At 35.8% G+C, this 1,039,234-nt stretch overlaps 2 protein-coding genes across 5 annotated transcripts; one reads left to right on the top strand and one right to left on the bottom strand.

Annotated features, from left to right (window-relative positions):
* Window positions 1–352,918: 352,918 nt before the first annotated feature.
* On the top strand, window positions 352,919–816,602 carry PPFIA2 (PPFI scaffold protein A2). 4 transcript variants are annotated; one of them, XM_087868891.1, is made up of 32 exons: window positions 352,919–353,014; window positions 357,384–357,634; window positions 432,360–432,413; window positions 627,438–627,539; window positions 639,462–639,626; window positions 645,855–645,929; window positions 675,927–676,043; window positions 700,012–700,233; window positions 710,946–711,092; window positions 712,092–712,226; window positions 717,687–717,770; window positions 718,020–718,151; window positions 719,694–719,756; window positions 723,834–723,925; window positions 728,625–728,760; window positions 730,591–730,811; window positions 739,728–739,965; window positions 743,548–743,577; window positions 746,693–746,823; window positions 748,587–748,741; window positions 759,236–759,329; window positions 783,592–783,673; window positions 785,922–786,122; window positions 794,066–794,128; window positions 795,603–795,632; window positions 797,224–797,417; window positions 801,734–801,831; window positions 807,867–808,042; window positions 808,941–809,009; window positions 812,178–812,337; window positions 813,590–813,681; window positions 815,708–816,602. In XM_087868891.1, the coding sequence occupies exons 2-31, from the start codon at window positions 357,386–357,388 to the stop codon at window positions 813,646–813,648; spliced, it is 3,774 nt and encodes a 1,257-aa protein (XP_087725017.1). In that variant the 5' UTR covers window positions 352,919–353,014; window positions 357,384–357,385; the 3' UTR covers window positions 813,649–813,681; window positions 815,708–816,602. The 4 variants fall into 4 exon arrangements, with proteins under 4 accessions (XP_087725017.1, XP_087725015.1, XP_087725016.1 ...); XM_087868889.1 differs by lacking the exons at window positions 794,066–794,128; window positions 795,603–795,632; XM_087868892.1 differs by lacking the exons at window positions 352,919–353,014; window positions 813,590–813,681.
* A 1,208-nt stretch (window positions 816,603–817,810) lies between these two features.
* On the bottom strand, window positions 817,811–967,382 carry ACSS3 (acyl-CoA synthetase short chain family member 3). Its single transcript, XM_045779883.2, has 16 exons — window positions 966,614–967,382; window positions 932,323–932,467; window positions 918,106–918,294; window positions 913,830–913,964; window positions 909,970–910,110; window positions 899,780–899,860; window positions 899,604–899,699; window positions 879,249–879,400; window positions 866,523–866,626; window positions 851,300–851,395; window positions 848,505–848,568; window positions 838,338–838,419; window positions 836,066–836,188; window positions 821,039–821,138; window positions 820,774–820,949; window positions 817,811–819,969 (listed from the first exon to the last, which is right to left on the bottom strand). The coding sequence occupies exons 1-16, from the start codon at window positions 966,925–966,927 to the stop codon at window positions 819,901–819,903; spliced, it is 2,067 nt and encodes a 688-aa protein (XP_045635839.1). The 5' UTR covers window positions 966,928–967,382; the 3' UTR covers window positions 817,811–819,900.
* Window positions 967,383–1,039,234: the final 71,852 nt, after the last annotated feature.

Below are 1,039,234 nucleotides of genomic sequence, written 5' to 3' on the forward strand. Positions count from 1 at the left end.
GATATCACTTCCCCAAACCTTTCCTGACTAACTTATAATATTTCCTTAACATGCTGTAATTTTCTTGAACTGTTTATTACTACCTGAGATTATATTCAATGTTTGTTTGTATGGTTATTGACTGTCTCCTCACAAGAAAGGAAACTGTGAGGGCAGGACATTTCTTTTTCATCATCTTTATACCCCCAGTTCCCAAACACCTGGTAGAAGCCCTATGAATATTTGTTGAATGAATGAATCAGTGGTATGTAAAGATTTACTAATTCTGGAAATTCATTTTAATTTCTTCTAATGGGAAAAATGATACAAATTACTTTCCTTTACATATCTTCCCACATAAAATACTTCTGTGCCCATTTAAAATAATGTTTCTGAAAAGAATTTTAAAATATCAAGGCACTAAAAGGGCCTCATTTTAAACATTTTCAAGCAGTATTAAGTTGGAGCTTCAAATGTATTCTTTTCTAGATTATTAAATTAGAATGAAATATTGTCAAATGCATTATTGGACTATTATTGTTAATTATATATTTTTATTATGCTTCATGCTATAGCGAGATCATATTTTGTTAAATAGAGGTGAGGCACTTTTGAGTGTAGCTCAACAGAGGACATCCTTGGAAAAATGGCATTGGGGTCAAAGGTAACATTAGACACCCACATTTTCCTGCCATAGGATCTGAAAGGAAAAAGTGTTTTTGCTTTTTCTCCCCCTTCCTCCTCCTCCTATTATTCTTCTCTTTTCCCTTCCTTCTCTTTGTCCTCTTCTTTCTTTAATCTTTTTGTGAAGTAATCCCACTGGGTGGAAGCATGGAGCTAGTTTTACCAACCAAGAGCAGTAGAAAACAACACTTGAAAATGGTGTTGCTATTTCACCATATTAATGCTACTAATCTTAGAAAATATTTTTGTATTTTTAGAACTTCTACAAATTGAGAGGAGAAATGACAAATGGCATCAGGGGATGTAGATATATGACAGACTGGCAACACTCATCCAGGCAGGATGGTTGGTACTTTCATTTACCTTAAATGTCTTCTGTTTATGAGAAGACCAGTAAAAAAAAAAAAAAAGAAAAAAAGAAAAAAAAATGGGCTCTAGAATTAACTGTGTTTTGGTGGCATATTTCCTTAGCTTATTGATTAATTTCCTAGTCATATAAATTATACAATTTCAGCTTTTCCTTTATCAAGATTTCTGAAAAAATGATAATGGATTAATGACATAAGATAGCTCAGAGGAGTTGAAAACTGGATAATGTTCATATTAAAAGTATAATATAAAGCTTCAAATTGGTGCCTTAAGCAGACAAATCATGTTTATCTCAGAAGAAAATCTTAAGTGTGTTACTGCGCATAGGATAATATTTAGTTATTTCTTATTTTCATGCTTTAAGACACATCTCAGAGAAAAGTGCAAATGTCATAGCAATAATATTTTATATTACTATACATATCTGGTTATTGACTGGAACTTTTGTATATAATTTTTTTTCACCACCAGTATTTCTTTAAATAAGACATGGAAGGCTATGTGACAGGGAAAGGGGGAGGGGAGTCAAGGGGGAAGGGAGTCAAGTATGATCATTTACAACCACAATAAAAACCTCTGTACATGTCTTAAAGCACCTGGCAGAAGGGAGGGTAAGTAGGGGAGAGTCAGGCTGGGGTCAGCCCTATTTGTAGAGGATATCACAGTCCAAACTGGTAGAGAAGGTAGACTGTGGTTGGTTCAAGAGCAAGTCATTAGTACAGGATAGCCACACAGCAAAAATGTTTGCAAAACTAAAGAAGAAAATTGTAGAAGACACTGCTTTCGTCTTGAGGCCAGGGATTGCTACTGAGATCCCATGGTTGGTGAACAAGGAATCGGTTGCCTCAATGGGAGCTGACTCAGGAGATGACTACTTTCAATGGAAGCAGCTCCAGAGAAGATCTTTTATCCTAGCTTTTGAGTAGGAATGAACATATACAGAAATTAAAGGCCAGACTTTCTGACTATGCTAAACGCATCTGAAATTTGTAGACGATTAAGGAGAAGCTTGAAATTGTAATTGTGTTAGAAAAACACCAGGATTCTTCCACGTGAAAATTTTAAGAGCAGAATGAGACATTCCAAGCCAACTGAGCCAAAATGGCGGAAGGATCGGCTTTGGCATCAGGCAGAGAGGACCAGGAATGGGCAGAAGAAAAATGGATCAGCTAGACAAAGGAAGAAGTTTCTGATAGTGCAACAGGTTCTGGTTCAAGATGATGACATGGGAATATCCTGAGTTTACCTCCTCCCAGACACACTGAGTCTACAGCTATATATGGAACAATTCCTCTTAAAAAAACCTTAAAGGCTGGCTGAGTGATGACTTCAAACTAGGCAAATGAGAAGAAACGTAAGTAGGAGAGGCTGGGATACAATCTTCTCATAAGTCCCCTTCCTCCAGTGCTGTGACCCACAACTAAGAGAATTCAAAACCAGAGCTTCTTCCTGAGGAGAGAAGGATTTGAACCCCACATCAAGCACTCCAACTTTTAAGACATGGGTTTGCATTATTATTGCTTTTTAGAATAAAATGCAGATTTCATTTAATAAATTTCAGAGGCAGACACCACCAAGAGAAGCTTGCCGGTTGAGACATATGTGATGTTATGACTGCAGACAAAACCGTCTTGTGAAAAAAGATTCAAAAGGATTATAAACATGGCTAGTAGAGTCATTTTTAGAATGGAGTCAGGAGGCCATAAAGGAAACGTAACTCATGCATCCAGATGGAATTTGGACTTTTGACTTTTGCCAACTGCAACCCACCACATTCTAGAAAACATCCTTGGCCCTTGACTGAAATAGAGATAACAAAATCCTGTTAGCTAAACAACCAATCATGTATTAGTCAATTTAAACTTAACAGCACCTATCATAATTGTTTCAAAACACTTGTGTAAGCCTGTGGTTTTTGTCTTTAAAAATACCTGCCTCTTGCCTGTGATTTGGAGCACACTTTTGATTTTGGTCTACTCTTCACCTCCTGGATTATAATCCCTAAAACCCTGAATAAATGAATACATTTATTTTCTGGCTTTCGGTTTTGCCTTTCTTTAGCCGACATTACCTATGGTAATTTAAACAACTTTAGATATGAGAGTTGGGAATAAATACCTTAAATTGGATATAGATGTGAAAACAAGTCACCATGTACTCTGATGTATTGTGTGATGAAGGAATAATTTGCTTTTATACTCTGCAACAATTCCGGGCTCCAAAAAGGGCATAGAGACAAGAAGTAAGCAGAATAGAGCTCCAAACTGCAGCTAGAAGGAATAATTTGCTTTTATACTCTGCAACAATTCCGGGCTCCAAAAAGGGCATAGAGACAAGAAGTAAGCAGAATAGAGCTCCAAACTGCAGCTAGAACAATCTTATAAATGAAAATGAAAATATAAATCTGTTAATGTCATCACTTTGAATAAAGCCCTTTATCTCTTCATAATTGCTTTCAGATTCAGGGACCAAAATTTTTATCCTGATCTATAAGGCTTTTTGTGGTCTTACCCTGTCTTTTTTCCCCCCAGACTTTACCTTAACCACTCTCTCTTTCTTCTCTGTTCTAATAATAATGGACTTTCTTCATTTGCTCAAATGAGCTGTGTCTCCTGCAGCTACAAGCTCTTCCTTTTGCTTGGAAATAGGGAAGACCCCAGTTCTGTTGCCCACTTAACTTGGCGCTCATCCATTGGATTTCAAGTATCACTTCCTCTGAAAAGCCTTCTCTGGCCTCTCAGACCAGTGAAACTCCCCCTTTACAAACTTTTAAGACCTCATGTTTGTTGTATGACTATTTGACTAATGTGTTTTACCCAAGTTGACTGTGAGCTCCATGAAGTCAGGGACTGGGTTAGATTTCGGTCACCATTGTACTCGCAGCTCTAGTAGTTTGTCAGTGATCCCATTCCCTCTCTAACCTCTTTCCCTACATCTTACTTGTTTTTGAATGCTCATTTTTGTGATTCTCATGATACTGTCAGACTCTAGCCACACCAGTTCCTTCTCTTCTATGAACAAATATTTAATCAGAGATTGGGGATGCATCAAACCTTGAGAGATACTCTACCATCAAGAAAAGTGAGGTGGCATTTGGAAAAAAAAAAAACTTGGTAGCAATGCATGTAAAAGGCTGTAGCTTTTCATGAACTGTCTTAAGTCATCAGAGAACAATAAGGTGAATGTAGGAAAAGATTCCACTCCAAATCAAGAAAATCAGAGCGGTTAAGCTTGTAAGCCACATCTTGGACTGTTCATGTGATATTGACTTCCATGCTGAATTTACTGTAGTTGTTGATTTCAAAATAAATGCAAATAGAATAAGTGTTAAGATTGGCGCAGGAAAGAGAAAATATTTTCTCCATAATTAATATTCCTTTTTTTATTGGTTTAGTAATAAGGCCACCATCTCAAAACAAAATGATACCCATGATGGGGTCATTGTGCTTTCTATTGAGGGGGAAAGTGAGGAAGGAAAACAAAATCTTGTGATTTAATTATCAGTGGCATCACTTATTATTTCCTCAGATGGAAATACTTTCTCATCAGTTTTCTCAAAGTCCCAGATAAAAGTAAAGTGATTGCAATGCCTCATACTTCCTACTGTGGGAACTTTATGTAATGAGAAGTTTCTTTTTTTCTTTTCATAGCTTGCCAAACTAGAAGTCACCTAATCTAAATTCCTCGTTAGCAGGTGAGAAAACAGTACTTGTACTGTGAATGAGTGATAGAAATACATGTAGGTGATTTGTTCCGTTTAGGGTGTGTGTGTGTGTGCGCGCGTGTGTGTGTGTGTACGTACGTATGTACATTTTGGGTTTTTTTAGTGAGATGGTGCATAGCTAACTAAGTTTTCAAAGATGTCTATACACCCACCACCATTTTAAGAACCAGACAGAATCTTCTCTTGATAGTCAGGGTCAAAAAACTCAGGACATTCAGTAAAATAGGGGGAAGATAAAGGATAATTGGAAGGACAGAAAACTTGAGAGTTTTGTGTAGTATGCTATTCATCCCCTGTTAAAAGTATTTATATTAATGCCTATGAAATCCGAGGCTCAGTCTGGATTTGTTAACATTGTTGTATTTGGATATTGGTATAGTATGTCTTATAATGATGAACTAAGAAGCAGTTACATAAAATGAGAAAGTAAGGAGGAAGTACAACTGTGTACTGACATCCAGGTGGGAATACAAAAATGTCCTGTGTTTAGAAAAAACTGCAAACAGAATACGAATGATGACTTGGACACATGATACAGCTCACTGCCACCAATTGATGATGAAAACCACAGCTGTACTGAGAAATGACTACAAGAATGCAATGCATTATATATGAAAGATGCTTTAGATTTTAGAAAAAAAAGTGATGCGGATAGTTTCAATTAATTGTCTAGAGCAAAATTTGTAATCCTACAAAATTATTCTAAGTCTATAAAATGTGTGTGAATTTAACAGAAAATTTTACTAGTCGATATTCAAATTTTCCCCCTTAGAGCCAGCAAACCTAGGGAGAGGTAATTAAATATGTCCTGTTTTGCATATAGATGTGTTCTAAAAATAAGGTTGAAAATGTTCACTTTGATTACTACAGTATTTTGGTTACTTATAGTATGGTTTTGTAAGTCTTCAGGTATATTTTATGGACATTTGCCAGTATTTCTTGATGTGAAGGTTTTATGAATTTTTTTCAAAGATTCATTTATTTATTTTAGAGAGAGAGTGAGTGAACAGGGAGGGAGAGAGAGACTCTGAAGCAGACTCCCCGCTGAGCAGGGACCCTGACTTGGGGCTTGATCCCAGGATCCCGGAGATCATGACCTGAGGTGAAATCAAGAGTCATATGCTCAACCAACTGAGCCACCCAGGTGCTCTGGATTGTTTCTTCAAAAGTAAGATCTAATACACTAGTATAGGATTAGGAAACAGTGATATAATTTATAGCTCTAAGGAGATCTCAAACATGAAAGTATGGCATCAATAGAAGCAATTATGTTAATAAGATATTAAATAAATATTTACCAATCCAAGTAAGATTGAGATGCTAGGCAGGTAAAAGAAGGCAATAAAAGTAATCAAACAATATGGTAGAAACCTGGTATGATCTTCAGGAGAATTCAGATTAAAATGGCCATATATTGAATTATTCTCAACGAGGCTTGGGTATAACTGAAGGGACCACCTGCTATATTACATTATTGCACAGTAGCCCAGAGTGTGGGCTCCAGATTCAGGATGCTTTTATCTGGAGCAAGTAACTCATTTTCTCTATGCCTTAGTATCAAATTCACAGAGTTTCTATGAAGATTAGAGGACTTAATATGTTTAAAGTTCTTAGTACAAGCCTAGCACATAGTGAATTGCTCCAAATGTTATCTGCACTCTTACAATATGGATGTTTATAATCTTTATAATTGATAATATTTCTAATCTGTGAGGAATCATGAAAAGGATGTAGAAGGCTGAAGAAAGTTATAATAATATTCAAAGAGATGAAGGAAACAGGACCTATAACTGTAACCTTGAGACCTTTGTCCTTGATGTCAACTCCTGACCAAAAAGGAAAAAAAGGAATGAATTATTTAAATAGTGGTATGTGGATAGCTAGAAAAGGAAGGAGTGGACATCAGGAGCCAAAATGGATTGAATTTGAATGATTCACATCAGTCTAAGTAAATTCCTTCCGCAAAGATACTAGACTGATAAAACACCTCACTCCGTAAATATCATTAGGCATTGTGTTTCCAAACTTTAATAAGTCAGTAGATAAGCTCTTTCATCTTGTGAGCAAGATAGGGGTTTTATTGTTGTTGGTTCAATTCAAGATGCTGGACTTATTCATTAGAAAAATAATCAATCTTGTAATTCTACCCAAAGGGTCCAGATTAATGAATTAGTATAGACATATAAGAAAATTTCTAACAGTGTATTTCAGGGTCTAACTTTGGCTTCCCTGTGGAATACATTTTATCAATTAATGTATTGAATAATAATAATGTTGATGAAGACCAGTAATAAAAACTTTAAAAGACTTTATTTCTACTCACAGCCAATTTCCTCCTTTTCTTTCTAACAAAAGTCCAATTTTCTTTAGCTGTTAACTCTTTTTATAGCAGCCAAGTGCTCCCGTGGAAGAACATCATCCCTAACCCCAGAATCATGACTGGTTTAAGACAACCATTATGTCCTATACCATTTGCCAATGATTGATTTGGAAGTGGGCATTTTGGCTTATAAGGAAAGTTGGCTGGGAAAGTTTCTGAGAGAAGAAAGAGAATGTTTCTTAAGGCCTTTCGGACCTTACCATGAAGAAAAAATGGCTGAAGATGCTAATGCCATCTAGAGAGCACAGAGGGGAAAAACGCCAACATGCCTGAGAAGAGCAGGGAAGGACGATAGAAAGACCCCAATCACTGAGAATGTCCTTGAAACACTGACAAAACTTACTTTGTGACGTGTGTGTGAAGTAAAACTTCGCTACTTTGATAGCCGAGTCAGGGTTTCCTGTACCAGGCAACTTAAAACATTTGAACTCATGAATCTTGTGTCAGGTGCTGTGCTTCATGTCTTAAACCCACACTCCCATTTAATCATCTCAGTAGCACTACGTATCTACATCTTACAGAGAAGTAAATTGTGGCTGGGAGAGGGGAAGTGATTTGCCCAAATCAAACCACTAGTAAACTGCAAAGTTGAGATATGTGGTCAAGTATCATTGACGTCAGCATTTGCATGGTTGGCTATTATAATACACAACCTTTCCAGTTAAGTTAAAAAAGAATGATTATAAAGTTTTGAGGGTTATAACAAAAACGTCGAAGGGCAAATTCAAATTCTAAGAACTTTGACAGATAGGCTGAGTATTACAGCTGCTTTTGTGCCAAGGGTGTCTTGTTAGAACTAGGCCGTCTTGAGTTTCAGGTCTGATGACCTTGTGAGGAACTGTGTATGGAGTCAAAGCTTGGGATACCATAAAAAAAGGGGGCAGTGGGGTTTAGAAATTCTGAGGCCCCAACAGACTATAACCTGAGGGTAAGTGTGAACTAGAAGCTAAACCTGTCCCTGCCCACTCTCATCCCCAGGATCTCACAAGAAAAGTTTCTCTGCAACTTAGCAGGAGAAAAAAAAAAGTTCTTTAGAAATTGTTGCCATATGTGAGATTTTGAATTCACTTGTAGTAAAATTTCTCATTACTTGGAGAGTAAGAACAACAATAGCAAGAACAAAATAATCCTCCAATCATGAATAGTTTGCTATGCAAACACTAGCAGAGAGAAAACATTTGCAGCTCCGTTACCATCAGATAAAATTAACTTTAGTGTATGAAAGAATTGCTAGAGATAGAGCAGTAACTTCACAGAGATAAAAAATTCAATTCTCAAGTAAGATAGAAAAATTAAACATATAGGGGTATGTAGTTACATAGCCTCAAAATATACAAAGGATGAATTTTTAGAACTACCAAAATAAATAAATTAATCTCTGTACATGGTGGTAGATTTTAGCAGGCATCTCTCAATAGTTGATAGAACAGACAGACCAAAAAATAAGTATGTGAACAATATAATTAGTGTTCTTGACCTGGTAGACTTCTCAAGTCAAGAATATATATACTTTTCAAATTATATAGGGAAAAGTTGAAAATATTGACTGTGTTCCATAAAGACAGTTTCAAAAAATGTTAAAGGACTGAAATGATACGCAACATGTTCTCCCACTGAAACAAATTTAAGTGTAAGAAGCAGTAAGGAAAAAAGTTACCATGAAAATCTCCTAAGATGGGGAATTAGGAAACCCAGTTTTATCTAATTCGTGGTTCAAAGAAGAAATCATAACAGAAATTAGAGGTGTTTAAGAAATCAAATTCAACTGAGTAAATGTAAAGATCTAATTGGCTTTATTCAACCATTCATGAATCAAGTAGTATCCCATCTAGCAAGTAAAAAGGAGCTCCAAAGAGCTGTATGAATGGAAAGATTTTATAGGCAGAAATGGGGCAGAACAAGATTATTAGCAAAAGAAAAGAAAGGATTATTTCAGGTCAGGTTACCTTCCCTTAGGGGAAAGCAGGGGGTCTTATCATGCAGAGTACCTTACTAGTGCTGATCTGGAAATTCTAGACTACTTGACTTAAAATTCCACTCCTGGGAGAGCCTGAAACTGCAGTTAGGTTAGTTACTAAACCTTGGTGAGGTTTAATATAAGTGACTCCTTTTTGAAACTGTTTCTTTTAAACAGGATATTTTTAACTTAATAATTATAATACTAAATAGGAAATCTAAGGGAATATAGGCTAACACAATAATTAGAAAATAAGGCTGAAAGTTAATGTCCACCATGTGTCTCTAAAAGTTAGAAAAGTACAGCAAAATAGACCACAACAATATTTAAGAAAGAGTATAAGAACAGAAATTAATGATTTAAAAACAAATATAGAGAAAGTATCAACCAAGCGAAAAGTCAGCTGTTTTGGAGGGAAAAGATCAATAAAATTGACAAATCTCTGGCAAGTTCGATCATGAAAAAATGAGGAGACCTAAATAATACATATAAAGAATGCAGAAGGGACATAACTATAGGTGCTGCAGACAATAAACAGATAGATGGCATTATAATTAGTTTATGCCAATACATTTGAAAATATGGGAAAAAATGTTCAAAGTGAGTCAAAGTAAAATAGGCAATAGGAATAGTTCTATAAACATGAAATGAATTGAGTAACCAAAAAATATTTTTCCAAAGAAAATCTCAGACCCATATGGCTTTACTAGTGACTTTTATCAGATAAACAAGAAATAATTCCCATCTTCTGCAAACTCTTCCAGAGGATAGAATTGGAGGAAACACTCTAGTTCATCTGATAAGGCTCATGCAATTTTTTCAACAGTATATTAGTTTTTCCACAAGATATTGAAAGCTTTCTCTTGCATCTGGAAGCTGGATACCTGATAATACTAATTCTATTTGACATTATATACGTAAATTAAACAAATTAAAAGAAAAGTTCATCAAGGATTCTGGGTGCAAAATCAATACCCAGCAATAAATTGATATATAATGCCATATCAGCTACAAACAGAAAATGTAATTTTAGACTATAATATTCACAATAGGAACAAAAATGTCAAATACTTAGAAACAAGTTTAACACAAGTGTGCGAAATCTCTATGGATATAATTATGACTTTTCTGAAGGTCATTAAATATGGAAGCAAACAGATATATTATAATCATGGATTAGAATACTTAGTATTATAAAGATGTCAGTTGTCTCCAAATTGATCTGTAGATTTGATGCATTTGTCACCAAGGTCACTATAAATTTGTTAGTGTTACTGCTTTTATTGTTGAATTTGAGGAGTTAATTCTGAAATTTTAATGAAAATGCAAACAACCAAGATATTCTTGAAGAAAAATACATGATTATTGGAAAACTAGCTCCAACAGGTATTAAGACTTCTTATATATAAAGCTATTAAGTAATGAGTGCACTGTATTGGAGCAGGTTTAGACAATAGAACAGTGGAATTGAGCATAGTCCAGAAACAGATCCAGGGATATAATTGAGGTGGCACTGCTGTTAGGTAATAAAGTGATGGACTTTTCAATTTCTGTTAGTAGGGTAATTGAATATTTGTCAAAAAATGAACGAAAGTTACAACTGGTTACTCATACCATGCACAAAAGTCAAATGCAAGCAGTTTAAAGTTAAGATTTTAGAGTATCCAATAAAAGAGTATATTTATGTATTGATATATGGAAAGATGTCCTCGTTAAGAAATAAGACATGAACACTTCTAGCCATAAAGGAAGACTGGTTAATTCAACTACATTAAAATTGAGAATTTCTTTTAAAATTTGAAAGAGTGAAGAGTCTCAGAGTAGAAGTTGCAGCATATGTAAGCAATAAAATATCATATCCATAATATTTAGAGATTCTTATAGATTAATGAGAAAAAACAGATGTTTCAATAGACAACACAGGTAGAAGACTTGTACAGACTTTCATACAGCAGGAGATCCAAATGGTCAATGGACAAATAAAAAGCTGATCTATCTTATTTACAGGTTAAAGTCATAGATAGATATCCTTACTTACTCAACAGAGAAGGATGCGAAATTTAAAAAAAGAAAGTGTGGCAAGAATGAGAAGTGTACGTTTTTCTGATAAATATTTTTGGGGAACAGTATGATATTATCTAGTGAAGTTGAAGATATGCAAAATAGTTATTCCTCTCCTAATATATTGCCTAGAGAATCTCCTGTATGTGTGTTCCAGAAGAGAGTTATAAGAATTTTTATAGTATCAGGTTTTAAAAAATAACTCCCAGTTGAGAGCAACACACATGTTTATCAATAGGAAAATGGATAAAAAAAATTGTGGTATCTCACCACCTTATGCCAGTTAGAATGGCAAAAATTGACAAGGCAGGAAACAACAAATGTTGGAGAGGTTGTGGAGAAAGGGGATCCCTCTTACACTGTTGGTGGGAATGCAAGTTGGTACAGCTACTTTGGAAAACAGTGTGGAGGTCCCTCAAAAAGTTAAAAATAGAGCTACCCTATGACCCAGCAATTGCACTACTGGGTATTTACCCCAAGGATACAGATGTAGTGAAGAGAAGGGCCATATGCACCCCAATGTTCATAGCAGCATTGTCCACAGTAGCTAAATCGTGGAAGGAGCCAGGATGCCCTTCAACAGATGACTGGATTAAGAAGACGTGGTCCATATATACAATGGAATATTACTCAGCCATCAGAAAGAACGATTACATAACATTTGCAGCAACATGGACAGGACTGGAGGAGATTATGCTAAGTGAAATAAGTCAAGGAGAGAAAGACAATTATCATATGGTTTCACTCATTTATGGAACATAAGAAATAGCAGGAGATCAGTAGGAGAAGGAAGGGAAGAATGAAGGGGGGGTAAACAGAAGGGGGAATGAACCATGAGAGACTGTGGACTCTGGGAAACAAACTGAGGGCTTCAGAGGGGAGGAGGGTGGGGGATTGGGATAGGCTGGTGATGGACATTAAGGAGGGCACATATTGCATGGTGCACTGGGTGTTATACGCAAATAATGAATCATGGAACACTACATCAAAAACTAAGGATATACTGTATGGTGACTAACATAACAAAATAAAAATTATTATTAAAAAAAAGAAGTAATAAAAATCCCCAATGCTCTTCAGGGGTTTTTCGAAAAAAAAAACCAACCAACCAAACAAAAAAAACAATCCCATTTAGGCATTGAACACGGGGAGATAGCTATCCCACCCTAACATGTTGTTTAGCTTTGTTTACACTTGCAGTGAATGACGGGTCCTTTTTATTTTCTTTCTCTCTACCTTTTGTTCTGATTATCTTTATTAAAATCTTATTCTTTGTTGAATCTAATAATTAAAAATTGTGACTTGTAAAAAAATTGTGGTATCTCATAGAATGGAAAATAATACAGCATTTGAATGTACAATTAGATGTAAAAATAAATGAATAAATCTGACAAATATAATGATGAGCAAGACTAGTAAGTTATTTAATAATGTGTACAATATTGTTCCAATTAGTTAAAGTTCAAAAACAAAAACTAGCTGCATTGTTAAAAGCAAGGATTAATTTTTATAAGTCAGAATATTGAGTATCTCCAGGCGGGAGGGAGAATGGTCTGGTAGAAGAAGGCATGATTCTGGGCTTTCCAGGATGTTGTCAATGTCCTAGCTCTTCACCTGATTAAATTAGGTGTCTGTTTTATAAATATACCTTAAAGTGTATAAGTATATTTTTTGTAATTTTTAATGCATGATATATCTCAAAGAGCTATTTTTAGAAAACAAACTAAAAGTGATATTTAACATTTTTATTCATATATAGCCACTTTTATATTATTTTATGTTATTTTATATATCAGCATATATTTTATCAGTATTGGGTATGAATGTGTTTGGGTGTGTGTGTATGCATGTGTGTGTGAATGAAATTAAGCGATATATGTATATATAGATATATTTTTAACCTGAATGTTTCAATGAACAATATATTTCATTCCTTTATTTTTTATTTTATTTTATTTGATTATTTTTGAGAGAGCTTGAGAGAGAGTGTGGAGGGGCAGAAGGAGAGGGAGAGAGAGAGAGAATCTTTAGCAGGTTCCATCGTGGGGCACGATCTCATGACCCTGAGATCAGGACCTGAGCTGGAATCAAGAATCTGATGCTTAACTGACTAAACCACTCAGGTGCCCTATTTTATTCCTTTAAAGATAATCTTACAATGTTTAAATGATGTATAGTTTCATAATTTATAAAAATATTATGGTGAATTTTTACATACACGCATGCAAAATATACAGTTATGCCTTATATTCAGAATAGTGTTGGTCATGGGACCTTTGTACACACATATAGAAAGCAGCAAAAAATGTAGAAATTTCACTAATCTGTAAGATCAGTATGATCCAATAAGAACTAGTGTTTGAAGTATAAACATTAATACCAAGGAGGTAAAATTCTTAACTTCCGTGAACTTTCTAGATAATAACTGAATTATCCATTTCATATTTGAAAATGGCTATGTTCATTATGTAAAGTAATGAGTATGTTGAAAAGACTTGACTTTAGACTGTTTGGTAAAGAAATCTGGATCTGGTGCAGTGTAGATTTAGTGCAGACAGTAGAGTTGTTTTCAATAGATAAATTGGACTTCAGCAAAATTAAAAGCTATCATGCTGCAAATGATACCAACAAGAAAATAAAGAGAACCCACAGAACTGGAGAAAATATGTGCAAATTATATATGTGATTAAAGACTTCATAGACTATCTACAGAACTCTTACAACTTGATAATTAAAAGATAAATAACACAATTAAAAAAAAACAGGCAAAGACTTGAATAGACATTTTTCCAAAGAATATATACGAATGGCCAAAAGTACATGAAAAGGGTAACATCATCGGCCATCAGGGAAATACAAACCCAAACCACAATGAGATGCTACTTCATACCCACAAGAATGGCTGCAATAAAAAAGATGGATAATAACAAGTGTTGGTGAAGATGTAGAGAGTTTGGAGCAGTCATACCCACTGCTGATGGGAATGTAAAATGGTAGAACCTTTTGGGAAACAGTCTGGCAGTTCCCCAAATGTTGACTGTAGAGTTACTATCTGACACAGAAATGCCACTCCTAGAAGTACAGCTGATCCTTGAACAACATGTATTTGAACTGTGTGGGTCCACTTACACATGCATTGTTTTAGATAAATACAGTAAGTACTGTAAATGTATTTTCTTTGTTACAATTTTCTTAATAACATTTTCTTTTCTCTAGCTTACTTTATTGTAATAATACAGCATATAATACGTATAACACAGAAAATATGCGTTAATTGATTTTATGTTATCGGTAAGGCTTCAGGTTAATAGTAGGCTACGTTGTAGCTAAGTTTAGGGGAGTCAAAAGTTATATGCAGATTTTTGACTACATGAGATGTCCATGCCCCAAACCCCTGCATTGTCAAGGGTCAATTGTATAACCAAGAGAAATGAAAGCATATGCCCACAAAATATCTTGTATGCAAATATTTATAGTAGTATTATTAAAATGGCTAAAAAGTAGAAATGACTCAATTATCTCATTAAAGGGTATATAAAATGTTTTAGAAATGCAATAATATTCATACAATGGAATATTATTCAGCAATAAAAAGGAATGAAGTATTGATGCATGCTATAATGTGGATGAATCTTGAAAACATTATGCTGAGGAAAAGAAACCAGTTTAAAAAAAATCCCACAGATTGTACAATTCCAGAAATGTCCAGAATGGGTAATCTGTAGAGACAGAAAATAGATTATTTGTTGCCTGGGCTCAGGAGCTCATTGTAGGGAGATGGCGAGTAATTGCTAAAGGGTACAGGATTTCTTTTTGTGATGATTAAAATATTCTAAAATATAGCTGTTAAAAAAGAATAGCTCCAAGAGATAAAATTAGGATCAACAAATAGAAGGTAAAGGAAGACAGATTTTGGCTCCATATGTGAGAAAAAGCTATGTAAATAAATTCCTAGCTGATGAAATGGTCTGCCTCTGTACTGGTGAGTTTCTACTCACTCCTGATGCTTCAGCCTATGTAGGATAGACACAAAGGAGGATTGAAATAATTTCTGTGTGGTTGATGTAGGTAGCATTCCAGGTTTCCTTCAACCTTACAATCCTTGGTTATATGAGGAGAGACTTAGTTTGATTTCATAATTAACATTGTATGAGTAACTCAATTCCTTTGTGGGATGGGGTAGGGCCTAAATATGTAGACAAAATAATAAAATATAGAGTGACTATATGATACTTGTTAAATTGCTTTGAGAATCAATCGTCTTTCTAAAATATGAAGACAACTATTTATTTTAGAGGATTTAGAGGATTTTAGAGAATTTATTTCCGTAAAGAGATAATGCATCAATTGCCTTATGCTCCAATTGAGGAGATAAAATTCCCATGCTTCCTCTTTACTCTTCTCTGTTTCCTTGAAAAAAAATCTTAATTTTTAATGGGGAAAATGCTTAGCTTTAGAAGAAAAAAAATGCCTCAATATATGCTTTAGTGACCCTTCTGCTTTAGGAATTATTCTGGAAGAAACCATCTTGACCAGAGCACCTGTATTCTAGCTTTATCATCTTCTGCAAATCACTTAGCTCTTTAAATCTCAACTTCTTTATCAGCAAAGTGGGGATAATAATAGTGCCAACCTCACTAGGTGTTTGGAGGAATTGAATTAAATGAGCTAATCCATGTACGTCACTTAGCACAGTGCTTGATATATGGTAAGGACTCTACACACATATATTCAAAAGCCCAAATAAAAACATCCAACCTCTGACCTCAGGATGGGTAGTGTTTAAACAAAGTTTCAGAAATGCAATGGAGATCTAGGAAAGAAAATGGGATTTAATCAGGGGAACTGCTATGGGATTTATTTATATTTATTTTTATCTCAGCACAGTTTTCTTTCCAGTTGTCCCACTTGTCCTCCTGCTAGGAGGTGCACAGGATGGATCAGCAAACAGGGATTTCTAGGCAGACATAAACATGTCACCTCACATATGCCCCTTAAGGCCAAGGATGCATCTGTTTAGTGGACTGGCAGAAGACAATAGGGAATAATGTGTTATATATAGTTATCAGAACATATTACTGTCTTTCTATGGACATATGTGGGACCTCACAGGGCATTTTATAGATTAAAGTCTTCAAATAACTTATCGGATCTGTCACTTCATTCTTGATGTTTAAAATACATTCAAGATAAATCCAGCATGAAATAGTGACAATTTCAGCTTCAGTACTGACACTAAAAATATAAAAGCATGAATAAGTCATATCTTGGATGCCTGTCTACCTTAAATTTTATTTTCAGATTCTTCCAACAGCCTTTTGCTTTGGGCTGATGGGCAGTCACAATCTGAGTTCTGAATTTATAGCTTTTATATTCAGATGCTAGATCAATAATGCTTTCATTCATCTTCAACATGATATAAAACTAAGAGTTTTAGAGACTAAGGGAATGTTTACATCTCTAAATACTTGTAATATCTAAGTGATATATTTTCATTTTGTGAAATTTTTGGTTCATTTCTAAAAATGAGCATAGGAAACAAAATAATTCTAGAATAGCAATAGGCCAGTTTCTTTCTGATTGTTTTATTCTTTTATTTTCACACCTTTTTTGGTGTTGTAGATTTAGCTAATAATAGAGACATTGAAATGCACTACAAAATTTAGATATAGAGGAGGCCAGCAAGATTTGTAAATATCTTGAAGAGTCTGTATCTTGGTGTGAAGTCATCTATCTCCTCCTACCACTAAAACTGAGTTATGCAAAAAGAGTAAACTCCTATTTATAGAATTTCTTTTTCTCGATCTCCACATTCAATATCCAAGTTCAGATTGTTAGAGTTGCTCATCAGCTTTCTACCTGGTCATCAGTTTCTTATTTTTTTTTCTCTCATTCTTCATATTGATATCACTGTCCCCTAAATCGTTTCCACCAACACATCTACACCCATGATTAAAGTGTGTGATAAAATTCTACTAATCTTATAAGAAAAAGCTAAGATATGTTTTTCTCATAGTTAATTTCTTTTACTATCAAAACCAGAATTAATTTATTTCTTACATGTGACCCTTTGCACTAAAATACTCTCTTAAATTTAACATGTATGATGTGATATTACAGTTCTAAGAATGCATGTGTTGGTCCATGTTGTTAAATTGAGAACCCTTTGAGAAAAGAGATTGTACCTTTTTTTTTTTTTTTTTTAATGTAGCTCCCAAACCTACCATGATTCTGGTTCATCCCCAGTGGTAGCAATGAAGAGAAGTAAACAATTTCAAATATACATTAAAGATAAACTTAGAAATTGCTGATGGATTAGATATAAGAAATGAAATAAATCATCAAGATAAATCTCATGTTTTTGCCTTGGACAACTGGAACTATTTAGTGAAATGTGAAAACATAAGGGATGTGATGTGTGTGAATCAAGAGTTCTGTTTTGTAGATGTTAGGAGAGCAGTTGATCAGGGAAGAAATACACATTTGGGTATCATTAAATTACAGTTAATATTTCAATGCCATTGGAATTGTAGAGATAAAGTAGGAAGAGAGTATACATATAGAAGAAGAAAAGCTTGCTCAAATCTAAGGAATTCTTTAACTTTAAAGAGTATGAGGAATTGATAAAAAGAGACTAAGAAGGAAGAATCAATGAAATTGGAGCAAACTCAGAAGAATGTGGTATCTCAGAAATTGTGGGAGATTGTATCATTGTGCCTAGCTATCCACTCTGTCTTGCAAGAGGATTATTTATCCCTGCCTGTTGCCATAAAAAGTCTTAGAGAAGGATACTTTCACACTCTATTGATTTTAGGCTCAGTCGTATGACTTATACTGGCAAATGGAATGTGAGCAGACATGTATGCCATGTCCAAACAGAAGATTTAGAAGCATAGCAAGTTTCTGCCAGGCCATTTGTTCTTGAGCCCTCTGCCAGGAGAAACATATGTCTCAGACAGAAGCTGCTCCTTTGACCTGGGTCCCCAAATGAGAAAACATGTGTAGCAGGTATGAACCCAAAGTACAACTTGGAGCAGAGCTATGACAGGCAAAGCACAGGAATGGATGTGTAACTAGAATCAGAAATAGTTATTATTTTCTGAAAATACAGTTTTGCAGGTTTTTTAAAAAAATAAATCATGATCCAGCCAAAGCAGAGTAATATATAGAGGCAAAGAGAGAAGAACTTCAAGGAGGAGGAAGAGTGGTAATTAAGTAAAAATTGTGTAAATATGTATGTAGAGAATTTGTTTTTAATCTCCTTTCCATTGCTGAAGTGTGTAGAATGCTGGTAATGGCGGGGGAAATTCAGCTTCGAGAAAAAAGACAGACACAGAGTATTTTGGATTAAGGTGTCAGTGTGTTGCAGCTTTACAAAAGAAGCCAGATGTGGTTTTGGAGACTGTAAGGAAGGGAAGCTGGGCCTTTCTTTGAAATCAACTGAAAAAGAGTACAAAGTTCATACCTTGAACATATGTGTAATAATATTCTAAGGACAAACCTACAGAAGAGATTGACGATTATGTTACAACTTTAGAAAGAGGGTAAAGAGAATTTCAGAAAAGGTACTTAGCTCAAATTTCATGATTCTCAAAAATAAAGCAGTATGGATGAAAAAATAGAATATAGGGATATATTTTCCGAATAGCTTGAATCATTATATATTGACTTTTAAAAAGTTAATATTTAGAAGCCTGCTAAAGCCACAAGCACAGATATAGACTTTTGGAATCTATTCAATTCTTGTCTTTTATAAATACTATTGTAATAGCAGCCTTCTTCTCTCATGAAATCTCAAAAATAAGTGAATGGAAGCAACTTCCCAATATTCATTATTATAACGTTAAGATATTAAACATCCCATTGATATTTTCTTAATGTTGTTTTGTACTTCTTTTTTGTTTTAGTAAAAGTAAGTTGAGTTTGTCTTATAAGTTTACTCGTGGTCTTTTGTCTTTTAACAGTGTTTTTCTCTGTAGGCCTTGGGTTCCTCAATCATGCTATATCTCCAGTTATGGTTTTAAAAAATTAATGCCAGTGTATTTTCAAAAGTCTCATTTGGAATTTGAGCTACTGTTACTATTCAGAGCTGTGTGGGGGGTGAATGGGAATAGGTATCTGGGTAAATTCCAGGACACCCAGTTAAATTTGAATTTGAGATAAACAACAGATAATTTTTAGTGTAAGTATGTTCCAGGCAACATTTGCAATTCAAATTCTCTCTGAAATTCAAATTAAACTGGCTATCCTGTATTCTTATTTGCTAAATCTGATGACCCTAAATGGGAGGGAGTGTCCACAACCTGTCCCTCCATGTGATTCTCCCAGGGCTGCCTCAGACCCTCTAACTAGTGTATCCTAGGATACCCAAAAGGTGTGGTGAATGGCAGGCTGTGAACATTGTGGCCACTTTAGTACTTGATTGGCATACAATTAAAATGTCAACCAAAGAAAAACTGGAGAGAAGACTAAGCCAATGGGTTGTAGTATGTGGCTCAGGGCCCAGTCAGACCTGGATCAGAAACACTGTTCAGAATTCCACTTTCTGTGTATTCCTAGTCATGGCTGTCTTTCTGAGAGATTCAGTTTCATCACCATGTGACATGGAAACGATAATAATTACTTCTAATATTTTTGTGAGGCTTAAATATAGTTATGTTTATAAAATGCCTAGGACAGAGTGTGACACAGTGTCATTGACTGTTACCCAATGATTACTTTCAATTAATAATTTTACATGAACTATTGTGAGGCAGAAACTTAGAATAATGTTCTGCACAAAATGTGAAAAGGTTAACTTCAGTGCTGCTTGTACGTTGTGTATTTTGCTTAGCCATCAGATTTTAAATCACGTCTATATGTAATAATTACTGATTTAACTATTTATAGTTAATAGTCTATGTGGGATAGTTACTGTCTTGATAATTTTCTTTCAGATATAAAGGTCTGTGAGTATCTGTCTATATAAAATCTCATATTTATATTTAAGAACAAATGAAATTTAACAAATTAGTAGAATTAATTATACCCCTTATTCATATACTGATGGCTTCTTTATTAGACAGCTGCTGACTTGGTAAGAAACTCTTAGTGTATCTAAGTGATGCTAATTATGTGGAAAGTTAGTATATTGGGCTCAATTTAATTTTTTCTACTGGTTATTGTTGATGTTTTTTAAAACTACATATGATATCTGTAATCTCAAAAGATTTTGAGGGGAAGCAATTATAAAAATCTTAGTTATAGACCAAGTTTATTCAGCTAAAATTATGTAGAAGCAAGTGTATTTAACCAGAAAAATTAGAGTTACACAAATGTCTAAAATAGAATTTTTCTCAATATTCACTTTTAATTGTCATGATTAAATACCTTCACATTCCCTTTTCTTGTTGAGAATACAAATGAGTGGGCTAAAATATATTATATTGAAGACTATTTTAATGTAATATTTTGCACTGTGGGATTTTAGAATGAGCTCACCGTTGAAACAATACTGATGGGTAAACTCTTTGGAAAATAGCATCTGCATTAACATTTTTTCTAAAAATAATTATTCAAATTCGTAAAATAGTGTGCAATATTAGAACCACCTAATTAATAAGGAAAGAATGTTACTTCTCTATCGTATGATCTTTTGACTGAATCCCAACTAATGTTGAGCTTTTGCATTGTCATTCAAAATGCCAATTCATAGCTAATTTGTTGCCATTTCACCCTTAGTTCTCTATGGCATAGTCAGAGAAATTATTTAAATGTGTAGAAATTCAAGATGCCTGCAGATTAAGTAGAGGAATGAACAATTTCAAGACTCAGTAGGATTCTGAAATTTCTTGCAGATATTATTTCTAAAAGATGCATTGTTTTAATTGGAAATTTTCATCTTAACTGATTTTATAGCAGATTTTGCCCAGTACAATATAAATCCTTAAAGGAGAACAAAATTTTCTGTTTTCTTGGGGGGAAAAACCTTAAAGGAAATAATGAGCTATTAGATTCATCAGGTTACTTTGTTGTCATGGTTAAGGTAAACTTTTAAACATAGAGAACATATGATGTAAGTTTGGAGATTAATTTTACTATGAAAATTTTATTTTCAGTAGTGCTTAGGATGTAGTATACTTGTCTTTAATGTAACACAATTAATTCCATAGTAGTTCTAGAAGACACTCTCATGAGATTCCTATTTCAGGAAAGATACAGGAAAAAAAAAGAAAGAACACTTGCTTAGATTTAACTAAATATAGCAGAGCATATGAGACAAAAATTTTTTTTTCCGCCTTCTATTTCTCAGAAAATGTAAGACTGTCCTAGAGTGTTGGTTCTAGAGCAGATCATTCTTTAATTTGATAATAATCAGCAGATTTTGTGTGTTGAAAGGTATAGTGTCCTTGTACTAGGATCTGCTTATCTAGGATACTTGGACAACCAATGGAGCATTGTGACAGACTATTAAAGTGTATTTTTCTTAAGCTAACCTGACTAATTTTAGTGACATCAACTTTAATGCTTTTCAATTGGAATTTTTCCTGTTTTTTTCTGAGTTAACTGAAATATCAACTCTTCATGAAGATGCATCTCAGGAAATATTTTGCCTAAATTCTAAAATTAATAATGAGTTAAAAGTTGTAATGTTATAAAAATCTCTTAACTAACCCATACTCTTAGGATCAAATATTAAGTGAGAATTAATAATGGGTCAAATCCTGTTTTAAGTTTCCAGAAGCACATTGAATAATAAATCACAGCTCCTGCCCTCAGGAGGCTTATGGCTCAGAGGGAAAAAGATAATTAATAGGGCCATTAAAATACAGGGTGATGTGTGATGTGGTAGGTAGTGGGTGTTCAGAATTCTCTGGAAGCAAGGTCTACTTCTGTCAACCTCAAGGGATCATGGGAGTTTCCCAGAATAGGCAATTTATTATCTGATTCCTAAATAGTAGAAAGGCAAATGGTATTATGGAGGAATGTTGAAAAAAAAACCAACAACAAAACAACTTCAGTAAAGAACTCTCAAGGGGCATCAGAAACTTTGTTGCCTCATGTGTTTGGAATTAATGTTAAATTGTGCCTGTGGAGAGACAGTTCTCCACAGGTCTCTCCTGTTTCTGTATATCTTGTGAGCAGATGCATGGCTGCTGTTAGACTACCTTTTCCAGGATGTGTGTACAGTGAAGAGCTTCACAAGATGGAGATGGTATCTTCTTCTGAAGCACAGGGCAAGTCTGTTTATTGTCCAGTATAGTAATGTCTCCCTGTGGACAAGTCTGGATGACTTACTGTCCATTATAGAAGACCCGAGGTCCCCAAGGTCTGGGTTTCTCTTCAGCAGTGCAATCCACTAGATGGGTAGGCATTATGTGGCCCTGTTCACATTTCCCTTTGGGAACTTGGGCTCAGAGAACTGGCTCAAATGCCATTACTCTCACCATTGCCATTTCTGTGAATAAGAATATTTAGTCAGATGAAAAACTCCTGTTTATTCAAAGTTTAGTAAATACACTCTTTATTATAATGTATTTTTTCTTCAGAATGAAGTGTTTATGGAGAAAGTGATGGGAAGTAGTATGAAGTAAAAGGGGACACTTATAGTAATAGTAACAAATTTCTTTCTACTCTGATACTTTTGAAATGAATTGTCAGAAATATTGTTCATAAAGATACATAATAGAAATGAAAACCTGATAGTTTAAATATGGCTAAACAGCATCATTTGTCTACTCATGTTTATTGTTCACCTTTTTGTTCCAAGCACAGTTCTAGATAGAATACAGAAGTGACTAAAAGACAAAATCCTTGCTTGTGTGAAACCATGTTCTCATGGAGGAAGAAAGATAATTAATAAGTAGACAGTTGTATAATATATCCAACAGTGATTAATGCTATGAATAAAAGTAAAACATATTTAGTATATAGAGAATAACAGCAGGGAAGTGCCATTTTTATAGTAGAGCCAGGGAGAGCCTCGGTGATAACGTAACATTGGAGCAGAGAACTTCAGAATGGGAGAGAGCAAATTCTGCAGCATTCTGTGGAAGAAGGTTCTAGGCTGAGGCAAGAGCAAGTGTAAATTCCTAAGGCAGGAGCTTGCTGAGTGCATTTGAGAACGAACTTGAAGGCCACTCCAGGGCAATGCACAAGAAAGTTGTAAGAGAAATTGGTCAGAGAGTAGAATGTGAGATCACGGAAAGCCTCTGGACTTTGAATTTCACCCCGAGTTAAAATCTTAGCTCTATCACTTACTAACAATTGTAGGTGAGAAGTTCTTTGTTCCATGAGGTAAGATGAGCTCCAGTGCCTGTGGAGTGGTTGGCCTGAGAAGACCATGAAGGATGCCTGCTCTAATAAGGAGAGAGTCGAAAAAGAGAATATTAGGGTTCAGGTAGGTAGGTGCAGATTCTGATAGGCTGACAGATTTGATGGAAAGAGCCCATGGAAGTTTTGATATTTTGATTGATTATAGTTTTTTTTTTAAGATTTTATTTATTTGACAGAGATAGAGACAGCCAGCGAGAGAGGGAACACAAGCAGGGGGAGTGGGAGAGGAAGAAGCAGGCTCATAGCGGAGGAGCCCGATGTGGGACTCGATCCCAGAACGCTGGGATCACGCCCTGAGCTGAAGGCAGAAGCTTAACCGCTGTGCCACCCAGGCGCCCCTGATTGATTATAGTTTTTTTTTTTTTTTAAATAAAACAAGCAGGCATCCTTAGAAGAAGAGAGCAGAGGGGAGCATGTATTGGATGTTGTAGGACTAAGGAGAGCAATGATATTGGAAAAAGGGAGACTGATGGCCAAGGAAATATGTTAAGCTATGTTGAGTTCTATAAAGCATAACCAGACCACCTGTAAATAAATATTAGATAAACATAATAATTATTATTATTTTATAATTTTATTACTATATATAATCTTATTATTATATAAATAAAAATAATTATTAGAACTTTCTCTGGTGAAGGAGTATTCCACCTTAATAGTCTTAGCAGTGTTGCAGAAAGGAGAGGTCAGAAGTGTAATAGTTACAGGTCTTTGTTGTGCAAGCTGAAGTTGTTTAAGGTCTTTGAAGATGGAGAGCTAATTGGGTTTAAACAAGGTTAATGATACAATAGTTTAGAATTGGTGGACATAGAGAAACAAGGGTCAGGATGCAAAGTCTTGATAAATAAACTCTGCTAAGCAAGTGGTTTCTCAGATGAGCAGTCTCTTGCCTCCAGTAAATTGATCTGTGGGAATTTCCAGAAGCAAACACTGAAGTTGTTTATAGATTTGTAGCCTTATTTTTCCTTGGCACAATTTCTTGAAACAAACAACTAAGTCATGTTGGCATAGGTGATCTATAGTCTTATCTCAGTCATAGTGACACAGATGGTCTCAACCCCCCACCTTTATCTGTCACTCTTAAGCCCAAGCTGGGGAATAGGTAAATCATTATCATGTGGGGAAACAGTCCATCAGGATCTGTATCACCTTTTGGAGAGTCATGATCGCATAGCATGTTGCTGGTGGCCAGTCATTTACACTACTACATATGTCAGGTTTTCTTGTTTTTTTTTTTTTTTTTTGTAAGGTGATAATTTTTTTGAATCACTTGATAGGACAGTGGCTGTACAACAACATTTAGGTCCTAGAGAGACATGTTTGAACCATGCCATTCAGGCAAATACTAGGAGGATAGTTAAAATCAGAATTCATAGACTTCCAAGCCTAAATCCAGGAGTGCCTACCTTAAACCAGGAGAACAAATTCCATCTCTATTCTGAAGAGCTTGCAGAACCAGCTATGGGGGTATCAGCCAACTCAGTTACTTTCATGATGTCTTCATTGGTTTTTCAGTTCTTCTTAGTAATGTTAAAGGTCTCATAAAAATCCATAGGGATGAAAGTACAACAGTTTTTCCCCTAAAGTAGCATATCTACAACCTCAAAAGATATTCTGTCTAGAGCTGTTCTGTTTTAAATCATCATATTCCAAACCTTGTGAATTTCTTAGTGATACTGTCTAGCTTCCTCTGCAATCACTGAACCACGGCAGGTAGAGCTGCTCACCGTGCATGTCTTTTAAAGCATGATATGGAAAGTCTTAAGGACAGAAGAAAACCATCTGGAATTTCCACTGAATGATTAAGGTTTTGAACCTCAAATTGAGGCCCAGTTTTTCTGCCTCCTGAATCAAGTGGAATGATACAGAGAAGGCCTGTAATTTTATAAGATCTAAATTTGGCAGAATATCTAAAACAATTACAGAGATGACATACTTGATCAGTGTTTCATATAAAAATGTTTGTTACAGATAAATTCTCTGACTGTAGGTAAGAAAGGTATACTTACAAAAATATTTACAATGGAATATTGTTAAAATAACAAAAGATGAGAATTGAGAATATCCTATATTTGGTAGAATTGGCTTTGAGCTTATCAGTTATCTACCAGTTCTGTAAAGACAGTATTTTCTTAGTGAAAAGTATTGTGATTACAGAGAAGATTCTACTCAAGATACTAACAGTTTTAAATTTATTAACATTCTATTTGGTTTTGAAGAAGATTGCAGTTTTATAAAAATATTAAATAATAAGACAATTAAAAATACATTCTGTAGAGAAATACCAGTGGTATGGTGCGGGGACAGATACAACTAAGAAACCGATGGAAACTATTTGGGTATGTACCAGTAATATTTATGCTGTTTGTCATTTTTTTAATAATCTGATAATCAAGATAAAGTAGTTTCCCCCCTTTACTGTATACTTGCATATGTTATCTCTACTTTCTAAATATGATTTTAATTTTGAACAGTTTTTGAATAGAATAATTTTATATGTCTAGCAGTATAATAAAACCAAACTTTCTGCAATAAATTAATATTTATATTAGTTTCATTGTTTTAGAGACCTATATTCACTCTTAGAATTGTTATAGTTTGGACTGTGGATGGTATGCTCTCTCTAGTTAATGGGGTGAGTAAAGGGGAAGGGAATAAAGTGGTAGGACATACATTTAAAGAGGGAGGCAAGAGCCAAATTATGAAGCACACCGAGGATGAGGATGAGGAGTTTGGATTCTACAGATTTAGGCTAAGAAAGGGTTATTTCTCTCACACATTCAAAGGGCAGGAAATTGAACTAAAATTGCATTTACTCTGAATTTTGAATATTCTATTAACACAATAAGGATCTATTTTGAAAAGGAGAATAATAGCGATAATCATGATACACTTCCCAGTTTTAATTGGTTAGGGCAATCACATGCTTTTAGTAAGAATAAGCTTTTCTTAAAAGCTTCCTGTACATTATAAGTTTACTTGATCCCATTGTTGAACTGCCAACGCCTTTTCATAAAGATAGTTTTAATCTTATACCATGGCATTGCGATCTGGCAAGGAGCTTCCATATAGTTAGTCAAAATGTGGTGTTCGGACCTCACTTTAGTTCAGCATTCTCCTTCCTTTCCCTGTTTGGTTTATTGGATTTAAGGTGTTTGAAAATTCTTTTTCTTTATTCTTTCTCCAAAAAATCCTTCTCCTTCAGGCGCTTGCCTCTTTATCCCTCTTCAGGTCTAGTATGGCTCCCATGTCGATGTACGTCAATTCTTATCCAGCAATATCTCAGACAGTCTGTTTGCTTAATGTCTTTTCTACGGGGTGGATCCATAAGAAATTACCAATTTTTATGCTCCAAAAATAACAATTTCGTATGCTTTAGCCTATTGCTTCTCCTGCTTCTTACTCTCCTTGTTACAGATCACCTGTTTTCTCTTCCTTCTTTTTCTCCAGTTAGCTCCATAGCATCCTTTAGTACAAATCATTTTCATGCTTTTAACATTTTGGGGTTTTTATAATTGGCTCCATACTATATTAGATCATTACCGAGAAACATTATAGAACACTTTCTACATGCCAGATATTTTCTGTGGGCTTTGTAGGTATCAACTCTTTTACTCTTTTTTAAAAATTTAAATTCAATTAGCCAACATATATTACATCATTAGTTTCAGATGTGATATTCAATAATTTATCAGTTGTGTATAACACCCAGTGCTCTTCACATCACAAGCCCTCCGTAATGCCCATCACCCAGTTACCCCATCCATTCACCCTCTTGCAAACAGCTCTATGAAGGAGATGCTGTTATTATCCTCATTTTATAGATGAGGAAACAGTTACTAATTGTTTAAGCAGTTTCCCCACAGTCACACGAGAATAAATATCCAAGTTGGAAATTTGAACTCAGGTACTCTCTACTACTGTACCCTACTGCTTTATTAATTAATTAAGGTGGAGAGGGGATTCGGAATTAATACAAAGGACAAAATAGGGCAAGATCAATAATCCCAGTGAAGGCACTAAAAATAGGGTATTTAGTTTAAATAGGGACGTTTCAAATTTAGACCACTTTCTGGCAACCATAACAATCTTAGGGGAATTTTAAAATGGTGGAGAGCTTTGGAGACCCAGCTTGGGATGTACACTATGGTGGTTTTGGAAGCATAATATTGGAAAGAGCCCCATCCAGTGATATCTATTTTGAAAACAATGTGAGAGAGAGTGGGGGTGGGTCCTGTCCCTGAACAAGCTGAAAAGGTCTCAGAGGAAGAAGGAAAGTGAATTTGCAGCATTTAGTAATCTGAGGTACCTACCAGGACTGTCCTTGTTCAATGTACCAATGAACTGGGTGATAAGAGTTGAGGGAAGTTCTGAAGTAACCAAGGTTCGTGTAGTAGGGACTCATATAGATGGGTGACTTCCTCACAGAGACCTTGCAGAGGAGCTGCCACTTATGGTCTAGGTTCAATATTTGTTTCTGTGACAGGCGGTTTTGACATTGTTGTTGCTGATTGCATGCTTATCACAATCAACTGGGATGAGGTTTTGATTGTGGTAATTATAACATTACTAAGAAAATCTTATCACATGTACAAAATTATCATATTCCAAACATCTCAAATTTATGCAGTATGTTGTTAGTATGAGATAAGGTAAAATTCCAAGGAAACAGTAATACCACTAATGGAGAATTAATTGTGTATATTCATAGGGTATGCTAGAAAACATATTTGACATGAATGCTGACTCTTTGAATATGGGTAAATTGAATAGCTATAATAACTAATTGTGTAAAAGCTTAATTTCTGGCCTAATGGCATGAAAATCAATTGTAATCTTTTTAAATATATTTTTAGCTCATATATAACTAACAAAAGATAAAAGATAACTCAAAATAAAGCGACTTTTTCTCATGATCCAGTTAGATTTTAAAAAATTGCTTTGCAACAAGAAAATGTTCACTTTTAGCCTATAGGAGCTTAAAATCTTGGCAATGATAGCTTGGTGCCCCAAGTAATACCAACCTATGAGTTTTTCCCATTTGAGCAGGATCAAGAGAAGGTAAATCTTTAAGGTATATAGAATCCTAAATTCCTTAGAAATTTTGAGAACTTTTACAGGCAGTTTATTCATTGACTTTAAGTCACATTTTTTCCCCCATTGTCTAAGACAAGTCATATATTCAATATTTGTGTTAAAATAGGCTGTTTTGATACTTTTATATGTATTATGTCTATTACATAGACTACAAATAGGGTGATTATATATCATTAGGTCATAAATATTATTCTTAAAGCTTATAAATTTGCATATAGTATTTACAGCTTATAAAATTGCATGTAGTATAGTATAATTTAAAGTGTTTTAAAAAAATTTGTTTTTTTGACTAATGATGTATCCTGGCAGGGGTTGACAGGTTTAGGAAACAGTATGTAGACAGGGGTATTTTTCTATAGGTAAGTGAGTTAATTAAAAACATAAACAAATTAAATCTCTGTCCTTGGAGATAACAGAATATGAGATACCACTTTCCACCTATCAGACTGGTAGAGACTAAAACTCTTAATAACTAGTATTGGCAGGGATATAGTAGGCGAAAATTCACTTTTACATACTGTTGGTATAAACACAAGCAGACTGATATGGTACAACTTGTTAGAGAGGCTTCTGGCAATGGATGGATCACTTAGGAATGATTTGGCTGAAAGTAACAGAAAATTGGACTTAGGGTGGCTTACACAAATAAGGTTTATTTTCCCTTACATGTCAAGAAATAAGAAGTTAATTTCTTAGCCTGCTCCTCATACCTGTCGTCTCATGGTCCCAAAATGACTGTTGGTGATTCAGATACCTTTTCTGGAGCCAAAGCTGAGAAAAGGTGAAAGAGACAAGGGCTATGCCAGCACTGAGGAAAATAAAGGGATCTTCAGGTCTTCCTCCAGAAACTTTTGCTCATGTTTCAAGGGCCAAATAGAGTCCTAAGGCCCTTCCTAGATTCAGGGGAGATTTGGAAAACAAGTATTTGGCTTCCAACCATTTTAGTGAGTGATGGTAAAGGAGAAGTAGTTTGAGTATGGCTTTGCAATAGCGAGTTAACAGTGTCTGCCAAATAACAAAAGCAAGAAGTGTATTTCCTGTAATCCAGCAATTCCACATTCATGAATGTATCCTTCAGATATATTACCAAGGAAATAGTACAAGCTATGCAATGGAAATTTCTCTAGTGTTTCAGAAGTTCATAAAGCTCCAAATTTGAAGACAATAGATAATAACTACTTCAAGGCAAACCGCCCCTTCCCTACATACACACTCATCCACAGAGCTTGAAAACTTAAATTGGTCCTCTGACTCTTGCTGTAGATAAGTTTTCCTTTCCAACCAAGGTAAGAGGGTGTGACAAGATCTGCTTGTAGTGATCAGAATGACATTCAAATGAGAAGAGACTGAGATCACATTTCCCAGCAGGGATGCTTGCTGAGCTGCAGACATTTGTAGGCCCATCCTAATTCTTATAGAAAAAAAATTGGGGGAGCTAATAATTCAAGACTTGTGGTGTTTGGGCCCAAGGGTGGTGGTGAAAGGTGTCATGAATATAGAAATCATTGTGTCCTTTATGCCTGGAAAATTCTCAAATCTGGAAGTTGGCTAATGGTAGGGAAGGCTTACCATCCTTTCTCATTATTTTCAGTGTTGAAAGTGTTGAACTAGACCTGCATTATCCAATATGGTAGCCATATTGGATATACTTTTACCGAGCAGTGGGCGGCAAATGGCAGGGGCTGAAGAGGCAGGAGATGGGGTTGATGGAGTGCACAGCCACAGAGGTTAACCAGAGAGTGCAGCACCCTACCCTGATGTGCAAACTAGAGATGCCTGTTTAGGCCTTCCAGAAAATCCACATTTGAGTAACTGCCTTGCTGAGGATCCTGATGGTGGATTATAATAGCACTAATCATTTAGGAGATTGCTTCCCCTTTTCCCCAACTTCTCTTCTAGGTCTTAGGATTTCAGAAAAGAAAAAGAAATTTAAAAATAGATTAGTCAATTGGGAATGAAAAAGAAAATAAAAGAATAGCCGATCTCCCCCTTCTGCACTTATTAAGTCATGGCTTAGGTCTGGAACTGATTGTGATATCAATTTTCTATTTAAACTCCGTGAGATGTTTTAATGCCTGAAAACAGTAGTGAAATGGAATGATATGGGAAGCTAACGGATCTACCTGCGGTGTCCTCAAGGAGGGGAATGGGGGAAATATGAGAGGAGTGGTTATTAAACTTTAATATGAACCAGAAGCACTTGGAGGGCTTGTTAAAACACAAATTGCAGGTTTCGTTTCCAGAGTTTCTGATTCGGTAGGTCTGGGAGGATCTCTGGGACTTAAGAATTTGCATTTCCAAATTTCCAGGTGATATTGATATTAATGCTGGTAGTTGAGGGACCATACTTTTAGAACCGTTTTTAAAGTCAGCAGTGAAATAACAACAACCACAAAACCAAAACAGTCTTTCTTTTGCATCTCTTAAGTTCAGTTTGTTTAATAAGCTGTAGATAAAGATAGGGGTATAAGGAAATGTTTATTACAGCTTTATTTGTAGGTGCAAAAAAATATGGGACTGAATAAGTTATAGTATATTCCTAAAATGGCCATTTTATATATATATATATATATAGTCATTATAATTATAGAAATATGTATCTAATACATATTTTTCCAATTGTAAAAATGAAGTATTCCAGCAATATCCATTTTTTTGGTAAAAAAAAATAACATGCTTGCATGTGAATTATAATCATGTGGAAGAATACACAAGACTCTATTAACAGTGGTTGAGTCTTTGAGGTTAGATGGTAGAGAGCAGGTAGAGGGAATTTGACTTTGAAATATATATTCTTCTAGTACTTTTTGATCAAATGTTTGTATTGAAGAAAGAGTAGTAACTCTAAAGAATCAATGCCTTTACATATGGTAATCCATTCAAGCTTAGTGCTCTTTTTTTTAATCTGAAAAATAGGATGATCAAATACATAATCTCCTTTATAAAATTTTTTCCATGTTAATCTTTGCTCAGTAATCCCACTGTTGTGGGCTGAATTGTATCCCTCCCAAATTTATATGTTGAAATTTTAACTCTTAAAATATGACCGCATATGGAAGTGGGGCCTTTATAGAGGTAATTGAGGTAAAATAAGATCATATCATTGGTCCTATTACACCCTATACTGGTGTCCTTATAACTGTGAGGAAAAAAATTTCTACTGTTTAAGCTGCCTGGTCTGTGGTACTTTGTTATGTAGTCCCAGGCAGTTAATATACCTATAGTACTTAGTTTATTCCACTCCTAAAGCATTTGCTACATCATATTTTAATGGGTTTATATTTCTTGTTTTCCACTGGATTATAGCCCCTTTGTATTCTTGTTATGTTGTAAACCATATGATCCTCCTTAGTCTTTAACGTGCTAGAATTAAATAAAATACTCTTTAAAATAATTTAATTTGTTTATGATTAAGGAAACCCCAAAAATCTTGAAGTGAGTCATATTGGCATCATAAATAACTTCCAGGGTAATGTCACCACCTAGGGAAACTTTTTAACAAAATGCCAGAGAAATAAAAATCTACCATATTCTTTTTTGGAAAAAGTGACTTATTCTACAAATGCTGTTTAACCTTGGAGATGCTCATAGTAATTTCTAGATTTAGGTATAATCTCCCTAGAAAAAATTTTAGGGGGCAAATGGAATTTGTTATATATTGCTTTCAAAGCATACTGATGAGAAGTTAATCTGTTTTAGCCATCTTGGTTGGATTTTATGGGGATATCCTTGAATAAATGCAAAGGACTCAGCAGCAGATAATTATCAGAGTGGGATGGTTCATAGAACATCTGAGAAAACATGATGTCCTTGATGAAAGCATTATAGGATTTCTCAGCAAGACAGGGATTATGGTCGTAAAGTTGCTTTTTTGACAGTTTTAGATTTTCTTTAACTAACTAAATGCTTTCAGATCTCTTAGTAGGGGTGTTGTAAGTACATAGGTTTTTCTGTCAACCGTTTTCATGGCAGATGATCTAAAAACTTTCACTTTAAGGTAAAGCACTGTAGCTATATATTTATTGGCAAGCTTTTAATTTACTTTTTTAATCTGAGAGAAACAGCATTAGGTTCTTTAGGTTAATATTCCAATTCCAAACACATGACGTCAGTATACCTGAAGTGCTCTGCTGCTATGGTAACCCACAATGCTGAGCTGCGCAGGTGATATTTATCATGCTCTATTTCTCGCTTTGTGTACAGGAAGAAGCTCCGTGCAGCCTCCAAAGAGTATAGGTGGTGGGGCTGGGTCAGAGTGGGAGTGGAAGGACGGATTGTCTGACTTACAATTTCCTCAGTTTTCTCCCTCCAAATTGACACTGTCTGATGAGAAGCATTTTTCTTAATGCCATAAAGATGGATCTCAATTATCTGTGATAATTGAGTTCAGAGCCAGAAAAAATGAAATTCACTAGTAATCAAAAACACTAACGTAATTACAAGTGTCAGTTTCCCCTCCCAACAATATATAACGAATTTGCTGCAAAGAAACTAAGTGGAGTTCTTTTCTTGACTCACCATCGCTCCATCCCTTTTTTTGGTTTCTGTCACAAGCACCAAAGAAAATGAGGGATAATCCACAAGTTAGGTCATCAACTTCTGAATGGCCTAGATTGAGAACAAGTCAAATGAAGTTTCTGTACCAGAAAATGTGCGCACTGCACAGTATTTTATTTTAATGATATTATTTTCTGGTCATGAACTTGGTTCTTTGTATTAAGCATTTTGTGCTCATCAGTTGGCCCTGTGTATGTCCAAGTGAGGAGCTGACAGTGATTGGTACATAATATGACCCGGTAATCTGCAACTCTTGATGACCTAGCATTCAAAGCATCGCTCTTCCATTTTTATCTGGATGAAACATCCTTGGTGTTTTTACATTATCAAAGAACAAATAGAATTGTGGCTTCTTATTGCAGTTTTGTTGCTGATTTTATGTGTCATGTCTCTTATGGTTGCTACAGTGACAGTCTAGCTTCTGTGTGAGTTGGGGGCCTAACACTGAGTAATTGCCTCCTGCATCTTTCTGATTTTACATTTAATGCTAGATATAACAAGTGAGTAATAAGCTCAGTGTCATACACAGACTGGCTGAGAACAATTCTTATTTTACTCTTTTTCCAAGTCTTCTAAAAACTGTTAGAGATTTATTATCATTCCCAAAGGTGTCATTTTTATAATTGCAAAATAAAAGCTCACAAATAAACTGTATAGTTCTTAGAGAAATCTTGATAATCTGTTTTTACCAGAGCATCTCTGGAGAGTTAAATTACTACTTTAGAACTGATTTGTCCTTAGGAAGTAGACATTTATTTTTAAAACTTCTTCCCCTTGTAACCCTGATCTGTGCTCTGAAAGGAGTGCTACATGGGTTCAAAATGTTACCATGTTTCCATGATGCACCAGTATATAAAAACAAAACAAAATTTGATTGGCTCAGGTTTTCCAGGTGCTCCTTCTTTTCACAAATATTTATTGATTGACTGGTGTGTGTGAAAATTAATCGTACATAAACCCTATCCACAAAGAAATTAGATATGAGGGTCATAGACCATGAACATAAATAACTAACATAAATTATCATATAGGAAGTGGAAATAAAAACAAAACCCCAAACAGAAGAGAGTATAGACAAAATGCTATAGAAATTTAGAGGAATAAACAATTATGAGAGATTAGAGGGGATTTTTATGCAGGAGATTAGTTTATTAATTAGTTAATCAAACATTTATGAAGTGTCTACTGTATGCCAAGGAAGACAGATACAGTTCTTTAATTTGATGGGAGCTAGCAGTTGAGTTAGACTTTGAAAATCAAGTCAGACCTAGAAGCATAAAGATAGAAGACAATACAGTTAGTTACTTGTCTTACAGTTCACTTTTTAAAAATCTATCTATCATCTACCTATCTGTGTACCTACCGTTTTTTAGAGTTGAACTGCCTGGATTAAGAACTTCAATTTGATTTTGTGAATATTTTTTTTAAAAATACTGGCTCAAAATGACAAGTGGACGAGGCTTTCTGGTCTCTCCTTACATGCGTGGGTGTGTGATCCATCTTTGCTTGAGTCTTGACAATATTAGGAAAGCTTTCTGACTCCAAGCATTTGTTGCTTAATTTATAACTCCTGGGGGAATGCTTCAACTGTAGAGTTCTCCTCTGTCCTGCATATGTGGAAAGGTCATACGTTGTGGAGACTGGGACTACCCGCTTGCTACCTTGTCTTTCTTGACATTAACTGACACCAGTATTTTAGTAGGGAAAGATAAATTTCTGTCACCCAAATCTTAATCTAAAATGTATGCTGCTATGAAAAAATATATGAGTGAGGGCTTTATGGAGTTGAATCAATGTTATTAGTATTTGTTTTAGTCACATTTGGCGAAATTGACTTTGGTCTAGAGGTGACAAACTTAAAATATTAGTTCTCTGGGGAAAATGAAGTTCTAAATGAGCAGGTTATAAGCAAACTTTTGGAAAATACTTATATTCACAAATGGTGGGTTGCATGTGTTTGTCAAGAAAATATTCAGTTTTGATCAACTTACTTGTATGGTGTTTTGCTCAGAATAAAGAATGTACCTTGAACACTGCTGGGGTATCTAAATATAAACTATGAGCATCTATTTTCAGCCCTGCCAGAAACTTGTATTCAGTAGGTAAGGAAGACAATGACATTTATTTATTGTGATAGTTGTTTTAGCAGCCTCAAGGTTGATGTAGCACTGGTGTTTTTTGTTTTTTTTTTTTTTTCCTCTGTGTATGACTCAATGTATTTCTTTCTTGAGGCTCACACAGAACTATAAAGGATGAATAATACATGTAGGAGATGTTTATAATTTCTTCCTTTAGGGAAATTACTTTCATCAATTATTAAAAGCTGATAATCAATGTTGATTATCTGGGAATGGGCTAAAAAAATTAGAACCTTGGTAGATACATACTCAATTTATGTATTGAGGGAGATTAGTACAAATTAAAGAGGAAGTTAAAGGATTTAAAAAGGGCTTTGAGGCTTATCTATAATTTTAGTAAGCCTTTGATGTTTGAGATAGGGATGCTGTCAGAGCAGGCTGTGGGACAGATCTGAATAGTTTGAGCTAGACTGTTCATAAGTAGCAAGTTGAGCTAGGGTAGCCAGAGTTGTTAGCAAGACCAGAAAGGATACATAATCAGTAGCATCATGAACCATGTAGGGATGTGGCCATGCCCATGTTTGTAGTGGATCAAGAAGATTAAGACTAATATTGAGGGGCAAATGGCCCAAAGAGAAAGGATTTAGCCTTGAGAGTGCTTGTGGAACAAACAAGAAAGATAGGAGATTGAGGGAAATTGCAACCAATATAAAGTTTTGTTACATATGAGTGTTGAGTCAGGAAAACAAGGCAATATTGCAAGAGCAACACAAAATCAGCCAGAATCATAGCAGTGGTAAGAGCTAGTGTGGAGGAAAAATTACTAGTAAGGACTGGTCCCTTAAAGATAAATATATATGTAAGGGTAGTAAACACAATGTAGGATATATGGTAAGCATTCAGCAAATAATATTTGAAGTTGAATCTGAAATTCAGAAGGATTTCAGCCATCTGTAGCAGCCAACTTGCAAGGACTACTGTCATATTAAATAAAAGGACAATGAGAAAATATGTGATACTATTGAGGGATCTGGAAAGACACCTCATTTCTAGTCACAACCACCTAGATCTAGATGACTTAGAAAATCTTGAGACTGGTTTGATATTAAACTGCGTTTGGAGGATCCATAAAATAAATTAAGTTTATTTGTGACAAATTGTTATGTAATGTTGCATAGGAAAACATTTCCCCCATATCTCTTTTTTTTTTTCCTCCCCAAACTTATTCCTTTTACAGTTTCCAGTCTCCTTTAAAGAACTCTATGTAAATATTGGAAATCAGATCATCCTAAAATAGATACACCGAATCATTCATTCATTCATTCATTCACTCAGCAATAATTTATTGTGTCTTTTAGATGTCAGACATTATAAAACTTGTTGTCAGAGAGGGAGACTAAAACTTAGAAAAGGATAGCAGTACACTCTAAGAGCTCTGGAAGGATCAGTGAAGCAACCAATCCTCCCTGGAGGAGACGCTTCACATATAAATTGTGATTTGCAGGGTAAAGATGATGGGGAAGGGGCTTCTAGGGCAGGAAGATTAGATTACAAAAGACATGGAGATATAAAAGGGCCTGATGTGTTTGAGGAAAAGATGAGAAAAAAATGGGGTGACTGGAGCACAGCATTCACAAAGATAGATTCATTGGCATTGATTGGAAAGCCTCTGAGATACTAAGCTAAGAAGTCTGGGTCTCATTCTTTTCCATCTGTCAAACCAACAGTAGTTTTGAACTACAGAAGTGACTTGATCTGAATTATGTTCTAGCCTGTTAACTCCAGCAGCAGTTGGAAAATAGATTGGTGGGAGGAAAGACTAGGTTTAGATGGGAGAAAACAGAGACAGTTACTGCAGTTTTCCAAGGAACAGATAAATGCTTTAATATGAGGGAACTGAGGATAGAAGAGAAACCAGATTCAAAAATACTTTTTAAATAAAATTGGTGGGATTTGTGTCTGGTTGGGTAAGGAAGGTGAAGAATAAGTAATTGAGAATGGCTTGGAAGTATTTACTCGGAAACTAATTCAATGTGATGTAAATGAAGATTAAGAATAGAATAGGCTGTTCAAGGTGGGTGGCAGAGGACATTCTGGATTAGCCATGCTAGACCATTGCTTAGACAGAAAAGCATTTTTATCCAACTGGCTTCCAAACAGGAACTAACGCTGGCAGGGTTTTGCTTGGTAAGCCAGATTTAAACGTAAAATAGAAATCACACATAAGAGATATGTTCAACTACTTATGCTTTGGCACGAGTGGCAAGCAACTTTCTTATGCAGTGGTATGAGCAATGGCAGCATCTCTTGTTTCCATATTTTTTCTTTAATGTTTTCCCATGCATGGCAAGTTTTCCATATGCTCTGCTGGGTAGATTCTTGTTGCCATATGGCAGCATGTAATATGAGAAAAAAATCATAAAGAAGATGTGTCTAATTGTCTGAAGGGATTGCTCCTGGAAAATCATAATTTCATGCTGGGTTGCAGAGCTATTCATAGTAGATAAAATGTCTAGGTTAAGAAGTTGGCCAGTGCAGGAGCCATTAAAGTACTGATGCTAAAGATCTAGTAAGTTTCCTATATTTCTTACAAAAACAGACAAATTTAACCCAAAATCAAAGGAAAATTGGTCACAGCTTGATACTTTAAGAGGGAGTAATTTTACTCTTGCCATAGGGAAAAGGTAGAAAAAGAGGTAAAGTGGCAGCTTTTGCTGATTTATGCCTTGTAGAATTGAGCATCTGTCCTTTCTCAGATCAACTCAGCCAACATTTTTTAAATGAATATCTAGGTATTTGAAATATTACAAGATGAATGGCCTTAGGACACTGTAAGTAGCATGGTGATTATGATATCAGACACATCTTTTTTGTCTGAAGCCTGGTTTAGTGGCTGTGTATTCTCAGATGGATCAGTTCACCTTTTTGAGCTGCAGTAGCCCTATCTCTAAAATGGAGATACAGTGTCTACCTTGCAGAGCTATCAAGAACATTAGAAATAATATACACAGATGCCTATGGCACTGCTTGTCACAGTAAATGGAAGTCATTTTACTTCTGTACCTACACCAAGACTGGCAATGAACTTTACTGATAGACGACTTCCAACTATATTTGGATTTTATTGTTTTATTTTGTATGTACTGAGCAAATACATTTAATGTAAATTTAGAAAGTTCCGGGGTGCGACTTTCACTAAACTTCAGGTCTACGCGATGTTTTACTGACTGGTGCTTATGATAAAACTAAGTAGTTTAAAACATGACATTCTTTGATCATTCAAAATAGGTTTCTTATCCTTCAAAATGATATGATTAGAAAGGTTATATGGTGGTAAGTTGTTTTATTAAACTTAGAATCGATGAAAGCCTACAGGGAGATACTGACCTACTTTTAAAAATGAATGTGCGGGTTCTAAATAAAATTAATTCACCAAAATTGACGATAGATGTTTAGCTATTTAACATTTCTGGTGTCACTGGCAGGGAACATGGATGTTTCACTTATTATTAATACTTTTGAAACACAGATTGGCATTACTAAGTTTTGTTTTGTTTTCACTGGGATAATGCTGGTAACAAGCAACCATAAAGGTCTCAATAGCATCCAACAATAAACATTTGTTTTTCTCACTCATGAGTCTTCAGGTCAACTGCTATTTGGTTGATCTTGGTGGGGCTCCTCTGTGCTTGAGCTCGTATAGACTGAGTTTCTGGTTTGGTTTGGATTCAGGTCTACTCCACATCCTCTATCTACTCCTTGGGTCAGGCTGAAGGGGAAATGGCTACATGGGGCACATTTTTCTGATAGAGACTGAAAATCCCAGAGGCTAAGCCAAATTAAACAGTCACCTTTATAGCCTTTCATAGCATGTGGCATGAACATTTCCACTTATAGTCTACCTGCCAAGACAGGTCAAACACCCAAGCCAAATGTTCGTGGAGGTCGGGACATGTGTACTATGTCTAAGGGAGGTAGTGTAAAAATCATGTGCCAAAGGGTATGGCTGTAACTCTGTTAGAAGACAGTAATGAAGAATTGGGAACAATGACCCAGTATACCAGATATTATACTAATTGAATAAAAATAATGTTGACTCAAATGCACATGAATCAAATGAGTTTTATGTTATTCTCTTTAGAGAAGGCTAACATGGATATATTTAATAATTTCTGCCCTTTTGTATAATGAGTATATTGTTCTTATTTCATATAATCGATCTTTCCTGAAGACTTTCTTCCAGGACTGCTTCCTGGAGTATAGCTAGTGCCATTTGTGTTCTAGGTTGCTATGTGAATGGAGCCCCTGGAGACTGTGCCACCTAATTGCCCTGACTCATGCTGTTAGATAGTGTATAAAGAACGGAGGGAAGACACGCCTAGAATCCTGGCCACACTGCACTAATGTTAGAATCCAGGGCTCACAGTACTAGGTCACCTGATAGTAACATAGATGGGAAAGCAGATTGGTTACTGTGCAATAGGTGTAATCCACTGTATTATGATTAAGAACAACATTGATGTCTACCTACTAGATGCTTTTTAAAAATATTGACCTGCACTAGACGTTCCCATCAAGGACTGGTTTGCCAGACTCCTTTAACAGGCTAAGCAGACATTAAGCAAAATAATTACATGAATTAATATTTAATTTATTATGATGTGTATAGCAAGAAAATAATTGTGAGAAGAGAATGTGAATAATAGATTCTCACCTACCCTGAAAAACTTATTCAGGTGGAAGAAAACAGAAGCAACCCCCGTGGGTCAGAAAGGAACTTGGAGCTGAGATGCAAGTAAAGTGATAGGAGTGGCAAGGAGTGCTTTGGTCTCCTTGTGGTGAAACATGCTTTCGTTTGAAAAGCAGCACGTGTGGTTGCTGGCTGGTGGTCATTGCATGTTTCAGTGTACGGCTAGGATATAAGACAGTCTGTAAATGTTACCTGTTCTCTACAGAGAAAAGAATTAGGTGACTGGGACACAAAACAGGAGGGAAAATTATTATTTTTTAAATTAATAGACATATTTTTAGAGCAGTTTTAGGTTTACAGAAAATTGAGCCAAATGTATACAGAACTCCCATGTGGTATTCCAGCCCCCCAACCAGTTTCCCTTATTAACAACTTGCATTAGTGTTATGCATGTTAATATAATATTATATTTATGATAATATAAATGATATGGTAATATAATATATTTTAATGATAATATTATGATATTTATTAATAATTGCATATTGTATTATATGATTTATAAACAATTGATGAGCCAATATCAATACATTATTATTAACTAAAGTCCATAGTTTACTTTAGAGTTTACTCTTTGTGGTGTACATTCTATGGTTTTGACAAATGTATTATGACATGTATGTTCCATTACAGTATCATACAGAGTAGTTTCACTTTCCTAAATATCCCCTGTACTCCATCTATTCATCCCCCCTTCCTCCCCTTGCATGGGATGTTACTTGTTACAGTATATCTTTTTGGCCCATTTGAAACTTTGTAGCCTAGGTATAAGTAACCTAATTAAAAATAATAACGAACGATTTTAATTCCTAAGACTTGTAACAATAATGGGATGGAAATTGCACAAATCATTACCAATAATTATACCACAGATCAAGACTGATGTTGGGAAAAGCAAGGAATCAGAGCATGATATCAGGTAACAGCACAAGTAGGCCATTGGTAAGACTTAGAAACAGAAGGTGAGAAGTCAGAATGCACAGTCACAGCATGAATTTTCAACAGGGCAGATGCTGGAGAGTTAAAAATCTGGGCCCAGAGTGCACAAGCATGAACCTTTCACACAATGATGAAGGTTGTTGCACCCATAAGTGTTGGATCCAGGATCCAGTAGGATCCGTGATTCTTGGATCAAGGAAGACTGGGTTGCACCCACACTTTCATGGCCTGTGCAAGTGTGTTAGAATTGCGGTAGTAGCTGTGGGAACACGGAGGAAGACACAGAGCGGAATTAAAAAAAAAAGGGGGTCTCAGAAACAGAACGTAATGAAGCATTGGATTTCATTGAGGTTACAAATATCCAATGAAGTAAGAGTTGTTGAGGTTTGAAGCATTGTCATTGGGAAACAATGAAAAAACTTTCAGCTATTATAATATTTTGCCTGTTTTTACTTGATAATATGAATAAGTAATTTGTGTATTTTTTAAATTATTGATTGGATTTTATTGTTTAGAGACATATCAAAAATCAACCAAACCAATTCTCAAGCCTTTTATTTATCCAGCTTCTGTATTTCTTTTGGTTATTTCTAGAGCAAATTTATGCTTTCATTTCTTTCAGAATGCATGAAAAAAAAGGTTAAGTTGATATTGAAGATATGATATGTTATAAACTACTGAAGAACAACTTCATGAAATGCAGAAGAACTTAATTTAATCGTTTTAGGTTAAGAGAACAGGGGAAATAACAGACTTGTGTGCTAACTATGATTCTGCTCACTATATTTGGCTTAGTAGAACATATGTGAGTCAGACCAGCCAGAGAATGCATGTATATTGGAATTCCTCCATCTGTCATCCACTTTTGTTGAACAAGTAACAGGTTGTTGTGTAAAATGCTGTACTCTTACACATCTGACCTCTTGCCAAAACCTATTTATTTTACTTCACATCGTATCAAAAATCTAGCTTTTCCTCTGCATTTCCATAGCTACATTCTTTAGCTACAGTAATTTCTGGCATAAAGTCTCCAATCACTGGGTGACCTTTAAAAATGCAAATTTTATTCTGTCTCCTGCCTGCTTAAAACTCTTTACTAACTTCTCATTGCTCTTAGAATAAAGTGAAGAATCCTTTTCATGGCCTCAGTGCCCTGTCTCTGTGGTCCCTGCCCACCTCATGAGATTTATCTGTCACTTTCTCCCAGTTAGCAGCTCAGTCTGCTCAGGCTCCAGCACACACTGACTCTCACCTCCACTAGGGAACTCTCCTTACTGCCTCCTACCACTCCTTTGCTTGGTTATAAGCAACAAAACTCAACTCTGACTAATTTAAGGAGAAAAAAAATATTAAAACTGTTAGGAGGCTTACAGAATTATTGGGGCAGGGGAGGGGGATCCTAGAGAATAAATCTTATGGCCATGAAGCCAGGAATCACATGCCAAATCACTGCAGAATCAGGGCAGTGCAGACATGATGGTCTTCAATGCCAAGCCCCATATGTAGCTATTCACCCTGCCAAGTCTGTTGCCCAAGCAACTCATTATTGCTACATCAGCTGATACCTACAGAAAATATCCTTTCCTTTGTCCATTCTTTTTGTATCACTCATTTTCAGTTCAGTCTTTCATACTTATGTCTTGAGGGCAGAACCTGTGCAAATGTGGCCATACTCTAACTTCAGGGGATGCTGGGGAAATGAGTATCTGGAATTTTTTACTTCTTTTCTCTAGGATGGGCTCTGCCCCTACAAAACTCATTAAATGGTAAATTTATTAAATAAAGAAAATGGATTTAGATGTTGTCTGGCCAAATAACACTTGTGGTTAATCCTTATTCAGCACTTAGCTGAAATAGAACTGTCTCAAGGATCTCTGTGGAGCACCCCTTCCTCCCAGTCCAGGTCAGGTCTGTTAGTATTATATTTTCACAATATTCTTTACTTATCTTCCACAGTATTAGCACTGTTCTTATGGAATGATTAACTATGTATTTCTTTGCTTAATTCTTGACTCTCTTTGCTAGAATATAGGATCTGTGAAGACAGTTACTGTATCTCAGCAAAACCTTTGTATCTATAGATTAGTAGATAGTGGGCACCTAATAAATGTTTTCAATGAATAAGTAATGCATTGAATGATACACCCTGCTTCAGAATGTTTTCCCAACAAAACATTGTCTACAATTTGAGGGATTTCATACTTGATGATAACTTACAAGATACCCATTTCTCTTAGTGAAAACCTAGAGATGGGAAGTGTAGGGTTAGGAAAAACAAGTTTCCTCTGCGCTCTTAGGTTTAGTGCATGGGTCCTGCAAATTAAAATGACAAAAGAAGTTAACAGGGGAAAGGTTTATGAAACAGGTACATGGGACCTTGCAAAAAAGAAGTGAAAATCCAAAGAATTTATTGCCTTGGCTTGATTGCTTATATACCATTTTATACCATTTATATGTCATTCATATGCCATTTTAACAAAGGGTGATAAATTGTGGGAATGTGACAGGATAAAGGAAAAGAGGTTTGGACTTCTAGAAACAAGAAATTATATGAAGATAAACATATGAGAAAACTAATGGAAGAAAGGAGTTGCTTAGTAAGGTTTGTTATGCAGATTCAAGTTGGTGCCATCTCCAGGGGGTAAGAGTTGAGTCGTTTTCAGTGTTTAAAAGTCATTTTTGGGGCACCTGGATGGCTCTGTCATTAAGCGTTTACCTTCAGCTCAGGTCATGATCCCAGGGTTCTGGGATGGAGCCTGAGCCTGGAATTGGGCTCCCTGCTCAGCAGCGAGCCTGCTTCTTCCTCTCGAGCCTGCTTCTCCCTCTCCAGCTCCCCTGTGCTTGTGTTCCCACTTTTGCTGTCTTTCTCTGCCAAATAAATAAATAAATTCTTAAAATAAAATAAAAGTCATTCTTCTCTTTTTGGTATAGAGGATGGGAGGGACAACACCTTCAAAGTTTGAAATATATATCCTGCGTTTAGACAGAAAGGGAGAGGACAGAGAGTTCCTCTGTGTTTGCTCTTTCTTAATTGCTTTCAGCTCAAAATAATCCTTATGCCAAAGTGGTATATTTTGAGGTAGCATATTCTGATCTCCTTCAGGGGAAAACCTTACATGTATTAAACAAATCTATACCAACAATTTAGATTAAGAAGATTCCAATTGAGCATGCACATAAAATAACTTAATACTTCGCCTTAATTTTTTTACTTGTACTTTTATTATTTTAAAGTTTTCAAGTTTGGACACATGTGTACAGTTTTCTCAACCCACATGTTTAAGCTATGTTATCCAAATCTCATACCTCTCCTTTAATTTCCCGCATTATCTTTTCTGCCCATCTTTTTCCTAGTTGTCCCTTTTTTTAGGATTTTGAAGGACTTTGTACTACTTTATGGTTGATAACTAGCACTCTTCTGTATAGATGAAGTCTTGCAATTTTTTATAGAGACTGCATGGGACCACATTTTCATGTAGATGAAAGTTATGAAGATCATTAATCATGTTTCTTAAAAGCAGTGTCATAATGGGGGGTTCACTCTGACAGATGTCTAAACAATGTAAAAAACAGGTAAACCCATTAATATATGGCAGCTATAAACTTTTGTAATTATGTAAGTAGGGGAATTATGTTCCAAGCCCCATAAAATAATTGTAATTCAATAAGGGGCTCCAATTGTATAGTAAAAGAAGTAAAGAGGCTCACCATTAAAATTTGCTAGATTTAAAACCAATGTACTAGCCATTAAATTGACAGTTTTACAAGTATGAACAGGGGAATGAATCTAGTTTTCTTGTTCATTCTTGTTTTAATTGATCTTACCTCTTTTCCATACCTCTTCTCTCTCAACTTTAGGTATCATTCTTGAAAAGGGCTCAATTAGTATTTATTGATTCACTCTGTGAAAGCTTCTGGAATATCATGTTGAGCAAAACATACCCTTCACTATCCCTCATGGAGCTTACAGTCTATGAGAACTCAGGAATTTTATTGAATGATTGGCAGGTATTTATTAAAGAGTTGTACAGGCATACAATTAGAGTTGACCCTTGTATGATACGGGGGTTGGGGTGCCTACCTTCTGTGTAGTTGAAAATCCACATATAATTTTTGACTCCCCAAAAATTGAACTACAAAAAGTCTACTGTTGACAAGAAGCCTTACCAATAATATAAACAGTTGATTAACACACATTTTTATGTTATATATATTATATACTGCATTCTTACAATACAATGAGCTAGGGAAAAGAAAATGTAATTAAGAAAGTCATAAGGAAGAGAAAATACATATATAGTACTATACTATCTTTTTAAAGAAAAGTTGAATCCACATATAAAAATTGAATCCCTGTGTCCTTCAAACCTGTGTTGTTTAAGGGTTGATTGCACCATAATATAATGACGGTCTGCTGGGAAAGACAAATATGGGGATGATGAAAGCATTTAGCAGGGGCTGGTTATCTAATATAAAAGAATCAGGAAAATCTCCCCTGAATGGTGCATACAAGTATTGGGTGAGACATGGGGAACAGTGAATGTGACAAGACAGAGGCATCGGCACTTGAAGATATTGGAAAGTAACCTGTGGACTGAATAAATAGAGGCCTGGTGTGTGTGTGTGTGTGTGTTTGTGCGTGTGTGCACGTGGACGAAGATTCTCTTCTTGCGCAGACTCTAGTCAGGCTACTCTGAACTCTCTTTTCAACTAGGCCCTGACGTTGGGCTTCTAAGTTCATCTTTGCATTGTCCACATTCAGCAAGAATCTTGCTACCTCACTTAAGCCAGGATCTTATGCCCTCAGTATCTGATCATTCTTGATATATGATCGTTTTCCTCTCCTCCACCATCCCCCAGGTGATGTCTGATGACCTTTCAGCAAGAGTCCTATTAGGTTGGCTTCCCTATAATTGCCCCGATGTGTCCTCCTAGCAATTTTCCATCCTCAGACTCCCCACCCAAGCTCTTTGGCTATAAATACTCCCTTTCCTTGTTCTGTTCAAAGTTGAGCCCATTACCTCTCTGCTGCAGCAGAACCCCATTGCAGTGACCCATCTATCAATCATGATAGTCCCCATGAATGAAGTCTGATTTTCTTTTTTTTTTTAAAGATTTTTAAAATTTATTTATGTGACAGAGAGACAGCCAGCGAGAGAGGGAACACAGCAGGGGGAGTGGGAGACGAAGAAGCAGGCTCCCAGCGGAGGAGCCAGATGTGGGACTTGATCCCGGAACGCCGGGATCACGCCCTAAGCCGAAGGCAGATGCTTAATGACTGCGCTACCCAGGCGCTCCTGAAGTCTGATTTTCTATCTTTAACAAGTATCATGAATAATTTTCTTGTACAGTTTATGTATTTCCTTTTGTGCTGTTTCCCCCAGCTGTCTACTTTATGTGTGGCTCATCACCAATAGCTTAGAACCATGAGGTAGAAATTTTCAAATATGTGGGTAAAGTTGGCCTTGAGTAGAGGATAGGCATGTATGCATAAACCAAGATGACTGAGAGAAAAAGGGAAAAAAATGAATAGCTAACTGTACTGCAGAGCTGTACACCAGAGAGTAATAGTATCTTCTATTTGCCTGCTCATTATTTATGTTTCTTTTAACCAGAGGAAGGGTGCAGCTTTTGAGGAAACTCAGCTCCTGGATCCATTAATCCCACGTCTGCCTCTGTTCATCTCTCATACCATGCTCTCTGCCTGAGATGCCCTCTGGCCCAATTATCAAGCTTTTGCTTTCATATCAAATAGCATTTGAAATATTTTGAATTTTGTGTGTTTTTGTTTTCTGCTTTTTTTGGTTGTTGTTTTTGTTTTTTTTACTTCAATGCTCATGATTTTCCAGCTATACTCAGAGGTTGACTCTCCGGATTATTGCCTTTGTGCTATATGCTCTAAACTGCCTGGTTCCTTTATATAAATATATATAACCACTTATATTTCTATTTAAATTGTTTGGGGTCCACAATCCCTTTGTTATGCATACCGTAAGCTCTTAGAGTTAAACTACTATAAGGATTTAATTTGCTTCTTGTGGCTTTGCTTGCCTCAGGCTGCTGCCAAATGTATCCAGGAACATTAGCAATTTGCAGCAGTTCCAAAGCACCATCATTTATAAGACAAAAACCAAACTGCACTATGATTACACAGAAATTAGAGCAATCAATAGACGTAGTACTTCCCTCCACAATACATATGACCCAGTAGATTATAAAATAGCTTGTTAGTACACAACTGTATACTTCTATTATTCTTTATTTTTTGTTCACATATGTATGAGCTATGACAAGGTATAATGAAAAGAGAACTGAGTAATGAATTTAGTCCTGGTTCTATATAAGGCAGCCTTATGACCTTGATCAAGACACCTGCCTCATTTAAATATCAGCTTCTCCATGTGTAAAAGGGGTATGATCATACCTGCCCTGACAGGGTTATTAAGCAGATGTGAAAATTCTTTGGAAATGCAAATTTTAAGGTGTGATAATGGTTATTGAGCCCAATAAAATAGCCACAGACATGCATAGTAAAGTATGTTTAAATTAGTATTGATGTTGCATACATTTCCTGCAACTGGATGAAATCATCTGTACAAGAGGGAAAACTGAAGCTGGATATGTAGTTTTCTCCTTGGCAGACGTTGCTATGTGATACACATTGTCTCACTGGGAAAGCCTCAGAAAATTGTACGTTCATTTTAGCTTTAGCTGTATGACTATGTGAGATACTGGGGAAAAGATTAGCTTTCTGTAAGAAATAAGCTAAACAATGCATTGAACCCATTAATGTACTGAATCTATCAGACCTAATTTCTGGAATGGTTGATTTGTAGTTGCTAAAATTTACATGATAGTGCAATGAAAATAAAAAGTAGACAAGTAAATTTGTTGTTTGCAGAAATTAGCAGTGATTTCATCAAGTTGCATTCAAGATCTTCATCTAGAAGTTTTGTTTACCAACAAAAAAATAAAAGAGATTAAAAAAATATTTTACAACATTCGAAAAATAACAACTGATTATCAAAGATGAGAAGGCTGGTTCTTGGCAGATTCCAACAGGAATTTTACAAGATCTACTGGATATGTATGAAAGAATTAATTAATCCTCTCACCACTTCAGCGGTGAACCCAAAGTAATAAAATATATAATCCCCATTTTCTGCATAAGGATACTAAGGTAGAAAGGTTATTACATGCTGTAGGCCATTCTGAGAATCAATGTCTGAGCAGGGAAAAAATAATAACTCTGGCATTCTGGCTCCTGAGAATGAAATAAAGTCATTTGGACTTAGTTTTCTACTTAGGGCATGTAGCAGTCTATCTTAGATTTACTTCACTGCACATGTTTTTTTGTAGTCCTCTCTGCTCAACCCATTTAATTTCCTCCCCAATAGTATTTAACATAGGAAAGCAAACCTCCTCTATCTGTGGCATCATGCACAGTTTGCGTCATATATATTATTGAGTTGAGTTACTAATCATATAATAGAAGAGGCATCTATTTTAATGAAATCAAAAAGAGGGAAATGTTCAGTTTGCTATTTCTCTTTACTTGGTAAGGTACCGGAAGACTGACTTCCTGAAAGGAAGCTGATGACTATTTCTGTTTTGCTTGTTAAATACTATTCTCCTCACACAGGCTGCTTTGATTTGGTTTTAGGTGAGGAAGCCTGTGTTTTGGTGCAGTGAGGAGGTGGAAGTCATGCTGCATCTGTTAGATTAGCACCTGGTGTGCCTGGTCCCAGAGTTGGCTCTATTCCCAAAAGGCAGTTGGGGAGTTCATCACACAGCTGCTCTTCACGGATAACAATAGAGGCCGTTCCACTCATTTTATGCCATCTCGCTCAGCGTTTTCAGGAATATTACATCTTTATATGATGTTGTATATATCTATCAGAAAATAAGCTTCAGTGAATTGTGAAAATACATCTGTTACATTTTTATATGATACTTGGTTCTTAATTGAACATAGTTAACAGTATGTTTCTCCTACCTGAGTTTTATGTATCTACATAAAAACATGTTATGTATATAGATATAAATATATATATTCCAAACACTTAATTTTATTAATTAACCAATGATACGTAACATTAGGCAAGTATTTCCTATTAGTTTCTCTAAAAACATATGTTATCAGACAGCAGAGTTTATTTTAACAGGATTTGACATACCAGCTAGTCGTAACCAGATTTATATTATTATAAGCAAGACAAAAAAAGAAAATAAAGAAAGCAACACAAATAAGTGAAAGCTGGAAAGGAAGGCTTACTCTCAGATCAAATGAGGTGAGGAGAAAAATTTTTTATTATGTTTCAGTCCGTTAGGAAAACAATCTCTCTATTAGCCCATGGTGAGCTGAATCTGGACCGTCAAAAATAGCTGTGGAGAGAAACAGATTGATTCATACAGGAAGGATATAAGGGAATTTTCATGACCACACCAAGCAGTTCATTTAGGTCTCAAGAGATGGCAGTTTCATATTTGAGAAAAAATGTGGAAAGAATAAGGAAGAGCAAGAAAAAGAAACCAAACTATTAAAAAAAAAAAAAAAACCCTGAAAATGAAAGCAAAAAAGAAAACAGTGCAAATGGATTTAGACTCAAAAGAGAAAATGGAGTATGAACAGGAGATACCTTTGGGTATTTCCAGGTCTTTTAGGGAGAAATATTGTCTAAAGCTGTTGTGACCCAGGAGCCCAAACAATACATATAGCTCTAAACTTCAGTAGGTGATTTTGATCATGTGAAAGAGTTAAATTCAGCGGTGGGGATCTGAGCATGTCTTAAGAAGAATCATTAAAAAGAGCTTTGTTCCTTCAAATATTTGGTTGATTATCTGTTCTTTTAGCTTCTTGATTAATGGTGCAGTGACAAAGAGGCCATGGTGTCACAGTTTGTCCACAAGCAGACTAGGCATCTTGTAGCATGTGATCTTTTAAAACATTTAACAGTATTTTATTATGTTTATTATACAAATGATGTTTAATGTAGAAAAATTAGAAAAAGCAAAGAAACAAAGAGAAAAATTTGTCAACTCTCCATTGTGAGGTATGTAATGTTAATATTTTATATACTTTCAAAATTTCATCTTTCACATACATATATGTATTCACACATACACACAAGGAACCATATTTTATATGATTAAATAACAGTTATTTTCCATTTTCTTAAATGTCTTTCTGTTTTGTTTTTTCAGAGATAGTGAGAGAGAGCACAAGTGGTGGGGGGAGGGGCAAAGAGAGAGGGAGAGAGAGAACCTTAAGCAGGCTCCATGCTCAGCCCAGAGCTGGGTGTGGGACTCTATCTCATGACCCTAGATGCCAAAATCAAGAGTAGGATGCTTAACTGACTGAGCCACCCAGGTACCCCTGAACATATTTCTGTTTTAAATACTCCTCTTAGGTAATTATTTAACCTCTCTCCAGATTGAGTTTGTCAAACTCATTTATTTTTCATGCAACATTTACTGAGTACCTATGATGTTCCAGGTATTAAATAACATAGATTAAGTCTCTACTTTCACAAAGTTTTCACTGTAGACAAATAAGTGAAAAGCATCTGTTAGATAGTTAATATCTTTAGTTCTATTATAAACTGTGGTATAGTTAATATTATAATACTTATAATTCAAAGAGTTATAATTGCTAAGAAGAAAGTAAAAGGAGTTAATGTGATAGAGCATCACTAGCGTGAGAGGGCAGTTGTACTGGTATTTATCTACCAGTATCTTTCTGCCAGTTGTACTGCTATATGTACAGGGCTATTGTGGGAATTATGTATGTAAAGTGCATGGCAGATGGTGCCTGGTATACGGTAAATACTTGACAAATATAAAAAATGACAATAATGGTATTATGAGTGAGCGTAATCCATTATGGTAGTGCCTACCATCAAAAGATAAACCGAGGCATATTTAAATTTTAAGTTTATTTGAGCGAAAATTGATTCCAGTTGGACAGTGCCAACCCACAAGTGGTTAGGAGCTCTCCATGGTGAGGAGCTGGGGGGAGGCCTTTCATAGAGAAGAGGTGGAAGCAACGCCAGGAAATAATTTGGCTATAGTTTAAGCAATTATATCGTGGAAAGCCTAGTTTGCTGTTGTGATTTGTTGTCCTTTGGTTTCAATTTCTTAACCTTGAGGGATTGCAGGCTTAGGTTTTGCTTTGCTCACAAGGCTGCTAAGTCGTTAAAGCCACCTCAGCCTAATGGTCTTCTTTTTTGCTTAATTTAATACTACACTAGAATGTTATGTAGTTGCTGTACTCATTCTACCTCCTGCTGTCCCTGTCTCCAGTTAGCCATCTTCCAGTGAAGCTTTCCCATTCCTGTAAACTCATTTTAAAGTATTATCAGTCTTGGTACCTTTATTTACAATTTTAAGTTTCTGGAGGGTCAAAAATAATCTTAGAAGTAAAAAAAAAAAATTAAAGCACCATATTGTAAATGCCTTACAAACTTTTATTTTTTTAAATGAATAAAAACAATTGGACTTGCCTGTTACAAACAGTGAAATTAGTCTTCATAGCAATCTGTCAATTTAAAAACATTTTTTTCTCTAAAGTGGGCACATAATTGAATTAAGCAGCTTTCAGAGGTTTCTAGGGAAAAATGATCCCCTGCATCAACTCTTGCTACCCTTCAATTGTGCTTTGCACTTAAACTCTTTTACCTGTTTTAATTTTCCCAGGTATTTATCTTTTTGGTTCCTTCAAATATTCTTATACTGCGCTTAATCAATTGTGCGTATTTATCAACAACTTCCAGTTCCTTAGTTGAAGATTGGCTCTGTTATGTCAATCTTCCCCATATACTTATTTTCCTCCTTCCTTCTTCTTAATACGGTTATATCATAGTATTGGTTACATCATTCATTACTGTTTACATTTAAGGTCTAAGAAAGGATTTTCACTGCGGAGTCAAGAAGTGGTTATGTATCCTTTCTTGTGGTCCTTTTTGATTTTCTTAGAATTCATAGTTTTCTCATTTGCCCGGTGCGTATCTTTAGTTTTGTCCCTATGGTTCACTGGAGCCATTATAAACACGTCAGTAGTATTTTCCAAAATGTCATCATCTCAAGTCACTATCGTATTGTGGTTTTCATGGTGGCCATCATCTCAGAGACCTCCACCCTTCGGTCCCACCCGGAATAGTTAATCTCAAGGCACAACTGCCATTTTGGGATCCCTTTGTCCTCATCATAGGAATTCCCTCCCCTGCCTTTTCTTTGTTAGTTTCTCTCTTTCCTGGAGAGGACATCCTCTAGTAAGTTCCAAAGAAAGGGTAACGGTAGAGAAATTTATTTTATTTTATTTATTTATTTTCTAAAGATTTTAATAATTTATTTGACAGAGATAGAGACAGCCAGCGAGAGAGGGAACACAAGCAAGGGGAGTGGGAGAGGAAGAAGCAGGCTCCCAGCGGAGGAGCCTGATGTGGGGCTCGATCCCAGAACATGGGATCATGCCCTGAGCCAAAGGCAGACGCTTAACGACTGAGCCACCCAGGCACCCCAAGGAATTTATTTTAGACTTTCACACCTGATATTCAGATGCATCTGAATTTTTAGATTAAAAATTGTTTTCCCTCAGAATTTTGAGAGCCTTAGCACAGTATCTTTCCAGTGTCATTAAAGGCCAACAAGAAACATATTTTCATGCCTTCTTGAGTCACCTCTTTTAATGTTTAAAGAACTTTTAGAATCATTTTTTGTCCTTGATATTCTGAAATGTTATGAACATTTTGGCATAGATTATTCTTCTCTGTCTCTCTGTTGCACGTTCTGTGTGTCCGTTTATTTTTTTATTTTTTTTAAAGATTTTATTTATTTATTTGAGAGAGATTGAGCACAAGCCAGGGGGGAGAGGCAGAGAGAGAAGCAGACTCCCTCAGCAGGGAGCCCAATGCAGGGCTTGATCTCAGGATGCTGACCTGAGCTGAAGGCAGACACTTAACCAACGGAGCCACTCAGGCACCCCTTGTGAATCTGTTTAACTAGGAGATTTAAGTCTTTCAGATCTGGACACATTTATAAGTTAGTATTTTGGTTGTTTCCTACTCTTAAGGTTTGTTTGTTTGTTTTTTTCTATTCTCCATGCTGGTGCTTCTTTTATCAGGTGTTGAACTATTATGATCCTTTGATTTTCTAATCTTTTCTTCTACTCTTTCACTATGCTTTTTGGGAAATATTGTTAACATTATTTTCAAGCCGGGGCGCCTGGGTGGCACAGCGGTTAAGCGTCTGCCTTCGGCTCAGGGTGTGATCCCGGTGTTATGGGATCGAGCCCCACGTCAGGCTCCTCTGCTATGAGCCTGCTTCTTCCTCTCCCACTCCCCCTGCTTGTGTTCCCTTTCTCGCTGGCTGTCTCTATCAAACAAATAAATAAAATCTTTAAAAAAAAAAAAACACATTATTTTCAAGCCTTATTTTGATGTTTTAAAATCTCAGACACATACATATACACACATATATGTTTATATTTATTCATTGAATATTTTTTCCTGACTATGTTTCTTTCTCATACCTTCCTGTTCTTTTTTTAAGAATGTATTATTTTCAATTATGTCTCTGAGAATATTAGGTTTTGTTTGATAAATAATCTTCTGTTTTTTATATTGTTTCTACTTTTTTGTTTCTTACATTTATTTTGGTCTTTTTCTTCCACATTACTGTTATTGAAACCCACAAAACAACTCAGTTTATACAGTCACAGAGGAATACCTATTTGGAGGAATTTGACATCACCTCTTATTGAATATTCAATAGTTCAACTTTCTGGCAGAGAGTTTTCTCCAGAAGCCAGAAGCCTCACATATCCCAGGTTCACTGACACTTCACTTTCTATCCTGCACCCAGAGACTAGCCCTTATGATTAAGGGTACACCCTTCTGGCAAAGGGTTGCTGGGCTTCCAGAAGCACTATGATCAGACATGCTATCAGTCTCCTGGAAAGTAAGAGGGCCAAAGGAGAGATCACAGAAATTTGCCTCTTATCTCAGGAACATGCTGGGATTCATTAATTTCTTTTTAGACAAAGACAAACTAATATCTTCCCATGCAGGAAAGAGGGCAACCTTCTCTTTTGGTCATACTTACGGGGACTAGACACTTCTAGGAAAGCCTTTCCAGAGACCATGGAATTGATCAGCAAAGACATAATTTTTTATGTATATCCGAATAGAGTCCAATAGGACCTGTTCTAGGCTGATCTGTCCTTTGCCCACATGGTCATCACATTGTAGAAGAAAGGGATCAGATCTGTTTATCCTAAGGAATGAGAGGCAGTTTATATAGTCTAGCATGAGATTATTTGGATTTGAAGCCACTAGTTAATACTTGTATTAACTTGGATAAGTTATATTACTTCTAAAACCTGTTTTCCCATCTGTAAGATGGGGATAATAATATCTAGTTTATAGAATTGCTGTGAGGTCTAAATAAGAGAATTTATATACTGTCTCTTAGCACATTGCCTGGTCCGTAGTAAAAGTACAAAAATGATTTGAGTATTATTATATGTATTAAAGGGTAGATTTTGGGGTGCCTGGGTGGGTCAGTCGTTAAGCATCTGCCTTCAGCTCAGGGCGTGATCCTGGGGTCCTGGGATCGAGCCCTGCATTGGGCTCCTCCACTGGGAGCCTGCTTCTTCCTCTCCCACTTCCCCTGCTTGTGTTCCCTCTCTTACTGGCTGTCTCTCTCTCTGTGAAATAAATAAATAAAATCTTAAAAAAATAAATAAATAAAGGGTAGATTCTAAGTTAAGAGAAAATCTGTCACTTAGCTTGTACTTCAATTCAGTCTCAAAAAACTCAGGCTGTTGTAAAGGTGGCTGTAGGTCGAGGATGTTGTGCTTGGAGATTATGAAACTGTAGAAGATGATCTAATGTCTTCCTCAAAGATTAGCAGTGCTTTGGGTGAGAAAGATGAGGAGTTATGAGTTCTCTAGATGTGGGCATTGACAGCCACTCTAGAGAGGCATCAGTGATGGGGGTTCCTGTAGCTTTGACAGTGACAGGAGATGTCACCACAGTGTGTCAGAGCAGAAAGGGAGAAAAATATAAAATGCCTTCGGCGTGCTAAGAGGACTAGTCCATGGAGCATATAAGAGCTGTCCCATGGGGATTCGAAGATCTATTGGGAGGTCTGCTAATGCTGGTGGTAGTGGTAGTGGTGGTACTGACGGTGGGAAGTTCACATTCTGGAAGGATAGGTTTGGCTGCATGCAGGGAAGCACTTTCTTTGCGACTAGTATCATCATGATCCTGTTTTTGTTTTTAGTCCCCAAATAAGGCATTTTGGTTTATGAGGATTATAATTAAAACAGATTGTTGCCCCTACCTGAAGTCACTTTGGAAAAACTCAGTTGAATTTCTTTGTTGCTGTCAAGAACTCCACAATCTCTGCGAAGCATCTCTGAAGTCCTCCTTGTACCTTTGGTGTGAGTTACCTCATTTTCAAAGACCTCATATCCTCATATCTTCATGCATTATTTTTATAGTCCTTTTGGGATTTGTTATGAGGTCTGTATGGAGCTCTGAATGTCAAATATTACATGTATTTAATCCGGGATTTGAAAAATATTTTTCATTTTGGTGTTCAACAATGTCATGGGTTATGCTGACTTTTATAGGCCTAACCACTAAAAGAAGAAACATTATAGCTGGCTTTTCACTTGTGTAACTTGTTTAAAGCATTGCTAATGTTTGAAGCCTCTTCAGGTGGGATTTCTTTGTATCTTGTGCTTGAGTATGATTTGACAGTAACTTCATGGTATAGTGCTATGGGAAGGCATAACTTGTGCCATTTGGTCTAAGTGGATCAAGGACCTTGATTTCTGGCCCAGTGGTTTGATATTTCAAGCCTGAACTAAAGGATATCCTTCCTTCCTGTAATTTTGCTCATCTTGTAGATTCTTATTGGCTGAGAAAAGATTGCATGTTCAGCAGCCACTTTCTTTACTTCTTTAGTGAATCTGAAAGTAACTATTTCATAAGAGAATTTTGGTAATATAGCAATGTCAGAAAAATATAGGAGTTATCTTCAATTTTCAATTTCATATTTCCTTCCTCACAAATTGCTACCATTCATATCAATTCACTGTCTATTGCTACTCATTCTAATTTTGCAATGGACTTCAAATTTTTTCCTGCTACTATAGTCTTTGTTGTAGTTTAGACTTTCTTTACTTCTTGTTTGCATTAATGCAACAAATTCCTCAGGCATACCCCTGCTCCCAATGTCGACCTTCTTCAGTCTCTTAACACACGATTGTCAAATGGTATTCTTACTGAAAATAATAAAAATTTAACAATTATAATTTCATACAGAAGAGAGTCCAAAAACCTCAGTGTGTCACTTAACCCTTAACAGTTTGAACTCAGTTGAACTTTTCTTACCCTCTCCTCTTTATTTCTCCTTCCCCTCCCCCAGTGACTAATAACTTTTTCTGGCTAGTTTCCCAAAACATACTGAAAATAATCTGCTTTCTTGAAACATAGGACCTTGATATATATATATATATCTACCTTTCAAGAATGAGCTCAAATGATCTGTCTCATAAGAACTGCTCTGTCCTGTAGCCATTATTTTTCTTCTTTTATACCACAGGATGCCATGTTTTAGATGCTAAAGGTCCGAGTTGTGCAGGGCGATTCTCTTAGCTGTCTCATTAGATAGTGAATTCCTTGAGAGCACGGACAGTGTTTTCTGGTATGCCCCACTATGTCCAGCAGAATACTTTAAGTTTCTTAAATACTTACTGAGTTAATTGTATTGATTTGAGTTACTTTTCCATTTTAGGTTTCCCAAAAGACATGGTCATATTTTAAAGTTTGTAAGGGACACAATCTGTAAAGACATTTCTCATCACCCTTGTGTTAATTTCTAGATGCAGCCCTGCAAAGCAAGGTATGATGCTAAGGTCATGGGATGACCACTCAACAGGATTGATTCAGAAATACTGTAACCCAAAATGTGAAATACCATAGACTTAATTATTCAACATACAACTGTTGAGGACCTATTCAGCATACAAGTATTGAGCACTGGGAGAAGTAACAGTTTAATAATGAATAATCCAATTCCTTCATTCAATAGCGCATAATATGGTGGAAGAGGTAGTTGAGTTTAGTCTAATAAAAATGTGTTGAACACCTACTGTTAGGTGACATGAAGATAAGGAGGTCTCTGCTATATAGGAAACCTATATCCTGTAAGGGCAAGACAGATGCATAAAGAAATGGCTATAGTACAGTATGTATTATAATAGAAGAATCCACAAGGGGGCTTTGAGAGACAGAAGAGAATTGATTGCCTAACTCACCTTGGAGTGTTAATGACAGCTTCCTAAGTAGATGTGTAAGCTCATAAACAATTTAAATATCATGAGATAAGTGTTATGTGGTAGACTTATGTATGGTATGCATAGAGTCAGACAAGGTTTCAAGAAGACAAGGTAGAATTTAAGTGGTACCTAAAAATGTGTAATATTCAGCAAGAGAAGGGAAAATGGCATCTAAGAAAAGGGAACAGAAAGTACAAGTACAAGGGGGCATGGAGGGATGTGACTTGTTTTAGGGACTGGTATCTAGAAGTCTGTGATAGGGTGGGGGGAAACGGCAGGCCACGAGGCTGGGAAAAGAGAATGGGGTGGGGTGAGATTGAGAGGAGCCCCTTGTGTGCTAACCTAAATAGTTTAGACTTACAGTTTGGGGGGCAGGGAGCTCCTAAATAACTTTTTTTTCAATTTTAACCTTTAATTAAAGTACAACATACTACAGTAAAGGGCATATATGATAAGTGCATGGCTTGATTATTTTTGCAAACTCAGTACAACTGTCCAGATCAAAAGACAACATTCGGGCACCTCAGTAAGCTCCAGTTTGCCTCCTTGCAATCATTACTCCAAAGTAACCATTATCTTGACTTCTAACAGCATTGATTAGTTTGACTTGATCATGTGTTTTTAATTAATTAATTAATTTTTAGAGAGAGAGAGAGAGCGAGCATGTGTGTAAGTGGGAGTGGTGGTAAAATGAGAGGGAGAAAGACTCCTAAGTAGGCTCCATACCCAGGAGCCCAACCTGGGGCTCAATCTCATGACCCTGAGATCATGACCTGAGCTGAAATCAAGTGTCAGATCCTTAACTGACTGAGGCACCCAGGCACCTCTGATTATGTGATATGAAATCACTTGAGTACTTTTTGTGTGTCTGGTTTCTTTTGTTAATATTTGAAAGACTCATTCATATTGCTATATATGGTTGTAGATTATTTATTTCCATCTCTGTATTCTATTGTATGAATGTACCTTATTTATCAACTCTACTGGTAGACATTTAGCTCGTTTTGAGTTTGGGGCTATTTTGAGGTATTGCTTTGAGCATTCCTGTACGTGTCTTTTGGTGAATAGATGTATACTTTTCTCTTGGGTACGTAGTGGAATGGTTGGTGTTCTTAAATACTGCCACACAGTTTTTCAAACTGGTTGTACCAGTTTACAGTCTACTGTTGCCCTGCATCCTCAACAGCACACACTAAAACTGTATACAGAAGGGAAAAAGAGAATACATTTACTGAGTAGTTAGTACGATCTTTTATACCATTATTGGGGTAGGTGCCATTACGTGGTTATTTTCATGCTACTAATAAGGAAACTCATGAAAACTATGAAGGTAATCCAAAATCCCATAATGTAGATAATAACTAATGTTTATTGAAACTAGTTATGAGCTAGGGTCTTGTAGCTGGCTGAATAATGAATGGCTCCTTAAGATGTACATGTCCTAATCCCTGGAACTTGTGAATGTTACCTTATATGGCAAAACTTTGCAGATAGAATTAAATGAAAGATCTTGAGATGAGGAGATTATCTTGCATTATACTGGGTGGGGGGTAAATGCAATCAATCACAAGTGTCCTTATAACAGACAGGCAGAGGGATATTTCAGACAAAAGAGGAGAAGGTAATGTGACCAAAGAGGTAGAGATTTGAATGAGGCAGTCACAAGGCAAGGAATGCAGTGGCTTCTGGAATTTGGAAGAGGAAAGACCCCTCAGAGGGGACATAGTCCTGCCAGCACCTGAATTTTGGCCCTCCGAAACTAGTTTTTTAATTCCTGGCCTGTAGATTGATGAGAGAATAAATTTCTGTTGTTTTAAGCTACCAAATTTGTGGAAGTTTGCTGTAGCAGCAATGGGAAATACAGGCATTAAGCCATGAGCTAAGAACTTTTCATGAATTATGTCACTTAATGCTATGAGGTAGGTGGATTAGCCCCATTTTACAGAGAAGGGAAGTGAGCTTTAGCATGACTGAATAACTTTCCCAAGGGCAAGAGCTAGCAAGAATCAGAGACAGGAATTGAAAAACAGAGATTGTGTAACTCCAAAGAACAACTCCTGACCAATATAGTAAGTAAAAGGATCAGCCTCCAGTCCAGGTTTCACTGATGCCCAAAGTCATAATTTCCCTATAACATACCATGTAATGGATTTGTGTTGTTAAAAAAGCTTCAAGAGCATAATTAAAATGAGAGTCAGGATACAGGGAGATCAGTTAGGAAACAAAGTGAATTATTTAGACCAGAAATGTTGAGATCCAGGACCCGGTATACATGGGAACCTACACTAGTGATGGAATGGAATTGTCTTTCAACCATAGAATCATCACACTGAGGATGGAAAGTGTATTATTTTTTGCCCATAAATCCATGATTGAATGAGAGAGTGAATGGCTGAATGAATGCCCGCTCAGGACTATTGCTCTTTAAATTACTTCAAACCACAGGGGAGAAGGTTTCTTGCTTGATGGTAGAACCATTTTATAAAGAATGACTTGAGTCTGTAGGAATCTGTGTTTTGGTATCAGTTCAGAACTGGATAGAAATAAGGAAAATAGTATAAGAAAGAGATTGTATATCTCATCTTATAAAATCTAGTGGTTTCCAGTTTGTGTACAGAAAATGTGCTCGAAATCATGTAGGGTGGAAAATCCGAAGTAACAATGCGAAGTTCTAAGGCTAAGGCATATGTTTCTTTTGAGGTAAAGCCACATGGCTTTAAAAATTCTGGTTATAAAGGTAATGCATGCTTATTTTCAAGATTTTGAAGAAGAAACAAAAAGTATAAAAGAAACAATACAAAATATTCATTAGTCAGAAATATTTGCAGTCAATATCTTGAGCTTTTCCTTCTAATCTCCTTTGCCATGTATGTGTGCTAACCCATTTAGGATCACAGAGTATCTGAACCCTGATTTTTTTTCACCTGTTACTTTAAGGAAAGGAATTTACTATGTCTTCAAATTTTTTTCAAAATTTCAAAGATAATTATTTGGTTTATTCAACAAACATTGACTAAGTGTCTGTTATGTGCTAGGTATTATATGCTTGATGCTGAAGATCCATTGGTGAAGAGTACCTGAGGTCCCTGTCATCAAAGGCATATTCATCTAGTGGAAGAGATGGGAATCCCACTGGCAATTAGTGGGGAAATCTTTAGATCTTTAGTCACAGGACTCCCTAAATAGCTCTTCATGAGAGGTGACCATGGGTGCTTATAAAAATGTAGCTGTCACCATTAATTCTCTAGCAGTCTCTTAGCTTTCTCTTTTCTTTTTATTCACGCTAAGCCTCTTCTAGTTTTCCTATAGTAGACACCTGGATCATAGCCTGTTTGAATTTTATGGACTAACATCTGGAAGCCATTTTACAGCTCTCTTTTATAGCTCATTCTGGGGTGTTTTCTGTGAGTTGCTGAGAGGGCCATGCCATAGGAATTACTCCTTTTGTTCTTTCAAATAGTGTCTTTTATTTAAGTGCTCTGCGGGAGAGAGAGAGAGAGAGAGAGAGAGGGAGAGAGAAAGCCCTGCTTTACCATTATCATCTAGTTATAAAAAACTTTACCTGATCTCCCATAGATGCAACTTTTTCAAGTACCAAAAATGTAACTATCACTGCAGTGTGCACTACCAGTAGACATGACTGCATTTCACTCTCTCAGTAATATTCACACATCATCTTTAACTCACTGGGTGCATGTGTGGCTACAGGCTAGCTGTCACAATGCCACTTCTCCTTTCTCTAATTTTTTTAAGATTTTGATTAGATTTGTTCTATGTACACTTCTGCCTATGTGCTTGAATTGGCAACTCTGTGAAATTTAGTGTATTTCCAAGGCTCAAAGAATGTATTCTCAAAATTTACACCAAGTCAGATATCTACACTATATAGAACATGAAAATATTTAATTGAATGCAATGAAAAACACCTTTTCTGTTCTTTTACTACTGAAACCACTTTATACCATTGGACCTTATTTCCTGACATACTTTACCTCTATCTCTCAAAAAAGGGATCTGAAAGAGGAGAGTATGATTTCTTCAGCTATCTGGCTTTGGCTCTACTCTTTGTTCTTAAATGAATAACAATCCAACAAGGACCTTCATGAAAGGATCAAGTGTTTCTTTCTGTGTCCTTGACCATGTAGACATTTTAAAGACCAGGGAGAGGAACATATGAAAACTATATTTGTCACATTTCTTTTTGGGGGACATTTATTTTTTCATTCCAGGCTAAGATCTCTGATCTAGCTCCTTTAGCATTATAGGAGTTTTCTCTGTTTCAGTACTTTTCATTGATAGACTAATTTCCTATTGCTGGTACAGCAAATGATCACAAATTTAGTGACTTAGCACAAATTTATTATTTTATGGTTCTGTAGGATAGAAGTTCAACACTGATCTCAATGAGCTAAAATCAGGTGTCAGCAGGACTGTGTTCCTTTCCATAAGCTGAAGGGGAAAATCTGTTTCCTGGACCTTTACAGCTTCTCGAGGCTGCCCAGATTCCTTGAATTGAGGCCTCTTTCCTCCACCTTTGAATCTCTCCATATTTTTTTCTGTAGTCACTTCTTCTGAGTGACTCTCCTCTTTTGCTTTCCTCTTTTTACCTCTAAGGGCTCTTGCGATTACATTGGTCCTTCTTGGATAATCCAGGGTCATCTCCCTATTTTAAGGTCAGTTTATTTGCAACTTTCATCCATTTGCATCTTTGATTTCTCTTTTTCATGTAACCTAACATATTCACAATTTCTGGGATTAGGACATGGATGTCTTTGGGGAGCCATTATTCTAGGTATGATTACAATACCCACAACTGGGTGTTATATATATTTACTTATCTGTATCTTCTATGAAAATATGAAGTCTTTGTGGTAGGGCCTGGGTTCTGCTCATCCTCTCATCTCAGTCCCAGGCACGGTCCTTGGCACATGGTATTTGTCTGTGACTGGTTGTAGAGTAGCATGAAGTGTTACCTTGTAAAGAAAAACAAAGATGTGAATAAGTAAAGAGTAGCACTAGACTTGCCAATCAAGGTGTTAGGTATATGTAATCTTGTAACAAGTGTGACTTTATCCTAGTTTCATTTCAGCTCCTTTAAAAAAAAACAAAACAAAACCAACAACTTAGAGTTATAAAATAGGTGAGTATGAATTAAATGTTACAAACTCTGGGAAGTATTCCATAATATATCATTTTAGAAACAAAATCAATATATGCTTAGGATATTATAACTACTAAATAGATAATCCAACAGCAGCAATTTCCTAACCTTTAAAGAGGAGAAAAAGTGATTAAGGAAATAGATTTTATATTTAAAAGTTACTTGCTGTGGCCTTTAAGGATCTTCTCCTTTGTCACTCTGCCAGGTTCAACATTCTTATCCCTGTAGATCTTGGAGAATGGGAAAAGATCTCTCCCTGTTTATATGGAGATTTCAAAATCTATGAGCCAGAGGACATTACAGTGGTGACTAGCTCTCAGATAACAAAATCTTGAGTTTGTCAAATGTGTGACTATCCTTTAGAAAATTCAAAGAGGAACGATGAAAAAGAAACAAACTCTAGGACTATTTAAACCCAGCAAAGCTCAAAATTATTTACACAAGAAAGGAGGGGTTCGCATTTCAGTTGTTTGCTTCTCCCTCAATTGTAGTCTTATGGAATGCACAAATTTCAACATTTTTCCCCATTGTAAATGGAGAAGTCAGCCATATTAGGACATCCAAAATGAGTTTCATCAAATACTGTCCTCTGGGTTAGACCTCATTTGCTCAGGCAGAGGTAAAGAAGGGTTGAGAAAGCTGCTCTGGAGAGAGACTGCCTGCAATCTACATTTAATGCTGCCATTTTCTCTTTGTGTGACCTTGGGCAAACCTATTTTCATTTCTTTGTCTCGATTTTCTTATCTATAAAATGAGAATAATAGCACCTTCCTGATAGAGTTATTTTGAAGATTAAAGGCGCTAATACCTATAGAGTGTAGAAGAGTGCCTCATTTAAGACTTGCTGCCTGTCACCACCTACAAGGCTCGGTGGTAGAGTCAAGGGAAGGTCTGAACATGTCAGCTCTGTACTCTGCATGCAGACAAAACAGTACCATACCGCAGTACCTCAGTTATAGTTTGAGCTGCTGGCTAACAGTCCATAATGTAATAATATAGCTAAGTAGGATCACTCAATTGTTTACCTTCACCATGTGAAGGAGTTTAAAAGCATAATCCTTTATTTGCCTTAAAATATTCATTTTATGAAACAGTAGATTGGCACCAAATAATTCTGTGCATACACACTAAACTCACTAATGCAAAAATAAACCTAAATTAAAATTTAATACACTTGTTTTATTCAAAAGTTTTCTTATATTTAAAAGAGATGCAAAAGACTTGCTAGTTATACAACATTTAAAATGGCATCTAGCTAGAAGTCCCCAGGGCAGCTTTTCCCCACTTCTCAATAAAAACCTATAGAGACAGAAATAAAAAATGAAAATTTATAGTAATAGTGAAAACAAAAACCATAGCCAAATGACAATTTCTAGTTATCTAGAGGTAGATGAAGTAAGTTTAGCAAAAACTATTAGTTTCACTTCTTGGCATACCGAGGAAAAAGGGGAAAGAGGATAATGTATACTTTGTATAAATGTGTAAGTTTTTCATATACATGTTTACATGTGAAATGTACAAGTATACACATATGATAATATTTGCATATAAAAGGCAGTTTTAAAAGAGCATTTTGGTAAGCCAGAACAACTTGTTTTGCTCAATTCTAAATAACATTGAATCCAATAATTTTTAGTTGCTATTTCTAAATAATTGGTTCCAATTATGCAGTGGGGTATTTAAACGTTGAACAACAAGCCCTCCGATCTATGAGTCAGTCAACCAAACAAGCAACCAATAGTTAACCCTGATTGGTAGAATTTGCTCATTTCCATACTCCCACTATGGCCAATTCAAATGACCAATGTGATGGCATGATACTGAACATTAACCACTGTCACTGAATGATGGGCCCTTCAGATGGTTTAGCTTCTAATCTTTGAGCTGCCTAGCTGGCATCAAGTGGAGCCAGACTTTGCCAAATCCTGCCCATATTGCAGATTCATGAGTCAAACAAATATTGTTGTTTTGAACCAATAAGTTTGGGAGTGAGTTTTTTATTTAGCACTAGGTAACCAGAACACTTGCTATCCTACCATTATTTTAAATGGTTATCATGGGGCCACTTCTTACACATATTTATGACCCTACAGCTGAGCATAGAGCTCGCCATGGTGTAGGTATTTAATGTTTCTTGCTGTAATAGCAGGGGGAGACAAAGTTCTCGCAATTAAAGAAAAAGGTAAGTATAAGGAGTTTTATAATCTGATTCAAGAATTCCAAGATAGTTAGACTAAAAATAAGACACATCTTAAGAATCCTTAGTATAGAATATATAGACTAAAAGTACAGAAGAACAAATAAATATGTAAAAATATTTCATAACCAGCTTTCTTAATTATTGTCATTATTGTGAATGACCAGAGTCATACTGTTAGATTTGTGAAAATCACACTTTAACTTTTTGAAATGATATCAGAAACAGGTAATTTGCACAAGTTTAATACAATTTCTTAAAAAAAATACCCAAAGTAAAAGTTAGGTTTCAATTAGTCCTAAAATTTAGGACTAATTTAAGAAAGCACAAATACCATGACCTACTGATTAAAACTGTGATAATCTCAGGCTCCTCCTTTGTTCTGTTCATATAATCCATTAGGTCCTATTGATTTTCTTGTTGTTTCCTGCCTTAATTCCACCACTCCAGCCAGACCTGAATTATAACATCATTTGATCAACACTTCATTATTATAGTATCCTATTTCTTCCCACCTATAGCTGACAAATTAATCTGTTAAACTTTGTTCATATTATTCTTATATTCAACATTTTCCAGAGTTTCCATTGTTTACAGGAGAAAGTCCAAAGGCCTTGGTGACCTTTAAGATTCCTGTAATTTGAAACTAGTAGATCTTTAAATCGCATTCTTTTTTTTTTTTTTTTTCAAATCCCATTCTGACCAGTTCTCCACACCATTAGCTTTGGTTTTCTCTCTGGTATCCTAAATATGCCTTACTTGTATTATGTCTCTTGCTTTCCTCTTCTTTTGTCTATTTGAGTCTTACTCATTTTTCAGCTAGATTCAAATTAAATAGTTAATTATATGGCAATTTTAACTCCTCTGTTTCATTAACATTTTTGGTACACACTGTTGATGGCTCATCCGTATCTTCCTCACTCATTATTTCAGTACATACCTCTGCGTCCTAGTTCAAGTACATCCAACTCCCTGACAGAGGCCTCTCTGTCAGTCCAAATTGGGCATGAATGAAATCCTTGAGGAGGTGGTGACTGATATTTCCAGCACCCACCCTTAGCCAATATTGGATAGCACTTGGAGGGTAAGTCATCTTTCTCCTCTCTCAGGAGGAATAATTCTGAGTTATACTCTAGTGTCTCTCCGAGTTCCCCAGCTGCTTGCAGTGGTAATCTGCAATGGGAAACTGCTGAATAACAAACCCATGTTGACTTCCCTTTCCCTCATTTACCTAGTGCTTCCTGTGATTACCTCCTAAAGGCACTACTTGCTCTCCAATCCTTGTCTACATGGAGGAAATTAACCCTAAGACAACACTCCAGCATAGGCGGATCGCCCTTTCTTCCAGACTGCTGCATCATTTACTCTGTGTAATTCCTTCCATGAACAACATTTATTATAACTGTTAAACAATGAGTGAGAGTGGGAAACATCCTTATGTTTTCTAGTGGCAGAAGACAGGGAGTCAAACTAATAGACTATAATAAAATATCATTATGTATCATAATACATAGGAATATTGTGTTATATGCTTCCTGGTATTGACCTGATTCACTATAACCCTCATCAAAGCACTGCACGGTAGAGTAAACACTATTCAGTCTGTATTCTCCCTCACTGAGAGTCAGTGACCCATATTATGCTTTCCTCACTTTGAATGGCCACTTGCCAATCCATTTGGTTTGTCTATTCCACTGTGGTCTTTCTTTTTACAACCAGTATCTTTTTTTTTTTTTTTCAGACAAGCTTTTAATTCAAGCCAGGTTAATAAGGCTAGAGCTCCAAGTCTAAATAGCTCTATCGTTAGAATAGTTCTAAAATATTCAGAAAAGATAAAGCCAAAAGCCAGTTAAACCATAATTTGTTGATTACAAGATAAATTACAGTATCAGGTATACCTTTCCATGGAGACTAGGCAATAGTGACCCCAGATAGAGAAATTGAATTAATGCTCTCATTCCTGGAATGCCTGATAGTTGTATGCTTTGGTGTTACTTAAATTTTAGATGGCCATTTCTCCAACTAGATTTTTAGTTTAAAAAATTAAATAATATCTTTATATTTTATTTTCCCACCACAGTATCTAGGAAAGTCTTTTAAAAATAGGCCTATTGTTGGTACTCATTAAGTATATTTGAAAGAATGGATAGATGACCAATATTAATATAAAGATCTGAGATATATAGCTGAAATACATTAGGAAAATTTGAAATGATAGATTACATTCCATCTGTAGTTTATGTTTATGGAAAGATATAATGTCTAATTATAGTTCCTTAAAATGTATGTTGTTTATTTTCTTACTTCAGTCTCACCTATTTCCAAATGATTTAGGTGTGAAATACAGAGTTTTGAATTATTTTAAATTCAATAACAGAATAAAAAGGAAGAGAGACAAGCTTCGAGAAGCATAAGGAGTTTATGTCACCAGATTTCTCAGATGACCTCATTACTACTGCTGGGCACACAATTTGGCTTAGTTTCCTGGCAGCTGAGGCAAAAAAAGAAACATACTAAGCTAAGTAATATTCATGTCTGATATAAAAGACATAAAAATTTCTCTGCAGGGGCAAATTATTTCTTGGAAATATATTTGGTGAGATGATATATCATGGAGAGCTATGTATAAGGTGATAATATCGTCATTTTTGTTTGTACCAAAGGAATAAAACCGCTGTTGAAATAAAGTTTTTATTTGACCTCTTATAAAGGTTGAAGTCAGAGCATTAAATTAGAGGGAACACCAAATAACTCGGTCAAGGCATTTCTGTGGGACTCTGAGCTATTACGGTTCAGGTGTTATGGTTCAGGTCCATGTGACCCATGTGTAATTTGTTATGGAGATAGAATTTACCAAATCCAGATAAATGCATACTTACCACCTCATGAGACCGTCATTCTCACATATTCATATTTTGATGTAGTCTTTAGCAAGTGCCCTTGACAACTTCAGCTATCAGATGTGAAGGGGCAAAGTTGTAATTCTTTTATGATTCTAAAACCTGAATTAATGTCACTACCTTAACAAAGGGCCAACTCACTCTGTCATGGATATGGTACGAGTCTTGTCTACAGAGCCCTTATTTTCCTCTACAAAAGAACTTTGCATATTCTTATTGACTCAAGAGTTCTGAATCTTACAGTGTGGAAGAAAGAACTTGAATTGGAAATGTTGAGGGAGTGTAAGGAGTGTATTATTGACTTAATTTATAGTTCCAAGAACTTGAGGGTGGCCCCTTTGGAACAATCTGATTTCAAAGCAATTACCTCTGGACTTAAACCTGCCAGCTCTCTAGCTGGCATGATCTGCCTTTGAGTTGTTAAATGAATTAATTTTTACCTTGGCTTATTTAATCCTCTACTGGTTAAAATTAAAATGTTTCCTCCCTAATTTCCTTTTCTTTTCTTTTGTCTTTCTTCCCTCCCGCCCTCCTGCTCTCTGTCTCTCTCTCTCTTCCTTCCTTCCTTTCTTTCTTTCTCTCTTCCTTCCTTTCTTTCTTTCTTTCTTTCTTTCTTTCTTTCTTTCTTTCTTTCTTTCTTTCTTTCTTTCTTTCTTTCTTTCTTCTTTGTATGATGATATCATATCAATAAGATAAATTCAACTTATTGTTAGTTCAACCATTCATTCATCAAACTGATCATCCGGTGTCAAGGACATAGCAATGAGCTAGACAGGCCCAGTGCTGTGTTCAGGGAGCTACAGTCAAACCGGGAAGATAATCCTGAATGGCAACTGCACTTCCATTTCTAGGGATATGATATGTCAGATGAGTATAGAGAAACCCTCTTCATACATAACCTAAAATTTAATAAAATATTTAAAAATGTAAACTAGAGATTTACCAAGAAGCTTAGTAAAGCTTAAGTTTCAGGTCATCTTCTAAGTTCCTAGCAAATTTGTATTTATTCTTTTGTATTTTTTTCCTTAATGATGAGTCTCCCCCAGATTATGTAATGTTCAGGTACTTCCCCGTATCTATTCACAGATGAGTGAATGAAAAAGTGAGTGAAAAAATCTCAGGGTTACCATACAAGGATAAACTGTTAATCCAGAAAGGTAAATAACTACAACAAATTATCCTGGAAACATCTGTCCATCCTCTCTGGGCTTGGTGGGGAGAGAGGCACAGGGACACTTTGGATGGGAGCTAGACAGGAAAAGTTAGACAGGCAAAACTTGCCATCAAAAGGTGTACTGACGATAGTTGACTGTTTTGGATTTATTCTGATGGAGTGGGGAAAAAAATGTACCCTTTAAGAATACCTAACCACGAGCCTGGCCTCAGGACGATTTGAGGCCAGAATTGAATTCAGTCATTTACCCTCCTGCATACAGTTTAAGTACAGTGGTACACCAGATTCTGCATGCGCGCTGGGCAGTTATCGCCGTAGGCTCTTCTCTTTCTTCCCTTATTGTTCACAGCTGAAAGAAGCTAGTGGACAATCCCAGCATTCTGCTTGGAAATCCATCAGCCTAAATCCTCAAGTTCATTGGGAACGTTTTAGATCTTAAATGACTGTGGACAATGGATTTGCCAATTGCTTTGCTGCTACAAAATACAGGTCACCCTGGTTTCATCTCACGTTGTTTTCCTCATGGCACATTCAACTACCACTGTCTCTGTTGCCTTTGCAGCCTTTGTCCGTTGCCCAGTCTGTGAATACTAACGTCCCATGTTCACAGTTTTGGCCCCTACTTTCAGTACTAAATTCTGTGTCAGCTATCTATTGCTGCAAACAAAGAACTCTATAACTAGGTAGTTAACAAAACAATTTAACCGTTTTTCATGATTCTGTGGCTTGGTTGGGTCGTTCTTCTGCTGGTTTCTGGTGGCTCACTCATGTAGGGACGTTCATTCACCTTGAAGATTGATTGGAGGCTGGTCCTCTCTCACACATGGTAGGGCAGCATTACAAGAGGGGACGTTACATGCCTAAGTACTTCAGCCTTTACTTTCACTGGTGTTCTTTCCTTATAGGGTTTTGACTTTACTATCTGTTGTCATTTAATTGTTTTTGACAATCCCCCTGGGGATGGGGCTCTTTACACTGACCAAGCTTCAGTCAGATCAAATGAAGACTAGTCCTGTGAATGGGGGATTTTGCCGAGGAGATGCCAGACAGGTCAGATACTGACAGTTCTCTGAGAATTAGACTTTTGGGGATGCTTCAAATGCTTCCTCCTCCACTGTCAGTCTTTTGATTCTCAAACCTACTGTGATGTGAATCTGCTGATTTTTAAGGCTGTCATGGAATGGAGGGGACAGTCATGGGAACTGGGCAAGTTAAGAGGCCACAAAACTTACTGTTCTTACTGAGATTCAGCTCTTTTTCTTGAATGCATGTTCTTTGGATTATAGCAGGCCTTTGTTTAATTTCCAGAGTTCTGAAGAAAAATTAGATTCTGATAGTTTTGATGCTATTCTCTTGCCTTTCCGGAGTAGTGAATTTTGGAGGATTCCTTCTCTGACATTCTGGAAGAGCTTCTCCTGTGGTTATTTTTTATTTTTATTTTTTTAAAGATTTTATTTATTTATTCGACAGAGATAGAGACAGCCAGTGAGAGAGGGAACACAAGCAGGGGGAGTGGGAGAGGAAGAAGCAGGCTTATAACAGAAGAGCCTGATGTGGGGCTCGATCCCATCACGCCGGGATCACTCCCTGAGCCGAAGGCAGACGCTTAACTGCTGTGCCACCCAGACGCCCCTCCTGTGGTTATTTTTTAATGCAGCAAATGGAAACTAATATACTTTCCAAAAATAAATTAGTAGGTTTTGAGAAAGTATAATTGAAGAATGGACACTGGGAAGGAAGTCTGCAAATATTCGCTTTAGTGAGTGCCTCTTGAGAATTTTGAGAACTCTGTTTTTTTTTTTTTTTTTAAAGCTTTCTATTTATTGAATCTTGCTTCATCTCTACAGGGTGAGAACAAAGAATCCGGCTCGTTGCCCTGAGATTTGAATAAATGATTTATACATTAGAGTCAGACGGAACTAGGTTGAAATCACAATCTCTCTACTTACTCAGGGCAAGTTATTTAACCTTTATTAATTTCAGTTCTTTCATCTGAAAATTGGAGCTTATCAGAGAAAATTAAGATATATTGTAGACATTATAAAAATGTTGACCATTTTAATAAATCATTCAATTTAGGAAATTGTTCATATTATTAATGTTAGTATTAGTAAATGCTTTGATGTCTTCCTATAGAACTTTAACACATATTTAAAATAATCTCAGGTAATCATTATTTCTGGTTCAAAATGGGAATCATGAGTTGATAAAGGATATGTGTTCCCTAAATAGTGAACATATTTATAAAACTAGTTTTAAAGTATTAAAACACCTAGTAGTTAAATATGCTTTGTTTTAAAGGAACACAATTTAATGGAATTGGGACCACTGTGGACACCTTAGCATATAACATACTTTTTGCAAGGTATAGGTGGTAGTTCAGTGGCAAAAACTGATTAAAGAATCTAGCTAGTATTTTATCATGAATTTCTGCTCAATTTACTTATTCAAAATTGAACTTAAAAAATACCCCCAAACTTCAACTTGACATATTATACTTTATGTTTTAATAACTAAGAACTCAATAGTTGCTATATGTATTTTAAAACATACAGACATAAAGGATAAAAAACAACACATACACACTCAATAAGTTTTCCCTTTTGGGTACAAAAAGATTATATTATATACATTTTCCTACATCTTTTCTCATGTTACAGTACTTTTATGCTGTAGTAATCCATCTGAGCCAGCTGAAAATGATCAGGTAAATAATTCATTCTTTTGGGGATTAGATAATATCCTGTGACATGAATTACTACAGTAATACACATTTGGCAGTGATTAGAGACACTCTTCATTGTTAGGACTCACAGAAGTAGAAAGTACAACTGGCATTTAGTGGGTAGAGGCTGGGGATCCTTCTGAAAATCCTGCAAAACACAGGGTCCCATAATAAAGATATACCTGGTCTGTAATGTCGATATGTAAGCAGAAAACCCCTTTTTTTCTAGGGTCCCCAGAAAAAAGAAAGACAGATATAGTTTTTCTTACACAAGAGAAGTCATTTTAGGCCCCCAGTTATTTTCTGTGGTCCCTATGTGGTCTATATTCCCCACCTGACTGGCCCAAGCATACTTCTCGCAGAACTTACTAGATGGTGTCAGAATTACAAGGAAATGCAAAAATCTTGGTAGTTAAGGATTTTAAGGGAATAAAAAGAGAATGCAAAAACTGAGTCTTGGGGCGCCTGGGTGGTGCAGTCGTTAAGCATCTGCCTTCGGCTCAGGGCGTGTTCCCAGCGTTCTGGGATCGAGCCCCACATCAGGCTCCTCCGCTGGGAGCCTGCTTCTTCCTCTCCCACTCCCCCTGCTTGTGTTCCCTCTCTCTGGTTGTCTCTCTCTGTCAAATAAATAAATAAAATCTTAAAAAACAAAACAAAAAACCCCACAAAAACCAAAAAACTGAGTCTCTACCAGTCCAGGAAATAGTCTAACCATATCAGAGACAATACATTGGTGCTTAAACTACTTGGTGCTCTTTCAAAAGTAAGCAAGACACCCTGCATTCCTTACCGGGGATAAAGGAGCCCAAGACCCCATCCAGTTTCTAGGACTCTCTGAGCATGTCCAGAGTCCAGTCCCCTTGTCCCATAGTTAAGATCCTTACATGATAATGTTAAAGTCTCCACTCTAGGAGGAGTGTAATCCTCATTAACATAATGTAGGATGCAAGTATAGGCTTGTTTTCTAAGAACACCTGCGAAATCTTATGCCCGCCTTTATTTGCAGTGACAAAGTTCCACTTTGTGAATATTCATCCTAAACCCTAAATAAAAAAATAAGAACCCTGCTTACCTCTGCTCGAAGAGTCATGGCTTCAGAAGTTATTCCCCACTATCTCCTTATTTGCTACAAATAAAGTTGACTTTGTGTGGCAAGTCCACCTGGTGCAGTGTGTGTGTAAATCACCAAGGAGCAGCCTTCCCTTAGTTCTGTGTCAAACAGTGCTGACCTTGAGGAACCCTCCCTAATCATATACTTTCTCATCTCTTTCCTGTTTGATTTTTTAGTATCAAGTTGCAAAAAAATCTATTTTCTGTGTTGGTTTTATAAAAACCTTTTCAAACGCTAGATTTTAAATACAATCCCTTAAGTTTCCTTCTAATATTTTTGTTCATTTTACACTTAAATTTTTAATTTTTTTTTCAAATGCTGTGATTTGGAGTTCTAGGGGAAAAAGCCAATTTGCCAGTGCCACTGATTAAATAACATTTCTTCTTTCTCACTGAATTAATGTACTATTGCTGGGGTAATGGTTTGGGATCTCTATTTTGTTTCACTGATTTATTTGCATATCCTCATGCCAGTAGCACATAATTTTGATTATATTAATTTTAACATCTGTTAAGGCATCGTAATCATTTTGATTTATGGTTAAGCTAATCCTACTTTACTCTTACTATTTCATAATTCCTCGTCTACTTTTTTAGTGTTTATTATTTATATGATCTTTTAGGTGATTTTATCCAGTTTCAGCTTTTATAGTTTTTAATTATATATTAACTATATATTTTATAGTAATTAATTTCTGCTTACTTTCTCTTGTTTTGTTTTCATTCCTCAAAATGAATATTGAATTGCTTAACTTTAGACTTTCTTCTAAATAAAAAATACATTTAAGTCTTAAAATTTTTTTAAGTCTATACATTTTTGCTTTAATATGATTTGTAGCTCTACCCCATAGATTCTGGTTGAAGATTTTATATATTTCATTGTGTACTCTTTCTTTCTCACACATACACACACACACACACACACACACACATACACATATATACATATATATAAGTATAAAAATTCTGCTAATATAAGATATTAAATGTTAAAAATATGTAATATTAAAATAACATCAGGAGCAAGTCTGATCAAATTTTGAAACATTCTACATATATACGCTTTAAATTTTATTATATAACTCAATTCTTTTATAGCCTAATTTTTTTGTTTACATGATCTCTCTGATTCTTAAAAATTTCAAAATCCTGCATTATACTGGTACTTGTTAAATAAACATTTCTGCAAAGCATAACACAGTGCAGAAATATGTACAAATAAAATGTGTGCAGCATGATGAATTATCACAAAATGAACACACTCATTTTTCTTCATCAAAGTCAAAAGGTACAACATTACCAGAATCCCAGAGCCCATCTATTGGTCTCTCTCACTCTGTAACGTCCTCCCTATCTTGAAATGGAACCATTATACTAGCTTCTTACATGTTATATTACTCTTGCCTGCCTTTGGAATGCATATAATTAGAATTATTGTAAACATATAATATTGCATAATAAGAGATAATATTGTATACATTATATGGTATGTATATGTAATTAGATAATATATTCACCATATACTATAATGATACATATTCTATTATTTTTAACTTTTTAAAAAATTTTCTTAATAAATTCCTCCATTAGTTTATTTTTAATGCTCTCTAATATTCTACTGGACAAATTTACTAAAATTTATTTATCTGTTCTACTGCTGATGGATATTTGAGTTTTTTGCAGTTTTCGGCTCTTACAAATAACACTGTTATGAGTGTATTTATATATGTCTCTTCATACACATATGTATGAATTTATTCTGGGTATAAATTTAGTAGTGGAATACCATTGTCATAGGGCATGCGTATGTTCAACTTTGGTACATGCTGCCAAATAGCTTTCTAATGTGATTTGTACCAATTTATATTCCTACCACAGAATGTGAAAATTCCTATTGCTTTACAATCTTGCTAATACTTGGTAATGTCAGACTTTTCAGTATTACTTTTATCTGCATTTGTGCAGTTGTATATTATTTAGGTTTTAATCTGAATTTAATCTGATGTCTAATCTCATGTATTTATTGCCTATTTATTTCAAGTTTCTTGGTCATTTTCTTATTTGGGTTTTCTTTTTATTGATTTGTCAAGTTCATTATATATTTTAGATCCTAAGTCTTCTCTCATTTACATAACACATTTATTTTTCTTTCATTGTAAATGCTGTTCCCCCCTATTTAAAAGCCTTTCTCTACTCCTATTTAAAAAGATATTCTCTTACATTTTCTTCTAGAGGACTTATTATTTCCTCCTATTGACCTTTGACAAGTACACTCCACTTGGAACTAATTTTTGTATTTGTGAGAGTAGGTTTAGGATCAAGTATTATCTTTTATATGGATAGTCAGTTGAACAAACACCATTCTATGTATTTGATTTTTAAAAACAGGATTTTTTTTTTACAGCAGTTTTAGGTTTATGGCAAAGTTGAGCAAAAAGCACAGAGAATTCTCATACATCCCTTGCCCTCCCGCCGCCATGCACAGCCTCCCCAATATCAACATGCTGCGCCAGAGTGGTTACAGTTCTTCTTCAGAGTGGTGTTTCTAAAATCCATAGTTTACTTTGGGGTTCGCTCTTGGTGTTGTATGGACATATGTGATTTTTGATGCTGTTGTAAGTGGTATCGTTTAAAAATTTACTTTGTAATGTTTGCTGATGGTTCATAGAAATACAATTACTTTTTAAGCGTCCATCAGTCTTTTTAAGTGTCCATCAACCTTGCTAAATTTACTTGTGAATTTAGAAATTTTTTTCTGTAGATTCTTACTGATTTTCTAAAACACTGTTGTGCTATCTGCAAATAATGTTAGGTTCCTTTCTTTATCATTTTTCAGGGTTTTTATTTCATTTTTTATATTCTTAATACCATCCATTTATTTTCTTACCTTAGTGCCCTGGCTATGTCTGCTAGTACAATGCTGAATAGATATGATATTAAGCCTTATTTATTTATTTTTTATTTTTAATGTGAGCTGAACTTGAGTGTCCAAATTTCTGGGAGGGGGAGGTGATGAGGAGAGAGGACATTAAGATAGTGCATTCATATTCTAGCAATTTGATTTATTAAAGAATCTGTTTTATCTCTCTCTGGATATGGGGTTACTTTCCAGTCTCTCAGTCTTCAGTCTAATGGCCAGAGTGCCTTAACTTCACTGATAGTTAATGGTGAGAGGCACAGAGGTTGCTGTCTTTATGGGTTAGTGATTCTCTAGCAAGTAATTTGTTTCTTCACTGTCTGTTACCTCTTCTCAGAAGGTGGTACTATCTCAGTGACAATAACAAAGAGAACTCAACCTGTCCATCTGGCTTCTCCTTAGTTCTCTGGGGGAAATCCTCCAAGGAGCAAACATTACTATGACTAGGTATAAGCCAGGCTGTCTTTGGATTCAAGAATTGGTTTTAATTCTGAGCTCAATCCTCTACTGCTCTTATATTGAATCTTGTCCATACCATCTCTCTCCTTCAGAATCCCCAGTACCCAAGTTCTTACTCACCTCCCCCAGGCACTAGAGCTGCTTGGCTCAAGAGAGGTGGAAAGAAGGAATATAGTTGGTGGATGAGGTCTGAAGCAGCCATCTTCCTTGTCTTTCATTTAGAAAGAGTAACTTTTCAGTTTCTTTGTATAAATAGATAGTGAATATTCTCTATTAAATTGTCTATCTGCTTTTTTCTATTTTCAAATGTTCTGAAAGAAAGTAAATTTTACACCCTGTAATAGGGGAGGAATAAAACCTATTTCAAGTAATGTCTTTTTCAGAAAGTCAAGTGCTACAATTCTTTAAAAGAAGATATTACAAACAACTCATTTGAATGCTGAATGGTGGGCATTAATGGTTATTTATAGTGAAGGCCATGTCTCATAGATTCCTTAAATTCGTTTGGAAGGCAATGTTGGTAGGATTCTTATTAGAAATATGCTTTCTATGAGACTTTAATAGTAGTTCTATTTTTATCTGGGAAGAAATGAACCTTACAATACTAATTTTCTCACTTAATGGATTTTCCTCCCTTAAATAAGCCCAATTCTCTAATCTGGGGTGAGGAGCAGCTTGCTTTAGCCTTTATAGAAAAGTACACTTAAATTATATAAGGGAAAAACAATTCAAGTAAAATATGATTTTAACCTTTTTTGGATACTGAAGAAATCGATTCCTAATTTTCCTTCATGTCTCATTCTGGAGGTTGCTTTTGCAAAATCTAGGCTTTTAAATTATGCATGAAGTATTTTATACAATGTGTGAGTTGGTGGGAAAGAACATAGATTTTTAAAAAATGCATGAGAAAACACAAAGGATATGTTTTTATTGATTTAATAGGTATTTCCTTGTCTGCGTACTCTGTGTAGGCACTGGCCTAATCGCTAGAAAAACTGGTGAGCAAGACAGATGATGTACCAACCTCAGGCAGCTTAAATTTGGGTATATTGGAAGACAAAAAATAAACAAATATATAACATATCTGGTAATGACAAGTATAATGAAGGAAAATAAAAGAGGGAAAGTGCATAGAGTTGAGCGCTATTTTAGATGGAACACGCTCATCTTAAGTAGCAGCTTGTGTACGTATATAGATATATACATGTATGTACATATGCATAATTTATTATAAGGAAATGATCTATCTGAATTTGAAATTTGTTGCCATTTATTTATATGTACTACTTGCTTATAATTTTATCTCTTTATCTGTGATTATGAATGTCCTTTCTGATTCCTATACTTGTCTATTTTTGCTCTTTCTCATTTTAACATGATTGATTTATTTTATTGGTCTCCTCAAAAAGAAAAACAAGAAACCCTTGATTTTTGTTTATCCTTTCTACATTTTTTGTTGTTATTTTCCTAATTTCAGTCTCTGTCTTTATTATCTCTGCATACTTTCTTTTAAATTCCTCCTAATTTTTCAAAATGAATATTGAGTTTCAGTACTCTAAACTTTATTCTTAATAATCAATTCATTGATGTCTACACATTGTTTTTGAATAACATGATGGGCATACTCTCCTATTCATTCTAAGAGTGACCATGGAAGATGAAGAACCTCCGGATGTGAAGCCAGAGGCCATAGAGGACAGTGACAAAGAAATTTCTTAACCAGGGGTTGTCAGATGAGCTAGCCAAGAAATTTCTCCATAGCTAGGTATAGAGTCTAATTTCTGAAGAGCAGATTGATAACTGCTACGGACCAGTGATTATTGGTATTTTCCCTCCTGTTTCCAAATGGAAACTTACATTAATATTGTCTAGTACCAACTCTATCATTGTATTTTATCTGAGAGAGAAATGTAGGTAGATAACCTTTAAAAAATCCCCCATTAGGCCATGAACAGTCACCTCCAGACATGGTGGAGAAAGCTGATCATAAACCAGGGAGCCTGGACTTTGTAATGGATACCCTAATGTATTAGGTTTGGAACTTACCTTTCTTGGAGTAAGGCAAGTGTGTTTTACCTGCTGAAAGTAGGATGCATATTACAAAAGGAATGGACTATGAAAAAGATTACTAATTAGTTCCCAATATTTTTTTCCCACTTAACTGTACAATAGTAGAATTTTTAGCTTCATTACTCCAGATGAAGACTTTATTTGTTGGCCTCCTTCTTGCTAACTGTACTGTGTGACAAAGGGCTGATCAGTGGGTTGTGAATGGAAATAATTTGTCCAATTATTGCATCAGATGCTAAAATGGAAGGGTGTGTCTTCCCTGTGCTCTTCATCCATTTCTGCTGGTGGAGGCAGAAATGATGGTGTAAAGTGGAGCATCACTTCGAACAGGTGGATGGAAACTATTTAAGGATGGACAGCATAATAGAAGGAACTGGGGTCCCTATTGATTGTAGAGTTATATACAAATCCTCAACTCTCAACATGGACATTTAAACGAGAGGGAATTTAATACCTATTTTGCCTAAGGCATTGTTAATTCTGGGTTTTTGTTACAGCAATTGAAACTATATCCTAAGTAATAGATTAATGGAGAGGAGCATTCCTGGAGGAAGAAACAGAAGTACTATGCCCCTAGGATAAAAATATGCCCAGTGTTTCAAGGATGAGCTATGAATTCTGCTTGGCTGGAGCACGTTGTGTAAGGGGTTGAGAAGGAGGAAGTAAAGTCAGAGAGGTGACAGGAATTGGACGTGTGAAATCTTCTAGATCATAGGTTTTATTGGATTTTATTCTAAGGTTCCTAAGAAGCCTTTTGAAAGTTGAGAATGGGGGGGAGGAACAAGGGGAGGGGGAGAGAGAGAATCTTAAGCAGGCTCCATACTCAGCATAGAGCCTGTTGGGGGGCTTGATCTCACGACTAAGACCATGACCTGAGTCGAAATCAAGAGTCAGATGCTTAACCAACTGGGCCCCCCAGGACCCTCTCTCAAATCATGACTATTAAATTATTTTTTGAATGAATAAATAGACATAATCTTCTATTTCTCTTTCCCTAGATGTCAGCATTTTTCCACAGCTGAGGGAAAGGTTCTTGTATTAGGTATGGTGAAACTTAGGTGATACACCAAATAAACCTTGACATCTCAGTGTCTTAACTTGCTGGAAGTTTATTTCTCAGTCGGGTTGTAGACCCTTGCTAACAGTCCTACCTGGGTGACTTTCCATGTGGTCTTTCAGGCCACATTTGCTGTCAAGTTAAGACTTCCACCTCCTCCAGGTTTGCAGATTCCCTTCTGGTTGGTCCTAGAGTTGAGAAAAAAATGGAAATCATATGTGAAAGGTTTTAAATTTCTACTCCTGGGAGGGGTGGCTATCACTTCTGTCATTTTTCATTCACCAGAACTTGGTTGTATGGTCACACCTAAATGCAGGGGAGTCAGGGTAGTGTGGTATAGCTATATAACCAGGAGGAGGAGGAAATGGGTGAGCATGAAACAGTTTTCACCAATTTTCAATAAGCTTTGTTCATAAGTGAATGAGTGAAAGAATGGGTGATGCTTTTATATTTCATAGGAGAGGACGACAGATCTAAGAATATAACCTCTTTCTTGCGAGAGTTAATATTTTCTTGGAGTTTAGTTTGATGGAGTTTGGAGAGTTTAGTTGGTTGAAATATTTAAATTATGAAGAATGGAGAAAGTTCAAGGGCAATTATCTACTGACAGCAGACACAAATAATGTTAAGCCCTTTTATTTTGCCTTTTTCCTCCTACCTATAATGTAATCAATGCAAAATTTAAGTGCTAGGGTGATTTTTCTTCCTTATATACAAATTTGAACTTGATTATTTATTGTATAGAATTCCTTATAACCAGAATAAAAAATTGAATTGTGATTATAAACTGAATGAGTAAAGTGGTATATGACAATTATGTGAATGCAATTTTGTCATTTAAATGCTCATAGGTTGTCATCTTTCGTTAGAGAATTATACGATTTTTAAAATCAACCTCTGAACATAATACTAGAATAATCTTTTTAGTTTTAAAAGTTCACTGTAAGTTTAATCTTTGTTACATCAAAGGAATTTTATGTTAAAATGCAGTTTCTTTTATACATCTGAAATATCATTGCCTACATAACCACTTTTTACGTTGTTTGAAAACAGGAATTTCCTATCTTAAATAACTAAGAAAACATTCCATTCCCCCCCCCCGAAGGATTATATATGTCTTTCCTTCATGATACTGTGCCATTTCAGAAAACAGTTACCTTTCTGACCTCCTGATTTATGTTAAGTGTTATTTTGTCCTCAAGTTGCAAAGTAAGTAGGACTGCAAATAAATTTGCTAGTTGTTACTCATACTTAGTTGATTTACTACTGTCATAATGAAAAATTTCCAGAGTCCAAATATATAATTTGATAAAAATTAATGAATCTGAGAACTAGAAGATATATAAGAAATCATGTAGTCAAACATTCTTATTTTATAGATTAAGAAAAAAGTCTAGACGATAATGTGACTGGACCAAAGTTCTAGAACTCTCTAGCAACAAAATAGAGATTGAACCACCCAAGCTCACAGTTCAGATTTCCATTAACGCATCAAATTTAAACTCGATACATGTAAAATCCTCCTATCAAGCATATATTGAGTTTCTTCCTCAATATATGTATACATTCTTTCTGTTCTAAGTTCTATCAAACACTTATTTCATATTGATTTAATGGATTTTTATGTCAAAAGAAGTCATTAAAATTTTAACTCATTACTTTATAATTAATATAGAAAATAGTTTTAATTTAGCACTTAAATGTATTTTTGTTATTAGGCAAATAAGGTGGCCTACTTGAGATTAATAATAAATATAAGCAATTGTACAAAGAAAAAAATGAATCTTTCACAAAAAACCATAGCATACAGTAGTTCAGGGTGTTTACTTACCCAAATGAACAGATAAGTTGGTGCTGAAATCCTTCCTGGAGGAAGAAGTATGTTTTTCTATTTTGCCCAAAGATGGTGAACAAGTTAGCAAGAGTCCAGTCTTAAAGTGTTGTAAGGTTAGGAAAGAGATATATGCTACTATTAAATAAAAACTATCTAGAATTATACTTCTGAATTCCTTCAGAAAACTTTGCTCAGAGAGACTGTTCAAAATTTATTTAACGAATGAGTAGAAAAAGAGAGGCTTCAAGATTTAGAGTGGAGTCAAAATGCTCCATAAGATTTGGAGATATTTCAATGAACTGATGTTAAAGAAAGAGGAACTCAGTAAGATATTGGCAATCCCCTTTGCTTTTATGAAGGGCATTTTGTATCTTCTCTTTTAATTTAAAAGAAACTAAATAAAGTTCATGAAACTCAGTTTCTGAAATTCAGAGAAAAACTTTGCTAAAAAGTTCTTGCTTGTTTTGTGTTCATTGCACTTACAAATCTCCTTTTTGTAATATTAGCAATGAAAAGCTTAAAATTGTTTTGAGTACTTCATTCTGAATAGCACATTATAGTGAAATACAATGTGAATTGACACTTATCTTTGCAAAACCTTAATGACATTCTAGATTATTCTTTCAGATATTTGGAGCAAGTCCGCCATGTTTATATGTAGAAAGCACTAAGGGCTTTCTATGCTCTTAAAAAATTAAATTCTTTTTGTCGGTGAGGTTTCATTATAAAAACACTGGATACCTCACTTTATAAAATTAACAATACAAGTGGAAATATTTTAAAAATTATTTTAGCTGTTATGCTTTATTTGATATCCTGAATTCTTTTAAAAATTCTTAGGAAATATGCCAGCTTATTGTTCAGACTTTGCAAAGACATTCGATGGTCTAGTCTTTCAGTTCTCCAAGAAACAGATGAAAAGCAATTCTGTTATCAATGTACTCAACATATTGAAAAGAGCAAAATAGCCTTGCTTACCTCTACAACCATTCTTCCAATCATTGTCAGCCATTTTGAGCTGATTATAATTTTTCAAAACACCATAGTTTGGTGCACTCCTTTTTTTCCACCTGGAATTCCATCTATATTTGCCATACAGAAGTGTAGTCAATTAGAGTTTGTCCAAGAAATATTCATTTATGGCCCTTTAACCTTTATGGGAGGAATTTACCTCCCCACTCCATTGATTTCAGGCACAGCCATATGACTTGCTTTGGCCAATGGAATGTTGAAAAATAAAACGGTAATGCAAAAATACTTGGAACTAAATGATAATGAAAATAGGTACAACATATTAAAACTTGTGGGAACTGTTAAGCATTTCTTAAAATGGAATTTTATAGCCTTAAATGTTTATATTAGAGAATAAGTGATGCTAAAAATACTCAATGGATTTCACAAAGTTAGAGTCACTGAAATTTCCTGTTCTTGCATCCATATTCTGGCTCAGGACATAGAATTCCATGAGTGTCCACCTAAAGTCTTTTCTGGGTGCCCCAAGTGGGTAACTTCCTCATGTGCTCACATGGTCTTTCTTGCTCTCCAAGGCAGACTGCCCCTTTTCTTTGAATTCTACTTATATATGTAGTTGAAGATTACTTACCATTGTCACCATTGTGGTATTTTTTCATGGGTGTTTGAAAAAATGAGCTCCTTGGATTTTTTTTTTTTCTATTGTGTTTAGCAGCTTTATTGAAATATAACTTACATTTCATAACATTCACTCATTTTAAGTATATCATTCAATGATTTATTTATATTTTCAGAATTGCACAACCATCATTACAATCTTGCTCATTTATAGTCACTCCCCATTCCCATCCCCAGGCCTAGGCAACCACTAACTTGTCTTTTCTGGACATTTCATGTAAGTGAACTATACCATATGTGGTCTTTTGTATCTGACTTTTTTCACTGAATGTATTTTTGAGGTTTATCCATGTTGTAGCATGTATCATACCTCACTCCTTTTTATTGCCTAATGGATTGGTTTTGAGATTCTGTGGCTGGAAAAATTAGGTAACCGATTTCTTGAGATAATTTATGGGACTCTGGGCACAAGCAGTGCTGCTTTGTAACTCATGAAAGAAAAAATCAGTGAGTTGCGGAGAGTGTTATTTTCCTTTCCCTCAACTCTGCATAGAATATAGCATGACCTTGACTCTTCAAGAAATGACAGAATTCAAATCATCAATAGCACTCTTGGCATTGATGTTGGTATTCTCATGTTGAACTAACAATTTAGTTAGTTTGCTCAAGTTAGTATAGCTAGTAAGTGCTGAAGCCTGGATTCCAACTTAAGAAGTCTGGATTCAGAGTTTTACCATTAGGATATACTGGACACTGATGGCCAGAAACCAAAGGCGTAGCCATGATTCCAACAATAGGAACATCTTTGATTCCCATCACTGGCATTTTTGCCATGGAAAATCATGCTGTCTTTCTCTTATTGTAAGATTCTTCAAATAGAATACTGTTTTGATGTAGCCTAAAATGACCACACAACATTTTGTATTTTAGTAAAACAAATGGAAATGATAGATTGAACTTATAAATGTTACCTATCTTTCATATAATGATACTCCATTGTTTAAAATAAGTTTAATGTACAATCTTATTTGATCTTTATTAAAATCAGTGAAGAAAGTAAGACAGCTAGTAGTGAGTACCTTATGGGTGCCAGGCATTATTCTGACATTTTTTATGTATTGTCTCATTTAGTGATCATAACAATTCAGTGAAGAAATACTATTTTATTTTCCTTATTTAATAAATGAGGAAATACTATTTTCTTCATTTTATAAATGCAGGAAATGAGTCTCAGAGAGGAAAATAATTCACTATAGGCCCCATGACTAATAGGTGATAGATCTTGGATTGGAACCCTGTGTCTTTCCTTCCAGTCCTTCCATTTTATTTTACTTCCATGAAAGTAAATGTTTGAAAGCATATTAGAAGGATAAGGATGCATAGAAGAAGCTGTGAAAGAAAGGCCAATTCTTTCACCAAGTTTCATTTTTGTGGATTTTTCATAAGCCATGAGATATTTGTGTTGTGCATATGTAAAGCTGTGTTTGCACTCTGTATGGAATTTACCTGGGAGTTAATTATTTCTAGTCAGCAAATATTTATTGAGCAGCTATGATTAAGTTACTAGATTACTGTGCTGATGTGAAGTCAGTAAACTAAGGAAAAGAGGGAGAGTGAGGGGGAGAGAGATGGAGAGTGAGAGAGAGAGAGAGAAATAATAATAAAAACTGCCTTCACTGAAACCCTAAACTCATTGCTTGTGTGAATTCAATCTTTTCAAACATAATTGAACTTGGTCACACCATATTGTATATGTGGGGATAGACCAAATATATTATCTTGCAGAAAAACGTGAAAATTGATTTTGACATAATATTCTCTATCTAACATAAAATACAGAATCACAGAATGTTAGAGCTGTGAGAGAGGCCTTAAAACTCATTCAGTCCAGTGATTTTCAAACTTGACTGCACAACAAAAATCAACCAGAGAATTTCCTAAACCCCAGGCTATGAGATTCTGTTTCAGCATTCTAGGATAGGCCTGTTAGTCTGGATTTTTAATAAAAATTTCCAGCTAGTGAGTAGCAGGTTTGTACACAGGCCCTTGAAAACCATTTAGTCTAAATATTAACATTTAAAGGTGGGGAAATTGAGACCCTGATAGATGAAGTGATTCTAATAGGTTCAGCATATATTTCTAGAAGACAGGGGTGGCCTGATATTTTGTCAAATATGCTGTTATAATCCCTCAATAACTGTGTGTCAACCATACAGAATTTAAATGAAAGATATGACAATTCATGTGATTTTATATTTTAATGAGAAGTATGTGAAAACATCTCTAAGCATTAACCTCAATGCTTGATAGAACTGTGCTAAGAGAAAGGTTATTTATACTTTCATTTTATCATTCAATCAAATCTGATTGATTTCAGAGCTATACAGACACACAAAATGACAAAGGGATGTCATTTTGCAGAAAAACAGAATTTGTCTTAGAATAGTGACTTTTAAGAGGTTGATAATTGTATTATTTTGATAATCGATTTCTAATTAAGTCACTGCATGTGATAAATGAGATATTCATATTCTGATTCTCATTAGTCATCATTAAGGGCCATGAGATTAAAAAGTGGTAATATTCTTATTGAACCACATTAAGTTTGCCCTCTATTATTTCCCATTCTGTTAAGAGATAAAAATATGATGTTGCATTTAGTTTTTTGAGGTATTGTGTTTGTAGTGAATGTATAAAATGGATAAAATCAATATATATAGAAAATTATAGAAATATTCCATTGAGTATTATTTTTATTCTTGTACTGTTAAGATCTCTTAGTGAAATGTGTATGTATTTTATGGTGGGAGAGGCTTGCATCTTTGGGTGTAGTAAAGGGTAAAGCAGGAGTTATTCAGAGAATAAATATTCCCAGAGGAAATTGTTACAGTTATGGCAATTCACTCACATACTTTCTTTGTTGAAGTTGCCTCATAGTAAAATATATTAATGTTAACTACCATATTGTGAGGTATTGTGAAAATTGAATATGCCTGCTCATACATGCACACACAAACACATTTTGAACCAATTGTCATTTTGGTCAGTGATGCTCATCAATCATGGTTATCACTATTGGTACTTAAATGTTCATCGTTCAGTCATTCATACAATCACTCATTTAACAAACATATATTGAGCGTATAGTAAGTGTCAGGCACTAGAGGTGCTTAATGGAGCTTTCAACAGCCGTACCCAGAGAGGAAGACAGATATTTGAGTGGGACCCACCTGTATACACACTGGAACTTCTAAGAGCTACACTCTAGGTGTAAAGATAAAGTAGAAATAGAGAGATCCTTGCACGGAATTTCAGCTTAGCTTTGAAAAATCTTAATCTCTGAAATTGGGTTAAGATGATCCCAGCGGGCCTGTGCCCATAGGAGACTGAAAGCAGTATACTTTAATCCTTTCTGGAGGAAGATAACATAATTTTAGGATCCAGATTATTTTTACCAACAATTTTTTCAAATACAGTGCCTGACACTGAAAACCTAAATAAGAAGAACCAATGTGGGAAAAAAAGAAAACAGTAAAAACACTGTAACAGGTCTTATGATATTGACTGCTGGTGATGGGAAAAGATGTTCTGGTAAGTCTATGGGAAGCTCCAGCTGGAAAATCACAAAAACTTCCTAGAGTTCTGGAAGAAGGTCATGCCATGTATACTGGATAATTATATGCCTTTTGAAAGATAGTTTCTGAAATGCGCTTAAGAACAGTTACAGAATGTCTATATCAGACCATGAGACATCAAGTGACTATTCTTGCATGATTGTCCATCATGAGACATGTGAGATCTACTGAGTCATAAGGTCAGGCAAATCCATGTACCGACTTATCAGAGATGGAAGTGCTAAATCCAGATTGAACATGAGCAAGACTCAATGACACAAGCAAGCTGCATGAACAGGTAGCCCAGACACTCACCTTACCTACCATTGTTGTCTGATCCCTTTCCTCAGCTCACACCCACAGCCATTGGGGGAATCCTTGTAAGCAGCTGATAGCTAAGAAAAATTCCTGAGCTTCACTTATGGGTTGGCTGAGTATCTGGGGGCAAGTTAAAAATGGAGAGCTGCACAATAGTCTCATTCAGGACTTGAAAGACTATTACAAGGGAAAATCCTTCCAATAGGTAGAACTTTACACAGTGCATGTGTGGCCCATGATAAGAATATGTGGGGGTCATAGGCAGTGAAAAATGGACTTGCCTGTTGGTCAGCAGTCAAAAGGGAGACAGAGAGAGAGATCAGAGACAAAAGAGGACTGAGGTGGAGGTGTATTCATGGATATATGGAAGTGGGAAAAAAGTGAAGATTTTTATGTCACATGTTATCTCTATAAGAGAGCATCTACCATGAATGAGGCACCAAATAAGTTAGACCAAATAGACCAAACCAAGTTGGCAAAATGATTTGACCTGTTGGTATGAGCTAGCTTTGTTATTGGCTAACTCTAGTGCTATACCATGGGTGCATGAATGAAAAAGCCATTTTGGCAATATCAGAAGCTTTTTTAAAAGCTTCCCAAAGCCGATTTAGCTAATGTAGCTGCTAACAGTCCAACCTCCAGCAGCAGAGCCAATGTTTAGCCTCCAATATGGCAACCATTCTACATTGGGCCTCTGTCTCCTGAAAAGGCCAGCCATCTGTACTGGCAGGAATTAATACCTTTTCTCAGTATGATGTGCCTTTCCTACCTGCAGAGTCTGCACCTCTATCACCATCTGAGAGTTTATGGGGTATTTTATTTCTGACATAGGAGTCCACATAACATTGCATCAGACCAAGGGACCCACTATATTGCAGAGGACTTATACTTATTTTTAAAAGGGGCAAAAGATATATATACTGTCTATCTTTCTCTCTTCTGAGTGGAAGATATTTGTCAGATACATGTGTTGTGAATATTTTTCCCCCAGTCCGTGGTTCACTTCTTTATTTTCTTAATAATGGATTTCACTGAGTAGAAATCTTTAATTTTGTTGGTGTCCACTTGATCAGTTTTTTGTTATGGCTAGTGCTTTCCATATCTTTTTAAAAGCCACTGTTATTTTGAGTTTTCTTCATAAGTTTTTCTTCTAAAATTGATTCTAGCTGGTATGCTTTTTCATAGTAACAAAATAAAACAAAGAATATGTCAATTTTCAGTTGAAAATGAATATATTGCTTCCTTAAATGTGAATTTCTTTGATTTTATTAACCCCTTTAGATCTCAATCGATAACTGGTAGATGTGAATTTAAATTTTAAGCATATTCCATAACATAAAAAACCAAACAGATTTTTAAACCTCATAAAAATTTGTTCAGCATATTTAATTAACTGAACAATGTATTCCAATCTTAACGTAAATATTTGAAAGCTAACTGTATAGTTAATGTTTTGGAAATTTTTATGTGTGATATACTCATATATTAGTCTTTCCTTATAAGTGCCAAATAGATTTTTAACATCATAAGTTTTCTGATAATGTTATGTGTGTGTGTGTGTGTATTTGAAATGAGAAAATTCACCGAAAAGGAGCTTTTAAAATAACAAATATAGTATTTTTATACAAACAAAAGAGAGTTCAGTCTAAAAGCATTAGAACTCAGTGTAAAAATATATTCTTTAAATAAGAAAATCGAATGGTAAGAAAGTTGTATTCAGTTGAACATCATGCAGAAGAAATCTGTTTACATGCTAAAAATAGAAGCCTTGATACTTAGCAGGATAATATTTGCCATTGATTTAATATTCAACACATATTTCTGCTGAAATGGTAGCACTTACTTGTAAAAACACTAAGCTGCTTCTGAGTAAAGCACTGAAGTAGGTTGGTAATAAGTTAGTAAAATAGATTTCAAAAGGAAACATTTATACTTGTATCCTTTAAAAATATAACTACCAATTTTATAGTTTTTAATTAATTTGCAAGGTGACATCTATGGCTGATTTTTAAAATATACTGAAGATATCTTTTCTCGATGTCTCAATTTCTGCAATGCATTTCCTCTAGGGTTTAAAAGAATATTTTTTAAAGGTGAATAGCTTGCACCCATTTTTTTCTGCCTTTTTTTTTTTTTAAAGATTTTATTTATTGACAGAGAGAGAGACAGCCAGCGAGAGAGGAAACACAAGAAGGTGGAGTGGGAGAGGAAGAAGCAGGCTCCCAGCGGAGGAGCCTGATGTGGGGCTTGATCCCAGAATGCCGGGATCACGCCCTGAGCCGAAGGCAGACGCTTAACGACTGAGCCACCCAGCCCCCCCCCCACTTTTTTTTTTTTTTTGCTATCATTAGTTGATCTTGAACTTATCTATGTTGTGTGAGTTTAAATCCTGGCTATACTTTGTATCATAGCTCTACTATGTGAATATGAACAATTACTTAACATATAACATCAATATATTAATAATACCTAACTCACAAAATTGTTGTGAAAAGTAAATAAAATTAGGCATGTTAACTGGCTTAAAATAGCACCTGGGGCCTTTGGTAAGCATTAAATAAATGTTGACCATTGTTACTAGTATTATATGTGCATACATACATGTCTTAGTCTATCTGAGCTGTCAGAACAAAATACTATAGACTTGGGTAGTTTAAAAAATAGAAATTTATTTCTCACAGTTCTAGAGGCTGGGAAGTCCAATGTCAAATTGCCAGGAGATTTGGTTTCTGGGGATAGCATTCTTTCTGGCTTGCAGATAGCTGCCTCTTCCCTGTGCCTTCACACGGGGGAGAGGGAGGAGACAAAGAGGGGGAGGGGGGAAGAAGGAGAGGAAAGGAAGGGAGAGGGGAGGAAAGAAGGAGAGAGGGGTAAAGAGGAAGACAAAGAGAGCTCAGTCTTCTTTTAAGGTCCAAGGTCCCCACCCTCATGACCTCATTTAACCGTAATTACCTCCTAAAAACCCTGCTTCCAGGTTCAGTCACTTTGGGGGTTAGGGCTGCAACATGGGAATTTTGGGAGAACATTATTCAGTCCACGGTACTATATAAAGTATCTGTCAATTTTATTTATTTTATGAAAGCATTTATATGTATGGAACAATTTATAAATATGTATATGTGTATAAAATATAAAAAATATTTCTTATAGAAATATAAACTATACATTTATAAGTAGTTTTGTTTGTATTTAATATATAATATATACATAAATGTTTCTTATAGAAATGTAAATATTTATACATTGAAAATACCATATGATTTCGCTCATATGTGGAATTTAAGAACAAAACAAGTGAACAAAGGGAAAAAAGAGAGAGAGAGGCAAACGAAGAAACAGACTCTTAACTATAGAGAAGGAACTGATGGTTACCAAGGGGAGGGGTGAGTGGGAGGATGGAGGAAGTAGGTGATGGGGATTAAGGAGTGCACTTGTGATGAGAACGAGGTGATGTATGTGGAAGTGTTGAATCACTGTATTGTACACCTGAAAACAATATTACACTGTATGTTAACTAACTGGATTTTAAATTTTTAAAAAAGCAGTGAAAACTAGATTGTTTGCCTCTATTTATTCACAAAAGATGTTTTTAAAAGAATGGCCCAAAAGATGCTATTGGAATTTCTATAATGCTTATGCAAGACCAGATGACTCATATACACAACAGTTTAGAGGTTTCCTCCCCTTATTTTTTTCTTTTTTTCCTACTTTTTTCATCAACTCAGATTGCTACAAATGACAACACATTCATGAAGAATTGCTCTTCTGTATGCTGTTAATTTTTCCACAAGGAAAAACATGATCATATACTTCCAGTTTCACATGTAATCTTAGCGAGATATAATTCTCTTCTTGGTGAGGGTTGAGGAAAAAGAAAATAAAAGAGATTGTGTTGGAGGATGAAAGCAAATAATCACCCAGAATGTGGATTTGGGATCGAATGAAGTAGTTTCTTTCAAAATGATTTTCAGAATTGTCCTGACACCTTCTGTTGCACATCTGATGAGAATCCGAAGGAGTGCCGGTGTTGTCTAGCTGAGCTGCTAGATAGGGTTAGAACATTGCTGGGTATGGATGCTGCTGACCCAACAGTGAAGGCATTATAGAATCACTTTCCTTTTTGAAAATTATTTTTATAATATTTTGTATTCTTTGGGTACTGAATTTTTTCCCAGGTGGTTTTTATGGTTAAACTCAGGAGATGAATATAAAGTTTTTCCTTACATACATATATTGGAAAAGAATGAAGATAATATATGCTCTATCGTAGAAAGAATTAATATAGGTGACAATAGTAGGAGCTCTAAGGTTTGGAGTTTTAGATTTTGCAGGAATCTTATTATTTTTGGACAAGGCATTTTATAGAAGGCTGTGAAAATTATGTTTTTATTTGTCTCCCATGTTTTTTAAATGATAGTATTATAAAATCAGAATACCTAAATTATATCTTGGCTTTGCTCCTCATTGCCCTGTCATTTTCTCAGTCCTTCTATCCCATGGTTTCCTCACCTGTAAAGAAAATAATAATAGTGCTGAGGTGTCAGGTTTACTGTGTTATTTAATCCTTGAGACCATATGTAGAAATGTGCCTGGCAGTAAGTGAACAGTAATGTTACATATTACTTTTAGCTTATTAGCCATGTTTTCTGTAATCCCACTTCTCTCTTAAATCTTTAAGTAACAGAAGTGGCTCTGTGATGCTATCCTTGGACAGAGTGTTCCACCCCTCTTGTTGCAGTAATAGGTTTGTTTGAACATACAATGTAAAATGGACCAGTCACTGTCTCTTGTGGACTTACTTTATTTCTGCACTTCATTTCTCTTAAACCAAATTCAAGCTTTAAAAATAAAGTTGGGGGCGCCTGGGTGGCTCAGTCAGTTGGGCATCTGCCTTTGGCTTGGGTCATGATCCCAGTGTCCTGGGATCAGTCCCGCATCGGGCTCCATGCTCAGTGGGGAGTCTACTTCCCCCTTTCCCTTTGCTGCTGCTCTCTCTCTCTCTGTCAAATAAATAAATAAAATCTTAAAAAAAACCCACAAAAAATAAAGTTGTGGTTGTACCAGCAATGTGCATCTTTCAAGAAAAACTGGGGGGCGGTGGAGAGAGAGAGAAACTTTCATAATATTTGACATGTGAATGCATTTATGTCCGAAGGAAACAAAATCTACTCCTAGACCACTTAGTGGGCCATTAATTATTTATTTTTTTGTCTCCCATCCACCCTCCTTCCTTCTTTGTCTTTCACCTTTCTTTCCTTCATTTTTCTTTTTTTCTCTCTTCTTTTCTTTCTTTTGATTTGATTTTCTGTCACTTGCCATTTGACCAGTGTATAAGTTTTATCTAATGAAGAAATTAAAAAAATAATAACTTTAATATAGATTTAAAGGAGTTGAGTGGGGACTAATGCAGAGCAGACACAGTACTGGGAGCTGAGGTAATTGTTTCATTATGTAATATTGAGTCAGTCATTTGAAACAGTAACACATATTGTACATATTTAACCTTAATATAAATTATTTATATGATAAAATCACCCTAAACATTACCTGCTTATACAGCAAAATTTATCTTTCTTCTTGAACTTTCTTCTGCTTATTATGAAGGACATCATTATATGATAAACATTTAATCAAGGAATTCACTCTTTTGTGCAATACATGTACTGAAGTTTAATGTCATTAATTTAATGTCATTAATTGAATTTCAGTAAATTACAGCTCTTGTTTAGGTAAGAATCAATCACTGAAGAACAAAGTCATTGATTTTTCTCCATAAACATCAAACTAATGTTTACAGGGGTAAAGAATACCAAGTTTGGAATCTTGTAGGCTTGGACTTGTGAGTAAAAATACTTGGCATACTTATGGACTCACAATAGTCAAATGGAGTGAGGCGATTATCTGATAACAGTTTTCAGAGAAGAAATCTAAGCATTTGCCAGGTTTCATGGAAAATCTACTAGAATGATTACTAGATCACTACTAGAATAAATGCAGAACATGACATTCAAAGTAACTGACGAAGTTCAGTTTTCTTTGTGCACTTGCAAGTAAAAGTACTTAGAAAAAGAAGTCTTGCAGTGGATCAGATTGAGTATCTTAAAATGTTATTAGCAAGTAATGACATATTGGATCTCACTGAAGGCCTCTCCACTGTTATATTGTCCAATGGAATATGTCTGTATTTGCATGGACCTAGCACATATTCGACACATCCTTGTTAAGCCACCGAGAAAAATAGTGGTTTTGTATTACAGGGAAGCAAGGAATCTTACATTTCAGGACCTACCTTTCAAAATTGTCACAACCTCTGGATTAATTTGTTGACTTGTCCATATCTCTTTTGCCTTTATTTGATCAAGACGATATACGTTCAGAATTTTTTTTTCTGATTATACTTAGGGGAAGAGAAAGGTACTAAAAAGTGTTTATAATTCTACTTTAAAACTCTGAATCTTATTTATCTTTCAAATCTAAGGTTAGGTTCTACCTACTTCCCAAATCTTTGTCTGACTTACTTTTTCTTGGAGATTCTATATTGTATCTGCTAGTCCTTTAGCACTCATTGTTGAAGCCAGTGGGTGTGGCAGTAAAAATTATACCACTACTCTACCCCCAATTCTGAAGCAATTAAAAAATAAGGCAAATTGGGCTAGACAGGGGATAAAAAAAATATCACCTTCATTAGTGATAAACTTGATGTAGGTAAATGTGGCTTCTATCTTACTGGCAAATGGGTTTGTTACTGGTGTTCACCAGACTATTGTAAATCTACTGTAGTAGAGATATCAGCTGCTTACCAAATCTCCACATACTCTTCAATATTACTTAGCCCCTTTGCAGTTAAACTGAATAATGTCACTAGTTCTAGACATGTACAATATGTTATTCCAGATTCAAGCATTTAAACTCTACTGTGCCATCAATTTTTCTTCAACTTAGCAAAATTGTCAGAAGCTTACCTGTTCAAATGGTGCAGTGGCCAGATGTGAACCAATTGGATCCTTGAGTCATTGCATAGAAATGAGTCACCCTGTAGAGCTGCTGATCCAAGCTAACTTTGTTATGTAAAGCCGTTAAAACTTTGTTAGCCTAGCACTGCCTAGCTTAACATACCTAAACCATTCCCACTTAGTCCTTTGGCAGTGGCAGAATTTCCTCCCTAGAATGGGACGGCAGAGTGGAATGCATTCTCTCTGTAGGGAGCATATTCTCTCTCCCAAAGGAGAAAGGAAAGGAAGTGGCTGGCTAAATGTGCCCCATTTCCTTTCACCAACTCATGGATCCTGTGTGGGGGTGAACAAGTGAAAAGATGCAATGATAGTGGAGCTCTTGACACATTAAAGAAAATAAGAAGAGTGTGAAGAAGAGTTCAACTCCCCTAACATTCTAGCTGCTCTTGTTCTCTTAGCCCACTGGATTTAATTAATAAACCTGTGGATTTCCATCATCAGCCTATAAAGATAGTCCTCCTTCTACCTTCATGAAGCCACTATATCAACCACTACTCCTTTGAGTATTCTTCTGGGACCACTGATGGATAGTATAATTTTGTTGCCACAAGGCTCTGAAATTGGACCCCCAAAAATTCAATTTTAAATTAACATTTAGGTCACACTTTTACAAACACTGAAAAATTTATTTCCATGTCTATTTCTCTTACCATTTTGTCCTAAAATAGCCTATCAATAGTTTATAACTACATTACATGACAACATTAAGATATGCAAATAATGGTGTCAACATAGAGATGCCCCAAATTTGCGACATGAACCCCTTCACACTCTTGATCACTGGGAAGAAATCAACATTCAAGGAAATTAAGTCCTCTTGCATGTTAAATTACCATACACAAAAATATAAAGAAATTGAAGTTAATATCAAATGATCTTGTACCTGGCTATTAAATTTCAAAGAAGTTAAAGTCCAAAGTTTATCCTTCTTTTTTTCTCTTTTCTATCTGAACCAGAGGGATTTCTTGTGTTTGGGGTGATTTAGGACTTCTTCAACAACCTTATCCAGAGGGAACTCAGAAGTTAATTTATTGAATGCCAGTATTCTAAGTGGTTCACTTTTTAAGAGTCCAAATACTTTGTAGAGCATGCATGATAAGTGTAACTCTAATCCCAAGCCTATTGAATTTAGAAAACGAAGCATTCCCCATTTAACAGAAATTATTCCCAGCCAAATTTTATTGCCAAAAGCTATTAAGAAAGACTTAGTCATTTGAGTGAAGGAGAGGAAAATAGGGATAGCTCCTACCCGCAAGGTTTAGTCACTAGGATGGTAGTTAGTTTATACCAGATGTGTGGAATTCATGACTGTGACTCTAAACACAATAAATAGAATTCCCACATTAAAGTGTGAATTTCGGCATCATATCCTTATCGTACCTGTGGTAAATATGCTCATACTTCCTGTTCATGCATGAGGAGAGACATATCAGGCACAGTGCCTAGATCATCTCCTCTAACAAACTATCCTATGATCTCTGGTTAAAAAAAATTTTTTTTTAGCATGTTAGCTCCTGCTCACTTTAGATCACCTGTGCGTCTGTTCCATATCTCTTTTCATTCCAGGATCCAGGCTGAAGAATCTTTGCTTGTTTGGAACATGCTGCTTTCATAGCAGAGGGAAAAGAGTAAGAGATGGAAAAAAAACAAAAGACAAACCCAACATTCAGTGTCTATTAAAGCTGTTATGTGGAAATGGTGAATGTCATATTTGTTCATATACAAGTGGTCAGAGTGAGTGACGAAGCCAGCCCCAATGTTCATGTGATGGATATGTATACTCCTCTACTGGAGGCACCACATGTCTTATGGCAGTGATGAGACTCCTATTTGCTTACAGGAAATGGGAGTAAATAATTTGAGAACAATACAAGCTATTATAGGTTACTATTTCCTCCTTGCAAAGTTTAGAATATAAAGTAAGCCATCCAATTGCAGGTCTTTCTCATCCACTATATGAAAAGTATCTTAATTTCTACTTCCCCCCTGAGCCCCATACTTCAGGCTCCCCAGTATTCAATAAAATGTGAGAATAGTCTAGTGTTATGGCATCAGAAATCTCTTGTGAGAAGGTATTTTCACACATTTTCAATCTCTCTTCTATAGATTTGCTTAAGCCCCAAATAAACTAGTCTCCTAGAAAGTTTTGTTATGTACTCTGACTCATGTAGTATTGAAAGGGGTGTTTTTAATATTCTAAATGTATCTTTTTGATATTACTTGTAATTTAATAGCACTGTAGCCACAAAATGTGTAATTCATATAGTGAATTTTGGAATTTTTTGAGAGTAGTTTTATAGCTGTGTGTGTGGTGGATTGTGTAAAGAAACTGTGCTTGAGAGGAATGTGCACCTCTACTATGTGGGTACAGAGCTTTATAGGATCCATTAAATAAAGATTATTAGTTATGCTTTTCAAACTTACTACATCTTTATTAACTCTTTTTCTTCATGGATCATCAATCATTGAGAAGGGCATTTTGAAATATTCTAATGTAATACTCAACTTATCAGATTCATCCTATAACTGTATATTTATGGTAAGCTATTTTATTAAGGCCTTTCAGTTTTGTAATTGTTATCTCTTCCTGTTCAGTTGAATAGATGGCATATAGCTTCCCAGCTAGAAACTTCCTTTCCTGGTCTCTTTTGCAACAAGCTGTATCCATATACCTAACTAATGAGGTGTTCTCTGTTCTAATTAATGAGGTGGGAGCAAAATGAAATAACTTCTCATTATGTGCATTAGAAGGAAGGTAATTGTTTTCTCTCTCCTTTTCCTCTTTCTGTTGGCTGAGACATGAACATGTTGTTGACCCAGTTTTATGCATTAAAAAAACAAACAAAAAGAGAGCAGTACTCCTGGTGGTGGTGGACCATCAACGTTGAAAGACTATGATGAGTCTCTTAATGACCTTCTGGTCCATTGCCTCTACTTTCCCAGAGCTGACTGATCTCCTGCCTCTGATTGTCATATGATACAGCAGGTGTGTTTGGAGTCTTATTTGTCACTGCAGCTCAGGTTGACCCAAACCAAGTTATTGACTTAAGTCAACTTGATATGATAGTAAGAAAATCATGCAGCTTTTTCTTTTTATTAGTATTTTCCTGGTATATCCTTTTCTAGCCTCTTACACAACTGATAACAGAAATACAAAGAATTGTATGAGGCTACTATAATTATATGCCAACAAATTGGATAACCTAGAAGAAATAGATAAATTCCCAGAAACATAAAACCTACCAAGACTAAATCATGAAGAAAGAGAATCTGAATAGACCAATATTGAGTGTAAGGAAAGTCAATAAATAATCAAAAACCTTCCAGTAAGGAAAAATCCATGATAAGATGGCTTCACTCATGAATGAAACATTTAAAAAAGAGTTAATACCAGTCCCTCTCAAATTCTTCCAAAAAATTGAGGAGGAGGGAACATTTCCAAACTCATTTTACAAAGCCAGTATTACCGTATTAACCTTTTCTTTCGTATGTGTTTATATTCTTTCAGCAGAGTGTATTTTCTAAAGATGACCACCACAACATATCCCATCTCACATGCCCTTGTGCAACTTGACCTTTCCATTTCATCGTCAAGAAGTGAATCTCTCTCTCTACCCCTGAAATCTGGACGGGCACTGTGACTGCTTTGACCAATATGCTAAGGTGGAAGTGATACTGTTTCAATTCTGAGCAAGGTCTTTACATGGCTTGAAAGACTTCCACTTGTTACTTCTTAGAATTAAGATTGTATATATATATTTCAAGGGTATATTTCATACTAAGAAAAATTGTTTTTTTTAATCTAAAATTCAAATTGAAGTGGGTATCCTGTGTTTGTATTTGCTGAATGTGACAACCCTACTTGGAAGCCAGCAAATATACCAGAGGTGTGATTAACCTGGAACTACCATGCTTGAGAAGCTCAAGCTGAGTGACCAGGCCTTACAGTATGAGACACCATGTGGAGGGAGAGAGAAGCCAAGGAATATCAAGGCACCAGCCATATGATTAAAGAAGACATTTTGGAAATAGCTCCTCAGCCCTAGTGATTCCCACTGATTCCAAGTGGATCAGATGTGAGCCAACCAGCTCAGACTTTCCTGAATTCCTGACACAAAAGTTGTGAACAAAAGAAAGTGGTATATTTTAAGCCAAAATTTTCAGGATGGTTTGTTATACAACAATTCAGAACTAAAATAGATGTGTGTTTGAAATGAACAAACAAATACTGATGTCTTTGTAGGTCTAAATTTGCTGTTGTTACTATTCTTAGTGAATTCCTCTGGTTTTAGTCATCTTTATTAATGAATTCATATCTGATTGCTTTTAATAGGTGGGAATTCTAAGTACCAGAATTTAAGCTATTCTCCTGGAGGGAAAGGGAAATTGCATTTTGTTCTGCTGGGACCAGGTCCCAGGTTTAATGCAGGTGTCTCAGTTTTACCTCATCATCTCACCAGAGACCCCAAAGTTTAATATTCTTGTCCGAACCATTACATGGGCAACCCCACCTTTTACCTTCCCTGACCATTAACCACTCCTATTCAAGTTTCAGCTCATGAGCCATTGTTTTTTCTTATTTTGGACAGAGAAGTGGTGATTTGGACATTTCTCTCTCTTACTTTAAATTTAATAATGTCTTTGAAAGTATCTTTTATTTAAAAGTGTCTTTTTTTAAGTAGAAAGACTTTTAGATATTTATCTGCCTTATTGCACAATTTCCATCTGTTATTTCTTCAGAAATTTTAAAATGGTTCATAGGAGACACAAATTCATGTACTGAGGTCCTAAAGGAGCTATACCAAATTCCTTGGAAGACCTCCACTCTGTGGCTGTGAAGAAATCCCAAGTTCATAGGAGCCTCACGGACCCTGTCTAAGACCCGGCATGATAAAAAGTTTGGGAAAAATTTTGTTTCTTTAGACTTTACTTAAAGAACAAGATGGCTCAGTTGAGGCTTTAGTTCATTTGGATCTTGATGTTTTTAATCTATACCAAGATTTAATCTTTGTATTTTAATTTCTTCCTTGGAACATAAAGATGACAAGACATTTTAGACTTGTGAATCTATGCTGACTATTATTATTAGACTATCCTAATTTAACATTCAACTGATTTGCAAAATCTTAGTTTATGTTGGACAATGTCAGTGGATATAATTTGAGATGGGAAATAGATGTGAGAGTGTGCTGTTTACTTTAGGTACATAATGGACTAGGATTTAATTCCTAAATGGAACAGGAAATGACCAGTCCTCCATGGTAATTAGTTTGTACACAAGGAAAAAATCATCAGGTTCAACTTGTGATGGTCCTATGCCTTTAATTTCAACAGTGTGAAGTTTTATGCAGCTATATAAACAATTCTAGGTTTTTCAGTTTTACTCATCACATGAATTATTGGACTGTTAAAAGTATTTTGTACTTTTTCATTTCTCTGATTAAATAAAGAAAAAGAAAATTTGCCTGGCTAAGTAGGTTATTAGCTGAAATTCTGAAAGTAGATTCTTTTAGCTTGATTTGCCAAATTTGGCTGTGAGACTTTTAGATAAATCTTCTGAGTTAAATTTTTTAAAATTTCTGAAGCTAAGAATAAAGATTTTTCTTCCTTGTCATCAAATGCAGACTGTAAATAGCCCTATGCATTTCATAATGAGTAGTATTAGCCCTAAACTTTCCCTTCTGGAAGTATCAGTCAGTTATAAAATTTTCTTCAACATTTAATTAATTGGAATTTTTAATTATTCTGGAAACTTTGAGAAATAAAATCTTCTGATGGTCCCAGAAAGGTACTTTAGGAAGCTAAGATTGTAAGGGGAGTAGTGGCTTCATGAAAGAGAAAACCAAACTGTCGTTATTTTCTTGTAATCTCCATCAAAGGGGACAAAAAAACCCCTCCATGTAATCATAAGCTTAATGTTTAAAGTCAATGGGTTAAGAGAACCAATAGTTAAAGAAGGTTACTTCCGGGAATGCTTCTTCCCTACTCTTGATATTTCCTTCTCTTTGGAGGGAGTTCTAGCAGTATAACCCTCCTAGCCTCTTTCCTAGTCCCCGCCTCCACTTTTCCCCACAAAAAAAGGAGTTAGCTATATTATTGGAGAGCTTGGAAAGAGAAAATATCCGTGCATAGTTTGGCTCTCTTCTCTCTCTCCCTCAGTATCTCTTTTTCTCTCTGTAAGACAGGTGATTTTTAAACTTTAGTGTGAGTCCAAATTCGCTAGAGATGCTCTTTAAGAATTTTCTGGGCCCCCTCTCCAGAGGTTTGATTCAGTAGGTCTAGTGTGGACCCATGACTTTGCATTTTTAACACATTCCCAGGTGATGTTGATGCTGCTGGTCCAGGAGCTGCACTTTAAGAACCATTTCTGCAGTACCTATCTGGCCAAAGAGAGCATGCATTCTGCTCTGCTCTTCCATGCTAATGGTTATGCAGTGGCAGCTTTTGCCTCTGTAGTAGGGCCAGCACTAGAGTCACCTCTAACATGATTGGTAAGTCTGTCCAGTTCTGGGTCAATAGAAGTAAGCCTATTTTGCAATAAATAGAAGTGCTTTCCCTAATTTTGGTCTTCTATCTGTCTTAACAACTTACTTGCCTTTTAACATGATCAGAAGTCGAGTGGGGAAGTAGGGTGCTATTACTGCATCTCCTGAAAATCTCCAGATAAGCTCATATGTTCTCATGTAGTCAGTCTGCCTGCCTAGACTGTAGGGAATTTAGGAAGGACTACATCTTGTCTATCTTTATAAAGCCAGTATGCAATCCACGGCTATTTGTTGTGCATTTGAACTCAGAGCTTATTAAATAAAATATACTTTATATATAACTATTATTGTCACCTCCTGGACAAGGAGATATTTCATTGTTAGTTGGAATTGTAAAAGATATCTCAAACATAAGAAATTCAAACATGCAATTTGAAACACATGAAATTCAGCAATCTGTTTTGAAGGTCTGATGCAGCTGAAATCATTAAAATGGGACTTTAAAGAATGATGTCCAGTGCTCAGTGAGTGGGCCATCTTGATATGCGATTTCCCGGGAAGTTAATTTTTCAAGTTTAATTTATCATCGACTTTATTCCTTCAAGGTTTTCTGTCTCATGCTGAGTGGATTACAGTCCAGTGACTACTCCTAGCAGCTAGCCAGCTGGTGATAATTGCTGTTAATTTCCTGGTATTTGGCAACCAATTGTTCTTGACAACTGGAGGGAGATAACATAAGTGTCAGAGGGAAATGCAAAAATAACATTTGTTGTTTTTGCTTGATTATAAAAATGGTACATTCTTCTTGTTGAAAGTTTAAAAAATATGGAAAATACAAAGAAAAAAGTTAGAGTTTGAACATAACCCTTCTACTCGGAGGAAGTCACTTTCATAATTTAGTATATTTCAGCTCTACCTATCATCTATCTTTATGTATCCTGATATATACATTCAAACCACCACTATTACTTCTAGTAACAAAAATTTTGCATCATTCTATTTATCCAGCTCTGATTTTTACTTTTTTCTACTTAAAGATATATCCCCAGCATTCCCCTCTTTACTTTTCAGAAGGGTAACTTTTTATGGCACTATGATATGCTTTCATATGGTTGTGGAGTATATTGGTTTAAGAAATAACTGGGAGCAAAAAAGTCCATCAGACTGGCAATTTATCTTGAAATTTATTGTTGAATCCAGGAGGAATAATTCTCAAAAGCTGTCAGATAATGTAATTTCACTTGCTAACCCTAGCCTAATGAGGGCCTGCGTAGCCAAAGAAATAAGTCCAGGGTTATAGAATAATATGCTGTTTTTATTATATGTATTAGTGAGTAAAAAACCTAGATATGAGGAAATGAACTTTTTTTTTTTTTTTTTTTGGTGTGTAGGGGGGAAATTTCTCTCATATTTTTTCAACAGGCAAACATTTATTTCTTGATAACTAAATCCGAGTCTACCTAAATTTATCTTTCTGGATTATGGGTAAATTTAGTCATTAGTAGGACTCCTACTTCCCCCAGGTATGAAATATTTCCATAGGTCAATGCAGCATCAGGATATTTCCTAACTGTAAATGCTAATTAATCTACAGTGCTCACTGGCCAGGCACTGTTCTGAAGCTTAAAAATACTCTTAAAGATTGGAACTTGTATTAGGGTTTTTGAGAGCAGCAACCTTGATAGGCTCTATGTCTATCTATCTATCTATCTATCTATCTATCTATCTATCTATCATCTATCTATGTATCTATCTATGATCTATCCTCTATCTACCTATCTTTCTATCATCTATCTACCTACCTATCTGTCTATTTATCTATCTATCATCTATCTAAGAGGAGATTTATTGTATGGATTGATTCTCAAATGGTTATGGAAGCTAAGTCCCACAATACACCATATGCAAGCTGGAGAATCAGGAAAGCCAGTGGTGTAATTCAGTCTGGGTCCAAAGGCCCGAGAATCAGAAGTTCCTACCTGAGGCAGAAAAGATGGATGTCCCAGCTCGAGAAGAGAGAGAATTTGCTCTTCCTTTGCCTTTTTTCCATTCAGGCCTTCAATAGATTGGATGATGTCACTCACACTGGTGAAGGTAAATCTTTACTCAGTTTACTGAATTAAATGCTAATCTCTTTTGGACATGCCCTTGCAAATACACCTGGAAATAATGTTTTACCACCTCTCTGGACACTCCTTAAGCTAATGAAGTTGACACATAAAATTAGCCATCACATTATTCCTTGGTGAGTACTCATTGGCTATTCTTGGATGCTGATTTTTTAGGTACATCGCACAAGCTTTTCTTCAGTTTTATCAGCCTCCCAGCTACTGACCTAAAGTACATAAGGGATGAAATTCACTCTCTGTCTTCCAAATTTATTTTAGTCGGTGGAAAACATTTTTTATTTTTATGTTCTTTGAAACATATTTTAATGAAATAGGCTATTAATTAAAATAGTAAAAAGCACTGTCTTCCAATAGTTTCTGTTTTGATGAGCAAAAATCTTTAAGATGAGGAAGCATCATGGTCCTGAATACCTGCTTCAGCTGGAGTGAAAAGGAAATCATATAGAGTTTACTATATATTTTTGAATACATGAATGGATGAATAAAGGAGTGAAGGGTTACTAAATCATAAATACCAAGGTTTTCTATAGTGTGCTTATCGTTCAAAAATCACATATATTGTCTTATTTTATCTCACAACAACTCTGAGGTAGAAGTCATTATTCCTATTTTTTAGAGGAGAAATAGATGCTCAGAATAGTTTTGAATTGCCCAGGGTCACATTGTATAAAAAACCAGGTCCATGTAATTTTGATCCTAGGGTAAGTGTTTATTTTGCCAAACATGACTCCTCTCTTATGATGGAGTAACCACTAGAGAAAGAAGAAATAGTACAAGAGACTAAGAAAATTGAATACATAAAAATCCGTATTGAATAGTCAGAGAAATGGAGACTGATGAGTGAGGAAAGGAGAGAACAATTCTATAGCTTTCTAACTAATACATATGAAACTTGTTTTTTTTTTTTTTAAGATTTTATTTATTTACTTGACAGAGAGAGAGACAGCCAGTGAGAGAGGGAACACAAGCAGGAGGAGTGGGAAAGGAAGAAGCAGGCTCCCAGTGGAGGAGCCTGATGCAGGGCTCGATCCCAGGACTCTGGGATCACGCCCTGAGCTGAAGGCAGACGCTTAACAACTGAGCCACCCAGGCGCCCCCATATGAGACTTGTTGCATCAAGGGTCACACTCAGGAGAAAATGGGCTCTGTGAACTAAGGATGAGAAACTATTTGGAAATCAAAACAAAGTCACACAGAATTTAGAAAAGTGATGTAACTAGGAGAGTAGAGGAATAAATTGCGCTCCTGGAACTCTAAAATCAATAAGCATGTTCTATTATAGGAAATGCAGATTTCTGGGAAAAACAATTTAACAATGTAATAAATCCCCTGCATTTCAATGATTCCAATAATCTAGTTTTGTTCCTGGAAAGAACTGATGATTGGTTGTTGAATCCCTCGTGAGGGCTGTAGACAGAATGGGATCCACTGGAAGATGTGTGCTCCTTAAGTAAGGAATGTTAACAGACAGCCTGCCCCAACTCAATCTAATCTGCTGGATGCTAATTGTTGCTGCTGAGTTATAGGGAGGTAATGATTTTACAGAAGAGGGCTCCCCAAAATCTTAGAGAACAGTATAATGTGGTTTTTAACAGAAAATTGAAGTACTCAAAGGAGTAGTGATGTTTTCAAGTCAATTCAGATATTATAAGTGGTAGTAAAAAAAGAACATCTAGAATCTAAATCATAACAACAGAAGAGAAGCTTGAATCCTTGACTAAGACATTAATATTCACACAAACCAAGAAGAATATGTTTGCTTTTTTAAAATTAAATTTATTTTATTTATTCTTTTTTATTTTAACTGCAGTATAATTAACATACAGTGTTGTATTAGTTTCAGGTGTACAATATGCTGATTCAACAATTCTCTTTTTTTTTTTAAAGATGTATTTATTTCAGAGAGAGAAAGAGAGTGTGCATGGGGGGAGTGGCAGAGGGAGAGAATCTCAAGCAGACTCCCCACTGAGCATGGAGCCCCCTGTGGGGCTCAGTCTCACCACCCGTGAGATCATGACCTGAGCTGAAATCATATGTCAGATGCTTAACTGACTGAGAAACCCAGAAGCCCCCTGATTCACAATTCTATACACTATTCAGTGCTTATCATGGTAAGTGTACTCTTAATCCCCTTCACTTATTTCACCCATCGCCTACCCAACTCCTCTCCAGTAACTATCAGTTTGTTCTCTATAGTTAAGGATGTGTTTTTGGTTTGTGTCTTGTTTTTTTTGTTTCTTTGTTTTTTTCTTTCACATATGAGTGAGATAATATGGTTTTTATCTTTCTCTGACTGACTTATTTCATTTAGCATTTTACCCTCTAGATCCATCCATGTTGTGACAGGATTTCATTCTTTTTATGGATAAGTAATATTCCATTGTGTGTGTGTGTTTGTGTGTGTATCACTTCTTTATCCATTCATCTTTTGATGGACAGTAGGGTTGTTTCCAAAATTTGGCTCTTGTAAATAATGCTACAATAAACATGGAAGTGCATGTATTTTTTTGAATTAGTGTTTTTGTATTCTTCGGGTAAATCCCTAGTAGTAGAATTACTGGATCATATGATAATTCTATTTTGAACTTTTTGAGGGAACTCCATATTGTTTTCCACCGTGGCTGCACCAGTTTGCATTCCCATCAACAGTGCATGAGCAGCCTTGGCAAAACTTGTCGTTTCTTGAACTTTTGATTTTAGCCATTCTGATAGGTATCAGGTGATATCTCATGGTTATGATTCACATTTCCCTGATGATAAGTGATGTTGAGCATCTTTTCATATATCTGTTGGCCATCTATCTGTATGTCTTTTTTTGGAGAAACAGCTGCTCATGTCTTCTGTCCATTTTTTTTTTTAAGATTTATTTATTTTAGAAAGATAGAGAATGTGTGTGTGCAAGTGCGGGGAGGGGGAGAGGGAGAGAATCTCAAGCAGACTACCCACTGAGCATGGAGCCAAACATGGGGCTCGATCCTATGACCCATGAGATCATGAGCTGAGCCAAAATCATGAGCTGGATGCTCAACCATCTGAGCCACCCAGGTGCCCCTTCTGTCTATTTTTTAATTGGATTATTTGTTTTTTGGGTGCTGAGCTTTATAAGTTCTTTATATATTTTAAATACTAAACCTTTTTTGGATATCTCATTTGCAAATATCTTCTCTCATTCCACAGGTTGCCTTTTAGTTTTGTTGATTGTTTCTTTCACTGTGCAGAAACTCTTTATTTTTATGTAATCCCAATATTTCTTTCTGCTTTTGTTTCCCTTGTCTCAGGAGACATATCTAGAAAAATGTTGCTGTGATCAATGTCAGAGAAATTACTGTTTGTGTTCTCTTCTAGGATTTTTGTGGTTTTAAGTCTTGCATTTAGGTCTTTAATACATTTTGAATTTATTTTTGTGTATGGTGTAAGAAAGTGGTCCAGTTTTATTCTTTTGCATGTAGCTCTTCAATTTTTCCAATACTACTTGTTGAAGAGATTGTCTTTTTCCTGTTGCATATGCTTGCCTCCTTTGTCAGATATTAATTGACCATATAATCATGGGTTTATTTCTGGACTGTCTATTCTTTTTTATTGATCTATGTGTCTATTTTTTATGCTAGTACCATACTGTTTTAGTTACTACCACTTTGTCCTATAACTTGAAATCTGGGGTTGTGATATCTCCAGTTTTGTTCTTTTTCAAGATTCCTTTGGCTATTTGGGGTCTTTTGTGGTTCGATACGAACTTTAAGATTATTTGTTCTAGTTCTGTGAAAAATGTCAGTATTTTGATAGGGATTACATTAAGTCTGTAGGTTACTGTGGATAGTATGGACATTTTAACAATATTTGTTCTTCCAATGAATGATCATGGAATATCTTTTCATTTCTTTGTGTCAACATCAGTTTCTTTGATCAATGTTTTGTATTTTCACAGTACAGGTCTTTCATCTCTTCAGTTAAGTTTATTCCTAGGAATTTTATCACTTTTGGTGAAATTATAAATGGCTATTTCATTATTAGTGTATAGAACTGCAACAGATTTATGTATGTTGATTTTGTATCCTCTGAAATTAGTGAATTCGCTTATCAGTTCTAGTAGCTTTTTGATGGTCTTTCAGATTTTTTATATATAGTATCACGACATCTGCAGTTGGTGAAAGTTTTACTTCTTCCTTACCAATTTGGATGCCTTTTATTTCTTCTTTTTGTCTGATTGTTTTGGATAGGATTTTCAATACTATATTGAATAAAAATGATGAGAGTGGATGTCCTTGTCTTTTTCCTGACCTCAGGGGAAAAGCTCTCAGTTTATCCTCATTGAGTATGATGTTAGCTGTGGGTTTTGTACATATGGCTTTTATTATGTTAAGGCAAGATCCCTCTAAACCTACTTTGTTGAGGGTTTTTATCATGAGTAGATATTGTACATTGTCAAATGCTTTTTTTCTGCACTTACTGAAATTATCAAATGTTTTTTATCCTTTCTCTTGACATGATGTATCATGTTGATTGATTTGTAAATATTGAATCACCCTTGCATCCCAGGAATAAATTCCACTTGATGATGGTGAATGATTTTTTAAAATGTATTGTTGGATTCAGTTTGCTAATATTTTTCTCTAAGATTTTTGCATCTATGTTCATCAGAGATACTGACCTGTAGTTTTTTTGTGTGTGTGTGGTGTCTTTCTCTGGTTTTGGTATCAGGATAATGATGGCCTCATAGAGTGAATTTAGAAGCCTTCTTTACCTTTCTATTTTTGGGAATAGTTTGAGAAGAATAGATATGAACTCTTCTTTAAATGTTTGCTGAAATTCACCAATGAAGCTGTCTGGTCCTAGACTTTTGTTTGTTGGGAGTTTTTTGATTACTGTTTTAATTTTATTCACGGTTAAATAGTCTGTTCAAATTTTGTTTCTTCCTGATTCAGTTTTAAGAAATTATATATTTTTAGGAATTTATAAATTTTTTCTAGGCTTTTCAATTTGTAGGCATGTAATTTTCATTAACATTCTCTTATAATCTTATAATTCTTTTATTTGTCTGGGAAATTCTTTGTCTCTCCTACTCTGAATGATAGCCTTGCTGAAAAGAATATTCTTGGTTGTAGATTTTTCCCTCAGCACTTTGAATATATTCTGCCACTGTCCTCTGGCTTGCAAAGTTTCTGCTAAAGAAAACACCTGATAACCTTACGGGTTTCCCTTCTATATAACTGTTTTCTTTTCTCTTGATGCTTTTAAAATTCTCGCTTTATCACTACTTTTTGCCATTTTAATTACACTTGATGGTACATTTGATGGAGTCCCCTTGGTCGACTTTCATTTTTTTATTATTCTTTTCTGTCTCCTCTGTTTAGGTTGATTGTTTTCCATTACTCTGGCGTCCAGGCCACTGATCCATTCTGCTTCCTCTATCCTACTATTTATTGCATCCATTGTAGTTTTAATTTCAGTTATTGAGTTCTTCATCTCTGATTTTTTTTGTGTGTTTTCTGTCTCTTTGTTGAGGATCTCACTGAGGTCCTCCCCTCTTTTCCCAAGTCCAGTGAGTATCTTTATGATTATTACTTTAAATTTTCTATCAGGCATATTACTTATCTCCATTTCATTTAGGTCACTTGCTGTGATTTTGTCCTATTCTTTCCTTGGGGCCATATTCCTTGGTCTCCTCATTTTGTCTAACTCTCTGTGTGTTTTTTCTATGTGTTAGGAAAGTCAGTTATGTCTCCTGGTCTTGCAAATAGTGGCCTTATGAAGATGTCTTATAGTGCCCTGAAATGCAATGTCCCCTTCACCATAATCTGGCAGTTCTGGGATGTCTCCTATGTGTGTTACAGTGCCCTACTTTTGTGACATAGCCATATTTGCCTTCAGTCCAGTCATCTGCAGTCGCTCTCTTTGCTTATTGTGGGCAGGGTTTGGTCTGTGTTGTTAGTGGGCCAGCCTGGGGCTGCCTTGGGCTTGAGTTGAATCAGAACAAGCATTTGCCAGAGATGCAGTAGCACGAATCTGCAGGGCACTTTCCCTGTGTTGTCCCTCAAGAAACTTTTGTTGGTGGGTGGAGCTTGCTGTCATATCAATGTCTGCCCACAGCCTACTGATGGGGCCACAGTTGGACTGGTATGTGTGTTTATCTTCCCCTTCCCCTGAGGCAGGAGTCACTTTGGAGTGGTGCTGGCCCCTGTCATAGCTACTTGTACACTGCCAGGCTTGTGGCACTGTTGTGAATAGGTTCCAGCCAACAGCATATTAGAGGGGGAAGATCCACAGAAGAATGCAGGGATGGCCTGTGGTGCCAGCAAAGTCCACACCAGTCTGCTGGAAGAGAGTACACACAACAGCCTCGGAAAACTCCTGCCCACGATTGAATGGAAGGGGCATGTCTTCAGGAGAATACGGGGCTGGGGCACATTGTTAGCAAGCTAGGTAGAGAGTGTTTGTGCTGTGCTGATTCCCACAGGTGTCTGTCTATCTAGTCTCAAGGGTGGGGGAGGGAAATGGCACCTGCCAGCTCTTTTGTTCTTGGAGAAGTCTCCCAAAGATTTCTGCCCCTCCAGCACACGGTGTGAGATGGGTAAATAAATCTCCTATCCATATACCTCAGGCATTTTTCAAACTACTTCTATGCTGTATCTCAGTGGTGCTGTCATTTTAAGGGTGGAGGCCCTGCCCTCCTGGCTTTCCCAGAATCAAGTTTGCTGATTTTTAAAGTTCCAGGTGTTAAGCCCCACTGATTGCTGGGCCTCTCTGCTTTTCAAAACCAAATGTTAGGGGATTCATCTTCCCTTTTCCCAGGGTGCCTGGCTTTGGGATCTGCTCCTCTCCTCTCTCTGTGCCTGCCATCTCCCTCCCTCCCATGGACAGTCCTGCAGGCCCATTTGGCTTCTGACTGCTGTTCTGCCCTTCCTATCCTCTTCGATATGGCTTTTTCTCTACATTTAACTGTGAAGAGTCTGTTCTGCCAGTCTTTGGGTGGTTTTCTGCGTTATTTACACTGATGTGGGTGTTATCTAGTTGTATCTGTGGGACAAGGTGAGCTTAGGATCCTGCTACTCCACCATCTTCCCTGGAAGAATGTGTTTGCTTTTTGCTTGAAGACTATGTGATTTGTCCAAGAATACACTAAATTGAATATGGAGGAGAGATTCAAAATCTAAGATAACAGAACAAGATTGACTATATCAAGAATTATGTGGACAATAGGATTGCTGACTATTAGTAAATACAACTTATTTAAGACACATTAGAAAATAAAATTTATGGTCTCAGATGTCTATCAAATACCAATTTCCAGGGAAGGGCTACTAAATAAAATAAATGTGAGATTATTACATAAGGTATTAAAGTTTTACCTCGTTAGTGTCCTAAAGAGTTGGTGGAAAGGATTCCCAAAGGATATAAGCAATTGGAACTTGTAAAAATACACATATAAGTCAGGAGAGAAGGACCAGCAGTAACCAACATCAGGAAGACAGATGCTAATATATACTGAACTCCCAAATGCACTGGGGTTGTAACTGATAATGTAGGTGTGAGTACACTGTTCTCCTAATGCCAGTATACATATATTTTATGTCCATTAATCTTCATGGAGTTAGGGACCTCTTGGAGACAATGATGTCAACAAAACAAAAATGAAACAAATCAAAACAAGATAAACCTTGATTTGTTCAGTACTTAGGGTATAGGTCTAGGCTAGACAGGCATTACTGGTGAATTGAGGCAATGGGGAGCATCAGAAGCCAAAATATAATGGGGTGGGGGTGGGAGTGGACTGTTTGGCACCTGAGAAGTAATTCTTTTAAAGGAAAGAAAAATTCTGAGCATCACAGGAGAGCAGTGACTTTGACTGTATTTGGGAGTTGGAAGAAAAATGAGTCCGTAACTCAGTTCCTCACATTTTCCTCAGAGCAGCCAATTTTGAGTGGACTAGAACTCCTTATGAATATTTTGGTGAAATTCACTAGCTGGAAGATAAATAAAAGTCTTCCAGGAGATGCTGTATACTGACCAAATATCCTTTTAACAGAGTACTTCTGGTTTGTTAGGGGTGTTTATTATAAATAAACTTATAATTTATGGATTTATGAGAAACAGCTGAACTGGAGAAGAGAAGTTAGTCATATAATTTTTTGTAGCTACCTGACTAGTAAAGTGTAAAATCTGAGAGAACCCCAAATTAAGCAGCTTCCCTGTAATATTTATGATAGACATTGTTAGTGCTGGTCATTCTAACTTAAAACACATTCCAGAGTAGACGTCATTTTAGGAAGGTGAGTCTGGTAGGGTTAGGACATCCCAGATTTGGCACTGATTGTGTCTCCTTTCTTGACTGTGTATTTTGTGAATTAGTAGTAAAGCATGGTGCTGGGTAAGATGTTTTGTGTAATCCTGATTGAGGACTGAGCCCTTTGCAAGAGGGCAGTAGCTGTTACTTGAGCTCAGATGTACTAAGATCCTACAGCCAGACATGAGAGATTAATGAACTAGCAAAATCTAAGTCTCAGTGACTGAATGTTAAAATGACCTCAAAAGAGAGCATTTGTGAGAAGGTAAAAGGAGAGAAGTGCTGAAGTAACATCATTATCATCTCAGAGCCAAATACATAAATGTTGCTTCTTCAGAATTCTTACATTTGAAGGTGACAGACTAACAGATGGAGGGAATGGATGATGTGTTCCTGACACAAATTACAGAACTGGCACAGAGGCAAAAGGAGGGACTTTCTGGACATCTGCTGGAAGTCTCTGTTGGCTAAAATCAGAGTATCTGACATGTTCTTGATTTGCTTTGCTGATGACTTCATCTCCCAAAAGGCAGAGAAAGCGAGAACAGAAACTGCTATCCTAATTTTGACCCTCTTCTCAAAAGAAAAATAGTAGAATGAACGAGATAGAAAGCCTCAAGGAAAAAAAAACAATGCTGTTTTGGAAGTTAGGATAGCCATGAAGGAAATGCTGAGTGTGTACTGACAAATAATCTACATATTGTGAAGGCCAGCTTTATAAATGTAAGAGTTTATAGGCTCCCTTCCATGAGATAGAACTCCATAAGGGACGAATTGTATTAGTTTTCTATTGCTGCTATAACAAATTACTACATAATTCTTGACTTAAAACAGCACCAATCTCACAGGTTCATGGCTAAGAAATCTGGACACAGCATGGTTAAGCTGGATTCTCAGCTTAAGGCATCACATGTTCAAAATTAATGTGTTGTCTGAGCTAGAATCTTACTGGAGGTCTGGGGAAAATGCATTCTAAGTTCATTCTGGCTATTGATCAAATTCATATCCTTAAAGGTATAGGGCTAATGTTTCTGCTTCCTTGCTAGCTATCAGCTGGGGATAGTCTTTATTCTTAGAGGTTGCCTATATTCCTTTTCATGCTTTTTATGTCACTTTTTTTCAGTAACAGCACATCAAGTCCGTCTCACATTTTAAATATCTCTGACTTCTCTTTCTCCTGCGTATGTCTGACTTCATGTGCATTAAATTCTCTGCTTTTAAGGACTCTTGTGATTAGATTGGGTACACAAGGATTATCCAGAGTTCTTGCCCTTTGCTAAGGCCTGTAACTTTAATTATGTCTGCAAAGTCCCCCCCCCTTTTTTTTTCATATGAAAGGGCAGGGATTAGTACATGGACATCTTTGGAGGGTCATTTTGCATACCACAGTGAGGATCTTCTTAAGATGAGCTATGCAAAGAATCAAAGTAAGGTATGAAAAAGGTAGATGAAATTAGCTCACATTTTAAAAGAGTATTTATAAAAAAATTTTAAATACTTAAATTGTAAGGACAGCATCAGGAAGACAAACACCCTAAATGAGCTGATGCATTAAAAAACGTTAAAAAATACTGAAAGAACCATTACATTTATATTTTCAGTAAGAAGATGAAGTTTTAGGCCTGGAGCTGGCTGAGAGAAGGGTATTAATGAATATCCAAAAGATAAGGGAACTTTTCCCTAAGATAAATAATACTCTTGGTGGAAAAAAATTCACACAAGAAATGTAAGAACTAATTGTTTTAGATGCTCAAATGAGCTGTGTTTTGGCCCACTTTAGCTGAATTATATGCTAGGGCAGTGAGAAGATTTAAGGAAGAAAGCACCAAAATGATTTTTAAAGAATCATATTAAATGGGAGAGAGTCAAGAAACACAAAGTAAAGCATTGACTCTGTCCTATTCTGTTTAGTAGTTTAGATACTGACTTACATAGGAATATAGAAAGGATTGCTCAGAAGTATCTGGTCATTAATCAAGAAGGAGAGTTAAAAAAAAAAAGGAGAGTTAAGACACATTCAAATTTCTCAGAATTCTGATTTCAGTGTTTATCAGTGAATACTAACCATGAATACTCATTCAGATGTCATAAATTGATGTTGACACAAATGGGCCAGATAATATTCTTAAAAAGGTTAAAGAATTGGCAGTGCCTGAAGACTATTTTTGTTTGAGTTAAACAAAAATACAACGAAGGTATACAGTAAGTTCTGATATCAACTGTAGTTTCTCTATGTTAAGAAAATGAAAACCCTTAACCAGTATAGAAAAAAATAAAATTTCTGTGGTCTGACCTGTATTTTTTTTTTTTAAATTTGGTAATTCTTTTAAAATCTTGCCATGTTCCTCTTCTCTTGAACAATTTGTACTTTGATAACTACTTTTTATTTTGAATTGTAAATAACAAATAATGTATTCATATTTCTAACAAATGATTTTTGAATACATGTTATAGGTCAGAGCTGGCTGTAGACAAAATTGTATTCTTTCTTGAATCTTTGCCTGTTTGTGGGATCAATTTTCTTCTTCCTGAAATGTATTCTTAAAGATAATTTCTTTCATTGAGGGTCTGTTGAAAGTAAACATCCTCAATTCTTTTGTGTCTGAAAATGTCTCTATTTCACAATCACTGTTAGGTGATAGTTTTGGTAGGTATGAAATTCTAGGCTAACCGTTACTTTATTTAAGGTTTTGAAAATTATAATTCATTTGTTTTACAATTTTTGTTGTTGCTGTTGAGTTCTGTTATCTAGTAGTTGTTAATATTTTGTTGGTTATCTGTTTTTTTCTCATTGGTTACTTCTTATCTTTAGCATTCTGCAGTTTCATTTTGATGTGTCAGAATGTAGATTTGGTTTTGTTTCATTTTCCCTGAATTGTTTTTATACTTCTTGATTGCTGATACTTGATTGTCTATGATTCTATACATTTGTTAGCCATTTTTCCTTGAAAATTTGCCCCCCCATCCTTTCTACTTGTTAAAATTCATACCTTTGCATGCCTTCAGAGTCCTTAATCTCCATTTACAAATTTTTTTTTCTCTTTATCTCTGCCTGCTACATTTCAGGTAATTTCTTCAGTTCTAACCTGCATTTTATTAATTATCCCTTGAACAGTGCCTGTTCTGGACCTAGCCATTGAATTTTATTTTTATTTCATTGACTACATTTTCAATTTCTGTAAATTCTTTGACTTCTTTTCCAAAGTTGCCTGGTCATGTTTCTTATAGATTGCTTTCTAATATCTTCAATTTTTGTCTGTATAATTATTTTGAATATCCATTTGATCAATTTTTACTCTAATTGTCAGGATTCTAATTACCATATGTATTGCTTTTATTGACTCTCACAATGTTGTTTTCTTCCATAATATGGAAATTTGTATATTATACTTACACTTTTTGATGAAAGATTTATCTGTGGGAATCCTATGGGGCCTCAATTAAATATATTTTCTCCTGTCAGGTACCTATGGGAGATATCTATATATCTCCCCCCCCCCCCCCCCCACACACACACACACATATAGTATATATGCGTGTATATATATATATATATATATATATACACACACACATATAGAGTATATATGCATGTATATATGTGTATATATAGATTAAATATAAATACATATATATAAAGTAGAAATTCACACCCTAACCTTATATGATGGCAGGACTTTGTTTGCAGATTTTTAGGAGGAGATTTTGTCATTATTCCTATCAAAATTCTAGACTGGGATCAAATTTTCATTTGTTAGGAATTTAGTAATCTCGTGGTTGTGAATGTAAGAACCCAAGTTAGCTTACACAGGAAAATGGGGTATAGTGATAGAATACAGTGTTGTTTCATTGAAAACCAGATGGATGAGTTATGGAAAGTCATACAATCAGATACTGGCAGATAGACTATACCTAGCCTATCTTTCTTCCTCCCTCCCCCCTTCCCTCCTTCTCTCTCCTTCCCTCCCTCTTTACAAATTATTGGGAAAGGGCATATGGTATCAATTCCTATAATCTGGGAGCTTGTTCATATCATGCAAAATGGAATCTAGAGGACCTGCTTTTTGGATAGGTAGAAAATTAAGGAAGGGATAATTATAATTCTGAGAGATTGAGAGCTATTTTTGGTGTCATCTAAGCTAACAGTTTCAATTCTCAATTACTAGGCTTATTTAGAAAGTCATATGGTAACTGATGTTGTCAGCACATAAACAGACCTGCCCAATGAAAATGAAAGTTAGAGAGCAGAAACATTATGAAAAATCTAAACTATGAAACCTAAGAGAAGAATGGAGAGAAACATGAAATGTAGAAAAGAATGGAGAATTTACAATCATAAAGACCATTATAAAGCCCAGCTACTATAAATGAATGATGTCATTTAATCCTACAAGGAGTTATAGGGGAGATGTAGTCAATGCTTTATTGGTTTAGAAAATGGAGACCTTGATGTTTAGGTTGGCCCAACATCATACAATTAATAAAAAGTAGAAGTGGCATTTGAATCTAGCTCTGACTCCAAAGGTCATCCTAAGATTATACTGGTTTATTGCAAAGCTATACCATGAGGAGAGCACAGAATCATGGGATTCAGATAGGCTTGAAGAAACCAAGTTCTTCTTTCAGTAAATTTTGACAAGGAGTCACAGAATAGCTTTAGAATGAAATAAAGAACTTAAGTATCTTCAATGAATGAAATGAGTTTATTTTAAATAACCTACTTCTGCTGTTAAATCAGTCTCTTAACCTTGGTTTCAATCCCTCATCTACCATGATGAATTTTTATTCTTTATGTAGTCTCTTCTCCTGAATCCACATCTAAGTAAAACTTTAATTTCTTATGTTCCTCTCTGCCCTGCCCCAATTAAACTCACCTTATGTTCCCAGATAGGTATAAAATCTCAATCAAGAGCCCAGGCTCTGGAGTTCAACTGCCTTATATGAATTCTGGCTCCAGCACTTAAAAGCTGTGTGACCTCAGGCAAGTTATGAAATCTGTGTCTAAGCTTCTTAGCTAGAAAGCAAAAGGGAAAATAATAATAGTGAGTAGCTCCATATGGCACCTAGTAAGCACTTCCAAAATGTTAACTTTTTTATTTTTTATTTATTTTTATTTTTTTAAAAGATTTTATTTATTTAATTGACAGAGAGACAGCCAGGGAGAGAGGGAACACAAGCAGGGGGAGTGGAAGAGGAAGAAGCAGGCTCTCAGTGGAGGAGCCTGACGTGGGGCTCGATCCCAGAACGTTGGGATCACTCCCTGAGCCGAAGGCAGACGCTTAATGACTGCGCCACCGAGGCGCCCCAAAATGTTAACTTTTTTAAAAATTTAAATTCAGTTAGCCAACATATATTACATCATTAGTTTTTGATATAATGTTAAATGATTCATTAGTTGTGTGTAAAACCCAGTGCTCATCACATCACATGCCCTCCTTAAGTGATAACTTTAGTAATATTCTTGATTGGGGGAGGGACAATACACATATGCAGAGTGATATACAAAATATTTACATTTGACGTACATGTAAACCAATTAGAACAGGTACTGGCTCGAGGACTGGAGCAGGATCTGGAGGCATTTAGCTTTTTATTGCTATATAGTGGGGAGGTCCCATGTGTCCTGGAAAAAGGCAAAATTAGCTGGGGTGGTGAGAAGGTACTCAAAAGACAAAGTACTGGAGCTATTTGCCAGTTAATGCATGAGTTTTCTTTCTTTCTTCCTTCCTCCCTTCCTTCCTCCTTCCTTCCTTCCTTCCTTCCTTCCTTCCTTCCTTCCTTCCTTCCTTCCTTCCTTCCTTCCTCTTCTTTCTTTCTTTCTTTCTTTCTTTCTTTCTTTCTTTCTTTCTTTCTTTCTTTCTTTCTTTCTTTCTTTCTTTCTTTCTTTCTTTCTTTCTTTCTCTTCCTCCCCCCCTCCTTCCTTCCTCCTTCCCTCCCTCCCTCCCTCCTTCCCTCCCTCCCTCCCTCCTACCCTGCCTCCCTCCCTCCCCTCTTTTCTCTTTTCTTTTCTTTTCTTTTCTTTTCTTTTCTTTTCTTTTCTTTTCTTTTCTTTTCGTAGGCTCCACACCTAGCATGGAGTTCAACACAGGCTTGAGGTCACAACCCGGAGATCAAGACCTGAGCTGAGAACAGTAGTTGGACACTTAACTGACTGAGCCACTCAGGTGCCCCATGAGCATTTTTATCATAAACAAATGGTATAGCCACACTAGTATGTACAAGTTTGATAAAGCCCTGAGTATAGGGGGAAAAATGATAGTGATGAGAGAAACTGTGTCTGCAAAACTAGCCAGGCTCAAGATTCCATGTTGGAACATTGTTCTTCTGATGGGGAGGTTGCCTTTAAATCTCATTCCACTAGTGTAGTTGGTGAGAAAAATAATAACCAATATTGGTTGAGCACTTCTTAAGTGTGAGGCTTTGTGCTAAGTAATTTGTATGCAAAAACTAAGTTAATCTTCACAAAAACATATCAAGGTGGGCACCATTAAAATATGTAATTTGCAGAGAAAATGAGGGTGAAAGAGTGTTAGAATTCATTGAGGAAAACAAAATACCAAGTATTTCAGATGGAGAACATTTAATGTGGAGGTTGGATAAACTAATGATGAAAGGCAAATAAAATAATGATGGAAGAGAACAAAAGGGGATGTGGACAACATCCAAAGATTAATATGGTTGGGAGCAGCTATCGTTCCTAGAGCTAGGAAAAGATAAGAGTTGGTATTAGCAGATTATAGGAGATTAGAGGAGACACCCTGAAGCACTCAAGTTTGTATTTCTTTGGGGAAGCTCTACTTAGCTGGTGTTAGAGTGTCATAACCTAGCAGGTGCTCAGACCACCAAGGGTACTGTTGGATACTTGGACAGCCTAAGAAGCATATAACTCAAAGGATAAGTAAGGGAGGTAAAGCTGTTATTTCCACTATATAAAAGGAACAGGTTCAGGTTTATATCCAAACCTTAGTGGGTGTGGTGAGGTTAATGCTCAAAGTGAAAGAAGAAAGTGTAGGCTAGAGCCAACAATTTGTTGCTGTTGGAGCAATGCTGATGGAACTGAGTAAAATGTGAATCAAGGCCCTTCCCTCTGCATACTTTCCAGTTTCTTTTTATTGCTCCCCAAGGCAGAGCCTAATCCAGTAATCCAGCTGACAAGAGAGTATGGAAAATGTAATTTGCAGAGTCTCCACACCAGCATCACAGAAAAATGTATGGAATAAAGAACTTGTAGCTGAGAACTGTGTAGGTTGTATGGTATTTTGTACAATGTAGGTGTGCATAGTTCAGAATGCAGAGTTTACAGCTGTGTAGGTTATTTGCCTCCACTGAGCTTAAGTAAAACCACCATCTCTGAGAGCCAGGTTTCTCACTGTTGGGAGTGTGAGTTGACAGATAAGCATGGGAAAGTGATCAAAATATTCCATGTGGCATGGATTAGAGTTGGAGATATCACTATGAAGTTATTTTATCTTAATATAGATACATACAAATTTACGGTCACATATAGAAGTATATGTGCATATGTGTGAGTATATATAATGTGTGTGTGTACACATGTGTGTGTGTACACACATGTGTGTGTGGGGATTAGTATACACACATATATTTCTTCCTTTGTAAGCTAGAGAGCCTAGAATCAATGTCATTTAGTAGCAATGAACACACTTGAAACCCAGATCTTGTGTTCTAATGACATTTACCAGTAAAAGAAACCAGGGCTTCTTGGGAAACTGGCTGATTCTAGGACTGGGGCAAGAAATACATAAGATGAGCCTGTAGCATCTTATTGTGTCATAATGAAGAAAGTGCAAACTGCATTGAAGACCAGAAGTCTTCAAACTTGTCGTGGTCATCAAAAATAAGTCTGAGAAACTGTCACAGTCAAAAGGAACATAAGGAGACATTTAGTCAAATGGAATGTAGTGTACTGGATAAGACTTTGAAGCAGAAAGAGGGCATTAGGTAATAGCTAAGGAAATCTAATTAAATTATAGACTATAGTTAATAATAATGTTTCAGTATTGGTTAATTAATTGTAACAAATGAACCAACCATACTAATGTTCAGAGTAGGAGAAACTGGGTTTGGGGTATATGGGTATGCTGTACTATTCTGGCAATTTTTCTGTAAATATAAAACTATTCTAAAAAGACACCATCTCCCTTGGAAATGTGGATTATATAATTTTTTGTATATATACATGCATATAAGGCTATATTATACTGTATTACATAGATTATTTTATATAATATATTGTGAAACTGGATAAGAGAAGGTTTATTGATGGAAGGACACTATTTTATTACCCTGCATTCAAGTTCGTAGGAAAAGAAGCTATCATCTGTTTTATTACCATGCTCAGGGTGGGAGTCTTGGAAGCTTGGAAAAGATAATGGTGCATATGCAATGAGGTGAAGATGCCAGATATGCCTTATTAGAGTATCGAGGAAAGCTCAGAGAGGGAGGTACTGTAGGATCTCAGGATCCAACAGGTAACATGTGTCCTAGGGTAGCTAAGAGGAAATCTCCTTAACAACGGATCAAGGAATGTACGATAAAGGGGGATATCAGCAACATTGAGAAGCTCAGTGGTGTCTATCCTGTGTTGAGCAGGGTTGGTTGTAGGTGATACCATTGACAAGCAGGTTCTCTAGTGTCATTAGAATTGTAGCTTCCCAGAAGGGGAGCCAGGGATAGGACCTAAACATTAGAGACAAAGTAGGTGATATTAACATCATGGGCAGTAGACCAAATTGCCCCCAAGGAGATATCAACCTGCAGGGATCAACTTGGGTGTTCTTGGGGACTAGGTAGATTAGGAGTGGATAAGCAAGTGGCTGATGCCACCTACTGCAAAGGAAAATTATCATCACTATTCAGTGTCTAGATGTGAGCCATTTCTCAGACCTAGACCCCTCAGTTGAAGGACGGGCCATGTTCTGTTGAAGAACCTCACAGCAACCCAGAGATATACAGTAGTGATTTTCTCTGTCATTAACCCCCAAATACTACTGCCATTTCTCAGAGTAATCGCACTCTGAAGAAAGGAAATTTCCAAAACTTTTGAATGCTGTTGGATACAGCATTCAAGCTTATACCAATTTTGGGAATTCAAAAATGCCATCAACGAGCCCCTGTTAGATTGGGGCTTATGGAGGCCAGTTGACAGCTCAATTATCGACTCACTGTAACTAAGGAGTCCCGGGCTAACCTGTGTAGTTATTTGAAAATTTCTTGAGTATCTGATAAGAATATATTTAGCATCTGGACGAACCATCATACTGTTCCCATGTGAGGAAAAGGCAAATACCCCTAAAACTGTGCTACTTAGGCCAAGATAATAAATCAGAAACTATACTGCATGTGAGATCCATAAATGGCAGAGTTTAGTGCCACCCTCAAAGATCAATGAATAGAGTGTTGACCCTCATTATATATCCAATGGTATCTATATATCTAATATATGTTACTAAGCTGGCCCCTTCAAAGTCAGTAGGTTGTAGTGAATCGCAGTGGAATACTAGAAATTTCCCAAATGAGTGGAATGAGAAGAGTGATCCTATTTGAGCAAAGAATAGCTGTTTCTGACCTGGGAGAGTGTTATACCCATCACATCTATGGGAGGCAAAAGAGGGCGTTCATCAGAAGAACCCTTCGGTTTTGTAGAAAAATAGTCTCAAAAGCCTCTGAATGAATTAAGTGTACAACCCCAGAGGATTCCCTTACATAAAGCACAGAGCCTATGGAGGGGTAGTGATGTGTGGGTGTCAGTAGTGGTGGGTACACAGGAGAAAATATATGTCATCACCCCCCCCCCCAAAAAAAACCCCTGCAACAACAAAAAAAGAAAATACACTTGTTGCCATCCTCAACTACTGCAGCACGGTGGTCAGAAGACAGATATATGAGGTCTAACACATGATTCCAACGTAAGAGCCAACACATGTGGTCAAGTCAAAGGGTCAGCAGTACACTGTTGGTATCCCAGAGTTCTGAACTCATCCTATGCCCGATGGCCATGAGCATCACACACAATCACCATGTCATGGGTATTCTGGAAGCCCAATCTTGTGTAATCCTGTGAAAGAAATAATTCACTGGCTTAGAAAGCAATGCTGTCTGTAGGCCACCCTGCAGGAAATAAGGCCTAGCCCAGGGACCTCGGAACCACCTCATAGACATGAGTAATGGAGAACCTTGGGGCCTCTGGTTGATCTCTTGCATAGGATTAAAATTTGGAAAGGGAAACACAAAGACCAGGGGGACCCTACGTGGATCCTAAGCTGAACCTGAGACTCTCTGCCCAGACATAACTGCTAGCCTCTACTAGTCCCAGGCACAAGAGGGGAACTTTGACAATTTTGAGAAAGGCCCTTGAATGTCTAGGGCCTCTTGAAAAGCAGAGCCTGGATCTAAGGGAGCTATTGGTCTTTATTCTGAGCTCCTAGAGGGCAGAAATGGGTCTGTTTTCTTCCTGGTTTTCCCAGTACCAAACACTTAATACATTTCTGAAGGATGAGTAAATTGGAACTTGATTGCCAAAAACATGAAAGATTAGGTGATCATGGCAAAATTTTAACTGGAGGTTCTAGTTCCTTAAATACAAAGTATATATCATAATGCCTTTCTCATAAGATTTTTAAAAAAGATTTTATTTATTTATTTGAGACAGCAAGAGAGAGAGAGAGAGAGAGAGAAGCACAAGGAGGGGGGGAGTGCAGAGGGAGAGGGAGAACCTGACTTCCTGCTGAGCAGGGAGCCCAACACAGGGCTCGATCTGAGGACCCTGAGATTGTGACTTGAGCCCAAGGCAGCTGCTTAACTGACTGAGCCACCCAGGTGTCCCTCTCATAAGATTTTTGAAAACACTACTCTGCTAAGTTATATAAAGTGTTTGGAGGAGTTTCTGGCACAGAGATACACTTAATACATATTTGTTGAACAAATGAATGAATAATTAATGAACCCATGTATGAAAAGAGTTTTTTGTTTTTTGTTTGTAGAGCTTTAATTCATCATTTAATTCATGATTTCTGATTCCATCATGACTTCAAAACTTAATTTCAGAAATGGTGGGTCTGGCCCTGATTTACCCTGGCTGATAATCAGGAGGATATATTTTGTCTCCTGTCCTTTTTTCTTTTCTTTTCTTTTTCAAAGAATGGAACTTCTGGGTTCCAGGAGCCAGTATTTACCTTAGTGTCAACACACAGTAGGTGCTTACTAAATTTTAGTAGAACTCAGCTGACTTTATAGAAATAAAACTAATTGATTGTCTTGGTAATGCTCTTGCCTTAGGACTTGCCAGTGTCTGTATAGGAGTTCCTAGGTTTTTCTTATCTGCCCTAAGTGTATAGAGGCCTTGAAATTTCTGAGAAAAATCTGGGTTTAGGTTCAGTTTTAGAGACTTCCCACTAAAAGATCTAAAAAGTGAATTTAGAGGGGTTAATTTCCTTATGGTTAGTTCCAATTTTTCATTTATTTAAATTTAAAAATCGCACTTTCAAAGGCTCAAAAGATTACAGAAAGCATAACTTAAATATTTTGAAGCATGTAGAAAAATGCTAGCTTTTCTTATATTCTTAAGTTATATGCATTGTATAACAAGCAGAAATATATTGGATATTTAATTCATCTGTAGGACTCTCTAATTCATATTAATAAAAAATATGCTGAGATTTATTCATGTTGTCACTTTCCTTGGAAAATCTTTGAGGGCTAAGATAATTCTTTTATACATATACAAAACCCTCAGACTCTGGCATATTTTATCTTAAAATAACAACTACCGTTCAAGAAAAATGTATAATTCCTCGGTAGCTAAAAGCTAGAAATATCTCTGCAGAGGTTTAGCATATTCTAGAGGAGAATAAAAGAAAGTCTAAATAATCTTATTTGACTGTGAGGTTAAAATACTCAAAATGCATACTCTTAATTTTTTTTTTTTTTTTTGCATTTAAAATGTCAATAGTATGTAAAGACAGGTAACTGGTTATCTTAAAACGTTGGCCACACTCATCACCTTACAAATGACTGCATTAGGATGGCAGCTGTCAGTATGATCTGACATAAAATTGGGAGTCTGATAATTTCCACTGTAGTCTTGGTTGATCAAGAAGATATTGTCATCTTCCATAATAAGTAGAAACCGTTCCTCACCAGAGGATGTCATGATTTTCTTTAAAGAATCACAAAGATTCAGCCTGAATATTAACATCATGCTGAGGGTCTACATTTTTCTTTCCCTAAGAAAAACGGAAAAATAGACGAGTTACAACATGAAGAATGCGTAGCTGGACAACAGCCTATACATTCTTTGAGTACTAATAGGTATAGCGTTTTTCCATCTACTAATTAAAAGCACCATTTGAATAATAAAGCTTTTAAGAGATCCCCTGATGCTTTCCTTACATAGAAATCCTGTGACAGTGGCAGTGGCCCCTATGCTTTTGATTGTTGTAATGATCATTACTTTTAGGTTTCATTAATCTGAAAGGGAGAGCCCTTTTTGGCAAATGGGATTTGTTTCTATGGCATCTCACCATCAAACCTGTGAAAAATATCAACGTGCCATGCACTGAATCATCTGGAAAGGTGGAATATGTTCAAAGAGGGAGGGTGTGCTTTAGTTCTTTCTGCTTTTCTTGTTGCAATTGAATTCTGATACTGAAAGCCTCCACATTCAAAATATTTTCAATTGTCAGTTGTTCCACACTGTATGCTTCTTATTATTTCTTGAAATTGAAACTGGTTGTAACATCACTAATTGAACTTTTAGTTCACTTGTGCTCATTTGAGCTATTTTGATGCTATGAGCATGTCATATACATTGTTAGTGAAGAATGCAAAGCAATGATCTCACAGATCTTGCGTTCCATTGCTATTAAATGCAGTAGGTGTGTGTGTTGGGGTGGTGGGGAGTCCAACAGGAAAGAAGACTCATTGATGCCATTCTTGTGGAATAATTCTATCAACTCAACCCAATGCATAATACTCACATTTAGACATACCTAACATTAAAGGTATGTAGTATACACAAAAAGTAATAGAATCTACATGAACAGTAGGAAAATTAATGTCTATTTAAAACAGATTAGTGGATGACAAGGCAGTTCTGAGTCGGTAGTGGTATGCTACATGACTTAACAGATTTCATGATCATATTATTTTTAGGAAATTTTCACCATTATTTTGGGCATTCATCAATGAAATAAGCAGAAAAATACAGCTGTAGTGATCTAGTTTAGGTTTAACATATTGAGGTTTAATTTGGAAGAATTTTAAAATTAAAATTGCTTTTATGCATCTGATATTGGTGTATGTGATAAGAATTGGGTGGTCTCCTATCTTTCATAATTCTTCTGTTATATCTGCACACATTTGCACTCCTCTGATGACACTCTGCTCCATCCCCAAGCTTCAGTCCCTTCCTTAGCAGAAGATATTTAAGAAGCTTTAGAGTAGTAGCTTGGCATTTAACTACATTTGCAATTATTCATGCTCTAATATTTGCTCCAGACCTAGTACCTGAGCTCTTGTCTGGAGTCTCTGTGATGTGGGTCCCTGTGGCAGTATTTGCCTCAGTTTCATTCATACTGAATTTAATGCAGATCGCCTACTGTATCTTCTGGACATGCTGTGTTTCACACCTTTTGGTCCCTGTATCAGTGCTGCCATAACCAAGCACCACAGATTCGGTGGCTTTAAACAACAGAAATTTATTTTCTCACAGTTCTGGAGGGTGGAAGTTTAAGATCAAAGTGTGGGCAGCGTTGGTTTCATCTGAGGTCTCTCCCCTTGGCTTGCAGATGGCTCTTTTCCTTGTGTTTCCACGTGGTCTTTACTCTGTACACATCTGTGTTTTAATCTTCTTTTGGGTTAGAGTGCACCCAAAATAAGATAAGCCCACCTCATTATAACTTAATTGCCTCTTTAAAGACCTTATCTGTAGTTACATTTCACACTGCAGGTTCGTACTTCAACATAACCAACTTGGCAGAGGAATAGATTCAGCCTATCAAAGTTTCTTCTCTTTTTACAACAACTACAACGATTATTAATATTTTTACGGCTAACATTTGTTGAGTGCTTATTATATGCCAGCCACTATTCTAGCTGTTTCACTTGTACGGCACCATAAAGACTAGAGCTCTGACTCCACACCTCAGGTCTTTGAACTGTGACATGAGTCTTGCTACCTAGTGTCAGATTCTCTGACATTAGCTGGTTGATACCTGACTTCGCAGAGACAGGGCTGCCTAGTAGTTATGAGTGTGGACTCTAGAGATAGGCAGCATGTATTTTTGTTCTAGTTCTGCCCTATTGGCTCTTTGACCTTGGGCAAGTTACTAACCTCGCTGTACTTAAGCTTTCTTGTCTGCACAGATGGGGAAATAATACTAAGTAGAGGATTGTGGGTGATGATTACGTGAGTTTACTACACGTAAGGCACTTGAAGTTTTGCTGCATGTGTGACTGCCTCAGTGAAACACTGAGGTAATGCACTCTGCAATAATGCAATTTGGGATCGAATGTAATTCTCAGCCAGACCCCCATCTTCCACAGCAGCCTTATGCCAGTTATTTTTTTAACTTCATATAGTGTAACTTCACATTTTACAGGTCATTCTTTTTGGATCTCACATATGGTATCGTGATGAAGTTTCACTGTATTTGCTGTCTTTTGACTCTTATTACTATTCATTTTTCCTGCCCCTGGGATTCCTGCTTCTGTTTCTATACTTGCCTTTGGTCTGTTGTTAACTTTGATTTCAGTATCACCTGCCTGAATTGACACCTAACTCAGTATTTGAATACCATGCCAGCCTTACTGTGCTTCTGACTGCTGCCTGTATTGAATATGTCTTGCTTCTCAGCTGGCTTGGTCATCCAGTGCCTATATCCCCTACCTAGAATAAAATGTGAGTCTTTAGGATTCATCATCTGTTACAAATCATTTTGCTATCTGTGTACAAACCCAAATAACCAGTAGATGACCATGTTTATTGGAGTGATAATGGCTGTAGTGTCTCCGAATGTGTCATTCAAAATTCTGTTGCCTTATTCAAGAAGTTGTGGGCATGGTAGTAGTACATTTAGAAACTGTTATAGTACAAGAGTTAAGACTACCACCTCTGGAGTCATATTGATGGGTCTGAATACCAGCTCCACTAGTCTCCATTGGATTTTGGCCTCCATTTCCTCATCTGTAAAACTGGGATATTTGGACCTGTGGGAATGATTCAGTAAAATAATGTACTAAATAATTACATGTCCCAAGTGCTCTGCAAACATTATCTTATCTGATGCTCACAACAACTCTGTACGTTAGGTACATCTCATGTCATGATCCAATGAGAGTAGACCCTGCCATTCTTTCTATAATTTCTTGCCCTTTTCTTTTAAAATATCTTCTATTATTTGGATGCTCAGTTGTTTATGAGCTTCTTGGACAGGGAGAGTATATTATGTTTTGTGTCATGCTAAAACCAGCTCTTGCTCTGGTAATTATAAAATATATATTTTTTGAATAAGTAAGTTAATAACTTTTTGGAAAGTGATTTTATAATGAATCTGTCATGGCAATTAGAAATAATTATATTTTTTTCACTTTTTCTAACAGAACAGTTAAACTGGGAAAGTTATAGAAATCCCATAAATAAGAAGCATGATAGCAAAAGACACTAATTTCAAGAGACCATTGTTTCTAATAGGTCATATTTGGACTATCTTTCTTTTCTGGAAAAAAGTTGCATAGCTTTTAAAAACTTCATTAATAAGTTGGCACATTTTACCTTCAATTTTGATTTATTTTCAAAAATGACTTCATGGAAATCCTCTTTACGAAAAGCTACCGTAGTAGAAATGCCACACATTAGAAAAAGGCATACGGCATCAGAGCTATGATTAGAATCTTGACCCTACATCCTTAAAAAAGTACAAGATTGATAGATGTTGAGAAAAGTGGCCTTTAAAGCTTTGTATGTGTTGTATAGATTTGTTCTAGTATAGCAAAGATGTCAGACTTGCCTCATTTAAGTTCACTGCCACTGATGTAATTAAGTTCATCTACGATTTGTATATTTGAAGTACAATCACTCTTAGGTCAGTTCTTCTCTGTAATGGCTTCACTGAAACACTCTCATTTATGCCACATGCGGCCATTCAGTTTGCTTTTGGTTGTATTCATTGAATACATGAATGAATTATGTTATGTAAACATAATTTCATTTAGAATTCATTAGAATGAAACCCAAGCTGAAACACAAGGGAACCTGCCATGACACATGGGACCTGGAAGTCCTGTCTGTCTTTCCCCTTGAGAAGATGGTTGCACTCTATCAAGAATTGATATTAGGGATAATTGTAGGGATGACCACATTTCCTGTTACTCCTCCTTTTCTTTTCTCCTCAATATTACCCCATGTGGACATTGCAGTTTATCAGACTTTCCTGAAAATATGGGTTTAATATTATATCAATGAAAATAGCTTAGAATTGAATATTAAGTACTCTCTCTTCTAAAACATTCCCTTTAGCCACAACAAAGTTCTCCTCTGGTTACTTTGTTGTGTTGTCTCTATCTCTCCCACTTTCCCCTCTGCACTGCTCCCCACTATCCCAACCCCCCTGTCTCATTCTGTTCCTCCTTCCCCAGCTTCTTTTTATCTTCCTCCTTCTCCTCCTCTTTCTCTTTCTCTTTGTCCCTTTCTCTTTCCATTCTTCTCTGCTCTCTTCCATCCTGAAATCTCAATGATTTATTATGAAGTGCCGTTTAGCTATGTTTTTTATCTACTTCGTTATTTTATAACCTAGATTCAGCTTCCTCCCTAATAAGGATACATCCCTCTAGCAAATTTGGAATCAGGGAGTTTTGCCTCACATCTGCTGCTGAATCAGTTTTATACTGCAGCTGCTAATCTTACTGCCTAGCTCTCTTCCTCCAAGTGATGTTTCAGGTAGATACTGTCCCCTAAAAGATGCTCCCTTTTTTACCAGCAACTAGGGTATCCATGTTGCAATAATATATTTTTTTTCTTAGCAGACTTAAAAACAAATATCTTGCTCTACTTTCTCTTTGCATGTGTCACTCCTTGACCTTGATATTGTCTAATTCAGTGTTTGCTCCTCTGTATATTGAATCAGGAAATTTCTAGTTCTTACTCTATTTGCATAGCATTGTAGCAGGTGGTATTTAATATGCATTTAAGTTTCTTGTTAGAGGAAAACACAGATGATTTATTATATGCTTCTGGTCTCTTCATTTTTCCTCCTAATCTTTAGCTTTGGAAAATAGCATCAGTATTTAGAAATTATGGAACGAAAACTTGAGCATAAAAAGGAAATGGGTCCTTGGCTAATAACTAGTTAAGTGTTATATTTACTTTTTACTTCTATTATAGAATTATAATAACTTCTTTAACATCTGAAATGGCACGACTCTGAGAACTAAAACAACTTTAAGGTTATAACCTGTAGACATATCAAACTTATATCCAGAAATCAACTCATCATTTCCCACTACAAGTTGTTTTTCTTGGTTTCTACTTGGTTTCTATAGGACTGCCATACATGTCCACTTGGCCAATCATTACACATGGGATCATCCTTGACATTGCTCTCTCCTTCACTTCTTAAATTTAAATCTTCTCCAATGTCTGTCTATTCTAACTGTTGAATAGCTCTTGAATCTTTTACTGTCAGTCTATCCATACTGATAGCACCTTGCACCAACCTGCTAAGTACTGTCTCCATTTCTAATCTTGATTCTGTTCATTCTTTTGTTCACATGGCAGAAAGAGTGGTATTTCTAACATGACTGTGTGAGTGGATTCTTCCTTAGCTCAACTCAGTGGGTCTTAGTTGCTTTTTTAATACAATCTAAAGTTATCTTGCGGGGCGCCTGGGTGGCTCAGTCGTTAAGCATCTGCCTTCGGCTCAGGGCGTGATCCCAGAGTCCAGGGATTGAGCCCCACATCAGGCTCCTCCGCTGGGAGCCTGCTTCTTCCTCTCCCACTCCCCCTGCTTGTGTTACCTCTCTCGCTGGCTGTCTCTCTGTCAAATAAATAGATAAAATCTTTAAAAAAAATAAAATAAAATAAAGTTACCTGGCAAGTACAACAGGCCAGCTGTCTGTGCATTCAATTTGCCTTTTTCCATTACAAAGTATCCCTGGTTTCTATTGGCTTACTGTGGTGTCAGGGATACAGATTCCATCTAGGTTCTAAGGATTCAGCAGGGGATGTGGGTGAGGCCAGTCAGTCCATTCCAGTACGTAGCTTTCGTGTGACCTAAATTGACCAATTAAAGTGAATCTGAGGATTTTTCTGGAAATAGGACTCACTGTCATTTTTTGTTTCTATTCTGGATGTGAAGAGGAAGGCTCTGATAGTCACTTTGAGATGATCAGTGCAAGTGTTGGGGTGCCAAGAATGAAATCTTGGTGAGAGATTGGACCTGGGAAAAGAAAAGAATAAACAGGGCCCAGATCTAATTGTTTGCACAGTCATCTCAGGACCTAGAGGGATTTTCCTGTTACTTGGTACTGAAAGCATCTGCTAAAAACATCTTTTTTTTTTTTTAATGATTTTTTATTATATTATGTTAGTCACCATACAGTACATCCCCAGTTTCCGATGTAAGGCTCGATGATTCATTAGTTGTGTATAACACCCAGTGCACCATGCAATACGTGCCCTCCTTACTATCCATCACCGGTCTATCCCATTCCCCCACCCCCCTCCCCTCTGAGGCCCTCAGTTTGTTTCTCATAGTCCATAGTCTCTCATGTTTCATTCCCCCTTCTGATTACCCCCCCTTTCTTTATCCCTTTCTTCCCCTACCGATCTTCCTAGTTCTTATGTTCCATAGATGAGAGAAATCATATGATAGTTGTCTTTCTCTGCTTGACTTATTTCACTTAGCATTATCTCCTCCAGTGCCGTCCATGTTGTAGCAAATGTTGAGAGCTTGTTCTTTCTGATAGCTGAGTAATATTCCATTGTATATATGGACCACAACTTCTTAATCCAATCATCTGTTGAAGGGCATCTCGGCTCCTTCCACGATTTAGCTATTGTGGACATTGCTGCTATGAACATTGGGGTGCATATGGCCCTTCTCTTCACTACGTCTGTATCTTTGGGGTAAACACCCAGTAGTGCAATGGCTGGATCATAGGGTAGCTCAATTTTTAACTTTTTAAGGGACCTCCACACTGTTTTCCAGAGTGGCTGTACCAACTTGCATTCCCACCAACAATGTAGGAGGGATCCCCTTTCTCCACATCCTCTCCAACAATTGTTGTTTCTTGCCTTGTCTATTTTTGCCATTCTAACTGGTGTAAGGTGGTATCTCAGTGTGGTTTTGATTTGAATTTCCTTGATGGCTAATGATTTTGAACATTTTTTCATGTGTCTGTTCTGCTAAAAACATCTTAACTTATACCTCTCCTGTGTCAATTTAATCTCTATGATGGAATTGTACAGAATTTCTTTCGAGTCATTCTTTCTCTTATCTCTGGGTCATTGCACATATGGTTTCTCCATGTTGAGCCGTTTACTCTCTTTCTGTTCACCTCTCAAAAACTTGGCTGATTTCCAAATATCTTTTAGATCTGAGGTTTGATTTCAGAAAGCCTTCCTCCAATTTCAGAGTTGGTACCACTGTTGTGGTTTCCTCTCTTACAGTATTCATGATATTGGTGTCTGTAACTGTCTACTTGTCTGTACCTTCAGTAAACTATAAGCTTTGCCCTGATAGGGACCATGTCCACATTGTTAATGACTACATCTTTGGCACCCTGTTCAGTGCAGGGCACATGATAACAACTGGTTCAGTCATTCACTCAATAAACGTTTTTAAAGCACCTCGTGTGAACCTGGGACACCTCTAAGATCTGGATATAAAACAGAGTATATTAGAGAGAGAGTCCTCTTGTGGAGTTCATATTCTAGAGGGTAGGTAGGGGCAGTATACCACTAAAACAATACATATATAATAGGTTAGATGGTGGCAACTGCTGTGAAGATGAATAAATCGGGGAAAGCAGAGTGAATGAGTGAATAAACGTGAGGAAGTTGGGCTTTTATGTTGACAATGTAACAAAATTTGAGAAACTTAATTTTTCTGGTCATTTAAACTGTTCATAGCAATTTTTTTTTTTAAAGATTTTATTTATTTATTTGACAGAGACAGCCAGCGAGAGAGGGAACACAAGCAGGGGGAGTGGGAGAGGAAGAAGCAGGCTCTTAGTGGAGGAGCCTGATGTGGGGCTCGAACCCAGAATGCTGGGATCACGCCCTGAGCCGAAGGCAGATGCTTAACCACTGCGCTACCCAGGCGCCCCAGCAATTATTTTTTATAAAGAATGATTTACTTTTCAAAATAAATGACCAGCATTTGAAAGATCGTTGTTTAATCATCACCTATAAATGCCTTAAACCTCCTCCAACTCTACATTTTTTAGTGCAATAATTTACCAAGTAATGTTTCTAAGAATCTGTTAACTACCTTCATAGCCTTTCATTCATTGTGTTTGAATAGTTCAGATTATTATTAAAGTATAGGTTATGATAACTTAAAATAATAAAACCTAGAGAAAATTTATGAATATTTAAATTCCTCAGTCATATCTTTGAGCAAGTTGTCAGTTTAAAATTGTCTTTAAAATGATTTCTCAAAGTCAATTTTTCGTTTTCTTTCCAGAATCATGAATTATAAATTATAGTATAGAAGTACCTCTGAGATAAGATTTAATAACAGGGAGTTCCAAACATCTTTGAAGTGGCTTTAAATTACCTTAATTTCAGCTTTTGAGTCCTGATACATTTTTTTGTGAAACTAGATACAAGTACTATAATAAAGGAAAGAGGGTTTTGTTGTTATTTTTATGAGTACTAACTGACCTTTTAAAAAAGATACCAAAAACTTTCACTTCTTGTTCAAATTATAGTTATTTGGAAATACAATTTTCTAACCTGGCAGTAACATTTTGCTTCTCCTGTGTGTATTTGTTTTAAAATTTATGTATATTTTTATGGATTTTTAGTTTTATCTAGAAGGTCTACTTTTCCTTATAATATTAACAAAAAAATCTAATCTATAATATTTTCTTTTGTCATTTTACATAAAAAGTGGTAGAAAAATTGTACTTATTTAATCAACTATTTGGACTACTTATTACATGCCAAGCACTGTATGTTCATTATTCTCACTTAGTTGAATCACAATATAAGTAGAACTTTATTAAAAAATAGCAGCCAGATTTCCATCAAATTTTATCATTGAAATGAAAATCCCCTGGGTTTTTGGAAATCTTTCTGTACAACTAAGGTGAATTCTGTAGCTCAGAGACCTTAAAGGGTAGGGAAGAAAAAAGATATTTCTTCTATAGGGTAAATATGAATAAACTGGGGACCCCCCCCAAAGTATCTAGACTTAACAGGACATGTTTGGTTAAGTATTTAGTTGGTTGGTAACATCTGAGAAGCATGATGCTAAGCTGACTTTTTGCATTCTTCTACTCTTTTGAACAGTGAAGTTTTCAGGTATCTCCACTGTTTTTGCATTGTAATCTTAGGTTAGAATAAAACCTATGTCTCTAAAATGTTCTGCTTGCCCAGCACACCTTGTCTGGGCCACTGGAACACATCAGGCTCAGTTCCACAAAGTGGATAATGGCAGTATGTGTTTGGTAGGCGGCCTCCCAAGATGACACCTGCTGATTTCCACCTCTTTGTATTCACATTTTTGAATAGTCCTCTGCCACACTCTACCAAGGTTGTCTGTGTGCGATCAATAGAAGTTAGCAGAAGTGATAGTATGTCACTTCCAAGATTAGGTGTAAAAGACTGAAGGTTCTGTTTTGAGATCTCTCTTTTTCTTGTACCACTTGCTTTAGGGAAAGTCATGATGTTGTATGAACAGCCTTATGGAGAGGACTATATGGTAACAACAACAACAACAAAAATTGAATCCTCCATCAGAAGTCACATCAGTGAACTTAGAAGTGGATTCTGAGCCCCTAGAACAGCAGCCCTGGCTGACTTTGCTGCAATCACACGAGATACTGAGCCAGAAACACCTACCTAAGCCCCACCTGAACTTCTGACCCTCATAAAGTATTGAGATAATATATGTATTTAACTTGTTACTAACTTGGGGCGTATTTTGTTACATAGTAATAGATAACTAAAACACCTTTAAATTATTCAATTTTGTCTTTTGGTTTTATAAACTAGGTCAGGAGTTCAGCACAATGAATTTTCAGTAACTGAAATGTATTCTTAGAGTGAACTCAGGAAAACTTAGACTTACCACTTTTCTGTGATGCAGAAAATACTTGTCATCTTATTTTTTCAGCCTTCCTTTCTCTTAAATCTCTTAAAAACATATCTTCAAAGAAGGGAGGGAAGAAGAGAGGAAATGAAGAGGGGTTGACGGGGAACATAGTGAGTGTTAGCTATTTTTCTGGCTTATGCTAGATAACCCATTTACTCTTGTCCACAATGTCAATAATCCTTGCCAACCCTCTTTTTACTTACAGAAGTTAGATGATATTTTGCAGCTAAAACATTTCACAACTGCAAAAGAAAGAAACTGGGTCATTTTCTTACACTATACACAAAAATAAATTCAAAATGGATTAAAAACCTAAATATGAGACCTAAAACCATAAAAATCCTAGAAGTGAACACAGGCAATAACTTCTCTGACATTGGCCATAGTAGCATTTTTCTAGATATGTCTCCTGAGGCAATGGAAACAAAACAAAAATGAACTATTGGGACTACATCAAAATAATAAGCTTCTGCACAGTGAAAGAAACAATCCACAAAACTAAGATGCAACCTACAGAATGGGAGAAGATATTTGCAAATGACATATCCAACAAAGGGTTAGTATCCAAAGTATATAAAGAACTTATAAAGCTCAACATCCAAAAAACAAATAATCTAAATGGACAGAAGTTATGAACAGACATTTCTTGAAAGAAGACATACAGATAGTCAACAGACACATGGAAAGATATTTATCATCATTCATTATCAGGGAAATGCAAATTGAAACTATAATGAATCATTGTAATTCACCTGCCTGAATGGCTAAACTCAACAACACAAGAAACAACAGGTAGTGGCAAGGATGTGGAGAAAAGGGAACACTTGTGCACTATTGGTAAAATGCAAACTGGTGCAGCAACTGTGGAAAATAGTATGGAGGTTCCTCAAAGAATTACAAATAGAGCTACCCTATGATCCAGCCGTCACACTACTGGGTATTTACCCCAAGAATACAAAAACGTTAATTCAGAGGGATACGTGCACCCATATGTTTATAGCAGCACTGTTTACAATAGCCAAATTATGGAAGCAGCCCAAGTATTCATCGACTGATGAATGGATAAAGAAGAACTCGTATGTATTTACAATGGAATATTAGTTAGCCATAAAAAAGAGTAAAATCTTGCCATTTGCAATGACATGGATGGAGTTAGAGAATATTATGCTAAGGGAAATAGGTCAAAGACAAATACCATATGATTTCACTCATATGTGGAATTTAAGAAACAAAACAAATGAGCAAAGGGAAAGAGAGATAGACATACCAAGAAACACACTCTTAATTATAGAGAACAAACAGATGGTTACCAGAGGAGAGTGGGTTAAATATGTGATGGGGACTAAGGAGTGCACTTGTTGTGATGAGTACCAGGTGATGTATGGAAGTACTGAATCACTTTACTGTACACCTGAAACTATATAACACTGTTATGTTAACTAATTGGAAGTAAAATAAAAACTGAAGAAAAAAATTTCACAACCAGAATTCAAATATGGGTATGCTTGACTCCAATGACTGATTTTACATTATCAAAGCTACCAACTACAAACATAGAAAACTTAAGTCCATAATGTAGGGATACTATTTTTTTCCAGTTCGGTTGGAACCTCTGTTAAACTGTTGGGGGAGTCTATTCTAAAGGGAGGAAAAAAATCTCTATATTGACAGATTTGTTGTAAGGATAAAATGAGAAGGCAAGTGTGAACAAAGCTTTCTCAACTGCAAAGAAACATGCAATATAAGACCTGGTATGATTTTTATAGGTCTTGGGGTAGATGGTCGATATATATTTGTTCATAGACAAAACTGCTGAACAGAGTGAATTTTGTCCTTTTGTATACAAAATGAGTTTTAATACGCATTAGCTTCCTTGTCTGTACATTTCTACAACAGCATGGATTTCTATACATATTTCTGATATACGCTTATTTCTTGCATGTAGAATCTTTTTAAAAAGATTTTATTTATTTATTTGAGAGAGTGAGCAAGAGAGAGAGCACAGGAGCAGGGCCACAGGGAGAGGGAGAAGCAGACTCCCCAGCTGAGCAGAGAGCCCAGTGCGGGGCTGGATCTGGGGACCCTGGGATCATGAACTGAGCAGATGCGTAATGACTGAGTCATGCAGGCACCCCTAGAATCTATTTTTGAAAGATTTCTACATGTATACAATTATGAGAGAAAAATAATCCTTAAGGTATAGTATAAGAATATTAGCTGAACTGCACATTATGTGAAATGGAAATATATAGGTGAAGCAATTTTAAATTACTGAAAATATATGTATTAATGCCAATTTTGATTATCTTATATAGCAATTTGATTTAGATGTGTGTGTATCATTTTTGACTGCTTGAAGTTAGCTGAGACATGACCAATGTGCATTTCTGTGAATGGTTTTCTTCAATTAATACCAAGATTGATTTGCCATTGTTCCTTTCAACTGAATGTGTTGTTGGTGACATGTTTATACTTTAGTCCTGTTTGTTGCTTTACTAATGTAAATTCTAAAAGCAGTCATACTTACTGACAAAGTTTAGTAACTTATGTTTCTAGCTAATTAAGTAAGTGAACAACTGAGTAATTCTACGTGCAACCTCTTGGTTTCTCATAAGGAAATGAAGATTCAAGTGAAAACCCTGGGAATGGAGGATTGGCTAGCCCTCAGCGCTCACTTCTGTAATTTTGATTGGTCATGATTAGATTTCAGTATCTTTATATGTCATAGAAATAGTTAAAGATTACTTTGGCAATTATTTTGAGTTCCATGATGTAAAAGACCTGAAATGTATTTTGTATTATTTTCTACACATAATGAGTTGAGACTAGAGCCTGAGCAGCTGGCTTGTTAAGGTTTCTAACATGGGTTTCAGGGCAATGTTCATATTTGTGGTCTTTCAAAGAATGGGAAAGGGTGATTAAAAGGAAACTGTATAGAAGTAGGATTGTGTTGGTTACATATTTATTAGACTCTTAGTACATAAATTAGGAACCAATAAATAATTGTTAAATTTATAAGTGAATTAATGAAGCTAGAGAGGCAATTGTGTGCCAGTCATTTGAGTTATGATGAGGCTTTTGAATTTATCCTGACCGGATTAGAGAACCACTGAAGGGTCTTAAAGAGGAGATGATGGGTGGACAAATTTTGGATCATAGAAAGATTATCTGATGGCAAAAGGATTAAATGGAGGCAATAAGACTAACTAGATGGCTGATCTAGGCAGGAGATGTTGGTTTGTTAATAAGAATGGTTAGAGTGGGCTGCAATTCTGAACATATTAATTAGAAAGGCATTTGGCTGCAAGTAATGTAAAATCCAGCTTACAGTGATAAATGTCTGGTTTATTTTTTTCACAAACAGATGCCTGGAAGTAGATGGTGGCTAGTGTTGGTTCAGGAACTCAGTAAGGTAAGGACCAGTGTTTTTGTCATTCTTTGGGAAATCTCATACTTATTGCCTCTTGAATAGAAATAAAAAAAAAGATGCAGGATAATGGCTGAAAGGAAGAAGTTTGTACTAGGTACATGTGTTCTGTTTTATCATGAACAGAAAAGCTTTTCCAGACACTTCTTCAGCAGACTTTCTTTTAAGTCTTTTAATCCAGAGGTGGATCCCATAGCCATCCTGGCTTCAAGAGAGATTGGGAAATCAGGGCAAAACATCATTATGATTGATTATCATGATTCATAACTGGGGTGCTATATAGTTGCTTCCCTAAAAAATCATGATTCTGTTAGCAAAGTGAAGGCGAGAATGGATACCCTCAAGATAATCAACAGTATCTTCTGAAGTTAGCTATTTTGACTTGAGTGGCACCGTGAAATAGCTTTCTGTGGCTCTCTGTGCTTGGGTGTAAATATGCTGCTTCATCAGCTGACTCATTCATGAGTGTTTATGATAGCCCTAGTTAGTGACTATGTAACCTGAAGGAATGGGCAAATTCAATTAAAAAATAAAGCTTCTCAAGCAATTTAATTTTCCTTATCTTCTATTTTTATTTATAGCATCCACACAGACAACATGTACCCACCAAAGCATCTCTGTCTTTAGCCAGGCTGCTGTAGAGCTTTTTTGTTCCATGGTGATAAAATGTATGATTTTCATTTCAATTAGAAGGAACTGAAATATAAATGTTAGAACTAGAATGCCAAAGGACACCCTACCACTGACTTGCATTTACATTTTTTTTTTATTATCCAGGTATTTTATGATTTTAAACTTTTTTCATCAAGGCAGTGGATTTTTCTTGTAGGAACAGTTCCTCGATAGGAGTGAAATCATATGATGATGCAGCCTCACACAATGCGCTTCAGTCCTTTGGCAGTTAACTGCCGAGAAAGGACATTAACTCCAGGGAGCCTTCATCAGGCTTGAAGTGCTTTGGCATCTGGCATGTTAATCAGGGATTTTTGTAAAGTCAGTGAAAACAAAGTATCTGCTATGTATTTTTAATTTGTTTAAGAAAATTGAATACCATGGCCCTTAAGTGTTACCAATTTAGCAATTGAATAACAGTAATCAAGCTCTCTGTCTGTTGAATTGAAGGTACTTTTGTGTTTCTCTAAGATGTATAGAAAAGTTCTTGCTTCTTGCTACTGTGCAATAAATTCTAATTAATTTATCTTTAATGGGAAATTGAATGTCTTAAGCAGTTTTGTTGTGCAGTAATTTTTTGGATGGAAGGTACAAAATATGCACCTAAAATACATAATCAGAAAAAAGAAAAGCTTACTATCTTAGCCAGTAGAGTTAAATTTATGCCACATTTCTACTATGTTTTCTATTTTCATATTTTATATTTATATATCATATACTTTTACTGTTACATACTATAAATGAATACTAAGATACAAATAGTTATATCCTATTCCATAATGTTTTTACATGTTAAATTATAGGCTAAATGAAAATATCCTACTTGTCTGGAAAATGAACAGAACAATCGACAATGTAATTCTTAGATTCATTGAATTTTAGATTACAGAGATGTTTTGAGAGATCAACTTCTTAAACCTACTTATACTGAGATAAGGAAATAGAAAACCCAGGTCATTGAGTTGCCTGTTCAAGTTGCCTGTTGCCTGTTCAAGATCTCACAGCTCACTAGGGACAGTATGATCACAGGCTACTAATATTCAGTGCTTTCTAATGATTCCAAATTCACTTTCCTAAGTATCTAGATAGAGTCATTGCTCAAACCAGGAAGTCTTTCAACTGTAACCTAACATCAGAATGATGAAATTGGTCTGTTAGGCATCAAAGAGCCCCTGAGGTAGTTTCACTCTTTGAACCTCAATTTGCGGAAGGATGAAATCTATGGAAAGATGAGAAATAGATGACTGAAAATCATTAAGAGTTTTGCATTATTCATTCATTAATATAATAGATACATAGAGAGTATTTGTCAAGTGCCGTGTACTGTTTGAAGAACAGGGCTGTAATAGTATACAAGACAGATAAAATTCTTGTTCCATAAACCTGCTTCCTCACCTGTAAAATAGACTTAACACTATGCACAACACATATTAGGTACTCAATAAATCCTATTTTCCTTTACTCCCATCATTCTTATGATTAGATCTACATTGAGGAATATAAATTCAGTGTCTGAAATGGGCCTGAATAAATCTACCATCTAAGGAGTCTCTGTCCAGAATCTAATTCTGTTAGAGGTACAGAATAAGTAATTACTAAAAGTTAGTAAGATAGAAATATCTTGATATTTTGTCCTCTAGATAGGGACATAATTGAGTCTTTACTAGGCTTTCTACCATTTTATGAGTAAGACCAGTAAATCCCATGGACACTAGCCCTTTGTCTATGTCTTTTGCCATTTCTCTGATGATTGGAAGTAATGACGTATGGGACAAAATGTTGATGCATTAGGCATTCAGTAAGTCCACAGATGGTTCTGATAAAAGCATGGTGAGTAAGGAAAGAATGAGTGTTTATGTCCATGAGAATGTTTTACTGCCTTTTTCATGATGGAAGAGATCCAGTGTAGTAATCCAGTCTGCCATTGTCTAGGTGACTGATTTCACTGAAGCTTGATAACATGCTGAGGGAGTGGAGTTAGTTACCATTTCTGAAAAACTGGATGACAGTGGTAGTAGACAGATCAGTTTTCCTGAAGACAGTCTCATGGCATTATGCCCATACATATTCTATGCCTGTGTCACCATGGTCACCCGTCTTGTTTACAAGTCCACTGAGCAAGCACTAGGTTGCTGAGAGGAAGGCTCACCTACAGCCAGAGTAGATGAGCATATGCATCTGATTATTAATGGCCTGCTTCAGTCTAAGAGTGTTTTGTTGAATTTTCTTCCCCAATGTTCTTAGTCACAAGTCTTTAACCTTATTTCTTACAAGCCACTGATCACTAGCCAAGTATTCAGTAGCCACAGCCCAATAATTGGTACAGCTCCTTATCTTAGGCTATCTGTCTTTGCAGGCAAAGTGGACAATGAGATATGTGGCTAATATTTTGCTTGCTGAAAGGATTTCCTTTAGTCCCTAATCTTCAGAGTCTTTTAGAATGTGGTTAAAATAGCCCACTTTTGAATCTGTTTCTCTATACTATTAGACTATTCCATCTAAGTCATATAGTTTTGATTACATTTACTTTAAGACAAATTTTAAGAACTAATATGTACTTCCTCTCATCATTTTTCTTTAAAAATATTATTGCCAATCCTTGCATAGTTCTTTTTCTATGTGATTTTTTATGTTAATTTAGGAGGACCAGATAGTTTTATTGTATAGCTCATCAGTTAGTTAAGACTTATCTTAAGACTTCTAATAAAATTGAGTATGTATGTTGCCTGGTTTTGAAGGCCCTCCATAATATCAGGACCTCATTCAAACTATTTAGATTTGCCTTAATGATCAGACTTTTCCCCTTAGAGTTAGCCAAAAAACAGCTATTTAAATGAATAACAGCAATAAAATATTGTGGACTTACTATATGCTAGTTGCCAAGTAGTTGGCAGAGTTGGTGAAAAAATGCTCCCTTTCTTCTAGAAATTTGTGATATAGTAGAGGAAATTTGTTAATTCACAAATAGCAATGGCACAAGCTAGTCTTTAATAAATGCTCCATAGTAAAGATGTGAATGAAGTGAAAAGCCAGCGTGCCCAACCTGTTTCTATAATGTTTACCCATTTTCAAAGCCCAGATTAAAATCATCATCTACGTGAGGTCTTTTCTCATGGCCATAATTCCTAGTGATCTCATTTATTCCACTATTCCTTATTAACTATGTTACTAACATATGTTGAATTTCCAGTTTGTGTTAGATATTGCAATGATGTACTTTAAAAATTTTTATTCCCCAAATTTTGCATCGGAGGATGTATTACTAGCATTCTCATTTTATTGATGAGGAAACAGAGGCTCAAATAATTTCCTTCTTCCAAAATCATGTAATTAATAAGTGGTGGAATTAGAATTTGATCTAGATTTGTTTGGCTTCAATGTTCAAACTTTTTCCAACATATTTCCTCCTCACTCAGATTAGTACTAATCTATATGCTGTATTTTCTTAGCTTCTCTTGGAGCCATGTATATTATTTTATTTCCTCAATGCCCATTGCATTTATTCAGCATCATAAACAATTCTTCTACATATTTAACAAGTTTTGTGGTTCATCTCTCCCTTAAAAGAAAATCTCCCATTTTACCTTGAGAATTTCTCAGTTACTGATCTTTGTATTCTATCACTAGGTGATCGTATAGAGTAGTGAGTTTATAAAGAGATGCATAAACGTAGTTTAAAATGTAGTGAGAATCACATTTTGACCAGCTATACATGACACTTAACTTTATCTAAAATACTCATCTTCTTTACTGTGTATTTATTCAGTGTCTATTAACTGCCAATTTTTCTGTCTCTCTGCTATACTGGGGTTATTGTGGTAAATAAGTGAGGGGCAGATGAGAGCACACAGTCAGGAAATCCACTCTAATTTTTAGTATTCCTGGAGAATGTGACACCTAACCTGAGATGTGATGGATGAGCAAGAGCATTTTAGACAAATGGAAAGAGTACATGTAGAAGCTCAAGATTAGAAAGAGCATGCAGAATTACTGAAGCAGAGAATATACATGTAAGTCTGGGTGGGACTTGAGAGTATGTGACAGGTAGTGGAGAGAGAAGAGGGCTGAGCTGTATGTGGGGGAATGGTGGTCCAGCATTTGGAATGTTTGGACTGTCTTGAAGTCAGTGAACAATAGCCAGGAGACTTGAAAGTAGAGTGCAATACTCAGACCTGGGTTGTAGAAGAATTACTTTACTCTAGCTGCACTTCAGAGGATGCATTGGGTTGGGGAAAGTGATAAGATTAGAAGCAGATTTCTCAGTTCAGTGGACAAACAGAAAGATACTGTGGTGGGATGGCACGACTTTGTGACTGAGTGCCTGCAGAGATTCAGGAGTGTGGCCAACTAAAGGCAGTGGACCAGCCATGTGCAATTAGAAGCTACGGTATTTTGAAGACAATATTAAAGAATAAATAATAAATGCAAAGATGATTATAATTATAGGAGCTGTTTCCTGGTAAGTTGTATAGTACAAATGAAATATTTTATAAACAGAATTTAAAAATAATTTCTAAGCATATCAGATGTTAAAGTGGCCTTCAGATATGATCAACATTAAAGGCTGTTGGAAGATTGTTGAAGCTACAGTTTGCTCTTTTCTTGGCTTTATTTACAAACAATATTTACCTAGCTGAAGATTTTCAGGAAAACAGCAGTCTTCCATGATACACAGTGGGTTTGACTAGTTCAAACCTAATAAACTGCTTACGTTAATACTTACGTGACAATGTAGGATGTATTGTAATATTTTAAAATGCATGCATTTTATTTCAATTGTTTGTTCTTGCTGCCATAATATATTAGTACTGCTCAGAAATCCCTTTATCTTACTTATTATTCATCTCCTCATTGCTACCAAACCTTGAATCTTTCCAAATTGTTGCATTAACATCTTTTATTCCCTCAGATTCTTCTGTTATCCCTATAGGTGAAATGCATAAGATGAAAATTAAACTAAAATTAGATATAATCAAAACATGATTTCATCATAACTCAGTACATATTCTCTAATGAATGGAAATCCTTTGTCTTGTTATGCACTAATGTCTTAAGAATGAAAGTAAATTACACAGAAAAATTGCCAATAAAGGAAAAAGGAAACGAATGAACTAATTGTAATGAGAGGATAAGTGATTAATCTGTGAATATTTCTATGTTGTTTAATTGGCAGTGTACTCTTGTGCTGTCAATATTACTCAATTATTTAATCCAAGTTACTGTTATTTGAAGTAATCCTTATTCTAGGATATAATAGAAGACAAATACCGGTGGTACAGTAAAACTAATTAGAATTTCTGCATCATATTAGTGAGTTAAATTTGTTTTTGATGTTTTATTTATATTCTACCTTTGTTCAAGAGTATTTGGATATTTCATTTTACAAAACACTTTCATAATCTTTTATTCTCATTATGTAAGAGAAAATTGAGACTTTGTGAGGTTCAGTGACTTTTTTGACAACACCAAACTTGTTAATATCAGAGCTCGCCCTCAAACATAGACATTCTGACTCTAAATCCTATCCTTTTCCCATATCATCATCATCATGCTGGAAAAAAATGATGAGTTGTAGTGGTTCATTTCCAATTCCACTAACATCCATTGAATGCTAATTAAGTGCTGAATGCTAATTATGTGCAGCACTGATCAAGGTTCTGAGGCTAGCAGAGGATCTCTTCTCAGATGTGAATAACTTCAATACATCATAGGATATGCTGCTTCATTTACATTTGTTGAGTTTGTGTATCCTTCAGTAAAGAGTTTTCTCTTGTTATTATGTTCATGAAAGCAAAAGAAATGTCATCTACTGTGAAAAATGTGAAGAATCAAATTCCAGTCAAGATTGTTTTCATTAGATATCGGTGATGGGATAGAGGATGACAGTCTGTACTGGTAACTAGCCTGCAAACACAGGTGGTCTTGTTTTTTGTCTGTATGCTTTTGCTTTGGTACTAAAGAGTCCAATGAGTCCAAAACCCATTAAAACCCATGTACAGCCATCTGCCACTTGCCTGATTTTACATGGCTTTATTCAGCTAGACAAACAGCATAGTATACTTAGTTGCCAAATATCACATGAACTAGTGGAATATTCCAAATACTACATTTAAGTTACCTCTCTTTAAGTGAAGAAGACATAACTTTTTGAATGGTGTGAGAGCTCAACTCTGAGAAGCTTTTTATAAATAAGGAGAAACAAATACGTACTTCTAACTGGCTTCTATACAGTTTGGGGAGCGTCTTATTTTTCAGCTAGGAATGGGACTTACATTTTTGTCCTTCAAAAGTAGTCTTAAAAGTAATAATGATTTTAGAACTACTGTTTTAAAATTAAAGATCAACATTAAAAATTCTAAATTTCTGACATTAAAAAAATTTCCTCCATTATTCAAGCTTGGGTCTAGGATGAGTTTAGCTAATGTTTTCAATTACAGAAAATAATTAATTAGGTATGAAATGATTGCCAGTAGGGCAAACAATGTTCTCAGCTTTCAGCAAGTGGATTATTAGGTTAATAGACTATAGGTAGAGGGGCGCCTTAGTGGTTCAGTCGTTAAGTGTCTGCCTTCGGCTCAGGGCGTGATCCTGGAGTCCTGGATCGAGCCCCATATCAGTCTCCTCTGAGCCTATGGGAGCCTGCTTCTTCCTCTCCCACTCCCCCTGCCTGTGTTCCCTCTCTCTCTGGCTGTCTCTCTCTCTGTCAAATAAATAAATAAAATATTTTAAAAAATAGACTGTAGGTAGAAATCCTTAGAGGATTTCTGTATAGTCAAATACAAATTATAATGCTCTGAAAGAAATTATCTTGGGGAATGTGAACATTTTAATATGCTTGAAATTTTTATTCATAGCTTTTTTTTTTTTTTTTTTTTTTTAGTTTACTTCTGCTCATAGCCAGAGAGAGAGGAAAACAATGTGCTTGTTGATCTTTGGACCTTAGTTCTTAATTTTGCTACTTGATGCTGAGATTCTGATAGAACCAATTTACAGCTTTTTTTAAATTGAAATATACTTGACATATAATATGTAAATTTAAGGTGTACAACATGTTGATTTGATACATTTATATATTGTGATATGACTGCCATTGTAGGGATGGTTAGCACCTCTGTCATGTTACATAATGATCATTTCTGTTTTGTGGTGACATGATTAAGATCTAGTCTCTTAGCAAGTTCAATGATTATAATACAATATTGTTTTCTATATTTACTATACCATGCTTTAGATCTCCAGGACTTATCTACCACTTGCAAGTTTGTACCCTTAAACATCTCTCCTTAAACAACATCTGCTTGAAAATACTGAAAACCTTTCTTTTGGTATGATCGTGAGGTCTATGAAGCATGAACAGGCTGTAAGAGACTACTATACAAATTCTGAAATAGTGAATGAAGGCAAGGAATTCCTCCTTCATTTATTTATTTATTTTTTAAAGATTTTATTTATTTATTTGACAGAGAGAGACAGCCAGCGAGAGAGGGAACACAAGCAGGGGGAGTGGGAGAGAAAGAAGCAGGCTCCCAGCGGAGGAGCCTGATGTGGGGCTCAATCCCAGAACTCCAGGATCATGCCCTGAGCCGAAGGCAGACGCTTAAGGACTGAGCCACCCAGGCGCCCCAGGAATTCCTCCTTTATATCCTGAGCATATTCTCTATAGTTTATAAGAGATTTTAAAAGAATCTGGTCCTGGTGAGAACACTGTAGATACCTACGGTGCCCTGTGTCAGGCTGATGGAAGATTTGGAAGCATTAGTGAGTAGGGGAAAAGTCATCTTGGGCTGTAGATGGTAGCTGAGTAGACTGCCTGAGTTTGGTCCCCGAAGGGCTGTGTTTGAAAGAATATTGAGAGATGCATCTTAATCATCTTTATTACTTTTGTGAAAAAATTCCACAAAAATAAAGTGACTATTGATCCAGAGTTACTAGTGCAATTTTGTTATGAATACTGTACAATTGTACAGTTCTGTAAAGTTACAGAATTTAGAGGCCTCAACAGCCCCTGGCATCATGGAGGCAGTTCAGAAAAATGGCTGAAAAGTTTTTCTAATGTATTTATGTGTCACTGAGTGCCTAAGTACAGGTGAAGAAAACTAAAGATTTATATAGATTAACAAAATTTTTAGTGGAAATATGGTTTTAAACTTATATGAAAGATACATTGAGGACAAGTTTCTCAATGGACTCAAGGACTGTTCCTTGAGTCTAATGAACAAAGACTTTGTTATCTTCAGATTTTGAAATAGATAATAGAAAGTTATAATGCTTATTATTGGACCTAAAAATAGATTATCAATATATATTATTGTTATCCTTATGGTAAGGATATCCTTATGGAATATCTTTTGAATTGATTACTGTTTTGCTTTACAAAAAATAGTGTTTCTGTGCAACAGTTTTATCATTGATTATTTGAAGCTGCAAAGTATAGCCACAACAATGAAAAAAAGATGTTTTCCAAGAACAAAATTTATAAGATTATCAAAAACTCTAGCATATGTAAAGTTGATTTAACTGCTTTGTAGTGAGAGATGCATGGATTTTAGAATTTGTAATCTTTGCTTTTGAATCATGCGCCTCTTGCTTAACAGCTGTATTACTTCTTTAGGTGAGTAACCCCCATTTTGTCTCATCTTCCTTCCATGTAACAATGGATGATAACCATTCCCAAGCAAGAGATGTCATAGGGTGACAGAGGCCAGGCTAAGTTCCATTTTCAGAGGATTCTATTATAAGAGGAACAAAGAACCCCAAATTTTATAAACCCGGTTTCATGTAGTAGAATTACCAAAATTGTGGTTTTATTTTAAACATTTAATTTTGAATAAATGACATTGGGAACCTTTGCTCTGTTTATGCATGAACTCCCCGAAGCATAAACAAACTGCAAGAAACTATATCCAAAAAGTATGATTCCAGTTATAACCTCCCATGGAGGTACTATCAAAATTCTAATTTTGAGATCCTTCGTTTATATGAGTCCTGGCTAAAGAGACCTCTTGGTTCCTGATGGCTATTTCACAGCCTTCAATGCTGAATTAATTGTAGGGTACCTGTGGGAGCTAACTACAGTATTTGAAAAGTATCCAGTAAATTCTTATTATATTCTTTCTGGTCTTTTCCCCTCATCTGAGGAAAAGAATTTGTAACTTTTGGATAAAATACAGTTATGAGATCATGAAATTCAATGTGGATTGTCCCCTCCCCCTATTTTTGGAGACCTGCATTAATACTTCTTCTGGGATGCTTGAGTAAAAGAGCTCACCTGGGGGCTTCCCATCTTTTCTGATAGTGAGTCGTATGATCAAGTACACACACACACACACACACACACACACACACACACACAATACAGGCATTTCTCATTATTGAAATTTAGCCCATTTCTGTAAACTTGTTTAATATAAAATGTTTAATATAGGAGGATCCTTAATGTTTATCATTTTAAAAAAGTATGATGATTTCTCAGCCCGTACAAAAGTCCCCTCAAATTTTGCCAAATGTTATTAAAACAAATAATTCAAATGAATATATAAAAATCTATTAGGAGTTTATGTATAATATAAAGCACTTAAAATTCCAATTAAGGAATAATGTAACACTTAATGAACACATTTGTAGGCATATTTTGGGGAAAAAATGATACTCTGCAGTATTAGATACAAATTACATTATCGTTTTTCACTGCAAGGAGCATGTAACATAATGTAATGCAAACAATTAATGACATGATATTTTAAAACTTCATAATGAAGCCAAATACATTTGACAAAATTAAAAATTTAAAAACTTTTAAAATGCTAGCTACTTATCAGTTGAAGGAAGGTAGGATTTGGTGGTGAGAGGTGGAGATAGATGTGGCAGTCCTCACTGCTTTTGAGGGATGGGCAAGAGTGAGCCAGTGAAGGAGCGAGTGAAAGTAAATGCCCAAGTTCCATCTGTGACCAAATTCAAATACCTGTGGACAGCCTTTCCTTCTTGGGTCCCAAGATTGTTTAAGAAAATGACTGTGCAACGTCTATCTTCTGAAGCCTTAGAGAAAGCAACACAATAAAAAAAAAAAAAAGTCTTTCTGAGATGCTTTGTCTGCTTAAAGCAGGCCTGAGAAGATGAGATTTTCTTTTGTAATTGCATTTTTGAAAATAAGTTTTCAGGGATGCCTGGGTGGCTCAGTTGGTTAAGTATCTGCCTCCGGCTCAGGTCTTGATCTCAGGGTCCTAGGATCGAGTCCTCACTCACTGGGGAGCCTGCTTCTACTTCTGCCTGTCACTTCCCCTGTTTGTGTTCTCTCTCTCTCTAACAAATAAATAAATAAAATCTTAAAAAAAAAAAAAGGAAAATAAGCTTTCAGCTTATGTCACACTCATTCTCATGGCAATTTAAATGACTTTGTCTTTATGATATTTTCTTTTTCCTTTAAGATTTGATGTCAAGTATTCCTGGATCTTTAGATCGACAGTGAAAATTAAGTTGACCGAGTGTCTCAGTAATAAGCATGCACATTTGCTTTGTAGTGTAAGCACTTTATCAATGGTTTTCTGCAGTCCATTGGGAAAAATTGTTTCTGCCTCATTATCCATGGAAAACACTTCACCCATGATCTTCAAATTATATAGATTTGCACATTTTTCTTAGGTCATTTGATCCATCCAGTATTTATTGAAACCCAACTCCTTCACCAAATCAATTCCTTTCTCCATTTCCTCCTTCCTCAGATTTTTAAAATATGTACAACGTATTTTGTAGTGTGAATGTGATACTTGATGGCATTCCATGTTAATTGTGGCCATTAATCCATTACACAGGATATTCTCTAGTTATTGCAAAAAGATTAAATTATACTTTAGTAACATGGTAAAACTTTCTAGAATCAAACACATTTCCATCATTTTTGTTTCTTTTTGTACTCATGTCCAGGTTTACAAGCTTTATATACTTTCCTCTACTGTATGGTTTATAACTTCCTACTTCCAATGAATGAGCCTTTCTAGGTCTTTGATCACAATTACCTTATTCAACACCTTTTACCATTTTTTGAAGACATTTTTAAGTTAATAATGAGGGGTAGATTGTAACCATAATACACAACACATTTAAATGACCGAAGTACGAAATACGATCCTGTTTGAAGAAAACCTGAATTATGATGACAAGTTGATCTTAGATTTTCTTCTGAGACTCAGAGGTAACTAAAATATTTTTGTCAGCATATGCATATAGATTTATTATAATGTTTTTTAAGATTTGGGTGTGGAATTTTGAATACACATGATTACACTCCATTGAAGCATATGTTCAGAGAGAGAAACTTCAGTTAGGGAGAATGTGGCTAACTGGATTATTGTTCCAACTCTTCAGTAATAGGATGATACATCCACACCCTTTACCATGTAACTCTGCAGTGCGCCTCCAATGTAGGAAGACTGTCCCTCTTGATCCTTTGGCTCTGCGTTCAGTAAGTGCCTTGCTTTGGCCAGATATTAGCTGATATAATGCAAACAGAGACGTGAAAAGTATTTGTGTGATTGTGCCTCCTTTCTTGTGCCTCATCTACTGCCATGGGAAGAACATGCTGGGCCAGCTCTCTGGTCCCAGAAGGAAGGTGACCGATCACGCAGCAGCACCAACCTGAGCCAGGTTGACCAAAGATCCATTGACCCCCATCCTTTTCAGTGAATGAGCCCAGTTGAGACCAGCAGAGGCATTCAGTGAAGCCTAGACTACAGTCAACATACTCTAGCCCACCCACCAACTTGTGAGCTAAATAAAATTTTACTGTATGCTGCTGAGAATTAGTTTTCTCTTTTTCTTTTATTTTTTTAAATGCAGAATTACTGTGGCCATAATTAACTGATACAGAGAATACTTACATAAATAACTGAAATATAAGTTTCACAAAACAATGTTTTTATATGCTACTTATTATTAAATGCTATGAGCTCTAATTTTTTTCATAATTATACTGTTCTGTTTTCATTTTTCTCTCTTTTCTGTTTCTATTTCATTACTTAAAAATGATTGCTACAAGGGTTCAGTCAGTTAAGCATCCAACTCTTGATTTTGGATCAGATCATGATCTCAGGGTTGTGAGACTGAGCCCTGAATGGGGCTCTGCGCTCAGTGGAGAATCTGCTTGAGATTTTCTCCCTCTCCCTCTACCCCTCTCTCCACTCATGCTTTCTCTCTCTCTAAAATAAATAAATAAATAAATAAATCTTTTTAAAAAATGATGGTTTTAATCAACTCGAATAAATTATAAGACAACTAATGGATCTCCGTCCAAAATACTTTTACCATTTTGTTGTCTCAGTTCTGGACTCCTTCTGTATACCTCACGGCATCTCATGTTCTGACCTTAATGTAACATGTTCAATGTGGAGCTTCTGTTGTTGTTAAGCAAGCACACAGATTGGCAAGGCCAAGCCCAAGGTCTGACTGATTGAGCTGGCAAGGATACAATGAGCCACTTATAGATTTAGACAGTTTGTTACTTAGATAGACAATGAAAAGAGTTTTAAGCCAAAGGTGCCAGTTCCCTGCTATTTTTATTCCACACACCAAAAAGAGTGATATTGAAATGAAAAGGACTAGAGATTGTGATGAGATCTGTTGGACATACTGTTCGTTGCTGAGGAACCAAATACAGACCGCAGCTAAGTAGGTTTATATTCTGACACTGTTCCGAGGGGGATGGGCTAGAAATTCCCACAACTCAGAAGACCCCAGAGACTATGAAAAACTGTTTCATGATAGCCGCTCGGGGAAAAAAAGAGTGAGTAGGGCAGGGGCTCGTAACAGCTCCGTACAGGCTGCCCATCCTCTCCTATTCCAAGAGAATCATAAGGTATCCTGCCGAGACTCAAACAAGATGGGATTCAAGCCTCTGCCTGTATGGATATGTGCAATGTAACCAGGGTGCTGTGGTGGTGGTGTTTCCCTATAGTTAACACTTTGTCTGTTTTTGTTGCAGTAAAAGATCTAAGTTCACAGGCTTTATAGAAGCACAACATGCCTCCAGTTGTCTATACAAAAATAGTAATGGCCTGCATTACTTGTTATCTTAATGGCTGCACAATACATATATTAGCATCTTTTTTTTATAGGTGCACTAATAATTATTTTCTTCTCAGTGATTAGTATTATGCAGACCCGGGTGATTAAAGGGTCACCTCTGTTTGAAGGAAGAGTAATTTTCTGCTTGAAGTCTGAGTTAAATATGGGATTAGATTGCTCAGTGCTATGGGGTTTCTTGTTTAATGCCAATAACTTTTGTCCAGAAGCAATTGTTTGGAGATTTTAACATTTAATCATTTCATTTGATATTATTAATTATTTCCTCATGACTATGCTAGAGGAAAGATACAGATTAAGTAAATAATAATTCGGAATTTGCATTTCAAATAGTGTTGTCAGATGTGAGTTATTCATCACCAAACTTTTCAGAGTGAAGTATTATTATACTAGGACTGTGAAAATACTCTGTGTAATACTGTAATGATGGATATATGCCATTATACATTTGTCCAGACCCTGAGATTCTGCAAAATCAAGAGTGAGCTGTAAGGCAAACTATGAAATTGGGTAATAGGATGTGTCAGGATAGGTTCACCAGTTGTAGGAAATATTCTGCCCTAGTAGTAGAGGTTGGTAATGGGGAGCCTATGCATGGGCAGAGGGTAAATAGAAAATCCCTGTACCTTCCTCTTAATTTTGCTGTAAACCTAAAACTGCTCTAAAAAAATAGTCTTTAAAAAAAACAAAAAAAAAGTTTATTACAGTTCAACCATTATGTTGTACTTACTAGAAAGTAGTTTTAAAATAAATTTCATTTTCTTATAAGCATAGGAAAACATGAATTAGACTGTTAAGTTTTCTTTCTTTTTTTTAAAAAATATTTTATTTCTTTATTTGATAGAGACAGAGAAAGAGAGCATGAGCCCTCCCGGGTGGAGGGAGAGGGAGAAGCAGACTCTCTGCTGAACAAAGAGTCCTATGTGGGGCTTGATCCCAGGACCCTGAGATCATGACCTGAGCCAAAGGCAGACACTTAGCTGACTGAGACACCGAGGCACCTCTAGACTGTTAAATTCTCTATACGATTAGAAAACAATGTTTTTTCCCCCGGCATTGGCATAATTATAAAATTACTGCAATAATTTCATTATGTTTTTATGAACAAACATGGCCTGATTGTTCTGAAAGAGGCAGAGCAATCAATTCTGCACACAGGTTCTGCAAAATATTTCAGCTGATGAATTTATCAAAATAGTAATTTATGGCTATTCAGTTACTTTTTATAGGCTATAGGTAAAAGTGAAAATATCCCCCAATATTAGTGCTAACTCTAATGACTTAAAATAGCTATCCTTGAAGAAACTTTGCATGACAAGTTTAAAATTAGATAAAAGTTGTTGCAAAGATGTTAAAAATAAAACAAGGAAAATGTGTGTTCCTTTAATATACATAGTCAACAGTTTCAACACTTTATAAAAAGAAGGTTATTTCACAACTTTCCTAGAAAATGTACTGGGAAAATTCTGCATTTTTTTTTTGTTTGTTTTCTTTCTCTTCAGAATAAAACTATACTCTTCATTTGGGGATCCCTTGTCTTCTTGAACCACAATCTTCCATGATAACCTTGTGATATGTCAATTGTATTTGTACCAAACATTCTTTGACTCGTTGGTGTCAAAGATAAAAATGGTAACGGGGGGTTGCCTGGGTGGCTCAGTTGTTAAGCGTCTGCCTTTGGCTCGGGTCATGATCCCAGGGTCCTGGGATCGAGCCCCGCATTGGGCTCCCTGCTCAGTGGGAAGCCTGCTTCTCCCTTTCCAACTCCCCCTGCTTGTGTTCCCTCTCTCACTGTGTGTCTCTCTGTCAAATAAATAAAATTTAAAAAAAAATGGTAATGGGATCCCAATATAGCTTTCTGTTTCAGAAGACTACATACTTTAAAATAATCCAGAATAGAGAATACTGTTTTTGGCAAGGTGCACTGGTGTTCATCTTGCTCTGGCAGGTCACCAGTGAACAGGGTATTTTCTTACCCTACCCTGGTGGGAAGTTCTGCTAATGCCAGAGCTAAAAGATGCCTTAACATTAATGCATAATTCAACATGGGCCTTCTGATTTCTGACCACTGTGCCTATCGTAGCAAAAGAAAAATATTTCACTGAAACAGAATATACATGTGATGAGGCAAAATAAATTGTTTTGTATGGGGAAAGGAAATATTTTTATGTAGTTTTTATTGAAATGCTGTTTGATTTAAAAATCCTAGCACAGAAGATAATACAATAAAAATTAAATCTCTTTCCATTACATATCCACATTTCCTTCCTCCGAAGTAATCACCGTGAACAGACTTTTGTAGCTTTCCTGAAATAATATTCTACATGTCTGCAAATAGAAAGAAATATACATATTTAAGTATTTATTTATTTATTTGAGAGAGAGCGCAAACATGAGCAGGAGAGAGGGGCAGAAGGAGAGAGAGAGAATCTTAAGCAAGCTCCATGCTCAGCATGGAGGCCCATACAGGGCTCATTCTCATGACGCAGAGATCATGACCTGAGCTGAAATCAAGAGTCAGATGTTTAATGAGTCACCTAGGCACCCACAGATAGATAGATAGATTTTGTTTGTTTATTTATTTATTTTAGATTGAGAGTGAGAGTGCGAGTGGGAGGAGGGGCAGAGGGAGAGAAAATCTCAAGTAGACTCTTCACTGAGTGTGGAGCCCTACACAGGGCTTGATCTCAGGACCCTGAGATCATGACCTGAGCTGAAGACAAGATTCAGGCACTCAACCAACTGAGCCACCCAGGTGCCCAAACCTAAATATATATTTTTAAAGCAAAATAGGGACATACCTTGAGAAATATTTTTAATTAATATACTATATATAGGTATTCATATAAGTAGTACAAGTGGACATATTTCCAATGGATATATTTAAAATATTTTACTGTCAGTAGCTATTTCTCCCTAGAGTCAGTTTACTGAGAATAACTTGACATTACCCACAAATTATTTTAGTACTTTGCCAGATTCCTATAGCGGACATATTATTCAAATAAGGTATTATTAACTTGAATCATAAAAGTAATGAAAGTTAATTGAATGCTCACTATGTACCAGACCCTCTTCTAAGAGATTTACCCATATTAACTTATTTAATCATTGCAACAAAAGCCTACTATTTTATCCCATTTTATAGATGAAGAAACTGAATCACAGAAAGATAAGTAACCTGTGAAAATTCACACAGCATATGAATAGCAAAGGCTGAGTTTGGGTCTATTCATGTTCCTATGTTCCTATGTATTCTGCTATGTGAGCTATCAATATTTAATAAGAACTACTTCTTTGTTCTTAATTTGGCAATGTTATCTTCAAATATATCATATAGCTTTTAAAGAAAATGCATATGCATATATATGACATAATATGCCCTTTATTTTCCATTCTGTTTGTTCCAAACATAAATGACAGAGAAGTCTTTTTTTTTCTTTTTGCCCATAATAATATACTTTCTCTCAATTCCTAACTCTTTCCAGAGAACTCTCAGAAATACAGTTTCTATGAGACTGTCTTGACAATCGCACAGAGTGTGCTGGATTCATCTTATGTATCTGAGGTTATAGCATCAAACTTCTGGTCTTATGCGATCCATTTGGAAATTGACTTCCTGTCTCTCTCAGCATTGGGCTCCTCAGCTTTGTGACAGTTGGGTAGCTATTGGGCTCTTCTTGGCTTCTTTCCTACCTTTCCTGTCACTTCCATCAAAACAAAGAATCCTTCAGTGATGTTAACTCTTCTAGGACCAAACCTTTCTTTAAAAGAAGTAATCTTGATTTTACCAAAAAAAGTCTTCATCAGTGTGGAAAAGTTGACCCATATTATCTTCCTCAATAGCAACATTCTGCTAACAGTGTCTGAGTGCAGCTGTGCGTGACCAGAATACTTCCATATACAGTTTCCAGTAGTCCTCACAGAGCAGAAGATAACCCGTGTTGCTGAAAGGAAAAACAACCAAGATTTTGGGAGTTTTGGAGGAAGATCTCAGCTTCTTTCTGAAATCACATTCAGTTCTTATCAATATACTTAGATATTTATTTTTTAAGTTTCATATCTCATATTATTAAGCTATCAAAGTATATCTAATAAAGAATTTAGAGTTATTTGAGAGAATAAGAGAAAAAAAAGGAGGGTTACTGCAGGGTAAGGGAGATGTTTCTAAAATTCTTCTAAGAATGTTGGCCTAGAAGCCTTATTTAATCCTTTTTGCCTGACTGGGAAGATCCTCTATATTGCATTTTACATTCAATTTTATGCACAGGGCAGTTTTCTTCCCTTGAGAATGGTGAGCTAGAGGGATAGACTGACTTGGTCCCAATTTCTAGATTTTTTTTAAAGGGTGCAAGTCATAAGACAATGTACAGATTTGTTAGAAACTGGAGATTTTAACTGCTTAGTTGAATTGAGTCTTCTCCTTTCTCCACCTTTTATACATGCACATTTTTTTGGAAAAATTTTGCTGTTTATTTGTTGCTATTTTGTTGTTTATTTATCTGGTTTATTTTCTTAAGTTTTGTTGTGGCCATCAGTGCTAGTGAGAAATATTCCATTTCTCTGCCTTTGTTGCTTTGACTGACAAATTGCGAGCAGATGTGATATGTATAACTTCCAGGTGTTACCATGTCAGTATGAGATTGAGACTATTAGCCTGGGACCTTGAGTGACCTCCTTGACAGGCTCGCTGCTAATCTGCTTTGGACATGTAGTGTGAGGGAGAAATAAACCTTCATTGTGTTAATGCACTGAGATTTGGGGATTGTTATGGCAGTGTAACAGCCAGCTTTGCCTGTGCTAACACACATTATTCTTCTCTTCTGAATATATCTCTATAGATCTTGAGTGATTTATAATTTGTTAAAGTTTCTATCGAGAGATCTTACTGGAGCACATTTGTTTGTTATCCCAATTTTGTCATATATTGTTATTTCATTACATTACATTCCCAAAAATTCTCATCCTTTTTTCCTACTCCTAGGAGAAATCGTACCTTATTTTCCACATTATCACTTTCCTTTTTCAAATCACGTTCATATCTTCTCTGCTTTTGTCTGAGTTGTCATATTCTCATACGACCTTAGCAACTAGCATTAAGGGGAGCAACCACTGACCATAGGTTTTACTCTTAAAATTAAAAAGCATCTTGCCTATGTTGATGCACCTGATACCTACACACATTACTGCTTGTAATAAAAGGATCCATTAGTCTTTCGAGAAGTTGCTCCGATCTCACTAGGAAAAGAAGTTTTCCTCTCCCTCCATTTGTAGCATGTAGGAATTCCTGTTTCATTTCAATTGGCAACCCTGGCTCTATAAATATAATATATTCTTTTGGGGGCTGATTCCACAAATCATATAATTTTAATACCATTAAAAGATAAGGTCCACAAATATTGTAACTAAATCAACCTATCATTCAACAACAAAGGTTTAAATTAAGATGATTACTGGGGAACACAAATTTTACATCAATCATTTTCTTCATTAGAATATATATTATAAATGATATTCATTTCTCAAGAATTTATCACCTCTTTTGCAGTCACTCTGTTATGACTTAATTTTAAGCACTTAAAAATATTCATGTAGACATCTTTCCATCACCCTACGCTCTCTGGCTTTGACCTCCTCTCCTACATGATGTTGTCCTCCATCCTGTCTCAGCCATTCATTTCCATGGGATTACCCTAGAGACCCTGTCCTTCATAATTACAGTCACTCCAAATTTCAGTTTTATGTATCCCACTCTCTAGACCACATCCTCCTCTTTTTTCTTATTTTACCTTAAGACCCAGACCCCTAGTCTTCTTCAATCTAACCAGCACCTCCTCATGTCTTTTTCTTCCACTCAGCTTAAAATCATGATTTTTTTATTTTAGTTTTTTGTATATACTCTCTACAGCCTTTTCTTTATGTTACCCTTGCTTTATTTTACCTCCTGAGCAAAACACAAGTCTTGTTTAATCAAACTAGTCTATAGCAAGCTCCACCTGTGCAACATAAGGCTAGGAAAAAAGCCCAACTATGCTAATTTGTCTCACTTTAAATTCATGATTTTGAATCACAAATAAATCCTTCATTTTGCCCAGCAATCCTATTCTGTATCCCTAATCATTTCATATTTCCTCTCTTCTAAATGACTATTTCTTTTCTTTCCTTCTCAAACTCTTTTTTTTTTTTTAAAGATTTTATTTATTTGACAGAGAGAGACAGCCAGCGAGAGAGGGAACACAAGCCGGGGGAGTGGGAGAGGAAGAAGCAGGCTTATAGCAGAGGAGCCCGATGTGGGGCTCGATCCCAGAACGCCGGGATCACGCCCTGAGCCGAAGGCAGATGCTTAACCACTGCGCTACCCAGGCGCCCCTCCTTCTCAAACTCTTATATCTCTTTATCCTCACCTTACTTTCTACTTCACTGAGAAAATTGTAGCAATCATCAGAGAACTTTCACAGAAATCCATGCTACATCTAACCAGCTACCAATATTAGCACATTCATACTCCCATCTTCCTACTGGTTGCCAGATATGAGTTCATACTGTTTTTATTTAAAAATAGCACCTCCGCTCATGCTCTAGATCCTATCTCCTGTCACCTACTCTATATCATTGTTCCAGAAATGCCCTCCACTCCAATATGTTTGTTTCTTTTTTACTCCCTACAGGATCAGTATACGAATATATTATTACTTCTTATGTTTGAAAATATTTTTTCCCCATTAATGCCAGTGCCATTTTCCCAAAGAAGATCTGCAAATGGCCAATAGGTACATGAAGAGGTGCTCAACATCACTAGTCATCAGGGATATGCAAGTCCAACCCAAAGTGAAATATAACCTCACACCTGTTAGAATGGTTATTTTCAACAAGACAAGAGGCAACTGGTGCTGGGAAGAATATAGAGAAAAGGGAATACTTGTGCACTGTTGGTGGGAATGTAAATTGGTATAGCTGTTATGGAAAACAGTATGTAGTTTCCTCAAAAAATTAAAAATAGAACTATCATATGATCCAGCAATCCCACTTCTGGGTATATATCCAAAGGAAACAAAATCACTATTTTGAAGAGTTATCTGTACTCCCATTATTCATTGCAGCATTATTCACAATACCCAAGATATGGAAACAACTTAAATGTCTGTTGACAATGGATAAAGAAAATGTAATATGTTTGCAAAATGGAGTATTATTTAGCTGTAATGAAGGATATTCTGCCACCTGTGACAACATGGATGAACTTGGAGGGCATTATGCTAAATGAAATAAATAAGACACAAAAGGACAAATATTGTATGGTATCACTTACATGTAGAATCCTAGAATAAAAATGAACTCAGAAAGAAAGAACAGAATGGTGGTTACTAGAGTGGCGGGGATAGGCAGATATTGGTCAGAGGGTACAAATTTTTAGTTATAAGATGAATTAGTTTTGAGGATCCAATGTACAACATGGTGACTATAATTAATAATAGTACATTGTAATACTTAAAATTTGCTGAGATTAGATCTTAAATATTCTCACCCATACACACACAAAATAACTACGTGAAGTGATACATGTGTTAATGATTTTGATTATGGTAATCATTTCACAATGTATATGTATACCAAATCATCATGTTGAACAATTCAAATATATACAGTTTTATTTGTTGATTGTAGTTGGGAAATACAGTTGTCAATAAACTTGAAGAAAAATTCACTATCTCAAGTTAATTCCTTTCATACTAGAATATGATGTGTCCCAGATTGAGCCACACATTTACATATTTTAGCTTCTAATTATTTTTCTTAAGTTATATACAGTTTTCTTATGAAAATTCTATTTGTATACCTTGATTTCATGTTGAAAAACTAATTACTATAGCACAAAATAATTGGCAAACCTGATGATGCAAATTTACCCAATAAAAATTATCTCTTCAAATAATTTATTTGTCAAGACACTGTAAACAGATTTTATTCCAACTGTTATTTCTCTCCTCACATGTGCTTTATAGAAAAAGGACATAATGCTAAATGTGTTCCAGATTTGAGAATATTGTTAAATATGAAACTGAAGTTGATCTTAAGAAGTACTATAAATGGTACACATTATTCTATATTATTCTATAGGAAGGAAATATCTCATTTAAGTCATATGTCTGCTTATTCTATATATAATTCGAAGATATCTTTGGCCAGCTCAAAATAGAGTCCTGCTAGCTCCCAAACTCAAAGTGGAAGTTGAAAGAAAATAACAGAATGAGCAACTCTTGTTGCAAAATATTAATGGTAGATTATTGCAAAGTTTATTTGAATGTTTTGCCTGACTTTTTATGGTTATTTTACATATTTTGGATGTGGTTTTTTTTTTTTTACAACATTTAATTTACAAAAATGATACACACATATAGTAACCCTTTTACTAGTTACTAAAGGTGCATTTATTTACCTGGAAAATGTTTTAAGAGTCCTAGATTTTATGAGGTTACACTTTATACAATTGTAAGTTATTTACTATATATTTACATTAATAATGGTGTTATATTTAAAATATTTTGAGCACCTTTTAAAAATTGTTTTTAATGATTACACAACATTTGCAGCAACATGGACAGGACTGGAGGAGATTATGCTAAGTGAAATAAATCAAGCAGAGAAAGATAATTATCATATGGTTTCACTCATTTATGGAACATAAGAAGTAGGAAGATTGGTAGGAGAAGAAAGGAAAGAAGAGAGGGGGGGTAAAGAGGGGGAATGAACCATGAGAGACTATGGACTCTGGGAAACAAACTGAGGGCTTCAGAGGGGAGAGGGGTGGGGTGGGGGATTGGTATAGGCCGGTGATGGGCATTAAGGAGGGCACATATTGCATGGTGCACTGGGTGTTATACGCAAATAATGAATCATGGAACATTGCATCAAAAACTGGGGATGTACTGTATGGTGACTTATATAACAAAATAAAAATTATTAAAAAAATAAAGCCAATCTCTATACTCCAAAAAATAAAAATAAAAAATAAATTAATAATAAAATTAAGTTTATAATAAGAGAACTAACCTAATTGAACTGTGATTTTCTCTTTTGCATTGGTTATTACATTTTTATATCTGTCAGGAAAACCATGTATAGAACATATATATATGGTCAGTCTTCTAGCAAATCCTTGTGACTCCACTCATTGTAAGCATCACCAGCCTTCTTCAACAGTTATTTATGATTTTATTTGTGATCCTGAGTTTTTTCTTTCCTGGAGAAATAGACAAGGTGAGAAGTGAAGCCATAGGACTATTAAACTGAAGTAAAATAACTATAGTGAGTTTTCTTTTCAAAAATAATCACCATTGGTGACTTTGTATTTATGTCATATTAAATACTTTAGAGCATCTGTTTGAAATTGTTTTTGAGTCAAATTTATGAATAATAATATAAGTTCTTATTGTTAGGCATAAGATATAATGGAAATATAGTTGCAACCATACCTGTTTTTGAAGAGTCAAAACAGCACTATGAAACATTAGCCTGGCAAACTTAGGCTGCGTATTAGTTTGAATGAAGAAAACTCCAAACAGTAAAGAAAAAGAAAAAGAAAAAGAAAAAATGATTCATTTCCTGTATTGAATTAAAGTTTCCATCAAATGCTACTAATTTGTGCTATACATTACCTTAAGGGAATAATGGGGAAAACTTATTAGGGAACACTGTCAGATATGTAAAAATTACCTGACATTAAAATATAAATGTAGCCAAATCGTAATCCACTCATCAGTGGTAACATATCAGTGGTTCTTTTCAACCAACCATTGGTCTACAAGACACAAATTAGCTACAGGCATTTCTATTGATTTCCATTGTCTAGAAAGAAAGCAAAATATTTCATTTGAGCCAGTGCAACAGTATTGAAATTGTTTTTCTGACAACCGGACAATATTCATCCTGGTTTGTTTAGAAAACCAATTAAGGTAAGATATCAAATCAATTGCTGATTTTTCTGTTTATAGTAAAGTCAGTACCATGACATTCCTCCTTTCATATCATCTCATATCTTTATTTTGTTTCCATGAGAATAGTCCTATAGCGTGTGCTGACTTTCTCTATTTTCTCTCCATCCCTAGAGTCACTGGATCTGGTAAGTAAGAAGTAGGGAGTACCCAAGTGATTAGTAACATATGAGTGCCAGGGAATGAGAGATAAACTCTATGAAACTTAGAAGCCTACACATCTGTGTTGATTCTAGAGGCTGAGGTGTATGTAGCATGCCAGGGTCCTCTCTCAAGGAAAAAAGCACATTTCTACACCTTACACAATTCACCCATGAATAAAGAGGCACAATACCTGCAGAGCCTCTCTGGATTTTGGTGGTAATAGAGGCCACATTTCAATATGCCTCTCTGACCCTTTCACTGAGTAACCCATAATTTTTGAGTGGGATCCAGCAGGAAAGGGCTCTGCAGAAAGTACGTAGTTGTGGTGTCCACCATCCTGCTCCTTGGGCCTCAGTTATTAAAAAATAATTGCGTGTCTTTGGTAGATATTTCCTCAATTTATAAAATTTTTGTATCTTGCATTTGTGTAACTATGTAAGTTAACTTGTATTTTTAAAAAGGCATAAACAACCAAACTGTTAGATGAGCATAGCAAAGAAAGAATAAAACTAGAAATGGATTTGCTTTCTTCTTTATAAAATGAATTGGCTATGAGGCATGAGACAGGACCATGAATAAAAATCGTAACTTCCAGTTAGTTAATTAGCTCATAGGGTTACTAAACAAATGAGTGAATGTTAATTTTAAGTAAAAACTGTCATTCATAAGTCTTTTCAGTAGTACACGTTGATAAAGGGTTGAAAATTTTTTTGTGACAGGGATTTCAAATAGCATTTTTATACTTTTCTCATGCTACCGAATTCTTGTTGCTATAATTTTCGTTGTAAGCTGGGGGGTAGTATGATATAGCATTTAAGAAGTTAGACTTTCTAGTTACACCATATATTCAAATATTCAAATGTTAACCGTGCCATTTTTTTTAGAAAATATTTTATTTATTTGAAAGAGAGAGAGAAGGAGCATGTGGATGAGCGGGGGTGTGGTGGTAGGGGGGGGAGAAGGAGACTCCCTGCTAAGCAGGGAGCCCAAGGTGGGCTGATCCCAGGACTGTGAGATCATGACCTGAGCTGAAGGCAGGTGCTTAACCCAGGCTCCCCAAACTGTGCCATTTTTAAGTTTTGGTGCCTTTTGTAGGTTATTTCAGTCCTATGAACTTCAGTTTTCGCCCATGGAAAGTACGGATGATAATGGTATTGGATCAGAGGTTGATATGAGGCTTACATGAGATTGAACATGTGAAGAGCCAGCCATAGAGAAAGCCTTCAATAAATATTAATATTCAGTAGACCACATGTCAGCTTTACTTGTCAAATAACAACCCTTGGAAGTCTTAAAATGGTAGATGTCTGTTATTTTAAGTCATATCTATGTAATGTGAAGTAAGGATTTAATCAGTTATTCAGTGACTAGAGAAAAGAACCACTATATAATCAAAAGTTTATGAACAAATTGTAAGGACTGGTTGTATAGCAGTGACCTGCTGAATAATTACTCATGTTTTTTCACTGTAAGAAGTCAGTCTCATTAAACGCCCCTTTCAAATCATTTAATTATGCCACAGATCTAGTTACACTGTACGCTCAATTGTCTTAGCTCCTAGTCTTAGCTCCTCATCCTTTTCTTCCGAATTATGTATTTTTATATCTCACATAAGGGGTTTTGCGATTAGAACAAATAAAGGTGTATGCTTAGCAATTTAATTTAGGTTGAAATAATGGTTTCATCTTGGGTTTGGCGAAAAGACAACTTTTTCTTTTTTTTTCTTTTTTTCTTCTTTTAATAATAATTTTTTGTTATGTTATGTTAGTCACCATACAGTATATCCTTATTTTTTGATGTAGTGTAAGACAGCTTTTTCTAAAACACCTTAATTCTCTCATCAATACTGTCAAAGTAAGTATTTGTTAAAGGCAGAAATATTAATGGAAATATAGGTCCATTTTCTCTTCCAATAGAAGATCAAAAAAGAGCAAAAAGCAAAATAGTTTTTTGGCATTTGTAATTACAGAAGGTCTCACAGAAAATAACTGGGTAATTGTTTTGTCAGTTTAGAGATCACTCACAGAATTATAGCATTTGCTTCATTTCACTCTGTGTCTTGAATGGATAGGATAAGCTATTTGGGGGAAGATTTTAGTTTCAAAATATGCTGTGGAATTTTTCCATCAAATCAATATCTTTAAAAACATGTGCATGATGAATGAATTTTGTGCCTTTAATGATGACCTCCATAGTTCTCAACTATTTCTCTCTGTAATTATCATAAAATGAACTTGCATCAGGCTTTCCATTGTTTTCATCAAATTCTGAAGTTGATTTCTCATATTTGGATTTCACTGCCTGACCTGAAATTGGTTCATTGATTTTGATACATCTCTCTGTGCTTCTTCTAGTAATTGTTTGTCAGAGAATGTGACTTACACGTTAAATGCTAGTTTGTGTAGGATGGGGAAACATCAATAATGAACCCACGAAAAAAATGTATGGTATATAATGAAATATTGATAATCTTCAACATATAACACTGTCACTAGCACTTTTCATAGAAACCCTTGTAATTAAAAATGGACTTCTAGTCACAGACATTCGTAATTCTAATATTGCTCAAAATTATTATCCAAACTATGAAAAGCATTAATGTGTTATTATTAATGGTGCGAACATCACAAACATCCTGTTGGAAAATCAGCTTTACCTGAGGCAGTAAAGGAAAGACTTCTGGTTCTTTCTGTGCAACTCTTCTGTTACTCCTGAATTTGGACCAGATCTCTCAAACTTAAATGCCTGAGGAAGTTGTGCTATTAACATTTTTTTCATACAGGTAAAGAAAGAAGAATAACAGGCAATAAATGTGTTTATGAACCCCATGCTAGCATTTGCCTAATTTTACTGAACTTGTATCAACCCACACAGGTCACACCTTGGTTTAGACTAGTTTTCACAATTCGTTTAGACCATATCTTCATTTTGTCTAGTCTATAACATATACTGTCTCTGCCTTCCATCTCTAATAACTCAAGTATACTCTGCATACCATGTACCAGTCTTCTGTGTAACTAAACTGATTACATTGTTTTCCTGTTTAAAATGTCTTTGCCTTCCCTTTGTTACTTGATGCAAACCCTTCACTTTCCAATACCATCTCTGCCCCTCACCTCACTGCTGTAACGCGGGGCTCTGGTCACATTGAACACCTGTCTCACTGAGCCTCTTTAGTTCCTCAAATTTTTCATGACCAACACTTATCCTTTAATATCCCTCACTCCTGAAAATTTATGTAGTCTTTGAATCTTTCCTTTCAAATCAGCCATTTTTCCTTCAGGACCCTGGTTCCACCTATAGCCATACCGCCTCTCACATTGTATTGCAATTTTCAGTGTATGTGTATATTTCCACTACCTGCCTTTCAGGGCAAGGAAAAATTCTTGTTTATGTTTGCAGCAAACCCTAACAACATCTAGTACCTAAAAGGTTTTTAATTAATTAATGTGTGTGTGTGTGTGTGTGTGTGTAGGGATAAACATATAAGCTAGCAGTATAGTAAAATTAAAATTCTGTGTGCACATCAAAAGCACAGTAAATGTTTCTTTCAATTTTTCATGTGATGAAGATTGCTTTTAACAAATGTGAAAAGACAGATAAAAACAACAAATGCAATGAGAATTTTCTAATGAAATATGTCCTCTCCTTTCATAGTAACAGAGATTGGTCTGTACACAAATCCATATATCATATACTATTGTTTCTTAGCCTTGACCTAAGGGCCTTCCACATATGTGGTTCTTTTATGATTTTCTACTGTTCTATAGAGTTTTCACCTACTTTTCATTCAAGCAATAGAATTGTCCTTGGAATTTGAATGTTTTAAAAGTAAATGTTTTAAAGTAACTGTTTAGTTGTATGCTTATGAGATAACAGGCTTTTTTATGATCTCCTGCACCTGGGTCTCAATTAAACCTTAAAAGACAAATTCAAAAAAGCATAATAAACTGCCATTTGGTGCATGAATATGTGTGTGTGTGTGTGTTTAAATAGTATGGGCTGAAGCTAGTGATCTAGAGTTCTAAAACACTTATTATTACCTATGCCTCCATAAAATCTATTTTTCCTTACTGGACTTAGAATATTGCTATTGCTTGTCTTTGTGATGATTCTGCTCTAATATTGTAAGATCTTTTAACTAAGCTTCCATTAAAATTGATTTTTTTCTGATTTCTCTAAAAATATTATCCACATTCTTATGAAATCGTACTTTAAAAAAAAGAAATGTTTACATTTGTTATTGCTTTAATAGTTCTCTGTCCTTTTCCATTTCTTGGGTATACTACAAAGTTCTGAAACTGCTCCCTGTGATTTCTGAGTTCACCAGGGAGTTCAGGTTAGGAATTAAAACATTAGTGTCGGATACAGTTTGAATAACACCTCTGCTAATTATCTCTATCTTGATTAAGATACTTAACCTTTCTCAGCCATACAGAAAATGGGAATAACACTGAAACCCATGTCATAGAGTTTGGAAGATTAAGTAAGTGAAGGCATGGAAAACAGATTGTGAAGTATCTAGCAGATAATAAGTATTTAATAAATGTCGGTTGGTGGGGTAATCTGATGATGATGATAGTGATGATAATCCTGCTTTATCAGTGTCCACTTACACTATTACACCACTGCAATCCAGCTTCCACCTATGACTTATATTTGAGTTGAGAGGCGATACCTAATACACAAAGAAAAGCAAATTATGTTGTATTTTAGGTGATGATAAGTGCCAGAGAGAGAAATAAAGCCAGAATGGAGTATAGATAACTGGGAAGCAATGGTGGTTTTAAATAGGGCAGTCACAGAGCTCCTACTAAGAAGGTGGTATTTGAACAAAGGCAAAAAGAGGTGAGAAAACACTTGTGTCAATTTCCTAGGAAAAAGCACTTCAGGTACAGGGCAAATGCTTACGAAGTGTGAGATCAGAATAAGGTCAGAGGATTAAAGGGATCAGGTGTGGCTAGAGACCAGTTCCGCTGTGATATAGGCCATTACCATATGTTGCTTTTCTTCAAGCGGAGATTTTGAGCCCTTGTAATCACATCCTTCTCGGTTTAGGATTGCTGTATGTGTCTGTTCACAGAATAGTGAGACACTGAGCACCAGAAGGCCCCCAGGTGGAACAGTTGATTTCCACACAAATTCTTCCCTGTCCTCACTGTGGAAAAGCAGCTCTCCCTCCTTCTGATGGGAGTCAGTATCCTAGGGAGGATGGCGAACTCTTTTTGCCACTGATTCCTTGAGAGAGGAAGTCTAAAGCTCTGACAGCTGCTGCAACTTAGAATTCAGTAGGCCCCCTGTGGTGTCTCCTGAGAGAGTGTGACTCCTGTGGGTACTGAGGTTTCCCACACTCACAAGCTCAGAGTGATGGGGCCAGGAAGCCCAAAATTCTCCAGTGTGTCTTTGGAAGGGACGGATAATAAGTGGGATAACTCCTGCTTCCTGGAAGGACCTACGTGTCTTTCCTATTGAGGATACAGCCCTATGCCGTGGTCTATGGTTTAATGACTACAGTATCCTGACGAATAATGGATTGTCTTTTCAGAGTCCTTCTTTCAGTTACAACTTTAGAAGACTGTTGTAGCAGTGTATGAGCTTAGCTGCTTCTGGATGGTGAAGTTTAAGATTTGACCAGTGCGCGCACTCTCATAACTCCTTTACTGTGAAGTGTGTGCCCTGGCCAGAAGCTATGCTGCGGGGGATTCCATGCCTATGAACTAGACATTCTGTAAGCCCCTTGATAGTGGTGCTGGCTGAGTCTCTGCAGGAAAAGAAAGCAAAACCAACACACAGTAAGTATCTCCTTCTGAGGGGACAAACTGGTCCTTCTAGAATGGAAGGAGGCTGATAAAGCCAATTTAACACTCACTGGCTGCTTAGTCTTCATAGGGAATAATAGCATTTTGAGAGCTCAGTGTTGATTAATGTCTGTTGTTGACAAGTTAGACACAGAGGCATTAGTTGGTAAATTTGCCTTGAGAAGTGGAGTCCATAATTTTGATGTCCATATGTACTCTTCATATCTGTCACTGTGCCCACTCTGGACCTGTCTGGGCTTGATCCCAGTTGTGTTATTTTCATTTTTTGATGGGCTGCTTCTAGGCATGTTTAACTTTATGACTTGGCAGGTCTGAAAGAAGCCAACTCATCATGACTAGTTCTGGACAAACACTCACTTGGAGTCCCCTTGGTCAAACATCTCCTATCCATCAGGTCCTAAGACTTATTTCTCAAAATAAGGTTTATATCCTCTGGATACATGGTGATGCTTCAGAATCCCAGTGGCTTACATCTGATTCTCCACCAGAACTTGCTATACGCTCCACATTTTATCCTTTCTCATCACTGACATCTCCAGCTGCCAGATCACATAATGCAAGCAACAGAGCTGACTGCACCAAGGCCTGGACCTACTACAGCATCCTTTTATGCTCTGCACCCTACTCGGTGTGGGTAGCCTGATGGTTCACCCAGTATGTGGGCCAGAGCAAGATCCCCAGCTGTGGAATGTGTAGGCCCCAGAACATAAAGAGGCCTACAGCTACATACTCCATTCATTCTATAGGAAATTCAAAATGCAGCAATTTGTATTTTAGTTTGTGGGGAAACACAGCATACCTCTGACCAATGGATTCCCCAAAATTTTACTGAAGTGTCTGGTTTCTGAAACTTCCTAGTGTTTACTTCCCATACTATGGAACACATGTTTCTTACCACGGCCTCTAAAACACTAACTGCCTTTTGCTCATTCTGTTCAATCAACATGATGTTCATCAATGTAAGGGATGAGTGAGATGCTCTGTGGAATGTCTAAGTGATACAGGTCTCTCAGATTATGTTATGACAGTGGATAACATAGTGAACACAGCCTCGAGGCAAATATACAAGTGAAAATTGTCCATTCCTTAAGAATGGCGGTGATTTCTTATGCTCTTTTCTAATTAGAATGGTAAAAGCACATTCACCGAATTAACAACCACTAGTCATATACTTGTGGCTTTAATAATCTGTTCCAACAATGACACCATGAACAGAACAGCTGCTGTTATCAGAGCTACTGCTTTATTAGATCGGAAATAGTCTATAACCATTTTCAGTATCTATTCCATTTCTTCAGGGGCTAGACTGTGAATTAAATTAAGATATAATATGGAGCACCATCCTTCATCTTTAGTTTTTAATGATAGCATTTGTCTCTGCTATAACTCCTGAGACATGATGTTGATTTTAATTATCTACATTGGCTTGAAGTGGGTGATTGGAGGGTGCATAGTTTCAGAGGTTTCCCTTTGGCCTTTCCTAATATTATAGCTCTTATTCTAGACTAGAGACTCTTGTGGACTCTACACTAATTCCACATATTTCCTCGAGGACTGGGAAAACACTGTGTTGGGTTTCTGGGCACAATGGGCACACAGTGTGTTTGAATTTAGCCAGGACTGCATTCATTACCTGTTCCTTATAGACTCCCACTCTGCCAAAAAGGACTGTGATAAAACCACGAGTCTTTGGGTGTCAAAGTCATTTCAGAACCTTTGTCTAAAAGTCATTGAAAAGTTTGGTTATTTCCCTTTAACTAAACTGCAGTTGTCTGAGTAAATGGTCATATGTAAGTCACTTTGGAGAATAACCATGTTAAACACTTGCCATGGCATTGCCAGGCTATTTTTCCCAGAGATTCAAACACCTCTTCAATTACTAGGCTCTGGAGGTGAAAATAGGCTCAGGCCTGGGAAACTGAGCAAGGAATTATAATTTTTATTGTGACTCATCCTCCTGCTTTTCCATTCTTGTTCAGCTTGTACTTTTTTTTCACCTTTGTTAATTGGTCATCTGTTTTTCTTCTACAGACATCATGGGCTATTAATCATCTTCACAACTTTCTGCAGGGCAATCCCCTCGTCTGCTACCCTGACCTTACTGGTCGTTACAGTAATTACTGTCTCTTGGTTTCTGGCAATTACATGCTATTTATAACATCTATTACTTTGAGGCCCCTATCATCCCAAGAATGTTAATGCCAGCAGCTCACTGATCTCCTCTTTTACATCTACTTCCCTGGACTATAGGGAAGATCCCCAAGAATGGTACCCCTATCACCACACATTCCTGAAGGATTCGAAGGTTGTATATTCTCTGGATCCTCTAGTGAATTATAATTATTTGGTGAGTCTTTTGTCCTTACACAATATATCTGTTCCAGCATTCCCGCTTCTCTTACACTCTTAATTCCTTTCTCTATCATCTGCCGGGGTACCTCAGGCATTTCTGCTTCACTTAGAGTTGACTATCATTTTTTCCTTCTGGCTTCTAAGAACCACTCCACCAATAACTTTCCTCCATCTGATGGTGTCCTTGGTAGAGTATTAATTCCATGTCCCAAGAAAATGCCCTATCTCTTCAAGTCAATGAATTCTTGCTTGCTCAGTTTTACATTCTGGCAGTCTGGACCAAGCACACTTAAAATCTAATCCAAGGAGGACTTTTCAGGCTCCTGCTGATAAATGCCAGCTAATTCTTACAATTCCTAATTGTATATAGTCTTTATACTCCCTTAAACCAAGCACATCCCCAGCTGGGTTTTATTGGGTTTAACTCTAGTTATCAGCTTGGTGTCCAGGAAAGAAGGTGGAAGGACACTTTATGGTTCATGACAGAGATATTCCTACAGCATATCTTGGGACTGTGAAGTGCTAGCTCTTCCCAGAGAAACATGGGCCACCTCTCTGCTAGACCAGAGAATCTGAGCAGGTCAGGCATCTCCATTCATATGTTCCTGAACCATATTGTAGCATCTCAGATTTTCTCTACCTGGCCCTGAACTTTATAATAAAACATACTTGTATTATTTGAACGTTCAAATATCTCTGGAGCTTTGTAACTCCAACAGTCTTCAAATTGATGCTTGACTGTGTCTGTCCTTCTACTGCAGGTAATAAGGTCCTCTATCACAGAGGCCCTATGGCTCTAGAACTTGGCCATTAACTGTTTGTTAATAGCCTTCAGTCTCTCATTATCTTTTTGCAGGACATCAGTACAGTATAGCAATAGCCAATCAACTCCACTATCTTTGTAAGCATCCCCCAGCCCTGTTAAATTTTTCAGTGCCTGCATCATGTCACCTGCCATGGCACTTCTCTCCATTGGGACTCATTTCTTATTCCTTTTTATTTTTTTCAAGTTACTACAGGTAAAATTATCTGCAGTTACACCACCACTTTATACCAGGGACTATCTGTGCCTCATTTATCAACCAGAATGACAGTTTCTTTATCTTTGGGGTAGTGGTGAGCCAGTCCCCAATCCATATCTTACTGCCTACTTTCTCAGATTACTCCTGCTACCACTTCTATTAGACTAGATCTAACAAGAAGTAAATATTAAGATGGGCTTAATTAGTCAAGGATTTTATTAGAGAAGATGCCTCTGTGACAGAAAATGTGAGGGAGCTGGAGAAACCTGGGGTGGAGGGCAAGTCTGACCCTTACTAAAGAAAGTTTGGATGGAAGCATCCCTGTCTGCCCTGCAATCTTAAAAGTTTCAGCAAAATCATCAGAGAGCCTTGGAGCCTATTTTAGGATCCATGTGTATTCAGGGAGCAGCCAGTGAGAAGTATGGCCTTGGTGAAAAATGTGGTGGTGGGTTCAGAGTGTAGCAGCCAATGCCTTTGGTCAGTTAAGCTCCCTAGAACTGGAGGTCTGCAAGGTGCCTCCTCATGCTGCCATATTAGGTGAATAAAATATAACATATTAGTTCAGGGATTAGAGGGGGATAGGTTACAAACTCAAATAACTACAGTGATGAGTCAGATAATATAAATGAACAAAGTAGGCAGCCTGGCTACTGGAAGGAAATACTGCTCAAGCTTGAAGATCATTTGGTCTGTGCTGGAAAAACAACAGGGTTTGGTGCTGTGAGGGAATGATTGTTGCTTGCAAAAATTGGAATCTAGCATTGCCAGATCTTCTGGGTTTGTTTTGTTTTGTTTCGTTTTTGAGAAGCCAGAAATGTAGATATTTGTATGATATATGGATTTTATATACTGAAAACTAATTTTAAAAAACCTTTGGGGCTAGCATAATAGAAGGTATCAACAAGTTGATTTTGGCTTAAAGACTTGGAGTTTATGCCCCTCCATTTAACTATCTTAACCATTCTTCTCACCTTCTTCTCTGTTACATACCCCAGCCAGCTCATTCTGCATTCTCAAATGTAAGATGGGATAACACCATCACCTACCCTTTCTTCCCTCTGCCTCCTAGTACTTAAATTCCTGTCATGGCAAAGACAAAAGCTCAAGATACCCTGTCGAGGCAAATTCTGCCCCCTTGTGCTGTGCCAATGTCATGGTCACTGCCAAGGATGCCTCCAATCTTTCTCTACTTGTTACCATTGATATACTTTTTGGAGTTTCCTTTAGCCCTTGGCAATATCATTCCTAGACCTATTGTTGCCTCTGTGTATCTGTTGCCATTTCAATTCAAACTAGTAGACACTTTCACACTATTACACTCTTATCTTTAGACAAAATACGTTCCATATGTATGCACCTGTAACTTGGCAACTCACTTCTTATTTTGAAGATTCACAAACCAAGAAAATAAAAATTCCCAGGAATTTTTTCCCCTTGCTATAGAATGCTACCATCAAAATTTTTTAAAATTTGGGTGGGCTGAAAGCTGTTTGCTTTTGAATATGAGTGCTTTTTCCCAGTGAGAGAGTTCATAGTTTCATCTGAATCTTAAAGGCATCCTTGACCCAGAAAATATATACAAAAATTAATGTTCTTTGCTTCTGTTTTGTTTTCTTTCTGATTCACAACCTCTTCTATAAGAGAGATGTGCTTGGTCCCAAGCACCCTTAGGGCATTTTTCTATGCTGCTTCAGAGCCATGACTTTCTCATCCACCAATAATAGAAATTTAGGGAGGTAAATTTTTTCTCCTATACACCTCTCACATCCCAACCATTCCTCCTTAGAATTAGTCAGATTCAATAAATATGATTACACCATCCCTCCTTTCTTTGTTTAAGTGTCCATCTGAGCAAAAAGCATTTAGAGAGCTTGGGGCCTGTTCGTGGACATTATTTTCAACCTCTTGCAACCACAATCTAAGCTATTTAATTGTTTATTCTCAATGCTAAAAGAAGTTTAAAATAAGAAATAAGAAATTTTGGGGCACCTGGGTGGCACAGCGGTTAAGCGTCTGCTTCAGGTCAGGGTGTGATCCTGGTGTTATGGGATCGAGCCCCACCTCAGGCTCCTCCGATATGAGCCTGCTTCTTCCTCTCCCATTCCCCCTGCTTGTGTTCCCTCTCTCGCTGGCTGTCTCTATCTCTGTCAAATAAATAAATAAAATCTTTAAAAAAAAAAAGAAATGTTGCATGTGTAGATGTGGAAGACTTATTCATCCATTTCCTCATAAAAACAATGCCATGAAGCATACATTTACTTTAATAATGTTATTTAGGGTATCATTCAGTCATTAAAGAGGGTCTTTTATGAGAGTCCACAAGATACATTTTGCTCTCAGAACCAGAAAGTTATAGCTTTCCTTGAGAAACTACTTGTTTTTATTTTAAGATCCTGAGAATGTAACTGAATAAATGCCATTCTTCTGGAAAGCTTGGAGTGAATCTGTGAACCCCCCAAATAGGTTAATGGCATTTATTTTGTGTTAAGCTCATGCCGACTCCATTTTATTTCCCCATCCTTTTTCTCTTCGCCTCTTTTTTCTTCTCATTTTAGAATTAATCTTACCTAGCTATATGGCATATGTCTTTCATCGTATATCTTCTTAAAACTACTTTATGGACCAAAAGATATAAATAAATTACACATATGTCAACATTCCTCCAACTAACAAGTTCCTAATTACATTGAATGGTCACATCTGATACTCAAATATCATGTAAAATTTCATGGGAGCCTTTATCCTGTACAATTCAAAGACATATTACCACAGATGGGATTAATTTTAGAGTTGTTTCCTGAGTACATGGTGACATTTATTGAAAGCACATTGCAGTACAAATGCATGGACTGGAATTAGGTTGTGTCTACCAGCAGAAAACTTGTTAAGTATGGCCACAGATGCTGACATTCTTCAATCTCTGCTTCTTACCAGACTCAGAATAGTCCTGTGAGATGTGACTTCCTGAAGAAATAATTTGACCTTCCAAACCTAGATATTTCTAAAGTAGAGAATAATTTACTGTTCTTCCATACAGATAGGGGTGAAGAGAAGAACAACATGAGCAGGTCAAGGTTTCATTAAACTTCTGAGGCTTAAACTCTTGCTTAGATCAATCACTTCTCATAAGAAACTCAGACATTTACTTTAGCTGACATTGTCTTTACAATTTGTTTTTTTGCATATAATATAATGATAGTTGATTTCTCCAATTTTTTCTCTGAAAACTCCATGTTGTTTCATTGCAATGTGGATGAGCTTATTCTTGCTATTTCATGTATTAGAACTTAAAATACCATTTATGGAACTTACATTTAATCAGACTGCTTATGGGTTAAATTTTCATGGGAAATTCACTTTTTCAAAATGGTAGATACTGCACCTCTATTGCCTAAGACCCTCCAAAAGCTTCTCACTGAATTCAAAATGAATCCAAACTTTGTATCATTATATAATTCTCCCCAGTCTGATGTCTAACTCCTCTATCTTCACCTCCTACCATTTTCTCTTTCATTCTCAGGGCCCAATTTTCCTTTATGCTTTTAATAAGCAATATTAGTTCCCTCTCAAGCATTTGCACTTCCTCCTCCTTTTTCATGAAAATTTCCCCAGAATCTTCAAATGTCTGACTCTTCCTCTTTATTCAAATTTGGCTTCAGTACACCTTTTAAGAGAGAGGCCTTTTATGAGCAATAGTCTATAATATCTATAACAGACTACTTCCCTATGTCCCCACCCAATCATCTCATCACATCACTTTTATTTACTTCATACAGATTATATTAATTAGCTTGTTTATTTATTAGTTTAGTTACTGTTTGGTTTCCATAGGTTGAACGTAAGCTCACTGAGGGAGTAAGCCAGTTTGTCATGTTGAATGCCTTATCTCCTGTTTTTGTGACAGAACCTGGTGCCCAGTAGGTTCTCAATCACCATTTTTTCTTATTATTTTAATTAATGTTAAAAAAAAGAAGTACAACAGCTTGTACAAACATTGCTGGATATTAACCTCAGTCATGCTTTACAGAGTTGGTGGACAGACTTCCTGGGAATGTTGACATTTTCTTCACTCAGTGACAATGTTTTGTTTTCTATGCAAAAATTGGTATCTGTGACATATATCCATTGGTTTTAGAAGGCTCAAATACATGGCCAATAGGGCATTCTGTAAGATTCACTTTTCAGTTTGGCAAATCTCAATGGTTTCACTTGAAAACACTGTATACTTTCTACTTGAACCTCTTAATTGAAAATTATATATATTTTGCTTGTCTGCATTATTTTAAAGTTAGTTTCAAAACCCTGAAACCTAGAGTTGCACAATATGGTCAAATAAATCAGAAAATCATTAGAATGAAATTTCCTTCCAAACTCCATATTTTTTAGTCTTTATTCCTGTTTTACTACAAATCTGATGATAAAACTATTTTATGACTTAACCTCATATTTTATTCAAAGTACACGAGAGATAGTTGTGAAAAACCACGATGAAAAAATAATATTGAGGTCCTATCACACGCTAGGCACTTTTCTAAGCATGTTGTTGGATTATCTCATTTAATCCTAAAACAAACTTCTGTGGCAGTGTTATGATCAGATCCATTTTACGAATGAGGAGACTGGGGCCAAGAGCTCAGAGATAGTGTGGACCTAGGCTTTGAATCCACGTAATCTGATAAATGGCCTTTGCGGCTTTCAAAAGGGAGAGGGAAGAACATTCTCTTTTGCTCTCAGCAGAGGAGCCAGTGGACACCGCTCTACTTGCTGTTTGCCTGGATCACAGTCTTGGCAGATTGTGAGGTCTTTTGCTGTGAAGTTGTCTCCTAGGATCCTCCTTCCTGTCTACCCAGGAATCTCCTGCCCATACTGCCTTCAGATATGCCATTCAATCCTTCTCTGAGCATTTCAATTTTGTTTGCTTTTTGTGGTTACAAAAATATTTGCTCACTATAGATAATTTTGTAAAAAGTAAAAATGTATTTATAGAAATGTAAAAACACCCCATAATCTCTAAATTATCAATAATTATTCCTTTTCTTCCAGTCTGTTATGATGTCTTCCCTTTATAATTAGATATTTTGTGTCTACCTATCCTTATGTGTTGTTTCAGGTCTCCTTAGACATGGCTGCCACGAGATCTATTGAGGGAAATGCCTGTGTTGGGATAAGAGGAGAGAGCCAGAGAAGATTGAGAGAATCCTCACATCATGATGCAGGTCTGATCCTAGTACAGGAGCACAAGGAGTAAAAAGAATTGGATGTGAAGAATTTCAAGCTATAGGGCAATTCTAAAGGTTTCAGTGTAATGGCAGATCAGAGACATAGTCAGTGGGCTGTCCAGCAATTATGTTCTGTGTGGCTCATTATCAAGGTCACCAAGATCTACCCATTATGCAGTACACATCTATTTCTCCATGCGTATTACAGGAGCAGCTCCTCATGGTTCTTGTGGGTCTCTCAACCTGTGGAGAAATATAAAAGGGGGAGGTTAGTAGTATGAACATGTCCCTGCTGTTGATCTGGAGGCCACATCTGATCTTCTCCCTTCTTGACCTTCTCTATCATCCATTCTAAATACTCCTCATCTTTAGCTATCACCTCATCAGGTCTTAAGGGCTTGCCTAATTTTGTGACTCAAACATGCATTTCTGAGGAGTCTGAGCCCTTGATAATTATACCCTCCTCAGGCAAAACTCACTATATGTGCTTCTTCACAGTTACAGTGGAGTCAGGGAATACCAGTGGCACCAAATGAGTAATCTTGGTTCCATATGTGTTTCTCCTGCCTCCATTGTGTAAAAGCATCCCTATTTCCTCCTGATGATCATAGTCAAGTATCTCAGCCATCACAGTGACTTCTCTTCTTACCTGCTGGGTTCTAAATATAAGAAATCCAAAATTGTCTGATAGCAGACTTAACTTGTAGTTCACTGAGACCCTAGCTGTGTCCTCCGGCAAGGATATGCCCCTTTTGTGGACCACAGCATCCAAAATTAGAGATCCCAGAGTTGATTTCAACAAGAATGAAAATTCTCTACTAGGTCCTGAGGATTGATGATAAGAGTGATGGTAAGGACACTCAATGCGTCCACTCCTGAGTTCCCAGAGCCATGTAATCTTCCCTTTGGTTTCACAGCATCATAATAGAGTTTTCTGATCTCATACACACATCATAACAGAAAAGATACCATCCCCTCTCTTCTGAATATTGACTCAAAGCTAGAGCTTCAGCTGTACCTTTAGAAGGCTATTCTAGTGTTCTGTAAGGCTGGCTATTTCTAGATGATGAGATGTCTGATATAACTAGTGAATCCCATAGTCCTTGGCCCACTCCCATACCTCCTTGCTGTGAAGTGGGTCTGCTGATTGGATGCTATGATGTAGGGATTCAGTGTCTTTAGATCAGGTATTCTATAAGCCTCAGGGTAATGGTTGGTAACTGAGTCTCAGAAGGCAGGGAAGAAACCCATACCCTGAGTAGTTGTCTGTCCCCATGAGGGTGAACCACAGCCCATGTCAACATTGAAAGAGCCCAAGTAGTTGGTCTTCCATGTGATCAGTTGGTCTCTTGAGGCATAGTGAACAGTGGGGGGTTTATGCTGTTATGGACTGAATTGCGTACGCCCAAAATTGATATGTTAAAGTCTTATTTCTCATTGTGATTGTATTCAGACATAAGGCCCATAAAAAGGTAATTAAAGTTAAGTGGGTTCATAAGGGTGGGACCCTAATCCAATAGAATTGGAGTCCTTATGAGCAGAGGACACCAGAGCTCACTCGCTGTCTTTCTCTGTCTATGCATACCCAGAAAAAAAGGCCATGTGAGGACACAGCAAGTAGGTGACATCTGCAAGCCCAGCAGTGAGGCCTCACCAGAAACCAACCATGTTGGCACCTTGATCTTGGACTTTCAGCCTCCAGAATCGTGAGAAAATAAATTTTTGTTGTTTAAGCTACTCAGTCATCAGTATTGTGTTATTACAGCTAAGCAGAATAGTAAGTTACAGAGAGGATAGAAATTTAGAGATGCAGCATCTGGGATTGTGAGTCCATTATACTCTTCTCAGCAGATCTGAGACTGTGGAACATTTTCAAGGCTTCCACACACATTACCTTATTATTCACTAGTCAGACAACTCTGGAGAAATTGGAATTGTCTTAAATATGAGTGAAGTATAAAATTCTAATAAAAAGCATTCTCCACTCAAATTCTTATTGAGCACCTGAATGTTTAGGTTAACAGTTCTAGGGAAGAAGTGGATGATACATTATCTCAGACATTAGAGCTTCTAGTAAAGAGTGGGAAACTCAACTGATAAGGTATCTCTGCAAGAAGGTGTCTTTTGCCTTCAGTTCCAAAAGGCATTTTGTTGAGATTGCCAAAATTAGAAAGTAGAATTGTCTTGAATATCTTTCATAGTTCATTTATTAGACATTCAGTATGAATAAATGCGAATCTGCTGTTTTTTAAATCTCAAAATAGATTTATAAGAAAATGATTTTCTGCTTCTTTGGAGTTGACATCTTTTTACCTGTGGACAAATTCCTAAGCAATTTGGCAAATTTTATTTTGTACCTACTGTGTATTTATTTTAGAATGTAATGGGGATAAAACAATGAAAAACACAGTGTTAATTCCACCCTTAAGGAGATTATTGAATAATGGGTTCAGCTTCACTGAAGGCGTCAAGGTCAAATATTTGTTACATCTTTTGATGCAGCTTTTGAGGCCTGTGTATCTGCTTTAATTGCATTAGCATCTGCACAGTCAAGAAGAACAGCATAATGAGAGGAAATACTGCCCAGAGTATCTGTCATTTTATTCAGTTGATACACATTGTAAAGATAAATCTTACTAATAGGGTAAGCAAGGATGAGCATTGTCATACTGTGTATAGCGAGCTGACAGTACAAATATTAAAAGCAAGTAAAGGAAACCCAGTTCATGCAGCAAATCTTGTTCAAACCACATTTGTGGCCTACAGAAATGGGACCTGGGTAAAATTTTCTTGTTTTATATTATTATTCTTTTAAGTCATATATTATAGACCATTTCTATAATGCATTCTCATGTGAGAAGATATTTATAAAGTCATACATAAGTTCCAATGATGAAATTCTTTTGTTCATCACCTACCAAAGATATTTTGATCTTTTCAGTTATCGCTAATATTTTTGCACTGCCATGTGCTATATTAAGTGTGTAGTGTGTGTGTGTGCATGTGTCTGTGTACCTGTGTGTGCACATATGTGTGTGTCTAGGTGTGTATTATTGGGTATAACCCTTATATTTCTCCCTACATCATCCAGTTTCTTGTTTTACACTGTACACATTCTAGGGTTTCTGCTGAACTACTATTCTGTATTAAATTGCCAGTCCTCATGGGAAAATGTCTTTTCCTTCCCTAAATATACTTAATATAGCCATACAAAAGTTTACTCCCAAGACCTTTAGCTATATCCAATAAATATGTCCAAGTAAGAACATGCATTATTTTTCATATCATCAAACGCAAGGACAGTATCACTGGAGCTACTTTATAGACCTCTATAAAATTAAATGCACATAACTCTTTTGTTACAGTTACCTCGGAACACATTGCATTTGAAGATGTTTCTAAGAGTCACAGTAAATTTGCAGAATTGAGCCAAGCAGAAGATACTGCTTTATGAATACAGTTTACGCTAAACTCATTTAAAAAAAATATACCCTGAGATGTGGTGGTAAATTTACTTCTAAATTAAATTTTAAAAGTCTACCTCATAATTAGTCATATTTGCTGGAATACTAAAAATTGCCACATCTTTCCTCACATGATTTGGTTGCTAGACTACATAGCTAATGGTGCGTAATCTATGAAGGTGTGAGTGCTCCCTTAGTACTCTGACAAGACATTTCAGTTAATTATTCCTCCTTATAACTTGTCTTCAATTTGGAGTGTGATTCCAGTGGCAAAAACTTTATAAATAAAACTAATCTTTGCTATATAATGTTGCTTTCTGGATGAGGAAATACCTGGGTCTGGAAAGAGTAAAAGCAAAGGAATACCCTGTGTTAGGAAACGTATGAGTAGGATAAGCTGTTCTATTCGAAAGTGTGCTGCTTTTGTCCTTTTGAATAATGTAAATTAGTGTCCTATTCTTTCTTGCTTATTGATTTTTTTTTTGCCATGGGTCTAATCTCATTATTTTATTTTTAGTCACTAAACAGTGCTTCAATTGGTTTGTATTTTGTATGAAGTACCCTATTAACTAGTACCGAGATTGGTGCTGTAAAATGCAATGTATATGTGAACTTAATATAATTAGAGAATTATGTAATTATGAAATTAGAGTTCTGATTGGTTTTATTTGATTTGAACAGCAGTGATCCACATCTTGAAGATGCAGGAAGCCATAAAACACTCCTGCAGCAAACATAATACTGCCTGAGTTTCATAACGTGTCAACTCACATTTGTTAGACATCATTTTCTAGAATGGCAATTCAACAAACTCAGCAGATGAAATAGCCCAAGACACCAAGCTCATTCATATTATTATATCAGTAAGCCAGATATCTTCTGGATGGAGTCTCCTGTTCTTGTGTACCAACTGAAGACAGGCTGAAACCTCCAAACATAGCCTGTGGAAACCTCAGCGCTTTCTCTAACATTCTGTCAATTTACTGGAGCTTCTGTGATTATGGTTCCTCTGCCTTTGGGCTTGTGCTTTTTTACATGTTGTTTCACCCCCAAACAACTCAGAAGTAATTTATCCCTATTCACAATGTATCAAGAAAAATATTCTACAAAAAATCACTCATAACTAAGGTAGTTCCATTAAATACTGATGGGGAAGCATATGATGACAGGGTGCTGGAGTGAAGAGAGGCTGTACATTGAAGCCACAGAAATAATTAGAAAGTAGATAGTTTCTACTGGATACTTCTTACAGATGTTCCTGCCACACACCATCTTTCTGGTTCTGACTCACACTCACAATTCTTTCTTTGTCTCCATTCACTTCCGTCTTAAGAGAAAAAAAAATTTATTTTATTTTTTTTTCTGATACTAGCCTCCATAGGATTTAACCTCTATAGAAAGTAGCTTAGCAGGATAATTAGTCAAAGGCATTTCCTTTCTAAGGGAAGTTCTTGTTTTAGCCCTGTCTGAATGACTTTTTGTGAATGGTATGTTCTTTGCAAACGAAGCAGAAATGGTTCATTTGTAGTATCCGAGGGCTTGCCATTCTGTAGTCAGGACTGTAGGGGCCGTCTTGAGGTTGGTGGGCAACAACGCCTCCCAGAATGATTGCTTTGTTAGTTACGCCATTCATCCTATGGTAAAGCTATCTCTGTAAAAGTAAAGCAGTATTTTCATAGGAAGTTTAAGGGCCTCTTCCTCTGGCTTCAAAGCATCAAACTTACCACTCATAACTTTATAAGGAAAGTGAGTTTTCTCTTTTTGGTTAAGAAGTGACAAGCATAGGGGCGCCTGGATGGCTTGGTCAGTTAAGGCTCTGCCTTTGGCTCAGGTCATGATCCCAGGGCCCTCTGCTAGAGCCCTGCTGATGAGCAGGGAGCCTGCTTCTCCCTCTCTCTCTCTCTCTGTGTCAAATGAATAAATAAAATCTTAAAAAAAAAAAATGACAAGTATATTCTTGGCCTTTGTAATATTAGTGAAAACCTACATTTAAAATTAAGTAATAAATTGCTGGATTTTTAGTGTTGTACTCTCATAGTAAAGTTATATTAATTTTGTAATAATTTCTCAGTTGGAACACATGTTATCAAGTCAAGTAATACCTTCTTGTCTTGGTATTTTCCCAGAAATAATATCTGTAAAATGCTGTTTCAAGAGCAGAGTGCATTGATCCAGAACATCTGAATGGTTGTCTGTTTAGAAGTGCTTCAAGAGTTACAACAAAAAACACAGAAGTATTTGGAAAAATTCTCTGTCTTGGCAGGCTAACAGGGCCAATTCAGAACTGAAAAATTATTATTCAAAATTAATCCATCGGGTTGAGATTTTGCCTTCTATTTCACACTCAATCCATCCACTCTTTTTTTTTTTTTTTAAAGATTTTATTTATTTATTTGACAGAGATAGAGACAGCCAGCGAGAGAGGGAACACAAGCAGGGGGAGTGGGAGAGGAAGAAGCAGGCTCCAAGCGGAGGAGCCTGATGTGGGGCTCGATCCCATAACGCCGGGATCATGCCCTGAGCCGAAGGCAGACGCTTAACCGCTGTGCCACCCAGGCGCCCCATCCACTCTTTTTTGAATACACACACACACACACGTATAATTCATTTTTGAAAGAGAACACTGAAGATATCTATTTTAAAAATAATATGGACTGAATATACAAAAATGTCAGACATTTTGCCAGACTTTATATGCTCGTATTTTAGACATGTCTTCATATTTAAGAATTGTTTTGTACTGTTGCTTAGCAACATTCTGGTCATTTAATTCAAAAGCAACTTCCAAATTACAAAGCCTTTTGTGAAAAAGAAATCCGATAATCTGATTTTTTTTCATATATAGAAAAAAATGCAGAGAAAAGGTCTATTGTTGTGCCTAAAGGAACTATAGTATTAAATGCTGAAAAATAACATTCTGACTCAATTATTTGTTGTGATCTTTATTTTAAGTTTTTTAATCTAAGACATTAATAACAATGAACTCAATTGTTCTTCACTGTGTTCAGTTGCTGGTTAATGTGATGTCCAATTTATGTCCAAAAGGTTAAGTGTATATGGAGAGCCTAATCTTTTAAGAAAAGGCTGGATGAAAATGTGGTTCTTTGTTTTCTGTTTTTGTGTTGCCTGAAAAAGAGATTAAGTAGGGACTTAATATATAAAACACATAAATATGTACTATATGCATAGCACTTAGGCTTCTATTATAAAAACTTGTTACATCCTGCCTGCGGTATTAGAATTTTGCACATATTTTATCCTCCACACTAGTCTCTGTGCTCCTTAAAATCAGAACCTTCTCTTATTCATCACTGAATTCCTATAATCTAGTAGAATTTATATATAATTGGCTTTCCATAAATATGTGTCAAGTGGAATATTTTAAAAATAGTAATTATCATAACAAAAATATTTTTGAGCAGTTGTCTATGTCTGTATGTCATGTACTATAGCAAGTACTCTATTTTAATTATAAAAGCAATTATGGGTATTTTTTCTGTTTATATCAAGGACAGAGGAGAAGGAAATCTTAAATTATAGCAACTGTAAGGGCTGGGAAACACTGCAATAAATAACGAAGAACTTGCAGTCTTCCACATTGTGATAAATAAGGTAAATGGAAATGCTTGTATTTTTAAGTATTGATAGGTTTAACAATTGTTTTTCTCAGACTTAGATCTCAAAACACACCTGGAATAATTTGTTTTGTCTTAGTGTATTGGATATCCGTTGATTTAGCCTGTGCAACATCTGTGGTTTCATTGGGTAAGAACTTTATATTTTTTTTCCTTGGGAAATCAATCACCTCTCCTCCATCCTGACTTGATGTGGTTACAGTGGGACAACCCATCCTCCAACTCCAGAAGTGGGAACATAAGCCATGGCTCGTTTATGACAGTGGCCTTCCCTTTCTCTATCCCTGTTGTAATCAATTCAGCAATTAATACATGACACAAACAAAGGAAACAATTAGTAGCACTAGGCGTTCTGTTGCAAATGGGGAAAGAGGTGTCCTCTTTTCATTAGCATTGCTGAGCTGGTTGGATTTAAGACTAGAGCTACTTGTAGTCACTATTTATTAGCGTCCCTTTGGGACTGAAGCTAATGAAGAAGAGACAGTGCCACGGCAAACATCACAGAACAGTTGTTCCAAACAATGTCCACTGATGAATGCTGAAATCATTGGGTGAAAGTTTGAGGAAAAACAGGATATTAGCATGGTCTCAAAATGTCTCCTCCAAGTTATTTATCAGTTATAAAGGGAGAAATGTTAACTTTGCCATGAAGAAATCTGGCAGAGAAAATTTAACCAAGCAATCAAGGTCAACATCATCAGATGTTGGCATTATGTTCCTTCAATATTATATGCTGAAAGAGGAAAAAAAAATCAGTATCTTGTGGTATTCTTGCCAAAATTGCATAAACTTAACCTAGTTATCAGTCAAGAAGAGATGTCAGACAAATTCAGATTGAGACACATCCACAAAATAAGTGACCACTACTCATCAAAAGTTTCAAGATAATGAAAGACAAGGGAAGACCGTGGAATTGTCACAAATAGGAAGTGACTGAAAAAACAGAACAGCTAATGCAATATGGCAGCCTGGATTAGATCTTGGAACAGAAAAAAATATTTTAAGGGGAAAAATGTGGTGAAATTTATTTTTTAAAAAAGATTTTATTTATTTATTTATTTGAGAGAGAGAGAGACAGCGATAGCAAGAGAGAGCACAGGCAGGGAGAAGGAGGCTCCCCGCTGAGCAGGGAGCCCCACGCGGGGCTTGATCCCAGGATTCTGGGATCATGACCTGAGCCGAAGGCAGATGCCTAACCAGCTGTGACTGAGCCACCCTAGGAGCCCCTAAAATCTGGTGAAATTTAAAGAAGGTCTGTAGTTGAATTGATAATATTGTACCAATACTAATTTCCTGGTTTTGAAAATTTTATTATGTCTACCTAAATTGTTAACCTTAGGGGAAACTGACTGAAGAGTAAATGTGAACTTTTTGTAATATTCTTCCAAATTTTCTGTATGTCTAAGACTATTTCAAAATCAAAAGTTAAAAAAACACATGCAAAAAGAAATTGAGTCAGGAAATTAAAAACAGTAGATTCCTGGCAACTTTATGTACCTCTATCCACCTATATTTGAACACAGACATACCACTAGGCTTTCAGGTCATGAGTTGAAAAATTCTTTAACCATTTTAGCTGGATTTCTCTCACTTCCAAGCAAAAGAGATATGACAAATATCTGTTTATTTTCCTTGCCAGTGAGTTTACCATGGTCTGTCTACGAAATGTCTCATGACTAATAAAGTGTTTCACATAAGGGAATTTTCCCAATAATTTCTATACTCAAGGCAATACTTTTATTCATTTTAATAACTTTGCATGAGGCATTTCTATATTATCCTTTTCACTCTCATATCTTTGTTGTAGAGTGTACTAAGTACAATTTTTCATTCTTTCAATGATTGTGAGTCATCATTCTGAACATAAATCATCTTCTATCATAGAAGGCATTGACATAATGATTGATGTGTAGAAATGTATGTTTATACATTAATTGACCTCTGATTGTTAAGGTTTTATTTTGTCTGTTCTTATAATTTATGAATTCCACTTAGCTCATATGGTTTTACATACATTTTCCTGCTGTTAACCTATTTATTACAACCCTCCTCCCCGAACTTGTTGTTACATATCTGCTGTTGGAGAATACACTCTTACTGAAATCAAATCTAAATCAAGAGTCATACTATAAATGAGGGAATACTGGAAATACCTCTTATATAATCAAAGTTCATAGATTTTGTGATAACTGTTTTAGACAAGGAATTTTTGTTGGTTTTGTTTTGTTTTTGTTTTCTACACATACATAACTATGGACTATGATCACTAGGGTGAATTTATTGAATGGGTGACCTTGGGATATGATAGTGTGATTCAACTAGAAATTAAAGTTTGTAGCCTATGTTTTTATTAATATTTTCCAGCATTTGTTTTCTTAATAAGTCATCAGTGCTCCTGCTCACCATGATATATTTCCCAAACTGACCTAAGAAAAATGAACATCACATAATGACAAGGAGAACTATGAATAACTCTCTTGGGCAGATTAAATGTGTCTCCATGTGCCAGGGCCTGTGATTACTTCTTCCTGCTTACAGAGTCATTCATGACATTCCTTTTGTGACAGGTCTTTCGTCCTAGCTGATGTGAATGTAGAGTCTTCTTTTTTGCCTGGATGTATCAATTCCCTACAGCCACCTTAAATGCCTATTCCCTTTTATCTTGGTCTCCTTCAAAATTTGTGTCTTGCACATGTATTGGGTTTATAATTAATCTGAGCTGATTGCACTTCTCCTCACTGCCCATATGCATCTATTATTATCCATTCTTCTTTTTTTAATTCCTTCAAGTCAGCAGCAGCTATACTGTGCTGTCATATCCTTGGCTTGGAATCAATTCTCTTTTCCTGCCAAGTGCCATAGATCCTACAAAGTGCTTCTGTTGCAGTAGTAATTTTGTTACCTAATATAAATGAACAGCAAGGCTTCAGAGCCTTTGCTATAAATAGCATGGAGTTTCTCAAAGGTCTCCCACTGATTGTTCACCAGACTGATATAATCTCTACTAATAGTCTTAATTCATAAATTGACATTTTAGCAGTTCTTCCTGGATTTTTCCCACCACAGTCCCAATGTTTTTATTGTCTGTAGAGAATTGGTTCTTAATAGTCTTAGAACACTTACTTGTAAATATAGCTACTCTTGAAGAAAGAAGAAAAAGAGGAATAAAGAGGAAGATTCAGATTTCTCTACCATTTCTTATTCTTGTGAACTATTTGTTCCTCAACCTTCTGAATATAATTAACTGTGAAGTTACCCTTTTCCTAATTGACAAAATTAGAATTATCAGTTGGTAAGCAAATTTATCAATGACTGGCAATATTCAGGGTATAGTGTTCAGTAAAAGGGAAATGATGTAATGATGTAATGGAGAAAACTCTGGGCAGGGAGTTGAAGAGAGAGATTTTAGTCCCAACTATACCAATATATTTCTGTGTGCTAATGTGTTAGTTCATTTCCATCTTCTGAAAATAGTTAGGCTTGACTACATGAACATAAATTGCTTTCTTCTCTAATATTTTATGAGTCTAGAATACTATCTTCCTTGAGGAATTCACAATTTAATTGAAATTTAGAATGAGAAAAGTTATATCGCCTGCAATTCCTTTTATGAGTTTTATAGCACAGGGACCATGTTTTATCCTCTCTATGGTCTCAAGTCCAAACATAGCCTGAAACAGAGGTTCCAGTTTTTTCCTACTGAGACACAAAGGACAGATGACAGTCACATTAATTACCCATACTTAAAGAAGCACATGTGATTATGAGCTATTCCATGTCCAAATGGTAACTTTCATGCCTTCTCTGTCATATTTTAAAATTCATTGAAACTATTGAATCTGCTCTTGTTCATTTATTTAAACATCTTTATTCAGGCGATATATCTGAATTGAATTCAGTTATATACAATAAACTGCACATGTATAAGGTGTACGATTTAATGTGTTGGCATATGTATACATCTGAAAAATGAACACAATATAATGAATGTATCTAACAATTCCAATGATTTCCTTGTGCTTCTCTGTAATTCCTCCCTTCTGCTTCTTCACCATGTATTTCTATTCTCAATAGAATAGATCTGGTTACTCTCACTAGAGATAAGTTTGAATTTTCTAAAATTTTAAACAAACAAATCAGGGAATGAGAAGACATTCTTTGGGGGGAAGTGAGGATTTGGCTTTTTGTACTACGTATTTTGTACATCCATCCTGTTGTAGGTATAAATAGGTCATTACTTTTTATTGCTAGGTTGTACTTCACTACATAAATATACCAGTTTCATAATCCATTTCCCTGCTGGTGGACATTAATTTGTTTCAAGTATTTGACCATTACAAAATAAAGCTACTGTGACAATTTATGTATGTAAGTTGTATGGACATGTGCTTTCAATTACTTTGGATAAATACCTAGGAATAATTGGATCATATGGTAGGTATCTATTTAACCTTTTAAGAAATTGCTAAACTCTTTTCCAAAATAGTTATACTATTTTACATTCCGACTCACAGTGTGTATGAGTTCCAGGTCCTCTACACCTTCATCAGCATTATAGTCAATCATTTTAACGTTAGCCGTTCTAATAGGTGTAGTGGTATATCATCGTGGTTAACTTGCATTTCTTTAATGATTCATGATGCTGAGTGTTTTGTGTATGTGTGTGCTAGAGATCTGTGTGTTTTTTTTAATTTGGGGTTTTGGTTTTGTAATTCTAAGTCCTGAGGTTTCTTTATATATTATGGATATAAATTCTTTATCAGATATATGATTTACAAGTATTTTCATTCAATATGTGGCTTGTATTTTCATTCTCTATATAGTTTTTATGAAGAACAGAAGTTTTAAACTTTATGCTCTATTTTTAAAATAATAAATGGCTTACAGATTCTGGCACTTTTTTAATATTAGCAAATAATTTGTTACTTACTCACAACACATCATGATACACAAATGTATCTTGATACTATGGAAGACTACACTGAGCTAATGGGGTCCCTATTGGTGATGAGGTCATGGTTAGTGCAGCCATTTACTGTATTAAATTTTTTCTTTGTTACATCGTAATTGCTGCTACCCAGTCACTTCATTTTTAGGTTATTTAAAAATAACTTAGGGTAAAGGTTGCTGTAGAAATAAGGTCCAAGGGGTGCCTGGGTGGCTCAGTCGTTAAGCATCTGCCTTCGGCTCAGGGCATGATCCCAGGGTCCTGGGATCGAGCCCAAATCAGTCTCCTCCGCTGGGAGCCTGCTTCTTCCTCTCCCACTCCCCCTGGCTGTGTTCCCTCTCTCGCTGGCTGTCTCTCTGTCTGTCAAATAAATAAATAAAATCTTAAAAAAAAAAAAAGAAAGAAAGAAAGAAAGAAAGAAAGAAAGAAAGAAAGAAAGAAAGAAAGAAAAAGAAGGTCCAGGTTGGATAACTTCATTTGCACATAAGTCAAGGAATGAATATATAAATAATGCTCTACCTTTATACCTTGGTGGATTCATTGTTGTATTTTAAGTATTAGAATATTAAGTTTATATCCTTGAAGAGGAACTGCATTGTTGAAAAAACACTAATGCATTCCTAACAGTCCAAAGCAATTACTTTTTATATAATGCTTTTTATATAGCAATTATGTTTTTGCCCTTAACTCTATTACTCACAAAGAGTAGATGCTAATCTCCAAGACAGGATGTTTTATGCCAAAAGAACATGCAGTCCCAGGCTGCTAAAGACAGAAATGACAAGACTCATGACAAATAGAATCTGTCCATTCATAGAAGTGCTGTTCTTATTTGTGGTAATGGGAAGCATGGATTTGGGAAACTGGACTCAATTTCCTTATTTGATTCATTTCTTCCAAATTACTGCCCCCAATTTTTATATACAAAGATGTTGTCCATACATTATCAAACTTTGTTTTGATCAAAGTTTGGTCTTCGAATCTTCAGTTGCTCCAATAAAATAAAGATAATGGGTATCCTCTTGTTTAAAATGAAAATATCCTGGAAAGTATAATATGATATTAAATCTTCACATTTTATGATTGAACTTAATCAAAATATTTTCTAATACCTATGCTAGACCTGACCATTAAGTTGATAGTAAATTCGATTTGCTGTGAGAAAGGAATGAAAAGTAATTTTGGAATATAGTCATTAAAAATAGGAGAAGGTAAACACAATAGATTATTGTGTGGTAAGACGTGATAAATAATTAAGGACAAGTACTAGAAGTCCAACAATATCTATCCATTTTTTAAAAGATTTATTTATTTTAGAGAGTGAGCTGGGGGAGGGGCAGAAGGAGAGGGAGAGAATCTCAAGCGGACTCCCCACTGAGTGTGGAGGCTGACGCAGTGGTCAGTCTCATGACCCTGAGCTCATGACTTGAGCCAAAATCAAGACTTAGACTCTTAACCGACTGAGCCACCCAGGCATCCCATTATCTTATTCTTTAATATTAAAGTTCCCAAGTTCTAGCTGAGCATATGGTTCTCATTTATAGGCTACATTCCCACTTGCTTTGCAGTTGGTGTACTCATGTGACTAAATTCTGGACAATACGGTATAATTGGAAATAATGCCATTTGTAGTCATGCCCATAAAAAGAAATGTACTTGTGCTCATTTGCCTTCTTATTCCCTGCTGTGGCAGTCAACGAGTACTTGATAAGAACAGCACCTGTGGACCTGAAGATGAAAGTCATGTGTTCACGACTATACACATGCCTTCTAATCTCAGTTCCTTACCTCTGGAGACATAATGATTTATGAAAGAGATAATAACCATCTATTTTCTTTAAGTTTCTGTATTTTGGGATTTCTTTGTTATAGCAGTTTAGCTTGTGTTCCAGTTAATAATGTCAGGATTATCAAGGAAGAGAAGATATCACAAATTTCTAAAAAAGGTTAGAAAGAGAAATTTAAATGTTTCATATATTTTAATGTTTCTGAAGTTTGATAACATATAGATAGCATTCTTTGTATACAAAAATTAGACTATTTCTTTGAAACAAACCATACATTTTTGTATTGCAGAGACGTTCAAAGAATTCATCTGTCAAATTATTTTTTTATATGTAAGCTGAGTAAAATGGGCTTCTTCAGAGGTCAATTTAAAATCTAATGTGTACTCTGCTGGAATGGTTATTAAGGTATCTGATCTCAAGATTAGAAATTATTGCCCAATTACACATAAGCAGTTTCTTCCTTCTCAATGAGTTTACTGATATATATCTATATCTATCTATATATATATACATACACACATACACATACATATATGTACATTCACATACTTAAAGGTAATCGTGTTTAAAACTGATAACTCAATCTTTAGGAATTGTACAGATCACTTTTTTGTTTGTTTGTTTTTGTTGTTGTTTATTGTATTATTAGGCCCAAAATTTATATATTTCCCAAAGTCTGGAAATCTTCTGATTGGGCTTGATGGTGATTTTAAGCCTTTAGGTTAGCAAGTGGGAGCTGTAGTAGATTTTTGACCTTAATTATATTCAGCAGCCTGTGTGTTTCTTGAGTTAGTGTGCCCTGTTTTGTGGTTACCTTTTTATCATATAGCCTGGAGAGATTACTTTGAGCTTAGCCTCCTGTAAAGACCGGCTATGAGAGTTTACAAACTTGCCAGGTTATCATGCTTTATGAAGGCTTTTCTCACAGGCTTGTGGCAATTTTCTTTTAGGTGAGTGACTTTTATTCAGGCAAGTGGCTGTTTTTAAATCATTACGACTACAGCAGCAGCATTAGCAAATGCAGGTAGACAGTGCTGCCCTTAGCAATCAGGCACAGCAGAGGCAAAGATTCAATTATAGAGGAAAAGAATGGATTAGTTTTCTGTGGCTGTGTAGCACATTTTCACGACAGTAGCTTAAAACAATACAAATTTACTATTTCACAGTTTCCATGGTCAGCAGTCCAGTAGATTTTCTGCTCAAGTCTCACATGGTTGCAGTCAAGGTGTTAGCTGGGGCTGCATTCTTATCTGAAGTTTGAGAACCGCTTCCGAACTCATTCAGTTTGTTGGCAGAATTCATTTCTTTGCAGCTGTAGAACTCATGGCAGGTTCCATTTTCTTCTAGGCCAATAGGAGACTGTCTCTCACACCTGACCTTATTCTATCTATCTATCTATCTATCTATCTATCTATCTATCTATCTATCTATCTATCATTGTGGTAAGAACATTTAACATGAGTGCTAGCTACCCTCTTGACAAATTTTGAAGGGCATAATATGTATTGTTAACTACAGGCATAATGTTGTACAGCGTATCTCTATAATTTAGTCATCTTGAGTAGCTAAAACTTTATATTTGTTGAACAGCAACTCCCTATTTCTTTCTCCCTCCAGTCCCTACAAATTCTATTCTCTGTTTCTCTGAATTTAACTATTTTAGATACTCATATAAGTGACACCATTCCGTATTTATCCTTTTGTGACTGCCTTATTTCACTTAGCATAATGTCCTTGAAGTTCATCCACATTGTTGAATGGTGTTAAAAAAACTAGATATCCACATGAAAAAAGAATGAAACTGGACCCTTTTACTACATACACAACCAATTCAAAATGGATTAAAGATTAAAGACTTACACATAAGTTTTGAAACTATAAAACTCCTAGAAGAAAACAGGAGAAAAGCTTCCATGTCATTGGTCTAGGCAGTGATTTCTTGGATATGACATCAAAAGCAAAGGCAGCAAAAACAAAAGTAGACACATGAGACTACATTGAACTAATAAGCTTCTGCCCTGCAAAGAAAACAGTCAACAGAGGGGAAAAGCAACCTAGAAAGGGAGAAAATATTTGCATGTCATATATCCGATAAGAGGTTAAAAACATAAGAAACGCCTACAACTCAATAGCAAATAAATAAATAAATAAATAATAAGGAAAGGACTTGATAGACATTTTTCCAGATAGCACATACAGATGGCCAATATGTATTTAAAAACGTTCTCAACCTTAATAATCTTCAGGGAGATGCAAGTCAAAACTGTAGTGAAATATCACTTCACATCTGTTAGGGTGGTTATTATAAAACAAACAAAAAGATAGCAAATGTTGGTATATTTGTGGAGAAATTGAAATGCTTACAAACTATTAGTGGAAATGTAAAATGGTGCAAACACTATGGAAACTATGTGAAAGTTCCTTAAAAAATTAAAAATAGTGTTCTCATATGATCCAGCAATCCCATTTCTGAATGTCCAAAAAAATTGAAATCAATATCGTGAAGAGACAGCTGCATTCTTATGCTCACTGCATCATTATTCACAATAGCCAACATATGGAAACCACCTAAATGTCTGTGAGCGGATGAATAAAGAAAATCTGGTATATAGATATAATGGAGTATCATTTAGCCTTAAAAAAAAAAAAAAAAGGAAAGGAAATCCTGCCACTTCACTTTATTTTAAAAGACTTGCTTGATTAGATCAAACTCACCTAGGATAATATCCCCAATTTAAAGGCAGTTGATTAGGGATTTTAATTACATCTGCTAAATCCATTCATAGTAACACATTAGTGTTTGAATAACTAGGAGAAGGTTTGTACAGCAGGGGCTGGAAATCTTAAGGCAAGGGGAAGGGATATCTTATTCTGATCAAGTCTGCCTACTAGAGGGAATTGTTCCTAAATAGGCCTTTAGATATTAAAGTAAGAAATATTTTTTCAGCTGCTTAAGTTGTCTTTCTTAGCTAAATATATAAGCCGAGGCCTAGGCTTTTACCCATAAAGAGAGTTGAGTTCCACATGGTGCTGTAAAACCCAAGTTTTGTTTTAGATTAAAATTGTTCATGCCAGGTATACCATGCTAGATAGACTGCCTCACAGTCAAGAGAACCTTCCACCAACCTGCTCTGGAATTATTGATTACTAAATTCTGAATGTAGCTTTAGATAGCTGAGCTTCAATGTATCATTTCATTCACAAAGAAGGGGTAGATATTGTAAGTAAATAAATAAAAGAACACAATTTCTTTATTATAAAAAGAATAATCCTTCTTTCAAGGTTGTGGTAGTAGAAAAAACACACTATCATAAGCCTCAAGGCTAAGATGTCATACAAATAGAATGGCAGAGTAGCCAGAAGCTTAATAAAGAGAATCATCTCTAGGGTTTGGAAAGCCAGTGCACATGTATTTCTAGGCTGAACTTGCTCAGGAACAGTCAGAGCAAGATGTGGGATAGACTTGAAAGCGCTCCCCAAACCTCAAACAGTTCAGCAATGTCTGAAGCTTCACAGCTAAGGAGCTTAAACACAACCTCTAACTGGACATTGTCATAAAAGTAAGTTACTCTGACCAGAGGTGACTTTTTTTTTTTAAGATTTATTTGAGAGAGAGAGAGAAAGGGAGAGAGAGAGAGCCAGGGAGAAGGTGGGGGGAGGAGCAGAGGAAGAGACTCTTTCAAGCAGACTCCCCGCTGAGCACAAAACCTGACACAGGGCTCAGTTACACAACCCATGAGATCATGACCTAAGCCAAAACCAAAAGTCGGAGGCTTAGAGAGAGAACCTCCAAGCTACTCTTTCTGGCTGAGCATGGGGAAAAAAAATAAAATCCCTGAGCTGTGGTAGTCTCCAAACCACACACACATGTCCAATAGTAAAGGGTAAAAATCTAACTGCCTAAGGAGGCTTATGTGTAACCTTTGACCAATAAGTGGTTTATGCTGACCCAAGAGTGACCAAGATTAAAAAACAATAACAACAATAAGGGAGGAAAATATGAATGTGACAACATCAGAGGCTGCACAGTGCAGGAAAAATACACATTATAGAATCATTTTAGCCAAGTCTCTAAACAGTAAACCAATGACCAAGCAAGTAACAACAGCTAGCTTAATTTATCAGTATCCAGAATTTGTGCCATGTATTTTTGAAAGTGTCCAAGTTTCAACAAAAATAATACATGACAAAAAATGAGAAAGGTTTTTCCTATGATTCATACATAGGGAAAAAACTGGCAATAGAATAGGTATTTGAAATGGTCCGCATGGTAGACTTAGCAAACAAAGGCTTTAAGGTAGCTCTTGGAAATATGTTAGAAGAACTAAAGGAAACCATACTTGAAGAATTAAAAGAAGGTATGACTATCATCTCATAAAATATGAATATCAATGATGAGATAGAATTATTAAAAAGAACCAAATTAAAATTCTGTGATTGCAAAGTATAATAACTGAAATAAATTCACTAGAATGGTTCAACAGTAGACTTGAGCTGATAAATGAAAATCAATGAACTTGAAGACAAATCAATAGAGGTTATACAATCTGAAACAGAATACAGAATGAGGAAACATTAACAGAGTCTCAGAGAAATGTGTAATACTATTAACACACCAGCATGCATGTAAAAGGACTACCAGAAGGAAACAAAAGCAAGGGAGAGAATAAATAATCAAGGAAATGAAGGCTGAAAACTTCCCAATTTTGATGAAAAACATTCATGCACAGAAACAAGAACCTAACAAACTATGAGATAAACACAAAGAGCAAAACACCCATACCAATCATAGTCAAAATGTTGAAAGATAAAGAGAAAATCTTGAAAGGAGCAAGAGAAAAAGGAACCATAACATCAAACTATAGAGTTCAGAAGGCACTGGGATGGATGACACATTCAAAGTGTTAAAAACAAAAACTGTTAAAAATTCTTATATCTAGCAAAACAATCTTTCAGAAATGAGGGTGAGATAAATGGATGAGATAAAGATATTCCAAGATAAAAAAGATGAGAGATTTTGTTGCCAGAAGATAAACCTTAAAAGAAATATTTAAAAAAGTTCTTATGATTGAAAGCAACTGACAAAGAGAGTAATTCAAAGCCACAGGAAAAGAGAGTGCCAATAAAAGTAATTATGTAGGTAATTACAAAATATAGCATAATTGCATAGTTCTTTCTCTTTCTTCTCTTGACTGATTTAAAAAGCAGTTGTGTAACATGACAAGCTATGTTGGAGTAGATAGAAGAAGTAAAGAGAACCAAAAAAATAAATTATAAAGTGTATATAACAAACTATACATATATACATGCTTTTATTTATTTAGCTTCTTTAAAAGATACAAGATTATATAAAGTCATGACTATAACCATATATTGATCAGTTTTAAAAATAGATAGATGTAGTATAAATGACAGTAATAGCACAGAAATATAGGGAAGAAATGGAACTACTTAGGAATAAAGTTTCTATATTTTGTGGAAAGTTAAGTTGGTATAAATCTGAAGTAGACTCTAATGGGTTAAGATGTATATTCTAAGTTCTTAAGAAACCACTAATAAATGATTAAAAAATGCAGTTTTCCCAATTTGTTAAAAATAGTCCAGTGCTATGATAATAATAATAATGTCCTACTAATGCTCTGATTTTTTTAATGAGGCACATTACAGTTTTTGACTTTAGGTTCAACTTTGTAGGTGCTGTGGGATTTAAAGCTTTTTGAGCAGATGAAAACTGACACTATAGCTGTAAGCATCAAGACTTCTTGCAGAGAGTAAATGGAATAAGAAATTGAGGAGAACTTTAAATTCATTAGGTTTTAAATTCTTTCATCTGAAAAAGATATTTTTATTTTAAACAAAGTTTCTTTGGATTTTTTTCATATCTTTTGTGAAATAATTATAGAAGAGATTTGTATTCAAATATGGAGCATACCATAGCTATTTTATCATTGGTATATCTTAGTCATTTCATCTTATTGCTGTAACTTTGGTGAGCTATAATGAACAAGAATTAACATAATTTGGGGTGGAAAATAGAAGAGTATACAATTTTGAATTGAGCAACCCTTGAAGTTAATTTAATTGATAAATTAAAATAGTTTTTTGATGTACCCATCAGAGGATTAAATGTAGTCCAGAAAGAAATCATTGGTATTTTGGTTGGAAACTCTTGAGTATGGAAGCAGGGAGGTCCTGACAAAAATGCAGATATGCTCACATGGGAGGCACAGTCACAGTCTAGGTTGACCATAAGTCAAATGATCATTGTAATAGCTAAGAGTGCACAAAGCTTAGGGGGTCGACCAGGACCACTCCTTTCTCTAGCAAGTCTTCCTTAGAAAGGAGGTTTTCAAGATGGACTGAACATAGTATAACCTGGGGAGCTTTAAAAAGTCTCAATGGCTGGTAGTACCCAAACTAATTAAATAAGAGTATCTGGGATGAGACCTAATATCACAGCCAAGTGGACATGCCTCACTTTGTTGGTGAATTTGAAGAATACACTGAATGTGTGTAGCTCACCACTTCTTTCGCTCTCATTTTGAAATTTGCCTGAGTGCAGAGAGATGTATTATCTGTGCCTCTCTCGTGTGACGTTTTTCAGGTATAGGCCCTTGTGGGTGAGACCTGTAGTATTCCTTCTAAGGTTGTGACTGGGTAGGTAAATCTGACAAATTTAGGGTGAGTTATTAACAGACTTAACTTTTATCACTAAAGCTGTTTGATTTCGGCTATGCTTCTAAAATTGTTTCTCAATTAGTTCCAAACTGGGGACCTAATTTATTATCTCTGAATGACCCTTAGAGATATGATGTCTTCTAAAGCACCGAGGAACCCGAAGAATCTCAAGGAACCCAGTTGTAGGAAACACAGCTGTTTTCATATATATTGGAAGGTTAATAAGCAGCCTTTGTCCCATTTTCTTGTCCTCTCTCTTTCTTACACTCAAGTTCTCTCTTACTTGAGCTATTTGTCTGTGGGCTGCACATTGGCTTCATTGTCTTTCCCTTCAGAAAGGCTTCAATATGACTCTCGTAACTCATGGTGAGTGTAGGTTTCTGTGCCACTTGTTCAAACACCAACTGAACACCTTATAACTTTAGAAACGATACCAAGAAACTAAGTCCCTGAATCAGAAAACAAATTTCAAAGAGAGAGAATAAGATTAGGTTATTTTGGAATATATGCCCACTTTGATTCCCATCAGTTGTACTTGCAGTGAGGTCACAGGCATGAGAGGGTAGCCCGCCCCTTTGGCAGAGTCTAGGTCCGAGGATGCTTCTCAGAGAAGTGCTGGCTGGGCAGGCATCCTACAGTATATCTACAGAATCACCAGATTTCTTCTGTTTTTACATTTATGCCAGGTCTCCTATGTAACCTTCAACAAGTCATTGAAACCTTTCATCCCATAATTGTAAAATTAACAAAATTCTCATTGTGAGAATAAATAACATAATTACGTGCACTATTTTGATAATTTTAGAAAAAGCCTAATTCATCATATTTTTAGGTAGTTCACTTGTATATATTAAAATTCAGGTTAAATAGGAGTAGTTATTTAAACTTCAAACGTTTGTTACTATTTTTTTAAACATACAATGATTATTGGAGCTTTTATTACCTTGGGAAAGATAATAATCACAATCATTTTATTTCTATAATGATTCCTTTTTAGGTACTAATTATTGCTGTACAACATTTATTTTTTTAAGTTCTTTAAAGTGTGTTTTAACTGCACTCTTGAATATTTAATTTTGTTTAAAAATAGTCTCCACTGAATTTTACCTCTCAAGTGAACTCTGTAAAAATTGATTTTTGCTTTTCAAGAAAAGTGTTGAAAATGTAGCTTAAGGGAAGACTGTTTTGTTATGTTTTCTCCCCCATGTTCTCTTGTGCTTTAGTTGTTTAGATTCCTTTCTTTTAGTTGTACTTTGATGTTGTAGGACTCGAGTATTTCCTCGGGAGACAAAAATGTCTATTTTAGTTTTGCCTCTATTAACCAATCACTGAATGGAAGCAGTGCTTTTTTTTAAGTTTATTTATTTATTTAAGTAATCTCTACACCCAATGTGGGGCTCAAATTCCCAACTCGAGATCTAAAGCTGCATGTTCCCCCGACCAAGCTAGCCAGGTACCCCAGAAACAGTGCTTTTTAAAATTGTTATGCAATTGGGCAGATTTTTGGAAGAACTGTATTTGATTCCACCTCTCTATATCTAATGAAATGTGTGACCTTGGACTGGTGACAGTATTTCTGAATCTCAGGTTTCTCATCTGTGAAAGGAGGGAGTTAGAATATATTTTCTTTAATTTCCTTTGTAGCTCTGATGTATTTTTGTGAATAGCTCTGTGGCGTGATTCTTGGTCCACAGTTATTATAGTAAATAATTGTACGACCAGAGAGTTACATTTTAAAATGTCTATGAAAAACCATCAGAGATTCAACCACAAGAACTTGACAGAGGAGAATCCTAATTGGTGCTAGTGTATCTTGGTTTATTCACATAATGAGCATTTGCTCCTGATCAAATGATCTCTGAGTTTGCCTGAAGAATTAGAATGTCACGGTGGTAAAGTAGGAAGTGACATGGATGCCCAAAAATAAGGATATGAAATTTGAAACTTGTGCAAGAATAAGATCTTTTTGAAAAATCTGAAAATAAGCCTCCCCCACTAAATTTAGGAAAGCTTCTACGTGGTTGGATCCTATCCCCAGTTTTGTTCATTGGTTTTGTTTTCTTTTATGTTTGCTTTGAGTTATGAGTATATGGAAGAGGGAGGGCTCACAAGACAGGAGCCTAGGCCCTGACTTTCTATAATGTCACTCAGGTTGTGTTGTGTGGGTGAAAGCAAGCCAGAATATTAAGTCTGTGGGAAAAGTAGGCTCCATTTCCTGATAGAAAAAGCTGCAAAGTATTGAGGTCATTTTTGAATTCTATACATCCTGAGTTTCTGATAAAATTGACAAATAATATATACTTTGCAGAGGTTTCATGAGCATTGAATAAAATACAGTGCTTGCTTCAGTGCCTAGCAAAGGGCAGCCAGTGAATAGATAACTTTTTATCAGCTATATAGTTGTTATTATTAGAAATGTTACCTGTGTTTAGGTCACCAGGGAATCAAATCCTGTTATTTCTACTCCTATTTTGTATTCCTTCTTTTCTACCTCTATTGCTGTTGCCTGGATTGTGAGCCCCTTTTATTTCTTGCCATGTATATCGAAATAACCTCTTGAGTAATAAGCAATTGGCCATTAGTCTCTATTGAGGAACTATAAACTCCGTGAAGGGCAGAGACCCCGACTTTCTGAGTTATAGTTGCATGTTCTTTTTCTGATACAGTACATTGATCACAGTAGTTGCTCCACAAATATTTGTTGAATATATGAATAAAAGATGAAACTCTGCATACAAAAAAGGTTAAAAAAAACCAATAGTCTTGTTACTCTGCTTCCTCATATTCCACCAATGGCTCCACACAGTATTCCAAATAAAATTTAAGCTTCTTGGCTTAACCTACAAGGCTCTCCGTGATCTGACCCTTGCTTCTGACTTCATCTCTCACTTTCCTGTACTTGTAGCTCATCTTCCAGAAGTTTTCTGAATCTATCATGATTTCCTAAAAGATACCCTTTTCCCTGGAAAAGCCTGATTCCACTTCTTCACCTGGCCTAACTCCTACATTCTTTAAGACTTAGAGCAATAATTTCCTCTTCTGGGACGTCCTCCTTGATGTTCCAGCATTGACTAAATGCTATTCTTGTCTCCTAGCATACTATCCAAACCCTGTTACAGCAATTATCAACCTACAAATACGTACATATGACCAGCAAGTGTCTGGTATATAGTGGATGACTTAATTATTATGTGAATGAATAAAAGCAGAGTAGCAGGTGTGAAGGAAGGGTAACTTTAAAATTCATTGCCAGGAGTTTCACAGAATACCCCACTTGAGCCTGGGGATGTGTATTTTCTTCCCTCGTTAAAGTCTCAGTAGAGTTTTTTTTTTTCCCACTAAATGGACTAAATTGGCTTTCTTTGTTCTTAAAATAATTCTCAGTAGTGAGCTTGGTGTTACTCTATCCCCAGATGACTATTGTCCTAACCTCTATTTGCACTGAAGCCTGATTTCATTTCTCTTTGATTACTTTTGTTGATTGAGCAGGTGGCTTATGTTTTATTTCTGAACAATCTCAAAAGACAGACTAGGCCAAGTGAAGCAGTGTTTGTATAATGCTAAATTATAACATTTGATAATGACTAAATTATTTTAACATCTTGAGCACAGAGCTAGTCTCAGCTTCTTCCATAATAATAATGATATTGTGTTAGTGTAACTGCCTTCAGGAAAGAAGAGAAATCCAGCATCAATTTGACATGACTAACGTTTAAGTGGATCCTGCTGCATTTGCTTTTCAATAGAAAGAGGAAAAATGATAGTTATTCAAAGCGCCATGTGAATCTTATGTGTGCTATTGGTGCATAAGTTAAAGTAGCTCCAGGCAACTTTTTACTTACTCTTCTTTGATTTACTGTCCTTCTTAAATTGGAACACAAATACATTCTAAACAATTTTAGGTCAACTAGTGCTTTTCCTTTTTTCCCAACTATAGCCCAATTCTCCAAGTTAACTATTTAGAAGAAAAGTGACAAAGAGGCACATAATTTAGTAAAGCAAAGAAAGATACAGCAGAGCATCACAACTAATCCACAAAGCACATTTTCCAATTTCTTAAGAGTAAACTGGAGCTAACCCTTCCATAAATACATTTGATAATTTCAGAAGATGCATGGACTTCTTTACCCTCTATTTTCTGTGTAATGCTACTTAAGATTGAGCGGTACTTCCATTATATATCTATTAATTCCTCTCCTTACTGCACTAAATAATAACTGACATACTTAAGATGCAACTTAAGATGAATAGGGGGTCTTCTTTATAAAAATCAACATTCTCTTTATTCAGGTGAGAAAACTGAGGCCCAAGGAAGGCAGGTGACTACAACAAGGTCACACATCTCTCTAATACAAGAACTAAAACTAGGTACTAGACTTCATTCTCTTCCCTTTCTATTCTTTCTACTACATCACTATATATTTTTTAGTCTACTTGTTCTTTTGGTGTTATCCTTTTGAATGCTTATTTATAACAAATTGTTTTAGAAGTAGCTATACATTTAAAAAGAAGTGAGATCTTTCGCTTAAGGGAATTGGTTTTAAGGATTTATTTAGAGATGCAAGATGATTATTATCCAGTCCTAATTTCATAAGCTCTCTTTTTAAACAATATTTTACATAAACAAAAAAGAAATTGATATTTAATTAATATTGCTATGAAGAATGTAAGTCTTACTCAGGTTATTTTGGGATATATGCTATATACAAGATATGTGTTAGAAGTAGATATATTATCCATATTTAATTTGTATTGAAATTACTTTTTACTTGATGCTGTAGGAATTGCTTGGGAGTTTTCTCAAGTATTGCTCTGGATCTGCTTACAACCTCATATTATGTTGCAGTCAGTCTTTTATGTAAATCTACTATACAGAAACACAGGTACATTTGTGATCAGTTCAATGTTGCATGTCTGGCTAGATCAATATTCATGCAATCAAGATACAAATATGTCTGTATGGCATTAAATAATGGTTGAGTTCCTTTTCCCTTTATTTTTTAAGTTTTATTTTAATTTCAGTGTAGTTAACGTACAGTGTTACATTAGTTTCAAGGGTACAATCTAGTGATGCAGCAGTTCCATATATTAGTCAGTGCTCATCAAGATAAATGTACTCTTAATCCTCCTCATCTATTTTACCCTCCCCCCACCCATCTCCTCTCTGGTAACCATCTGTTTGTTCTATATAGTTAAGAGTCTGTGTTTCAGTTGGTTTCTCTTTTTTTCCTTTGTTCACTTTTTGTTTCTTAAATTCCACATATGAGTGAAACCGTATGGTATTTGTCTTTCTCTGTCTTATTTTATTTAGCATTATACTCTCTAGATCTATCCATGTTGTTGCAAATGGCAAGATTTCATTCTTTTTTGTGGATGAATAATATATGTACCACATCTTCTTGATCCATCTGTCCGTGGACACTTGGGCTGCTCCCATAGTTTGGCTATTATAAGTAATGCTGCAATAAAGATAGGGGTGCATATGTCCCTTCAACTTAGTGTTTTTGTATTTTATTTATTGATTTATTTACTTATTTATTTATTTGAAAGAAAGCGTGCATGCATGACAGGGGGAGGGGCAGCGGGAGAGGGAGAAGGGAAGCATACTGCTTGCTGAGCACAGAGCCCAATGCGGGGCTTGGTCTCATGACCAAAAGGTCATGACCTGACCTGAAATCAAGAGTCTGAAGCTCAACTGACTGAGCTACACAGGTACCCTGTGTTTTTGTATTCTTTGGGTAAATGCCCAGTAGGGAGATTACTGGATGGTGGGATAGTTCTATTTTTAATTTTTTGAGGATACTCCACACTGTGTTGGACAGTGTGAAGGTGGCTGAACCAGTTTTCATTTGTACCAACGTTGCACAAGTGTTCCTCTTTCTCCACTTTCTCACCAACCCTTGCTGTTTCTTGAGGTTTTGTTTTTTTTTTAATTTTAGTGATTCCAACAGATGTAAGGCGGTATCTCATTGTGATTTTGATTTGCATTTCCCTGCTTCTGAGTGATGTTGAGCATCTTTTCATGTGCCTGTTGGCCATCTGGACGTCTTCTTTGGAGAAATGTCTGTTCACTTCTGCCCATTTTTAATTGTATTGTTTGGTGTTTTTTTGGTGTTGAGTCATATATGTTCTTTATATATTTTGGATACCAACTCTTTTTTTTTAGTTCTTGTTTGTTTGTTTTTTTAAATTTTAATTCTAGTATTGTTAACATATAGTGTTATATTGGTTTCAGGTGTACAATATAGTAATTTAACAATTTCATGTATTACCCAGCACTCATCATGACAAGTGCTTTTTATTTTGATTTATTCCCAATAGTTTATTTTTGCTTTTGTTTCCCTTGCCTCAGGAGACATATGTAGAAAGATATTGCTACAGCCTATGTCAGAGAAATTACTGCCTGTCCTCTCTTCTAGGATTTTTGTGGTTTCAGGTTCATATTTAGATCCTTAATCCATTTTGAATTTATTTTATTGGAGAGTGTAAGAAAGTGGTCCAGTTTCTTTTTTTTTTCTTTTCTTTTCTTCTTTTTTTTTTTTTTTTTTTTTTGTGTGTGTGCAGTTGAATTTTCCCCGACCCTTTGTTGAGGAGACGGTCTTTTTGCCATTACATATTCTTGCTTCTTTTACTGAAGATTAATTGACCATAACATCATGGGTTTATTTTTGGCCATTTTATTTTGTTCCATTGATCTATGTATCTGTTTTTCTGCCAGTAACATACTGTTTTGATTACTATAGCTTTGTAATATAACTTGAAGTCTGAAATTGTGATGCCTCCTGTTCTGTTTTTCTTTTTGAAGATTGCTTTGGCTATTCAGTATTTTTTGTGGTTCCATACAAATTTTAGAATTGTTTGTTCTAGTTCTGTGAAAAATGCTGTTGGTATTTTGATAGGGATTGCATTAAATCTGTAGATTACTTTGGGTAGTATGGACATTTTAACAATAGTTGTTCTTCCAATCAATGAGCATGGAATGTCTTTCCATTTCTTTGTGTCATCTTCATTTCTTTCATCAGTGTTTTATAGTTTTCAGAGTACACATCCTTCACCTCTTTGGTTAAGTTTATTTCTAGGTATCTTATTTTTGGCTCAATTATAAATAGGGTTGTTTTCTTAATTTCTCTTTCTGCTACTTCATTATTAGTGTGTAGAAATGCAACAGATTTCTTTACATCAATTTTGTATCCTATGATTTTATTGAATTCATTTATCAGTTCTAGCAGTTTCTGGGTGGAGTCCTTTGGGTTATCTATGTATAGTATCATGTCATCTGTAAATAGTGAAAGTTTTACTTCTTTCTTACCAATTTGGATGCTTTTATTTCTTTTTGTTGTCTGATTTCTGTGGCTAGGACTTCTAGTACTGTGTTGGATAAAGGTGGGGAGAGTGAACATCTTTGTATTGTTCCTGACCCTAGGGGAAAAGCACTGTTTTTCCCTGTCGCGTATGATGTTAGTTGTGGGTTTTTCATACAAGGCCTTTATTATGTTGAGGTATGTCCCGCTAGACCTACTTTGTTGAGAGTTTTTATTACGAATGGATGCTGTACTTTGTCAAATGCTTTTTCCTGCATCTGCTGAAATGATCGTATGGTTTTCATCCTTCCTCTTACTGATGTGATGTCCTTTTCCCTTTAAATCGAATCCTTTGTGTGCACATGTCAAATTGCTATAATGTATATGAACTCCATATAGTTAGCTATATTTGTAAATATATGAAAAGAACTGCAAAATTTTATTTACAAAATTATGGTCTGGATAAACAAAAATATAATAGCTATTCTTGCGTACGTCAGGATAAAAATGGCATATATCTAAGTACTTACATATATATTTTTTAAAGATCCCATTCACTTAATATCATCTAATTTTCTTTCACTTTCTAATGTATATCTACCTCTTTTAAAATCTCATTATCAAAGAGCAATTTCCCATTTTTCAAAAAATTTCACAGTTCTCACTAGTTAGACTTTCGTAACAACACTGTGAAGAATAGATATTATAATTTTAATTAGGAAAGAAATAAAAAGGCAGAAATATTTTCTATTTCTCTAAAATAATTTCTGAGGACTAGTTCTCAGGTTTTTTGAGTTCTTGTTTTACTGCAAGTCATGCTGAAACTTTACCTCCTTTTCTAGTGAAAATGGAGAATATCCCTCAGATAAACTTTGGTAACTACACATTCTCAAATTAACTGTTTATTAGCTAAGAGCTAAATGATAACTAGCATTCTGAGTTTGTTTCAGTGTGTGTGCATGTGTATGTGTGTGTTGACTTGGGAAAGGAGACTGATGACAATGGAAAGAGTACGAATGTTTCTGGAGGAGCATGAGAATGTTTGCAGGGTTGCTATTAGCCTGACCTTGGGAGAAAAGGAACGAGGTGACCAAGAAGAGAACTTTGAACAAATGGCAAGAGGAAGCACTGAGGAAGAAACCAGCTTGGAAAAAAAAAAAATCCTTGGATCAGTCCAATATGCTTTGGAATGTAACAGAAACCCAGCTCAGTCTGACTTAAGTAAGTTGAATTCTTATTGCAAAACATCCAAGAAATGGATGTGATTCAGTCCAGTTCAATCCAGGGATTTGACACTTTTGATGTCATCAAGATTTCTCTCTCTTTCCATAACCCAGCTCTGTTCATAGTGGTGTTTTATTAGCCTGCCACTTAGGAGTGAGACCTGTAAGAGAGGTATAGATTTTGGGGTCACCACCCCATAACTGTTAATTGTATACTTGGGAAAGGATGAAATCACCCAAGGGTGGGTTCTAGAGTGAGAAGGGAAGAAGGCTGTGAAGAGAATCCTGACAAACACCAAGCTCTTAAGGTGGAGGAAAAAGAGCCCAACAGAGAGACCGAGAAGGAGCCTTCTGAAAATGAATACCAGGGACACAGAGGCCATGGGCTGGGTTTAGTGTGTCACAGAGACATGTTATTTGGCTATCTATTACAATTTTCCCTTTTTCCAAAAATAGTCTCTATATGCAGGAATGGCCACCAGGATCATATGGCTGTGACTCTTGGCCACAGTCGAGTGTTTCGGATGAGTCCAGTTGAGCCAACCTGGCCCATTGGATTCTTTTTTTCTGAGGAACTAAACTTTAGAACTGAGAGATGTGAAAACCCCATATGGCAGGCTGAGTTGAAGCAAACAAGTAAAACCAATTAAATAAAAATACAGCCATGGTCACATCAGGAAGTAGAGGAGTTTAAAGGGTCTCATAGGGACTGGGAACATGTTTGCTTTTTCCTTTATGTTGTTAAAGACCTGAGTATATTTTAATATTTATATTTGCCTCCCCGTTCTCATCAGATAAGCTTGCTTCTTAAATCACAGACATAGAAGTCAACAGATAAAAAATTTCTCAATTCCTTGCCACCAAAGCTGAAAACTATCAGCATGAGTGTTTATTCCTTTGTCCTTCTTTGAACTGTGTCACAGTGGAAAAAGTTGTTTCTCTTGTAAATTACCCCACCATAACATTATAAATAGGATCCCAAAATTAAATAACCTAGTATGAGGGGTCACTGTCACAAGATTAATGAAATGAAGTCTGTGTCTACACAGCGATCCATCCTGAGTTCCAGGGGTCTGTCTGCAAGATCCAAATCCTGTTTATCCTGACTGGTGTTTGGCATCACTTGATAGCTGCTGTCTGCTCTGGTTTAAATATACATGAAGATGATTGTAGGAAATTCCAGGAATATTCCTAGTTATTCTGCCTTTGGGAAATTAGGATTGAAAAATACTGATAACAAAAATCTCTTCCAATACCTGCAGAAAAGAAAAAAAATATTTTCCTGTCTGACTCCAACCCCTCCCATACACTCCCTTCCCTTCAGAAAATAAGAGCTTTGATTTGTTTCTGTTTGAGAATGGGAGCTGGATGGAGAACAGGAGCTGATTGCCAGGTATCCTGTATGTCAGGTTTCTCCTGTTTTCTCCAGCATATTTTCGGGGATCATTGTATTCTTGATGTATAGCTTAGTGCTCAGTACATAGTAGATCTCATTGCAGTATTGCGGAATCTATGAATGGTTGGATACATGTATGAATGGACAGATAATTTATGCAAGCTGGGAGAGGCCTGAATCCAGAGTACAAGAGAAAGAATAAATGTTAGGGAAGAAGAACTCTTTTATCTTTTATCAAAACCTCACTGTCCTGCAGGGAAGGGCACAAATGGATGCTGCTTCATACACAGCACAGAAAAAAGAAAATCAGATCATAGATACTTAATGTTCTTTTAAATTCTCCGAATGGTGTCCTATGTGAATAAAGAATTATAATTGGGAATATGTTTAAATATTTACTTCTAATTTTCATTTCCAAGTGAATTAATTGAAGTAGTTTGATACAATTTTCTTATTTTGGAACAACCAGCATTATTAAAGTAAGTTATCATGGATTTAACAACTGCGAGTTTTAAACTAAGCATGGCTATTAAAGCAATGTATCTTGGGTTCGAAAACTAAACTTGGTTTCGCTTTATTACATTGCCACTATTAAAATGTGGCTGTTTGATAAAAACCTTCAGTTTTCTTTTTAAGAAAAAACGTGTTTACACATGTTTTAAAATTGTTAGTTGTTTGCTTTCTGCACCTACAAAATAGGCAAAGAACAATTCCTATTCCCTAATGCTCTTGGAAAATTAATTTAGGACAGGCAGAAGTAACTCTGTCAAATGCGCTTTATTTTATTGTATGTCTAATAGGTTACCCTGTCCTGAACTTTTTTCATATTGCCTGGTTTTATCTCTTGTTTTTTTCTAAACCACCATGGAACACTGTTTCTGTTTGATAGGTCCCTTCTGATGAATATAAAAGAGAGACACACAGAAAGAGAGAGAGAGATTGAAAATGGAAGGCAGGCAGGCAGGAAGGAAAAACAATCCCTTAGAAATCTCTTTTCAGATTACAAAGGGCTGGAGATACTTTAGTATATAAAGAAGTAGATAAAAGGAACTGTAACTTTGTTACTTTAATTGCAGTTGACCTCCATACAGAGAGCCCAAACCTAAGTTAGCCTAAGTTACATAGTTTTTGTAGGGCACCTGTCAGGAATAATTTATTTTGATGGTTAATTTTGTGTCAACTTGACTGTACTAAGGAATGTCCAAAGAGCTTGTAAAACATTATTTTTCCATGTGTCTGTTAACGTGTTTCCAGAAGAGATTAACATTTGATCAGTAACACCGAGTAAAGATCTGCCTTTACCCATGTGGGCAGGCATCATCCATTCTGTTGATGACTGAATTAAAACAAAAAGGCAGAAAAAGGGTGCGTTCTTCCACCTACAGATATCTGAGCTTCCAGTTCTGGGGTTTGTGGCTTTGGACTGAGAGTTACACTCTTGGCTCCACTGGTTCTGAGCCCTTTAGATTCAAATGGAATTACAATACTGGTTTTCCTCATTCTCCAGCTTGTGGACAGCAGATTGTGGGACTTCTTGGCCTCCGTAACAGCGTGAGCCAATGAGCCAACTCTTCTGTCTAGCTAGCTAAGCTAGCTATCTGTCATCTATCTAGCTAGCTAGCTAGCTAGCAATCTCTCCTATTGATTTTGTTTCTGTGGAGAACATTGACTAATACATTTGCTTTTATCTTTTGTTAGAGAAAAAAGTGAGATAAAGAAGATTGCAATAAAAAAATAATATTTAATGAGTGAAAAATAAACTTTTGCTTTAAAACATTCTGATTAGGCCTTCATAAAAAAAACTAGCTTATTTTCACTAATACAGGAGCTGACAATCAGAAGTAAGAGTCTCCCATGAAATTTAAAAATTAATATATGGCGTTGGCTGGGTAGAAGGCAATCCATGTTATGTGGTAATAATCCATGTTATGCTGTAGCAAAATATTTGGTGAATCTGTCTCCTGAGCTAACTTTGGAGGACAGATTGTGTACACATGATCTCTTAATTTTAGGGGATAAAGTTGGGAAAGAGAATGTCAAATGTGTGTGTTGGTTGTTGATTACATTTACCCAGGAATTTCAGGGAAAGATGAACTCAAAAAAGAACTTCCTGAATGTACAAACAAGAATTAATAAAACTAGATACTCCAGAAACTCAGAGACCTAAAATGTTAGCAGAGACAACTATTTTTAGAATGTGAACAGTGGAGATAACATTGAGAAACACTTTGAGTCACATAGATTGATATATATAACAACAAACATTGCATTTTACCACATCTATCAAAATAGCTAAAATCTAAAACACTGTTAACTCCAAATACTGATGATGATATGGAGCAACAGGAACTCTCATTCACTTCTGGTGGGAATGCAAAATGGTACATCCACTTTGGAAGACAGTTTGATGGTTTCTTACAAGGGTAAATATAATCTTACCTTGTGATTCAGCAATCTATTTACCCAAAGGAGTTGAAAACTTATATCTACACAGGAACTAGGACATGAATGTTTTTGGGAGTTTTATCATAATTATCAAAGTGGAAACAACCAAGATGTCCTCCAATAGGTGAATGGATAAACTGTGGTACATCCATACAATGGGATATTATTAAATGATTTTATAAGTGAGCAATGAAGCCAGGAAAAGATGTGAAGAAACCTCAGATGTATTCTCTTAAGTGAAATAATACAGTTTAAATATATTATATACTTTTTAATTCCAATTATATGACATTCTGGAAGAGGCAAACCTATGGAAACAGTAGGAAGATCAGTGGTTGCCAGGAGTTCATCACCCCCCCCCCCCGACACACACACGCTCACCTGATAGTATGTCAGAAACTAAGATTTTGAACCAGTACAATCATTTCAGTTCTGACTAGAAATTTCTGTTATTTGTTTAGAAGAAGGATGAGGCTCAGCAGTTAACTAGTTTCTTATTCTCAGCAAGACCAAGGAAACACTAGTTCAAACAAGAATGAGAAACTAAGACTATGGTACAAATAATTTACAGTAGTATTAGAGTACTAATTCTGTGTAAACTTTGGGGATCTTTAGGTAAATATTTTTCTTCTTATTGCTTTACCATTTTTGAGAACAAATGGTTATCTTTTGGAGAATGTATGTATGTGAGTGTGTGTGTGTGTGTGTGTGTGTGTGTGTGTGTGTACTTGATCCAGAACTGTACAACTGTAAAATAAGAAGTCTGTGAAAATATCAGTGGTGAGAGACTTGGAGGAGAATCACACTTGGATTACCTAAGTATGAGTGGACATTGTAGTTTTCTGGGAAGAACTTGGACTTTGAAGTCAGGCAGACTTGGGTCTAATTCAGGTTTTAGTATGATGATCCCCTGAAGAAGTTTTGTTAACCTCTGTAAGTTTTTATTTACCTATCTGCAAAGCAGGATTAATAATTTATAGCTCATAGGATTCCTGTGATGATTAAGTAAGATAATAAATGCAAAGTGTTTGCCTCACCACAGAAGCTCAATAAATGCTAACTAATTTCATTTGAATAAATAGTGGGTCAAGTGAGAAAGTAAATGTAGGAAGACACAACTTTGGTCAGAACACCATATAGATCTAGGTTCAAGCTCTATATAGATTCTTTGGTACAATGAATAACATTTTCTTTATATTAGTTCTTAATTATTAAATATCCAAGTCCTGTAATTGACTAAGGTATATGCATTCAAAAATGCACAATTCTTTTCTTCAAGACGATTAGAAGGGAGTTCAGAGAGCAGTTGTTTATATATCCAACAGAAAAAAATGACTAACACTGTTAAAAAGTGAAGGCTAATTGACAAGTGAGCCCAAATTACTATGATGTGGGAATGTCAGCAAAATTCAAGTGGAAAATGAAAGATTTTATCTGGGTCTTAAAAGAGGAAAAGCTCTTAAATAAATGAGTCTGGAATTAGAACATGGGCAAGGATCAGATGACTGATGTTGAGTATCTACTGTTTCAGGCACTATCTACAAATATCAAAATATATAGATAGAGCCTGATGTACTGTTTGCATACAAGCAGACAGATGGAGACAGACAGACAGACAGACACACACACACACACACACACACACAGAGCGACAGAAAGAGATATCTAAAGATAGACATGGATGGATATACATCTTCATTCCAACTCTTTAAAGTAGCTATTATTAACTCAGTTTTGTAGACAAAGAAATTGAAAATTATTCAGTGATAAACTTGTCCATGTTCTTATAGCCAGCAGGTAGAGAAATTAGTTTACCAGCCTATTTCTGATCCACACTATGTGTTCTTTTTTTTTTTTTTTTAAGATTTTATTTATTTATTCGACAGAGATAGAGACAGCCAGCGAGAGAGGGAACACAAGCAGGGGGAGTGGTACAGGAAGCAGGCTCACAGTGGAGGAGCCCGACGTGGGGCTCGATCCCATAACGCCCAGGATCATGCCCTGAGCCGAAGGCAGACGCTTAACCGCTGTGCCACCCAGGCGCCCCCACACTACGTGTTCTTTCTAATATAGCACTTCTTGGGTATCAAAGTGTTTTTTGAAGAGAGGTAATGAATATAGGTTAGACAGGTTAAAGTCAAATTACTTATAAAATTTCTGCTTTCCCCAATTCACAAATATTTCTGCATAGATCAAGAGTAAGGCTGGGACCATCAGGGTGGTGAGAGGGAAGAAGAGAAAGAAATGCAAGTCTTTTGTAGAATACTAACCCAAGTTTTTATTTGGATTTTTACCTTCTAAGTTTAGAAATGAATTCCTTTTTTTTTTTTAATTTTAATAATGATTTTTTATTATATTATGTTAGTCACCATACAGTACATCCCCGGTTTTTGATGCAAGGCTCGATGATTCATTAGTTGTGTATAACACCCAGTGCACCATGCAATATGTGCCCTCCTTACTACCCATCACCGGTCTATCCCATTCCCCCACCCCCCTCCCCTCTGTAGCCCTCAGTTTGTTTCTCATAGTCCATAGTCTCTCATGTTTCATTCCCCCTTCTGATTACCCCCCCTTTCTTTATCCCTTTCTTCCCCTACTGATAATTCTAGTTCTTATGTTCCATAGATGAGAGAAATCATATGATAGTTGTCTTTCTCTGCTTGACTTATTTCACTAAGCATTATCTCCTCCAGTGCCGTCCATGTTGTAGCAAATGTTGAGAACTCATTCTTTCTGATAGCTGAGTAATATTCCATTGTATATATGGACCACAACTTCTTAATCCAGTCATCTGTTGCAGGGCATCTCGGCTCCTTCCACGATTTAGCTATTGTGGACATTGCTGCTATGAACATTGGGGTGCATATGGCCCTTCTCTTCACTACGTCTGTATCTTTGGGGTAAACACCCAGTAGTGCAATGGCTGGATCATAGGGTAGCTCAATTTTTAACTTTTTAAGGGACCTCCACACGGTTTTCCAGAGTGGCTGTACCAACTTGCATTCCCACAAACAATGTAGGAGGGATCCCCTTTCTCCACATCCTCTCCAACAATTGTTGTTTCTTGCCTTGTCTACTTTTGCCATTCTAACTGGCGTAAGGTGGTATCTCAGTGTGGTTTTGATTTGAATTTCCTTGATGGCTAATGATTTTGAACATTTTTTCATGTGTCTGTTAGCCATTTGTATGTCTTCATTGGAAAAGTGTCTGTTCATATCTTCTGCCCATTTTTTGATTTGTTTATTTGTTTCTCGTGTATTGAGTTTGAGAAGTTCTTTGTAGATCTTGGATACCAGTCCTTTATCTGTAGTGTCATTTGCAAATATATTCTCCCATTCCGTGGGCTGCCTCTTAGTTTTTCTGACTGTTTCCTTGGCTGTGCAGAAACTTTTAATCTTGATGAAGTCCCATAAATTCATTTTATCTTTTGTTTCTCTTGCCTTTGGGGATGTGTCATGAAAAAGGTTGCTTTGGCCGATGTCGTAGAGGTTGTTGCCTATGTTCTCCTCTAGAATTTTGATGGATTCCTGTCTCACATCGAGGTCTTTCATCCATTTGGAGTTTATTTTCGTGTAGGGTGTGAGATAGTGGTCAAGTTTCATTCTTTTGCATGTAGCTGTCCAATTTTCCCAGCACCATTTATTGAAGAGACTGTCTTTTTCCCACCGGATGTTTTTTCCTGCTTTATCAAATATTAGTTGCCCAAAGAGCTGAGGGTCCATTTCTGGGCTCTCTATTCTGTTCCATTGGTCTATGTGTCTGTTTTTGTGCCAGTACCATGCTGTCTTTGTGATCACAGCTTTGTAGTACAGCTCGAAATCCGGCATTGTGATGCCCCCAGCTTTGTTTTTCCTTTTCAACAGTTCCTTGGAGATTCGGGGTCTTTTCTGGTTCCATACAAATTTAAGGACTATTTGTTCCAGTTCTTTGAAAAACGTTCTCGGTATTTTGATCGGGATAGCATTGAAAGTGTAGATTGCTCTGGGTAGCATGGACATTTTAACTATGTTAATTCTTCCGATCCATGTTATAGAGCAATTCAGTAACGTGGCGGGATACAAAATCAATGCTCAGAAATCAGTTGCATTTCTGTACACGAATAACGAGAACGAAGAAAGAGAAATCAGGGAATCCATCCCATTTACAATAGCACCAAAAACCATACGTTACCTTGGAATTAACTTAACCAGAGACGTAAAGGACCTTTATTCTAGAAACTATAAATCACTCTTAAAAGACATTGAGGAAGACATAAAAAGATGGAAGGAATTCCTTTTTTTTTAAAAAAAGATTTTATTTATTTATTTGACAGAGACAGCAAAGAGGGAACACAAGCAAGGGGAGTGTGAGAGGGAGAAGCAGGCTTCCTGCCGAGCAGGGAGCCCCATGCGGGGCTCGATCCCAGGACCCTGGGACCACAACCTGAGCCAAAGGCAGATGCCCAACGGCTGGGCCACCCAGGCACCCCTAGAAATGAATTCTTGAGATCACAAGTATCTCTTTTCTTTTATGACATTTGTTTGTATAAAATTTTATCCATTAGGAATTTCTTACATCTTCATAGGTATTTTCTGGGTAGATATTGTGTTCAAAATTCACAAGTTGTCTTCTTCTGGCAGAGTGGTAGAATTTGATTGTATTGCATTATCCAAAATATAGTCTGGTAATTTTTTTATTTTGATAAATTTAAGTTTTTTTAAATTACAAGGATTTTCTTTTTTGTTCTGGATATCATAAGAGTTGTATAGCATTTTTAATCCAATTTTATCATTTTTACTATATGATATTGAGATACACCAGGTTGTGCAGATTCATTAAAAATGAATAATTTCTGTTTTGTCTGTCATTTATTAGAATATTACAAGGGTCAGTAAAAGGAATCCTCAAAATTCTTATAGTGCTTGAACAAATTATTCATGGCTTTTGTTTCTACATTCTTTAATGAGCATCTTTAAAAGGTAATGAGTATACATGGATTGAGAAAATTGTTATGATTTTCTACAGCACAAGTTATTTTATATGCATGATTTGCCTCTACAGAGTTACTTAACACCATCTATGAATATTGCTCTAAAATTCTGTTGGGAGTCTCCTTTGCATTCTCTCAAGGAGTTTTTTTGACAAATTAATTTTCCACAAGATGCTGTGTGACATATTCAGTGTCTTTCACACAAGTCTTACGTAAAGTTTGCTTAGATCATCACTGGATTTTTCTCTCATCAGTTTAGCATATTATTTTTATATGAGGTTATTATTTAGTTGCTTAAGTTTGTGGTTAAAATATATCTGTTTGTTAGATTTTCTTAGCAGTTGGCTAACTGTCTAGTGTCTTATGTATTAAAATTTTGAACTAGTCACAATATTTACTGTCTTTTGGTATTTTGTGTAAAGAATATAAAACGTATTCACTGCATATGATATTTTTAACATAGGCGCATATAAAGAAGAAAAAGTTACCCATAATTCTGTTACCTAGGGATAACTACCATTAACCTTTGGACGTATTTTGGGAGAGAGAGAGATGAAATAAATACATAGATGCAAAAATTATACCAGGAAGTTTAATTTTCTTGGTGAAGTTGCATCCAGACACACATTTCTCCAAAGAAGACATATAAATGGTCAGTGGGTATGCAAAAAGGTGTGGAACATCACTAATCATCAGGGAAATACAAATCAAAATCACAGTGAGATATCACCTCACACCCATTAGGATGGCTATTATTAAAAAAAAAAAAAAAGGAGAGAAAGAAAGAAAAAAAAAGTGTTGGGAAGTTTGAAGAGAAGTTGAAACCCTTATATACTGTTGGTTCAAATGTAAACCGGTGCAGCCACTATGGAAACTAGTGTGGAGGTTTCTCAAAAAATTAAAGTCTCAGCCTATTTCAGTTAGCTTATCTCTTATATGAAATAATAAATTCACCTATATCATAGAGTTGTTATGAGAAAAAAAAATGAGACAGTGTAATCATATTACTTAGCAAAATATCAGGCAACTCATAAGTACTTGATAAATATTAATCTTTGCTCATTTTCTACTACTCTGATTATCTAAGATACTGTATTCCAGGTGTGCTTCTTTGAATCTTTTATCTATATTTACCTCAATCTTTTAATGTGTATTAATTTCATTTAGATTTTCCTCCAAGAAATGGTTAAATTTTCCAGTTATTAAAAGGATCAGTTTTTCTTTGACAACATATTCATTGATAAATGCAAATTCCTCAGGTTGGCTGAACACATTTTAAGTCTCTGAAATATCTGAAACCCTCGTGCAACTATGATTACTGTTTGGACAGTGTCCACAGAAAATCTATGACTGAAGAAGAAAATGGCAAGGGACCCACATCATCCCTAAAAGACCTTTGGTAATCTGAGTCTAAATTTTGACCTTTTGACCAAATATATTTAAGGAACACCTACTGTGTTCTACAAACTGATTAAGTAGCAGTAGGCAAAGCAAAATCCATCTCCTTGTAAAGGCTACATTCGACATGGCCATTACAAGACTTTTCCTCCGAAGAAAAACAGTAGCCACTGGAGGGTTTTGAGCACAGTAAAGATGTGTGTGAAAGAAGAACTAACAGTGTACTTTGCTTCCATAATGAATAAGCATGCATATCATGTACCCTTCTCATAAACAAACACTTAAATGCTAGGATAAACAAACAAGGAAACAAATAAAAATTGGGTCATGTTTTTCTGGTTCTGATTCTCCGAATAAATGATATGGTGTTCTTTCCCTATAAGTTACAAATTTCTTAGCAAAAACAACCTTATCCTTGACTTGAAATGCTAATGTCTGAACACATGTGATGATTTTGTTAAGTAATCACTACATATTTGAAAAATGATTTACTATCTTGAAGAGATACTTGGTTAATTTAGTCCTCTTTCATTTTTCTTTAAATCCTTTTTAAATTTTTTATTTGGTTAATATTGAATCATAAAGAGAAAGAGAAAAAGTGCTGGAACAAGGTCTTTGTACATATGAACTCAAACTCTTTGGAGAAAAGCCTTGATTTGTAGCATTTGCCAATTTTTGTGGTGTAAATAATCCCACCTCAAAATTGAACACTGTTCAATTTAATAGTGATCATGGCCAAGAGAGGTAAATGCATCTACCTAACGGTTGTCATTTCCACAGAATTCTTTTCTGGTGCTTCTTTTCAGGAAGTAAACATGTCTGTCATTTCATCAACATTACTATAACAATATTCATGCTCTGCCACTTCTAGGATGAAGCAATATATGTGCTATTATTTTTTAAGTTATAATAATTTTCTTCTTCCTCCCTTCAAGTAGGAATAATAGAAATACAATAATAAAGCTATTATATTCATAACAAAGACAGTAAAAGAATTGAATGTAATGGTGTCATTAAATTCAGAGTTATTTCCACTCCAGCAGACCAGAATTTAAATGAATTGAAACAAAGCATCACATGCTAATTTGGGGAATATTGATATATGATATTGGTCATTTCTAATGTGGCAAAAAATTCATTCAATAGTCTTCCCTCAGTTTAAAATACAATGGAATATTACTCAGCCATAAAAAAAAATCTTTCCATTTGCAAAGACATGGATGGAGCTAGAGGGTATTATGCTAAGCAAAAGTCAGCCAGAGAAAGACAAATACCATATAATTTCACTAATATGTGGAATTTAAGAAATGAAACATATGAACATAGGGGGAAAAAAAGAGAAAAGCAAACCGTAAAAAAGACTCTTAACTATAGAGAACAAACTGCTGGAGGGGAGGTGGGTAGGGGGATGGATTAAATGATGATGGGAATTAAAGAGGGCATTTTTTTGTGGTGAGCATTGGGTGCTATATTTAAGTGATGAATCACTAAATTCTACTCCTGACACTAATATTACACTATGTTAACTAACTAGAATTGAAATAAAAACTTGAAACTAAAATAAACACCATGCTTTATGTTTTGCAAAACAATAGTACAATTCTAATAAATTTAGATGTTGATCAGAACAATCTCTCATTTTAAGTTAATGAACAGAGATTTTAACTATTGGTGGAAACCAACTATAATGCTGTATATTCATTTACTGAGCACAGGCACATTATTTTCCAGATGCTATATGTGTTTGAAATAAAGTGGTAAACTACTTGGATATAGTGTCAGCATTAAAATATCCCGGAGAGTTATAATCTTCCTATTTTATAATATGTTTTAAAAGGAAATATATGAAGGATTGTTCATGTGTGCTTTAGGAAGATAACTAAAGGGAATGTTGGAGCCTGTCATAGGTTGAGGGAGATTGAGAAGGGATTTGCATGTGAAGTTTATTAAGGAGTATTTCCACAGCTGTGGAAGGAAAGCAAGAAAACAGACTGGCCAAAGGGAGAAGTTGGGTTGCGATGCAGACACAGCAAAGGCTTCAGCCAATCCAGAAAGAAATTCAGAAAGTGATATGACTCTACAGAGTTTTCTTAAGTTGGAGCAAGTTTAACAGGCTTTAATCGTCTTATACAGTCATTAAATGCAAGGTACTCTGGAGGAGCCATGACTTTGGGTGAGGAGACTCTGTTTGACTAGGACAGTTCTCAAAGAATATTCTATGATAGTGTATTTTATGTATCACCTTGACTAGGGTATAGTCCCCAGTTATGAAATCAGACACTAATATAGATGTTCCTGTGAAGGTAATTTCAGTTGGCTTTAAGTAAGGGAGATTATCCTCGAAACTAGTTGGGCCTGATAAGTTAAGAGACCTTAAGAGAAGAACTGTGACTTCCTTGGGAAAGAAGAAATTCTACCTGTGAACAGCAGCTTCAGCTGGTACCCAGAAGGTCCAGCCTGCCCTTCCAGTTAGCCTGCCCTACAGATTTCAGCCTTACCTTGCCAGTCCCTATAATTGTGTAAGTCAATTCCTTGCAATAAATATCTTTATATCTATATCCTACTGGTTCTGTTCCTTTGGTTGAACATTAACTGATGCAGGCTTAAAGCTGAGAATTGCTATAAACAGAATGCCCAGTAGCATGTTGATTAATCCTTCAGTCCAGAAGTGTCTGAGCTAGGCATCACAGTATTCAACATGGAACAGTTAAATTATTTCTCTCTTTTACATTCAAATTTATACTTCCTACCACTTGCCAGACAGAGAAATATGAGAGAAGACTGGGAATAACTATTATGCTATTTTCTAGAGATGACTCATATTCAAGATGCAGAAATCCAATAGAAGCAGTCTCCAGCACATGTAAAATGAAAATCTGGAGGCAATGCTAACTTCAGTTGCTGCCGAGCTCAGAGGTCCAAATAAAATAAATTTTTTGATTCGTATTCTTTACGTTTCACCTCTGCTTTCCTTTGGATTAACAACATTTTCACCATTTATCTCCTTCACTGCTCAGGACTTCGTAAGTCTCATTCTAACAAGCCCAATGCAAATAAAGAAAAAAATGCATATTAAGCATTCTGATTGTAGTTTTATTTCTTACACTTAGGTGATAATACTAACCCTGAACCAATCACTATGAGCAAGAAAGACGGAACATGCTGATTGGTTAATAAAGTCTGGGTAACTAGCCTATTACTGGAGACAGGTGTTTCAAATTTTGTGTGCGGGAAGGAGCTGCAGCCTTGGTGGGGAAGTGATAATGAGATGTCAGCTGGGAACAAGTTAAGTAGCCCCTTAGTCACAACATAAGATAGAATTAGTAAAATGAAAAATAGGTTGAAGGAAAATGCCTAAAATGCAGCCATGATAATTAAAGAGAGAAAATCTGAGGAATTAATATAGAGGGGGGATTCAGTATATATCAAAGAGGAATTACATAAATAGAAACAAAATGAAATGAGAAGCAACAATATTTGAAGGCATAAAGGTTTAAAATTTTCTAGTATTGATAAAAGACATAAATCCTCATGTTCAAGAGGCACAAAGGGTTCCTGAGGAAAATAAAGAATGAAGTCACCCCTTGGCACATTATAATAAAAATGGAAAACATCAGAAACAGATCTTAAAATCAGCTAAAGCAAAAAGTCAGATCAAGTACAGATGAATGGCCATTTTTTGCCAGTAGACTTTTCTTCTTAAATCAAAAGTCAAAAGAGGGCATAATAATTAGCTTGAATATAGAGAGAAAAATACTGTCCACCTAAAAGTCTATTAGTAGTTTACTGGAACCAACTCATAGTGGCTTGCAAATGCAAGCTGTTAAATCACTGGCTGTTTCAAATCTGAGCCACTTACGTGCAAAGGAAATCTCCAGGGATAAGAAACAAATATAGTCTCTATGATATTAGCTAAGAATTTTACTGAATTGATAAAAGACTAGCTCAGATTTCAAAAACTCAACATAATTAGGGAAAACAAAAAGCATCACATTTGCAGATGCATCAGAGTGAAAATTCAGAACACCAAAGTCAAAGATCAGATCATAAATGAAACTGGAGGAACAAAAAGAGGAAAACTAATGTTAATCTGCTGGTCAACAGTCTTCTCTACATAACTAACGGGAGTCCCAATACAGTAGAATAATATTTTTCTTTTTAGAATAATGTCTTTAAAGTGATAAAATTTAAATCTATATGCTAGTCATATATATGTCTTTTACCTAACTCTATTTAAGAAATAGTGTATTTTGGGGCGCCTGGGTGGCTCAGTCATTAAGCATCTGCCTTCGGCTCAGGGCGTATCCCAGAGTCCTGGGATCGAGCCCCGCATCGGGCTCCCTGCTCCTCTGGGAAGCCTGCTTCTTCCTCTCCCACTCCCCCTTGTGTTCCCTCTCTCTCTGGCTCCCTGCTCCTCTGGGAAGCCTGCTTCTTCCTCTCCCACTCCCCCTTGTGTTCCCTCTCTCTCTGGCTGTCTCTCTCTCTGTCAAATAAATAAATAAAATCTTTAAAAAAAAGAGAGAGTGTGTATTTTAATTTGAATTAAAAGCTAAGCATTTGATACTTTTTAAAAAAATTGGAATAAATTATATGTGATTATCATTCTATGTTACACCAAACCTAGGTTGGGATTTGGGTTTTAAAAGTTATTTCCCCCTTTTTATTTTTTATTTTTTTTTTAAAGATTTTATTTATTTATGTGACAGAGAGACAGCCAGCGAGAGAGGGAACACAGCAGGCGAGTGAGAGAGGAAGAAGCAGGCTCCCAGCGGAGGAGCCCGATGTGGGACTCGATCCCGGAACGCCGGGATCACGCCCTGAGCCGAAGGCAGACGCTTTAACGACTGCGCTACCCAGGCGCCCCTATTTCCCCCTTTTTAAATATGTTGGCTCATTTTCTGGCTTCCCTTTTACATATTATATACATAAGTATACAATAACATATATTTAATATATACATATATAAAGATATCTGATTCAGAAAGTAAAAGTTAAGTATGATTTCAAATCTTCTATAACCTTTTATATTTTGCTATGGAAGTCATAAAAGTTACCACTATACAATCATACAGTTGACCCTTGAACAATGTGGGGGTTAGGGGTGCTGCCTGCCTACACAGTTAAAAAATTTGCATATAACTTTTATTTCCTGAAAAACTTTACAATAGCCTATTGTTGACTGGAGGTCTTACTGATAACATAGTCAATCAACATATATTTTGTTTGTTATATGTATTATATACTTTATCCTTACAATAAAATAAGCTAGAGAAAAGAAAAATGTTATTAAACTCATAAGGAAAATACATTTACAGTACTATATTATATTTATTTAAAAATCTGTATATAAGGAAACTTGCACAGTTCGAACCTGCATTGTCGAAGGGTCAACTGTATTTCTTTAATATAAATTCAATTAGTTAACATATAGTGTATTAATTTCAGAGGTAGAGTTCAGTGATTCATCAGTCTTATATAATACCCAGTGCTGATTACATCATGTGACCTCCTTAATGTCCATCACCCAGCTACCCAATTCTCCACCCCTCTCCCCTCTAGCAACCCTCAATTTCTTTCCTATGATTAAGAGTCTCTTATGGTTTGTTTCCCTCTCTGATTTCATGTTGTTTTGTTTTTCCCTCCCTTCCTCCATGATCTTCTGTTGTGTTTCTTAAATTCCACATATAAGTGAGATCATATGATAATTGACTTTCTCTGACTGACTTATTTCGCTTAGCATAATACCCTCTAGTTCCATCCACATTGTTGCAAATGGCAAGATTTCATTTTTTGATGGTTGAGTAGTATTCCATTGTATATATATACCACATCTTTTTTTTGAAGATTTTATTTATTTGGCAGAATGAGAAAGAGAGCACAAGAAGGGGAAGCAGCAGGCAGAGGGAGAAGGAGAAGCAGACTCCTCCCTGAGCAAGGAGCCCGATGCGGGGCTCGATCCTAGGACCCTGGGATCATGACCTGAGCCAAAGGCAGATGCTTAACAGACTGAGCCACCCAGTCACTCCCCACATCTTCTTTATCCATTCATCTGTTAATGGACATCTGGGATCTTTCCATAGTTTGGCTATTGTGGACCTTGATGCTATAAACACTGGGGTGCAGGTGCCTCATCGGATCACTACATTTGTATCTTTGGGGTAAATACCTAGTAGTGCAATTGCTGGGTCATAGGGTAGCTCTATTTTTAGCTTCTTGAGGAACCTCCATACTGTTTTCCAGAGTGGCTGTACCAGCTTGCATTCCCACCAACAGCATAAGAGAGTTCCCCTTTCTCCACATCCTCACCAACATTTGTCGATTTGTAGTTCCTTGATGTCTAGTGATGTTGAGCATTTTTTTCATGTGTCTATTGGCCATTTGTGTGTCTTCTTTGGAGAAATGTCTGTTCATGTCTTCTGCCCATTTTTTGATTGGATTATTTGTCCTTTGGGTGTTGAATTTGACAAATTCTTTATAGATTTTGGACACTGGGCTTTTATCTGATAAGACATCTGCAAATATCTTCTCCCATTCTGTCCCTTGTCTTTTGTTTTTGTCAACTGTTTCTTTTGCTATGCAAAAGTTTTTTATCCTGGTGAAGTCCCAATGGGTCATTTTTGCCTTTGTTTCCCTTGCCTTTGGAGATGTGTCTAGCAAGAAGTTGCTGCAGCAGAGGTCAAAGAGGTTGCTGCCTGTGTTCTTCTCTAGGATTTTGGTGGATTCCTATCTCACATTTAGGTCTTTCATCCATTTTGAGTCTATTTTTGTGTATGGTGTAAGAAAATGGTCCAGTTTCATTCTTCTGCATATGGCTGTCCAATTTTCCCAACATCATTTGTTGGAGAGACTGTCTTTTTTCCATTGGATATTCTTTCTTGCTTTGTCAAAGATTAGATGACCATAGACTTGAGGGTCCATATCTGGGTTCTGTATTCTGTTCCATTGATCTGTTTTTGTGTAAGTAACACTCTGTCTTGATGATTACAGCTTTGTAATAGAGCTTGAAGTCTGGGATTGTGATGCCACCAGCTTTGATTTTCGGGTCAACTGTATTTTGAATAGAAAGATTAAATGAGATACAATGTGAATGGTTTAAAAAAAAAAGCAGTTCATCTCTTTCATCAAATCTTTAGATCATCTGGAAGTACAAAAGCCATCTGAAGTTACTGGCTAGGAAAGATATATTTATTATTTCAAAGGAATTAGGCCTCTTTGAATTCCTAACACCTCCCAGAAGTTTTTCTGTATCTACTGTCTTTGACCCATTGGTCAATCTGGCAGTTGGACTGATTTGTCCCACAGAGTAAATTCTGATGGACATGATGAACAACGTTTAGTTGTCTTCTTATCCCATTTTTTCATTTAGTTTATGATAAACTATTTTTTTAAAGATTAATCATGTGTATTTTATGATTGTTTTTGACCAAACCTTTGGGTAAAATTTTATATGAAAGTAATTTGATAAATATAAAAACATTGTATTGATTTCATATTTCTATTTTTCTTTCTTTTTTTAAAAAAAGTTTTATTTATTTACATAATCTCTATGCCCAACATAGGGCTTGAACTCATGACCTTGAGATCAAGAGTTGCATGTGCCCTTGACTGAGACAGCCAGGCACCCCTATTTTCCTCTTTTTGAAAAATCTAGAACATTAATTCTTCAGTGCTTATCTGATCTTCATTACACACTTCAAGGTTAGTTTTGGAGGGCATAGGGAAGATGAATTCTACTCATCAAAATTTTGAGTAGGATTCTTTTTCCTACTTTAGGCTTAGCCTAACATTTTTAAAAATGACAATACTATGTAATTTATTTTTATTTTAAAAGGTTATCATAAAATGCCTAATTTTTCATTGAATTTATTTGTTTATGTATTTATGTATTTATTTAAAGAGTCTATTTATTTATTTGACAGAGGGAGAGACAGCCCGGGAGAGAGGTAACACAAGCAGCGGGAGTGGGAAAGGAAGAAGCAGGCTCCCAGCAGAGCAGGGAACCTGAAGCAGGGCTCAATCCCAGGACCCTGGGATCACTCCCTGAGCCGAAGGCAGACGCTTAACGACTGAGCCACCCAGACACCCCTATTTATTTATTTTTAAGGTTTTATTTATGTATTTGACAGAGAGAGAGAGAGCACAAGCAGGGGGAGCAGCAGGCAGAGGGAGAGGGAGAAACAGGCTCCCCACTGAGCAGGGAGCCCAATGCAGGGCTCCATCCCAGGACCTTGGGATCATGACCTGAGCTGAAGGCAGATGCTTAACCAACTGAGCCACCCAAGCTCCCCTTTTAATTGAATTTAAAATATATTATTTCTTAAATAGGTTTAGCCGAAATACAAATTGTTAGAGGCCTTGACAAATGTCACTGGATGTAGAAAAGTAATGTTAGGATAAGAACAATTTTGGAAGCTATATTTTGTATGAAAAATATTAGAAAAGAAGTAAAGCTGCTTAGCCTAGAGAAGAAATTCATAAAAGTAGACATAATGACCGTCATCAAAGCTTTGAGAACTTTTCAAATAGAATTCTGTTTTGAAAGAGAATTTAGTATGGGTTGAGAAGACAGATTTCAGTTTAGTTTTAGAAAACCTTTTTAACAACCTCATTGGAATAGGAACGAATAATTTATATGATGCTGGATATCTGAAGGTATCAAAAAAACCCAATTCCTGAATTGGGAGTAAGGTCTGGAATTTGAATATAGCAAGTATAGCAAATTTTTTAGTTCTGCTTACAGGAAAAAATAAAATGAAACAGACTGAGAATGTGAGGAAAGAGAAATTTGCTTTTGTTTCTTAAGACAGAAAGAAAGCACAACATGATTATATGTTAAGAAAAATAATCCAAAATAAAAGGGAGATAGAAGAGATAGGAGGGAAAGGGAAATTTGGGGAGCAAAACTCTAGACTACGAAAAAGCACGTGGATGCAGGGCATAAGTGACTGATAGAAATGCAAGTTGTTCATTTCTTACAATGGAAGGTAAGACAGAATATGACTATGGTGTAGTAGATTTTTATTATGGTGAGAGAAGGAAAAGTTTTGTAATAAGATCTGAATCTCTCAAGTTCCTGTTCTGTGAAAATTCGGAAAAAGTCTAATTTTTTGAACTTTTCTTATTTGATGAGAGAGGAATAAAAAAGAACGGGAAGGATACCAACACTTAGAGAATATGTACTAAATTCCAGGCACTCTCGAGAAATTTTACTTACGTTAACACATTATAACCTCACAACACTCCTAAAATAAAGGCATTCATGTGATTATTGTATAGGTAAGTAAACTGAGCATCAAAGTGATTGAGCTGTTTGTTTAAATAACACACTGTGGCAAGTGACAAAGTCAGAATTTAGAAAGGAAATATGGCTGACTAGATTCCATGTGTTTTTTCATAACTCATTATTGCCTAAATAATTGAAAACCACAAGCAAGAAACCTCATTTCATTTTAATGAAAAATTAATACTACTATGTTTTTGAAATCTTTCCTAGGCTGCAAATTTTATGATAATGGTTTGAAGCAATTATTATAAACTTGTTTTATTTTTAGTTTTCAAGGCATTAAGACCACATGGTATTCTGGTAGTACTTAACAGACCATCCCTAATAGAGTATGCACTTAGAGGCTAATATGAATTTTTTCGACTTTATTTTTTATTAATTTTTTCTATTTCTTAAACAATTTTTTAAATTATAGTTGACACACAATGTTACATTAGTTTCAAGTATACAATATAGTGATTCAGCAACTCTATATGTTAAGCTGTGTTCACAAGTGTAACTACCATCTGTCACCATACAACACTATTACAATATCGTTGACTACATTCCCCATGCTGTACCTTTCATCCCCGTGACTTATTCCATAACTGGAAGCCCGTACCTCCCATTCCCCTTCCATTTGCCTACACTGTTTTATATATTTAATAAAATAAAGTTCTTCATTCTTCAGTCATGATACTCTATAAAACAGCTCAGAAAGTCACTAGTAGAAATAGAAAAGTCAATGATGGGGGGTACAAGAAACAGGACAGAAGTTCAGGAATTCACCATAGAGTTTTCTGCTGTCCAGCACCTTGGGAAGTTTCTCTTCCTGGTGTGTCTGCTGGACACCTGGCCTTCATCATGGAAAACATTCTCATAATCACTATTACCTGGGGTGACTATCGCTTACAGACACCTATGTACTTCTTCTTCAGCAATTTCTCCTTGTTTTTTGTTTTTGTTTTTGTTTTACAGTTCAGAATTTGTCTTAATTTGCTAATTCCTCCATTTTGATGTATAATTCTGATGCCCAATAATTCCTTGTACTTTTTGAAATTGACGATGCACATGTTTAATGTCAAAAACTTAACACTATCTTCACAAAATTTTGAATTTCAGGTGCTATATCTTACATTTTAAAACCAGTGTAATGTCAGAAAGTAACCATGTGGATGGTGCCAAATATCAGTAATTCTTTTTTATTTATCTATAATAAGAAAACCAGTTGCATATTTTCCCATTCTATTAATAAACATGATCACTTATAAATCAGCAGCTTAACTTTAACAAAAATTATTGACTGTGAGTGATGTTTTCTTTTTCTTCCTGTTAAGTACATAACATATTAAGCTTCTTCGCCTTTTCTTCTACAATGTTAGGGGTTAAATGTTTTATGCTATCTATGTATGGGAGATTCAAGAATACTTGAGGAATCTTTATAGATTGGAGAAAAGAAACTTCTATTCTTCTTTGCCTAATTATTATTAATAATAATAAATCTCAGTCAGAAAATCAAAACTATGTAAATCATCAAAACAGACTCTGTCATATATAAAGTTAGTAGAATGTAACATAAATTCATTGGAAGCCAAAACAAAAATGCTAAGAAGCATGATGATATTATATATAACTCCACCCCTCTTATCCTTTTTAATAATGTATTGAATTGGTCCTTAAAATTATAAACATGATTTGAGTATTGTAGGAGAAAGTAAATAAATGTTACCCTCTGTAACATATTATGTGTTGGTAACCAAGATTTTCAGGATAAAGTAAAATGATGCAGAAATTAAAGCAAAGAAGCTAAGCAAAAGCCCTATAATTTTACAGTTCATGGGAAATAGCAGTATGATCACTTTAATTTTAGTTTAAAAAATTTTATTTATTCCCTATTGAAAAGTCCTAGAGGCAATGACAACATAGTAGTATTGAACCCTTCTAAGTATTGGTCTATAATATCATTTCCCACCAAAAGAAAGGAGGACTCTTTGAAAACATGGCTGATTTCAAGTGTGGGTCAGAAAATGTGTGAGAGGAGCCTAGAACATCATGTTGTGCTAGAAAATAAGCTGTAAAAAACTAATAAGGTGATACCAAAACTTCACAGGTACCGTCACTGACTAAAGATGGGACAGTGTGAGTCTCAAAAAAAAAATACCAAAACAACTTGATTTTGATTAAAACATAATGACTATTAAAGGCCATGAGGCAGGATGCCTGGGTGGTTCAGTTGGTTAAGCCTCTGCCTTCAGCTCAGGTATGATCCCGGGGTTTTGCGATCGAGTCCCTCATCGGGCTCCTTACTCAGCAGGGAGCCTGATTCTCCCTTTGCTTGCCACTCCCCCGACTTGTGCTCTCTCTCTCTCTCTGACAAATAAATAAATAAAATCTTTAAAAAGATAAAGGCATGAGTTTATCGTAGCACTTTATTTTTTTTTAAAGATTTATTTATTTGTGAGTGAGAGAGCGAGCGAACATGCTGGGATGGGCAGAGGGAGAGAGAAAGAAACTTTAGGAGACTCCACACTTGAGCCCAGAGCCCAACATGGGGCTTGATGTCAAGACCCAGAGATCATGACCTGAGGTGAAACCAAGAGTCAGAGGCTTAACTGACTGCACCACCCAGGGGCCCCCATAGCATTTAAAAAAAAAAAAAAAAAAGGAGGAGAAGGAAACAAAACTCAGTGCACACCACTGGAAATAAATAGCATACCAATAACTCTAATACTTGATAATGTAAAAAGAAAGAATTATTCAACTATTTTACCTTTTCAACATAAACTATATAGTAACAAAAAGATACTAATGGTTGTCGGAGAAAAGTTCTTTTATAGAGAATAATTATAGCTAATAAGTGCAGAAGGAATGACACAATTAGAAAATGGCAGTTTTGCTACCACATACAAAAAAAAACTGATTTAGGCAATGGTCGGTAATGGATGCTAAAACCATTAGGTGAAAGTGATGGAGAACTCTGCAATGAAGGAATCAGGATCTTACCGTCTGAAAGCACATATCACCTAGTGTCACTGAAGCAGGATAAGCAATGTGTGCTTCCATAGTAATGCAATATGAAGAGCAAAGCATTACCTATGGAACGCTTTTGTGAAAAATAAAGAAAAAATACCCGAATTAAGTCTTTAAGAACTTATATCCAATCTAATGGAATATATAGTGAAACACCACAAGAAATAATCAGCCAAATCTAGACTGTGGATCATTTCTAGGATTACTGATATAATTTCTTCAGAAAGGCAATGACATGAAAAATAGAATAGGAGGAGGAGAGACTTGTCTATATTAAAAAATAATAAAGGGGGGAAGGAGTGAGGGTGTGATAGAGACAGAGAGAGAGGAAATAAAATAACCAAATTTTAAAAATGGACCATTTGGATTGGATTCTCATTCAAACAAATGATATATAAAAAGACATATTTGAGACAAGGAGATTTTAGCTGATAATAAAAAAATATTGCTAATTTTGTTAATTATGTATAGTGATAGTGACATAATGGTTTTCATTTTCTTTGCCTTTGATGTGTATTGAAATAGAAATGATACGCTTTCTGGGATTAGTATTAGAATGCTTTAGCCCTACCCCTACTCCTACCCCTGTGCCCCCGCCAAAAAAGGCAAGGAAAATAGATTGAAGCAAGTATAGCAAAATATTCATGATTTTTGAAACAGCATGATGGGAGTCATGAGAGTTTATTTTACCCTGCTATTGCATACGCTGGAAGTTTTATTAATACAAATTTATAAAGAGAACATGAAGTTACCTGTGAAGTTATATTTTACTGTCTTCGAAGAGAAGGGATTAAAGTAGGCCTTATTTTATTTTTTAAAGATTTTATTTATTCATTTGAGAGAGAGAGTGAGAGAGAAAGCACAAGCAGGGGAAGGGACAGAGGGAGAGGGAGAAACAGTCTCCCTGCTGACCTGGGAGCTTGACACAGGACTCAATACCAGGACCCCCAGATCATAACCTGAACTGAAGGCAGACACTTAATCAACTAGAGCCACCCAGGCGCCCAGTAGACCTTATTTCAAAATGCAGTATTAATTCCCTCCCTCCCTAATTGTCCAGGATAGGAACTTGCACTCAGTTCATATGTAACCTCAATACGATACATACTGTATCAGGCAGGAAAGAGATGGCATCCTCAAAGGAATTAACTGCTGAAAGTTTAATGCCTGAACTATTTATAAAGGTGAGTTCAGGGTGAATGAAACCAAGGGATGGTTAAGGCTAAGAGATTTGTGGGCGTCAGTGTCACCTGAGGCTGCAGGAAATGGAGCAGTGCTGCTAAATGCTGTGAGAATTGGCCCTGGGAGGGGTCTATGAGAGGAGACAGAGCTGTGGCGAGAAGGCCCCTGCAGGAAATGCACCATCTTCTAACCCCTGCTGGTGTCTTTCTTCCCTGTAGTTCAGCTGTCAGAGGCAAAAGAGTCTGCAGTCCACAGAGGTCAGACTGAAGGAGCACAGAGCAGAGCCCAGAATTGTTGGTGGTTTGGGAAGGCAAGGAGGAGCAATCGAAAGAATATTAAGCTACATGTTAATATCACTAAAGATCTGGTGCTGATTTGGAATAAGTTCAGGTAATATAAGTTGAAATTTTACAAGGTCTTCAGAGCTTTCATAATACAGACAATATCTGTCAAATTTCTGTTTGTTTAATTCATAAATCGGCTATTGGCTCCATATTTTGGCTACTGGGAATAACAGTAGAGCATGGATGACGCTTGAGGGCATTATGCTAAATGAAATAAACTAGACAGAGAAAGACAAATACAACAGCATGTCACTTATATGTGGAAAGTAAATAAAAAGTCAAACACGTAGAAGCAGGGTAGAAGAATGGTTGCCAGGGGCTAGAGGTTGAAGGGAAAGAGAGAGAGGTTGGGAAAAGGATACAGACTTTCAGTTATAAGATGAATAAGGTCTGAGGATGTACTATATAACATGGTGACTATAGTTGGTAACATTATATTATATAATTGAAAATTGCTTAGAGAGTAAAACTTAAATGTTCACATGCACAACACAAAGATAAATATGTGAGATGATGCATGTGTTACTTACATAGATGGGATGAATAACACATGCATCATCTCATATCAATGTGCACATATATCAAATTATCATGATTTACACTTTACATATCTTAAAATTTTATGTTAATAAAGTTGAAAAAATTGTCCATTACCTTAAGTGGAATTACTATTATGTTATATTTTTAAAGTATTTAATCACTATATTCACATTTAAGAGTACACTAAAATGTGTCCTATTCCCCAACGTGTTGTGCTTTCTCTTTTATTTGCTAAACTTTTTAAAAATATTTTTACCTCCATTTTTAATAGTCATAGGCATTTTGAAGACAAACCACTGGAGGTTAAAATGACTTAATTTTTAATTTAAATGATAATTTATTGAGTTCTATAATCAAGGTATCCATGAGAAAAGGTCATTGAATAATTTTTAAAACTAGATCATGGATGTGGCAAGAATTTAAATACAAGAACTTAAAGAAAAAACATGGGTTGGAAACTATATTTGGAAAAACAGTATGGACTAAGGTCATGCTATTTATTTTAATTTCAAAACTATCCTGAGATGGTGAGAAACCAATGAATTCATTCAAGAAATGTTGAGCATCACAGTATCACAGTCGTATTTAATTTTGTATCTGTGCTACTTAACTGAGTAAATGAAAGCTACATTATAAGTCAGGATTGAATCTCTGTCCCTTTGAGCCAAATATATGCATAATTTTCAAGAGAAATTGTTAAACAGACAAGGACAACTTTATTCAAGACTATCGCAGTAGAAGAGAAAGATCGCTTAAGAGAAGAAAAAGAATGAACTCCATTCCACCAAAAGATGGAAGAGTGGAAAGGTATTGAAGGACACTGTAGGGAGGGGTTCAGTCAATGAATTAGGCATCTGTGATTGCTGATTGGCATTTATAGAAGTTAGATTCCCACCCTTCCACAGAAACTGGGAGAAATGGCTACTATCATTCTTGATGATTATGTTTCGAAGCAATGGCTTCCAGGTCCTTGAGAAAGACATTTCTTGATCGTAGAAGATTTATACCACAAAGGTTCAGAGAAAGAATTTACAACCACAAGTTTTCTAAAGTAAATGTTCTAAGAAGGGAGGTCAGGGGACGATAGATAGGAATAAACTTGTCTAAAGTTAGTCAAGCTGAAGGGAACATTAAGGAAAGGCCATCTTGGTCAACTATATGAATATTCGAATTATTGGATTTGAAATGAAGATTTCATAAAATAATAAACCACTCTCTACTTTATGCTTTCAAGGCATTTAGGGACAAGTAAGGTATTACTATTTCAAAGTTAATCTTATGTTTAATCTCTAGAGAATTTGGTTCATTGTACATTTTGTTTTCCTTCAAAGAATTATGCTTTTATAAAACTAAGGCTTCCATATAACAGGCAAAGGGATTTGAACACTCTTTATCCCAGGGTGAATAAGCAGCCAATATGCTGTCATAGATGATGAGGAACAAGGAGCAGCCCCACTGTTGAAAAAAAAAAGTAATAAACCTTTCTGTTAAGTAGAAAGGAACTCTATATACCAGGGCTCCCTTGTCGGAGGGTTGGCATAACCATAAATTGTAAATCAAAGCATAAGAAACCATTGCATGACAAAAAAATTATTTCAGGCAATTCAGTGAAGAAAATCTACCAGTAATTGTTCTCTTCTTTCTTTTCTGATTGATATGCAATTTATGTTCCAAAAGGCTCTAGTCTCTCTTGGCTTAAAATTTTATACTTACTGCCTCTTGAGCTGTCTTGCTTTTTAAAGCTGGGTGAAAGTACACAGGGGAATTTGTCAGTAGGATATTTAAAGGAGAATAGGTCTGTGAGATCCCTTGGAAAAGGTAAGAAGAGAAAAATGAGTGATATTTTTTAACAAAGGACAAAATTCTAAGGTTATGTTTTCTTAGATGTAACCAAAATTTTGGATTTGAAGACATTTGGAATAAATGTTTTGGTTAAGTTTTTATTTAAATTCCAGTTAGTTAACATACAGTAATATTAGTTTCAGATGTACAATATAGTATTTTTACAAAACAAAAGAATGGCTAATTAGGTTCAGAACAAATACATGGAAATGTCTGGGGGAAAAAAAAGAAAATCAACCAAGGATTGTGATGAAATTTGTAGAAGTGAAAAAAAGAAATAATTTTCTGAAAATACTGAGATCCAGTCTCTACCTCAATGAGAAGAAACCGAACATTAATATGTGAACTAGTCTATGGATGTAGCCTTATATTAGTTTTAGTTTTGTAATTACTCATGTTTGGGTTAATATTTAGCACATTAATTATAGTTCATTCTAGTATGAGGTGATGCATTTTAAAATCATACTTATATATATTTTAAGCCTTTATGCGTTCCCCCTTCCTTTTCAAACTCTTTCTTTTCTATCTGCGACCACATTTGAAGCTATTCAAACAAAGGTTGGTCCTATACCACTCTCTACTCACTCCATACATGCTGTCAACTCAATTGCATCTGTGCCCCACCCTCCCTGTGTGTGTGTGTGTGTGTGTGTGTGTGTGTGTGTGTGCTACCACAGGAAGGATGGTGGCTAAATGACTCACAGATTTGTATATCTGATGCAGGCCTATTCTCTAAGTTCCAAAGCAAATAACAGTTTACCTGGCATCTTTTCCTTGGTGTCTGAAAAAACCGTCAGCACATCTGAAGCTGAACGCAGTCCTTTGCCAACGGTAGCTGTCTTGTGAAAGGCAGCGCCCAGCTCACCTCCCTCTCCCACACAACCCTCCATATCCAGTGCTTTACCATGACTTGTTACTTTTACATCTTAAAAATCTTTTGAACTCTTTTTCTTCTATCCGTCTGTCATGCCAACACCTTCATCCAGGGGGCCATCATTTGACGTCTACGTGACTGCAACAGCCTGGGCCGCCTACATGTTTCCTCCTGCCCTTTCCTCACTTTCCCGACCGACACACCTCTATCACTTGTTACTGCAGCAGGAGTGATCTTTCTGGAATGTAGATCTGGAAATCACATCAACCCCCTCTTTCAGTTTTTCAAGCACTGCTCTCTACTTTAAGAATAAAACAGGATTTCATTATATGACCTTCAAGGCTTCTACAGCTTTGCCAGCCTTATTCCACTCCGTGCTCCCCCTTAGTGCTTCTCAGCAGCCACACTGGCTTGCTTTTGCTCCGTCACCACTTCGTGAACATACTACCATGTTCCCATCTAGAGATTTATGCCTGCTCATCCCTCTGCTTGCAGTATTTTCTCACTAGATTGCCATGTATCCTCTTCCTTCAGGTCTTTGCTCACATATCACTTCCTCAGTGAGACCTTCCCTGACCACGCTATTTAAAATTTAGAATCCCTCTCCCAGCGTCTGTACTTCCTACTCTTTTCTCTCTTCTTTTGGTGCCTTATTTGTCTCCATAGCCTTCAAAATCTTGATACATACAATATGGTTTACTTATTTTATTTATTTTATACACTGTCAATTGGAATGTAAGCTCCTTGCTCGCAGGTATTTTTCTGTGTTTACAGGTAATATCACTGAGCCTAAGAGAATACCAGAAACACAGTGCTACATAGTCTGCATCTGCTGCAGCAGATCTACTCCAAGCCTCCAAGCTTTCTTCTTGCCTGTTCTGTGCTCTGGGAGGCTGGCCTCCACACATTGTCTATCTGGACTCTTGCCCTCTGGTTTACACTCAGTAATTTGCCAATTGGGAAACACTTTCAGATCAGAGGAGAAAGGGTATATAGGTTGGATATTCATTTCCCTTGCAGCACACCAGTTGTGGCTGTGTCTGTCCAGTTAAGGCCAGAGCTGCCCCGTAGTTCGTTTCTAAAGGCTGAAGGATCTTGCGGTTTTGGTAACTGCTTTCTGTCTTTGCCTCTTAGGGGACAAGTCTTTTGTTTTAATGGCTAGGCTGTCGTCCTTTTCCTTTCATTTCTTCAACCTTTCCTAAACCCTTGTAATCTGCCCTTCACCAAAATCTCTTCACCTACCCATTTGAGTGTGCCCTCTATTTCTGCACATACCCTGACTGATCAAGTAAGCATTCAATAGGAAGACCAAAAATTATATATATTTAGTGTTAAGAAAATTATTTTTTAGGAAAATTGAGTGTGTAAAACACAGTGTGTTTCTGAGTGCATTGTAAGTCTCAATTGGTGGTTATTATTATTATTATTATTAGGCCAAGACTTATTCTCGTTGTTCACATCTTTTTTTTAAAGATTTTATTTATTTATTTGAGAGAGTAAGAGAGAGAAAGCAAGCACAAACAGAGGGGAAGGGCAGAGAGAGGGGGAAGCAGACTCCCCACTGAGCAGGGAGCCCAGCACATGGCCCAGGACCTGAGCAGAAGGCAGACCCTGAATCGGCTGAGCCACCCAGGCACCCCTTGTTCGCATCTCAGTGGAATTTCATACAGCATTTTGTATATAGTCCAGCAGTTTAGCATATATAGCACATAATATAACATTTTACTAACTCTATCTGCTTTTCCTCAGGTTAAAATATTTTATCAATAACTAGAAAGTAGCATAGTAATAACTTCAAGATGTTGGTCTTCATGATTAATTTATTGTCATTTTGTAAAAATGCAAGTGTACCCTCCAAAACTGCTGCAGTAGCAGAAATATATTTACTTTGTTTTATGTCAGCTGGGTGACTCCTCTGTGTACAATGTGTAGTTCAAATACAGCCCAATTTACAATGCAAGCAAGAAGAAGATAAATCATAGAACAAGGATTCTAAAAATAACCAGTGATTACTGTCAGCTCCCGGAGTTTCACGCTGCTGTAGTAAAGTGGCTCACTTCTACTTAATTCAGACAATAGCCACAACATCCAATTGGCCAGATATAAAGTTATGGGGGTGTTTAACAATGACTTAAGGCTAGGTTTTAAAATTCTATGCTCTTCTAATTAATGTTAGTGCATGAATTTTTCTAGGAAGGTAATCTACATGATGCCATTAATGACTTTTTAAAATTCTCTGCTGGTGAAGAAATCAACATTGCAGGCTTCTGTTTAGAATTCCTCTTAAGCTCACACCAGAGCGTAATGTAGTCTCTATGACCCTGCATGGGATCCCAGAAGATCTTTAATGAGCTGATACAGAATTACTGGGATGAGAAGTATGTCTACAGGAAGTCCTGTAAGCTCCTCATTGCCAAAAGGATAAAATTTAAAAGAGGGAGGACCACAGCATGTGGTCAAGATATTTTCAAAAAGAAAATTAAGAATTTTTATTTCTATAGCCACATTCTGTGATTTACTTCATACCATAATGATAACTTTAAACTACATAATTAGTAATTTTAATTTTAGTAGTCTAGAATGTACGTTAAGTTTAGTAATGTACGTTATCAATAGTACAAATACATGATACCTAAGAAATCTAATACTGTTAAAGGCCAAATGTCCTTTAGAACATATCTAATAAATCTGGGGTGCCTGGGTGGCTCAGTCGTTGAGCATCTGCCTTCAGCTCAGGTCATGATCCTGGGGTACTGGGATCGAGCCCCGCATCGGGCTCCCTGCTCAGCGGGAAGCCTCCTTCTCCCTCTCCCTCTGCTTGTGTTCCCTCTCTTGCTGTGTCTATCTCTGTCAAAGAAATAAAATATTAAAAAAAATATCTAATAAATCTATGAGGGATCTATATTTCTATCACTCAGATCCACTGTGACCATGAAAGGCAGAAAACTTCATATTCTTCTACTTTCCATAATTTTTTTAATTCAAATTCTTCCGTGTCAACTTACGACATTTGTCTTCCAGATTTATATTTAAGCAATTTGTCAGGCATCTCTTCACTCCTGGCACATACAACCCAGCCAGCTGTTGTCAATTTTTATCCCTTCCAAGCCTTTTGGATCAGTGACAATATCTCCCTTCAAAAGATTCATTGATGTTTTGAGATAAGATGAAATAATGAATAAGAAATTTCTTCGGAAATTTCAATATTTTCTACATATAGAAATTATCAAAATCATATTTTATTCATCTAATCTTCTAGGTTGATTTGCATCTTCAATAATGGCATATCTTCTTTATCTCCACCCTACTTGGGACCTTTGTTCTCTTCATCCCTATATCTCAGACCTAGTAATATGTTGGCACTCATTTTCTCTAATTGTCACTGATTCCTCAGCTCCAGAGTAGAGAGTGTCCTTAACCAGTCACCACCCAATACCTCATTTCCACCCAAATGCTGTTTGAGGATGTGGGCAAACCCATATCCACATTGTACAATTGTGCTGAGGACCTGCATGGTGTTCCTCTATAGTTGTGTAGTGCAGGAAGTAGGTTTTCCCGAGAGCAAGGCAAGAGAAATAAGCTTAAAACCTTACAAAAAGATTTATTAGTGTATCTCTAATGTCATCACAAAATCAGTATATCTGACTACAACTAAAAAGAAAGACAAATGAGTACCCATAATATCACAACACACACACACACACACACACACGCACACACACACACACACACACTTCTGGGAAAGAAAGACTATCATTTCCCTAGTCTAATGGTAAAAATGGCCAGCAGCACAGTCTGTCATAGATTGCTTAGGATAAGGAAATGCCTCATCATACTCCAGAGAGTCCAATTCTGAACATTTCCTACTCTAGGGTAAAGACTGCTATGTTAACTGTCTAATCTAGCTATATTTTTCAAGACCTAAAAGTCTAAGTTCAGTGAAAATTATAGAAGATTTTAAAATAAAGATAATTCACATTTGTTGGTATTTAAAATAGTGAGCTGAAAATGTCATTAATAGATCTAACCTTTGTTTTTACTTTAGGAATACTTTATTGATCAAATCATTTGATTTTTCCTCATAGAATTAAGATTCTCTACTTTGGCTAGTCCCACCTGGCATATTGCAGGCAGGTCAGCAAGACAGAAGCTGTGGCACATCCCTTCTCTGAGCCATAACATCTCCATGCCTCTGCCTCTTTGTGATATAAAGCGAATGGTAGATGGACTGGAAAGTGCCATGAGAAATGAACAGATGATCTCCATGGCGCTTTCCAGCTTGAAGAGTCCAGGGCTTGAGATTATAAATTAATGACTCATCTAATTCCATTTCTATGTAGATACTACTCTTTACATATATATTCAGCAATTATAATAAAATTAGGTTTGGGGATAATTATTGCATCAGGCATATTGTAACATTACATTCCAGGGATTTTTACTAGATTCATAGACTGTTGCATTTTTCTCTCCATTGATTATCCGCCCCTCATTTTGCTTTCATAGAAAAAATATTTATCAAAGTAATATTGACATATAGTTTAAAAATACATAATATTGGAAATCACACTCTCTACTGCTAATCCCCAATGACAAACACTTCTTACTCTTTCAGTTGTCTTTTGTGATATTCAGCTATATATTTTTAGGTAACATGTTAATGCCATTATTTCTTAATTTATGTCTTTATACAACATCTCTTGACTTCCTTTTATGGCAAATAAAGATTTAGTTTCCTTGTGTTCTGGCTGTTGTCTTTCTTCCACTCAATATGGAAATTGTAACTTTTAGTTAAATCAGCAATCAGTGTTTATCTTATTACTATGTAAATATTATCCATTGTTGTGTACTGTGATTTATATTTCCTTTCTTGAATATCTTTTCATGAGTTCAAAACTTATTCTTTTTTCCATAATTTTGTTTTTGTTTTTGTTAACTTCTCTAGTAAAAGCCTACAATCACACAGGTGATAGAAAGATAATGAAGGGTAATATTGAAGAAGGCAATGAAAATTTTAAGAGTTAAAATCCATTGTATTAGTCAGGGTTCTCCAGAGAAACAGCTCCAATAGGATGTGTATGTGAATCTATCTGTCTATCTATCATCATCTATCTATCAAGACAATGATTTATATAAGGAATTGGCTCACACAATTATGGAGACTGACAAGTCCAAAGTTTCAGTGTGGGCTGGCAAGCTCAAGACAGGAGAGCCGATGGTGCAGTTACAGTCTAAAGGCCAATGGTCAGAGACCCAGGAAAGGCAAGGCGCCCATAAGTCCAAAGGTAGTCTGCTGAAGAATTCCATTCTGCTCTGGGAGGCCAAGTTTTTGTTCTATTCAGACCCCCAACTGATTGGATAAGACCCACCCACACTGTGGAAGGTAATGTGGTTACTCACTGTTTACGGATTTAAAGGTTAATTTCACCCACAGCACTTTCCAAGTTGATATGTAAAATTAACCATCACACCCATGATTTTGTAAAGCATAGCATGTTTTTAAATTTTTTTAATTTAAAAAATTTTTTACAGTGCTTCATTTTAAATTATATCCCAATTTAACCAGATTTTCCCCCAATAGGAAAATCTTAGAATTTTTTTCAGAAAAAAAAAGGTGTCTTTTCCACATCATTATTTGAAAATTTGCCAACATAAGCTGCTCTAAACTCAATATTGCTTGCTTTTCACTAGGGGTTATACAAGGTCAAATAAAGAGAGAACATGAGCTTTCAGTGACTAGAATAGAAGCAGGGGGCTAAGGAATAAACTTATTTTTTTTACTTATGCTGCTGCCTCTCATCAACGTTCTTTAAAAAAAAAATGTCTATCTTATACTTCCTTAGACCTGCATTGTGCAGTGTGAAAGTGACTAACCACATATGGCTCTTTAAATTTAAATTAATGAAAATTAAATGCTATTCAGAATTCCTTTTCTTGATCTCACTAGCTATACTTCAAGTGTCCAAAAGCCATATGTGGTTACTCTACTGCACAGTGCAGGTGGAGGGCATTCATGTCATTATGGAATGTTCTACTGAACAGCACTACCCTAGACCAATAATATAGAATTAGTAATTATAATCAAATATATTGTTCCTGTCTTGTGAGAGGATTGAAGCACGAGTTGGTCTTACAAAGTTGCTTGATTCTCTTTTCTATTAATAAGAGCTGTTTGGACTTTAACACTAAGACTTGAAAGAAACATTACCTTTGAAACACTCCATTAGGACTTCTTGGTTTTTATAACTCAACCCATTCAGTCGATAATAAAGGCCAAGCCATGAGTGAGACCGTGGCACATTAGAGGAAGAGCAACAAGCTTCATATTTGGGAACGTGGCACACGAAGGGGGAGAGCTAGCCCATCAGGGGCAGGTGGGGGCTAGGTTCTTAAGGTGTATGGAAAACATGTTGGGAAGTTTAGTTATCATCCCAAAGACAGCAGAAAATACATCTAAAATTTTTAAACATGGAGGCGGCATAAGCAGATTATTTTCTTTAGAAGCAGCTCTCAGTTTTATGAAGAAAGCAAGCTAGAAAGAGGATAGGATTTACAGTCAGGCTTATCTGGATTCATATTATATTTCCATCTGCCACAGTCTAAATTGTCTTGTACGCATCCCTTAATTTTAGCCTATTTCAATTTCTCATTTGCAAAATGGAGCTAATAATACTTCATGAGTTGTTAAGATAAATAGATGGGATCAGATATGTAAAGTATCTACTGAATCCTTGGCATTTAATAGGAATTTTGTAACTTGCTAGTCCCTCGTCCTTCCCTTATTCACATCTGTTTATATAGCAACAACAGAAGACATGAAAGGAAGATTCTGCAAGTGTATGATATACTTGATCCCATAGTTCAAGATGATTTATACATGGCTTAATGGATGGGAAGTACAAGCAGTTTGAGATTAGATAATAGCTCATCACCTGGTGGCATGTCCTGAGTATAGCAACAGTAGAGCAGAACTGAATGCCCAGTAATCAGGAGGAAGCAGGCCCAGTGCTGCTGTCCTGACCACCTACCTTAACAGCTGTACTGAGACCCATCAATTCAGAATTAGGTGTGGCCATAATAAATGCAAAAGAGAAAGTATTTTTCATCATATCAAAAAGGTTTTTCAGATACTGTTGTGGTTCACGGGGGTACCACAAACACGCACGGATGTGCTGCTATCTTCAAGAGATATGTAGAATTTATATTTTCTACAACTGAGAGTACACATGCTAAATACACTCATTTGAGCCACTCATGTGGCTGGAAAGCTTTCCTCCTAGAGAGTAGCAACTTGTCATTTTGCTTCATTCGAGTATCTGCTCAAGCATCATTCTTGCAAGGGGACCTTCTTGACCATGACCTCTAAAATAGCAGTTTTCCAAAGTTCTAAGTTTTACTTAGAGGATCAAATTTAATCTTTGGCAACAAATACTGTCAGTTGTTCTCTTGAAATGACAGGCTCACTCTGTTCATTTTCAAGTAAATGTCTGCCAATTACACAAGTCTGATTAACCATGGTTTATCTACCACTTGTTCTTTCAAGTAAAAATGTTGCTTCATGAAAAAGGCAGATAGTTTCAGCTCTCAACTCAAACAATTGTACAAGTTCCTTTTTTTTCTTTTTGATTCAAGCACAGTTTAGGTACAGAGCAAAAGTGCTTTATGTGTACTTCCCACTTCATCACATAGAACATTAAGAAGTCAACATTTGATAAAATTAATAATTTTTACTGTTTTATTTTTAAGTGAAACTGACCTTTTCTGCAAGTACTTGGCAGAATGCAATAATTGGTAGTACAGATTGGTGGCACTGCTTTCATTCATACTAAGGCACCTATAATTTTACCTATCATTACTTTTGCACTACCTAAATTGCCCACAGTAATTAATTAGTATACAAAATAATGTTAAAATAATGATAAAATACATGATTTTATTTATTATTATTATTATTATTATTAAGTAAATTATAAAATCTAGGCTTTAAATATGCTCAGAATATTGAATGAAGAAATATGTGTGTTAGAGAAAACACAGATGCACAAAATTTAGAATTAGAAAAAAATATAATCATATAAAATATTTTTAAGTTATAAGAGATTATGATGTCCAATAGCACTTTCATGAATTAGAAATACTTTATGTAATGGATAATTTTCTAGAGAAATGTAAGTTACCAAAATGTACCCAGTAGGAGATATAATTATATCTCCTGAGGAAACATTAACAATTAAACTTAACATCAATTTTAGACAAATAAAGGACTACGATTAGCAAGAAAATGTGGGTGAAAACAATAACTATTTTTTATTAATTTCTTTATTCTCTTTTTTTAAAATGAGATTTCATTCATTATTATAATAGAAAACTGGTATTTAAAAATACTGAAAGAGAAAGGTTAATTTGTAAGGACTATACTTAATAGTGTTAAGAATGTCACTGATGATTAAACTGGTGTGAACTCATAAAAATATTTCATAATACATTCATTGTTCTCTTTTCCAGTTAAAGTATAGCCACATAATTTGGGAAAGGTGAACATAAGCTATAAAAAGTCAAGAATGGGCTTGGAGAATTGACAATTTAGATCATGCTGAATATGCCTCATTGATTTTTCCTCAATGTTTCTCATCTGCAATGTTAAAATTTCCACGGCAGAGGCACTTGGCTGTCTCAGTAGGTTAAGCATCTGCCTTTGGCTCAGGTCATGATCCCAGGGTCCTGGGATTGAGCTCCCAGTGGGACTCCTTGCTCAGCGGGAAACCCGCTTCTCCCTCTCCCTCTGAGTGACGCTCCCCCTGCTTGTGCGTGCTCTCTCTCTGTCAAATAAATAAATAAATAATCAATCTTTTTTAAAAATTTCCACATCAAAAACCTCCTTTTCTTGGAATTTTTCATTTCCAAAACAAACTTTAAATATTTCCAAAAGATTCTTAAGGCAAATTCCTTCCTATGTCCAGATAGATACGAATAATCAGAACTGGGACTAGATCAGATTTCTAACTTGAATGCTTCACTTGGAACTTTTCTAAACTCTGACAGCACATTGGATTAGGAATTAGAGCCTGTATTCCTAGAAGCAGAATTTTTGACAAAATTTATGCCACAGAGGTTGCAAACTAGATGCCCACTTGTCACGTCTTGCCTCGAGGCATGTATTCTTGTGCCCACTCAAGGTTTATAAAACATTGAATTATTTAACAACAATTTGAAAATATTTGATCTCATAGCAAACTGAAATGTGGGACTCTGAGCTTCATTCTTTCTATCCTGCATGGCAAAAATCTTTTGGAATAGAGAAGTGGCAGGACCCCCTTGATGAGGCTTTCACACTCAAGATCTTCATTGTTCATGTATACTACTTGGCTTACTCCTTTATAAAGTTTGAATTTATGATCATTTCTTTAGGTTATGTCCAAAATCTTGCTGTCAGAAAATGATTTCCCAACATACCTGCTATGCTATCAAATTCCTATAAATAAAGACATTTTTTGGTTTATGGAACTCTACAAAATTTCCAGGCAGAGAGCAGATGTGTATCATGGGAGACATTGGTAATTTCAGTCTCACATTAACAAAGATTGGATTGTCAATGCCCGTGCAGGGAGTAAAGTTCCCAGTGAAGGGGATATAAAGGATATGTAAGTGTTCATGGGGATATACTCAGAAGCAATGGGAACCAAACATCTCTGAAAGTCAGCGTGACCAGGTGGAGAAGAAAGTTAAAACGGACAGTCCACAGAAAGCAGCACAGTTGCTTTTGAAGTTAATGTGTAAAAACTCCCTGACTTGTGATGAATACAAATATGCTCAGCTTAAAAAGCTGCTCACATTGGCCTTTGAACAATCTGAGTCAGTGGCAGACTTCTAAAACATGTGCTTAAATATACATGTCTTTTCAGGAAAGAGACCAATATATAATATGTTTAATATTCTATAGTAGTTTGATCTCAGAAATGCTTTTTAATTCCTATCCTTTTCATGAAAAACAATTTTGAAATCTGTTGTTTTCTTTTCAAGACACATGCAATTAGTCTATTTTTGACATTGCTCTAAGAGTAAACATGATTAAAATTATAATGAAACCATTTATACAGTCATTAATAAAATATGAATTAAATCCATATTTACCCTCCCCATGGTTCTTTCTTGAAATCTATTCAACTTTTCGAATTTTGTCTCTGGTAATTTGGAATTGAGATTTACCAGAGTCAGCAGTTATCAGAATGGTTTTCTGCCGAAGGGGATAACAAAAACTGGGGCAGAGAATCTAGGTCCATCTTGGGAAAATAGAATATATGCTCCTTTTACTCATTCAAAAACATTTACCAAAATCTGATCATATGTTACTTACACTAGTCCTTGCTGAGGCCATAAAGAGGAAAAGACATAGTTCCTGTTCATAAGGGGCTAGTGACTTAGCCAGGTAGAAAAACAGCTAACTAGGGGCGCCTGGGTGGCTCAGTTGTAAGCATCTGCCTTCAGCTCAGGATGTCCTGGGATCGAGCCCTGCATTGGGCTCCTCCCCTGTGAGCCTGCTTCTTCCTCTCCCACTCCCCCTGCTTGTGTTCCCTCTCTCACTGGCTGTCTTTCTCTCTGTCAAATAAATAAATAAAATCTTAAAAACAAACAAACAAACAAACCAAAAACAGCTAACTAGTACAAGGTGATAACTGTAGTAATGATCCCAGGCAATTGCAAAGGAAGAACAGAGGAAGGTTAGGTTAATATTGCTGTGAGAATCAGAGAGTTTCCCCCAAAAGCAGTAACAGTGAATTAGACTTAGGAAGAGGACTGTGATTTTATCACATAGGGAAGGGATATATGAAAGCACAGGCAGGTTCAGAGAGCCACAAGAAAACTCACATGATGGGAAAATAACTTTGATGACAGAGATAAGGATGCTAAAGGGTATTGAGACAGATGGCAAAGTGTTTTATATTGAGGCATTGTCCTAGGAAGACTGAGAACAATTGGGAAATATATACCAAGAGTCTTGCAAGTTATATATAATTTAAGTAATTTCATGTCTTGGAGTTTATTCTAAGAAAATATGATATAGCATCAAGGATGCTCCTCACAGCATCATCTAGAATACAGATATTTGGAAACATCTGAAATGGGTAGCTACAGGCGCCTGAGATTGGGGTAGACCTTTAGAATAGACCTTTAGAGTTACCTAATTTTGGTCTGTAAGGTGAAGATTTTATAGTTAAACTGAGTTAGACAAAGACCAACTTGCGACATCTCGAATTGTCTCAAGATGTGTGCTATTTCTCACATCCTCATCTGCACTCTTTCCATTGATGTTAATAACTTATGAAGAAACTAGCAGATTCAAGGAAGGCCTGGGGAAAAGGCCAAGGATCCCAGGAAAGGCCTGGCTATTGGCAGTGTTAGTCTGCCGGAGAGCCAGGTTTCTGCCTTGTGTCTATCTCTTCATTCTTATCCCTTGGTACCTTCTGTTCCCATGCTTTGTTTATACTTCTTAAAGCCAAGTTTATTATTCTCCCTGAAGTGAAACATTCTTAGTATGTCCTGTATACACTAAGACATGCTCCCACCAAAGGCTGTTTTTTAAATCACTCTAACCTCTAAATTCGAGAGAGGCCTATCAAGCCAGACTGCTTGAATGCATATTTTGACTATATCACTTTCTACCTGGGTGGCCTTTGGAATTGACTTAACCCTTCTCTTCCTCAGTTGACTCTTCTGTAAAAATTGGGTTAACAATAATGCCTACCTGTTCTGGCTCGAATCGTGTCCCTCCAATAGTCATATGTTTAAGTTCTAACCTCCACTACTTCAGAATATTACCTTATTTAGCTATTGGGTCATTGCAGATGTAATCAGTTCAATGATGTCACACCGGAATAAGGTGGGGCCCTAGTCAAATATGATTGGTGTCAAGATGGGGAAATGTGGACACAGACAAACATGCCCACAGGAAGACCACTATGTAAAAGATGAAGGCAGAAATCTGCAAGCCAAGGCATGCCAACAATTGCTAAAACAGCAGAAACTGGGAGAGAGGCATGGAACAGACTCTCCCTCCCAGCTCTTGGAAGGAAGCTACCTATGGCATTTTGACTTCAGACTTCTGAGACAATTCATTTCTGTTGTTTAAACCACCCAGTTTGTGGTGCTTTGTTAAGGAAGCCCTAACAAACTGAAGAATACAAAGCCTATGGATTGATTCTTCTCACATAAGAAGTTAACATTTTCGACCACTGACTAAAAGAGAAAGAAGGGGTAGGTGCAGTGGTTCTTTGTGGTACTCCTGAATTATGATACATACCCAGATCTGTTTTGCTCTCTGTAAGTTAGGTAAATTCAAACTCAACACTTACATAACCGACTCATTTTTTTTAAACGCCATCGTGAATTCTCTCAGGCTGCTCCCTACCCAGGGAATGCTGCTATCATTTTTCCCTCGTTTAATTTGACGCAAAAACTTCAACTCATCCTTAGCTTTTTCTGTTTCCCTCATGATTGTTCGTAAAATCTTATTTTTTGGTAGATGTTCAGATATTCATAAAATAACATTCAGACTATCTTAATGGTCTCCATATAGTTTTCCCTGTATATTCTACACACTGCTGTTCAACACATCATCCTGAAATGCTCATTTGAGCACATCATCTCCTTGCTAGAAAATATGCACTGTTTTCAGAAAGAGATTTAAGCTCCTTAACTTGGCATTCAAGATCCTTTATGATAAGAATACTGTTTACTTTCCCAAACTCAGATTCCATTCTTGTGAAGTTGATTTCCATTAACAAATTAGCAGTTATTCTCAGGGACAGAGGTCATAGCAAAAAAAAAAAAAAAAGAAGAAAGAAAGAAAGAAAAAAACAATCCCTCTGTTTTTGCATTTACCTTGTACCAAACAAATAACATAGCTCAATTTTCCCATAACCTGTCCTCGTTTCCAGAATACATCACTGCTATTTTAAAAATTATTTTTAAAAACCATATTAGATTTATGAAAGGGTTTATAAAATAATATGATGAATATTCAGGTACTCATCACCCAGAATAAAATATAAAGCATTAAAAAACCTTGGAAGTTCTTTATGTTCTCCTCCCCTCTACTACCCCCCAATCTTAAAAGAAAATCAGATCCATAAATATCTTTATACTTGTACTATGTTTCCATCTCTAAATAATGTATAGTACTATTTTAACATTTAGTATTTTCTATTTATGCTGTATGTATCTTTATGCAATTGTTTCTTACTCAATATCATACCTTTAGGACCCATCATGTTAGTTCATGTAGCTCTAGTTCATTTATTTTCCCTTTTGTATATATTTTTACCATGACTATACTAAGATGAATCCATTATCCCATTGGTGGACATTTAGTTGGTATCTGGTTTTATTTCATTCATTCATTCAAGAAATATTTATTAATCATCAAGGATACAAAAGGAAAATGAATTCCCCATTCTCCTGAAGCTTATGTTCTAGTACAAACCTATCTTCTTTTGCAAATGAACAAGAGTTCATTTTGGTAAAATTGCTGGGGCATTGATTGTTTATTTAAAATGAATAGATATTTTCAAATATTTCTCCACAGAGATTGTACCATAGTATTAGAATGTTATTTGATCTATATCTTCACTAATACTTGACATAGTCAAACAAAATTTACCAGTCTGATAGGTATGAAATAGTATATCCTTAGGGTTTAAAGATGCAATTCCCCAATTACTAGTGATACACAAATATTTTTATATTCACGGGCCACTTGTGTTTCCTGTGCTTTTACCCATTTTCTACTGGAATATGTGACTTTTTAAAAACTGATTGGTAAGGGTTCTTTACATATATATCTATATATCTATATATATGTTGTAGTTTCAAGTTCTTATTTAAATTCCAATTAGTTAACATACAGTGTAATATTGGTTTCAGGAGTACAACTTAATAATTCATCACTTACATACAACACCCAGTGCTCATCACAAGTGCTCTCCTTAATACCCATCACCCATTTAACCCATCCCCCCACCCACCTCCCCTCCAGCAACTCTCAGTTTGTTTGCTATAGTTAAGAGTCTGTTTTATGGTTTGCCTCTCTCTTTTTTTCCCCTATGTTCATTTGTTTTGTTTCTTAAGTTCCACATATGAATGAAATCATATGGTATTTGTCTTTCTCTGACTCATTTCGCTTAGCAAAAAACTCTCTAGCTGCATCCATGTTGTTGCAAATGGCAAGATTTCATTTTTTTATGGCCAAGTAATATTGTTTTGTATATGTGTGTGTGTGTGTGTGTGTGTAATATTCTGTTTTTTATATGTGTGTGTGTGTCTGTATAAACAATTTTGCCTTTGTAACAGGAGATACAGTTTTAGCCCAAAGAGTTATGAGAAAATTGTCGTAGACAATATAACGATGTGAATGTATTGTTCCTCTACTCTTATTCTGTCTTTAGAGTGATATTTGAATCTTAAATGCCTACTTCCCACAATTGCTTATGACACAAAGCAATGTTACAATGGCAGTAGTCCATGTCAGACTTTTTATACCAGCTAATGTCCAGATATTATATAACTTTATCATCCTCCATGACACTAGGAATCAAAAAAATTATTTATCATACATTGGAGTGACATTGAAAAAAGGGCAAGTGGTCATTTTGAGTGTTAGACTTCTGTTTCTACAGAAAATAAAAAACTATAGAATTATCTCAATTAGTAAAGGCTTCGACTTCTGCAGATAGGTTTAAACTGTAACATTTTTTACTGGGACTGTAAATCACTTTCCCATCAAAGTATCAAAAACTTCTGAGTTCTCATTTTTGACAGCACGTGGAGGATCGTTATTGAACCATCACAATGAGAGAAAAAACTATGCAGAGTAAGACATTTCAACCTGCTCAAGCCTCCATAAGAGGAAATACAACTTTGCTAATGCTATCAGTATTGCTGTTATATGCCTCAGCATGTATATACCAGTTGCGTCATAGCAACTGATTATTCAGGCAGTTCTCGTGGCATACAAATTGCTGAAAATATTCAACATTATTATTGTTTAAAACTAATGCTCTTGTTCTTAAGTGATATATGGTTAGAAACCGGAAACTATCTAGTGTGGGGGAGAGAGAGGAGATTTTTGTGTGAAGTACCTGGAGGCAGTGATAGATTAGGTGGGGAAAAGGAGAGTACAAGACAGATTATGCTGAAACTTGCTTCCATTTGCTAGTTTTGAAATCTCTAGAAAGAGTACCATAATTAAAAAGTGAAGGGAAACATTTTCAAAGGGATTTGGAAAATACAGGGAATATATAGTGCTGTCTCAGGGTTTAGGAGATAAAGTGTGATCTTGAGTAGTCAGTTTTATTTCAATTTCTGTGAAGATCATACTGTAGTTCTGACACCGTGAGAACTGACACGTCATTAATGTGCATGAGAGCTTCACATCTAGGTGGAAATGAGTAGAAGAAATTGAGGGAATGTCTTTGAGAATATATAAAACACACATTGGTGACCTCTAGAAATAAATGGAGATTGGGGGAAGTGTAAAGCAGGTATTGTGGTCCTGAAGTCATTCTCTAAAACTAATGGTAACAAAATAGGGTAATAATAGTAACCTAATTTGCATAAATATCAGTTACATACATAGGAAGGGATGGTGGCCCATGATTTGATCTTAATAACAGATAGTATAGAGGGAGAGAAATTTTTTTAAGATATATTATTTGTTCACTTGAGAGAGAGAGAGAGCACAAGCAGTGGGGAGGGGCAGAGGGAGAGCGAGAAGCAGACTCACCGCTGAGCAGAGTGCCTGAGGACACAGGGCTCAATCCCAAGACCCCAGTATCATGACCTGAGCCGAAGGTAGACACTTAACCAACTGAACCATCCAGGTGCCGTGAGGGAGAGAATATTTTTATGTACTGCATCAGGTTAAGAATTATCTCATATTCATAAATTATTGAGTACTAAAATGAAAAACAAAAGCAAACCAAAAAATTACTCATGAGGCTTTGTCTTTTAATAGAGAATTTAACCAAGTTACAATCATTTTAAAAAATAAAGTTTTTGTTCTTGTTTAGGTCGTTTATTTTATATTTAATATGCTTTTTAATTTTCCTATTTTTAACTTTAGCTATGTATAAAGTCACCCTAACTTCACATTTTTAAAAGTAGTGTTGCTGTTTATATATGTCTATATTGGCAATAATTTTCACTGTACACTTTGAAAATCTCATTTCACTGCCTTCTGGCTTACATTTTTAAGCTTATTGAGAAAACTTTGATTTTTACTATTATGCTTTTGTAAGTTATATTTTATTGCTTGGAATAAAATGTGCTTTCTGGATAGGTATATTGTTATTTTGGTTTCAGTGCAAAAAACTCACAATCATTACCTTTTTAAATGCTTTGATTTGTATCTGTTGGATATATCCTTTAGATATTTTTTTTACTTTCACTTTTTTTTCTCTGCTTCTGAGATTCCAACCAGATGCTCACTAGATCTCTCATTCTGCCTTACATACTTCTTAGTATGAAAAATATTTTCATCTCTTTAACTCTATTATCCATTTTAGTCATTTTTTGGAATATACATATTCCAGTTTATGAATTCTCTTTTTGTCTCTTTCTCATCTACTCATACTTCCTTTTATTTCAAAATCATTTATGGTTATTCCTAGAAGTTTATTTCTGATTGTTTTGTTGCTCCTGCAGACCAAATGTTTTAAATAATTCATATGCAACTACTCTAATATCTGTAATTCCATGTCTTCATATGTGAATGTTTAAATCTTTTCACGAATTGTTTCATCTGACTGATCTATGTGGCTTGACCTCCTTCACGTTTGGTGATCACTGGTTGACTTCATTTCTTCATCCTATCCATTGAAAATCTAACACAACACCAATTGGGAGACCTTTCTTCCAGAGAAGATTTAATTCTGCATTTTCTAACATACAAACTGAGATTATTTCAGCCTCCTGATGACCATCATCAGTGGGCAAATCATAAACTCTGCTTTCCCGCTTCATGCCATCTAAGACTGAATTTCCTCACAGCAGTGTTCTTCAGAGCAACCCATTTTATTGGGGGCATGTACTGTTCCAGAACCAGATCACACTTTTTTTTTTTTCCATTATGAGAATAATTAGAGACCTCTTACTCTTGTGAAACCAACTATGCCTCATGGAAATGTTCTATTTAGGGTATAGTTGGACTATAGTGAGAATGGTTTATCAATACACTTAGTCACTTATGTGTGAAACAGAAGTCACGTTAACTATATATAGATGTTTGTCATCATTATCTGCTAGAGTCTTTATTGTTAGAATCATATATGAAATCATTTGGAATATTGGTGTGCTATGCTTCCTGTTTAATCTGACATTATACTTTGCCCTTTTAAAAAGTTTTGGAAGTCATCAGTTAGAGACTTTTCAAACATGGCAAGTCATTTTATTTCTGTTTTTTTCTGTTGTTAATTTTAAAGTTTATCTTTTTTCCATTGTGAAAAAATCTTACGCTTGAATAATTATTTACAAAATATATTTTTTAAAAAGGGGGAAAATGACAACTGTAATCTCTTCATCTAGGAAAATCTAATTCTCATTTTGAATCATTCAACCCCAGTATTTATGTGCATTTTACTAATATATTTTCATTTAATATGTGTATTTGCTAATATATTTTCATTTAGGGAATAGAATCTTAAAGTATATTTATATGATTAACTTAGAAATTCAGATGAATTTCAAAAATTAAAATAAGGGGGAAAAAAGACAACATTTTACACCCCGATGGAACCACTATTAATACTTTATTATTTTTTTAAAGATTTTATTTATTTATTTGAGAGAGAGAGCAAGAGCAGGGAAGAGGGGTAGAGGGAGAGGGAGAAGCAGACATCCACTAAGCAGGGAGTGCCCAAAACAGGGCTTGATCGTAGGCCTTGATCCCAGAACCCTGAGATCATGACCTCAGATCATGACACTTAACCTACTGAGCCATCCCAGGCACCCATCACTACTAATATTTTAATGAACCCTTTCAAGATCTCAGAGCACACACACACACACACACACACACACACACACACACACACACCCAGTTTCTATATAGATATATAACATTCATTCTTATCTTTTCATAAAATCTTTCAAATAAGTGCCTTTATAAATTATTACCTTCTGTGATTTGTTCTCATTCATTCTTGCATGCATGTATACTTTAGGCATTAATTCTGCTATTGAGAGCCCATTATTTTGAGTGCTAGAACTAGATGCAAGAAAACAAATGCAGCTCGGCCCTTGAGACATACCAACTCAGTGAAGAGGAATCAGAATTAAACACATATGAACATAGTAGTTTATATGTCTATATAGTTGGCCTATATAGAAAACACCAGGGGTGCTTAGGGGAGTGGGCAATTCTTCCTAAAAAGAAAAATGGTGTAAAAACCTTAAAGAAGAAATATCTGAGTTGAATCTTTAAGATGAAAAGATGTTTGTTTACCTTGTGGACTTGTAAGACTCAGGATGAAGGAAAAGAAGTATGAAACAGTACCTGGTATTCAGGGACTAGCAACTTCAGTAGATTCAGTAAGTCAAGAGTGTAGGAGCATTAAATTATAAGTAGTGGTGGTAGAAATAAGCATAATTGGCAAAAATATTAAGCAGCTAAAAAAACCACATTTTTCCCAAATTCAATTCATTTTCAGTGATATGTGCTCCTTATATTATCAGACACAGACACAGCTATACCGTATGCTCTCCTGCTATGATGGTGTGATTAGATATTCATTTCAGTAAACACTTGAGTATGTTTTAATTAAAATGCCTTCTGAGGAAATGGAATGTCACATTTTTAAATAGAATTTCAGGTTGCTATAGTAACTAATAAAACTGTCACTATTTATTCTAAATAACATAAAAAGCATCTTTAAAGATGGTAAATCATTTTCAAAATATCGTGACTGTTAGTTACTGATATTAAATTGAATTGTATTAACAACTAGTTGGATGTTTCATGTGTGAGAAACTGCAGAAAATGGGTCTAGGAAAATAGAGAAAACAGAGATATCTTTTTAAAGCTTATGAGTTAGATGGAAACAAATGTTTATTGTACCTTGTACAGAAGAGGGGACAATTTCTCTTCACTGATCAGATCATCTGTTAAGTTGAAATGGTCCAGTAAAATTATTTTTTTGTTGTTGTTGTTCTCATGAAAATATGCCAACCACTGAAGCATAAAGGTCGTTAAGTGAGGGGAACAGCAAGTGACGTAAGGGAGTAATGCATCCTGGAACTATGGGGCTCTTGTCATATCCCTGCAGGAATACTTGCCTATTGCAGACTTACTAACATCGGAAAGAAAATGCCAACTGCAAAATAGTTTAAATACTTTTTTAAAAATGGTTTGCACAATATAATGAATGTGATATAGAATCTCAGACTTCCTGATATGTTTCGAAACTTAGTACGGTATAATTAACACGTAATCATGTCCCTATTTACCTGATAATGACAGACACCACTAGAGTAGTACAAGAAGTGAAGTCAGAAGCTGTGGTCAAGAATCCAAGTTTGAAAATTAGAAGACTGCCAGCCAAAGATTTCGAGGACATATGCAAGGCTTGAAAGCAAATTACAAAAATTAATGAACACCATGATGCTCTTTCTTCTTTTGGAAGAAGCAGCATAACTGGTATGTTTCTAGTTGGTCTTTCTCTGGACTCAGTTTCCTCATCTCACAAAAAAGGGGGAAATAATGCTTACTATAAATAAGGAAGTGATTTTAAATATTCTAGCAATGCCTCATAAACCTTGGCTCCATTATTTTGCCTACCCTTTTCAAGTTTCGTAAGATTTAATAAATCCTACGCTGCCATAGAAATTTATAGAAGAGTACTTTCACTGAATGTACAACTTTGAAATTAAGGAAGAGTTAAAAAGTCCTGCTTTTTTTTTTTTTTAAAGCAGCAGTCCATGCGTGGCAAAGTAATTGGTTTCATCGATAAAAAAAATGCAAAAAGATTCTGAGATCCTTTGTCATTAGTGCTGAGATGATTCATAATGTACATTTAAGAATTCCCATCATATTGTTTTGTTTTAGCTCTTTTATATTTACTAGAATAGTAAGAAAAGTGGTATTTTTATTCCTTTATAATGTTTTATTTTAATGTTTGAAAGATTTGAAAAATTCAGCTGAAAATTTTCATCACATCTTAGTGTCTTCTAGGGCTAGTCATTTATCTAGAGGGTTCCTAGAATTTTTTATGGGGTAATGGCACAGATGTGTGCTTTTCATATTAAATGTCAATGTAAAAATATTTTATATGATAATTTGGAATAGAAACAATTTTTAAATACAAATTTCCTGAATTAACTCTTTTCCTCATATGTTTTAATAATACATGATGGATATCATGTATTTTCTTGGAGAAGATAGAGTTAGGAGTTGTGATTAAAAGATAAATCCTACTAAACAAAAATAATCGCTATGCATTTATATAAAAATGAATAAACTAGGCTGGACATGTTATTATTGTTTTTAAAATAGTAAAATAAAATAAAACGATCTCTATTTATTAGCCAAAAATGATCCAAGAAACAGATGGCAAGAAAAAAAGTATTTTGTGCATCATCAATTAATTCATGTTGGTTCTAGCATTATAGGGAAAGAAAGCTCTTTTCTTAAAAATTATGTATTTTTGCAATGTTTAAAGGTAATCATTCTGATATTATGAGGTAATAAAATTCAGAGCATAAAAATCAGATGCTAGAATTAGAAAATTTTGAATTTCCATCCCATATCCACTATATATATTGGACATACTACTTAACTTCTGTAAATCCCAGTTTCCTAACTGTAAAGTGGAGAAAGTAGTTAACAATTAATAATAATGAGATAATGTATGTATACCCTTAGCAATCCTGAAATTTTGATAAATGTTAGAAAAAGATACAAATATGTATTTGTGCTTTTTCCAAAGAATACTATATGTAGTACACCAAATAATCAGCTTTTGCTCTAATAAAATACAGTGATTTTTTTCAAAAGCACAGGAAGGAACAAAATGATTATGATTTCCTTAACTGAGTATCTTAGTTTTTAAAATATTTGCACACACTGAGTGCATATATTTTTAAGGCCTAGTACTGTACATTTAAGCCATAAATGTCTTGAAGAGCGTAACAACCATATTTAAGGCTTAAAATATCAAAGGTAATTTTACTGCACTATAGAGATATTTCTGAATTCCACATAATTTGCAATTAAGTACTGACACCAAGTAATATGAATAATTATATGCTCCTTCTCTAGATCCATATAATAACCATTTTCATTTATGCATTTGTATGACTTTAACATATCAGAGGAAGTGCTTACAAAATGCAGAATGTTTTAATCACTATTTTATAAAGTATTTGGGGAAAAGCTTCATAGGAAATCAGAGAAAACAGTTTAGAAAGGGTTTAACCACACATTGTTTACTCATGCAATCCCTATCACAGTCCATCACAATGGTTTTCCATTCTCTCTTTATATAGTGCTTTATACTAAAAAAATTTTTATAAGTCTCAGAATGGGCTTCTGAATCATATTATCACATTTGTAGGTTTCTTTTCTCAAACTAGATTAAAAGTTCCTAAAGGATATAACTCCTTTTCATCAACTTTGAATGAACATCAATCAATATCTTGTACTCTTGGCTGCTTGATTGGATTAAATTGGATTGCATGAAAGACTCCTGGAGTCTGATTTTAGGAGACTTATATTAATATTCTAGCTCTCCTCTTAATAGTCTGTGGGGCACTTGTTGCAAATGCTTGAAGCCTCTGACTCCTCAGCTGTCAAGCAGGGATCATAACATGCTCTGTCTTCCTGACTTCAAAAGTCTATTTAGAGCAATAATATGAATGAAAACATGTTAGTTACCATAAATGCATTGTTTTCTTTCCAATCACATACCCTCCAGCTCAGTCAGGAACTCTTTTTACCAGCTGATACCAAATTATAGGGCCTTGGTTTTACAAAGCCAACCTTTGGTGGCAAAATTAAGTCCTTGTCCCACTTCTTTTCTCGTTGAAAACAAAACAAATATATGTCCACAAATAATTAGTTGATATTCTTCCTACAGAACTAATCAATAAATTAGGGAGGAGAAAGGTTGCCAAGAACAGAAGTATGGCTATATTCATTGATGTTTTGAGCATAATTTTATATCTAGACACTTTTGTTAACTGTTATTCATCTTTAATTTGCCTGTGCTTTATCAGCTATGATCACTGCATTTGAATTGGTTCTATGTCTTGCCCTGAACTAGATTTGTGTCTCAATTAGGCGGTTTTTTATTAAACATAAAAAACGTCATAAGCCAACCACAGACTTTTATCAGGGTTTTTATGATGCTGATTTCTGGCAATGATTCCACTGAATTATGTTTACTATAATACCTAATATGTATTTGACACAACTTTTTTTTAATTCCCCATAATTACCCAGTGTGAGTGTACTATCTGTTTCCTGATGAACCCCAGGTATAGATAAGTAAGAATAGTAGCTAACAAGGAAGAGAAGCCACTAGATATAAGAGATTTTCATTTCATTAAAGAGTAATGACTTTATCTTATAATCATGAGGGCCCCGGAAGGTTTTTAAATAGAAGAGCAGTATTTTCAAATGTTCATGCTTATCCTAGTAGTAATTACTCAAGGTCATGACAATTGAATACATTAAGAGATTTTGAAATTTCAGAATTGAGTATATTTAGATTCAGTAGTTTAATAAAAACCAAATGTCTACACCAGTGTATTGACTGCTGTTAAGGTATGTTTAATCTAGATGGGGCAAAATACAGAAAAGAGGGCTTATCAATATTAGTCTTTTCTCAAAAACACCTCAGACTCCCCCCACAGATATTCAAGGACCTTTGTTTGTAGACCACTTTGTCCCCACCATCATTAGCATCCTCTCCTTGTCCTACTAAATCAAAAGTACTGACTGGTATGTTTTGACATCTTGCCATGACAGGAATTGTGTCTTGTTCTCGTTTCTGAGAAGTCTCAGGAACTTTTCAATCCTCTATAATTTGTTAAGCAATTTTTCTTATTCCCTTTTGTCAAAGTCTGAAACTTCCACAACTTATTCCTAGAAATGTCCTCATTATCTATTTTTTTCAAGGCTGCTGGCGACTTTCCACAGAACTTAAAGTTGCTCAATCTTAAGGAAGTTGAATAAGGGGGACAAAGATCTCCATTTAAAATTGTGTATCTGTGGTATGTAGAGGGCAAAAGATTCGATTAACAGTCAGATTTGTTTTAGGAAATGGCATAGTGGTTTTGTGGTGTTTAGAGAGAGAGGAGAGGTGAGAAGACCATGGAGGATGCAATTTTAATAGCAGAAGTAAGAGAAGAAATAAGTGAAATAGAATGTAGGGAAGAGATCTAAAAGTCACCAAAAAGAACTTGCTCCCTAAATGTGGATGGTGAGTTAATAGAAGAGTTGAGGATGGTTACAACTCGAGTAAGTGTTATAGGATCTCATATATTGTTGGTGGGATTGTACACTGGTGTTTCTTCTCTCATATCATCCAACTAGGCCTTTATTTCCTCTGCTCTGGGAAAATTGTTCTTATGTAGGTCACTGATGACTTGTATGCTGCTAAACCCTAATGGTCAATTCTGTTCTCATTTTATGTGACCTCCCAGCAGCATTTGACAAAGTTAATCACAGTGTGCTTTTTCATATATTTTTGTCACTTGTTTTCTGGACACCATACTCTTGATATTTTCTCTTTCTTCGCCTTTTAAAAAAATTTACTTTAATTCCAGTATAATTAGCATACAGTGTTATATTAGTTTTAGGTGTACAATATGGTGATTCAATTCTATACATTATTCAGTGCTTATCATAAGTGTACTCTTAATCCCCTTCACCTATTTCACCCATTCCCCCACCGACCTTCTCTCTGGTGACCATCAGTGTGTTCATATCTAAGAATTTATTTTTTGTTTGCATCTTTTTCCTTTATTTGTTTTGTTTCTTAAATTCCACCTATGAGTGAAGTCATCTAGTACTTGTTTTTCTCTGACTGACTGACTTCACTTAGCATTATATCCTCTAATCCATCCACGTTCATTGCAAATGACAGACTTTATTCTTTTTATAGCTATTATTCCATTAGATAGATAGATAGATCACATTATAAAATATATCTATATCTATATACATCTCTATCTAATCCTATCTGTGGTATTTGCCAATTCAGCCCAAGCTCTTAGGACAGGACTTAGAACATAACAGGCACCCAGTATTATTTGTTGAATGAATGAATGAATTCAACTCCCTGTGTCCCCATGTCCTGAAAACATCAACACCAGACCATGTGTCTTAAAACCTCCTTGAGCATTAAAAACCCACAGGAAAGAGCTTTAAGAGTACTAGCCCATGAGTCAAAATGCAGTTCTGCTCTTGTTCCCTGAAAGGACACTCTCTCCCAGTGTACAGCAGCTACTATAAACACCTCTGTTCTCCTGAAGCACCCCACCCTATATCCCCTCCCATCTGGCCCCGCCCTCAGCCTTTTCAGAACTGGGATGTGACCTCTTGTGCCACTCAATAACTCATACAGTCTGGCATCTGTATAGATATATCAAGATAATCTATATCTATATCTATATCTATATCTATATCTATCTATCTATATATCACATATTCTTTATTCATTCCTCTATTAATGGACACTTGGACTACTTTTCTAATTTGGCTGTTGTGATAATGTGGCAATAAACATACGGGTACATATATCTTTTCAAATTAGTGTTTTCTTATTCTTTGGGTAAGTATTTTTCTTTCCTCCCTAATCACTCTTTATTTTTCTTTTTTATTTCGTCATCACCTTCTCCTTGACCTTTTAGTGTTAATGTCCCAAGACTCAGACCTTGGTTCTATTTTCTTATCTACCTACATTCACTTCCTTATAGTCTTATCTAGGAGACTCCAACTTTTCCCCAGATTTATATTCCAGCTAAGACCTCTCTCAAACTCCAGATATGAATATAAAGCTGCATATCTGACACCTTTACTTGAATGCCAAATAGATATTTTAAACTTGGATGAACACATCCAGAAGTATGCTCCTGATTTTTCTTCAACAAACTGTTTTCTTGCTAGACTTGTCACTTCAGGTGATGACAACTCAAACTCTTGTTGCTCATACCAAAAGTCATGGGGTTATCTTTGACTTCTATTTATCTTTATACACCACATGCATTCTTTTAGAAAATCCTCATGTGTCTAACTTCCAAATATTGTAAAATCCAATCACTTACAAAACTCAGTGCTACAACCTTGATTCAGACTACCATTAACTCTCACTTGGATTATTGCAGTGACCTTCTTACTGATCTCCTTTTTTCTATCTTTGCCCCTCTATGGTATAATCTCAACACAACATCAGGAATGGTCCCTTTAAAACATTACTCAGATCATGTCTTTCATCTGTTCAGAATATTGTTTCATTCAGAATAAAACCCAAAGCCCTTATGATGGCCTACAGTTTCCTGACTGATCTGTGCCACCACATATTCCATTGTCTTTCTGATTTCATCTCCTACTTAGTCATTCCTCCAGCCACAATGGCATTCTTTTTTTTTTTTAAGATTTTATTTATTTATTTATTCAAGAGAGAGTGAGACCAAGAGAGAGAGCCCGAGCGGGCAGAGAGAGAGGTAGAAGCAGACTCCCTGCTGAGCAGGGAGTCTGATGTGGGGCTTAATCCCAGAATTCTGGGATCATGGCCTGAGCCAAAGGCAGACACTTAACCAACTGAGCCACCCAGGTGTCCCTACAATGGCATTCTTACACAACACATTTTGCACAGTTCTCTCTACTTGACATGTTCTTCCACGAGATATATGTATGGTTAACTCCCTCACCTCCTTTAGTTCTTGTTCAAATTAATTTTCAATGGAATTTATTTGCAACCTGCACTGCACAACAATTTCCCAATTCTCCTAAACCTATTGTACTTTTTTCCCCCATAATGCTTATCACCTTCTAACATATTTTATAATTCACTTACTTTATGTATTGTCTGCATTCTTCTCCTAAACATAAACTCCACGAAAGCTGTTCTTTGCTTTCATTCGTTGATATATTCCATGGATACAAAATGATGCTTAGCACAATATTTTTTAAATAAATCCTTGCTTAATGAATAAACCATTCCACAAATTAATTTGACATTTTACTGTCACATTGAACACTCACATGCTTTCAAGTAATTCCACTTCATGGTACATACACCCAAAAGAAACTTTAACACACTTATACTATGCAGTATATACAATCCAAAATATATAAGGAACTCCTACAACTTGATAGCAAAAACAAACACAAAACCCAATATTAAAAATTGGCAAAGGACTTGAATAAACAGTTCTCCAAAGAAAACATCTGAATGGCCAATAGGTATATGAAAAAGTTCTCAACATCACTAATCATCAGGGACATGAAAATTAAAACTACAATGATGTATCACTTCACACATGTTAGAATAACTATTATGAAAAAAAATACAAAAGATAACAAGTGTCAGTGAAACTGTGAAGAAATTGAAACCTTTGTGTCCTGTTGGTGGGGCTGTAAAATGGTGCAGCCACTGTGGAAATAGTATAGAATTTCCTCAAAAAATTACAATAGAACTACCACGTAATTCAGCAGTACCACCACTGTGTATATACCCAAAAGAATTGAAATCAAGATCTCAAAGACATATGTGCACTTCCATGTTTATTGCAGCAGTGTTTACAATAACTAAGATATGGAAACAAACCAAATGTTCATCAGTAGATGAATGGATAAAGCAAATGTGCTATTCACCCACAACTAATACAATGTTATATGTCAATTATATCTGGTTAAAAAAATAAATGAATGACTACATGGATTAATGAATAAATAAATGAATACATAAGAAAAAAAGAGAAAATATGTTATATACACACAATGGAATATTATTCAGTATCAAAACTGAAGGGAGTCTTTTTTTAAGTTTTTTAAAATTTCAGTTAGTTAACATACAGTGTAATCTTAGTTTCGGATGTAGAATTTAGTGATTCATTACTTACTTATAACAGCTGTGCTCTTCACAAGTGTACTCCTTAATACCCATCACCCATTTAACCCATTTCGCCACCCACTTCCCCTCCACTAACTCTTAGGTTGTTCTCTCTATAGTTAAGAATCTGTTTCCTGGTTTGCCTTCCTCTTTTTTGTTTGTTTTTTGTTTTTCCTCCTGCATTCATTTGTTTTGTTTCTTAAATTCCACATATGAGTGAAATCATATGGTATTTGTCTTTCTTTGACTGACTTACTTAGCATAATACATTACAGTCCATCCATGTCATTGCAAATGGCAAGATTTCATTCCTTTTGATGGCTGAGTAATATTCCATGCGAGATATATATATATCACTTCTTCTTTATCCATTCATCAGTCGATAGACATTTGGGCTCTTTCCATAGTTTAGTTATTGTTGATAATGCTGCTATAAACTTCGGGGGGCATGTACTCCTTCAAATCAGTATTTTTATATCCTTCATGTAAATACCTAGTAGTGCAGTTGCTGAATCATATGGTAGTTCTATTTTTAACTTTTTAAGGAATCTCCATACTGTTTTTCACAGTGGCTTCACCAGTTCCTACCAACATTCCCACTGCCAGTGTTAGAAGATTCCCCTTTCTCTGTATCCTCATCAACATATGTTGTTTCCTGTGTTGTTATTTGTAGCCATTCTGACTGGTGTGAGGTGATATCTCATTGTAGCTTTGATTTGCACTTCCCTGGTGATGAGTGATGTTGAGCATCTTTTCATGTGTCTGTTAGCCATCTGGATGTCTTCTTTGGAAAAGTGTCTGTTCACGTCTTCTGCCCATTCCTTAACTGGATTATTTGTTTTATGGGTGTGGAGTTTGATAAGTTCTTTATAGATTTTGGATACTAGCCATTTATCAGATATGTCTTTTGCAAATATCTTCTCCCTTCCATAGGTTGCCTTTTAGTTTTGTGGATTATTTCCTTTGCTGTGCAAAAGCTTTTTATTTTGATGTAGTCCCAAAGTTTATTTTTGCTTTTGTTTCCCTTGCCTCGGGAGATGTATCTAGTAAGAAATTGCTATAGCTGATGTCGAAGAGGTTGCTGCTTGTGTTCTCCTCTAGGATGTTGATGGTTTCCTGCCTCACATTTAGGTCTTTCATCCAAAAAATCAAGGGAATCTTGCTATTTGTGACAGCATGAGCCTGGAGGATATTATGCTAAGTGAAATAAGCCAGTCAGAGAAGGGCAAATACTGCATGATTCCAGTTATATGAGGGATCTAAAATAGTCAAGGAATAGAAATAGCACCAGAAATAGTCAAGCACAGGAAAATATGCAATGAATTTTAGTAACAACGTTGAGTGAAAAATGCAGATCCAAAAAAACTTGGTATTACAATGATATAATACTCAGATTGCAGATTGAATCAGAGGAAGAATCCATAATAAATATTCATTGGATTAATGTTGTAGTGTTTAGTGTGCAGTCTGTTTATGGAACATCTTGTTCTTATGAAGAAAACAAGACAGAAAGAAGGCCATGTATGAAACAATGTAAATAATGTTTCATGAACTGTAAGCTATTATAATAAGCTATTTATCTAATTCTTTTGGAACATAAATTCCAAAAATGAAAAAAAAAGAATATTTTGAATTTGGGAAGAAATTGTCTATGTTCTCATTGCTTGTGCTTCAACTGTCCTTTCTTCTTCTCAGTGGAAGGCCTCAGGATGTTCAGGGAAATTATCTTCTACTTCCCTGTCTTGGGTATCTCAGGTCTTACAGAAGAATGCTCAATAAGCTGCTTGAGTCAGGTTGTGTCTGTGGTATAGAATCAACAAATCTCCAAATAAAATCTTCAAAAAAAAAACACCAATAACAACAAATCTCCAGGTGTGATCCAAAATATGAAGAGACCAAAACACCATTCTATTCATGCAGTTTCAAAGTGGAAATTTGATCTCAGCGTGTAGATATCGTAAGAGAATAGGATTCAGCAACTAACTGTATTTTTTAACTTATTTTATTTAAATTCAATTAGCGAAATATAGTGTATCATTAGTTCCAGATGTAGAGTTCAGTTATTCGTCCCCTGCATATAACACCCAGTGCTCATTACATCATGTGCCCTCCTTAACTGTCTTTAAAGTTTTAAGTTTTTAAGTCAAATTCAAAAATGGTTTAATTTTAATGACAACAGATTCTCTAGTTTTTGAAAAAAACTTAAAAGAAGTAGAATGAGGAATGACTAATCAACTAGATCAGTAAATTAAAATGAAAATAGCAAGCAGCATAATGAAATATATTTAAAAGTCAAAATCGGTTTCTTTGAAATTTTGTCAAATTTCAGTTGGGATATTTTGGCCACTAAGAACTTTCATTTGGCTTTCCAAATGGAAATGTTTGTTTTCTTGCTTTTAAAATACTGATGTGCATTTTAAAATTCAGCAGTATCTTCGTTTCTGAATTTTATTTTACTTTAGAGACATCATAAAGTTAGTGTGATGGTGATGAAGGTGATATGCTGTTTAGCTATGACACTTTCTGAAAGTAAGATTTTTAAAAATTATACTATCATGAATGTGTGCACTAGAAAACCAATGAAAAATGGAATCCAGATCAAATAATTGGCATGGTCTAGGAAAGAGTCTAGCATTTTAGTCTTCATTATTATTTCATATTTTTTCTTACTAGAAGACACTTATGAAATGTACATCTAATATTCATAACAGTCCCATGAGAATAGTAGGAGTTTGCATTTCCAAACATGCTTAGCAATACATGAATAATAGTATGCTGCAAATTGTATAATAACAGTTATAATTATTTTGTAATCAAAGGATAGATGATAAACGGGAATAGCTAAGTTTTTTGGCTAGGAAATATTTCTTCTTTCCGTATGGGATAGAAAATTTACCAACTTCCCTGGATCTTTACTCTGTAAAAGGACTAGATAAAATGAACATGAAATAATTGTCTCTTGTGATAGCAATATAAATATCATCAAGATTTAGTAAAATTTCTAATGAGGATATGGTTTATGATTTTATTAAGCATGTTAATTTTTATGCAAGAATTTCCATCTTGATTTTAGACCACTAGTTAATTTAAAATGGATTCATATTTTAATTTTAATAAAACAACCTTACATTTCACACAGGAGTTGATTCCAATAGCTTATCAAAAATAAAATAGGTTTGGGGCGCCTGGGTGGCTCAGTCAGGTGTTTGCCTTTAGCTCAGTCCTGGGATCGAGCCCCACATGGGGCTTCCTGTTCAGCTGGGAGTCTGCTCGTCCCTCTCCCTCTGCCCTTCCCTCACTTGTGTGCATCCTCTCTTTTAATAAAATAAATAAATAAAATCTAATTAAAGAAATAGGTTGGTTTGTTGTTCTTTCCTAGAGATGTGAGCCAAAATTAGCCTTGATCATTATTATAATATGATTAATTCAGATAACACGGTAAACAAATCAGCATTACAATCATTTATCACATTAAAAAAGTATTTTCTCATGTTTAAATTAAATATGTAACAATCATATTCCTGTAATATCCTAGGAGGTTTTATTCTATCAGCTCAAAACCTTCTACATCTTTGCATTGCATAATCCATTTGATATTGATAAACAACCTGCTGATTCTTGTATTAAACGTAATTCCATTTTGGATCGATAAGAAAACTGTAAGTCCCCTAGAAAAAAGAGAAGAAGATCAAATTGTACTGAGTTAACAAATTTGCATGCTCTGGGATGTTACCAGCTGCTGCTCTTAATAATAAATGAAGTCATCACTTTCCGCAATCTGGAAAATAAATTGAAATAATTATGTTTTCAGTTTTGATTTAACTGAAGAACAGTTAACGGGAGGGAACAAACATTCTCCCAACTGAAAAAAGCTGTAGTTCACTGGCAACCAGGTCAAGTGTGCATTTTTTACAATGGCCTAATTTATTGGTATGCAAATCCTCTGAAGTGAGGAAGACCTCAGAGGGCCTTAATGCAGAGACCCAGGAATAAAACTCAAAAAGCTCTGTATTCACAGTCACCAGATATTACTTAAAAACATTGTTTAGTGATTACTGAGTAGTTCCTCAGTAATTTTCTGACTTTATTTTGTATTAATAGCTGACTTATTGAATATTAAATCTCGAACTTGCTTTCCTGTTTCATTAAATATCACATTTAATCCCCAAAATAGACCCAAGAGAAAGTTGATGCTATCATTATCCCTATGTTAAATGTAATGAAAGTGAAATACATTCACTTTGCCCAAGGTCACACAGTTAGTAAGTGACAGATCTTAGATTTCAGTACTCTTTCTGATTCCAGAGCCCAAGACTTTTTTTACCTCTATGATACTAACTTCGACTGGGCTCATTATTAAACCCACTATTTATTCCATTATTGTGGAATTAATATGTAGATTGCATATTTGGTTAAGAAATGTTTTCAAGGGGCACCTGGGTGGCTCAGTCATTAAGCGTCTGCCTTCGGCTCAGGGCGTGATCCTGGCATTGTGGGATCGAGCCCCACATCAGGCTCCTCCGCTGGGAGCCTGCTTCTTCCTCTCCCACTCCCCCTGCTTATGTTCCCTCTCTCACTGGCTGTCTCTCTCTCTGTCAAATAAATGAATAAAATCTTTAAAAAAAAAAAAAGAAATGTTTTCAAGAAAAACAAAGAAATTCCTTTTTTTAAAGATTCAATTTATTTCTTTAATTTTTTAAAAGATTTTATTTATTTCTTTGAGAGTGAGAAAGAGCAGTGGGGAGGAGCAGAGGGAGAGAGAGAGAGCAAGGAGCCTGATGCAGAGCTCGATCCCAGGACCTGGAGATCATGACCTGAGCTGAAGGCAGATGCCTAGCCGAATGAGTCACCCAGGCACCCCAGATTTAATTTATTTTTTGAGGGAGAGAGAGAGAGCATAAGCAGGGGAATGGGCAGGGGAAGAGGGAGAAGTGGGGAGCCTGATACAGGACTTGATCCCAGACCTTGAGATCATGACTTGAGCCTAAGGCAGACGCTTAATCAACTGAGCTACCCAGGCGCCCCTAAAAGTGATTCTTTATGTCTGCGTAGAGTATGGCAGCCACAACCTAATGCCGTGAAAGATTCCAATATTCCAGAAGACATCACTAAAAGTGTCTTGTAGATAAAATAGTTTCTTCTCTTGCTTTGTGTCACAGATCTCTGATTACCTGATGGAGGTAATGAACTCACTTCCCCTCAAAATTGTATATATATAAATAAATGCATTCAATTATTTTGCATACTGTTATAGCGAGTTCTAGGAGCACCTGAAATCTATTAATTGACTCCCTGAATTGACAGGTGAAAAACAAAACAAAACAACAAAAACTGAGCTCATTAATTAAGCCAAAATTATGGCAGAAAAAAAGGATCTGTGATTTCTTTACCAGAAAGCCTTGTCAGTAACTCTTTCTTGTTCTAATTCAAAATACATTCCAAATCCATCTGCCTCTTCCTGCTTCCAAAGCCCGGTCTCAGACTGTAGCCACTATTTGACCACCTAGAAGACAACTCATTTGGTCGCAGTCTTTCCATTCTGCCTTCTTATAATCTCTTTGCGCTTCAGCCAGAGTGATGTGTCTAAAATGTATTCCAAATCATATTACCCACTCATTAAGACACTAGAGGTGTTTTATTGAACTTAGAATAAACCCACAAGTACCAGGGTCTACACAACTGGTGCTCTGGCTAGTGCTGACTTCCCCAGCCTCACCTGACACCCTGCTCCCCTATTGTGCCCAAGCTCTAGCCCACTGGATTCTTCTTCCTCTCCACCTGCCAACTTTGTTCACATCTCAGGCCTCTGAATCTGCTCTTTTCTCTGGCATCAAGTACTTCCCCAACCTTCTCGTGATCGATTCCTTCCTATCATTAAAATCTCAGCTGAAACGTTTACTCCTGAGAAAGAAATACCTAAATAACTCAATCAAAAGTACCCTGTTATCCACCAGTCACTATTTCCATAATATATTTTATAGCAATTATTAATATCTGGTAAATTGTGCTTATTTATGATTATTTACACTGTTAGTCTTTTCCTCTCTTTCCACACACACACCCCTAAGTAGAATTTGACTGTTTTCTTCTCGCCATCCCCACCTGCCTGGCACATAGTAGGTAGTCAATAAATGTCAGTTAAATCCATTTCTTTAACTAATTGATACCATGTGTCATGCAGTATTTAGACTAACTCTAAACTGTTGGCTTTTAATTGTGTCCTGAAGAAATGTGAGAAATGAATGGATGGTGCCTTGTAGTAATTGTTTCATGTTGACATTTCTGAGATGAACAACTAACCTTTACAAATGGATTTAGGTTTACATACAGTACTCTAATTTGTTTTACAATTATCCCTTTTAAAGAAATGACTTAAGGAATTTTACTTAAAAGCTTGACATTTCTGTATATCTAAAGAGAATATAAGATTCTCTGTATTTTTCCTATCTAGCTCCTCTTGCCAAGTTTTTTGTTTTTTTTGTTTTTTTTTTGTTTTTTTGCTTATGTGAAATTTAAAACAAACGTTGCTGAACATTGTTTAGTATTGCTACTTAGGTACCATACAATCAGTCTCAAGTATTTGGAACTAGTAAAATAAAAATTTAGAATTATACTGGTTTTTAAGTGCTAGAAAAACAATGATTAACGTATATAGCGTACTTCTGTTTTCTTAAATCCATTATAAAATATGGGTAGGACGAACATATGTTTTGTTTTCCCTGGAATAGTGCTAGTTTGTGTCTGTTGTCGTATCTTAAACAGTCATACCTTCACTCTCGAAGTATTCCATGATAGACAGCAAGTTATGTGCTAACTATAGGGATGGGCAATATTAACTTTGGTAGCATTATTTATCAAATAGTAAGAAAGGACAATGACAGTATCTACTTTCATAGGTTGCTGGAAGGATTCAATGATGTAGTGTATGTAATGTATTTAGTAAGGTGCTTGGCATCTGATACATGTGAAATAAATGTTAGCTATCATCTAGTTCTGATGGGAAGGATAGACCACTATACATTGCCCAATTAGGGAGAATAACAGCATTTCATAGACCTAGACGTACTGCCCCATCATAGGTATCTTTAAATATTTAGCTATATTCAGTTTTCACCTGAAGTTTCCCCATTCCCTGGTTTTAATCTGTAAATGGGAGCCAAACAGCTCCCCAGATCACCTGCAGTCCTTTAAAATGATTGCTTCCCTTGGAGGCAGATTTTTCTGGCACTTGACTTCACTAGGAACAGGTTATGCTGAACAAAGTTCTTTGAAAAAGAAGATAACATTGAGACATTACTTGGTTAGGAATATAGGACTACAATTTTCTTTCCATGTGGGGAGGGAATTGAATTTTGAAGGGTGCGAGAACCGGAAGACAGAGATCATGTGTTTGATTAGAGGTGGTGTGCTTTGGGCCTCTAGTTTCAGAATGGAATTTATTTATTTATTTATTTATTTATTTATTTATTTATTTATTTATTTACCAGTTAGGTGAATCTGTTTCAGATGTAATAGACACAGTTGAAATGAAAGTGCATGTACTATATCCCCAACCAACACCAAAGGCTGCACTATTCATATGTTTAGGAACATTGTGTTTTATGATGAAAAAGGTTTTGGGGATTCCTGTATTTGTGATCTTCAAGATATTAAGCAATATTTAAGAACTACAACTCTTGTTTTACTTTAAGGGAAACACAATTTTATGTCCTTCAGTTTATACGTGGAGATTTCAATCATTAAATTCGAAGCAGTTTACATAAGTTTCGCTGAAAATGTCCTTGGTAGTAGAAATATAATTGGTCAGGAGATCCTCACTCATGAATATGTCTGTGTGAAAGTTCATTTTTTATTTCAGAATGCTAACCTTTTCTTCATTTATAAATAAACTGCAAAAGGATTTTGGAAAACATTGGTGATTTATTTATTTTTTTTCATATTTATTAGTTATCTGGTTCTAGATGTGTTCTTCTGTACATAAGATTTTTTGGGGGCGTATCTACAGAACTATCTTGATCTTTGATAGAGAACATAGTAAATTCCTTTACTCCCAAATTTTGTCTCAGGACAAAAAATTTGCAATGTTTATTTTTAGTCTACATTTCCTCAGACTATTTTCTTTCATGAGTGTATTAAATGCTTCAATTTAATTTTTTTAGTTTGTAAAAAGTGTCAAAGTGGCAAATATGCTGTACTTAGATTGTTCATTACTGTGCAAAAATAGTTCCTTAAGCTGAATTCACAATCAGTTTCCCTGGCTTGGACTTATAATACTTTCTATAGAATAAAGCAAAAAGTGGAGATCATTTGCCATTTAATTAGTTGTGAAATACTCTGAACCAGTGGGAAAATACCTGATTTGTGAATAACAGAAATCCTATATGATCATAAAGAGTTGGAAGATGACCATTTGTCATAAAAGGGGCCTACAACAAAAACTGGTGTCAGATATTCTGAAAGTGACTGATGAAAAAGCAGCCAAAGTACAGAGACTCCTAAGAAATAACATGTGTGATATAGGTTTTCAAATAGGAACTTCTACGTGATGGACTTATACATCCAACAAAATCAATAACTTGTTGTTTACTGAATGGATTACCGAAGAGTTAGACTCCATTGAAAAGGCAACGAGAAAAATGTAGTATTTACCACCTTATAAAAATCAGTGGGTTATTTAAGATATAAACCCTCTTCAACGTAGAAGACTGAAAAACAATTGGTGAACCTCTATCCAGTTTTTTTTAGTGCATAATCTGAAGCCAACATATCAAGTTTCTACAGGCTAGTTTTAGAGATGATTGTCAATCTAGGTCATTCATTTGTTCATTTGTCAAATAATTACAATAATAAATATAATAAGGGAGGCATTTACTGTACAAAACCCTGGAGATCCAGTATGACAGAATAACTTATTTTCTTTAGATAATATGGAATACTTCATGGACCAAATGGTGTACTAAAAATATGACCTTAAAATCGGGTTTATTGTTTAAATTCTCTCAAGTTGATTGACATTTTTTCAGCTTTCTTATAGGAAGAACTGATTGACAAGGCAACTAAGCAAATGTCAAGAGATATTTCATGGTAAAAGCATCACTGTTAACATTTACTGAGCATTTACTGTGGGTGAGACGATATGTTAAATTGTTCCTCATTACAACCCTAGGCCAGATTTATTAGTGAGAGTAGAGTAAACTACTTTAACAAATGGCTCAAACCCAAAAGCTCAGTTGAATAGTCAAAGGATATTACTGTCCGTAGGTGGGCAGCTGCTCTCCATAGGTGATTCATCTGCTATCAGCTAGTGGAAGGAGAAAGAAAGTATGGAGGAAAACAAACTGAGGATTTCAGAGGAGAGGGGGGTAACAGGGTTAATGGGTATCAAAGAGAGCACGTGTTGTGATGAGTACTGGGTGTTAATACGTAACTAGTGAATCACTGAACACTACATCAAAAACTAATGATGTACTATACAGTGGCTAACTGAACATAAAAAAAAAATCTTAGCTCAGAAGAGACAAACATTACTTTTGTTCAGATTCCATCAGTAAGAACTAGTCACATAGCCATACCTGGTTGCAATGGGAACTGAGAAATGGAGTCTACAGATGGGCAAACATTTCCCAGCAAAACCTGATGAACATAGAAGGGGAGAGAGCTGAACAGCCAACCTGTCTGCCTACTATGTATTAACGTGACGGACATTTTACTGGTAAGGAAAGTGAATTATTGAATTTTTAGGAAACTTGCTTACAATTACCCAGCTAATAAATAACATTTAGGACTTTCATTTAGTTTGTCTTAATTGCCAACTACTGTTTTAATTAATTTATATCAAATTGCAGGTTACTTCTTAAATCCCCTTAAATTTTTCCATGTTTATATTTTGTGTTTTCCTAACTAGCTTTTATACTTCATAGCAGAGACTCTGTCTTTTTCCATTTTTGTAACACTAATATTTTTTTGCGGCTCTGAGATCACTTCAACTCATAATTAATGTTCAGTGAATCTTATCTGAGTGTCTGATTACAGGTTAATGTTGGGCCTAATTTAGAAACATAAGGCATGATATAGGAATTGATGTAGGAAAGGAATAGAAATAAAGGCTAAGTTCAGTGTCCTGGCAAATTTTCAGAAATAAATTACAATGCAGCAAGTTAAACTATGAGCACAGTCTCTGATGTAACCAAGGAAATGATGCATGTGATGTGAAATATAACTGAGCTTTTTTTTCCTTTTGATATCATTTGAAAAGGTCCTTTCTGTATAAGCTGTTAGTATTGTGTGATATATGGAGAATTGTTGCTGCAGAGTACTTAAGCTTATTTTTAAATGCATCAGAATCTGAAGTAAATGAATACTAGCTATACTTTTATGTCCTTTACTTTCAAAAACAATAGAAATATTTTTCCAACCCAAAGGAACCAAATTTATTACGCAGATAGTAATAAAAACACATTGTAGTTAAAAGTGTTCTGATAACCAGATATAGTGGTTAATTTAGTGGATATTGCATAAAAAATATTTTATGTAACATTTCCCCTCCAATTTCTGTAGAGTACTTTGAATGTAGATCCAAATGGGGGAATGTGTTAAATATGTTCTTTTGATAACAGACAAGATCATATCATACTTGTAGAATTTGTGGGAAATATTTAAGAAAAAATAGATGAACCGCTCTAAAATTTTCTAGGTTGACTATATGTTGAAAAGATAAAGAGATAAAACTTGGAATTAAATAAATGTTGCATTCTATATAAGACATCTGGAAAAGTCTTTATAAAAGACAAATCTAAGTCTAAATTTATTTTAACACATTAAAATGTTCACTGTTTTGGTGAATTTAGAATTTTCTTTAAAGATTACTTTGAAATATTGAACATACTATTTCCTCAAATTTAAGCACTTACATATATCCTTTGTAATTGTGGATACATATATCCTTTTTACCATTTTGCAAACTGCATTAACTATTATTTGCTAAATATTGTATTTAAATCAACTTCCCTTTTTCACTTAAAGAGATTTATCTAAAATTAGACTTTATATCATGACTTTAAACTAAAAAAATCAATTTCCACAAATCAAATGTAAAAATAATAATAAAATTAAAACAATTTCTTTAAATTTATTTATATAAATAAATGTTATTGTTAAATTTATTTAACAATTATTAAAATTTTGCCAGATAAATATTACCTGAAAACATGTGTTATTAAGTCTAGAAAGGTGTTAAAGACAAATAGTAACAAAGTGAGATTTTCTTTCTGAAGTAATTAGAGAGATTGAAGACAATACTTGTCTCATTATTTAATTTTTTTTTAAAAGATTTCATTTATTTATTTGACAGAGATGGAGACAGCCAGCGAGAGAGGGAACACAAGCAGGGAGAGTGGGAGAGGAAGAAGCAGGCTAGTGGAGCAGGGAGCCCGATGCAGGGCTCGATCCCAGGACGCTGGGATCATGCCCTGAGTCGAAGGCAGATGCTTAACAACTGAGCCACCCAGGCGCCCCTTGATTTAATTTTTAACATTGTGTTCACATACATAAAATCATTTTTTACTACCAGCAGCATGATCCCACATATGGGACTGTATCAAGAAAATGTACTGAATATTTTATTGGTATGGAAAGCATTGGTTTTTCTTAGGGGATCTGACTACATCTCAAGTTTTTGTATTATTGCTACAAAGAAAGTTGGTTTACTTACCGATGGTAAAATAGGTCACAGATTTTTGCTACAGCTGTTCTCTCTGCTTGAAGTGTATTCACTCCCATTTGTACCTGTTAAACACTTCTTCATTTATTTAAAAGATTTATTTTTCTTTTAATTTATTGGAGAGAGAGAGAGAGTGCGTATAGAGGGGAGGAGGGGCAGAGGAAGAGGAAGACAGAGTGTCAAGCACTCTCCACCGAGTGCAGAGCCCAATGGCAGGGCTCGAGGCCCGGCTCGGTGCCTCGACCCCAAGATCACAACCTGAGTGGAAACCAAGAGTTGGAGTCTTAACCGACTGTGCCACCCAGGTGCCCCAAACACTTCTTCATCTTTTTACATCAAATTTAGTGCCACCTCTTCTAAGAATCCTTTTAGGATCACAGTCAGCAAAACGCCTCTTCTTGATTTGTGACTGTTGTCCTGGAATCTCATCTTATTTAGTGTATGCCCCAGAGTTTTCTAATCTTAATTATTATTACTCATAGTGCATCAAAATAAGCTGACATGCAACTGGTTGACTCCACTGCACCCCACTTCTGCCATAGTGTTTCCTGGTAGCATCTGAAAGACACATGTAGTACACGGTTTTCACTTCAAAGTGCAGATAAAACTGGAAGACAACCAGCAACAATTTGTGTCTTTTACCCTACTCTTTCCAAGCACAAAATAACAAATGCTTCTCTTTGCAGGCAGCGTGAAAGAATAAAAAAAAGACCTTCTAGGCCCCTGTTGGACACTGATGGGACAGTCTGTTGGGTTATGGCCCATTTCACAACCTGTGTGATACAGAAGGCCGCATGGAAGCAGCAGTACCAGCAGGAAATTCTAGGTTAGGTGTAGGAAATATAAGCAAGAAATAGAGGCTGAGCCCCCTGTTTTAGAAAGTATAGAGATTCTGAATATTCTTGGCGCAATGGTTTTGCCATTTAGTGTTTGACATAAATACGTAACTATTAATATATGCATTTATTTTATGTTTGTTAATATTTTTAAATTCCGACAAGTCAAAAAATAGAATTGCTTGTTTAATAAGATATTAGATACCAGAGACCCATTTCACAAGAAAACTGATGAACATGTAACTTGCTCAAAATGTTTGCTTACATTTAACATCTGCCATGGGGCTTATGGTGATATCCACGGCCCATGAAAATAAAAAGTCACAAATCTGCTGAAAAGGCATCAGCATTTACTTCAAATGTAAGTATTCATTTTAAGAAGATGTTGTTCAGAAGATGGGTAATTAACTCATGTAGCTGTAGAAGATGTATTTATGGCGCTCTCTCTAAACCATGACTTTTTATTTAGAGCAAATAACTATTCTTCTAAAATAATTTCACTAATTTTTTTCTAAGTTTTCTTTCACATGTACAAAAAGCAAAATAGTCACTTTTAATATGTTGGTTCATTAGCAGAAGGAGAACTTTAGAAACAGGTAAAGGACAATGTTTTACATCAACAATGACTTTTTGGTCAGTAATATCAGAGAGAAAATCAGTTGACTTAATTCACTTTTTCATTCACTGCATGAAATCAAAGTAAAGCTTTTGGAAGTTCATTCTATAGAGGCGAAATACCTGACATTATTATGAATGCTACTGTAAATTCAATTTAGAAATTCAACATTGAACATAAAATTAGTGGTTTTGTGGTGAAAATTTAAATGCAAACTTCGATGGAGCCCAGTGTTATGGAAAACCTGTTTTCTTATCACATTCAGAACGCTTGGAATAGTAATGTGATTTGATTTTGATGATGTGCTCATACAAATTTATGATTGTGTAGAAACAAGCTGTGATATTCCACCAATCAAAATAAGATTGTCAATAATTGCAAGAATTTTTTTAGTATACACTCTTAACTAATTGAACTAAAATATTTTACAATGAAGCTGATATTAAATACCAAAAAATTACTTTAGCATAGCAATATGTGATTTCTTTTTTTTCTTTTCAAATTTTTATTTAAATTCTAGTTAGTTAATATACAGTGCAGTATTGGTATCAGGAGTAGAATTTAGTGATTCATCACTTACATACAACACCCAGTACTGATCACAAGTGTCCTCTTAATACCCATCACTCATCTAGCCCATTCACCAGTCACCTCCCTCCATCAATGCCCAGTTTGTTCCCTATCATTAAGAGTCTCTTATGGTTTGTTTCCCTTTCTTTTTCCCCCTTCCCATATGTTCATCCATTTTGTTTCTTAAATTCAACACATGAGTGAAACCATATGCTATTTGTCTTTCTCTGACTGACTTATTTCACTTAGCATAATACACTCCAGCTCCATCCATGTTGTTGTAAATGGCAAGATTTCATTCCTATTGATGGCTGAGTAATATTCCATTGGGTATACATACCACTTCTTCTTTATCCATTCATCAATCGATAGACATTTGGGCTCTTTCCATAGTTTAGCTATTGTTGATAATGCTGCTATAAACATTGGGGTGCATTGTACCCCTTCAAATCTGTATTTTTTATCTTTTGGCTAAATACCTAGTAGTGCAATTGCTGGGTCATAGGGTAGTTCTATTTTTAACTTTTTGAGGAAACTCCATATTGTTCTCCAGAGTGGCTGCATTCCCACCAAAAGTACAGAACAGTTCCCCTTTCTCTACATCATCACCTGTTGTTTCTTGTGTTGTTAATTTTAGCCATTCTGACTGGTGTGACATTCTGACAGGTATCTCATTGTGGTTTTGATTTGTATTTCCCTGATGAGTGGTGTTGAGTGTCTTTTCATGTGTCTGTTAGCCATCTGGATGTCTTCTTTGGAAAAGTGTCTATTCATGTCTTCTGCCCATTTCTTAACTGGATTAGTTGTGTTTTTTTTGGTGTGGAGTTTGATAAGTTCTTTATAGATTTTGGATACTAACCATTCATCAGATATGTCCTTTGCAAATATCTTCTTCCATTCAACAGGCTGACTTTTAGTTTTGTTGATGGTTTCCTTCACTGTGAAGAAGCTTTGTATTTTGATGACGTTCCAATAGTTCAGTTTTGCTTTTTGTTTCCCTTGCCTTAGGTAAGAAGTTGCTATAGCTGAGGTCAAGGAGCTTGCTGCCTGTGTTCTCCTGTAGGATTTTTATGGTTTCCTGTCTCACATTTAGGTCTTTCATCCATCTTGAATTTATCTTTGTGTATGGTGTAAGAAAGTGGTCCAGTTTCATTTTTCTGCGTGTTGCTGTCCAGTTTTCCCAACACCATTTGTTAATGAGACTGTCTTTTCCGTTGGATATTCTTTGCTTGTTTGCTGAAGATTACCTGACAATAGCAATATGTGATTTCTATCTTTGTTGCTCATTACCAATTGGGTTTTTAAAATATTGAGCCTTTGATGAACTTTTTAAAATAATTTAAGTGTCTCAAAATATTAATATTAAACTTATTTTATGGATTAGTGTTCTAAATTTGTTTGCTTTTGGCCAAAATCATTTGGAAACCTATAAACTAAATGATGCTCTAACAATCTTCAGCTTTTAGAGCCTTTAGTAAGTTACAATTACTGCAAATGATACTTGAAAACAGGACATTATTTTCTATTTACTAAAGCAAAGGAGGAAGTGAGCAAATTAAATGATGGGAACACATATATGAGATGTAGTTTTGAAATAGAGTAATTGTTATTACATATCTATTTGTCTTAAGACTCTTTTGAAGGAACTCTTATGCCTAATTGAATAAATTTATATTCTATGCCAAAATTCAATTTGAGAGGCCCTCTGATTTTGCAGCATCTAAATTTTATGAAATTTTAAAAAGTAAATATAGAATGAATTTATTATCTAGTTTGCTTATGCAATGTAATAAAAAGTTTCTCTGAGTGAGTGAAGGCAAAAATAGAGGTACATTTGAAATTGTATGGGTTGAAATAGGTATCCATTTCAATATAAAAAAAAAATAGAAGCGAAAATACCCTCCATTGACCAAAATCTTCTCTGTGTTTCCGTTGCCTCAGTGTCTATAGGGAGATTATTTTCTCAAATAAGATTATGATCTTCAGAAGATTTTCAATTAAATAAGTCAACCATTTTACATTTATTAGCCACAAATGCAATTTTGAAGACAATTGCAGACAAATTTATGAAAAATAAAAATAGACCATTTATTCTTCAGAAAAGTAGCAGATATGACATTAGAATAAGATACATTTTTGAAACTCATTAAAGCTTATGAATGTTTACCAAGAATAATTCTTTTGCTTGTGGAATTTATTAGTGAGTTTTAAAAATTATTAGTTGAAGTATGTGTATGAGAACACAAAAAAATATGCGTACAACTCTATAGAGTTTCACTGGTTGAACTCACTGATGTAACCAGGAAACAAACAAACAAACAAAATTACCAGAACCACAGAAGACCTTCTATGGCCCCCTCTATTCACAATGAATTCATAGATTTGTTTTGCTAGTTTTGGATCTTTATATAAATAGACTCATACAGCATGTAGTTTTACTATCTGGCTTTTTATTTCAATATAAAGTTTTGAGAGTCACCCATATGTATGCTTGTAGTTAATTCATTCTCACTGCTCTATAGATTTCCATTATATGAATACCAATATTTATTTACACATTCTAATTTTGATAGATATCTTGGTTGTTTCTGGTTTGGGCTATTAGAAATAGTGCTATTATGACTATTTTAGTGTTGTTTTTGAAAACATTTGTATGCATTTTTGTTGAGTATATAAATAGAAGTAGAACTACTGGGTCATAAGGTCGTATAATTATAGTTATGATTGTAACCATTTTATATATCCACCACAAATAATAGAACAATTTTGAAAGGAATATAGAAATATTTTAAATTTCGTGACTTAATTTTATGGTCCCAAAGGGACCATAAATTTTGAGAGGGACCCTCTCAAAATTGTCCCAATTTGAAGAACAAAATACATGATCACATTAATGATAACATGTTCCACTTTATCAGTCTGTGAAGAAAATATTTTGTCAAGTGTGCTTTCCATTTCCCAAATAAAGGGACACAATGTTTTTTTACTCTTAACAAAATATATATGCAATTTCAAATTTGCTTTTAATGTAATTCAAGTTGAATACAGGACAAAATGGGGCGTAAGCAGAAAATACAACATTCTTTGTCATTACTAAACTTTTCAAATAGTGACAAAATCCAATTTCAAGTGAATGATTAAATGCACAAAAATAATACAAAAAATAATTTAAAACTGAAATGATTCTCCTTTAAAATCTGTTTTATTTAATGGACAAATGACAATATTAAAAAAGAAATAACATAATTCAACATTTTGAATTTTTAAATTTTCCATATTTGAAACTATAGCTTAAAATATTATTGTGGCAAGTATAATTTAACATTGTATTATTTTTTATAGCATTCAAAATGCTTTTAATAAAAGCATTGCAGAATAAAAGACTCCTATTCAAAGATTTTTTTGTGAAGTATTCTTATAAATCTTTATAATTAATTTTTAGTACTTTTAAAAGCTTTTTGTCTCCTTACTAAATAAGTAAAAATCTTTTGAGACAAGAATTATTTAGCTAAGTATGTTGGAAATATCCAAGTTTCAAGGTTCTTTCTGGGAAGTGAAGTGCTCAGAAGTCAAGGGGTTTTATATTTTAATGTGTTTTATATTTTAATTCTCAAGGGTTTCCAAAAATGGCAAATACAACGTTCTTCAGTTACTTCATAGTTTTCAGTGTTAATTGACGTGGAGGACTCTCACTTTGAGGGGAATGGTGAACAGTTTAAAGGAGAGTGGAGCCATCCCACTTGATGAACATCAGGTTCCCACACAACAACCTGCACAACTTTTGAAGCTATACCTATGGGTTTGATATCTTTTACTAAAATATTTAGTAAACTTTAACTGGGTTGATATTGCCCTTTAGAAGGGCATGTGACTTTTAATCCTGATTTAGACTGCTTTTATGTATATAATTCTAAAATGTTTTTCTTTTGTTTAAATTGCCACAAGCCATAAAGCCCTAATGAATCAGTTCATTCATTTAACCAATATTAATTGAGCACTTACTATGTGTTAAGCACCACCTAGGCATTGGGATTGTAGGGATGAAGTACACAACAATTCTAGAGGGAGGAGGCAGATGGAAGCCTACATATGTTATGAAGAAAATAAAATGGTGATATGAGAGAGGATGGGCTGCATGATTACTTGCACGGTGAGAGGGTTACAAAGGAAATAACATTTGAGAGCTTCCAAATCATAGCAGTTAAAGCAAAGGATACTTTCAATTTCTTAGGTTATTTTAATGAAAAGAGAAAAATGTTGTAAGATCATTCTATTCAGATAATAAATAAATTATTAGTAGGAGAAACTATGTTTAGTTTTGGTAACGTAAGTTAGAATGCTATAAGCACATTACCCATCAATATGCTTCTGCCAGTCCTTTCAAAATTTTATAAGTAGTTCTCTCTTTTTCTTTAGATATGCACTTATTAGTTTTGAGAATTGCAGCATACTTTATTTTACCATTATTGAATCTTAATGCATATTAGACTATTAAATATCTAAGAAGTCTTGCAGTAGAGAAACCTATTTAATGCTATTTAACCCATAATTTTCCAACTCCAACTGTAGTTGAACTTTTTTTTTTTTAAATAAAACACCTATTAAAATCCATAGAAAACTTCTAGTCTATGAGATAGACTTTTTGGGACATGTTGGAAATATGTCTATATCACCAACATTGAAAGATTAGAAAAATTTTAGTCACCGTAGAATAGCTAAAGGTACATTTCAGACTATATCTAAGAAGAAAAAAAAATGATTGTTTAATCTTGAATGGATTTTGAAGGAATTGGGCTTAGGTCATTGATATTTACTGATAGGTGACATGGACAGACATCATTGAGCTGTCATTTAGTTCTATGTTTAGCTCTTGTGTCTTGAATAGTTCATCTCCACCAGCAGGGAACTGTGACCTGAGAAGCAATTCTTTTTTATTAAATATTTATAGTAAAAATTTAATAAATATTATATATAAGTAAGCATATATTCATATGTGTTTACTCAGCTTTCTATTCAAATAAATGATGAGTTGAAGTGGAATATCTTATGACAAAGAATATCAAAGAGTTAGTTCCTTTAAATATATTTTGTATAAAATTAGTTTAAGGAGTGTCCTTATTTGTTTAGCATTTTTTATGAAAATTTTGCATAGCCATAATACCCTTTCTATGCTAAATATGCTCTTATTCTGGAAGCCCTGCAAGATTGGTATAAAGCTTGCATGAGAAGGAGAGAGTTAGGCCAATATTCCATTCCAAAGCTCTTTATTTGGTATTATTTGGAATATGTGCAGCATCTGGTATTTTTTTATGTTTTTTTATTATACTATGTTAGTCACCATACAGTACATCCCTGGTTTTTGAAGTAAAGTTCGATGATTAATTAGTTGCATATAACACCCAGTGCACCATGCAATACGTGCCCTCAGCATCTGGTATTTTGTTCCAATTAGTTTGCCTCACTCGAGTAATCAGCTCAAACTTTATTTCTGAAAAATGATTAAAGGAGTTCAGAACAAGTCACCCCAAAATGTGCTATGTTGGCATGTGGACTATTTTGAGTTGAAGGCAATTGAGACTCTGCAGGCTCATGTGAAAGTTTTGCCTCTCCATTACTACTGTAATAATCTAAATTGGGGATCTTTCCCAGAATCAAAGTTATTACCAGAGATAAATTTTACCTGAGTGATCCATCTTTATGGCAGGACAAACATCTAATTATGAAATGGCTGCTCTTCTTACTGCCTTGTGAATTGTCCTCCTCCCTTGTGAAGCCCCAAGTCCCTATCTTATTCCTTAGCTTAGGATAGCACGTATATACTTCACTTTACCTTTTTGTCTTGGAACCTCTCATGTATGGGGTTTTTCTAGTATGTACGAAATTAAACTTGATTTTTTTCTTGTTAATCTGTCTCATGTCAATTTAATTCTTAGACCAGCCGGAAGAAGCTTTAAAAGACAGAAAACTTTTTTTCCTCCCCACAGTATACAGCCTGTAGAACATGGGTTTTGTTAGGCATGAAGCAGATGATGGAGGATATGTTGAGGATTTCAAATTCAATCCAAGGATCAAAGGAAAGACATTGCCAATTTACATAAAGTGAGATGATCATATTTGCATTTAGAAATAATTTTGGAGGGAATAGATAGGATTGATTGAGGGAAAAACAGCAAATTGAAGGACAGAATAAAAGTTCAGCCAGCTATTTTCCCCTCATTTTGGTTATAGATCTTCTTCCCTGCCTCCTTTCTCATTTTAGCAGAAAATCTTCAATTGCTTCTCCACTTCTTATGAAAGCTACATTAATCAATATCAGTATATAGAAGAAAATCAAAGAAGAAGCAAGCAGACTTTCAGTATTGGGGAACAGAAGTTACTTATAGGCAGGGACCATAGACAAAGGGGACAGGGAATATGAATGCAGTAGTGGTAGACAATGAATGTTTCAAAGCCTAGATTTTTAAAAAGCACTGCTCACATCAATTTCACTTAATTTCTATTTCTTGTCAAGATCTTTGACTTAGTCATAGATGAGAATGTTAAATTTAGGAAGTAATACTATATTAATATCATATTTTAAATTTTTGACTGTGAGAGAAAACAGTTTGAGAAGGTGAGGAGACAAATAGGACAAATAGTAAGAAAAATTATTTTTAAGTTATGCTACTTCAATCCTGAATAATATTTTTGATATTTGGATTTTTATGTTGGCTCACAGAGCTGAAGGTAAATTATATTCCAGTTGATTAATAATTTTTGCTAAATTCAGTCAAAATATTTTTAGTATTCAAATGGAATTTATCACTTTTGAAGTAAATTGCAAACTACAAATTTATTGCTTACTCTTCTATTCATCTCTTGTACATCATGACCAAGTAGAACAAATGTTTTAGAAGAAAAGAATAATTATCCTTTAAATTGTATTTATGATTTAAATTGTTTTATCATGCAAATTTTTTGCTTTGATTGTCTCAAGGAAGAGATTTATTAAGCCATACATTTAGTATGAGATAGACGATGTAGATTTTATATATATTTAAGAATTCAGTGCATTTCACTTGATAGTTGACATTCATGGTGCTAAAGAAAAGTTTTTCTTACACAGCTTTAGTTTGAAAAATTAAGTATAAGCTTTATAGGGGCAGAAAAGTTTTCCCTTCTTCCCTGCTAGGTTCTTTGGCTGAGTGATCTAATAATTAAATTAATAAAAGATAGAGTAACAGGAGAAAAACAGAAGTTTAATAACATGTATACCTCCTTTATAAGTAGGAAAGACCCAGGAAAACTGAGTAACTCTCTAAAATGGCCAAAGCGATCAACTTAAATATCATTTTCAGCTAAAGACAAAAGATGTGTGTGTGCTGAAGGGGTGCTTGTGGATGAGGACAGTTATGGTAGGTTACCAGGAAAAACACAGTAAATAAAAGAAGATTATAGTGCAAATTTAAGTCCTTGCCTTTTTTGATAGCAGTTTCTAAAGATTTAGATATATCCTCCTCTTCCTAGTATGCAAGGGAGATCCCCTTGCAAATGGGAGATTTCTCTTCTAGAAGGGTGACTTTTATTCAGTTTTCGGAGCTTCACCTGTGCCTGCTGTTTTTTAAAAATAACCATTAAAAAAAATCAGTATGCCAAAGAGGCATATTTTAGGGTGGTATATTTTGCTCCCCTTCAGCTTTATCAAATTGACAAATCATCTTTTATACTTTATTTTCATTTTTGTACATAGATTATAATTTTAACATCAAGTATTATGTAAAATATGTTTAATTCATTCATTTTTATCATGTAATTAGGAGCCTGTTGGCACCACAAAATTAAATATGCACCAAAATAAACTAATATAAGCATTTTTCAAGATATCAGTAATATGGGAATAGATGGGAGAATGTTAGGCATCCTGAGAAGCATAAGTAACTGAAAAGACAAGCTCTGCACTAAATTCCTTCTTGAAAACCACGTCCAGGTTAACAGCTATGTGCCTCATTTGAAGGAAAAAGGACATAACAATTTAAGAATGCTAGTGTTATGGGATAAAATTATCAATTATTATGAAGAGAGAAACATTTTCCTTAAAATTTTTTCCATTTTCAAAAGTAATTTATCATGTCAGCGTATTAATTTAAAAAGATTCATGATCTTGTCAACAAAGCCTCACAAAGCATGAAGAAAATAGAAAGAAGTCGTTACGTATCAGCATAAAAAATTTAAACAGACTAAGTGTTTTTCAGATTTGCTTATACTCAGTCTTAGGCTTGAAGCATTTAGTAGGAGGGGATATTTAGTGGGGCATCTTTTTAGTGATCTCACGTGAGTTTCCATAGCTGAAAGTAATGGCTTTCTTCTCTACATTTTCAAAGCATTTGATCATATCTATTCGTGTGTGTGTGTGTGTGTGTGTGTGTGTGTGTGTGTGTGTGTGTGGTTTATTTTAAAATTGAAGTCCACACCTATATAGTTAATTGCATTAGTTTTAAGTGTATGGCTATAGGAATTTTAACATATGATTTTTAATATGAATATACCTATCTAACCACTACCCAGATCAAGGTGTTGAACTCCAGAATATTCTCCCAATCTGTGCTCCATTCTAGGGTACCTTTCTTCAGATATAACTAATAGTCTGATATCTATTGTGATAGATTTGTTTCACCTATCCTTGAAGCTAATATAAATTGAATTATTTGATATGGGAAACAAGACAGTCACAAAATTATTAAATTTCCTTACTACCTACAGCCCACTGACAGTCCTTGAAACAGGCAGAGTGACATTCCTCTAGGGACTCAACTGCCTCAATGTTAATACTTTGCTAAGGGCAAAAGGCAATCCTAGCCTGAACACCCGCCCCCCCCCCCCAGGATCCTGTAAGTCTACGTTAATATATCAAAATTCCTTTGGAAACTTCCTTTATCACTGAACCCCGCAAGATATGTGTTGGCAATCATCCCCCAAGCATATGGCCCACTGATATATATCTGAAGGGTCTCATGACTAAAGTTTTATTAGATGGTAAGAAGTGACCTTTTCCCAACAATAGCTAGCCTCCTCAAGGTCTTGGAAACCTTGCTTCCAAAATTCCTTAGAGACTTATGGTATCCCTAACCCCCTCCCAACTTGAAAGTATATGATGGGCCACTCCCCATAACCCCAGTGCAGCTCTTTTTGCCCACAGGTCCTGACCCTATGTTTTAGTAAAATCACCTTTTATACCAAAGATGTCTGAAGAATTCTTTCTTGGCCATTGGCTTCAAACCCTAACATTTTCTTTCCTACATCGTCATTTAGTATGTATGGCTTTTTTCAGTCAAAATTATGTATGTGAGATCCATTCGTGCTATTGTTGTTATCACTAATTTGTTCTTTTTTATTGCTGTATAGTATTCCTCCGTGTATGCACATACACAATCTAAATACCCATTCTATGGTTTTTTGCCATTTACTTTTTTCAAGTACTTGAGTATTATAAATAAAGCTGCTATGTGCAAGTTATTTGGTATACCTATGCGTTTTTAGGATTATCTAAGTGTAGAGGTCTAGTGTAAGTTGTAGGTTTAGCTTTCATAAATACTACTTAAAAAGGTTGCCAAAGTGGCTGTACCAATGTACACTACCACCTGCAGTGTATGAAGCTTTTCCTTGCTCCATCTCTGTTCTAACTTTGGAATATTCTCTTAATTTAAGTCACCATTTTATGGTTTTAATTTTAATTTCTTTGATAATAAATAATGTGAAACTTCCCATATGCTTATTGACCATTACAGTAACCTCTTTTGTGAAGTGTCTAGTCAGACTTGGACTGTTTTTTTGAAATTTAGTTATTTATATTTTTATTATTGTTTAACAAGTGTTCTTTATATATTCTGGGTGAGTTATTTGTCAGGTGTGTTTATTGTGAATGTTTTCTTCTAGTACATCTTACTTATTAATTCTCTTGATAATTTTTGATGAACAGATGTTCTTAATTTAGTGTTGTACAGTTAGCAATATTTAGTGAATTTCTTTTGTGTGCTCTGCTTAAGAAATCACTCAGTCAGTTAAGTGTCTGACCTTTTTTTTTTTTAAAAGATTTTATTCATTCATTTATTTGACAGAGATAGAGATAGCCAGCGAGAGAGGGAACACAGCAGGGGGAGTGGGAGAGGAAGAAGCAGGCCCATAGCATAGGAACCTGATGTGGGGCTCGATCCCATAACGCCGGGATCACGCCCTGAGCCGAAGGCAGATGCTTAACCGCTGTGCCACCCAGGCGCCCCTAGTGTATGACTCTTGATCTCAGCTCAGTTCTTAATCTCAGAGTCCTGAGTTCAAGTCCTGCATTGGGCTCCATGCTGGGAGTGGAGCTTACTAAAGAAGAAAAGGAAAGGAAAGAAAAGAGTAAAAGAAAAGAAAGAAAAAAGGAAGAAATTTTTGACTACTCTAAGGTCATGAAGATATACCACTATGTTCCCTTTATAAGTATTATTGTTTTACCTTTCTCATTTGCATCAATAGTCAGAATTGAATTTCTTCTTTATTATGATAAACATAAGAATAGAAATATATTTTTTCTTATTTGTACTTAATTTTCTAGTACCATTTATTAAAAACGCCACCCATTCTCCACTGACTGGCATTGCCATATTTATTTACATAAATCTGTTTCTTGACTTCCTGTTCTAGTCATTGATTTATTTGAATATCTTTATTTCAGTATCACACTGTATTAATTACTGTCGCTTTTTAGTAAACTTTGTGATCTCTTAGTTTTAAGTTCTACAAAACTTCTTTCTTTCTTTCTTTCTTTTTTTCTTTCTTTCTTTCTTTCTTTGCTTCTCTCTTTTGCTATGCAAGGTCCCTTAGATTTTGTTTGAGAACCCTATTGGGTTAGACAAAGTCCAGTTTGTATTTTAATTACTCTGTAAATCTTTATTAGGGTAGGCAAGGAGTTTTTACTTTATTTCAATATAATTTTATTGCACTTTCATTAGGAGAAGTAAAACTAGAGAAAGAAAAACTAGTTTTTCTTAGTAAAACTAGAGAAAGCTCCAGTGAAATACAATTTTTATTATGGACAATTATGGATTTTGTAATGTATCATCGGAAATATTCAGAATATCTAGACTCATCAAATGATATGCAAGGATAGGAAATTCACAATATATCACCTTCATATTTAAGCAAATGTCCTTGAGCTAAAGTAAAATTCTAAATAATTATCTAGAAATGTATATTTCAGCCATTGAATGTTTTAGGAAAATATTGTGAATTAGATTGCAATTATTTTTCTTTTCATGCAATTTGAAAAGGTCTTTAATGTAGCTTTTAAGAGTTAGAAAAATATTTAAAAATTTTTCAAAACTCTTCCATATCTTTAACAGAAGCAGAAAGGAAATTAGTTGTTAGCTAGATAAGGCTGTATGGTGTAGGAATGTCTTGTGCTTGTTGTTCGTTGGATAACAGGCTTGCTCGTGTTTAAATGCAAACACTTGAAAAGGGAAAACCTGGATATAAAGGAAAGAGAAATAGCAACCAATGATATGAGTTAAGGTTCCTGAGAGGTCAGAGGGTCTAAAATAGAAGCACAGATAGAAGGATTGGGCTTGAATAGGATGAGGGACAACTCTTTTGAAAGGGGAAGGGCAGAGGAGAGAATGAGTATAGACACATGGTTTGCAAGATAAGAGGGAGGAAGTTGAATCCTTTTGTTCAGTGAAATAACAAGGGAGACCATTTGCTGACAGGGACGGAAGCAGAGGATAGGATGTAAAAAAGAGAAGTTTTGAAATAATTTTGACCAGAGAAACTTAGCAGGATAGCTGTTTAGAGGGGTTGAAAGTTAATGTTAGTTTTGTTATCATAAATTTGCTTATTATAGAATTCCCCCTAGAAGCAAGTGTGCACGTTGTCATGTTGTAGGTATTACCACAGCTACTGTATTTTTAAAAGTCTTTTCAAAATATGCTCTCTCACAGACATTTTTTTTCACTACCAGTCTAGGTATACTTCATATAGAAACATCCTTTGATACAGAATATTATTATGCTTAGAAATTTTAAGAAAAGTTCTTATTTTAATTTCCTTAGATTATGAAAACCCTTATTCTGTCTGTGGTGAAGAAAGAAAATAATTGTTAACTATTATCTGTGTGATTAATCACCAGCTACTTAAAAATCGTTATGAAGTCAATTCAGGTTGTGATGGTATATTATATATATGTATAAATTATAATATATATATATATGCAATAGGGTACACTGAACTCTGTGTGTGTGTGTGTGTGTGTGTGTGTGTATGTGTGTGTGTGTATAATTGACCCCTGAACAGCATGGGTTTGAACTGTGCAGGTTTACATGGATTTTTTTCAATAAGTACAGTACAGTACTTTAAATGTGTTTTCTCTTCCTTATGATTTTTTTTTTAAGATTTTATTTATTTATTCGACGGAGACAGAGACAGCCAGCGAGAGAGGGAACACAAGCAGGGGGAGTGGGAGAGGAAGAAGCAGACTCATAGCAGAGGAGCCCGATGTGGGGCTCGATCCCATAACGCCGGGATCACGCCCTGAGCCGAAGGCAGACGCTTAACCGCTGTGCCACCCAGGCGCCCCGCTTATGATTTTCTTAATAATATGTTGTTCTCTCTAGGCTACTTTATTATAAGAATACAGCATATAATACATAATAACGTACAAAATATGAGTTAACTGACTGTTCATGCTGTTGGTAAGGCTTCCAGTCAACAATAGGCTATTAGTAGTTAAGTTTTTAAAGAGTCAAAGTTTGGGGTGCCTGGATGGCTCAGTTGGTTGAAAGTCTGCCTCCTGATTTCAGCCAGGTCATGATCTCAGGGTCTTGAGATCGAGCCCCACCTTGGGCTCCAAGCTCAGTTGGGAGTCTGCTTGAGATTTTCTCCTTCTCCCTCTGTCCCTCCCCCATTCACACACTCTTTCTGTCTCCCTGCCTAAAATAAAATAAATAAATCTTTGAAGAGTCAAAGTTTACACACAGATTTCTGACTGTTCAGGGGGGTCAACAACGTTCAATTGTATATATATCCTATTATACAATGTATATAATATATCTTATTATATAACCCTTAGATGAGTTTCCCTGCTGTCTTCTGTTCTTTATATTCCTTTTCATTGTCAGATTTAGAATTATTAATACCTTATGTTTGCATAAGACTTCAGAATTTACCAAGTATTTTCTTCTCTCTTGCCTAAGTTCATGCAACTATTATGCTGCATACCTAGACCATAAAGTTAATTCTTCTGTTTCCAAATCTAGTGCCATTTCTTCTATACCACAGGGGGAACAACCATGCACTTTTAGTCAGACTGATTTAATGATACTGGGAGACTTGACTTGTATTTATTTCTGCATATGTTGTTATTTGAACATGAAGATAGAGGTACAGGAATTTTTTCCCTTTATATTTCATAAATATTTTGTATAAACTCAATATTAATTAGTCAGATAATTAAATCCCGTGGATGAATGCTTTAAAATAATCCTTTAATCATTTATTTCTTATTTTTTTGGCAAAAGAAAAGAATACTTTATAATTTATATATGATCTTACCCTAACTTATTTGTTTTGGGAATACAGGTATTTTTATTCAATTTTTTTTCCTAAAACATTCAATTGCTAACAGTGTTGACAGGGATGTGGTAATATTTGGACCTTCATACATTGTTGATGGAATATAAAACTGTGCAGACACTTGGACAAACAGGTTAGCAATTCCTCAAAATATTGCACATGGAGTTATCATATAACCCAGCAATTTCACTCCTAGGTATGTATCCAAACAAATGAAAATATGCCCACACAAAAACCTGTAGATGAATTCTTAGAGCAGCCTTAATTGTAATACCAAACAGTAGAAACAACCCAAATGTCTATCCAATGCTGAATGGATAAGCAAAATATAGTACAATACACAAAATGATATATTATTCAGCAGTAAAAAAGTAATGAAGTTCTGATACATGCTACAGCATGAATGAAACTTGAAAGCATTATGCCAAATGAAAGACATCAGTCAGTCACAAAAGACCACATATGATTATATTAATGTGAAATGTCCAGAATAGGCAGATATATAGACATAGAAAAATAGGTTAGTGGTTTCTTATTAATGGTTGGCTATGCCAAAGGAGAATTGCACCAGATAAGTTAAACAGCCAAGGAAGACTTTATTTTAGACTACTGCAGTAGGATGGGGGGGGAAACAGTTCCCCTTCTTGGAGTGCATTTAGGAGAGGTGGCATTGCCTCTCTGTGGACAAAAGACCTGACAGGCACCACTGAGCTGCCCTGTTCACTAGCATAGTAATAGAGACATTTGCTGAGGGCAGCAAACCTTGGCTTTTTAATGTGCTTTAGCATAAACTCCAAACCACTGTGTGGTTGTGTGACTGCTTTTCTGGTACAAACCAGCACTTGCCACAGCATGACAAGATCCTCCCCCAGAGGATGAGCCTGAGTCCACATCCCGAGGATCCCTAAAATTTAGAGTTTTATTTTATTTATTTATTTTTTAAAGATTCCATCCATTTATGTGACAGACAGCCAGCGAGAGAGGGAACACAGCAGGGGGAGTGGGACAGGAAGAAGCAGGCTCATAGCGGAGGAGCCTGATGTGGGACTCGATCCTGGTACGCCAGGATCACGCCCTGAGCTGAAGGCAGACGCTTAACCGCTGTGCCACCCAGGCGCCCCTAGATTTAGAGTTTTAAAACCCAACTTCACCTGACATGAAACACAAGAGTCCTGTGCCACCTGGCCGGCAGACAGATCAGACACAGATAGGGTGAAAACAGAGATCTGATGGAAGCTGGGGAAACAAGAGGGGAGATTGTTTGCTCTTCTGTGAGTGCTTCCTAAAGAGTGGCAGGCACGAACTCCCTGCTGAGGTGATGAGAGAGCGAGCTTATGCCATTTTCCCTTGCACACAGGGGAAGGTCAGACTTCAATGAGCAACACAGCACCCACTCAGTGGAGGCTCGAGCTGCTTACACCAGGTCCCACCCATCTGTGCCCTATAGGTGCATCTCCACTGTGGCAAGTCTGTCTGAGACTCAGTGCAGCAGGCCCTTCCCCAGAAGACCAGCACAAACTCCTCACACACACCAAGTCTATTGCTTCATAGAGTGTTGCAAAGCTTCAGCTCTGGGGGAAATATGATCTAGCTTCTTTTAATAAGCAGACAAAGACACACCTCGTTTAAACTTGCCACACTGTGCACAAGGTCCAAACACCCTCCACTGCAGGCAAGGAGGAATTCTGCAGAGGATTGACCTTAGGGAAGGAGCAGCCAAAATACAACAGCAGAGTACACACTCTGAAACACCTCATGAAGCACCTGGCCCAAGACAGTATAGGACCTTAATGTAGCCATTACTCTCAGGAGTAGGAATATAACAGCCTTTCCTAACAATCACACAAAAAAATAGTGACCTAGACAAAATGGCAAGACAGAGGAATTCACCTAAAATAAAGAACAGGAAAAAGTAATGGTCAGAGATTTAATCAACACAGATATAATGAAGATGCCTGAAGCCAATTTAAAATAACAGTCATAAAGATACTAGCTGAGCTTGAGAAAAACATAGAAGACACTACAGAATCCCTTACTGCAGAGATTAAATAACTAAAAACTGGTCAGGCCAAAATAAAAAAGGTATAACCAAGATGAAAAATCTACTGTATGCAGTGACAAAGGGGATGGATGAAGCAGAGGAATGAATAAGTGATATAGAAGATAAAATTATGGAAAATAATGAAGCTGAAAAGAAGAGGAAAAGACAGGTACTGAATCATGAATGTAGGGAACCCAGTGACTCCTTAAAGTATAATAACATTTGTATCATAGGAGTCTCAGAAGAAGAGGAGAGAGAAAGGGGGGCAGAAGGTTTAGTTGACCAAATTATAGCTGAAAACTTCCCTAATCTGGAGAAGGAAACAGACATCGAAATCCAAGAAACACAGAGAACTCTCATATTCAACAGAAGATGGCCATCACCAAGACATATCATAGTGAAATTCACAAAAGACACAGACAAAGAAAGAATCCTGAAAGTAGCAAGGGAAGAAAAGTCCTTAACCTACAAGGGAAGACAAATCAGGTTCACAGCAGATCTGTCCACAAAAATATAGCAGGTGAAAAGAGAGTGACAGGATATATTCAACTTGTTGAATAGGAAAAATATGCAGCCAGAATCTTTATCCATCATTGTTGTCATTCAGAATAGGAGAGAAAAAAAGAGTCTCCCAGACAAACAGAAACTAAAGGAATTCATGACCACTAAACCAGCTGTGCAAAACATATTAAAGGAGACTCCTTGAGGGGATAAATAAAAGACCAAAAACAGCAAAGACTACAAAGGAACAAAGAACATCACCAGAAACACCAACTTTACAAGTAACACAATGGTACTAAATTCATATCTATCAATAATCACTCTGAATGTAAATGTACTAAATACTCAAACCAAAAGACATAGGGTATCAAAATGGATTGAATAAAAAAAAAAAAACAAAACCAACCAGGACCCATCTATATGCTGCCTACAAGATACTCATTTTAGACCTAAAGGCACCTGCAGATTGAACGCGAGGGATGGAGACCATTTATCATGCTAATGGACATCATAGAGAGCCAGAATAGCTATACTTATATCAGACAAACTGGATTTTAAAACAAAGACAGTAACAAGAATAGAAGGGCACTATATCATAATTAAGGGGTCCTTTCATGAAGAAGCTCTAACAATTGTAAATATTTATGCCCCCAACTTGGGAGCACCCAAATATATAAATCAACTAATAACAAACATAAAGAAACTCATTGATAATAATACAATAATAGTAGGGGACTTTAACACCTCACTTACAGATCATCAAAGCAGAAAATCAACAAGGAAACAATGGCTTTGAATGACTGACTAGACCTGAGATTTAAGAGATATATTCAGAACATTTCATCCTAAAGCAGCAGAATACACATTCTTTTTGAGTGCACATGGAACATTCTCTAGAATAGATCACATACCGGGTCACAAATAAGCCCTCAAGAAGTACAAAAAGATTAAGGTTATAGCATGTATATTTTCAGACCACAATGCTATGAAACTTGAAGTCAACCACAAGAAAAAATTTGGAAAGACCACAAATACATGGAGGTTAAAGAACATCCTACTAAAGAATGAATGGGTTAACTAGGAAATTAAAGAAGAAGTAAAAAAATACATGGAAGCAAATGAAAATGAACACATGGCACTCCAAAACTTCTGGGATGCAGCAAAGGCAGTCCTAAGAGGGAAGTATATTGCAATACAGGCCTACATCAAGAAGCAAGGAAAGTCTCATATACACAAACTAACCTTACGCTTAAAGGAGCTAGAAGAGGAACAGCAAATAAAGCCTAAAGCCAGGAGAAGAAGGGAAATAATAAAGATAGAGCAGAAATAAACAATATAGAAACAAACAAAAAATCCCGGTAAAACAGATCAACAAAACTAAGAGCTGGTTTTTTGAAAGAATTCATAAAATTGATAAACCCCTAGCCAGACTTATCAAAAAGAAAAGAGAACAGACCCAGGGGCGCCTAGGTGGCGCAGTCGTTAAGTGTCTGCCTTTGGCTCAGGGCGTGATCCCAGCGTTCTGGGATCGAGCCCCACATCAGGCTCCTCTGCTGGGAGCCTGCTTCTTCCTCTCCCACTCCCCCTGCTTGTGTTCCCTCTCTCGCTGGCTGTCTCTCTGTCAAAATAAATAAATAAAATCTTTAAAAAGAAAAAAAAAAAGAAAAGAGAAAGGACCCAAAAAAATAAAATAAAATCACAAATGAAAGAGGAGAGATCACAATCAGCACCACATAAATACAAACAATTAGAAGAGAATTTTATGAAAAATTATATGCCAACAAACTGGGCAATCTGGAAGAGATGAAAAATTTTCTGGAAACATATAAAGTGCTAAAATTGAAACAGGAAGAAATAGAACATTTCAAAAGACCCATAACAAGCAAAGAAATTGAATCAGTAATCAAAAATCTCCCAACAAACAAAAGTCCAGAGCCATATGGTTCCCCAGGGGAATTTTATTAATACCTATTCTTCTCAAACTGTTCCAAAAAATAGAAACAGAAGGAAAACTTCCAAACTCATTCCACAAGGCCAGCATTACCTTGATTCCAAAACCAGACAAAGACCCCACTAAAAAGGAGAATTGTAGGCCAATATCCCTGATAAACATAGATACAAAAATTCTTAGCAAGCTACTAGCAAGTTGAATCCAACAGTACATTATAAGAATTATTCACCATGATCAAGTGGGATTTATTCCTAGGTTGCAGGGGTGGTTCAATACTCCCAAATCAATCAATGTGATACACTGCATTAATAAAAGAAAGGATAAGAACCACATGATTCTCTCAAGAGAGCAGAAAAAGCATTTGAGAAAATACAGAATCCATACTTTATACAAACCCCTCAACAAAGTGGGTATAGATGAAACATACCTCAACATCATAAAGACCATATATGAAAGACCCACAGCTAATATCATCCTTAATGGGGAAAAACTGAGAGCTTTTCCTCTACAGTCAGGAATAAGACAGGGATGTCCCCTCTTACCATTACTATTTAACAACATACTGGAAGTCTTGGCCTCAGCAATCAGACAACAAAAAGAAATAAAGGCATCCAGATCAGCAAGGAAGAAGTCAAACTTTTCAATATTTGCAGATGACACGATACTCTATGTAGAAAACCCAAAAGACTCCCATCAATAAACTCCTAGAACTGATACATGAATTCAGCAAAGTTGCAGGATATAAAATCAATGTACAGAAATCTATTGCATTTCTACATACCAATAATGAAACAGCAGAAAAAGAAATCAAGGAATTGATCCCATTTGCAATTGCACCAAAAACAATAAGATAACTAAGAATAAACCTAACCAAAGAGGTAAAAGATCTGTACTCTGAAAACACTATGGAACATGTACAAAAGAAATTGAAGAGGACACAAAGAAATGGAAAAATATTCCATACTCATGGATTGGAAGAACAAACATAGCTAAAATGTCCATACCACCCAAAGCAATCGACACATTTAATGCAATCCCTATCAAAATACCGTGAGCATTTTTCACAGAGTGAGAACAAACAATCCTAAAATTTGTATGGAACCATAAAAGATCCTGAATAGCCAAAACAATCCTGAAAAAGAAGAGCAAAGCTGGAGGCATCACGATTCTGGACTTTAAGCTATGTTACAAAGCTGTGGTCATCAAGATAGTATGGTACTGGCACAAAAACAGACACCTAGATCAATGGAACAGAAATGGACCCACAACTATATGGTCAACTAATCTTCGACGAAACAGCAAAGAATATCCAATGGAAAAAAGACAGTCTTTTCAACTACTTGTGTTGTGAAAACTGGGCAGCAACATGCAGAAGAATGAATCTGGACCACTTTCTACACCATTCACAAAGTAAATTCAAGATGGATGAAAACTGCACAATGAAAAAAACCATTAACAAAACTAAAAAGCGTCTTATGGAACAGGAGAAGATATTTTTGCTAAAGAGTTAGTATCCAAAATCTATAAAGAACTTATCAAATTCAACACCCAAAAAACAAATAATCCAGTTAAGAAATGGGCAGAAGACATGAATAGACACTTTTCCAAAGAAGACATTCAGATGGATAACAAACACATGAAAAGATGCTCAGCATAACTCATTATCAGGGAAATACTAATCAAAACCATGATGAGATACCACCTCACACCTGTCAGAATGGCTAAAATTAAGAACAAAAGAAGCAACAGGTGTTGGCAAGGATGTGGAGAAAGGGGAACGCTTGCATTCCTGGTGGGAATGCAAACTGGTGTAGCCACTCTGGAAAACAGTATGGAGGTTCCTCAAAAAGTTAAAAATAGACCTGCCCTACTACCCAGCAATTGCACTATTTCATATTTACCCAAAAGATACAAAAATACAGATTTGAAGGGGTACATGCACCCTGATGTTCGTGGCAGCATTATCAACAATAGCCAAACTGTGGAAAGGATCCAAATATCCATTGACTGATGAATGGATAAAGAAGAAGTGGTATAAATATCCAATGGAATATTAATCAATCTTTGGAAGGAATGAAATCTGGCCATTTACAAAGATGTGAATGTAGCTAGAGTGTATCATGCTAAGCAAAGTAAGTCATTCAGAGAAAGACAAATAGCATATGGTTTCACTCATGTGGAATTTGGGAAACAAAACAGATGAACATATGGTAAGGACTGAGAGAGAGAGAGAGAGAGAGAGAGAGAGAAGCAAACCATAAGAGACTTTTAATGATAAAGAACAAACTGAGGGTTTATGGAGGTGGGTGGTGGATAGGCTAGATGGGTGATGGGTATTAAGAAGGGCACTTGTGATGATGAGCATTGGGTGTTTGATATAAGTGATGAATCACTAAATTCTACTCCTGAAACCAACATTACACTATATGTTAACTAACTAGAATTTAAATAAAAATTTGAAAAGAAAGAGAAAAAGACTACTGCAACAGAGAAAGATTGAAGTTCACTTCTCTGAAATAAAAGGTGAGAGGATTAAGTGCTCGTGTGAGCTAAAGGAAAAGTCCTAGAGGATATTAGGGTGAGGTCGTTCAGTGTGAGTAGGCCATCTAAGTTTGCTAATGTAGTTGGATTCCTACCCTTCCATAGAGACTGGAAGATAGTGCCACTCTCTTTTTTGATGATTTTATTTCAAAGGAATAACTCCCAGATGCTGGTGAAACTGGCAAGAGGCTGGGAGAAGATTTATCTATTTCCCCAAAGAGCAGAGAAAGAATGTGCAATTACAAGTTTCTAAGGTAAATGCTCTAAGGAAAGAGGGGTCAAGGGTCTATAGTCAGGAAAAAAAAAACCAAAAACAAAACATCTAAAGCTTAGTCAAGCTGAAGGGAAGGCCATCTCATTCACCTAGAATTAGGAGAGCGGTTGGACAAGAACAGGAGTGACTGCTAATGGGTACAAAGCTTTCTTTCTGAGTGAGGAGATGTTCTGGAGTTGACTGTGGTTAACTCTTGGCTACCTCTGTGGATATATTAAAAACCACTGAACTGTACAATTTTAATTGGTAATTCAGTTAATTATTTCTCTTTAAAGTTCTTTACAAAAATAGGTGCTTGTATAATTATTAGGTTTATAGTCCTACCTATCACTACTTCCTCTTTACCAAATTACTATAAGAAAGAATTAAATGCATGCAATTGCGATCAGTTTTAATTTTGTCTCTAAGATGCCTGTCTTTGCTTCTTAAGATTTTACAGAGTTCTCATTACTTGACTCCAGGTGCAATTTACTGTTTGTTGAGCATGGTTTTTCTCTTCTTTCATGCTACCTGAGTTGTCAGCCAGAACAGTCTGCCTGTCAACATTGTTGCTTCACGATCATTTTATCTATCTGAAGAGCAAGCTAAGACACGTATGCCAAGTGACATAATATGCACTCAGCCAAATTTTATACCATGTAGCAAGACTCTGGTCCAAAATCCTTGTGTGACCTTCAGTTCTAATTTATTCAACAGGTACATATGAGGGCCTTAGAAATTGTCTTGCCTTTTTAACACATATCTTTGATTAAAGGTCAGGTGTGAGCAGTGGGCTTTGTTTTTCCTTTGCCTGAGAAAAAGGTTACATTTGACAAGTCAGCATCATTTGACATATTTGACCTCCTGGAAATACTGTCTCTTGCATATTTCCATAATACTGGATTTTTCTGGTTTCCTCCCACTTCACTGACTATTCCTCCTCACCTTTGTTGAACCTCTTTTTTTTTTTTTTTCAAACTTCTGAATGTTGGACTCCTCAGATTCTATGCTCTCCGGCTTCTTTTCTTTATCTACATCTTTTCCCTATGTGTACTTTACAGGCACACAATTTCTTTTTTCTAATTAATGACAAAATTTGTGTAACAAGAAAAAAAAATCAGCATTACTTTCACTCAGATAGAGACCAAATAAGAATGAATTTCTTTAGCTATGAATTTCACTTCTTACTAGAATGGGTGCTTTAAAGCAGCTTTTTCATGGAACTAGGAGAATGCTATTGAAGTGATGTGACTTGGATATTATTTTTGCTTTCATAGCATTAGAAAATAAATGCTTCCTTATTTGACATGCAAGCAATTTTTCTAGTAAATATGTAAGAGCATGGCCAACCCATTGACTTTTTTTAAAGCAGCAATATGGTATTAGACTCCAAATGTAAACTAATACATTTAGTAAATATCCGTTAAATGTGTCTTATATGACAGGTTCTATTTCACAAACTAGAGATATAGCAGTGAACAAAATTGAAAAAAAAATTCTGCAACTATGGATTCTACATCATACTGTGAAGAGACAGAGACAACAAAGAAAACAAGTAAATATATAGTATATTGTAAAGTAATAAGTGCTATAGAGAAAAATAAATAAGGACAGGGGAAACTGAATGCCTCAGTGAGGGTTGCAGTTTTTTCAAAGATGGTCTGGAAGGACCTCTTTGAAAAGAAAGCGCTTAAGCATATTGTTGAAGGAGAAAATGTAGTAAACCATGAACATAAATATCGAGGTGAAATGTGTTCTAAGCAGAGGGAGAAAGACAGTGCAAAGGCCCTGAGGTAAAACATGCATAATGTGTTTGAAAAGTAAGAAGGTCAGTGTGTCTTGAGAAAAGTGAGTGAGAAGAGTAGAAGGAAATGAAAACATAGAGGTAGATAACAGGTTCATGTTGGGTTTTGTAGGCAAATTAAAAATGCTAGCATTTAATTTTCATGTTTTAAATAGACATTTATTGGGGGATTTTGTGCAAGAAGTGGCTTGATCTGTTACATTGGAAAGAATCCCTCTTGCTGTTGTGTTAAGAATAAATTTTAAGGGGGCAGGAGTGCAAGTAGGCAGATAATAAGGTCATTGAAATAATCTAGGCAGGAGATAGTAGTGATCAGCATCTCTCTCCATATCTCTATATCTATATATATACTAGAAGTAGATTCGTATGGATTGGATGTGGAGTGTGAGAGAAAGAGAGATGTCAAGGATAACTTCAACTGTTTTATTACATGAGTAACTAGAAAAACAAATTGCCTTTAACTGACAAAGGAGAAATGCAGGATGAGGAATGTGGGAAGCTCGATACAGAGATGGTGAAAGCAATGCTAATTTTGAAATGTCCATAATACATTCATATGGAGATGTTGAGAATGTAACTGAATCTATGAGAATGGAGTTCAAGGAAGAGAACTAAGCATGAGATTTACCTTTGGGAGTCATTGCTGTAAATACATTATGAATGAGATCAGCAAGAGAAGACTAGACACAGAGGAAAGGGACCCAAATCCTGAGAACTGAGAGTCAGCACAAGAAACTGAAGGATATCCACTATGAAAGGAAGAAACCAAGGTTGTATGGTATGCTGGAAGACAAGGGAGTATAATGAATCAAGGTAGAAGTGATCAGCTGTGTAAATGTGGCTGAAAGATTAAGTAAGATGAGCAATGAGAATTGACCCTTAAATTAAGCAACTGGTGACTTTGAAATAGAAGTTTTGATGTTGCTGGAAGCTTAATTCTTGGCTTGAAGAGAGAATAAGAAAGGAGCTTAAGTAAACATAACTTTTGATTTGTTTTTGTTTCATTTGTGTTTTTTTTGCTATAAAATGGAACAGAGAAATGCATATGTTAGATTGATAACTATGAAAGCTATGAAATGGTGGTAGCACCAAATGTTTTAGTTTTTTTTTTTTTTAAGATTGTATTTATTTATTTGACAGAGAGAGGGAGAGAGTGTGGCAGAGGGAGAGGGGAAGCAGACTCTCTGCTGAGCAGGGAACCTGATGCAGGGCTTGATCTCAGGACCGTGGGATCCGGACCTAAGATGAAGGCAGACGCCCAACCTACTGAACCACCCAGGCGCCCCTAAATGTTTTAGTTTTTAAGAATGTAGAAGAAACATCTTTTAAGCAGAAGATCAATGAGAATCATGCTGTCAAAAACATAAAAAAACAAAAACAAAAACAAAAAACAAACACATCAGTTTTAAGGACACACTCTGATTCTGGTCTCACATTTTACACTAAACGGACTGTGGGGATGAGGGTAGAAATGGAGAATAGAGTGAATTGAGATGATCAAACAGACAGTCTGCCTAAGGCTTAGAGTAGAGTAGACCTGAACTCCTCACTTTATGCTCCTTCACCCAGTTCCCTATCCTGTTCTTTCTTGGTCTCTCAAATAAGTGCCACCTCTAAGTCCTATCTTAACGCATGAGTTTAAAACAAAGGAATTGGAAGAAGTAAGACAGATTTCTGGGGCTGCCCCAGTTTAGTTCTATTTGTAATCCCATTTTTCATTCCACTAATTGTTCTATCCTCTCCACATTATGGTAATGCTAGGTACATGAGAATGTACCTAGCAGATCTCCTACCATATGAACGTTAATCTCTGTAGGCTGTAGGCACAAGATGATGCTCCTTGAAATCCATTTCCATATTTGCACTGAGGACATACCTTCCACAGCCTGCCTCCCTGACCCCTTCCCGTGACTAAATGTGATAGGAATACTAAGGCAAATCCCTCCTAGGAGACACAGGACTCTTTTGACCAAGTTTCGTTCAAGGCTCACAAATGGCTTTGCTGAACCTACCTTAGACTCCATCCAACATTCTCCTCCTTAACTTATTTCACAGTGACAGCTTTTCCACCCTTCCCTAGCCCCTTCTCTATTTCTTTTTACACAAACATTTTAAGGACAATTGCAAACAGAATCTGAGTTGTTATCAATACCTGGAGACACAAAGCATTGTCATACTCTCCTTCTCTCTCCCCTGTTCAAATGGAAACCTATAGGGGTTGGGTAAAAAAAAAATGAAGTTTTGGTGGAAGTCCGGCCCACAGTTGAGTCCACTGGGTCTGCACACTCATTCAGTGGTCATTTTCTCGATTCCTGAGCACATAAATGGAATTGGTATACCTGGCAGTAGGAGTGACTCCACATTGAGTCCCTGATCTATGGAGTAAAAGTTAATGTAATGGGGGAAACCAAACAGAATACTTTGAAATGACTGCTTCCCCCCAATGCATCCAAGAAAATAGTATCTTTTTCTAAGATATATGATGATTAGTGCAACCATTAAAGACCTAAAAGAGATGTAGTGGGCCCCTATCACATATCCATTTAATTTTTCATTGTAGCCCCTGCAGACACTAGAGAATTAATTACTATAGACTATAGCAACACTACCAAGAAATAGCCCCACTATCACCTGCTGTGTCAGGCATGATGTCACTGTTAGAACAGATTAATAATACCTCAGGCAAATGGTATACAGTCATTCATTTCACAAATGGATTTTTTTTCTATTTCAATTCTAAGTCAGAAACAGTTTGCATTCACATAAGATGGACAATATTAATTTATAGTTTTAACTCAGGACAGTGTCAATTCTCCCATGCTTTCTCATACTAAAGTCAAAGAGATTCAGACTAAAGAGAAATCCCATAGAACACCATACGAAACCATTATATAGATGGACATAATGCCAATGTGAAACAGTGAACAAAAAATGACCTGAGTTAAGAATATATAGAGATCCGTATTAGTAACCATTGGCCTGGGCAACTGGTCAGGGGCCTGGATGGAAAGAGACTGAGAGATCAGAGACAAGGTCTCTGGTAGAGTTACGTGAATGGATGGATATATGGCACAGGGCATAAAGTGAAGATTTTTGCATTTATACCATCACGGAAGAGGCACTGCACAATGAAGTAGACAAAATGACTTAGCCAGCTTTCTTGGTGACTGTCCTGGAATTAAGATAATATGCACACGCACACACCCAAAAGTGGCCAAAGTGGCAGAGATAGAAGCTATTTATGGGCTTAATTTCACAAAGTGTCTTACCAATGTGTATCTAGCCTCTCCTGTCTCTGAATGTGCAACTTTCAGTAATAGAAGTCAACACTGAGCTGCCAATATGAGGCCACTCCTGAGAAAAATCAGGTGATGACCCTGATCAGCTGAAGCCTGGAGAGCAGTAGTACATGAGGAGGACAGAAAGCAATGCATGGGAAACCCTGGTGATCCACTTTCAGTACCTCCTGGTATTGCCTGATCCATCTGCTGTAACTGTGGACCGACATGTGCAGCAAACTGAGAAGTGTATGACAGTCAAGTGTCAGACTGTGTAGAGGTGGTATTTTGGAAATGAATTTCTTTTCTTACTGTTGATTAATTAACTCTTGATATGCTACATCTAGGCTAAAAAACACACTAGCTTTACTTACTTTTAGATAAAATTAGAATTTTCTCTATAGATTTTCTCTACAGACTTCTGTATAGAATTTCCTGTATAAAAATGATAATGGTTACCTTGGATTCAAGGTAATAACTCTATAAAACCTGTGTTAGAAAATATGACAGTTTTATCCACTATCATACCATTGTCTTAGTATATTTTCATTTGCTTCCCATCTTAGATTGAGATTTATGCAAAAAGATTTTATTTAGATATATATCTCAAAGATAATGGTTAATCCATATGTTTTCCCTTACAATAAAGCAACAGGCAAATTTTAGAATATAATATTCCTTTTTTTGGTTCCCCTTAAAAGTTATCGTGTTGAAACTAGCATCTGTTTACCCCACCTCCTTTTTCTACTCTGCTTTCTGACATAGGAGGCTGACCTGGATGGACCGTATCAGTGGGTCCCCTTTCCTTATAGCTTCCAGTTAGGATCAGCAATTTGGGAACTGGCAGGAGATCAGAAAAAGTTAGGAAAATAAGGTTGGGGAATCTTTTGCCCTGAAGTCTTTTCTCAAGTATTTTGAACTAGTTGTTTTCGTCAAAGACCCCAGTTCTTCTCAAATTGGTCATTTAAATATGATTATTTGCTTCCAAGTTCTCTTAACTGCACTTCTTTTTTTTTCTCTTCTGACATACAGGTCCCTCACTGATACTAGTCTCAGAATATTGCACTAACTTTTGTGGTTTTCCAACACCCTCCCCATACCTCTTTGAAATGAATTCTGGGATTCTAAATGATACAGTAATTCATTGTTTTTCAACATTTTTTATCAATCCCCTAAGGAATATTTTTAGACATTATTTTCCTAATCACCTTCCACCCCCTTACATTAAATACGATTATAATATCCCAGATTTTTTCACACTCCAAACCCAATTTCCACCACTTGGGGGTGATAGTGCCCCTGTTGAGAGTATAGGAGTAACTGGTAACAGAGTAGCCTGAAGGAATTTAAGGATTGAATGGACATATAATCATGGACTAAGATAGGACATGGTTGGCTTACAGGATGTGATATGTACCTTCAACCAGCAGCTCGTATATGCTTAGAATGCATAGATCTGGGATCCAAGATATAACAGTGAAGGGAGTCCCTCTCATTATTACAGTTAGCAACCCTTTGACAAATTTTTCTTCTTGTCGCTGCAACCTTTAACTTGGTGGCTGTGAGAATTCTAGTGCCCAAAGCAGGAATGTTTACTAAAAAAAAAAATAAAGTCATGATTCCAATAAACTGGAGGCTAAATCTACTCCTGGCCACTTTGGGCTTCTCATGCCTCTTCATCAACAAGAAGAGAACTTACTGAGGGTATTGCTTCCCTTATCAAGTAGGTATTAGAACAATGGACAAAAAGTGGTCTATTAACCGAAATCCAAGAGGTTCACTGTGGTGCCTCTTGCTAATTCTTTGTGCTGATAAATAGCCATGACCAGTGGACCGCTGTGGCAAAGCAAGGTGTCAGGTTCTATAGGAAAGATAGTTTAGATGACCACATTAAAGAACCTTGTCCAGAAAAGCTCTGGCAGAGGGTAAGGAGAATACGAAATGTATTATGGATTAAAGCAGTTACAATCACCAACCTAGGTCTTTTGACCAAAGAAGTGGAGACTTAACAGCCGTATGTTACATTATTTAACATTTTTTCTCCCTTGTTTTTCTCCCACTTTCTTATGAACAATGGTTGTGGTTAATATTTTAGGTTTCAGATAGAAGTATAATTGAATGATTTGTGTGTGACTTTACGAATCTCCTGTATTTGGAATACACCTGTCACCCGGGCCAAAGACAACAGTGTATGCTGAGAAACAAAAGGATGAAGTGTGGCATATATCGTCTCTTTGTCCTTTTAGATTCACCATCCACCCTGCTCTCCTTCCTAGAAAGTGCACCTGTAGTGACTATTTCATTAAGTTTTCTTATGCTCTTCCATTTGAATTTGGCCAATGAAGAATCCCTGGCAGATGATCAGAGGGAAGGAAGACAGACACATTGGGTATTTGGTGCACCAACCCTTTCCCTATGGAATTCTTTAAACAAAGGTGGTCACACTACAAACTTTTAAAATAATCTCTTTAATTAACTCTCCTCTTTTTGTCTTAATTGAATATATTATCTATGTCTTCCTGGGACCTTCATTTATATATTAACTATGATATATTTTTGTTTATATGAGCCTAATTTCAAGATTATGTCTCTATGTTCGTCATATCCCCTGTAGCATGATACTCAAAACTAACTGAAGGAATAACTTTGGCCAAAAAAAAGTAATCTGAATTTTGAAAGCTTTGAAATTAATTATTACCTTAGAAAAAATATGAATACAATCTGACCTGATAAGGTCAGCTGTAATCAAGTGTAACATCATTCTGTCAATTTTGTTTTCAAAATCAAAATCCTGTTTGGTAATTTACATACCATTCTACTGATGGGAAAGAAACTTAAGTAAATTCTTCTCTATATTCGACTTGTTCTCTGATGATACACAGGTAAAAATCATGTATACACCTAAAGTGTCTTAACGGTATTTAGTTTAGTATGTTATTTTTTGGATTTATACTCTGCTTATGCATTTTACATACCCAAATATAAAACTAGATTCCAATTTAAATACTTTTAAAATATAATTAAGATGATTCTTTCTGATCAAATATATCATCTTCAGTGTTTTATCTGCAGGTTATAGCACATTGAATAACCTAATTTTAATGAATTATAATAAATTGTCAATATTTATTGAATGAATGAAAACATAGTTTTTTTAAAAACTACCAAAAATACCACATAAGCATCCGAGAGTTTGTATCACAATCTTATTCAAAATCTCAGCTGAATTCAAAACAATGGGAAAATACATTGAATGTGAGATTGTTGACAATCTTGAATTTCTTTTATATAATCTTTTATAGATATAAAATATAGAAAAATTTTGCCATTGTTTTTTAATGACAAAAAAGAGATATAATCTAGCTAACTGTACCAGTTAGAATGATGAATGATCTAGATATTAAAATTAATAATCACAAATTTCTGGAATGTGGTAAAACACTGATTCTCCTCAGTCTCCCTTAGTCTAATTAATTTTGTTAGTTTAATCCTTTTTTGAGATTCAGATCTTCCAAATTTGGCCTGTGGCCCATTAAATTAAAAGGTAAATGTTATGTCTTAACTATAGGAAACGAACTGAGGGTTGCTGGAGGGGAGCTTGGTGGGGGCATTGGGTGGGGAATTGGGTGATGGGCATTAAGGAGGGCACTTGATGTAATAAGCACTGGGTGTTATATGCACTGATGAATCACTAAACTCTACCTCTGAAACTAATAATACACTATATGTTAATTGAATTTAAATTTAAAAATTTTAATTTTAAAAAAGGAAATATTATGTTCCATGTTACAGACTGACTTTTGTTCTTAGCAATGTGTCTACCTACCTCATATTTGCAAGTGTGTATGTGTGTATTTATTGAACCAGCCACTGAACAATTTTTATTTTAGAGTCTATGAAGTTCTTGTTTATATGAACTGTGTCCATCTAATGATTTGATTGTCCATAAACCAAAAAGATGAACTATTCAGAACTGAATAAAAAGGAAGTTTCCAAAATTAACAGGTAAAGCAGTCATCTAACAAATTCTATTAAGCTCCTCATTTTGATTTTAATTAACATTATTAAATACCATAAAGGAACAAAAACAAAGCTCTAATCCATGTGCTTCAAAAGCTTTTATTCAAATAAGGGAGATAAAAATAACCATCCTTCACAGTTTACTCAGGGCAGTCTGAGTTGATACCTGTGTCCCTAGCTTAATTGTTAGATGCCCCTTTTATTCTCAAGATGGTCATGTTAGGTCAATAAATCATATAGTCATCACCCTCGTGGTAATATATACAAACCAATAACTAAAATATAGGGTGGCAACTAATTAGTATCAGGAAATAAGAAAAGTTCGAAGCAGTTACCATTGGAATTCATGATTGGGTGAATTCAATTTTCTCTGGTGATCAGGGAAGACTTCAAAGCAGAGGTGGCAGTTATGTCAGATCTTAAAGAAAGAGAACTATTTCAATAGAGATAAAATGAAGGGCAGGCAGTTTATTCAAAATATTTATATATTTAATGTGAAAAATTGTTCACATTAAAGTTGGAATGTAGATTAAAAATGTACATCTTTTTTCCTGTAACATATCTGGTTTTCTTACTTAGGCTCCACCCACTGTTCAGCGAGGAAATTTTTACATTTTACTTCTATCCAACTTTAACCCTCCCACATTAGATAATTTAATCAAGAGACTGATACACTATGGGAAAAAAGGCTCAGTTTCTCATGTATTCAGTCTTCCATTCAGAGGAGTATATGTATGTACCGTGAAGAATTTGTAATGATTTAACATGGTTGATTTTTATAAGAATTTTAAGAGTATTGGATTTTTTTTCCAAGTTTTTATTTGAATTCCAGTTAGTTAGCATACAGTGTTGTATTAGTTTCAGGTGTATGATACAGTGGTTCAACAATTCTATACATTACTAAGAATATAGAATTGTTGCACATGTTGCATCAGGACAAGTGCACTCCTTGATTCCCATCACCTTTTAACCCATCTGCTCACCCACCTCCCCTCTGGTAACTATCAGTTTGTTCTCTAAGAGTATATTTCTTGGTTTCTCTCTCTTTTGCTCTCTCTTTTTTCCCCTTTGCTTATTTGCTTTGTTTCTTAAATTCCATGTATGAGTGAAATCGTATGGTATTTGTCTTTCTCAGATTTATTTCATTTAGGATTATACTGTCTAGCTCCAGCTGTATCATTGTAAATGGCAAGATTTCATTCTTTTGATGGCTGAGTAATATTCCATTGCATATATATACTACATCTTCTTTATTCATCCATCAATTATGGATACTTGGGCTGCTTTCATATCTTGGCTTTAATAAATAATGCTGCTATAAACATAGGGGTGTATGTATCCCTTTGACTTAGTGTTTTTGTATTTTAGGCGTAAAAACATAGTAGTGCAATTGCTGGATCATAAGGTAGCTCTATTTTTAACTTTTTGAGGAAGCTCCATACTATTTCCAGAATGGCTGCTCCAGTTTGCGTTCCCACCAACAGTGCAAGAAGTTTCCTTTTTCTCCACATCCTCACCAACACTTGTCATTTCTTGTGCTGATGATTTTAGCCATTCGGACAAGTGTGAGGTAATATTGCATTGTAGTTTTGATTTGCATTTCCCTGTTGATAACTGATGATGAGCATCTTTTCATGTATCTGTTGGCCATCTGTATGTCTTCTTTAGAGAAATGTCTGTTCATGTTTTTGCCCATTTGTTTTTTGGGTGTTGAGTTTGATAAGTTCTTTATGTATTTTGGATACTAACCCTTTATTGGATATGTTATTTGCAAATACCTTCTCCTATTCTGTAGGTTGCTTTTCAGTTTTGTGGGTTATTTCTTTTACTATGCAGAAGCTTTTTATTTTGATGTAGTCATAATAGTTTATTTTTGCTTTTGTTTCCCTTGCCTCAGGAGACATATCTAGAAAAAAAAGTAGTGATGGCTGATGTCAAAGAAGTTAATTCCTGTGATCTCTTCTAGGATTTTGATGGTTTCAGGTCTCCCATTTAGGTCTTTAATCCATTTTGAATTTATTTTTGTGTATGGTGTAAGAAAGTGTTCCGGTCTCATTCTTTTGCATGTAGCTGTCCAGTTTTCCCAACACAATTTGTTCAAGAGACTTTCTTTTCCCCATTAGATATTCTTTCCTGCTTTGTGGAAGATTGATTGACCAAATAATTGGGGGTGTATTTCTGGGTTTTCTCTTCTGTACCACCGATCTATGTGTCTATTTTTTGTGCTAGTGCCATACTGTTTTGATTAATACAGCATTGTAATATAACTTGAAGTCTGGAATTGTGATACCTCCAGCTTTGCTTTCCTTTTTCAAGATTGCTTTGGCTATTTTGGGTCTTTTATAGTTCCATACAAATTTTAGGATTGTTTATTCTAGTTCTGTGTAAAATGCCGTTGGTAGTTTGATAGAGATTGCATTAAATCTGTAGATTGCTTTGAGTAGTATAAACATTTAAGCAATATTTGTTCTTTAAATGATTGAGCATGGAATATCTTTCCAATTCCTTGTGTTGTCTTCAATTCCTTTTATCAGCGTTTTATAGTTTTCAGAGTATAGGTCTTTCATTTCTTTTTTTTTTTTTTAAGATTTTATTTATTTATTCGACAGAGATAGAGACAGCCAGCGAGAGAGGGAACACAAGCAGGGGGAGTGGGAGAAGAAGAAGCAGGCTCATAGCAGAGGAGCCTGATGTGGGGCTCGATCCCACAACGCCGGGATCACGCCCTGAGCCGAAGGCAGACGCTTAACCGCTGTGCCACCCAGGCGCCCCAGGTCTTTCATTTCTTTGGTTAGGTTTATTCCTAGGTATTTTATTATTTTTGGTTCAATTATAAAAAGGATTGTTTTCTTAATTTCTCTTCTAGCTGCTTCATTATTGGTGCATAGAATAGTAACAGATTTCTATTCATTGATTTTATATTCTGAGAATTTACTGAATTTGTTTATCCTAGCCAGTTTTTTTTTTGGTGGAGTCTTTCAGGTTTTCCTTATATATTATCATGTCATCTGCAAATAGTGAAAGTTGAAAGTTTTACTTCTTCCTTACCAGTTTGGATGCCTTTATTTCTTTTGGCTGTCTGACTTCTGTGGGTAGGACTTTCAGTGCTATGTTGAATAGAAGTGGTGAAAGTGGACATCTTTGTCTTGTTCCTGACCTTAGGGGAAAAGCTCTCAGTTTTCCACCACTGAGTATGATGTTTGCTTTGGGTTTTTCCATATATGGCATTTATTATCTTGAATATAGAGAATAGAGGTTCCCTCTAAACCTACTTTGTTCAGGATTTTTATCATGAATGGACATTGTACTTTGTGAAATGCTTTCTCTAAGTCTATTGGAATGACCATATGATTTTTATCCTTTCTCTTTTGGTGCGATATATCACATTGATTGCTTCGTGAATGTTGAACCACCCTTACAACCCAGGAATAAGTTCCACTTGATTATGGTGAATGATTTTTTAAATTTATTGTTGGGTTTGGTTGGCTAATATTTTGTTGAGGATTTTTTGCATCTATATTCATTAGAGATTTTGACACGTAGTTCTCTTTTTTAGTGGTGTCTTTATCTGATTTGGATATCAGGGTAATGCTGGCCTCTTAGAATGAATTTGGAAGTCTTCCTTCCTTTTCTGTTTTTTTCTTGGAATAGTTTGAGAAGAATAGGTATTAAATCTTCTTTAAATGTTTGATAGGATTCACTCATGAAGCCATATGGTCCTGAACTTTTGTTTTTTGGGAATTTTTTTATTGCTCAATCCATTTCTTTCCTGGTAATTGGTCTGTTCAAATTTTCTATTCTTCCTGTTTCAGTTTTGGTAGTTTATATGTTTCTAGGAATTTATCCACTTCTCCTAGGTTGGCCAATTTGTTGGCATGTAGTTTTTCATAATATTCTCTTATAATTGTATTTCTGTGATATTGGTTGTTACTTCACATCTCTCATTTGTGATTTTACTTGAGTCCTTTCTCCTTTTTTTGATAAACATGCTTAGCGGTTTATCAATTTTATTGATATCTTTCAAAGAACCATCTCCTGGTTTCATTGATCTGTTCTATTGTTTTTTTGTTTGTTTGTCTGTTTCTATATCATTTATTTCTGCTCTGATCTTTATTATTTCCTTCCTTCTGCTGGTTTTTGGTTTTGTTTGTCATTCTTTTTCTAGCTTTGTAGGTGTAAGGTTAGGTTGTTTATCTGAGAGTTTTCTTCCTTCTTGAGATAGGTCTGAATTGCTATAAGCTTACCTCTTAGAATCATTTTTGCTGTATCCCAAAGGTTGTGGACCATTGTGTTTTCTTTTTCATATGTTTCCATGTATTTTTTAAATTTCTTCTCTTATTTTAAAGTTGACCCATTCATTGTTTAGTAGGTTTTTTGACCTCTATGTATTTGTGGTCTTTTCAAATTCTTTCTTGTTGTTGACTTTTAGTCTTATAATGTTGTAGTCAGAAAAGATGCATGGGATGACTTCAATCTTCTTGAATTTGTTGAGGATTGTTTTGTGGGCTAGTATGTGATCTATTCTGTAAAATGTCCCATGTGCAATTGAAAAGAATGTGTATTCTGTTTTAGGATGGAATTTTCTGAATATGTCTGTCAAATTCATCAGTTCCAGTGTGTCGTTCAGTGCCATTGTTTCCTTGTTAATTTTCAGTTTAGATGATCTGTCCATTGATGTAAACGGAGTGTTAAAGTCCCCTACTATTATTATATTATTATCAATTATTTTGTCTATTTTTGTTATTAACTGTTTTATGTATTTGGATGGTCCTATGTTGGGTGTATAAATTTTTTTATACATCTCTTCTTCCCATGTTTTAGGTATATGTTGTTATATTCTACATCCTTTTATCTTGCAGTTTCCTTGACTGATAGTTATTTTTATTGTTTTTGTGTTTCCTACCTTTATACTGTCACTTTTGGTCTCTTCTTTCCACTCAAAGAGCCCTTTAATATTTCTTGAAGAGTTTTTTTTTTTTTTTTAATATAAATTCAGTTAGCCAACATATAGTACATCATTAGTTTTTGGTGTAGTATTCAATGATTCATTAGTTGTGTATAAAACCCAGTGCTCATTACATCATGTGCCCTCCTTAATGCCCATCACCCAGTTATCCCATCCCCCAACCCACCTCCCTTTCCACAACCCTCAGTTTGTTTCCTGGAGTCAAGAGTCTCTCATGGTTTAGCTCCCTTTCTGATTTCTTCTCATTCAGTTTTCCCTCCTTTCCCCCACGATCCTCTGTGCTAGTTCTTATATTCCACATATGAGTGAAACCATATGATAATTGTCTTTCTCTGATTGACTTATTTCACTTAGCTTAATACCCTCCAGTTCCATCCATGTTGATGTAGATGGTAGGTATTCGTCCCTTCTGATGGCTGAGAGTAATATTCCATTGTATATATGAACCACATCTTCTTTATCCATTCATCTGATGAAGAGCTATGGTCATGAACTCCTTTAGTTTTTGTTTGTCTGGGAAACTCTTTATCTCTCCTATTCTGAACGATTGCCTTGCAGGATAGGATATTCTTGGCTACAGATTTTCCCCATTCAGCACTTTGAATATATCATGCCACTCCCTTCTGGCTTTGAAAGTTTCTGCTGAAAAATCCCCTGCTAGCCTTATGGGGGAGGGGGGCAGGGGTGTCCCCTGTATGTAACTGTCTTCTTTTGTCTTGCTCTTTTTAAATGTTTTTAGCATTATATTTTGCCATTTTTATTTTGCTATTTTAATTATATATCTAGGTGTGGATCTGCCTTTATTGATTTCGTTGGGGGTTCTCTGTACCTCCTGTATCTGGATATCTGTTTCCTTCCCTAGATTAGGAACTTTACAGCTATTATACCTTCAAATGAATTTCTGCCTTTTCTCTCTCTTCTTCTTTGGGGACTCCTATAATATGAATGTTATTACATTTGATGGAGTCACTGAGTTCCCTAAGTCTATTGTAGTTCTGTATAATGCTTTCTTTTCTCTTTTGTTCAGCTTGATTACTTTTCATTACTCTGTCCTCTAGATCATTAATTCTTTCCTCTGCTTCTTCCCACCTGCAATTTGTTCCATCATGCATGTTTCTCCTTTCGTTTATTGAGCCCTTTACCTCTCATATGTTATTTCTTATCTTATGTTAAGGGTCTCATTGATGTCTTATCTTCTTTTTTCAGGTCCGGTGAGTATCCTTATGATCATTACTTTAAATACTCTATCAGGCATGTTGCTTATATCTGTTTCACTTAGATCTCTGGCCATGGCCTTGTCCTAATCTTTCATTTGTGATAAATTCCTCTGTTTTCTCATTTTGTCTATGTCTCTGTGCCTGCTTCTGTTAGGAAAGTCAGCTATATCTACTGTTTTTGAGGGTAAAAGCCTTATGAAGAAGAGGTCCTATAGTGCCCTGCTGTGTAGTGTCCCCCCTTCCCCAGGGCCTGGCACTTTAGGGAGTGTTTCCGAATGTGTGTTGCATGCACTCTGCTGTTGTGTCCTAGCTGCTTTATCCTTCAGGCCACTTGCCTGCAGAGGCTCTCTTTGCCTGTTGTGGGCAGTGTTTGGTCCCTGGCCTGAATATAGCATTTTAACTAGGTGTGCTCTGGTCTGCTTGTGAAATCAGACCTGTTGCCATGGCTGCTGGAACTGAGGCCCTGTAAAACTCCTGGGTCTGGAGATACAGTGTTGGAAGGGATTTAGGCAAGTCTTCTGGGGGAGCGGGCCTGCTGTGCTGGGAATGGGGCAAGTGCGGCTGGCAGTTCCACTGAAACATGAGGGGGTAGGGCTTGGTGTAAGCAAATTAAGTAGTGAGTGTAGATGCTGTGCTGCTTCTCGCAGGTGGCCCTGAGCTTATGCTGAGGAGCAGAGGAGGGAAATGGTGCTTGCCAGTTCTTTTGTTCCCAGAGTTCTCAACGAATGCTGCGTTTTGGGGACATGCTCCAAGATTAGCAACTAACCTCCACAGTGTGTGCCCTAGGTGCTCCTTAGATCACTGTTTCCACACTGTATGTCCAAGGGCTGTTTGCCTTACCTTCTCTCCAAGAGCAGCACCAATGCCTCTGGGCTCTCCTTGAACCAAGCCAACTAACCTTTAGAACTCTAGGCTTTCAGCCCCACTGGCTGCAAGAACTCCAAAACTCAGCCACGCTCACTTTCCAAGCCAATTATTATGGGGAATCATCTTCCCTGTGTGCTCCCCTGTGTGCTAGTCTGACTCTCAGCCTTATCCACCATCATGACTCCCTCCCCACTGCAGCAGCCATGATCCATTTCGCTCCCCATGACTCCACGCCTCCTATCTTCTTTGATGTGTCTCTTCTCTACCTTTAGTTGTGAAGTTTGTTCTGCCAGTCTTCAGGACAATTTCTGGGTGTATTTAGGATCATTTGATAGTTATCTAGTTGAACTCATGGGATAAGGTGAGCCTAGGGTTCTACTTTGCCACCATCTTTCTTTCTTCAATCAAGAGCTATACATTTAATTCTAATTAGTTAAGACCAGTGTTTTTCTACTCCAACAATACTTCATTGCACTTTTCTTTATCTTGAGTGAAAGGAGAGTGGCTGCTGGTATTTGGGGTTCCACTGAAGACAAAAGAATTTACGTTAGGACTATGTTTAGTTTGTGTGAAGTGCAGTATATTTTTGAATGTTACCCTACCCCCATGTAGAGTTCTGCATCGCTGGCATCCCATGCAGGAATGGCTTCCCAGAACCATTTCTACTGCCTACTGTCATAACTCACTCTACTTCATCACATGATGAGGCAGGGCAAGAGTATTTAATGTCTTATGATCATGTTTTATGGCATCTGAGACCAGAAGTATACAGGTAGCAATAGGAAAAAAAAAAAAGGTCTAAAATGTATAAAATATATGGAGCAACAAGCTAATCTGTGAAAACATTCTACCGTTTATCAAATGTGTAAAATGTACAGGCAGTTTCTCTTTCTCTGTCTTTCTGTCTCTGTCTCTCCCTTCATCCCTCTCTCTTCTCTGTCTCTGTCTTTTTATGTTTGTATCTCCCTCTCTGTGTATCTCTTTCACTCTGTCTCTGTGTGTCTCCCTGTCTCCCTCTCTGTCTATCTGTCAATATGTGTGATGGAATTACTCAACTTAGAATTGATCAGAGTTCCTGCTTTGTAGGGCACAAACCTATAGCAATACTATCAAGAGTGTGGTCTGTAATAAGGAACCAGTAAAATATATAATCTATTTCCTTCCAGTCTGGTTAAAGCATGATTGTGTTGCCTTACAGACTTAGTCTCCTCTTAGCACTTTTTTTTTTTTTAAGATTTCATGTACTTTTCTGAGAGAGAGAGAGAGATAGCAAGAGAGAGAGCATAAGCAGAGGGGGGAGAGAGAGAAGCAGAGGGGAGAGAGAGGGGGGAGAGAGAGAAGCAGCAGGGAGCCTGATGTGGGACTCGATCCAAGGACCCTGGGATCATGACCTGAGCTGAAGGCAGATGCTGATATGGGTACCCCAAGATTGATGAGGGAAAAGATACAATTGGGATTCAGAATCCAAAAAGATATGGGAACAGACAGCCTCTTTCCCTCATTTATCTGACTCTTTCTTCTGTGTCAAAGCCTCGAAAGGAAAATTCACACAAATTTCACTATTTCCCTTTCTTCTCTCTTCCCTGCTTCCACAGTTCCATGGGACAATGAAAAGTCTGGCTTCTCCCCATCCTCCATGTCCCAACTTCTTTCTACTAAAAACAAAAAGCCGTAAATCCTAATTGTCACAGGAGGAAGACGCATCTCCTCTTTGCTATGCCTGTGTCCTTTTTTGACGCTCCTAAAAATGTTGAATGGGAGCTGAAACAGTCTGGTAATATATATTTTTTTTCTTTCCATATTGCTAGTTCTTCATGTCCAGTGTCTTGCTAAAGAGAGCAAGATCTCTACCCTTTCCTTCTCAGGAACTATAAACTTCCTGGCTTGGCCCTGGAGGTGGGAAGTAAAAGAATCACACATGACTTAAAGGGGAAACTAAAACACATTTGGGTCACCATTTGCAAAATACTAATAATCATAATACACAAACTTGTATCTTTCAGCAGTTTTTCTTTTTCCCTTACCTTGTTCACAACATTTGCTTTCAGAATGCAACAGAGAAGAATGATGTAAACATCTGAAACACCTCAAAAGTATAGAAAATTGATATTTTTAAATAAAAAAATTAGAAGTTCTGCCCTATCCTTTGTCAGTACCCTTGAAACTATGGATATTATTTTCCTTGGATAAAAGAACTTTTTTGACCAAAGTTCCAGAAGTGATACCTACATAAGAATATTGAATTTTTTTTATATTTTAATTTTTATTTATTTATTTATGTTGAGAGAGAGAGAGAGAAATAGTGTGTGAGAAGGGGGGAGGGGCAGAGAAAGAGGGAGAGAGAGAATCTTAAGCAAGAGCCCAGCACGGAGTCTGACGTGAGGCTAGATCTCTCAACTCTGAGATCATGACCTGAGCTGAAATCAAGAGTTGGACCCTTAACCAACTGAGGCACGCTGGTGCCCCAGAATATTGAAAATTTTATGCATATGAATAAAAACAATAGGAGGTGAGCACTCTTTCATAACTTACAGCATAACTCTCAAATTACACCTCTGATTTATTTTATTCTTAATACATATTTCTTTAAATTCTTTTTGTATTTTAATGTTTTTTTTGTTATGTTAGTCACCATACAGCACATCCCTGGTTTCTGATGTAAAGTTCGATGATTCATTAGTTGCATATAACACCCAGTGCACCATGCAATACGTGCCCTCCTTACTACCCATCACCAGTCTATCCCATTCCCCCACCCCCCTCCCCTCTGAAGCCCTCAGTTTGTTTCTCATAGTCCATAGTCTCTCATGCTTCATTCGCCCTTCTGATTACCCCCCTTTCTTTATCCCTTTCTTCCCCTACCGATCTTCCTAGTTCTTATGTTCCATAGATGAGAGAAATCGTATGATAATTGTCTTTCTCTGCTTGACTTATTTCACTTAGCATTATCTCCTCCAGTGCCGTCCATGTTGCAGCAAATGTTGAGAACTCGTTCTTTCTGATAGCTGAGTAATATTCCATTGTATATATGGACCACAACTTCTTAATCCAGTCATCTGTTGCAGGGCATCTCGGCTCCTTCCATGATTTAGCTATTGTGGACAATGCTGCTATGAACATTGGGGTGCATATGGCCCTTCTCTTCACTACGTCTGTATCTTTGGGGTAAATCCATATTTAACAAAAATAAGTTAAAATTATGTTGTTATACTACCAAATGGTAACATGGAGTCCAAATTTATCTCATAGAAAGATTCTTTCATTTCTATGCCTAAAAGTAAAAGTATCACAACATCCTTCAATTTATCACAGTTTTCTGTGGTAGGCTACTCAAGGCTAGCAAGGCTGTTCAAGTGTGTCTTCAGAGAACCAGGCTTCTTCCATCATCTGTCTCCTCCATCCTTAACATATACCCTTTCATTCTTTGGCATTAAGAAAGTTGCTAGGCGTGTGATCATCTTTACATTCTACAGAGGAGGAAGGAGAAAGGGGAAGGTCAAAGGCAAAAGTCTTACTTTCAAAAAATTGTGACATTTTGTTCAGGATGTAACGTCTGGGTTGTCCTTCTACATTCTGCTGCCAAAATTCTATCTCCTGCACAACCGTATAGGGAGGTTATAAAGGATGTTGAAGTAATTAATGAGTATTTTGTTTCCCAGCCTTTAGAGTAAAGGAAGGCAGAGAGGTTTTCAGTGAGTCATGTGTGAGCCAACAGCCAGCATCTGCCACATGGACATGAGGCTATCTTTTGGCATAAATTCAAATTTAAAGGAGCTCTGAAAATATCATCACCTATCTCCATTTATAATTGTAAATTACATTATAATGATAAAACTTTAGTTATAGTAAATATTTGTGATTTTTTTGTAATATGTACATTATCGACTACAATTTTACGTACTATGCAGGATGCAATATAATTAAACACTAATTCTGATCTATCAGGACAAAGTTTCTTCATGATTGAGACAATAATTCTTAGTCAAAACCATAGTAAGATGACAATAGTTTCAAGTATAATAAAAAGCTATGGTGTGCAATATTAATTTTTCCTCAGGAAACAAAAGCAATTGATTTTCAATTGAAATTCTACTTGAGTCCCAGTGAAAAAATCCTTTGGTCAGCACATCGAGAAGAATACAAAAAGGAAAAGAATAAGGCAAAACTCATGAATAAGAATGAACTTGATTCAGGGGAACATCACATTTAGCTTTTTTATTTTCTTTAGGTAAAGTTCTTTATCTAAGGCATTATAATAGATCTGATTATATACTCTAATTATGGCATTTTGAGAAGTTTGAGTATGAGAGTCAGAGGGCATTGTCTTGAGTTTTTGTTAAATGCTTTAATATACAATGACAAACAACTGGTGTATGTTTAATATGTGAGGAAATGAATTCATATAAATGAAGGGGATATATGTAATTCATATAATTTCTATGGCAGAGAAGGCCTGAAACCAACTTCTCATAAGAAAATAAATATCCTAAAATATGACTCGTAATGGACAGTTTTGAAAACTTCTACCTACATATGCAGAAATTATTTATTCAGGAAGTATTTATAGAGCATCTATGCTATGCTAAGGCACAGTTGTAGTGATGAGAATGTAGTAGCAAATAAAAGAGATGTTAAGATGTTTGAACCACACTTAAATAGTTCTGCCTAGAGGGGATATCCTCATGCAAATTTGGGTTAAGGGCCAGTAACTAGGAGCTGTTAGCCACTGTAACAAGAATGCTCAGTCTGAGGTAGTCTGTCTCATTGTTTCAGAGGCCCACATGCCAGCAGTGGCTACACTAAGGGCTTCAGCATGTGGAACAACTAATAGTTTTCTAATTGGCACACTGGACATCAGAAATGGGTTTATATTAATGAAAAGTATTGGCTCTGTAGTATTATGAATACTACATTTGGACTCTCCATACAAAATGTAATAATATTCAAGAAATATCCATTGGTAAACATGTTTTAGAAATAACTTCCTGCTTTTGCACAATGGCGCATAAGACTCTTAACAAATCCTGCCTCTTGGATCCCACAGTTAGCCTCAGGCAGGGAAATGGCTGGTGCCTGAGGATGATCATAAGTCTAACAGAAGACTGTTTTTTCTGCCTCTTGTACAAAGTGTGGTTGGAAGCCCTGAAAAGACAGAGAACTGGGATGTTTGATGTATAGAAGAGTTTGTGTGAATTGTTTTGTGCCTGCTTGCTAATGACTGTAGATTTACTAATGTCTGACATGTAACAGAATTGGTCTGAGATAACGTTCATTCTGATCTAGCAGTAAAACTGTGGAAGAGAAGGAAAGCTGTGGAGAGGGTAATGCTACCTCTCTGGTAGCTGCTATAATGCACAAATATAAAACTAAAAGAATAAAAGCTTAAAAGTGGTACGTGGTAAAATCTACTTAAATCAGATTACAACAACAGTGAAAACATCCCCTGCCCTATGGAGCTTATATTCTGGTAAGAAAGATGGACAATACATAAATAAATATACCATATATTAAACTAATTTATTGGGTGTTCGTGGCCTGCCCCTGAGTAAATGGTGGCTGAGTCAAGACGTAAATGAGATGAATTGAAGCAAGTTAAGAAAAAAAAAAAAAGACTAAATCAGAGTAGAGTCTTGTCAGGTATCATCAGGATCTGGGAGCCCTTCTTCCTAAAGTGTAGGCAAAGCAAGATTGTTAGAAGAAGCAGGCTCCCAGCGTAGGAGCCTTATGTGGGGCTCGATCCCACAATGCCGGGATTATGCCCTGAGCTGAAGGCAGACGCTTAACGACTGAGCCACCCAGGTGCCCCAAGAGTCCTAGGTTCTGAAGAACAGTTTTATCATCTAGTAATGTGGCCTGGGGAAAGACAGTGACTACTCTGTCATTTATGGTATATAAACTGAGGTTGGATTAGGAAATATCTAATGTCTCTTTTGATTCCAAAATTTAAGTGATTCTTATTCTATTTCTAGTATTAGCTGACATTCTGGGCTTTGATATAAATGAAAGTCAAAGCAAACATTTTTTTATAAGAGCTTTATTGAAATATAATTCACACAACTTATATGATTCAGCCATTTATGGATGTTCAATTCAGTCATTTCTAGTTTATTTACAGTCATACAGCTATCACCACAATTAGTTTTAGAGCATTTTCATCACCCCCAAAAGAAACTCTGTACTCATTAGCAGTCTTTCTTCACCTCCTCCTCCCCAAACACCTCCCCTTCCAGTGCTGGGAAACTAACCAATGAACTTTCTATCTCCTTGGATTTGCTTATTCTGGACATGTACTAGAAATGGAATCATGTAATATGTATCTTTGTGACCGGCTTCTTTCACTTAGGATAATGTTTTCAAGGTTCATCCATGTTGTAATATTTATCAGTAATTCATTTCATATGTTGCCACATAATATTCTATTGAATGGATATAACACATTTTATTTATCCATTCATCAACTGATTGACATTTGACTTGTTTTCACTCTTGCCTATTATAAATCAGATGCTGCTATCTGCATTTTTGTACATGTTTTTGTGTGGACATATTTTAGTTTGCCAAGGCATATACTTAGGAGTGAAATTATTGGGTTGTATGACAACTCTATGTTTAACCTTTTGAGGAATTGCCAGACTGTTTTCCAAAGCTGCTGTAACATTTTACATTCTACAAGCAGTGTATGAGGGTTTCAGTTTTCCACAAGGTAAACAAAGGTAAGCTTTTCAAATTCAAAAGGTAGTCTTAGGGATAGAATAGCAGTTCATAGCTGCCCCTCCCCTCCCCTGCCCTCCCTCCTCCACCCCACCCCCCCACCAAACTTGTACTTAGTAAACCTGAAACCCTTATTAGATTATGCCACTCTGAGATGATCCATGCACGTTCATCACCTGTTATAACTACTAAATAACATACATCTATTTTGCCTCTCATTCTTTTAGACTCATATTTCACCATTTGCTGTTACTGAAAATAATGACATTTCTCAGGTATGATAGGCTGAACAGTGGCCCCCAAATATAACCAATTAATCTTTGGGATCTTTGTAAACTTGTGCAGCAAAGTGGACTTTGCAGATGCAATTAGGGATCTTGAGGTGGAGAAATCGTACTAGACTGGCCAGGTGGACTCTAAATGAAATCCCGGATTGAGAGGCAGAGGGAGATTTGACACAAATAAAGCAATGTGACCACTGAAGGAAGAAACTACACAGCTGGTTTTGGAGATAAAAGAAGGGGCCATGGGCCAAGGAATACAGCTCTAGAAGCTGGGAAAGTCAAGGAAATGGCTTCTTTCTTAGAGCCTCTGGAGGGAGGACAGCATTGCCTACACCTTGATTTTGACCCAATGAAACTGATTTAGGACTGTTGACCTCCAGAATTGTAAGAGAATAAATGTGTGTTATTTTAAGCCATCAAATTTGTGGTATCTTGTTATAGCAGCCATAGGAAATTAATTCATCAGGTAATACATTTGCATTTTAATAAGATTCTTGGGGGAGTTACATTGCCTTACCTCACATGAATAATTCTGGTGGCAATATCATATATGCAAGAGGTAATAGAAGGAGATATTTGGGAGTAAATAAGCTTTTTATATCCCATAAAATTATACATTCTGTAGGGTACCTTATTCTTAAATCTGTGTAATTGGGAAAGTATGGAAAAATCTTTAGCCATTGTATAAATAGTGGTTAGGATTCCAGGTAACAAAATCTATTTTCTATCAATTCAATGTGTAGGCATGAATTTATATTTATCCTTGATTTTCCTTTCTTTACTAAAAAAATCTATAATCTCTAGGTGTATGCTCTTGACTTTTCTGTGTCTCCAGTGGAAGGAAGTATAGCCAAATGGTTTGCAAACTCAGGCTTTGGTATCAATTAGTCATAAATTGTGCTGGAAATTACAATGCATGTTTATCAGTTTATTATGTGAGGACTGAAGGAGGTAAGTTTTATAGAGTACTTAGTACAGAGCCTATGCCTAGTCAACTTTCAAAAGTGGCCTTTAATTGTTTTTGAGTATTAGTGAAGTTATTGATGAGTGAGTGTTACATATTGATGAAGAGCTCAGAATCTGAAATCAGACTCCCTAGATCTGGGTCAGACAAATATTAGGTGTATGACCCTAGATAAGTCATTTATCTAGGGTCAGACAAATATTAGGTGTTTGACCCTAGATAAGTCATTTATCATCTCTGTGTCTGTTTCCTTCTTTCTAAAATGGTTTTAATAATAGAACCAACTCACAAGAGTGTTGTAACTACTGCATGAATTCATGAATGTTAGTATGAAAAGCCATGCCCAGCCCCTGGAAGTTCAGTCAATTTGAATATTATTTATGGAAGAATTGCTTTAAATCCAGTACCTGAGGGTCTTGCCTTTTCAGTCTGTATGTGTTTATAAGTGGGTAGAGGAAACTGATGTCGTGTCCCTGCAAGTGTCTTCCACCCTGTCAGGAACTGTTTCACACCAACATTGCTGCCTAGATCTCTTGAACCAGTGGGGAAAAATCCCCTATTGTCTGGCCTATTGAACCAATCCACTCACACAGCGCTTGGTGATAAAGAGGCTTTTGCAATTCTGAAAGCTTCCCTGAGAGCAACATCCCCAGGCCCCACTGCTTGTGTGTAAATTTGTTTCTACTTTTGGGAAAGGAGTCTTTACCTAATGAAGCTCCGTTTACAGAATCCAGGCTCCAAATTCAGGTCAGGGATGAAGAAGGAGCAAAGCACCCTGCCCAGGCATGCCAGAATCAAAGCCATGAGGGAACAAACGTGGTAATACCTGATTTTATGTACAAATTTCCCTCAAAAATATTCAGACCTATTCATATAATTTGATTCACACCAACATTTATTTGGTTGACTTTTCTTAAACACCACATTTCAGTGTCCCATATGTGCAGGGCTCTTTAGACATAGCATCATATTTACTCTTGACCACAATGCCCTCAGAAAGGTATTGCCAACCCCATTCCGCATTTGAGGAAATGAAGTCTAAGATAACTTAGAAACAACGGTCAAGACACAGAGAAGAGAGAGAATTATTATTTAAAATCTATGCCTACTCAGTCTCCCAAAAGCAGATGGATGCACCAGTATTCTTTTAATCATTTTCCAAACGTTGAACATGTAGGTTGTTTCTAATATCTTGCTATTAAAAGTAATGCCACAATGAATATATCTGTGCATTAATCTTTGTCAATTTTTATGCCTCTAGGTAGAATGGTAGGAAGTAACACACTAGGTCAAAGTGTATGTAATATTTTTAAGATTTTTTTTTTTTAAATACATGAGATGAGATTGCCTCAAAAGGTTGTTCTGGGCCTTCCTTACAGCATGAGGAAGAGTGCCTGATTCATGCACTTTCACCAACACCATCATCCTTTAATCTTTGCAAATTTGATAGGCAGTCTGTTCTCTCCCTTCTAATTATGTCTAATTTCAAATGGATGCTACTGCGTAGATAAACACAGCCAATGGCAACAAGTGAGTGAATTGAAGCATCTATATCTTGAACACAGGAAAATTAAAGTGGCAGTCATTTTACGTTTGCTTTTGTTGGAATGAAAAGACTGGAAGGAAATTCAAAATGTCCCTGAATTTATTTTTTTAATTTTTAAACCAAACTACACTGTCCATACATTCAAGTATTCAAATCATAACTGTATTGCTGGATTAAGCATTGAAATAAATACATCTCTGTAACCACTACCTATATTCAAATATATTAGAGACCTCGCACCTTGAGAAGCCTCCTCGTGCATGCTCCCAGTGCTCCCTGCAGATGACCGCTATTCTGATTTGCATCACCTGTATGCTAGTTTTGTTCCCCTTTTTGCATTTTACATAAGTAGAATTATATAGTGTATGATCTTTTTAGATCTTTAGGTCTTTAGATCTTATATGATTTTTTGCCTGGATTCTTTTGCCTAATATGATGCATTTCAGATTTATCTGTGTTGTATGTAGCAGTGTTTTTTTCTTTCATTGCTGCACAATATCCCATTTTAAGAATGTAACACTATTTACTTATCACTGCTGATGGTTATTTGAGTTGTTTCCAGTTTAGAGTTATTATGAAGATGCTGCTATTTATTTAGCATTGTGCTCCTGCCACACATTTCTGTGCGCATTTCTACTGTATATATAACCGGGAGCGGAACTGAGGAGATGATTATAGATAGTTTTGTTAGGTACTATCGAATGGTTTTCCAAGGAGATTGTACCAGTTAATGCCCCCGCAGCAGTGTATAAGAGTTCCAATTGCTCCTTGTCCTCACCAACACTTGACATTGTCAGCTATTTCTTATGGCAAGGAGTAGTACTTCATTGCTGATTTTCGATTTGCTTTTCTCTGATGATTAAGGATGTTCAACACCTCTTTGGATATTTAAAGGCCATTTGGATTTCCTCTTTTGTGAAGAGTTTGTTCAAGTCATATTTTCTTTAAAAGGATCATCTATCTTTGTCTTGTTGGATATTTTTGATTTAAAATATTCCAAATGATGGCCTGTTCAACCCAGTTTGTGCCCATGAATTCCTATAAATTTTTCCTATAATTTTTTTTTGCTCTCATGTTCTCATCCTTAAATATCATTTATCTTCAGATACCTATTTACTTGTGAATAGAACACATTATTTTGACAGGAAAAAAGTATTCAATATTTCAAGTCCCTAAAGCATTGGTTGCTGAGCTGGGTAATAGAAATGATGCAATTTGCAAAACTTGGGAGGCTGAGAGATAAGTAAATTCTACTGAGGAAGAGACTAGTGAAATAAGGAGACCCTGTGAGCAGATTCCAGGGGTTGAGAGGAAGGTGTAGCCCTGGAGCCTGGAGAGTCCTGTGTGGAAAGACAGCCAGGAAAGGGGAAGGGAATAGAAGGTGCTTATGAATATTCTTAGGTTCTGGTATGTGGTTGCAATGAATCTCCATTTTCAGTAGAATTTACATTACAAACTGTTGCTTTCTAGAATTGTATCCATTTTGAGGTAGGGTATACAAAAATTTCTTAGGATGATTCAGGATACACACAAGAGAGTGAGATGTTGATTGCTGGGACTCCATTACACGTGGGTTACTTGCAGCTCTAATTTACATCTGCACAGTGTGATTAATGTTTCCAGTCAACAATAGAAAAAGTGATTTTCGTGAAAGTTTTTTATCTTGATAAAGTCCCAATAGTTCATTTTTGCTTTTCTTTCCCTTGCCTTTGGAGACGTGTCTAGAAATAAATTTCTGTGGCTGAGGTCACAGATGTTGCTACCTGTGTTCTCTAGGATTTTGATGGATTCCTGTCTCACATTTAGTCTTTCATCCATTTTGAGTCTATTTTTGTGTATGGTGTAGGAAAGTGGTCCAGTTTCATTCTTTTGCATGTGGCTGTCCAGTTTTCCCAAGCCCATTTGTTGAAGAGACTATCTTTTTTCCATTGGATATTCTTTCCTACTTTGTCGAAGATTAGTTGACCTTAGAGTTAAGGGTCCATTTCTGGGTTTTCTATTCTGTTCCATTGATCTAGGTGTCTGTTTTTATGCCAGTACCATGCTGTCCTGATGATTACAGCTTTGTAATAGAGCTTGAAGTCCAGAACTGTGATGCCACCCGCTTTGGTTTTCTATTTCAATATTCCCTTGGCTTTTCAGGGTCTTTTCTGGTTCCATACAAATTTTAGGATTATTTGTTCCAGCTCTATGAAAAAGTTGATGGTATTTTGATAGGGATTGCATTGAATGTATAGATTGCGCTAGGAAGCATACACATTTTAACAATATTTGTTCTTCCAATCCATGACATGGACTGTTTTTCCATTTCTTTGCATCTTTCTCAATTTCTCTTATGAGTGTTTATTACTTTTCAAAGTACAGATACTTTGCCTCCTTGGTTAGGTTTATTCCTAGGTAGCTTATGGCTTTTGGTGCAATTGTAAATGGGATCGACTCCTTAATTTATCTTTCTTCTGTCTCATTGTTAGTGTATAGAAATGCAACTGATTTCTGTGCATTGATTTTATATCCTGCCACTTTGCTGAATTCTTATATGAGTTTTAGCAACTTTGGGGTGGAGTGTTTTGGGTTTTCCACATAGAGTATCCTGTCACAGCAAAGGAAACGGTTGACAAAACCAAAAGACAACCTACAGAATGGGAAGAGATATTTGCAAATATCTCATAAGATAAAGGGCTAGTATCCAAAATCTATAAAGAATGTGTCAAACTCAACACCAAAAGAACAAATAATCCAATCAAGAAATGGGCAGAAGGCATTTCTCCAAAGAAGACATACAAATGGCCATCAGACACATGAAAAAATGCTCAGCATCACTTGGCATCAGGGAAATACAAATCAAAACCATAATGAAATACCACTGCACACCAGTCAGAATGTCAGGAAATGAAAAATGTTGGCGGGAACGCAGAGAAAAGGGAACCATCTTACACTGTTGGTGGGAATGCAAGCTGATGCAGGTACTCTAGAAAACAGTATGGAGGTTCCTCAAAAAGTTGAAAGTGGAGCTACCCATGACCCAGAAATTGCACTACTAGGTATTTACCCCAAAGATACAAACGTAGTGATTCCATGGGGCACCTGCACCCCAGTGTTTATAGCAGCAATGTCCACAAGAGACAAACTATGGAAAGAGCCTGGATGTTCATTGACAGATGAATGGGTAAAGAAGATGTGGTGTATATATATATATGTACAATGGAATATTACTCAGCCATCAAAAGAAGTGAAATCTTGCCATTTGCAATGACGTGGATGGAACTAAAGGGTATTATGCTAAGTGAAATAAGTCAGAGAAAGACAATTATCATATGATTTCACCCATATGTGGAATTTAAGAAACACAACAGAGGAGCATAGGGGAACGGGAGTGAAAAATAAGACAAGGTGAAATCAGAGAGGGAGACAAACCATAAGAGACTCTTAATCATAGGAAAAAACTGAGGGTTGCTGGAGGGGAGTTGGGTGGGAGGATGGGGTAACTGGGTGATGGACATTAAGGAGGGCATGTGATGTAATGAGCTCTGGGTGTTATATAAGATTAATGAATGACTGAACTCTACCTCTGAAACTAATAATACGCTATATGTTAATTAACTGAATTTAAATAAAAAATAAAGTTGTTAATAAGTTTCAAAAAAAAAGAAAAAGTGATTTGTAGTCCTATAGGGACATATTTATTACAACAAATACAATTATATCATATTTCCAATCTACTACAGTTCTCTAAATTGTGGACGTGTGAGAATTATACCAGAATATATCTGAATTGGGCTTTTCTTTGAAAAATAGCCTCTTTTTTGCTACATTATATTTACATGGTTAATCAAATTAACATTGGTAATATAGATGGTCACTCACCATCTTGTTTTTATAGGGTAGGCTTTGTCTTATTTGACATATTTTGACCATGTCCTTGTTTTTTCCTCTTGATTACATAATTTGGGGGGAAATGTGGTTTTATTGTGTCCAGCAATAAAGAATAGTAGCAAGAATGAATAGTAATAATAATAATAATTGCCTGCTTTTATATTAATATTTTTTTCTTTCTTTTTTTTTTAAAGATTTTATTTATTCATTTGAGACACAGAGATACAGAGAGCATGAGTAGGGGGAGAGGCAGAGAGAGAGGGAGAAGCAGGCTCCCCACTGAGCCAGGAGCCCGATGTGGGGCTCAATGTGGGGCTCGATCCCTGGACCCTGGGATCATAACCTGAGCCGAAGGCAGGTGCTTAACCATCTGAGCCACCCAGGCGCCCTTTAATATTTCTTTCTGAAAAAAATGAAAGCTGCAACCTCAGAGGGTATTATTATGTTTAAAAACTATATTTTATTATGGTTTACCACTAATATTTCCTATTCCAGTTAATTCTATAATGTTCTCTTATCTATAGTATTAGAAATTGATAAAATTCACTGAACTACTATCCCTGACAGACAACTCCTGTCTTCCTTCCTACACAAGAAAGACTATCACATAAAATTTCCATCAAAAGAATTTTAAGACTTCTACAATTTTGTATGCATGTAAAATTCATGTAACATGTGCATTCATGAAGGCCCTCCACACTACTAAAACTATTACTTGTGAGAACTGATCTAATGCGGAGGAATGTCAATGCCCCTGCAGGTGGAAAAGGGATAAGATGATTTCTACAAGGACCTTGAATGTCAAAACTAGAGCCTGATGGTATGCTTTGCTTAGACTTTCAACAGAGATTTTCAAAGTCATGAACTGTAGATGTTGCTAATTCCGACATTTTATAAAATGACGGATAACTCATTTTGTGTGGTATTTTCTATGAAAAAAAATAAATTTTGTCTTTGTCTGACTGTCAAGGGCTGATTAGGTAGCACAGAAACTGAATACTAAAAGACTCCCTTTTTAAATTAAGGAATTCATGTCTACAAGTTTCCAAAACAAAAAATGGACTACACATGAAATCATGCAAGGTGTTCAGTAGACATGTAGGAAATATTTACTGTTCCTTTGTCTACTATGGACCTAGAATTTCAGGAAAGTCCTGTAGTCTTTATGTACTGCCTTCTACATGCCTATGAACGAAGACCACCAAAAATTCCCAGTAGCCAGTGGTATTTCCTATTGGAAAAGTTACTCTGTGTGAGTTTTAACACTCAAGGAAGGTGGCCTAAAGATTTTTTTTGCTTCTTTTATTAGTGTGGAAAGAATGTTAATGATCAGGTGCCAATTTTCTTTGTGCTTTTTTTCTTTTCAGTTACCTTACAAATTGGTGTCTAAATAAAGCAGGCTTATTACTAATACTATTTCTGTACATTTTACTGAATCTTGGAAAATGTGTCATACAAGAGCAATGTACAGTGTCCCCAGCCCTGCTGAATGTTTTTCCTGCCATCTGCTTTATGATTCTTCACCCTGCTTCTCCTACCTGGCTCTAATAAGCAAGCAAGCAGAGAAGGTAGCAGCGATCTCAGTGGTTTTTCTTTCATCCAGCTTGTATCCTCTTGTTGATAGTTTTGTTTTCTACAGACCAAATGTCACAAAAAAATGAACACAAGTTACTGGAAGGGAGCATGTTGTGGTGTGAAGACAGAGGGCTTTGGAGCCAATGGTCTTTAGTTTGAATTGTGGTTTTGTTACTTATTCAGGAGTGTGGACTTAGACAAGTCACATCTCTCTGTTACGTAGTTTCCCTAATATAAGTGATAGCAATACCTAGCAGAAGGTGCTGTGTAATTAGAGATAGGAAAACTATAATGTTCTTAGAACATAGCAGGTGTGATTTAAATGATAGCTAGAAGTAAAAAATTAAAATCTAAGTTTTCTCTCTGTAAGCAGCTTGGAATAGAATTGGAGATACATGACACACACATTCACAAAATCAGTATTACAGTACAGAATATGATTTTGTCAGATGATTGAACAGGATACTCATTATTAGAGAATTTTATAAACCTAAAGTGAGAGATTCTGTGACATTCACAAGCTAGTGGCCTTTTCTGAGCCAAAAGCACCACGGTGGGATCACTGTTTTAGGCAGGTGCTCTTGGCATAAGTTGATGCAAGACACCAGAAGTGGCTATGGGAGGTTAGAAAGCTATTGCAAAAATTTAACAGCGTGTTAAAGGCTAAAATTGTACAGACAGATAATTCTGTTCACATTGGAATTAAAAGCATTTAAGGACTGAGGGGAGCAAGCAGCACAAATAGGTAATTCCTTCACCAAATGTTAAACAGAGATAAGCATAATTTCTTCCACAGATAGATTGGCAGCATCATTGATTTGAAATGAATTAAATTGCATTGAGCTACTTATTAATCCAGAGAAAACCAATTGGGGTTATGAAGAAGTATCTTTACAAATTATTTCCCTAGCAACTTCACACCCTGGTGCTAGTGCTGAATTTAATACAACAGGGCCAAAGAAGCTGTGGCAATTGAAGCATGTAGCTTAGCTACAGAGCTGAGGGAGAGCACACAGGGCTTTAACTAGACTGTTTCACAGGGATATGGAATAGCCACAGAGAGCACCTCAGGATCTGCTCTCTCCCAAGTTCCTAGTCCTCCCTTCATTCTTGGGCATCTACACAGAGAAAAGATAAGATTTCTAGTGTCCAATAGAATAATAATAATAATAATAATAATAATAATAATAACAACAATAACTGTATTGTTCTGTGTTTGCTTAGTACTTTTAGTTGTCAAAATATAATCCATATATTTTCAGTAGTTTTTATTGGTCATCATCCCTAAATTTCTAAATATATTCTTAAAAATATATTTCATTTTTTTCAGGAGTTACATGATATTCACATTGTCGAAGGACTTTCTGTGAATTAAATTTTTAAAAAGCTTAAACAATATCGTTATTTTCAAACCACTTTAGTGATATTAGGTGAATAGAAATACAAGAAGTCTGACCAGCATATATATGTCTCTTGGTAAGGAAAGGAGATAGAAGTGTGGAGAATCTAGATTTTATTTAAGGAACCAAAATGAAGTGTTTGAGATAGAGTCTTGAAGATTCTAGGCAATAGAAAAACAATAACATTTTCCCCTATATCCCAGTTCAGCTTCGTGGATGTATCAGTTTAGTATTAATATGGCTATATAGGTCTTTAGAGAAAGAGAATGGAGTTTCCAGAACTCTAAACTCAGATATTGAGAATAGCAAGTATTCTCTTTATATTAAAAGTGACTCTTACAACACAGTGTGCTCAAGGACAAATGCCTAAGTCGGCAAACACATATTTCTCATCATCAACTCTAATAAATATGAGCTGTGCAAGTCACAATCTATCTACCATTGTTCCTGACAAGGAAATGAGTATTTTTTAAAAGTATGTGCCCTGAGTGGATGATTCAGCTCTTCAGCTGTAGGAAATTAGTGGTGAAGCATAACAAGCCAAAAGCAAATGAAATAGGAGAGCCTTTTACTGTGTGTGTGTGTGTGTGTGTGTGTGTGTGTGTGTGTGTGTGTGTGTGAGAGAGAGAGAGAGAGAGAGAGAGAGAGAGAGAGAAGCATCCAGTATAGATAGAAAGTTCAGATAAAAAAAAATTGAAGATGAATTTTTTTAAGTGCAGTAAAAGACTGTATTTCAAAACAATGATTCCGAGGATTCAGTTAATACTACATTTTCTATGAATTGAAACATCTATTTGTATAATTAATTAGGGACTAATCATGCTATCTCTATCTTTTTCTCTGTTCAAATATGTTGTGAGCATAAATTTAATCTAAGTCCCTATGAGACTATATCCAAGGATATTTTAATATGACAATATCATAATAACAATGTGTGAAGTAGTATTCAAATGAGAATTCCTTGTATTGCCTATGCTAGACAAGATCATAGCTGAAGCTGGAGATTTCAAAGTAGCAGTTTATCAACACATCTTGCCATACTTAATGCAAGATTTAATAGTTAAATTTTATCAAAAAATAAAAAAAAATTGTGGACAAATATAAAACTGGATGTGACACCAAAACAGCGAGCATAATCTAAGGCTCTCCTGAGCAAACCACGAAATATCATTCTGTTCAGAAGTAAAATCAGGGAATATGGTTTTAAGAAAGTCAATGAAGAGAGAATTCTAGTAAACAGGGTTTGTTGACTTTGCCTACCATTTCTCAAGCTCAGATTAGATAAAGCCTGTCAAGTACTCTTTTGGTTTAACAACATGGGACTCAAAGTTGACCTTAATTAGAGAATATTGGTGTGGGTGTGGAATGAGTGGGGACTAATGAAATGGGGAGATTACAAGTGAATATGTCAAGAAGAATGGTTGAAAATAGAGATCTAGAGTAGTAATTAGTAGAGTGGTTGGGTCGTAGGAGGGATTTAAAAGATGGATGAGACTTGAGTAAGTTTATATATTTGTAATGATAAGGAGTCAAGAGAAGGGGAGAGGTTGATAATAAAGAGAGAGAAAAGATCAACAGAACAAAACATGGAAAGAGCTCTAGAGACAAGCATATATTTGAAACCAATTTAAATAAATTTTGAATACTCTATAAAAAGTTCATTTGTGCTTGTGTGAAGTAAACCTAAAGTGAATTAGAACCAATGGAAATAGCATAAAAATACACTTTTTAAAGAGGGGTGCCTAGGTGGCTCAGTTGGTTAAGCATCTGACTTGATTTTGGCTCAGATCATGATCTCAGGGTCATGATCTCAGGGTCTTTAGATCAAGCCCCCTGTGAGGCTCCACACTGGGCATGAAGCCTACTTAAGAATCTCTCTCTGCACCGCCACCTCACGCTTTCTCTTTCTCAAGAAAGAAAATACACTTTTTAAGAGTGGATAAACTAATAAGTTTTGAAGACAAGCTTTCAGTAGTTTGAAATGAGCTTCATTATAAAATACATTAAATAAATGAGAAAATATTAAGGAGGTTGATCATAACAGTAATGGGTTTTAAGTTTTATGAAATGCTGTGATAATTAGGTCAGAATTTTCAAGTGGAAATTGAGTGATCACCCTGAGAAATGCAAAATATTCATGGAACCTATAACAAGAATGCTATTAAAGTGTTCAGATAAATATAATTCTGGCTCAGAATAATAAGCTTTCATTTATTGTCCTGAATCTCAATAAAATTTGGCTCCAAATGTTTTTATGGAAACTAAAATTCTTCATAATAGTTTTTACAGTTTCTGGAATGAGAATTTCTTAGGGTTGAAAAATGAGAATTTCTTAGGGTTGAAAAACAATTTTTTTTGAGTTGAAAACCAGTGAAACTACTATATAGAGATATAATTAAAGAATTCATCTGTTTAAAAACTTTGGTTCAATTCAGTCATTACTTCACATCTCACATAACAGTGTAACTCAATAAAGGTTTAGTTTATTGCCTACATTTGGCTGTGTCATTCCATCCTTCCATTATTTATGTCAGTACTGGAAAGAAATCAATATCTGTTTATATGCTATGCCTGATTTAAAAAAAAAGGTTTCTTCATTATTAAGGTACATGATATAGTGACTCTTAGTAAAAACCTAAAAATGAGAAACCCTGTATTCTGTTATAGGAATGTGACTTCTCATTGAGTAACAATACAAGCACCATTATCTGTTTATATTTCACTGCTGCAAGTAAAATTGAATTGATAACAACTTTCTACATATTCACAAGAAAACAAATTTCATAGATGTAGCCATCCTATCCTCTATCGCTTTAAAAATACTATAACTATTAATGATATATTCTATTTAATGTTATTTATTATTTCATCTGACATATTCAAATATTTTTTGTTGTTATTAAGTAAGTTCTATGACCAACGTGGGGCTCAAACTCATGACTCTGTGATCAAGAATCATATGCTCCATGAACTGAGCCAGCCAGGCGCCCCTCAAATATTTTTAATAAAATAGTTTTCACTTACTATCAGAGTCAGTCAATAATAATAATTTAACTGATTTCTATTTGTAGTGCTGAAAAACATACAATGTGGGTCAGAAACTAATATTGTTCTCATGCAGGGAAAGAATGCATATGACAGACACCATATGTGAATACATATTGAGAATAAGAGAGTTTTCAAAATTAAACATATCTTTGGTTGAACTAAAAAAAATATTTAATATGTAATTTCTGTTTAATCATTAAAAATAATTCCAAGGAATGGTAGAGTGATATAAACTAAAGGAGGGAGCATCTAATTTTATTATTGTTTGCCTCCCTCTCTGTCTTTGACATAAGAGTCTCTTAAGTGTAGGGAGAGGAGGTGGTGGGAGATGGGGTATTTGGGTGATGGGCAGTTAGGAGGGCACTTGATGTCATGAGCACTGGGTGTTATATGCTACTGATGAATCGCTAAATTCTACCCCTGAGACTAATACTACACTATATGTGAACTAACTTGAATTTAAATAAAATTTTGGAAAAAAAATAAAGGAGCATAAATTTTGCCTAGTTTTAGTCTTTTTTTTTATTATAGTGATTAGTGAAAGTTCATTGTAACCTGTAAATCCCTATACAAAAATGTCCTTACTAATATTTTCCTATTCTTATAATTAGAGTGATTTTTTTCCCTCAAAACTTGTGATATTAGGAGAGTAAATATACAAGATGTGTTTTATGAAACTGTGAAATTTTATTTTCATTTGCCATAAAGTTTGATAATGATATAACCATACATCCTGGCCCCAAACCATTTTGAATTAAAGTATCATATTCTACATATCGATTATTTAATTAACAAAATTGTTAATTAGCTAATTTGATGTTTTAATTATGCTTAGTATGGACTAGGTGTTATATAAAATATGAATTGTAGCTCATCACTTCTCAAGTCATATGAATTTAATTTGGTTTCAAGAAATCCAAATTACAAAATGATATTTTCAGTGACTTAGCATAGAATTAAATTTTTCCAATAATTTATGGAAGCAGCTTTTCTTAAAGCACCTTTTGTTTATTTCTGTTGACTACAGTCATACTATGTAATGCTAAAAGGGAAAAATAACTTAAAAAGCTATTTCAGTATGGCATGAGAGGTGTAATAATTAATTCTGCCACTCTATATCATATTAAGGGAAATGTCCTATCTCAGGTGAATTTGGGTATGAGAAATACAGTGAAATTAATTTGTTTAGAGGAGGGCATGTATCCTAAAATGGGGATGAGAACTGAAGGCTGCTTGTGAACAGAAAGTGACTGGGAATGGTGACGACATCCAAAGGACAGAGCCAGTCAGCAGGAACTCCTAACCCACAGCAGTGCTCAGGCTGTGGGTACATGTCAGGCAAAAGTAATTTCCTGGTTCCTAGAGGTCACCTACCCCCCTGTAGCACATGAAAAGTGGCTGGTATCAGGGAGCAGCATCCACTCCCTGGAGGGTAGCAACTGGAAGAACCAGGCAGTGTTTGTCACCAGCAGTGAGAACAGTTCCGGGAGCAGAACTCCAACCCCATAAAGGGAATTGGAGAAAACTGGGAAACTAGAGTAGAAGCTTTCAGACTATGAAATATGACAGGAGTAGGGGAAAGAAGCAGCGTGGAGGGCTCTAAGGTACTCAGAAATCTCTTCGAAGCAGTAGCTCTAGAACATGTCTTCATAAAACAGATGATAAAATCAAGCTGTTGACTTCCACACATTTTTCTGGAATAAATAAAACAAAATGGAGGCATCAGCAACTACAGTTGAGCCATGATAACTTCTCAGTAAACTTCAAAATACTGGTATGCTAGAAATTTTGTCCAGGGCATATTCTTGGACCAGATTGTATGTATATGTGTATGTGTGTATTAAAAGATACAATAATATAAATAAAATATAAAAAATATAAGCATTTAAAGAGAGATATACAAAATAACCAACAAAATTGGTAGTTGGGATCTGTTTCTTTGGAGAGGAAATCAGTATCAAAATTGCTGAATCTCCAGGAAATAATAATAAAAGTCAAAAACCTATGTGTGGACTTGACCAAGGTGAGGTGACAGAGACTCATTTTACTCTACCACCTAAAAACAACTAAAAAAATAAATGAGCAAAATCTATAAAACAACAGGATTTAAAATATTGGACATCAAACAAGGAGGAATAGTGATCCCTAAGAGGTGTGACACACATGAAGTGAGCCCTTCCCCAACTTTTTACCTTGAGAGCGCTTTCACACTATGTGGCACAGGGAGGAGGTACCTACGTGGAGACTGGCATGCTTCCCGAGTTAAGGAATTGGAGCTGAGATCTGGGGAAACCAAGATGGATAGAGTCCTGCAGATCAGAATACCTGAAAAGAGACACTTCTGTACAGAGAAAGATCTGCAGTGGATTCCCCTTGAGTATTCAAGAGAATACTGAACACTGCATGAGTATGGGAGAAACTAACCGAGGCTCTGAAAAGAACCACCCTAAAGGATGGGGCTGTTGTTCTAGTATGACATCAAATATAAAACTCTAAAGTAATACGTTGGTGGATTGGTTTGCATAATAGCTCAGAATACTCTAACTCAAAAAAGGACCAAAGACAATGAACAGATAAAAATATATGCATTATATGAAATGGATGAGAATCAGTTTCCTTAATAGGCAAAAAATTCATAATCAGAGAAAAGATGAATAGTCCCTTAAAAAATAAAAACACTTTAACATTGCAAGATATATATATATAAGGATGATTATTACAGGGTCATTTGTAATTAAAAAAAAAAAGTTTTCCCATATTCTATCAAGAAATAATGTGGTTGAGTATATTTTGGTACAACTGATAAAATGAAATAGTATTCAGCATATAAAAAGAACAAGGGAAATCTCTGTAACCTAATATAGAGAGAAAAATAGAATGGATTATTTTGTAAATAAAACAAAATTGTGGAACATCAATGTAGTATAATCTCATTTTTAAAAAATTAAAATAAATTATATGTGTATATAATTAAAAAAGAAAATAAAATTGAAAAAGTCTATGCAAAGATAAATAATGAATAAATATAAGAAAATCACATACCACAGACCAATAAATCTATGACCATGTGGATATATTCATAAAAGCACTACCAGATTTGTAAAACTGTATACAGTTGATAAACCTCAGTGTTGAAGTGTTGACACCTGCTATGTAAAACAGAAACTCAAACAGTTGTTATTAATAGGACTTTACACTTTTGTTAACCAATAAGGAAATGAATGTTGAAATTATTTATCTGAAAATTAGAAGTTCCACTTATAGAAATGTGTCATACTTCTATAAATGTAGGAGCGTATGTGTATAAAGATAGTTATTGTTTATAAAAGTCTAAACTGAAAACAACTTAGTGACCATTCATAAGGGCTGCTTTAAAAAAGTAAGGTTTTGAAATACAATTAATATTCTTCAAGGCTTTGAAAGGATGTGCTACAAAGAGAATATTTTGGATTTTTTTTTTTTACTTTTTTTTAAAGATTTTATTTATTTGAGAGAGAGAGAGCACGAGCAAGGGGAGGGGCTGAGAAGCAGACTCCTTACTGAACATGAAGCCCAACGCGGGGCTCAATCACAGGACTATGGGATCATGACCTGAGCCGAAGGCAGACAGTTAACCAACTGAGCCACCTGGGCACCCAGAGAATGTTTTGAATTTTGTCAGTGTGCCCCTCCATATCCACTCCCTACCTCTCTCCACTAAGTCTGTGCTACGTAGACTTGCAGAAATGTCACCAATAGCATCCTTGACTTCTGGTTTCCAGTCAGGATGGAAGAGGAAGAACAGTGAGTTTTCTGCCATTCCCACTCCGTGCTGGGTGACTAAGGTTAGAGTGGGCTGGTGGTTTCCAGCCAACTGGGTCTACCCAGTTTTCTCTTGTCTCTGTATTTTGGGGTCATTCCAAGTCTAGAGAAATGGGAAGATGCCCTCCTGTTACTTACTAGTCCCCCATGTTACTGGCTTCCAGATACTGTACTATCCTTGTGGCTTTCCTTCACTTCAACCAAAACTTTATAAAGAGTCCCTTTATTAATCTCTCCTAAAATTATTTTAGGTAGCCAGCTAGGACCCTAGGTAATATACATTGTTTGGTATAACAGAAACAAGCTGAGTATGTCAGGCAGTAAATCACAGAGGTTGAACTTAGAGATTCCGGAGTCTGGGCTTGAGTCCCAGCTATACCACTGACTAGAGTGGCTCTGGGAAAATTGCTTAACTTCTTTAAGCCTTAATTTTTCCATCTCTAAATAAAGCAGACACTCTCTGCTACATTGGGCTATCATGAAAATTAATTGAGAACATGAATGTAATATACTGACCCCAAAGACTGGTCATTAGTAATGACAGGCAGCATGAACAGATCTCTTACAATGCACCATACATTCCCGGCCACTCTAACTATTTTAGTCTTTTCAATAGTTTATGACTAGAGACCATTACACACACTCACACACACACACACACACACACACACACACACACACACACACATATAAATACATACATATACATAATAGTATCTGGAACATAGCAAATATTATTTTTTAAAGATTTTATTTATTTGAGAGAGGGAGAGAGGGAGAGAGAGCATGAGTGGGGGTGGGTAGGGGCAGAGGGAGAAGCATACTCCCCATTGAGTGTGGAGCCCCATGTGGGGCTTGATCCCCATACCCTGAGATCATGACCTGAGCCAAAGTCAGATGCTTAACTGACTGAGCCACCCAGGCACCCCCATAGCATAATGTTTGTGTATGACTGTCATCTTAATTTCCTAATTTTAATGATGGGGAAATGGAGAGGTTAAATATTAAAGTTTGGTTTATCAAACAAGAAATTTAACTTGGATTCGAATTTAGGAAGAGTGGCTTTAGAACACAATATTTTATATGCACTTATTAAGTATATATTACTTATGATGGTTATTGTTTATTCTATTTGTGTAAATATATTTAATAAGTATATATTATATATAGTATATATATTTATGGTATATATACACACCATATGAATATTTGTATGTTCACAGGCTATGTCAAGGAAGACTACATATCAAGCCATTATTTTAAAAATTGCAGATGTAGGGGCGCCTGGGTGGCTCAGTTATTGGGCGGCTGCCTTCGGCTCAGGGCGTGATCCCGGCGTTATGGGATCAAGCCCCGCATTAGGCTCCTCCGCTGGGAGCGTGCTTCTTCCTCTCCTACTCCCCCTGCTTGTGTTCCCTCCCTCTGGCTGTCTCTCTCTGTCAAATGAATAAATAAAATCTTTTTAAAAAGTTGCAGATGTAAGAATTAAAAATAAATTATGTTAGTGTATGTATATCTATTTACGTGTATACTTGTGTACTACTTGTATACATATAGATGTAAAGATCTGTCTATAAATGTGTACATATATAGCACATTAAGTTGTAACATCCTTTTCATATCTACATGTATGACAAAGATCAGCACATGCATTTAAGATCATTTGTGCTTGCATTTCCTAATTTAAAAAATATCACTTTTTCTTGTAGCTAATGAACAATCATCAAGAGTTTGAAACTTGTTTCATCAAACAAAATCACTAATATACCTTATGTTTTGAAAATGTGTAATTATGATATTTTAGAGAAAATAGTGTTTGTTTGCTTATGGATATGAAGAGGGATATCTGTACCTATGTGAGAGGTATTTTTGTTTTTGTGCTATCACCAAACTTGTATGATGATGATTTTTGTCTGAGAAATGCTATTTCACATGTGTTAAATGAAAGGGTATACTTTGTTCATTTCTAGATTTTTTAGGAGCCTCCAATAGTATTCAGTATAAGTAGTCGATCTTTTAAAACTCTTTCTCTTATTGTATCTCCCTCAAGAGTAGAAGCTGCCTTAAAATTCTGAAATATGCCTCAAATGATGGACATCACATAAATTAATAGAATCTCTGACTAATGCAGAACTTCTTCTAATGTAACCATGGTTTCATCATTGAACATTTCTATTGTTAGTTCCCTGTTCTACTGGAGAGGCAAAACAGCAGGACTTTTTGATACCTATAAATAATTTGAACATAAAATGACAGAATATAATACAAAAGGAAGATAGCTGAGTTTTATGTGAGTATGGATTTAAATATATGTTTTAATTTCCGGAAGGTAATATGGGTTCCTATGCCAAAACAGTGACTCTAATTTAAGCTACAATTTATTGTGAATAATGAGGAGCATAATGAAACATTCAGGCAAACTGTCAACACTGATGCTTAAATGTTGTGATTACAGTTGCTATTTGAGGGCAGAGATCATTTTGCTTGAATTCCTTGCTGGTAAATTTATTGTTCAAATAATATGGTCCCTGAAATGTCGTATAAAATGAATAGCCATGATCAATGGACTTGTGATTTATTTATCTATTGTGGATATTTTCATTGTCAGGTTGCAGTGTACAAAGAGAATAAAGAAGGCAAATCAGTGGGGAAAATGTTGATGCAAATTACAGACTATGCTTTTAATTCACTCAGTGGCAGGGAAACTTTAGGGCATATACCAGCTTCACATGTTTTTTCCTTTCTTGTAATTGGAAGACAATCAATGTTCTAAAGAAGGTGTAAAATAACAAGAAACATTAGCTCCTTTGGTAAATGATATTGAACAAGGTGATGTGATGGTGAAGTTAAATTATACATCATTTATATTGATGAATAGATCTGTGACATAATTGATTAAATTAATAGGTATAATGTGAAGTTTAAATTTAAAAGCTCCCAGAGCAAAACCTTCAAAGATGATTAATTAGCTTTCCTTTGACCTGCCGGCCAAACACTGAGGGACACAGAAGAAGATACCATTTTTCTGTAATTTTTTCCTTAGCCTCATCAAATTATGTTCAAATACACAAAACCCCCCTACTTTATCTCTTAAAATGCTGTTATCAGAGTTCCTAGTTAGGTTTTGGCAGTTTTTTTTTTTTTACAACTTTCATACACTCTTTAAACTGAAATATCATAATGGTGATCTAATGACCTGCTCAGGTAAATAACTCCTCAAACTAGAACTCGGAGTTCCATTTTCAGTTTCCATGACTTGTTTGGAGCTACTATGGACTTTCTCTATCTATGTGTTATTTATAGTATTGGAAGATGTTTCCTAACTAATCAGAGATGTAGCTTATAAGAATGAATATTTTATTTTAGTTCTAGCTTTGATTCTAAGCAACAAAAAAGTGACTTAATACTTATGACCTTATTTTCTTTACAGGAAATGCTTTATTATTTGTATTAATATTATTATTAAGGATGGATTCTTTTTTTTTTCTTTTTAGTTCACAATGGGATTGTGAAGTCATGGTCATATATTGTTGCAGGCAAAAATTAGTCTTACTATGGAAATCATGTATTATTCTAAGTTTCTTCTATGTGAATTAATTATTTGTACATGAAGGAATTGGAAGTGTACTGGCATATTTCAAGTCCCACCCATTATACTTACTACTTACTTCTACTGACCATTTTATCTGATCGTACTGGAAATTCTTTGAAGAAAGGCAATATATTAGTTTTATTGTCTTCTGTCTTCCACACAAAAAAAATTATAATATACATACCTATATATTATATATACTATCTAGATAAATATAAGAATAATTTTTCAATCTATGACACAAAGATGAAAATGATTTGTTTTATTTTGTCTTTTTTTTTTCATCTTTAAGTTAGTTTTCTAAAGTGATTTTACTCCTTATTTTCAAAGATCTAAATGAAAGTGTAGTGGTTGCGCTCGGTCTAAAGGCATCATTTAACGTGACTACAGTTTAATACATTTTCCTTTCACAATAATTAAATTGTGAAGTGCATGGCCAGAATGGCTCCTGATGTGAAAAATTTGCACTACAGTGATATCATTTAAGAATTGATTTATCTTAGAAAATTGACAGCATAATGGGTATAACAACATTAACCTTGAAACCAGGACTTATAATTAGCCAAAGTTGACAAGGAACAAAGGTCACCATCTGAAGGTTATTTTCAATATCTTTATCTAATTTCTAAAGGACAAACTACTTCATCTAACACCCACTGTCTAAGTGATCACCAAATAATCATTGTAAATTGGTCTAAACTAAATCGCCTTGTCTATCCGTATACTTCTTTTATTCTTTGAAAAATAAGTGACAAAGAAAGAGAATATTAGATTACTCTTGCTGATGTTCACATGGTGCCTGACCCATAAACATATGTGGCCTAGGCGGCCAGTGGTGTTTTATTAATCTCAGCCAATTTAGTTACTTCTTTCTAAAATGTGCCCTTCCTTCACAAGTATAGGTTTTTCTAAAGTTTTTAAAGTAGATAATACTATTACAACCCTAGAGCCTTGAATAGGTTTCACACTTGAATAAGTTAAACATATTTTTGGGTCATGGAAAAGCAATTAATTAAATCATTTAAAGGACTTTTAGACAGAGGGACAGACTTCAGTTTACATGGTAAGTACATTATACAGAAGACGAGAAAATACATATAATATTACTAAAGAAACTTTTCAAGTAATGTGGGTTTGTAAGGTAGTATAAAACAAGATTTAAATTAGAATGCCTAATATAAATATGCATGTAGGAAATAATGTTTCCTATCCATATAAATGTGAGTAATAAACATAGATGATAGATAGATGATGGATGAATAGGTATAGATGTAGATAAATAGAAAGATATTGTATTAAAACAGCAATTGTGTAAATATGCAGTTAACTGGATATAAAACATTTTATGACGCTGGTAATTGATAAATAAAAGGTATCATTCTTTGTATACTCATTTTATGGCAGTATCTATTTTATTGGTCATATCTTCAGTTACTTAGCTAATTTTAAATGTGCATAATCCTTTATGCACAGTTTGAGATTATAGAGTATATTCATATGAAATATTATAATTTGTTAAAATTGGATGATTTGATGTAAATATAATGTAATGTCTTTTCTAAAATGAACCAGAACATAAATTACACATTTAAATTCTTAAAATGTAGTGTTTATGGCAAGAAACATAATAGGATATAATGATATTCTTAACACTGACAGGAGTATTGTTTATTCTTGCAGTAAAATGGAAGAGTTAAATTGTATTTTCCCATATTAGAAAAATGAACTCCCAGTTTTAATCCCAATACAATTTTAATATTCTGTTTTTGATACTATGAATCCAAGTATACAAATTATCTTAGAGGTCTTAAGAGAATTTCCTGTAATATCCCTTCTGTTCAGAAATTTTGTCACATTTTACCATAAAAATAGTAACTGTGAGGTAATTATTTTTAGGAGCCCACATTTTATTTAAGTTTTTGAAAATGGTCATTTCTCTTAAAAAAAATCAAGAAAAAAAGAGAAAGAGAAAATGGTCCCTTCTAAGGGAATACGAAATCCCAGTACCTGGAGATTAAAATATCTTCTCATAACTGCTATCCTTGGTGATATCGGAAGTTAGCCTGAAACTTATAATATTGACATTAAAATCAAATAAATGGCATCGTAGTGAAGAGGGAGTGATAAATAAATAAACAAACAAAACTAAGGTTGATATGGAGTACAGAAGTTATGAAAAATTATTCATGAGAACAATGTGCCTTTACACATTTCAGTTAATATAAAAAATCTTTTTTTCTTGAGTAACCTCAATTTGTGAGCCACTCTTTGCATTATTAGAGTGCTATGTAAGCACATACTTACCTTTTTAAAGTAAAAATAACACCTTTGAACAGTTTAAGTAGATATTGCTTGTTTTGATAACTTGCTCATCTGACTTTAATAATTATTATAGTAATTGCTTAAAGAAAGTATGCCATATTCAATGTCATATCTATTGTATCTGGCATAGTAAATATTAGTTGGATGTATTAATAATTTATTATTTTAAACACGGATATTTTCTGTAGATTAAAAACATATACAATCCGAAAATAGTCACATTAATAATATTTTGACATGTCTTTTTATTTTTATGCTTTTTAAAAGAGCTCTTATATAGACTTGTCAGAGAATCAGTATTATTTGAGGAAACGATGTCCAGCGCTGCCTTCTCATACATTGTTTAAACTCTATACCATGTGATTTACGAATACAAGCTGAGGTCCAAAAAAGGATAATTTAAATGCATTTTTCCCCAAATGAAGATATAAAGGATTTTCATACTTTAACAATCTAACCTAAACATATGTTTATATTCTGATAAAGAGTCAGTGAAGATAACTGTACTACAAAACATTTTATAAAATCATTAATAAATTAAATGGTATGTTGGTGCCTTAGATGTTAACATAAATTCTATATAATTTAGTTATGTATTATCTACTTGAAATTTCAGAATTGAGGGGGTAGAGCAAGGTATGTTTATCTATTGAGACCATCCCTGACTTTTATCTGCTTGTACAAATTTGCTCTACCATGACTTCTAATTTTTATCTCAGCTGCAGATACTAGGTTTTGCCTTGGTTTCTCAGGTCTGGAATTACTGGTGCTAATAATAGCTGGCATTTATTTAGCTCTGTATATAAATGATCTTCTTTAATCCTATGATGATACTATTTTATCCTTATTTTTCATATAATGAAATGGGAAATATAGGAAGTTTAAATAATTCACCTAAGGTTGGCTGGTGTATGATAGGATTTGAAGCCAGGCAGTCTGCTCAGAAGATGTTTTCAGTACTACATTTTATTTCCTTACTTAGGTAAAGTGTCCTGCCTTTCCCTTACAAGCTCTTATGGGCTGGAATTGTACTTCAGTCAGTATCGGAGCAAACCTCGCATGCTGCCAGACATCCCACTTGCTCCTCCTTGACTGCTGGAGTCTCCCCTGTTATGTGTGGACGTGATGATTAGATGCTCTGCCCACTGAAATATTGGTGTAGAGTTTACCACTGCACCTCACTGGTACATCCCCTTGCCTGTTGCTTGCCCTAAGACCCTTTATAGTCCGACTTCCTCCTACATGTGCTGAACACCTTCGAGATTATTAAAGAAGGTCAGTTAAATGACTTCTACAATAATATGGCATGAAGGAGATTGCATCACAATGAAAGAAAGAAAAAGAGAAAAACAGAAATATTTTATAGTTAAAACTCAACGAAATCTTAGTATCATACCAGATACCAGGCCAAAATCTAGAATTAACTAAATGGAATTTTTTTTTAATTTTAATGTTTTTTTATTATATTATGTTAGTCACCATACAGTACATCCCCGGTATCAAATGTAAAGTTCGATTATTCATTAGTTGCGTATAACACCCAGTGCACCATGCAATACGTGCCCTCCTTACTACCCATCACCAGTCTATCCCATCCCCCCATCCCCTCCCCTCTGAAGCCCTCAGTTTGTTTCTCAGAGTCCATAGTCTCTCATGCTTCATTCCCCCTTCTGATTACCCCCTCTTTCTTTATCCCTTTCTTCTCCTACCGATCTTCCTAGTTCTTATGTTCCATAGATGAGAGAAATCATATGATAATTGTCTTTCTCTGCTTGACTTATTTCACTTAGTATTATCTCCTCCAGTGCCGTCCATGTTGCAGCAAATGTTGAGAACTCGTTCTTTCTGATAGCTGAGTAATATTCCATTGTATATATGGACCACAACTTCTTAATCCAGTCATCTCTTGAAGGGCATCTCGGTTCCTTCCACGCTTTGGCTATTGTGGACAATGCTGCTATGAACATTGGGATGCATATGGCCCTTCTCTTCACTACGTCTGTATCTTTGGGGTAAACACCCAGTAGTGCAATGGCTGGATCATAGGGTAGCTCAATTTTTAACTTTTTAAGGGACCTCCACACTGTTTTCCAGAGTGGCTGTACCAACTTGCATTCCCACCAACAATGTAGGAGGGATCCCCTTTCTCCACATCCTCTCCTCTGTTTCTTGCCTTGTCTTAAATGGAGATTTCAACATTATGAGCCTCAGTTACTGGAAGGTTGGATGTGTCATTCAGAACAAAGAGAAACTGAGAGGAGGTAGAGATAAAAAGAAAAGAAAGAAATGTGGTTTTGGCTACACTGATTTTGAAGCAAAGGAGAAACATACAGAGATATCTTGATATCAACATGTCCTCATGTTTATTTGTTCACCATACATAGTATTAATCTTTTAAACTTTTTAAATATCTCATAGGGAAATAGTGAAATAGCAGCAACTTAGGAAGTTGCATCAAGAAGTACATAATAGGTGTTCAGGAAATTCATTGTAATTACCAGACTAAGGCATAGATTGACATCTAATTTTGACAGTTTCAAGGCCAATTCATTTCAAATTGAATGTGCTACACTCATGGAAAAACATATCAAATGCTGTCACTAAAGTAGAATCTGCCTTATGGGTATATTCAGCTAATCTTAAAAACTTGCAGTATTAAATTTAAAAATACTCTAAGAATATTTATTTTTGCCCTTAATAACTTCAAAATGAAATGAAAAATCACTCCAAAAGTTTCTGATTAATCCTTAAGTTTTAATTGCAAGGTCATTTTTAAGGTGTTTAATAAGTATCTTAGTATCTTATCTTGAATTTTATTTCATAAGGAAACAGAGGTTTGAAGAAAGAGATTATGAGATTTGTTCCTGATAATTTGCTTAGGAAATTTCATGTAGTTATTACTTATAACATTTTAAGTATTTAACAAATTAATACATTTATATTTTTAGAGAACAAAGAATATTTTTTTATCTGTTTCCTTTCACTTAGCTCTTTTTTTTTTTTGAGTTTCTAAACAGGACACTAAAACCCAATTAGACAGAAATTAATTTAAAAGAGAATGATATTCTTTGGTATATCTTTAAAATTGATTGTCCTTAGGTTCTGAAGGGTTCAGAAATCACTAATACAATTTTGTGTTGTTTTTTTATCCCCTTTATCTATTTACCCTTCCCCCTACCCACCTCCTCTCTGGCAACCACCAGTTTGTTCTCTGTATTTAAGTCTGTTTATTTCTGTTTGTTTGTTTTCCACTGTTTGTTTTGTTTCTTAAATTCCAAATTTGACTAAACTCATACAGTGTTTGTCTTTCTCTGACTGACTTATTTTGCTTAGCGTTATACCCTTTAGGTCCATCCATGTTGTTGCAAATGGCAAGATTTCATTTTTTTTTTTTTTTGTGGCTAATATCCCATTGTGTATATCTACTGCATCTTCTTTATCCATTCATCTATGGATGGACACTTGGGCTGCTTCCATATTTTGGCTATTGTAAATAATGCTGCAATAAACACGGGTTGCATATATCTTTTTGAATTAGTGTTTTTGTATTTTTTGGTAAATACCAGTAGTGTGATTACTGGATAATATGGTAATTTTATTTTTAATTTTTTGAGGAAACTGTTTTTCACAATGGCTGCACCAATTTGCATTCCCACCAACAGTGCATGGGGGTTCCTTCTCCTCTACATCCTCCTCAAACACTTGTTTCTTATGTTTTTTATTTTAGTTATCCTGACATGTGTGAAGTGATATTTCATTGTAGTTTTGTGATTTGCATTTCCCCGATGATCAGTGATGTTGAGCATCTTTTCATGTGTCTGTAAGTCTTCTTTGGAGAAATGTCTATTCAGTTCCTCAGCCCATTTTTAAATTGGATTATTGGTTTTTGTGTGTTGAGTTGTATAAGTTCTTTTTATATTTTGGACGTTAACCCCTTATCAGATATATACTTTTGTGCTTTTTTATTTCCAAATAATTATGCCAAATTGTTTTCTTGTCAATTTTATTAAAATGTGGAAACATCATAATAGCCATAAAAGCCACACATGATAATAAACAGATATAATGAAGAAATAAAGAACAATTTTGTAAAGAAGTGCATTTTATGTATAAGCTTCTCTGTACCTTAATAGAAACAGATATAGAAGTAAAGTGCATTTTAAAAGTAGGGTATTTAGGACATGCTTCTGGGTAAAGTTTCTTTTTTTATACACACACACACACACACACACACAGACCATGGGCCCATGGTTTTTGCAAGGTGCTGTACAATAAGTGATATTTATAACTGGGGTCCCATAGTACTGATGAATTGTGTGATAAAAAGAAGGTCTGTAATAAATATTTTGAAATAGATGAATGCTAAAATGTGAACTCCATGAGTATAGATTTGTTTGTTTTTAAAATTCACTGCCACTTCCTTAACATTAGCACATCAAGATGCTTAATAAGACATATATAGAATGAAAGAAGTGAAATTCATAAATTAGGAATGGATTAGAGCAGGGAAGAAACTATCTGAGTATAAAAATGTATTCCTAGCTACTTGGATTAACACTGTCCCTCCAAGCCCTATATGCTTCATTTCCAACCGAGTATGAAACATCATCTTGCATTTCCCATTTAACTCCTTGTTCCTTTGTTACTTATTTCCATATATAATCAATATAATGTTGTTTCTGGTCTTTACTCCAAATGTCTTTTGATTCTTTCTTTCACAAAAGTTTTAGTGTCACTTATATGAGCAAGTTAATAATCTAACAATTTAGATGTCTTACCACTGTCCTAGGACATTTCTCTAGTCAGATCATCCTTCTTATCATAACCCTTTCTCCATTTCCCCCATCCCCAAAATAAATTCTGTGTAATTGTTCAAGCTGTTTACTCATACTCTTACCTCCTAATGTAACTCATAAAAACATTTAAAACCAAATTAATATCTACCCTCTTTGAGAATGTTACTGCTTTGATATGCATAAAATTTCACTAGATTATACCTTTACTTTTTTATACTGAAGCCTATTATGATTTCGACTTATTTTTTCCTTAGGGCCCCAAAGAGTGTGGCCAAATTTTTTTTTTTTTTTGGCCTGGTTCATATTGAGTAACATTCCATCATCACTCAATATATACTTGTTCTGTGAATAAAAAAAAATTCTTGATGCCATCCTTCCTTTGCACTGGTTATATAGAAGAGGAGAAAAACTTGAAAATGGTAACAATATCCAAAGAATATTGATATGTGAGCACATTAGCCAAAGATATGATTTTGAAAAGTATATTAATATATGAAGCTAAAGGAATAGCATGTATCCTGGATCTGTGCCAAAACTGTTATGAAATCTCTTTTAGGTTCTGGCATGGGCACTTCTTCCATGAACACAGTCAAATAACATGACCAAACCTATGTCAATACAGAAGGGATGCATACTCCTGCAGAAGGCAGTGCAGTGAGCATTGAAACAGGCGGGGATTTATAATCTTCTTCAGGGAATGTTGTAATAGCAAATAGTAATAAAATATAAATAGTAATAAAATATATGACAATATGCATTATAATAAAGTAAATAGATTTGTTTTCCTGTCCCAGACAAAACTAGCCACAGTAATATATTGTGATCATATATAAATTTAGGTCTCTGCAAGTTATAAAAATTATACATAGAGTGTATAATACTAATGGATATCTAATGGATTTCATACAGCTCTGGTTACTAATATTTTGATCTCTGACTCTCCTTAAGAATCTCATACTATCAATATTCATCTAAAAAATGCACTTGTCTATATACATATAAATTTTGCATGTAATTTCAGGGGATTCTAGGACTTACTAAAGCCCACCTAGGACCACAGAGAGCTCTGACTTCCAAGACGAGAAATGTAATGTTCTCTTTTCAGATTGTTCCATTTCCTTCCCACCATCAACAGCTATATTCCTTGGACAGCTACTATTTCAACCTGTAATTTCCTTAAGCCACTGTGATTTGTCTTCAGTAATTCACTTCCGTGAAACTTCCCTTATTCAATATTCTAGTAATATCTTGTTGCTTAAATACACAGGCTGTTTTCCATTTTTTAATCTTACTTGATTTTTCAGGAATATCTAATACTGGTCACTACTCCCCACTTCTTGCAATGTTCTTTTTTTTTTTTTTTTTTAATTTGACATATACCCTCCTAATTGTTCCCTCTTATATGCCTATTTTTTGTTAGAACCATTTGGTAAATATTAGTGTTCACTGATTCTGGAATTCAGCCCTCATTTTATTTTACACTTTTCATCATCAATGTTGTTCACTTCCATGTTTTGAAATACCACTAATGATTTCCAAACGTTTGTCATTAGTCCAGATTTATCATTTGATAGATTAGCTTTTCCACTGTATTTTGAATGTCTCTAATAGGATGGCTCACAGTCAGATAATAAATGTCAACATGATCAAAACTGAATTCATTTTATTGTAACCTAAATATTCCTCTGTCTCATATCTCATGAAGAGTGATTCAGTTTTCATATCTTAACCTAAAATAGCTTTCTTTCTTCTTTCCCAATTTTTTATCCTGTCCCCTCCAAAATATGTGCTACCTTTTCTTGATTTTTTGAGAAACGGAGGGTGCACATGAAAACGAGTGGTTTGGGATAGGGACAGGGGGGAGGAGGGAGAATCTGCAGCAGTCTCCATGCCCAGCAGGGAGCCCACGCGGGGCTCATTTTTGTGACCCTGAGATCATGACCTGAGCTGAAATTGAGTCAGATGATTAGCCAACTGAGCCACCCAGGTGCCCCTCTTTTCCTGATTTTACACTTTCCTAGGCGTCCTCAGGATAAATTTAAGCTCTTAAACAAGATTTACATGTTCTTTCATGCTCATGTCACTGTTTCCATTTTCATTCTCTTCTCTCAGTCTCCCTCAGCTTCACATAGTAGCCAAATTGGCACTATGCCCTGTTCCTGTATGCAAGCTATAGTTAATCTGCCTCTGGTTATTTGCCATTGCTGGTACGCTTTCACACCATCCATTAATGATTTACTTAGTAAACCCTTCTCTTCCTCAGCTCTGATCTCCCATAAATAGATTAGATGGTTCTTTTCTGTCTTCCCATATCATCTCCAATTTCTCTCTTACCACATTGTGTGACTCCTGACTGCTTATGCAGCTAGTTACTCGATGATGCATGGACACCTAGGATTATGAATAAAAACTTTGTTTACAAATATATAATATCAGAAACCCAAAGACTCATCTTATAATCCCCAAACTCTAAAATTGATTGGGAAAACAAAACACAGGTGTATACTGTAACAAATATTTACTATTTACTAGTAAATAAATTATTTAAATAAGTTAAAATGCACACTTGCATAATTTCAAGATTTATCAAAGGACCATAATGCCAGCTTCCAGGAGTCCAGATTCTGGTTCCCCTATACAAATTTAACCTGACCCAGTTGCAGTTTGGCACCATTTGGTGATAGATGTCTGCCACAACTTACATACCTATGGCATAATTTTGGGTTCTGTGGCTGAGTGAAACTTCAGAGATTCCAGGGAACAGCTAATTGGCTGACACTTGGTTGGTCAGGATCAGGTTTTTTGTTGTTGTCATTGTTTGTTTGTTTTTGTCTGGGGCTCAATCCGAGGAGATAACACTGGAAAAATATTTGAGGTTATAAAGAACCTGAACTTTGCCTCCTCACCTTCCAATATAAACTGTCATGGGACATTACCTTGATACAATGGTAGCCTCCAAGTACGCTATCCCAGAGGTCATGATATAGAAAAGCTCATAAATTAAAATTCTTACATCACACATTTTATCAACTTTATTAAAAACATACAGAAGCGTGGGAAAGAGATAGGATAGGTTAACACACATAGGATAAGGTACAGTGTGGAAGGACCACATGATCTGAATCTCCAGGTACACAGTAATCAAATGTCCTGTTCCTCCCTCTGCCACATCCACCTTCCACACTGATGGTGTGGTTACAAAGTCCATACTTGAAGTTGAGCTGGAGTTTACCAGGCAAAATACACTCTGGGTAAGAGATACATACTTGTTCTACATGAGAGATGCGGGGACAAATATACCTGGTTGATAGATGTACCTCTCCAGTTAGCCTAATGAACAGCATGGGTTTTATTTGTGTTACTTAAGCAGAGGACATATAGGGTCATAACTGAAGTCACCAATGGATAGCCAAATAAAGACTTTGTGAATGATAATTTTTCATGTATATCTGTTGTTTCCTGAATACTTACAGGCTCTTATATCTTTATTCATAGTTATATTTGCACACTACAAATATATAGTTTAAGGTGTCTCATAAATATTAGGTATTCCTGCTCTTTCCATTCCTTTCCGTCTATATTTAACACAAGTATGCTCTGCTTTCTAACTACTTATCTTATATTTAACAATTCCCATGAATTCCACCCATGTCTAATATTTTACTTACCAGCTCCTCATCTGTTTTTTAAAACATTTTAAGATGCTTTGGCTACATTTTACCAACTAAAAACTTATTCATCTGATATAATAGAATACTTTCAGTAGCAAACGTGCATTTCACAAGTAGCCTGCCGTGGCTAATTGTATTTGCTAAAAATGGCTTCAATAGCATTTTCTTACCACGTGATTTTGATGCTCCTCCCATTGAGAGGTGAGGGTCTATGTTTCTTTCCCTTGAAATCAAGTGGGCTTGTGACTGATATCTGATAATAAAATATGGTGGAAGTCACACTATTTGACTTTCAAAGCTAGGTCATAAAAAGAGAAGCAGCTTCTGCTTCTGCCTTGTTCACTACTTGCTTTTGACTCCTGCTGTGATATCTAACTGCCCTTAGGCTGCCATGCTGTAAGGAAACCCAAACTATCCCATTTAGCAATCCCACATATAGAAGCCATAAGACCACAAAATGGGGGTGGGGGATGAGGGAGAAGTAGAGAGCAAGAGGTATCTCCCAGGTCAGCCCCAGCTGCCTTCATAGTTCTACTCTTCCAGGTCTAGCCACTGTCACATTTCAACCACATGAGAGATTCTAAGCCAGAACTACCTAGGCAAGAATTTCCCAAATTCTTGACCCACTGATACCATGATAAATAAGAAAATGATTGATGTTTTAAGTTACTAAGTGATGATTTTTTTACTCATTAGCACATGCCAGAACACTTGCCATTTCCCCACCTGGTCTTGACCTCTCTTCCACATCTTACCCCTCCACATTCATGAGATATGAACATGATTCTACACTGTGCAGAAGACAAGAGCCAAACTGCTAAAGACAATATATATATATATATATATATATATATATATATAAACACTGCCATTTTGAGGAGAGTTTTATACAGACTTCAACTCTCTAGGACTTTCTTGTTATTTAAAACTTTTTATTAATATTGAAAATGCTGCTTTCTGTACATAGTCTTTCTAAACCAGACATTTGTATTCTTCATTATTCTATGAATCTTTAAACTATATCCCAGATGAGGATTACCCATATCAGGTATTTTCATTGTTTAATTTACTATCCATGACTGCTTGCACATGTCTTTGAATGAAACACTAAGAAAAAAGCTTTCATGTTGGTGATTTATTTCCCAAGGATTTCTCACCCAAAGAACAGAGTAATCACTGAGTTCACTTCATCCAGTTTATTTGTGTTCCCAGCTGATTCAAAGAAATATTAGATTGGTATCAGTGATGTCAATGATCAAGATAGGTAATCACAAATAAGTTTGGGTCAAGTTCTGAAGGATTTATATTTGATAGGAGAAGTTAAAAAGTAGATGTCTCAAGTCAAGCAGTACATGCTTAGCTTCTTCAGGTGCTTGAGTTGAAAACCCAGGACTTAATACTCATGAGTTTTATTTTGTTCACCTGTAAGATTGGAGTTAGGTGAGCACTGGGTGTTATACACAACTGATGAATTATTGAACTCTACATCTGAAACTAGTGATGTACTATATGTTGACTAATTGAATTTAAATAATAATTAAAAAAAAGATTGGAGTCAGATGAACACCCCTAGCATAAAATTCTATGATTCTTAAATGACATTGTGAGGCTACTCCCTGAATTTTAGCAGAGGCAAAAATGAAAACCTTTATTATGAGGATTTATGTTTTAGAATAAATCTCCTCTCTAGGTGACAACAACTGCTGAGTATATTTAGGATGTTTCTTTGCTTTTAATATTTTACCTCATAGTGGTCTAAGAGGAACATAAAAGATTTTTTCCTACAAAATGTTATTATTCCTTTTAAAAGGAGAAAAATATTTCTGAAGTCATTACTGTTTTAATTTGTTGCTCTTAGATTTGATATCAGATAGCACTGAGTGATGCAATTCTCTGGAACTTGTCCTCTCTTATCGTATTTTGACTTCAGACAATAACGAACAGTTTTTGCTCTTCTTGACCACTAAGATATTCTTAGTTATGAGCTGAAATCTCAGTGCCTATTTGTCAAACTGGTACATTTTACAGTAATCCCATGTAAATGCATAGATAAAGGCTGATTAATGTAGTCTTCCACAACAATTTATCTTGTAAGAATTGGTGCTTATACATTTGTGCGCAGGCACAAGAATCAGCAACGATGTGCTTAGTACAGCTCCTGTATTCTGTAGTTTGCATTTTAGACAGGTAAGATGTGTAGCATTCACTTAACAAGAAACATGAAACCTGCATATAAATGATGCTTACTATTTGTGATCGAATTGGATATAAATTTTATGACAATTGATTTCAATTAATTACATTCCATCTATTTTTTAAAGCATGTGTAACAGAATATAAAAAATATAAATATTTTCTACATACGTTTTATTTCCATTACCACTTTCACAAACAATGTGTGGGAGAAACTGGTTAAGTTTTTGCCAAAAGCCTCTTCGTTCTTCTAACAGCCTTAAGGCTAGACTACTAGCTTCCCTTGTCATTGGATGTTCCCATGTGAGTTGTTCTCAGCAGTGGAATTTGAGAAAAGTGCGTGTTACTTCTGGACCAAGGATTGTAAAGTGGGTATGGTTCCTCCACCCTACCTTTTTCCTTTTGCTGTCTGGATATAAAACCCAAGGAGATAGCAGGGCCCAGATAAGAAAGGTGCCTAAATTACTGTGTGAAAAAAAGTAGAACACTGATCAATTCTCGCCCTGGAATATTGAGAAAGTGAAAAATAAACTTCAATTTCGTTTCAGTCATATGTATTTGGGGTTGTTTTGTTGCTTATTCTAAGTAATACAATGTAATAGTATTGTGTGGCCTTCTTCTTCAATGAAATAAAATAAGATTTACATTCCCACAAAACTATAGCTACAGCGTATGATGGGAGTTACTTCTATTTTCTGTCCAAATCCATCTTGAAATTTAAATTCAACAGTAAGCATTAGTGCAGAAAATGTCATGTAATTGTTTTATCAATGTTAAACTGTTGTGAATATAGGCAAAATATTTTCATAATGAGTAACTATATAGTTGAAGTGAGATGATATTGAGATCAACATATCTATTGCAACTAATATTATTTGCTTTCTTTTTGCATCCATATTATCCTTGCACTTAAAAGACAAATTACTGTCACTTACTAAATCTTTGCTGTTGTCATGGCCCCTGCTTCTTTTGTGCTTGATCTCAGTAACTTAATCTTTACAAACAAAACCATCCTTGATTTTAATAAAACAAACACTTTTTATTATTACGGAGTAGTTGTATGATACCCTGCGCTTAAGACAGTGTATAGACAAAAGATCATATTCAAAATAAAATGTGCACGAGGATCATTGGTGAGTGTGGTTAGTGACACTGTATGCCTCTAGGGACTAAATACTTTCATTGATGTAAGGCGCTAAGGCTAATGAAATAGGTGACTTTCACTACCTCTTCCTAAACCTATTTGACTAGGAGGAAAGCCTATCTCATCTTAATCGTTGGTCCCTGACTATTAAAAACTGGTAGAAACAGAAGATAACTTAGCATATTAATTGCTTTTATATTTGAGAGACTTTTTGCCCTGAATGAATAACATCAGTTGTTTTTCTGGATCTGTACTTATATTGTTCCCAAATTTCTTTAGATTTATTTAAGCAGTGGTTCTCAAAGTGGGATTCCTGATCTAGCAGTATTCCATTATATGGGAACTTATTAGAAATGGAATTTCTCTGGTCACACCACAGACCTACTGAATCTGAAACTCTTGGGATGGATTTCAGAAATCTGTGTTGTAACAAGCCTTCTGGAGATTCTCTTACATGTTAAATTTGAGGTCCATTAAGCTAGAAGAACTGGTGTAGGGGGTGACTGTATGTAATGCCTTCTGCAAAATTGCTGCTTAAAAATATCCCTCAGTTTTGATAGAAAATGTTATTTTTTTTGTAGTGCTGTTAGTGGTGAAAAAAGGTGAATGTATAGTTTCTAAGCTAAGAGTAACCATGAAGATCATCTCTTCTTACTAAAATATTTTTTACTCATGACTATTAACTGCCTTCCATTATCAAAATCTTCCTTTCTGTGATATCAACTATTAAGTGCCCTTTAACTGTGTGTCAGCCACATGTGGGAATTATACTTAGAATTAAAACTTATATTTGATGTATGAATGGGAGTCAGGCAAATCAATACTCTTTTTTGAAATGGTAACAACATCTGAAGCTGTACTTGGCAAATATCGATTATTAAGAAAATTAGAACCAAGGTTTAATAGGGAAGGAATTCTTCTACAGAGAGACATATTAACTGTCTTTAAACATAGGGAGTTTTCTCACATATGAGGACATTTTATGTTTTCTGGGCAATTCCAGAGAGAGATATTTAGTTAAAAGAGGACTGAAATCTGATTAATACTATGCTAAAGCTATTATTAAATTATGTCTATCTGAAAATGGACTGGGCTGTCTTATGAGTTAATAAGTTTTCTGTAGTTAAGAGTAGTTAAGCCACACCAAATAGTAGTTTGATAGAGTGGTTTAGACCCTACTCAAAGTGAGTCCTATCTGGGAGTTGTTAGAGGTACAGAATCTCAAGGTTTACCCCAGTCCTAGTGAATCGGAATCTATAGTTTAACAAGATCCATTGATAATCTGTATGCACGTTATGTTTGAGAACTTGTGCTCTAGTAGACATCTAATGGATCATCTAATTATTCTTTTTTATAAAGATTTTATTTATTTATTTGACAGAGAGAGAGACAGCCAGCGAGAGAGAGAACACAAGCAGGGGGAGTGGGAGAGGAAGAAGCAGGCTCCCAGCCAAGAAGCCTGATGTGGGGCTCAATCCCAGAACGCTGGGATCATGCCCTGAGCCAAAGGCAGACGCTTAATGACTGCGCCACCCAGGCACCCTCTAATTATTCTTATACTTAATTCTTACAGGATTATGTTGTGATGCAGAATTTGAATAACAGCCTAGAAGAGGAGGGGAAATACATGAGCTTGGCCTCACATTCCACTGTGGGGTTGCTAACTGAATTAAATTATACTCCAGAAGAAAAGATTCTGTTTCCTGAATATTGTGCTTAATTTAAGTGAGCTGGTATTTGAATACTATTTCTTTAGTTAGCTTCGAACTCTTTGTGTTACACAAAAATGAAATACGCCTTTTGGATTTCTTGTACTACTTCCGCAAGATACTTGCATTAACCCCCATTTTAAACCCAAGGTTTAATCCTTCTCCCAGTTCCCTCCTCCATGCCCTCTTCCTGTTCATAAAACTAGGATATGCTAATTTCCCTCATTGAAACATTTCCTTTTTGTTTAGAGTAGGTGCTGGTTTTGTCTCCTGCTTTCTCCCTATACCTGGGGGGATGGGTCTGTATGAATGGACAGTAACGGCAGAAGGAAAGAATAGGTAAAGGGATGTGTAGGTATAGGGGGAACTGGACCGCGTTCTAGAAACCAGACTTTGCTCAAAGCTGAAATGTACTGGCGCAGGGAGTACTAAACATACAATCCTTATGGCCAAAGCAATGAATGGAGAACTGGAGAGGGAGTGAGAAGTGACAGATGCCACCACGCCCTAGCTTGACTCAGGTCAACCATGACTACCATGCTCTGGTCCTGGGAGTAGGAAGCTGCTTAAAGAAATGACAAGCACGGAAGGCCAGAGAGCCAGAAGGTGCCCAAGCGCATTTATTTGCCTTCCCCCAGCATGGGCCGACACACGCTTTCCTGTAGAGACCGTTGTGCGGGGGAAGCCCGGAGGAGGAAAACCGTATCCCCTGCCCACACCTGCCCATCCCCAGCCCTTGGCTTCTCAGGGGGCACTGGGACCAGCGCCAGCGCCAGCAGCCCGGGAGCGGCTTTGAGGGAGTCGTGTGTATCCGCGAGCGCGTGTGCGTGAGGAGGAGAGCAAAGACGTGATTACTTCAGAATTTATTTAAGGGCCGGTGGAAACCACTGCAGCAGCTTCCAGGGGAAGCCCTTGTTCCAGAGGAAGAGGAGGTGGCGGCTGCCAAGGAGGAGGAGGGGGGAGAGACGGAGGAGGAGGAGCAGCAGCAGCCACAGCACGAGGCAAGTGAGGAGAGAAGATGCTGTAGCATCCGCACCGGCTCCCAGCAGGTTGGTTCCTCCGGCCGACTGATGCAAGCAACGAGGCTTGCAAAGAGGCTGGGAGGAGAAACTGGGTGTGGGGGGCCGACTGCTTGCCTTTCCAGAGAAGAGGCGCCTCTTTTGAGTTCAGAGAGGCACCTTAGGGCAGAAATAGTCTGGGGGCCAGGGGAGGACGCGTCGTGCTTCCCGCATCCCTGGGGACTCGCTCCCCCTTAGCTATCCAACTCCCGACGTTAGCCATGAACTCCGGAGGGGCTCCGGGAGGGGGACTGGGTGGAGAACTAATCTTCCAGATACTCCTCACGCCTTTCCCCAAAGCTCACGTTTGGAGGGCATCCTCCAGGTGGCCTGGACGCGGAGGGGGAGCAGCGTCGCTCGGTTAAGTTTCTATAAGTCAAACCCAGTCCCTAGCTCCCGGCTCCCCGCCCCGGGTCTCCAGCTGCACGCGGGGAGTCGAGGCTGCTCCGGCAAAGGGGCCGCTACTGCTTTAAGAGCCGCCTCCCCCTCTCCTCCCTTTGACAATGGTCTGAACCGAGCTCTGCTTCCCAAAGCAAAATTTGTAATATGCCATTTTTCCGATGGACGCTTCTCCTTTTGGCTGCTGACGGAGCCGCGGGAAGATGCCGGGTTGCTGCCAAGCCACCCAGCCGGGGCACGTTCCGGGAGGGCGCCGGGGCACGCGAGTGTCTAAGCTGCCTTTCTCCTCCGGTTGCTAGGGAAATGGTCCAGGAGTGCCGGGTGTGAGCTTCCCTCGTCAAGCCTGAGACTGCGGTTGTCATTGATCAATTGAAGAAGCGGGACCCGAAATTACAGACATTAGGTACAGAAACTGTGTTTGAGTTACAAGGTTTCCCTTCCGCTTTATTTTTTTTTACCACCCCCTTCCCCGGCCCCACCCCGCCCCCAGGGAAGATGAGATGCAAATTCCTCCTTGCCAATTACTGTTCCATACCTTTTGCTTCCCACCCCCATCCTCTCCCTTCTCCTATTTCTCCACCTCCTCCCTACTTGGCTCTCTCTTTTTGGGCAAGAGATAAAGAATTTTAGTGTGGAAATTATTAAGTCAACTTCAGGGTGGTGGGGGGTGTGGCTGAGAGATAACTGTCCAGCAGTGTGGCCAGGAGCTGGCTCTTGGCCATCTGTAAAAGCACCGGGGTAAAGAAAGTGCAAAATGCTTCCATTAGAGGTGATAACAATATTTCCTGAGGACAGGGGATTTCAAAGAGTTAAATAGGAGGAGGAATATTCATGTAATGTAATCAGACAATGGCTAGGATTTCTCTCACCGAATTACTCCTTGTGGGTTAACTGAGGTGGAGCTGGGTTGGTTCTTAAGACTAAATCTTTGAAGAGGAAACTAACTACTGAGAATAATTGCATCTTTGCCTGTAGGAGGGTCTAAATCCCAGTGATCTGCTTCTATGAAGTGGTTCATTGATAGAAAAAAAGCCTTTTGTAACACTATCATATCTGAATAGGTACTGCTGGAGAGGCAAATATTGCTAAGAAACACATTGGATCTTGAAAGCCCTTGGGTAATGACTCCAGTGGGCATTCAAAACTTTTATTTTGAAATCTGAGAGATTTGGAAGACAGTCAAGGTTATGTACTAAGAGTAAGGGAGTTGGTTTTCCTGGTATCAAATTCTTCAAGCTAAATTTAAGCACCAAGATAATTAAACCAACCAGATATATTATTATTTTTTCCTTTCACAACACAATAAACAGTGTCTCTAACTAGGTCTTAAAACGTTCAGTAATTTAATGAAAAAGGCATCAACATTTGGAAAAGGATAGCAATTCAAATATCCAATTGACTTTGGGGAGGGGTGCCGGAAAGGCAAATATCAAAGTGAGCTGTTAGGATGTCCTTCCCGTTTTTTCAGGAATTATGTGATACGATACAATTTTTAATACTGAAAATGATTGTGAAAGTTAAAAGTGGCATGAGGATGAAGTACACTAGAGGGTGAATAGCCGTTGGCAGTTGCTTCAGATGTTGTCCATTCTATAAGAGGGTGTTGAACATGGAACATAGATTTTTAATTGATTTTAATATCTAAATATGCATTTAAGAAATAGGTTATACTATATTTTCAGGGTTATAAAAGTTTTTTGTAATTTATATTAGAATCCGAATTCTAATGCAAGAACTCAGCTAGTTCATGAAAGTGACCTTTATCTTTTGTAGACCTTTTTTCTTTCTCCTAGTTTTGTTGAGAAGACTTTAGATTTACTCATTTGGGTTGACTGTTGGTGAAGAAAAAGCAAACGAATTCATGTTATTTCCTAAGTAACTTTTGCATACCTTGATTTTTCCCAATTGGATTTGAAGAGTTCAGAGTACCCAGCGGAATTAAAACTTTGGGCAATGAATCAGAATGAATCATAAAGGCACAATATTTTTTTTTAAAGATTTTATTTATTTGACAGAGATAGAGACAGCCAGCGAGAGAGGGAACACAAGCAGGGGGAGTGGGAGAGGAAGAAGCAGGCTCATAGCAGAGGAGCCTGATGTGGGGCTCGATCCCATAACGCCAGGATCACGCCCTGAGCCGAAGGCAGACGCTTATCCGCTGTGCCACCCAGGCGCCCCCACAATATTTTTTCTGCAAAGGTGAATGTTGGTCACCTTATAAAATAAATAAATATTTGTATTTGTAATTGCCCTTTTAAATCTTACTGTGTGATCTCAGTTAGGTATTTTATTGGAGACTTACAGTGGGCTGTTTTTAAAACAAATCATGGATTCTTATCCCTACTTACAGAAGAGAAAACTGAAGTTTTGTTCCAATGTGGCAGGAGTGGAATCGAATCAAGTGGAGTGCAGAATTAACACACTAAGACCCTCAGTCCCTAAGCTGCTTCGCAGCATAGCATCTTTGGACTGACTAAATCAGAGACCAGCTCTTATACTGGTATAAAAGCCTAAAGTTTGTGAATGTCTAGTATCTCTTGGTGGCAACAACCTTTGTAGAATTAGGGACCTGTATTCAGAAGGAAATTATAGCTGAGGTAATCACTGCAGTTATGCTTTTCCTTGGAATTTAAACTTTTTTATAAGTAATTCAGAATGAAGATGTGCTAATGGCTTTTTTCCAAGAAGGATATGATTTAAAATACAGATTTAAGAATGTTTAAGTAATCCTAAAATGTAAGCCTTGCAAGTGTTTGGGCACAAATTGTCACAGTGCTATCATTTCCTCTCCCAGTATTTTGTTTTAACCTTAAGTGTCAAAAAGAAACACATTGGTTCCTGGTAATGATTTCTCAGAATGACACAGCTGTTCGGTGTGTGGATTTTCATGCATGGCATGTGAACTAATTGTTTTTAATACTGAAATGTGTTAGAACATTTTTTTCCCAATTCCTTTCAATTAGTGTAAAGAAAATGTATAGCAGTTAGAAAAGAGCCTCTTTCTTTCCAGCTTTGTGATAATATTTAAATAAAATTCAAATTGAGAAAATACAAAAAAATACTATCTTTTCATCCATTAGGTGGTTAGCGGCAGTAACAATGTATGCGTGTGTGTACGCGCATGCGTGTGTACTTGCATGCGCATTTAAATACATCTTATGTATCTATTCTGTTGCCTATTTTAGGGTGAATAAGAAATTTAACAAGTCAAATGTTTGCCTTCAGGTGGCCCAATGTTTTGAGTGATGAGCAATAATTCAAAGTATTATCTTAAATTATCCTAAAATTCAACCCCCCCTTAATTTTTTTTACATAGGATATAAGTAACAAAATACTTTCCTTTTATCTTTTAAAAAGTTTCTCCTAGTTTTCAGTGAGCCTTGACCAAATCATTCAGATAATTGAATTTATCTCTTCAATAACCCCAATTTATATGAAGGATCACATAAAAGTAATTAACTATTGAGCTGTTAAGTCTTGACATTTTATTTGACTATATCATTAGAAATATTTTCCCTAGGGACAGGAATATATAGGCAGAAAAATGAATTGACCTTGCATTATAAAACCAAAAAATGCTCCAGGATCAACAGCCAAACCAGCTTTTCTCCACATCAGCCTTCTGCAAAACCAAGCCCTCTAATTAATAGCTTCTGGCCTCAGTACAACAACTGAAATTGGGATGGGTTTGATTCTTTTTTGAAAATAAGATAGAAGATAAAAGAAAAAATGAGATAATTTTTAAAATGCCATATAGTAGATCAGTGTTGCATCTTAAAGTCTGTCGTCTATTAGAAATCAAATTAATAAATGATTTAAAAGTATTCTGAATAGTTCATTTATTTCATGACTGGAAGCTTGTGATTAACAGCTGAGATGTGAAGTAACTACATTAGCTAATGTAATTTATGATTTCTGTTTTGTGGAGTATTCGAGAGTGTTAGTTCGTATTGTTTGGATGGAAAGCAGACAATACAGTTCACAGGAAACGAAAGAATATTAAGGATAATTAGTAGTATAATAACCTAAATAAACTTATGCACCTCAGTCTATTTCATAAAGCTTATATTTAATTTAGTCAATATCACTTTATCTACTCTGCGTAGACTACCTTAACAATTTAGTCAGAGAACTCATAAAAGTGATAAAATGGGAGTTGTAGAGTCAAGAAACTTTAAACTAGTTGGTATGAAAAAAACCTGTTGATAAAATCTGAAAAAAAAGTAAAAACTGATTATTATATAAAATGAATACTTATTTGTAGATTCCCTAAATGCAAGAGTGAACGTTAATTCATTCAATTATTTAAGTCCTTCAAAAATCATTTACTTCCTACCCTTGAAGTGCCAGATACTGGTACTTGCTTATAACAATATAACAAATAAGGGTAAAATCTCTTTGCTATAAGAGATTTGTAAACTTACAGGGGTAGAAAGGTGATCAACTAGAAAGTTGAATAACATATTACTATAAATTGAATTGGAGGAATAAATCATGAAAAAAAACCCCAAATTTTTGAGAAGTAGGTGAAACCAACCTGTATTTTGTAGGTAGGAGCTTTATATATTATCAATAAAAGAGAAAGGATATAGATTGGAGGGAGTCAATGAATCAATGAACTCATTGAGTTCAAAATATTTAGTGTGGTTGGAGTTGGGGCAGTGGGTAGGGGAAAAAAAAGAGACAATTAGGTTAATGAGCTGCAGAGTTTGGTGAGCTGAGGGTCAGGTGGTTCCTTTACTAAGACTTCCCTCCCCTTTACTTCCTTTAAGCAATGATGTGTGAAGTGATGCCCACGATTAATGAGGACACCCCAATGAGTCAAAGGGGGTCCCAAAGCAGTGGCTCGGACTCAGACTCCCATTTTGAGCAGCTGATGGTGAATATGCTAGATGAAAGGGACCGTCTTCTAGACACCCTTCGGGAGACCCAAGAAAGCCTCTCACTTGCCCAGCAAAGACTGCAGGATGTCATCTATGACAGAGATTCGCTCCAGCGACAGCTCAACTCAGCCCTGCCACAGGTATGCTTCCTGGTAGTATTTGTCCTTCCTGCTGCAGTTGCAAAAGTGACAAGACTTAAATAAGCTTTGCTTTATTTCTATTCTTATAATTATCTTTTCCCTTAAATGATATGATATGCATGTTTTGGTGTGAAAAATATAAAAATAGATTATTAGTTCACATAAAAATCTTACCTAAAGTTTGTGGTACATTGGTGACAGTGGGTGTGAAGCCTGATTTCCTATCTGGTCTCTCTTTTTTTGAAAATTTTATCTGTATGTTTTGATGGGCCTATCAGCCGTTGATCAGCATTCAACTGCCTGAATGTGGGAATGGTATTCTCTTTCTTGCTCTTTAAACAGTATTATGACATTTGGAAATATGTATTTTCCATTTTTAGCTGTGTGGTCTGTCTTTGGAAATGATTATAGTTTGGAAGTCTCCTGTCTAATTATATTTTATTTGTCTTTCTTTAAAAATGCCTAACACCTGCTCAAAAATTCTTGGAATTATCCATGTGTTATCCTCTCTTCTCAAAAAACATTTCAACCAGTTTCTTTAAAAAATATTTAGGAAAATAGAGAAAAGGCAAAAGTTCAGCCTTATTCTCACAAACTTAAAATTGTTAGATTAGGTCTTTTAAAATAAATGCTTGTCAAGCATTTATTTTATAGGAAAATATATCATTTTAAGGATTTCAAGCTTATTTACATACAAAGTTAATATTGACACTCAATTTTCTTTTTTAAGAATAGAACAGTTGTGTTTGTTTTAGATATGAGAAAGATTATAGAATATGAATGAGATTTTTCATTATCACCCCAATATACTATAGTTTTCTTTTGAATACAAATTTGATTGGCCCTCTACTTTAAGGACAGTATAGAAATGTTGAAGAGTTGACCTCTCCATGAAGTTATGTCCTGTGGCAAATATCTTTTCATAAATATTAAAAATTATATAATCAAAATTGATACAATTGTAAACCCAGCTGTACTATTAACTTGAAGCATGATGTTGAGATATTGAAGACTCTCAGAATGAGAGCCTAGATCCCTTTATCACATCCCTATCAAGTAACCTTATAGCCCTATATGAAGGAACCCCTGTTCCAGTCCTTTTCATTTCAGTCTGTTTGTCTTGTGTTAAGATGCAATACTATTTTCAGTAACTCTCACTGGTTTGTTTAAATACACAGAGAGCTGATTCATTTCAAGACAACTATCATATCTTCACCAATTATTATATTTTTCAATGTTGACATTTCAATCTTTGCAACTGTTCTTCATAAGGTGATTTTTGAAAGATCACCATCATGCTTACTTTCCTTTAAGATTATTTGAATTGGTTAATGGTGTTAAATTTGCTCCTGAACCCCTCACACTATTCATTATCTTCTGTGACAAGCATAGAATAAGCAATTATTTTTCTTTCTGGATAGAGTGTTTTATTAAGGAAGCCTAGGATTACATTATACTTGGGGACAAATTCAACATACTTTCAGTATGCCCTGGGACGGTAGTCACCTGAACTTAAAATTGAGTTGCATAAATGTTGCACGTGTTCCCATTTTCCCTAAAATCTTGTTGAAGTTGATTCCTTGGTCCTACGTGTAGGACTATGCATATATCTCTCCTGCATTATCTTTGTATATCTTATATACAAAGACAGTTTGGACACTAACTCTATCAAAGTGATTCTAAGAATAATTTAAGTGTTTAAGTTATTTCTCTATCTGTAAAAAATGAGTGAACAAGATATTTTTGGGAAAAGAGGAGAAAACTGGAAATGTTTTCATACATACTATATTGTGTAGATAAATCTTTTCTTAAAGGTATAATAATAAATATATTCTAGCAATTCTGCTGTATTGACTATCTTGATTATAGTAATACCTAAAATTTTAAGTTTTGAATTTTAATTATACTGGTTTGCAATCTCTTATTCAAAACCCCTGGGGTCAGTTGTGTTTTAGAGTTCAGAATTATCTTGATTTTTTTGTATGTATATGATGTATATTATGGAACACCTCTCCAGATGGATTCTGGGAAGCACCCCATAATTATAGATTTTCATATCTGAAGAGAATTCTATGAATATTCCTATTGCATGGGAGAAATAAAGACTGTAAATCTCTCATGTTTGTACAGGTTTAGTTTTGCACCAATCAAGTTGCAACACACTTAAAAATAAAATATCAGTTTTCAAAGTATATAGGATTTGGAATTATAGGTTATGGATTATGAACCACACATTTAGATAGACATAGTTTCAAAGTCTTTTACAAATACTTTGACACTTTTTTCAATGTTGATTTGCATTTTACTATTTTTTTTAAAGATTTTATTTATTTATTCGACAGAGAGAGAGAGACAGCCAGCGAGAGAGGGAACACAAGCAAGGGGAGTGGGAGAGGAAGAAGCAGGCTCCTAGCGGAGGAGCCTGATGTGGGGTTCGATCCCATAATGCCGGGATCACGCCCTGAGCCAAAGGCAGACGCTTAACCGCTGTGCCACCCAGGTGCTCCTGATTTGCATTTTACTATTATAAATATTTGAGTAAAGCTAGCAATCCACAGGTCTTTAAAGACAGTGATTGTCCTGTCATATTTTTTTGGTCCTGTCATATTTTTAAAGAAAGTTTTTAATAATCTAATCTGTACATTAAGGGCTGTAGGTTTTCTGCAAGCAATAGAGGGATATTCTGGGGCGCCTGGGTGGCACAGTGGTTAAGCGTCTGCCTTCGGCTCAGGGCGTGATCCCGGCGTTATGGGATCGAGCCCCACATCAGGCTTCTCTGCTAGGAACCTGCTTCTCCCTCTCCCACTCCCCCTGCTTGTGTTCCCTCTCTCTCGCTGGCTGTCTCTCTGTGTCGAATAAATAAATAAAATCTTAAAAAAAAATAGAGTGATATTCTTTTTTAACTGATATCTTTGAATCTTTTTGACTATTTTGTAAGCAGTGTGACTATGTTGTTTGGTGGCATTGCATTGGATGTTTAACTGGAAGGAGAAAATATAAATGTGAGCTTTGAGGCATAAATAAAGCATGTAAAATTGAAAACGACTACAATAACATAAAAATGAAAATTATTGTAACAAACATGGGGTAGAATTCAAAGCAGCATCGTCAAACTTTATGACATATTATATTTTATACAATACTTGTAGGTGTTGGTGATTTGCTGCTTTGCTTTAGTCACTTGCTCTCTGAACATTCCTTTAGGAACAAATGTAGCAATGATTTTAACAGTCCTAATCATGTAAATAAAGTATTTTGTTGCCATAACGTTTAGTTTTTCATATGTGATTGGGTGTTTAAAGAGTACTAGTAATTTGGTATCACCAGGCCTGATGTTTCTAAGCCACCCACTCCGTTTTCTACTTTCTGGTGCACAGATGCATTTTCATGTTCCATAGAACCTCAGATTCAATGTGCCTCAAACTCAGTCATCCTCTCCTCCCATTTCCCACCCAAATATGGTGTTCAGTCTCCTCACCCAGATCCTGAAAGTCTAAATTCAGTCATCATTGAGCCATATTGTTTTTAATCTCTTGAATAATTCTCAAATCTCTGTTCTTTTCTGTTTTTTTTTTTGACCAAACAATGTGATCAGTTTATTTAATTTTTTTTAATGATTTTTTATTATATTGTGTTAGTCACTATACAGTGCATCCCCGGATTCCGATGTAAAGTTCGATGCTTCATTAGTTGCGTATAACACCCAGTGCACCATGCAATACGTGCCCTCCTTACTACCCATCACCGGTCTATCCCAATCCCCCACCCTCTTTTGTGTTTTTTTTTGCACCTGGTCCCAAACTTCTTTCTTTTCCATCTCCTAACATTTCTACTTTAGCAAATGTGTCATATCATGTGTTTGAATAATACACGAACTTCATGCTTTTCCGGCTCATGAAACTTCATGCTTTTCCAGTATCTTCTTCATGCATATTCATCTCTATGCCCATAATGTTCTTCCTTGATGTCTTTGCCTCACCTCTCATCTAAACCAAGACTTTATCTCTTCCAGGAAGCCTTCTCTGAACCCCCAGGAACATTTCCTCTGTTTTCCTTAGCCTTATCATTTCCCATTTTCTCATTAAATTATTTGCTTATATGCCTATTTCCCAACCTAGACTATATGGTCCTTAAGCACAGGAATATATCATAATCATCTACAACACTCTGAACCAGTGGAGTACCAGGTTAGTAGTGAGGGCTTTAAAGTCAAATCAGAACTAAATGCATATTCATTTGGATGGAGAAGGAGCAATAAACTTGAAATAGGAAAATCTAGGTTGTATTATGACTCTTTCATACATCATAAACTTGCATCAGCACTTCAGAGTTCCATGCTACAAAAATCAGTTAATACTAACACCTCACAGGGTAGTTTGTGACGATTAAAGAAAATAATGTAAGTAAAAACTAATTAAATTGTAATGCATTAAATATGAAAAGACTTGTGTCTGTTTATCCAGAATGCCAAAAGATAAATTAATTTCTATATATGTATGTCAGTGAGCATTAGAATAATTTATGAGGAATATTAATCAAATAGTTTTAAATTTTTGGAAAACAGGACAGATATTTCTCAATTGCTAATATGCTTAGTAAGAATATTTAAAGGAAAAGTGAGGAAAGTGAGCTTTCCATTATAAAAAAGTCATTATTTATGAAAGTTTACAATTTCTTTTTATTTAGCATATATTAAGGGTCTTCTGTGTATTATTAAATGTTTACTTATATTTGTAGAGGGGATAGGGAATAAAAGGAACATAATTTGGCTCGCAAAGAACTCAGGAAATAGACCTGCTTAGAAAAAATATATAAATGGATCCAAATTAATATAGTACCAGAAGTTTATAGATGTACTGAAAAAATTTTGACCTATACTATTGACATATGATTAAATACAGAAAGTTTCATGTGGAAAGTGATATTAAAGAGGTATTTTCAAAAAATTTTGGAGGGGCACCTGGGTGGCTCAGTCGGCTAAATGTCTGCCTTTGGCTCAGGTCATGATCTCCCTCTCCCTCTGCAGCTCCCCCTCCTTATGCTCTCTCTCTGTGTCAGATAAATAAATAAAATATTTTTAAAAATGTTGGAAAGAATTCAAGGATATTCTGTGTAGAATAGTAGAGTTGTGCATAGGGCCCTCTTAAAGACTTTTGGGGGATTGAAGTTCAGTCTTTGTTCTTCTTTCTAGGCTAGGCTTGAAGTTCCTAATTTGCACAAAGGAGACAGATGAACTAGCAGCATCCCTGGTTTTTGTTTTTGTTTTTTTAGGAAGACTAAATCAGAATCAAATAAGGAGAATAACTGACAGATTTATTTGTCAAAGAGTTGTAGGGTAGGAATGAAAGTTTATATAGTGACAGTGGAGGAATATGACCTGTTCATATATATGGTGACAGCTAACAATAGGAGTTTGTATGTAGAATGATGAGTAGAATTTTGAGTGAACTGGTATTGAAGTAATAATGGAGGAATATTATTCTGCCATTTTGATTTAGGATGGATTACATAATATATTCATCAGCTAGCTATTGCTAATTATACTATGTAGAAAGACAAATATTATATGATTTCATTCATATGTTGAATTTAAGAAACAAAACAAATGAGCAAAGGGGAAGAAAGAGAGAAAGAGGCAAAGCAAGAAACAGATTCTTACAGATTCTTAACTGTAACGAACAAAACTGATAGTTACTAGAAGGGAGGTGGGTGGGGGGATGGATTTAAATAGGTGATGGGGATTAGGGTGTGCACTTTGATGAGCACTGGGTGTTGTATGGAAGTGTTGAATTACTATATTGTACACCTGAAACTAATATAACACTATTTATTAACTAGATGAAATTTTAATAAACCTTAAAAAAATAAAATTATGTAACAACACAAAACTGTACTGTAAAATCTCATGCAAGATTTTGGGTGTATGGAATATAGCTGATCTTGACTTGGATTGGTTGCTCTTGGTTAGCTGAAGGTTGGCTCAGCTGTATGTTAACTGGCTATTGTTTGATTCGGGATGACCTTGGCTGGACCAACTGGGGCCGCTCAGCTCTATCTATGTGTGCAATCCTGCAATAGGCCAGCCCTGGCATGTTCTCATGGTCATGGAAGAAGAGTAAGAGCAAAGCAGAAGTAAGCAGATCCTTTTTAAGCTTCTGCTTGAGTTTTCTTCTGGTAATGTATCATGGTCAAGCCTAGAGACAGAGTGGAAAGCAATAGAAAATTACATGGCAAAATTACAGGGAGGATTGAAGCACAAGGACCACCACTGCAATTGGTCTACCACAAATATAAGCTAAAAGTCATTATTGTATTAGGGAGAGCTTATCATGATAATGTAATAGTTCTAGAGGGTTGTGGGAACTTTAAATAGGATGAGCCTTGAATCTAAGAAAACCAATAGAAATGGAAAGAATATTGAGGAGAAAGGATGGACAAGGACTGATAATGAACTGAATGGCCAAGGCTTTGAAGTGGAGTCAGAAGAATTTGGATTGGAGTTCTTCCACGTATTAGCTGAGGGACCATTGGTAAGTAACTTGATTTATCTGAAACACTATTTCCTTAATCGGAAGGAGGGATGATATCTTCTCTTGGGAGTGGTTGAAAGGAGGTGTGTATATATGCTTCAGAAACCCTGAACATTTAAAAATGTCAGGAGGCATTTTTCATAAATTGGGGTGTGCTAGTAGTATAATCTGAAGAGGAATTATGTTGAAAGAGGCTACTTGTGGAGAGCAGGAATATGTTTATATTTTGACACTTTAAAACACAAATTATTTAAGTGACGCTTACAGAGAGTCATTTTTATTCTGGAGGCAGACTACCCAAGTATCTTTTTTGGCTTGTAACTTCCTAGCTCAATGACTTTGGTCAAAGTAGTTAATTCAAACAATGATACAATCGGTCTCATAGGATCATTATGAGAAATAAATGAGCTGGAACATGTCAAATGATCAGTTCAATGCCTCACAGATAGTACATGCTCAATAAATGTGAAATGCACCTATTGATGCTGTTATTATGGCTATAGATATTATCATCATTATCCTTAGCCAACCTTAACTGCACAATTGTACTGGGTAATAATGAACACTAGCACAAATTGAAAGCACTAAAAATCTTACTCTCTGCAATCTTTATCAAATTTTGCAAGTCCCTTGATTTACCTTTTTAAAAAAAAATTCTTAACTACACTCCGCTAAATGGTTTCCCCAAATTTTCCACTTCCTCAATGGCCAGTCTCACGTGTCCCTTGATTAAATCAAACAACATCCCTTCGTATTGTGCTGAGAAGATAACATCTGGATTGAGCTCTTTCCTTTTCAATGAAACCTAATGCCACTGCACTAAGCATTTTATTCCTTGCTCCCATCAAAGATGCTGCATCTTTTACTACCTCTTATTGTAGTTATTCTCTTTTCTTAATGTGCTTTTCTTTCCTCCAGTTAGTAATGTTTCCCCTGGCCAAATGAAATGGTGTTCACAGCAACTTTTTGTTTCTCATGATTTATATCCACTTTATTTATATCTATTTTTTAACATTTGTAATCAGGCTTTTATCATCACCATTCTCTTAAAAATACACTCATGTATGCTACCAGTGGATACATATTTTGCAAATCTAGTGATCCTCTTTCTTTCTTCATGCCCCTTGGCATCTCAGTCCCAAGCAATGCTATTAATTATTTCATCTTGTAATTCCCATGTCCTTAATTCTTTAAAACCATTCCTTTTCTAGCTACTCATTATGTTGTCCTTCAATACTGATTCTTTTCCCACATACTCCCATATACTTATTTACTTTCGAACTCATCCTCATTTACTTCTGTTCTCCAGTCTTACTCATTGCCCTTTCTGGTTAAGGCTAAGACCTTCCTCTAATCTGTGATGCCTTGTTCTCATGTCCTTTTGATTATTATTTTTCTCCGTATCTACTATCTTCAATTGTTATTGCTCTATCAAATGCCTTTTTGGTAACATATTCAAATCTATTTCTTAAAAGGAACAGTACAAGACCAACAAGAGAGTCACTTGACACTGTGTCTCTGCTTAGCCACCAATCTATCTTTTCTTTTCCTGACACTTTACTTCTCAACTTGTCTGTTCTCACTCAGTTTCTTCATTTTTCTATTCACCTTGGAGCAACTGAAGTCTGGCTTTCCCTCAGACTCCCTGCTCAAAATTATGTTACCAGAAGGCAGTTGATGAATGCAGTAGGTCTGTTTTATTAAAATTCACTGCAAACTTTGACACTGTGATTGCTCCCTTCTCAAAAAGCAAAACCAAAAAAAAAAAAAAAAAAAGCCAAACACCTTACTCTCAACTTATATGACACCACACTGTTTTGGTTTCTAAGTCTTTTTTGACTTTTTCTTCCTCATTTCTTTTTCTGTGAGTAGCTCCTCATCAATCCACTCCTTAAGTGTTAAATAATAAAGATATGATGAATAATAGCAATAGCTAGGATTTCTGAACACTCCCACTATGCCAGGCAGAGCTTTATTTAAGCATCCAGATATTCAAATGGGAGTCTTTCTTTTTAAAGGGAGGCTAAATAAGTGAGGTGTAAGACTTAATTCACAGAAAGTGCTAAGATATAATCCAACTAATAAGTCCAGCATTAGTTCAAGTTCCATTTTAAGACTCTACAAAGGTTGAGGTGGTAAAGCTAGAAGAGAGACTGGATTGTTTCTGGAGATCTGTTGGCTTGTTGTGCATAGTCTTCCATTCCATGTATGAGGGATGGGGCGACTACACTTCAACTGAGCCAAGTGAGAGGAGCTTCAGAGAGAACACTTAAGAGAGCTTGATGTATTTCCAACAAAAGCTGAAGGATATAGAGTCTGATGTCTAAAAGACACAGCTGTGGCTAGAGATGCCTCTGCCTCTGTAGTAGATTAAAGGGTCACGTGGTAGGCAAGCTTCAAGTCTTCCAATGTAAAAAAAAAAAAAAAGTTGGTAATTTTTTGAAGTGCAGGTCTCCAGATGGTGAATAACGAGAGACAAATCGGAGGATTGATTCCAAAGACGGGTTCTTTGAGAAAGTCATGAACCTACACCAGAAGAAGGGTCATCGATTGTGTATTTGCCATTCAGAAAGCCCTGACCATAGATGACAGCTGGGTCAGCCACATTCCACTGTGGTCGTTCATTCCAGTTTTATTTTCCCAGGCTCTGACTCTAGAAGGGTGAGGAACGGTTACTATGAGTATAGGGTGTCAACATAAAGGGAGACCACCGTGTGCACATCCTCCATTGCAGACTTCAAAGCTTGAGACAAGCCTGAGCTGAGTGAAAGGGGTGAGCTTTAGGTGGGATAGGAGCTTAGGGCTTTGTAAATTAGATAGTTCTATATTGAAATAGAACTATGAAATTGTTAGACTATTTAATTCCCAAACAAAAGGACAGATAGTTTATTTTCTAAGCATGAACAGAAAAGCTAAGATACCTGCCTAAAATTTATTTGGGGTTCATTTCTTCACCTGAGGGAATCAGGAGACATAACAATATTGATTTCTGAATCCAGCTCTTTCATTAAACCCATTAGACGAATCATCTCAGTTAATCCTCAAGACATTCCAATGAGGTCGTTATTATTATTCCCATTTTACAGATGATACAACTGACGCACAGAGAGGTTAAGTTACTTGTTCAACACCACACAGTTGGTAAGTGGTACTCACCAGGATTTTATTCATGGCTTACTTTTGTTTTACTCTGGGCCATCTCCTTTATTTCATTATGCTTATTGGATATAAAGAAGTATTAAACTTCTCTGGAAACCTTTATGAGACATGGGCCATTGCAAGTATTTCTCATGACTACTCCTAAGTTTTAATAAGGTGAACAACCTTATTATGAATGAAATATGAAAAGATTATTAGAGTTCATGTACTTATATAAACACAATTATTTAAGAATCTCAAATCTTTCTAATACCATGACTTTAACTTTGTAAAGTATTGAGCATACTTTATAGCCCATCAGATACTTTTTATAAGCAAAAAACTATGGGTTGCATGGAAAAGTATTTTACAAGAAATAATAGTACCTGGATTTCAGTTTCAACTTTGCTAAACCCCATGACACAGGAAAACCATTGGACTTCCGAGACTTCTTTTTACTTACATATGAAAGGGTTATTCTAGTTCTCTCTAATATGTTGAATACTTTTGCTAATTTCAAATGATTACAAAGGGCATACATTTTAGCTTTATTGATTTAATCATAAACATTTAATCAACAATTATGACTTATACAACAAAAATTTTAGGGCCCACTCTGTGTCAGGTTCTATGCTTATAGTGTAGTGTTGCTGATATCTATGCTTTATTTTAAAACCTTGGCTAATTGTGGTTCCTAGGAATATATTGTGGTAATAAGAAGGTAAGGCTTATAATCCACTGAATATCATGTGTATTTGCAAATTCTTTGTAACTGAGGATTATATCTAGTTATTCCATTGCCTTTTATCCTCTAATGTAATGAACTGTCCACGTTTCTGAAAAAGGGAGTTCCCTCTCATGTGTCCAGAAATTATTCCCTCTTGCTATTTCAGGACAAAATTTTTCCCCTTCTTTTCCCTACATCATCAGCGTAGCCATCTTTAATGGGTTATAACCAACGGTTTTAAATGTTCTTATATTTCTCCCATCTTAAAAAAAATTCTGTTAACAACCTCACCTTACCAAGTCCCCACCCCATTTCTTTCCCTTTACAGCAAAAGTTAAAACAAACAAACAAAAAAACTGCACTTGTTATTTCTCGTCTCTCTCCACATTTTCTTCATTTTATCTTGAATCCACTCCCCTTGGGCATTTACCCCATAAACTTCATCTGCTCTGCTTTGTGAACATTATCTATAGTCTCTGTATTGCTAAATGCCTTGGTCAATTATCAGTTTATTCCTGTTAATCAGCAGTATTACCCACTCTGGGTCTCTCCTTTTCTGTAACACTTTCTTCATTTGGCTCTAGGGCAGCACACTTGCCTACTTTTCCTCCCACCTCATTGGTCGCTCCTCAGTGTTTGTTGTTGGGCACTCCTAATCCTCCACACCCATTAATGCTTGATTATTCCAGGACTCGGTGGTACCTGTACCTTCTCTCTTTCCATCTGGGCTGACACAATTGATGATCTCTTCTATCTCCTGGCTTTACATATCATCTAAATGTTTATGACTCTGGAATTAACATTTCTAATACAGACATTTCCCATGACCTTCAGACTCCTATTGTCAGATGCAGAAATTTCACATGTCCCAAATTGAGTTCACGATCTTCACTTACTCTTCTGCAGCTCAATTAATAGCAACGCCTATCTTCTGCTGGCTTAGGCCAAGACCTCAGTGTTTTATTTCTTTCACACATTCTGTATTCCATCTAACATTAGTCTCTCCATTTTATCTTCAAAATATATGTAGACTTGAACCCTGATAATCACCTCTACAGCTCCATCCTCGTCAGAGTCACCATCTCTTATCTAGATTAGACAGGATATTCCTAACTGGCTCCTTGCTTATGTCCTTGTACCTCATCAGTTTGTTGCCAAAATAGCAACAAGAAAAGATCCTGATTCTGATAAAAGGTAAGTCAAATTTTGTTTCACATCTGCTCAAATCTCTGAAATCCTCCCCTTCTCAGTGTAAAAGCCCAGGTCTTTAAATTGGCCTAAAGGCCTAACAGCTGTCCCCTTCCCTTTTGCTGTCTGATATCATCTCCTGCAGTTTTCTAACTCATCCATTCTACTCCCACAATCCTGGTGTCCTTTGCTGTCAACACGTCAGGCATTCAACTGCCTTAGGGACTTTGCACTGGCTATTCCCTAGGCCTGGAAAGCTGTCCCCCAAACAACCATGTGACTGGCTCTTTCAGCTCTTCAGGGATTTAGTCAGATACCCCCTCCTCAGTGAGGCCATGCCTGATCAATGTATTTAAAATTAAAATAGCTCCCTCCTTAATATTTCCAATCCCTCATTTCTGCTTTTTCTCTATAACAATCTTAACTATCCAACACAGCGTATACTTTATTTCTTTGCCTTGTTTATTATGTGTTTCTCCCTCCTCTAGACTCTGTTCCATGAAGCCAGGGGATTCTTTTCTAATGGTTTACAGCTGCATTTTCTACCCACAGCAGTATCTGGCATGTACTATTGTTCAAAAGTACTAAATAATGAAATGAAAACAAAAGTCATTCTTTTGCTTGTTGAACATATTCTCTGTGGTATCTACTTTGTGCTTATTTGGCAAGTCTCATATAGCCATAAAAAATTAGGCAGCATATATTAAATATCTTGATAGAACAAGAAAACAAATCCAATTTATTGAACATTATGGCTAAAGTGTTTATAACACTAAAGTCATAGTATATATGAGGCTGGTGATATTACACCTCAAAGGTCCTTCTGGAATGAAATGGGTTTTATGTCAAGAGATTGTGGCATTTTTTAATATTTTATAAATCAGAGCAAGGGGGATCAGAATGTAAATGGCTTGCTTTTGAAGGTATGAATAAAAGATAGTAGTGCAAGTTTTTTTTTGTTTACTTAAAATTCCATTTTTTTCACACTTTCATGTGCTTTTATTAAAGAGTTTATTTCCTTTTTTTTTTTTAAGATTATTTATTTATTTGACAGAGAGAGACAGCCAACAAGAGAGGGAACACAAGCAGGAGGAGTAGGAGAGGAAGAAGCAGGCTCCTAGCAGAGGAACCTGATGTGGGGCTTGATACCAGAACGCTGGGATCACGCCCTGAGCCGAAGGCAGACGCTTAAGGACTGCGCCATCCAGGTGCTCCTAAAGAGTTTATTTCCTAAATTAAGCCAGCTTTCATGAAAGAAATGGTGTGGATAACTCTGAGATGCTATGATACTACTACCACTATTTGAAATCTATATCTGACTTTTGTTTCATGGAAGGACAAAAATAACAGTGGATTTTTTTTTTTTAGTTTTTATTTTTGAACAGTTTATCTTTTAATTATTGATTCTTTTTTTTTCTTTTCTTTTTTTTTTTTTTTTGCTTGCTCTTATTCTCATTCTCTCAAAAGGAATGATATCAACAGAAAAACAGCCATTAGTATTCTCAAGATGAATTTCTAACTTGAGTATTCCACTAAATTTTATAGTCCAATTTGGTGTACTTAATACTAGCATGCATATGATTAATTTGTTTTTATTAATCTTTGAAGAAAATTCTAGATTCAATAACAAAGACATTGAAATTTGCACTGTTTACTTTTTCTGGATCTTTCTCTTTAGGACCTTATGCCTCAAAGCTGGATAGCAGCCATCACAATGTTCTAGTTTGGAAAAGAGAAAGAGTTTAGAACTATAGTTGGAGAATGCTTTACAAACATGACTATCACACTCTATCTAATTATATTACACATCTTTACATCGATCTCTGCTACTTATTTTACAAAATAGTAGCTCTCTATTAGCTTATATATCACAGATCTCTGTAGGCACCTTAAATTTGTTGTCTGAGTACATAAAGTCAAGATTATGTGAATAATTCTTAGTGAAGAAGATCAAAGGAACATGGTGCTTGAATTTTAAATTATTCTTTGCATTGCAACTGAGTTTGTGACTCCAATTTTTTTTTAAAAATACTGATCTATTGATTTCCCCCAAATGTGACACAATTTGTTGAGTGAAATTTTGAATGATTGGTAATGTCTTCCTTGGGCCTTGAATTAGGACACATTTCTCCCAAAATGAAAATTTTTTTTAAAGATTTTATTTATTTGACAGAGAGAGACACAGTGAGAGATGGAACACAAGCAGGGGGAGTGGGAGAGGGAGAAGCAGGCTTCCCACTGAGCAGGGAGCCTGACGCAGGGCTCGATCCCAGGACCCTGGGATTATGACCTGAGCCGAAGGCAGACGCTTAATGACTGAGGCACCCAGGCACCCCCCAGAATGAAGTTTTTAAATACTTTTTTGCTTCCCAAGAAGTGAGATCCTTGATACTGGAACTTGGAATAGGTGCTATGGGAAAAAGGTAAATATTCTCTTGACTCTCCCTCCCAGCAGAAGGTCAAGAGATCTCAGATTGCCTACAAAGGCTGGTGTAAGGATTGACAGTTGTTCTTAACAGTATTCAATGTAAGATGAAGATTTCTGCTTTGAAACATTACTCTGCCTGCAAGCCCATGTTAATTTTGATGTTAATTAGAGGAAATTGTTCAAAAATGGATGTGATTAGAATTTGGTATCACATTGTTTTATATTAAACTAATTTTCCTGGCTTATTCTTACTTATGATTCTCTTTTTATGACTACTTTTAGGGTAATCTGCTTCAATTAAAATATGTAATATTTTGGCTTAAAATTTGTTATGTATTTGTGTGAGAGTTTAGAATGTGCATTTATGTTTTAGTGACTTACAAAAGATCATTAACTGATGAGTTTTAAAAAATAGTGGTTATTAATTTAAAAGTTTTTCATGATAAAATCTTACCTAATAATCCATTTCTAAGATAAAGGAGATAAGTCAATTCCAAATAATAGCAAGATTATTTTATCTTTATTAATTTTGTATATGGGAAACATTATTTAACAATATTTATACAAAATGTCATTTTAAAAATTCTGTTAATTGGCTGATCTGTTCTGTCATCAGAATATGGTCCTATGAACTATATACAATCTGCACAAAATAATCCATGTCAGTTGACATTGCTTGAGTTAGAAGAAATTTATCAATTAATATTTTCTTAGTAGAAAAGATGTGATCTCTGAAATCACTTTTTAGTAGCGTTGTTAGGTAAATTTAATTTTTCCTCTAAAAACGTAACTTCCAAGTCTAAAGTTCTATGTTGGTATAACTACAAATTTTAGTGTCTTCCACTAATGATTATAGATTTTTTATTTCTCCTTATAATTCTATTAATTTTTGCATATGTTTTGAGACTGTTATTAGTTACTTTCTCCCATATCATTGTTTTATTTTCATGGCCAGTTGAACCTTTATCATCATGAAGTGACTGCTTTTATTCCTAGACAGGCATTTTTCTCATAAATTCTGCTTGGTCTGATTTTAATTATGTGATAGAGGATTTCTTTTTTGTTAGTCTGTACTGTACACGTTTTTCTGTCCTTTTACTTACAGTGTGTCTGGGTTTCTATGTGTATTATGCACAGAGAGCAAATGGTTCTTTGATTTTATTTGTATGCAGTCTGACAACTTTCTCTTTTAATTTATTTGGTCTCTTTATATTTACAGTCATTACTTGAATGTTTGCGCTTAATATACTGTCTTAGTAAGGGCTTTCTATTTTCCTTGTCTTTTTTGTGTTCCATTTATAAACTTTCATGCTTCCTTTTGAATTAATTGAATACATTTTTTATTATTCAATTTTCCCCTCTATTATCCTGTCAATTTTATACTGTTTTGCTATTCTTTTTTTTTAAGATTTTATTTATTTATTTGAGAGAGAGAGAGAGAGAGAGAGAGAAAGCATGCATGAGCAGGGGGGAGGGGCAGATGGAGAGGGAGAAGCAGACTCCCCACTGAGCAGGGAACCTGATGTGGAACTTTACCCCAGGACCCTGTGATCATGACCTAAGCCAAAGGCAGACACTTAACTGACTGAGCCACACAGGTGCATGTTTTGCTATTCTTTTAACAGTTAATCTATAAATTGTGATGTGCAAATTCAGTATGCTAAAGTATGATGTTAATGTGTACTTTCCTGCCTTCTAATCCCATGTGTGTGATGCAAAATATATTATTTTGTAGATTTATAAAGGCAATAATGCTTTAGATTTATTCACACATTTACCATTTATGTTACTAATTCCTCTTTCTGGATCTTGAATCTTCCATTTGATTCATTTTTCTTCTTTCTGAAGAACAGCCTTCAAAATTTCCTTTAGTATTGTCTACAGATGAGTAATTTCTCAGCTTAGGACTTTCTAAACATGTCTTTATTTCACCTTTATTCCTTTTTTTTTTTTTTTTAAGATTTTATTTATTTATTTATTTGACAGAGAGAGATAGCCAGCGAGAGAGGGAACACAAGCAGGGGGAGTGGGAGAGGAAGAAGCAGGCTCCCAGCAGAGGAGCCTGATGCGGGGCTCGATCCCAGAACGCTGGGATCACGCCCTGAGCCGAAGGCAGACGCCCAACGACTGCGCCACCCAGGCGCCCCTATTTCACCTTTATTCCTGAAAGATGTTTTCACTGGATATAGAATTTTAAATTAGGGGCTATTTTCCTTTGGCATTTTTAACATGTCATTTTATTCTGACCATCTTTCTTGCTATTGAGAAGGCAGTTGTGAATTTAATTATTGTCTCTTTGAGGGTAAATTGTCTTTTGTTTTTCTTTTTGGCTGCCTTAAAGAATTCTTTTTAAAGAAGTTTTAATATCATGTCTTTACAATGTGTTGTGTTTTTTTTTTTTTTTTTTTATTCTTTTCTGTTCTGGGTTCATAGGTATTATTGACATTGTAACTTAATGCCCTCTATGAGTGTGGGAAAATTTTTACTCTTTTTAAAATTCAGTTACATTCCATTTTTCCTCTAATTCTAAAATTCTACTTTCCATATGTTTCTTCTTCTCATGTTATCTTGTATGCCTCTTACACTCTTTTCTGTATTTTCTATTCCTTTATCTATGATTTATTAGGAATTTTTTTGTACCCACCTTTTGGTTCACTAATTTTCTCTACAGTATCTAATTTGATGTTGATTCTATTTATTTGGTTCTTTGTTGTGTTTCTTGTCCTTTCTGATTTTACAATTTCATTTGTTTTGTTTTTAAATTTCCAGTTTCCTGTGAGATTTTGCAGTCTTCTCTTCTATGACCTTGAACACTACAAGCATAGTTTTTTAAGTCTTTAGATAACTTCAGTATCTGGGACTCCTATGGTCTGTTTCTGTTGTTTACTATTTATATTATCATTTATTCTTATTGTCTTGTCATCTAATGTGTATGGTTATTTTTGACTGTGTGGCAGACATTTGATTTGTAAAATCGTTAGACGTAAGTTTAGTTCTAGAACTATGTTATCTTCCTCCAGGGGGAACATGTATTTATTCTGGCCAAGTGTCTAGGAAAATAGAAATCCTCATTTACCTTTATTCAAATAATTCCTGGGGTGATCCATCATCCAGGGATATTCCTTCTAGAGTATAGTCTGTCAGAGTCTCAACTTCAAATGAAGAGGATTCCCTGAGGCACTTCATCTTATCAGAACTTGACTGTAACTCCTACCCCTCTCGCCCTATGAAGCTGTCAAATGTGCTAAGCTACTCCCCTTAAGTCTAGGGAAAAAATAAAAATAAAATATAAAACTAGGGAAAATGATCAGACCTAAATGTCCAACTTTTCCCCTGATCCTAATTCTTCACTACTTTCTTGCTATGTTAGGTCACAAGTGAATACTATGTGTGTATACACACACACATATACATTATAGTGTCTGGTGTTTTTAGTTTTCCTTATCAAGAGAGCTAGTCCAAATTGCATGGTCTGACATAACCAGAAGCAAAAAGCCATGAGGTATAATGAGTATAATAAATGTAATTAATTGAAAAAAGATCTGAAAGCAATTTTCTTAAAATAAACATGCTCATTTCTGTGAAAAAATTAAACAATTACCTTTCTTAATTCATTTTCTAGAGTACTCATAGTCCTGTGGTATATTCCTGCTAGGCTCCTGGATGTCAGTAACTGTTTCAACAGTGTTGAAAAATAATCTCCTTTCTTCTAGCACTTCTTCCTTCAAATACATCCTCCTCACAGCTGCAAAATTATCTATTTAAAATGCAGATCTGACTTTGCCACTCCTTTCTTAAAATGCTTCCATGTTCACAAAAAGCAAAGCAAACAACAACAAAAACACTAATAGAGCCAATAAACTATTCAGCAAGGTCACAGGATTAAAGATGACTACACAAAAATTGATTGAGGTGACCGACTATTAAACCAATATTAAAGATGATATGTGATAGATGTATGATGATAGAAGTATGCAGATAATAAAAGCAAGGGGCAGAATAATGGAATGGGGGAAGAGAATAAGCATTTGTTGATCATGTATTATATTTCCAAGTATTACATTAGTTGCCACTTTCAAACATTTTATTTTATCCTCGTAAGAGTCCTAAAATCAATCTCTTTAATTCTATTTTATACATAATAAAATAAAATCTCAGAAAAGTATGTTTCTTACTTTCATATTCCTAGTAAGTATCAAAAGTAGGATTTAAATTAAAGTTTCTCTGATTTCATTTCATTTCATTTTATCTTATTTTATTTTTTTGTGGTAAGTAAGGCCACTTAACATGAGATTTACGCTCTTAAATTTTTTTTTTTAAGTGGGCTCCACACTGGGAACCCACTGTGGGGCCTGAACTCAAAATCATGAGATTGAGACCTGAGCTGAGATCAAGAGTCGGACACTTAATCGACTGAGCCACCCAGGTGCACACCCTCTTAATTTTTTTTAACTGCAGAGTACAATATTATTAACTATAGGCATGATGTTGTACAGCAAATCTCTAGAATTTATTCATCTTGCATAACTAAAACTTTATATCATTACACCTTTAAAATGCAACTTCTCTTACAGCACTTAAGATTTTAGGGTCAAAGATAGTTTTTTGGGAAAAAAGTCATTTTCTTTCTTTATCTAGGAAAATTGTTTTATTATTTTTGCTCAAACTATAAAATTGCTTTAAGCTGTCTTTTGATTAATTACATTTATTGTACTCTATTCTTGCTCTTTTCCTATGCTGAACTTGCCCATCCATGTTATCATAAATCAATATTTATTGTTAGAAACCTGTATGCATTATTTTTATTTAAGATGTTGTCTATAATTACATTTAGGGTTGCAGTTCAGTGTTCAGCAACTATTTAAATGCCACTTATGTTTAATGTGTTTGAAGGTTTGTATCATTCCCCTATTCATCATTTATCCATTTTTTGCATTTTTCATTTATCCATTTTCATTGGCCTGATGGAATGTAACCTTAAGTAAACTTTCTAAGAAAGGATATTTGAATAGTGCTATATTTTCTGAACACTTTAAATATATTACAGTGTCTTGACTTTATATAAGGTCAAATTTCATGTAATATCCACCTATTTCCTTATATCATGCTATGGCATAGGTAAAATAATGGGCTTTCATCTTCTTATTGTAATTTCTTTTCTTCAAGTTTTTGGAACTGCTCTTCATGCACCCCGTACCACTAACTCTTCAGAGTAGTGACTAGAATCAGAAACAGAGATGATAGCCTCTGAGAGTTTGTGTTCCAGATACAGTGCTAAGGTATGTCTATGTAAATATGTTACATATGTTATATAACAAACTTAATTTGAACCACCACAATATGGACTACAGGTACTGTAATTATACCCCTTTTACAGCTAAGGAAATTAATATGGAGCAGAATTAAGGCATCTTCCTGGGCTGTAAAGGTAGTATGTGGTAGAGTTCCAATTCTAACCACGATAGTCTCTACGTTGATATACTCATATACTGATAAACAGCTTTTAATACCATTTCGAGCTTATTTATTTTTAAATTAACCAATATGTCCTAAAAGGAAAGGTTAAGGTGTTTTTCGGATACGATACTAGCAAAATAAAGCCCTTTTGTGAAACTTGAGACACTAAACTCTCTAAGACTGTAGGCCTTGATGTGCAAAGAAAAGCGTTGGCTGTGAAATTTGAAGTTTGGATTTCAAGTTACGTCAATGTCTTGAACCTCTCTGTGCCTCGCAGTCTTTGTTCTTGAAGAGTTAGTGAGGTTCATATCCATAGCCAAGAAAAATCAGCAAAAAAGGACCGAACCTTCAGATTTAAGTATTTCGCATTGTCATGCAGAAAAATGGAAAGGGACTCTGGAAAGTTACAGTTCCAGTCTCAATCCTTCCAGACAGACCAGAGATAGCCTTCTTTTAACTACTAGGATCAGATAGGAAAAGAAGAAAGGGAGATGAAAGAGAAGAAAGCATTTTTTGAGCAGCCCGCACCAGGCCACCAGAGCAGCATCCAAAGACAGACTTCTAAAGGCAAAGACTGAGTTTCAGTTGAGCTTTGTAGCAGTGATGGCAGTGACGTTAGTGTAGGAAGTGTTGGTAGTTGTAATCAGAGAAGCAATACCAGGATGGCAGGAGCCCCAGAGATGTAATGGCTTCAGCAAAGATTGTTGACTCTTCTTTGTTATCATTGAAGAGTATCCTGTTACGCACTGGGGCGCCTGGGTGACTCAGTCAGTTAAGGGTCTGACTCTTGTTTTCGGCTCAGGTCATGATCTCGGGGTTGTGAGATTGAGCCCCATGTGGGGCTCTGCGCTCAGTGGGGAGTCTGCTGGAGATTCTCTCTCTCCCTCCCCCCACTTGCATGCACGCTCTCACTCTCAAATAAATAAATAAATAAATAAATAAATAAATAAATAAAAAGAGTACCCTTTGAGCACTGAACAATTTCACTGTGCTTTTAAAAAAAAATGGCATCTATTTCTTTCTCAATTGTTAGAAGCTTTTCAGAAGCAAAGCCTGTATTTAATTCAACTTTGATATTTCTAACACTGTACATTATGTAACATATTGTAACTTTCCTGCAAATTTTTGTGGTAAAGTGGAATGGGCAAAAGCCAGTTTCAATGAGTTTAAGAGAAAATGAATTGAGTAGAATTAGAGATTTCAAGTATAAGGAGATATTTCAAGGAATTTTGCTATAAATAGGAAGATATAAACAGATGATGGGGAAAATGGAATGAAAAGAAAAAAATGTTTTTTATTTTCCTTCAAGATAGAGTAATAGGGTGTTTTTATGCTGATGGATGCTGATGAGAATAATCTCCATAAATTTATGATGAATAAAGGTGGGGGGAACTTCCTAGAGTTATGTCTTTAAGGAAGTGGAAAGGGAAGATTGTGGGAATGGCTTCAGTAGGAGCCATTTACATATTTATATTATTTTATTTTATTTTATTTTATTTTATTTTATTTTATTTTATTTTACACAGAGAGAGAGAGAGAGCACAAGCAGGGGAGCAGCAGGGAGAGGGAGAAGCAGTCTCCCCGCCAAGCAGGGATCCTAATGAGGGGCTCCATCCCAGGACCCTGGGATTATGACCCGAGCCTAAGGCAGCCGCTTAACCAAATGAGCCACCCAGGCACCCCCATATTGTTTTCTATGATAGTAAATGAGATGTATGTCAGTAGTGGTGCTTGTAAGTGGGCAGACAGGATTAGGAATTCTGTGGAAGTTTTCTGCTGGTTGCTTCACTTTTCTCGGTGCAGTAGGGAGCAGGGCATCAGTTGAGAGTGAACACAGAAAGGAAGTTGAACATTTGAGGATAGAAGATATGAAATAGTTTTCTAAGAGTGTGAAAGAAAAGATGAAATACAATACAGAGTATGATTCCTGGAAAGTATTAACAACCCCTTAAGATTTATTATAACATCTATTATTTACCTATTGTTATATTTTCTTTTTTTGCTTTGTGTATATGCTTTCTTCTCCTCTTTTGTTTTTACTTGACTAGAATATTCAAAAGGTTATCTCTTTGTTTCTTTTCAGTGAACTGTCATGTGGCTTATCAGCTGTATAATTTCTTCTTATTCATTTATTTATCATTTTAAAATGTTTTATTTTTGTAGGTTTTTGGTTTTTTTCTAACTATCATTTGGATGTTTAATTCACATATTTTTCAATGTTTCTTCTTCATTAATATGAGTATTAAGGCTTTCTGCCCTCTAAGAACTGTTTGGTTTCTCTCCATTATATTCAGATATATAGTATTTAAAATACTCTGTAGGTTTTTTTTTTTTTAAAGATTTTAATTATATATTTGAGAGAGGAGAGTACACATGAACGGGGGAAGGGGCAGAAGGAGAGGGAGATGCAGACTGCCCGCTGAGCAGGGAGCCCAAGAGGGGGCTCTATCCTAGGACTCTGAGATTATGACTTGAGCCGAAGTTAGTTGCTTAACTGACAGCCACCAGGTGCCCCTAAAATATTCTGTAATTTTACAAAAGTAAATGATTGATTACATAATTTTGATTTTCAGATGATGGATATTTTTAGATTATTTCCGCAAATTAGTATTTATAGTGCATTGTGATCTAGTAGTGCCATCTTTCAAATTACTGATTTTTTTTTGTGTGTGTGTGTGTTCTAATATGGCAAAATTTATGAACTAAGGGAATTTGGGAATAAAACTTCATTGTTTTTAAGGTGTAGAATTCAATGTATATATCATGTAGACCTATCTTATTTGTTATTATTAAGTTCTTCTAAATTGTTATTTAATTTTTGTTCACTTGATCTTGCATGAACTGAGAAAAGCCTGAATTAATTATATAGGCAATTTAATAACATTTTGTCATTCCTTATAATTATAGAGCTTTCAAGTTATCAGCCAGGCATAACATAATGTCATTCTGAAACTTTTAATAAGTAGAATAATTAACGATCACTATTAACAATGTCAAATACAACCTTTTGAAAGAGGATATTCTATAAATCTTTTAATATTATTTTTAAGGTTATTCAAACTTCAGATAAAGAATTGAAACCAAGGCAAAAGTTGACTGGAAATACTCTCATATGAAACAGTGATATTTTCCATTTTATTTTTCTTTTATTTGCAGATAGTCCCATTATTTAAGATAAGCAAAGGAATAATAGTTTGAAATTGCTGAAAATGTGCTTCAATCTCAGACATTTTAGTTGACAATTTAGTTAAAATTAGCAGCAAATACCATTTATAATTTATCTCATTTTCAGTCTTGAAGGAGAAATGTCTCTTAATTTTACCCTCTAATTTGTGCTTTCAGATATAAAGCACCTTAAGTGGGGGAAATTATCCCATTGTAATATGCAGAATTTTCTCAATGAGCTTGCTTTATAGACAGAAATTCTAGAGTGTCTTTATATTTCATAATTTGCATTATAATAGATGTTTTTGCAAGAACTTAATGCACTCAACTGGCAGCTTTTCAGTGTGTACAGGAAATTGTATTCTACTAAGTGACGACATGATTTTTTTATGAAGAAAAGTAATTATTTTCTTGGATACCTGGGGAATGTATGAGAATTGGAATACCAAGGACAGAATAGGTAACAATAATGATAGTTAAGATTATATTTCATTGATTCCCCCCAAGTACATCAATATGGATAGTTTTCTACAGAGTGATTCCCCTTAGTCATTATTTTTATGAAATGTAAAAAAAATATTAGCTTTCTACTTAGTACATTTATTTAGCTTTACGTATTTAAAACGAAATGTAGGTATGTTACGTATCATCTCATTTAATTATCACTAAAATCTATGAGGCATCTTGTACAGTCTTGCAGTTGCCTTTTTCTGTGGACCGACCAAACATGTCCTCTTTATGTTTTATATTCAGTTGCAAGCAGAAAGGGTTCCGTGAACTAGATGGCATTTTGAGATGTTAATTATAGGTTTCAAAGGGGATGCATGGAGTTAGTGGAGCAGTGAATATGAGGCAGCAAAGGAAAAGCACAATGTATTCGTAACCTTTGTTTTCCTCAACGTTTGCCTACATGCTTTAACCTGTACATAGGTGCAGCTAAACTTTTAATTGAGGCTAGGCACAGGTGATAGAAGGTTATATCCTCAGGCCAGGTTTTGTTGTTCACTGTTATATATTGCCAATTGATGTGTAGTTCATGCATATCAGAAACCTGACAAGTTGAAGAGTTAATTAGATTCCCTTATGCTTGTTGCACTGCACCTGTAAACTCTCAGAAGAGAAATTTGAAAATAAATCATATCTTGGCAAAGCAGCAAGACCAGCTTAGATAAGCATCAAGTGGGCAGGTTTTTCAGAACTGGAATCTTCCTAAGGAGGGTTGGAATGAGGTAGTCTGGAAAATCAATATTAAAACCTGAATTTTGGATGATAAAAAACTTCCTGTATAGAAACTGGAGCTTGCCTGGATTGGTGTCCTGATTTGCATTTGGGAGGGCAAAGAGAAGAAAATACAGCAACTGTTCCTTAAGGGATTTTGCAATGGGAAGCTGAAGTTTAATATAGGAAGTGAGATCGATGTTCTTTCTCTCATGGGGTTCTGTGATGTTAGACAATACTTTGTTGATGAGTGAATTATTTTTTAAATAAATTTTTGAAGGAAATCACAGTTGCTTTGTTACCTTTTATCACATAAATACATTAAAATGGTTAATATAGATTTAGCCAACTTAGATTTGGAGTGTTAAGAGAATCCTCATAAATAATGACTTGATGGACAGTAAATCTTGTTTAGTGAAAAACCTATCTCAAAGGCAGGTTGATATACATGAAATCAAGTTCTTATTATTGTATAGTGTATTCTAAGATTGTTGCAAGGTTTCAAACCACTTGACTTTTGGTTAAGTTTAAATTTGCCTGGAAGGTGGGAGTTGAGGGAGAGCGTGAGGATTGTGTCATGTCCCAAAACTCATATACCTACTCTCTATATTATGTCATCTATGTGAAGTTTTGCATGAAAACAATATTATTGTAGAGATAAATGCTGTAGAAAACATTTTCTCTGAAAACCTGGTGCATTTTCCCTTCTGGACAGGAAGAACAATTATAAATCACAGATCTACACTAGTGACCCTCACCTATCACTACAGATACTTTATGGTTTTACAAGACATTGTGTTAAAGTAAGAATAGCTAATATTTATTAAGCACTTATAATACATCAAGCACTCAGTTATCCCATGTAAATCCTTACAAAACCCCTTTGAAGTTGAAAATTACAGGTGACTCTTGAACAACATAGGGGTTGGGGCACCAATCCCCATGTAGTAAAAAATCTGTGTATAACTTTTGACTCCCCCAAAACTTTAGTAATAGCCTACTATTGGTGAGAAGCCCTACTGATAATATAAACTATCAACTAACAGGTATTTTGTATGTTACATGTATTACATACTGTAATCTTACAGTAAAGTAAGCTAGAGAAAAAATGTTATTAGTAAAATCATAAAGAAGAGGAAATACATTTACAGTGCTGTATGCATTTTTATTGAAAAAAATCTGCTTCTAAGTGGACCACATCGTTGTTCAAGTGTCAGCCGTATTATTTTGTTTTCCAGACGAGGTGTAGGGAGACTTACTGTTATGTTCAAGGTAAAACACCAGTAAATGACAAAGCCAAGGCATAAGCTCAGGCAGTCTGATCTCAGAGTTAACTTTTTTTTAATCTGCCAACTATGAATTAATTTCCAAGTTTTAAATTTGGGAAATTTTTATATCTGCAAGTCTAGTTTCTCTTAAAACTCGGATAATCTTGTGACTAGATTTGAATTTTTTCATGGAAACAATGACTTTAAACTTAGAAGCAATTGGCCCTTTAGAGGGCTATCACTCATGGGAGCTGAGACCCTGAATGATGAAAGTGATTATGTTCTCTTTGTTTTGATTATCAGGATATTCAGAACATTTGTGACCGAGTAGTATTTTTTTCTTCCGTCCGGTATTGATTTTTAATGTTCATAGCTCTCTAATGAACATAATTTGTTGTGTGCATTTCTTTTTAGGGATGCCAAAGTCTTTGTAGGATGCTTTACTCAACTATTGTGCTAAAATCCCTTCTGTAATTGTATAAAGAACTTGGGTTTTAAATAGACATAAATTTTGTCATAAAGAATTTAAATAGATTGCCATGGAAGAATATTAGAGCTTCTATAGTTGAGCTGTGTTATCTTTAAGTATATGAAATTTATGTAACTGAAAAAATGTGGATGATACAGTATTGGTGCTGTATCATGAGATTATGAAGAAAAGGGTAGAATTGCTTTTAGACAATAGGTGTAGTAAAATAATATTTTCCTCATGGCAAAATTGGGGGGATATGCTTTGTGAGACTTCTAATTACAGCTACCTAATCACTGGGGGCAGTCTTAGAGCTCAAATTGCTTTGTGTGTGTGTGTGTGTGTGTGTGTGTGTGTGTGTGTGTGTGTGCGCGCGCGCGCACGCGTACACACGTGTGTGCGCGCTTTTTAAGTGGAATGAAATAAACGTGTTAATGGAATAAAAATTCTGCACAATTCACTCTACCAGATATAGAAAGCATAGTAACCATAAGCCCTGCCCAGGTGGAGCTTAAAAATGCACTGAAGAGGGGCGCCTGGGTGGCACAGCGGTTAAGCGCCTGCCTTCGGCTCAGGGCATGATCCCGGCGTTATGGGATCGAGCCCCACATCAGGCTTCTCCACTATGAGCCTGCTTCTTCCTCTTCCACTCCCCCTGCTTGTGTTCCCTCTCTCGCTGGCTATCTCTGTTAAATAAATAAATAAAATCTTTAAAAAAAAAATGCACTGAGGAATACAAAAGAGTTTAGAATATATACAAAGCAAAATATATAGTCCTGGAGAGCAGACCATGGTTAAGCAAATTGATCAGGGGAATTTTTCTAGGAAAATCTCTGGGATCAACATGAAAGAATCTCCAGACTTGGCTTTATCTATAGCTGTTTCCCCATTTTAGTAGCGGTCTTACACTTTCCCCCTTTATTGTAGTACTAATGTCATTTGTAATAGCTGCAGCTAGGCAATATGAACTGCCAATATTTTTGTCTTGCTAAGGTGTGACCATTTATTCACTTGCTTGTTGTACTTCCCAATCTGAGATTTATGGGACATTTTATGTGCCAATTCTAATTTATTTATTATTACTACCACACAGAAACATTTCATTTTTCTTCTGTGTATATAACATTTTATCATTTCTAGGAGCTTTGATTGGTCAGAGAACTTGTAAATAATGGAAGCTGATTCTAACTAAATAAAGTGAAAAAAGAATTTATAAGATGTATACAAAGCAGTGCAATCTCAGAAAGGAAACCCAATAGTTAGGTCTCAGAAAGAATAGGGACCAAAGAAAATTCAGGGAGATGAGCAAGAAGGAAGGGACAATCAATGGGGTGTTTGCATTTGAGTTGAAACCCCTCCAGTTCTTTTCAGTTTTTCTGACTCTGTTCAAAATTCACATTCCGAGGTAAAAGAACTGAAGCAGCTTAAGTTGAGTGACGAGCTTACACCTTGGCTAGAAGGGTGCAATACTTTCATCAGCAGTCCTCGCGTATGTGATGGGGAGGGGTAGTGTTCCAAAGAAGCTGAGGTCTCCTTAAGAGAAAGGCAGGATGAATGCTGTGCAGGGAAACTGATAGATGACATTCCTGCTGGAGTCTTAAATTCCACCCATTTTAGTTCCACTCGTATGTGTGTAGCTCTCGGCTATACAAGAATGAAGTTACTTTATGCATTTGACACGCAGACACAAATGTATTTAGTGCCGGTAATTTCAACCAATTTTTCCTCCAAAAAACATATTTTATAATCAGTTAGAGCTTTTTCTAGAACTGTTTATCTTCCTAATTAAAGAATCCTGTTGAGAGCAACTGTCTGCACAGAAGTAAGTAATAATTAGGGATTTGATTCTATTTGAAATTTGAGACTTGCCCATATGTAGGCCATGCTTCCTCACCAATTATATCACAGGTTACTTCACAGGACTTGTTTTTGACCTCTTAAAGTGGAGAATGTCTGACTATGTTTAAATTGCATTAAGTATTCTTGAGGTTTACCAATTCCAAATATATTAGAAGGGATAAATTTGTTAGTAAAACAAACATCACTTTTAAAGCATAAGCAAAGGAAATAAATGCTCTTTCACACCAAAATAGTCTATATAGTTAAAGCAAGAATATTTAAATAAATTAAGCTAAGTGTTATATATCAGAAATACGCTGTTTTATTTATTTTTTATTTTTTTTAGAGGGAGAGAGAGAGCGGGGGAAGAAGGGGAGAGGGAGAAGGAGAGAGAGAATATTAAGTAGGCTGCAAGACCAGCACCAAACTGATGCGGGGCTCCATCTCTCGACCTTGAGATCACGACCTGAACCCAAATCAAGAGTCGGACACTTAATTGACTGAGCCACCCAGGTGCCCCAGAAATATACTATTTTAAAAGTCAGAGGACATATACATTATTTTGAAATGACTTTGTCTCAACAGAATATTAAAGTATATATAATTGTAGGAAAGAATTGAATTTTTATTTATCCTTTTAAGATCTATGGTTAAATGCTGTTTTAAATATTGTTTTAATTAAACTAAGATAAAGATGTTCAATTAAAAACTTCAACTCTTCCAAATGGATCAGTTTGACATAAATTTCTCTTTAATGTCATTGGTATCTCAGCATATTTAAAAAAAAGTGTGACATAGAGATGAAAATTAGACTTCTATTTCAAGGATATCTCCTCAGTATTGACTAATCACCACACTAAGAAGTTTTTAATGGCAAGTAATCAAGAAGCACTATTAGGATCAGAAATTTGTATATACAATTTACAATTACAAATTGTCTATTTGTAAATTAGAATGCTATGTGAACTACTTAAGGAAAAGCCAGAAACTTTAGAAATTATACTTTAAGAAAACAAACGAGATATGGCTTTGCATTGGAGAATATAAAAGTATTTTGATTTAATAGGGTTACGGGATATAGCTACTTTTTGTTAAACAACAACAGAGGGCTGAAGCAACTAATAAATATTTCTACGAAGGCCAATACTAATATGAAATGGAATATTTCTTTCAAACTAATAGAAGCAACAGGATATCATTAGTGTTACTGGGTATTCATGTGTAGTGTCATTTTCAAATTGCTTTATAACTACTTACTGATTATCTTTCAAGGGTGGTCTGCTGTTCTCTATTCATCAACTTGAACATAAAATACTTTGCATTGGACCTAGTAGAACTGACAATTTATGGAGCTATAGTCATCCTGGAAGTAGCTGACCATTGCATGTAAGGAAAATGACTCACTTGCTTGAAACCATATCACCATTTCTCTTCCCCAAGGTGATGGAATTACAGCTAGAATAAATGCCAAGCTAATGCCAGACCGTGAGCATGCATTCTCTGTATATCAGCCAGCTAGCTCTCGTCCTCTTACAGTTTTGCCATTGATGGGATAACATTAAGATTCAAGACTTAAACAAATGAAACCTAATATACAGAAACGATTCAAATATTTACAGCAGAATTTCCTTCAAATGTATTAAATGGGAAGTTGCTTCCCATACATTTTAGAACTCCATCCTTGTCTTTTAGCTTCAATGAGATTTTTTTTTCACTGTAGAAATTCTCTAAAATTTGGGAGTTAGGCCGGATGGCTTTTGAGAGACCTTCTGGTTCTAAAAAGATACCTTGTGGAACTTAGTGCTTTTGTTTTCTTAGTGTAGGAGCTCAACACCCTACAATGATCTACAAGGCTCTCTACATAATCTGTCACTATCTCTTTCCTCTCTGGCTCAATTCCTACCTACCTTACTACCCCTCCTTAACCACTTCAGCCATAGCTACCTTCTCACTCTTCCTAGGACACTCCAAGGCTAGTTCTATCATGAGTTGAAGTCTTTCTTTGTTCAGATAACTACATTACCAAAGCTCTTAATTTCCTCTGATCTCTTCTCAAATTTTGTGTGAATCTGAGAGGACTGCCTTGATCACTGTAGCTAAAAGAGCAATCTCTACCCACATCATTCTCTGTCCTTCTCCGCCCACACAGCCTTTACATGACCTGGCATATTAAATGTTAATATGTTTAGCATGTTCACCTCCCCCTTGTAGTGGATACTGTTAGTTCCCTGGCCAGATCCCACTACTAACCTCTCCCAGATACTCTTGTCTCCTTGTCCTGACAGAATTGCCATCAGGGCAAACAGGAACTTCCTCTCCAGTGAGGCCATGCCCACCTGAAGACAAGAGTACAAAAAGTCCACCCCCTTTCCTCAAGGTGCCACCAGTTGTGGTGCATTCCTGTTGCAAATTTTCTCCATTGGATCAATGTGAAGTCAGTCCCCCACTAAGACTATCTCTTCCTTAAGTTTTACTGAATCTTGCCTCCTCCACTCCCCTCTATTTCAACCTTTGTTTCTACGGAACTTGACCCAATGCACTACTTTGGAATGTAAGCTGCCTGAGGTTAGACAATTTGTCTCCTTTATTCAAGGACACATTCGCAGTGCCTATCCTGGCATCTGTAAATACTTCAGTGATTTAGAATTACTGTCTTAGTCTTGAAGTCCCTAATTATTTTAGGTGATTTGAGTACTCGTTCTGTATTGGGTAAAGAAAAGCAGGCAAACAAACAAGAAGTAAAAGTCTGCCAGCTTTACCTTCTTCACTTGCAAGTCTCTTAATGTTCAATTAAAATGGGTTTCATTGACATATATTTTTACTGTTATTCTCACCAACAGTGGATTTTTTGAAGTTCTGTGAGACAATTTAGGCCAAACTATGACCTGTGGGTCAAATCCAGCCCTGTTTTGTATTGCCCATAAGATAAGAATGTTTTTTTACATTTTTAAATGGTTGAAAAAAGATTTAAAGAGTAATATGATTTCATGACACATGGAAATTGTATGAAATTCTAATTTCAGTGTCCATAAATAAAGTTGTATTGGAATAGAGTCGTAATTAGTTATTCATGTATTATTATCTATGGCTATTTTCATGCTACAAAGGAAGAATTTTTAGTAATTACAACAGAGACTATACTGCCCACAAACCCTAAAATTTTACTCTCTGGCCCACTGCAGGTAAATGGCTGCTGATCATTCTCCTTAGATGTAGACTCTCATGTTGTCTCATTACCTCTTGGATTTTTATAAGCACTTTCATTATCACTTTAGATCATGAAATGTCTTTAGTCCAACAAGGCCTGTGACACCATACTTTTCCCTACCTCTTTCATTCAAGAAACACACTTTAGTCTTTCCTGTTGGGAACTTTGTTTTTTTCGTGGTTGCCAGCTGCTACATGTCTAGCTGGTAACCTTTTCTTAGTCATCCAAAACATTCACAGCTCTTTGTGAGTATATTTGCTGTCTTACCCAGTAAAACATTCCTGGCACAAATCTTACTAGTAGAAACAAGAAAAAAAAATAGTATACATGAAAACACAACAAAAGATTTCCACTTGTGGCAATTTACTTCTAAGACGTTTTAGTATTTATTAGGTACAAGTCCCACAGTCTTTTATTCCAGATGAAACTAATTTTATCACTATCTCCAACTTGCATTTCTTAGATAACAGGTCTTTTTGGTTTTTTTCCTACAAACAGTATAGAGAGGAGACAAAGCTTATGTGTGTGTGTGTGTGTGTGTGTGTGTGTGTGTGTGTGTGTGTTGATGCTTTCTAAGTAAGAGGTAGTTTATTATCCAGCTGAAGACCTTTTAGGTGAGAAATAGGATCTCAAACAATAACCATGGATTATACTTGATATTAAAAATGAATGGCTTGGCAGTTTTATGAACTGCTTTATGATTTAACTATCTGAGCAGTTAGGTCATAGTGCTAATGAGTTGAAAAAGGATGAACTTACTTCCTATAGGCTAATTAGCTTTATGCTCTTCTTTGCCCATATAAACTTCAATTTAGTGAGATATTTTGCTGGTCGAGCTCTTTATTGGCATAGACAAGAGACAAGAATGTGGAGGAAATTGGTAACATTGAATTATATAGTTTATATTCACATTTGAGAAGAAACCTTTTTTATGTAAGATATTTCAATTACATTTTAATATTTATAAAACTTGTTATTCTAGGTGACACACAGGTAAATATAAACTCAAAGGTAAAAGTGAACAATTAGCTATTATGACTAGTTGAAGCCATGACAATCAATATTAGAATCATTTTTTTTACTGTATCAATGTTTAACTATATAATGTTAAATGTTATTACTTGATTTACTCAACAAATCTATTAAAGATTTATTAAAGAAAATTTATTAAAGTAATTTACTCCAGTTCTACCTAAAATGTCTCTGAACTATGAATTAAAATTTGAAATTTGTGGTTCCATGCAAATTTTAGGTTTTTTTTTTTTCTATTTCTGTGAAAAATGCCACTGGAATTTTTCTAGAAAGTAATTGAATCTGTAGATCAACTTAGGGAATATGGACATTCTAACAGTATTAATTCTACTGATCCATGAACGCAGGATAGTTTTCCATTTACTTATGTCTTCAAACAGTGTCTTAGAGTTTTTAGTACAGAGATCATTAAACTCAATGGTTAAATTTATTTCTAAGTATTTCTGTTGTTTGGTTTTGATGCCATTATACATATTGTTTATTTTATTTTCAGGTAGTTCATTTTTAGTATATAGAAACACAACTGATTTCTGTATGTTGGTTTTGTATCCTGCAACTTTACTGAATTTGTTTCTTAGTTCTAATAGTTTTTTGATGTCTTTAGGATTTTCTATATACAAGATCATGTCATTGACAGAGACAATATTACTTCTTCCTTTCCTATTTTGGATGCCTTTTATTTGTTTTTCCTGCCTAATTGCTCTGTCTAGAATTTCCAGTACTGTATTGAATAGGAGGGGTGAGAATGGGCACTCTTTTTTTTATTCCTGACCTTAGAGTAAAGCTCTCAACATTTCACCATTTCATACCAAGAATTAACATATGTATTCTTGTTCATTGCCATTATTTCATTAAATAATATCAACTTTATATTCATCTTGGTTCATTGTTAAAGCCAAAGCATCTTCCCTTATCCAAGTACAATATCTCCATAAATTTTACAGTGTATCTTTTACGAAAGGTGTAGTTGTAAAACATAGTGTTCTTATAGAATATTATTTGAGGGATATTCAGACCCTCTCTATTCCTTCATATTCTATATTCTAGTTACCTTTTTTATTCAGACAATGTAACTTCCTTCTCATATTCCTGTCTCTAAATGTCACCATGCACCAGCGTTGTCCTCTGTGTTCTCTTTCTACACTGACTCTGAGAGTGAGCTCAGCCAGTCTCATGGCATTAAGCATGATGCATAATGTGAGAACTCCCAGATTTCATCTACAGCTAGTAACTCTTCTTCAAGGGGGTCTCATATCTGCAACTGGTTATTCAATAGTTCCATTTTGACATTGAATAGAAATCTGAAATTTAACATATTTATAACTTGAACACTTGATTTCCACCCCCAACCCTTCAAAAACATTACTCATCCAACTGCCTTCCACATTTTTGTAATAAATTGCATTCTTCCAGTTGCTTAGGCCAAAAATTTGAAGTCATTCTATATTTAATTTTCTTTTTCTTTCACACACATCCAAACCAGCCCTTAATTGTCTTGGCTCTTCTTTCAATACATTAATGTATGCATTTATGTATTTATGTATATACACATACATATTTAGATACATATTTCCCATTTCATCTGCCCCCTGTGTCTCTTTAATCCATACTACTCTCCCCTCTGTTTTTTTCTCTCCAATCACACTGACACCCTGGCTGTTCTTCAGAATTCTTCATAGAATGGTCTTCTTCCAGAGGTATAGATGGATTAATTCTTCATTTCATTTAGATCTTTACTCAAATTCCTTATTGTTGAGGACTATCCCACCATCCTATATAAAATGACTTTTCCCATCTTTGGCTTTTTCTTTCACAGTAGTTATTGCTAACTGACTAATTATTTATCACTTATCACCCTTATCTAGAATATAAGCTTCATTAAAGCAGCAATTTTATTTTGTTCTCAGCTATTTTTCCAATGGTTGCAACAGTATGGACATATAGTAGATATTAAATAAATTTTGAAGAATAAATGAATCAAACTGACCCGGGAGTTAAGTTAGACAGCAGAAAATGTTATGATAATGACATGGGGAATATGCTATGGGATGAGTACATTGGCAAGCCCATGATATATTGCTAACACATTAGGATTTCCAGGACTTGTTAGGAGTAATTGAAATTGGGTTGCTGTAGAACTTCAGAAACTGGCAATGCTGAATCAAGGAAATGCTGTCTCTATAGCTTTCATTATGACCCTGTTAAACTTCAGACTTTCGTAGCTGGAGAAAAACGTTAAGTTGTATGAAGCACTAGAGAGTATACTCTTTGAGACTGGGAGGTAGAAGCCATCTGCCCTGCTTTTGTCTTAGCTCTACTACTCCTAGATATGTGATCTTGGGCAAGTATCCTAATTTTCTGCTGTGTCAATATTCTTGTCTGTCAAACAGGAATACAAATAGTACTAACCTCGTAAGTTTGCTATGAAGGTTAACTGAATCAATACACTTAAAGCTCTTAGCTTATAGTCAGCTCTCAAAACAGTTCTATTATTATTGTATTTTCCAGCAAATTTGTACTAAATATTAAAGGGAATCATAGAAATATTAATCGTGACCATGTATCACTTAGGTATAAATTTGACTTATTATTAAGCAAGAGAGTGAAATCATGGTATTTCATACTTCCTGAAATAAACTTCAGCCCTTGCCTTGAGAATAATGAGCTTGTGATACAATCAAACTTTACTTACTCAGTGGGACTCTAGCCACACCATCTCTTAGAGATGTAGTTAAAAATATCAGAACATTTCAGAAAGTTTTAGGCATGGACAGGATTGCAGGTCCATGATCCAAGTTAAAGACAGCACAATTGGAAGTATAACCTAGTCTCTTTTTGTGGTTGATGTAAAAAAAGAAGAACAGTGATGTCCCACTAAAAAATCCTTTTGTGTTATTGTTGAGCCAGAGTGAAGGGGCTGAGTCACCCAGTGAGCCACCTGTTAAATCACGATGTTTTAAACTCTATCTACCTTCAGAATATATTTGAGAGTGGGCTGTTCATTAGTCATAACTAAAAATATGTGGTAACGAAATGCAAGCTAAAGACACGTAGTCTCTATAACTGATATTTATTACTAAACTCTTACTGTAAGTTTCTAAGTCTATTTAGACGTTTAGGCAGCCTTGCTTTTAATGCACATTCTTATAAACTAAAAGTAAAGTCAGTTGGGAGAGACACATTTGCAAATAAGCGTTTTTGTCCAATGCAGGAACAAAATTATCAGGGAGGTTTTCTTTGAAATCAATAGAAAATAGTAAGTACTTTTAACAAACTATTACAATGGCACATTGATACAAGCGTCAACACGTTGAAACTTGCATAGTGATTTCTCTGATATTATATTTAGATTTTTGCTGAATATTAAAGATGAAAGTGAGCATACATGTGTGATATGTATTATATGTACATTTTGTGTGTGTGTGTATTAATTTTCATAGTCTTAGGATAAACTATGTCCTTTTAAAAGTTGATATTATAAATCTTGGTATAAAAATTGCTATAAAAATTAAACTTGATATAAAAATACTGAAGGGAAAATTAATTTGACTACAAAACACCTAACCATACAAAAAAAGATAAAATACATATAAAAAATGCGAAAAGTATTTACAAGTTATTTAAGTACATATATTAAATACTCTTAATATATGACTTGGCAAGTATTGATAATTTCAGTATTACCAAGAATATGGAGAAATAATCACTTTTACACAATGTTGATATAATTAGAAACTGATAAAACATTTTGGAGGAGAGTATAACAATACAAGTCAGAATTTAAAATGTATATATTTTCATTTACTTAGTGTAATTTAGGGGAATTTACCTGGCGGAAATAATCGGGCATGTGTTCAAATATCTATGTACAAGTATGTAAATCAAAATGTTTATAATAGTAAAAAAATGTACTAATCTAAGTATCTAACAAGAGGGAATTTGATAACAATATCTAGTATATTCAAATGGTGGGATGCCCGTAACCTCTAAAAAAATATGTTGCAGAGATATTCTTTCATCATAGATTTTGCCAAGAAAAAAACACCGGCTTCCAAATATCAGGGGCAACAGGACATTAATTTTGTTAGTTATACATGTGGATCTGTGTACGTATGTGTCTGGTTTGTGTCTTTGTGTGTATAACATCAGTTTGTTAATGGGAGTTTGTTAATGGCAGTGGAAAAACCAAATAAGGTTTTAGTTGCCATGGAATGTTCTACAGAGGGAAGTTTAACTGTAAACAACTAAGCATACAAATTAACAAAATACACTCAGAGTTGATTGTTGTTCTGAGGACAAGTAAGGAATAATTTCTGCGTCAGGGGAAACAATGAAAACTTAAATAGGGAACCCTGGAAAGATGTCTTTGAAGTAATAACATTTGAACTGAGACCTAAATGAAAAGAAGGAGCTTGTTTTGAGAGCACTGGGGAATATAACCTTCCAGGAAAAGGGAACAGCAAGGACAAGGATTCTCAGACCGGAATAGGTTTGCGGGGCTGGAGCAGAAAGAAGCCCTAAGTGATCGAGAGACCTGAGCAATGACAACGGTGTGAGAAAAAAAAATCGGAGTCTTAAAAAAAAAAAGTGTATTTTAATTTTAGTGTAAATGAATTAAGCAGGACCAACTAAATTTAACATTTACAAAAAAAAATAATGAAATAATTTAATTTTTAAAGTTACCTTGCCTTGAAAAGTAAAACTTCAGATAGAGTACTTAGCATTGCCTTCCTAAAACAAGAGTATTCTGCCTTCCCTTTCTCTAACAGTTTAATTTAACAGTGAACCAGGCTCATTGAATCACAGCTAATTGTAAAGCTTTCAAAATTAACAGAAATCTTCCATTAAGGGCCCGGTGATTATGTTTATTAGTATTTGTGGCCTGATTTGTTATTAGGTAAAGAATGCTATTACAGTGTAATCTCATGCATTTTAACAGCTGTGTTATTCCTAATCATTCAAAGAAAGCTGTAAACTGAGTCTCTTATATTAACAGAGGTTCCCTAAACAGGGTAGATAGTAACAATCCATTTTATTTTAAGGCGCTTCACAGAAATTGGTGGAACTATGTAATTAGCTTAATGTTATAGAATGTCACTGTTGCTTTATGTTAACTCAGCTAGATATTTATTAGTCATAATTTTTGTACGAGTAATAATTTTTTCAAAATAACTTCAGGAAACTTTATATGAAGGTCATTTGCTTACAAGTAATTTCTAAATGTATTTTCCTTAATTTTACAGTTATTGATGGATGCATCTCAAAATCTCTAGCTTAGTTTTAACAAATAGATATTGACCATTTGAGGCCATTTTTAATTTAATTCTTAAATTATGTTATCATACTCTGTACTTTTGTTTCTTTAAAATGAAAAAAATAATCACCATAAATATATAATCACTATACATTTCTACCTAATGTTTATTTTATCTTTAGCTTTAACATGTACGAGGTGCTCTTCAAAATCAATAAATTCAAAGGAAGAGTAGTGTTCATGGATCAGAAAAATTAAATATTTTTGTATGTTAATTTTCTAGGGTTGTGGAAATAACAAAACACAATAAATAGCTTCATTAAAAAAAATAAAGGTGGTTATGAAATTTCCCACCAGCACAAGACAACACTTTATAGGTTTTTAGGTTTAATTAAAATTATAAAACATAGCTTCCCTAGGTAAAACTACATTGTAAAAATACTCAATGCTTTTCCATATGTATAAGAGATTACTACTGTGTTATATAATGCTAAACTTTTATAGTTTTCAGTTGAAGCACATATTAGAGGATTTTATGTGCTTAGTGTTGAATAATCTCTAATCTTCTAAATTGGTGTTATCCATTCCTGGAGAATAGTATCAACCCATTTTATAAACCCTTTAGAACAGCACAGTCCAGTAGAAATAGCTGCACACATAGTTTAACATTTTCTAGAAGTCATATTTAAAAACAGACAAAATAGGTGAAATAATATTAATAATATATTTTGTTTAATCAGTGTATCCAAAATATTATCATTTCAACATGTGGCAGTAGCCATGTTTCAAGTGCTCAGTTGCCACGTGGGGCTCACAGCTCCAAATTTAGTCAAAGAGGTTTGAGAACATGCATTGATCTATGGCTTAAAAGAGTCCCTGTGGACTGTAGTTTTTCTGTAAGAGAAGCTGTGTTTCAATTAGCAAATATGGTTATAAGTGGAAGAAAGCTAAATGTATTGTGACAAAGCAACCAACTGTATCACTTTACTTTAGATTTTTGCTTTTTAATTTTTAGTGGGATGTTTTGGCTCTGAGTGGACAGTCTTCTATGCTGCAAGAACTTGTATTAATTCACTGAGATGTTCTCAGTCCTTTACCTGGACTGCTCTGTACTCCATATTCCACAGACACCCCATTTCCCCTTTGAACAGGTAATTCATTCCTTCTATCTGGAATAAGCTTCTCTTATTTTTTGGGAAGCCAAAACTTTACTCACACTTGATGCCTGGTACCAAAGGTATACCCTTTGTAAATCCATCTTAGAATCCACCAGGTAGAATTAGTTGGTTTCTCAATAGTGGGGCCTCCATAGCATTGTGTTATGTCTTCTATACTGCTTGTTGCAATGTATATTGATTTGATGTTTAGCTCACTCTCTTCCTTCCCTCTCCCTCTCCCTCTAATTAGATTATGAACATTCCGTGAATAGGTACTATATCTTATTCATTTTTGCCAACCTGACTCCAGCTAGAGGATTGACACAAGATAGGTCCTTAATAAATGTTTGTATATTATATTTAAATTACTATCCCAAAGTATTACCACAATTCTGAGTTTTTCTTATAAGTTATCTGTGGTTATTAAAATTTCCCAAGGCACATGAAGCTTGTATGTGCACACATATATGTAAATTGATTCTGCTACTTAGTGGGATCTACTCTTGTCCTTAATTGCATCTCATTTCATTGCTCACTTTTTGGAGGGCCATGGATCTTCAAGGTTGTTCTCATCAAAGAGACCCATTTGTTATCATTAAGTTTTATTAGATATTTTACAGCTATTTGACACATCATGAAATCATTTCATGTATCCTTTTCCTCTTGCTTTGTGTATTTAATTCGTAGCTCAAGATTGTAAATGTTTTTAGAGAGTAATGACTATTTTTATTTTTAATTATCTATTCATTTATTCATTGAAGATTTTATTTATTTATTTATGTATTTGAGAGAGGAAAAGAGAGAGCGTGAGCATATGGGGCGAAGGGGCAGAGGGGCAGAGGGAGAGGGAGAAACAGACTCCCTGCTGAGTAGGGAGCCCAACACCAGGCTTGATCCCAGGACTGTGGATCATGACCTGAGCTGAAGGCAGATGCTTAACTGACTGAGCCACCCAGGCGCCCCGACTATTTTTATTTTTAATCAACTCACCCCATAACACCAAACAGTGTTCTAGGTATAGAGTAGATATGGGGTTCAATAAAAGCTTGTTGATAAATCCACAATATTCCTATATAACAATTACATGTAATATGGAAGGGCTACTATATAGCAATATAGTTAAACTTTTTTATATTTGTATAATTTATAATAAATCCCACTTAATTACTTAAGTGTATGTTAAATATGTATTTCATACATGAGTTTATTCATTCAGCATATTGAGTGCTACAAATCCAGCAAATGTATTAGATGCTGAGCATGCATTAAGGAACACAAGAGACAAGATTCTATTGGGTATTTTACAGTATAATGACAAATAAATAAGCAAATACATATAAAATAATTGTTCTTAAGTCAATGAAGGAATGAAAAGCCGAGGAACAGAGAATAACAGGGAATAACATAGATGAAGTAGATAGGGACTCTATGAGCAGGGGACTTTACACTGGGGCTTGAGTGATTAATAAATCATTGCTGTGTGAAGAGGAAAGAAGACATTCCTGGGCGAGAAAATAGCCGGTGTAAGAGCACAGCGCTTATTGGGATTTAAAAGCTGGCCATTGCAGCTAGGCCCAGTGAGCCAGTGGGAGTGGCATGGGATATAGGTGGAGGGGGAGGCAAGGGATAGGATTAAGCAGAGACTTGTAGGCTATGATAAGGAATTGGATTTTACTCAAAAGATTTTTTTTAAAGATTGTATTTATTTATTTGACAGAGAGAGAGACAGCCAGCGAGAGAGGGAACACAAGCAGGGAGAGTGGGAGAGGAAGAAGCAGGCTCCCAGTGGAGGAGACTGATGTGGGCTCGATCCCAGGACTCTGGGATCACGCCCTGAGCCGAAGGCAGACACTTAATGACTGAGCCACCCAGGCGCCCCCATACTCAAAAGATTTTGAGTAGCAAAGGACATGATTCATATTGTACAGAATATACAGCATTTAGTGGAGGAGAGCAAGAGGGCAGATGGAATAAGATTAGCGGCACATTGTAGGAGTTCTTATGATAGAAAATGGTGGCTTGGGCCAGATTTGTCACAGTGGTGATGAAGAGAAGATGACATATTGTACACTGGTTTGCAGAAGATTTATTAAGAGATTGTAGATGAGGATTGAGGAAGGGTGAAGGATCAACAGCTTTTCTGCTTTGCAATTTGTGGATGTTAGGATTTTTTAAATTTTATTTTAAGCAGGACCAAAAGAAAACAGAATTAGAGGGCTGTTAAAAATTATTTTTAGGAATGGATAGAAGATGGCAGAGTAAACATTCCATATTACAACGAGATATCATCCACATCCAACTCAATAAACTGGAGCGTGATCTAAAGTCGGGCAGAACAGATTCCACAACTAAATATAGAGAAGAAGCTTCATCTGAAAGGTTAGGAAGGTCAGAAAGGCAAGAAGAGGCTGCTTGCAGGAGGGAGGCAGCTTCGCACATAGAGTGCGCAGAGAAACAGGCCCTCTAGGGCCTCAGGGAGCTCACCCAGGGAAGACTAACCCCCATAATATTTAGCTTTAAAAACTAGAGGGGCTGAATTCTGTGAGTTTGTAAAACCAATGGGACTTGGAGCCTAGAGCTTTGAAAGTCTGCTGACTTAGCACTGGACAAGTAGGGAGGGTGATATGCTATCACCCTTAAAGAGACAACAAACTGTGCAGAGAGGCAATATACACATGGCAGTGTATACAACTCCAGGGGCAAGTGGAGGAGAGATCTGTTCATACTAATTTCAGAGCATGTTGGGGGACTTTTCCCAAAACAAGGGACCTGGCAAGAGCCATTTTCCTCTCCTGCCCCCCAGCATAAGCACAGACACACCTGTGGGAAGTGGAGCTACACAGACACTTGCTACCCAACCTGATAGCAAGGTGCCATGCCCACAAGTTTTCATGAAGACTCTCATACTCCAAGCCTCCAAGCACAGCTGTCACTGCACATCTTGCCCATACGACTTGCCACACCCAGCCTTGTACCACCAGCCATCCTCAGGCACTGGGCTCACTTGCACCCAGCCAACACTGTGCAATGCACTCAGGCTCCCACCCCCAGCCACCCTGATGCACAGTCCCCAGCCACCACAGTGTTTCGGGGGATCCAGCAAAGGACTAGTGGCCAGTGCAAATTTTGCCATCACTGCTGCCCCACTCACAAGTTCCCCAGCAGACACACCCCTCAAAGGTGGCCTTCCTGGGTCCCACTAACACCACAGAAAACAAGCACAGCTCAAAAGAGGAAAGAGTCTGGTGAATAAGAGACACTGCACTGCAGGGCACTCCAGGACCTCTTCTTCATAAAGTCACTGCTTTCAAGAAGACACAGTTAACTTTCTTAATACACAGAAACAGACACAGAGAGGCAGAGAAAATAAGGAGACAGAGGAATTACCTAAATGAAAGAACAAGACAAGGCCACAGCCAGAGACCTAAATGAAACAGGTATAAGTAACATGCCTGATAGGGAATTTAAAGAAATGGTCATAAGGATACTCACTGGACTTGAGAAAAGAGTAGAAGACATGAATGAGACCCTTAACACATAGATAAGGTATAATATAGCAGAGATAAAGTTCTCAATAAATGAAATGAGAAACATACTTGATGGAATGAACAACAGGCTGGAAGAAGCAGAGGAATGAACTAGTGACCTAGAAAACAGAGTAATGGAAAGTAATCAAGCTGAACAAAAAAGAGAGAAGAAAATTTTGCAAAATGACGATAGACTTAGGGAAATCAGTGATTCTATCAAACATAATAACATTTGCATTATAGGAGTCCCAGAAGAAAAGAAAAGAAGAGGGGGCAGAAAAATTATTTGAAAAATTAAAGGATGAAAACTTCCCAAATTTGGGAAAGCAAACAGATATTCAGATCCAGGAGGCACAGAGAACTATCATCAAAAGCAACAAAAGCAAACTCACACCAAGACATATTATAATTAAATTTGCAAAATATAGTGATAAAGAAAAAAATTTCAAAGCAGCAAGACCAAAGAAGTCAGTAACTTACAAGGGAAAAGCCATAAAGCTAGAAGGAGATTTTCAACCGAAATTTTGCAAGCCAGAAGTGAGTGGCATGATATATTCAAAGTGCTGAATGGGAAAAATCTGCAGCCAAGAATACTCTATCCAGCAAGGTATCCTTCAGAAAATAAGGAGAGATAAAGAGTTTCCTAGATGAACAAAAACTAAAGGAGTTCATGACCACTAAAACAGATCTTCAAGAAATATTAAAGGGGACTCTTTGAGTGGAAAGGAGAGACAAAGTGATAGTAAAGAGGTAGGAAACACAAAAGCAGTAAAAATGAATATTACTGTAAATAATCCGTAAAAGAACTCACACACAAAAAAAGAATATAAAATATAATGACATATTCCTAAAACATGGGGAAGAGAGGAATAAAGAATGGGTCCAAATTTAAAAGACCATCATCAACTTTATATGCAGAAGAGGTTATATACAAACCTAATGGTAACCATTTATCAAAACCCACTTCTAAACCTGAAAAGAATAAAGAGAAAGAAATTGAAATACATCACTAGCAAAAATCAGCAAACCATGAAAAACAGAAAGACAAAGGATCAGAAAAAATCTTCAGAAACAACCACAAAACACAATAAAATGACAATAAACATATCAATAATTATTTTAAATGTAAATGGACTAAACACTCCAATCAAAAGACATATGGTGACAAAATGAAAAAAAAAGGACTCATCTATATGCTGCCCATAAGAGACTCATTTTAAATCTAAAGACACCTGCAGATTGAAAATGAGGGGATGGAGAAACATCTATCATGCAAATGGATGTCAAAAGAAAGCTTGAGTAGCAATACTTATATTGGACAAAATAGACTTTAAAAGAACAATTGTAACAGAGACAAAGAAGGACACTATATGATAATAAAGGAAACAATCCAACAAGAAGATATAACAATTGTAAATATTTATACACCCAACGTAGGAGCACCCAAATACATAAAACAGTTAATAACAAACAAAGAATATAATTGATATTAATACAATAATAGTAGGGGACTTTTTAATGCCCCACTTACATCAATGGACAGATCATCTAAACTGAAAATCAACAAGGAAACAATGCCTTTGAATGATACACTGGGCCAGAGAGATTTAACAGACATATTCAGAAAATTCCATCCTAAAACAGCAGAATAGACATTCTTTTCAAGTGCACATGGATATTCTTCAGAATAAATAACATATTAGCCCACAAAACAAGCCTCAACAAACTTAAGAAGATCAAATCATACCATGCATCTTTTCTGACCACAGCACTATGAACTAGAAGTCAACCACAAGAAAAAATCTGAAAAGACCACAAATACATGGAGGCCAAATAACCTACTAAACAATGAATGGGTCAACCAGGAAATAAAAGAAGAAATTAAAAAGAACCTGGAAACAAATGAAAGTGAAAATATAATGGTCCACAATCTCTGGGATGCAGCAAAAGCAGTTCTAAGAGAGAAGTTTATAGGAATACAGGTTTACTTCAAGAAGGAAGAAAAATCTCAAACAACCTATTGTTACACCTAAAGGAGCTAGAAAAAGAACAACAAAGAAAACCTAAAGCCAGCAGAAGGAAAGAAATAATACAGATTAGAGCAGAAATAAATGATATAGAAACTAAAAAAAAAAAAAAGCCAAAAGGCAAAATGAAACAAACAAACAAACAAACAAAAAACAACAAACAATAGAACAGATCAATGAAACTGGGAGCTGGTTCTTTGAAAAAAGTCAATAAAATTGATAAACCTCTAGCCAGACTTATCAAGGAAAAAGAAGATAGGATTCAAATAAATAAAATCCCAAATGAGAGAGGAGAAATAGCAACCAACACCACAGAAATACAAACAATCATAAGAGAATATTATGAAAAACTGTATGCCAACAAATTGGACAACCTGAAGAACTAGATAAATTCCTAGAAACATATAAACTACCAAAACTGAATCAGGAAGAAAAGGAAAATTTGAATAGACCAATTACCAGCAATAAAATTAAATCAGTAATCAGAAACCTCCAACAAACAAAAGTCTAGAACCAGATAGCTTCACAGGCAAATTCTATCCAATGTTTAAAGAAGAGTTAATACCTATTTTTCTCAAACTATTCCAAAACATAGAAAAGGAAGATAAACTTCCAAATTCATTCTATGAGGCGAGCATTACCCTAATCCCAAAACCAGATAAAGACACCAGTAAAAAAGAGAACTACGGGCAGATATCTCTGAAGAACATGGATGCAAAAATTCTCAACAAATAGCAAATAGAATCAAACAATACATTAAAAAAATCATTTCCCACAATCAAGTGGGATTTATTCCTGGGTTGCAAGGGTGGTTCAGTATTCACAAGTCAATCAATGTGATGCATCACATCAACAAGAGAAAGGATAAGAACCAAATGATCTTTCAATAGATACAGAAAAAGCATTTGACAAAGTACAACATCCATTCATGATGAAAACCCTCAACAAAGTTGGTTTAGAGTGACCGTACATAATAAAGGCCATATATGAAAAAGTCAAAGCAAACATCATATTCAGTGGTGAAAAACTGAGAGCTTTTCCCCTAAGGTCAGGAACAAGACAAGGATGTCCACTCTCAGTGCTTTTATTCAACATATTAGTGGAAGTCCTAGCCACAGAAATCAGACATCAAAAGAAATAAAAGTCATTCAGATTGGTAAGGAAGAAGAAAAACTTTCACTATTTGCAAAAGACACAATACTATATATAGAAAACCCAAAAGTCTCCACCAAAAAACTGCTAGAACTGATAAGTGAATTCAGTAAATTCTCAGGATACAAAATCAATGTACAGAAATCTGTTACATTTCTATTCACCAATAATGAAGTAGCAGGAAGAGAATTTAAGAAAACAATTCCATTTACAATTGAACCAAAAATAATAACATACCTAGGAATAAACCTAACCAAACAGGTGAAAAACCTATACTCTGAAAACTATGACACAGATGAAAGAAATGGAAGAAGACACAAATAAATGGAAAGGTAGTCTATGCTCATGGATTGGAAGAACAAATATTGTTAACATGTCTGTACCACCCAAAAACCTACACATTTAATGCAATTCTTATCAAAATATCAACACTATTTTTCACAGAGCTAGAACAAACAGTCCTAAAATTTGTATGGAACCACAAAGACCCTGAATAGCCAAAGCAATCTTGAAAAAGAAAAGCACAGTGGGAGGCATCACAATTCTGGACTTCAAGTTAGCTTACAAAGCTGTGGTAATCAAAACAGTATGATACTGCCACAAAAACACATAGGTCAATAGAACAGAATAGAAAGCCCAGAAATACACCCGCAATTATATGGTAAATTAATCTTTGACAGAACACAAAAAAGTATCCAATGGTAAAAAGAAAGTCTCTTCCACAAACAGTGTTGGGAAAACTGGACAGCTACATGCAAAATAATGAAACTGGACCACTTTTTTATACCATACACAGGAATAAATTCAAAATGGATGAAAGACCTAAATGTGAGACCTGAAACCTTAAAAATTGTAGGAAAAAATAAACAAAAATAAGCTATTGGGACTACATCAAAATAAAAAGCTTCTCCACAGGAAAGGAAACAATTGATAAAACTAAAAGGCAACCTATGGACTAGGCGAAGATATTTGCAAATGAGATATATGAGAAACGATTAGTATCCAAAATATATAAAGAACTTATCAAGACTCAACACCCAAAAAACAAATAAACCAATTAAAAATGGGTGGAAGATATGAATAGACATTTTTTCAAAGAAGACATACATATGGCTAATAGAAAAATGAACAGATGTTCATAGTCACTCATTATCAGGGAAATGCAAATCAAAACTATAATGAGATATCACCTCATGATTGACAGAATGGCTAAAATCAACAACACAAGAAATGACAAGTGTTGGTGAGGATGTAGAGAAAGTGGAGCCCTCATGCACTGTTGGTAGGAATGCAAACTGGTAGCAGCCATCTGGAAAACAGTATGGAGGTTCCTCAAAAAGTTAAAAATAGACTGCTCTATGATACAGCAATCGCAGTACTGGGTATTAACCAAAAGAACACAAGAACACTAATCCAAAAGGATCAATGCACCCCTTTGTTTATAGCAACATTACTTACAACAGCCAGGATATGGAAGAAGCCCAAGTGTCCATTGATTGATGAATGGATAAAAAAAAGGTGGTAATATATATACAACGGAATATTATTCAGCCATAAAAAGAATGAAATCTTGCCATTTGCAATGACATGGGTGGAGCTAGAGAGTATAATACTAAGCAAAATAAGTCCGTCAGAGAATGACAAATACCATATGCTTTCACTCATATGTGGAATTTGAGAAATAAAACAAGCAAAGGGAAAAAATAAGAGAGATAGGGAGAGATAGAGAGAGAGGTCAAGAAACAGACTCTTAATTATAGAGAACAAACTAATGGTTACCAGAGTGGGGCTGTGGGGATAGGTGAATAGGTGATGGGACTTAAGAATTACACTTGTCGCAAGCACAGGGTGATATTTGGAAGTGTTGAATCACTGTTTTGTACACCTGAAATTAATATAACACCGTGTGTTAACTAAGTGAAATTAAAATAAAAACTTAAAGTAACAAAAAAGGGGAAAAATTAGACTTAAGTTTGAGGTGTCTGGGACATGTCCCATAAAATGTCAAATAGGTATACTGTTTCAAAAATCTGAAGCTCGGAGGAAACTTTGAGAGCAAACCTCACAAGTCTGGAATTCATTGATACATGCAGATAGCCTTTAAAGTTATGGAACTGGATGCAAAACCCCGGGGAAAAAGTGTAGAGAAAGAGATGAGATCTTCAAACTGAACCCCGGGGAATACCTGTCTGAGCTCAGGCTGCCACAGGCAGGGTGGTTTATTTTTGTTTGTTTTTTTAAATTTTTTATTTTTGCTGCAAAAATATAATAATATTAATTATGTTGTATTATTTTATTTTATGTTTTGGTGCAAAATATAACATTATAGTATTATAATAAAAGCAAAAAGGTGCTTTTATTATGGCACAGGGACATGCCATTTACTTTACTGTTCTGGAGGCTGGGAAGTCCAAGATCATGGTGCCGGCAGGTTTTGGATTGGTGAAGACCCTCTTCCTGGCTTTCAGACAGCTGCCTTTTTCCTATGTCCTCACCTAGAAAATTAAGAAATAATTTTCCTAGAGGAAATAGAACTCTGGTGTCTTCTTTTTAGAAGGCACTAATCCTATTAGCTCACCCTCCTGACCTGATCTAAACCTAATCTTGTTCCAAAAGTCCCTCCTCCTAATACTATCACACGGTGGGGGTAGGGCTTCAACATATGAATACAGAGGAGATGCAAATGTTTAGTCCATAACAACAGGCATTTAGAATTTTGTTTGAGAAGGACACGCCAGGGAAGTAGGATTAAAACCCAGGGAGTGTAGTGTCTTTGGAGCTTTGCCCTCCCCCCAAAAAGTCTTTTTGTGGCTTCCTGTGGCACTTTGGATAAAACCCAAGATTTTTAGTGTGTCCTATAAATGTCGGTGTTTTGAAAAAGGACTTGAATGACTCCAGGAAACGCCACTGACGTGTAGTAAAATGTATTTAAATAATTTGGTGATGTCAACAAGATTGGCTTTCCAGGAGCCGTGGTATTTGAAGGCAGATTGGAGTTGCCTGGGCAATACAGCAAAGGGAACTAGAGGAGATGGTAAAATTTTGGCTATCAATGGCAAGAAAGAGAGTAGTAGCTGGGAAGGAAAATGGACAGAGAAAAGATACATTTAGACTGAGACAAGCTCTACCATATTTGCATACTGAAGGTGTGTGAGTGCAGAATTACATCAACTTGAAAATCTGGGCTAGAGTATCGCACTAGACAAGAGTAGTCACAGTGCCATTTGTGGTGGGGGTGGGTCTCAGAAAAAGAAGCTACACTCCGGGTGTTTGCCAGCTGCCCTATTTTTCTTATTCCTCTCCAGCAACCAGCTGCTAGAAGCAAGTGATAGGAAATGCCTGCTTACATCCCACGTTTTCTCTCACTTTCTCAAGTTTCCAGTCTGCTGTTCTTTCTCTTTCTTTCCTGACATATCCAAGTCTGGTTAATCTAAGCTTCGAGCCACTTTCTTTTTTATTCCTTTTACCTTCCCATAGTAACTACAGCTTATTCTGATGAGGTTAACTGAAAAAAAAAAAAAAGAGTGCAGTTCAAGCTTTATTAGAATAGTTACGTGACTGATGAAGTGAAGCATAAGTAGTAAGCCTCTATTTAGTTTTAATGGAGAACCACATTAGCCCCCCCCTTCCCCCCCCCAAAAAAAAGAACAAGAGAATGGTAGAATATTAGGCAGTGACGGATACTTGTTTATTGAGCACTGACTGTTTCATAAACTGTGTAAGACCTTCATGGGCAATGTGCCATTTACATTTCCACAACAACATTTAGTCACCTGTTATTTTTATCCTTATCTTATAGATAAAGAAGTTAAGTAACTAAATTAAGATCAGCAGTTTTGGAGTCAAGATTTGAACCCAGGTAGTCTGACCACAGAGCCCGGCCTCTAAAGCCCCTAAATCGTGCTGCCTGGGACACCAGAGCATGGCGTCGATGGCTATCTTAACCGAGTGCCAGAATCACGTGGCTCCTTCGAGATGGTGTCCTTCTAAATTCCCTCAAAATGCATGGATCAGTTCAACCCACGCCCTGAAAGGAGGGCACTGTGTCTCTCCTAACACCTATAAGTGGTAGTAATAGCAGCAGCTATGACAGCCACACTTGGTAAGAGATGACCTTTGCTGGATGATGACAAAATGCCAACCATTTTACTTGGAGCATTTCATTTAATCTTCCTACAGCCCTTGTGCAGGGGTCCCATGATGGTCTTCATCCCACAAATGAGGGAAATGAGATTCAGAGTGGCTGAGTAATTTGCCACCTTGCTCGTAAGTACAGGAGGAGGCAATATTACCCCAGAATCCAGGCTATCAATCTCAAAATCTTGGACACTTTTACTTGTTCAGAATTTTTGATGAGTTTAGCCAATTCTCCATAGTCTGTCTCTGCTTTATCTTCCAGTGCTTTCTTCATCCCAATTTGGGAACAACTTGTAGATGACGTTTTATTTATTTCTAGAGGACATAAAATATAAGAAGTTCATACTTTGAGCATTCTCAGTGAAGTTTATTTCCATTCAAAATTTTTTCACTCAATTTTTATATCCAAGTAATTTATTTAGATTTCATGTTTCCTCTTCCTCTTTCTTTCTTTCTTTCTCCCTTCTCTGTTGTCTTTATTGGTAATTGTGCTCTGAAATATTTCTGTGGTAAATTTTAGCCGTCACTTGCTTTTTATATCATTCTGAACACTGAATGAAGTTGAAATGTAAATTCAGACATAACACACAATGCCAGAAGTAAAACTAGTAATCTTTTACATGGTGACATAAAATTGTTTTGAAACACATGTTCCAGAACCATATGCTTTGGAATGTGCCAAAATGAAAAACAAACAAACAAACCAACCCTCTGGGCAGAGAAAGTTTTCAGGTTCCATGTTTTATTCTTATAAACTCATAATTTATTTTTGCACAAGCCCTGACAAATTTTATATTTAGAAGAAGAAAAATCTTTAAAAAGCATAAGAACAGGAATTTTAACTTTTTTTTAAAATTTGAAAGTCATAGTGAGAACTTTGTCTTTGATTAGCAACTGTAATTTTTCAAAATATTTTCATTTAAATATCAAGTGTAATCTTTGTTGTTACTCTTGTGATTAGATTGGTTTACTTTGCTTTCCAAATGAGTTAACCAAATGTGGTCCCCAGAGAATAGCCTCAGAAAATCAAATAATTTTATGTAGCAAGGTCAGAATTAACGTATGTGGCAAAGAAAGAACATCCATTTTTTTGGTCATTTTGGCCCTTACCTACCCTTACTTTCACTGGCAGCATTGAACAACCCCTTAAATATAAGAGGTGTTCCCCAGAGGGGGCACAAAAGATATCACTCTCCGAAGATACAAACCCAAAAATAACCAAAAGAAGGACCCAGACAATTCTCCTGACAGTTGCAACAGTCAATAGGATGCTAGATGCAAATAGAAAAGTACCCACATTTCTGTCCAGCTTTATTTTTGGGGTCCCCAAACTGACAGTTGCCCAAAAAAGTTCTCAGGAGACAAATTCAGTCAAACAAGGGGTCAGAGCTGTCTGGGGAAGAGAAAGGATCCATAATCAGTGGATACCTAAAAGCAAATTCAAGAGTCACAATTTAAGGACCTAATATTTATTTATTTGTTTTTTTTGCTTGCTTATTTTATTTATTTATTTATTTATGCATGCCTGCCTGCCAGTCTGAATTTGGAAAGGAAAAGACAAAATAAAAATTTATCTTCCTGTCTCAATAGCGATCTAGGAGAGCTGACTTTCGTTAGAATTCTTACCCTTTATCAGCTTCGGCCAGTTTTCCCAGGATATAGTCTGCAGGCTGTGGAGTGAGTGGGTCTCACTCTAGTAATGAGAAACTGTACAGTAGTAAAAATAGTTTCTCTCTACCCTTGATGGTGAGTTTTTGTCTGAGACCCCTTTTTCTCTAGGGCAGCTCATAAATGGATAAGCGTATCTAATTTAAAAGTTCTCTACTGTGGCTACTGTAATTTAAGATTATGTTTGGTTAAGTTTAACCTGCTCATTCAGCCTTAAAACAAAATTTTATTCACCTGAGGCCTCCTACTGGACCCAGTGCAGGTTAGGTTGGACCTAGAATGACTCTGCACCTACTCTGGTTTCGGTCAGACCCAGAACGACTTCGGACCAGGTCTGGTTTCTGAGGGGGACCCACTTTGACCCTGGACCTGATCTGGTTTCAAAACCGGAAGCGGTCCATACCCGGATGTGGTCCGGTTTCTTTGACAGACCCGCAGACCCGGTGCAGTTTTTAAGGCAGACCCTGCCTGACCTGGTCCAGTTTCCATGTAGGACCCAGTTTGACGCTGAACTCGGTCTGGTTTCTAAATCGGACTCAATCTAGTTCCAGTCGGTTTCAGGACCTAGTCCAGAAAAAAAAATTCTCGAAGTCTGAAAGTTCACAACGCAAAGCGGCGGAGGACCTGAGAAGGACTTACGATCCCCTGACGCAGTGAGAAAGCAGAGAGCTCGAGGTGCTCAATAGGTAACCATCCGTGTCAGGTTGCTCCTTGCTCCAGGGGTGGGGAGAGGGGGGGAAGCGGGGTCTTCTTTGATTCTCTGTTTTGACATTCAGAACTGTTAAGAGATAAACTGAGGCACATTAAACATTTTAAGAGATGGGGCGCCTGGGTGGCTCAGTTAAGTGTCTGACTCCTGATTTTGGCTCAGGTCATGGTCTTGGGGTGGGTGAGATGGAGCCCTGGGTTGGGCTCGCGCTCAGTGCGGAGTTTGCTCCAGATTTTCTCTTTCCCTCCCTTTCTCTCTCTCTCTCTAAAAATAAATTAAAAATCTTTAAAACAAATTTTTTTAAAAGAATTTACTTGAGCAAACATTAATTCAAATTGGGCAGCGTCCAATCTAGCAGGTAGGATAGAGCTCTGAGGAGCTAGCTGTACAAAATTAAAGACTTTTATAGGTAGAAGGGAGTGGGAACAGAAGTTATACTAGGCAAAAAAGCGAGTTCATTATTTCAGTTACTTTCCCTTTAGGGGATTGTTAAGGGTTTCTCCTGAAGATTACCTAACTAGTGCTCATCAGGAGATTCCTGATTGACTGGTTTAAGTAAGATTCCATTTCTGGGAGAAGTCTTGGTTTGGTAACATGGGGTTTAACGTAACTCCATTTTGAGCCTGTTGTCTTGTTTTTAAAAAAGGATATAATCTTAAGTATAAAATATAACAAAAAAAAAAACACTTGAAAAAAAGCAGAAAAAAATATTTATCTGATTCATCTAGCCTAAGAAAAGGCTATCTAGTCTATAGATAAAAATAATGGGATCTTTAAGTTTGTACATCCCTGCCCTCACCCCACTATTTTTCAAACCAGTGTATTACCAAATGTTATAGGACTGATTGCACAACAAAGGGGATGCCCACATGCCTAATACCATTATTATTTCCCTATTTTATTCTTTGGTGAATTTATTGGTATTCCTTATCAATAGCCTATACAGCCTATTCACCTGCTCAGATCTTGCCCATACTACAAAAACAAACATCCTTTGTTAGAGATGCAGATTTTCATTCCTAAATCCACTGAATCAGAAACTTGCAGATGAAGTGTGGAACCTGCATTTTTATCATCTTTCCCGATGTGCACAGAATTTGAGACGTACTTAAGAGGTAAAATTAGAAGGCCTGGGTGATGTGATGGAGAAAGGAATCATCCAGGGATTCTACAAAGTCTGATCTGGGTAATGAATGGTGGTATTATTTATAGAGGTAAGAGGGTCAGTTGAGAAGAAAAGATGAAGACTTCAGTTTGGATGCATTATATTTGGGATTTCTCAGTGACAATAAGCAACAGGACGAATAAATATTAAGGAATCATCAGTCCACACAGTAGTTATTACCCTAAAAATGGATGAGATCCTCCAGAGGAATCACAGAGTAAGGGGGTCAAGGATTTAACTTTGAGGGATACCAGTTTCAGATAAAGAGGCATGCATGAAAGGATCTGAGGAGTGGTCATGGGTGTTAGAACTAGGAGAAAGTTCAGAATTTTCATGGAAGCAAGTTTCTTGGGTTAAAATTACAAGGAGTGAAGATTCAACCATGTTATGGTGGACATCCAGTAAGAATTTTATTTAGCTATACATAAAGATCCTTGTGCCTTTGACAAGATAAGATTCAATAGAATTTGAGGAAGCAGAAACAGGTTTGGAATTGAATGATAATGAAGATCTAGAGAGGGAAATGTATACTGCTTCTAGGACTAAAAAGGAAGGAGAGACAGACAGATACCTAGAGGATGATTCAGGGCTAAGAAATGTATATTAAGATACCATAATTGGGGTGCTTGGGTAGGTCATTTGATTGAGCGACTGACTTTTTTTTTTTTTTTTAAGATTTTATTTATTTATTCGACAGAGATAGAGACAGCCAGCGAGAGAGGGAACACAGGCAGGGGGAGTGGGAAAGGAAGAAGCAGGCTCATAGCGGAGGAGCCTGATGTGGGCTTGATCCCATTACGCCGGGACCACGCCCTGAGCCGAAGGCAGATGCTTAACCGCTGTGCCACCCAGGCGCCCCTGAGCGACTGACTTTTGGTTTCAACTCAGGTGGTGATCTCAGGGTGGTGCCATGGAGTCCCCTGTTGGGCTCAGTGCTCAGCTCTGAGTCCACTTGGGACTCAGTCTCCCTCTCTCTCTGCCCCCCGCAATAAGTAAATCTTTTAAAAAAGATACAGTAATTAATATTGTTTAATGATGTGAGACAGTTTATGGTGACAGAATATACTAAAGGTAAACTTTTTATGGAATCATCTTTGAATACAATAATTTGTTTCTTTTTTTCATTTTGATTACACTTAAATCTATACTTAATTCTCATGATCAGGGGAGAAGCTAACTTTTGTTTTAGGGAGATTATCATAATTTTTAAGTGTGGATATTCTGGACAAGTGCTTACATGACTACTAAGAACAAGGTAATTTCACCACCTTACAATTTTTGATACGTAAAGTATTTATGATAAATGTTGGGGGAAAAAACTTTAAAACAAGAAGGAAATATGTCTTTAAAGAAGTAGTGTTTACACAATCTTAAGATCATCAAAAATTAAAATATTTTTAATGTATTATTATATTTATTTAAAAATTTTTATATAATGTATACCAGAGTAGGGGCTGCTTAACCCTATCAAATGTTTAAACTGCTATTGAAACAAATACAAATCAGATTGTTTCTGTTTTATCTTTTATTAATGTTTGAGGATATGGGTAGATAATCTGCCTGTCAAAAAAGGCTTATACTCATATTATCATCTTTAGTGATTTCTTCTAATTTCTTGAATCCTATAATATTTTATTTCTGAAGTCTTTCTGTTGTTTTATAGTAGATCTATCATCTGATTCTATATATCCTTTGATAGTAAAATATTAGATCTAAAGGCTTTTCTGAATTAGAAGAAATATGTCTATTTCAAAGTTACTCATGGATAGCAAATATCTTAGCTTTCCCAATATTTATAATAAAGTCCCTTGTGCTCAAATGCACTTATTATAATATGTGATAATTATCATAGAACATGCAGCAGATAGCTTACATCCAGTCTACTCAAAGCCACTACTCTAAAGAAGAAAAGGAATGAGGGACGCCTGGGTGGCACAGTGGTTAAGTGTCTGCCTTCGGCTCAGGGCGTGATCCTGGCGTTATGGGATCGAGCCCCACATCAGGCTCTTCTGCTATGAGCCTGCTTCTTCCTTTCCCACTCCCCCTGCTTGTGTTCCCTCTCTTGCTTGCTGTCTCTATCTCTGTCAAATAAATAAATAAAATCCTTAAAAAAAAAAAAAAGAAAGAAAAGGAATGAGTCTGTTTCCATTAATAGTGTGTATTATGTGTGTATAAAAGTATTTATATATGTATATATATAAGTGTGTGTATATATGTGTATGTGAAAGTATTTGTGTATATATGTGTATGTATAAATATATATATATCAAAATACGTGTGTATTCATATGTATAAAAATATGGCTTATTTAAAAATGTCGCTAAACAAATTTATCTGAATAGGATTATTCTTATCACATTGGTTATAGCATTCTGTATTTCAAATTCCAAATGCCATTTATAAATTTGTTTTAAAAAAGTGATTTCAAAAACTGCCTTGATCATTCTAGCCTGGTTTACATGAAAATAGTATATATGCATCCATTCAATTGTATTTATTGAGTGCGTATCATATGTAGACACTGATCCACATACCTGTAAACTGAGCAGTGAACAAAACAAACCATGAGGAAATGTGCTGAATAGTAAGGGAGACAATGAGAGAGCATTTGTAACATTTTGTAAGTTTTTTCTATTGACTGATTTTCATTTTCTCATTTCTGTGTTCTCTTGTAGTTTCTAGGTTAATATTATTACCTAAAAGTAGAAATTATCCTCTACTGAATAACGTAAATCTAAATCCAATAGTGTGCTATAATTATGTATAGATTTTTCAGTTGAAGTGGCCTTAAAACTCTTCATAATTAAAAATACAGCTTATTTAATGTCTCTGCTTTTCTTTTCCTTTCCTTCCCCAAACCAATTAAATGTATATCCCTAGTCTGAGCTGAGGGTTGTTGCAAGGGAAAAGAATTGTAACTAGCATAAATAATTGTATCTTGTAAATCAATTTTTAAATATTTTAGCATAATTTTTTGTAGCTTACCATATGGCATAACATTTAGTGACTCAGAATAGCCTTAAGGTTTTAAAAATGATTTACTGAGAAATTATCTTATTTTGAATATCACTTTCTGATAAGACCTCCCAAATGAGAGAAGATTGTCTTCCTTTCTATATTTAATTCATCACACAATTAAAATATATTCATTAAATAAAATTTAGAAATTCAAGGGACAATCTACATTTTCTATGTAAGCTTGCCACTTTTCTCATTCGGTATTATCTGTCTGTGATTCATTTCAACAACAATAAAAATTATTCTAGGTCCACAAAAAGCCCAGATTTAAGATTAAAATCTTTTACTTTCACATGCAAAAAGTATCTTGCTTCTCAAAGGAAAAAAACCAAATTCAACAGGTAGAAATTTATTTCCTTTTAAGTGTATGAAGTTTAAGGATAAAAGAGTATCTTTTCATTTAGTGAAGAAAAACATAGCAGGAGATCAAATAGGTCAAGACTAATTGGATCCTATTTTAATAGGTAACTTTATATTGCCTATTTTCAAAAAACTGTCCAGAATATTTTTAATTCCTTTTCTGAGAAAGGATTCATGATATGGCTTGAGAAATTGCTCATTCAAAAGTAAACTTTGAAGAAATGACAATACAGTGATATGTGTTATGAACAAAAAGTTTTGCTGAAGCCATGGTATGTAAGAAGGCTTGAAGAGACCTGATTAATTACAGGTCTCATTAAACCTGTAAAAAGTTGTGAGATCTATTAACCTTTGCTTATGTCTCTGCTCCATAAGAGAAGCCTGGTTGTTTCATGATTTTGTAAGTCAAATATTCAAGGCTTAAATATATAAATAATTGAAATACGTCAGTCTTTTTTCTTTACTCTTCATTCAGCCACAGTGTTTCCTGATGAAATTATGTCACCACACCCTCATGATTGGATGAGATGGAGAGCCTGTAGGGCACACCCCTGGTATAATTGAAGGGCCAGACTGTTTTACTCTATCAGTATGTAGTTCAAAATTTAAAACAAAACACATGAAAACAATATTGCAATGACTACTACTGCAGCTACTTTTGCTACTTATGCTCCTATCAGATAACCCTTATTTTCTTTGCAGTCATTTACCCTCCCAGCAACCATGTGAAATAGGTAGTATTATTATATCAGTTTTATATGTGAGACACAGAAGCACAGGAATGTTAAATAACTAACCTAAGGTTACACATGATCAAATTCAAACCCAGGTATTTTGGCTTTAAAGCTCATATCCCTAACTGTGCTATCCAGCCCCACATACTAACACTAACACCAAACCACATGACACAGAACCACAATATGTTGAAATTAAATTAGCTTCTCAGTCTATTTTCTGATTGCAAAATTCTGGATAAATTTGTCTGTCATGTTGGGGGACCCTGCTTGTTCCGACAATTATATAACAGCCCTGGGAATTAGGAATGAGGTCAAGGAGTTGCCTAAGGAAACTAGAGTTGGGAATATAAAATGCAAAACCATTTAGAAGAAGCTGAAGTCAGTTGATGTATACTGGTGATCATGTGAGCAGAAAGATAAGGTTTTTTAGGAAAACGTTAAAAAAATTTTTTTGGCTGGTGTGTGTGTGTGTGTGTGCGTGCGCAGAGTGAGGCTGGATCATTTGTAAATGCTCGTTTAGTAAAGGGGAATTCTTTACATGGAATTTTAATATCTTCTATATAGTGCTTCCTCAAAAGGATGTTTTTATTTTTTAAACTGCCTTATTTATTACTGAAGCACTAGGTAGAAATGAATTGGATGGATATATTCATATTTTTATTATGTGGTCAGACATTGAATGAGGAGTATTTTTAATCTCTGTTGTAAAATATCTCAGGTTAAAAATAAAGTATGAGTCATCTGCTATGATGGTATATATTCAGTAGCTAAAAATCACAGTGCTTTTAAAACATTCTGCTGTGTCAATTTGACTGAGTCGTTCATACATAATTGAAAAGATATTGCTTTTTCTTTATAAGATTTCATATTGTAACTGATATTTATAAGGCTCTGAGGTATCAAAACTCAACCTTGTAGTAATCACCACAAAAAATGGTTTTCTTAGAAATTTAAGGATCCTTAAATATTTAGAAATGGCCAAGACAATGGAAATATATAGGGAAAAAGGCATATTGTGAGTTATGTGTACTTCTTTATGATGCATACTTATAATTATCAATAATGCAGGCAATCAGTTGATCACTTAGTGCTTTTTCCTGAACATTGCTTTGCTTTTAGAAATAAAGTTAGAGTTGTATAGATGCATAAAAAATAGAAGAAGAAAAATAACTTTTATGGATTTATTGGTATAAAAAGCTTAATCCTGTGAAATATTTTTATTTTTTAATGAGCCCTTATAGGTGGCTATACAAAATTGAATGATAGATTAGAAATGTATGAATTTTGAGTTTAGTTGCTGTATTAGCTGTCTACTCCTGTGTAAACAGTTACATCGTTTTGTAAACCTCAGAACTTACCGGTTTAAAACAACAGCATGTATGATCCCAGTGTCTGTGGGTAGGGGTTTGGTGCAGTTTGGCTGGGTCCTTAGGCTCAAGATCTTTCCTAAAGCTGGAATCAAAGCATTAGCCAGGCCTGCAGATATTTCGGGCTCCAGTAAGGGAGGAACTGCTTCTAAGTTCACTTACAGAGCCTGGCAAGCTTCACTTCCCAGCTGGTCGTTGGCATGAGATGTTTGTTTCTTGTCACATGGACCTCCCCATAGGGATGCTCACAATGTGGCAACTTCCTCTAGGGGGTTCTGAGAGAGAAAAGAGAGAGTTGTCACAATTTTTTCAAAACCTAATCTCAGAAGTGACATTCCATTACTTTTACTGTATTTTCACTAGGTCTAGCTCACATTCAAGGGGAGGGGATTACACAGGTCATGAATTCTAGAACATGAAATCATTGAGAGCCATTTTAGAGTCTTCCTACCACAAAGACATATTGAACAATATTGTAAAAGAAGGAATATGTATCTTTTTCTTCTCTTCCCCTTTTTGATAACTTTCTTCCTTATAGAATTCTCTCTTCTCATCTGAAATGACTTGTGTCTTCCCCATGACTGATTAAAGTTTGCTTTGAGCTATTATCCATCAGTAGGTACTTGTTTAAGTAATCGTGTGTGTAAGACATTTAGCAAATGCATTGTGGACAATAAAAGAATGAGTAACTTAATGTACTTTCTCCCAATGAGTTTGTACTGGAGGTGCTTAAGATGGGTTAGAATATGTTGAAATTATTCACTTCATGTTAGTGACTATAATGAGTTATCTTTTAATTATGCCTTAGGTTTCAATGCCTTAGAATAGAAGAATAACATATAATAGGACCTAAAAGGGAGTCATTTTTGTTAGAGGCCTTAAGAAGACCTTGTTTCCACTGTCCAGGCAACTGCCTAGTCTCAGCATCCTACTATTGCTTTCGGGTGTTTGATTTGACGTATTTATCAAGAGCTTATAGAGCACAGAGAGGTGTGGATCAATCTCTGCTAAGGGAGTGGAAATTTATAAGGAAAGAAGTGGTAGACTATATGACAATTAATACATGAATATAAATATAATAGAAGTTCAGTGGATGAAGAGGTCACTCTTGGATGGGCTGGTCAAGAAAGTGTTTGTTTTGAATCTGAGCTATCTTTACAGTTCCTGTGATTCAGGTTAAGCCTACTCTGGCTTATATTTTTAATATTCCCTTATGGTAGGGTAAATAACAATCCCCCAAAGATGTCCATGTCTGGGGGCGCCTGGGTGGCTCAGCAGTTAGGCCTCTGCCTTCATCTCAGGTCATGATCCCAGAGTCCTGGAATCGAGCCCCGTGTCGGGCTCCCCGCTCGGCAGGAAGCCTGCTTCTCCCTCTCACACTCCCCTTGCTTGTGTTCCCTCTCTCTCTGTCTCTGTCAAATAAATAAATAAAATCTTTAAAAGAAAAAAAGAAAAGATGTCCACATCTTAATTCCAAAACCTGTGAATATGTTACCTTATATGGTAAAAGGGACTTTTCAGGTATATTCAGGATCTTTAGGTGAGGAGCCTGTTCCAAATTACTTGGATGAAGTCAATGTAATCCTAAAGGGCCTTATAAGAGGGAGGCAAGAGAGTTGGAGTCAGAAAAAGGAGATGTGAAAATGGAACCAGAGATTGGAGTGATGCTCTTGGAAGTTGGAAAGGGGGCAAGGAATGCAGATGGCCTCTAGACTTTGGAAAAGGCAAGGAAATAGTTCTTCCCTGAAGCCTCCAGAAGAAACACAGGTCTGCCAACACCTTGATTTTCAGATTTCTGACTCCAGAATTGTAAGAGAATAAATGTGTGTTCTTTTAAGTCACTAAATTGTACTAATTTGTTACAGTAGAAATAAGAAATTGATATACTTCTAATTCTCTGAAATTTCACTTATGTATCCCCAGGCTAGGTTGTTCAACCCTTCTAGGAAGTCCTCTTGGGTCAACTACCTTTCAGGATGTACTCCCTCTTGGGTAGGCCAAATATGGTCTTTGGGATTATGTGTGTGTGTGTTTTGGGATTAGGGAGTAAGAAACAGGGATATGCTTTTGTGCCTATGTCTGAAGTTGCTGGACATCCTGAAAAGCAAAGATACTGCACTATACATGAAGAAAATAACAAATGTTGATAAAGATGTGGAAAAATTGGAATCCTTGTACACTATTTGTGGGAATGCAAAGTGGTGCAGTTGCTATGGAAAACAGTATGGCGTTTCCTCAAAAAATTAAAAACAGAACTACCGTATGATCCAGCAGTCGCACTTCTGGGTTATCCATACAAATTAAAATTAGGATCTTGAAAAGCTCTCATGTTCAATGTAGCACTATTCACAGTAGTTCAGATGTGGAAAAATCTTAAATAAATAAATGGATAAAGAAAATATGACATAAAGGGCACCTGGGTGGCACAGTTGGTTATGTGTCCGACTTGGTTTCGGCTCGGGTCATGATCTCAGGGTCATGAGATCAAGTGCTGCATGGGGCTCTGCGCGCAGCAGGGAGTCTGCTTGAGACACTCTCTCCCTCTCCCCCTGCCCCTCCCTACTGCGTGTGCTCACTCTCTCTCAAATAAATAAATCTTTAAAAAAAAGAAAATATGACATATGTTTACACATGCACATACACACATATACTACGTGTGTGTGTGTATAGCACAATGGAATGTTATACAGCTTTAAAAAGAAGGAAATCCTACCAAATGCAACAATATGGGTGAAGCTTGAGAACATTATGCTAAGTGAAATAAGCCAGTCACAGGACAAATTCTACATGACTCCACTTGTATGAGGTATCTACAATAAAGTCAGAGAAGCAGAAAGTGGTGGTTTCCAGGGGCTGTGGAGAGGGGGAGTTGGGGAGTTGCTAATCAGCAGGTATAAAGTTTCAGTTATGCAAAATAAGTTCTAGGGACTTGTGCAACATGTGCCTGTAAGTTAATAGTACCATATTACGTACTTAAAAATTTAGCAGGACAGATCCCATGTTAAATGTTCTTACTTTAATAAAATATATATAGAAAGATTTTTCCTACCCAATATACTAGTAATGTCCCCCTTAAGAGAAGATGTCCGGCACATTCGGCAGAAACTTTTTTTAACAGTATTTTAGCGTGACCTGGTGTAGTTCCTTGGTTGAGGATGTGGGGATACTTGTCATCATAACATTGTTCTTGGCCTTTGTGCCAAGCTAAAATTGAGAAAGTTTCCAATTTTAATACTGGGTTATATATAGCTACTGCATTAAGCATTCAGGATTCACAATCCAGGTTTGGGGATGCTGGAGGCAAAGAAATAAAGACTGATCTACCATTAAAATGTAGCTAAAACTTATAGGCTGCTGTCCGGAGTATACATGTATTGTATTAACTGAAACCAGTGCATGTCAGAACCAGAGGGCTGAGTTCTTGCTCAGAGCTGTGCAGTCAGGATGTGGTTCTTACATTTACCAGTGTCAGTTAACATGGTGCCATGCAAAATGAGGTCTGTCTGCCTTTTCTGTCTGGGTGGCTTTAAGCAAGAGAAATATGCACACTTTGTCACTGCACTAATCTCAAGAGACTTAGCATTATATGCACTTTGGAATTCTTACCTGGCTCTGTGGCTCAGATGAATGCGTGAGTTACATTTGAGAAGAATAATTGATAATGAAAAATATGTTCCAGAAATATGAAGGAAAAGAAAGATCTGAATATAAAATATTCTAAATTAATCACAGTAAAAGCGTATTATAAATAATTTGAAACTTGGCTTTGGATTTTTTTTTTTTTATTTAGCCTGATCAGATGAATAGAAGAAATCAAGACTGTCTATAGAGCATGTACTGACTATAAACCATTCTGTCGTTGACTAAGTCTCCAGGTTAGAAGACTCTTGCGTTATGTTATAATCTCAATTAATTTAGTAACATAACATCAGTGCATTTTATGCTCTCATTTCAGTCAGTTTCATTTCCTTTCATTTAATAGTATTTTGAGAATATGATACTGATATTGTAAACATTGATTCATATCAGAATTTTGGTAGCATCAATTGAAATGGAGCTTCCCAGAAGAAAAATAGAGAAATCATATGTCCTGTTGCTATTCCTGGTTACCATTCTAATCATCAGTCATCATTTCAAAAGCAGAAGAAATAGGAAATGAATTTGAAATTTACTTCTTGTGATTTAGAAATTGGTGAATGGGGGCGCCTGGGTGGCACAGCGGTTAAGCGTCTGCCTTCGGCTAAGGGCGTGATCCTGGCGTTCTGGGATCGAGCCCCACATCAGGCTCCTCTGCTAGGAGCCTGCTTCTTCCTCTCCCACTCCCCCTGCTTGTGTTCCCTCTCTCGCTGGCTATCTCTATCTCTGTCAAATAAATAAATAAAATCTTAAAAAAAAAAAAAAAAGAAATTGGTGAATGAAATTTTTTCTCAGAGTAAATAGCAATCCAAAAAAGGAATTTGTCTGCATATCCTTAGATTGAGATTAGACTTCGTTCTGAAAAGTTTGCATATCTGATTTGAGGTAGTGCTACTGATTCCTGTTTTTTCAAGTTCTCATCTCTCTTCCATCTATCTGATTCCTCCATGGCTATTATTTCCAAAATTAAGATATAAGCATGAAGTACATAGTGTTTAGCTGAAAACCCCATGCCAAACTTTTCTGAAACTGTAAACTTAATGTATTTGAAAATATTTTATCTGCTGCCTTGCCAGCTTCTCATGATTACTTTAAAAATTATTAGTGTTAATTGGCTTAATACCTAGAATCTAGTATAAAGATAAATATTTATTAGAAATATCTATTTAAAATACATATATATTTTTAATATTTGCTTTGTTTTTGTTTTCAGTTCACAAGCAATTCTTTCTTAACAGTTATTTATAATTCAAAATGATAAATGGCCTTGAGGTACTTTGGTGTAGTCAATAGAATTGCAGATAATAGTTGGAAGGACAGATGTATTTTATTTTTTCCTCTAAAAAATCACCTCAGATAGAAAAAAATCACCTCATAAGATAATCTCCAGTTATTTTTTTGACCCCGTAAATATTTTAGCTATTATTTACTGAGTTAAAAATAAAACCTGATACTTTGAAAGGGTAAGATACTGTATTTTTTTTCCTAGTTATTTACTTGTGTTTTGTGTTAGGGGAAGATTAAGTATAAGTGGAGGTTTTTTTTTTGTTTTTTTTTTTTTTCTTTTTGACAGAGAGCACAAGCAGGCCGAGTGGCAGGCAGAGGGAGAGGGAGAAGCAGGGAGCCCAATGTGGGGTTCCATCCCAGGATCCTGGGATCATGACCTGAGTGGAAAGCAGACGCTTAACTGAGCACCCAGGCACCCCTAAGTGGAGGTTTAGTTGTAAACTAAGATCACAGTAATTGATTCTCTGACTCTTAACCAACAGTGGCTTATAGATAAATCTCCTATAAGTTATGTGTGTCTTGGATTATAACATTGATACCTTCTTTTAAATGTTGGATCTTTTCTCTCAGTTGCTATTGCACATTTTGAACAGGCTGAAAGCTGCCCACCATGGTGCATAAACATGTGATGTCAGATAACACACAACTAACTGAAAGAGGAATAAATTGTGTATAGGTTCACGGTATGGATTATATTCAGTAACTAATTCTAGCAAAAAGATTGCTCAAATTTTAGTAGGAAGAATAAAAATTATTTATTTAAAAATAATGTGAAAAATTTATAATAACCAAAAACATAAAAATGCATGAAAAATTATAGGGTGGATTGAGGAGGTAAAATATAGAATTTGGGATCTTTTGCCTTTCAGGGAACATACATTCTAGAAATTTAATGGAGATTTATAAATAGAATTAATCCATATCTAGGTCTTATCCACATGTATTCTAATCCATATCTGTTTCAAAATACATCATTATATAATCTGTGTCAATAACCTATCCTTATTTTACTCATTTATAATCTAATCTGTGCCTGTGTGTCATTTCATGTATAATAATAACTAATATTAATTGACAATTTACTATAAGTTATCAATAAGTAACTTTCCATGAACTATCATAATTATTTTCCAAAGTCCTCCTAAAATAGGTACTAGGACATAGATTGACTTATTTTACATGAAGAAGATCAGGCAATTGGCCCAAGTTCACACAGCTAGTAAGTAGTGAACACAGGCTTGAACCTGTTCTCTTGATCACTAAGGTATTTCCATATATGCTGCATTTTGCAGGCTTGAGGTAGAATTGAAGGGCTGTTGACCATCTTTCAGGCAGGGTCTCTTGTGATGGTGCTTATGTCATGTTAATAAAAATATCTAATCATCAGTCTTGCCATCCAGAAGTTCAATTTCTGCAGTAAACTCAAAGATAATCAGCTTCTCAATGGTTGCTTTACAGTAATGAAACAAATATATAGTGAGGATGAAAATCTGTTAATATAGGATAATGCACATTTCAAAGTGGTCCCAAGCACTAATGTCAGCCAATCAGCTTATCATCTCTTTGCAGAAGAAATTTATAGGAATCTAAATTCAACATAATTTATCAACTTCCTTTAACATTTATTGGTTGTTCTTTGTAGTAACTTCTGAGGATACAGAGATAGTAATAAGTACAATACTGAGTTGATTTAACCTTCAATTTTTTTTTTCCACATGAATAAAATGGCAATTATAAAATGGTATAGTAAACTTGTGATAGAGTTAAGTGCAAGATGCTGGGAGTAAGAACAGAACCAGTACTCTAGCTTGCGGGACTCAGAAAAGTCTCCTGAGAGGAGGTGATGCCTGCAGTGGATCTCAAAGGGTAAAATTTATCCAGAGGAGGGAGGTGGCTTTCTAGGCAGAAGGATCTGTGGTGCAGAAGTATCAAAGTAAAAAACAAAACAAAAAAAAAACCCACAACACTTGACACAAAAAAGGGAGTATGGGGTTCATTATGATAAGAGTATAAGGATTCTTTTGAGGAAGTGGTGAAAGGTAAAATGAAAAAAGTAGTCCAGAATGATATAATGAAAGATCTCATGCATAAATACACTTGATATTTTTTTTTTCCTAAGAAGAATGGGGACTTTATTAAGAATTTTGGGTATGGGAGTGACCTATACATATCTGCATTTGAAACACATCATTCTAGAGTAGTGTTTCCCAAATTTTAGTTTGCATCAGACTAACTTGGGGGCCTTGTTCAAACACAGAGTTTCTGATTCAGTAAGAACGTATTAAAACATAAGAAAATGCATTTCTTTTTCTCTCTCTCTTTTTTTAGAGGGAACATGCATGTGTGTGTGTGGGGGGGGGGCAGATGGAGGGAGAGAGAGAATTTTAAGCAGGCTCCATGCCCTGAGATCCAATGACCTGAGCCTAAATCAAGAGTCAGACACTTAACTGACTTAGTCACCCAGGTGCCCAAAGAAAATGCATTTTTAAGTTCCCAGGTGACACTGATTTACTGGTCTCCAGACAACTCTTTGAGAACCACTTCTCAGGAGACAAGATTACATGACTTAACTCAAAAACTACACTGTTTTGGAGAAAGCCAGCATGGTGTGGGGGGGGGCAGATAAAATAAGGTTCTGAACTAAGATAGTGAATGCAGTAGTTATTAAAAGTAGGTAATAGATTGAGTTGAGCAGATATTTTAGAAAGAAAAATTAACTGGTTTGTTATATGGATACCAGGATGAAGGAAGACCTTATTGACCTCCAGAAATCCAGATTGGGCAACTGACCGTTGATTGGAAGTACCAACAAGATAAGCACTAGAGGAAGAAATCAGATAGGAGGCAGCTGGCCATAGTAACGGGAAAGGAGGAGAGGAGATGATGTCTGATTTGGACATACTTAGTTTGAGATAACAAGGATGCATCAGTGTGTAAAAGCTGACAAAGAGGAGCTGACAGAGACTGAGTCAGGATTCAGCAAAAGATTCCTTTATCGCCTCAGCCATATGGAAGGGAATAGACAGAAAAAAGCAATACACAAAAAAATTCATAAAGTGTTTCAAAGAAGGCACTCCATGGAAAAGGCAGAACCTTGAATCTCTGGTACTTTTCTTCAGAAAGTCCTGTTCCGTGAAATACTGGCACAGTTATGTCTTTGAAACATATTAGATTTCCTGTTTAGGTGTGAGTTTGAGGACAATACTTTGAAATTAAAAATACATGGCGAAAGTCTATGGAATTTTACTTTTTTGCTAAATTCAATGGCATTCACTCTCATACCTCTAGGTCAAACAAGGATATTCTTTTTCCCATCAGAGATGATCCACTTCACTTCAGGAAAACTCTGCTTGCAATGCCATTCATTCTTTCTACAAATATTGAATAAATATGTTTTCTCTCAAGTCACTATGTGTCATTCCAAGAAGTTGTCCCCATTTTTTTCCCCATATTTCCACTTATTTAAGAGAGCATAATTGTTAGAAATCATTGCCTTTGGAGTCAGCCTATCTAGATTTGAACACTATTACTAGCTGTATGATTTTGTCAAGTCATATAAACTCCTGAAGACTCTCGTCCATCTTAAAAATGATGGAAATAACAGCTAAAAGAACTAGGATGCTCTTTAATAAGGCAATAGATCTCTTTATACTGTGTCTGGTATAGTCAGTGCTCAGTAAGTGTTAATTACCCAGCCAAGGTCTCAGGATAATCTTACCCAGCATGTATTCAAAACCAAAAACAATTCTGGCAACATGAAATATTCAAACTTACTGTCACGCTGTAAAATCTCCTACAACACCAAATGGTATAATTTTAGCACCTTGTTTCTCAGAGTTCTTCCTCATGTTGCTTGAAAGATCTGCTTTTATTCTTAGATTGACATACTGTTAGACTGAAAAGGTCCTTGAAGTCAGAGAGCATGTCATAGCCTCTAGATTCCATACACCTTCTGTATGATGCCTTGCACTTATTTATTATTTGTACAATATACATATACTGATTAAATTGTCTTTGTCATTCTGACTCCCCACTAGACTCTGAACTCTTTGAAAGCTGTGACCTTGACTTATTCATCACCATGCTCTTCATGTTCAGCACAGTGCCTCAGTCAATCATTGTTTTATGAAAGAATTCATTGTGTGGCTCATGGAAAATTCAGATTCAGGCTGGACTGTGCTCAAAGTAAAAATGTAGATATTTTCCTTTTTTAAAAAAAATTTTAAAGAATGACTAAATAGGGCTCTTTCTGGCTTCCATAGGAAAGAAGATATATAAAATTGGTTGTGTGTGTTCCCTGCTTCTCTGCCTCCCAGGAAATTTACCCTGTAAAGTTGCCAAGGAAACACTAGCAGCTTAAGTCTGGTAGAGGAAAAAGATGCCTCATTAACAAATTCAGTTTCATTATTTGGATGCTTGCCTCAAGGAGATGCTGTTCTTTGATGGAAGATTGTTTCCATTAAGCATCGTGTGAAAAAACTGAATGATTTTTTGAGGAAATTTCTTCTGTCACTCTTTCCCAGTGCTGTGAACCTACACACTATGAGATGTTACATAAAAACGTTATTGACTTTTAGTTCTATGTATTTGAACTGTTTGTTATTGCTGAGCATATAGGTTAGATAAAGTTTTCAGGCGTTCACTGTACAGCGATTAAGGCATCAGGTCTTTAATTTGAAGTATAGACAGTATTTCACCAGAAGATAAATTTAATGTATTGTTTATTGTCTGTTAAATCATTTTGTATATTTTCCTTCTTATGAACTAGAAGCCCTGGGAATATAGAAATTTAATGCTTTAAGATAAGATAATACAGAATTGAGTTCCTTTTCCTTTAGGAGGGTGTTTCATCAGTGATGTATAATGGAAAAAGTGTACACGGTGCTTGGGGTTATAACACTTGGGATTCAAAGCTTCTTTCCAGAATTTACCAGCTGTTTGATCTTGGGCAAATCGTTCATTAGTTTGTTCATTCAGGCATTCTGTAAAGATGGGTTGTACAAACACTATTGCCTTGAGCATCTTTCAGAGATATATTTATATAAAAAATGAGAAATTCTTCATCATTTATAATACTCTGAGCGTCAGCTTTTTTTATGTATAAAAATGGTATTATGTGCTTGATTGAGTCATTCATCCATTCAAAAATTATTTATTGAGCTCGTACTGTGTGACAAGCTGTTCTAGAGGGTGATGAGAGGTATTCATCCTTTGTTGGACTCTTGACAACATTGTTCTTTTATCTTAATTCTTTGGACTTAGGGTTGGTTAAGATTTCCAGCTGTTACTGGCCCCCATGCTTCACCATTCCCCTGGATCCACTGAAATATCCATATCTTTATAAGTATCCTTTTATTAAATGCTCTTTTATGATGTTTTTGAGTTTGCCATTTGTTTCCAGGTGGAACTTTCCCTGTTTTAGACAGGGAAAGTCTGTCTGAGATTTTGATACTTAAACTGAGATCTGAGGAAGTGAGGATATCTAGGGATTGAGCATTCTAAGCAGCATGAAAAAAATGTGAAAGACAATCCTGCGATAGGAGTCATATTTGGACTGTTTCTGGAACAGGAATGGGATCAATGTGACTCTCTCTTATGCATGAGAGAGTGGGATAATGGAAAAAGGATATATCAGAGAGATGGCCAAAGCCAGATCACTACAAGGCATTGCAGAACATGGTAATAAGTTTGTGTTTTATTCTAAGATTCATGGGAAACCATCAGGGGGTTTGGATATGGGGAAGAATCTGATCTTATATTTTGAATGGGTAGTTCCAACTGCTGTGTGAAGATATGGGGGAAGGGGAGACAGGACAGATGGAGGGACGACAGTTAGGCTATTTCTTTAGTCCAAGGGAGAAATTTCATTGATATGGTCTAAGGGATTAGGATGGTAGGAATGTATATGCTAAGGAATAGTCAAATTCAAGCCATATTTTAAAAATAGAATTGGCAGGATTTGCTGATGCATTTGGACCTAAGAAGTTGGGTGAATGGTGATGTCAAGATGGAGAACAGTGGGACTCTCCAGTGGGAGGGGTTGAGGTGGAAATCAAGTTTGATTTTGCGTTGTGAAATTTTATTTTATTTTATTTATTTATTTTTTTTTAAAGATTTTTTTTATTTATTTATTCGACAGAGATAGAGACAGCCAGCGAGAGAGGGAACACAAGCAGGGGGAGTGGGAGAGGAAGAAGCAGGCTCATAGCAGAAGAGCCTGATGTGGGGCTCGATCCCAGATCGCCGGGATCACGCCCTGAGCCGAAGGCAGACGCCCAACCGCTGTGCCACCCAGGCGCCCCATGCGTTGTGAAATTTTAGATAGCTATAATAGACCCAAGTGGAGATCGGAGTAGGCAGTATGGATCTCAGAGGGTAAGTTGAAGTTGAAGATAAAATTTCAGAATTCATCAGCATACATGATATTTAAAGCCATGCTACCAAATAAAATCATATAGAAAGTGAAACTAAATGGAAACCATGAGAAAAAGCATTGGAAAGAAGATGGAGCGGTCACCTTTGTCGAATGTGCCTTAGAGATCAAGGAAAATCATGATGGAACATTGACAATTGATTCAGCTAATTGGATGTCATTGGTAACCTTGATAAGATGGTAGTGATAAAGTGGGGACAAAAGTTGCATGAAGAGAGAATGGGAGATGAGGGACATTTTGAGGAATTTTTCTGTAAAAGGATAGGAGAGAAATGCTTAATTTTTGTATTTTGAATATATGAATTTTGTAAACTTCTCTACAAACATAAAATACCTCAACAAATGTTTTTAAATACCTTGGAGCAAGTTTTAAATACAATCATTCAGTAAAAATGGTTGATATCTATTTCTTACTGATTTTACTGTACTGATACATTTTTGATAGATTATTTTAATGCACTAAAATGTACTCTACATTGAAATTGAATCACTTTCCCCAAAAGCATTTTTAAAATATTCCCACACTTTATGTATGTATAAACCACATTTTAAAATATCAGTAGCTAATAACAATTTTTCAATGTTTTAAGTATTTTTATAATATAAAGTAACTTTTTGGAAGTGTAAAACTTGAAACTTGATGTTAACTTTAAATGTAACTATCAGGTTTTAAGGTATTCCGGGTATTATGGCATGTGCAATGTTAGACTCAATGGACTATTTAGCATTTTATTTTCTTCATTTTTAATGTATTTGATACCCAAGCTATTTTAACATCTTTTCCTTGACCATAACTGGCTGATCCTACTGTTTAGGTATAAAAATAAGGTTACAGCAATAGCCCTGAAGGAGACTTCAATCCCAATATTCTCTTTTTTCCCCCACCTCCATGCGGGGGAAGCAAGACTTAAACATCAAACTTAATGACTTACATTGAAAACCACATGATTAATCCCTAAGCTCCATTATTGAAAGTGTCTGTCAAGGGAAAAATTATGTCAACTCCTGGAGCAGGGGACCATGGGGAGGGGCACAGCTGGGCAACCAGCAGCATCAGTGCTGTACAATGTGGAGTTTATTTTAAACCTCTCCTAATGTGATTCTCAAGGTCCAGGCTGCCCCCAAATCTCACTCTACTTAGAGCTCTGACACTAATCGCTGCACCTGCAGCTCAACCTTCCCAAGACTTGAGACTTCTGATTCATGAGCCAGCCTTGGCTAACTGAGGAGCAGAGCTTTCCTGCATTAGAAGAGGCTGCCTTCACACAGCTTGTGTTAAGGACTGGCTAATAACCTCACTTAGGTATTTGACACCTTGAAGAATAAGTGAAACTTCCATTACCTGAAAATTTTTTTTTAAGAAATAAAGTTGTTTACCTAGTTAATGATCCTAGTTTAGGGGCGCCTGGGTGGCTCAGTCAGTTAAGTGTCTGCCTTTGTCTCAAGTCATCATCCTGGGGTCCTGGGATGGAGCCCACATGGGGCTCTCTGCTCAGCGGGGAGTCTGCTTCTTCCTCTCTTTCTTCCTCTCCCCCTGCTTGTGCTCTCTCACTCTCAAATAAATGAGTAAAGTCTTAAAAAAAAAAAGGATCCTATTTTGTTTTCTTCTGTGTAGATGATGGCAGCACATATAATGGAGGCTGTGTAGTACTGGCGTTAGCAGCAGTAGTACCTGAGCAGTAGCATGTGCACAGGTACTGGGTTGGCTTGGCATACTTTTATAAATTCAACTGGGAAACAATGAGTCAAATGGATAAAGAGTGTATTACATACACAACGTAAACACAGTCACCATGGTGTCCACTCTCCATATCCCTAGGAGGGTTAGGACTAGGTGAAACAAGTAGGGAGCTTAGGGCGCAAAATTTGAGGAGTCTCTCACTCCTAGGATTGTACAAATGCCAATACTGTTCTTACAGGACTCTAAAAATAAGGTTCCTAAGGGGTAAAATTTAAGGAGGCACTCATCAGGATCCTGCACATGCAGGGTCAGCACTTGTGTGACCCTCAGAATGAATGCCTCCCTAAATTGTATACCCTAGACATACCATCAGTTGCCTCACTCTAGTCCGGCCTGGTCCCTAGTTCCACAGGACAACACTAAATTGGATGAATCAGATGACAGACAACAAGGAGGGAGAGACAACTGGGGAAGGGCCAATCCCATGGTGCACCTAAGCAGTTTTACTGCCTGTGGATGGATCTAGGGTGGGGAAGAGTGAGGTGGAAAGTTCCATGCCTCCTTGGTGCCAGAGAGGCGAATGAGAGCAGCTGCATGGAAGCTCTTTATAAGACTGCCAGCCTACTGTTTAGCTCTGCCTATGTGGTCCATGTGGATATGTTCAAGGTAACCAGAATGCCGGGGTAAATCTGTTCCCTTGTATTAAAAAACACAAGTTTGCAGTCAAACAATAAGTTTTGTAATAACACTTCCTAATAGCTATATGACACTGGGTAAGTTATGTAAACTTCTTTTAACTTAAAAAAAGAAATAGGTACTCTGTAAGGTTGTAATAAGGTTAATGTTTATAAGGCATTTACCTGGTACATAGTAAGTGTTCAAGTAGTAGATATTTTATTAGATATAAATGAACTATTAGATCTAAATGAGGCTATTAAATCTAAATGAACATGGTACATAATATAGTTAAATTCTATAACCTAGTTTAAAAAAATCAGTTCGTTTTGAATGTTTTAGTCAAACATTATTATAATAGTCAGCTAACAAACTTTCTAGGAAATCAGTGTTTTTACTTTTTGATGTGTTTTTGTTGTTATCTATATAAAAAGATATCTAAATAACAAGATAGATGGATTTGTTACGGATTTCTGTTATATTTTGCAGATAAAATATTCAACAACCATCCAAAAAAATTGACTCACTTTTAGTTATGTTCAAGGTTCCACAAAAGATTTATTTGTTTCACCTATTAATTTTAAACACAAATGCATTCATGCACACTTATGCTCATTAATCACACCCGAAAAGTTTATTTTTGCAAGTGATGGATAAGCTGTGTTTAATTTGGGCATCTGTCCAAGTAGGACAGTTTTTTTCAACTTATACTCAAAATAGCATGTAAGCACTCAAAAAATCATTTTTCATTTAATCGAATAATCAGAATAAGAATGTACATCTGTACTCTGTTTAGAGCCATGAGTTCCTAGTTTGCTTTAATTCAACGTGTTAAAAATCATGAATATCAATGCCTTTTGCATTTGTCTTCTAAATTCTACTTTTGCTTTATTTTTCTCAAGATGATAACTGTCATTAAGATTTTAGGAATCTGAGAATTGATTGAATTTATGTAAGATAACAAGAAATCTTCATATCTATGGTAGTTAAGAAATCTTCATGATATAACTTTAAAAACTATGACAATGCGTTAAGTAAATGGCTGAAGTGCTTTTAATCTTAATTTCTATGTTCTCTCTCTGATAATGACATCAGAAATATTTCTCTTTAATGTACTTTATATGTCTTTATATTTAGAAATGCATGCATTAACTCAAAATGGACTTAACATCATTTTCTTTCATTTTAAATGTACTTGGAAATCACGTTTCATATAAATAGAACTTTATTTGTTGTCATGGTCATAACAGGTTTTTTTTTTTCAAACAGTGCAATGACTGCTTAATTTTCTGTTGATCTAGTATTTTAGCCACTTTACTACTTAATGTTATTAGTTCATTCCATGAAATTCTAAAACAGGTTTAAAAATTATACTTTATCTTTGGATTAAAAAACGCTTGTCAGTTTGTAAATACGTCATGCTTTAGTTTTATTATGTAAGGTTATAAGATTACTTAGATGATTTAATAGGAATGTTAAAGAACATGTTAGATCAAATAATTTAGGTGATTTGATTGTTTATGGTGTGCATGGTGCTAAAATAAAGAATTTCAACAAGATGGAAAGGGAGAGCCTTTTACAAATAGACTTAACAACAATACAGTCATATTAATTATGATCTTTCCGTTTTGAGAGCCAGAAACTTATCTTAAAGTTGCAGGTGGGGAGAACATCTAGTTTCAGATGTTGCCTGAATGATAGAATCAAGGATGTGGACCCTACCATTATATCTTACCAAATCCTTATTACCTTAATTTGCCATAAGACTTCTGTCTCATTTAGAGTGAGGGAGAAGAAGTTGTTCCTCAAAGGGACGCTGAATAGGGAAAAACATTATGTACAATGTGTTTGTTCCAGTGAAGACAACAGTTATCTTGGCAAGTATTGCTTGTGGTTGCGTTATCATTTATGGCCCTTGATAAAATATGCATACAGAAATTCATCACCCATTGAGTTCTTGCTCAAAGTCAGCTTCCTATGGAAACTTTCATCACATCATTCCTTCCTTCTCCCCTGTCCTGCTTTTAATGTTCCCTTCACATGCTGTCCCTTCACATGCTCATTTCAGCCCCATGTTTTTTGTTAAGATTCCCTGTGTTTGAGATACCAGGGAAATAATGATGTGATTAAGTCCCAAATGAATTTGTAGCGTAAGTCTTCTTAATGATATAAAGGTATTGGCTGTTTCTCTGATCATAAGCGTTTAATTTTCTCTTCCTTCAATCTTGACTCAGTTAACTTCCATCTTTGATTTCTTACTGCATCTGTATTTCCCAGGTTCTTCATCCCTATCCTTTCAAAAAGATGCAAACAGATAAGTGACTGGGGTCACAAGAAGAAACTTTTTGCCGAGAAGTATAACTCTGGTGTAGCCCCAGACTCCTCCCGCAGCCACTGAGCAGGCAGTTTTTACGAAGCTGTACGTGTACCTGTAAATTGGGCATATGCTGTCCAATTGTCACAGCATCACCCATTTCTCCGTTTATGATACCTTTGACAATTATTAATACTCAGGCAAGATCTTCTGTAGTTACTGATTCAGGATTAGAAATCAAACCTTGTAAAAGAATAGCTGATCTATCCATATCTATTCATATTTTTGTCTTTTAAGTACAGTAATAGAGTGGACTACAGATAATTAAATTTTTTATAGGGTAAGCATTTTCCGTGGGATTTATATTCTTGCAAATAATATATTAAATTGCAGTTTTATTAAAATTTCTTCGTTATGTCCTCACTTTGACTCTAAGCTTAGAGAACAAAACTGCTTTCTTACCTAGAGCGATTTTTTTTGCATATTTCAAGAATAATTAGTCTGTTTACCTTTTTTTTTTTTTTTTTTTTTTTTTTTTACAGATGCCACAGAATTAGAGAAAATATCTAGATTTTTAGGTACAGGCTATTTGTATAGTGTTACAGTGTGCAAGATTGTCTGAAAATAAAACAAAGAAAACAAATGTAGCTGTGTGCCCTAACTTTGTAGCTAAAGAAAATATGACACTATGGGACTGGGAAATTCTCCATGCTGTTAAGTGGCATTTTACAATCAAAACCTCTCCCCTTTTCAGGATATCGAATCCCTAACAGGAGGGCTGACTGGTTCTAAGGGGGCTGATCCGCCGGTAAGTTAGATTCTTCATTAAATTTAACTATTGACAGATTGAATTATGTACACACCAGATCATCAGAGAGTTACTTGTATGCAATTTGTCATATAGATATCTTTTTGAAATATATAACTGTTGTAGTAATTAATACAAAAGTGTGAACTTGATTTGAGGTATTGTTTGGTGTCTTAAAAAGTTTTAATATCTCGTAAAATTCATCTCCATGCATTGACTCTAAAAACAAGAATAAAATTTTCATTAGAATATGTAAATACTTTATGTCCCATGGACTACACCAAAACTTTTGGAACTTGAGGGTTTACCATTCTAGATAGTAATGTATGATTTGGGTTGCAATATATTTTCTAGTTACTGAGAAAAATTTTATTGGCCCATTTTGTCAACAGTATTGATTCGGATATTGCTGTTTCTTTTCTACTTTATCCAGGGAGCTTCTGGAAAATTAGAGAAAGTGTTCTAAAATTTTAAAGGATTATCGTTTTTAAGCAGTAGAAAGAGATTGATAGTCTAGTATTGGAACATCTTAGTTCTTTGTGATACCTGCTTTCAGAAAATACTGATTAAGATAACATGTGATGTCATGTTTGAAGTACAAACACGAGTTCATGGTGTATATCTAAAATAATATGATTCAGTCTATTTTCACAGAGAGTCAATGCATACATTTTTATCACTGTTTGCTTTTCACTTAGCACTGTGAGGTTTAATGCTGAACATATGGAACTCAATGTTATCAATTTTAGCTATACTTCACTGAGGTATCTAGGTGAAGTTCATAATCACCTTAAAACACCAGTGAGATGTTAAAAAGATAACTTTCAATGGCATCTCTCTCTCTCCTGTCTCCGTCCTGTATCTCATGATGTTGTCTAATTATCAAATTGCTCCCAAAGTAGGCTAAACAACATATTTTAGTCCTTTCCCTTCCTTTTATTTTCATTGTCTGAATTTATGTGGGGAAAAAATGTATTGTCTTCAGATAGCTGCTTATATTTAGTCCCTGAACCTATTATATTTCAGCATAAGGCAAGATGAAATCTAAGTCAACCAGCCAGCGTATTGTGGCAGGATTTACGGCTAGCCCTATATTTAAATAGTGTAGGTGACTGTTTATGTGATGTAATTTTACTCTCCTGCCTGGCATGGTATTGGTACATAGCATTCAACTTTTATTAGAAGAGTAAATCCATTTCCTTCAAAATCCCAGCCTTACCTGTCCACTGATTCCTAAAAGAATTCTATAGTTAGACATCAATTGGTTTTAAAAGGATTTGTCCCTGGTTCAAATAAAAAATTAAATACCTCTCTTCTGCAAGGGGTGATAAAAATCTTATTCATTATTTATATGTTAAAATAAGTTAATCATATCCTTTTAAAAAAACATTTTCCAAATATGGAAAATTGAGTGGGTATAAAATCTAGTTGTTGAAAGAAGCTTTTTTTTTTTAATAATAATTTTTTATTATGTTAGTCACCATACAGTACATCCTTAGTTTTTGATGTAGTGTTCCATGATTCATTATTTGCGTATAACACTCAGTGCTCCATGCAATATGTGCCCTCCTTAATACTCATCACCGGCCTATCCCAATCCCCCACCCCCCTCCCCTCTGAAGCCCTCAGTTTGTTTCCCAGAGTCCATAGTCTCTCATGGTTCATTCCCCCTCTGTTTACCCCCCCTTCATTCTTCCCTTCCTTCTGAAAGAAGCTTCTTGAAAGGAAAAAAGATCACAGAAAGGAAAGATGGTGTATAGAAGGCAAGCTTGATCAGCCTCATTCCCAGTTAAAAGTGAAGTGTGTGTGTGTGTGTGTGTGTGTGTGTGTGTGTAATTTATAATATTGTGAAATAGAGATTCTCTCTTGGCCATGCCCTACCATGATGTTGGATATTTTATACTGCTGCTTACATTTTCTAGAATTCAGACTGTGCTTATTTTTAACTTTTTCGTGAAGTGGGAAACATCATGCAAATTTCAGAGTACATGAGCTTAGGCAATCTAATTAGGGGTTTAACAGTACATATAAATTTAGTACTCCCCATTGTTAAAGAATGATCTGGAACATATTACGTGAGAAACTATATAATAAAATCATTTTTTATGCCCATATAAGCTTACAGAAAGCATTCTAAGTATAGGTGAAATGGTAACAGGATCTTTAACAGATATTTAAGAGTGGTAATGGTAACAGATATTTAAGAGTAAGACGTTGAATGAAGCTATTGTTGTTGCCCCCAAATTAGAAAACTGAAAGTAGTAACCTAAATCCATTTGAAGTTGTTTATAATTTTTCCTTTCTTTAAAAAAATATCTTTATGGTAGATCATCTAAATATTATTGTCCGTTTCTACAGTTAGGTCTTTTGTATAAGTGTTTATAATATATTACTAAAACCGTTCTATGAAGAAATTTTTATTGGTAAGAAATTCAAGGTCCTATATTTTCCCCCCTCATTATACAGAATATATAAAGTGCTCAAGGAATGGCATATCTCACAATGCCACCACAATGATGCATAGCTGTGAAATAATTTCTTTACCGGTAAAACAGAAATTTCGGAAGTGTAAATGGTATATTTAAAAAATGCATTTTTTTTTCTGTGGGTACATGTATATTATTTCTGAAGCATGAGAAAAAAGTGAAGTTTATATTACTTTAAAAAGTATACATGTACAAAAAGTTGTGTACGTTTGCAAATGCCATTATAGATAAATTTGTATACCTGGTAAGAATAAATTTGAGGTACTCCAAGAATACATTATATACATTAATGTAAATACAAGTTTGCATTAGTATTTTTAACAATAAATATTATCTAGTTTTTTTGAAAACTCAGGTAGTCTCATTTTCAGTACTAATAAGAGAATTATTTGTTCATGATTTTCAGGGGCAATTTCAAGTTTTATGATGGTTTTCTTCCTCTGAAAGGATTACAAGAAGGAGTTTTTTCTTAATTCAGAAATTGAAAGTTAATTGGTTCAGTAGGTAGAATTTACAGATTTTTCTAAATCATAGTCATCTTAGAAAAAAACTTTTCTGTCATTTAGAAAAATATTATCAGTTTAATATTGCCTTAGAACTGCCTTTGAAAAATTGTATCAAAGTCTACATTTAGCATGTTTTTCATTCAGAAAAATTGTATCACAAGATAAGCTCCAATGTATAATCATAGCATATATTTACATATAAAAATACAGTGAAAGAAAATAATTAAATCTAAAGGGCAAAAGTATCATTAAGTTAAATTAGTGCTTTTTTATATACCACTTGCCATGGTGTTTTAAGTTTTTTTCCTTGAGTTTTTATTTAAATTCCAATTAGTTAACATACAGTGTTATATTAGTTTCAAGTGTACAATATGATTCCACACTTCCATACAACACCTGATGCTTACAGCAAGTACACTACTTAACCCCCATCACCTATTTAATCCATCCCCCCACCCGCCTCCCCTCTGGTAATCATCCATTTATGCTCTGTAGTTAAGAGTCTGTTTCTTGGTTTGCCTCTCTTTCTTTTTCCTTTTGCTCATTTGTTTTGTTTCTTAAATTCCACATATGAATGAAATCATATGGTATTTGTCTTTCTTTGACTGACTTATTTTGCTTAGCATAACACTTTTTAGTTTCATCCACAACGTTACAAATGGCAAGATTTCATTGTTTATGGCTGAGTAATATTCCTGTGTGTGTGTGTCTGTTTGTGTATGTGTGTGTATCCCACATCTTTATCCTTTCCTCAGTAGATGGGCACTTGGGCTATTTCCATAATTTGGCTATTGTAGATAATACTGCAATAAACATCAGGAAGTATATAGCAATACAAGCCTACCTTGAGAAGCAAGAAATATCTCAAATAATTTAACATTACATCTAAAGAAGCTAGAAAAGGAACAACAAGTGAAGCCTAAAGCTAGGAGAAGGAAGGAAATAATAAAGATTAGAGCAGAAATAAATGATATAGAAACTAAAAAAAAAAATAGAACAGATCAATGAAACTAGGAACGGGTTCTTCGAAAATATTAATGAAATTGATAAACCTCTAGCCAGACTTACTAAAAAGAAGGAACCAAATAAGATAACAAATGAGAGAGGAGAAATAACAACCAATACCACAGAAATACAAACAGTCATAAGAAAGTATAAAAAACTAAATGTCAACAAACTGGACAACCCAGAAGGAATGGATAAATCCTAGAAACATATAAACTACCAAAACTGAAACAGAATAGAAAACTTGAACAGACCAATAACCAGCAATGAAATTGAATCAGTAATCAGAAATCTATCAATAAATAAAAGTCCAGGGCCACATGGCTTCACAGACAAATTCTACCAAACATTTAAAGAAGAGTTGATACCTATTTTCAAACTATTCCAAAAAACAGAAATAGAAGGAAAACTTCAAACCTTGTGCTATGAGGCCAACATTATACCCTGATAACAAAACCATATAAAAACTCCAGTAAAAAAGAGAACAACAGGCCAATATCCCTGATGAACATGGATAAAAAAAATTCTCAATAAAATACTAGCAAACCAAATCCAAGGATACATTAAAAAAATCATTCTGGTCTAAGAAATGTCTGAGCATTAATTTGCTATTTACTTTCTTATCATTTCTGATTCTTTTTAAGAGTCAGAATGGATAAAATTTAACAAAGAGTAATGTGGGACAAACCTAGACCACATGAAACACATTTCGAACATATCTCAATTGTAACATACACAGTGGTTCAATGTGGAAGTGTCATGATATTTCAGAGTGTTATTATCAGTGTTTGAATGAAGTCTACCTCATTTGCCTCATCCAGAGCTTAAAGCAATAATGCCACTGGCACTATGCAGCTCCTTTCCTGTTTTTCTGTTTGTTACCTTGGAGTTATAAGAGCTATAAATTTGCTTCTTATAGAACTTAGTACTTTCAATTGTTCTGTTTCCTTTATCCAAATGCTAATGGTTCTCTTTATTTCTAAAGTGTGGTGAATAAGTGAATATTCATCTAATCCACATCCTTGGGTTTATTCTGTACACTGTCCTGAACATTCTCTAGCTCTATTAATTTTTCTCCATTGAGGAACCAGAATTGTACATTCCATATTTTTGTACTTTCTGTTCTCATTTTAATGTCTTCCTGATGATTCTTAGCAACTTGGGTAAACACTGTAGAATTTGAGACAAATTTATTTTCCTGAGGGTGATGTTTAGACCAGGTTATATATTTTTCAAATTGTAAATGATCTTAAAATTTAAAAGTCTTCAAAACCAATTTTAATTTGATTATTCAAAAAATGCCAGTGTTCTACCTATTTGCTATAAAAGATAAGTGAATAAAAAATGCAAATCTGAATTGTGATCTAATATAATTTCTTTCAACCTAGACTTTATATTGCTGTTTTACATACTTTCATTTTTCTGTTTGTTTATTTAAAATTCAGTGTATATTTGAGTGTACACTATGTGCTAGATATTTGTTTAGGTTTTGGAAATGCAGTGATAACAAAATACACAGTTTCTCATTTCAGAATCTTGCTATATAGTGGAGTAGACAGACAGGTTGGTAAAAATAACTACAATATAAAGTAAAAACAGTATGAGATGAAAATAAGAAAGAGAATCCATGTAATCCAATTGTTGGGAATGAAGGAGGCTAGAGAATCAAAGAAGGTGAATAGAAGGAAATGCTGTCTAACTTGATAATTATAGGATAAGTTGAAGTTTGCCAACTGAGGAAAGTGGGGCATGGCATTTGGGAGAGGAAACTGTGTGCATAGGTCAAAAAATGAGAAAATAACTTACTGTGGCTAGAGTATGAAATGAGCTTTAGTGTGGGAGGTGGTGGTAAAGACAGAAGGCTAGGTTAGGCCAGGGCAAGAACATGAGAAATTTCACGGAAGGAATTTGTTTTCTACACTAAGAATGAGGAGCCATTAAAGTCTTTATTTTTATTTATTTATTTATTTATTTATTTATTTATTTATTTATTTAAATTAAAGATTTTATTTATCTGACAGAGAGAGACACAGCGAGAGAGGGAACACAAGCAGGGGGAGTGGGAGAGGGAGAAGCAGTCTTCCGGGTGAGCAGGGAGCCTGATGTGGGGCTTGATCCTAGGACCCTGGGATCATGACCTAAGCTGAGGGCAGATGCTAAATGACTGAGCCACCCAGGAGCCCTGCCATTAAAGTCTTTAAACAGATCTTTTAATCAGCTCTCTCCTTGAGAAGGCTTTTCTTTTTCTTTTGGCTCTACTTGGGAAGTGATTTAGATAATAGTCTAAAGCAAGGAGACAAATGAAAGGCTCTTGCAGTCATCCAAAATAAAGATAATAAAAATGGTGATTGTAACCTGTGTGTGTGTGTATGTCTACCCCACTGAATTATAAAACTAATCGAGGGCAATATTTCGGGAGAACATCAACATTTTGAGTAACACACTGAATGATTACGATGAATCTATAGAGTGACAGTGAGAATGAAGAAGAATGGACTGATTGATGAGATAATAAGGACAGTGAATACTCAAGAATAAGGGATTGCTTAGAGGGAAGAGAATGAGACTTACTGAGAAGTCAAGGCTGACTTTTGAATTTTCTGGTTTGGCAACTGAATGGATGAAAGTTGCATACATAGAGACAAGAATTTCATGAGGTAGAGCACTTTTGGAGTGGGGATGATGAGTTCAGTTTTGGACACATTAAATTGAGCTGACTGAGTTGGGAATATATGAGTGATTTTGGAATCAGTGAGGTGAGATCTCATTTATAGCCATTGATTTGGACATGTAGAATAGTTAGTAATTGAAGTCATTGGAGTTGATGATGTCATCTCCAAAAAGTGTATTCCAAGTGAGAAGATAAGAGAGCTCCTAATACATTTCAGAGGAAGAGAAACATTTAAGTAAAGATCAGAGGAGAGGTAAAGATCACAGGGAGAGTATGCCTCAAAGGAGGCAAGGAAGGAATATCAGGAAGGTGTGGAATCAAAAGTGCTAAAAGAGAAGATGGTAAAAAGGGTTATTAGCAGTTTCATGATGTTGAGTGTTCAAGAAGAACGGAGTGCCCATTTATTTAGCAAAAGGGAGATCAGGGGTGATCTAGGTGAAAGTAATTTTAATGGAGTTAATTTAGTTAGAATCAAACTTCTGGTGACCTGAAAGATGAAATGGCAGAAAAGAATTGGATTCAGTGGCTATAGAAAACAGTTTCAAAGAGCTAGATTATGAAAGAAGTGGGAGGGAATAATAGCCAATATAGGATATGAAGTTGAGTGTGTTGAAACATATGGAAAGGACATAAAAAGGGAGAAGAATTTACAGAGGAAAGAGAAATCAATTGATAGAGCACAAGATGAGGCAAAAAAGAATGGACTCCAGAGCATGTTATAGAGAAAGGGCAACGTGTCTTCAAATGTGAAATGAGTGAGAAAGAAAGGATTCGTTTTAGGAATGGAGGTCTTAAGAAATTAAAAGTGTCCATTCAATGGTTTCTATTTTCCCCACAAAGTGTAAAGGAGCTAATTAGCTGATAGCAGCAGGAAAGATGATGGAATGAGGTATCTCAGGAACATAGAGAAGATTTATCTAGCCATTATGGATTATGGGCAAACTATGTAAACCACAGATGGAATACTGGGAAGTGTTAGGGGTTAGTGTTAGTGGTTAGTGGTTGTAGGCAGTGAATTTGTAGTGGTTATATGACTTAAAGGTGTGTTTATTTTTACCTCCAGCAGTGTTCTGTAGCTCAAGTATAGGAGGAAGAATGCCTACAACCATTTTAATTTCAGGTTGTTCTTCGAGACCATTGCTATGGAAGGCCAATGCAGCAAGATAATTGAGAATATTAGCAAAAATCCCAGAGTCTAAGCTGAATAAGAATTGCAGTGAAGATAGGAAGGGATTGATAAGACAGAGGATTCAGAGTTCTCAATAAACTTGAAAAACAGGTGCAGTGGGTGTAGGAAAAAGGATAGAAGATATGGTGAGAGAAGTAAGATGCTTGATTTAAGCATTTCAGGACCAAAACATTTCTAGGTGCTAATAAGATCCAGATTGTGATCGTGGAAATGGGTGAAGTACAGAGGGAATGAAGCTCGCTGGAACTGATGACACCAAGAAACTGAGAGACCAGTGTGGCATGGATCATTTCCGTAGGTCCGGCAGTCTTTCCTGCTACGTTCATTCCCTTGATAATCCCAACCTGTTTTACAGTTTAAATGCCATCTAGACTCTAATAACTGAATAATGTACATGTGTAGGCTGGGTCACTTCCCTGAACTTTAGACTTGTGTATCCAGCACACCCACTTATACATTCAAAAAAGGAATTTAAAACATAACAAGTTAAAAACTGAGCTTCTGATCTTCACTGTCACTTTACACATTTCTTGCAATTTTCTCCGGATCAATTCATGGCTACTATTTCAAAAAATCAAGACCCAGAGTCATTTTATAGGTTCTACCTTCATGATTTATCTGGAATTCAACCAGTTCTCGCTAATCCTACAAAACTACCAGCCTGGTGAAAGCCACCATCCTTTCTCATGTGCACATGCTCAGTGAAACAAGCAGGATAAGTTTCTTAAAGTCAGATCATTTCACATCTAGGCTTACATCATTGTTTCTTCCCATGAGAATAAAATTCCCAAAGCCAATGGAGTAGTTTCTAAGACCCTTCATGACTTCTCTCATTACAGTATCTCTAGGAACTCCTCTACCTTTTCATTTTTCCATATCTCATTCCATTTTGGTCGTACTAACAATTGGCTACCCTTTACCCACACAAGCACTTGCTATTATTCCTTCTGCTTGCTATGTTCCCTCCTGATATATCCCCGTGGCTTACTCCCTCATTTTCTTTAGGTTTCTGTTAAAACTGTGTTAACAGAGAGGTCATCCATTGAGCACCCAATATTCTTTTCTTGCCCCTATGTGTTTATTATTTGTGTTCTTCTACTAGAATATAAACTCTGTATGGTAAGGGTCTTTGCCTCTTTTGTTCATTATTATAGCTAAAGATCTAGAGATAAAAACCTGTAATATGAGTTCCTCAATATATATTTGCTGAGTGAATGAATGAAAACAAATATGTTTTAAGCACATTTTTTATATGATTACATTTGTGTGCTTAACATGATAACTACAATACTGAATGGAGAAAGAGATTAAGAATGTTAACAATAATTCTGTAATGAGATTACATGGGTAATCTATGGTAATGGTAGTAAGAATTAAAATAGCAGAGAATAAAAACCTTACAAAAGCAGCGTTAATAGAACCTTATGGTGGGGAAAAAAATAGGACTTATGGATAAATTCAAATATTGGCCACTGGGAAAAATAACAGAAATATAAAACCAGAAGGATGTATTTTAGATACTGTATATCTCATTTATTTACCTTGCTCAATATCATTATATATAAGCTCCTTGAGAGGAGGATTTTTCTCTCTGGATTACAGCTGCCTTTGCAATGCTTTGAACATAGTGGGCCTTCAAAAAGTATTTAATGAACAAATTAATGAAACAAGAATAATAATGCTAAAGGGTCTTCAGAGGGTAAAACTGTGAACCAGGTATTGGAAACCTCCCCCCAAACAAAAACAAAAACAAACAAACAAACAAAACAAGGTGGAATATAAAAGATAAAAATGAAACTTCCATTGTTGATTCAAGGTATTACTTAAAGCCCCAAACCATAGTACTGTTGGTGGTAAATATCCCCACGTTCTATGAAGAAGTGCCAGACATACTCACCAAAGACTTACTAATTAATAACTATGGTAATATCAGTCCTGCCACTGTGAATCATCACCTTAAGCCTAAGAGATGACCAGAAAGGCATCACCAGAATTTCTCCTGTAGGGAGCGCTGCAGGTTTTTACCCTTTGAAAGGGAGAAGGGTGTGCCTCTTCTAAATCAAATGAAGGTGAGCCCAAAGCAATTGACTCAAAGAAGGAGCCAATGGTATCTCCATGTTTGAATATTTATTCAGCAGCTAAGACAACAGGTGGTTCCGTGGAATAGATGTAAAGCAAGGAGAGAAAGAAATTAATGTGTATCTCTTGGAATATGCAGATATGCATAAACAATGAATTAGATACTTGCTTCCTATCTAATAAATTTGGATGGCAGAAGCATGGTTAGAGTTATCCTAAGTCAGGAAAATGGAAAGGGGTCTTAGTAGGAGTGGCTGTTACAACAGTTTGTTATGTCAAAGGTTCTTGAGCTTACCATGGAACAAGTTGATGAGGTAGAAGGATAATGGAACGCTTCATAAAATGGCTGCTTTCTACAACAATGGGACCCAATATTAAGAATTAAAAGAATGTCAAATGTTCTGCCAGAGACAGAAATTGGGATGTGAAGGGAGGCAAGTAGTTAGAGAGCAAATAACAAAATGCCTGTATCGATGTGTAGCATGTTATGTCTCCATAGAAGGGTGTTCAAAGAATTCCCTAATGAACCCCAATTTAAAAATCTAATATTTAGGCCTCTGGCACATATAAGTCACCAGTCATATAAGACTTGGCCTATTTTTTTCTGTAATCCCTTTTCATATCCCTGCCCTAATCTAGAAGGAAGACCTATGAAGAAGACAGAAGACAGGTGAGAAAAAATGAATCATTTCCCTCTTCCCAGTACAAGTTCCTCAGTCCTAAGTTGGAATGATCAGGGAAACTTTTGAGTTGAATAAGAAAGTAAAGTTTTAATACAGGACTGTTTTAGAATTTCTTAACCTGAATAAGAGCCAAAGTAAAACTTACTCTTATAACTCTAAGTGACCAGAAAGCTATGCATATTCTCAAGCTCAAGCAGTCAGATATGGGGATGTAATATATGACAAAGCATATTGAATGGCAAGGATGGATGAAAAATGAAGTCGGTATTTATTTAGATCTGTTACTTGTATGCAGTTACTCATTTAAATTGAATTCAGCTCATTAAATAAAGTCATTTATATTGTGGAAAGAGAATGTCACTTATAGTTCTTATTGACAAAGAATGGTAAAGCAGGGGAGAAATAATGAGATGGTGTGGGTCTCAAAGTAGAGATGGTTTTATTTGAGACTGGAGGAGTAATGGTTTGGAAATTCTAATGGCTTTCAAGAAAGGTGCCAACTTTACCTTCTGAAGTGAGCTAAGAAATTATGAACACAGTCATCTTGTTGCTACCCGTGAAGCTATATAAATTCATTTCAGTTAAGATAAAGTGATGGTCGTCTCCTTCAACAAAGTGATAAAATACACAGGAAAGATTGTTTACTGTAAAATAGGGGTTTCAGAAGGCACAGTGAAAAGTTTGAGGGGAAGATAAGAGTGGAAAGTAGGATAGAGAGGAGCGAACACAGAACACTCTGATAAATGTAGTGAAGAGACTTGGTGACTTAGAAGGGTTAACATTTGTGTGTCCCAGAAAGATGAGAAAGGTTAACTGGTAGGAAAGTTTTTATAATAATTCATACCAAGTATACATATAGATGCCACTCAGAGTATAATTTACAAAACATAAGCAAAATTTAAATATATATATGATGATAATATACAAATTACATTTTATGTAAATCTATATTTGAATTGTTTTGTAATCCATGGAAAATAGCATAAGATATAATGATTTAGAATGTGGACTCTGGAAAGTGGCGTCAATTTGACGTTTGGCTCTGCCTCTTCCTACGTATATATGTCATCTTGACCAAGTTATTTACTTCATTGTGCCTCAGTTTCCTAAACTGTATGATGAGGGTAAAAATAGAATTTCTTTCAAACAGGGTGGTTATATGTAATGAGTTACTACACACAGAATACTTCAGATGATGCATTGTATGTGCAAACCCTCTGTTAATGTTCACCACTATAATTGTTATATTAATGAAAGTCTTCATTAAATAATGTGGGATCATTGCAAAGAACTGGCTTAGATTGTATGCTATATTTTAACTGGAGACAGAAAAACGATAGTCTATGTAAATAAATTTAAATCAGTGTAACCCAATAATTCGATGAACCACAAGGGACGTTCTCTGTAGGAGGTGGGTATATACCAGGGTGGGTAGGGAATAGGAAAGAAAGGAATCGACTTCATTGTAATCAATTAATTAATATTTTTAACTTGTCAGAATGGTTAGTTAAAATACTGATGTCATGAATATGTAACCAAAATACTGAAAGATAGTTCATATGCAGGGATTTTATCATGAGAGTAATGTGATGGTTAGCATATATGGCACCATAATTCCCATGTTATGTTATTTCTTACTCATTAATGCATTACTGATTAGAACTATTTAAGCATTTACATTTTAACACAAACGACTCAATTAGAGGGAATATTAGAATGTGGTTTCCTACATTCAAAAGTTTAAGTGTGAAAGTGAGAAAAGAGATGAATTACAGGCTAATATCTGAAAGTTGGATTTAAAATAATACTGAATGTGGGAAACATTTATGAAATCTTTTGGCATATTGTTTCACTAATGATTAATATGATAAGAAACATTTTAGAGGGGCCCCTCGGTAGTGCAGTCGTTAAAGCGTCTGCCTTCGGCTCAGAGCGTGATCCTGGCGTTCCGGGATCAAGCCCCACATCAGGCTCCTCTGCTAGGAGCCTGCTTCTTCTTCTCCCACTCCCTCTGCTGTGTTCCCTCTCTCGCTGGCTGTCTCTCTGTCACATGAATTAATAAAATCTTAAAAAAAAAAAAAAAAAACCAAAACATTTTAGAAATGATTTTTCCAGTATAGGTCATTATTTGAGAAGCTCAGAGTAATGGAACAGCTCCTTGTTGACAATAGTCTTGTTATTTACTGTTCATTTATAATTGTAAGAAAAAATGTACTTGAAAAATTTTGAGGGGAAACCAATATGTGAATAAAAGAAAACATGATAAGTAAAATCAATTAGAAACTTACATTATTGCAAAGATACATTATTTTTGGTAATAATAATAACATAAAACATTGAAATATATATTGATATATTCTGTTTTCTCTTCCTATAAACTTCAGTATGAATTAATTTACTTATATTTGCTCCCCAAAATACCTATCATAATTTTGTCCAAAAGGGTAATATAATTTCAATCACATTTCTATTTTGTTCTTTTGTGTCTGCCTTCTTTTCTCTATTTTTATTAAACATAAATGTGTTTATTTGGTGTTTATTTGTATATATGTGTATATGTATTTATAGGCAACATATGTAAACACACACATATATAACATAACATATATATTCATATGTATTTATATATATATTTCTTCCTACAAAAAACAGATTTTTTTAGTCTCTTGAGTTCTTGACTAAACAAGAGGCTGGTTTCTAATTAGATTGTTCTTATCTAACACAATAAAGTGGAACTATTTTTATTCTTGATCAAAGATGCTTACAATTTAGAATGTTTATCTGAAAAGACAGATGGATGAATACAGCTTTATACATGTAATTGCTCATTAAAATGTGAAAAATATAAAGTAAAAATAAAGGTTTATTTAGAAAGCATATTTGTAATGCTTATTGTGTACTTAGTGCTATTCTAGGCACTTCAGAAAAAAGTAACTCAGTGCAATAGATTTTTGCACTCTAACTGGTTAGCAATTTATCTTTTTAAAACATGATTAATAAGTGTAAAAAGGTATATAGAGATACATATTTTTGTGTTATAGGCAGTAATCATGGTAAGTGTGTTTTGGGGTATTTTTTCTTTTTTTGGAAGATTATTTTGAAAGGTAAATGTTGAGCCAGGTCTTAAAGAGCTAATTTTCATTAAAACTTTTGTTCTGGATGGAAGGACATCAAGGGTCTTTCTATTTCTGGTATCTAAAAGTAGTTCAATTCTATATATAGGTTTTAGCAACTAATAAAGCTGGCTGCTGCAACTTTTTACAGTACATAAGCTTATTTAATTGCCCACGTTATTTAGAATATGAAATTAAAACTGGTTTTTAGATATTCTTTTCAAAAATATGTATGTGTAATTTTTCCTAGGAAGCCCCAAATAACCTCCATGTGTCTCTGTAGCTTAACAGCTAAACACCTGTTCACCCTCAGTGAGGTGAGACTACTGGATGATGCTTTCCTGGCCATTCCAGAAAGTAGTCCTGATTGCCCAAGAGCTGCCCTCTAAGAGGAAGGGTCTGATGGGCAATTCCAGCATGGCCTCAGGTGACAGAACATGCTCAGATCCAGGGCTGCTGCTTTTGCTTTCCAAGGATCCCAATAAGGTGATGCTCTGTCTCCTTTGGCAACATGAAAAGGAGCTAGTTTTCTAGGAATTTACCCCCTTTCCACTTGTGGTATTCATTAAAGTTTGGCTGGGTAAGAAACCACAAACTTCTTTGGCTAGGATCCTCCCCTTTTCCCTCATTGGCCTCCAGAGGATAGGAGGCAACATAAGGCTGTTTGGCCTTGTAGCCCTACCCGAGGAACTTGTGTCTCTGTGTGAAGGAACACTTATCTGGAGGGAAAATAACTTGCTTTAGCCACCCTTCTATAACTAGATATTCTTTTTCAAATGTGTATAGTCAGGGAAACATGAACCAGCAAAATGTAAATTCTTGAAATTGGATGCATATTCTTTTTTTCACTTAACATTAATTATAACCATGGCAGGCACTTTAAAAAGGAATCTGATTATATATTCATAATAAATTAAAGTTGAGATTCTGCAGAATTCTTACTTTCAGTTAAAGTCTATATTGATTCAAGAACACGGTATAATAAGAATATGTCCTAGGGGGCGCCTGGGTGGCACAGCGGTTAAGCATCTGCCTTCGGCTCAGGTCGTGATATGGGATCGAGCCCCACATCAGGCTCCTCCGCTATGAGCCTGCTTCTTCCTCTCCCACTCCCCCTGCTTGTGTTCCCTCTCTCACTGGCTGTCTCTATCTCTGTCGAATAAATAAATAAAATCTTTAAAAAAAAAATATGTCCTAAAGACTTTATGATTTTATTTTCCAAGATTAAATTATTTTTCAAAAAGATATTTGAAGCTGTTGAAGTATATTTAGAAAATTATATATATTATGGAAAAGTGGGAAGTTAAAATACCAGAAATTGAATATTTGACCAAAAGAGTTCACCAAGGTTTTTTGAAAATTTCTAAGTGCGTTCTGGCTATATAACAAATTCTGAGGATATTCTTATATTTTACTTATAGAAATCATTTATATTTTTATTGGAGTATGGTGAGAAGTTTTGTGGAAAATCCTGGTTATTTTCTCTACTCTTCCTTTCTTTTACCACAGATTAAAACTGATAATCCATATGAATGACTATTTTATACCTCTGTAGACAGCTCTCTCTTCAAACTTTAAAAAAAAAAGTTTTCCTGCTATGCTAATATTTAGAAGCACTGGATTTCGTTTTATTTACTTCACCATTCTCTAAAAGAGCAATATAATATAATTTGTATTACAGCCAATGTCATTATTCTAACTTCTAAATAAAGGTATTTAGTAATTGCATTAAATTTAAGTGGGAAAAAATGGTCAATTTGAGATCAAGATTGCCTGAATGACTTTTTAAAAAATACGGTTGTTTGTAAAAGAAATTTTAAATATAAGAATAAAAAAGGGTTGAAAATAAAATAATAAAAAAGATATACTGTATAATACTAACTAAAGAAAAAAGTGCCTATGCAGCTATATAATATCAGAAAATAGTCTTTAAGAAAAAAATTACTAAGTGTAAAAAGAGAAATACTTCAACATAAAAATGGATATGCTGGGAAGATAGAAAAATTTTAAATTTTTATACACCTAATAACATACACTTAAAATATAGAAAACAAAAATTAACAGAAATAAAAAGATTTAAAAAACTTTTGGCAATATTTTAAGTGAACAAGAAGATAAAATTTGTAAAGACGATAAGTTGAGCAATAGGAAAAACAAGCATACCTAGTGATATATAGAGAACCCTGTACTTAATTTCTACAAATTAACCAAATGTGTGTCATACAGGAAGACTCAACACATTCTAAAGAATTGAATCAGGCTGAATATTTTCTTAAAATAACAGAATTCAGCTAGAAATTAGTAAAAAGATGAAATTTTAAAATTCATAAATAGAAAATACTCAAGTTTTTGAAAAGTAGGTCAAATACTTCTACGTAATTCACTGTCAGAAAAGAATTTGAAAATTAAAAATTTTTAAATTCAGTGATATTGAATACTACATATTGAAACATAGGAGGCAATTAAAGCCTCACTGAGAAATTTACAACATTTATATATATATTAGAAAAAATAAAGGCTAAAAATTAATGATGTAAGTATTCATCTTGAAGCTAAGGGAAAAGAAGCAAATAAAACCTAAAGAATAAGAAAAAAAAATAATGAAGCGCAAGTGGCAGAAACTAATAAAATAGAATAGAAATATTTAAAAGAGCATAAACAAACTAAAGTTGATTTGTTGAAAAAATTATTAACACTGATAACTGGTGGGTTGGTAAAATAAGTGAGAAAGTGCTAATAAATATAGTGAAAGGATTTTTGAACACAATTTGTGGTTATGGATTTTAAATTGTAGATGAAATGAGGAAATTCTAGGCAAATACACCATGGCCAATTTAACAAAAGAAATAAGAAATACAAGTAATACTTTTACTATATGAAAGAAATCTTCAAATAAAAATTTCACAAAGAAACCTACAGGAGCAGATGTCTTCATTGATGGATTGTAGAATTCATTAATGAAAGAATTATACCAACTATTAAAAGCTTTAAAAGACAATTTAAAAAAATACTTCCCAAGTCATTTTATGAGGTGTATTAGTTTTCTCTTGCTATTAACAAATTACCACAACCTTAGAGACTTAAAGCAACACACTTACTATCTCAGTTTCTGTAGGTCAGGAGTTTGGGAATAGCCTAGCTGGGTCTTTTGGTCAGGGTTTTACTGGCTGTGATCAAGGTGTGGGCCAGGCTGCATTTGGATATGGAGTTGGGTTTCTTTTCCAAGTTCACGTAATTGTTGGTATATATGCCTATATATACATATATACAAATACATACACATGTATATAAGTATACTCATGCGCACGCGCGTGCACACACACACACTGTGTGTGCATGTATACACATATGTGGGCAGTGATTGGAATGACATCCTATTACCTTTGCCATATTCTGTTTAGTTAGACATTGCCCATGTTCAAATGGAGAGGATTAGAGGAGGGATGAGCATGAGGCCATCCTAGGGTCTGTCTGCCACATGAGGCCAGAGGGAAAAATCTTAAAGCAAAGCCTGAAAAATTAACCTAAAATGTTAGCTAATTACATGAAGCAGTACATAAAGACATGACATCAGAAACTAGTTGGGTTTGTTCCAGAAATGCAAGGTTATTTTAACTTTCACAATTCAATGAATGTAATTCACCATGTTAATGAATAGGGAAAAATCATATAATCGTATACATAGGTGTAGACAAAATATAGATAAAAATTGAGTACTTATTTATAATGATGTACATATTCCTATATTATATAATCATATAATTTAATATCATATAATGGTTTAGTATCATATTAATTATATAATGATTTTATGATAAAATTTCAACAAAGAATAGAAGTGACCTTTCTTATTAATTACTCTGTCATTATTTTATTCAGATATTTATTCAGCAGCTTATATTCAGTAGGAACTCAACTGTTTTCCCTATCCATGTGTACTCATAAAGATCACTCCGTTTAAAATATTGGCAGCTCTAGGGGCACCTGAGTGGCACAACTGGTTAAGCATCCAACTCTTGATTTCATCTCAGGACATGATTCCAAGGTCATGATCTAAGGCTCCTGAGATCGAGCCCCATGTTGGGCTCCACAGTCAGTGTGGAGTCACCTTATCCGTCTCCCTCCCTTTCTGCCCCACCCCCTGCTTGCTCTCTCTCCCTCTTTCTTAGAAATATGAATAAATAAAATTTTTTAAAATAAATAAAATATTGGCAGCTCACCATATGTATTCACTATGCCGAGATATGCTTACCAAGTACTTACACATCAGAAGTACACACAAAGTACTTTACACTTATCAAAATTTATATCTAAATTTATTTCTATTTAATAGTAAATATTTTTCCTCATATCCTTCCTTCTGTATTTCCTTCCTTATTATTTAACCAAACATAATAGCTCCTCCAGACCTTTCCATATTTAACAGCTGGAGTTGCGTCCAATTTTCAAGATTCATTTAATACAATTACTCCCCTTTAATAGGTAAATCACACACATATTTTTTGGTTAACACTGCAGTGAATGAAATGAGAATTTTCAAGGATATGTGATTTAGTTTGATTTTTTTCTAAGTGTAAAGAAGATGGATTATTGTGAGTAAACTATGTAAAATATTATACTTCCCAGATAATTAGGAGTATGAAAAATTTTGCAAAAATGAGTATATTTACACATACTTAAAACTGATAAAAAAGTACAAAAATAGCATTCCACTCACTAGGTAAAAAGATAAGCTGCTCCAGAATGAAGATTTGAAAAGTAATATCTTTGTTTTTCTACTCTCTGCAGAACTTTAATGCTATACACAAATCACCAAAATGCATGTATCTCTAGCAATAATTAGAGAAGAGTTTATATTAGTATTCTTTTAAAATATTTATAAATATCTGGAACTTGTTACTTGTAATTATGTTTTGTTTATTTTATGTTTGTTAATATTGGAACTTAATCTCTCTCAGCCAAAATAAAAAAGTTCAAATATAAAATAGCCTTTACCTGGTATTGTTTCTGGAGGACATCACTAGTATTAAGCAAAAGAGTACAGTTGAGGGGGACCTGGGTGGCTCAGTCTTTTAAGCATCTGCCTTTGGCTCAGGTCATGATTCCAGTGTCCTGGGATCGAGTCCCACATCGGGCTCCCTGCTCCGTGGGGTGCCTCGTTCTCTGTCTGCCTCTGCCTCTCTCTCTCTCATAAATAAATAAATAAAAATATTTAAGAAAAAAAGTACAATTGATAATCATACAGTAGGACTCCTTTCCTTCCTTCCCCCTTTAAAGTTCTAGTTATGAAGCAATTTCTTTGGGGCTACTGAATTAGCGCTTTCGATTATATGGCATTCTTGATTTGCTAATCTAAACTAGAGGAGGTTGGATGCCATAAGAACACAGGAGAATGCCATGTTCTTGCCCTTAAGAAATGTAATTCTAAAATCATCAAGACAATAACTTAAATTCACGTATTTTAATGTTATTCAAACAACTTTAAATATTTATTTGGACATGAGGGAATTCATTTTCAGTATATCATAATAAGAAAGATTGCTGCAAATAATTGAAATGAAGTTTCATTTATATTAATGTTGAAGGTGTGACAAGAATTCAGTTGTATAGCCAAAGTGTAACGATAAAAAATGCAGGTTTTGCTAAAGTGTATGAAGGTTTTATTTAGAGATATACATCAATCAGGGTATCCATAGCCACACAGTTAACTCTCCTTTTATCTTCTGTCAAGGTTGGATTTAATAGGAATGACTGAGAAGCCGACTTTCCTTCCTTTTCCCTTCTTATGATGCTATTGTCTGTGGAAAGCTCATATTTTTGGAAGCCAAAAAAAAAAAAAGATTTTTTATGCTGATCCTATCAGAGGACTCTATAGTACTTAACACTGAAATTAGTAGACTGGAAAGTCCAATTTTTAAAAAATTTTTATTTAAATTCAATTTAGTTAACATTATTAGTTTCAGGGGTAGAATTTAGTGATTCATCAGTTGCATATAAGATCCAGTGCTCATTACAAGAAGTGCTGTCCTTAATGCCCATCACCCAATTACCCCCTTCCCCCCAACTACCTCCCCTCCAGCAACTCTTGTTTGTTTCCTGTAGTTAAGAGTCTCTTATGATTTGTTTTGCTCTCTGTTTTTATCTTATTTTTCCTTCCCTTTCCCTATGTTCATCTGTTTTGTTCCTTAAATTCCACACACAAGTGAAATCATATGGTATATGTCTTTCTCTGACTTATTTCGCTTAGCATAATACCTTCTAGTTCCATCCATGTCATTGCAAATGGCAAGATTTCATTCTTTTTGATGGCTGAGTAATACTCCACTGCATATCCACAATAGCCAAAATATGGAAAGAGCCCAGATGTCCATTGATGGATGAAAGGATAAAGAGGATACATAATGGAAAGTCTAATTTTTTAGAACTTTGGTTTTTTTTTGAACAACTCATGTAATACAAAGTTTATTGCCTTGCATCTTCCCTTTGACTTCTCATTATTTTCTTATAGTTTATCTTTGACACATTTATTTTTTTTAATTTTAATTTTATTTTTTTAAGTAATTTCTATACCAAAGTGGAGCTGAAAGTCGTGACCCCAAGATTAAGAATCACATACTTTACCGAGTTAGCCAGCCAGGCACTCTTCTTTGACACATTTTTAGACATTTGCTTTTCCTTCTTCCTTATACTCTTTATTCTTCAGGTGATTTTTTTTTATTATTATTTTCCATTCCTTAAATATTCCGCTCATTTCTTGTTAGCTTCGTTTGAGTATATACTGTGACAAAGTTAGATTAAAAATGTTCTCATGATCTTAACTGATCACAGTGTGCACATGCACACAAACATGTTACTATATATTTTATATATATATTTATATTCAGGATGTATTTATATTTAGTATGCATATATGTATTATATATGTGTTTTTTAAGTAAAGTAAAATATACTACTGAAATTATACATGTTTGGCTAGTGTTATAAAGGCAGCAATAGGGAGCTATTACTAAGAATGAAAGATAAGGGTGCCTGGGTGGCTCAGCCAGTTAAGTGTCTGCCTTTGGCTCAGGTCATGATCCCAGGGTCCTGGGATCAAGTCCCGCATTGGGCTCCCTGCTCAGTGGAAAGTCTGCTGCTCCCTCTGCCCCTCCCCCCACTTGTACGCGCACTCTCTCTCTCTGCCTCTCGTTAAATAAATAAATAAATAAATAAATAAATAAATAAATAAGATCTTTTAATAGATGAAAGATAAAGTCGAGGAAGGTCTCTCTGAGAAATTAACGCTAAAAAAGATGAACCATCTAAAGAGTAGATGTTGAATGATCTAGGCAGATGAAATAATATGAAGAGGGTAGTCGGTTAAATAGTGTCCCCCAAAATTCACGTCTACCCAGAACCTTGGAATGTGACCTTGTTTAAGAAACAGATATTAAGATCAGATCATCCTGGATTTAAGATGGGCTCTAAGTCCAATGACGAGTACGTTTATGAGATGATGAGAGGACACTGAGAAGCACACAGAGAACATTGTGAAACTGGAGACGGATTGCAGTCATGCATCTACATAACAGTGAGTGCCAAGGATTCCTGATAACCACCAGAAGCTGGAGACAAGCATGGGATAGGTTCTCCCTCAGAGTTTATACAAAACAAAAGGAAAAACAAAAACAAACTCAAACTGCCCAACAACTTGATTTCAGACCCCTGGCATCCAGAACTAAAAAAAGAATAAATTTCTATTACTTTAGCCTACCAAGTTGTGGTAATTTATTACAGTACTCTTAGTAAACTAAGACAAGGTGCACAGGACTTAAACATGACTGAAGTTTAGTGAGCTATAGGAAAGTGATGTTAAATTCATCTTTCCTTCAGCCGAGTCATGTTGGGTCTTATAGGAGTTTGGGTTTTTTTCAAGTGCTGTGGGAAGTCATAGGAGAGTTTTATGTGAGGGAATTATAGGATCATGTTTATGTGTTAAAAATATTATGTTGGATGCTCTTAAAAAATGAGTGAAGTAAGACAAGAATTGAAGCAGGAAGTATGAGTCCGGGGAAGAGATGGTGTGAGTCTGATTAAAGTTGGTGGTGACAGAGAAGTGAACTAGGCTGAGGTATATTTTGAAGTTCCAGTTGATGACTTGCCGATGGATTGGGTGTATGTGTTGACAAAAAATTAAAAATACCTTTCTAAGTTTTGGTCTGAGCTACTAGATAGATGATCGTGACATTTAGCAAAACAAGGAGCACAAAGAAGAGAAAAATTTGTGGGGAGGGAATGAGGAGAATGTGATTTAGCTTGACAGGTGTGGGTCGTTTATATGGATTGAGATTTGGTTTTCAGGGATGAGAGTATGTAAGTAATATTTAAAGGCGTGGAAATAGTTAAGATCATCTAGCGAAAGAGTGTAGAAGGAGAGGAGAGAGCAATCCAAGCCAATATTGAAGCATATAGAGGAAAAGTATGCAATACAGGACACTAAATAGGAGCTTTCTGGTCGAAAACTTGTGAGTGTTATGTTAAGAAGAGAGAGATGTAAGTGGGGAGCCGAGTTCTAGTGCTTCACTGTAGTAGATTAGAGTAGATATAACATTTATTTTTTTGTAAGTGAGGGATTTACGAGTCAGTGATTTGGAATTTAGGACTTTTTGCCTAACATCTTAAGAAAAAATTTCCCCAGCAATACATTATAGAAATGGAATTCTGAAGCAAATTGCCAATGACATTTTTGTAAGACTACAAATCTAGTGCACATTGCTTTCGAAAATTTCTGTGAGCAGTAAACCTCGTAGCATTCTCTTCTTAATTTCATAACCAGATCAAAAGATGTAACTTTTAAAAAAGCGCCTATATAAAAAAGCCAAGTGGTGCATAAAGGAGGGTATAAACCCATAGCCAATCCAAAGTTTTGTTCATACATACGGCTAGGCAGTTAGTCCAGTTTTAGACTCATAGGAATGTAGAACTGAAATGGACCTTACCAACTGTCTAGAAGTATACCTTTACTTAAAAATAAGGGAATCAAGACTCAGAAAGGCAAAAACAAACAAAAAATCAAACTTGCCCATGGTCCTAGCTTGGCAGAAATGGAACTGGCTTTTGGGGTGGTGGTGGTCAGAACTGTACTGTGGGAACTCCTCTTTAGAATTAATCACAAGGGAATGCTGTCATTCAGAAGGCAATAATAGATTCTAGTTTCACTGAGGGAAAGAACAAAAGAAAATATTTATTATATACTGTGGTCATATGAGTTGTAATAAGGGACCCTAGGGCTTAATCCCAATTTTTTGACTTTAATAAACACTTTGATTTTTCTTAAGCTCATATTCTTACAGAGCATCAGTTTCTCATCTGTAAAATTAAACCTGCATTTCACAAATGTACTGATATGTGAGGACTTGTGATAATTCTTTAGTAACTGTAATTAAAATTCTGAGTCTCTTATAGCCTTCAATCATAATGCCATTAAAATAACACAATTTCGACTCACCTTGGAAGCTGGTCTTGACAGGAAGAACCAAGTAGAAGAAAGAGGGAAGTAGTAATGAGAAGAAAGAAAAAATAACAACATTTTAAAGTTCTGGCCATGTATATATAACGCTGACACATTGGCCTAGAACTCTTTCCAGTAATATTTTTTGAAATGTTATAGACTTCCCCTGCAGCAAGAATAATTCTTCTCTACTTTCCATATTAATAGATTACTTTTTTCCCCCCATCTCTAATGGTTTTCATCTTATAGTATCACTCTCCTTTCTCTTTCCATACCTTAGGGATCTTTAACCTTCAGATAGTCCTTTTTCCTCCAGCAATCTCTTCCTTTCCACTGACCCCTCTTTCTCTACTTTCAAATAGTCCCTGCGCCCAAAACCATTCTATAAGATGGTACTGTTCTCTCTAGTTGGGGTCTGTATCTCTTCTGTACAACCAGATTCAAGCTACTACACCATTATGCCTCCTGTTGTAATTTTTCAGCTACATTCTCTCCTTCATTTTCTGTGAAATTATTTCTGTTCCCAAACTATAGCAGAATGTTTGAAAATTATATTTGGAGCTATAGTAATTGAATCCACTGACCTAATTTTAGTCTTCATTTCCCTTGCTCTCTCTGTAGTATTTGATACTGCTCTGTCCCTGCCTTGAAAGACTCCTCTTCTCTCTCCCACTGCAGCCAACTGAGCATGCCCTAAAATTCAGTCCTTGGTCATATGCTTCTCTCTGTACATACTTGCATACTTAACAGTGGTTAAGAACTACCCCAGCTTCCACTTTGGGCAGCTAAATCTAAAATCTCTGGCTCTAGACGTGAAGTCTCTTTTCATCTCTACTCTTCTACTTGCAATTAAAAAAAAAAAAGCAAAAACAAAAACAACTTATTAAAGGAATATTACAAGATTTCTTAACTTGTGTCTTACCCTTCTCCTTACCTGTTGTTCTTGATTACCAAATCTAATTTTATCTTCCCAAATTGTATATATGATTTCATTCTGTTCAAGAATTTTTACTAATTCCTGTCGACTATAGGTTATAAGCCTATACTTAGGCGGATTTGCTTCTTATGCATTGGGAGTTCTAAGAGCGAGAAGACCAAAAAAAAAGAAAGAAAGAAAGTAAAATTTGTTTTGAAAATCCCTTAGGAAGAAGCCATGGTAAAGACTAACAACACAATGATTGATCAACTCATCCAATATATTTATAAAAATTATTTATATGTAATATTTAAGGAATAAAGTTCACATTTTCAAAGTATACAGTTTGATTAGTTTTTATTCACCACCACAATCAAGATATAGAACATTCCTATTACTCTGAAATTTTCCCTGTGTCCCGTTGTAGTCAAAACCCTCCCTGACACTCACACCATGGCAGACATTGATCTGCTGTCCGTGAGGATAATTTTGATATTTTTGGAATTTTATATAAATGGAATCATGCAGTATGGCTACTTTCACTTAGCATAACAATTTTGAAATTATTATTTTTGGTATTATTATTTAAAGGTGTTATTTATTCATTTGAGAGAGAGAGAGAGAGCACAAGCATGGGGAGAGGCAGAGGGAGAAGCAGATTCCCTGCTGAGCTGGGAGCCCAATGTGGGACTTGTTCCCAGGACCTGGAGATCATGACCTGAGCCGAAGGCAGACACTTAACCATCTGAACCACCCAGGTGCCCCCAGTTTTGAAATTATCATATAGTTTTGCCTGTACCAATAGTATATTCTACTAAGTAGTATCCCACTGTATAGTTATACCACAATTTGTTTATGCAGTTATCAGTTGATAGACATTAGAGACATTTGTAGTTTCCAGCTATTGTGAAGAAACCTGCTGTGAATATTCAAATACATATTAATTTCTCTTGAGACGATACCTACAAGTGGGATTTCTAGATTGTCTAATAAGTAACCCTTAATTTTATAAGAAACTAGCAGGCTGTTTGCCAAAGTAGCTTATCATTTTGCATCATCAGCACAATGTATGAGAATTCTGATCGTTCCAGCCTTCTCTCCAACACTTGGTATTGTCAGTCCTTTTTATTTTTGTCACTCTAATGAATATATCATGGTATCTTATTAGAGTTTTAGTTTTCATTTCTTGATTAAGTAATGATATTGAGCAAGCTGTCTAATGCTTTTTGGCCATTATACTCAATGGCTGTATACCCATTAAAAGATTTTTTTTTTCTCTCTTTAAGTTTTCAGAGTTCTTTACATAATGAGAAAACAAGTCCATCATTAGATATATATTTTATAAATATTTTACAATCCGTTGCTTCTCTTTTCATTTACTCCAACAGTATCTTGCAAAAAGAAGATAATTTTAATTTTTATGCAGTCCAGTTTATCATTTTTTTTTCTTTTGTGATTTATGTTTTTGGGTCCTAAGAAATTACTGCCTAAATAAAGGTAATAAAGATTTTTTTCCTGTAGTTTATATAGAAGTTTTGTAGCTTTAGTTCTGGCATTTAAGTCTGTGTTCCATGAATGGTTAGGGTTTTTTTGTTCTGTTTTATTTTTTGTTTGTTTTTTGATGTAGTGGTCCGTGATTCATTGTTTGCATATAACACCCGGTGCTCATTGCAGTACGTGCCCTCTTTAATACCCATCACCGGGCTAATCTGTCTCCCCACCCTCCTCTCCTCTGAAATCCTCAGTTTGTTTCCTGGAGTCCATAGTCTCTCATGGTTCGTCTACTTCTCTGATTTCCCCCCCTTCAATTTTCCCTTCCTTCTCCTAATGTCCTCCATGCTATTCCTTATGTTCCACATATAAGTGAAACCATATGATAATTGTCTTTCTCTGCTTGACTTATTTCACTTAGCACAATCCCCTCCAGTTCCATCCATGTCGATGCAAATGGTGGGTAGTCATCCTTTCTAATGGCTGAGTAATACTCCACTGTATATATGGATCACATCTTCTTTTTCCATTTGTCTATTGAAGAGCATCTTGGCTCCTTCCACAGTTTGGCTATTGTGGACATTGTTGCCATGAACATTGGGATGCATGTGCCCCTTCTTTTCACTACATCTGTATCTTTGGGGTAAATACCCAGTAGTGCAATTTCTGGGTCATAGGGTAGCTCTATTTAACTTTTTGAGGAACTTCCATACTGTTTTCCAAAGTGGCTGTACCAGCTGCATTCCCACCAACAGTGTAAGAGGGTTCCCCTTTCTCCACATCCTCTCCAACATTTGTTGTTTCCTGCCTTGTTAATTTTTGCCATTTTAACTGGTGTAAGGTGGTAACTCAATGTGGTTTTGATTTGAATTTCCCTGATGGCTAATGATGTTGAACATTTTTTCATCTATCTGTCAGCCATTCGTATGTCTCCTTTGGAAAAGTATCTGTTCATGTCTTCTGTCCATTTTTTGACTTGATTATTTGACTTTTGGGTGTTGAGTTTGAGAAGTTCTTTATAGATCTTATGTACTAGCCTTTATCTATAGTGTCATTTGCAAATCTCTTCTCCCATTCCACGAGTTGCCTTTTTGTTTTGTTGACTGTTTCCTTTGTTGTGCAGAAGCTTTTTATCTTGATGAAGTCCCAGTAGTTCATTTTTGCTTTTGTTTCCCTTGCCTTTGGAGATGTGTCATGAAAGAAGTTGCTGTGGCCATTGTGGAAGAGGTTACTGCTTATGTTCTCCTCTAGGATTTTGATGGATTCCTGTCCTACATTGAGGTCTTTCATCCATTTTGAGTTTATCTTTGTGTATGGTGTAAGAGAATGGCCGAGTTTCATTCATCTGTATATAGCTGTCCAATTTTCCCAGCACCATTTACTGAAGAGACCATCTTTTTTCCATTGGATATTTTTTCCTACTTTGTTGAAGATCAGTTGACCATAGAGTTGAGGGTCCACATTTGGGCTCTCTATTCTGTTCCATTGATCTATGTGTCTGTTTTTGTGCCAATACCATGCTGTCTTGGTACTCACGGCTTTGTAATATAGGTTAAAATCAGGCAATGTGATGCCCCCAGCTTTATTTTTTCAGCATTTCCTTGGCAATTTGGGAAAACCCCAAGGACTCCACCTCGAAATTACTAGAACTCATACAACAATTCAGTGATGTGGCAGGATACAAAATCAATGCACAGATATCAGTTGCTTTTCTATGCACTAACAGTGTAACTGTAGAAAGAGAAATTAGGGAATCGATTCCATTTACAATAGCACCAAAAACCATAAGATACCTTGGAATAAACCTAACCAAAGAGGTGAAGGATCTACACTCTAGAAACTACAGAACACTTATGAAAAAAATTGAAGAAGACCCAAAAAGATGGAAAAACATTCCATGCTCATAGATTGGAAGAATAAACATTGTTAAGATATCTGTGCTGCCCAGAGCAATCTATATTTTCAACACCTCCCAATCAAAATACCAATGACATTTACAAAGAGCTGGAAGAAACAATCCTAAAATTTGGATGAATGGTTAGTTTTTGTGGATCATGTGTCAATGTTCAATTTTTTTCATGTAGATATTCATTTGTTTCAGTTTCAGTGATTAAAAAGACTATCATTTCTTCATGAAATTATGATCAAACCTTTGCCACAATAAATTCACCATATCTATTTTGCTCTGTTTTGGACTCCCTCTTCTTTTCCATTGATTTATAAGTCTATCTTTTCCCAATAACAGAGAGTCTTGACTATTGTGACTTTATACTAACCCTTGAAAGATTTACGCTTTTGTTGTTATTTTGACTATTGTAGTTTTTCACATTTCCATGTAAATTTTGGAATCAACTTGTCAAGTTGTACAACAGTAAAACAACCTGCCATGGTTTTATTGAGATTGCACTGAATCTATAGATCAATTTTGGGAGAATTGATATATTACCAGCACTGAATCTTATAATCCATGAACATGGAATGCCCCTCCATTTATTTAGTTTTTAAAAAAATTATCTCAGAAATTGGTTTAACATTTTAATTTCCAGTTTTCATTGAAGATATATAAACTTACAATTTATGTTTCTATATTGACTTTATATTCTACAGTTTTACTCTACACACTTATTAGTTCTAGTTCCTCTCAATGTAGATGATCATATTCTGTGAAAATAAAGACTTTATCTGGTTAGGACCCTCCAAAAAATGTTTAAAAGAAATGGTAAGTCTGGACATCCTTTTCCTATCCCTGTTGTTAGGAGGAGTATCATCATTATTTTGTTATTAAGGGTATCAGTTCTAGGGTTTCTTTTCTGTTATATAATCTTGGATAAATATATTGTCATCAGTTATAGGATTCTAGATCGAGATTTTTTGCCTTTCAGTAGAGATGTTGCTTCATTGACTATAAGCATTACAAGCATTCATAGTTTCTGACAAGAAGTATCCTTTAATTTGTTATTATTTTTTCATATATATATATATATATATATATATATATATAATATATGTATATATACACACACATATATGTATAGTGTCTTTTTTTTTCCTGAAGATGCCTTAAAGATTTTCTCTTTATCTTTGATTTTTAGTATTTTTACTATGATTTGCCTATTGTGTTTTTCTTCTTATTTCTCTTTCAGTTCTCTGAACTTCTTGAATATACAGTTTTTTTTTCCCCAGTTGTTTTGGAAATTTTGTGTGTATTTTAGACTGTTAGATATTGTCTTGTGGTTTTTGAAAGTTCTATTCAATTTGTTTTCCATTCTTTTTTCTCTATATGTTTCAGTGTGGATAACTTCAGTTTACTTATTTTCAAGTTCATTGATTCTCTACTGTATCTAGTTTACTACTAAGTCCATCAATCCAGTTTTTTAAAAGACCTTATTTATTTGAGAGGGAGAGAGCTCATGAGCAAGGGGAGGGGCAGAGGGAGAGGGAGAAGCAGACTCCCTGCTGATCAGGGAGCCCGATGTGGGGCTCGATCCCAGGGCCCTGAGCGAAAGTCAAATGCTTAACCAACTGAGCCACCCAGGCACTCCCAGCAATCAAATTTTTAATCTGTGATACCATATTTTTATTTTCTGGCATTTCCATTGGATTCTTTTATTTATGGTTTCTATGTTTATGCTGAAATTTTCTATTTTGTACATAATACCCACTTTTTAGAAACTAGATTTCCCAATATATCAGTCATAGTTATTTTGAAGTTTCTAACTGAAAGTTCCAGTGTTTGAAGAACTTGGATTTCTGTGTCTGGTTCTATCAATTTTTTTTTTCCTTTTTGTATGCCTTGCAATGAATTATTGATTGAATAACAAACATTGTGTGAAAATAAAAATAAACTGAGTTAAACAATATTTATGTCCATAAATTGTTACCCTTCTTTATCAAGCCATTAATGTAGGGGCTGAGTCAGTAGTTAGTAGTCAACTTGATTTGTTTCACTGTAACAAAGGCTTAAAAGTCCCCTATATTTGAACTGTACCTATATTGTATTTTATGTGAGTTTTGGAATGCCAGATGGTTTGTTGAAGTGTTCCTTTTCCACCCTCAACCTCTGGAAAACACTCTGTGCCTATCCTACAAGGCAGGTGGGGAGAAAGCTCTGCATTCTTCCATCTTCCCTAGCAGAAGATTGTAGTTGCTTGTTACTCATTGCAAGGCTCATTGTAGGAGCCCTGGGAGGGGGGACTGGGCCTTCACAGTTCTCAAGTCTTGATCTTAAACTGGCTCTGTGCACCAGGACTGAGAACTGGGTCTTTCTCCCTTTTCCTGCCCCTTCCTAAGTGGGGAGTTTTTCTGTTCCTCCTCCAAGGTAGCTGACTGCCTTGATTTAGTAGGTGTTTCCACAAGCCAGTTTCTTGCCTTCCCCACAGCAATAGATCTCTTCTTTATATCATTGCACATTCCTTGGATTGAGTAGGCTACTTGCTTCTCCCCCAGTGGCAAATGGCTTTTTCTTACTGTTAGTGCTGGTTAGAGGGGATGGATTTCTGTGCTTCTCCCAGTGGCAGTTGCCTTTGGACTGGGAGCAGGGGGTGAGAGGGCTTTCCGTCCCTTCCTTAGTGACAGCCAACCTTTGCCTGGGACAAACGGAAGGGACTTCCTAGCTCCTGTAGACAGATGCCTTTTTTTTTTTTTTTTAATTAAAACAAGATCAGTTGTTATATATTAGAAGGGTTCTTGGTCTTCTCCCAGTGGCGGATATCTTTTCTTTTTTCATGCCCGTTCCCAAGCAGCAGCCGAGCTCATCTTGTTAAAGAGCTGGTAGTCGACAGGTGCAGACTCCCCTTGGGCATGGAGCTCCAGGATTCTGATCTCTCATGAGAGCCCACGCCAGGCTTTTAAGAATTTGTTAAAATGTGAGTTTACTTCTCGCTTACTTTTATGGCTGCTTTTATTTGTCTCCCGTGTTCTGCCAATGATTAAACAGTTTGTGTATCCTGTTTGTCCTCTAGAGGGGCTTGTCAACCTTGGAAATTTGGTTCGTCTGGATGCCTTATATCCTCACCTTTCTGATTGTTAAAGAAAAAAAAATTGTTATGGCTTTCAGATCACCTGGTTATTCCTTATTGTTAGCATGGGAGCAATGTTCTCTTAATACTTTCTTTTTTTCTAAGTGGAAGTAGAACTCCTCATACAATTAATTTTATTCCAGTATTGAAATATATTATTCTTCCATTGGATGATTACTAGATAAACTCTTTGGCTTTCCCCGAGGAGTGATATGAACAAATGATATAACATTTTGAACACTAGAATGGGTGTCAGGATGGTGAGATGTAGTACTCTAAAAGAGTTGAGGTAACTGAAGAAATAACAGATTCAAACTTCCTACCTTATACTTAGGAAATACAATCCTTGAAAGACATGGTGAAAAAAATCACTATCATTATTCAGCTTATTTTCGTCTTCTTTCTATCTCTCTCTCTCTCTCTTTCTCTTTCTGGCTTTCCTCTCTCCTTCCGCACTAGCTGAATTCAAGTTAATATAATGGCTTAGTATATGAAACCTCTGTACTTTGCTTAATATTAATGGCTTTCCAGATAGTGTTTCCATGCTATATTCTAGTTTTTTCTCTTTCCAGAGAAGAACATCTATTCCAGACAAACTTATCTTCTTCCTTCTTTCCTTTCATGTTTTTTTCCTTCTGAATAGACTGCATTTTCCTATTCAGATTTTAACCTTGAATTTTTAAGACCTCTAAATTTTCAGTAACTGAATTGCTACTAAAACTTAATTGTACATTTAGCATTTTTTTTAAAGATTTTATTTATTTATTTGACAGAGATAGAGACAGCCAGCGAGAGAGGGAACACAAGCAGGGGGAGTGGGAGAGGAAGAAGCAGGCTCATAGTGGAGGAGCCTGACGTGGGGCTCGATCCCATAACGCCAGGATCATGCCCTGAGCCGAAGGCAGACGCCCAACTGCTGTGCCACCCAGGCGCCCCACATTTAGCATTTTTTAAAATAAAAATCTAACTTTAATCCAATAAGTGAAGTGGGATGATCATCAAACATAAATTTTAAATAATGCATGCATTTTCACGGCTCATTTCATCATTCGTAATATGCTGAAGCCTGTATCATGTCTTTGAGCACTATGGAAAAAAAAACAAAACAAAACTGCTTTCTGTTGGAATTTTTAAATAAAGAGCACCACCTTGTGGGAATATATGTTTATATGAAATGGAAGATAGGAATAGTAAAGGAATAATAACTCATTTTTAAAATACCTGTAATTTATACGATACTAAATTATTAGGGTAAAAAGAAAACATCATACTTTTTCCTAAGGAAGATTGAAAGATAGCAGGAGAGAATTAGAAAATTTTTATTGTGTAATCATGTCAGTTTTTTTTTCATTCTATGAATCAATAAAAGTCTTCTGCAGGGGCGCCTGGGTGGCACAGCGGTTAAGTGTCTGCCTTCGGCTCAGGGCGTGATCCCGGCATTATGGGATCGAGTCCCACATCAGGCTCTTCCACTATGAGCCTGCTTCTTCCTCTCCCACTCCCCCTGCTTGTGTTCCCTCTCTCGCTGGCTGTCTCTATCTCTGTCGAATAAATAAATAAAATTTTAAAAATAAACGAAATAAAAAAAATAAAAGTCTTCTGCAAAATTAGAATTGCTAAATGATTCCTTTTATATAAATCTTCTTCTGGAACTGATTTTTAGCATAAAATAATAAGTATTGTTATAAGGAACTATTAAGATGATTTAATCCAAAAAAGCCTTACTTTAAAAATAAGGAAACCAAAATCGAGGGAGTGTATTTAGTGTGTCATTAGGTATAACCAACGGGGAATTAGGTATGTTCATGGAAACATCATTGCTGTTTGCCTGTCTGGTTTTGATCAATTAGCAGAAATTAGAATATAGTAATGCTTCATTGACCTCTGCTGAGAATATAGATGATTTAACATAAGTGAATTTTGTTGTAATAAAACAATGCATAATATATAATATACTATTGTTTGCGTAAAAATAGTTATTTTTCTAGAATCTTTCTATGATGCGTTGTTACTATTTCTTTTTTAATAGCAAATAATGCATCTATTGTTTCATGGAACTTAATTTGAAAAAACTTAACATTTTTATGGATTAAAGCATTGCTGGCTCTTTTAAAAGTTCTACATTTGGCATTGTTTCATTTCAGCTTACTTTCGAAGATTGGACCGAAGTGTATTGATATTCCTCTTACAAAGAGGAGCCTAGAACTAGAAAGTAGTTCTCCCCACAAATATAAAAACCAAACATAGGTTTCTTCATCTTACAAACTCAAACACTGGTCTTAAGCTTTAGAACTTCAAATTACCTTATTCCTTTTTGATATCAGTTCATAATCATTCTTCCATGTTGAAATTGCAGAAGAATAAAATGTGGGGTTTTTTTTGTTTATTGTTCAGTTGTTATTGTTTAAACATGGAGTTTTGTTAAGCCAGGTTGTGCCCTGTTGTAACTTGTTTGAGTTGGGCAAATATTTCTAATGAGTTTAAGCAGTCTGGCTTTGATTCTTGCAGTTTGTTGGAATCTTTATGAATCCTGATTCTGTTCTTTGGTTCTTATTTCTCTAATTTTCAGTGATAAATATAATTTATTTATAAATATATTTTTGAGCCTTCATATACAATAATAACAGTGACCTAGAAAGGCTCAGTTAGACTTGAGTCTTGCTTCTGGTAACCTATGTTCAGGTGACTCCCAATACAGTTATTTGTTCTGTTAAAAAACCATCTCACCACAGTATCCAACTTGTATGTCCTCATCTTTTCTTCAAGAGCCTTGACTCAGATGATCATACCCACCAAGATTGTTGGGCTGTAGCAATATTTCTCTCTCTAGTCTTATAATCAAACGTAATTCAAGTAAATCTGTTTGTAAATATTTTCACTCATAATTTATTGCATCTAACAAAGCATGAATCTGAAGAACCAGATTGCATACACTTACTATGCATGATTTCCAGAAGTTATTATATAGGGTAATTTATAGAAGCTGTAGGAAAAGAGTCTTTGAAAGTATTTTAGTGGTTTAGGGGTCTTTGATGTTTATATTTCAGTTTTCAGAAGTCTTCTTTATGGTATATTTATTGGAAACCTCTATCCTTTGGAGAGATGACATGTGACAATAAATTATATTGAGTAAATTTCAAATAATAATGCTTTTGCTTTTTAAGCCAATCTGAATAGAGAATTTGAATGATAGCATATTGTATTTTTATAAGATATTTTAAATAATTTGGATATGTATGTTGTAATAATCAAATGAATGAATATATAAAATCCTTAGTACAGTGTCTGGCACATCGAAGTTTCTGAATATTTGCAGTTTTTATTAACATTATCATTATTACATCCCCAGGAAAATCTTGGAGCAAATAGAAGGATCAGAGGACTATAAGTATCATACAGAAGTGAAAACTAAGGCCAGAAAAATAAAATAGCCTATATAAAATCTTACACAATTCTCTATAGAAATTGTTCTATAACTAGAGCTAATCTTCTGCTTTTCTACCTTTTTTGTTATTTTTTTAACCCAGTTATATAAGCAATTTTTGTTAGTCTTATTATAACAGATTTGTGATAAAATTGTGTATGTGTATATATTTGAAATAGCAAGCCTAGAGTAACTGCAATAATGTAATAGAAGGTAAAATACGCCAACGAATTTAATCAATAAGACACCATTACAAGAAAATAATACAAAAGTTGTTTGAAATATAGTATGCATGTGTAAATGTGGGGGAATAGGGCACCTGCCTGGGTGGCTCAGTTGGTTAAGCATCTGCCTTCGGTTCAGGTCATGCATGATCCCAGGGTCCTGGGATCAAGTCCCAGATTGGGCGCCCTGCTCAGCGGGGAGCCTGCATCTCTCTCTGCCCTCCCCCCACCCCACTCGTGCTTGTGTGCTCTCTCTCTCTCTCTCAAAAATAAATAAATAAATCTTAAAAAAAAAAGTGGGGGAATAAATAGTAAGTAGGCCAGTTTGACTAGAGCAGAGTTTTCATAAGTGACTAGGTTACATTTGGATACATACCAGACTCCCTGACACTCAGTGATTTGAAACAGTAATCATTTATTTAGTCTACAATTTTATGAGGTGGCAGTTTGAGGTGGGCTCTACAGGTCAGTTCTGCTGATGTGAGCTATGCTCAGGAGAGCTTGGCTGGGCCTGTTCATATGACTGTAGTCAGTTGTCAGATCAAGGAAGCTGGCTGGTTTAAGATGGCTCAGCTGGTATGGCTCATCTTGTGTGTTCTCTCATCCTCCTGCTGGGCTAGGTATGTTTAATAGGTAGCAGTGGCAAAAGTCTCTAGAAGGAAGGCAGAAACATGAAAAGTCTCTTGAGGCTTTGATTCAGAACTCACTTAACTTCATTTCTGGAGCATTCTGTGTTCCATGGTAAATTACAAGCCAGTCCAGACTCAGGGAGTAGGTAACTGCACTCCTCTTGTTAGTGAGTAGATCTGCAAAGAGTTGTGGTCATGGAAATGGAAGTGGTACACATTGTGAGATAATAATCAATGGGACTTGATATCAGGCAAAGAAATGAAAAAGATAGGAAAGTCAAGTTAAATTATTTGAACTAAGTGACTCAGTTAATGAGAAGCAAAATAATTTATGTGATTAAAGATTTGTAGTAAGGTTCTCCTGGATTAAAAGTCCTTTCAATTTTACCACCAATTCCCTTCTCTAAAAACTGGCCTTAGGCATTTCATTTAATTTCTTTAAGTTCCTTCCTTTGTAGAAAGCTGGATATGATAATAGCTACCTCAGGTGATGGGAAGGATTAAATGAAATCATTCAAGTAAAGTGCATGATTGTATGCTTGATGTAGTAAAGGCTCAGAATTGTCATTAATTTAATAATTACGGAATTCATATTTTCTTGGTAGTATTACAAATAGTATCCTGATTACAACAAAAACACATCTCAGGAGGAAAACTCAGTTGAAGGTAATTCTCTTTGGGACAGGTTTGACTGCATCGTCAATGGAAATAGTTGCTGGGGCACGGAACATTTTAAACTGGAGCTTTAGATGGAAATCAGAGATAGAGATAGCCATATAGAGATGATAGTTGACATCAAGGAATGCAGGAAATCTGGAACAAAAATCTGTGCAAAGAAAAGAGCATGCAGCCAAAACTAAATATTTAGGAATTTAGAAGATTAGATTATGATTAGTTTGGCCTGTTTGATCGTATGTATAAGATAGGATGGTATTTTTGTTGATGTTTGCTTCCTGGCTCTAAATTTTTGCTCATCCTGTTTTTAGTTGTTTACATCATCACCAACTGTTAGATCTTATTCCTCTGCAAAAATTTACTCATATATCCCTGCTTTCCATGCTTAATGATCGCAGCCTGTATTGTAGGCGAATAACAGAAATATTTTAATCGAATAAAAAGAAATGCAAAGTTCATAATATAATGAGATTCTGAGATTTTATATTTCATATATGATAAAGATTAAATTTAAACATATCTAATCGTTTATATTTACATATAATCATGTTCACATTTGAGTATCATCAATCATAGCTAAGCTTCCCCAAACTCAAATTAAACAAAACAAAGTGAAATAAAAAACCTAATAGTTTTTCCTGATAGTTAAGTATGAATTTAGTACTATCAGGTACAAATGGTAATAACTAACTGTGGCTGATATAGGAAAACATGGAGCCATCTGGTTTTTTCAAAAGCAACCTTGTATTTTATTTTATTAATGGCTCACCACAGGGCAGAACATTGTCCAGATCAACAATTTTGGTCTCCATTGTATAATTTAGTATTATAATCTTAATGTGAACTCTTCAGTGAGATATTGTACCATTTTTCAGTCTTATACAGTAGACATTTAATTAGAATATAATATGTAAAGGATGTTCTTGTTTTAACTTTCTTAGTTTAAATCCCCTCAAAATAAAATAAACTAAAATAAAATAAAATAAGACATTTCAGCATTGGTAGAACCTATTATGACTGCATAATATATTTTATTGCTGACTTTAGGAAAACTAATTTTTTCAACTGAGTAGACATTCTTTGTAAATGTGGTTAAGGGGAACGTGTGTGTATGAGTCATGCAGGAGGTGGGAGGGGGATGTGGGTGGTTGTAGTTTATTTTTCTAGGCTGTAGGTGGTATTTTGATATTTTGGGGATATTTCAAGGCTTAGGAGTGAACGTTCTATTGTACTTTCTATTTTCTTTTGTCAGAGATATGCCGAATGTTGTTTTTGTTGTAGGTGGTATTTGGAAATTTGATCCAGAGGAACATGTTTTAAGAGAAAAAAAAGTGGGATAAATCAATAGCAGTCAAACATACTCCTACACTACTCATCTGGTAGTTGTTATTGCTTTTGTAGTTTTATTTTATTTAATTTTATTTATTTATTTTTTTGGGACAATGAATGATGAACAAATTGTTGGCTTTCATATTTGACACACTAAGGGCTTTGACAAATCCCTTAATAATAAGTACTTCCCTTAAAGGAGAGAAAAGTAACAAGAAACCAGAGAAGGAAGAGACACCTAAATATATAGAAGTGAGCAAGAAAATTTAAGACCAAAAAAGGAAAAGCTAGGATTGCTGTCTCCATTTTCAAATATGGAGCTCTAAGAAAGTCTTATTATATAGAGACTTCAAATTTATAAAGTTATTATCATCTTGCATAGATCTTATGTGGATGCAATCAGTGAAGCAAACATTGCTTCAGGATCCATCCTCAACATTCCACTTCTCTCTCTCCAGAAAATCATCTAAACTTGTGACTCCAAGTATAGCTATGAAAATTACCTATCACTGTAAGGATAAATTTATCTTATCATATAGATACTTCTTTTATTTATTACTTAGGTTTTTCCTGAGCTCTAGATCCACTTTATAACTTGAATATCTTCCAATCCAGTCTTACCTCTTTTTTTTTTTTTCCCTCCTATATTCTGTATTTTACTAAATGGTTCTTTTACCAAGTCAGACACTCCAGTTCAAAACTTAGATATCATTCTTGTGAATCTTTTTTTCTGAACAATTCTTTCATTGCCAACTTCCATCAATTTCATCTTCAAAATACATCTCAAACCAAACATTTCTTTTCTTTTTGTGGCCACAGGCCTGGTATAAATCACTACTGCCTCACAATTGGACCTCTGCAACAGCCTCTTCATTAGATTCCTTAAACACTGCTTCATTCCCTCAAATTATTCCATAAATTTGACAGTGTTTTCTGTAATATGTAAATCTGATCACAGTAAAGCTTCAGTGGGATACCAGAGGAAGTAAGTTGGAGCACAGGAGATATTAGTCAAACTGGTGGAATCTGGAAGCTGAGCTTTTAGAAGATCATATTGTCACAGATGGTGAGGACAAGATCAAGGTCTGGCCATCTGCATGTGTGTCAGAGATGAACTACTGGAGGTGAGGAGACTGAAAAGCTGAAAAAGCAGGTTGCTGAATGAATTTCCTGTGATTTTTTAAGCCATTAAGATAGGAATGGGTGGATGAACTGGACTTTTACCCTTACCTGGAAGTGATGTACCCAAGCACTGGAGTAGTCAGTAGAGGTGCGTTAAAACATAATATTTAAATAAGATCTAGGAATCATAACATGATACCCAAAATGTCCAGGTTTTAACAGATGTTAATCCTGAGATAGCACAATGGTTAGAATGATGTGATGAAGATTTTATTTTTTTTTAATATTTATTTATTTGTCAGAGAGAGAGCACAAGCAGGGGGAGCAGCAGAGCGAGAGGGAAAAGCAGCCTCCTGGCTGAGCAAGAAGCCCAATGTGGGACTCAATCCTAGGACCCTGGGATCGTGACTCATGACCTGAGCCAGAGGCAGACACTTGACTAACTGAGCCATCCAGGTGCCCCCTGCCTTTTTTTTTTTTTTTTAAAGATTTTATTTATTTATTTGGTGATGAGGATTTTAAAGCAGGCTTCATAAAAATTCTTCAGAGAGTAGCAATAAACATGCTCGAGACAAGTAAAAAATAAAGTCTCGGCTAAGGAAGAGCAAGTATGAAAAGCAATGAAAGGAAGATATAAAGGGAACCAAAGGAAATTTTATTTTATTTTATTTTTTAAATTTATTTATTTGTCAGAGAGAGAGAGAGCACAAGCAGGGGGAGTGGCAGGCAGGGGGAGTGGCAGGCAGAGGGAGAAGCAGTCTCCCTGCTAAGCAAGGAACCCCATGCAGGACTGGGATCATGCCCTGAGCCGAAGGCAAATGCTTAACCGACTGAGCCACTCAGGCATCCCCCCAATGGAAATTTTAAACCAAAAAAGTACAATACTAAAAATAAAAATGCAGTGGCTGGGCTTAACAACAGAATGAAGAAGGCAGAGGGAAAAAAAAATGAATTTGAAGGAAAAAAAAAGGGATTATTTGTTCTGAAATCAGAGTAAACAAACTGAAAAACAGTCTCATAGACAAGTGGGACTTTTCTGTTCATGTCAATAGAGTCCAACAAGGAAAGGAGAAAGAACGTGAGCTGAAAAATATTCTAAGAAATAATTAAACATTATCATTTTTGGGTAAGTCCCAAATAAGATAGTTTTAAACATCTACACCGGGACATATCATGCCAAATTTCTGAAAAAAAGGACAAAGAAAAAAATCTAGAAAGCAACCAGACAGAAATGCCACATTATCTCTTAGAGAAGACCAATATGAGTGAGAATAGAATTTCATAAACCTTGGCTCTCCGAAGAAAGTGATACAATATTTTTTTAAGTGCTGAGAGAAAAGAACTGTGAACACAGAATGTTATCCTTATCTAGTGAAAGTATCCCTTAAAAATGTAGGGGACAATCAGGACATTCTCAGATGAGAGCAAAATAAGAGACTTCGACATCCACAGACCTACTTGAAAAGAATGTCTAAAGGCAGTTCTCTAAACAGAAAATAACAGTAGGCCACTTGGAACATCAGGGAAGAAGAAAAAACACGGAAGGGGCAGAAATACAGACATTCCTTCTCCTCTTAAATTTTCAGAGTCTATTTAATGGTTGAAACAAAAATTACTACACTGTCTAATGTGGTTCGTAAAAGCAATTATGATGACAAGTAGTGTGTCTGAAAATTACAATGTGTAGCATGTTCCTTCAAGGAAAAATACTCCACTTTTCACCACAAGAGGGCAATACAAAATCCTCTGGGAGAAGGATTGGTTTTAACCGCAGAGAATTAATGTGTAAGACAAGACAATGACTTAATTTCAGGAAGTTATTAACAGCCTTTTCAGCTCTGGGGAACAGCAAAGTACAATTGGATTGGGCCACTTCACCAGTTTACCTGAAGGCCGGAAATATGCTGTTTAAAGAATACAAAACAAAAAAACCCCACTTTTTTCATCCCATAAAACAAGCTTACAGAAGTCATTCTGGTTTTATGAAAAATGGGATTTGTTGCAGCAGAAACATTCAAAGAAAGAACAGAGTCTTGCCTTATCCACAATTTTATACTCTTAGCTATGAAATTCATATTGCAAGCTACAAAAAGATGCCAACCTTCGAATCAACAATTTATACAGAGCAGCCCATGAGAACAAAACTCTCTATTGTAAAGGTTAGAGACATTTCTAGAAATGAAAGAAGCTTCAGCTTTTATTTGGAATCCATATTTGGTGTGGCAGGGCACAAAACTGCTTTACTGGAAAAAAAAAAGGTAACATTTTCCTTATATTTCAAACCATTTCAAAGTGGAAACCAGCTGATCACAGAGAGTACCCTTTAATAGATTTTTTTTTTTTTACCTCCCAGCTTTGCCAAAAAGATTTTTTACCTCCCAGTTTTGTAGTGTTTTAAGTACCTGGTCTTCTCATTTTTGGCATATATTCCTGAGTTCCTAATAAAAATACAAAGAGCTTCTCTACCCCCTCAACTCTCCCCCCGCCCAAATCAAATTACCTTAGATCATCTTAAAAGGAATTATGGCTACTTTGATACTCTTCTGTCTTGTTTGATGGTTTCTATTTAGTCTCATTGGCTTCATATGTTTAATCATGTAGTTTTTATCTGTATAAATGTTTGAGCCTCAGTTTATTAAATTTTTTTCCTTTGCTCATAAAATTCCTCTCGCCTAGAATGTTCTGTTCCTGTATGTACTGCACCCTTCTCTACTAGCAAGCTGCTTTTTAGTTTTCAAGAACTGATTTAAAAGCCACTTACTCTGGGAAATCTCTCCAGTTTTGTTTGCTTTGTTTTGTTTGCTTTGTTACTTGTTTTGTTTTTGTTTTGCTGTCCTGCAAAAAAAAAAAAAAAAAAGAAAGAAAGAAAAAAGAAAAAGCAGCAGCAACAACAACCTAACCGTGATTACAGCACTCGTTTTCTCATCTGAGTTCCCAGGTGATCTCCACAATATCTTGTTACACTGATGTAATTTTGAACATAGGTGACGTCCAGAGCCGACGGCCAAGAAAGAATTCTTGAGACATCTTTAGTGCAAAATGGTGGTTTTATTAAAGCACGGAGACCGCACCCATGGGCAGAAAGAGCTGCCGCCGCCCTGGGATTGTGAGGAGCATCTGATGATATACTTTGGGGTTGGGGGAAAGGGAAGGTAAGGGAAGTTTCAAAAGGATTTGCATATGCTAAAGAAGACTCAGGAACCCTGAGTCCTTGTTATCGTCTTACCTATCTTGTTTTTCCCGCTAGCAAGGCATTAACATTAAGACAGTTAGTAGCTTCGTGGAGGAACTTGATACTCTGCCTGCCTAAAGTATTGTCAATTGGCTGCAGGTTATAAGGAGGTTTATTAGTTTTATCTACATTTCCTTCTGCTTTTGTTTCTCATATCAACATTTTATTAGAATTGTTTGCAGATCTGCTTCTCCACAAGGTTATCAGAAACTAAAAGTGGTGACAATGAGACATTGATCACTTAAATCTCCAGTGTCTAACACAGGACCCAGCACATGACTCCAGTGTCTGGTTTATTAAAAATTTCCTGAGCAAAAATAAACTTTTTTTCTTTCTAATTATCCCAAGCCTTTCTACAGGTTATTCTTTTGTATTTTGCATAAGAAAGAGAAATCACAGATGTGCTTCAAGAGTATGATATTGAAAAGTGTTTTCTTTTCCGATATCCCATTAAGGCAGAAGAGAATTATAAATAGCAACTCTTTGTTTTTGGAGTCTCACAGTTAACCACACTCATCACTTACTAGATATCTGAAAATGATCAATTTTTTAACCTCTGCAAGACTCAGTTTTTCTCATTAATATAACTACCTCAAAAGAGTTGCCATGAATATTAAGTGTAAGAAACCAAGTAAATGTAGTACTTACAGAGTGCTTTGCACAGCGTGAATGATCATTACATTTCCTACTCAGGCGGAAACTGAGAGTCCTAGTTAGGTCTCCAGTGCTACTGAAAATCAGAGTGCCAACTTTAATAGAGACCTATCAGTTGGTCAGAGCCCATGGCTGGGGCCAGAAAAAAGGAGCAGTTCTGAGCAACCAAGGGCCATTGAAGCTCTCAGGACACAGGCCATAGCCTCTGCCTATAAAAACGCAATCCTTCGCACACATCCTTGCTTACTTTTCTTTGGCTCAGAGATTAAAAAGGACTGCATTCGCAGTTTGCGGACTTCCTTTCTTGTTCCAGGAGCAGCTGAAAATGTAAATTTATGTAATCTCTATCACCACCAGTTAAAGAAAGCTAATGGTAAAACAAGGGAATGAGAAATGCAAAGAGAGCAAGAATGAAATAAAAAGATGTCAAGCCCAATGCAGTGGTTTCATCAAACTATATTATTGCCTTGTTAACTACCTTTGCTTTTTTTTTTTTTTTTAAGAGAGAGAGAGCAAGTTGGGGGGTGGAGGGTGAATTGACAGAGGGAGAGGGAAAGAATCTTAAGCAGGCCTCTGCCTAGCGCAGAGCCACCTCGGGACTCCATCTCAGGATCCTGAGATCATGATCTGAGCCGAAATTAAGAGTTGGTGACCGAGCCACCCAGGCGCCCCACTCTTTTTGTATTTCTAAGATTTTTAGTGCAGTATACACCCGAACACTTCCAGATAGATGATTTTGTGTGTGTATATATGTACATAGACACATGTATTTATAAATATAGTATATATAGGGGGATTCATTATATGATTTTCAAGTGATTATGATCTTTAAGAGAAATTGTTATAAGATTTTTGTCCCCTTAGTGCCTGGGCTCTTGGTCACTCTGCTTCGAAGAATGAAGAGGTAGACCAGACGAAGAATGGTGTACAACAAAACAAAATTTATTGAGCAAGAGTATAAAGCTCCTGGAATGGGAGGGGGTTCCCAGTGGATTGCTCCTGGAGTTTCTAAGTTTTGGGATTTTCATGAGGTCTTCTGCAGAACTTTCTTAAGCAATCAGGATGTGCTGATACCTGCCAATCAGATTTTTGGTCACATACTGTCTACCTATTGGGTTAATGTCCACGTGCTGATGGCCTTTTTTTGCTGACATCTGGGGGCTTAGGTCTTAACTGCCCTTTGCCTGTGATATTGACAAATGCTTTTGTGGTTAATTTGGGCGTTTTGGGGAAGTAGTCCTGTCTAAGCTGCAAAACAGGATGTTAGTGCTATTTTATTTTAGCTGTCCTGACTCCATGTTTTCTTGTTGGGGACCCCGGCCCTGACTATTTAACTGCCCAACTATAACCCCCCAACAAAATTAGATAATCTTATCTGCTAGGGTAATAAAGTTTGCATTGACAAAGATATTGTAGAATGATTTTATATGATTTGTAATTACTTCAATGAAAAAAAATAGGTAACTGCAGTTTATGGAGTAGTTGATTGCTTTTATATTGAGAGCCTTCGTGGTATACAAATTACTTGGAATTAGAAAATATGAACCAATTTCCCACTTATGTATTTTTGTTAATGACTACTTTAGAGAGTTGTATTTTGATAAGAAATTTACTTTAGCACTATGTAAAAACACATTACAAAAGATTAAAAGAACGCTAGCCGGATATTGTGAAGGATAGGGTTATTTCAGTGAAAAAAATATGTTCACTACATTGTGTTGCATGGAAAACCTTATGTAAAGATACATGTATAAGAGATATTTCTAGGTGAATAAAGAGAAATATGTTTTAGGGCACCTGGGTGGCTCAGTCGGTTAAGCCTCTGCCTTCGGCTCAGGTCATGATCCCAGGGTCCTGGGATTGAGTCCCACATCAGGCTTCATGCTCTGCAGGGAGCCTGCTTCTCCCTTTGCCTCAGCTGCTCCCCCTGCTTTTGCTCACTCTCTCTCTTTCTGTCAAATGAATAATATCTTTAAAATACCTATTATTTGTACTTCTAATAGTTTACAGCAGTAGAAATGTATAGAATAAAAATAGTATGTGTCTCTAATAATGGACACAAATATTATACACTCAATACATATTTGACTTGTCATGCTTAATATTCCTAATATTAAGAACTAAGATGACCTGAGTAGTTTTCCTGTGCTAGATAATTATTACATGTCATGCCACTGAATCTTGTTAGTAACTTGTGCAATAAGTACTATGATTACTACAATTTTACACATGAAGAAGGTTATTTGGAGATTGTAATTAGACCAGGTCAGAGCCAGAACTGGAAATCATGTCCATTTGTTCTTGCACACACCTTTACATGTCTTAAATATTTTCGAGTTATTGTAAAGTGAAATTGGAATGAAAGCATTTACAGAAACATAAGCACTAAATAGTAGACTTTCCTTCTTTTAAGGGCTGAATAATACATATATATATATGTGTATATATATATATATATATGTATATATATACCACATTTTCTTTATCCATTTGTCTGTAGATTTGTCTGTAGATGAGCACTTAGGTTATTTTCATTTCTTGGTTATTGTGAATAATGCTGAAATGAACATGAGAATGGAGCTGTCTCTTCAAGATAGTGATTTCACTTCTGGCAGATATATACGGAGAAGTTAAATTGCTGGATCATAGGGTAGTTCTATTTTTAATTTTTTGAGAAACCTCCATACTGTTTTCCATAGTGGCTGCACCAGTTTGCTTTCAGTGCACAAAGGTTCCCTTTTCTCCAGATCTTCACTAACACTTGTTATCTCTGTTTTTTTTTTTTTTTATAATAGCCATTCTGACAGGTCTCAATTGATTTCTCATTGTGGTTTCGATTTGCATTTCCCTGATGCTTAGTAATGTTGAGTACCTTTTCATGTTTCTGTTGACCATTTGAATATTTTCTTTAGAAAAATGTCAGTTTGAGCCTTTGCTCATCTTTACATTGGATTATTTGGGGGTTCTTTTTGCTATTGAGTTATAAGAATTTCTTATATTTTTTGGATTAACCCCTTATCAGATATATGATTTGCAAATATTTTTTTCCCATTCCATCATTTGCCTTTCATTTTGTTAGCCGTTTCGTTTGCTGTGCAGAAGCTTTTTAGTGTAATGTAGTTCCACTTGTGTATTTTTTCTTTTGTTGCTTGTCTCACCGCGTATCTCGGGAAAACAGAGCCTATGTGCCGTTTAGAAGCTACAAAAATACTGGCCTTTTAGGCTTTCATGTTGTCAAGCAGTAACTGCATTCTCTGCACCTAGCAAGTCTGCTATACCTAACTAGCATTGTCAGTGAGCGTTCGTGATCAAAGAAACATCCGTATTGGGGAATTCTATTTGTTTCCTACTGCTACTGTAACAAATTAGCACAAATTTAGTAAGTTAAAACAACACAGATTTATTATCTTTTCCAGAAGTCAGAAGTCTGAAATTGGTCTTATTAAAATAGCTAAAATCAAGGTGTCAGCCGTGAAGGTTCTATTCTTTCTGACGGTTCTAAGGAAGAGCCTCTTTCCTTGTCTTTTCCAGCTTCTAGAGTCCACTGCATTCCGTGGCTCATGGCGCCTTCCTCCATCTCCATGCCAGTAGTCTGTCATGCCCAAATCACTTTCTCACCCTTGCATTCTGCCTCCCTCTTTTTAAGGACTGTTGTGGTTATGTTTGGGGCCATCGAGTGATCCAGGATAGTCTTTCCATCTCAAGATCCTTAGGTTAGTCACATCTTTCTTTATAGCCTTTTTGCAATATAAGGCAACATATTCACAGATTTCAGAGATTTGGATGTGGATGTCTTTGAGAAACCATTATTCTCCTACTACAAAAATCCTTTCTGTGGCCCACCAAAAGCAACAATATTTATTTCCTAGGGGCTGCAATGTTCTAGATCCTAGTAGAGACATCTGGAATCCAGGGGAAGCTGTAAATTCAGTGGCATTCAGTGTTCTGTAATATAGTATGTTCATTTGATGAGGCTTGGGGTGAAATTTAATGTTTGGTGTGGTCCCAGTTAATCCAGAGCGTCTGAGTTTTTGTTTTTGTTTTTTTTTCTTTCCAAGCCAGCTGCCTCAGGGTTTTTTTTGGTGGTTCTGTGAGCTACTATGGACTCTTTACATAAATTCCTTGTCTGTTTAATTAGACTTCAGACTGTATGGGAGACTGTGTAGAGACTATGAGTGAGATAGATGATATTTAAAGATGGAAAGTCCAGGCGAAACAACAGCAACAAAACAACCCTCACAAAACAGCAAACAAAAAAAAAAAAAAAAAAAAAAAAGAGTTTCCAGCTTCCAGTTGTTAGAATGTCTAATCATTGATTTATTGAATAAATGTAATAGAGCTTAATCTTTTTTTTTTTTTAAGATTTTATTTTATTTTGAGAGAGAGAGCATGAGCAGACACCCTGCTGAATAGGGAGCCTGACAGGCTCAATCTCAGGACACTGAAATCATGACCTGAGCCAAAATCAAGAGTCTCATGCTTAACGGACTGAGCTACCCAGGCGCCCCTGGTTATTTTTAATCTTAAAAGTTTTTCAAAAAAAAAAAAAAAGTTTTTCATCTAAAAATAAATATTTTAAATGACTCCTAGATTTTAAGTTGCTGTCTAGTTAAATCAAACTATCAAAGTTCATTAAATGTAATATACATTGTATTAAAGTAATTGTTATATTATAAAATCAGTTGATCAATCTCTGTCTCTCCACACACACACACACACACACACACACACACACACACAATGTTTATGTTACATAAACATTTACAAAGCTTGTATGATTCCATTTGTGTCCATTTTTTATTTTGGTGATAACCACAGAGCTTGTTTTACCTTTCATTTTGGCATAGATTCCTTCTGGAAGAGGTAGAAAGGTCAACTAATTTAATTTACCCAGGGAAGCCTGCTTAGCATCTCTCTGCCTGTGGTCCTTTTCCTCCCTTTCATTGCTCTGAGCCACTCCTTGCTTTTCCAGCACTGAAAACAACAGAGACTATAAATATCATGTGTCACTGTGTCCTTTTGCTCTAAAAAGAACTACCTCTAAAGCTTGCAAACGTGACCAGAAGGCAGCTTTTTTTTTTTTTTAAAAAGAGGCATTAATAGATATTTTGACTTGAATTCTAGAAATCAGATGAAAATATGAAACAAAACAAAATACAACAGAGCTGTTCATTGCTACTTAGCTCTTTTTTTTTTTTTTTAAGATTTTATTTATTTATTCAACAGACATAGAGACAGCCAGCGAGAGAGGGAACACAAGCAGGGGGAGTGGGAGAGGAAGAAGCAGGCTCATAGCGGAGGAGCCTGACGTGGGGCTCGATTCCGTAACGCCAGGATCACGCCCTGAGCCGGAGGCAGACGCTTAACCACTGTGCCACCCAGGCGCCCCGATACTTAGCTCTTGATAAGGGGATGTAGAACACAGCTAAAATGGATGTTAATCAAGATCACCTGGGTCAAACTTCTTTTACAACCAAGGAAACTGAGGCTTAGAAAGCTTCAATAGCCAGCTCAGGATCAATACATTTTTAACAGCTTCATTGTCTGCTTGTATTTGTATGATTTCTTAAGCTGTCTTTGAAAATAAAAAGTCTTTATTAAATATGTTAAGTAACCAAAAAGAAACCCTTTTCTAGTATTAGTAATTTTCTAATGATAATCTTAGATATTAGTATTCTATCCTAAAATTTCTTTCTCTTGAAAATTATATTAAAGATAGCAGTAGAGGGGCATCTGGGTGGCTCAGTTGGTTAAGCGTCTGCCTTTGGCTCAGGTCAAGATCTTGGGGTCCTGGGATCGAGCCCCGTGATCCCTGCTCAGTGGAGAGTCTGCTTCTACCTCTCCCCCTGCCCCTTCCCCTCTCCCTTTAATTAATTGTTTAAAATTAATAAATAGCCATATCAAACTTCCATTTACTTATTGTATTTCTGGAATAATTTTATTGCAGCCAATATTGAATTTTCAGAAATCAAGATTTGCTTCCAAGTCACATTGAAGAATATTCATGGATATTTCATCTTGAAATATTATAAAGTGAATTTTAAGGTATTAATAAGCTCTCAAATCCTTTCCTAGATAGAAAAAAAAAATACATGAATCCTTTTCATTTTGTTGTTGGTAGCATCATATATGGCCACAAGAGGGCAGTCTATGAAAATAATAGAAATTACAAGGAAAGCGGCATTTAACAAGTGGATGTTGTTAGATACCTCTGATCACGAATTTAGCATCATTGTTCCACTTTAACTACATAGTATTTAATTTTAATGAAGACAAAAAAAGATCTACATTTACCTTTAGGTTGTGATGTTTATAGTTACAGAATAGATACATCCCATGTGTGACACTGGAATAAGATTACAGTATTCTTGTAGTAATGATATCTTAGAACAATTATACTGAGCTATGAGTACTGTCCTAGGAAAGTGGCAATGATCAAAATCACTCTCATTTGTAAAGACTGTCTTGGATTTTGATGACCCTTGCCTAATCACTGATAAAGCCATTTCCTGCTTTGAAGCACATCTCATGAGACTTAAGAGAGAAAAAACAAAAGGGGATCCCTTATGGATTAAAAGCTCTTTTAATAAGTAGAAGTAGATTGGTTATTAATTTTGTCTATATCCCTGTGACTCATGATTACTCTTCACAGGATCAAAGTGGAAAAAGTGTCTAAAGAATGGTTTTAGCATACTGAGTTCTTCAAAAATCTCTGCTCACATTAAGTTCCCATCCCAGCAATCCCCAAAATAGTACCTATCATCTAAAATGTACATTCACTTTTGTTCTTAGGAAAATAATGCAATAGAGTCTTCCAATTGAATTTCTGAAAGCAGGTGTTCTTTATGATAGCATCACCTTAATTCCTGCCAAGAACATAGTGTTCAGCACACAATTCCAGTTTTATTAATTTCATTATTGTGTGCAGTACTCTGCCCATTTTACCAGACATACTGCAGAGTGACTCAAACAGCTCAAAAGAGAATTTCTATTTATATCCAACATTGCGTTTGTTTGGTTTCATCCCTTAATTTTTAAGATTATATAATTTTGGAATTTAATAAAGATGTAATAACAAATTGGTTACAGAATTATACTTTTGGTGGTATTTCAGACTATGTATAGATTTACTTTGAGATTTCCTAAGTTGAAACATGCTAGATTAGTAGAAAATATCCCTTTGATGTGCAATGGAAAAAGCTTGAAAATAGTTTTTTTCTTTTAGAGAATAATTCATTCAGGTAGCTTTAAAGTTCTTTTTTACCTAAGAGGCATCCTCTCCACTACCTTATGTTCCTGTAATAGGTAGGATATATAAATTACATTTACAAACTTGGTATAAATGATAGCAGCATGAGTTAATGATCTAACTTAGAAAAGGAATAACTGAAACTAACTTTACATATTCTACTCTGAAAACTAGACATTTCTGTCAACTAAGTAAGGTTCTGGGATTGGGTTTTTTAAGCTGATAGTGATTGCTAGTGAGAATGGTTTCCTCCTCATTCTGTGACTTTTGCATTGTATTTCTGTCACAGACACTGAAGCTGTAGTGCAAGTAGGGTTATGGGGTGTAAAAATAGAAGAGAGGGAAAATTCAGGAAATAGCAATAATGCTTAGAAAAATGCCTGCAGAATGATAGAAATAATATATAAATGAAGTCGACAGATCTTTTTTTTTTAAGTACCTATAATGTTAGTTATTTTCAAATAAGATGTCTAAATACAGTGTCCTCAAGAACTTTCTCAGATATGTGTTATTATAGCTAGTTTACAGCCTTAGAAACCATGACTTTAAAAGTTAAATATCTTGCCCAGGAACACATAATAGCCATTTTGCAAAGTAGCAGAACCAGGATTCAACTCATGCCTTCTGAGTCCAAGTCCAGTATGTGTGTGGGGTGTGTGTGTGTGTGTGTGTGTGTGTGTGTGTGTGTGTATTTTGTTGTGGTTTGTTTGCTTGTTTTGCCCTTGTGAAAGTTCCTAATGGCAATCACTAAACTACCAGAATACTAAAGATCAACAAATTTCCTGAATATTCATAGTGCCAAATAGAAGAGGCAGAAGGAGAAAGGATGCAAAGAATAGAAAAATAGAGTAAAAAGCAAGAAAGAGGGTACAATTTGCCAGGATTGGAGATGGAGAAGTTTTGATTTGGTATCTGAGAGGCACCAAAGCATAATTGAGAAGTAGAAGCCACTTTTCCACACATATGCTTTTATTCATCTGCTTTCTGCCCTAAGCCTAGCTCCACCCATGTGCTGCCTCTTCTTGTGGTCTGTGCATAAGCTGTGTCTCACCCAGACACCAAAGGTGATACGGGGCTTGCTCTCAGATATTACCACTATGTTATTCAACTTCGGCCAAATTTCTAAAGCTTTTTTTCAAGCTTCTTTTCAGGCTTGTTTGTTTCTTTTTTTCTCCCCTCCCTCCTTTCCTTTCTTTTCTTTTCTTTTCTCTTTTCTTTTCTTTTCTTTTCTTTTCTTTTCTTTTCTTTTCTTTTCTTTTCTTTTCCTACAGAGAGTTTTTTGTTGTCATGTCATGACACACTGTATTGGTGACACCAGTATGGGTTTTGACACACAGCCTCCAGATCTTTCCTATGACACTGAGTTTTCCTGCCTTCTTGGAATGCCGTCCAAAGAGACTTCAAATTTTAATAATGAATCTGAGCACTGTATCTGAAGTCAAGCATGATTTTTCTCACTAGATTTCATGTTTTGGGATGTAAATGTAAGCCTTGAATTACCCATTCACAACTTTTTTCCAGAGCTTAGGCTATGTCCTTGCAAACTGCATATATTATAGACAAACTTGACATATCAGAATTACTGAGACTGATAAGGTTAGGCCCCAGCCATGACCTGGATTAAAGTGTGTAAGTGCACAGATTTAGCAGTTAGGCACTAATCTGAGTCCAGTTTTCTCTGCAGGTTATACACAGTTCTCATGAGCTGAACTGATGCATTTCTGATATCCCAGAAGCCTCCCACTCTTTATGTAGAACACAATTATATATATACACACATATATGTATATATATTCATACAGACATATATTGTGTATATATAATATGTAGGGTTTTTTCCTTAGAAAACTGAAATATGCAGTTTTATTTATTTTAGTGATAGTAGTGACATATCCCATACTGTCATAAACTTTTATTTAAACAACCATATTTTTTAGCTAAGTAAGTCCTCCTGTGGCTCAGGACAACTCTTTGCAAGATGATGGTGAGCATTTATGAATTCTGGTACCACGTCAGAGAGTAAAAGTGATTATTTTGTTATAGCATTACCTCATAGCATTATTACCTCTGTGCTTAACAAACTGGTTTAATTTCATTCTATATGAAATTTGCCCAGTTATTAACATTTTAACAGACTAAGTTATTCTGAAATGTTTTTTAATAGCATACTTAATTGCATTATGGCCTAACTTCCTTCACTTTTGCAGTTGATATCATATTTAACATATTAAAAGGTTTTTCCACTTATATAAACTGTAACTTAGAAGTTGTTACTTCTTTCAAAATTCTGAGAAAGCCTAGAACTAGTAAAGGACTATGTCATTGTCTTAATACTGGTTTCTGTCTACGGTAAAATTTGGAGAGGAAATTCCTTAAGACATTTTGCCATCACCCTTATCATAATTAGATATTGTATATAAAATTGTGACCTGGGACAAATGCTAAAGAAATGTATAGATTATAGGGTTTGGCCTGGCTCTGAACCCTAAAAAATTAATAATTAAGAAATGGGGTATAAAGAAAGTAATGAGCATGTATCTACTCTATATTTTTCTGGATTTGCAAGTTTGATTAGGATTGTCATATGATTGACAACTACCCTAGGAAGACTGTATTTTGATGTTTAGTGCTTATCAATAGGAAGATCCATTTTTTCCAAACCACCTGTCTTCATTTCACCTGTTCTTTCCTGTTCACCATTTCACGTGGAATCTTTTCCCTTGGTAAGGAGAAGATATATTAATTGTGAACCAATTAGTACAAAATAATATGACAAGTGTTTCACTATAAAGGATTGGTGGAATAATGTTCTGATCAAGAAAATAGTGAAAACTGTTTCTTTGTGGTATATGTGTGTGTTCTCTTTTTTAATGCAGCTATTTGAGTAATGCCCCCAAATGTAGCTGCCTTATTTACAGGAGATAAAAGGGTACTAAGTAAAATTTGCCTTGTTTCACCCCAATATCACAGTCTTACTTTCATCACATCTTAGGTGGAAAATGATGTGGTTAACACTTCTCTATTCAAAATAGACTCCAAACTCAAAAACATGGTATCTTTAGCTAACACATAATAATTTCATTTCCACAGAAAATTTCCTAGTGTTCTGATTTATCTAACTTAAATTTCAATTGTTTAAATATCTTTGTAAAAGTGCTTTTAACTGACATGTATCACAGTAACACATGCTCTTTATCCTCATGTCTATGGTTCTTCATAAGGAATTTTTCTAATTAACCATTAAATAAATACTGTTTTAACACTTTTTAGCATAGAAGATATAGTTAGGAATAAGGGTCTTTACTCTTGTAAGGCTTACAGTCTTAATTTATGGATAAAGAAACAAAAATGTAGATTTTTCTGTCACATTTTATCACCCAACCATCAGTACCGTAGAGCTAAAGGTGAATAAACCATTGTTCATGCTCTTTAAGAGAACTGATGGTGAATTGAGGGAGATGAATATACAAATAATTCTCAAGTAAGAAATATAGAGATAAACCTTCTAATAAAACTACAGACAGAAAGATCTGGGACTGTATGAGAAGCAGAAATTATACCACTGTTTGAATATAAGAATGAATAATTATTATATTTATATTAATATGGAATGAATAATTATAGCAGAGTAGTTCACACAAGGATTGGTTACAACTATGATAAATGGAGTTACTTAGGATGCAAGGTTTTCCTTTTCTCTCTTCCATTTTACACACAGACACACAGGTGCGCGCACACACACAGGCTTTTTAAAAATTCGGAGTTGTATATTTGTTTCCCTTTTGGGTGACCTGCAAATTGAATTTTAACTACCCCATGGTTCTTTTTACTTGTATACTTTTGTTTTGATTTAACCTGCCTTGGCTATATTTTAAGGCTTTCCTCCTCCCTAATCACTTCTGATGATTATTGGCTTAGGTAAAATTAGAAAAATCAGTTCCTTAGCTTCTGCAATTTGTTTTGATTACCAGATGTTGTTATGTTTCTATTGTCACCAAAAATGCAGTGTGTTGTCTGTAATTTGGTAGTAAAAAGTGAATATACGTTTTAGGTCCTCCTACCCATGCAAGTCTATAATTCTGTTATGCAAAGTAGCTTGTTTAAAGTGAACCTTTTCACGGACTTCCAGGAAATAGTGTCACTGTGGCTTGTGTATGTTAAGCAGCATTCATTCATTCATTCAACAAATATTCATTGAGTTGTGACTTATGTGAGGCTCTGTTCTAAGCACTGAGGTTACAACAATGAGCAAAACAAAATTTCCTGCCATTACATAATTTACATAGTTCCAGTGCAAGGAAAAAATGAGTTAGTTTCATATTATGTCAGGTTTTTTGGTATCAAATTTGTATAAGAAAAGATCCAGATACTTATCTAGATCATCGGGACATTTGTTCTTCTTTTGAATGTCTAGTTTTAGAAACTGTACCCACATGCCCATAGGATGCAATTGTGGATATACTGCATATGCAGTCTGAAAACAGATTGTAGTGGGAGTCTTACATTACATATGGAAGTTACTCTGACATCTTTCAGATCACTTACTGCTCACATCTGTAAACAGCTTTTGGCCCTAGACAGAAAAATTAATGTCCCAATTCTGTACAGTAGATGGATGAAGTTAATGACATATCATTTTAGGTCATTAAAATTGCCCAAGATACTCATTTTAATGAACATTTATAAATATGAGTTTGTTTTAGTCGTGACACTTACTCCTTTTTATCTGCTCTTTTAAATTAGGGATGTACATTTTGAGCATCTCTGTTTTCACTATTTTGAATATCTCCTGAAAGTCTCACATCTCTAAATAAGCTGGAATATTCCTCTTGAGCGATCCCACAAGATTGCTTTCCTATTCACACTTCCACTTAGTGCTGGCAGGAAGGCTTATATTCTATTTGATTAAAATAGATTGATATTGCAACTCTAAGTTCATTATCATGCCTGCTCTTCATTGTAACTTCTCTCTCTCTGAAGGTGGTTGTGGAAGAGCATACTCACTATATTGCTCTTCTTTTCTTTTCTTTTCTTTTAAATTTAAAACGCATCTTTTTTACCCTCTTACCTTAGAGTTAATGTGTTCCCGAAATGGATAAACTTCACTGAATATGTGTATTCTTTTTTACATCAAGTTTAATTTTCCTCTAGACTATAAACTTTCTCCCTTTCTTTGAATTATAATTTATTTAATATTATTGCTAGGAAGTCTGGGTTAAAGAGTACATTTATCATGATGAGCACTGAGTAATGTATTGAATTGTTGAACCACTATATTGTACATCTGAAACTGATGTTAATTATACTGGAATTAAAATAAAAAACCTAACAAAATAAAATAAATAAAATATATTTGGTTTAGAAACAAAAGAAAATTATATCACTGGATTATATCAACATGTACTCAAAGAATCTATACTGTACCTCTTACCATTGACATCTAGCCCTCCCAGATTACTAGGGGTATTGGCATTGAGCCCTGTATCAAATTACAGGCAGATGTTGTTTATTATTATAATTCCATCCTGACCTTCCATTGAAGTCAGAATGGGAAATATAATCATGTGACTGAACATCATCATCATGAATATCATCCGTGACTTCATTGGTCACCAAAGTGTATTTGGGTTATCTGATTGATCAGGAAAATTCCACCTCCTTTTTCAGTCTACCTGGTTTGCTATCCAAGTTCTCAGCCTCTCAGAGAGGCTGCTGTCTCTAGATAGGAGCCTCTTGCTTTAGGCAGGAACCTAAGTGGGCTGCTCCACTAGTGAAACACCAATCCTAGTGTAATGCTTACTGGCCTTCCTTTTAGCTTCTTTTTCTGGTCCTTCTTCATTTCCCTGGACTCTTTAATATTGGGGTACTGGAAGGTTCAGTTATTAGACTTGTCTTCCCTCCCAATATTTACTCCCCTATACACTGAAGACTCCCAAATTTATAATTCTTGCCAGAAGTTTCCACTGAAATCCAAGGTTATATATCCAACCATCTACTTGAAATCTCCATGTGAATGTCTAATAGCAATCTCAAACTCCACATATTGAAAATTGAGTTTTGGATCTTCCTTCTAAACCTGATCCAACTATAGTTTTACCTATCTTGGTTTATGGCAGCTCTGGCATTCCATTTGTGTAGGTAAAATTCTTGGAGTTACGTTTGTCTCTTTTATTTCTCTCACTTCCAAATCTACCTACAAAATAGTTTTAGAGTCATGTGTCGCCTTCACACTTTCCACCTTTGTCTGAGCCACCATTAGCTTTCACCAAAGTAGTGTCCTACCTCATTTCCTTTGTACCACTCTAACCTCCCCTCCCCAGGCTTCACTTGTTTTTGTCTTTTAATTTTTATTTATTTATTTTTAAAATTCCAATATAATTTTCAGTTGTACAATATAGTGATTCAGTAATTCTGTACATTACTCAGTGCTCATTGTGATTAGTGTATTCTTAATCCCCTTGATCTGTTTCACCCATCCACCACCCACCTCTCCTCTGGCAACCACCAGTTTATTCTTTATATTTAAGAGTCTGGTTTTTTTGTTTGTCTTTTTTTTTTTTTTTTGCTTTGTTTCTTAATTTTACATGAGTGAAATCATGTGGTATTTATCTTTCTCTGACTGACTTATTTCACTTAGTATAATACCTTCTAGATCCACTCATGTTGCAAATGGCAAGATTTCATCCTTCTTTGGTTGAGTAGTGTTCATTGTGTATATATGACATCTTCTTTATGCATTCATTTATCAATGGAAACTGAGTTATTTTTCATGTCTTGGCTATTGTAAATAATGAAAAGATGCTCAACATAACTCATCAGGAAAATGCAAAGCAAAACCACAGTGAGATATTATCTCACATCTGTCATGATGGCTAGAATGAAACAAGTGTTGGCGAGGATGTGGAGAAGAAGGAACCCTCATGCACTTTTGGTGGGAATGAAAACTGATGCAGCCACTGTGGAAAACAGTATGGAGGTTCCTCAGAAAATTAAAAATAGAGCTACCCTATGATTCAGTAATTACACTACTGGGTATTTACCCTTGCTTTATTCTGAACCCAGAAGCCAGAATAATTCTTCTAAAATGTTAGTCAGCCACTTAATCATGTCTCTCTTCCCTTCAAGGCTTTCCAAAGCCTCTCTGCCCTGCTTCCCTGTCTTACACAGAATAAAAGCCAATGCCTAGTTAATGCCCTATAACATCCACCATAATCTGGCTTCCTGTTCTCACTCTGACTTCATCATCTAGAGCTCCCGAGCTCATGTACCCATCCTGAGGTCACCACCCTCCTTGTTCTTTAGTCACACTCTGAGCATTCTACCTTTGTATTTCTTCTTTGTTCTAATCCAGTACCCTTTTCCTTTGATACCCCCATGGCTCATTCCTCACTTCAGGTCTATTTCAGTTCAAATGTTACTTTCTCATGGAGGCCTTCTTTAAGTACCTTTAAAAAAATTCAATTCTGTTTACTCCACTAGAGGATAAGCTCCATAAGGAAAAGACTGTTTTTTTTCTGTTTTGTTCACAGTAGAATCCTCAGTAGTTCAAACAGCTGTAAGGATTCAATACACCCCCCCTACAGATATATATTTATATTTTTAAATAAATAAATGACCTTTCCTTAAGTTCTTTCCTTTAATACCTAAATAATATATCTACTTTACTATGGGTATCTTGGTGCCCTCACCATTTCTGAAGATGTAAAAGGGGATTGGATTTTATTTTTTTTATTTATTTTTTTAAAGATTTTATTTATTTATTTGACAGAAAGAGAGACAGCCAGCGAGAAAGGGAACACAAGCGGGGGAGTGGGAGAGGAAGAAGCAGGCTCCTAGCAGAGCAGGGAGCCTGATGCGGGGCTTGATCCCAGGACCCCGGAATCACGCCCTGAGCTGAAGGCAGATGCTTAATGACCAAGCCACCCAGGGGCTCCATAAAAGGGGATTTTATATTTGCCTGCCATTTGCACCAGACTTGTTGCTTTTGATTCATGCTGTCGGCTCAATTCTAGTTACCTTAGATACTCTTGGTTCCACTGCTACCAGAATCTGCCCTCTGCTTGAACCTGCTTAACTCATGCATGGAGGCATCGCCATCACCTTCCTTCCCTAAGGTGTCATGAATGCAGCTTTTTATGGATAATTTTAAGATAATAAAAGGTATTTCATCACCAAACAGAAAATAATTTAAAATCAGTAATAGGCATAATAGTTCATAAAGCTTATTGGCCATTCTCTGCCTCAGATTATGTCTTTCTTGCTCTCGTGTGAAACTTCGGATATTTGTTTATATCTTCAGTTCTAGCTTTTAGTTATGGTCTAATTATCAAAGTACAAAAGCTGGTACATTAAAACTTACAGGTTATAAAAACTATTCAGTAGTTTAGACCCATTACTGCATCCATTTTGGATCCATAGGACAAATATGAACCCTACAAATTTCTATTGTTTAGAGCTCTCATAAGTAATCTTCTTTCTTTGATATATGTCGTAGATTTAGTTGTGAAATATTTAATCTTTGATATGTTTCTGTTTTATCCTCTTTCAATAAAGAAGTCTCTCTTTTTTCATTTCTCTAATCAAGTTATCTATACTGCTAAGCAGTTTTCTTTTTTAATGGTTACCTTTGTTAGTGGCCATAATGAAAATTATATTTTGTATTGTGAATATTAAGCTTTAATGACTAAGTAATTAAAATATGGATTTTACAATTTGTTTGCCTTTTATTCCTTTAGGAGAAACACTAAAGTTGCCAGAAAAGACATTTTAACATTTGAATTGTAAAAATAATGAAGCTCTTACTCAAAGTTCTTGTAATAGAAATATTTTTTGACATTCCCAAGAAAGAAATAACAGATTTCTTCAATATCTTGCAGTATATATATCAAGTGAAGATATTAACTAGCTGCATTCACTCTTCAATGACACATATATGTAAATTTGGCATATATATTAAAATAAATATAAATATCTACAAATCAGTCCATATCCAGGTAGACATTCAAAGGGTGAGAAAAAAATGGATGATTATATCTTACGGTATTTGGGCGAACTTTTTTTTTTTTTTTTAAGATTTTATATATTTATTTGAGAAAGAGAGAGAATGGGGCAGAGGGAGAAGCAGACTGTCTGATTCCCCACTGAGCAGGGAGCCCAGACTGGGGGCTTCCATGATCATTGTTGAATGGTGATTTTACTCAAAAGAAGCAGTGTGATGCTCTTCACAGTCTTTGTATTTTAATTTTTATAATAATATATATTCACGTCTTTATATTCATTAAATGACTAAAAATTATTTCAATTTTAAAAATTTATTATTCTTATTTATTTTTAAAATTCTATTATAATTAACCTACAGTACTATATTAGTTTGGTATATATAGTGAACTGTTGTATCTCTAGTGCTTAGTACAAAGCTTAGAACATTATAGACACTCCATTCATAATTAATTAATGAATTGCATGGTCCAATTTAAATAAGTTTGGCAGGTCATTGTTATCAGTGGGAGTGCTAGGGTCATCAAAAGCAGAATTTTAAAATATGAAAATTCCTCCAAGTTATTGAGAAATAATATATTGTTGATTAAATTTTAGTTTTCTAGGCTCTACCTTTTATATTTAATAACCATTAACTGAAGCTAATTATTACCTACATTCATTCAATAACTAGTTATTAGCAACTTTATGCCAAACATTGTCCTAAGCACTGGGAATGAATGCAACAGTTAATAAAATAAAAAATATATTCTCTTATAAAATGAATAAGTATCATTTTTCACATATAGTGCAATGGAAAAAATAAAGCTGGCTAAGGGAATGAAGTGTTGCAGTGTAAGAGTGGGGGCATACTTTTTACATTCTCTTCAGATAAGAACCCTCAGAAGTGCTAACATTTAGGCAAACGCTTAAGTAACTGATGGAGGGAACCATACGAATATTGGGTGGGCTGGGAGGAGATCCAGGCAAAAGGAACAGCAGTTGCAAATACCAAGAAGAGAACATGCTTAATATGGGATTTGAATTCACAGCTAAATAATCCTTCTTTCTTTGCTCTAGTTCCTCTCCTCTCTCCACTGCTCTACTTCTTCCCATTGCACTTACCCCTTCTGACATACAATATAATTAACTTATTGTGTTGGTGGTTTCTGCACTTCTTCCCACTGCAGTGAAAGCTCTACAAAGAAGAGTGTCTGTCCGTTGTGTTCACCAGTGTATCCTAAATGCCTAGAATAGCATCCAGCTCACAGCTGGTACTCAGTAGATCTTCACTGTGCCAATTGACATTATATTTGGGGGACTGCGAGATGATGTGGCAGTGTACGGTATATAGGGGTTTAGTGGCAAAAAGTGAGAACAGAGTGCCAGCATCAATAATTATATGGCCTTATAAGCCATGGAAGAGACTTTGTATTTTCTCCAAAGTGTGACAGGAAGCTTCTGGAGGGTTGAGAGTAAGAGAATGGAATGGTCTGATTCACATATTTACAGATCTTATAGGCTGTTGTGTGGAGAACCATCCACATTCTCCAGCAGCTCCCAGTTGTGTGGACAAGCACACCATTGTGCTAATAACTCACCTCTTGCAGACCTTTGTAAGGGCTACAACTGAAGTATAGACTAATTGTGTGAGGATAGAAAGATTCTGGACTGGTTAAGACTTCCTAGAGGAGGGGACGCTGGAGTTGGATCTTAATTTATGAATAAATTAAAATTCAGGCAACAGAAAACGATTGGGCAAGGGATAAATGCAACATAATTTGTGGGTAGAATAAAGAAATTTGGAAAGTAGGTTTGGATTCTGAGTACTGAGAAAGTGACAATGACAGTAAATGCTTTAAATACATTATTTCACTTAATTTTTACCAAACCCCATTGAGTTAAAACCTCTTTTAATCTCCACTTCTCAGAAAACTGAGGCTTAGTCAAAGCTTTATTCAACAAGAAAGAAGCATGGAGATTTGAACATGGATCTGTTTGACTGTGGATCCCATGTACTGAGTTGGTGCTTTAGTAATACAATCAAAATTCAAAGAATTATCCTGTTCCTTGCATCAAATCAGTTCAATCAAATTAATATTTATTTTGCATGACTAGGGCTGCTAATGTGTATAATGCTGTCCAGGGCACCATAATCATGTTACTGATTATGGTCCTTTTTATATTAAAGCAAAGCATTTATAATAAGAATTTCTGTCTTTGTTATGAAATGTTAATATTTATGTTCTTTTCGTTTATTTATGTGTGGTGAATGTCAAGTACAAGGCAGATAAATCTAAGAAATTAATGTATGCCCGTAATTTATCATGACATAATAAACTCTTAATTCTGTGTCTGCATGGCCTTGTAATCAGCAAGCTGAAAAATTGTGACTTGACCATAGTCATTTAGATATCTACTATTCCAACTAGGAGGTTGTGATCCAGGACATAATAACTTTTAATAATTCACTAATGTTCACATTCATTTAAAATGAAGTTTTGCTGAGGTTATTCCCTAGGTGGTGTTTAAACGTTTCATTCCTTGTTTAGTTATTGGACTGAAGAATGTACTGATAACACATAACTGGTCGCAACACCTGGCCTTAAAAGAGAGAAGAAACATTAAAAATGGAATTTAATGCAGAAAAAGTGAAAAGATAGACTTCTCAAAGAAGAAATATTAGCCGGTGGTTTTCAGAATAAGCATACACCAGATCAGTGTTTCTTGATCTTGTTCACATTATAGCACAAAAAGGAAATCATATTTTTGCATTACATTAATGCAGACAGAGGAGGATACTTAAGCCTCGTATTGAATACTTCAGGAGCTGTGGAAGTCCCAGGATTTGACGAGTCACCCTGAAGCTGAGAGACTGCTGTTTCAGTACACCTGTAATCTGTTTGCAACACACTGGCTGGGAAGCTCTGTCCTAGTTAGCTCAGAATGATTCATGGTATGACCAAGAAAAACAGGACATTTTTATCTTTCTTATGTTCAGTTTGACTATTAATATCAGCTATCCCTTAATCCTGTTTGCACGTTGAAAAAAAAATCCTGGGAAGATTTAGAAAAATACTACTTTGGCATCCTTAAACTAATTAAATAAAAAAATCACTAGCCATGAGGCCCAAACATTGGTATTTAAAGCACCATAGAGGATATTAAGGTGCAGAATATTCTGTACTAGATGATTGCTAGTGTCTTCTATATCTCTAACCAGCTAAGATTTTAAGTGATGTTAGAAGATAGTCTATAGCAGCCTAAGTTTGGAGAGGCCAGTGAATATGTGGATGCTGTACAGGGAATACCCGCAAAAGAGACTCTTTCTCAGAAAACAGATTGCGAGGCATTGCTAATGATGCCTGAGAAGATCCCCATAGACTTAAATTGCTAGGAAGCTTCCCTTTCTCCTTGTGACAAAACTCAAGTGGAAGCATCAATCTCAGACTTTGAGATTAGAGAAAAAGAGATAAGGAGAGGGACAAACACATGTGAGATTGTAAGGAAAGGAACTTCAGTGTAAAATGGCCAACTGTTAATCTGCAGCAAGTGAGTGAGTAAGCAGTGAAGAGAGGCTTTACGAGACTGGAGAAAAGTTTATTAGACTGCTGTGAAAAGAATGTGGGGGATGATGGGGGCTCAGGCAGTATAGAGGGCACTGTTGAGGTTGAGGATGACAAGCTTGTTGGGGCATCGATTGTCTGATATGCTCCATACACATCAGGTCAGCTTGTAGCAGAGAATCTGGATGGTTGGATTAATACAACTATTTGCTGAATGGGTCAAACAAAAGTATATTAAAATAGGGTGAAGATATTGGCAAGAGAATGAAAGATACGATAGACCATGGATTCTTGGTTAGGTAGGGAGAGAGTGAAAATAGGAATTGGCTGATAGATTGGGACAAAACCTGGTCAAATGATACTTATTTTCATGATGTCCAAGAAAGAAATATAGTGAAAATAAGAGAACATGAGAATGGGAGAAAGGGGAGTCATATTCTGGGGAATAAATGCCTCTCCACTCCTGGTGGCAGGACTCCCCATTAGAATAATATTTCTGGCCTAACTTGTACTCCTCCAGGAAGAAATGGCTTCCTTCATAGATGAGTTTGATAGAATGAACTGGGCATGTGTGACTCATCCCTACTATCCCTTCTGTTACCAATTTGTGGAACTGCCTCCTCCAGAGAGCATGCATTCTTAACTGCTTTCTGTTGTGCTGTAAAAACCGTAGCTTCTAGCAACCCACCCATTCATAGCCAAATTCATCCCTTTAATTGAGGGAGTTAACATCAACTGATTTGTTTGCATATCTAAGCTATGTTCTTTAATATAGGTATATTTTAATATTCTTTCTCTCTTTTACGTAACTGTTTCATACCATTTCCTCACTTCAAACGTTCAATACTCCCTCCCCTAACCTGACTGTCAGCTGATGTCTCAGCTTCCTAAGTTCCTGAGCACTTTACACAAATTCCCACCACAATAATTAGCAGCAAGGGAATCCACATGCTCTGCCTTCCCACCTGTTACCAAAGATGGTGTTCTCTTCTCTCTTAAGTCAGTCTCTTCCTTCATAGATTCGATCTCCTTTCACTAACTGAAGGACAGTGCCCCAGAAATTCATCCCTTTCCATCCTACATCATAATTTTTCACCTTATACTAGACCTTCTCCCTGAAGCACAACTTGTTCTTATTCTCTCTCTCCTTTCCTTATCAGCTACTGTCCTATTTCTTTGGTTCTTTTTACAACAGTATGCTTTAAAAGTATTGTATAAACACACAGATCTCAATTCCTCTCCTTCCATTTCATCGTGAATTTACATCAGTGAGGCTTTTCTTGTGCCGTGCATGCCCCTAACTTTCCAGCTCCTGCCCTGGACATAGCGGCCACCAAGATGTATGGCAAGAAGAGCCATATTGCCATTTATGAACCCCTTTACGAGGAGGGAATGATGGTGGCCAAGAAGGACGTTCACATGCCTAAAAAACCTGATCTGGCAGACAAGAATATGCCCAACTGTCATGTCATGAAGGTCATGCAGTCTCTTGAATCATGAGGCTACATAAAGGAACAGATTGCCTGGAGATATTTCTACTGGGAGCTTACCAATGAAGGTATCCAGTATCTCTGTGATTACCTCCACCTGCCACGTGAGACTGTGCCTGCCACTCTGCACCACAGCCATCCTGACACTGGCAGGACACGGCCAATGGTCCGGAGGGAGAGCAACCTGCAAGAATCACCCAAGGGGAGGTTGACAGAGATATCTGCAGACCAAGTGCGGTGCTCCCTGGTGCCAACAAGAAAGCTGAGGCTGGGGCTGTGTCAGTAACTGAATTCCAGTTTAGAGAAAGATTTGGTCATAGATGTGATCACCCACGTCAGTAAAGTTGGAGGAGATTGTTTTTGTGTTGAATAAAACCACAGCCAGAAACAAAAAATAGGCTTTACTCCCAACCACCTGCTAAAGCCAACCTCCACATTGCTAAATCTAGTGGCCAGTGCTCAGTCCTTGTCTTAATTGATCTCTTAGCAGCATTTGATACAGATGATCACTCTTGCCTACTTGATTCATGTTAATCTCTAGAGTTCCAGGACACATCCGTCTCTTGGTCTCCCCCACCCCACTTCACTAATCTGTTCCTACCTATTCTCCTTTGCTGGCTCAGGACTCATATTGTTGGAGTGCACTAAGGCTGGGTTTGGACCACTTCTCTTGTCTGTTCGCATTCACTTCCTGATGACTTCATTCCAGTTTTTTGGTTTTCGGTCTGCATGCTAATGTGGTCTCCAGATTCGTATATTCAATTGTTAACGTGACATCTCTATTTAGATGACTAATGGAAACTGAAACTCAACTTGCAAAATTGAGCACTTGAGTTTTTCCCAACCCTGCTTTCACAGCCTTCTCCATCTCATTTAGTGGCAATTTCATCCTTTGACTGCTCAGGCCAAACACCTTGTAGTTGTTCTGGATTCCTTTTTGTCTTTCACAACCGACATCTGATTCATCAGGAAAATCTGAATACTTCCATAAAATTAAAATAGTTCATCAGATAGCCACTCACCAAAGAATTCTTTAACGTATGAAATCAATTAGGAATTTATTAATTCCTTTTTCATATTCTGTACTGAATTAAAATCAGTGGCAGATAAAGCAGTACCAAGAAGTAATTTTGATTTATAGGGTTGTTTTTTTTTATGATTTTTTATTATGTTAGTCACCATACAGTACATCCCCGGTTTCCGATGTAAGGCTCGATGATTCATTAGTTGTGTATAACACCCAGTGCACCATGCAATACGTGCCCTCCTTACTACCCATCACCAGCCTATCCCATTCCCCCACCCCCCTCCCCTCTGAGGCCCTCAGTTTATTTCTCATAGTCCATAGTCTCTCATGTTTCATTCCCCCTTCTGATTACCCCCCCTTTCTTTATCCCTTTCTTCCCCTACCGATCATCCTAGTTCTTATGTTCCATAGATGAGAGAAATCATATGATAGTTGTCTTTCTCTGCTTGACTTATTTCACTTAGCATTATCTCCTCCACTCTCGTCCATGTTGTAGCATATGTTTTAATCAGCTAGACCTGGTTTCAAATGATATAACTTTCCCATTTGTCTAAGTGTGATTTTAGACAAGTTATATTTCTCTAAGACTTTGTTTCCTTATATATAACTGAGGAATAAATACCTCCTTCAGAGGGTTTTATAAAAGGCAACTCTGGTTTCCCTGTAATATCATTCAATAAATAGCAATTATTGAGCCATTGTTATTGCTCTTAATGAAAATAAAACAGGATAGTGATTGGCTTTGTCTTTCAAATGAAATTCTAGGAAAAAGTAAAATTAAGGAGAAAATAAAGCACTTGCTACCATGGCAACTGAGGCAGTAGAGATCTTAAAGAATAAGAAATGATAGTCTAAAGATTGCTTCAGTCTACTTTACTGTTTTCACTAATAATGCCTTTGTTTCTGTAATCTTGTAATCTTTCTAATCTTAAACATGGGATTGTGAGTGAAGTGTCCATCCATATAAACTAATGGTTTTTTTAAATGTTCTGTTATTCCAAGATAGCTATGATAACATTATCCTAAAGCTCTTGCACAGAATTGGTCACTATCATGATTCTTCTCTTCCTGTTATCCTCTCAGTTAAACCTGTATCTTCTGAGATGGTATAAAAGTATTTAACATAAAGTGAGCTATATGAAGAGCTTTAGAACATCTGCTTTGTTTGTTGGAACATGCCTTTCTTTTTTCTTTTTAATGTGATTTTCTCCCAATACTCTGTGAACGTTGATGAAGATGAGTTCATCTGTATGTACATTAGAGTGGGTGGATGCATGTAAGTTTGCAAAGTTATTTTTTCAATCTATTTTCAAAACTGCTATTTTTTTAAACAGATCTTTTACTAAACTACTAGGCAGTGTTATTTAATACAAACAATATGGGTTGGTAGTTAGAATATCTGGATTTTGGGGTGCCCGGGTGACTCAGTCGTTAGGCATCTGCCTTCAGCTCAGGTCATGATCCCAGGGTCCTGGGATCGAGCCCCGCATCAGGCTCCCTGCTCGGCGGAAAGCCTGCTTCTCCATTTCCCACTCTCCCTGCTTGTGTTCCCTCTCTCGCTCTCTCTCTCTGTCAAATAAATAAAATCTTTAAAAAAAAAAGAATATCTGGATTTATGCATTCTCTTTTTTTGTTCATTTATTCACAAACAGCTTGACTATTTTTTAAATTTATTTGAGAGAGAGGATGAACGGGAGAGGAGCAGAGGGAGAGGGACAAGCAGACTCCATGCAGAGCATGGAGCCCAATGTGGGGCTCAGTTCCACGACCCTGAGATCATGAACTGAACCTAAATCAAGAGTCAGATGCTTAACTGAGTCACCCAGGTGTCCCTTTGCCAACAACTTGACCATCAAGCATGCATTCAGCTCAACCTTCGAATGTTCAATATACCACATATTAACTGTAATCTGGGAATTAGAAGAAGCATTTTTGATTTCTCAGGACTAGTCAGTAAGTCAAAACGAGATAATTACTATTAAGATAAAACTCATAAAGAGAGAAGCAAAACAGCCAGAGAAAGATTTGTTTCAAGCATTTCTCAAATGTTTATTGGATACCTACTCTATGCCTTGCCTTGTGCTGGTTCTTGTTAGTGATAGACAAGAAGTTCTATATAGGGCAACTTTTGCATATTAAGGAATCTTATTTCATCTCAAACTTTAGAAACTATGCTTTAAAAAATAAAATAAAAATTTTGTGTCCGTGACCAAGAATTTTTTGTATCCTGATGCAATAATTATGGTGTATAGTAATAGAGGACATATACGGAAAGCAGACAGTAAATAAAGTAGAAAATATAGATTTATCCAGAGTGGAAATATCGGCCACAAATCGCTAAGAATTTTGCCAATTTCTAGGGAATAGTGAAACTTAGTATCGAAACTCTATAAAATAGAGCATGTAGGGGATATCTATGTTTAAGTTCAATATATAATAGTCTATATGTAGTTCGTATGCCATAGAATGGACCCAATATTTCTCAACTCATGTATTTATGTTTATAAAAGTCAGAACTCAGAAACCCCTTCATGTATTATAAAAACTTAAACTGTATGGGCATCTGGTATTCACAGTGGTAGATGAAGAAATAATGTCCTGTCATAGAACTTTAATGTGATTTTTGTAAAAACAGGCTAATGACATGTATTTTAGAACATGGGATAAATTTAACAAAATATAGTAAAATTATTGTGTCATTAGAATTATAAAGTTCCAATCCATCTGTATTTTTCTGTTAAAGGACCAAAAACCTCAATCCTGTGTTTCATACAATTTAATATTTTTAATTTAAGCATGAAGATATTTATGGGCTATTATAATGCATGTAAATTTGTGAAAAATGCCATTCAAGAAAAAAAGGAGGAGTATGGAAGGAAGATACCACTTTAAAATTTTCTAATTTGAGTTTTGAAGATAGTAAGTATGTAGGTGTGTTCGTGCATGTATATGTACATATGTATCTATGTATACATGCATATGTATGTATAGTGCACACAAAACATGCATACACGTAGGTATATACACACATCTACATACGTCTACATGCCTATATCTAGATATAGATATATATATAAGATTTTATGAGATTATGTTAAAAAAAACCCAGCTCATTATCATCAAGATGTGGATTAAAGGCAAATTAATATTTTTATGTTGTTATAAATGGAAGCTTGTAAATTTAAATATGCTTGATTTGTATTTATTTATTTAGTCTGCATGACTATAAATCTCACATCACAAAGGATTCTAAGTATTGTCTTTATTTGAGACACCCTCAATGAATGGTTAGGCAGCTAAGAAATATCTCCTGAGCTCAGAAGACAGTCTTTGAGGCATTAGAAGTTTTGTTTTATTTGTTGTTGTTTTCTTTTCTTTTTTTTTTAAAGATTTTATTTATTTATTCGACAGAGATAAAGATAGCCAGCGAGAGAGGGAACACAAGCAGGGGGAGTGGGACAGGAAGACGCAGGCTCATAGTGGAGGAGCCTGATGTGGGGCTCGATCCCATAACGCCGGGATCACGCCCTGAGCCAAAGGCAGATGCTTAACCACTGTGCCACCCAGGCGCCCCTTGTTGTTGTTTTCTAATTGAGATCATCCAATGCAAGATCTCACAGCCAGAACTGATTATACCTCTTGGATGGAGTATCTCATTGGTTTGGTACAAATGGAGTGTTTCCTCTCACTTCACCTGCCCTTCATCTCTATTCTAACTGTAACAGGTGTCTGGTACTTCATTGCTCCTCAGTAAAAATTTGTTGAATAAATGAGTGAATAAATGAATGAGTGAGCAAACCATACAAACTCTGTATAACCAGCTGTGACTGTCAGGAGGGAGACTCAGAGGCAGGGTGTAAAAGTAAACTTAGAGTGTTGGCTCTCTCCGTAGGATCATCTTTTCTGAATCTTGTAGAAGTCATGATATGAAGAGAAGGAAGCAGATATAGTTTGAGGTGCATAAATACGAATATATATTTAGTAGATAGATAAGATAGATAATCTAGCTGGCAATATGTACCTAACTAGCTTCCACATGCCATCCATATGGATCACTAGGATGTATTGCCCATCTGGACTGCAAATTTCACTCCATCTGGCATGACATCTAACTGAATGCTTGGCTAGAAAATTCTTTGTTATCCTATAGTGTGATGGTGTAAATTGTAGTGATATCTTTCCTCCTTGTCCTCTTCCTCCTCCTCTTTCTTCTCCTCTCCTCCTTTCTCCCTCCCTTTCTCTCTCTCTGCCTCTCTCTCTCCTTCCTCTTCTTTGTCCAGTATGGCATTTTCCCTCTGAGCATTTATCAGGAACCAAGAGCAAATGAACAGCCCTTTCAGTGTATTTCTTTAATTCTCCAAATTCTTATCACTCTAGCAAATTTTCGAGCTTCTGATCCAATACCCATAAATGAACAAAAGAAGAGTTGTATTGAATTGCTTGTCTTGAAGCAGAATATATCTAAGAGTTATTTGTTTAAAAAGTTATACTGAAGGGCTATAAAAAAAAATGTGTGAGCTGAATCTTCCTGACAGTGTATGAAATAGTAGGCTCTGAAGTATTTTTCTAAACTTTTTATAAAACCAAGCTGATAACATACATTTCAGAAGGCTTAGGAGTAATTATTCTCAGAGGCCGAGGGGTATATTAGATGACTTCTGGGAATCTTCTCTGTAAGTCTATTAAGAATAAGTGTCTGGCTTCAGGATTTTATTTTACCCATTTTTAAGAAAGTGTAATTGAGTTATCCTTTTACTTTCTCATCTTCAATTTCTTTCTGTAAAAATTCAAGTGGTTGAAATAGCTGGAATTAAACTTTCTAGAGTTCATATTCTTAATTTACCTCTCCTGAAAAAAGATATACCTCGAGAGATTTTGGGGGGTGGTCTATGTGTAGTAATTGAAGTGGACATATTTTTTACTCTTCATATGGTTAGTAGACAATGCCCAGAATCTAATGACTGTTATCATGAACACATTACATTTTGTTTCACATAGTAATATTCTACTGTATACTTTTACTTTCAAGTTAATACTTAAAATAGTCTTATTATAAATTGAACTCAATCAAACTAAGAATGAAGTTTCTTGACAAGCCAAAAAATCTTGGAAAGCTATTTGGAAAACTTAAGAAAGATGTCAAAATATACTAACCAAAAGTATGAAAATATGTCTCTACATTTCATATATTTTTTGAGACAAGAATGTTCTAACTTTACTTGATTTCATAGAAATAGGGTGTTAACCAGATTAAGTCTCTTTACTAATTTCACTTGAGAAAATATTTATATATGAAAAACACATCTAGTACAGTTACCTCATATGCCCTGAAATGTTTTCAGCCATATTGCCCAAAACATTCCATTGACATCTTGTATCTTTTCATGCTTTGATCCTTCTCTTCAGAAAGCCTTCAATCTCTTGCTCTTGTTAGGGTCACTTTGATATATTCCTCGAGTTAGGTGCTTTTCAGATGAACAGAATCTCCTTTATGTTAAGTCAGTCATTAGCACTTACTAAACTGCATTTCAGTTGTCTTGGTAGTTAACAATCTCTTACTAGTTGATGTCCTTCCCACCAAATTTAAAGTTCCTTGAGGACAGAGACTGGATCTTTACTGTGGCCTAGAAACAGTCCCAGACTTCTGTAACCACAATGGACAAGGCAAGATTCCGTATCCTTTCAGTTTTCAGACATGGATACCACCTTCACTATTGCTACCAGGCAGAGAAAAAAAGTTGAGTTGTCTTCAAATAAACCCTCAGAACAATGATATACTGTCATTATCATAAATAGCCCACTTAGAAAACAAAAATTGGGGAAGGAATGTATATTTTGACAATTTCCACAACATTTAGAGTAAAGCACTGTATTTAAAATAATTATATATTGATACTGTTTCTCCTTCCAGCTTCTTTCAACATTAATTCATACTGCCTTTTTTCCCCTCCCCCCACAAAAACTATGGAAAAGAAAAACTTGTACTCTTCTTGGCCAAAAGCTTCAGAATTCCTTGCTAAAATAGTTTGTTGGTTGATGCAAATTCAGCAAATATATGAGATTATACCAGGAATATGTAATATTATGCCAGAAATATTTGATTTATTGGACCCTCTAAATAATAAGAAATCTAGTGAATTGTTTGGTCTGTATTATATCAGAACCGATTAATAGATGAGCATAAAACACATAGACATTTTATTTGTACCATAATAATCTATTTGGCAAAAAGAAAAAAAAATTCCTTTAAAACCTAGATTCCCAAGAACCTTCACAGTTGTTTTTGAGATATTATTTCCACTAACAGCTCTTTGAGGAGCATGAGTTACATGGCCCTGCTAACCATAGGAGGAAATATGATCCCAACATGTGTCTTTGAGTGGGAAAAATCAAAAATTTTTACATAGGTTACTGACTAGTATGCTAGTATGTCTATGTATTTATTTTATTTAATTCGAGAATCAGTGAATCCCAGGTAGGCTAAAAAACCAGAAGGGAAAAAAAAGATTATTTTGAAAAATATAGTAGTATGACTGCTTAAATAATCACAAAAAGAGAAAATATGACTTTTCAACTTAAATTGCAGTATAGAGTTATAGTTAAGATGACTAATAGTTTTAGCAAAAAGGTAATTCATACAGGAGAAAAAAACATTTGTTAAAAAAATAACCATTTGAGTGCTCAAAAAGCGAATGGATGAGAGCACATTAAAGGGAAATAGGAGCCAGTCTGAAGGAGCTTTCTGTCGCCAAAGCTGGGACAATTTGAGCATCAAATTAAATTGTATTGTATTATAACCCCATGTATAAAATAAATATACATGAGTCCACACTGATACAAGTAAATGATTGAAAAAATAATTATAGATGAGGCAGATCTTCTCTACAGAAGAATTCCATTTAATACATATAAACACTACCCTCCTCCAGGAATTAAAGCTTAATTTGACCACTTTCTATCACTTCTTTGAGGATGTACTAGACTTAGTGGCCAACTTCCAAAGAATAGAGTATGGAAAGGAAAAAATAGTAACTTTACAGTAGAGAAACCTGGCAAACGCCACCTTGCCAAGTGGTGGTTAATATAACTAGTGATTATGTGGATATCATGTACTCCCATAATGATGTGATGAGGTCACTTCATTAATATCATATGATGAGAAGGACACTTTACTTCTGTGGTATTCTTCCCTAATGCCGATAGCCTGAGTCAGATCGTGAGGGAAACATCAAATAAAATTAATATAGGCATCAGAGCAGAATAGCCTGTGGCATATTGGCCAGTATTTGATGGTCTTCTGAAGACTATCAAGATCATGAAAAACAAGGAAAAGCTGAGAGGGTGTCACAGACCAGAGCAAACTGGGGAGACATGGAAACTAAATAAACGTGATACCCTGGATTGGAACCTAGAGCAGAAAAGAGACATTAATGGAAAGACTAGTGAAATCCAAGTGAAGTCGAGTTTATTTGATAATAATGTGCCAATATCCGTTACTAAGCTTTGACAATTGCACCATAGTAATGTAAGGTGTAACAATTAAGGAAATTGGATAAGGGATATATGGGAACTCTGTACTAGCTCTACAACTTCTCCATAAATTTAAAATTATTCTTAAATTAAACGTTTGTTTAAAAATTATCTTCTGGTTTATTTAGCAGTTTGCTGGGTAAATAACTACGTCCTTGCGGAATTTACCAGAGTATGGGACTCCATCTAAGGAATCGAGAATCATTTTTCTGCTTCCTCCTCATTGATATTATAAATCTGAATCATAATTGGAGAATAATGTTATAAATGAATAATAATTTAAGTTTTGAAAGCCCATCGCCATCATATCCTTTTTATAGGCTTCAGGTTCAAAGCAGGCGGTTCCTGGTTCTTAATTATGTATAACTATGCCATCTTAGATATATTCACAAAGACACCACTTTTGGCTCATTCTCATCTCTTTCCTCCTGAAGTCTCCACCTTTGAACCATGTGTAAATGGAGCATTTATTTTTACCTCTAAAAAGTGTAAAGTCATCTGAATATGATCTTTTATACAGACTGAATAATTTGTGTTAAAAGACATAAAAAATGAACACAATTTGCAATGTAGTCTAGATCTTTGCAGTTAATGTTTTTGGATACTGAGTTAAAAATCATGTATCTAAAAGATTTTTTTTCTTGTTTTCTATGTATGAGAGATAAAGTTTTGATTTTTTAAAAAACAAGTGTGTTGGACTTCTGTAGCCATTAATTAATAAAATTTAGTGAATTTTTGAGTTAAAATGGTGGAGGGAGACTAATGATTATGCCCATATTGTGATGTTCTTTAAGAGTTCAGAAACGCAGAAATATTTAGTGCATTTTATTTGATAATAATCCTAGTATTCTATAGCTTTACTGAATCGTGTGCCTTGAGCCTCAGTGTTCTAGCCAGCTGTAATATGCCTTGATCTACAAATGTAAAAAGAACTCTTCACTTTAAAAAAAAAAGGATTTGTACAAAAGTCTAAACTCTTACTGAAAAGACTGGGAGTAACAAAGAGATTTGGAAACATACAGAAATAAGAGTGATAGAACAAGAATTTGTTACTAATACGGCTTTAAACAGCATATGAAACATGCTCCAGGTTAGTCAGAAGAGGTCCTCTGAATTACACTGTGCACGCTTCCCTGAAATGAAACTGTATGTTATTGGTTAACCAGGATATTTAGCATAATCACTCTGCTAGACTGTGGTGGAGGGAGGTGATTATCACTGAGAACAGATGGGCAGGTCCACAGCACTGCCAGATTCTGCACAAGCTCCATTTATTGTTGGTTCTTGCTTTTTCCCTCTTGTGTTTTAATTTTTTTAAAAGAAACATTATATGTTTTAAAGAACTAGCTGCACAAAAGGTCGGTGGCTGATAATCTTTCAGCTTAGATTTCAGACGCAGGAGAAAGATTCAAAATGCTATCACTGTGTATCTATGAAGGATGGGGCAGATTTCATTTTACCCTCTAGCCTCCCTCAATGCATGCTCGGATTTATCTGTACGCTAAGCTCTCTGCTCTGCATCTGTAGCTCCTTGTGGATTATATTGTCTCTGTGATCAGAAATGATTTTCTCGGATATGAACACCGTTTCTGGCTCCCCTAAAGTGCATCCTCCTAATGGGACCCGGTTTTATACTTTTCAAGTAAGTGTGTTTTAAATGGCTTCACTACTTAGGAAGTTAATGTATAGTCAAACTTTTAATAAAGGCAAATATAAGCAAAGGAAAACTGCAAAGTGTGAAAATGTTAAGGAGGATGTAAGAAATGAATAATGTGCATGTCAGTTTAATCTATTTTTTGAAAATACGGAAATAGGATGACAGGATTCTCTGTGAATTCAAGCAAAATAATAATGAACACTTAATTTTCACAGGAATTTAAAAATTTGCTACTGTATCATCCTTGAGGGTTTATGAGATGTGTGTCATGATATTGTTACTTATGGCTGACATATGGTGAACATTACAGAGTTACTCCTCTTATATATCAAAGAGAAAATAGAACTAAGGGACGTATTATGGAACTTTGAAAACTGTCTCCTCTGGGCTTAGAAAAACATTTTATATTTCATATACATAGCTTAACAAATTTTGTTACACACACAATATACAAGTAGTCACTAATGTAAGAGGTATTTATACCACGTTTAGTATGCTTTGCAATTTGAGATAAAGTAGAAACTCATTAAGATGGAAGATTTTCTGTGTTATCAAGAAGTCAAAGTGATTTATAATATAAATATAAATGTGAGTTACAAAGCTGTTACCTACTAAATGTATTTCAATTCCCTGTGAATAAATCAGTCATCAATCTAGAAAATGGTTAAGTCTAAGCTAAATCAGATTCTTCCTCATTTTTATCCTCAAACTGCATCTTTTAGTACTAAGGTTTACTTTGTAATTCAGTCATATCATCATTACATGAAAAGGGAAAATGAACCTCTTCTCTCTGTGTATTTTACTTTATGTGAAAATAAACAGTCTAGCATTTAATTATTTTAGCTATATAGTTATAATGTTCTGAAAAAAAAATATAAAGACCTGGAGAATGAATACAGTAGAGATAGTCAGAATTCTTTTAAAAGAGGGCTCTGAAAAAATGCACATCTGATTTATTAAGTCTTTGCCTTTGCAAAGTATAAGCAAATGTAATTAGTCTATCTCTCTCCCCTTTTTATACTTCTATTTTTAATTCTCTTGCCTATCCTGTTTTACACTGATGTCTACTGATAGTGCAGGTCTGTGCTGTTACAGAATATATTCACTTCCCAGTGGCGATCTGCTTATTGTGGCAGTGACTCAAAATGCAAGTGCCCTGGGGCTGTTCTACAGAATTATTACTTTTTTTTTCTCCTTCGTACACTGAGATATAAACACTCTTTACAATATCCTGTAGTCTGGCTCTTGGGGCAGCTTTTGACATTAGTTATTCTAGTGCAGTCTCTTAAAGTTTAAGGGTCAGTAAATTCCATATGCTCAGTCATGACACAGGCTTTTTACAATTCCTTCAGTAAAGATCTTGCTGACACCTTTCTTGGCAGGTGATTTTCTTTGAAAACACACTGGAATGATTTTTAAACACTCACTTTTTTGTCGATGTTACAATGATTCATGTAAAAACTCTAGGAATTTGGATAAAATAGAAATGTTGACAAATATGAACTCTATTCTACATTTTGAATTCATAAAGTGATATTTTATCCTGACATTTATGATAACAGGCAATGTGGGTTTAACTTTTTGTTGCTGTTGTTTGTGTTTGTGGTAGAAGAGAAGGAAGAAAAGAAAGATAGTTTTTAAAGCATGGAAAGTAAAGATTTATAAAGATAGTTGACTCTTGGCTTTTATTTTCAAAGGGTAGAATTGAACATGATTATTTTTCTTCTTTGTAAGCATTAACCTATTTTCAGGGAATATATTTTCTTTGGTTGACATACTGTTGTAAGAAATAAGATGCTGTAGAAGTAACAGACCATTTCTCAAAAATATGTGTCTTTGAAAATGATTAGTTAAATTTTCAAAAGTGGTTTTCATTATGGAATGACTTAAATGCATTTCGGAAATGATTCTGTATCAAGGAGTTGAGATTTTAATGCTTACTTTCTTAAAATTATTTTAGCACAAAAGTTAACATATGCAAAAACATTTAAGATAGCTCAGCATGAATAATACTGAGTTCCAGTTCCATCTTTTCTTTAAATGTTCAAACTATCCTGTCATTTTTGCTGAAATTGTACATTACCAAATTTAAAGAATAAGATTTAAAATGTATTTGACCTGGACAGTTCAAAGGTAACAAGGCAACAAATAAACTGAAGGATATTTTAATTACAAGACTTTCTTTTTCATGTATTTCAATTTAGCTAAATATATTCATACTTGTACACACACATGCAAATGCGGTTTTTGTATAGACTATCTAACACTTAAATTAATTTCCTTATATGTGAGATCTCATTTCTATATTCCTGTGCATATACGTGTATCTGCTTTTTTTCTTTTTTTAATTTTTATTCAGAGGTGCCTGGATCCTGGATGATGCCAAAACTCAATCTGCACTATACGTTTAGTGAATTATTTATCACCTGAAATCAAGTTCTAGAATGTAGTTGCCTAGACAAAAATTGAGACTAAATGCTACTATAGGAGAAAAAATTATCATGTTTGTATGCATCAGAACTACCAATTTATGGCACTTAAATGTGTGTAAATAGGAAATCTTCTTTAAAACAAAATTAAGTGGTTATACATATACTATACATATGAATGTAGTAAATTCTTCTTAATTTTTTATGTCCATAAAAATGATGCCCCAACATGATTTCACTTGTATTTTTGCAAATGAAACCATCTGTATGCTTTATTAAATCTCTAGATTGGCTAATCGTGACTTAATGTGTGACTCCTCCCAGAGGTATGGACGTCCAGTACACCACCCCTCATTTGCTAGAGATTAACTACCTTCTTCTACTGGTTTTCAAACTGTATCTGCACAGCCCTAAGGTTTCCTGAGAGTTTGTCAGTAGTTGGTAGAGACAGTAGGGAAGAAGAATATACCCTGAGGCTCTTAATGTTTCCTGATTCCATATTAACCACTTTTATTCATTGGAGCTCTGTGTAAGTTTTATGAACAATAATAACAAACGGCGTGGTATTATCAAAAACAGAACAAAATAAAGGTTGCAAACTACTTCCTCCAGCCAAAGGAAATTATTTCTGATGGGAGCAACTTTATCTATTGAATCCACAGAAGAGTTATTTCTGTTTAGAATACATTTCTTTGCCATTTAATACTAGCATTAACAACATTAACTGCCAGGACTGTATGAGTGACTGACACTGTCGCTCCCGGGACCCACGGAAAACAAAATATGGCAACATAATAGTCATTATTTTTATGTTTAAAATACTTAAGGTGTCCCCTGTCCTTAAAGGATAAAGTTCATCTCTCTCACTTGGCATAAAAAACTCTTCATGGTCTGGAGCACATGTGGCGTACTGCTTCACTTGCTTTGCCTTCCCAGAATGTTGTCTGTATGCTTTTGCTATCTTTGCCTCTTCACTCAGCCTGCCCATTGGTCAATTTTTTTTCTTTTTTCTTTCTTTTTCTTTTTTTTTTACTTGTAGACTCATCTCAAATGCCATCTCCCCTGTGAAACCTGTACTCATTTAACTCATTTCTGCAGGCTGTATTAAGTGCCTTCCCTTTGCTCCTTTGCCTGTTCGTACCATTGCTGAAGCCCTTATCACACTTTGTTTTAATCCCTAAGAACATTTTATCAGTCTGTATCCCTAGCACATCATGGATACTGCCTATATCTCTGTTTAATAAGCTGGGGGAATATATTAGATAGGTAAATGACCAAAATGAAAATTTAAAACAATCAGCAACAATTTTTTTTTAAACTATCTAGGCAGTTGGTGAGGCATAACTACATATTATTAAAGAAAATATCTAAAGATACATAAAGCTCAACTTAATGCTTAGCTTTTGTGTACTACTGTTAGATTCCTCAAAATTGGTAATTGGTACATGGTAATCAAGGAAAAACTTTAATTTTATTATTTTTAAAATATGTTTTTATGACAGCTAGACAAAACCTGTTTGAGATTTTTTCTTTCTATCTCTTTTACAATCTTTATTACTTAGAGTTCTTCATGTTTTATCAAGAGAGATTTAAAATTTGAGTAGTATCTATATTTCCCATTCAGCAGATAGGATTAGCACCTGAAATATATAGAACATTAAAGGGAAAGCTGAAAATTTCAATTGCATCAAGAATTTCACTCAGAGGGATATTACTGATATGTAGTGTGGGACACCACATCTTTGTTCTCAAATGAAGTTGAGGTAATTCTGGCTTTTTAGCAAAGAACCAGATTTTTAAAATATTTTATCCTTTCGGATATCCTTTATCCTCCTACCTAGGAGTCCACTGTTATTTTTCTGTTATTTGGAGCACATTATAACTTCTTACTGTTGACTAGCAGAATTCTTGGCACATGTTAACATGTTTAAAAAATAAAAAAGAAATGAAGGCAAATTAGCCCTATGGAGAAAAGAAAGACTCTGTGGCTCCAGGGTTACAGAGGTCCCCAGCTAAATGAGAGAATTGAGGTTTTTCTCTGTCATCCAGTTGTATGCAGGCATGATTATGCGTGGTAGAGATACACAAGAGGTGGTTCAAGCAGGTAGACCAGCACATTCAAAGGTACTGACTGGTGTGTGGAAAAGGCAGAGTTCAGTATAACTGGAACATAAACTCAAGAAATGGTTAAAAGTGAAGTGTGCAAACTCCAGAATTAAAAATAAATGTGAATGTTGTCCTCAGGGATCGTGGACTTGGGACCTAGGGATTTTCAGCGAGGACTGACAGGCTTGAATTTGCTGTTTACGTAGAATATTGGATTGCGCCGTGGCTTGGTGATAGGACTAAAGCAGAGATAACAATTCTGTAGCTTTCAAAAAAATTCAGTTGAACTTTGATGATTTTCCTGCATTACAGATGAAAACAGACAAAAAACCGGTACTCAAACTAATGAAAAACTGGTGCTCACAAAAGGTTTTCAAATAGTGGTTAATAATGCAGAGAGTAAATAATGAAGTTTCTGTCTGAATTCAAGATTATGGAACCCCAAAGTCTATGCTCTTTACCCTATTTTCTGCTGCCTGTAGTGTCGATGATTAAATATATTTACAAAAGTGTTCCTAGCTACATAATTTCCAACCCCAATGATCTGTTGATTTATAAAAATATAAGAATGTGTTCCACCACTTCAAAACATTGTACTACTGCCTCATTGTGTTTTTTTAATTTAAGGCTTTCATTTGGTTACACCTCCTTATTTTATCTTTACTGACACAACATCCTCCTAATTGGAAAGACATTTTTGTAGTAACAAATTGTCAGTAAACTTATATCTTAGAATTGTGCTGAAAGACAAAAAGAGAAATTGAGGGGAAACGCTCTTGTAAATACATACTTGTGTTAGTTTAAGAATGTTCAGTACATCAGTAAGACCAACCAAGGAAATCAGTGAATAGCCTTTGGAGCTTCATGTAGGAAATCATAACTCTTCCACCTGCAGAGCCTAATGGAAATCTGGTGGACTCTATGTTCTGTGAGCATAGGCACTGTGTCCTTCTTTTCACTGTTAAATCACGAGTACCAGGCAGAGCGCCTGGCACATAGCCGTGATTAGCAAATAGATATTGAATTGATTTGCAAATTGAAAGGAAGAATGTCTTGCTCTTCATCATATAGGCATTACTGATATCCTGATACAGGATAACCTTCTCCTAGGAACACATAAATGCTTGTAAGCTTCCCAGGCTGAGGTCCACAAATATATTTCACCTACATTTAGCTAAAATAGCTATGTTTTTCAGGTAATATCTGGAGAGGAGAGCACTTGGAAGTAGGGAAATGATTGAAGATGTTCCTGAGATAAGCATTTCATACACCAATAGTAAGGGCTCCCTAACCAGCAGCTGTAACATCAGAAGCAGTAGAGATGGGTCTGTGGACCACACTGGATGAGCCAAGAAAAGTTAAGTATGAGGGAGAAGCTATTAAGAGATAACATACAAAAGAATTTATTAACTTACCAAATACAGGACACAAAAGAGGACAACAGAAGATTACCTCCAAAGTTTCTAATGAGGGAGAGAGGGAAATGGAGGAGGAATAGCTTTGAAAACAATATATTTATTTCAGTTTTGAACAGAGTGAATAGACCAGTGGAAACACAAGTTTGGCTGTCAGGAGAGAGGTCTGAGAAGTAGACATAAATGTGGGAGGCATCTGCTTACAGAGGAGGGAAAGCTATGGAAATGAAGGAGAGGACCTTGGCAAAGAATGAGAAGAATGGGGCAGATGGGGCAGGACGCAGAATCCTTGGACCCCTTCACCTACCCAGAAGTATCATCAGTTTGAGTTACGTGTGCTTGGTTTATTTCGTAAACACATATTGGAAGCTTTTTCCTTATCACTCCTCCTTGAATATTACCCCTGAACTTAATTCAAGTTAGATGGTCCTGCCTCTCTTTGTGTTTGCTTTCTTTTGTAAATGCATTTTGGAAGGTAACATTCCCTTCCAACCGCCTCCTTGAATGTCATCCCTGAACCTTAATTTGAGTTAAATCCTCCTCTTCTTACACTTCCATAAAGTAATTAATGCATGTCTGTTGTACCGTTTATTATACCGCATGTAGCTTTTCACTTACCTCTAAGACTGGTCTGTGAACTCCTGGAGAGCATAAGATATATTTTACTCAACTACTTGTATTTGTTTACTGACACTTAGCCTAATGTCTGTCAAACAGAGGTTGTCTGTATATTTTGAATGAATGAATGAATTCATGTTTAAGTTGGAGACTGCCCCAAATTCTCATCTATTAATTCATGAAATCATTTAACACACCTTGTTGAGAATCCCCATTATACCAGACTTTAATAATGGTGAGCAAAACACCTGGCTTCTGCATTTAAAACTCTTGGAATTGCCTCAAGGAAAGTTATCCAAAGTCACGGTAGTACATTATTTGGTTCCCTAAAGTAGACAGACAAAAATGCTTTGACTTTAAAGGCACATATTGATAGTACTATTATGACTTGTAAATTACAATTAAATGATTTTAGTTCCAAATCTACTTTTAGTTATAGTTCACGGTTAACTTTTCCACTGTTACCATATTGGTAACAATAAAATTGCATAATAGTTAAGATCATGTCCTTTGGAATTAAACACAGGATTCAAAACCAAGTTCCACCATTTCTGGAAATCTAACTATAGGCAAATAGAATCATTTCTGTATTTTCTCTTCCCTTGACTATTGTAAAAGAATAAGAATAACTCATGATGTCATCATGAATGATCGGTGGATTATTTATGAAATCATGTGTAAAGTATTTCCTTTTGATAAAGATGGCCCTAAATCAAGAGTAGCTATTGTTATTTTAATTATTAATGAACTTTCCAAATAATAGCACAATTTATTTTACAAATGATGTCTTTCCTTTTGGCTTATTTTAAATTTAGAAAAATTTAATGCTAAGAGAGCATGTTTACCACTTTAAATAGTTAAAGGAGCTTATTAAAATATATTTCATTAACTTTCCAAGATCTTAATTTTACATAAAATATTTTTGTGCTTTTCGAATGTAAGCTTTTGGAGCATTGATACTACATATCCTTTTGAAAATATACTTGGGTTCCTTTTGTAAATTTTTTTTTTGTATTTTCAAATTGTGTTTTGTAAATTTACTTCAAAGCTTACCTTATATCTTCATTATGACTTATTATCTAAAGTTTTGTACACATGCAAATGCAAATTTAAGATCATCAGTTTATGAAACTGGCTAATTTAGTGTAAAATTAAAAATATCTAAAAATTAAAAGAAAATATCTCACTTTGTATATTGGGTGTTCTATACAATATGTAAAGATCTAAAGTAGTTATGTTATTGGGAGCCAGGAAGATTCAATGCCATTATTGGCAGCAGAGCTGTCTGAGAATTGCTGAGCATTTCAAAAATAATTAGGCATTTTAACAATACTGAAAAGTATACAATGTTTTTTAAAGAATTTCACAAAATGATATGTTCTTTCACAAAGCAGAGTTGGCAAAGTTAAATGGAAAATTGAACAATGTCATTCAAAATAAATGAAAGTAACGTAGTTCCTGGAGCTTAAATACTCACAATTTCAATTATGTTGGTGAAAAAAAAAACCAGAAGATTCATAGAAAACAGCATTATACTTAATTAGTTGTTCTCTACCAGATAAAATCAGTGTAGAAGTGACAGTTCTAACTACAGTGTAATTTTACACTGTTACATAGTATAATTTCCTTTTATCCTGAATTTTTGTTTTTCTTATTTAGCACAGCATTAATCTGCTGTTTCTAGGTTGATCCATCTTTGAAGTTATGATAGGCTATAAGAAACCACAGGTGTATTTTGATTCATGTTACAAAGAAACTAAAAGTGGAAACCTTGTTTGAAATCCTAAAAGATGTTAAAAAAAAAAAAAAGAAATCCTAAAAGATGTTATCATAAAATAGTATAAATTTATTATATCTAAAGCATTAAAAATTGTCATTGTTTATGTTATTTGGTTCAATGCCATTTTGTTTAGATGTTAAAATATTTAATGCATAAAGAACCAAATGTTTTAATGATAATATAATGCAGTTCAAATAGTTGCATATACATTTCTTTCATTCGTTCTTTTCACTTATTACTGACTTACTTTAGAAGTGGTCAGTATTTTCAGGAGCAATGGTTTCAGGACATAGCAGATCAAAATAAATATTATCATAGAGAATCTCTGAAAATACAGTGACTTTGTACTGAAAGTTAATTCCAAATGTGTCATTGAGAAAGACTTCAACAAAAGAGAATTGCTTTAGAAATTAGTAAGAATTTTAAACTAACTCTGTTACACAAACATAGGTGGAAAAAATCATTTTTTTTCAATTTATGTATGCCAGCCATGTTCTATGACTGGCCAAGGGTCCATGATCTGTGTGACCATCCTAGACAGACCACTTTGTCTTTCCTCAGAGTCTTAGACTTCACCCAGATTTTTCGTGTCTTATATCTTCTTGTAGTTCCAAAACATACTATGGACCCCAGGCCTCCATATCTTTACTTATGCTGCTCCTGTGCCCATGCTGGATGGTGCACACGTAGACACAGTCATTCAGTACCTTTTGGTGTTGGTGATCATGAAGAGAAAATACTTCTTCAGCTAAGAGGCTTGCGTGAACAGCTTGGATCCTGAACTAGCATGGCATTCTGAAAAGAGCAATATTTTCTTTGATGCTTAATATGCTATTGATAGAGGACAGAGAAAGCTAAGAAATCAAGAAATGGGAGGTTAAAGGAAGAGCTCAAAAAGTTAGCCTTGAAAGGAGGATGCTTCATTTTCTAAGAAAGAAAAAAATGAAGATGAGATAGAACAAAAAGCTTGAAAGAGAGGAAGAAAGTGGAGGCAGTTCATATTCAATGGACTCATCCTAATGGTTTTACCTATAGTGGATGGGATAAGTAGGTAATATGCTTTAGGGCAATAGGAAAGGTTGGAAATAATGGCTGTGTTGGGCATAACAGCTGTCAAGCAACAGTGGGAGTCAAGCTGGGATTGGAAGAATTTGTAGCAGTATTAATAAGTGAATTTTTGTGTTAGTCTCCCTAAATGGAAATTATGGTGGGAAGAAATACTGGCAGATATGGCAAAATATCAAAGAAGTGGGGAATCCTAAGTGCTTATAGGATTAACGTCGAACTGACTGAATGTAGTTGAGTCTTCAGGTAATGAACATAGGAAGTAATATTTTTAATTAAAATTATAGTTTACTTTTTTAGAAAGAAAAAAGGAAATTCAATGAAAAAAATGCTTTGATTAATGCTTCTATAATATCATACTATAGGCACAAATCCCAAGAAAATGTATTTTATTTAGCATACATTTCCAGAATATTTCATCATGCCTGCTACACAGTAAGTTCTTCAAAAAAATATATGTGGAATGAATAGATGTTCTTTAATAGGTCTGAAGATTTTTAACCTCATAAAATATTATGAATGAATAAAATTAATATATTTTTCACTCTTAGGTAATTCTTAAATTTATTTTAATGTTTTGCCTATATCTAATAAAAAGATTAAATCACAGTACAAAACATGTATTTAGGGGAATATGAGTAAGTCAAACATTGTAGATAATGATAGGAGACAGTCATACTTACTATAAGCTAAACAAAAGGTAGAAGAGTTTGGCTTTTTGTACATATAAAATGCCACAGACTAGATTACATTTAGAAAATTATCCTTTTCACATTTCATTAGTCTAATTTCATTTAATATAGCCAATTAGGGTACCACATTTTCAAAAAATAATAGAAATCTGTAATATGGGGTGCTGCCAAAAAACGTATTCCATGAAAAATAGCTCTTGAGAAGAAAAGATAGAGAAAATTGTGGACATTATGTAGCCTGGGGTAAGGAATAAGGAAGAGGGACCCAATCTCTTCCACTCAAAAGAAAGATTCTTTTGGTTTGAATACACTCTAATTGTTCACAATATGTGGTGAGGAAACTGCAGATATCCATGGGTCTGAGTGCAAACTGGAGCGGTTTCAATTGTATATAGAAAATGAGTCTACACCTATTGCAGTGATAAAATAGTGCAGTGGGCAGTCATCGAAGGTAACTCTGGGAACTCTCTGTATCGGGGATTTTCAAGAGGAGGCAGAATATGAAATGCAAGTAGCGGAAGAAGCACATTTGTGTTTCATATCTGCTACTCGAAACATGAAAAGGCAAAAGTGAGTGAATTTTACTGATTCAGTTTCCTTGTCTTAAGCAATGAGGATAGTTAATATGTTTCTCAGGGTTGATACGAGAAAGCACATTTGCAAGCAATCTATACATTTAAAAAACACATTTCAGTTAAGGCTCTTTTGCAAGCAACAAAAACAGATTCCGGGTTCATTCATCAAAAGAAAAGTGTGTAAGAATGATATGGGAAATGATGAAGGAAAAAGAGAAGAATCAGGATTTTATTGACTCTTGCACCCGACTGTGTCCCAGGTTATGTTCCAGAGACTGAATACGACTGGAGCAGGTAAAATAAGATTATATTTTAGTGGGATGAAAGAGGCAGTAAAATAAATAGGATGATGTGTAATACGTTAGATTGTGATGAACGCTAAAGAGAAATAGTAGAGTACAGAAAGGGGATAGGGAGTGGTGGAGGGTGTCGTTTAAATCAGGTGGGCAAGGAAGTTGTCGTGGAGAGGTGGGAGGAGATGTGGAAGAATTAGAGCAGCTTTCTGCACCCCTATACCAGAATGAACTGAAGGGTAGTCTCTTCACAGTGTTGTCACCAGACCTCTCTGTTTTCAGGATTTCAAGTCAAGGGAGAGGAAGTTTGTTTGGCCCAAACTGGACTTCAGTGAATCATACCTTGCCTTTTGTCTAGCTTACCCAGTCTGTGTCCCAGAGAGGTACACCTTCAACAGACTGTGGTGCTCAACAGAGTTTAGATTTCCTTTAAGACATAAGAAAGTGTCTATTCCGGGGTGCCTGGGTGGCTAAGTCGTTAAGCGTCTGCCTTCAGCTCAGGGCGTGATCCCGGGGTCCTGGGATCGAGCCCCACATTGGGCTCCCTGCTCTGCTGGGAAGCCTGCTTCTTCCTCTCCTTCTCCCCCTGCTTGTGTTCCCTCTCTCACTGGCTGTCTCTCTCTGACAAATAAATAAAATCTTAAAAAAAAAAAAAGTGTCCATTCCATCTGGATATTCCTCACTACTTCCAGAACTGTCTATATCATTCTTTCTCCATTTTCTACCTTTTTTGTCCCCAGATCTCACTCATTCATTAGAGTTCAATGCAATATGTGTCTTTCATGAATATGTCACATTCCCCAGTTAGGGGACCCCCGTCCTTGTTAAGATATCATAAAATGTTGTGCTTACCTCTGTCACAGTAATTGGCACAAATCTAATTCAAGGATGCATATCCATTTCCCCATTATACTATGAGTTCCTTAAGGACACAACATGTATTTGTTAGTGAATGAATTTTGAATGCTCAATAAATGTCTAAAAATATAAACGATACCTGTGATTATTCCAAAGATCACAAAATGCATTTTTATCACATTTTATGTTGAGAATATGTTGGTGAAAATTGACATTGTGACTATAAAATATGAATTATCTGACAGAAGATAGTTGATTAGCCTCATTATCTTATATGTGCATGTGAGCATGTGTGGGTATGTATGTGTATGATTGTGGATGTTTTCTTTGTTTATTTGATGGAGAGAAGTTATAATTAAGGAAAAATTTATTTTTTATGGATTTTAAAAGAATAAATTTTAAAATATTGTTAGGGTCGGTGCTCACCATGGGACTCACCATGAACAAATGTAAAACCGGTGTATGTACAGCATTCTTTTTATTAATATTATTATCAAAGTCAAATATTTGAAAGAAATACTTTGTTCCTCAAGAATATAATTACTTTCTTTTGTCAGTGCAAATTCTTTCTGGGAATTGAAAATGGACTTTCAGGTATTATGTTATTGACTACAGTTTATAGTATCTCTCCTCTCTTGTGGATCAGAGTGAAAGATCCGTAGAGTTGTTATAGCAATTCTCAAGTTTCAGAATACGTAATTACCCAAAACGCAGGCTACCAAGTGCCACCTCCAGAGATGATTCAGAAAATCTGGTAAGGGCCAAAGAATTTTCATTTTAAATAGAATTCCAAGTGATGTCTATGAAGAAATGTCACGAATTGGGAAACAGTGGACAGGAGGTGGAGAATTTTTAGCACTATGAAAGGTACTTTCTATTTGAAGGACAACTGATGAATGGGTGAAATATCCACAAGGCTTTGTTCTGGTTTTCAAGACCGTTGACTCTTGAACAATGTGGGAGTTGAGGCATTGACCCCCTGCACAGTAGAAAATTTGTGCATGCTTTCAGTTCCCTCGAAACTTAACTACTGATAGCCTAATGTGGACTGAAATCCTTACCAGTAAGTTGATTAACATATATTTTATGTGTTCTATGTATTATATACATATTCTTACAACGATGTAAGCTAGACAAAAGAAAATGTTATTAGGAAAATCACAAGGAAGAGAAAATACATTTACAACACCATACTATAAAAAATCTGCATAGAAGTGGACTCGTGCACTTCAAATGCATTTTGTTTGAGGGTCAACTGTATAATTATTCTATTTTAGAAAGACATGCATTTGATTTGTTGTGAGGAAGTCATTTAGTTATTTTCATGGGCAATTTTTAACCGAGTGGTGTAGGAATTGCGAGGATTCCAAACCACCGCTAAGAGAGCCTGATTAAATCGAGGACCAATGCTCAGGAATAATGAACTTTAGCTTATTCTTCCTTCAAGGCATATGTTTGTTACGGAATTTCCAAATTCAGACTTAATACATTGCCATGTCAAGAAATATTCATTTGTTCTTATTTAATGATTTGTCCGTCACCTAGGAACTGTAAAATCAAACAAAATCTTTGAATTATTCACTGCGTTTAAGAACCAGTTTCTTTTTTTAAAATTCTGATTTCAAATTAGAGCTTGATTAAACTAATAAGTGTTCATTAGAAGAGAGGTGTTAAATGGTTGCTCTTCCTGGACTATACAAATCTCAGCTATCAAGAATAATCCTTCCTTGTGTGTTTAGTCATACCTTCAGCTATTACTCAATATTAAGGCCTACAGAGTGTCACTTAGCTTTCATAAAATATCTGTCCTTATGCCAAGTTATGTTTGCATCTTCAGAATCCCAAGTTCATAAGAAAATTGTGATGTTAAAACCTTCACAAAGAAGGTTAACTATATGGTTAGTTGTAAATTCACTAATTTCTTGTCTCCAGATTTTTTTTGAATTTAGCTTCAATGGATTGAATCCTACTCAAATTTTGTAAAATTAGCACTTATTAAATATATTTTACCTATTATAGAAAAAATGCTTTAAAGTATATGAATTATTAGTGTTGATTAATGTCTCCATCTCATGCACTTTGTGGGACAGTGGTCACTATGTGGACATTTTTAATCTAGCAGGATCAGCCCAAGATGACAGTATTTTCTGAGGAGCATCCTATATGGTTGAAGGAGTATTAAGATTTGGAATCAGATCAACATATATCCTGCCACTTACTGCCTATGTGACTTTGAGCCCGTTATTTAATTACTCTGAATTTTAGTCCTCTCACTATAAAATGAAAATAATTAAACCTATCTCATGAGAATTTTATGAAGATAAGAAATGATGTAAAGGGGTATTATGAAGATTAGAGACAAGTAAACTCCTAAGTACATGGTAGGTTTTTTTGTGTTTTTTGTTGTTGTTGATTTGTTTTTAGAGAGTGTGTGTGGGGGGAGGAGGTTGAGGTGGAAGTGCAAAGGGAGAGGAAGAGAGAAAATCTTAAGCAGGCTCCACACTGAGCACAGAGCCCAATATGGGGCTTGGTCTCACAATCCTGAGATCATGACCTAAGCCAAAATCAAGAGTCAGATTAACTGACTGAGCCACCCAGGCGCCCCTATGATAGGCTTTTTTATAATAAAAAGATGACAATGATAATTACAATACTAATATTAAAATACCTGATTGTTTTCTAACTTCCATGATTACCTTCAGTGACTCTCACCATCTTTAATTCATGCCTTTGTGTAGACCTCTTCTTTGTTAAATTAGAACTGACACTGTGTGAATAATACAGGGTTCAGGTGACAGTGGGTGCCTTCTGAAATGAGATCATGAGGCATTGAAGCTTCTACTTTGCTCTCTAGGAATTGCGCACAAGCCAGCTGCTGTGCTGTGAGGGTGCTCCAGCAGCCCTGTGGAAATGCTCACGTGGAGAGTAGCTAAGGCCCCCCCAGCCAATAGCTCACACTAATTTGCCAGTCGTGTGAGTGAAATATTTTGGAAGTGGATCCTCTCGTGGTAGTCAAGACTTCAGATGATTGTTGCCCCAGTCAGCCTCTTGACTGCAACCTCATGAGAGGCTCCCAGGTAGAACCACCCAACTGAGCCATTCCCAAATTCCTGACTCATGAAAACAATGAGAAATAATAAATAATCACTGTTGTTTTAAGCTACCAAATTTTGGAATTTGTTATGCAATGATAGGTAACTAACATAACTACCAAGGTCAAAAGACAACTTTGTCTTTTCTAAGCAAGTTCATGGTAATGTGTTCTGTCCGTATATATTTCATTATCCCTGATACAGCCTTCCTAGCCAAACTGACTTGCTTTTTCTCCACCTAATTTATCTTTGCTCCCCACTTTACCTCAACGCTTTTACTTCATGAATACATCAATCTTAACAGCGTCAATATCTTTCACATTAAACATTTTATGGGCCTTTCTTCCTGAAAGTCTTTTCTAAATGTTTACACAATACACTTCAAAGTTGCTTGTCAGCAGGTAATCTAACTTCTCTTCTTGGGTTCTTTGGACAGCTCATATGATCTAATCTCATTTTATAGTAGTTAAATGAATATCTGTATGCTCTCTGATATTTGCCAGTGGCTTTTTCTTGGTAGAAAAAGCATGTGATTGAAGGTCATGTCTATTTGCTAACACTGTACATGGAAAGGGAGGCCTTTTTTTTTTTTAAATTGAAATATAGTTGACAATGTTGCATCATTAGTTTCAGGTGTACAAGATAGTGATTTGACAACTCTGTATATTATGCTATGCTCACTACAAGTGTAGCTACCATCTTTCATCATACAATGCTGTTACAATACCATTGACTATATTCCCTTTGCTGTACCTTCCATCCCCATCACTTATTCATTCCATAACTGGAAGTCTGTACCTCCCACTCTGATTTGCCCATTTTGCTCGTCCCTTCACCCTCTTCCCCTCTGGCAACCATCAGTTCGTTCTCTGCGTTTATGGGTCTGTTTCTGCTTTTGTTTGTTTGTTAATTAGGACAGGAGCCTTTTATATAGGGGATAACCAGTCCCAAGGAAAATTTGAAAGAAAAAAATAAATAACTCCTTATAGGTTTTTATTTTTTAATGGAATATTTTACTGTAATTTACAGTTTCCTTCTTAGCAGAGAAATGTTGATTTTGGATAGCTGGCTAATTAAAATAATTATTTTATGGGAGACAAAATATGCTAATGTTTAACTTTCTTAGATAAAATACCATTTTGTATTGAAAGAATTTGAATCCCTATTTTTTTTTTTTTTAAGATTTTATTTATTTATTTGACAGAGAGAGACAGCCAGCGAGAGAGGGAACACAAGCAGGGGGAGTGGGAGAGGAAGAAGCAGGCTCCTAGCGGAAGTGCCTGATGTGGGGTTCGATCCCAGAGCACCGGTATCACGCCCAGAGCCGAAGGCAGACACTTAACGACTGCGCCACCCAGGCGCCCTGAATCCCTATTTTTTTTAAAGATTTATTTATTTATGTACTTGAGAGAGAGAGAGAGAGCGAGCATGAGGGGGAAGGGCAGAGAGAATCCTACGTGGAGCCTGATGTGGGGGTCAGTCTCAAGACCCTGAGAGCACGACCCCAGCCGAAACCAAGAGCCGGACACCTAATTGTGCCACCCAGGTGCCCCTTGAATACCTATTAAGTAAATCTATAAATCAGAATAGCCTATTTAGTAATGCATTTTATTTTCCTAACAAAATTCAAAGTAACATTAATTCTTACATTTGATTTATGATAATGTTTATGTGAAATTCTGGTATCTTCAGCTGTACTTAAAATGGTTTCTGCCAAGTCTGGATTTTTCAAAAATACAAGTGACTGGTCTAAAAGTATTTTAAATTGTTTTGGATCAATTGCCAATCCCCTCTCTTCAAAAAATAAATGGGCAGGGGATGTTTTCAGAGAATATATATCAGATGAAAGCATAGCAGTTGAATGGGATTAAGGACATGTTTTCAGAGAAATATTTCCTAAAATACAAGATTTGATCATGTAAAAATTTTCAAAATTTTTGCTTTAGCTTAGCAAAAATACTTCAAACAGCTTTTATAAAGTGTTTGTGTGTGTGTGTGTGTGTGTATATATATATATATATATATATATATATACATTTTTTTTTTGACATTTATCCTGACAGGAGAGATTTATTTACTTGTGTCTGTGATACTATTAGAAGCTTACACAAACTCATTGCAAGAGTAAACCTATTATTAAACCTTATCTAAGGCCTTATCTAAGGGGTTAGTAAAGGCTGTTATATTAGATAGGATTAGTTAGGACTAGTTTGAATTGCATATTTTAAAAATCTCAAAACAGGGGTCCCTGGGTGATGCAATCAGTTGAGCGTCTGACTCTTGGTTTTGGCTCAGGTTGCTATCTCAGGGTCTTGAGATTGAGCCCCGCGTTGGGCTCCATGCCCAGTGCAAGTCTGCTGGAGATTCTCTCTCCTTTTCCTTCCACCCTTCTCCTCCTACTTGTGTGTCCCCCCTCCCAAATAAATAAATAAATCTTTAAAAATCTCAAGACAGTACTACTAAAACAAGAGAGAAGTTCTTTCTTTTCCCACATAAAAGACTACTGGATACCAGTGGTCTGCATCCCACTGCAAGGGAGACTGGCACAGCCATGTGGATTGTGCCTCTGCCTGGAATGCCCTTCACTCTCCCCTTCCTCCCACCATACTGCTTAACCACTGTTCACCTTTCAAACCTCAGATCTAGTCATTTTCTCAGACATGCTATGGCAGATACTGCTACTTGCCTCCCAAATATCTATTTCTTTCTCCTTTTTTGTTAAAAGACTCCTAATTCTTAATTAGGCACGTTTCACATGGCTATAACATCCCCTCTTATAACTAGATATGGCTGTATGACTAAGTTTTCACCCACTAATGTAAGGTTGTGTGGAACTTCTAGGAAGCTCTTTAAAAGAGGTGGAAGGCACCGTTCCCCACTTTACTCCTTCCTGCTAATTGGAATACAAAACTGATTGCTGGAGCTCAAGCAGCCATCTTTGATGATGAGGTAGAAGCACATATTTAAATTGGCAGAAACCAAAAAAGGAGTATAGGCTTTGGCTACTGGGACTTTCCATAAATAGCCTTGGACCACATATATACAGTAGTCTTTTATACAAGAGAGCTGTAAACCTTTTTCTTCTTTCTGTCATTTTTATTTTGTGATTTTTATATGCAACTGAACTTTATCCTAATTAATGTAACAGCCTTTGCTGACCCATTAGGTAAGGTCAGATTTCTGTTTTATAGGTTTATAGCACCATATTTTTTCTTTCATATTAGTTATCTTAGTATATAATTATACATTTATTTTTTTAAATTTTTGTTTAAAGATTTATTTTTTGAGAGAGAGTGGGGGTGGGGTGGGTGGGGGTGGAACAGAGAGAAGAGAGAGTCTCTAACAGTCTCCCTGCTGAGTATGGAGCCCAATGCAGCAACGCAGGGCTTGATCTCATGACCCCGAGATCATGACCTGAACCCAAACGGAGAGTCAAATGCTTAACCAGCTGAACCATTTAGATGCCCTGAGTATATAATGGTACATTTATCTATATATTGGCCTTCTTTCTTTTTCAGTGGGGATTCCAGACAGTAGGGCCTATGTATATTTGTGCTCACTTTTATTCACTGAAGCCTATCATGGCGCTGACCACAAAGTCAGTATTTCATAACTATCTGCTCAATAAGGAATGATCACAAGGTCAGTATATATGATCTGAGATTGATAAGCTTAAGTGGGACTTTAAATTTCTCATGAAATACTATGAATAATGATTATGTTTCAGGCCCATTTTTGTACTTGTTGTATGTCCAGCAGTAGTAATGGATTTGTAACCATCTACTTTGTCATAAGACTTAATTGGTGAAAGGAGTGATGTGAGAAATACCGACTACTTTGGTGGATGAAATTCACTGTCCCCATCGTGCTGTTATGAAAGTCACAGTTTCTGGTTATCTTAATTACACTTGTCTTTACTTTTAAGCACTTTTTCTGTTGTGGAGATGGGGATCTTAAAAAGTAATTATTAAGTTTATGCTCATAAATTATATAAATTGTGTATGCCACAAGATGGAAATGTAACAATTTCAAAATCAGTGATCTCATAGTGTATTTTTATATGAATAAATAACTATAATTATATATATATGTGTATATATATATGATTTTTTTTTGCTTCATGTTAGAATATTCTGCCAGTTTTCAGAACCAAAAGAAACATCAGTTTACATAACATTCAAATTTCTTTTAATAGGATTCCATGAAAATAGGAGAAAATATCAAAATCTTTTTGTTTTCATATCATCCAACCTCAGGTAACACAAAGCCTTACCACAGCAAATAATTAAGCTTAGTAAATGTGAGAGCAGTGTAAAACACAAAAGGAATCAATTAAATTAGGACTTTGTGTCCATAAATGGACATGTGACTCTTTGAATGCAAGCCCTCTCAGGAGAGTGGAGATTTTTTTGAAGAAAAACAAGAAGTGTATAAGGACACCATGGTAATTGCAGGTAGAAATGCACTTACACATATTTTGTTCATAGGAACTGGAAAGTCAGAGGGTATACTAGGGATCATATTACTAAAAAGATAATTGGAGAGTTGTGCAACATATTATTGCATTCATTTAGTCTTAATAGAAGGATGCAAACTTTTACACCTGGGAAGCTGAACACAATGGCATAGAAATAGGAATCACCTGCTCTAATTCCGACTGTTTTTTATTTAACAGGGGTCCTGTAAGCCTCTTTTCTTCTTTTCTTTTCTTTTCTTTTCTTTTCTTTTCTTTTCTTTTCTTTTCTTTTCTTTTCTTTTTAATACAAGGAATTTCAAAATTCTGATGGGGCTTCTGAAACATCAAGAAAAAGTCAATAAATGGTTCATTTAGTGTTAGTCTTAGATATATAAAACTTCTTAAAAACTGATCATCCATCACTATTATGCGGACTATTATGTTATCTAGAATTCTCCATTGATCCCCTGATTAAAACAAAAATATGTTAGCAAGCAATTCATCAACAGATGGTAAGGCGTGGCATGGAAACTTCTGGCTGAACAGAAGTAGATGATAAAAGAGAAAATGAGTTATTTTTCCTGGGTGTCTACAGGAAATGGATATGTAGCCTATGATAACTATTTCTGTATTGTGATATTAGAAAATGTAACATTAAATGTGCAATTGAATACCATCTGTCTAGTTGCAGGCCAAAATCATAATCACAGATCCGACATATTAAGTAAAGCTCTAATGAGAGTGGAAGTCAGAGATACAGTTCCTACTGAGAGTGTTTATAGCTTAGAACAGTGTACAGATGGGACTTTTTTCTTTTGTTATGATATTAGAGTGCTTTTAAAGTAGAAATATTGACCATTTTGAGATATTGGGGTCAACCAAAGATTCTTTAACAGCCATGGGTATTTCAAAAGTAATATAATGTAGTTAAGGATGCTAGTTAATTGTTATTCTACAGGAGCATTTTAATTAACAGCTTTGAAACTCCTAGCATCACTGGTTGAAATCATGCTGCTCTTTTTGTGTCTTCCTTAAGGGAGTTACACATTCTTAGCTGTGAAGAAAGAGTTGTGATTGTGGTTATCAGACCAAACACAAGACTAGAGTCACCAGGTGAAAGCTTTGAAATCAGAGGCAGAGAGAGGAATGTGGGGATTCAAGTTTATCAGAAAGACCTAGAAATAGAGACCACCTGGGGAACCTAAGCGTAGACTCTGCTGTTTCTCCTTTAAGGGTCCAGTCTTGCTAATGTCTAACGTGGTTCAAGAATCAGAATGGTTGTCTGTAGACATCTTTTAAATGGACATGCACAGATTGTTAGCATTACAGAATCGTGATATAAACTCTAAGGATAACACACTTATGTGTTGTCAGTAGCAAGGAACTGGCTATTTTCTCACTAGTACAGAGAATGTGATGGCAGTTGTGTACCTACCCTATAGGGTGTCAGTGGATAAGGAAAAGACAGGCCAAGATATGCTGCTGCTCTGTGTGGTGGCCCCTCTTTTCTTAAGGTCTGTGACCCTCATCATGTAAATTGGGAACTTATAGCACGTATCTCTGTACTGTTCCTTTCCACCAATCTTCAACACAATCTAAAAATCTGAAGATAGCATGACATTTAATTAAACTTATTATTAGCTTAAGTAATTAATCAAACTCATTGCCTTCTTATACCAACTAAGCAATATTAGTTCCTGTTATATATTATATAAGTACTTTTACATTTAGGTGATGAATTTTTATTAATTTTTCAATGTATTTTCTTATGGTATGTTAGTAATTCACATTTATTATTTAACAACGAAAAACAGACATTTCTAGAAAAACAGCCTTATGGAGCATTGTCCTTTTTTTACAGTTATAATTGTAAGAAAACTCTTATTCTGTTTTATGAATTACCTTAGAGTAAAATTGACTTCTTTTGGTATACAGTTCTATGAATTGTAATATGTATATAGATTCATGTAACCACAATACAAATATACAATAGTTCCATCACCCCCAAAATTCCCTCCTGCTATCACTATTTTATCATACTCCCCTCAGCCCCCTAACTATCCTCTGGCAGTTTGATCTGTTCTCCATCACTGTAGTTTACTTTTATCTTTTCAAGTGTCATAGAAATGGAAACATATATAATTTAACCTCTAGAGACTACCTGCTTTCATTCAACCTAATACCCTTTGAAAGTCGTCCAGGTTGTTGTATGTATTAATAACATGGATACTTTTAAAAGCTTCTTTTACACAGTTCAAATAAATGTATTTTTTCCTATGTAAATACACCATGCTCCAAATGACAGTTTTGATATTTCTTACTAGAAACAGCAAATCTTAAACTCCAAGGCCAAAAAAAAATGATCTCTATTATGTAATAATATGGAAAAAAGATAAGACTTTATTAAAAAAAAAAACACATTTGCTAGAGGTTTTATCGGAAGAGTACTTTTAAATTATATTAAAAAATACCATTTTTTTATTGGACCTTTCAACCATTTTTATCTTCAAGAATTAGAGACATATACTTCGAGTGTGTTTAAGGGGAAGGGTTGGATTTTAATAAATGTAGTTTATATTAATGATCATTTAATTATTGACTGGAGCCAGAGTGATCAGAGATACCTATTAATAGCTCTGTAACTTTGGGTAGTTGACTTAACCACTTCTCACCTATTAAAAAAAAAAATCAATGAAAGAATGACTGTGCCCATTTCATTGATTTTGTGTTATTAAATAAAATAGCATATATGAAGCTCTTTGCACAATTCTTTTATTCATCAAGGGCTAGTGGAAGCTATTGGTGTTATTTAATTACTCTTTAATTCCACAATAAAAATGTTCCAAACTTGTTTAATATTCTCCTTTTATGCTTATTATTTGGTGTTAAATTAAAAATATAGGACACAACGGTTCATGTACAGTATGATCCTTTTGTTTAAATGCTTTTAAGTTAATGAATTTTTAAAGTGTATTTTGAAAGATATTAGGACAGTTTCTTTTCCTGAACAGTAGGATTTTACATATTATAAAGGATTTTTGTCAGTGTACTAAGATTTTAGGTGATTTTATTTTGTTTTTGCTTATTTGCACAACTTGTTCTAGAGTAAATGGACATTACTTTTTTGCTAGGGAAGATAAAAGTACATATAATGCTCATCTTAAAATATCATTTCATTTCTCACTTGTACAACAGAGCTAATAAATATGGTACAAAGTTTTTTTTATTAAAGACAAAATATCTTTTGTTAATATCTTTTATTTGTTAAAGATAAAAAATGTAACAACTCTTGTTACCCCAGTGCATTGTTTGGTCTAAATAAAATTGTTGTGAGTTTATTTATCATGTGGCTCTATCCTGAAGAAATCTGAAAAACTGAAGCATACAAATCATTGTGCCATGTAGCTACATTTTCAGCAATATCATTTAAAAAGCATGGTTCAAGACCAATGCATCTTGATGACTAAGTTAATAGTTAAAATATTGGTTTGTTTTTTCGCAATTCAATTTGAATATCATTTTGAAGAAAGTAGAAAAATACCCTATTTTAGTTTTACTTTAAACAGTGGTTTTCTGTTTTGGCCACATACACATATTTTATTATTTTAAATGAATAATTATAAGTTTATGTCCTTATTTAGCAAAGGATAGGGGAGGCTGGGTGGTTCAGTTGGTTGAGCATCTGACTTTTGGTTTCGGCTCAGGTTATGATCTCAGGGTCGTGAGATAGAGCCCTGGGTCAGGCTCCATGCTCAGCAGGGAGTCTGCTTGAGATTCTCTCTCTCCCTCTCCTGCTGCCCCTCCTCACTGTGTTCTCTCTCTCTCTCAAGTAAAAAATAAATCTTTAAAAAGAAACAAAAAACCCACAAAGGACAGTATTTTGAAAAAAAATAAACTGCTTTGTTTTAATTTCCGCATTAAGCCAAAATTTCATTTGTAGCTTTTTTTTTTTTTAAAGCTTTTATTTATTTATGTGACAGAGAGACAGCCAGCGAGAGAGGGAACACAGCAGGGGAGTGGGAGAGGAAGAAGCAGGCTCCCAGCAGAGGAGCCCGATGTGGGACTCAATCCCGGAACGCCGGGATCACGCCCTGAGCCGAAGGCAGACGCCCAACGACTGCGCTACCCAGGTGCCCCCATTTGTAGCTTCTGACCTCTGACCCTGAGTAGTGATATAGAGAATGGGGTAAAGCCTGACCCTTTCTAGCAAGAGGGGAAATGAGAGGAAGGAAGGGTTAAAACCACGGACAAAGACCAGATACATTTTTTATTATACAACAGTTTACATGTTTTAGAAATTGTGTTAGAATTTTTGTTGTTAGAATAGAACAGGTTAAAGATCTAAAGGTATATTAGATAAAAGAGAGGCATATAAGGCAGAAGGAAGATTTGACCATAATGGATTCCTGTTCTTTACTCTGAGATGAGACTCACTCAACTACGGGTATAAGGGAACTAGGTTCTCCAGGCATGCCTATTTTCCCTGTAGGATGAAAAGACCTGTGGGTTCTCAGATCAAATCTCCCTGAGAGGACATGCCTCTGGAGGCAGTTAATTTGAGTTTTTATGGGTTTGCAATTGGGCTAGCCCTGGGAAAAAGCAATTTGACCCAGCAGTGAAGGAGGGAGATGGATCACCCATACAAGAAAGCTCAGTGGAGCATGTAGGTAACTATAAGCTGACTGGCAATGGTGACCAGGCTCCAACAGAGAATGCAAGTAACATTAACCACAGATAGTTTGTGATTATAAGGGAGAACCACGAGCAGACAGACAAGGGATGGAGGAGATAGAGGACAGCATCCTTGGGTGGTTCCTGACTCTTGTCCTTTTTTGTGAGTTTGTGTAAGTACCATTACCCTAAGCTGTCACCTCAGAGTGTAGCCAGGGCACACTCTGGGGAATCAGAGCTTTATCTAAAGGGACTTCTGAAATGATCAGACTGGATTAAGTTCATTTTTTATTTGCTGCTCAGTGTATGTAGCTTCTTGAGGAATATTAGATGAATTACATATTAAACAAGCATACCAGTCTCTCTGTACCTTCAAACATAGTGTTAGTCACATTTATGGCATGGTCACCGCACAGACTGCACAGATTGAGGTATAGGCCTCCACGAGACTCCCTACCACTTAGACACCAGGTGCAAGCTCCAGGCTTCCCAAGCAACCCACACTTCTAACCAACCGGCTATAAATTTGCGGGTCCCCACCATCCTGTCAGGTTCAATAATTCACTAGAACAACTCAAAGAACTGAGGAAGATGCTATACTTAAAATCAAAGTTTAATTATAAAGGATACAATCAGGACCTGCCAAATGTAGATACACATAGGATGAGATCTGGGAGGGGCCCAAATGTGAAGCTTCCATGCTCTCAGACTGTATCATCTTCCTGGCACATTGATTTGTATCACCAGTAGGGAAGCTCTTCAGTCTTCAGGTATTCAGGTATGGTTAATTGAATCATTGGCCAAATGATTGAATTCAGTCTCTAGTCCCTCCTCCCCCGCCATTGGATGGAGGTCAGGAATTCATGTTGATACCACTTGGCCAAAAGCCTCAATCCTCTGATCACATGGTTGATCTTTCTGGCTTGCCTAGACCCTATCCTGAAACTATCTGAGGGACTACCATGAGTCACTTCATTAGCATAAACTCAGGTGTGGTCAAGGGACCCACTATGAGTAATAAAGATAGTCATCACTGGGGACATTCCAAGGGTTTAGAACCTGGGACAAAGACCAGATACATTTTTCATTTTTTATTATACAACAGTTTACGTGTTTTAGATATTGTGTTGTTAGAATTTTTGTTGTTAGAATAGAATTTTGTTGTTAGACTATTTTAACAGAATCCAGTAGATTTCTGAGATAAACTTTTATATCATCAAAACATTTCTTATACTACATATATGTATATAGTTGAATACTGGTTGTGTGTGTGTGTGTGTGTGTGTGTGTGTGTATGTATGTATATATATATACACATATATACTATATATATTTACATATCAGTATATATTCAGATATGTCTCATATATGAAAAGAGTATGTATCGAGTGGAGTGGCATCTCTTACATATGTATCTTATATAAACTCAACTGTTCGTGTACTGCAACATGAAAAAAGGGGGAGACAGATAATCATTTGAAAATTAACAGAGGATTACATGCAATGAGCATATTCTCTCCAAGTGAATGTGAGATGGGAATGCACAATTTCTGAAGTTGCTCCTGTGATTCTTTGGGTGTGAGCACCTCATGATGCTGAATTAATCTCAGTTTTTAAAAATACTTCTCATATATTAGAGAGTACACATCATACTTTTCAAAAAACAAAGCCCTTATGGCAGGGCAGGTCATCCATCTTGTGCTTTTTCCCTGTAGGAGTGATACAGTCCAACTTGGGAGGAAGACTTCCTGGAATGGACGTAGTAGGGCATAGTATGTTGGTCTCCAGTGTGATGTCTCCCTGAAGAATTGTCTAGAATGGTGTGGAGTACATTGAGTTTTTCCTTATGAGCTGACTTTTAAAACCAGATCCTCCCCACGGAGAAGATGTGATTTCCCTGTAAATATGTATGTGACAGGTTTGAGAACATCAATTTCAGGTCTGCCTTTGGCAACTAATTTTTTCAAAAGGAAATGAATAGTTGTAGATTTGTGCTAAAATGAAGTGATCAGATGACAGATACAGGAAATATTTGTTGCATTATCTATGACATTTTTGGAGACACAGCTTGTAATTTTTTATAATATCTAGAAGATATTCCTAGGAATCTGATTTTTTTATTCTTGTTTCTTAGGGCACCATAGTCTCAACTATGTTAAGTAACATCCATGTGAGGATTCCTGGGAGTTTAAGACTGTGTTCACAAGTTGATCTATCATTTTATAATTGTAGTAAAAGAGTGGGAAAAACATGTAATACTCATGTACTCATTAAAATGTTTTTCTTTGGACTATTAAAAATATTTTCAGAAAGGAGTTGTGCACTCCACTGTACAGTCTTACTTTTGTGTTCGGTTTGCCTGTTTGGTGAAAGGTCATTTGGAACAGAGCGTCATGGCTTCTGATGGTGTTAACGCCCTGTGCATCTCTGTGAGTTACAGTAAGTATCTTGTAGTCAGTTCCTTCTTTATAAAACAATGAGTTTGGACCAAATAGTCTCTGAGTTCCTTTCAGCTTTAAAAGTCTGTAGTTGTTTAAGTTTTCTTAGTTCAATTACACCACTTTGAAGTGCCACTTGATTAATGATTATTTTCCTAAGTATTTAATGAAGATGAATGTTTTCTATCTATAATGATGATCAGAACTAATATCATTTAAAATAGTTGTTTTTCATACTTGTCTATTTTCCAAAATGAGTGATGTTTTATGTCATTTACACAGAATTCTTTAGAAGCTATTTCTGTTTGTTTATTTCCATTAAAATGAAGAGATTTATATAATTTTTGTTTGATTTTATGAACTTGAATGGGAACAGTGGTTCGTATTAAAGGTTTTTAAAATGAGACTCCTTCCATGATACCATTCTTCAATGTAAATATTTCTACTATAGCATTTGTCACATTTTATAACAATTAAACGTGGACTTCTTTCTCTCAAAAAGTTCAGGGACCGTATCTTCCTTACCGAAGTTTATGCTTCATCATCTGCAGTGATGCCTGCCGAGTGATACTGATTTAATATCTGTTTTTTTTTAAAGATTTTATTTATTTATTTGACAGAGATAGAGACAGCCAGCGAGAGAGGGAACACAAGCAGGGGGAGTGGGAGAGGAAGAAACAGGCTCACAGCGGAGGAGCCTGATGTGGGGCTCGATCCCACAATGCCGGGATCACACCCTGAGCCGAAGGCAGACGCTTAACCGCTGTGCCACCCAGGCGCCCCTGATTTAATATCTGTTAAGTGAACAAATTAATGAATGGTGACTGAACGGTGTGTTATTATGAAGCCAAGAGGGGAGACAGTTTTAGAGAAAAGAGTTATAAATTGTATCAAATAGTAGACAGATTATTAGATGTGGACTAAAAGGACCATTGGATTTAATACATTAAAAGTAAAGATAGATTGCACTGAACAAATTAAAACCAAATGGAAGCAGTGAAGTTAGACCACTTAAGAAGCATAGTTACGTGAAGAAGAAATCTTTAGTACATCTATGAAAGACACTGTTTTTAAATCTTTAAATATGTTACTAGTATGTAATGTTTGAAGGCCATGCTGAAGGATCCAGTGGAGATGCCGGAGGAGGAGGGTACTCAGGGTAAGTAGTGGAGTGACACATCAGAGGAGGGAGAAAAGTAAAGTAATGGCATAAAAAATTGATATTTTTGGAAAGGAATAGAAGGTTGAGTTCTTTGAAAAAGATAATTTGAAAACAAAATGAGGGGGTGCCTGGGTGGCTCAGTCAGTTGAGTGTCTGACTCTTGGTTTTGGCTAAGATCATGATCTCAGGTTCGTGGGGTGGAGCCCCATGTCTGGGCCCCATGCTCAGCAGGGAGACTGCTTAAAGATTCTCTTCCTCTACCTCTCCCCCCATTCATGTGCTCTCTCTCTCTCTCTTTAAATAAATAAATCTTTAAAAAATTATTTGGAAAAAAAGAAATAAAATGATTGCATGTAAAAGAGGGCAAAATGAAGAAATTTACTCCAAATTAGAAAGACTAAAAATGGAGGCTGTGACTTCTCTGTGAAGACAATGTTCATTGTCCATTCTCATACGTAATGACTACCAAAAATAATCTCTTCTTGCCTAATAACCCGAAGGAATCTTGATGCTACCATATTGGAATTCTCCAGAGCAAGTGGTTATTGCATAGTCACTCTCTTAAAAAACGGCTCTATGCTCTTAAAATATTCCTCAGTGAACTTTATTCAGCTATTACCTTTAGTCCTAACTACACAAAAGTTTTCAGTGTTTTTTTTCTAATAATATATCACCTGTAATTACCTGTATAATAAAAACAAATTATTGTTTTTATTGCAATAAAATAATGCACTGGCATTATCTGAATTATTTTTATTTTATATGCTGGCTTAATCATTTTTTCTTGTTACAATTTTATGATCAGAAAACATCTATGCAATTAACCCTCGGTTTATATTAGCATACTTTATTCTTCTTAGTAACTGACCACTTTTAGATTCATTCAGTCTTTATGTTCTAATGGGTTTTTAGAATTTTTGCTTCATGTCCCCTAAATTTTATTTATTTTTCTGCAGTGCTTGGCACCAGACAACTGCTACAAAGCTAGGTCTGAAAAACATGCAGGCCCATCCTCTTCTTAAGAGATAAGAAACCTTTAGAATTAAAGAAGTTGTGTCAATATTAACTTATTAAATGATTTTTATCTTTGATGCTATCTCTGTTTTCTGTCACTAGTAAAAAATGTGAACATGGAGTATTTGTTACAGTTAAAAGAAAGCCTAGCCAGAATTCACTGGAAACAAAAGGCTGTCACTGGATGCTGGATATTATTGCTCCCACTTTGGTGGAATGAATTGGCTCTGTCCATATTTGCTGTTTATCACAAGTCTCATGTTATAAACCTCAAGTAGAAGCACCCAAATGGCTGAATGTATGGGTGCTCCAGTCTTTTAAGGATCGGGGTAAGCATCTGACTTTTTTGCAGTGAAATGCAGATGTTTTCTTCTCAGAGATCCACCCATCCATCCCTCTAACACTTTCTCCCCTAACTCAGTTACTTTAGGTCAAGTAGTGACTACCTTATCTAAACTTGCCAATGAGAGCTAGAGAATTTTAGGAGAAACAGAAAAGAGGAAGTTTTATACTTGTGCACATAAAATTTGTGAGTGGTATGAAGTCCCCCCCCCCTTTTTTAAACTAAGGGACCTACAGGAGAAAAAGCAGAACTTCAGAAGGGTAACAGAAAAGAAGCAAGAAGAGTAAGAAAGGGGTACAGATAAGAAGAGTGAGTCTGTGGCCATTCAAGTTTCTTTCTTCTTAATTCCTGAGACCCAGTTCTTTTCCCATCCTTGGATTTTGTGAGACACTCATTATTCTTACCATTTATCCTTCTTAGTCAAATAAATTCAAGTTGTCTGTTAACTCTGCTTGCTGTAAATACGTTCCTTATTTGCAGGTCAATTAAAATGAGATTAAAATATGGTGGGATTTGATGTAGTGAGATAGTGAAATATTTATATAGATTTGACATTTATAAACTTTTAAAATTATGAAATAAATTCTACCATAACTAATGCCATATAGGTTAGTATACTGCACAAATCTTATTAAAAAGGAGGGTGTAACAGAAATTATACACTCGAATAACCCTGTTATGTTTTGCTTTGAAGAATTAGTTTTTGATGTTTAACTTACAAACAATAAGTTATTTCTGTTTTAGCAAATTACTTGTTTACCTGAGTACATTTCTTCTGAAAATACTTTCAGCTTAATGTGTCTGCATTCAAAGTACAAAGGATCTAAAATTCTCCAGGGTTAATGCAAACTGGTGCAGCCACTCTGGAAAACAGTATGGAGAGGTTCCTCAAAAAGTTAAAAATAGAACTACCCTACAATCCAGGAATTGCACTGCTAGGTATTTACCCAAAGAATACAAAAATACTGATTTTTGGAGGGTGCCTAGGTGACTCAGTGCATTGAGCACCAACTGTTGATTTTGGCTCAGGTCATGGTCTCAGCGTCCTGGGATCAAGCACCACGTTGGGCTCCAGGCTTGGTGGGGAGTCTGCTTCGGGATTCTATCTCTCCCTCTCCCCCCAGCCCCTCCCCCTGCTTGCTTACTCTCTCTAAAATAAATAAATAAATCTTTAAAATAATACTCATTCAAAGGGACACATGCACCCCAATGTTTATAGGAGCATTTTCAACAATAGCCAGATAAGGGAAGGAGTGCAAATGTCCATGGACTGATAAATGGATAAAGAAAATGTGGTATATACCACATTTCTACTACACACACACACACGTGCGCGTGCACACACACACACACACACACAGACAGAGGAATATTATTCAGCCATAAAAAAATGAAATCTTGCCATTTGCAATGAATGGGTGGACCTAGAGACTATTAAGCTAAGCAAAATAAGTTAGAGAGAGAAAATTACCTTATGATTTCACTCATATGTGAAATTTAAGAAATGTAACAGATGAAAAAAAGAGAGGCCAAGCAGAAAACAGACTCTTAATTGTGGAGAACAAACTAAGGGCTGCTTGAGGAGAGATGGGCCCCCCTGGGGGGGAAGGGGGGCTTCTAAGTGGAGATAAGGATTAAGGAGGGCACTTGTGATGAGCACTGGGTATTGTATGGAAGTGATGAATCACTGAATCCTATACCTGAAACTAATATTATACTGTATATTAATTAACTGGAATTTATATAAAAACTTGGAAGAAAAAAGAATTATCCCAGGGTTCAAGTAAAGTTTTCCTGTGCAGCATACTGTAATTTTCAATTAAACTCACACTAGAACATATTCTGGATTTTTAGGAGCCTTCTTCCTTAAGAACTTTTCTAAATATCTGTCTTAACTTTTAAGTATTAAGAATGATACTGATAGCAGAGGTTTTAAATTGGAAAATTGTTGCTATTAAAATGTGTACATGTTTTCTGTCTTCTTAATTCTAGATGTATGACAGCTAGTTTCTACAAAAGATGCCAATATTTCCAGAATTGTAATTCTGAATTATACTAAAAATTTCCAAATTATTATCACAATAGTTATTATTAACGGAGTTATTGCTTTTTAATTTATATATGTGATCAGAAGAATAGATATCTTTTAAATTGGTTGGCCATGTTTATTCATTTTTAATTGTTGAAAAGTCCCCACATGGAACTTTGTTTCTATCAGACTGGTGATTTTACACTTCCCAACACAGTGAGGACCTATTTCAAACATTGTGGGTTGCTTCTCTTTACCCTCAGACTCCTGGTTCCCTCTCACATCACCCCACTCATCTAAATTCTACATCTTCTTCCTCTACCTTTTCATGATTAATTCCTGAATATGCCTCACATACACTCTCCTTTCCTTGAACTCCATATGTCATTTTATAGTATCTACCTCAAAAGGGTTAAGGCAAACCTGAAATTAGATAGCATCTATACAGTGGTTGACACATTTTAGGTGCTCAATATATACAAACTTTAACTTTTTTTGAAAATGGAGAAGCTTTGGGAAGTCATGTGTGTGTGTGTGTGTGTTTAAGATTTATTTATTTTGAGAGAGAGAGAGAGCACACGAGCAGGGGGAGGAGCAGAGGGAGAGGGACAAGCAGACTCCACACTGAGCACAGAGTCTAATGCAGGGCTGGATCTCATGACCCCGAGATCATGACCTGAGCCAAAATCAAGAGTTGAGCGCTTAACCGACTAAGCCACCCAGGCCCCTCAGAAAGTAATGGTTTTTACCTGGAAAGCAGAACTTGGTAGCTTGCATCTGTTACTAATTCGATCAGAACTCTGTTGTGACTGACACAAAGAGATTCCTTAGACTATCTCAGTCAGTGCTCCAGAGAACATAGAAATTATTCATCAAGAGAAGACTAATCTTTCATCTACATAGATTTAGGAAGTACCTTCAGCAATGTCTCTACATACCCATCGTTTTCTCCTGAGCCACACTTTATGAAGTCATACCTCTCTTTATAGTATCCTCATACCATAAGTAAACCTCCTATCAAAGTCATACTAAAGTGTGAGTTTAGTTGTATATTTGTAAAATTGTCAGCTGTCCAAAGATGTCATTTTCATGTATAATTAACCTGTTTTCTGTGGCAGTTTCTATGATAACAGGATATTTGTCAATTTGGCAACTCTTAAAATGCTCAGTATGAGTCCTCATTATGTGCTCAACACCAAATATTAACGGTAATTATCATTGGGTTACAGCATTTAGAATGATTTTTTTTAAGATCTGTCTTCCATCGTTCATGCTGTCAAGTCTGGAGGCAACCTAGGCTTCCTGAAACTGATCTTTTAGAAGCTGCCAGTATTGTCTGTCTGCAAAGCAGAACTTTCCCTTTCACACTTCTTAGATTAAAATCCCACAATGGCTCCTAATTTTGCTAAAAGAAGACTGCCATTCTTCCTAAAAGAGTTTTAAAAACCCTAGACACTGGCTCCTGGGGATGTTTTTGGCATCATTTCTTGCTGTTGTCTACCTCATACTTTCTGCTTAGTTGCCCTCCACATTAAAGCCTGTTTCTTATTGTGTGTTTTTGCTGAACTCATCCACCTTCACCAGGGTAACTATTTAACCTTTAAAACTTCTTCAGATTTCACCTCTTTATTTATGAATCCAACAAGTGTTTTTATTGAGTAGCTACTAATTTTATGGTGAGAAAAAGCAGAAGCAGTGCATCTGTCTTAGAGCCTCCTGTCTAAAGCAGAACCAAATATTTATCAGATACTCAAAGAAATATAAATACAAAAATTAGTAAGACCTATGAAGCAAAGGGATGAGGTTCAGAAAAAAACTTTTCCTGAGGAAGTCCAGAACTTCTTCAGTCCAGAACTTGGCCCTAGCTGGTTCAAAGGAAGGACAGGGAGTGGAATGGTGGCTGAATAAACCCCTGGACAAGAGGTTTTCTACCACAGCAAGAGTCAAGTAAGGATTTTTCTTGATACTCCTGTATTACCGTATGGACATCTCAGTCTTGGCACTGATCTCATTAATTTGTTATTTCTACTTGCTTGACCAAGAGACTGTAGAAGTTTTGGAGCATGAACTATGTCTCATTTATTCTTGCTTGTCCAATCATAGTTGCCCATCACATAAAAGGCACCCAAAACTATTTTATGAATTATTAGCTTATATCCTAATTGAAATGTTATGCCTCAAACTACTGAGATTAAATTAGTTCCAATATCATAAGGGAAAGTAGGACATAGGAGTCAGCATATTATGTTCATGCATTTTGCTGTGTCATCCCATATAATACACAGTCCGTATCTGTCTTTTCTCCTGTGTAAGCCATAATAGAAATAGACGCTCTCATTTTAAATGAATCATAGGAATAATTCTGGCATGTTATTACACTTTTAAATTTATTAGTGAATTAAGTAAACTATTGCACTGAAATAGCTAAGGTATATACAGAAATAAGCAATTCATTTTTCATTTAAAATAAAAGCTCCTTTATTATAATTTGTGCAGAATGTCTTGCATAAAAACTGGTTAGCTGATATCTGTTCTTCCCTGATCAGAAGTTTCAATAGATTAAATTTATCAGCGGTTTTCAGATAGATGCATTCTATTAAATTTTCTGAATTTAAGCTTCTATGTTCACCAAGAAATCATGCCCATAATGTTCAAATGTGAGGCACTAGAGCTGCAACTTAAACTTGGGTCCTGTGACCTCTTTTCTTATCCTATGCTTTCTCTTGCCTACAAGTATAAGGTTACATGATGCTGAAAAATAGTACAGGCAAATTGTTGGCTGACTTAAGCTAAATTAAGATATTTAGAGCTATACATTTAAGATCTGGAAAAGCCTTCTGTGAGAGAAAGCCCACTTTCTGCCTGACAAAGAGTAGGCTCTTAAGAGACATTTAGGGACATTTACTAACTAAGTCAATCCAGATTTTATTTAACAAGGAAATAAGACATCCTAATAAATCTCCTGGTTCTTTTCAAAATAAATATGGTACTCTGCTAATATTTTGTAAGAACAGTCAAATGGTGAGAACACTTAAGTATTTATAATCACACTAATATGTAATTACCTGTTCCTTTTCACATATAATTCTATGTCCAATGCTCAGGGATTTTCTGTTTCTTTTCCTGTCTGCCTATCTCTTCCCCACCCCCCCTCTCTCTTTCTGTCTCTGCTTCTGTCTCTCTATCTGTGTGTGTCTCTCTCTTATACACATACACGTGTACCACACAGAATTTGTCTTTTAAAAAAGAGATGCCAGTACTTTTGACAATGTTTTAAGTTTCTTAACCATATTATCTCTGGTGTCTCTGCTATTTCAACCGTATTTCACCTTTCTTGCATCCAGTCTCTGGTACCTGTATTCCCTAAGGTCCAGGCACAGACCAATAAATGTCAGTTAAAAGACAAGAACAAGGAAGAAGATTCACAGCTCTTCTGCCTCTGTTAGTGTGAAGCACAATAGCATGTGCTATATTTTCAACAAAGGAGGCCACATAGGTCAGCTTATAAATTAACATTTGAACTTTTTATTCAGGCCAAATGAGTCTACTGAAGTAGGATGATAATTAATTTGAGCAGATGTGTGTCAATATTGGTCTGGGGGAAAAGTGAGCCAGAAGATTGCAAAAGAACCTAGCATCATAGAACAAACACTGAATAAGAGGAAGAAATGAAATGTAAAAATCATTTAAGAAATATCATTACTTTGCAATTTTAGAGGTTTGCAACATCCCACCCAAGTACGAAGATGTTTTTCTTTTGATGTTTTGTGAACTTTTAGATACAGTAGCACTTGAACCCGTTCTTAAGTCTAGAATTACTGAGCCCTAAGAGAAAAAGTCTTACAATGGTGTCTTGGGTATAATTTTTAAAGTATGTATAAAGTTCTCTTAGGTTGAAGTCATAATTTTCATTGTGCAACAGGAAAACACTAATTTAACTTTGGAATAAAAAATATTTTCCTTCCAAATGAATGAAACTTGGAGAACCCATAAAACACAACAGTTCCATGGAAATTCTATCTTACAACATCTTTTCTTGCCCTCTAATTTCCTCACCACTTAAATATGTACACACACACAACACACACACACACACACACACACACACACACGCACACACTGCTGCCACCACACCCACATTCCTTTTTTAAACATTGGAACAAGGCTGTTTAACACTTACTTTTGAAATCTAGTTAGCTGTTTACCTGAGTTTTATACCAGTTAGAGCATCCTGAAGCAGTCTTGTCTCTTTTAAAGAAATGAAGGATGGTATTTTCTCTGTTCATTTTAAAATTGTTTAGCTATTGCACAAAGTACAACATTTAAAAAAGATTCAACTTTTAATTTTCAGGACAATCAACTCTGGGGTGGATTTAAGAAAAGAGCTTAAGCTATCCAAATAGCCCTCTATTGTAATTCAAAAACTTATAAAAACAAGTTTCATGCTTTTTCTAGTGCTGAAAGGACTCTATTTCAACATACTCCTCTAAAAATAGCACACACACTACTATCGAATGAAACATGCACAAATTCATAATGTGCATTACAGTGTGTGCTTGCTCAGACCACTACAGCCGGAGGGTAAACCCGCAGGTCCTAACCCATTTTTCACTAGCTCTTCCCACACTTGCCATTACAGGACTTTAAATAAGTTAGCACAGGGCGGGCACAACTTCAGGTATTTTATAAGTCTCCAAAATGCCTCAAGAGTCCTCCTAAACAAATCTTTTGAGCTACGGTCAAATCTTCATCAGTGGTCCTGGCTTCTTTGACTGTCCTGGCCTCATTGATGTACATGACTCTGTAGCTCTGTGATCTCACTAAGGTGGATTTGTCTCCACTACTACCCGTATGCCGGCGCCATAGTATATTTCAGGCAGATGTGTGAGAATGGGCTCTCTCAATGGGTGGTGCAGTTAGCAGCGATTTATTTGTTTTGCTTATCTGGATTTCCTAACTATTCTCAGTGAACTCATATCAAATTAAAGTTTATATGAAAATATATTTGCATTAACGTCAGTAAATATAGTAGATCATATGACTACGCACCAATCCTCCATTTGTTCTAAATACTGGTGTAAGTAAGGTCCAAGCTCCACAAATTGAGAAGCATAGAGAACATTTGGAAAACCATGAATATAATTCTTTCTATATTTTAATTTAGTCACGAGAAGAATCAGGTATCATACCATAATATTTCTTACATACGAGGCGGAGTTAATCATCTATATATTCTTTGAGAAATGAGCCACAATCCGGGATTCCCAAGAAGCTTTATTTCATAAACCTGGTAGAATCTCATCTGCTAAGGTGATACGTGTGTAAATGGGATACCTTCAGAATAACAAAATAATATATCAAAAACTTTTTAAACATTACTAATTTTAAGCATATAATTATTTTTTAAGCACTACTACTTTTTAAGTGTGCCCTTTTTTCAGGCAAGGCCACCTTGGGAAGAGCCTGTAGTTGCACCATCCCGTCGCTCTGATTTAAGAATTTCTTTAGTTTACCAAACTATATACATTTCTTGTCAGCAAGAGTAAGTTAGCTTCTATAACTTTATTTCTCCACTCTATAATGTACATCCTTGATATATATTTTTAAAATTTATAGTGTTCTGTTATGAATACTTCACTGTGGCTTTTATATTAAAATATTGTTTATCTGCACATTATGTCAAATAGCATCAATTCAGTGTGCAATATAATTTTTACAATGACGTTTTCAAATCTCGATAAATATGTGTCAGATAATTAAGTAAATATATTTCTTTACTCCTTAAATATCTTTTTAAAATAGAGACCATTTATTTTATCATTCAAAGTAAGTCAAAATGTTGTGGTGTTATACATATTAATTACTTAACAAAATTGAATTATAAGCATATTAATACAATAATTTTTTCAAATGGGGGAGAGCTGTGTTAATGGCTGCTATGAAATTTGACCCAGGTACAATTCTATATTCCTATCTCTCAGATTTTAAAGAATGAGAGCAGAAAATTTCTATGTCACCTTTTGGCTAATAAGATAGAAAAACAGGGTATGTATTATATTTTTTGTTTCAATTAGCTATGTAGAATTCTTGAAAACATCCACGAAACATTTTAACATTTTTTTAAGTTTTTATTTAAATTCCAGTTAGTTAACTCAATATTAGTGTGAGGTGTACAATGTAGTGACTCAACACTTCCATACAACACACCGTGCTCATCACAAGTGCACTCCTTAATCCCCATCACCTATTTAACCCATCCCCCCACCGCCCTCTGGTAACCATTAATTTGTTCTCCATAGTTAAGAGTCTGTTTCTTGGTTTGCCTCTCAACATATTTTTTAATACTGTCACTAGAATGTTTCATCTCTGATGAAGTAAAAGAAAATATCATATTGCACACCCAACCATATTATGTGGATCAAATAAATGAAATTAGAAATAAATTATGATGTAATTTTTAAATTATGACCTAGGTCCACTGATTCCCAAGCACATGACTGGTAGCTGGAAACTCACTGTCCTTCAAGGAACTTGTTGATGCCTTTTCTTATGATAATTCACTTGGCTCTTGAGAAACATAGTACATTAGTCAGATCTCAGTGTGTGAGGCTTAGAGCATTAATAATTTGTTCATACAAATTAAGCCATAGCTTTCCTATAGATACCTCTGCTGGGTCTCAGATGATATTAGAGAAATAATTAATGGCCAGAGAGTTTGTAAGTGCATTTTTGCATAAGCATTAATTCTCTCAGACCATTAATACTTCTAAGTAAATTATACATTTAGTGAGCTAAATGCTATTTAATTTGAGAAGGCTCAGTTATGGACTGGAAGTATTTAAGTCTGAATAATGACCTAGACTTTGTATTTTCAGGAACTAGCTTAAATAATGGAAAAAGGAAATTATTAGAGCCATTCACCTATGTAAAGACTAACTTTAATGATAGCTGATGGGAATTGATGGGAATTGCTAAAATAAGGCTGCTATCCAATTGATAACCTTTATCATAAGATTTTGAATAAGAAAATATTAATTATATAACTTTATAAGGTTAATCAATTTTAAAGATCCTTCTCTACTCCAGTAAGCAGAAAGGAAAATATGCAAGAATTCTAACTAGAGGGAGTTTGACATTGTATGTCTGTAGCAGAAAGGATTTTAAATATTCTTTTAAGATATTGGGATTTGGGGATTTTGAGAGTTTATCTGGTACAGGAAATTATGTTGATTTGAGAATATCATGATGAATGAAAGTAGATCTAATCCCTCCACTCATGGAGCGTTTAGTCCAGTTGGCAGAAAGTAAGAATCGAGTAATCATTCTAAGTAATGTACAGCTATAGATAAGGAATGATATACAGTATAAAAGTGTCTTAGAATGACTTTTCAACTTGGGAAGGGGATAAAAAAGGCTTCCATAATGAATATAATTATATTCCTCTTGATCACAAATCCAGTATCTTATAAATTCTCTAGCAGTCTCTATAACCACAATTTATTGGTAAATTGAATTGGTTTTACAATGACTCATATCTAAATTTGGATAGGGATGGAAACTGTATCAATCAGAGTAACCAAAATTGCAAGAATGATTGGTGGGATTTACATTGAATTGCTTAGATAATTTTAACTTCATTCTATGAAAAAGGCTACCAGTGTGTATATGTGTGTGTATGTGAAGTTTTTGGAATCAGAGACCTGATAAACCGCTTCTTATTTTAAGCCCTTTTCTTTCTTCTAATTAAAGATTTTATTTATTTATTTGAGAGAGAGAGATAGCGGGAGAGAGCATGAGCAGGGGGGAGAGGGAGAAGCAGGCTCCATGCAGAGTAGGGAGACTGACTTGCGGCTCCATCCCAGGACCCTAGGATTATGACCTGAGCCAAAGGCAGATGCTTAAGGCAGATGACTGAGCCACCCAGGTGCCCCTTTTCTCTTTTTTCTTATAACATCAATATAAATATTAAAAAAATTGTTTTCAGCATTTTAAGAAGTTAAGAGCTGCTCTGCCATATTCTTTCTAATAAATAAAAAAATGCAAAAAAGTCGAGAAGTGCCAGATGCACCATCCTGATGTAACTTACATTTTAGCTTCTCTTGGACCTATCATGAATTTCAGTGATAAGGATCCCAACAATGAATAGTTCCTAGGTCTCATGCTATCTGTGGAATTTCTCCCTTAAATTTGTTGTCACCGATAAGCTTTTGCTTGATATCTCACCAGCCACAAAAGTTAGTGTAGATAAATTGAACCAAAACAACCTAACAAAGCATTCATCAAAAGCTAGCTCAAATGAATCCACTTCTGGTCCCACTTCATTGCTTACTTAATCTCACCTTCAGCAATAAGCTTTCACTCATAGGATCACCTATTTAGTCCAATCAATATATTCTAGATTTAGTTTTTTTAAAAAAAAAAGTTCAGAATTTTGCATCTTTTAATACTCATGGAAAATTGTAAGAAATATTCCACAAGTGGTTATCAAAGCAAAGTCAATCAAGTTTAATAAGGAACTAGTTTAAAATGTTAAAATCTCAATGAGCCCATTCTGTTATTCATGATAAGATGTGTTATTCATTTGATAGCCATAGACTCTTGTTTATTCATTGGGTTGATTTTGATAAAATAACTATCACACATTTATCAATATGTAATTATTGGACTATCATCATCTCAAAGTATTTGGCCTAATTAATAAGTTTTCATTATGTTGAATGAGTAATGATAACCCCAAAGCGTGTAAATATAATATACACTATCTAGAGTATTTGGAAATAGTTGGCAGGTGACGTAGGAACACCCAGTGCAGTGATTTTCACATATCATGGCTAGTCATGGACTTAGTGGTATGAGAGTCACCTGAGGTGCTTTCGAACATAAAGATTTCTTGGTTCCAATAAGAATTTCCAACAACTTCTTAATCAGTTTACTTAAGGTTAAACTGCAGGAGTCTCTATTACTACAAAACTATTTGAATTATTCTGATGAGTAGCAAGGTACTGGAGCCACTGATTTTTTGTCCTATTATGTTTAATTAGGGCCATATTTAAACACAGATGTATGACTATAGCATGTACATCTGTAATCTTTACGGTTTTGGGGTTTTTTTAAAGATTTTATTTTTAAGTAATCTCTACACCCAGTGTAGGGCTCAAACTTACACCCCAAGATCAAGACTCACATGCTCTACCAACTGAGCCAGCCAGGCACCCTTGCAGACAATGAGTTGGGATTCTGGATATTTTCTTCTCCTCATATGCTATTAAAATGCTATTATTTATTTTGAAAAATAACTCTATCAATTTACTGACTAATTTCTGCTCTTACTTTACTCTTGTCTTTTATGAAATTAATTGTAATGGTCTGTGTTTTGCCATTCAAAATATCAGTGAAGATTAAATAACAGAAACCAATGACTAAATACTTATTTTCTCCTAATAAAAGTCTCTCATTGTCTGAAAATTATGCCTACTAAGATTTGTAGATTGTCAGTTCAAAGGATCTCAGATTAATGAGGCATAACCCTTCTTGGGAAAAATAGGAAAATAATCAATGCCAATGTTATTACCTAATTATAGCTATGATATTTAATGAGATTTTATTCAACAAATAATATATGTGATAATTTTATGCACATTATTATGTGTTATATATTATACACCATATACTTTAAATTAGAATTATAGTTTAAATACATTCCAGTTTGAAATCATGGAAATAGATTTTTAAATCAATATTATCTTAAATTCATTTTCCACAACATGTAGTACAGGATATTAGAAACATTGTTTTTAAAAATTGTCAATTACATTAGACAAAACTATGGATATATAGAGAGAGACAGAATTTTTCAGAGCTTTCAATCTTCTAAGCTATATAGTGAATGCCTAAGAAGCAAACATAGCATGTAGCACTTCCAGAATTCGCATGACCACAAAACCCTGTGTTTTTGAAGTATTTAGAAGAATACTCTTTGGGAAATGCTCTTCTAACGCCAATGAACTTCCTTAAGATTTGCTCACAACCATACCCTGCAATCCTATTCCTCAAAAAACCTCTCCCTTAAAAGGAAGGGGAAGAGTCTTAGTTATTAGTATATCTACTCAGCCTTGTCACTGAGAGTGAAGTGAGCTCAGATGGTACTGAATGAGAAAAACCCTGGCATACATTTCAAACAGCCTTCAGTTACTGTGCTGAAAAAAAGTGCATAGCTTTTTAGTTCAGAAAACCTTTCTATTTCAAATACAAGAACTAATAACTTCCACTTGATCTATTACCCTTTCACTTGGACATAATCATTTCCTTCCATAAGACTATTCACCATCCCTCAGACAAAAACCCCCTTTGCCCCTTACGAGAATATGAGCAGTAAGAAATCAATTATTAATCAAATATTTGCCCAGATATTTCTGAAACAATTTGTTCCTGGATCTGAGAAAGACAAAATAGGCTTTCTGTTGGATTTTGGACTATTAAATATAAATCTTAGCTGATTTGGAGGCCATATTTTCCTCTATCCAATTTCCATCATCAAATCCAAAATTTCCTCCATGAGAAAACTGGAAGAAAACATTGTACAGAGAAAGAAAAGAAAGAAAATTTAGGAGAGAAGAAAAGTGGAAAGAAATCTGAAGACATTGGGGTCCTCGTTCTAGTTGTCCCAGACACCCAGACACATCTCAGTTTTTGCTAGGAAAAACCCCATTGTCCTGGAAATATGTCCCTCATTGCCTTAATAAAATTTAATTTGCTGTCATTTTGACTATTTGAATACCCAAAATTATATCTGCCATACAACTGAAATGTTTTCCTCTATACAGTTGTTCACACCACTTGTATCCAACCTTCCTCATTGTTGCCATTTTATTTCGGGCTCATTATTTGTATTTCAATTAGTGAAGCACTCTTTTACCTGGTCTCCTGATTCTAGTGGTAGTGTATTTCAGTTTAAGTTGCAATATCTAACATGTAAATTGTATCAGATCAATTTCTAACGAAACAAAAATATATTTTGAGTCATTTTTTTTGTTTTGTTTTATCACTTCCCTTAAGATAAAACCAAAATCTTAAAAATGTCATGAAGGCCATTCTTAATCTGATTCTCAGCTCCTTGTCCAGCTCTCTTACCACCTACCCCATCATCACCATCAAAACACACTCATATTTCAGTTATCCACTGTTGGTAAACAAAATCTTCAAAACATAGTGGCTTAAAACAACAATTTATCACTATTTCTCATGATCTGAGAGTTGACTAGATGATTCTTGCTTGGAGTCTCTCATGTAGTTGCATTTGGAAAGCAGTTGGGGCTGGAATCATGTGAGGTCTCAACTGGGATGGTCAGCAAAGATGGCTTCTTCACTCACGTGTCTAGCAGCTCAGTGCTCCTCTGCATCTTCCCAGTTAACAGAGTGCAGTGGTGCCTGCACTTCTTGTGTGAAGTCCAGGCTCAAGGCTATAAGAAGCAGGAGGCACTTGGGTTGTATAGGCTGTGCTTGGAGCTACACTGTTATTTCTGCCACATTCTATGGGTTAGAATACTCTCAGGGCCTGCCAAGATTCTAGAGGGTAGAGATATGGAGTCCAGTCCACCTCATGATAGGGACAGCGTAAGATAACATTTCAGAAGAGCATTCAGGGATCTGACACAATGTAATATGTGAAGCATTTCCTTGACTGGAAGGTTTTCTTTCCCATTTCCTATCTCCAGTGTAGAGTTCCATGCTTGTACATGAGATCGTTCTTTCTCCAATCTATAATTTTTGAGACACTGACTAATCTTATTTAGCAGCATTACTATTTAATTATTTTAAAGTTCAATTATAATTTGTGTTGTATGGCATTATTTTATTATAGTAATGATAACATATACATTTCAATTCTTTAACAGTAAATTGGCTATACCAAAATTATTTCTTAGAATACTTGTCCTCAGCATATTCATCCAGACCTCAGTGTGCTCATATAGAAAAGAGCATTCTGAGGAAGAGAGGTACTGCATTAATTAATCAGATTATTTTTACTACAACATACAGTTACACAGTATGATCTTATTTTTTTTGAGAAAAGTTTTGAGGGGTTAAAACTGAGGCTATAATTAAGGATATGGCAAAAATTACATGAATCCATTTATTTGAAAAGATATTCATGTATACAATTAAAAAACTATTTTTAAAATAAATTCACAAAGTTACTCTGAGGAGTAAATTTTATAATACAAAACTAAGTTTCATATATAAATGAAATCCTAAGGTCTTTCTGTGTTTGACTTATTTCACTTAGCATAATACCCTCAAGGTCCATTCATTTTGTCACAAATGGTAAGATTTTATTTTGTTTTATGGCTGAGTAATATTCTGTTGTATATATATATATACCATATCTTTATCCATTCATCTATTGATGGACACTTGGGTTGCTTCCATATCTTGGCTGTTGTAAAAAACAAAACAAATGAACAAACGAACAATAAACAGAAACAAGCTCTTAAATATAGAGAACAAACTGGCGGTTGCAGAGGGGAGGTGGGTAGGGGAAATGGGTGAAATAGATGAAGGGGATTAAAAGGTTTAAACTTCCAGTTATAAAATAAATCACTGAGATGAAAAGTATAGCATAGGGAATAAGTCAATATATTTTAATTAACATGGTATGGTGACAAATGGTGGCTACACTTATTGTGGTGGGCAGTGAATACTGTAGAGAATTGTTGAATCACTATGTTGTACACTTGAAACTAATACAACATTGTATATCAACTGTACTTCAATAATAAAAATTTTTTAAAGTAACTATAAAAACATAACCCTCCAGAAGAAAGGTTACTTTCTTATAACAAAGTATCTTCTGGTGCATATCACAGTATTGTAATGTAATAAAGTTAATTGTAATAACGCAGCACCCAATAATAAGGTACACTATCAATATTCCATTTTGGATGTGGGTAAACCTGGAATTTCATAGTCATTCATCTCTTCATTTACTTATTCCACAGTCTTTTATTGAGCATCTGCTAAATGATAAGTCTTGTTTGTCTTGGCCTTGCTGTGTTAACACTGCCACCAAATTTTGACTGTATTTGTAGCCTGATCATTTTTCTATTCACTATAATCTGTGTTCACCCTAACCATGCAAATTAAATTGCTTTTTCCATGTTTCCTGTCCTATTTGCCAAATGCAATGAGTATTTTTCAATTTATTTATTTGATCTCACTGCATTATTACTATTGATAACCCTTCCTTCTTAAATTCTTTCATTGGGATTATAAGACAGCTCAAGCATCTGATTCTTCTGATTTCCTTCTCAAACATCTTCCTCAGATTCTACCTCTCCTTAGCCATTAAATATTGATTTTCCCTAGGGTTCATTTCCCAGTCCACTGGTCTTTTAACTTATGTGTTCTTTCTTCATATTTTTATTCACATATTTGCCTTTATTCCCTCTTTTATACTAATAACATAGCAAAGACATCTTGACTTTATTTCTACTCAGATGTTCCAAATCCACACCAAGATCAGCTCAACTCAAATGCCAAATTAAAAACCATCATTAACTCTAACACTGCTCTGCAGAGCTTCCTCACCCAGAATCCTGAGTCTGTTGAAACCACGTTCTTCACAGGAAACTTGTACCTGTTCAAAATCCTCTAAGTACTGTTTACTTCCACTGCCTGCTTTACGACCTTCAAAACATATCGCTTTAAGCCCCTAACCTTCTGGCTAATTGCATTGCATCATTCTGTGTATATCCGTTAAAAGATATCTCATTACAATCCAGATAATTCATCCATGGTTTTACAAGTGCTATTCCCTGGGTCTGGAGTGCCTTAACTTTCCAAGTGCCTAGCAAATTCTTAGACACTCCTGAAGACTTAGCTCAGATCAGATGTTTTCTTCTACGTGAGTTCTGCCTCAGGCCACGAGCTCTATAATTTCTGCATTTTCTCTGTTTCTTAAACATCTCATACAGTTCCATTACAGTACTTAGTGCATTGCCTGTAATTTTTTCGCTTGTCTATCTTTCTATCTAGACTGTATTTTGAAAGAGGAACAATTTTGTCATTCGTTCTGTATCTCCTGTGTCTAGTGTTAATTAACTGGTCAATTTACTGAAGATTAAAGATAAAAAAATTGGGCTAAATTATTATTATTATTATTATTGCTACAAAGTTCACAATTTTTCTCAGGAAGTAAACTGTCTTTCTTTGGAATGTACCTTAATGAGTGTGGTTTCTTATTAAGATAAAATGGTCTGGGGCTGCTTTGGGAGAAAACAGACAAATAAATTGCTTTACATAATAAGTTAATTGGGCTCTGCAAATGTGAAGAGAAAATAATAGGGACCCCAACAAGAAAGTGGTCAGCTGGACAGCAACAATTTCTCCGTGTGGAGAAGTAGTGGTTCAAAAAAACTTTTAGAATAAGCATACCTTATACTCAGATGCTATTATTTATCCTGATGCTATTAGGCATTACTATTATCTATTTTGAGATTATTGTTTTTAGTGTCTATTAAACATGCAAATGCCTTATGTGAATGATGTTTTGAGAATAGGGAAAAGGACCATATTCAAGAATTCAGTAAGAGAAGAACTTTGGAGTGATGAAATTGTTGTGAGAATCAACATTCCTGTGTTTTTTAAAAAATCAAGGGGGAAGCATTGGACTTCCCATAGGACATGGTATGGATGAAGTAATAATCAATATTATTTAAATTTCAAAATGAAGGAGACCTCAGTTGACACTGAAGTCATATTTTTATAGAAGCTAAAATTTCTATCAGTTCCTGTGTGTTTCTAATATGCATCATTAAATATTTTTAAATATTTTTTTCTTAGACTATACATTAACTCTCCACTTGTCAATTCAAGTATTATTTCCATTTATGAATGAGAGTCACTGGTATCTTCCAATAAACATGTATCTTTTACTCAGCTTCATTAAAGGGCAGACGTTTCTAGGAAGATAGAGGCAAAACTAGAACTATATATAAGTAAAGGCAATAATAATATATGTGCCAATGCTCTTTCCAGGGAGGCACGTGTTTCTAAAGGATACGGTTGGATTAGGACAGTTGGGACACTATGATTCTCTGCTTGGGTGGAGGCAAGCTATGGCTCAAAGACATGATTTCTACTGTTTCTCTTGTGGGAAACTAAGCTTCCTTATATTTTTGCTTACTAACTAAACTTACTAACTAAAGCTTTGAAATAACACAGATATTTCCTCTGCAAATTTAGTATTATAGCTCTATAATAAGCACCCATAGTATCTTTGTGGAAAATCATAGTATCTATTGTAACATTAGTTTAATGACTACCCTCGTAATTCCTAGCTGTGGCTACAGGAGTCATGAATTAATGTTGTCATTATTTAAAGGAAAGTAAATATTTTAATTCCCTTACCTTATTAAGTAAGAATAGTCCTTTGTGAGAAAAACACAGTAGAGCTTTGTCTCATTTCCTTACTACATTTTTCCTAGGTACTGCTATTGTTATAATTAGAGTTCAGTTATTATTCTTATTTTTTCTGATTAAAATAATAGTCATATGGAATTCACAGAGATTGTCAAAGAACCATATAGAAAATCATTGTGGAATTGAGCTCAGATCCACCGTTTTCTTTGTTCTTTCTCTAATTCTCTGTTGCCTCTCCAATTAAATGTGTCACTGATCCATTTACAAGTTAATCAACAAGTTAATGGTTACCGTAAAGTGAAGAGTATAGAATTTTCTTTCAACCTAAGACTCAAAGGTAGACTGCTGATACCTGGATTTCATCATTCAAGATGTTTAATTGATCAATACAATTTTTGGTAATGAAATAAGAATACAAATGAAACTTACACAACTTAGGTTTGTAGTTAATTTAAAGTGAGCATAATTCCATCAAATGAGCACAGTTTCTATAAAAGATAAATGCAGATTGTCATGGACAAGTAATTTTGCTGCCAACACCAAAATCTAGGTGCTGGGAAATATTATTCCCTCTTCTCTTCCAGCACACCCACCCCCAGCATCTGCCACACTCCTCATTGCCAGGCTTAGGGCATGATTAGGAATTGGGAAGTCACAACCTGCTCTGTTTCCATACTGGAGAAGAAGGCAAAAAGGATCAGGAGCTTCCGGGACCAGTGATGTTCAAACCTCACAGACCCTACAAACCTGACTTGTAATAAATCCAGTACTTTCTAATGCAGTGTTCTTTTTTACTTCCTAAAGTGACATTCACCAGAAACATAATTCTTCTAAATATATATATATTTTAAAGTCAACATAATTCTCTAACCGAAGTGTAAAAGAAGCATAAAAGAAAGTTAATGCATAGTGAGTAGCATGCATTTTAATAAGTAAATGTTCAGGCATGTCCAGACATAATGAATTTGTTAGATGTTTTAATTTATATGTAGGATCTCTGTGAATATGGCAGAAGTATGCTATTTTGGTGACTTGAGTCATTGGTAGTGGGGGCTTTCTAAAATGTTTTCAAATAAAATTGAGTCTGGTCAGTATTCTGTTTGCTACTGAGGTGTCATTACTTCTAGGCCGTCCCCACTGACAGAACAATTAACTATATGCATATACTAATTCATATGTGTATATATACATACACTTAGATGATAGATAGATGATAGATAGATAGGTAAAGGTAGATAGATCTGTCTTAGTTGCCTGTGGGTATTGTAACAAAATGCCACAAGCCAGGTAGGCTCTAGAGAAGAACCCATTTTTGTTTCTTACAGCTTTTGGTGGTTTTAGGCATTCCTTGGCTTCTGGCCATATCAGTTTGATCTCTGTTTCTATGGTCTCATTGCCTCCTCCTCTTCTGTCTTAAAACTCCCTCTACCTGTCCCTTGTAAGGATACATGTGAAGCCATCCTATTAATAGTTCAATCCCATCATACATCTAGAGTGATGTCAAATTGTTAACTGGTAGCCCAAGCAAGTCAACTCAAGAAAAAGTGTCTTTTTAGGGGCGCCTGGGTGGCTCAATCGTTAACCATCTTCCTTTGGCTCAGGGTGTGATCCCAGCGTTCTGGGATCAAGCCCCACATCAGGCTCCTCCGCTGGGAGCCTGCTTCTTTCTCTCCCACTCCCCCTGCCTGTGTTTCCTCTCTCGCTGGCTGTCTCTCTCTCTGTCAAATAAATAAATAAAAATCTTTTAAAAAAAAAAGTGTCTTTTTATCTCAGAGGCCTGATCACAGATATCTGAAACACACTATTAGTCTTTTGTTTATTGATTACTATAAAGATATAGTCTATCTGATTAACATAAAAAAGGGAACTATTTGTTGATAGATGACAATTTTTCCACAAGTTTATTTTATTTTTCACAGCAAAAATAAAGCCTCTTCCACATTATCGTAGATAATATAAAGATGACATGGGGATGCGCCAAAACAAAATTACTTTGTTGTATATTTCTTCTTGGAGTTCATGATTTTCCTTTAGCACTGGATTCCCCACCACAAAAGACAATTGTTCTCATGGGAACTTCTTATAGGAACATTAATTTTGCACAAAATTGTCTTGCATTAGTATGGACAGTTGTTAAGGAGGGGCTCATGGACAGGGTTGTCAGATTTGACTGTGCCATGGACAGTTTCCTACAGCCGAATTCATTTGAATAGCACTCATTAAAAAAAGAAAATGCCTGCCAATGAATTGTTTGTAATACAAGGAAAGAAAAAGTGGAAATGATCTGATTCTCTGTAAGAGAATGAACTGTTTTGTTCTTACAAAAGAAGACTGTGCAGCAATTAAAGTAACTATAGTTACATATATCCATAGTGATAGATTTAAAAAAACTTAGTGTTAAAAACCAAGTTGTTTATGCAAATGTTTAAACACAGAATAACTGTATTTTTATGAATATATATATATATATGTATAATATGTGGGAATCTGTATGGTAATACTCCAACTCCAAGGTAGTGCATATTGCTGGAGAAAGAGAGAAGAAAGGACTAGATGAGGCACTACAGGCTTTAATTGTATCTGTGACATGTGGTTGTTTTTTTTTTTTTTTCCTAAAGAGAGATCCTAAGTTAATGTGGAAATATGAAAGATCTCTAAAATCTTGATAGTTTCTATTTCATATTATTTCTGTACTTTTCTATATGCTATTTTTATTGAAATGTACCAAAATACCTTAGAATTCTAAATCATAATAATATATGAATATAACATAATTATTTGTGTATGTAAATTTTATTTTGAATACTCCTTGTTTATAGTTTTTGCCTTTAAAAATATTTTTAAAGCCCTAGTTAAATACCTGTATTTATTTAAAGTGAAATAGTTGATAAATTCCCCCTGTACCAAAGTTCCTTCCTTTAATGAGGGAGAATTTCTTGATCTATTTTTTTCTTAAAAAAAATTTATTTATTTATTTGAGAGGGGGGTAGGGGGGCACAGAGGAAAAGGGAGAGAATCTCAAGCAGACTCCGCACTGAGCACAGAGCCTAATGCTGGGCTGGATCTCTCAACCCTGAGATCATGACCTGAGCTGAAACCAAGAGTCAGATGCTTAACTGACTAAACTGCCCAGGAGCCTCTCTTCCATCTATTTTAATAGCAACTTAATCTTTGCTTAGTTCTTGTTGTGACAGGTACTGTCACATATGAGAAATCAACCTCAGCCCTCATGGTAAGTTTATAGGGAAGTTTTACTAGTTGTATACATATTTAATGTTGAACATGAGGAGGTTCTGAGAGATTAAATCACTTTCCCCGAATTTGTTGTTGGGCTAACATTGAGCACAGTTCTTTCCATTCTTAACTGCTAACTCTTATGATAAATCTTTTTACCTTCCTTAAATATTAAAAGAAAATTTCAAAAGATCTGTCACGTATTTACTCCCTGAGTTATGTTGTTTATTCGCTTGCTATTTGTCATTTCATTTGGTTTGTTTGCTTTGGTGAAGGCAGGAGTAGGAGTTGGTGAGAAGTATAGAATCTGCCTGAAATAGGCAATTAATACAAACATCTCTCCCTCTCTCTCTCTCTTTCTTTCTCTCCACTGAGGGAATTCATTTGGGTAAACAAGCTGTCTTTTGGAATACTAATTATCCCTAGGTGGGTAAAAACCTTAGTTATATTTTTGTTGCTTTAATCAGATTTAATGGAAAGGAATTGAAGTTAATGAAATCAACTTGGGAGGATAAAATTTGCTCTAAGCAATCATGCCTAAAAGGAAATGGAAAATGAGAAATTAAGAAATATAAAAGTATGTAAAAGCATTAATCTAAGTGTAGTAACATTTTAGAGCATGAGCTCACTGAGTGACTGCTTGATACTGTGAGTGTCTGGTTCGTTACAGGCTCAATGACAGGTTATTAACATTTAAGAGAATCCATGCAAGTTCTTCCATTTCACCACAAATCCAACTGTACCTCTAAAGCTTAAGCATGCATCAGAATCATCTGGAAGAGTTACAAAAACATGAATTGCTGGCACCACCCTGAAGCTACTGATTCCTTAAGGCATGAGTCTGCCAAAGAATTGCCTTTCCCCTGTGATGCTGTTGAGGCTAGTTGGGGGAAAATCATACTAAGTTTTTCTCCTGTTTCACTGATTTCTTCCTTCTCAACTTCCTTTGCTGGTATTTCTTCTTCCCAGACCTCCTAGTACTGGACTACCATAGAACCCAGTCCTTGACCATTTGGTGATCTCACATATCCAGAAATCTGACCAGATCTTACCATTTCTGTTGCTGCCACCTGCTCTGAGCAGTCACCTCTCTTCTGGATTATTACAGGAGCATCTAACTATACACTCTAAACCTTGCTTCTACTCTTGTCTCTTTACAGTCTATCCTTATCACAGAAGTCAGAGTGGTGTTAAAACTGTCAGTTCTTGTTATTTTTGTGCTCAGAACTCTCCAAAGGCTTCTCATATCCTTCCAAATAAAACCCCAAATTCATAAAATGACCTACAGAACAAAATTCATGCTCTCGCTTCACCTCAATACTATTTTCTCCTAGTTCACCCCACTCAGACTGTACTGGCCCCCATCTTGTTCTACAGAATAAGTTAGGGCTTTATACTTTAAGAACTTTGCATTTGCTGTTAATGCTACCAAGATGATTTTATGCCTAATATCTGCATGCTCACCTCCTTCAAGTCTTTGTTCAAATAGCATCTTCTTAATGAGACTAACAGGGACTTCCCAATTTAAAATTTAAATTCCTCTTCCCTCTCCTCATCCTCAGCATTTTCAGTCTCCCCGTATCTTCTCTATTACTTTCCCCAAAGCACGTTTCATCTTCTCTCTTATTATATAAAATATGTTATATAAAATATATGTTGGGATTTTTGCATTTATCTCCATCCTCAGAATATAAACACCATAATGTTTTGTACATGGATATATCCAAACATCTAGAATAGTGACTGACAATAAGAATATGTTTAATAAAGGAATTAATCATCAAGATCCACGACTTCATCTTCTTTGCCTTTGTTATTGTCTTGATAATATCAACATTTGCTGCTTATGGAGAACATGAAGTGTTTGTGCTATGTATTTATCCTACCTTATCTTTTTTTTAATATTCAAAACCAACTTTTGAGCTATCTATTATTATGCTTATTTTGGAAATGAGGAAACAGACTTATTGGGATATAGTAACTGTCCACACTAACAGCTAGTGGGGATGATAACATTTGATTTAATAAATATGATGCAGGGTTTGTAACCTGAACCACTGTGCTGTGATGCCTGTTATTCACTTGTTGGAGCTTGTGCTTATATCAAATTATGAACATGGGTGACAGGAATCTAAGTTTAAGACACGGGTCCACTCTCAGCATGCTACCCAAATCAAATGTTCAACCATACAAGATTGTAGGAAAGATACTACTGATCTAAGGAAGATTCGGTCTTGAGAGCCCTCATAGCTAGGCAGCTCTCTTGTCCCTCAAAGCTCAAGTGTCTTGTTCTGTATAAGTACCACGCGCTAACCTATTGCACCACTGGAGCTCCTCAAGTGTCTTGTTCTGATTGAATATCTGCACAGGCCAGGCATTGTGCCAGGCCCTGGAAGACACTGGTGAAATAAAGAACTCTCTCACGGGCTAATGGGAAGAAGGGATTCTCAAAATACTTTATGATCTGCACTCTACTAGAGGTGTATTAGTGGTAGAATAAATGGTCTATCAAGAGCATCCTAAGTTTACCAGGAGGTATAGAGAGGCATCTCAGGGATCTGGGCTAGATGAGTAAATTATTTACAGAACGTTGGTGGAGAGCATGAGAGGGACTCCAATGATGGCACATTGCATGGGCAAAGACACATAAGTGAGAAAGAGCTTATGTCTTCTTAGATGTCTTTGGTTCTAGTTCAGGCAATACTGTATTTTTCTCTCTTTCCCTCCCTTACCTCTTTACTTCCTTTATTTCTCTCTTTTTTTTCTATTAGGCAGTAAAGGGTTTGGGGGCAGTGTCCGGATTGCCAGTGGGGAGGATTTATGAAAAAAAAAAATGGGAAAAGTGAATCAAATGCTTAATGTTGGATTTCATCTCCTGCATAATTGTCTCAGCAGAGTTTTTTAAACCTTATATTACATTAAATAATTATTCTCTTTTGCCTGATTATCCTGTCACTGTTTCAGGTTAAATTTTTTGTGTCATCTATAAAATACATATGTATTTAAGTGCTTTATTGGAAGATACTTAGTTTTGATTCATTTTCCTTCTACTTCCTACTTACATTTTAGGGCTATGTAGTACAAACAGTATGTGCCTGATAAATTAATATTTACAGATGTAAAATCATAAACTTGTCAGGCACTGGCAGGGAATCATTCATGATTTTTAAAAAATGTTTAATTTTCATATTTAATACATATTATGTAATATATATTACTAATTTGGTATCTATGGTAGCTAATTTGTCATTCCTATCTTTTTATTCCTTAGAGAAATCTCATAATTTTATTCTTCTCAATTAAAAAAATTTGGAACTTTAAGAGACAGTTTCTGTTTTTGATTTTCTGTAGTATAGTCATTGTGGGGAAAACAAGACATCTTCAGCTAGTGTCTAAAATAAGGTGGCTGATAGTTTTTAGTATGGTACTTGAGTAGTTTGGAAAATATAATTAAAAGACTTATTTGTAAAGCACAATAAAAGTCTTAGGTGAAAATTACAGTTTATATGTAATATTAAATATTCATGAGTATGTAAAATGTGTAGAGTTTCTGAAATGTGGAAATTATGTTGAGCTTGTAAGGATTACTGTGTTGATGGTTCAGAACAATGATACATTTATCTTGTTCCATGTTTATCTTAAACCAATCTGATATGGAAGTAAATAATAGTTGTCTGCTTTGTTGTAGTTTTTGACGAATATTAAGTGCTTTGATAATTGATTCTTATAGTGTATTCTATGCATGCTGAGATGCTGACTATATTTATGACACTCATATTTTCACTGAAGATTTAGCTGTGATGTGTGAAAATGAATTTGAGGAACAGATTTGAAAATCTGGGTTTGCTCATCTTTTATGACTTGCCTGATTTAGTGAAATGCTTTTTTTCCTGGTTGTTACCTTGTATTTTATTCTGGTTTCACATATAAAAGGTAGATTTGTACTCAGCTACAACAAAGGTAGCGTGAATAAGTTTTTCAAGTTATATGTCATAAGTAGAACTGAAATTTTCATACAATGCCTAAATGTGAAAGAAAATCAAAGTCCTACAAAATTCCTTCTTTTCTATAATGAATATCTTCTTATTCTTGAGCCTTTTTTTCCCTTACATGAACAAATGTTGATAGCATCATAAAAGAAACCTCAGTTCTCCTTTAGTTTAAAATAGTCTAATGTTTACAGAGTTACTCAGTTGTGGTTTTGTCCATGCTCATGAATTTTCCTCTTTTCCTCCTTGCCCAGATAACATCTGTATAGATAGAAAGGAGAGCTTAGGTGTTTTTGTGGTTTTGAGTTAGATTTTCTTTATTTTAGGTGTCTCACTGTGATCTCATGGAGTCAGCTACAGTGAAATTTTACCTTCCAGGGAATTGGCCATCTGATCTTCCAAATATTGTTCTGGAACCCAGTGCCAATGAGTATAGACCTGTCCTTTGCCTGGAGTCAGGAGTTCCCAAACTCTGGGATCGTCTTATCCTGAAGTCAGGCCTCTTGAAATTCACCAGCATTCATAGAACTTCTGTAAGTCCTTTGGTGCCCATTGCCCTGAAGAGTTTAACTATGTATTTTATTCTGTAGGCTGCAGTGTACCAGATCTGCCAGATCTGCTTAGCATGCTTTCATGTTTTTTCATCTAGACAGCTTCCTCAGCTATTACCTTGTTGTATTACGGTGGTCATAGCACCTGATAAAACTGGGGCTTCTCTGACAGTGTTGAGGCTTTGGGGGACTCTACAGAAGGAAGTGGGAAACTTCTCAAGATCAGTTTCTTCAGTCGACCCGAGTTGATTCTATCTACTTAAGTCTGCTTGTATGTCAGTTACTTTATCTGGACTTTCTTCTGACTTCATGGTCTGTTACCATAGGTTTGATTCTTGACAGACATAAATTCTACTTTGGTTGATTCTAGAAAAAGCTTTTGAGTAAAAAGCTTCATGAGTTCTTTATTTACATACAAATTTGTTTCCTACAAGTTTTTAGGTTTTTATTTAAATCCCAGTTCGTTAACATACAGGGTAATACTAGTTTCAGGTGTACGATTTAGTGATTCAATGCATACATACAACAGCTGGTGCTCATCACAAGTTCCTCCTTCATCCCCATCACCTATTTAATTCATCCCCTCACCCACCTCCCCCCTGGTAACCATCAGTTTGTTGTCTATAGTTGAGAGTCTTTTTCTTGGTTTGCCCCCTCTACCTTTTTTTCCCCCCAATGCTTGCTTGTTTCATTTCTTAAATTCCACATATGAGTAAAATCATGTGGTATTTGTCTTTTTCTGACTGACTTATTACATTTAACATAATACTCTTTAGCTCCATCCATATCCTTGCAAATGGCAAGAGTTCATTTTTTCATGGCTAAGTTATATCTATATCTATATCTATATCTATATCTATCTATATCTATCTATCTATCTATATATATATATCTCACATGTTCTTTATCCATTCTTTAGTCCATGGACAGTTGGGCTGTTTCCATAATTTTGCTATTGTAGCTAATGCTGCTATAAACATCTGGATGCATGTATCCCTTTGAATTGGTATTTTTGTGTTCCTTGGGTAAATACCTAGTAGTGCAATTGCTGGATGGTAGCATAGTTCTATTTTTAACTTTTTGAGGAAACTCCATACTGTTTTCCAGAGTGGCTACACCAGTTTGCATTCCCACCAACAGCTAGAACAAACAATCCTGAAATTTTTATGGAACCACAAAAGATTCCAATTAGTCAAAGCAACCTTTAAAAAGAAAAGCTAAAAGCATCACAATTGCAGACTTCAAGTTGTAGTACGAAGCTGTAGTGATCACAACAGTATGCTACAACAAAACAGATACACAGATCAGTGGAACAAAATAGAACCCACAACTGTATGGTCAGTTAATCCTTGTCAAAGCAGGAAAGAATATCCAATGGGAAAAAGTCTCTTCAACAAATGGTGTTGGGGAAACTGGACAGCCACATGCAAAAGAATGAAACTGGACCAGTTTCTTACACCGTACACAAAAATAAATTCAAAATGAATTTAAGACCCAATGTGACACAGGAAACCATTAAAATCCTAGAAGAGAACACTGGCAGTAACCTCTTTGACCTTGGCCATAGCAACTTCTTACTAGATATGTCTTCTGAGGCAAGGGAAACAAAAGTAAACTATTGGGACTTCATCAAAGTAAAAAGCTTCTTCATAGCGAAAGTCATGGCAAAACTAAAAGGCAACCTAAAAGAATGGAATAAGATGTTTGCAAGTGACGTATCTGATAAAGGTTTTGTATCCAAAATACATAAAGAACTTATAAAACTCAACACCTAAAAAATAAATAATCCAATTAACAAATGGGCAGAAGATATGAATAGATATTTTTCCAATGAACTCTTGACTTCAGTTTGAAACGTAAAGTTCAGTGATGAGTTGTTAGTCTTTGAGGTCCTATTATAGCCTTCTCTAAAGAATTCCAAAAGAATGAAAAGTAACAAGAAGACAATTTAATTTCCAAGAAGAGAAAATGTAATGACAATATTTCAAAACACAGGCCTCTTTCATTGTATCCATCCTTCAACTTGGTAAAAAGTTCAGCAAGGGAGTGATAAATGAAAGACAAATATGATGTTAGTGTGCACGGTCACTGGGATAGGACAATGGCTAAAGCAAGAAAATTTGAATTTAGAAATGATTATAACTGAAGAGGATCTTTGCCATACCATTGATAAGCTCTAATTCATATTTCACGCATGTAGGAATATTTCTAATTAGGAGCAATTTTTACACCCAATTTTATTGCCACCCTGAAAATTTACAAGTTTTAAAAGCTCCTAAGTAGTGGCAGATCATTTGGAAAGTCTTCAGCTACGTATAATATACCAGAATTTATTTGCTATAGATCTTGAGGTCTGTTCAGTTGCACTTTTTTTTTTAATAACCTGGGCCTAAAGAATAGGATAAGAAGAGTATTGAAGACATACAACATTGAAAACATACCATATATATATATATATATATATATATATATATATATATATACTTTAAATTTATATTTATATTCTATAATTTATATTCTATAAATATAAATATAAATAATATATATAATATATATATTCTCTATACATAAATTTGATAGACCCTAGAATTATAAATGATCTTTGGAGAAAATTTATACAGTATCCTTTTGTACTAAAGTATTGCAGCATTGTTTATAACAGTACCATACCTGAATACCTATAAGTATTTTGAACATTTAAACCAGTGCCCTTTTCATCATGGTTACACACTGCACTTTATTAATCTCTTTCTTCAGCCAGGTGACATTGGATATGAAACTGAACCCTACTTTGTTCAGAAAGCTAAGTACCCCTTCACAGCATTTCACACCAATGTTATAATACGAAGTTGGAATGTCAGCTAAATTTTGGCCTTAAACCAGATACATGAGAAACACACTCTTAAGTGGTATTTGGTAAGTGGAGACAAATTCTTGGTTGAGATAAAAGGGCTTTTGCTTTAGTTGGTGAGAAGCTACTTTAGTTAATGTGTGAGGAAAGGGGCAAATAACAATTTAAAAACATTTCTAGCCACTCTGCTAAAGAGAAGGAGGTTATGGGTTGGGGGTAAACAAACAGTAGACATAGTTCTTGCTTTGATAATTAAAATGAAGATTAAATTAGATTTCATCATAATATCAGGAACTTACTAATAATGGATACCTAAAATTCTGAAAGTGGAATAGACTATCCAAAAGAGGTATGCTTCCGGTACCTAGGTATTTATAGAGAAGCTAAATAACTTAATAAGTAAAAGAAATTCCTAACTGCATAGGAATAAGATATTATTTGTTTGTTTATTGATTTATTGAATTTTCCACCCAGTGTTCCTTCGGTTGCAACGAACATGCACATGCATGTGAACAGATCAAGAACAGGGGTGTTGATTATGAATGTGTGAAGAACCTCACAAAATCCGAGCATGGGAGGGAAAGACTACTTGACTTCATGAGAACTGGCAGAATTTTGGGAGCTGAGCTGTTCTGACAGTCTCTGAGGGACTACATGATTCTTACCTCATTTTCCTTTTTAAAATCTGTTCTATCTTCCTTTCTCTATAGATTGGCTTAGTCATAAGTTTGCAGAAGCTTGCAAATATCAACCCAGAACCTAAAGGTACATCATCTTCTAGCTGTAAAGTATAAAGCTCACTAGTAACAATCTCTGTATCTCTCATTGGATCGCATTAGCACATCTCTTAAAGTCAGAGCATCAAAATCATAAGGTTCTCTAAGCAAATGTCATGGCTGCTTTTATTTCAGTTTTTGATCCAATTAACTGTGGCCAAAGGTTGTAGTTGGAGGGACAGGACTGCATTAAAGATAGTGCTGACCTTTTAGGAAACTAAGCAGCTCAGTTATCAGGAAATGTGTCCATCACATTTCTTTTCTTTTCTCTTTTTTCTTTTCTTTTCTTTTTTCTTTTTTTTTTCTTTCCCTCTCTTTTCTTCTCTTTCCCTCTCTTTTCTTTTCTTTTTCCTTTCCTTTCCTTTCCTTTCCTTTCCTTTCCTTTCCTTTCCTTTCCTTTCCTTTCCTTTTAAGATTTTATTTATTTGAAAGAGAGAGTGAGCGGTAGAGAGCACAGGAGCAGGGGCAGAGGGAGAGGGAGAAGCAGGCTCTGCACTGAGCAGGGAGCCTGACATGGGGCTTGATCCCAGGACCCTGGGATCAGAATTGATTTAACAAACCTGAGAGTTGATCTATGAGTTTCTAATTTTCAAATTCCATTATTATAGCCCCTAAAGTCAATCTTCTTGTCTCTAGTCTCATACCATTTCAATGTACCCTTCTGTGTTGTTCTTTTTGGGAAAAGGTCTTCAAAACCTCCCCAGTACCCTTAGGAAAAAGTTTCTCCTTCACATATCCTGGGAATATAGGCCTTCTTCCTTTCTGTCTCATATCTTGCCATATCATCACATGCCAATATCAGTCATCCTGACCGCTTGCTGGTTCCCAGTTACTATTATCTTCTTCTTCATCATTAGTTTGTCTTTTTTTTCCCCTGCAGTTTGATTATAAGTGATCCATTCAGAGCCTAGAGAACTCTTCATTACTCAAAACTCCATCCAAACATTAAGTCTTCTGTGATCCTTTGATGTGGTGTTTTGTTTCCCTTTTCTGAGACTTCATGGTACACTGTACTTACAGTATCATCATATTTCTTCTCCACTGTTGTTATTTAATTACCTGTCTCTCCTGCTGTACTATGGTTTTCTGAAGGTCAGGAGTATTATCTTTCAGCTCTGAATAATGCACTGCCTAGTCAAATTCCAGGTACATTGTAACTAATTAATCAATACGCATTGTTTTAATGAATAAATACTACATTGTTTATGCCAGTTTGATTTGCTGGCATGGCTTCCATTCATTGGATATAAGAAAACTGGAAAGCTTACCTCGAGAAAGGTGAATGATATGTTAGGAAAATAATCCAAGTTATTTCTTTGAAATTATTTTTGTATCTTTGACAAAAAAAATTTATAACTTTTTGCACCTTACATTTCTCACCCAGAAAATGAAGAATGAGGAATAAATGATCTCTAATAAGTCCTCAACACTATAACACTAATATTACAGAAAAATATTGACATTTTAGTGTTAGTAACATCAGTTTTTCATCACAAATATTCCTGCGGTAAATCAAAATTATCTATTGATAGTTACACTCAAGGCTTACTACCTAATTGATATCAATGAATTTGAAGTATATTAATACAAAACAGGGAACCAGATACACAGGTAGAAATTTCAAATGTGTTTCTCCTTCCCTGACATCCACAGAGCCCTACTGTGTACGTCCAGCTGCCTACTTCACTTCTCCACTGGACGTCTCCTAGATACCTCAGACATCCTCAAAAGAGACGTCTTGATTTTCCACCTTCAAAACTTGTTTCTCTTCAGTCTCAATAAATAACACCACCATCTTTTCAGATTCTCAACGCAAAGTTCTAGGATTCATTTTTAATCTCTTCCTTTTTCTTATATGTCTCCCATCCACCAATTCGCAGTGGAAATCAGCAAGTTGTATCAGCTTTACCTGATCTCATGCATCCAAACATCCTAATTTACTTCCAGTGTAAAAGCACTATCAACTCTTAACTGAAATATAACATAGTCTTAACTGGCCCCTGTGCTTCCATTTTTGTCTCCCTACCATAGCAACCAAAGTGATCACTGAAAAATGCATATCAGATTTCATGCCTTCCACAGTTAAAACTTTCCACTGCCTCCCAGGGTAGTACGTGGGGGGAAAAATCCTTCAAATCCTCACTCCGGCCTTCATGGCCTGAAGTGTTACACTCAAGCCTGCATAGGTGATCTAACCCCAGATATTTGAATCATTTTATTTTATTTTATACATTATATATTTATTATAGTTTAGTATATATTATGTGTGTTTGTATGTTTATTTACTTATTTATTTTTGCTCTCCATTCCCACTCTTTGCATACAACCATAAGGTCTGTTTTAATGCATAAAAAATATTTATTTGATGATGACTGTATTTTCAGAATTAATATTCAGTGGTTTGAAGTTATAAGTCCTAAACTTAATTTTCTTATTTATAAATGAGAAATCATACTTTTCTACTCATAATTATAGCAAATTTTAACCTTTATTAAGGCTTTTGTTAAATCTATACTTTGCCATTTATAAATTTAATATCTTTTTCTGTGTTTTGGTCTGCATCATATAGTTAATAAATTTGATTTTACTTTTAATGGCTTGAATAGTTTGACAGATAACACCATTTTACATTGCTTAGATTACTCTCAAACCTTAATAAATATAGTATATTCAAGACTAATTTCCCTTAAATATTTCAATACTGCAAACTTAATAGGATTTTTACTTAAAATCATCGTTCTAAATCAAACGACACAAAACAAGAAATAGCCTTACTCACCAATGTATTCTTAGTGCCTAGAACAGGATTATAAAGCTTATGTTCTCCCTGGAGGTTATTCCTTCATGGTGGACTATCAGATTGGGTTTTAGTTCTCCCGTTTGACTTTCTCCCATCTTTCTTTTCTCCCTTCCCTGCAAACTTTTTTTTTTAATGTAATACTCATGATTCTAGAATTCTGCAATATTAAATAAAAAGGATAACAGTATATCGGAACAGCAGAAAAATATGAAGTCAAAAAATATGATATTGCCTCATCACTTGATCTTGTAAAGGTAAATGAAATATTAGCATTAGGCTCAGATACCTTTCTTGATTGGCTAGAGAAATCTATAATTATGTCATTTTTATATATTGGACTTAAATTTTTATTTAATATAGAGAAGCGTTTACTTTGGTATTATTTCTTTGTTTAATGCGGCCCATTAAAATAAAAATGATTCTCATTTTGGCTGTCAGTTTGATATTTTCCTCTTCTGACACATTGACTTTGATGATCTATTCCTTTCTTAGTTATAGGTGACCTCTTCTTAGCATTGAAAAGAAAATAAGTTTCATTAATGAGGTATAAATTAGGGTATTTGATTTTTTGCATTTCTTCTTCTAAAATTGGAACTCTAGCTGCAGTGTTCTAATTTTAGAAAAACAATACATTTTACTGGTACTGAAAAATATCACAATGTCTCTTCCATAGTTATTACTATAAAATATGTATTCTCATACTCATTGGTTTACTTAAATTGTAGAGTGCACAATTACTCTTTTAAATATAAAATATAATTTTCTGTTATTCATGCTGCTGATTCTGTTGTGTGGGTGAGCACTGTAGTCCCATGATTTTGAGAAAAAAAGCTTGTCTTTAGCATATTTCCTCTGCTGCTGATTATAGAGGTAATTATTCTGATGTTGCTGTGGAAATACTTTTAATAACTTTTTGTAGATTAGGTTGCTGGTGTAATATTTGTTTATTTATTTACTTATTTACAAATTGGTGAACTTAAATTACATTTTGTAGGCAGAGACAATTATAAAGCACTATTGCTCAGGGCTGAAAATGTAAGTATTCAGTAATTTTAATGGAATGCAAATTCCTTCCCATTGTCAGGAACTTCTTTTATTTCACCTTATACCTAGAACTTTGCCTACTTCCACTGCTAAAGCAGCTTTTTTCAAGATAACTGCTGCCTGTAGAACATATGAAATATGTATGGATATTTTCTTCATTAGAAAGCTGTTGCTTTTTATCTAATTCTGTTCTGGAAGGGGGAGTCCTGTGCATTTTACCTAGTCTTTTTGGTGAATCTCTGAATTTCCTATTACCTGTATCACTCTCTAGTTCTTGATATCTTTTAATCAAACTGTCTGCTTTAAGACGGTACCCTGACATCCTCTGTCTGCTGATGGTGTCTGCCCTTATTTTTGCTCACTTGATAAATTGTACTCTGTCATTCATTCAACAAAAATTATTGAGTCTCTACTAAGGGCCAGGCACTATTCTAGGAACTGGGATACTGAAGTAAATAAAATGAAGACCCTCCTTTGTGGAGCTTACATTCTAGTGGGAGTAAATAGTGACGATGATATCATAACATAACATAACATAACATAACATAACATAACATAACATAACATGTATATCAGTTGATCACTAAGCACTAAGAGAAAAGTAAAGCATGGGGACACTGGAGGTATTAGGGAAGGCTTATCTGAGATGATACTTGAACAACGGCTCAAAGAAGGTGAGAAAGGGACTATGCAGATATTTGAGAGGGCCTGGGGAGGGTCATTGTGAACCTTTTCAAGATGAATTTTAGTTAGGAGGGTTTGAAAGAGAATAGAAAGAATGGAAGTAAATACCATGAGTAGAGACAACTTTTTCAAAGAATCTTATTCTAAAGAGAAGGAGAAAAAAATGGGATGGTAGCAAATAGGAGATGAGAGGATTAATGATATGCTTCCTGGATAGTTGAAATTGCATGTTTCTATGCTGATGGAAATGGTCCAGTGGAAAGAGAAAAGTAATAATCCATCAGATGCCCAAATATAGTTTCTTGGTCTGTTTTCTTAGTTTGCTTGTAAGGGCTGACATCTATTAAAATAAGATTGATTAGCCCAATTCGTACAGGAAATGTTATGGTTCCAAAAAATACATCAAGACACAAACATCTTGATCATATAAAAGGCATGGATTTTCCAAATTTAATCCTTCTTACCATTACTATTTTATAGAATTAACTGTGAATTTCCCACCGGTTGTGGTATTATGCCTTAGCCTTAGTTCTTCCGATCAAAAGCTAATTTAAATTCTCATATAGAGAGAAATCCTTTATTTTAACCATTAGGTCACACTCCCATCTAGAAGCATAAGTACAATTCTGTTATGGGAATTTCAAAATATGAGTAAGTATATCTACCAATTAAAACAAATATAAATCATATGTAGACTAGATCAGAACAATCAGGGTGTGAGTGGTTAAATATCATTAAGAAATCAAATGTGTTAAATATTTTAAAATATCTGATATTTGTTATTTTTATCTTATAACTCAATATTAAGGTAAGAAATGCATTAATTTTGGTTTATATTATCATATGAGGAAAGTATTAGCAAAATGTCAGAATTATCAATTCGGTTACTTAATATTTTATAAACAAACAACTAATTGAATGACTAATGTTTACTTTATACTAAATCATAATAATTCTTTGAGAATATAGCTTTAGAAACTATCAGTTCAAGTTTTAGGTTAAAGCAACAGAAGCCCAACTAAAACTGGTTTTAAACTGTGGCATGATTTATTGGTAACTGAAAATCCCCAAATAAGGCAGGATTCAGCATTTGGTGATACAATACTTTAGTGTCATCAAAAACACAATTCTTTTGTGTCTCTCTTCTGCCCTCCAGAGATATTTTCTCCACCATCAGATAGGCAAAACACAGCCACAAAATTGGCTTCCATGAGCAGCCAGGGTCACATACATCCTTATTCACGTATAGGAGAAGACAGAACACTTTGTGATTCCAGAATTCTAAGTAAAATATTCACAGAGGGTACATCCTTAGGACAGTGTCTGGGGACAAGAAAATAAAAATGCTATCTCAAATTAAAAAGGTTATCTGAAGTTAGGAGATTAATTGGCTTTTTTCAGACTGCCTGGAATACATGTAGGAGGTGTAAATAATTGTTCTAAAATCTGGATACTTAGGATAAAAGGAGCCAGCAATACCACTATTGACCTAGATATTTATAATAATTTCCTGATATTTTAACTTTACTTATTTTACCAATGATTGGATTTCTTAGACAAGAGTAGAGGAAAATGTATGGGCATTTAATTGTGTAAGTATATTAATCAGATCAACAAAAATATTTACTGATTTACTGAATTTTATAGATCAGAGGTTCCTGCCTTCAAGGAACTCAGAGTCTCACTGGAAAAAAAGATGTGAATGAGCCACAGATATAGCATGTTAAGTGTTGTAACTGAGTTAGTACACACTGCTGGGAGAACATATATAAAATACCTGTATTAGTTTTCTAGTGCTGAATAATAAATTACCACAAATATAGCATCTTAAAACAATACACATATATTTCACAGTCCTCTTGATTTTGGAATCTGGGCACAATTTAGCTGGGTTTTCTGCTCAGTCTCACAAGCCCATAATTAATTCAGTCACTCAGATGTCAGTACTCATTTGGGGCTTGGGGTCCTCTTTCAAGCTCATACGCTTGTTGGCAGCATTCAGGCCCTCATGACTGCAGTGAGGAGGCCCTCATCTCTTAGAGACCTGCTAGCTACATTCCCCTTTAAGGTCAACAGGAGAGTCTCATCTCAATGGGGCCCAGTCCTTCTTTTAAGGCTTTCCACCTGAATAGACCAACCCCACCCAAAATAATAATACTTTTAATTAACTCAGAATCAGTGAATTTGGAACATTAATTACATATGCAAAATGTCTTTACTTTTGCCCCAATCTGTTGTCTAGGAGCAAGTCACAGGTCCTGTCTGCACACAAGAGAGGTATATGGGGTGCCTGAGTGGCTCAGTGGGTTAAATGTCTGACTCTTGATTTCCTCTCAGGTTATGATTCTGGGGTCTTGGGATCAAACAGGTGTTGGGCTCCCTGCTTAGCAGGGAGTCTACTTTTCCTCTCCTTCTGATCCTCACCCCCGTTCATGCTGTCTCTCATTCTCTCTCAAATAAATAAAAAAAAAATATTTAAAACAGAAAAAAAAAAAAGAAGGGATGTATAGAAAATGAAAAACAGGAAAAAAAAATCAATGTCAAAACTCTGGCCCTAGGGTCCATTCACCATAGGAGCTAAATTGAATCTATCTAAAGGAGCAGAGGATTAAGGAAGACTTCAAACAATGGGTAAAAATGTGAGTTTTGTTATGGAAAATAAGGTATTTTTATTTTTATTTTATTTTTTTAGGATTTATTTATTTGAGAGAGAGAGGTAGCATGTGTGACCGCAGTGGGGAGGGGCAGAGGGAGAGGGAGAGAAAGTCTTAAGCAGACTCTGGGCTCAGTGTGGAACCCGAGGCAGTGCTTGCTCTCACAACCCTGAGATGACGACCTGAGCCGAAATCAAGAGTCAGAAGCTTAACCGACTAGGCCGCCCAGGTGCCCCAGGATATTTTTGGATAAGAGAGGAAAGGGCATGTAGGTACCGAACTAAAATGAGCAGAAGTGTATATGGAGTTCTAAAGTGATTACATGTTGAATAGAGAAATGGGTCCAATATGGTTCAACCAGAATGTTGATAAGAAAAAAATGGCTTTAGCTTTGACTATGTATGGCCATGTCATAATATGTCATAAAAAGTTTAGATTTTCCTCTGTAGGCAATGGAGAATGATCATAGGCATTTTCACTTTTGTCCATGCACCCACTCATTCATTCATACATCAGTATTTACAAAATGGTACTTAGTACAAAACACCTCTTAAATGATAAGGATATGCAGGTAAATGTTACTCTTTCCCTGCCACCAAGAACTTACAGTCAGTGAGTAATGAATTGAATTCATTTAGCAACTTGTATAAATGTGAATGTGAGACAAGTATAAATCTGTAGCTTACTTGGTTCAGTCCCAGAGAGACTTTGCCGTCCAAAGAACCCAGTTCAGCAACCAAAATTATTTCAAGATAATTCAGTTCAGTTTTTACTTACATTTCTTGAAACTGGGAAGAGAACACAAAGTTGGCAATAATATTTTCTAAACTTTCCCTTTTTTCCCCCATCCGCTGTCCTCAAACTAGAAAGCAACGTGTTAAAGACCATAGAACCTCCATCTGCCTGGGTCCTGGAGTGAGTGTGTGGAGCCAAGTTTCCCAGGCCACTAATTACAAAAACTTTTATTGAGATGTAAGGGTTTCTCTGTTGCAGAAGCTACCATTACCTTAACTAATAAGAGATATTGTATCCATGGATAAGAGTCCGGGAAAGCAATGCATTCTAAATAAAGCTCCATTTCAGTCAAAACAGGCAGATGGGAAAGCATTCTGTGAAGAATGCAAGTAAATAAGAGAATGATTTATTATGGAAAAGGGCTTCTGAGGAAAAGTTTGATAGGAGGGAAACAAAGTGGAGTGAAATGAAGAAGTGATGTAACTTTTGTAAAGGTTAAGTCTTGCAGCAATAGGTAGGGTGAATTATAGTACTGAATGAGCAGGAGCCTGCGGGCAGAAAGTTTGTGTGACTTTCTATTCAGAAATAGTTCTGTTGTATCCTTAAAGAGATGTAGTACTGATTGATTCCAGTTTTTTATGTCTAAAGCATTCTGTGTAAGAACTTTGAAAACATTTTTTTCATAGAGCTAATCTTCAGATAGATATAATACTCTGTTTTAACATATCTTATCTTTCTGAACACAGAAGACATGTAGAGTTACGTTAAATTTTGCACATGTATATATAACCCACACTAGATGACCAACGTGTATTTCTAAAAAGAGGGTATTTATGTACATGTAAGAGTACTTATTCATTCCTTGGAAAGGTGTAGGCAGTGGAACCAAGAGAAGAATAGAGCCTACAACAAATTATTTTGAAGCAAATAAATAGCTAGCCTTAAATATCTTAAATAATGAGTGTTTTCAGTCCAGTTCACATTGCTTACATATTTTTTCTTCTTTTAAATCTACAGATTTAATATTTTCAAAAAGCTATTATGGAACAAATAGGTGAGAATAGTTATATTTTAAATATTTTCCTTTATTCATCCTAATTTCTTCCCTTAGATAAGTGTATTATCTGATTGTGCTTGGTTGGAATAGAACAATTGCAAATATCAATCCTTCCTTTTATCTTTACATAACAATCTATAATGTAAATATGTGGATATAATTTAACATCTTCATAATATAATAATATAAATTATATATAAAAATGTGCAGTGATTTTAACAAACGTCTGTTAACATTTCAAAATTTCTCAATTTGGATGACCTATTGCTATTCAAAATTATACTTCAATTAAGAAAATAGTCTTATTAAGCACTCGCTGCATACATAGACCACACTTACTATTGTGGCTCATAAATTGCAGGTGCTTGGAATATACTGGCTCTTATCCTAAGAGTTAGTGATAAGTAAAGATCAGAATAAACCTCCATCCACTCAATGCTATGATTAATATGTCAAATTACCATTCAACAGAGTTACTGTATAAGCAGCATTTATTAGTAGCTGTTATCTAGGGCATGCAGAAGGCTGGAAACTCACTTTGATCTTTTGTTAGTGATCATTAGACCACACTTTCTTTCATGTGACTCCTAAAATTTCTAAGTGTCAGGAACACATTGTTTTCCATTACCGCTAATCATTTAGTTACAGTCTAGTAATTCTTTTATGAATATTTGGCACCGTTCCTTTTTTTAATGTACTGTAATTTTTGGATTTATGTGATTCTCTAACATTATATAGAAAATAGGGTAGCCTATAAAAAGAAGTTTCTTTTACAATGCACTGATAATTTGGCACTCCTCCACCTTCCCTCCTTCCCAGAAAATGGCTTCTCATCATACTCCCAATAGAATCTAGTCTCCCTCCCTGGCTGCCAGACACTGCGTGGTATCAACCCTGCCTACCTACTCTGTCTCTTCTCTTAACACACTTACTGTCACCCACTCTGTTCCCAGCACACTCGCTCTTAGAATATACAATGCTTTTCCCATCAGAGGAAAGTTGTGTGGGTGCTCTCAGGAAAGACAGTCATCACTTATGACCTCCTCCCTCACAGCTATTCTCTTGACTGACTGCTTTCTATCCTTCAGAGCTCAGTTAATTTGTGTGTTTTGTTATGTGTTATTCAGTCAAACCTGTCAAAGTGGCTGGCACATAATAGAGGACCAAAAAAGGTGAAGGAAGGAAAGAAAGGAAAAAAAAAAGGAAAAAGGGAGGGAAATAATTTTGCATTGTTTCTTGCATACTGTGTGGAGTTACAAATACATAAACCCAGATAATTCCATTTTAAAACTGACTCATTATGCATATTATTATAAGTTCTAAGTAGCATTTGTGTGATATGCTTCTACCTCTTAAACTGTAGATTTTAGGAGCATGTTAATTAACTCAAGGACTCGAAACATTTCTTTAAGTATACTATTTCATGCAATTTGACATACTGTAGATATTTGGATGGTTCATTATAGTAATGAAAACAACATTGCTGTAAACAATCAAAGTAACATGCATGTAAGTTTATGGATATAGGCTCTCCTGTTGCAAGCTTATGTAACGTGGGTCTCTATAATTAGCTAATCAGTTTAATCGTTTTTACTAATTTAATTTTCTTCTCCATTTCCTATTAATAGATTGTCATGGTTGATTTACCTGATGTAATTAATAACTTGGGAGCTACATTATGACTGCTGAAAGGCATTGTTAAAGTGAATCTTTAAATATTTTCAGGCTATTTAATTTCCTTCCTTAAAAACAGATTGAAGAGTAGAATCAATTAGAAGAGAATAAGAATTTCAGTACAATATTAATATAACTTATAGTTATTTTAATTGACCAATTTAAGAATTCATTCAATAAGTTATCTCATATATTTTTAATCTTTGAAAATTGTAATGTTGCTTTAATTCAAGTAAGTACCATTAAGAAGGTGGGAAATTTTAGACGAGGAAATAGAAAAGGAAAATTTTCAAAGATATATATTCAAATGTCACAGTATATAGCAAAAATATTACCTTTGTATTTTTGTATGTCATTGACTTTATAATAGACTTTTCCACTTACCTTTAATGGGTAGACCAAATAAAATTTTAAGGGTTTGCTTCATCTTAGAATTGCAATTCTGTATAACTCACTTACTCAACAAAATATTTGAAGATGTATAATGTTCTAGTTAAATTAAGGAATTATTGCTAGATAATTCTGTTAATTTACTCAGTAAATATTTATTGAGATCTTACTTTGTGCCAGGCACCGTTGTACATTCTTGAGGCAACAGCAGTAAAGAGCAGTGTCTATGGCCTCATGGAAATTATACTTAAATAGGAAAAGAGGCAGATAGGTAGGTAGATAGGTAGATAGATAGATAGATAGATAGATAGATAGATAGATAGATAGATGTCATGGAAAACTATAAGGCAGGAAAAGTGGGTTAGAGAGTGTTAGGGAACGGAAATAATTGAAAAGGTGACAGTGTACCAGATTATAATGATGAGTTGTAGTATTAAGACAGGCAGCTAGGCATGTGAGAGCATCAGAAAGTATAAAGAGATGAAGTGTAGTGAACATGCTTCTTCTAGCTTTGAAGAATTGCTGAGTTTTGGGTATGTGAGACAGTGGAAGATGATTTATAGAAAATGAGATGTTTATAATTGAAATTATGAGAATCGGGATATAGTTAGTTATTAGTGGGACAGAGCATAACCTTGAAAGAAGGTGGCTGAGGTATGATTGAGGATTAAATCATTGAAAAAAAGGTCGAGGTTCTTCTTCATCGATGTTGAACCATTGGGAATTCTGACTGGAAAAAACAAAGTGGCGGTGAGCCAGGTGTTAAAATCTTCAAGAAATGAGTGAAAGTAATTAAATTACATGTAAAAATTACTTCAATAAAGAAAGGTAGGAGGCAGTGTCATCTGAAAGTCTGGGCTTCAAAACAAGGAGTTTTCAGGAAGGAAGTAGTCTGGAAGAGGCAATGAAGAGTAAGGACTCCTCTGCTAGGCATTTCATTGGGCATCTTAGGTGCTTCTATAACAAACCAGCATTGCTAGTTTATCTGGTGGCCATGGTAGATTGGTGCTCAGCACCAGCCCAACCTTGTTCTAATGGGCCTCGATGAATAGTAGAATGTGGAAAGCTATAAGCTACATTTTCAAGATTCTCTTACAGTCGGAGCTTCAGATGTGATACAGGAAGCCCTCTAAGAAAAGCCCTCATTCTATAGTTCCTGCTCCATTGGCCGACAAGCACACTAGCAAGCTGTGTGGGGGCTTCTGATGCAGAATCAGCAGCAGTCTCAGCATCTTGTCTGGTGCTTGTGGATGCTGAGAGGCAGGGCATGTGGTACAGATCTCACTAGGGTAGGTGTGCTGTGGTTCTGGAGCTGCCACTGCTTTTGTTGTCTTTTCTGCTCCCTACAGTGGTGCCAGAGACTTCCTGACTTGGGGAAGAGTTAGCAATTCCCCTGGATCCTTGTTCTGTGGTATATCCTCAAGGTTAGTTAGTAAATCTTTAACCTAAAGTCTATTTCTTCAGTCCTCCCAGTGAGTCAGTCATTTACTATGCTGTGACAAATCCCCCCACAACTGAAGTAGCTTCTTGTCTCTCTAATAGAGCCTTGAGCAATATAGAACAGTTAGTTAGAAAGAGCTGCATGGAATTCCATATGGTAGACATACCGGGAGGAGTTAAGGAAAAATGTTCCATTAATGACTTCATTTAGCTTTCTCTTTCGATCATGAGCCTTCCTTTTGGCTCTGTAGAAAGTAAGGACTCTTTATTCAACATGTTTTCACGTAGGTTTGATAGAATTTCATGTCTGGCATTATCATTATTTTTCATTAATTATCTAGTTATCTATGGTTCCTTAGTAAGCGATATGACAAATGATCTACCTATCCCAGGTGCATGTCTTTTCATAATTAACCTTCTAAAATAGTTAACAAAAGAATGGACACATTTGAACAAAATACAGTAAAACAAGTTCACTAGTTTGCTGAGATTGCTATGACAAAGTATTACAAACTGAGTGGCTTAAACAACAGAAATTTATTGTCTCACAGTTCTGTATGCTCAGAATCTGAAATAAGCCATTGGCAGGGTTAATTCCTTCTGAGAGCTGCAAGGTAGAATTTGTTCCATACCTCTCACCTAGCTTGTGGTTGCCTTGGGGATCCTTGGCTTGTAGATAGTGTTCTTTCTGCGTCTTCACATGGTCTTCCCTCTGTAAGTGTCTGTCTCTCTGTCCAAATTTTCTTGATTTATAAGGACACAAATATATTGAATTAGAACCCAACCAAATGTGGACATCAAAGATCTTATTTCCAGATAAGGTCACATTCACAGGTACTGGGGGTTAGGACTTTTAACACCATGTGGGAAAGCACAATTTAACCCATAACAACAACCAAATGAAAATATAAATGTCTGGTACGTGTAAGGTAAGGTTAAGTGTATAGTAGAGTTGATAAATGGAGACTGGAAGATTGTATAACTAATTTACTAACTTAATCTCAACAAGAAATGGACATGTATCAGGAAATATCATCTTCATTTTGCCAATGAGTAGACTGTGTTTCTGGGTATTTGCATAATTTGGCGAAGTTTAAATAAGCATAAAACAGTATTTGAACTCTGAAATTGTAGAACTGATCTATTTGAAACACATCCAATACACTTTTCCACTCTTCTACACTGTTTTCCCAAAATAGAAAAGCTACGTAAGAATTAAAAATCTAGAAAGCATCTTTTTCTTGATACTCATAATCCTCATGGAAGAATATAGTATTATAAGAACTATGAGGAACAGATGTATGTGCTGGGAATTTAAGGTCCTTCCAGGTGTGTGATGCTGATATGGTAGAAACTTTGGTAAGAGTTTTGGTAAGAGATGATGAGACATGGAAAAGGAGAGGAGGAATGAGATCCCAGAAATAGATGGGTTAGAATTTGTAAGTTTTGATGACTTATTAGATGTGTAGTAATGAGAAAAAAGGGAGTTTAGAATGACTCCCAGATTTCTGTTTTGAAAAAATGAAGTCAGTCATAAAAGCATCTATGTGTATATAGAACCATATTCAAAGAAAGAAGATACAGGGAAAGTAAGTGTTGAGGGCATGGGATTGGAGGTGACTTTGAAACATACAGATGATGAGCACTGAGAAGTTCGAGTGTGAGAATCTGAGCTGATGGAAAAAGCCAATGATAATCTTTAGAATCCAGGACTGAACATCAAAGTAAACGTGAAAGAGTAGTCAAATTGAAACATGAGTCAGAAATCAGAGAAATGGATAATGAAGCTGAAATAATTGTGGCGTGATATTTAGAATTTTTTGCAATATACATTTTTTATTTGTTTAATTATGTAAGTGCAGTATGTTGATCAGTATCAATATTATGCATTTGGATTTGTGTATTATTTGTATTCATCGGAGTATGATTATATACATACTGGTTAATCCTCAAGATTTCTGAGAAACAGTGGGTTTTATCCTATGTATAAGGTTCCTTTTAATTTACTTTTTGCCAACCATTCAGAACATCAAGCTAATAGGGAAGAGGGGTGTCGCTTTATTGTATGTTCCATCACTGTTGAGTTAGCATTATCTGCTATTTTTTAGGTGCCAAATATTATTGATTACAAATAAAGTATAATTTTAATTGTCAGCTCATTTTTTATAGTGGTTTTAAAATACTTAAAAGTAAACAAGTATTGTAGAATTCATGAGATGTCAGTAATAGGAGCATGTTCTATTTTCTCTCTCATTAAATTCATTTTAGTTTTCCCATACGTGATCTTACAGATTAAAGCAAATAGCAGGAGAAGATGATGAAGGAATGCAAAAAAAAAAAAAAATGCATAAGAAGAAAGGCACTAAGTATCTACAAGTAATTCTTCTTTAAAATAAAAGCATAAGTGACAGCTTAAATAGTGAAATGTCATAGAATAACAAATTAGTTAATTTATTTCTACAATCTGTTATCAAGGAAAGGACAGTGGATTGAAGCAAAGGAAAAGGTTAAATCATGTAGCATAGTTTAGTGTATTTACTTTGAGAAATAGAAATCAAATTTATTGTATATAAGTAATTATTTTGAGTTTCCAGTTTTGTCATAAATGTCTCATTTAGCTGTTCAGAATACTGTGGTACCTCCCTAAATATTTTTTTTCTTTTTTTGCGTTTTTTATTGAAGTATGCTTGGCATACATTACTCTATTGGTTTCAGGTGTACAATATAGTGATTCCACAATTATGTATATTACAAAATACCATGATAAGTATAGTTACCCTTTGTCACCATGCAGTGTTATTATAATATTATTGATTATATTCCCTATGCTGTACTTTCAATTTTGTTATTAATTTTTTAAATTTAAATTCAGTTAATTAACACATAGTGTATTATTAGTTTCAGAGGTAGAGTTCAGTAATTCATCAGTCTTATATAATACCCAGTGCTCATTATGTCACCCAGTTACCCTATCCCTCCACCCCCATCCCCTCCAGCAACCCTCAGTTTGTTTCCTATGATTAAGAGTCTCTTATGGTTTGTCTCCCTCTCTTATTTAATCTGGCTTAAAATAAGATAAATAATTTTTAATTGAACAATTTCAGTGGAAAATTTCCTTACATATGTATTAAATTATAAGAAAATGCTTAACTCCAAAAAGATCCTAACTTTGAGTAGATGAAGATACTTTTTTAAAAATTTATTTCTAAAAGGGTTAAAATATGTATTTCTTTTAATGAGTGTATAGTATTCTATTTTGTGAATGTATAATCATGTATTCATACATAGATTAATGGGCATTAAGTTGTTGCTGTTTTTTTGCTGAAACAAAATGTGGTGTAGTGAACATACATTTACATTCGTTTTAAATGATTTTGAAAGTATAGTAGGATGCATTCTTAGAAGCAGGATTAACTCACAGAATACCTGTATTTTTAATTTTAATAAATATGAGTAAGTTACTTTCCAAAGATATGTATGACTTTATACTTCCCTAGTTGAATGTGTACCTACTCTGGCTGTCACCTTATAAATGACATCTGTAACATTTATGATCTTATATTTGACATCTGTGACACTATAAGAAAACACTGGCTTCTTTTTATAATGAGGAAAATGTATTTCTAGGAATGTGGGATACTTACCTCTATGTTTATTGGCCTTTTGTAGCCCTTGGTAATCCCTCTTTTTCTGCCCTTTATTCAGCTTTACTAAACAAAGTTGGCTTACTTTTTAAAAATTTCTTTGTAAATTTTCATTGGTTTCAGTTTAATCTATACAAGCCTTATTTTTCATTAGTAGACACTGCCACTGTTTGTCAATAACTGTACACTGGATTTTGTGTGTCTACCTAAATATCAGTAACATGACTCATATTATATCTCAACAAGAAATAAGCCATACCACTGACTTCTTGGTTCCTGTATTCTATTTTTTTCCCAAAGTCTCTACTTTGAAGACATTAAGGACTAAGGTAAATTAGAGTCAAATATATATTTTTTTATTTTGTTAGAAAAAATAGTATCAAGGCGTTCCCACTAGCTATTAGATTATCTTAGGAAAGGAGTCTTAGCGGTGTTTGAAATTGGAAATGCCTTCATCAAACATAAGATCACACATATGCTAATGATGAAGAAAAAAGCAGATGATCAAAGCCCATAACAATAAAGCACTATATTAGAAAAAGAGGTGTGTCTATGAAATGCCTATGAACATAAAGCGGTTCACTTCTAATTTGCAAGGTAACCTTGGAAAGCGAGGTCCATGTTAAATGTGCTTTTATGCTTAATTGGCCTCTTTGGTAAATCTGCCCTAAATAATTAAAATGTTCTTTGAAACTTTAAGCCATTTTGTATTTCGAACCTGAGTACTGTAGTTTCTCACTAATTCAATGTAGCACATCAGTAAAACGATTTCACAAGCTTCACTACTGTATGCATGCTAATCCATCTGAAAATACTATGCTAGATAATTTATTCACCCCTTAACTATGTATTGAGCTTCTGCACTGGGCCAGGCTTTGTGCTGGACACCAGAAAAGATGACTAAGACATAGAACCTGACCTTAAACAGGTGCCAGTCTAGAGGGAAGTCAGTCAAGGAAAGCTGTGATGACATCAGAGTCACTTAGTCATGTGTAAAAGAGGAACCCCAGATCCAGCTGGAAGAGGGAGGACAGAGAAAGTTTCCTGAGGAAGGTGACAGTTGTGAATTTTAAAGGAAGATTAGAACTTAGATATTGCAAACTAGGATACAGAGTATGCAGTCTAAATTGGAGAATTCAGGGAATGTGAGTAATTTAGTTTGGTTGAGGGCACATACAAGACACTAGTGGGAGATGGAACAGGAGAGGTAGAAATGTGCCAGGCCATCAGATGTCTTTTGTGTCAGTTTGAGGAGTTTAGATTTTGTTATGAAGACATTGGGGAGCTATTATGGGATTTCAAGTAAGGAATAATAAGGCAACATCTCCTAAGTATTAAACACATTGTTAGCTAACATGCTGACGTTGATGGACACTACAGAAAAAAGAACTAAAAGCAGGCAGAGAAAAATTACATAGTGCATCTCAATAGATCCTAAGGGATTCAGTTTACTATGGTAACTGTAGCTCTTACTTATTTAGTGCTATATGCTTGTGTGTTAAATGCTTTTCACGCCTTTGTGCCATTTAAGCTGCACAAGAACACTATGAGGTTGTTACTAGGCTATTATCTCTTTTTAAATGAACAAATAAAAACTCTGCTGCCTAATTTTGCAAAATTAAAAGGGGGATGCAAACGACCCTTCCTTTGAATAGAGAATATCTGCTTGTGTACATGTGCTTGGTCTATCAAGGACAGCCAGCTTAGGAGTTGGAAATGGTTGGTCATTAAAGAACTCCTTATCAGGAATTCAACAATAAATATTCATCCATTTGTTAATTTTCTGGGGTTTTTGTTGTTGTTGTTGTTTTGTGCTGAGCATTAATTATGTTCCTGATATTAAACTAAGTGTTGGGGACATGAAAGTAAACAACACAATTTTTTCCTTAATGGACCCTCCAGTATAAAGGAGAGCCTAATGAAGTTTTGGGTGTATTTTTATACAATCAAAATTATACACATGGAAATCAAATTATACACACACACGCTCACACTTGCCTAGTGCTTTATACAACAATATTATTCAGGAATATTTTCCTATGTCTTCCAAATTTCCATGATTTTAAATTAAATATTAATCCGTTTTAATTATGAATATCATTGTATATAAATCTTGATCATTTCTGATTATTTCCTCATAATGATTTACTGGAGGAGGTATTAGTTGCTTAACAAATAACTTTGCAAAAGACTGTAACAATTAACACTCCCACCAGCAAGTGCCCAGTAACAGTGTGAAAGGAATTTTTCTAATGTTTTTCTTAAATGTAAATGTTATCTCTTGGCATATTGTTGGAAAATGTGCAAAGATGGGTCAAAAATGGTCATAAGGTTGACCTAGCATTTTTCAGAATTTTCTTTGAATGCCAAGGAGTTTTCAACTTCTGTTGTTTTGCCTGAAAATTTTTCAAATTTTTTATTGTTAACAATGACTGTTTTTAGAAAAGCTGTCATTTATTTTGCAATGAAAATCTTACAGTATGCGGCTTTTCCTTTTTATAGTAAATTATTGTTGTGAGTTTAACAACTACATGTCTACTTCTGTTTGAAGATTATGGAAGAGTTGAAGATGGGAAACAAGAAAAAATAAAAGACAGCTAATTAGAATATTTTAATAGGCACATCAGCTTCCCTGGCTGAAGCTGAATCCGTTTTGTGGGGGTGGTTATGTTTTCAGACTTGGCCTTCCTTTTATTATTTCTAGTCATGAATATTTTGTTTGCAATAGCAATTTCTTTGAAGGCTTTCTTTTATGATGACAACACAAAATTAGTACCTCAAGACATTAATTAAAAAAAACAGAAATAGTTAAGAGCAAAGACTCTGGAGTTATATTCTGTGTTTAAATCCCTGCTCTGCCACATGCATTTATGATTTTCTGTACCTCCTTTGTTATCACTAAAATGGGTATAACGATGAAATAAGTTTCACGGTGTTGTCTTTAGAATTAAAGACATAGAATCTGTGAGTTTTGAGTAGTATCTGGCACCTAATGAGTGATTAATAGATGCTAGGTATAACATTACATATTTTTCTTTTAAAATTCAATTCAGTAGTCAATGATTTCATGTTGCTGTGCTGAAAGTTTGAAAGTTACACAAGTATCAAATTCAAATGTAAAAACAAATTTGAATTTATCTGTAATAATTGGAAAAACTAACATGTAGACAAGTTCAAAGTTCAAATTACCTGAAGCTCAAGAGAAATATATATTCCTTTAGGAAGATATATATAAATAAATATATATAAATTTATAAATGTATAAATATATATAAATTTATAAATATATATAAATATATATATATAAATAAAATATGTACACACACATACACATATGCATTTGCCTTGTGTGTTTATTTGTGTATCTGTTACTAAGGAAATGTATAGAATAGCCGTTTAAAAAATATTCAATTTTTGGAGAATCAGTTGAGATTTGGAATTGTGTGTGAAGATAACTTTTGGAATCTGTCAGTTGAAGAAACCAAACTATAAGGCATAGGCAATTAGGTAATTGGAACAGTCAGGTTGCACTTTATCTGTGGAATATGTGTCTTCCTTTTTTCCTCCTCTACTCTCCTTTAACATCTAACAGAATATAATGGTTCTGAACTTTTAAAAATGTTCACATTAATTCTGATGAAGAAAGACAAGGTTGAGTTCTCACAGAAACCATCTTGAGTCCTTTGTTATCAGGGAAAAGAGAATATTTTCTTTAGAAGTGGTGTCTGACTTCCTCTCTTGTTCAAGCTAGGCTTTCAGAACTCTGACCTGACTGGGTCCACAAAAGTCACATTTGATTGTGGGAGTAAGTAGAGGCAATCCACAGCTTTGAGCTTGGGGCAGAGAGAAACTAAAGACTGCATTTCACACAGGAAGACTTTATACAATTTTAAGTGTAAAGAGAAAGTTTGGAATCAAGAGCTAGCATTGAAATGAAGGGTCCTCAGAAGGGGTTAGGTGGAATGAGCAGATTCAGACCACAAGGCCTGGGAGTATTCCCTGAAGCAGGAGGACATGGTGAAGAGGAGGGAGCTATTAAGAGTCCTAAGATCCTGGGGACACAGAGGACTTTATTCATATCCGTACAATTAAAATCTTGTTCATCTCAGTCCTAAACCTGGTATTTGACCCTGGTACATGATCTCAGACCAAAGGTGGGAGAAGAGGAGTAGGATAAGACACCCTTAGTAATATAATTTGAAGGTCCGTCCTCATCAACAGGAAGGCTAGCCTTAAAAGCCTTTTTTCCTTTACCATTTTCTAAGTCCTGTATAATATCTGAAGTCTGTAAGCCCTGTGGAGGGGCACTACTCAGATTTCTACCATCCACACATCCAAATACCTCACCGGGGGAGTTCATGGACAAATGGTTCTACTTTGCTTTGGACCCTAATGAAGTGGAATTGTTTCTATACTTTTAAATGCCTATAAAATATGCTCTTGTTATTTGTAATTCTTTAAATTTTAAAACGTTCCTGCCATAAATATTTTCTCATTTGTTACTTGCAGGTGATTCACTGCAGATGAGACACTGGATTTGTGTTATGAATTTTTTTCAGATGAAAAGCAAATATACACAAATGAAAAGTTAATGCCATACCGTAAAGTTTAATAGAATGGACTAGAATCCAGAGCTAAGGGACTTAGGACTTACTTATTTCAGAAGTAGGAGTAAACACTCTATGGTATTATTATTTTTAAAATTCCTAACACTTATAAAATCATCAGCATATAGATATAAATTGAGGAACCTCTGGTCATATATCAGAGCCTCAAATGCCAGATGTGCTCTGTGCTAGTTTCAAACCTCTCAAGTCTATGAGAGGTTTGACAGGTCCCTCGACCCTTTCACAGATTATTATCCATCTGAAGTTGATTATGCCTTGGATTTTGAGCAAAGCAAACACTTGTGTGTCTTACGTCTATTTTAAAAGGATCTCTCCAGCAGCTATGTTGAGAGGAGAAGGAAAGAAACAAGATAGAAACAGAAATTAATTATGAGGTTACTGCAGTAATCCAGAGGACAGATAAGGACAGCTTGAACCAGCATGGTTGCTGGGAGAGAAATGGATATGCTTTGAAAAGTAGAGCCAGTGGAATCTCTTAATAGACTGAATGATATGAAAGATAGGAATCAAGGGTGATTTCAAGTTTCTTGGCCTTGGTAATACCTAAAGAACTTGGATGGAGTATTGAATACCAGAAATTACTTCAGTGGTGCATATAAAATTCAATTAAAATATTCCCCAGATATTTAAATAAGAATTTCAGCCTGGGTTTTAGCTATATATATCTAGTTTCAAGTCCATAAAATATAGATTGAAGAAAATACTATCTTGTTAGCAATCTATGTAAAAAAGGGGGGGGCGTGCTTTCTTGCTAAAACCTACAAGAAAATAATTGACAATGATAACATGCAGTTTTCAGTTTAGGCATAATAAAAAACTCAAGTGGAAAAGACTTAAAGGAATTTGTTTGAAAAGAAGATCGACTTGAATCGGATATTGCATGCTGAAAATGTAAGAGTTTTAGGCCTATCCATGAATATAGTGGAATATATATATATAGTGGATCTACAGTGGAATATATATATAGTGAAAAATATCCACCAGTCTAGATAAGCCTTTCTATCAGCTAGGGTTGTTCACCTAAACCACAGAAAAAAGAAAACTGTTTGAGTAACTATCTCAGTTCTCCTAAGATGCTACGTAACTACTACCACTCTAGATGTAAAAGTAGTAAGTTCATTCAGTATATAAATGGATGCTTAAGGCCTTAGCGTTTATTCTCTTATGTAATCATGGTTGAGAAAGACTGTTCTAGATAAAGGCCACCTCTAGCTGGTCACCTGTTTTTGTAAATAAAGTTTTATTGGTACACAGCTGCACTCATTTGTTTACAACTTATCTATGCTGCTTTTGTGTTGCAATAGTAGAGTTGCTGACTGGTAATCTCATTCAATGAAAATAATATATCTAAACTTTCCTGGTTATATAATATCTGAATACTATGTCACATTTATCACAAAAGACATCGATAAGCATGAGTTTCAAGATAGAAATCAGTAGAATAGTATAGGAATAGCAAACCTGATACATGTGTTTAATTCAATTCATCAAGTAATAATTTCTTAGCATAGATCACATGCTGTGTTTGGTTTGGAGTTAAAAAGGAATGAGGCACAATCCATGTACTCAATGAACTTATATTCTAATAGAGAAAATACACATAAACAAATGTAATGCTACGTGACAGTGTTAAGTTAGAGTTATATGCAAAGCCCTATCTGAGATTAAGGTAATTCTGCTGAATGTGTATTAGGGAATGTTCCATGCAGAGTAGGTATGTGACCTGGGCTTTAGAGAACCTTGGAAATTTGACAGGAAGACAAAAAAGAACAAGCATTCTGGGTACCTGGGTGGCTCAGTCAGTTAAGCGTCCAACTGAGGACTTCGGCTCAGGTCATGATCTCATGGGTCATGGGATCAAATCCCCGTGTTGAGCTCTGTGCTCAGGGGGAGTGTGCTTGATGATTTCTCTCCCTCTCCCTCTGCCCCTCCTGCACACTCCCTGTCTCTGTTTCTCTAAAATAAATAAATCTTTTAAAAAAAGAAAGAAAGAAGAAGCATTCTAAGAGACAGAGATACATGAACAAAGAATAAACATTATAAAAATATGTGGGTCTTAGTCCTTTCAGACTGCTATAACAAAAATACCATAGACTGGGTGGCTTATAAACACCAGAAATTTATTTCTCAAAGTTCTGGAGACTATGTGCAAAGTCCAAGATCAAGCACCAGCACATTCAGTGTTTGGTAAGGACCTGCTTTTTGCTTCAGAGATGAACGTCTTCTTTCTATATCCTCACTGGTAGAAATGAGAAGGGAGCTCTCTGGGGTCTCTTTTATAAGGTCACTAGTCTAATTCATGAGGATTTTACCCTCATGAACTAATCACTTCCCAAAGACTCCACCTCTGAATACCATCACACTGAAAATACATTGAACATTTAAATTTGGGGAGAACACAAGCATTCTGTCTGTAACAGAGTCTCTGTTGAAAAGTAAGTACAAAGAATATTATATAAGCCCAGTTTCATTGAGCATATGACCTCCAATTTCCTCAACCTGGTTCCTTGCACCAAAATGGCAACATTCTCATGATCCTGGCAGCTGCTGTGCTACTTACTGGTGTTCCATGCTTACTCTATATCAGAGACCTGACAGCATCAAGGTAGTTCTGTTCTGGGTTCTGTGCTCATTCTTCCCACCAGACCATTTGTTCTTGAGGCCAAGAGGATATACCCAAGTAGATCCCTCATTACCCTTTTTAGACTATTTCTATGTACCAGAAACTCTGAAATTCCCTAACCCAATAACCTGGCTCTGCTTCCAAGGCCTGAATAGACCTCTTCCTTTGTCTGTAGACCTCATCTCTGACATGTGCATTCCTAGGACAAGTGAGCCAAAGGGAGGCTGCTTGTGGCGAAGGAGCTTGGACCTATGGGCTGACCAGTGGGCCACAGTGTACACATGTATACCTGTGTCTCAGTCCCCTCACTGTGTGGGACAGAACTGGTGGGAGTGGGAAAAGAAGGGGGACAGCATTAAACCTCCATGTGCATTGTTCTGACAGGCCCTGCAAATGTTATGGACAAGCCTGTAGCCAGAGGCCAGAAAACAAGTTCCAGCTGCTGCCCAGCACTGTAGATCTGGGTATAGATCAGACCCACTTGCTTAGGGAACCAGAACTCAACAAAGACACCGAGTAAAAACTGTCATGGGAAAAACACTTGGCTAAAGAGAACAGAGTGCCAGATCCTGGCCTTTTGATTAATTGCCAAGATTTTCTCTTTATAATAAACCATAACTCTCAATACATTCAGGTGCACCTTCTTTTTAGATTTTAATAGTTTTCTTTTTCTTCCTTTTCCTTTCCATAGTCTACCTGCCTCTGAGCCTTAGAAATTTGTGAGAGCGCCTGGGTGGCACAGCGGTTAAGCGTCTGCCTTCGGCTCAGGGCGTGATCCCGGCGTTCCGGGATCGAGCCCCACATCAGGCTCTTCCGCTATGAGCCTGCTTCTTCCTCTCCCACTCCTCCTGCTTGTGTTCCCTCTCTCACTGGCTGTCTCTATCTCTGTCGAATAAATAAATAAAATCTTTAAAAAAAAATTTGTGAGAAAGAAGATTAAGAGTTTTAAGTACTTGGGAAATAACTAATTTATTTATAATTAGTTTATTATTTAGTATAAAATTGAATGTAAAAATATCTCACAACCAATTGTAATCTGCCTCCAGAATATCATTCTTTAATCATATTACTTTAAATAGTATTATTTTGCTCCAATTGCCTTGTTTGTATCTTTTTCATAAACTAAAACAATCCAAAAGATTTTCTTTTTTAATGAGTTTTAAACCCAGCACTAATTAGTCTGCCCCAGTTTTCTATACATTGTAGATTCTGCTTAAAATAACTTTTTTTGTGTATTTATGCGTAAGCATTTGCATGACTATTTAGGTTGTGAGGTGCACTTAAAAAATGTAGGATTTATAAATAGGGTGAAATGAGCAATCTACTCAGTTTACCAGGGACCCAGGAGAAATAGTTTCTGTACAAAGACTGTAGTTTTCAGTTCATACTTTATAAGGTTTTCAAAAACTGCATAAATGACAAAAATTTCATTGTTTTTGTATTCCTTCATTTAGTAAAGCTTATTCTTTTTACAAAACAGCAAGAGAGTGAGTAGTCCTATGTATCTAGACTTGGCTAGCCAGAGTTGCACCAGAAAATTTGATCAGAGTCAGGTTGTAGAAAACTGTGTATGCCATTCTAAACTTGATCTTTGAACAATGGGAATTTGTCTTGCTTTTCTTTCTTTCTTTCTTTCTTTCTTTCTTTCTTTCTTTCTTTCTTTCTTTTTTTTTTTTACAGAAGAACAGATCTGAGTTTCAGGGATATTTCTTGGGACTTTAAAGGGCTGGGGTAATGGGGGGGGAATGAAGCATGAGAGACTATGGACTCTGAAAAACAAGCTGAGGGCTTCAGAGGGGAGGGGGTTGGGGAATGGGATAGGCTGGTGATGGGTAGTAAAGAGGGCACATATTGCATGGTGCACTGGGTGTTAATATGCAACTAATGAATCATCGAACTTTACATCAAAAACCATGGATGTAGTGTATGGTGAATAACATAATATAATAAAAATATTATTATGAAAAAAAAATAAAAGAGCCATGATATGGAAAAAAAATAAAGGGCTGTTTGCAAAGTGAAGATTCTGAAAAACAGGAAACTAGTTAGAAGGCTATTACCATAGTCCTTGCTAGGAGTGGACCATGGCAGTGGCCATGAGAGGGAGAAAGTGAGAGAAAAGGACTAATCAAAGAGATATGTTTTTTATGGGAGAGAAGTATGTTTAATCTGCAGAACAAAACCCACATGCAGAGTTTCTAAATAATTGAAGATCTTATGTTTGTTCTCAAGTGAAGTGAAATTCTCTCTGTCTCACTTTCTCTTTCTCTCTTAAAATTTATGTGGGCAGATGGCTTTTGATGAAGGCTGTGGTTTCTTCTAGAGGAGATGTTCCAAGTAAAAGGAGCAGTTTAAGTTTTATTAACAAATGGTGGCCTAGTTTTACTCTATCTTCAAAATTCTTTAGATAAATAATAAAGAATAAATTTAAGTTAATTTAAATCAGATTCTCCAAGAGTGAGGTTAAAAAAGAAAGATTGAAAGGTTTGCTCATAATGAGAAAAGCTCACTTGATCACCCCTGTTAAAATTATTAATTAGGTCAGGGCATGACTTCCATGAAAATATGGTCTTCTACTGGAAAACAAAACAAAACAAAAATGCTCCAGAAATGCACACCCCATTTTTTTGAGAGAAAGTGTTCCTCATGATGTAACTTCCTGTGCCTCTTCAAGCCATATTAATGTCTCTAGCTCTGTGCATCTTTGGCTCTCAGTGTCTCGTTCTTTGATCTACCTGAGGAGCATATTGACAATAGCGGTGTTCGGAGCACTATTTATACTTAAGAGCCAGTCTTCACCTTGAAATACCACTGCCTTTAGTATATATGTTTAAAATTTTTGTTTAAAAAATAAAAAATATTAATATTAATAGATTAACCTCAAACAATAAGTGTAAAGATTTAACAAAATATGACTATATAATATTAGCTGCTTCTATATACTGGCTAGTATTATTTAGTAATAATATCCCATGCTTCAGCCATTTGCAAAAGTCAGTAGTAGTATATCTACTTATTTATTTATTCAGTCACTTACGTTTTGAGAACCTCTTTAGTGCCAGGTACTTCTTTAGGCTCCATAATCTAGCAATGCTCAAAATAGAGACATGCGCCTGTGTCGTGGAGCTTACACAGTGTTCAAGGGGAGACAATAAACAAACCCATTTAAGCAAATATATAGAATGTTAGGTACTAATAAGTATCTGGGTTGAAAATAAAGCAAAAAGAAGGTTGCACATTTAAGTAAGGTGGTCAGATAATGCCTTGATTAGAAAGGGACATTAGAATAAAGGTTTGACTGAAACAAACAAGAAGCAGTCTGGGAAAAGGCAAAGGAAATGGCAAGTGCAAAGGGCCTGAGGTGAAAGTATTCCTGTCGTGTTTGAGCAGAGGGAGGATGATTCCACTACAAATGGATGAGGATGAAAATATTCAGTGGTGAAATCGGAGGAGAGGGGTGCAGATAGTGTAGGACATTGTAGGCAATAGCTATGACTTGGACTTCAACTGTGAGTGAGGTAAGAAGCCACTTGAGAATTGTGAGCAAAGGGTGGTAGTGCTGGTCTGACTTTGCTGTAAACAGGGTCTCTTGGCTACTGTGTTGAAAATAGACCAAAGTAGGGCAACTACTATTATTGGCAATGGTTTTGACCTCTTCCCTGAGGCAGCTTTATCTGAGTTAATCTGATTATGAGGAGCAGAGGTCAAGACTACAAGAATCAAGTCCATGGACAAACAGAAATAGCAGTTGAGAAATCAGGGTCAAAGTAACAGCTAAAATTCAGAAAGCTCACAGCTTAAAGATGTGGGTCATATAGCAGGGCAGGATATGCACATCGTTAGTGCAAATGAAAGGATGACCACTTGACATCCTAAATGCTATTTAATATAATCCCCAACAAAGATAAAATCGGACTATGTTAATTTAAATTATTTGAGAGAAAATGTTCCTTATTATGTAACTTCCCCTCAATACCAGAGTAAAAACAAATAACATGTTTTAGAAATGGAAATTGAACAGTTCCTATTGTGCATCACTGGAGGCCTCTTGTTAGACTGACAAGATAACTGGATGCTGGGTGCCAAAAGCAGTGTTGTCTGTAGAGTGTGATTTTTGGTCTGGAAGCTTTCTAACACAAAGTGGCTAACAATCTGGATAAAATGTGCAAATGAGCTCAAAGTTAATAAAAGGTCATGGAAATTATTTAAGTCAACAACATTTATGGAATGCTCATTGTGTTCCAGGCATTTTACTACAAACAGGAGCTTAGCAGGGATGGATGGTACAGGGGTACATAGGACAAGGAGGGTGTATACTGCAGTGGTTATGAGGTCAAGCTTTGGGCCAGAGGAACTAGAATTCCAATTCTGATGCTTGCTAGCTTTGTGACATTGAATAAGTAATTTAATCCTTCTTCTTTTTTTTTTTTTAAGATTTTATTTATTTATTTGACAGAGAGAATAGCGAGAGAGGGAACACAAGCAAGGGGAGTGTGAGAGGGAGAAGCAGGCTTCCCACCGAGCAGGGAGCCCGATGTGGGGCTTGATCCCAGGACCCTGGGATCAGACCTGAGTTGAAGGCAGATGCTTAAGGGCTGAGCCACACAGGCGCCCCAGTAATTTAATCCTTCTAAACCTTAGTTTCTTCAGGTGTAAATGGTGATCTCAGTTTCTGCTTCATAGGGCTGATGGAAGATTAAATTAAATAATTATATGAAGTGCTTAGCAGAGAGTCAAGCATGCAGTGACCCAGTTAATGGTGACAGTTGCTTGTTGCTGTTTTTTTGTTTTGTTTTGTTTTGTTTTGTTTTGTTTTGTTTTTGTCTAAGAGTTTACAGGTTAGGACAATAAATATATATTTCACAATGTTACGAGTTATAGATTGATACTGTATGCAGATAGATGGTTCAATGTAATTGCAAGGAAGAAATATCTAAAGATATCTGTAGGAATCAAGAAAGACATCACATAGGTAGGAAAGGGAGAAAATAAGCTGGATTTTGAAAATGTTCAAGGTAGAGGAATCATTCATTCATTATTAGTCATTTAATTTTATTTTGTGTATGCTGTATTCTGGAGCTGTGCTAAGATCTGAATATGCACATCTTTGTAAGAAATAATCTTTGCCTACCATTTTCCACTATGAGAACAACTGGCGAGAATCAACTGTTACACTGTATCAATCTGTGTTCCCTAAAGCTTCCTGTAGGTTACATACCCTGAGAGCGGAATGGAAAGAAGGTAATTAGTTTGCAGTAATGAGAGGAGGAAAATGAAAAGAAAATCCTGCAAGTATCTATTTTAGGTGCTTTATAAGTATGTTTTCCTCATATTAGAGGAGGAAACTTAGAAACAGGGCTGTTAATTGTCTTGTCCAGATCACTTAACCAGCAAAGGGAAGAATTGGGATTTGCCCATGGCCACAGCTAACTTCAGGGGAAAGGGAAGTGCATATTGCTATGTGCCCAAAAGGAAAGAAGACCTGGAGTATTTGTCGGCATCTCTCATGACAACCACAGATGGCTCCCTGCTTTGATGAACTGGTCAGATTTGTGTTGGCTGAAGGAGGACCATGTCCTTTGGTTTCAGGGTTCCTGGTAAGGGCTGGAAATAGCATTGCAGAATATTGGAAGAGGAGTGTTCTGGAGAGATTATATAGTAGACACTTAGGCATGGAGAATGATCAGGGACCCAGACACAGAATCTCACATGAAATGAAAAGTTCTTAGGAAACACTGGAGTTATGTGATCAACTGGACTTTCCATTTTTAATGGGGAGCCCTAAAGCCTTGGGCATGAAGAAATTTGTTCTGTAATTTCAAGATTTTTGCAGGCAAATAATATTAAAGCCAAGAGTAAAATTTTTACAAAGAGTAAGAATCTTTGTGTTTAGTTTCTCATTTTTCCACATTTCCTATAAGAAATTCTTATTGTTATTCATCGTTGAGTGGAACTTGGGGAGCCATTGGAAACTCAGAAAAGCATGATTTTTATTTGCACTGTACATTATGTGACCTCTAACTACTCATTTTGTATTAGAGTAGGACTGGCCATGTGAAAGGAGAGGCACTAAGCCCTTTGAGGGAGACAAAAACCTGAACTTTAACAGGGTTCTTTCTACGTACAATTGAATTGTATTAAATAAGAACTTTGTGAAACCCTTGTGTGCTGCAGGTATTATTGTTCACATCATTTCTGGCTTTCAGAAGGGATCAGAAGCACAGAAATAGCCATTACCAATTATCTCAGGGCAATTATTGGGGCATCTACCCTCCAAGAGAATGGGATCAAGATTGCATTTGATTGGTGATATCAGAAAGATGTGTGCCTTTCAACCACGGACTGAGAGGGTGTACATCATTTATACCTTCAGGTGAGGGAGGCAGAGAGATCTTTGGTCTTTACCCTTTACCACCTGGCTGACTTTGAAGAATGTTTTAATCCTACTGAACTCTACTCTCCTCATCTGTAAAATAGGGAAAATAATATTCACCTCAGAGGCTTCTCAAATATAAATGGGATCTAATGGAAAGTTCTCAGCATGGTACATTCGTGATGACTCATCCTCCCTTCTCCCCCTTTCTCTATTCCTCAACAATATAATTATTATTAGCTGAACCTCTACCTCCAAGGAGAGAATAAGCTGAGGAAAGAGGGTGGACTCCCCTGGGGCATTGCATTTGACTGTGCCTCTGCTCAGATGTAGAATCAAAGAGAGGGAAGAGATAAAAGGAAAGAGAAAATGAGAGTTATAGACCTTTTTGAGTTTATCAGCAATTTCTTTAGCTGGAACAAAAGAAAAAAGTAGTCACTGATTCCCTCTAGTTGTTATTGTGGTTGATAATAGAACTTGGAGAGCAGATGTAGAATGGTGCACCCTTCGAAGAGGCATTACAGAGGCATTGTACAGAGATAGGATGGATGTCCTAGCAGGGAGAGGATGTTCCACGAGTTCACTGCAGGGGTGGCAGAGTCTGCAAAGATTCAAGTAGCAAAAGTACTGAAGTTCTTATAGCATTATACCTGCTAGCTTACGGTATTGGCTTATGGCCAGCAGGCCAAAAATGTCAGCAGAGAAAGAGTATCATAACAATTTCTTTCCTCCATTGCTTAACGCACAGTGCTTTTCTTTATCTCACTTTCCCAAAAGGAAGCATGCATTTTTAGATCTCTATGACTGAACCCCCTTAGAGGACGCAGCACAAACACACCATGTTTGTGATATTTTTACAAAAAAATTAATAACCTCAGTATAATCATGAGAAAATATCAGATAAACCCAAATTGAGAGTCATTCTACAAAATATGTGACCAGTACTCCTCAAAAAGGTCAAGGTTATGGAAGACACAGGAAGACTAAGAAACTGTCAGAGGTGAAAGTAGGCTAAGAAGACATGATAACTACAACATGGCATCTTGGTGTCTTGGATTGGATTCTGGAACAGAATAAAAATATTAGTGGAAAAGTTTAAGAAATGGAAATAGTTTATAGTTTGTACCATTGTTAATTTCTTTGCTTTGATAAATGTTCATGGTTATGTAAGATGTTAACAGTAGTTGAAGCTGGGTAAAGGTATATGGGGACTCTGCTATCATTGTAACTCTTCAGTAGTTTTAAAATTGTTTCAGACTAAATTAAAAGAAAATTCTATGGCATATACCGCAGTGTGCTGTCTTAAGCCATGTCAGCTTTATGTAAATTTGTGAGAATGAGGGCTGTTAGGGTTTTTGTTCATTTTGTCATCATCTGGGATAAGGTGTCCTTTTCCTCATCTGTCTCATTCCCATCCAATTTTATTGAAGAGCCAGGGAAAGGGAAAAATTATGGAAAAAAGAAATGGAGCCCTGCCTGTGTAAAATGAAGGAAGCTCTCTAGAACTAGAACTTGAGGTAGTGCTTAAAAGTATCCAAAAAAGACATAAGATATATGAGAACTTACTTAGATGCAAAAATGTCATGAAGAAAGAGAAAAGGTGGTTGTTGTTTTTTTTTATAGTTCATCCCTGTTATGTTTTCATATGTAATTCATATAATAAAAGCATAAAGGAAACCCCGTGTTCTAATAAAAAGAAAACTAATTTACAAATCTTGGGAAGAAAAGATAATAAGTCACTAGTCTCATCAAGGAATTCAAAAGCATCTCATTTTTTAATCCATAATTTTCATTGTTGTTGAGCCTAGCAAGTAAATACTAATGAAATGACCTTAAAATGTGGCCTCAGTGCAGTTGCTTCTGTGATTTTATTAATCACAAAGAACAATCTCTAAGAGGCTTATTTCTGTAGTCACAACTGTCATTGGTGAATAAAGCATTTGGTTGTCTCTAGGGAAGTGGGAATACTGCCAAACAGCTCATATGCATGAGGAACTAGGCATGGGTTAGGACATATATTTTGACCTTTATGATTCAGGACTATTAATTATGACAAATTTTTGTAGTGATGAATTTTTTTTTTTAAAAAAAGCTGTAACCCCACTCTCCAGGGAGATGGTGCTCCAGTACGGCTAAAGCCACTTAAAGTCTATTAAGTCAGCCCTGTTTGCTTGGAGGCATGGCATAGTCAGCAAGAGCAAGATGTGTTACATTGCATAAGATACCTACTTTCTCAGATTTATTTTTTATGACTCAAAGTTGTCTCCTTTTCTGTCTTACTAACCCATCCTTCTAGTCTTACTCACATAAACATAGCATCATCAACATCCCATAATACACATGTACTCAGAATATCCCTTCTGTTTTATTTTTGAACGTTGAATTATCTCATACCATCCCAGAGGGGTGGCTGCTAGAAACCCTGGACTCTGATCATATGTGTTAAAGCTGACAAAATATATAGAATCAAAATTGATTGATACCATTTTTCCCTTCACACAGATTTATGATTATTTTGCCACATTTCCTTCATGTATTTCCTTCTCCCAACTTTTTATCTGGAACACTTGAAAGTGAGTCGCAGACAGCTTGGTGCCTTACCCCTAAAGACTTAGCATGTCTCTTGTAACAGTGAAGACTTTCTCCTGTTATAATACAATAGTATTATGGCCAAAGAATTTCACACAATAGTATTCTCTAACAGTCCATAGTCAGTCTTCTCCCCTTCTCCCCAAAATACTCTTATTATTTATAGCTCTTTTATTCATCCAGAATTTAATCAAGGATCACATGGATCCATAATTGGATTTTCCATGCACTCCATTTCCTAAGATTGATTTGCTTATTGAAGAATCAAGCTGATCCTCCTTTCTCATATCCCATTTCACAAAAGCCTATCTCCCTCTATATAAAAGAAACATGAAAGGAGAAAGGAAAGTTGAAAGAAATGAAAGAAGGAAGGGAAGGAGGGAGGGGGGGAGGGATGCAATACATCATTTTCACCCATTTTGCATTTTTCATGGTACGTAGTTCTAAGTTATAAAAACTCCTGAGACACCAAACAATAAAACAAAGCATAGCATTGGCATCTGTGAGGTATTGTTTAATCAGTTTACAACATCCCTCCCTAACTTTTCCATTATGCTATGCATTGCCAATAAAATTTACCTTCTATATCTTGTAAACATCAAACTTTGTAATATATGTATACTTACAAACATCAAACTATGTAATCTATGTAATATATGTATCCATATATGTAATATATGTTTCTACACAAAGACATTTTCAATAACCTTCCTTTCTTTCTCCTTGTCCCTTCCATCAACATTCAAAAGTCAGTTCTTTTCCAATGTGAATACCATTTTTAAAAACCCTTTTGGGGCGCTTGGGTGGCATAGCGGTTAAGCGTCTGCCTTCGGCTCAGGGAGTGATCCCAGCGTTGTGGGATCGAGCCCCACATCAGGCTCTTCCGCTATGAGTCTGCTTCTTCCTCTCCCACTCCCCCTGCTTGTGTTCCCTCTCTCGCTGGCTGTCTCTATCTCTGTCGAATAAATAAAATCTTTAAAAACAAAAAACAAAACAAAAAAACCCTTTTGACTCCATTTAGGGTACTACCTACACTCCCCACCCCAATTCCTCTTATTTTCTTTACAGCAAAATGACTCAGAAAATTGTGAATGCTTACTGTCTCTAATTTTCCTCCTCAAATTCTCTCAGTCTCTTGCCCTCTCTCTTCAGCAAAACGGATAATGTCAAGAACATCAGAGATTTCCATGTTACCAAATCCAGTGATTAAATTTTAGTCTTCAAGGGTGTTTGGCAGAGCCGCTTATTCTATTCTTGCACCATGTTCCAGCCTTCGGTAGTAACATTCTGTTTTTTCTCCTCCCTCTCTGGTCACTCTCACTAAGTTTATTATCTCCCTCCTTATCTTCCCAATATTTAGATATTTAGATACTGGACTCAGTCTTGGACCTCTTCTTATTTTATGAATTATATTATATATATCTTGGTAACTTTTGGCTGTATTATAGACTTTACCATTTTATAAATAATGACTCCCAAATTAATGTCCAGCTTGGACCTAAACTTCAGATTAAAAAAAAATGCATCTTAGCTTTCTAAATGGCATCTCAATTTAACATATCAAAAACCGAGCTGCTGACTTCCTATCCCTTACTTCACACCTACTCTTCTCAAAAATTTCCACATCTTTATTCTGTTCTTTTAGTTGCTTTGGCCAAAATTCACTGACTCATCTCTTTATCTCACACCCACAGATAATTTTTCAACATATTCTGTTGGCTTTAACTTCACAGTATGTTTTTTTATATACTGGCTACTTAATCTAGCTACTTCAGTCACTTCCATGGCTAACATTCTGGTTCACATCATCATTACCTCTCTCTGGATTCTTGCAATTGCCTTCTCATTGGTATTCCTCTCTTGCCGTACTTCATTCTGTCTCACAAGCAGCTGCCCAAAGGATTACACTAACACTGAAATTGGATCATGTCACTTCCCTGCTCAAAATTTTCCAATTGCTTCCCAAAAGCCAAGTCCTTAAAATGGCCTGTAGAGTCCCAAGTTACCTCTGGGAACTGGTCTCCTTTGCTTTGCTTTCTTGCTCACTCTGCTCAAAATACTCTGTCCTTTGTGCTTGCCCTTCTATCATATCAGATATGATATGATATCCTACCTCTTAGGTACCCACATGTCTTACTCCGTCATCATCTTTATGCCTTTGTTCAAATGTCACACTAGCCCTGAATGCTCTCTTCCTTCCCTATCTAAATTGCACCTTTAACATTCCCTGTTTTGTTTTACTCTTAGCACCACCACCATCTAATATTCTCCCTATCTACCTATTTATCTTCTTCATTATCTGTATTCCCAACCCCTTCTACTGTTCCTGCAAGGATCCCCACCACCGTTCCTTGCAAGCTCCCTAAGAGCAAGGATTTTTGTCTGGTTTGACTGAATACAGTCTGCTACTATATTTCCATTCTGGCAGAGTGCCCAGCCCTCTTCTAGGAAGTTTATCAATATTTTTGAGTGAATGAATCCATGAGTAAATGTAATGAATTTTTGAAAAAAAAATTATTGAGAGATATTCTGGCTTTTTTTCTGCAGATTTTGGCTTATCAAACGTAAGTAGCATAATACCTACATGATACTTCTTTTCCTAAAACAATTTGTAAGATAATTTTAAACACAAAACTCTTCCTTTTTTTTAATTTTTTTTTATTTTTAAAGATTTTATTTATTTATTTGACAGAGACAGCCAGCAAGAGAGGGAACACAAGCAGGGGGGGTGGAGAGGAAGAAGCAAGCTCCTAGCAGGGGAGCCTGATGTGAGGCTCGATCCCAGAACGCTGGGATCACGCCCTGAGCCGAAGGCAGATGCTTAATGACTGCACCACCCAGGAGCCCCCACAAAACTCTTTCTGCTTAGGTTTGAGTAATTATGAAGAAAAATGAATTGATCATTACGTTCTGGGACAGTTGGAGAATTATTCATTGAAGTAGTAGGACCTGAGCTAGGCTTTAAATAAAGAACATAAGATTTAGAAATGTAGGAAGGTGAATAACAGGATGATCCAGCCAAGAGAAATGATGTTAAACTACACTAAACAGGCAGGAATGTGTGTAAACATGCTTTTCTCCCTGAGCAGAGCATACCAGTTAAAGGAGGAGAAGCTATGGTTTAGGGCTGTAGGTTGGGGCTAGTACATGGTGACCTTGAACAAAGGGCTGAGAACTTTTCACTTTATCCTTAAGGCATGGGGTATTTATCAAATGTGAGTTGACATATTTTGAGGGGGGAATACGGGAATGAAATGATAAAGTGTTGGATAGATGATGTTCTGGTTGTAAGATTAATTAAACATAAGAAAGACTAAAAGTAGAGAACCTGGATTGGTAATTATTTCAGTAGAGTGAGGATGAAATCTTAAAGAAAAGAAACTATGCTGAATTCTGGGAAAATAGCAGAAAGTAATTTTCCTGAAGCATGGTAGAATGGAGAGAGATAGTAACTTGTAAGAAAGGATTGCAAAAATCTAACTTAGAGTAGATGAAAAAGGAAGACCTCTGTCAGAAGATGGCATTGAGGAGGGGAGAGCATTCCAGGCATAATGAAGAGCAAATGCAAAGTCCATTTGCAGGCGAGAGTTTGGTGTAATAAGGGAATGGATATAAGTAGCATTATGCTCAAGTAGGAAATGGCTGAGGATGAGGCCAGAAATTAAGTCAGAAGCCTAGAAGAAATGAAGTCAGTTAATGGCTTACAGTTGACAAATTGGGGTGTCATTTCCTTGTTTGAAAGATACTTAGAAGAGTTATGCTTCAAAGAAAGTTGAATGAATTGAGAATGTTAAACATGAGGAGAATCAATGGAACATGTATAAGCCAATGTCTACAAGCCGTAAGCAGCAGGATAAAATGAGAACAGAGCAGGAAAGACTGATAAGACTGAGGGAAAAAGGTGTGTTGGAAAGGTAGGACGTGGAGGGTGCTCTAATGGAGAATGTAATGGTTTGGAAGCCTTAGGAGGCTGCAGAAGATTTTGTTGCCTTTTCTCCTGCAAAGTCGAAGTCAAAGCTACTTAACAGCATTTGCTTTTATCTAATGAGTGTGAATCTGACACCCAGGATAGGATTTAAATATACAAACTTCAGTAAACCTCTAATTGTATTTAGTGCTTTTACTTTTACATGTTCTCAAACAAACATCCAGCTTAGAAGAAATAGTATGTTCCTCATCATCAGTAATGGCAAAATGGTGATAGAGACAACCATGGAAAATAATCATGCTAATGGCCTGGATGCATTTCTCTCTGCTTGGCTATAATGCCCTTCCACTGAGGCAGGTGTTTACATTTATGTTGAGTTTCTACTGTTTGCATTTGCAATGTTCAGTGGATTGCATTTCCAGAAATATCCTACATGCCCCAAAATGAATTATCAACAACAGTAAAATCAGAATTTTCCATTGGGTGACCTTATGCCTCCTAAAATTTCCAGGGAACCCATCTGTGAAACAGCAGAAGTTGTAAATTTGAGTTTTATATTTCCAAACTATATAATTAGTTTATTCAGTATGAATTTATTAAGCATCTATCATGTGCTCAAAACTGTGAAGCTGTTTATTCATGATACCAAGAAAAATGTTAGATCTTATAATGAGAAAGATCTTATCATGGAGAATCTGGACATATACAAAAGATGATTATGGTAATAAGTTAAAAAAAGGGGAGGGATATCAAATAGATGATAGATAGATAGATAGATAGATAGATAGATAGATAGATAGATAAGGAGAGAAAGAGAAATGGAGAGAGAGAGAGAGAGATCATTTATTTCTAACTGGGGGGATATCTGAGTAACCTTCTCTATACTGGTGGAATACAAAATAGATCTTGAAAGATAGGGGGCATATCAATAGGAAGCTATGCAGCAAGAGTTAGAAGGACATTCTTGTCAGCCTCCACTTGTGTAATGTTTTGAATTGCTAAATATGATCCATAGGCAAGTTTCAAAGAATACAGTACTTTTTCAGTTCCTATTTAGCTTAAATACTATAAGGTCTTAAGTAAGATTATACTTGATAGAAATTTTATTTCGCACAAAAAGCTTTTTGGGGAGCAACTAACAATTGAATTATTTGAAATTATGTGAAAATTAAACTTTTATCAAAGACAAGTTTTTGGATTGTTTTTTCAGGATTGTGTGTTGGTGGGGTATCGTAATTATTTAACAGAAAATTAAGAAAAAGACTCTTTTTTAAGTATCTTTTTGACCATCTAATCCATAATCAAAACTATCTAATAATATTTCTCTGTTATTTTGATTGCATTAAAGTAGTCATTTGAAACATATGCACATGCAAACATCCAAAGAAACAAAAAATCAGAAATAATGTCCTTGAACATGGGAAAAATACCTTGAACTTTCGGTTAGCCCCAGAATATCTGGTAAAATACTTTATACTATGAATATTTTGATCTATTAATAATATCTTTATATGTTATTGCTAGAATACTGAGTTACTAGAGAACCATTTTTGAGCATTCTCTAATTATTTCACACTTTGATTTCCTGAAAATTCATGAACTACTTGAGTAATTAACAATGGCCATCAGTACAGTTTATCATTTTTGTAACTCTCAGTGTTACCAAATAAAAGTATGTTGAGAATAGTAAACAGTATATCTGATGCAGGAAAAATTGAACATTGGTGATCTAGCCTAACTAATTTGTAAAAATAAAATAGGGTCTTGTTAATGTGGCTGACCTCTGTGAACTTAAAATTGTTGTACTGTGCTTAGTTTACCTCTATTCCATTATTTATCATTCATGCAAACGTATTAGGATCCTGCTCTTCTCAAACACCTCATGTGAGAAGGTTATAATAAAAAGACCACAGTTTCTGCCCTGCAGAGTCATGTGGTCTCGTGTGGGAGTTAGACATCTGAACACATAATTACAGCACCATAAATAGATCGCTTAGTCTATGGGAAACCTCAGGACAGATTTCCAAATTCTTTTTGTTGAAGACAGACTTCTTAGAATAAAGAATATGCCATTTAAGTCTCAGAGAATGAAGAGGAGTCATTCAGGTAGACAGGGCAAGCAAGATCAGAATGAGCAGAGGAAACAGGTGGTACAAAGTAAGGGAGATCCAGTGCCTTCGGTAGATGCTGTAAGGTTATGGGCTTTTTAGTGACCAAACTCAAACACTATGAGGAGCCAGATTACACATAGATTTTAAGCACAGGAGTCACAGGATGATACTTGTGTTTTTGAAAGACCATTTTAGTGGTGATGTGGAAAGAAAAGGCACTGGATGCAGGAAGAATTGATAGGGATCTGGACAAAAAAATAATCTTGATATTAACTAAGACAATAGTAGTGGAGAAGGTGAGGGTGGATACATTCAAGAGATAGCAAAAAAGCAGAATGCAAAACATGATAATCAATTGGATATAATAACAGAAAGACAGGGAGAAATCTGTGTTATTTGTTTCTGTCCCTTTTAATTTGTTTGTTTGTATGTGTGTGTTGGTGGTAACTTCAGTGAAATCCCCAATTATGATGGAGCAGGGAGATATGGCACACAGTCTTTAAGAACCAACACTGCAAAAAGACACATGCACCTATTGTGTTCGCTCAGCATTATTTATAATAGCCAAGATATGGAAACACATTGTCATTGATTGATGGATGAATGGATAAAGAAAATGTGGTGTGTGTGTGTGTGTGTGTGTGTGTGTGTGTGTGTGTGTATTGGAATATTATTCAGCCATAAAAAGGAAATCTTGCCATTTGTGACAACACAGATGGATCTTGACGGCATTATGCTAAGTGAAATAAATCAGACAGACAAAGGCAAATACCTTATGATCTCATTTAAATATAGAATCTCAATTAAATTAAGTATGAAAGAATAATAACTTAAAAATCTGACACATGCAGAAAAGAGATTGGTGGTGATTGCCAGAGATGCGGTACAGAGTGGGAGAATGGGTGAAGGGGCTCAAAAGGTACAGACTTCCAGTTACAGAATAAGTGAGTCATGGGGATGTACCTCATGGATACTATAGTTAGCAATACTGTATTACATATTTGAAAATTGCTAAGACAGTAGACTAGACTTACAGCAGTGCTTATTTCATAATATATACAGTTATTGAATTATGTTGTACATCTGAAACTAATATAATGTCAATTATGCCTCAAAAAATAAATTCTAAAATGGCAAAATGACGGATGATGAAAATTTTAAGTAGGGGTGTGATGGGAGGAAGCGTATGACAAAGCAGTGCATGTTACACATTTTATGCGTTTGCTAGTAAAAATTGGAATCGATTCTGGCTTCATTTTGATCATACCGTCTGCATGTGTCTGATCCTATTCTCCAAATGCAAATATTTTTTTAAAACCTGCAATAATAAAATGACAGGAACTTTTCTTTGGATAAATTCTGGAATTCTTAGCAATGATTAGTTTTCATAAAGTATTTAACTATGTTACATGTCTTTTAAATTAGTTATTTAAATATGAACATTTAAATGGAATGGGTAATGGGTATTAAGGAGGGTACTTGTGATGAGCACCGGGTGTTATATGTAAGTGATGAATCACTAAATTCTACACCTGAAACCAATTTTACCATATATGTTAACTAACTAGAATTTAAATAAAACCTTGAAATTAAAAAAAAATTAAATGGAAGTGCAGATGTTCATAATGAAATCAGATTTTGAGACTCATTACCCTCACACACGTTACAAACTATTTGTGTAATATAATTTTTATCTTTTGTCTTATATGGCCATTTATATTAATTACTCTTTCTGTCCCGTTCTGTCCAGATCCTTGAAAGATCAGACTGGCCATCAAATGGCTGTCTTTATCGTGATATTAGGCCCAATGTTAACTGTTTTTTCTGTTACCATAACAGAAATAACTGGGATGAACTAGGATAAAATTCTGAGGGTGGATATGAGAGCATGGATGTGAAAGACCAGCCATGGAAGCTGATGATTAACGGGACAATGTCAGTCCCTATGGATGGGTGGGGCTTCGGGACATATAGCTTACTCCTAGAATCACTTGTGACATGTTTCCTGTCCTTAAAGACTTAAGCTGTGATTTCATTCCAATAATAATAGTTAACACGTAGCAAGTACTTGCACTTTTCTCACAGAAACCTAATGAGACTGTGTGTTTGGTTCTGTGATTTATCCCTGTTTTACAGATAAGTAATAAAGTAAGACACAAAAAGATAAAGTAAATTTCCCAAGGATATGCAGCTACTGAAAGATGGAGCTAGGATTCTAACACAAACAGTTCCTTCCAGAGCCGAAAATTTTAACCACTTTGGTACTTTACCTTCCCAAAAGTCCCCTTTTCACCCTCATGTAAACCGGCCAATGACAAACTCACCCCCACAGACATTCTAGTAAAGTCCAGTCATGGCCAGGCGATGTTCTAGATGCTTCGAACTGAATACCGTGAGTTCGCATTCAGATGTTTTTCATTCTTAAAAAGAGATCACATTGTTTTGCAAAACAGGAATATCCACTGAATAAAATAATTTATATATATATATATATATATACGTTTTTAAAGAAATTTTAAAAAGAGCTTCCTAGGATGTGACATGATTCATTATTTGAGTATAAGAAGGACATAAGGTGGGGGTGCCTGCCTGGATCAGTCCATAGAGCATGTGACTCTTGATCTCAGGGTCATGAGTTCAAGCCCCAAGTTGGGTGTGGAGATTACTTTTAAAAATGTTTAAAAAAATAAGGACATGAGGTGACTGGCATATGTTTTCACATTTACTTAAAAATAAAAATTAATATTTCATTAAAAGATCACATATTTTTCTTTTAGTTTCACTGCATTTCCTCATCAACAGATCGAAATTAACGTTATGTAAAAAAGGATTTATTTAGATGAACTAAAAATGTTGTCTACTATTATTGTAATGATTACTATCAGCCAAGAGTGGATATGAGTATGACTCTTCTAAGCTAAAGATGTAAATTTCCTATTATTGCCAGTATGAGTTATGTGAATTAAACATGGCATACCTATTAGTTTTAAGAAGTAATCACTAGCTGATTTGAGTATTCAGCAACCAAGTTTGAAAATATTTGTGTATATTTATTGAACAAAGTTATGCAGTTTAAAAATATTGGCATATATTTGTAGTAAATAGATTTTTATACTAAAGCAATTTGTGCCTGAAAAATGCATTGCTAATATCACGTCTAGAACTACCATGGTTATTTACCCTTTCTCTGAGCTTACATCCTAAAGTTCTCTGCCTTGTATATTAGATTGTGTTTTACTGTTCATGTTATAATAAATGAGAGTGGCATGCAGTGTGGTGCTTAAAAACTTTGACACTAAGTGACTAAGTTCAAGTACTGACTTCTCCACATAAGACATTAAAACATACAGAAATTGGGAAAATTACTTAAATTCTTTGTGCAAAAATGAGATAATCAGAGTAGCGACACCATACGTTGTGAATATTAAGTGAGTCAGCACACACAAGGTGCCTAAGACAACACTTGAAATATAGTTAGAAATATATTTGCTGTTATTATTATTGATCCTATGAGTTACATTGTATTTAAAAATTAATTTCTAACCCTGAAAATGTATGACAATGTATTACTGCAATGAACTAAGTGAAATGTGAAGTCAAGAGGAAATGTTCTTTCCAAAGTTTCAATTTTATTCAGTAAAAGCTTCATATTGAAAGGTAACTATTTTTCTCTAGGAAATATTGATGTCAAAAGATAATTAATTCACTGTTGATTCAGTTATCATGTTATAATGGATAAAATTTGAATTAGTTTACTACATTAACTACTTTCTGAAAACATAACTTGTGGCCATAAATGAAGCACTTTGTCCGATAGTCTCAACCACTTCAATCCATTGCAGCAGGTTTTACCCAAGCAAAACAAGCCTAAACGGAAAAAAAAAAAATGGAGGAAAGAAAAAAAGAAATAGTGACATTTTAAAAGAAATTTTCAAACATTAGGTTATTATTAAAGCTTAATCCCATAATAAAATTATTAGCACTTAACATTACGAATGCTATTTGTATTTTAATGGAACATATTTAATAGAGAAAAACATTAAATGATACCCAAACAGATACCTGTAGTGGAGATTTAAAAGCTGAGAAGATCCAATATGGTCTAATGCATTTCTTGCTAAAATAAGGGTCTGAACTACTGGTAAATGTGTATTCTCAGTTCTAATGATTATTTGTTTTCAAGGTACCACAAGGAATGTTGCTATTATTTCAACTTCTTGAGGTATAATTAAGTTAGAATATATGCATTTGAATAATATGAAAGCATTATACCAAATAAAGCCTGTGAGTGTTGGGATATATTAAACAATATGAAAACAATATCTAGAAAGCCTTTCTTGGCTCCATATTCAGCACTAATCCTGCTTCCTCTGGAATGTTTCTGTAGCACTTTGCACATGTTTTTACCATAAGGCCTGTCCCATAACTGTTCATCAGCTTTGTTTACCCCACCAGATAATCAGCATCACTTGAAACAACATCTTCTTTAAACATGTCTGGTATAGAACTGGGCTTAAAACTGGGTGGACTAATATTTAAAATGTATCCATTATACCTATCTCAAGAGCTTTTGACTTTTAACCTGATGATATTTCAGACCTTTCATTTGGGCTTATTTAGAAACTAAAATTAATAGAGTATAATGGAATTATTAATAAGGAAATGACCTTTACCCAGGCAGTCCCACATTTCTTTTTTAGTGTCCTTTAAGGATATAGTACCACAAATTAAATAGTAGGGCATTTTAAAAGTGATTCCTCCCCTAGAGATACTTCAATTTTCTGCACAAGGGCAAGAACTAATTTACTTCTATATGTTCGCCAAACCAAAAAAAAAAAAAAAAAAATGTGGAGGTGATGCTATAAAGTACTTTGAAATTATTGCATTTATAATGTTATAAATTCCCAAGTGTGCAACAAGGAATTTAATTCAACTTGAAATCTGTATCCTATAGAACTGAAAATACTAGACTTCAGAAATTGGAAAACTATTCCCTATGAAATTCCTTTTCCATTTTGATTTTTAAATACTTTATAACTTTATTTCTCTTATAATTTTTATAACAACTTTACTAAGATATAATTTACATACCAGAAAATTGCCTTTTTAAAGTGTATGATTCATTGTTCTTTAGCATATTCTCAGAATTATACAACCTTCATGGCTATCTAATTTTAGAACATTTTTATAACCCTTCCCCCCAAAAAACTTCTATTGATTAGTGATCATTCTCCATTTCCCCCTCTCCAAGCCACTGCCAACTACTAAACTATTTTCTTGGTCTACTAGTCTATTTCTGGACATTTCACGTAATTGGAATCACACAACAGGTGGTCTTTTGTGACTGACTTATTTCATTTATCAAATTTTTTTTATTTTAATTTTTTTATTATATTATGTTATTCACCATACAGTACATCCCTGGTTTCTGATGTAAAGTTCGATGATTCATTAGTTGCGCATAACACCCAGTGCACCATGCAATACATTTATCAAATTTTTAAGATTCATCCATGTTGTAGTATATTTCAGTATAGTTTATTTCTTTTTATTGGTAAATAATATTCCATTGTATAGATCTATCATTCAGTGGGTAAAAGTTTGTTTATCCATTCATTAGTTGATGGACATTTGAGTTGTTTTCATTTTTTGGCAATTATGAATAATGCTGCTATGAGCAGCCATATATAACTTTTTTGTGTAAACATGTGTTTTTATACTTCTTGGGTATATAAGAATGGAATTTCTGGGTTATATGGTAACTAATTTTGAGGAAGTACCAAACTGTTTTCCAAAATGACTGTACCATTTTGCAGTCCCTCCAGCAATGTTGAATGAGGGTTCTATTTAACCTTTTATGATACATAGTTGAATTAAAGAAAATTCTATCTCCACTTTTATAGACTAACTTTCCATTTTTATCACAATATAATATATATCACAGTATATCTGGGACAAGTCTGTTACCTCCTTAGACTGTAAGTGGAATTTAAGAGCCAGAACCTGTTTTATCCATCTTTGTGATGCCAACACAATTTTGACATGTGACAGTCATTTTTAAAAAATGTTGAATGAGTAAATGGTGATTTGGATTTATCATTTAATAAAATATCTATAGATATATTATCATGTTTGATTTCTACTTTCTGCCAATGTGGCAAATATTTATTTGATGCAGCTATAGGAAGCTGGTGCCAGTTAGTAAAAATCAATCTATTATGTAGCTGATTATACATTTCGCTTTCTATATGCGATTTTATGCATTGTGTGCTTATGTAGCAATTCAATATTGATGGGGCTTATTTCATAAATGAGTAACTGTCTTTACAATACAGATAAGTCAGAGTTTTTCCTAACTTTAGTTAAGACTTTTTTTTTTTTTTTTGAGAGAGAGAGGGAGAGTGCATGCACGGGAGGGAGGGAGTGGGAGGGGCGAGGGAGAGAGAATCTTAAGCAGGCTCCATGATCGGAGCGGAGCCTGATTTGGGGCACAATCTCATGACCCAGAGATTATGACCTGAGTGGAAATCAAGAGTCAGATGCTTAACCGACCAAGCCATTCAGGTGCCCCTGGCTAAGTCTTCGCCAAAGATTTCTTATGAGCAGTTGAAAAGGTTAAGAATATGGATGAATGGTTTTCCATATATCTTCTTCTTGAAAAATGTGTCTTACAAAGCGCTTCCCAAGAAAGCAGTATTCTGAGATTCTTTTTCTTCTACTGACCAGAAAGATTCAGATGTTAGAGGAAGTCCCCTGGGAGAAGAAGGGACAATGTCATATTTCTTATGTAAAGTGTTGTTTGTATTATCTTTTGTTGCTAGGGAAGGGACACCAAGGTGATCAAAAGGATAGGAATGAAAAATTTCCCAATAGCTGCAATAAACAAATGTTATTGAAGTTGAAAGAATTAGGTGTCCACAAGAAGATTCTTTTTATTAAAAAGAGTATGCCAGGGTGTTGTTACCTTAATAAATTTAGCAAGGTCCAGAATCTAGCCCTTTGCTGGGCAAGTCCAGAAATTTGGTTTTTTTCAATGTCTTTGAGTAGTAGCTAAACTCATATGAAGGAAGAGAAAGTTAATAATGTCATTTACCTGCTTAAATCCCTTCCATGGCTCCCATTCCCTTTATCAAAGACCAAAACAAACAGCATAGCTTATACTCCACTGCAGCTGTACTGGACTGCTGTTTTTTTAGATGTTTTATTGAAACATTATTCACATACAATTTACATGCAAATCTTGGAGATATTGTGGGTTTGGCTCCAGACCACTGCAATAAAGTGAATATCACAATAAAAGGAGTCAAATGATTTTTTTGATTTCCCCATGCATACACTGTAATCTATTAAGTGTGCAATAGCATTATGTCTGAAGAAAACAGTGTACGTACCTTAATTTAAAAATATTTTGTGGCTAAAAAATGCTGTCATCTGAACTTTCAGATAATCACTGATCACAGACCACCATAACAAATGCACTAATAATTAAAAAGTTTGAAATATTGGGAGAATTACAAAATGTGACACAGACAACAAAGTGAGCAAATGCTGTGGAAAAATGGTGCTGCAAACTTGCCCCACTCAAGGTTACCGCAAGCCTTCAATTTGTAAAAAACGCAATTATCTGCTAAGTGCAATAAAGGGAAGCACAGTAAAACGTGGTATGCATCATAGTTAACCCATTTAAAATGCAGTTCATTGGCCTTTTATTAGATTCATAGAGTTAAGCATCCATCACCACAGTCAATTTTAGAACATTTCCATTACCTGCAAAAGAAATCCCACATCTCTTAACTATTGCCTCCTCCAATCTCCTCACTTCCCCTAGCTCTAGCAACTACTAATTTATTTTCTGTTTCTATATATAATTTCCTATTTTGTACATTTCATATTAATCCAATTATACAATATGTGGTCCCTTGGGGGTGGCTTCTTTAACTTAGCATATTTTCAAGGTTTATCCATGTTAATGGTATGTATCAGGATTTTGTTTATTTCTGCATAATATTCCATTTTACATATATATTACATTTTTTTCAACCATTCTTCAATTGTTGGATATTTGGGTTGTTTCTAACTTTAGCTATAATGAATAATGCTGCTATAATCATCCACGTATAAGTTTCCATGTGGATGTATGTTTCCCACTTTCTTGAGTATATTCCTAGTAGTGAAATTGTTGAATCATAGGATAACTATGTTTACCATTTGAGACACTGCTAAACTGTTTCTTCAAAACAGCTGTACCATTTTACATTTCAGCTAGCAGTGTATGAGGCGTCTCCACATTCTTGCCAACACTTGTTATTATTTATCTTTTTGATTATAGCCATCCTGGTGGGTGTGGAGTGGTATCCTATGGTGGTTTTAATTTGTATTCCTCTGATGGTTAATAATGTCAGATATCTTTTCATTTCCGCACTGGCTGTTTGTATATCTTTGGAGAACTGTCTCTTCAGACTTTTTGCTCATTCTTTAATTGGGTTATTTGTCTTTTATTATTGAGTTGTAACAGTTAATCTATATATCCCAGAAACAAATTCTTATTATATCATATATGATTTGCAAAAATTCTATCTCATTCTGTGGGTTGTCTTTTCACTTTCTGGATGATTTCATTTGAAGTGCAAAAACTGTTAATTTTGGTGGTGTCAGCTTGGGCTGCCACAGGCTGGATGGCTCACCCTAATGTATGTTTGCACAGTTCTGGAGGCTGGAAATCCGAGTCCAGGGTGCCAGCATGGCCAAGTTCTCTTCCTGACTTGCACACCGCTACTCTCTGGCTGTGTCTTCACATCATAGAGAGAGAACTCTGGTGTCTCCTCCTCTTCTAATAAGGGCAGAAATCCCATCCTAAGAGCCTCACCCCCATGACCTCATCTGAATTTAATGATCTCCCAAGGCCCCATTTCCAAATACCATCACTTTGGGGATCTCGGCTTAAACATATGAATTTTGGGGAACACAATTCAGGCCATAGCATATGGTGTCCATTTTATCTGTCTTTCTTGTGTTGCTTGAGCTTTTGTTGTCATATCTAAGAAACCGCTGCATAATCCAAGATTATGGTTTACCCCTATGTTTTTTTCCTGAGAGTATTACAGTTTTAGTATACTTAAGTGTTTTGTTTGTTTGCTTTGACTTTAGGAAGTTGTTCATGCTGTTTCCTTGATCTGGAAAATATTTTACTCAACATACCTTTTGCCTGGCTAATTCTTAGTCATTTCTCACATGTCGTCTTAGATGCTCCCTCCATACACATACTTCCTGCAGGGGTTAGTTGAATGCTGGGGACCCTGAATATAGCCCCCATCACAGCACTGATCACATTGTTTTGTAATTGTTCCAGCTACTTTTATTTTCCATGTCTGCTTCACCATTGTACACATTATAATGTCTGAAAAAATTACAGGAGTTCCTATCTACGAGGCATTCAGTAACATTTTATGGGGTCAATAAAGAAATGATCAACATGTCAACTTTTAGGGGATCCCTCCTACATTGTTGGTGGGAACGCAAGTTGGTACAGCCACTCTGGAAAACAGTGTGGAGGTCCCTTAAAAAGTTAAAAATTGAGCTACCCTATGATCCAGCCATTGCACTACTGGGTATTTACCCCAAAGATACAGACGTAGTGAAGAGAAGGGCCATATGCACCCCAATGTTCATAGCAGCAATGTCCACAATAGCTAAATCGTGGAAGGAGCCGAGATGCCCTTCAACAGATGACTGGATTAAGAAGTTGTGGTCCATATATACAATGGAATATTACTCAGCTATCAGAAGGAACGAGTTCTCAACATTTGCTACAACATGGACAGCACTGGAGGAGATAATGCTAAGTGAAATAAGTCAAGCAGAGAAAGACAACTATCATATGATTTCTCTCATCTATGGAACATAAGAACTAGGATGATCAGTAGGGGAAGAAAGGGATAAAGAAAGGGGGCGGTAATCAGAAGGGGGAATGAAACATGAGAGACTATGGACTGTGAGAAACAAACTGAGGACTTCAGAGGGGAGGGGGGTGGGGGAATGGGATAGACCGGTGATGGGTAGTAAGGAGGGCACGTATTGCATGGTGCGCTGGGTGTTATACACAACTAATGAATCATCGAGCCTTACATCGGAAACCGGGGATGTACTGTATGGTGACTAACATAATATAATAAAAAATCATTAAAAAAATAATAATAAAAAAAATAAAATAAAAATAAAACAGCCAAAAAAAACAAAAAAAACAAAAACATGTCAACTTTTAATTTATGGTGAAAAATAGAATTGTCAAGCAGACCTGGTATCCAAACTGAGCTGACAAGGGCAAGTCTCTTCTCTGCAGGAAACGACACAAAAAATTCAATTATTCTCAGAATATTGCTTGGTATCCGTGGGCTCAGAGCGTGTTGTATTATTTGAACATTTAATGGCACCATGTAATGATGGTGTGTCCTGACAATTCCAGAACACACATATACTTGTCTCTACCCCTATTCTCACATGACTATGACCCTTGAGCCTTGACTCCCTACATGACTATGACCCTTGAGCCTTGACTCCCTTTCAGAGAGAGAATGCTTAGAAGACCCCTGCCAGCTCTTTCTTTCCTGTGAATTGTTTTTCTCTGTTATTTGGTGCCATTCCTTTCCCTTTCTCACCGACAAATTTTGCTTTATTTTTATATTAATACAACATAATAGGACACAGAGTGTTAGTCTCTGAGCTGCATTCCTCTTCTAAATGCTGCACATAGTAAAATTTTCCATGGCAGGACAATATGTTTTGATATCCTTATAACTTCTAGGGCACCCACTAGAGCATTTTAACTCTGTGAATAGCAAACAATGTCATAGCCCAAATATTTTTGGCTATATAATTATAACTCTGTTGATTAGAGACATGATTTAGTTTTAGTTTTGTTTAGAGTTAGGGCTTTGTTGGGCTATGTAGGGAGATTTAAATATTCAGCTTGAATGCTATTTTGTGTGCCTGGGAGTGTTTGCCACAGCAGGTGTTACCTAACCAGATGCTAAAGCCTTTTAAATTAATACGCAGCATCTTGTCAAACATGCCTCCTGCTTTACACCGTCAGAGCTGTTGAAAATTGGCTTTTCCTGCCAACAGAGTTGTCAGTTGGCGATGACTCAGCCCTGACATGCTTTAGCTACAATGCTTACTGGGCCAGGTGATTTTACTAACGTGCTTAGAATGTTGAGTTTTAATAAATTTCCAAATTATTTTCAAGCATCAAATAAGCAAAAATATCTTTTGGACATTGGTAGGAATAAAAGATTCATTCCCTGTCTTTCCATAAAAATGAGTCAAGCTCAAGGACAAGCTCATTAATTGGGTTAGAGAATTAAAGGGTTGGTTCCTGTGTGAGGTTTTCTTTCTGATCATCTTCCTTTCTCTTTTTTCACATATCTGATACAGTAAGACCAGGCCTAATGGCTTTTCCTGTTTGGGGAAAAGTACAGGGGGAGCTGGAGCAGATTAAACGGAAAGGATACCTGGACTGTGTAACTTCCATCTTGGGTCTAGGCCATTTAGTTTGTCTGTCTTTGTAATCTCAGTAATAACATGTGGAGGGATCACAGGATTTGGGAATTAGAGAAGCTACTCAAAGTTAAAATTTGGAAAGCTACTCAAACTTAGAGCCAGCACCCAAGAGGGAGGGATCTTAACTCAACCTGATCCATCCTACTCACCTGAGTCAGGAAATCTATAAAAGGCTTTAGGCTGTAACCCTGGGTTCTGGCCAGACTTGTGGGCATATCTCATAGAAATCAACACAGGGGTTCACTGAAAACTCCTCAAATATGTTTTATCCTGTAATTTCACTTTGGACTCCAGACAGCATCTTGAGTGTTGTGTGAGCCCCAGTGTAGTGGCAATAGATGCGGTGAGAGAGTTGTGGAGGGAGTTATAGCAGATGAGGTCACATGCGTTTTAGGGGACTCTTAAGAACAGTTTTATGACGACCAGAAAATTTCTTCATAGTTGCTATCTTTATAGACATTAATATTATGCTTAAGAGAACAGAAAGTGTTATTTGGTGTGTTTTAGGTAATATTAACCAAATTAATGGAAAAGTAAGAATATGCTCCTTGTAAAGAAGCAACGGATACAACAAGCCATTTTCTCTTATAAAAATGTGCTGTGTATTTTTACTCTGTCACATTAATGTCAATCATTTTTTATCATGCTGTTCCACTAATGATACAGTGGGATCCTCTCTTCTTGAGAGCAATCCTGCTGTCCCTGATTTATTATTAGGATCTTCTAAGAGAAAAGTAAGTGTGTGTGTGTGTGTGTGTGTGTGTGTGAGAGAGAGAGAGAGAGAGAGAGAGAGTTTGTGTGTATGACGGGGAGTAGGGATCTCAGTGAAATTTAGTTCACTGATTTCTTTAAGTTAGTTACATGACTCTTGAGTTGCATTTCAGTTGCCATGAATGAGGGGGAACTGCATGATTTCTTGAAGCACCTAATGAAATATACTCTCCTAATATAGAAAACTGGGTCTTAGAAGAAAACAAAATTATATGTAGAATAACTACAGACAGCTCAAAAATTACAGAGTGTATATCATTTATTGGACATCTGTTGTAACCAGGACCCATACTTGTCACATTTGTACTGATGATCTCATTCTTTTTTTTTTTTTTTTTAAGATTTTATTTTTGTAAAGCAGTTTTGGATTCACAGAAAAATTGAGAGGGAGGTACATTGATTTGCATAGACTCCCCCATTGTCAACATGCATAGCCACCCCCATTGTCAACATCCCCATCAGATGGTACATTTTCTATAACTGATGAATCTACATTGACACATCACTATCATCCAAGTCCATAGCTTATATTACAGCTCACTCTTGGTGTGTACATTCTACAGATTTTTTAAAAAGATGTAATAACATGTATCTATTATTATAGTATAATACTGGGTATTTTTACACCCTAAGAATTCTCTATACCGTGTCTATTCATCCCAGCTCTCTCTGATTCAACCCCTGGCAACTGCTGTTCTTTGTTTTGTTTTGTTTTTTTGCTGTCTTCGTAGTTAAAAAAGTTAACACTTTTCCAGAATATCATATAATTGGAATCATGCACTCTGTAGCCTATTCGGAATGGCTTCTTTCACTTAGTAATATGTATTTCAGGTTCCTCTATGTCTTTTCATGGCTTGATAGTTCATCTCTTTTTAGCACTAAGTAATATTCCATTGTCTGGATATACCACAATTTATCCATTCACCTATTGAAGGACATCTTGGTCCCTTCCAAGTTTTGGCAATTGTGAATGAAGTCAGTATAAACATCCATATGCAGGGATTTTTTTAGACATAATCTCTCAATTCCTTTGGGTAAATATGAGGGAGCACAGTTGCTGGATCATATGGACTAATGATCTCATTTTTACTCACACCCATCAAATAAGAAGGCACTGCTACCTACATTGCCTAGACAGACAGTTGTGGCTTAAAAAGTTCACTGCTGTTGGCCTAGATATGAACCTAGCTCTGTTTCACTCTGAAATTGGTACTGTTTGGAACAAGCCACATATAACTTCTATGAGTAGACAGAGTATAAGGCCAATTTACCCATTAGGCACAGTGCAAGCACTGCTTTGAGCTCATAATATCCTTAGGGGCCCATGGTGTTCCAATTACTTTAAAAATTGAAAGAAAAAAAATGAATATTATCCAGTCTGGATTATATTAATCTTTATACCAGCACAATCATAAAATACAACTTTAATACTTTTTATGAATGAAGGGGCCCACAAAGACAAAAGTACCTAAGGGCCACAGAAGTCATAATGTAGATAGAGTAGTCAATTTTGGGATACTGAAAAATATACTTGCCTCGAAATAGGTCCCCAACCAATCTATGATAGCATTGCCTGTCCTCCAGTATTCAACAACAAAGCTGAATCATTTTTAACAGCCGTTTTTAAAGAGTATCTGATACCTGGGGTAGTGCTATACACAGATGGACAAATTAAAGACTAGAAAGCAGAGTAGAGATAAGATGCAAGATAGGAATATTTCAGTGGGAATGTAATAGATGAGGCATGGTGGAACGTTGCTTCATGGTTAGACAGCCTGAGCCTGCCTGACAGCACCTGTGTACAGATTTCAACAGACACCCACTTTTTGGATGATGCCAGTTTCCCTGATTGGAAGATTTTTTAAAACAAAAGTTACCCAGTACCTATGTCTCTATCTACATAAAATGGTTCTTGTAGCATGTTTGATTTTAAACAGACTCACATCTCTCAGGTCACTGTAATACATTAACATAATATTGTATGGTGCAGTTTTAGGGAAAAGACAGCACAGTTCTTTTGTTGGAATGTGGATACATAAAAAATCAAGGGGGCACAAATTACTATTTGCATGGAGTTTAGATCTCATTTTCCTTTTAAATTGGGCAGGCTTACTCAACAATTTCTGTGAAAACTCTTAGAGTCCAGTTGTGCCTGTCAAATTGTATTAGTTATGCAGGTATTCTACCTTCCAGCTATCTAGCCCAGGGCTGACCATGAGACATGGCTGTTTCACACAGTAATTTTGGATGACAGCTTTTCCTGAACTAAGTCTAGGAGGCAATTATGAGACCAGAGGTCATTAACACTGCATTTGATTATATAACATAATATAGTAATAATAATAATAAAAATAAATGTATATATACATACAGAGAGAGAGAGAGATGGGGTATTAATTCCTATAAAACACATGCTTTTTTATTTCCAAACTGAATTTCTACAGACTCTCATGAATTTATAACTGATATTCTGAGATTTGTATATATACAAAATTTAAGGAATATATTAAGACTTTTTGGTTTTTTGTCTTCATCTCTTCAATGTAATATTTCTGTTATTAATTTGTTCTAGAAAATATGTCCTATGGTGTAGGAAAGGAGATATGTATCATTATACATGTAAATTTATGTGTGGTTATATCCAAAGAAATGCAGATTTAAAATCCAAAGCTTTCCACTGAGGATTACAAATAGAATTGCTAGAATTTTCAATTTTCAAAAGAGGAGACACCAAAATATAGTAAATTGGGGGTACAGCCTAAGGAAGTCATTATAAAAACATTTTGAAGTCGTTAATTTTGTCTGATTTAAATGCTAGATGGTCAAGTCAGCATGCCTCCATGCCATATGCTTTCCTCAGAGCTATTTTTGATTTGCACAAATGTTCGATGGTTGGAGAATAAACTTAAGAGATGCTTTTTTTGTGGTTGGTGAGGTTGTTGGTGGTGCTTAGTGAAGCTGAATTCCAGCTCACCCTTTATTTTTTCTCTTCTCTCTCAGACTGGTTTGCACTTAACGATTTTTCAGCCAGTACATACTTGAAACACTGCAGAGATAGGGCCATCGCCAGCTAATTAATAAAGTGGCCCACAAGATTAGAGAATGCAGGTTTAATTGAAAGGTAAAGAGTGTTAAAATTGTAATTATGATGAATAGATTGTCAGAGATTACTCTGGAGACTGCTGCCTGGTGTCAGTGACTTGAAGTTAAAAGGTTGAATTTCCCTCCTGTCATGTAGCTTCTCCAGATCTGCTTTTCTGAGGTGAGGATTCACCTATTAAATCAAAGCCTTTCAAACATTTAGTTAATGAGAAAATATGTCCTTTTTCTTTTTCCAAAGAAACCCCCTCAAGTAAGCACACCATCTTGAAATGAGTCAGAGAAGTTAGCGATCTATTTCAGTCCTATGTTTAATATTAAACATCATGAAATGCATTTCAAGATGAGCGTGTATAAAAGTAGAATGTCCGGCATCTGTCTGAAGCTGGACAGCTTAGTAGGCTGTGGTGATTTACCAGGTAATAAGAGGCCTGAGGAGAAGGGAAGAGAAATGATGGCCAGAGGAAACTGAATCTAAATTCTGTCCTCCTGTCCAAGTTACTCCTATAGAAGTAAGTAGGGGCAGAAACTGAGGGAATTTGTTATCTTGTCCTTGTAGCTTTCACTTTTAATACATACAGGAACCAAAACAAGAGAAGCTTCTTTGCATGAAACCAGTTGAGAATAGCTCACTGACCCAAGGGCTATTATTTGAAATATTAAAAGCTCAGACACTTGAATTACTTAAGTTCATCCTTAGCTGTGTTGCCAGGAAGCCCAGGCAAAACCACTTTTAAGATACAAAGACAGTATACCTCTTCTCTGGGGATCTGATCTGGGGGAGATGGGGACCAGTACGGGCTTTGCTAGAGTTAGTTAATCTCTCTCTCTCTCTCTCTTTTTTTTTTTAAGATTTATTTATTTTAGAGAGAGAGTGCGGGTGCACACTTTTACACACAAGTGGAGAGAGATGCAGCGGGAGAGAATCTTTTTTTTTTATTAATATTTTTTTTATTATATTATGTTAGTCACCATACAGTACATCCCTGGTTTTTGACATAAAGTTCGATGATTCATTAGTTGCGTATAACACCCAGTGCACCCAGTGCACCATGCAATACGTGCCCTCCTTACTACCCATTCCCCCACCCCCCCGAAGCCCTCAGTTTGTTTCTCAGAGTCCATAGTCTCTCATGCTTCATTCCCCCTTCTAATTATCCCCCCTTTCTTTATCCCTTTCTTCTCCTACCGATCTTCCTAGTTCTCATGTTCCATAGATGAGAGAAACCATATGATAATTGTCTTTCTCTGCTTGCCTTATTTCACTTAGCATTATCTCCTCCAGTGCCATCCATGTTGCAGCAAATGTTGAGAAATCGTTCTTTTTGATAGCTGAGTAATATTCCATTGTCTGTATGGACCACATCTTCTTAATCCAGTCATCTGTTGAAGGGTATCTCGGTTCCTTCCACGATTTAGCTATTGTGGACAATGCTGCTATGGACATTGGGGTGCATATGGCCCTTCTCTTCACTACGTCTGTATCTTTGGGGTAAATACCCAGTAGTGCAATGGCTGGGTCATAGGGTAGCTCATTTTTTAACTTTTTAAGGGACCTCCACACTGTTTTCCAGAGTGGCTGTACCAACTTGCATTCCCACCAACAATGTAGGAGGGATCCCCTTTCTCCACATCCTCTCCAACAATTGTTGTTTCTTGCCTTGTCAATTTTTCCATTCTAACTGGCGTAAGGTGGTATCTTAGTGTGGTTTTAATTTAAATTTCCCTGATGGCTAATGATTTTGAACATTTTTTTGTGTGTCTGTTAGTCAAGAAGTATGTCTTCATTGGAATAGTGTCTGTTCATATCTTCTGCCCATTTTATGATTTGTTTATTTATTTCTTGTGTATTGAGTTTGAGAAATTCTTTGTAGATCTTGGATACCAGTCTTTTATCAGTAGCGCCATTTGCAAATATCTTCTCCCATTCCGTGGGCTGCCTCTTAGTTTTTTTGACTGTTTCCCTGGCTGTGCAGAAGCTTTTTATCTTGATGAAGTCCCACACGTTCATTTTATCTTTTATTTCTCTTGCCTTTGGAGAAAAATCTAAAATGCAGTTTTTATATTCTCACCTCAAGAAGCTGGAACAGCAACAAAAGAACAGGCCTAATCCATGCACAAGAAAGCAGTTGATCAAGATTAGAGCAGAGAGTGGGAGATAATCTTAAGCAGACTCCCTGCTCAGCAGGGAGCCCTACACAGGACTCCATACCAGGACCCATGAGATGACCTGAGGCAAAACCCAAGTCAGACACAACTGTCAAAGCCACCCAGGTGCCCATAGAATTAGTTAATCTCTTTTAATCAAGTTTTTTTTAGAAGACTTGTAAATTAGAATTAGGGGTGCACAAAAATTAGATGACTTGTGTTTGGTGTAAGAAATGATACTTTCAATTTTTTTAAGATACTAACAAAAAAATTTCTCTCTCTCTCTATATATATATAAAATAGAAAAAATTATGTTTTTTGCTTGGCTTTGTTTGTTTATTTAAATTCCAGTGTAGTTAATATACAGTGCGATATTAGTTTCAACTGTACAATATAGTGATTCAACAGTTGCAGCTATTACTCAGTGCTCATCAGGATAAGTGTACTCTTAATCCCCTTCATCTGTTTCACCTGTTCCCCTCCACCCATCTCGCCTATGGTAACCATCAGTTTATTCTCTGTAGTTAAAAGTCTGTTTCTTGGTTGGTTTCTTTTTTTCCCCTTTGTTCACTGTTTTGTTTCTTAAATTCCACATATGAGTGAAATCATACGGTATTTGTTTTTCTCTGATTGGCTTATTTTGCTTGACATTATACTCAAGCTCCCTCCATATTGTTGCAATGGCAAGATTTCATTCTTTTTTATGGCTGAATAAAATTCCATTGTACATATATATATACACACCACACCTTCTTTATCCATTCATCTATTGATGAATACCTGGGCTGCTTCCATAGTTTGACTGTTGTAAATAATGCTGCAATAACCATGGGGGTGCATATGTCCCTTCAAATTAGTGTTTTTGTATTCTTAGGGTGAATACCTGGTGGTGTGATACTGGATCTTAGGGTAGTTCTATTTTTAATTTTTGGAGGAACCTCTATACGTCTTTCACAGTGGCCATACCAGTTTGCATTCACACCAACAGTGTACAAAAGGGCTCCTTTTTTCTCTACATCCTCACCAACACTTGTTGTTTCTTTAATTTTTTGATTTTGCCATTCTGACAGATGTATAGGGATATCTCCTTGTGGGTTTGATTTGTGTTTCCTGATAATGAGTGATGTGGAGCATCTTTTCATGTGTCTGCTGGCCATCTGTATGTCTTCTTTGGAGAAATGTCTATTCATGTCTTCTGCCCACTTTTAAATTGGATTATTTGTTTATTGGATGTTAATTGTATAAGGTTTTTATATATTTTGGACACTCACCCTTTATTGGCTATGTCATTTGCAAATATCTTCTCCCACTTGGGAGACGTTTTGTTGGTTGTTTCTTTTGCTGCGCAGAAGCTTTTTTATTTTGATGTAGTCCTAATAGTTTATTTTTGCTTTATATTTTAAAGGAACTAATCTACGTGGTGAGTTGAATTGGTTTTGAGGGTTATTGTTATAGCTAAAAATGATTCACTCTTGAGTAAAAGTTGCTTGAATGATGAATGCCTGAATGTGTATAAACATATTGAGAGCACCCAACTTTAACTTGCTTCCTTTATTGTCATCTCCCTAGCACTTAGAATAGTGTCAGTACATAGGGAGTGCTCATAGGAGTGTGTGTGTGTGTGTGTGTGTGTGTGTGTGTGTGTGTGTGTGTGTGAGGTACATGAGTACATGTTAAGGAAGAACAGTAGATTCCCTTTGGTCTGAGGGTACTTACATGGCACTTTGTGTCTTGACCACTCTTTAAAATTCCAAGAAAAAAATAGAGTAGGGAAAGTCATTTTGGTCCTGGGGAAAAGTAGGAATTTTGGCAGACTGTGGTTGGGAAACAAAATGATTGGTCTAAAAAATTTTTGAGTATGACTTGTGGTTGGTAAGTGATCTACTATTCCTGTGTCAGTGACTCAAAGCAAACTCAGCTCTTCCTATAGACTCCTTTGAATTCAGAAATGGTGTAGTATGAATGAAGTTTTCTTCTAACATTTATCTTTCCTGTCTTCAGCTTCTGAAAATACTCTGTAATACACGTTGTGTTCTCTTTCTTACCTTTTTGACTCCAAATTATGCTTTTGAAATCTTTCCATTTTGCTGTAAAAAGATCTAGCCTATTCATGCTGCCCTTTGTACAGTATTCCATCATGTGCATTTACTATATTTAATTCACCCATTTTCTATAGATGGAAACCCAGGTTGTTCCCAATTCTTGGCCACAAACTCAACTTTTCTCAGAATCTTAATATTCTGATTCCCACAGTATAGTTCCAAGAGCAAAATGTATAACATACATCATTTCCCAAATTCATTTGTCTAGATTTTTTTTTTTCTGAGAATCTTATAGAAATACAGTTCTGTAGACTATTAGTTTGGGAAACAATAGACTAGAGAAATAACATAGGTTAAATATGCGTTTTTTTTTCCCTCTGAAAATGAATAAGACAATATAATATAGCCAATGAATAAATGATAAATCTGAATGCATGAAATATTGGGAATAATAACATCACTTTATATACATGCAATAAAACATAGCAGACAATAATGCCATTGCTATGTAGAATATAGCATAGTATAATATTTCAAATGTAAACAAAAACAACTGCTACAAAGTAAAAAGGATATCAGACATATTATATGTGGAGCAAATTCTAAAGATTTCACTCGGGAAAAGAAATAACTACCGAATTATACCTTTTAAATATTGTTTTGGTATTAAAATAAAAATGTTTAGGGAAAGTGAACCATTCATTTATTGTTACAACAAAGATTCATTGTCTATAATTTGTCAGGAACTATGCTAAATCCTGAGGACATAAAAATAAATTAACAACCTTGCATTAAAGGATCTTACTGTTACTTGGAGGAGATGAACACATAATTCAATTATTTTAAAAAGAATTCAGTAAATGCATTAATAGATTTTGGGCAAGGTACTGTAGAACATTAACAAGGCAAACTGGTGGCTTAAAAATAAATTAGTTGGGGGTGCCTGAGTGGCTCAGTTGGTTAAACATCTGATTCTTGATCTCAGCTTAGGTCATGATCTTGGGATTGTGAGATCAAACCCCGCGTCAGGCTCAGGCTCTCCACAGAGTCTGCTCAAGATTCTCTCTCTTCCTCTCCCTCTCCCTCTCCCCCTTCCCCTGCTCTCTCGGAAGGAAGGAAGGAAGGAAGGAAGGAAGGAAGGAAGGAAGGAAGGAAGGAAGAAAGGAAGAAAGAAAGAAAGAAAGAAAGAAAGAAAGAAAGAAAGAAAGAAAGAAAGAAAGAAAGAAGGAAAGAAAGGGAGAGAGAGAGGGAGGGAGGGAGGGAGGGAGGGAGGGAGGGAGGGAGGAAGGAAGAAAGAAAGAAAGAAAGAAAGAAAGAAAACCTTTAAAAATAAATAAGTTAGGCAAAGAGGTGGAAGAGCATTCCAGATATAAGAGAGAGTATGTAAAAGAAAAAAATAAAAATGAAGAGAGATGAGGAAATGGAAAGGTGGAAATTGAAACAGGAAAGAAAAATCTGTGGTAGAGGCAGAAGACAGACCTTCTAAGAAGGAGGCTTTACAGGGTCAGAGTCACCTGTAAATCAACAATGTTTCTAAGCAGGTAGACTAACATTAAAAAGTTAGGTGTGTGTCACTTTAGTGATTGGTTTTGAGTGACAAAAATCCCTAATGTGCCTCGGATGAGATTTCTGAAAGGTCTGCGAGATCAAGTGCAGCAACTGTGCTATCTCTAGACCTTCAGCATCTGGCAGTGGGCCTGAAGTGTCGTAGGTGCCAAGTAAGTGTTGTGTGGGTGGATGGATAAGAGGGATGATAAGTTTGTATCAATCGGTACTATTAAGAAATTTGATGATTTTTCATTTTCAGCCAAAAGGAGGTAGTGTTGCAGAAATTAAAGAGGTTTCGAATCAGCGTGGATGATTTTTAGCTGCGTGACCTTGCACAAGTATTCATCTATGATAAGCGTCAGCATCCTCATCTGAGAAATAGGGAAGAGATTGAGTAATTCATACAAAATGCTAAGCTTAGGGCAGAGCAAAGTGACTCCTGCTCAAAAGGGTGATTGCTCTCGTTCAGTGAGAAATAGAGTGAATTAATTATGAAAGGGCTATGTTTTAGATAGTTTGAATTTTAAAAAGTTAAAATCTGTTTACATTTGGTGTGTTTGAAAGTAGGAGGCTCTGAAAAGTTTTGTGAGCTTGAGAAAGATATAATTTTTACGATGATTGAAAGAAAGACAAATTAGAAGGAAAGCCTATGGTCAGGAGGGAAAAACAGCATACTGTCATCACCTACGCCATTGACTGACTCTCTAACATTGGGCAAATTTCTTAACTTCTCTAGGCCTCAGTGAGACTTGTTTTTAAGACTTTATATTTTTAGAGCAGTTTTAGGTTTCTACCAAAATTGAGGGGAAGATAGATTTCCCACATACCCTCTGCCCCGACACATGCACAGCCCCCCCCCATCATGAACATCCCCCATCAAAGTGGTTGTGGTTCATTAGTTGTAATGATGAACCTACATTGACATGTCATTACCACCTAAAGTCCACAGTTTACGTTACTCTCAATAATTACTCCACTCTTGGTGTTGTACATTCTGTGGATTTAGACAAATATATAATGACATGTATCCAGCATTACTCCGTGCAGAGTAGTTTCCCTAGCCTACAAATCCTCTGTGCTCCACCTATTGATCCCTCTTCCCAACCTAACCCCTGTCATTCACTGATTTCCAGTTTTGCCTTTGTCATGTACTTAGAATCATACAGTATGTAGTCTTTCCAGAAATGACTTCTTTCACTTAGGAGTATGCATTTAGGTTTCCTCCATGTCTTTTCCTGTCTTGATAGCTCATTTCTTTTTAGCATTGAGTAATATTTTACTGTCTGTGTGAACCAGTTTATCCATTCACCTATGGAAAGGCATCTTGGTTGCTTTCAAGTTTTGGCAATTATGAATAAAGCCATTATAAACATCCATGTGTATGTTTCTGTGTGGACATATTTTTTTAACTCCTTTGGGTAAATGCCAAGGAGTGGGTTTGCTGGATTACATAAGAGTGTATAGTTTTATTTAGTGATATTCTAATATTTTGTTACAGAATTTTATTATGATTAATGAGATAATCAGTATAAATTGCCTTGCAGAGTACCTGGCATATTGTAAGGGCTGAATCAGTGTTAATTATATTTAGTGTTATTGTCATCTCATAAAAGATAATAAAACTCAGTTCATTTTGACAGTAGATACAGAAGAGAGAAAATGTCAAAGGAAAAGTGTAAAGACATTTGATGATTAGCTCTATATGATATCTGCCTCTACTGCAGTCCCAGATACACAGAATGTGCTTGCCTAATTCATGTTGTTCTGAGTGGAAGGTGTACTTTGCCTTGAGCCTCTTAGTTCCCCATACTCCTTTTGGACTAATTAAGAAGGATAATACAGGTGATTCTAAGTAATGGCTATCTAATACCTCAGATAAGGAAAAAAAAAGTACTGCTAAATGCACTCCAAAACTGAATCCTATAAACCTGAGGAACAGCTAGGGTCACATGGAATGGAGGAAAAGCACTACTAGACAAGTGGTCTGGAACACTATGTTCATGGTCTAACCCACTCTGTATGGATTGTGAACTTCATGAACTTGGACTTGAGTCTTAGTATTTCCGTTTCCTCAGCCATCAGTTGGGAATGAGACTCCCCCACTGGTAATTTAGAGAGCAAGATGAGATAAGGAATGTGAAAGTAGTGCCTGAAATTTTCTAGGAAGTTAATAGATTTAAAATTAATCTTAATACATGAAGACACCAAATAGCTTGCTTAGATTCAGTTCCATGGTAATAAATAAAAATCCAAAGTCATCTAGCACCAATAACTCATGACCAGTTTCTTTCCTCAGTTTTGAATATGTGATTATTTCAGTGCACTTATGGATTTGTATTTTCTGTTTTCTAAGCATAAAAAGCATATTTCTCCATTGTAGAGAGTTTTGATGATAAAAATACATAGGAGGAAGCAAAACAAAACAAAATCAAAGCTCATCTATTATTTTGCCACCTGGAAATACCTCATGTTAAAATTCAGAAATATTACCTTCTGATATTTTATCTTTCTGTAGGTAGTAAGCTAAATATCTAGAAAGATAGACCTAGATATAAGTTTTTTAAAAGTGGTCTGATGTTAAATATAGATTTGATTTATATTTTGTCTAATAATCTTCATAAATATAGCATTACTTCTAAATGCCTACATGTTAACAATGTATAATGTAGCATCATCACTTTCTTTTCTCCATCAGAATTATGCTGTTTTTTATCAAGTTTTGGGTTTTTTTATGGAAATGTTTATTGTTTTCTACTTGTTGCTTATTTCCATTCTCCACTAAAATAATATGCTCAGAGACTATCAACAACATTTAAGCAGGCAGCAATCAGAGGAGAAAACATTTATCTGTAATGGCAGCCTAAATGTAACAATGAACTCTTTCATCTTGATTCTAGGCTCTAAGTCTACTCTGAGGTCTTTGAAGTACCCACTTGGGCTAAAGCCACTCAGAGAGAAACTCAGCAAAATAAGTGGTTTGAAGCAAACAAAAATATAAACCCTAAACCTTTCCCAGCTTTGCATAATCATCATATTCATTTACTGTTGACTGTATTTCCCTTATAGAGGCTGGGTTAACCATAGCTGTCTCCCAGATTTTCATTTTTATTTTTCATCTTCTGACAGTGCCTTTTCAGCATGGAGCTGTTTTCCCAAATATTTAAATATTTGACAAGCATTAGTATTGTTACCGAGAATCACTTTAAATGATTTAATGATAATCATAATGATAACAGGGACCTGTTTACTATTTTTCAAAATCATTTTAAAATAGTGTTTGTTTATAAGTTAGAGTAGCTGAATAATTGAATTAAGTTTCTTGATTTTCTTTTTATGTAATCTTTACTGTGTCTAAACTCTCCGCTTCATGGTAAAAATACCCAGATCATACAATTTCTGATCCTATTTTGGGGAGGCCACTGAAGAATCCTCCAAATTATCACTTGTCACATAGAGAAAGGATTACTCCAGAACCCTCAATATTTTTTTATAACATGATCCATTTTCATTTATATTAAAAATGAATACTATTGAGCACCTGCTATGTCGAGAGTATAGCAGTGAAGTCAGACAAAGTCCCAGTTCACATGGAGCTTATGTTTCAGAGGGAAGGACTGAAAAATGCATAAATTAATTTGCTGATGATGTTATTAACTCTTAGATATTTATTATTTTGTAAGAGGTACATTCACTTTCTTCATCTTGTTAACATATAAATGAACTTCTTAATCTCTAAATAGCACATTTAATAGGATTTTTTGTGGTGGTTGTTGGTAGTGGTTTTGTTTTGTTTTGTGTTTGTTTTTGATGATTTAGTATACTCGGTCTGAACATTGCTGAATAGGAATGAAAGATTTTTGGAATTGTTCACAAAATTAGCCAAATTTAAATCATTCTATATTACTAGTATATTATCATAGTAATGTTAATTTCAGTGTGTTGTATCTGACACATTTTGAAACGTATTCGTTCACAGAAGCAGCATAGTACAATAAAATGTAAATGTTAAATATCATGAATTAGCATTTTCTGAACATTGGAATCTAATTTAATAACATCAATATATAGATAGACCAGTCATTGAAGTCATTATTCCCATTTTTTACTTTCAAGTTTGTATTTTGATTTTTCTTATTCCTGTGGAAAATATTTTTTAATATCTGAAATATGTCTTCAAATATTTTTATTCTCTTTTCAGGAATTTGCTGCGCTGACAAAAGAATTAAATGCCTGTAGGGAGCAACTTCTAGAAAAGGAAGAAGAAATTTCTGAACTTAAAGCTGAAAGAAACAACACAAGAGTAAGTATAAAACTGCCTCTGTTTGGAATCAAGTCCATACACAGTTCAGGGCCTCATCCCTTGTATACTCATAAGAATATAAACATTTAAAAACTTGAAGAAGACTTCAAGCAGAAACCAACTCATCATCTGTTACTTAAAGTAACAGGGAATATTCTATAAAACTCAAACAAGAAGGCCAGAAACCTAAATTACAGTCTTAGCATCTAAATCACTATGTTGCCTCAGAGAATGTTTTTATTCCTTCTGGCCTTTGCTTTTTTTGACTTTAAAAAGAAGGATTGGATTTCGATAGTTTCAAACTTTCAAACTATTGTATTAGAGTGGGGGACCAATACTCAGAGGCTGGAAGTGGGCAGAGAGGCTTGAGAGGGTATGAGTTTCCATTATGGGCTGATGTGAGGGAGTGGCTTGACGTTGGTCCTTACCTTGTTAAAATGTATAAAAGCACTGGAGCAGGACTCTCCTAATTAAAAGGGGCATAGCTTTTCTATTTTGGAAGATGACTGAGGAGACTTCCAGTTCTGAGGTTCTGATGTCATGATTTTGATGGATTCTATTATCTTCTGCTCTTGGAAACCCATGTATTCTCTCAGTCTCATGCCCTGTGATACTGAAGTCCAGAATTTGATCAGAGATACTGTATTTTCTCATTCAGAAAAAAATCACTAAGTTTCATAAAATATATAAATCACCAGATTACCTATAACTGAGAACAGTTTCTCTATTAAAAAAATGTGGAGGAGAAAACACTTTTGTATGGTTATATAGTTCAGTTTCAACATGAAGTAGGTGAAAAATATTTTCAGTATTACAGTTCTAGCAGATGAATGCTAGAAAATGAGAAAGTGAGAAAGTGAGGTATAGTTAATAGTGAATTCATTTGATGTTTGGTCTTAGAGAGTAACATAAAAATAATAACACCACAAACAGTGAGCTTGTGCCTTTAATGAGGAGTACCATTGTATCTGTAATGGTTATATGATCAAACTCAATTTATCTCCTTACTCATCGGGGTCTTATTTTATGGTAAAGGGAGTTCACACAGTACACACACAAGGAATTGGTTTTCATTGAGACTTTGATGAGCCAGTCATATGGACTGCCTCAAATAGAACATAACTAGGACAGTTTAGATCATGTTATCAGGTGTCAGATGAATTTTTTTCTATTTCTTTGTCCCTGTTGATATTTTTCCCCATCCTTGATTTCTAACTTACAATTTCTTCATGCAAATTTAAAATTTATTTCTGCCATGAGATTTATTCTGCCCTATTTCACTACTTTCCATTTTAATACTTTAGGCTACATTCCCTGATGTAGCACAGTACAGCCAAATGTAAATGTAGGATCGGGAAGCGGAACGTGGAAGGAAATGTAAACTTCTTGGTAGACTTTCAACTAATTCTCATATTTAAAATGTACCAGAAACTCTTCATTTAGCTGTGTATTTCTCCTTTATACAACCTTTTTTTTTTTTCTACAGCCCTTTACTCCTTTCTAATGCCATATAAGGAACATGTTATAATATCCCCATTTTACAGATGAGGTAACTCCTCAGAAAAAGGCAGATAACTTGCTGGATATTATGCAGTGAATAAATAAAAGAGAAAAGGGATTTGGAAGCTAAGGCAGTCTATCTCCAGAGCCTGTGCCCTTAGCACAAGCCATTAGCACAATTACTGAAGTTAAATCCATGGAGGAACACCTGGGTGGCTCAGTTGGTTAAGAATCCGACTCTTGATTTTGGCTCAGGTCATGATTTTGGGGTCATGGGATCGAGCCCTGCATCAGGCTCTGCACCCAGAAAGGAGTCTGCTTGAGATTCTTTCTTTCCCTCTTCCTCTGCCCCCCTCCCCAACTTGTGTATGCTCTCTCTCTCAAATAAATAAATCTTAAAAAAAAAAAAAGTTAGATTCATGGAAAAACTCCAAGATTTACAACAGCTTAAAGAAGACTTTGCCCTAAGAGTAAACCATTGCAGTGTGGGGTGCATCATTCCTTCATGATTGTGACTAATTTTAGAGAACTAGGAGATTTGGCAGCAGCATCCACACAGTCTTCATCATATTACACTCCATGAGGCCCAGATGTACCCGTGGCTGTTGCACCTGCAGAGGAATCTTGGGGGATAGAGACAGTAAGGGAAGCTATACTTGCAATACCTCTACAGGGGTCAAAGTGAGAAAAATACAAATATTAAATTAAATTCCATTAGGGTAACAGAAATTGAAGCCATTGATTTTAAACATGACTTTAAACATGAATAATAGTTACTTTGAAAACATGAATAAAGCTGGAAAACATTTTTTCCACTCTCCTTAAAGCAGTGGTGCGGAGTATTTTTGTTGTTGATTAGGGAAAATAGGGAAATAGATCTACAAAACCTTCTTTGTGCAAAGTATCAATTACATAACAACTTCCTAAGTTACATAACCTCCTGTCACCCTCCCCACCACCCAAAAAAATATCCAGGGCTAAAAATCAGACATATCTTCTCTCTTCCCTCATAATGCCCCCTTAAATGTTGCCAAATACAATACTTTTGATAGATTTATATAATAGTTTCTCCTTCTGTATGTTCTGGTTTGTTTTGTTTGTTTGTTTGTTTGTTTCTAGCTAGAAACACCTACTTATTAGTCATGGAGAAAGAACAACAAGCTAGTATTTCCTTCTCACAACTAAAGTGAATTTGATTGGTGTTATACTGTAGGGAAGTTTAAAGTAAAGTGTCTCAGTTTCCAGGGTTCTGATACCTGTGACTCTCTTTCCATGTTGACGAGTTAACATAGGCTCACTAATTGAGATAAATAACACAAAAGAAGACAGTCCACGAAGAGAACTCATAAGAGGATAGAGTATTTGTGTTAGTTTTGAATATCATCGAGAACAATAGATGAGAAAGGGATCTACTGTATAATATTGGAATTAATCATATCTTCTCCAAATAGAAGTTTCAGAGGGAGTTCAATGAATGAAGTTCATCTGATGTAGCAAATAATAATAATGATAATATTATAATAGCTAACATTAATTACATGTGAAATGTTTTTCTAAATTTTTTGTATGTTTAACCCTCTTTGTTTATCCTGACAGCAATCCCATTATCCCCAGTTAACTGATGGGAAAACTAGCATATAAATAATTTGCTCCAGGCTGCTACATGGCTTATAAGTAACACATCTAGGGATCTCCTCAGCTTAACCACCGGCTACGTATTTAAGAGATCATATTCCTAATGTCACTTGCAAATCATACATGATACAAGGGATCATGTTTAAGGAAGAGCAGAGTTTGTTCATTATTTTATAGTTCAGTTCTAATGTTCAGTAATCTATTTTGCATCAATTGTGTGCATAGTAATGTATGAAGTATTTATTCTGATGTCAGAGCTGAAAGTTGTAGCCATTTATCATTTTGTCACTGTAGTAACACCTGGTCACCAGCTCAAAAAAATATGAATGAATGAAAGAAATCAAAGTAATCACTATATTCAGCTGCCTCAAGTAATTAAATTGAGGACATCCAAATAAAATCATCCTAATATTATTAATGATTGTACAAAAATAGGAATTTAAAAAATTGTAGAGAATATTTATAGAAATATTCAAGAAGCTTTATTGTTGGGGCACCTGGGTGGCTCAGTTGGTTAAGTGTCTGCCTTCAACTCAGGTCATGATCCTGGAGTCCTGGGATGGAGCCCTGCATTGGGCTCGCTGCTTAGCCAGGAGTCTGCTTTTCCCTTTAATTCTCCCCCTTCTCTCTCTCAAATAAATAAATAAAATCTGAGAAAAAGCTTTATTATTTAATATTTTCACACTGATGAAAGTGTAGAAAAGCTGATTAAATAAAACTTATTTCTAAAACTTCTCTGCCCATACTTAGGCAAATTAAATGTATAGAAAATAATTTACTCCTGCCATTATTTCAACATACTCAAATCGACTGCTAAAGCTTACCATATTTTGGTAGAATTACTTGATGAATAAGTAAAAGAAAACCAGGAATATTAAACTAGTTATTGTTTCTTAATATCAGAATGGAGAATTTTTATTGTTGTTTTAGAACTGTTTTAACTGTTTTTGTGGCTGAGGCTCTCAAAGAAAGTTTTATGTAATTGGCAGTGTTTTAGAAAATAGCTATTGTGAGACTTTGAAAAAGAAGTTACGAGGGGCCCTGGGGTGGCTCAGTCAGTTAAGTGTCCGACTCTTGATTCCAGCTCAAGTCATTATCTCAGGTCATGAGATGAGTCTTGGGTTGGGTTCTGTGCTCAGTGTGGCGTCTGCTTGAGATTCTCTTTCTCTGCCCATCTCCCTACTCAGGCTCTCTCCCTCTTTAAATAAATTAATTAGTTAATTAATAAAATCTTTTAAAGAAGAGTAAAAGATGTTATGATTTCAAGAGCCAGTCCTTTTTTTTTTTTTAAAGATTTTATTTATTTATTCGACAGAGATAGAGACAGCCAGCGAGAGAGGGAACACAAGCAGGGGGAGTGGGAGAGGAAGAAGCAGGCTCATAGCAGAAGAGCCTGATGCAGGGCTCGATCCCAGAACGCCGGGATCACGCCCTGAGCCGAAGGCAGATGCTTAACCGCTGTGCCACCCAGGCGCCCCTTAAGAGCCAGTCTTAATGTCAATTATAAATAATAAAGCTGTAATTTCCTCTTACAGGTCATCAACTAAAAGACTTAATGGTCCTTAATTTAAGTTAAAGACTTAATTTGAAGCATTCTTTACCATGCCCTTACTTTTGTTTTCAGCCACAACATTTTATAAATAAACATTTAAATAGAATCAGACACCTGTCATTACTAAGAGAAGCTTCGCATTCTTGACAAACTTCTGTCTACGCTATTTACTAAAATCCCTCCAAGCGTATTTCCTCAATGAGTAGAAAGTATAGTCCAATTGGGAAAGAAAGAACCTCGCAGCCTAGGCAGGTGCAGATGCATGCGCGTGCGTGTGTGGATGTGGGTGTACATATATCTGAATGCTCTGATAGGATATGATAAACAGAAAAGGGATTAAGGATGTATGCCCTCCCAACAGCTGTTACAGCGTGTGACTCAAACATTTACATAGAACCATAGGGGATTGTAAACAGTATTTCAGAGTAGAGGATGTTGAGTACACTGAGCATGAAAGCAACTAATTTGAAGTTTCTTATTCTCAGATGTTAGTGTTGTGTTCTGTGGCCATATTACAGCAGCCAAGGTTATGTTGAGTTCAAATCTAACAAGAAGTTGTATAACTTTAGAAATTTAGTTCAAAATTTCCAATGATGCGATATATATGTATGCATATATACTATGATTTGTTGGTATATATACAGGCTGTGGTCATTTAAAATGAATCCCAACATAGGATTAGTGGTCATTTATGTAGTCCTTGCAATCCTTTGAGTACACCAAAGAGAGTGTCTTCTGCAAGATTTATTATTATTTTTTTTTAGTAATAATTTTTTATTATGTTAGTCACCATACAGTACATCCTTCGTTTTTGATGTAGTGTTCCATGATTCATTATTTGCGTATAACACCCAGTGCTCCATTCAGTATGTGCCCTCCTTAATACCCATCACCAGCCTATCCCAATCCCCCACCCCCCTCCCCTCTGAAGCCCTCAGTTAGTTTACCAGAGTCCATAGTCTCTCATGGTTCATTCCCCCTTCTGTTTACCCCCCCTTCATTCTTCCCTTCCTTCTCCTACTGATCTCCCTGCTATTTCTTATGTTTCATAAATGAGTGAAACCATATGATAATTGTCTTTCTCTGCTTGACTTATTTCACTTAGCATAATCTCCTCCAGTCCCATCCGTATTGCTGCAAATGTTGGATAATCGTTCTTTCTGATGGCTGAGTAATATTCCATTGTATATATGGACCACATCTTCTTAATCCAGTCACCTGTTGAAGGGCATCTTGACTCCTTCCACAATTTAGCTATTGTGGACAAAGCTGCTATGAACATTGGGGTGCATATGGTCCTTCTCTTCACTATGTCTGTATCTTTGGGGTAAATACCCAGTAGTGCAATTGCTGGATCATAGGGTAGCTCTATTTTTAACTTTTTGAGGGACCTCCACACTGTTTTCCAAAGTGGCTGTACCAACTTGCATTCCCACCAACAGTGTAAGAGGGATCCCCTTTCTCCACATCCTCTCCAACATTTGTTGTTTCTTGCCTTGTCAATTTTTGCCATTCTGACTGGCATAAGGTGGTATCTCAATGTGGTTTTGATTTGAATTTCCCTGATGGCTAATGATTTTGAACATTTTTTTGTGTGTCTGTTAGTCAAGAAGTATGTCTTCATTGGAAAAGTGTCTGTTCATATCTTCTGTCCATTTTTTGATTTGATTATTTGTTTCTCGTGTATTGAGTTTGAGAAGTTCTTTGTAGATCTTGGATACCAGTCTTTGTACTGTCATTTGCAAATATCTTCTCCCATTCCGTGGGCTGCCTCTTAGTTTTTTTGACTGTTTCCTTGGCTGTGCAGAAGCTTTTTATCTTGATGAAGTCCCACAAGTTCATTTGATCTTTTGTTTCTGTTGCCTTTGGAGATGTGTCATGAAAAAAGTTGCTGTGGCCAGTGTCAAAGAGGTTACAGCCTATGTTCTCCTCTATGATTTTGATGGATTCCTGTCTCACATCAAGGTCTTTCATCCATTTGGAGTTTATCTTTGTGTATGGTGTGAGAGAGTGGTCAGGTTTCATTCTTTTGCATATAGCTGTCCAATTTTCTCAGCACCATTTATTTAAGAGACTGTCTTTTTTCCACTGGATGTTTTTTCCTGCTTTGTCAAAGATTAGTTGACCATAGAGCTGAGGATCCATTTCTGGAGTCTCTATTCTGTTCTATTGGTCTGTGTGTCTGTTTTTGTGCCAGTACCGTGCTGTCTTGGTGATCACAGCTTTGTAGTATAGCTTGAAATCAGGCAACGTGATGCCCCCAGCTTTGTTTTTCTTTTTCAACATTTCCTTGGCGACTCGGGGCCTTTCTGGTTCCACACAAATTTAGGAGCTGTTTGTTCCAGCTCTTTGAAAAATGTCATTGGTACTTTGATCGGGATGGCATTGAAAGTGTAGATTGTCCTGGGTAGCATGGACATTTTAACTATGTTTATTCTTCCGATCCATGAGCATGGAATGTTTTTCCATCTTTTTGTGTCTTCTTCAATGTCTGTCAAGAGTGATCTGTAGTTTCTAGAATATAGATCCTTTTCGTCTTTGGTTAAGTTAATTCCGAGATATCGTATGATTTTTGGTGCTATTGTAAATGGGATGGATTCCCTAGTTTCTCTTTGTTCAGTCTCGTTGTTCGTGTACAGAAATGCAACTGATTTCTGAGCGTTGATTTTGTATCCTGCTACATTACTGAATTGCTCTATAAGTTCTAGTAGTTTGGGGGTGGAGTCTTTTGGGTTTTCCACATAGAGAGTCACGTCATCTGTGAAGAGAGACAGTTTGACTTCTTTGCCGATTTGAAGATTTATTAAACATTAGATAAAAGCGTTACTCCTACCAAAGGTGTACAATTAGTAGTAGATCCTTAGTGTTATCTTTGTGGGTTCCTCTTTATTTTTCATTTATTATAATTTATAAGCTTAGAAGACATGGATACATTCTAGATTTGAACATTTTGGCCACATCGTCCAGGCTAGGTAACTTACATTTATCTTACAACAATCAACAAGTGAGTATTAAGCATGTATTCTATAGAATATTTTCCTAAGTATTGAGAAGTATCAAGGATAAGTTAAATTGTTAAGCCCCTAAGAAGTCTGTTTTATAGTAATAAGAACACATTATTTGGTTTCATAATATATATACAGTTTAACTGTTTTAATCAAGACGACATTAATTAAGGAATATAAGAAATCTCCACACCTAGCTTCCATGCACAATGTCTGGGACCATATTTCTTAGCTTTGTGAGTTTTCCTTACATTCCCAGTCCCAGAAACATGCAACCTCTGTTACTACCTGTGCCAACAAAATGGACCCCCCATGCCTAGTATGGTTCCTCCTCATTTGGACCCTTCAGAATCTGTCCTGTGTGGGTGACTCTGGTTGGCTGACTTTTAAGTCACATGTCTGCCACCTAGTGGTTAAACATGCCTGGGAAGTGTTTTTTGTTTCCAATATTGGAAGATGATGTTCGACATTCAGGGAATTATCAGAGATGGAGGAGATGTACAGAAGACTTCGGGCAACCGTAAATACAAAGTCTCCACTACAACCTAACTTTTATTATACTCTTTTCCATATTAAAATTCTAAACAGCAGCAATACTGACATGTGTCTACCCAACAGTACAACTATACTTCTTAGACAAAAACAAAATCACCTTTTCTCAAAAAAGAAAGTGCATGCGTCCAGTTACAGGACCAGGGTTCTTCCATATGTACCTTCTTGCTCTTTTTAAATCTCAATCATATCTTAATATTCTGTAATGTATGGACTACTTTAAATGTTAATCAGAATCAAATACCCAGTATACAATAGAGTAAAAGGGGAGAATAATTTAATATACATTATGTATATAACAAAAAAATAAAGATCCTCTCTTCTCCAAGTGGTCAATAAGTCCTACTGGCAATTGCAAATTCCAATTCTAAACCTTCATTCCTGAACCTCTGTATATGAACCAATATATTCATCACTAACTCTAAGTATATACTAATTTCAGGATGATAGCACCCCAGTCTAGCCATGTGTTATCTCCAAGCAAGAATTAAGATAGACTCTTCCTTGGATCATTTAACCATTTTAAAGAGGAACTCAACATGCTTCTGAATGATGTGATAGCATGGTGAAACCAGGGCTGGGAGCATCAGTCAATCGCATTACTCCTTTCACTGTAAAATGTGTTTGTTTTTTTTTTTCTTTTTTTGGTCAGAAGTAATGTTGTATATGATAATAAGACTATGAGCAAAAATCTGATAGGATGGGATTGCTAGTAGAAGCAGAGCCATTAGAGAAGGCAAATTCATTTCCAGAAAACACATGTATTACATTAAGAAAAGACAGCCGCCAATCCCGGATGGAAGGGATTTAATGTAACCTACTTGCTGCAAGGTAATAAGCTGGGCTCTAGGTATACTGTATCATGAAATGGGTTCAGAATTGATGGCTGCATCTAATCACTTGGCCTTTCCACTGTGGTGGTAACGCTATCAACCTTAATGGTGAGAAGTTCATTTTGCCAGGTCAGTGAGTAACTTCCATCCCTGAAACCATGAGCACTTTTTTATGCCCATTGAGCAAATTTGGTGGTGGCCAGAGAAATAGGCTAATATCCAAAAGGTGAATCATTTTTGTCTATGAGATTATCAAAAACCTCTGCAAGAGTGTGTACCAAAGAATTAGTCCTAGTTCGGGGATAATATCCAAGAAATTTGGTATTCTCTTTTCTTCAGTACTGTTGACATGCTATAATGGTTATAGATACTTTTAGAGAAGGTCTTCTGATTAGCTGTTGCTTCATAACAAACCACCCCAAAATTTAACGTCACAAACAACGTTGTACTCACGGATTCTATGAGTCAGGGATTCAGAAGGGGCATAACGTTTGTGCTCCCAGCTCTGACGACTTGATGGTAGCAGAGACCCTGATGTGCTGGTAAACCATTTTTTTTTCCAGAAAAAATTTTAAAAAAATACTTATCTATATAGTGTTTGGAATTCCCATGCTGTAAATACTCCCACTGTAGCTGATTTCAAGCTACCAACATGATGTCACTGAATGCAGAGATGGGAAACAATGCACGGTTGGGAAGCAGTCTATAGTATTTCTGCCATTCAAATACAATGAAGTAAACAATCCAAGGAGCAGAGGATATTTAGGAATTTTATTAAAAATTTGGAATTTAGTAATATAATTGGGAAGTAATACGTTTTGAGTGTTTATTATCTTTTAAAAATATTTTTTATTTAATTATAAGCTTACATAATTTAAGCTTTAACAATTACTGTGTTTGAACTACTGGCTCACAAAAATCCTGAGAAGTAGCCATCCACTCTAGCAGGCTGGCATGAGACCGCTCTAGCACACCATTGCGGGGGATAACTCGAGTATCTGGACCCTGAAAGGTCTCCTGGGGAGCAGGCTGTCTCACACAGTTTATAGGGCTTTGTGTGAACTTAACCCTGCTGATCTGGTGTTGGTCTTTCTTTCACAAACTTTGCTGTAACCACACCAGCCTCCTTCAGGTTCCTGAAGAAGCCAAGCCTTTGCCTGTGCTGTACCCTCTGCCTCGAGTCCTTCATCTGGCTCCTCATTTGGCCAGCTCTTTCTCATTAAAATATGTGCTTACTGCTCTATGCACAGTAGGTGTCTCCTCTTTCCAGCTCCCATAACTCTATTTCAGGGTTAAGTTCGCACAAAATCCCATAACCTGTGTGAAACAGCTTGGATGTAACCAGTGCATGCATGTATCTGGAGAATTCAAGAGAGTAGAACAACAGGAATATAATCAGAGATTGATCAGTAAAAGGAAAGCCCTTTGAAAATATTGTGCCATCTTCATACTGAAGAACTATTAATATTATTTTGACCCTTAAATCTGATCCCGGCCTACCGATCTATATACATTTAGGATCTCGGATGTTTGTGTTCTTTTATGCCAATGCATGGCAAAGTTTTCTGACACTTTGAACCATAATTAGTGATGGTGAATGGGGAGAAATTAATTTATTAAGGGCTAAGAAAGGTGACACTAATATATGACCCTGAATCTAACAATGACTGTGAAAACCAAAAATTTTCCTATTTTAGGAAATGTAAGCTTTAGGAAAAAGCCTGCAAATTTTTCCATCCCAGTACCTTTCCATCCCAGTACCTTATATCTGCTTTTTCCTTTTTTGTTTGAGTGATATCTGCTTTATTTTACGTAGACACCATTTGTTAGTGTATGCTTTTCACTATCCTTCTGAAAATCTCTTCTACAAAACTTCCTGCTCATGTATTGTTGTTCACTGGCAAAATCCCAGTAACTGAGATGTTAAACCATCAGGGTTTGTTTGTTTGTTTTCCTCATGTATCTTTGTTTTTAGCAGCAGAACTCCCTTTATTAAACAAAACAAAGGTGAAGCCCCAATTCACAAAACATTGAAAAGTAAAATTTCTTTGGGAAATGTTAGAACAGACTGACACACTGTTCATTGGACTTTCTCCTGACTTCTATCATGGCTTCAGAGGCTACCCTGGGTGAATGTAGGTTCCAGGGTAGACAGTTTCGAAAGCATGCCCTTTAACCTCCTTTCCCCAAGTGATTATTGTAAAGCTCGGTTACTGTATCCCAGTTAGTTGCATATATTTTTCTATTATTTCTGTTTCTATTAAGAATTAATTGTGAATAAAATCATTAGTGATTTTCCCTATAATTGTTAGAGCAACATGTGATTATAACTATCACTATAATCACTACACAAATGTGATTATCACTATAATCACATTCAAAGCAACATGATGATTGTATTATGCTCATTACTTTCATTGCAACACCAAATGTAAATTAAATTGGTTTTGACTTTTAATACTTTTTTCTTAACACAATCATCATGCGTTGTGCCATGTTGTTTAATAGTTATTCTATTTGATCATGCCTATTTTGTTTTCTATTTCTACTGAATTCATGCTGAAATTATTAAATTGTCTAAAAGAATGGATAAGAATATATGTGATATTTCTTAAATTAGTAATTCATTATATGCTTGAAATGGGACTTATTAAATGTAATTTAGGAACCCTGGTTTAGACTCAAGTTTGTGCTGCTTGGCTGCTACCTGTGACAAAAATCTGAGGCTATCATTAGATACTATGCACACCTGCAATCTTTTACAGTAGTCGTCATGAGTATTAGTAACTTGTGTTCATAAGATAATTACGTTTGGGATAATTGCATTTTCTGTTAAACCCAATAGCTGTTACTGGAGCACTTGGAATGCCTCGTGTCCCGACATGAAAGGTCACTAAGAATGACAGTGGTGAAACGGCAAGCCCAGTCCCCCTCAGGAGTCTCCAGTGAGGTCGAGGTTCTCAAGGCACTGAAATCTTTGTTTGAGCACCACAAGGCCTTGGATGAAAAGGTATAGTATTGATAAAGGATTCTTAACAATTGTATGTGTCAACTATACCTCAATCAAGCTGAAATGTAACAAAAAAATAAAATAAGCCTTATCTACTAATTTTAAAAAAGTTCTAGTACTGACAAAAGCTTTCAAGCTTAACAGTGCTTTTGTCATCAGCCTCAAGCTCCTTGTCTTCATTCAGTGACTCAGCTGACTCCTGACGTAAATCAGTACAAACACTTTTGAATGATAGGAATATCGTTCTTTTAATTGCAACTGGATTATTGGGTGTGTATGGGTAATACTCATAACCATGTTGTTTTTATTGCCACTGAATCTATGGCTTATCAAGTTATACTTGTATTATGGTGCACTATGGTCCTAGTCCAGATGGCCATTTGAAATTTAATATTGTCATTCAGTCTCCCTCTCTCTTCCTCTCTCTTTCTCTCCTCCCAGCCCCTCTTTGAAGTGCATGTCTATAGATGCCAACACAGGAGACTGCTAAGTGACAATTGAACATATCTTGAGGTGTAAATTTGATGTACTCTAACCTTTGGAGATTTATATTAGAAGCATGCTTTTTTTTTTTTTAGATCTCTAATATCTTAGTTCTGAATATACATTTTGAAGAGTCTCTACATATAACAGCATAAAGTATTAGTGAAAAAACCTGCCTTAGGTCTTTTTAATAGCAGTAAGCTTCTCTTAGCTGTTACTCAAATAACTTCTACTGACATAAATAAGCCAATATGATGATAATATCCTTTGGAGATTAGTAAGGCTTATGACATGATTTTAATTTTGTGAAATGTTAAAGAATTAACTTTTTAAAATTAATAAAGCTTTAGGATTTTGTAGAATGGGAATTGGGGCACTTCATTAGAAAGTACCTGACAAGTTCTGAGTATTAAAATCCAAATAAGGGATTATTACCCAGTTATATCTACGTTTTGAGCATGCAGACACTTGTGCTCTAGTTAATATTTATGTACATAGATACTTTTATCGTTGGTCTTTCAGATGTTCTTAGAGCAGGGTATTATGTGAAGTATGTGCAAAAGGATAACTATAATTCTATCTTCTAGATTATTAAGAAATTATACCTTATTTTTCAGTTTAGCTGTGGGAGGCCAGTAATAATAATTTTGAATAAAACAAATTGATATTACATAAAATCCTTGATAAATGTAATATCAAATATCAAATAATGAACGTATTTAATGTTTAGTTTCATATTCCCTTTCTTATTACAAAAGTACATTGTTAAGAATTTGGAAGACTTTATATTTATGGAATATATATTTTATATAGGACAGATATTTGGCCATGCAAAAATAGATAAGACATTCTCCTTACAATCAAGAGTTCAAAGTTGGCACTAGAGACTCATATGTCAATAATAGGTAGTGTTAAGAAACAATATGTATGGAGTAACAGAAAAAGTTGTGACTAATTCTACTTGAGAAAGTGATGAGAAATTCAAGAATGTCTTCTCAGAGAGGAGGACATTTTGTCTGAATATTAAAGAATGTGTAGGAGTTTTAAAGCAGGGTCATAAAGATACTCTGTGCACCAGGATCAATATGTAAAATAACCCAGAGATGTAAGAAGAACATGGCCTGTCCAGAGAAAGTGTCATAATTTTGAATGGCTTGAGTGAAAGTGCTTGAGAGTGTGTGATTTTAGATGTTCCCTGTAAGCATTCCCACATCACTTGAGGGATGCTGTTATGAAACAATGGATGTAAGGCAAAATAAACGATATTGAAGACAAATAACCTTTGGGTATGAGTACATTTAAGAAAAAAATAGTTGTTGCACAGCTTAAAATTTAGAAATAATTTACTGTGTAGATGTTCAGTGAGCTTTTAGCGTAACTAAACGAAGCATTTATACCATGGGCCTAGGAGCTGTAGTAGTATTTACTCACCAGAAGTGCCATGGACATTGATGAATTCAGGGGCAACTGAACTGATTATCAGCTAAGTATTGCTGACAGTCTAAAGGAAAAATGTTACGAGCTTAGATTCTGGAGTTGGACAGATATGGACAAGTGACTTAACTTCTCTATGCATCTGTTTCCTCTTCTTCTGAATGAAGAGAGTCGTAGTATGTACCTCATGGAATTATCATGAGGATTAAATGGGATCTGACAAGCAAAACTCTTAGCCAGTACTTAGCATATGGCAAGTGCTCATTAAATGTTAATGAATATTACTATTAATGTGAGTAAATTTCAGCATTTGATAAAACTTTCATGCTAAGTAAAGATATTGGTGTCACTGTTGATCCACGCTTGTTTTAAACAGCATTTTATTTAGTTATTGAAGGATTAATCTGTGCCTTCATTGACAGTGTCCCTAAGAATAGCTCACAGCTACTCAAGAGGATAGGGAAGGTGAGGACACAAATTACAACATTCTAATTTAAGTACTATGGGTATTATGTTATAGTACATAGAGATGATCAGAAGAAGATGCAATTAACCATGTCCTCAGGAGAAGACACTACCTACTTTACCACAGAGGGTAGAGTTACACATGAAGAACTAAATAAAATCTAAAAAATTGAGCATAGCTGTGGAAAATTACAATGACTGGCAATCTTCATTATTAATGTCCTTATTTATATATCCATTGAATTGTAGGATCAGTTTTTCACAATTAGCTAAAACCGACAATAATTTTAACATCACTCTCCGATATGTTTACCAATTTCGTGTGCCGTACGATATGAGAGATATACATGTGTTTTGCAATCATTCAGATATCATTGACTAAATTTTTTTTCCTTTAAAAGACATATTGGCTATGTCTGGGGAATATAAACAAAAAGACAGTAAATATATATGCACTCCACATACATTTCTATGATCTGTTATCACAGTGCCAAAACTGAATTTGAACTTCTGGTCTAAGGAGATTTCTTTACAATGTTTTCTGTTATAAGAATGATAATTCCAAAGTGAAACCTTGCCATACCTTACTTTTAATTTGGAATGTGTGCTTCTTCCACCAGAGTTCCTCTTTGTCCCGAGACACATTTGTTATTTTTAGAGACTTATTTTATTTTAAATCCTCAGGGATTTAAAATGTAAGTAGCCTTGAAACATCTTTTGGGGAAAAAAATCTTGAGTTATTTTGAAGAAATATACCATTATGAAGAAAATTGGTGTAACAGATGAAATTAGAAATAAAAAATTCTAGGTGTACATAAATATTTTGGAGTTTACCTTATAGCTCTATAAATAATCAATATATATGAACTTAAAGACTACATAGACAATGGATTAATTGAATGTGGTTAAATAGTAAAAAATCAGAAAAGGTTAAGTAGAGAGCTAAGGCTATCAACTGTGTACTTACATTTAGGAAAAAATTAAAATTGTAATTTGTCATGGCATATCAGTCATATCTAGATAGCTCCACAAGAACACCAAATCTAACAAGGAAAATAAAAGTAATTATGGCATTCCGCTGGTGCTGTGCTTAGCAGAGCAGAGCAGAAAGCTAAAAGGCTTGTCAGAGATAATAATTTTTTTTCCTATTAATGCATTTTTAGCTATATAGACAAAGTAAGATGTTAGGATTCTTTATACCCTAGAAAGGTTACTTCTTTGGATCTTACCTTTTTTTTTTCTTATCAGTTTAGCAGAGATTAGTGCAAGATGAATTAAATACAGAGAATAATTTATCTGCATATAGATGTGACTAAAGGATTTATATCATACTATATTGATAATTACAGCACGAATTTTTACATTTACAGCTAATTCAAAATATATTTAGAAGTTGTTTTTATTTTCTCATAAAGACTGCTTTAGATTCATTACTTTGTGGGTAGTAGAATCTCAAGCTGTAGATACCATTCTAAATTTATTGAGGGGTGATTCTATTTTCAAATTGTTTTATAAGCTTAATGATTTTTACTCCTTGGAGGCTCAATATAATGAGAATAAAAATGCTTAACTTGTAAATAGGAACCAGTTTAGAACAATTTCTGTGATATCAGTTTAGCAAAGAAGGTCAGGAAGATATTTTAATGTACAAGATAACCTGGTTTCAGCCATTCTTTATATGATTTGAAAGACTCTTTTAGAAACATTCCAGTGTATCAGTATATCTTAAAATAGGACACCTTCACCTCTTCACAGCAGTCTAAATGTGATCTGATCAATGTTGCATATGGTGAGATCGTTAAGTTACATTTAGACTGTTTCATATTGCTGTTCTCATCCACTAGGATTCTTAGACCTTTCTCACTCAGGACACCCATATTTTATAGTTGGTATTTTAGAAAGTGGGCGTAAAACTTTACAATCATCCTTGTTAAATATCAACCACATCTACTAAGATTTTTGTTAATATCTGCTTTCCACGTATCAGCAATCCTCCTTATTTTCAGCCTTCAGGACATTTGCTTCTTTTGCATCTATCCAAGCTACTCATAAAAAAATTTCCCCCAGGTCAAATCATCAAAGATTTCCTTTCAAGTAGCTCTTGTTCAGATATTAATCAGCATTAGTTTTAGGCTTTTTAATGAACAGTTATTTGTCCAACAGCACTGGTACCTGGCAGTCCATCTAGGATGCCTAGATATCAGGAAAGATCCTGTATAATTATCTTTGATATCAAATATAAATTTATGTAAATATTACTAATTTTCAGAGAATTTCAGCATAACTAAGTAAAATTAATATTAAACTCCTCTCAGTTATTCTTTCTTACTCAAGATATATTTCAGGAGTAAAGTGCACCCAGCCACCTGAATATGTATCAGTTATCATTATACAGCACAAAAATATGATTGAGATTTTTAAAAAATTTCTAATTAGATTCTAGATTAATAGGATATTAATGGGTTTTTTTGGTCTGTTTACTACTTGGAAAATGATGTTATAATTCAACATTAAAATTGTTATGTAAGTTTTTAAAACATAATTTAGATATTTAACCTATATTATGTATTAGTAATAAATTTATTAAACTATACTGGTTAACCTACGTATTATGTTCTCAGTTAAAAATGTGATTCATTAAACTATATTATCAAGAATTAATAAAATTAGGGTTTATAAAAATATATATTTAAATACATGTTAATGTCACAAATACTGTAACATTACCATGCGAAAAAAAAATCTATGTTAACTCATAATCAAAAATTCACCATGAATTGCATCTCAAGTTGAAGCTATAAATTTTGTTGATTCTTTTCTAAGGAGAATTAAGCCGCTGTAGACATTCATTTTAATTCAGTCAGATTTCTTTCCCTGAATTTCTTAAATTTTTTACATGATAAAAAATATCTATCTTTGGGGCGCCTGGGTGGCACAGCGGTGATCCCGGCGTTACGGGATCGAGCCCCACATCAGGCTCCTCCTCTATGAGCCTGCTTCTTCCTCTCCCACTCCCCCTGCTTGTGTTCCCTCTCTCACTGGCTGTCTCTATCTCTGTCGAATAAATAAAATCTTTCAAAAAAAAATGTATCTTTTTAAATACATGTAATATAGAGCATATCTAAAGATCTGAACATATAATAGCTAAATCAATTTTAGAAGTTCTAAGAAAGCAAGAATTAAAAAACTACTTTGAGTTTCATTTATGTATGAAACATTTGCAAATCAGAGTTATCTTCAAATCATAATTATCTTCAAACGAAATGTGCAGAGTCTTTGGTTCTACGGAATATATTGGCTTAACCTTTGGTATCTGGAAGCTAGTTAGGAATTCCAGAGTAATCAAATACTTGCCAATCCCTCAAGAACAATATGGACCTCTAATTAATACAAAATGTATGAGCAGTAGACAACATTTTTCAGGTTCTAAGAATCCTTTATGAAGTTATACCAAATGAAGCTCACGTATTATTTTTTTAAAGTAGAAAAATTTTTACCTGTATCATACTTAATCAGTGAGTCTATTTTTCAGATGAATTCATAATGTACTCTTGAACTTTGCCTCCACTTAGTATGAGTCAGGATTAAGAACAAGCAGGTCTATCTCCAACCCCATTGGAAATTCTGTCATTGGAACACAAAAATGACTTTCTTATAAGGAAATCCCTTGATAATAGTGATGCTATGAGGTGACAATGCATTCATAGTTTTTATGAGCACTGAGGGCTATAAAGACTTTAGTAATTTGCCAAATGTGACTGTCTCTGATAATGGTATTGATGGATTCAGCATAGTTTAACATGTATGGGATGTACATTACTGCACATATTTTGGTTTTTCTTCTAGGTAAGGGAGCGACTGAGGGTTTCTTTAGAAAGAGTCTCTGCACTGGAAGAAGAACTAGCTGCTGCTAATCAGGAGGTAACATACCAAACTTTCTCCTCTTTTGAGGTGCAATATCACTAACATTATAGCCCTTGTGTTTCACGTCACTTTTATTACAACTGTCACAAAAAATAAATTACATTCTGTATATGCCACTGAACAAGGTCTGTTGAAACCAGTTGCCAGAGTCATGTTTTCTGATTTCTGGTGATTCAGATCTGTCACTGAGAGATGAAAAGAAAATTACCAAGAACTAAGGACAAAGGGGCTTAGAAAGACTGCAGTCAGAATACCAGTCCTTTCAAAAAGTAAAACACAGCTCCAAAATTGGAAAACATGTCAAATATCTGTTAAATTTAGAAAATGTCACAAATGAAGTTAACTCCTTAGAGATATAAATATACTTCCCTTAAGGTTCTTATTGTTCTTACCCTTCTAGGAGCATCATGCCCATGTTTAGTGGCATCATGGAATCCGCTTCTCTTGCTCTCATTCATGCCTAAAGTATTATAACCATCTCTGACATTTAAAGAGTTGTTTTGTTCTTTAGAAAAATTTACTAATTTTGGTTGTTAGTACACAAATGAACTTGGGTCATTAGACCAGATATATATAGATATATAGATAGATAAAATAATACATTAAAAATATATAAAATATCTGAAAAATAACCTGTGTAGGCCACCAAAATAACCCTATCTCTTTTTCGCTAACATTTACTTACAATGCTACCTTTTTCTCCAAAAATTTATTCCAGTGTTGTAAATATTGGTATTGCTAGTAGTAGACACACTAAAATAATCCTACAAAATCTTCTTAGTTTTAAATAATTAAAGATGTGGGAGGCTAATGTCATTACTTATAAATATTATCAAGGCATTCTTATTAAAATAACATTTGCATTTACATTGTACACACAAATACACATTTTTAAACCATGATAAAAATCTCGACTAGTATAAATTACCTTGTTCTTTAAAATAAGCTAGATCAATTAAACAAGTTTTAAGTTTACCTTTGTTCTAGGTTAACAATTTAAACGTTAGAAAAAATGGACTTTTAAACGCAAGGAGGGTGAGTTCCGTGTGAACTAAATGCTAGCAGTGTCAAAAACATAAACGGTGGCACAACAGTTTAAAAAAAAATACAGACAAAGCTTTTTGGTGACCAGATCAGCTTAGCAAACTGGATGGCTTTAAATAAATAAATAAGTAAAACAAAAGAACAAAGGGATATAAGAGATTGGTACATCTTAGTCATCATAGAAGAAAAGAACCTCTGAAATAATAGATAATGACATGAACTCCATCTTTTTATGAGAAGGAATAGGTCTTATCAATAAAGTAAGTATATGCATTCCTAGAATGTCCAGAAAGAAAATATTAAATGTTTATTTATTTTGTGTTTTATCATTGTCAATTTTGATTTTCATGTATGTTTAAAAGTACATTTATTTTGGGTACATCCGTCAAAATACTTTATTGTTGAGAGTGAAAAGACAAAGCCTTGGCAACTACTACTGTAAAAGCCTTGCTTACCATGCAATGATAAAGCTTCTATTTGTCCCAGACAAAGGTGTGGTGAGACCTCTTGGCAAAGTTGTGTACCCTGTAATAAAAATATTCCTCGAGTTCAAGTAGGGCTCACAAAATTTGCTCCAGATATGGCAACAGAATAGTTCAATTAGATATAAAATGGAAGAACAATCCTTGAGAGAACCAAAGTGGAGGAAAGACTTTGGACGGTTATCATAAATACTTTAACCTCAAATTTTATTGCAATCTATTGTAGGCAGCATGGTCCATTTGATTGCTTATGTATATTTTAAGTCATTAACATTATTCTATAATTACTGCAGCCCTTTTGAATGCTTTTTGTTTTGTTTTACATCATTTTCATAAGAGGAAAGTAATTGTGTGCTTATTATTAACTCCAGTATGGTTTTTTCCCCTGATTTTTATTAACTTCCAGGTGGCTTTACCAGAATCCCTATTTAGGAAGTCACATATGCAAGGATGGGGAAAGGGGTAGGGAAGTTCCCTTAGTTTTCTAACAAGAAATTGTTTATAAATAATTAATGATTTTAAGAGAGAGTACATGGGGGGCAGCCAACTTTTACTTCACAATGAAACTTGTATTTCATTATGAAAATTAAAAAAAAGAGATAGAGAAATCAGAAAATACCTGCAGTTTGAGTTCTTAGAATAACAGTTGGTACAAGAAATCTCTATAAACCAGGCATCATGTATTGATAATAAGATACATTTAGAAATCTGACAAAAAAGTCTAGAAAAATTTACACTATTGTCAGCTTTAGAAAGGGGAACTAGGTAACGTTTGAATATTAGAGGAAGTAATCGAAGAAAGTATTTTAGAAAATAAAGGGCAATTTTTAATATAAAAAAAAACATTTAAGAACACAGTCTTAAGAACCAAACAAAAATATGTAACATGGACAAAAACAATCAGGTACTAGAACAAAATTCTGCAGATGGCTAAATGAGCAAAGGTTGGGGGAAAATTTCGTTTGATGCTTCAGATTTTTAATTAAAATTCAAATGTACTTACAAGCGTCCCTTATAATTCAAATCTGTGCATTTCCTGAGTTCGTATAGCAAGCTTGACAAGTGAGGACACCATAGTATCCGAATCTGTTTGATTCCCGAGTTTTGTTATTGGTAATAACTGTTCAGATAGCAAGGAATTTATCCAAACATATTCCTGAATTATTTCAGTTCCAAAATTGAGAAAGGAGAAATCAGAGAGCAGGGGTTTAGACTGCAAGTGATACCTTGATATATTCATACATAGATATGCATATGTAGAGTCTGAGAAGATGATAGAATAGAGTTTATTCTGTCATTATATTATTTTAATAGAGTTTATTCTGTCATCTGTATATCATTATTCTCTTTCTGTGTCTGTCTGTCTATCTGTCCCTATCTCTGTCTCTCTCATCTTGTCCCATTCTCATACATGTTTTGGAGTTATCAGCCTTTAATACCTTACCTTTATATAAACTCTTCCATGGCATCCTCATCTATTTCTCATACATCCAAGGCTACAACCGTGACTTCTGTGGGAAAAAAAAGACAAAATCTGTAGTCCAAAGTTCATGCTTTTTTCTGAGCCTCACAAAAGGTTTTAAACATTGGTTTGGCATTTCCACACAGCTTTGCTAATCACTAGGTTGTAGAGATTGTTCTCTGCCACAGGTATCCAGCATGAGGCAAAGCAGAGAGACTGAAATCTTGCTCAGGGTTTGCAAATCAAGATATGCACCTGTATGTCCGTCATCACCTACAGGGAACAAATTTTCTAATTTACATAAAGGCACCATATGTACTGGTAGGCCTAGAACTCCACCTAGTTTTTCCAAGTGTCCCCTTAGATTCCCTATGGCCCATTAATGCAATGAAATAAGTAGCCTTAGTCAAAAGAATATGAGGCGACTATATGTTCTAATTTGGGAAGAGTTCCAAAACATTCTTTTACAAAAAGAAAGAAGTTGCATAAAATGGTCCCAATGTTGTACAAATACAAGCAATAATAATACATTATTGTAGGACTAGAAAAAATTTTGAGTATAAATACCAAACTGTCATTGTCTCTGCTGCTTATAAGTATATGTGCTATATATTTGTCATATTTGTGTTTTCAATAACTCTTCATTATATCATAAAAAAATGATAAAGATATTTTAAAGTTAGATAACATTTTCCATGACTACATGATTCTGTTGATCACTTAGCAATAACAATAGGTAATATTTACTGAATGCTTTAAATTCCTAGGCACTGTGCTAAATAAATATGTATCAGCAGAATAATCCTGGAAGATTGGTACTATTATTTTACAGACCAGACCAGAGAGGTCATTTCTCCTAAGGTACCATTCTCTCCTACTATAAAATGTTCTTATCTCTGAATTTGTCTTAACTCTCTGTACTCAGTTCCAGTCTCTACATTTAACTGTATCTGTAATCAACCGCCCATCCATTTACTCTCTTCTTTTTGCATATACATTAAAACCACTGGTTCAGGTGTTCATTAATTCTCACTGGGAATATTACAAGAAACACTCTTAAGTGTAGAGAATAAACAGACTGTTACCAGAGGGGAGGTGGGTGGGGGATGGGTTAAATAGGTGATGGGGATTAAAGAGGGCACTTGTGATGAGCACCAGGTGTTGAAGGAAGTGTTGAATCACTATATTGTACACTGTATTGTATCACTATATTACACTGTATGTATTTATTCTTGTTTCCTGTCCCTTTCTGCTATGTAATTCTCCAAGGTTAAACTTGTTAAGCAAAGCTCTAATCATAGTGATTATTTCTCAGAACACATTCCCATATGTAGTATATACTAATATGCAATAAATACCGTATTAATATATTAATAACATAATGCTATAATATACTGTATTAACATATGTTAATAATATAATCATATATCAAGAACCTCTTCAATGGTCCTAACCTATAAATCTAGCTCTAACTTCTACTACCTCTGCTGCCCTGACTGAGTCATTCTGAGGTCTTGTTAACATAATTACATTCATTGTTTTTGAATCAGCCAACATGTTTCCTGTATCTTACTTATGCTAATGTCTCTCTTGGAATGCTTCCACAACCCTAATTCACCCACTGAAATCATATTTCCCCATTTAAACTCAAGTTCAGACATTACCTTTTTAATTAAATATTTTATGATTTCTTGCCAACAGTCATCACTCCTTAGTAAAAATTGCTAAAGTTCCTTGCTTCAGCATCTGTTATGACTGTTCAACAACTATTGGAGTTAATTATAGATCTGTCTAAGCCTAGGTTCTTAGTTCCCTGAGAAAATGGACTGCATCTTTTTCATTTGTACTTATTGTATTCACTACGGTGATATGAACCTCATGATTAACATATATTTGTCAAATTTCATTGTATAGAATTTGTTCTAACCAGTGTTTTCACATTGTTCCTTTGCCATTTCCTTAGTATTAAAATTTAAATAACCTTAGGCATGCTCAGTAAACAATGATGCGTTGATTATATGGGTTAAATGAACAAGATGTTTCTTCTTTCCAAATACAATTGTTGAGTAACCACCAAATGCAGAAAGTTCTGAGTCTCTGACAGGAGGAATAGGAAAAAACAAAATGATAAATGAAACATTATGTAAATTTTCATGTAATTTGCCCTCAAGTAATGAAAATGAATATATAAATGTAAGTAAGACATAACTTAGTGCAAAACTAAGTAAATGAAAAATAGAGGCCCAAAATGCAGAAAGGAAAGGGTATTTATTCTCAACTAAAGGATCAGAGAAGGATCACCCTTGAAGGAAAGCTATGGTTTGGCTTTAAAACTAGGGGAAAACATTTCAGGTTGAGCAGACAGTATGGTAAAAAAAAACAAAAACAAAGCCCTGAAATTGGCTGTTTCAAGAGTAAAGGATAGTGTTGTGTCAGTAAGGATTTGGGTGTGAAAAGATATGGAAGTGGAAGGTGGGGGACTCAGAAGGTGGGGAGGTGGGGACTCCGATTTCAGAGCGCCCTGAATGCCGTGACCAAAGTGTGGAATTCATACTGTATGAAATGAGGAAGTGTTGCAGGTTTTGTTTTGGTTTATTTTTGTTTTGTTTTGGTAAAGTGAAAACTACTGTAAGTATGTTCTTTTTTTCTTTCTTTTGTGAAGTGTTAGGTTAGAGTGGAGTACAGCTGGAAAGTTGACGTAATTGGCATTGGCTAGCTGATGTAATTAGCTGATGTGTGATTTTGATCATGACACCTCAGTTCAGCAAACATTTATTGGGTATCTTCTGTTTGCCAGGCATTGAGTTAAGTACTAGGTTTAACTCTATTAATAAAACTCGGATATTTAATGAATCAAAATTCTCACAAATATAGGAAATAGATACGTTGAAAGTAATTGTAATGGGAAGTTGTTATTTCAAGGGTATGGAGTTTCAGTTTGGGAATATGAAAAAAATTCTCAAGATGGATAGTGGTGATGTTTGCACAACAATGTAAATATACTAAACCCTACACTTAAAATTGGTTAAAATGGTAAATTTTACATTACGTACAGTTTACCACAAGAAATTCACAATATGACTAATGTGAAAATAAAATAAGAATAAGGTTTTTTAATATTACAAAAGAGAGTAATTAATTAAATGGGCATAAAGAAGGAAAAGCATATAGTGTTATAAACATTTTCCTAGAGAAATTTTGTCTTTTGCAACAGCATGGATGAATTTTGAGTGAAATACGTCACACAAAGAAATACTGTATGACTTCACGTATATGTAGATTTTAAAAATGTTGAACTCATAGAAATAGATTGGTGGTTGTCCAGGCTGGAGGTAGGGGAGAAATGGGGAGAAGCTTGTCAAAGGATGGAAACTTACAGTTATAAGGAATAAGATTAGGGGATCTGATGTACAGCATGGTAACTATAGTTAATGATACTGTATTGTATACTTAAAATTTGTTAAGACAGTAGATATTAAATGTTTTCACTACCAACAACTAAAAAATGGTAATTATGTGGGGTGATGGATGTATTAACTATCCTTATTGTGCTAAACATTCAAAAATATGTACATATATCAAATCACCACTTTGGATACCTTAAACTTACACAGTATTATTTGTCAGTTGTATCTCAGTAAATTTCAAAATCTTTCTAGAGCAAAAAAATTACCTAGAATTTGAAGGGTGACTCTAAAGAGCTTACCAGATAGACTTGGAGGAAAAGAAGGGAAGCAGGAAGGAGGAGGGGTGAGGACTAGGCTGCAGAGGTAGGCAGAGCAGAGTTGGGGAAGCCTAGGGTTCCTCCCACGGGCAACAGTGAGCCAACAAGAGTTTTTAAGGAGAGAAGAAATATGATCACATTTTCAATTTTGGAGACCAGTGGTACCTCCAAAAGTTAAAGGTAAAAAAAGGATATGATAGCCATATGATAGCAAAAGTCCTATTTTTATAGTTCAGATTTTTAAAAATCACTATAATTTTTTGATAGAAGGGACTAGTGTCAGAAAATACTGAACTGTGTAGAACAGAGGCATTACCATGTCTGGCATTTCTTTTGTTCTTTTAGTAATGGGAAATAATATAAATGAAAGAATCAAAACAGTAACGTGTGTGTGTGTGTGTGTGTGTGTGTGTGTGTGGTAAAAGTTTGCTGCCATTTTATGCCTCTTTGAATAGCCCCATAGAGATAGAGCGTATTGTTAATGTTGAATACATTTTCCAGGCCATTGTCCTTAAAAAATGAGTTCAGGTTATTTAGACATGGAAAATACAATAAAGTTTGCAGAGTATTTTTGTTACTGCTTAAAATTGGAAAGACACACACACACACACACACACACAAGTGTACAATAAAAAGAAGTGCAAGAAAGAATAAATAGATTACTTCCTAACAATGTGTTCTCCTTTAGCAGAAGCCCATATCCTTTTAAAATTATTTACTTAAATGAGACAAAATGGATTGTGTAGAAGTTACAGTAAAAACTCAATTGACAGACTAATTTTCACTGAATATACAGGTGTACTTATTTTAAAAGCTTTTCTGCATGATTGCATTATACATAAAAAGAACTGGTACATTGAATTGTAGGCTGATCTAGATATATTTTTTATGTTGCTTTCATTCTGTGTTTGTTTATTCCAAGCAGTGAATTTACCAACTTTCAATTAGAATTTTCTTAAGGAAATTAGCATTTCATTTTACTTCATCTATAACCAGCCTTATCCTTGAAGTCTCATTTCCTAAGGAAAAAATAAAGAACTTGCATGGGCAAATCAAGTGTCATTTGCATTTAGAAGAATATTGGATCAGAATGATGAGAGGAACTAGAGGGAGCAAGCTCAATATTTGGGGGACTTACAGGACTGTGGACTTCGGCCATCACATTAAATACATTACACCATTAAATCATCACAATGATTTATTGAGTTGGGATTAGAACCAATTCTTTGTGAAATCCATGGAAATGAATGGAAAACATGGAAAAGGTGAATAGATATAGGCAAAGGTGGAACCTATCCTAAAAAGCATATAAAAGTCCGGGAAGGAGGAATGAGAGATGTAAAAATCACCTGGGTTAAGAGTTAGTGAAGCAAAAAAAAAGAGAGATGGAGAAAGAGAGAAAGAGTTTTAAGTGTGGAGATTAGAGGTGGCCAACAGTGTCAAATATTTCATGAAGTTACAAGAAATTATGTCTAATATGAGATGATTAGATTTGTAAGTAGGTGACTGGAAACAATTGTAAAGACAGTTTCAGCTATGATGAAAAGAATGAGTCATTAGAAGTTTAGAAATAGAGATGAAGAGTAATACTCTTTTGAGAAGTTTGACAAAGAAGGAGAAAGGTGGTTAAAATTTGAAAAATTTGGGTCCAGTGATGGGTATTAAGGAGGGCGCATATTGCATGGTGCACTGGGTGTTATACGCAAATAATGAATCATGGAACATTGCATCAAAAACTGGGGATGTACTGTATGGTGACTAATATAACAAAATAAAAATTATTTAAAAATATTTTGAAAAAGTTGGGCTTATTGAGAGAGAGCCTGTTGAAAATGTTTTCAGCCAAGGAAGAAACGAAGGAGAAGCAATTTTTGATGGGCAACCACAGTAGAGGATGGGCATGGTTTCAAGATCAATTGCAGGTAGTAGACCTCTTTTCTCTGAAAAATGTAGAAAGGAGAATGGAATGTGTAGTGTAAAGATGAATCAAAAGTTTGATTTGGAGGGAAAAGAAGACATAGGCATTTTATCAGAGATATTCCTCCCAAGGAAATATGAGTTCTCGGCTAAGGGAGATGGGAGCAGAGGTACTTTTTATGAGCTTAAGGAAATGGAAAATAAGGCAATGTAGAATATGGCAAAGAGCCAATAAGACTGAGCAAGGAAATTTTACTGTGAGATGATGGACTCAGGTGAGGTTCTCAATTGAGATCCCCCAGCAAACTAAAAATTGCCAGTTTCCACTTACCAAATGAAACAATGTGTATTCTACCATGATATTTCCTTATCTAAATCTATGAAGTTCTGTTACTCATCATAATTTGAAAGGAAGAAATATGAATATGAAATTAAAGTTGTTTCAGATGACTTTGGCCACTTTGAATCAATCCAGAGGTGAAATGTTTTTCTAAAACTTGACAAGGTTAAAAATCAGGAAGCTTCTGAAATCCATAAGCAACTTAGGAATAGTTAATAGTTGGAGAGAAATTTAGTAGCTGAAGATGATCCAGAAAAATGTGTAAAGTGGGAAGGCTGTTAAATGGCACTTAGTAAAGAAATTTGCTTTTGGGGAATGGATAGCAATACTCATCTGAAGTTACGTGATCATTTATTTGCAAATTTAATGAAATGACCAAGTCATTTTCCTCTTCAAATTAAGACTGCCATTTCTGTGAATGGAAAGCTCCAGATGTAGAAAAAAGAGACTACTGCAAAAGTTCTTGAGTTAAATTATTTCAGAATCCTAAAATTGATAATTATTTATCTTGATGACTCTGCCAGTTACGATTTTTTGATCCTTTTCTCTTTCCCAGTTCCATGAGATGAAAGCTTGTAACTGCCTTTATAAAAATGATTAATTTTATAACAGCTTTCTAACTTCCTGTATGTTTATGTACACCACAGCCTAATTCAGCTGATTAGCTTATTTTCATCGTTAGTAAATGTATGAAACTATTTTCATCAATTTCATGACCGACTTTGAGTTAACATTCTAACAGAAATTCAAATACAAGTTTTTTTCTGTGTTTTGTTAGCATTTGAAGCAAGTTGCCATGGCTAAACTTACCTGAAAATATTATTTGTTTAATGACAACAGTGTTTGCATAAGGTAATGACATCTTGCAGCTCCCACCCTACATCCCAATGTAAAACTCTCTGATGTGACATTTTTAGCTTGCTTGCAAACTATTATGACCTTCTCATAGACCCATTTATTGGAAGCCTATACTTCCTGTTGGAATTGTATCATTCTGGATTAGAAAAATGTGTAGTTCTTAATTGATTTTATTGCATGGAAGAGTTTAGTAATAGTTGAGTGATGTCCTTTTTTTTGTTTTATGTGGATAAACTCAAAGCTTCAGCATTGTGAAACCGGTAGTTATTCACAGAGGCCTACAATTGCTTATTATACCTCTAGATTATCCTTTATGATGATACTGTATGGTAAAGAAAAGTGTAGATACTGTAAATTGCCCACGCTAATATCCATCAATGGAAAATGTCTTCTTTGCTGTTGATAATTGTACTGTTCCAGCACAAAGAATCTTTCCAAATAAAAGGAAATCAAGATGTCTTATGACAACATGTGTTAAAAGGCAACAATGAAAAGAGCTAAAGAAATTGCTGTTTGCTACTCCTACTGTTTTTACTATTTCCAAGACCTCTGTGAAGCAATTGTTTAAAATATAGGTTAAAGTTGTCTCCTGTCGTGCTTGAGACATTTGAAGTCTCTTTGCCAATCTTTTTGACTCTTTTTCCTGTTTAAGTTAGAATCCTTTCCCTGATGAAAGCATAGGATTTGTTTTTCTTGTGATAGGAGATGTGGCTGTTTAATCCTTGCATATGAAGATTACAAACTATTTTTTTTCCTCTTACTATTAATGCTTGATGTTAATACTTTGATCATAAGGATCATAAATTGACCCATTTTATTTTACCCATATGTTTACTAAAGCATTCATATTAATTTTAAAGCTAACAACTTGAGAAAGATTACTTAACTTTTAAAAAATTAAAATGGAATACTGAAATTTAGTGAGAGACAAGGGAGAAAGGAAAAAGAAAAAAAAAGAATATTTAACTTGAAGTTAAAGATCCCAGTTGAGTCTTAGACTGATCACTTTCTAATTCTGTAGCCCCTGGCAATTTATTTACTCTCTCAGTATCTCAGTTTTATATGTGAAATGGAATACTAACACATTTTGGATCAGCCTGTCTTTCAAAGAAAGCATGATATTTGGATGAGATTGTATACAAGAAAGTACTTGGTAAACTTGAAATACTAAACTTCTATTGCTATTATAAGGCTCAAAAGACTAATATCAGCTAGTTATTAGTTGAGTAGCAGAAAAATATTTTCCGTTGACGATTTGAACTTGATGACAAACAAAATAACAGTAGTTTATTTTATACCCAAGACTAAATATCCTTTTCTTGGATGAATAAACATTTATTCATGGGATGATTCTGTAGCACAACATTCATTTTATAAATTACTTTGCAATTCACTTATTTATGCAGTTGGTAAAAATAATAGCAATCTACAATTTTTTGAGAGATTATTGTGTGCTTGGCATTGGGCTAAGCACTATATATCCTCCCAGAAACACACACACATTTTTCAGTTAATCATCACAATTAACTTAAGAGAAAAGCAGGAGGAATCCAGAACCAGGATATCCTACTCGAAATTCGAGTGTTTAATAGTAGCCACTAAGCTGCCTGGCCTTTCTCTTAATAACAAAATCTTTTATATGTGAAAACTGTGTTTCTAAATAAACAGTTTGCCTTCTACCAGTTACTTAAATTCATCATGACATCTTCATATTTGTTATATTCCTGTGGATGATTTCAAGATTCATAGCTTCCTTATATTGACAGAGAGCTAAAAATAGGTGTTAACTAAATCAATAAAACATGTTAAATCAACTAGTTAAATCAGCCAGCCTTCAAACTGTCAAATTTTGGATTGAAATTAAACATTTAACTCTGTAGAAAAGACTAAAACATCTATATATTTGCAGCTATTTGGGTAAATAAGATTATTTGATTTTAAACCTTGCATCTAAGTGTTTTTTCTTGGTGTAGACTTCAATTCAGTGACTTTGACTAGTGTTCCAAAGTAAATAGCACGACAGTATTGTATTGCCCCTATGTTTTTAATGTAGAAAATATGAAACCTCAGATTATATTAAAGAAGTTCAGCCCTTCTTTATTCCCATTTCATTTTTGTCAGGGAAGAGCAAAGGATCTTAAGTGTTGAGAAATTTGGAAGTTTCAAATAGGTAAACTTTTAAGACACTAAACAGAAATGGATGGACAAAAGGATGCAAGAATTGCTTTAATTTCTTTTTTCTTTTTCTTTTTTGTAATAGTAATTTGACTGCTCATGATTTTACGTTTTAAAAACTTGATAGCAGAAAACACAAATTTGGTAAGCTATTATTTATCATATGTTGTTTGTCTCAGTCTTTTCAGGCTGCTATCATATAGAGTGGGTGGCTTAAATAACAAATACTCATTTCTCACAGTTCTGGGTGCCAAGTAGTCCAAAGTCAAGGTGCTGGCAAATCTGGTGCCTGGTGAGAGCTCACTACTGATTAAAAAATGGCATCTTTTCACTCTGTATTCACATGGTTGAATGGGGAAGGGAATTCTCTGGGTTCTCTTTTATAATGGCACTAATCTCAGTCATAAGGGTTGTGCCCACATGAACTCATCACCCTCAAAGGCCTCACCTGCTAATACCATCACACTAGGAGTTAGGATTTCAGCATATGAATTTTGAGGGGGATACAAACATTTAGAACATCACTTAGCCAAACTGCAAAGTTTGAAGGCACAGTCCCCCATAAGACTAGCCTCACTTCAGACACCAACTGCAAGTTCAAGGGGTGTGAAAACCTACTCCCAGATTGAATAATTCACTAGAGAGACTCACAGAACTCACTGAAAGCTGTTATACTCATAGCATGGCTTATTATAAGGAAAGGATACGGATCAAAATCAGCCCAGGAAAGAAGCACATAGGGCAGAGTCCAGGAGGGCTCCAAAGACTTAGCTTCCGTTGTTCTCAGGATGTATTACTTCCTAGAATCAGTGCATAACGATATGCACAGAGCACTGCTAACCAAAGAAGCTCACCAAAGCTTTGATGTCCAGAGTTTTTATTAGGATTTCCTTACGTAAACATGACTGATTGATTGTTCATATGGCTGATCTCAGCCTCCAAGTCAAGATGCAAAACCTCCTAAGTAATGTGATTGGTCTTTCTGGCATGAACAGCCCCCAAGTATTATATGTCCCATCCTAGGAACCACTGTGGCCAGACCTTACTCTAAACAAAGACATTCCTATAAGGCATGGCACAGATCACCTCCTAAAAGCTGAGAGCAAGGCCAAAATTTTACTATACGGCAATAAATTATCTTAACTTTTTATTTTAATTGAAGATTTTTACAAACAGTAAGTGCTGATAATATCTCCTTATTTAATAACACGTTGATAAAGCAAATATCTTATTTTTCACCTAGAAAACACTGCCAGTGGGAGATAAGGAGGATAATAACTTATAAGTAGGATCTGAATATGTGTTGAGAAAGTTTTATAAAATCAGGAAAAGCATGAGAGAGTGAGAAAGGTAAATATATAGTCTTTTATGAGAAAAATTGCAAAACAGATTATAGTGTCATTAGAAATATTTTGGGGGCACCTACTTTGTGAGACATTAGGATGGGTGAAACACTAGGGTGGTGCTTTTCCACCCTCTTTTAGGCAGATTCAATCAGTTACCTCTCCTCTCAGGTTTATGAATCCCCACATCATGACATAATTGCTGTTGTTACTAGCAATTCACTGTTAGTGAAAATTTATTGAGATTCTGTTACTGCGTCAACACGTTACAAGGCAGGAAGTATTGTCACCATTTTAAAGATGCTGAAACATGGTTCTGAAACTTCAAGTAACTCACCTGAAATACAAAACTAGTAAATTATTGAGCCACTGATCTTTTCTTGGGTCTATTAATTTCTTCAAATCCTTACTTTTCAAAACTCTTCATAAAGTTTTGGTTATTCCCCACCAATTCCCAGAAGTATAGCTACTATCTATCTAAGTGATTGGATGGACTTGTACCCTCACTAATGCTTCTGTATGTTTTCATAGGCTGAATAAAACAGCTGGGGGAAGAAAGTAAGTTAATATTTTATTAACTTATTTATTTTTAAAGATTTTATTTATTTGAGAGAGAGTGAGAGAGCGAGAGAGAGCTCAAGCAGGGGGAGGGGCAAAAGAAGAGGGAGAAGCAGACTCCCCACTGAGTAGGGAGCCTGACTCGGGGCTCAGTCCCAGGACCCTCGGATCATGACCTGAGCCGAAGGAAGTCTCTTAACTGACTGAGCCACCCAGGTGCCCCGTTAATATTTTAATAGTCAAAGAAGAGCAGTCCACTGAAGCTCTGGTATCCTTTTTTTTTTTTTAATCAATTCTTTTGGATATTTAGGATGTCACCAAAAAGAATAAATAAATGGAGAGGAAATACACCATAGTGGAATAGTTTTCAACCAACATCATCTTTAAAGCATTTGAAAAATGTAAATGTATCTAGAAATTCTTACCCATTGTTAGCATGAGACCTGGCTATCTTCACTTAAAAAATAAAAGAAAAAGTGTTATAATTGATTCTGATGAAAACCTAAGTTGAGAACTAGAGTGAGTATATAGTAGAGAAAAATTATGGGCTTTGAAGCAGACAGACATAGGTTTGACTTCCTATCCTGCCATTTATAAGCTAAGTGATTTGACATAAGTCAGTTAACATTTATTTATTTATCTATCTATCTATCTATTTTATTTTATTTTGAGAGAGAGAGTATGTGCGTAAATGGTGGTGGGGGGGGCAGGGAGAGGGAGAGAGGATCTCAAGCAGGCTCCACACTCTGTACAGAGCTCAATGTGGGGCTCAGTCCCACAACCCTGAGATCATGGTTTGAGCTGAAATCAAGAGTCAGACGTTTAACCGACTGAGCCACCCAGGACCCCTAAGTCAGTTAACATTTTTAAAATGGTGAATGTGTATCAGTAAAATATGAATGAGATCAATAACTACCTATAAGCCTATTGTAATAATGAAATAACACAAAGTAAAAAATGTAGCACAATTAATATAACAGTTACTCAGTAAATGATAAATATCATGTTGATAATCAAAATGGTGATGATTCTCACTTCTCTAATGAGGATAATTTGAGAGACGCATAGAAGTTGTCCCATGAAAGGATGATTAAAATGCTGTGCAAATAATTAGAACCATTCTTCCTAAAGCTAGTTAGAACTCTAGGGACATGATTTGGAAAGTATAACTACGTTCATCAGAAAATTTTCTTTACAAATGAAATTAACATGCTCAAAACACTATTTCAGGTATCAAACAAAGGTTCAAAGGATGACACATATAGGCTTAATGTGGGAGTTATTTATGGGTGTAGGACTAAGTCCTGATTTGCTGCAAGAGGATGCTGATGAGATAAGTATTTAATCAACTTAAAACTCAGGTCCGATTTCCTAGCTCTAGTCATTCAGACAATAACCCAGTTCTAATATGCACTCTGATTTGCTTGCGTGACTGAACTAACATCCAACTCTGAGTCACATTGCCTTCTGGGTATTTGTGGTAGAATATTAAGGTCCATCTGTCCATCCTGACCACTTCATAGCAAAGCCCCCAGTTCAACATGGTGCTCTTCTATCTTTGCACACTTCTGACCATAATGGGAGAAATCCTAGTGGTTATTGAATTTACTGCTGAGGACCATCCGTGCTCCCTTGATATTTAAAGAAGCTCCTTCCATTTGTGTCAGAATTACTCTCATCACAAGTAGAGTGCATAATCTTATACATACTTCCTCTAACCACCAAAGTAATTTTATCTGTATGTAAACTCAATATAGTCCTTCTAAAATATACAGCTGGTTCTAAATTATAACATCCATTTGGGCAAGTTGCTTTTATCCTTTCTCACTGAGAGTTTATCACAACTTTTATTGGCTCAACTGACACATACACACACATAATGACTCTATCTTTGGGTTGGAGTGCCTGCCACAGTTGCCACCACTTCTAGCAAGCAGGATATGGAAGAGGATCAAAATGTATATTAAGATAAATTTTAGGGACATGATAAGGAAGCAGTACACATGATTTTTGCTTACATCCCATTGAACAAAACTTGGTTTCACAATCACTTGGAGCTGTAAAAGAGACCAACAAGTGCATTCTCAGTCAGGTGGCCATATGTAGGAGTTCTATGGCTAAAGATTGGGGGAATGGATATTAATGTATTAATATAATAGTAAGTTAGTTAACATTAGATAATATATAATATAATATATTAATAAGGAGCATCTAGAACATGTGGCATATAAAGAATGCTTGGGATTCATTAGTAAATTGAATAAAGTCATGTAAAAATATGTACACAAATATCAGTAGCATTCCTATACTAGCAGTGAGTAAGTAGAAATAAAAAGTAGCAAAATCAAAATAACAAATTTGAAGACCATGAAAAATGATTAATCAAAAATGTATATAAGGATAATAATTTAAGATCTTATATTTAGCAGAAACGACATTCACTAACAAACATTTATTAAAACAATAATTACAATTAATAATTATAGAATACCCACAGAGGCTCTCTTCTAAGTGTTTTGTGAATTTTAACTAGTTTTATCTTCATATTATTAATCTCTGAGGCTGGTATTGCAAACATTATTTACAGAAAAGGAAACTGAAGCTCAGAGAAGGTAACTTGTTCAAGTTTGTACTGACAGAACATGGCAGAACCAGAATTCTACTTCATATCTCATACTCTTAATCAACACTTTGTCTTATCCCCTGGACAGGTACTAAGTACTGCTTTGGGCCTTGAGGACATACCCGTAACCAAGTCAGAAGTTGCCCTTGCCTCAATCAAAGACCTTGTATTAGAAACATATAAATTTAAAAATGCTTTTAGATAGTGATAAATTCTATGAAACAAATTTCACAGGGCTATGATAGAGACTATTGTAAATGCAATCCACAATTATTTTTTAAGATATTTCTTTGTTCTCTCAGTTCATTAGTAATATCATTAATCAATGTCATCATGTCATCCAAAACATTCCTATTTTGACCAGAGAATTCCAAAGAGCATACAAAAAAAACATATTTACTTCATTAAGCAATTTCATTTTCAGGGATAAGCTAGCCTGTGTTTCTACTGATTTAAATGACATTAGAAACTGTGAAAGTGAATAAAAAATGTTAAGTCTAAAACTCAGGAAATGGAGTTACAGTTCTGACTTTCACTGGGTCCATTTCAACAGTTCTGAAATTGTTTATTTGTTATTTGAGTATAGTTGACACAGAATGTTACGTTAGTTTCAGGTGTACACCATAGCGATTCCACGAGTTTCCACATGATGCTATGCTCACCACAAGCATAGCCGTCATCTGTCCCCATATGTCTCTATTATGATATCATTGACTATATACTCTATGCTGTTTTTTAAAAAAAAGATAGGCGTGAGCTACTATATCAGGGATCACCAAACTCTTCTATAAAGAGCCATCTAGTAAATATTTTAGGCTCTGTGGCCCATATGGTCTCTGTCACGACTGTTCTACTACTATGGAATGAAAACTATCATAGACAATCATGTAAACAAATGAGCTTGGCCGTGCTCCAATAAAAGTGGATTTAGGAACCCTGAAAATTGAATTTTTTATAATTTCTATGTGTCACCAAGTATTATCTTTCTTTTGATTTTTTTCTAACCATTCAAACATGTACAAACCATTTTTAGCCGGCCAGCCTGACAAAAATGGGCTGCCTGAGGACTGTAGTTGATTACCCCCACACCAGGTGATTACTTAGGGCTTGTCCTGGAGGCTCACTGTCACTGGCCTTGGCTTTTCACTGGGCTTTTCCTCTACCTGCACAATAGGTAAGAGAAAAGCCCTGAATTGACACTGGTCCTCAGACTGAAGGGTGTATGATGATCACCTGGAAGTAGATTCAAATTCAGATTCTTTAAAATGGAGTCCACATTTTTAATAAGCATCATAGGAAATTTTGATGCATGTGATTTTGAACTGTTAACAAGAATCTGGACCTAAATATAACATGAACCATTGAATATAGAACCCATAAACAGGAGATTACAAAACAGTGAGATAAGTAACACAATAGAAATAGGAAGGAACCAAACAACGAATACCTGATACTCTGTGAAAAGAGATATAAGGAGTAGTTAGAAGTTAGTATGGACAAGTGGGAGGAATGTGGCGAGTTTAAAACCCTCTTCTCTATGGAATACTTAATTGGGTGCTGTAAATAAATTCTGCCCTGGTTGAGAAAAGAAGGGTGAGGACAAGAAAGGAAAGAAGCAACACACTGCAAACAGGAGCTGTAACTACCCCGCAGGGGAATTTACCTTCTCCCTAAGTGGTTCTGCCATTTGCTAGCTCTGTGACGTTAGACAATTTCCTGTATCCTCTTTGCCTCAATTAGCTCAAACCTCATTATGAACTTCTAAGGTTATTGTGAGGTTTAAATAATGTGAAGTGCTTAAAACTGTGATTGGCAGAAGTATCTTTCAGTAAGTATTTTTGATATTGATACTGATTTTTTTTTTTAGCTGTGATACTGTCCAACTACTTTTAAAGATGATTGAACTGAGGTCCAGAGAGATGGAGTGTGTGTCCCACAGTGGGACTAATTAGGTGAAGTTTGGGGGGGGGGCAGAGAAAGGTTTATCCTTCATTCTCTGTAAACTTTATTTTCTTTATCCATGGAAATAAAGTGTAAAGACCACATGAGTTCTGGTCCTTTTCCATTCTGACATTTTATAATATATACACATTTAAAAATCACATAAAAATAAAACTGGAATGCGTGCAGAAGAAGGTAGCACATGATTATTGCCATTAGAACCCAAGCAAATAGGTTACTTTAAAAGGAATTGTTCAGAATAATGGGTTTAGTATGCTTCTTTTGTTATTTCTAAGAAACAACTAAATGGAAACTCTTTGTATTGCCCTGGCTTCCTTTTTTATATGCAAGAATGACTAATGGATATTGTTTCTGCCTTCTGCATTTTCTCCAGTGCTTTTCAAGCACCTTGAAATGCTTTTCTTTTCCTTAAGACTTTTTCCCTTACCATATCGGAGCTAAAAAGAATTGTTCCAGGACATAGCCTATAATTTTGTCACTTTTGGCCTGACTGGGGAAAAAAAGGTGTAAGGGACAACAAAAAACCAAAGTGTGTATTCACGGTGTTAGCCATGCCTGGCTGAGGAGATCAAATCTAATGGTGCTGAAAGGGAATACAGTCTATCTTCAAGAAGGTTACTTTTATTTATTATTATTATTTTTTTAAAGATTTTATTTATTTATTTGACAGAGATGGAGACAGCCAGCGAGAGAGAGAACACGAGCAGGGGGAGTGGGAGAGGAAGAAGCAGGCTCCTAGCGGAGGAGCCTGATGTGGGGCTCGATCCCAGAACGCCGGGATCACGCCCTGAGCCGAAGGCAGACACTTAACTGCTGTGCCACCCAGGCGCCCCTTATTTATTATTTTTTATATCTTTATTGGCCATATGTCTTTTTTAAGTGTTATCGAGGTATAATTGGTATACAAAAATTGTACCTATTTAATGTATACATTTTGATGAGTTCAGACTTACGTATATACTCATTAATACCATCACCACAATCAAGGTACTGAACTTATCCATCACCTCCAGCAATGTTCTTGTGTTCTTTTGTTGGTGTGTTTTGTTTTTATTTTTGTTTCTATAATAATGCTTTTCTATAATTTCTATAATTCTTTTCTATAATTTCTATAATTCTATAATTCTATAATGCTTTTCTATAGTTTCTATAATTCTCTTAATAAGAGAACTGTCTTCTCAGCATATGTTAAAGTGCACAATACCATATTATTAACTAAGGGCACCTATGTTGTAAGCAGTCTCTAGAATGTATTCACCTTGCATTACTGAGACTTTATATTCAGTGAGCAACAACTCCCCATTCCCCCGCCCCGAGTGTGCTGAATCTTTTGTCTGATCTCAGAAGCTAAGCAGTGGGGGCCTGGTCACTACTCAGATCAGAGACATTAATTTTAATGTGACATTTTAAAAGATTCAAATATTTGTGGATGGAAATACAGTGTGTTTGGATTGTTAAAGTGGAAATTTCATTCTAAAACATCCAAAAATTCCTGATAGCGTATGATTCACTCTTGAATAAACAGATGACAGAAACATGATCAGTATTAGGTAGATTTACCTTTATTAATTTAATAATCAATATTTGTTCAAAGCATTTTAATATTTCTCAGTATACATAACTAAAGTAGAAACTTTTATTCATGTCTTAACATATTTCATAAAAAATAAACATTTATTGAGACTTTTAAAGACAGGCTCTCATTCACAGAGCTTACTGGCTACTCTATAAACTAATCATGTCTGGACCCATTGGACCATTTACATTGCTGGGACTCTCTTCTCAGCATGACTTGATCTCCTCATTTTTGCTTTTTTTTTTTTTTTTTTACTTGGAGAGTGTGGGATAATTACTGCAGTTCAGTTGTCCTGCCCTCACTGAAGGCCATGTCAAATTAGCCTTTTTTTTTTTTTTTTTTTTTTGCTTCTGACTTTAGGGAAGGTAAGGGGCCTAGTGATTGTGGGAAGTATCTTGAAGGAAACCTCTGTTCTATGCCAACATGTCCTTTATGATAAGAAATGCCTTTAGTAACTCCTATTTGTTTTTTTCATTGTGAGACATGTTAAAAGATAAACTGAAGCATATTAAAAATTCTGAAAATTTCTTTATGCAAAAATCCATTCAAATTAAGCAGCAGGGTCAAACTGGAAATGGTTAGAAGTCTGCCCCGCCCCCCCCCCCCCAGGATGGGTTGGGGGTCGGGGGGCAGAGACACACTGTGTAGAGAGAGTGCCAATGCAAAGAAAGGATATTATTTGATTGGCTCTTGTAAAACCTAGTGGGCTGTTGTGATTGGCTGTCCTTGGCATTTTGGTTCCTTAACCTTGTGGAATTTTCAGGGTCACATTTTGGTTTGCTTATGTAGTATGTCATGGCATTAGAGCCACCTCAGCCTAATGGCCTCCCTGTTTAATTAATTTAACAGTTTATTTTCAAATAGGATTCTGCTGTCTTCAGGGAGGGGAGGAGTTATTAGTAACTGCCATCTTCCTGGATGATGGATATTGCAGTGTATTTTTTTCATGACATTCACAACTTTTAACTAAACTGCTGCCAACATTCTCAGCACTCAATACTGAATTATATTGCAATTGTTTACACTTGTTGTTATACTTATCAGCATTATTTGTTTACCTCAGTGAATATTCTTCACCCCTTTCTCTCTCTTTTTTTTTTTTTTTTGCTTATTTATATTTTAAATTGAGGCTTGCTTTCCTGCAGTGATAAATATAATTTGTTCAGAATATGTTTACCTATTACTGATACTTTTGGAAAATTCTTAAGGACTTTTTTTGCTTTTATTCTCTTCATTAATTCTTGTACTTCACCAGATTAGCAGCTTCCTTGGTCATTTTTATTACTGTTCTTCCATTTTATGCCACTCTTAGCTGCTAACCTGCTACAATTGCAGTCCTGTGCCTCAACAATTCTCCACTAATTCTCTCCATTTTAAGTTATTTTGTATGTCCTGTAGTCGTTTATATGTCCCCAATGAAAATGCCAGGATTTGACATATCATTTTAAATATTAGAGAAATATTTGAATAATGGAAATAAATTAAAATAAAGCGTGACCAAGTATCAAAAAATAGAATGACTGAAATACCAGTTAGATGAACAGAATAGAGATAGTTTCATAGAGAATTGTAATTTATAGTAGAATTAAATATCAATAACTATATTAAAATATAGCTATTGAAATTAATATTATTGGATATTATTACACTGAAAATGAATACCATAAGCATTCCATGCAAAAACAAATCTACCTAAGCAAACATTCGAAATCCTATTGTTATTGCAACCATTGTCTTAAACTTAAAACTAATACTGAGAGTTTTGCATGCCAGTTATTGTTTTAAAAATGGGCTTTAAAAATTTTAATATTATTGGGTTTTTTTAAAGATTTTATGTATTTGTTTTAGAGAGAGATGGAGAGTGTGAGTGGGTGGAGGGGCAAAGGGAGAGGGAGAGAGAATCTCAAGCCGACTCCACGCTCAGCGCAGAGCCAGATAAGGGGCTCAATCCCATGACCCTGAGATCTTGACTTGAACCCCAAATCAACTGACTGAGCCACCCAGGTGCCCCTCTAATATCATTGTTAAAAGGATTTTTTTTCACCATTAAAAACTACACAAGGAATTCTTATGTTTTTAAGTATAAGCAAAATCAGTTCATATGTAGAATTTGGAAATAGCCAAAATTCATGTCCTGTGTTTTCCATCAAAGAATCACCAGAAACTTACTGGTGATGTGCGCTTAAATTTTGAGTACCCAGCCAGTTCATCTAATGGGAATTGGGAAGGCTGGTCAGCCAAAGTGGAGCGTGTTAAAAATAAAGGTATATAATGTGTTCTCATTTATTCAATAAATATTTGTCACTGAATAGAGGTAGTATAGTGGTAAAAATTTGAAACAACCACGAAGTGAATCTATGTTTTCTGCCTCCAAGCTATTTGGTCATTTATTAGGATAAATGGATTCATACATTAAACCATCGATTAAGTAACTCTTTTCTAAATTTGACAAGAGGCAAAATCTCACAGTGGAAACCTCTGATTCTCTTCTCAAAACAATTCGATCATTCATTGAATCTGCTCAGTTTCACAGATTGTCAGTCGCTCACTGAAAAACATTGAAAATGAATGTTACATGGGACCTGATCAAACTGCGTTAGAGTCTATGAAGTTGTTTTACACGGGTTTTAGTATGCTTTAGTGGTGCTTACAGATCAATGGCCAAGACCTAGTGCTGGAAAGTGAAATAGCTATTGGCTCGGGGTCCTTAATTCTGTTTGAGTAAGTATCTCAATCTTTATAGTTTCCCAGTTAACACAAATCCATATAACAACACAAATCCAAACTGTTGCAGCTGGAGAATTGCTTAAGCGTAAATCGTAAATCTCTACTATTCTACTAGTTACTTTTCTTTGCTTTTTCATGTTGCAGTGTCAGTGGAATCTAAGCATGGAATTCAGCTAAATTAGAATAAGTATATGTGTAGAAGCAAATTATGTGTTAGTGTAGTGAGACTTCTGTAAGTCTCACTCTTGGAATTGCTAATTGACTTTGGGGTAAAAATAGATGAAAAGAATCTTTGTTAATTAGACATGGGCACTGTCTGGAAGTTGTTGTTAAGTAGGTAAAGGCAGCTATGAATTCACAAATATCAGAATGACGACCCCTGGAGAATTAGGGTGAAGAGTAGACATGATTTATCTTAAACAGTAGTTGAGCAGTTTTCAAAGTAAATTGAAATGACTGTGCCACATAAGAGTTATAAATAAAAATGATAAAAATATAAACAGCATGATTTTTATTCCTGGGAATAATGGAAGATATTTTCTAACTGCATCTAAATTGTTTTGCCAAATCAGGACAGGTAAATGCCCCTGCTATCAGACCACAGAGCTGTAGTCCTGACCTAGATAAATTTTGGATTGTGTATGCAGTGAATCACTTCAGTAATTTTCAAAAGGCATTAGAACATAATACTTAACAGGTTTTGACTGTATCAGACCTGGATTGGAAACCTGTCTCTGTCACGTCTTTTTCTCTGTGACCTTCAGTATATTATTTATTCCCTCTGTGCTAGGTTCTTCATTTGTAAAATCAAAATAATAATACCCAATTTATAACACCGTTGGGAGCATTAAAAGAGATTATGCTAGTAAATTGCTTTGCAGTTTGTGGCGTGTAATAGATATTCTACATATAGCAACCATTATTATTGCTAGTAGTTCTTAATTAGAAACTTAATTTCTAAATTTCTTTTTTTTTATTTCTCGGCCTTCCTTGTCGAACTTTGGAATGTCCTGTAGATTAATATTTTCAAAAAATAAAGGAAAAACCAAGTGAAAATTAAATTAAATTACATTGCTTTTCTTTTTTCACTTTAAGAATTCTGTTGGCTGAAATCTCTCCTAAATCTGAAGCATATAAACACAGCATGTACTTCAGTGCACCCAAATTGTATTACCTAGGCTGCAATATACTTGTAAATATTTTGTAATATTTTAAGACACAATGAGACACAAAGGTCTGGTTAACTTTCATTAAGCTGCCCTCCCCTGATCCCATTCCTATCCTCCTTTATAGTTGCCTGTGCCATCTGCCCTGTCTGCCTCCTTACATTAGAGCTATGAATACCCTTCAAGACTAGGTCAGTACTTCTTATTTTTCTTTTATTTTCTCAGTGAGTTCTTCCATTCTCAAGACTCCTTGCTAATTTTTAATCATGTATGAACATTGGGAAGATTTCAGTCTCACATAGTCCTCCACATTAATGACCAATTTTCTTCTCCATGTATAAATTTTTGAGAACTTTTCCACCCAGTTTTTCTAACTCCCTGTCTTTTCTATTCATATGGTCTGTTTTTGTTCAACATTCTGTAAGTATTTCTAGAGTGCGTCCTACTTGTTAACCAGTGTCTTAAGAACTCGGAATAAATAATCAGATATAGTTTCTGGTCTTGAGGCACTCAGTGGCAAAATGGGCAGCCAGAAAACTAACAGCTAATTGTGATGAAGAGTGATCATTTGTATAACATGAGTTTTTGGAGAATGCTAAGGAATTATATAACTTAAATCCCTGAGAGGAGGATGGTCCCAGAACCCATTCCAGCGTGGGTGACATATAAGCAAAGACCTAAAAGGTGATTCAGAAGCAGTCAAAAAGGAGGAAGGCTGTGTAGAGGAAAACCCTAATCCACCTCCTGTGGTTCTCCTTTACTCTCACATGACTGCCACACTTACAGCACTTCTGACAGCAGATGTGGGTGTGGATGGGTGGGAGGAAAGCCTTCTTCCACCAGGCATTCACTGAGACACCATTGGGTGTCCTACAATTTAGCTTAATTCTGATACTTCCTGGAGATAGTGTCAGATCCCACATGTTAAAGGCTCAGTCCCACATGACTACTCCCTTCCACTTCAGATGTCAGTTGTTTGTGTTTTTTTTTAATTTTTATTTAAATTCAATTAACCAACATATAATACATCATTAGTTTTTGATGTAATTGTCAATTATTCATTAGTTGCATATAACACCCGGTGCTCATCACATCACGTGCCCTCCTTAATGCCCATCACCCAGTTATCCCATCCCCCCACCAATCTCAGATGTAAGTTGCAAATAAAAGTTGTCACCTGTGTTTCTGACTGATTTCGCTGTAAATCAGGGGTTCTCATAACCCTGTCTTTGGATTCTATTAATTTGCTAGAGCAGCTCAAAGAACTCAGGAAAACCGTTACATTTACCAGTTTATTAAAGAATACAGATGAACAGCCAGATGAAGAGAAACAGGGCAAGGTCTGGGAGGGTCCCAAGCCCAGGAATTTCTGTCCCTGTGGAGTTGGGGCTGTGTCACTCTCCCGGCACATGGATATGTTATGTTCACCAACCTGGAAGCTCACTGACCCCCATACTTTGGGATCTTTATGGAAGTTTCATCATATAGGCATGATCAGTCATTAACTCCAAGCCCTCTCCCCTGTCTGGAGAATTGGGGGTAGAGTTGAAAATTCCAAGCTTCTAATCATGGTTTGGTCCTTCTGGTGACAAGCCCCCATCCAGGAACCAAAAACAATCTGACAGAGGCAAAGGCAGGAACAAAACTTGGAAGATTGGCTTGGAAATATCATGGGTTTGGAAATGCCTAGACACAATGAGTCAGGCTCTCAGACTAAATGAGTAATCAGGAAACACAAGTAAGGGTCGAGGCGAAGCAATAAGCCAGAGAGCATGAAGCACACGGATGCCAGAGTTTTAGTTGAAGTACTTCAGTTTTTTAGTCTCCTGTCATTCTTTTATCTTCATCCGGCTAATGTTTGCCACAGGAATATTAAACAACCTGTAGTACTAGGAACACAAAGAGCTCATGTTCTTCTATCCACCTGAACACTTTTCTCCTATTGTCCCCAGCTGGTAAATTCTTCGTCGTTCTTCAAAATCTCCACTTAGAAATTCCATGCTCTGTGTTGCCTTCCATGTCCCTTGTGATATTTTTAAGGGCACGTCCAGTTATAAGTCACGGAAAAGCAAGTTTGAGCAAAAAAGAGAAATTTGGGGCTCATATTAATGAAACGCCAGGGGTAGAGATGATTTAAGAATGGCTAGAATCAGGAGCAGATGTGATTCATCAGGGCTCTATCTTTTTCATGTGCTTTTCTCCATGGACTAGAACTAATGGCAAACAGCCATCTTGATCATACCTTACCAGCTTAACCCCCATAGTAGAAAACGAATCTTCCCCCATATCTCTGCCAGAAACATCTCAAGGAATATTCTGATTTCCCTGGCTTTGATCATGTGCCCATCCATTTGCCCTGAGCTCTGGCCCCCTGACTGACAGTCTCTAGAGTAGGGAAGGAAGATTCTATAGTGAAAATGTAAGATGTTGTTAACAACAGTGATATTGAAGGGATGCTGAGCATTTAAAAACAAATGTCAGCGAACAGTTGACAAATCATGGTTGATCAATTAAAATGACTGTGGGGCAGTGCCCTTGACCAGAGTTCCATGGGCCTTCAGTGGATTGATAAACTGAAAACGTGGGCACAACTATGCCTGGATGTGAATCTCTCCAGGGAGGGGTCCATACCTTAATGATATACAAAGGATTCCAGGATGGGGAGGTAGAAGTACTTGGAAGGGAAATGTTTGCTTCCCATCCCCACCCACTATGAATTTCCCCTGATGTAAGCCACGTGAGGCAACTTGACAGAAAGTAGAAGGTGTCAAGATAAGGAGTTAACTTTTATTTGATTCCTACTTAGTTCTCATCACACTCTGTTTATCTCAGTTTAATCACTTGTTAAGTGTGGATCATAAAAACTATTTTGTAGATTAAAATAGTTTAGCACAGTGCTTGGCACATGGTGAGTATCCAGTACTTTCTTGCCGTTACATAACAACTAGGTAAGCCACAGAGACTACCCAGAAGTGATTCCTCCCACCTGCCATGCCATCTCATTTGTAGTAGGTCATGCTGTTCAGCAGTGAAGGATCCAGGCCTGCTTTGGTATCCTGGACAAGTCACTGTCCCCACCCTTTGACAGCATTCCCTGTCAGTGTGAGCCCAAAGAATGTTTGGGGGCCGTCACCTTCTTTTCATTCTGCTTCTGCTTCCAAGCTAGTTCTCAAGCCATCTCCTGCATTTGCTTCTTAAGCCAGCTGGCAGAATTTCCTAAAGAGGCCTCTGCTACCTGGAACCCCTGTGATTTCTAGGTGAACTTCTCTGCCCTTTGAACACGTTAAAGAGGCCCAACCCCCAACGTTGCATTCACAGGAGAGAACCTCTCACTTTTTCCCTTGTGAAAGAAAGAATCAAGATTATTAACACCTACAATTAAATCAGATGCTGAAGCTTTGCTTTCATAACTCCTCAGGATAATTTGTTATTGGGCAAAAATAGAACAGAATAAAATCATTTAACAGTGATAAAGAATATAGAGGATTCTACATCTGTTCTCCTGTTTCAAAAACCTAATTTGTGCACTTGATTAAAAACAACAAAAAAAGTAGGATTTGCATGTTGGTTGGTGAAAGTTATGTCTTAGAACTGTCATGTGTATACTTTGTAAAACACCTGAAGTTTGTCATTTTTTTAACATAGCTGCACACTTATATTTGCATACAGTGTTTTCCATGTGAATTTGGTGTTTTGACTTTATTAGTATTATTATTTAGGTCATTAATTCACTGAGTCATTCAGTAAACCTTTTAGAGGGCCTGCTTTATTTTAGGCACTAGGCAGTGTTTAAAATTTATTTGAATTACTAAACCAGTAGAAATTATTCTGAAAACAGAGCTAAATTTGGTGTTTAATTTTTTTAAAAAGTTTCTCTTCCCTTCTATGTAGATTAAATAATGGAAGAAAATGCATAGAATTTTAAAGTTTATTGTTACCTTTGTCAACATATTTGTTAAGTCATGGATGTTATCTTAGTGGAATGTCAGTGTACAATGCTTAAATTTTTAAAAATTCATAATAAAAGTTCATTATGTAATGATGATAATATAATATTATTCTTTCATTCAAGAGACAAGATGTTAAGAATGTAATATAAAAATGATATACCAAGGGACTATTTTACTCTTATTGTTCCTTTGATATAATCCATTTCTGTGCTAACATCAGAGAAATGTCTCTGAAGGTTCCCACACACTCTAAATCATTATCTTTTGTTACTTCTGAATGAATTAGGTTTACATTCTTTGTTTATCCCTACCCAATCATTATTTAAGTCAACACATTTTTATTGAGTAAAATAAACCTTGCACATAATATGATGTGCTGCTTCATATGAAAATGTTTTCAATAAGGTATTCCTTTGAAAATCGTTTTCCCTGAGTTATCATTAGGACTTCTGATAGCTAAATAACCAAGCAAAGTGATTAAGTAAATAAAGGAAAATAATATTATATTTTAATCAATGAAATACACACAATAATACATAGGGAAACTATAACAAGTGGTTGATGGCAAGATATGTTTTTCTCTGAGGAATGGTATTTCAGCTGAATTTTGAAAGCTGGAATTGTGTTAACTGTGGTCTGAGCTGGGATAGCATGTTTCAGGCAGGAAGATTAAGTTCCTAAAATCTGGGTGAAAAAGAGCCTGGTGTATTTGAGAGAGAGAAAGGAGGCCATTATGACTGATGGGAATCATACAAGATATTCTAGACTTTGTTAAGAAGTTTAAATTTATGCTAAATAAGTTGGGAAAACATTGAGGTTCTTTGGAACGCAAGGAGTGACACAATGTAACTTAAGTTTCAAAGGTGAATCTGGCTGCTCTGTGGATGATAGCTTGTAGATTGGCAAGAATGAGAGCAAAGGAGCCAGTTGTTTGCTGATTGCAGTTCAAGAAGAAGAGTATTTACAGAGTTGTTCTTCATTATTTGGTGATATGCCCTTACTAAAGGATAATGCTATATGTTCAAATGCTGGAGGTCATATACAAGATACCTGATCTCAGGAGCACAGCATTGTGCATCTCGGCATTGAAGCAGTGGCAGAGATGGGGACAACCACCCAACTTCTTGACGTTTAACGTTTATTTGGTGATTATTGGTCTATGTGACATACTGGTCTCATATGTGATTGACTATTTATTGTGTTTAAATACTATGGGCATTGATATCCCCAAGAACTAATACCAACTCAGTATCTGAGTTGATAATATAATAAGATTTGCCATGAAATAAGTATGTGGTGGTATTAATGTAAAATACTTCCAAAATATGTACAAATAGCATCTGTGTTTTAAAACACCATTTAAAAATGTTAGAATGCTATTTTTCCTCTGTTTATTATTAAGATCACTTAAACTACAACTATCTGAGAATCTTTCTCAGTTGAAAATACGTCTGTAAAGTTGAGCTGAAAATTTTCAAGAGTTAATTGCTTTTTGAGAAGTCTTCTGCAAATTAACTATAGTTGAACTAGCAGCACGAAGATAGTAGCCATTAAAATAATGATAATGAGACCAGTTTAATTCTAAGTACTCATGATAGTGCCACAAAATTAAGTCCAGTTTATGTATTTGCTTATTTTAAAATTACAGATATGCTACCCCTTAGGGTGAATGACTGTGCTCATAACTAGCCTTCAGCGTGCAATATTTTCATTTTTGTTTCTTTTATACTTTAAAAATGTAGACCAGTATGAATTTTATCACATTTCATAAATTAATTTTAAAAGTAACTTCTGAATTAATAACACATGGATCATGGCATTAATTTAGACACATTTCCAACTACATAGATAAATTTTTCAACTAGAAAATGCTTTCTTCAGTATATTTCATATTCATATAATTATTATTCAAAATGCTAACATAAATGTTAAAAATATTTTAAGTAATAACCTGAGTAAAATTTAATGCTTATTTTCTAATTATTTGTTTGTGTTCATTAGTTCTTAACCACATTTGAATAAATTCAGTTTTTCTAGACTTTATGCTCTATTTTAGATTTTTAAGGCATAGTGCTTTTATTTTGCAGATTGTTGCCTTGCGTGAACAAAATGTTCATATACAAAGAAAAATGGCATCAAGTGAGGGGTCCACAGAATCAGAACATCTTGAAGGGATGGAACCTGGTCAGAAAGTCCATGAAAAGGTATGACACATAGACATGGTCCTACATGGAAATATTTACTTGCTATAGCCTTTGACAGAAATATGAAATATGAAGTCCATGTGATAACATTATTATTTTTTGATTTGTTGGTCAAAAGTTGATGATGACTTTTCATTTATTGCTTTTAATTTGATTTTCCTAAAAATAATGCATATGTGTGTATGCATAGATACATATTTGAATTTCTCAATACTTGCTATTAACTTGATTCTCTGAAATAATTCAATTATATATCTAATTGAGCATATGAATAATAGAATAAATATGTTTGCACAGATAGGTGTGTCAATAATATATATCCAGGACTTTTAAAATATAATAACAATAATTTTGATTTATAAATGATATTATGTACAATTGGCAACTCATCTGTGGCTTATCACTGAAAAAATTTTTTGGTAATCTCTACTTGATTTAGGATTTTCTTGTGCTTAAGAAGGTCCTAACAGTATGCCTGTTAATGAGAAATTACATAAAAGGATATCTTAAGCCTTGGGACTTTTACTGTTTTTTACAAAGAATGATTTTCCTTTGGTTGGAGCTTCTACCCAGGCTAAGAAAACCAGCAGTCTGTTTGGCCCTTTTCTGGGCTAAACCATTTGTTTCTAGCACAAAAGGAAGGTCAGTTGCTGGTAGGTCTGGAGTTAGATAAAGATGACAGAGGCTGAGACAATCTGTGGGGATATTTGCCCTTACCAGTTACATCTTCAGATGGTTGAACTCTTTAAGCAACAAGACTACATGAATTAGGTAGCTAAATTGGTGTCATTGTGAATGTCAAGAGGTTTTAGAGCGTAGAGATTAAGGAGCAAGTGACTGGACCACAAAGCAATAGCACCAGACTTCTTCCCTGAAAATAAACTGAACACTTCCTTACTTATCCAGCTGAAACAAGCGGAGGGGCTTCTTACGTTTCCTCCTTCCAAGTATAAAAGCAAAGGAAGCCAAGTAAACCAGACTAATTTCCTGAGACTGCTGTCAGTTCTGGTGGCTGAGAGGCAAATAGCTCTTAATTTAAGGCTTCACTGTTTTAGCCTTTATCCATGTATCTTATAGGAATCTCAAGCTGAGTATTAAAAATAAACTATAGTCTGACAGCTAGGTTTCATGAGCTGTATTTCAAATTTGAATAAGATTATTTCTTGTCCCTTCAGATAAGTAAACTGACATTAATTCAGTAAACAAACCACCGAGCTCTTTAGAATAAGCTGTTTACACACAAAACTCAGTTTAGGAAGCCAACATGTAATTTTCTATTACTGTTTCATTTTAATTATGTCATCAGTAATACCATGCTATACCTTTTCTCAGAGAATTATAGAATTATACTTGTTTGGGTATGAAAATGGACTTGGTGGCCATGAAGTCTTTTCTTAGACGTCTACAAAATATTGTGGGTTTTTTTTTTTTTTAACAATGCTGTATTTATGGTAATCCAGACAAGAATTAAAGAAGTATGTCTTTGAAAGGCATAAAAAACTTGAGATCTTGTCTATTCCCTAACAAACCATTTGATATGTAAAGCATTTGCCTGGTACTTTCAGGAGAGAAGAGGGTACTCACATACATATTTTTTTTTCAAATGTTGTTTCTTTTAACATATAGCCCCTAAATATCCAGAAATTATAGGATGTAAGACAATTCATGTCAGATTAACTTTCAGAAACTGGTTCTACTATCAGAATGAGGACCTATGTATAATAGTTGTTTGTTTCTATTGGATTCCACAGATTCTGAGGATTCTGAGTAGTTGGTGATGTAAAGTCCTTGTCTCTACCTTTCTTTGCCTTTTAGTTCTTGGAGAAGGCATTTCAGCCAGTATAGAAGAGAAATTCTGTGCCATTACTAACTTATTCTTCCTTATAGATGTAACTAAAGATTTTTAAACATTGTAATTATTGGTATTCTTTTTTTCACCAACTTCCCAGAATTGTAGGAGGAGTGATTTCCAAATGCTTTGAAATAATGATACACTAGTATTGTTTAAAATAGCATGCCCCTATCCTCCAGTGTAAACCTAAACTATATATCATGCATATTTTTTTCTAATTTAAAATAAGTCACCTATTTCAATTCCTATTACTCCTGAGATGTCATTCAAGTAAGTATTTTGAAAGTTTGAGGGGTTTGTGTTTTTTTCTTTATTGAGGTATAATTGATATACAATATTATTTTAATTTCAGGTGTACAACACAGTGGTTTGATATTTATATACCTTACAAAATGATCACCATGATAAGGATAGTGACCATCAGTCTCCATACAAAATTTTTACAGTATTATTGACTATATTCCCTATGTTGTATATCACATCTCCACGTCTTACTGATTTTACAACTGGAAGTTTGTGCCTCTTAATCTTCTTCATCTACTTCATCCATTTCCCAATCCCTTTACCTCTAGCTGCCATCAGTTTTATTTTCATGTATTTATTTATTCATTCATATCATGTTTGTTTGCCTGCCATTTCTTTCTTTCCAGTTTTATTGAGATATAATTGACACACAATATGCAAGTTTAAGGTATACCACATGATGATTTAGCATATGTCTGTATTGTGAAGAAATTAGCACAATAAGGCTAATTAACACATTCATTATGTCACCTAATTACCTTTTGTGTGTATGTGCTGCGCGTGTGCTAAGAACCTTTTAGATTCACTCTCAGCAACTTTCGAATATATAATACAGTAGTGCTGATAATAGTCGCCATGCTGTATATTAGATCCCCACAGTATTCTAACTGCTGACATTTATGGATAAAATATAAAATAATATCCTAATCATTATATTTATCATCCTTATAGAAATACTCCTAACTTACATACATAAACATTATAAAGCATCTCCCCTTTTCAAAATTATTCTCTGTTGCATGATTATTCAAAGTATTTCATTACCATTGAATAACAAGTTTTGAAATTTAAATCCTACCACTTAATTTTTTATTGAGAATTATTTAAAAGGATATTCAAACAAAAAAAGGAAATATTTTGGGGAGTGTCTGTGCAATGAAGATTATCAGTGGAGCATGACTGTAGTATTAATGCACAAATTGCAAAGTGGTGGTTGGGGAGAAATACACAAAACTATTGTTAGATACTACGGAACTGCCAGGAAGTGACTTGTAAAATCTAGTCACAAGGATTACCCTTTGCTTAGGGTAGTAAAGTTCCTTAAATTACATAGTCAGGGTGGGTTATTAGCCAACAGATGTTTTATGTCAGTGGCTTGAGAATTCTGTTGACAAAATAGTTGATAAAAATAGTCTCAAAAAAGCACACTCTGAAACAGGCCTTATTACTCATAGAAAAGCTGTGTAATTATTATCAACATTTTAAAAACAAAAAATTAAAAAGTAAGCTTAACTGAAACTAGTGTTTCTGTGGGACACAAATTTAATCAGTTGTTCTAGGAGAACATAAATACTCATAGGATAATAAAAATTTCAGGACAGTAAATTTTAACTCATTAAAAGTTCAGAACTGGACTCAATAACTTTCTTCCTGTTAATTTCTAGAGGAGAATAAATTTGTGAAATTTTTGCAATAAACACATTGCTCTTGTAAAGGAGATAATAATGCTCCTGACTCATATATTCTGTACTTTCAATTATTTTTTGCAGCTGCAAATATTTGCTAATTGATGTGGATAAGTGGGATGTTAGACACTGGTGGAGATTCAGAAGACATCTTTTTTGTAATAAATTTGCTGAGAAACTAGAGTGAAAAATCAGCATGCCCCAATTAATATTGCAAAACACAATAAATAAGTAGTGTCAAAAATGATATTAGAGTTCAAAGGAGAGATAAATTAATTGTGATGGGAGGTGTCAGAGAGGCAGCATGGAATAGTGATTTGTTTGATGTCAGTACACCTGGATTCGAATTCCATCTCTGCCAATTACTAGCTGGGTGACCCTGCACTTTAACCTCCCTGAGCATCAGTTACCAGTAAATAGTCATACCCAACTTACAGCTTTGTTGTAAAGGGTAGAGACACTGACTGTGAATAACAAAACTTGATTACAAGCAATAAATACTGTGATTATAATATTTATTAATACTATGTTTTTGGTCATGGATTTTTCAATAAATATTTAGTGGCAACCTTATTGAAGGTGCTAGGATATAGGTCCTGGTCTAGGCGGTTGGGATGTAGTAATGAACAAGGCAGATAAGGGCCCAAGCAATAAACAAGTGCATGTAAGAGGGAATAAATGTGATTAAAGGGCCGGTGTGAAGTATGTTAAATAGACATGGTGAGGAAGGACTTTTTTAGGAGGTGGGATTTGAACTGAAACCTGAAAGAGGACACAGATTCAAACACATGGAAAAGCTTAGAGTTTCTGAGGCAGAGGAAGCACTAAGTGCAAATGCACCAACGGTGGGAAAGAGCTTCTCTGGCATATTCTTGGGAAGGAAGGATGACAGGGTCACTGAAGCCTAGTGGTCAGGAGAGAGAGCAGCAGGAGATAGGATGGAGCACTGAACAGGGTCAGATCATGTAAGTTCTTGTAGGCTGTGGTAAGAAGTCTAATTTTATTCTCAAAGCAATGGGAAGATACAGAAGCGTATTAACTTGGGAGCATCTTGATTAGATATCTTTTTAAAAAATCATTCACACTGCAATTTTATATCCATTTGTCATTTTTTCACACATCAGGCTTCCAAAGTAGATAGAGATGTTCCTTGTCTTAATTTTACCAATAATGAAATTGAGGCTTACTTAGAACGATTAAATGACTTATTTGTCCAGAGCAGGATGACAAAACCTGGTCTTCTCCCCTCCAGACAGTATTATGCTCTCACATTCCTTCTCAGGTGCCTGGATGATCTCTATAGGCATTACTTTTGATTTTTTAAAAATTCATTCTAACCCAATCTTAGTTTTTCTGATCTTTTCTTCTTTTATTATTATATATATTCATTTGTTTTTTAGAGTTGATTATTTCATTGTATTCAAAGAGTGTACTTCAATTTTTATTTCTTTTTCCCCACAACTTCTCCTATTTATTACTCTTTTTTTACTCTGAACAGATACTCCAAGGCAGTGGCATTCCAAATTTTTGATCATTACAAGTATGGCTCTTAAACCTAGGCAAGAAAGGGCTGTGATTTGGTGGGCCTTGCTTTGGCCATCTGTGCCCCTCTACAGGATGAGAAGTTCAGGAAACCAGGGGGAATTGCACACCTGTGAGCCACACCACCACCCCTTCTTGACCACATGCCAGGTACCTGGCAGCTCAGACTCTGACCAGGTAGACCTTCACCTGCCTCCAGAGCCTTTATTGACTTCTTCCCAGGAGCGATGTCTGTAGTCAGTGCAGTCTAGTGCACCCATTCCTAGACTGAAGGAGTGGCCAAGGGACGCCTGTTTGCTGGGGTTCCACAAAGTTTGAAAGTGCTAGCTGAGGTATCTATTCAGGCAAAACCAGATTAGTATTCTGGAAGGAGCTGAGACTAGGAAGAGAAGGACACAGACTACAGTCCAGGGGCCGTATCTGGCTAAGTCTTGGCATCGAACTTCAAGGAGACTGACAATTATTATTTAGAATCTGGTCTAAAAGTCATCGTGAAGGTATATTTTCAAGGGACATAATAGGTTATATTTTTACTTGACAGTTTGCTGACTTGATTTATAATCATTAAATATTTAGACTTATGGTATGTGGACCTGTCTTTGTTGTTTTGCCCCAGACCTCCCAGATACTAGGAACTTACCTGTCTGCTACCCACTGTAAGAAATAAAATTTAATTTCAACCTTTTACTCTGCAATATATGTATTACATCTGTTTCCATGTATGTGTAAAACTGAAACAGAAGTCTCACAAAACAATAGCTACATTTTACCATGTGCAATACATTTTGATATTTTTTATTCATCAGTGACTGAAACATTACTTTAGTTCTTCACAGAGCTAAGGATGAAGGAGGTGGCTGATTTGACAGTGACCATACAAAGTGTGAGGCACATTTTGACATGTGAGGCCCTTTCCAGACTGGTGGCTCTCTGTTCCCCCCTCAAGCTTCCTTCACTTGTCATCCTTACTTTGAACCTAGGGTGCTCTGAATGGACCAAGCTGCTTGTTCACTTTTCAAAATTGCTGTTCTTGTTATTCTCTTCTCATAGAATCTGACGTTAATTCATGACTATTCTTAGATTAAAATGTAACATAACTAGCAACAGTAATATGTAAATGTAAAAGCTGAATAAAGACAAAATCAGAAATGGATCTTTATTCACATTTTTTTAGTTCTTTAGTTCTGATAGGTGGAAAAACAATGGCCAAAAAATTCACAAAACAAAATGGAGAATCAGTGGCAAGAATAATCCTCAGATCAGAAAATCTAGGAACTAAGTGTGTAATGTTTGCATTGTAGAACTTTGGTCATAAAGGACATTGAGCTGAAGTGTTATAAAAATGAAATATGGCATGTGCCTTTACCAAAATGAAGGTTTTTGTGGATTTCTAGCAATACAATGCTATGTTAGACGAACCACCAATGACAAAAATAGCCACTTAGGAAAAGTTAATATATGAGCAATATAATCCTCTATGATGGATGACAAAAGGGTTTTATTTCATCATGCTACTATGGTCTATTATGAAATATCATAATATGAAGATTCTGCATAGTCTCACACAAAGCTGATAGCTGTACACTTAAATGTTTGGCTTATGACTATAACATATTTCTATTTAAAAATACTAATAAACAGTCTTTGGCATAAATGCCATTTTTTCAGAGTCCTCTGCTAAGTTCTAGTTAAAAGTAGTTACCCATGGGGATGTCTTCAGTGTAGTCACTGTATTTTGGCCATTTTTATATGCCTTCCTCACTACATGTCGACTACTGCCAACAACTGTTCCTCCAGAAATTTAGTCTTTGTCAACTGTGGCTTATTTTATTCATTATTGCTTAAACCCCAATTTCTTTTCTGTATCAAAGATAGTTATCATTTGGATATGTTTACATCTGAATAGCCCTAACAAAATATTTTCTTCTGTGCACTCATCCCATATTTTGTAATCTAATTCCTCATAGTAACTTGTAATAATGTGTATGCTTCTCTTTAATTCTTCATTTGAATTTTCAAGCAATGAAACCAAGCAAAAGGATGGGATTTATGAATTTGCCATCTTGGGGTTGACACACCTCTCAGAAAAGAGAAGGTTCAAGTATAGCCCTTGATACATATGGCTGAAGGAGGTTAGAGATCTGTGATTGGCTACAAAAGGGCCCAGGAGAGGCACGTTTAGGATGTGCCATGGTTCATTCATATGTACATGAAGTTATACCATATCAGTTTTATAGGAGCTGAGTTGAAGAAAAAGCTTGTGACCAAAAGTCAGGCATCCTCTCTATGTGATGGCAAAAATGAGAAATAAAAATCTTCTAATGGGGTGTGGGAACTCATTATGCTCAAAATAAATCTCTCTCTGAATACAGTGCCTGGGTTTTTATGCTTTACTATGACCTTACTAGATGGGAAGAGAATGGGAAATGATTTGCCTATCTTTGAGAGCAGACTCAATATCATTTATATTATCAGCCCAGATATGAGGGCAGGAAAAAGAAACCACATCTTTGCTGAAGCAGTATATCTTCAGACTTTAAAAGACTGATTCACAGAATATGACAGAAAGTGTGATCATTTATCTCCATCCTATTAGCATAACTCAGTGTTTATTTTATACCAAGGGTTTGCTGCCTTAAAGTCATGTAGAGAACAAGTGCTTTTCCTTCCCTGTGTATTGTTTTGTCTGATCTGCCGAGTCAACCTAGGAAAAAATTTAAGTCTATTATTCAGATGCTCTGCAATTGACTTACTTTTATTTTTCACTTTTGTAGAGTTTATCCATCTTATCATTTCTCATGAAGCACTAGTTTGCTAGGAACTTAATGTGTGTTTTACAGAATCCACTCCCCCAGAAAGAGAATGCCTCAGACAAGAATATTAGGAAGTGTTGTGCTATACATTTTTGAACTAACATCTTAACTGTATATTCATTAGAATTTTTATTTTTTTAATAGTCAGGCTCCAAGAGGAGCTATATTCAGCATTTCCTAAACTTGTCTGACCAGAAATCCCCATTATCTGCATGGAAATTGCATATGCCAAGATGAGTATTCTGAAGAATATTCCTTGATGCTGGCTCTGGCCTTTTAAAGATAGGCAAACCCTTCTTCAAGCTTGTGTGGAAATCTTATTAACAAAGGCTACACATCAACAAGAACAAGATAAATAACTGGTATAAAGCCCTTCACAGCTTTCCCAAAGTGCTTTTTACACAGTTGTTTTATTTGATCCCTGTAATAACCTTGTGGGTTTGTAGAGCAAAGATTACTGGCTCTCAAAGTCCTACAGCCTGTGAACAGGGGGAGTCGACATAAATAGTATAAGTATACAAATATTAAAAGTGAACATGGGTGAAGAAAGGCAGCATATCAACTACCTGATTTCATGGAGTTCAAAATATAAGACTATTTACTTTAAGCAAAGTCTTAAATTTGTCCATGTGTCTAAGAGGATGAAAGAGCTTATTAGACTGAGCATGAATCTTTAAAAAATACAAACTAAACCTTAGACAAAGACGACTTTGTTGTCTCCTGTGTTGATGTCTCCACCAATCATCTAGTCAGTTGTACTCCCCCAGCCATTCTTATCGTACTCTCCTTGTCACCATTTTTTTCTTTATCCCATTCCTATAACATACAAAATTCTTCCAACTAAAAAAAAAAACAAACAATTCTCTCTTGACCTTACTTCTACCATCAGCTGTTGCTCTGTTTTTGTCTCCTTTTGCCACAAAGCTCTTCAAAAGGGTTGTCTACTCGCTTTCTCCAGTTGCTTTCTTTGCAGTTTCATAAATCTATTCCAATAAGGTCTTTGTCCCACCGCTCCACAGAAACCACTCCTATTACCATCATCACTAATTTTGTATTGGAAAATTCAGTGGCCAATTCTCAACCTTTGTTGTAGTTGATGTCATAGTAGATCACTCTTTCCTCCTTGATTCCCTCCTCCCTTTTTTTAATGTACTTACATTACAGGAAACCACACTCTATTTGTTTTTGTCTTACTTCACCAGTGGCTCTGTCTCCATCTCCTTTCTTTCTTGAACCATATTCTTCTTCCTGACTTCTTTTTTTTTTTTTTTAAGATTTTATTTATTTATTTGATAGAGAGAGAGCACAGGCAGGGGGAGTGGCAGACAGAGGGTGAGGGAGAAGCAGGCTCCACATTGAGCAGGGAACCCGATGCAGGGCTCGATCTCAGGACCCTGGGATCATGACCTGAGCCGAAGGCAGATACTTAACCGACTGAGCCACTCAGGCACCCCTTCTTGCTTATTTCTTAATGTTGGAGTGACCCAGTCACTATTGAATTAGAGTGACTCATCCTCTATTTCTTCTCTCAATGATTGCCATCAGTCTCCTAGTCTTGACTAGTATCCATATTCTAATGATTTACAAACCTTTACCTCTACTTTAGATTCTATAACCAAACACATTTATCCAACAGCCTATTGTACATCTAAAAGATATTGCACACTTAAAATGGCAAAAACTTACCTCGTGTATCTCCTCCACCCAAACAAATTGTCTGCATCTTCCCCATCTCAGATGATGGAAGCTTTGCCTTTCCAGTTGCTCAAGGTGAAGAATATCAAGTCATCCTCAAGTCTTCCTTATGTCTCACACCCCACATCAAATTGTAAAGAAATTAGATTTGCCCTACCTTCAAAATATATCTAGGATCTGACCACTTCTTACCATATCCATTTAATCATTACACTCTGAACCACTATCAGCCATCTCTCACCTGGATTATTGTAATTATTTCCTGGCCACTCTCTCTGCTTCTCCAGTGCACCCTCTATAGACTTATTTTCAACATAGCCTGTTTTTATTTCTTTACTTCTGATATATTGCCCAAGACTTCAGTGTTCAATACAATGTTCAAGACCTCAATACACTATAGAGTAGCATGGGTCAAAATGGCATATTTGACTTTATAAAGCTTTATGAAACTTTATAATGATCATAGACTTTAATGAGAATGCTACTCCATAGCATTGTGGTGCTTTCCATAATAACCATTTCTCAGATTTGGAATTGCCTATTATGAGTTTTCTAAGAATTATTATCAAGAATAAGATATATTATCTCTTAGAATGATGAATTTCATTCATAGATATTCTGATGGTAAACTGTTTTTCTTTACCTGGGGATTAAATTTTTGTGTTTTAACCATCTGCATGCTTCTCCAACAGAAATTAAATTTAAAATTTTTAAAATTTTAGGGATGCCTGGGTGGCTCATTCGGTTAAGCGTCCAACTCTTGGTTTTGACTCAGATCATGCTCTCAGGTTCATGAGATTGAGCCCTGCCTTGGGCTCTATGCTCAGCACATAGTCTGCTTGGGATTCTCCCCCTTTGCCCCTCCCTGTGCTTGTGCACGTGCTCTTTCTCTCTCTCTCTCAAATAAATAAATAAAATCTTTTAAAAAATTTAACAAATTTAAATTTAAAAACAAAAAATAAAAATGCTTGATTTACATTTATTATCCTTATGTTGATTAGCAATTCCTTAAATATATAACAGTTATGATCTGATTGGGCTATAGATAAGTTGAACCCTTTTTTGAGTGTTTAACTTGACTGCAAGAGGACTCAAGTGACCCAATGAAGAGTAAATCAGGTAGTACTCTCTTAGGACCATTCTTGCTCTGCCTGAATTATCCATGAACCCCCAAAACTTAATCAGGTCAAAAGCACCAGTTTTTGTTTTTTGTTTGTGTGTTTTTAACATTTTATGAAAAGAGAGCTAGAAAATGTCATAAGATAACAAGTGAGCAACCATTTTTTTAAACTGCCATTCCCTCTTTTGAGTTTTTAAAGTATCACTTTTAAAAATAGGTGGCCATCCATGTACCATTGCAATAGCCCACTGACATACAGGCTAAATAAAATCATTCCATACCAGTCGTTGGCTTGGTTTGGAGTTCCCCCAGCAGTAGTAACATCCCATGGCAGAGTGCTTCTTCAGGGAGGATTCATCCTTCTTCAAGTGACGCACTTTGAGGCTTAGTTTCACACCTAGGTTCCCAAACTCATCAAGAAGACTGAGCCAGGAAGGTCTTCCCAACTCAGCTACACACTGAGCTAGAACCGTAACTGATATTGGGCATTGGACTCAGGTCCTAGTGCATACTCCCACTTCCCACATGGTAGGTTCTTCTCATGAGTTCTTGGAAACCTTTTTGATCCGGTCAATTGTCTTAGTTTGTAGGCTAATTGGGAATAACACTGAACTTCAAAATCAAAAGAAAAGCAGTCTTGTTTTTCCTTTCTCCCCTGAGGTTTCCTGGTAATTATGCCAATCCCTCCTGCTATCCTCTCTTATATCAAGAGACACTGGAAGAGACAGTTTGTCAAGGTTTCATTAAATATTCTTCTTCTAGGGCAGGGGTGCCTATTTGCCTTATATTTACATTTCTAAAAGTGCTGAGTGATTCTTCCTGGAAGAAGAAAAATCCTCTCCAGTGTTACTTCTTTATTCTGTAGCTAAACAAAGAAAGAATTCAAGATTTTCAGTTATAAACAAAAATGAAAAACAAAAAAACAAAAAATCGCCGCTATACACCTATCTCCTTATATCTTCTAACTATTTAGATCATTTAAGAATTTTTTTAGATGAATCATATCATAATATGGGAAATAGCTACTTCTTAACGTTTCTGATTGTTATTAATATCAATCTTGGGAATATTGAATAGAAATTCGTCATATTTCCTCTAGATTCAAGACACTACAAAATGAAGTATATTTCTTTTTTTTTTTTTAAGATTATTTATTTGTTTATTTGAGACAGAAAGAGTGAGCAAGAGCACAAGCCAGGGGGAAATGCAGGGGGAGAAGCAGGTTCCCTACTGAGCAAGGAGCCCCATGCAGGACTTGATCCCAGGGCCCTGGGATCATGACCTGAACCGAAGGCAGACACTTAATCATCTGAGCCCGAAGTATATTTCTTTCAAGATGCATACACCAGATATAGTGAATGAATTATATGCTAGTAAAAGATTATGAGAATATTAGAACTCAAAGTAATGGATATTCCTCAGATTAAAATATTCTTGCTTTCAAATTTGGTGGAAATTAAAAATGGCTTAGAATGTCTGAGATAATAATAAACATATTTTATACTTAGTAATGAAACACAGTTGATCATATTAAACTAAAGAACTGATAAGTGAGGGCTCATCAGCTAGATATTTTAATTAAATAAAATTTCTAGGTATTTCCTATGTCATAATGACTTTGCAAATCTCAGTGTTGAATAATAAAGTCATTAATGGAGAAGTTACTATAAGAAACCATCTGGTCTAGAAATTTTCCAAGTAGGGCAATATTTGGTCAACTCTATTACAGAGGTTTATTTCTTTCCATCTTTCAAAAATAGGAAATAGTAGTCTTTCCATTTGAAACAATAAATACATTTTAAAATAATTAGTTAATGCTAGGATTAAGAATACTAATTTTTTGGATCTATTATCATATCTTTTATTACATTCATTTCACCAATCATTTTTTATTTTATTACTTTAAATTCTTTCCCTCTTTATGCGAGACAGTTTTTCAGGTTTGGTGACTAAATTGGATACAGTAATTAGTAAAGTACCTGGATAATAGTGATCTGTGGTTCTTAACCTCAACTAAACATATAATTACTTAGGGAGATTTAAAAACAATATATCTGGACCCTACTCTTAGATATGGTTTAGAGTGGGAATGTTTTTTTATTGAAGTATAATTAATATATATTGTTCTATTAGTTTCTGATGTATAATATAATGATTCAACAATTTTATACATTACTCAGTGCTCATCAAGATAAGTGTACTCTTGATCTCCTTTATCTATTTCACTCCTCCTTCCACCCACCTCCCCTCTGGCAACCACCAGTTCTCTGTATTTAAGAGTCTGCTTTTCTGTGCCTTTTTTTCCCTCTCTCTTCGTTCATTTGTTTCTTAAATTCCACATATGGATAAAGACATATGGTATTTGTATTTCTCTGCCTGAATTATTTCACTTAGCATTATACCCTGTAGGTTCATCCACGATATTGCTAATGGGAAGATCTCATTTTTTTTTATGCCTCAGTAATATCCCATTGTGTGTCTGTCTGTATGTGTGTGTGTGTGTGTGTGTATCACATCATTTTTTTCTCTTTGTTGGGGGGGAAGTGGGAGGGTCAGGTGGTAGAGAGGGTCAAAGGGATAGAGAAAGAGAGACAATCCTAAGCTGACTCCATGCCCAGCATGGAGCCTGATACAGGGCTTGATCTCACAACCTTGAGATCATCACCCAAGCAGAAATCAAGAATTGGATGCTTAACCGATTGAGCCACCCAGGCACCCCTATGCCACATCTTTTTTATTCACTCATCTGTGGATGGACACTTGTGTTTCTTCCATATTTTGCTATTGTAAATAATGCTGCAATAAACAAAGGGTATATATATCTTTTTGGATTAGTGTTTTTACTTTTTTTGAGTAAATACCCAGTAGTAGAATTAGTGGATTATATGGTAAATCTATTTTTAATTTTTTGGGAAACTTCCATACTGTTCTCCACAGTGGCTGCACCAGTTCATGTTACCACCAGTAGTGTATAAGGGTTCCTTCTTTTCCACATTCTCACTAACTTGTTATCTCTTATGTTTTGTTTTGTTTTTTATTTTAGTCATTCTGACAGATGTAAAGTGATATCTCATTGTGGTTTTGAGTTGCATTTATCTGATGATTAGTGATGTTGGGCATCGTTGCATGTGTCTGGTTACCATCTGTATGTCTTCTTTGGAAAAACGTCTGTTCAGGTTCTCTGCCCATTTTTTAATTGGATTGTGTTCTAAGTGTTGAGTTATATAAGTTCTTTATGTATTTTCTATATTAACCCCTTATCAGATATATCGTTTGCAAAAATCCTCTCCCCTTCAGTAGGTTACCTTTTCATTTTTTTGGTGGTTTCCTTCACTATACAAAAGCCTTTTAGTTTGATGTAGTCTCAATAGTTTAATTTTGCTTTTGTCTCCCTTGTCTGAAGAGACATTATCTCAAAAAATGTTTCTACAGCCAGTATCAAGGAAATTATTGCCTGTATTTTCTTCTAGGAGTTTTATGTTTATCACATTTGGCGTGGAATCCACTTTATATTTTTATTCAACTCTCCCAAGGATTATAATGTGTAGTCATGGTTGAGAATAACTGAAATGGAGTACAGATACTATGTCTGCTTTGTTCTGTGTTCTAGATTTGCAAGGTTTGTAAATAGATGATTTATATATGATGAAACAGATTTAAGAGTCAACATGGAATTAGAAATAATAGCTGTGAATTCCATGCTGGAGAATTTCAGAACAAAGACAAAATGTGTTTATTTGTAGGACAAAATTTGAAATATGAGATTGGGTCTGATTTCTTTCTTTTTTTTTTTTTTTAAGATTTTACTTATTTATTTGACAGAGAGAGAGAGACAGCGAGAGAGGGAACAAGCAGGGGGAGTGGGGGAGGGAGAAGCAGGCTTCCCGCTGAGCAGGGAGCCCAATGTTGGACTCCATCCCAGGACCCTGGGATCATGACCTGAGTGGAAGGCAGATGCTTAATGACTGAGCCACCCAGGCACAACTTGGGTCTGATTTCTGAGAGCTAAAAGGCAATATGGAAATTAACGCAAACAGTCTAGGCAGACCCAAAATGTCCAAAGTCATAGCCTTGAAGCCTTTGGACTCCTCAGTGTCTAAATACTTTTTGGTCCTTATAAATTTTGTTAATGGTTTGGTTGCTTGATTTGGTTTACTTTTTTTTCCCTATATTTTGTTACTTTCAGATAGGAACCTTTGTATTCTGAGCAACCAACCTAGTGTCTGGCATATGGCTAAACAGGTAGTAGAGTTTTAGTGCTTGAGTGAATGGATAAATGAAATACAAGTAGAGATTGAATAAATTGATAAGCGAAACAGTGAATGAACAAAAGTAAGCAGAGAGAGAAAAAGAGAAAGAATGAACAAAAGAAAGAATGGAATGGGATACTGGAATACTTGGATTCCTATTTGAACCTCATTACTTTTTAGTAGTGTAACCTTAAGCAAAATACCTATGTTCCTTGGTTCAGTTTCCTTTTCTGTGTAAAACAGTTTCTTATAGGGATTAAAGAGTTTATGCACATCATGCACTTGAAACAGTGCCTTGTACATGTTCAGAACTTAACAAATGTTAGTGAAGTGGAGTAGTTATTACAAACCCATGCTTGGAGCCAGAAATCTTACCAGCTATATGTCTTGGGTAAGTAAGTACTCAATAAATGATAGCTATAATTATTAGTTGTTATTATTCTAATGGAAGATACAGTCTTATTTGAGGATTTGGAGGCAAATCCAAATTTGAGAATTTGAAGTAAAATGAGGAGTATAATGATCTCTTAGAATGGAAGGAAATAATACTTGCTAGGGCATCAGATTAGCTGAAGTCTTCGAGACCCTCCCTGAATCAATGCTTGGTCTAGGATTTACTTACAGAGTTCACAAAGAGACTTCACTGTTGGTCTGTGAAATCCCTGATTGATTAGGTCTTTATTCTGTTACCTTTTTCACCCTAACATTGCTGACTGACATAGGAAATTTCCAGTGAACTATCAGCTCTAGTTCTTTTTTTTTTTTTCGTATTATTTTTGTGCTTATGAATGTTTCCCCTGTCTGATTTGTGTTATTTCTTTATTTTTGGTTCTGTATTTCAATAGTACTACATTTCTCTTCTCACAGAATTAAATATATTTTATCAGACTTTGCCATTTTATAGATTCTCTCAAATCCTGCACAGAATTATTAAAGCTAGATTACTTACGTTCTGTTTGCAAATCTTAGTGTAACTTTTTTGACCAAACAGTAATTTCTCTCTAACCATAATATTCACAGAACTATTTTTTAAAATGGAATGGAAGGGCTTGATGTGACCCCTTAAATGCTGATAAGTTTTAAGTGTATTGTGTCTTTAACATCTGGATTTAGTTAATGGTAAGATAAATTCCTACTTTCTTTGGCCTCACCTTTTCTTATTTTCTCTAAAGAGATTAATAAGAAGTAAAATGCGTAAGAGAAAAAGAGATCTACTTGAAATTCTTTAATAGAGAATCAAGCACTTATAGTTTAGATATGAAAAACATGGGAAAGAATGTGTCAAAATGTACAAATCAAGTGTGGAATTATATTCATAATAAACTTTAAGTTTTCAGCTGCCATAGTGACTATAGTTAAGAATATTGTATATTTGAAACTTGCTAAGAGAGTAGATCTTAAATGTTGTCACTACAAAAAAGAAATGGTAGTTATGTGAGGTAATGGATATGTGTTAATTACCTTATTGTGGGGATCATTCACAATATATATATATATGTATCGAATTATCATGTTGTACACCTTAGGCTTACACAATGTTATATATCAAATATGTCTCAATGAATCTGAGGGAAAATTATCAGCTGTCAAATATAATAGCTTCTTAGGGTGGGAGGAGGTCAACCAAGTATTCATTCTGCATAGGCAGTGTCCATCTACTTCTAAAATATTATAATTAATGTATCTCCTAAATCCTCTGGAATACCTTGTCAAGAAACAGCTATCCAAGGGGAACTTAATTATTAAGTTATACTAATATAGCACTTTAAATGCCCTCTGTTCTGCATATTCAACAGGCTTATCTTACCTTAAAAGAAATGTGAAAATTATTCACTGTTATGTTTCATAAACTGCTGTTCTTTGATAGAGTAGAAGGGCAATGTGTAACCACTAAAATATGCTCAAAATCAGCAGTAACTGTTAAAGCACCATAAAATGCAGAATTTAAATGGGCACATTAGTAATTTAACTGTACTACTATTATTTAAAAAAACATGTTACGGTAATTTTTAAATAATTACTAAAGCTAGAAGTAGGATGGAAAAAATATTAATGGTGAGGTCATTTAACTGAAGATTATCAAATACAAAGGGAGCCGTATTTACTTGATAGAAAATGGAAGAACATGTTTAAGTTCCTGGCTTTACCTCAGGATTATCTTTAGAAGCAGTAAGACTATGACATGGTAGGATATCTGGGACTTCATTCACTTCATTTGGTCTTATATGTAGACTGTATATTTCTATCATTTTTTAACGAATCTTAATGTGCATTTATAATAATGGTTTCTGTGGTTTACATCAGATTTTTCGACCATAAAGATAATTCATCTATATTATGCTTTAAAATAGGGCAAAAAACACTCAGTTCTATTTTATATTTGCTTTTATGAAAACATTTTTTTTCATAAACTTTGTGCAATGATGGCTGAAAATACTGTCTCCATATTCTATTTCTTTTTGAATCCTTACTGTTTTTCCTAAAACTCATCTTACTCATTAATGGAAACTTTCGTTCATTCACTCATTCATTCATTTAACAAATATATTTTTGTGGAAGATGCTGTTCTAAGTCACTAGAGACACAAGTAATCAAAACATTTATTCAGTTAACAAAAGTCTATCTCATAACCATCATGTGTTAGGCATCATTCTAGGTACTTGTGATACACAAAAGAAAACATATAAAGGCTCTTTCCCTGCTCTAGCTTATGATCTATCAATTTGGAGGAGGTTAGCAGATAATAAACAATAAATATACCTAAGTAAATCATCTAGTATGTCATAAGGTGATTTTATGCTTTTGCCATAAGCACAAAAAAATCAGTCTTAGGAGACATGGAAGTAGGAACAGTTTGCCCTTTTAAATAAAGTGCTCAGGGTTGGCTTCTTTAAAATAGGTGAGGTTGTTAGCCATGTGGAATACCAGCGAAGACTGCTTCAGTTAGTAGAAAAAACTAAAACCAACGCTGCAATATGGAGGAGTGATTGACTTATAAGAGGAGCAGCGAGGTTGCCTGTGTGGCTAAAGCAAGAGAGCAAGTGGGAGAATAGTAGGAGAGAGGTCAGGGAGGGCAGGACTTGGAGGGAAGGGCAGGGGGGTAGGAAGTGGGGAGCTGTGGTAATTGCTTGTTATAATATTTTTGCTTCTGTACTAGGTAGGATGGAAAAATACTGGAGTTTTTGAGCAGAGGAATGACTTGGTCTGACTACCATGTAACAAAATTACCATGGAACATTCTGGCTCTTTTAAAAAGAAAATAAGAGGACAAGGTTAGAAACAAAGAGACCAGTTAGAAGGTTGTTACAGTAATTCAAGTGGGAATAGATGACCCAGACATCTGATGTGTTGAACAGGAAAATCCAGCTACAAATCCCAGGTGCAAATTGGTATGGAGGATGGCAAAGGTCATACCAGTGCCAATCACCAGAAGCAGGAGCCCATAGATCTTGGCCTACTGGATCTTCTAACAGTTCAGAGTTGTCAAAGAGAATTGGATACATAGGTATACCTTGACACACAAAGAGGGCATGGAAATGGGTCCAATTCAGATATGTCACAAGGTAATGTTTAGTATTAGATGTCACATGCAGTATTTGGGTTAAGCTTATACTGGGGTAATTAATCAGACAAAGAAAACATGGAGCGAAGACCAAAAAGAGCATGTCACGTGTTTATCTGGTAGAGGAAACAGAAAAAGCAAAGGTTGTGAGACACAAGTGGCTTTAGGATTTTCAAGGGGACCAGTGTAGCTAGAATGGAATAGACTATAGCAAAAAAGATGGGAGTGGGCATAGATGGGCAGATGATGTGGGTTCTTGAGATGATATGTTGTTTTTTTTTTTTTTTTTGAGATTTTATTTATTTGTCAGAGAGAGAGCACAAGCAGGGGGAGCAGCAGGCAGAGGGAGAAGCAGGCTCCCCACTGAGCAAGGAGCCTGATGAGGGATTCGATCCCAGGACCCCAGGATCATGACCTGAGCAGAAGTCAGACACTTAACCAACTGAGCCACCCAGGTGTCCCTGATATGGGTTTTTGAGATCATTGTAAGACCTTGACTTTTACTTTTTTTTTGTCTTCTTTTGTGTGTGTGTATATATATGTATGTATACACACACACACACACACACTTAAATTATATACACACTAAATTATATACACACAATATATATATAAACACACACACTTAAAATTCTAACATTTGAGCTTTTATTGCATATGAAAATTAATAATTTAAGTATATTCTTCTACAGTTTAAAATAAAACATTGAACATTGAATAAAACATCATAACTTTGTGTTAGGAAATAATTTCTTGATACAACACCAGAAGTGCAAGGCATAAGGGGAAAAATGATAAATTGGACTTCATTAAAATTAAAAACATTTGCATTTCAACCAGCACTGGCAAGAAAGTGAAAAGATAATCTATAGATTGAGAAGAACTATTTGCAAGTCATATAACTAATAAAGGACTTGTATATAAAATTTTTGTTTATATGGAATTCTTATAACTCATTAATAAAAAGACAACTCAATTAGTAAATGAGTAAAGAGCTTGAATAGACATTTTCCCAGAGAAGATATATAAAGGCCAATAGGCACATGAAAAGATGCTCCACATCATTAGCCATTAGGAAGTGCAAATCAAAATAACAAGGAGATACCACTACATACACACTAGAGTAGCTGTAATTAAGGTGGTCATGTGATGTGATGAGCACTGGATGTTATATGCAACTGTTGAGTTATTGAACACTACATCTGAAACTAATAATGTAATATATGTTGGCTAATTGAATTTAATTAAATAATTTTTTAAAAATTTTTAAAAAGGGAATAACAAGCGTTGGTGAGAATATGAGAAATTTGAAGTCACATCATTGCTAGTGGAAATGTAGAGTGGTGCAGCAATTTTGGGAAATAGTACTTCAAAATGTTAACATAGAATTACCATATGATCCAGCTATTTTACTCCTAGGAATCCACCCAAAAGAATGTAAAACATACATCCACACGAATACTTGTACCCAAATGTTCATAACAGCATTATTCACAGTAGCCAAAAGGTGAAAACAGTCTAAATGTCTGTTACCAGATGAATATCTGAATAACAGGTAGTTATCCACATGATGGAATACTATTCAGCAATTAAAAAAAAATCTGATAATATGCTACAGCATGGATGAATCTCAAAAACATTATGCTCAGTGAATAAAGCCAGTCACAAAAGGCTATCTATTCTGATTCAATTTATGTGAAAGGTACCAAATGGGCAGGTAGTGGCAGAATGTAGTTAAGTGGTACCTAGGGCTAGAGGTGGGGGTCACCTGCAAGTGATTGCTAATGGGTAAGAGGTTTCTATTTGGGGTGATGAAAATGTTCTCCAAGTTAGATTACGTTGATAGTACAACTCTTTAGGTATAGCAAACACTATTGATATTTACACTTTAAATGGATGAATTTTATGGATATAAATTATATCTCAATACAGCTATTTAAAATAACCACTGAGTTTTCTTTTAATTCAATAATTCGTCATTTCAGTTCAAATCCCACAATTTATTTTAAAGATAAGTCTGCATAGCAGTGATTTGGAACAGAAGTTGTATTATTTTTCTAAGATATAAATCATAGTTTTTATATGACCTTTTAGTCTGATTATGAAAATATTTATTAAGCTCACCATAAAATATATTTAAGGAGGGTTGAATAGATGAAATGTTACACATTTTTAAAGCATAAATGAATTTATAAACATTTCAGAAAAAAACTGAGGTTTCAAAAATTTTCCCATGGATAGTCCCAGATTTCAAAGTAGTATAAAGACATTGCAGTATACATCTGTTGCTAAAGGAATTAAAAAGGTTAACATTTTAAGTGTTTTATTTTAGTTGCCTGATTACTGTTTATATTTAATTAACATTTTCTTACCTTGAACCCGTTAAAAATATGCAATTTTTAAACAAGATTTTAATGGACCTCAGGTGCACAGAATTGGAATAATCATTTTTCTAATTAGAAAATGAACATGATTCAGTTGACTGAACACATATTTGTTGAATGTGTGTGTGTATACCGTATATTCAGTACACACACTACACTCTTGGTACTTGGCTATACCATATAGAGCGTATAAGTGTATCCGTTTGATTTACATGTTCCGAGTAAAGGCAATATGGTAAAGGTTAGATGAACTGAACTGGGAATTCAGAGGTCTGCCTTTTAATTCAAATCAGCTCTGTGTGATTACCTGAGTCTCACTTTCTCTCAAGTTCTTTAGGGCTCTAGAGTCCTAAGTGTATTTTTTCCAATTATATATAATATTTTCTAAAAGCAAAAATTTGTTTTCTAGTGATTTTTGTAGTTTCTAAAAATTGTCTTTTTTAAGTTGACTAGAGAAGGTCCTCGATGTGAGGAGGTAGAAGTTCTATTAAAGCTTAAGCTTGCCTCATTACTTGTGAGTAGTATACAGAGTTCAAAGGTATTTGCTATTATGGAAAAAAAAAAAAACAACCCTGTCATATCATATCTCAGTTATACCAAATTTGGACATAACTGACTGGAAATTGGCTCTAGCCTTCTCTTTCACTTTTTAAAAAGATTTTATTTATTTATTTAGCGAGAGAGAGCGGCAGAGGGAGAAGCAGACTCCCTACAGGGAGCACAATTCGGAGTTCAATCCCAGGACCCAGATCCCAGAACCCTGGGATTATGACCTGAGCCAAAGGCAGATGCTTAATCAGCTGAGCCACCCAGGCGTGCCAGGCCCTAGCTTTCTTCCCTAAACCAGTACTCAGTTGCTGCCTAATGGTTATACTGGCTTTTCTCAGTTCAATATACAGATAGTTGTGTCCTGTATAAAGGTCACTATCAATGTTTTTACAATTTATGCCCATAGAAACTGTCTAGAAAGCTGTTCTTTCTTTAGCTTTGCGGTACCTCTGTTTCGTATGTAACATTGCATGCCTCAGGGGTGGGCGTAACTTTGAAAAGAGTTCTTACTTCTGATCCCTCAGCGAGCAGCCATCTCGGCAGTGGGGGGAATAGAACCTCTGAAGGAGTATCTGGATCTCAGCAGTATCTCTGATGTTCCTACATGTTTGCAACACTTCTTACTTCTTTTACTAGGTTATTAGATGTTCAGTGTCTGCAGTATAGGAGTTCAGCAGTATCTTCAAGGTGTTAGGTCTGTAGACCTGGCATCTTTAGATATCATCTTAAGGTCTTAACTCCATCTTTTCTGCTATTTTAATTTAGATTTTCCAGGCTGTTTCTCCATGTGTTGCCTATTGAACTTTTTACACACTCCTTGCTATTTGTCTGCATTCCCTTTCTCTTTATTTTCTCTTTCTCATTGCTTTTGTGGTGCTTTCTATTCTCCCTCTTTTCTTCTGCAGCCAGTAAGTTTTGCTTTAATGTGTGATTTGCATTCCTAGAAGTTATGACCTAGGCAAAATTGCATAATAAAAGGGCTTGTTGAAGAACAGGTTTTGTGGAAGAACAGGGGTTTGTGTCACAACTTTATCAATGGCATAAAACAAAGAGAAAACTAATTTTAAAAAAGTAGCAAAGTTTTATAGGTTAAAGAGTCAAGAATTGCATAAATACTATAAATATGACTCTTTACTTGGAAAAAGACCTGAAGCTTGTTTACGGAAGTGGGTGTCAGTTGGGTTTTAGGGTTTATGTATCATGTGAAGTGGTAGAAGGAGGGGCATCTGAAATCAGACAGAAAATTATAACACAGTGACTCAAAGCATGTAATAAAGTGACGTGATGTTAGATGTTTGAGGACCACGCATGTGTTGATTTTGGGTATTCCTGCACAGCTCAGTTCAGTTAGGCGTGGGTTTCTGTGTTTACCAGGGATTCTCAGGAATGAATAGTGCATAGGAAAACACAAAATTTAGAGCACAGCATAACATATAGAGCTGTCGAATCATTATGTTGTACACCTGAGACTAATGGAATATTGCATGTCAACTATACCTCAATATATTGAAAAAAAGAAAACACAAAATTTATATAATTTTCAAATTGCTTCTTAATGTAACTGTTGTATTAAAACAGATTCATGTTTTCCAAACAAGCACCATAGCAAAATTAACTACTTTCTTTGCTTTCTCTCATCTTCTTTTTTTTAATGTTTATCTTTTTTAAATTGGCATTCGTTATTTGCATTTAGATTAAAGCAAAGTGCATCATCATTTTCTTATTTCGACTTAGTTGTACCCTTTTCGTTTCAGTGCTATTTCTCCCCAGTTGTTGCACTCTCTTCACCACAAAGCTTCTCCAGTGGAGCTAGGCTATAGGACGTGCTTCTGAAGACATGGGTCCTCCTGTTTCTAGGCAGCAAGGGGTGAAATCAGTCTCAAAGTATTTAATCCTTTTAAGCCGCCTTCCTGTGGGTTGTGTGCACTCAGGAGGACTTTGATGTTCTTAGCAATTTAGAAATCAAGCCTTTTTTACGTTATACCTTTGTTCCAGCCAGGTCAGATTCACACCGGGAATCACCTTCTTTAAAAGAAAAATGTGTGTAAGTTCTTTTTCTGAGTGTCACTGAAAATAAAACTTGCAAATGCACACAGGACCTTGAATAAAAATAGAGAATATTACAGTTTCTGTGTTCCTTCTTATTACTTAATAATAACAACAGTATAATATTGTTCATAATTTTTAATATAATTGATAAAATAATAGCTGTCATTTATTAAATGTTTAGGATATACCAGTGTTTTGTGCTGTATGTGTATATACAGCTTCCAATTCAAACGCATCTGTTAACCTGTTTGAAAATTACTGATCTACCTTTATATTTTACTGTCAGTTAAGAGTTTTCCTAAAAACTTAGTTTTTCTTCAGAACTAGTTAGAGTTCTTATTTCTCAGTGTGAAAGCTATATCAGTTTCATTTCTTTAAGTTCGTGAATTTTAAATTAAAGATGAAGAATATCCTAAGTGCCATTTCTTTTTTGTTTCCTGCAGCGTTTGTCCAATGGCTCTATAGACTCAACTGATGAAACTAGTCAAATAGTCGAACTACAAGAATTGCTTGAAAAGCAAAACTATGAAATGGCTCAAATGAAAGAACGTTTAGCAGCCCTTTCTTCCCGAGTGGGGGAGGTGGAACAGGAAGCAGAGACAGCAAGAAAGGATCTCATTAAAACAGAAGAAATGAACACTAAATATCAAAGGGACATTAGGGAGGTAAGTGATTCATAACACTTTGAGTCTTTGCTTTCTGAATGCTGCTTCTCCCAGTCTCCAGATCATCATTTGGGATGCATTATATTAGTTACGAAATGTGTCCATGAAGGCAAAAATAGTTCACTTCATCAGCCTTTAAATAGGTATGAAAAGAAAATTTGGTATCAAGTCACAGACAGGGTAAAAACTTCCTATGGTTTTTAATGAATTTTGAACATTTTTAAGCTGCTAATTTTAAATAACTTTAGAGGTGGGTATGAATAATGAATTGCTACACTCTTAGCGTATGGGAATACTCAAAATCATTACTTGAAATTTTCCCCCTTTTATTTTGGTGTTGTGTCTGTGAGTATGAATGTATCTGTGTGAATGTGGGGACCTTTCTTTCTCTATATATTCAGTTCTTCCTAGACGTAACGTCACTTCATCTGTTTAATAGAGTACTTGAAAGTTACTGCAAAAGATACAAGGAGATGCTTTATTTGTAACATTGTCTAATCATCTTATCAGCTGGGGTGAAGTATTTAGAATCTTTCCCTTTCTCACTCTATTCAATTAAAAAGAAAATTATCTGTATTTGTGGACATTTTATTTGGTGACCCTTCATCTTTTTCATTTTTACATATTCTTTTAAATTACATATTTTTACCTTTTTTATCTTTTTTGTATTTAACTAGTTCTTATTGGGGTTGACTCTACTGCATGTTATTCAATTCTTTCTTCCCATTCCCTCTTGAGCCCCTTTTACATACTTTGCCTCTAACATCCTATCAGAACTGTTCTTACCCTAGTCATTGGTAGCTTCCATGTTATTGAACCCAGCACTGGATCCAATCATCACTCCCTGGAATAATTCTTCACTTGGCTAAAAGCACCCTATACTCTTCTGATTTTCATCTGTCTTTACTTTCTACCCTTGTCTCAAGCTCCTTCATTGGTTCTACTCCTCCCCAGGCTTGTAGTGCCTTCCCTTCTCAATCTACCTTCACTCCCCTGCCAAGTTCATGCAGTCCCTTGGCTCCAAAAACCACCCACTGCCTTATGACTCCCAATTTATATCTCCAGCATATCCTATGTCCTGATTGCCAAATGCCTGGAAAATTAACATATTCTCAAAATAAACATATTCAAGACTGTTTTCCTGTTATCCTCCCACCCCCGAGAAACCAGACTTTCTTGTAGTCTTACACATCCCAACTGTCCCAAAGGCCATTATCGTTATTCAGATCAAAATCCTTGGAGCTGTCATTGGTACTTGTTTCACTCACCCTGCATTTGATTCAGCCATAAATCTATTATTTCCAACCTCAAGATATATCGGTAATGTGACCTCTTCTCACAATCTTCATGGCTCTTCCTTATTCCACACACCATCATCTCTCACTGTATTATTACAATAGTTTCATGACTGGTCCTCCTCCTGCTTTTGACCCACTTCAGTCTATACTCAACATGGCAGCCTGACCTGTTACAATGTAAGTCAGCTCAAGTTAATTTTCTGCTCCAGTGGTTATGTACTCTACTTACAGTAAAATCAAAGTCCTTGCAGTGGCCTACAAGCCATGTACGATCTCCGCTACCACCTTTCTGACCTCTTGGAAATCATCTCCTACTCTTTCGTTTTAGTCCATTCTGTTCAGTTAAGATGGCCTCTTAAACTAGTCAGACCTATTCTGTTGCATTTTCTTTTCCCTTTTCCTTGTGCTCAAACGTTTTCTTCTCAGTGAAGTGTTCCCTAACCTTGTTGTTTGCACATATACACTCTCCCTCTTCTTTCATTTTCTTTGGTTTATCTCACAGCCCTTACGCCATCTGACACAAATGTACTTTCCTGATTTACTTGTTTGTCATATACCTGCCTCCACTGTACATAAAGATTCATAACGGCTGGGATTTTTGTTTTGTCTTGTTTTATTCATTGCTGTATTCTAATCACCTACACAACTACTGGACATATAATAGGCATTCAAAAACCTTTGTTGAGAGAATGGATATTTATAGGTGTTTGATGTAAATATCAAAAGGCACGAATGAGATTAGAATTGTACTAAAACAATATCTACTGTCTCAAAAAAAGATAGATGATCCATGAAGCGGCAGACTGCTCTCCTACGACACACATGATGAGACTGTGCTCTCTACACCTTTATATGAATTGACCGTTCAAAGATATGTCTCTCATTTTCACTCCCTCCCACAACCCAAACTCAGTTTATAAAATAGCTGAAGGTTTGCCACTCTTCTTTATCCCTGTTTGGGAACACTAAGCTTTCTGGCCAGTAAAGCATCAAGGCTATTTCTTGAGCTCTTGCTCTTTCTGATTTCTTCATTGCCTTAGTCCCAGAGATGTAGCTGTTTTCCTTTCATCTAGCATTCCTCTCCTACCTCCTCTCTTCATGTTTATCTAATCCAGTGTCACAGGTAGAGCCCAGTATCTCCAGCTCCCCTTTCTTATCGTTTATGTAAAAATAACCTCTTAATTCTAATAGTTTTTGGATGTAGGTGACAAAGAGCTAAGTCAGATGGAAAATACCGATCATTTGATGCCAGGTGTTCTTTTGCTAGGAACCTTTTCTAGTTGGTAAGGTGTTCTGCATTCACATGGAATTCTTTTAAAATATAACGAATCTTATCAGCTCTAAAATTTTTATGTAGTTATATTTTAGAAGAGATTCATGAGAGGAGCGCCTGGGTGGCTCAGTCGTTAAGCGTCTGCCTTTGGCTCAGGGCGTGATCCCAGGGTCCTGGGATCGAGCCCCACATCAGGCTCCTCCATTGGGAGCCTGCTTCTTCCTCTCCCACTCCTCCTGCTTGTGTTCCCTCTCTCGCTCGCTGTCTCTATCTCTGTCAAATGAATAAATAAAAAAAATCTTTAAAAAAAAAAAAAAAAAGAAGAGATTCATGAGAAAAGAATATCTTTCATCATTCTCCTCTAAAGGGAGGTTGCAAACAAATGTTTCAGGAGCTAGGCCGGCAATATAAATGTATGAAACATTAGGCAGGAAACATACAACATAGGAAGTGATGAGTTAATGAGACCTGGACAAGGAACCTATACTCTGCCTGCCTTTCTGGATATATCATGGTGTGTGTGTGTGTGTGTGTGTGTGTGTGTGTGTGTGTGTGTGTGTGTTAAGGACACTATGAAGGTATAATAAAATATTTCCAAAAAGGTTCAGGTCATAGGCCACAAGGCCCTGGTTTACTGCTAGGAATTTCTTGAGGATCAATCATGAAAACTATTATGGGTGCATTACATTTAATTTCTCTAATTTCTTACATCAGTCCTATCCAAAAGGTACTTGTCATTATCCCCATTTTTCTCAGATGAGGTGAAGTGACTTGTCAAAGGCATATGTACTGCCTTCCCCAGCACCCCACTCCTTCCAACACCCCAGCACCAGGAAGACACAGGATCGGCCCAGCTTCAAAACCTGTGCTTCTTCCACTATGAGCAGCTTCCAAAATCAACAAAATAGAATCATTTATCATGGTAACACTGGTATAAAAAATGCAGCTGCGCTATAACTGCCCCCTAAATAATCAATCTGTTGCTTTTTTGCTCTTTCTTTCCAATTTACTAAGATGTGAAAATCATGTACTTTAAAAAGGTATCACACTCAAAGCTCCAGCCTCTGCTTTTATTTTCCTAATAATGTTCTTGTGGGCGATAGACACACAAGGTCTTCTAGATTGCAGGCTTTTTAGTAGAAAAATAAAAAAGTGATTCTTCTTGATACCCCTGTAGCTTGCTAACACAGTATGTATGTATTGTGTAAGCAATGCATATTTGTTGAATTAATTAAGGAAAAATAGGGAGTAGGAAAAACTGATGATATAATTAAAAACTGAATGCATTTTGCTTTACATGTGAGGACAGCCTAATATGTCTAAAATGAGTTGTGTAAATATATTTCATTAAAGACTTTAGAATATTTTTTTGTCATTGTTCTTTGTCAAGAAATAAGGGGCGCCTGGGTGGCACAGCGGTTAAGCGTCTGCCTTCGGCTCAGGGCGTGATCCCGGCGTTATGGGATCGAGCCCCACATCAGGCTCCTCCGCTATGAGCCTGCTTCTTCCTCTCCCACTCCCCCTGCTTGTGTTCCCTCTCTCGCTGGCTGTCTCTATCTCTGTCGAATAAGTAAATAAATAAATCTTTAAAAAAAAAAGAAAGAAATACATTTAAAATTTACTTTTGTTTGAAGTTTTGTCTTATTTGCTCCTTAAATTGACTGTGACCTGTAAGAGTAGGGGGCTGGATTGAAGCTAAGCATAGTCCACATATTAGAAAACACAGATAATCTTACAGCAGGCCTAGCTCTCCACTTTTTTTTTTTTTTTTAAGATTTTGTTTATGTGTTTGACTCAGAGAGAGCACAAGCAGGGGGAGATACAGAGAGAGAGAGAGAGAGAGAGAAAAGCAGGCTCCCCACTGAGCAGGGAGCCCAACATGGGACTTGATCCCAGAACCCTGGGATCATGACCTGAGCCAAAAGCAGATGCTTAACCCCCTAGCTCTCCACTTTTTCATCAAGATAGCTAGTAATTGGGTATTGGATAATAATACTTTATTAAATATATAGATAATGCAAAGAATTAGAATTTTCTTTGATGTATTTAAATTATATATTATTTTGTGAATAAAACCAGCTTATCTTTCCAACTTCGTGTTAAGAGTTCTTAAAAAATTCCTTAGTGATTAAATGAATACATATCAATTTTGTCTTTTCTATCATCTGAAACATGGAGTTATGTTTTTTAGTTTACTAGATCTATGTTACTATAGAGTTATATTTATTTGATACAATAAAATCCATTTTGTACACAAATGTCAGGTCAAGAGATAATTGAATCTTTACGCTGTTTTTCTCTTTTTAGGCAGCAGTTTTTAGAGACTAGAAAAAACTTCCTTTTTTAGAATTTTCCAAGTGACATGCAGGGAAGAGATATTTCTCCGACTTGTAAATTCAAAATTTATTTTTGGCAACACAGCTTGCAGTTAAAAATTGAATCTCCCACATGAATCACTGAATCAAAAATGCAGTAGCAAAGTCTATACAATGACTTCTGCATGCAATGTATGCCATAGAGTCAGTTCAGCTAATTAGCGGCACGATAGTAATTAATAATCAAAAAGCAGCTAGTACCTATGGAGTGTGTATTATGCATAAGACCACACAAGGCACTTAAAATTTTATATCGCAACAAAGTTATGGGGTAGGGATTAATATCCCATCCAAAACCAGAAAACAAAACAAAGAATCAAACAAACCAAAAAAAGGAAAAGAAAAAAAGGCGAGTTATAAAAAAGGTAATCAACATTTTTCCATGGTGACTGAGTTAATAAATAGCAAAAACTGGGATTTGGAGCTAGCATGTGCTACTCCCAGTGCTCATGTTCTCAGGAAACCTGTATATGTCTTCAACTGAATTTATTGCTCTTATAATTTAGTTAGAAGTTTATATACATAGGCTAGATTCAGAATTTTCTTTTTGGGCTACAAAATCAACATAATGTTCCCAGAATTCTTCATGCAAATGAAATTAACAGAATACAATATTCTGAAAGAATCCTCTAAGATGATAAACTCTACCCTCATTGGGCTAAAAAATAATAATATAGAATTGAAGTCAAAATTTAAGATAAAACTTTTTAAATAGTAGCTTTTGTTTGTGTTGGCTAAAATCTAGAGATGTGTAGATAATGTTAAAAAAAATTAGCCTGGGTAATTTTTGCCAAATTGATGGATTAATTGAATTTCAGACATCTGATCTTTAAAATAATAGCCATGTAATCTTTAGTTGGGTCTTGAAGGTCGGTAGGACCCAGAAGAAGGTAATAAAAATGCATTCCAGGTGGAAATGAAATCATAGAATGCATTGGTTTCTTAGGACTCCTGTAACAAATTACCACAAACTGGGTGACTCAAAACAACAGTAATTTATTCTTTCACAGTTCTGGAAGCTCCAAGTCTGATGTCAAAGGTGTCAGCAGGGCCATATGCCCTCTAAAGACTCCAGTGAAGACTCCTTTGCCTCTTCTAGCTTCTGGTGGTTGCTGGCAATCCTTGTGTTCTTGGCTGATGGCGGTGTAACTACAGTCTCTGCTTCTCTCTTCACATTGCATTTTTCCTCTGTATGTCTGTGTGTCTCCAAATCTGCCTCTCCTTATAAGAGCACCAGTCACTGGATTTAAGGTCCACCCTAATCTTATATAATACCATCTTAACTTGATTACGTCTGTAAAACCCTATTTGCGTATAAGGTCATATTCACAGGTCCTAGGTGGACATGAATTTTTTTGTTGGGGGTGGAGGTGTATTATACAGTACATTAGAGACAGAAATGTCAGGTTATGAAGCTATTTGTTTTCTAGTCTTTGTAGCTCACATTTTCACTGAAGATGGGGGAATGGGGTTGGGGAGGTGGACATATAAAGGTATTTAAGCCAAGAAGCAGTATCATCAGACTGGCATTTAGTATTCTCTCCTGGTCAGCAGGTTAGAGAATGTGGAAGCAGGAAGAAGACCGATAGCAAGGTACAGGTTAGGCTATTAAGTGGGGAGTTAGGGTGAAGATTTCAAGGATGATTCTAAGAAGAATATCTGATTTGTGGGTAGGCAGGGCAGGCAGGCATGATGGGTTTCATGGTAGAAATAATTGTTTTTTAATTGCTTTTCATTTTTATATATACACAATTTTTCAAAATAAGATAATAGTAAGAGGGTACAAATACATACACAAACACAGACATATGTACAGAGCTCCCACCCACTTCCCATCTTACTTGCCTGAGATTCTTAAGCAATCCTCTCTCTGCTGCTTGTGCTATTTTCTCTCTTATTTAAACTTAATCTATGCCTTGCTATTATATGAGGATTTTAGCTCTTTTATTCTCTCCCTTCCTTTCTCTTCCACCCATCCTCCCCCTACAATTACCTCAAAATCACATTTAGGATCAGCATTATTATGGCTATGTAAATAATTCTCACAACTGATCCAAGTGGTGGTTTCCTATGATAGTATTTCCTATTGTTGTACAGCTTTTTGTTTTTCTAGGATTTTATTAATTACTTGATGCATTAATTTGCTTACTTGTTTGTAAAACTATGGCTTATCTTCCCACCCACTCTACCAGATGAGTAAATTCCATAATTTCAGTTCAGTTATGGTCAGTGGTCAAGCAGACAATTTATCATTCTTTTTTTATTTTCTTTGAATCATTCCTTTTTCTTCTGCCATCCACCACTGGTCTGTACAAGGTTTTCCATAAACCTGCCTCATTGTTTCTGCTGTAGTTGTGGGATTTACTTCTATCATTTTGAATATCCAAGACACAAAAGTGATCAAGATCCTGAAATCAGAAAAGACATAGAATCTAGAGCACAGATAATGATTCAACTTTGAGAGAGGGGGGAACATCTGTTCTAAACTTAAAGCTAGAAGTTAATGATTTGTGCACGTGGTTATTTCCAGTTAGTGGTGAGGGAAGACTGAGACAATTGAAGGACTATCCATTTAAGGATATTTCTATTTCTTTTGGAAAATGGAAGAAAATTTATCTGCTCTGTGCATGTGGCAGGACTGGCTCTGGGTCCTGAAGGAGAGAACCAAAAGAACTTATTAGGAAGACTAATCGAAGAAATTTGGATAGTAATACATGGAAGCCACTGCCATCACATCAGTTTTAGGCTCCTTATGTCAAGAAGCTCCCCACATTATCAGGAAACCACATCAGGCCCATGACGCTCACCTTTTTTTAATTTAAATTTAATTAACCGACAAAGAGAACATCATTAGTTTCAGATCCTCAGTTCCATATAACATCCAGTTTTCATCACTTCACATGCCCTCTTTAATGCCCGTCGCCTAGTTATCTCATTTCCCTACCCACCTTTCCTCCAGTAGCCCTCCGTTTCTTTCCCATAGTTAAAAGAGTCTCCCATGGTTTGTCTCCCTCTCTGATTTCTCCGCATTCCATTTTTCCCTCCCTTCCCCTATGATTCTCTGCACTGTTCTTATATTCCTTATATGCATGAAACTATATAATTGTCTTTCTCTGATTGACTTATTTCGCTCAGCATAATACCCTCCAATTCCATCCACGTTGATGTAAACGGTAAGATTTAATCCTTTCTGATGGCTGAGTTATATTCCATTGTATATATACCACATCTTCTTTATCAATTCATCTGTTGATGGACATCTTGGCTCTTTTCATAGTTTGGCTATTTTGGACATTGGTGCTATAAACATTGGGATGCAGGTGCCCCTTCGGATCACTACACTTGTATCTTTGGGGTAAATACCTAGTAGTATAATTGCTGGGTCGTAGGGTAGCTTTATTTTTAGCTTCTTGAGGAAACTTCAGGCTGTTTTCCAGAGTGGCTGTGCCAGCTTGCATTCCCACCAACAGTGTAAGAGGGATCCCCTTTCTCCACATCCTCGCCAACATTCGTTGTTTGCTGACTTGTTAATTTTAGCCATTCTGATGGGTGTAAGGTGGTATCTCACTGTGGTTTTGATTTGTATTTCCCTGATGTCAAGTGATGTTGAGCATTTTTTCATGTGTCTGTTGGCCATTTGTATGTTTTCTTTGGAGAAATGTCTGTTCATGTCTTCTGCCCATTTCTTGATTGGATTATTTGTTCTTTGGGTATTGAGTTTGATAAGTTCTTTTTAGATCTTGGATAGCTAGCCCTTTATCTGATATGTCATTTGCGAATTTCTTCTCCCTTTCTGTAGGGTGCCTTTTAAGTTTGTTGACTGTTTCCTTTGCTGTGCAGAAGCTTTTGATCTTTATGAAGTCCCAGTAGTTCATTTTCGCTTTTGTTTCCTTTGCCTTTGGAGACATGTCTAGCAAGAAGTTGCTGCAGCTGAAGTCAAAGAGGTTGCTACCTGTGCTCTATGATTTCGATGGATTCACTGTCTCAGAGTGAGGTCTTTCATCCATTTTGGGTTTATCTCTGTGTATGGCATAAGAAAATGGTCCAGTTTCATTCTTCCACATTCTTTCATGTATGTGGCTGTCCAATTTTCCCAATACCATTTGTTGAAGAGACTGTCTTTTTTCCATTGGATATTCTTTCTTGCCTTACTGAAGATTAGTTGACTATAGAGTTGAGGGTCCATTTCTGGGCTCTCTGTTCTGTTCCATTGTTTTATGTGTCTGTTTTTGTGCTAGTACCAAATTGTCTTGGTGATTACAGCTTTGTAATAGAGCTTGAAGTCTGGCATTGTGATGCCACCAGCTTTGGTTTTCTTTTTCAACATACCTCTGGCTATTCGGGGTCTTTTCTGGTTCCACGCATTTTTAGGATTATTTGTTCCAGCTCTGGAAAAATGTTGATGGTATTTTGATAAGGATTACATTAAATGTATAGATTGCTCTAGGTAGCATAGATATTTTAACAGTATTTATTCTTCCAGTCCATGAGCATGGAATGTTTTCCCACTGTTTTGCATCTTCCTCAGTTTCTTTCATACGTGTTTTGTAGTTGTTGGAGTACGGATCCTTTACCTTTTTGGTTAGGTTTATTCCTAGGTATCCTATGGTTTTTGGTGCAGTTGTAAATGGGATCGATTCCTTAACTTCTCTTTCTTCTGTCTCATTGTTAGTGTATAGAAATGCCACTGATTTCTGTGCGTTGATTTTATATCCTGCCACATTGCTGAATTCCTGTATGAGTGCTAGCAATTTTGGGGTGGTGTCTTTTTGGTTTTCCACCTAAAGTATTATGTCATCTTGGAAGAGTGAGAGTTTGACTTCTTCTTTGCCAGTTGGAATACTTTTTATTTCTTTTTGTTGTCTGATCGCTGAGGCTCAGACTTCTAGTACCATGTTGAACAAAAGTGGTGAGAGTGGGCATCCCTGTCGTGTCCCTCACCTTTGGGGGAAAGCTCTCAGTTTTTTCATGAGGCTCACTTCTGCAGCTGACTTTTCTTAATATCTTTTTTAAAAAGTAGGTTATCCACCTACTAATAAATTTTCATGTAAGCTATTAGGAAGATAAAATTATCTCCATATTATATATGAATTAGATGGTTTAAAAATTATTGTTTAGAAAATCATTACTGCCAAGGTTTACTCCATTTGCACTGATAGTTGATTTTTCCCTAGAGTTTTGTGTTCATTGAGTTCTTTAAATTGTTTTTTTAATTAGAATACATATGACAAGGAAAACAGTTAAGTTCCAAAGTCAGTTGGTTGATTCATTTGTGAATATGATTCAAATTTACTTTTTTTTTTGCTTCTTTTTTTAACCATTGAGTTACTCTTATATCTGAAGATGAGAATACTGATGATATTGGTTATCTTTATCTGAAGATTGCTTTGCAGTTTGGAACAGTAGCCATCGTTTCACCTTTATGGTTTGTAACTCTACCCATAATTGTACTTATCTCTACTGTATAATGAGCTAATTTATCTGTCACTTCTTTTCTAAGAATGTCAGTTCTACAATAGGCAGTTTCATGTACTCCACTGCATTCTCAGAGAAGGAAACTTTTCATTAACCCAGGATGTAAGAATTCTGACAGATAAATTGGGGAAATTCACATGAAATCTTACATACCTTCCTTGAAAAGAAAGGAATGAATATTACTTAAAGGAAACAATAGCTTTTAAATCTTACTATTGTGTTTAAATAACAGGACAATACATTAAACTATCTGAAAATCTGATTTTAGTTAATTTCTTATTTTAACTGTAGGCCATGGCACAGAAAGAAGATATGGAAGAAAGAATCACAACCCTTGAGAAGCGTTACCTCAGTGCTCAGAGAGAATCTACCTCCATACATGACATGAATGATAAACTAGAAAATGAGTTAGCAAATAAAGAGGCCATCCTACGGCAGGTTGAGTATCTCTGTCTTAGTTTTGTTCTGGTCCATGTGTATTCTAATCATTGTCACAAAACATGGAGTAGATGAAATACAGTATTTCTTGGCAATCAACCATTCTCTAAAATTTAGAATAGAACTGACTAGACAGATGTGATTTTCAGCATGTAATTTATAAATTTGTCTTAATAATAAAAATAATGATTAATATTTACTTTAGATCTAGACATGAACCAGAAACTGCTAAAGAGTTAACATGTATTACCTCATTTAAACCTAACCATCACCTGTGAAGTAAGCACAATTATACTGAGGTACTAAGGTTCAGAAACATGAAAACTTTTCCAAGGTCACACATCTGGTAATTGCCAGAGTTATTAACAGAGGCCTAAGTCTCTTTGACTCTAGAGCAGGAGTGGACAAACTATGGACGATGTGCTAAAACTACAGCTCAGGTCTATAAATAGAGTTTTGTTGAAACAGCCATACCCATTTATTTAATAATTGTCTATGACTGTTTTTGTGCTCCAGTAGTAAAATTGAATAGTTGGAACAGAGATTAAATGATACACTAAGCCTGAAATATTTATTTTCTGGTCTTTCAGAGGAAAAAGTTTTGTCAAACCTGTCTCTAGAAACTGAACCCTTAACCATTGTGCTACATTCCCTCTCTCACTCCAGTTAATACTATAATTTTCAATATTATGCTATCACGGTACATCTGAGGTCTTAGTATTGAGTTATAATCCATTTGTCCAGGTTTATAACTTTTATCTTTTTGCTGCCATTGGTAAGAGCTTTTTTAAATTTTTTAATGTGCTGAATTTTATTGAAGAATGTGATTAAGTAATATATGAAAATATGAATACAGTCATCTCTTTACACAGTAGGTGTGATAGTAGTGGCTGATTTTAAGTCTAGAATAATGGCTGAAACCCAAAGCCCCTAGTGGCTGCTGTTTGTTATCCTCACAGTGACTCTGTAAGTGTCTCTTTTTTCCATCCCCTATTTCAGATGGAAGAGAAGAACAGACAGTTGCAAGAGCGTCTTGAGCTGGCTGAGCAAAAGTTGCAGCAGACTATGAGAAAAGCTGAGACTCTACCTGAAGTAGAGGCTGAACTGGCTCAGAGAATTGCAGCCCTGACAAAGGTACTGGAATAAGACAATTAGTTAACCTAGATATACTTATAGAAATGACTAGTAAGCCAAATGGAATCTATAGATTTTCTTTAGGTTTTATGAAATGTAATCTTTTTTTAAATTTATTTTAATTTAATTTTTTAAATTTATTTAATCTTTACTATATTGGTTTGTTGGTTAGATGAATTTTTCATATTATATATCTTATTTACACTGCCATGAATGATTTACATATGAATGTGACTATTTAAACAGTAGCAAATATGAAATTTCACATCCTTATAATTTTTCCATGATATTTGCACATTAGAATAATCACCAAATATAAACAAATAATGACGATATTTAGTATGTATATAGGTAAGCCGTAATAATTCAATAGGCTTAAGACAAATTGGTATTAAAAATGTTGGAAATATCATAAGTAGCTGATTGCGTTCTGACTATAGTATGAAAAGATTTGTTAGAAATTGGAAGTTAGATTTGTGGAAGGCTAAATTCTAAAGTCATTAGTCAGAAGGTGATTTTAATAGTTACAATTTCTCCTGAACCAATTAAGTTCAATAATAATCTGAGGGATGTTCAGAATTATCTGCCATGTTATGGCTGTTAGAGTCTGTAATTGTCTGCATATTTTAGAATTTTGCAACCATGATAATATTAAAATACTGTTCTAACCTTTTGCAGTCAAATGGAAATGGACATTGCTTCAAAGGGTATATCTATGTCACTACAATGAAAGTTTAGATTTGCTCACTAAAAGCATGTTTTACTTTTAATATCAGTTAAAAAATTACACACATTTTAAGATTATTTATTTATTTATTTATTTATTTGAGAGAGAGAGGAGCACCGGTGAGGGGCAGAAGGAGAAGAGAGAATCCTTAAGCAGGCTCCATGTTCAGCTTAGTGCAGAGCCTGACACGGGGCTCAATCTCATGACCTGAGCCAAAACCAAGAGCTAGATGCTTAACCGACTGAGCCATCCAGGCGCCCCCCCTGAAATGTATACACATTTTAGATATTCATGCAGTCTTTGCTGTGTGCTTAGTTTTCCATGCCACTATAATAAATGCGTAAGATAGATATGTGAACTGCAAGTTACAAATTCTGGCATTAGGGATTATCCAAAACAATTAATGCAGCAATATAAAAGCAGGAACACACATTTACTTTCCTGTAAAAGTAAATGGTTAAAGAAGAACAGCAGACGGATGCCTCTGGTTAAAATAGAGTAATTAATCAGGTAGTGAAAAGGCAAACATGTGCAAAGTAGAGCAGGGTTTAGAAAGTATTGGAATAGTTGGTTAGTATTGGAATAACTAACTGAATAAAACATTAGTGTGATTAGGGTACTGTTACAATCTGGATCTTCTCTAGTCATAGACATACCATAAACCCTTCTGGCAATTTGAGAAATGTGTGATTTCTAAGATGAAGATAAATTTATCATTTAATTTAAGAAATAGTCTCTAAATTATATAAAAATGTGCAAATATAGTAGTAGTAGTCTATTTTTTTTTGAAAGCACATTTTAAATTACTGAAGTATGGATACACACACACACACACACTTAGGCTTTTCATTTGAGGAACATGAACTTCTATAAATGGTGAGTGACTAATAATAAAAATAGCTTTTGTAAAATTTTAGTGTAAAAAATCATCAGTATTATCCAGAGTAAAATACAAGAAAAATCTGGAATCTCTCTCAAGTAACACAATTTAAAATTCACCAAATAATTGCTCCAAATTAACCTCTGATGGGCTGAGGATGAAACATACTTTAAAACATAACACTTGACCTATGAGACTTTAAATTAAACATTCCTAAGAATCCTTAATTTAAAATATTAAAAAAAAAAACTTGAAATATGTGCCTTATCTTTTTGCCCTTCATTTTTCTCTGGGTATTTATTTATGGCACATATATTTATTCATATGCCCAAAATAATTTCCTCCATTTACTTCTACCTAAAAATATGTTGCTAAAATTTCAGTTCATCTGAATACTTTTGATTTTCTCCTTTTTCAGTAGAGTTTATCCTTCTTAGGAAGTATTAAAAATACTAGGATTCACTCTACTTCTGTTTTTTACCACTTTCTCTTCAGGCTGACTCTATATCAACACCATTATTTCAACTACAGAGTTTCTAGATTATTGACATATTTAATACACACTTATCAGTGATGAGGTTGTATCCTCAAAACACTCCCTCTGCTTGTAACATTTTTATAACATTTGAAGGTACTCTTTCATTTGTTTTCCCAAGTTTTATAGCTGTAATGATCTTGCAATTTTTCTTCTCTTCAGTTCACAGACCTTTAGGGACTGTCTCTAGAACCTGCTTTACTTATTTATTTTTTCATTGTTAGTTCATATTCAATGTATCACTATTATTGATCATAATTTTTTTCTGCTTCTTAATATTTTTGACACTAAAGTAAAAAGATTTCTGCTTAGCTTAAATCTAAGCTTCCTTCTCTTGTATTATGAATGATATTCTAAATAATGTTTCAGACATGTTATTTGGCCTATATATTTTTTCCTGCTTTTATTATCTGCTACCTATTCTATTTTCTTCTCCTTGGTCCTCCTCTCTTTAACTTTTATTACTTCTCCATTTCTAAATACACTCATGCTTTTCTCAAAGCCATTTCTATGTGTAATTTCCTCTAGAACTTTAGCTCATTTGAAATTTCCTGTATCACATTAAAGAGTGAAATCAAGATAAGCTCTATAGCCCATCAGGGAGTACAAAAAATAGCAGATCTTGTGTTTACATGAATTACTTAAAATGCAGTCTTCACAAAGCTAAGATAAACATAAATCAGTAGTAGTTGAAAATTGATACCAGTTTTTGTGTAGAAATGATGTCTGAATTTATTCTTTGTTGATAAGATTATCTTTTGTGTATGTATGTGTTTGTGTGTATGTGTAAATAGGTAAAACTCATTTAAGGCTCAGAAAGTCAGAGTATTGATTAATGGCTGTGGATAAAAGTTATAATTTGGCTTTGGCAAGTATACACAAAATTAACCAATAGAGACTTTGGGCTCCCAGTTTTTTGATTTATGATGTTTACTTCTTTGATTAAAATGCATATTCCCTCAGCAAGGACATAATTCACCTTGAATTCCATAAGGTATTTCATTCATTTTTAGTACCAATAAAAATATCAACAGTAACAAAGTAATTTAAACGTGACAGAATTCTTGTTCAATCTCTGAAGTGAATTTTCACAATGTTTGGTATGATTTCAATAGTTAAGATGGAAACTTTTGAAGAGACAGTTTTGGTAATTGCAGTGTTCAAACCTTGACTACCTAGAATCAGTCACCTGATTAATTTTTATATCACCAATTGCCTGTTAAAATGTACTTTTGAAAGATTACAGATACCTTAATGAATTTAGATTATTTAATTTCAACATTTTGTCCCATTTACTGTATTCTTATTTGAATTCTAGGTTTTAAGTGATATTAGAAAACCATTTTGTGGCATTTGGGAACATGGTAGCTTTCTGTGTTTCTTTTGCTGGGAAATTTGGGGAGAGAAATTGATGATTTGTTATTTCTTCATTATTTTCCTTTTTATGAAATAAGAATATGAAAAGGAAAATCTTACAGAATATAAATGTTGAGTTGTAATTTGTATAAGTACACCAGTTAAATGTTTAATGTTTATTTTATAGATTAGTTGGAATTTGTTGCATAAAATAGTATATGCATATGAGCCAATACATGAATAGGCTACTATTTCTTTTCAGGTACTGCATGACATATTTATATATAGTCCTATATTTGCATAAAGTACGTTTCACTGTTTTAGAATAAACTTATAAAATAGAAGAGAATTTGCTCTGGAGTTCAGTCTTCTAGATCTGACATAGGATAATTTTGATGTTATAATTACTTAACTTGTAATTATGATTAGAATGTTGATATAACTTTACATGTAATCTGTGCATAACATACTAATACAGTTCAGCTATCAGCAGTGTCACATGTGTTAACATTCTGTGTCTGTGGTAACCTGACAATCACCTCCAAGACATGTAACTAACCCTGGCACGGGGCAAATGTTAGCTCACACAAGCACCGTGCTGTCTGTTCACTTTAGGGCACTATTTTGTTTCCATAGCAACAGATCAACCCAGAAACAGTTTGGGAGTGGATCTTAGGATCATTCAGGAGGGTTCGTGAATAAATTCTCTTGTCCTCACAGTATATTGTCATCTTGGTAATTTGAGGACTTTTCATCACTTCCATTTAAAATTACAAATTAAGACTATATCTGAGAACAGGTGCTAAGGTTCTAGACCTAGAGTCATACTGTGTGTTCAGAGACCAGAAGTCATTTTGTAAGCTTGTCACTGTTGCTGAGGAGACTCAATCCTGTTTGAATTGGAGAATACCCATAATAGTGAATTCCCTGGCTTAACTTTTTCTTGATTTCTAGTGTTAGATTTGTAATAAATTTTGTTCCAAATTTATTTCATCTGGGTCATTGCCTTAGCATACACCTCAACATTGAGATACATTGTTTCCATTATTCTTACATAATATGATAAACCAAAATACAAAACTTTAACAGTCTATCAGAGACATATTCTAGTGTTTGGTTTCCCATAATTCCAATTATGACATGACTCTTCCAGAGTTGCTTTAGTTCATTCTGTAGTAGTCTTTCATTGCCAGCCATCACTAACCTTCCATACCTTAGGTTGGTAGCTTTTTATTTGGGCATATCATTGTTTTTCGTTTATAACCATTGACTGCATCGTGTTCACTGGATATCAGTGTAGTTCTTTCCATATAAAATTCTGTCTATTAAAGTATTAAATTTGCTGTCACATTTTTCTTTTAAGCATTCTGTGCTATGTTCTGTTCAGTGTCAGTGTCTTTAGTTCTGATTTTTCAATTTTGTCCCTTTCCTTTTCCTTGACTTGTTAGTCTGATCCAACCTCTTCTACCTCATCTGATGATTATCAATATGTTATGGAAGCTAAGCTACAAGAAATGATCTCCATACGTAGGAAGGTAGTCCTACTGGACTTTACTTTCTATTGCTAACTAGAATCCATCTAAGTTTTTCTTTTCGTTTATAAAAATTATGTTACTTTTATTTATTGATAATCAACCATCTGTGCAGCTCAGTGCTTCAGGAGCTTAAGATCGGACAATGGCAGGTTTGTGTGCAAACCATGCACAGTCTGCATGTTACATTTGGCTGATTTCATTGCTCATAAGTAAGTCCAATGTTTTGCTGATGCTTGGATGTAACAGGCCTTTGTAGCTGACACATTTCAAGCAATGCTGTTCAGCTGCCTGTTTAAAGAAAGTTTATTTTGTGAAAATGACATTTGCGGTTGGTAGTAGCTTGCTTTACATTTTATTTCAGTTTATTTAGAGGAAGAGTGTTAATCAAATCTTACATGTCAGGTACATTTTTCCTATTTCTCAACAGGCTGAAGAGAGACATGGAAACATTGAAGAACGCATGAGACATCTAGAAGGTCAACTTGAAGAGAAAAATCAAGAACTTCAAAGAGTATGTATATTAAAAACCACTCCCCTCAGTCATCAGTTTCTGGGCATGTAAGAAATGAATGTCTTTCTTGATTAAGGGTTATATTGAAAATCTTATGAATATGCTGTCTGCATTTAAAAGGAAAAAAAAGTTTCTGACAATTTAATCACACCAGACATAAAATGAAATCAATTTTAAAGCTAGAAAAATATAAAATACTTTTGTAAATGACTTTTACATCAAGTTTATTTATTTTTTCTTGAATGTAAGGCTAGGCAAAGAGAGAAAATGAATGAGGAGCACAACAAAAGATTATCTGATACTGTGGACAGACTTCTGACTGAATCCAATGAACGCTTACAGCTACATTTAAAGGAAAGAATGGCTGCTCTAGAAGAGAAGGTAAAATGACAGAAGAGTAGAATCGCATGAATATTTGGCCATGTTCTCACGATCGTGGCGGTTTTATACCCTGCTGTGTTTATTGCACGTCAGACGATCCATGTATTTTCCTTAAGTATATATCGTTTATTCTTAGAAGTGAACAAGTAGTTTCTGTAAAAATGTGTAAGGTAAAATTTTAAATGAATAAAAAATGCTGCATGGTATATAAATCTTGCTTATTAGCACGATCATATAGATAAATGCATTAAAATATGTTTTGTGATGAAAATATTTTAGTTATCCTTCACCTGGTATACAAAAAAGAATAAGACAAAAATCAATATTTTGAGGTATGTGGTAAGTCTCCTTGCATTGAACTATTCAAATGTTTCAAGTAACTAAATCTACTACTCTAAAAGCCAAAATGTGAGTGAATGTATATTTCCTGTAGAGCTAGTGTTAATCCCAGTACAGACTTTAGGAATGCAATAATTTCGGCTGCATTGTTTAAAAAAAAAAAAAAAAGTACTTCTTTACATATCATTCACAATTATATATGTCTCCTTGATAATTGGCAGCTACCAGACCAGCACAAGTTATGTGAGCTGGTTGCCAATTCCAGAGTATAAACAAAGGTAGGGGCTAAAACCCAGGTTGGACAAATCATTTTGGAAATTTAGATTGAATGCCAGTCATTACTGAAGCTAGACATTTTCCCCTGATCCATACAAAATAGGAAAAATGTTTGCATGAAATTGTTAATTTACGCATTACAGAGTGGTAAGGCACGCCTTCTTCCCATTCATTCCAAATGCATGGCCACTTTGCCAATTGCTACACACTTAGTTTAATTTTAGTAAAATTAAATTGGAAAAGAATACATTGTTTTAAATCATGCTTTGTAGTAAATATAAAAAAGAATAAAGCTTTTGCAACAGTAATATGTTCATGACAAAATTTGAAAAAAATACCTGTGTTGCAACTTATTTTCACATGTCATGAGATATAACAGTTCTGTAAATAGTTAAAAGTTCATTTTTATTTCTCTAATAATTTAACCATTATTAGAAATTAGTTATTCTGTATTTGAAATAGAAGTCTGGAAATTAAACTTTCCAAAAATATAATCTGATAATTTATTTTTTTTCTTCAGGTAATAAAAAATGAGTTTATCTGAATTCTTATCTATAGCACCTTTGGCTAATGTTTCACTATTACTCACTTTTTCTCATTTTAAGAGTAACCTAATTACTTCAAATTTCAAAAGACTGAGAAGAGGAAAACGTAAATAGCTTAAAAGATAATATTTATTCCGTTCGTCAATCCAAGTGTTACAAAATAACATTTCCCATTTAAATTATGTATTTTTCTAAATGTTAAGGTATCATGTTTAAAGATTCTATTTAAATTTGGTTTCCATGGAAACCAAGAATTAGATGCACCAAGGAAGGAATCAAAGAGGAGGAATCAAAAGAAGATTCTTGAGCGATAAAAAATTAATCTACAGATTTAATTATTTTCTGTTTAATTAATTAATTCTTTTTTTTTTCTTTTCTTTAGAATGTTTTAATTCAAGAATCAGAAACTTTCAGAAAGAATCTGGAAGAATCTTTACATGATAAGGTATAATGGAAACTTACATTTTATCCATTTTTCTATTTTACACTGATGAATGTTTTGTAAAATAAATTTGATAAGAAATAAGTTTAGGATGTTATCTTTTAAAAAAATTTTAACTTTTATATTATACATACAGAAAAGCGTGCTTATATAGAAAGAGCTTGATGAATTTTTACAAATTGAACACATTAAAAATCAACACTATGGTAGCCACTCTTGTTAACGTATAATTACTACTTTTATCCTAAATGATAATCACTATCGTGACACATAACAGAAAAAAAAAATGCTTTTGACTTTTTGTGCTTTATACAAATGGAATAAAAATGTAGGTACTAATTTGTGTTTAGTTTGAGGTATCATTTTGGCAAAAATGTATTAAATATCTATTATGTATGAATTATGGTATGTATTTGCAAACATGATCTTAATTCCAAAGTAGCTGAAAAATGTAATGGAGGAGAGAGAACACACCTTTGACAAAACAGTGAGTTGCAGAGTAGCAGATGCCAAATGTCAAATGAGTGAAATAGATGGTAAGAGCTACAGGTGGGAGAGATCACCATACATTGCTGGTATAAATAAGGCTTCAGGAAGGTGTGAGTTGACAAACTTTAAGAAATGATAGGACTATGTTGCAAGCTTTTCAAATACAGTGCATGTGGCATGATTTGCAGGTGCTTTGTGTGGGCAGGGGGTGAGTAGGGAGTTTGATATCTTAAATAATGATGGGCATAACAATTTGGCTAGAATCAGTTATTCCTATTTTAGGATGTATGATAGAAGAGGCAGATAAGGACTAAATTATGAAATGTTAAAAGCTGTAACTGCTAATATGTCTTTTCCTCCATTATTAGCCTGTAAATTACTGTTAGCAATTTTGTCTGATTTCATTTTGTTTAGCATAGACATATAATATAATATAAAATCATTAATTTAAGACGTGACCTATAAATATGTGTTGAACAAAAGAGAAGGGAGAGAGGGAGGGAGTAAAGAAGGGTAGGGAGGGAGAGACAGAGGGAAGATCTGGCAGTAGTATGGCATAAGGAAAATATTGGAAAAAATGAGAGAATAAAGATTTTTTAAAAGCAGTTGTATATTTAGCCACACTGAATGCTACATATTATGATGTTAATTTAAACCTATTTGGTCCCACAGTCAGAGTATATATGATCTCCTGCAAGATAGATCTGCTATAGCAATACAATATGGTACCTAGAAGATAGCATCTAATTCTTTCTGAAGTTGTTAAGAAAGTCTACAACTGGGGAGATTCCATTTCATCAGGCTCTTGAAGGCATATGAGATATCAAATAGAGAAGGGTAGAGCAGAGGACAGAGCTTATGTGATAGCACAGAGAAAACAAAGATGGTTGATTTGCTGAATCACCAGAAGTTTGCTGTGACTGGTATGTGTTTAAAGGTCTAGATTGTGACCAGATTGTGGATTTTGGACTTGATCCTGTTATGCAATGTTATGTTATCCAAAGCTCTGTGTGCTCCTGGCAAGATCCCCAGAACCCACTCCCCCACCACCTACCCAAGCCTTATAACTTCAGCAATCTGCCTGAGCAACCAGCAGTACTAAACATTGCATGTTTTGCACCCTTGTTCATGCTTGTAACTAGAGGAAGCAAATCCCAGGTCATACCTAATTTCTGAATATCATCCCATACAGCTGAACATATTTCCTTATCTAACTACATCTACTATAACTTCTCAAATTTCCACTCAATAATCTATAACTGGCTGTCCATCATTAGCAAAATCTCCTCTATATTCAACCTCTTCTTATTGTTTTTCTTCATCATGTTGATTTCTAAAATTTAAAATTCCTAGGACATTTTGAGTTTCTTCTCCATGTTCAGTCCCTGAGTTCAGTCTCATCTGATCTCATGGATTTAAATGCCATCTATAAACTGAGCATCTCAAATTTAGATCACCTGCTGGGTCCTCTCTACTGAGAAAGTTCACATATTCAAGAGACAATTCAGTATCTTTATTTGGACACTTTGACACCTCAAACATCACAAGTCAATCCCTCCACCCCAAACACCAACCTAAATCACTACAGCAGTCATCTCATAAATCACAACTCTTTCTCTTACTCAGGTTAACCTTGGAGTCATTCTTGACCCCTTTCTTTATCTCCCACCCCACATTCAGTCCAATAACAAATTCTGTTAGTTCTGTCTTCAGTATATAACTGAAATCCAGACATTCTCTCAAACACCATTATTGTCCAAGCCACAATTCTCTTGTCTATGTTTTTGGAAGAACAGTAATAATTTTATTTCTTCCCTCCCTCCCAATTTTAATCAACGGTCCATTTCACTGCTCTTAGAATGATCATGTCACTTTTCTGCTGAAAAATCCTCTAGTCATTTGCTTTCTCACTCAGAGTAAAAACTAAAGACTTCAAAATGGTTGACACAAAATGGTTGACAAAGCTTTCAAGACTACCATTCCCAAGCCCTGCAACCACACTTTTCTAAATCTGTTCCCTATCTGTGTTTCTCTTTAACCTGTCCAATCCAGCCACAATGACCTCCTTGCCCACTCCTTCAACAAATATACTCCCCTCCCACTAAGAGGCATTTGCACCTGCTATGCCTTTTCCTAATACATTCCCATTTTTTTTTAACTCCCTTCCTTCCTTTAGGTCTTTCCTCAAAAAACATTTTATTGGGGAGCCCTTCCATGACCCTCTTACTTTCTTTTTCCTGCCAACATCCTGTAGACTCTGTTTATTGTCTTTTTTTACTAGATTATAAATTATATGAGGGCAGGGAATTTTTTATATTGCTTCTTTATCAGAGTGACTAGCACAACAGAAGTGCTCTATGCATATTTGTGGAAATAACAAACAAAGGAATTAATAAATGCAATAAGAAACCATTGAATATTTTAGGCAAATAATTTATTTGACCATATGTATTTTTTAAAATGATAGCAATAAGGACGCCTGGGTGGCTCAGTCAGTTAAGCATCTGACTCTTGGTTTTAGCTTGGGTTATGATCTCAGGGTCCTGAGATCGGGCCCCATATCGGACTCCGCACTCAGCTCACGATTGAGATTCTCCCTCCCTCTCCCTCTGCCCTTCCTGCTTATGCTCTCTCTAAGATAAATATATACTTTTTAAATTAAAAAAGTAAAATGATACAACCAGCAGAGGAGTGTATAGGAAAGAGATTGAAGGCAGCATGGCCTCTGTGGAAGCTGGCGAAAATAATGCAGGAGAAAAGTAAAAAACGTGTAAAGTAGAATGATGGTAGTACGAATAAAAAGGGCAGGTGAAAGAAATATTGGGAAAGCCATATTGACAAAATGTATAGTGAGAAATGAAGAATGAGTCAAGTAAAATATCAAGCATTGGCTGCTGGGACAGAGAAAAAAAAGCAATAGAAAATCCAGAAGGATACATTGAGACTTTTATAACAATATAAAAGTTATAATCATGAAAACAAAATTAAATGCTTACATCAGCATTTAGTTAAGGACTATAAGACAACCCTTACCTTAACAAATCTACAGACTGAAACTGTAATACCAGTCTGAGAAAATTTTCAGATGTACAAATAATTCTACCAATATCAAGCTGATAATTTTAATTTATATTAGGTAATGATTTTTTTCCTCATCTTTTTAATCCATTCTTCTTTCTCTTCATCCATGTGTACTACAATGCTTATAAAATAATCAAAGTCCTTCACTTACTGCATAAATAAGGCCTTCTCTTTATTTTTTTAATGGCTATGATTATGGCTCTGTGTTTTGAAGTGATGTATACATTGCTAGTCATGATCTTAGTATCCCCATATGTTTGCAGAAATGTAGGATTAATGAATGCCAAACAATATAGATAATTTTTTATTGATTTCTGCTATTCACATTTTCATTACAGGGGAAAAATTAAGCATATTTTACTGTCGTGTCTAATAATCATTAATAAAAATATATCCATCAGTTTTCCATTATTAGAAAGCCATTGAGCTTGGTAGCATGGTTTATCACAATTGAATGTTGGTATTGTTGGCATTTGCATATCTTCTGAGTAAACCTTCTTTGATTTTTAGGAAAGATTAGCGGAAGAAATTGAAAAGCTGAGATCTGAACTTGACCAGTTGAAAATGAGAACTGGCTCTTTAATTGAACCCACAATATCAAGGTAACATTAAATTAAAATCTTACCTATAGCTTACCAAAAATCAACAGGAATTTTTTATGATTCCATATGGCCTGAAATAAAATAAATAAGCACATCTTATTGCTCAGCAGTCATTGCCCTATGTTCACTCCTTACTGACTTACTGTTTGTATATTCAAAAATAATTCTCTAACTTGGTGACCTGTTCTGCAAATATGCAGTACAATGTAAATTATTACCTTTTGTATTCTGCATTTAATTACAGAACTATAAATACATAAAAAGAGTCGTAAATGAAGAAATGGAACTGTATATAAGGATTTTACATCTCATTCCAGGAAGACGAAATACCTCTTTTCTCTACATGCTGAAGTGTTTTCAGTGCTTAATGTTACTGAAGAAATATCATTGATTATGATCCCTGAGCACCTATCTGTTTTGTGAAATTAATTGCAAATACAGAGTGAAAGAGGAATTATACATGTTTTAAAAACAGTACATTTAGCCATACTCATCTACTTTGACTCAATACCTCATCTGGACAGAAAGAAGCAATGACATGATTATTTACTGTCTAGATAGATAGATCAACTTGATAATTTACATATACTTTTCTTTTGTGCTTAGGGCCTTTTAAAGTTAATAAGAAACCCTAAAAGTATTTACTCATTTGATCATTTATTAGACAACACAATCATAAGAGCTATTTGAAACTTTTGATCACCATGGACTTTTAAAAGTTCATTTTTCTTGGTCTTATGCTTATCCTAAGAATGTTCGCTCCACAGGGGCTGGAATTTTTGTTTTGGTTACTATAATCTCAGCACCTAAAACAAACAAACAAACAAGCAAACAAACAAACATTGTATATTATACTCACAATAGATGCCATTGAATGAATATCTAATAAAGCATTTTTCAGATAGAGGAAAAATCCAAGTTAAAAAAATTTGAAAGGTGCTTATATCCTCTTTAATGTAAGTATTAATGAAAGTAATAATGTAAATATTAATAAAAATAAAGGTGATTATATTCTCTTTAATATAAAGTATTAATAAAAATAAAGCTCAGTATTTTGAGTGTTTCTACCTTCAGTTTAATATAAGAAGCACAGTTCTGCAGATATAAAAACACCCAAAGAACATTTAAAAATGTAGGCCTTTAATTTAGAAAATCATGTTTATTTTTCTAAATACTTTGTTATGATTTATGTATCTGAACTGAAACTACTTTTAATTCATTGATACATATTCACATGGTGATGATGATGATGATGATGGTGGTGGTGTTGATGAAGGAGAAGAGCTGATAAAATATCAACAGAGTAAATATGTAGAATGAGCATCATCCAGTCAACAAATTTAATATATTTTTAATAGAACCAAATGGCCATTTTGTTGGCTTGTTGACCTTTCGTCTCAGAAATACAGAGTTGTATTAAAAGAGGAAGGGGGGTGGCAGGGGGAGAGAGAAAAACAAAAACCCACACTCTTAAGTATAGAGAATAAACTGGTGGTTACCAGAGGGAAGGTGAGTAGAGGGATGGGTGAAACAGGTGAAGAGGATTAAGAGTACACTTATTGTGATGAGTACTTAGTAATGTTGAATCACTATATTGTACAGCTGAAACTAATATAACACTGTACATTAATTATGCTGGAATTAAATATATACATATATATCATTGGGGAAAAAAACAGTTGTAGAAGTATTGTCTAAAAGTTCATCACTGCAGTGAGTCATCATGGACAGCCTAATAATGTGACATTTATTCACAATGAAGGATCATCGTGGAAGCTCGGGGAACTACATATAGAACAATTCTTTGATACAACAGCTTGTAGTAGAAACAAAACTAGACCAATAATAAGAAAACTGACATTCCTAGGTCTAAGACAAATAATTACTAGCTGTTTGATTTGGGAAAGCCCATTTTCCTTAAGTTCAAATTTCATATGCATTTTACATGAATTGTATATAAAATAATATTTTTATGACTATTTCACAAGCTTTGCAACAAGTGAGCAAAGGGAGTTTTGTAAACAGTAAATCACAAGTATAAAGTATTATAGGAATTACTGATAAACTGATCGGATGGAATTTATAATACGTTATAGGATAACAATATTTATTGAACAGCAATTATTTATCAAACATCCTTGCTTCTGAGTACGCAATTTAAAAAGAAACAATAAAGAAAACAAGATGCACAAGAATTTCATGGATCTTACAGGCAGAGAAGTAGGAAGAGATGAGCTAAAGTTGGTGAATGCCAGTAACTAATATCCTCTACTAGTATCTCATTTGAGAATAATAACTTGAGTTCCAGAATGGCTGGGGAAGGTCTGATTTGGCTCAACTCTGAAGAAAGGATCTGGGTCATTGGAAAGGACAATGGAAGACATTTCAGGAAGCAGAGAGATGGGTAAAAGATGTTCTCTAAGAAAATTTAGACTTGATTTAGATTATATGCAAGAGTAATAGGAGATTCAGGTGGGGAAACTGCACGGGTTCATGTCTAAAGGAACCAGTGACTATATTGTAACTTAAATCTCCAAGTGACTCAAAATATTGTACACCAAAAATTATTTAAAAGTTGAAATGTATGGAAATATTGCCTCTGATTTCTGCTAGTAAAGTAGCTCACAGAGTTGAATAAAAAGAGAGAGGTGAGCAGTAACTGCTTTAGATGAAGTATTAACAATAATGGACTCTTTTACAGTTGATGTTGGTTCAGGCCTTTTGTTCTTTCAAGATCAGTTAGCACTTTCTACTTGCAAGAAACTGCATTGGAGATACAGTGATAATGGTGATGAAGAATACACGTTTCAAATGGGAAATACAGGCATACTGTGAGGACTGCTACAGTAGAGGGAATACCAGGGACTACAATAGTATAAGACAATGAGAATTTTACTCCAGCTTAAAAAATGTTAATCATGTATGAAGACTATTTCCAGCAGAAAGAACAGTATTTTCAAAGTCTCAGGATTAGAGGAAAGTGTGAGTTGTACAAGAAATTGAAAGGAAGTCAGTATGGGTGGATGGAGAGAGAAAAGACCAATAGTAACTAGAGGTGAAGCTGGAATTAAGTAGGAGGGTTCTAGATTTTTGAGGGCCTTGTAAGGCCATTGAAGAGTTTTAAGCAGTGCATCAATAGGAGCAGATTTGTATTTTGGTTCATGTTTTTATAAATGACTTGGAGTTGAAAGATAAAGCAACGAGGAAACAATACTCTTAGGATGAATTATAATTTTAGAATCTCCACTTTGATGACCGCAGAGACAATACCCAAGCAGTGACAGACAAAATGTACCTAGAATGTTCTGAGGTAGACAGTTTAGGCTGTATAATAATTAATTTCATTCATTAATTATCTTACCAGATATTTATCAAGTGTTTATTATATGCTAGAAATACCTCCTTAAGCATACAGTGGTCACTAAAATCTGACCTTTGTCTTCATGAAACATAGACCCTGTTATAGAGGCTGAGAGAGGTCCTATTTATGAGTACGATCTGGTTCGTTAGTTTTTATGTATGACTAATCCATAATAAAACCAATTTGCTTGATTAAATTTCAAGTTCACCGCTATAAAAAAGGATAGCTGTCCTCTACTTGGGGGATGATTTCTTAGTTCATTTGCTTTAAAGTTCTGTTTGACAAAACAAGGATGTGCATCAGTTCTTCTGGTCAGTGTCTTCTACTGTTGGAAAAACCGAGACCTTACCTAACCTTTTCTAATCTTGCCTATCATTTGGAAATGCTTGGTTTTTCCCTTTTCTTTTTCCACAAAGAGAACTGATAGAGCATAGTAGATCATCAGGAGCTGCAGTTCAAGAGAAAATATAGCATTAAGCGTATTTCCTACTGATAATTTTATAGGACAGCATGCTGTCACTGTTACCATCATTATTATAGCAATAAACTGAATTTGTTGTAAATCTATATATAAATAACGTGTCTAGAGAAACCTTTATTACACTTTGATTACAGTGTACTTTATTATCATGTTTATTGAAAACTAGTATAATATTTTTCTATTGGAATTTTCCAGCTATTTCATCTCTAAGCAGATTCAGAATCAGATGTGCTTATCAAAAGATTTTTCTTTATATTTTTGAAACAATGTCTTAAAAGCTGAAAAACTGGTGGTACATCCTATTTTATTAAAAAATAAGATTATTAACCTTGAGTCAATCTGATTTTAAGTATTCAGTTAATTTCCTAAATTGACAATTAGAACTCTGCAAGATAGAGAATTCTGGGACCCCAAAAGTACATATATTTTACTGTTAGATTAGTGGGGAATATTTACAACAGATACAGCAGTAAATAGCATGTGCTGATATGTACACTAAATACTTCAACAAAAAAGAATTGCCAGAATTTAAGACAATGGATCTTGGTTGTCAGTCTGAACGTGTTTCATTTTAATTCCACAATTGAAAATCATAATTAATGAACAAACAGATTTTTTCTATTCTAAACAGATAATCCACTTTATTTTCAAGAATGAACCTGAGACTGGAATTTCTCACATAAGCCTCAGAAGAGACCTCAAAGAGTCATGACAATTCATCAGTTTTCTTCCTTGAATTTTTCTTTTTTCTTGAGGGTTTATGCTTTATTCTTTACTGACAGTTGAGCAGGTGATAGTGATTTGCTGGGAAGTTTAACTTTTGCAGTTGGTCATATTTCATGTTTTCCTTTTTCCAGAACTCATCTAGACACCTCAGCTGAGCTGCGGTATTCTGTAGGATCCCTAGTGGACAGCCAGTCTGATTACAGAACAACTAAAGTAATAAGAAGACCCAGGAGAGGCCGCATGGGTGTGCGAAGAGATGAGCCAAAGGTTAATTTTTTTTTTTTATTTAAAGTCTTTGATGATTCTAAGTAAATATCTTACTCCATCTTGGATAGAATTTTAATACTGAGAGAATTCAAACTGCTAGCATTTTTAGTTTCAAGCATGACATGTGACATATTTTTAAAACTATAACTAATGCAAAACCACTATGTGCCAGAAGCTGAACTAAGCATTCCCCATGCGTGTATACACATAACCTTATGAATTTGATTCTGTTTTTATGCTAACTTCAGACATAAAAGGATTGAAGCTCAGAAATTTTAACCATTCAATATTATACAGCCAGCAGTGATAGAGTCAAAACCTGAACCTCTGTTTGTGTGGTTTCAAATTCCATGCCTTTTTTATCCCTTATGCTGTATTGCCAAACAAGTGGACTTTTGGTTTGCTTGGGCACTTATGCAAGGGTATTCATATTGTTAATTAAAATTAATTAAATATTTTAATTATAATTACTATTTTAATAAAACTTTGAGGAAAATGTACATAGACTATTGAAAGCGTTTATAGAGAAGTCTTCATGATAAACGGCGGTGCCAGTCTTCATTCATTCGATCAGTTTGTACGCTATGTATATTGTAAGTTTAGAGTTGCATTTTACAGGGAAGTAATTTTGTCCCTAAGTATAGTTTGTTCTCCCCAACCACTCTTATGTGTTGAATACTATATAACCTAATTGTCCTTACTTGTATACAGGTCCTTGATACCCTATGGTTTTAATTGGTACCTGTGTCAAGTATAAATTAATCCTTCATAGTAGGCATTCAATATCTGTTAAATGAATGAATAAGAAGTGAACAAATGAAGAATAAATCAAGTCCATCTTAGTTCTTTTCTCATTTGTACATGACAAATAAATTAGTGCTACTTGGTACCAAAACAGTTTGTAACACAAATGCTAATTCAGGTCCTCAAATCTTAAATACTCTGGGAAATATCATGTGGTCCCTCCCCCAGAAAATCATTTTACATCATCACAAAAATTAAAACCAATTTTTTAAAATGCAGAAAACTCTAAGTCCTCTCTCTCTTACTTCCCTTCCTCTCCTACCCTCAGATAACAGCTTGAAAAACACCAGAAGTTATATTATCTTTAGAGGCACCTGGCTTGCTCAGTCAACGGAGCATGCAACTCTTTATCTTGGGGTCATGAGTTGGCACCCCACATGGGGCATAGAGATTGCTTACAAAAAAAGATTTTCATTCACATGAGGGATTTATTTTATCAAATAAAAAACTGTAGTCATGTAAATTATTGTGCTTAAAAATCAATGAAACATTTAAGTGATCAGAGCAATAGAGATGAAATTAAATCACTTTTCAATATTCTTTTAATTATACTTTGTTAGAATCTATGTAAATGAATGTTGGGAAGAGAATTATTATATAACTTGTGTGATAATATTTGTAGTCTCAGCCTATAATAAGAAAGTGTAAGACTAATTAGTATAAGAGATGGAAATGCTTTAGTACAAATGAATAGAGATTGTTATAATTGGAAAGAAGGGAAAATGTTTCAAACATAGATGCTTTAAAGTCATTGTTAACTTGAATGGTGGTGGAACTAGAAATCATGCATAAGTTTATCATCATTATTCCTATTAAAATCTTGATACTTATGCTGACAATTAGTATCTGCCATTACTTAAGATGTCAAGGAGATATTTTATTGAAACAAAGTGTTTTAAATGGTAATAATCAGTTCTGCTTTTGCTAAAGTATAAAAGCATGTGTGCTTTTTGTTGATATTTTTCAGAATAGTTCTTTGATAATGAGCAATATGATACATATGATAATTACTCATTTACCATGCAGGTGAAATCTCTTGGGGATCATGAGTGGAATAGAACTCAGCAAATTGGAGTGCTAAGCAGCCACCCTTTTGAAAGTGACACAGAAATGTCTGATATTGATGATGATGACAGAGAAACTATTTTTAGTTCAATGGATCTGCTCTCTCCAAGTGGTCATTCTGATGCCCAGACTCTAGCCATGATGCTTCAGGAACAGTTGGATGCCATCAACAAAGAAATCAGGTGAGTTCAGTTATCTCTGATGGTTTTAAAGGATTGATTAGAAGACCTTGATACTAAAAATGACATAATTAAACCAGAAGCACAGGCATCATCTGGGAACTTACGAATTTTAAAGCACTTTTTACATTAAAATTTACTATTTAAATGATATTTGTGGTAATATGGCACATTCTTAAGGTACATTTAACACTGCCAAAAAGGTACTAAATAGCATGCAATTAATATGCAGCCAGCTCCTTAAAAGTATTTAGACATCAGAATGAAATTAACTAGGACTGAATTATTTCATACTAGATATGAAAAAATGCACTATCACCACACCAGATAATAGATGGTTTCCAAAGAGTAGATTACATTATAGAGTTGAAGTTGTACAAGTTAACAATTCAAACATTGAGAAATGTTGATAATTTTAATTTTTAACTTAATATGTACTTTCTCAAATCCTAATGATGTTATTAGTCTTTATCATTAACTTGACTAACCCCAGTGAAGAACCTGTGTCAGGTGGATTTATAGTCTTTTAAACATCAGGAAACTATTCTTAACTTGTTTTTTCTCAATGGATGAACAGTTTTTTACTATTTTGAACAATGGGTTTTTGTTTGTTTGTTTTTCTGGCTCTTGCTAAATCTGTTGGCCTCCTAAAATGATTCACATCTGTCCAGTTCTCTACTATCATCAGCCTATTGCACATTATAATAGTTTCTCATGTAGATGACAATAATACTCTCTTTCTGGTTTCCCCATGGTGTATGGGTTCCCATCTATTTCAAAGTAACACTGCAAGACTTTTTTAAACAAGACTTTTTTTAAACCCAGTGTGCTTGGTAAAGTAATGCTTTTTCAAACCCTTCAGTTGCTCTTGAGATAAAGAACAAAATACTCCATGTTGTCTACAATGCCCCACCTTCCTCAACATTCTCACCTACCTGATCCCATGTTCCATTATAAATGACTTCCAGTTCTTTGAATGTTCCCTGCTCTCTCCTTTGTGGTTGCTGTTCCTTTCTTCTGGAACATTTTCCTCAGTCCACAACATTGTGCCATAATATTTCACCTTCTTTACTCTTACTGTGAACATCTCCACCATCCCTTCTTCTGTCCTTCAGTTCATTTTACTGTCCTCCTTATCTTCATTGATTGTAAATTATATAAGAACAAGAAATATATCCTTTCTGCTTAATTTTTTTATATCCAGACCTTAGCACTTTTCTTGATAGAAAGTGTTGCATAAATATTTGATTAGTATAAGTAGAAAAAATAATGTAGAACATAAATTCAAACTGAATAACATTTTTGATACTATGGAGCTTTAACAACTGAATAGATTTGAAATCAAATATGTATCTGTGATATTTGTTTTCATTGAAAATATTTACACACACCCTCAGTAACAATCCGTGTCCCTCTAGGAACTCAACTTTGTTACCTTATGGTAGGAAAGCCCAGTTATAATCCTGGCCTAGACTAATTAAGTTGATACCCTTTTATATGTTTCCTTGCTGACCCTAAAAAGGTATTTAATATAGTTGCCAATTTGTAAGAAATTAAGAAGTACATATAATTCAAGTATATAGCAAATTCAAAAGATATAGGCATCTTGGACAGCAGGGGAAGATGGTAGAGTAGGATAGCCCTAAGCTCATCTCACTAGATAACACTCACATAAGTGAATATAATCCAGAACGTGATCTGAAGACTGGAAGAACAAACTCCACAACTAAAGGAAGAGAATATATCTGTAAAAATTAGTCAAGGGATTCACAAAATAAAAGGATGTAAAATATGACACCATATACCTAGAATGTGGTGTGGAGAGGATTAAAGAATGGTGTTCAAACTTAAGCAGCCATCAACTTAATATAGATTGCTAATGGTAACCACAAATCAAAAACCGGTAAATGGATAGCCAAAGAATAAAGAGAAATGAATCCAAGTATGTCACTGATGAAAGCCAACAAACCATGAAAGAGAGGAGAGAAGAAAGGATCAGAGAAAAACTACAAAAACAACTACAAAACAAGTAACAAGAAGGCAATAAATACATATCTGTCAATAATCATTTTGGATATATGAACTGAATGTTCCAATGAAAAGACATAGAGTGACAAATTGGATAAAAAAAAAAACAAGAGCCATCTGTATGCTGCCTACAAGAGATACATTTCAGACATAAAAATGCCAGCAGGTTGAAAGTGAAGGGATGGAAGAATATTTATCATGCAACTGGATGTCAAAAGAAACTGCGGTAGCAATACTTATATCAAAAAACTTGACTTTAAAACCAAGACTATAACAAGAGACAAAAAAGGACACTATATAATAAATGGAACAATCCAACAAGAAGATAAAATATTTATAAATATGCACCCAACATGGGAGCACCCAAATACATAAAACAGTTAATAACAAACATTAAGGAACTAATTGATAGTAATACAATAATAGTAGGGGACTTTAACTTATGTCAATGGATGGATCATCCAAACAGAAAATCAAGAAGGAAACAGTGGCTTTAAATGACACACTGGACCAGATGGATTTAACATATATATTCAGAACGTTCCATCCTAAAACAGCAGAATACACATTCTCTTCAAATGCACATGGAACATTCTCCAGAATAGTTCACATATTAGGCCACAAAACAGGTCAACAGATTCAAAAAGATTGAAGTCATCCCATGCATCTTTTCTGACCACAACACTATGAAACTGAAGTCAACCACCGGAAAAATCTGGAAAGAGCACAAATACATGGCAGTTAAATAGCATGCTACTAAATTAAAAATGAGTCAATGGAGAAATGAAAGAAGATATAAAAAATTACATGGAAACAAGTCAAAATGAAAATGCGATGGTCCAAAATCTTTGGGATGCAGCAAAAGTGGTTCTAAGAGGAAAGATCATAGCAATGCAGGCTAGAAGCAAGAAGAATTGCAAATAAACAACCTAACTTATCACCTAAAGGAGCTAGAAAAACAAAGAAAACACAAAACCACAGAAAGAAGGAAATAAAGAGTAGAGCAGAAATAAATGATACAGAAACTAAAAACAAACGAACAAACAAACAAAAACTAACAGAAGAGATAAATGAAACCAGGAGTTGGTTCTTTTCAAAGATCAACAAAATTGATAAAACTCTAGCCAGACTCGTAAAATAAAGACCCAAATAAACAAAATCACAAATGAAAGAGAAGAAATAACAAGCAACACCACAGAAATACAAACAGTTGTAAGAGAATATTAGGAAAAATTATATGCCAACAAATTGGGCAAACTTGAAGAAATGGATAAATTCCTAGAAATGTATAACCTAAAACTGAAGCAGGAAGAAATAGAAAATTTGAACAGACCAATTATCAGCAATGAAATTGAATCAGTAATCAAAAAACTCCCAAGAAACAAAAGTCCAGAACCAGATGACTTCACAGGCAAATTCTACCAAACATTTGAAGAAGAGGTAATACCAATTCTTCTCAAACTATTCCAAAAAAAATACAAGATAAAGGAAAACTTCCAGATCCATTTTATGAGGCCACTATCACCCCGATACCAAATAAAGACATCACACAAAAAAAGAGAACTATAGGCCAGTATCTCTGTTGAATATAGATGCAGAAATTCTCAACAAAACACTAGCAAACTAAATCCAACAATACATTAAAAAAATCATTCACTGTGATCAAGTGGGATTTAATCCCAGAATGCAAGGTGGTTAAATATTCACAAATCAATGTGTATCACATCAATAAGAAAAAGGATAAAAACCATATGATCATTTCAATAGATGAAGAAAAAGCATTTGACAAAGTACAATATCCATTCATGATTAAAATCCCTCAACAAAGTAGATTTAGAGGAAAAATATGTCAACATATTAAAGGCTTTATGTGAAAAACCCACAGCAAGCATCGTACTCAGTGATGAAAAACAGAGCTTTTCCCTTAAGGTCCGGAAAAAGACAAGGATGTCCATTCTCAACACTGTTATTCAATATAGTACTGGAAGTCCCAGCTGTAGCAATTAGACAGGAAAAAGAAAGAAAAAAAAAATGTCCAAATTGGTAAGGAAGAACTAAAACTTTCACTATTTGCAGATGACATGATACTACATATAGAAAACCCTAAAGACTCCACCGAAAAATGGTATATGGACAATTAATCTTCAACAGAGGAGGAAAGAATATACAATGGGAAAAAGACAGTCTCTTCAACAAATGGTGTTGAGAAAAGTGGACAGCTACATGCAAAAGAATGAAACTAGACCACTTTCTTACACTATACACAGAATACATTCAAAATGGATTAAAGATCTAAATTGTGAGACCTGAAACCCTAAAAATCCTAGAAGAGAGCATAGGCAGTAATTTCTGACATCAGCATTTTTCTAGATATGTCTCCTGAGGCAAGGGAAGCAAAAGCAAAAATGAACTATTGGGACTGCATCAAAATAAAAAAGGCTTCTGCACAGTGAAGCAAACAATAACAAAGCTAGAAGGTAACCTACATAATGGAGAAGGTATTTGCAAATGACATATCTGATAAAGGGTTAGTATCCAAAATACATAAAAAATTTATACAGCTCAACACTCCCAAAATAAATAATCCAATTAAAAAATGGGCAGAAGACATGAACATTTTTCCAAAGAAGACATACAGATGGGCAACAGACTCATGAAAAGATACTCAATATCACCAATCATCAGAGAAATGCAAATCAAAAGCACAATGAGATATCACTTCATACCTGTCAGAATAGCTAAAATCAAAAACACAAGAAATAGCAAGCGTTGGTGAGGATATGTAGAAAGGAGGATCCTTTTACACTGTTGGTGGTAATGCAAACTGGTGCAGCCACTCCGGAAAACAGTGTGGAGGTTCCTCAAAAAGTTAAAAAGAGAACTACCCGGGACGCCTCAGCGGCTCAGTGGGTTAAGCGTCTGCCTCCCGCTCAGGTCATGATCCCAGGGTCCTGGGATGGAGCCCTACATCGGGCTCCCTGCCAGCAGAGAGACTGCTTCTCCCTCTGCCTGCCACTCCCCCTGCTTGTGCTCTCTCTCTCTCCCTGAAAAATAAATAAAATCTTAAAAAAAAAACAAAAAACTATCCTAAGATCCAGTAATCACACTACTAGGTATTTACTCAAAAAATACCAAACACTACTTCAAAGGGATACATGCAACCCTATGTTTATTGCATCATTATTTCAGTAACCAGACTATGGAAGCAGCCCGAGTGTCCATTTATAGATAAATGGGTAAAGAAGTGGTATATACATACGATGGAGAATTATTCAGCCCTAAAATAGAATGAAATCTTGGAGCACCTGAGTGGCTCAGTCGGCTAAGTATCTGACTCTTGATTTCAGCTCAGGTCACGATCTCAGTGTTGTGAGATTGAGTCCTGCCTCAGGCTCTAGCCTGCTTAAGATTCTCTTGCTGGAGGAGAGGCGAGTGGGGGGATGGGGTAACTGGGTGATGGGCATTAAGGAGGGCACTTGAGCTAATGAGCACTGGGTGTTATATGCAACTGATGAATCACTAAATTCTACCTCTCAAACTAATAATACAGTACATGTTAATTAAATTGAATTTAAATTAAAAAAATTTTAAAAAACCAATGCACATGTTGCAGGTGTACAACATAAAAAAATTCCCCCTCTCCCCCTGTCCCCTCCCCCCACTTCTCTCTCTCAAAACAAACAAACAAAAACCCCACAAAACAACAACAACAACAACAAAAAACCCCGGAAATCTTGCCATTTGCAACAACATAGATGGAGCTAGAGAGTATAATGCTAAGTGAAATAAGTCAGAGAAAGACAAATACCAAATGGTTTCACTCATGTGTGGAATTTAAGAAACAAAACAAATGAGCAAAGGGGAAAAAGGGAGGCAAACCAAGAAACGGACTCTTAACTGTAGAGAACAAATTGAGGGGAGAGGGTGGGGGGATGGGTGAAATAGGTGATGGGGATTAAAGAGTGCATTTACCGTGATGAGCACTGAGATGTATAGAATTGTTGAGTCACTATATTGTACCCCTGAAATTAATATAACACTAATATAACTACTATAACGCTGTATGTTAACTCTGCTGGAATTAAAATTTAAAAACTTATTATAAAAAAGAAATAAGCATCTTCATAAAAACAGTGACAACATCTTCGTAAAAACTACTAACACTAACTAGAATTCATTTCCGGTTAAGACTTTTCTTTTTTCACAAACTATTCTAGCCATTAAATAAAATTCCTCTTTTCTGGTTTCCTTACAGTTTACTAATTCTCCCTTAAAGGAAGGGATTAAATTACTTCATTTGCCACTGCCCTGTTTGTTAATCTTTGCATCTATAGTTAGCTACTATTCTGAGTGCTTTACTTTCCTGGTCTTATTTATTATTTCATCCTTTTGTATGATTTATATGGGACTCTCTCCTCAACACATTAGGACATTTCAAAGGGAATCTGGTGTGTGTGTGTGTGTGTGTGTGTGTGTGTGTGTGTGTGTGTTTCTATATCTACATCAGGATTCTAAAGATCAATGGATTATCATTTATTTTTCTAAATAAACCGAACATATAGGTAGCATTGGATTTCCTCTTTAATTAAACTTCAATCTACCTCTTACGCAGCTTATTTCTCCTGGTTTGACTTTCCTTTACAATTAATACAATGTCTAGAGTTCATAGATACAATTTATTTGTAGAAAAAACACTTTTTCTGAAGGAGTCATTTCCCACCAATCATTTCAAAGCACAAAATTTCCTTTTTTTTTTAATAGGAGACATTTTTTTTCATTGGAATGTGTTTAAAGCATTAATAATGTTGTGCAATGTTACTTGATTAAGCCTTCTTTTGGGATTCCGATCTTTGGGTGAATTTAAATGTACCCATGAAAATAAACTTCAAAGTAAGAGAATTCATATTCTTTTTTAAAAGTATTTATTTATTTGAGAGAGAGAGAGAGCACGCAAGAAAAGAGCGGGGAGGGGGGAGAGGGTGAGGGAGAAGGACAAGGAGACTCCCCACTGAGCAGGAAGTCAGGCATGGGGCTGGATCCCAGGACCCTGGGATCATGATCTGAGATGAAGGCAGATGCTTAACTGATTGAGCCACCCAGGCACCACAGAATATTCTTTGTGGAACTGAAAAATTATAGCTAAGAGTAAATGTGCCTCAATATTTTTTGACCTAAGTTTTTGGAGCAGTTAAAGGTTCACGCAAAGTTCAAGGTTCAAGCAAAGTGTAGAGATTTCCCATATATCCCTTGGCCTCACACATGCACAGCCTCCCCCACTGTCAACACCCTTCACCACAGTAGTATATTAAAATCGATGCACCTATATGACACATAGTAATCACCTGAATTCCATTGTTTACATTACAGTTTACTTTTGATGGTATACATTCTATAGGTTTGGAAAATGTACGGCAAGTATCCATCATTATGGCATACAGAGCACTTTCACTACTATTAAAAGTCCTCTGTGTTCTGCCTATTCATTTCTTCCCCCTCCTGACCTCTGACAACCACTGATCTTTTTCCTGCCCCTGTAGTTTTGCCTTTCCTAGAGTGTCATATGGTTGGAATCATATGATATGTAGCCTGTTTTGACTGGCTTCTTTTGCTTAGTCATTTGCATTTAGTGTTCTTCCATCTCTTTTCATGGCTTAATAGCTCATTTCTTTTTAGCCCTGAGTAAGATTCCATTCACCTGATATACCACAGATTATCCCTTCACCAACTAAAGGAGATCTTGGTTGCTTTCATGTTTTGTCAATTATGTATAAAGTTGCTATAAACATCTGTATGCCAGTTTTTGTGTGCACATAAGTTTTCAGCTCCTTTAGGTAAATACCAAGGAACACAATTACTGAATGATTTGGTGAGAGTATGTGTAGTTTTGTAAGAAACCACAAAAGTGGTTTCCAAAGTAAATATGCAAAAAGAAAACTTCGCAGTTATCATAACCTTGGATTTAAGGACTATGTATCATAGGAGATCATAATAAGCCATTTGTAGTTAAGAGGAAAATATCTGAGGGGGGTTATTGATCCTCATTTTTTAAATCAACTACTGGTACACAGTTTCATTTTACCAATATACAAAATGTATATAGACTCAACTTAAATAGGATATTTATGTAATCCAGTAAAGCTCTTTGTTCTTTGCATCTCTGTAATAGTTAATTTATACATATTCTTGAAGCTTCTCCTTAAAGAAAAAATGAGCAATAGTGCTTTGTCTTCTTAAAAGCATTTATAGCAACAGTTAAAACTATTTCTTTTATTATGTGTATATCTATCTACCTATAGATAGATCATCTCCATATTATTACATTGCCTGGTGCTTATTTGAAGTTGACTTGGCTAAGTAGGTATTGTTTGGAAAAAAGTCTCAGGGTTTTATTGACCAGATGATAATTATGAATGACCATTCATTGAAGATTCTGTCAGTTGTTCTCTTTCATCAGGTGGGAGGTAAGATTCAATATCTTTGTTGGAATCTGAGTTTCTAAAAGTCTCATTTATTGGCACCCCAGTTCAAATGTAAGATTAGGATGAATGGCAGGGGGAAAAAAGGATTAGTGGCAGAAATCATCCAGGCAGGCAAGGTTTTAAAAGGTTTAGCAGGTGAAAAAAAAAAAAGTTTTAGCAGGTGGTAGTATAGAAAGAGGGTTAGACTGAAAGTGGGGAGGAGTTATATATCATTTGAGAAGAAGGATTTTCTAAATTTCAGCCAGAAAGCCTCTGGAATTTATTGAAAGTTATATCATTGCCTTTAGAGCAAAGAAAACATTAGATTTGATATAAAATGTTCACAGAGCTTTTATTTATTTATTTATTTCTGTGAATTCCAGTTACCATCTTAGCAGCATATAATGGATCCAAATTAAACTGTATCTTTCAGGCTAATTCAGGAAGAGAAAGAATCTACAGAGTTACGTGCTGAAGAAATTGAGAATAGAGTGGCCAGTGTGAGCCTGGAAGGCCTGAATTTAGCAAGAGTCCACCCAGGTACCTCCATCACTGCCTCCGTTACAGCTTCTTCGCTGGCCAGTTCATCTCCCCCGAGTGGACATTCAACGCCAAAGCTCACCCCTCGGAGTCCTGCCAGGGAAATGGATCGGATGGGAGTCATGACACTGGTATGATATGCACAGAGAACGTTTCCTTAATGGTTCATGAGCTGATACTTATTGGATGTTAGTATTCTAAGGACCTTCCGTGGTTTTTATTGTTTTTCCTTTTTTGCAACATCCCTATGTGGTAGGTGCAACTATTAATCCCAATATGAGACAAGCAAATGTAGCCTAAAAAGGTGTAATTTTCTAAGGTCACATAATAAGTAAATAGAAGAGCAGCAGTCTAAATATCACAGCAGCTATCTGAATGACTTTTAAACCATTAAGTAAATTTTTACTGATGATATCTTGATTAAGTAAATTGGGACTGGTATTTTATTTTTAATTCAGTAAATCACAAAAAATATAATTGCTTCAATAGAACAACATAGAATATTAACATTTTATAATATAGATAATATAATTTTAATAAGACGAGCCATCAAAAATAATAGTGATGATTTCTCAGTTTTGTTTTAGAATTTCATGTCAACATATTTACCCTTCTTTATTCTTTAATTCTTTATTTCACTTATTTTTACATTTGGGATTAATAGTTGGAAACCTAAATTTAGGAGGTACCCTGAACGTAATTGAGAGAAAATCAAAGTACCCTTTGCTAAAAATAATATAGAGAAACCTCTGGAAGAAATGATGGGAATGACTACTGAATGCTATGATGGTTGGTCACTTAATTCTCATGATAACATCTGCAAGTCTGAGGGCATCACCTCAACAGAGAGCAGAGGTAACTGGAGTTTGAGAGCATGAGTAAATTGCTCATGTTCAACACAGTAAGTGGAGCTGGATTTTTCTTCAAATTTGCTGACACAAAAACATATGTTATTCTGTCCCTTTTGTGTGTGTGTGTGATTAACTGGAAATATGTTTAAATGACAAAAATGAAGATTTAAATATTCTGAACTATTTTTGGAGGTAAAATTCTGTTTTTGTAATGAATATTAAAACTTTACTATTAAAATAATAAAATTCTAATTAAAAATGAGTTTGGGGATAGAAATTAATTAAAAACAAATACGTGAAATAACTATACAGTTATACAGTGTAAACTATCACAAATACAACAAATGGAGGAGAAACTAATGATACTGCAGAATATGAAGTGTATCAGTGTTTCTAGATACTGTCAGAAGACTGTGAAGCTTCTATAAAAAGTGTCACAATGTCTATATCTGTGTGTGTATGTGTGTAAAATATCTGAACAAAAAATTTTAATTCATTTTCTAAATGACATCTTTACATAAATATGTTGCAATAATATATTGCAGCTAATAAATTGTAAAAATTATTTCCATTGGAATTGATTTATTTTAATACACACATAATACACATATTTATAAAGAAATTGTATCTATCTATATATATATATATAATGCTCTCACCTTGAGGGAAAAGCCACCGTGTAAATTTTTTTAAAATTTTACTTTTACAAAATTTGTTATATATGTAAGTTAAATATCTTTTTCTTTAATTTTGCAATTGAGAATTGAAACAGAAGACTATTTTTATGGTGTGGCAGCATTTTTCACATTCAAACTCTTTATGATTATGGACTTCCATACAATAAAGTCAACATAAAAGAAAAATGGCAAAATTAAAAAAAAAAAAAAGGAAACTTTTGCCTTCTTAAGCCACTGAGCCCTCTAGCCTGTGCTCACTTCCAGATTTGATATTAAAAATATTTTTAGAATAGGGGCACCTGGGTGGCTCAGTGAGTTAAGTGGCTGCCTTTGGCTTAGGTCTTGAGCTCCAGGCTTGTCCTGGGATCTAGCCCCTAGTTAGGCTGTCTGCTCAGCAGGGAGTCTGCATCTCCCTCTGCCAACCTCCCCCATGCTCATGCTTGCTCTCTTCTCACAAATAAATAAAAAAATAAATAAAATCTTAAAAAAATATTTTTTAAATAGACATAATAGACAATGCCCAATCAAGACAAAGGACAGCTAATCAGAATTGACCCCACCTTGACACAGCACAGACTTTTAGCCTATGTACTAAGTTATACCCAGTCTACGGAGCTACATTGTGATCTGCTTTTTTAGAAATCTAGGTACCATCTATCTGACTTTATTAACTAAACAGGATATTGTCTCCGGCTTAGTTTCTGTTTATATTTGCTACATATATTGATGACTTGTTTATTATCAAAGCTACAGTAAGAATGTTGGCCCAGAGAGCATAATTTAGTCAGCATTCAAGGCAAGGAAGCTTTGGTTATTTCTGTCCTGCTATTCTTCCTTACGTTTTTGCAACATAGTGTTTTGCTCTTTTAAGTATTTTCATAAACATTAGTGTCATAATCTTTGATAGTGTTATTATTTTATACTAATAAAATAATGTGTATAAATGAAAAAGATGCCACAGCTTTCATGCATTTTCTTGAGCAGTTAGTCATAAATAAATCAAGGTAAATGAACATTATTACACTGTAATTACAGTACTTAAAAATATTTAAACATTTTTTGAGGGTAAAAAAGTACCTAGAATTTCCCATATCTGACTCAGAAAAACAGGAAATGAAACCCGGAAAGTCCTTATCACCTAATAAAACTTTGTCATTAAATTCGTCACTGCTATAGTGAAAGATAAGTAGATTTTCTTTTACCTATAGAAAATATTGGAGGGGGAATAATTTTGTTGGATATAATCCATGTTTGAATATTCAGAGGAAACGGAAAAATTTTAGGGACAGAAAAGCAGAAATTTGTATTCATTTGTATTGTGTTTGTTTATATGTTTTGCAAACATTGTTATTTGTCCTGATTATAAAATGTGCTCTTACTTACTTTTACCTCACCACAAATCTATAAACATAAAGAACATTCTACCAATATCTAGTTAGAATATTGAATGAAGTAAATCAACCGATTTCCAATACAAAAAATATATAAATGTAAATGTAACTAAAATGGAATAAAATTGTTTTACTCACACAAGAAAAATTAACAAAGATAGTAAGTGAATACAAGGTTCATCGGAAATCAGAAAGAATTAACTTTTAAAAAAATTCTGTAAAAGCACATTGACAAGAAAACAGCAGCCGTAGAAACACGTTACACTGAGGCCAGAGCTCTTGGCATTTGGGAATGAGAGATTTGTTAGGATGCCAGGAAGTTTGAGATACATCAGGAATAGCAACCCTGCCCCAGGGAGGAAGAAGGGTCTGCATAGGTAGGGCAAAAGGGAATGTTTGTAAACTCCATATATGTGCATTGGTTCTTCATTTATGTATGATCTCCTTCATTCCATTTATATTTTCTCGGGAGGATATAGTCCCATATTTATTTCTGGCTAGATCATTCCATATGCGCTTCCTGTTCCCTAGGGTTCCATGTCTCAGATCTCATACATATATGTTTGACCCCATCATGTGGACATGCCCCCCACCCATTCCATCTAAGAAGTTTCCTCTCTGAAGTCACTCTCAGGAGGAGTCCTTCTGTAATGGTTAAAGACATTTATTTAGAAAACAATGGAATGAATAAACAAGACAGTGAAGTTATAGAATACTATTTAAACTGTAACATGGTCAAATGGTACTCATTAATTAGTTCTGTTTTATGTTGCTTTTATTACTGCCAATCACAGCCAAGTGATCTAAGGAAACATCGGAGAAAGGTACTGTAAATATCTTTTATATGATTGCTAGTTGAATATTGTTTTTCTATGAAAGCTTTAAAATTATATTCCCATTAGTTGAACCATTTTATTCACACAAAAATAAATATTAAAAGTATTTAAGTGTTATCCAATTGTGTAAATATGATGGTAAGAGCAAATGCCTCAAAATAAAATTGTTTATGCTTTCTAGGGTAATGATTAGATTATGTGGTCTAACTATCCTAGAATTAGATTGTTTATTGTCAATGCTAAAACAGTGCTGCTTATTTTTAAATGTAGGTTTCACTATTATTCAGGTATGTGAGACTGACAGATCGGGAGACCACTGCCAATGTAAAGATAGTTTGTTACTCACACTTCCAAAGAGGAGGGGTCATGCCATGGAATGCAGAGGCAAAGGGAAGTACCCGAGTAGGTCCTCCTGAAGCAGAAAGAGCTAGGAGAAAGGATGAGTAGGAGCTTCATTGTGGTATCTGTTGGAAAGGTAAGGCAGGATAAGCAGGCTTGGGACTGGCTAGTTTTAATTGTGTCAGTGAGCTCTAGGTATTGGGGCCATCTCTAGTTTTCTGATTCCTGGCCTGGGATAATTAAGGCAGAGGAATGTCGCCTCCTGATGTGTAAAAGCCAGCTAGAGAGTATGATTTGGCATACTGGCCTAGATTGATTGACGTGCATGTGAAAGGCACACTCCAGGAAAGTAGTTTACTATCTCTAGGAATTAGCCAGCCCTGGGAGGAACATTGCGCCCTGGGTCAGCATAGCAGCAGATGCCAGAGCATCAAGAATACAGAACTTATAAAAATATAATTAATCTGCTGCCTTCCTATTTGGTGTGACATAAATAGAATAAATATTGGAAATGAGAAACAAAATTGACTCCAGTTCTGATTCACAAAATGACATCTTGTTAGATAATTGAGAACAGCAGAGCTCAGACTCACGGAATATCAGATGGGAAAGATTTCAAAGATTCAACCTACTATCTAGTGCATAAATCTGTTTTTCAGCATCATCAAGATGTGATAGACTATGTCCAAACTCTTCAGGAACCAGAAAACTATTTTTTCTTTGTCTTTTTTAAATTAAAGAAATCTATATTATATTTGTGTGGCTTAGATTGATGGAATATTTTTTTCTTGAGTTAACATCCATCTTCCTATTGTATCTTCTCCTTGATACTACCAGTTGGTTCTCAACTGTCAAATTTATCGTGCATAAAGTTGTCTCTGACTTCCTCTACCACTTAAAAGGATTATTCTGGGAATATAGAAAGAAATCTGAGTAGACGGATGTAGACGTTCAGTGGATATGAAAAAAAAAAGTCACAAAGGAAGGTCCGGTACAAAAATGCAGGCTCAGGCTCAGGGAATTCAGGGGGTGAAGAAATAGTTGGTAAGAAAAGTAGGTCATGGAAAGACTACAAACTAAAAACCGTTGTATATCAGGCTAAGGAGTTACAGGTGTGATCCATTTGCACTTCAAAAGAACACGTTAAGATAAGTATTATCACGTCCATTTTACTGATGAGGAAATTGAATCTTAGAGAAGGTAAGTAATTAGCACATGATATTCAACAAATAAGAGAAACCAGAATTCAAATCCATCTCTGATTCCAAATCCTGTCTCCTCTATTTTATTTATATAGTATAAGCTCCAAGCATTATTCAGACGAACAGTTCGTATCTGATGTTTTTAAAAGCTGGTATTTGGAAAGTTGGCATAGTTTGACTGGCAGTGTGGAGAGAATAAGGCATTTTAGGAGGTGTTTCAGGGGAAAAAATCTGGAAGCAGAAGGGTCAGGCTTAGCAGAAATAATCACAGAAAACAATTATGGCTAGATCATGGGACCGTGAAGACATAAACACATATTAGGTAGAGTTTGGAAACACACTTTATGAATTTAGATGAGAAGTGAGTTTAGAAAGAGTTTTGCAGAGTAATAACATGCTGAAAGTAGTTCTTGAAAAAGATTCTTCTGGCGGCACTATACTCGTTGAAATGGAGTGAAGAAATCCTATAAAGATGCCTATATGAACTGTTAAAAGTCATCTAGGCTTAGATGACAAAAGCCCAGTCAAACAATTCAGTTTCTCCAATGCATGAGGTCTTTATCCTATGTCATATGTAAACACATTTATGCATAATAGCTTAACATAGAAATAAAGGAAGACATTATGTAGACGTAAGATGATAAACAGCTTTAAAATTTTTGCTATAGCCATATTGCTAACTTTTTGTATCAGAACTTCCAGAACTGTATCTTCTAACTATGCTTTCCACAGTCTTTCTATGTGTATGTATTTCGATGCACAGTGATGCCATGAAAAAAAATGCAGGATTGTTGTAAAAAAATACCTCTTTACATAAAACCAACTCGATTGTTGAAAAGTCTTACTGTAATGCAGTTTTATATGTCTATCTCTGGCAAAATTTATGGTATCCTGAATTGCTCTGGATTCTGAACTAAATTCTTTAAAGAAATCCCTTCCACCCCATCTTCTGTTTTCTGTATGCCTCTGTCCATGTTCCCGTGAGAGGTAGTAAATGAAACAATTTTCAAGAATTTTTTTTCTAATAAACTGCCACTCGTTTTTTAAACATCTGGAACACATTTCATTAGCCTGATTTAATACACTTTATCTGGTAAAGCAGTGTTTTTGCCACCTTCTCTTCTCACTTCAAAAATCTGTGTAAAAGATATCCATGTTATGATGACCTGCCTATGCATACTTTTTTTAGTGAATTAGCTCAAATAATGTGTTCAGTAAGTTTTTATAAAGCATTTACATTCCTGATATATTGAAATGGATTCTAGGATAGTTTTTTTATAGTCCCTGTTGACCTATGGTATTTATTTACTCTGAAATAATATTTTTGTGTAAATGGGTTTTTTTTTTTTTCAAACTGGAATGTCTTCACTTTTAAACAGTTATGACAGTCACACTCTTCAGTAATGTGAATTTATATGTGTAAGACCTATATGCCCCAAGTTTTTTATTTTGTTTTTGTATTAGAGTTACTCAAATAGCCTTGCTTAATGATTTCTCCATTTCCATCAATTTCAGTTGAAATCTAGAAAGAGTTCATCTGAATGTATTGTTTTCGCTTCTAGATTGCAGTGGTGGAAGAAGATGGTCGGGAGGATAAAGCAACAATTAAATGTGAAACTTCTCCTCCCCCTACCCCTAGAACCATCAGGATGACTCACACCCTTCCCTCCTCCTACCACAATGATGCCCGAAGGTATGATTCTCCCAGCACACAGCACAAGGCATGCTCTCCTTCTGAAAATATTCCTTTCTTTCAGCGTCGTCAGATAGACTGCTTAAACGTTTATATGAGAAATTTGAATTGAGCTCTAACTCTCCATTAGAGTATTACCCTGCACCCTCCTCCCAGCATCACTAGTGGAAAAAAAAAAAAAAAACTTGCATTCTGAGATCAAATTTTTAGTTTTAAAAATAACTATATATTCGTGGTCTTATTAGCCAATGTGGATGAGATTAACTCTTCCATTTTTAGTAGATACTTCCTATTAAAGTCAGGCTAATGGAAGGACTTATTTGGAAGAATAACAAAAAAAAATAAGGGATTCTAGGACGAGACTATAAATTTGGCTTAGGTGTAAGAATAATGAGAGTCTGTAAAGTTCATAATTGCACATCATTTACTTATAGCAGACAGATATGTACACCACGGTCCGGGGGCTGGTGCTGCCAGCTAGAACAGCCACTCAGGCACAAAATTCTTATGAAAAAAAAAGTATATTTGCCAAAATGTTAAAAGAAAAAGTAAGGGAAATACCCATTTTTCATAGTAACTCATCCTAAGGTCCTTTCTGTCTGACTATAAAATTGCAAACAGATCTCCATAATAATGGCATAAATAAATCTAAATTTGCAATTCACATCTTAAATATATAGCCTTTTACAGTCTTATCAATTGCAGCATCTCTAGACACATAATTGATATAACTGAACATAATGACTTAGTATTAATAACTTACGTAAGAATCTGTCTTCTAAATAGTATGTGTTTTACAACAACTATGTTTGAAAACAGACCTTTCTGTGCTGGCAGGCACTTTTTTTTCCCAGTTTTGTTTATTTTTAATTTCTAATGTGAAAAAAAACCACCAGTTACTCCAGTTTCAAAATATATGCTTTCACCCTCCAAGAAAAGAGTGAATTATACCTTAACATGTGAAAGCTATTGGTTTGGAGTTTAGAGAATGTGAACTCATTTATTAGGACAAATAAGTAAAGTAATTCATCATGGTGTTGTCACATTAACAGCTGTAGAATAGATAGCAATATATATTGAACGTCTCCTATGAATACAGTGTCAGTTACATTGACCGGGAATGAAACCTCAAGCAACTGCTTGGAATTCATTTCAGTTTATCATGTACCTAAAAGGATACCTGAGAACTGTAAGAAAAAACATAAAGTGATCACCAGAGCATATGATTAGTTGCTTCTAAATCCTACCTAGATGATTTAAAATTAAACGAATTAGACTCTAAAACTGAGAGAGAGAAGGTGGCTAGAAGAAAACTCAGTAAAATGTGGGTTGGAATAGCAGCTTAAATTTCACTGTTAGTTAAATTTAAATGTCTTATCATAGGTCATTACGTTTATGACTTAAAAAAAAAAACACACATAAACTCCAAGAAGGAAATAGGGAAAGGGTCACATGCTAAAGAAAGGAATGTCATTCAACATGCAATTAATAAGCCAACCTGTGTTCATTGATTCATTTGAGATTGTATCAATAATAAGGGGGGAAAACATTTAGAACAAAAATAATCTTTTCTAGAGAAAATTTGGAGGCTCAGGGCCCTAAAGCTGGAAAAAAAAAGAAAAACCAAAAAAACTTCAGTATGCTTAAGAGCAAACGTGGGAGGAAAGAGAGAAAATAAGTGTTCTTCCATTCGTCCCTTTCTAAAGGAACAAGTCTTGTGTACCTTGTGGGACAAGCAGTTTGCTCTCTTTTGTGTTTTGCAGTAGTTTGTCTGCCTCCCTTGAGCCAGAAAGCCTTGGGCTTGGCAGTGCCAATAGCAGCCAAGACTCTCTTCACAAAGCCCCCAAGAAGAAGGGAATCAAGTCTTCAATAGGACGTCTGTTTGGTAAAAAAGAAAAAGCCCGACTTGGGCAGCTCCGTAAGTGTGCATGCGTTTGACTCTTCACTGCCACTCATTTCGGTCACTTCTGAGGGCCCGTCTGCTTTTCATTTCATTTCCCATCTTTGCATTTCTTCTTTTTTCTCCCTGACAAATTTTCTTTTTCTATCAGCTCTGTAAATTCAGTTTAGCTGACTAATGTTGGACAGAACTTACAAGGGAAGAATATTGTAAAACGTACAGCCCTTTCGATTTCTCTGTGAATGACAATAGCTAGAATTTATTTGATGCTGACTCTGTGACAGGCCCCTATGAGGCAAGTGTTATTACTGTTATTCTTATTTATTGATGAGTAAACAATGTCTTAGTAATTTGTGGAACTGAGAAATGTATCCTAGTGTCAGTGTTTCAAACCAGTTTAAAACCACTGAGCATACTGCCACTTAAGGCACAGATATCTATACAAGCTTTTCTGCTGAAACAGTTGAGATACCTATAAAAAGCCAAAATAATTTTTTTCAGTCAAAATAAAGAATTATGATATGCAGGGCGAAAAAGTACAGGATTTCTTTGTTTAAACCTAACACAGCTTCCACAAACAAACTCTACACTATATAGGTGGGGAGACAGAGGAAGGAATAGGGCAATAGGGATTGTGTTCGTTAGTTATTGTCAGTCACTAATCGAATAAAAATATAGATTGGTACATTTGAAATGATCCTAGGTAAATATATAAATATATGTACATAGATAGGTGATGGATGGATGGATGGATGGACATGTTTATAATTGTCTAAAACAAAAAGAATATGAAAAATGTATTTCCTAAAAGGATAATATATACATTTGCCCTATGTGTGTGTGTGTGTGTGTGTGTGTGTGTGTGTGTGTGTGTCTTCCTATATATTTATTTTTTCTTCTGATATCTTTTTTCATCATATTGGCTATTCGTGATTGCATCTTCTTTTTTCCATCTTTTCCTATTTAACTTACAACTATAGTTAAATTATTGGGAAAATATTTAGTTCCTACCTCAAATAGTAAATGCTGAACAGAATGATACAGATTTCTTAGCACTTTCTTTAGTTTTACAAGCAATGCTCCAGCTCCCAGGCTTACTGTCCTGTCCTGGCACCAAAAGAATTTCTGAGAATAATATTTATGTTTGCAAATTTACAAATGTGGTATATTCAGAAATGCCCTTCCCAACTTCTGTAATGTAAAACCCACACAAAACATCAGAAGCCATGGGAAACTGATATCTGACCAGCTGTGTGATTAAATGTTACTCAGCAGGTGAATTAAATCCTCTTTGGATTTGTTTCTCAGGAGAGGAACTTCTTAAGCTGTAAAAAAAAATACTGCATAAGGAAAGAAGATAGAAGATGATTTTTTAAAATATAAAATATACATGCCAAGGCACTGTTTCAATTTTTTTATTTGACAATTATTTATAATCTTACCAAATTATTTGTCATTTCCAATATATTACAGTGTAATTCATGATAGTGTAGTTATTTTAAAATATTTATTTTGCTAGCATAGTAATCATTTTATTTATTCCTATTTTCAACATATATATTCATTTTAGAATCTGTAATTTACTTTTCCCTTTTAACATATATTTAATTGCCTTTCTATCATGGATTTTTTCTATTTTTATTTTGTATTTAACTTTGATGAGGAATAACTGAATCAGAAATTTTATCAATATTCTTTCAAAATCAAGGTATCCAGGATATAATTTAAAGTCTGGTAAAATATAGATTCTTCTAGAAACCTAGGCCTTCTTACCCATTTTCAGTGACTGTGTGTCTCTATATCAGACCAGATGAAAAGGGAATTGATGATAATTATTTTCTGATCAACTCCATCCAATTCGGAAACTAAGCGATAGTTATTGGGGATCATAGCATGACCCCAGAAAGAATTCTGAGCCCTGAGCAATTTTGTTTTATGCTGAAGAACAGCAGACATACAGTATAAATAAAGTCAGAGTCAGCAGCATGCTAAGAACTGCCATACTGATGAGGAAGACAGGGACAAACATCTGTGCCTCTAGAGCTATATAGAACCTGTACTGAAGGGGAATCAAAGCTCCTGGGGAAGCTAAGAAGAAAAAGTCTTTATTGGAAATAAGACTGGAGTAAATATGAAGAAAATACAGACACAAATAGGTTCTAAAACATATATTTACCAAAAAAAATATGGTACATAGTACCACCGGTACTTTGGTTGAGGGATATGGACTAAGGTCTACTTTAGTCTTGGAAGGTGTATCCAGGTTGTAAGGGGAAGACTGTGAAAACTTTTCAAACCCAGGGGCTACCACCTGGTAGTGCTGATTTATGCATCAGAAGAAACTAAGAAAGCGCCTCTAGTGGTTGTGATTTTAATAGCTTTTGATCTGGCAAATTCAGACACAGGCACTGGCAATGTTCTTCTATCAGTGCGAATAGAAATAGAAAAAAAAAAAAAAAAGAAGGCACAGAAAGTAATCTGGTAGAGGATTGATGGTGTCAAAGAACCAAATTTGAAGCTTTAGACCACATTCTAAGATTCTGAACTCTTAAAGATTTAGCTCATAAGCTCAAAGAAAAAAGTAATCAAGGTAGCTATGCTGGAGTCCTCTAAATGGAGGAAGAAAACTGTCTAAACAAAACTACAAACATGTTCTCTTGGTTCCTCAGGAATGATAAAGAACAAAGGAGAAATTCTTAGTAATTCAAAGAGGAAAATATTGGTAAAGGGGGTGTTGTTTGCATTGTATAACAATCCAAAAAGCTAGGGTTATAAGATAAACTTCAGATATGACGGATCAGTCAGTGTGACTGCATTAATAACCCCTAACCATGGTGAATCAGGCTGAATATGCAAGTAGTCATTTTTTCAAATGTGTTACTAGCACAGGCAATATAAACATGGGAGACCCCAAAGCACAAAGGAAACAACACATCAAAAAACATTTGAATAAAGCTAACAGAAACCAAACAAAATTGTTTTATTCCAGAAGTCTATTTATTTATTTATTTGAGAGAGAGAAAGCAAGCAAGAGGGGGTGGGGGAGAGGCAGAGAGGGAGAGAGAGTCTTAAGCAGGCTTCACGTTGGGTGTGGCAGGGCTCAATCTCACGACCCTGAGATCGTGACCTGAGCCAGAATCAAGAGTTGGATGCTTAACCGACTGAGCCACCCAGGTGCCCCTATTCCAGAAATCCTTAAAGCATGTTTTCCTTGGATACCTTGATTATTCACTCAAATCACAAAAGTAGCATGGAGAAAATCTTGGTAGTAATGGAAGGTTTCAAGTTTCCAGGTACCTTTTAGAAAATTCATTCTGCTCTTTATGAGACGGTTTGACAGTTCTATTTATAGTATTAATGCCTATAATGTAGGAGCAGGATTTACAAACTAAAAATATCTACTCAGTGCATCAGATTATAGGCAGAGCTTAAAATAACAGGAAGTGATATAGATTAAAATGAGTGAATGAGCATTTGTTCTTCCATTTAAAGCATTCATATTTAATTTTTAATGCTGGAAAGGTAAAACATATATATGAGCCAAGTTTACCTGAAGGTACCAGTTGAATTTGGGGAGAGTATCCTACCAGAGGAAGTATTCTTCTAGCAGACATGGGATCTGGTTTTAGCTCTCTTTCTCCTTTTATTTTCACTTACTCTTTTCTGATATTACAAATCTCAAAATGAAAAGATGTACAAACAGATTTGATAATCTTGTTGAGGGACATAGAGACAATAGGACCAGTAAGAACGGCTGACTTCCTAGAACCTAGATCCAGGGTGTGATAGTAGTCTCTCAAGACTTAGCAACCCAATGACCACAGCCTTTTTTCCCAATTTATGCATCTAGTTGCAAGGCATCTCTGATATATCCATTAATATTTAAACATGCTTATGTCTAATCTATATTTAAAGTCATCATTTGATCCTGCCATCTTACTTAGATGTTGACTTATCTTTCCCCTACTCCTAATATCCCAGCTTAAGTGAGTTGTCCACAGTTACTGTTTTCACATTTTCATGTCAGTCACTTTATAACCTACCACAGCCTGACTTCCACACAAACTACTACTAAAATTCTAGAAACAATTTTAGTCTTAAGCAATATAGAAGATTGGTTAAGACAATGAAGGATAGATGTTATCCCAACAGTTCAAAAGGATGGTAACATACTCACAATAGTATCTATTATGATGTGAACTTAAGGAAGAAGAAGTATTATATGAAATAGGAGACCTCTTCCTAAAAACATAATTTGAAAGAATTTGGTACCAAAGTTGTATGTATAACAAATGATAGATATAAGCGAGCATGTAAGAACAATGTCAGAAAGGCCACTAGCCCCAAATAAACTGATGATTGGAAAAATTGTCCGGACCAAAACGGGACTTGTAAAATCCTTTTATAATTTTTGTTTAATAATTCTAAAATTTAAAGAAAATGAATAAAAGTAAAGTTTGCCTTATGTGAACAGAGTATACAAATTAGTGGAACTATTCAAAAACTCATTTTTGCTTTTGCTTGCTTAAAGAGAAAAATTTTACCCAGAAAAGAAACATTAACAAGAGGGAATTGAAACCCAACAGGGTTGAGATTTTGAGGGAAAAAAAGAACACACAGATAATCCAGAATCATTTCTGTCTTCCTACTTCGTGTGAGTAAGCATATGTTGAGCCACTCTTACGTGTGGAGTACCGACCATGGACTTCAGTAGAATGGCTAAAGCATAACTGTTGACATCAAGAAACTTTCAATTTAGTAAGACAGAGTACATAAGCACATACAACCTTTTATTTTAAACAAAACAAAACCTTCAGTACATTCCTGATCCAGAAAAATTTTACCTGCTGTATTGTCTATCCTACCAGGATAGATAGGGGCAGGGGTTTTGAACCCCACAATCTAAGATTATACATCAGTTATTGGAATCCTGACTGGCTTGCCTTTTAATTCTATCTGAAGGCATTAACCTATTTGGAAGCAAAGCAAATTAAATTGTGTTAAAAATAACCATGTCAGATGATACTCGTTTGTTTTTCTGACAAAGTTACTCAGTTACAGAACAGGAAAGACAGTGGGTGAGCTGTGACTCATGGCATCCCTGTGGATAAGATGTCAAAATGGGGTCTGGGTGATGGAAAAATTCAGTGGGGTTTATAACTGGTTGAATAATCCTATTATAGTGCTAATGAGTGGAGTGCTGCCACCTTGGATCAAGGTTTCTGGTGGCATAACTAGAACTTCTCTGTCTTTGGTCAATACATCCCCAGTCACTGGACATGAATATTTCAATAGCACAAGCATCTGATTGATGGATTACTGATACGGATAGGAAACACAAATGAAAAAAAAAAATTAGAGTTGTTCCTGAATACTATCTCAAAAATATCTCTCCATATGATCTTAATACATTCTTTGGTTTACTACCTGGGAAAACACCAGCTTTCCCAGGTCTTCAGAGAACCCCAATTATAATGACTATAAAGAAAAAAAGAACAGAATACACATGACCATCCTAGCCAATGTTAACAGTGAATGATAAGGATAAAGAAAAGAGGCCATTGACAGACATTGTAAGAGAGGTGAACAGAAATCAAAGACGCAGAGATTTTCAAGAATGGAGAATTGATCCAATAGAACTAAATGCGACAAAGCTATGGAGAAAAAAAAAAAACAACAGAAAAATATGTTAAATTTGAACAGGAAGTATCCCCAATTTTGGGTGTATAAAATGCATGTATCATTGAAAATAAATAAATAAATAAATAAATAAATAAATAAATAAATAAAAGCTACTTAGCAACTTTCCTTTAAGTGCACATGGAAAGCAATACATCTCCGAGAGATTTTTTTATCTGCAATTTAGCAGTTCTTTTTCCTTTATGGTCATCTGCCAGATTGTATTATAGTTGCCTGAACTCATTGACCTACTATAATTAGCATAATGAAGAAAATACCTTCATAATGACAAAACAGCATCAATATTGCACCAGGATTATTCAGCAAGCACCTTTCTTCACAAGAAATTTGGGTGCCTTATGCTGATCTTTATCCAAAAATTTAGATTGTTCCTAGATGCTCTGGAGCCAACAGATACAATAGAAATTCTACGAAGTATCAATTACAGATGACTCATGGTCTGCATGTGAAAGGGCCTTTCTTTGAAGAAAGCACTATTTAGCTTTAATTATGAGTGCATTTGTTATATACGCTTTATGAGCCAGGTCCTGTGTCTAGGTGCATTTTTCAGAGAGCTAACAGACTAAAAGATATAGAGCAATTAAATAACCATTTATAAACTCAGAGTGTATTTAAATCCAAGCGAAGGCTATGGATTAATACTAAAGAGAGGTCAGATACAAGAAAAGATGAAGCCACCAACAGGCAACAGATTGCAGTCTTCATCTCTCTTGAGTTAAAGCTCCCTTTTTAAATACAAGAACAGGGACCTCTGTTGGACAAATGGAGAGGTCCAGACCTTGAAATGTGGGTTTTGGCTAGAAATTCCTATAGACTTATATTTCACGGGCCACCATGAAATAAATTATATTGAATGGAATCTAAGCAACATAGAGATATTTGCCCTCATGGTTCAGCTCCAACCAGTACCATTCATAGATCTGAGTATATGAAGGTCCTTTACTGAATTCCTTGGCCAGGGTCTTAGGAAGCCTCATGCTTTGCAGCACCTTCCTTAGAATTTTCTGTTATCCGTCTCTGGTGCCTGAGAGAGGCTGGGGCTGGCCGTGCTATCTGGGTAGGACATTCTTAGCCAAGAAGCAAAGATATGGACCTGTGTGGGTCTAATCACTGGAAGCACTGGTGTTTTGTTTTGTTTTACCTTTCAGACCCTGGGACAAACCAGAGAGGCAGTACCATCTAGGCATGGTACCCGATCCAAGCAAACCATGTGGATTTGAGTCCCTGTTTCTCCCCTTCAGAATGTACCCTGACTCTCTTTCCCATGCTTGGGGTCAACCAGATATCCCAGGTTGCCCAGAGACTTACCCCCATGAGGTTGTTCTGGGCCAGTGGCCCAACTCTTGTTGCAGGGGGGCGATCTAACAAGTGAATCACTCACTTCTGCTGTCTGGAATGCTATTGTATGATGTTGGACCACTAGGTTGTTGTCCTGCTGAGTTGGGGTTACTCAAAATGTTTATATAGAAGTTGAGCTGGAAAAAAATACTTGAGTGGGACCCTCACATCCTAGGAATGGTCCTGTGTCCAACAATTTCAACTCTTTATAAAGACCTCACCAAAGTCAGTGTGCTTAGTGATACCCTAGAGAACCTCATTGAGGGCAAGGACTTTGACTTGGGCATTTGCATGCACAACTACTAGGTGGCCACTGACAAAGTGATAAGAAGTTTATTATCTGAGTAATCCACTGAATCATGAAACTCCAGAATTCAATGCCTGAGTACCTCATGCCATGAGAAGGTAGAGAGTTAATGATGCTCTCTTCATATTCTTAATGAACCTCCCAGAAAGTGAGTAACACCTAGCTTCCACAGGCTACCATTTCATATCAGGGTCATGCTTGCCATTTTAAGGACAAGCTAAAGGATTTTCTACTCATTTAAGAATTTAGAATCCTTGTTCCCTGCCCAATGTGTCAGTTGCTCTTTGTAGTCACTGTGACATTTGAAAACGTGCCTCCTTCCTCCCACCAACATATGCAAATATTAATTTCCTTTTGGAGATTGGTACTGTCTCCAGTTTAGAACCATCAGTATAGAGAGAGCTGTCCAACAGAAATATAATTCAAGCCACAAATGTGAGTCACGTGTATAATTTTTAATTTTCTAGGAACTACATTAAGAAAAGTAAAAAGAGACCAGTGAGGTAAATCACCAATAATTATTTTATTTAAGTCAATATATCAGAACATTTCAACATATAATCAACATAAAATTATTAGATATCTTATATTCTTTTTTGCATTATGTTTTCAAAAGCATGTGTGTATTTTATACTTGCAATACTTAGTTTGGACCAGCCACATTTCAACTGCTTCATAGCTCCATATGACTAGTGAATAAGATGTTGGTACAGGTAAATAGGTAGATATTCCTAAAGTCCACATAGCCATATGAACCCACTACCAACTGGACAAGAATAAGGCAGACTCTCTCCAGAGTCAGATGATCATCCGTAGAGTAAGAATTCATCAGCCGATTTGGCTAAGATCATCCTTACCAATAGCTGGAACCTGAATTTTGCTGGACCAGTTCTATGAAAGAAGGTTCTCATCCAGAAATGTTTTAATTGGGCTTAAAAAAATGTACCGTATTAGACTTTTGCTCCTGCTTAAGGGTGCTGTCCTACATGTGATCCTTAAAAATAATTTTACTTACTATGGCCATAAATATTATTTTGAAAGAGGATATGGCCATAGTTCTCTATTAAATGTTCTATTCAAAGGATATTAGATTTTGAAGTATTCAGAGTATTTCCAAGCTCCTCATGCTTTTTATTTTTATAATTTTATTTATGGGAAACAAATTCTAATATCTTTTTTTCTGGGTCTAGATTTGACTCACAATATTCTTCCAGAGCTGTCTTTGTTTCCCTCCCAGAGTTATCATTTGTTAAAAATATTATTTTTGCTAATTAAAATGTTTGGTTTTTGAAAATAATTGATATCATAATTTAGATGTTCTTCTTGCTCAGAAAAAATAGAAAGTCTGATTCATACAACCACTTGGTGGTCAAAATGTCTTGTTTATTTAATGGGTCTACCTCATCAATCTCTATGTCCCTGTCTGGACTGATCAAGAGTTTTGTAACTTCAAAGTGAATCATTCATTTCTATTTCCATTTCAAGAGAACAATTTTATTGTTACTTGCAGACTGTGAATAATAATTTATGGATATACAGTGCAGCAAGTACACTGATGAGAGAAATAAAATGAAAATACTCACTCACTGTGCATAAATGGAAAATCTCACATTTAAAAATGACCCTCAAGAGTCCTTCAGTCAGCTGGTGGATAAGTTTTTCCTAATGGTACCAACAATGAAATTATTTCATAATAAAAAATTATTTAAACATTAATTGCACATGTGCATAACTGAATAAAATAAGTTTTGGTACCCAAATTCAAAATTATTGACTAGATTTAGACAACGATAATGTGTTTCCAATTAAAGAGGACTTTGTTACAATTATGCAGTCAGTAACAGAGTTACTAGGTTATGAGATTAACATTTATACTAATGCTCCAGAATTTATAGCATCAAGTGTTATAGATTGTTTGCTAAAATAAATTATGAAAAGCAGTAACAACAAAATTTGTCACTGGTGCTTTAATAAGATATTTCATTTCACTAGAGAAACCACAACCTGGTCAAGCCCTGCAAATGTGAAGTTGGAAAATTACAGTGACAGAATAGTAAAAATTGACTTTAATAATTTTATTTATTGACATATTGGTGATATTTGTGCGTGTGTGTGTGTGTGTAGTCTTTGTAAGGATTAGTATTAGCTTAAATCTTTCTACCTGATCTTGAGCTTAACTGGAATTTAAATCCCTTACACTTAAAAAATATGTATACCTTACCCCACTTAAAAATAGTGAACATTTTTTCATTTACCTTGGCTTCATGTTTTGTGCATATAGTAAATCTGAGAGAAAACAGAGCCCAGGATTAAGTTCTCATTTTTCGATTGTAACAAGAATTTATGGGATCCTGAATGAAATAATTGCATTGTAAAATGTGTAATTCTGTGTTTAATGCCCAACATACTTTGTTTTCTTCTTCCTTTCCTTGCAAGGTTATGTATATTGCATATTTTCCAGCACCAATAAAAATGACAATACACTAAATTATCTATGGCCTGCTGGGTAAAAGCAATTCTTACTAAGATCTTTTGAAGACATTCTTTTTTCAGATATAATTATAAAATCTACAAAACAAAACAAAACATGCCAGGTTTCCAGAAAACATAAGAAGTTCTGGAAGTAGAGCTTGTACTGAAGGATATAGGAGTCAGCCAGGTGAGGAAAAGAAGATTCCAGAAGCAAGATATGAAAAATCTTTAGAAGTCAGCAAATACCTCTACATTCCCTTGACTTGGAATTGAAGACATGCACCTGATTGGGTTCATTCGGCTATCATCATTTATCCCACTGTATATAAAATATGTCAAATTTGTCAAATGTTGAAAAAACCCTCACACCACATCCATATTTGCTCTTGTTTTTCATAAGAAGGAAAATGGACCTTGAAGCTTGAAGGCTGTATTTGTCTATGTATTTATTATGTATTATGTTGCTGCTGGGTGCAGTCGAGTAGGAGGCTAATAGGATACCTTTTCATTTTCTCAGTGTGTGTTCATTTATATACCCATGCCATTTTATGCATGTTAGGTTGGAAATATAAAGACGATCTAAGAAAGAAAAAAGAATATGTGATACTGAACCATTGATCAACTAACTTTAAAAAATTTATTTTCAGAATTGACACAATGTATCCAACCTAATATGAATAGTTACTTCTTCACAGGAGGCTTTATGGAGACTGAGGCTGCAGCTCAGGAGTCCCTGGGGCTAGGCAAACTTGGAACTCAAGCTGAGAAGGATAGAAGACTGAAGAAAAAGTAGGTTTGGAGATTTTCTTCTTCCTTTTTCTAGCTTTTACTTACTCTTTATTACTTGTGGGAAATTAAAAAGACAGTAGTTGAAAACAATAGACCAAAGCCACTATTGTCCTAGTATTCCCTAAAACTACTCATTGCTGGAATTTCCTGGTTCTACTGAGCTACAGTTTGAAATAGGTATACAAATCTTCGGCCTGTAATAGATATAAATGGTTTATTCCAAGAGACCAATGCATTTATTGCAAAACTCATATATACTTAAAATATATAAATGTAGCCTTGTAAGTAATACAATAATCTATTTGATGTTGAATCCAGTACTGAATTGGTATGATACCATGAGAACCTATGACATCCAACTTTGTGTTTCCTCTTACAACAATTGAAGTACTTCCTCTTAAATCGGAATATTTAAAAGGAGAATATTTCTCCTACTGATTGAACATAGACTTATTTTAGACCCAGAGCAGATTGTTTTGCATCTGTCAGGAAACTGATAGTGTATCTTTTCATTCACATATAATGTGGAACATTTAAATGACTTGCAAAATTGGCAAATTTTAAGTCTCCGCAGCTGTCAGAAAGCTAGTGGGTCTATAAATAACATATTTTTAAAATACAAAGTAGCATTTTCAGTGATGAAATAGTACCTATAGAACATACTCTTGAAAAGCTAAAGGATTTCTCTATTCCAGAATTTGTTGGTTATTCCTTTTCCTCTCCTCTCTCTCAAATATTTATTACATTGTGTTTGTAGTTTTCATGTTTACCTTCTTTCCTATGAAATAATAGTTATTGTTCTAGTTACTATTACTATAACAGATTTGCTCATATGGTTATAGTATTGGGATAATCAGTTGACTTCATATTTTGCCTACTCATTCGCTTTACAGATGTTTACTAATAATGAGGAAATACAGACTTGCAAGTTGTAGAAGCGCTCACTAGCCTAATTATTTCATTAATTTTCTACTTATTAAAATTACATATATATATGTATCCAAATTTAATAGAAACACTGTGCAGAAATAAAGAAGTGACCTTGAGAGCATTGTTTCTTGAATACAACCAAATGCTGAGTTGCATTCAGTAGCAGTAAATATTTTTTCTTTTATTACTGATCACTCAAAAATACAATTAAATGTTATCACAATCTGTTCAAACTCTCTTAATTTTATTTATTACTATCAAGGAATGCTTTATTCAATTTTATGACTATTTGATGAGAAAAAATTCTTCTAAAAAGTCTTCTCTTTTGATAGATTCTTTAGAATTTATTTCAAGTCTAAAGAACTTACAATTTCATTTATTTAAAATTACTTTAAGTCTAAAGGAATAAGAGTAATTAAAACCCAGGCTGGCTAATTAACTTGGTTTATTTCACTTAAAAGTTAATTTTCATTTTTTCTAAAATGAAATATTTATATATAATGGCAGTTTCACCAGTTTTCACATTGCATAGAAGGGTGATATTGAGGCAAATAATATATTTCTTTGGTTGTTTATGGAATCAAGTGCCTTTTTTAACAGTTACTAAAGTTAAACATTTCCAATTATGCAGTGATTTTAAGACTAATATATTTAAAATTTATCTATAATTAATTTTAAATGCTGTTGGATTGACTTAATGTTAGTTTTATGGAATTATTTCTCAAATCCTAACTACCCTCACAGTCAGAAACCGATTTTAGTTCTAGATTTGGTTTGAAGATTTTACTATACTTGACTTTTGAGTTTTATTTTGCCAAATGTTTTTGAAAAATATAATTTTAAGATGTATTAAATACTTGTCTTTAATATTAAGAAGAATATTAAGAACATTCTATAATAAAATAAAGGGCAACATTGCTCAGTATAATTATTTCCTATAGGATAATGGTACTTGGGTTAAAATGAATCCAACAAGACAAGGCAGAGTTGATTAATGGAAGAACAGAAGTCTTTCTGTTATTATTGATTATTCCATGGCAAGAACCTCATGAGTATAAATATGTAACCAGTATTTATGAGACATATATATGTACTAACAGTTATTCAGGACTTGAATGACACTGCAGCTTGGTTTCTGGATTACCGAAGAGTGAAATGTCTTCATGTAATGAGTTTTATAAGGGAGACAGGATCAATTATTTCATGATTATTGGTCTTTCAAGATGGAGAAAAAAATCAGGTACATTTTACTGAAAAATAAACTAAAGCAAAAATGGAGCAATTTATCTCAAAATAGTGAACACTATAGGTTTATGTGCATAGTTATAATGACCATAGCTTCCTAAGAGTTGTTTCTCTATGTTCTATCCGCTGACCAAGCCAAACGATGTTTCCAGGAAAAAGTACTTAGCTTAGACCTATGTTCACTGTCTCAAAGTTTCTATCAGAGCTTCATTAGTCTCAGTAGGAATAAGCAGAGCTGAGGAAAAATCTTCTTTTCAACTTTACAAGCGTATCAGGTATCTACAGTTAACAATCTGTGAATTTAAATTTAATTGAGAGAAATCTTATCTCAAGAAGTTAGTTATGACACATTTTTTAAAAACCATATGTGGGAGATACTTTCAGAGAACAGCACTCAAGATATTCCAGATTCTTGTAAAGTTCAGAGATTTGTAATGTTGGCAGTCCCAAACAAAGGTTTAATTTGAGGCACATTTCCCATCCAGCAAATTAAGCACACATAGGTTAGAACAGCTTACTGGACCTGGGGCCCTACTTCATTCTACTTTTACTTTGCTTTGTGATGTAGGCATTTGTTTTTTCTTGTATTTCTAGTTATTTTCCTATCATTAGACAGGAATAGTACTACAATAGTGGATCTTCTAAAGCCGCCACTGTTCAAGAAAATCTTGTCGACCTTTCCCTTCCTGAGTTGGATATTATCATGCAGGTGCTATTTCATCAGAACACCACCTTACCTAGGTCCGAAGTCCATCTACTATTGTTCTGTCTGGTTTGCTTTTACTATGCCTTATTTTTGCTGTTCTTTCCTTTAAAGCTTTAATTAACATTAATTGTTCCAGTAGGTTTATATAGTGTACTGTTAGTACTTACAGTAATTGTGTCAAATTGAAACTCATCTAGTAATTCTTCAAGGGCTTCACATTAATTTCTGGTCTTCCCCACTAAAATTTGAACAGTTTTTCTGGGCTTCATGGTACAGCTTTCCTAATCTTTAAGCATGAAGTCACTTATTATTCTCAATATGTTCTCTCCACATTAAAATTGTGATTCTTGTGGTTTTCTTGATGTGGGCTCCTTCTGGAGTATTACAGCTCTCTAAGATCTTGTCCATCATCCTTTGATTTCAGTGGACTCCAGGCACTTCTCTGACTTAACACATACTAAATAATTGCAGATCATTTCTAAAATTCATATTATGAGCAACTATACCTGAGAATTTCACCTCTCCCCTTTTATATCTGTCACCCTGATCTTTAGGAACTTATTCCTCCTTCTTAGCTCTCCAGCCAATGTCTTAATCTAAGATCTACAGCTACTTACTCAAGATGGCCAACTAAAGCCAACCACACAACTACAAAAGGTAACTGGGGCATGATAGAAACTTGCAGGGTCACAAACTTACATGGTCTGGCCTATCAAAAATCTGAATTTCTTTTTATTGTTGTTTTGTCTGAACATAGTATTTTTATTAACTTATAATTAACATACAGTGTTATATTAGTTTCAGGTATAAAACATATTGATTCAACAATTATGTAGATTATTCAGTGCTGAATTTCTAAGTGTTCTTTAACTCCCCAAATCTTCCTTGGAGTTTAGATGTGGATCTTTTAGGACCCAATAATTAGAAACTGTTCTTCGCCTAAGTTTAGAACCTATTTGATAATAGGCTAAGGAGTCAGGCAAGTAGAGATCAAAATGTCAACTTTATTACCAATTGAACTGTTAGAATATGACTTATGAATATGGCAAAAATGGGGGTTTCCCAAAACTGAAGCCCAGAATTAGAAAAACTTACCTGACATGGAAAGAGCTGGATTGTCACAGGCTTCCAAAGTGTGCAAGTATAATTCCCACCTCTCCTTAAAAATAGCATCAATAATATTATGATTCTGTAAATATGTCTGTCTAGAATCAAGGACTATGAACTCACAAGGAAGGAAATGATATTTTATGTCATTAGCATCTAAAAGAATTTTCAAAGTTTAACATTTCGTGTTAAATGTGTTAATATTTCATCATATTTCTTGCCTTTATTTTCCTGAAATATAGATAACTGGCAATTTCCCATATCACCATCTCTAGAAATGCAGTGCTAGGGTGTGTGGCAATCTCCCTGAGTTTTTAGAGATCTGGAAATATATTTTACATATAAAATTAGTTGATAATTGCCAAAAGTGTAAAACTATTGGTTGAAAGTAATTTTCCCTCAAAACTTTAAAGGTGCTGTTCTTCTTCTAGTTACATCTAATATCAATTGATTGTCATTCTTTTGTATATAACATGTAGTGTTTCTTTTCTCTCTCTCTCTCTCTCTCTGAAAGTTTTAAGATTTTTCTCTTTATCTTTGGGGTTCAGAAATATAAGTATTTCTATTCAAATATTTTTTGTTTCTTTTTTCTACTCTATACTTGCAATCTGAAGACTAGTTAGTTTGGACTGTTTAACATGTGTTGACTTAAAAATTGTCCATTTCTAAACTCAACTTATTTCCAAGAAACTTATTTTTAGAGAATTAGATTAAAGATGAAGTTGTCTGTTTCAGTAGTAATACACTGGTCTAACTCTCATGACAGTCCTTGATAGGCAGTGAATGTATTAAAATTGACAGAATACCCTGTGAGGGGTTACTTATCTCCAGAAATATAAATTCTGAAATCTTTATCTTAATTTTTATCTGTGAATTTTCCTCCTCATTTTTACGCTATATAATTCTTTATTGAAACATGTATGCATACTGAGATCTTTTGTATCTCGAGACTTAAATTGAAAAATGCCATATAAATATTAATATACTAATTTATCATTTTCAGTCTTTAGTTATAATATAGGTAATGTATTATTATTATTATGTTAGACATGCTATATTCTTCCAAGTGGATATCATTGCTAAATGAATATGGATTTGAAATCAGTTTTTCAGCATCATTAAAATGAAATTAACATTCCAGCTCAGCTATCAGCAGCATCCTCCAGAGAAGCAGTTTTATCCTTGGAGCATGGCAGTCATAGTTAATCACTACCAATGAATCTTTATGTTAGAACTTCAAAGACATGAAAGTGAAGCTCTATAGATTTAGTTAATTTATTTCCATTGCAATCCTAAGGGTCTTCCTCAGTGCATAATCTTTAATGTGGTTTGAGACTCTGCACTTTTAATCTTTGGCATTTGGAAGGTTCAGAGTTTGCATATCTCTAAATAAAATAAATATCACTGAAAATATTCATAATGAAAGGTATCACATAAATTCCACAACATGCATTCATTTAATAAATATGTATTAGGTGTCTGTGTGCCAAGTTAAACTTATAAATGAGTTGTATTCCAGAGGAGAATTTGTAAGATGTCTGTTAGAAGCTTTGAATACATTTTCCCATCTAAGTAATGCTGTATATATGGAAGGTAAATGTCTTTGCTTCCTCTGCAAAAATCTATTTTGTAAACATGCTATAGGAATTGAATCTGACTAGATAAAGCAAAAGAGAGAATTCATGGTAGGATATTAGGGTATCTCAGAGATTTCAGAAACAACAGAGGCAGGACAACTCCAAAATTTCAACAATAAGAGATTATGAAATATTTCTCTAGAGTGTTGTCAAGAGCTCATATTTTCTGTTTCACCCCATTCCAAATTTTAAATTCCTAGGGGAAAGCATGTGATTGGCTCAGTGTGAAACAGATATTGGTACTTGGATCAATCAGTTATACTCAGAGGTTCATTTAATACAGACATGACTACAGAACACTCTGGGGACTCAACTCAAAAGGATCTAATGAAGTAGAATATTTTAGAACCTAAACCTAATGTTCTCAATATTTCTCTAGGAATATGTGTCCCAGTTTCCTACTCGAAACTTCTCAAGCATGTCTTCTCTGCATGCACTGAGCTAGAGCTCTCATTACCTTGCTATCTAATCCTGTGTAGCCCTGTCTAGCTCCAACCATGGACAATTGTAAAAATTTCCCTAAACCTAAAAAAATAATAATATCCAAAAACTAAAGAGCAAAATGCATTGAATTTTTTTTAGGAAAAATAAATATAAGGAAAATCAGAGTGTTTTTAAAAAATATTTAGATATATTTTATCTATTTGGACGAAGGGAAAGAATAGGGTTGCTGTTTTGAGCTTACAGCTTATTAACATTGAGCAATGTTAATAGATTACAATGAGCAGATTGGAAGCCCTGTATAGTCTCCATATTCTCTGCCCAAGAGAAACGTTTTTGACATGGAAAGAGTAAAATAAGAGTTAGTAATAGGAATTTAAAACTTAAGATAGTTACATGTACTAGAGGAATGACCTCCTTTTCTAAATAAATCCATATCATTTGTCTTCATTCATGTATATCCTGGATTAATGGACTGTGCAAATGATAATTTTTCATTCATTCACTTAATTAATGCCTGTTATGTCCCAAGGACTGTGTAAGAAACTGATACTCAAATTTCACAGTTCCATTTTTCAAAGCGCTTGTAGACAGACAGACATGAAAACAAATGATTGCATGTAAGCTTTTCAGAGGCCACGATCACTTCTCTAAATCACTAGTTTTTGAACAAAATTTAAAAAAAAAAAGTGCTGCAAACCTAAAGCCACCTGATGTTCTTATTTGAAAGTTGTTCTCCAAGCTAAAGACTGGTCACCTCATTGTTAGTTTCTAAAATAAATGTATAACATTTATTAGATTGTTTTGATCAAAGGAAAGGAGATTATTGATGACCAAGAGTAAATGGAGTCCTTTAAGAATAAGCTAGACACAAAGAGGAGGAAAAATGCTGTAGAAACACCATTTATTGAGTTCAGCAAGATATTTCATTTACTTTGTAAATGATACTTCTAAACATAAGATTGCCTTGAAACTAACAAAATGGATTTGTATCTGATGGGACCATTGTAATCAAAGGGGCTGAACAGGAGAACTGATGATGACTGAGTGACAGAGAAGGTGCCAGACTCAGCTTAAGTTAAGTTTTAGATAAATTGTTTTATTTAAGGAAGACCTTTACATAGAGATCCAGATGGAGCAAGATAACGTTTAATAAGAGTGTTTATATAATTCTCCATCCAATTTCATGCCTACCCTTATCAGTTACCTGTGTATAGAAGGCTATGGTGTGTGTCTATGTATAGGGGGTTCTTAACTGCAACTCCTAAGATAGCTGTTTTCTGTGTGTGGGGGGAATGACAAGTTAGCAATATCTGGCAAGGAAATTAATGATTTTCAGTATCCATAAAAGCAGTTGATAGGGCCAACATTCTATGCGCTGCACAGATCGTAGCTGGATATTGTGTTAATTTCTTGGAAATATACTTGAAGTCGATATATTCAAACCAGCATCTATTCCAAGGAACATGACCAGTATCTTTGTGATAAGACCTCGGGCCAAAAGTCAGAGGTTGTTACAGATAAATTTGAGTTCAGTCTAAGTGAGAACTGTTAGCAGTCACATATCTGAGAAGAAATAATTAACCACGTGGAAAGAGAGTTGTTCCTCATGATTCTGTCCAATATAGACTTACTAAGTATGTGTATGTGGCAGAATTATTATATGGGGGATTCAAATTATATGAGAGATTGACTTACATGCTCTTCAAATTGTCCCTACCCTGGAATTCTGTGATTCTCCATGTAATTCAGAGAAGAGGACCCAAGAGAACCTAGGCAAATTTTTTATTTTATTTTTTTTAATATTGCAGTGTCTGGCATATCAGAAGGACTCAAAACATATTTTCTGAATAACTGATGCATGAATAGAAGCTGCATGGGGAAAGAACTCTAAAAAAAGCCTAAGAAAAGAACAGGAATTAGGGCAGTGACTTCTACTAAGATGACCAAACCAGGAAACTTTGCCCTTGGTCTTCCTTGGCCTTATTCTTCCTCTATACACCTGAGTTTACTATCACTCCAAATACTGTCTCTTTAAAATCTCTCAAATGAATTGATTTTCTTCTTTCCTTTTTCAGACCATCATAGTAAAACCGTGTTACATTCTTGCCTCCCTGTAATCCATTCTTCACACTACAGCTAAAGAGATCTATCTAAATTAAGTTTCTGAACCTGCCTACAATCCCTCGATTATGACTTAGCTTCCTTAGGATAAATCCCAGATGCCTTTATATGACCCATAAATCCCTGCATCATCTGGTCACTATTTATCTCACCAGCTTTATCTCTCTCTACTTCCCATTGTGCATGTTCTGGTCTTCATATATTTAATATCTATTACTTATTTGTAATTACTCCTTTCTCCCTGTGTTCATATATTCTGTTCCGTTTTCCTCCTCATTCTATGTATAGTAATGATAATCATGATTATATATGTGATAACTGTTTGATAATCACATTGAGCAGTGACAATATTCTGGGTGGTCCACACACTTTCCATATATTATCTCTTTTAATTTTCACAAGGCCTTCAAGGGTAGCAGCTGCTATTTTCCTCCATCCGTGAGGAAACATAGCTTTCCAGGGCCTGGGCTATACAAGAGGCTGGAGTCCAGAAATCAGGTTTCCTCTAAATTATTTGGGATCTCAGGGTAAAGCTGCAATTTAAAGCATGTGGTCGTCTGTCAGTTGGACCTTGAGTATCCTATATAATTTGGGATGCTTTATATAGGGCATCAAAAAAGAACTCCTCACTATCTTTATACTCGAAAAAGGATAGCATATTTTTTCTAGAGAATTTTCTAGTTTCTCATCTGACCCTATCTCATCTTTCAACAAGAGCAACAAATATATTCAAACCAAGCACCTTTTTTTTTTTTTAACACTGGGAGGGGGGTGTAGTTTCAAAGCACAAGATGGAGCTGTGTTATAAGATTACTTCTTTTTAATATAATTAGCCACACCTAATGTCTCAAAGTTTGATACAAGAATAGTAATGATCACTTATAAATAAGCTATGTAAGAAATTTAAATGTGCACTTGAATTAATCTTAGGCTATTCATGCCAATAAAACTTACAAAGTCAGTATCAAATAGCAAGGATGATTAACCTTTTTTAAAAGAAAAAAAAGTCACTAATTAGAGTACATTTGAATATAATGCTGGCATCTTAATCTGGAAAGAATTCTCCCCATTTGTTCCCACAAATATAAGATCTTATATTGGTTCTGCATAGGTTTTTCATAAGGTCTTTGAAGATGCTGTCTCTTCCCGCAGTTATTTAAAATTAGCCAGCCATCAAGCAAGGCTCTCCTCCTTGTTTCCATGTTCCAAGAAGGGCAATGATTATCTGTATCTTATTGCTAGAGTTTTATTTTAAACATAGATCTATACCCAAAGATTTCCACTAAAAATATATGTATGTGTGTATGTTCTATATGCAACATATATACAAAAATACAATTAAATGTCTTTGTTTCAGATTTTACATAATCAAAACTTTAACCATGGGCCTGACTAGGTTAGATTTACTAGGCAAAGGAACAGCAAAATTCTTAGAAGAATAAAGATTTCTTAACCTCTCTAAAAGAGTCTCAAGAATCTCAAACTTTAGCTATTTGAAGTCGATATTAACTATAACAAAAAGTTATTTCTGAAGTAGTGTGATGATAACTTCTTAGCCATTTCCTTTCATTTATAAGAATCACTAGAAATGTGCTTAAACATTTATTTTATCTGTATCCCAGCACACTAGTCCCTTTCTGTCCCCTTCTTGCTTCCTATTTAGCTTTGATTCCATGTGCATAATTTCAACACTCAAAAATTCCTAAATTTTTTTGCTCCTCTATCATTTGGTTGTATCACATGTCATACTCATAGCCACTAATGACTTTTCTTTCTTGATGTCTGCGTTTGAACACCTCTATGCTGCTGGAGGACGTTATAGCAGAAGAAGTTGAGCCAGCTTCATTTGGGAACTCAGCAGTGCCCAATAATTGCAATATTTTTCTCTTACCAATCTTGTTTCTATTCTCTGCAGCTTTCATTAGAGACCTCCACTGTCCTCAAACCTGCATCTTGTGCAGATGAGCTCGCAGTCTGCCTCAGAGGGAGAGAAAAAAGAAACCAACAGGGTGCCCTGAATTATTTGCTGCCAAATACACACTAATCCTAGTCCCTCTCCTGTTTCATTAGAGGAAAGTAGGGTGCTCTCTTCCTGCCTGAGCCCATCACTTCCGAGTTTCTCACTCATGTTTTGCTGACTTCGCATTTGCTCTTATACCTTCAAATTCTGCTCTCTCCTGTGTGTTGGCCATCAGCATTGAAACACTCTCAGGTTTCATCCATTAAGAGAAATCTTCTCTTTATTCCACTTTTTCACATCAGTTACTACCTGTTCATTTCCTAATCGGGTGTTAATAATTGATTTAAAAATCTTTCTGAGTCATCAACTTGAACCTTAAGAAGCGAGAGGCAATCACATTCCACATACGAAGCTCATGTGAGTTATTTATCAAGTTGAAGTCTTAACGTTCAAAGTTGACTAGTTTATAAACAGGCAAAGGCCCATTCATTTAGTAAGAGATCTAGAAGAGTAAAGTGAGACAGCTGAAAAGTTTCAGACACCCATTTTGGACGAAGACATACGTTAGCTGGTAACGTCTCCTTGTGTCTGGATGTAGGCTGGTGTTCCCAAGGAAAACATGCCAATAATTAGATTTGATCTTATTCATTAAGTGGTAGCTTAAAACCTGTTCTTTTTCTATGTCAATTAAAACTTGTTATTTGCCTGTTACTCACAGTGGTCTTTAACTGAAGAACATTTATTTTTCACAGAATCTGTCTTGCCATTATCATGACCTTGACAATCTGGAGTGAAGGGAAAAAAGAATAATGAGGTTATGTGTAATTGTAAATAACTGCTTGTAGGAAAGAATATAGAAAGAAGAAAAATTAAACACTTTATCTAGATGAAAAAACTCTGCAAATATATATTCCCTCTGACATGAATTTATACTATATTCCCACAACATATGTCAGAGTCATTTATGACTCAAGCTTTTTGTCCTTTGCAGAACATTTTTTTTAAGTCATGAGCTGAAATACTTATTATTATAAAGTGAGATAACTGCTCGGCATTGCTTTAAATTAATTGTGGAGAACAAGAAAGTTCATAAAAACTCTGAGGATTCAGACAGCTTACAAAAGTTGATGACAAATATATCAGAACTTCAAGCAGTACTTTTTGAGTGTCTCCTTATATCTGTGTTTCCTATTTATTTTCATAATTTCTCTTACATTTTATATTTAAGGTATTTTTATTGGTATAAGTTTTCCGTTTTTGAAAATGACAAATGAAGATGTGAGGACTATTAATATTCCACTGTGTGCAGATTTAATCGACTTGTTTTATTGGAGAGCAATTCCTAGATAGCTGGTAGGCTGCGAAAGATGATTTTGTCCATGGGAATAACTGGCCCCAAATACTTTGGGTAATTTTCCTGGAGATCTCAGAAATTGCCTTTTTTAAGAGTTCATCAAAGAGTTCACAGGTATGTTGACAGGAAAGCCATTTTAACCCCTTAGAAGCGATCTCTTTTTTGTTTTAATTTTCTTTCTATTGCATGTGTGATGTAAACATGATGCCTAAACATCTTAGGACATGGTGGTGCCGGTGTGTATGGACATTTATGTTTCTGTCATGTTAAAAATTTAAAGTGCTTCCCACAGCTGTTTGGAGCTATGGCCAAAGAATATGCATTCTCCAAAAGGCCTGTCTAAAAAACAATACCTGGTTTCTCTGAATGAATGCGTTTAGATGAGGCACGTACAGGGTGTTCCATTGCACGTTAACCTTTTCTTTATAATGATTGAGCGATAAAAAAGGAAACTCGCTAAGTTGCCTAATTTCTGAGATACGAATTTCTGCTTCATATTTTGTTGTATTTAATATATTTTCTGAGTTGTAGTAAAAGCTTTATTTTTTTGAAGAATTAATCTATTATGCTTGTATAGAAAAATTTAAAATAATATTCTCATGGCTTTTTGTTGAATTATTTAAATTCCGTATTTTCCCAGTGCTGCTACTATATCCAGGGAATGAGAGGGCTACCTCAAAAACTACATTTAAATCAATGTTGTTTTGTGATGATTTATGGTAATATTGGTGAACCAATCTAGTTTGCTTTTTTCCTCAGAGCAACATTTATAAACACCTGTCCAAATAAATGTTCCTATTGAAAGAGATTCAATGGGCACAAACTCCATTTATTTTGCCAGTTCAAACAAGGAGGAAATAATGTAGCAGGAGGAGAAAAGTTGATAGAATTCTTTTATGCTTTCTCGCGTTCTGAAGACTGGCAAATGCTTATTTATAAAAATTATTATTATTATGACATTTGTAAGAATATTAAAATTATGGACCTGGAATGTAAAATTCCTTCCTGCCCCAGATTAAGGTGAGGAAATTGAAAATCAGAACCTGCTGGTAATTTTGACCAAATCGTGTATGAGAACTAGAACCAGGTATTCTGACCCTGACCCTAGTGTTCTCTTAAGTTGCTGCCTCTGCAGGGGTCCACTCTACTTTGTCTGGAGCTCTTACCAGTAAGCATGTAAAAATCCCCGTATGAGGATCTAGCACTATTTTGTAAGTTATTGCTTCTATTTGTAAAATAAGCCAGGAGTGGCCTGAGGTAAAGAATGTTCTTTAATAAAGTGCCTGATTTCTTCCTGGGGTATACTAGAGGCTGGGAAAAATGTGGTCATGCATGTTTCAGAGTGGCTCATTTTCAAGAGACAGACTTACTAGTCAACAGTTAGAGCTGCCTTCAACCTGATCATGCTTTTGGACGCAGTGAGTACGTGTGTCATGGTGAAATAAAAAAGACACCATGTCTTCTCGTATCTGAGCTTTTGCACATCTGAAATGATGCTCTTGTTTTATTCCATGGCTTTCTTTGGACTGAAATGTATCCATTAACATTTGTGTGCTTTTCTTTTCCATCCATCCTTCTCCATCTCATGAAAAGCACATCTGGGTAAGTTGAATGACAATGGCTGCTGAACATGTTTATTTTCAGCACCATCCTTTTTTTCTTTTATCTTTAGTATTTCTCTTTTCAGTTGTAACACAAGCTGCACTGCCTCTGACCTAAAATGAAAATTGTGAAGTGTATCTATTTCTACACCATACAGGAATCATTGGTTCAGAGAAATGTCCACACTCAAATTAATGCTGGTGGCCTTGCAGGCACTTCTATTTCTTTAGTTTCAGTAGACACATGTCAAAAGGCATTCCAGACATGATTTCCTTACTTCTCGAGTCATTCTCTAGGAGTTAATATGGCACTCAGTGACGTTTAAGTCACAGGCCACTCCAGTACTTTGGATGGTGCTGCAAGATTGGGTCCTCCTGTGTGTTCCCTAGTGCTTCCTGGTTCCCCACCTTCATTCTCTTCCAGACACAATCTTCTGTGTCCATTACTAGAACTGTACTTAAAGGAAGAGGGTTAAGTGCTGGATCTTCCCTAGTAGGATGTTTACCCCTCGATTCCAAAGTAATCCTTAGTTTTGGTTGATTCCTTTGGTTGTATGTGTTCTTTCCATTATTTCTATACTACTGGTTAATTTTCAAAGCTTTAAAAATCCAAACTACTCCAACCTGCTCTGTGAACTAAAATTAAAACATGTTATTACCTATTCCTAAGGCAAATTGGGCTTCAAAGCCAAACAAATTATGTACAAAATTTATAAAATGTTTACATTGGTGTAAACTTTTGCAGTGGTAACATGGTGAGCTTTTAAAAACACTTTACCTTGGGAGAGGTATTGCTTTTAAATTTAAAACAATATATATATTGCACACACACACATACATATTTGGTAAATAAAATGGCTCCAATGAGATGCCGTTATCTGGGAAGCTATGGAGAGTGCCCTATTGCTATATGCATATTTTATATGCCAGTACAAGGTCATGTACTTTGTAATATTGCTTAGTTCATTACTATGGCTTATATTTGTTATACTTTTCTACTCTGATTTTAAGTTATAGTTACTATTACTAATTATTTAACAATGTAGAATTTACTTCAGTTAGGATAATTTATGATATTAAGGAAAGCTCTAGTAAGTGTTCTTAAAACTGCAAGGTGACCTGTGGTTAGGATACTATTCAACTTTGCTAGCCACAGTTGTAAGCTTTTACTTTTTAAAAATAATGAATATTCCAGACATTAGATTTAAAACATTGTTTTCATGTCATCATGTAATACTGGTCTTCTGTTTTCTAATGACTTTTAAATTTCATGAGGAAAATAATCCCAATAAATAAAATTTCATTTCCCTATCACTTTTTGAATGAAATACTGAAAAAGAATAAATGCATTATGCATTGTCATTTATGGACTTTAAGAAACTGATATGATTGTCTTCATTCTAAAATTCAGATTCTTATAGTCTTATACATGCTTCCGGAACTTAACATTTTAGGACCTCAAAATCACTTCTCTAGTAGAATCCCTAACAGAAAGCTTAGGAAGTTAAAAGTGGCAGGAGGAGAGTACAAATATAGTGAAAAACGGAAGATTTGAGGTGGAAAGATCGTTCATGAAATTAGGAAATAGAAGATAAGAATTTAAGCACCAACTTTCCCATTTTTTGCATACCCTTGGGTGACTGACATATTCTCTGTATTTATTGATACTACCGTCAACTTCCTGCACCTCATAAGAGCATGAGAAAATATGTATAACCTCAGCACAAAACCTATAAACTTTAAAATCTGAGTTAAAGAGGCTGTAAATTAGATGAGGCACTAAGGTAATCTAGTCTAAATGGTATCCAAATAACCTGAAAATTATCGGTGTTCCTCCAGTAAGTCCCCAATTTACTATCAGGAAGTGACTAAGGAGAACAGACCATAGAGTCTTTCAAAAGTGAAATTGTTCAATAGAAAGTAATACAAGTCCCTTTAGTTTTCAAGAACAGCATGAGTAATTGTGTTGCTCCATCACATTTGTGTGGGTGTGGATGTGTGTGTTTATACCTTTTTAATGGTTTTGAAACTGATTAAATTCAAAATAAAGTGAGGAGAGAAATTATGTAAATCCCAATTCAAATTCACAAATAAATTAAATTTCTGAGACTATGCCCTCCATTTCAGAGCAGCTTGAAGAAAAAAAAAGGTTTCAATATGAATAAGCTTTGGTTTTAATGTAGTCAAACTATTTCAATTCCAAACAACCTAGCATGTGTTCTTAGAATCTAACTAAAATACGACTTAGATGTGTAATGGACTTTTATATGCACTTATGTGAGAATATGCCATAATATGATATACAAACACATGTTCACTTGCACACACACAAAATCACAGTATGCTGTGCTTTTAAAATCAAGTCAACCTTGTTAATGTTGAATTTGAAACTCTTAATTTTATGGAGCTAAATATGTATATTTAGGCAATCAATGTTCTGACGCAGCTGATTGGGATTTTGACATTTCTGTTTAGAATAATTATGTGAGTTAAGATATGCATTTTCAGCTTGCACATGTTAGAGAGAAGTGTGGGTGGCACCACATTTTGTTCATATTTGCTGACCAGAATTTCAAATAGTTTCTCAAATATGTAATGTTGATTTTCGTAGAATTGATCAACAAGTCTAGATTCCTGAATGATAGAGTTATAGCCTATCGTCTGTTTGAAATTTGAAATTTACCCCCCTGACTGTTGAATTTTAATGGAACAATGAATAATGGTATGTAGTGAAGTGTACTGCTAACATTATGTAAAAGAGACTTATTCTCTGGCCTACACTGTTAAGAAGTAGATTCAACTGTCAAATTATTTTGACTTACATTTATTCTTCATTCTTATTGAGCCACATATTTATTTCTTCTGCTTATATCAATAACTAATTGCTTGTCATGTGCTACAGTAAGTAAATAAGCCCTTAAGATAAATGTTTCAATCAGAGAATTACTTAGTATTACAATCACATAAAATCAATTGAACTAGTAAAATCAATTGAAACAAGTTACAAGAAATTCAGCTTTTCCTTCCCAATTAGATAAATGAGACCAACCTCTTTCCTCTGACAGAGGTACACAACCTGATATTAAGAAGGAATAAGAAAAGAAAAGGCACGGCTTCTTTTTTTTTCTTATTGTGTTGAGGATTAGAAGGTATGATAGTAAGGGGGTAAAGACTACACATATTACCCAGGAGGCCAAGTAAATACATACCACTTCTAAATATAAATGAACCACAAGAAAAGAAAGAAAAGTGGGAGACTATCTTTTTTTTTTAATACTAACAAGGAAGTGGGTGATATTTGTTTTAATGTAATCAAATTCTTATAGTCAGTTTACCCTCCTTTCTCAGTTATGAAAAATTCAAAGGATAATTAGCTAAAGGACTGTATGGGGGTTAAGAATGTTAACTCTGTGGCCAAGTGTTTGGGGCTCAAATTCTGGCTTTGCCACCCACTTCTATGCTCCAAGTGACCTGTGCTCTCCGGTGTCCTCATCTGCAAATGAGTATCAATATGTATCTTGTCATTTTGAAGATTAAAGAAATTATACATATAAAGCACTTAGAACAGGTCTTCACACAGAATATGTGGTAAGTGCATGTTAGCTATTGTTGTCTGGGATCCAAACCCTGATTTGTCTACATCCAGTTCCTTTGTCCTTTCAAACCATGATACCATATTTCTGAAGAATAGAAGTGGTTTAGGTGAGACAAGAGAGCACATTAGGTAAATCTCTATTATGGCACATTTTAAATGAGAGGTATAAGAAGTACAATAATTGGAGTATACACAAATTATAATCTTTGTATGGAGGAGAAATTTCATTCTGCCTGGGAGAGGTCTTGGAATCTCCACAGGAAAGATAAAGCATTAGCTGTGTCTGTCAGCACTGATTGAGCACAAGAGTCTGGAGAGAGAGCCAGGGCCAGATTATTAAGGGTTTTTGCCATCATGCTAAGGTATTTGACCTTTAATTTTTAGGACAATGAGAAGGTTTTTATGTAAGTCTTAACAAAAAATCTGTGTTTATGAGGATTGCATTGGGAGTTGGAAAAAGGGTGGGAAGGAGGGGGTACCAAACGAGACAGAGAGACTGGGCGTCCATTGCCATGATTCACAAATGGTGAGAATTTGAACAAAATTGGTAGTGGTCAATCGATTTGTAAAATATTTAATGTTAGAGAGTACATTTTTTTTCTCTTTCTGAATAACCAGTACAGGTAATTACTAAACAAAATTCTTATTCCTTTTTAAGATGCAATGCATAGTTTGATGTTACCAAAAACAAAATACTTAGAATTCACCTTGTCATCAGAGATCCCATGGAGAATCTCAACATTGACAGTTTTGTGGAGTACAATGTAACAACCATTGAAGAGATACTCTTGGCTAGAGCATGGGCAGAAAAGCAAGAGGCGGTGGAAGAGCAAACTCTCATCTCCAGAACTTTAGAGTCTTGGGTGGGAGATGAGATGCACGCATGTGGTACTAATTAACAATCTCTGTGGATGATTTTTGACACTAAATTTCCAGATTTTGAAGGATGAAGAGTCCTTGTGGAATGGGATTACCACAAAAATGAAAGGAAGGGTCATGATTTAGGTAAACAGTAAGATTCTGATAGTTGAAGAAGGGGAAGAACTCAGCTCTGGAAAATGGTACTCGCAGTGATAGAATTAGTAATGCACAAATTATTTGCAAAAGTAGGTTCTCAGTTCTGGTTAGAAGTAAGTGAAGATGGGGCACCTGGGTGGCTCAGTTGTTAAGCGTCTGCCTTTGGCTCAGGTCATGATCTCAGCGTTCTGGGATTGAGTCCCGCATCAGGCTCCCTGCTCAGCGGGAAGCCTGCGTCTCCCTCTCCCTCTCCCACTCCCCCTGCTTGTGTTCCCTCTCTCACTGCCTCTCTCTCTGTCAAATAAATAAGTAAAATCTTAAAGAAAAGAGAAGTAAGTGAAGATGATTAGAAAGGTAAATCAAGACCAAACCTATTTAGTGTTTGTAATTCAGGTTGAGGGTTATACTTTAGACACTTAAAGAACCATTGGAGGGTTGTCAGAGGACAATGCTACGACAGAAGTTAACTGCTCACATCCATCAGCTGCTTCCTCACATTACATGTATTTTCTCAAGTCACTTTCTGAGGTAGATACTATTATCAGCTTTATTTTACAGATGAGGATACTGAGGCACAGAGAGGTAAAGTGACTTGTCTGTGGATGCACAGCTAAGAAGAGGAGGCGCCAAGAATCAAGCCTAAGCAATCAGACTTTAGAGGCTGCTCTCTTACCTGCAGATTTTTTTTTATGCCAGTGTATTAGAAGGGTTAGAGAATTCGAGATAGGGACCAATTAAAGGGTTGAAAAAAAAGTATGGTGGCAACGAGAATAGAAAGTAAAGAAAGATGAAATAGAAAATATGAAGGGGAAATGGGCAGGCATTAAATGGATGGTGACTGGCTCGGCCATCGTGAGTGACAGAAGAAAGGGTACTGTATGCTCTACACACAGTCATAGCACAAATTGGCAATCCTAAAATAGCATCGTAGGCTAAGTGGTCTGAGAATAAAGTCTTTTTTCACTGACAGTGATGAACCGTCCACACTGAGAAGAATATGAGAAAGGAGATTTTACTGGCCCTGTAGTCTGTGACTTTTTTGAGTAATTAATGAACTTTATTTCTCTGAGTTTAACACTGTCTTAAACATGTTGAGTTATGAATTGTGTTCCCCTACTGTGAGGGCATGAGGACAGAGAACTTTGCATCCCCCAGGATTAACCAAATTTGTTAGGTAGTCAGTCATCTGATTTTGTTACAGACCTACTATGTGCCGGGTTTTGTGTTCACTGAAGAATAAAACCGACTGAATCTCTGAGTCGATAAAATGTTAAAGTTACTGTAGGTAGGAATGGTTATTATTCTAGGGTGCTTATGCAGAGAACTAGTAAATATTGCCTCAGGGGCAGGGAAAGGATGGCTTCAGAGAATTATTTTTGTGTGTCTTGAAAAGACAAAGTGAGTGGGGAGACAAGGCGGGGAGGCATGAGGACATTGTTGAGTGTGGTAGAAACATAACTTACAAATACACAGGCATACTCCACCAATTAGATCAAAACTGCAATAGCTGAGGAAAGACATAAAACCAAAAAAGGAGAAGCCAGACATTTCCATTTAGATTGAGTCACTGAGGCAAAGTCATACTTGCTTAAATTCATGTGGTTTAGGAGTTAGAATTACAAGCCTGGGGCGCCTGGATGGCTCAGTCATTAAGCGTATGCTTTCGGCTCAGGGTGTGATCCTGGCGTTCTGGGATCAAGCCCCACATGAGGCTCCTCCACTGGGAGCCTGCTTCTTCCTCTCCCACTCCGCCTGCCTGTGTTCCCTCTCTTGCTGGCTGTCTCTCTCTCTGTCAAATAAATAAATAAAATCTTAAGAAAAAAGAAACTACAAGCCTGGCAAATGCCCTTGATTCATGTACATTTGTTAGACACTCTTGATTGTTTATCCAGAAATTCCTGTCCTCAGGTCAGGTCTAGCATGCACAGTTATCAGGCTCCCCTCTGCACAGTTATATACGGGCATGCAAATGACTCACACCGAAGCGTTCCCCACCTGTTGGGCCTCCTAAGGTGTCACTTTCCAATCACAGTAACTCATTGACACCTATTTCAGGGAAGTCTGACGCCTTTTGGGGAATCTAATGGCATTCTTTATTTTAGATCAGAATGTGTTTCTTGAAAATACTCAACAATTCAGAAGTTTTTCTTATTCAGTACAATTAGTACTTTTCTTTGAGTTTTCACACAGGTGATGACAGCCCTGAGCCAGATAAAATTTCTAAAAAAAAGTGCTACTGATATCCTCTAAAATCTAGTCTGCATCTTAGAACAAAAATGCATGCCCATAACTATAGTGATACATAAATTATCCTTTGGAAAAAGATGGTTGAGTATTAGATTGTCTGGAGGGAAAAAAAAAAAGAGAAAGATAAACAAAAACATTTCTTTAGGTCTAAATGCAAAGACAGCAATTTCCAGACTTACACGTACTAGGGAAAGTTGATCATAGCCTTGCTCTGGAATAACACTCACTTGACCTTTGAAAAGGTTGAATCCAGAGTACAGAATATCTGCATACCTTTCCACACATGGACTGGTTGAACAGAGAACACCAGTATATTCAAAATGCCTGTTTATGGCAAATCAATTTTTTATTTAATATTTCCTAGACAGTTCAGGTCACTATTTCTCTGTCAGTGACCCCAAAATATCTCATGAGAAGAAGCATGCCCCGATACAATTAATGCTTACCCTTAATAATCTGTTAGAAAATCATCATGTATTAAACTCAGTGATTTCCAATTTCTATAGTTTTGCCTATATTATCTTTTTTTAAACATTGCTTCCTTCTCATGCCATACACCCAGATATATGTCTGTTATAAATTCTGTATGGTGCAGGGTTTTTTAAGATTGAGAAGAATTAAATCTAGTATTGCTTTGAGACTTTCAGTGCATTTCTGTACACAGTTTGATTCTGCCCTCAGATTAAGGTATTTGGAGTTAAAGTCGTGGCATGCAGTTCTGCTGCGTATCCCCGTCTTCCACCCCTAATCTGGCAGTTTCTCCCCCATTTCAGCTCAAAAGCCTTTACGTGGCCTCCAGCCCTGCCAGCTGGGGACCAAAGGACAGAATCCAGTGAACTAGAGGTCCCTTTTCTTATAATCTTAGCATATTCTTACTAAAGTCATTATGGTTACAAGAGTTTGTGGTTTAAATAAAACAAAACAAAACAAAAACAAAGAAAACTCTTTCAAGGGCCAGATTGCCCAAAGATTTCACAAACAGTTGTGCAATTAAGTTTCTGTTCAGACAGAAAATGGAGCTATCTGAGCACATCGGATTACATCTTCACCAGACTGCTGGCAGGGACCCCAAGCCAGGTCAGACTCAGGATCAGCTGGAGTGTGTGTGACTGTGACAGACTGGCTCAAGAGGAAACAAAATTTAAGGATTTTTTTTTTTTGAAACCTTTGAATGGTGTTGTAAGCCAAAATGGAAAAAGATATTTGGACTACAAAAATATATATATACATTATGGGGCTCAATTTACTCTAGCAAGCACCTGTGAACACTGGCAGGCATGTTCAACATTCACAACTATTTATTGAGCACTTTGTGCCTGACCTTGTTCTGGATGCTTCTAATTATCTCTGAACAGACTATGTGAAAACATTGGTCCTCCTTGAGCTTATATTTGATTGGGATATAATAGACTGAGGTGTAAATGATACTCTGTGTTCGAAGATAAGTGCCGTGGAGAGAAGTACATCAAGGAAGAGGGATAAAGAATGTCTGGTGGGGGTTGAAGGAGGGAGGAGGGGAGACACGCAGAGAAGGTGACATTTGAGTAAATATTAAAAGTAGGAGAGGGAGTGAGCCATGTGGAGATAGAGGGCCCAAGCATTCCGTATAGAGAGAATAGTGGGTACAAGGGTCTTGAGGCAGAAAGAGTCCTGAGCTGTTTCTAGGAAACAGCGAGGAGGCAGTGTCGCTATGTGAGGTAGCCTCTGAATCAGAGTTGAAGAGGGTGGGAGGGTGGATGCAAGGTGCTGTTTAGCCTTTTATTCTCAGTGAGACAAGGAGTGATTGGAGGGTTGTGAGCAGAGAAGTTACAGTATCTGAATCGTTGGAAAACATTCACTCTGGCTTGTGTGGTGTGGTATTTTTACAGAGCTCATCAGAAGTTTCACAATTAAAGTGTTCTAACTTTTTAAGATGGCTTTTGTACAGCTCATAGAATTCATTCACCTGTGACACTGTTATGTGCTTCCTAGGTGTTAAGTGCATATTTACTTGCCTTTTTACTAAATGTAGCCAAAAGCAGCTGTAAATGTATGTTTGTTTCTTCCCCTTTACTGCCACTCAGCTGCCACTTCACTGGAAGTGTTTCTTGCCCTACTGGACATCACATTATAACTCTGAATAAGGCCCCTCAGCTCCTTGGAGGCCTACTCTCCATTGGCTTCCACATATTCCATGCCAAGTCCTTCCTCCGACCTTCCAGCCTTACTGCTTGTCCTGCTTAGAATGCCTTTCCACGTGCCCTTCAAAGCTGGCTTGGTTGCCACAATGCCTTCTCCAGTTGTTTCCATTGCTATTGACCCATTTTCCAAAATCCTCTGGGTCAGAACATGCATCACCAAGTTTTAGCAACTATTTGTGTATATATTGTGTTTTTAGACAGTTCATGTGTTTGCTTTTTCTATCTAGCCAGGGATCTTGTGAAAAACTGGGTCCATGCCTGTATTTCTCACATAGAGCGCAAGTCTACGCTCGCAACAGGTGCTTACGATGAGTATCTGATGGTTGGTTGGTTGACCCTTCAACCTCTTTCTCTCAATACCAGTAACAGTGAAGCTAGGCTAGTTGAGTCTGTTTTTCAATGAGAATGTTGGGAAGTCCGAGGGAATGGGGGATGGTACAGCAATCCAGGTGAAGAAACCCCTCTAGTTTCCACTTGGGATTCAGGGCACCGGTCATTGTTTCCTGTCACAAGTGCTGAATAACTTACACAGGGAACTTACCTGCACTCGCCCTGCTATTCCCTCCAATGAAACAGCTGTTGGTTTAGGTGTCTCTTCAGCTGCTGTAACTTCAGTGTTGGTTTTGCCTCTGTTTCTTTTTCACACTGAATATTTGTTGGCAGCATCCACTGCAAATGTGGGAAGTTCTCACTGAAAAGCATTTTCAGTTATGTACAGTTGACCTTTGAACACCGTGGGTTTGAACTGCTCGGGCCCACTTACATGAGAATTTTCTTCAATAAATACACTATAGTATTGTATTTTCTCTTCCTTATGATTTTCTTAATAATATTTTCTTTTCTCTATATTAACTATAAGAATACAGTATAAAATATATATAACATACAAAATATGTGTTAATCGACTGTTTATGTTGTCAGTAAGGCATCCAGTCAACAGTAGGCTATTAGTAGTTAAGTTTTTGGAGAGTCAAAAGTGCAGTGCAGATTTTTGACTGTGCAGGGGGTTGGCATCCTTAGCCCCCGTGTTGTCCAAGGGTCAACTGTATCTTAACATATTATAATAAGCAATTGATTGTTTGATGGTAAGAAATAATCAAATGTTTCATTTTGGAGTTCACGTGTGATATTATTGATAGATTCCTAAGCATGAAAGACATACATTTAAAAGAGTAAATAATATACTACATTTTTATCATTTGTTGTAAGATCAAAGCATACTAAGGAACAGAGAATATATTTTCCAATATAGTCCTAGTCAGATATATATCAATTTGAGTTTCGACACATACTTGCTATTTCAACAACGAACGACTCAAACTGGTTTTGTAAATGGATGTCAGTTATAAGGCTCGGTAGGAGAGACAATGATTAGTAATGCATTTGTCAAGGCTCTTTACAACATTTTGCTATCAGAAACAACCATTTGTTGTCATTGAGGTGTTTCACTTTCATTAAAAACAGGAGTGACTATAAATGAAAAGGAATGTACTATTGAATTTCACACCTTACATTGCTTTCTAGTGATAGAAGTTAATTTCCCTCCAAGTTCTCTTTAAATGAGAGGTAATTTCATAGTCTAGATGGAGAAAAAAAAACAACCGACCTCCGAATACAGCTACCTGGACCTGGAGAGCACACTGAAATGAAGCACATGTCTTGAATGGGATTAAAATAACCAAATTTATCTACTGCCTCTATATACAGACGTTTTCTCTATCACTGAAATCGTAAAGAGAAGTGAGCAAGGCAGATGGAAGAAGCCTCATTTAGATCCCATAATGTGTGCTTGAATATGCATATGTGGGCCATTTTCTTGTTAAAGAGATAAGATATTTGCTGATAATATAATTCAGCTTCTTAGTCCATTAACATTTAATGTTTGAATTTTGTGAATAAATGTTGGGAGAAATTATTTTTAGATGTCAGAGTTTCACTCATAAAATCAATGGGTGGTTTCCATGTATTAATAAAAGGAAGAAAGAATTCTGTTATTCTGTATTATCTCAGAAAAAGTATGTAAAGGATTATTGGTTTTTTAAAAATATTGTCATTAAAAATAATCATCACTGTCTTTTTCCATGCTACCTAACTCATAATCTTTGCTGTGTACTTCAGGCATGAACTTCTAGAAGAGGCTCGGAGGAAGGGATTACCTTTTGCTCAGTGGGATGGGCCCACTGTGGTTGCATGGCTGGAGGTAAGAGAATTAAACCAGAAAGCTCTTAAACTCATCACTTCGGTTTGATACTATTTGTAGATACAGGTAAGGATGGGTTCCTGAAGGCACAGCTCTCCAGCAGGCTGGAATAGCTTATAAAGGGAATATTTGCTTTATCCAGGGGGCCGTGGGTATCGCTTTGATCTTACTCTGATACATTCTTATGATTGGGGCGGAAGGAAGCATCTAGTGGGATGAAAGGAAGTTTCTCTAAATCTTACCATCTTCATGTCCAGAGAAAGAGAAGACCGTTATTGAGCCACATATCTGTTATCACAAGAAAACATCTGTCCCCATCCATCAGTCCAGAGTTCTTCCTCATCAGCAGGTTACAGAGAAGAGCTGTCTCTATATTCAACACTTCTGTGTGACCCAGGAGATCACTGTCACATGATTGCATAGAGAACCATTCCTTTGCTTGTAAATTAATTCCAGAACCTAATTTTCTAAAGCCTAGAGGCCAGGTAGGTTTAGCCACTTGGAATAAAACAAGAGAATACTTATCTCCTTGTTCTCCTCTGGGTCTCAAGTGAGTGTTACAATGAAACAAGAACTACATTCAGCATTTTCTGCAGAACACTGGGGCCTGGAGAGATAAAAACAACACCTGAGCAGGTTGGCAGGGCAGCAGAAGCAGACTGGGACAGAGAAGGAGACGCACATTTGATCACAAAAGATGCCTTCGTACCACGTATTAGTAGTGTTCACTGCCGATTCCATTCAGTTCTCTAGTGTGGGCTGCTGGCAGCTGCTAGGAGATGTCGGTGTCAGGGCAAAGAAGAAAATAGGCTTTTTTTTTTTGCCTGGCAGAGGCTATTGGAACCCATTGTTGTAAGTGGTTGGAGATTATAAAATTGCTGACTTTCATTATCCTATCATATCCAGAGCTAACAAATTAATCAGTGAGAAAAAAATGAAAACCTAATTTAGTTTAAAAACTAGTTTTAGATAGATATAGAGACATACTTTGCATTTTTTTCTTGGACTGAGTGAAAAAAGCCTGTGTCTTGCTTTATTTTATCCTCTCCTATCAGTCAGGGGATTTTCAGTATATTGGTGATCAGAGCTGCTTCTTCCAAACATGCTTTTACAATTGCAATACTTTAAAAATCAATTATAAGTCAACGTGGTTAAGAAAGCACACTTCAAAATTGATAGCAGTTTTTTTGTTCGGTGTCACTCCAATAAAATGAGCCGCAGTTTGACAGAGAGTTAGCTGCTGTTTTGGCAAGTGGTGAACAAACCCTTAGATAAAAAAGAAACAAGCTTTAGCGACATTGAGGAGCTAGGAAATGACAGGCAGTGAAGTTCTGTGCTAATTAAACCTATCCTGAGGACACAGAAATTGCTCATAATGTGCTTCCTACAGTGACGCAAATTATAAAACAGAATAAACAAGATGAATGAGCGGGGTGATCCAGTGAAGGAGGGCTCCTAAATTTCACCTCCTTTAGCGCCTCCTTGTGTGCACAGCCTGGTAGGAATGCTATGCACATGTAAGTCTGATGCTTCACACACCATTTATCAACACCAGAAACTTCTCGAAAGACTAATTAGGGACTATACTGATAACAACGTATGGGCAAGGATTTTCCAGATGTGTATAACTTCATTCTCATCCTTTAGCACATCATTTTATCCTCCAAAACTTTGTTCATGCAGAACATCAACTTAAGGTCACACAACTATCGCAGGCTGTAGGTAGGCATGTGAGAAATGGGGCTGAACTACAATTCAGGCTTTGATCAAAATCATGGCTGGAGGTGGTAGAGCTGTCTCTTTCTGCGACAGAACCTCTTTGCCCTCAGAATTCCAAAGGAGATTTATAAATTGAATTCACGCATTAAACAAAGTCGGTTGAGCCTTTACCAGATGCAGCTTGTGGCTCTTCTTCTTGTCCTTAAATCCAAGGGGGCACGGGTGGATTTGGGGATGTGCAGCTATTATGTTTAAGCTAATAATATAAATTAGTTTTTAAATGGCACACCATAGGGCTCAATTTCAAATCTTTATTTCCATCACTGCCTAGCTGATATTTTTTTAATAAATTGCTTAATGCCTTTATGCCTCTGTGTCATCTGGGGAAAATAATAATAGCATCTATCTTTTGGGGTTTGGGCAGTAAAAGAGTCCATAGGTGTAATGTACTTACAATAGTGCCTAGCACATAGGAGACACTATTAACTATTAGTAAAATCTGTGTATGTATTTTTTCCCTATCCAACAGCTCTGGTTGGGAATGCCTGCTTGGTACGTAGCGGCCTGCCGGGCCAACGTGAAAAGTGGTGCCATCATGTCTGCTTTATCAGACACTGAGATCCAGAGAGAAATCGGAATCAGCAATCCCCTGCATCGCTTAAAGCTGCGACTAGCAATCCAGGAGATGGTTTCCCTAACAAGTCCTTCGGCACCTCCGACATCCCGAACTGTGAGTCAGCTTGTGCCCCTTCCCCCTCCCAGTGCTGGGCAAATAGCAGCCTCTGTAAGTCCACAGAGCGAGACTGTGGCAGCACACCTTTCAGTGTCAGCATGAATTATTCTGAAGCGACTTAGCACGCCCTTCATTAACCTCGCTGCTACTTTTAATAGGTTTTCAAGCGAGGAGGTGTGATTCCGATCAGACTTGAAGGCTGTGACCAAGATAGACTTTTGAGCTAGTTTCCAACTAAAGTCTAGGTTTTTCTCCCAGGCAACAAGATCCCAAGTTTACCCTTTTTTAGGATATTCCCTTTAAAAGAAAAAAAAAACAGGAGATGAGCCGTTGGCCTTAGTGCTTTTTGAAAGTGCAATGCTGAACTCACTACGTCTTACTCAGTTTTCATAATTATGCAACTATGCAGATATTTGATATTTTATAAATACCAAATGGAAAATCTTCCTTCAAATTCTCTTTGCTTCTCATTTATAAATCCCTATTCTTCTCATAATTTTGTCCCTATCCCAATGCTAGGAAAGAACAAAATGTCTAAAAGAAAATGCATGCCAGATGACAAATTCATATACTAAGAACAACTCCAAATAATATTCATTCTTTATTTAGACCATTCCTGAATTATACATATCTTTTGCTGGTAAAGGATATGATTTCTGATGTTAACTGAATTTCTCTGGTCCCATGTCTTATGCAGAATAACAAAATATGGAAGAATGATGTAAATTTGAGATGTGGGTAAAAGAAAAGTGGTATTTATTGCAGTTTTCAGACACAAAACTAAACTTGAGTATAACTTTTTCTCTGTGGTCTTCAACAGTCTGAAAGATTTGGCTTCATGTTTATTGTTATCTATCTTTACATTCCTTCCCAGTATACTAGATCCTAATGCCAGAAATACCAGCTCAAATTTAAAAAGATTTTATCTTTCTTGAATAATTCCATTTTAACTTCTTTCTAAATAAGATGTAGAAAAAAGATATAATTTAACAAACTCTTATATATAACATTATTTTTAAATGTATATAATGTATACTATAGCTGTGGTATTACTTAAGCTAAGAAATAATACAGAATATGTTTAATGTAAAAACTGAGTAGGCTATTAGAATAGGTATTGTAAACCAAATTCAGATCTGATAGAGTTTAATTTCCAACCCAGAGAGAAACAATCACAACTGGCTTGTATCAACACTCTTCCTAAGAGCAAATGCATACACAGTTATTGAAAATGCAGAATTGGAGCATTTGAAGTCCCAATTTCAAGATGAAAAGTATAATATATTTTATGATTTTTATTTAGCACCCAAATCCATTTCTTAATGGAAAATAGAATAATTAAGCAGTATTTTTCTAAAAATGTCTAAGTGAACTTAAGAAATATAAATCACAAACTATTGAAAGTAAGAGCATATTCAGTTGTTTGAAGAACAGTCAAATGTGGAGAGAACTTGTGAGACTCTTCACGATCTAGCGTTCTAACCTCAGTTCACCTCAAAGGCTTTATCTCCCCAGGTCAGGCTCCCAGTGACACAGAACTGCTTTCAACTTTCTAAACTTTCATGCTCGTGGGTGATTGTGACCTTTTGCAATTGCTCTTCACTCTGCCTGGAATATTCTTCCCCCACTCCAGGATGGGCATCCTTCCCCAGTTCATCCTTCATCGAATGATTCTTGAATGTTTTTCATTGAAAAAGCTTTCACTGTGCACCAAAATCTGGTTTTCTTCCCTTCCTGCATTACCACTCCATATATTTATAAAAACCAATTAAAATTTTCTCTTAATTTATCCTCCACTAAAGCCAACCAAGGATATTATGAGTTTTCCATGGTCCCCAGGCCTTAATTCAGTGCCTGGCGAATTGTAGAGAGTCGTCAGGAAACGTTCATCTTAAGAATGGTGATTGTACAACCATGTACAACCATGTACAACTACCAACCATGACAGAGGCTTTCAAATCTATATGGCCTTGACTTGAGAGAGGACAAGCTGTGGTCAGGAAAGTAAGACTTGCTCACCACTAGGTTTAGTAGGAGATGTGATAGTTTAATTCCTCAATGGTAGGCAGAAGCAAAGAGTTTTGGAATTCCAAAGAAGGGGAAACCATTTCTGGTCGAATAAGTCTTCAAAGAGGAATTAACAGTTCAAAGACAGGTAATATATTATTAATTAATTTTTAAAAATAATTTTGTTCAATATTAACTTTTGAATAAGCTTTTCAGTCTGTTTCCTTTATCTTTTTATAACAACGAATTATTTCACATCACATATTTTATATTTTTCTTTTAAAACTTAGTAGTATAGCATGAACATTTTCCTCATTTCATTAAATATGCAATTGTAATATCATGTTTAATTGCTGCATAACTCCTTCATGGAAATACCGTAATGTATTTAACCAAGTCCCTAATATTGGACATTTGCTTTTTTAACAATTTTCATTGTATTCACAATACCATAGTAATATTGTTGCATAAACTGTTTCCATAGCAATATTTATGTATAGGGCATTTATATTCTTATTACTTTTAAGTCTTAATCACTAAATTATATTGTGTAGCCTTTTCCACATCCTTTTGTTAACATTGTTGGTTAAATTTATATTTTTAAAATTACTACTAAAGTTAAAATTTTTTCATATGCATATTGATTTAGTATTTAAATGAATTACCTATTAGTAATCTTTTCCATTTTTCTAAAGGATACAGGAATATTCCTCTTTTTACTAATGTGTAAAAATTCTTTATTCAGAGAGGATATATACCCTTTACCAAGTATTGATGCAAGTTACATAAAAGATAAGTTGTATCTACTTGTTTTAAAAATTATCTACTGAATACTTTTTCTTCCTTTTACTCCACCACATGGAAATATTTATTCATTTCTAATACATTTTTTTTAAGATTTTATTTATTTATTTGACAGAGATAGAGACAGCCAGCGAGAGAGGGAACACAAGCAGGGGGAGTGGGAGAGGAAGAAGCAGGCTCATAGCAGAAGACCCTGATGTGGGGCTCGATCCCATAACGCCGGGATCACGCCCTGAGCTGAAGGCAGTTGCTTAACCGCTGTGCCACCCAGGCGCCCCCATTTCTAATACATTTTAAATATGATTTGCTTTGCTTATAAATTTCTAGTAATGAATCCACCATATAAAGTGAAGACTAAAACATCTTAAAGTCATCACCTAAAATTATATATTAGGATTCACATTTTATTTTGTTTATTTACTTTATTTTTATTTTTAGAGAGGGTTAGGGGCAGAAGGAGAGAGAGAGAGAGAGAATCTTAAACAGGCTCCATGCCCAGTGTGGGGCCTGATGCAGGGCTTGATCTCATGACCCTGAGATCATAACCTGAGCCGAAATCAAGAGTGGGATGCTTAACCAACTGAGCCACCCAGGCACCCCAAGATTTACATTTTAAAAATAAAAAGGCAGTGTATTTTTTTAAAGAAATGTTATCGTGTCTCCCAGAATACTGTAACTAGTTCAGACCATACAAGTGTTCCTTTGTGTTTAGGGTTGGGTTCGGGTTCCTCGGTCAGGTGTATCTTGCTTATTTCCCCAAATTCTCAAGAGAAAAAGACAAGGTCGCTTAATTTTGTTGTTGTTGTTTAACCGAACAGAACTTCTGTCTGATTCTGCCTCCCTTCCTGCCTGCATGCAATGGGCCGGAGCACCAAAAGGAAAATCTAATATTTACATTTATTATTTTCTTGGGCCTGCCCTAATTTTCCAGCTTTCTGTTTCTTCTTCCGGAGCTGCTGGCAGGGACGGAGATATCAGCTCACTGAAATATTTGGTTGAAGAGGGATGTCATAAAGAATAAGTACATGCTTTAAATATTTTATCTTCAATAAAAATATGTAAATGTTCGGGCACTTGCAAATGTAGATGAAACACTTAGGACTTTTCTTTGAGTACAATTCCAATGCCTGGATTTCTACGTTATCTTTCTTTTATAACTTCATCCATAAAACATCTTTAATTTTTCTAGTTTGAGTTTCTTTTTAAAGTGATAACTTCGAGATACTCAGAAAGCTATTTGAGCACACGATCCTCCTGGACATCTACAGTTTTTTTCCCCAGACTCGAATGAAGTTGTATCTCATTGATAACATTTTATAAGATTTGCCTATATCTGTCTTTGCAAATTATTCATCTCAGTGTTCATACGTGAGTGAAACTTATTTTCATTTTATGTAATATTTACTTAAATTGCCTAACTTAAAAAATAGTGCAGTAGAAAAAAAATAGGTTTGGGAACATAGAATTCAGCAAATTTGAGCAGAAACGTAAGGCTTTAAAATAGGCATCAGTCAGCACAATATACATGGGAAACAGCATTTATGAAACGGAAGATTTACTGGAGTAGAGATTGCTTACCAAAGTTTCTAAAGAAATTGTAGTAAATTTCTAATGAAACTGTGGTGCTGTCCAACATCAGTGGATGCCTGTGTCAGGCGCTGTTAGAAGTGCTTCACATGTTACAACTCTCAGCCCCCCAACAGCACTGTGAAAGAGGTACTTTTTTTTATATGTATCTGTTGTATAGATGGAAAAAACTGCTATACAAAGTCACACCGCCTTGTGGTTTGCCCCAGAGTTTATGCTACTGTTAAGTACACCCTCCTGCTTCCTGCATCTGCCTGTTTCCTTCTCTTTTACAGCATTCTTCCAGTCTGCTTTGGTCCCCCTTTTCATTATTAGTAACCTCATAATAAAGTGAGGTGCAATTGTGCAAATGCTAGTCTTCATATAATGAGAAATATTTCTCTTCTTATATTGAGAAACATAAAATCAGATGGGGAGAAATGTGGATCTGGGCCATTTTGAATGTGAAAGTAAATGTCAAATTTATTTACTTTGTAACTCAATTATTAAGTAGAGTAATACTGCAAAATGACCTAGGGAGTAACAGAAGTTACTTCCAGGTAGGTAAGGTTTAGGATGATTCTGAGGTCTTGCTGCTTTACTTATTTTCTATTTCTGCCAGCAAGAGAAGTGATTATTTTCCTATAATTAATTTTCATGAGTTATCCCTTAAACTAATTTTAATATTTATTTTTATGTTGTAACTCTCTCCTGAATGATTTAATTAGGTAAGTGTTTTAATCCTGATCACCCTTTAGGAATTTTCCTCCCAGTTCTCATTTGATAATACTGTCTTCTACATACTCTACTCCGACTGGACTAAGGTGAGGCAATCGGGGCACATCAAGTTCAAAACTGAGGGAGGCATGTACTGTCAGGTGCTGACCTTGCATTTGCACAGCCATAAAAGTGAGTGCTTCCTTAAATTTAGTCTCCTTGGCACCTCACCTGCCTTATCCTAGTCTCAGAACCGTATCAGAATTGATTATATTATAGTTTAAAATTTTCAGTATTTTTTCCTAGTATGAAGTACGTTCCTAGCCCACTTAACAGATGTAGAATCTAAAACTTAAAGAGGTTTAGGAAATGTCCGAGGGTAGTTACTGAGAAGTGGCATTGCTAGAACTCAAGTGTCTGCATTATAATTTGGTAAATTTCCAGATAGTTGAAGTTTTAGAAATCAGCTATTAGATTCAGAATATTAATCACACACACCACACACACACACACACACACACACACACACACGACCACAGGTATGTATTCTCCAGCTCAGATATTGGGGGCTGCAGCATGGACTGCCAAGGAATAAGTAAGTAATTTTCAGTGGCTCTCAGAGAACCACAGTCAAATTATGTGATCCTTGTCCTTTATTCTTTTGCAAGCTACTTTTTGCAGTCTTTATCTTCAGACCCCAGGCACAGTATCCTCTGTCCTTTGGTGGCTCAAAGCCTCGCCCTCTAGCTGTTCTCTCTCAGATATACTCTTGGCTGAAACGCTTATGCTCTAAAGCTCCCCTTGATGACTTACCTAGGTGAAAGTTCCATACCTTTAACTGGTGGTGAGGAGAAAGAAATCCACATAATTGACTTACAGCACATGGGCTTGCTTATAAAATCAACTTGTTGAAACCTCGACGAATGTCTAAATGATTGGGTTGTGCAGAAGCTATTTCATGAGTTACTTTACAAGATTCTAGAACAGACAGTGCTCCTCACAAGTAAAACTACAGGTCAAAGGAGAACAACTGACATACAACTTAGGAAAGTTTGCCAGCCATACTTGAGGAAAGTGCCCTGGGTATATATTATTTTCCATGTAAAGCTACAGATAAAACCATGGCTTCCAGCATCTTGCCCATTCCAGAATATGATGATAGACTGGCCAATATAGACTTTAAGATAAACTCTGAAGGGGATTATACATGTACGAATTCCATTATGAGATAATACTGGTCAACTTCCTCAGAGAAGGAAGGAGATCTTAATTATTTGGATTCACAGTTAACATAGAAGTTACAGAAATCGTCGTAAAATGAGACTGGCTTAAGTGAATTTTAGGTGACCCATCACTGCAGCTCACTTCGAACAAACACTACAGCCGTTCAGGTGAAGCACTGTGGTCACTGGGTGTAAAGGGTATGTGACACATGAGTGTTAAGTTCTTTTTAGTATAGTACACTCCTCACAAAGTTAATAAAAGCAGTTGATTCCAAGTGATTTAATGACGCATACATTCACATGCCTCTGCCTGTTTATATGGAGCACCATTCCCAAAAGCTGGAGTACAGGGGAAGGGCTCTTAATAACATACATGACTCCAGTATTCGAAATACGTTTATAGGTGCACATAGTTTTATCTTTTAGGAAAAAATTCAGATATACTCTAAATTCCAAAACCATAGGAAAATGAGAATTTTACACATACAAATTTTACATATATGATGCCCGTCCTCTGGGATTTTTTTAAAAGTAAGCTCTATGCCCAGTGCGGGGCACTATTTTAACTCCCCTGTGTTACTCTACTATATATATATATATATATATATATATATATATATATATATATATATATATATATATATATATATAATGGATGTACTTGGACAGCCTTGCAAAGGATTTCCCAGTGAAATGGTGGAATTTAATGGAAAGTCGTTCCCAGTGGCCATTCCCATCAACCATATGTCTGATCTGTATGTTACTAACTGGACTTTGGTTTAGAAATTGTGCATTATTCAGTGTACAGAGCAAATACCATGGATTATCTTATTTAGAAAGCAAATGAGGCTTTATAAAAGAATAGTGCCTGCTAAAAAAGGAAAATTTGTTTTTACATCATGTTCTTCTCTATAATGGTATAGGACACTGCTGAGAAATTGTGAAGCCTAGGTTTTGTAATTTCTGACAGCATTTAGTAAGGTTGAAAACATACCCTTTAAATTAAAAAGAGCATTTCCCTTCTTTTTCCTCTATAAGAATATAGGAAAACTACACACTTATGGAAGTATAAAAGGAAGAAATCATTTGGGAAAAGCCGATATTAGTTTCCAGACAGGTGACGATAGTGCTTTCCGCTTTGCATTGACCACCAATTTTCTCTTTTCAAGGACATTGAAGAATCAAAACTTTGTGAATGAAATACTGGTAATTGCACAACAAAGTACCTGTGCCTTTGTTTTCTGAAGAAAACTAAATACATTCCTCCACAGATCAAATGTAATCAGTTCTTTATGATTACACACAAAAAATGGATCCGATAGCTACCTACCTTTGAGATGCAAATCTTGGTTTAGCCTTTTTCCTGATTAATAATCACAGGAGCATCATTTTAAATCTATCCCACAGGAGCTTCACAGCATGCCTCTTTCTATTTAATCTTTTTAAGTAGAAGAAAAAGGGAGCTCTGGGCAAACCAGCCATGCTGTGTCTCCTGCGCATGCTGGAGAAGCAAGAGCACTGTCGTGTTGCTGTGGTGCTGGTAACTTACAGTACTGCTGCCTTTCTTCTTTACCGCTGCTCCCCTCCCGTGGATCCCACTGCTCCCCCGGGCCTCCTCACTAGCCTTCAGGCAACGTTTGGGTGACCCACGAAGAAATGGAAAATCTGGCCGCTCCAGCAAAAACGGTTAGTCTAAGTAAGGCTTTGTTGAACACGAAGAAAAGTCATTTGGCTGCTATTGGGATGAAAAAGCTATTTTGTGTATGACAGGTCAGAGTAATGGGTATGTTTACATAGTGATATGCATGAGAACTAACATTTTTCGTTAAGGTTTTATTTTACTGCACTTGGACATTATTGAATGAAGCGGGGCTAGATGGTCATAATGTGGTTAATTCGTAAGAGTTTGTAATATGCGGACAATAATCAAGAATTTTAAAAGGCCTGTTTATCCATTTTGCAACACTGGGAATTCTCAGTAACAGGTATCACTTAGTATTGGGTGTATTCACAGGTAATACATGTTATCAAGCCCAATTAAACTTGTAATAGAAAAGTTCAGATGGAACACTCCTTTTTTTCTTTTTAAGATTTATTCATTTATTTATTTGAGAGAAGGAAAGACGGGAGGGGTAGAGGGATAGGGGAGGGGAAGAGGAGAGAGAATCCCCAGCAGACTCCCCACTGACCACGGCGCCCAATGCGGGCCTCAGTCTCACCACCCTGAGACTGTGACCTGAGCCGAAGTCAAGAGTCCGATGCTTAACCAACTGAGCCACCCAGGTGCCCCAAAGACTCATATTTAATATAATCGTTTAGTTTCTTGTAATTAACCAATACAGAACTTAAAACTCCACCCCCCAAAAAAAATTCTGTTCATTTGATATTCAAAGCACAGGCATAAAGATATTTTTAGTGACTTTGATGATATTTGTAAGCTTTTAAAAATATAATATTACAAATTGTCATTTTTTATTTAAAGTAACAAAGTTGGGCATGTCATACATTTTATTCTTAGCAGCTTCTTTTAATTTAATGTCCTTTTGGTTGTATCCATATGTGAAAAATTGATTATCTAGTTTATGAAGGATAAAAATGCCAGTGTCACTTTCTAACTGTATTTCTAGTTCAGTTTGTTGGGTTTGGTTTTACTCTTGTTTACTTTTGACCATTGCTGAAATCTATTTGATTACCACAAAGCTTTGTTAAAGGGAAACCATTACTTTTATACTTCATTAATTTACTTTATGTTAGATTTCTTCATTATATGTGTGTGTATGTATGTATACATTTATGTGTATTGTACATTTGTGTATACATAATCAGAAAATTTTACTATAGCGCATTACATTTGGAAAACTACATACTTTTAAGAATTAAAAAAAAGGTTTGGAATAACCAGATCAAATGTATCATGAAAAGTCCATGTGTCATATGTGTGTATGTTTAATTGGAATTAACTAGAAACTATGTGGTTGCCCTTGAACTGCTAAATTATTACTGTGGGTTTGAATAAGGATCAGTATATTTATGTACTTAAGTCATAATTAACATTTTCAGTAACAAACAGTTTTGCTTCTGCTAGAATAATTTTACTGTCTTCATTTGAGATTAATTTATATTTATCTGCTTTATTAATCATTCCCTGCTGCTAACACAGAAAGAATCTGAGGAAGGAAGCTGGGCCCAGGTAGGAAATTCATATGCTCTAAAACAATATCATTTCGTATGCTGTGAGGATATAAAGTAAGAAACTGTCATATGCCATATTATAAATCTTCACTTAGTTTAGGATTAGGCTAATACGTATATTTGAATTTGTTATGTTTAATACTATATATGTCTTTTAAATCACCATATTTTGCAAAGTAAATGAATATCATTTCATATCTGGCCTCTTTCAAAGGGAAATTTTCTTTCTTTTTCAAAAGAATGAACTGTAACTTAAATTTCTCTGAAATCGCCCCGGAATATATTTAATCAGGAATCATTCCAGTTGGATATAAAAGGGGGTGTTAAAAAAAAACCTTATGAAACATATGCTTTAAAGTATAATGGAAAGCGTGGGCGGCCTGGGATTGAAGGCCGTGTGTCAGCCCTGAGACTGAAGGTCCAAAGTCACTTCCGTTCATTGAGATGGCGATATGAGACAGGCATCTGTACTTTGAACAAGCATGTGTGTTTGCAAGGAAGCGGCACATTTTTCAGCCATTTCCACATGACATAACAGCCTAAAGAATTAATGTGCGAGATTGCGCATCTGATTCAAAACCTTTGACTGTAAGGAAAATTTGGTAGTTATTAATAGGACCTGTACTGAAACATTCAGTAAATTAGGGTGGTATTTGATTTTGATTTGGTAAGAATTTCATCCTTTTTAAGAACACACAAAAGAAGGGGAGCACCTGAGACTTTCATTAGAAATACATGTTATAATTACAATTGTGAACTTGTTGTTCATAGTAACAGTCCTTTTTAACAGTTGGTTTAGAGGTGATGGTTGACTTTGGTGTTCATTTTGGCTGTCAGGAACAATGTTTGGTTAGATGTTTTATTAAATAGCTCAGTTCTTTGTGTTTTGTTTTGTTTTATTATATTATTATTATTTTATAATAATTTATTATTATTATATTTTTATTATGTTTTATTATTATATGTTTTTTTATACCCTGCTTCTTAAATACAGAGTGTATACGGATTGATTTCTAAAAGAGACTGATTCTTTCCAATGACCTTTATGGACCATTGGCTGCATGATTCACTAGATAACAACGGTGTTGACACAAAGCTTCAGCATTTGGTCTCTCTAGCCTTGTTGCTCCTTTCTCTATTTGTTTACCAAGGTTTCTGTTTTCACATTGAGATTTGCCATTATACCATATCAGTGGTGGTACTAGCATCGAGGAGAAGAAAAAGGTGGAGTATTAGCTGACAGATAAAAATCAATTAAATTAAATAAACTTACAAAGAATCTTTAAGCTCAACATTTATATTATGCCATTAATTCTATTTTTAATTTAAAAATGCACATTTGTATAGAATGCAATTTCTTTTGGGAATACAAAGCAAACACAATCGTTTTCTGTAAGCAGGTACCATGATACATGTACCCAGAGTTCCATTTTGTCAAATAGATCAAATACTTAAAGGCTAGGTATTATGTCTGCTTTTTTCCCATATCATAGTAATTAAATGTCAGTTATAATAATATGCAGCAATATCCTCCTATTACCATCTCATTTTATTGGCTAAGAAACTTGACTGCTATAAAACAATTCTAGTGTCCGGTTTTTCTACAGACTCTGGCTTATGGAGATATGAACCATGAATGGATTGGAAATGAATGGCTTCCCAGCCTGGGGTTACCTCAATACAGAAGTTATTTTATGGAATGCTTGGTAGATGCAAGAATGTTAGATCACCTAACAAAAAAAGATCTCCGTGTCCATTTAAAAATGGTGGATAGTTTTCATCGGTAAGTTTTTTTCAAATAGTAATTAAAATGAAACAATAAATAATATACATATTACTAGAACAAAAAACGTCTAGGAAATAGAGAATCATTCTATTCAAAATGTCTGTGTGCATATACTTGGCAGATATTTTCATGCAGCAAATCTCAGGAACTATCTAATGTAGAGCTATATACATATTATGAGCTCAAAGTTTATGGAACCACACTTGTACAAAATTCTCATGCAGTGTGAATCTTTTTTTTTTTCTGTATCTTTAGGAAGTTCTGTGTTTGTGATTTGTATCTGTGTATGTTTTGATATTAGGAAATTATTTGTTAAGAATAGAATTGTCCGTTTCTACTCTATAGATATACATATGGTTATAAATTATATAATTTAGGTACGTACTAGAAAAAATTTGAGAAGGAATTCTTCTCTGAAGAAAATGTTTGGGGTTTTTTTTGTTTTCATATAAAACTTTCAATATTTTTGTTTGTGCATTAATTTTCAGGAAAAAATACTGAATGGATTATGAGACAGCCATAAGGACACATGAATAAAATGCAAACTCTTTTTTCAAGTTGTTTACTATGTAGGGGGAAGAAGCTTGTTATCATACCATGTCATAAATGTCATGCTGCTATCTTTGTAGGTTATGTGAGAACTTGTCAGTTGGATTATGTTTTGTTTGCTTCAATTTATTATTATTTTTTTAAGATTTATTTATTTATTTGAGAGAGAGAGAGAGAGCACACCAAGCAGGGGGTAGGAGCAGAGGGAGAGGGAGAAGCAGACTCCCTGCTGAGCAGGGAGAGGGCTCAATTACAGGACCATGGATCATGACCTGAGCCAAAGGCAGATGCCTAACTGACTGAGCCACCCAGGTGCTCCTCAAATTTTTATTGAAATTCCAGTTAGTTAGCATATAGCATGATATTAGTTTCAGGAGAATTTATGGTTCATCACTTAACATACAACACCTAACGTTCAAAACAAAAAGTGCCCTCCTTAATACCCATCACCCATTTCCCATCCCCCACCCAACTCTCTCCATCAACCCTCAGTTTGTTCTCTGTAGTTGAGTTTGTTTCTATGGTTTCATATATAGTTTATTATGATAAATTAATAAATATAAATCTAGATGATTTTGGCTTGCAAAACCCTATTTGTTCACATCCTGTCCAACATTTAATTAGCGACTGGAATGAAAATGGTATAAAAAATCAGATATGTTGATGACATATAGTTAGGATAAAGAGATAATAATTGGAGCTCTTCAATTAAACTTATGGAGATGTTTTGAATCTTAATACAGTTGTTGACACTGTTGGATTAAATTTAGTAGAGATAAATATGATATAGTTTTTTAAAACCATTAAAATGTTGAATGGGAATCCATGATTTAAAAGTAGATCAAGTGAAAAATATGATTTATACTTGGCACAAAAATCTCAGTTTTGGTTAATGGCTTCACAGGGCGTATTTAGATTGTGTTTATTGTCGAACTCAGTAGAAGTCCTGCCATATGGTGAGACGACAATAAGAAACTATTAATTTATGGGCATTAAATTGTTATTGATAAAGTGGTAAGAGCCTGGTGGAAAAGTTGAATTAATTTTTTAAAAATTTATTTTATTTTATTTATTTTTTATTTTGAGGGAGAGAGAGAGAGAGAGCAAGTGAGTGCCTGTGTAAGCGGGGGGTTGGGGGGTGGGCAGAGGGAGAGGGAGAGAGAATCTTAAGCAGGCTTGACTCCCAGCATGGAGCTGGATGCAGGGCTCGATTCCGTGATCCTGAGACCATGGCCCTAGCTGAAACCAGGAGTCGGACGCTCAACTGACTGAGCCACCAAGGCACCCTGAAAAGTTGAAAAAATTAAAGACACTTAGCTTGGATAAGGGTAGACTTCAGATGTTTTCCTGTGTTTTGATATTATTACATGATGGAAGAATAATATTTGCTCAGTTGAACATGTACTTTTCTAGTTCAGATAAGTGTAGATGGTAGGGTGAATGATTTCTGTTCAATAGAAAGAACAGCTTTGTGTGACTCTCAGTTACCCTATAGTATACAGATTATTAGGCAGTGAGTTCCCTGTCATTGAACTCAAATTTTGTGTGGTTGTATTAGATTTTCTAATACTAGAATCTTTGATGACATATTTGTTCCTGTTTCCCATTCTTCAGTAGATTGACTTTTAATTGTTGTACATTATAGTAAAAATGATTATTACAATGATCAAGTTTTTTTTTTAATAAAAATTACTGAAACAGTGGGGTTCTCTTGGTTCTGGGAAATACACAAGCTTCATCTTCATGCTGTGCTTAGTTTTGACTTAAAACAGGTAGTACTGACTGCATAGTGTATCCTACTGTATTTATGTCCCAATTTCCCATCTTATAGACATTGTTGTAATAATATATATCCTCCTTGTAGTACAATTTTATATTACCTATAAAAACTTGGCAGAAATGAGCCAAGAGCCATTGGTTTAACCTCAAGCTGCCTAATGTCGATGACTGGTATTACATCAGTATTGTCTGTTTTTCCACTACATTAGTTTGCTGGGCCTACCATAACAAAATACCACAGACTGGGTGGATTAAACAACAGAAATTGATTTGCTCGCAGTTCTGGAATCTAGAAGTCCAGGATCAAGGTGTCAGCGTGATTCGTTTCTTCTTGGCTTGCAGATGGCTGCCTTCTTGTTAAGTTCTTAATGGTCTTTCCTCTGTGTGTGCACTTTCCTTGTTTCTCTGCATATCCAAATTTCCTCTTCTTTTTTTTTTCTGTATTTATTTATTTTAAGTCATCTCTACACCAAACGTGGGGCTCAAACTCACGACCCCAAGATCAAGAGTCGCATGCTCCTCTGACCAAACCCACCAGGTGCCCCCAAATTTCCTCTTCTTATGAGGACACCTACCGGTGAGACTGGAATAGTATCCACCCTAAGGGCTATATTTTAATTTAATTAACGTTTTAAAAACCCTATCTTCAAATATAGTCATATTCTGAAATACTAAGGGTTTTGAACATTTGAATTTGAGGGAACATAGTTCAGCCCATACCACTTTGATTTCTTTTCCAGTTCCTTTGATTCTAAAATATTTTAACTCAGCCTTGTCCTTATTAAAATGCAAGGCTTAGAAATGTATCCAGTGCTTGGGTGTAACCTGGCCAGTGTGTGTCTAAATTTGTGTGTATTTCTAAACAAGAAATCACTAGTAACAATGCTCTTTACTCTTGAAGCCTAGAAATTCTTTTTTCCTATTGTACTCTTTCACATCTTTTATATCTAATATCACCACGTCTTCTCTCTTCTCTCTGAACATCTCTTGTTTCTAGATTTTCTTTTTATGCTCATGGCAGTTGTCCTTTTTGTGCCCTTTATTTTCACAGCATTGGCCCCTTAGTTGATTTCCCTACCCTTAGGTTAACCTATTCTTCCTGTCTCTGATTTTCCTGACGGGTTAGTCTTCTTACGCCGGAACCGTTTATGATCAATTCTTTTCCTTGTGAAAACCATCCAAATAGGTCTGTGTCACCTGGGTGTACTCCACGCTTACGCTGCATGCAGGCTTTCCTTAATGTTACCGCATTCTCCATATGTAATCTTACTCCTCCCTACTTCCTGGCATGGATTTCCAACTCTGTACAGTAGGTCTCACTATCACCACACTTTTAAAATTTCATTGGCAGTCCTGTGTTCATGGTACTCCATCTTCTTTAATAACCCTTTCTCTGCCACCTGACCTTTAAGGATCAGTCAGTTTTCTGCTCTTCCACAATATCCTTTCCACGCAGAGTTTCTTATCTGCTGACTTGTTTCTTTCACATACTCTATGACTGAGAGGTGGTGGCTGTTCATTTTGGTATGTGGTTCTCTATCTTATTTTAACTTACTCATGTTTATATATTATTTTTCTCATCAGCTTAAGAAGAAAGTATTCATTTTTTATAAATTCCTTCTTTTCATCATAATAGTGGCTTTAAATTCTTTCCAAGTGAGTAAAGTGTTCATTTGTCTGCAAATAATGTCAAAATAGCTTAATGGAAGACAAGCACATATGGATGAACAACATAATCCATACTTATTTTCAAGTTACGGTTTTCTTATTTTGAAATTAATATTTTTGCTCTTTAGAAACATTGTGTACTTGAAATAACTGTAGTTTATTTCCCACCAGTACTAAAGGATTTAATTACAAATGTAATCTGTTATTTCATTGCCCTAAGAAGTAGTACATAATGATGACTGTGGTTAATCAAAGAACATTTATTATCTGCTGAGTAAATTCAGTGTGTTTTCTTCTTTTTTTAAAAAAAATAACAGAACAAGTTTACAGTATGGAATTATGTGCTTAAAGAGGTTGAATTATGACAGAAAAGAACTAGAAAGAAGACGGGAAGCAAGCCAACATGAAATAAAAGGTAATATGTCTTTCTTTCATATCAAATGCCTTTTTTTCTGGGGTTTTTAGCTTTCACTTTTATGAACCGCAAATGCTCTGTATGTTACAAGGTCACTAAGTAACATAACTATTTATGCCACTCTTTAGAAGAGTGTCATCATTATTTCTTTTTCGCTACTTTTATGAACATTAAACATAAACGTAAAAAGAATATCACTTTATAAGGTGACTATCCCATCTAGGACATATTCTTGATTTTTTAAAAATTGCATTGACCTCTTATGAACAAATGAATCATGAACAAATGATCATGAACAAATGAATAAATTGAGATTTATTCCTCTGAACTTAATTATACATTCTGTTTGTTCTAAAGATACCTCTGTGTAGATATTTTTGTCAAACTTTTAATAGAACATTCTCATTTGATTCAGAGAAACATGGTATATAATATATTTATAGCAGTTCATCTATATCATTTGAATTTTATTTCAATGCTTAGAAATTTTATTTTTGTATTATAGTTATAGAAATTATATACGGTTTTATATAGAAGTTACACAGAGATTTCTCCTCTGTAAATGAGACTAATCCATTAATAATTTTAGCTATAATTGTAAGTCAAAGAAATGATTCAGAAGCATTACTAATTGCTGCAACTATTGTGTGTACAAAAAGGTTTGATTTGAATAAGACACTCCCTATTACAGATTAGAAAAGTATTATACTTAATAATTAATTGTCTAAATGTTGAGAAGTGCCTTAATATACAGGGGGAAGAATTGTTCAAAAGAACATGTTAGATCTTATACTTACTAGACACCACTTTACTTTTATTATTATTGAGGAGAGAAAATTTAATTGTTGGGTATAAGTATCTATGAGTCTTTTTCGGTAAAAATCATCAGTCCACTTAGGTCCATTTATATTTTTTTAAAGGAAAAGAATTCTCATTAAGGGAAATATCAACAAATTTTTTGTGGTAGATTTTGGATACAAGCAGTGTCTCCATTTACTGTTCCCCAGGAGTTGATATGTGGGAGCATTTCATCAAATTCAATAGATGTTTGTACATTAATTGTTCATAGTTAGGCATGAGTCTCTGTTTTCATCTTCACTTCCTTTGGGGCTCACTTTATTTTTTTATTGTTTTTTTCATATTATGTACTTCATTTTTTTAATAATAATTTTTTTATTATGTTAGGTTATGGGGCTCACTTTAAATATGAAAATATTATGTACTGCATGTTACATTACCCTTCCCTTCCCATTCCAGTTTAGCACTTTTTTTATTTTTTAGGATTATCTTAGACTTCTCTCATTTTCATTTGTGATAAACAATGTCAGAAATGAGAAACGAACTGAGGGCTTCAGAGGGGAGGGGGTGGGGGAATGGGATAGACCGGTGATGGGTAGTAAGGAGGGCACGTATTGCATGGTGCGCTGGGTGTTATACGCAACTAATGAATCATCGAACTTTACATCAGAAACCAGGGATGTACTGTATGGTGACTAACATAATAAAAAAACATTAAAGTAAAAAAATAAAAAATAAAGAAATTACTTTTATCTTTGGCAGTTTTGGGACAGCACATTAGTTCTAGTAGAATGGGCTTGAATGCACGTGAAGGTGATTGGTTAGTATATTTTTCAAAATACGGTTCATTTGAGAGTAGATAGACACACAATGGATTTCTTGTAACAGTTCATTTGACTCATTACTTAGGAGCAAAAAAGTGTTTTTCCATTATCAAAATTGAGTTGTTTGATTTCACTTTATTTTGGGGCCCCAGGAAATTGCAGGTTGTTTTCAGTACATTGTCATTCAGTTGAATTGAAATTTGGGAACGAATCGATTAAAGAAAGAACCTAGAAAGAAATCTATGCTTGACCTAACAAAAGATGTTTTAGCACACAAATAGACTTTACCCATGGGATACCACTTTCTAGTTTTCTTCCTGAAGTGTTTTTTCCAGTTAGACTTTATTATGCTTGGTCTCACCACATGGAATGCTTCATATGTAGGTAGATGTAAAAGAGAAGGAGAAATTACCCATTTGGCCCTACACCAAATATTGTATTAGTATTTGGCAGCTACTGGTTCGAGCATAGCCTGAGAAAAACTGCTGTGATTCACTATGATTGTACACGGACAGCTCCATATGAGAGGAGGCCATGAGTGAGATCATAAATAGCTCCTGTTTCCTGTAACAAATCCAATGACATTTGCAGGAATAACTCTCGACGCTGACAAGGGGTCTCTGTTACTATCTGAAGTGTTAATTAACCTTGACCTTAATAAACAGCTTTCTGAAATGAGGGGACCATGTGACTATCAGGAATGTACTAACATTTAATTTGCTGCTAGGAAACAGTCAACACTGATGTCTAGCCATTTATTGTTGAGGTCAAGAGGATCCTTACAAAACTTTAAAGTCAGGGCATAAATTCTGCTTGAAAATAGATTTATAGGAGGGGACCTGATCTACAAAATGGAAAAAAAAAAAAAAGTAAGTTGTTGTTCCAAAAGAATAAAGCTTTAATTAGTGCCTTATTTACCTTCACCCTGTAAATAAATGGATTATTTTCTATTTATTATTTTATGAATTTGAGGACTCTTTGCTGCAGGTGTGGCAGTGGACTTTCAGTGAAGATATATTCGCAGAAATATGGTAAATACAAATGTCTTAGATTATCAAAATATAAACCCATCTCTAGAAAACACTTCCTACGTACAGATCCACTTGATGCAAAGGGAACTGGACGGTTTTGTTATTTTCTGAGGAAACCGTTGTCACATTAGTTTTAAAAAATACTGCACTTAGTGAAAGCAGTTGGAGAACTGATGCTGTCATCAGTTCTATACATACCTGCCCAAATTTTGAAGTGCAAGTTTAGTGCAACCAATAGTTTGAACTAATCAGTTGTTATCAATAGTAGTTGACTTATGTAACCAAAATAGAATTCTAACCAACTTATATCCCATTTTCTGAGATTTAACACCTCAATAGAACAAACTAATGAAAACTCAGAGGAAAACATACACTTTAGGAATGACCCAGGGAGACCCAGTGAATTGAATTTATTTATTTATTTATTTATTTATTTATTTAGCCTTGTTGAAGGCTTGGGGAAAGAAAGACCCCTAAGTGTGAGGGAGACAATAAACATCCTACTCCCTAAAGAAATTCATTCTGCTTTGGCTGGAACAGGAAATGGTAATAAGACTGTGGAAGCGGGCATTTATGAGTCTTTCTTCACATGTCCCTCATGAACTAAAAAAAATATAAGGATTAGAAAAGATCCCAGTAATCTAATGATACGCCTTATAATTCAAATTAATATGTGAATTTAGCAGGGTCTGTATATAAAAATTCAATATGGCTAAAACGAAATGAACTACCAAACCGTGAAAAGACACGAAGGGACCATAAATGCATACGGTTAACTGAAAGAAAAGTACTGTATGATTCCAACTATGCGGCATTCTGGAAGAAGTAAAGCTATGGACACAGGAAAAATTGATCAGTGGTTGCCTACAGTTAGTGGAAAGGGAGGAATAAGTAAATGTTGCCCAGGGGGTTTTTAGGGCAGTGAAACTATTCTGTATGATGCTATAATGATGAATACATGTTATACATTTGTCCAAACCTGTATACACCACCAAGAGTGAACCCTCATGTTAACTGTGGACTTTGTGTCAATGCAGGTTTGTCTAATGTAGCAAATGTAGCACTCTGGTGAGGGATTTTGTAGTCAGGGAGGCTGGGCATCTATGGGGGCAGGAAGTATATGGGAACACTGTACTTTCTGCTCAATTTTGCTGTGAACTTAAAAATACTCTTTAAAAATAAAGGCTATTTTAAAGTTTCAATAGAAAAGCTACTAGATTTCCCAAAGTGTTCTTTATACTTTTTCTGGAAAATGACAGAATATATTGTCTCCCTTCGGAGGCTGGATTAAGGTGTCAGCAGGGTTGGTTCCTTTTAAGGACTGTGAGGAAGAGCCAGGTCCATGCCTCTCTCCTACCTTCTGCTGGTTTTCTGTTAATCTTGACGTTTCTTGACTTTTAAACACATCCCCCTGATCTTTGCCTTGATCTTCATGTTTGTTTTCCTTGCGTGCATATCTTATTTCCAACTTTCCCCTTTTCAGAAGGAAATGATCGTATTGGATTGGGGCCCACCCTAATAACCTTATTTTAACTAGATTACTTCAGTAAAGAACATATCTCTAAGTAAGGTTACATTCTGAAGTAGTGGGGATTAGGACTTCAACATATGAATATTGGGAGGACACAATTCAATCCATAACAACAAATTTATCGTAATGGCTAAAAACAAGCAAATAAAACAAAACATATGAAAAATACAAAGTATCGATAAAGATGCAGATTTTTATACATTGCCATTGGGGGTTTAAATTGTGAGAGTGGAATTTATTTAGCATATATATGGATATTCAAAGCAGCACTATCCTTAATAACCCACAGTGGAATCTAGCCAAATGTCCATCAACAGTAGAATGGATCAATTGTGGCATAATCATACAGTGGGATACTAAATAACAATAAAAATGAACAAGGTATTTCTATTTCCTATAGAACAGATGAATCCTATATTGAGTGAAAGACACAGACACAAAAGTACTTACTGTACAATTTCATTTATAAAAAGCTCAAAAATCTCAAACCTTAAAAGCAAAACTAATCTGTGCTTAAGAATAGCTAGAATATTGGTTACTGTTGACATGAGGACAGTGACTGAGAACATGACATGAGGGCAGAGGTATCACTTTATTGCTTTAATGGTATGCACAAACCTAACTTGATTATAATTGAATGCATTAGGACAAATGAGTAATGCTTTTGAAAAACTTAAACAATATATAAATACTCTCTACCCCCCAAGTCCCCCCAAAACCCAAATATTACCCTGATTTTTGTAGACATTTATAATTTAAATGGGGGAAGATGAGGGCAGATAAACAGTTGGGGTTGAAGAATATTTCCCAAAGTATTATATATATATACTTTTTTTTTCTGGAAAAGCTATATGTTTCATTCAAAAAGAAAAAAGATTGACAGGAAAACAACTTTTACTGTAATAGTAAATTATGAGCTTCATTTCCCTTTCTACAGGATTAGGGGGAAAAAAGTTTTCATTTTTTTACATTCCCTTGTAAGTTCCTTAACATTCTTTCTTTTTTGTAGAACATTCTGGTTCTTCTATTTTACTGGTTTTTATGTAGAATGCTATCAACTCATAATGAGAAGAAATGGAAAAAATAAAAGATAAAATATACTTTAATATGTTTTGGTCTAAGGAAAGGCATATATGACATTTTTCTCTGAAGATTTTAGTTTTAGAAAGTAAAATTCAAAGTGTTTTATCCCTCAGTAAAATACTACTTTTCAACCTAAAAGGAAAAACAACTTGTGACTTGACTGAATGCTTGATTTTTGCATTAGTATGTGATTGAAAAATAATGAATTGACAAAGTAGTGGGATAAGTAGCAAACTATGGAATCCCCTTTCTATCTTACTGTTCTGTTCTTGGATTTATTGCTTCAGGTAAAAAAAAAAATAAAGTATCTCTAGTCCATATGCAGTATTTAATGGTTAAAAAACAATGATGAAGAACCATATTAGCTTCTCATTTTGCCATCTTTACTGAATAGCTGTGGATCAAGACACAAATGAGAAATGTCCCCATCTGGTGGTAAAATCACTGAACTTCAGACAGACCCCTAGAGCTCTAGAATGAAACAGGAAACACTTTGAGACATTGCAAGTTTTGGAGGATGGCAGTCCTTTTCAGTGATAACGAGCACTCTTCAAATGACAACTTTTTTTTCCTCTAGGCTATAAGTAGCATAGGTGAGTTATGGGAACGGTAAATACGTGCAGCACGAGGGGGCAGGTGCAGCAGCGAGCGGATAAAGAAATCGGCATAAATTCTGACTTGGCCAGACACCTGTGGCTCATTTCAGCCAGTGGGTTTGTATATCATGCAAAATACTGCCGCCTAAAATGATAACACCTCTTTTCCTAGATGTGTTGGTGTGGAGCAATGATCGAGTTATTCGCTGGATACAAGCAATTGGACTTCGAGAATATGCAAATAATATTCTTGAAAGTGGTGTGCATGGCTCACTTATAGCCCTGGATGAGAACTTTGACTACAGCAGCTTAGCTTTATTACTGCAGATTCCCACACAGAACACCCAGGCAAGCCTCTTTATGCTGTAGTTGTACTGTGTCCTAATTCATATAACGATAAACTAAACTTTTAGAGAAAAAACAAAAGTCGGCTGTGTATTCATGATTCCTAATGCAAGTTAGCTCAGCTCAACCTTTGAAATTTGTCATTGGGGTTTTAATTAGAAGCCACTGGATTTCTAGCCAAAACAAAATCATAAAATTAAGCAGGAAAAGGGATTTAGAGGTTGTGTAGTCCAGCCTTCCACCTGAATGCCAGATTTCCCAAAACGATATCCCTGGCAGATGGCTTTCAGTCTCTGCCTCCCTGAGAGGCGTTCATTTCTATTTACATGTCTGAATTAGACACTTAGCAATGAGGATGCCACTGATTCCCCAGCCAGGATAATTATTTGAAATCATCAGAGTTCCTTAAAAACTTAAAAGAAAGCCTGCAAGCTTCATCACAGGACTAAGAAATCAGATATCCAGAGATAGGGTATAGGAATTCTAATTATCTCAAGTTTCCCCGAAATAATGATCATTGGCCAGGTTTAAGAATAGATGTGATAAATATCATGCGTAGATGTGATAAAAATTTGGCAGTCAACTTCACTTTTTATTTTGTTTTTATATATTGCAAAGTTTATATAAAATTTTCAGTTGGACTAAAGTAACAAAGTGAGGTCAGTGCCCCTTGACCTCAGACATGTATGCGAGACTATCTCTCCATTGTCCATAAACTAAAGAAAATTGCCCTGCCTTATGTTTATAACTAAAACTTACAATGGCTCACAGACATGGAGGACTAAAAACTTAAGCCCCCATAAATAAAATAGGATTTGTAATGTTTTCTCGAATGTAATCTCTAAGATTGTTAAAATAAAATGCAACTTCAGCAATGATAACTGTACTTTGATGTCGACAGGCAAGGCAGATTCTTGAAAGGGAATACAATAACCTCCTGGCTCTGGGAACTGAACGGCGACTAGACGAAGTAAGTCCTTCTGTATCATTCACAAGGGATCTCAGAGTACAAGTAAAGCGTCTTTCAAGGAGTAGTGCTCAAAAATTAATCAGATGCTTGTCCCCTGGATAGAATATAGAAGTTTCCCCAGTATTGTTCTTAAGTATTACATTTTATGACTCATTTGGTTTTGGAAAAACCTTTATGAATTCATAAATATCATATCAGCAGTTAGGAACATGAAGAAGTAATTCGGAAACAGGCTCTTTCATGAGCTGTGACTGTAAAATTATGTTGAGTGACATTTAAAAAAAAAAGCAATGATAACACTAATCCTGATAAATTCAGCTTTTTAATAAGGAGTGTGCTTATTTCTTAAATATCAGTATATCTTCACAGGAAATTTTAGGATATTAAAATGAAGAGAAAACTTGCTTTCAGTAAATGGGAAGCTTTTCATTATTTTAGATAGCAATATTGAGTTTTCCTTAAAAACATATGAAAAACAGTTTGACAGTCATAGGAGTTGAAAGTTATATGGAATGCAAGAATCCCAAACATCATATATGCATGTTAAAATTATTTGGAAAACAATAAGCGTGTCAGTAGTCTCCTGAGATAAGGAATACAGGGGCATTGGCGAACTCTGCATTTATAGATGCTGTGGACTTTAACAGTCCTTTTGAGTTTTTTACAGGGTCTTTCTGGAAGAAGTAAGAAGAGAATGTGAATATGAAGTGGAAAATGCAGAGATGCATAATGTTTCTTGGCTATAGAGAAAAGCTGATTAAAATAATTTGTGAATGAACCCAGCAAATCCTAAAATGAGGCAGTTATTCCACATTCAGATGGGCAGGACTGATAATCTTGGGTTTATAATACCCAGGCTTTCCTTTGCAGAAGAGGTTATAGACAGATTAGCTCTACAGACTTGACCTCAGCCAACTTCCTGCAAATTCAAAGTCCTATCCAATCACGATAATGATTCATATTTTTAAAACCCAGTTAATACTTAACTGATTTTAATTTTATAAGTTGTTTGATAGTCTTTTTAGTCCTTATTCTTAATTGTTGAATCAAAAAGATAGTCTACATAAACCCTACGTCCTTTTGAACACAGTTATTCTCCTTGCTTTAAAATTGCAAAAGGAATTTTAATAAAAATTATTAAAGATCTGTCCTATTGCTATATTTTAAAATGTGGATTGACCCAAAGGAGCCAGGTAGAGAGTTAGTGTTGCTTTCTGAAAGTAATAAATAAGCAGAAAGGTCTAAATGGAATGTGACTATCTGCCTTTAAGGTATGCTGCATCTTTTTCTTATTGTTAAAAACATGGCACATGATTTTATTACTCAAAACCTGTAGTCTCTTTTGTCCTAGTTTTTTGTTGTTTTTTGTTTTGTTTTGTTTTTTATTTTTTTGAGTGTGAACAAAAATAGCTAAACAACTTACCCAGAACCAGAGCGTACTTGTTTCTGGGGCTGATGACATTCAGCTTCCACTAAAAGAATTTGAGAAGTGCTCATGTGCTTCTATAGACTTGGACTTCAATTAAGTGGGTATCTTTTAACCTCGCCTCATGGAAACTTTTTCCTCTGATGTTGTCGCTTGTAGGTCCTATTAACTTTCTGCTGTAACACCGAATTAAAAGAGCAAAAGGAGTCATTATTTAAATCCTCAGCTTGCTTATTTTTCAGTCCTTAACCCATACATTTATAGGAATTGTATATCCCTACAATGTAATGTAGTGTTTAGTAGAACTAAGAATATCTATCTTTATGCAACAACTCTGTCAAAATTCAAGAAATCAGAGAGGCCACAACTGTGAAATTCTGTTCCTTTTCTTTATTTATAAACATTTGGAATTCTAGGACCATGTGGAACCTGGCAGCTAAGAAAAAGGACAAGCAGACATCTCTTAAATTGTAAAATGGCTACCTAATCTAACCAAAATTTAGATTTGGATAAAAAGGATTCTAGTAGAACAATGGATACAGTAGTAGCAAATGGATACATTGTGTGTGTGTGTGTGTGTGTGTGTGTGTGTGTGTGTGTGTGTATATAAAATTTCATAAATTATTTTCTTTTCCAAAATGACTCTGAATGTCAATTAAATTAGCAATCTATGATGAAGAATACCTTATATTTTACTCATTTATAACGATGATAATTTGAGCTAAATATTGATCTATTATTCCATACGCCAAAATGAAGTCACCTGGGCTAGGAGGGTCAGCACCACATACTGAGCTGTAACTTCAGGGAATAGACAGCCATTGCCTACATAAGAAACTTAATGATAAAAGAAGATAAGATCTATGTATGATGATTAATATATTCCTTAGAATTTGACACAAAGAATAATTTGTGTTTAATAAAGAACAATACTAGTTAGACATTAGGTTACATATCACTCCTTACGAATTTAGAGAAAGTTCATTGTATCTGAGCAGACACTTTGTGTATGAACAGAGAGGGAAGAGAATGTATCATTATGATATAACAGAATCAGCAACGAGAATTAACACTTGTAAAACAGCAACCAGAATTATAATATGATTTTAGTGGCATCTAAGGAGCACATGGATTTATTAAAAGGATAGTTTCCGGGCTGCACAGGTTTTTCAGTAAACTACAGGTTAATTCAGTATCAGCTGAAATCTGACAAATGACAAATTTAGAGTTTCTTACACAAACTATAGGCTATAGTATCTCATATGATCCAGGCTATATCAAATATAGCTTGCCCCTTTCTCTTGTTTACATAAAAGTAAAATTTATAAAGTGGTTCTTCAAATTTGTGAGGCAAATGCAGTTTGGCTAACACTTGTTAAACTAAATATGTCATCTCATACAGTAAAATGAGTTTGGATTGAAGTGTAACAAAGAATAGCTAATATTCTTTTCAGAGAAAATTTTTGGGGTTTCACTTTAGATTTTCAAAACTATTTACTTTTGTAGATAACAAATCTTAGATTTGAAGTCACAGGACCATTTTTATAAAAATGTTTCTGTTGCAAATCTGTGTGTTATCATTTTGGAATCAGTAGAACACTCAGAATAAAGCACAATATTCCATATGTATGCTTTACAGACTGAATATAAATCATCAAAACTACATGTTTCTAAGCACACAGTTTTAAGTACCTGGACTAGTTTACTTGTTATCGCATCAAATTATAATTTTGTATTGGCAGAGTGATGACAAGAATTTCAGGCGCGGGTCAACATGGAGAAGACAGTTTCCCCCCCGTGAGGTACATGGAATCAGCATGATGCCTGGGTCCTCAGAAACACTGCCGGCTGGATTCAGGTTAACCACAACATCTGGGCAATCGAGGAAAATGACAACAGATGGTACAGTAGTTTTGCATTTCTGCTTATAAAATAAAAAAAAAGAAAGAAAAAAAAACAGTTTAGCAAATGCTAGTATCATTCTCTGACCTTGCATAGCTTTCTGGAATTCTTAAGTTGGTTTGCTCTGCTTGAAGTTTACTTTGCTTTCATCAAAAACCAGACTCTTGTAAATGGCTAATGCATGAACCCATGGCACCTCGTTCACATTTTTAAAAAGAATTTAGAAAATCCTTAAAAGGACAATTTTGGCTAATGTCCACATCTAGGAAGAACAATACTCATCTGCATGATTTGTGTTTCTTTACTCTTCTATTCTCAAAGTAATTTCTTTAGTTAGAGGTTGGATTTGGACTAATGGTCCTTAGTGGATGGAAATTAACTGCGTGGTCACCCTACGTGTTTGAATATTGTGAGTTTTATATTTTGTCTTAGAAACCCAGACTATTCAGATATTTTCACCTCTGACCAAGGCAGAAGGCCTTAAATAAACAAGCACAACTATGAGAAGAGAATTAAACAAACACAAAGCCAATAGTAATTTCCCAGTTAGTATTATTTCCTTCTGTGGACATTAGACTTGTGTTACATACTTCACAAAGGAAAACAGCCATTCTGAAGGCGAGACCACTTTGAAATAGTAGTCACAAAGTTATTTCTATTTGTTAGGCATAAAAAAAAAAATATATATATATATATATATATATATATATATATATATATATATATATAGTCCCACTCTCTTTATTAAGACAATTGCCTAGAGTCATTATTTCTTTTCAAGGTTATAGCTATCATGGCCCTTAAAATTAGTTCCAATTTAAACCATGATCTCTGATCTACATGTCTTCTAACTTGTTAATATTATGGAACATTTTAACAAAATTCATGAGGAATTTAATGTGATTAAAATTAGTGAAGAAGCTCTTCAATACTTGGAGAAAAAAATCCACTATACTGAATTCTTTGGGAGCAACCTTTGCTTCAAAAACAGAAGCACCGTGGGGAGCTGCTTTTGTTACAGGCTTCGTCTAAGAAGGAATACACAACAACTCGAAAGCACAGCTGAATCACAGTGGAATGAATTTTCATTAGTAACTTGGTCTAGTGGGAAGGGATATGAGTGGCTTATGTCTGAGAGAAAGAAGGTCTACTGATATGTTCAGGATCCCTTTACGCAGGGGATCGTCTTTCTCATCTGAGATTTTGTGCTCGACCATCTAAGTTCCTCTAAAGCACTTTTCTCCGTTTGCAGTTGCTTCATCAAGACTGCAGAGGTTAGACAACTCCACTGTTCGCACATACTCATGTTGACACGCCACTCAAAGGAGGCAGCACTGACTTGCTGTGAGTAGCTTTCCTTGGCTGACAAACACCAAACAACCCAAAAGCGGGACCTACATAGACTAGTAAATATACACGATACTCTTCGGGATGGCCTAGCAGTCCAGAAGGGAGATAACCCTTTCTGATTGCTAGAAGGTAGAAGACAAACCTTAATATCGTAGCTCTTAATCTAGTCTTTCTGATCACCCTGTGCCCGCTCCGATTGATGTGAGGTCCCGCCGTTGGAGGCCTGTCACTCTCTTATTACACATCAGCAGGTCGCAGCCCCGGCCACCGTCACCTACTTTGGAGTAGCATTATATGTGGACGCACATAGCATTTTACGGAGGACAGTTCGGCACTTTCAGAATAACACACTTCTAAGTGAATATTTTAGGTAGGGGAAGCTGAAGTAAGCAGAGAGTGATTCTAGTAGGTACACAGAGTCAAATGGTAGCAGAGGCAGGAAAATGACTTAGAGGTGATTTATTATTAAAAACAAAAGGATAACTGAAAATTTTGAACTTTTAGCATGTTGTTTTTCATCGATGCGATTTATATTTGTTGAGAACAAATATGAGTTTTAAGTAACTGGGGCTTACAGGGTAGGAACAAAGTGAAATTATAAGAATGGCAAATAGGACAAAACCTTCATAAATAATGGTAAGGTAGCAAGCATCTGTATTAAGAGAAATACCTACCTGATGGAATCTACTTCCAAGTCCATATATAAATGGAGTTTGACTGAAAAGCTGTCGGTAGTTAGACTGATTTCCTGGATTATAAATTTCAAGTGCTCATGAAACTTTTTTAAGCTAAAACTGAGTTTTACCAAAATATTTACCATTTATAATAAATTAATATTTTAGAAACATATGTTTAGAGCCATATTTAGAAGCCGATGTGTGCACAGGGGTGGGGAGAGGAAGCAGTTACAGGCAGAGGAACAGCTCATCTTGTGCTCTTTATTCATTGCCTTGAACTAAAAGCTCCATGCAATTTATTGTTGGTCTTTGGGGCCTAATATGGGAGCTGGTATGCTGCCTTATTTGGGTCACTGTTTGAAGCTGCTGATAAAACAAAAAGCTTTCTGATAAGAGATTTAATTTCAGAATGTAAAACCTAACATTAAAAATTTAATTATGGTATACAATTTGGCATCTAATTAGGCATGATCTAAAGTATGTAATGATTTGGCTAAATAAGAGGCTTTCCAAAATACTGTTTGTAATAGCTTCTACACATAACATGATAATTTCCCCAGGAACTGAATACTTCACTAATTTACAAATGACCATTTAATATGTTGAGTAGTGCTTGCTTCTTAGTTCCTGACTGATGGGTAGAATTACTCTTTAACTATTTGCAGTCTGTATTTTGTGCATGGCATTCTAGTTCACATTTCCTAGTTTTCACCATTAAATGAGGTAAAGGTATTTATTTACAACAACCTAATCTAGGACAACCAATTTCTGTTAGCACTTTTGTTATTAAGAGAATTCAGAACATATCATTTAGTGTTGCATTTGTGTCAGGAAAAGAAATTGTGAGCTTTTCCTAAGTTCCTTATGACAGGAAAGAATCAGTGATGCCACAGCTCTGATACAGATCCTTTAACATACGTCATTTATTACCATTGTTTTCATCACAATTAAATAAAGGTGTCTTTTTAAGAGCTCTGAAAGATACGAACTAGAATATGACTCTCTTCCATGCATAGGTCAACTCAACCAAACTCACTGATGAGCAAGCTCTAAATTTTTCAAAAGGACTGCTCACATTTTCTGTGAATACCTTTGTTTCTATTTACCGCCATGCTTTCCGCAAACTTGAGCGAATCTCATCATTTACTAAATTGGCCTGCACAAAATCCGGCAAGAGCAAATGTTAATTACCTAAGCTCTCGGTCAGATCCTAGCTGGCATCCTGTCCACGGACTCCCAGGGCAGACGTAGGCAGGCTGCATGGAGATCACCAATGGTGTCAGAGGGGGATTGTCCAAGCTGGGAGCTGTCGGTAGACTAACGCTGTGCATTAAATATTTTAGATGTCTTTTCCGTCTACTCTACCTAAAGTGCACTACCATCTCAGAAGACGAACAGTGAAAACCTTTGTGAAGACTGAATTCTAAGGACACAACCATAAGTAATGGCTTATCAAGCTGAAAATGTGATCTGGGGGGAGTCAGATACTAAGTTTGATTAGTTTACTACAATTGTAAGAAAATGCTTAAGTCATTTGAATAATAAGCACCATCCACATCATAAATTCTGTACAACAGATGCTTTTATGAAATGGAGCCACTTGTTTTTTCATGTTTTATTGTAATATACTAGGCATTTATGTATTACTGTGTATTTCTTTTTAAATGTGTAAGTCTTATGTAAATGGATATAAATATGATTTTTAAAAAAAATAAAATATATGGTTCATGGAGTCTCGAGTGCAAACATTTGACAATTCCAAGTACTGTTTGTATTTTACCATTGCGCACCATTTTTACAGTTTTTGAATTGTAACAGTCAAATCGATATGTTCCTCCTTCAAGTCTGTCAATACTTAAAGCTGAAAACCTGCCTCTGATCATGTAAAAAGGAATGATTTAACCTGGAACTGGAGCCAAAAATAATCTTTCAAAGGCAATCAGGGATGTCCTATATCTTTAGAAATAGCACTGTGATGGCTCGATCTCCTTTTCAATACAAAACAGAGCTAAACTGTTTACAGGAGTCAAAAGCAATTATTAAAAAAAAATTTATAAGGAATAAACATTATCTTCTCTTGTTACCTGTGGACCAAGAAAAAAAAGAAAAAAAACTTCTTTACAAAGAACCACATGTTCATCAGATATCTTGAACCGCCAGCCAGCGCTGTTCAGTGAATGTCAACCACTGCAGAGTCTGAGGCTCATTTCCATTGAAAAAAAAAAAAAAAGACAAAACCCAGAAACCTTTCCCTTTTGTCAGTGTAACAGGGCATTAGCCAGACTTGTGTAATGTTATAAGCTTCTAGCCAAGATGGCCTTGTTGCGACTTCCCTGAAGTCAGTCTTTATCAGAGGAAATAAATGAAAGACAGAATGATTAACATATATAGTGTATAAAAGTATAGAAGAGTAATCTCTTCCCTGTGGCTTTATTTGGTGGTGTTACTGTTGTTTATTCTTTGTTTATATGGGAGATTTCAAAGTAAAACCTATTTAATAATACCATTTATCTAACTGCTGATTTTCTGCTGCTTGATCTTATGAAGCGCAAGACCTGTCATTAGTAATTTCCTTTTTGTATTTAATTTGCTATGTTTGCACGTACATTACATTTGTTTTGATGTCTATTTTTGTTTAACAGATTCAGTCAAAAGGTAATGGTAACAGAACCCTCTCCATTGTCAATAAAAAAAAAAATACTTCCAGTTCTCTGTTTAATCTTTGTTTTCTAGTCACGTAATGTTTAACAATTTACTTAAACCATAATGCAAATTTTCCTTTTAGTGACTCTCAATCTAATATTTATCTTCAACAGTGAGTCTGCCACAAGAGGGAGCACTAAACTTGCTTATGAAGGTGATTTTAAATTTTCTAGAAATGTTGCCCAAGCAGAAACAATGGGAAAGAGCTTTCTAAGCTCATCTGATCATGGGGATCTTGACTTAAGGAAGTGAAATGTAATATAGAAACTATGATATTATAATAACAAACGATTTGTATATACTCTCAATGAATGACTTAATCACATAATTTCTCCCCTTTAGAGATCATTTGGTAAGAAATAGTAATTGTTTATAATAGAGTCTAATGTACAGAGATAAAAAGATTCTACCTATTTCCTCAAAAAAAGTATAAAATACTCAACGTATAATTTCTGCCAGATTCTAAACTCCATTTAATGGATTAATAAGCTCAGAATCTCAGTATTTTTCCTTCTGACCATCTATCAACTTATGAATTTTGACATTTGTAACGATGAGAGCCTTCTCAAATACAATTTTATATAAATAAAAGTCCTCTTGAAATGTAAAGCAGATCTAATTTTTATATATTTAATGTATCGTCTTGAGCAAAATAACTCAATTGGAAAACACTTTTGCATAGATTTTAAAAGAACATCTTTAAATCTTTCCAATGTCTTACAGTAAAAAATTCCATGAAGATATCAAAAGAAGGCCATGTGGACTTTATTTCAGCACATTTAAATAAGATTATATTTTTAGTAACATTGTATTGTTATTTTTAAATATACATTTAATCCAGAATATTTTAGGTACAATCTAGTGAAAGTGCGTTATGGTAAGTATGAAAAAGAAAATTCTTTTTTTTTTTCCTCCCAGATTTTAGGCAATCAACAATTCAGGTGTATCTTTCTTGCCCCACTTTCAGTCACATGAAAGTAACAGTACTTCCTGTCCAGGCTCATGCACTGTTTTCCAATCCCACTCAACTGGAAAATAATTCAAGCCTGATTGCTAACGTGTCCCTTCAGAATTGATTTACAGGAAAAATGTGCAAGAGATTCTACAGATGTACCCTTCACACATGCCTTTGTTTATACCTTTTGCAAATGAACAATGATGTGCATTCTGCCAAAGAATTTGCCATTTCAAATTAACTGAATCTTATATGAAAAAATAAGGTAATACATTTTAAACATTAAAAATGTATTATTCGTTAAGATTACAGTTGTGATTATGAGTAAAATGTACCCAATAGAAGAGTCACTTTAAGGAACCGACGGCTTCAAATTATAAGTTGAATGTCTGTCTAGTTGGTTTAATTCAGGCTACTAAAATAATTAAAAAGAATGGTTAGCTGACTATATTTTTTCAGGTGTAACAATCAAGAAGCCGATTGAAGCAAATAGGACTTTCCTTTGAGAAGCCATTTATTTATACAGCCTATGGTCCAAAAAAAGCTATCATTTTCAGAATGTCTTATACTGGTTGTAATTTTTATGAAACAAACAAGTAAATAAGCTCTTACGTGTTATCTCTCACATACATTTCATGTGCCCAGACTATTACGTTAGGACGGCTGCTCTTAGAAGTAATGTTCCTAATGGACTGAAAGATTGGGAAATACTTTGAGCACCATCAAAGACTCAGTGGGCATGGTATATTTTTTTATTTAAATGTATTCTTTGATAACTGATAGCATATAGAATCCCAAGTAATCCTAAGTAAATCACACATTTAACAATCTATATCAAGCTACTCTGGCTAATTGGCACATTACCATAAGCTTAGTAACAAAGACTCGTTTTCAATTACTTTTCTTAATTTCTCAATAATTTTCTATAAGATTAAATGGAAAGATGTGTTTGGATGTCACAATATTTTTTTAGTGAGTTATTGTTTAAAAATTCGAGATTTCACATAAAAATCTAGATTTGGGGTTTCTTAAAAACTCCTGGTCTCTAGCACAATGTATAAAGTTTCACATTTCTTCCTTAAGAACTTTCCTTGTCAGTTTTACCCCATTTGTGTGTCATTTGTTTGTTTTTATAGGAAGCTGGAATCATTAAGTGTACGGTCAACTAAGAACCTGAGACAGGAGGAACTCCAAACAGCTCTCATCTCCATGACAAAGAGATTGGATTAAATGACCTCTAGGATCTGTCAGGCATGTGATTTCCCTTGACTAAGTACAAATGACCTAAGGCAGAGCTGTACTCTGGTATCCAACCTTCCCTCAGGAAATGTATGACGAGACAGATCCTCCTATCCAGAAAATCAGCGGTCTAGATGATTACCTAAGACCTCCCATGTTAATCGATTTCATTTAAAATAACCATGCATGGGGACATCTCAAGAATATTAGAAAATATTCAGAATTTCTGTAAGAAAAATTATAATTATTTTCTGACTTCAACTTGAGTTTTAGGTTTGTGGTCAAAGCTACAGATTCCTCATTTCAGGAAGTAGCTCTATATTAATGTGTCTCTTTCAATTAAAATATTTGGGGGGGTCAATTTTTAAAAATCATACATTAGATATATTTTTCTTAAAGTGCTAGACAACCTATAAGGAGCCGTGTTATAGGCAACTTAAAAAGATGCCAATTGGGTCTAATCAGACAGAAGGCACAGGTCTTTCACTAGTCCTCAAGTACTGTTTCTTAGACCAAGCTTTACAATTCATATTTCAGTTTGCAAGTAATTTCTATTTAAGTATTTATGGGAAATAATTCCAAAAATTTGACTCCAATTAGAAAATTGATTCAAATGGACTCAAAATTAAGAAACAAAAGTCATGATGACTGCTTCAGCACTTCTTCTATGTGCCCAAAAATGCTGGGGTCTTCAATCGTAGGTGTTATCTGGAAAGAAAATACAAGTCAGATGAATGCTCTTCCTTGAACCCCTTCCATCTCTCTATAATTAAACAATTACCTGCAATACCGTATCCCCATTTTCTTATAAAAAGCACATAGAAACATTCAAAGAAAGGGGACACCAAATTTAACATTTGAGAATGTATATATAGTCTCCTAGAGTGATAAACTGTTCAGTTAGCAAAACTATAGGTCCTAAGTGGTACTTTCTCTAGAATTGCTCTAATGAGCCTTTCTATGTGCCTCTCTAGAATTTTTTTTTGCATTTACAACTACACTTTACTGCGGCATCACCTTCTGTTAGATCTTGAGGATTAAAGACATGTATATCTCTGCATGTATAAAGTGCAAAAAAATTTAAAGAATATATACACTTGAATTAGCCTGATGCTTGCCAAAACAATTTTCACTCCAAGCAGGAGAAATAATTAGCATATATGCATCAGTTAGAACTGTTCAAGCATGTATAACCAGCCTCAGTTGTTCACTTTCTCATTCAGTAATAGACATTAATGACCACAATGAAGGAAGTTGTGTCTTTAATTCAGTAAGAATGAGTTCCCACAAGTTGTTTGAATGTAAGTGACATTTTTACTAATAGTAAAAGTACTTCCATACACTGGTACCTATAATCTCGAAGCATATGGTGTTAATTACTCTGTGTTTCCACAATCCTCATTCCTAGAGAGTGGATGTGCAGTTTCCCCCTTAACATTAAAAAAATGTTAATGCCAAAGAAGTGGGGAGAAAAGTTTCAGAAACTGGCATTAAACATTTTTGATAATTTACCTTATACGGCTTGCCGTTGACAAGGGCAGACAGAGCTGACCGGGGAATTTTGCCAGACCTCGTTTTGGGTAACTGTTTGACAAACACTACATTTCGAAAAGCAGCCACAGGGCCAATGCTCTGTCTAACATGGTTTATAATTTCTTCCAAGACTTGTTCCTCTGTTGTATTTATATCTAGGGAGAAAGTTCAGATGATAAGCACTGAATTAACCTTCATTAATCATTCAGGGCCCAAACACTCAGGGAGGACAAAGATTTCTCACCTTTTCTCAACACGCAGAGTGCTAAGGGGACATGACCTTTCAAAGGATCTTCCTTGCCAACAACAGCGCAGTCGGCCACAGTGCCATGGGAAAGGACTGACTGTAATAAGGAAAAGCATTAATTTAGAAAATATATGTGTACATATATAAGAATATATATATGTATACACACACGTATGTATGTATGTATGTGTGTATGTATGTATTTCCATGGGGAGAAAGATACATGTCAGAGAAGTCAAAACCTAAAACCTACAGCTGCCTGTGTGGAAATTACCACTGATTCACAATTCCTATCATTATAACTGGGGTGAGTGAATTGTTAGGACCCCCGTGGTAGTCACTGAAGGCTAACTGTAATTAAGACAAATTGCTTTGTTTACCTGTAAGGGAATTGTTTCTTCATCTCACTTGTTCATTAATGAAGTCGGGGCAACTATGCAGTGGATACTCCATGGGAACAAATTGCAATGGACATCCGAAAACAGATGACCTCATGGTGATTGGGCTTTAGTGCTGGCTACCATAAGCATACTGTCCAGAGAAATCCAAGGCAGCCCCATGACTAAACAGTGATTTTATTTCTGTATCTGTTACTGAGCAATGAACAGAGCATTTCTTTTGTTGAGTGACCACCCATCCAGAGAGGATTTTCTGACTTGAAAGAAAAGGTTGGGCATGGCATGAAGCCCTGACATCAGATAATCACCCCTGTCAGGGAATCATTTTCATACTTCTTACCCTAAGCTCTAAATATCTTAAAGAACAAAGCAGCGATCTATCTGGAATCACAAGAACCCACAGAGTAACCACATGAAATACAGAAGCTTAGGGTTAAAAAACATTTCTGCCGTGATGGTACTTTTAAAAATGATTGTTCAAAATGTCCTCTTCTGAGACAGTGATTGGTCTTTCAGTGACTGCAGATCTCTAATAGCTAGAGAAAACAGTGGGCAAACAGCTCATTTGGCACTTCTTATTCTTTCAACAAATGGTTACTAAATCCTTCTCTGTTCCAACCACAGCACTAGGCTCAGTGGTGAGCAAAAACAGGTGGAGCACTGTCTCGGGGTGCCTACAGTCTAATGGACGAAGGCAATATTAATAAACAATCACGAGTACTTTTTATTATGAATGTCTAAATATAAAAGTGATAAAGGCTCTGGAGGACTAGCCTCGTTTTTGTATGAAAGCCATAGCAAAAGCAGCCCCCCAAAACCCTGGGTTTTTCTAAGGAAATACATGACAAATGCAGAAGGATAAATACCAGTCTCAGAGAAGACTTCAGGAGGCGACAATGAGCTCAGGTCTACAGGATGAGTAGAGGATGATTAGGCAACGGGGGGGGGGGGGGGGGGGGGCAAAGCCCTGAGGAAGGACTTGGCACAAACCATTCAAACCTGAAAGAGATTAATGTGGCAGGAAAGCAGAGAGCAAGACTGAGAAAGGAGCAGAGGAAAAGAAAGAGCAGAGGTAGAGAGGGGCTGTGCTAAGGATTTCCAATTTATTTTAGTAACACTGGAAAGGCAATAAAGCACTTTCGGGAGTTGAGATACAAGATTTTCTTTAATAGACTTTATTTTTTGGAGTAGTTTTAGATTCACAGCGAAATTGAGTGGAAAGCATGGAGAATTGTCACATATATCCTGCCCCCATATATGTGCTGCCTCCCCCGCTCTCAAAATCCTTCACCAGAGTGGTGAATTTGTTAGAACTGACGAACCAACATCAACATGTCATTCTCACTTTAGTCTGTAGTCTGCATTAGAGTTCACACTTGGTGTTATACATTCTATGGGTTTTATGACGTGTCCACCATTATATTACATTTTACAGACTAGTTTCACTGCCCTAAAAAAAGCTCCTGTGCTCTGCTTATATATTCTTACTTCCTGCTAGCCCTTGGCAAACACTGATCTTCTCAGAGTCTCCAAAGTCCTTTTTCAGAATGCTGGAATCCTGAGTATGTAGTCTTTTCAGTCTGGCTTCTTTTACTTCAGAGTGTATTTTGAAAAACAAACTTTACTTTGGGTTCATTGTGGAGAACAAATAAACATCGTTAAGGGTGAGTATTACAGTTTGTTGAAATCGCCCATGAGGCTGCCATAGTAGACCATTGGATAAATTGGATGGTGCAATAAGAAGGTAGAGAAGTTAAGGATGATTCTGTGTTTTTTTGGTTTGAACAGCTGATTGGATAATGGTGCCATTTTCTTAGCCAGAAAATACTAGTGACGGCTACACTTGGAAGGAATGATCATGTATTAAGTCTTGGAGATGTTCCATGGAAGCACCTTTGAGATATCTTGAGTCGGGGCAGTTGAATCTGATGGGAGTCTTCATCTGGAGGTGCACATTTGAATATCATTAAATGTGTAGATGGTAATAAAAGCTATAGACATAGGTTAGATTATTTAAGGAGAAAGCAGTGAGAGGAGTGAAAACTTCAAGGAACGCCAACATCTAGGCTACATGCAAGGCACAGCCAGAGAGATAGGAGAAAAACCAACACAATCTAGGACGTGCCACTTTCAAGTCCCCAAAGTTTCCATGAATTCTTTCTTTTAATTATGCCAAGTTGAAAATGAGCTGGCTCTTCTCTGAGCTCCTGGAAGACTCGGTGAACTACCAGACTGTTTGGTACAAACTCACTGCCTTACACAGCCCCTAATGAAACGGAGACATCAACATCTCCTATATCCTCTTGTTACCATCCACACTGAAGGACTGAGTTGTAAGAGTTGCCGTCCACATAGTTTTTGACTCTCATACTGCTGAGGATAGTATGTACTAAATAAATGATTTTTGTGCTATACATTTTATTAACTTCATTGCTGAGACAGAGATGTGCACCTCATCTTCCATTAGTTGGGCCTCATTAAAAAGCTTCTGCAAAACACCAACTACACAAACCATACAACACTATCTCCTTCCAGTGCTTCAATTTGAACTCTCAAAGTGCTTTCAACAGCTTTCCCATTTGTTAAGATTTTATTTATGGTTTAGGTCCATATGCTTAGAGACAAATTTTATTGCCAGAGATTTATACTGGTATAGTCAGTCACAGTCTTTGGAAGAGAATATTTTGTCTATAGCAGATAGGGTAGAGACTTGGTAGGCCCAAAGCTAGAATTCTGATTTAGGATGCCCTTTATGGGTAGAGAAAAACTTTTACCTATCTAACCAGAGTTTTGATTGTCAAAAAAAAAAAAAATTTATTATAAGAGTTTTCACTGGTGCCATGAGCCTCTCTACCTTAGTTTTTAAAATGCCAGTGTCTGTTCAAATTACTATTTAAAAAAATTGATCATCCAGGTATTTTGTCACCTAACCAGTATAACTATAATTCTAACTAAATCAAACACCAGATCTTCTAGTCTGCCCTTCTTTCACCTTGTTGTTTTAATTTCGCCATGTTTCCATCCTCAGTGTTAGTATGCTTAGAAGTGGATGGGGAAATGCTGACTGGTTTTCCACATGGGCAGAGTATTTTTATTTATTTATTTTTAAATTTTATCTATTTATTTGACAGAGAGCCAGCGAGAGAGGGAACACAGGCAGGGGGAGTGGGAGAGGAAGAAGCAGGCTCCCAGCAGAGGAGCCTGATATGGGGCTCGATCCCACGCCCTGAGCCGAGGGCAGATGCTTAATGACTGAGCCACCCAGGCGCCCCCAGGCAGAGTATTTTAAACTCAGAAGTAATATATAACACAGTTCTCTACAATATCAGAGTTCACAGTTTCACATTTTTTGCCTAGTAGTCAACAGAATCTGAAACATCTGTGAACAACATAATCATTTACCAGAACTTTATGTCATCTGTAAATGAGGTTCATTATTATAGTGGATAAAATATTATATTAATCTATCAGCATTAAAAAGATGCCATAAAGGGAGAGAGACAGTTTTCTATGTTGGCTCCACAAATAATAGTTACATGCCAAATTATGATTTCAACAACTGAATCATTAACAAGGAAAGCATCAGAGTATGTCTTGGCAACATTTAAGGGACAGAAGCCGAACAAATGTCCTACAGGGGTAAAAATATCAAAAGCCACTTTCATATATTTCCTCCACATACAAATCCATAAAGCATCCGTGATTAACTGGCAGTCAAGAACTGAAAAAACGATACAACTTGAGAGGTAACTGTCTCGCCAAAAGTGCGCAACGATTCCAACTTATGACTTTTTGTCTTCAGGATGGTGTGAATGCGATACATGTTCAGGAGAAACTATACGTCAAATCTTGAATTTTGGTCTTTTTTCAGGCTAGCCATATGCAGTACAAAATCCTTTCTTGTGATACTGGGACTGGGCTCCCAGTCAGTGATTACCCAGTAAACTGATACACTTAGAACCACTCCGTACCTGCACAACCATTCTGTTTTTCATTCAATCAATTACATGAGATATTCAACACTTTATTATAAAGTCTTCTTTGTGTTAGATGATTTTGCCCAGCTGTAGGCTAATGTGGCTGTTCTGAGCATATTTAAGGTAGGGTAGGCTAAGTTATGATGTTTGGCAGCTTAGGTGTATTAAATGCATTTTCAGTTTATGGTATTTTCAATTTACGATAGGGTTAAGCAAGATGTAACCTCTTTCTCAAGTTGAGGAATATCTGTATAAATATAGATAATAGGGTAATACAGACTACAGGGTAACAGGCCTGGTAAATGCTTGTCGTTTGTTGTTTCTGGGGTACTGTCATTTTTTTTTTTTTTTGAAACCAAAAGTTTTATAATACTCAAAATTTTACAAGCAGAATAGTAACTAAACATGTATTACTTACAATGGGCCACAGTGGTACTACATGCCCCCCCGAAGTAAAATAATTTGATCTTTCTGAAAAAGAAGTCATCTTGAAAATTAATGTCTCATAAAAAGAAAGACCTCTATTTCCTTGATCAGTTTTTTTTTCTCTAAAATTAAATATTTTAAAAATAGTTTTTGTTTTGTAGTTCATTTTGGTGTTAAACATTATATAATAGATTGTTAAACTACTGTTCTAGTTCTTGATTTATCATATTGGACAGTAGGTATCTCAAGTAACAGCATAAGCTATCGAACAAAATACCTTTTAAATCAGTTAAAATTGCAAACACACACAATATATATTTGATGAAAAACATACAAACAAAAGGATATACACTAAACACAAAAGCATGGTTTGGGGAAGAATGGAGAATAAGAGTAAGAGGTGACAATAAAGGAATGCATCAATTAAAAAATGAATAAAACGAGAGGGTTTTTAATATACTATGAAATAAGGAGCATGATTAACAATCTCTATTATGGGGTCACAAAAAATTTATTTGCATTTTAGCTTCTTTTGGGGGCAGTGGTTCCATTTTGGAAGCAAATTATAATAACCAAAGGAGCTTTTAAAAAATGCCTGCATTTGGACTCAACCCCCTGATTTTCTGGTTTAGTAAGTCTGGGGTGGAAATTGGGCATATGTATTTTTTGTGATTAAACATTGCAAAGTGAACATATCTGTGTACTTATAGCCCAAGAAATAGAATATTACCAGCATCCCAGATGATCTTCTCCTTTGGATAGTAGTACTTTTAAGAGCTCCAGATGTGATTCTAATGTTTGTACAAGGTTGAGGACCATCCTTGTAGTTCATACTCAGGATGATGCCTTCTTGTCTTATGGTATTATTTCTCTTGCATTTTTTTCACATTTTGTAATATTCCAAGCATCATTTATTCATAGTGGGTAGGGATGATTTGTAAATCTTCTTTGTCCTTATATCTTTAAAATGTATTTATTTGTCAAATTTGATAGATTAACTATATGCAGAACTATTATTTAAAATCATTTCCCACTCAAATCTGATAGCATTTTCCACTGTCTTTTTAAATTTTTTAACTTAAATTAACATATAATTAATACATTAATATAGTGTATTATTAGTTTCAGTGGTAGAGTTCAGTGATTCATCAGTCTTATATAATACCCAGTGCTCATTATATCACATGCCCTCCTTAATGTCCATCACCCAGTTACCCTATCCCCCAACCCCCCTCCACTCCAGCAACCCTTAGTTTGTTTCCTATGATTAAGAGTCTCTTATGGTTTGCCTCCCTCTCTGATTTCATCTAGTTTTATTTTTCCCTCCCTTCCCCTATGATCCTATGCTTTTGTTTCTTAAATTCCACATCTGAGAGAGATCATATGATAATTGTCTTTCTCCGACTGACTTACTGTGCTTACCCTCTAGTTCCATCCACGTCATTACAAAGGCAAGATCTCATTATTTGATGGCTGAGTAGTATTCCATTCACATATACACACACACACATACACACCCACCCACACCCCACATCTTTATCCATTCATCTGTTGATGGACATCCGGGCTCTTTCCATAGTTTGGCTATTGTGGACATTGCTGCTATAAACATTGGGGTGTAGGTGACCCTTTGGATCACTACATTTGTATCCTAGGGGTAGATACCTAGTAGTGCAATTGCTGGGTTGTAGAGAAGCTCTATTTTCAACTTTTTGAGGAACCTCCATACTGTTTTCCAGAGTGGCTGCACCAGCTTGCATTCCCACCAACAATGTAAGACGGTTCCCCCTTCTCCTCACCCTTGCCAACATCTGTCATTTCCTGTTTGTTAATTTTAGCCATTCTGACTGGTGTGAGGTGGTATCTCATTGTGGTTTTGATTTGTATTTCCCTGATGCCGAGTGACATAGAGCATTTTTTCACGTGTCTGCTGGCCATCCGAATGTCTTTGGAGAAATGTCTGTTCATGTCTTGTGCCCTTTTCTTGATTGGATTATTTGTTCTTTGGGTGTTGAGTTTGATAAGTTATTTATAGATCTTGCATACTAGCCCTTTATCTAATATGTCATTTGTGAATATCTTCTCCCTTACTGTAGGTTGCGTTTTAAGTTTGTTGACTGTTTCCTTTGCTGTGCAGAAGCTTTTTATCTTGATGAAGTCTCAATAGTTCATTTTTGCCATTGTTTCCCTTGCCTCTGGAGACCTGTCTAGCAAGAAATTGCTGCAGCCGAGGTCAAAGAGGTTGCTGCCTGTGTTCTGCTCTAGGATTTTGGTGGATTCCTGTCTCACATTTAGGTCTTTCATCCATTTGGGGCCTATTTTTGTGTGTGGTGTTAAGAAAATGGTCCAGTTTCATTCCTCTGCTTGTGGCTATCCAGTTTTCCCAACACCATTTGTTAAAGAGACTTGTCTTTTTTCCATTGGATATTCTTTCTTGCTTTGTCGAAGATGAGTTGACCATAGAGTTGAGGGTCCATTTCTGGATTCTCTGTTCTGTTCCATTGATCTGTGTGTCTGTTTTTGTGCCAGTACCAGACTGTCTTGAGGATTACAGCTTTGTAATATAGGTTGAAGGGGATACTGTCATTTCTGTGTAAATTTTAATGGATTTGAAAGAGTCTATGACTTTAGTGGGCTGAATTACACAGATTTTTCAATTATGTTTTTAAGTATTTTAATTTTAAAAGTATTAGTTTAAATCAAGCACCTTCATAAGATGCAAGGAGCCAGTCTGGTAGGCGTTTGTCTCTGCGGTGGGAGGAAAAATGCGTCTTCATTCCCTCTGATATTGGAGTCATCTAGGAAACTGTTAGATTCCACATTATCAATATTCATATTTGTACTCAGGAAAATATTCAGCAATTTTACAACTATTTAAATCCAGTAGTCATTTAATGCTGGGTAGAACTGAAATTACGTGGCATCTTTGTTGAATACACACTTTATGGAAATATATTCAGTCCTGAAGGTATCACTCCTAAAAATAGCAAACAAAATAACTAACTTGGAAAACAAACAGTGAATCTTTGGTTCAAATAACCCTCCAAAGGGGAAATTGCAATGAACACTGCTCTAGGATTTTAAGTGCAGTATTTTAACACCAGATTTCCAAGTTCCCAAGGATACCAGTAGGATTATTTAACAAAATGAAACTTAAGCTACAAGTGAAAGAATGAAACCAGGGAGCCTAATTTGTTCCCTGGAGGTGTCTTTGTATGAAAGCCTGCCCACAACAGTGAAAGAGAACCAAGCAAGAAGGACCACATTAGCTCCTAGTAATTCTGGCTCATAAGACCTGAACTAGCAGATTTCAGACCCAGTTTTCTTAAGGACACTTTGAACTACCACCGAAGTATCCCAAGTCTCTAGCTAGATGCCAGGCTCTCAAACATTAATCAACTTTTCAAATAGATATGATTATTACTTAATAGTTACAGAGGCCCTTACATGTGTTGAGATCTGCAAGGATAAGATCCTCTTAAATTTATAAGAGCTATTCTAGAACTCTATTTTTTTATGATGAGATCAGAAAAGAACAATTTCCTGAAATGTTTTTAATATAGTAATTTTAATAGAATTTGATTTAGCCTTATGTAAGGTAATGTACTTGTCATATTTTACTTTAGAAAGCTGGAAAGACACAGATTTTCACTATATATAAAAACAACATTCAGTATTTTTAATTATTACAGATGAGATGCCCATGAATTAAGACCCTCAAATTCTATTTCAAAAACTCAAAGTGGAATCCAGCATTGAGAACTGACAACTGAGAATCCTAGTGAGAGTCCTGGAGGGCATTTACAAGTAAAGTAAGGTTTGGGCACTTTAATGAAAGTTGGTTATGTCATCAGTAAGAACAATAAAAATATGTATGTAAAAACATAGACATTAATTATCAATGTTAGGCAAGTTTGCTAGGAGGTGAGAAAAAGCCAGGAAAGAATGTTAGTTCAAAACTCTCTAACAGATGCCAACATAAAGAAGACCAACCTGATATGAACTGAGGTATTAACTTCCTTATTAGACATAAATATATAGTAGAGTTAATCATTTAATTCATATAAAGGAAGACTTCATTTCAAGAAGACTTGAAGACTAACAGGTGTCCTATTACGAGCCATAAGTACTCCAAGACCGAGTGACAAAATTCCTGTTGGAAACCATTGATTCTAGCATGCTTTTTTTTTTTTTTTTCAGTTTTGTCATTTTACTGCCTACTTTCTGCCTGCCTCATTGTCTGATTACATACAGTAAGAAGGATGTCAGTAGAAACATATTAAAGCATATATTTAAATAGATTGATACTTCTCTTTTTGTTCTAAAAATAAAAGAGAGAACCAAGAACTTTGACTGATAATAAAAGCCTTGCATATGTAATCTCCATATTTTGATTAGCTGACTGTGCCAGAAATGCAAGTGAATATTAGAGGTAATCTCCTACAGGCAAGAAATGAAAAGTTCATGCAACCAGAACCAACTTTTGCCAACACACCAAAATACATGAAGTGTAAATTTCATTTTCAGGTTATCACAAAATTCACAGTAGGTTAAAAATGAGATAATATTATAATAGCACACAAAGCCACTTAGTCCAAAATATTATATAAAATTCTTTCCTTTTACTCAAATAATATTATGTTGTCACACACACAAAGCCAACATGACAAGAAGTGTTAAGCTGTTTTGTTTTCGCTGAAGGTAAATATGACTTTTAAAGAAGGTCACCATCTTTATAGGAAGGAGAACTAAACGTTGATTCTGCACCTCTGATCCCACGGAATTGTTTTTAAACACTGCCTTTCATTTAAACTTCAGTTTGCTCTATTCCATTTAAAAATAAGTCTGGGTTTGGTTCTGAAAAAGATGGAATAAATATGTTCCATCCTATCACTTTTACTAATTGCAATGAAAAACTCTGGGCTAAAAACCCAGGTCAGATGACTCTACTAGAATTATAAGAACTCAAGACACAACGCTCTTTTTTGTTTGTTTCTTTGGAGGTTTTGGGTTTTGTTGTCATTATGGTTTGTTTGTTTTGCCTCCTATATATTCTGGCCTGGGTGCTAGAGTAGCCGCAAAAGGTGGAGCTGCCAATAGTGCGGAGAGAAACGCCCTAAGAAATGTCTGCCTTTGCAGAGGGCCAGGGAAAGGAGCAAGGATCTGGGAAACAATCCTGTTCACTTTACCTCCCTACTCCAGATGAACACCAAGCAGCAGCGGACTTCTTCCTTCCTTACAGAGCTGTAGCAACTGCTGACTCCCCACACCCTACTCCGAGTGAATGCCAGCAAAAGAGCTGGGTCCTTCCCCTTCTCCACTACTGGTGCGCAGCCTGTGGTATGGAACCCTGAGGGAGCCCCGCCCCTAACACACGCGCACACTCTATGGGAGCCTAGAAAGATTCAGTGCCATTTGCCCCTTCCCACTCCCCTACCCCCACCCCCAGGAGCAGCCATCCAGTCCCTGAGTAGATCCCTGTTAACCTGCCCAGCTCTACACTAAGCGAGCGCTACCGAAGAGACAGTCTCATCCTCTGCCCAGGGACGCCGTGCATGTAGAGCATGCGATATTTGAACCCTGATAAGAACACAGAGAATGCAAAGCCCCGACTTTTTACCCAGAAGAGCAGCCATGGGGAACCTTGGAAATCAGAAAGTGAGGAGCAGATTATGGAGAGGAAGGGGTAGGAGAAAGGGATGCTTTACATCTGCGTATGAACTCTTCAGCCTACCCCAGATGTGCGCACGCATGAATCCAACCAGAATCAGTACAGTGTAGATTCTGAGCACTTAACTCGACGTTCAGATTGGCCTCTGGGAGAGACACAGTGAGGTGGACCAAAATAGCACTGGGAGACTGAAAATCAAATTGACATTGCAACCACGGTCCATAGAGTGAGTAGGGACAGGTGGTCTGTTCTTAATTAAAATAAGTAATCACAAGAACACAAATCCTGATGATTTAAACAGGATCCAGAATCTCATAAGGTAATATTCAAAATATCTAGGATAAAAATCTAAAGTGACTGGACATAAAAGGAATCAGGAAAACCTAAACATCTCTTAAGAAAAAAGTATCAATCAATAGATACCAATGCCAAGATGACCCAAATATTAGAATTATCAGACAAAAACTTGAATGCAGCTATTATAATGGTGGCAAGGGATAAAACTTTCCTGGATTCCTCATTGCTCCCATAAAAAGCTCTAGCCTCCGGAGAATATTCAAATACCATGAGAATTTGATCTATAGCTGTTTGTCAGGTTAATTGCTCTGCTCTGAAAGGATAATAAAACTTTTCTAATTTCCCTGGGAGGGCAAAATTATTAAAGTCTCAACTAGACTAGATCCCTACTGGCTCAGGGGCTTCCTAGGTATTTACATGTCAAAAAAAGATGAAGCCTCAGAGCTTGGAAACATTTCTAAGTTGTAAGAGTTGAGACACACAAGGCTATCTGGGTCCTGGAGAGATTTTATTTACATTTCAAAGAGTTGGAGTTTGGAATAAGGCCCTTCTGTTAGGAAGGAGACTTTCCTATGAGGGGTGGAAGATCAATGCCTCCTTGCCCTTGATAAGCCGACAAAGTTATCTTCCTCATTTCTCATCTATGATGTGTCTGGCACTTATGTAGGACCTAAGGCTAGAACCTAAGAGGGCAATGACACACTTACTATCAAGAAATCTGTCTTTGACCCATAACACCTCATTTGCACATTGTTATAAAATTAACAAAGATGAATCTAAAAAAACCAATAATAGCGATGGTGCAAGAAGAATGGGCATTCTTGGAATGAAAGGAAACAGAGGGGCGCCCGGGTGGCTCAGCAGGTTAAGCGTCTGCCTTTGGCTCAGGTCATGATCCCTGAGATCTAGCCCAGTGTCCTGGATCTAGCCCGCTGTCGGGCTCCTTGCTTGGTGGGGAGTCTGCTTCTCCCTCTCCCTCTGTCTGCCACTCTTCCTGCTTGTACTCTCTCTCTGTCAGATAAATAAATAAATAAATAAATAAATAAATAAATAAATAAATAAAATAAAAAAAAAGAGAAAGAAAGGAAACAAGTTTCCAGTAAAGAAACAGAAGCTACAAAAAAAGAATGAAATGACTTAAAAGAAGGGAGAAGGGGTATTGAAGAGGAATGAAAAAAAGGCAAAAAAGAAAACTAATAAGCTGATAGGCATAAATATAAATCTATGAATTATTTAAATGTAAATGGTCTAAAAACATCAGTTAAAAGATAAAGATTGTCAGATTGCATAAAAATAAAAGTAAGACCCATGTATGCTATTTATAAGAGGTCAGTAGAAAGCATAATGATCCACATGATGGATCTGTATGGATCTATAATGATCCAAATGAAAGAATGGCAAAAGATAAATGATTCAAACACTATTCAAAAAAGATGAAATGCCTATGTGATTACCACACATAACCAACTTCAGAACAAAGAAAATTACTATAGATGTTTAAACAAAATCAATACATAAAAACACCGCAAGTAAGATTATCCCAGTGATGCAAGGTTGAACATTTGAAAATTAATTAGTGCAGTTCATGTATTAAAAGGCTTAAAAAACACATAATCATATCACTAAAAGCAGAAAAAGCATTTGACAAAATTCAGCATTCATTCGAAATATTTTTAAAAATCTTATTATATTAGGAAAAGAATGAACATCTTAACTTGATAAAGTTTATCTACAGAAACACCTATAGGAAACATCATTCTTAATGGTAAGGTACTGAATGTTTTTACCCTAAGACCGGAAACAAGACAAGGGTGTCTGTTCTCACCACTGTTATTCCATATCACACTGGAAGTTTTAGCCAGTTCAAGAAGGCAAGAAAAAGGAATAAAAGGCATTTAGACTGAAAAGAACGCAATAAAATTATCTCTATTCACAGCATGATTTTCTATATAGGAAATCTCAAGAATCTATAAAAAATGCATTATCAGTTCAAGGACGTCAATAGTATTTCTATCCACTAGCAGTGAAAATTTGGAAACTAAAACTTAAGGAAAGATTATATTTACAACAGCTTAAAAATTAAATACTTAGGTATAAATGTGTGTACTAAAAAGTATAAAATGTTGATGAAACATATCAAAAAAGACCTAAAGAAATGGAGGCACATATAAAATTCTTGGATTAGAAGATTCAGTATGGACCAGATATCAATTTTTCGCAAAAGAATCTATAGATTTAATACAGTCCCAATAAAAATCCATTGTAACCACAAATGGTTCATTCTAAAATATATATGGAAAAGTAAAGAAATTAGAACATCCAAAACAATTTTGAAAAAGAAGAGCAAGTGTGGATACTATTCAACTTTAAGGCATTCCATGAAGCGATACTATCAGGACAGAATAGTATTGGTAAAAAGATGAACACACAGAATAATGAAACAGAAAAGACACTCTAGAAATAGATCCACTCAGGTACTGTCAGCTGATCTGGACAAAGGTGCAAAGGAGATTCAAAGGAGAAACGCAGTCTTTGCAATAACTGATTCTTGGAACCATCGACATCTGTATTAAAAAATGATAATAATCCTCAACCTACATCTTGCACCATATACACACACACACACACACGAAAACTCAAAATGTAAATGTAAACTGATATAAAATGTAAAACAATAAAGCAAATGTAAAACATGAAACTATAAAATTCTTAGGTCAAAACAAAGAAGAAATATTTAGGACCTTGGATTAGGAAAGAGTTCTAAGATTCAACGCCAAAATCATGATCTGTCAAAGAAAAAAATTAGTGAATTTGACCTCATCAATATGAAAAATACTTCGGTTCTGCTAAGGACACTTTTAAGAGAATAAAAAGACTACTCACAGACTGGAAGACAATATTTGCGAATCATGTATCAGATAAAGGACTCTCAAAACTGAGCAATAAGAAAACAACCCAATTTTTAGAAAATGGGCAGAACATTTCAACAGGTATTTTACCAAAGAAGATATGTGGATGACAAATAAGCATGTCAAAAGATGACCAACATCCTTGAGTCATTACGGAAAAGTAAATTAAAAGTAATGAGATACCATTATACATCTAATAGAATGGTTTAAATATAGAATTATAACTCCCAAGTGTTGATGAAGATGGGAAGAAACAGAAATCCTCAAACACTGCTGGCGAGAATGTAAAATTGTGCAGCCACTCAGAAAACAGTCTGACCGTTTCCTACAAACTTACACATACACTTACCATATAACCCAGCCAACTCACTATAGGTATTTATCCTAGAAAGAGAAAAACTAATTTTGCCCAAAAACCTGTACATGAATGTATGTAACAGAATTATTTAAAATTGTTTCAAACTAGAAACAATCCAAATATCCTTCAGTGAATGAATGGTTACAGAACCTGGTTGGTACATCCTCAAATGGAACACTACATAGCAATGTAAATGGACAAATTATGATACACACAAAAATTTGGATGGATCTCGAATGTATTTTCCTAAATGAAATAACCCAGTATCCAAAGGTTACATAACTATATGAGTCCATTTATATTCTAGAGAAGCAAAAACATAGAAACAGAAAAATCAGTAGTTACCAGGGGTTAGGGATGGGGAAGGTCAGAACACAAAGGTCAATGTTATGAGAGAATTCTTTGGCAGTGTAGACATTTTTCTGTATCCTGTCTCTGGTGATGGTTCCAAGACTCTATACAAGTATAAAAACTCATAGTATTGTACAACAATAAAGCAGATTTTACTCTATGTAAATGTACAAATTAAAAACATTATTAAAAAGAACCTCTTCTGGGGACTTTGTGACAATTTATTTACATTGGAAGAAAATTCTCAGGTTTTAAGAGTATAATAAAATGTTTAAATCTCACACCAGTTAAAGACAATATGCAAACCTGGTTATCAAGCAAGAGAAAATCAAGAAGCTAGAGACAATCAAGTAACAATGATATAAGAAGCAAAGGTATATAGGCTGTCCTATAAATAACACATATATGTAGCTTCTTAAAATTCCTCCCTCCCACCCAGACAAAGATCAGGGAGTGTGCAGAACAGGATTTACACAGGAGGAAGTGAGGTGAGAGAGATACTAGAGTAACTTAGCCTCTACTTCAAATGAAGGGTATGGTAATTTTCCAGGTACACTGACTTAACCTCAATTATTAACTTCAGTTCAGCTCTGTCTCTAAATACTACCTGGAACAGAAAATCTATATCCATCAATACCTCTTCAATAGCACCTGCAGAAATCCTGTGACCTGCAACATTTATCACGTCATCAACTCGAGACATAACATATAAATAGCCTTCTTCATCCATGTAACCAGCATCCATGGTGTCATAATATCCCTGAAAATAAGAATTGATAATATCTAATTAGCATGTATTGCTAGGTAATGCAATCATTTAAGTTTGGTATAATATAAAATGTGATAGAAATGGATTTACTGCATGCATTTGACTTTTTTCGTAACTAGGCTATGGAATTAAACTCCTTTTGATTTTGATAACTTACTAAAATCTTTGCTCCACTAACAGCCAGGAATAAATTTAAGCATTCTTATATATACTCAAGTTAAATGTTTGAACTTAGAGTTGCAAAGTTTACGAACTCAATTTTTTTAATGGAGAAGTAATAGTTCAATATTTCCAATATATTTTGGTATTGGAAAGTAATTTTTTGATAGATTTCTTCTTTAATTATATTAATTTTTAAAACCTTTAAAGCTCTCTATAAATAATTACAAGATAGAGTGCTACTTTATTAACATGAATTTCGATTAGACTCGAGCTTCCGTGAAATACAATAATAGGGATGAAATTTAAATTTTAATCAACTCAAAGTAGCAGCACATCTTCACTGGTCCAAAAATCACAAAAGAATGAAGAATCAAGAAGAATAAGACGTAGAAAGAAATATTACTTCTAAAGCTTTTCAGTTATCTTGATACTTATGTTAATGAGCATGGGCTTTAGGAACGATCCAGATGAGTCACTATTCGTGCTTCTCATTCTTTCTGAGACTCGGTGTGCTCATCGGTTAAGCAGGTTGGTGAGCTATGTCCTACACGGCTTCTCTGAAGCATAAGCGAGATGGTGTATCTAAGGAGGGCGGAGCCGGCACACCGTAAGCCCTCAGTAATTGGCGCTCTTACTGCAATTTCTATTGGAGAGAAAACCTAGAGTGCAGTTAGAGAGCACCGACTGTGCAGCCGGCCTTTATGGTTCCATCTTCAGCTCCATCACTTCTAAACTGCAGGCAAGTTACTCAACCCTTTGGGCTGTGATTAAGCCCTTAGATGAGAAGTTCGAAGTCAGGATAACAAGGCAAGAGTATATACAGAGTCACTCCACATAGTTTAACCATAAACAGAGACTCTGAAGGAGCTTTCAGTGTTACAGGTGATCACGTCGAAACCACAGGCACACCTTATTTGCCATTGTCAGGTGTAATTAATCATATCAGTACTCTGATGATTTAACAGTGGTCCATCGGGCAGACAGATTGAGCTGACCGGAGTCAACCCTACTGACAAATCTTCCCTGCCACAGTCCACCGGGGGCATGTTTAATCTCAGCTACTGAGATCATTTAACTCCAAGATCTCTCTCCAAAGGAAGCTATTTTAAATCTTGTCATTTGTTGGCTTGTCCTTTGCTCACAAATAATAAAGATAAAATGCTAAACACGGAGACTTGTTTTTGTTTTTGGGTTTTTTTTTAAGGAAACTGACCATTTTTTTTCCACCTACTGCACAATGAGAACCTTTTGAAATAGAAGTCAAAGGACAGCAGCAATATGATGGTGGGACCCGATGTGTGTTATCAGTAAAGTGCTGTTATAAACGCAAAACACCTCACACTGATATGGAGAAACAGGTAAATGACAAGACAAAAAGTAGGAGAACACTTTTTGTCATCCAGGTGACGAGTTTGTGCTGCAGGAACACCATGTCTAGCATGTATCTGTATTTTAAAATGGGAATTTAAAATAAAAAGCTATGAGAACTTCAGGAACGAATGTCAAAAATAGGTAAAAGAATGGAACAATACAACTGTGGGCAAGCCAAATGAACTTTATGCACATAACCAGCTACAGAGGAGATTAAGGGGTCCCAGGGACAGGGTACAATTCTGATCAGGTGCTCTCAGTCTGCAGAGGGATCCAATACAGGAAAGAATACGGATAGCCCTCCCCCCAAAGTCTTTAATTTAATAAACACTTTCTTGATATTGAGGGCTGCTAAATTTCAGGAAAATGTGCAAAGAGAAACAGAAATGTCTATGTCCAGAGACTGATAAAAATAAATATAAAAATGACTTGCTTTAATCACTGTGGTTTGGGCATTCTTATTCCTGAGATCTAGAACTTGGTCCAGATACACTTTAAAAGTTGTATTGTTATCTATGATTCCAGCACTAAATGCTCAATTTAATAGGCAAGAATTATAAAGAGGTACTTTGGAAGGTTTAAAAAAAAAGTATAATAAAGTTCTTACAGGAAACTTTTCAAAGTATAAATGCTTGAATGCCTCCTGATTCTTCCAGAGTCCTGAAAAAGCCCCAGGTGGTAATGGCAACCTTATATAAAAACAGAGCAGTTAGAATTATGACCAAAGTGGTAATAAAGATAGATTGATTAGAATAATTTTCTAGTGTGATGGATAATTGCAAGTCAAATCCCACACTGAAATATAAGCCCTAAACCTGCCGGACAGATCATGTCTAATTGAGGCTGAAGCAGCTGACCATGACATAGCAGCGTCATTGAGGGATGACCGTAGTTTCTGGAAAGGGCACAAAAGGCATATAGAGCTGGCAATCAAATAGATATTAGCAGCAATCACTGTTTCAGTAAGAAACATAACATCTGCACAAAGGAACCACAAATGCATCACTGAATTACTTTTTAGGACAAATATGCTTCTACCATAGGCAAATAAATTCTTTGTTTTTTTGAAGTACCAAGCTCCCAACTGTCACCTCCGCCCATCTCCGTGTGATGAAATACTCCAAGCCAACATTCCATGAACAAGCTTATCTTCACAATCAATCTGCTTCAGAGAATTCCCTCTCACCACGCCCTCTTGCATTCTTCCTTTTCATGAGCGTCCCAACCTACGTGATTTCGCACCCTATGAACACATAGATTGGGACGGTCATACTTGAGAATATAAATTACAAGATACGATATACCCTTCTTTCCAACCAATTTGCTCTTACATTTCCTGCTTTCCTCCATAGTATCAAACATGTGTTATACACATGGCAAGGGCTTAATTTGTATCTATTCGTCTGTCTTTATCCAGGTAAATGAACACGTTCCCAAATTGGTTTCTCGTAGGAGGTGCCACCTAACGAAAATAACCACCCAAATTGTTTTCTGGACACAAGACCCTTGTAGATGCTTTAACAGTGTGGAAATTCAGATACTGTAAAACTTAGGGATTTTCAAAAACCGTCCCTCTCCAGGCTCACACAATAAAAAATACGAAGTGAAGCAGTGACTTCACAGACCTGATGCTGAGAAAACTGAAAACAAAGTAGACACGGCTACTGCCCACATGAGGCAACGTCATGCATCCTCCACCCCAACGTTAGACCGGAGGCTCTGAGCTGTATCCTCACGTTCTGTCAGACAGAAGGTGCTGTCACAGGTGGGATCAGCAGCCCAGGTGCGACTGCCCAGCTCCACCGTCTCGAGCTTCCCGGTAGGTCCTCCTCTTGCGAGGTCTTCATTTTGTACTATTTTATGATGGAGGGAAAAATGCAACATCTGCATTTCTGGACCTCGGGTAATTGCATAAAATGCATACGAACGCAGTTTGTAAAGAGAACGACAGAGATTCTGCTCTTGTTACTACTGCTGTTCACCGCTAAGCCCGCGTGAAGGCAGTGGGCTGAGGCACATGACCTCTTGGGTCCTTGTAACTGACTTCGTTGTGTCCATCTTAAATCACTATGTATATAATTTCACTTTGTCAGGTTGCTTTTATTGTTAATATTTTACAGACAAGTGTAAATCACTGGTTATTAAACACAGAAGTAAAATATGAACATGGCAGCCACCAAAACACATTCAATTTTGCATCATTTCCAAGATGCTGAGGATAAGGAGGTGCAGAGGACACCAAGAAGGGATGGTAGACGGTCAGTCAAAAGCCCATCCAGGCCAGAAGTCATAACATTAATGACTGAAACTGACTACGTGTAACATAACCAACCCTGACCATAAGCTCGATGGAGATGGATTCTGCTCACGGATTAAATAATTTTCAGTTGTTTCCCCCCTAAATATATCATGATATATAATCCTTTCTGGTTTTCATGGTGATACTTTTAAACTATACTCTAAGAAAAATGAAAGGTAAGCGTGGTAATAAATGGCAACTGACAGTCAGGCTGCTTTGGGGATGCCAGAGCGTGCTGGGGTCTGCCGCAAGTCAGACTGCGGACGCCGGGTCTAACGGCAGCGGCTGTTCTTAGCTCCACCTGATTGCCGGTATACAGAAATGCCCATCCAAATACTGAAACACTTCACCCTGCCCACACTAAAAACTATGCGTGTAGAAGGACATACTGTTAAATAAGCTTCTCTTTCATTTTATCTACCGCAGATACAAATTGTGACGCCCCCTGCAACCACGTTGCCTCCTCACAGCAGAGACCCCTACGTATTTGCACTAATAATCCACGTGAAGGAGAACCTCGGGCACACATGCGGTTGGAGTTTCCTGGTGGCCTAGTACGTCCTGATTCGGTCAGTGTGTGTACGTGGGACGGAGAGTGCAGCATTTTCTGGTAAGAATGTTACTAGAGAGAAAAAGAACATTTTATACCTCCCAGAAGTTGGTTACACCTGCAACCTCTGTCCTTAAAAAGAAGATGCCCTGATAATTTGGGTTTTCTCTTACTTCCTGAGAGAACTATGATACCAACAATTCGTAACAGATAGATTACAGTCTTATAATTAATTAAAGCTTAGAGAATTAAAGTATAGGTAGCCATCCTCCAGGGGGAAAATTTAACAAACTTTAAGGACATGGGCTTTTTCAGCTGCTGCTGAAACATTTTAAACACCTGCTTAAATTTTTTGAAGGACAGGGACAGTAGGGATTTTTATACAATTTCTCACTCCCGTGAGAAAGGTCTGCATAAATTTGTATATACCTATAGACCTTGAGAATTAAGACTAACATACCAAGGATATGATCCAGGGTCAATGCATGAAATGGAGGGAAAAATTAGGGCCAAATGCTATTTGTCTTTAAGGACCAAAGAAACAAGGTCATTGAACAAAAATAAAAGAAAATCAGATGTATGAGAACTAGAAAAAAATAGTATCTTAGGAGCTACTATAGTAGAATTTTTATAAGACTGAGTGTTCAACAAGGTCATAGAAGCACAGATTTTGTCTGAAAGTGATTCAATACAGTCAGAGAACTTAGCGATTAAGATACTTTGAGTATCCTCAGGCTTGCCATTTCAGTGGTGTGGAGAGGCACTAACGGGAGTGATTCAAAAGTAAACAGGAAGGAAGGAAGTGGAGGCAGGAAGTTAGAGTACACTTTTTAAAAGTTTGTGGGTGACTGGCTGGAAAGATATGTCATTAAGGCAGAGAAGCAGGCTGATTTAAGTTGGAGAAGATGTGACTAGAAGTAGCCAGTGAAGAGAAAATGAAGATATAAAAGTTAGAGAAGAAAATATCAGAGGAATTATGTTTTATTCATTCATTCATGCATGTGTGCAAGCATGTGTGCAAGCAAGCATGTGTGCAAGCAAGCATGTGTGCAAGCATGTGTGCAAGCAAGCATGTGTGCATTAACTCATGCATTTATTTTCTTCATTCAATCAATATTTGTCGGATGTCTGATATTCCTCAGTCACCAGTTAGACACTAACGATATAAAGACATAAATTCTGGTCTTAGACACATGAAGATCCTCACATAATGTGTACTGTAAGAAACTCAGTATTTTTATAATACAGATAGGGAGAAAGACTGTCATGAATGATGTCTATTCCATTAATCTAATGAAATAATGTAAAAATGTTTGTCAGGCAAGTTTGAGCAGGTCCTTAGACTCTGTACCAGCAGGAGCTCTTGAAAGGGAAAGTTTTATCCCTGAAACTAAGCTCACACCAAAAAGCCCAGGTGTGGATTGGCTGGAAATGGCACATATGCTCCTGATCATTTTTGAGATGTCCCCAGAAAACTACTTCGATATCACCAAATTTAATTGAGGAATAGGCTGGAGAGCAAGATAGAAGATTGCAATTAGTAATTAGTAGGATAAAATGAGGGAGTGCTATCTGTTCTTCACTAATAAAGTCTGATACATTTTAAAATTCAGATATTGCAATTTCAATATTAGAAAGAGTCTAAAAAGGAACCCTAAAAGATGCCATATAATGGTCCTAAAGAAAAGCAGGAAGAGAGGTTTCCAGAATTGGGAGTATCTGTGATTAATGTGTGTGTGTGTGTGTGTGTGTGTGTGTGTGTGTGTGTGTGTGTGTGTGTATGAAATAAAGCACGTGAGAGAAGAAGCAATAAACTCCAGAGAGAAGTTAGGTGTATATGAGCTCGAGCAGATTGGTTTTTTTTTTTTTTTTTACAGAATTCCAACTTAACATTTTTCTTGTTGAATATCCTAATGATTATCCTATTCCTTCTGGAATAACGGATGCCCTGGTGCTCTTCTTCTGAAGTTACAGAAAAAGAATACTGTTTTCTGTAGTTACAATAGCGTGAAGATACAGTAGACTGGCAGGAGGGGGAGGCTTGAACACACTGAGACACAGGCTGGCTAGTGTCTGTACTCCTCCTCCAGACCCAAGATAAAATGTTACCACTCTGAGATACCTTGCCCAACTCTTTCAAGCAGAGTGAAAAGGAAAGTTTTATTGCAACCTGTCCAACTGTGAATCAAGAGTTACTCTTAGACAATGTCTTTCCTTGGAGACCAATCTTACTGGGAAAGAGAAATAGCTGAAGTGATCCCGTGTGTGTATGTGTGTGTGTGTGTGTGTGTGTGTGTGTGTGTGTGCGCGCGCGCACGCACGCGTGCTGATGGGAAAGCATGGGGGTGCTGAGAAATCCTTAAACAGATAAGAAAAAAAGGGAATGCTCATCACTGTAGAAGGTGACATTCCGGATCACTCTGGAATGTAAAATACACGTCTCCATTCCCAGATACAGGATGGTCTGTATTTACTGTTCCATTGGGAATCCCCACGGTAACAGAAATGCATTGAAGATATAACTCCTGTTCCCTAGAGAATTCTGGGATTAGCTCCCATCTTTGCCCTCCCAGCATTTCCTATGGAGTCTGTAGGCTCTACCTGAGATTTTCGTGGGAGGCTACTTTTTGTCTCCCCACAAAGAGACTGATTAGGCCATAATTTCTTTCCCTCTGGACAGACAAAAGACTAGGTTATTAATGTGAGCTCTAGCTGTGTCACTACAAAAGATGTTTAGATACCCACGTCTAAAATGAGGATATCTGTCCCACTGTCTACCTCCCAGTGATGTCGTAAGGCTAATAAAAGATCATATTACAATCTGTGTATGATATTTAGAAAGGAACATGATTACAATTATGTGTCATCCTTAGTTTTATGCAAAGGATACACTGATGAAAAGAAAGCCATCCTGACCCTTTCCCAAGACAGCAGCAAAGTGACTAAATCAGTCCTGAGAAGCTATAAAGATGTGAACAGACACCATTAGGGCACAGGAGTTTAATATCTGGAGGCTGAGAAACTGGCAGGCACCAGAGTAGAAGCCACGTGGACCCTGCCCTACAGCTCCCTCCTCCCGGCCACCGCCTGCAGGGCACAGACACCCCCTTCCTGCGGCACACAGCAGGAGACCGACAAGCCCCACTTCCAGTAGCAGCAACTGGATCTGGTCCAAGAAAAATGCAGGCCCATAAAGGGGACTTTTTTTTTTTCTAAAAAAAGAATACTGTGGAAAAGATTTATTAGTCAGTACGAGTTGGTTTCGATCAACTATTGCCTACTTGTTACAGTAGCCGGAGACCTATGGCTTTAATAACAGTGAGCAGTGCAGGACTGAGGAAAGCAACTGCAGTTAAAATGCTCTTTCATGCTCTGCTCTGGGTTGCTTGGAAATTACTGGCTGTTTTACGTCTGCACTTCAGAGCTCTGGATGCAATTGCAGGGACACCTCCCACAATTCATGAACATTCTGTATTCATAGCAATTCAGACACCGTAACTTTCCCACTAAATTAACTGCCTGGAGTAGGTTTCAAAATCAAAGGAATTTGCTAACATGCACAAAGACACATAGTTTCTCTTCTACTAGAAAGGCAAATCCCATGAATGCAGAAAATCTATGAAAGCTGTAGGATTCATGTTTATTACATCCTAGGGTCTATAGTAGTTTAGGAATCACTTAAATGTCTTCCTTCCAGTGAAGGGATCCCCAGGAGAGCCTAATAGTGATTTCTAAAAAGCATTAACAAAGAAGTGGAAAAAATGAAGTGGAGCAAGAGTTTTCTGTTCAACATTTTCACATACCACTATTTCTCATTTTAGGTGAATTGTCTTAATATGATAAAATGAATCATTATATTTAATACTCAAAAAGGGTGAAATATGATTATAGCTTCAGATTTTAAAGAAACTGTCAGAGAAAGATAGTTTCCAATATTATTTATCCTATTCATAACAGATTTTATAATGAAAGAAGCAGCTATAGCAGTACTTATAAAAGCAAACAAATTTGGGATTAAAACAATGAGTCGCTTTTTTACTGACTTATTTTAATATAGTTTGAGCCCCATACATTTCAAATATTCCATGCAGACTTTCCCTGTATTCTTGTAATTATACTACAAGTATAATTAGTGAACATAAATAACATCAGGGAATACTGCTCTTTCAAACTGCTCCTACTTAGTTACCATACAAAATAATAAAGAAAAGCATGGGTATGAATAATTGAGAGTGGACATCCATCTCAGGCCAGGAATCACTCCCAGGGGTGGTTTTTGATGCCATCTGTTTCAAGTCCCCCCTAGACCCTAAGTATTCTTACTACCAGTGGCCTCAACCCATATATTTAAACAAATAATAAAACATAGCAATACATCATAGAAACTAGAATTTTTTCTGGACCTAAAGTTATAATTTTGCTTTTAAAATTATTTGGCATAAAGCCATACATTTAGTTTACTATTGGTTCTTATTTCTCAGCAGTCACTGTACATATTCAGAAATTGTGCAAAGTGAGAAAATAAGACCTAAACATTGTTTGCAAATGAAATGAAAAATTTATGAAGACTACATTGACAATGCAGTTGTTACAATGTTAGGTTTCAAAGATATTTAATTAAATATGTATTAACTTTTGTTGTAAGTTTTTCCAATTTGAGGGTCAATACATTTCTTAATATTTAGAGTCTCAGATATTTTGTGGACTCAGCTGACCACGTATCCCTTTTACAGTCCACTGAGGTTTTTGGGGGTACCATTTGGCCAATCTCTGGAAAGGAGACTGCTTTCAGATCACAGACCTTCTTTAGAATGTGATCTGGATGGAAAAAATTATTCTCTCTCAAATTACAGACTATTTTTTTAAAACCAGAATACCCTTTATTAAGTCAAAAAGCTGTGTTTTTCTTCCCCTTAATTCAATTAAACATATATTTATTATGAGCTCTTAAGCAGCGTTCATTGGCTATTTCACATTCTGGATGAATGATGCATCCCTTCAAGGCACAGAGAACAGCTACAGACTAACAGAAACAAGTCTTACTGACAGATGTTAAACATGAAAACATCCTACACAATGTTGGAGGCCGCCACTGAGATGCACGAATAATTCTGAGGTTGACGGGTTAGGGCGGAAAGGCCACTGGAGAAGTGGGTTTCAAGGTTTCAAAAGGAAATCCTTGCTCTCCCAGATAAAAACGAGTTCCTAAAATAAGGTTTCAAGAATTATTATTATTATTTTTTTTTTTTTTTAAAGAGAGAGATCTTGGTGGGAGCATTTTTTTCCCTGTGTTTTCTACTTTACCTTTTGAATACAATAATATACATAACATTTTCAAAAATCTAGTTTCACTATTAACTTTAGGAAGGAATCAAACTCTACTGCATGTCATAACATATTACGTCTTCAAATAATTCACCTAGAAATTTCAGAATCCCAGATCAGTACAGTAAAATTCCCTGTTCAGGAATGCAGAGGGGAGAAAATAATTCTGAATCAGTGACAATCTAAACAATAGAATGCTTTAAGATAACAGTTATGTTACTCTTAAGTACCAGAAGTAACATTAATGGCTTCAGGAAAAAATACAGCTTATGTGGGCAATTACTATATTTTATTATTTTTGAATGGAAGTAGGGCAAAGCCACCAATAATCAGAATGACAGAACATGTGAAGGGTATAGAACTGTGGGCATCAAACGCTACCCCTAGGATCGTACATGAGTTGCTTTATGAAATAGATAGACTCACTTGTAGTTAGGAGGTTGTATAAAAATGTATGCTGCTAGAGTGCTTTTAAAGACTCTCCAAAACCATGTGCTTCCCTAAGTAAGCTAAACAACCACCTGTAATCTTGTTCAGATTACTAATTTCTTAGAACGCCGTCCCCCATCCCTACCGTTTTCCCATTAAGAGGTCAGATTTCAATCAGCTCTATATTAACATGCATTCTGTCTCAGAATAATATGAATATAAATGGTATATTCGGTATTTAATTTTTCCATCTTGCCAACAAGATGTCTTAAAATTTAAACTTGAAAAAAGTAATATAGTGCTTACATGTTTAAGGATAACATAAGAATCTGAGAATTGTAGCATAAAGTGTATCTTCTCTGTTAGCTTTTTGTAAGGTTAAAGATTTTGACCTGAAGAAATACATTCTAAGTTACTGTTTTTCATTTAATTTTCATAGAATTTTAAACGTTTTATTTACCTGAGAGAATTTTTTTCCTAGCTCCATCCCTGTTGTTGTAAGTGCCAAGATACTGTACTTTTTTACTGCTGAGTAACAGTCCATCATATAAATATACCAAATTTCCCCCCCCCCTTTTTTTTTCTCTCAGATCTAGGTAGGGTTCAGGTTTGGGTTCAGGTTAGGTTTTGGGACAGGTGAGGGTATGTATCTGGTATCCTGCAGTTCAGAGTTCTAACCTGAGGCAATTTCATACCTCAGGTTAGGTCTCTGATCTGAGACAGGTTGCCAAGTCAGAAGAATTATTTTATTTTTTTATTTTATTTTATTTTATTTTATTTATTTTATTTATTTTATTTTATTTATTTTATTTTATTTATTTTATTTTATTATTTTATTTTATTTTATTTTATTTTATTTTATTTTATTTTATTTTATTTTATTTGGAAGCTCCACACCTCGCATGGAGCCCAGTGCAGGGCTTGAACTCACAAGCCTGAGATCAAGACCTGAGCTGAGACCAAGAGTTGGATGTTCAACCAACTGAGCCACCTCGGAGCCCCAAGCATTCTTTTACTTTTTTATTTTTTTCCCAAGAATTTTTTTAAGTAAATGGGAAAACAAATCTTTCCTCAGGCCTAACATACAATGTTCTTTATTTATCGCAGCTCCTTCTGCCAAATTCTGCTACTGAACCGTATTAATAAAGATCCCAATGTCATGCTAATCAGAGGCATTAAAGCAACTTGTATCAATTATTAAAATGTCACATCCTGTTTGTCCCCCAACTTAAGCAACTTTTATTTCAGCTTCCACAAGCATAACAATTTTAACGTGTGGATTTAATCAAAGCAAATTTTAATATTTTCACTGCAAATTTGGACACTTTTGCTTACAAATGAACAAGGGTGAGAAATGTTAGCAAGGAATTGTGGTACTTGCTGAGTCAGGAATTTTATATCATGCTACTATTTGGCTTAGTAATTACACTTTTAGAGATTATTCATACTATAGGGGTGATTATCAGAAAAGGAGAAAGGACGACACAAAAAAAGATGTTCAATATAGCATTATTTATAATCCTAAGAGTTCTAGAATGGGGATAAACATTTTTAGGGGCAGAGCTAAAGTGAACAATGCCCATGGGATAAATTTAGGGAAAAATGGCAATACAAGAATAAGCTGAATTGTTTCAACAATCTAAAATGCTTGTCAAAGGAAAAATTCATATACAGTAAAAAATTAATGCTGTATCGCTAAAGGGTGGAAGTACAGAATCTTTCCATACTTCTTTATGTTTTTGGTATTTAAGTTAAATTGATCACCTATGCAAAACTCGTATCACCAAAAAAATATACTTAAAAAGCAAGATTTATCTTTTTAAAAACCATATCTAAATTTGTTCTACTATATGTGGCTTCCATGTTTATTTATTTATTTATTCTTAAAATTTAAATTCAATTAGCCAACATATAGTACATCATTAGTTTTGGATGGAGTGTTCAATGGTTCATTAGTTGCGTAACACCCAGTGCTCATCACATCACGTGCTCTGGTTAATGGGGCTTCCATGTTTCAACAACAAGAGTTGGCACTGTGTATTCTCAAACAATGAACCAGCTTATTTTGCAACCCCCTTCCTCGTACTATCATTGCAACCTCTCCATTTTTTTCTTAATATTATATACCAGTTCTTGCTCTCTTACATAGTAGCATTGGAAATTTTTCTTACTTTACCACAATATTTCCTAAACATCGGGCCTTCAGTTTTTGCATGTTGTCATCCAAAATCATAACTGTAAAGTAAAATATAAACAAACAAATAATATAAATTTGAATGAAAATGCAAAACCTTAAAGCTTAAACTTTTCCATGTTTCCTATATCCAACCCCCAAAACTGGAGCTTCACAGGCATCTTTAATTCCTATGAGACCATGAACATATAACTATGCTAACATGTCTCACAAAAAATTAAAAGAGCATATGCTTTGATTTTTAACAAGATCATGAATTTTCCCTCAGGACCTCCCTTAAGTAAAGACACTGCATTTCAAACATGCTGTTAATTTCATAATCCATGTTTATATCCACTTCAACATTGTCCTCTATTCTACCAAAAACATTAAAAATATATGCAGCTTTTCAAAAATTAAAGGAAACAAATCAATTCTAAAATACACCAAAAAAATATTTCAAGCAATAAAAATAAAGTATTAAAAAGCCTCAAAACCCCCTTTTTCTGATTTAAAGCTTAATATCCACTTCTGAGTTTTCAAGAACCATTTAATTCCCAAATATCATCCCAGTGCTGTGCCACACTGTTATAATCCTGAAAGATTTTAGGAGGTTGAAGCTTGACTCCATATTCTGTAACCCCCAGTGCAAACTGGAAATGAGAATATATCATCATATTTTAAGCTCTAATTGATCCTTTCTGTAGCTTCATCCATCCAGGTCATTCTACTGAGCGAAGCTATGAGAAAAGGAGGACACTGTCCCCAGAAAAAATTAATCGTTCCCTTCTTTGTCTTCCCAGAGCACTTTGTTTTAAAGTTCTATTCTGACGATTAGTAGTGGTATAAATATTCCACTCACAAGTCTGGGAGGTCATTAAGGGTGGAAGTCATGCCTCACTAATCTTTGTTTCCCCAAATCCCAGTACAGTTGCCAATTTACTCTGCACCCCTGTACAAGTATTACACCTTCAATTTCTCCATATGAAAAGTGGGAGTGATTCTTTTCTCAGTGTTGTTATAAGAATTACTTGAAGAAAAAAGTGACAAGCTTGTGTAAGGTACTCAATGAATGTGGAACTGTTAAATTACGTTGAATATTTTTCACACACACAAAAATAGTTTCCTTTCCTTTCCCAAGTGGATACCACTTTTTTATTATAATACTGAATACTACATTATGCTTCTGAATCTCTGACTAACCACAAAACATAAAAATCATGTGTCATAAAGTCACTACTTCCTTGGTTATAGATACTTTAGTTCTAACGTTTAACCTATGTTGTCTGTAAGCCAATGGCTTTCAGACAACGAGAAATTTCTGTACTGAAATTTCATGAGGCATCAAAGCTTAACTCTTTCTTATAGCTGGATATAAGAATACTGAAAGGGAAATGTATTTAACATCTCCCACAAACATCAGCCCCTAAAAATGGCTCAACACAAAGCAATTTTTCCGATAAAAGGAGCAGGGATGACAGAACTGTTCAAAGTGAGGATTTCACTAAAGCTGGGTTCACCTTCCCATGCTTGGAAAGTCACTGACTTCACAGAATATATGTTTCTGCCCTAAAAAAAACAAAAAAAAACTAACGTTTTTTTCACAAATACATCTGCTAGGCTAAGTCCAATGATCCACGTTTTCTTAACTGATCATTGTCCTAGAAAGAAAATACAATATTTCTATGTCAGAGAGGCAAAGATAAGTCTCTATATTTTATAATTTACATGCAAATAGAAACTATATGTAGGAATCATATAGAAAACCCCAAAGATGGGTTTTCCTCATAAATCTATTAAGCTAAATTGTGTGACCTTATGCATATAAAATAACTTCTGTTCTTTGTATTCCTTGTCTGTGAAATGAATGTGTAAGTCTAAATCAAGTCGGCCTGTCTGATGTCTCTGACGTATCAGCACACGACTAGCTAAGACTTAACTCAGTCTGTTTGCCGGAAAGTGCTGTGTTAACGCGTCATCGTGTTACACCACGCCCCTGTGAAGCGTGTGGCATTATCATCCCCATTTAGAAATAAGGAAATTGAATTTCTGAAAAGTTAGGTGACTTGTTTAAGTTATGTAACTAGCAAGTGGAGCCCAAGGGAAATTGCTAACCTATTATAGCCACTACCAACAATCTAAAAACAAATATTTAAAATACGTTAGGTCTCATTGTCACATACCACCAGCATGGATGGAGTGAATTTTCTATTTAGACTCTTTACTTTTTATATTTATCTTTAGCCAACAAGGTTCAGAAGCCTTATCATCCCTCCTCAATTATAAGGGGAAAAACTGCAACTTTTGTAGCAAAACACCCAAAGAAACAAACAAAATAAAACATGATGGTTCGTGTTGTATATAGGACCTAATCAGCTGTATTACCTCAGCACAGTGATTCAGTCTCTCTGGGCACAAGTTAACTCATCTTTAGAATGGTAATGATACCTCTGAATTCAATATAATTCATCATTAAATGAAATGATGAATGCAAAGTACTCTGCACCTAGCAAGTATTCCGTACATATTAATTTCCCAGCCATATCCTTTACGTGCCTTATAAATACTATTTTCTTGGTTATGACAGTCATTTAGAACATGTCCTTGGAAGTCGACAATCTTATTTTTGATCCAAATGACTAATAACAAAATTAAGGCATGTATTTATAGTACAAAGTATTCATTCAAACAAATATTTTTAAGCACCTACTGTGCAGTTTGATTCACATTAGACATGGAAAAATACCAAATTTATAACCTTACATATTCCAAATAATCAGGGTCATTTCTCACCATTGTATCCTGGAACACTTTTTCCTGCTTGTCCTGGAGGAGGTGTTTTAGAATTACCTAATCCAATGCATGATGCTGTAATTGGGGATCCAGTCTCTGGAGAAATAAATATTATTTATCATTTAATATTTAAACTTGCGATCTTGATGTTTCTTCGGTATATGCGCTGCCCCCTACCCGTACCCAGTTTGTCCTAGAATTCAACTGCACAAGGGATAGATGAAGAGTGGAAATGTATTTTTAAAAATGAAAAAAAAATTCAGTAATCGATTCTGGATTAACTTTTAAAACTTAAGGACACAAATTGAGAATAACGTATGGAGTAACGCTTCTTCTAAAGAAAGAGAGGTCTCGCTAACGTTCTTGGTTATGAATCAACGGGCATGAAGAATGCAGAATTATGTGGCTATGAGAATTTTACCACACATGCTAAAAACTCAAAGATCTCTAGAAAAGATGCTTTCTCTTAACTCACCTAAAGTTATTTAATCATGGTAAATAATAGTTACACGCAAGATACTTCTGATATCTGTGGCTTAATCTCTGGAATAAGTAACGCAAAAATTTTTGGGAATATAGGAACAATGTCAACTCTAATTTTTAAAGAACTACAGCTGCCTAGAGACCTTGCATCTAAAGCTTTACCAAATTGCTCTCAATCTGTTGTGCCTAGGCTTCTAGAAGGCAAGCAGACAGGACAAGCCGGCAGGTATGAAGGCAAGAAGGAAGGAAGGAAAGAAGGACATTTATGCTATGCTGATTATTTCATGAAAACCAGAGTCTTCACCACGACCTGCAGAGATGAACAAAAGTGATAAATTCGTTTTCTCTGTCTTAAGTTGTTAATAGAATAATTGCAGCTATTATACGATAGCCATAAGTTCTGAAAGTGATTATTTTTACGGACAAATGCATTTTTTATTATTGGCGAACACAAGTTTGGGGTTAGCAGAACCTTTTAAATATGAGATTTACATGTGTGGAGGAGCAGGATAAGAGGTATTGACCGTGAAAAGTTTTGGCACTAGTGGCTTAATATTATACACACAAACATACAGTACATATACCCAAGGGATTAATTGTCAAACCAACTGGCTCCAAAGTAATCCAAAATATTAAAAAACATCTATCTTCCTAAGGAACTCAGAATGTATTCTTTCCACTATGGCTTCTCCCTAATTTATCATACATTTATATCACTTTAGAATGGTGGGAAGAATTTATTACTGTTCCTTAGTTTCCAGAGTAGTTCGGTTTATTATTCACATTTTATGGACAGTGGCTCAGGTGGCATCAATAACGGAAGATGGACTCCAGAACATTAAAACACGGTTCCTAAGTCACAGTCCAGTGCTTAAGAAGCTCAGCCATATGGTCACCGCTGAGGAGAGGCAGCAAGTCACCGGAGCAGATATTTCTGATGTTTAACAAAGAATTTTCAAATGGCTTCATACCATGACAATGATTTCATCCCACGACAAATGTTTCAAATGTGTTCATACCATGACAAAAAAATGGACAGGTATCATACAAAATGGCGTTCCGTCAGTCATTCAATACCCCCGTCTTCTCTCCCTACAGCACGAGCAAAGCAGGGAAGGAAACCCCCATACTCAGAAAGGTTAGCAACGTTTTTCCCTATGTCTTTCTAAAAATGTCTCAGTACTGACCTCAGCTGTCCTCCAAACTGACAGAAAGACAAGAACAGTGTGGTAACAGGAAGCAACCCTGTCCAGTGAGAGCGAGGAGCATAAAAGAAGGGATGCAGACTAAGCAAGGTGACGACAGCCACAGAAGCTACTAAGACGCAGGACGAAGGGAGATGGCCCCCTTACGATGCTTCTGTTCCCCCTCATACCCTGGACAGGGGGGGCAGCTGCTAAAGCACATCTTCTGTGTTAAAAGTGTGTCACATCAGGTTGAGTTCATCACCAGAAGCACTCCAATGATTTCAAGTTCAAACTCCCTACATTTCTCAACACCATCAAGCCTCTCAGCAACTTGTCAACAGATGGCTTAGGACTCACGAACGAGCCTTCCGATGGCTTCGGGACCTGCTGTCTGGAAGAGAAACAAGCACAAAACCACCACCACAGCGCTCTCACTGCACTCTGCTGCATCTCGTGTCCCTGCGGATTCTTAGGAGAGATGTGGACACTCTGCTCTTCTTCCTCTAACACCGGGAGAAAGGAGATATGGGAAGAGGAAGTGAGAATAAACCTCGTCTTCAACAAAGACAAGAACGAGTTGGTGACGGGCTGTCCGTTTGTGCTGCCTGTGAGATTCATCCGCATCTCTGGCCAGTGATTACAGTTACAACCTGAACCTGGGAGATTCATCCGCATCTCTGGCCAGTGATTACAGTTACAACCTGAACCTGGGAGATTCATCCGCATCTCTGGCCAGTGATTACAGTTACAACCTGAACCTGGGAGATTCATCCGCATCTCTGGCCAGTGATTACAGTTACAACCTGAACCTGGGAGATTCATCCGCATCTCTGGCCAGTGATTACAGTTACAACCTGAACCTTCAGCTGTTTGGTTATAATCAATGATTGGAAGACACACGAGCACATTCGTCTACATGATGACCTTGACGGGATGTTAAGGGCAATGGAAAGGATTATCCATTCAGGGACTTAAAGTAGACAATATAGGGGCGCCTGGGTGGCACAGCGGTTAAGCATCTGCCTTCGGCTCAGGGCGTGATCCCAGCGTTATGGGATCGAGCCCCACATCAGGCTCCTCTGCTGTAAGCCTGCTTCTTCCTCTCCCACTCCCCCTGCTTGTGTTCCCTCTCTCGCTGGCTGTCTCTCTCTCTCTGTCAAATAAATAAATAAAATCTTTAAAAAAAAAAAAAGCAGGCAATATAAGTCATTCGAGTATCTCACTGACTTTAGTTTGATACTCATTTGGGGGTTTGGAAAAAGAACTTTTGGTAGTGACATGGAAAAGATACATTCAGACGCAATGACAGTTCCTTGGCTCCACAGAGAGAGCCATAGTTAGGACAAAAGTGGGAGGAGAACGACCATAATGGTTGTTACAGAAACTTTGGTTTTCTCTATCTCTCTGAACATCCTGAGATCCATCCTGAACGTCCATACTGATCCACCTCCACAGCCAGAGTGTGCCCATGTGCTCACACGTTCACGCACACAGACGTCTGGTAACCACCCTGGCTCTCAGGCTGGTCCCTGTGCAAAAGAGGCTTCTGGTTGGGGAAGCCCTCGGGCCTACTGCCGGCTTTAATCAAACTTCTAAGGACTCCCAAAGCCCCATTGCAAAGATATTCTAAAATCATCTGCTTCACACTGTCCAGGCTATAATTAACCGGCTAGCAGTTATCTAGGGAAGCAGGAAATCCGGATGTCACACTGTGACCAGGAAAATAGCTGCAAACCAGAACATTCTCTTTGAAGAACAGAATTGGATGCTTCATTTGGAGAAATCTTTCCAAAGATACCTAATCTTAGAAAGAGACACCCAGGAAGAAGATGGCAGGGAACTGAAGCTTGTGAAGAATATGTTATTTTGGTACGTTGATATTCATACTGCATTAACGGCTAATGCAGACACTTCACTTTACTGCCTCTCTACCTTATTGCGTTAGTGAACTGGTATCTAAGGGAATTTTCCTTAAAACTTCTAACTCTAAAGGAAGAAAAGGAATGAAAATGAATATACATTTTTTTCAAATATGAATTATGCTGTGTATTATGCTAAGTGCTTTTTGTTTATATTATTGCATTTAATCCAACTACATAGGGGGATAGGGAGAAAAGGGAATATTCTTTTTACAAATGAAAAATACTAAGGATTAACCTAGAAAATTTAAACCATTTGCCCTGGTTTGCATAGTTCTTACAGACAAGAAGAATGAAATAGACAAGTGTACCACTTGTGAGGTTCTTAGGGAGAACACAGAGGGCTGAAGAGAAATCACCAGACTGTCTCAGAGACACAGTCCTGGTGACAGAGAGTGAGCCCAGCCTCTCATATTCGTAAGTGGAAGTAATGTTGGGACATATCTCTTATTAGCAAACACTTATTGAACAGCTACTATATGTTAGGTGCTCTCATTAGAACTGGGGATAGAATAATAAACAAAAGTGACCACAATTCCTACCATCAAGGAGCTCACATTCTAGTTGGAGAGACAAACAATAAAAAACATAAATAAACCATATGGCATGTTAAACAGTCATGAGCACTAAGAAAATTTTATAAAGCACAGACAGGGTATGAGATGTGATGCGGAAGAATTGCAATTTTAGATTGGGTGCCCAGGAAAGACCTCCCTGAGAAGGTAACATTTAAATAAAGACCTGAAACAAGTGAGGACCTATGTCACATGACATCTAAGGGCAAATAATCTACGAGAAAGGAACCACACATGCAAAGGTCCTGAGGGAAGCTTATTCCTAGAGTGTTTCAGGAGTAGTTAGGCAGCTGGTGTTATTGAAACAGAATAAATGAGGAAAGTATTACCAGGAGATAAGCTCAGATAGGTAGTGAGGAGACAGATCATTTAAAACTACTTTGAAGTCCTTGTAAGACCTTAAGCTTTCGGTGGGAGAGATCCTGCAAGCTAATGAGGGCTTTTGAACAAAAAGCTAATGAATCTCAACAATGCAAATAAAATTTATGTAAATATTTGTACAACATCCAGGTTCTGTGATCAGATTGATTTTATTTGGGCTTTTGAGAAAGATGCGTATGAGAAAATGCGTGGACAGACAGAGGCTGCATTAGAATAGTTGTTTAATACTGAGATTTCTGTGGCTTCCTGGACATGAGGAACATGAGAATTCACTAGACTAGCAGAAAGACTAGGGCACAGTCAGGTGGTGCCAGGGAGACAAGTGCCCACATAAGCCAAAGAGAATCACTTTTTGTTACAGAAGTGTGGGGGTGTGTATAGAGCAACACGACATTTCTAGAAGGCAATTTGGCAATTATAAAGCCCTTAAAAATGCATATACTCTTTAACCCAGTTGTACTACTTTAAGGTACATATATAAGGAAAGATTTGTAAGAGTTCACAAATATAAAGCATTAAGGATATTTATCACATTCATATGAATGTTTAGAAGATTGTCCAAAAATAGAGATTATTCCATATTAAGAATTAATGCAAAGCTATTCAAACATCATAGAAAAATGTCTGATAGGAAATAATTCTTACAAAATATTGTTTAGAAAATCTGTAAAACAGAACACATAATATGATTCTTTTTTGTAAATGCTATGTGTTGAACAAAAATATGTATCTTGGCAAGATACACATAAAAATATTGACAGCAGTTATTTATGAATGGTGAGCAAAGGGGAAATTATGTTGAAGAATTCAGAAGGCTACATCGACAACTTTGAAATTTACCCACCGTGGAGATTTAGGATGGCTGCAATTCGTCTGACCTATGTCCTCTCTATTTGAATCTGGGCCACTTTTTGATGGCTCTGACTAAGAGAAAAGAGTGGAAGCGATTCTTTGTCTCCAGGCACAGGCATGAAGAGTTTTAGATCACTATCTCTGGAACCTCTGAGCCACCATGTAAAATGGCCCATTATTCTGAATCTTCCCCACTAAATGCCACTTGCAGGCATCCACATCAACAGTCCTGACCAACTCCAGCCTTCCAGCCATTCCAGGGCATGACACTAAAGCCATCTTGAACCCACCAGGCCAGCCCATTCACCACTAAATACTGTCTGAGTTGTCTCGATCAACAGTACATGGAAACAAACAAACAAAACCCCAGGACATGGAGTGTAAAACCCCTGCTGATCATTGCCCATAACACACACCCATGAAACCATGACACGTGGTTATTGTTTTAAGCTGCTAGGTTTTGAAGTAATTTTTTTTTTTTTTTTTTTTGCACAGCAATAGACGCTTGGAACACTTGCCACTAAAAACATTATAAAATCTTTCAAAAAAGAACTAGTGCAATTCTCAAAAAGAAATTGTGCATATAATTATCTGAAAACTCTCTCCTAGGCAGTGGTTGAAATTAGGTTCTTTCTGGGTGCTTGAGAATCATCTGAATCCGCAGGACCAAACACAGTCTAGTCCCTGACATTTTATGCTCAGGAAATGTTTGCTGACTAGTAAATACATACTTCTTACATGGGTTTAGGCTCCAGTTCCCATTATTAAGGTCAGGGTTCTTAAAAAATAAACAGCGACTCACAGAATAACGCAATCCTAAAATGAATCAGGGAGTGGGAGATCAGAGGCTTTAGAAGAGAAAAAGCTGTATGTTACCATTATAATTCGGTTCCAACATTTTCTTATCTCAGGAATGATATTCAAAGGTCAGTCCTTCAATACATACTTACGGAATTCGCTGAAAGGCATTTCTTTTAATGAGAAGGCAGTGTTAAGCGTAGAAAGACATGCCAAACAGAAATAGCATGTTCAAAGGTGGAGAAGTTAGATCATCAAGGGACTGACGGCAAGTTACTCAGCATAACAAAGCTCAGGGGAACCGGGTGGCTGAGAAAGAACAGGAGACAAAGCGAGAGAGAGCAGCGGAGGCAGATCATGACATATCTTCTGCGCCATGATAAGAAATGCGGGTATCATTAGGGAACAAGGAGAGACACAGGGAGTTTCAGCAGAAGTGATTGCTCAGAATCGCACGGTAGAAAAATCTCTTCAGTTGCACACTGGAGCACTAAGCTGGGATCCCAACCCCAGAGCAAGAAGGCAGGTAGAAGCCGGTGGTCTGATGAGGGTGAGCAGGAGTGGAAGGCGAGACCAAATCTGAGGTATGCTCAGAGTCAGAGGGTCGTGGCGATTGTCTGGGCACAGAGACTGAGCAAGAGCGAGACGTCCAGGACCACCCCAGGGTTTTTGCTCACACATGAAAGGCAACATGGAAAGAAGAGTAGATGTGAGTGAGGGTTAAGAGGAGGAACACAATGGCAGGTTCACAGAGCCCAACTCTGTCGATAAAAGCTGCTGCTGCATCTGAAAATCTGCCATTCTGTACACACCGTGGTTCTAGAAACACTACATTTACGCAATATAGATTTAGGAGTTGGTGGCCCATGCCGAGAGCTGAAGTCCTGGAAGTCAATCAGTTCGGCAGCCTGGTACCACTGAGCCATATTAATCACAGCATCATCACGGGCGTAAAAGCAATTTGTAAAGAAACCATTCTCTCCACCTCTGAATCTATACAGTGCGCTATAAATAACTTGAACGGTGGTAGCAGAAGAAAGCAGAACAGTGAGATGTACACTGGTGAGAGAAAATCAATTTAATCTTTGTGTTCACGAGATGGTACGATTACCGTTTAAAATACTTAATTCAAAGCAGCCTAACTTTTTGTACTGGAAGCAGACCATTAATTTCAGCTGTGGTCTTATCCTTCTCCCTTACCAGCCCCTTCCTGCCTCTAACTGGGGGAAAAATCATAAATAACCTGCAGTTGAGTTAGATAAGAAACGTTGAATTAATGAAGGCATGAGATAAGACCTGGGAAGGGAGGCCTCTGGAGAGCAGAGAACAAGGAGAGTTCCAAATCTAATCTTAACTAGCTGGTTGACTCCGAGAAATTAAACTCTCTATGATTACCTTTTCTCAGGTAGAAACTGAGCTCTTATGTTCCAAGTTTTCTTGAGTCTGGATTATCTACGGGCCAGGAGGCTAACGATGGTCTTTATATACATGAAGGGTGATTCATAGGAAGGAAAGGAAAAGGAAAATCTTTATTGAGTGTTAACGATAGGCCGGGAAGTCGGCTGCATTGTTTGTACATATTTCACTTCCTTTCAAGCTTTCTACAAGCCCACGAAATAAAGTGCAAGCGGAAGATCAAGGACTCGCCCATGGCTATCGGGTCAGCGGCTGAACCAGGACTTGAAGGCAATCCTGTTAGGATTCCACAACTCTTTCCACTACGTACATTGCTTTTCCAAGGAGAATAGTCACCTGTGGTTTTCGGAATCAGAACTGACAGCAAAAGAGAAATTGGGAACTATTTGGGGGGTCAATGGACCCACAGTGTAGGGGTTTACATGCACCAGCAGGAAAAAGATATTTCCAGACAGTAAGGTTTTTCAATGGAGGGCTTAGGAACTCTTTTTTTCTTATAAAGATCTACAAAAACATAACAGATTTTTACCTTTCAAGAGTGGATTAAATGTGATTCTTGCCAAAGGTAGGAGGATTAGAATAGATGACATTTCAAAGACAAAACTAACTTTATATTATTAATCAATTTCCCAGTGTTCAGTCTTCTGTGAAAACATTATCACTAATACAATAATGAGTACAAATAAATACTCTAAAAAGCAGTTGTATGTAACCAAACTACTTCATGTAATCGTATTTGAAAAAAACCCCAACTTGATGTTCCTTCTACATTACCAGGCTGTGAAGAGGACAATGTCTGATTCAGTGGCTGCTATTTGACTTGGGAGATTCATTTTCAGATGGATTAACAATTTGTAAACAGTTATTCACTTTCAAAAAGAAAAGCCTCATCAAGCCTGCTTTACATTTGACAAGAGATTATTCCTTCCGCAAATCAAATTCAGGTAGCTTACCTCTAAGCCCCTGCTTCTCAAATGATCAGTAAAAATTACCTACCTTAAACTAATGAAGATTGCTCTAAATGAGAAAAAAAAAATACTGTTGCCAGGCAACAAGATGACGTCAGGACTTTTCTCTCTCAGCAGATGGATACTGTCGGCATCGCTAGCTGAACATTGCTGCGATGCCACTGCATCCATAAAACTGTTTTTTCCCCAATCACAACTTCTCATGCTGAACAATGTGAAATGTCTTCCCAGGAATGAGGAAAAGGAGATGAGTTTATTTTTGACCATTGCATTGAAAAACCCAAACAGGCAGCAGGCAGGAGTGATTCATTCATATCACTAAAGACTCTGCATTCTATGATTTGAAAGTAGCTTAGGGTCTACCCTGGACCCAGCTCAGGGGGCGAAGGCGTTGCCAGCGCTGGCAACGCCTTCACCCCCCACTTCAACCCAGCACTTGGAATTCCACGGTGTGCACTTAAAGGAGTTTGGTGCAATCCAGTGTCTTTGAAAATACAGGCCTGTACTTTAATGAAGCTACACCGCTCGGACTCGGACATTAAGTAAAACCGAAAAGCCAGGAATAACAAAGAGGCAGAAAGTAAACACAGGAAGGCAGTCTGGTCGTACACAGGTGTATTTCACGCTGAGATCTGCCGCCGGCGGAGCGTTTGCTAGCGACTATTGGCACCCAAGCTACAGAGAATAGCTTGTAAATAATTAAAGATAGAATCTTCAAGGTAAGTCACCGTGAAGACGCTTTCCTCACTGTCATATCACCCGTACAGAGCCCCTTATTCCTTAGTCCTAGAAAAGTACTTTGCAGCAAAATAAACAGGATTTTGCAGGGGGCGAAGTACATTCAAGTTATAAGAAAGTCACACATTTTGCACATAGTTGAAAAATAGTTTTTAAAAAAGGCAGAAATATGGGGCGCCTGGGTGGCACAGAGGTTGGGTGTCTGCCTTCAGCTCAGGGCGTGATCCCGGCGTTATGGGATCGAGCCCCACGTCAGGCTCCTCCGCTGTGAGCCTGCTTCTTCCTCTCCCACTCCCCCTGCTTGTGTTCCCTCTCTCACTGGCTGTCTCTATGTCTGTCGAATAAATAAATAAAAATCTTTAAAAAAAAATAAAAAAGGCAGAAATAATAAGAATCACAAAGCTTCCAATGATGAATTCCGAAGATGAAGAAAATTCCCTACTATGGACTAAATTTAGGACTATAGCCTGACAGATTAGAATCTCTTGGCAAAAAGCGTACCAACTTATGCACAAAAGTAGAATGTCTGAGAAAGCAGGGGTAACAAAAGAAGAGGATGATCCAGAAAAACAAGTGGCTTAAGCTTTGATATCCTACATATCAAATCCTCAAGTGTTGCCCTTGTGTTTCACAATGAGCCCAGCTGGGAGAAATGAGATGGTACTACATTTGAACCTGTACCATTTCCCACCGAGATCCTTGCTCAGGGTAGTTGTTATTAACTTGCAATTAATTATTCAATGTTGTGGATTTGATTTTTGTAAAGAAAAAATATTGCCGTCTTTAAAAAAATCCTGGGCTAATGGATCTTGTCCAGATAACCCTAAGGATACGGCTGAGTTGGGTCAGCCTAACCAATTCTTACGGTTAAAGCTGTTGTCCGAGTTGCCTGGTCTTAGAAAGTACATCCTATCAAATTGTGCAGAAATCAGGATTATCACGTCAAGTAGCCTTGACACATTTTAATAATACGGTATTAGTGTTCTGTGTACTTTTAAGACCAATGATTTTGATTTAAGAACTGGCATGACTGAAGTTTGCTGGAGGATTTGGAGCCACTTTAATAAAATCCAGAATTATCAGACTCCTCCAAGAAGGAGGATTTAGGCTATATCTAGAATACAGTGACTTCAGAACTGGCAACTGCAATTAGAACTACAGCAGCTCAATCAGACAGAGACAGAAACACTGTGATTACTCTAGGACACAAGAACTCAGCCAAGACGGCTCAAGGCAGATAAAGAAAGATCAATAACTTAAGTTGCCACCAATGTCTCAATCCATTAGGTGACTACTGTTTTCTCATTGAAATCCCTCCTTAGGGCTTCTGAAATTCTATGAAGAATCTTACTCCCCCATTAAAGTGATCAGAACAAAACAAGTAAACAGACAAACAACAAAATCACCCAGTTGCTCCTTGAGTTGGCAGCTCTTAGGTCACTTCTATTACTTCCTCTCTACTTGGGCAGAAGGTACTTGAAACACTTTCAATGCCAGCTCTGTATCTTCTGAGGGGGACCACACAGATAATATTCTGGCAACAGATGGGAAGAATCATGGATTCCTTTCATCTCACCCTTTTACCAAGTCGTCCTTTATAAAAGCCTTTGTGGAACTCGAGTATTCTAACCTCACAGTCGTCATCTTTAATTAACCGACTGACGGCATGTGAAGAAATAGTGTATCTACCTAAACAACATTAAGAAGTTGGACGCCAAGCTGTTTGGTTACAATCATTTCTAAACCAGCATCACAGCTTAGTAGTAATTATCAAGGAGAGGAGAGGAGAGGAGAGGAGAGGAGAGGAGAGGAGAGGAGAGGAGAGGAGAGGAGAGGAGAGGAGAGGAGAGGAGAGGAAAGGTAGAAGACCTCAAAAAAGAATAAGATCTACTATGTTTTGGGTTTTAGTTATTAGTCTCTGAAATTTAAGGAAGCTTTTTTTTTTTTTTTTTTTTTTTTTTTTTTAGTACTTGGTCATTCACTCATAAGGAAAACCATTCCTTTATGGTTATCTGCAATCAGAAAAAACAAAAAAACAAAGAAACCTTCCTGCAAAGGACACCATGCACTGCACAGACAGTTCTTTCTAAAATTGTGCTTTGTGTCTGATTTCCGGAAAAGCTAAAAACGATTAATAACAGTACAGTGTTTTTCTGGTGATTGTACACCTGAGGAAAATGAAGTTCTGGCTGTTTATTTTTTTTTTCCTGCACATGAATTACCATAACTTAATGGGACAATTACCTATTCTCTTAATTTCCCCCTTTCTATTATTTATTTTTTTAAAAGATTTTATTTATTTATTTGACAGAGATAGAGACAGCCAGTGAGAGAGGGAACACAGCAGGGTCAGTGGGAGAGGAAGAAGCAGGCTCCCAGCAGAGGAGCCTGATGTGGGGCTCGATCCCATAATGCCAGGATCACGCCCTGAGCCGAAGGCAGATGCTTAACAACTGAGCCACCCAGGCGCCCCTTAATTTCCCCCTTTTTAAATTATGATTGTAGCACCTCTGTTTCTCTCCATGTACAAAAGAAAATGAAAAATTCAGTCAATAATCCAGAGTTTTCAGTCATTTTATAGGTAAGTTGCTGGGAAGATAAAACATCTGGATAAATGACAACAATTTGTCTTTTATCCAGATTTATGAACCGAATGGAAACAACTCCCCCATCTAAATTTAACAAGACGAATTTTCTTTATGAAAGCACATACCTTTTGCACTATGACAACCCAAAACCAGCGCTTAATATTTCAGTCGTGTTGAACAGTGATCTTTCTTGAAATGCTCCTACAAGGAGTTGATCAGTTCTCAAATTTTCCACAGATTAGTTCTCAATTTAGAATCTTAGATATTATATAAATCAGCTATTAAAGAGTGTTGATATTAAGGGGCCAAAAGAGAATGTTAGTCACTAGAAATCTGCAGTCGCTAACACAAATTTCACTTATGTAACAAAAACAACATGGTAATGAAAAGGATTGACTGCAGAGTGCCTTCTTATAACTCAAGTCACAGGAATTAATCAATTTTTATTCATACATTTTAGTTACTTAACATATCCCTAATTAATTCCAGCTCATACATCACCGTTTTGAAACAGCTCATTTGTGTACATATATTAATGTTATCAGAGAGCAAAGTCATAAATTATACATTGTATGGAAGGCTCGTAAAAGTGTACGAGTATATTAAAAAAATCAATTTCTAAGTCAATAAAAAGAAAAGAGATCTTGTAGAAAACCTGAAATTTGAAATGAAAAGTATCCCTTTGGCCAAAGCTGAACATTCCTTCAAATGTCATCAGGTTTTTACTGGCACACCTCCTGTGGAAATGCACCCCCATCTATTTGATATGTAAAACATTAGGAAATTCATGACCAAGCCAGAAGTATGGAACTTTCCTTTCTTTTTCCTAAGAGTTATTAATAACTCACAAAGTACCTGCCTTTTCCCCCCTGGTGATTCAACATTACTGTGATATCACCTTAAGAAAGGTGAACGGTTGCAAATATTAAACTTCAGTATCACTTTGCCGTTACCACAACCTACACCTTTGAAAATCATGATTTCCTCTGGACAACCGAATAAAAATTCTAACTCGATTTTGTTAGTAGCCGACATCTGCATCGCCCAGGAGGGATTTCTTCCCCAGCCGGCTACTGCCCACCTCTCCATCTGCAGGCACTTGTGTGCATTAACTGGACACAATATCAAATTCTATAAAATCGGATGGGAGGGGGTAAAAGAATCAGTTGTGATTAGTAGAAATCCACTGTTTTCCACAGTACTGAGCAGCCATTCAAACCCGATTAGAGTGACAGTACCCTGACATAATGTGGCTATTAATTTTCTCTGAACAATACATTAAAGAAAAATAGCAAATTCACAGGAAACTCAGTACTCGCCAGGGACCTCAGATGCTTGTTTCTCAGGCGTCAGTAAGCTTTTTTGTAAGCCTGGCTGTGCTAACTACATCTGCACAAGCTATTATGTACAACAATATTAAGAAAAAGGAAGAGAAGCATGATTTTATTTATTAATGTGCTGGTTTCCCTTCAGTAGGCTGTGGCAGGGTGACCTTTAACGGCGGAAAACAAAACTCTTCTGCAAACACTTGTGTAAGTTCACGGTGTGGGAAACAACCCCTCGCTTTGCCAGGGAAGGAAAACCATCTTAAAAGTGACAAGATATTTTCTTCTCCCTGCCTAAGAGAAGAACTGTTAGAACTTTCCTAGTGAACAGGGGATGCAGCAATTCTAGCAATACTTTTCTTTGCAGAGGCAATAATTCTTCACTTGTTTTTATGTATTTCCACATATGGCACTGCTCTTTCTCTGAATTCTGTCTTATCTTTTTTATTTCCTAAATAGTTACAAACCTGAATTTAGATAAGAAATTTCTCCCCTGGCAAATAAAACTAGAGAGAATAGAAACTCTTTCTGATTTGCCTTTTATTTAAAGGAAACTGTATTCCACTCTGATCACTCGTTTTATATTTAATGCTACAATGGATATGGAAAACATGTTTTCCCAAAGAGCAATATACAAAAAGATAATGTAAAAAGTATAATTTATCAGCATCAAAGAATTCTAAAATACCAAACACTGAGCTTCAGTTTTCCTCACTCACTTGATCTTCTAGACTCCAATTATTTTTAAAATCAGGCTTATTTTTTGCAAGGAAACTTGATTAATTTTTGTATTCGAATGTGATACTCTGCCCCAGTTACTCAGAAGATGAAAATTCTGAAAACATTAGTCTAAGAGGGTTGATCTAGTTTGTCGAACCAAGTGGAAGTGAACTAAAATACGTACAGAGGAAGGCCACAAGGTGCTCACAGCTCACTGTTACTTTTGTGGTCAAATGGAAAACCCAACAAAATCCCTACACTTAGTGACGGGGAAAACACGTTCCAGATATCGATTTACTTTCACGTATGTACACAACTATGCCTCAAAAGAAGCAGCAGAGAGGTGTTTCTTTTTTTTAAATTTGTACCAAATTTTATGTTATATCCACTTAATATGACAATTGTTTCCCAAGGATCAGTCCGTGGGAGAAAAACAGAGAATAAACAAAATAGGTAAATAAATAATGTATATAATGATAAAAGTTTTGGAAAAAGATACACTTCTCTGTCTTCAATGCCAGACAGAAAAGATTTGATATTACGGAACACGAGAGGGGAGCCAGAGAACCACAGAAAATCTTATGAGAGAAACAGTGCTTTAAAAAAAAGTACTCTGGGGGGGCGCCTGGGTGGCACAGCGGTTAAGCGGCTGCCTTCGGCTCAGGGCGTGATCCCGGCGTTATGGGATCGAGCCCCACATCAGGCTCCTCCGCTATGAGCCTGCTTCTTCCTCTCCCACTCCTCCTGCTTCTGTTCCCTCTCTCGCTGGCTGTCTCTATCTCTGTCGAATAAATAAAATCTTAAAAAATAAATAAATAAATAAATAAATAAAATAAAAAAAAAGTACTCTGGGACCAGTGTGCAGGGTGTGCAGGAAAGCGGAGAGAAGAGAGACGCTGATGAGGAGGATTTAAATCAGGGCAGATACTAACGCAGCCGCCACGGCTCAAAGGCAATGGGAGTACTGAGGTGCTATGAATCCGACAGACACTTCAAGGGAAAACCTGAGACTTAGTGACTTACTGGGTACATGCAAAGCAAAAGAGGTCTTCGGTACTTCACACCCAGAGACCAAGAGAATGGCGTCATCAATGTCATTTGCTGAGACATTTTTAACAAAAGGAATACCAAAGGATCGCTTATTTCTACTGAAACCAGAACCCCCTAAATCCTGAGTGTGTGCCTGTTGGTCACAGTTCAGAATTTCCTCCAGCCCTTGCAGTGTTTCTGAACACTTCCGCAATGTTTATGAACATGCTTGGAAAATGCTCACCAGTTTGCCACCAGTGGTCTAGGACAGGTACTCTGAAGACCTGTTTGGACCATTCCAGGGTCTCCATATCACATCGTTCTCCAGCCACAAATAAAGTTTTGAATCTAAATATAAGAGGGGGAGAAAATTCAAATTATTCCTTGAAAATATATGTCAATAACATTATCCTCATTCTTTTAAACATTCTAGAATCTGACCATATTAGTTCTGTCAAAGGAAAAGAGCTATATTATCACAATATCATACTACAGAATGGAGAGAAGCATTTTTTGTGTTGACCCAAAGGTCACCAACTGCACATCACAGCATTGAAGAGAGGTGCCTCAAAAGTAGAATTCTCAGCTACAGCCTCTCAGTTTTGAGAAGAGCAACTGAGTTGATCTTTGTAATACATCTGTCATATTCATCTAATGATCAAAGCTAAACCTTTTCCTGCTCGACATTCTCTCTGCTAATTTTAGCTCCACGCTTGATTGCTATATTCTACTTAAGTCTATACACAAAAATATAGTCTTGAGTATCAGCTAAGGCAATAAATAAGCTCATAAATATGATGTTCTTGTTCGTTTTGGTGAGTTTCTTTGGTAAAGATTACTCTGATTTCAAGCACGTATTTATCCAATTCCAAGGACATACATAAGAAAAATAGGTTATTTAAAAGTAAATACCCCTGGGGCCTTCTACGTCAAAAGACTCTTATCAAAAGGAATATAAGGTTATTAAGAGATGAAGAATATTTGACATGGAGCACCATGCCACAGAATTGAAAGGACGAAACAGACAAATGGAATTGGGTTGACACTACTGGTGGTTCATTGAGAGAATGACTGTTTTCTTCCATTCTGAATGTCTCCATGGCCTGTCTGTCAAAAAAGGAATGCATGTTTGAAGAGTTAATTCATTGTCATCAAAGTAATAAACAAATCAATAAAAACCTGCCTACTCATCCTAAACAATGTAATATAGCCACAGGAGATTTCTTACCATTCTCTTATCATCCCATGAAAATTCATGGAGATTCAGACAGTCCCACCCCGATGCTTCAACAATATACTCTTCCGTCCTCTGCTATAAACATACATCTTATTCTATACTTATTCGTTTCTTGTCCATTTCCCACACTGGACTGGGAGCTCCTTAAAAGTATTCATCTTCATGACCTGAACACCAATAAAAATATCTGGGATTTTTTGGTACTTAAATACTTCTAGAAGCTCTGAAAGATGAAGTACACAGGTGGGGAGTTGCCAAAACTTATTCAGCTTGACTCATTCTTCCAAGCAAAAGAGGAAGCACGTTGTTTTGTTAGAGTGTGGAAATAGACAATGGAACAGTGACTGGAGAGAAAAGTTCTGACTATTTCAGGAAATTTTTAATGTATAACATAAAAGTGAAAGAATTGAAGAGCAGCCACTCGGCTTTCACAGACTCAATTAGTAGTCTAGGAGGCTGAGCAGAGATAACACGAACTGGGTGTAGTACAAAAATAAGGAATGGAAAATCATGCTAAAAGTGCTGTCTGGGGAATCTGCAGTAAGCAGGAGAAATCAGGAAGCAAAGTAGGAATGACCATGATGGAGGAAAATACCAGGAAAAATAATGAAAGACAGAGAAACATAATTTCAAATTTCAGATCACAAAAGAACCCATTACTAGTCTTTGCTAAGAAATGATTTAGATAATGTGGATCAATCATTTTGGTGAGTCATCTCTCAAAGTACGCAAGGCTGCTAGGGTAATATTTAAATCTTTCAGGGCACTTAAGGGAAACAGAAAAAGGATGAAAATGGGAAAACAAAAAGAGAATAGTAAGAAACAGAAGCTAGAAAAGACTAAATCAGATTTTTTTGACATATATATTTATATATATATATATTTGCAATTTGAGATAAAATTTAGGTAAATCAAATGTGTATTCATTTATAACTTGCTTCAGATTAAAATGTGGGGGGCGCTTAGGTGGCTCAGTCAGTTAAGTGTCTGACTCTTGATTTCGGCTCACGTCTTGAACTCAGGTTGGATCAAGCCCTGTGGCTTAGCAGGAAGTCTGGCTGGGACTCTCTTTCCCTCTACCTCTGCCCCTCCTCTGTTCTTAAGCTCTCTCTCTCTCTCTCTTTCTCAAATAAATATATAATTGTTGGAAAAAATTAAAATTAAAAAAAGATTAAAATGTGGATATCAAATATGACCTCATCTGACAAAACTGATACAGCACAATGAACCAAATAGCAATACATTAAATTACTAAAACGAGGTTAAAATAGCACAAAGCTTAGTATACAATTTCAAAGTTTAAACTGAGGTCAATACATCTGTGATTTTAGATGCTATGTAAAAATAAGACAAAAAAATTTTTTTAAAGATTTTATTCATTTCTTTGAAAGAGAGTGAGAGAGAAAGAGAGAGAGATCATGAGTGGGGGGGGGGAGCAGAGGAAGAAGCAGACTCCCCGCTGAGTAGAAAGCCTAACCTGGGGCTCGATCCCAGGACCCTGAGATCAAGACCTGAGCCGAAGGCAGATGCTTAACCAACTGAGCCACCCAGGTGCCCCCACAAGACAAACTTTTAAATATAAAATTGATATTTTATCATATTATTGATATGTCCATATTATTGATAGTCCTATGGCTGAAAAATGTTAATTTATTTTAATTATATCTTCTTTAAACACATTCCTAATATGTCAGAAACCTTCTGTGATTATGAACATTACACATGTAAATAATTTGTATTAAAATTTATAAATAGGATTGGGTGATTCCAACACTGGAGGCAAATAACAAGGAAATTTTGTAGATATCACAGGTAACATTTCCATCATCTATCAAGTGACAGATTATTCCAAAGAATGTTAGACAGTCCAGGTGGTCATGTGTTTAAATATGAAACTGCAGATCTACAATTATATATATTTTTGAAAACATGGTTAAATATTGTCAATTAAAAATACTAGCATACAATACAAAATAATTTTTGGCTAAGAACAATAAATATCTTAATATTACCAGCAGATTTGCAAGTTTTAATGATTTCTTGGCTTTTTTTTCCCAGTCAAGTAAATTACAATTAATCTAATTAATTGGTTATAATGATAAGCTATTAATTAACATTGAGTTTTTTTCAAATTTGACAAATTTCCACGTTATATATTTTAAAACTTAGTATTTATTATTATGGTTTTGCAGTACAAATCTATCACTCATTTTTCTTAGATTTTAATTACATTTGTATCATTTTGGTAGCTATCTCCATGCTGGCACTAACAAGCAATATAGAAAGAGATGATATTCCATGATGTATAATAAAAGTGATATCTGGTTTTTCTGCATGTCAGACAATCTCTTCCATTTCCATTAAAATCACTTACTCTTTACTAAAAGTGGAGGAAAAACTGTGAGATCATTGGTGATTTAGAAAAATGTCAAAGTAGTATAGATAATTCCTTTCCCTAAATACACTAGAAACTACCAATCTATTTCTTTACTGAAATTCCTCAAACTGCCCCAAAGTTACTACTTTAATCAATTACAAGCTCCCAATTGTGTAACATTAATGAACATTAACATACTGTATACAAGAATTTAGGAATTAAGAATACAACTAAAGAAAAAGTTGTCTTGTAATAAATACTTAAATATTATTTGACTCCCAATTCCTCACAGTAAGCAAATCATTCTATGTGATGTGATATTTTTATAACCAAGATGATTACTGAAAGAAAAAACTTGAGTATGAATCTATAATTTAAAGATAAATTATAAGGTAAATTTAAAGATAAACTCATACTTAAGGGCATAAATGGTCTTTTTTTTAAAAAAGACATTTCGTGGCTTGCAAAAAAAAAAAAAAAAGAATAGTAACATCTCTGTTAACAGTTAAATTTCTCATTAATGACCTTGCCATTATTTTATTAATGTGAAGTGATAAATGCCCGATAATGAAAAAATTTTAAATAATTTTTCTTTAAAAATACATTTTATAAAGGAGCACCTGGGTGGCTCATTCAGTTAAGTGACCGACTCTTGATTTCAGCAAGAGGCTCAGGTCATGATTTCAGGGTCATGGGATCAAGCCCTGCATCTGACTCTGCGCTCAGCTCTCAGAGCCTGCTCGAGATTCTTTGTCTCCCACTGTACCTCCCCCCACTCACACTCTCTATCTCTAAATAAATAAATGAGTAAATAAATAAAATCTTTAAAGAAAAGTTTATAAAAGTTAAAATTAACCATTCTTGTGCAGTAATTTGGATACTGGGGGATAAATTTACCTAAGTTAATTACACAGGTCTTCTATCTGTTCTGTACAATATGGTATCTCTTAGCCATATGTGGCTATTTAAATTTTAAATTAGCTGAAATTTTAAAAAAGTAAAAATATCAATGTCATGGTAGGATTATCCCCTTTGTCAAGAGTTCAATAGTCGCATGTGGCTAGTACCTATCATATTGCAGACTGAGTTTTATTGGATAGTGCTGTCCTAGGTTATGATGGACTAATAAATAATATGGATAATGTTCTGCTGATAGTAACACATGGGAAAATGAATTTACTTCCAAACATAATACTAAAAACATAAACAAAATTATAATATACAATATCCAGAGAAAGAAAAAAAACAGTGGAGGGGATTAATGGGAATGAAGCCTTTCCCCAATTCTATAAAAAATTGAGTAGAATTCAAGACTCAAATGAAGCTGAACATTAAGCTAAGAGAAACAGAAAAACGGTAACAGTGTCAAATTAATTTTAGTCCCAAATAAAAAGGAAGCTGCATAGAAATGGATAAAAAGCTAAAGATAAATTCTGATGAAGAATTTTCAGGTAATAAATTAGGAACAGAAGAAAATCAAAATGAGTATTTCTTTCAAGCTCCATAAACTACCAAACAAGTGAATATTACTCTTCACTTGTGCCCAAAGAAGTTAAATAAAAATAGATTATTCCAGTGATGCCTCATCAACTCCTAGCTCACTGAACATCATTACTTTTTGCCACCAGTGGCCCTGAGGTTATCTCCATTCTTCCTTCATTCCATTTTCCTCCATTTGCTCCCCACTAGAATTCACTTTTAAAATGTAAAGACACTAGTGTTAGTATTACACATGCATTTGTCACTCTGTCAAGGATCTACTAACATTTTGTCCACCAATCTCTCCCTCAAGCACAACTAGAAAAGCTAGACAGAATGTAAAAAAGAAACATCTCTTTAAGGTATCAGAGAACAAGGGTAATGAACCCTGGAAACATTAAGATCCCAAAGAAAAAAATGTACAGAGCTGTCTGACATAGACTCACTGCTTTTCCCCCTTTAGTATATATGCTAAAGCAGACAGTGGTTGAAAAACCAAGAAACAGAACAAAAACTGTGGCTAGGAGGCTTAGAAAATCAACAGAAATTCCTGCCATCACAATGTCTTGGGAAAGGAAAACTGAAGTCAAAAGACCCACAGTGGAAAGGGGTGGGTGTAAAACCCTCAGGGTTTCAGCTGGAATGCCTGAAGATGTATATCCTAACAATAGAGATAAACTGGAAAGAAACTAGCTTTCTCAATACTGAAGTCTAGCTCCAAGTTAGCTAAATCCTTAACTGAGTGATCTTCCCTTCTGCTAATTGTGTGCCAAAAGTAAGCATTATTCTGTGGGGCCTTAACAACTCCAGAGTGTCAAGTAACACACAATGGTCTACTGAGATAGAAGGCTCTATGCCAACATGCAAAGGAAAGAAGAGACCTCAAAAAAAAAAAAAATTACAGAGAAAATCAGATATTCTTATAATTAGACACAGACTTCATAATAACTCTGAATAGGTCTATGAAATATTTGTATAACATCAGCCAAGAACTGGAAATTACAAGAATCAAATATCTTTGAACTTAAAGATACAAAAATATAAACTTAGTAACTGAAAGAAAGTTTAGATACAAGTGAACAGAGGACTGAAAACCCGAAATATAAGTTAAAAGAGAATAACCAAACCACTACTGAAAAGCATAAAGGAGAAAAAACACAGAATCTATGAGATACAGATAATACGGTAAAAAGTTCTAACGTGTCATTAAAGTATCAATGTCTAAGAAGGGAAAATTAGATAGAAGCAATATTTGAAGGGATAATGGATTAAAGTTTCTAAAAATAATGAAAGCCATCAAGTCACAAATTTAAGAAGCAGTTTGAATCAAATGAAATTGAATCCATAATTTGGGGGGGGGGCTGGGTGAAGTAGATAAAGAGCACACTTATCATGATGAACGTGAGAAACGTATAGAATTGTTGAATTACCCACATTGTACACCTGAAACTAATATAACACTGTATGCTCAGTATACTTTGATAGAAAAAAATAAATAAAATTTCTTAAAATAAATATAAGATAGATCTTTCACACAATAAACAAAAGATCATTAATGAGATAAATTAAAGACCTAAATAAATTAAGAGATACACTATGATTATGAATTGGAAGTCTCAATATTAACATGTCAGTTTTTATCACATCAATCTATAAATTCAAAGTAATCTCAAAATTCTAGGTGTGTGTGTGTGTGTGTGTGTGTGTGTGTGTGTGTGTGTAAACTGGTAGGCTAATACTAAAACATGTATGGAAATACAATGGGCCAAGATTAAAGAGAAAAGAAGAAATGGACGTACTGCTATTCCTACTACTGCATATCAAGATGTGTTATAAATCTATAGTGACAAAGACAATGTGAGAGCAGCACAAATATAGGCAATTAAGCCAATCAATGAAACAAAATTGAAACAAGAAAAAAAAAGGATTTGTGGACACTTTTATGACAAAAGTGGTATACAGAACAGCGAGAAAGGATGGCCATTTCAATGAATGAAACTTGATTAATTGGATACACATAGGGGAAAAAAATGAACTTTGATCCCTTACCTCATTGCATACACAAAAATCAAACCAGGTAGATTATATGAAAGGTAAAACAATAAAGCTTCTAGAAAATGACACGGAGGATTAACTTTTGACCTCCGAACAGGTAAAATGTCTTAAGTAGGATTTTAAAAAGCATGAACCACACAGAAAAAAAATATTGATGAAAAGGCACATGTCTTTATCAAAAGTTACCACTAAGTGAAAGAGAAGTTGAAATCAGAAGGTGAAGATTATTTGTAATACATATAGTCAATAAAGAACTTGGATCAAAGAATATGAAAAGTCCGACACATCAACAAGAAAAAGAAAATTAAAATATGCCAAAGATTTGGTTGGATAAACATTTCACAAACAGAACCTTCAAATGGCCAATGAAATATGAAAAAGCAGTAAGCTTTAAGATACAATAAGTGAGAGATGCAATATTTTTCTATCTTGTATAAATTATTAAAATTTTACTTCACTTCTTCAATAATGGCTTTAAGTTACGTTTCTGATTCAACTACCATGGTGATAACTGGCAACTAAGTTTTAAAAAGATTCAATAGCGAAAGCAGAATATTTGAATTGCTCATCTGCAATCCATCACAAACCCGAAGACAGCCAACATATGGTCATTGTCACTGGGAGACTCAGAGGACCACATATTTGGAGCAGTGAGTCAGATGTAGGGTATCTCTGAAAGCTGTTGAAAAAGAAGGATTGATAACTTCCAGAAGAAATTTTGTTTCTACGTGTAGGTTTTCTTATTCTTTTAAATTTTAGTAGTGGTGGTCACTGAAGTAGGAAAGTCATTTGTCTGGGTGTTGGCAGCCATGTTAGATCAAATGAAGAGAGTAGCAAAGCGAGTGCACGTGCGTACCCTCGCCCACCTCTCCCACTCATGAATACACATTCACAGTATGACGTCCGTGATTTACCAAAGTGGTTCACAGATTTCATGTCAAACGAGCACATAAACAAAATGGGAAGAATTTTTCATTACAAGATTTTTTAACTTCCCTGACAAATTGGACAAGAGTAGATGATAATATAGTGGACTTATGATGTGCACACTGCCCAGTTTTATGCATAATTCCTAGTTTTATCATTCTGTCATATTTATGTCACTTAGAAAATAATATTTTATTGATACAATTGAATTCTCTCCAAATCCTATTTAATTCTCATTTCTCTTCACCATCCCACTAGCCACCCCGCCTCAGAGGTAGCCAGCATTACTCAGAGGTTTTCATCCCCACACATTTATTTGTGGGGTTTTTTTTGCCTGTTTGCATATACATGAACAAGACAATATGGTTTTTGTAGTTTTTCAAATTTCCCTTACTATATGTAAGAGAAACACAATCAGTTTTCATTTGCTTTTTATACTCAGAATTATGCTCTTTTGACATTTATCCATGCTAATACCTGAAGTTCTGGTTGATTTCCACTTCTAAATATCCTGTTGAATTAATACACCATAGTATATAATTTATTTTCCATTACATTTTTACTATACATGCAATTGCTTATATTTTGTTTTGTTTTGAAACAAACCTGTTAGGAACCTTCAAGTACATGGTTTGTCGTTCGCATTTGTGAGTTTCTCGTTCTCATCCCTCCATATTAATACGGGTTTGGACATGGGGCATATGAGTGCACGGAGCATCGATATTACTAGACATTCCCACTTTACACTCCCTATAGTAGTATAAATACCATTCTGCTGCTTTATAACCTACAAGCAAGTATCACTGTTAGATATTTTAACTTTTGCCTGTATGATGTGAGTAAAATGTTATTTCTCTGTTTATTAGTGAGATTAAAGATCTTTCAATTTTAGACTACCCTGTCTTCTCCATGAACTGACTGTCCATATCCTTTGCCCCTATTTCTATTGGGTTGTGTGTTTTCTTATTGATTTGTAGTTCTTTATATCTTCCGTACACTAATTGTTTAATGGTTATATATGTTGCAAATATCTTCTCTGGGTGAATAATTTGTCATTTATGTTTGTTTATTCTTTTGGTGGGTGATTATTCCTTTTAGTGTAGTAAATTTCATCAATATTTTCCTTAATGATTTGTGATTTATGTTTTTAAATGGTCATTCCCTACTAAAAATACATTAAAATATTTATCCATTTTCTTCTGAAAATATTAATTCTTTGTTTTACAATTTTAGGGCCTTGAATCCAGCTGAAATTTATTTCTGTGTAGAGTATATAGTAGGGAACTCATTTTTTCTACATATATAGCCAATTGTTCCAGTACCAATTTATTTAAGGGTCTATCCTTCTTCCACTTATTTGTTAAGCTACCTCCTCTGTCAATCAGGTTTCCATAGCAATGTGATCCTTTATTCAACTTCATTAGTGTGTTTGTTGATCCCTGCTCCTGTACCGGTGTCTTAAGTAGAAGAAAAAGAGGTTCTTTATTGTTATTTTTATCTCTCGCTCCCTCTCCTATGTTCACCTTCTCTGTCCAAGAGGTTTATGGTGATGTAACTCTCGCCCAGTGATCCAATGTCAAGTGATGGTCCAGCACTGTTATTAACACACAGTGATACTCAGGATATCATAGATCCTATTATAGGACAGCAGGTGGGCAGTTTAATTCAGTTTCCAGTTGCTGGGCTGTTCTCCGTCTCATTCAGACCTCTGGATGAAAGCTTGCTGTAAGTCCCAGTCCCAGAAAACACCCTCTCACCATTATTATCATCTCCTGCCGTGTGTGAGGTGTTAACACCCCACTGCATGTTCAAGCCCTGAGCTGGCCCTGACTCCACCGTCAAAACAGGGGCATACTGAGCCTCTAGTCTGCAGCCAAAGCCTGCTTGTACACTAGCAGGGCTCTGGCTTTGGCCACGCTTACTATTTTGCAGATCGATTCTATTTCCAATCCGCAGATACGTTTCCTTTATTTCTGAGCTCATCTCTGGTGCTCCGCTTTTTCTTTTTTGTATTATCCCTCATTATTATGCAATTGGAAAAGAAGGGCTGCATCAGAGTATGAGGGACTGTGATACCTTGAATGGAAGTAGCAGAACGGAATTTTTCTGCCTTGATTAAGACTGAGCTAGCAGATCATGGGAAAATAAATCAGCATGATGTGATGAAGAAAAGCAGCACATTAGAAAGCAAAAAGTAACAGCAGCGATGACGGTCTATGTTAAGAACTGTTCCAAGTATTTTACATGACTGTATACATTTCAGCTTCATGATATTCTCGTACTATTACTATACTTACGGTCTGGAAGGAGAAGGAGGGGGAGGGAAGGGGGAGGAGAGCAATAAGAAGAAAAACAGCAAAAAGAACAGAGAGGCTATGTAACTTTCTTGAGGTCACACAACCAGTAAATGGTAGACTTGAACCCAGTATGTCTAACTCCAGAGCGAGAATCAACTACAGCATGATCTTCAGTACAGTATTGCCTAGTCCCAGCTCTGCTGCAGGGTAGCTCTGTAATCCTGGGCATGTCACTGCACCTCTTCGGGACAACATCTTCTCAGTTGTGAAATGAGGTGATGAGAGTAGATGACCTCTAATCTGCTCTTCTGACTTCGAATCATCATGATACAATGAATTTATAGTTCTGCTTAGTTCCCTATTTAAGAATATCTTCTGAAATCTGCTTTGGGAGCAAAAATTTTTGGCAAATCTCCGAATTTATTTTAAAACAATCTTTAATGAGATACGTAACACATTTGAAAAACATAATTTCATCATCTGAAATGTCCTATCAGAGAAGAGAGGAAGCAAGAGCTGCAGACCAGTCACGAGCCTGCAATAATACCTGGGGAATGTCAGTTCACTAAGTAAGTATGGAATGTCTGGAACATAAATATAAAATGAAAGGTACAGCTGTGTGAAAAGACTTGAGTACTGTTCTTTAGTCTGTCTCTAACCCAAACTTAACGTTTTTGGACTTGGTTTCCTTGCTTTTAAAATCAGATAGTGGATTTTTGAGGTCCCTTCTAACATCCCCTTCGTTCACAAGTGAGAATCCATTACAGAAGTTCAGTGAAGGTATTATTTGAATAGGCTAAAAATATATAAGACGTAAAAGCTGCTTTTATCCCACAAGTGACAAAAATCCCTGGATCAAGTTAGTTTCTTAATTTACCTCTCATTAGAAGAATATGTCTGTGTGAAGAATGTGGGCCCTTGTCAGATTGCCTGAGTTAGTTTCTTTCTAAAGAGTTTCTTAAACTTTCTGGTCCTAATGCTACTCATTTGTAAAATGAGGAGAATCATAATTTCTACTTACTGTGATAACTGAGAGAAACTTAAACCACTTATACCTGGCACATAGTAGGTGATCAGTAAACGTTTGCATTTACTAACAGTAGTGATTTGAATAACTGAGGGTGTCTGCAGTGTCTACATCATTAAATATCTATTAAAAACATATGTGCACACCACCATGCATAACTTAGGGGCCTAAAGACAGACAATTACCCGGGGGAAATTACTGCAATTTCTCTTACACTAAAATCTCATGCTCCATATCAGTGTTAGTTTGAAAAAAAAAGTGAGGATTTAATAGGCCCGCAGTACTATTGGATGCTTTATCGGTTAGTACCGTTAGAAAAGGTTCCTGCCTTCACAGTAATGGATAACGTCTAAAACCCATGTACAAATGGGAAAAGAGGATGATGTAGCAAATAAGAGACCTTCCTTAGCCTGCAGGTCACACAGCCTCACACCCTGCAATCAGAACGCACTTGTTAGGAAAGAGACAGTGCAAACAACTCCAATCACGGGTTCCTCAAAACTCCCCGGAACCGTCTAAGCCACGGAGACTGTACACGGCCTAAGACGTTCTTACCGAACCCTATTCTTCTATCCTTTTGGCTGAGATGGAGAAAATAAAATTGAAATGCAGTAAATGAAGGGACAAAGTGAAAGGAGCAGAAATATTGGAAGGTTCATTTTACGAACGCTTGTATCTTAATGAGTGTCTTCTTTAGATGACGGGTAAAATTTTACGTAAATCCAGAGCTAATTTTTCATAAAACAAAAAAACAGAAGGACAAGAACCAAAACCAAAACCACGACAGCCCAAACTGAAAGTTTCTTGCTCACATCTGCAATCAGTGTATGATATCTATTTTAACTCCTTTGGGCTTTAAAATTCATAACACGTGGCATTTAACTTAAAAAAATTCAAGACAATAATTCAAACCCATTTTTTGACTTGAAGAAACTACAAAATCCTTCTTTTAGTTGATGATAGCAGGGACCAATTTCAAAGAGGTTCAAAAAGAACTGATGCTGGAAACTGCCTTGAAGATACAAATTGCTATAATTATCTTTGAATATACATATCATTAAACTAAAATGGATGTCAATAAACCAGCAAAAAATATTTAAACTATTCAGAGCATATTATTACAAAACAATAGAAAAACAATTTCCTCCACTCTTTCAACAACATAACTTGGACTATAATTTTCACATTTTATCTGTATATATGAAATCAAATAATATTTTCCTTCACTATTATTTTATTTTCAAAAGACAGATACCATTATGTATGTATAAATGCATTTTAAATCACAGCATTTTACTTTAAGGAAAATATAAGCACGGTGGTTTAAAAAAGAGAAATATTTTGGTAAGATTTGAACTGAAACACAATATGGCATTAAAAAATATTCATAGTATAGTTAAAATTCTAACTAATTCAAAGCTATGTTTAGAACAGTCATTCTTAATAACATTCAGAATCTTCTGGCTCTTTCCATAGAGGTATCGCAGTGCCAAAAAATATATATATAATGTTCAGTTATTCATTCTGATTGCAGTTTTTAATGTAATTTGCCCTGTGCATCCCAAGTTCACCTTGTCAGAGAGTACTGCTTCCCCAAGGCTGCCCCAGGGTCCTGTTGACGGATGGCTCTAATTGCAGTCGGCGCTGTAAACAAGGCAGCTACTCCATGCTCCGCGAGCACGCGGAAATAAGCTCCAGCATCTGGTGTTCCCACAGGCTTCCCCTACAATGAGATTCATTTAAAATGTCACAGGGTAAAATGTCTCATATTTCACTGACAGGTCAATACTTATACATTTAACACAGCAATATTAATAAAATGGGGTGCTCAACAAATCTTGGTTTTAAAATATCCCCATGGTCTATCATAAATAAAACAAAGCAAATGCCCAGGCTTCAAAGAGGCCATTTGCTCCATTACATCATCCTAAAAGCTTTTCAAACTGCAATTGTTCCTTTCTTAAGTTTTGAAAGATAAAGGACGGGAAATACATATCACATTCAAATTAATGATATAAAATAGTCTTCCATTAGCCAAGAAATTAAATACCATGTTTTGGGTGGTAGACCAAAAGAGAAATATGACTGCTATGAATTTCTAACTTTAGCCACTCTTTTTCATAGTTACTTTTAAAAGTGACAATAATGGGGCGCCTGGGTGGCTCAGTCGGTTAAGCCGTGGACTCCTAATTTCAGCTCAGGTCATGATCTCAGGGTCCTGAGATTGAGCCCCATATTGGGCTGCTCAGTATGGTCTGCAGGAGATTACCCCTTTCCCTTTCCCTCTGCCCCTCCCCCAGTTCAAGCACTCTGCCTCTCTAAAAATAAATAAAATCTTAAAAAAAGTAGAGGTGACAATAGCAATTCTCAAAGTGTTTGGGAAGAGAGAAAAATAGGAAATCACAGTGATTTCTGAACAATGACTTTTTCAGTTAAATGCCTCACTCCAAGGAAAGCAACTTCTGTGACTTAAAAAAAATTCAGTAAGAAATCCCCAAATGTATGTTTTCTATAGCCTCGAAATGACATTTTACATATTCAGGGGAAAATCCATGAATCAAAACCTAACACTTTTTATAGAACATGTAATCAAAAGGACACAATTTTTTTTTTTTTTTTTTTTTTTTTTAAGAAAGACAGCACACCATGGACAGAGGCAGAGGGGGAGAGAGAGAGAGAGGGACTCCCAATCAGGCTTCGTGCTCAGCACAGAGCCTGACAGAGTATAACCTGAGCCAAAGTCAAGAGCCAGTTGCTTCAATGACTGAGCCACCCAGGTGCCCCCCAAAGCATTTTTTAATAGAAGTTTCTGTGAAATGGAAAATGAGCATAGCATACATAAATTAGTGATTCTATAAAAATTCTAAGTGTTGCATAGAATCTATGTTGGCCCAATCATATCCCCTCATTCCTCAATCCATTCTCATCACTGCTACTTTTTCCTTTGATTCTAAAGCAAGATGCCTGGAATGTTAATATATGTTATGTGAAAAAATATATTACATATATATATATATTTCATAATCAAATCCTTTTGGAAGGGGTTGGGATAAAAAATGGACAACTTGTTTCTGATTTTCGACAATTTCTTGAAGACTTAAAAGTGTTAAAGAACATGAGGAATTCCCAAAAGACAGTTACTGTATGTAATCTGTCCTCAACTTCTCTGTCCACACCCCCTATATGAACATCTCATGGATCTCACATTCTGGAAAACACACTTGGGAAACACTGATAGGGTAAAAAGAGGAAAGAAGTTGCTGGTAGCAAACTGAGAGATCTCCCCCAACAGAGAATAATAAATGAACGGATGATAAGAAGAGGCCAACCATAGCTGTTCATGAATTTTGATTCACTACCTCCGTCTACTTCGATCTTGGATAGGGCATTATTAGTTTGTATCTTCTTTTTTTTTAATGATTGCCCTTAATATTCTTTAATGTAAGTATATTTTCTTTTTTAAAAATATAACCTCTTTCTTATATTCTGTTGCTTTTTCTCTTGCTCTTTTAAAACCAAAGTATTTATTGCAACTAGAAATTCATTTTTATTATTACAACTATCCCGAAACACTTGATTTCAATTTATTCCATTACCACCTCATACAGGTCAACACGTTAATATAGTATAAAAAGCTGCCAGATAAAACCTGGCAACTCATATACATAACTCGACTCACAAATTTTGCAGCCTTGAGCACATCGGTCTGAAATGAACCAGTAGCTTTATTCTTTTGAACCAACTGAGGTAAACATTTGACTTTTCCTTTTTCGATATGTCTCAGACACTGTTCCTTCCCTGGTATACTAGATTGTGACTGTGGAAACTTGATCTCACCCACATAACGATGATTTATTAACTGACCTTATACAATTGACTTTTCCTGTCTATGCTGCCATTCCCTGGCCCGTTACAGAAGAATAAACCACTTTCCCAATATTTCCTCGATAAGCTAAAAGCCCTGAGATAATATTTTAAAGCAGTTTGACCTCCACTGAAGAAAGATACTTTATAGCCAATTGGAATTGAATTCTACTACAGTTCCAGCATCATGGGACAAAGATAATATACTCACTAAGGGGCGATATTAGCGTCATAACAAAATGCTATACCATAATGATTACCTACATAGAGAGCACAATTTGATATATTTTATAATGCCTTCAATTATGTCTAATGATAATGACAGCTTAAACATTAAAAATATCAGTTAAAAACTCTACCATATCTTTTTACAAATAATATAATAATAAGTGTTGCAATTTTGACCCACAAGAAGTACATTTTCATCAATATTCTATTGATTGAGCGTAAAAATCATGACAACATAGCATTCCTATTAGGACACTGATGGAAGTGATAGATATAATCTCACCATATTCATTTGTAAGTTAGTTGACCTCGGAAAGGTTCAGATTTTTGCATTTCATTGTCCATTCCCACAGAATCATTTGATGCTATGTTTCACTATTTTAGACCTTAGTGACTCAATGGCTTATTGGTTTTACTGAACACTCTTCTCCCCGCCCTCTGTCCATACACAAGCTTGTGCACATGCACACACATGCATGCACACGCAGGCAATGTAATCCCTTTACAATACTTTTAAAAAATAACAACACACTAACCACACTGAGTTGCCTGGAGAAAATGACTCACTCTGATTCCAGAACTTGCATATTCAGTGAGGAGCAACAACCAAACAATATTCAACTGAAAAAGGAGGAAGATTCTAAAACTGTGGGGATTTTTAACAAACATACACACTGAAGCAGTAATGTGGCTAAAAGGTAACAATAACTTAAAAACTCTTCAAAACTCAAACTGATGTCATTACCATTTGCTTTTATTCCCTTTCCCCAAATAAAGGGCCAAAGTGTCCATTGCTGCCCAGAAACCAAAAGCAAAAAGCAATCCCTACAATGGCAAGGCAGAGATTCTATGCCTTCGGCTGTTATAAATCATGAATTTTTAATATCAGATATTTATAAAACACCAACTGCTAATATTTATAATGTGGTTAGCAACGGTACAAAGCATAGGAACCAAGACCAATAAATACCTGAAGATTAAGTTGTACCTACAATTTTCTACCACTTATGATTCAATGTGATAAGTTTTAAGGAACCAGAGACGATAGACCACGAGTTAGAAAACCAGGTGAAGTCTCCGCTTCTCACATAATCCCTGCTGAGGTTCAGTGTCAGCACTGGAAAGTGATGAACTCACATAATCCCTGCTGAGGTTCAGTGTCAGCACTGGAAAGTGATGAACTCACATAATCCCTGCTGAGGTTCAGTGTCAGCACTGGAAAGTGATGAACTCACATAATCCCTGCTGAGGTTCAGTGTCAGCACTGGAAAGTGATGAACTCACATAATCCCTACTGAGGTTCAGTGTCAGCACTGGAAAGTGATGAACTCACATAATCCGTACTGAGGTTCAGTGTCAGCACTGGAAAGTGGTGAAAGGCAGCACCTTACCAAGACAAAGACAAGCTTAAACACTATAGTCAGATATTTGAGAAAAAAAAACAGATAATTTGCTTTATTAATCCTACGATTTCAGTTTATCCAAAGGCTTGGTGTCAAAGCTACTTGTAGTTTCTCAGACTTTGACATAAAAATTTCCAAGTCAACTGAGGCTTTTGCCTCTTTTTGTGGCAGGATTAGAAATACATCTCGTCGCTTTGAACACCACTTCTGAGAATATCACCGAAGGCATGTTTGTACTGAACTTCTAAGGTGAAGACAGCAACATTCCTTACAGACTAGTTCTGAATTTAATTTCAGCAGACAGGTGCAGCAGTGCTGGCTTGTTTATTTTGGAAGTGGGATGAAATTGGCAACAGCATTTGTTGAATCTCTCCTACATACCTTGTGTCTTCACTGAGGGATGAAAGTTTGGGCATGCAGCATCTAAACTTGAGACCTGTTAGAACACATGCAGCTCCCCAGGATAGAATATTTATTGAAAGAAAGGTAGAAAGCAGAGGAGTGTGCCTGTAATTTGGACAATGCCGTTTGTATGAAAATAAAGGAGGGGGCATTGAACTAAGAATGAACTGTTAGACACAGAAGACTGACTGCTCCCAAGTCAGAGAAACTGAACAGCTGGGAATAGAGGACAGTGAGATTTGCACTCTTTACCCTTTGGTGAGTTTTGAAATATGAATCAAATGAGTATACAACCTCTTTTAAAAAATTCGCTTTTTCTTCCCTAAAGTCCCTCTCCAATAACTCACATTGTCTTGTTCCAGTCTTGAAAACATTACTGCCACTTTAAAGCCCTACAAGAGAACCACTCTGTGTCTTAAGACCTTCAGATCTAGGATTTTGTTACCATAGCAGATTCCCTTTTAAGGAGTAAAAACTTGCTTATATATACAATTGATAACTAAGAATTTATATCGACTTACTTCACTGATTATTTGCTAGAGATTTCCCATAATTCCATGGGCCTCACCTGTGGAAATACGCTGTCACCTCCCTTTCCTTTATCCTATCCATACCGCTATCTAATTCGACTCAATCCCGTGATTGTCAACCCTAAATGTAAATTAGAATTGCTTGGGATGCTTTATTTTATTTTATTTTTTAAAAGATTTTATTTATTTATTTGAGAGAGAGAGAGCATGAGCAAGGAGCGGGAAGGGATGGAAAGGGAGGGAGAAGCAGACTCCCAGCTTAGCAGGCAGCCCAACATGGGGCTCCATCTCAAGACCCTGGAGGCATGACCTGAGCGGAAGGCAGACGTTTAACCAACTGAGCCACCCAGGCGCCCTGCTTGGGATGCTCTTTGAAGGTACCAATGTCTGTTCCCCACTCCCAGAGTTTCTGATCTAATTAGCCTTAAATTGGGACTGGTATTGTTATGTTTCATGTGTCCCCTAAGTAATTCTAATCTGCAGCCAGGGTTGAGAACCAGTGCATAGTCCTTAGATATTATGCATTACTTGAGGCCAGGCAATATCACCTGCCTCATTTCCTAGGGAATGAGCCTAGCCCTCAACGCTAGCCTCTTCCCACGTATTATAAATAAATGAGCCAATCCAAGTATTAATAAAAAAATATATACTGATAACTGAAATCTGACTATAGGGGCCATACAGTGAGAAAATAATTGGGGAGCATTGCCTCATTCTTTATGTCTTGCTCTATAAACTAGACTCCAGACTGTACATATATATTATGATTTATAGGACCTAGCACCCTGAATACAATGATCTTTTCTCCAAAGTCAAGAAGAATAGCCCCAAGCCAGCTGCTCTTTCTGTGCTGCCAGAGACTTCGGAAAGCTAAGTCTCAGTCTGAGGGTTTTGTCTGGTTGTATCATTGCTTGAAAAGATTATATCTTAATCTTTTAGATGAAGGGTTTCTGACTGGACGTCAGGGAAGTTTATGAGTATTCTGATTTTTTTTAATGTGTATATATTCATTTTCCTAGGGAGATAAGTCAATATGATTGGCTTCTGAAAAGGAGTCCATAGCCAAGTTTTCTAGGCATATGAGAGCCTCCCCAATACAGGAATCTCTTTAAAGATGTTCTGTCTAGCTCTGGGAAACAGCTTGGCATCCATATTGGTAAGGAAGGAGTTAAAGTGTCACGATCTGCACATGTCATGACACTGCACACACACGCACAGACTCTACCAAACATCACTAGACGTAGTGAATGAATTCAGTGAAGTTGTAGGGTACAAAATCATTACTTCCATACATTAATAACAAAACAGCAGAAAGAGAAAATAAGAAAACCACTCCATTTACAATTGCACCAAAAAGAATAAAATACCTAGGGATGAACTTAACCAAAGAGGTGAAAGACCTATACTCCGGAAACCATAAAACATTGGTGAAAGAAACTGAAGATGACGTGATATACACTTTAAATATCCTACAGTTTCACCCATTATACCTTAATAAAGCTTAATTTAAAAAAAGAGAGAGGGGGGCACCTGGGTGGCTCATCTGTTAAGCATCTGCCTTCAGCTCAGGTCATGATCCCAGGGTCCTGGGATCCAGCCCCGATCGGGCTCCCTGCTCTGCGGGAGCCTGCTTCTCCCTCTCCCACTCCCCTTGCTTGTGTTCCCTCTCTTGCTGTCTCTCTCTGTCAGATAAATAAAATCTTTAAAAAAGAGAGAGAGAGTGAGACAGAGAGATCCCTTCTGGTTTGGTTCTTCCTCTGCCTTCTCCCAGATCACTGAGAGAGTGGACCATATGGGGCCTCGCGACGAGGCTACCCTCCAATGGATACGCCATCACTTCCACCCAGGTCATAAGAGCCCATCTGTCCCACTAAAAAGATACTTACCTCTGAAAGTATTAATGCCAAGTAAATGAAGCAGAGCGCAGGAATTGGTAATTCTGCAGACCCAGTGCTGAGCTAATGAGGGACTCTGACATATTTACCACCCTCAGCAGCCACAGAGAGCGTTTATCACTGGCATGGCTGGTAGCTCATGGCTTCAAGCAGGAAAGCGTTCACCTCTGAATTCCTCCACGCTGATCAGCCATCACTGCTCTCTCTACCAGAGGAACAAACTCAGGTTTCTTTTTCTTCTTCTTCTTTTTTTTTTTAAGAATTTATTCATTTACTTGACAGAGAGAGAGAAACAGCTAGCAAGAGAGGGAACACAAGCAGGGGGAGTGGGAGAGGAAGAAGCAGGCTCCCAGCAGAGCAGGGAGCCCAATGCGGGGCTTGATCCCAGGGCCCTGGGATCACGCCCTGAGCTGAAGGCAGACGCCTAACGACTGAGCCACCCAGGTGCACCCAAACACAGGTTTTCTTTACTCAGAGTGAGTAGACTTTGCTGTAAGCAGAGAAATTTAATGGCTTCATGCTCCTATTACACTAATGTGTAATAGTAAGTGTGGCTATTCCTATGTACACTACAATTCATCCTGGGGCTGTACAAAGCCTGGCTACTCCATACTGTCCAAAAATTTACCTAAAATAACCTCCAAACATGCTCAGATTTCCCCCATGTTCAAAAACAAAACAAACACACAGACCTTCCTATGGAATTGCTGACTAATGACCCCTTACTTGCAAAAACTCTCTTCAGTTGTTGTCCTCCCGGACCTCCTTCTGAAGCACCTGGCCCTGCTGATCCCCTCCTCTTCTGGAAAACCCCCTTCCGCTTCACGATACCATCTTCCCGATCTTCCCACTGCCTCTCTAATTTTTCATTCTCAGTTTTTATAGCTTCCCTTTTGTAATCTTTACCTGAGTATCCTAATCCTCTCAGGGACTTAAATTATTAACTCATCTACATCCTCTAATTCTGAAAGTTGCCTTTTTCGAACCTTAACTTCCCAATATCATACAAATGCCTGAGTCGCAGCTTTAGAATTGACGTTACCAAAACTAAAATACTCTTTCCCCCTCCACAAGGAGTAGGAACCAGCGCGGTTGGGTTGATGACCAGCATCACAGTGCTGTCCTAGCTGCAGACAGCAGAGCTCATTTCAACCTCCTATTGAGCTCTAGCTTACGGTATCCACCTGACACCCTAATGTCCTGCCTTTCCCTTAAAGATCACTGATACCCCGGTTCTGGCCACTAGCTGGCACTACTCAATAATTTCCCAATTGTTCGCCTCTAAATTATGGGCAGAGAGCACTGCTTTTGGAGGCAGAGAACTTTGTTTCAAATCCCAACTTCCGTGCCACTGGTAAAGTTACTTAATGTCTCTGATTTTCAGTTTCTATAGCTGTAAATAGGGGCTCAAAATATAGATCCCATGGGTGTACAGATAGAAATAGTTAAGACGATGCTTAGGAGAGTTCCTATCACCCACCATCCGATCAACAGTAGCTATTATTATTACTGGAACTGCTTCATCCACAAAGCTTTCCCGGTCTACTCTAATCCTAAACTTGCCTTCAGACACTTGTAGATGGATTTTGAGCCAGGGTGGAATCCAAACTGCCATTTACCAGCTATGTAACCCAAGTCAACTTATGTCATTCCTTTGATCCTTATTTAGTTCCATCATCAGAAAATTGCATCAAAACAGGCGCAAATGTAGAGTATTTACCATAGGCAATGACTCAATGTAATTTTTGAAAAAGGTTTCCTATCTTCTACACAGTGTAAGAAAGTTCTCGTTAGGCAGTGTTTTGGTTTGTTTCCTTTCTGTCCTTTACATTCATCTTAATTCTTCTTCTATCTTGTTCAGTGTGTTCCGGACAAGGAGTGTATCTGATACTTACTCTGTTTCCCTCTCAACCCCTAGAAAATACTGAGCTCACAACAGGCACCACTAAGCACTGTTGATGGTGCTATGACAACAGCTGCACTTGCTCGCTCCAACATGAAACACAGGCACACGCAGAGAAAGATAAACGCAGAAATACATATCTTTGAACAACTAGTCATGTGAGAAACCTAAAAGATGCTGGCATCAGCTTTGCAATCTTTTCCAATTGAGAAGATCAAATTATATAGCCTGAATCCGAGTAATAACTGTGTCATCATTTTTCTCTTTTGGTACATACATAAAAGTACATTGCTGTTATACTAGATTAAAAAAAAAAAGGAAGAAAGAAGGAAATCATTTTCCATTAGATAAGAGGGGGAGAAGACTCTGATGTGTGCCTCTGAGCGTGTACGAGCTAGCAACATCATGGCTACTGGTCTTAAAAGGAAGTAACATATCCCTGTGCTTGAAAGAAGCAAATCTCTGTCCTTAAAACAAATGAATCATCAAATTCAAGAAAACACGTTAACATGGAAAATGCAGAATTTCTGCAAAAAAGAAGGTAACTCTATACATGAAAGCAATGATTATATTTTTAAAATGAAACCCTGAAGGGGATAAGAATTCAGAAGGTCCATGTATGGAAAATACATCAGAAGATGTCTTCACGGAGATAACAGGTCTGGTGTGGCACAGAAGCAAGTGATATGTGCACTGAAGATACACTGTGGATGATCTGAAGAATGTTCAATACAAAAATAATTTGAAAGTAATTAAAGTAGTATCCTCAATATTCTCAAACATAAGACTTTCAAAATGGAAAATGTTTTGATCCATGTATATAAAGTGATAATAATGATGCCTAAAATATGTGTATGTAATCATATTTTACCAATTACACATATATATTGTGATACTTCTTTGAAGCTTTCAAACTAATTTCATATACATTATTTTATCTTATTCCTACGTTAATAAAGGAAAGTGTAGAGTTCATTTTCACACTAATCATTCTATAAAGAAGGAATAGATAGGGGTACCTCAACTTTTCCTTCAGGAAAAGAGCGTTCAGTGAGAGATTACCAGGCTGAATATTCTGAAGTCATCAAAGATATACACAGCTTATAAACTAGTAATGACGAAGCCCATCAAAAAATAGAAGCGAAAGATTATACATGTTTGGATAATGGTGAGCCATGAGATGTACTGATTTATTCACACATGAAAAGGCTTCACAGCCACTCTTATTTCACTCACCAGTTCTATTCTGAAAGGACAGATCCTTGAGGGGACAGATCACTGGATTATTTTCCATATAGGCTACGCATTATTCAAAGTTGATACCAACAGGATCGACACATCCCCATGTGCTGATTCCTTCGGCTGGCTCCTAGAAGAGAATTAATGGGCTCTAAAGGGAGCTGCCGTTAGTGCTCTGGTAACTGCTGCAGAGTTACCAGGATAGACTTTGAAGGACGAAATGTCGAGTATCTGAAAATTCAAGCATTGCCATGGCTGGATTGCACGGGAATGAATGATTGGTGTTTATACTATAGAATTTTATTCTGGGAAAGAATAAACATATCCATATGTTTGGATAATAACAGTAGCTTATTATATCCTGGAAACTATTCTAGGGGCTTTTCATAGATTAACCAATTTAATGATATATAAGGAAAGCACTATTAATATTGATATTTATAGATGAGAACACTGAAGTTGAGAGCAGTTAAGTAACTTATCTGAGGCCAAACAATTAATAAATAGAAGTTTCAGAATCATTCTTTGGAAGTTATAACCTGCTGTGATTCCTCTCAAACATTTCACTAATTTAGAATGAATTCAGTAAATGCATTTGAAGAGCCAGCATCACTTTCTAGGAAAATAAATCGAAATGAATTCCAGAATTAAAAGTCAAAACATATTACCAAATAATATATTTATCTTAGGGGAAAAAAACATAATTGATTTGGAGAAGATTCACCGAAGTGCAGAGTGGGGAGAATACAGTGTCAGTACTCTAGTTTTAATAATGAAGAAATGGATTCCTGAAGAGGTTCAATTAATTTACCCAAAATCATACAGGCAGATAAAAGCAGAGCAAAATAAATAACACAGATATTCGTATTTCCAGTCCAGTGACCAGGCTCCTATATCACAGCTCAGAAGCTTAAATCCTCTACTTCCTCTAACTAATATATCATCCGAGAAGGTGGAACGTGGTACATATCTTCAAAGTTAATGTTGAATTATTAACAGAGAGCCATCTGTCCTGGCTAATCTGGTGAGGGTGTGTAAGAGTTCACCGAAACGGCTTGCTGCAGTAAGGTAACAATTTGTGAAAGGCAAACAAATGTAAATTGAGAGCAAGTTTTCATTCCTTAAGGACTTCCAAAGAGACTGTTATTACCCAAAACTAACAACTGCCGCATCAAGATCAAGTACACCAACTAGTTTATGACTTAATGCCAAGCTAAACTGAAGGTGGCCAATAATTAACATGCCATCTAGGTAATAACTAAGCCAAAGAACAGTAAGCTGCTTTCTTTTTTTTTTAACTCAAGGTAGAACCTATTTTAGTATATTGTGTATATTTTTATATACAAGCAGTTTTATACAATTTTTCTCAGATTTATTGAAGTGTAATTGACAAACAAAAATTGTATGTATTTAAAATGTACAAGTTGGTATTTTGATTCGTGTATATACATTGTGAAATAATCACCACAATCAAGCTAATTAATATATTTATCATCTCACATAGTTAAGATTTTCTTTGTGTGTGTGTGTGTGTGTGTGTGTGTGCGCGCATGTGTGGTGAGAACACTTGCAATCTATCCTGTTAGCAAATCTGAAGCATACAATATAATATGTTAAACTGTAGTTGTGTTGCCGTACATAAGACCTCCAGAACTTATTCATCTTGAATAACTGAAACTTTGTACCGCTTGGCCAACATCTTTCCACCTAATGGCAAAGAAACATACATTCTTCTCAAGGGCATTTAAAACATTCTCCAGCATAGATCATATGTTAGGCCACAGAACAAGTCTTAACAAATTTAAGAAAATAGAAATCATTCCAAGTATCTTTTCTGACAGCAGTGGAATGAAATTACAAATCAATAATAGTAAGAAAATGGTAAAATTCATAAATATGTGGAAACAAAACACTCTTGAACAACCATTGAGTCAATAAGGAAACCAAAAGAGTATTTTATAAGTATCTCAAGACAAATAAAAATGAAAACACAACATACCAAAACTTAGAGGATGCAACAGAAGTGATACTAAGAGCAATAAACCCTGACATTAAAAAAGAGAGAGAGATCTCAAATAAATGAACTAACTTCACATCTCAAGGAACTAGATAAAAAACAACTAAGACCAAAGTTTGCAGAAACAAGGAAATAAGACTAGAGTAGAAATAAATCACATAGAAAATAAAAACAACAGAAAAAATAAAAACTAAGAGTTGTTTGAAAAGAATAAAATCAATAAATCTTTAGGTGTTCTGACTAGGAAGAGAGAAGACTCTAAATTAAATCAGAAAGAGCAGACAAGGGGCGCCTGGATGGCGCAGTCGTTAAGCGTCTGCCTTTGGCTCAGGGCGTGATCCCAGCGTTCTGGGATCGAGCCCCACATCAGGCTCCCTGCTCCCCTGGGAGCCTGCTTCTTCCACTCCCACTCCCCCTGTTTGTGTTCCCTCTCTCGCTGGCTGTCTCTCTGTCAAATGAATAAATAAAATCTTAAAAAAATAATAATAAAAAGAAAGAGCAGACAATGTAACGGACACTCCAGAAATAAAAAGGCTCATGAAGGACTATAATGGGGACATGTTTGTCCAGTAAGTTGATTTCTTGCTTGGCCACACTGCTGCCATTATAGAAGCCTGAGTTCCACTGTATTACGTAACTGAAATGTGTGCACAAGTTACACATTGTACATTAGTATCCAAGCAAAGATAAGGAGAAAGAAGGCCCAGCCAGATTTCTTTACCTTAAGAAGAAATGTTGGGTTTTGATTCTGCAGATGACAGGCTATTTGTAAAAGGGGACGAATACAAAACAGAAGAAAGAAGCTAAAAAGCATCTCTGAGTATAACCATCATTTACCAACATATACACGTGTCTGCACACACATAGCACGTTGCTAAATATGTTTCCACCTTAAAGTTCCTAGATTAAAGTATTGTTGGTTTCATTTCTCTTCTGACCACACTGCTATACCAAATATGTCTTGGTCTGTATGTTGCTGGGGTTAGGTCTGTTGGAATCAGTGCCCTATTAATAAAGTAAATTTCTGAAAAGGCACTGTTTATTTTCTTCCTCTCAAAAATAAGGACTGAATTGTTCAGAATTGGTTGCATATTTTAACTCATCAGTTTAAACTGGCTTCTAGAATTGCATACTTTAAATATGTCCAGTTCAATGAATAATAGTAAATCTTTGCTTATTAAAAAATATAACCTATTACTTAAGTTGTTCATAAAATTCTTTGGTAAAGATAACTAGAATTACATATCTTCATAAGGAAAAAAAGGTCTTTACTTACAAAATCAAGTGTTTTTTTGTTTTTTGTTTTTCCCCTGATATCTTCATCCAGGCATTTATTTAACAAATACTTATTGGGAACCAAACACATGACAAGATCAAACGCTAAGGACACATACTGCGTGTACATTTCAGGTTTTTGTGTATTTCTCAACTGGCACTGGACTAAAATTCAAGAGAAATAATGCTTATGTTATAAATGACTGAATATATATGAAATATATGTACTAATGTATAATATTTCTTTTGAAGGCTAGTAGCTGAGAATTGGTGGTGAGCAAACACTAAGATGATCTTCTCAGAGTTTAGAGCAGACGGGGCAAATAAACAAATCAAAGGGGCCTATAAACTAACATGAAACTGGATCTGGGACACAAGCCAGAGAGGAAAAAACTTAAGGCATTTATGAGAAAGGACAAGATTTGACCTAGTCAGAGAGGTCAAGGAAGGCTTCCATGAGGAAGAGACACGAGCTGAGGAATTATTTCAGGCAACAAATGGCCAAATTCCTGTAACAGGAATGAGCATTAGAATAACTTCAGGAAAACAAGAGCAGGCTGTGCCTAAGAAAGGAAGAGAGAAATTCAACAACCTTCAAGGGTTGAGAAGCCAAGAATGATAAGGACTGAAAATGCCCATTAGCGTTTGGAAAACTAGAGATCACCAGGGAAATGATCAAAAGCTGTTATAATGGAATAATGGTAACAGATGCCAACGGGAGAGGACCGTGGAGTAAGGCAAGCCTTCAAAGATGAATGTTCTACTGCAAAGATGATGTTCTAACTGCAAGGGGATAAGGGAATTGAGAATTTTTGTGGAATTTTTTGGGGGGTTGTTGTTTGTCTGTTTTAATGAAAGAAATAGAAATGTGTTACAAATTTGGTAATTATCAGGAAGCTAAAGCCAAAGCCGACAACCAGGATTTCCAGTATGTTTTCACCCTACAGATGCAGAGCTATGTGTCCTCTGTGGTGGAAACGAAAATCGTATTTTCCACTCGAGGCGTTCATGTTGAAACACACATTGTTTCAGGTGGGTGATTCTTAACATATCTAGAAGTTAAACTGATTTTCCAACTTGGTTATAATGTTACATTTTTTAGTTTTTTCAGCCCATGTAGTTATAGATGTGTATTAAATTCCAGAATATAAAAAAATCATCTTTGCTGAGAAAAAGGATTCATTCATTATTCATTCATAAAGTATCATGAACTATTTACATTCAATAAGAGATATGTTTTATGAACTCTAGATGACTTGGGCACACAATGAACTAGTACTTCAGATCATCAATTTTTATTAAATCAAAATTCATCATTATGTAAAAATATCACACTCACCAATTCACTATCGTATAGCTTTGAAATGCTGTAATTCATTAAAAGTGAAAATAAAACTTTGAACGTACTGAGTTGTATATGATATTATTTCTCTTTAGAAAAGAGAGAAGTCCATGAGGATCTGTTATATTATTCTATTCACTATAAAAAGAATGTATTTTTAATTTTTTAATGGAAGATTTTAGCTTCCTAAATTAAAAAAAAAACACTCATCAGACTAAAATAAAATAACAATTTGGTAATGCACCCAAAATTGGGGGGCAAATGGGATTATCATTTTACGGAGGTTAATAAATATTTTTTGTACTTGCTGGCCCGGTGACAAGTCAGAACTCATTTTCAGTTTATTTTAGTTTTGTTTTAATTAATCGAGCAAACAAGTTTTTTCCCTGTATTTTGCACGCTCGAGTTGTCAATTAATCCCCTGAGAAATGGCCCATTTACACAACAAATTTTACCAACCACCTGGAAGGCACTGTGCCAGGCATGGGGGGGGTACAGAAATGACAAACACCCCCTGTCCTCTGAGTCTGCAAGATCAGAGAAATCTACATGGTATAACAGAAGCACAGAAAACACCTGAATTGGCCTGAGGAAAGTAAAGGAAATACAAGAGAGGACGTGATATTTAACTTGCTCCCTTAAGAAAAAGGACCACTTTGCAACATGATCAGAACAAAAGTGGAATTTTACTAGCAGGAACAACTCAATTACTGGCAGTTCTGCTCATGTAAGAGCCTATGTGACAGATTCTTAAGTGCAAAGCTGAATCAGAGGCCAGGAACCAGAGATAAGACTGTAAACATAGGCAAAAAGCAGATAGCCATCAATCACTTGTATCAGCCAAATGAGTTTGAATTATGTTTTTTAAGAGACCAGAGTTCTTTGAAGACTTTTTAATTTTTGAATTAAACTTTTTATATGAGATAACTGTAGATTCACATGCAAATAGACCTTGCAAGACACAGAACAGTTCCATCTCCATAAGGATCCCTCATTGCCCAACGTAGTCCCAGGTGTCCATTGCTAGTATACAGAAACACAGCGGATATTTGTGTGTTCATCTTGTATCCTGAGACCTCACGGAACTCACTTATTAATTACGGTTTTTTAGATGTCCTATAATTTTCTACATAGATAATCATGCAGCCTCAAAGAGAGACAATTTTATTTCTTCCTTTCTAAAATGTTTTTGTTTTTGTTTCTGGGACTACGCTGAATAGAGGGACAGAGTGAGCATCCTTGCTTTGGTCTAGACACAGGAAGGAGTATTAAGTCTTTTATCATTAAGTATCTTTTATCATTATCCCCATTCCTTTAGGGGAAGCCTATGGTGACAAATTCTCTTAAGTTTTTCTTCATCTTGAGAATGTCCTTATTTCTTCTTTATTCCCAAAGTATATTTTGATGGATATAGGATTCTGGATTGACAATTCCTTTCTTTCCACACTTGAAATATGCTGTGTCACTTTCCTATGGCCTCCGAAGAAAAATCCTGGCATTCAAATGGCTTTCCCAGGATGCCTGGGTGGCTCAGTCAGTTAAGTGGCTGACTCTTGAATTTGGCTCAGGTCATGATCTCAGGGTCCTGGGATGGAGCCCCACGCGAGGCTCTGCAGGGAGTCTGCCTGAGAATTCTCTCTCTCCCTCTCCCTCTGCCCCTTCCCCCGCTAGCACACTCTTTCTTCCTCTTTCTCTCAAATAAATAAATCCTAAAAAAACAAAACAAAACAAAATGACAAATGGCTTTCCCCCACAGGTAAGGTATCCTTTCTTTCTCCCAAGTCTCAAGATGACTTTTTTCTTTAGCTTTCAGAAGTTTGTGATTTGTTTGTGTGTATGTGTTTCTGTAATTTTACCATTTGGAAGTTTACTCAGTTTTTTGAATCTACAGATGCATATCTTTGGCTAAACTTGAGAAGTTGAGAATTTTCACTACTTTTTTCAGTACTTTTTCAGCCCCACCCCCCTCCTCGTCTCCTTTCATGACTCTGTTGTCAAAAATATTAGATCTTGTGTTATCTTTCCACATGTCCCTGAGGCTCTACTCATTTTTCTTTTCAGTCTATTCTTTTTCTCTTGTTCAGATTGGATAATTTCTATTGTCCCTTCTTCCAGTTCACTGATTCTTTCCTCTGTCCCCTCCATTCTAGTATTGAGCTCATCCACTGAGCTTTTTTTTTTTTTAATTTTTTATTTAATTATAGTTGACAATGTTATATTAGCTTCAGGTGTACAACACAGTGATGACAAGTTTATACATTACATGATCCTCACCATGAGAAGTGTGCTTACCATCTGTCATGATACAACAGTATTATAATATTATTAACCACATTCCTCATGCTGTACTTTTCATCTCTGTGACTTATGTATTTGATAACTAGAAGTTTGTACCTCTTAATTCCCTTCACTTATTTCATCCATCTCCCCAATGAGTTTTTATTTTAGGTTATTGTAGCTTTCAGTTCTAAGATTTCCATCTGATTGTCCTTTATAACTCCTACACCTTTATTGTGACTTTCTATTTTTCCATTCTTTCAAGAATGTTCATAATCACATATGGAAATAATTTTATCATGGCTCTTTTAAAATCTTTGTCAGGTAATTCTAACATCTCTGTCATCTCAGTGTTGGTCTCTATCAATTTTTTTTTTTCCATGCAGCTTGAGATCATTCTAGTTCTTGACATGAGGAGTGATTTTTTTTTTCATCAAAGCTTGGACATTGTGTGTATTATGAGACTGGCTCATATTGACATCTTTTGTTACAGATGGCTTTACTTTAGTTTCACTCCATCAAGGAAGGGACAGGAGGGGCTAGAAATCCAGATTCTTCATTTGGCCTCCATTGATACCCAACTGGGAGACTGCTTCTCATTGTTGCTGGTGGGTTCCACTTCCAACAGTGGGCTCTATTGATAACTCCCTGGCTGGGAAAGCTAAGAGTGCTCTGTTACTGCTCCCTGCATGGCCTCTTCTGACACCACCCCAACAGGGAGCGAAAGGGGTACCTCATTACTGTTGGGAGGAGGTGTAAGTCCAAACTCCTATGGGCTTCACTGTCACTACAAGTTTGAGGGGTCTTCATTACTACTGGGCAGGGATAAAAGTCTTGGCTCCCTAGTCGAACTTCTCCGACACCCCTACAGGAAGATGGAGGGTTAGCACTCCTCCTTATGGCTTGACAAATGTGGAAGTCTAAACTCAGCTTTTGCTGTTGGGCGCCAGGGACAGACAGCATGGATTTTTCTGTGGTGGTTGCCTAGAATAGAGTCTTCCAAAGTTTTATTTTTTATTTAGACTGTCCCTTTCCTACTCCTTTGACTTAAGAGATCATGCTTCTCTTTTCCTTTTTGCAGTTTTTTTTGTTTGTTTGCTTAGCTTTTGGGTTTAGTTTTTTTGTTGTTATCATTGGCATTTCTGGGTTGCCAGCTTTTTAAGCAGCCAATCTAGGATATATGCAGGAAAAATAAAACCCAGGGTCTTATTACCATGTTGATCCTTGAGTCCCAAGGTCCCTAAAGCCAGTTTCCCTTCTTCTGTCCCCCTTTCGGTCTTTTAATGTTTGTTCTAGACACACTTGTGACTTTTAGTTCTAGTTAGAGGGAGGAATAGAGAAAAGTATGTCACCCTCATCTTTGCAAAAGCAGAACTCAATCCTTTGAAGGATTTTAAGCCACAAAGTTCTATGTTGGCTTTTGCATTTTAGACAGACACTTATAAGTGGGGAAAGCTCAGAAACTGAAGGTAGGGTAGAGGTACCCTGGAAGGACATTTAAAGACAGAAGCACCTGTTAGAACATGGTCTAGAATGATTATCAAATGATAATCTGAAATATACAACTGGAAAACATAGCATAAATCATTTCAGAAGCCAAACACAGAATATATACCAGTCAATAACATACTTTCTGCATTCCAGCTGGATATCAGCTTTGAATATATGGCAGGAGGCATGGAAGAGAGAGGACACTTTTGATAGGTATTAAAATATAAATTCAACAAAATGTAATGAGTGACAGGATGTGATATGTAAAGATCACGAAATTAGAATCACTCCTCAATTCTGAGCTTCAATGACTGGGTAGATGCAGTAAAATTAACAAAACTACAGAGTACATGGAAAGTACGTGGAAAGAAAATGAGTTTTGCAGGGAAGAATGGAGCTGGTGAGTTCAGTTCATGTCATCTTGAGCATAAGATGTGTATGGACCGTTCAAAGACAGGCTAACATTAAGTTGGTGCTCATCAGGAAGATCTGATATAGAGAGGAGTAGTTAGAAGCCTTGGTTTAATTAGTACTACTCGGATCCAATTCCATGAGGATCACCCCCAAAATATAAGCAGAATGAGAAAAGAAGGCTAAGAATAATATCCTTATAAACCCCAATGTTTAGGACCAAAGTAAGAGAAACCAAGAGAGGAAAGGAGGTCAAGCTGTCTGAGAGACAGGAGAACAGAGAAGTAGAGCTCAATTTAGTTTCATGAGCATTTACTGAGTGTTTAGTGTGGCTATGCACTGTGCTGGAAGACTGGTTTTTGAGGGTCTCACGCTCTACTAGGTATAAACAGATAATATAAAGAAACTATGCTCAGCTCAGTGATCAGTGATGGACATATGCTCAGGGGCAATGGAACCATGGAAAGGGCACTAAACAAAACCAAAGGCTGCAAGAGGAAACTTCGTAAAGATGATAACATCTAAGCAGAGTCTTCAAGCATAGTAGGAATTAACCAGATAAGGAAAGACACAGGAAAAGTCATGCAGGAAGAAGAAACAGACAGAACAATAGCAAAGGGGCATGGAGCTCAAGAGGAGAGAGAATTACTTGCAGGAAACAGCACGGCTGACGTGCCGAGAGAGTGAAAAGAAAATCAGACTGAAGACCTTCTGACTTGGTCACTCACGAAGTCACGGTTGACCTCTGCTGCGGCAGATTCTAGGAAGGGACGTGGACAGAAATTGCACCACAGTGGGATAAAGAGCCACTGGAAGAATATGAAATTCACAGTGTGGATTTGGTACTCTTTTCAAGGAGTTTAGTGTAGAAGAAAATAAAGATGGGATAGCTAGAAGTGGGCAAAGGTCGAAAAAGCTTTGTTTTGTTATCAGAAAGAATAGAGGATGTTTCTACATTGTATGAAAGAAACCAGAGTGCAGATAAAAGGTTTTAGAATGTAGTTATTATATTTAATCTTTTACATAAAAATACTTATAAAGCATCTACACTCTTCTTGAGCACGTCATTCCAAGATAAAGGCAAATAACTGGGCTCCTTTCATGGTGTTAAAATCACGTTTCAAATAAACTCCAAAAATAATAAAAGGCCGACAATAAACGCACAAGAACAGTATATTCTTCAGCTCTAAAGGCAGCTTAATACTTCTAAATATAAATACGTATAGTGGCACCTTCAGCTCTGTCGCATTTATGTTACCCGTACCACAGCTCATTACAGGTATTCAGTGTGGAGATTTATTTTGTTTACTTCAAAGGGAATGATTACTTAAAAAAAAAAACCCTTTATTCTATTACAATAACTTTGGTATAATATGTTCTAGAAATCCTTTAGGGATAGACATCATGCTGATTAGTATATGTTTTTCGTAAGACAATTTTTACTGGCTTTGTTCAGCACAATTTAAACGCTGGCTATTATTTTTCTGTATTCCTTTCTCTTTTGAAATCATATTTTTAACTGGAAGAATACATAAAAATGTCTCCTGCCCCCAATCCATATTTTTCTGTTCCCATTTAGAAGCTACTTCTTTAAAAGTTTCAGTTAAAAAAAAAATTATCTTTAGGTGGTATTAATTTCATTTGATTACCTCATATAGGACTGTTGTGTTCCCATGCAGAAGAGGTCCGTAACAGATATAGGAATGTCCAACAACCCAGCCTAAGTCAGAGGCTGCCCACCACACCTAAAAAATAAGAAGATAATAAAATACATAAATGTTCTCCAGGGAAAGGTCATGTACCATGAATTTAAAGCCATGCTTACCTCTCCGGGTTTAAGTCCGTAGACAGAGGACATTGTCCAGTTCAGCATCACAGCATATCCCCCGGTGGGCCTAACAACACCCTAAAGGAGAGCAAACATGAAGTTAACCTCAACAACCAATGGGTTAGAAGATTCTCTACCTTTGCACTAGCCACCTTAAAAAGTTCCTGTTTAAATTATTTTACATTTTATAAACGACATATTACTTTGGCTTTCATATAATTGTATTGACATCAATATTTATTTGGCTGCCTCAATAATAAACACAGAAAAATTCGTCTACAACAGTTCACTTATGGAATCCATTCTCACAGACCCTTCTTGACTTTCTAAAGAAAACTTCCGACCTCACAGAGTCACATGCAATTAAAATTTTTTCCAGGGGGAACATAAATTAACAACATTACATTTACAGACATTTTTCCAGAACAAACATGGAAACTCTCAAAACTAAGTGCACAGAAAAGTCAAAGGTAATTGTGTTCTTCAAACACAGGCTAACACAAGGATGGCTATTCCTTAATATTATTAAATAATAATAGGATGCTCAGAGGAAACAAAGTCATATTCTGACTGCAGCCTCATTACAGTGTTACACTGGGGACCGCAATAGTGTAGCACCAGAGCTAAACAATTCTTTAATGACGAACTCTAGGATTCTGACAGAGCAATCCTCCTGCGTCGGATCTAAGGCTGACAGATTTGCCTTATGTTACATTTGGGGCAAAAGGAGGGATTGCTACATCACAGTATTACAGCTTTCAGGAACCAGTTTCTAGCAGCTCTCCACAATATTGAACATGTTCAACTTTAAAACAAGATTAAAGTTTGAAAACTGGCACAAGAGTCACCATAAATAAAAGCTGATGATAAATTTAATAACTACATTTATTGCTTCACTATAAACATTAATCATCATTGGCTTAAAAAGGCTTAACCACTTGAATATTCAGAATGATCAAGGGAATGCTTGCTAAAAAAACAAGCTATATTTCGCTCGCATGAATTTTGAAACTTCCTTTAGTAAAGCAATTATTATTACTCTATGCAAAAAATAATTATTTTACCTAAAGGCAAACACAGCCCTAATTAATACATGCACTACTAGCTGGAACTTTTTGGCATAATTCAGAAGCTTTTTTTTTTTTTTTTTTTTTTTTTAAGATTTTACTTACTTATTTGACAGAGAGACACACAGCCAGTGAGAGAGGGAACATAAGCAGGGGGAGTGGGAGAGGAAGAAGCAGGCTCCCAGTGCAGCAGGGAGCCCGATGCAGGGCTTGATCCCAGGACCCTGGGATTGCGCTGAGCCGGAGGCAGACGCTTAACGACTGAGCCACCCAGGCGCCCCCGTAACTCCGAAGCTTTAATATGCATCCGTGAATCAGAGAAATGAGAAACAAACTGACTTTCTATTAGTTACTAAAGTTGCTGCTCTCCTCAGGTACCACTAATAAAACACAGGTATCAAGCTGTGGAACACATTTTATCTACCAGCAGAAACACCTGGTCTCTTGACAAATGTCTCATGCAGCTTCCTCAGCATTTGACAGCTATTTTCTACGTTGTGTGACATGGTTAGCACACAGCTGGCTCTCTTGATCATCATCGGAGCAGGACATCCTTAGCCCCTGCCAGTAGGTTTCACACATGCATTTTCCCACATAAACTGAGCAGCAGCTCTTTCCCCAGTATATTCTGTACTATCTTCGAAGAACTTCACTCATTAGTTTGTTTTATTGAGATCTTTTCTTATGATTCAATACCTGGAGGAATTTGATAGTAATCAACTTGCAAATTTTCTATTCATTTTGTAGAGAAGAAAAAGTGAAGCTTTTTTTCATAGATACTATGCTATCCATTTAGTAAGGTAGACAGTGATAATAATGTCAGTAATGATTTCATTTAAGATGTTTTAGAATTTTCTCTCCATCTGCCAATCCCTGCATTTAGAGTTCATTGTTATCAATAATTCTAAATATTATTATAACTGGGTACATTTTTAGATTGTACAGTACAGGGGGTAATATGAATCAACTGGGAATGATAAAAAGGAAGAAAAGGCTAGAAAAAACATAAATGAGTAGTAATTCATTGATAAAACTAAAAAGATAATTTAAAGGAATAAGCTATCAAATTTCTATTTAACCTCTCAAGTGAAATCTATCCTTTACTCTTCTTTAAAGGATATTAACCAATGCTGCTTTCCCCAGAAAATGGTGAGTGCTTAAATCCATTTGACACCAAAACAGTGGGACTTTAAAATGAGATTATGCATGAAAAAACATTTAAAATTATGATTTTATATATGATATGATTTATAGATGATACGATTATATATGATTTTATATATCTATAATTTAACTTAGCATCTTGATAACAAAAATATTTCCTTAGTTCTAGCAATTATTGCTTTTTATTTTTCCCTGTGCTGATACCACTCAAAAGCCAGAAATGTCAAAACAACCAAAGATTGCCATAAAAAATTCTCATTAAAAACAACAGAAATGGAGCTATAGAGAGAGAAAAGCCGTGATCCTGTTTTTCATTGGTCTTTGATATCCACTTATTTTTATTTTTTTAAGGATGAATGTAAAAATTTCCATCAAGTATCATTAATGTTCATTAATTTAGATAATTCATTCATTCATTAATCTAGATAATAGATCTGAAATTTGGTCTTTGCCTCCAACATATTTGGGTAATAGTTATCAATTTTCTGAGTATTTGATATGGTATAGGAAAACCCACATAATTCCATGTTCTTCATGTAGCTCTTTCATAGAAAGTTTGAAAATAAAATAAAAATTGGAAGATTACGTTAAAAAAGAATTTCTTTATCATAATATTAATATGTGACTAAAAAAGTAAGGTGATAAAGGGTTTTTTTTGTTTGGTCCTTGTTTGTGATCACATTTTCCAGGTAATGATAATTAAAATGTAAAAGAGAAACTTTGTTCAGCCTCTAAAAACAGACAAATCATGCTCAAAAATGAAATCATTATATTTTATTAGTCAAAATAAATCAGAAACTAAAAACTTTTATTTTTTTTTTATTTTTTTTATTTTTTAAAGATTATTTATTTATTTATTTGACAGAGATAGAGACAGCCAGTGAGAGAGGGAACACAAGCAGGGGGAGTGGGAGAGGAAGAAGCAGGCTCATAGAGGAGGAGCCTGACGTGGGGCTCGAACCCGGAACGCCGGGATCACGCCCTGAGCCGAAGGCAGACGCTTTAACCGCTGTGCCACCCAGGCGCCCCTAAAAACTCTTTTAAAACATAGTTGAGGGATGCCTCAGTGGCTCAGTGGGTTAAGCGACTGCCTTCGGCTCAGGTCATGATCCAGGGTCCTGGGATCAAGTCCCGCATGAGGCTCCTTGCTCAGTGGGGAGCCTGCTTCTCCCTCTGCCTGCCGCTCCCCCTGCTTGTGCTCTCTCTCTGACAAAAAAATAAATAAAATCTTTTTTAAAATAAATAAATAATATTTGAAATCTTGAGTATGAGGTAAAAACACTTAATATCAGTGCTTACCCCTAAAACCCAAGCATGCTGCACTTTACTGTTTTGAAGTCTGTTATTACTTTCCTTATGTACTTGTGCTCTATCTACCTTAAAAATAAAAACATCGGATGAACTAATGTATTGTCAGGAAAGTCCTGTAACCTGCCAATGTACTGTTCTGGTATTTATAGTATTAGCCATAACACTTAAAGTCTTCTGGAGAACTTGAAAGACGTACAGGTGGGAATAATACTCTATACCCCAAATAAAGACATGAAAGTGAATTTTATCTCAAAAATGCAAAAGGAGACAATGCAAAGGTGCTTTTTAAAACAAACAAAACAACAACAATAACAACACATCTTTAATGTATATGGGCGTTTTAAAACTTCAATCCACGCAGGTAAAATTAAAGGCTGGTTATTTGTCACCCATGAATAGGACCACAGAATCATCCCAGATGGTTCTTTATGATTTCCAGCTTAATGACCTGCCTCTGAAACCAAGGAAAACCACAAAATATCATAAATGGGGCCATTAAAGTAAAACATAAAATACGAAAGAAAACATGTCAGCATCAAGTGTGGTAGCAGTTTTGGTTGCCGCAACTTAAGAAAAATACAGAACAATATGGGTTTCAGCAGAAGAAGAAGAAAGACTGAGTGTGATAAGATTAAGAGCTTAGGATTCTTCATCCTAAAAGAGTTGTTTTTTTGTTTTTTTCTTCAGCAAATCTTAAAATACTCAGGTAAGGGAAGTTTGGAGTACTCAAAACTTCATACTTTCTAAGTCGAGTCCCTTTGTCATCTTAGAAGCTTATACAAAACAAATATGCATATTTACATCCATGAGATATGTATTTATTCACACACACACATAAATATATATGCTTATATGTGTGTGCATGCGTGTTTCAACTTGGCCTGACAAGTTGAGGAAAAAAACAAAAGAAGAAAGGGTAAATAAATATTTTACCTAAATAAAAGAAATCCATCACAAGATGATGACTGGGGTCTAGTGAGTTGAGAAATAGAAAATACAGTTCTCATTACTTAAAAAATCCAACAGATCAATAATCATCTTGTTCTTATAATAGCTTTACAGATGGTATCCCCTCTTTCTAGAATGAACCAACCCCCCCCACCTCTTCCCTGAACCTGGTTAGCTCCTACTTCATCACAGAAATACTTAAAGACATCATGCAAGTGCCACCTCGTCTAGAAGTTGTCCCCAATCCCACAGTTTGTGTTAAGTGTCTCTCGCAATTCTTCTTGGCTCCTGGGCTGGCAACCGTCCTCGGAGTGACCAGCCCGACCGAGGGCTGCATATTGCCCCCTATTCCGAGAATGCCTCTTCATCTTCAGCACAGTAACTGCCACGGAGTAGGCATGTAATCCATTTGTGGGCTGATTCAATATGTGAACAGTTGAGTGAATAAGCACATGCAAGAAAAATACAATTCTTGTTTTAAATAGTCTTCTTTGTTCAGGAGAAAGCTTTGAAACTTGTAGAACTTAGTGTATCATATTAGTAGAAACGGAATGGTTCCATTTGGGATAGTGCATCAGCATAAAATCTCTTGCTACAGGCTTTCGGATGTCTCTGAAGCTGCCTCTACAGAGGATACTTTAGCAGCAATATAATTTTTTATTGATCTGAACAACTGTGGGATAAGAGGCAAAGCGATAGCAAATTCAGCATTTTAACTGCAAGCATTGTACCATAGATAAAAAAAAAAAGTTCATTGCTTTTTTATTTAACTTTCTCCTATTTTTTGTTCTAGGGTAGGAAATATGAATGTCACCTAACATGTAGGAATAAAGGTGATATAAATTGTGTAAACGCACATCAGGACCAAAGGCCTACCACCTTCTCATCATGCCTTTCTTTTTTTTGTTGCTCGTTTGCTTCTTTTTAAAAAAAAAATTTTTTTATTATGTTCAGTTAGCCAGCAGATAGTTCATCATTAGTTTCTGATGTAGTGTTCAATCATTCATTAGTTGCATATAACACCCAGTGCTCATCACAACACGTGCCCTCCTTAATACCCATCACTTGGTTACCCCGTCCTCCACCCCCTCCCTTCTGTAACCCTCAGTTTGGTTCCCAGAGTCCAGAGTCTCTCATGGTTTGTCTCCATCTCTGATTTCTTCCCATTCAGTTTTCCCTCCCTTCCCCTGTGCTTCTCCACACTATTCCTTATGTTCCACATATGAGTGAAACCATATAATTGTCTTTCTCTGCTTGACTTACTTCACTTAGCGTAATCCCTTCCAGTTCCAGCCATGTCAGGCAAATGATGGGTGTTCATCCTTTCTGATGGCTGAGTAATATTCCATTGTATATTTGGACCACATCTTCTTTATCCACCCACTTTTCTTTTCTCTTTTTCCTTTCCTTTCCTTTCCCTTTCTTCCTTCTTTTTCCTTCCTTCCTTCTTTTCTTGAAGTGGGCTTGACATACAATATTATATTAGTTACAGGTGTACGACATAGTGATTCGATATTTATGTACATTAGGAAATGATCACCATGATAAATCCAGCTACTATCTGTCACCATACAAAGCTGTTACATATTATTAACTATATTCCTTCTAGTTTGTACATTGTATCTCCGTGTCTTATTTCTTAACTGGAAGATGGTACCTTTTTATCCCCTTCCCCTATTTTGCCCATCTCATCAGCCCCTCTCTTTTGGCAACATATTGTCCTCTGTATCCATAGGTCTGTTTCTGTTTTGTTTTGTTTCATTTTTTAGATTTCACATATAAGTGAATTCATAGGATAGTCTTTCTCTGCCTGACTTCTTAGCATGACGTCCTCTCATGGTTTCCTTTCAATCCTTTGCTTTCTTTCCCGTTTTCTCCTGCTCTCCTTTTCTGCTTTGGCACTGGACTTTTGTTTTGTGTCTTATGTGTGTGTGCGTGTGTGCGTGTGTGATTATCACGGGTCCCTTCACGACATCAAGCTGGAAGAAGACACATATGGCCATCACTAAATCTCCCCCTCCCCGAAGGACACCCGTGCAGATGAGGGATTCTTCCATCGTGTAGTACTTCGAAGTATCTTGAATACAGGCATCCAAGCTGAATAGGATAGAGGCCCACAACACTGCAGAAGTGTATGCAAAGCAGCTCAGTTGTGGTTGCTGGAATATTTACAGCCGCTGACAGATTAACCTGACATACAGCAACCTGACAAACCCAGGGGTGGCAGACGCAGAGACGCAAACGTGCCCTAAATAGATCTGCAGCTTCTAACCGAAGAACAGATCGCCTTATGTGTGTCTTAGATGTGCCTATGAGAAATGAGTATTTTTAAGCAGAATATTTTTATGGGCTCATGACATTATTTTTCCTCATGCAGATCAAAGATTGAGAGAACAAATTATATGATGACATGAAATTTATATTTAAATGCTTCATAAATGTATGTGCGCTCATCTTTCCTGTACTTCTATTCTGGGAATTCAAATATTAAAATTTCAGATCCCATTAATCCTGATTATACCTACCAAAAGTGAAATGAGAATCCTATGAATAAAGAAAAGTCTGGGAACTAACTGAAGTAGTAAAAGATCACTTCACAAATATTCTGAGGATTTACCATGGCCCAATTTTTAGGATAGTGACATAGTGGAGTCGAAGATGTATGAAATATATTCTAAGACCTCTGAGAACATGCAATGTTATGAAGATAAGTAAACAAAAACTAGCAGGGATAAGGTAGAGTAAAATAAGTGGCATAAAGATTTGTTAACAATGTATAATTTCAATACAATTGAAATTCTAAAGTGCACTAGAGGGATGAAGGAAGTAGTTCTGAGGGACCTTGAGAGACGACTGCTTTTTCTTGCCCTTCTGCATGCCCTATTTTGCAAAACCTCCTCACTCCCATGCTTAAACACCAGAGCTCTACACTGATGACCCACAAAGGTCTATCTCTCAACCCAGATGCACTTCTTGGACCCAGACCTTCACCTCCAGCTTCTGGCTAGATCTCCACGTTAATGTCCCAAAGATGCATCATACTCAATGTGTTCCAGAACTCCCAGTTTCCCCTGCCCTAAACTACCTCCTGTGTTTAGTAAATATCCAAAACCATTCTCCTGTGTTCTCAGTGTCAAATCTTGGATCTTCCTCCTCCTCACTCCTATCTTTGAACAAAATCTGATTTCTTACTTAAGTGTGCTATCCTAAGTAAAGTCCTGAAAACCTGAAAATGAATCTCCTTGCCTCCACTGTGTGTAGCTGTCTATCTTCCCAACAAAATGTTGCAAGGTTTTACCTTTCTTCATATTCTCTCCCACTTAAGTAGCATTAGTGCCCTCCATTCCTTATATACAGAATATAACCTAAACTTCGTGGCTAAATTTTAAGAGTCTGGCCCCTGCCTATATATCTAGTCACTTCTCCTCTTCACTTGTACCATATGCACTAGCCATCCTGGAAACTTCCTTGCACAATCCTTCCCTTGCTTATGCTAACCCTTTCTGCTTATAATGCCCTTCTCTCTGGGATGCCACTCTATGAAGAAGTTCTATTCATCCTTCAAATGTCATCTTATAAGAGCTTTCTTTGACCACTCTTAGATGGAACAGCTCTTCCACTCTTCCCACCACTGGGTCCCATTACCCTGCCTTTTCACATATTACATAGCTCTTTGTTTAGTGCCTGGGTCCTGGCTATAGAATATAAACTCCTAAAAAGAGAGCCAGACACATATTTGGGTCCTCATTCATACTTGTTGAATTTATCGACTATAATCCCTCAGATTCTATTCAATCTCATCTTTCCCTGAGAGAGAAAGAAATAGCCTTGTCCTTTTAGAGCAAGGATCACAGTCTACCTTGCACCACCTGTGTTCATGTATATTCCAACACACTAGGCTGAAGGGACTGTGCTTCACTCATATCTTTGAGCACAGAATGAACACTCAATACACTTACATTGAATGGAGCTGAATTCAATACAGAGATCTATAATCTGAAATAGATTATCTTTAGGATGGTACATTAGGAAGAAAATAAGAATAACTGAATCTTCAAGCAATATTCACTTTGGACATCCACGACTCCAGAAGGGAAGTTCTTGACCAAGACAAAACATGGAAAAGCTAGGCTCCTTCTGTATTAGGAACCACCACTTTTCAAACGTGATGCTGTATATGTTACTGTCATTTCTACACACTGGTTGAGTCAGTTCTGAGTCGCTGACCAGCTCCTCTTCTGTTCCTGCCATGAAGATCCCCGTCCAGACCACAGCAAAGTTCAGGGTAATTTAAAGTCCTGAAGTGGCACAAATGGTTTTATAAGAATCCTTCAGGCTTACAGGAGCTAAAGTGATTTTTGGAGGGTTCTTTTGTATTTGGTTAGGTTATACCAGGTTTTCAGGGTCAGGGGTTTCCTCTCACGTTGATACTTTTCTATTAGATTATAACTTTCTGAATCCCCCTTTTGTTTTATAGCCAAACATTCAGTGAGACTCTGTGTGGCAGGTACATAATACAGAATTGCAGAAGGTGGAGGGTTAAGGTTTGGGCCCAGAAGATCATTTGGACACTTGAACAAGGCATAGTCATTCAACACGAAGGAATATTTTTTAGATGACCAGAGTTGTTACAGAAATCGTAAGAGTTTGATTCTACAATGACACAAATATATTTATGTGTATGCATTTACTTATTTATGCACTCAACAAAAATTTATTAAGTACCAAACTACATACAAAGCACGATGGTAGACTAAAATGTATTAAAACATGGTCTCTGTCCTCAGAGAGAATATATTCCCTACCAAATGTTTCCTTTTTTACAAGCAAGTGAGTTTTCTATGGAACATCTTAATTTTCTTTTTAAAAACTAATCAACTCGAACCGCTATTTAAAGAATATTAATAAATTATATTCTCATAACTTTGATGCTACAGAAATCGAAATCAAAGAGGTCACTGCTCTCCGGGATGCAAGTGATTGTGAAAGTCCCTTCCCCCACTAAAATTTTATGATTCAATGACTACTGAACTCCTTAATAAAAATGAGTAGGAAGATGACACTGCAAGGCTTTATGAAGTTGTATGAAGATGCAGTATTAGTTGGAGATACAGGCAAAAGTGGTATTTACTTGTTATCTGACACCCTCAAAAATATTGATGCTTTTGTGAAAACATCTTTCTTGTAAGCAGATTTAAAAAATCCTTGAGTGTCTTCAGTACTGCAAATCGCATAGTTCAATACTCTGGATAAATTGCCTGTTGTTCAAACTGTCTAGGTCAATTCTCAAACTTGCATTTAAAACAAAGACTTAAATTCCATTAGATCAAAAAATCAATTCCATACTCTACAAAAGTTATCCCTCAATTTAGAAAATAAAAATATTTAATTTAAAACACAGTTTTATGAAATTGTATTAAACCAACTGATGTTTGATCAAATATCCATTCATCTTAATAGCTTACTAAAGCAATTGCAACTTGCTGATATATGTGAAGATTCTGGAAGAAATAGGGGCAAAGCATTTGACACTAAATATAATTAATATTTTTCAAGATTTAAACACAACTTTCTTTGAGATATAAAGTACCCAAGCCTAATCCTCTGGGTACAACCTGCATTTTCAATCAGTATTCAAACGTTCTTGGTGCACAAGAAATCTGCCACTACAGGAATTATCTCTCAGAGAGCAAATACCTTGGGCAGCCCCGTCGTTCCGGATGTGTAAAGAATATACAGCGGGTGCTCCGAAAGAACAGGAACACAGTCATGCGACTGTGCTTTGGCCATCTCTTCCTCCCAATCAAGGTCACGACCCGGAGCCAAAGGAACTGTCTCCTACACAGGAAGTAAACGGGAATATGCACTGAACAAAGGAGGTTACATCAGAACAATGGAGACTGACTGAATCTATATATATATTAGTCGGAGCCTCTGACTAAAAATCTAGGCCTAGATAGCACCACATTATCAGATTTATGACTACACATTTCAGGGTCGTGAGTTAAAAATATTCCTAAAAAGTCCAACCGTCTGATGTTGGCTTCAACTGAACTGACAAAAGAACAAGTTTTATTCAAATCTAAGGACATCCTTAAGAAATCCAATTAGATGCAGTCATGTTTTCATCAACAGTCAGAGCTTGCCTAACAGAGGTTCATGTTTTCCATAAACACATGTACACTATTAACTTTATAACCAATTTCTATTTTTCTAACTTCTTTTCTTTTATTTTGGAACTAAGGTCTTCACAATGAAATATCAACTAACCCATTAAAATTTTTCTTTATACAAGGGCAATTTAGAATACTGTGGCCGTCTTTCCAAATGAGAAAATATTAAACCATTTTCAGAGGTGGGGGAGAAATCAAATTTTGTTTTTTCAAGAACAAAGATTCGTTTTGAAAATTAATGAGTATATGTGACATATCTAAAATGCTATCCCATTTTTCCTCCATCTTTTTTTTTTTTAAAGATTTTATTTATTTATTTGACAGAGATAGAGACAGCCAGCGAGAGAGGGAACACAAGCAGGGGGAGTGGGAGAGGAAGAAGCAGGCTCATAGCAGAGGAGCCCAATGTGGGGCTTGATCCCAGAACGCTGGGATCATGCCCTGAGCCGAAGGCAGACGCTTAACCACTGTGCCACCCAGGCGCCCCCCATTTTTCCTCCATCTAAGTCATTGACCAATATGGTAGAAATGTCTGTTTTCTTTTTTGTTCCTAGAACCAAGTTCCGTGTTGTCAACTTTATGATAATAGAGTCATGAGTTAGTCAGAGACAAATTAAAAGAAATTAGACCACTTTATTTAAAATACTGCCAACAAAACAAGCCAGATGAAGAGAAAGGAGTGGCTTATGGAAAAAGTATTCTAATGGGGAGTCACAGCTATTTAAGTAGAATTAAGATTCAGTACATGCCCGATTACTTTCTGAAATGTTAACTAAGCTCCAGATGACACATCAGGAAGTTTATATTTGGTGAATTTATTAGTTTAGGCATAGGCAAGGCTACACATTCCTCAAAATTAGTAAGATCCACCACCTACAGAGCATGTGTAACCATTCATTCCAGAGCTCAGAGGGGTTTAGAAAAGCCAGGCCATTTCCATTTTTCAGGATCCTTAATATATTAATCAGGGTTGTGAATACGGTCATATATTTAAATGAGTACGTTTACAAAATAACACTTTGATCTAATATCACAAATACAATGTCTTTGTGAATAAACACATTACAGATAGCAATCAGAATTGAACTTCATAAAGGTGAAGCCCAATTGGCTTCTCTGGCCTCACTCTGATAGACCCTGAATGTGCCAATGAGATAAATAAAAATAGTTAACTGTAACCAGATTGTATATTTCCATGTGTTTTTATGAATCAGATAAACACAACTAATTTCAAATTACCAAGCCTTTGACATTACAATCAGACCTATAAAAAAACTTATCACACTGCATAATGAAAAATGTCAATTGAATGATCACAAAAAATTATTACAGATTGACTGAAATGAGGATTGAATGAATGGTTATTCTTCAGGCTAAGAAAATCCTTTACAGGCATGTGTAAAGAAGACTTCGCAAAAGGCAGAGGGGTAAAATCAGCATTAGCTTTTACATATATACGTTTACTTCTATAGACACGTCCTGTCATCATTCTTGAACGGCAACACTGGCAGAGCACCAGAGATGACTGACGTGATGTTCTTTTCATTCTGTCATTGCTTGCTTGAGACTTAGGAGTGGCAGCCAGGTTTTTACCTCCTTTGGCAAAAATGTAATCCTGGTTAATGAGACACACCACTGAGCCTCATAATTTGTGTCTCTAAATTGAAAGCAAAGCCAGTCCACTGGGCTTAATTACTAACTAAACAGCAGGCCTACTATAAAGGACAAGAGACATCCAAAGCCCTCATCTAAGATAAAGATGAGTCAAAATAGAGGGCAGAGTCTCAAGAAAAAAGGAAAGAGAGAGAGAGTAAGCCAGCTATGGGAAGGAGGGATGGAGGAGGGGATCTCTACCTATAAAGAGGAAAGAGAAGAGATTTGCATTGGAAAAATCTGAATAGGAAACTTGCATATCCATTTCAACTGTGTTTATAAAGTAAAAGAATTAGCATATATCTTGTTGATTAAAAGTCATTGAACCAAAGTACAAATCTTGGCACCACTTATTAGCTGTGACTTTGAGCTATGACCTCTCCATAACTCAGTTTCTTCATCTGTAAAATGGGGCCAGTAATAGCATCTACCTCATTGGTTTGTGAAAATAAAATAAGAAGTATATGAAAGTACTTAGCTTTGGGCCTAGGGTAAGTTCTTTACAAATTTATGAGTTTTTGTTTATGCAAATGCCACATACTCACAGAAACACGTGTGTGTGTGTGTGTGTGTGTGTGTGTGTGTGTGTGTGTGTTCCTACCTTTCCTCCAACCTCCTCATACCCAAAGCCTCTTTTATTGCTGACTCTGTGTTCCTGGACTTAAGAGCAACAAGCCTTTTTAAAAATATGCTTGAGGGCATCTGAAAGAAACTCAAAATTCTTGTAGACAGTGAGAATATTAAAATCATTGAGTGCAGCAGCTCAAGAACCACAGACTACTAAAACTTTACACAGAAATTTAATGTGGTAATGGGAATTGCTAGGTGGTAATCAAAATGACATTGTTTTAATGCTTTCTATTCTTATATCTTGTCATTTAAGCATTTTCTGCAGATACCCTCTCAAGAGTTCCATAAAATTACACGATTCTTTGCACTCTTATCATTTTTCTTCTGCAAAAAATTTTAATCTGCAAGAACTCAAGTTGGTTCTACCATAAATAGCTGATACTTGCATGGATGTAAGAATAAGGTGATCATTAGATCAAATTTACTAGGAAAAGCCCTGAAAATGTGTTCATTGTGGTCTTAGACTGTTTCTTCTTCCTTCGTGGATCACAAAATAACTTATCTGTTTAGAATATTCATATTTTGTTTTCCTGAACATAGTTTTATTTCCAAACTAAATGCCTTCTCTAAAATTTTTAAAAGACAATTTTTACATACAAATTAATCATAGCACTCCACAAGGTAGGAGAGCTGAGGGATCAAGCATGTGGTCAGAGTACGTGTGTTCAGATCATGACCCTGACATTCACTAGCTGTTCACTGGATTCCTCTTACATAAAATAGGAATAATGCTATCACCTAACCCGTAAAGTTATCAGGAAGATTTTTTAAACTATTCATTAGTAGAGTATCAAAAATCACATGGTAAACAGTGTTAGTATTATTGTGATTATTATAATTTAAATTAATACAATAGACTATTCATAAAATCCAATTCATTAACATTACATATTATTATATATGTTTGAATCTTTTTGTTTTAAGCTAGTTTGTTTCATAAACACAGAAAACATTATTCATATTTTTTTTTTTGCAAAAATGGTGACATTCAAAAAAGTATATTTAATGGTTTATAAATCAAGTGTTTCTTTCACATGGTCAAAACTAGAATCATACTAGCACATCACCATAAGCAAGCACCAAATTCAATATTCATATTACCATATTTGGACGATTATAAATGAGCACGTTATCTGGTTTGTGTTGTCCCAGTCTCAGTGCTTCTTCTAGAAGGGGGATGTATTCTACTCTTCTTCCAGGTTCAATCCCAAATGATGCTGTAACAACCACCTTGGGCTACGACGGAAAAATCACAATAACTGAGGAAGTTGAACAATACGAATTAAAGTGAGCACAATATTTCAGGTGCAGGTTGGCAATTTCGCATTTCTAAAGAAGTGCTGTAATGATTCTGCTCTCTATTGAATAAATTACCTGGAAACAATAAACACTTTGTAAATGTTGTAGCCCTAACAACTTTTACATAGATCTCACTGACCTGCTCCAAACTTCCTGTTCAGTGATGCTTTGGGCCAGTAAGTACGAGCTGTTTAACAAATACTTCCCAAAGAATTCATGAAGCCAAGTAGAAATGCCCTGAACCGGGGACATGCAAACCTGGGGCCCCCCCACACCTACCGAGGCCCCCATACCAGCTGGTTGGTGCTGAAGTGTTTCTCAGGTGGGGAGGGTCAGCCTGTTGCTAGCAGGAAGGGTTACTACATTTTTTTTATGTCAGCATCTCTGCTTAAATGTGACCACAAAAAAAAAGGGACCTGAATCTCTGATTTTTTCTTTTTATGCTCCTTTTCTCATTCTAAATATGTTCATTTTTGCCAAATACTATATTTGTAATTTTGTTGTATTTTTCTTAAAAGGGGCCCCTTAAGTTTCAAGCCCCACAAAGCCTGAACCTGTCACTAAGTTACACTTGGCCCTTTTCTTTACCTTACAACTTGCAAGTCATTCTTCAAGATATACAGAGGTGTAGCCAAAAGGTGTCCCTGGAGGGAGCTGAAGAAGTAAGGGTTAATGTCCATTCCGGGCAGGCCTCAGATGCCCAATGCTAGTCAGAATGTTCCTTCATCCCCACACTGCACAGGAAGCTCCCCAACCCCAAATTTGGATCCCATTTATCTCTGTGTCTTCTATGCTTGGCCCCATGCTTGCCATACCATAAGCTCTCAATAAATGTTTTTGGAACTGAACCAAAATTCTCATTAATTTACAGAAACAAACATGTCTTTATCCTTATAAGTACACTATTTCTTCACCAAGAAGTCCAAAGCAAAGGAGGCAGATAATAAATTATTCAGGAGACAGATAATCAATCGAAGATGGTGCATCTATTCCTGAATTCTGATTTCTAGTTATAATGCATTTCATCTAGGAAAGTTTTATATTATACCAAGTATATGCATATATCATACTGTCTGCTTTTTGACTATCATTTAATATTCATGGAGCTGAGGCTTAGTGCAGTTACATAGCTTGCCCCAGGTTACTAGAATCAGAAAGAGGGCCAGTTCTGTCTGGTTATAGAACTTTTCTCTTCCCACTGTATCAAGCTGCCTTTTAAAAGGAAAAAAAGAAAGAAAGAAAGAAAGAAAGAAAGAAAGAAAGAAAGAAAGAAAGAAAGAAAGAAGAAAGAAAGAAACGAAAATTAAGTCTTGTTTCTTTTACTGTATTTTTAAAGACCTGACATTTGAATAGAATTCACATTTTAATATCTGTAATACTCACAAAAATAATTCTAGACAACATTCCCTAAGATTAGAATTCAGAATAAATGGAAGTAAGTTCCATATCAAATTAAAAATATATATAGAATATATCAAAGCTTGAATAATTTAATAAAGTCAAAATTAGACTCTTTCCCTCAAAAAAGAATCCCTTCTACATTTCTATTCATCAGCCTTTTATTGGAGATTTTATTTGGTCTAGACTGACTTGTTACCATACTGTACAGTCTTCCCATTTTCATCTGTTAAAATAAAGCTTTTTCTTGAGACAACTTATTTGAAAATTATGACATCAAAATCGTTCCTGATTTCAACTATTCATTTCATCCAAGTATCTCCGATATATATCTCTATCTCTATCTCCTCGCCTTTAATTTGATCTGCTCAATGTTCATGCCCATAAACATATACACTCATTGCCTAAACTCCTTAAGAAGGGAGTGTGTGTGTGTGTGTGTGTGTGTATGTGTTTGTTGCTGTGGGAAACAAAGACAGAAGAAAAATTATTAAATTTCCTTACTATCTTACAGCCCATTGAATAGTCCTTGAAACAGAGTGAAGTTCCTCCAGGAACTCAGCTGCCTCAATGCTAATACTTTGCTAAGGGCAAAAGGCAAACTTAGCCAGGCCCCCAGGATCCTGTAAGTCTATTCAGCACACAAAAATTCCTTTGGAAACTTCCTTTATCTCTATCCCCCAAGATGCCTGCTGGCAATCGTCCTCCAAGTATATGACCCACCGATATGCATCTCAAGAGTCTCATGACTGAGTTTTTCCTAAACAGTAACGAATGACCTTTTCCTAACAACAGCTAGCCCCTTCAGGATCCTGGAAACTTTGTTTCCAAAATACCTGGGAGGCTTATGCTATCCTTAACCCCCTCCCAACTTGAAAGTATATCATGGGCCACTCCTCGTGACCCCCGTGCAGCTCTTTCTGCCCACTGGTCCTGTCCCCCGTACTTTAATAAAACCACCTTTTTGCACCAAAGACATCCCAAGAATTCTTTCTTGGCCATTGGCTTTGAACCCTAACGTCTTTCCTATATCATGTGTGATGAATAAAAACTTAGCCAGTGATATAGTATACATTTTATAAATCCTCATTTTTATGTATCTCAATTTCCCCACATCATAAAATTTCCTTAGAAAGGAAATAATACATATAATACATCTCATATTTTTATCCAAATGGTGTTTAGGATTTCTATAGCTAAAATGCTGGAATCTATAGCTTCCTCAAAGAAGCCCCCAGCTGCCCACTGGCTTGCAGGTTAGTGACTGACTGATACTTCCCCCTAGATTTACCCTCCTAAGCACTGACTCAACATGTCTGAAAAAGAGAGAAAAAACCTATCCGGTTAGTCCACAAACCAGCTTCCTGGTTCTAATAACTGATCTATTACCAGATAAAGTCAGATATGCAAACCCTCACTCTCTGCCTTGCACCCAGGGGACCTCAATACATATTAGCTCCCTTGTTAGGAATGTGTCAGCTCGGGCTTGTGAAACTCTGAAGGTCAACCATCTGTTACTCCCGTAACAACCTTCCTTCCTTAATCTTCCCGTTGCTATTACTCTGCTGCACATTGCACATTACTTCACAGACAGACCACCTGCCCACCGGTCTTATTCCAGCCTCTCACCTCCCTCCCACTCACATCCTATTGCAAGACTTGCCTCCTGTTAGCATCGCTTAAAACAAGACACCCACCTGCTCAAAAACTTTGATTAGTCAAGGTCTACAAGACTCAGTTCAGACAAAAACTGCCTTTGCAAGCTCACCACCTCTCCCTCTTCAGCCACCTGTCTCTTCCCTGTCCTCCAAATGAATTTTACCCTTTACTGTCTCAGGCCAGACTCACACATATTCTTTTTCTCTCCTCTTGGATCCCACAACATCACTCTCTTCAACTGGCTGAATCTCAGCCAAGCTCTAACTCAAACCTCAACTCCAGGAAGTCCACTTCAGCCACTCCAACTAAAAGAAGTCACTCCTTCTTCTAACTCAGGGGTCTGTGAACAATGGTTGAGAGCCGAACCCCACCCACAGCACGTTTCTGCCGAGTTTTACTGGGATGCTGTCCTGTCCTCTGCTGACGTAATGCGTGAGGCTGCTCGAGTGCTGAAACAGCACAGCTGAGGAGTCGCTGCAGCCACCTGTAACTCGCAGTGCCTGAAACAGTCACTGTCTGGTAACTTACCGGAACACGTAATCCACCCCTCCCAGGTACCCCTCTTCACCACTGTGCTTCCACCACCATTCCCGGAAGTATGTACCTTACAAAGCTACTATGTGTTCCATCCATTTGGTAATTATCACTCATTATCCAGTTCTCAGGATAGTACCTGGCATATAGTAGGGAGTTAATAAATATATGTTAATGAATAAATTGGTTATTATTTTCCTTGTATGCCTTATACACCCAAATATATGGCAAGCTAACTTGAAAGGTACGCACCTAATCTTATATTTTATATTCCTCACTGTACCTAGCAAGATGTTTTTCACATAAGATTGACCCCAAAGTCAATTTTTGGTTTTATCTATATATGCCAAAGAAAACACAAATTTTAAATATCCCACTTGAAAGGAAGATCTCCTAAGTAGAGGTCACTCTTGGATGGTTCATTCCCAGATAAATATGGCTGTACTGTATGTAGCTACTACTTGATTTCTTCAAATAAAGCGCTTACCTTTGCATGATCAATACGACTGCTTAGTTCTTTGGATGCAAATCCCCCAAATATGAGACTGTGGATGGCTCCTATCCTTGCACACGCCAGCATGGTATACATCGCCTGTGGGATCATGGGCATGTAGATAACCACAGTGTCACCTTTCTTGACACCATGTTTGACCAAAACACCAGCCAGCTTAGAGACCTATAACAAAATCATTACATCAGCAAAGTGTTTTCTGTGTTATTTCACTAAACTTCCAAGTTAAGACAGTAGCACAAGAAGATGATCACCGTCTTGGTAGTGGTTTAAAGAAGCCTGAGTAACACATATTTGATGATGATGTAAGCTTAGATAGTAACAGTAATAAAAGACACCTGTATTACAATAATTGACTATAAACCAACTTACTATCATTGTGTCATATGAACTCTGTGGCTTAAATTACTTTAGTTATTCATTCAGTAACATATTTACTGAGCAACTGTGATGTACCAGACATTGGGTTCAAGTCGGGAACACAACAAAGAAAAACAAAGACACAGATATGTCCCTGTTGAGCTCTTATGCTAAAGGGGGAATCTGTCCAGTGAACAGAAAAGTAACACAATGGCAAATGTGGGCATATGTTGGGTTAACTATTGAAAAAGACAAGTATGTGTTAGGAAAGAAACCATTATCATACACTTATAAGGTGAACTGTGTTCCGATTTTAAATATCAGGTAACTGAGATTCCGATATAACAAACAGCTAACCTAGGACCAGAGAGGGAGTAAGTGATGTAGCCAGGATACCATCACAAGTCTCTCAACCTCATATGCTTTGTCCTTTCTGCTGCCTGAAGCCAATTATTTTTTCTTTATAGTTTTTTATACTAATTATCTATACAAAGTGACCTCCCTCTACATTGAGACTAAACATATAAACTTCTTTATACTTTTAGCATATGTTTTGGGGACCAAAACAGAATGTGTAAAATAGACCTAAGTGAAAGAAGTTCAAATTCTTTCATTTAAAAAATGTATATTGAGCACCAGGATATGGCAGATACATCCACAAACAAATCAAGACAAAGATCTCTGTCCTCAGAGAACTTATATTTCAGCAGAGTAAATATTTGCAATAAACGTAAGTAGAGTATGTTTTATGTTAAAAGTAGTCAGTACGGGCGGGGGGGAGTAAAACAAAGTAGAGGGATTGGGAGTGAGGGGGAGACGATTCTCAATGGGACGGCGAGGGTAGACCTCACTAAGAAAGTGGCATTTCATGGGGCGCCTGGATGGCGCAGTCGTTAAGCATCTGCCTTCGGCTCAGGGCGTGATCCCAGCAATCTGGGATCGAGTCCCACATCAGGCTTCTCCTCTAGGAGAAGCCTGCTTCTTCCTCTCCCACTCCCCCTGCTTGTGTTCCCTCTCTCGCTGGCTGTCTCTCTCTGTCAAATAAATAAATAAATCTTTAAAAAAAAAAAAAGAAAGAAAGTGGCATTTCAGCAAGGACATGTACACGTTAAGAATAAGTGGATATCCCTCAGGAAGCTCTTTCAGGCAGAGAGAATACCAGCACAAAGGCGTAAGGGGGATCATCTGTGATATGACGGAGTAATAGCAACGAGACCAGGGAACTAGAACAGAAAGAACAAGGGAGAAAGTGGTCAAGGGGTCGTAGATCGGGTCAGAGAGCTAACGAAAGGGCCTGTAGGGGTCCAATGGTCGATGGGAAGGTCTACAGCTTGCCCTTGGATGTGGCTGTTCAAGATAATGAACAGAGGAGCCCTGAGACAAGGAATTGGGCCACAGGGCTATTTATGGATCCTTTCATTTCATTCTGCCTCTCCTACTTTTTCAGCAAGCTCAAAGGATTTGGTATCCTGATCATTCTTCCTTTTTCTCTTTATTCACTTCTTCTGTGCAGATGAGGAAAGATGTGGTCAAAGGGCTCTGGTGAAAGATAGAAAGTAACAACTCTCTTAGTGTTTTGTTCTCCCCTATTTGCACAGTATAATTTCATGCTATTTTTTAAGAACTCAAAGCTGCCCAGCAGAAAGTTATGAGAAAGATATACCAAAGTGATATATAAATCACCAACTTAAATTCTATATGGAGCTCAAGACCAAGAAAAACACTTTAAAGTTATATCCAAACGCTCAGGGTGCAATCCCCGTAGGAAGTGGCCATGCTCTGTGATCACATTACTGGGTATCCCATTTAGGGTACAGCACTAGGAGACACCCATGAGATGAGTTTGTCCTATTTACAGCTATAACTTCAGCATCTTGTATAGTGTCTATTGTTGAATAAAAATGATCTTCATCCAAGACCCAGTCTAGCAGTAACTCAGTAACTTTATATTCCAGTCTCACTTCACAATGTTGCTGGAAGATGCCCCAAACTTTTCTGTCCTCTGAAAGAAATGATATCAATGAATTCAAGAACTTCTTTGGGAAAAAAAAGATTTCAAAATGACCAAATGTGACCCCAACATGTATTTTAGTTGGAGTCATGTCACATCTTTTAAAAAAATGAGCCAACATATTAAAATTAGGTTTCATATACAAATCCAGATTACCAGGTTTTTCTGAAAACCTGTAAAGTCTAGCAACCCTGGGCCTCTGTTCTTGAATGGCAGCAATCAATTAACCCTGATCAGCAGCCACTACGTTGAACTCACCATTCCCTGGGGCCATTAATCACAAAGCATAAATTTTTCTTTCCATTTGAATTTAAAATATATTCTTCTACATCCTGTTTGTGTTATATGCTTACACCATAGTTCTATAACCATAAAGGTGTGATACACACTGATAATGAATTTTTTCCCCACCCATTTCTCCCATTTATATTATCTGCTTGGCTCAATCATCTGAATTGTGAACCACTTCCCTGAACACAATTAAGAAATTAGGCTGCACCAGGTCTGTATAACCACTAGATGGCGGCCGTTTGGCCTTGTTAACCTTGCTTTCTGCAGCCACTCAATGTTTTGATACTGTGCTAACCACATCAGAGCTGCCATAGAGAAAAAAGGTTTACATGATCAATAGAGAAAATTTCTTTTTCAGTAGTGTCCAGGGCTAACGGTCACTCCAGTAAAATTTTACACTGTAAATTGTAAATTATATACTTATATGAAATTATATATGTATGTCTACATATATGAATGAAGTTGTATGGGAAAACATTTCTGGTGAGACTTCTAATAAATAGGCATATGAAAAACAACATACTAGCTCATAGCGAGAAAAATAAATGGACATTGGTTTAATAACAAAATATGTGAGGGGCGCCTGGGTGGCTCAGTCATTAAGTGTCTGTCTTCGGCTCAGGTCATGATCCCAGGGTCCTGGGATAGAGCCCCGCATCAGGCTCTCTGCTCACGGGGAAGGCTGCTTCTCCCTCTCCCACTCTCCCTGCGTGTGTTCTCTCTCCCGCTGTGTCTCTCTCTGTCAAATAAATAAAATCTTTTTAAAAAATATGAAAATATGTGGTAATATTTCATTTAAAAATATTTCTTACTATTATTAAATCTAGAGATAGTTGTCAATATGGGAGTCCTAGAAGAGAATACTGAAGTCTTGTTTCAGACACAAATAAAATCATTTTGAAAATAAGTGTAGGCAACAGCAAACAAGAAGAGGAAAAATCTAGAAATCCCAGTCACTTGAGAGTCCATACTCAAAGAAAGTGCTACGAAACGTCAACACAAAGGGCAATTCCATTATTGCTATTTCCCAGCTCATCTTGTTTTTATTGACTTTCAGATGTAAAATTATCAAAGAGAAGGAAATTCAATATCATTTTTGTTCAGTGTTAATATTCTTATCCTACCATAGATATCTGAATGTAAATTTATCATTTCTATTGCTATCCGAAGAGAAAATAGTTAACATACATCTTGTATAATCTATAGTTTCTCAACTAAAGGAAAAATTAAATCATGTGTCATTCACCCAATCCACATTCATTTTTGCACCTTCTTAAGACTGTGTCTTATCAACAATTTAATCATTTTCTATCACTCACACACCACTAAATTGGTTTTCCGTCTGATGTAAAGGGTGGTACACATGCTATGAAATCATGGTCAGGCCACACCTCTCTGCGAGCAGGGGGGTAACTGAACTGTTAAGGAAACCCGAAGAAATAAAATGAATGTGCATATTCATTTAGATACGACACTGTTTGCTTCTTCCCACTAGAGACTATTTGAATTAATCATTATTTTGATTAATAGCTAATTTAGGAGCATCTGGGTGGCTCAGTCAGTTAAGCACCTGCCTTCAGCTGAGGTCATGATCCCAGGGTCCTGGGATCAAGCCCCAGGTTGGGTTCCCAGCTCAGTGGGGAGTCTGTGTCTCCCTCCCCTTTTTCCTCTGCCACTCCCCCTGCCTCTGCTCTCTGTCTCGTTCTCTCAAATAAATAAATAAAAACATTAAAAAAATAGCTAATTTGAAACCATTCAAATGTATAAGTATCCTGTCGTTGATTCAGTTTATATCTGCTATGTATCTGCTATGCATACTATACTGAAGCCAAGTTTGCAGATGCAAAATAGGAAGACATGGTCCTTAAAGCAAAGAAATGCAGAGTCCAGGGGAAAAGAACACAAATAAATAGTAATGACAAAATAAGAAAATGTAACCGCAGATATTTATGTTATGTGAAAAGGTATACACATAGATTTGGTTTAAATATAACACACATGCTTATTTTCGATACAAGTAAAAACTTTACATTTTAAATTTTTAAGTGAAAACATACTGGTATAAATAATAAAAAAGAATTTAATAAATTTTGTATATATTCATCCTGCAAAATCTTCATTCAAAAGCAGTTTGTAGGTTAGTATAATTTCATGATCAAATGTCCACAACACAAATATTAAACATTAGGTGAAACTGACCAAAGACTATGTCCTGTAGAGTAAATTAGCACTTGCTTCACAAACAGCAAGTGTGTCCATCTAAAGAAAACCATGTTTGTATGTGAAAGATAGTGTTGGCGTCCAAATTATAGTAAAAAGATAATAATTATGGGCAATTTTAGGGCCATGTCAAAGAAAATTATATGAAAGAGAAGACAAGAGGAAGCATATTTTCAAGCTGCAATGATGTCAAATTGCACACCCTGGTCTAATCAATCACAGGAAATATAACTAATTTAAAAACCAATTATAATATCTGAGGAAGCAGTCTTCTTTTCCTAAGATTCTACTTGAAAAATATTCAGGAACCTTCCCATGGTGTTCTATATGAAACACCTCGAAAGATGGGGAGCAAGCAGGGAATTTACAGGTGGCTGCTCTATAAAAGGTTGAATCAGACTTTTCTAAAACCCAGTAAGCATAGCCAGGGATCCTAGATAACGACACAAATGTGGAATAGCTTCCACAAGGCACAAAGTGATGGCACCCTTTCACTGTCCACAAGCAAACGAACGTTGCTATTAATAAGGAGATTTCAGCTACATGATGCCTATTCACTTGGACCATTTGTCATCTCTTGGTTTCCAATCTTGCCCACTACAGTTTCTTCTTCAGAGAAACCAAAGTGATGGAGCTTCCCATCATACTTTGAATAAAATATAGTCCTGGGGGGCCTGGGTGGCTCAGTTGGTAAGGGTCTGCCTTCAGCTCAGGTCATGATCTCGAGGTCCTGGGATGGAGCCCCATGTCGGGCTCCCTGCTCAGCGGGGGAGTCTGCCTCTCCCTTTCCCTCTGCCCCTCCTCACTATTCATGCTCTCTCTTGCTCTCTCTCTCTCTCAAATAAATAAATAAATCTTTAAGAAAATATATAGTCTTTACAATGGCACACAAGGGCCTACAGGATCTGACTCACGGATACTCCCCAACCTCACCTTCTTCCACTTTCTTCACTGCTGGCCTCCTGGCGCCCCCTGATGGGCCAAGTTTGTTCTTGTTCCAGGGCCTCTGCCTGACCTGATTTTCACTCAAATGGGTATGTGGTTCTCTCCCAGTCTCTATTTGGGTCTGTGTCACTGAGTCATCTCCTTGGTGACAAGTAGTTTTCTCTGACAAACATATCTAAAATGGCAGCCCAAGTCACTCTGTAGCGTCATATTTTTCTTCACTTATATTGTATAACTTTTCATTTATGTTGTATTATGTTTTTATTCCGAATGTATCATTTTCCTAATTAGAATGCCATTTCTGTATGAGGAAAGATGGTATCACTTACTACTGTAGTCTATGATGCCCACGGTAGTGCCAAATATCAGGTGTTCCAAAAGTATGTTTTAATAAATAAATAAATTGACTCTATCATTATTCTAGTCCAGAAAAATGAATTCAAAGCAGATGGTCTATTGATGTTGTCTAATTAACTTTCTAAAAGGTCGGAGGTTAGCCACCCTGAAAATAAGTCAAATCATCTACTAAGAACCTATCAATGGATGATAAAAAATAAATTAATTAAGCAAATGTCAGAATCAAAGCCATGGACCAGAATTTCAGGTTTCCAAGAAAACCAAGTAAGATAAATGTTTTAAGCAGAGTTTTAGGTGAGTCAGGATATAACCTTCACAGTCAGGCAGCAAACGAAAACAAGATTTTCACTGCATTAAAAAATAAAAATTCCCTGTGGGGCCCCTGGGTGGCGCAGTCAATTCAGTGTCCGACTCTTGGTTTCCGGTCAGGTGGTGATCTCTGGGTCCTACGCCCCCTGTCAGGCTCCGCGGTTCAGCACAGAGTCTGCTTCAGATTCTCTCTCCCTCTCCTTCTGTCCCTCCTGCTTATGCTCTCTCTCTCTCTCCCTCTCTCTCTCAAATAAATAAAAATAATAAAAATTTTAAAAAATTAAAAAGATGTAAAAAAGTAAAAAATAAATAAATAAATAAAAATCCCCAATGTAAAAGAAAAGCACAACGTAGAGCAGACAAGTGATATTTTTGGAAATAATTATTTCTCTCAGACAAGGATTAGATTTTTCTTTACTTTTTAACGGATGAGTAACTGTTCTTTTTCATGAACGCATTCAGTATATAATATGAGCTTATGCTACAAGGCCTGTATTAGACGCTATGTTGGGAAAAAAACAAATACATAAATAAAATATTACCCTTATCCTCAAGGAATATTACTCTGGTCAAGAAATACACTAATAAGTAGATACACTAATAAGTAATGTAAAAAGCAAAAACAAACTCGTGTATGGAGAAAGTGTCCTGGACTTCAAATCATGGAGAAATAGCTTCTGGCACAGAGGGAAGTGAAAAGAAGTGAGTTTCCACTTCAAACAATCTCAAAAAATCTGGCTGAGAAAATTCAAGAGGATTGGTTGTCTTGTTGTTATTTTGAGTTGATGCTCAGACATTTTTATTTTGAATGCATGACTCTACACACGAGGAAAAGGAAGCTAGGAAATATTAAAATGTTGCCTTCTCGTTTAATTTATCCCTTCCTACAGTATCTATTAAACTGGTCTAATATTTTCTTTACATGGCATATTCTCGGAATCTAATCTAACTTACAATTTACTCAGTTGAGAGGTTATTCAAAACAGAGTTTTAGCCACAATTTCGGTAAGAATTTAAATCAGTCGTTGGTGCCTACTCATCTACGATTTCAAATGAAATACAAATGTGTCTGCTAAAACATATTGTACAACATGGCATTATACAAAAGAGTTCCCAAAAATAATAAGGCTTAGGGGGAAATAAGGTTGAGCTAGGACTCAAAAATCAACATAACTGGAGCTCTTTAACATTAGTAAAAATACTATGACAGCCTCATGTTCCATAGATCAGTTACAGGCTTGAACAGTGGGACTCATGCTTCCTGTTCTAAGATATTCCACAGCATTCGCTTCCCCACTTCCTTACAAGAAGGACTAGTCAAAACAGCAGGGTAGATTATGTAGCAGGATCATTAATTATTTTTAAAATGGGAGAGTATCTTCTTAGCTTTAGATTCTTAAAACCACTTAACTCATCAACACTAGCACTAAAGAATCTTCATCATTTTGTTTAGGTTTTCAGATATAGATAAGGTGTTCTCTTTTAATTGTGAGACAGTCACTCCCCGACTTGCTAACAAGGTAACAATCCAACAGGAAAATGAATGGCCAAAAGACTGAATGGGCACTTTAGAAAAGTGGAACGAATGGCCAATAAGCACAGGAAAAAGGAGCTCAATTTCAGGAGTCATTAGAGAAGCGTAAATTAAAACCACAATGCAATATCTCCACACATTCACCAGAAAGGCCCAAATTAAAAAACACTTGGACTTCTCAGGACCACCTGTTGACAACTGGCATTCTCGTGCACTGCGAGTGGGAATGCAAATCAGTACAACCAGTTTGGAAAACTAGTAAATGAAAGAATCTCATACACAAAAAGTTGGATAAAAAAGCCAGATGTAGATGGGTACATTCTATTATTCAATTTACACAAAGTTCAAAAGCAAGTAATTGTCATCACGGATGGTGTGTAGATGTCTGAACAATAATCCCATAAAGGCTGAACAAGAAATAACTAAAATGAAGCAATAATACATGCTTCTGGGGGCTGGGATGTTCTGTCTCCTGATCTGGTTATGTGGGTGTGTTCTGTTTGTGAAAAATCTAACAAGCTTTATACTTATGCTCTGTGTACTAATCTGAATGTATATGACATTTCATTCTAAGTTTAAAAAATGCCACTCTAAGAAAAAAACCAACACAAAGCACTATAAATTCAATCTCATACTGGCATCATTCACCTACTCGCCGAGCACGGAGGAGGTAATTCACCTGACAGAGATATACCTTTAGCAGAGCTGACTGTAGTACAAGTGAAGTTTGTATTGCTTACTTAAGAAGTTTAAAGAAAGAAAACTAAGCATATGCCCTGTTGTATCCCTTCTCCTCAACAAGGCGACCACTGGCAGGGCTGAATTTCTGCATGTCCTGGTTTTTGCGTGTTAGGTTCTTGCTTAAAGAAATGCTGATGATGTGACAGACAAAGAAATATCAAATTCTCTTACCCTGAAATACATCTGAGAAGATGGCATTCATACTTTGAAAAGAGCATCCTAAAGGGCAAAGTTGGAGGAAAGACTTCTCCTGGGACATGGCCCTTGACTTCAGAGTAATTTTATCTTTCAAATTATTCAACCTTCATAATTACAATCACCAACATAATTATAATTCAAAGAATTACCTTCAGTGGAAGTAACAGACACTTTCATTTTGTAAACTAGGAAAATTTAGCACACACTGGTTTCATCAATTTTCAGTGTTTACATACATTTGTGAAAATTTCTCAAATGCCTTTTAGTGGTCACATTTTTATTTAGCAAATAAATAAATAAGAATTTACAATTGGGGGTGCCAGGGTGGCTCAGTCAGTTAGCCTTCGGCTCAGGTCATGATCTCAGGGTCCTGGGATCTAGTCCCGCATCGGGCTCCCTGCTCAGTGGGGAGCCTGCTTCTCCCTCTTCCCCCTGCTCATGCCCTCTCTTGTCCTATTTCTCCCTCTCAAATAAATAAATAAAACCTTTAAAAAAAATAAAAATAAAACAAATTTTAAAAATCACAATTGTTTGAATACCAAAAAAAGCAAACTTACCACACACAAATGGAGGTAAACTCAAAATGAAATTAGAGATAGAGAAAATAAATTTAAAATAGGAACTTCTAAAAATGATGAATACTGTATATAATGTATACATCCAAATACAAACATAAACTCACACACCCCCCTTTATTTCACTGAGGTCTGACATAACCACGAACTTGAAAAGAGCTACCAAGAGGAGGACACAATGAACACATACATTTTTCCTAGAATGCAGATCTGAGTTGTAAGTGTGGAAAATTCATGGAGGAAATATTCATCTTGAACTTCCAAGACAAATGTAAATAAGCTACAATTCTTCACAGACAGTAAGAGGTCAGAATTTACTTAGAAAGAAGCTCATGTTATATTAGTGATATAATTCAAAGATAAGAAGTTCCCACAATAAAGGAAGCTAGAGTCATTTAGAAATTTCAAATCATATTTCCTTCATTCATTCCTTCATCATTCAACACATGTTCACTATGTATCAGTCCCTGCTCTGTGAACAGAGCAAAAGCCCCTTCCCTCAAGGAAAGTACATTCTAGAAGAAGAAACAACACAAAAGAAGATAGCTAAGTAAAATAAATCAATGGTACTGAGTAATAAATGGCAAAATTAAAAAGAAAGCAGAAAGAGAGGTCTGAAATGGTGTGGACATGGGAACATTTGTATTTAATATGGCCAGGGAAAATCTCATCCAGCTACCATGGAAAATAACATCCAGGTACCATGAACCATAAGATATCTGGAAGAAACACTGTCTCAAGCAGAAGGCAGGTAAGTCCAAAGGCTCTAAGTTGGGAGTGGAGCAAGCTGGAAGTTAACTTCAGGAGGCAGTGGGGCTGGGTGTGCAATGCAGTGGGGCTGGGTGTGCAATGCAGTGGGGCTGGGTGTGCGGTGCAGTGGGGCAGGGTGTGCGGTGCAGTGGGGCTGGGGTGTGCAATGCAGTGGGCAGGGTGTGCGGTGCAGTGGGGCTGGAGTATATGGTGCAGTGGGGCTGGGGTGTGCGGTGTAGTACAGTGGGACTGGGGAGTAAGTCACAGAAACTGATCATGCAGAACCACAGGTCACAGGGAGGAGTGGCTTTTGTTTTTTCTTTCCATGCTCCTAGGATAAAGTACAAATCTGTCATGTGGCACTCAGAGTTCTCGGAGTCTGGTTCACCAGAGCCCTATCTCCCTAACCACTTGTGCTTGTACTTTATGCCAAAGCCACCGCAGAGGCACGAGGTTCTCCCTGCCCTGAATATCTCTGTATGCGCTATTCCTTGTGTCTGCAGGACTCTCCTTCCCACGACTTCCCTTCCCACTTCTGGTCGTTGGGGCTAATTTTAGGCATTGACTCTTGCAGAAAGCCTTTCTATGCTGTATTAACAGTTGGCTGAGCTGCATGCCTTCCCATGTGTTTCTACAGAACATAATACTACCGTCTAACATAACCTTTATTAGATTTACATAGGGTTCTTAGCTCCTTAAAATTAGGGAATGGGTGCATTTACCTCGTATCCCTTGTTCCCAACAGGGTTTGGCATACAAAACAAACATTTGTTGAATGAATGAACAACGGATCTTGAACCAGGCTCGAATCTCTGTCCAAAAAATCTTAATAAAGGCTTGCGTAAATTATCAGATCTACATAAAAGGTGACAGTTTTGGAAAAGCTCACCTTCTGAATCATTCTGTAAAATCTTCAGATCCTTCATGTCACTGAAACAATTTAGCCTAAAACGTGTCTGTCCCCTAATTAAATAAGAAATGCTAACTAACTTAATCAAGTTTTACTTGGCCAGAAACTCCCAGTAGAAATGAGACAGGGGAGATTAAAACAAGTAAAGTACAAAGCCACTTCTCTTTGTTTGTTCTCAATGGCATTACCATTAAATCTTTCTTTCTCTGTCTTCTCTACTTAATAAAATAAAGGCCACAGGGAACCAGGAGCAGGTAATCAAAGTGGAGCACAATGCCTCCCTCTTTCCTAACACTTCTTCCTTTAGTACTTTAGAGAAGAAAAGCCTGGGGAATCAGAAGCTGTCAGCAGGTGAGAGAAACAGGCCTTTTAAGTACTTTGATGTCAGGCTAAACTGAAACCAATGAACCAGTACAAACCTCAAAAGGGTCTAAGAAGTCTAGACTCAATATTAGAAAATCAAGATGAGTTAGCAGAAATGCTTCTAAGCAAAATGTGTATGCGTTTATCATACATACTTATGCAACTGATTAAAAAAAAAAAACAGCAAAACTCTCCTTAGTTTGTTTCTCTAAAGCTTTCTCTTTGGCTCTGATGATTATGTGTCAAATTCAATATTGGTATAGATAGTATTTGGAAATATATAAGTAAGCTTTCTAATCTGTATGCTACTTAAGATTCACCCATGTATTGGGCCTTAATATTAATAAAATGAAACAGTGACAATATGCCCAAATCATAGGAGTAAGTTTTAAATCATAGACAAACCCTCATCTAAAAGCCAAAAATGCAAACCTAAAATAAAACACAGGGTACAGCAGGTTATCGGGAAATTTACATTATCTCCTATAATAAAACACGGCCTCAGATGAATAACAGGGTCATTTGCTAATGGAGTTCTTTCTCTCCTCAGCCCCAGTGTGAGCTCTGTTTCTGTATAATTTATTCTGAAAATAGAGTTCACACTCACAGACCAATACAAAGTACCCAACAGTGTAATTGTGGCATTATTTTGTTTTGTTCTGTCTGGGGCTGCCTAACATTTGAACTCCCTTCTTATTGGATTGGAATTCCTCCAGTGTGTGTCCTAGATGGAGCCAGGGCCCCAATTCCTACTATGAAATCAAAAGAAGAGAAGACATTTCTTCCTCCACTGCCTGGTACTTTAGGCATGTAACCTAAAACTGGCCAACTAGGTATCCCTACTATGTCAGTCTAGGGGGTTAACTCAAGTCAGCAAGTCTAGTTACTAGACAATTTGTGGGGTCTCCTTAAATTTTTACCTCTGCCTCTTCTCCCTTGGGGTGTGTCATTTTTCTGAACCTGGTTTTTCAGTCTTCCCTTTTCATGAATTCCTCTTATGTTTAAATCAGCCAAACCTGGCATTCACTGATACAACCAGGCTGATAGCCAGCTTGAGCAAAACTGGCTTTAAGTTCTCTCTTATTGCTTGCAACAACTCAGGATTGAGACATTGGAATGTCCCAGTTGCCTTTCTTTGAAATCTGTTAGAAGTCTAAACCGGAACACTGTTGATGCAAAAAGATATAATTTCAGGGAGTCAAGGTAAGTTGACCAACTTTTCTAAAAATCAAGTAGAAACCCTAAGTAGGTTAAAAAAGCAAAAGAAGAGAATGTGCTTTCAAAAGCCTTAATTTAAAAGCAAATGCTTCCAAACCCTAGTATAACCAACTCTGTTCCACCATTAAAACTTTCTCAACTAGTTCTCAACTAGTAACCATTTTGCCACCCAGGAGACATTCAGCAACGTTTGGAGACATTTTCGGTCATCACAACTGCGGGAGGTGTGCTACTGCATTTAATGGGTAAAGACCAGGAACTCTGCTAAGCATCCTACAGTGTACATAACAGTCCCCATAACAAAGAATCCTCTGGCTAAAATGTCAATAGTGTCGGGGCGCCTGGATGGCTCAGTCAGCTAAGCGTCCAACTCTTGATTTTGGCTCAGGTCATGATTTCAGGGTCATGAGATCGAGCCCCATGTTGGACTCCGTGCTCAGTGGGGAGTCTGCTTCTCTCCCTCTCCCATTGCCCCTCCCCCCACACTCTCTAAAATTAATTAATTAAAATAAATAAATAAATAAAATGTCAATAGCAACAAAGTAGAAACCCTTCCCTACACTTTTATCTTCCTTTAAACCATATGTAAATAAATGCCCCACTAGAGCTAGAATATGTGTTCCACAGTCCGCAATACCCAAACACTTTTATAATTACTTCCGAAACCTCATTTCTACCCTAATGTTAAAAATAAAAATCTCATAATTCATCTGTCAACATTGTGATTCACCCAAGAACTACACAGATGGGAAAGAACAAACAAACAAGAAAAAAGAGCAAATAAGGAAAAGGCACAGTATGTAAAAAAGACCTGTAAAGGGCGAGGAGGGCTGGACAGCATGACTGGAAAACCAAGGTGAAGAACAGTTGTGTGCATGGCCAAGAAGGTCTGGAAATGAAGCTTGGGGAAATGCTTCATTCCAAATGGCTTCTACATCCCAGAGGTCCAGATTTTACTCTCTAAGTAATAGCAATTTCTAAGGAAAAGTTTTTAACTAGTTGTTTCTTAAGGAGGAAACTGGTGTCACATTAGGTGGTGATCTAACAGGAGGGGAGGCTGGTAGCAGGGAAGCTGGGAGGTTGCCTCGCTACTCCGAGAGCTGAAAAATAGCTGAACTAATGTGATGGCAACGCAGGTGGAAGCAAAAGCCAGGAGAGGACTTACACGTATTCTTAGAGGCTTGCTAAGCTCTCCCTGTAAAGGCAGCCTCTTCCAGTACTGTAACATATAAATATAAAGGCTAAAGGCTATCTGAATGAGTTAACATACCTCTAGTTTTTCCAATGTGCATCAAAAGGAATGTAGGTCAATGAATTAAGCGAAGTAAAGGTTACACAATGTAAATGCAGATTATTTAAGTAATTTCTATATGATTTCCAAATAACACATACAAAACATTTATGATATTACCTGCTCCAGAACCTCTTTGTAGGTGATAGCTGCTTTAGTATCTGTAACAGGACTGTCGTAGATGATAGCAATCTTATCTCCTTGACCATTTTCAATATGACGATCAATGGCATTGTAACAGATGTTAAGCATTCCTTCCACAAACCTGAAAAATTGGAAGTTAAGGGTTAATAATTCTTTCCAAAATATATTGTTGCTTAACTAGTTTCTATATTTCTAGTCTGGCATCACTGACCTTAAAATAGTGTTTCCCCATGCGTGCTATGCCAGGTAATGATGTCTACAAAGGAGATAGGATGGTACAGAAGGGACATTTTTTTTTTAAAGATTTTATTTATTTACTTGAGAGAGAAAAAGTGCACAAGCACAAGTTGGGGGAAGGGTGAAGGGAGAAACAGACTCTACACTGAGCAGAAAGCCAGACGTGGGGCTCGATCCCAGGACGCTGGGATCATGACCTGAGCCGAAGGCAGCCCCTTCATTGACTGAGCCACCCACACATCCCCAGAAGGGACATCTTTATTTTAATAAATATGTATTTATTTTGATGTGCACTAGAAAAAGATATACCTCACACTTCAAGGGGATAACTTTGTGGGTTTTATTGCTTAGGACCAAACTAAGTATAGAGCACCAAAATAATCTAGGTTACATGGATGAAATGACTTGTATATAAGAGCAGAGCAGGCCAAGCAAACATTAGGCTGAGAGGACAAATGGTAGATGTGTGACTGAGTTTAGGTATCTGCTATAAAAAGACAAACTTACTGGAAAATTCAATTCTTCTTTAAAAGAGCTAGATACATATTTTTTTTTGCTTCAATTAAGTGCAATGCCTCCAGTTGCACAAAGAATAGATAAGCTCTATTCTGCATCTTTGAGGTGTTTCATAATTTAAATAAAGAATGGACATGCATATAAAATTTTCATTAATTTTTTCAAAGACCTTTGCAATTTAGTGCTTTTCATCTCCTAATTGATCAATGCTTCCCTGTGAAAATATGGACATCGTGTAGATAGATGGAGATACTTCTTAAGGAACTAGATCTCATTTTCCCAAAAGAAGAAGCTTTGCATTTGCCACTTGTTTGGGAGGAGGGGATTAGAATAAAGTATTCAAATACAGCAGTGGTCTACTTGTCCCAATGTCAGACTAGCAAATATTCTAACAATGCAAAAATAACAAGAAAAAAAAAAAACATTGATGCAAGAAGACAAAGTCTTGTCAGATAGCAGAGGATCACCATCAGGTGCTCACTCAAAAAGCCCTGTGTGAAATGAGGCAGTGAATTAAAAGCAGCTAGAGATTAGTGGCAGCATTAAGAAATTACACATAGAGAACTCAGCAGGAGGAGGGATCACTTAACCAGGGTCAAATGACCCTACACACTTCAATAATCAGAATATGACAACCTGACGGCACAGCACAAGAAGTTATTCATGTAAAGATTCTTAATCGCCAAGTGTGATAGATTCAATGTTTGTTCAAAAATATTGTCTCTTCCCCTTGCCCCCACCTCCATGAGCCCCTTGCTGTGGGCTCATCCGCGGAGCACGCTTTGCTGAATCAGCAGATATGATTCCAATAGAGGCCCGAAAGCTCTTCTACTTCCTCTAGAAGAGCTTCCAGGTACCCCAGCTGCCTCCTCAGCCTCCTACCCAAAGCAGATATTTAGAGCCCAAAAAGGAAGCAGAGAACCCAACCCAGTCAGATGTATGTCTTGGAGCCATGTTTCCAGTCATGGCCATCCTTGATCATCTGACCACATGACGACCTAGAGATCCATGGAAATAACTGCTGAATAGGTTAGGATTTGGACATTTTTAGGGTTGCGGGATATGCAGCATAACTGTGGCCATAATCGGCTAATATGCCCAGAAAAAAAGGTAGTTTGCTCAACATTTTGTGGCAGAAATAAAGAAAGATATTTTATAGGCTTTTCCCGCAAAACATTTATTTATATATTTTTTTTTGGTTTCGCTTTCTGTTTCTCAAACAGAGTAGGAATATTGGCTTGCTGGAACACTTTATCGATGTTGTCATTGTTCTCTTTCTTTTTATATACAACTTCTACTCTACCACACTTTGTGCCCAATAATTAATTATGCTCATGACAGTGTACAAAAACGGGGCCCCCTCAATACCAAAACATGAAGCATTTACTTTATCATTTGCCGACTGTTCTCCTACTTCTTTACTTATTCCTTCTCAATATCTTTCATTGAAGCTTCTTCCTCTGTCAAATCTTTGACCAAGATTCCTAAAGTTCCATATCCATCCCTTGGCTCACTCTGCATACACTCCCTGGGTAATCTTTATACTCATATGGCTTCAACTTCCAGCTTTAGCTCCAGCCCTGACCTCCTTTCTGAGCTCTGGACCCTTATAGCCAACAGTTTGCTGGACATTGAAGGGTTCCAGAATAAGCCTCCCTAAAACATGCCACTTTGACATGTGGGTTATTTTGAGCAGAAGATAATCAAGGCCCAAAAGACTCAGGAAGACCTTTAACTTCCTCCCCTTACATGCTTCTAAGAATTTAGTTAGAAGGCTGGTCCAGGAAAAGATTTATCACCAAAGATAACTACAGAGAGTATGGGCTAGGCATGGTAGGCTGTGGAGGAAGGGCATGGCAGGGCTTATTTGTTCAAATTCCTCTCTGTGTTCCATGGTGTCTCCAAACAAGATTTGCTCTTTTCATCTTCCCATGAATTGTCTTCCTTCCTTTTGAAGCTCTAGGCCCCCCACCCCCTTCACCTTAGCTCAGGATGGCATATAAGCCTCAACAGTCTGTCTTCGAATCTCTGATGTCTGTGTGAGGCTCCCATATATTTGAAATTAGTTTTTCTCCTGTTAATTTCCCGTTATGTCAATTTAATTAATAGATCAGCCAAAAGAACCTAGAAAGATAGAGTAAAAAAATTTTCCTCCCCAACGACACCTCTATTTGTAAAGAATAACATGTCCAAAACTATAGTCATTTTCACCACACCTCAACCCATTGCCCCACCCCAAATGCAAACCCTCCCCTGCTCCTGTTTTCCATATTTCAAGGAATAACTTTGCACCCAAGGACCTGAATTAGAAACTCCAGAGTCAGATTTGATCCCTCATTCTCTACATTCAATCGGACATATGTAACATCACATTAATCTCTGTAAATGTTCAGTTCTCTCACTGATAACCTGGGTTAGAATTACTGCCTCCTAATTAATCTCTCTGCCTCGGGCCTTAGCCCATCCTCTCAAGTCATCTCCCTATGCTATTAGAATGTGTTTCCTCAATAAGTCAGACTGAGAAAGACAAATTCCACATGATTTCAGTCTTATGTGGAATCTAAAAAAACAAAACAAATGAATAAACAAACAAAAAGGAGTCAGACCTATAAATACAGAGAACAAACTGATTGTTGCCAGAGGGAAGGAGGTGGAGGGGATGGGTGAAGGTAAATAGGAGATACAGGCTTCCAGGTATGTAATGAATAGGTCATGGAGATGAAAGGCACAGCATAGGGAATATAGTTAATGATATTATAAATGGCATTTTACAGTAACAGATGGTAGCTACGCTTGCGGTGAGCACAGCATAATACAGAGAAAAGTTCAATCACTATGTTGTACACCTGAAACTAATGTAACAGCATGTGTCAACTATACTCAAAATTTTTTTTTAAGTTTTTAAAGAATGTTTTTCCTCAATGTAAATGTTGTCATACCAAATAGTGCTCGAAGTTATTTAATACTATTCCTTGAAGTTCAGAATAAAAACTATGTATCTTCTGATGGCATGCAAAACCCATTCATCTCGGCTTTATTTCTCCCCATCCAACTTCCCACATTCCAGCTTCAATGAATTACAAAATTTGTAATTCCTGAATCCAGTCAGCTTCTCTTTCTGTAGCTCTCCTTTACCTTTACCACCACCCTCCCCCAAGCAGTTCCACATCCACATATCTTTACCACAGAACTTATCACATTGCATTGACAAATGGTCTACTTACTTATGTTTCCTTCATTTAACTGTAATCTACCTTATAGCAGACACAATGCCATATTCTTCTTACAGTCCTAGGATCTACTACAGCAGTTCTCATATTAGGCATTCAATATATATTTGATAAATGAATGAATAAAAATACTAGTAAATGTTCAAGAAACACTAGATTTAGGATCCAGGTAGAGTAGCGAGGGTACTTTTTACTATCTCATTTTGAAGTTGAGAGAACAGAGACTTAACAAGAAAAATTCCCAGGATATTTGGCAAAAAATTGGATAATGCCATACCTGAAACCCAAGTCTTTAGACATCTAGACACACATCATATTAACATCATCTTAATTAATTCATTTATAAATAACTTATTTTCTCTCCTCAAGTTCACTGATTCTTTCCTCTGTGGTGTCCATTCTGCTGTTGAGCCAATTCAGCAACTTTTTATTTTGGTAACTGCATTTTTCAGTTCTAAAATTTCCACTTGGTTTTTCTTTATATCTTGGGTTTCTTTGCTGAAGCTTTCTATTTCTTTATTGTGACTTAAAAAAATTTTTTTGAGTATGTTTATAATAGTCTGTTGAAGCAGTTTTTTTTTTTATGGCTGCGTTAAAATCCTCATCAGATAGTTCCAATCTCTCTGTCATCTCAGTGATAGCATCTATTGATTGTTTTTCTCACTCATGTTAAGATTTTCCTGGTTTTGGGAATGACAAGTGATTTGCGATTGTATCCTGGACATTGTGGATATTTTATTATGAAACTCTGGAGCTTATTTAAAGATCCTATTTAAATTCCAGACCTCCTCTAACACTGTGTCAGTGGAGGAGAGGAATACATCATTACTACCAGGTACAGGTGTTAGTCCCAGTTCCCCTAATGGCCTCCTCTGACACTGGCGGGTGTGAGGGGTATCTCATTACTGCTGGATTAGGGTGAAAGTTCAGGATCCCACTAGGCTTCCATCACACACTATCCTGGCTGAGAGGAGGCACCTTTTTACCGTTCCCCCACATGGTCTCCAATGACACTGTCAGGTGGAAGAGCCTCCTTACCTCTCTACCTTACCCAGAATGAAAGGTCTGACCCACAATATAACCTTCTCGGACACCATCAGGGGAGGTGGCAATGTTCATGTTGCCACCTTGGAGCCTGGCTACAGTACAAGTCTAGACTCTGCGCCAGGTTTTCATGGGTGAGGATGGGATTGCGGTCACAGTTTTTTCTGTAGTGTTTGGCTGGGTTAGGGTGGTTACTGTGCTAAAATCCAGAGACAGGTTTTGGTTGGGGCTTTTTTTTCTCTACCTATTGGTGTTTCTGGGTGCCTGCCTCTCCAGCACTCAGTCTAGGACATATAAGACAAAAAGTAAACCCAAGGAACTCATTACCATGTCATTCCTCATGTCTCCAAGTTCCTAGATGATTTGGTTTGTTCTCACTACCTTTCAGAGTCTTCTTATGTCTGTTTTATATATAATGTCCTAGGTGTTGATCTGTATTTAACTGGATGAATAGAGGAAAGTACATTTCTCCATCTTGTCCTGAAACCAGAAACTTCTAAATAACATTTATTGATCCCTTACTCTAGGCCAATATAGTATGTGTATTAGCTCATTTAATCAAAACAACTCTGCCTTACGAGGTAGGTACTATTATAAACCCCATTTACCCATGAGGAAACTTATTGGACAGTAACATGCTCAAGGAGCCTGATTAGAGAACCAAGCCCTTAACCATCACAAACTCTACAGCCAATATTCAAAGAACTTTAGATTTTTTTTCAATTATTTGAAAATATGTAGTAGTTTCATATTTAAGTTATTAATATCCTAGGGTTTTCTTTTTTAAAGATATTTAAAGACTTTTAAGGGTACCCTTTAGGACAGGCAGAAAGGAGATTCAAATAAAGGGCAGGGCCTGCAAGCAGTGTTAAACAAGAGCTGTTGTAGGAGATAACAAATTGGTGTGGCTCTAGAGGTGGTAAGAATTAATGAATATACCACTATAAATTGGCTAGACTTAAAGATTGGTTTACTGTGGCTGACCGGACCAAGTGACTTGCAAGGAGCCTCCCAGCTCAAAGATTTGATTATTCTACTATGACAAGATTCTTATTTCATTTTAAATCAAATCATTTCAGTAAAGGTCAACTGAATGCCTTCTACGTGCTGTCTTCACTGTCCCTTCTAAATTCATGAGCAGGTTTTAAATGGGTTGTCTTCCCAGATTATTAAAGTCACTAATGCCCCCTGTAGACAACTGAGAAAATATACTTCGGGGTATTTTATTTTTTATATATGTATATATTTTGCCTCTATGTTTAAGATTGCATTATGAGCCTTTTCCAAGGGCCTGAAAATTTTAAAAAAAAAACACATTTAATGATGGCATAATATTCCATTCAATGGCTATTCAATAATAATGTTAACCCTGTATTGTTGCAAATTGCCTTTTGTAATACTGCCATTATTTTAAATGATCTTGGAATAATGTTTCTTATAGAGAAATGTTGGTTACATTGTTTTTTATTACATTTGCAGGCAAGATTCCTACAATCAAACACATACATCAAATAATTAAATTCCTTCTGGAAATATTGAATCAATTTATATTACAATCAGCAATACCTGAAATTCCATTTTATCACACTCCTCCAAATACAGATTATTCTCAATCTTCTTCAGTTTGAGAAGTGAAAAATAGTTTTAATTTTGGTTTGACTACTGGTATTAAGCACAATGTCTTATCAGGTTTTAAAAGTTCTTTATATTAAACACTGAACTTATGTTTGACATTGCCACAAATTATTTTCTCAATTTATTCATTAATTTCAACTCAGTGTTTCCTGACATAAAAATATTTGAAATGTGTATGTAGTCAAATAAACTCATCATTTTCCTTAGCAATTTCTTCCTCTAAGAAAATTCATAATACTCTCTTCTGGTTTCATTTTTTATACTGATCCCTGACATATGCCAATAATTTATTCATATATGTATAAAATCTGTATGTAATATAAGTTATATAGTATATATTATACATATGTATTATATGATATCTGTGTGTGTGTATATATGTATATAGGTATACACAGACTTATATATTTATATTTCCATAATGATGTGGTGGTACAATTATATTTGCTTTTTTATCCATAGTCAATTTTACAAGCATCAGTCTTTGTACAAGAATAAATTTTTGACTAACGCTTACTGTACTCATTCTCTTTCATGATGCTCCATTCTTCACATATGTATTATGCATATATATTCCCATACATACGTGTGTGTGTGTGTGTGTGTGTGTGTGTGTGTGTGTGTATACACACCAGAATCTTTGCCAGGGCTATGTAGTTTCTAGATACAACTACTGGAATGTTCTGTCCGTAGAGTCTTGTGAATAGTTCTCTCTTTAAACTCAGTCAGCTTTTAGTTCTGTTAAAGAAAGAAAGGAAAAAACTTCATATTCTTTATTCTACCACATCTCAGCCCTGAATTTCTTCTGCAGAAAATTGAAAGAAATCTGAATGTACCCCACAGCTCACTTGAATAACAGAAAAAAATACGAAACTGAAAACAAATTGATAGCACTAATGGCACCACTAGAAATGGTGTTACCATCAGATCAGAGCAGTGGCAAATTGTGGACTACATGAAGCAAACAGAAGCAGAATGACTGCTAAATCCAGAAGTCATGAAAAACATGGTAGATGCGTGTGTACTGATACGGAAGGATTTCCATGACATCTTATATACTGTCAAGTTAAAATAAAAGAAAGAAAACAATGTGTAGAAAAAATCATAAACCATACCATAGATTATATTTATGGGGAAACTATAAACCCCAAGCAGGTAATAAAAAGGCTCAACAAAAGGCTCTCAATACAACTCTGAAATAACTCCACAATCAGAGGGAGGTGGGAATAAGAAATGAGCCATAGCTGTTTGGATACATAATCAAGACATAAGCCATACACACATGCTCACACCTACATACACGTCACACAGACTCTCACAGCCCAGTCTAACTTTCTGAAATAGGGACAGTTTCTGCATGGATGATCCTCTAGAATATTTAAGACCTGTAGAACAAGGACAAGATTCTATGTGACTTCCAGCCTACCTAGAAACCCTACATAGCACTGCCACCTGGAAATCCCCTCTTTTCTCTCAATCACAGGAAGAAGGACTCTAGTAACCAAAAATCTGCATTTACTGACACATGAACTAAGATCCTTACCTGGATTCTGAAATGTACTCCAGTCAGCTACCTGAGCCTGGACACTCAGATGAGTGTATGTGTGTATGTGTGTGTATGCAGCTGTTCGTGTATGTGATGAGTGTATGTGTGTATGTGTGTGTATGCAGCTGTTCGTGTATGTATGAATATATATATATGTATATGTATATAATAGAGGACAATATAAAGCTGAGAAGTGGGGAAGGCATATTTTCAACATAAATAACAAGGGGAAAGACATATTTTTAACTCCAACAATACATAAAGTGTACCTAAAAATCAATATGAAAAAAAATTAGAAATCCAACAGGTAACGAACCTCAGCATGCTATGCATAGAGCGAAAGAAACTGATAATGGCCAGTAAGCAAAAAGCTATGATGCTCAGCCTCACTGACCATCAGAAAAGTGAACATTAGAACAATAATGAGATGTTATTTTCCCCCCACTGGATTGATATAAAGATATAATACACAGCACTTTCAATTTAGCCAAAGCAGGATGCTTGCATGTTTATCTCTGTGCTGTATAAAAGCACAAAAGGAGTCTAGAACAACGTACAAGAAAATATTAATAGTGGTAAAGTTGGGTAAAAGAAAAATTGAGGGGACAGTATGAAAAGGGATAGTCTATATTTTCCTGTAATAAATACTTCTCTGTGATTTGATTTTTATTAACATGAATTTAAGAATTAAATGGATGATAAAAATATATTTATATAAAATATAAATTTTAACAGAAGATTGCTTGGCTCTTGGTTTGACTGAATTACCATCTCCATATCATTAAAACTATCATTGATAAAAAAATTTAATTAAATAAAATCATCTCTTTTCAATTTTCTTCCGGTAAAAAGGAACATTTCTTATGATAACATCTAAACTCAGTTTTAAGAAACTAAAACTTGGATCATCCAATTTTTGCTGCTTCTTTTTATTTATTTTTCTCACCAGCATCAACCTCAAGCAGCTATACAGTAGTACTAATAACGGCCACACAGAACCTTCAAATCACATAGAGAGATCTACTATAAATCTGTGTTCATCAGTCCTGCTTGCTGTCCACTATGATACCGGTTGCCCTCATTCCAGGCACTTGTAAAACTGCCCTTGAAATAAGGCACGGTCATGAATCTTGCTGTGGCCCATGAACATGGCTACAGAAGTAGTGCAAGAAGTCTTCAAGAGCCAGCGTGTGTTTTCCACATTTCCTTGTCACAAGGACCAGTGACATTCCAAATGGCAACTTCCCTGTCAACCTGTATTCTTGAGTGAGCATAGATGACATGAAGCAAATCTCCTGGGTAACCAAGACAAATTTACATGAATGTGATACACCCAGGCTATTTTTTTCAATTTTTATTTTTTGAGAGAGAGAGAGAGAGGGAGAGAGAGAGAACAAGCAGGGAGGAGGGTCAGAGAGAGACAGGGAGAAACAGACTCTCTGCTGAGCAGGGAGCCTGATGTGGGGATTGATCCCAGGACCCTGAGATCATGACCTGAGCTGAAGGCAGAGGTTTAACTGACTGAGCCACCCAGGTGCCCCGACCTGGGCTATTTTAAACTAGGATATTTGAAGGCCATTTATTCCTGCAGCCCAGCCTGGTCTATTCTGACTGATAGAAAAGTCCTCAGACCCATCACTTTCAGCAAATTCAAACAAACTTTAACATTGTCATATTTCACAATTTAAGAGGCAGACAGATACACTCCAGGCGAAAACAAAAACAAAAACAAAAACACAAAACCAGCGTAATGTCAGCTACCTTAATTATGTAGTCACTATAGTAATGTCAGATGTCCCTAAAAAGAAGTCGAGATCCACCATCTTCAGGGTCTGAGCTCACAGAGGTGGAGCTGAGAGTCTTCAGAATGAGCTCCATTAACAAGGAAGCTCTTGGCGGGGGTGTCTGGGTGGCTCAGTCAGTTAGGCGTCTGTCTTTGGCTCAGGTCATGATCCCGGGATCCTGGGATCAAGCCCTGCATCAGAGCCCCTATTCAGTGGGGGGGTGTGCTTCTCCCTTCCCCTCTGTGTACACTCCTTTCTCAAATAAATAAATAAAATCTGTACAAGAAAAAAGAATAAAAAAGAACTTCTTTATACATAATTTTCTATTTTCCCTTGCCTTTTCCTCATTAACCCCTGCTAGTTTACATCTAGCATAAAACCTTGGACTCAGCTCTTTGGAAGGAATCTTGTTTGAATTTGGCTTCTCCTCTTCCCCTTAGCCTACCCTGAATCCTCTCTGTCTTCCCAATATTTGATTTTAGCCCACACTGTATTTCACTTTGACCTTGCACATCAAATGAGTTAAACTGGTGTGTGTACTTGGCCCACACACTGGGCTGAGTGGATGAATGTAGGTAGATAGCTGAAGGATATTTGGAGGTTGGGAGCCTGACAAGTTCCATGGTCTTGACCTTTAGGTACTAGAAGAAACTAGTGCCAAATGTTCACATGATTCTTCTATTCCCATCAATTCTCATGATTACCAACCTTCTCTTTGTTGAGAGCTAAAATTTGTTATTTAGGCATGTATTTGTTAAACCAGTTTTCAAACATTATAAAAGGAAATAAAACTCTGACACTAAAAAGAAAAAGAAAAAGAAAAAGAAAAAAGACCTCTTTTAAGAGGGGGAAATTGATAGCATTTACTCTGTGAATTTGATTACCCAGGTACAGAAAGTGGAATTGATAAAGTTTAAAATGTTCCTTTCAATTTCACCACTCCTTCCTATTTCAAGAATAAAAGTTATTGTATTTTCAAAGTGTGACCTATGAAATTCTTTCATAAACTGCCATATTTCAATCTGTAGGAAATAGCTGTTGAAAGCTACCCCTAGCACAACCATATTTGGTTTTTTTAAAGATTTGATTTCTTTATTTGAGAGAGACAGAGAGACAGAGACAGCACAAGCAAGGCAGAGAGAGAGGGAGAAGCAGACTCCCCGCTAAGCAGAGAGCCTGACATGGGGCTCGATCCCAGGACCCTGGGATCATGACTTGAGCCGAAGGCAGGTGCTTAACCAACTTGAGACACCCAGCCACTCTAGCACAACCATATTTGGTAGTCACTGTGCTGCAACACACTCTATAGTCCCAACTTTTGATTTCTGTACTGGACATCATTCACCATTAATTAACTGGAAAGTCCAACTTACAATTTACCTTCTGATAGGAGCTCCTTCCTCGGATCATACTACAATTTCCTTCCTTGATGACCACCTATTTAGGTCTTTATTTGGGCACAATTTAAGAAAAAAAAGTTCAAGCTCTTTTTTGAAAGTTAAATAAACCCAAGGATAACATGTTGAAAACCATTCAAAGATGATGGCTCTATTTGGCTATCTATATACTAAAATACTAAACCTATACTAAAATCGTGAGGAGTGTATAACCATGATAAGAAATAATTCATTATTTTATAGGCAGACTTCGGCAGATTACAACCCCCAATGTTAGCTACCAATAATGATCTTCTCTTCAAAAGTTTTTTTATCCAACAAATTTAACAATAATTTGTTGTTGGTTAGACCTGAGACTATAGAGAAAAGGGAAAAAATTTAATTGGGAACACGTCCACCACTCTAAAAGCCAAACTGATTTGCAATAACTGTAATAGGAAGCAAAATGTGGCAAATCTCCTGGCAGAGGTAGAAACTAAGTATGATGAAAGAGCAGTAAAAAAAAAAAAAGAGAGATTAATTCCAGCTAGAGGAATGTGGTTAGGAACCTGTGGATGTTGAAATGACTGTAGTATAGTTTTTATAAGGGTCTGAACTTTGAGGCCAAAAAACCAGGGTTCAAATAGCGGGCATTTCAGGTACTAAATGTAGGACTGCAGGCAAATTAACATGCTTAGGTCTTTCTTCCTCCATCTATAAAACTGGGAAAACAAAACAAAAACCAACAACAGAGCACTTACTCTGTGCCAAGACAACACTATGAACAGTTAACACAAATTCATTCAGTTCTCATAATGACTCTATGTATACACTAATATCATCCTCACCTTACAGATGAGGAAACTGAGGCACAGAGAAGTTAAGTGGCCTACCCAAAGTCCGCACTGGTGGACTGGATGTCACACAGTCAGGCTCCAAGTCACAACCACTTATTGTGTGTTGTTAATATGAAAGTACCCTATATCCTCCACAAGCACAATTTCATACACATTTCATTGACTCCTTTCAATAACCCTATCAGGCAATTACTACTATTATACACATTTACAAATGGGGAAACTGGCTTAGATAAGTTATAAAAGCACAGTTGTCTGTGGCAATGGGTATGATGGGCTAAAGTAGGACACAAGGGGAGGGTGACTGTTGCAAGATTTCTCGTAATAATAGTGTTGCAGTGCTAGAGATGGAAGGCAGAGGGGTTTGAGAAATATGGAAGTCTGAAAAAAAAGAGAAGAGAATGAAAAGAATGCATATCAAAGAAACCAGGGCTCAAGAGGAATCAGCAAGCTGTAGTCACATGTCAAATCTGGCCCATAATCTGTTTGTGTAAATAAAGTTTTATTGACACACACCCACACTCAATTGTTTACATACTCTCTGTGGCTGCTTTTGCTTGATAACAGCAGAACTGAGTGCTTGCAATGGAACTTAACTGGCCCACAAAACCAAAAATATTTACTATTTGGCCTCTTACAGAAAAATTTTGCCAATCTTGTCTCTAGAGAAGCCTTGTACAATAGAAATTTCTGTGATGATGGAAATTTTCTGTCTCTTCACTGCTCAGTAGCATAGCCATAAGGTAGTTGGCTAAATTTAAATTTGAGTTAATTAAAAATAAATATAATTTAAAATTTAGTTCTTCACTCATACAGGACACCTTTTGAGCGCTCAATAGCCACATTTGGCTAATGTCACTGCAGAATTAAATTTTAAATGTTACTTAATTCTAATTAAATTTAAATTTAAATAGCCACATGTGGCTACAAACTACCATATTGAACAATGCAGTTGTAGGGAATTTCGAGGAGGCAAAAGTGGTCTCCAGCATCAAATACTGAAGAGAGATCAAATGAGGTAAGGACTTCAGGCCAATCCATTGAAAAGGAACACATAGGAATTGGTGATCTTCGGGAGAGCCATTTGGGTTCAGTGATGAGCACTGAGGCCACGGCACTGGATGCAGGTGTGTAAAGGAGAAGAGAACCTGGAGTATAGACAACATGCTGAGAAGTGAGGACATAAAGACAAGGGGGATGCTCTGAGGCTTCTCTTTAGCTTGTACAAACCTTTCAACTGGCTTTTATTAAAAGGGTAAAAAGTGAAGGTAGTTGAGGGGGGAGGTGCTGAAAATTAAAGGAAATATTGTTCTTTAATGGCAATGGCCAGTGAGATGAATAGAAAAATGAGGCAAAGGTCTGGTTCTGTTTGAGAAGTGCAAGGGCATTGATGCTGCTGAACTAGGAGATGTTGGGGTGGAGCATACCACCGGCCAAGACAAAGACCAATGCAAGCCTTATCTTAAAAGCTGGAATGCAGGCTACTTAAAAGGTCTAGAGCTGAAGAACACCCTGATAGAAACGGATTAGAGGTAAAGGAGGAAATGGAATCAGTTAGGAGCTCCTGACTAGCCAAGAGGAGCAAAGTAAGTAATGAAAATATGAGGGAAGAGGAACTATTAGAGAACTAAATCAAAAAGGAACTAGAAGTAGGAGGAAGGATGGTATCAAAGAAATCTGAGGGTTTTTTTCATCTCTGGATGTCAAGTTTACATTGTCTTTAAGTGAGACCTGGAATAAGAAGAAAAAGAAACAGTTCTGAAGTAGGAAAAGGAACTGATATTTTGTTAATCGCCAATACACCAGGTTCTGTGTCTGCTAACTTATATATATATCAAATCGTTCAATCCACACATTATCCCTTGAGGAAGACACTGTTATTCTCATGTTATAGATGAGAAATGAGCCTCAGAGAGGTCAAGGAACTCCCCAGAATTACAAAACTAACATGTGGCAGAGTGCACCCCAGTGCCTTCTGACTCCAAGGAAAATGGAACAAATTTCCAATTTTACACGTCTGTGTGCTTACTTGCGTAATTCTTGTACCTTCCCTGGAGGCTGTTTCCTGTGGGCAGAGACCATGTGCTAGCACATTAATGGACATAGCAAATGCTCAATAATTATTTTTAAATAAATGCCTGCAAGTGTGAATGAATGTGAACTGAAGTAGCACTCTTCTGACACATTAACACAAATAAGAAAAAGCGTCTCACGAGGTAAATGCTCAGTAAAAACAATGACTAGCTCAAAGGCTACTATGGCACACAAACACAGAAGGCTTCAAGCATTTTTAAGAGGGCATCATATTGCTTTATTCACACGGGGACATCTCATCTAAATTAGAGATACTTGGCCTTGAGCGGTATCAACTGACTGTTCCAGGAAACCCTCCAAATTGGGTAATTGCTTACTTGGGGCGGCATAATAACCTTATGTTAATTTAACCACTAGGGATATTGTTTCTGTAAAAGTATTTGGAAAGCACATCCCTCTATAGGACAATTATTTTAACAGAGAAACCTAACACAAAGAGGGAGACATTCTTTAGCCCCACGGATCCTTTATACGTGAGTTCAGACGCACAGAACCTGGCCCCATCCACCAGCCCGAGCCACAGCTTGTCCCATCTCCACGAGAAAGGACAGCCCAGGCATCTGCACCCGGCCAGATCATCTCAGATTAAAACTGAGTGAATTGCCAATGGTGAGAAATACAGCCAAGAGGAAAAAGAATAGAAAGAAAGGCTCTCAAGAAATCAATCCCTGTTATCTAAACTGGATCCACTGTCAATGAAGAGAAAAGGCATGAATGAATGATCTTAAAGATCCCCCGGTTGTGAGTCATACCTGACAGTTAAATTCAAAGCTAAAAGTGAAGACACCATTTTATCTTGTTGGTTTTATTTTTATTCTAGAGGAAATGCAGGGGGGGGGGGAAACAACAGAGTTTAAGCAAACAGAAATAGGATGCGGTTTTAATATAAAAAACAAAAGATAAAATTATAATTAATTAATAGGGAAGGGCAAATGTTAAAGATCCAATCAAAACACGTTTAAATTTCAAAGCATGAATTCATTAAGATTAAAATATAATCATAAATAAACATAAATATAAAAGTACATGTTCAAGGAAAGTAAACTTCATCAGTCAGCCCTTTCCAAGAGGGCATTTCCGATACTCTAAGAGCAGAGGTCCTCAATCGACCAACTCAGAAATAGGTCATGATAAGCTAGTGAGGAACCAAACTCCAAACCAGAGCAGGTTCCTAGGAAATCAGACCTACATACCAGGGCCCATGGGGTCTCCAAGCAGGTAACCCTGGAACCTCACAAGAACCAAGAAGGGACAGAAGAAGAGGCGCCACACTCCAACGCCAACAAGTTAGCAGGCTGAAGTGTTGTTACCAGGATGTTACCAGGATGAAGTGATGAAGCAAGAATGGGAAAAAAAACAAAAGAGGAGAGGGAGAAAGGAGAAGGGAGAGCAGCCCCAGCACCATGCAGAGGAGAAGAAAGCCAATTTGTTAACATGATGTTACTTTACTCTGGTTAAGGAGAAATGTGAAGAGAGGGGAGAAATAGGTAAGGATCGAAAGTAATATGCTCAAAACCTGAGGACTTTAAGGCTTTTTCCCATTTTCATATTACATCTTCATCTTAGCTATCCATTTCTTTCTCTCTAAGGCTATAACTCACACAGAATGACACACCACAATGTTCTGATGAAACTCTCCTCCACAGCCGAGGCTCCCAGAAGGCAGACACCACGTTCATTAACTCATTCTGCACAACACTTAGCTCATGTCCACAGAGAGATGTCTAATACAAGCTCTTATTAAAGAGGAGGAATACAATCAGTCATTTTAGAATGTCTGAGAAGAACTTTTTCTTCCCATTGAACCATATAAATTATTCTGAGACTGTTTCTACAAAGACTGTAATTGGGAGAGATACAAAGGGGGCATCAATTTTGTTTTACTGCTTTAAAAAAAATAAGATTTGAAGCAAATGTGACACAACATAAGATTTTACAAAGCCCAGTGTTCAGTGTCCAATAAATTCTTATCTTTATTTATTCTGTAAATATTTCATATGGAAGAAAGTTATGAGACTTTATGCACGTTAATCTTTTTGGAGAAAAAATTGGACAATATACATTAGAAAGTATATAATTTCCCTTTGATCTAGAAATCTTCTAAGAATTCTTCAGTAGGAAGAAAGTTAAGAAAGAAAGAAGCAGCAGAGACAGAAAGAGAAATCTTTGGAATGCTGTGTCCAGAGATGTAAGTATATCTGACTGTTTATAATAGCAAATAAAGAGAAACCACCTAAACACCAACACGAAGGATTGTGAAATAAAAAATTTTACATTCACCCAAAATGTTAAAACATTCCGCAAACATTAAAAATCATGGACTAGAGGAATAGAGGAATGGAAAAATCACACCTTATTATAAGTGGAAAAATGAGCTATTAATAATATGGATAGTATAATTCCATTTTTCTGCAGGAACAAAAATAGAGCCTTGAGAATCAAACACTCTGACAAATAGATTTTTAAAAGGCAAAACACATACACAAAAACAATGAGTGGGTGCCCAAACTGGCAAATCTGAATAAGTTTTATAGTCAGTTAATTGTACTGTGCCAACATCAATTTTGGTTTTGATAACATCCTACTTGTGTAAGATGTTACCACTGAGGAAAGCTGAGTGATAGGTACAAACAACCTCTTTGTACTATTTTTGTAACTTCTTGTGAGTCTATAGTTACTACAAAATAAAAATTTTTAAATGAGATAAAAGACTGAAGGGAAATATACAAAATATACTAAGATATGCACTGAGAATGCATTGAGAGATTGAACTACGGTTGATCTTCCACCTATTTCCCGAATTTACCCAATTCGAATTTAAAGAAATACTGCTTCTTTATGGAAAAAAAAAAAAAGCATAACTCTATTTTTTGTATTAGTTTCAGAGATACAATTAGTGGTTCATCAGTTGCACATCGTACCAAGTGCTCATTCATCAAATGCCCTCCTTGATGCGCATCAAACCTAAATTTTGATCAAAATTATTTCTGAATAAAGCAATATCAATGAAGAGGCAACGTCAATTCAAACCTAGGTCTCAAACTTAGGCCTTGTGATTATAAAACCTCTGCTCTTTTAATTAAACCACACTAAGTCTCATCCAACTTCCCACCTTCACCTCTCCAAAAAACCTTACAGACACAACCATGCTATAGACATATCGACAAAGATAAATCTGACTAACTAGATACCATTGAGCATAACTTAAAAAATTTTATTATGCCTTTTTTTCCCTAGCATTATCCTCAAAATAATCTTAGAACAGTATCACAAACTCTAGCTGTGCTTTATCCTCGCTGATCCCCCCAATATCTACATACATATTACATTCATAGATAAAACATTTTCTGTTAACATCTCCATAATTTGAAACTTGACTACAGTGCAGCCTACTCAATTTTCTACGAGTTCATTATCTAGCTCCTGCTAAGCCCACTATTTCCCTTTATTCTCTTTGTTGTTACTTGTCTCTTCCTCACCTTCGTTGTATTAGCACCTCTAACAGAAAATGAGAGGCTGTACAAATGGATAAAATGAAAACTGGTTGATTCTTTTATCTATGGAAGGATTCATTAGTTAGAAAGTGGCTACTGTTGATCAAAATGTGAGGTTGTATCCTCTAGTTATTCACACCTCAACAATCAAAGGCAATTCAGAGTAGAGCTGACTGTGAAATAAAACAAATTTTAATACCCATATTTTCAGAAAATTGTTACTAGATAGTCCACATCACTCGCAATTACTCTTTTTAAACAGGAAAATGAAAGCGATCTCATTGCAAGCAAAAACACTTTTTTCCTTTGATGTAGGAAGTTAGTCTTCAAGGTTACACTCTATCTGGAATCTCATTCAGCACTTGGAATAGTTTCTGGCTTAGAAGGCATTCCATAAACGTTTGTGGAATGAACAAGAGAAAGAAGGAAGGATGAAGGAACAAAGGAGTTAATGAATGAATAATTTCCGAGCCAAAAAAACTCCACTTTTATAAATATAACAGGAAACAAACATAGACGTATGTATATATATGTATATATGCACCAGGCTTGTTTTTAAATCTGTAACACTGGTATTGTGATAATAAGATGAGATTAATTGGAGAGGAATTATGATACAGTGAGAAGCTGATATACTCTAAAGTCTAACAGATCTGGTTTTTCATCCTGTATCTGCTACCTGCATGCCGAGTAAACACAAGCAAGTTACTTAATCTTCCCTAAATTCTTCTCTGAGAATGTATGTGTTTGATAAGTTAAAAAACCATGGTAAGGAGTATTGTTATTATTACTGTAATAATATATTTTGTACTCTGTAACATTTTAACACACACAAGCACATACACACATGTGTGCACACTCACTCATACAAATACACACATATAAGAGCAAAATCATCTTCCAGGATTTAAGAGATTTTGATTAAGAGCATTATTATTTCTATCAGATATAGACTTTGAAATAATTAGATATTTAATAAGAAAATCTTCCTAATTAAAGGTATTTTTACTAATTATAAATTTAAAAATTAATTCTTTTGTAAGTTAATTAAACCTAGATAAGAGAACATTTTATCAAATTAGATCTACCAAGCCTGTAATTACAAATCACATTTCAAACAGCTCTTGAAATATTCAGGTGAAATAATGAAATGTTTACAGTAAACAGTAGAAGATCTTGAGCAGGCAGGACCCAGCATTTTAAAACAATAATAAAATCAATGTCATATTTTCTAAAATTCAAGCTCTTAACAGAATATGATCAGCTTTTACTTCAAATAACAATATTAAGATTTGTATCATTATGGCAATATAATGTGAGAAAAATAATATTTTTATATTATCTCATTGCTATCACTTTATTTTTTATTCTTTTTTAATTGAGGCATAATTAACACATAACTTTTTTTTGGCATGACCAAGTGGGATTTATTTTTATTGATTGATTGATTTTTATTATTATGTTCAATTAGCCAGCATATAGTACATCATCAGTTTTTGATGTAGTGTTCAATGATTCCTTAGTTGCGTATAACACCCAGTGCTCATCACAGCACGTGCCCTCCTTAATACTCATCACCCGGTTACCCCATCCCCCCACCCAACTCCCTTTTCACAACCCACAGCTTTTTCCCGGAGTCCAGAGTCTCTCATGGTTTGGCTCCCTCTCTGATTTCTTCCCGTTCAGTTTTCCCTCTCTTCCCCTGTGGTCCTCCATGCTATTCCTTATGTTCCACATATGAGTGAAACCATATGATAATTGTCTTTCTCTGCTTGACTTATTTATTTCACTTAACATAATCCCCTCCAGTTCCACATATATAGGTTTCAAGTATACAATATAATGATTTGACATTTGTATACACTGCGAAATAATTATCACAGTAAGTCTAGTTATCATCCATCACCACACAGACTTACTTTTTTTCTTTCTTTCTTCTTGTGACAAGGACTTTTAAGATTTACTCTTAGCAATTTCCAAATATGCAATACAGTATGATTAAGTATTGTCACCATGCTGTACATTATATCCCCATGACATTTATTTTATAACCAGAGTTGTAGCTTTTGACCTCCCTTTCATCCATTTCACCCAAACCCTTAGGTTCCCCACTCTGGCAACCATCAGTCTGTTCTCTATATCTATGAGCTTGGGTTTTGTTTTGTTTTGTTTATTTTGTTTTCTAGATTCCACATAAGTGAGATCATTTAGTATTCATCTTTTATCACTTTTAACCAATGATTTTCATTTGATCAATAAAATTTGGTTTATTTGGTTAACTTATTGACTGCAAAATGACTAATAAATGACAATCTGGTAACATGATACTGGTCCAACTCTTAAATCTGAAATTCTTGGAATCTGATATGTACCAGAGAGACAACCTTTTCAGTCCATACTCACATGGATACTTGGTCTGTACCGTGTAAGTAAAATATTTACCTCCTTGTAGTATGTGTGTCTTCCGCTTGATGACTAAAAACCCATGCTGCCCGTAAAACAGTCTGTACTACAACTTAAAGATAAATGAGCTAACGAGAAGCAAAGGGAGCCAACTGCCTCATCATGACACTTAGACCGAAACAGAATGCAAATTAGTGCAGCCGCTCTGGAAAACAGTACGAAGGTTCCTCAAAAAAGTTAAAAATAGAACTACCCTATGCAGTATTAGGTATTTACCCAAATGACACAAAAATATGGATTTGAAGGGATATATGCATCGCAGTGTTTATAGCAGCATTATCAACAATAGCCAAATTTTGGAAAGAGCCCAAATGTCCATCAACTGATGAATGGATAATATGCAGTGTGTGTATATATATATATACACACACACACGCACACACACACACATGTGCGCGCGCGCACACACACACACAGTGGAATATTGCTCAGCCATAAAAAAGAATGAAATCTTGCCATTTGCAATGATGTGGATGGAACTAGAGAGTATTATGCTAAGTGACATAAGTCAGAGAAAGGATAAACATCATATGATTTCACTTAAATGTGTAATTTAAGAAACAAAACAAATGAACATGGAGGGGTGAAGAGAGGCAAGCCAAGAAACAGACTCTTAACTATGGAGAACAAACTGAGGGTTACTGGAGGGGAGACTGGTGGGGGATGGGTTAAATAGGTGATAGGTATTAAGGAGGGCACTTGCTGTGATGAGCACTGGGTGTTGTATGTAAGCGATGAATCACTAAACTCCACACTGAAACTAGTATTACACAGTATGTTAACTAACTGGATTATAAATATAAATTTGCAGAAAAAAAATTTCAAACCCTTTTGCCTTCATAGAAAGAAGATTCATGAGTCATTTTGGGTTCTGGGAGGATGGATAATTCAGGTATGTCTACCTACAATTTACATAGGAACCCAGACAGAAGATAGATTTTAAAAAAGATAAATCTATACAGGTGGTGAAGTTTCAAAATCAGTGCACTCGACAAACACAAGGTTATGTGCATCCCACTGTGGACAGAAAGGTGACTGAGACCGGATCCCTGCCCTTCCATTACCTAGTCATGACTTGCTAAATTATTGGTAAAGTATCCGTGGAGTGTGAGCTTATCTGCAGATGTGTAGTGGATGGAGATGGGCATTGGGTATTCTTTGCCAAAGTAACTTAAAGGGAAATAAGACTCAGGATGATGTGCTTTTGAGGAAAAAAAAAAAAACCAATTAATCAAGAACACATGTAAAAGTGGACTCTGGGAAACCAGTGAAGATTTACAATTCCTCTAAAATCAGAGAGTGGAAGATACACAGAAACATATATGACAAATGAGGAAAAGGGAAGCTACCTCTTGGATTGAAAATTTTTAGAATTCTAACATAGTTCTCATTCTTTTGTATTCTCTAGGTCCTGACATCTAAACAGCCACAGGATAACCAGACAGGAGTTAAAGAGTAAAGTTACAACTCATTACAGAAATTGTGCTCCACAGTGTGACCCAACTTGGTTGAAAAACTAAGTCCACTACTATACGACAAGTCACTTAAGTCACTCTGTCCTTTTGTTTATATAGCTATAAAAGTGCATTACAACTATACCTATTTCACAAGGTGTTGGCAAGATGTGAAGAATACATACATACTTTTAGCACGAGGCCTGAGCCAGAGTAAGTGTTCAGTAATTAGTTACCCCCTTTGTAGTGCCATAGTTGTTACTATTATCATTATCATTACTGAGAAATAATACATCAGCATGAAAGAAAGGAATAGCTCAGGCATGAGCCAGAGAATAACCACATGTAGGTTCCCTATTACAGACTCTACAAATAGCCCAAGTCTTATTGTGGCATATCCCCTAAACACTCAAAGGAAGCATTTAACATTCCTAGATCATTTGTTCCCCAAAGTCAGGAAACATCTATGGAATAACATAGGTAAATGAGAGAGCCCATAACTCACTGTCTTTGTACTGAATTTCAAAAAATATGATATACATTATCTTATACTATATCCATTAATATAATATATATAAGATTGCTGTATGCAATATGATTCCTGAGAAACTCATCTCTGCACTTAACGTGAGCCATTTATCAAGGTTTGTCCACAAGGCACTAGGGTCAAGATGAAAAGCAAAGGAAGAAAAACAGGAAAGTTTACTGCATATGAATGTGTAAATAGGTAATAAATGCAGTAAATAAAATCAACAAGTTCCATAATTATACACATATAAGAAGTCCAATATTTCCTTTTATTGAGAAGTTGGAGGAAAGGAAAATTTTCAAATATTCATACTTACATGAATTAATTAGGCTATTTATCACCATGTTCTAATAAAAGTAATATTAAAGCATATTGCAAGCAATGAATAATGCGGTCATTATAGATTTTCCTTAAGCCAAAAAACCAACAGAGCATTTTTTAGAGAGAAGATTAATACTGTTTTCTAGTGTCCGGGAAACATTTCCAAAGTAGGTAACAATTAATATAAAGCCTCCCTCTCCCCAACTTTGGGACTGTTGTACACATTTTAAATATCCCCATTAAAGTTCCATTGGCATTTTTCAAAGAGCTGGAACAAGCAATCCTAAAATTTGTATGGAACAAGAAAAGACCCCGAATTGCCAAGAGAATGTTGAAAAAGAAAACAAAGCTGGGGGCATCATGTTGCCTGACTTCAAGCTATATTACAAAGCTGTGATCACCAAGACAGCATGGTATTGGCACAAAAACAGACATATAGATCAATGGAACAGAACAGAGTCTCCAGAAATAGACCCTCAACTCTATGGTCAACTAATCTTTGACAAATGAGGAAAACATATTCAATGAAAAAAAAAAGACAGTCTCTTCAATAAATGGTGCTGGGAAAATTGGACAGCTACATACAGAAGAATAAAACTCAACCGTTTTCTTACCATACACAAAGATAAACTCAAATGGATGAAAGACCAAAGTGTGAGACAGGAATCCATCAAAATCCTAGAGGAGAACACAGGCAGTAACTTCTTCGACATCAGCCACAGTAACTTCTTTCAAGACACATCTCCAAAGGCAAGGGAAACAAAAGCAAAAATGAACTTTTGGGACTTCATCAAGATAAAAAGCTTCTGCACAGCCAAGGAAACAGTCAACAAAACTGAGAGGCAACCCACAGAATGGGAGAAGATATTTGCAAATGACATTACAGATAAAGGGCTAGTATCCAAGATTTGTAAAGAACTTCTCAAACTCAACAGCCAAAAAATGAAAGATAAGTCAAAAAAATGGGCAGAAGACATGAACAGACACTTCTCCAAAGAACACATACAAATGGTTAACAGACACATAAAAAAATGTTCAACATCATTAGCCATCAGGGAAATTCAAATCAGACCCACACTGAGATACCACCTTACACCAGTTAGAGTGGCAAAAATTAATAAGGCAAGAAACAACAAATGTTGGCAAGAATGTGGGGAAAGGGGAAACCTCTTACACTGTTGGTCGGAATGCAAGCTGGTACAGCCACTCTGGAAAACAGTATGGAGGTTCCTCAAAAAGTTAAAAACAGCTACCCTACGACCCAGCAATTGCACTACTAGATATTTACCCCAAAGATACAGATGTAGTGAAAAGAAGGGGCACATGCACCCCAGTGTCCATAGCAGTAATGTCCATAATAGCCAAACTGTGGAAGGAGCTGAGATGCCCTTCAACAGATGAATGGATAAAGAAGGTGTCGTTCAGGTATACAATGGAATATTACTCGGCCATCAGAAAGGATGAATGCCCACCATTTGCCCAACATGGATGGAACTGGAGGGGATTATGCTAAGTGAAATAAGTCAAGCAGAGAAAGACAATTATCACATGGTTTCACTCATATGTGGAACATAAAGAATAGCACAGAGGACAACAGGGGAAGGAAGGGAAAACTAAAGGGGGGGGAATCAGAGAGGGAAACAAACCAGGAGAAACTATGGACTCTGGGAAACAAACGAAGTGCTACAGAAGGGAGGGGGTGGGGGATGGGGTAGCCAGGTCATGGGTATTAAACAGGGCATGTGTTGTAATGAGCACTGGGTGTTACATGCAACTGATGATCACTGGACACTAAAAAACTAATGATGTAATGTATGGTGGCTAACTTAACATACAGACAGACAGACATAAATACAAATTTATTTTAAAATTTAAAAATAAAAAAATAAATATTTATACATAAAACATAGTTCATTTTTTCAAAGAGTATCAATCTATTATTCCACATATAATATGGATATTTTCCAAATGTTTCTAAGAATTAGATCCAGATGTTTTAAATTACTTTTAGTGGTTTCAATGGAGAAGGGATTAGAAAAGAAAGAAAAATTAAAATTAACTGGGACTCTTAGTAAAGAAACACTATAATGTAGTTTTTATTTATGTATGTATTTATTAGAGCATGTGCAGGGGCAGGGAGAGTAGGAGGGGCAGAGGGAGAGGGAGAGAGAGAATCTTAAGCAGGCTTTATGCCCAGAGACAGACTGATGTGGGGCTCCATCTCACGACCCTGAGATCATGACCTGCGCTGAAATCAAGAGTCTGACATTTAACTGACTGAGCCACCCAGGCGCCCCTATAATGTAGTATTTAGACGGAATATAGAAGCCAAATTCAGACTGCCTGGGTTCAAATCCTAGATCTGCTACTTACTAGTTTTATAAGCTTAGGCAAGTTTCTTAAAACTGTCCATATCTCCATTTCCACACTCATTAAATCAGAATAAAAACTGACCCTATCTCACAGGGTGGTTATAAATATTAAATAAATTATAGCACTCATTATTGTACCTGGCTCATAGCATGGACACACAAAAGCCTAGCTGTTTTTACTATATGCTGGACACTATGTACACCAGCAACACAATCATTCCCACAGTCCTCTAAGTTATAATTACTGCCTTCTCGATCAGTAAGGATAGGCTGGATTACACTACAGTAAAAATCGCAAACCCTCTGTGACTTGCAAAAATAAATGTTTATTTCTGACTCATGCAAGTTCAAGTGGACTCCCCAGATCTGTTACCAATTCATTTCTCCTGAGCAATCCAGACGACTTCAATTCCACACGTGCCTCACGATGGCCCCGGCAGACCACAGGACTCTTAGGATGGAAGCACTTGGAAATAAAGGCTTCATCGTGAAGTGACACAGCTTCCTCCTCTCACTGCATTAGCCAAAGCTAACCACATAACTCTGCGTATATGGGAACATCTGATCCTTTTGCGTTTCTGACAGGAGAACAGATACCGCTGACCGTAAAAGCCACTGCAAGACCAATGCTATAAATTCCCCCAGTTTACAATTATTTGGGGAAAAGCACTGCTCAAAGAGCGCAGCCAGAGTTTTAACCTAGGAATCAATTTGTTTTCTCCACTAATAATGATCCTCGACTTTTTATCCTCCTACCCACCAAAATGAGATATCCAACAAACTCCCGTTGGTAACTGGCAGACTTCATTTGGCCTTGATTAAGGAGGGGAGTTGGGAGGAAGGCAAAGTCACGGCATTTGTGGTTTAGAAAAGCACTTAACTCTCAATTGAGAATCAATAAAACTCTATGAAAATAAGAAAAACTGTGGAGAGAAAGCAAAGTTGGATTAGTATAAAAGTACTTTTCTAAGCTCCAATGCTTTTGCTTACAGTTATTTAGCAAACAGTCAATAATACTGATCCTGTGTCCCTTTGACTACTATCTATCTTACTAATTTTTTTACAAACATCTACACTGCTCATGTCTACAGGAGATACTAAGCATTCATTCTTTTTTTAATCTTCCCAATGTTCTTTAACTTAACTGATACATCCACTTAGGAGAGATGTCTTGAAAGATTATATGGGAAATGTTTTCAGTGTAATATCAAAACCTAAGGAGAAGGTATTTCTATTGTCCAGAGTTAGCTCTTAAGTCAAAGACCTACAGAATTTAATTGCTTTTCTCCCACTTAGAAACATTTATATTTTAAATCAGTAAAATTCACTATTTGCCTAAAAGTCACAAATTAAATCCTACCCCTCTCTAACTTAGAATTTGAAAGAGCTTTATATTTATTTTTTTTAGCTATCCTAAGACTTTCAACTGGACTACTTCAAACTCGAAATTCTTTTTTTTTTAAGATTTTTTTAAGATTTTTCTTCATTTGAGAGAGAGAGAGCGAGAATGGGTTGGGGGGGGGCAGCAGAGGGAGAGGGAGAAGCAGATTCCTGCTGAGCAGGGAGCCTGTCAGGGCTGGATCTCAGGACTGCAGGATCCTGACCTGAGCCCAAGGCAGATGCTTAAACAACTGAGCCACCCCGGTGCCCTGAAATTCAAAATTCTTAAACTTCAACTTTCCTAGATATCATAAGAATAGTACTCCTCCTTTGTATGCACTCTTTTACCTCATTTGGCCATAATTCCAGCAAAAGCAAATATAATTATTCTCTTTTATAGTAAGTTCTCTATCCACATGGTTTAGATAAAGGATTTGAGTTCCACATTCAGATGTGCTTCTAAAATTGTAATGTAAAGAGGTTATTAGATTCATATATTGTCACAAAGATTCATCAGCCTCCCACATTTCTCTTACAAATGTCACACCACAATGGAAAGCAATGAGTTGCTGCTTGTTGCTTATGAGAGTAGAATTCTTTTTTTAAAAAAAAGCAGCAGCAGCAGAAGCAAAAAACTCCAACCACTGGATTTTTTTTTCTCACCTAATAGTATATGAACAAAGGAAAGGTAAGCCACCTTCCAGGAGGTGCTAAGAGTCTGGATTTTCCCCTGCACCTGGTAGTTGATCTGGTCACAGCTGATTGAATTTCCATTGTTCATTGATTGTGCCATTTGTCAGGCAACCCATCCTTGCTTATGTAATTGCAGCATTCCTGTAGTTCACTCTGTTCTGTCCTGGAGGTTCGGCAGCATGACGGACTGAGAAAATTAGATATGGCACAGCACCGAGCTGCTGACCTTCAGAATATAAAACAAGGCCCATCTTTTAAAATTGGTCTTTCTTGATGAGGTTATTCTGCGGGACTGTACTTCTAACAGGCCATTTTTCATGCTGACCATGTACCTTCTTAAAATATTTTTTGTATTTATAGAAAAATGATAATTTAAATTTTAAATATGTCTGTACTGTGCACAATAGTATGAATAAATTCATTTCATTTAGTTTGTCAAAAGGGGCCAAATTTTTCATCTTTAGGTAAACCTCTCACCTTCAAACCAGAATTAAATATCATTTTTTAAAAATCTGATAAATATGAAGGAAAATTCACAGAATCTTAAGAAGTTTAAAAAAAAAAAAAAAGACTAAATTTCCCAAATAGTTTAATGTGGCTGACCAATTGATGGCCAAAGTACCAAAATTCAGTAGAGAAAGTAAATTACTTTCCGGTTTCATAAAAGCCACATTATATTTCCCTTATTTGTTTTCCTTGGAAACAAAGTCAAACTCACAGAAAAGTTGCAAATACACAATAAAGAACTATTTTTTCCCCTCTGAACCACTTACTTACACAATGCCTAATAATCTGAGAATAATTTAGTTAAGTCAACAAATATTAATTATTTCATCCCTTTTCAACTCCTACCTTATCTTCCCTGTAAACTCGCCATCAAATGTGTAACTATTTAGAGAAACAGAACTGTTACGGTACATAACAAGAACACACAGACTGGCCCAGCAGCTCTTTATTTCATCGCTTAGACTTTTCCATGGAGTTTCTTCCAGGAACTTCTAGTATCTAAACAAAAAAAGATAAGAAACCACACAAAGACCAATTTGCAAAAACAGGGAGACCTGTTGAGATGAGGAACAGTTTTCAAAATAAGCAAAATTCCCTTCATTCCCATGTCCCAGATTTCTTCACTTCTGCCTTCAAACATGAATTTCTCCTAAAAGGGCAGGAAGGAAAAGTAAAGAGGGAGGAAAGTATTTCATAGCTCAGATGCGTCTATACACTGTCATTCTGTCTCCCTCTCCTGTCTCTAACTCCTCCGTGGAATGTTTTACCTACCATCAGCTCACTCTGTAATGCGCTGCTCTGACTTCGGCCTCCCTCTCTGCACTGACATCACATGATGAAAACCACTGAGGATTTCTGAATCAAAACTGCTCTTTCAATCCTCGATAGCCTTAAAACATTTCTAGAGTCCTTGACCTCTACTGATGTTCCTACTTTTATTTTTATCTCTTCCCTTCTTCATACCCCATGACCCTGAAATATCCTACTCTTCCTTCTTCTGCTTCTTTAATCAAGTCTCATCCACTCTTACAAGATGTCTTTTTCCTACTTGTCTCCAAAGTTTAGTTCTTAGTATGTCCCTCTTCCTCTCTCTCTCCCTCTACCCAGCCCCAATCTCTATGCAACATTGACCAGGCTTTAACTCTACATCTTTTCAACTTAGAGTCAAACCTATACTCATACATCAAGCCCCCTCCAGATTTCAGCCAATTAACTTTCATTTCACAACCAATTCTCAACTTGGATATCTGAATCACATTCTTGCAGTTACCATAACCTCCTTCCTTCCGTGAGCCCCACTTCCAGGCAGTCACAATGTCGCATGGAGCCTGGGATAGTAGCTACTCAGTTCCAGCCAAGTGTTGCCCATTGCTGCTGGATATTCCACCTTCTTGTCAAAAGAAGACCAAAAATTGAATTGATACCAGAAATGTAGATTTTAGGTGAAATCTTCCAGTGTTTAAATACTGAGAACTACTTAAATAAACAAAAATGCAGCATCTGGCTCAAACAAAACCTACCTGCAGGCTGAGAGTCAGATTGTGACTTGTGTCGCCTAAGGAGGCAAATCCCTTTGCTTTCTATTCCAAGATTTCGGAAACCATCCTGAAACCATCTTCTGAATTTGAGAACAGAAGTGCCTCCCGTTAACTGTGGTTTCACTCTGCTGTTTCAGTTACCTGGGGTCAATCTCAGGCCTAACATTTTGTCACAGGGCCTATGTCCACTCATTTCACTTGATCTTATCGCGTAGGCATTTTATCATCTCACACCATCATAAGAAGAAGGAAGGTGAGTACAGTACAATAAAATATTTTGAGAGAAAGAGACCATACTTAAATAATGTTTATTACAGTATATTGTTACAATTGTTCTATTTCATTAGTTGCTGTTAATCTCTTATTGTGCCTAGTTTATAAATTAAATTTTATGATAGGTATGTATATATAGAAAAAAACAGTATATGAGGGTCCGGTATTTTCCACGGTTTCAGGCATCAGCTGGGGGTCTTTGAATGTATCTCCCATGGGTAAGGGGCACTACTGTACCAGTAACTCAAAATAACCTCTATAAGCCAACTGCTCTCCCATACACAAGCACACTTGATTCTTTCTAACCTCTATGCCTTTGTCATGTTTGCACACAAAAATGTTTTTCTTCTGAAGTCCTATTTTAAGATCCATTTCAAATGTTACCATATCTCTGAAAATCTCCTGGATCACATTAGCTTATGGGAATATCTTCCCATATTCCAAAGACATTAATACCTAGTATTTTGTGTCAGGCACAGCCCCAAACATTTTACAAGTCCCTCCCTACCCCCATATAATCTTAAAAAACTGATACTATCATTATTCTCATTTTTCAAATAAGGATACTGAAGCTTGCCCAAGGTCAGTGGCAGAGCTGGGGTTGAACTCATACCTATTTTTTGCAAGTGCAGAAAGAAAAGTAGGAAATTCATGTTTTGGTCATCCATTAGGTGACATGTTACATACCAGGAAAAAATCTGAAATTCCGTAACATGACTCACAAGGCCATTTACCATATGGCTCTCTTCTTCCATTTCTTTATAATTTCCCTGTCATTCCTGAAGCCCCAGCCACATTAGCTTTCTTTCAGTTTCTACAATCTACTGAGCTATTTCATACCTCATGGTCTGTGCATATGCTGTGGTCTTTGCCCGGAATGTTCATCCCCACTTTTCATGTCTAATCTCTACTCATTGGAATCTCAGTATAAACATCATTTCCTCAAGATTCCTTCCATGATCCTTCTAGAGAAGACTAAGTTACATCTACCACTAACCATTGTATTTCATAGTATCTATTGCAATTCTAAATAAATAGCTTTGTGATAATTTTTTTAATGTACGTCTCCCCTGCTGCTATGTAGTAAGTTCCTTCACTATCTCTTCCATCATTTTCTCTGTAGTATCCACACAGTAAGTGAATGATTGATATCTTTAACTCTTATGGGCCATTTGAAGACTTAGAGGAATTAAACAACCTTTATCTCATAGCTAGTAAGGAACTGAGATCTTGCATGTGCAAAAACCTACACACTTTCCATTACAGAAATGCTAAGCAAGCTGAAGTCATTTTCTAATAATCCGCATTTAGTTGGAGTCTTTCCTTTTCAGCTTATAGTCGTTGCTATTATATCAAATAGTATATGAGAGTCTTATCATGGAATGTTGTTTAAATAAAAATAAGCAAAAATGGGTTGCAGTGCTTCCAGAGAAAAGAACAAATTGATGACCTAGACAGAAGAGTCAACCACAATGCGTAATGCAAAAGTGGACTGCCTAATCTTTACTTCAGAGAGTGGCAGCTGGATTTCAATTTCAGGCTAAGCAGCAGGACGTCTAATTCATGAGTAGAAAATATCCCCAAAATCCATTTTGCTGTTCCAGGATTAGAGAAATTACTCGGAATTCTAATTGCTTCACCTTTGCAGTTTTCCACTGAAGCCTCTAAAATAGACTTTAGTACCCCAAAAGCCAGGTGTCAACAATGTGAATTAACCACCAAACTGTGAGGAAAAAGCGGTTCTTCACAACTTCTTAAAGCAGCTACATGTAATTGGGATTTATTTTTCAAAGGTCTCAGAGATTATAGTACCAGAAACATATTTTACAGGGCTATTCACTTCGATGGAAAGTCCCTTCAGTTGATCACTCTTAAAGATTTCTGTTCCATGTTCAGACTGCTGCATATGTAAACTACTACTGGAGAGGTAGTCTATGCCACTGTGGAAGCTCAGAAGCATAACTATTTATGTGCTGGAGCTTTTGATAGGCCTACAGATGCCAAGGGGAGTTTACTTTCACGAAAAACAGACAAGATTATAACGAAGGAGGAGAAGTCAAAGGGCATCAGAGATCTTGATTCCATGGAAGTCAGCTCCATCTAGGAGAAGACAGCTGCAGCAACCCTTCCTCAGTTTACTAAAAGATTTGGCTGTCCACATCTCCATTTGCCAGATTCCAGCTACACAGAAAATAAGCAAGCCTCTTTCACATCAAATTATGCTTATATCCCCTTACCACCTCCCAAAGACATATAGAAGAAAAAATCATCACTTCTATGTATTCGGTTACTTTACTAACATTTTTTAAACTCGTATATCAGCTCTACCCTAGACCCTAGGGATATAAAGACAAAAAGAGAGAGAGAGATTCATCCTGCCCTTGAATTTACCTTTATAGAAAATTCTTAACCCATGAGGAGTATTTGCAAATACGTGTCCAACATAGTAATGGATTCTATTTGAAATTGAAAATGCTTATTGATGAAGTTTAAGATTAGATATATGGTCTCCTACCTCTATTTCCCTGCCCAACTCTGCTCTGCCAACCAAAATATTTAGAGGATCGAATCACACTGCTGAAATAAATACAAACTCAGACTTATCTTTATTCACCTTGATCTTTTGGGCTGCTACAAAACAGGTATGGCCACGTGATTCCAAGAGTACAAAGATGAAGAGTTCAGATATAATGTTATCAAATGTCAGTGATGTAAAATGTATTGAATTTTTGAAACTACAAAAGACCCTTTGGCAAATACTCTCATATACTGCACACGATTTTAGAAAATTTAGACAAGCAATTAGAGATTAAGAAGAAAACACAAATTAGAGAGAAAATCTCCAGGTCAAGAACTCATGGGTGGCTCAGTCAGTTAAGCATCTACCTTCAGCTCAAGTCATGAACTCAGGGTCCTGTAGAATATAGCCCCACACCGGGCTCCCTGCCCAGCAGGGGAGTCTGCTTCTCCCTCTCCCTCTGCTCCTTCCCACCACTTGTGCTGTCTCTCTCTCTCTCTCAAATAAATGAATAAAATCTTAAAAAAAAAAAATCTCCAGGTCTAAAATACCTATTTGATGGACCTTTGACTTCCACATTATTTGCACTCACCTGGGCCCCTGCCAACCCCAACCAACCCTCTAGAAACCTGTACTTTCCCTTCCATTGTTACGGCCACTGCCTTATATCTGGCCCTCATTGGTTTTACTTGGAATATCCCCATGACTTCTTAATTAACTTCTCTGCACGTGGTTTTAAGGGGGGGGGGGGTTCACATAAATCATTTTCAATACCATGGTTTATCACAGATATGTAGACACAGAACTTTGAGAATACACTCTTAGGAAAGATCATAATCTTTATTTTGATCTAAGAAGCACAAGGAGGGTTTCCTGTTCCTGATATAACTGTGGTGTAAGAGTGCAAGATAGCTAGCTACTCTTCCTCCAACATTTATAAAGTCTATTTTATCCAAGACATGACCTTAATTCTTTACCCATTTAATCCTCATACTATTTCCACATTTATATATGAGAACACTGACGCAGAGAGATTAAGTAACTTGGCTGTGATCACACAGCCAGTAACTGGGAGACCTGGAACTCAAACCCAGTATTCTGACTCCACAGACCATGCTCTTAGTCATCATGACTCATTGGAATAGATATAGATATAGATATAGATACGGATATAGATATAGATAAACGTTTGGATCAGTCACACATGTCGAAGAGGGTTAGTCAAACACTACCGAAAAAATTAAACCAGGAAGAGAAAAGGTGCTCAGATTCTAAAGGGAAAACTATGTCAACTGTTCCAAACAACGGAGAGAGGGCATGATGAGAACACAGAACAGGTTCTGGTTGGCTTGCCTTTCTCCATTTCAACAAGGAGACATTTATCAAATGTAAGCCTGACTGAGTCATTCCCCCATGTCACTGCTGGGAATCTGGAAACGTAGGAAACCCCACTGCAGTGTTTCTCAAACTTCTACAGGAAGCGTCTCTCCCTAATGGCGGCAGATGAGAGCCGCCACATTCTCAGTAGGCACACAGCTGCAACAGCTGCCACAACTCTGAGTTTTCAGAGACTGTGTGCCTCACCCTTACTATTCTGACAAGTCTGGCATTTATTCTACAAGGTATCTCTGGGTCTTGTTGTAATGTAAAAATATAGCTACTTATAATGGCAACTCTTGACAAAAAAAAAAAAATGTATCCCTACCATGATTTCTAGCACCACCTGGCCAAATGTGCATAATTTTGGAGTACCTCATACTGCAGCTTCATACTGACATACTGCAGCTATGGGTCTATCCAAGCTGGTTCACACCCCCCCCCCCGGCCCAACCACCCCCACCTCTCCAGCCAAAACAATTATTTGCAACCACAGTTAACAGTCAAATTTCAGCCTGTTTTCCAATCCCTGGTCTTTAATAATGAGATCCTTGTCCACCTTGAGAAGATAACACCCATCCGTCCAAACCCTACTTAGGTGTGATTTTACTGAAGTCTTTCCTCAATTCTCTTCCTCCCTGCAGTGTGTGGATACTTGGTAATACTTCTCTAGTTTATCATACTCTTTGCATTGGTTTCCGTGGCTGTCTCCCATACTAGACAGTGCTGTCCCTGGAGACAGACCCTTGTTTTAGTCCATGTAACATCCCCGGTGCCAAGCAGAGCCCTGCCATACTGGTAAATCTCTGGGCTATAGAAAACCGGCCTCAAAATGAGTAACCCAATCCCTCAAGAGAAGGCAGGAGAGTTGGCCATAAAATTTAAATTAAACACAAATCGGAGGATCTGAGCCCATCTCCAGTCTTGAATTTCTTTCCTAATACAATGCCAGTTTCCCCCGTGAAAGGCACGTCGAGCCCTGTCGCCCAAAAGTCGTGAGAGATCTGGCTTGGCGAAGGAGTCACTCACCAACTCGTGGAAGGCGGGTATCTGTTCTCCAGCGTTTTGGTCCAGGGCTTGTACCAGCTGATCTGCTCGGCGGCTTTGCCCCAGAACCTCTCGGGGTCGGCCACGGAGGCCGCGAAGTGAGTCTTGTACTCGCCGCCCCCGCCGGCCGACGACAGCGCTCGGCAGCCCCGGCCCCCGAGGGCGCCGCGCGGGCCCGGGGCCACGAACGCCCTGCGGGCCGGGCCGGCTCCCCGGGCCGGAGAGGACCCGGTCAGGGACCCCCCGAGTCCCCCGGGGCCGGTGACTTTGCGACACTGCAGCCAGGACGGCTTCATCGCCGCCGGTTGCGCCCCCCTCCCCCGCAGGCTGTCCTGCCCCAGGTCCCGGAGTGCACTCCTCAGGCGACAGCTGGGGCGCTCCCGACTTCCAGAAGCCGGTGGGCAGCAGGCGGGAGGGGGAGGCAGCAGCCGAGAGGAGCCCGGGGCCCTGGAGTTGCTTGGACAGCCCGCTGGAGCTGCCGGGAAAAGCCGACCTGGAGCGGCTGGGGAAGCAACAGGCTGGAGTGGGGTTGGGGAGTGGGGGTTGGAGGGTGGGGGGCAGGGGCCGGGGCCACAGCGGGAGAAATCCAGCCCTCGGGTGCGTCGCCAGCCCCGAGGTTCCCCCACGAAAAGCGCCCTGGAGCTGCAGAACGTTCTCCCTTCTGCGACACGCCTGGGGCCCTCGGGTGAGGCCGACGCACCCAGCTCGGTTTCAACAAACAAGTTTTCAAACAAACAGGTTGTCGCAGCTTCTCTGGCTTCATCTGTGCAGAGCCGCCTGGGGGAGGCCTATCGCCTCTGGCCTGCGGCGGAAACCAATACCCCTGCGCTCTGCCGCAAGGCCCCTGCAGGGTTCGTTTTCTTTGTTTTTTAACTCAGCTCAGTTCCCGGTTATTAAAAACACCAGCGGCTCCAGGGTAAGAACTGCTCCAGGATTTCATGACAGCTGAGAGGGTAGGAGGAGTGGAGAAAGGTTGTGCGAATGTGCGTCCTAGTTCCTGTGATTGACCCACTCCTGGGGAAGATAACCCCACTGGGATTGGGATTCCCCTGCTGCCCGGTTCCCCCTCAGATCTAGGGGTGGAAAGCAGAACGGACTTGTTGCATTTCTTCCCTTCCAATACTCCTCTTCGGAGTTTCTGTGGCCCTTTTCTTGAGGGGGGGAAAAGCCAAAAACAAGAGCTAAGTAAAGATAAAGTGAATCAAACAAAAGAGGAAGAGGAAGCTGGGGGAAATTAAAAGAGAAAGGCGGTTTAATTACTATTTGGGTTTAACATTCTAAAAGCTCCTTCACTGCATTTTGCACCCTAGTGAAATTCAGATGCAATCCTTTTCGCCTTAGCATTTGCGGTTTTAAACATAAAAATGTGTATTCCCAAATCTGAGGTGCGAAATAGTGGAATGCCCCTGACCCTGGGAAGGATTGTAAACTTTAGAAGCTGTAATCAGATTACTCTGCAGGAAAAAATAATGCGGAGATGAAGGTTAAAAAAAGAGAGAGAAATCTAATGCAAAACAAAGAAAATTTAAAAACCACTTCAGTTATTTCCTTCCAACTGAGAAACAAGACACTAGACTTTCTCCTGACACCTGCAGCTTACTTTATTCCTTCCGAAGACTTCAGATCAAAGGATTTCCAGTGTCAAGAGACATTCACTACCACCTGAACTCAGAGATAAAGCCCTTTAACCTCCTAGTTCCCTCCTTTCCTCTGCCCAGTTGTTTAATGCTGCTTCCTGGTATTTAAAACCCCTTGACTCCAGATTATCCCCTATTGTATTATAATGACGTCCACTTCAGTCATTTGTTTAACTACTGTGTGAGTACCTGCCCTGCAAGATGAGGTTTGTTGGGGGAGATTAGAAGGAGGGAAGCAGGCAGTTATTGGCACCTACTCTGTATGTTTGTGGCCCTCCCCTTTCAAATATGTTAGTTCCTGTGATTCTCAAGTACTAAGAAGTGGGAACTATAATCCCTGTGTTTACAAATGGAGCTTCGAGATAGGGTAACTTGCTTTAGGTCACGCAGCTACTAAGCAAAACAGGAATCAGACCTCCTTGATGCTCGGACCTTGGCAGCCCCTGCACCTTAAACACCTGTGTGGCCGTGATACTGATCTACTGATAACCACGCCTCAGGGTAGAGGGCTCGCTCAGGGTCCATTCATGCCACTCCTGTCCCTTATCCCAACATACTCTACAAATTGTATCATTTTCTCTGTGTGTCATGACTTGAATAAGGTAGGGAGTCTGACTCTGAAATCCATGCTTTTTGCACCGAGCTGATCATCTTCCTGTTTAGAGACAGAGAGAGTAAGAAACAATGAAGGAAGGAAGGGAAGAGGGGAGGAAGGAAGGTAGATTGATTTTAGACTTCCAATAAAATATGACAAATTGAACACATCCATTCCTAGAACCCGCTGAAAGAGAATCAAAGAGCGACAGTGACAGTGCTGGTAAAAAGCCACAAGAACAAAGAGAATAGGAGAAAAGAAACCGAATGGGAGAATGGAAAGGAGATGGATTCGTGGTTATATGACTTACAGGGTCACTTGGAGGGGAGGTCCTGAATTTAACTGCTTTTGGTGGAGAAAAGGGATTTCCTTTTCAGAAACCTGTAATGTGTCAGGATTTCGAGGTCCTGGTTTCCTCTGAAGGTTCAGAATGAAGGTTAAGGGCTTAAAAACAAATGCATTAATTAAAAGATTGTGTAAGACAAAGTTAGAGCCCCGCATTGTTGGTTGAAACCATTTTCTCTGGACCTGGCAGTATGCTGTCTGATTTTAGGTAATTGTACAAAATAGATTGTTAATATTAAGTTCCAGATCAGACGTGAGTGAAGGCACAGTCCAGCAAAGACAAGGAGTAGAGTGGACAAGTAGAGCAACGGTGAGCAATGAAGACTAGAAATTTTTCTTGGAGCTCAGTACAGAAGAGCAAAATAATGTCAAATGCGGGTCAGCGCCTGAGGGGGGGGCACCACTGGCCTTTAAATTAAGACATTCAAAGCCTGATCATTAGTCACTGAGTCTCAGTTTGAATCCTAGGACTGCCACTTATTAGGTAGAAATTTGGAAAATTTATTAACTCTCTCACACTGTAATATCAGCATCTGTATTCCAAGGCTCATAATCCTTACGCACAAGATTGTTGCAAGGTGTAAATACGGATACAACGATTAGCATCCGAGCAGGAGCAAACCAAGCGAATTTAGGACGGCACCAACACCTGTGAACAACCGACCTAAAGCCTAAGGACAACCTCAAAACCCTCCAGCTTCATTAACATACCTAAAGGTTTACAATCAGAAAATTTTGAAAGAAATTATTTTCATTTAAACATGCATGCACATTCTATACTGCTTCAAAAATAAAACTATTTTCAACTAATTTGGGGACAGGGTAATCACAACCTTTTCAATGTTTGCACCTCTAAAACTCTGGCTTTTTTATACGAAATATTTATTTTCTTGTGTGCCAATAAACTGTGTATATATTTTTTCTTTTTTTCATTTATTTTATTTTATTTTTCAACATAATAATTATTTTATTTTTATTTTTCAACATAATATTTTTCTGCTCTTTAATCCCCAACCCTTATTTCCCCCGTCCACCCACCCACCTGCCCTTTGGTAGCCATCAGTTTGTTCTCTATAGCTTAGAGTCTGGTTCTTGATTTGTCTCTGTCTCTTTCTCTTTGCTCATTTGTTTTGTTTCTTGAATTCCATACTGTCGTCCACAGGGGCTGTCCCGATGTGTATTTCCATTAACAGTGCAAGAGGATTCCTTTTTCTCCACATCCTCCCTAACACTTGTTGTTTTTGTGGTTTTTCATTTAACCATTCTGACAGGTATGAGGTGAACATATCTCAACATAACTAAGGCCTTATATAAAAAAACCCACAGCCAACATCATACTCAGTGGTGAAAAACTGAGAGCTTTTCCCCTAAGGTCAGGAACAAGACAAGGATGTCCACTCTCATGACTTTTATTCTGCATCTATTGAAGTGATCATATGGTTTGTATCCTTTCTCTTACTGATGTGACGTATCACATTGATTGCTTTGCAAATATGAAACCACCCTTGCATCCTGGGAATAAATCTCACGTACCTGTGATGTATGATTTTTAAAAAATATATCGTTGGATTCAGTCTGCTAATATTTTGTTGAGGATTTTTGCATCTATATTCATGAGAGATATTGGCCCGTAGTTCTCTTTTTTTGTGCTGTCTTATCTGGTTTTGGTATCAGGGTAATGCTGGCCTCATAGAATGAATTTGGCAGTTTTCCTTCCTCTTGTGTTTTTTGGAATAGTTTCAGAAAAAATGGTTATTAGGTCTTCATTAAATGTTTGGTGGAATTCACCTGTGAAGTCATATGGTCCTAAAATTCTGTTTGTTGGGATTTTTTTAATTACTGATTCGATTTCATTGCTGGTAATCTGTCTGTTCAAACTTTCTATTTCCTTCTGCTTTAGTTTTGGTAGGCTATATGTTCCTAGGGATTCATTCATTTCTTCCTAGTTGTCCAATTTTTTGGCATATAGGTTTTCATGATATTCTGTTACAATTTGTATTTTTGTGTGCTGGTTGTTATTTCTCCTCTTTCATTACTTTTTTTGTTTATTTGAGTTCTCCTTCTCTCTCTCTCTTTCTCTTTTCCTCTCCCTCTCTGGAGTCTTCCTAGAGGTTTACACAATTTTGTTGATCTTTTCAAAGAAAAGATCTGTTCTATTGCTTTTTTAGTTTCTGTATCATTTACTTCTGCTCTAATCTTTATTATTTCCTTCCTTTTACTGGGTTTGGGTTTTGTTTGTTCTTCTTTTCCTAGCTCCTTTAGGTGAAAGGCTAGGTTGTTTACTTGAGATTTTTCTTGTTTCTTGAGGTAGGCCTGCATTTCTATAAACTTCTTTCTTAGAGTCACTTTTGCTACATCCCAAAGATTTTGGACTGTTATTTTCTCATTTTCATTCATTTTCAAACTAGACAGCAACATGCAAAAGAATGAAACTGGAATACTTTTTACACCAATAGGAAATATAAATTCAAAATGGTTAAAGAACCTAAATGTGAGACCTGAAGCCGTACAATTTCTAGTGTAGAACACAGGCAGTAATCTCTTCCACAGCAGTAGCAGCTTCTTTCTAAATGTCTCCCGAGGCAAGGAAAACAAAAGCAAAAATAAACTATTGAGACTACATCAAAATAAAAGTTTCTGCACAGCAAAGGAAACAATCAACAACACTAAAAGGCAATACACAAAATGGGAGAAGATATTTGCAAATGACAAATCTGACAAAGGATTAGTGTCCAAAATATATAAAGAGTGGATACAACTCAACACCCCCAAATATGAATAATCCAGTTTAAAAATGGACAGAAGACATGAACATACACTTTTCCAAAAAAGACATAAAATGGCCAACTGACACATAAAGAGATGCTCAACATTACTGATTATTGGGGAAATGTAAATCAAAACTACAATGAGATATCATCTCACACCTGTCAGAATGGCTAGAATCAACACAAGAAGCGACAGGTGTTGGCAAGGATGTGGAGAAAGGGGAACACTCTTGCACTCTTGGTGGAAATGCAGCCACTGTGGAAAACAGTGGGGAGGTTCCTCAAAAAGTTAAAAATAGAACTACCCTATGACCCAGCAATCACACTACTAGGTATTTACCCAAAGAATACAAAAATACCAATTCAGAGAGATACATACACCCTGATGTTATAGCAGAATTATCTGCAATAGCCAAATTATGACAACAACCAAAGCATCCATCGACTGATGAATGGATAAAGAAGATGTGGTAAATATATACGATGAAACATTACTTAACCATTAAAAAGAATGAAATCTTGCCATTTGCAACTACATGGATGGAGCTAGATAGTGTTATGCTGAGTGAAATGTCAGTCAGAGAAAGACAAAACCCATATGATCTCACTTATATGTGGAATTTAAGAAACAAAATGAAAGAGCAAAGGAAAAAAAGAAAAAGAGTGAGAGACAAACCAAGAAAGAGACTCTTAAATATAGAGAACAAACTGGTGGTTACCAGAGGGGAGGTGAGCTGGAGAATGAGCTAGATGTGTGATGGGGATTAAGGAGGGCACTTGTTGTGATGAGCACAGGATGATGTATGAAGTTGAATCACTATATTGTACACCTGAAACTAATATTACCCTGTGTGTTAACTGACTGGAATTTAAATAAAAGCTTAAAAAAATTGCCTTCTCAGATAGTGCAGTTGTGATGGGAAATACAATACAAATCATTAATATTTAATTAGATCACCAAAACCCTTGAAAGATCATTTTAATTCTTCTGCACAGACCATTCCTAAGAAATTACCCTATTTCTGTTTCATATTCCACTACTAACGCCACTCTATGATACTCAAATATTTGTAATAAAACCTTGAATATGTTAGAAATTATCTTACTGTCAGGGAATAAATGATGAAAAGGAAAAGAAATATCCTTTAAACTAATATTTTTTTCATAAAGCATAGTCAATTACCTGACATTATTTTAGGCTGCCATTTTTGTGTCTGTTTCTGTGAATGTGCTTGTGCGGGGGTATATGAAATTAAACTAGGAAATGAAACTTCAAGTCAGTTTACCACAACAAGAGCTGTTCTTATGTAACCAGGAGGTGAACAATAATTTTTTGGTTTCCACAATAACACAAGGATCTCAACTGAAGTACTGTTTTAAAATTAAAAGAAATATAGGGACAAATAAACGAGTCACTTTAGGTAGATCATGAAATCAGATGTCTCATCTACTTTTTCAAAGCAGTATAGGTAAAAAAACTGAAAAGTATGAAATACGTGTGAGGTGGGTGGGCGCCCTTTTTCAACCCTTATTCTGAGTGATGAGATGCTTAGATGACTCTTGTGGTACCTTTATTTTTATTTATTGATTTCTCTGTTTTTAGAGTTGAACAAATAAATATTTATGGCTTGCTTTGGACATTTGTTTTAAAAAGAGGTTTTTGTGAATTTTATTAAGAGCTTGAGTACATTCAGAATTTTCGGTGACGATGTTTTTTGTATAAAAAGTTTATCAATTAACACGTCTTTGTTATTTGCTTACACTTGCATTTGTGTTTGATTGAGATGCTCCTATACCTTGATGTGAATATAAAATTCATTTCTTTATATCTGTATACTTATGATATATGGATATAGAGCTTATAGTTTATAACATAATATTATTTATTCCAACTGAAATTTGTACCAGCTCAGTAGAAACCAACTCATTGTGTTTGAAAGAGCAAGAAAAATTTATTGTTTTTTTAATTCTAGTTTTTGTCCTTTTTTGGGATTGTTGTTTTCTAGCTACGAACCTCGGATACTATTATGGCTCTGCCAGACATTTTAGCAGAATAGACTGGAGGAGTCTTCCCTGCATCTCTGCTTAAGAACTATGACAACACCAGGAAGGAGGACAAAGGTTTGGTTTTTTTGATAAATCATCACACCTACAAAACTAACTGTAAATCTGTGTGTGTGTAAATGGCTAATTTCTGCTTTCTTCTTTAACATCTCTAAAGGCTATTTCTTCAACACTTTTGCAGGGAGCTAATGTAATAGCCTGCTAGCCCAACGTCCTTTCTCCAGGCTTATTTACCTCCTATCACTCAGTGAATCAGGAAGTATTTACTGAGCGCCTCTCACTGTGCTCAGCAGGATTCCAGGAACACAAAGAATTATTTATAATGACCAATAATTCATTTCTGTTCTCAGGTAGCTCTCAGGCTAGCCAGGAGGAAAACAAGTCAACAAATGCCATTCTAGTTTGTTACTCCCTTTAGAAGTAGGTGGAAAAGCAACAGTGGAGAACTCAAGAACAGAATGGCAAACTCTGTTCACAGCAAAAATAGACATTCTCAAACATAATTTAATTGTTTCACTTTCTTACCTTAATCTGTGAATATCTCCCCGCTGCCTATAGTGAAAAGTTCAAAGCCCTTAATAGGGACCCGTGATTTTCATTCGGTGTCTATACTGCTCCCCAGCGGGCATTTGGAAGTGAGCAGTATATTCTTATCTATTGGTGGTCCCTTAATTTAGCAACTTAAAAGAACAAATGTTTATTATCTCGTATGAGATTCTATGGCTCAGGAATTGGGATGGCTTCGCTAGGTAGTTCGGGTTCTAATGAGGTGGTGATCAGGTGTTGGTTAGAACCAAGTTCATCTGAATGAACAGGGGCATCTGGGCCATGCTCACTCACATGGCTGTTGGCGGAAGGCTTCAGTTCATCATTTGAGGGCGTGGAGGCTGCCTTTCCCCAGGTGAGTGGTTTAGGGGTGTGTGTGTGAGAGAGAGAGGGGGGGGAAGAGAGAGAGGGAAAGAGAGAGAGAAAGAAAGAGAAACAGACAGAGACGAAGACAGACTCCACAATCCTTTATGACCCAATCTCAAGAAAGGCAATTTATCACCTCTGCTTTTATGCTATTGGTCACATGGACAAACACACGGAGGAAACTATGTAAGGGTGTGAATAGGGTCTGGAAGAGCGGGAACAATCTTGGAGGCTGGCTACCAAAAATAAGGATACTTTCGGTTTGTCATGATGACTGGAGATTGCTATGAGCATGGGCCAAGACCAAGGATTTTAAAGTTCTGTACAAGATTGTATCCACTCTCCAAACTGTCAACCGTGTTGCCAAAGATCTCTTCTACACTTTTCATGCCCTACCTTTTCCCGTATGCGCACACCTGGCCCTATCTGTACCTGGCTTCTGGCAATTCTTTGTAAAATACTGTTTCTTCTGATCTCCACAAATCTTCCTTCTGGCTGCAGTGCTTTCTTCAGTTTGGCAACCTTTCAAACTCCCTCTTTAGCATTTGGTACAAATACCCTCATCTCCTGGATGCGTTCCCTGATCACATTAAGCAGATGAGCCCTTGCTTTGCTCTGCCCTGTTTATATATTTGGTATAGTACTTACTACACTGCTGTAATTCCCTTTACCAACTCTTCTCCCCTAGAAGACCGTGAGCCCCAGGAGGAATATGTTGTATAATCTTAGCTTAATCTCAGTGTCCCCATACCTCACCCTGTCCCTGTACAAAGCAAATACTTCTTATTACAAGGTGTTGAATGGATGACCTAGTTAGTGACACGTTGTCTATGTTTGTGTATGTGTGTATACAAGGATGCTGCCGCTTAAGACAGAATTGCAGAACATAAAATCTTGAGAACAACTGATGTGCTCTGTTTCAACCCAGATTTATGTACTATTGAATACAAATTTACCATCACATTTCATAATATAGTTTTTAAATGAACATTTTGTATCATTGACAAAAGGATAACTGAAAGTTGTATTTTTGTAGATCATGTTCTTTAATTTTAGGGGACACTATCTGATTAATACACTTACCTTTTAGAAAATGTTCATGTTAAAGAGTTTAGGATCCCATACAAATCAAGAAAGAATAATCCTGCCTCAGTGCATTTAATGATGTTTAACCATTGAACTCCAAGAGTTAATACAAATTCTATGTTATAGCCACTAGAATTTATTAAACTGGATCTGCAATAGGATAAAAAGCTACTATAATAAAAGAGATAGTACAAATAAGAAATGTGCTAAGTAATGAGCATCAGTAATCTGAAGACATGAAACCTAATGCTTGCTATTCTAAACAAGTCAGTGCAATATCCAAATGCATTAACCTTAGGAGTAGCTTATTAGCTGAAGCTCCTGTGCTATTTAGGAATAATTTAGGTGCCTCCTGGGCTTGGAGCTTTACTTCTGGTGTTTGATCCCAGAATTTTCTGTTTTTGTGTATTTCTATTTATGAAAGATTCAGCTTGTCAGTCATGACCATGCCTTGACTGACTTCCACTGAATCTTTCAGATTTTGAGTGGCTTCCTGGACCTTCACCTGCTTCCAAACTCCTCTGATACTCTTGGAAATATGACTAGGTCAGTGTACGCTCATTCATTCAGGTAGCCTTTTTAGCTAAGAGCTCTCACTCAGTACCAACTACATGTCAGGCATATACTGATAGTAGAGGCCAAAAAGAAAGACACTTTGTGCTAGATCTCATGATGTTTACTTTCTAGTGGGCAGCTAGAGGAAGTAATAATCCAGCACATAATAATACAATAAACACATACTTTAGATAAGGATGGTTGTGGTGAAGATGGAACAAAATAAAAGGTAAGTAAGGGACTTCCCTTAGGAGGTGATAATTTAAACTGAGTCTTGAATTATAGGAAAGAATTGACACGTGAGTATCTGGGGAAAGAGAACGTTAGATGGAGAGACAGGGGGACCAACAACTGTAAGGTTTCTGTGGTTAGAACAAGCTTGGCATATTTGGGACTCAGAAAGTTAACAAGTGATATTGGAGCACATCACAAGGTTGAGAAGTGCAGTATGAGAGACAGGAAGAGCTAGCTCATGATGGACACTACAGACGATGGAAAGGAGCTTAGATTTTATTCTAAATTCAGTTGAGAGCCATAGGATGAATTTCAAAAACAGGAGTGATCTTTTGACCCTCCTATTCTGGTAACATAATCATTAGCTCCTGAATCTACATCTGTGACCAAAGGTCTTCAAAGCATCCAACAGCAGGGGTGGCTTGGGTTTGCTGATGGGGCATTGTCTCTTGTATTTACCATGTTTACGTGTCATGGAGCTTCAGTACCGAGTCCCGTCTTGATCCAAGTTCAGGAAGCCCTTTCTCCTAGATGTTATATTCTAGTTTTACCAGTTGGTTACACAGGCACTTAATTCTTCAGCCATTCTCAGCCTTTTTACCTGCCTTGTCAGGTCTATATTAGAGAGCTGTAAGGCAACTTCCCCACTTCTCCTCTACCAAAACAAGCAAACAAACAAACCCAAAAAACTTTAATATCTCTAACCCCATTCTGGGCCTCTCTCTAAGAATAATTAAGTGGATAAGCCCCTAGAAAACAATTCAGTTTTAACACAGCCAAATAATGCCAAATATTCTTTACTTATTTGGCGTCATAACTAGTCATTGTTTTACAAACTGGAGTACATTCAATAGCTATCCTAGACCCAGGACATTCGAACTGCATAAAAAAGTGTTTTTTGTTGTTGTTTTTCTTTGTTTGCTTGTTTTGAGAAAAAGAGTGCATGAGTGGGATGGGGGGAAGGTAGAGGGAGAAGGAAAGAGAGAATCTTAAGCAGATTCCATGCCCAGAGTGGAGCCTGACCCAGGGCTTGATCTTACAACCCTGAGATCATGATCTGAACTAAAATCAAGAGTTGGACACTTAACCAACTAAGGCACCCAGGTGCCCCAAGAAAGTTCTTAACCTACTAACCTTAGAAAAAAGATCAGTTATTTTAATATAGTTCTTACCCCTTTCCTCAAAAACTGCCCTCCTCAATATTATCAAGACCATGCTTTTTCCATGTAAGTTTTCTGTAATAGAAAAACATTAAAAACAAAAGAGCCACCTTCTATAAACAAGTATAACAGAGGGGTGCGTGGGTGGCTCAGTCCGCTAAACGTCTGCCTTCGGCTCAGGTCATGATCCCTGAGTCCTGGGATCGAGCCCACATTGGGCTCCCTGCCCAGCAGGGAGCCTGCTTCTCCCTCTGCCTCTCACCCCACTCATGCTCTCTCCCTCTCACTCTCTCTGTCTCTCTTTCTCAAATAAATAAATAAAATCATTAAAAAAAGAGTCTTAAAAAAAAAACAAGTACAGCAGAAGTTCAGTTCTCTGGGATCAGATGCTTTAGAAACTAAACTAAATCTTTACTTCTACCTTTGAGCAGTACTGTTTTAAATAACTCTTAGACCACAATCAATATTTGAATTAAAAATTTAGATTAAAAACCACAAAATTTCCTTAAACATGAGCACTTATGTTTTTAGGATTAGATAAGCAATAATAGAAACGTGACTAACGGGGGCCTCTATATACTTCTTTATTATCTATCATATGTGTAATACGCATTGATTTTGACAGTGCTGCATAAAACAGCTACTTGTAGCAACCCCCTGTAAGACTCTATAAAGGGAAAATAAATTTGAGCCTCAACACTGTAAATGCATTTGTGGTAATTAAAAAGTCCAAGCTGTTAAAATTATGTTGTAATTAAGATATGTAACAAAATTCTTAAATTTTGATGAAAGTCAAAACAATTATGTACAACAAAGCAAAGACTTCTACGGGAAAAAGTAAATATATCCTAGGGATTTGGTTATGTTGTATGTAATTGAACAATAATCAAATTTGATTTGTTGTTATAACCTCAAAGTTGACTTTTTCTCCACAAATATTATTAGAAAATAACATTGAAATGATTTACTGTAGCATAAATATAAATTAATTCAAAAGAGACAATGATGTGACTGTTTAACTGAACTGTCGCAATTTCACTTTTGGTAATTTGATCAAGATTGCGTGCAAGATCTCAATCCAGGGGGGGCGCCTGGGTGGCACAGCGGTTAAGCGTCTGCCTTCGGCTCAGGGCGTGATCCCGGCGTTACGGGATCGAGCCCCACATCAGGCTCTTCCGCTATGAGCCTGCTTCTTTCTCTCCCACTCCCCCTGCTTGTGTTCCCTCTCTTGCTGGCTGTCTCTATCTCTGTCGAATAAATAAATAAAAATCTTTAAAAAAAAAAATCTCAATCCAGGGGACTTGGGTTTTGTAGGCAATACTCTTCTCCCACCTTTCAAAAATAAACTATTTTTTAAAATTTAAATTCAAATTAGTCAACATAGAGTGTATTATTAGTTTCAGGGGTAGAATTTAGTGATTCAGCAGTTGCATAGAAGGAAAATAAGTACTCATTAAATCACGTGCTCATTAAATCACGTGCCCTCCTTAATGCTCATCACCCTGTTACCCCATCCCCCCCACTTCCCCTCCAGCAAACCTCAGTTTGTTCCCTATAGTTAAGAGTCTCTTATAGTTTGCCTCCCTCTCTGTTTTTATCTTATTTTTCCTTCCCTTCCCCTATGTTCATCTGTTTTGTTTCTTAAATTCCACATACGAGTAAAATCATATGTTATTTGTCTTTCTCTGACTGACTTATTTTGCTTAGCATAATACCCTAAACTTGCTCAGCTTAGAAAACTGACAGTCAGTAAGCTTGCAAAGGAAAGACTCGACCCGCTTCAAATTTCTCTTTGGAGATGGAACATAGGTTTAAAAAAAAAAAAACATTAAAAAATAATGATTCAATTGTCACGAAATCAAAACAGATTTATTAAGAACCAAAGAACACAACTGTTTAAATTCTACGTTGAATTTATCTGTAACTTCCCCCTTTATTAAAAAAAAAAAAAACAACCACCACCAAGTGGTCTTCTATCCATTCTATAGAGGTAAATTAATAAAGCCTGAGGTGTACAATTTGAAGTGTATCTATTCAAAATACATGTGGAAACCATGGTAATAAGCATATGTAGCTAACATTTATCCAGAGGAGAGAAAAATGGAGAAAGGGAACTTAAGAACGCATAAAAATTGTATGATTTTTTTCCACTCACCACAATAACATTTGATGTGGGCCAAACAAGCTGTAAATTCCAGGCCATCAAAAAAAAAAAAAAGGAGTTATTATCATAGCGAGAACCACAGAGAAACTATTATGATATAGAGGTTGAGAGCTCAGGCTCCTGAGTCAGGCAGTCCTTGATTTCAGTCTGTGCTATACACAGATGGAATAAGTCTCTTATTCCAAAACTGAGTTGCCTCCTGTGTAAAGTGAGAATAGTACTGGGAAACGTAAGCGAGGTCATGCATATGAAGTACGTGGTACAATGCTTAATTCATTGTTGACACTAAGCAATGGTTGTTTCCATTCATGCATTCAACACATATTGATTAGGTACCAGGTATATGCAAGGCATTCTGCTGGGTAATAGGAATAGAAGAGGATCAAGATTCCTATTATAGAATTTAATAAGAAAGAGAGAAGATTAAATAATCCATTATAAGAAAGTGCCATGGGAATATAGGAGCACATGATCATTCTTGAAGAGAGTGGGGCAAGAAGTAAACCAGAGAAGGCTGCTTGGAGGAGGTGATTTTTAAGCTTAGAAAAGCAGGAATAGACATTGAACAAGAAACAAGGTAAAAAAACTGTTCAAGACAGAAGAAACAGCGTATACAAATAGCTTTATTTTTTTCAGAGATTCAGATGGGCATACACTTTTCTCATCTTCGTCTCCAGTTATTTGCACTTACTGCAGCCTCTGTCTAGAACACTTTTCTGCCTCTTTGCATGCTCCCTGTCCCATACCACCTCACCCATACACAGTGGTTACTAATGATTAAGTAAAGATGTTGTCTGGACTTATAAGGTCATATTAGTACCTTTTAAGCCACAGAAGGTAAATACGAAATTTATCTTCAGGGCCACATGAAGTCACTGAAGGTTTTAAACGTGTGTGTGTGTGTGTGTGTGTGTGTGTGTGTGTGCATATGTGTGTGACAGTGCTGTTTCCTGGAGGGTAATATTCTTCACTGTACTTTACTTAGACAGCATCAACTTACCTGGAGAAAAGGAGAAAAGGATCTTCGTGGATGCTAGGAAAAAAGACCCACAGATGGAATGGTCCAGAAGCTGAATGTTATGGCATTAATTTAAGTTTTATATAGCCCCATAGTCAGTGTGAAAACAGTATCTGCTCTGATACTAAACTGAATGTGCAACAAGAAGAGAAACTGGACCCAGCAGAGTATAAAGGTATAAATGTTCAGAATGTGCAGCCCCAAAGATATAGCGACGCTGTGGTGACAACGGAAGCATGACTGGATGCTGGGAAAACTCACGAGAGGCCTTTATGCCAGATTATGATGCAAGAAATGGAGCATGTGGGCCAAAGACAGGAGGGAAATTGGGAGAATAATTTGATTTGCTTATTGCACTCCAAATAAACTCCAAATTCCTCAACTTAACTTAGAAGGCCCTCCAATATTTAGCCTCTTTTTACCTCCCTTTCCTCGTCTCTTACCACATCCTAAGTTGCCTCTGGACTTTCAGTTTCTGTATGCCTGCCACTCACCCCCCTCTGCTTATACACAGGGTTTCATTTTGCTAGATCATTCTGTTCTTATTCACTTGCTTAATTTCTCCCCAGCCTTCAGATTTGTACTTGTATGTCCTTTCTTCCAGAAAGCCTTTCTAAGTTCAGTAGCTGCCTCTAGTTACGTTCTTCCCTTATGCGAGAACTTCCTAAACTTCACAGAGAGCCCCAATAAACAATAATTTGTGAGGGTAAGGTGCTTACTTACAGAAGAATCATGGAATCTGTGATAGCACTATTACATAGTGGGTGTTTCATAAGTTTGTTGGAGACTGTATCTGACTTGCCAATTGACTTAATGAACGCATAAATGAATAAGACAAAAAAAAATCAAAACAAAAAGCCTTAAGAGCACCCATAAAAGAAAGAGGGAGAGCAGGGCAGTGTTGATGCTTTACCCATAATTTTTATAGTTTACTGTTTAGGGCACCTGGGTGGCTCAGTCAATGAATTGACTTCAGCTCAGTTTATGATCTCCGGGTCCTGAGATTGAGCCCCATGCCTGGCTCCCTGCTTAGCAGGGAGTCTGCTTCTCCCTCTCCCTCTGCCTCTTTCCGCCTGCATCGGGCTCCCTGCTCAATGGGACTTCTTCTTGTCCCTCTCTCTATGACACTCCCCCCATTCATGCTCTTTCTCTTTCTCTCTCTCAAATAAGTAAAGAAAATCTTTTTTAAAAAATTTACTGCTCATATGTCTTTCTGCTGCTTCATTATTAGTGGGTAGGAATGCAAAGGATTTCTGCATATTGATTTTGTATCCTGTCACCTTACTGAATTCATCCATCAGTTCTAACAGTTTTTTGATGGCGTCTTTTGTATTTTCTATGTAGAATATCATGTCATCTGCAAATAGTGAGAGTTTTACTTCTTTGCCTATTTGGATGCTTTTTATTTCTTTTTGTTGTCTGATTGCTATGACTAGAACTTCCAGCACAATGTTGAATAAAAGTGGTGAAAGTGGACATTCTTGTCTTGCTCCTGACTGTAGAGGAAAAGGTCTCAGTTTTTCACCATTGAGGATGATATTGGCTGTGGGTTTTTCATATATGGCCTTTATTATATTGAGATATGTTTTCTTTAAACCTACTTCATTGAAGGTTTTTATCATGAATGGATGTTGTACTTTATCGATAATGATTTTCCTGCACCTATTGAAATGATCATATGGTTTTTATCCTTTCTTTTGTTGATATGATATATCACATTGATTGATATGTGAATACTGAACCACCCTTGTATCCCAGGAATAAATCTCACTTGATTGTGGTGAATGATTTTTTAAAATGTGTTGTTGGATTCGATTTGCTAGTATTTCGCTGAGGATTTTTGCATCTATGTTCATCAGAGATATTGATCTACAGTTCTCTCTCTCTCTCTCTCTTTTTTTTTTTTGCAGTGCTTTTGTCTGGTTTTGGCATCAGGCTAACGTAGGCCTTACAGAATGAGTTTGGAAGTTTTCCTCTCTCTTCTATTTTTTGGAATACTTTGAGAAGAGTAGATATTAACTCTTCTTTAAATGTTTGGTAGAACTCACCTGGGAAGCCATCTGGTCCTGGACTTGTATTTGTTGGGAATTTTATTTATTACTGAATATGATTTCATTGCTGGTAATCAGTCTATTCAAATTTTCTATTTCTTTTAGTTTCAGTTTTGGTAAGTTATACGTTTCTAGGAATTTACTCGTTTCTTCTAGGAGGTCCAATTTGTTGGCATATAATTTTTCATAATATTCTCTTATCTTTGTATTTCTATGGTGTCAGTTGTTATTTCTTCTCTTTCATTTCAGCTTTTGTTTATTTGAGCCCTCTCTCTTTTAGATTTAAATCTCAAATGTCTTTAATGCTGCATCAATTAAAATAAATTAAAAGTGACACGTGCCCCCAACCTTGAGTAACTAGAATTTTGAGAGAATAAGAAACTTAAAGTTCTTGATATGAGTTTTTGAAAATACAAAGCAATAGACCGGGTTTTAACATCTAGTAAATAATAGACTAGAATGCTGATGAATATTTACAAGTCAGATACCTTTGAAGACACTAAGATATAGAGCAAAGTTTGATTAATGTTCCTTTCTTGTTAGATATAGTCATCATAAAATTTATATCTTATCACCCATAAATGTAGTAATTTGTTTGCAAGAAGATCTCAAATGAGATTTTAGTTTTATGATCATTATTTTTATTACTAACCTCGGGATGCTTGTTGCTTGTTTACTTGGGTGTTACGGAAAACTGTACTTAATCTTTGTAGATTTTGTTTTAGTAAATTGGATTTAAAAGCACTCAAATTTAACCTGCTGGCAATTATTTAATTGCTCTTGTTATAATTAACTCAATTTCTTTACAATAGAATTAAGTTAATATGTATAAAAGATTGTTCAGAGCCTCACGAAATTAAGAATCAACGAATTAATATCAATTATGATTAAATAAAATAGTCTGTGAATGTTACAGAAACACTGGTAAAAAATAATGTCATTACCGTATCAGTAAGAGTCTGTTAATTTTAAGCAAGCCTGCTGAATTTCTATAGAAGATTGGCAAAGCCCAGCTGGTTGATTCCAATAAGTACATTCGCTTCTCCTTTGGTGCACTGCTAGGCTACATTCTAGCACCTTGTGAGGTGGGGCCAAGAGTCCAAGTTCTGAGCCTAATGTGGGCCTGAATGAGGTGTGTTCTCCAAGCCTGGTCCCTAAACCTTTGAACAAGATACCCCAGATCATTTTTTCTACCTCTTTGCTATTTAGCTGCAGAAAATCCTTCGGAAGTCCCCAAGACTTAGAATATGGTGGAGATACGTGACAGGAGCCTAGGTCCCTGGGGAACCATATAGAGTAGAGTCTACCACTTCCAGGCTTAGACGTGATATGAATGAAGAATAAATCCCTACTGGGGTAAGCCATCAAGATTTAGGGACAGTTTATTACAGTAGATAGTCTAATCTGAAGAATACAGAAGATATGAAGAAAATTCTAAACTCGTCTCATGCTTTCCTGTCTTAAATACCACCTAACATGATCAACCTTGCTATGTATTAAATTATCATTGATTGTGTACAAATTGGTCTAAATGAAGATAGCATTGATCTGGATATCACTAGGAAATCTATTTTCAATCGTTTCCTGCATTTTTACAATAAAAATGTGTGTCTAAATCAGAAGTACATAGTACTTACCACAAAGCCAAAATCGTCTCCCTTTGCCCACAAAACACTAAAGTGCCTTTGTTAATACTTAGTAATGTTCTCTTCTTCCACATGCTCCATATTTTCTGCTAAGATCTTTCTCCTTGACATTTCCTATCAGTAGAAAAAGAGTAATTTGGGCTTGTGGGGAGTCTGATTTAATGAAAATCCATATTACCAGTTAAAACCCATTTTATCAAAGCATATCATGAAATATATGCATGAAATATATTAACTCTAATTCAGATTAGAGTTAATTCTCATCTTATTTCATCTTGTAAAATGAATATACTTTCTGCTTTCTATTTAAAAAAACAGAATGTATGCTAGCTACCAGACTGATTAGTTGTTAGCAATATAAAGTTTCTCATTCTTCAAATGCATAGAAAAAGTTTGATCGTGATGGCTAACAAAAGTAGTACAGTTATTTCTAAAGTACTATATATTATTTTTATTTAATTATACCCAGAATCCACATCAGAACAATAAGGAGTCTCTGTTATTCTGAAATAGCATTTTTGGCTGGCTGATTTTATGGGTGAATGCGATGTTCCCCTTAATTAATTCAACCTGAAAGGAAGTGAGCATTTTATTTCTCATTTTACAGATGAGAAAATTGAGATTCAGAGCAAGAAGGTAACTTGCTTAAGGATCTACAGCTAATAAACGGGAGAGCTGCATTCGACCCTAATGAGATTGGCTCTGATAGCCTGACCTCTTAATGACTAAATCCATTAACCAGAATTCTTCAGACCTGAGAACTTACAGATTGTTGAGAATGTATCTGTGGATCACTAAGGGTCTATAGGCCCTATATTGAGAAATACAAAAATTAACTGCTAAGCATAGTCTTATTATGTTATATCTTGGTCTAATAAAACCATAAATACAAGTTTACATAGATATTACAAGGCATGATGGTGAAAGAAGCTATCAGATGATCTAAAACATGTGTATACATATGTGAAAATCTGTCTATCCACCCGTTTGTTCATCCAGTTATTGAAGAATCTGGACTTGGTTGTGTACAAATAGAGACTTTGGTTTTCTCTAATCGCAGTGCTCTTGAAGCAGTCTTTAAATCGAGTTCTGTGAACAGCTGTAACCCGAAGACTTTAAGAGCAATAAAGGAGCAAGGATAGTTGAAAGAGTATCAATTTCCATATATTCAATTTCTTTTTTTTTTTTTTCTTTATTTGACAGAGACAGAGCGTACAAGCAGGGGGAGCAGCAGAGGGAGAGGGAGAAGCAGGCACCCCGCTGAGCAGGGAGACTGACAGTGGGGTTGGATCCCAGGACTCTCGGATCTGACCTGAGCCCAAGGTGGATGCTTAACCAACTGAGCCACCCAGGTGCTGCCATATACTCAATCTCTTATATGTTCTTTCCTAAGACTGATCTAGTTTTGAGTGATCTGTGGAAAAGACTTAAGGGCACTTTCTGCCCTCCATCTCCCTTTGCCATCTCTTCTGTCCAGCTTCACAGAAGGAAGGCACACACCTCAAAAATCTCTCTGGACAGCAAACAAAGTGACTTCAAAATACTGGTGTAAGAAAATATACCCCTGTCAATGGATAACCGAGGAAGTATAAACCACCTTAGGACTTGTGCCTTTCTGTTTAAGTATAATCGAGGAAGTATAAACCACCTTAGGACTTGTGCCTAACAGAAAATAGACATTTCTGTTAAAGTTGAAAAACTGCCACTTAAAATGGATTGGTGCTGTTAATTGTTGTTTCAAGACCTCACCTCTTCCATCTTCCCACTATTGTCAAAGAATGCATCAATTTTGAGGGAGTTCCACAAAAACAAAGCAAATAACATATAGGTAGGAAATATTAAATACTGAAAACAACTCTTCATGTATTTAAACATAAGCAGTTCTGAGGCGCCTGGGTGGCTCAGTTGGTTAAGCATCTGCCTTCTGCTCAGGCCATGATCCAAGGATCTTGGGTTCAAGCCCCACGTTGGGCTCCTTGCTCAGTGGGCAGCTGGCTTCTCCCTCTCCCTCTGCTCCTCCCCGCTGCTCGGTGCTCTTGCTCTTTCTTTCTCTCTCTTTTGCTCTCTCTCTCAAATAAATAAATAAATCTTAAGAAAAAATATATATAAACAGTTCTTTTCAGCTCTTTTCAACTTTGGGACATGTTACTAGTGAAAAGAAAAACTTTGAAGAGTTGAGCAGTATAGATTAATGAAGTAGATCCTTTCAATACAATTGGAGTATTTTTCGAGACCACCAAAATTTTCAAGATACATTGGGTAAAACCCATGGATAAAATTTTTATGATTTCTTCCAGATTTGGCATGTATTATTCAACAAAGGAGTTAAAACCTGTTTTATCAAGTCATATCATGAAATACTTATTTTAATTATTCAATCTTCCTCCTCTTTCATCTTACAAAATGACTATACTTTCTACTTTTTATTAACAAAAAAATAAAGGTATATGCTAGTTCCTAGACTTGCTAGTTTGGGGCAATAAAGAAGTTTCTCTTTATTTAGATATATGGAAATCTTGATCATGTTGACTAGTAAAATTGATGAGTTCCTTCTGATTTCATATAGAATAATTTAGTTATTCCCAGCAACCAAGTAACAGAGTCTGATACATGAATGTACACCTATTTAACAAGGAAATATTTCTGGGTATATAAATAATTTATGATCTAGGCTATGTATTACATGCATTTAAAAAATAAGTAATAAGAAATAGCATATTGAATTACAATTTTTAAATAAATTATTATAAAATTGTATGAATTAATCTTGTCTTGATCAAGAGGACTCTATTTTACAAGATATGTTCTATACTATATTTCTCTGTGTTTTTTATAATACTTTTGAAAATGAGTATTAAAATGCTTACTTGAATAGAAAAATGAAGTTAGACTTTCCTTATCAAAAGTATTTTTTTCTGCTTTCCAAGTTTTATTATAAAGAAGTATTGATATTTCTAGAATATGTCTCTTCTTCGTTTACTGATTTATATAATTGCAGTTAAACTGCAACATAACGATTTGCCCAACAGTTAGTGTCATCAGCTCAAGTCCAACCATTTGCTTGACACATAGTAATGTTATGTTTGCAATTTTTAGTATTATTGACTCATTAAATAAATGCAATGATAACCATTTTATAATATAGTATTGTTTGGGGATGAGGAGACAGGACCAGTAGCTATGCTGTAAGCCAACACACTGCATTTTGCTAAAATTTTTATTCCCCAACGTTAGATTAAGAGAACACTGATCTGTAGTACACCTCAACCCATGTTATGTCACACAAGGAGTCTGTGGTATGTGCCAAACAACTATGAACAGTCAAGGGAGGGTAAAATTTAATGAAACAAACAAGGATAAGATAGGTTGCCACTTCAAAAGGTCACAGATAGCCAATTTTGGGATATACTTCTTTCTTTTCTACTGATGAAGAGCACCACTCTGGGCTGGATTCATTGTTTATTAGATTCCGTGTGGCCTTTTTCCTGATTTACTTTCACTTTTGCAAGAATACATTCTCAAGTCCCTTCTTAACAAAGGGGTCATCAGAGGTAACTTCTGCATCCACGAATATTTTTAAACGGCTTTAGGCGACCTTACGCTTGATGAGTTATTTTGGTTGTTTATTAAATTCTGGCAGCAACTCACTTCCCAACAGAATTTCGAAGATGCCACTTCATTAGACTGTAGCATCCAGTATTACTGATAACATTTTGAGGTTGGTATAATTGTTATTCTTTTGTAAGAAGACCTGTTTTTCTGCCTGAAAATCTTTAATGATCTTCTCTTCACCCCTGGAATACTAAAATATTAGAAGCACTTCACTGTGGGTTTTGGGTATCCCCCCCCCCCCATTTATTATACAAGGCATTTGGTGGGTTCTTCCAATCCTAAAACTCTTGGCTCTTTGTCTCTGGAAATTCTCTTCTGTCATTTGTTTAGAATTTCCCCTTTATCACCTTTGTTCTTTTTCTGGAAAATGTAACATCTGATGTTAGACCCTCGTCAGAAAGGTTTTTTTAAAGATTTTATTTTTAAGTAATCTCTATCCCAGTGTGGGGCTCAGACTTACAACGCTGAGATCAAGAATTATATGCTCTACTGACTGAGCCACCCAGGCACCCCACAAAGTATTTTTCATAATGGTTTTTTTAGTTTGGCAATGAGACATGGTTTTGCCAACTAAATTGCAAGGACCAAATTTAGCTCAGTCTGCAGCTCCAGAGTTTTTATACAGTTTGCTTAAAGCATATGGCAAGAGAAAAACATATTATAAAAATATGATATTGGCAAATATGTATTAAAATTTGGGATAATTTATTTACCAAACCTTTCTGAGTAGATTGAGGGGAGTGTTAATTTCATGAATAAGAGAACAAACCAAAGCAAGATGACCTGAATTGAAATCCTGGGTTCACCACTTTCTAGCCAGGAGATACTAGGCAAGTGACTTCATCCATCCATGCTTCAATTTTCATCTTTAAAATGAATTATCAGAAGGACCTATCCATAAGGTTGTGATAAGGATTGAATTGTTAATAGATAGGTTAAGCTGTATGAAATTTCTGTGTCCAACCATTTATGACCGATAATTTCAGGTTCACATGGTTCAGTCTAATATAAGAAGTTCTTAGAACAAACAGTGCCTGACACATGGTGGAGAACATACAGCGTAAGTCTTAGCTATGAGTCCGTTAAACTAGATGCCATTAGAGTAAGAGGTACAGACAGCAGTTGTTTGGTCAATTTTGGTAAAGCCATTTTAGAATACTTCCCGGAAGTAGAGAAAGTAAGTGACTTTCACACCCAGGTAACCAATCTTTTTGCAAGTCAGTGGTTTTCAAATTATTTGCTTTTGACAAAATTGAAGGAGGACCTAAATGAGCTATGAGTAAATAGGTTATTAACAATTATTTTTGGTGATAGATTACTGTGCTATTTTTACTTATAGCATAGAATTAAAATAATTGAGTGATGTTTATCTTTAAAAAATTGTCATTCCTACCAACATATTTATGAAAGCATATTTTTTGTTCTGTACAACAATAAAAAATAGAAATGAAATTGATCCTAAATTTGTTGCATTCTAACATTAAGTGATATTAATCTTTGCGTGTATTAACTAATATTTTAAAATTTTAAATTTAAAAGTAATTTAATCTCATTAAGAGATTAATTTCTAATTATTTTATAGTTCTAATAAAATTTTACCTTTAGTTATTTTGGATGACATTTATAGAACATATTGTTTTGAAGAATTACACATCATATTAAAATAACTTGATCCAGAAAACTTACATATTAAACCTACAGGAAATTTTTAACAAATTAAGAAATTTAACTTAATTTATATTGATAATCTAATTCTCTTACTTCTGAACAGACAGGCATAAACCAACAACTATGTTGCATAAGAAAATGTTCAACTGAAGAATAAGATACCAGGGTTGACCTCTCATTCTGGGAGTGGCTCTACTTTTTTTTTTTTTTTAAGAATTTATTTATTGAGAGACATACAGAGAGAAGAGAGAGAGAAAGAGAGAGAGAGGATATGAGCAGGGGGAGGGACAGAGGGAGACAGAGAGAGAGAATATCAAGCAGGCTCCATGCCTAGCAGAGAGCCCAACCTGGGGCTTGAAGGACCCTGAGATCAGGACCTGAGCCAAAATCAGGAGTTGGACCCTTAACAGACGGAGCCACCAAGGCGTCCCATGGGAGTGGCCTTTCTGTCTTGGATTTGGTAAACACCATTTCTCCACTGTTAAGGCAAAAAAGTGAAAACCCTAGATTAATAATTTACAATTTGAATAATGTTCAGCTCTCCCTGAGGTTCTGCTTGGATAAACAAGGTTGGGATAGAGACTAGGGCAATGATAGGTAACAGCTGAGCTATCTGTAATCAGCCATCAGAGAGATCATGGCCTCTTTATTTTTGGCATTCTTTAGAATGTAGGGAATTGATGCCTCTTTTTTCTCAGTCTCGGGTTTTTAGTTGTTGAACTTAAGTCCATCAATAAGAAAATTGCTACTCAGCTCACAAACACAGAATGAAGCACGGATTTTTAAAATTGTATAGTGAAGTTATTGTAAAAGCCCTAGAATGCATCCTCAGATACAGGGAGCCATGAGCCCCAAGTTGAAGTTCTATAAGCAGTATGCTTTCCAGCTTTTAGACGAGTGCCATCTAAATCTGAGATAGCCTGTGAACTGGAGATTCCATCAGAACCACAGAATGCCTGTACGACTATTTATAAGACAAATTTCATGGAGATTCATTTAAAAAAATCAAAATAGATAAGCCCATTAGTAAGTGACCTGTTATTTTATCTAGAAATTTCTGGAAAAGTATGAAATGAAATAAAATTAAGATTATTACAATCAGCATTGTAGGGTAAAATTCAGAACAACTTTAAGTATTTTAGTATTAATCAATTCTTTAAAACTTTATTACAAAATAAATGTACCAAAACTGGAAGAGAAGAAAAAAACACATGATGAAAAATATAATACTGTCCTGATGAAATTATATATAAGCAAGTCAGCAATCCGGATGAAAAGACTATTTCCCAGTATCCAGATATTTTCGAAAAATGATTATCTAACAACATTGCTTCTTTTGCTTGTTTTTGGCCACTGTTCTCTAGTGTATCACTGACCTAACCATGTCGACATCACCAGGGGCTGGAAATAGACTCCAAATACATGAAAACAATGAGATTAGAAACACATCTCAGGGGCGCCTGAGGGGCTCAGTCATTAAGCATCTGCCTTTGGCTCAGGGCGTGATCCCAGGGCCCTGGGATCAAGCCCCACATCAGGCTCCAGGCTTTGCTGGGAGCCTGCTTCTTCCTCTCCTGCTCCCGCTGCTTGTGTTCCCTCTCTCACTGGCTGCCTCTCTCTCTCTGTCAAATAAATAAATAAAATCTTAAAAAAAAGAAAGAAAGAAAGAAACACATCTCAGTCTTCTATAATGTAGAGGTAAAGAGACAAAGTATCAATACATTCAGGCCAGGAAATATTAGGAAGAACAAAATCACAGAGAACAGTTTGGGAATATAAAGCAACCCGGAAAGTTCCCAACACAATGCTCACTAATCTTACAGTTTTCAATTTATACCCCATTATCCTCTTGGAGTATTATAATTCAGAATCGATTCTGGCCTGCCTCACATGTGCAAGGACAACAGACTTGAAAGTTTATGTGTGACTTTTCTTCAATATCTAAACCAATGACTAAATATTACAACCGTTCAAGGCAATGCATATATTTTTTATCATAATTGTATTGCCCAAGAGAATAACATGTTATTTTCCACGTGTCATTTTCTATTTGACAATAACATCTGATTTACTCAGTGGTCAATCTTCTGTCAATTTCAACATCTGTAACAATCTGAGAACCTGCTAGCAAGTGGGAAAGTTCTGATCCGTTCAAATACCTGGTATTTTAAGATTGATGCGTTTGTCTATTGGCTAGACCCTCAAATCAATATTTTGTATAATGAATGGACATTTTCAACAAGCTTTGGTATTTTATTTCTCTGTTACACATCAAAGTAGAAGGAGAAGAACTGAAAGCTTTGTTTGAGAATGTATGCATTCATTCCATAAACATTTTAAAAGAAACTTCTGTGTGCTCAGTCCTATACTAAACTAAATGTTATATAAACTAAAATGTTATATAATAGTTAAATAATAACCAGAGAGGAGATAGAAAAGCAACCATACTAAAGCCAAGCATAAAATTGGTGGTCATAAAAATGACTCTAAATTGTTAAAATAAGATCTAAATTATGCTTACAATTTTTTGTGTGTGTGAAAGCAAGTAGGAAGTGTGCTTATTTTAGCAGGATATTTTAATTTTATCTTCATTTTATAGGATTGTAACTTAAAATACATATTGTTGAAAATGTGATCTTTAATATTTAATTCACTTTAATATAAAATTCACTTACTGAAGCTGTAGATTTCACAACAGCAGCAGGTGTATGAGGGTATTAATGGGCCGTGCCTCACTGTTTCTTCAGAAACTTTTAGAATTTATACTCATAAAAACAATCATCTCCAAAGGCCAGTAGAGAAATTTAATAAGCTTGAGATTAATTATGATTACATTATGTCTTAGAAAATGGACATTGTGTAATAAGGTACAGCTAGATTCCCTGGAGAAACGACAGCGGTTATTTCCAATTGGCTGTTTCTATTAGATACAGGAGGAGCACCAAGAAGCTTTGAAAATTTAATAGTCTCTGTCCTCCCTCGAGGACTCAATCAGTAGATTGAAATGAAATGTTATGCTGGATTTCAAAATAGAATATTCTGAATTATGTACACGAATTAATATCAGTGGTCATTCAGAAAAGTCATCAAACATGGCACATGTGAAACTAGACATACAGAATGGCATGAGTTCATGAGTTCAAGGGCTTCATAAAATATTGCTGTGGGCAAGTAAACATTTAAATCAAAATTGAAAATACAAGCCTCAGGTCTATAGCTTAATGTATTTTCTGGTCTAAGTTGCATATGTATTGTCACATTTTGTGCTCATGTGAAATGCACAGTTTTCAAAAGTAAACCCAATGGTCACCACCAATCAAATTAGTAACATCCCAGTGAAATTCAACTTGGCTAAAAACCAAAATTGGCAGTCTCATGTCTGATCTCCCAAAGATGTTCTTTCTTTTTTGTACCATATATTCATTATTTTAACCTAACAACATACCTCAGTGCTGGTCATTACCCAAACAGCTACACATGACCATCCATATATTTTGAAATGTAAAGCTGACAGTTATTTCTGAACAAATGTTTTATATTTTACTTGCAAGTTCCTGACTTCTAGGCTTTCCCTAGGAATGGCGGTTTTGAATCAATGATCCTACATTATTATTGTTATGTTTCTATAAAAGCATTCTGTTAACTCTTCGTAGCATTCCATTATATGTAATTAGAGTTATAAGTGCAAATGAATTAAAAATAAAAATTCGACCGGATGTTTGGTTCATCCACTTGTAAAGCAATTGAATAAAATGAAAACCCACCATCTGTTCTATGTATTCCAAATCCACGTGTTTGTAACATGGTCTATGGTAGATATATTTCCAGAGGAAATATATCAAGATCATTTTTGATGGCATGTTTCAAAATATTGTGGACTTTCACCAACTTAATGGATTTGTGATTCTTGATACACATCAGTTGTTCTTTCCATTCCTTACTTTTGTATTCCAAATCTATGGAGGTATTTTAAATGATGAAAATAACTTTTACCCCTTTACTTGAATGCTCAAGAGAAATTAAAAAAAAACTGTTCTCTAGACACAGTCACTGAAATCTCAAAAAAACGAGTCTTTAGATGTATTACAATTGGGAAAAATAGAGCTTTTTAAATAGTAATATTGTATAAAATCACCAGATGGCATCTCCTAGTCCCTATAGACGATTTCTCTTCTCTTGATAGACAAATCACTTAAGAGAACAAAATAAATTATTCTGTACCAAAAAGGAGCTATTTCCAAGTACTAATTTTATTTTTGTATCACCCTTTTCTCACTTGTGAGTTTCTTGCTTCCATTTTTACTGATATTAACAAAAAGAATATTTATTGCCTATGTAAACTATAAGATTTATTACCAAGGAAATGCCTAGAAGCAACCACTAAAATTATCTTCTTGAAATCCCTCTCCAAGAATATAAAGTCCAGGGTGTGTATGTCAAGTGTCTGGCAGATGTTCATAATATGACACTGGCACTTCTGACTCGAAGCTGACTCCTGCAACAAGAGGCACCGCTCAGAAGGCAAAATTAAATGTGCAAATGTCTAAACTAGGCTCACTGATCATTCTTGTTTTCCTTTGAGAACCTCAAGCTGTGGTTTACAAACAGTTTTCTTGCAGAATGTGCTGTGAAATCGCAAACGGATTTTTACTTATCTGTTACCTTGGGGCTTTGTTTACTTTCCTAAATGGAGAAGCAGCAGGATATAAAGAAAGCATTCTGGAAGAGTATACCATCAAGAACTGTTTCCCAAGCTCTTTGCTGTGGTCAAGTACGATGCAGAAATGACGGACTCAACAGAAATAAATGTTTTGTTTGAGATGGCTCAGGGCTTTTTTGTATTCTAATGGGTTTGGTGAATTTCTCAAAAGGAAATATGGGTAAACGGTGATATCACCCCAGTGAACTCATTTCGTTGATCTCTTATGAAGATTTAACTACAAATGAACGTACTGTGGGAAATATTGGCCTGGTAGAAATTAATGTTAATCACTCGTTTAGAGAATTAATTATAAAAATGTTTATATTACCGTTAATGATGGTTTTTTTTTTCTTTAAGTGTGATATTAATGAATGAAAAAATTGGGGATATTTTTCTATTCCAATTGCTATTGGTACATAGTTTATAATATTTTAAATGTGGTGTGTATCATCACATATTTCCTCATAGAGAAATGTCTGTATATGTGGAAAAACCTGAGTAAGTCACTGAATTTTTCACATTTCTGTATGAGACGTGTTGATGCAAATTGTGACATGGCGTGGATTATTCAAATAGATTTTTTGAAAGTTTTTCACTGAATCATATAGAATGTTAAAGTATGAAGATGTCAATGGAGCTATTTAATAAATTTACCTCTCTTGCTTTAAGGAAATTCCAGTTCAAGGAGATAGAGTAAAATGTTCAAGTCTAAATATTAGAAGAGAAAAAAACAACAAAAACTAAGGAAAAAAGTTAATAAACAGGCATAAATAAGAAAATTATTTTTTCCCCTCTCTTCTCTTTAAGGAGCCCAAAGGTTTCCAGCCCTGCCCGCGTTCTTGGTGACATGCTGTAAAGGCCACCATTCCCAAGGTCACCTCATGGTCCCTGTTAGCTGCTGGAATTTCAGCATTTAGGTATTTTTTCTAAGCATCAAGGAGAGGAGGATGAAAGCATTCTCTTTAAGGGCATTTTCTGGAAGTTGCACACCCTGCTGTCCTCATAGCCATCACTAGAATTTAGACATATGGTCAAACCTAAAGGCGAGGAAGCCATGTGCCCACTCAAAATGGAGAAGAAAGTGAGAATAGTGATTAGGGGACAATTAACAGCCTCTGCCACTCAGGAAGCTAGTTAAAGCAGAGCTGGAAAGTTAATTCAGCTCCTTAGAATCCCTGTGTTTTCTTTCTTTATCACATTTCCACTTATGATCTGAGTATACACAGGTTCTCCATTATTAAACTCTTCAAACCTTGCTTTGAATCTCCCTTCTCTCTTAAAGCTTTTCCTAAACACCAAACCACAGTCTGATGATTTATGTCTCTGAATTTTCATGTATTCAGTCTATACCACAAATCTGGGTGGTTGTGTATTATAGATACTTCTGTTTGTATACAGACTTTTCCCAACTGCATCTCAAGTGTCAAGAGCCCTGAGAGCATAATGTTACTCCAGGTTTGTGGCTGGCCCTGGTTTTCGATTTTCTGGATCCAGTGACCTTTGTATCCTTATCCTAGTTTACGGGCTGTAACTTGTTGACCTCTGTTATTTATAAAAATTCATCCTACCCCTTAGTTTCTGTGGCACCACCCACTAGCACTTCTTACTAGTTCCAACTAACACGTTAGTGCTACAACACTGTGTTCCCACAATTCCCAGTAGAAGAGATCTTGAACTTTGACCTCCAGTCAGTGTTCATTTGTAGGATATTTTAATACAGTCAAAGTTTGCACCCTGTTAACCGACAGACTGGATCTGGTTTGTAGACAGATCTTGTTTGGCTCATATAAGGTCATTGAAAGAGTGATTTAGTTGCCAACATTTAAAAATCAGATGTCTTGTTAAAAAAAGAAAGTAGAATTTCTACATGTTCTTTAAAAATTCGAAGATCTGGCAACATTGGACCAACATGCCTACATGCCGTTAAAAGGCTTGAGCTGAGTAGCTATTATCCCGTTAGAAGACACAATGCTATGTGTTCACTAAATCTCATTTCCTTTTCTTTCTTCTTTTTTTCTTTTTTTCGCAGCACACAACTAAATTACATTTTGCAATAAATCAGTTGTCACTGTTTGAGTTCAACCGATCCAATAGAGTTAAAAGTGATAGAAGTAACTTCAAGGAATGGCTGCTGAAAAAATTGCCCATATGATACTCACTTCTCCCTTTCCTCGCCTGTATGTCCGACTGAGGGTGAGGATTCGGTTGGACGACTTCAAGCCGTAAGAGACAAAGGGGACACTGCATCGAAGGAGTCTGAATCCTTGAACTATTACGTGGAACAGAGTTAGAGCTAATCTCCGCTCTAACATCAGCAATAAATAAACCTTTATTGTATTAAACCATTGGGATTTGAGGATTGCTTGTTACAATAGTTAACCTAAACCTCTTTTTTTTTTTTTTTAAGTAATCTCCACACCCAATTTGGGGCTTAAATTCATTGGCCTAAAATCAAAAGTCACATGCTCTATCAACTGAGCCAGCCAGGAGCCCCTGATATACCCTCTTTAGACAGTGGTAAGCAGTCGGGAGTTCACCGTGATCTCCACCAATCCCAATTTACCTTCTTAATTCCAGTAAGGTGTTGACTTTTGACTTAAATTACGCACCTAGATCAGTCATAGAGTAAATTTTGAAGACTAAGTTTAAAAGGAATTTGACAAACTGAAGCATTTGAAAATTAGTTTACCAAGGCCTGGATTACTTGCCATAGAAAGAATAGTTGAAGGAATTATGAATTTACAGCTTGGAAATTTAGAAAGTATTTTAAACAATCTCCCAATATTTGAAAGGGTTATGCAATGTGGATTTGAGCTTGCTCTTCATCTCTCTGGAGGGCATAATTAGGACCAACTGGATAAAAATAGAACTAAAATATCTCTTTACAGAGTGTAATAGACACTATTCTTGTATTGGGTTAATAGATTGAACCACAAGACCCCTGAAGTCCAGAAAAATTCTTAGATTTTATGAAGTTGGTGCTAAAAAAACTATTCATCTAATATGTGACTGTATATACCTATTATTAGTTCTGCTTTCTTTGGAATATTACAATTTTTGCTTTGTTTTGGTTTGTTTATTGTTGCAATGAACGTATAATGCTTTGTTTCTACAAAGTGAGCTTCAGCTCTGTTACAGATTGATTTGTTTATTATGAATACAAAATGAAATGGTCTTGGTAAAATAATTAGTAGTCAATAGGTCCTAATGATGTTAACATTTTTACTTTCATAGTTCCAAGATTGAAGATAGATGACTTTTATGTCTCTTTATATGAACTCTCTTAAATAGGTCCAGTGACTGTTCCATTTATAACATAACCACCTTTAAATTTCGTATGATTTTTTGCAGAATCCTAGTTAATGTTAATATCATTAAAAGATATAAAATAAAATATGAATAACTGACCTCTGCCTCTGAAACTAATAATATGCTCTATGTTAATTGAATTTAAATTTAAAAAAATCAAATAAATAAATAAATAAATAAATAAATAAATAAATAAATAAATAAATAAAAATGAGTAAAGACCTCAGACACACAAACAAGCAGTCTAAAGCCTAAACAGTTTTAATATTGGAATAATCACTGAGATATGCTCATACAATCTTTAAATAAATCAATGCTACTTTTTTGGTTCTCCTTTATACTTATAGGGTTGGTTTTTTCATTTTCAATACAGCTTCTCTGACCCTTTTTAAAGTTGGTGGGGAGTGATCAGTTGAGGGTTGTAAAACAAGGTCTTGGCTACCTCCTTGAATATATGTTCAGGTGTTTTGACTTATGCTTTGGGGAGCTGGGGGCTGGAGGGTGGTTGGCACTTTGGAAAATTGACTTTCAGGAAAAGCAGAGGAAGAAAGTGTTCTGATTTGACATTTGTACCATATTTTTCTCCAAACTGGCAAGAATAGAGAGGTGATTGGGGCAATTTAGAGGGCACAGAAATAATGTGGGAAAAAAAGATATAAACTAAACTAAACTAAAATATAAAATATTTTTATTTAAAAGGACTTTCTTAAAATAATTCCTTTACCTGAAAAAAAAACCCAAGTATTTCTACATTTCTGCCCTTCTCTGAACTTTTTTAATCTATATGACCTAAACTGAAATAAAAATGTGAAAGTTACTGTTGAAGTCACTTGACTTTCCCTTCCTCAATCCTATTCACCTCTTTATCTTTCCAGAAAGAACCATTAGCCTAAATTTGGAATTTATTATTCCCATGCGTATTTTTGAATTATTACTACATAAGTAAGTATTTTTTAAAAGATTTATTTATTCATTTTAGAGAGAGAGAGCACGGGGGAAGAGGTAGAGGGAGAGAGGAAGAGAGAGAATCTCAAGCAAACTCCCCACCGAGCCTGGAGCCAGATGCAGGGCTTGATCTCACAACCCTTAGATCACGACCTGAGTCTAAATCAAGAGTCTGACAACCGACTGAACCACCCAGGTGCCCTGCTACATGGGCAAGTATTAGTAAATTATATATTAATGATTGCCTGCTATTAAAACACATGCCGTTGACCCTTGAACAATGCAGGGGTTGGGGTGCCAACCCCCACACAGCCGAAAATCCATGTATAACTTTTAATGCCCCCCAAATTTAACTACTAATCTTTGCAGTTGACTGGAAGCCTTAGTGATAACATAAAAAGTTGATTAACACATGTTTCACATGTTGTATGTGTTATATACCATATTCCTATAGTAAAATAAGACAGAGAAAAGAAAATGTCATTAAGAAAATCATAAGGAAGGGGAAATACATTTATAGTAATGTACTATATTAAAAAAAAAATCCATGTATAAGTGGATCCGTGCAGTTCAAACCCATGTTGTTCAAGGGTCAGCTACATATGCACCACACAGTATACAATTTGTTTTTTCTCATCCAACATTTAGGGTTTTTTTTTTTTTTTAAGTAAATGCATTCCTGTTAAATATTTTCCCTTTTATTTCCCTTAAGCATTTAAACAATTAATTTGTGCTAATCCATTCATGTGGTTCCAAAGTCATTAAGTATACAACGCTATAGAGTTGTCTTCCTCCCACCCCTGTACCTTAGCCACCCACTTTCCACCCACCTCAGTTCCCTGAAATAGGTACCCATGGTTACTAGTTCCTTGTGTATCTGTCCAGAAATGTTTTAAATGCAGAAATAAATGACAGCATGCTACGCACTCTCTGTATATTGCTTGCTTTTTAAAAATAATATATTATCTTCTCATATCACTGCACAAAGAACATCCTTTATCCCTTCTTAGCATAACATGACATTTCATTTTATGATCGGACCTTCACATATTTACTATTCTATTAATGTACATTTAGTTTGCCTCTGTTTTTTGGCAACTGCAAATAATGCAGCAATATATAACACACATTTACCTAATTTTGCACATATGAGTTATATTAGTTATCTCTTACAGCATAACAAACTAGCTACTTAAATTGACAAATATTTATTATCTGACATTTTCTGTGGCTTGAGATTCCAGGTACAATCCAGGTACAATATTTAGCTAGATTCTTCTGCCTCATTAACGCTCATGAGGCTGCCATCAGGGATTGGTCTGTGTCTGTATCTGAAGGTTTAATTGGGGGAGGATATACTTTCAAGCTCACTCACATGGGGGCGCCTGGGTGGCTCAGTCACTAAGCGTCTGCCTTCAGCTCAGGTCATGATCCCGGCGTCCTGGGATCGAGCCCCGCATTGGGCTCACTGCTCCGCTGGGAGCCTGCTTCTTCCTCTCCCACTCCCCCTACTTGTGTTTCCTCTCTCGCTGGCTGTCTCTCTCTCTCTCTGTCAAATAAATATATAAAATATTAAAAAAAAGAAAGCTCACTCACATGGCTGTTGTCAAGATTCAATTCCTTAGAGACATTTATTTAGAATAAACAAATATTAAAACTATACCTATTATTTCAAAATAAGTGAAAAGGTAACAAGAAAATTAAATAAGAAATAAATACATTAAAATACTGCATAAAATTAAACTTAGAAAAACCCAAAAATGACATGATAGAACTCAAAAAATAATTTTATTTTTAAATTCTTTGATGACTGTGCCTGTAAGTTGGAACATAGATGCATATGACTAGGTGTGGAATTACTTCGTCAAAGTATGTGTACATCTTCGAATTCACTAAATATTGCCAAATTGTCCTCTAAAATGGCTTTTAAAAAATGGCTTTGCTAGTTTACATTTACATCAATATTTTAAGAGCCTCAATGGTTCTATGTATTTTTACCCACCTTTTTATTGTCAAACTGTTCCAATTTTGCCCATCTCTGGGGTGTGAAATGGTATCAAAATATTATTTAAATTTTTATCTCTGTGATTACTAGTGAAGTTTTGCATTTTAATATAATTTGTATCAAATTTTTTCTGAATTACCTGCTCACAGCTTTTATCTACTTTTCTCTGTTTTCTTTTCTTCTTCTTGATACATAATACTTCTTCGATCTATTCTGAAGAACAGTACTCTGTTATATGCATCTCAAGTTTCTTAAAGTTTCGGGTTGTTTTCTTAATTTTCAGTGTCTCTTTTTGAAACAAAACTTGTCATTTTAATGTAGTATATATTTCAACACATTTGTATGTAAGGCTTATAGTGTGACGTCTGCTTTCTCCCACCCCATCCCAGTAAGAAAAATAATCGTCTTATACATTCTTTAACATTTTTATAAAGTTTTACTTTTACATGTGAGTCTTTAATCCATAGATTTTAGTTATCCCTTGACGCATGGGTCCAAAAGTTTATTTTTGCTACATCAATGACCACATTGAAATCCATTTTTCACTGATACAAACTATGGGGCCACTGGTATTCTTGTGCACTGAGCACCTGTTTCTCCGTAGTGGCCCCTAGAAGCAGAGTGCCGGGGTGAAGAGCATGCTTGCTTTGGTACTGTCTAGCTACTGCCAAATCATTATTGTATTAAATTGGTTCTATCACCAGTGAAGAGTGTCACCAACCATTAATTTACACCAATCTGATAAGCCTTAATTGTTCTATCAGTAGTCATCTTAAAAAGTTATTTTTTTCTTTCAATTTGTTTACTTGAGATATAGTACACAGTGATGTACTCAAAGTGGGTGGTCTAGTTTCTAAGTTTGCGTGATTTGTGAATCCCAGTTTCTTTCTTTCAGTGGTAAGCAAATATCCACAAAGAAGTTATTAAATAATATATCCTTCTTCCATTGTTACCTCATATGTAAGACTATCTTAAAGGTGACCAAGGAAAAGGTATTTACAATTATTTACTTGAATTTTCTCATCCCCATGCTTTGAATATTCATACTCATAATATCTTGTATCTTATGAGGTCGTGACAATTTTAAGGAGTTCGAATTTGACAAGGATTTAAAACTCAGATTAAAGTTTCTCATCACTAAGCATAATAAAAGTAGTAAAGTGTTCTTTTTTGTGTGGATGAGTCACTTTCAGTTTCTTAGTTATCTATTATGTTATGTTTAATCAAAAATGCTTGCATATTTATATCAACTTTCTGTTTACCCCTTAGATTATTCATGCCTGAGTGGAGTGTCAGCTGCAGAAATAGGAGGTTTAATGAGTTTCATGGGGATACCTCATTCCAAGAACAAAAACTGGAAAAGGAATAAAACAGAAGTGCCTGCATACTAATATGGCCCATTGTTAGAGCCGATCTCTGGAGCACAAGATGATAGATAGTCCCTACACAATATACATCTCCTTTAGAGAGGCCTTTAGTTCCAATTTGGTTTTCTGTTTATAAGTTAATCTCCTACAGACACTGCGCTAATGCTAAATATATAAACGACAAATACCCAAAGGGAGAGGTTACCACTACCATACCCTGAATGCGGCATTACTCTGCACCTGCTCAGGGCTCATTTTAGACTACTGCTTTGTTCTGCTGCTCTTTTCTTTCGCTTTTTTTTTTTTTAAAGAACCATTGTTGTTTGTAATAGAAATGGATGCCATAAGAATAAACATTTAGCTTATTAGCATTCTACACAGACATTCTTTTTCTATGAAAAAGAGCCTTAATTTACTTTGGTGAAGATAATGCATTATAAAGTACCTTTTTTCCATATTTAATATATGCTATGTAGTGCTAGTCTGTTGGGACAGCAAGCAAAGTTAATTTAAAAGAGTGAAATTTAAAGTTGATCTATGAAGTGTATGAAAAATGGAGAACTAAGGCAATTATTTATGCTTTTCAGATTAAAAATTCCAATATATGTATACATAAAAAGAGAAAGATTTTGGATCTGTATAATTTAGATACATCATTTTGCGTATGGTTTCTGTGTACGTGTGTGTATGTGTGTGTGTGTGTGTGTGTGTGTGTGTATGCAGTAAAATACATGAAATTATAATTTGGTCTTATATTTTACAGTAAAAATCAAACAAAAGACTTCCAAAGTACCCTACATTTCTTAAGCCAGGTGAAGTTTTTGAAACAATATTTTTCAATGGTATTCAGAAGGATTTCATTAACTCATCTGCAACATAGGGTAAAATATTATTTGATTTAGTTTTAAACCTTGTTTTGAACTATATTCAGCACTTTCAGATAGATGTTCTCTAAATTTCCCAATTTCCTTAGATTTCAGAGAGAATAAATTTCATCCATTAAAGCAGAAAGATGCTGATACCTCCACACATAAAAGAGTACTCTGATGTGGTGCTCGGGTAACAATGAGGAAGGAGACAGGCAAGAGAGACAAATGGGAATGAACATGAATGTAATGACTAATTCATGTGAAGCACTGTATGTATTATTTATATTATCTTTCTGGTTGATGCTATCCCTTGTAATCCATCTTCTTTCCTTCCTTCCTTCCTTCCTTCCTTCCTTCCTTCCTTCCTTCCTTCCTTCCTTCCAAAGCATTCTTTTTTTTTCTTTTTGGCAAATGACCCGAGAGAAGTTAACAACTTGATCAGTGCATGGTTAGTAAGTGTCAGAGTCAGGATTCGAACTTTATGACTATAAAAATCAATATCCTATCCAGCATACCATGCATCAAGAAGTACACAGGGAGTTTTGGCAAAGGGTGGTTAGATGTGCAAATGTGTCCAATAAAGCCACAAATTTGTTCCTGTTCTTCAGTGTTGTAAGGAGGAATGAATGTATTGCTAAGAGCATGTATCTAAGGAATACAATTTCTCGGAGAATTTAAAGATATGAACTACTACTACTAACCAGGCCATATAGTGCTTCAGAATCTACAGAAATATTTTGTATGATTTAGACATTAATTCTTGTGGGCTTTTTTTTTTCTAGTCATGGTTCTATTAGATTTCATCTATTCAACAAGCCAGTGAGGAAAGTATCATTAACCAGTTTTTATAGATGAAGACACTGAGGTTCAAAGACTGAGCCATTCAGAGATTTATCAGAACTCAAAGATCTCCAAATGTCTAGTCCCCTAAACTCCTATTCTTCCACTAACCCAAGGGACTGTTCAATACATCAGAGAGGGAAAACAGTCAATAGCCCAACAGTGATTTCACATTAAGAAAATGAGACAATGGGGCACCTGGGTGGTTCAGTCAGTTAAGCATCCAACTTCAACTCAGGTCATCTTAAAAAAAAAAAAGAAAGAAAGAAAATGAGGCAATTATTGTAATTATTCGTACTTCCAAAATTCCTTTTTCATACAGAGTAACCCAGGTATTTGTATTCTAAAACCTGCAAATAATTCTCTCAATCTTTCCTTTCATTTTGACAAACTAAATAAATAAAAAAAACCACTTCTCCATCAATATTTTTTGAATTAGATAAGGAAATATTAAAGAAATACTCTTTAAAATTTCTCGAATGTACTGATAGTCAATGCTACAGTGTTTTCAATTATCATTTAGGAAGGCCATTTATCTTACAGGTTAGACCCTGTGGCTCTGGAGTCTGACTTTCAGAATCCATATCCTAGTTCTAGAACTTATTTTCTAGACAATAGTACAAAATTTCTGAATCTAATTTTTTCCATGTATGTAATGGATATAATAATATGCCTATGAATCATTTATGATGTTTGATTATAACTTTTACAAAACTACTCAAAATAAACTTCAGTAACCAAAATGCAGTGGTCTATGTAAATTCAGAGTGCAGAGTTCTCAAGAAGTCTTTGATCACAGCTCTGGCTTCATTTTTCTAAGGTTCCACGACAATGTTGGCTTACTTGAGGGTATCCAAATGCCTGTAGTACTTCTGAGCATCCCATCTCACCCTGCTTCCTCCAGAGCAAAAGAGCTCTACCTTACTCATAATCATCAAATGCAAGCCCTTCAAGCTTCTTTGGAATTTAGCTATCTAGAAGTCCTTTAAAATTATTTCTACAGCAGAAAGAATGAGGAGTACTCAAAGTGGTTTAAGCAAATGTATTGATCAGTGCTCTTAGTGGTTTAAGCCAATGTATTGATCATAGGTTCAGTAGTAAACAGACCACATAGCAAGCTCACAGTGAGGGAAGAAACAGAAATGGCAATGGAGAATACCAAAATCGTTGTCCCCTGCAGCCTACCTTACAGGGTGGTTGTGGAGTGAAAAAAATTGTCTATGCAAAGCAGAGCTTTTGACACACAGTAAAAACTACATAAACACTAGATAATGTTATTCTTCTAATGCTTTTACTTAATTTTCATTTCATTTGATGATTTCATTAGCAAACAATCTAAAATATAGAAGGCAAGATTATATAGAGTATCTTATAATTTTTCTAGGATACTTATTCTATATAACTGAATGAATCTGTTGTTATTTTATGTGCTGAATTTGGCTTATATAGAGAGCCAAATCATACATCTTGATTCAACAATTCTTTGCTCTCATCCTCCTTCTTTTTCTTGTAAAAATATTTATAAATTAAATTAATCATTCAGCAATGGTTGATTTGGCAATAAAAAACTATAGTAGAGTAATTCATTAACTAGCTCATTGGTTCTCAAGCTGTATGCATTCGTGATACACTTTCAAATGCACCAATTTAAGCTGAATATTTAAAGGGATTAAAAGAAAATGAGTAATTTTTTTAAAGCACATTTCAGAAAATTGAAGGGAAGAAATCCTCTCATTGAAGTTACTCAACTATCCTTTTCAGAACTGAGCCACTAAGTAGTTTTATTTTCTACTCTGACCACATTCTTGTGAATTTGCAAGATGTTTTCACATATTCTAATAAACATCTCATCTCTTTTTTTCACCTTCCCCTTCTCTGCACCTCTTTTGTTTTGTCATGACAGATTCCATGTCACTTCACCAAACCTAACTTTTCATAATGACGATAACAGCTAAAATTTATTGAGTACCAATTATTTCCCAGAGGCTGTGATACATTTTTTTATATGGCTTAACTCTTTTAATCCTTGAAATGGTGACATTCCTTGCCAGAGATGTTTTGGTCCTTTTAGCACACATTATTGGGAGCTCTGGAGGAAGTCTGTCTTTTATAGTACTCTATGCTTCAAGGAGTTATTTTTATAGTTTGAATAAGTCACTTACAAGAAAGAATGCTTGTATTGTTATCTCCTAATACACACACACACACACACACACACACACACACACACACACACCTGCTATGTGAAAAGTCTAGAGCTCTTCAACCAGCAGGAGTCTCCATGCTCAGTAACCACAAAGTCCCTGAGTTTATAGCTTAATATTCATGCACAAAGACGTGCCTACCTATTTCTAAATCATAGTTTCAAATTCCTGGAAGAAAGAATCTGATTGGTCTAGCTAAGGTAAAATGTTCATGAATGAGTCACTCCGCTATATCTACCAGGAAGAATCTTGTAGTTGTAGGAGAAGAAAGAGCAGGAGGAAGGGGGCAGGGACAGGAAGAGGGGGAGAAAATATCCCGATTAGTTTTTGCTATTTGTACTAACGTCTCTGATAAAAGGATGCAACGTTATGAATGCTTAATGGGAATGGAGGAAATGAGACATACAGAGATCAGAAGAGGCTGGACAAAGGAACAGGAAAGTTACTTTGCAGAGACATAATTCCTTAGCTTTATGTCTAAGGGTCTAAGTAAGTGCTTTACTAATGAGCATGGAGAATTTATGAATTATTTATAGTTATTTAATTGTGTTTAACTTCATAGCATACTTGGTTTTGTCTGTAGTGTGAGTTGAATCATTCTTATCCAATTTTTCATAATTTGAGTCAGAGAAACCTTCCTGATAGTTTTATAAAGTTATATCAAAATAGGAAATTTCAGCAGAATTGTAGTTAAGATTCTTAGACTCATGAGGGCAGACCATGTAAGTAGCAAGCCTTACAGAATGTTGCAGTAATAAGACGGTGCTGTCTGGAAGTATTATGCCATTATACTCATTCTTTTAAAAAAATGTTCTTTCTAGAAGCAAAGAAGTGAAAGAATATCAAAACATACCACCGCACAACTAAGGACTCATACTCAGAAGTGCAATAATCATTTCCCTGGACATGATGTCTGTAGATACCTCTTCACATCCTTTCATAGAAAATGACTTACACTATAAATGACTTTTCTGGTCCGAAGCTATCCAAGGGCTTTCTCTCTTCCTGGTGTGTTGGATTCTTTTCTCCATTATTCTGAAGAATACCATAGTTTTCTCTGTTACCATGAAGGGCCACAGATTTTCTTTCAAGAAGCTAACTAATTAATATCTATAACATCCATTGTTATAAATAGATTTACATAAAATATAGATTTACATAAAATATAGATTTACATAAAAAGTGAAAGAAACAACAGGACCCTGCATTCTTAATTCAAACTCAATCCCAAATCAAGATCTGAATCATACCTTGCATCCAGGTTCTTTTAACAGGGAAAGTTATATGAGAAGACAACATTTAGTATTATCAGTCTTTCAATTTTAACAATTTCAGTTACTATGCAATGACACCTCATTACAATTTTAATTTGCACTTCCCGATGACTAATGATACTGCACATTTCGTGTTTTTTGGCGACCTGACTCTTCTGTCTTTTGTATGCTTTTGTCTTTTTCCCATTTATAAAACTGTGATTTACATTTTTCTCATTGATTGGTTTTCTTAATCTTAATTTTATTGATTGACATTTATTGAATAAGATAGTCTGGAGACAAGTTCTCTGATGCACGTACGTGAGACAATGGCTTATCTTTCCAGTCTCATAGCAGTATCCTTTGTGAATAGTTTTAATTTCATAAAAAAAATTTATCAATCCTTTCTTTTATGATTTGCTCATTGTGAACTCTTTCAGAGATCTTTGCATACTTCAAGCTCTGAAAATTTTCTCCTCTATTTTATTCTGGAAGCTTCATTAGTTTACCTTTTATATTTAGATCTATGATCTATCTCAAACTAGTTTTTATGGGTAAAACTTAGTGTTATTATTTATGACTATCCAACTGACCCAGCACCATTTATTGAAAAGACCATCTTTGGATAACAAATTCCAGTGGTGTTCTTACCACAAAACTGGTGAACATATATGTGTGAATCTGTCTCTGAACTGTGATTGTGATTCCTTAATCTCTATACTCACGCCAATATTATGCATTCACAATTACTGTAGATTTATACTAAGTATTGATATCTACTGATATAAGTAATCCAGCTTTATTCTTCATCAAGATTTCCTTGACTCATATAAAACCTTTTCATTTTCTTATACATTTTAGAATTAGCTTAATTTTTATTTAAAAAAAGCTGTTGGGAATTTGGGACTTTGTTTAACATGTAGACTGATTTGGATGCGGTCTGAAGTCTTCAGTGTTTGAGTTTTCTATTGCTGTATAACAAATTACCACAAATTCAGGGAATTAAAACAACACTCATTAATTATCTCATTTTCCATAATCCGAAGTCTGGGCATGGTTTATCTGGGTTCTCTGCCCAGGGTCAAGGCTCACAAAGCTATTTGGCTGCAAACTTGATTCAGTGTGGGTATGAAATGTGGTTCAGGGTCCTCTTCCAAGTACTTGCTCCATTTTTTTTTTAATTTGCTGCATAGAATACTTTTTTGACTGCTTGTTGTGGCAATTACAGTAACATTCCAGTTTGATGTAAAATAAATTGGAGGGGAAGGGAAGGGTTGCGGGGCAGGAGAGGAGAGATGAAGAGACAGCTAAGTAATCCAAGAGGGGAGTGCGGGTAAGAGAAAGGAAGTTACCACAAGAAGAAAATGCAAACTCTAGAGAATGCAGCCCTGCAAGAGTACCCTGAATTAAACACTTCTAGTTGGTAAAACCTGGTTTAGATTTTTCAATCTGCATTTGTTAAGTCAAGCCTGGAGGGTGGAGCAGCTGAACAGTTAACATAAGATAGACAAGACAGATTGCCTCTAAAGTAAGAGGGGCAAGAGGGCTTAAACGCAGGTCAGTTGGTCAGAGAGATGGAGTTATCAGGAGGAACAGAGAACCAGTTTCCTGCAGGCTTTCCCTTTCCACCCTTAGACCTGCATGAGTTTAAAGGTGAGCAAGGCAGGTGGGCAATGAACTACAATGTAGGTTTGACCAAAAGTTGGCTTTCCCCCCTGGTTAGTGCCGGTGCATGGTCAGGCACCCCTAATCTAGCTGGCTCCTCAACTCCACAGTTCACACAGATGAGAAACTGGCTTGCGGTCCTTGTCAGCATTCTGCATCAGCTCAAAGATGAATTTCAACTGGGTCTCATAAGCTTGGCATAAGATTTTCTCCTTGATCCCTTGGATACTACTGAAGCTTGGAAGCTAGAGGTCGATGAGGTTAAACCAGTAGATGTCAGTGGTGAAGTTCATATAGTGTTGGCTGTCTATGTTTTGAATACAAGTACTTGGGGGACAATACTGACTACCAGGAAGATGAGTGGTGTGATCTGGTGGGGCAGCTGGTAGTCCAAGGCCTGGTCATCAAAGGGGTTCAACACATGAAGCTGGACAGTCATCAGCCACAACATTCTTGATGAGCTCCTCTGTGTCAGTGCAGGGTGAATCTGGAAGTTGATTGTGGCCTGGATCATTGTGGGGATGACATTTACCTTGACCTCTGAATTAAATATGGGGTGTGCCATGGTGGTCCTCACCAGCTCATTGGTTATATGATTTTCCCTCCATTAACCCGAAGGCCGCGTCTCTCCCTACTTTGAGTCGGCCTGAGGGGCACTTGAAGGTCAGGAATCAATATTTGTTCCTTCCTATGTAGAATTCTTGGCAGCTTGCTTCTTTAAGACCGGGAGAGTCTCTTCTTCCTTCTTCGCTATCTAAACCCTCGTTAAAAGGCTCATGTGATCAGTCAGCCCCCCACCCCCAGGATAATGGCACTTTTCCTTAACTTCAACTAATTAGAGACTTTAATTATATCTGCAAAATCCCTTCACTTTGTGTGTATTCCTTGAATTAAAGGAAGCTAAGGGCCCTGCCCACAGTCAAAAGGAGGAGATTATACAAGGGTATGAATAATTAGAGCTCATTTTACAATTCTGCCTTGTACAAAATAGTAAGTCTTCCAATCCAGGAACATGGTATTCTCTCTATTTAAGCCACTTTTAAACTTCTTTCAACCATATTTTGTCATTTGCATTGTAGCACATCTATTGGCAGATTTATTCCTAGGAATTAGATTTTTTATGCTGTTATAAATGATATTTTAGTGTTATTTTCTAATTCCTGTTTTCAGCATATAGATATAATATTTAATTTTTTGTATGAACTTTGAATCCAACAATCTTGCTACATGCACATAGTAATTTCTACTAGTTTATCTGTAAACATTACTAGATTTTATATACACACAATTATGTCATGTTTCCCTTTTCTCCCTCAATTTTATACTTTTTTCATGCTTTTTGCACTGGACAGAACCTATAGTACAAAATTTAATGGAGTGATGATGATGGCATTCTTGTCTTGTTCCCAAGCTAAAAAAAAAGTTAAATATTTCACCATTAATTATGATGTTAACTGTGGGTTTTTTGTAAATATCTTTTACCCAACTGAGGAAGCTTCCTTCCCTTACAGTTTGTGAATCTTTTTTTTAAATCACTAATGAGTATTTAATATTGTCAGATGATTTTTTTGCATGTATTGATATGATTATATTACTTTTATTCTTTATGCTCTTCAAGTGATTAATTATATTGATAACTTTTCTAATATTAAACCAATCCTGATTTCCTGAAATGAAACACTCTTCACCATAGTAACACATCATATATTTTGTATATTACTTTATTTGACTTGCTAATTTTTATTTAAGACTTTTACTTACATGCCATGAAAGATACTGTTCTGTAACTTTTCTTTCTTATATTGTTCTTGTCAGGTTTTAGTATCAGATTTATTCTGGCTGCATAAAATTCATTGGGAAGTACTCCCTCTTTTCATATGCCAAAGAAGTTTTTTTGTCTGTTTTTTTGATTGAAATTATTTCTTCCTTGTATGTTTACAAGAACTCACCAGAAAAGGCTGGAGTTGTATATTTGTGAAGATTTTAAGTTACAGATTCAATTTCTTCAAAACATATAGGGCTATTCAGACACTATTTTTTCTTATGACACTTTTGGTAAATTGTCTTTCTTAAGGAATTTTTCCTGTCATTTATCCTGTCTTCCTTCTGTGTTCGTTGCAGAGTATTCTCAGTCCAGGCTTCCAGAATTCCCATCTCTGCTCAAATGACCAGTGACAGAGTAAGTTAATTATTGACAAAAATTCTTTTCAAGCTGTTAGGTAAGTTTACTAACTATAAATGGTTGACATATTGGATCTATATTGGATAATTTTCCATATCTTTCTCATAACCAATTGCCATAACCAACAATCAAGAGTTTTTTGTTTGTATTTTGTATCTTTTAAATAATTTTTTCCTAAAAGCTTTTTGTTCCTATAACTTTTGTTAATGAAGTCTCAGTAACTGAAGTGAGACAGCTAGTAAAAAGTTGGAAATGATTGAAGACTCTTCTGTGCAGGTTTCTTCATCCACTGCCATAGAGTCACCAATTGGTCATCTAAACATCCCCTTGATAAGTCATCAATGTGGCATAATGTGGCTATGGTTCATAACAAAAATAAAAATGACTTTTGTATGCCTTGATAATGTCAAAACATCCTAAAAATGTGAAAAAGCCAATTAACCATTTAGATTTTGTTAGCTTGCACTTAAAATATATGTTTTTTTGACTATTACATCCTTTATACAGCTATTTATTCTGTAATTCTGAAGGCACTTCAATATGTGGGAACTAAGATGTTAGCAAATACATCTGAATTTTGGGAAGCATGGCATTTGTTATAATTTAGTTAAACAATATTTATACAAAATACATTACTGGTTAAATTTTTTTAAAAAAATTTTCCTTTTTTAAAGATTTTATTTATTTAGTTGAGAAAGAGAGAGACAGCCTGCGAGCACATGAGCAGGGGGGGAAGGGTAAAGGGAGAGGGTGAAGCAGGCTCCCCACTGAGCGCTGAGCAGGGAGCCCAATGCATTTGGGGCTCCATCACAGAACCCTGGGGTCACGACTTGAGCTGAAGGCAGACACTTAACCAACCGAGCCACCCATGCACCCCTACCATTTAAATATTTTAAAAGATATTGAGAATAATTCATTAATTTGTGAAATAGCAGTATTAAACATTGGAGAATTTTGACTTTTATTTCTTCATTATGTCTTAGCTAGCTTTCAGCTATTCCCAACACTTAAAATTGTACCAAAATTTTACTCATTTGAAACTAGACTTAAAAATACTGCATCATCTTCTTGTCTAACCAACGAAAGAGATATTTATTTTTATCAAGTATAAAGGACTAAGGTTTTCACTTTATACCATTCTATAAAATGATTTTAAAAATCAGGCAAATAAAAATTGTCTGCCTGATTTTGTTTGTTGGTTGATTGGTGTTTTTGTTCTCTCGCTCTGTTTAGTATTCTCAGAAGGGTGTAGGGTCAGTGAGAGACCAAATGGAGGGCAGGCATCCTCAGACAAGGACAGTCTTCCACAAGTATAAGTAGAATATTCCGAGAATTCTGTTACATCTTGGTAAACATCACCAGTGATTCACACACCAGATACAAAGTACACTCTGAAACCCAGCAGTGGCTGCTGCCCCTCTTGAGCATTTTGATGTTTTCCCCCCTCACTGCCTGGGTAGGTTTCCGCTGATGCTTGATTGGCTTTACAAATAAATACTCTTTGTTCATAATGCCAAATATCCCTTTGATGGCCTCTAGACCTTGGTTCCTCATTATCCATAATTGAAACTTGTAAACCACGTGCTCTCTTAAGCCAATGCAAGCGTGATTTTGTGCCCAAGGAAATAGATTTGTTAGAACTTAATACACAAGTACAAATAAATTACCAGCTTTCCCTGTAGGGATCTACTTGGTGGTCTTGCGGATGACAATTGTGTTTGAATATACTATAATACTGAGATTTCATCCCTTAGGCATTCACTCTTTTGTGTCTTCAGTATTAAAGTCTATGTATTTCTCACTGGATAGAGTAATCCTTGAACTGCTGACTGCTTGCCCAATACGGAAGAAATAGTTAAAAACTAGTCTCAGCACTAGTAGAGAGGGAAAAAGAACTGCTCCTGTTAGACAAGATATCAGGATAATGGAAAGAGGGGGCGCCTGGGTGGCACAGCGGTTAAGCATCTGCCTTCGGCTCAGGGCATGATCCCGGCGTTATGGGATCGAGCCCCACATCAGGCTCTTCCACTATGAGCCTGCTTCTTCCTCTCCCACTCCCCCTGCTTGTGTTCCCTCTCTCGCTGGCTGTCTCTATCTCTGTCGAATAAATAAATAAAATCTTAAAAAAAAAAAAAAGGATAATGGAAAGAGAAGCCCAGTATGAAGATTAAATATTTGGGATGCAAGAAGATGTCTTCCTGTACTTTCTTCACAGATTTGCCTATGTTTAATTCTATAAAAATATATTTATTTTGTAAGTAGGATTAACTATAAAACAGATAGTTTAATTAAAGTTAGTGACTATATTTTCAATCCATTCATATGGGTTATTTAAATGTAGAGAAGAGTTGTATCTCCTTTCTGCTGTATTTGGAAGGGCTTTCAGTTAAACGAATATCTCTTCTATGTCTATTAAAGATTTTTTTCCCTAAATACAGGAGATGTGTACAGACGGAGATTAAACTATGGGAAAGAAAAAGACAAGACACAGAGCTTATCTTCTGGCAAACTCTGCGTTTTCCACTAAGCCTTTGTTACAGTACTTTTGGAATTCTTTGTGAGCCTAATATTAGTATCATGGAACCTTACAGCTGATAAAGACAATCTAATTTACACCTTTCATTTCCCAGGTGATGAACAAAAACCTCCTAAATCCCAGTTCAGAAGTGATTTCACAATATCAAAATGTCATTGTCTCCCTGCATATGCATTTTTATCTGTAATTGTTTCAGGAATGGAGCTGATAACTGGAAGAGAATAATGTACAGATTAGTTAGTGTATTGAAATAATTTTTGAAAAAGTACCTTAGACAAAACACATTGTTTTAGTAGCAATAAGATATTTTGTTCAAGAACTGAGTGGCCATTTGCTTGTTTTCATGTTATGTAAAGATACTGAAATAACACTATTAGCATTAAAGCCTTACAAATGAATATGAAATATAGTCAAAACTCTCCCTTAGCTAAGCAGAGTTATCATAAATAACACACACATCCTTTGAAATTTCCATTTTAAAAAAGCAGAAGCCCAAGTCTTTAAGTGAGAAATACCAACAAACAGTTCATCTTTAATTAGAGTTCAAATTACTTACACTTTAAAGCGTGGAATATCACTAAAAATCCCTCTGTTAAATTCACGGTGTTTTTAATTTGATGCAGGGTTTTAAGTATTGAGTATCCTGCAGCTCTGGATCCTTCTGTTCGTTAAATGACTTATTTTGGTTTTTTTTTGTTGTTTTTTAATTAATATTTTTTATTATATTGTTAGTCACCATACAGTACACCCCTAGTTTTTGATGTAAAGTTCCATGATTCATTACTTGTGTATAACACCCAGTGCACCATGCAATAAATGACACTTTGAACAAAGAGCTCACTCCTTGGAATGCCTGTTGTTGCATTTCACAGAATGAACGCCTAACTAGATCAAGAAATTACATTTAAACTTTTCTGACTTAACAGAATATTTTAGTGCTGCCCAATACAGAACTGAAAGGCAGCTTAGTCACTTGGAATTTTAGAAGTTGTGTGAAGCAGAAGTTACCTGGGAGAACGGTTACCATACGGTACATAGACTTAAATGTTTGAAACTATTCGACCTATAAAATTATCAGATCTGTAAAATTTAACTAGTTAGAAGAATGTTTACTGGTTAGAGATACTCTGTCTTGAGCAATTTTCTCTCTCCCTTCTTCCAACCTCAGAAAGTGGGATACTACGGGAAAAAATAAAGCAAATGAAGTGAATTAACTATAAAAAATACTTAATCACTGTTCTTTCAGGTTAGCTATGTTTTGGTCACTACTTCCTATGCTCATCTAAAATCGTGGGACCACATTATGAGAATCACTGCTCTGTACCCTTGACCCTACTCTATCTTCTCTTCAAATCAATTGGAATTGCCTTCTTTCATCAGATTTTGTTGGGTCATTCTGGTTGAACATGTTCTCCTCTTCTGAATGACATAAAATTATTATTTGCTATTATTTTGAGCCATATAAGATTGCTGTTTAAAATAGTTAAACCATTGGGGTGCTTGGGTGGTTCAGTCAGTTAAGCATCTGCCTTTGGCTCAGATTATGATCTCAGGGTTCTGGTATTAAGCACCACATTGGACTGTCTGCTCAGGGGGAGCCTGCTTCTCCCTCTCCCTCTGCCTGCCTCTCTCTCTCTGTCTGTCAAATAAATAAATAAAATCTTATAAGAGAAGAGTTAAACCATTAAAATGCTGGCAATTTCCTATAATTCAAGTTAATATATGTCAAGCAATATGTGCATGCTTTCAAATGTGGCATTTAATTCCCTCATGTAATTATTGTATACCACATTTTTTGGTATATGATTAAACACATTTTCCCACCTAGCTTATAAACTCCTAAGGAAAAGGACTGTTGCATTTTTTGTTGTTGTTGTTTCTAATGAGGAAGACCACAAAAAAAAGTTGTTGAAGGAATGAATGAGCAAATGAAAGTAGCAGTAGGGAAGAAGCAAAAGCAGTAATTGCATTAACAAATCCACTTGTAACATCCCTTAGCCAGAACTTCTTTTATAAAACATAGCTAGAGGGGCACCTGGGTGGCTGAGTTGGTTGAGCGTCTGACTCTTGATTTTGGTTCAGATCATGATCTCAGAGTGGGGACATTGAACCCCCCATTGGGCTCTCTGCTCAGCACAGAGACTGTTTAAGATTCTCTCTCTCCCCCTTCCTGTGCCCCCTCCCCCACTCGCACTCTTTCTCTCTTAAAAAAAATATCAAGAAAAGAGAAGAGCTATATAAAATTTCAGTATATAATATGTAATCTTTAATCCAGAAGCATAGATATTTATTCATTCATTCAACAGTATGGGGTCTGTACCTACTATGTTTTGGACATAATACAATAGGTATGAGAGTCAAAAACAATAATATCAAATATTTCTTGAGTTCTTATATACCAGGCACCATTCTAAATGTTTGACACATTTCAACTCATTTATGCTCACAGAAACCTATGAGGTATTATCTGTAGCTAACAAATAGTGAGAATAAGACACAGACAAGTCAAGTAGCTTCTTCAAGGGTACACAGCTCATAAATGGTAGAGGCGGGCTTCAAACAATGCAGTCTAGTTCCAAAGTCTGTTCCCTTAACCACCATCTAGTACTGCTCCTCAAGATAAAATCCGGATACAACACCCGCTGTACTCTGAGGCTGGAAATCATTTGTGTTGTTTCCATCACTGCATCCTGAGCACCCAGACCCATGGCTGATATATTTAATGTACAGAGTAGCTGTTGTTGAACAAATGAATGAATGCTCAAGAATTCTTCTAAGGAAGTGATATGGTGAGATAAAATCTGTAATAGAGACAGGAAAAAGTAATACGGAAGGTCCCAGGATGAAGGACCTAGCCTTGTCTGATAGAATTAGGACAGGTTTTATTAGTAATGTGTGAGCTGTGTTTCAAAGAGATCAGCCATAAGGGTATTCTTAGTGTAGAAAACAGCATTTGCAAAGCTCTGAGTCTTGAACTGAGCTAGGTTCTACATCTGGTTGTTAGTAGAAGATAGTGGAGAAGAGAAAGCTGGGAAGTTCCTCCCACCCTGCATGTGACTAGGAAGGATGACGTATCTCAATCTCAGGAGATTGCATTTAATCCTATGGGCAATGGGGAAAGCAGTGGGCTTGTTTTCTTTCTTCTTTACTCTCTGTTTGAAGCTACCCTTTAAAAGTTTTTCAGTTCAGGGATGCCTGGGTGGTTCAGTCAGTTAGGTGTCTGACTCTTGATTTTGGTTCAGGTCATGATCTTGTGGTCATGGGATTGAGCCCTGCATAGGACTCCATGCTCAACTAGGAGTCTGCTTAAGGTTCTCTCTCACTCTTCTTTCCCCGCCCCTTTGTACTCTCTCTTTCAAATAAATGAATAAATCTAAAAAAATAAAAATAAAAATTTTTTTGTTCATTAATGGGTTTTCTTGTTGTTAGAGTCACTCCCCACTGTATCTCAGCTAAATTTAGTGAAATGTCACTTTAAGCAATAAATTTCAGATTTTACAAAAATGTAACAAAGTATTAAACCAAACCTCTGCAAGGGCCAGGAGTTTAACCGTCTGTTAGAACAAAAATAAGCATTTTCAGAAAAAGATAGCAGTTTCCACAACTTCACCCCACAATGTCTAACATGTAATAAAAAGTACTAGACTTCAAAAAAGCAGGAAAATATAAATCATTGTCAAGAAATTTTTTAAAAATTGTTCAACAGAAAAACCCCTGAAATGGGCAAAATGTTAGAAATAACTGACAACGGCTTTAAAGGAACCATGTCCACTGGGCTTAACACAATATTGGAAACAACAGAAGAAAGTGTCAGTGAACTTGAATATAAATCAGTTGAAATGATTCAATCTGAAGATAGAGGAAAAAATTATAACAAAAAATGCACAGTCTCACTGTACTATGATAAATATGAAATCATTGGCAAATGGAGTTTTAGAAAGAAGAGAAAAGGGGTGAAGAGCAGAAAATATTTGGAGAAAATTTTCACAAATGGGGTGACAAGCAAGAAGCCCAGCTAACTCCACACAGGATAAATACAAAGAGAGTACATGAGGAACACCATAATTAAACTACAAATGAATATCAAAGGAAAAAAGAATGTCTGAAGCAGCAAGCAGGGAAAAATATACATTACATTCAGGGGACAGCAATATGAATTAAGTGGACTAATTTCTCATTAGAAAAAAAGATGAAGAAAATGGAATGACATCTTCAATGTGCTAAAAGAAATTGGAATTCTATGTCCAGCAAAAATATTCTTTAACAACAAGCATTTAAAAAGACTTTTTTCAATAAAGCCACAATTGAGATAATTCATCCCAGAGATCCACACTACAAGAAATGTTGAAGATTTTAGATAATAAAATGTAAGCAGGCAGATGGCCCATTGCAGGTCATGGTACTTACAAGTTAGGCGCTTTGCAAATAATTTCTTACAATCCGTGTTGTAATTAATTGACAAATAAGAAGTAGTCTTGGACCAATTATCTGAATGATCAATAACTCATTTTCCAACTTTTAAATTTTTTGTTTTCCTAGCCCATTCTGTTTTCCCTGGGATTTGAAGATTTTGACTCACCTGTAGTATCTAAAAATTTTACTAAAATCAGGTCCTATTTAGAGAGGGAATGAGATTTGTGGTATCCAAACAGAAATTCTGAATAACCAACAGTTTTCCTTGAAAGATTTATGGTTTTATTTTATTACTGCCCGAAGCACCCAAGTAATTGCCTTTTGTTTCAAGGTGTTCCACGTTATCATGGTGTAACATATTTAAATATCCTACCTTTATTTCTAGACAAGTGCAATTTAAAAAGTATTAGCATGCATTTTGTTGTGATATGATTTAAGCTATGGCCTGCAAAAAAAAGAATTATGGGAAATATTCTGCTACTGTGTGTTTTCTTTCCAAGAGAAAAATTTATTATTGCCCTAAACCTTCCCTTCTGTATCTTAACTTTCTCAATTTCCAAAACTAGAGTACAAACTCCTCATGAAGAGACTAGAATTTGGTTCTTGAAATCCTTTGGTACAGTGCATTCTACCTTGTAGCTGCTACTGGTCAATTAAAAAAAAAATGAATGAATTTCCTAAATAATAGACTCTCTAGTTGCATACACAATTTTTAAAATTCTAGTTATTCCCAGGTTGATATAAAAGAAGTTGGATTGTTTGATACATGATCTAATTATTTATATGTTGTTGTCCTTACGCCAAACACTCTATGTTTATCTATAATTCCTCACTGTGTTCTTTCTTTCTATTCTCCCCTTGGCTCCCTGCATTCCACTGAAATTCTCTTTATCAAGATCACAGCGATTTTCATTTTACTGAGTGCAGGGGCTTTCTTTCTATCCTCATCATATTCCAACTCTTGGAACCAACAACACCCACCCTGATATTGAGACTCCTTTTCCTCTGGTTTCTATGACACCACCTTTGCCTCATTTTCCCCCTAGTTCACCACCTTCTCGATATATAATTTTATTATCTATTATTTTGGCCATTTGTTGTAATGGTTGTATTTTCTTTATAATACATTAATGATTTATCAATATATTTCCTAATATTAACATATCCTTGAATTCCTACGAATAACTCTATGAGGTTGTAGATGGTTATTAGCTTATTGCCATTTTTAATCATTTCCAAAGGATTTTTTATTCTACATATTCATATGCAGGTTTGCATTAAGCGAGAAAGAGAGAGAGAACTCTCCTGTGTTTTGATCTCAGAAGTACATATTTTAACTTTGAAAATGGTATAAAAGCAATTTCTATTTTTCTGAGCTTAACTAGTTTATATAACACCAGTTACATCTGCAATAAAGCCCTTAAGGGAAGAATTTTTAAATAAGTTTAATAAGTTCTTTGATACATTCAATAATACATTTTAATTTTTATCATGTTATTTATTCAGAACTTTTTTCTTCCCGAGTCAATATTGGAAACTTTTCAGAAAATTACCTATTTCATTAATATTTTCAAATTTATTAGTAGGTCTATGAAAACCAGTTTCTTAAAACTAATTCATATTTCTTCTTTTTTATGTCTGTTTTATGTCTAAAATTATTTTTTCCTTTATTACATTTGTCAGAGAGTTTATATTCTATCTCGCCACACCTCCTCCTCGTTCCCACTCTTTACACATGTCCAAAAGCAAAAAGAAGTACAACAGAAAGCACAATTTTTAAATTTATAAATTGTGGTTCTGTCCTAAAATTTTATAAATTATCAGTTTTCTACCTTGATCCTCTTTATTTCCATTACAATACTGTTAACTATTTTTGTCCCTTCTGTACTCTTTATTTGAAAAATTTATATTACTTTCTTCTTCTTTCTTAATAACCAAATGCCTTCTTTAAAGCATGTCACTTCATCTCTGAGTATCCATTTGGCTGTCTCTGTCCTACAAGTTCTCATTTTTCTTTTCTCTGTATCTAAAAATTTTATTAATGCAGATTTTATTTTCTATTTGACAAATAATTTCTTTGGGAATTTTTTTGAGTTAAGGTTCTAAATCCTTAGTCTGTGTAGGGCTCTCTCCCTCTGAGAAATATTAAAATACATTACTGTCTGGTACTTGCAAATCAGAGCTCCCCATTCATCCCTGACACCCTGTGCCTGGCAGTTTCCCCTGCTGATTTCACAAGTCTCACATGCTTTTGCTATATGTACATATAATTTCCATCCTGTATGGTTTGGCAGAAAATATAATTTGTAAGTTTCTCTTTTTTTCCCCCATCCATTCTCCTTGATGCCTTGTATGATTTCTGGGAGAGCAATGGGAAGATAAGCAACTAAGCCATGCTACTTTTTTGGAGATTGAATTTGTAAAATATTTATAGTGACTTAATAAATCTGCTGTGGCAGAAAGGATCTTCTCTCTGCCACAGTGTCTGCTCATTGAATATATGAATATACTTTTTATAGCATCTCATCACTACTGAAGTTAATTTTAAATTAAACTTTTTCATCAACTAATCTAACTTTAAGTTAATTAATGTTCAGGCATCCTGTGTCTATTCAAAGAATGTGTGATTAACATTTTAGAAGCTAAATTGCATTTATATCTAGGGAGTTGTACCAAGAGTGGTAGCTGGATTATAAGGTATTTTTGCAGGATAATAATAAAAACAAAATGAATCCAAAGAAAAACAGTGAATTGTCTATTTGAATCTCTTCAATATTGAGAAAGCTAAGTAAATCACTAGAATAGTCTACTTTTTTTTCATGGACTTATTAATTATTCATATGACCTAGTGAACTATTCTGTGACTCTTTCGATGAGTTTGATCTGATTCATTTGTATGTATGATATGATCAAACTAATTGGTGTCTTGGACTCCATTAGCTTTTACATATAAAATGAAAGGCTATCCAAATTTAAGAAAAAAATTTGAGGAAGAAAATTAATATCTATTAGCATAAGTTTTAAAATATCTCTTAAAAAGAAGTATTATCAAGTCCCTAATTTTCATGTTTTAATGATCAGTACACAAGATCTACTCTTATCCAAGTTACATGTAAGCCTTCTACATATAAACTTACTATTCATCACAGTTGTACAGTCTCTCACTAACAAAATTGTCTCTAAAAATTCTAGCGGTAGATTTATGTTAGTGGGGACTAACCTGTCTCATAATATTACATTGCATGCATTTTTCAAACTGTCATATATCATTACCTTTAAGAGTTGCTATAGTCTGCTTGGTTAATTTCTAACACTATAGTTTGGATACAATTTTGAACACAGAGTATTGTATTTTTTATATGCTTGTTTAACAGTTTTAATTCAAAATTTCCATTGTTATTTGATTCATAGCTTACAGGCATTGAATGGAATCTACCTCTGAGAGTAAACTGAATACTTCTGTCAAAGTGCTCTAACAACATTGTGGTTATTGTGTTAACCATTTCTATGATACTTACATTAATGCATTTTTATGTAGCTCACTACCAGTCACACAGATTTCCTTACTAGTTACTTAGTTATGATATATACGAAGTTTGATCTTTCTGTTCTTTCAGGTCTTAACTCAAATGTAACCTTCTTGGCAAGGCCTCCCTAGCCATCCTATTTAAAAATATACCTCCAATGTTCCCTACCCTGATTTATTTCACTCCATAGCATTTATCTTTCTATGATATATTTTACTTATTTATTTGTTTATGGTCTGCCTCCCCTCTCTAGAATTTAAGTTTTACGATGTCAGAGATGTTACATGCCCTTGTTCATGCTCTGATCACTGCTACTAGAATACTTTCTGGAACATTGTAGTTCTCAATAAATATTTGTTAAATAAATAAAAAACAAATCCCAGAATGAAATAGATTTTATGTATATGCAGGAAATGTCAAGGGTATTACAGGAAGTAATGGAGAATGTTTTTAAGTAAAACGTCTTTTATTATATTACGCAATATGGCATTTAATATTCTTGGTAAGATGTGCCAACAAAAGTTGGTCTATATCAGTTTCTGTATTCCCCCAGAATATCTATCCAGTTGTATAGAGCCATAATATTTGGCAGAATCTTGAGACAGAAAATAAGAATGAAGTTCTTAGTACTCTGAATTCATACTGACAAGGAAGATGTTAAATGAGGAGCTGAGTATGTGCTGTGAAGGCTGGGATAGAGTAGAAGTTAGAAAACTGAATCAGATATGCTAGTGAGAGTTTGCTTCTCCATTTCCAGACGCTGTGTCTCCTTCCGTCATCTTCATTGTGACTTGCTTTTCCCTGCCAAGAACAATATAAGAGCCAGAAAAATATAAGACAGCTCTGTCTCTGTTGATTTTTCCCCCTATCTTCTGGTATGCATAGTACTAGGTAAATAAAGACACCCCCCCCCCACTGTATAATTGCTTCCTCTACTATTTAAGGTGTTCTTCAATGTCTAATGAAGCCAAGTGTTCCATTGTAACCCAGTAGGTAGGGGCATCACTGCCAAAGCAGCAAACACCGAATCATAGCTCATTCTGGCACTAGTGCCTGATGCAAGATGAAGGAAGCAGCAATATGCCAGGTGGAGATAAATCACTTAGCTGGCTGATTACATCAAATTGCTTCCAATATAATCAGCCGGGACACATTTACCAAACTGGCATTTCAAATCATTATAAGGAAGTTGAATTAATTACCTAGTTATATGGCTTAATATTATGTGCTCAGTATGTGCTGTTAGTAGGCACTTAAAAATGTTAATTATTACATATGGAAGGAAAAGAGAGTAAATCATAGCTGATTTTTTTTTTTATAATGTTAGACTTATCTTTACATTATGACTCTGGAATATTGTCCTAATTATAAACTCTGTTAGTTATCAATGAATGTTTTTGATTAACCTGAAACGTGTACGGGAGCATCAGCAGAGAAAATTGGGAAAAACAGACTGCACCCTACCACAGTCAGCACCTGAATTTCCTTGTGTCATTCTCCATTTAGAGTCAATCAAATTAGATTGCAACTCAGTTTAAAATTTTCCTAGTTCTTCATTGCTGTGTGTCTGCCTGCACCCGGACCACAATTCAGCTGTGTGTGTCCTGTGTACATTCCTCCTGATTAAAAGGCTTTATTGGTTGGTTGTGATGAGGTTTTACACAGTCCCTTGATCCACAGAGTTCACTGTCTTGCCATTTTCACATTTCATTACATAGAGAAAATGAAACATGGGAAAGATTGGGCCATCGTATACATCATTTTTCTAAACTTTGAAACTGATGACATGACAAATGGCAATAAAAATGCATTTTTAAATCCTAGTATAGTGACATTGAAATTAATGTAAATAGTGAGTTCTGTGACTATCTTCCTTTTCAATTTAGATGTTGAATATTACTACCTTGATTCATAACAAAGATTTTTTATGCCTTTGTTTAATGTGGTGCTCAGAACTAAAGGATTCCTTTTCTTAGGGACTTTAAGATTCTGACAACATCAAAATTAAAAGTATAAAGAGTTGATGGAGGCTTTTCTTTATCAGTTCAAAATAATTTGGTCAGAGAAGTAGCTAAACTTTCACTCCTGGTGCAGAAAAAACTTTCCAAACCGTTAACACTGGCTACCTCAGGAAGGATTATGAGGTTTTTTGACTTGTAAAAACCAGCAATATATTATTTTTGAAATTTCAAATACCTAACAACATAAATTTGGTCACAAAAAATAACGAACTCTCACTTCAAAGAAGATAGTAAGTCCTTAGTTTTTACTGAGCATATTTATGACCCTTCATATATGCATTGCCAAAAACAGAAAATGTACTTATTCCACTGTATTTATTCCTTGGGTGTTTTTGTAGTAGACAGTTGCCTTCTTTATCCTACTGCCCATTATCCTACCATCCATTATCCTACTCCTCTTCTCGTTTGGGAAGAATTCCCTTGGTTCAAGTGATCAGAGTTCTACCTTCTAATACAAAAGTTCAAATATCCAGATATCACGTCTCCCTGACTCCCTAGAGTGCCATGATACTGAACTAGTGAAATTCTTCAGCTTTGACCTTGAATCTGCAAAAATGCAGGTACTGTTAGAGATGTTAGTGTAGCTGTATTGAGTCTTGTAGAAGTGCCAAGATTGGCATCCCTCACATGGACTGGACTATATTCCCTGACTCTTAATGAAAATTTAGGGTATGTTTATTTCCTGGGACCGATTCTCCAGCTTTCCTATATACTCTTGAACTAATCATTATTTATTCAGAAAAATATTTTTTTTCTTAAATTCTCCAGAATTGGTGTTGCTTATGACAAAAGCTTTGATGAAGAAGTTGGTATTTGGGAATAGATTGTTGACAACAGATGCTTAGAGAAATAAGATTTTTTGGATTGGTTATGGGCTAAAGAGTGTGGATGAGGAGTGAAAATCCCCTATAATTATGACAGGTAGAAATCTGGCAATGAAGGTACACAAGGCATGAGGAATTCAAGGCTGTAGAGTGGGGTGGCTACTTATAATTATACAGAAAAAAAGAGAAAGAGAATAAAGCCTGTGTTGTCCATTATGGTGGCCACTAGCCACATATGGCTAAACCCTAGCTATTAAAGACTTAGTGCTTAAAAAAAGAGAAATATCTCATTATTAATTTTTATACTGTTTTTATGTTGAAATGACAGTATTTGGGGTATATTGGGTTATATAGAATATAAAGATAATTTAATCTATTTAACTTTTACTTTTTAAAAGGTGACTACCAGAAAATTTAAAATTACATAAGACTCACATTTCTGGCTCATGGGTTTTGGCATTGGTTGAGAAAGTGAGGACACAATAAGGATGATTATATGGGTGAGATTCTGGAGGACTTGAAATATCTTCATTCTTCAGTTCCACAAAACTCCTCTTGCCAGATAAAGAAACCTTTCTCATTTGCCTAAGATACTGTAATTCCCTGCATAAGAGTATTACAACAGAAAAGCCAATTTCTTCATATCCAATGGTCCACCATTCATGGTCTATAGGCTTCCCGTTAGAATCATATATCAACATGGTTCCAGAGGCTCAAAGAATTTCAGAACATGGATATTTATTTCTGTAAATGTGTGGGAACATGAGTAAAAATAGATTCTAAGAGTGCTCAACAAAAGGGAGTAATATAATTTGAAAATGGGCTGAAGTTATCAATATGAGCACATCTCACAGACATTACTGATTCAGTATGTTAGCTCAGTCAGCTGACATGGGCCTAATAGTTTGCTTCCCTAAAGTGACTTGTGACTAGTCACCCATGTAACTTGCCCAAACATTGCAGGGAATTGGCTAACTGAGCCCAGTTAGCGCCCAGTTAGAGCCCAGTACCCCACAACACCACTGCAGTCTGTCAGTAAGAAGGAGTTTATTGTAGTCAGAAAGTTGATGGAGTTCTCACCAATGTTTGCCTCTTGGTTGACCCAACTGATGCTTAATTTACAGGGATTTTATTTCACAATTTTTGCAATTATTCTGTAAATTCCATTTCTGCCAAAGTTAACCAGAGTCCATTTCTATAGCTCACAACAGAGGACACTCACTGGCTGATGCATATTTATGGAATTTAGTCGTGTCTTCCATTTATTGGGAAGGGTATGGATATTGGTAAGACTATACCTTTTAAGTTCAGCTTTGAAACTGAGTAACTATGACTTTGAGTACATACCATGTTCACTTGTAAAATTAGGGTGTTTGACTATATTTCGAGTTGCTTCAAAGCCTAAAATTTGCAACACTTTAATCATTAAAGTAATCTACATGCAGTAAATGTCTGCAAACTAAATTTATATTTAACCCAATGATTTGACAGCTGCTACCCCAAATATTCATGTGTCAACAGAATTAGAATTATTGGCAAAGCCTGCTCTCAACCTGAGGTTATTTTCCTGCTGAGTGATTTATCCAACAAAGTTCTAAAATATAAAACTACATTCACTAGTTTATCTCCTAAAAAATTGTTCCTTATTATTTTTTTAACCTTGTGGCTGTAGACTTTGATTGCTGATTTAATATTAATTACAACTAAACCAGCTTCTTTAGTCTACAGTATAACATAATCTCCAGGACAACATGGAAGACAATTATAAAAAGAACAATTTTACAAATACATCGCAACTGTGGTTAGTGCCACAAAGTTTAATAGCGTGCTGTGAGAACACATAACGAGGCACCTGGCAGGTAACTGCCTCTGAGCGAAGCAATGTATTCTTCAGAGCTCTGATGAAAGTGGAATCTGGATGATGTTACGGCTGACGGGTACAAGGCTCTTCTCCTGTTGCTCTGTTGGATGCAGTTCAGACTGAAGCACAGGGCAATGGATGGTGTGTCAGTCCACTGACCTACTTTAATAATCCTCCTTTCCTCCTGGAGTTCTGGAGCCTCAGTTCTCAAAGGTCTTGGATCTGGGTTTCCTCCCCTCACCAACCCAAAGGTAGGTGTTCAGATCACTTGAGAAAGATGGTAATGGGTGGCCTCAAGAATCAAGAGATCTGCAAAGCTTTGCCTTACATGGGTGCAGCCCTTCTTCCTCCTGGTTAGCTCCACTTTCTTTTAAACTTAGAGAATAAAAGTTTCCACCTGCAGGAAGTAAATCCAGAATTCTCCTTGAGAGGCAGAGTCCCATAAAAATCCACTATCCGCCAAGCAGAAAATAGATTTTCTTTTAGGCTAGTGTTCTCATTTTCTTTGCCACTTTAGTTTAATTTAGGTCCTGGGCATGAGTTTATTTTCACAGAGGTATTTATAGAGAGAAGAGAGAGAAGTTTAAATTTGAATTTCTCTAATGCCTTTAAGATATCAGCGCTCTCTCCAAGGAATATGAATGTATTTCCTTCATAGTGGCGGCTTCCAAAACATGATGGCTAAGAGCCAGACTCCAAAGCAAGTAGACGAGGTTGTTATTGATGCTGTCATCTTCGTGGGACAATCCTTTACTCACGTAAGCCTCAATTTGCCAGTCTGTAAAATGTGGGCAATAAGATTCTGGTGAGGACTGAATGAAATACATTTGTGAAGTGTCTGCTGCAGTGCCTGGTCTATATCTTGCAATAGAGGTGCGCTATTCACATAGCCCTCATCATCATTTTTTTAGCAAACAGTCAGTACCAGAATAGCAGTGGAAGTTTTGGGCCACAGAAAGATGGACAAGGAAAGGAGCCCTTTCATGTCATATAGGCAGCCTCTAAAAACATTTTAATTTATGTAAAACCTATGCTCGTCTGCATTATTCATTTTTCACCACTTTTATTGACTATGCCTCTTTGGTTAACCTTTATTTATTGCATCACAGAGCAGCACATTCAAATGTTTGAGTAAGATCTCTGCAGTCCGAATGCCTGGAATACCAACGCAGTCTTTACCATTTTCGAGCTCTGCCCCGTTAGACCAGCTACCTCTCTGAGCCTCTGTTTTTACATCTTTAAAATAGGGGTACTAATGGTGTCTAGCTCATAGAATTGATGTGAGGATTAAATGAGATAAGATATGTAAAGTTTTCAGAAGAGAGCCTAGCACAAGCTAAACATTCAAGAAATGTTAGTTCAATATAATTATATTACAGAGTATCATAGATTTGGCGTGTTCTTCTCCCAAAGTCAATAGTGTTCTCATTTCTTATCCTGTAAAGCCTGTTTAAGGATTCTGCTCAGTGTGCTAAGAGTTGATAGAATTTTCATTGAAAAAGTTTCAGCTGAAACAAGCAGTGTTGCCAAATCTCAAATCTTCAGGATTGATTTAAGCAATTTTGTGATATCAGTCAGGGTTCAGTCAGAAAAATAAAGAAACTACTCTGCTATTTCAAGCAGGAAGAAATTTAGTGCAGTGCACTAGTGACTTAAAAATACATGAGAAGGGCTGGAGGAGCACTGATTGTGGAAAGCACTCACTATTACTCAGTATTACTCAATATTACTCACTTTTATCACCAGCCTTGAGAGGATTAGAAAGTTCCAGAAGTCATGGGAAATTTTCACTAATAATCTCAGCTCACCAAAGCACCAGATGAACAATTTCCAGGGATCCAAAGGAGTTGCAAAGAATCATATGTGTTGAAGCTTCTTCCAAACTTTGTGACCTCTGCTTAGTGGATTCTAAACCAGCAGGCTGCTGCAAAGGATTCTGGGAAATGCATTTCCTAGACTCTCAGTCACTGATATAATGGCAGCAAGAAAAAAAAGTGCATGCTGGTTGTTCTTGGAAAACTAATGTGCAAGTCCTTTGACCATTCAGCATCCATTTGGACCCATATTTAAATTTAAAAACAACAACAAAAGTAACAGAGTTCTTTAATCTAACATACTGAAATTATTTCTTATTCAAATACAGGTGTGCTCACTCTCTTCTTATAAAGGAAATATACCAAATTCCATCAGTACTTTATCCAAAGCAGAGTGATGTTTCTTATCCTTCTAGTTTGGTCATGACAACTTTTGGATAAACTTTAATCTAAACAACAAATTTTAAAGTTACCCACCACCAAAATACTTTATATAAAGCAGTAGGAGAAAGAAAAAAATAATATAGGTAAATATACACAGGTATATTCATAGTGAATCAGGCAAGGAACTGTGTCTGGGCACTATGGTGACTTCTGCACCTAGATAGGAAATAATAATTTATTTTAATAACTTTCTTTTTGTGGTAACTGTTTTGTCACCATTGTGCTCAGTTGGCCCTTCAGCTGCTTATAGTTCTTTACCTGGTGAGTTGCCCTTAAACCTTAGTGGTCCCACCTGCATGAACATTACTACAGTCCTCTGTCAACGTCTCTTCCCATAGATGAAAGCAGTAAGAATGTCCTAGAAAAATCCCTTCTGTTTTGCGTGCCACCCCACTGTGTAGCAGAGATCTTATTTTTCCTTAATAATCAAGACCATTCACTCCAAACTGTTTGGTGAACCTCTTCTTTGTTGGTTCATTGGCATCTCATCTTCCAGTTTCATAGAAATTTCATTTGTCCTGTGGTAGAAGCATTCCTCCCTTAGGACCAGGAGCCAAAGTTGTTAGGACAGGAATCGGGATATTAGGAACGAAAGGAGCCACTCCCACTTATTTCCTTAGTTCCAGAGCCTTGTATTCTTATTATACTTCTAGGCGATTGGGTGCCTGGTAAGACCCGTGAATCCTCTAGGTGTTAGTATATTGCCTCACTTATAGCACGGTAAATCAGTTCCTTGGTCAATGGTTCCTATGACAGAAACAATAGATCCGATGGCAGGAAGTCCAAGGTTGATGCCGCTAACAGAGTTTATGGTACTAGGAAGGAGAATCTATACCCACAGTGTCCATTCCACAGTGCTCAAATTGCTACCCTTAATGAGATACAAAAATTCATTGTCTCGTACAAAAAATTGTGTCCATTTGTCCCCATGTGACTGGCTGATGGTAAGGAATGGTGCAGGCCTGGGACCCAGCTTTCGTCTCAGCCCCTGACAAACTGGGTACTCAGTAACCGTTGTCACTGGCCGCATTAGCCTTAGAGCAAGTCCACTCATCTGGCTTAACTTTTGCATGACTTCCATCTGAACTACTTTGAATACTTTGTTTTTTAATTCATTGAGCAAACACTAGAGTGCCGTTTGAAAGGTAGTGATGATTAACATGCACAGATCAAAATCACCTTGTCTATGTGACTACCGAGAGTTTCGTCTGCAGCGTGTGCCCTTTGGGGAGGCGTGCATATGGGGATACAAAGATCCTTACACTAAGTAATGACCTAAAACGTCCTCTTCTGCTGATCTTTCATTTACCTCCTCCTCTGACTTCCCGGTCACCAATGTTCCAGTCATGTTCCTTCCACATTCATTGCTATTTAGTCAATCCATTAAAACCATCTATTAATTGGTATATATCCATCTGTCTGGGCATTTCCATTACCAGCAAAGTGAAACACTAAATGCACAGCTCAAGGTTCTGTCTACCACGGAGATTTCTCTTTCCCAGGCTTCTAGGACCCCAACTGAGTGGAGTCGTTCTGCTACAGTTGTGTAGTTCTGACAGGTTGCAAATCTCTTTTCCTGTATAAACCAGCCTTGAAATTTTTCTTTCTTATAAAATTGGTTACAAGAAACTCTCCATGGGGCACCTGGGTCGTGGGATTGAGCCCACATCGGGCTCCCCGCTGCGCATGGAGCCTGCTTCGGATTCTCTTTCCCTCTGCCCCTTTCCCCCACCCTCCCACTCCCGCTTGCAGTTCTCTCCTGGGGAGGGGGCGGGGGAAGAAAGAAAGAAAAAGGAAAAGAAATGGAAAAAGAAGCAACTCTCCATGAGGTCACAGGTATAGGCGGAGGGGGAGGTGGTGATGCTTGCTGACTGCAGAATCTAAAGGGGCTTTTGTTCTCAACGATAGGAGTGTACAAGGGGTGGCAGCTTTTCTTCTACTTTGGAAGGAATATATTGAGATGACAGAGGCCGCTGGCACTTCAGAAACTTCACTGAGATAGCAGGCCCCAGAATTTTCGTGGAGATCACTTGCCGGCTTCTGGCACATCATGTGTCATACCAAGGCATCTAGGACACCTGTTGATTCTTGTCAACCGGATCCAAAGAGGATGTCATTAGTGTCATAAATTCAAAAAACCTATGGGTTATAAAGATGATTACGATTCCTGCGGAGAGGTAGAAAATTAAAATAACCCTGGTAAGAAAAAAAAACTCAAAAAACCAAAAACGCAAACTGCTACTAGTAATCTTTAAAGACTGGCTATAGGTTTTCCCTTTGTGTGAATTAGTGCTTTAGAAAAACTGAAAATTGGGGAGAAAAGGAAAACATTTTCATATCTGATAAGCAGATTTATAAACAAAGCAGATGAATAAAAGCGATATCTAAGAGTAGGAGTATTATGTAAAAAGAACAAGTAATCATGTAAAACAGTGAAAGGAAGCAAGATAAGATCATAAGATAGAAATAAGAACTTAAAAATGAATTTTAGAGAGATAATGAAGATGAGGCATGAGTACAGATAAGGCAAAGGGAAAAAAAAGCAACAATTATATAGAATGCTGGGATAATCCTTTCGTGAGTTATTTTATCTACTGTAATTACTTTTCTTTTTCAATTAACAAGCATGAAAGGGAAAACATCTCCAGTGCTGAAAAGCATTTACAACTGGTATATAAGGAAAAAAAACCCATTCTGCTACAGTGTCAATGCCAGGAATATCATAGATTTTATTTGAAATTTAAATGAACCTAATGTTCATCTTTGTGTAGATATTTAAAACTCACATATGCTGATTATTTATTTTCATTTTCATGGTTGCCATTGTTGTCAAAAAATTTTAAGTGCTTCTCTTGAATAATTTAATATCATTCTCTCCTAGTAAAATTAGTCGTCTTCATGCTGCTGTTACAGATTAGAACAGTATTACTGGTTCTAGAAACAGTTTTCTTTGCTTCAGCCGAAATACAATATATATAAAAACTTTTTCCCCCCAAATTTCTCCCAATTTCACATTATTTAATATTTCTTAGCATTTTAAATTTTACATTTTATTATTTTTATTTTATGGGAACATGCATCTAACATTTTTTTTAAAAAATCAGAATATATTTCCAGATTCTTTCATATTGGATGCTTAACTGATTGAGCCACCCAGGCGCCCAGAATTACACATTCTTAATATTGCAATACTGGAGGCGAATTGAGAGAAGCACCATTAAAAGTATACAGTAAGCATCTGCTATGTAGTAGGATTGGCACCATGCTGACTACAGTACAAAGTGTAAATGATCGTTGCCTCTGATAATTTATGGTCTAATTCACAAACCACTCTAAATCCCTCCTCATTTTACACATCTATGAATTAAAAGAAATTTCATTTTATTGTTTTATGGTTTGTATTTTTAAACATTCTACTTCTAAGTATCTGTCCACATAAGAGTTAAGTGTCAATCATTTTATTGTTAGGTGGTTTTTTGTTTTTTGGTGTTTTTTTTTTTTTTTGGTTTTGTCTCTCAGATTTCAGCTCTGCTATTTTATAAATTCGTTTTATTGAGATGTAATTTACATACCATAAAATTCAACCATTTAGAGTATACAATTCAGTAGTTTTTAGTATATTCGCTGCTATCTAATTTTAGAACAGTTCATCACCCCTTAAGAAACCCTGTTTCAATCATTACTCATTCCTGCTTTACCTCAGTCCTTAGGAATCACCATCTACTTTCTGTCTCCCTGGATGTGCTTTTTCTGCACATGTCGAATACGTGGAATCATACAATATATAGTCTGTTTCATCTAGTTTCATTCACTATGATGTATTTTCAAGATTCATCCATCTGGTAGCATGTATCAATACTTTGCTCTCTTTGTGGACAAATAGGACTGTATGGATATACCATATCTGTTTATCCATTCATCAGTTGACTGATAATGTAGATTGTTTCCACAGTTCAGCTGTTATAAACAATGCTGCCGTAAACATTGGTATACCAGTTTTTGTGCCGACTTATGTTTTCAATTGTCCTGGATACATACCTAGGAGTGACATTGCTGTGTCACATGGTAACACATACCTGTAAAAATTCCATCCTTCTTTAACAAAACATACACACACACAGAGGTTACAAATTTTATGAATGTCTTTGTCACACTAAGCTGGATCGGTATACAAGTTATTGTTCATTGTTATGTCTGATTGTTGGCAATTTAGCAACATTCCTGAATCCTTTTATTCTCTGACTAAGCCAATCGGACTGTGGCCTAGAATTACCAAAGGAAAGCCTCTGTGGGAAATACACACCATTGCTCCTGGATCGACAGTGGGATCCATGTGAACTTCGGCAGGTGTGAAGTTTTACAACAGCGTCTGAAAATTTTCCCGCAAATTATCTGCTTTGAGGCTAGAGACAGCCATAAACATACAGAGGGAATCCCTACATTTCCTGAAGATGCTTGAGTCTCGGAAAGCTGGCAGTGAACCTAAGAGTTAGAGGCTTTCCTGATCTTTACTCTTCCACCATACCCGATGGTTTTCCAAGTTTTGAATGCCTTGTATTACATCTCTTCCTGTTTGGATTACTTAGAGTCATTTTTATTTTTTTTCTTATTGACATCTGATATATCTGTGTTGGAGGCATTACCACACCCATATTTTTAAGTCCTATGAAATCAAAATTCTATCCACACGTTTAAGAGATTTTATTTTATTTTTAAAAATTTATTTATTTATTTGAGAGAGAGACAGTGAGAGAGACGAGAGCTCTCGAGAGCAGGGGGAGGGAGGAGGGGCAGAGGGAGAGCATCTTCAAGCAGACTTCCGCTGAGTGGGGAACCAACTCAGGGCTCTGTGTCAGGACCCTGAGATCAGGACCTGAGCCAAAGTCAAGAGTCAGACACTTAACTAACCGAGCCACCCACGTGCCCCTAAGAGAGTTTAGGTTAGACATTAACTAGTATAAGAAGCTTCCTCCTGCTGCCATCTCTCTTGCCTTGGCATTGCTGCTGTAGCTTCATCTAGATTGTCTGCGAAAGAAGGAAAGTTTTCTACTGGTGCTTCATGCTGCACTCACCACCTTAGTGCCTGTGGCATACCGAGTCCACTGCCTGGCTCTTGAAATATCACAACTTGTAGCATTTTCTTCCTGCTTTCATCAGATGTGTCTTCATGGACAACATGTGGGACCGTCTCTGATTTGTTATGGAAGGGCTCTGGTTACTTGTGAGACTTTATGGGAATGCATGGAGAGAGAGTATTCGTTTTCGGCTTTCACCTTTCAAAAAGAGTCTTTGGAGTGTTTTTTTCTGCTCATTTTGTTTTCAGCCAGTCGTCCAATTTCTTCTTTTATGATACATTCTGGTGCTACCACCAAGGCATGTAGAGAAATACATTGATAAAGGGGTTGTTATCTATAAATATACGTGTAATATAATAGATATCTAATATAATAAATACGCGTGGTTTTCTGAGAACCAGCTATGTTCCAGATACGGTATGATACATTTTACATAATACTGAGGGTATTTTTTAGTGCATATGTGTTCAAAGCACCATGCTAAGGAGTTTATAATCATTATCTTATTAAATCATAAAACAATTTGATGAAGTAAGTACTGTTATCATTTATATTTTACTGATGGAAAAATAGAATTAAAAAAAGGTTAAACAATATTTCCATAGTCAAAAGTTACTAGGTATTAGAACTAGGTGTCAAACCCAGGTCTGTGTGTCTTGAAAGCCCATATTTGTTATACTCCTTGATTCTCTGACCTGTATCTATGCATATAATAAAGAAGTTTATAGTCCTCTTCTGTATTATTCCAACCTGTCTTCCATTACCGCAGGGTGTTTTGTTTTGTTTTGTTTTTCTTTATTTTTAAAGATTTTATTTATTTATTTATTTGTGAGCTAGAGAGCATGTGCGCACACAAGTGGGGGGAGGGACACGGGAGAAGGCGAGAGAATCTCAAGCAGACTCCATGCTGAGTGCCGAGCTCCACCTGAGACTCGATCTCAGGACCCTGAGATCATGACCTGGACCAAGACCAAGAGCTGGGTGCTTAACCAACTGAGACACCCAGGTGCCCCTGTTCTGCTTTTTTCATATGCAAATAATATAGTCACGTCTTGCTCATAATTCTTCAATGGTACCCTATCACTTACATGATGAAATCTCTACTTTTGAGCACTGTTCAAAAGGCATTTTGTGCTTTGATTCCTTGAACCTCCTATTAAGTCTTAGTTCCCTCCATTTCCTCCAAACTATTACTTTCCCTAACGTCGTGTTTTTCCATTTGACTGGGATGCTTATATGACTAGCAAACTCTAATCATTCTTCGGGTCTTACCTCCAAACATCACCTTCCATGTGAAGGTTGCATGGATTTGATTTCTTCCGGAAGGCTTGGATAGAATGTCACCTCTACTGGCATATTGCTTCTTGCACACTTGTGTTAGCAAAGTATGCTTCTGTCTTAGGTGTGTTGTGAAGATTAAGTAAGATTGTCCTTGGAAGAGAGCCAATAGAAAGCTTTGACTACTAAGCATTATCTAAATATATAAAATAAGCACATTGTAATTTTACATATTTTTTATAACTTCTCATTTTTGGTTGTTCTACCTTTAATATTGTAAATTCTTTTACACAGGGCTTGTGCTAATGACCACAAAAGATGCTGGGAATATTCTAGGCATGGCTTATTGGATAACATTTACCGGTTGCTGAGACTCTCTAGTTGGTCACCAAACCAAATCTGAAAAGTTTTTAGGTCCTAAAATGAGAATAATTTGTAACGATAATGTGCATGTTGATTTGTATTCAAATAGTGTTATTGACTGGGAAGCACTGAGGTGAACCAGCGGGGCATCTCTGGTGCTGACAGAACAACCATAGTTTCAATTGCTTGGCTACTTAAAGAGCAGGGGTGCTAGGCCTCCTTTTGGGGAGAGCTTGATGGAGTTTGGAGCACAAACTCTTTGCCTGCTCTATTGGCTGCTGGGGCGACTGATGAAGGTACCATCTCTTCGCCAGCAAGAAAATGACAATACGGTGGTGCACTGACAGCCTGTTAAGATGCACAATAATTCCTACTCCTTGTGTTAGGAAAGCTCGTACAGTGTGCTCTCAGTGAAAGCTAACAATAACGTAGCCTCACGTTCTTTTTTTTTAAGATTTTATTTATTTATTTGACAGAGAGAGAAACAGCCAGTGAGAGAGGGAACACAGGCAGGGGGAGTGGGAGAGGAAGAAGCAGGCTCCCGGCAGAGCAGGGAGCACGATGCGGGGCTCGATCCCAGGACCCTGGGATCACTCCCTGAGCCGAAGGCAGACATTTAACGACTGAGCCAGCCAGGTGCCCCATAAAGTAGCCTCACGTTCTTAAACTAAAATGAGTATATGTGAATATGTCTTGTCATTGTCATCCTCACACATAAAAGAACCTGAGATCTATGACCTGAGTAACATACTCAGGCATTATTCATGCCCTATCTTTTTCTCTTTATAACCACAAATTCTTAGCAATATTCTTGTCCCGTACAGACATTGGGTGAAGATAAAAGAAAGTAAAAAAAAGCATCACACACACACACACACACACACACACACACACAGAATGAAGGAAAGGTGGGAAGGAAGGAAGGAAGCCTGACAACAATCGTTACTTTCCTGAAGAGGAAACCCTTAAAAACCTTACCATTCTTTATGTATTTATTCATGGAACAAATATTTACTTTGTGGCAATAGTAGTTCAGACATCTTACCATGTGCTGGGGGCCCTGCCTTCATGGGGACAGCAGAGGATAAACAAGAAACCAAATAAACTGGAAGACACCAGATAGTGGCGAGAGCTACATATAAAATTAAACAGGGTGATGGGCTAGGCAGTGCCTGGTGAATGGTCACTTTCGATTAGGTGGTCAGGGGAAGACTCCTTACCTTATTAGTGTGACTTAACACCTATTAGTGTGCTTTTCTGGGGGAGCTCACACTGCACCAGGGGCTGAGCAAAACAAAACCAAAAGTAGCCAAAGACAATTGCCCTCAAAAATATTAGTGACATTTGGGAAGAACTATGACCAATTTGATCCCAGAGAACCCGATCGGCTTCCTCTGTTTTGCCGCTCACACCATTCCCCCTCCCAACGTTGAGGCCTGGTCCAAATCCAGTCAAAACAGTTTCCATCACAACAAGATTGGTTCATGAATGTGGTGATTCACGCTGCCATCTGACTCTGCATTTGGCTCTGAGCAACGCTCCCAGGCATGGAGACATGGAAAGCCAGTGCAATTCAGATTTGAAAATACCATCAGTATTATGTTCACTAAACACTCTCATTTTTATCACAGTGTTTTTATTGATGGATATGAAAAGGAGAATTATTCTTATCACAACCAGATTTTAAAAAGAGTCAGTGAGAAGCAGCTGAAGTGCCTTGGAGTACCAAAGATATTTTGTTCTGTGTTGACAGCAAATGAAATAGTCATTTAGAAAAACTAACAGCATGTGGATTAAGTGGTCCACAAAACCTGACGCACCCAGGACATTCGAGTCATTGACACCTAGGAGGGCGGTTATTAAGCTGCAGTGTGCAGACAGCTAAATGTTCTCCCTCTGAGCTTTTCACGCAGGCTCATTGCCGAGGATGATATTCCATACGTAGGACAATGGTTTAGCTGATGCCCACAATCTGAAGGAAGGAAGAAACAGGTAACCAAGGTTAACTTAGTACTTTCGATGTGCTACTCAGGCAGTGTGCTAGGTACCATGTATGTACTTCCTCATTCCAGGTGTCCTTCCATTTCCGGCTGGACTCCTTCACCAGGGCATCAGCCTCCGCCTTCGATAAATACTCTTCAGTTATGTTCAAGTCTTCTGCAGCTTTTATTGGGATTTGGACGTGGAGGCTCGTTGGCCATAGCCACGGGTTGTCAGTACAGGAGAGCAGTGCGCACATCCCCACAAAAGAAGTAAATGCAAGCTCATATGGGGCTAAAGGTGCCTATCGACAGAATTTCCTTCTAGAAACTATATTTAGGAGACGGATAATTCTATAATATAACCTTATTCAAAATATATGTACATAACCTCTTTCACTAAAAAGAAAAAATAGGAAAGAGAAGAAAAAAACAAAGAAAGAAAGTAAACAAAGGATTCTGTCTTCTTGCCTCTGACTTATTTTTAAGCTTTTTATATGGTAAGCTCAACAAAGAAAAAATAGTGTCAATACTGCGAAGAGATGAAGGGAAGAGTCAAATACTGGAACATAGGTTGAGAGCCTTTGTGGCATACCCCCTTAGGCTAGGACATAAATTAAACCATTCCCCAAGGGTCGCCTCACAAGAGCAGACTGTCTATTAAGGTAAGGTTTAGAGAGCATCTTATTTATTGTCTGGGTTTTTGTTGCTTCCTTTTGTAACTAAAGCATACTGGACTTTTCCTCCCTGTATTTTCATTTGAACTAAGGTTATAAAAGTGATCTGAATTATATATTAGCCATTTACATCCTCATGGAATCTCTCCATATGACAAATTTGAAAGCGAATGATTATGTGAGGTATGTTTAGAATAGTAAAGCCATAACGGGAAATGTGAATTGCATTTTTGACATTTATCCGTAAGTTAATTACTCAACTATTCATGCATAAGTGGAAATCGTTGAGTTTTCTTCATATATTAGTTATTGACCAAAATCTTAATATTTAGATACACATCATTCCAGCATTATTTTCTTATGTGGTGTATACCTCCAGAAATAAAATATGAGCCTCTTGGGTAATTGAAAAAGCACTACATTTTATAATTATCAGATAAAGTCTAAGGAGATAAATATTGTCTTTAAAACTCCTGGGAAACCATTATTTCTAAAAATAAATTGTAAACTAAGCATGATTTTATTTTGTAGGACTTTGAAGCTATAAATCAGTTTATGCTTGTCTCTATTCATTTAACCTATTGTTCCCTCACTTCCCTATTTCCAAGGAGGTGATAACAATAACCCCCCTGTATCTCATAGGGGCTATTATGAAGATAAATGGCATAATATATGTGAACATGTTTTGGGCTACTTGATGAGGTAAAGAGAGAGACCTGAAAGAGTCATTTAGGAAAACTAACAGAGTGTAGATGAGGTGGTCGACAAGACTTTATATATATAAATACGGTTAGTACCAATTGCTGTTGAGGAGCTATAGAATGAACGTTTAATAAGATTTTTATACTTTCATGTAAATAAAATTTCAGAGATACATTCAATATATTGTCCAAAAAGGAAAGTGATTTACCACCTCCTCTGATTCAGATGATTCA

Source organism: Ursus americanus, chromosome 17 (genome assembly GCF_024610735.1).
Source record: "Ursus americanus isolate L20-20 chromosome 17, mUrsAme1.1.p, whole genome shotgun sequence".
Classification (NCBI taxonomy): domain Eukaryota; kingdom Metazoa; phylum Chordata; class Mammalia; order Carnivora; family Ursidae; genus Ursus; species Ursus americanus.

Coding starts and splice junctions, on each gene's coding strand:
- PPFIA2 (XM_087868891.1), top strand. CDS start 357,386: ATGATGTGTGAAGTGATGCCCACGATTAATGAGGACACCCCAATGAGT. Junction 728,761..730,590: donor TGCGAAGAGATGAGCCAAAG/GTTAATTTTTTT, acceptor TTTACCATGCAG/GTGAAATCTCTTGGGGATCA. Junction 746,824..748,586: donor TACCACAATGATGCCCGAAG/GTATGATTCTCC, acceptor TGTGTTTTGCAG/TAGTTTGTCTGCCTCCCTTG.
- ACSS3 (XM_045779883.2), bottom strand. CDS start 966,927: ATGAAGCCGTCCTGGCTGCAGTGTCGCAAAGTCACCGGCCCCGGGGGA. Junction 910,111..913,829: donor TTTATAATCGTCCAAATATG/GTAATATGAATA, acceptor CTTCCTGTGTAG/GAGACAGTTCCTTTGGCTCC. Junction 821,139..836,065: donor CTGCAGGTGCTATTGAAGAG/GTATTGATGGAT, acceptor TCCTTATTACAG/TCAGTCCTTTCCCATGGCAC.